This window comes from Excalfactoria chinensis, chromosome 3 (assembly GCF_039878825.1).
Source record: "Excalfactoria chinensis isolate bCotChi1 chromosome 3, bCotChi1.hap2, whole genome shotgun sequence".
Lineage (NCBI taxonomy): Eukaryota > Metazoa > Chordata > Aves > Galliformes > Phasianidae > Excalfactoria > Excalfactoria chinensis.
This window is the reverse complement of record NC_092827.1, coordinates 4,121,372-5,188,959: the sequence shown is the minus strand read 5'-3', so window position 1 is coordinate 5,188,959 and position 1,067,588 is coordinate 4,121,372. Positions and strand designations below refer to the sequence as shown.

At 47.5% G+C, this 1,067,588-nt stretch overlaps 23 protein-coding genes across 100 annotated transcripts; 13 read left to right on the top strand and 10 right to left on the bottom strand.

Moving 5' to 3' along the window:
- Positions 1–40,182: 40,182 nt before the first annotated feature.
- On the bottom strand, positions 40,183–41,809 carry CIMIP2C (ciliary microtubule inner protein 2C). The gene is made up of 3 exons (XM_072330951.1): positions 41,681–41,809; positions 41,379–41,491; positions 40,183–40,327 (listed from the first exon to the last, which is right to left on the bottom strand). Exons 1-3 carry the CDS (start codon positions 41,807–41,809, stop codon positions 40,183–40,185), a joined length of 387 nt encoding a protein of 128 aa, XP_072187052.1.
- Positions 41,810–46,555: 4,746 nt separating this feature from the next.
- Positions 46,556–114,943, top strand: OTOF (otoferlin). 8 transcript variants are annotated; one of them, XM_072331500.1, is made up of 49 exons: positions 46,636–46,848; positions 49,744–49,802; positions 54,757–54,845; positions 66,798–66,897; positions 70,263–70,474; positions 76,900–76,935; positions 78,028–78,048; positions 78,919–78,966; positions 84,534–84,607; positions 86,824–86,950; positions 87,197–87,251; positions 88,019–88,150; positions 88,503–88,565; positions 89,358–89,442; positions 90,543–90,702; positions 91,453–91,639; positions 92,021–92,207; positions 92,850–93,073; positions 93,767–93,875; positions 94,222–94,405; positions 94,942–95,062; positions 95,961–96,061; positions 96,416–96,506; positions 97,055–97,171; positions 97,723–97,875; positions 98,337–98,526; positions 98,885–99,009; positions 99,442–99,576; positions 100,099–100,260; positions 101,302–101,421; positions 101,778–101,939; positions 102,230–102,392; positions 103,116–103,186; positions 103,778–103,807; positions 104,406–104,549; positions 104,941–105,007; positions 106,192–106,316; positions 106,766–106,900; positions 107,326–107,463; positions 108,000–108,127; positions 108,669–108,839; positions 109,389–109,549; positions 110,240–110,382; positions 110,707–110,795; positions 111,670–111,768; positions 112,508–112,749; positions 113,111–113,289; positions 113,449–113,549; positions 113,995–114,943. In XM_072331500.1, the coding sequence occupies exons 1-49, from the start codon at positions 46,770–46,772 to the stop codon at positions 114,173–114,175; spliced, it is 6,075 nt and encodes a 2,024-aa protein (XP_072187601.1). In that variant the 5' UTR covers positions 46,636–46,769; the 3' UTR covers positions 114,176–114,943. The 8 variants fall into 8 exon arrangements, with proteins under 8 accessions (XP_072187603.1, XP_072187602.1, XP_072187601.1 ...); XM_072331499.1 differs by having other exon boundaries at positions 106,162–106,316; XM_072331496.1 differs by having other exon boundaries at positions 103,056–103,186.
- Positions 114,944–117,518: 2,575 nt separating this feature from the next.
- DRC1 (dynein regulatory complex subunit 1) lies at positions 117,519–130,959 on the top strand. 2 transcript variants are annotated; one of them, XM_072332645.1, is made up of 17 exons: positions 117,519–117,710; positions 119,644–119,737; positions 120,266–120,378; positions 121,736–121,919; positions 122,520–122,657; positions 123,301–123,387; positions 123,633–123,755; positions 126,231–126,370; positions 126,704–126,838; positions 126,969–127,198; positions 127,594–127,754; positions 127,944–128,033; positions 128,662–128,748; positions 129,363–129,553; positions 129,944–130,087; positions 130,504–130,605; positions 130,786–130,959. In XM_072332645.1, exons 1-17 carry the CDS (start codon positions 117,538–117,540, stop codon positions 130,787–130,789), a joined length of 2,196 nt encoding a protein of 731 aa, XP_072188746.1. In that variant the 5' UTR covers positions 117,519–117,537; the 3' UTR covers positions 130,790–130,959. The 2 variants fall into 2 exon arrangements, with proteins under 2 accessions (XP_072188746.1, XP_072188747.1); XM_072332646.1 differs by lacking the exon at positions 126,704–126,838.
- A 487-nt stretch (positions 130,960–131,446) lies between these two features.
- Positions 131,447–136,216, top strand: TRIM35 (tripartite motif containing 35). Its single transcript, XM_072333172.1, has 7 exons — positions 131,447–131,667; positions 132,197–132,644; positions 133,420–133,515; positions 133,928–134,158; positions 134,267–134,289; positions 134,701–134,822; positions 135,486–136,216. Exons 1-7 carry the CDS (start codon positions 131,576–131,578, stop codon positions 136,049–136,051), a joined length of 1,578 nt encoding a protein of 525 aa, XP_072189273.1. The 5' UTR covers positions 131,447–131,575; the 3' UTR covers positions 136,052–136,216.
- A 3,497-nt stretch (positions 136,217–139,713) lies between these two features.
- Positions 139,714–146,659, top strand: STMN4 (stathmin 4). 6 transcript variants are annotated; one of them, XM_072332466.1, is made up of 6 exons: positions 139,714–139,837; positions 142,579–142,636; positions 143,060–143,155; positions 143,857–144,062; positions 144,235–144,426; positions 144,843–146,659. In XM_072332466.1, the coding sequence occupies exons 2-6, from the start codon at positions 142,603–142,605 to the stop codon at positions 144,984–144,986; spliced, it is 672 nt and encodes a 223-aa protein (XP_072188567.1). In that variant the 5' UTR covers positions 139,714–139,837; positions 142,579–142,602; the 3' UTR covers positions 144,987–146,659. The 6 variants fall into 6 exon arrangements, with proteins under 6 accessions (XP_072188567.1, XP_072188566.1, XP_072188565.1 ...); XM_072332465.1 differs by having other exon boundaries at positions 144,840–146,659; XM_072332464.1 differs by having other exon boundaries at positions 143,854–144,062.
- Positions 146,660–149,185: 2,526 nt separating this feature from the next.
- On the bottom strand, positions 149,186–155,945 carry LOC140250798 (angiopoietin-4-like). The gene is made up of 6 exons (XM_072333808.1): positions 155,544–155,945; positions 152,850–153,072; positions 152,006–152,143; positions 151,046–151,262; positions 149,649–149,844; positions 149,186–149,332 (listed from the first exon to the last, which is right to left on the bottom strand). Exons 1-6 carry the CDS (start codon positions 155,943–155,945, stop codon positions 149,186–149,188), a joined length of 1,323 nt encoding a protein of 440 aa, XP_072189909.1.
- Positions 155,946–162,492: 6,547 nt separating this feature from the next.
- POMC (proopiomelanocortin) lies at positions 162,493–165,523 on the top strand. 2 transcript variants are annotated; one of them, XM_072330710.1, is made up of 3 exons: positions 162,493–162,545; positions 163,593–163,761; positions 164,591–165,523. In XM_072330710.1, exons 2-3 carry the CDS (start codon positions 163,633–163,635, stop codon positions 165,215–165,217), a joined length of 756 nt encoding a protein of 251 aa, XP_072186811.1. In that variant the 5' UTR covers positions 162,493–162,545; positions 163,593–163,632; the 3' UTR covers positions 165,218–165,523. The 2 variants fall into 2 exon arrangements, with proteins under 2 accessions (XP_072186811.1, XP_072186810.1); XM_072330709.1 differs by lacking the exon at positions 162,493–162,545 and having other exon boundaries at positions 163,513–163,761; positions 164,591–165,217.
- A 700-nt stretch (positions 165,524–166,223) lies between these two features.
- EFR3B (EFR3 homolog B) lies at positions 166,224–202,026 on the bottom strand. Of its 7 annotated transcripts, none has more exons than XM_072330703.1 (23): positions 201,925–202,026; positions 191,780–191,856; positions 190,832–190,959; positions 187,634–187,784; positions 182,256–182,377; positions 179,832–179,981; positions 178,507–178,641; positions 178,086–178,164; positions 176,719–176,854; positions 176,040–176,201; positions 175,329–175,440; positions 174,144–174,195; positions 173,740–173,912; positions 172,952–173,027; positions 172,309–172,470; positions 171,745–171,876; positions 171,581–171,648; positions 170,614–170,741; positions 170,186–170,277; positions 169,589–169,637; positions 169,173–169,279; positions 168,928–168,977; positions 166,224–168,630 (listed from the first exon to the last, which is right to left on the bottom strand). In XM_072330703.1, exons 1-23 carry the CDS (start codon positions 201,929–201,931, stop codon positions 168,525–168,527), a joined length of 2,454 nt encoding a protein of 817 aa, XP_072186804.1. In that variant the 5' UTR covers positions 201,932–202,026; the 3' UTR covers positions 166,224–168,524. The 7 variants fall into 7 exon arrangements, with proteins under 7 accessions (XP_072186804.1, XP_072186805.1, XP_072186807.1 ...); XM_072330704.1 differs by having other exon boundaries at positions 169,173–169,276; XM_072330706.1 differs by lacking the exon at positions 201,925–202,026 and adding an exon at positions 200,529–200,866 and having other exon boundaries at positions 169,173–169,276.
- A 5,345-nt stretch (positions 202,027–207,371) lies between these two features.
- Positions 207,372–214,862, top strand: DNAJC27 (DnaJ heat shock protein family (Hsp40) member C27). Its single transcript, XM_072333233.1, has 7 exons — positions 207,372–207,598; positions 207,857–207,939; positions 209,491–209,560; positions 209,930–210,094; positions 210,514–210,636; positions 211,096–211,256; positions 213,159–214,862. Exons 1-7 carry the CDS (start codon positions 207,512–207,514, stop codon positions 213,289–213,291), a joined length of 822 nt encoding a protein of 273 aa, XP_072189334.1. The 5' UTR covers positions 207,372–207,511; the 3' UTR covers positions 213,292–214,862.
- Positions 214,863–216,340: 1,478 nt separating this feature from the next.
- Positions 216,341–229,543, top strand: ADCY3 (adenylate cyclase 3). 2 transcript variants are annotated; one of them, XM_072331510.1, is made up of 20 exons: positions 216,341–217,315; positions 220,713–220,862; positions 222,792–222,922; positions 223,275–223,386; positions 223,665–223,792; positions 224,342–224,500; positions 224,589–224,751; positions 224,830–224,988; positions 225,097–225,239; positions 225,310–225,471; positions 225,573–225,660; positions 225,842–225,958; positions 226,196–226,455; positions 226,534–226,615; positions 226,993–227,151; positions 227,447–227,593; positions 227,681–227,794; positions 227,860–227,986; positions 228,149–228,273; positions 228,593–229,543. In XM_072331510.1, the coding sequence occupies exons 1-20, from the start codon at positions 216,641–216,643 to the stop codon at positions 228,773–228,775; spliced, it is 3,384 nt and encodes a 1,127-aa protein (XP_072187611.1). In that variant the 5' UTR covers positions 216,341–216,640; the 3' UTR covers positions 228,776–229,543. The 2 variants fall into 2 exon arrangements, with proteins under 2 accessions (XP_072187611.1, XP_072187610.1); XM_072331509.1 differs by having other exon boundaries at positions 216,509–217,315; positions 226,531–226,615.
- Positions 229,544–234,030: 4,487 nt separating this feature from the next.
- On the bottom strand, positions 234,031–239,282 carry CENPO (centromere protein O). Of its 2 annotated transcripts, none has more exons than XM_072331511.1 (8): positions 239,094–239,199; positions 238,639–238,838; positions 237,652–237,821; positions 237,208–237,319; positions 236,603–236,862; positions 236,112–236,283; positions 234,822–234,942; positions 234,031–234,633 (listed from the first exon to the last, which is right to left on the bottom strand). In XM_072331511.1, the coding sequence occupies exons 2-7, from the start codon at positions 238,778–238,780 to the stop codon at positions 234,827–234,829; spliced, it is 972 nt and encodes a 323-aa protein (XP_072187612.1). In that variant the 5' UTR covers positions 238,781–238,838; positions 239,094–239,199; the 3' UTR covers positions 234,031–234,633; positions 234,822–234,826. The 2 variants fall into 2 exon arrangements, with proteins under 2 accessions (XP_072187612.1, XP_072187613.1); XM_072331512.1 differs by having other exon boundaries at positions 234,499–234,633; positions 239,174–239,282.
- PTRHD1 (peptidyl-tRNA hydrolase domain containing 1) lies at positions 239,179–242,267 on the top strand. The gene is made up of 2 exons (XM_072331513.1): positions 239,179–239,427; positions 241,935–242,267. The coding sequence occupies exons 1-2, from the start codon at positions 239,179–239,181 to the stop codon at positions 242,103–242,105; spliced, it is 420 nt and encodes a 139-aa protein (XP_072187614.1). The 3' UTR covers positions 242,106–242,267.
- Positions 242,268–246,074: 3,807 nt separating this feature from the next.
- Positions 246,075–384,019, bottom strand: NCOA1 (nuclear receptor coactivator 1). 12 transcript variants are annotated; one of them, XM_072331335.1, is made up of 22 exons: positions 383,888–384,019; positions 341,690–341,852; positions 296,240–296,342; positions 292,050–292,216; positions 275,810–275,904; positions 271,874–272,051; positions 269,102–269,281; positions 267,808–267,903; positions 267,114–267,254; positions 266,617–266,764; positions 264,552–265,899; positions 261,680–261,854; positions 260,413–260,598; positions 258,116–258,242; positions 254,775–254,943; positions 252,433–252,747; positions 252,112–252,213; positions 250,507–250,906; positions 249,457–249,631; positions 248,455–248,638; positions 247,488–247,577; positions 246,075–246,350 (listed from the first exon to the last, which is right to left on the bottom strand). In XM_072331335.1, the coding sequence occupies exons 3-22, from the start codon at positions 296,323–296,325 to the stop codon at positions 246,186–246,188; spliced, it is 4,527 nt and encodes a 1,508-aa protein (XP_072187436.1). In that variant the 5' UTR covers positions 296,326–296,342; positions 341,690–341,852; positions 383,888–384,019; the 3' UTR covers positions 246,075–246,185. The 12 variants fall into 12 exon arrangements, with proteins under 12 accessions (XP_072187436.1, XP_072187438.1, XP_072187439.1 ...); XM_072331337.1 differs by lacking the exon at positions 383,888–384,019 and adding an exon at positions 246,444–246,500 and having other exon boundaries at positions 246,075–246,353; positions 341,690–341,823; XM_072331338.1 differs by lacking the exon at positions 383,888–384,019 and adding an exon at positions 246,444–246,500 and having other exon boundaries at positions 341,690–341,823.
- Positions 384,020–416,925: 32,906 nt separating this feature from the next.
- On the top strand, positions 416,926–428,786 carry ZNF395 (zinc finger protein 395). The gene is made up of 10 exons (XM_072333450.1): positions 416,926–417,064; positions 419,762–419,969; positions 421,858–422,033; positions 422,388–422,500; positions 423,055–423,290; positions 423,378–423,478; positions 424,386–424,647; positions 425,041–425,133; positions 425,232–425,335; positions 425,477–428,786. Exons 2-10 carry the CDS (start codon positions 419,772–419,774, stop codon positions 425,586–425,588), a joined length of 1,395 nt encoding a protein of 464 aa, XP_072189551.1. The 5' UTR covers positions 416,926–417,064; positions 419,762–419,771; the 3' UTR covers positions 425,589–428,786.
- An 888-nt stretch (positions 428,787–429,674) lies between these two features.
- PNOC (prepronociceptin) lies at positions 429,675–437,798 on the bottom strand. 3 transcript variants are annotated; one of them, XM_072332301.1, is made up of 5 exons: positions 437,727–437,798; positions 434,984–435,119; positions 432,069–432,215; positions 431,804–431,993; positions 429,675–430,682 (listed from the first exon to the last, which is right to left on the bottom strand). In XM_072332301.1, the coding sequence occupies exons 2-5, from the start codon at positions 435,101–435,103 to the stop codon at positions 430,633–430,635; spliced, it is 507 nt and encodes a 168-aa protein (XP_072188402.1). In that variant the 5' UTR covers positions 435,104–435,119; positions 437,727–437,798; the 3' UTR covers positions 429,675–430,632. The 3 variants fall into 3 exon arrangements, with proteins under 3 accessions (XP_072188402.1, XP_072188400.1, XP_072188401.1); XM_072332299.1 differs by having other exon boundaries at positions 431,804–432,215; XM_072332300.1 differs by lacking the exon at positions 437,727–437,798 and adding an exon at positions 437,378–437,484 and having other exon boundaries at positions 431,804–432,215.
- A 4,461-nt stretch (positions 437,799–442,259) lies between these two features.
- Positions 442,260–451,835, top strand: LOC140250062 (serine/threonine-protein kinase PDIK1L-like). Of its 5 annotated transcripts, XM_072332454.1 has the most exons (6): positions 442,300–442,315; positions 443,421–443,524; positions 443,628–444,255; positions 445,273–445,489; positions 446,909–447,161; positions 449,837–451,835. In XM_072332454.1, the coding sequence occupies exons 3-5, from the start codon at positions 443,710–443,712 to the stop codon at positions 447,142–447,144; spliced, it is 999 nt and encodes a 332-aa protein (XP_072188555.1). In that variant the 5' UTR covers positions 442,300–442,315; positions 443,421–443,524; positions 443,628–443,709; the 3' UTR covers positions 447,145–447,161; positions 449,837–451,835. The 5 variants fall into 5 exon arrangements, with proteins under 5 accessions (XP_072188553.1, XP_072188556.1, XP_072188555.1 ...); XM_072332452.1 differs by lacking the exon at positions 443,421–443,524 and having other exon boundaries at positions 442,260–442,315; XM_072332455.1 differs by lacking the exon at positions 443,421–443,524 and having other exon boundaries at positions 442,278–442,303.
- Positions 451,836–458,669: 6,834 nt separating this feature from the next.
- ELP3 (elongator acetyltransferase complex subunit 3) lies at positions 458,670–539,941 on the bottom strand. The gene is made up of 15 exons (XM_072332243.1): positions 539,853–539,941; positions 539,626–539,722; positions 537,985–538,123; positions 536,566–536,636; positions 534,748–534,811; positions 533,031–533,099; positions 531,301–531,455; positions 513,439–513,600; positions 509,997–510,123; positions 494,966–495,159; positions 489,695–489,785; positions 486,093–486,158; positions 481,218–481,445; positions 477,333–477,414; positions 458,670–459,118 (listed from the first exon to the last, which is right to left on the bottom strand). The coding sequence occupies exons 1-15, from the start codon at positions 539,869–539,871 to the stop codon at positions 459,042–459,044; spliced, it is 1,641 nt and encodes a 546-aa protein (XP_072188344.1). The 5' UTR covers positions 539,872–539,941; the 3' UTR covers positions 458,670–459,041.
- A 3,081-nt stretch (positions 539,942–543,022) lies between these two features.
- Positions 543,023–576,124, bottom strand: FBXO16 (F-box protein 16). The gene is made up of 9 exons (XM_072332904.1): positions 576,045–576,124; positions 571,228–571,370; positions 565,997–566,032; positions 559,191–559,397; positions 557,729–557,893; positions 556,669–556,874; positions 550,198–550,303; positions 545,625–545,850; positions 543,023–543,430 (listed from the first exon to the last, which is right to left on the bottom strand). The coding sequence occupies exons 2-9, from the start codon at positions 571,321–571,323 to the stop codon at positions 543,282–543,284; spliced, it is 1,191 nt and encodes a 396-aa protein (XP_072189005.1). The 5' UTR covers positions 571,324–571,370; positions 576,045–576,124; the 3' UTR covers positions 543,023–543,281.
- Positions 576,125–576,256: 132 nt separating this feature from the next.
- Positions 576,257–618,356, top strand: FZD3 (frizzled class receptor 3). Its single transcript, XM_072332401.1, has 7 exons — positions 576,257–576,368; positions 580,380–580,878; positions 597,529–597,725; positions 599,068–600,085; positions 613,625–613,773; positions 614,729–614,962; positions 615,224–618,356. Exons 2-7 carry the CDS (start codon positions 580,690–580,692, stop codon positions 615,435–615,437), a joined length of 2,001 nt encoding a protein of 666 aa, XP_072188502.1. The 5' UTR covers positions 576,257–576,368; positions 580,380–580,689; the 3' UTR covers positions 615,438–618,356.
- Positions 618,357–620,574: 2,218 nt separating this feature from the next.
- Positions 620,575–736,121, top strand: EXTL3 (exostosin like glycosyltransferase 3). 18 transcript variants are annotated; one of them, XM_072330889.1, is made up of 10 exons: positions 636,910–637,201; positions 640,855–640,958; positions 656,300–656,366; positions 691,715–691,810; positions 709,149–709,272; positions 712,922–715,483; positions 729,099–729,226; positions 731,420–731,564; positions 732,371–732,499; positions 733,533–736,121. In XM_072330889.1, the coding sequence occupies exons 6-10, from the start codon at positions 713,336–713,338 to the stop codon at positions 733,740–733,742; spliced, it is 2,760 nt and encodes a 919-aa protein (XP_072186990.1). In that variant the 5' UTR covers positions 636,910–637,201; positions 640,855–640,958; positions 656,300–656,366; positions 691,715–691,810; positions 709,149–709,272; positions 712,922–713,335; the 3' UTR covers positions 733,743–736,121. The 18 variants fall into 18 exon arrangements, with proteins under 18 accessions (XP_072186998.1, XP_072186991.1, XP_072187007.1 ...); XM_072330888.1 differs by having other exon boundaries at positions 640,815–640,958; XM_072330890.1 differs by lacking the exons at positions 636,910–637,201; positions 640,855–640,958 and adding an exon at positions 620,579–620,657.
- Positions 736,122–738,155: 2,034 nt separating this feature from the next.
- Positions 738,156–804,195, bottom strand: INTS9 (integrator complex subunit 9). Of its 2 annotated transcripts, none has more exons than XM_072333317.1 (17): positions 804,129–804,195; positions 801,113–801,240; positions 796,415–796,475; positions 794,322–794,384; positions 790,940–791,079; positions 789,231–789,317; positions 784,769–784,889; positions 782,594–782,728; positions 776,830–776,941; positions 769,733–769,913; positions 767,916–767,976; positions 760,001–760,172; positions 754,770–754,894; positions 753,314–753,481; positions 742,776–742,874; positions 740,442–740,579; positions 738,156–739,576 (listed from the first exon to the last, which is right to left on the bottom strand). In XM_072333317.1, exons 1-17 carry the CDS (start codon positions 804,135–804,137, stop codon positions 739,400–739,402), a joined length of 1,977 nt encoding a protein of 658 aa, XP_072189418.1. In that variant the 5' UTR covers positions 804,138–804,195; the 3' UTR covers positions 738,156–739,399. The 2 variants fall into 2 exon arrangements, with proteins under 2 accessions (XP_072189418.1, XP_072189419.1); XM_072333318.1 differs by lacking the exon at positions 804,129–804,195 and adding an exon at positions 802,703–802,838.
- Positions 804,196–804,425: 230 nt separating this feature from the next.
- HMBOX1 (homeobox containing 1) lies at positions 804,426–924,571 on the top strand. 19 transcript variants are annotated; one of them, XM_072333824.1, is made up of 11 exons: positions 804,426–804,747; positions 848,303–848,386; positions 860,551–861,030; positions 862,995–863,080; positions 871,621–871,731; positions 879,542–879,695; positions 900,585–900,667; positions 902,174–902,269; positions 903,960–904,051; positions 904,257–904,325; positions 907,695–924,571. In XM_072333824.1, the coding sequence occupies exons 2-11, from the start codon at positions 848,364–848,366 to the stop codon at positions 907,830–907,832; spliced, it is 1,332 nt and encodes a 443-aa protein (XP_072189925.1). In that variant the 5' UTR covers positions 804,426–804,747; positions 848,303–848,363; the 3' UTR covers positions 907,833–924,571. The 19 variants fall into 19 exon arrangements, with proteins under 19 accessions (XP_072189925.1, XP_072189921.1, XP_072189928.1 ...); XM_072333820.1 differs by having other exon boundaries at positions 904,257–904,358; XM_072333810.1 differs by having other exon boundaries at positions 804,435–804,747; positions 903,957–904,051; positions 904,257–904,388.
- A 1,400-nt stretch (positions 924,572–925,971) lies between these two features.
- On the bottom strand, positions 925,972–1,043,558 carry KIF13B (kinesin family member 13B). Of its 3 annotated transcripts, XM_072330953.1 has the most exons (42): positions 1,043,398–1,043,558; positions 1,032,530–1,032,623; positions 998,318–998,333; positions 996,217–996,277; positions 994,589–994,681; positions 993,733–993,913; positions 993,100–993,187; positions 991,616–991,750; positions 989,996–990,108; positions 989,441–989,552; positions 987,244–987,456; positions 984,242–984,352; positions 981,342–981,476; positions 979,490–979,620; positions 978,239–978,325; positions 977,013–977,203; positions 975,843–976,053; positions 974,774–974,936; positions 973,697–973,843; positions 973,067–973,216; positions 972,277–972,405; positions 970,825–970,995; positions 969,581–969,738; positions 968,094–968,226; positions 967,090–967,236; positions 965,532–965,561; positions 963,794–963,893; positions 963,361–963,487; positions 961,669–961,724; positions 960,386–960,510; positions 958,406–958,582; positions 956,764–956,856; positions 955,633–955,785; positions 954,510–954,587; positions 953,853–953,906; positions 952,898–952,918; positions 947,301–947,418; positions 946,322–946,455; positions 942,175–942,243; positions 935,893–935,955; positions 933,345–934,368; positions 925,972–930,614 (listed from the first exon to the last, which is right to left on the bottom strand). In XM_072330953.1, exons 1-42 carry the CDS (start codon positions 1,043,450–1,043,452, stop codon positions 930,319–930,321), a joined length of 5,943 nt encoding a protein of 1,980 aa, XP_072187054.1. In that variant the 5' UTR covers positions 1,043,453–1,043,558; the 3' UTR covers positions 925,972–930,318. The 3 variants fall into 3 exon arrangements, with proteins under 3 accessions (XP_072187054.1, XP_072187055.1, XP_072187056.1); XM_072330954.1 differs by lacking the exon at positions 952,898–952,918; XM_072330955.1 differs by lacking the exons at positions 993,100–993,187; positions 994,589–994,681; positions 996,217–996,277; ... (1 more) ...; positions 1,032,530–1,032,623; positions 1,043,398–1,043,558 and having other exon boundaries at positions 993,733–993,833.
- Positions 1,043,559–1,067,588: the final 24,030 nt, after the last annotated feature.

Below are 1,067,588 nucleotides of genomic sequence, written 5' to 3'. Positions count from 1 at the left end.
TCCTCTTCCCACTTCCCCTTTTTCCTTCCTCCTCTTACCCCTCTTAATTTTCCCCTTCCCTCACCCTTTCCATTTCCCTTCCCTTTCCCCTTTCCTTTCCCCTCCCCTTCCTACACTTTCCATTTTCTTTTCCCTTCCCCTTCCCACTGCCCATCACACCTAGCCTTGTATTTATAGCACTGCCCTCCTGAATTATTAAACATCTCCCAAACTACACTTGACATAAAAGATTAAGCGGTGTTCACCTACGTGTGGAAAACATTTTGACACGACACGGTTATAAAGGGACAAAGGCAGGGGATGCTTTGAGCTCAATCTAAGGACGGTTTTGGGAAAAGCTCAAAGCTTTGGTGCAGATTTGCCCTGCAAAAGAAAAAAGCTTTGCTCCTTTAAGGGTCCAGAGCTGCCCAACAGGGAGCCTTGAAAAGCAAAGCGAGGTGGGGAGATTTCCACTGCCCTTCCCTCCATCCTGACTCCATCTGAACACTTTTCCAACGCTTTGATCCAGCGTGGGAATCCCGCCCTGCCCAGCTCTGTTTAATCCCCGCTCTGCTGAGGCAGGTGGCCTCACTCCCCGCCACCCTTTGCTGGCAGCTTCCTCGAGGCCAAGGATTAAGCCGTGCTGGGGCGAGGCGAAATCACTGCTTGTCAAATCTCAGGCCAAGCTGTCCCCAGAGCTGGCTGTGGGGAGGGCTTTGGCAAACCCCAAGCATCACTGCTGTGCCTTGGTGGGCACCGTGGAGAGCTGAGCGTGGTGATCCCACAGGTATCTCCAGCCCCCTCCAAACAGCCCAAACCTCCTTTATTCTTTGAGCATCCATCCAGCTGAGGTTGGGATTTTAGGATCCCAGCCTCCATCCGTGCTGACAGCCACACTGAGCACTTTCCCTCCTGCACCTCCTGCCCGAGGTGCAGCCTCTCAGGGCTATATTTAGCCCATTTCTCCATCGGGAAGGGAGTTTATGAGCTCTGGCAGCGTGGCCAAGTGTCCATCAATCCACCAGCCCCCCCTGCCAGTGTCAGTATGCACTGCCTGATCTCCATCACGTTTACGGCCAGGATGAAGGTCGTGGGGTATTAAATCCCCCATGCATGGCTGGGGAAAAGACATCTAACAGGGAGAGAGTTCCTGGGAAGCTGAGCCCCTTAAGCCCCTCCTGCACCCATCCATCATGGAAATGTGCAGGAGATGCTGACCAAGCTCCTGCCCCACTGGGGCTCCCATTAGAGATCCCAAAGTTTTCTACTTGCTCTCCCCACCTTCTGCAAAAGGAGCATCCCTGCTCCTCTCCTGTGTCCCTCCTACAGCCCCAAAACTTCCTCAGTGGGTTCTGGAAGGAATCAGGTCCCAGCAGGTTGGGGTGCTGCAAGCAGGCAGGGAGCACAGCGTGTGTCCCCTGGGAGAAAACATGACATGTCCCAGAGGAACGCGGACCACTCGTCGCCTTTTTAGGGCTGCAGAGGAGCAGGGGTGGATCTGGCTGAGGCTGTAGGGAGCAGGTGCAGAGTTTGCTTGGCCCCATCCTGGAGCAGATCCCGGGGGCTGTCGGGAGCAATGGATGAAGGGGATTAGTGAGCAGCTGGTGCCAGAGCTTGAGAGAAGGGTGGAAAATAAATGGGGTGATTCAAGGCTTGGGGGTGCAAAGGGATGTTGGGGCAGGGAGAGAGAGGTGGTGCTGAGTGCTGGAAGGCATGGTAAGGGGCTGAGGGTTGTGTCCAGGAATGTTCAGGTGGGCAGGGCATAGGGTTGCAGGGAGCCAGGGCAGGGATAGGGACACAGGGATTAAGGAGAGGAGGATGCAGGGTAAAAGGATTCTGTGACATTCCCAGGGCAGGGCATGGGGAGTCCCAGGTGACAAAAGAATCATGAGCTGGGGCAAGATGTGAGGGGTATGAAGAAGGCAGTACACTATGGGGGTGCTCACGGGGCCCACGGTGGGCATAAGGTGGGTTCCTGAGTGCACACCCTTGTCCCTGTGTCTGCCAGGTAGGCCTGGGGATGGTTTTTTCCCTTCTTCTTTCAGTGCAGTTCTGGCTGCAGCAGGTGCTGGGTGGGAAGTGACATTGCCCTTTACTGAGCCATGGTGTGATGGGGAAACCCAGCAGAGCCCTGACCATGTGAGGGATGTCCAACATTCAGATCTCACAGGGACACAGCTCTGCTCCTTTCAAGCTTGGTTTTCTCCTCCTGACCTTGAGCTCAGAGAGGTTCAGCAGAAGCCACTAGGGTCAGCTGGGGCTGGGGATACCTGATGCACTCCTGGTTGGGGGCAGCAGGGCAGGGTGTCCTTGGTTTGCTTTAGTGGCACGTGAGCTCACCATGCTCCAGGTACCCCCTGATTTTTGTGAAAGCTTGGGTAGATTGCGGGTTGCCCCTCAAAACTGCCCAGGAAATGTATTTACAGAGTGAGCAAACAAATGGGAAGAGGGTGGCTGGGAAAGGCAGCACATGGCAGCAGTACCTGCCTGCTCTGAGCAAACATGGCCATGGGAGAGCCCAGTGCAGGGGCACAGTGCTGCCTGCACCGCTGTCTACGCCACTGATTGCACCAGTGTCGTTGCACCCCTTAAAGCACTGCATGGTGTCACATTCTCTGTCCTTCCCAGAGTGGGGTTTCATGGAGCACAGAGATGAAGGATGTGGGAAGGGGCCTGTCCCACCTGGGGACACCTCTTGGGCAATGCATGGTAAGTGGTAGCTTCAGAACAGGGACCAGATTAGGGCAGCAGTGCCTCAGAGATGAGGTGAACTTGGGTAATGCAAGGCTAGGCGAGTTCTGGTACCTACACTGACCAATCCTAGATGGATACTAAGCCTGAAGCAGTCTTCAGTGTGCCTTCATTAGGGCAGGTGAAGGACGCAGATACCCCCACATACTACCATCCACCCACCTATGCAACCGTTTATCACTCATCCATCCATCATCCATCATCCATCCATCCATCCATCCATCCATCCATCCATCCATCCATCCATCCATCCATCCATCCATTCTCCACCCACCAACCACTCCAGATCTCTGCCTGCCTCCACTCACCTCTCTTACCACCCATCCCTCCATCTTTCTTCTGATCTCCATGCACCCATAGAGCAAACTCATCACTCAGTTCCCCGGGAGCTGCCCTAGCATGGGGGGAACCCATTGGGCAGAGGATACTGAGCCTGGTGGGGGACTCATGTGCTCTTGTACCAGTGGGGCAGGTGGGGTAGAGATGGGGTCACCCACACTGTGCCATGCCCTGGGCTCCCCTGCACTTGCAGCACACACTGGGGTACTCCTACCCTCTGTGGCAACTTATGCACTGTTACCCCCAGCATTGCTATGCCCCCCTCCCAAACCTCTCCTGTGCTGCACTGGGGGGTGTTGCCCCCAAAGGGACTCAGAGGCTCGAAGAAGGTAGCCCTGCACCCCACTCATCCCAGCAGTATTCAGGAGAGGGGCACATCCACTGCCCTGCCCAGGACAGCCCCAGCAGCAGCAGTGGGGCCCCGCCACAGCGGGGGCAGCGGGGGCTGATGCTGTCATGGAAAATCCCTGCGCCAGCCAAGGGCTGTGTTTGCGCCGACCCGAAACTGGCAATTTTTCGCTGCTCTTTGGGGCCCCGCCAGGCCCCTTCCTGGCTTCGTCTCTCCCCAGCCCTACAGATCTTCCCCCCCCCCCCTCCACCCTTCTCCCATCTGGGGCACAGTTGGGACCCCCGACAATGGGGCTGAATGCTGGTGGGTCACAGAGTCTGCTGGGGAGGGGGGAGGCTGAGCTCATCCCTGTGCACAACACATCCTGTTTCCATGGTGGGAAAGGGGACTCTGTGGGGGTGGAATTAAAGGGGAGCACAGCCTGGGGAGCCACCTGCTACCTCCTCTTGGGTGTCACATCTGGGGGGGGCTGTGACTACTATGGAAAGCTGCACTGTGTGTCCTTTTCCCCCCATATACCATGCACTACAGCCCAGCACCATGCACTGTGCTGGTGCATCCAACAGCAGCTTCCAGCATCACGTGCAGTGCTGTTCACCCTGCATCCTGTGCCAAGAACCAACAGCCAGTACCATGCACCAACACCTGCTACACAGCACCAGTGCCCAGCACTACGACACCCTGCACCCAGCACCTTGTGCTGAACACAAGCACCACATGCATTGCCATGCACCAGCACTCAGCCTCTTGTCCCATTATCCAGCACCATGTGCAATGCCATACACCATGTGCAATGCCATGCACCAGCCCCCAGCACCCTGCACTAGCCCCCAGTATTGAGCCCAGCACTATGTGCAATGCCATGCACCCAGCACCTTGTGCTGAACAACAGCACCATGCCCCAGTACCTAGCACTATGTGCAATGCCATGCACCAGCATTTAGCACTGTGCCCTGCACACACCAACACCCAGAATTGCACCCTGGCATCATGACCATCACCCAGAAGTGTGCACTACCATGCACAAGCCCCTAGCACCTTGCACCAGCACTGTGTGCAGTTGCATGCACCATGAGCAATGCCATGCACCAGCAGCCTGTGCTGAACACCAGCACCCAGCATCAGTGCAGTGCTGTGCACCAGCACCCAGCAAGGTGCCCCAACATCCAGAATTGCTTGCAGCACCAGCACAGCCTCTCTGCCCCACAGCAGCTCTCTCCAGAGGCAGACCAGAGAGCTCCAGCCCCATCGCAGCTGCGTGTCTCACTTGTTCCATTAACCCCCCTGCCTGTCCGGCCAGGATTTATTCAAGGTAGCGATGCCTGCTATAAATCCTGCGTGCTGCAGTCACTTCAGCCTGAGAGCTGGGTGATAAATATCACAGCCAGGCTGTAAATCACACACTGGGTCAGAGCAGGCTCTCCTGCAGCTCCTCTATGGGTCCGGCTTCACAGCACTGGACCCACTCCCAGCTGAGTGCCAAGGTTTGGTGATAGGAAAGCCAAAAGGACAGACAGAAATGGGTGTGGGTGTGGGGCACTGACCCCCACCCTGCAGCATTGCTGCCCCAGCACGGATTGTTTGTGCTCGTCTGAGTCAGTCGTTTGCTGGAGGGTTTAATGAGGCATCAGCTGGGAAGGAACGGGCATTAATTGCTCTTATCTCTCCGGGACAGAGATGAGCAGAACATTTATAGCCTGGGCGGGATGGGAGGAGGGGGCAGCAGCAAACAGAGCTCAGAGGGTCTTGGGTCTGACTTGGGATGTGCACAATAAATGTGCCGTCATTAGGTTTCTGAGTGAACACAACAAACAGTAACCACAGAGAACCACGCCAGTGGAAGCAAGGGTTGGCCCTCTGCCTGCAATGGGCATAGAGCTGTGCACTGGGTACCCCCTCTTGGAGGTATCTGGGGTGAGGAGAATTGAACCCTAGCCCCGAAACAAGTGTCATACGGTCATTCCCTCCAGTGTGTTCACTCTGAAGCCTACTGAAGGTGTGCCCGGAGCTGCCAACACTCATTTCCACAGTAATCGTTGTCAGCGGGCACAGAGAGTGCAGAACAGAAATGTCCTGAGGGCTCAGAGGGAACTGTGATCCATCCCCAGCCTTCCTCCATCCCCATCCCTTTCCATAAAGCCTTCCCCCATCCTCATCTCTTTCTATGAAACCTGCCTTCATCCCGGGCATGTTTGTCTCACTGTGTGTGCTCTGTGTCTTCTAACCAGACCACAGCCCCTTTCCTCCTCTTGCTCGTGGCTGTCCCCTCCAGCCACCCCCTCCCTGCTATGTCCCTTCCTTAGAGCCTCAGGAGTGGGACTGAATCAGAGATGAAAATAGCAGCAGGGCAGCCGACGGGGAGCGCGTTATTCATCCTGGCTCTGAGTCAGGGCTGGACCTGCCAGCGCGGCGGGAGGAGCTGCTGCGGGGCAGAGGGGGCCAGGGTGGGGGGGGGGGGGGGGAAGGAGGATGCATGGGGTGTGGGGCTTGGGGAGCACCCAGGAGGGATGGAGGGGACATGGTGACGGCCACAGGGGAGAGTCACAGTGCTCTGCAAACACTCCATGGTGTCACCTGCTGCTGCCACAGCCCTGTCCCAAGAGGCAGGTGGCAGATGGTGGCACTGCGGTTGGCATTCGCCACCCGCCGCAGACCAAATGGCTGAGCACAGGCAAGGGACACAGGCTGGCTCCATCCCTGCAGGGACAGTGCTGTCCCCAGCCTCACGGCCCCATGGCACATCTGGGAGCACCCAACACAGGGTTTGGGTTTCCTGAGCTGGGGTGCATGGAGGGGGACAGTCTGCGGGTCACCATCCTCACCAATGTGCCACATGATGCAGCTGACCCATCCTTGCTGCAGGGACAGAGATGGAGGTGCCAGGGACATGTCCAACAGCTCCCCTTGCCCCTGGCATTGTGGAAGAGGAGAGGGCACATCTAAATGTAACAGATCCCACTCTGCAGCCACAAGCCTCAACCCCCTGCATGTATCCAGCTGCCTATGGTGCTGTCCCTATGGGTGTCACTACACTGAGGGTCACATCCTGCCCCACTGACCCTGCTGTCAGCACACAGACCCCTCATGACATCCAGCTCAGGGTACCCCAACCCCAAATGGACCCAGAGTCAATGTTTAAGGTCATGCCAAAAGATCTGCCCCCAGTGCTGCAGGATCCATCCCACACAGTGCCCCAAGCCAGCTGTGATGCTCCCAGCAAAGTCACCCTGTGCCAACCAAGGGACCCACACAGTGAACTCCGAGTGACCCCCGCAGGCTGTCCCCAAGGCCATCATCCTGAGGGAGACAGCAATGGGATGTGACAGGGGACGGCCACAGCCCTGGGAAACAGGCACTGCGTCCCTGTTAGAGCAAAGCCAGTGGGCAGCGAGCAGAGATGTCCCCTTGTCACCTGCTCCGAGCAGATCATACATGGCACTTCTCAGTGCAAGCAGAGAAGCCGGTGAGTTCCTGAAAGAAGGTTTTTTTCTTTCCTATTTATTTATTTATTTTTTTCCTTGCTGGAAAATCCCATTTCATAGAAATAGACACTGACAGATTGATAACAACGGGGTTGAGTTACACATCCGTGTCCGTGCAGCTTCCCCAGCACACGGCCTCGGATATGGCAGAACGGGGCTGAATTACACACCCTACAGGGAAATCCCCTCTGCATTTCCCTTGTGCTCTGAATGTGTGGCTTTGGGGCTGGGTATCACCAGGAGGACCCCCTCCAAAACCTCATCTGGGATGTGACAACCACATCTCCCTGCTCCATCTGTGGGTACCAGGAGGGGACTGATAGAGGATCCGGTGGCCCTGGGGTGCTGGGGGCACAGAACGGGAGTAAAATAGGACTGTGCACTCTGGGTTGGCTTTGTCTCACGTCCAAGGCACTGCAGCATCCTTTGTGTGTGCTGAGGATATTGGCTGGGGACATCGATCCTGCTCCCTGGCACCCCCTCCTCCTGCCCCCCTCTCTCTCACGTCAAACATAAGCTGCTTGTCTCTGCTTCTCAAGCCTGTCCCAGCTGCTCTGCCAGCTGATAGAGCTCAGTCCCAGCCCCAAAACCCACATCTCAACCTTACAGCCCTGATACCCCCCCCTCCAGGACCACTCTGTGACCCACAGTTCACAGGCAGCTGGAGGGGATTGGGGAATACGGGGCATTTTGGGGGATCAGGGGACAACAGATAAGAAGATCTGGGGTTGTGCATCCTTGCACGGAGCCAAACTCAGTGCTGTTTTCTCCTTACTGTGGGGGGAGGATGCAGCCGTCAAGCTGTGTGTGTCCCTGCTCAGGGAACAGTGGTGGTGGGGATACTGAGGGGATCCTGGACAGGGGACATGGGTTGAAGGTGCCCCGAGGATGTTTGTGGTGACAGCATAACCAGGTGAGCGCACCGCAGCATGAAATGGATAGGGTGGCTATTTGGGGTGACCCCGATGTCTCCCTGACTCCTGCATTCCCTCTCCCCACCCTGGGAACAGAGATGGCTTTCCCTGGGGACTTTTGGTTTCTGGCAGCATGAGATGGGTCAGAATGGATCAGGATGGGGCAGGGATATTGCCTTGAGCACTAAGGCACCATACCCTTCCCCACCTCCCTAGTAGAGTCAAGGCACTCAGAGTGAGGATCCCACCGTGCTCTTGCATGGGAAGGATCTGAAAGGAAATCTTGTCCCCAGAAAACCTTCCCCCCTGCCCTACTTCTCCTCCAGGGAAGGAGTGAGCTGAGGGAAAGCCATCCCTGGAGGGGGATGATAGGAGGGGAAGCTCCCCATGGCCCCCAGTTCTCAGCTCCCGGGCTGGGGACAGGACAAGATGCATAGAGACAAGTACCCTCACACAATCCCCCCCCGATCTGTCCTACAATGGGACCCTCACATCACCTCCCTACCCACACTGACCCCTGAAAGACAGGGGTCCTGCCCCAAGGAACAACCCAGCCTGCCCCCCTCCCCAGACACAGTGGTGCTGTAGGGTGGAAGTGGGGGCGAGAAACCCCCGAGGCTGGGAGAACAGAGACCACGGAGATGGGCAGAGGACGAAACCCAGGGAGGCACAGCCCAGACGCTACGGGGATGGACACATTTGGGACGAGCCGGTGGAGAGAGTGGAGGGGGCCGCCCCGATGCCACGGGAATGGGCGGAGGGGGCAGAGAGAGGGAGGGGGGGTTCCCGATGGTGGACTGTAGGGTGGGTGAGCCTTGACGCTGCAGGGATGGGCGTTATGGGGAAGGGGGATCCCGAGGGGTCAAGGGGAACGGTTTGCCCCGACACCGTGGGGATGGGCGGAGGGGTTCCCGGAGTCGGCGGCAGCAGCCGGGCAGAACGGTTCGCCCCGACACCGCGGGGACGGGCAAAGCAAGGGCTATTCACACGGGGACCCCCAGAGCTTTTTCGGAAGGGGCTTTGGGGCTGAGGTCGGGGGGTTGCCCGGTACCTATGGTCGTGATGACGGTGATGGCGAAGTAGAAAGAGCCGGCGAATTTCCACTGGACGCCGGCCTTATGCGGCTTCAGCTTGAGGACGACCCACTCGAGCTCGCGGTAGCTCTCGGCGCTCAGGTTGTATTTGTTCTTCAGCTCCTGGCTCTTCGCCTCCAGCCGCCGCCTCTCCGCCGTTTCCTCTTCGGATTCGAGAGCGTCGAAGACGGCGGCTCCCACCAGCAGGTAGGTGAAGGTGCACATGATGAGCGCCAACGTCCGCACGTTCTGCCGCTTCATGGTGCGGCGGCGGAGGAAGGAGGCGGCGGAGGGGCCGTCTGGGGCATGGCGGCGGCCGGGGCTCGCGGAGGGCCCGGCTCCGGGCGGCGGCGGCGGCGGCGGTGCTGGTGGAGGAGAGCGGAGGGCGGCGGCGGCGGCGGCGGCGGGGGCGGGCGGGGGCGGAGCTGTCCTTCAGCACCACCGCCCCGAGTCGGCACCGGCACCGGAGCCGGGACTGGGACCCGCACCGGGATCCGCACTTGCATCGAGACCCGCACTAGGAACGGGAATGGGATCCGTGCTTTGTATTGTGCACCGTGCGCACCTCACCACGCGCTGCGGACAGGGACTGGTACTATGCATTGCGAACCGTGCGTTGGGATTGGCATCCAGACTGCCACTGGGACACGCGGCATGCACTGAGAGCATGGAACGTGCTCCGTGTAAAGTATACAGGGCACTGGAATCGAGAGTGGGATCATGCACTGGTGCCAGGAGTGGGACCAACCCCGTGCACTTTCACAACTCATCATACCCTGGGTCTGGCACCCAGACTGACAGTGGGACTCACTGAGCGCTGCATGCCATGCTGACCATGCACTTGGACTGACAGAGTGCATTGTGCTCTGTGCACCATTCACCATCCACCAGAACTGGCACCAAGACTACCATGCGTTGTGCACTGTGAGCTGGGATGGCATTCAGACTGACAATGGGACTGGCAACTAGACTGGTTCTGTGCATTGTGCACTATGTGCCATTCACTGGGATAGAGACTGGCATCATGCAACCAGACTGGTAGCAGGAATAGCACTGCTACTGAGCACTGTGCACAGTGTACCATGCAATGGGCCTGGCACCATGCAATCTTCATTATGTACCGTGCTCTGGGACTGGCACTGGCACTGTGTGCCATGCACTGTGCTCCATGCACCAGGACTGGCACCAAGATATCATGCACCATAGATCAGTACTCAGAACTAGCACCAGAATGGGACTGTGCACCAACACACTCTGCACCTGCAGCACCACTGCCCCACTGTGTCACACACCAGCCCACACTCTACTCTGTGCACCAACACACCGTGCACCAATACACCATGCTGACATAGACAGTGCCAGGACACGCACTGTGCACTGGTGCTTCAGTGATGAATCGTGCAAAAGGCAGAGTGATTTCCCATTCAGAAAAGGCAAAATGATTTCAGGGGTGCTCAGATGCTGTTGTGGTGCTGCTTCCTCAGCATGAGATTTGCTCTTTGCCAGCGGGAGCCACGAGGTGTGATCAAACAGAGCACAAACACAAGCTGTTGCCTTCAGCTGCTGCATCGCCCACCAACGCAGCCCCAGGCAGGAAAAGGCAGAGGCAGCCCCTCCTCCTGGGGAGCACCCAGCAGCTCTGTGCTCCCCCAGTGCTCCCTGCTGAGCCTCAGGAAGAGCCCAGCTTATCACTCCCAGCTGCTGGCAGCCGCATCTCCAGGATCTCTTGCTTTTCATGCAGAAAAGAAGCAACAAGGAGCTGAGAGGGGATGAGCCCCATTTATCAAACCCCAGAAGTCAGGGTGCATCATTTGGTTCCATATCCAGGGTGAGAGACACATGAAGAAGAGGATAAAGGGACCAAGGAAGGGAAGCAGAGGCAGGCCAAGAAGAGACAAGAAGGGTGTGAGCACATCTTCACTTCTGGCATCAGAGCGATGAAGGCTCATGCAATATCCCTGTCCCTTTTTTCCTCCTCCCTCTCAGTGTGTGGGGAGAAGGGTATCTCCTGTGCTTTGCTGAGGTGCCCCCGGTGAAGGGCTTCGTGTGTTGGACACCATCTCTCTGTGAACTGGTGTTGGGGTATGGCCACCTGCCTTTGACACTGTACTCACACATCCCTGCATCTTGTTCTTCCACCCCTGCACCCTGCTCCTACATCCCAACAATCTGCTCCTCCATCCCTCTTTCTGCATCCCAGCAACCTGCACCTGCATCCCCGCTCCTCTATCCCCTAACTCTGCTCCTGCATCCCACCACCTTACTTGTCCATCCCAGCATCCTGCATCTATCTTCCTCCATCCCTGAGCCCTGCTCCTCCATCCCTCCTCCTGCTCTCCATCACCCTATTCTTGCCTCCCTAACTCAGTTCCTGCTTCCCTGCTCCTGCATCCCAGCACCCTTCTCCTGCATTTCCACTCCTGTGCCCCAGAACTCTGCACCTGCAACCCAGCATCCTTCATCTCAGCATACTTCTCCTTCATTCCATCACTCTGTTCCTCCATCCCTGAACCCTTCTCTTCATTCCTCGCACACCGATGGGCTCTCAGCCTTTCTTCTTCCTTCCCTCCCCACCCAGCCCCACTGCGTGGCCGTGACTCATGCCCTCTATAACACAGAGCCTCTCAAACTCCGGACACTTCTGCCTCTTGAAAGCCACAAATGCATCCGGATTCAGGCAAGGCCATTTACTCCCTCCCTGCTACCATCACGGCTGCCAAAAATAAAATAAAACTTTTGAAAGAAGAGAGAAGCCAAGAAGACCTCCTGAAAAGAAAACTGTGCTGCCTCTCTTCCGGCTGCGCTGCCGAGTCACTCCCCAAAGGCTTTTTATTTTGTCTTTGTGGGATCCGTGCTGGCATTAATGCATTTCCACCCCGACAGCCAGACTGCAGCTGGTGGGGAGGGGGCTGCTGGGGACATCTCTGGAGCAGAAATGGGCTTTGTGCCACTGCTTGAATGGGGATGGTTCCTGGGGAGAGGGTTTGGGTCCTGTGGTCCCTCCATAGGAGTGGGGATGTGCAGAGGGAGCAGAGTGATAGGTCTGGGGCTGTCAGATGTCCCCCCTTGGGCAGCAACTCTCTGGCCTTCCTGCAGCTGGACAGCAAGGAGCTGTGTTCTTCTGCAAAGCTGAGGTTGGAAGAGCAACTGGCTACAGGTGGGGTGGGCTGGGCTGGGGTGGGTTGGATGGAATGAGATGGAGTGGGACTGGGTGGATGCAATGGGATGGGATGGATTGAATGGGATGGGACACATTGGATGGAACAGTACAGATTAGATAGAATGGGAAGTGGTGGATGGGTTGAGATGGGATGGGATGGGATGGGATGGGATGGGATGGGATGGGATGGGATGGGATGGGATGGGATGGGATGGGATGGGATGGGATAGGATAGGATAGGATAGGACAGGACAGGACAGGGTAGGATAGGATAGGATAGGATAGGATAGGATAGGATAGGATAGGATAGGATAGGATAGGATAGGATAGGATAGGATAGGATGAATTTTGTTAGAATTGGGTAGGATGAGATGAGTCGAATGGGATAAGGTGGGGTGGGATTAGTTGAACAGAATGGGGTGGGATGGAATGGGTTGAGATGGTACAGAATGTGTTAGGATGTGCTGGGATGAGAAGTACTGGGATAGAGGGAGGTAGTATGGAGTGGGATGGAGTGGTTTCTCCAGGCATTAACCAGCACAGGGAAGTAGCCAAGAGTCCCTTGGGACCCCAGACCTCATCCTTGTACATCTCTGGTCAGCAGCACTCAGATAGACTAGTGCCACTCATTGAGTGCAGCATGCTCCAACCACTCTCCATGCACCATGACTGTCTGGCTCATTCCAGTTCTTTCTTGGATGCTTTGTATGCTGAAGAAGCCTGGCATGCCCTGCATAGGACCTTGGGCTCAGAATCTGAATGCGTCCATCCACTGAAGGCTCCTCCACCTCGAACAGAGTGCTCTGCTCCCTTCCCTATGGTAGGTGAAGGGCTGCCCAGCCCCATTTCTTCTTTGGTGAATTCTTCTGTAATATTTCAGCCCTTTTCTTCTGCTGATTTTTGCATAGGTGTCCCAGGGTTACGCATCTGCACCACGCTCTGTGCTGCAAAACATTTTGCTAACGAAATGCAGAACTTGGATATCTGCACAGGGTCACTGAGCTGGAAGGTTCCCACAACACATCTCTGTCTCACTGAGCTGTTCATGTGGAAAACAGCAGCACAGTGGAACTGACACAAAATCCTCTCAGTGCTTCACATCCCACTTTTGGGTTGGGACTGGGACTCCAGCTTGAACTCTGTGTGTCACCCCAGGCTCTCTGTTGTGAGGGTGGAATGATGGGGATAGGATGGCGAGGATAGGATAGTGGGGACAGGATGGTGGGGATGGGGTGGTGAGGGTGGGATGGTGGAGATAGGATGGAATGATGGAGATGGAATGCTGGGGTCATGATGGTGTGGACAGGCTCTGGCACGTCCTACATCCCTGCTTGCACTTTCTGCTCTCGAACACATTGTCCTCCCCAGTCAGCTCTGCTCAGTGCCGGCGGATGGCTTGGTTCCCTGATGTGATGGCTGCTGACACCGAGCTGTTCCTGACCTGTGAGCTGCTCTGCCTCTGCAGCAGCAGGGGCACTGACAAGGGTCTGAGGGGTGGGCAACCCCTTTCCCTCTCCAAAAAACCCACCACGACACCCAATGTGTGGCGTGGGGTGCATGGACCCTCCCCAGTGCCCTCCGGCACCCCAGAACAAACCCTGCCCAGCAGGAGCCGCGTGATCCCTTAAAAACCCAATGAAAACACCAAAACGGTTGTTCGTGCCATCTGGAGCAAAAGAAAATGGAATTTTAATTAAAAACTCATGAGCTCGTTGCTATAAATACATCGTCTTGCTGTAAGTTATTCACCCATCAGGAACACAGAGGTCTGATCCCGGGCACAGCCGGAGGAGCAGGGTTGTTTTCTCGTTGCTGTTTTGCTTTGCTTTGCTTGTCCCAGGGCTGCGGCGAGCAGCAGGAATCATCCTGCAGCCCGTGGGGCTTTTAGGGGCAGACAAAGAAGTGCGGGGTCCTCTTCCCAAGTGCTCAGATTGGAGCTGTTCCCAAAGAGGAGATGCTGGGACAAGTGCTTGGATCGAAGCAGCAGCACCGGGCAAGCAGCTGCTTTGGAGAAGCAGCAAAGGGAGGAAAGCTGTTAATCCTGGAGCCTAACGATGGAGATAGAGTGGCAGCAGGAAAGGAGAAGCTCTCTGACAGCAGCACAGGGTTGGATCGAATGTTTCTGGCTCAGGATCCCATCTCAATTTGCTGGGAGCAAGGACAGCCAAAGTTTGGGATGGGGCAAAGCAGACAGCCCCTATCTGGATGCTCCCACCACAGGAATTTATGGCCATCCCAAAGTGCAAACTGCGTCTGAAATGCTGTTTTCAGTAGCCACGGGTGGATATTTGCAGTGTGAATTTCACTATTCCCCCTTTGGGCTCCCACAGCCCCTGCTTCCACCAGGCAATTACCTCAAGTTTGTTGGGAACCACAGGGCTGCACTTTAGTTCTGGGTTTTCCTCAGGTGTGGGGTTTGTTTGGGTACCTCTTAGGCTCTGATGCTGGAAATGAGTTATTTCCAGTGGGGCAGAAGAAGAAAGGGATGCCAGTACTGTTCTCAACCCTGAGCAATGGAATAGGGCTGCCTTGGGGTTCTCTTGCAAGACAGAGAAGTGTCCACCTCCTCTTGCATGGTTGCAACCCTACAGGGAAGTGGGATGGGGATAAAGGGCTGGTCTGATGGAAAAGATGGAATCCCACATGGTTGCACACAGCAAACCCTGCCTCAAAAAAGAGCCCAGGCTGAGCATGCCCCCAACCCCAGTTAATCAGGGTGCCTTTATGGACAAAGGGTCTTTTTCCAGCCTTAATGAGTCTATGATTCCATTTGGAGCCACTTGATCACACCCGGGGATAAGGTAACCATGTGGCCACGGAATGTAGAGATGGAATAAGTTGGTTTTTTTTTTTATGCTTTGACGCCTCAGCTCTCACTTATGAGCACTGCTGATAAATCACTGCTGCTCTGCTGACCCCAACCCAGCGCAGCCCTCCACAGCCCATGGAAAGGGAGGCTCCTACAGACGAGGCCTCCTTGTTCTTGAAATAAACCCAAGTTATTCAGCTTAAAAAGGAGGCAGAGCTCCTTGAAGCTGATCCGAGGAGCTCTCACGTTTTGCACTCCGGCAGAGCTGGGGAGCAGAGGGATCCTGCGTGCTTTCAACATCACACAGGCTGATGGCAGGACACGAGATCAAACCCAGCAGAAAGCTGGAAGCCACCGGAGAGCTCTCCCAGTTGTGATTCATTTGAAGTACATACTTCTGCTGTCACACACACACACACACACAAAAAAAAAAGGAGAGAAAGAGAGAGAACCAAGAATGCTAATAAAACAAAAGCAATGTAAATATAGAGCGATGCAGTCAAAACAACAGAGCCCCACGTTTGCACTCGTTTTTAAGCAACGAGGCAGGCAACAGCCTCGTGCTCAGAAATGGGACGCAGGGAGAACTTTGGGATGGCTGATGGGGACACAGGCACATGGGATGCTCCCATAGCCAGGTTATTACTGGGATGTGGACAGTGGGGTATGGTGGGACCACGGTGTTTTATGCTCCCACCCATGGGCGTAAATCCCTGATAGGACATCAGTGAGTTAAGGAGGAATGATTTCAAACTAGAAGAGGGAAAAATTAGGTTAGACATTAGGAGGAAATCTTTATTCAGATGGCACTGCTGCCCAGAGAACTGTGGATCCCCAATCTGTGGTGGTGCCCAAAGCCATGTATGGGGTCCTGGGCAGCATGTGCTGGTAGGAGGCAACCAACCCACAGCAATGGTTGGAAGTGGATGATATTTAAGCTCCTCTCCACCCTAAGCCATTCTGTTTATAGCACCTGTCATCCCAGTTCTCAATGATTTGAACTACCTATGTCAGGTATATTGGACAAGCCAACCCTGATGAAGAAGCTGGCAGAGTATTTAACCATGCTCAGCTGCGAAGCCCTTCCCACCAGCCTGGAAGCAGGCACAAGGCCACACAGCTGGCAGCAATTCAGCCTCACTTGGGCAGCCAAGGATTGCACTGAAAAGGCAGAGAAAGGGGGAGGAGAGTGCTGTGGATTTGGGTCAGGTGGGTTCTTTGCCTATTCAGCAATAAGACTTGCACTGGTGTTACCAGATGGATGTGGGTCCTTGTGTTTATGCGCTCTTCTGGCAGTGAAGGTGAAGCATAGGTGTGCAGAAACCTGTAATCGATTTGGCCTGCTGAGGTCAGTGGCTGGAATCCATAGTATGCCAAATGGAGCCGTAAGCATCAGCTTTTTCTTTTCCCCCTTTTCAAAAGGGGGGGAAATGAAGAAGAGAGGGATTATTCAGGCAGGTGGCATGAATCATAGGGTACAACCAGAGGATGCTTTCCTGGAGGCCAAAGCACTGAGTTAAAATGCAGACTGTGGTGCATGGCTCTAGGATGAGGTTATGTAGTTGCCCAAGAGAAGCCAGTTGATGTCATCTTTTTGGGATCTCAGCAAGAGCTTTCAATACTTCTTTCTTTGCAGTATCCTCTGCACAAAATGCCCAGCATGCAGCTGGGCCAAAATACAATGAGGTCGGTGAACAACTGGCTGATGGAGAGGGCTCAAAGGGCCATACAAAATGGGATCCTTCAGACTGGCAGCTACCCATTATCCAGGTTGTCCTGGCCTCTGTTTTAGAGCCTGTTCTCTTTCTTTTCATAGGATTGAGTAGGAAGGGATCCCTAAGGTTGTATTTTTGGGAGTGCTGGAAGGGATCAAAGCAGAGGTGAGATCTCAGTGCATCTGTACAGGAGTAGGGCTCAGCACTGCAAAGATGTCCGTGCTCTAAGCCACCTGCAGCAAACCTGACCCTAAAAACAGCTTGCTACTGCTTGAAGCAAGCAGAAGAGAATGCTGCTGGGAGTCCACAAAAGCCACCAGCTCCTGATATGACAGCGGAGGAATGAAATCAGAGAAAATCCAATTTCCACCAGTGAGCAAGAATCAACCCTGACAGGCAAGGGAACAGCATGATCTACAGCCACTGCTTTTGGAGCGGGTGCAATGGGACCCAGAGCACATCCTGCAGCCCTGCACCGTGGGCAGGGGTGGGAGCTGCCATCCCCAGAAGCCATGGGGACCCTGAGCTGTTCTCTGCAGCCAGAGCCTGTGCAGCCCTGCCCCTACCTGAGGCTGCGGGCCCCACTGAGCTCATTACTCGGCAGGCAGCTTTGTGTGCTTCTTGGGGTCACAAACCCCTCTAGGTGTGATGCTAAACAAGCTGATGGGCTCACCTCAGCCTGGTGATGGTGAGAACCGCAGGGCATCTGCATGGTCTTTATTCGTCAATCAAAATGGGCTGTTCATTTTGCTTTGCTCACATCAAGCAGGGTGCAGGGGTGACACAAGGGCAGCTCTTTGCTACGGAGCAGCACTGACTCTGGAGCTCAGGAAGCCCTTGGGCAAAACCTTTCCCTGCCTTTTGCTGGGGAATAAATCAGGCACAAAGCTCTTGGGGGAAGAAACACGGGGAGATGCAGCATGCTGCCCTCCCTGCTCTATTGCCAGCTCCAACCGGTGCCTCTTACATCAAACGAAGGAAATCGGATCTGGTCACGGTGCAGAAGCACAGCTGCATTTTGGAGGATCTGGGCAGGGCTGATTGCATTACAGCACGAGCAGCCTGCACAGATGGAGCCTGGGGAGCAGAGAGAGCAGGAGGGCAGCAAGGCAGCATGGCTCTGCATCCCAGCTCAGGCTGTCGTTTTGTGTTTTCCCATCCAATTACACAACAAACAGAATGCAGCCAGCACTCAGCAGGTAGCAGGTACTGTGCCAGTAGGTATAAGCACTGCCAGGACTTTCATGCCTTTAGGGCTGTAGAAGACACCCTCCTCCTTAGGGGGACTTCTGCCACTTGTAGACTAGGAAATCAATGTAATTCCTCCCCAGAGCCTGCAGGCTGCTTCTCACCCCTGCAGATGGTGCCTCCCATGGAACCAACCAAGTGCTGGGTGTGCTTATCCCTGGGGCTCACCCCAAGTCAGACCTGGTCCCATCCTCACGTAGACATCCCCTATGGACAGGGGGCCTCCTACAGCTGTTGCATCGCTTCCCTGAAGTCCTTCTGCTTCTCCATCTCATTGGTTGGAAGAACATCACACCTGAGGATGCTCTGCCTCCCTCCAATAGATGCTGGATGCGCACCCATGGACTCCCACCCCAATCCACTGCCCTGCTGCAGTGCAGTGAGCCCTCCCATGTTCCCAGGAAGACATTTTGGGGTATTTTCAGTCCATAGAAGGGCTGGCATGGGCAAAATCACCCCCTCGTAGTAAGTGCCCATCCAAGCAGAGCCGTATTTCAGAACCATCCTGTGCCCGCTGCATCTGGCCCTCCCTTTCCTTCTTTATTGTTTCAAAGGAAAGGGCTCTGGATAACACCACGCCAACAGCTATTTTAAGGGGAACAACCTAATGCGCAAAAAAGGCCATGTTTCTGCCAAAATGGCATCGCAGCACGGCGGAGCTCTCGGCTCCTCCCGACGCCGAGCCCCATGCCCAATTTAGGCTAAACTATTTTCCATGGGATGCCGGTGCCGCAGGGCTCCCCTGGACCCATCCCATTGGATTGTTACCGTGGTGGTGGCCCCTGTGTGATGTCCTATTTCTATGTGAGCAGGGCAGGCGCAGGGGTCTGCTCTCCTTCACCTTGAGAGCAAGGCAATGTGAAGGCACATCAAATATTTATGCCTTCCATCTTCCGTTTACAGCATTGCGGTCGGTGGAGGGCAGGACGATGCTCTGCATCTCCTCTGGGGTCCCACAGACAATCAATGGTGGTGCTGGGAACGAAGCCCGAGGTGTCACAGTGCCCTTGTCTCTGTTAAGCCATCAGGGAGCTGGGGACGTGTCTCTCCTTGTTCTTGCAGCTTCCCATCTTGTTGGTGCTGGGTGGAATTTTCAGGTTTATTAGGTGCAGCCTTGCGTGTCTTGGGAGCCTCCTTCCCCAGTGTACATCTCCAGCTGCATCCCTGGGTGCAATGGCTGGATGCTCTGTAGGAAAAGTACCGAGTGTCAGGGCTGCTCCATGGGGTGGGAATGTCCCAGAAACTCACACAACCAGGGTGGTTGGGGCTGGAGGCACCTCTAGTTCCCCCCCCTCTGCTCCAGCACTGACCCCCTTGAGACCCCTCCTTGGCATCCCTCGTATTGCCCTGCTGTGAGATAGGGTGCTTTGGAGCATCCAGGGAATTTCAGAGTGCCAAGATAGAGCATCCTTCAGCCATCCCTCCTCCAACCCAGGACATATGCAGTGTGCATGCAGCATTTGGACAACGCTCTCAGACATATGGTTTGATTTTCAGGTGGTCCTGCCTGGAGCCAGGAGTTGGACACAGTGATCCTTCCAACTGAATCACATGCATTCAGGCTGTCACCCTGCTCCCTCCACACTGGGATTTGCTAAGGGGTTGTGCTGTGTGTGGGGATTGGATGCTCACTGGCTTTGGACAGGGGAGATAAGCTGGGGAGCCCAGGGTGGGTCAGAACAGCCTGGTCCTTCCTCATTGACAGAACTGGTAAATGTGACTCGGGATCACCCCAGTTGATTCACCAGCTTCCCATGCACAGAGCAGGCAGGCTGGAAGATCCCAGACCTGCAGACATTTGTCAGGGACTCACTGTGTGGGCAGCCACAATGACATCCTCATCCCGTGCATGATCCCAAATGACTGCACAGGAATCAGAGATGGTGCAAATAGAAAGTGCAAGATAAAATGAAAAGCATCCAAAACGTAGGAAACACCAGAACCTCAGTTGCTCAGACAATGAGTGTTGCCCCTTGTCTGAATGCTGGATGACTCAGACCTGCATGACACAGCCAATGACAGGGAACAGCACCCACCTCTGCTTAGGGACATGCATGGTCTTTTGTCCCACACCCCAAGGACCACTGGGGCCCCTGGGGATGTGAGGATTGGAGCTGTAACCCCACATGGATGCCCAGGGTGCAATGTGGCTTCACCCATTCACATTAGTGCACTATTTGGGTTTTTTCCACACTGTGAGGGATTCACCATTGAGCTCTGCTTGAGACTTGTACTGAAAACCCCAAATCCCATCATGTCGTGCTTGTTGGGGTGTTGTTTTCTCACGCCTGCATCTGCCAACATCCCTTCACCCCGGACCCTGCTGAGCATTTGGAAGGGCGATAAAAACACTGGGCAAGGAATAAATAATTCATTGGGCACAGTTACTGAGTGCAGCATCCAGTACCTGACACACGGCAGGAATTAAGCAGCCCCACTGCAGTGCCGAGGCTGAATCACATCACTGGCCCCACTGCTGGGATCTCCAGAGCTCAGAGCATGGGGTACCTGGTGCTGTAAGTCATGTGTTACAGTGGGTCCAGTCCCATCCCGAGAGCTGGGATTCCTGGCAGGGGAGGGACAGGGAGAAATGGGAGTCAGCTGGGATGGGATGGGGTGGTATGGGATGGGATGCTGGTTGCTGAGGGGAAGCAGAGAGGTGGCATCGCTCCTTCTTCCTTATCCTTCCTCCTCCTCCTTTTCCTTCTCATCCTTCTGCCTTTTCCTCCTCTTCCTCCTTCTTCTCCCCCAACCTTCTACTCCCCCACGTCCTTCTTCTCCTCCCCCTCCATCCTCCTCTTTCCTTCTTTTCATCCTCCTTCCTCATCCTCCTCCTTCTTAGAACCATAGAATCATTGAGGTTGGAAAAGACCTCTAAGATCATCCATTCCAACCATCCGCCTATTGCCAACATTTCCCACTAAACCATGTCCCTCAGTACAACATCCAAACAATCCTTGAATACCTCTATGGACAAAGACTCCACTACATCCCTGGGCAGCTCGTTCCAGTGCCTGACCACCCTCTCAGAGAAGTATTTCCTAGTGAATCTCCTCTGGTGCAACTTGAGGCCATTCCCATTCATCCTACTGCTAGTTACACGAGAGAAGAGGCTGACTCCGACCTCACCACAACCTCTGTTCAGGTAACCCTTCCTCCTCTTCTTCTTCCTCCTCCCACTCCCATAGGGCTGCAGTGATCCAGGATGGGGAGATCACCCTTTAATCCATCAAAAACTATGGGGAAACACCACCTGGTGCAGGCCATATATTTCGTGCAGTCCCTAGAGCAGGCTGAGCAGATCACTCAGTGGTGCCAAGGTTTACTTTGGTCCTAAAACAGGAGTGGCTCAGCTGTGTTTATTTACCAGCTCTGACCTCCTGTTGGGTTTTTCCTTCAGCATTTTGGCTTTCTTTCCAGTGAACGGTGACTGGTCAGGTCTTTGTTTCTTTGTTAGAGGGTGTAGTCCACAGTTCCACCCCTCCTTCTCCTCTTGCAGAACCTGCCTTTTATTTTGGGGTGGAAGAGGGAAAGGACAATTGGGATGCACACAGCTCATGCCTGCTGACCACTGTCACAGGCTTGTTTTAGCTCAGGGCATTTTCAGCAAAGGAGCAAGATACATTTAGGGGGCAACAACCACAGCCAGGGTTGGCTGCTGCTGGGCATCCCTGACTCACTACGCAGGAATCTGCACTGCACAGAGACTGTTCCTGCTGTCCCTTCTGCATCCATTACTAGAACAAAGTAACCCTGGCTCATCTGCAGCTCAGGACACAATTCCTATCATTGGGAGAAGCCAGACCCTGCTCAAAAAGGAGCTCCAGGCAGGGATGCTGCAGCCCTTGGGCAGAAATATGACAGCAAAGGGGTTTTTCTTCAGTGCTTGGGAAATCTTCCTGAGGATGGACCCACAAAGCAAGGCCGGTTTGCAGGGCTGTGCTTAAGGCTTTTTATAAATCACAGCAACACTATCTGCCTGTGTCAGGTTCTGTGTCCAGCTGCTGCTGCTTGTTTTGCTGCCTGCATGAGACAAAGAAAAAGGGTCATGGCCACCGAAATGGGACACCTCATATCCCATCAAAGGGGGGAATAAACATCTCTGGTCAGCCAGGGCACAGCACACTGCCTGGTATTCCCAGCACCACGTCCAGTGTTCAGCTGGGCTTTGCATTTCCATGGCAAGGAATGGTGCCCAGCAAAATGATGAGAAAGAAAACTCTGCCTTATCCAAACCAAGTGTTGGTATTTATCCTTGTTAGAGTTCCAAACATGTGGCTGTGGCTGTGCACATGGCTGTGTATCACCCTATAGACTCTGTGTGCTGCAGATGAGAATGCTTGTGACAGCAAACCCCATTGGGGGGTGCACCGGCGTTTATCCTCATAATGCTTAAGTCTGGACGTCTGTGCCTACACATGGCCAATCCCTCTGGCTGCTCATTATCTTATTGACCCTATTTAGCAGGATCTTGCTTTCTCATTTATCACTGAGAACCTGAGCAGAGTGGTGAGCTGTGTTCCAAGCATCTCCCTCCAGATTAATCCCTCCCACCCTTCGGAATAGATCTGAGATAGCAGCCTTCCTATGAGAAACCAAGACACGTGATTGCACAAACCACCATGCTGCTTGCCTCCTCCCTGCTCGGGTCTACATTTACTGTCAGCCAGTAAATGGCTGAAAATTGTTCAGTGTCACAGAACCATGAAATGTGTGGGGCTGTAAGGACTTTAAAGATAATGGAATCATCACATGGGTTGGGTTGGAAGGGACCTTGATGATCATAGAATCATGGAATAGTTTGGGTTAGAAGGGACCTTAAAGGTGAGCAATGGGTGAATAATGGGATGAGAACCAGTCTCCGTCCCTCCCAGCTGATTCCTGCTGTTGCAAAGCCTCATCTTGAGGCTCAGAGCAGGATTTGGACTGCCTGCAGGGAGAAGTGCTAAGCAACATGGAGGCTGTTGTGGGGATGGAGGAAGCATCTTCTGTAGAACCCAAATTAAAAGCCTGATCCAGGACATCCCTGCCCTGAGGGCATCACAACCAGAGAAGGGATGCAAAGGCACAGCATCTGGATCTGTGCAGGGTGACTGGTCCAGCCTGGTGTTTGTCTGATGGAAAAGAGAGATTGCAGCAAGAGGTCCCCAAAATGCAATTAGTGCCCTTAAAACAAAAGCCCAGTCCATGTCCAGATTCCAAGAGCAATGTGCTTTATGGATAAATCATGCAGGTAATGCCCCTGAGGTGTCACCGTGAAATGTTTTGCAAGGGAAAGGAAGGTTTGAGAGCCAAAACCAAGCACAGCTCAGGTAAGGACACACTGGAGAGAAAATGAGGTCACTCAGACATGCACAGAGGCAAGCAGCCAAAACTCAGGCCCTCAACGTGCCCCAGCTCCCCCTGCACTCCTCTTTCCCCATGCAGAAGAGGACATGGCTCAGATGGGGGAGCCGGCAGGGAGCACAAGGGTCCTCATGTTCTGCCACCTCTTGGATGGAAGAAAATCAGGGCACAAAGCATTTTCCTGCTTCTCTCCCCCACAGGAGAGCTCTCCCTCTCCCTCTTCCTTCCTCTTCCCATGCTGTGCTTCATAGCAAGGCGCATCGCTCCAGGTCCGCGTGGCTCTAATTGGCATCTCAGTTCTGTGTCAGCTCTTGGCTGCTCTCAAGAGTGATGAGGAATTGATTATATTCTTTTTACCTCTTTTTTTCTTGCCTTTGAAGTTCTCACAGGGCTTATTTTTAAACTCTGCTTTCCTCTAAAGAATTCCATTTGTGTTGTTTTTTTCTTCTCTTTGCAGAATGTAGATCCTCGGATAAACACGATCTGTGCGCACAGATGATATTTCTGACCCCTCTTCACTGCAGGTTTGTGGCACAGCGGCTCCTGTTTGGCTGCACAGGGAGAATAATTAATGCTCACTCTGCAGAAATGTGGGACATCGACCCTGGAAGGTGGAAGGGGCTGTGAGATCCCAAGGTTAAAAGAAGGAGAAGTTGAAAGACCAGGAGCTGTCACCACAGTGGGGATGTGTGGGTCAGTCTTGTGGCTCTGCCAGATGGGCTTGGTCCCCAAACTGCTGCTTGGGCAGTAGGATCCAGCTGGTAAAAGGCAGGGGATGATGCTTGTTAACTTTGCTTTCCCACTGCTGTAGGTATTGCATGTCCCTAGACATTGTGCATCAGCACAACAGAGGCTGTCCTGTTGGCATAATAATACCATGGACTTATAGGATGGCCTCAGTTGGAAAGGACCATAAGAATCATCTAGTTTCAACCCCCCTGCTATGTGCAGGGTCACCAACCAGCAGACCAGGCTGCCCAGAGCCACATCCAGCCTGGCCTTGAATGCCTGCAGGGATGGGGCATCCACAGCCTCCTTGGGCAACCTGTTCCAGTGCATCACCACCCTCAGTAAAATTCATTATCAACACTTAAATTGGGAGTGGGATGTGTGGGTACAAACCACCTCCTTCCCACAGCAGTGCAAAAGAGCTGCCCCTGGGTAGGGTCTTCCTCCACCTGGAGATCCCCAGACTTTTTCTGAGCTATATTTGCTTTGCCCTGGGGGATCCTGGACTTTGGAGTACCCAAAGTGCTTTATTTTGAGTCAGACCTCCATCAGCCTTTATTATCCCATTGTTATTATTCTGTTATTACTGCTTAATACTTGGTCGCTTACCAAGAAACCGTTCCTGATAAGGATGACAAGCAGTCACCAGCTCTCAGAAATGCCAACTCCTGCATCCTGAGGGCAGTGCAGATGTCACAGCTGTCAGCAAATCAGCATGGCCACCATCCCAGCGCTCCATAAGCTCTGCAGGGATGATGCAGGGTGAGATCCCAAAACCACAGAACCCCAGGGCATGGTGCCCAGCATCATGACCAGGGGCTGTGAGAGATCCCCAAGGAGGAGCCCCCATCACTCTCTGCTGCCTGTGCCAGGGCTCCAGCACCCACCCAGTACAGCAGTGCTGCTCATGGCAGCAGACAAGCTCTGGAGTCAGGGAGAGTGGCGATTGGAACCAGGACCACAGAGCCATAGATTCATTAAGGTCGGAGAAGAACTCTAAGGCCACCAAGTCCAACCCCAACCCATCCCCACCATGACCAGTAACCACATCCCTCAGTGCCACATGCATAGGACTTCAGAGCCTGAGCCAAAGGGGAGCCCCCGAGACAGGATCCCCAAGGTCATGAACATGGTTTAGCTTTAGTATCTCCTTGTTCCTCTACATCTTTTTGCAGCAAAACTACATATAATACACACAGAGATGACAATGTGCATGCTGCTTCCATAGCAGTCTTCTCTCTCCACCGTGGCCAGAGGGAGGATCCCGGTGCAGGACAGAGATTGCAATACTGTGTTTGTAACCAGAGTTGGGTCACTTCACATGGTGCCATTCTGCACAGGGTCCCTTTCCATTCTCCAGGAAGTGGTGGAGGCTAATTTACTTCTTTCTGCCCACCTTGCTTGGTGCTTCTTGTGCATTGAAGTGAAGGGTAGTATCACTGTTGGCACCAGGAGGGGATCAGTGCTGTTTCCACTGCTTCATAAGGCTGTTCTGAGTTGGAGAACAGTGCATCTGAAGAGGAAAGATCCAGGACTGCTGGTATAGATGTAGGGCTTTGTGTCATGACTTCTTGCATGTGTTACCAGGACAGTTAGAGCTGATCATGTGGTTTTGTTGGGGACCTTATCCCATACATTCTTCTCCTACCTCCTGGTCAAGTGCAGCCAAAGAGACCCAGAGGACTCCAGCTCTTCCAGGTGAAGAGCAGGGGGAGATGTAGAGACAGTACACCCAACATGACAGCCCAGAGGTTGTTCAGGTCTACATACCCATCTACTGGTTAAGAGAAGACACAATACAGCAGAGGAAGGAATCACATTCAGCTGCTGTCTGCCCTAAGACATTGAGGGGATCCAGATTAGTGAAACATAGAATCATAGAATCATAGAATTACCCAGGTTGGAAAAGACCTTGAAGATCATCAAGTCCAACCACAGCCTAACCAGTACCCTAACTCTAAAAACCCTCTGCTAAATCATATCCCTGAGTACCACAAATCATATCCCTCATTACCACATGAGCACACATCTTTGTGTTAGCGGTCTGGAGAGTGGCAGACCCACGAACCAAGTTCTTCCCAGCCCCAGGCTGGTTTTAACCTTGGGTTTCACCTTTATTACATCTTCGCATTCTTGCACACAAAGCAACGTTGTCCACTCCTGTTTGATCTGGTCTCCCAGGTGCCATAGTAAATGGCAAGTTTGCTTCGCGAACCAATCGATAATAAGCGACTTAAACAGTGTTGTGTTGAGGTAATAGCATTAAGGAGTCTGGAGGGAATTAAGGAAATAACAACTGGCTTTATTAAGGAGCTTAATTCAATTACATAGGAAGGATGGTTTAAGCTTCAGTCCTGAGCTCTTGGAGCGAGGTGCTCAGCAGCAGTGAGCACACAGCTGGAACCACCTCAGAACTCCCTGGAAAACTACAGCAATGCATCGTGGTAGAGCCAGCAGGACCTGCCTGGATGTCAATACCATTTGCTTGGGGCTTTCTCAGAACACAGAGGGCTTCTGGGGACTCTTCTGCTTTCTAGAATCACAGCACAGCTTGTGCTCCATGGGATGAGAGACATGTAGAGTCATGGAGTGGCCTGGGTTGAAAAGGACCATAATGATCATTCAGTTTCAACCCTCTTTCTATGTGCAGGGTCAGCAACCACCAGACCAGGCTAGCCAGAGCAACATCCAGCGAGGACATGATGTGTCCTGAAGAGTTTGGGATGGAAGCCCAACCCACAGCATTTGGGAGAATCTCTGTGAGCTGCAGAGGGAGCTGAGATCAGGGTTTCCATGAATAAATGCACCTGCAGAGGGTTTTTTTCCAAGCCCTGGGCACACAGTTAAGCAAGCACAGGACTAAGGCACAGCAAAACCAAAGACCTCCTGCACCCAATGCATCTCCATGAGGATGCTGGTGGCAGAGCAAGGAGGAACATCTGGCACAGCTGTCTGCTCCATGAACCAGGTTCAGCCACTCTCCAAGCTCAGACAGCAACAAAGAAGTTGCTTTGTCGCCAGGACACCAGGGGAGAGAGCTAAAGTGCTCACCCTCGGCAGCAAGAGCAGTTTAATAAACACTTTAGCAGGAGCAGTGAGGGACATCTGCCTTAGACGCGTAATTGAATTTCGCGGTAGCAAGTGGATTAAGGGATCTGAAACAGGGCAGTTTTGAAATCATAAGCAAGAGACATTGCGCAATTTGATTCTGCTGTGGAGAATGGAAACAAACAGATTAATCCCCGGGAGGACAGGAACAAAAATATCTGGGAGGCAGCAAGTGGGGGTCATGTTTGTACAGCTCTGACTACACTGCCTGGCTCTCCTGCCTCCATGGCAGGAGATGAAAAACCCATTTGGGATCATCTAAGCCATTCTCTACCTCATTTGACAAGGGATGCCATTTCAGCATCTTGCCAGCACACTTTGAGATCCAGAGGCTCTGAGTCCTGTTGGTGTGACTAGAGATATTTTGGGAGCGCGGTGCCTCGTAGAGCATGCAAGATCAGCTGGAGGGGCTCAGACCTAACCCTAACCCTGCCCTGGGTGCTGCCTCCATAGAATAGTTCAGGTTAGAAAACACCTCCAAGATCCCCATGTCCAACCCCAACCCATCCCACCATGCCCACTGCCCACGTCCCTCAGTGCCACATCCCCACAGTTCTGGAACAGCTCCATGGACGGTGACCCCACCACCTCCCTGAGCAACTTAAGGCCCTCAGCAAGCATGGCCATAGCTCAGAACAGAACACATGTGATATTTCTCTTGTCAGACACTGCAGGCTCCTAGCAGCCAGAGGAAGGAGCCAGATGTTGATGCAGACCATTGTGATGACCAACCATTAAGCATCCACGGATCAGTCTGGCTCTGTTCTGGAACCATGGATGGTTCTGACATCTTTGACACCATGTGATGACAGATGTGCAGTACTTCCTTGTATGTGTTTGCAGTCTGTTATCTTTTTCCTGGGTTCAAAGTACATTCACTTTAGATGACACTGGAACATGCATCTGTCAGACAATTCATCTGGGTCAAAGTACTGACTAGAGGACAGGAAAGGAAACTGCAAGATAAAGGGGCTGAGATAGGAGTCCTCTGTAAATGCATGGTACTGAGTACAAGGGGTCCAAACATAAGTTAATGGAGATAAGCTGTGAATGAGCAAACTAAGCCCATGAATTATCCAGGATTCAAACTGTAAGGAAGGCCATTTGCAGCCCATATTTATCTTATCCGAACCTGCTCTAACCGATATCAGTAGTGACTGCTCAGGGAAAGCACACAAGACCCAGTTGTCACCTGGTGTCTCCTCCATCCCTTCAACATGGTTCAGTGGAAGGTGGGTAAAAGCACTGGGGGAACATCACCATGACCTGGTTCTCAGAGATCTATTCCTGCTAACAGAACTGGGCACGTGGATCCTGTTCCTACACCATCATCCATTATACTGCTCCAATATAGTGCAGGAGAGCTGCCCATTGGAGATCCTCCATCCATTGGGGGTGATTGTAGATCTGCCTGCATCACAAGGCACACCGGCATCACTTATATGAGAGTCCTGTAAAGAGAATTCCCTCACACTTTGAACTTCTTTACTGTTTTAAGAAGAGAGGACCTGCATAGGTCTGTGGTGCTGGATGGTGGAGCAGTTCTTCCAGTTGGCTTCACAGCTCCCATTTGATCGTTTCACAGAGAGACTGTCTTCCTTCTTCAAACAGAATGGTTCTGCAGAAAGGAATCAAAACAGTGCTTTTAAGCCTGAATTAGTTTATATTCTGGAGATGAGGTGGGATGAATTGACGTGGGATGAGTTGATATGGGGTGAGATGAGAGGAAATGAGATGAGATGAGGTGGGATGATGAGATGAGAGGGTGATGTGAGACGGTGTATGGGAACACAGGGCCCTTGATGACCCAACATAGCCCATGCCATCCTTTATCAACCCCTAAAGAGACAGAAACCACAGCAGCTGAAGGAGGAAGCACTTGCTGGGAAACAAAGCCCCTGGGATCTGGAACACAGAAAAGACTCAATAGGGCAAGAGTTAATGGCCTTAAGTTGTGCCAGAGGATGTTCAGGTGGGATATTAGGAAACATTTCTTCTCTGATATAGTGGTGATGCAGTGGCACAGCTGCCCAGGGAGGTGGTGGAGTCACCATCCATGGTGGTGTTTCAGAGCTGTGGGGATGTGGCACTGAGGGACGTGGGCAGTGGGTTTGGGGGGGTGGGCTGGTGCTGGACTTGGGGATCTGAGAGGTCTTTTCCAGCCTGTGATTCTATGATTCTATACATTGCTGTCCTGAGGGATATCTCAGCTCTCCTAAGCATCTGCAGGACCCACCAGCCCAACACCCTGAACTGGTAACTCCTACCCGGCAGGGCTGAACTGGCTGAACTAATTGAATTCTCACCTAACGTTTGTTCTAGTGAGATTCCCCCCTTTTCACTCTTTGTTTTTCCACGTCTGCTCCCTTTGAGCAGCAGCAACAGTTTCTGCACTCAGCGTTCAACAGGCACCGGTGATGTCTTCACTCTGCTGCTTTCTGGAGTTCTGCTTCAGTAAAGAGGGGAGTTTAATTGTTTCATTACGGAAACTGGATGAAAAAATAATAGCCCTGCACAGTTTCATTGCCCTGAATGAAAACATCTCAGGGAAGCTGCAACCTATTTCATTTTTTCTTTTACACTCTTCAGTGGCTCATACATTTGCCCAACAACAACTTAATTAGGAGAGCCCTTGCTTCCTTTCACGCATGGAAGAGCAGCAAAACAGAAGAGAACAACAGTTGTATGGAATTATCTCATCCCAGCTTGTTCAAGATGGAGAAAACCAAGAGGGTGTTTTCCTCCTTGGGCTTTGTACTGCGGGGAGGTTTGGTGTACATCAATGCATATTGGGTGCAAACTCCGTGATGCTCAGTTATTCTCCTTATTCCAAATATACTTCTTATCCTAATCCAGCACCAGGCTGAAAGGACTTTGCTCACAGTCCCCGAGCATATTTTGGCCTTAAATCTGCTGGCAATTCTACCAGTGACCCCCAAGTCTCTATATGAAGGGCATCATCCAAGCCTCTCCTTGCTGCTTCCTAGAGCCCACATGGCAGAAGCTCATTCTGCACCATTGGGGTGGGCACACCTGGACCTACACATCTGCATGGGATGGTCCCATTAAGCCTTTTCCCATCACTGAGCTCTTCCTGGCACTGTCTTCCGGTGAGGACAGCTGTGAGTCATGATGTGAGCAGAGACAGCGTCTATAAGTGCCCGGAGTTCTCATGTGACCCAGCTCCTCTTAGCTTTCATCTCCAACACAACATGAAATGGAGTCTCTAAGGACCAGTTTATTACATTTTCTTGGAAATTTCACTACCCAAATGTGTTTGATGATTGAGTGGATGCTGGCAGGCTAAGTCTGAGCCAGAGAGGACGAAGAGCGCCAACGAGTCCAAGTAACACACTAAAAGGGCAATAATTATCCATCCAGTCCCCCAGAGAAAGTGATTCCTCCAAGTATAGCACTTGCAATGTATTACTCAGACTACTGCTGCTTTCCACACACAACCATTCAGGAGAGTGCTTGGAACAAGGCTGGCAGAAGGACCATCCTTCCACACTCTTTGAACCATTTCCCTTTGCAGACTCTCCCTCCCTTGCTGGGGTGAGGCTGGGATGCCAGGTCTCATAAAATGGAATGGTGCCCATGTGGGGCTGAAGCAGCTTAAGGGAGAGCTCTGCTTTTGGACTTTGGGATTGAGACCAGAGCGATTAACAAGTGTAGGATCTATCAGATTTCTCTGGGACCAGGTCTCCGTGGGCTGCAATGGGAGAATGTATGGGATGCAGTTTGGGACTCAGTTTTGGATGTGACTCTTGCCCCAGAGATAAGTCCCAGCTTGGAATGTTATTTTTAGGAGGATGCTGCTAGCATTCCTTCCTTGTTGTTTTCAAGCACTTACTGGAAACAACTCAGCACACACCAGCCCATCCATCAGACTGTCCTCCAGCAGCCCAAGGAGGAAATGGATGTAGTGGGGTGAAGTATGTTTAGGTTTGTTAAAAGCCTATCCATCTTCCAGCCTCTCTCGCTGTTTGTGAAAGGGGACAGGGCGAGGGATAAGACTGAAATCAGAGCTGGAGAAGCTGATGAGAGCTCTTTTCAAAGAACCATAGTATGCCTCAATTTGGAAGGGACCCCCAAGGATCATCAAATCCAACTCTTGGCTTCACAGAGCATCACCCAAACCCAAACCCTATGGCTGAGAGTGGTGTCCCATTGCCCTCTGAGCTATGGCAGCTCAGGGCTGTGCCCATGGCCCTGGGCAGCCTGCACCATGCCTACCATCCTCTGGGTCAGAGCCTTTCCCTAACCCACACCTGACCCTCCGTGATGCAGCTCCATGCCATTCCCTTGGGTTTTACTGTTGAGCACACAGCGGGTTTCCACTGGCCGCCTCCGGTGGTCTCCCAGTTGGGGATCAGCCCAGTGTGGTGCAGATGCAACTCCCCCCGACACCTCAGAGCAGCCATGCAAGAGACCACTTACTACAGAGCTCAAGGAGGTGTCAGACATGTAACCGTCTCCCATTAAGAAAGAGATTGGGTGTCCATGGTAAACACCAGCAGAAGTACCACGAAGAGCAAACTGCAAAGATCAAAAAGCCCATCCTCAATCCTGCATTACCATTGCCATTCTCTTCCCATGAGCAGAGCCCCTCATCATGACACAAAGCCACCTCCCTGCCCTTATAACATCCCCCAAATCCAGTGCAACCCCAGAGGCTGGCATTGGACTCAATGATCTCTGGAGGTCTCTCCCAATCCCTACAATTCTGTGATTCTCTGATACTGTGATCCCATGCAAGTGGGGTGGTTTTGTCTGCAGCTCCATCCCAGGGACACTTAGGATGGATGTTCCCTTTTAACAACACCGCTGCACATCCTGATTTGTATTTAGGATAAGTGCGATCCACATCTCTTGTTCATTAGTTACCTCCCACGGGTAGCAGGCGTGAGGGAAACAAACGGCTCATTTTGTTCACATCTAATCCACTGCGCCTGGAAACCCACCGATCTCTGTAGCTATCCTAATTGAGAGGAGGCTGCTAACGAGAGTGGTGCTCAGCAGAGCAGGGCAAGAATAAAGGGATCGTTTGGTTCAGTGGCTGAACACAGAGAGCCAAAAGCTGAAGTTATTCCATTAACAAGGAAAATCATTAAGCCTCAGCACAACCCCAGTAGTGCACAGCTGGGCTGCCCAGGAACACATCTGTCCCATCATCAGAGCCACAAGAGGATAGCATGGCACCAACACTGTGTCAATGCTTCCTGCAGCCAGCCTGGGCTTTAACACATCTTCTACTGCCCAAAAAGAGGAGTATCTCCCATGCAGACAGCCTGATGAGTGCAGGAGAACTGTGTGCTTGCGAAGGGAGGATTACATATGCACAGCATGCAGCCACGACTTCCTTTTTGTGTTATTTATTTATTTCTCTTTGATTTTCCCCTTTGCCGTTTCCCGTTTTAATCGTTTCTCAATGCTTCGGGGATTAAACGCCTTGTTAGAAGGTTCCCATTACACACACCTCGTGGTCCTGAAAGAGACGACTCAACGCCGCCCGTTATCTGCGCCAAGAATAATGCCAGTATTTGATTAACAGGGAAGCTACACACGTTAAGATTAGAGAGAAAAACTGCTGCTGCTGTTGTGCCTGGAGGGAAGGAAAGCTCTGGCTCCTGCAGTATGGCTGATGAATTGCTCCCAGCCTGAAGCTGCTCAGTATTCCTGTCAGAGCTCAAAGGAAGTGTTAAATCCTCCCAGAGGGATTTTGCCTGTGACACAGTGATCAATGGGGGGACACGCGGCTGGGTCACTTTGAGCAAGTGGGGATGATTAAGCTGTTCAAGGTTTAAGGTGGCGGAGTGTCAGGTTGTGCGGCTTGAGGATTGCCACCACCATGTGGGCACCACCTTGGGGTCACCACCAATGCCACCAGCTTGGGAGCAGCACTTTGGGGACATCATCTGTGCCACCACCTCATGGCAACTTCTGGGCAGGGGACACAACCAGGGCAACTTGGCTGGGCTCTGGCTGTGGCATGGTCCCAAGCCTGCAGGGGAGGCTCTGGGTGGGCAAACAGGAGCAGGGGATTTGCTGGTGAAGAGGAATCTCAACAGATGTTTGAGCTGGGATCTTCTGATCCCGTCGATATCCCCCACTGCAGTGGGTTAGCTGAGCAGTCTGGTTTGGTGCTGCCTGCAAAGCTCCCTCCTGATAATTTCATTCAGTTCTCTTCATGTTCTTCCACACGTCATAATAAAGGCGAGGGAGAAAGCTTGTCGCAGAGTATAATTGCCCCTCCTGGGACAGAATGGCTGGTAGCAGCAGCTTTGTAGCCATGCAGGGAAAAGCAGGTTGGAAGGGCTGGAAGCCAGTGCTGCAGTGATGATGGGAGGAATGAGAACAGAGCTCCCCAGGAGGACCCTTCCTGTGGGTCCAGGCTGGCCCTCGGTATGAAGCTAGGATGAAGCTTTCCCCCTTACATACATGCATATATATATATGTATATGTACATAATGTATGTGTCATTTGCTCCTGCAAACCTTTTGGATATCATTCTAGCATAGCTGAATTTATTGTCCAGGGCTGCTCAGCTCTTTCCATAGATGGGGACGCAGTCCTGCTCGGGGTGCGTGCTGTTGGCCCTAAACAACAGCTGTTCTCCTAAGCACATCTTCGTGACTTTCATGCAAAACTGCAAAGCTCATCATTTGAAGGCAAATCCCTGCTGCAAGCAGCTCAGGACCGTGCTGGAGCAGTGCTGCCTTCAGCCCTGGCAAAGCATAGGGGCATGAAAGCAACACCTACATGTGCTGCTCCAAATAACAGTGGGGCAGAGGAAGAAAGAGATTAGGCAGAGGATGGCAACGGGTAAGAAGATGGCTTCAGACTTTCCACCTGTGCTCAGTGTGTACCCAGCCTGTGCCACGCTCAGTGCTTCTACACCCCATCTCTTCCCCAGACAAAGCAAAGGACACTTTCATGGGCAGCCTGGTGTAATTCCTTCCCCTTGGCAGCGCAGATGGCAGCGGGCAGGAGACAGATGCTCACCACAGCCCGAGGTGGGGGCTCACAGCAGCCCCGGCTGCGTCACTGCAGGGATTACAGAGAGAACAGCACGGCACGTGCGAGGGGAAGGAGACGTGTTGTACTCCACGCTGCATCTGGGGACAAATCCCCTGTGGGCTGGAGAACCCACCCAGGGCAGATGGATGAGCTGAGGTCCCTACGAGGGTTTCGGTTTCATCCCTGGGATCACTGTAACCAGAAATGAAATATTAAAAAAAAGGTTTATTGGAAGGTAAAGATAATGAGTAATTCCACCATTTCTACCATGTGTTTGGGAAGTGTGGAGATGTGGCACGTGGAGGCATGGTTTGGTGGTCATGGTGGGGGTGGGTTGGGGTTGGATTTGATGATCTTAGAGTCTTTTCCAACCTTAATAACTCTATGATTCTTTTTAGGAACATGAGTTAGTGGGCATGGTAGGGATGGGCTGGGGTTGGACTTGATGATCTTAGAATCTTTTCCAACCTTAGTGACTCTATGATTCTACTTGGGCACATGCACCAGTGGGCATGGTGGTGAAGGGTTGGGGTTGGACTTGTTGATCTTGGAGTCTTTTCTAACCTTAATGATTCCATGAGTCTATTTAGGAATGTGAGCATGGTAGGGATGGGCTGGGGTTGGAGTTGATTTTAGAGGTCTTCTCCAACCTGAATCATTTTACACCTCTGTGACCAACCCAGGTTTCCTCCCAATGTGGCCAGCATCTCCTGTTCAGTGTTTTAAACACAGGAAACAATATGAATGGAAATAGCTGTGCAGGAATTGTTCCTCCATCCCAAGAAAGGGCATAAAAATAAAGAGGGAAAGGACTGAGTGGTGCTTATGGAATCAAGTGATAGCTCTGGAGGACTTAATTAAAACCCGAGAACTAAGAGTATTTAGATACACTGTCAGGCTGAATTACACCGTGTGCGTTTGACTTTCACATGTTTAATTGAAGCTCTCTGCGTGAAGGACTGTACAAATCTCACCACTCAGCTTTACAAGCTCCTGGAAAAAATGTTGTAAGAGCAAAGAGCTGTCGCAGGAGCTACAAGTTAAGACAAAAAACACAACTGGAAAATAAAAGGAGAAGCATGGGTGGTACCCAGCTGGTGATACCCAGCCTGAAACCCCAATGTCTCGCATCCCATCCCCATACCCCCCAGTGCTGCCAGAGAGCCCGTGCCCATCCTTCTGTCTCCTAACATCCCTCTGCCCTGTTCTCACATTCACCACCTGACATTTAGAGCTATGTAAACATGCCCAGCCTCTGACGGCTCCCTGCGTTTTTCCATTTGGTGGCACCTCGAGCATCTCTTTCTCACCAGTGCATCATGACCGTGCCCTACTCCCTGTCCCCTAGTTCACTCCAAGTCACACCATAGGGCTGTTGTCTTGTCAAGGAACCCCAAGCCTCATCCTCAGAGTGAGAGACCAGAGGACAATGGAGCAGAGAACTTCCAGGTGCCTCAGGAATGTCCCATGGGCATGGAGACCTCCAAGGGGCCACCAAGTGTCCCCTGCGTCCTCCACTTCATTTCAGAAATGGTAACTCAACCGTATGCAACAACGGTTGCACTTTGTGTTTGCATCTCCAAACCAAACAAGCTGAAGATACTTTATAAAGTAAAGCTTACCCATCACCTCTCAAATCTGTGCTCCTCTGCAGGATCTGTGAGCAAAGCTCAGCACCTGAAAGCCACAAAGGTCTTTGTGCAAAAAAAAAAAAATGGACCATGTAGGGCTGAACCTCCCTGAGCTGATCAGAGCCCATCACCATGGTTATGTCTCCCAGTCCCCATATCCACACCTCACTGAGATTTGTCCCTATGTCTCCAGCAGGATCTGTTTCATAGTGCCATAGAATCGCAGGCTCATCGCAGGCATTGGTTGGAAGGGACCTTCCAAAGCTCCATCAAGCTCCATCCTCCTTCCAAAGCTCCATCCTCTGCTGTGGGCTACCAACACTCCCAGGGTTTGCTTCTGGACCAGTTTAAGGGGTGTTCATATCATTGTTGGGGTCAGGGATGGGAGCAGCACCTCAGTGGGCCACCAAGACACCTGCTGGAAACTTTGCTTTGGTGTTTGCTTAATGGAAACACAGCTGCTCCTATTCTACGCGCATGACCCCATTCATCTCTTTTTAGATGACTTTGGACACACGATGGATCATTTTGGAATCATGATGGATCAATTGAATGCATGATGGAATACTTTGGATGCACGATAGGTCATTCTGGTTGCCCAATGGGTCATTTTGGATACACAGTGGGTCATTTGGATGCGTGATGGATCAATTTGGAATCATGACAGATCATTTGGATGCATGTTGGAACATTTTGGATGCACAGTGGATCACTTTGGATGTGCAGTGGGTCCTTGTCATTGCACACAGTATGTCATTCTGGATGCACAGTGGATGACTTTGGATGCACAATGTGTCACTTTGGATGCACAGTGGAACACTTTGGATGCGCAGTGGGTCAATTTGGATTCACAATGTGTCATTTTGGATGCGCAGTGGAACACTTTGGATGCACGGTGGGTCGATTTGGATGCACAACAGGTCATTTTGGTTGCACAGTGTGGTATTTTGGATGCACGATAGATCACTTCAGGTGCACCAAGGATCACTTTGGATGCACAGTGGGTCATTTGGATGCACTCCGTATTATTTCAGATGCATGGTGGATCATTTGGATGCACGATGTATCATTTCAGATGCACGCTTTGCATTTCGGGAGGGCCATAAACACTCAAGCAGCTGTCCCCAGGCTGCCATTATGTGCAGAGCAGACAATAAAGGAGACACAGCCGTGCACGGGCACATAATTACAGGACGGAGGTCTGCAGCAGGCAGCTCACGCTCGCCTGCCTTGGTTATTTATGCAGACAACCCAGCACCAAATGCAGGGAAGGGCTCTGCTTTGCCTTTGTACAAACACACTTTGAGCGGAGCCGTGGGGTAGCAGAGAAGGGTTTGGTTTTCTTCACATAAAGTCGGAAAACAAACATTTTATGATTATGGATCATCTGTTTTATGCAAGTATCTAACAGCCCTGCCTAACGCCAGCCCTTGCGCTGCCTGCCCAAATGAATACACAATAAAACACATCCCCAGGCTGAAGGACTCACAGTTTAAACAGAGGGAGGTAGGAAGGACCAGCATTGCTGGCACAGGCAGCTGCAGCACGGGACATTAAACAAGTTGTCAGGGCACTGAAAGCAACCCATAAACACCCACCTGCAGGCTGCTCCACCAGGGAAGCAGCAGTGGGACTAAGGCTGCAGGTGCAAGGATGGCCATGAGGGGTCCCCAGTTTTGGGGTGTAGTGAGCATGATCGTGGTCCTGCACCCTGAGCTGGCAGTGATCTCCGGTCTGCAGTCTTTGAGGGTCTCAATGGCCTCCAGTTCCAGGCTTGGTCTGAGCTACGAAGGACGATCCCTTCGTACTGGACCAGGAGATGTGAGCAGCCTTGGAGATGGATTGTAATCCTGCTAAGCCATTCCGGTCTCCAGATGGTTCAAGCCCCGGGCTCCTTCTATCACCTGTCCCCAAGCACTTTGCATCTATCCCTTCTCCCCAAACAAGCACTGCCAGCTCCGAGGGCTGAGAGCAGCTGCAAAAGCAGCTGGAGAATGCAGGCAGCTCTTGCAGACGTCAGCACTTTCCCCTGCTAGAAGTGAGCCTGTCCCTTCCTGGCTGTGTTGCTGAGGCAGGAGGCACTGCAGGGGACGTTTGACCCCTTTCCACTCACCCTGTCCCTGTGTTGGGAGTGGAGTTTGGGCAGGAGGGATGCTCAGATATAGGTCCCATATGAAGTGCAAGCACCTGCACAAAGTGCACGGCCACCCAGTGGGGAGAGCTGAACACAGGACATGGGGAAGGAGAGCTGAGAGAGCTGGGGCTTCTCAGCCTTGAGCAGGGGAGGCTCAGGGGGATCCTCCCACAGCTATAAATCCTCACAGGTGCAAGAGAAGGGAGTTCTGCTCTGCGGTGCCCAGGCAGCCCAGGGGCACAGCCTGCAGCCCAGGAGCTGCCCATCAGCAGCACTGCAGTGCTGGCTGGGTACCGGAGCCCTGGCACAGGGAGCAGAGAGCGGTGGGGGCTTCTGCTGGGGGATCTCATACAGCTCCCAGCCGTGGTGCTGGGGATCAGGACCAGAACCGGCACCAGGACCAGGACCGGGATCGCGTCTCTATGCCCGTATCCTGCGGGGCTGCGCTGCCCTCTAACGGAAGAAGCGGAGGAAAGCTGCAGGAAAAACCTCCCCACACTCAAGGAGCGCAGCACTCAGCTCCCCCGCCTTCTCCTGCCCCTTTTCGAGGTGGAAGACCCCTCCCCTTTTTGCTACTTCCCTTTAAAATAAAGTCGAGAGGGCCGTGGGTATCCTTGGAGGGGTTCAGATGCTCGTGTGCTGAAAACACATGGAGTCATAGAACGATTTAAGCTGGAAGGGAGCCTTCAAAGCCACCACATCCAACTCGCCTGCAATGAACAGGGACACCCACAGCTCCACCATGTTCTCAGAGCCCCATTCAGCCTAACCTTGGCTGTTTCCATGGACGGGGCACCCACCACCTCTCTGCTGTTCCATGCTTCAATACCTTCTCTATTGGACACCCTCGGGGCTGTTCTTCCTTTCCTGGGTGTATTCAGCCCCAGCCTTTCCCTGCCATGCACTAAGTCTGCCCCGAGCCCTCTGCATTCTATAGCTTCGCATCTGAGGATATGCTGGCTGTGGCCTCTGCATCCCATGGCAAAGCACACCCATGCTGAGGGGCTCAGGCTGACAGCAATGAGATGCAGAGGGTCCACAAAAAGCAGTAAGAGGGTAAAAATGGTCCTCATCTGGCGTACAAAACAGTCTCTGAGCTGGCTATGGGATCTGCTGATCCCCACACAGCCTATGTTATGGGTCTCAATCCATTCATCAGGGATCCTTTGTATAAAGCATCCAGTGAGACCCTCCCAGGACTCCTCATCTCTCAGTTCAGGGTCAGCATGCAAAGACCCTCCAGGGAACAAATTCCACTTGGTAAAAACGATGCCAGAGATGAATTTGCTCTTTGAGTGCAAAGAAAATAGATGCCCCTCGATGACCCGCTTCCTTTTGTGCCTGCTTGCAAGTCTTGAGAAGCGCACACAGCTCTGCCTTGCTGCCAACTGTGACCCTGCAGGAGCTGAAAAGGGTTTTGGAGATGCACTAAAATACATGAGAACTTTTCTCACTGCGTTAACCATACACTCAGAAGTGCTGCAGGTGTGGGTCCCCATCAGCTTGCCCTGATGGGATGAAATGTGCTGGCGGGGGGGGGGGGGTGATGAGCAGATGAAGGTAAAAGGGTTATTTCACTTCAGATGTCAGCGAGTGGAGAAGAAATCAATAAGAAGGCACTAAAAGCCATCTCTGGGCTCCTGAGTGAGCAGAGATCACACCCAGGGGGGCATTCATTTCCCTCCCAGGCAGGCTGTCCCGCTACAGAGTGAACACTGGGATCAGTCCTTGACTTGGGATGGATGAATGTGCTCTACAGGAGCCCTCCCAGAGCCCTTCCTACTGGAAAAGCAACCCCCACCGTCCCCGTCCCCTCCCCCATAGTCAAACCAAGTGGAGTATTTCCAAGCATGTCTTCCTTCCATTTATTTCTCCAGTAGATTTAAAAAACCATCTAGAATTTGGTTGGATCTGTGTGGGGCCAGGCAGGTGGCAGCCCCCGTTGTTCTGCTCAGCTCTTGTGTGGGGTGGGACTGAGCAGATCTCACAGATCTCTTTGCACCAACCGTTGTCCTCACTACCCTGGGTGCCCCTTTAAGGATATAGATGGCCACACTGGTCCCTACTGCCTCCACACCTAGAGGGTCTCCCCATCATGCCCTTCTACTGCACAATCTGGGCACTTTTCCTTCCCCTTTGTTTGCTTCTTTTCCCTCCCACCAGTCACCAACTCTCATGAACACACTCCCTCTTATCCCACTCGGTGTCACCCCATCAAAGCCCTTTTGGCCCCACGAGGACTCGACTGGACCCGAGCTCATCCCTTGCCCATACTCAACCCTGATCATATGATGAACAACCAACCCCTTCCCTTGGGGGGACCATGCACACAGACACACACCAGCACTCAATTCCATCTCCTTTATCTCAGCTTTCCACCAAAGGATGCTGTCGCTTATGCCCTGTACTCAAAGAAGCTGTCACGGACCTCTCTCTCCTCAGCAGTGACCCTCTTGCCTGATGGGAACGTCTGGTAGGTGTGCAGGTTCTCTGGGGACACACGCACTAAGTGCCACCGTGTCTTCGCACTGAGCTGAGGCCTGGGGGCAGACGTGAGGAAGGAATTACTTATGGAGGTGGTAAGGTGCCAACACAGGACCCAGAGAAGCTGGAGGTGCCCAAGGCTGTAGATGGGACCCTGTGCAGCCTGACCTATGGGAGGGGTCCCGCTGCTTTAAGCAGCTTCCATCAGCTCCAAACATTAAACTTCATTGCAGTGACAATTCGTGACCACCTGAATGGTCCGTCAACGAGGGCATGAAGGTAGATCTGGGGTAAGGGAGCTCTCCCAGCCCGGGCCGGGCACTAGAGGGCCCCCGAGCGTTTCTGCTGCCCGTGCTGGTGCCCCCCACCCTGCCATGGGGATATTCCCAGCCCCGCATCCAAAGGGGGTCCTTGGATTTGCTGATGTGCATCCCCATGGTAGGATAACGGAGAGCTCTGTCTTGGGTTGATGTGGGTGAGGAGATGGGACAGGGATGCTGCTCCAGTACAGCAGCTCTTGTGAGGGCTATGGAATAAGCAAACATGCAGGATTTCAAACATACAGCCAGGAGGATGTTTGCTTTTAGGAAATACTGGTAATTCTCAATTGGACAGAGACCCCAAAGCCTGGCACTGCCCAGCTGGTTGGGGGATGAGAAAGGATGGGATGGGATGGGATGGGATGGGATGGGATGGGATGGGATGGGATGGGATGGGATGGGATGGGATGGGATGGGATGGGATGGGATGAGATGGGATGGGATGGGATAGGATGGGGTGGGACTGGAGGGAATGGTATGGGGAAGGAGATGATGGAATGGGGCAGAAGACAGTGGGATGGAATGGGGTAGAGTAAAATATAGCAAAATAGAACACAATGGAATAGAATAAAACAGCATAGCATAGCATGGCATAGCATACCATAGCATAGCATACCATAGCATAGCATAGCATAGCAGAGAGCAGCACAGAGCAAGAATCTCAAGCTGCCAGGGACTCAGGAAGCTGGGTGTGTATTCTTCTACTCATCCCACAGCTCTTGGGGTTCATCACACAGCCCCAGCTGTGGGTGCTGCTGTGCCCTGGGGGTGCCTGCTGTATACTCACAGGTCCAGTGGGTGTGGATATTTCTCCTCCTCCTCCTTAGGCAGCTTGAAGTAAGGAATGGGATGAAGTGTCCCTGTCTTGTCCCGGTAAAACTCGCGTTGCTTCTGGGTCAGCTGCAGTGAAAGGCAAAGAGGCAGAGGTTTGGGCCAGCAGCCTTTCCCAGCCCTGCACTGCCTCTGCCTGCAGGATGCTGCTCAGCACGCTGCATCCATTGAGCTCAAGTTCCTCAGCAAGATCCCATGGATACAGTGATTTGGGCAAAGGCAGAAGAGGAGGCATCACCGTCTCCATCCCATCCCCACCTGGTAAAACTTGTTCAGATCCAGGGCCTGCCGGTTTTCCAGGCTCAAAGGGGTGTACGTGGAGGTGTAGTGTCCATGCAGCTCGCCTGAATACCGTGTTGGGGGCTGGGGATCCTGCAGGTTCATCATGGTGGGGTTTCACAGAGGAAAAGTGCTTTGCTCGGGATGTGCTCTGCTAACTGCAAGGGAAACGTGGGGTTAGTTTTCATTTCCCCCTATTCAGCATCACGGTTTGCATTGTAAGGTTTCCCTGGGTAAGGGAATGTTGCTGACAGAGCTTCCATGCTGCAGAGGGACCGCTCCTGCCCAGCCCTCACGGTGCATCTGGAACCAGAAGCATTGATTTGCATGGTGCACATTGAACCCCTTGATAGTATCTGAGCGAGGTTCTGCACCAGGGCTTTGCTCATTGAAGCACGAAGCTGATCTTTTTCTAAAGAAGAAGTCATTAATACATATATCTCAGTTAGGTGCCCTGTCTGTTCCCACTGCTGCACCTTTCCCTTGCTTTTATCTGCAGCGTGGCCACAATTTGCTGTTTACCAGAGCAGCTGGATGGAAGGGAATGGGAGAGATTTGGCAGCAAATCAGCTCCAGGGGTGAAAGCACTGAGAGCCCTTCAGACACAAACGAGCAGCGAGCTGTCAGTGGGATGCCTCAAAATGATGCTCTCAAATGAGCAGAGGAGAATTATATCTATAGATATGTATCCTACAACCACAGCTCTGCCTACAAGCGAGGATGAGCAGGAGCTCAGTGGTGCTCGCAGGGGTGAGGGGTGTTTTGGGTCCATACAGGGTACAGGGCCTATGTAGGGTGCAGGGTGCAACGTGACCATGCTCAGCCCCTACCCAGCTCCAGCAGAATCCTGATTGCAGAGGGTCCCTGAGCTGTAGTTACCTCAACCCAACCTGAAGCTGTCCCGTTCCGTTCTGTCCCCACGTCAGCTGGCTCACAAACGCCATCACCAGGCAACAGGGAGAACTCAACCCCAGCACCCCGACCCTCCCTTCACCCCCAGCACCCATAGTGAATATCCCCTGCTCCCACTGCCTGCACCCCAGCGACCCCCACATCCTGCTCTCACCCAACCTTCTGTGGTCCACATTGGCATTTTTTTATGTATGTTTTTTTTTTTCCTTCTTCTTTCTTTTTCCCCCCTTTTTCCTTTTAATCAACTCTTTCTGTAAGAGGAACTGTGGGCTCTTCTTCTGCCCCAACAGTGTAACCACGGACCTGCCTCAAAAAGCCTTTAGGAAGGGTCAACTGCCAGTAGAGAACCAATGTAAAAGCAATTGCACAAGCAGACAGATGAGCATTCAATTAAAACGATCCCATTGGACTTGCAAGGATGAACACTCAGGCACAGGAATGTGTGGGAACTAGAGGGGCTGTTCTTTATTTGCATCTTGACTTGAGGTCTGAGATATTGCAAAGAAATGGACAAATGAAGGAATGAAGTGAATGAATGAACGAACAAGCAAATGAATGAATAACTAAATAAATAATACTAAAATAATGAGATGAAAAGGAAAAGGAAATAAAACTGGAACCCAGAGGGTATGGAGACCTTCTGGCAGCACGTCCTGACCAGCATGGCCTGAACTGCTCAATTATTTTCCACCTTGCCCCATTCAGCCAATGCAGGACTGGTGGGAAACGTGGATGGAGTCTGCACATGGTCTTCGCTATGGGAGATCTCTCCTTGGAAAGCACTGTGCATCCTGACAGCCTGCTTCTGGATTAGGAAAGCTGGGTTCATTGAATCGTAAAATAGTGGAGGTTGGAAAAGACCTCTAAGATCATTGTGTCCTACCATCAGGCCATCACCACCATGCTCATGTTTGTTGCACTGAATTGAAGAGAAGGGGAGAACCTCTGTGTCAAAATTTGGATTAAAAAAAGGAGAAAAATAATAAATCTTCCCACTGAGGAAGCTACTGCACTGCTATGGCTGTTGAGTAACAAGTGCAGCTCTGGCATTTATAAAAGTCCGGAAGGCTTTTAGGCTTGCAATCATGGTTTTCCAACTGGTCTCAGAGGATACCAGAGGCAGAAGAGAAAGAAAAAGAAAAATGATGCAGAAGGCCAAATGGATTTACCAAGAGCCACAGTTGGGCTGTGCTCCTCAAAGCATCTGGCTGGGAGGGGACCAAGGTTCTTACAGCCAGGGTGGGAAGGCCAAAATCTTCTGGACATGGCACCTCTACGCTGCAGCAAATAAAGTGCTGCAGAATCTGCTGGAGAGCCTGGGGCTCCAATGCAGCAGTCCCAGAGCAGCTCTTCCCAGAAGACATTTCCACTTCTCTGGAGCTCTGTAAAGGTTTTGCCATCCCTGCAATAGTGATGAAGGGTGTAGGGATGTATGGCTGCACTCAGCGGGATGCACGGCCTGCAGAACTCATGAGGACACATGGCAAACACTGACTTCCCTTGGAGAGGTTCTTTTTCTCAAGCTCTTGCATTCTCTCACCCTTCTGCTAACATACAGAAACTGCCTCCACAGCATTTCCCCCTTTTCTTCCCAAGACCGACACACACATGCAAGAGCCGCCCACTGCAGCGCTCACAATTACAGATGATGCTGTGATAAGCGCTTATCTCACAACGCCTCACTCATGACAGTTGCATCCCCCAAACCCTTCAGCATGAAGGAACTTCAGTGCAGGGGGGACAGCAGTTTCAGCAGCTCAGGTAGAGCTGGGATGGGAAAGGTGTGGATTGGGAATGGAGCAATGCTCGCCTGCAGGGATAAGGTGCTGGTGCTGCCCACAACAACAGGGAACAGAAAAACACAGCAACCCACTGTAATTAGTATCAAGACTTTTAATGGCTTGACAAAGAGGGAGGCTGATAATGATTTTTTTTCTTTCCCGAGCGTGGGAGGAGAAGAGCTGGGGAAAAAAAAATGAGAGAAAAGGAGTTAAGAACAGCAAATTTCATTAATTTTGGACTTAAAGTTCTGTAATATCATCATAAGATCGGTGATTGCTTTGGGATGTGTGACTGGGTTGGATTTATTGTAATGGATATTGGTGCCATGGGAGGTGGAGGAAGACTGATTATGGCATGACCCTGCCCTGGGAAGCCACACTTTCCTCTTTACCTTTGGTGTAAGGGCATGGTAAATAAGAAAAATCATTGGTGATTCAGAGGTGGGTGTGTAATTCTATTCACATGCAGCGATGTGAAAAATGCAGAGACATCGTGGAAACTGAAATTTATGTTTGGAACCACAGGCAGATCCTTCCTCTCCCAGACCGGAGGGCACATTTTGGATCCTCCATACCTTGACAGTCTGTGTTCGTTTGGCTTCTTTGCAATTGGGCTCCTGTGTTATCGCCCTGTACAGAGACATAGAACAGTTTGAGTTGGAAGGGACCCTTAAAGGCCAGGTGGTACAAGTCCCCTGCAATGATTAGGGGCACCCACAGCTCCATCAGGTGCTCAGAGCCCCGTCCATCCTGACCTCGAGTGTTTCTAGGGACATGCTGTTCCTGCTCGTCTTCATTATCCAGTTTAACTGTGTCATGGATAGACAAATCCCCATGGCTACAGATGGAGATCTTATCCACCCAAAAGAGCACTGAACTCCGGAGTTCTGAGCAGACAAACATCAGTAGTACTGTGCAGAGAGATGTGGATACAGCCCAGATCCATCCTGGAGAGCTACAGATGTGCTCCTGTGTACCCCAACACCCACGGGTGTGGAAGTGTCACTGGAGCCCTCCGGTCCATCAGCACCACGGACAGAAGCTTGGGGATCCCCAGGGAGGAAACCCCACCATGTGTGCACATCATCTTCTATCCTAATTTATACTTTCTTTGCTCTTTGTCCCGAGTCTGAGGGTAACACCTCACTTCACCACTCCTCACAAGCCCTTTGCCTGCCATTTTCCAGCAGCAGAACTAAACCTTGACTGGGATTCCATATATATAAAGACCAGGAATGACCAAACCCATTCCTTAGCAGGTCCCTCTCTCACTGCCGGTGCAGCTCTCAGGAGCCCACCTTGCACCACCCACCTACACTGTTCCATGAGTATCCCCAGACAATGCATCTCGTGCTGAGCGTACTTTGCTATCAACTTTCTGCTGTTGAGTAAGAGGTTTCTAATTAGCTACATGGTACAGAAGGCGTACGGGCTGCAGATGCAGCACCACTTTGTGCAGCACAGCACTGGAAGACCAACCGGGAACCAAGAAATATCCTGTAGTTTGAGCCTAATGAGCACTATTAATCCCCACAAGTTTCTTCCTTCTTACGCACTTGTGAATGAGCACAGGGATCTTTTCCACTGGCAGGACAAACGTAGATGGAAGGACATGCCTCATTTCCAGGGCTTTATTACTAATTGATGGAGGTTTCACCCTCACTTGTCTCTCTCTGACAATGCTGAAGCCCTCTTGGGTTCACTTCTCACTGCAAAAGGGCTTTTCTGGGAAGTTTCCAAGCAGAAACATGATGTGTTGGGCTCCCAGCCCTGCCTTCATGCTTGTTGATTGTCTTCCTCGAAATAAAGGATGAGTTTAAGGTTCCAAGAACAGTGCGACGTGCAGCCCTACCAGGCAAGACCCTCTCCATACCAAGTCCACACCGTCAAGCTGTTATCTATGCCCCTCACCATGCACTCCCCATGTCTTCTCCCAGTGATACGGTTGACCCCCAGGTTTCAGCTTGCAGTGCTCCCAGGTTGATGCCTTACACCTAGGGGGAGCACTGCCTCAGTTTCCCCACTGGAGTCCCTCTCCCAAACTCTAACAACCGAAGAGGGGTGATTCTTGCAGCCCGCCCCCTTCCCCCACCCCAACCACCTCCTTCTCCAGGGAGGGAAGGGGAAGGCGGTGCTGCTGCTGAATAATTGAAGAATTCGGTGCTGGAGGAGGGGGGTGTGCACCGTGTTGTGCCTCGGAGTGCAGCTGGGAGCGCGGCGAGCATTGCACTGAGCATTGCACCGAGCATTGCACTGAGCACTGCACCGAGCATTGCACTGAGCATTGCACCGAGCACTGCACCGAGCATCGCACCGAGCATTGCACTGAGCGTTACCCTCAGCGTTGCACCGATCCCCGCGCATCGCCTCACACCATGGCTCTGCAGCTGCAGCTCCGCACCGTCTCCGGCCTCCGCGGCAGAGCTGATCGCATCGCCAAAGCGGCTTTCCGAGGTACGGGGAGGGGGCAGTGGTGGAGTGCCGGGGGGTCCCGGGATGGGCTGTGCCTTATGATCCCCGATGGTTGCACTTAGGAAGGGAAGGGGTCTGAGCACTCATTGCCCTGGGGACAGGGATTTATGCAGTGGGTAAAAGGGGGTGAACCTCACTTTGGGATTCTGCCTTGTTATGCCATTCCATGTTCTCATCCTTATTTTCCTCTTGCATAGAGAATGGATGTCACTGTCACTCTGGGCAGGGTGACACCAAACTTCAGAGCAGTGCTTCCTTCCTCTGTGCTGGAATGCCTTGTCTGGCAGCCTGCTGCCATCAGCTGCTGGGCAAACAAGAAGATTAGTCTCATGTATAGGGCAGAGATCACCTCTGTATGCAGTTGGGGATGCTTCTTCCCCTTCTCACCCTAAGCACCCATGGGATTTGTGACCAGGACACTCAATGTCACCATCAAACCCAGTCTAAAAGGAGAAGCTCCCAGTAATCAGACCCAGCAAGGCTGGATCCTGAGGCTGTAGATGGCAAAATCTCACTGCTAAAAGGGAGAGCCATCCCTGGTTCTGGTGTGAAGCTGGGACAGGACCTTGTGTGGGGCTGCATTGCTCTGCTGTAGGGCAGGGACTGGGATGATTGGGGTGATACTGAAGCTGTACAACCTTTATGGGAAGGTATTTTTTCCTTAGACATCAAGGATTTTGTTTGTGTTACTAATAGTGAGACAGGAACAAGGATTTACCCACCATCCTGTGGCTCACCTCCCTGTGCCTCCTTCCTGGGCCAGGTGTTGCATTTGCATCACATGGGAGGAAGGAGCTCAGAGTGCAGCAGCAATACAGTCTTTATGATCTGCTCCTTGGTATTTAGTGCTTACTCGTGTTTAGCATCTCCATAGCTCAGCCTTTGTTTTCCCCTTGCCCCATGATCATTTGGGAACAACAAGGAGCAGAGTCAAGATATGAGAAGCCCATCACTGCTGTTTTGGGTTCCATTTGTTTTGCCCAGATTGGCTATGGAATCTCCTCTTTGGGGATCTCCAACAGGCCCTGGTGGTGGTGCTGGGCACCCTGCCTTACTTAGGTGGCTTTGCTTGGGCAAGAGGGGACCAGAGGTACCCAGCAACATCAACCACATCAGGGTCCTGGTGTTCTGTGACCTCAGTGCCAGGCTCAGGGGAGCATCCCAACGTGGACACTTAGTTTTTGGGCTAAGGTCTTGTGGGAAGAGTCTCTATCTTTTCTCCATTGACTCTAGAGGGAGCACACCCTTTTAAAAGCAGTCCCACAAATGAAGTGAGGTGTCCTCCTGGACTGGCCCATCCCGGTGCAGGTCATTTCTGGTCCCCAGCTATCTCAGCCAGGTGTCCTTTCTCCAACCCCTGTATTGCATCTCTGAGCAAAGCCACAATCCCTCCGTACAGCATGCAGCAAAGGGTGGGTCCTGCAGAAGGCATTTGCAGAGCAACACTGTGCTGGAGCACAGCAGTGCTCTCTTTCTGGTGCTCCTTGCAGCCAGTATCCAACCCCAAGCATCAGGGGCTCTCCTCCCACTGTGGCATGGGATTTGACTCACTGGGCACCCAGGAGACACAGTGCCAGGGGCCACCTGGGAGGCTGGGATGTCTTATCCAAATTCCTTTGTCTATGAGCTGCTTAACTCTTCTTAAGAGCCATGGGGCTGGTTTGGAACTTCTCTGATTCACGAGGCACCAGTTGTTCCCCAGCAGGTGCTCCAGGCTGCACAGCCCCATATCTGCTGCCTTTGCTCATTGTTGGTGGGGGGCAGCTCCCTGATCTCCCAGTGAGATCTGAGCTTGTCCAGGGCTGCTGTTGGATAACAGCTCATCGCATCCTGCAGGCACTATCCAGGGGCTGCTACATCCACGGCTGGATTCCCCAGAGCTGAGGGTGCCCTACTAACTATTGCCGTGCACCAGAGGCTGTCTTGCTCCTAGCATAGCTTTTGTCCAAGGACTCTGTGCACTTAGACACCAGGGTTAAGGTGCTGCTTGTCCCCATAGCCAAGGACATTTGGGATCATGTACCTGATGGCCCCATTCCTGGTCCCGCAGGTTGAGCTGGGTGGCACGAGATCCCTAAGAAACCACCGCATTGATAGCAGGGAGCTGGGAACCATAGAATCATTATGGTTGGAAAAGACCTCACGATCACGGCCCAACCTAGCCCACCATGCCCACTGACCATATCTCACAGTGCCACATCCCAATGATTCTGGAGCGCCTCCAGGGATGACAACTCCACCACCTCCCTGGGCAGCTGTGCCAGCGTATTGCCATTCTTTTTGAGAAGAAACTGTTCATAATATCCAACCCAAAGGTGTTTTGGGACACACAAACAACCTTCAGGGGTTGCTTCACCCAGGTCTGCTGCTGCACAGGGTAGAAGGTCTGCCAGCGCCTGGAGAAGGGATTCTTTTGTTGCTCCTTTCATGATGGTTAAAGTAAAAAGAGCTCAGCCAAGGGGACTGGGCACACCCTACATAGAGCCACACAATCATGACGTTTCATTCTGTAGCAACATAAAAGTTGATCCCATAGGAGTAACGTGTGTCCCAGCCTCTGTGTACCCTGATTAAGGGTCGACTGCGCTTTCCTGAACACCAAAGACTTCCAAGCAGTGTTTTTATTACCTAGGAGACAGCATTCCTTTCCAGAAGGAAAAAGCTTCTATTTGTTTCAGTGAGAGACTATCGGAATCTTTATAACTTCCCCTTCTGCGTTGTTGTGAGGTAGACCTCAGCCACAAATACTGATTTGGGGTTACCCTGTGGGTGATGCTCCACGGGGAAGCCAATGTCAGCATCTCAAAGGACAGCACAGATGTGGGGCAGCTCCCCCCATTCACTTTGCCATAATCAACTTTACTCCTCCCCCTGCAGGGCTCTCCTTCTACACCCGAGTGATGGAAAACTGCGAGGACGAAGCCAGGTTTGACGAGGTAAGAGAAGCAATGTTTTCCTCCTGCTCTATCTCACTCATGTGGTTTCCTTTGCCGTGACTGCTTGTCCACACACGTATCCTTATTCTCCCTATGGAGCAGAGGGATTCCCAAGGCAGCAGTAGCCCTGTGCAAGCACAGTGGGATAAAGGCAGTTCTGGGGAAAGATCTCAAACTTAGGTGTGCTCCAGCACTTCTCTGATGGGTGCCCAATGGGTCTCTTGGACCAAACATTCCTTGGCTGGGATGGGGGGGTGTCAATGTGGGATGGCCCTGCTGCACTTCCCATGGTGGCACTGATCCAGGCAGCGTGATTCTGCTTTATTCCTAAACAACAACCTGTGTTGTCGGCACTGAGAAATGCTTTGCTTGCAGATCCCTTGCCTGAGGGGGAAAAAGCCCTTCGCATCCCAAACTCTCTTGTTGGGTGCCTGCAGGTTTGTGGATCAGTCTCCAGCTCCCAGTGTTGGGCTTGGGAAGGGAAAAAGAAGGGATTGGGCTTGAAAGAAGGAATTGCAGCCCCAGCTCTGTGCAGTTTCAAAATGCAGCCTTGCTTTCAGTCATTAGCAAGAACATAACCAGAGAAGACTGTAATAAGGTCACCCACACAAACAGGGAATAGAAATACTGTGAAGAAATCGCATACAAAATGGAAATACATATTCAAGAAGTGGTGCTTCCTTTGATTGTTTTGTGTTTCACACAGAAGTTAACCTATTCCCAGGGGTGGAAGAACAGAGGATCCTATAAGGAACAGGAAGACTTTTAAACTGTTTATGGCTTTCTAAAGCTTTTTTGCCCTAAGAAAACAAGCCCTCATGTTGGATGTGGGAGGTGTCTGCGGTACGACCACCTGGGGATGTGTGCTGGTGGAGCTGGCAGCCCTCTGTGACTGCAGTGGGGCTGCAGTGGTCAGGCACCCCTTGCCTGGATGTGATGAGACGTGGGCAGCCATTCCATAAGGCACTCAGGTGCCTAAACGTGTGCCATGATGCTAAGCATACAGGTCCCAGCGTGGCACCCATGGCACGATGCTCCCCAGGGGATCCAATGAGATCTACATTGGGAAGGGGGCTCCACTTCTGGGCTCCTGTTTCCAGCTGGGAGCTCAGCCAAACCTGTAGGATCAGTTGTAGGTGCTGGGATGAGGTTGCTGCTGCTTGCAGCTCTGCTGCAATCAAGACATTTGAAGTGTAGCCCTGTTTCCTCCTCCTTTATGAAACCTCTCATTTGGTGGTGAATGGAGCTCCATACAGCTGGCAGCCGGTCATGAGTGGTCAGCACTGGGGCCAGCCCTGTGTAATATCTTTATTGGTGATCTGGATGAAGGGATTGAATGCGCCCTCAGAAAGACTGCAGCTAACACCAAGCTGGCAGAAAGCATTGATCTTCCTGGTCCTGTGATGGGATGAGAGGTGGTGGCCTCAAGTTGCATCAGGGGAGGTTCAGGTTGGTCATTAGGAACAATTTCTCCTCCATAAGAGCAGTGATGCAGTGGCACAGCTGCCCAGGGGAGGTGGTGGGGTCACCATCCATGGAGGGGTTCCAGAACTGTGGCGATGTGGCACTGAGGGGCTGTAGGCATGGGGGGGTGTTGGACTGGGTGATCTGAGAGCTCTTTTCCAACCGTAATGCTTCTATCATTCTATGATAAGCTCCCACAGGGAGCTTCTACAGGGAAACACTGAGCCCATCACCTTCCCAGTCACTGCTTAACATTCAGGAGAAGCCAGTACCAGGCAGAATTTGGGCTGCCCCAGTGGTTTCCATTTGTTTATATTCACTCTATTTCTTTTGCAATTATCTTTATTCATCACTTAATGAATTATGCAGAACCTGTGCCTCTCCAGAGCCTGGGGAAGAGAATCTCTGGCTCTTCCAGAGGGCAAATGCAGTGCTTTGTCTGTTTTGCACAGTCAGGAAAAGTTGTATCCTGTCCTGTTTGCACCCTGAATTGTTTTTGCTCCAAGGGAAAATGGGAAAGGCAGAGACCTCTGGTGATGGTGCTGAGGATGGAAATCTATGGCTGGATTCTATGTGCTCTTTCTTGCCTAAATTCAGTTTCTTCTGAAGGGACCAGGACAGGCTCACTGCCGTGACCAAGAAAGCTGAGACCTGTTTCTTCAGCCTTGACATGAACTTCTGGAAATGTCCCTGCATCAGGAGAGAGGAGGCAGGCAGGGCGAGCATGCAGCCAAAGCTCCCAAGGGTTGCAGGAAAGGGAGATCTGCCTTGCAGAGATGCCCTTTCGCAGCTCCTTTGAAGCAGTCTCACTGAAAGCATCTGGCTTCTGCATTCTGCAAAGGCATTTCTCTGCCTCTGTATTACTTTTTTTTCTCCTTTGTTAACAAAACAGATAAAACCGACCCAGTGAACATCACTTGCTTAGCTTTGCAAAGGGCTTTTAATAAGACTCTTAACAATAAAACCAGCAAGGAGAATTAACAGCAAACCAGGCAGCATCCTAAAGGGACATCAGCAACTCACAGAATGCATGAATCCTGGGATGCTTGGGGCTGGAGGCACCCCTGGGTCCCTCTGATCACTCCCCTGCCCTACAGGGACACCCAGTGCATCCCAGAACCTTGGACAGGGGCTGCCCTCAGCACCTAATGCAGCACAGGACATCATTAACCTCCTTGGCAGCAATGGTGCATCACTGGCTCATGTTCCACTTAGTGTGCATTGGCACCTCTGGGTCCTTCTCTCCCAGCTGGGTGATAGTGCTTGTGGATTGCTGCAGCTCCCAGCCCTACTTTGGGGATGCAACACCTGTGTGGACACCCGCACGGGTCTGAAGCAGATGGAGAAGGGGGGGGGAATGGCAGCTTGTCCTGGCAGCCAACTATGACCCACATCCACGTTCATCACATCAGTGTCTGGTGGCTCAAGATCTTATTCTCCATTTTCTGTGGCTCCCTCCAGCCTTACATCCAGCTGAAGTCTACATTAGACTTAGAGCACAGCATCCTCAGGGGATAAATGGACAAGGTTTGCTGCAGGATATACTAGGGCATGGGATGTCAATAAGATGGAGGGGGAGCATGAATGACACCCCAATCCACTGGAAATAGTTTTCCATGCCCTGGAGGAGATGGAGAATGGTTCCAAGATGGTGCAGGACTTTGTTCTCAGCCTGGGGACATGAGTGATGTTCATAATCTTGATGGTGGATTTGGAGGAATTCTGGACAACTTTCTGAGAAGGTTGTTCTCCTTTAACCGGAGTAATTATCTGAATTGGTGTCCAGAAACAATAGGAGGGCTATGACCACCTGAAGTGGAGATGTCAGCAAATTTATTTCCCAAGGATTGCAGGCAAAACTCTGCAGACTGCGTGAGTGGCTGCAGATAGGTGGCCCTCCCTGCACTGCTTCTCCTCTTGGGGCTGCAGACCTCTTCATGCACACAGAGCACGGGGTACATCAGGCCACAAATAATGCCAGAAAGAAGGAACACAGCAGATTGTAGCTCATCCCTGAGGTTTGCTGTTCTCCCCAGTGTGTGGCTTTGGCATTTGCTCACTGGCTGCAGTGTGAACATAACTAAATGAGCTTCATAGTGTGCAAAGCTCAGTGGGGGTGCTGGGAGCCTTTCTAGGTCACTGCACTTTCCAAGTGACTTTATTTGTTGTTCTGCTGCCTAACTAACCTGTAAAACCAAGGGGGAAGCTGATTATTTGTTATTTCTGTGCTTTGTCCTGGCAGCTCTACCTGAGCTGTGAGATCTGTTCATTGATCATGGAGTGAAACTTGGCTGTAAAACCCAGTGGGCAAGGGACAGCCTTATCCCAGCCTGCAGCTGGGATAAGGAAGCAGGGACTCACCCACAGGGGTTCATAACAGAAGCAGGGATGCTTGTTTGTTCCAATTCCTTCCCAAAATATGGTCCGAGGACAATCACAGAATCAGAATCAATGAGGTTAGAAAAGACCCCTAAGATCACCAAGTCCAACCCCAGCCCATCCCCACCATGACCGCTTACCATGTCCCTAAATAGAATCATAGAACTATTAAGGTTGGAAGAGACCACCAAGAGATCACCAAGTCCAACCCATGCCCACTCCACTTTGTCCACTGACCATGTCCCTCAGAGACACATCCCCATGTTCCTTACTTCCAGGGATGGTGACCCCACCACCTCCCTGAGCAGTCTGTACCAATGTTCTTTCTGAGATGAGCTTTTTCCAATAATATCTTCCTTAATGCCCTTCTCCTGAGTGGAAAAGAGCCTGTGCACAGACCAGGGTTTATTTTTCCAGCAGTGTCTGTGCTGCAAACACAGTTCCCAGCAGTGTGACTGGGTGCAAAGTGACATCCCTATTGTGAGACCATTTCTAGTTTTCTATTTCTGGATATATATATATATATATTTTTCCCATTTGCTTCCTTGACTCACTGCAGAAAACATAAAAGGGAAAAAAATTAGCTTGGAAAATGAGCATCAGCGTATTTCTGAAGAGTCACAAATGTCTTCCTGCAAAGTTGCTTGACAAGCATTTTCCTTTTACGGCTCTGAATGCAGATAACGCAGGTCCCACTGCCTCAGCACCCAGGAAACTGTGTCCCCATGCAGCCACACATCCATCCATCATGGCACCAAGCAGCTTGGTCCAAGGTTTGCTTGTCTATGGCATGCTGAGAGGGATCTGGGACTTGGGGAAGCAAAGGAAGCTCAGGCAGTTTGGCCTAGCAGAGTGATTTCTTGGCTTGGGGAGGGAAAAAAGACACACACACACACAAGGGATGAAACTGAAACTAAACATAAAGAAATAAATAAATGAATCTCAAATATACATACATTTGACACCAGGACACATGCTCAGCAAGACCCCCTGTAAGACAGTCCTGCTTGTCTTCTGATATGTTGGTTAAGATCTTGCCATGGTCCCCTCAGCTCTATCCTTGCCGCCTCCAAAACCACTCTGACATCCCCCTTCTGTCCTTTCTCCACAGACCTTTCGCTGGCCAGTTGCAAGCAACATCGATGGGAATGAGATCTTGGAGATCCAGGTCTTCAACTACAGCAAAGTCTTCACCAATAGGTGAGAGCAGTTCTGCCCTTTCCTCCCACCATCCCCAGGTTTGTTCTTGGCTGAGCTGGATCCACATCTTTGTTCAGTTTGGGGGCCAGAGTGGGAGGAAAATGCTGGCGGTGTCTCCTGGGTTGGGCAGGTAGTGTGTAGGGTAAGCATGTTAAATACACAAAAGTGAAAAACAAATGAAGAAACAAGACCAAGAAACCAAGAAAATAAGGTTACCTACCTTTGTCTTGATTTAAGTAGGAGCCTGAGTAGCAGGGGGAGAGCTGCAAACACTCCAGTGTCAGTATTTCATTGACTTGGAGGAGGAAGGCAAGGAGATGACTTGTATAGAGTAAAGCCATACATGGAAGCCCGGGGCATGGGGGAAGATTCCAGCTCTGCTTCACTTTTCATGTTGCATCCATGCAGTAGTGGTTTCTCTTTGGGCAGACACTCCTTTGATGCTTTCCCCAATATTCTGCTCCCCTGCTGTGACCATGCAGACATCTTTCTCTGGGTAATGCAAATGCAACATAGTGCAAAGCGTTTACTCTAGCCTAGAGACAGGTGGAAATCTCCAGCTACCCAACACAAATATCCTGTAAGAGAAACCAAGTGACTTCTTTGTTTTGCTGAGCTGAATATACAAGCAGGTTGGGTACATCAGCCAGCCAAGAGCCACTTTCATTACTAGGATGACCTCCTATTTTATCATTCTCATCTCTTTGGTTATGTTCCTCAGTTTGCTTTTGACTCATTTGGTTGTGGGCTGCACATGCCTGATCAACCCTACCTTCAAGCAGCAATTGGTGGTACAGGCTGCAGCCGTGTCCTGTAGTGCTGGATGGGCTTGAAGTGCCCAGGGTGAATTCTTCATCTCTTTATCTTCCACTAAGACCTCAGCTAGCTCAAATGATGCTTGCTGCCATCAATGATGACTTACAACAGGTGCCCTATTTTTAGAATTTCCCCATCAATCTTCCCTCGTTACTGTGCAGCATTAATAGCAGGCGTGGTTAAAATGATAACGCGATAAAAACCTATTCCTTGCACTCAGCCATCCAACAGATGTGCTCAAAAGAAGCAAACCAAGCCCATTCTGAAGGCTCTGTCCCCTCACGAATCTACCTGGAATGCCATTGATTGTGCTCCAGTGTTCAACTGCTTTTCATTGAGCACTCCATGAGCACTGCTATGATTTTCCTAGGACTGCTGCCAGGTTAGCCCAGCTCTCTTCATTCACCCTGTATGAATACTTTGCTGTGCTGGGATTTCTCTATTATTCCAACTTCATTACAAAATGCTACCAGTGAATCAGAGGCTGCCAGTTGGGTTGTGATGATTACCCACAAACTCTCCCTGGCTTGGAACAACGCATAGAAATATTTATCCAGTGTGTTTTCCTGCTTTCCATCGTTACAGGTTGGAACTGCTGCTCCTGTTTCTGGAGTGTATTTGCCTTCAAAAGCAGAGTTCCTCCTCCCCAGCAGCTCTGGGGCCAGGCACCATCTGGAAGATACTCCTGTCCTGTTGAGGACCCAGGGCAGGACACTGGGAGCATTCTGCCATCAGCCATAATGGCACAGGGGCTGATGTCAGAGAGATGTAGATCATCACCAGATCCCTGCTGAAGCTTTCCAGAGCTTTTTAATTACCTGCTCCATCTCGCTCTGCTAAACTAAAAAGCACTTCAGGTTAGGAACTGTTTCCTCATGCTGGCATTTACAAACAGAGGTAAGATGATCACAAAAGCATTCTTGTAGCAATGAGGTGCATGAGGAGCAATTGGTCCTTGCAGCCCAGTCCAGGAGAGGAGTGCTATGCTGGCACCAGAGATGGAAAGGGAGATTCATCACAAGGACTTTTTGCAGCTGTTTTCAATAATTACTTCAGCATGCTGAATAATGAATGCTTTATTATTATTTTCCATAAGAAAGACATGGAGCTGTTGGAGAGGGTTGGAGAGGAGGTGACAAGGATGCTCAGAGGGCTGGGGCACCTCTCCTATGGGGACAGGCTGTGAAATAGGGGCTTTCATCCTGAAGAAAAGAAGGCGCTGGGGAGACCTTACTGCAGCCTTCCAGTATCTAAAGGGGCTGCAGGAAATGTGGGAAGGATTCTTTATCGGGGGATTCAGTAATAGGCAAGGAAATATTTAATATGAGGGTGGTAAGGCTCTGGCATAGGTTTCCCAAGAGCTGAGGATGCCTCATCCCTGTCAGTGCTGTAGGCTGCCATCAAGACATCGCAAATTTAAAATGAGGACTCAAAAAATGGCTCACCATTGGCCAAACAACCCATTATTATGGGTAACTATGAGGGTGAACTAGTTCTTCAGAACGCTAGCAAACCAGTGTGTATCCTCAGCCATCAACTAATGACTGTGATGAAATACTGTATCGTGGGCTCATACAAATGACCATTAAGAGTCCCTTCCAACTCAAACAATTCTAAATGGGAACAACTGCCCAAGTTTGTTTTCCCTTGAAAACAGTGGCAAGTCGAATACCAAAAGGAGCTTCATCTCCTCTTTGCAGTACAGGCATCTATGGGAATGAGGGCTCAGATCTAAGCCCATGAATGTGTCCAGTGCCCTTTGAGAATCCAGTCTCAGGAAGGACACATCTCCTGTAGATCCAAAGCTGCAGCTTCCAGCCTGCACTTGTCTCAGGGGCCCTTAAGAGCCACACGACATGATGAGTAGGTAATGAAGTAGAATCCCCAGCAAATCTTACCCTCGGACCACATTGTTTGGGTTCAGAAAATCGAGAACTGGCTGAAGGATGGGCTAGAAAGGCTGAAATTCCTTGAGGCAGAAGACAACCAGGAGTCCAAAGGAGACAACAGTAGTAGAGCCCCAGTACAACATTACAGGCTGCTTAATGATGGAGGAAGGAATTTGTTTTGGAACTTAGTACCGGCGTCTGCAATCAGCCTGCAAAAGACTTCTCCAAGTCAGAAATATAAAGGGGTTAGCCAGAGATTATGTTCATACCCACAGCATTTCTCCTTCTGGCTGAGAGATGCACACACCAGCACATCACTGCCAAGACACAGCCATGGGTACTACTGCAATGCCCAGCCATTGCACCAAGTGCTGTTCAAGCCCTGAAATATGGTCCTGGGCAACTCCCTCAAGGGAAAGCTGGCAATGCACATTACAAAAATAATTAAGGCCTCAGTTTACGAGGCACTGCCATAACTGCAGCATAGCATTTCATAGAAATGAGTCGGAGGAGCATGAAGACAGAAAGACAGACAGAAGTCTTGGAGAAAAGGGAGAGGAATGGGGAGAAGAAGTGCCCTGACTCCAGGGTTTGGAAAGGTGAGCCACGGTGAATAATTAACATGCAGCTGATTAGCACTATTTATCAAAGCCCCAGATAAAGGCGTGACACCTGATGCAGATCCACTGTGAATAATGGAGGGGATCTGGTGCCGAGTCGTGGCTGTGTGGCTCATTGCCTTGCTTTTGTCTGCTGCCTCAGTGGCCATCACCATGAAGCTAATTAGATGGTAAGATAATCCTCTCCTGGCCCTGGTGCCCATGGAGGAGCTGTGGGTCTGGGACAGTGATGGTCCCTGGGAGCTGTTCCCCAGGGCAGTGCTTGTCTGAGTGCCCAAAAGAGGGAGTAGAGCATGGAGGTGGGGAGATGACTTAAATAAGTCATGCTGCCCATCACTCCAGCACAGAAACCTATCTCCAGGCATGGCTGGCAGCAGTTTCTTCAGGAAAAGTATGTAAAGAACCTACTGTTTTCTGTGGTGGCCCAAGGACATTAACCTTGGGTGCTTCTTCTCTGCCTCTAAGCTGTCCCCTTCTCTTCTTCAGCCAGCACTACCCAACATTCAATGGGAGCCATCTTCTCAGGGGCCAACTAGGCTAAGCAGAAGCAGGGTGCTCCATGTCAAGCTTTGCCATGCAAACTGGGTCAGTGCACCTCTACAGCCACCACGATGAATGGAACAGTTAATCACAGACCTACAAGTTTCCAGTTTCTGCTTCAAGACCATGGCCAGGCTTGGAAAGTCTCCCAGCCAAGACCAACCAAACTGCTCTGGGGATGCTCTGTCCTGGTGAAGGTGGATAACAGGCAGTGCCACATTCTGATGGAGGTTATATTACTAGTGCCCTTAGGCAACCTGAAATGCTGCACAAAAGGGAAAGACCAATAATGATGAGTTTTACCTGAGATGCTTCATCTGATGCCATGTATCCCATTCTGGAAAACAGGTGGTAACTCAAAAACGTGCTACGTGGCCTGATGACCCGATTAGAAGTACTGAGTTCACACAGGGGCCTGTTTATCTCTGTCTTCTCCCTTTGGGTCCCCTGGGGAGACCTGAAAAAAATACCTCTGAGATGGGTGAAAGCTCACAGCTTGTGGTCCTACAGCAAAGGGCCCTAGGAGATGGAAATGCAGGAGTAGAGTGTGTGACATAGTGCCACACACATTCTCCCCATACATAGAATGAAGACGCCCCTTAAGGATGTAGAAAGACTCAGAACACCAAATATCTTTTGCTCTGAGGAGGTTCGCTTTCCTCCCTGCTGGGCATATGTCACCATTTTCCTCTCCAGGGTGAGAAGCAGTAACTGGATCTGACCAAGGGCAGGCAGCCACCTTACAGAGCTGCCTGCTGCCTGTTGGGCGATGCTGGGGTGGGTGCACAGATAACATCCCTGAGAGAAAACTGATCCACAGAGAGCAGTCGGGAGCTGGCTCCCCTTACCTGATGGGGAGACAAAGAGGCTAATAGCAAGGGCTTTCAGTACAGCACTACGCTCAGCTGGACAAAAATAGAGCTTTGTTTTCTTTCTTTTATGCTCCAGCTTCTCCAGTAATCCAGACAACTGTAGAATTCACTTTCAGGCCAGCACTTGAAGGGCTGGGGAAGCGGGCATTACTGGAGTTGGGTTTGCAAAGCAACAGGAGCCACAGTTTCTCTGTTGGGACCTTCCTGCTGTTGAACATAGCAGAGGTAGAGCTTGGAGCATCATCAGTGGGGCAGGGGGTTCAGTGCTCCCAAGACTTTTCCCTCTCAGTGTGGGATGTCCTGAGTGAGCAGTGCCTCCAGTGCATGCATTGAGATGTTATTATGGTGCAGAGAACTGTGAAAAGGGAGCAAAGTATTCATCCTCAGATGGAACTGAGTATGCTTTTAACCCAGACAGAAGGTTTGCATAACATCACAGCACAATGGCCCCTTGCTTGGTTTGATTTTGCCCCGGTCCAAAACAGCTTATTTGAGTTCCTTTCAAATTTCCATACGTGATTAAGGTCCCCAGACCTTGTTACTTGTTGTCCAGATGGGTCAGTCTCTTGGAGTGAATCTTATGCCAGGCTTAGTAACTGGGAACAACCCAGTAACCTCGACTGTTCCAGCACCATCAAGACATTTTCCCATTTCAATCTCTGAAGGCCGCTTTCCAGTGTAGTTATAGGCAGCTCCTGCATCAAGCCATTGGCTGTAGGAGACCTCTGGTCTTGTGTTACTAACTGTGTTGTAAGATGAAGCTGTGCATGTCCCCGCTCATTGCAGGGGAGTTGGACTAGGTGACCTCCAGAGGTCCCTTCCAACTCTAAGGATTTATGATTCAACAGGCATAGTCTCAACAAAGTAGGTCTTCAGACACAGTGGAGCGTGGATGATCCCTCGAGATCTTGTGGATACCAAAAGTTTACAGTTCTTATACTGAATTTGACATTTTCATGGTTGAAAAATGTACCTGAGTTTCTTGAACACCCACATACCCATGGGGATACCCTAAGGTGGACATCTTACATAAGCCAGAAGATCTGTGCTCTGGAAGAGGGAATCTGATGAACTGAGATCCTTCCTGATGTGTTATCTGTGTTATCATTACAAAAGGATCATTCCTCCCGAGAGCCCTGGCTCCCCATCCTGACCCACGGGCTGCACGTTTTCTTTTCATGCTTTTTCCTTTGGTATTAAATCAACGCTTTTTATCCTGCCCCCTTTTCCATCGCCCTTCATGGGCTGTGGGATTATTCACCTCTGAAGAAGGCCCTCATCTGACCTCTTGGACTGGTGTTACCAGGGGCAGGAACCTGGAAGGACAGAAGTTTCCATACCATGCCAGAGATGCAAGCTAATCAGCTGAGATGCTGTAGAGGTATGAGCTCAGCCTCCCCGCCAGCGATACCATGTGACACCACTTGTCCATTTTGGAAGACAAGACCAGCACGGGAAAAAGAGCAGAACTGATGTTTGGCTCCCACATAAAATGATGCTTTGCAGGCTTTTGACCAGTTTGCATTTTGTAATGCCAGAAGTTCAGGTTGCTCTGAACGGAGCCCTGGAGTGTTTTGTGTTCGGGTGCTTTCAAGAGGAAAACTTCCTTAAGTTCAGAAGTCAGTTAAAAAAAGAAAGACTAGAACCTCCCACAGGCATTTTCTTTCCAGCACGGACACATCCAAGGCAGCTGGGACAGATTTCCCTCAGGCTGGGACCGTCTCCATTGGAGTTCAGGAGCTAACAGCAAACCACAGGGCAGCTCCAAGTAGGTGGGATGGACCTTTCCCAGCAGCAGTTTTGAGTTGCATCCAGGATTTTATTTGTGTTTTTCAATTGCTCAGTGCATTTTTGTTCATTAGTTTTGAAGAAAGGGGCTCCTTGAAGATTCCTCAGCTTCACATTTTAGTTTTAAAAGCACATAAAGCCCAGGTGAGCTTCCGACCAACCCCAAAAAGGCCAGAGTTGAGGGAGGTGGTGGGGTCACCATCCCTGGAGCTGTACCAGAATTGGGGATGTGGCACTGAGGGACGTGGGCAGTGGGCATGGTGGGATGGGGCAGGGGTTGGGCTTGGTGGTCTTGGAGGTCTTTTCCAACCTGAATGATCGTAATGCTGATAGAGGCAAACCAGATCCTCTTCTGGCTGATTCATATCTTGAACCAGCCTGAAGAGCCTTTTTCACTGTACAACCAACTGCAGCTTCATCAGTAATCATCCAGCTCTTCAGCCAAAGCTCCCTAAATTGCTCAGCTCATTACCATCCCCTCCCTAACCAGCCTTTGTGGCTGGCATGTCAGAGATGACACTTGTGAGTGTACACAACCGTTATTGTTTTCGCAATGTCTGGATAACTTGGTGAAATGTAGGACACTCCAGCTGTTCCATCTCAGCAGCCTCCAGATATTAAAGGTACTTCAGTGAATTATTATTATTATTTATTTTTTTCCAAGCCAAAAAATCCTCATTAAATACAAATGGATTTTTCACTCATTCTGGAAGACAGGTGGAATAGCATAACAAGTGCCAGTCAGCCCCGTCTTTTTGAAATGCATCCTGTCAGGAACTAAGTTGGGATGAGGTTACAGACCTGGTTGCTACAAGTGACAGTGGTAACGTGGATGCACTCAGACTTCTGCACAGCCTTCGTGGTGGTGGCAACACAATATTTTGATTAAGAAATGAAAAGCCTGCTAAACTTGTCATGGTGGGTGCAGAGCCCTACAGGACATGTAAGTGATGTTGTGTCTGGGAGCTTGTGGTTCTAGGGTTTTGTTGTTGTTTTGGCTTGGTTTTCTATCTTTGTGTTGGATAAAAAAGGGGGTTTTTAGTTTCAGAGCCTACATCTTCATAGAATCATAGAATCATTGAAGGTTGGACATAGAATCGTTAAAGTTCTTCAGCATCCCCTAGACCAACTGGTTCACCAGCAGCTCTCTCAGGCCTATTGGTCAGGAACATAGAAGGTGATCTAGTCACAGAACAACAAATAGGAATTTGCTGGCCACCACCTGGGAGATGACGTGGGTTTGCCATCTTGCTTTAGTGCTGCAGCCCTCGCTTTGAGGGAGAAGGAACTTCAGCACTGGTAATGCCCAACAGGGTTCAGCATCCCCCCAAAATGCTGTCTGCTCTGATCTGCACTGGGCACACTGAGGGGTCTCATGGAAATGTGGCACATGTCACAAGTCCAAAGATTAAACCGTGGCATGTTGTAGGGCATGCAGAAGTCTCAGGTTGTCCTGATCCATGGCTCTAAGCACAGAACCAGCTGGGCTGGGTCTGAAACTAAAGAAGTTTCTATAGTCTGATAAAATTACGAGTGACCCAGAAAAACTCCCTCACTCTTTCCATGAGCAGAAATGCAAGGGGAGGGAGCAGGGCACTCAATGAATTATGAAACACTCGGAAGTGAAAGGCTGTTGCAGACAAGTGCTGAATATTTCATTCCCTCTTGCTTGGTTTTTGCCTGCAGGGGATGTGCTGGGCTGGGAAGGGCTCAAGGAAGGAAGGCAATCACCCCAAACTTCACACCATGAATCTTCCTGGTAATTCTCACACATACGAGTTGATCTCAGGTCTGTGAGCAGAGCTGGGTAGTGCAGAGATGTGTCTCACACAAGCTTGCAAAGATGAGTGAAGAAAGTGTTGAAAGGGCCAACATCTCACTTCTGAGGAGGCAGGAGCAGATGCTCATTGCTTGTTTTCATGGTTCAGATATTGCAGCAGGGGAAAAGCTGTCAAAGAGCCAGAAACCGGTGCTGAGATTCTTGCTTTTATCCAGTCCTGCTGCAGTAGCAGCATGCAATTATGAGCACATATGGGCAGCATGTGCTTTTGACTATAGCTCAGCTGAGAGAGCATCAGAGTGCTGGAAGTGGATGTGATGCTGCTCCAGCCTCTGGGCTTAGAATCACAGAATTATAGGACCAGAGAATATCCTGAATTGGAAAGGACTCATGGGAATCACTGAATTCAACCCCTGGCACCACACAGGAGCACCCAACCCAATCCCTATGTCTTGGAGCACTGTCCCAACACTCCCTGAGCTCCATCATCTCAGGGCTGTGCCCACTGCTCTTGGAGCTGTGCCATGCCCACCACCCTCTGGGGCACAGCTTTTCCCTAACCCCCACCTGACCCTCCCCTGATGCAGCTCTGTGGTCTACCCACCCCACAAGCATGCTGCAAATGGTTTCTGATCTCATGCCACAAACACTCGTGATGCTGGGAGAGAGGATGATTGTGTCCAGAGACTGTATCCTCACCCCTGACATTACAGAGCTCATGTTTCACGAGCAGCCTGGCATTCAGACATGTTAGCTGAAGTCTGTGTGGCCAGTGACCTAGACAGTCTGAGAGCCAGATAGAGAGGAACATGATGAGGTTCAACAAGGGTAAGTGTACAGCCCTACTCCTGGGGAGGAATAACGGCACACACTAGTGCAAACTGGAACACAGGAACTTCCATATAAACATGACAAAGAACTTCTTTCCTGTAACGAGTGCCAGAGCACTGGAACAGGCCACCCAAAGAGGTGATGGATTTAATATCTCCTTCTCTGGAGATATTAAAACTCATGCTTTCCTGTGTGGCCTGTTCTAGGGAACCTGCTTTACTGTGAGGATGAACTGGCAGATCTGCAGAGGCCCCTTCCAACCCCCGTGATCCTGTGATTCTGTTTGCTCTTCTTAATCTGTTTCCCCTACAGCACAGAAGTGGGGCTGTGTGTGAAATGCCCCCTGGAGACATTTGCTCCCTGTTAGAGTCCGGGGTTCTTTTCCTCCTCTCTTTGCTATGCACTTTGACAAGGCCAGATCCAGATGCTTCTAGGGAGAGCTGCTGTCCAAACACATTGCTGCTACTGTGTCCTAAAGCCTTGAGACTGCATACTGCTGCAGTTCCCACAGCATCTACACCAAGGTCATCCCCAGGCTGCACCCCAGGTCCTAAATCACTGTTGGTGTGAGGAGATTGACGTGGTATGAGATGGCCAGTGCCACCAACTGAACTCATCATCAACACCATACCTTAACTGACTCCTGTCTGGAGCTTGCAGCCGACATGGGAGAGGTTGATAGTTCTGGTGAAGAAGTATCGAGGAGCAATAGGCACAGTCTGTGGCTTGGAAAACTCAGGTTGGATGCTGGAAAAGTGTTCTTCCCCAGGAGGCTGTGACAGCCTCAACAGGTGAGCAAAGAGCTGGAGGATCTGCACCCCCCCCCAGGTTTGGTTGGACCAAGCCAGTGGTCATCCTCAACCTTGACCAGTGTTGGCTTTGCTCAGTGCAGAAAGTCTCTTCCACACAGCAGGTCTGAACCAAACATAGAGGTCCCTGAACAGAAAACTCAGTGTCCTGCTGCAGCCCAAGACTGGTTTGCTGCTGGAGCAGCAGCTGTGAGCCCCATGCTGCAAGGGATTTCAGATGGGAAATACATGCTCAGCTGGTGTAAACTGAGCACAGGCCTGTTCCCACCCCCCTGCAATTGCAAAACAAGGCAAGGTAGCTCGGAACCGCTTTAGAGCACTCTCCACAGCTTAAATGGGAAATGGAAATGCACCAAGCTGTGGTGCTGCAGTCATGGGGTTATCCTGCCTCCAGCATTATCCTGAGGATGCTGAAGAGAAAGGTGGAGGCAGCTTGTGCTCAGGGCAGGTTCTATGGAGATCAGGCTGCTTCCAGGCAGCTTCAGCTCATTTTGCATTTCCCATTACACTGGTAAGGGGGGTTCCCACCTACAGACACATCTTCTGTGTCTACTGCAGTCGAAGAAGAGCAGAGAAGCCACCACCACTGCACCTAAGAGTTGTACAGCATTTCCAAGGGACTGATGATGTTCCCCCTGGGTAGGCCACACATGTGATGGAATGATAACATGGCACAGTCCTATTTCTGGTCAGACACCTTGGGGCTCTAGGTGGGTCCATCTCCAAAGTCAGTACAGACAGCACCAGAGCTGGGGCTACATGGGAGGTGGGAGAGGAGCCCTCCATACACCAATGCATGTTGTAGGCAGCTCCCATCTCCTTCTTTGACATCCTGACAAATCAGCAAAATATGGCCAAAAATTCACTTAACCAGCTGCTGTTTTTATTTTTGTTTTTTTGCTTTTTCCATAGTAGAGCACTGCAAGAACATTTGCATGCCATCAAACATCTTTGCTATCATCACTCTCATAGCACTGGAGGTGACGTGCAAGGCCAGCAGTGTAAGGCAATGACACATTGCATGTTTCAGGGCTTTTTCCACATTAGGTGTCACTTGATTCACATCTGGGTCTTTGCTCCAGCTGACTCAGCCCAGCCTGGGAAGATCCCTCTGGTACAACACCAGAACATGGAGAACATAAAGTCACAGCTCTCTGACAAGCCATGAGCCAGTGGATAAGTAATGGCTTTTATTAGAGAGATCTCCATGGTATCCACTGTGGGTTCTGATTTAATGAATGTGGCTGCTTTTAGTGCACACTACGCTGCCTTCCCTGGCTGTGAGAGCAGTGGAGTACAGAGAGCCCAGGTTAGATTTGCAAGGAGCAATGAGATGCCTTCAGCCTGCTCATCCTGGAGGAGACTGGGTGGTGATCAGATGCTCAGGGAGAAACAGTCATGGTGGTTGGGAGGTGCCATGTGGCCTCACCTCAGCCTTGGCATTTGTTGCAGCCCACAGTGGAAGTCAGCATGCCCATGCTTGAGCCCTCAGTCACAAGAGTAGGAGCACATTTGGAAAGAAGAAATAGCATAATGAACCCTTACTCCATGCTAGCTGTGGCTGTGTCCTCTGAGACATGCAGTCCAGACTCAAGTGAGGCTGTCACCCACTGCAGGAGGTGCAATGACCACATGGGGACTGAGTTTGGTATGGCTCATGCACAGCAGACCACAGCAATAACAGTGATATCATAGGATCAAATCAAAGGTCCACTGGGTAGTTCGGATTTAAAGACTTTTTTGGAGTTCTCTAGCCCAGTCTCATGCTCCAAGCTCCAAACTTCTTTGCCCATCTCTTTCATTAGAATCCTTGGCCCTGCATCTCCTGTTTAGATCCTCACAAAGCCAACACGCTGCAACATAACCAACTAACCAACTAAATAAAGGAAGAAACCCAAACAACCACACATGTTCTGGTAGATCTTGGCCATCAAAGTGTTTTCTCACTGAAAATGAACTCTGCTGGCTGCTGGCTACACCTCACCTTGATTTCTCTTTGTTTTGTAGGCTTATCGGCACTTTCCGGATGGTCCTGCAAAAGGTGGTGGAGGAAGGGCACGTGGAGGTGACGGATACGCTCATAGATGACAATAACTCAGCCATCCAGGTAGGTTGCAAGGAGTAAATGGCCACAGCTGCCTTTCAGTATTGGTCCATCTGCCCATCTGCACCTCAGCCAGACCTTTCTATGGGAACAGCCAAGCCTGTGTTGTGCACGTGAATGCTCAGATCCTCACCTCCATCCCATCACTCTTGGTGTAAAGGCCAATGGCTCTGCAGGTGGAAAGGATTTTCTGCAGAAGCAAAATGAGAACAAACCCCCCTTTTTCTCCTTAGCCTGCACACAGACAGGGGGCAGTTGCTTGCACACAGCTAAGAAATACCCTAAAAGTTTCCTGTCACCAGTGACACAGTCTGGAGCTGCACCCTTCATCCAGTTCCCCAAACTAAGGGATAGAATCATCGCCTGCAGCTCAGTGCTGCATAACTCAGCACATTTCAGGGCTGTTTAATGCATCTCACAGGAGCTGTTTCCCATGGAGACTGCATTTTATAACTTAGAAACACAGTGACTTCTGGTCTTGTGCATCAAAACCATGGTGTTTTGGCTAGACACAAAAAGTTAGCCTCCTTCCTCTGCTAGACACAGTGCTTTCCTGTCTCTTTATAAGCAGCTTTCTAGGCTCAGCATTAAGATGTGCAATTGCATATAACACTTTAATTGCATAACCCTTGTCTTAATGACAAGCAATTAGCAATAAAAAGACTGATGGCTTCATTAGCAGGAGGCATGATCTGGTTTGCTCTTGAGGGTGAAGGGAATAAAAACAGAAGGATACCAGTCCTAAGGAGGGAGAAGAAAATGGAGAAAGCACAGACTGAGGATGTGGTGGTGATTTCAGGACTGGAGAAGTCACCTTTTGATATATCTTTGTTTTTTCCTCAAGTCCATGTGAACATCCAAAGGAAGAAAATCCCATATATTCAAGACCACTCATTATCACAGGGGGTGATAGGAAAAATCAGCAGATGGAAATTAAATCTGGGCAATTTCTTGATGTTGAAAACAATGACATTTTAGGACACTGAGTGGTTGGACTGGATGATCTTTCATGTCTTTTCCAACTTTGTTAGTTCTATGATTCTATGAATGAGGAGGTCCCAGCATTGCCTGGTGCCTTTGGGCCTGGCACTCACTGGGGCAACACAACAGGTGAAGGAAGTTGATCTGCTGTCCTTCACCTCCTTACAAGTCAAGAGCATCTAACTGGAGGCACCTGCAGGACAAACAACCTTCCCCAGCCCTTGGCTAAACGTGCTCATCAACTCCCCTCTGAGTACCCAGTATCTACATTCCCTTTGCATTTCTTTGTTTTTTAACTGGTATCTGTAGAATGCTCTGGAAGATATAAATGCTGAATGTTGTGTATTGCAATGGATCAGGACAGCATTGGCAAGGCAGATGTGACAGGAAGACAGATCGCCCTTGGATAAGATGATGAAACCCCCCTATCTTCTGCAGACCGCAAGCCATGTGCATTCACACACACAAATCTTGGGTTTCAGGAGCTTGCTTTGGGCAGAAATGCCATGTCCCTTTATTTCCCCTTCATTTCTGGGACATCTTAGCTCCATGTCTCCCTTGTTGAAATCAGAGCCAGGAGGTGAGGGCATGTGTTTGCATTTTGGGCTTTCAGTCCCTTTTCCCATTCAGTCTCCATAGCAACTTCAGGGGCACAGAGACAAATGAGCTTCGTGAATTCCCTCCCCAAACCACTGCTGCTCCAGCAAGGGGATGAAATCAAACTGAGGGAGCCCTGAGGAGAGAATCCAGAGGGCAACACCTGGGATGTTCGAGTGAGGAATGATGGTGGAAATATAACAGTGGGCACATGGAATGACACGGAGTTCTTGGAGGCCCCCACCGAGACCACATCTTCTTGAAGTAATAAGGACAGGGGGCTGAAAAATGATGGGATGTTTTGAGGAGGTGGATGTGGGCAGAAAGCAATTTCCAGGCTCAGCTTCGTCTTTTTGCAATCAAACACAATGGAAGGGTCGAAAAATGTTTTTTTTTTCCTTTTTACTTTGCTGACTGCAAAGCATTGCTGGCAGCTTCCAGCTGGCCCGAATAATATTATTGACTTGTCCTAGCAAAGGGCATAAAAGACCAAAGAATTGTGGAGCCAGGAGGATTTTCATATTGGTGTAATCCGGCCTTCAACAAGAGAGGCTCTGGGACACCTCAGAACTCATTATTATTGTCTCATCAGGTGGGGGGAAAATAAAAATAATAATAATAATTAAAAACAAAACACACAAATAAAAAATGATATTTGGAAGTCCAGGGACAGAGGAATCCAACAGCCCTTCGATGAATCATTTCTCTGAGTAATTTTCTTTATTGTCACAACTCAGAGTTGTCTTTGCGGTGTGGATTTCTCTCAGTTTCAGCTTACACCTACTGTTTTCCCTTCCAACTAACGATGACTTGAATATTGTCATCACAGCCCAAAACAAAATCGTGCATTTTATTGCACTGACGGTTTCTCAGTTCTTATCATGCATTCCTCCAGAACGCCTCCCATGTTTTCCAGCTTTTCATCCTCCCTTTGGCGAGCTGAGGTTGGAGGCAGTCAGGATGCTGTACCTCCTTTGTAAAATATAGATGAGAAAGGGAAGATTTTCTGCAAAAAACAAACAAACAAGCAAAAAAGAAAAAAGAAAAAAACACCATCCAAGCAATCCTTGACTCACAGAGATTGAAAGGAGCATCTCACACACCTTCCCCAGAGCAGAACCCATTGATCTCATGGCATTTCTCCCTGAGATGACTCTCACCTCTTCTTTAAAGTCCCTGCACCCATCACCCTTTTCCCTGGAAACGAGTCTGGTGCTGAATTCTTCCTACTGCAAGGAACATCTTGTTCTTGTATCTAAAATCAATTGCTTTGGCATTTGATCTAACCTGCAACTTAGAACGGAGGTGGTGAATGGTTTTTGGTTTTGTTTTGCTTTAATCTTCGTAGCAGCTCTTTGCCTTTCAAAATGCTCATGTTGTTAGTGGAGATAATTTTCTGGTTGCTTTGACCAAAGCAGTGATTTTAGAAGGATTTTGGACACTGGAACAGAGGTGGCATCAATGGCTGTTTGCAGCAAGATGAACTCTCATGTATTTGATTAGGCTTTATTGATTGGGGTCTTGTCTTGGAAAAACTGTTCGAGACCTCTAAACCCGTCAGGAGCCTGGTGATAATTGTGGGTGGGTAATAGGAGAATGAGCATGGATGATGTACCACCAAGAGAAACCATCAATACAAAATGACCTTCATCTGCTGATGGTGAAAAGACTTGGGGAATTGAGGCAGAGAGGTCAAGCCAGGTAAGGCAATGGCTCCTCCTGCCTTCCAGGTATTGCCTTCCTCCTTTTGTTGCCCTTGGGGATGATCCTTCCATCTTTGTGTCTTGCAGACCAGCATCTCCATAGAGATCAGGTACCAGGCTCTGGATGGGACAGTGGGCACGTGGAATGACAAGGAATTTCTGGAGACTCCCAGTGTTCACTCAGAAGGGGATGGCAGGTACCCCCTGGAGACAGACAGCCTTCTCTCCGGCCACCGGCAGGGCACTGATGGGTCTGTGGGCAAATCCAACCAGCAGTCCATGGAGAGAAGCTTCAGGAGGTAATGTGAAAACCAGTGCATGGAGGTATGTGAGGGCAGCAGAGCTGGGGAGGGCTTAGCTTGACACCAAGGAACAACACTGTCCCAGCACCTGGGTAGCTCCACATCCGAGGAGCACCACATCCCACAGCCATCAGGAGATCCATGCCACAGCTCAAGGTGAAAATGGCTTGTAGGAGTCTACCTGCTGGTGCCAGCAGGTCCCTTTGCTCCAACAGGCCTGCCTGGAGCACATGGTTGGCTTGCAAATGTAGTTCTGTACAGATCTAGGGAGGACTAAAGGTTCAGCTGTTGGCCAGGCCTCATCTTTCTGGATGCCGTTAGAGCTATTTGCAGATGTCTTGGGTCTTGCATCTCAATGGGGCACACGGTGCTCCCAGGACTCACCTTCCCCAGTGCAGGAGGTGGAGGTGAATGAAACTGCAGCCGTACGGGGACAGGAGGATAGGCTGGCCATGAAACCAAAACAGTGCAGATTCTTTAGGAGTAGAAGATGATGGTCTCTTTGATCTGTTGGGAGTATTATGAGTGTGCATGTCTCATGGTGAGGCTGGAGGAGAAACTAGGGATTCTGGAATAGGGGAGGTGATAGGCCCTTGTGCTTCTGTGTGTCACCAAGCATAAATGAAATCCTGTCCCATGTGAGGTTTTGGGGCAGGTTATTCCCATTTGGGTTAGCTGAGGAACCTTCCCTGTGGTGACACATGGGAACACATCTAGTCCTCCAAGGGGTGCTGTCACCAGTTTTCTATTAACTTAAGGCTCCTTGGCATCACGGGAGAACTGGTGGGGAACAGTGATGTGTTATAAGCCCATAGAATGTAACATCAGGTAAGAACAAGCCCATGAGTGGTCCCTTTATTTTTCTTGACACAGAGCAGCTGTAAGTAGTCACAAATGCAGCCTGATCACTGGAATGGGTGGAGATGGCTCAGGACTGGGGACACTGCAGATGGTTGTCCACTGGGATGAAGTGCAGGCTGGAATCAGTTCTGCTTTGAGCTGTTGCTTACGGGCACTCAGCGCTCTGAGGAGCCTTTATCACCTCAAATGCCATCCATGAAGCCAAGGCACAGATGGGCACTGAGGTCAAGAGCCACAGTGATGCTGACTCGTTTTCAGCACACCCCATGCTCAAATCCTGACACAGCTCTTCAAGTAGTTTTGCAAATGTAAAGCCACTTGTGCATACTTGTATTGTTTTCGTGGGCTGCTGAACTATATTTTCAGCCAAATTTAGAGAACTTCTGTAGCCGTGTTGTCTGTGACAGTGACTCCATCTGCCTGTTTCCAATAGCTCTTGAGCTGAACAGGAAGAGTGGAGACCTCAAGGTCCCAAATTTGCTCAAAGTCTTGTGAGAAGAGATAAGCAGGCAGAGGGGAGAGGCTGAACATGGGGCAGGCAGAGGGAGTGGAGTTGGGTGCCCAGTGCTCTCCCAGTACTATACAGCCCCTGGATGATTGTCACAGTCCAACAGCATGCAAGGTACTTGTAGGTCAGAGGCAGACAGCCTTGGTGTTTGCAAACCCATACGGGAACCCAGCTTGGAGGGGTGAATCCAAGCATAACCCTATTAAATAACTGCTTTTCAACAAGCATTTACACCTCTGGCAATGCTGAAACCATACATCCCCCACCCTGAGCTTCTGCAGTGGCGTGCTTCAATAGTGTTTGCTTTCTTCCTGTGTTTAGCACTTTATTACAGCCATATAAGGGCAACATTTCTTTTTCCCTATGGTGAGAAATTGAGGGAAGTTATCCCCAGCTGCTCACATCACTCCTAGGCACTTAATTAACTGTGTGAATTGGGCTGAAACCTGCGAGTTTTCAAGCAAATGGAAAGTGCAGACTCGTTTCCCAGCTCGGTGGACCGTGATGCTGCCAAAGAGGGGACGATGTTGAAAGGACTGAAGGGTTTTTCTGCAGCAGAAGCCTTCAGGGTGTGGGATGAGTTGTGTTTAAAGGCTCTGGAAAGGGGCTGTAGAGTCCAACTGTGATGTCCAGCTCAGCTGGAGATGGAAGACAACTCCTGTAGCCCTACAGATGCTACTGGGGCACATTTCAGAGTGGTTTGCTGGGCACACCTGCAGGATGCACAGGGGCATGTGGTGGTTGCAGGCTGCTGAGTAGGTGCAGGACTCTCTGAGGCTGGCTTGCATATCCTTACCAGTGGAGAGTGGATACCCCCCAAAAAAGCAAGGCATGCTCTTTCCACTTTTCCAAGCAAGACAGAACATGGATAACTGCACTAAAACTCAAAGGTGGTCCAGGGTTCGGCCTTGCTGCTTTGCACTTATCCTCACCAATCCCAGGTCACTGATGTCAGCACCAATATGAACGGCAAGCAGGGAAGGGGCTGATGATTTCCATGTCACCACACTCGCAGGATGGAAGAGGACGAGATGTATTATCACAGCGAGGATGAACTGCTGGGAGAGGGGGACACCCTCAGCCAGGGTTCCCTCAACACGAGGTAGGGAGCTGTCCGCCACCCGTGGTGCTGATGGCAGTGGCGTTTGCGGTGCTGTGCTGCTCCTGTCCCTTTGGATGTGACACAAGCGTCACCTCTGGATTCCCACTTCTCAGCTGCGGGAGAACCGGTGGGGAACCGTGATGTGGCAGTTGTAAAAGCATCCTTGGAAAGGACGCTCAGCTGCCAGGAGGAGCACTGGGATCCAGGAGAAATGGCTTTGGGGTGGGATGAGCTCCCTGTGCTGTGCATGAAGTTGTGATTTCCCTTTGTGGTGGTTTTTCTTGCCATGCAGTGTTGTTTTGTTCCCCACCTTGTCCCAGAAAGAGTTTGAGAACAGATAAAGGAAAGAGAAGTTCAGGTAAACCCAAGCACCAAGATGATGCCATAGACCAGACCCAAAGGGCAGACAGGAATTTCCTATCTAGAACCTCTGTTTGGATGGGGCAGTGTTGGATGCCAGGCAGTTTGGCTCTAGAGGCAGGAGTGTATCCTTGCACTAGTCATTTTGCTGTGTAGAGAAGCGTGGCTGTTTTTCATACCCAGCAAGCAGGAAAAGATCTTGGCAGCTCTGTAACTGTGTGTCTTCATAGTCTGCTTCCATCATCTGTGTCCTCCTAGGGGGAACTTCAAATCCAACTGAAGGCAATGGGAAAACCTCCCTGGATTTCCACAGGCTGTCAGCATCATTTCCATCACAAAGCTGCCTCTTATGGCTCATTAGAGACATCATTTTATTATCCATCTGATTCCCTTTGCAGGGGTGGGGAAAAAAAGTGGGCCTTGATATGTGAAGAGCAGCATCCACAACCAGGAACACAAAGATGGCCAAACTACTGTCTTTACTTTGCAGTTTGGTGCAAGAACTCAAAGCTGTGTGCAGGCAGATGACAATGAATGACTGGGTTAATACGATCACTGTCACCTCCGTTGGGTGGCTTGGATGGTCCTTAGGTCCACAGGCTGCTCAGGGAGGTAACAATGCTCTGGGGGGAGATGGTGGGGATGGTGGGGATGTTGAGGATGATGGGGGTGCTATGGCATTGAGCATTTTCACAACAGACAACAAGGGATACGCTACTACCCTTCACCACCCTGCCCAAGGTACAAAGCCCACAGGGATGGCCATTTGCTCCTCGTAAAGCCCCAGCATGGTTCCTGGTAAGAAAGTGCAGTTGCAGAACTATTTTGCTCTTTTTCCTCCACAACAGGGAAAAAAACATCAAAAAGCCTGGAGCACCTCCTGTGCTCCCTGCTGACGGCTCAGGCAGAGACAAATAGCACAGAACCAACATCAGGCTGCAGTCAATAATGTGCAGAAAGCCTGTTTTGTGTTCTGTAGCAGCAGCCTCAGAGATAAACGCCATCATCTCCAGCAGGAGCTCCCCCAAAACCCACTGGGGACTGCTGAAGGAGGTTATAAAAGCCTTTGCCCTTTGTGGTCTCCTTTCACGACCCACCACACAGGAGCTGGTGCCTGCTATTTCATGCTGAATGACAGCAGGTGGCTGTTACTTTGGGCACATATTCTTAAAGCACAGCCTCTGTGCTTCTTTATGGGCTTAACCCCTTGTGTGCAGATGGATCCCTCAGGAGCCTGGGATTACCCTCTGATTACACACAGTAGCTGCACACAGCCCAAGTTAGGGACTGCAGCACTGCAGGAGCTGCTCTTATTATTCCGTCCATGAAAACAGGAACCATGTGTATTTATGAAAAGCAAGCCAATATTCCCTTATTTCTATGATATCTGAATGTTAGGTTAGAGAAAATTAGGGAGAGGGAGATGGTGGTTTCATGCATGAGGTGGATGTCTTTGCACCAGGTCCCCACCATGTAGAGACCTGCCACAGAGCACCTCCCTACCATCCCTACCACAGCTGGAGTCCAGCAACAGACCTCTGCTGACCACTTCTGGCAGCTCACGGGGCCCCATGTGAGCCCTGTGCCTCTGTGTTTTGCACAGAGCTTTTGGGCAGCCAAGCAAGATGGAGATGAGACAAGAAGGCAGATGTCATAAGCAAGGACGAGGGAAAACAAAAAGCCCCTCCAAAAAGCAAGGTGGTCTCATACACTGAGGTGCACTGAAGCAACATGGATTGGGAAGAAATAGCCTTAACCTCAGTACTAAGGAGCAATCCAGTCCCTGAGACTTTCAGCAGCCAAGAAAGTAGGGAACAACACTTGGGACAAAAGGGCATTTTCCTCTTTTTTGTTCTTCAATATATAAGATTTTGCCTTTGTGCTTTGCTGGGGAGGCAGCCAGTGTGCTTTGGGATAGCTGAAACATAGCTTGGTGCTCACTGTCTCCATGCAGTCAGCACAGGCCACAGCACTGACCCAGCACAGCCCTTTCCAGCCTGAGCCACTTTTCTCTTAGAGCAATTTTCACCCCAGGCAGAAGGGAAGAAAGAGGTCAGGATGGATGGGACTGGTTAACTTCCACTCTAACTGGGAGCCCATCCAGTTCAACAGGTTTGACCAGCAGAAAGAGTTTCAGTTCAGTGCTTGTGGGTCCACAGGCATGCATGGAGTGGTTTGCTGTGTTGTGTTCCGAGGTTATTCCTGTACCCTCTTTTTTAAACAGTGCAATGGAAGCTCTCTAACTTCTCATCACAGTCATTTTTTTCCTCTCTGTCTGTAATTCCCCCAGCCTTGGAGATGATGCAGAAGAAGAACAGCATACTAGGTAAATATCCAGCTCAGACCTGCTCAGACTGTGGCCCTGAAGCTCTGCTGAGATGCTCTCAGAGCCTTGATCTTCCTTAAATCCAAGCTTAAATGTCAAAACTTGGAGATTCAGATAAGTAAAATCCAGATCTGTGCATTCCACCAGGGCTCACAGGTTGGAACCTGTTCACTGTGCCGTGTCCATTGTGAGCTGCAGGGACTGCTGGACTGCCCAGATTCCAGTGGGAGAGGGCTGTGCACATCACAGCCGTTGACCACCTTGAAACTGAGCTCCCAGGAAGCATCACTTGATCACTGTTGACCTTAAAATATTCATGGGCAGGACAGAGCTCTGCAGCAGAAAGCAATCTGGTCCCAGTAAATTATTGATCTTGCCTTTTCTTGTGCATACCCAGTGGTCCCAGGCCATGCCTGACTGGGTTCAGCCTGCTGCAAATTATCCCCTTGGGTCACTTGCTCCAAAGCTGGGGTCATTGCCAAGCACTGGCATTGAACTTGGTGATGAAACCACCTGAGACTGATGGCAGGGAGAGGAAGGACTCCCTGCTTCAGGTTTGGGCACCTCTCTCATCAGCCTGCACTGGCAGTGGTGCAAAGCATTTTGTTTGGCTTTCCAGAGCTCCTGTGGATAAAGAGAGGTGGAAATTAGGGCTGTTAGGGGAAGCTGGCATAACTAGGCAGGATTGAGAGGGTCCTTCTTATCTTGAGTAAAACCGAGGGGAATTGATCTCCCATCAGTCCCAGATTATCAGTCCCTGCCAAACTTCACCCATTCATTTTTCAGTCCTTCCATGAAATTGCTAGGAAGAGCACGTTCCTGAAAAATAGGAAATTGGTGTCCAAGAAAAGATCTTGGTGCTGCTGTGAGACCCAGGGCAGAGCCTCCACAGCAGCTGTTAGCACCTGCAATGTAGGTAGACTCCAAGTTGATCCAGTGCAGATCTCACAGATCTAGAAGGAGCAATGGATGTTGCCAGTGGCCAGGTGGTGCCAGGAGTGCAGACCCCATCACCAGATGGCCTTCTCCCGAGTGAGTGGAGCATCCTAGGCTGGCCACATCCAGCAAAAGCCAACAACGATCAGCTATCTTAAAGTACATTCTGGTTGGGAACTGTGGTTTGGCAACACCAGCATCCCTGTAAGAAGGGATGTCACCATGCACTGGCTTGACCAGGTCAATGTTTGCCTGGCTGAGGGTGGCCTACTTCAAGAAGCCTGACATTGTGGTTGTATTTCTCTTTTTCTCTTCTGTGCTTCACTCAGGATTAAGTTTAACGACGGATACAAGTCAGTAGCAAGGTACCAAAATGTCATGGCTGGTGGTATCCTGACTTTTTATTGGGGGGGTTGCTCTTATCCAATCCCGTTCTAGTCATAGATTCACCAAACCCCAGAGTGGTTTGGGTCGGAAGGTACCTTAATGCACATCCAGTTCCAACCCCTGCCATGAGAACTGGCACCTCCTGTCAGATGAGGTTGCTCAGATCCACATCCAACATGGCCAGTCACCCCGTATCCCAGGCATAGAAACATTCTGGATTTGGGACACAAGCTAAACTGTGTTGAACCCCAAATCTTTGTCCCAGTGGACAGCTCGAGTGCAGGTTTCACCTTGAAGAGCTACCTCAGGTTCAGGAGAGCAGAATAAGGGGAGAGGACCTGGGTAAAGCTGACCCCAGAGGCAGAAGTTTCAGAGGCTATCTGGGGGACCCAACCATGCCAGCAAACCTCTCCCATGGTTGCATGGCAGAGGGAGGCAGATCCTGCCTCTACAGACAAATCCCATGTAACATGGTGAGGGTCACCCGTCTGTAGGGCTAGTGGACTCCCAAAGGCAGAGAATATGAGACAATTCAGCTGCCATGCATGGGTCCAGGATGATGATCCCAACCCCAGTCAAGGCAAGGGAGGCCTGAGGAAAAGCATCCCCAGGGCAACTTGACTGAGTGATGGCTGGTGGGGGAGAGTTTCCAGCCTGTTTCCCACACAGAGGTGTGGGAAGGGCCATGAGACCTGGGACAGAGTCAGTCCTTGGAGGAGATGCATTCTGCTCTTCATTTCTGCTGCTCAGCAGACTGGGGGAGGTGGAGAAGATGCAGGTGAACATTGTCCTGCTGATGGCAGGAAGGGCATGTGTGGTTGCAGAGAGCTGTGGAACATTGCCTCCTCACTACCTTGCCACGCAGTGCTGACTAAGGCCAGAGTGGTGAACACTGCATTAAATGAACCTTCTCAGCATCACCTCTGGAGGATTATGCCAGAGTGGGGTTGCAGCCAGTGTTCCCTTCCCCTGTCCCAGTGGGCTCCCATGGGCTGTGGGAGGGCATATCCTTTCAGGTAGGTTTGGTTCTTCCTCATGTTCATTTTTCTGGCTGTGTCTCCTCCAAACAGTGAAGACCCTGAAGACACCAGGTACTGGGGATGGCATCCCTCCTTTGCTCAGGCCCTCTGGGCATGCTGTGTGCTTGCATGAGACTTGCATGTTAGCATGCCAATCCCTGCACAATGTCTGGACACGAGGAAAGGACCTAACTGCTTCCTGCCCTCTTCTTGGGGACAGAGATTTCTTGTATTCACTCCATCCCATCCTATCCAAAGTGCAGGTAGATTGTACTCCCACCTATGACCATCAAGGACTTACTTCCTTCTACTCAAGGGACTTCCAAAGGAGATCAGAGGATAGTACTTTTCTGCTTGCATAGCTATCAGCCCACCCACTCACCCATCTACTCATCCATATTCATCCATATCCATCCTTCCCTCCATTCATCCCAATACAACTTGAGGTACCACCTCATCTTAATGTCATTTTTTCTGTCAATTCATTGATCCATCTTAATATGATCAACCTATATCACTGTGTTTCTTTCCATTTGTCCATTAATGCAATTATCTCCATCTATCCCTCTGTCCATCAACTCCTGCATAGATCTACTGTCTGTCCATTCATTCCAGTGCCACTCCATCTCTCCATCCATCCATCCATCCATCCATCCATCCATCCATCCATCCATCCATCCATCCATCCATCCATCCATCCATCCATCCACTCACCCACCTTTCCATCCACCCACCCTTCCTTCCCTCCTTCCATCCATTCACCCATTCTGTCTATGCAGTCCTGGTGCAGTGAGATCTTGCTCTGGCATGCTGGTGAACTGGGTTTGGTTGGTTGCTTGATGCATGATGCTGATGGAGGTTTTGAGGAAAGAAGGTGGGTGTGGGTCTTTGTCACTGCAGCAGGATAAATCCCATTGAAGGAATCGATCTTTCTGATTGCAGAGCTAAAGCTAAGGGGAAAGAGAAAAGACACCTCACATTGCCATTCAGGTACCTGACTCCCCCATCCCTTCCTGGGGCCACTTTTAGCAGTGTTATTGGTTTCCATTGAAACAGCTCCAGGGCAGGACCTCGAGTTCACCTGTGCTCTCCAGAGTGCTTAAGACCAACTTGCATGAAGACACAAAGTAGGAATTCCCTGCTGGTGCCACAAGTGGGAAATTTGCATTCTTTTCCAGCACAAAAATGTTAAACTGTGGCTGTTTGCAGTCAGAGAAGCATCCTTCTGCAGAGAGGGGTGGAGTGGAAGGGTCAGGGGGTGAGGGATGGGACAGAAAGAGAATAATCCAGTGTTGGCTGTTCCATCAGAGCCCTTGAAAAAGATTATCTGTACTGTAGTGCAATGCCAGGTACTTCTGCACCCCCCACCACGTCCCAGAACAACAAAGCTCATACACCCAACTAGGCATGGCTGATTAGGTCCTGCAGCATCCTGAGGTGGAGGTACCTCCATGGGAATTTGGAAGGGCTTTAGCCATAGCTGGGTAGGATCCTGCTCAGGTGAACTGTTCAGGGATACACAACCATTCATCCGTATCCATGACCCAAGGGAGGAAGCAGGGCATGATTTAAAACCCCACCTCAGGCAAGGCATGAGGGCAGGTGATACACCTGAATCACTGGCATCAGTGTTTGCTTGTTGCCATGCCAAGCACAGTTGGCAATGGAAGCATTTCTGCAGTGTGCTCCCAGGGCAGGTGTTGGTGCACATGGAGGGCAGCACTCAGCCCCAGGAGCAGCTCCTGGATGGATTTCCTTGGCTGCTTCCCAGCCCAAGCTCCACATTGATCATTGCCCACCTGGGCTGAGTTAAAGCTTCTACTTTTCCCAGACCTAACAGCACTGGGTCCTGGCCTCTCTCCTGTGCAAGTCATCACCTGTCTAAAAACCCACCTCACACACCATTTATTATTTTAAATATATTTTTTTCTAGGTTCTTTTCCAGAACAGGCAACCAGAGGGCCATGCTCCATAGACAGCCTCCCTTTCCGTGTCCCCAGCACAGTCACAGCCATAGGGAGAAAGGAAGCAACAAACTGTAATTAAAATCCAGCCCTCCTAATTATCTTTGGCAGCTGGTTAATTGCTTTCTCCTCCTACTTTGCTGATGCATTAAATGGGAGATTAGGCAGAATAGAAAGAGGGACTAGAGAGGGAGAACAAGGAGGTAGGGTTGTGGCAGCACTATAGTTGGGGATGGGGTTTATTTGGGTAAAGCTTGTAAGGCTCTGCAAGGGGAAAGGCAGCTCTTTTTCCCTCTGTGGTCTGATGAAGTTTTTGATGTGCACTGAAATTTGCCTTTTGTCCCCTTGATGCACAACCTTGGCTCCAGCAAAGGCAAAGAAAAGACAAAGGAGCACAAGTAGGTTGGCTCTCTGTGCTCCTCCTCTTTGGCTTCCAACTCTTCTGGCTTGGTTTGTGTTCCTCACGCACATGGCATGCTCTCCCTTTCTCTAAAGCTGAGACTGCTATGTCCAGAGGAGCTTTAGGTTTCTGGGGCATGTGGGGCAAGGGGATGGTTTGTGTGCAGGTTATCGGCACAGGACTGAGGAAACAAGATTTAGCATCAGATTTACAACTCCAGTGCCCATGGGCCAACCTTCTGCATTACCCATATAGATACTTCTTAGGCTCCTGCTTGCTTTTACCCCAGCTCCTCGTGCTGTGCCCACACCAGGCTGTGTTGGAGCACTCTCCAAAGAGCAGCATCCTGCAGCTCTCAGGTGTAACAGATCTGCTGAAACTTAAGCTCCTGTCTCCTGAGAGTGCAGGCTGATATCTGCTGCCCAGGGACAATCCCTGCCCCAGCATAGGGTGTTCCCAATCAGCGTGCTCTCTTCTGGCTCCTATTTATTGCACTGCTGCTTAAAGTCAAGTTTATAGCAGTGTCTTGCTGTGTCACTTGTGTATGGACAGACAGATGCCCTTTACAAGAATGGAGGCAGCACCCACCTGATGGACATCATTCCTGCAAGGAAATGGACCATGAAGGCCGCCCTGCTCCCTTTCCCTGATCTCAACTCCCCAGTAAAAAGCAATGATTAAAGTGTCATGTTCAGCCATGAATAATTAACCAGAAACCTGCAACTAGATCTTTAACTAGGAGCTGGTCTGGAGAGAGGCTGCTTCCAGTTCCCTACACATGTCTTCAAATCTTCTTGTCCCTGTGCATTCCTCCCTAGCAAAGCCACATGGGGCAACCCAAAAGGGGCAAAGCCAAGCTCTTCTGTCAGCTGCAACTGGTGGATGTGCATTTTGTCATCAATGGGAGGCAGTCTGTTTGCTCAGGCACCCGATAATCCAAGGGAAGAGCACTGTGGGTGGGTGCTCTGGTGCCTAATAGAGGGTTAAGCTTTCTTGGAAGCCTGGCTTGACTTGGGAACAACAGCATTGAAGTGTACAGTCCTTCACCCCCTGCCTTGCAGGAGCTCTGCTGCCAAGCAGGGTTGCCATGGGCTAGCAGCTTGCACTGGATGGGAGCAGGAAGGTGAGCTGGCATTCTTTATCAAACCGGGCCAAAGCCAGGCTGTGGCAGAGGGGGTTGCTCTGGGTGGCACTATGCTGCCTGTGTTGGCATCTCAGGTTCACTGCTCCTCATGCAATATTCACGTGGGGACGGTGTCAGCTCACTGCCAGCTCCCCATCCATGCTGTAGGGTGGCTGTGGCCATTTCTCTCCTCGTTTTAGCCTGGTGGGAGGAACACAGGGTCGGTACAGCCTTTCTTCAGCACTGCCAAGACCCCGCTGTGCCTGAAGAGGAGGCTTGGTGGGGGTCTCCATCTGTGCTTGGTTCCAACCCGCATACAGGGATGGCTGCCCCACCGTAAGTGTGCTGCTGGTGGCTCTCCTGTCACCACTGAGCCCTTCTCCTGGAGGAAGCCGGGTCCCGGAGAGCTGACAGGTGAAGGTAGTATCCTGTGGGATGGGGTTTGGGAAGGGGGCAGCTGTGGGATTTGTCGTTGCTCACCTGGCTTGGAGAAAGTAATGGATGAGGCTTGTGAAGGGGATGGAGCTGCAGGGATGGATTACCGGGGCAACCGCTTGCAAAGCATCTAGAATGGCTTTCTCCTTGCTGTTTGCTTGCTTTTTCCCTTCTCTTTGGCATGGCCAAAATTCGCAAGAATCTGTTTCCATCCACTTCTTCAGTTTTCTTTTCCCTGTGTGGCCACTTCCTACATATCCCCAGGGCCAGGCTCCTTGGAGATAACACCAGGATCAGGGAAGGATGCAGGTGGGGCTGAGACGAGCAGCAGGGAAGATGTGATTGGGGTGCGGGAACAGAGGACACCACCTAAAGCTTTCTCCTCTGAGGGACCTTGAGCCAAGTTTCATCTTGTGAATGAGCTGGAGGTTGTCACTATGTAGATTTCCCATCTCTGGGTCTTCTGATGCAGTTAAGTTGCCTCTGGGGACAGGTGAGAGACTGCTGTGGCTGATCTCCCCGGCACATTCACTACGACTCAGCTGGAGTGAAGGATCACTGACTGCAACACTCATCCCTGCAGAAGGGGCTGGGCTGGTCCTGCTGGGATGGGTCATTCACAAGATGAGACTTGGCTTAGTCCCAGTCTTATATTATCGTCAATTCTTTAAGGTTGGAAAAGATCTTCAAGGTCAAGTCTTCATCAACCTGACCTACCAAGTCCCAAGACTAGAAGGAGGCATCCCTGCCTATAGCAGAGGGCTTGGAGCTGGATGATCTTAAAGGTCCCTTCCAACCTAATCCATTCTATGATTACTAAACTATGTCTTATAATGCCATCTCCGCATCTTCTTCTACGTGGCCCCAAACCACCCTCATCATTCCCATATCAGATGCTGTGCTATCCAGGACCCAATACACCCTTGATGTCCTTGCAATGAGCTTGCTGTTTTGGGTCATGGTGAGGCACAAGCAGTGCCGGAGTCTTCCCTGCAAGTTCCTACTGAGACCAATCACCAACTGCTCTTCTGCTTTGTTTTACTGTCTGAGGAAGTAGTGAGGCCCTGGAGAACTGTGAGTGCCCCATCTCTGGCAGCACCTAAGGCCATGGATGGAGCCTGAGGCTGGTGGGAGGTGTCCCTATGGCAGAGGCTGGGACTGGGCTGGCTGTAAGGTCCTTTCTGGTGCAGTTATTCCAGGGTTACAAATCCTACTCTTTGTCCTTCCTCCTCCTGCCCACTGAGAAACTGCTGCTCTCCATCAATCCCACGAAGGAATCACAGCTACAAGAGAGACCTGAGTCCTGAGCATTTAATTCCAGTTAAACCTCAGCTGTAAAGAGTTCCTTTATCTTATGCTGGCCTTCTGCCCTGGTTGAATACTACCTCCCCCCTCACCTTGGTGAATACATTATTCTCCTATTCCCCTTAATATTCTTCTTGTTTACTCTGCCTCTGTTAGCAGCCTACAAGCATCCAGCTGTTATTTATATGCATCAGACTGGCTGTGATGCCAGGACTTCTTCTCCCCAAAAGAGATGCCTTTGTCTTTTGGCCTCAGGAAAATGAATGACGGCTGAGATGGGGAAATCCTCAAGTTCTGGTGCTGTTTCCCAGCACGTGGGAAGCACAGCTGGATTCTGCTTGGGAGTGAGATCCTTCCTGCTTCCAACCTGAACACATCCTTCGAACACACCATATTTTTTCAAACATCAACACTTTCAGCTCACAGGAACTTTCCAACAACAACAAAAATCCCCATCATCTCTATCACCTTTTGCTTTTGGGACAGTCCCCCAGGGCATTTCTTTCCAGTACTTCTCTGACCCTTTGTTCTTTAATTGAGAAGGGAGTTATCGTATGGACTGACTTCTTCTTGGTTTCAGTTTTACAGATACAGTGTTGAGGTTTTTCTCTACCAGCACTCCTAGCTGAATCTTGAAGCTAAAAATCATCCAGGTTGCATTCAGTGCTGATAGCTTCCACTGAACCTCCTGCCTCTTTACAACAGCCACATGGACTTGTATCCAAATAGCAATGAACTGTCTCCCAAAAATACCTGCAGTGTTGTTATTGCTATCTCTGTTAGATGTGCATTTGGGAGCAATCCACTCTGCAGCACAGAAGTGCCGTCGTTTACTGAGCACTGGTTTTTGTGGGCAGTTGGCATCATCCTGCAGCACTGTGCTGTATGCAGGTTAGGGCACTCCTCTGCAATGTAGTGCTGTAACAGAGCAAGCCAGAAGCAAGGCGTTGAGTTCATCTGTGTTGTTCTGATCCATGAGGCTGTGGTGTAACAAACACCAAGTATGTTTTTTAGTACAAAGATGGCTTTAGATAAGTGCCCTAAGGAGCAGCCTCACAATGGGGAGCAACAGGGGTGAGCAGAGAGAGGAGGTGTGGGGCAGGTGGAAGAGTTTGCTGGCTGCTATTGCTGTACTCCAACTGTGTTTTATCCCAGCTTGGGGATCAATACTGAGGAAATATGAGGCCTTTGTTTGCTGTTGTTTCTGTTGGTCTTTCAGCTGATATTTCCTCTCTTGCTTCCAGCTGTGAAGGGTTCCTCTTGTCCCCCACACCCAACAACAGCATTGAAAACACAGGATTCAGTGTTTGGTCTTTTTTTCCTCTTACAGAGCTGGGAAAGGAGTTTTTTCAGCCATGAAGCTTGGCAAGGCACGTCCCACAAAAGATGACCATCGGAAGCAAGGTGGGTGCTGGGAGAAGGTTGTTTCTTCATAGAATTATAGAAACATAGAATGACCTGAGTTGAAAAGGACCAGAATGATCACCTGGTTTCAAACCCCCTGCTATGTGCAGGGTCACCAACCAGCAGCCCAGGCTGCCCAGAGCCACATCCATTCTGGCCTTGAATGCCTGCAGGGATGGGGCATCCACAGCCTCCTTGGGCAACCTGTTCCAGTGTGTTTCAATCCTTCCTCCAGTGCTGTTTTCACTACCTCCCAGGAAATAATCTGAGAGACCCTATGAGGGGCTTGTGTTGGGCACAGCCAGCCCACAACCCAGGGGTTGGAGAGAGAGTATTTGGTGCACAAGAGAAGATCTGGAGAGAAGGTCTTCATGGTGAAATGGGAGGAAGAACTTATGGAGAGAGCCTCCCACCACATGCAACTGTGGCAGAAGCCCTGCAAGTCCAGTAGGCAGCCTCCAGCTTATTTTTAGGGGGATCATTTGCAAACGTGACAGCAAAAAGCATGATTTCAACTCAGCGTATGCACAGTGCAAAAGGGCTGAGCTGCTGTGGGGCTGTCTGCCCCACGCTGAAATTGGATGCCTTTCTGGAAACACACAGAGCGTCAGTGATCGGAAATTCATTGCTGTTTCCATTCAGAACAAAGTATTGGGTTTCGATGGCAAAGAATCAGGAGGATGCCTTTTTGTGGCGAAGGATGAAATGTCATTTTAGATGCTGTTTCTGTGTGATTTCCCTGCACCCACCGGCAGCTGATATTCATACAACAGTATCTTCTTCCCCAGCTATCCGTGTGCTTCTTGCATGCTTTGACAGGGCTTTCCTCACCTTGCACTGTCTCTTTGGGATGATCTCCAGATTCCCTTCTGCTCCCCGTGATCCCATGATTCCCTTTCTCAGACCCTTTCTCTTGCACCTGATGATGGGATAGAGTGGATGTGTTGCACCTTTTGGTTAGGCAGCAACGTGCACTGAATCTCATCCCTTTGGACCACATGCTGCAGAGCTCACTGAGCTTCCCAATGGCCAAGCATTGGCGTGTAGGCTCAGGACAAGGTGTGTGATGACAGAAACCCTTCCCAGTGTGCCCAGGATCTGAAACCAGCGTCCTTCCTGCACCATAGTCTGCTTTCTTTACGCTGCCCCACACAAGGGTGCCGGTCCTGCTTACATCCAACAGACAGGACAAGTAGTCAAAAACCAAGCAAGAAGGGTGCTTTTTTGGCCACTCAATTGCATGTAGGAGGACAGAATCTGCTGGAGTCCTTCCTGGGTGATCTGCTTTTGATTCAATCCTCCAAACTTCCAGTGAGGATAAGAAAACCCTTTCCCCACAGTGCCTCTCTGTCCAGATGGAGAGACACCTGGCCTCAATTTCCTTTATTTCAGCAGATCCTGTGGTTATTTCCATTTTATCTCATAAAAGCAGGCCAGAGAAACTTGATTTCTTCTCTCCCAGAGCACGCCAAGCTGAGGGCTTGCCTAGTTTGCTAAACCTCTATGACAGAGGTGGTAGACCAAGAGCAACCCCTGTGCTATAAGAATGTATTTGGAGCTGTTTCTTGGTGCCAACAAGCAGTGACCAAGCAGCTAGATCAGAGCTTCTGACCCCACAGACAAACTATCACTTGCTTTGCTCATTGCTTCCAAAGCTTTGATCAGAGCAAAAGCAGGAGGGACAGGCACTGTGTGCACGTGGCTTTTACACAAGGAAGTGCAATGTCTCAGCAACTTCTTTCAACAGAAATGCAGAGCAGTGGGTGACACAGCAGCCCCATCTCTCAGTGCCTGTGGGTTTGGGGTCTTGCCCTTCCCTTCAGCTATTTTCCACCTTGGGAAATGGCCCCTTTCTCTTGTTCTCTCATACCCCTCTACCCCAGAACTAGATGGTTTATTGTGTTTACCCTGCAGCTAGAGCTGCATCTTGCTCAAATGCTGTTTCACCCTTTGACGTCTGTTTTGTTTCTCATTTTTCACTTTTCCAAAGCTTCACAAAACCACACGTTGCCTGGGCGGAATAACATGTCACATGAAGCAAACCTATTTATAATCCCTTTCAGACCAGGCTGTCTGTGAGCTGACCTGGTGACCATTGTTCTTTGTATTATCGGGTGAGGTTGATAGGACGTATTGGTTACCTTTCCCTGCACCTTTAATTATTCACCGAGTGGAAACAATGAGAGACATTCCTTTGTCTCTGTGTGTTTATGCAGATGAACCCGCTGTTCTGGAGGCAGAAGACCTGGACCGAAAAGTCATGAGACTTGGAGGGGGGCTGGACCCAGACACCATTTCCTTGGCCTCTGTCACAGCTGTCACCACCAATGTCTCAAACAAGAGGTGAGGGCACACTTTGCATCCCATGTCCAAGAGATGGAGTGTACTGGAAATCCCGTTCTCCTGTGCAAGCAGTGTTTTGGGGGAATATCCAACCTGCTACAAAGAGCACAAATGTTCAGTGATGGCTTGCAGCCTCTGGTGTTAAATTCCTCAGACTCAGACAGAGGAGGGGCTGCCAATGCTCTGTCATGGTTTGCAGGGAATTGATCTGTTGTTTGACTGAGGGTTTCTTCTGCCCCTCCAAAGGTCCAAACCTGACATCAAAATGGAACCGAGTGCTGGGAGGCCGATGGATTACCAGGTGGGTGACGATGCCGTGTCCCCAACCACAGCTCACAGAGGGGAGGATGTTTTGCAGGTGTCATGGTCAGCAGCATTGTTACTTGAAGAGCTGAACCACCTCATTCCAACATGTATATCTGCCCATGGGACAGCTCTGGGACCAGGAGGAAGGACTGGAGCTGCTTGAGCACCTCTGGGCTTGTTGGTGCCATAAATTGGTTTCTTTTCTCATTTTCACCAAGCTGTGCTGATTCAGCATTTAAGCTTTCTGTCCTTGCTTCTCAGCTCAGTGCAGCAACATGTCCATGGGGATTTCTTAGAATGTTGCACACAAAGATTTTTTTGTGATAGATTTATTGCAGAACATTTGCAGCATCCACTTTGCAACCCAAAATGAAAGCAAACAGGAGAAGCAGTGAGAGCAGGGTGTGGAAGACGTTTAGTTATGTGTGTAATGAACCTAGAGTGAAGAGTGAGACACACAGGAAGCTAGCATGCTGGGTCCAGGAGTTATATAAACAGAACATAAAGAGGAAGGGAAAGGTGCCAAGCCAATTTCAACTGCAAGAACATAAAGACCAATTAGCTGGCCACTGTGAGCAAGAGGATCACTTGGGTGGTGTTGATGGGGGAAGGTGAATCTCATTTGTGATCAAAGTATTTACCTGGATAACCTCCAGAGGGGCTCAAGGTGTTTCCAAACATTGTGATGCCCAGTATGTGAGCAGTGAAGATGTGCTGGGTTGGTTTGGCTGCAGCACCATTGGGCATGGGATCTCTCTACAGGTCAGCATCACTGTCATCGAGGCCCGGCAGCTGGTTGGGCTCAATATGGACCCCGTGGTCTGCGTGGAGGTTGGAGAGGAGAAGAAGTACACATCCATGAAGGAATCGACCAACTGCCCTTACTACAATGAGGTGGGTCTGTTCTCCAAAGATGGTCATCGCTCCTGCTCCCCTGGTGCTACATTGCTATTAGTAAAATGGGTTTTCTTGTCACCAAGGTTTGTTCTGCAAGAGGGGAGGGTCAGGTGGAGGTTAGGAAAGGAGGGCAGTGGGCTTGACCGCAAGCTGAAGGAGCTCAGGAATCATTGCAACACCACTCTCAGACATGAATTTTGGGTTTGGGTGGTGCTTTGAGGAACTACGGGTGTAATCAGCTCTCCCTGGGAGCCTCTTCCAGTACTGCATAGTCCATGGTTCTGTAACGCTGTTTTTTAACCCAAAAGGAGCCACTCTCCTGCCTTCACACCTGCTCTTTTCCTTTCAGTACTTCGTCTTCGATTTCCATGTGCCCCCAGATGTCATGTTCGATAAGATCATCAAGCTGTCTGTAAGTGAGCATGCTGGCATTGTCCTTTTCTCTGAGCTTTGAAGAGTCCACTCTGCTCATGCACTGTGGACAGATTTGAGGACCCTGACAGGAGCAGAGGTGTCTGGCCATATAAGCCCCACCACTTTTACAGACTTCTGGTCCCCCTCTATCACTGCCTTCATTGCTAGGACCACCCAGCTGTGCTTGTAGTCCCCTTCAGAGCTGATGGCTGGTGTGTCAGAGCCTCAGCCTGTGTGTTTTGGCTTTTGGGGAAGCAAGACCCTCCCAGAGCACGAAGCTGGGCAGAGCTATTGCTGAAATACAGAACTATAGTTCTTAAAACCAAAACAGACCCTCCAGAGCCACAGAGGGCAATGAGCAAAGAGATTCAGAGTCACTGACCAAACCACACTAATTAGGAGCTTGTACATCTATCCCATGCACAGACTAGACAGGCAGTTTCTTCCACAAAGGGAATTAGAGAGATTTCAATCATCCTAAAGACCCTTCCTTCAAGTGAACGTCCCAATGTTTGTTGCTATGGTGGTTGCAAACTGTAACATGCTTCAAAGATGAATTTGTTTGCATTGTTCCCATTCAATCCAAGTCAATGCTTGTGAAAGTGCTAAGCAAGAGCTGCCAACAACTTGGCTGTGCCTTGCAGAGTCCATACACACAGTGGGGTCATGCAAAGACCAAGGAGAACACATCAGCTCCTGTCCTGTCTGACACTGAACTCTTCTGGAAAGAGCCCTGGGACCCCCATGGCATGCACAAACCTTTCACTTTTCTCCCCCTCTTGATTTCCAGGTGATCCACTCAAAAAACCTCTTGCGCAGTGGGACTTTGGTGGGCTCCTTCAAGATGGACGTTGGGACAGTTTACACCCAGCCTGGTGCGTAACCACGTTTTGCCAACATGTTTACCTGCACCATTGAGAAATATCTTTGTAAGGGATCCAGGCAGGCTTTTCTTTCCTCAGGTGATGGTCTTTAATTAGAATCCAAGATGTAAACAAATCACTCTGGCTCCTCCAGAAAAAGATGGCATACCCCATCTGAAATAAGGCACAACAGGCAGGCTGAGATGCTCTCAGGCTGTGGCAGCCCTCCTGAAGATGTCCAGGCTATTTAAGTAAGCAAGACATTGCCCTTCCAGATAGATAGCCAGATTTCATAGAACCATAGAATCACCTGAGTTGGAAGGGACCATTAAAGATCACCTAGCCCAACTCCTCTGCAATGAACAGGGGCACCTACAGTTCCATCAGGTGCTCAGAGCCTCGTTCAGCCCGGAATGGATCTTGCCCTATGTAGCTGGCATTTAAACCAAGAGAGAGAGATGGCACACATGCAATGGAAATGAGAAAGAGGTTGATCAGAGCTGCTGCCGTGTTGCCGGCTGATGGTAAAGCCCTCAGTGACTTTGCACAGATGGGCCCTATGAGTGCTCATAAAATCTGTTGTGCAATTATGGGCTTCATTTATAGCACGTCTGTTTCAGGCAACCTGTTTTATAGAATTGTAAAAGAGCAGTGAATGCCTTTGGCATCCTGTCCTCAAGCGAGGGCAGTGAGAGCTGGCATGGATGGGATTCATCACACAACTGTGTGAAAGGAGTCCAACGGAGACCCTGGAGAGCTCATTTAGCCCATGCCCTCACTGTTCACTGCCAGACTCCCTAGTATACTTCTGCATGAAAAGACCAGTCCCTGAATCAAGGAATGACACTGGTCCTGGCTATGGGACTGATAAAGCAAATACACAACCAGGAGACTTGTAAAAAGCTTGTTCTGCATGAAATAGCATTGCCTCTTCGATGGCCCAGTGCTTGCAGTATGGCAGAGATGAGCACGTGACCATACCTGCAGAAAAGATACCTCCAAAATCACCGTATTTCTGTCTTTCATTTCAATATTCTATATTCAATTATATTCCAATAACCTGTGCTCTGTATTTCTTCCAATAAAAATTCTTCTTGTCCTCTGGCTTCCAGAGCATCAGTTCTACCACAAATGGGCCATCCTTTCTGACCCCGAGGATCTCACCGCTGGGCTGAAAGGTTACCTGAAGTGTGACATCGCTGTTGTGGGGAAAGGGGACAACATCAAGACACCCCACAAAGCCAACGAGACAGAGGAGGATGATATTGAAGGGTACGGAAGGAAAAAACAAAGGAGTGTAAAATCTCATTCTAGCCCTAAATACTTTGGGCTAATTAAATATCTCTTTGTACAACCACAAGCTTTCAGATCCATTTCTCAGCCACTCACTGCAATCTCAGACTTGTGGCAAAATGCTAGTGTTGCTTTCTTGACTTGCTGCAGCCCGACGGCTTGAGGCACTGCCTGGAGTTGTTCTGTGCTGTTCACAGTCACGTTATGCCACTTTGTCTTGGACAAATCTAGCAACTCCTCCCGAGGTTTTGTTCACATTGTACCCCATGGCTCTCGTTTCTTCTCCCAGAAGAGGAAAGCAAATTCTTCTAATAAAAACCATTTGGTGGAGTTTGATTCTCACCCCAAAATACACACCCCTTCTATCATGACAAAGGAAAAGGCCCTTATAACATCCCAGTTGGCTGATTGGCTTTAGATGCTTAAATTAAACTGAGTTTAATCATCCTTCAGACTCCACTGACAATAACAATTACATCCCTTTGGTGGAATGCAGATTGTTCCAACCTCATGTGGCTGCTCTAAGATTTTGCTTACAAAACCACCACTCCCCATCGTAAAGTAGGAAGATGCGTGAAAACAGGGCAGCTATAAAATGCATGGCTGAAAAACTCTTTCCATCTCCCCACAGCCTGTGCTCAGAAAGCAAGCTAAATTAACTCACCCTCTTCAGCAAGGCTCTCAGCCCCAGCAGCTGTTCCCAGCACTATCCCTTTGCTGTTGTTGCAGGAACCTCCTCCTACCAGATGGGGTTCCTCCAGAGAGGCAGTGGGCTCGTTTCTACATCAAGATCTATCGAGCAGAGGGCCTGCCCCGTATGAACACCAGCATCATGGCCAATGTGAAGAAGGCTCTCATTGGAGAGAACAAGGACTTGGTCGACCCCTACGTGCAAGTGGCATTTGCAGGGCAGAAGGTGGGTAAGCACCAAAGTGGTCCTGGGAGGTAATGTAAGCAGGACCAGCCATTGTGTTGGTGTCAGGAGACAGCCTCATTTGACCTTGCATGATAACTCTGAGATGTATGGCAAAATCACATTGTTTGCTACACGTCATGTTCCCCCCTTCTTGTGCAGACTATGACGGGTTTGCAGCCATCTCCAGTAGAGGAAAGAGCTAGTTCCTTGGGAGAAAAAGAAGATGAAATGAACCCAGTGTGGTCATTAACATGGGAGGAGTGCAGGATGTGTCCTGGTTTTAGATGGGATATAATTAGTTTTCTCCACAATGGTTGCTGCGATGTCTGTGACCTCCAACAACCACAGAGATATCAAATATCTTTCTTGTCCACCCGGCAGGGGAAGACATCAGTGCAAAAAAGCAGCTATGAGCCTCTCTGGAATGAGCAAATCATCTTCACAGAAATGTTCCCCCCATTGTGCAAGCGGATAAAGATCCAGATCCGAGACTCGGACAAAGTCAATGATGTGGCCATTGGTACCCATTTCATTGATTTGAGGAAGATCTCTAATGAAGGAGACAAAGGTAAAGCTAAAGTGGGGTGCAGGACCATCTTCATAGCAGAGAGGTATCCCTTGGGCAGAGATAGCAAAGTAGCTCAGGCTCTCTTTCCAGTCCTGGAGCTAGCTGCTTCTTGGTTGGAGTGACCAAGACTCACTGCAATGCCCTTCTGAAGTCACTGGACAAGAGCTCTTTGACAAGCCCAGACACAAGCCTCCAGGCCAACACTTGAAGGCAAAGACATTAAAAAACAGTTGTCCCTTTCTGAGACATCTGTTGCCATGGATGGATGAATATCCGACAGTCTCCCACATTCACACATACACGAACACATGGGCACACATAGGCAGGAGCATCATGAAACCAAAGATGGCTCTTTGAAAAAGAACTAATGGGGAGTTTCCTCTTCTTTCTTGACTCTCATATTAGGAGACATGCCCAATGGGAGACTTGCCTCATTTTAGGTTGATGCACTGCAAAGTGCCCATCACTGCCTTCCCTGCAAAACTGTTTTCATAAATAATTGTGAAAATGCATCTCTATGCACATGTGTGTATATTCAAGTCCATGTCATCATTCACAGCAAGAAAGTGATGATCCCAAGACAAAGATGTGCCCTCCTTCTTGCATACCCCCTTCTCTACCAGCATATTTGTTCTCTTGCAGGTTATCTGCCCACCTTTGGCCCTGCGTGGGTGAACATGTATGGCTCCACTCGGAACTACACCCTGATGGATGAACACCAAGAGCTGAACGAGGGGCTGGGGGAAGGCGTCTCCTTCCGGGCCAGGCTTCTGATGAGCCTTGCAGTTGAGATCTTGGATACCACCAACCCAGAGATCAACAGCTCCACTGAGGTGCAAGTGGAACAGGCCACACCAGTTGCTGATGTGAGTCTCCCCTAACCCTACAGTTGGCAGTTCTGGGTCTCGGTCCCCTTGGCTGGTTATCTCTGGCCTCACAGACAGGATTTCATTTAGTATTGTGCTAAACGTTCTGCTGTCTTTGCTGTGTGTACACAGATCTGTCCATTCTTGTCCTGTATAGGGATGCCCACATATGTCAGTCTTTATGAACCAGAGGTGAGAAGTAAAAATGGAGCTGCTGGATGACAGCTCACATTCAGTGTGAAAGCTCTCCTTTGGAAAAGTAGAAAGTGGTCTCATCACCTCTAGAGGAAATTAAGCCACCTGGAAGTAAAGCCATTCAACTTCTGAAAGTGCATCTAAACAAAGGGTTCACAGAGGTTTGATTATTTCAGTTTGTGAGCAAACGAGCTCATATCCCTGAGTGTCCTTTAGACAGTCTCTCATAAGCAAGGGATGGCCAATCTTAGGTAAACCACCACATTTAAACATCAGGCTAAAACCTCTGGTTAAACTCTCTCTGCAGAGATCCTAGAGACCCAGTTCAGGCAGACACCTGCCCCTCACATGGATCAGGCAGAAAGACACAAAACTCCACGGTCTTTTTAAAACCCAAGCAGAGACCATGAGAGTGCTCAGATAGACCAGATGATGAACCCCTCTGCTCAGGCTTCAGTGAGCTGACTTAAACCATGATCTCTGGGATTTCTCCTGCAGAACTGCACTGGAAAGATGGAGGAGTTCTTTCTTTTTGGAGCCTTCCTGGAAGCTACCATGATTGATAGGAAGATCGGTGACAAACCCATCAACTTTGAGGTTACAATAGGTTGGTTGTTTTCTTGGTGAGGGTGGTTTTGAAGCACACCTGGTGGGGAATGAGGGATCCAAGGCCAAGAGCAAGGTTTCTTCCCCTCTCTTCCATGCAATCATGTGCCAGAGCACATGCTTCTGAGACTGACCGCATGCATTCCTTCTGGCTTGAGAAGGGGCCTGAGCAGGGTGTAAACATCCATCACTATTTTGTGGTTTCTGAGCAAAGTTTCAGAGAGTTGAACTCAACTGCCCTGTGGAGAAAATTTCTCCTCAGCTTGAATGAAAGGCAGGTGATGGAGCCCACTTAGCCCCCATGGGAGTTACAGCCCTGTGACTTCATTTCATTTTTCATTCTTGAGGCAACTATGGGAATCAGATTGATGGCATGACCAAACCCGTCCTGCGGAGGAAGAAGGAGGGAGGGGATGGGGATGAGGAAGAGTCCGAGCTGCTACACAACTCAAGTGAGGATGAAGCTGATGAGGATGGAGAGATGGTCTCTGTCTCCTCATCTCAGCCCATGAAGCCCCTGGTTACAGACAGGTAAGCCTTGAATTCACCTCTCACACACATGACAAGCTGTACACCCAACTCATGGCTACCCAGCACCACCAGTGCTCTAACAGAGCACTGCAGGTCAGCCTGTCTACAGTCACTGATCAGAAAGCCCCAAACTGAGTGGGATCAACACATGTCTTTGTGTGCCTGGGCTAGATGCAGACCAGACTTGTGTACAAGGGACTCAGGCTTGTGAAAGCTAATTGGATATAACCTAATGAGGTGTACTTCAACTGGATTATTTTAATGATTTTTTTACCAGTAGATACATGCTAGCTATCAGAATTAATTGGCAGAGTTAATTCAATCAGGAAGCAAAATAAACCATGTTGAACTAAGGCTATTTGTGCTTCGGATGAAGTCTGCTTGGGATTCCCTCTTGTTCACCAGTCTTGGTCACCAGCCTCCCAAGTCCTCCCTCCCCATCACAGCTCTGCCTCTCAGAAAGAGAAAGGAGATGGGGGCTATTCTTAGCCATCGGTATGACCACCACGGAGCATCTCATCTGTCTCCTCTTGCAGGAACTACTTCCACCTGCCGTACTTAGAGAAGAAGCCCTGCATCTACATCAAGAGCTGGTGGCAGGATCAGCGCCGCAGGCTGTATAACGCCAACATCATGGACAAGATTGCAGACAAGCTGGTCAGTGTGCTGGGGAGGGAGGGAGCTGGGGCATGGGGTTAGCCATGAGGCACATCCAGGCTCCCTGAACATCCCTTCAGCTTGCCACAAAGCAGGGACAAATCATGGTAGGGATCTACTAAACAGCTTGTGCAGAAAGGGAAAAGTTCCCTGGTATGTAATGCTCCACATATGGAACACTTCCAAAACCCAGGAGCTCATTGTATTTTCTCAGTTAGACTTAGGGATTCCCATGAAGAGTAGAAGAGCAGGAAGGCTTTGCCTCCACAGACTGCAGGAATGAAGCCTCATTAGTCACCTCATCTAATTCCTGAGGAGCCCTTGTGTCAACTCCGAATTGGTGGGGGCAAAGCAGGCATCCAGCTACAGGATCTTAGATTGGTTTGTGTTGAAACAGAGCTTAAAGCCCACCCTGTTTCAGCCCCTGCTGTGGGTAGAGACACTTCCTACCAGATCAGGCTTTCTAGGGCTCCATCCAGCCTAGCCCTGAGCACCTCTAGGGATGGAGCACCCGCTTCTCTGGGCAGCCTGTACCAAGGCCTCACCACCCTCATCACAACAGATTTCTTCCTAATATTTACTCTAAATCAACTGTTTGGGTTTAATGCCATTACTCCTTGTCCTGTCACTATATCCCCTGACTACAGCAAGGAGTAGAGGAGTCCAAGTAGGACTGGTAAAGACAAAACCTAGCAGATTCAGCCAGGGTGATGTGGGAGCTGTTCCAATCATCCAAAGCTACCTCCCACAGCCAAACCTGTCCCACATCCAAGACCTGATGTTATCACGTATGAAAAAGCAAACAGATTCTCCCACTAGCAGCCTGCTATGGGGTTGCTCCCTGTAGGGCTGGACTTCACCCCCACTGCCTCCCTCACCACTTCTATCCCTGATGCAGGAAGAAGGGCTCAATGATGTGCAGGAAATGATCAAGACAGAGAAACCACATCCAGAGCGTCGGCTCCGAGGGGTCCTGGAAGAGCTGAGCAGTGGATGCTTGTGAGTAAATGATGGGCAAAAGTGCTGTGCTGCAGAGCCCTGCTTTCTGTGGGGTTGTGGGCAAGGTTGTGGCACTGAGGTTGTAATCTCATCACAACTTACCCTCTGGAGGATAGGCAAGCATTTCATTGCGTTGGCACAACACCAATATGGGTTGCCTTTTGACTTGGAATGGTGCATATGTCTGCACACCAACAATCCCAAAACAGCAACGGGAGCCTCAATTCTGTGGCCTCTGTGTACTGGTACCTGAATGGCACCTACTCTCCATGTACAACACCACAGGGGGAGCCAAAAAGCCTCCTGGAAATGATTGCATAGGGACCAAAGATTCTCATGATTCCCTTCCCACAGGCGCTTTGTGACACTGGCTGACAAGGACCAGCACCACTCTTCCCGCACAAGGTTGGACCGGGAGAGGCTCAAGTCCTGTATGCGAGAGCTGGTGAGTACAATTCAGCTGGAAACACCTGGGACTAGTTCTGATCTTGATAAAGCAATGGGGAATTTGCTCTACAGACATGCTGGTTTCCAGTCTCCATGCATTGAGGGTTTGGGGTAAACCTGCTGAATAAAGGATCCCAAGAGCTCTTGGGTCTTGCATGAATCCCAGGTGGCACTTGGGGATACATGACTGCTTCCCTTCCACCATGCTTTGCTTTGCCTTGGGAAGGAATCCAGGAATACTGGCAAAGAGCCTGACTGGTGTCAGACAGCTGAGGAAACTGGAAAGGAGGATTTTGGGGGGAACCCTGCAGAGCACAGCTGCTCCAGCAGTAGAGCTGGCATAGATATTTGGGGCTGGTAGCCCAGCTCCTTGCAAAGGCATTAGCCATGCAAAAGAGACATACCAAGAGCAGATGCTTATCCAGCTGACACAGCCAAGGACACCAGCTTCCATAGACAACTGCACACTACAAAATCATGTATTTAATTTGTGAGAGCCTTCATGGCCCCTATTCTGAACCATCTTGGACTCCCCTTTCACTGCAGGAGAACATGGGCCAGCAAGCCACAACTCTGCGGTCACAGGTGAAGAAGAACACCATGAAAGACAAGCTGAAGCAGGTGCAGAACTTCCTGCAGAAACTCCGTTTCTTGGCTGATGAGGTGCGTTCCCCTGCATGGAGAGAGCAACTGTGCACTGACACAGCAGCCAGGGCCCAACAGGAGTGCTCTCTGCAATCCTTGTAGGTGCAAGAGGTTCACATGGCGTAGGCCTTGTCCAAGGAGCCTCCCCAAGTCTACACACTGTCCCCATGGAGCACTGCTGGGGTGGAATGGGTCAGCGCTAAAACTCTTCTTCTCAGCTTCTTTTTCATAGTAGGGAACTGAGATATGGTCTCTGCCCTCATGGTCATGGAGTAATGAGGAAAGATAAATCTTTAGTCTTCGAAACCCCTGAGTTATTATTTTGATTAAAACAAACATAAATCCAGCTTCACCCTGCTGAGCTTCAGTCTCAGCAGCTTTGCTTTAAGCAGACAAGGTTCTGCAGTGGAAGGCTCAAAATCATTCCAATGGCCATAATATGGCACTAGAAGCATCCATCTGCTGTGGGATCTGCTGAATTCGCTCTACAAAGCTCTGCAGCTCTGCCAGTGCCTCAGTGGTTCCAAAAGAGCCGAAGGCCTGACAGGTCTCTTTGGTTTTGTTCACAGCCCCAGCACACCATCCCTGACATCTTCATCTGGATGATGAGCAATAACAAGCGCATTGCCTATGCCCGCGTCCCTTCCAAGGATATCCTCTACTCCATTGTGGATGAAGAAATGGGCAAGGACTGTGCCAAAGTGAAGACTGTCTTCCTCAAGGTGTGTGCCTGTCTTCCCAGGGGGAACTGCAGCCAAGAGGAGGCGGATAGAGAAGAGACAGACCAGGATAATGGGAGATGGAGATGAGAGAACTGGGGGTCCAATTTTGCTGGTGCTTGAATAGGAGGCATGAAAGATCCACTACTGGCAGTGATAGAAACTTGCTACTAGGAAGGATGTTATCCAGTTCAACAGGTCAGAAATGTGTGGAAGAGGGAATGATGTTTGGTCCAGCTAGAAAAGGGAAATCTGGCTTGCAAAGAGGAAGTCAGTGTTGTAGGAAGAAGATAATGCATGAGACAGAGTAGTGGACATGATCTGGAAGAAATGAGGACGGGGTCCTTGTATTTAAGTGGTAGGGGTGCAAGCAGTGTACTGCAGTGAAGTGTGGTGTGAGGTGATCTGTCCTTCCCCAAGGCCTCCCCTGTCAACCTGTAAACTTCTCTGTTCTTTATGCCCAGCTGCCTGGGAAGAGGGGTTTTGGACCTGCCGGATGGACAGTTCAGGCTAAGATGGAGATTTACTTGTGGCTGGGCCTCAACAAGCAGCGTAAAGACTTCCTGAGTGGCTTGCCTTGTGGCTTCGAGGAGAAGAAGACCACCAGAGGCCAAAACCTGCCATCCTTCCCTCCCATCAGCCTTCTTTACACCAGTAAGAGCTTCCCACCCTTGGTAGGTCTGGGGATAGGACATGGAGAGGGCAGGAGGGAGCCTGCCTGGACACCACTTGGGATGAGGATCTTCCAGTTGTCCCAGTCTGCTCCCATGCAAGCTGGGTTGTGGGAATTGTGTGCCCTCTTCCCTGCTGCCCTGTTCTTAGTTGTCATTCTGCATGCCAACAGGATGTTGAAGTTCTTATCCATCCAGGACTCATGTTTTGAATGTATTTCCTTCATTAGTGCTGATGCTGAGCAGAAGCAGACTGCTGAGCTCATGCTCTCCAGGCTGAGCCCCACAGCTGGGCTCCGGTGCTGTGTACCAACATGTCTCACTTCCATTCTCTGTTGCAGAGAAGCAAGTTTTCCAGCTGCGAGCCCACATGTACCAGGCCAGGAGTTTATTTGCTGCTGACAGTAGTGGCCTTTCAGACCCCTTTGCACGAGTCTTCTTCACCTCGCAGAGCCAGTGCACCGAGGTAAACACCATCTCCTGACCTGGAGAGCTGGAGGTTTCTGGGGTTGGTGTGACACTTTTCCCATCAGCTCTACATCCTGCTCCCACACCACAAGTCTCATGACTGCTAGTGAATCATGGATGAGGTTAATACGGTGTGGGAAAGCAGCCATGGCAATGGAGCTTGGCTGTTTCCAATGAGGAAGGGGCCCTGTTGGAATCCCCTTCCCCAGCAGCACCTTCAGAAAGCACCCCCATTCACCTGCACACTGACCCTCTGCATCCCTATGGCTGCAATTTGACCTGCCTGGCTAGGAGGAATAGGAGCATGCTGGAAGCCTATTCCCATGGCCACCTTTGGAACAGGGAAACTGAAATCAACATCCAGCCTGCTGCCCTTCTGTAGAGTCTCAACCCTGGGCTAAAGCTGTAAGTCCATCTTCCATTCTTCTAGGTTCTCAATGAGACCCTGTGCCCAACCTGGGACCAGCTGCTGGTTTTTGACAACGTGGAACTGTATGGAGAAGCCCATGAGATGCGGGATGACCCTCCTATAATTGTCATTGAGATCTACGATCAGGACACAGTGGTAAGATGAATACTGGCAGAGAAATATGTCTCTAAGTTTGATGCTATGTTCAAAGGCCAGGAAGACAGTGCAGTAGGCATGGTGATGATGGGTTGATGGTTGGACTTGATGACCTTAGCAGTCTTTTCCAACCCAAATGATTCCATGAGAGTGCAAGAAGCATGTTTTCTCCTGAACCTTGGAAGAAGGTACCCCAGCATTTCCAAGGGCATGAACTAGGAGCCACTGCTACTCATCTCTTAGACAAAACTAAATTATATCTCATTTTTGGAGAGTGAAGAAGGAATTTTTGTGATGTGGTAATTGAGGAGACATTACCTTAGTCTTTCCCCTTTAAGTAGCTGCTCAGTCATGGTCTCCTTGCTGTTCCAGGCCTAGGCCATTTCCTTCACCTTGAAGATGTTTATGACTTAGAAAGTGCCTTCAGATGGGAAACCAAAGCTGGCACTGATCTTTCATATCTCAAAAATGCAATGAGGAAAGCTGGGCCGGCAAATTCAAGTACTCTTTCCCCCTTTCTAGGGCAAAGCCGACTTCATGGGCCGCACCTTTGCCAAACCGGTGGTGAAAATGTCAGATGAGCAGTACTGCCCACCACGCTTCCCCCCACAGCTGGAATACTACCAGATCTACCGGGGCAATTCTACAGCAGGAGACCTTCTGGCTGCCTTTGAGCTGCTCCAGGTGCCAGCCAGCACAGACCGAGGGAAGGGAAGGGAAGGGAAGGGAAGGGAAGGGAAGGGAAGGGAAGGGAAGGGAAGGGAAGGGAAGGGAAGGGAAGGGAAGGGAAGGGAAGGGAAGGGAAGGGAAGGGAAGGGAAGGGAAGGGAAGGGAAGGGAAGGGAAGGGAAGGGAAGGGAAGGGAAGGGAAGGGAAAGGAAAGGAAGGATGTGCTGGGGAGGTTGTAAGAGAGTGGGAATTAATCCATGGTTGTGCAAAGCATGTGTATTTTGTACATCCTTGAAAATCTAGAAGAGATTAGCACAGCTCCTGTGCCAGCAAGAGCTCCTGTGCAGTTATGCTGATCAAGATGATGTACAGCAAGTCCCAGGTTCCTTCTGGGCAGGACACCCTACTGAAGTGTTATGTTAGCCCAAATTCTCTACAGCATCACTGCAAGACATCAGCAGGCATCTTGGTGCTCTTCAAGATGCCTGTTTGAACATTTCAGAGCTACATGCTCCCTCCATCCCGGGTCTCACTTCAAGGAGGACTTTATTTTGCATGTCTGCCTGCCATATCCTCAGATGCCTTGTGACAATGGCAAGATCAGGGCAGCCTTGCAGATTGCTGTTGAGCCTAGAGTTCTACCATCAAGGTGCTTTTCCTATTTCCCTGTCCAAGAACCTTGCTCAAAGACTTGTCCAAGTCTTCTGCTTTCCCAGCTTCCCCTTTCACACCTTGCCATGACCCATTCCTTCTGCCTGGTGTGTTATGCCACAAGTGTTCTGGGCTCTTCTCTGTAATCAAAATACAGCCGGAGGGCGCAAGCAAGCTTACTGCACATCCATTTCATTTTCATCCCTTCTTGGAGCTTCCCAGAGAAGATGTGACTGTTCCATTATTATAAGTTTTCAAAGCTGGGTTGAGCAATCTTCTCTTGTGAAAGGTGTCCCTGTCCAAGGTCAGGGGGTTGAACTGAATGTTGTTTCAGGATCCCTTTGAACCCCAAATGTTATATGATTCCACAACACAATGATTCTAATCCACACTGTGTTTCTTCCAGATTGGCTCTGGGGGCAAGTCAGACCTGCCCCCAATTGATGGCCCCACAGACATAGACCGAGGTCCCATCCTGCCGGTGCCACTGGGGATTCGTCCGGTGCTGAGTAAATACCGAGTGGAGGTAATAGCACTGGAGTGCCAGATCTTAATGTTCAGCAGAGAGGTGGGCTGTGTGCATCTCACAATATTTTTGTGCTCAGTGAGGTCCCAGAGCAGAAAAGGAAGTGCTGAGAGTAGCAGAGATCTTGGGATATTCTAGATCAGCTGTGGGTTGGATTATGTGGGGTGTCAGACTGTGCTGCAACACCACACCATGCGGAGAAGAAGAGGAATGCTCAGGGGTCCACCAGTCCCCAGGCAACGGCATTTGTTTCCCTGCTCCTTTGTACAGCTCTTTTATAACAACTCCTTTGGCCCCAGCTGGACTCCATCCATAGGCAGTCCTTCTCACACTCACACTTTCTTCTCCTGTCCTAGATCTTGTTTTGGGGACTCAGGGACCTGAAGAGAGTGAACCTGGCCCAGGTGGACCGGCCCCGTGTGGATATTGAGTGTGCTGGGAAGGGGGTCCAGTCAGCCCTCATCCAGAATTACAAGAAAAACCCAAACTTCAGCACTTTGGTCAAATGGTTTGAAGTGGTGAGTGCTTCTCTTCCCCAAGGGCCCTCAGCTGTCCCAGACTTTCTGAAACCCTAAACGATGGTTCCTAGCCCCTCGCTTCAAGATTCAGCAGCAACAAAGGACTTGATCTCCATCCCAGTTTGTGGTGGCCTTTCTCTGAGTGCTCCCAAGGCCTGCTTTGCTGAGCTGTTCCACACCTCTTCCTCTCTTATCCATACTTTAGTCCCTGCTGGTCTCTCCAACCACCCACATCAACGCCCCCCAACCCACATCCATCCCTTGTTAACTGGCACACCTTTGCATCCCAGGACCTCCCAGAGAATGAGCTTCTCCATCCACCTCTGAACATCCGAGTGGTGGACTGCCGGGCTTTTGGGCGCTACACCTTGGTGGGCTCCCATACTGTCAGCTCCCTCCGAAAGTTCATCTACCGCCCACCAGATAAGAAAGCCCAGCACTGGAATATGACAGGTACCAGCCTTGGGCCATGGGGACACAGCTTGTGGGGTGTCTGTGGGGCACTGCAGATAACTGAGGAGCATGGACAAAGAGGAGATGGGTTGGTTCCTGTTGTAAGATGAGAGAGACTGCTTCAACTCTTAATGTCTACAATAAGGGCAGTAAGGCACAGGCACAGGTTGGCCAGAGAGGTGGTGGTGCCCCGTCCCTGAAGACACCCAAGGTCAGGCTGGATGGGGCTCTGAGCATCTGATGGAGCTGTGGGTGTCCCTGTTCATTGAAGGAGAGTGGGACTGGCTGGCCTTTAAAGGTTTCTTTCAATTCATACCATTCTGTGGTTCTATTATCTCTATATCTTTATGACTCCACACACCAAATCTTCCCCAAGACTCAAGATGAATTTGCTATGCTCTCTGCTGCTGCTGCTGCTGCTATGTGGACCTCAACTTGCATCTCTATGTGCTGATATTTTCAGGGCAATCCCTTTCTATATCTCTTCTCTAGAAGCTGGGGCAGATGTTAAAAACAAGACTTTCTCATCATCTGCCCCTCTCCTCTGAGCAAGGTGACCTTACATCACTCCTGCATGAATATTGCAACATCTTACCTGAGCTCTCAGTTTCTTTTCTACACTCTCCTTCTCTCTTGTTCTCTCTTTCTCTGTCTTCTGTCCAGCTAAACAGCTCAAAGGCTATCTGGCAATGGCCAATGGTGCCCCTCGCTCTCGCCCCACAGGGGAGATCATTGTCAACATGGAACCTGAGGTTCCTATCAAGAAGATGGAGACCATGGTGAAGCTGGAAGCTGTGAGTATCAGTGTGTCAGAGCTATGCTAGCACTGCGTTCTTCACTGAACTGCCCATCTCTGAGGGATTCCACCCAAAGGAAGGCTGTTCTATCCTGTGCAATTACGGGGCTGGGCTGTTGGAGTTGAAGGGTCTTGAGTCAGTACCACTCCTACAGATCAACCACTTTCTGTTCTGGCTAGACTCAACTGTTTCTTGCTGTCCAGAGGAGGACTATTCTGGGCTAAGCAAATAAGACAGCTTCATGTTTTCCTTCAAAAAGAGTCAAATGGGAATGAGGACCTCCCTTGCTAGGCAAGAAAAGCTCAAAGAGAGCAGAGAGTTGCATGGAATGGTGGTTCTCCTTGGAACCCAAGAAAGTTGACCCCAAGACAGAGATGGGTTTGGTGTGTCACAGCAGCATCTTCCATGTACACAGAGCTTTCCCAGCCAGGGCTCTGTGCAAAGCTTTTGGTTTCTTACACGATGGGGAATGGTCTCTGACTTCTCCAGCTTGCTGTGGCACGTGTATGCCTGTGTGTGTGTACACTCAGGTGAGGCCGCACTGCTAACCTGCTCTTCTTCTCTGTTCCCTTCTACCCTGGGTGGCAGAACTCTGATGCAGTGGTGAAGGTGGATGTGGTAAGTGATGGCTCTACTGATCCCTGCTCCCAACCTCTACACTCCATCCAACCCTTCTGCGCAGCTTTCAGTGGACCATGCACCCTCAACATCCCTAAAATAGGTGGGGACTAGTGCCATTTTGTCCCAGGTCAGAGATGGAGCAGAGTTGCCCGTTAAGGAACTCTGGCCTGGTCCGCACAAACTGGGAAGCAGTTTTGGACCAGCACTTCTCAGCACTGCTGTGCCAGGAGGAGCAGGGCAGACAGCTCCCTAGGAAGGAGGTGCTGGTTATTGTTACCACAACCAGGTACCAGAACCCAGAGGGGTTTGTGGTGCCTCCAGGAGGATACAGGGCAGAGGGAGGATCGCTGCTACATGCAATGCTGTAGCATGAGAAATGTATGAATGAAATGGAAGACAGACAGGAAGAGATGTCTCAGGATGCTGGCACAGTGTCTTGCTGCTCAGTGCCCATGTCTCTGTCTTTAAAAGGGGGAAAGTGCTAATGAGTCCATGCAGCCAGGAGGGCACCTCCTCCACAACCTTTCCGCTACAAGATATGTTTGATTTTCACCTGAATCCTCTTCTCTGCCTTTGCCACCCTTGTTCCCCGCAGTCTGAAGAAGAGAAGGAGAAAAAGAAAAAGAAGAAGAAAGGAGGAGGAGGAGAAGGAGGAGGAGAGATAGAAGAGGAGGAGCCAGACGAGAGCATGCTGGACTGGTGGTCCAAGTATTTTGCTTCAATTGAGACTATGAAAGAGGTGGGTGCTGAACAAAGGAGCAGGGGTATGTAGGCTGGAATAGAACACCATTGCCTCCTGCAGGCAAGGCCTGAGCTCTCTCCAGCTGTTTCCAAAAGCTCAGGGCTGTGGTGCTTTCCTTGCTTGCCTGTTGGTGAAGCTTTCACTTGGCAGAACTGAGCAGGATTCAGCTTCTTTGGATGCACTTGTTATGCACATGGTGTTGGATATGCAGGCAAACACACCTGGTAACAGCATCACTGCTCAAGTCTGCACCAAGCACCTTTGGTGGCCAGACCTTAGCTTGCTGCTTGGATAGGAAAAAAGCCGTGACCCTGAGTCAGGCATTTCCAGCAAGCACAGAACCCTTGACACAGTCACCCACTCCCTGCTTGCTTCATTTCTCCCCCAGCAACTCCGGCAGCAGGAAGCGGCTGCAGCAGAAGCAGAGGAGAAGGAAGAAATGGAGATTGCAGAGGGTAAGCAGCTTGCAGGTGAAAGAGGGAGTGGAGCTGCAGAGGGGAGGATCAGGACTTGAGCACCCTGCTGGACCATGCATATGGCCACAAGGGTGACCTCGTCCATCTTCAGCCTTGACTCCTTGCCAGTCCCATCAGCAGGGCTGGGACAGGTTTCCATGACGACTTCCACCCATCCTTTTCGTATGTCCCACATTCATATGGCAACAGGTCGTTGTATCGCTTAGGCAATGCAAAGTTTATTAGCTGAGAGAAAAACAGAGCCTGGTTCTATTATGAAGGCCAGCCTTCATATCATAAGAAAGATGAAGTCTTGCCAAGCTCGGAGCAGCTCCTTCATGGGTTTGCTGTCATGGCAGGGATGCTGGGGGATGTCTTGTGTCCCACTTCCTTCTAGTTCTGTCTTCTGAGCAGAACCCACTTCCCCTTGGCACTCCCATTCCTTCCTTCATTTCTCTTCCACACTATGTCCTTGTTGTTTTTTGTCTGTCCTCATCTGCACTGCCCAGCAATCATGAAAGCTGGCAGATTGAGGCAGTGAGGGATGAGGACCATAGATGGGTGGGAGAAGAGCACAACGTTGCTCAGCTTAGACTACTTTCCAACAGCCTTTCCTTGTGTAACTGGTGCCACCAGCTGGTGGCTGCTCTGAATAGAGACCCAGCTGGCCATGGGCATCACCCTCTGTAAAGGCAGCAGCCTGTGCCTTGGTGCTGAGCATCAAGCACTGTCACCTTTTGCAATACCTAGGCTGGTCTTTTCTTCTCCAGGCTGCACTTGACAGGAAAAGTCTTCAGTGGGAGGAAGAAAAGGAGATGGTGTTGGTAGGATCAGGTCTTATTACTGCTATGGAGAATAGCTAGAACCTAGTGCTCTCACTCATCTAAATAATTTACGTTCTGGAAGCTCCTTGCACAGAGGCCACTGGGCTCCTGGAAATGCTGTGATAAAGGCAGTGATGGCCAGAGAGCAAGGAAAGACTTGAAGGGCTTGAACTCCAGGGCTGGAATGGGAGCAGCAGGCAGTCACAGTTGTCAGCTTTCATGATCCTCCCATTTTAAAGACCCTGATCAAGCCTCCCTTCCCTGTCTTCCCCACCCTTCCTCACCTCCATTTCCATCTCCTCCTTCCCTCCTGCTTCCCTTTGGACCCAGAAATCAAACTTGATGACTCTCCCATGAAAGGCTTCAAGGGCCAGGCAAAGAACAAGGAGAAGTCCAAGGCACCCAAAGATGACAAGAAGAAGAAGCAGCAGTCAGCCCCTGAGCTCCCTGAGAAGAAGAACAAGCAGAAGATTGATGAACTGAAGGTGTGTGTGTCAGCTAAAAAGGAGAAGGCCCTGAAGCTTGGCTCTAGCTAGAGGGGAGGGCTTTCCAGCCATTGCCAGACCAACCAGGACTTAGCAGGGATGGGCTCTGCTTTATGGTGTTTACTAGGATTGATGTAGCCTGCAAATCTGGGGGCTCAGAACCTGGGTTTTCCACAGTTTGGGAACAGCTGCTCTCATCCATTCAGCTGAGCATCCCCCTCATAAACAATCAGTTTGAGGAGGCACTTATAGCAAGGTCCAAACCAAAGATCCCTTCCCTTCATAGGGAATTTGGCACTGGGAGCTTTGTTCCACCTTAGCTGCATTGGGCAGTCACCATATCTTTTCCTCAGTGCTTTTTGGTTTGGTTTGGTTTGGTTTGGTTTGGTTTGGTTTGGTTTGGTTTGGTTTGGTTTTTTAACCTGATTCCCCTCCTTTCTGTCTTCCAGGTCTTCAACAAAGAGCTGGAAGCAGAGTTTGATAACTTTGAGGACTGGCTGCACACCTTCAACCTGCTCCGTGGGAAGATTGGGGACAATGATGACAATGCAACAGAAGAAGAGCGGATAGTGGGAAGGTTCAAAGTGAGTTTGGTGGCTGAGTTGGCCCAGGACAGGGACAGCCCTTGCCTACAGGCTTCTGTGCTTAATGTGCTTTAATAGGAAGGGACTGGATGCAATAGTAATCAAATTGCACTGACCCAACCACAAAACCTTGCAGAGATGGAAAGCCTCTGTGGATAGTTCCAGGCTTCAGGTAGTGCATCTACAGAGAGAATGGTCTGTAGGCAAACAGATGCTTGAGAGTCCTTACAGAAGGCTTCTCCTCTTCAAAGACTGCTGTGGAAATGAGTCTTGCCCTTGGTTTTCTCTGTGAACCATTTCTCACTAGGAGAAGTTTACAGCACATGGCTAGAGAGAAGGCTGAGCCCTACGAAGGCTGGTCTGAGATGGGCCTTCTCACCCTGGGCAGCTGGGCTCTAATCAGGTTGTGCAATCCCTCCCACCAGGGTTCCATGTGTGTCTACAAAGTGCCTCTCCCTGATGATATCACCAAGGAGGCAGGATATGACCCCACCTTTGGCATGTTCCAGGGGATTCCCAGCAACGACCCCATCAACGTGCTGGTCCGAGTCTATATTGTGAGGGTGAGTATAACAGCATGGTGTGGCAACATATGATCCTGCGCTTCCTCCCACAGTGCACACACCAGAGCTAGACCCAAGTCTGTGGGGACACTGGGTTTTAGCTGTCAGGGTCTGAACTGGTGCTGGTTCCTTACATCCCCATGATGCGTTAGTGCAGAGCACAGTGGGAGCTGGAGGGATCCCCACAAGCCCTGGACCCCAATGTAGTCAGTGGAGAGAACAACAGCTGGAGGAGGAAGTCTTCTTGACCTACTAGTCAAGTTTACCTCTGGGTCTCTCTTTAGAGGCAGCAAACAAGGCTCTATTAACATATTTCTGAAGGGACACAGCCAACTATGCCTGGCTGAGCCAACCCAACTTCTCCCCAAGTGGAGACAGGGGTTTACATGCAGCAGGACTTCTCATCAGCTTAAGCCAAGTGACTCTGCTTAGGGGACAAAAGAGCTTTGCCATGTGGCTTTGGCCTGATCTCAGGAATCAGGACCTGAATTGTTCACCAGCATGGATGAGGCTGATTTAACACTTCTCCTCTTCAGGCCACAGACCTTCACCCAGCTGACATCAATGGGAAAGCTGACCCTTATATTGCCATCAAGCTGGGGAAGACAGACATCAAAGACAAGGAAAACTACATCTCCAAGCAGCTGAACCCTGTCTTCGGAAAGTGAGTCGCCCAAGCTCTATTGCCTGTTCACACCCAGAAGGGGCTAGCTAAGCTTATCACCCCTTGGACCTGCACCCTAGTCACCCCTCAGCTGCTTTGTGTTCAGAGGTTGGGACTCATCAGACAGAACCTTCCTTGCAAGTGTGTAGGCATGCTCATTTAAGTCCATCTCTCCTTTAGCAGCAGTGTGGTCAACATAGTTTAGGAGATATCCACATCTGATAATGACAAAGTATCTGTTTTAGGAGGCCTGAACTGTGAGAGTATTGCCTGGTTCCACAGTGACACACAGACTTAGTTTCAGGGCTGTTGAGTCAACCAAGTCAAGCAGTCATCACGTGCTACCTCCTTTCTAGGGCTGCTGAATCCAAAACAGCTCATGTAAAGATATAGCTACAATGCATATGTTGAACACACTGTAGTGACAAAAGCAAATTAAACACAGACTGTACACTGGAGCAGACCCAACTTGCCCATGATCTTGAGCAGCATTCAGCTGTTCCAACTCCTCTTTCTCTTCATCTGTTTTCCCCTGGCCTAGGTCCTTTGACATCGAGGCCACCTTCCCCATGGAGTCCATGCTGACAGTGGCGGTGTACGACTGGGACTTGGTGGGGACAGATGACCTCATTGGGGAGACCAAGATTGACCTGGAGAACCGCTACTACAGCAAGCACCGAGCTACGTGTGGGGTGTCACAGACATACTCCATGTACGAACAAAGCTTTCCCTGCCCAGTCTCCTGCCTGTCTCATCTTCCACGCCAAGCCCAGATCTCCTGCAGGAATCTCCCTCTTTCATTGCCTTCTGATGGGGATGTCTGTGCTGTACTTCTTCTCTTAACAGGGGTGTTAGGGCCTGAACAGGAGTGCAACAGCAGAGTGGCTCCTGATCAGGAATCCAGGGCTGGGAGGAAGGGGTTGAGGGGCAGTGGTACAGCTCAATAGAAGAATGAGACTAGGGCTGTAATAGCAGCAGGATCAAAGGAGCAAAGCATCAGAGGCCAAGAAGGGTGCACTGGAGATTTCAGGTCTAAGTCAGCATGGAGTAAAGGGACTGGGGCAGAAAGATGTTAGCAAAGTATAGAGCAGGGATGCAGTGGGACCCGTCTGCTCTGAGGCTTCACATTTGGAGTCCCAGATCTTTACCCTGTGAGTGCTGAGTCCTTCCTGGCACCAGCAGATACTTGGCTTGCAGAGGGAAACACCATACCTTCTTTCTCTTTGCTACTACTTCACTGACCTTATCCTCCTGTTTGCAGACATGGGTATAACATCTGGCGTGACCCCATGAAGCCCTCACAGATCCTGTCCAAGCTGTGCAAAGAGGGCAAGGTGGACGGGCCACACTTTGGGCCAGGAGGAAGAGTGAAAGTTGCCAACAGGGTGTACACTGGTCCCACAGAGATTGAGGATGAAAACGGTACCTGCCCCATGGGATGAAGATTGGAGGGGAGTGGGGGTCTGGGTGTCTCCTTATCATCCAGGGTTGGAGACAGGTCTAGTGGCCCCAACACCCTAAGGCAATGTTGCAGTCCTTCCCCATCTACCACCTTACACTGACCCTTCACTTTGTTGCCAGCTGGACAGTGTCTTGTAGACCACCCAAGCCAGAGGGGTGCTGTTAGAATTGCTCATGGGTGTCCATAGCACGAGATCACCAAAGCTGCCTTTTATGGACAGGAAGCTCCATGTCCTTGATATAACTGAATCCTCAAAGGTTGTGTCCCAGTGCATTCACGTTCTTAAGAAAGATGAAAGCAGGCCATGAGGTGTGCGCAGGAGGAGAATGTGGTCGAAAGATATGGAGTTTGTTCAGCCTGGATAAAAGCAGACTCGTAGGGGATCTGGACCTCCTGCAAATGGTTAAGGTTACAGGAGAAAGAGAAGAGTTAGGAAGTGTTGGCTCAAATGGACGCTAGTGGATGGAGAGGAGTCACTGGCAGGCTCCATTGGAGCAGGGAGAAGCTGGAAGAGGAATCCAAGAAGAGTGTGTGTGTGTGTGTGTGCTGGTGCCAGGAAAATCTGGGGTCCTTTTTGAGCAGAGGAAGAGGGTTGTTTGCTCTCCTTGGTGTCTTTCCATCTAGATCTCCAAGCTCCTTTGCCCATGCAGGTCAGAAGAAGCAGACAGATGAACACTTGGCCCTGACAGTGCTGCGCCACTGGGAGGATGTCCCACGGGCAGGCTGCAAGCTGGTCCCTGAGCACGTGGAGACGCGCCCACTGCTGAACCCTGACAAGCCGGGCATTGAGCAGGTCCTCCAGGCCCCCCAGAGAGCAGCATGTGGGCATCAACAGCCCTAAGCACTTGCCTGTTAACTCCAGTAGACAGAATCTTTAGTGCCTCTACCTCTTGAGGCTGCATACTTTTCATACCCCTAAGTCTTTGACTCCCCTATGCCCATGCATCTCAGCACCACACCATGCCATGAGGGTGGGCACGGACTCCTGGCCAGACTGTACCCTACATCTGGCATGGCCAGACTGATGCTGAAGGGCAGGAGGAGTTAAGGGGAACGCCGTGGGTTATGAGGAGCAAGGAGGGGCCGGGGAGCTGACTGCACCTCTCCAACCTTGCAGGGTCGCCTGGAGATGTGGGTGGACATGTTCCCTATGGATATGCCAGCACCTGGCCCTGCCATTGATATTTCCCCAAGGAAACCAAAAAAGTAAGGAATGTCCCAATCAAATGACCACTGGGAAAAACCATGGCTGGGGGAACAGTCCTGCTTCTTTCCACTACTTGTGTTTCTCCACAGCCCAGCTGAAGACACATTTCATCCCTCTGCATTCTTTCTAGCCCTCCTTCCTAGCCCTGCCTTACTCTACTGGATCATGCCCTTTTCCTACCCCAGGGGTGTGGGGCAGCACTAGGGATCCCACTGGGAGTCTCTTGCATTCGCATTCACCGCAGACAAAGTCTCGGATAGGGAGAATTTCTCTGGATTCCAGTGGGCTGCAGCTGGGATCTCAAGACTGAGGCTGCAGGAAATTCACAAGGGCAATGTCCAGACACCAGCAGAGGAAAAGCAGAGGTTTACCTGGCAGCCCAGGACAGCCATGTAACCTGGTGCTGGAGCCCTGACACAGGGAACAGAGAACTGTGGGGGTTTCTCCCTGGGGATCTCACACAGTCCCTGGCTGTGGTGTTGGGCAACCTACTCTGGGCAGGAAGGGATCTCCAGCCCTAAGCATCCTGGGGACTGGGATTCTGTCATGGCCCTGCTGAGTCTGGAAGAGCTGACACAGAATGTTTTAGTGATAAATCTACCCAGCTACCAAGCCACGCTCTTCCTTAGATCCTCTGTCCTGGGTTGTGCAGAAGCTTAGGGGAGAGGAAGGTAAAGCTTCCCTTGCTGCTTCAATGACCCCTCCTGGGTTGATCCCACTTCTTGCCCATCTCTGGTTCCTTTCTTTGGATAAGGTCCCTGTGAGCAGATCCCTGTGCTCTCCATGCCTGAAACCAGTCTCTCATCCCCCTTGTTCCCTTCCTCCTGCCCCCTCCCCAACACTTCACCTCCTTGTCTCCCTTTTTCCTGCCAGATATGAGCTCAGAGTGATAGTATGGAACACAGACGAGGTCATCCTGGAGGACGACGACTACTTCACTGGCGAGAAATCCAGTGACATTTTTGTCAGGGGGTAGGTACTGCGTGGTCACTTCCTCTGCCTCAGCCCTGGGCTGTGCTGGTGCTATGGGGAATGATGGGTAGGTTTGGGGGTAGATGGAGGTACAAGATAGATAGCACCAACACTCTCCAGTGATGTGGTGCCTCGCCAAGCTGGGTACCTCAGGTCCTGTCACCAGAGATTTAGTCAGCAGAGTCCACCCCACCCTAAAGCAGAGCCTGCATCAGACCCTAAATCTTCCTGATGGGTTCAAATAGATGCACCCTGATATAGGGAATCCACAGCAACAAATACAGACTGAGCTGCCTCTGCACCAACACCTGAAGTTGGTGGAGCTCAGACTACCCTGTAGTGGAGTGAGAAGAACTCTATAGCCACCTCTGGGCTCGTCCACTCCAACTGTGTGGGACAAGGACACCCTTCCAGCATGCTCTGCTCCAGATCCCCATGCAATGCTCCTTGTTCCTCTCCACCTCCAACATCCTCCTTCCTGGAGAAATATTCCCAACAGCCAGCTTGAATTTCTTGCACTCAAACCCCACTATTCCCTCTGTGTCCCTCCTCTGGGGCTCCTGCAGTGATTCACAGAAACACAGAATGACTCAAGCAGCCCCAGCTCATCACTTAAGGCTCTTAGGTCCTTCCAGTCTGTCCATGCCTTGCTGGCCTGAAGGCATCCTGGCTGCGCATGCAGGATGGCCCCATGCCCTCTCCTCCCTTCTGGAGAGTTCTACCCCTCTGGGCTCTGCAGGTGGCTGAAGGGTCAGCAGGAGGACAAGCAAGACACAGATGTCCATTACCACTCACTCACTGGTGAAGGCAACTTCAACTGGCGTTACATCTTCCCCTTTGACTACCTGATGGCGGAGGAGAAGATCGTCATCTCCAAGAAAGAATCCATGTTCTCCTGGGATGAGACTGAGTACAAGATCCCAGCTCGCCTCACCCTGCAGGTCTGGGATGCTGACCACTTCTCAGCCGATGATTTCCTTGGTAAGGGAGGGGTCTGTTGAGCTGGGGCAGCGGGACAACCAGCAGGGTTCCATCAGGGGCTGGAGGAGCAGGGGATGGTGTGGGTGAGGCAACACCCAGACAGGAACAGAGCTCTGAAGAGTAGCCCTGGTCCTCAAACCCACTGCATCCTACGGATCCCTTTGGATATGTTGTCTGTATATGGGACCAGAGCCCTTATCTTCTCTGCTGCTCTTTCAAAGGCTGCTTCTGAAAGCAGATGTCAGCTTTTTAGTTCCCAAAGCAGTTCAGAATAGTCTTCCAGGGAAAGAGATGATGGCCAGTCCTACCTCCAGCCAAGGATTTGCACAGCCAACATCTGTGCTTCCTTGTCTCCTGCCAGGGGCCATCGAGTTGGACTTGAACCGCTTTCCCCGGGGAGCCAAGACATCCAAGCAGTGCAGTCTGGAGATGGTGACAAACGAGGCAGAGCTGCCCATGGTCTCAATCTTCAAGCAAAAGAGAGTGAAGGGCTGGTGGCCATTTGTGGCCAGGGATGAGAATGACGAGCTGGAGGTCACCGTAAGGATGGGGAGGAGGGCGTGATTTTCCACACTGGGAACTACAGCCATTGCAGACCACCCCCATATTCCTCTCTGCTCCCTTAGGCTCCCCTGTCACCATGGCTGGGGGCCAGGCAGGGAGCATAGCCTGGGGCACAGCACCCTTCTCTCCCTTCAGGGGAAAGTCGAGGCTGAACTGCACCTCCTGACTGCAGAGGAGGCAGAGAAATCACCCGCTGGGCTGGCTCGCAATGAGCCCGACCCACTGGAGAAACCCAAGTAAGTAGAAAACCCATCTCCCCAGCAGATGCCTGGACTCCTATGAGATGCTGTTGGGTCGTGCTCAGGGAGGGAGCCATGCATGGGGAGGTGAAGAAGGGTCACACCACAGGGATGGGAATCACGGGCACGTCCTTCTCCTTTGGTTCCCCACCACTGCCCACTATTCACTGCCTGGCTGCCTTTCCACTGAGCTTCATTTGCTTTTTCTGGCCTCCCACCTCCTCCTCCTCCTCTCTGGTCCTGACCAACGGGACACGAGCTCCCCCTGGCTCCCCCACATCCCTGCCCTTGCTCTGTCCGGCACATATCCTACTAATTCCCCTTACAAAGGTCACCCAGGGATGGACCCCTGGTCTCCCTTTCCACCCTGTGCTCCTCTAGCTGTGCTACCTGCCCTCTCCATGACTGTGATGTTCACGATGGGTGTTTGCTTCCTCGGCAGCCGTCCAGACACGTCTTTCATCTGGTTCCTCAACCCTCTCAAGTCCATCAAATACCTCATCTGCACCCGCTACAAGTGGCTCATTATCAAAATCGTGCTGGCCCTGCTGCTCCTCATCATGGTGGCCCTCTTCCTCTACAGCATGCCAGGCTACATGGTCAAGAAGCTTCTGGGGGCATGAAGCACGGGAGCATCCAACCTCCAGCTCAGAACCACCGCCTGCCCCAGCCCCATGCTCTTCTCCTCCCACAGCCTCTCGGCAGCCTCAGGACATATTTCACTCCTGCTGGGCCTCCTCTTCTGCATTTAGCTGTGCATTCCTGTCTTCACTCACACAGAAATGAGGCTGGAGGCTCCTCAAGGCTGGCTATCATTCCCCTGGGCTGGCAGCAGTGCCCAGCCAGCCCCTGCAGAACACCCACGATGGGGTCTTGGGACCCTTTGCCCTCTGGGGCAGCGGTTGGCATCCCCTATGGAGCTCAGCACCCTGCTGCAGAGGTGAGGAGTGCAAGAGCTGAGCTGGAGCCCAGGTGCTGGCATCATTGGAATGTTCCTCAAATGCTCCTGAGGGGATACTAAGAAAGAAATAGGGGGGCTCTGCAAGGGGCTGACCCTGCTCTGTCCTCCCTGGGGTACTAGCAGAGCCAGGGAAGCATCCAGCAGCACCAACATCTTTCCAGGGCCACTTACCTGGCTGGACAGCCCTGAGGCTCATGGGGAGCTGCATCTTCTGGCACAGTGTGAGCTCCCTCCAGCCTTCTCTCTGGCGGGTTTGCACTCATCAAGAGTTTTGGGGGCATTTCTGACTCTGTCGAGTGGGGAAGGAGGGAGGGAAGGGCTCTCGTCTAAGTACTCTGTAATATTCAGCTGTTGATGACCCACCGTGCTCAGCTTCAAGTGTGTAAGACCCTCATTCAGTACCTAAGAAACACTCGGAGATGTTTTTAGGATATTTGTCTTTTATTCTGTCAAGTAAGTCTGGGCTCACCACTGGACTGCTCCTTACAGCCATTCTTGTCTCTATATGTCAGCTCAACACTCCTCAAAATGGATGTGTCTCAGCCCTCGTGACTACTGGGCTGGCAATGTTGAGAGGGGCTACTACTGCCTACATAGGATGCAGTCTCTTCTACCCACCACATGCAACCTGCAGCCACGGGGCAGATAATAGACCAGAATCTGCTGTCTCGATCTAAGAGAGAGAAAAGAAGGGGGGAGGGATCTTAGGGCTCCCTTTGGATCCCTTTGAGCTGGAATCCTCAGGGCAGGAAGGCCAGTCTACTGGGAATAGTGAGGAGCCCAGTGGTCAGGGACTCCAACATGGGGGCTCTGGGCAAAGGGGCTGTGGTGGGTGTGAGCACAGGGCAGTGGGCATCTCCTGGACAACACTTGGATCAAGCCTGGCCCCTTGATAGCAGTTCCACCCTATATAACACACACCTCTCTTGATTTTCTGCAGCCCTCACCGACGCCCTCGCATGCCTCTGCACACTTTCCCTCTGGGTTGTGCATCTCCTTGTGCCCCTTCTCACAGCGTTGTTCTGTGTGCACACAGGAAGGCTTAGTGGGGCACAACTCCCTTCCAGTGGGATCCCTCCAGCCCAGGCTGCAAGTGCCCAAAAGATCCAAGGAGGGCCCCCAATGCTGGAGGAGGGTGGGAAGGCTGGGGAGTGGGCTCCTTCCTTACCTGCAGCTTCACCCTTTGCAAGGACAGGGCAAGTATCAGAGCCAATGAGCAGAGCAGTCTCACAAAGATGTGGAAGCCCAGTATCTTCATGACATTTTGCAGCTGAACAAGGAGGAAGAATTTGACCAGGAGCCAGAACATCTTCATGGAGTTTTAGGGGTCCAGGCTCAGTGGCAGTCCTCTTGATCTGACCCATCCAAAACACAACACGCAGTTAACAACAAGGCTCCTCTTATGCTCACCCCACCACTCCCAGAGTAACAGATTCTCAGTTGCATAGATCCCAGCACTGGCTTCCCAAGCTGTGCTCCCCATGCCCATCCCAGTCCATTCGGCTGCATCAACCTGCACACCCAGCATTGCAAGGAGCTCTGGGGAGGCTGACAAACCTCAAGGGGACAGAAGGCTGGAGCAACACAGGGCACCCACTCCTACCCACCTCGCTTTTCCTTGTCCCAGCTCAACTGCCACCCTCCTCAGCTGCTTACTGTGCCATGCAGGCAGAGACTGGAGCATCCAGAAGCCCACTAAACCAGGGCCGTGACTGTGACGTGATGGTGACATCGCTGTGATTCACAACGGCTGCCCAGGGCTGAGCTATACCCAACCCTCAGCCTTCTGCTTGTCCTCCACGATAACATTGCCCGCCACATCCAATAGAATCATAGTATCATAGAATTACCCAGGTTGGAAAAGACCTTGAAGATCAAGTTCAACCGCAGCCTAACCAGTAGCCCATCTCTAAAAAAACCTCTGCTAAATCATATCCCTGAGTACCACATCCAAACGGCTCTTAAACACATCCAGGGATGGTGATTCAACCACCTCCTTGGGGAGCCCATTCCAGTACCTAACCACCCTTTCTGTAAAGAAGTTCTTCCTAATATCCAATGTAAACTTGCCCTGGCGCAACTTGAGGCCATTTCCCCTCGTCCTGTCACTTGTCACTAGTGAGAAGAGACCTGCCCCACTCTCACTGTAAGAACCTTTCAGGTACTGGCAGACGGCAATAAGGTCTCCCCTCAGCCTCCTTTTCTCTAGACTAAACAGCCCCAGCTTCCTTAGTCTCTCCTCGTAGGGCTGATTCTCCAAGCCCTTCACGAGCCTCGTTGCCCTTCTCTGGACCTGCTCCAGTACCTCCATATCTTTCTTGTGCTGAGGTGCCCAAAACTGGACACAGTACTCGAGGTGAGGCCTCACCAATGCTGAGTACAGGGGCAGGACGACTTCCTTAGTCCTGCTGGCCATTCTTGATACACACCAGGATGCCGTTGGCCCTCTTGGCCACCCGGGCACACTGTGGGCTCATGTTCAGCCGAGCATCAATCAGTTCCCCCAGGTCCATTTCCTCCACACAGTCCTCCAGCCACTCCGTCCCAAGCCTATAGCGCTGCCTGGGGTTGTTGTGGCCGAAGTGCAGGACTCGGCATTTGGTCTTGTTGAACCTCATCCCATAAACACGAGATTAAAATAAACAATAAACACGAGATTCTCCGTAGCCTTCCTCTTTCCGTTAAGAGATTTACAAATCTCCTTCCTGAGCAATGTCCGTCCTTCCTGCACCCCTCTGTCCTTCACACTGACTGAGCGCTTCCATCGCTGCCCACAGCCTCAACCCTGAGGTACCTCCCTTCCTCCTCGCCCTTGGCTCTACTGCGCATGCGCAGCAGCGACCTCTGGCGGGAAGCACGGACGGACGTGCCGTTGTCTGACGGCGCAGAACCGCAAAGCGTCCAGGCCGCCGTTACCGCGCATGCGCCGCATCCTTGTTGCTACGCAACTACGCGACGCCTCAGCTGGGGCGCCGTGCCGCTGCGCGTGCGTAGTAGGTGTGTTGCCAGGCAACGCGTTTTCGCATGAGCCGCGAAGCGGGCGAGAGGTCGGTGGGGCCGCGGTGGGGGGAGCCGGTATCGGCCCCTGAAACACCCGCGAACCCGAACTCAGAGCCGGAGCCGGACGAACCGGGCCCCGAGGAGCGGATCGCCGCTCGCCGCCGCCGCATCGCCGCCCGCCTCGAGGCCCAACGCCGGTGAGAAGCGGGGCGGCCATTGCGCGGCCTGTTCTTCTGCCTCACGGCAGCCGCGCACCCCGAGCCCTGCTGATCCCCGGCCTTCTGCCCTCCCATCCCGGCCCTTGCTGTCTTTGCTGCCTTGCTCCCACACCCCCACGGGCCGGGCCTGTCCCCCATCCCATCAGCACTGTGCTGGCAGCCCCCAGCCAGCACCAATGCAGCGCCTTCCCCTTGGAACCCACCATTCTGGATGACCTCCTCTTCCCCAAACAGGCTCAAGGATTGGTGCACACAGTCTCAGAGCAGTTCCTGTTCACCCCAAACTGATAGCCCCTCCTGAGCCTACCACTGCCAGCAGCAACACACTGTCGGGGATGTCATGGTTTTGTGCTGTTGCTGTCAGTATTCTGCATCATGACATCATGTGCAGTATGAATCGTTCACTGAGGGTACAAATAGTGGCAAACTGTTTTGGTGGTATAAGAAAGTGTAGTTGTTAATGGCATACAGAAGTGTAACAGAGGGTATGTGGAAGTGTAACAGAGGGTATGTGGAAGTGTGGAAGGTTCATGCTCCAGTTCTGTGGAATGGCAGCATCCCAAGTACTCAGCTCATGGAGGAGAACTACATATCCCAGTGGCCAGAGACGAATCACTGGAGGAGGACACATATATAATCTCGCTCCCAGGCTGGAACATCCTTCTTTCGCTCTATCTATCTCTCAGAGCACTCCGGCCCTGTCGTCTCCCTCTATCAGCAACATTCCAGCCTGTCGCCTAGAGATCACAGTAGGCCCCCTGGTTCTTGGGGACTCTTTTTCTCTCTATCTCTCTCTCTCTGTCTTGTTCAATTTAGTAGTCACAATTATATTGTATCATATTGTGTTATCTTGTATTCCAATATCGTATTTAGTAAAATAAGTTTTCTCCTTAGACTGCTGCCACTGTTTTTGTCCATTCCCCTCCTTCTAGGGGCAGCAGCCTCTATCACAGGTAAATCTAGATAACCCGATTACATTTTCTTGGTGGAGGACGCAGGCATACTGATTAGATCTACTGCTTTTTTAGCTTTCAGAACAACTCTCTTTTTGCTCTCTAAGAAGCTTTGTTACAGGAGTGTTATCTGTTCATAGCTGCTCACTGAGAACTTGACCTTGAAATTCCAGGCGAACTGTCAACAGTCTGAGCTAGCTGCTCACTCTGAGCATTACTATCTTGCTTTTGTAAAGAAAACAAAGGGATTTCTTGCTCTCTCAGAGCACAGCTAGTTAGCTCTGACTTTCACAGGGCCTGCTAGCTACTACCAGCTATGAACCCACTCTTCATTCCAGTTGCTCTGTTTAGGGGATTGAAAGCAATTATGATCTTCTCAATGTATTGTCCAATTGTGCTTTCTTGTTGTGGAATTCTGTATGTATATAACCTAATCAGGGCAGTGATGGAGACACCTGCCTGGTACTTATATGCAATGTGGTATAATTTAAATGTTGGTACTTACATTCCAGATGGAATAGCTAATTTAACAGACACCACGATGTTCAATCCAGTGTACAGGCTGTACTCTCAGATTATCATACGCTTTTCAACAGCCGAGGTAATATTAATTCTTGGGCTCATACTCATGTTCATGTTATCAATATCAGTGAATGTATATGTAATCCAATACATTCGTTCTATGCAGAAGTCTCCTCCAAAACCATGACAGGGGACCTCCTGCATGGAGCTGGCATCAGTTCCTGGAGCATCCCCTGCCCCACACGAGCCCTGGGACCAGGACCAGGGATGTTGGCCCAATCCTTTCCTGCCTCTTTTCTGCATTTCTCGGGGCACAATGAGGCTGCTGAATTGTTCCATCTGTGCTGGGATGGAGTCACAAGCCTTGCAAGGCGAACTCTCAACTTTAGGAAGATAGAAGTGCAAAAGATTCTGTCTATTTTCCCTTTCTGGCCCAGGCAAGCCCTTGGAGAAGATGAGGAACCAAAGGAGGAGGCTGAGAATGTGGAAGAGGAGAGAAACAGCCTCAAGCAGGTGGAGGAAAGCCGGCAGGTATGACAGTAAGATAGGAAGGTCCTCTTGGATCCTTAACCTGTAGGCATTTGGCTTCATGCCGTACTCAGTGTCACCCAGCAGCCCTTAGGAGAAAGGACTGAGTGGCTGAAGCTCTGTAGGACCAAGTGGGAGGAGACTCATGGGCCACAGATTGAAGACAAGATTTCCTTGTAGCAAAATGCCCGTGGATTGGAAGAATCTGGGACTGGAGCTGTGCATCCAGACTCAAATCCCACTGTCCAAATATAGGGGAAGCAAAACAGAAATGTGCACTGAGCACAGGCCAGTTCCTCTTTGTGCTGCTGGCCTTCAGGGCTCTCCAAGTGAAGGAGAATTCATGGGTGCACTGAGGTCTTCCCAGTGCTCATCAAACCCTGCTAGAGCATGAGAAGATAGAGCTTATGGGTCTACATAGGCTTCTCAGTGTGGGGATATGATCTGAAGCCTTGACAGCACAATGAGAGCTCCCAGTATTCCTCCCTCCAGAGATGAAGTTTACAGGTATGTGTACCATCTCCTTCACAGAAGCTGGCCAAGCTGCTCTTTGAAGGCATACGGATGGTGACAGATATTCAGGTGGCTGCTGACTTGAGGGAAACACAGAGGAGAGCAGAACAGGCAGAGTTGAAGCTACAGAGGTAAGAGAGACTGTGGCATGGGTTTGCTCTGCTGGAAAGGAAAGACACAGATGTTTGTGCAGCTCTCTGAGCACTTCCCAAGATGGCTGCATTACATGCAAACCATCCTAACTCTGATCATCCACATACACTTAAAAGTTAGGGTTGCACTGCAATTAATTTCCAAAGGAAAATTTAGGCACACCAAGAGCTCCCAGGTCCCACCTGCCACAGATGGATCTTTACAGAGCATGTTATGCTAAGGCTGGTGACTTCCTCAGGTGGTACTACTGTACTCCAGGCACTCTGGTTGCCTGACTTCTCCAGATTCATCACAGCTTTGTTTCCAGCCTGGGAGAAATACAGTTGGTTCTCAACTTCTCCCCATGAGGCTGTACCACATACTTGTGGTCTCCTTGTTCATACAGCTGTCCTCGCTTCTGACTGGCTAAGCAGCTCTCCTGAGACTGGAGGTGATGCTGTGATGGAGAACAAGCCAACCAGTGACTTGGTAAATTATCTGTTTCAGAGGTTACCCTCTGTTTTTAGCAGTGAGTGTAGTTATTAGCTAAAGCATGAGTAGGTGCAGGGCCACCCACACCAGGCACACCAGTTGCGTATGAGGATTGAGAAAAATGTGAGGCTGTGCTGATGTGAGAAAGTGGATATAAATGTCTTCATGGTAAGGGTGGTTAGATGCTAGCTTGGGAGCCTATGGTGATGTAGGGATATTCCTCCTTGGAGAAACTCAGCACTTGCCTGAATGAGGCCCTGCACTATCTGCTCTGCCTGGTTAATTCTACATTAACCAGGACCCGATGTTTTCCTGAGGCTCTTCCAGCCTCAGTTATTCTCCAGTCTCTCTGTGGCTGCCTTGGCCAACCTGTCCTGTTCCACCAGAGGGATCTCCAAGCGTCTGGCAGTTTCAGCCTTGCATGCAGAGATCAGCTAAGAAACACCGAGTTCTTTCTCTTAGTTGCCTTTGGAGGGCACTGTAGGAACAGTCTGTGGGAGGCTGGCTGGAGCAAGGCATCGGTTCCTTGCTCAGAATTTTTTCTAGTGAGCCTATCTATAAGGAGCTGGATGCTGTGCCCATAAACAGCCCATAAAGAAGGTTTCAGAGACGCAGTGGTGGAATGTGTGTGGGAGAAACTCAATCCAGCTGCATATTACAAAGGGAAAGTACTCCCTTTTATGCTCCGGGGTTGGGCTGTGTAGCTGGGAGTTGCGTCACCTCCCACCTGCTGCCTCGTTGATATCTTGATGCCACTTTTCAAGCTAAGTTATTCAGGTGAATGTTCCTATGGCTTTGTATGTGGTGTAGGCCACTGAACCACTTGTTGCCCTGCAATGGTTTACCTTCTTCTACTGCCCACAGGGTAGAGAAGCTGGAGAATGAAGCCAAGTCCAGTACTGAGAAGTTTGAGGAGATCACCTCGAAGTGGGCCTTGGCCAAAGACATGACAATCCCTCAGGATCTGTGGCAGCTGCTGAACCAACAGCAGCAGCTGTGCACGCAGCTTCTGGAGGAGAAGAACAAGCTCATTGGTGAACTGCAGCAGGTAGCGTGGGGGCCATGCAGAGGTAACCAGGGAGGACTGAAGTTTTCAAGCTTTGGAGGATGCTGTTCTAAAGCAACAGCCATTCCTCTGGTCCACCGAGGCCCCAGCACACAGCTGGGATGCATGCAGTGTTAGTTGGTCCAGGCCAAATGTGCCAGGAGCTGCAATGCAAATGATGCAGTGTCGACAGTGCCTTGGCACTGTTTGGTGTACAGGGACAGGTGTACGGGACACCAGTTAGCTGTGTGTCAAACTGGAAGGTTCCAGACTGCACAGTAATATAATATAAATAGGTTGAGAAGGCGATTGTTTTCCTAGAGGGAAGCGAGTCTTCTCCAGAGCAGGTTCCTTGGCCCTCAGGAGCAGGGGTGGCCTGCCTGCAGATGTGTCCCCTTCCACTCCATCTTCTCAACATCTGTGACCGACCTTTGGTGGTGATGTCTCTCCTCCCACCTTTCCTCCTAAATACCTCATGACTTGCTGGCCTTTTGTCCTTGTCACCTCTTCTCCTTTGGAAAAGGCAGCATCTAGGTCCTACATTCCCTGTTATCCCCTAGTAAAACATTCTCTCTGATTTCAGCATCTGCTGTCCTCTTCCAGGAGCTGAAAAACAAAGATGAGCAATACGTGCAAACCATTAAGAAGCAGTCAGATGACATCCACCTGCTTTTGGAGAGAATGGAGGAACAGATCAGGATGATGTTAAAAACTTACCGTCACAACATTCATCAGATTGAGGTAGCCAGTTCATTCAGTAGAGGTAGAGTTCAGGAAGAAAGACTGCAGCTGTTCCCTTTTCCATATCTGTTGCCAAAAGGCCTCAGCCTCTTTCCACCAGCTGGGTTGATTACTCTCCAGAGCAGAGAGCTGATGCCTTGGTGAATGAAGCTCAAATCTGGCCAAGCAAGAGCACTGAATGATGCTGGGTGCTGAGGGGCTGCTTTATACAATGCTGTGGGTGACTTTGGTTCAGCACAGAGTAACATGGTAACATTTGAAAGCTATTGCTCCTTCATGGTTGGTTAATTGTTTTGCTAAAAGCCAAGAAGGAGCCTTGTTGGTCATAAGTCTTACCTTCTGCAGAGCATGGAAGGTCACAGATCAAGCTTGTATGTGTTGTTGAGCGAAGGTTCAACATCAGACAATGATTTCCAGTGAATTCACAGAGCTGCCACCAAAAGCACCCCTCGTGGGTCAGGGTGGCTTACAGCCATCCCAGTGGGCTCACAGTGTTAGATCTCTGCCAGTGAGAGGAGACATCAGGCCTGTGTGTATGTTCATCAGACAGGAGCAGCTGTCAGTCTTCTCCTGATGTGGACTAGAATGAGGCTGGCAAATTGAGATGCCAACATGATGGTAAAGGGCTCTGTCTCCCTGGCAGAAAACTTTTGAGCACGAACGGCGAGAGCTGCTGGACAACAACAGGAAGAAGTGGGAGGAGGCCATCCAAGCCCTCAACACAAAAGAGGTAAAGTCCCCATGAGATTTATAAACTGTCAGGACTGGTGCTGCTCTCCAGCACGAGTTGCCTTGGAAGACAAGTGTGCATGATGGCGGCAGGTTGCTTAGGTATATGATGGGCAGAGGGGCAGGTTTTTCAGCCTGCTCTGCCAGGGAATTATCCATGCATGACCTTGCTTAGTGCTGGCTGAGGGAGCTGTGATCATGGGAGGAAGCTGTCACCACTGATGGATGATATTCTTTTGCCCTTAGCTGGAATACCTACATGCCCGTGTGAGGAAGATAGAGGAGTATGAGAAAGAGCTGAATCAGCTGCGACTGCAGGATGAGGAGGAGTATAACAGCATGAAGATTCATCTGGAGAATGATGTGCAGGTACAGAAAGGGCTGGTGTGTGCCATGTGGTGTGACAGTTGAGCAGACCACCCTGGTTTGTTCATTGCTCCGGAAGGCAGCTGGATGGTGTGAAAGCTGCATCTGGTGTCTGATCACCTCAGCTCTTCAGCATGCATGATCCAGCTCCAACAGCATGATGGAGCTTTTAGTTTCTCCTCTCAGTGGGATCCACAGCACAGTATCAGTGTGCCCTTGGCTTCTAAGCGGTCTGTAGCAGCTCTAGGATCTATGAAGCAGCTGGCAGTTTTGAGGGTTTTGCTTCTTCAGAGGTCAAGTTTGGTAGGATGATCAAATAGTGTGAGTGTTTTGACACCAGATCATTTCAGATCAAACTAACTGCCTCCCTTGCAAGGGTCCGTGGCCTAGGAGGTTTGAGTTTTTGCCTCTGACATCTAGCCCTGAGCTCATGATTTCTCTAATATCCATAAAGTCATAGAATCATAAGATGGCCTGGACTGAAAAGAACCACAATGATCGTCCAGTTTCAGCCCCCCTGCTACGTGCATGGTTGCCAACCACCAAACCAAACTGCTCAGAGCCACATCCAGCCTGGCCTTGAATGCCTCCAGGGAAGTCCACTTCAGCTTCCTTGGCTCAGCAGAGGACACAACCACAGCTGACACCTTCCCTGCTTGTTGTTATTTGTTGTTTCCCATGCTGCATGGTACAAATGGACTTGCATTTGACTTTAGTAAGGCTCATTGCTTATTGTGGTTTCACCCAGCAGGCAGCTCAGCACCACACAGCTGTTCACTCACTTCCCCTCAGTGGGGTGGGGGAAAGTATCAGAAAAAGGTGAAACTTGTGATTGGCATAAAGACAGTTTAATAGAACAGAAAAAGAAGGGAAAATAATAATAATAAAGAACATACAAAGCAAGTGGTGCACAGTGCAGTTGCTCACTACTCCCTTATCCCCTCCACTTTTATTGCTAAGCATGATGCCATCTGGTATGGGATATCCCTTCAATGATTTTGGGTCGGCTGTCCTGATTCTGTTCCCTTCCAGCACGTTGTGAACCCCTATTCTCCTCACTGGCCATGTGTGCAGCAATGAGCAGCAGAAAAGTCCTTGGCTCTGTATAAGCACTGCTCTGCAACAATAACAACATCAGTGTGTTATCGGAATTCTTTTCCTTCTAAATCCATAACACGGCACCATGCCAGACACTACAAAGAAAATGCACTCTGTCTCAGCCAAAACTAGGGCAGTCCCACATGATGTTTTCCTAGGAGGCCTGGGGAAATACAAGCTAGGAGCAGTGTCTGGAAGGTTTTGCAACACAAACAGCAGGTGAAACATTGCTGTCACAAGGTCCCTGTCCACTTCAAAGAGCAAGTCCAAGGGGACAGTCCAGATTCTGTGACTTCTTCAACTTCATATTGATAACTCGGGCTGGTAGAGATTGTGTAACGTTCACAAATGGTTCTGAGCTATTTAGGGTGGGAGGCAACAACACCCTGGAGATCAAGGTTCACAAATGGCACTGTGGTGGTGTTGTGAAAATGCACCTGCTCTGTTTATCTGTGCTTTCAAAAGAGTCATACATAAAGCAGGAGAGATAACTATTCCTCTCTACTTTGTACGTACATGTCTTCATTCAGGTTTGGTAACACACCAGGGAATAACACAGACAGCATGGAAAAGAGCAAGTAGATGAATGCCATGTAATAAAAGGTTGAGAGATTGGGGCTGTTTAGATCGGGGAAGAGATTTTGTTTGAGAGGAGCCCTGTAAATAAATTCTCACAATCTTGTATGATGGAGGGAGGAGAATGACTTCTCTGTGTCCATATTAGATGCAAGAAAGAGTCACAGTTTTGAGTTTGGATAGGGAAGATTTACATTAGCATTCAGATTTAGCTTTGAGATTTCAAGCCAAGAGAGCTAAAAGTGCAAGGACTTGCTCAGTGGTTATCAGCAACAGCTGTGCTTTGATGCAGGGTGTTAGGAATAGCAAAAATCAACATCTGCTGGGTCTTGCTTGGTGATGCTGTTCCCTCTGTGGGATAGAGAGGTGAGCAAAATGTCCTCGTGGTTCTCTTCATTACTGCATGTGTGTAGTTCTTTATAGCCCAGACATTACCCTTCCAGTTAAGGGAGAATAAGAAAAGAGAAGTTGGAAGTACTGGTTTGCTTGATCATTGATACCACTGTCCTGAGGTGTCTCTGAAACAGGAACTTAGCCAGGAGCTAAAGGTGAAGACCAAGAGCTAAGTGTCCCAATGAGTGTAAGTCAGGTACAACTTCATTCCCTTTTTCCTTCCCCAGAGATGGCCTTGCAAATTGTGCTCATGGACAACCAACACCTCCATCTCATGGGCCAGGCAGGAGGGGTTAACTGGGAGAAATGTGCCTGGGCAGCTGGGTTGGGAGTTACAGGATCAGTATAGTCAGGCTTCTGTGTGTCCTTTGCTTACGGCACAGCTTCTTTCCATGTTTTCTGAATTGACAGAACCTGGAGAGGCAGCTCCAGCATATGAAAACTGTCTATTTGATGAACCAGGAGAAGCTGGAATACAACCTTCAGGTGCTTAGGAAGCAGGATGAGGAGAACACCATCATCAGGTCACAACAAAAGAGGAAGCTCAACCGGTAAAAAACCATTCCTGGAAAGTGGGCTCTGCCTTATCTGCTGCCATCTCCCAACATGCCATTTGTTTTTGTGGAAACCATCACTAGCACAGGATTGAGCTCTGACCTGACCCATCCCTGGGCAAGGGTGGGATTTAGCCCAGGGCAGCACCATCCCTAGAACAGTTTAAATAATCTGGCATTGACTAAACTGTGCCAACTAGGTGGGATTCAGTCAAGTCTCGGTGCTGGTCCCTAGCAGATGGGTAGCTCCAACTCCCAAAGCCTTCATACATGTGAGATTTGCCCTAAGGTGCCTCTTTGGGAATCCCCACCTTTGCTATCCCTCTCCAGGCTCCACAGCTTACTTAGTAATCTGAGAACAAAACTGGTCAAACAAGAGAAGCAGTTCAGAGAGGAGAACCAGAGCCTTGCAGCTGACTGCGAGCGCATCACCGGACAATGCAAGGATGTGCAGAGGAAGATGAGGTGGGCTGTGTGTGGAGGCCTGGATGTCCATCTGTGATGAGGCTCCAGAGCATCTGAATGAGATAAGGAGGGGGGCTGACTCATTTATGGACACAAAGGCTGCTTCCATGGGCTTTCTTTCTCTACACAGGCACTTTGCAGCCATTGATGCTGACAAGTTTACGAAGGTCTGGCTTATGAATGAGGAGGAAGCCAAAGGGTTAATGCGGAAAGCTCTCGATGCAGATCGCATCATTCACACCCAGCAACTGGGACTGCCCTGGGAAGAGCCTCATTACTGGTTCCTCAACAACGTTGGCCCCTTCAGGCATTACAAGGCAAAGAAGATGGCAACCAAGTTGGCTGCAGAGGTCCTGACAGGTGGGACACAGCCTCAGTGCTCTTGTCACCTCTGTGGCACTGGGTAACCCTCATCTTCCTCCTTGAGAGCCCCCACAGTCTCTCCTGCCTTTGTCACTGCAAAGGGATCTGACTGACTTTGTGAGTTCAGTCAGGTTCTGGTATGTGCCTGCTCTGAGCTGGCTCATTCCAAGCCACCTTGGGGATCTTTACACTGAGCTGTGCCCATTGCTCCCAGCTCCAGATGAGCTGACCCAGAGCCAGCTTGCATCCTGGTCCTTTTGGCATAATTTCCAGGTCACCAGGAATAACTGTGATTTCCCAGGTGACTGCTGCAGTAATATTACTAGTACTGAGCTGGGGAGTACAGCCAAAGCATAAAGACTTTTTTTTCTCACCTTTTTTCTGTGTATCAGAGAGCACCAGTGGGGCACAGGAAAAGAAAGAGAAGGAAGAAGTGGGCAGTGGAGAAGGCCAGAAAGAAAACATAGCAAAGGCTGGAGATACAACCACTCCTCTGCAAAATATATCCAAGAAGACTGCAAAGAGGATCCTGGAGCTTGTGAGCGATGAGTCGGTGCGTGATGATGCAGTAGGAGGAATATCCTCATGCTGCCCTGCTGCTGCCAACCTTCCCTGCACAGACTGCCCTTGAAGGGTGGCACAGCCGTAGCATGGCACAAGTTGGCTGCAGGGTGCTGGGTTCTGGGCATGAATGGAGATGCTCACTGTTTCTGTGCTGCCTTTTCTCTTTGTGTCTGCCAAGGGTTTTCTCATTGAGAGAAAGCTGCTGGGGCCTCTGCGTGCACTGGGAAAGCATGAATGCACCCTCTTGAGGCTGGACTCCATCTTTTCGGTGAGTTGTCTGTTGGTCCATCAGCAGCGTCATGATAGTCTGAGCTTTTGCTCTGAACTGGTCAGGCCACTGCTGGGGAACTGCCTCTATGTTTGACCTCTCTCCTCCTGGAAACTGGGAACCAAGTAGGAAAGTCTGGAGCAGGAAGCTGGAGAAAGGTCTGGAGAACCTGAGGTGTGAAGGGTGGCCAGAAGAACAAACTGTGATTCATAGAGAGGGTACAAAACCCAAGAATGGCCATCGGAGAGGAGAAGGGCTGTTGCCAACTGTCTGTGTGCCATAGGACTGAGAAGCCTGAGGAAGATCCAGCTGTGGAACTTTGTGGCATAAGGGGATAGGAGCATTGTGGGAGGGCATGATGCACTGTTGCCAGGTGCTTCTTGTCTCAAGGCCATCCTGCTGCTGAATTAAAAGCCCCAGGGCTCCTCTGATCAGTTCTCAAAGCCCCCCATCCACAGACACCTCCACCTGTCACATGCAGACCACCTTCTTACCACTCACTCCTGCTCAGACGCTGCGTAACCATAGACAGAGGAGCGCCCTTTCCTCCTGTAAAATGTTTGTTGTTTCTTTAGCTCCCACTCCTGCGTTGTCTCAGTGATGCTAACCATGTTCTTTTGCTACCCAGGCCCTTGAGATTGACAGTGAGAATGACCTGTACCAGCTGATGGATTTCTTCTTGAAGTACAAAGCCAGTGAAGGAGCTCTCAGCCAGGTAGGACTGCCTGGAGAGCCCAGCAGAGCAGGGCTTACGTGGAAGGGGGAGGAGAACATCTCCTGAACATAAAGGGAAGGCAGAAATGGGGCAGGGGGCAATATAATAACACTATGAACAGTGCCAGGGCTGCTCTATGGCCACACATCTTGGGACAAAACCCATAAGGCTTGTGGGGAAATCAAGGCCAGTGCCTGGCCCCAACCCAGAAAGGGCTTGGGACAGGCCAGGACCTTGGCTATGAGGTCATTCACTAGAGGAGGTGGAACTGGGTTGATCTCAACAGGACATTTAAACAAGGTCCTTTGTATTAGTGATTATGTACCCAGGGACTTAGCAAAGCAGTGCTAATTGACCTACAAGCTGGAGAACATCTCTGACCCATTTTATGGTAGCTGCAAGCGCAGTCTGTTGGTAAAAATTAGGTTGATGGATTGCAGTCATCTTCTGCCATGGCTGAACAGGGCCTCTTGCACATCCATTCATGTCTGAGCTGCCTGAATTTGCCAGTGGATGAGGCTGCAGGTGCTTGGAAACTCTTGGGAGCAAGGTGGCTCTTGGGGAGGGGATTTGGTGGGAGGGCACCATGCCCAGCTTGCTAACCTTCCTTCCAGAGCCAGGGAAGCCCAGGTGGAGAAGATATCACAGACCTGAGTGAGGACAGAGCAGATGGTGAATCCAGTGCCCAGAGTGATGAGCTCCAATCCTCTCAGGGACCTTTGGGCTCCCTTCCATCTGTGTACATCCATGCTGATGACGTCCTAAAGATCCTGAAAGCTTTTGTGCGGGATTTTCACAAAGTGAGGTGAGACTAAGGGCAAAACAGAACTGCTGTCATTTGGAGGGAGAGAGCCAGACAGGGTTGAGGCAACAGGACAAGGGGCTTTGGGGGTGTGTGTGGGCAGGGCTGGGGGATACTGTATTGCTCTGTCTGTTCTGTGAGCCACTTCATGAGGTTGCAGTGGGGGTGGGGATGATCCCACCAGGGAAGGAGATCCATGACAGCTTCAAGCCTCGTTGTTGAAGTGAGGGTTGGCTGGGTACAACCAGGCAGGAGATGTACAGCAGCCTGGAGAAGGAAACAAAGGCATGAGGAAGGCAGGTTCCATTCATTTCAGGGTTGTGTTCATTTGTGTGACAACGATGACAGCTCTCTGCAGCTGAGAGCTATGAGACTTTGTTCTCTGTCTCTCAGGGAGGAGGACAGTCCTCCAAAGGAAGTGCTGCAGGTACGGGACAGCTCTAAGGATGGGGAATACTGGGAAGCCTTGGCACATGTTATCCCAGAGCCAACACTGAAGCTGTGGGATGCTCTGGCAGCGGCACTGGAGGAATATTAGTGAGTACCTGGCAGTGATGGTGGGGACAAAGTAGGCTGATGACTTGGCTGGGAGGATGACCCTGCACACTGGCTGGGAAAGGGGTCTGCCAACCTGGCTACCACTGCTCACATGGGTGGGTGCTCAGCAGGGACCTCTGCAATGTCCTGTAGATGACTGAGAGGTGCTGGGCCCAGGGTGACAAGGGATAGTATGCCAGGCTGCTTGTGCTTGGGGCTGGCACTGGGTCTGTGTCTGCTGGGGACCAGCAGAGTGATGCACAGCACCAGTGACACCCAGCAGTGCCTCAGGAGGTTGCCCACCTCCCCATATCCCTGCAGATGGGTTTCACAAAGGTGTCTTAAACCCCAGAGACCTCCTGGCAGCACCCTGCCTGTCCCTGGGGCCAGGTTAATTCTCTGCCCTCTTTACACAGCAACATCCTCAAGCGGAGGGCCAACATGATTGCTGAAGCAGCTGTCCTACAGCAGCAGAATTCAGAGCTAAGCCTGATGCTAGAGCAGTTCATCAATTCCAGGTGAGTGTGGTGTCCTCCTGACCTGCAGCCTGGGGACAGGGGTGCTTAGGCCAAGAGTGTTGTACCTGCAATGTGATCCCAGTGGAAGAGGGGGGTTAGCACTAGATCACAGCTGTCCCCACTGTGTACCCACAGACCTAAATACTGTCCCTGTCAGGCTCAAGATGCCTTTCATCACAGGTAAACAGCATGCTGCTCTCCCCTCCTGTGCAGCAGATGGACCTGAACCTGCCCTGTCCTGGAGAACCACAATGAATGCATAGATCCAGGGCTCAGCTTTTCTCTGCCACAGGCAGAAGCTGCGTCTGAAGCCAGGACTTGCTGTCAGAGCCTAATAAACCTCTCCCAAACTTGAGCCAGCAGCGTGTGTAGCCTCCAAGTAGCACTCTTCTTCCCTTTGAAGATACTGGGGAGCAGCAGACATGTGGCATTGTCCAAACCCAAGAATTGCCTGCATCATAACCAAGCCAGAACCCCTCTCATCTTTCCACTTTGTGAGCTCTCAGCCTTACTCTTGGGCTGAGTTCCACCACCACTGCTTGCCTGCTGGCCTGAGGGCTGGTACATCTCTCCCTCCCCCACGATTCACACTGCTTATTTCAGAGCTTTCCCCCAGCAGAGCTTTCCTGCCCAGCTTTATCTTTAGCCTTGACTCTCTTCACACACCACCTGCAGTTTCTCTCTGTACGTGCACACCACAGCAAAACAACACCGTTATTATGCTGCCCTTGAGTTGTTTTCACCCTCCTCCTACTCCCCACCATGGGACCGATCAGTTTGCACGGCCGGTCCCGAGGGATCGGTGCCTCCTTGTCCCCGAGCCACCGAATCTCCGCCTTTCCGCGGCTGTACGGAAGCATAAAGCTTGCATGAGCCGGGCCCAGCGCCCTCCCCGTAACCACAACCCGGCCCCCTCCCGCCCTTCGGACCGCCTTTGCTTCCTCCGGTTCTGGATTCCTTCCCGACCGGGATGCTGCCGGCAGCTGCTCGCGGTGCGCACCGAACGGCACGGCGCAGGGCTCGCTGTAAGCGCTGCCACCGATCCGCATCGACCCCTGCGAGGTACGGGGGGGCTGGTAACGAGAATAGGGTCTCACCGGTGTGACAGCAGGGCTGGGGAGCTGAGCGCCGGGATCGGGCACCGGAGCGGCAGCGGGGCTAAGGGACAGAACGCCGGGGATAAAGGGCACGATCATGGGGTGACACTGGGGATAAGAGGCAGGATGCTGGGGTGGCACAAGGGCTGAGGCTTTGGACTCCGAGGTGAAAGCAGGGCTGGGGATTCAGGCAGGCACTGGGGTGACACGGGCTGGTGCTTTGGACACCGGGGTGACACGGGGGGGACGTTGGGGCGTTCGGCACCAGGGAGGCACTGGGATGGAGGGAGCCGGGCGCAGGGGTGCACCGGAGCTGGACATGGCCGCTGCCCGTCCCCTCCCCGCGGTGTCTCTCAGGCCGGTGCCGGCCGGGAGGAGCTGTGGGTGAGTCAGGCAGGAAGCCCGCTTGCATCACGAGTGGGGCTGTTTTTTAGTCGCCGCTCTCTGGAGCTCAGCTCCTTTCGCCTTTCCTCCCCCCCACTCTCCCCCTACAGCGCCATGGAAAATGAAGCCAACGCCCCGTCCTCCAGCATGGCAGTTTTACTCTCCCCCTCCACGACCCCCTTCAAGGAAGAACTGCTGTGTCCCATCTGCTACGAACCCTTCCAGGAGGCGGTGACTTTGTGCTGCGGCCACAACTTCTGCAAAGGCTGCATCAGCCGCTCCTGGGAACACCGGCACCACACGTGTCCGATCTGCAAGGAAACCTCCTCCTTCGACGACCTCCGTATCAACCACACGCTTAACAACCTGGTGGAGATGATCCTCCGAGAGGAAGGGAGACGATTGGGCCGTATGGCCACCCCCTGCCCCCTGCACCACGAAGAAGCCAATCTTTTCTGCCTGGATGACAAGGAGCTGGCGTGTTTCGCCTGCCAGGGCTCCAAGCAGCACGAAGGGCACAAGATGAGGCCGGTGCAGGAGACGGCGATGGATTTCAGGGTGAGGGAGCAATGCTTGGGGGTTGATTGCATGGAGAGAGGCAGCATTCTGTTTATTGGGGTGCAGGCTGCTCGTGCTGGGATACGAGGGTGGGTGCAACCTTACAGCATCACTGCTGATGCTCTCCCTGCCTTAATTATCACCCCAGCCCCAAGAGCCTGCGGGAAAGGGAAGCGTGGCGATGCTCCTGTGGGTTGGGAGGGGTTTGGAGAGCTGCCACCGTGCCGGATCCGGCTGTGCTGGTTATTGCAGCAGCGCCTCGGGGTTGGGAGTGCAGAGCTTTGGTCTGAGTTAGCACAGCACGGCTGCTCATGGCCCTGAGGAGATGGGGGGGGGGGGGGATGTGGGAGAGGTGGCCCTGAGCACAGCCCCAAGCACAGCCCTGAGCACAGCCCCAAGCACAGCCCTGAGCCAGAGCCAGGCGCTGCTCCAGGACCCAACCGCTATGACTCAGCCCATGGGGACATGCCAGGTTTCAAAAGGCGCAAGGCAAAGTGCACCGAGCGAGCTGCGACTTGACGGTGTGTTATAAAAAAGAAGGTTTAAATATAGCAGGGAGGATTTGCCATGGAACAAACCTCTGCCTTGCTGCTTAGGGTCTGCGCAGCGCCGAGGTGCAGGAGGGCAGTGCTGGGCTGCAGGAGGAGGGGAAGGGATGGATGGAGCAAGGATCCTGCTTAACCGCGTCCTGCCGGGGTTGGGGCTCTTGTCTTTCTGCATTTGAAACCTGGGGATGTAGGCTTGCGAGGGTCCTGAGGGCATCTCCCCCCCGCAGGCCAAGCTGAAGAACATGGAGACCTCCCTGCAGGACAAGTTGAAGGATTTTGGGGCTGTGCATCGCTCCTACGAGTCCATCTCCAAACACAACAAGGTGAGTGGCCGGTGACGGTGGGGTGGCAGCCTGGTGGTCCCTTTTAGGTGGGTGGCAATGAGCCCAGCCCCTGCATATATGTGCACTTCCATGCACATATGTGCACACACATGCACATGCATGCACTTGCTTGCACTTGGCATGCAAATGAGTGCGCACACACCTCGAGACAGGAATGCAGCTGACTCCACGGTGGAGGCTGCACCCACTCCAGGCTGCTTCATGGTGGGGAGGGTGTTGCAGGTGGGAGGAAGGTCTCAGAGCTCAGGGCTTCATCTCCATATCCCCTGACATGGGAGGGCAACCTGGTCCCACTGAGACCTCAGCAAGGGAGGAGCAGTTTGGGGAGCACAGAGGGGATGGCGGAGGTGCTGGGCGTGTGGGACAACCTTAACATCCTTACACTGGGCAGGTGGAGGCCAATCGACTGGAGGAGCAGATCAAGAAGGAATTTGAGAAGCTACACGAGTTCCTTCGGGATGAGGAGAAGGCGCTGCTGTTGCAGCTGCAGGAGGAGAAGCAGCACAAACACAGCCTCATTGAGAGCAAGATGAAGCAGCTGGCGGAGAACAGCCAGGCGGTGCGCAGCGAAGCCCGACAGCTCCAGGCTGACCTCCAGGAGGACGACTACACCTTCCTCAAGGTAATGTCCTGATGGGGACCCCATGGCTCAGCCACAGCACCATGGGGCCTGGGGTGTTGGTTAGCCTTAGGAGCAGAGTTTGATGCCTTCTGTCTCCTTCTCTTTCAGACCCACAAGAACCGTAAGCGCAGGTGAGTCCTGGTCTCAGCTGTGTCCTCTGCTTGGTGAGACCAGACAGGTCCCCATGTCATAGGATCATAGAACCACAGAGATTGGAAAAGACCTCTCCGTTAACTCTTCCCCAACATACCCACTGACTGTGTCCCTCAGTACCACATCTCCACGGTTCTGGTGACCAGGGATGGTGACCCCACCACCTCCCTGTTCCAATAACCCAATGTCCCTGCCCAGTGAGGGGATGTGGAGTAGCCCCCTCCCTGGGATGAGAGCAAGGTGGAGGCCCTTGGAGCTGGAGCAGGAGTTCCTGCTCTGCTCACACAGAGGGAAGGCAGCCTGGGAGGAGATGTGGGGTGCTGCCATGGAAGCCCCTACAGGAAAGCAGGGTGCCAGCATCCCATCCCTGTCCTCATCTCCTGTCCTAGGATTGCCTGCACGGCTGAGGAGCCAGAAGCTGTGCCTTTGGGGATGCTCATTGACTCCGCCAAGTACCTGGGCTCGCTGCAGTACAACGTGTGGAAGAAGATGCTGAACATCATCACTGTGGGTGAGGAACTGGGAAGGGATTGTGGTCCAAGGATGAGATCAGCCTCTGCTCCAGGCAGCCCAGGGGGAATGGTACTGAGGGCATGGAGCACCCATGCACACCACTGGTGTTCAGGAGTCATGGGGTGCCCTGGGGTGCTTGCACTTAAAAAAGGGAGCCCCAAGGGATGTATTCTTCCATGCATGGGTGGGTTTGTGCCTTTGATAGCCACCAGAAAGGAGATGATGGGTAGATGAGTGCTTGCAGGGCTCATCCATAAAGCTCATCCCTTAGACAAGCCAAGCTCAGCACTCCTAATGCAGAGATTCATAGAATCATGGAGGTTGGAAAACAACTCCAAGATCAAGTCCAACCACTGACCCATCCTCACCATGTCTACTCCTAGAATCACCAATTCTGATTGGAAAAGCCCTCTGAGATCCCCAAGTCCAACCCCAGCCCACCCCACCCCCCATGCCCACTGCCCACATCCCTCAGTGCCACATCCCCATGGTTCTGGGACACCCCCAGGGACCCCACCACCTCCCTGGGCAGCTGTGCCACTGTATCACCACTCTTTCAGAGAGTTTTTTCCTAATATCCAACCTGAACCTCCCCTGGCACAACTTGAGGCCATCACCTCTTGCCTCTAACGCATGTCCCTAATGCATGTCCACTTTGCAGTCCCTTTCAGCTTCAACCCCAACTCAGCAGCAGGCTGGCTTTCGGTGTCTGATGACCTGACCAGCGTCACCAATGGGAGCTACAAGCTGCTGGTGGAGAACCCTGAGCGCTTCACCTCAGCTCCCTGCATCCTGGGCTCCCGTGGGTTCTCCACTGGCTTCCATACTTGGGAAGTGGACCTGGGTAGCATCACGAACTGGAGGGTCGGAGTGGCCCAGCTGCGTGGTGGCATCCATTGGACCTTCCACCACGACGCACGTTCCGGGTTCTGGTATATCTATCGCCTTCCTGGGATGAACAGCAAGATGTGCCAGGCTTCCAACATGGCTCGCTCGGTGGTGGCACTGGGGGAGCTGGTTCGTATCCGCGTCGAGCTGGACTGCGACGAGGGCGAGCTCTCCTTCTACAACGCCGACTGCAAGACGCACATCTTCACCTTCCATGAGAAGTTTGGAGGCACCGTCTTCCCCTATTTCTATGTAGGGGGCACACCAGTGGATGCGACATCCGAGGCGTTGCGCATCTGTCCCCTCCGTGTCCGCATCCAAGAGGATGTCCCCGTGTAGGGCCGCTGTCCCTCTGTGCCGTGTCACCTCCATCCTGGGGCTCTCCGGGTGCTCTTTTAGTGTCAGCTTTCCTCAGAAAAAAAAGAAAGAAGAAGAGAGAAAAAGAGAATTTATGTATGTGTTACCTCTTTTTTTAATTATCTTTAATAAACAGCTATTCTAGTATTCCAGTTTCTCATCGTCTGTGCCCACGTCCCTCCGCCTCCATCCTGCTTCTCTCTCCCTTACAGACCAAAGTGAGTTCGTCCCTTCTCATCCCCTTTCTAAGGGGTTTCCCATAAATCCCCCAGCTCTGGGATGACAATGTGCAGTGTACACTCAGAGGTGGGATGGAGAGGACACAAAGCCCCTCTTGCACAACTATGGGGGGAAAACAGCAGCCTCCCATTGTCCATGAGCACCCTCCAAGAATCTCGGACCAACAGCCCCAAAGCCAAAACCCAGTGTGGGTTTTGATTTGCATTATAAACCCTTTACCCCTTTAAGTCCCTGCGTGGTGCCAAGGCCACCCCGGTGTCCCCAAGCCCTGGGATGCGGTGCTCCAGGCGGCGCCTGGCAGGATGATGACATGAACAGGCTGTTTCCATGGTTTCCCACCATTCGCAGAGGATGCTCCTTAGGAACCAGCTCTGCAGGCGGAAAAACAAAAGGAGATGTTGAAGGGGGGACAACCTGGGGGCCTCCTCCTTGCTGACGTTGGCTGACGTGGTCCGTCTCCAGCCGAGCACCCCTGATGTAGGTATCAGAGGCAGATCAGCGTCAGCATCCTGCTGTGTTGTTCTGCCCATCATCTCCCAGCTGGAAATCCGGGCATCCCACGGCCCGTTTGGGCACAGCAAAGCATCCTTTGGAAGTAAGAAGCTGCAAAGCTGCTGAGCTGGATGCGATGTTTCTCTCTGTCAGGCCTGAAGGGAGCGTTTTCCTGCAGTGTCTGGCATAAAAATGGCAACAAGGAGTGAGACGAAGCATCACTTTAGATGACAAAAGTGAAGCATTTTGACTTTTTCTGGACGATTTGTTGGGGAAAAAAAACAAACATTGTTTGCAGGAAACAATATGAATGAATGGCTTGGCTCCTTAACATGGCCTTTTCTTTGTGTAATAAAGGGAACTGCTTCTTCCCCACTGAATCTCATCTGCAGAGAGGCAGAGAAATGCCTTTAAGGCAGCAATGTCTCACCTGGGTTAAGCATTTGCTCGCACACACAGAACTGGGAGATCCATTGGGAAACACAAGGGGGTGCTGAGTGAGACCCCCCCCCCTGCTTTGGGGCTCTTCCAGCCTGAGCTCCTGCTTGGTGAATAGCTTAGCTCAGACCTTCGTCCTCGTAGCATTTCGGGCTCTCGTTTTCTTGTTAATCCTCATGATTTCCGCCTTGTTTTTGGCTGTGGGTTCTCCCCAGCGGATGCCGCCCGACGCATCCGGGGATGGAGCGATATTTCAGGCCATATTTCAGGGAAGCAGACAAGTCTCCCATTGGCTCCCAGCTGGGAGGTGATGTCATTTCTGACCAATCCAGGGGAGGGCGGTGTATTTTTTTTCTCTGCTCCCCCCCCCCCCACCTCTCCGTTTGCATCCCCATCAGCCCTGGGGCTGGGCACGGAGGATGCGGTGATGGAGACCTCCTCCTATTTTGGAGAATGAGCCTTATAGGTATCCCCAGCACTGGGGGACCCCTCCTTGGGAGGAGCTGCAATGGGCATGAAGACGTGGGAGGGGGTTAGGAGGAAATGGGGCTGAAGAGCCAAAACGGAGTGAGGTGCAAAGGTTGTGCGTGGGAGGGTTTAAACCGATGGGTCCAAAGATGCAATGCTGAAAGTTGAAAGGAGAAGTGCTGATAGGGCAATCCAATGGGGTGATGCTGAGCCTCCCCAGGAGTTTTTAGAAAGAGCTTGGGTTAAAACAGCAGAAATACCTTCACTCCATCCTCACAGTCATAGAAATGTGGTGTCATCAAGACAGGAAAAGGTTTCCAAGTCCTGGTGTTGACCCCTCACCACCGTGCCCTCTAACCGCATCCTTAAGTACAACGTAGAATCATTAAGGTTGAGAAGACACAAAAGATCGAGTCCAATCATCAACCCATTCCTGGGGCCACAGGTAGTTGCTGCCAGAGCACAATTACAGCCATCCCCTGTGAGCTTTTGGGCTGCAAAAAGATGGCACTGGGCTGGGTGGTCACCAACCCCCCCCCCCCTCCATGCTGCTCCTTTGGGGCTGTGAGGGCAGGATGTGACTCCAGGGAAGGGTTTGTGCCATGAGCCCACACCTGCAAGGAACTCAAAGGAGCCTTTGAGCAGATCCCCCCCAGCGGGTGCCATGTGCTCACCCAGTGCCAGTCACAGCAGGGACAGCCTTACTGCCGAGTGGTCCCACAATGGCTGTTTGTCTGCTGCTGGTTGCTGTGTTTGCTTGTTTGTCCTCCCCTTGCTCCTTTATGTGCTCTCCTCCCTCGGTGATTCTTCTCCCACCCTACATTTTGGACCCCACCAAATCCCACTGCTACCTCCACCAGCTCCACCCTATGAGCATCCCACACGTCTCCCCTCTGCCTGTTCTCTTGTTGAGCTCTCTTAGTGATGGAGTTTGGCCATCACATCCTACCCACTCTGGGGGCATCTTATGCCCAAAAGGTTCCTTCACCCATTAGATAAAATGGATGGACAAACCATGGACAAAGGTCCCAAGCTCTGCCATGCTGCAGTGTCACCTGTGCAATGTCACCCCATTTCTAGTTGGGTCACTCTCTTCTTCCCATGCTCGGGCCAAGATGCCACCCTATATTTGTTTTCCAGGGGGAAAAAACCTCTCCACAACTGAAAGCCCATTTGCGTAATGGAGGAGAGCAGTGCCTAAATATACCAACACGGTCCCCTGGAGGTGTCAGGATGTGATCTCCATCAGATGCAGCTGTCAGTGAGAAATAGGCCAGGGTGAAGAGAACACGAGGAAGGAGATTCAGCTTCGGGGGAGGACATGGACCTGAGCTCTGGATCCACTTGCCCCAGGGGATGTCACACCAAAACAGCTTCAGGATCTGGGACTTGGAGTCTCCAAGCACCTGGTTTGGAAGAAGTGGTCCTCAAGTGGCTTTGGGGTCACACCAGGTTTGGGATGCATCCTGGCCCTGGGAGGATGGAGCTGTGGGGTGATGGGGCCACACCACCACCCGAAACCTACAAAGATTGATCCATGCACATGGCACAATTCATCCCCATTTAGGGTCAATGGGAGGAGCACAGGGCTCTCCAACTCCCCCATGCAGAAAGTTGCCATTATCACCCTGTCCATCCCCACTTTGTCCCATTGGGACAGGGAATAACATCTATCCACCCCCCAAAACCCACACTGGGACCCCCCATTGGGTGACAGCAACATCACCAGCACTGCTCACACAGAAAACAATCCCATATGGGGGCATTTTTGCCTTCCATCCTCCCCATCTGACTTCCAGTATTTTTTTTCACCCTTTTTTCCTTCATTTTTTCATTTTCAATTCTTTTTCATTTTTTTTCCCAACCACCCCCCCCACTTCTTTCTTTTTTTCCCCCATACCCAACCCCTGAAAATAGCTGCCAGGCTGTGACATCACCGTGCTGCTCCCGGGTTCGCACAGATCGGGGCCAATCAGAGCGGTAGAACTCTGCTCCAATCCCCGGCCGGGGAGGTGATGTCATAGGGTGATGGACCCCCCCCTTCGGCTGGGGGAGGCTCGGTGCAGACCCCCGCGCCCACGTTAAAGAGCCTGGAGAGCGAAGGGAGGCAGCGCAGGCACCGACAGTGCGGTGAGTGCAGCAGGCGGATGGATGGATGGATGGATGGATGGATGGATGGATGGATGGATGGATGGATGGATGGATGGATGGATGGATGGATGGATGGGGTGGGGGGGGCTGATAAATGGGGGGGGGGGTTGTTTTATTGGGGGGAGAGGGGTCAAATGGATGTATGCAGTTGGATGTGTGTCTGTGGGGTCCGATGGATGTATTGCTTTAGGTAGATGTAGGTGCAGGGGGGGAATCTTATGGATGAGGTGTGTTTTGTGGATGGGGAGGTCAAATGGATGTTTGGAGTGGGATGGAGGTGTGGGTTTGGGTGTGTGTATGGGATTGGATAGATGGATGTGGGGTTGGATGGACACGTTGCTTTGGATGGATACATGGGGTAGGATATATGTACTAGTATTGGATGGATGGGTGGATGGATGGACAGATGGATGGACGGACAAACGGACAGAGTCGGATGGATGGGGTTGGATGGATGGATGGGGTCAGATACATGTATTGGGACTGGATGGATGTATGGAGTTGGATGGATAGGGTCAGACAGATGGATGGGGCTGGATATGTGTATGGAGTCGGGTGGATGGATGTGGTTGAATATATGCATTGGAATTGGATGGATGCATGGAGTTGGATGAATGGATGGAGTCGGATAGATGAGGTCAGATGGATGTATGGGATTGGAAGGATATAATATATGGGGTGAATATGGGGTGAATGGATATATGGGGGTTCGATGTTGGATGTATCAGATGGATGCGTTGCTTTCAATGGATGTACTGGGGGGTTGTTTCTGGAAAGCAATGCCTTGAAAAGTTTGGGGAGGGATCATGGAAGAGGGGGTTTCGATCATTTCCACCCTCATGCCCTCACCCCAGCAGGCTCAGCATCCCCAGTGAGGCAAGCCCCCCTTCAGCCACACAGCAAGAAGCAGACCCCAGTCCTTATAGCCTGGACCACCCCCCACCCCCCTATCCCCCCCCCTTGCTTTTCATTCCAAGGCTCTTCCCATGCTCCCTGCTTCCCAGGTGCAGTCATGCTGGGACGGGGCTCTGCAGCATCCACCCAACCTCACCCCCAACCCCACAGCCCCCAGCTGTGCCCAGCTGTGCCCAGATGGACCCAGAGGGCAGCAGTAACTGAATTAGTGATGATGGCAGGAAGCTGGTGACCTGCGGCAGGGCTCCAGCCACACCCAGCTCCTCAGGGAATGGGGGAATCCTCCCAACGCCCCAATGGCTGCTTGATCCAGCTGGTATCATGTGCAGGGATGGACCCCAGCCTCTTCCCTGGGATCTGATAGGAGATGGCTGAATTTTTATCTGAGAGATAAAATTCGGGTCTGGAAGATGGATTTCTGGAGCCCAATTACAACCATCCACCCAATAAAAGCCCAAGCAAAATGGAGACTTGGGGGGTAAAAATGGGAGGCTTGTAGGCAGCAGCATAGCAAATCCTTTCCATCAGGCTGTCATATCTCCAGGCACAGCCTCGTGGTGAGCACATCAGAGCATCCCCGCCCCACCTCGGCACCATGCTGAGCAGCTCAAAGCCAAGCCCTATGGGAAGGCTATGGGAAAAGCCCTTGGAGGGGTCACACCTGTGTGTAACCCCACATCGGAGCAGCCCTGGCTCCAAGGGTCACCAGAAAGAGGGGAGCATCTGCAGGCAATATGTTCCTGCAGGCTGTCACCACACTGTTCCAGTTTCCACCCCACCCCACCCCCAGCAGCATTGCCACGCAGTAGCCAGGTCGATTAAAAATGTAAAGGAAAGAGAATATTGTGTAGGACGACTCCATTGGGATGGGAAGGGTCAAGACTTCCTGGGATACTACAGGATGAGAAGGATCAGGGCATCTGCAGGGAGGATGTTGAAGGTTATGGAAGAAATCCATAGATACGAGCTCCCATTTTATAGAAGGATGCATAATGTCTTGGGGTATGGCACAGCTCCGGCTCGTGCACCAGCAGATGCTGTGCATAAGGGTTGAACTTCTTTGTGGTGGGCTGTGGGTGGGTGGGTGCATGCTGGTCACGGCGCAGTCACGCATGGGCACACGTGTGGCTGTGCAAATGTTGAGCAGTGTGGAGCAGGGAAGGGCTGTTCATGCTCAAAGCACGGTGCCGGCTGCTGCCATCACATCAGTGTGTGTCCATCACATCACAGCCCCTGTGCTTACTACGCTGTTGTTCACACGTCACATCACACCAGTAGATGCCCATTTCCAACATCATGAGGCCATCACAAACCACTGTGTGTTCATCATTCAAGCATCCCTCACCTCACACCACCCCACCTCCATCATGTCTGACCAGTGTGTTCCTACCCCATCTCACCAGGATGTGCCCATCCCACCTCACCAATGTGTGCCCAGTCCATGTTACCAGTACGTTCCAATCCCACCTCATAAGGAGGTGCCCGTCCCATCTCACCATGATGTACTCATCCCATCTCATCGGTGTGTTCTCATCCCATCTCTCCAAGATGTGCACATCCCATCTTATCAGGATGTGCCAATCCCACCTCTCCAGCATGTACCCCTCCTGTCTAACCATTTTGTACCCACCCCATCGCACCACTATGTGGCCATTTGGTCTCACCAGTACGTGCCCACCTCAGAACCCAGAGTGCACATGTGCCGTGGTATCAGTGTGCAGCTGCCCCAGGGTGGGAGGACAGGGAAGGATGATGTCCCCCAGCCTTGGATTCCTTGCACTGATCCTGCCTCTTTTTATCTCCAGGCCCCAGAACTGTTCTTGCTGCTGATGCCCAAGGATCGCCAAGCCATGACTCTAGCCGGTAAGTCATGGGGCCATGCATGGGAACAGGGGACAAAATGGTTCTGTGTACCCAATCCAGACATCCACTCCATTCTGGAGCATCCCCTGAGCCCCTCAGTGCAGGGCCTCACCCAGAATACCCAGAAATGGTCTCCTGCCCTAATCCCTGCCCTGGGGTGCTGATGGCATCCCAGAAGTGCCAGGCAAGGGGTCACATATGTGGTTAATGCACTAGGACAGATGTTTCCTGTGTCGAGAAAAGAATCCCATCACTGAGTGCCTCAGTTTCCCCATGGCACAATGCATTTACACACCTTGTTTACCCCTCCTACATCAGCCTGCTGGCAAGATCTAGGCAAAGTTCAATGTCAGCCACCATCCCCATCCCAGGCAAATGGCAGGACCCCCACATCCTGACCCCACTCCCACCATCTCTCCCCAGCTTACAAAGAGAAGATGAAGGAGCTGCCTCTCGTCTCCCTCTTCTGTTCCTGTTTCCTCTCAGACCCCATGAACAAACCAGCATACACGTATGAAGGTAGGATCCAATGGGCAGGCTGGGCTCCCTGTCCCAGCTCACAGGATGGAGGGTGGAAATCAGGGGTGCATCTGGGATATGAGTCTTGCTTGAAAACCATGGAGAGATGGGGAGGTGGTGGCATGGAGGGTGCTTATCCAAAGATAAAGAATCATTTGGGGCCAAAAGGATGCAGTCCAATCTCTCTTGCATAGATACAGACATCTTTCACTGGAGCGCATTGTTTAAATCCCCATCCAGTTCAACTCTGAACTCTTCAAGTGATGGCAAACCCACAACTTTTCTGGTACACGTGGATCAGTGCCTCGCTAGCCTCCCTGTTTCCCATCTAAATCTGCCGTATTTCTGTTTAAAGCTATTGCACCCTGTCCTGTCATTACAGGCCAAAAGCCTACATCTTTCTCATAACCCCCTTTGGGCACTGGAAGGCTGCTATCAAGTCTCCCTGGAGCCTTCTTTTCTCAAGGTTGACCAGCCCCAGTTCTCTCAGCCTCTCTTCATAGGAGAGGTGCTCCAGGTCTCTGGCCATTTTTGTGGCCCTCCCCTGTACTGTATCCAACACCAGCAGCCCATTTCATCCACCAGCCTCGCCAAGTTTTTCCCTTCTGGGCTGCTCTCAGTCCATTCATCACCCTTGGTATGGGAGGCAGAGGGTGGGATGCTCCAATGCCAGGAGTCATGCCAAGTCCCTCTTCCAGCAGACACGGTAGACCTCACTTGGTGTGTCATCTCTGACATGGAAGTCATCGAACTCAACAAGCGCACCTCGGGGCAATCTTTTGAGGTCATCCTGAAGCCCCCATCATTTGACGGCATCCCTGAGTTCAATGCCTCACTGCCCCGACGGCGTGACCCATCTCTGGAGGAGATCCAGAAGAAGCTAGAGGCAGCAGAGGAAAGGAGGAAGGTAGGTAGGCATAAGGGGTCTTCCTCATGGGTCTTCCCCTCATGTCATGGGACACTCCCATGGCACAGCCCACTTTGAGGTCATCACTTAGTTTGGAGGGGACATTCTCAGCTGGGATGGGAAGGAACCTACAGTCCCTGTGTTCCACATGGCCATGGTTTTGTCTGCACAGTACCAAGAGGCTGAGCTGCTGAAGCACCTGGCAGAGAAGCGAGAGCATGAGCGGGAGGTCATCCAGAAGGCCATTGAGGAGAACAACAACTTCATCAAAATGGCCAAGGAGAAGCTGGCGCAGAAGATGGAGTCCAACAAAGAGAACCGCGAGGCCCATTTAGCAGCCATGTTGGAGCGCTTGCAGGAGAAGGTGAGGGCTTGGCGAGGATGGAGGGGGGATGCACAGGGACAGGAGGGTGTCACAGAACCAGGTCAGGTTGGATGGGGCTGGGGGCAGCCTGATTTGGTGGTCGGTAGTCCCGCACATGAAAAGGGGTTGGAACAAGATGATCTGGAAGGTGCCCTCCGATCTAAACCATTCTTTGTTTCTGTGACTCCATGCTAGAGAGCAGGGTGGGATACATGGCTCTTGGGGTGACACCAACCCCTGGGGGCACCACCAGTGGGGGGCCTCTTCTGCTACCCCATGTCCCACCCGGGGTGGGGGTCATGCGTGGGGGCATAGTACTAATGTACTGGTGGGAGCTGGAGGGGCTGTGCTGCCACGTCAGAGGTGCTCCCACCCTGCCGGTGTGAGCAGACACCTCCTCTCTCTCCCCAAAGCAGGTCTGCTCCCAACCTCCGCATGGAAGGTCCCTCCCTCACCACCTCCAGCTCCCTCCAAACCATCCCTTCTGCACGGAGCTCACCCAGTGCCCTTCTCCAAGCTCCTCAGCCAGCCTTGAGTCAGAGGCAGAGAGCACGAGATAATGGTGGACAATCCGAGCTCGCCCCGTCTCCTCGGGGTTCCCGCTCCATCTTGTCTGGTGGACATCTACCTCCTAGATAGAGGGCAAGGACAATCGTTCTGTCTGTCCCTGAGTGCCTCCACCATCCTTAAAACACCCCGGGGGAGGAGAGGATGCTGTTGACACACCGGTGTCCCCACGGGGACGAACCTCGTGCCTTCGAAACCCCTGCGAAGCCGCCGGCCCGAAGTAGGGCGATCTAACACGTCCCTCCTTCCCTCCCACCTCCCCACAGGACAAACATGCAGAAGAAGTGAGGAAAAACAAGGAGCTCAAGGAAGAGGCCTCCAGGTAAAGAGGCGATGCTTGGACTGACAGCTCCGGGAGGTGTGGAGGTTGCCGCAGCACCGGGCCGGCCGGCGGAAGGGGACATCCCTCTGCTTTCGTTGTTTGTGAATGTACAGAGTTGACCAGTGAAGCCATCCTAGTCGTTTTGGGGAGGGTGGGGAGGGAGGCGAGCGGACGGGTGGGCCTCAAGGTGGTTGTCTCCATGGGGTCCATCAGCGTCGCCCGCCCAGGAGGTCGGAAGGAGCCAGCCCAGGGCCGGCAAGGTGGGGATGGAGCGGGTGGGAAGGGAAAGGGGGAATGTGCATTGTGTGTGACTTTCGTTTGGTGCTGGGCAGGCAAGAGCCCCTCCAGCCGTGATTCTCCTCTGTCCCACCTTAGTGGGGCAATGGCATCTCTTGGTGACCCTCCTCTCTCCATCCCACCTCATCTTCAAGGCCTGGAGCTGGAGTTTAAAGCCCCCCAGACCTCACAGCATTGTTTGGGGATGGAGGCAAGGAGAGCCCTCACTGGAGGGAGTCCAAAGCCTTTACTTGGCTGCAGGATGATCCTTTCCAAGGGTGAAATTGGAAAGCCCCGTGACTTCCCAAAAAGCTGCTGGATTTTGTAAGAGATCTCCCAAGGCTCATCTTCTCGGGCACTCTTGGATGAAGTCCCCTTTTCTGCTTTAGGGCAGCAGGAAAGCTGCCATCTTTCAGAGGCAGCAGCTCAAATGGGTGTTTGAGTAGGGAAGGTTGGAGCAGAAGAGGGAAACTGGGCAAGGTTGTGGAAACAGTGATGGAACAAAGAAAAACAAGAGGGAAAGAGGACCAGCAATGGCACAGGCTGCCCAGAGAAGCCATGGGTGCCTCATCCCTGGAAGCACTCAAGGCCAGGTTGGAAGGAGCCCAGGGCAGCCTGATATGGTGGGTGGCAGCACTGCCCATGGCAGAAGGTTGGAATTGGACGATCTTTAAGGTCCCCTCCAACCTAAGCCATGCTAAGATTCTATGACCCCACACTGGAGAGCAGGGATGGGATACACCCAATGCAGCCTAACCCTGGCACCTCTAACCCCGCTCCAAACCAAGGTCTCAATCTCCTCTATGGCCAGATAAGGTTTTCCTAGCACTGATTCAGATCCAGGGGGGAGCCATGTCTTTTCTCTTGCCATGAGATTCTTGCCCAGACCCTGGGGCCGGGGTGGAGCCAGCCTTGAGCCTGGAGGGGCTGCCAAAAGTGGGAGTGTGGGAGAAGGCAGCGTGTGAAGGAGATGGAGGGAGCTGTTCTAACTGTGGCACGAGCTGTCCTTTTTTTGTATACAACAAATTGTAAATAAACTGCCTTGGCATTTCTTTTGTTTTCTCATGACCTGTGCAGTGTGTGGTGTGTGTGTATATTGTGTTCTTTTGGGTGGGGGCAAAATCTAGAACCAGTTTACCCATGGAGCCAAGCATTCCTTCCTTCAGAGCCAAGGATGTCCTGGCCCTGGGAAGCCTTGCAAGATGGGTGCCCAGCCAAGGAGTAGGTGGTCCCATGGCTGTGGGATTCAGTGTCATCATTAATGTAGATCCCAGGAGGGAATCCAGACCTTCTTGTGGATGCTCTCTACCCATCACACTCATCCTCTGTGGGAGAGGAGCTGGGGGCAAAAGAAGAGCCTGTTAAATCCGAAAAGGGAAGAAAAGCCATGGGCAAAAGGAATGGGCAAGATGCACAACTCTTGTACAGATGACATCAGCAGGAGTCTTGAGGCTGATCACCAGCAGATTTGTAGGAGCTGTGCAAACCCACAGCAAATTACACTCTGCTTTGTTCAGTGCATCTTATTTTAATAAAAAAAATTAAAAGAAAAATAATAAATAGAAAAGAAGAGGATATATTGCTCCAACCAAGGACTCTATGTCATAGACCACAACAGTATGTGCCAAGAGGGGCCTGAAGGGATGGAAAAATCATGGCACAATGGAAAGAGGAACCCATCCTGGGCTGAGGATGGAGAAGGCAGGGAGACTCTGAGGGGGCTCCCACCATGGAGACTTAGAAAGATCCCAGAAGCTTTGGGGAGGGAAGTGGAGACATGAGGAGCAGAGTCCATGCTTTCAGCTCTGTATCATGCAACAGCTACTCTTAACAGCTTCCCTGTTCTTCCTCTTCCCCAACACTTTCTTCCCACTCAGGGTGTTTGCCAGTCCAGCCTCAGGCTATGCACACCAAAGAGCTCTTGTTGACTTTGTTGGGTTTCTTCCACCCCCAGTTCAGACACCTTTCCCAGCTATGGAGACCTGTGGAACATGGGCTGGTGATCTCCATCTCCAGTGAATGCACTGGGTTCCAATTATCACATGGATGGAAGTGCTTTCATTGACCCAAGACATCATAAGGGAACTGTTCCAGACTTTCTTCTGACTTGGGCAACAAAACCATGCCAGATCATGTAGCTAAATAGCAAATCATGTAGCAAGATACACACAAAGTTCAATAGCGGACATAGCAACAAGCAGCCACGCATGCATGTGGGTCCACAGGGCTGCCCAGTGAGGGCAGCAAGGAACCAGCAGATTGTCTGACACTCAATAAGGCTCTGTCAATACAATTTCCTTCCCCATCTCACTCTAGACAGTACTATAATAGGGTCAAGTCAAATTAAAGGGGCAATGTTGGAGTAATTTATTAGTTTCTTAGTAGAATATCAATTAATCAGTGGACATCATAGCCTGCAGCAAAAGACAGGACCCTAAAGGGATGGTGCCAAGCAAGACACTCATGTCATGAAGCAATAAAACTCTCCACCCATCACTGGTAGTGCTCCGGTGCTCCCTGCACATGATGGCACAACAGTGGCATAGAACATTCCATTGCAACTCCCAAACACCATTAGTCTTGGAAACAACTGCCATAGAAGGCTACCAAGGCAAACCACTAAGAGGGCACAACAAATCACGTTGTTTTATTGCCATGGAGATACTCATTTTTAGAATGCTTGGAAGGTGGCTACAAAAATTAAGAGAACAGTGACAATCCTCATCCAGAGTAAGGCAGTTAAAGAAGACTTAAAATCATACCTAACCATTCCTGCAGACCACTTCTGAGGCAGACAGAAAGTTTGTCAGAAGTCCTTTGCCAGCAAAAGGGTGGAAAGGTGAAAACAGAATGGAAAAGGGAAAACGGTCAACAATTTGATTCTTAAATCCTTTTACTTGGAGAGTAACTGTTGCAGCTAAACGATCCTGCTGCAGAAGCAAAGACCATTGCAAACCATCCTCCTATTTTTCCCACAAATCCATCTCTGGGTTACACACGTTGGTTTCCCCACATCCCCAGGGCTGTCTTAGCATCTTGAACCCACCCTACGACATCCATGTTGTGATAGTGGTGGATCTTCAGTACTAAATACACACACGGCTACCTGAACACAGAAACAGCCATGCCCAGAGCGATGCTCATCTTATACAGAGAAAGAACTGGTCAATCACATCCCATGTGGAAAATGTCCACAAGATTCCTGGCCTGAAATTACTGCTGGATTCGCATCCAGGGTACTCAGTATCTCCATTCAATGCAAGTTCCCATCACCCAGCCAAAACCAGTGTCCAGATTTGGGCTCAGGCCTTGAGGAAGTCCAAGCACATCAAGGACTGCTGCTACCTGGAGAACAAGCAACCTCCACGCTCATCTCTGCAAAGCCACTCTCATCACCCACCTCCATGCTGTCGGAAGAGCTTTTATCCCCCAGTCACTTGCTGAAGGCCTTGACCCTTCTGCTGTTGGTTCAATTCAGGAATGATGGTGGCTCGGTTCCTTGGGGGTCTCCAGTTTTTCCTCATAACAAGCTATTTCCAGCCTTCTGTTCCCAGCATTCACTCTTAGGTGGATTGAAGAATGCCCGTGGCTCCTTCATGGGGAGATGTGGGGCCGGAAAGTGCGTGGCCGAATCATCATGACAACCTTCCTTAGGGAGTAGTAGTCTGTGTCCTTCCATGAGTACCACACAACACCATCCGGCCCAAGGATCTTGCGGTTCTTAATGGAGTATCGGCCACCCTGGGACGCAAAGGAAGAGAGATGGTCGGGCATGAGAAATGCATAGAAGTGTCATCCGGATGGAAGCATGTGAAAAAAGATTGCTCTGAAACACTGAGCAAAGAGCTTAACGGCCACGCAGTGACAAGAGCACGTAAAGCTCAACATTTTTCAAATGCTCCCAATGGAGATGGCAACTCAGGTCGCATGAATCACCCGCACCGCCAGTTTCCATCATGCGGTCCCAAGCCGTGCTGTCTTAATGTTTGTGTCTGGCCTATGGCACTGAAAAAGCACTTTGTGTGCGAACACCTGGCTCCTTGCCCCTGTGCCTCACCTTGTAGTACACCCCGTTGAGGTTGGAGAAGAAGCACTGGTGGTACCACCAGCCCCCATGGGAGATCTCAGCGCAGATGTTCCCTGAGTCAGGCGTGCTGAAGCTCCTCTTGTTGTGGTACCAGGCAAAGGAATCCTCCACCGTCCCGCTGAACCCATCCACGTGCAGGCGGTAAGAGTTGGCCTCGTCCTCAATGCTGCAAGCAAAGGATGCAGGTGGGGAGTGCAAAGCCTACATTCCTGATGGGGACAACTAGCAATCATTGAGCTGCTCTGGCCGTGATCCCTGCTGTGATTCATCGCCTCTAAAAGCCAAAGACCTCATATTTCTCCATTCTGTGGGATGTGACTCAGGGCAACTCTTATAGGTCTGAGCTGGGCAGACTGTGACTCTAAAACCACAATAAAGGGCTTCAGCAGCTTTGGCAAGACAATTCCCTAATTACACAGTACTGCCGCCCCTCCGTAAAGCAAGCATCTTCACCAGTACTGAGACAATTAGTTATTAGCCCTGGGCTAGCAAGGGTTGAAGGTCACTGCCATTGCACAAGACATTTAATGAGAAAGGTCGGGGTGACCATTCAGAGCACGTGTTTGATGGCAGAGGATGCTCCAAGGCACTTACAGGCAATGTTTTGTTTTGTTTTTAACTAGATTCAGCTATTTTGGTGTCTACTCTTAAGCAGGCTTCAAATGTTCCATGCTGTCTTGAACACCCTCCCATGGCAGCTTACTCCACAGTCACCCACAACCATTTCCAGCTGAGAGAAGGAAGTATTTCATCTGGGACAGCCACCTGGTCACCCTTGCTTAAGAAAGGATGTGGCTGATGTGGTATGGGTAACGCAAACACCAGAGGAAGGAAAGAGCTGCAGACACTGAAAAGAGCATTACGTCAGATCCAACAGGTAAAATCCATGAATACAGGGGGTAAAAATGAAAACGTAGCTCCAAAGCACGGAGGTGATGGAAAACCTGCCCAGAAAAACCACGGGATTCAAGCCCTTGTTTTTGACACTGAGATTTATTGTGTGAGGAGAATCACCTCTGAGCTGCAAGGGACTGTCCCACAGTGGGGTGCCCATACTTGGAGGTCTTACAGAACCATTCAGGTTGGAAAAGACCTCTAAGATAAAGTCCAACTGTCCACCTACCTTCAATATAGCCCACTGCCCACATCCTTCAATGCCACATACCCACTGTTCTGGAACACCTCCATGGACGGTGACCCCACCACCTCCCTGGGCAGCTGTGCCACTGCATCACAGCTCTATCAGAGAAGAAATGTTTCCTAATATCCAACCTGAACAAAACTTGAGGCCATCACCTCTTCTCCTGTGGTTCAATGTCTTCTGGCATAGAACCATTTGTATATGCCAAGAACCAGGGAAAGCCTACCTGAAGATCTGGTAGAAGGCATGCTTGTGTTTGTTGTTCCAGTCCTCCAGGTCAATACGCAGAGAGTAGTCTCCCTGGCTTGTTATCTTGTGGATGTTCTCATTGCCCAGCCAGAATTCACCATTCAGGTCCCCAAAGCCTTCCCTATACTCATTCCAGGTCCTATTGAAGTCAACTGAGCCATCCTGACGCTTCTGGATGACTGTCCAGCCCCCTCCTGCCGGGGAAGAAAGCAAAAGGGGAATGCCTGTGAGTCCCAATGCCAGCACACAGCGACATCTTTGAGGACCCATCTGTAGGTGTCTCCTGAAGTATGGAGATTATTACGTACTGTTCCCACAGAGGCACATGAGCCCTCTTACAGTATTGCCTCACTGTCTCCATCTGCTCTCCCATCTGTCCAAATCCCTCTCTCCTCTCTCATTTCATTCCAGTATTGTGAGATTTAGGAAGGGAATGGGGCCATGTTTTTGTTTGCTGTTCGTACAGGCTGTCACTCTGTGGTGTCCAAGACTGTGGCAACGGTCATGCAAATAATTGTAATGACATAATAGAGATCACAATGTCAGAACAGTCTGCTTCTTAAGGAGCATTCATATCCCAGAGCTGCCATCACCTGTAGATCCTTTGAGCTACTGTTCCCCATAGGCAAGTTGCCTACATGTGGGCAGCCAAACCCCTCCCATGTGACACTCCAGCATGGGATGATGGTGATGTGTATAGATAATCAAGGGTCTGGGAGGCCTCATGAACAAAAATATCTGTGGGAGAGCCATAATATCTGGTTAGAACTATTCATCCAAACCCCTTATTTCACCACTAGAGTGGCTGAGCTGTTGTGGAGATGCTGCTCTCTCTGACTGCAATATAACCCCCAAACAACTCTCAGGTAAGATGCAACTCTCAGGTTAGGCAGGCCCCCACCCATATCATTGCTGGAAGATGGTGTAGGTGCAGTACCTTCAGTGTCCATTTCACACAGCACTTCAATGGGCATCCCTCCCACAGAGGGCATGATGCTGTAGATCCCAGATCGACGGAGCCCATTGTGGTAAACAGAAGCGCAGTCAATGGGGCAGTTCCTGACGTGCCTCATATCTGTGCGAGAAAGCAGAGGAGTGTGATTTTCAGCACTTAAATGGAGAAGAGAGGAGCACAAAGGCATTTGGAAGCCAATCCTGCTGGAACTGTTCCAGTTGTCTCAACCATGACATGAGTGGCCCAAAGAGCTTTACATCAGTGCAATGGAAAAGCCTCAGGGCAGTTGGCTCTGAGAGGAGTAACACGCCTTTCCCCCTTGACGTCACCAGCTCAGAGCGGATCAAGGTTGGTAGGTGAAAGCCATTAGTGGCTCCTGCGTGTGCAACACATGAGTCATCCAATGGATGCTCCTCGCTGGAAAGGCAGTCACTGGCTCCTTTCTGCATTTAAAGGCAGATGGTAACAAAGAAAAAAGATGGAGATTGAGTTTTTGCGTGGTCTGATAGGGACGGGATAAAAGGGAACGGTTTCAAACTAAAAGGGGAGATTTGGATTAGATGTTAGGAGGAAATTCTGTGCTCAGAGGGTGGTGAGGTCCTCGCACTGCAGCCCTGAGAGCATCCAGGGACCCATCCCTAAAGGTGCTCGAGGCCAGGTTGGATGGAGCCCTGGGCAGCAAAAGTGGGTGGCAAAGGACTAGTGGTTTGGAACTAGATGGCGTTTAAGTTCCCTTCCCACCCAAGCTGCCCTGGGATTCTGTGATTTAAGGCCTTTTTCCTCACACCATGAGTGTGAATCCCCCACCCCAGCACCTCCCCAGCACCTGGCCGCTCCATCTCCTCCTGTAGCCTCATCTCAGCAGGGTTGAGGCAGGTGGGGTTACGCCAGACCCAGTCAGTCAGCACGGAGATGTTGTTGATCTGTGCCTGCATGTCGTAGAGCAGCGTGGCCTGGATGTGCTGCAGGGTGCTGGCCTCGCTGTACCTCTGCTCCAGGTCTTGTACCCGCTGCTCCAGGCTGTGGTTCCTCCCAGCTGCCTCTTCATGCTGCAGATAGGGATACAAATGGGCTGGGAGGATGCGCTGATGGACTCACCCTTTGCAGCCCCCAGCGCATTGCCAGGCCCACAACTTTGCTATCCCCTCCAAGCAGGATGCACATAGGCAAACCTAGTGCTGCCAGAGCAGTGCAAGTAGATGGAATTGCTCCCCAGGTATCCTCCTGCCTGCAACCTCACCACCATCGGATTTGCCATCTAAAACACTGTCCAGATGCAGTCACATGAGAGGCGCTCGCCTGCCTTGCTCGGCACTCCTCGTTGCCCATTAGGTGGCAGAGCAGGCTTTAGGCAGCCCCTCCAATGCCTGCAGCAGCGGAGCTGAAATGCCCTCCCTTCCCTGCAGGTTATGGTACCAGTAACTCAAGTAGCATCCTTCCCAGTGCCACCCAAGCATTGCCTGGCCCCACAAATATGCCCACCCTTGTGTTGTCAGTAGGATCCCAAGCAGTGGCAGCAAAATGGGAATTACAGCATGCAACGACGTGGTGCTTTCCTTATCGGGGCTGCAACATCTTTGTCTCTCCCATACATCAGCTCTGCTCTGTGAGCTGTGACCGGCACCAGCAGCCTGCACCCACGCACCAGCTCTGTGAGTAAACCCATGATGCTCCCTCCCAGACAGTGGCTGGTGATGGGTTTTTTTGTGGGACTTATCCTGAGGCAGAGAAGGGACCACTCATTCTGACCCGTTTTGGTGTCCCTGTTATGGTGGGAGGAGCTGCGAGCTGCTCTCCATCACCTTGGGATGCAGAGCTCAGAGAGATGTCTGCTCAGATGGACAAGCCCACGCCAAGCTCTGGGAGAAATACTGATGGCAAACCAGCAGGAGGTGATTTATGACAGTGGATTAAGGGAGCAGCAGCTCCTGGGTGGGAGGAGGGGATGCAGAGAGACCTGTAGAGGCTGGGTGATGGACACAGCAGGGAATCAGGGTGACCACAAAGCCAGCTGCAATTGCTCAGGGTCCTTTCCAACCAAGGTCCAACCCTAAGGGACCTCAGAAGATCCCAGAGGCCAGCCCCTCTCCCATGTGGCACCCCACAGCAGACAAAACCCCTTCACTGTTGTCCACCTGGGTTTCCATTAAGTAGAAACGAGATCTCCCAGTTCATTCCTGTCTCCAGGAGACATCCAAGGAGCCCCAGCAGTGTTAATGTCTCCACATTCACTGCTCAGATCTCAACAGGATTTACTGGATTCCATGGAGACCATTATATGATGCACTCTAGGTGTGGATAGGGGGAATCCCATCATTGGCGAAGAAGAATCATAAGAATACTTAGAGTTTGAAGGGGCCTTTAAAGGCCATGCAGTCCAACTCCTCTGCAATGAGCAGGGACACCACAGCTACATCGGGTTGCCCAGGACCTGGTGCAGTCTCACCTTGAGAGTCTCCAGGGATGGGGCATCAACCACATCTCTGGGCAACCCATTCCAGTGCCTCACCATCCTCACTGTAAAAGGTTTTCTCTTTATATCTAACCTAAATCTATCCTCTTTAAGATGGGACTGGGGAAGAATGGGTTGAACAGTCCTGCGGGACTGGATGTCACCAGGGCATGGACATGAAAAGTGAAGGCTGGTCCCGTTGTGAGGAGAAAGAAGAAAAGTGGAGAAGGGATGAGTGAGGTCTTCCCAGGTGGGACACGGTGGTGGATGCAGGAGAGAGCTTTGGTCTACATGATGGAAACATCACTGTCCCACAGGGCAGATGGCAAGAATGGCCACAGTACCCAAGAGACAGAGGTTTGGGTCTCTCCTGTGGACCTACAGTTGCAGGTATCTGGCACGTGGCAAAACTGTGACTCATGTGGGGCAGATGAGAAGGTTTTATGGAGGGAGGTATGGAAACAAAGCCCCACATGAGCGCACAAAGCCTGGGAAGGGGAAGCCTTGCAATGAGCCCAAGGGAAGGGCGTGGGCAAGGAGGAGATGAAGCCAAACAGTGTGTGAGTCACATCGGCTCTTAGAGCCAGCCCATATCAGACCTCATCTCTCTCAAAGACTAGACTTGCTCTCAGTTGTTGAATTTTACACAGTTGTTCATTGCTAACTGCAGTTCCCTGCCCTGTATTACACAGGGAACTCAGCCCTGCACACCTGGGATTTGGTTCAACTGTGGCCTCCTAAGATGTGTTTCCTCCATGACTACCTAAAATTTCAGCTCTGGTTGATTTTGTCCATGGGCAATGGGATGGATCAGCAACTCCAACCCATTCTAGGCTGGCTCAGAAGTGGAGGTCTTACTTGCCTCACAGCAGGGCCACAGATAAAACACCAGAGGGTTTGTGGCTCATGATAAAAGAGATTAGCCCTGGAAGGCTTCTGAGCCAGCACAGTAAGAGGGGTTTAATGAATATCCCAACGTGCGGTCACAACAACACTATGAGCTTCCCAGCATTTTCTCCCTGCAACCAGAAGCAACACACAGAGGGAACCTACCAAGATCAGCTTTACCTGGAGCTCCAGGACCTTGATGCGATGACGGTGGTTTCTCAACTCCTCCTGCAGCTCTGAGATCAGCTCCCGCAGCTCCAGGATCTGCTGCTTGCGTTCCTCATTCTCGTGGAGCCAATAAGACACCTCGTCGGTACAACGAAACATGTCTGGGCACCGCTGCTCATCCCCCTGGGGCAGCGTGGCCACGATCTTGCAGCGGCCATTGGGCAGCACCTGGTTGCTGTACTCCCCACATTGAATCAGGCCTGTGCCTTCCTGGGGCCCTTCATTGTCACCATACTCTGCAGGCAAGGATTTTGGCAGTGAGGGGACGCTCAGTGCAGCCAGGAAGAGGAAGGAGAGCCAATGTGCCTCAGTAAAGCCAGTGCTGGGGCAGAGCTCCATCAGGATGCTGAGCATGGTTCCTGGGGATGGCTCTGTCACCACCTTGGATGGGGCTTTATGTCTATGCAGGATGACGCATGGGGAGGTGTTGTCTTTCTGAGCATCCCGCTGCTCCGACACTCTTTGAAATGTGAACCAGAGCTGGTAGGGACAAAGAATGAACAACCAAATCAACCCAACACCACTTAACACAACTCAACCCAAACCAACCCCAACCATCCCATCCAGTCCAACACAATCCAACCCAATCCAGCCCAACCCAACGAAAGCCAATTCAACCCAGTACAATCCAATCCAGCACAATCCAACCCAAACCAATATGCTGCCCTCCACTCAGCATATCGAGGTCCACCACCTTCCCAGCTCTCCCCAGCTACCTCTATTGCACCCCAAGCTCTCAGGACATGGATCTGGCGCTCTAACCATGACTCAGAACATGCAACATGATACCTGGGCAGGGTTAGACCTCCAACCCATCCTTAGAGGTGGCTAGATGGCCTTCCTGAGGTCAGTGTTTTCCCATGGTTATGGGTTAATTAATTCAGGTGACTTCAGGTCCAAGAGTGGATGGTAGGACGATGACCTTGCCACCATCGATGTGAGACAAATATGTAACTTTGCCTCTTTATCCAGAGAAATCAGCCAGAACTGCCCAACACTGGGGTTCCCCACCATGCTACCACACCACAGCTCTGCTCTGCAGCTTTCTCTCAACAAAAAACTATCCCCCATCCCATTCTTCTGGGGATGGAGATGTGGTAGGTTGGCTCCCCTTGGCGCCCCATGCCCATGGTGCCAGCACATACCTTCACAAGGGCTGCTTTGGTGCTCCGGCAGCAGGCAGCAAGCAGGAACTGTCTGCAAGAAAAATGGGGTGAGCGTCGGGGGCCGCTGGGCACTGATTCCCCCTGATCCTCTCACCGCACTATAAATAGGGCCAAGAGAGCCACCAGACTCAGACAGCGCACGGGAGGGAGGAGCACGGGTCCTGGCGTGACCTTATCAGCACACGGGGGATTAAGCCAACATCTTGGCAGGAGGGCATGGCTTCCTGCTCCTAGAAACCCCATCCCATCTTCATGATGAGTTTTGGGCAGACAGCTGGCTCATCCTTTCTTCCAGCATCTACCTGATCCACGCCAGCATTTCGGGAGAGCAAAGGACCCCCTTACAGTGTCTGGAGGCTCAGGGCCCAGAACAGCTCCATTTATTGGATGTCCCAGATTCTTTGCTCTTGATCCCTGGGCTTTCCTTCTGCCCTGTACACAAACCCTGCCAGCTGCATGAATCCATTTATGTGTATCTCTTTTTGGGGAGTGGGCAGTTCTGATCCTTCTGCTTCTCCTTGGGAGAAGAAAGATTGATTATCCAACCAGTTAGAAATGTCAGCAGGCTTGGTTAATTAAATATGCTAATCATCCTGATGCAGGAATGTAAGCTGGAACCAGAGGTATCTACATTGGACAAATGCGTTGGGTTTTCTTCGTTTCCAAATGATATTCACAGGTTTATCCTCACAAAGGAGATGCTCAGATGGCCTCCAAAAGCACAGGAACTGCCTGGAGAAGGGCAGGTTCATCAACAAACATCTGCTCAGGTGGTTTTTTTCTCCCTCCAGATTCACTCCAGGAGAAAACCAGGGTGCTGTGGTAGGATGGGATGTGATGGTAGGATTCCTACTGACATGGTTTAGTAAACAAGGGATATGGCTAGCAGGCATGGTGGGGATGGGTTGATGGTTGGATTTGATGACCTTAGTGGTCGTTTCCAACCATAATGAGTCTATAATTCTATGGTAACAATGGGACAAATCACACCCCACAGCCATCTCCTTATGGGGCAGCCTTGGGTTGGGAGACCAAGGGAAACATTTCGCTCTCAAACCTCAGCTGAGAGCTCCTCCAGTGCGATTAGCTAAAGACCAGCTTCTCTTTATTGCACATGAGTGGATGGGTATTTAACGTGCTTGCTGATAATGCAATCCATTATCTTCATCCCTCTGGTCCCTCTGCGGGGCCGGAGGTGGCGGGGGAGGCGAGCCGGAGGAGGGACGGAGCCGGGCACAGCCGGGCCTTTGTGTGGCCACTCAGGAGCCACTTTCCCCGTGAATGTTTGGGCTTCTAAATGGATCTCACCTCCCCTCCCCCATCCCCTTCGCTTTTCATTTCTTTTCCCCATTATACTCGGAAAAAAAAACTCGTCCGGATCATTAGCGTCAGAGGCGGAGACGGGCGCTGAGTGCCACATGGGAAGAGGCGAACAAACATTTCGTTCAATGCCCCTTGAGTGCCGTTTAGCTCAAGGCTGCTCCTTCACAACAGGAGATGTGAAAATGGGCCCCGCAAGCTGCTGTGGGGCGGCCGGCCACCGGGTAGGACTGCGCTGGAGCTGCCTCTTCAGGGAGACAAAGCACAGCCATTTCGACTGCCTTCGATTGATGTCTGAGCTCTTCGGGGAGCATTTAGTGAGGAGGGAAGGAAGGGGGGGGGAGGAATTCAATGGGAGCCCAGGCAATGTGCATAGTCATAACCACGAAGCTCTGAAATGCCCAAGGTTGAGTGCTTGGCTCACTGTCCCCAGCATCCTTTCCACGTTCATGGATGTACGTCAGCTGCGGCCTCTCGGATGGCAAAGGGTCAACATCAGGCACCCCTTGGCCAACTCTTTCATAGAGCCATAGAATCACAGAATCATTCAGGCCTCTAAGACTATCAAGTCCAACCCCAACCCATCACCACCAGGCCCACGGACCGTGTCCCTCAGTGCCACATCTCCATGTTTCTTGAACCACATCTACACACTCCCAAAGCCAACGATGCAGATTGCACATTAAGAAGAAGATGTTAAGGGTCATCACGAAGCCTGTGCCACCGCCATGCCTTCTTCTCAATCCTCCCTAACACATGATGTTTCTATGGGCAGCTCCTGCTCTTCCTGATCCATCCCAAATTCACACCCTTGTACAAAGAGCAGTGGATGGGGCCACGCAGATCAAACATGTTCAGTCCTCATACTGGAGGTCCCTAATGCTGCCAACATCCATGGCAGAGGTCCCCATCCTCTTTGGGCAGCACAGCTGAGACTGATCACAGCTCAAAGAAGCAGCACATTCATCTTGCCGAGATGTGAGGTCCCCACTCTCCCTACTCTTGTCCTGAAGCCTTGCTGAGCCCATGGCCAGTTTTCAACACTCCTCGGTGTGCAGACATCTCTCTTTGAGAAGGAAATACTAAAAAGAAATCATGCTTTTCCATTTCTCATTCCTATCCCATGGAGCAAAAAGATCCCCTGGAGATCCCCTTCAGCATCCCCTGACTGTACCTTGGAGAGGATAAACCAGCCCATCTCAAAGCAGGCAAAGCATATGTGGAGCCACTTCAGAGCCAAGTGTCCCAGGGCTCTCCCAGCTCCCCAAATCCATCTTTGTCCAGCCTCAAACCCGCTGCTAGGACTGAGGACATGGACAGCATTGCTGTCCTTGCAGATCTGCCACCAAAGTCACACTCAGTCTGCTGCAGTGCTGAACAAGAGGCCAGGATGTGTTGCCACAGATTTGCCATCAGCCTTGCCCATTAGCTTTACCATTGGTTTTGCCATCATCTTTGCCACCCACTTTGCTTCCAGACCCCCAGTGCAGAGTCATGTAGCTGGCATCACCCCAGCCACCAATATTGGCTTTGGGCATCCTCTCCATGCTCCATCTGGGTACCAGCTGGGAGCAGGCAGGAGTGGAATAGAGACAGGGCTGGATACAACTGGAACACAGGAATACGGAGTGGGAGCTGAGCTACAGGAAGGAAGCCCCCGCCGGGCTTCTAACCTCTACCCACACCCAGATCCCCCCTAAGAAGCTGTAATCCCTCTTAGGGGCACAGGCAGTAATCAGGGATTTGGCTCCAGGCGTGCAAACGTGTGTGAGCACAGGGCAAAGCGTGCAGGCGTGTGCATCATCACAGCTCTGTTGTGACTGTGTATGTCTGCAGGATGCAACCAGTGCAAAAAGGAGAAGAAAGGCAGCAGGAAGGAGAGAAGAAAATGTGTAACTGGGCAAAATACATAACAGGGCAACTTGGGGTTTCTGTCTCCACCTCACCCAATTTTGCCACCAGGATAGCTCTGACCTGGGCTAACCCAGCACATAGAGCAGGACGGCTCCAAATCCAGGACCTGATGTGAGCAGAGTTCAGTCTAAAAGCAAAGTGCAGTAGTCAATGACTGCTGCTCTTCCTCTGGTAGTGAACACGTGGCCAATCACAACCATTTTTCACCAAGAGCAAATGACACAGCTTGCGTTTCAGTGTGCGTGCTCAGGATCGATCACTCCTATGCCTTCTCCCAGCAATGTCCTACTTTCATGGGGAAACCAGTAAAAGAGCCACCAGGTCAAGAGAGCAAAGCACTGCAAGAAATCTCTAACCTGAGATGATTAGGAATGGGGACCATCCAACAGCACACAACATATGGCCATATGGCTGCAAGGCAGAGATGTGACGCTGGAGGGATGTTGTTCCGGGCAGCACTATGTGGCTGTCAGAAGGCCCTTACAAGCCCCAGCACTGCTGTTCACAGCCCAGGAGGATTTGAGCACAGCTGTGAAATTCACACCCCAGCCCAGGACTCATTTGCACAGAAGTGTGACCTGCTCAACAAATTAGAATGGAAAGGCCAGAAATCACGTGGCCGATGAGCTGCTCGCCTGCAGGTGCACCTCCATGGGGACAACAGCATGGCAAAGCCATTCATCAGCCCTTGCCCAAGGCATCCCAAAATTCAGCCCCCAGCCTTGCAGTGTCAGCCATTGGCACAGGCTGCCTAGAGAAGTGATGGAGTCGCTGTCCCTGGAGGTGTTCGAGAACCATGGAGTTGTGGCACTGAGGTTTAGTGGGCATGGTGGGGGTAGGTTGGAGTTGGACTTGGGTTGGGTTGATGGTGGTCTAAGAGGTCTTTTCCAGCCTTAATGATTATGTGATTCTGTGAGTAGGCATGGTGGCAATAGGTCAGCAGTTGAACTTGATGACTTCAAAGGTCTTCTCCAATACTAATAATTCTGTCACTGGGCATGATGGTGATGGGTTTGCAGCTGAACCAGCCCCAGCTCCAGGAATGCTCAGGCAGCACCTCATTTGGCCTTGGGGGATCACACCTTGGCCATAAATACCAGCAGAAAGTACAAGGGAAAGTACTGCGCTCTGCTCAACAGTGCTCAGGGCAGCCCAGGGGCACGGGGCACAGCCTGAAGCCCAAGAGCTGCCCATCAGTAGCACTGCAGTGCTGGGTGGGTGCTCAAGCCCTGGCACAGGGAGTGGAGAGGTGTGGGGGTCCTCCTTGGGGATGCCCCACAGCCCCTGGCCATGGTGCTGGGAACCCAACCATCCTGTGGCTCTTCTGGGAGGTGCCATTGGGATGCTCAGAGGATGGAGTCAGACCAAGCTTTGAGGGCTGTGCCAAAGCTGGTGAGCATGGAGGCATTCTTCATCCCAACGCCTCACCTCAACAAAGTTTCCCTATTTCCTAAATAGATTTCTTCCTTATAAAAATAACTGGCTCAGAGAGGCCTAATGAAGATGAAAGAGCTTTTAAAGTGGGAATCATAGCTCCTTTTTGGCCATAAAGCATTCAGAATAGCTCTCCGTCATGAAAAAATATTGCATAGCAGGGGATCTGCCAGGGAGGGTGAAGGCAGATAATACAGCTAAGGAATATGAATTGCTTGTGCCACAGAGGTCTCCTGGATCTGGGGGGAGACTGGAGGTCTGGGAAAGGCATGAAGCAAACTGAAATGGAACCTGTGACGGAGCTTTGTGCACCATCCCAAAGCAGTGATGTCAACCTCATGCACCCCGCATCCCACTGTAAGGAGGAGAGAATCCAAATCCCACTGCAAGAGGGGAGCACCCACATCCCATTGCAGGAAGGGAGCAATCTTTCTGCTCACCTGGTGGACCTGGTGCCTGGAGGATTCTACTGGCAGCTCCTATAGCACTATATTTTACAGCTCAGGTGAGCCCTAAAGAAAATGAGTCCTGCTAAGCCTTGGGTTCCTCACTACAGGAGTGGGATCTGCAGACAAAAGCAGTCTGGTAGAGCAGAGAGACCAGAGGTTTGTGCACAAGGAGGGGGCTTTGTGTGGTGCCATCCCAAACGGTTTCTTTAAAAACAACCCTTTATTCCACCAAAATCCAACCCCAAGCCCCAGCACCCATCGGAGCACGGAGCCCTCCTACACCCGATCAGAAGGAACAGATACCCCTGCACCAAACACCCAGCAGAGCACTTTCCGTCCGACCCCTCTGATCCCGAAAGCAATTAACAGCTTCGCCTGGAAAACTTGGTCGGCTGCGGCTGGCGGGGAGATGCTAATCCCATCCACCGTGGGGACAGCCACATCAGCGCCGTGCTCCATGCTGCTCTGCTTTTGTTCGCTACCTGGAAGGGTCCCTCCGTCCCCACCTTCCCCTCCCTTCCCTTCCCCCCCCCCCCCCCAACAAAGGCCATCCAGAGGGCGGCTGCGGCGCAACGCTGGGGGTATATAAGGCAGCAGGGATGCAGGGACGTTGCAGACTTGCTCTCCGGGAGACGGGGACGGTGGTGGCTGCGCTCCAGCCCACGTCGCAGGTGAGACCTCAGGGATGCAGCATGGCCCAGAAGGGCTTCTCTTGGGGATATGGGAGGGGGAAACTTTGCAAAATGTTGGTTGCGGTGGGTTGTTTGCATGGTTAGAAGGATGGCAGCAAGGGGATAAAGCACCCTCCTCCCTGAAACGCTTCGTGCATCCCTGCCCCCAGCCTCTGCCCCCCCTTTGTTCTCTGCTTTTTTGGGTTACTGCATGCTGATGTGTTACAGAAGTGGCCCCCACAGCTGCAGATCCGACACAGCTGTGTCAGAGCTGGGAGGTTCCAGGCAGCTGCTCCCACGATTTGGGGGCAAAAGACCCAAAAGCACCTCCATGCCCAAACTCTGCCCACTCTCCGTTAAGAGCAGGATGAGATTTTCATTAATTTGCCTATAGTTTTCTAATCGTTGGGATGGGGTTTTCCTCCCCTGGCGCTCCCGAGTTGAACCACGTGAGTCCCCATAAAGTTAAAAACAACTTGGGAAAGAGTTGGGTTTGGCAAAAGCAAAGTAAGTGGATACATCGGCGTGGCGCTGCCGCCATCAGCACAACTCTCACCTCATCTGGACTCACCCAAAGCAGTCCCTGCAGCACAGCCTTCAGCTGCCAGCCTCAGCCCGGGTCTGTTTTAGCAAATCCTTTGCACAGCAGCAGGGCCATCCCTGAGCACGCCGGCATCCCTGGCACTTCCAGCGTCTCCCAGAGCGCTCCCCAAGTGATGATCTGATGTTATTTCATGTATCATTTCAGCCGGAGGGGGGTTTGCAGGGGCTGCAGCCTGCAGGCAGCTCCATCACGCTCTCCCCCTGCAGCATCACTCGTTTTCCTGTGGCTCTCAGGAGGGGCAGAAATCCTCATGGCAGCAGCTGTCACCTGCAAAGGCGGGTGTTAACGCAGGTGACAAAGGACCCGGGATTTCGGAGGCAAAGGATGGCGACAGCAAAGCCACAAAAGGCTGGAAGGAGGGGGATGCAATCCCAGCAGAAGCAGCGGCCCCAAATTTGGGCAAATAGTTGTTATCTTTTTTTACTATTCTTTTGTTTCCACAGCGCTCCTCTGCAGTTTGGGTGCCCATCCTTGGCTGGTAGGATGCGGGGCGCGCTGTGCTACAGCTTGCCTGTGGTGCTGGGGCTGCTGCTGTGCCACCCCACCACTGCCAGCGGCCCATGCTGGGAGAACAGCAAGTGCCAGGACCTGGCCACCGAGGCTGGAGTTTTGGTAAGTGGGAGAGTGGAGCTGCCCTGGGCTTGGTTTGCTTTCTAACCCAAATGGAGGAGGTGATGGGATGCTGTCCCTGCTGGGTGACATAGCGTAAGGTTGGAGTGAAGCCCTGGGCTCTGTGATCTGTGGGTTCTGGTGTGCTCACGCCTTTTGGCTTCATAGAGTCAAAGAATCCTAAAGTGGTTTAGGTGGGAGGGGACCCCAAAGTCCCTCCAGCCCCAATCCTTGCCATAGGGACACCTCCCAGCACATGAGGTTGCCTAAAACTTCATCCAGGTGTGGGGCACCCACAGCTTCACTGTTCCGCTGCCTCACCACCTTCTTTATAAAGAACATCTTCACGTTGGATAAAATCAGTTTTTGAATCGATATCATCCCTCCTACGTGGGATGAATCAGGAAATCAGGGACTGGTGATCATAGGATGGTGGTCATGGTTAATTCTCTGCAGGGGCTGAGTGTGCTCTGCGGACCCAACACACTCCATGCCCCCCTCCCAGCACCTTTTACATCCCCATAGGATAAGTTGGTTACTCCATGCTCCCCCTGGGGGACACATAGAGTGGCACTTGCATGGGGACGTCACCAAGGCATGAGGCCACAGGTTGGACGTTAGGAAAGATTTCTTGCCCTAAAGAGCAGTGATGCGGTGATGCACTGCCCAGGGGGTGCTGGGGTCACCATCCCTACAGGTGTTCCAGAACCGTGACACAGCACTTGGGGACACGGTGACTGGGCATGGTGCGATGGGCTGGCAGTCGGACTTGATGACCTTTGAGGTCTTTTCTAAGCGGAATGATTTTATGATTCCATTTCACCCCATGCAGGCGTGCGCCAAGGCGTGCCGAGCTGAGCTGTCGGCCGAGGCACCCGTGTACCCGGGCAATGGGCACCTGCAGCCCCTCTCTGAGAGCATCCGTAAGTACGTGATGAGCCATTTCCGCTGGAACAAGTTTGGCCGTCGCAACAGCAGCAGCGGAGGGCACAAAAGGGAGGAGGTAGCTGGCCTTGCCCTGCCTGCCACATCACCCCACCACCCTACTGGGGAGGAGGAAGATGGAGAAGGGTTGGAGCGAGAGGAAGGGAAGCGCTCCTACTCCATGGAGCATTTCCGCTGGGGAAAGCCGGTGGGACGGAAGAGGAGACCCATCAAGGTGTATCCCAACGGCGTGGATGAGGAGTCAGCTGAGAGCTACCCCATGGAGTTCCGGAGGGAGATGGCGGCCGATGGGGACCCCCTCAACCTCTCCGAGGAGGAAGAAGAGGAGGAGGAGGAGGAAGGTGAGGAGGAAAAGAAGGACGGTGGCTCGTACCGCATGCGGCACTTCCGCTGGCATGCGCCGCTGAAGGACAAGCGCTACGGCGGCTTCATGACCCTGGAGCACAGCCAGACCCCGCTGATGACTCTGTTCAAAAACGCCATCATCAAAAGCGCCTACAAGAAGGGTCAGTGAGGGGGGACGGCCCGAGGGGCAGCCCAGCCCACGTGGCCCCACGCAGCTTTAGTGTCCTGCCGCCATGTGTGTCACTTAGATCCACAGATCGCTCGTTATGTTGTTAATTACTACCACTCCAAAACCCTCCCGCCCCGACACCGAATGGCAACAGGTTGGGGCTGAATGCACCAATGTGAGCAGTGCTCACGCTGGGTCATTTTCCTATTTTCACCAAGCTGTACAATACTGTAAATGATGGATTAAAAGAATTCTAAAAGAAAAAAAATAAATAAAAAGAACACATATATATAATTTTTGCAAGCTATCCATGCGTCTGCGGTGTCTCTGTGGCTGCGTCTTGTCAAGGGGCAAAGGAAATAGGGATGTGTTTGGTGGGACAGATTGATAGTTGGAACTGATGATCTTACAGGTCTTTTCCAACCTTAATGATTGTCATAGAATCATACCATAGAATGGCTTGGGTTGGAATGGACCTTGAGGATTGTGAAGCTCCAACCCTGACTCCGCCACCACTGCCATCTTCCATACCTACTACTGTGCAGGGCCCCATCCAACCTGGCCTTCAACACCTCCAGGGCTCTACCAGTGAAATTTGGAATAACTCTAAGCCCAAATCCTGCAGCTGGGGACCAAAAGGCATCACTGGGGCTGTGCATGGGAGATGGGGATACATTTCAGCAGAGGTTACTCCCAAGAAAGGGAATCGGGCTCCCCCATCCCTCAGCAGCTTCCCCAGTACTGATCTCCCTGATAAACTCATTAATTGCCTATCGAATGGCAACACAGAAGACCCTCAGGTAAAAAAGAAAGTGACCTTACCTATTAAGTCACGTCACTAAACCATTTGTAAAGAGGAGCAACGAAAGCAGGGAGCAGCTGGGGATTTAGGACCACCTGCAAGAGCAAATGTTACCTGTGCCAGGAGTAACAAATCCTACCACGTCCCCCCAGCCTCACAGAGAAACCAGGTGCCACGAACGTGCCAACAGAGCAGATCCCATAATGTGGCAACACCAACATTTATTGGAGGGCACGTCTGCAAATATCGACGGCATCTCAGCCCCTTTCACAGCCCCACTCCCCTCCTGCCCTCAGCTACACACAGAAACAACACGGTGCCCTGAAATACAGAGATGGAAACGCACACATGCACCTAACTGCCGAGTTTATAGAAATATACTTTGTTGTCTATACAGACATCGGTATCTAAACTAAATGTGATGTACAAACAAATCACTTACACTGTGTGTGTATGTCTGCAGGGACATTTACAGGTGGAGTTTGGGTCCTGAAATGCAATGCTGAGCACAGCCAGCACTTGCTTTTGAAGGGGAATAGGGGATGTAGCAAGGGAATAGCAGCACTGGGACCAGGGAGACCACACCGAAACCCCCAGCCAGGGGATAAGGTACAGTCCTGCCCCAGGATCCCTGAGCAGCAATGGAACCCCAGGACGTGCCCTGTGCCATCCCCATGGCAGCCAGGTTCCAAGGAGCAAGCCTTGTGCTCATCTTCCCACCTTCCTTGTGACTTCGAAGTGGTTTGGAGGTGTCATCCCCTCCCCCCATGCACACACAGTCTGGGGGTTCATTCCTTTTACTACTCCATTTTGCTAAACGTTTACTGTTTTTCATTAGCACAGCTATGGGAGCAAATCCTCCTTTGCCAAACAGCCTCCTTGCGTTCCCAATGCCAGCTCCACAACTTCACCCAGCCAAAACTCCAGGGGGACTAAGGGAACAAAAAGGGACAGAAAGATGGGGGGGGACCCCAAGGAGTGACTGTGGCAAGGGACAGCCTCAGGCTCTGGGCAGGGCTGGCAGAGCCACACTGCAATCCCAGCCCTGGGACTGAAATAAACCCTTGTTTTTCCTGTCCTCTTAAGCTAGGTCATTTCCTAAACCCGGATTACATGACAGCCACACAAACAAGTGGTAACCTCGGGGCAATTGCAAACTGCACCCACCACCAGAGTGAAAAAAGAAAAGGATGTCAACGTGTTATTACACCTTCGAGTAACTGTCTGAAGAGCTACAGTGAGAAGGGGCAGAGAAATGAGCGGTTGCTGAAGCAATCCAGCTGGCCACAGGCAGCACCAATGCGACCACTGGGTTTACCTGCTGTCAACCCGCTGTGCACAGCAGCATCTCCCACACCTCTAGTTTTGAGTTTTAGATCCTCCTTGTGGCTTCTCCTGCAGTGAAATCAGAAGCAGTGTGTCCAGCTGGAAGGAAAGGGGTTGCCCCAGAGGTGAGATGGGATTTCACAGCAGTCCTGGTGCAGGAGGCTCCATGCTTGGTTCAGCAAAAAGCTGCTTGACCGCAGCACAGGCCTTTCTTTCAAAAGGATTCAGCTAAAAATAACCGATCTTTTCCTCAGACAGGAATGCTAACACTGTGAAATCCCAAACCAAAAGCACGAAAATAGTTGGTTAGTGTGTTGATATGCCCAAATGTGGTATCTACTCATGACTTACGGTGGTTCCAGGTGACTCAATGCACTGACTGTGGCTGCTGTACGGGCTTCCCAGGAACACCCTGCTGATGACATGGACAAGTCAAGTACAGCTCTTCTGAATCTCCCCTCCTCCTCAAGAAAAGTTTTCCCAGATAAATCATGTTTTCAAGTGACCTGGAACCAGCCAGGTTGTTGTGTATCCCAATACTGGGATGGGACAATTGCTGCCTTCCTGTCACTCCTCTTGTCCAGAGTGAAGTACCCGAGCAACTGGCCATGCACTGGAAAGATGCAGCTCACAGGCCAGGAGCTGGATGTGTGGACTGCACCCTTTCCAGTGATCTGCTATGTGAACAAGCTCTAGCAGGATCTAGTTTTACAGCTGCCCCAGGCTCAGGCACGCATCCCCTTTTACAATCTCACACCCTGCAGCTTCACCCCTGCACCCTTGCCAGGGCTTCTCAACATGGCTAACAGATGATTTGGGGAGGGATTCCCCCAAGGAACAGGTTTGCTTTACGTTGGGAAGATGTACATGCCCAAAGCTCTCTGCCAGGAACCGGAGCATCTCCTATCCCCTCCCCAAAAACAAAACTGGAGAGGGAGGTCAGAGCAATGATACACCTTCCTGCACCACCAGCTGCCCCCAAAATATCAGCAGGGGATCACTAAAGAAAGTACATGAGACAGGTTTGTGGTGCCAATGAATCTTGGGGTAGTCTTAGCGTCCACGTCCCTATCTGTCATGCAGAAGGATGCACTCTCCAGATGGTTGGCAGTCTCTTCCCAGGAGGTCCTTTGGCACAAGCTGTGCAGCACAGGCTCTGTCCTACCAGCACAGCCATCCTTAGTACACACACAGGTCTGGGAACTTCATCTCATACACTGGGATGGAGTGGTTCTGGGGCTGGCCATAAGCAGCTGTGATGGTGCCTGATGGGCTTGGTGGTGGCCTGAAACACGAGAGACGGAGATGTTTTACAGCGGCGTTTCATGAGGAAGCAAAGCCTGCTGCTACAGAGCAGAAAACACTGCATTCCTGCACCACTTCTCCTCAGTGCCCCTATAGCAGAAGAGAACAGCAGCAAACAAACCAGAGGCTGCTCCCACCAACCCTGATCTCTTGTGCTACCACAGGTACCCCCCCAGTCGTAGGCTGGCACACACCCCCAGAGCCCTGCAAGCAACACAGCTGGGTGGTTAGACTAGCCATGCTCAGCCCGGCATGCTCAGCCATCACCCCAACTCACCGTATGGTGATCTCAAAGATCTGGTTGAGCTTGCTCTGCAGCAGCGTCGCCTGTAACACACACAGAAGCTGTATCAGCGTGGATGCACCCCAGGAACAACAGCAATGCAAACAAGGACACACATCCCATCAGCCTTCCCAGTTCACCAGAGAAAAGAAGAAGGTGGCCTCACCAAATTCAGAGCTGAACGGCCACCATCCCCAACTGAGCCTATGTGGGGATTTAGAGCCGCAGCTTCAACTCACCCGGGCGCCACAGTGAGCAGCAATCTCCTCAAATGGGGCTTTCTGAAATTTCTCCACCACTTGTCGCCTCCGCTCTCGTTCTTGCTCTTCCACAGCAACGCTGTCTACTGAAGCAAAGGGGAAACGGCTCTCAGCTGCTCCCTTCAGCATGGATCACCCACAATACGTCCCCAACCCATAGCAGACAGCACGGATTTGAGCATCACTAGTAAGCCAAGCAGAAGGTCTTCAGTGCCTGAATCTGGGACCTGCCTCCCAGGAACACCCAAGAGACAAAGCTACCTGGGTGCAATGTCACCATGGCAAAAGCACTGTGGATCCATCCATCCATAGCATACACAGGGGTGATCGGACCCACGCATCACCCACCCATATTCAAACATGTCAGCCTCCACCTCTCTCTATTACCTACTTACCTATTGCCTTCTTCAGTGTCTCATATGTGATCTCTTCAGCTGGTGCTCTCTAGAGGAAGAGGAAAAGCAGATGATGGCTTCAGTGTTCAGCACAAGACAGTGTTTTGGAATCACAGCAACCGAGAATCAGTGCCTGTGTTCTTGAACTGAAACACAGCCTGTCCATAACATACAGGTACATCCTTCCTGCCAACCTGTATTTTTAACATGCTTTTTCAGGTTGGACCACCCTGGCCTCAGACCTCCCCAAAGGCAACTAAGGAATCTTGATAGTGGGAAAATAAAGGAGGAAGTTTTTCCTCCAGAGGGTGGTGACGCACTGGAACAGGTTGCCCAAGGAGGCTGTGGATGCCCCATCCCTGCAGGCATTCAAGGCCAGGCTGGATGTGGCTCTGGGCAGCCTGGGCTGCTGGTTGGCAACCCTGCACACAGCAGGGGGTTGGAACTGGATGATCTTTAAGGTTCTTTTCAACCCAGGCCATTCTGTGATTCTATGATAGGTTTGCCACCCAAACAAGCAGCCTGAGATCCTTCTAGATGTGTAGCCCTGCATCAAAGGAATGATGCAGTCTCTTCAGCTCAGGTGTAACTCAGTACCTGCTCTCGCTCAGGACTGTTTCTAGACTCCACTTCAACCTGCAGGGAAATGGTCTCGCCAATGCTCTTCCTCTTGGATAAGCGATCTTCATCTAGGGAAAACCAGGACGGATAAGTCGATTTCCTGCCATTCCTCCAACTCCAGAACTGCCCCATGTCTCATCTCCAGTGTGGCAATGCCCAGCTATTCACTCCAATTCACCCAGCCCAGCACAACTAAGAACTGAGGCTTTGTGACACCATCAGTCCAGCCCACCGTGCATCTGACAACCCCCAGGAATCTCCTGACTGTTTCTCTAATGCTGCACCTCTGAGGAAAGGCAGAAAAACAACAGACCCACATGTAGCACAAGAACTTCACGTTCCCATTACTGCATAGAATGTTTCCCTCCCCCTGGTTCTCCAGTTGACCACAGGGTGGCACATACCAGTCAGCTGGGGGACATAAGGTGTGCTGAGCCGGTCTGCATTGTAACCACTGCCACCCAGCACTTCACTGATCTTGCTCTGCCAGAAGAAGACCTCCGGGCCCAGGCGGTCAAGGCTCTTGCTTAACCTATGAGGATGGAAAACAACAGCTACATCTTCTTTGCTTAGGAAACGACACCAGAAGGGAGAGGGTTTCCAGCCCCTTTCAGTCAGAAAGAGAGGGCTCATATGGCTTTCCTTAGCGCCGTCAGAGTTGGATACATCATATTATTGAGACCAGTGAGTTAAGGAAGGTGATTCTCCCCCTTTCTCTCATGAGATCCCACCTGCAGCACTGTATGCAAGTCTGGGGCCCCCAACATAAGGACACGGACCTGCTAGAGGGCACAAGGATGCTAAGAGGGCTGGGGCACCTCTCCTGTAGGAACAGGCTGCAGGTATTCAGACTGGAGGAAAAAAAAGACTCTGAGGACTTACTGCAGCTTCCCAGTACTTAGAGGATCCTGCAAGAAAGGTGGAGAGGGACTCTTTTACGGGGGGGTGGGGAGTGTACTGACAACAGGATGAGGATAACAGCGTTAAACTAGAAGAAGGTACGTTTAGATGAGATATTACAAAGAAATTTCTTATTACAAGCATGGTGAGGCACTGGAATATGCTGTCCCAAGAAGTAGTGGATGCTCCATCCCTGGAGGTGCTCTAAGGCAAGGCTGAATGGGGCTTTGGGCAATCTGGTGCAGTTGGAAGCATAACTGCTCATGGCAGGGGTTGGATTGGGATGGGCTTCAAAGTCCAACCTGAGTGATTCTATGATCTCTTCCTAATCAAAGCACTTTAGGAGGAGAAACGCAGACAAGCACAAGCAAACAGAAGGTAGATAAACTCTTTACCACTCATGCTCCTACAAATGCGAAATCCTTGGGATCAGGTTGTGGGGAAGAGGATGTTTCCAGCATGGGGGCTTACCTGGGTCTCTCCACAAACACATCTTCAGGGAGCAGATAAGGAGCTTCCTTCTGTCGCATCTGAATGACCTGCAGAAGGCAAGCAAGGAGTCAGGCTCAACCTTCACAGGCAGCCAGGCAGGCTGCAGCAGACAAGGCCTCAGCACCCACCCCAAGCCCTCGCACCTCGTGGATGTGCTGGCAGAAGGTGGGCACTGTGATGAGCTGACTGATGAGGTTCAGGTAAGCCGCACCAAGGGCAAAGAGAGCACAGCGGTTGTATGCTGTCAAGTTGTCTTCGTTGATCTGGGCTATCTCCTGCAGCAGAGACAAAGCCCCGTGTGATGGGGATAGGCAAGGTCCCAGGGTGGTACCCCATCCACTGCTGCCCACAAACATCCCAGCTTCTGGAGCAAGGGGCTGGGGCATTTCAGAAGCTGTCAGGCTGACCAGGATCTCTTCCCCACTGTGCTAATCTGATCCCACTGTGGCAGGAGAAGCCCACAGGTGAGGAACTTGTATCCCCTTGTTCAGAGACCCCAACTCCAAAAACCAACAACAAACAAACAAAAAAGCCCTTCCCAGAGGTTCCTTCAGTTCTTCTATTGCCTCTTCCCAAGTACAGACCAGCTCTGGAGAGATGATGCCAGGTAAGATGCCAAGGAAAGGGCCCTCACCCAGCAGGCCAGGTGTCCCATTGGCCTTTTGGCACTGAGCCCCAGCAGCACACTCAGCTTCCCATTCACCTACCTGCACTGCCAGCACCAGGCGGATGAGGTCCACTACGACCTCCTCATTAGCCAGCTCAATGCTGATGAGCACCAACATGCTGTAGAGAGCCTCATAGTGAGCCTGGATGTTGCTCTCCTCCTTGCATATCAGGTAGATGTGCCGGAAGAGCTGCTGGCTGTGCTGCAGGAACAGAGAGGGATGCGATCACCTTCTAAGCATCCTCTACAGGGAACATTACTATCAACACGAAAGGAAAAACAAAAAAGCAGCAGGGCCCAGCATAGGGGTTCTCATCCATGCACTAAGGAACATGGGGAGGGGGCACCAGGAGGTCCGATAGTAGAGCCCAGGACAGGCAAATACTGCTCACAGCATCAAGCCCAGGGAAAAGATGCTCCTGTTGCAGCAGCGTCATAGAAATAACAGCTCAGACCACAGCAGAGAAATAAAGACCTGAGCCATACTGCTGGAGAGCAAGGCATGGGATAGGGCTGGGAACACACTGGTGCAAGGGAAATGTAGCTCTTCCACTGCTTTCAATGCAGGGACACCTTCAGGTTCAGTGGCCTTACTGCATGTCTGCAGTGTGGCTTGGGGAAACCAAGGTACTGTTCACACACAGGTGTGCATAAGGACAGCTTGACCCAGACTCTGACACTACCTTCTTCATGAAGACAGTATCTTGGCGAGAGCATTTTTCCACTTTCAGCTTGAGGACTGAGATGTCGCTGATGGTGCTGCAAGGAAAGGCCAAGGGGAAGGGAAAACTCAGACACCAGAGAAAGGATTTGCAATCCCCATACGCCAGCAGAGCTGCTGGCCAGGAACAAGCCACTGGGAGGAACCAAGGGGGAGAAGCTGAAGGTTGGTTTTAGAACCCATCTGAGCAATCCAGATCATCGAGAGAGCTAAATCACTATAGGATTTCAAGAAAGTTGCACTCGGGAATACGAAGGCAAATTGACAAAGAAGCGTGCATGCAGAGTAGATGAGCAGGACCACAGCAAACCCCATGGAGATATTGCCATGTGGGATTCATCACCTTCTTCCGATTTAGCTTCATTCCTCTCCAGAGTAAGGCTAGCTAAATGCAGCGCAGCAATGCCAGTGCCCAGCAGGCCTGTCTGTGGGGATGCAATGCAGTCGATGAACCCACTCGAGGAGGTCACTGCTCCTGCACATCCTCCTGGTATCACTGTCTGCCTAACCACAGTTATCCTCAGCAGGGTGGTCCCACATCCCTCTGGGCACAGCCTCTCAGAGACACCCCCCCATCCATCTGTCTCCTAGCAGACCTCTCACCTGCAGCATTACATCACCCCAGGACTGGTACGATATTTAATAAGGTCCCAAAGCCTGCAGGCACTCTCAGCCTAACAGATCTCCCTCCCAAGCCTGCTCTGTGGGGTCTGTCAGCCTCAGCCCTGCTGGGGATCCCGAGGCACACACCTGATGGTAGAGAACTTCTGCCGGTTGTCATGGCGATCAATGAAGCTGATGAGGATCTCAAGGACAAAGAGGCGAATCTCAGCATCCTCCATGAGGGCTGCAGAGAGCAGCCTGTCCAGGAAGGCGCTGGGAAGTGCTGTGAGCATGTTACTGCACTGGAAGCCCACGGAGACCTGTGAGCATCAATTAAAAAGGGAGGCAACACCACAGCGTCACTTGGGTTAAAACACACCAAGAACAGGGAAATGTGGGCAGAGAAAACTAAGTACAGTTTCAGCTCTTGCTAAACCACCCCAGGGGAGAGAGATCCTGAGCTCAAGTCAGGTCTCCATGCCAGCAGCTGTCTTTGGTCACAGGTCTTAAAGGGGTTGGATGCTGCTGCAGGGATAGTGACACGTTCATACCTGTAGGAGGGACTTGAGGAGCATTATCTGTGTCAGCCGATTTCGGTTCTCCCTGCCAAGGAGAAAAGAAACAACTGGTAAAATCTGGGTGAAAACAGAAACAATCCTCCTTTGTGCTCAAAGGACAGAAAAGCCTCAGCAAGGGCAAGACCTGTTTCCTGAGTCATTACTGCACACGGCTGTCAAAGTCCTCAGGAAATGAGCACCAGATTTAACAGCAGCAAAAGCGTTGCTAAAGGAAAGCTGCCCCAGCTGAACAGTTTGTGGAGCCCCATGTGTCTCACACCATGCAATACAAGACTGAACATGGGCACCAGGAATTACCCCCACATCAGTGAGGAGCAGAGCGTGTCTCCTGTCAGGCAGCGTGTCTCTCCCATCAGAAATGAGTGGGAGCAACCGGGCCCATACTTTGCAAATAAATATAGCATGAAAATCTGTTTGCTCCTTACCTACATGTTTCAGTGCTGATACCCTCGCTCCAAATAGCTCTCAAACTCTGTTCCCACACTTCTCAAGTAATTATGTTGTTTGGGTGCTTTCCTTTCCCTCTCTCTTCCTCCACAGCCAGTTATATATACCGCCTACTACTCAGTGTCAATAAAAGCTTGGAGGCAGCTCACAGGGGCCACACACAGAGTGAGGAGGTAGCAGTGAGCTCTTGGTCCCCACAAAGCCAAAAATGAGCTCTTCAGAAGCCAGGGCCAGCAGCCACCTCGCTGACCTGACCATCACATCTGAAGTCACTCCTCTAAATATCATTCCTTTTTCCCTGCTCCATTTTGGATGACACCTCAGGACTGAGCTTCTCACCCTAATCTCTCAGCAGGAGCCCAAAGAAGAGGAAAGTTCAATTGCAGCAGCAGTAGCTGTAAACGCCTTAGTGCATCGGTGTTTCAAAAGGCCTCAAATACTTGCCCTTGTCATCATATTTGCAGCACGCAGCAAAGCAAAGCATCTCATGTTGCTCAGCTTCCCTTGGTCTTTGGTGGAAGCCCTTGATGCCCAGCCTTTCTAATAATGTACCCATATCCCACCCTGTCTTTATGTCTCACTCTACCACCTCAAGGAGCTCCCCTGCACTTTCCATCTTGTGTTCAAAGCCTTTTATCTGGATGCATGGGACAGCTGGAGGAAAACAAGAGCAGGGTTAGGAAGAGGAGGGAGAAAAGTACCCACACTCACCCAGCTTTGCCAGCCTCGATGGACTGCTGTGAGGATGGCAGAGGAACCTTGTTCATGATGAAGGCCATCACCTCGGACTGCTGGTAAGTGGGAAGTGTGCTGGCAAAGGACCCTGTGGGCACAAGAGTGCACTGGCAGTGTGTGAGGAACAGTGACCACCCACAGGTCACGGCACCCTGGGAAGCATTTGGTACTGCCATGTTCCAAGCCAGCTGCTGGGCTCATAGCCAGGCTTGAATAGTAAAAGGCCTTGCTGGATCCAGTACCTGCAGGCAACTTTCCCTTTAGAGGGATTCAAGAGCCATCAAAATGCCACCTGGAAGGAACAGCCCTAAGCCCAGACAAAGAGAGGCAGAGATGCCAAGCCCTCCCTTTACACCCCCTGTTTTTGATGCATCTCCATCCTCATCAACTCAAGCAGGCTCACACCTGCCCTTTCCCTTCTCCTCTCCTTCCTTCTTCAAGGAAGCCTGGAAGAAGCACAACAGCCTCCACATGGCAACTCTGCTGGGATCAATGGGGTTGCAATGGCACCTGTTGATAACCCACGTGCTGCAATGGATAAATCTCATTTCCCATTGCTGCTTTTAGGATGAGAGCAATTTTATTATGCCCTGAACCACCCTAAGATGCAGAAGCAGAAACCTACCACATGGGAGGCCACCCACCAGCACAGCCCACACCTACAGCAGGCACTGCAAGACACCCCACCTATGGTTTTAATGACAGCCTCCTGGAACATCCTCTCCTCGTGCTCTTTGATGATCTTGGTGCTGACACCGGTGATGCAGTTGTAGCTCCCCGTCAGCGCGTAGTCGATGCTGAGTCGCAGCTGCCTCAGCAAGGTGTTAAACACCTCCAGCACCGTGGGGCCTGGGATGATGAGAAGGGAGAGATGGGAGATATGGGGATCAGTGTTTTTTGCCCCATAGAGATGGAGCCTGTAATTTCCCCAGGGGTGGTGTCATTGTTGCCTCCTACTACCTGTGTAAAGAGACTGAAAGCCAGATGTAGAGATTTAACCCTACCAGTTCCCCCAGTCAAGACAGGAGAGAAGTGGTCTTCCAGTGCCAACGTGAGCTCAACGTATTTATAGCAAGCTCCAGAAAAAGAGCCCTGAAAATCCCTTTGCCCCCCCAACGTGGAGGTGAGGGCTTCCATTGCATTCAGCTGCCTAAACTTAGGCAGCTGCACGTGGGCGTTGCAGCTCCCATCTCAGACAGCTGAACGTGGGCGTTGTGCTCGGGTGCACTGAAATGGCACCAAACAGATCCCCAGCACTCCTGGGTGCTCCGAAGCAGATCCCCCACACTCTGGAATTCAGCTCAAACCTTCAGCAGCTGAAATAAAAAGGTGACAGGATGGATGGAGGACAGATCTATGCACTTACCAACAGATCCGGAGGCTGCAATCACTGCTGCTTCTGAGAGGACCTCCACGATGCCTGCACGTACAGTGGCTGCACTCTTGCTGTTGGCATCCAGGTGGCCAAGAAGCTGTTGGATCACGAGATGGGAGTGCTGGGGCTGGAAGGAGAGAGTGAATAACAGTGAGGGTGCCACATGTAAGAAGCGATGATCCATTTCTGTATCACACACAGCTAATGGGGACGCGTGCCTAGCTATATCAAAAGCCCTTGCCTGACTCTTTCCAGCACATCTCCGGATGCAAAATGAAAGAGGGCAGCAAGAGGAAGTCTGTTTTACAAGAATGAGCAAGAGCTTGGAGCCATTTGCACAGGAAAAAGAAATGATCTAAAAGAGCTGTTGAGATCTAAGGAAATAACAATGATTAATCCTGAGGATTTCAGGGAGCAGGGTCCTGCTGAGTTATTGTGACCCTACACCTCCACTATGCATTAAAAGGATTTGATAAAATCTAGTAGTACTATAAAGGGTTTTAGGCAGTTTACAGGATTAGAAACATGAAACAAAAGTGGGGGATGGCAATCTGCTTGTCAGTATATTGGTTCTCCAAGCTACGGCTTGGCTGGATCCAAAAGTGAAGTAAAATCATGAGGGGGAGAAGTCTGGAAGTCCAGGGGCTGCCCCAGCAAAGTGAGAGCAGAGTAGGAAGAAAGCACCATGCTTGACAGCATGCAGTGACCCACACAAAGAGAAAGAGAATGGACCATTTGGGAATAGCCTAAACTGCATCTCCATGGCCAGAGATACCAATGAAGAGTCTGGCAGGCCTGTTCCTATCAAAGGACAGAGATACTGGGCAGAAGGCATCCTCGTGATACCTGGTTTGCCCAGAGCATTTTTAAACCCAAATACTGCCTCTCCTTTCCTGCAGGGTAGGGAGGGAGGTTGGGTTGATTTCTACAGCAGTGATCTGGAAAGAGGCAGCTTTTTAACTAAGTCCAACTGCTTCCTTTGAGTGTTTCACAGCACATTCCTAGTCCATCTGATTCAGCAAGGCTTTGGTTTATGCTGAGAGGGAAGCAATCTCTCCCAGGACTGAGACACAGGCTCAATGCACAGCATGCTAAACCATGCACAGCTGTCACACAGACAGTCTAAGCTGTATTAGATATTTAAGGCCCTCAGCCCACACTGCCATGCATCTCAATGGTGCCCATTTGGGGACATGCTCAAGGGCCTGCTCTAAGTGCTCATAACAGCACTGTCAGGATGCAGCAGTGCAGCAGCTGCTCTGACTCAGCTCAGCCATAGACACAGACTTGGGTGCTCCCGGGCATGCACACATGTCCCCAGATGGTTCCAAAGGCCAGAAATCCCACCAGCTTCCCACCTGAATTGAGTACATGATGATCCTGAAGCAGCGGGTGGCAAAGATCTTCGGCTCCCAGAGCGAGTGATTATCCAGGTGGCTGGGGAGAGGTGGAAATAGAGCAGATGGTAACTGTGTCCTCAAGCAATGCAGCAGTGCAAACCAGCACCAATAGCAGGGACAGCCAGGAGCAGAATGGAGTGAGTGCTGCACGTGAGAGCAGGGATACAAACCATTCTCTGAGGTGACTTTTCTCAGCGACAGCTATCTACCCAAAGCTACCTTCATTCAAAAACAAGAGCTGAAACCCAGTTCCTACCTACCAGCACCTTGCCAAGTGCAGACAGAAGACCTCTAACCTTCACCCCAGCTCTGAACCACAACTGGTTGTTTCTCTGTGCCTCGGTGCCCTTGTGCCAAAATCAAAGGATGCACAACTTACATGAGAACAGGTGTGATGGCGTTCTTGATGTTGCCGTACGCCGCCCGGCCCAGCAGCTCCCGCAGACACCTCTCTGCCAGCTCTGTGGGACTCTCCTTCTCCTTCTCAGTGGCTTGCAGCGGGGAGGGGGAGCGGCTGTGAAAGCAGAGGAGGGTGATGAGAGTGGAGCTGAACGTGCTGCAGCAGTGCGGGAGAAGAGGCACAGAGCCCACTCGGGGCGGGACAGAGCTAAATGTTTGTGGCATCTGCCTGTACCTCTCATTGCACAAGGCCACGGGCTGCCCCTCTCACAGCCTGCAGCCACCCCACAGCAGCCATATGTCACCCTGCCAGGCAGATGGGGTAGCTCCATTGCAGCAGAGCTCAGGGATAATGCACTGTTGGATTTGAGCCAGGCCAGAGGGCAGCACAGGTGCACAGATGGCCCCATTCATAGCTCCATGCAGCAGAAACAGCCCTCACATCCCTCATTCCAGTCCGGAGGATTGTGGAGCTCAGTGCTTATCAGCAAGGATGCAGGGCATAACATCCTTCCAGCACAGACACAACCTCTCGTGGGAGGACAAAGCAAAGCAGTCAGTACAGCACAGCACAAATCACCCTGAACTCACACATCCCAGTGGGCATCCACCCCCCGCCCCCTTTTCCACACTTGGGCTCTTTGGCATTGCAGAAACACGGCAAATGTTTTTTTCCACTTCAGTGCTTCGGTTTACAAGAGAAATGGGAAATGTAACTGGCCAAAAGTCATCTTCCCAGGACTGATACATCTCTCCTAACCTTCAAAAGGAAAATCCCAGGAGGAATCCATGCCTGTTTCTCCACAAAATGCTTCTCAGTTAACTAACTCCCCTTCAAACACTCATCTGGCAGGAAGTCATGCTTGAAGAATGGAAGGATGGGGAGCAAAGCTGTATTTCAGCTCCCCCTCATTCTTCTTGCTGAGCTTCAAACTGATTGCATAGGTAGCATTTAAGCAGGAATCTTTGCAGAGGTCAGCCCACTGAACAGACAGCTCAGAGCCTTTGCAAAGAGAACACAACTTAACCGCATGGACAGTGCTGAGAGCTCTCTTCTTCACAAGAGTGATACTGCCCTGCAGTGGCCAAGATAGCAATAACCTTCACAGCGCTGGATAACAAGCAGAGCCCCTGCCATCTGCACCACCCTTCAAGGAGGACTCTTGCAGGCTTTCTCTGACTATCCACAGCCTTTTTCACATGAGATGCAGGCACAGCACAACCCTCAGTGTCTCTCCCCTGTAAAACCTGGCTGAAAACAGCTGCTGGCAGAGCACGTGGGCCACAGCAGCAGTGAGCACTCACCTTTCAGCCTCCTCCACGTGCTGTAAGTTGAAGAGCAACGAGGGCACAATTTTGTCCATGTGCTGAGGGTCCCAAATGTTGGCTTGAAGTTCATCATTCACCGTCTTCCTCACTACCCCTTGCAGGCCTTTAATGCCAGACATCCGGATCCTGGGGAACAAATTAACAGCAAAATATTATTTCTCTCTGTGTATTACTTTACATTTACATACACATATATATGTGGGTGAAATTGTTGAAGAAGCTGAAGAGAAGGCACCGATTTCTGCACTCTTAGAGGCGCTCGCACAGATGACACCCAAGACCCGGCCTGGTATGCCCCAAAGCAATCATTCCACTTTGCATCCCAATGAGACTTAGCTTCCCATAAAGCGACAGACACAAGCAGGAAAGGCTCTGAACCAGCTTAAATCGTTCTGGCAGCAGCAGCAGGCTTCCATCCACCATCCTCACTGGGAAAGCCCCAGGCAAGCTGCAGCCACATGCTAACCAACCTTGAGAGGTGGCACTAGCAAGCCTGGCCTCTCCAAAGGGTTGGTATTGGCTCCAGCATCACGGATGCTCTTGCTGTTTCCTCTGTTCCTAGCAGCCACACTGCTAAGCTGTGTCCACAGGGATGCTGGGTACCAAGGAAACCCAGATGCAGTTTGACACCTTTGTCTTTTCTCTGTCCAAATATCCTGACTCTGCTCTAATCAACAACGGAGCCATCAATAACAATCCCTGTACACAGCAGGATTCCCAGCTCTGAAACCAGCCTCTCAACACCAATAGCTGGTGCCTGAGAAAGACAGTGTGTGCCTATCTTCAGAAACAAGTGCATTAAATAATCTGCTCTGAGCTTTCTTCCCTAACAGGGTTTTTTGCTGTTGTTTATTTTTCCCTTCGCAGGCAATTTTCTTATTGCAGGCAATAATATGATTGTAACACAGTTCTTGAGGAATGACCACTGAGCAAGACTAAGGTCATAGGAAAGCAATGCCCTCCTTTTTAATTACATGAGTGGCAGAATTTCCCTCTTCTGGCCTTCAACACAACTTAGCCAGTGTCACTCATGTCCTAAAAATCAAGTGGAAATGATGAGCCATCTGCATTACTTCCTTATGAAGGAAAAAAGCTACCTTCAAGTCTGGGAGGAGGCTGGAAGTTCCCAGAGAGGAACCTCCGTGAGGAGTGGAAAACCTCAAGGGTTCACCTCTCTGCAATGAAACTGACCTGGCACTGCAGCCCCAGGAACAGCAGGCTTTGCTGAAGTGCTGCCTGATACCATGGTTGTCTCTGACAGCAATCACCTCCCGTGCACAGCTTCCTGGCAAGAGCCATGGCTGTTACCACAGTGTACTGAGCCTCACAGGGATGCATAGGACCATTCCAAGTGCTGGGTCTGTTTAAATACATCACTAAAAGACCTGGATTTGGCAGCAGTAAACAACATTAATCTGTCTGCTTTAGTTCTAATTAATCCTCTTGGGGTACATTTCCCATCACAATACAGCAAGTCAGTCCTCAGTGCTGTCTAGGGATGTAGCCACCTTCCAACGTGGAAAATAACAGATCACAGCTGCAGGAGGCAGCTCCTGAGTGAATATTGATTCTGCTAATAATGGGCTTCTTCCCACTATCATCGCTCCTTTTGGGACCGGGATCATTTCCTTGCCTCCAACTCTGAGCTCTTTCAATCTGTGGGATGCAGCCCTGCAGCAAAGGGGAAGAATGCTTCAAGATGCAGAGGCAGCTCAGTGATGGGCAGGTTTTATCTGTCCACATTTTGCCCAAAGACAAGTGTATTGTGTCCAAGGGTGCATATCCTCTTGTCCTGCCATTGGCCATAGTATGAGCAAGTCAATGCCTGAACAGAGCTGGCCCTGCTGTCAGAATAAAAAATGCAAACCATCTTTTCTCACACACATTCAATGCTGCACACAACAACCCACACAGAACTAGAAGCTGGATACGTGCTGCACTGCATTTTCTATGCCTCTGTTTCATCCTCCCATACAGTCAGCAGGACTTAATGTTTGGAAAATCATCGTAGAATAGACCTACTTATCATAGAATGTCCTGGGTTGAAAAGGACCACAATGATCATCCGGTTTCAACCCCCTTGCTGTGTGCAGGGTCACCAACCACCAGACCAGGCTGCCCAGAGCCACATCCAGCCTGGCCTTGAATGCCTCCAAGGATATATAGGAAGCAGCCATTTTTGAAACCTGAGTGTATACAGCTCTGGATAGTCACTGCACATCTCCATCACAGCACAAAACAACTGGTCCCTGCAGCCTGTATCCAACCTGCCACCAAAAGCAGGCATTTCTCCAGGAAAGACAAAAGCTTGAAGCAGAACAAAAGCCCCCACCCCACTCCAGCATGTCTGCAGTGCCAGCAAAGCCAGAGAGGCTGCTGGCATTCACTTGTGGCACTCACTTAGTCCGGATCTCCAGGTCATCGTGGCTAGAGTGGCACATCTCACTGAAGCGGGAGACAAAGAAGTCATAGCTGCGGTGGTAAGATGGGGTGTCCTCCTCAATGTTGGCAAACTTCACAAACTGGGAGAGAAGAAACGGAGCGTCAGCACAGAGGGCACAACAAAGCCTTAAAATACCTCTCCAATCATCTGCAGGTTCTGGCAGTGTAACACAGGGCTCTGCTGCAGCAAGCTGACGTGAAGGCAGCGTGACGTTCCCCAAATGCAGCTACTAAGGTGACAATGGCCCTGGAAATGACAATGAAGAAACAAAGTGTGAGTGAGTTCTTAACAGTCCTGGCTTGCAGCACTGGCAACCCAAGGTCCTGTCGTTCCCTTCCAGCTTGGCCATGCCAAGTGGTGCAGAGCCTGCCAGCAAAGCCAGCTCACCAACAGACCTGACTTTCGCTTTACAGCTTTCAAGGAGAAAGTTAAGGAGCAGGAAAGGACAACTATGTGTTCAAGCTTTCTTCTGAAATCAGAAACTTATTCACAAAGAGAGAGGAACAAAGAGTCAGGCAGGAAGGGGAAGCTTTGGTTCATCTAGTCACACTGACAGGGGAAAACAAAAAGGAGAAAAATAAATAAAACATCTGTAGCACAAAAATGGCCACAAAATCCAAGGCTTGAACACGCAGAGAAAGCATGGACAGAGGCTGTATTCATGCAACAGCAACTGGCATTGGGAATGGATGAGGTCTACCTTTGGCCTGAGACAAGAAGTGTGCCACCAAGTCCTCATGCTTTATCCTCCCACTTAGAACATGGGGCATAAGAAGCTGCTAGCAGAGATCTGAGCAGTAAAATCTGCTGGTTGCTCCTGTGCTGCTCACATATCAGCAGGCTGGGAAAGCTGAGGTCACTGGAAGGAGCACACAAGGAAGGGAGAGGATGCCTGTGCTTCAAGCAATCCCCCAAACCCCTCCAGCTACTAACAGCAGCACCAAGAGAACAGTGCCACTGCATTCAAGCCCAGAAGCTGCTCACTAGAAACACTCTCTTGCCAGGATAGGAAACCAGCCAAGAAACACAAAGGAGCCCTTAGGAAACATCCAAGCTCTGACCCCACAGCAGAGGTGGAAGATTCAGCTGCACACACCTACCTGCCCTCCAAGCAGGATGTCTCCTGTTGTGGGCACATGCTCACACTGCATGGAGGACCTCTTCTGCCAGACAGAGATGCTGCATTACAATGTGGTGCTGATGCTAGTCACTTCCAGAGGCACAACACAAAGCTCTGCAGCTGCACAGAGCAATTCCACATCAATGAAGCAAGCTCCAACTCCACGGGCAGCCTTTCTTCTCTTTCCTGCTTTCCACATTTGCTGTTGGACAGCAGGTAAAAGGCCCACTGGTACCTCTGCAGCTGACAAAGGCAGCTCACCCATCCCAGCATACCACTTGGCACTGAGGGACAGGCACCGATCAGCATGCACCCACCGTGCAGGGCTATTAATAACGTCAGCTGCAAAGGCTGGCTCTGTGTGAGCAAAGAAGATGGATCAGCCCTGCCAGGAACTGTTCCCAGAGCACAGGGACCAGCTCTGACTGATCAGCTCCTCTTACTCACCAGAAAAATGCAGGGCTGTTATATAAGAAACCTCTGTACCAGGCAAAGCACAAAGTGGGTTTTTTTTTAGCTCATGGCAACTCCACGTGCAGCCGGAGGCGAGGGTGGGATGCAGAATAAGGAGCAGTAATGGGGCTCTTCACAGCAGCTCCTGGGATAGCAGCCCCAACTGCCCCATGGCTGAGAAGAGGCACAAAATAAAGGAAGGAAATGGCACATCTTGGACAGAGGTGGATGGCAGCATTCCCAGGCAGCTGCCAGGCACAGCAAGCCCCACACGTCTCTGTCCTCAGGAGAAAGATGTCTCTGCATGGTGCCACCCTGCCTGGTGACACCACATGTGGCACAGCATTCACATCTGCCAACTCAGCCCTCACTGAGTCCATTCTCAGCCTGAAGCCTCTGGCAGGGCCAAAGCTTGCAAAAAGCAGCTGAGAACAGAGAGAATTGAGCCTTGATGCCTCCCTGCTCTGCCAGCATCTCCTGACACTTTCAGAACTCTGCCGCTTGCTCACAGACTATTGCATTTCTCTAAGATTCGGCTGCCCTACAAGGGTGCTGTACCATGGGGGAGATGCCCACCCTAGTCCCATTGCCAACCTGTGCCCCATGGTGCATGGAAGCAGTACGAGACACACACACACAAAAGACCCAACGCTGGCAGACTGCTGGGCTGGCAGGAAAGAAGGCAGCAAACCTTCAGAGATGGAGCATGTTTTCAGCAACAGATTTCACACAGAGTGTGGCAATGCAGCCCAGGTAAAAAGCTGCTCCCTGTCTATCTGTCACCACCAAAACAACCAAAAACACTGAAATATAGCACTACATCAGGGGGCAGGAGCAGCTCTCTTACAAAGACAAGCTAAGGCAAGTCAGGCTTGTTCATCCCAGAGGAAAGAAGGCTCTGAGGAGACCTCCCTGTTGCTTCCCAGTACTTAAAGGGAGCTTAGAAACAAGAGGAGACTGACTTTTTACAGAGGCAGATAGTGATGGAATAAAGTAATTCCATGATTCTATGATTTAGGATAGATATCAGGAGGAAATGTTTCATTCAGAGGGTGGTGAGGTACGGGTTGCACAGAGAAGCACCATCTGGAGGTGCCCAAGGTCAGGCAACCAGCCCATGGAAGGTTTGGGGCTGGACAGGCTTTAAGATCCCTTCCAGCCTAAATCACTGTATGGTTCTTTGATTCTATTTCTGCTGTGGCTTGAAGGGATGTTGAGTTGGACTCAAGGCTCCCGTGATTGAAGCCAAGTTCCAACCAAGATGCAGCTGCGATGAGCAGGGAGCAAGCATGGGGGAAATGCAAGGAGCGCAGCTACCCTAGAGATACAGAGCAATGGCTGGGAAGGGATAACGCTGCTATCTATAAATATATCAGACATAAATACATCAGAAGAGGAACATCAAGGAGGGGGAAGAGCTGCTTAAATGAAAAATCAACACTGGTTTGAGAGGGGGAAAAAAAAGGATAAAATATGAATGACATTGAGCTGGAAATTAGATGGTTCCTACCCAAAGCAGGGAGATTGCCCAGCAGCCTTCTAACAAGGATGAGAAAACAAAGTGGATTTAAGCTGCCGTTCCATATGTTCACCCTGGGGATTATATGATGACAGGACACTGGATTTTCGCTGCCACCCGCTGCCTCCAGCACTGAGCCCTGGGAATGAGCCCCATCCAGCACAGAGCTGCACATCCCTGCAAGGAGTGAGACGTGTCCAAGGAGAGATTTCACGCGGTGAGAATGACTCACTTGGAGCAGGTTTCTATAAACAACCTCCTCCCGCCTTTGCCATCAGCTCCGTTATTGTGAAGACTGCTTGAGACAGCACCCTCTAATTAAGCAAGAAGCCTAAGGCGCATTCCTCATTAGCGGATACAGGAAGAAGCGTTTCATTATCATTACTCATTTCTCTAGAAAAGCCCACAAGGTTTTGGTGCTGTTTGCCCTCTGGACACCGTCGTACTCCAGAAAAGGAAAGACAAAGCCACTAAACATCATTCTCAATCTGGACTCCTCATTACAGCATCCACCACTGATTGTTGACCACAGTGGAAACCACACTGAAGAAACAGTTCCTCCTGCTTGAGGATGTTGGTTGGGCTTGGAACCCTGATTCATAAAACAGGGTTGGAAGGGACTTTAAAGCCCACCCAGCTGCAACCCCTTCCTTCAGGCTGGTTGCCACCCAAAAGCTTAGGCTGCATCCAGCCTGGCTTTGAGTACTTCTAGGGATGGGGATGGGGAACCCACAACCTCTCTGGGCAGTCCATGCCAGCACCTCCCCACTCCAGGTGAAAAACTTCCCTCTAACCTCCAACCTAAAGTCTCCTCTCTTTGAGTTTAAAACTGAAGCCTCTGCTGGGCATCATGAGACCCTACAGCAAGGGCTTAGGGGATGAGCAAGGAGATACTACATGTATTCGAGGGCAGAGTTGCACTACAGCACTGGGTGTTCTCTTAGCAAGAGAACCAGCTGCTTGCCACAGAGCTGGATCCAGGTGGCTCTGGAACATGTCAAGAGACAGAGAGTGCAAGTAGCACAGAGCTCAGGCCATGCTTGGGTACCAAGGGATGATGGTGCTGCTTGCAGATCCTGCTCCCTTCACAAGGGGCATTCCAAGGTAGTCCCTGCAGCATATCTAGAGCTTACAGCAACATGCCAGAATGCTACAGCAAGCTACTGTAGGCAGAAAGCAGTTGGTTTCCACCAAGTCATCAGTCCTCCTGCTCCTCCAAGAGCTGGGGATTAATAGGTTTGCTGATGGGCAGCTCACGTTGCTTTCAGCTGGGAGCAATTAGCTGCCAGGCAGAAAGGGTTGTGAAAGGTCTCCACTTCACCACCCCTGCCTCAGCAGAGGTATTTATAGCCAAGTGCCTGGAACTGTGCTGACTCCTGAGGGAGAGGAGCACAGTGGGATGCAGTGCTGCCTGACCAGGAGGTACTATCAAGAACTAATACCATCCCTTTGACTGCCACACTTAGGGTTAAGGTTCAGCTGTCCTTATGTTTCCCAGACACTCAAGAGAGCATCTGCCTTAGCCCACCCTCCTGTCCAAAGGACAATTAGCTCCACTTCAACCTTTAAAAGCAGTGAGAACAGATGCTGCTTGCACAAGACAAGCTTCTGGGTGCTGTCAGAGCCCTCGGAAGCCCAGGTGTCAGGTATACCCAGACCTACCAGTAAAAGCCAGCAAAGAGCAAGCTGTCTCACTAGCAGAAAGGCAATGCACAAGCAACCAGGGTCAGCACTTTGGAAGCCACGAGGGTGTCATGTCATTCATTGATGCTTCTCTTTTTCCACTCATCTGATAGCTGTGACTGACAGACTCCTGGTCTGGCTGAGCCATTTATTGCAAGTTACAGCTCCGACTAAGCCAGGCCTTTTATGAGCATGAAGAGCTCCTAAAATCCCTAGGGATCACCTCCTAAGTTGGTCTATTGTCTGAAACTGCTGACAGCCCCCCCATGTCCTGTAGATTTTTAGGAAAAGATAAATTCAAGAGCAGGAGAGCACGACAGTAGAGGTTACAGACCAGTAATAGGTCCCAAAGAGCAAACAGGAGAAATACACGGCACAGCTAAGGGCTCAGTCACCTCACATGTGGCAGGACACACATCTTAAATCCTTACCTGCAGCCATTCCCCATCCTTTCCCAATGGGGATTCCCAACAACATGCAGGCACGGGGTGACAGGCAATGTATAAAGCAAAGGACCAGGTTGGCAGGGTGCTGCTAACTCCCCCTGCACTGCTACTCACTGAGTTGGTCCCCAGGATCTGTAGGTTGGGCTTCTCTGACTCCAGCAGCTTCGCTACCATCTTCAGGAAGCTCTCCACAAAGAGATTGATGCTTTGGCAGTGACAGGCCATGAGGAGTTGGTCCAGGGCCTCCATGGCAATACACACATACCTGGGAGCAGTCAAAAGCCAGGATCATTCCTCAGCAGCAGAATGGACGTGGACCCACAGCCCTCCCTCTTCTTCCCCCACACCCAAACCACCCAAGTGCTCACCAGTAAAGCCAGCCTTATGCTAATTTCCTGCCCTGGCCAAGCCAACAGCAAAAAAAATTACTTCCTAAATAGCCTTGGGAGATTTTCAGACGGAGGTGAATGCTCCCAGTATCTTGCCTTCTATGGAAGACTAACCTGCCCAAGGACTGGGGCTGACAGCAACGCTTGCATCTCTCCACCACTGGGAAAGGGGGGTCCCTCCTATAAGTTTCCATTGCCCTGAGCTGGTCTTTTTGCCCTGTGAGGGAGTGCTGGGACAAAGTAGGCTACCCCAACATGGCTATACTCGCATCACTGCAGAAGTCCCTTGGGTGAGCAGTGTTTCCTCCAGCAGAAGTTGGCAATCCATGTCTTACTCCCAAACCTCCTCCAGGGATAGAGCTTTTGGTCACTCAGTCTTGGCTGTGTGTGCTACACAGGGACAAGAGAAGCCCAGAACCAAGTCCAAAGAGAGGATGTCCTCACGACAGGTCCCTGGGCCTTTCAGGGGGTATTTCTGAACACAGCACATTTCTTCTGCCATCCCTCCTGACCAAGATGAGCTGGTTACAGCTCACCGCAGACCTCCTTCCAGCAGCTGGCTTCTCCACAAGCTGTCACAGCGTGTCTTCCAGGCTATTCATTAAATCATTCCTGCCACGTTCGTGCCTCTAGAGGAAGTTGGAAAAGCTCATGCCCAGTGATAAATCTCACTCGGGTGCCCATTACGGAGGTGGCGACTGATTACACAGCTATTGCGGAATTTGTCGGGTGTCACTTCATGTTTCCAAGACAAATTGGACTGGTTGCTCAGGGGAAGTCAGCTGTTTGCAGGCTGGTCCTGCAGCACTTCCTCATGAACAATGCAGCAGCCTCGTGCCATGACCACACAGACCTTCAGCTGTTAGTTGTCCCCTCTGTGCACAAAACCCAGTGGAGAAGGAAACCCTGACCTCCAAGTGCTGTGAGTAAGCATTCATTGCAGTTAGAGGTTCCCAAAACGCATTCATAAGACATGGTGATTTCAGTCTCATGGCCCCAGCTCCTCTTGCATGATCTGTGAGGTACCCAAACATATGATATCGATCCAATGCCAACACACCGAGAGGAAAACAAGCTTTATAGCTCCTTACCACTTCCCTTTATCTCCATATCTTTGTATCACAGTGGCTAGAATCAAGCTCAGATCTCCTGCCACAGCCAAGGTAGTAAGAGGTGGCAAGCGCAGATTTCTCTGTATCACGCACAAATTGTCCTTTGACCTCAATTTCACGCTCCAACTCCTTGCCATAGCCAGACCTGCAGCAGCTACCAGCTTGTGCTGAAGGGTGAAGCCTTAAAGCAGCAAAGCAGCTCACTGCAACAAGTTCATGACAACAAGGCAGGCAGGAGCTGCCCATCAGCCCTGCCTGCACATTGAAGGGCAGCTAGAGAGGAAAGCAGCTCTCTCAAGGGAAAGGATAAGCCCCCAACTTCCAGATTCCAGCTGGTAATGACAGCAAGACTGATTCCTTTTCCCTGGAAACAGTGAAATCTGGTTTCATTCCTGAGCAGGTCCTTTGGTGTCAAATCTTCAGGTACCATTACAGCTCTTCCAGACACTGAATATGAGAAGCCTGGATCCATGAAGTTTCTAACCATCTGTCAAACTGGGCTAAAACTGGCCCGAAGGGAAAAAAAGTGTGGAGAGATAACAAAGAGAAAAATAACAGCATGAAGCATCAACCTCCCTTCTCAAAGGAAACAAGGCTTCCAAAAGGGAAAAGCTGCACCGGGGAAATAACAGAATATCCCAAACTGGAAGGGACCCACAAAGATTGTCAAATCCAACTCTGGACTCTGCACAAATTCAATCCATGTTTCTGAGGGCTTCTTGAACATTAACAGGCTGCAAACTCAAACACTTCCTCCTTTAGCAACAAAAGGTAATAAGAGGACAACACCCAACAGGCCTGAATACAAGGCTGTCTTCACCTCAAATGCAGAAGACAGGCACCCATGAGCTCAGCTGCTCCTTCAGAGCCCAGCTCTGGTGTCTTGCAGTGGAACAAGCCCTGCTGCTGATGCTGGCCTATAAATAAAAAGTTTATCCAAACCTATTTCAGGCATTTCAAAGTTAGGCTTTGAAAATTAGCCCGCCCTTCAACCCAATTAAATGCCTATATGCACAAGCAGGTGGGGATGGAATATATCCCCCCTGCCAAAGCTTGTCATTAGATGTCAAAAGTCTTTGAAAAACCTTTCTTTTCCTAACATAGCAAGCAGAGCCTGTTAACAGCAGAACCTCAGACATAGCTTTGAATGTCCTGTCACTCCCGATGACGGGTGATGGAACGCGAGGCTTTGAAGGTTTTCCAACTCCAACACTTCTCAGGCAGGCTGCTGGCTTCTCTTCCCCCAGGATAAAAGGCAGGCTGAAGTTCACACTACAAAGCTGAGCCACGTTTTGTCTGCTGTGACTTTGTTCAGGAGACAACAAGAATCAATCCGGGAGCTATTTCAAAGGGAAGGAGCCCTCCCATGCTCCCCCAGTGTTTCTAACCAGGGCAGTCAGCTAGTTCCAGGTGGGTACTGCTCTCCCTGCAGTAAATACAGCAAAGCCATGCAGGGAGGTAAGATGAAGGGAATGGGGCCCAGACAGGACCACATAAGGTAAGCCAGACAGAGCAAAAACAGCAATCTTCATCCAGCCCAAGCTATCTACATCATGTGCTCTCCTGGAAAGTATCACACTACCTTCATCCCTAGTCCCACACTGTGGCTCAACAGAGATATGCATGGGGTACAGCACATCCAAACCTAGTGAGCCACATACAGGGCCACTCCAACTAGCTGTTTGTCCATATCTAAGACATACAGATCTAAAAGAGCCACCGTGGGCTTGTAATGGCCAGGAGGATGCTACAGGCTCCTCACCATGGCCTAGAAGAAATTAATGTGGCTGAAACAACCTCCCAGCCCTTACCCATATCTGTGCCGGCTCACATCTCTGATAAGCCGCTCAGAGAGATAAGCACCGATGCGATCCAGCTTCTCTGGGGCAGACAGGGCGTAGAATGTCAGCTTTTCCATGTTGGTCTTCACCAACCCATCCTGAAAGAAAGCAATGCAGGGTGTCAAGGCCTCACAACCAAAGCAAGCATCAGCAGCATCTTTGCAGTAAACCATGGCAGTGATGTCAGATGGCTGGAGCACCCCAGCCACCTCCTTACACTTCCCCATGTCTTGTACAGTAGTGAATGCTTAAGAGAATTGCATTTGGCACCAGCTTAGTGCTCTCTGACCTGCTACAGCCAGCAAGCAGTGGTGCAAATCACACACCACAAATGTAATGTGAACCACTTCGCCAATGCCCCCACAACACTTGGGGACAGCAGCAGACAGGGACATCAGCACCTCTGATCTCCTGAGACCAAACAAGCTGCCAGCCCCTAATCCCCATGTAGCCTTGATCAGCCTTGCTGTCAGCTCCACAATAAAAAAAGCACTCATCACCTTCCTGGGCAATCCCAGCCCTGCTGCCCTCAGTAAGGAGAGCCAGAAGCCCCTCTGCCACTGCCTTAGCTGTGAAATGGTGACAAAGAAGCCAGATCTGGGATGCTCTAGGAGCAGCCGGCAGCCTCCCAGGAACTATTTCTGGGCAGGTCACTGAATTCTTTACTCAGAGTGTGGTAAAACTCTGCTGCCCAGAGAAGCTGTGGGTGCCCTGTCCCTGGAGATGCTCAAGACCAGGCTGGACAGGGCTTTGGGCAGCATGATCCAGTGGCTAGCAATCAGCCCACAGCAGGGAGTTACTGCTGATCTCTGATCCAAGCCATTATGGAATTCTATGATTTTATGAACCCGAGATGTAGTTGTGTCATAGCTCAAAGGAGCACAGATGCTTTGGAGCACGAAGCAGCACCTCACTTACCTCCGGATCCTCGGGGAAGATGTTGTCAACAAGCCTTTTGTAGCGAGGACGCAGGGCACCACAGCAGCCACACACACCTGGAAAGAGGAGGCAGCCGGTCAGTGGGGATATAACGCTCAGCTTCAGGGCAAAGCCCTGCATGGAGATGACCTTGGTATGAAATATACGCCTGGATTTGGTGGCACCAAATTGCAACATGTGGAAGAGCACAGGGTACCGAGCTGATGACAAGCCTGAGATTTGCAGCCCGAAGAACAAAAAAGCCAGGAAGAAAACTGCAGCTGAGAGGCAGGGAATTAGATGTTGATTAGCATCATCTATTTATAACAGGGTTATCTGCTTCTCTCACCCAAGAAAGTAGCCCCTTTAGTTCCCCTCCAAGTCTGGTGCCTCTGTATCTCACAAGAATGTGTTCCACAGGTTCTCAGCCAAGGAAACACAACTCATGCAGTGCTCCCCACGGAGCCAGAAGGGACAAAGACAACACTAGTGAAAGCAAGACATAAAAGGAAGATGGGATATCTTCTCTAAGGCTGTGAAAATGCACTTTCCTGTTTGCAATCCCAAAGCTGGGCTGTTCAACACCTTCGACTGTCCTCCTGTGCACCAGCCTCTTGGTGTCCCACAGTGGTAGGACAGCTGGACCACTTTACAACTAGCCCAGAACACAGCGCTCAGCAAACAGGAACATCTTGAGGTGGAAGCACTCAGAACTAGGAGCACGAGCCAGTGGTTATCACACGCAGCCGAAGTCACCCAGATGATCTTCTTGGAGCTGCCCCAGATGTCACATCAGGAGGAGGCCGGTGTCAGTCACCCCCAAAGCACCACCAGCCTTAACAAGCTCAGGGAAGCGTGAGTAATTCAGGGTGGCTATTAGCAACTGCTGCTGAGAAGCAAAAGCTTGGGGACAAAGGCTCCCAGTGCTGGCAGTGCTCGCTTCCTGCGATGTGCTTACACGCTCTTCCATCTCTTGCACTCTCCCTGCAAACCCCTCTGTAGCTCCCCATTATCTTGTCTTTTATGTCCAAGTCTCCGTTCCTGCTGCCCTCCCTGCCCTGCTTTCCCTCAGCTGCTTTTGATCGATTTTGCTTTCTTTTTTTTTTTCCCCAAAGTACCTTTAATTTGGACTCTTTAATAAAATTCTCGTTTGCTATTCACACAAACAAGCACGTGATGATTTCCCGGATCCTCTTAAGAAATTTCCTTTGCCCAGAATAGCCGAGGCAGCATAAGAGTACTTGCTTTGCCCCATCCTCAAAGGGTACCAGCCCTCCTAGCAAATAGCTGGAGAGATCCCCCATAAACAATCCCATTAGCCAAGGAGCCGGGTCTCTCTACCCCCTGCAGCCTCATCTGTAATTATCTCATCTCCAGCAATGGGACTTGAGGGTATTTTTCAGGCTGAATGCACATTCCCATCTCCAGCCTTGGGAGGGGAGCAAAGAACCCAGCCACGTTCCCAATCCTACCACCCTCTTTCGATGAATGAAGCTGAAGAGCAGACACGGCACGAACCCATCAATAATAATTGCGTAATTAAATCTAATGCCTTCCCTCTCACCTCACATGACCCCTTCTTCCAGAAGCACGAGGTTTTATGGCCTCACCTAAAGAGCATCAGCAGGAGGAGGATGAGTGCGGTTTGGGTGAGGAAGGCAGGCACCTTGCTGTTCCAAAGCTATGTTGGGACACTGATGGGTAGATCCTACCACAGCTCTGCCAGGTGAAGCTCTCTGATGCCTAATACAAGGGCTAGGCAATGAAAGGGTCTCTCTTAACTCTATTTGCATTAAACCGAGAGAAACTTTTCTCTCCCAAATCTCTGCCTTGTCAGTTTTGAACCAGAAAAATACATGCACAAACAGGGAGACCCTAAATCTTTAAGAAAACAGAAGAAAAACAGCATAGAGCTTAAAGAAAACAGAATGTCTGTCCATCCCCCCCCCCCAACCACTCACCCACCCAGAGTGCTCTGCAAAGAGCAAAAACCCCAAGTCTAGTCCTAACACCAGCATAGAAATCAGCTCAGTGCTCCTCCTACACAGGATGTCCCCCGAGCTTCACAGCACCAAAACATAATGCATGGCAAGAAACAACTACCCTCCCCTCCTCCCAACAGCTAACACCGCAGATCTTGTCCAGCATTCAGCTCAACAGCCCCAGTGCAGCAAGGCAAAGAAAGATGATACAGATGGTGTCACCAGCAGCTGAGAGAGCCATCCCAGAACCCCATGGAGAGGAGAAGAGAGGACTGAGAGGAGAAGAGAGGACGGTACCTGCTCCAGCCACGTGCAGCATCTCCCAGGAGCAGGCAGGGCCGGCGGCGCAGAGCTGCAGAGCGGGGCTGAGAACCCAGCTACTCAAAGCCATCACAGCAGGAGCAAAGCAGGGGGCTTGGGGTGCTGCTCTCGTCCTCGCAGAGCTGCAGCAGCAGCATCGCTGCAGGGGATGCTCAGCCAAGCGGGAGCAGCCGTTTAAATAAATAAAGGAGCTTTCAGCACGGCTGCTGAGTCACCGAGGCAGCTCTGATGGCAGCTGGGAACAGCGGCTGGCTTTGCTGTGCCCGTGTCTGCAGCGGTACGTGGTGGAGGATGAAGAGCTGGGCATGGCACAGGGAGGTAGAGAGGGGTGATGGGGGTCAGTATGCCAAGATCCCTTAACCCAAAAGCTCTTATTCTGTGCTCTGCCTTATTAGCGCTGCCAGCACATGAGCATCACGGGCAGTGCTATCAAGGGGGAGGCTCAGCAGTTTGGAGCTGACCCCATGAAAGCATCTGTGGATGTGACAGACACGAGCACGGACCCGCAGAGCGCATCACGCTCTCCTCCTGCCGGCAGACTGCAGCTGTGAAAAGCAAGGCCACGGGTTCTCTTAAAGAACAGGTAAATGGAGGCAGGGAGAAATGAGACGTCATATTCTCCATGGGAAGGGAATAAGGAAGGAAACATGTAAGTTATCACCCCGGGGGGCTTCTACAAACACACCAGCAATGCCATGTGCACAGTGTCATGTGTGTCACCCTTGTCTCGCACCCCAGAGTCATTTCTAGGGCTCTCAGTTGCAGCAGGTGCCATCTGCTTCTGCCGCTGGGGGGCAAAGTGAGCCAAAAGGGCTTTTTGCTTGGATAGCTCAGCTCCAAGCACTCCAATCTAACTGGGGATAATTACAGTATTTCAGCTACAGAGCCTGTGGCTTGCAAGCACAGCCCCCACTTAGCTGCTCTGATACCAGCACGCGCCCCAGGGCTCCCAGATAAACTCATTTCCAGGAGGGGGTTCACTGGTTGCAGCTGTAAAGCGGGGTGTTTGGGATGGCACAGCAGCTGGATGGGGTTGGGACACAGGCCCAGTTCAGGTCCCATACATACCACGCACTCTCCCACCACACTCCGACCTTGAGCCTTTCCTCATTAATCCCCTCCCCTCTTCCCATTTTAATGTCACGTCGGCAATAAACAATGCTGGAAAATATCACGGTTGTGTTACTTGAGGCGTGGAATGTACTTAATAAGGGCACTCCGTCTGATTGCAAATAAATCTTAATTAAATCAAGCAAAATCCCTCATTAAATCTAACATGTCAGGAAGGTCGTTCTCTCAACTCCAAGCAGAAACACTGGCACTAAATGGTGGGGGGGGGGGTGTACCATCAGCCCAGTGCTATTTTCCCCTGAGCCATGTGCCAAAACAGACACCTTTCCCTAATCTACTTAGCAAAATCTCATTTACCTGGCCTGTGTTTCCTTCATATCTAGCATCTGACTCCAGGGCAAGCCTTCCTGGAGTGAGGGATGCTTGAGAAATGTCACCGAGCAATATTCACACTGTCCCTGCTCTCCATCCACAGCAGCGCAGGCAGAGGGATGGAGCTGGGAGCTGCAGGTCAGGGGAAAGCAAGAAACAAGTGATGCCAGCAGAGGGAATGGGCAGACAAAGTGCCACGATGGGTGCTGGTGGGTAAGGAGGGCACCGCCTGCAGATCCTGCTCCTACCCCAAAGCCATTCTCAGGGCAAAGCCCAGTGCCATGAAGGAGTGCAGCAGGAAGCTCTCCCAAGGGAAAGGCTCTCTCAGGAGTTCCTCTGAGCTTCTGTTGCCAACTCAAGAAGCAGGAAAACAACACTAAAAATCCAGCTTCTGCGCCAGCAGGCCCTCATTTGCCTCTGCACCCAGTCAGAGCCAGGGCAGATCCTGATGTAAATCAGCACAGGGCTGGCAGAGCTGTAAAGTAAGCCAGTAAAATCTCTCTCTAATCGCATTTAAGAGAGCCAAACACACTAGGCACTGATTAGAACCACTGCCCCATATCCCTGTGGATCCCAGTGCTGGGAATGGGGAGAGGAGAGAGAGGCTGGAGCACTGGGCTCTTGCCTATCTGTGCCTTGGTGCTAAACTGGGACAGGAGCTTTGCCACCAGTCAGAACCGCTGGGACCAGCCCAGAGCAAAGAAGAGCTGTTGGAATAGAGCAGCCATGAGGAGACAAGGGAACCCTCTGCTACTTTTAGTGGATGAAGCAGAGCTGGGCAGAGGGCCGCATTCAGTTGCTCCTCCAGCTCCGTTACTTGGAGCAACGTCCTGATGTTAATTAGCAGCTCCTAAGCTCACCAAATGGTTTGGGATGCATGGCTGCAGCTTGCTGTCCTCCCTGCTCATTAATTGCAGCTCACCCAAGTGTCCTTTGATAAGAGCTAGGATCTGCAAAGGCTGCGTTTGAGAAACAGACAGCAGAACTGTGCGCACAGTTAGTTTTGGAGACACTGCAGAAGACCCAAACCTCCAACTAGCACAAGAACCAAGACAGGCTGCAAGGAGACACGTCTCTATAGATGCTGACACAGAGGGATTGTGAAGCATTTCAAAGCAGTGTTAGCCAAAGAAGAGCAGTGACACGCGGGACCGGCGAGCCAAGGCTGCCGCTGCCAGGGCATCTCTCTCATTCTGCTGAGCAGGATGGACAGGAGCACATCAGTACAGCAAACATTCTCTCTCGCAGACATCGCCCGCAGCCCGCTCAGAGCCGTCGGTGCAAATCCTTTTAGCTCAGCAATTACATTTGCAGTTTCCCCCTGGCTCAGCTCCTTTCTCGCCTCCACCGACGCAGACGGGCTTTGTGGGGCAGACGGTGTGGCCCTGCAGGGACAGCACGTCACTGTGTTGGTGTGGTGACCCTGCATAGGAGCTGCTTCTGAGGCCAAATCCATGCTGGCTGTGGGCACTGGCATGGCTGAAACCCACCTAGATTTGCCCAAACGTGTTGCCTCTGATCTCCCTGTTTCCAAAGGATAAGAGTGGGAACACACACAAGATTCACAGGGTCCTGTCCCAGAGCACCCAAAGCCACTACTGCACCTGTTGGAGCACAGAAAAAGTCAGCAGCAAACAGCCTTATCAAGGTATTCAGGCATCAAATGCAGCTTTAACAACTCCACGGTGAGCGGTGGGACATCAATCAGCCCCACTGCCAGCTTAGAGCAGTGATGGATTTGCCCATCCATTATTCACACCTCACCGCCCCAGCTGAGCCTGCCAGTCCAACGCTGCAGCACGAGAGCAAAGCTTCAATGGCGGGCAGATCAATTAATATTTCACAGAGGTGATTAGACTCAGGCATTCAGACCACACCAACCCTTCTACACGCAGGGGAAAGCACCCATTAAGGGCAGAACTCCAGCTTGCTTTATGTACCTGGCATGAGGGCAGCCCAGCTTCAAGGGGAGGAGAAGGGGAGTTAAGCGCATTAATGGGTGGTTGGTTTCATTATACAATACGTGGGGGAGGAAAGAGCTTAAATAGCAGGAAATCTCACTCAAACTGTGGCCTCAGAGAGCAGCGCAGCTCCTTGATGTTTGCTGGGTGTTGTGGGGATGCGGTGTTTTTGGTGCTGGCCCCAGAAGAAGGGAAGTGCTGACAGTGGCAGCCCACACAGCGACCTCTGAAAGCTGCTGAATTAAGAGCCAGGTTCGTTTCGTGAGCCACACGCAGCAGAATGGCCAAGGACTCTTAGAAGGCTTGCAAGTTCGAATGGTATTTAAAGAATATATGTATATATTTGTGCATGTATAACAAAAAGAAAACCAAACAACCTCACGTGAAGGATCTTAGTGAGACACCTGCCCACCCTTTGTTGCTGTGGCTCCCTATTTTCCTCAAGATATGCTGAATCAAAGCCCACAGCTAGTTTTAGGTGTTGGCAGGAAACATAACCAAACAGCCTCATTTCCAGAGGGAGAACTGCAAACAAGCAGCCCTGGCCACGCTTTCTCTTCATCCTTTCTGGGTTGTTTGCAGCCCCCGTGGAAAGGGAGCAACCTGCAAAGGAGATACCATGATGCAAAGAGCTCAGCATCCCTGGAAATGCACTTGCTTGTGCAATTACTGATTGTGCAACTGATTAAGAAAGCCCTTAAGCTGTCAGGCTTGATGAGCTTCAATGTGAGCAGTGCCAGCTCCGGGCCTGGCACAATCCATTCTTAGGCAGTGGAGTCCCCACCTTCACTGCAGGTGTCAAACTCTTTTGCATGGGATGTGGCAATGCCATCCAGAAGTAAAGCAGAGGACACAACCACAAATCCATACAAGAGCTGAAGCCGGGCGGCTTGGGAAAGCCTCTAGCACTGCCGGCACCACAAACATCCCCTTTTTCTGAATTAATTTGTAGATCATTTAGTTAAAAAGCACAAGAAAAAAAGAAAAAGGCTTAATTGCATTTCACATTCCCCTGCTGAGCCATCCAGTCCCACCGAGCGCTGTTCATTTAGTGCAAAGCCCCTCCGATAGCACGGCTGCTGCTGCTGGCTGTGACTCAGTGGCACGCTGGCAGCTCCAGACAGCTCAACAGGGACCTTGCTGCTGCCCACCTCTAGCAATGCCTCCTCCCAGGGTAGCTGAAAAGCCTCATTTCCCCTGCACTGGCTGCTGCCGAAAAAAGGGAACCTTCTCTATTTCCAGCTCCACTGACGTGGGAGGAGATGGCTCGTGCCGCCGACCAGAACGCACAGAGAGGGAGCGTGGCAGAAACAAACCACAGCAAGAGGCTGCAGGGCTGGTCTGGATGCGGGTCACAAGGCTGCACCAACACACTGTGTGTGTGTACTCTGACCCCACAGCTGCCAAATACAGCGGGGAATGGCCAAGCCCTGCTGGGAACCAGCTATGGAAATGTTAACTCCATCCCATCTCCAAAGCTCTGTTGTTCCTCTCACTCTCACCCTACACCCTGCATCTATAACCCCGTTCATGGAGGGCTTTTGGTTTACGCTGCCTTTTGCACATGGTTCCAAATTAAACCCTTGCCTCTTGGAGATGCTGTGCTCAGCACACAAAGCCCTGCACTTCCCCTGCAGCCGGGGCCACTGGACAGCCCCAGAGCATGGGGCAACCAGACTCATTTACCTGCCAAAGCCCACTAGTAGCATTCCAGCTCCTGCACTGTAGAATACCCCAAGGAGAAGCTAATATCCAAGCACGGCTCAGGACAGTGAGCTCCAACCAGAGACAGTTTGGCTCATAGAACTGCACTCTCAGTTAGCACGACATCGGCCACCCAAGCAGCGTCTGGCACAGCTGAGGTCGAAGCTTGGCTCTCCCATTTTCATCAAGGGCTGTGAAAGGAAACCAAAGTGGGCAGAAAGCAAGCATGGTTCCGCAGCAGCTTGTGCACACAGATGCTAGCTCCGTGCGGGGTGCCAGCACTGCAAGATCAGAGGGAACGTGCAGGGAGGAGGGTGGCATGTGCTCCCAGGGCTGCCCCTCCACACACCTCCCATGGAGACATGCAGGTCCCCTTGCAACGGAGCAATTCTCCTGCATTGCTTTGTTCTGCCTACAGAGAAAAAAAAAAACGATCCCCAGTTACCCATCTAATCCTTCCCACAGGCCAAGAGACGGTTAAAAGAGAGATTAAAAAGATACCAATAATCCTGTGCATTCCTAATGCACCTTTCATCCGAAGTATCCCACAGAGCTTTCCAGCTTCTGGATGCTTTCCAAGACCGCAAACCGCTGCTGGGGAAAGGACCAGCCTGGTGTATGTCCTCAGATTCACATTCAGGTCCCCACAGGGACGCTCTGCCCTTCCTCACTCTGCACACATCCTGGAAGGAAATGCTGGCTATTTTGGAGCGAGGGCTTCCCCGAGATACGAGCAACCTGAGGGCACGGAGCTGTGGTCTGGTGTGGTTCTGCTGCATGGGGTCACTGCTCCACGGTGTCCAAGGGACAACCAGAGCATGTCATACCCCTCAGCTGGATCACTAAAGGGGGCTGGCAGGGCTTCTGGGGAACGCAGCTTCCATCTCAAGTGCTGCAGCCATCCCATGGCAGACAGATGGGCTCTGCTGTAGGGCACAGGGGCTGCATCCCCAGGGCGCACAGCCACCGTCGCTGCGAGCTGCCATCGGCAAGGAGAAGAGGGAAGCAACCCTCTTGTTTTGCGGGTGGAAAAATACCAGCTGGGAGACCCGAATGACTCAACGGAGGCCATAGAGGAGTCAGCACAGTGGCAAGGAGGGGAGGAAAGGAAAGGAAACCAAGCATCCTGCCCCAGGCTTCCCTTCCCCAGGCCCGCTAGGTTGAAATCTGCCAAGCCCCCAGGCTCTGCTTCTTTCCCTGCTGGAGACGGGTGCAGCATCCCAAAGCATCTCAAGATCTCTGCACATTGTGCACAGCCCAGATCAAGTACCCCATTGTACAGTGGGGCAGCATCCTGCCCACCCACCTCCCTCCTGCCCCAACTGATCGAGCACTCACCCCTGGCACCGCAGCTCCTTGCAGAGATGGGGCTCAGCCAGCAGCAACCCCAATAGGCAGGGGGATGCGGGGTCTCACCTCTGTCTGCAGTGCTCACCCTGCGCTGGCTGCCCAAAAAGGATGCTCAGGCAGCAGGGAGCGAGGATTTAAGAGCCGGCTGCCACCCAGCCACCCCCCCCCCCCAGCCCTTCCCAAAAGCTCCCAGCAGCTTAGCGCAGCCCTGGGAGGGGGGGGAATGGCCAGCTGCTCTGCCAGCTGCTCCCCATTACAGCCAGTATCGCCCCAGTGTGGGACACAGGACACCACGCGTCTGTGCCATGCTGTAGGGTGAGAAGAGTGACAACACCGGGGACATCAAGTTACAAGCACACCAGGGTGCGTGGGCTTATCTAGGACTGAGGGCTGCACTACGTCAGGTCCTTGGTACCATGCAGGGTGCTCATATATAGAACCAAGAGCTCTCCTTATCTGGGGCAGGAATGTGTGATCCTTCCCAGGTAGCCAAGTGGAGTTGAAGAGCCCTATAGAGCACCTCAGGCTTCACCACCCCAAGGACTGGGTGCTTCCCCAGCAATGTGGGGGTCATTCACCCCATAAAGTAGCAAGATCCTCTTTGCATTGGGGAGCAGGTGACCACAGAGCCTGGGCTGGTGGGGTGGCTAATGAGGAGGGGAGAGGTTAACAGATTCCCATTTACTCATCCAGGAATAGGGCAATGCCCCAGTGATAAAAGGAGGTGCACAGATCCTTAAGGGATCATAGCGTGTGTCCCAGTCCCAAAGAGGGGTCACCTCTCAGTAACCAGGGGGAGGCACAGCCCTGTAGAAGACCAAAGCCTCCCTCTAGCCCCAAAGAAGGGTCACTTCCAATAACTGAGGAGATGCACATCTCTGTATAGGACCAAGGTCCCCCCAGAACCAAACAGGGATCCACCCCCACTAACCTGAGCGGTGGCACTGCCCCATCAAAAGACCACGGTCTCCCAGATAAGGCTCAACTCCCAGTATATGGGAGTGTGCACAGCTCTTTCCAAAACGGAGTGACCCCCCCATCCCAAAGAAGAGACGTCCCCCGAGTAACTCCGGGGTGCACAGCCCTATACAAGACTGAGATGCATCCATCCCAGCGGGATACACCCCTAGTAACCAGAAGATGCCCAGCCCGATGCACGACCGAAGCCTCACAAATGCCACAAAGGGCACACCCCGCAATAAACGGGGTACATAGCCCTACTTAGAGCCGAGATCCCCCCAACCCTGACCGGGCCCTGGGGCCACACAGCTCGATCCCGGGGGGGGGGGGGGGGGGGAGGGTGGGAAGGGTGAGCCCCCAGTCCCCGAGAATCCGGGTGGCGCACGCACAGCCCCAGCCCGGCCGGACTGCGGGGGGAACTCACCGTACATGGCCGCTATCCCAGCGTGGTTCAGCCCGGCTCGGCTCGGCGCGGCTGAAAGCGGCGGTGCCCGGCCTGGCTCTGCTGGCCGGGGGCGGCACCGGGGGGCGGCACCGCAGAAGGGACTCCTCCCGCAGGCACGGCCGCAGCGCCCGCCCTCGGCACGGCACGGAACCTGCGGGATGCCGGGGGGACTCGGCCCCGAGCCGCCCTTGTTCCATTGTGCTCCCTCTGTCCCGCATCCTGCCCTACGACCTTCGCAGCACCGAAGCGATGCAGCGATTCCTGCTGCCAATGGGGAAACTGAGGTAGGAAACCCTCGCGGGAGGGTCCCCGTGCTACTGGTGGCCCTATATGTGCCATTGGCATCAGTGCTTGGACACAGCTCTTGGTACATGAGCAACGATCAGCCCCCCGTGCTTTGTCTCCTGTGCAGAGCCTGCAAGCACTGCTCTCATCTCCTGAATCCCACGACTCCCAGGCAGCACCCCAAAATGGGAACACGGGGTCCTGCTGCTCCAACGCATGGCACAGCGTGGCACTATAGGATGCAACACAGTGCTGCACAGCACAGCAACCCAAAGGCATGGCACAGTGCAGCACAGCATTCTTCCTTTACCCTTATCCCACCCATACAGATGCATTATGTCCCCTTTCCTCACTGACAAGCTCAACATCAGAGCCCCCCACACGCTTCCATCCCACATCCACAAAGTGAATCCCACGCATTGGCAAGACTGATCCAGAGCCCAAACCCTTGTGTCAAAGCTTGTCACAAGCACGAGTGACCCATAAAGGCATTGCCCTGAGGCTGGGGCAAGGCTCCAGGTGACAGTGCCTGGCCAAGGAGGGCCAGGGGACCTGAGAGGTGCAGCCATGCGTCTCCCCCTCCCTGAGCCCTCTCTGAGTCTCTTCCCACACAGCAAAGCCTCCGAGCTGGCTAATTAGGCAATAGCTGGTGCCTCATCATCCTACTTGCAGGGAAATTATGTTTTAATTAAAACATTTTGAGAGTTAATCTGTGTTGCTGATTCCCGGGGCGGCGGAGCAGCTACATACACAGCCCTGGGGACTGGAGGGCTTTCATAGGGGACGTGGTGGGGGCCATAGCAAGGGATGGGGGCTCTCGGATGTCTCTGGTCAGCCCAGAGTAAAACAAGTGTCAGAGTAAAACGTGATATGAAGGCAGAGCCTGAACCAGATGTGGTGAACCTCTCCATCCCCGAAACCTTCCATTGAGGTCTGGGATGCCCTTGGGACAAGCGGGCTTTGGGCTCAGGAATGCCGTGCAGAGCTCAGCATGGTGTGCAGGGCAGGCACGTAAGACTGTGCTACCCCAAACCCCAGGGACCTGCTTGGGGGCAGCCCAGAGGGGAGGTGGCTGTCAGGCACAGGGGGAAGGCAGTGAGCCGGAGGCAGCTGGAGCAGCGAGGGCCATGCTGGGAGGATGGCAGGGAGCTGCTCACCCTGGGCACTTCCTTTGTCAGGCACTTCTGTCCCTGGTCCGTCTACTCCCTCCTTCCTCCTGCAGCTGTTTCCATGGACACAGAGCTGCTGCAGCAGCGGGGTCTCCAGCACCAAGCCCTTCATCCCTTTACCAGCCATAAGCCCAGAGTAGAGCCAGGCCCTAGGCCCACAGGCCAGCTGCCCGTAGCTGCTGCTGCAGCCTTGGGGTGCTTGCACCAGTTCTCGCTCCCCTACGCCTGCTCTGCTGCCATCACTTGCTGCACTGCTCACACAACGCCCAGGGACGGGCTGTTCTCATGCCCTGGCAGTTCTCGTGTCCAACACACCATTCCTCGCACGTCTCCGCTGCACTTCTGGCACGAGGATCAGTTTCGTGCACATGTGTGGTGCAGGAAGGACAAGGACGCTGTCACGGGGCCAGGCAGAGTGAGTGAGGCCGCCCTCAGCAGCAGATGGGGGAGGATCTCTGCCAAAAAGGCAGCTGATGTCCTCCCTCCAGCTGCAGAGACCTGTGTGGGTGCCTCTGCTGGGAGCACTGGTGTTTCAGTGGGGCTAATCTGCTGCTAGCCCCAGCCAATGGGACTGCCACTGCAGTGCAGCAAAGCAGCTCCCTGAGCACTTTAATGGAGTCCCTGTGCTTGCTTGATGGTCCAACTCACCCTTGACTTCACCTCAACGCAGACTCCTCCACAGCTCTGAAAACCTTGCACGACAACTACTTCTGATCCTTAAAACCAGAAAGTAAGTGCAGTAAGCAGCACATCCAGGCTGAACCCACAGTGTTGGCTGTCACTTGACTCACAATGCAAATGCAATTCTGCGCTGCTGAGAAATGCAGACCCAGCTGCTGCCTGCATATTGACTACACAAAACACCACTACAGAACAAATCCACCCCACTGCATGGCTGGGCTTATGCTGCATCACGCCTGTCATCTAACCCACCAACCACCTGATAATTAACACTGCAGCTCCTATCATTGCATTGCTTACTGTCAACTAACCAGATCCCTCCCACCACGTCACCCCAACCCCAATCTCTAATTGAACAGCTTTGGAAACATGCAGCCTTGGTCCAAGTCGCTTGCCTGGAGATGAAGCCATGCTCTGTTTCCTGCCTGCTTGATAGCCAGGGCCAGTAAGTCTTTGCATGCCCAGATACTAAGTCTAGCCCAGTATTAGTGAATTACAGGATTTACCATCATTACGACCTGGGTAATTGCATTACTGATCTGTATTTATTACTGCACCATTATTTAAGAGATAAATTGCTTATCCCTAAAGCTTTCAATCTGATGCCTGTTGCTGTATCTTGAACAAGACATCAGAGCTGCCCTAAATCCTCACACTGCCCAAACCCAAGGAAGATGTTGACGTGGAACTAAACTACCTTCCCCTACCTTCATGGAAGGCATTCTGTCCTTCCCAGCCCAGAGAAAACCCTGCAGAAGTCTTTAGTGCAGCGTTTAGTGTAGCAAAACAAGAAGAAAAAGTCACCTTTCTTTCTTCCTCTGTTCCAAACAGATTAAAGGATGCTCTCAGCATAGTGAAAAGCCCAAAGAAATTCCTAGCTTAAGGAAAGCAGCAGATAGGATCCCAGGTAAGGAGATAGCACCCTGAGATCTTCTGGCTGCTGCCTCCGTCTCAAGGAAGAAGGGCTGAATTCCCCACATCAGAACGTTTGTAAAGTAACATTAGCATCTATATGACCAAAAGTGACAAGCTGTATTTGGATGTGCAGGACCGATGGAGAAAGGGTTAAAAGGCTCAGCTTACAGTGCCACGGAGCACAGTGTGCTTGGTTTAATCCTACAGCCAGACAGCGGGGTGATGAAGAACAGACTGAAGATAACAAAGAACGAACCTAAAGATAAGGTGACAACAAAGATGAAGAACAGAGCTGGAGGCATAAAATACCCAGGGATGGATGACAGCAGGACTTTTTTTTTTGGCAAAGATTTATGAGGCCAGATAATGAGGCAGAAGATCCCAAACTGCCCATAACAGATCTGTCAAAAAGGAGCCAGTCAGGAGGAAGCAGTGAGAGGCAGCGAAGACTCAACATCCAATATCTTCAGTCCATGGCACACACCAGTAATCCCCCAAAACCCAATGTTTGTGAGGAGGTGGGTGGGAGTGTGTGCAGTCCTCTAGCCCCAAGGTTTGTAAGATAAAATCACTCTCTTTACCTTTCCTTCCCAGCAAAATGCTTTGCCACCCCTTGTTCCAGACAGGACTTCACTCCCAGCAGGATGTGGGAGGGAAGATCATACAAGCACAGGGCATCCCAGCCCAGGGAACCTTTGGGGATCCCTTCCATTTCCCGATGGTGTCAATGAGGTGAGGGGACAGGGCAAGGTGTCCATCTGCACCTTCCCAATGAAGCCTCCAGAGAGATGCTCAGATCAAGCATTCCCTGCCAGAGGGTTCCTCAGGCAGCCCTCCTAAATGGCTGTGACCCCCCAGCCTCAGGAAGGGAGTCCCCCAAAGACCCCAGCAGCTTCTCATGCACAACCTCCCAAGGGAGATGCACACACACAGCGTCCACAAGTCCCTTTTCTCACAGGGTGTCATCCAAGCGGTGTCCCCCAGGGGTCGGTGCTAGGGCCTGTCCTCTTCAACATCTTTATTGATGACTTGGATGAGGGCATTGAGTGCTCCCTCAGTAAGTTCGCAGATGACACCAAATTGGCTGGGAGTGTCGATCTGCCTGAGGGTAGCGAGGCCCTACAGAGGGATCTGGACAGGCTGGAGAGCTGGGCCGAAGCCAACGGGATGAGGTTTAACAAGACCAAATGCCGGGTCCTGCACTTTGGCCACAACAACCCCAGGCAACGCTATAGGCTTGGGACAGAGTGGCTGGAGGACTGTGTTGAGGAAACGGACCTGGGGGAACTGATTGATGCACGGCTGAACATGAGCCGACAGTGTGCCCGGGTGGCCAAGAAGGCCAACAGCATCCTGGCTTGCATCAAAAACAGTGTTACTAGCAGGAACAGGGAGGTAATTGTCCCCCTGTACTTGGCATTGGTGCGGCCGCACCTCGAGTACTGTGTTCAGTTTTGGGCCCCTCACTGCAAGAAAGACATTGAGGCCCTGGAACGTGTTCAGAGGAGGGCTACGAAGCTGGTGAGGGGTCTGGAGCACAGGCCTTATGAGGAGCGGCTGAGGGAACTGGGATTGTTCAGCCTGGAGAAGAGGAGGCTCAGGGGAGACCTTATAGCTCTCTATAACTTACTGAAGGGAGGTTGTGGTGAGCTGGGGGTTGGACTCTTCTCTCGTGTAGACAGTGATAGAACTAGAGGGAATGGTTTCAAGCTGCGACAGGGGAGATTCAGGCTGGACATTAGGAAGTATTTCTTCTCAGAAAGGGTAGTCAGGCATTGGAATGCACTGCCCAGGGAGGTGGTAGAGTCACCGACCATGGGAGTGTTCAAGAAACGTTTGGATGTTGCGTTGAGGGATAGGGTTTAGCTGGGAAGTATTGGTAATGGTTGGACTAGATGATCTTCTAGGTCTTTTCCAACCTGAAAAATTCTGTGATTCTGTGATTCTGTGAAACTTGGGGAGGGAGTGACTACAGAGTCTCCACATTCCCCTCTGTTACTTTGTCTAACTCCACAGTTCTCCACCATCTCTAGAGGACGCTTCCAGGCCTACAACGAGCAATTAAAGATGTTATTTACGAGGTCCCCATAGAGATGCCACTTGCTCCAGCCTACCACAGAGATGAGACCATCACTTCAGATCTCTGGGCTCTGCCCACAGCTATCATAGGGCCGTTGTGGTGTCCCCCTATGGCAACACGTCGCACTTCCATTCACAACAACCAGCTCCATCCATCCCTTAGGACTAAAGGCCTCGCTTTGCGACCCCCAGCCCCATCCCCACAGCCGCCATTACTGCCCCCCCACCCCCACCCCGCACCTCACGGCCGCCCCCTACAGGCCGCAACGCTCGACATCTCGCGAGATCTCATCGAGAAAGGGAAAACCGGAAGTGTCGGGCGAGAGCGGCGGGGGTGAGGCGGCGGTGAAGGCTGGTGAGGTGGGCCTGGGCCCGCCGGGCTCCCTCCGTTCCTTTTCTCCCTCCCTCCGTTATCCCAACCCCACCGGGGCTCCGCCATGGAGACGAACGCGCCGAAACGGAAAGAGGCACGAAAGTCGCTACGCATCAAAGTCATCTCCATGGGCAACGCGGAGGTGGGGAAGGTGAGAGGGCGGCCATTGGCTGTCGGGCGCTGAGCGGCAGGGTAACTGTCCAATCGGAAGCCGCTTATGTGACAGGGCGGGACTGCGGCCTGAGCTAGGTTTTGATTGGCTGGCGGCTGCTGACAGGTGTCATGGCGGCGGTGGGGCCTTGCTCCGAACTGTCTGTTGGAGGCTTGTCAGTGCATTCAGTATTAACGTGAATCCTAGGCCCACAATGCGGTCACTTCCCATTGAAATTCCCCTTTTTCTTTCTCCCAGAGCTGCATTATAAAGCGCTACTGTGAGAAGAGATTCGTGCCCAAGTACCTTGCCACTATTGGGATCGACTATGGCGTCACAAAGTAAGTTCCTTCATGGTGGGCTGTGTGGGGCTGCAGGCAAAGGGAGGACACCAGCGGTGCTGTTCTCTATCCCCTATACATTGTGGTAGAGAAGCTGGCTGCCCGTGGATTGGATGGGAGCACACTCCGCTGGGTGAAGAACTGGTTGGATGGCCGGGCCCAGAGAGTTGTGGTCAATGGAGTGGAATCCAGTTGGCGGCCGGTCACAAGCGGCGTCCCCCAGGGCTCGGTGCTTGGGCCGCTTCTGTTTAACATCTTCATTGATGATTGATGATCTTCATTGATCTTCCATCAATTGATCTTCATTGATGAGGGGATTGAGTGCACCCTCAGTAAGTTCGCAGACGACACTAAGCTGGGAGGGAGTGTTGATCTGCCTGAGGGGAGACGGGCACTAGAGAGGGACCTGGATAGACTTGATCGATGGGCCAAGGTTAATGGAATGAGTTTCAACAGGGCCAAGTGTCGGGTCCTGCATTTTGGTCACAACAACCCCAGGCAACCCTACAGGCTTGGGGAGGTGTGGCTGGAAAGCTCCCAGATGGAAAGGGACCTTGGTGTGCTGATGGACAGTCGGCTGAATATGAGCCAGCAGTGTGCCCAGGTGGCCAAGAAGGCCAATGGCATCCTGGCTTGTATCAAGAATGGTGTGGTGAGCAGGACTAAAGAAGTCATCCTGCCCCTGTACTCAGCATTGGTGAGGCCTCACCTCGAGTACTGTGTCCAGTTTTGGGCACCTCAGCACAAGAAGGACATGGAGGTACTGGAGCAGGTCCAGAGAAGGACAACGAGGCTCGTGAAGGGCTTGGAGAATCAGCCCTACGAGGAGAGACTAAGGAAGCTGGGGCTGTTTAGTCTGAGGAAGAGGAGGCTGAGGGGAGACCTTATTGCCGTCTGCCAGTACCTGAAAGGTTCTTACAGTGAGAGTGGGGCAGGTCTCTTCTCACTAGTGACATGTGACAGGACGAGGGGAAATGGCCTCAAGTTGCGCCAGGGCAAGTTTAGGTTGGATATTAGGAAGAACTTCTTTACAGAAAGGGTGGTTAGGGACTGGAATGGGATAAACAGGGAGGTGGTTGAATCGCCATCCCTGGATGTGTTTAAGAGCCGTTTGGATGTGGTACTCAGGGATATGATTTAGCAGAGGGTTTTTAGAGATGGGGTACTGGTTAGGCTGCGGTTGGACTTGATGATCTTCAAGGTCTTTTCCAACCTGGGTAATTCTATGATTCTATTGCTTTTGAGTGACTGTTCTGCCTTGAGTCAGGCTTGCTGTGGAGCACAGTGCAGAGCCACAGAGCATTTCAAGTAACCCCTGGTAACATAGAACCCCATCGCCACTACTGCTTTCCTCCTTGTTGACTAACCCTAGGGGTAATTTTCTGTCCATTAAACCCCAGAATCAGAACTTACTATTGATTTATCTGAGGCTGATCACTCAGCTCCCTCTCCACAAAGGGCTGCCCAGAGAAGAGAGTATTCCAATGAAGACACAGTCTGCACAGGGACCGAAGTGGAGCCTTCTGAACCATTTCTTACCTCTCCTTTCAGAGTACAAGTCAGAGACCGAGAGATCAAAGTGAACATCTTTGACATGGCAGGGCACCCATTCTTCTATGAGGTAAGGCAGACACAGCTCTGGGCACCACACCACATGGTGGTGTTTCTGTAGCATTTAGCAACTGTTAACTTCCTTCAGCATCCCTGGGGGGGCTTAGACATGAAGTCCATCCTGTATCTGAATGATGTGGCTGGTCCTGGATCATCTCTCTGCTTCATGCACAGGGATGCACACGTAAAATGGGTCACTTGATCAATTCTCAGACCTTACTGTCTCCCCAGCAGTCAAAATGACACTTTCTTCCTCTTTTTCTGTTGTGCAGAGATTGATCTTTTTGGAGTTGATCCTGTGATGGCCCTGAGATTATTCCAGTATTACTTGCTTAGCTTTTACTGGTATAAAAAAGCTTTTGGTTTTTTGTTCCTGCAGGTGAGGAATGAGTTTTATAAGGACACACAGGGAGTCATCCTGGTCTATGATGTTGGACAAAAGGAGTCTTTTGATGCTCTGGATGCGTGGCTGGCCGAGATGAAGCAGGAGCTGGGCCCCCATGGGAACATGGACAACATTGTCTTCGTTGTCTGTGCAAACAAGGTAGGCCATGGCAGAGAGCCACGTTTCTGTTGCAAGGTACTCAGTGCTCATTGTGTTCCCAGCATGAGCCAAGCTATTGAGCTCCCTATAGAAGGGAAATATTATTGGGTTGTAGGAAAGACTTTCTAAGAGCTTGTGTTTGAGGAGTACTGGAGGCCTCATTTCAACAGGGGTTGGGGAATATGGTGATCATACATTGGTTAGAAAGGGATCGAGCAGAGATTACATACTCTCTGGGTCAAATCAGCTCTCAGAGGCCTTTTCACACTTGTCTCTGCTTTCTGTCCATGCTGCCTCCATCCCTTCAAGATAAACAGTCAGCTTCTCCAACCAGACATCATCGTTCTTGGTGCTGTGCTCCTCCAGCTGTCACTGCAGTCCTCGACTGGACTCTGACTTTCCCTTTTCTCTCTTTTCAGATTGACAGCACAAAGCACCGCAGCGTGGATGAAAGCGAGGGGCGGCTGTGGGCAGAGAGCCGGGGCTTTCTTTACTTTGAGACATCGGCACAAACAGGAGAGGGAATCAATGAGATGTTCCAGGTAACACAGAAAGAAGGCAGTGACGGTACAGACGCTGTATTTAGCCAGGAGGGCAGATTGCAAAATATTCTCTGATTCTGGATCCCACAAAGCTCATTGGCCCACTGCCCCAGACGATTTTGCCTAGTGAAGTGACACCCCTAGAAAGATATAGCTGCTTAGTTCAGGGTCAGTACTGGTCCCCTCAGTCCTAAGTTGACCTTTGCATTGCATGGCTCAGAGCTGATGATCGTTCTGGTTGTGCTGGGAATGTGACCCAGCAATGCTCCTATTGCTGATTCAAGTGTAGCATGGAGCTTGAAAAGCAGAGGGAGAGCAAAGCTGTGGGGAGCTGTGGACATTCAGCAGTTATGCAGATGCATCTCCCGCACTTGAGGATCAGTGGCAGAAGTGTGCAAGTGTCACTGCTGCTGCCTTCAGGAACCATTTCCTCCTGCTAACTCCTTCCTGTGCCCGTAGACATTCTACTCTGCCATAATTGACCTGTGTGACAACGGGGGGAAGCGTCCCCCTTCCAGCATGGGGGTCGGCTTCACTAAAGAGCAGGCAGATGCCATTCGGAGGATCCGCAACAGCAAGGACAGCTGGGACATGCTGGGAGTCAAGCCTGGAGCCACCAGGTGAGGCAGACTTTGGTATTTGCCAGTCAGTCCATAATGTTTCTGTTTGCCTCTGTGGACTCCTAGTGAGGTGCCTGCTGCTCACACAGCAGCCAGGTACAAGTTATCTAGCCACAGAATTAGGGCAACGCAAAAGAAACTTTCTGGCCTGTGCATCAAATTTCCCCTTGTACTAGACAAGCTGGGCTGAATGTAAGGGAGAGAGTGCTGAACATGACAACTTCATCCCTTCCAGCTACCCAGCTCTGTATCCTGTCTCCAGGCTGAGCTGTTTGTAGTCACTCATTTGCTAACCACGTTCAGAGTGGCTTCAGCTTTACCTTTCTTGCTCTCTCTAGATTGAGGGAAGCTTTTAGGCTGCTGTAAGGCTGCTGCCCACGTTATCAGAAAGTGATTGCAGTTCTTCCAGCGTTACCTCCCACAAGACAAGCTTTCCTCTTGCCTTCGTCAAAAGAACTCTAATTAGGTAGAATTGGTTAATACTCGTGTAAGAGGTTGGATATTGAATCTTCCAGTTCTGCTGAGTGACTTGGGCAGCTAAAACAAAGCCCCAGAGCTTTGTCTTAACTTTTCTCTCTGAAACTCAAGAACTGCCCCTTTGTACCCTTCATGGAGAGCACGGAGGGTGGATTTTTGGATAACGTACATCATTCAACACCCTCCAGTCAGCTCTCTGAAATGGAGCTGTTGAGCACTATCTCTCTTCCAGTCCCTCTGCATCTATGGGCAGAGATCAGCAGCTCTGCAGAGCAGGTTGTGCTGTGATCACCGGCACGGATGGACTCACCTCCCTCACTGGGTGCCCCCCTCTCTCCATAGCCTGCAGCAGGAGATGAGGTGTCTGCCCTGGACCAAACACCAGGGCTTAAAGGGCTGACGTGATGTGCGGTGCCTTTGCCCTGAGTGCGTAGGCGGTTTGATGTGGAGCTGAGTCAGGGTGCGTGTGCCCCCACGCTGTCTCCCAGCTTTCTGTGCTTGTGGTGCCAGAGACTCAGCACACAGGGACACATGGCTCAGGCACGTGTCTGCAATGGTGAGTGCACTGTGCACAACCATAGAAGAAAACAAAATCATCGAGTATGGAAAGGACCTCTGGAAATCATGTAGCCCATCCCCTTTGCTAAAGCTGGTTCTCTGAAGCAGGATACACAGGAAAACATCCTGATTTTGAGTATATCCAGGGAAAGAGACTCCACAACCTCTCTGGGCAGCCTGTGTCAGTGTTCTGTCACTGTCAAAGTAAAGTGTTTTCTCACGTTCATGTGAAACATCACGTGTTCCAGCTTTTGCCCATTGCCTCATTGCTGAGCACCACTGAAAAGAGCCTGGCCCCATCCACCTGACACTCACCCTTTAGGTATTTATAAGCACTGATAAGACCCTTTCTCCAGGATGAACAGTTCCAGATCTCTCAGCCTTCCCTCATAAGGGAGATGCTCCGGGCCTCTGTAATCATCTCTATAGCCCTCCACCAAGCTCTCCCCAGCAGTTCCCTGTCTTTCTTGGTCAGAGGAGCCCAGAACTGGACCCAGTGCTTCAGATGTGGTCTCACCACAGCAGAGTAGAGGCTACATCTGACTTCCCAGATAACTTTCCAGGTGTAGGACTCAACACTCATTGAGTCTCATCAGGTTCCTCCTTGCCCAGCTCTTCAGCTTGTCCAGGTCTCCAGAAGGTGTGTCAGCCTTCTGGTGTGTCAGCCGCTCCTCCCAGCTTTGTATCATCAGTGAACATGTTGAGGGTGCACTCCATCCCTTTGTCCAGGTCACCAATGAAGATGTTACCCAGCTGTGTTTAGTGCAGGGGCAGCTCCTCACCTTACTGTGCTCAGCCAGCAGAAGCAAGGCGATGGTTGTCTGCCACTCTGGGTCCCCTCACTGTATGTCTTGTGTTATCTCCTAGAGATGAAGTGAACAAAGCCTACAGAAAACTGGCCGTGCTGCTCCACCCTGATAAGTGCGTGGCTCCTGGGAGTGAAGATGCCTTCAAAGCTGTGGTGAACGCCCGAACTGCACTGCTCAAAAACATCAAGTAGGGAACAGAGCTGCTGAGAACTGGAAACCTTCCCTTCCTCCAAGCTGGTTCCCAGGCAGCTACACTGCCATGGGGCACCTCCCTCCTCCTCAGATTCATCCGCTGGCTTGGACAAACACACTCCCACCACCAACCATGGGTACACAACTATAGTGTGATTGCAATGAGTTGTAGAGGGGGCAGAGCGCTGAGGAGGGGAGAGGGACCCCTCCAGCCTTCCCTGTATCTCTGGCCTCAAGTTGGCATAAGTGCTGAAAGCAGTGAATTGCCCACTTTCCCAGCTGTTTTGCACTTGCCACAAGCTACCAGCCACGGAGGAGGTTGGATACACAGCTCTAGCCTTGTGGTTGCAGTGAGGGTAGGTTCGGTTTGAATGTAAGGCTACATGGGATGGAAATGAATGAAGGGTTATGTAAAGGCTGAAGGTGGGATGAGACATATTCAAGCCTCATGCCTAGCATCTGGCCTAAGAGCTGCTGCACCTGAAAGCGCTCAGGGTCATGGGTTAGGGATGCTCAGGACAGCAGCCCCAAGAGCTGCAGCCCCAAGATCTACATGCTCTCTCCTTTCCTGCCCTCTGCTAACCAGCTGCACTGCTCTGACAAGCTCTGGGGAAATGCCCTTGTTCCTGGTGGAGGATTGTCCTCAGGTGTGGATGGCCCTGGCTGTTTGCAGACAGATGCAAGGTGCTGACCTCAGGGTCCCCCTATCTTCACCCACACCTCAGAGCTGCATGTTGGTGTTGATGAGAGTGGCGGCTGGCTCTGCAGGCCTGCTTGAGAGGAGCTGAGAGAGTAACTCCCCGCATGAGTTACATCCCCAAAGGGAATGTGTTAGGCCTGGCTGTGTAACACAGCATCCCCAACAGTCCAGCACCCCACTCACATGTGCCAGTCTGTGCGCCCACTTGGCCCCGTGTCTCCCTTGGGTTAGGTTAGCAGTAGAGGGGCTTGTTCTTCCTCTGCCCTGCCAGCAGCAACGTGTCACCCTGCTTTACTGGTTATGTGACAGGTTTGTTTCTGCCTCACTGATCAGCAAGTGGGTCTGGGCTGTTTCTTCTTAGTCCCAGCTGCTGCTTTGTTAGAATATTCTCACTGATTCAAAGAGGAGCACTGCTGGTAACCCCAGGATCCAATGGGATCCTGAGCGAGGTCAGAGCCGTGATGACTGGCTGACTCAAGTGGGAGATCCCTTGGGATGCTGTGATTTTGTCAGGAGTTTTGTTACCTGTTGCTGCTCTGTGAGCTTGGCAGAGAAGGACAAGACACTGAGCTGTGAGACTGAAGCCACTGAGTGAGTGAGTGAGTGAGTTTGTGCCCGTACCTCACCCAACTGCTCAGGGGCTCTCCAGCTCTGTTGTACCACGCACGATCCTTTTGCTTCCCAGGTGATGCCTGCTGCCGCTCTGAGGTTCCTCCTGTCTGTTTACAGAGCTGACCGGATGGTTTGGGGACGATTATATACACGCATGTCACGTCTAGCAATGCCGGTGACCTTCTAAGTTGTGTTATTTTTATAAATGAACCCCCCCTCTCCCCTCCCCTTTGGAACAAAAGAAGCCCTATGAGCTGTCTTCCCTCTGCGACTGCTTGCTGTTAATGTTTAATTGCCCTTTGACTCATTTCTCTCCGCCCCAGCTGGGTCTGGCTGAGGCTGATGGTGAAGAGCTGCCCTGGAGGGTGATGGAGGCTGTGAATCAACTCTGCAGGAGGGGAGCCGGGCTAGAGGAGAACGATGTGGCTCCTGCAGGGGTTCTATGTGGGATGCAGCGGGGCCTGCAGCTCTCCCCGCCTCCCTTTAGGGGGCCCTTAAACACCCAGAGGCAGAGGGATGGCTCCATCCTGCTGCATCTCAGGCCTTGTCCTTGGTTGGACACACTGCTGTGGGTCGGGTATTGTGCTGACCAGGGTATGGAATAGACTGGGGCAGCCTAAGTTCTGTTTGCTCACAGACCCTTTAAGGTCTCACAGCAGGATGGGGATAACCCCCAAGCACTCCAGAAGCCTCCTGAGAGCTTCGGCACTCTCATTTTGGTATTAATTATTACACAGAAGCAATTACTCCTCCTGGCAGTGGTGCCGGGATGGTCTCCTATTACAGCTGCTGGCCCAGAGCTCAGCTGAGGATGCTCGGGTATCTGGCAGGTCTCCTTCAACTGTGGTCCAGTGGCATCTCTATCAACTCTGAAGCACTGCCAGTTTTCCATACCAGGGATGCAAGAGAGGAGCAGGCAGTGGCTGAAACACGAGGGAACTGTTCTGAAGAGCTTTCAATGGGGTTATCAGCCCCCTATGGGGGTGGTTTGGGCAGCCTAGATGAGAGGGACGTACGTGTGGGGAAAGCCTTGGTTTGCTCTGCTCCTCGGGGTGTTGGAAGGTGGTTGTCACCCCAGAGAGAACCGTGGGGTGGATGGCCCAAGCATCTCTTGGGTTCTGGGTTTGGGGTCTCTGGCACCAAATGAGGCTGAAGGCACTTGGTTCAAGAGATGCACATCCTCACGGGGACTGTCTCCCTGGTGCAAAGAAGGAGGGTGGGAAGGACAGAGCAGGGAGCAGCACTGAGTAAAGCAGCTTGGGATGCTGGAGGGGGGCAATATGGGGAACCCCGCCGGCACAGGAGCACTGCCAGCTACCCGAGCCCCAAAGCAATGCCCCCCCCCCGCGCTCCCCAACCTTCCCTGCAACCCAGGAAGGGCCACGAGCGGTACAACCCCTCCCAACTCACCCGCACCCCCCCGCTCCGGCTGCACCACGGTCTCCCCGCAGCCGGCAGCGAGAGGGTTACGGAAGGCGGGGACGCACCGGGGCCGCACCGGTACGGGCACGGCCGGCGGTGGGCTCCCTCCCCCGGCCCGGGGAAGCCCCGAGCGAAGCCCCCGCGGGGCCGGAGCCCTCCGGGATGCGGGAGGAGAGCAGAGGATGCTGCCGGGAGCGGCGGGGCCGCACCTGCGCTGCCGCAACCGGGAGGCGGCGGGGCTGGGGCGGGGGCCGGGAGGGAGGGAGCGGAGCGGCGGGGCCGGGGCAGCGCCGGGGTCGCCCCCGAAGCCGGCTGCCCTCGAAGGAGGGGCAGGGAAGGAGGGAAGGAGGCATCGCGACATTTTTCCTCTCCGCGTCGCTCCGCTCGCAGCCAGGCAGTGCGCAGGGGCTGGGCAGGCCGGCTCGGCACGGCTCCCGGCCTTCGCTATTTATAATCCCCATCGCCTCCTCCGGCCGCTCTTCTGCGCGAAGAGAGCCCGGAGAGAAGGGCTCCAGGAGAGGAGAGCGACCGCGGGGCTCCGCCGAACGGGGACGCTGAGGGCGATGTCCCGCTGAGCATCTTTTCTCCGGGGTCGGAGTGTGAAAAGCATCGCGATGCCGAGGAACAGGGATTTCTCGGAGCCCGAATACTCGGCCGAGTACTCCGCCGACTACTCGGTCAGCCTGCCGTCGGACCCCGAACACGCCGTGGGCCGGACCCACGAGGTGACGGTACGCAGCTCGGGGCCGTGCCTCTGCCTGCCCCGTTTCATGCGCCTCACCTTCGCTCCCGAGTCCCTGGAGAACCTCTACCAGACCTATTTCCGTCGCCAACGCCACGAGACCCTCCTGGTGCTGGTGGTCTTCGCCGCCCTCTTCGATTGCTACGTCCTCCTCATGTGCGCCACGGTCTACGCCGCCGACAAGTTGGCCCCGGCGTTGGCGGCAGGGACCGGGTTGGCAGCCCACGTGTTGCTCTTCGCCCTCTGCAAATACCGGCTGCTACCCGAGCGCGCCGCCCGTCGCTTCCTGCCCTACGTCCTTTGGGTCCTCATCTTGGCCCAGATCTTCTGCTACTTGGGCCTCAACTTCTCGCGCTCGCCCGAGGCCAGCGACACGGTGGGCTGGCAGGCCTTCTTCGTCTTCTCCTTCTTCATCACGTTGCCTCTGCGCCTGGCGCCCATCGTGCTCATCACCGCCGTGTCCTGCGGCGTCCACACGCTGGTGCTCGGCGTCACCGTTGCCCAACAGAGGCAGGATGCCCTGGATGAGGGCACGCTGCTGAGACAGGTACGTGGGGATAGGGAATGGGATGTGGGGGACCTTGGGGTGGCATAAGGGTGAATCACAACCGTTGAATCATTATGGTTGGAAAAGAGCTCTATGATCACCAAGTCCAACCATCAACCCGTTACCACTGCATGCAGTCACAGAGAATCGCTCAGGTTGGAAAAGGCTTCTGAGATCCCCAAGCCCAACCCTTCCCCCCCCATCTTGCCCACTGGTTGTGTCCCTCAGTGCCACGTCTCCACGGTTCTCGAATGCCTCCAGGGGCAGCGACTCCACCACCTCCCTCCCAACACCTCAGCGCTCTTTCCCTCATGTCTAACCCAACCCCCCATGGCACAACTCAAGGCCGTTACTTCTCATCCTATCCCTAGTTAGGTTGAAGAGGCCAACTGTGTTCCCGTGGCTTAACCCCGCGTTCATGTCCATCTCTATGCTTTGGCCTTAGAGCTGCTTTGATCCGGGCACTCAGAGCTGATGGTGGTTTTTGCTGGTGCTCCCCTAAAACATCCCCATGGCACCCATGACACAGACCTGGCCTCAAAGCCACAGGTTTGACCCCAAGAGCCACCCAAGGCGTGTAGACAAATGGGCTGTACTTCGGCTGCTGGGGAAACTGAGGCACAGTGGGTTGAGGGGGATCCCCATCCTCCTTGCTAAGGGGTCCCACTTGTGCTGATTTCCCCTTAAATTGCAAAGATGGTTTCAAAAGGCCATTTTTAACCATAGCCTGGCAGCAGCCCAGCATGGGCCTTCTTCCAGGCTCACAAACCAGAGCATTCCCAGAAGGATGGAGCCAGGAGAACGGAGTGGCCCCAAGCAGGCACCAGCTCCACAGCCCTTCAGCCCTGCAGCCTCCCCACCATGGGGCTGAGACCCACCGACCCCCACAGTGTTGGAGTTTCATTGCGAGGCTGCTCGGCTTGAGGATGTTTTGGGAATTATTTCCTGCCAAAGAAAATATAGAGAAACAGCATCCCCGAGCTCAAATGCAACCCTAGGGATGGGCCACCATTTTGTGCATGGCAGCAAAAGATGGGGATGCAGAGGTAGAGAGTGGTCCTTGGCCCATCACCTCAGTTATTTCCTGGGGAAATAACAGCTGGACAGTGTTGTCACTGCCCCAGAGCAGTGGGTTTTGCATGAGGAGGATGAGCCAAGCCCTGCTGATGTCCCCCATGGCCCATCCATCTTGGGTGCTCCAGCAGACAGCACACGCAGCGTTTCCAGGCCTGCCGGTAGCACGGCCTTTTACAGGGGATGGGCAAATAAAAGGCAGAGCTGCAAACTTGTCCAGCGGTGGTTATTGACAGTGGAAAATCCTACTGGAAGTGCCCACACTGCCCTCTCCATGCATGCGTTCCATGGGAGGATGCTACGGAAACCTATGCAAGCAGTGGCTATCCCAGGTTTTGCTCCCTGCTTGGGCACGGCTGGTCCAAAAAATGCAGACCCAAAGGAGCTGTATGCAACAGGGACTCCATCTCCTGCCTTTGCTCTTGGCACTGCAATGAGATGGTGACGATGTGCCCAGAGCTGGGGTTTCTGCAGGCATCCCCCCCCCTGACCAGAAGTGCCTGCATTCATCATTGCTGTGGCACCGGCGAGTCCGGGGCCAGCAAAACCTTGGCAACGCCGCATGCCTCAGCCTCTGCTTGCTGCAAAAGAGGAACATTATGTCCAGAAATAAACATCATACGCTTTATTATTATGGACGTTTGTACGGCTCCCCGAGGGCACTGCTATTAATAGGATGAAGCAGCGGGTGCTGCTCGGGCCCGGCGCAGCCCAGGGGGGTTAATGAGAGATGCCGGCAGCTTCTGCCCTGCTTCATCTGTCCAGGAGGAGCCCACAGGCTGAATGGGGCTGGGGGTCTGGGGCTCTGGGTTTGGTGGTGCTCCATGCCATGAGCCAGACAGGATGCATGGGACTCGGTCCATAGAATCATAGGGTCATTAAGCTTGAAAGGGACATCTGTGGTCACCAAGTCCAACCCCAGCCCGCCCCCTCTGTGCCCACTGCCCACATCCCTCAGTGTCACACCTCTGTGCTTCTTGAACAGCTCCATGGATGGTGACCCCACCACTCCCTGGGCAGCTGTGCCACTGCGGCATCGCTCTTCTGGAGAAGAAACTGTTCCTACTATCCTACCTGAACCTCCCCTGGCACAACTTAAAGCCATTACCTCTCATCCTGCAATGGGGTCTCCTCCATCCCCTGCTCATGGTCACTCACTGGGCTGAACCATTGACTCTGGATGGCCCTTATACCTGCAAGACACTGGTGGGGCTGGAGGAAAATGGCACAGTCTGCAGCCCACCATGGAGCTCCTGTTGGATGGTTTGGGACTCGAGCATCCCTGGCACAGCGCAAGGATGTGCTTGGCTGTGGTAGATAGCCATGCGATGTGGGGTTTTGGGGTAGGCACGTCTCCATCCAGGCGGGGTTCCCAATGACCCCGTGTGTGCCGAGCAGTGCTGAGCTTGGTGGAATGGTGCATTGTCATGACAACTGCTTAAAAATAGAGAGAGGCGGCTGGTTTGAGGGTTTCTTCTCCGTGCCCACCTCCAGATGGTTCTCACTTGCCAGCTGCCATGCCGGGGCTTCCCGGGAATCCCGAGCTGCAGGGATGGAGGATGGGAACATGCTATGAGAGCTGGGCTGTGAGATACAGGGATGGGGAGGAAGGGTCAGGAGGTGGACACTGAACATGGTGGCAAGTCCTTGGTGGAGACAGGCTGTCACTCAGTCTTTGCCCTAGGGTGGGAGGGCTTCTCTGTGTCCTCAGAGCTGCCTTCAGCAGAACTGCAACCTGCCATCGTGTCCTGCCTGCCACTCTTTGCCCTTCTAGACTAAACAAACTGGATTCTTTCAGCTTTCACTCATCAGGCATACTTTCCATGAAGGATCCTTATTCTTGTTTCCACTGTTCCATTGATGGGGTCTGATCTATGGGCCAGGTCCAGCACCATACTCACAGCAAACAGAATGGGTTTTCAAGGGCAGCAGCACCTGGGCACATCCACCTTTGGTACTGCCACCTTATAGCCACGGTTTTGGCTGCTGGAAGGGTTGGGAGCACGGACACGTGTTTAGGGTTTGGCCATGTTTTCATTATCTTCTGCACTTCAGCCTCTGCAAAGCTGTCTCCAAGGCAGCTCCTGCCCCTGCGGACCCACTGCCATTTTCCAAAACACCTCTGCAAGCTTTAATGAGGCAGTCAGCCCTCAGGGGCCACGAGGTCTCCTGTCGACCCCTCCTGCAGATCCACTGCTCAGTGGTAGTCCCCACTAAGTCCCCCTAGCAGCTACCCATGGCTGTGGCATGGTGGCTTGCACTCAAGGTTGATTACATGTCTTCCATCATCGGAATGCTTTCTCACCCCAACTCATCCCCGCAGATCCTGTCCAACATTGCCATCTACCTTTGTGCCATCACGGTGGGCACCATGTCCTACTACATGGCTGACCGCAAGCACCGCAAGGCCTTCCTGGAAGCGCGGCAGTCCCTCGAGGTCAAGCTCAACCTGGAGGAACAGAGCCAGCAGCAGGTAGGAGCCGTGGCTGGGGACAGTGTGGGGACAGCAAGATGGGGCACAGGTGGCTGGCAATAAGGATAAGATGACAGGAGGTGGGAACTGCGTTTCATTGAGGACTCTCCATGGTAACTGTCTTCTTCCAGGACCTCGTGGCTTCTACCATGGCCACCTCCAAGCTGTCCCCATCCCCATGGCAGGTCCCTGTCCTCATGTGTAAGCTTTGGGCACGACCATGTGGCAGGTCCCTACCCCATTACACAGCCACGTGGCATGACCATGCAGTAGGTCCCATTCATCAGGCATGGACATGTGGCATGTCACTGTCCTTGGGCTGAGCCACATTGCAGGTCCCCAGGCATGACCAGGCAGCAGGTCTCCATCACTGGACATGGAGACGTGGCAGGTCCTTGTCCTCAAGCATGTGTCTATGATCACAGCTACACAGTAGGTCCCTGCCCAGTCACAGACACATGGGATGTCTCTGTCTATAGACAAGGTCATATGGCAGGTCCTAGTCCTTAGGCACATCCCTACTTTGTGCACATCTGTGGGCATGGCCATATGTCACGTCCCCATCGTCAGGTGTGACCATATAACGCTGCCCTGTCCTCAAGCAAGGCCACACAAGAAGTCTCCGTGTGTCAATCCCCAGGCAAAGCCCTGCAGCATTTCCCCATCCCCAGCCAGCAACGTCCCCATTGGGCTCTTGGCCATCTTGCTTCTCACGGGGCTGATCCTGCTATGAGGACAGGAGTGATAACAGCGCGTGGAGAACCGGCATGGTGTTGACAGAAGGCAGTTGGAAAAGCTTCATTTTCTCCAGTCGGCGTCCAGTTATGAGCCCAGCTAATTTTAGCACCTTATCTGGGGCCTCTCTCCCCATCTCCCATCTCTTATCTGGTTGATCCGCTGCCAGCAATTTGCTCCCAATGGCAACAGAGATGCGTGTTGGGTCCAGCCCACTGCTTCTTGGGGGTAGGGAGGGGAGGGAGAGGACCAGCATAATGCCCACATCACAAAGAGCACTTTGTGGCCTTTATCCCACCAGCAATGCCCCGTACATTGGCTGCTCAGTAGCTTTGAAGCTTGCAAAGCCATTGGGTGAATTCAGGGTTGTTCAGCATCGAGCCCCAATGGACATCTGGGGAAATCCCTGACTCCTTTCCTCGCAGCAGGGTCTCACTGTGTGCTGTTTGTATGGTGGCAGCACTGAAAGCTGCCAGGCAGGGATATGGAGCTGTTCCTCCAGCAACAGCCCCGTCGTGCACAGAAACCCAGGGGAAAACCCACTTCATTACCAGCGTTAATTAAACATAGCACAGATCCTCACGTGCAGCCAGCTGGGGGATGCATCCCCTTTCCAGCTGCGGGGCTGTGGGGAAAGCAGGGAGTGTGATGTCCCCCATGGGTTTACTCCTCCTTGGGGCCAGTGCTGCTGTCCTATGGGGTAACATGTGGACACACCAGGCCTTTGAATAGAGAAATCCTCCGTGGTGTAGTTGCCCCAGCCCCAGGGCAGTTTGCAGGGATAGAAAATCAGAGAATCACTCAGTTATTCAGGTTGGAAAAGGCCTCCCAGATCCCCAGTTCCATCCCCAACCCACCCCCCCATGCCCACTGCCCACATCCCTCAGTGCCACATCCCCACGGTTCTGGAACAGCCATGGACGGTGACCCCACCACCTCCCTGAGCAGCTGTGCCACTGCATCACTGCTCCTTATGAGAAGAGATGTTTCCTGATGTCCAACCTGAACCAGCCCTGGCACAACTTGAGGCCATCACCTCTTCTCCTGTCAGTAGCAGACATTGCTGCAGACCCTCCAGTGCTGGCATGGGTTTTTGGGTTGACCTTTGCCACTCTTTGTCCCCATGGAGAGGGGGCTGCTCAGAACAGCACGTGCACAATGTACTTACACTTATTTTCCTGCCCCATCCTCCAGGAGCGGCTGATGCTCTCCATCCTGCCCAAGCACGTGGCGGATGAGATGCTGAAGGATATGAAGAAGGACCCGAGCCAGAAGGAGATGCAGCAGTTCAACACCATGTACATGTACCGCCATGAGAACGTCAGGTAGGGCTGGCTCCTACCTATGCCATGGTCAATGGGGAAAATCTCTCAATTTCTTGTATTTAGGGCCAGAAAAGCCCTAGAAAGAGGTTCAAGGGGGAGGGATGGGGAAGGGGGGAAGGAGGTGGCTAAAGCAAAGGGCAACAGGGGACAGCTGCCAGCCAGACTATGGCTTGGGGCCACTTTTTGATCCAGACATGATTTGCAGAGCATCGTTTCCAGCCACGTCCCAAAATAGCCTTTAGGGGACATAGCTGAACCGATCATCGCAGTCATGTCTGTGTTATGGGAAAAGAAATTCTCACTGCAGTTTCTCCTCGTGTGGAGCCCATTTGTAACGCCTTGCTCCCCACAGCATCCTCTTTGCAGACATCGTGGGCTTCACACAGCTCTCCTCGTCCTGCAGTGCCCAGGAGCTGGTGAAGCTCCTCAACGAGCTCTTCGCCCGCTTCGACAAGCTGGCAGCCGTGAGTGTCCCTGCTCATCAGGAAGGGGATGGGCTGGAGATGCCCCATGTTGTACATGGCAAAAATAGAACCGGGAAGGGGTGGGGGCCCCCACTATCCGGGCTGCAGTTGGCCAAGTCTTCAGGGAGGCAGTGAGGGAATGGAAAATCAGATTATTTGTGTCCCTTGTGAGCACGGAAGAGCTCAGCATGGGCAAGGATGGAGCAAGCTCTGCCTGGGAGAAGGGTGGGAGGAGCCCAGCTATGGGGAGGGGGCTGATACCGTGCCCCTTTCCTCAGAAATACCATCAGCTGCGCATCAAGATCCTGGGTGACTGCTATTACTGCATCTGTGGGCTGCCCGACTACCGGGAGGATCACGCCGTCTGCTCCATCATGATGGGGCTTGCCATGGTGGAGGCCATTTCGTAAGAGCTCCTTGGGATATTCCCCAGGGTGTCCTTGTCACTATTCCCAGTATGTCCTTATCATCATTTCCAGCACAACTTAGAATCATAGAATGACTTGGGCTGGAAGAGACCTTGGGTTGGAAGGGACCTGGAGACCCATGCTATGGGCAGGTATACCTCCCATGGACCAGGCTGCCCAAAGCATCATCATCTAGCCTGGCCTTGGGCACTGCCATGAATGGGGCACCCACAGCAACCTGTGCCAGTACCAGTGGTAGTGTCACTGTCACCATTTCCAGCATGTCCTCATTGTATCTATCATGTGCTGTCCCAAGGGTGTCCCTGGAGTCTAGCAGAAAGCAGGGAGGACCCAATGATGGCTACTGATATAGGCAGGGGCTCCTGGTGTCCCACCAGGGTCACCCCATTGGGCTTCTCCAAGGCAGGACACCACACTACCCTTTTCTGTCTCTTCTCCTGTGCCAAGTGCACTCAATTAAGGAAGGTTTTATTGCCCTGGGGTTGGAAGCAGGAGGGGAAGTGAGTGACTCCCATGTCACCTCCCAGTTATGTGCGGGAAAAGACCAAGACAGCTGTGGACATGCGTGTGGGAGTGCACAGTGGGACGGTGCTGGGCGGCGTGCTGGGCCAGAAGCGTTGGCAGTACGACGTGTGGTCCACCGACGTCACTGTGGCCAACAAGATGGAGGCAGGTGGCATCCCTGGGTGAGCATCTCTTGGTGGGGATGGGACGTGGTGTCACCATCCCATAGCCATAGGGTAGCACCAGTTCATGGCACGTCATGTCCCGCAGGCGTGTGCACATCTCACAGAGCACCATGGATTGCTTGAAGGGTGAGTTCGAGGTGGAGCCAGGTGAGGGTGGCTCTCGCTGTGAGTACCTGAAGGAGAAGGGCATCGTCACCTACCTCATCGTGGTGCCCAAGCAGCCTCTACGCAATGGCATCAATGGGGTGGTGAGTAGCGGTGTGGGCACCGGTGCCACCGCAGCAGGTGTCTTTGGCACATTGTGAGCCACCGCCTCGGCCTTGCAGAAGCTGTCACTGACCTCATCCCATGGAGGCTCCCCACTGCTCGTCAACACCAAGGAGCGCAATGGCAGTGTCAGCTTGGCGTGCACCAGCCCTGAGGAGCCTGATGAGCCCGACGCCAGGGTGAGGGGCACCCTGGAGAACGGAGAGGAGGATGGAGAGGTATGGTGCATGGGAAGCACCTCTTTCAGCTTGTATTTTGGGGACTGCCATGATGACCACACCACAATGGCCTTAGTATTCCCAATGATGCTTTGCTTCGTGGTACAGGCTGTGAACCCATCCTTCCCCAACCCGCGGCGCCGGCTGCGACTACGGGACCTGGCTGAGCGGGTAATCGACGCGTCGCAGAATGAGCAGGAGCTCAACAAGCTGCTCAATGAGGCCCTGCTGGAGCGCGAGTCTATCCAGGCGTGAGTCACTCAGCTGGCAGTGTGACCCAGCCCAGCCCTGTTGGGTTCTGATAGCCAATGTTGCTGGCAGGCTGAAGGGGAAGAGCACCTTCCGGCTCTCCATGCGCTTCATTGACCCTGAGATGGAGACACGCTACTCAGTGGAGAAGGAGAAGCAGAGCGGTGCTGCCTTCAGCTGCTCCTGTGTTGTCCTTTTCTTCACTGCTTTGGTGGAGGTCTTCATTGACCCTTGGTATGGTGGGGAGACGCTGGGGATGGATTGCCCCAACTTGCCTACGGTCCCACAGGGCTGTCCCATCCTGATCTGTCTCATCATTGATCTTTTTGTGACAGGTTGGTGGCCAACTATGTGACCTTCGCGGTAGGGGAGATCCTGCTGCTCATCCTCACCCTCTGCTCATTGGCTGCCATCTTTCCCAGGGTGAGAGTGGGATGGGTAGCCTCAGGGGGTGGGGACACTAAGAATGGGTGAGGCCTGGGGGCTGCTTTTCCTCCCAACGCCTTCCCCATCTATATTTTGTGCCACCCCATTATCCACTATTCTCTCTATGGCCACTGTGATGTGTCCCACCTGGGTGAAGTCCCTTGTCTTCTCCTGGCAGGTCTTCCCCAAAAAGCTTGTGGCCTTTTCCACCTGGATTGACAGGACTCGCTGGGCACGCAACACCTGGGCCATGGCTGCCATCATCATTGTTACCATGGCTGATATTGTGGACATGGTGAGACATGGGGCCAGCACAGGAACCCGCTCTGACCTTCCATGTCCCAGCAGCCCATAATTGTGCACAGCCCCATGCACAGTCAATCGTTAAATCAATGAGGGCTGTGCTGAAGCTGGGGAGGATTTTAGCACCCAGTAGTTGGGGTGTCCTCCTCTCTCCCACAAAGTACTCCAGCTCTTGGGGACACATCGTCACTCCCTGCCCCCCATCCTGATCCTACCCTCATGCCCCCAGCTCAGCTGCCAGCAGGACTACAGCAGGACAGGCAATGGGACGGTGGTGCCACCACGGCCAGGCGGCTGCTGGGAGCAACCCAAATACTACAGCTACATCGCCGTGCTGGCCCTGGTGGCCACCATCATGCTGGTGCAGGTCAGCCACATGGTCAAGCTGACTCTCATGGTGCTGATCACTGGGGCAGCTGGCACTGTCAACATCTACGCATGGGAGCACATCTTCGACCAGTACGACCACCGCCGCAACCAGCAGAGCATGTAAGGGACGGTAGGGGCACGGTTAGGGAGCATGGCCAAGCCTACCTCCCACCCATGCCTTGCCACATCCCCCAGCAGGTCCTCACTGGTCCCCTCCAAGTACTCCATGACAGCCATGATCTTCATTGTGATGCTCAGCTTTTACTACTTCTCTCGCCACGTGAGTGACTCAGCCTCCACAGGAATCCCCTTTCTTCCTTTCCCTCTGTGTTGTCACTACAGCCCCAAGCCTGATTTCTGCACACTCCAAGGAAGCACGGTTGGTCCCCAACTGTGGAACCACCTCCAGCTCTTCTCCATGGAAGCCTAGGGCTACATTGGCACCTCCAACTCCCCAACACGATTTAGAGCAGGCAGCAGCTCCAGAGCCCATGCTTTCTCCATGAAGGTCCCAATGCCTCACTTGAGGTCTTATGTCTCCCATTACGGTTTCACCTTGCCCCACAGCCTCCACCCAAGCCTGGATCAGCCCCAGACCAACTGGCATACTCCTAGTGCTGGTGAGGCCCTGCTGCACCCATCTCCCCCTGTCTGCAGGTGGAAAAGCTGGCAAGGACGCTCTTCCTCTGGAAGATTGATGTCCATGACCAGAAGGAGCGGGTCTATGAGATGCGGCGCTGGAATGAGGCCCTTGTCACCAACATGCTGCCTGAGCACGTGGCCCGGCACTTCCTGGGCTCCAAGAAACGGGATGAGGTGAGGGTCACCCAGGAACACAGATGTTCTGTCCCACAAGCAGCATCCCCGAGAGTCCTGGCTACATTTAGTGATTCAATCTGTTTTGTTTTGTTCACGGTCTTTGTATTTGGAAAGGTTGCCAAAGACTCTAGTCAAACATCTTTGTTTGGATGGAGATGATTTCTTGGCCATGCAAAGGACTGCAGAGCACCCTTATTTTTTCAGATGGAGGAGGGTTGGGTTCGGAGGGTTGGGGCTTGCTGGAGGTGCAGCCACATCTCCATCTGACAGCCACTGTCCTTCCCCTCCCCAGGAGCTGTACAGCCAGTCCTACGATGAGATTGGTGTCATGTTTGCTTCTCTCCCCAACTTTGCTGACTTCTACACAGAGGAGAGTATCAACAACGGGGGCATCGAGTGCCTGCGGTTCCTCAATGAGATCATCTCTGACTTTGACGCAGTGAGTTGGGCTGGAGCTGGTCATGGGGGCAACACAGGGCTTTGACCAGTGGCCCCAGGTGCCTGAAGATCTATTCCCATGGCTCAGCTCCTGGATGAACCCCAATTCCGCTGCATCACCAAAATCAAAACCATCGGCAGCACCTACATGGCCGCATCTGGAGTGACCCCCGATGCTAACGCCAATGGCTACAGCACCAAGGTAAGGAGTCTTTATGGCAGGGGGTGGTGAGCAAGGGAGGCATTCCTGACCCACTGCCCTCGTAGAAGGAGAGCCTCTCGGATAAGGAGCGCTGGCAGCATTTGGCTGACCTCGCCGACTTTGCCTTGGCCATGAAGGTGACGCTGATGAACATCAACTACCAGTCCTTCAACAACTTCATGCTGCGCATAGGCAAGTTGGGGAACACGGGGCTCCCCATCCCTCCTTCCCTGTGAGTGATGGGACCTCATGAGGCCTGGGGTGACCTCATGCCCTGTCCTCCAGAGCAGACCCTGGGTGTCCCATCTGGATGTCACCAAGCACAGAGGTGACACCCACCCTGCTCTTGTGCAGGCATGAACAAGGGCGCTGTGCTGGCAGGAGTCATTGGTGCCCGCAAACCACACTATGACATCTGGGGCAACACAGTGAACGTGGCCAGCAGGATGGAGTCCACTGGTGTGATGGGGAACATACAGGTGGGACTGCATGACCTCAGCAACTAAGGGGACAAAACAGGAGTTATTCACAAGAGTTCACAGCCCTTGAAGCGCGCTGTGATTTGCATGGGAAGGGAAAGCACTGCCTGCAGTACGCAGCAGGGCCGGGAGTGGTTGATGGTTCCTCCAAGCTGGGAATGGGGCAAGGCATTGATAAAAGTAGGGTGCCTCAAGATGATGGGCAGCTCGGTGGGTGGGTAAACCTGTTGCCCAAGCAGCAAATAGGGATCCACGCTCCCCATGCTGTGTGCTGGGCAGAGTCCCCCCTGCCTCCCACCGTGTCCATTTGTCCCTGCAGGTGGTAGAGGAGACACACCTCATCCTGAAGGAGTACGGCTTCCGCTTCGTGCGCCGTGGGGCCATCTATGTAAAGGGCAAAGGAGAGCTGCTCACTTTCTTCCTCAAGGGCCGGGAGAAGCAGGGCTCCTTCGTCAATGGCTCATCCGTCACCCTGCCCCATCAGGTGGTGGACAGCTCCTGAGGGCCCGGTGCCTGCCAGCCAGCACAGCCACCGCCTCCCCAGCACCCAGAGGGGCAGCCAGGGGGGCCCAGCGCCCACCATCGCAGCCAGCAGGGACATCTCTCCCACTGAGGTCTGGATCTGAAACCAAACTCAAGAAACCAACCCCTTTGCACAACCCTTTCTGAGTCCCTGCTGGAAAGTTCCTTTGCTCCATCGTGCCTGCACACAAGCTCACACAAGCTGAAGTTTGGGGCTGGGGCTGCCTTTCCCCAGGCACCCCCGGGCTTTGCAGGGGAGGCGGCAGCATGGCACCCAAGTAGCATTGCGGGACCCAGCTGCCACGTACTCAGCACAAGGAGATCCAAACTCAGGGTCGGATGGGAAGACACATCTCTCCTACGCGCAGGAGCATCCGGGCTTTGCTGTTAGTCCATACCAAGTTCATCCTCGTCACAAACAACATAGTTAGGAGATCGGGGAGAGAGAGAGTGCAGTACCAACTTGGGCTCAAAGAAAAAATACAAAATATTGTGTATTTCAGATATATAAATATATATACATAAGAGTACAGATTGACATTTATATTTTTAACTGTGCCTGTTCGCCCTCCATGCACGCTGTGGTCAGCTGCTGTCACTGCTTGATGGAAGAGAGGACCTGGGACTGGCTGAGGAGGGACTGCGTTATTCAGCGTGACACCGCCAGGGCCAGGGGGAGAAGGGAGGCACACAGAGTGTATAATTATGCCACTAGTTTCTTGAATAGAAAGCAGTTGAATTTCAAAGTTTGGTTCTGCGTCTGGCTGTGTTCTGGGGTTGTGGGAATGGTGAGAAGGGCTTCACCATCTCTTTGAGAGGGATACTGGGTTTGGAAGGGCTCCCAAAGGGGAGGTTGATGGCTCTGGTGGCCAGAACTGGACACAGTATTCCAGAGGAGGCCTCACCAGGGCAGAGTAGAGGGCGAGGATCACCTTCCTCGACCTGCTGGCCACGCTCTTTTTAATGCACCCCAGTATGCCATCGGCCTTTTTGGCTACAAGGGTAGCCACTGCCCACTCGTCTATCCCACACTTCCTCAGCTTTGTTACATGGACGTCCTGGGAGACAGTATCAAACGCCTTGCTGAAATCAAGGTAGACTACATCCAATGCTCTCCCTCCACCCACCCAGCCAGTGACAATGTCATAGGAGGCCACCAGGTTGGTCAAGCACGACCTCCCCTTGGTGAACCCATGCTGACTTCTCCTAATAACCTCCTTTTCTCCCAGTTGTCTGGAGATGGCATCCAGCACAAGCTGTTCCATCACCTTTCCAGGGACAGAGGTGATGATGACTGGCCTGTCATTACCTGGATCTTCCCTCTTGCCCTTGTTGAAGACTGTAGACTTTGGCTATCCTTCAGTCTTTAGGCACCTCCCCCATTCTCCAAGACCTCTCAAAGACGATAGAGAGCAGTTCAGTAATGACCTCTGCCATCTCCCTCAGCACCCGTGGATGCACCCCATTGGGTCCCATGGATTTATGAGCATTGGTGTTGCCTAGGTGCTCACAGACCACCTCTTCCCTGACTAAAGGGAAGTCTTCCATTCCCCAGACACTGCCACTAACCTCCAGGGTCTGGGATTCCTGAGGGAGAGCTTTTCCACTGAAGACAGAAGCAAAGAAGGCATTCAGTATCTCTACTTTCTCAGCATCCCCTATTACCAGAACACCCCCCTCACTTAGTAGGGGACCCACATTCTCCCTAGTCTTCCTTTTACTGTTAACATACTTTAAAAAGCCTTTTTTATTATCCTTTATCCCTTTTGCCAGATTCAATTCCAGGTGGGCTTTAGCCTTCCTCGTCACATCCCTGCAGGCCCTGACAATATTTCTATACTCTTCCCAAATAACCAGACCCTTTTCCCACATTTCATGGACCTTCTTCTTCCCTTTGAGTTTGTGTATGAGCTCCTTGCTCATCCACGCAGGTCTCCTGCCACCCCTGCCCGATTTCTTGCTCACAGGGTAGTGATCCTACTTTTTTGGCTTTGCTTCTTCCACTCAAGATCTTGAACTCCACCATCTCATGATCACTACAACCCAAGCTGCCCCTGACCTTTACTTCCTTAACAAGTCCTTCCTTGTTAGTGAGAATAAGGTCCAGTAACATCCCTCCCCTCATTGGTTCCTCCACCACCTGCATCAGATAGTTGTCTCCAACACACTGCAAGAACTGTCTGGTCCGCACATGCCTGCTCACATTGCCAGCAAATATCTGGATAATTGAAGTCCCCCATAAGCACCAGTGCCTGGGATCGTGACTCTACTTCCAGTTGCTTACGGAAGGCCTCAACAACCTCCTCCTCCTGACCAGGAAGCCTGTAGCACACACCCACAACAGCGTCCCCCTTACCAGCCTGCCCCTTGATTCTCACCCACAAGCTCTCCACTGCTACATCACTCTCCCCCAGGTGAAGTTCAATACATTCTAGCTGCTCTCTCACATAAAGAGCAACTCCACCACCCCGCCTTGCCAGCCGATCTTCCCTAAAAAGCACACAACCCTCCATGACAACATCCCAGTCATGCCAGCTGTCCCACCACGTCTCCATGATTGCAATGAGATCATGGCCTTGTGACCGCATGCAGAACTCCAGCTCTTCCTGTTTATTTCCCATGCTGTGAGCATTAGTGTACAGACACTTTAGGGAAGCAGCATCCCCCCACAACTCTCCATCCCTTTGAACTCCACCCTCTTCACCCATCAAGCTGTTTTGAGCATCGAACTACACACTGGCCCTCATTTTGTCCCCTTCCCCCTTCATACCCAGTTTAAAGACCTTTCAATAAGTCCTGCCAGTTCCTTGGCGACAGGCTGCTTCCCTCTACAGCCATCATGCCAGGTACCAAGTAAATTGCCCTATGGTCAAAAACCCCAAAATTCACGTGTTTGCACCAACTCCTTAGCCATTTGTTTAAGAGGTGGGGTTTTAGGCCCAACTCAGTATCCCTCCCTGCCACTGCAGGTACAGTTGCAATAACCACTTGCACACCTGTACCTTCAACTACCCTCCCCAGTCCCCTGAAATCATCTTTGATGGCCTTCAGACTTTTCTTACTAACTTCTTCACTGCCAGCCTGAACTATCAGCAGGGGATAGTAGTCAGAAGGGCAGATCAGACTGGGAAGTCTCTCAGCAATGTCCCTGACCCGTGCCCGGGGAGGCAGCACACCTCCCTGTGGGTGGGTAGGGTCGGGCTGGCATATAGGGCCTTCCATTCCTTGCAGAAGGGAGTCACCTATGACAACTACTCTTCTATCCTTCCTTGTGGAGGAAGTCTTGAGGCGCGGATGTGACCGCTTCCCCTGAGGCTCCCTCACAGGTGGCACTGCCTCTACATCCGCACTCACCTCTCCCTCAGGTTCCAGGCCCCAAACCTATTTTGCAGAGGCACCTGGGGAGTCGAGTATGGTCGTGGGGCAGGATGCCCACTTCGTCAAGCTGGTATCTGTTTCCACCTGTCCTTTTCTCTCAGACTGCTTTGGTCTGATTGGCAATTGCTAGGGGTAGGGAGGACTGAGGGCTCACTGCAGCAGGAGCACAGTCTGTCTGCACACTCCTTTCTATAGCCTGTTTGCAAGGTGACAGGGGGCGACATGCTCCTTGGGGAGCTTCAGCTGTGTGCCGGGATCCCAGGGTCAATAGGGCCTGGCACCACCAATTTCATTTTCGCTATCTTTAATGGACCTCAACCTCTCCACCTCTTCCTTCAGGCAGACTACCAGACTGAGCAAGTCATTTATCTGGTCACACCTGACACAGGCACAGCTGCCATCAACTGGCACTTCAAGGGCCAGACTGTGACACTCACTGCAGCCTGTGACTTGCACGCTAGTGTGCTGCTCGGGGACCTCAGTCTGGGTCTCCACACTCATCCTGGCTGCAGCCTTCCTCCTACGTGTGCTGAGGATCTCCGTCTGGGTCTCCACATCTTTCCTAGCAGTCGCCTTCCTCCGGGAGGGAGCACATCACTCTTCTCCAGGTGGAGTTCAATACATTCTAGCTGCTCTCTCACATAAAGAGCAACTCCACCACCCCATCTCACCAGCCGATCTTCCCTAAAAAGCACACAACCCTCCATGACAACATTCCAGTCATGCCAGCTGTCCCACCACGTCTCCGTGATCACAATGAGATCATGGCCAGGCAACCACATGCAGAACTCCAATTCTTCTTGTTTATCCCATGCTTCGTGTGTTAGTATACAGGCACTTGAGAGAAGCAGCATCTTCCCACCCCTCTCCATGCCTTTGAACTTCATTGTCTGCACCCATCAAGCTCTGTTTTAAGTCTTGAACTGCTGCCTCAGACCCAGAAGCCCTCATTTTGTCCCCCTTCCTACCTAGTTTAAACACCTGTCAATAAGTCCTGACAGTTCCGTGGCTAGAACCCTCCTACCCCTATGAGACAGGCCACTTCCATCTGCAGCCATCATGCCAGGAGCCGAGTAAATTGCCCCATGATCAAAAAAACCAAATCTCCCATGTCTGCACCAACTCCTAAGCCATTTGTTTAAGAGGTGGGTTTTTAGACCCAACTCAGTATCCTTCCCTGCCACTGAAGGCACAGATGCAATAACCACTTGCACACCTGTTCCTTCAACTACCCTCCCCAGTCCCCTGAAATCATCTTTGATGGCCTTCAGGCTTTTCTTACTAACTTCTTCACTGCCAGCCTGAACTATCAGCAGGGGATAAAGGCATGTGTCATCTGGTAGAGACCATGTTTGAAGCTGTGGCCTCAGGGTACATCAACAGGACTGGTCATGTGAGCAAAGACAACAGCATCGCCACGAGACTCACCTCCCACACCTGCAGCAGAAGTAATGTATGGGCAGTGTGGGCTGTGCTCACACTCAGACTTCCCTCCCTGTTATCAATGGACGGTAGCACCCTTCTCACCTCGTGTGTTAGGTGGGTGGAAGACTCCCAAGGGCTGCTTTTAAGCCTCCCAGAAAGGGACCAAAGTCAGCTCAAGAGATAAGAGTGGGCAGTGCCAGGTCCACCCCTGCTAGCTCAGCAGCCCACCCACAAGCTGCCAGCCCCCTGCACCAGCACAGTGCTTTTGCTGGCTCCAAGAGCCCTAAGAAAAGCTTTTTGGTTGGCCTTTTTGCTTTAGGTCCCTTACTTTCCACTTTCCACATGCAGTGTTGGCACAAAAATGGAGGAGAAAATCCTGTTGTCCCAACCATGTGCAATAAGTCTAGAAAAATCAACAGAAGGAGATTCTTTAACATACCACAGTAGAAGTTCTATGTTACTGAAATTAACACCTTGAAAGAGTGCTCATAAAAAGCACAGCAAGCTTTTCCGATCTGATCCAAACCTGAAAGCACGAAGATGGGATGGCAGGAAAGTTCTGCCATGACAAGACGAAAACAGGAGGTCCAAAGCCATCGCTGGTGTGAAATCTTCTGGAAAGCTCAGTACTAATGAACTGGGGGACAGTTAATGCAGCCCACGTGAGGGCACAGACTGCTGCTGGCAAAAATAAACCTCACCTCTATCCAGGGAAGGTTCGATGGCTGCCGTAACAATCCCAGTTGTCCTCCAGCACGTACCAGTTTCTAACATGAAGTCCTTTCCTGGCTGTTATAAGGAGGGCACAGATTACTCCGCTTGCTCCCTGCTGTCTGAGTTCTGCTGCCTGGATACGTGCAGTGGTGAGCTGTAGTGTTCTTGTTCCAAGAGGTTTTCTGAGCTGTTGAAGTTTTAATATAGCTGCTTCTTCTAATTGTGAGACATTCTCCATAACTGAGGAGCACCAAACACAGTGATGCATCACGAGCAGGAATTAAATGACAAGCGAGAAGCAGAGTGCTGAGGAAAGATTACCTGCAATAGACACCCAAAATCATCAAGGAAATATTACTCTCAAGATTCAAACTGGGCCAATTGCTCCTCCGGGGAGCTCCTGGCAGCAGTGCTGCAGTTCATGGCAAACATTTGCATTTTGAGAGCACTCCCCACGGGCAGAAGAAGTCAGTAGAGGCATGTTAGTAAGGAGAGCCAAGGTAGCTTACCGTGCTCAGTCCTGGCTTTCTTTAGCATTGATGAGCGAGCCAAAGGCTTTGTGCAGAGCCATGTGTCGAAATGAGTTTGAGTGAGCTGCTAACATCTCTGCTTGCAATGGAAGAGTGCCGGCTAGGAGACAGAAGTAGATGGATCAGTGGGGAGAGGAACACAGTTTTACCAGCATAAAACTATTTGCTTCTCATTCTTCCCTTGCCCCTAGGGAGTTTTCTCCCTGGCCACAGTTTTTCTTCCCTTAACCCTTCTTTCTCCTTCCCAACCCTTTGCATCCTGCATCTCCCCCAGGGGAACTGAACTGCCACAGAGCACAAGCAGCTCAAGAAACACCAAGAGCTGAAGGGCTGCTCGTGAGGGGACAACAGTATGGGAGCACCTCAGCCATCCAGCTGCCTTATCAGCTCAAAAGATACTGATGTGTTTGAGCAAGGGCAGAACTTCACCCATAAAGAGGTCAGCTGTGGGAAAAGGAAAGGAGGAGCTGTTGACACAGTACACAATTCCTCCTGCAGCCTAACTGCAATCCAAGGAGTATCACAGCTGGGTTTTGCTGCCAGGAGGCCTCAGACCATGACTGCTGGCAGAGTGATTACAAGCCTGAGCTGCTCTGCTCAGTGCTCCATCTAGCTTTGCAGCCTAGCCAGCCCATATGGGCAGGTGAATGGGATGCAAGGTGGCTCAGGTGGGCCCACAGCTCTGCACAACCATGAGGAAGAGATGGGAAAATGCCTCCTCAGCTCAGGTGGCCATTTGCAGCAATTAGTCATAAAACAGTGCAGATCAAAATTAAGCCATGCCATATTGCTAAGGCTGCAGAAGACACTCAGTATCCACCAGGCAGTACAACAACAAGAGGAGGTAGTGTCATTCAAAAGACGGGGGAGTAAGTGGCATTAGGAAAGGCTTCCAGGCAGAGATCTTTGTTAGGAGCATTTCACAGTATCACTGACACTGAAAGAGGTTGTAAATCTCCCTCCTGCCTCCCTCCATCTATGCTACTGTATGGCAGGATGTGCCAGCACACCTAATGGTACAACGTGGCCAATTAGGGCCTGGCTACACTATGTGAGACATCCCAAAAGCTGACCTCAGAGTCCACCTTAATCATTTCTAATTGCACTGGAAGAAATTTCTCATGCTAATAAGATCCCGTCTTATTTCCCTGCCATTAACTCCCATGCTACAGAAAAGATCTTTCCTCCCAAAGAAATATGACAGCATGCTTCTTTCTGTCCCCAAACTGCCCTCCCCACACCCTCCAGTCACCTGCACTGCCCACTTACATGTACAAGAAATGATAGCTTCAGTAGGGAGGCTGCAACAGAGGTCTCCATAAAGCAGTCTCACGTTGAACGGAAAGGTCTTGCTGTTCCTTGACATGGCGTAATTAAAGACCAGCAAGTTACACAAAGAGTTCCTCTGCAAAGTTCCTTCTATGTAGTCTGAAAAGTGCTCCTGAAGGGACAGAGACAACTTCTGAAACACAAAGCTAGGGCAGGAGTCCATCAGCGTGGGGCTGGGAGCTAACAAAGGACAGTGTGCCCACCCCTTGCACCACCCTGGGGTGGCTTTACCTTGTGCAAGCTTTGAGAAGGAAAGTCTGAAATAAACAAGTGCTCATCTACATCTTTGAGTCATATCCTTCAGATGTGTTTTACAAAAGCACAGCTCCTTCAGTTTAGGAACCTCAGAGGAAGAGCTGTGCACAGTCATTAATATTTGGTATATAAAAGGTAATAAGATGGGCAAGCACTGCTGCTATGACCACTGTTACCTCCAGCTGGTCTGCCTGGTGCCTCCGCCCAACGTAAGCATTCAGGTGGTCTGACAGGACGGACAGGAAGCGCCTGATGTCTGTCTGCAGGTATTTCTTGGCTATCTGCTCCAGGGGGATGAAGACAGGGACAGAGTGGCGTTGAATCTTCACCTCTGGCTTGATGAGGAGGTCCACGTAATAGGAATCCAGGTAGGCGCCTTCATAAGCAGTGCTGATGCAGAAACACACTCCCTGCTTGGTCAGTTTCCCACTGATCCCTTGTGTGCAGAGAGAGAGGTTTTACTGAGCACTAATAGAAACCTGTCACCTCAAGGAAGTTCTGCTGGGACACAATAGGCTGCAGGGGCTGTACACTCCTCATATAGCAGCTTGGGGAGTTCCCTGGGAAGATTAAGGACTTACAAGAGTGCAGGGACATAAAACACAGCGACTTTTTATGAAGAGACATTGGATAAATTCAAGCAGCTTAAAGACAGATTGAATTGTCACTAACTGAGCAGCACTGATAGGGAAATTGCACTTCATGTCAAATTTGTGATTCAAAATTTCGCACCCCAAAAATGCAGCCATCAGCAGAAAACAAGCAAGTCGTGAGGCATTACCTGTGAGATAAAAGACCTGCAGCATGGCCTTAATGCTGTTCAATTTCCACTCCAAAACAGTCTGAGCACTGGGCTGCGTTGGAGCTGTCCTGACTCCTTCCTTATCAAGAAGCTACAAAAGCCAAAAGATGAGACGGGTCAGAAACTGATGACACCAAACACGTCGCCAGCAGGGAACACACTCTAGCTACAGAGAAATAGCCCAGCTCTGAGAATCGTGAGGCAGCATTTCAAGGTGAAGAAGGGAAAAAGAGTTCAGAAATGGCCATACAGTCTCAAAGATCCAGCTGTCCCTGACTACACCATATTGAGAACAGTGGATGCCAGGACTGTACATTACTTCAAAAGAGGAAATAAATTAAGAACTTCAGTAAATCCATGCTGTGAGAGCAGGAACATACCAGAGACCCTCTGTCAGATCTCTGCAGCAAAGCCATTTCTCACCCTCTTTTCCTGCAACTCCACTTTAACCTTCAGCTCATCCCTCCGGGCTTTCAGCTCCTGAACTCTGGCTTTCAATCTGTCGAGCTTCTTTTCTTGCTGCTCCTTCTCTTCTTGCTTCAGGCCTAACTCGTGAGCCTGTGCCTCCAGCATTTCCAGATAACCTAACACCCCTGCAAGGAAGAGCAACACATGCTCAAAAATCCAGTTGTCGTTAGTAAGCATCTGCACAGTGTGACCCAAATCAAAGCTGGCCCAGTACAGATACTTAAAGAAGTTATTTACATCTCCTCAGGGGCAGAAGACAGGCAAGGACCTGCTTTAGGGAATTTTAAACATCAGGACTGAATACCAGCAGGCAACAAAGACCAGGTGTTTCCCAAGCTAGCTAGCTAACATCTGGAGAAGCGGAGTAAGCTACTGAATACACAGCCCTGCACAGAGGGCTGCAACCTCCAGTTTCATTTCTAACCAGGAGTAGCTTGTCTGGTGTGCTTATAAGCTAAATTTGGGATAAATCAGAACAAAACAGGGTGTCACTCCTGGTCCTAAGCTCCTGTGAGAGAACATACTTGGACAGAATCATAGAATCAACCAGGTTGGAAAAGACCTCTAAGATCATCAAGCTCAACTCCAACCCATCCCACCATGCCCACATCCCTCAGTGCCACATCCCCACAGTTCTGGAACACCTCTATGGATGGTGACCCTACCACCTCCTTGGGCAGCTGTGCCACTGCATCATTGGTCCTTTGGAGAAGAAACATTTCCTAATACTCAACCTGAACCTCCCCCAGTGCAACTTGAGGCCATCACCTCTCATCCTATCATGCTCACCTGGGAGCAGAGGACAATCCCCATCTCAACACAACCTCCTTTCAGGGAGTTGGAAAGAACTATAAGGTCTCCCCTGGGCCTCCTCTGCTCCACAATGAACTCTGCACCAAGCCTGTAGCACCACATACCACAAAGTGACCTTTACAAGCTCACCATCTCCTGAATACACTTTCCCTCCTTCCACCTTCCCCTGTGCAAGTGGGACCACAGTCGTTTGTCCTCCTCCATCCTGAGTGGCAGCAGGGAGAGATCTTCCACACAGGGTGTTTTCATTGCTGTTACGTTCTTCCTCCATGAAGCCTGAGGACAGGGCTGGCTCCGGGGTTGCCCTCACACAATGACAGTCCTGAGGGCTGAAACAGCACGTTATAAACCTTCACCCCTTTATATACCCTCATCCATCGCTATGCGCTCATCCATCCTTTTACACCAGCCCCAAGGAGGTGACAGGAAACCCTCAGGCTGTCCCCATATGGGAACAGGGAGGTGATGGAAGGACTGAGGAGCCCATAAAGGGGGTGAAAGGAGGGGAAGGAGGGGAAGCAAGGCCAAGGGAATAGGGGGATGAGGGACCCGACCCGCCGCCACGCACCAGGCCCCGCTCTCACCTCAGAGCTCAAACTTCGCGCTCTGGCACCACCGGAACTACGTCCCACACAACAAAATGGCGGCGCCCATATTTCTCTACCCGTCATGCGCGGCCACGCCTCCCCGTACAACAGCATGGCGGCAACCGGGACGGCAGCTGGAGCGGTCACAACCACGTCGGCGCTGGTGCAGTATGTGGTGCTGCGGGGAGACCTGGCCAGGTCATGGTCGCTGGGTGCAGTGGTGGCCCAAGGGTGCCACGCCGCTTTGGCCGCCGCGCATGCGCACTGGCAGCACCCGGACACCCGCGCTTACCTGTCGTTGGGCGGCGCCATGCGCACTGTGGTGCTGGAGGTGCGCGGGGCATGACGGGAACGGCGCGCTGAGGGGGGTGGGCGGCCGCCATTTTGGATGGGGGGGGGCTTAACTCGCTAATGTAACTTAACATGGCTTAGAATCAGAATCAACAAGGTTGGAAAGGACCTACAAGATCATCTAGTCCAACCATCCTCCCTTTACCATACCTACAGCAAAGCACTAAACCATATCTCCTAGCTCACTGTCCAGATGCTTAACCTCTTTTGTGCCTCATGGTGTGTCGATATCCTTGTCAAGGGTGTTTGATTTGTAAAGGCCTTATCGCACTGTTTATGGGTGGGATGTCGTCTTTCCTTTAGCTCAAGGCTCGGAGGTATTCCAGATGGCTGGACAGACAAGAGCTGCAGTCTTTGTACCAATACATTGCTCCATCTACCTCACCTGTGTGACTCAGGTGTATGTGTCCAGCCATTGGTTTGCTCCCTTTATCTCATTAATTAAATCCCTATCCTCTCTGGAATACTTTGCAGGTTCTGATTCAAGTTTAGAGATGCGAATTAAAGTTATCTGTTATTACTTCTATTCCTTTACAATCTTGTGTCCTCAAAAGGTACTTCTTTACCCCGACTGGGCTGGTTCATCGCTTTTAACTTATCAGGGCTGTGTTTTTGGCTCTGCTGGGCATCCCTGATGCCCACACTCCTAGATGTTCCTCATTCAGGATTTCCATAATTTCTGTGCATATAATAAAATAATAAATCTGGCCTGAGTGACAGTATCAGAGAAGCTGGCATGTACAAGGATTAACGTATTCCTGCTTGTTTTCCCAGCCTTTAATTGGCTTTGAAACGTAGCCTTTTCTCATTGGCCAGTAGCTCCCACTGCTGTTACAATATCAGCACGTAGGGGTGATAGTTGTCATTTAGCACACCCTATCCACCAGAATATTAACCTCTGTGCCCTGCTCCCCTAGCTGCAATGTAACCAGAGGGTCTGCTAGGGTAGACTCCCCCAGGTTCCCATCCTTTGGCTTATGCCATCATGGTAATGCTGGTAATTGCATTCAATCTACGTCCTGCCCGTCAAGATCCTGGTTTCTAACAATCAACCCAAACGTTTTTGCCACCCCTAAGGGATCGTTCTTGTAATTTTTCACTACTTTCTTCCTGCTTTCCAAGCCGCTCAAAGAGAACAGGGCCCAGATTCTGATCAATCCCTTTGTTCCTATAGCCTGCTGTAGCGGTGCCAGTAATGAAGTTTCCTTTCTGCTGCCAGTTCTTCTCCACAGTTCCCCTGCTCTGTTTGCCACCCGTTATATGCACTTTAGATTAACATACACAGGCACTCAACGCGGCAGCAACTACAAGAATCGCTATTACAAAGATACCTCAAACTCCAATTGTAATTCCGTATTTACCCAACTCCCTCCAGAAATGACAGGTAAAGCAGTGAAAGTATGGCCTAAAGTTCTGATCTACCCAGCACTGAGCTGACATTACATGTTTAGGAGCTCATTGTATTTCTGCAGGTACTGCATTTTCGTAATGCCTTCACGAGATAATTAACATAGATCCGCCTCTCGAGTAATGAGTGAAGTTTTCAGTCTTCTATTCCATGGGCTCTGCAGCCATCTAGTGTCCTTTTAGTACCACGACAGCCTTTTTACTTCCTCCTGTGGTCTTCCTCACTTGCCCTCTAGATGAATTCTTCATTGTTGTATGCTGAAGAAGAGAATGTCTATTAGAAGTAATGTATAGGTACCGACGTCGTAACGTTTGCCCATTCAGCTATTACTTCTGAACATCTGCTGGTTCTGGGGTAGAGATAAGTTCGGCATGGTGTCTTTCAATGATTTGGGGAGATAAGGAACATAAGGGGGAATGTCTTGTTGCCTGCCTGCTGCATTCCAGGCTGCTGTTGTAAGTGGGGCACATCAACCTTGTGTGGAGGCACTGGCTTCTCTGATGTGTGAGAAGCCTACTCTGGCCTTTCATTATTGTGTTTCTTTCGTTTCAGAAGGCAGAACTGGCATGGGTTGGTTCGCTTAACAATAGAGATTAGCACATTAGAGTAAAAGACTTTCCATTTCGGCTTTAGTGATCGAGCAGTCTTGTTTTTCCGCAGTAATTTTGCACTGGGGACATCATAGAACTCTTTGATTTTGCCTCACGAGAAGCACCGGAGTCACAGTAGAGTACTTTTATCTGTTACCTCAAAAGGTGCAAGGAGATTTTCCTCGGGTTCTACAGGCACTGTTTCTAAAAGGTGGCTCCCAATGGCCTAATAAGCAATGGAAATCTGCCAAACTGGGGGAAAGTGAATGAAAGTGAGTGAAAGGTTTCAGTGATGAAGCTGATGGTGAAGAAAGGGGGAAGTAGGTGAGCACTCAGCCACTCTAAATACCACTGAGCATGCCTAAAGGGACATTAGCACCTATCTATGAGACCTTGAAAATGAGTGAATATGTATGCCAGTGTACTGCATATGTATGACTACCCCTGGGGGTACTGCCAGCCCTCACAGCAAGCTTTGTCTGTCCCCAGGCTCCAGATGAAGCCGCTCTGACCACGCTGGCACAGACCCTGCAGGAGCACAGCATTGACCATGAAGTGTGGACAGAGCAACCCGAGAACATCCCCAGCTGCCTGGCGCTCAGGCCCTACCCAAAGGACCAAGTGCACCCACACCTGAAGAAGTTCAAGTTGCTCAAGTGACCCCTGCTTTTCTGCCAGCCCTCCTCCTGTGCCACTGTTCCGCTTGCCTCTGGGTGGAAGCATTGTGCTAATGTCCGTCAGCCTCCTTGTTGTGCAGCAGCAGTTAAAAAGTGGAAAACGGATCTTTGCTGGTGAGGATTAAATATTCTTTGCAACATGTCACCGTGAGTTATATGGAGTTGCAGTGTCTGTATGCAGTCAGTCTCCTTGTGCATTTCCACACTTCCAGAGCAGGCTCTTCTAGGGGATGCCACACTCAAGTGCTGAGGATGCTTGTTAGGAGTTACACTTCCATGAGCAGATCTTGTTTTGTCTGACATTCAGATTGAATTTCATAGAATCATAGGAATATAGAATCATAGAATGGCCTGGGTTGAAAAGGACCACAGTCCAGTTCCAACCCCCTGCTGTGTGCAGGGTCACCAACCAGCAGCCCAGGCTGCCCAGAGCCACATCCAGCCTGGCCTTGAATGCCTGCAGGGATGGGGCATCCACAGCCTCCTTGGGCAACCTGTTCCAGTGCGTCACCACCCTCTGGGGGAAAAACCTCCTCCTAAGATCCAATCTAAGCCTCTCCTGTCTCAGTTAACATGAATATAACACTATCTGTCCTGTTCTATCCCATACGTGGTGCATATGGTGCTGCTTAACTCACCTTTCACTGCTGTGGTAGCATTAATTCTCTCTTTTCTTTGCTTCAACACTTTATGCTTTGAGAGCTTCCTCCTGTTTGCAGCTCTCCTGGATGCTGTGTTGCCTCTGCAGGATACTGCTGTTGTATGATATCTCACAGCATGAGTTGTTGGCTTCCCTTTTATTTGTTTCCTACTGATGTGGGAGGTGACCTGAAAACCACAAAATCCTACACAGCACAGCCAAAGATACCTGGGAGAGCATCAGGCTGGGCTTGGCTGTCTTGGGTTCCCCGTGTCTTGCAGGGTTTACCATGCTGCATGCCTGGCACAGCCCTCTGAGCTCCTCTGTCCATTCTGAAGCCAACGCTCCATTTCTGGGAATGAATCACAGAATCATTCAGGTTGGAAAAGACCTCTCAGATCCCCAAGTCCAACACCAGCCCACCCCCCCTATGCCCACAGCCCACATCCCTCAGTGTCATATCCCCACTGGTCTGGAACAGCTTCATGGATGGCAACCCCACCACCTTCCTGGGCAGCTGTGCCACTGCATCACTGCTCTTTTGGAGAAGAAACGTTTCTTAATATCCAACCTGAACCAACCCTGGTGCAATTTATGGCCGTCACCTCTTGTTCCAAACTGAGGAGCGTGGCTGTGGCAGAGCACCCACCCTGCTTTGGTGCTGGTTGGGCTGTGATGCTGCATCCTCCCATGGCTCTGTCATAGGATGGGAGCACACAGCTGTGACCATGAGCTGCCACCTCACCTTGTGTCACCCAGGCTGTGGCACTTTGGTTGTGGTCACCATGACACAGTGACCCCACAGCAGCCAGAGCTCAAGGCTCACTCCGACCAGAGGTCGGTTTGTCTGGTTTTGTTTGCACTGAACCTTGCAGCAAATCCCTGCCAAGAGCCTTGCGAACAGCAGACGGCAGTATCAGCCAGCAAGCCGGGACTCAGCGTAGCCCTTATCCTGCTGATCCCTGCCTCCTTTCAATGAAGTTTAAGAAAGAAAAGCCACAGCGGGACTGGGAGGACCCCAGCAGCTGTGATGCTCTTCCCCACCCACTGCTTCCAGCAACCAACGTGGCAAAAAACCACCAGCAAGGAGGTACGGTACCCAAGTACCCACCCTTTTCCCCCTCAAAAATGCTAAAGCAGCCCAAAACATTGTAGGGCTTTGGGGCTGGTTGGGAAGAACAAATATTGTAGGGTTTGGGGGCTGGTTGGGAAGAACAAACATTGTAGAGTTTGAGGGCTGGATGGGAGCAACAGACATTGTAGGGCATTTGAGTTGGTTGGGAGGACCCAAACACTGTTGGGTTTTTCTGCTGGTTGGAAAGACCCAAACATTGTAGGGCTTTGGGGCTGGTTGGGAGAGCCCAAACATTGTAGGGTTTGGGGCTGGTTGAGAGGAACAAATATCGCAGGGCTTAGGGGCTGGCTGGGAGCAACAGGCTTTGTAGGGCATTTGAGTTGGTTGTAGGACCCAAACATTGTAGAGTGTCAGGGCTGGTTGGGAGGACCCAAATGCTGAAGGTCTTTGGGGTTGATTGGGAGGACCCAAACACCGTAGGGTGTCAGGGCTGGTTGGGAGGACCCACCACCTGTTGGTAGTGCCCAGTGATGGGCCCAAAGCACGATGCTTTATGGCCATGACCCTCACCCCATGGCAACCCCCTCATGGCTCAGCCCCATCCCCCCAGCGCCCATCAACGGCAGCGCGTTTCTCCAGGGATGCGTCGGCACAGAGACAACGAAACTGAAACGTCAGCTGGCAACTCCGGTTCTTTTGTCTTTTTTTTTCTTTTCTTTTTTTTTTTTCTTTTTTTTTTCTTTTTTTTTTAAGTCATCTTTTTTAACTCTTGCAAATGTCAATCAACAAAGCTACACATTTGTTTTCCACACACCAGCGCGATTTGAGAGAGAGAAAGAGAGAGAGGGACAAAAACCCACCCATCCTCCCCCCCATCACTCTCATAAAAGTCAGCAGTGAATATTAAAAGCTAAAAGAGAAGGAAACAAATTTATACAGAGCTCGGAGCTATTTACAGTGACAGGCTCGAGGGGAAAAAATAAGCTATCATCTCCCGACAGAGAATTCAATTATTATTATTATTTTATTATTAATCATTTTAAATAGTTTAAGCTACCTCAGCTGTTAAACACGATCAAAGCAGAAAGAACCGACTGCTTCATTTTATTTCATATTTCATCAGAAAATTTTATCTACAAGAATTGACATCACCCCTCCCCCCTCCCCATCCGTCCCCCTAAAAATTATTGCGGGTTTGGTTTCATCATTTGCCCCAAACTTGTGGTTTTTTTGGCCTTTTTGTTGCTGTTTTTTCTCTCTATTATTTTTGCCTATTTGGTTGTTCCCCCCATTGCAATATACACACGGTCGGCCCCCTGTTTCCACCGGGCGCCCGAAATCACCATAAAACATGGGAAAAAAAAGAACCCAAACCCAACAGAAACCAGTGGGTCAAAATACTCTTTGTAGGTTGTTTCTTGTGGTTTTGGGGTTGTTGTTTTTTTTTTTTTTGTCTTTTTTTTCTGTCTTTTTTTTTTTTTTTCTTTAAAACCGACAAACTCACGATTGCTAGAAAAAGCTGATTGTACGCACAAGCGGGGTCGGGGTGGAGGGGAGAGAAGGTTCGTTGTCAAAGCGTGACTCAACCCGGCCTTGTTTGCAGTAATCCAACGTCCATCCCCATCCATGCCCCGTGCCGAGACGTCATCAGTGACAGATCCAGCTGAAACTGAGCTTGCTCTTCCTCCTCCTCCTCCTCCTCCTGTGCTGCTGCCGCAGTCCTCCAGCTGCCTCCTCCCCCTGCCCTCCCGCCTCCCCGAGAAAAAACCTTCGTCCAGATTAAGAAGCCGGCGAACTGATTACAAAAATAAGGATCATCTCTTGAGTTTGGCTCAATGAAACCGTCTGTCCCCGCCTCGCACGCGTCGCCAACGCCCACAACGCTCTGTGGGTTCCTGGGGTTGGTTTTTGTTTTGTTTGTTTGTTTTATTAACAAAAAAACAGAACGAGGAGGGGAAAAAAAAAAGGGGGAGGATGGGAGGAAAGAAAGAGGTAAATGAGGGAAAAAAGGGTGAAAAAGGGGGAAAAATGGGGAAAAGAGGGGGAAAAAAGGAGGAAAAATGGAAACCAAAGGGGGAAGAAAGGAGGGGATGGGGAAAAAAAAAGGGGGGGAGAAGGAATAAACAAAACCCACAAAAAGAACCCCCCGAACAAAACGAAACAGCCCCTCCCTCCCCCCCTTTTTGCTCCAAACACTACGAGCTGAAGAATGGCTGCGCTTTGAGATATCAAAAATCTCAGAAAAATATATAATATATATATTTATATATCTCTGTACGTCTCATTATTTAAATTTTTTTTCTGTTTTTTTTTTTTCTTTTTTTTTTTTCACATTCCTCGAAAAGCGGTTATTCAGTCAGTAGCTGCTGAAGAAGGCTCTTCTGTTGGCCCTGTGGCGTCGGCGGCACCGCGGCGGCTTTCGGAGCGCCCAGGGGAGCCGGAGGGTTCAGGTAGGGATCTCCTACCAGATTCACTGTACACTGCACGTCGGCAAACACCTGAACCTGCTGTACCTGCTGGGACACAAAAGACAAGAGGGGCTCTTAGCGGGGATGGGGCAGAGGCCGGAGGCGACGGACTGGGAACTACGTGAAGTGGAAACTCACTAGAGACTTCCTCTAGTCTGGAGCCACCACAGAGAAGAACTCTTCTGTCTTCTTTTCCTACAAAAAGAAAACCGCTGCACTCATTCGGATCAGAGCTCGGCAAGGTTCACATGTTGCTCATTCGGGAAAAAAAAAAAAAAAAAAAGTAATAATAATAATAAAAATAATAATAATTAAAAAAATATATAAAAAAATTAGGAGAAAAAAAAAATGGAAAAAATTAAAAAAGAAAAAAAAAAGAGGAAAAATCAGCTTGGCTTGTCCCAGGAAGGGGCAGCCATAAGGCAGCGGCACGGGGCAGACTGGAGGCGAGTGAAGTCCGGAGCTGCATTACAAAATGAAGAGCGGTGGTGGCACGTCCCCATGTGCCAGAGTGTGAGAGCGCAGGGATGGAGCCCGCGGGATGGTCCGAAAGGAGGAGAACTCATCAGGAGGTGTGAGCACAACGCACAGAGCCTGCGGGCATCGGCGCTCGGACTGGCAGGCACGGATGGACAGACAGACGGACAGATGTCGCCCCGTAGTCTCCCCACTCCCTCCAGACCTTCCCTTCCAAATCGCCTTCCCTTCCATCCCCAGGATGGATCTTTCAGACCGAAGACCTGAGCCTAGGAAAGAACTCCTCCCGCTGCTGTCACCCCGGGGCTGCTCTTGGAGATGGATGGGGTTGTGCTCAGTTGTTTCCCAGCTGGGCTGCAGAGTTTCTGCTCAGCGAGCAGCTCTCCGAGGTCCCCAAGCACCACTGCACCATAGAATCTCCAATTTGGAAGGGACCCTTAGAGGCCATCCGGTCCCACTCCCTGCACTGAACAGGGACACCCACAGCTCCCATCAGTGCTCAGAGCCCCATCCAGCTTGACCTTGGCTGTCTGCAGGGACAAGGCACCCACTGCCTCTCAGGGAGACCAACTGGAGCAGCCCTGGCTAACAGCTTGCCTGGTGCCAAGCGTGCCAACATGGCATGGCTGGAGAACGTTCAGGTTTTATTGGGAGCACAGCAATCTCTCTCTGTACCTGAGATGTGCTTAGCAGTTTCTTACTGACCTGCGCCCCATCTGCTTCTGTTTTCAAAAGGTCAGTGGAGGAAAGCTGGTTGCAGTAAAGGCCCGTGGGTCTCAGCGCTGGGTCGTTTACCTGTCAAAAGCAATAACAAAGCTCAGCATGGGCTCTGGACGTCCCCAGGGCACTCATCACCCCCTCAAGCTGAGCTGGGTGGGTCTGGGAAACACAGAACCCAGGTAGGTTTTGGGGAGGGGAAGCCCATGGGGCAGCACCAGCGTCCTCTCATTCTGAGGCTGGGACTCATTCTGCCTTTCTCCCAACCTCCTGCGCTTTGCCTTGGGCTGCTGCCAGGGACACGTGGTCTCCAGGGAGCATGGCATGTCACCAAATGCATTTGACACGAGGGGGGGAAAGCCGCTGGGGAAGCTGCAAGCCCCAGCCTGCAGCACTCCCACACAAACCCAGTGAGCCAAGAGCAGCTCCAAGGAGCTTAATGGCACTGCGACAAACCCCAGCAGCTAAAGTTTCAGGAGGGGCAGAGCTTCAAACAGCCACAGTGCTTGGCTGTGGCTGGTGGCAGTGTCCCAGGTACAGTCAGCCAAGTGCAGGTCTCCACACCTGCCCCTCAGTTTGGATACAGCCACCAGGAGACGTGCAAACCCACCCCCAACACCTCGCCAAAGCAGCTCTGGAGGTGCTGGGGATGCTCTGCCTTCCCCTAAGGACATGGAAGCTGCAGCCTTTCCCAGGTCAAACACAGCTCAGGGCACCGTTAATGGAGCAGGGACATCTGCTGCCCCTCTTGGGAAAGGCTGAAAAAGGGGAATCCTGAAATGCATTGTGGCAAAGCCCCAGCACTAAAGCCACAGCCAGGTGAAAGCTGGGATATGAGTTGCTTGTAGATGGAAATACTACAGCAAAAAGAAAATGAATCTAACAAAGCTGGGGAGACCCATTAGGAAAACAACCCTCCAGAAAGCCGGAGTGGGCCGTGAGCAGCAGCACTGACCTGCTCCGAGCACATGGAGTTCATCCCAGGCATCTGCAGCGAGTTCATCTGCATCTGTCCCGCCATGGGATTCATGTTCTGGACGTTGGTGTTTCCTCCTGCCATGGAGACTGTGATGCTCATGTTGTTGTACATTCCCTGCTGAGCTGGTGCTGGCTGGGTCTGCCCCGTTTGGCTGAATACGCTGATGGAGAGAAAAGGGTTAGCCAGGTGCTGGTGGGAGGATGCTGTCTGCCTGCCTGTTCTGGAAGTGTTGAAGCGTGTGGAGCCATCAGAGGAGCTTCAGCCACCCGAGGAAGCCCTCTAAGGCTGGTGACCACCATAGGAACATCTGCCCTCAGTGTGAAGTGGTGGGGCAGGAGGGGCAACAAGAGGGGGGACCATCAAGGAAGCGATGCAAAACCCTGGGTGAGGTGACCCCAAGCTCTGCCTGACCAGGGAAGGTCAGCTGAGCTACTTGCAGGCACAAAAGTGATGTAACCCCCAAATGAGCTTTTTAATTGTTCATTTCCACTGGCCTGAAGCTCCAACCTGACTTGCACAAACCAAGCAGAAGTCTGGTGGTTCTTCCCATTCACTTCTCCAGCCTGGAGCTGGAAGAATCTTTAGGAGGCACAAGAGTGGGCTGTACTGGGACTGCCAGACGTGGCCCCATTCACTGTCCCATTTCCAAAGTCAATCAGCTTTCACAAGACATAATGAAGCCACCTCACTCCAAGAGCTCCTCACAGATTTAAACCACTGCTTTGGGTCCTTCTGGCCATCCCAAGATGAGGTGAGCATGAAGCCATGGGTCAGTGCTTGACTTGCACATGGAGTGAGAACACAGGCTGGGACTGTCCCCTTGGTGTCACCGTGTCTGTTCTTGGTGTCCTGTCTGCTCTTCCAACGTCTCACCTACCCACCCAGGCTGCCCTAGCCCAGGTCATTAGTGGTAGGAGCTAGATGACCTTTACTGTCCCTTCCATCCCGACCCACACAATGACACCATGATGACCTTACTTGCTGTTCCCCATGGCTCCCTGCTGCCATGTCTTCATGTCAGGTGACTGATAGCCCGGTGCAGGCGGTGCTGGCTGCAGCATCGGGCTTTGCGACGGCGGGAGCTGTGGTGACATCAGGGGACTGCTGGGGCTGAGCGAGGGGGCGAAGGCGGGTTCATTCTGCTGACCCATGCCTGGGGAAGGAAGGACAGACAGCATCAGCTGTGGCACCCATTAGCAGCCTGCCCTCTTCCTCCTCCTCGTCCTAAAACTGCTACCATCAAACCCGCAACTTTGGCTCTCGGAGTCTCTGGTTTTCACCACAAGCAGCTCTATCACTGAATTCAAACAACTCATAGGTGGATGACTGGGGAAACCACCCCACCATGTGGTTTCCACCAGCAGGTGCTTCTACTTCCTACCACATCTGGATAGAAAATAGCCAAGGTGATGCCAAGACAATGGCAAAGGGGGTTCCTGCAAGGCTCTGCTCATCAGTTACGTGTGCCACGCTGCTGCTGAATGGGAGCAGCTTCAACCACCCAACAGCATCCACGCACCCCCGTGCACAGGCTCACCAATGTAATCAGAGCTCTGCGCCCAGGCAAGAAGTGTGAGCTGCCCGCGGCTCATTTCTGACATCTCAGTGACAACAAGGACATTTCCAGAGCACAGGCATTTAAGGAAGCATACTTCAGAGAACTGCTTTTCTAGTTTGCTTATTGCAGAAAGAAATGAATCGGTTTCCAAAATCATCTATTTCTATGGGGATCCAACCAGGAAAGATTTGGGATATGCAGAGCAGTGAGATGCGGTGTGAAATGGTGGCAGTGTGGCTGTGCCCTTTGCCTATCCTTCCCCATTGCTTTTACACTGCTGGTGTAAATGCAAGCGAAACCCCAATGGCAGCAAAATCCATCCCATGTGCTATTTGCTAAACGTGGGCTTTCAAAGATCATCCCTGCTCTTCTCCTCTCCCTACACCCCTGCAGTCTGCCCTTGCCAAACGCCCCCTACCCAGAGATGCTGGTACCAAGAGGGGCACACAGTCCCCTCCCTCCCCACCTACCTGATCCTGAATACTGAAAGATGTTCTGCTGCATCTGCGGCGTCATCCCAGCACCGAACTGCCCTCCGACGCTGCCCATCATCCCCCTGCTCACCATGCCACCACGGTTGGCCAACGCGGCCTCAGGGCTGGACGCCAGCTGAGAGAAGGGGCTGGTGGAGGTGGGAGGGTTCCCGGGGCTCGTACCGTAGTTGGGGGGATAAGGGAACTGCTGTGGGGGAGCCTGGGGGAGGCGGGCGGCCCCCATTTGCACCGGGAGCCCAGCTGAGGGTGGGAGGTTGTTGCCGAAGCTCTGCTGTCGCATGAGGATGGCTCGCTGCTGCATGAGCTGCCGCTGCCGGTGCTGCTGGCTGTACAGCTCACGTTGACGCTGGGCCAGCATCTGGGCGTTGAGGGGAGGCTGTGGGGAAGGAAGATGTGAAGAGTTAACTCCTCTTTGCATCTCAGTGTACAGTTTAGAGCCTCGGGAGCGACAACCCGGCCTCTATTTGTGAAGGGAAGCCGGGGGGAAAAATGGGAACACAGCACCAAGGAGCGATGGGGGAAATGCTGTAGATTGGGTGGTTTGTACAGATCAGTGGTTGGGGAGCTCAAAGGATCATCCCCCATCCAGGCTGTGTCTGCCAGACAAATGGGAAAGCTTGTATGACTGCCCCATTATCAGGTATGATCGCCTCGTTATTGGACCATCACTTCTAGATGACACAGAAAATGCCACCTCTTGTGCCTTCATATGACCATAGAATGGCCTGGGTTGAAAAGGACCACAATGACCATCTGGTTCCAACCCCCTGCTGTGTGCAGGGTCGCCAACCAGCAGCCCAGGCTGCCCAGAGCCACATCCAGTCTGGCCTTGAATGCCTGCAGGGATGGGGCATCCACAGCCTCCTTGGGCAACCTGTTCCTGTGCCCTTCAGGGAAGGCTCCCAGGAAGGAGCTCTCAACCCCAGGATCTTCAACCTTGACCCCATGAAATCACCCCATGACATTTCCCCTGGCACTGGGCTCCTCCCCCAGCTGCTGGGCCAGATGTGCTCCCATCCATCACCACAGGAGCTACAGCACAGCAAGGGGAGAGCAACAAAGCCATCACAACTGCCAAGGGAGCCCTGATGGAAAGCTCTGGGTCCCTCCGTCTGCAGCTCATATTCCCCACCAGAGATGTTGCGATGCTTTAACAGCAGGCTTAACTTGCAGGCTTCTCAGAGAAGTGGAATAAAGTTACCAGAACTCAGCTACGCTTTCCAACTCCTCCTTGCAGGGAGCAGATGTTTTATCCACTTTATTAGAAGTGAAACAAGAACTTTAGGGCCTGGGGATTTGCAGGATCATTAAGAAGATTTCACTGGAGATTCTGGTATTTAAAGGATGGCATCTATTTCCCAGAGATCCTTCTCAATTAACCATCTTGGCACGTTTGTCTCTAAGTGATAATGAGGTCTTTGTGCCTTACCCAGGCGTAGGGGACGGAGTAAAGAGGGAGGAAAAAGAATCACAAAGACACATCTGGAGCCACCCCTCTGCATGGTGGGTGATGCTCCCATCCACAGGGAACATGCAGATGGGACTGAGCTGCCCTGTGCCACTGCATCGCATCCCCCTTACCTGCGGGGTCATTTGCTGCTGCATGCCTGCCCTCATGTTGATGCCCACGGGGGAGTTGGCTGCAAACTGGTTGAGAATCGCCTGCCGGTTCTGATGGATCAGCTGCACAGAAGGGAGGAAAGTCAGGAAGGTTTTCCAGCAACAGATGCAGATGTTCCAGCAGTATTTTCCCTTAGTGTCCAGCCACCCTCCAGCTACTCAAAGCCTTTCCAATCTACTCGAAGCCCTTCCAATCTCCCCTCATTGCAGAACCGCTACTGCAGGGAGGACGCTGCATCCCTCCCACCCATGGATCCAGCTGTGGGGTGTGGGGACTTTTACCTGTTGCTGGCCCTGCAGCCGCTGCTGCAGCTGAAGTCGCAGCTGGTTGGGAGCCGTGGGGGGTCGGCTGAGCGCCTGCCGGGGCTGCATGGCCATGGTGGTGGGAAAGGCACCGCGCGGCGGCGGGACCTGCACCGGCATGGGACCGAAGGACGGCTTCTGCCGGACCATGCCGGGGAAGGCGGCAGGGAGGTTGGTGGTGGGAGATGCAGAGGAGTAAGGCTGGGGGTACATGCCGGGCTTCTGCTCCATCATCAGCGGAGGGGTGGCTTGCTGGGGCTGGAACCGCTCTGTTAGGGCTTCCAGCCCGCCGCCCTGAAAGGGAGAAGAGGGAGGGAAACCTTTATGCTGGAGCCCCAACTGCAGCCATCCCCATCCAGCACAGCTCAAGCCCACAGCTATCCCAAGTGGGGTTAACCATCATTCCTCAAGGCTCTGATAAAACTGGAGGGATGGGAGTGATTCCTGCTGGCTTGTTTTGGCGCAAGGACCCAAGAAAAAACATCCTTTGAGATGGGCTTGGGGTTCATCTGTGTCCAAAGCAGTGATGGATTGCGGTGTGCTCACTGCTCATGGAATTATGGAAACCAGGGAATCATGGAACCACAGAACCATAGAATCATGGAACCACAGAATAACAGAACTGTAGAACCACGGAACCATGGAACCATAGAAACATGTAATAGTGAGATCACAGAACCGCAGAATCATGGAGTCATGGAATTCTAGAATGGCTTGAGGTGGAAGAGACCTTAAAGCCCGTCCAATTCCAACCACGGCAGGAACCACGGCAGGGACATCTCCCACCAGACCAGGTTGCCCAAAGCCATCCATCTCGTTCTTGAGCACCTCCAGGGATGGGGTACCCACAGTTTCTATGGGCAGCTTATGCCAGGGTCTCACCAACCTCATCAGCATCATCTCTTTGGGCAGAGAATCACACTTGGAGGATCAGCATGAACATGGGACGTAGGCCTTCTCCCTCTTCCATAACTGAAGATGGAATATATATGGCTCAAGGACTGGGTTCCAGGTCATAAAACAGTAGCCTAAAACCAGACTTGAGGCTTTTCTCATCTTTTCTTCCCAAGATATCTACTTTCTACCCATCTCCTGATGAAACTGGGTGCAGATATCTGCAGCTCTTCCTCACCCCACATCCTCAGTAGTCGAGGAGAGGGTTGGAGAGGACTCGGGGAAAGTCAAGGAGGTCCATCCATATCCTGAGGTGACAAAGCATCCCCAGGGCAAGTATCTTGGCCTCTAGTGCAAAAATCTGAAGTCAGAGTAAACCCCTGAGCTCTCCTCAGGGATGGGAAGTCCTACCTGCTGGTAAAGCATCCTGGACAGGCTGCCCATGGAGGTGGTGGGATCACCATCCCTGGAGGTGTTCCACAACCATGGGATGCAGCACTGAGAAATGCGATCAGTGGGGATAGTGGGGTGGGGTTGGACTTGGGGGTCTGAGAAGTCTTTTCCAACCCGAATGATCCTATGATTCTGTGATTCATGGGCTTCCAGTTCTGTTCGTTGTTTTGGAAAAAGCACGTGAGCTCCGCAGGGCACGGAAAGAGAAACCACTCTATGAAAAAACCCGAGCAATGCAGCTCATCTTCCACGTCCTTTGCTCTCTGCCTAAATTCAGGCTTCCCCCTGGCCTTGCCCTGTTATTTAGGACAACCCGAATCTTTCAGATGCCTCTGCACGGGTGCCTGTAGCCGGGGCCATGGTGCTATCTGAATCAGATGGCAACGCCGGAGCAAAACTGTCTTTTTTCCCGTGGTTAAATTAGAGGAAAGAGGCAGCTGCAGTGTAAGCCAATCTCAACAGCGAGGGCTGCGGGCTCTCATACCAGCCAGGCCATTAGTTGTATTATTAGGCAGCACAATTAAGGCTCAGGAATCTCTGCCTGTGGGACTCCAGCTGGAAGGCTCCTCCACGCCCCAGCCCTGAGCGCGGCGGGGAAGCGGGCCGGGCTGCCAGCCCTCCCCACACCCCGACACATGAGCTGCCCTTTGAAGGGCTGACGTTTCTCATGGGGGATGGCGTTTTTAAGCTGAGAGTGGCCTATTGGATTTCATGGGGATGCTTTCCAACTCTTTTTTTTTTTCTTGGTGGAATGGCAGAGGATTAAATATCCCCTCCGAATCTGATGCGTGTTCCCACTCACATCTGGCCTCCCGTGACCAGATGTTGGAAATCCTCCTTCACGCTCATGTCAGAGCTCGGCATCTGCTGGAACTGGATGATCCTTAAGGTCTCTTCCAACCTCAGCTGTTCTATGACTGTTATGACCTGACCCTGGCCCCAACCTCTTCCAGGCCTCACTGAGCCTCTCTTACCTGCACCAGTTTGTCGATGCCGAGGGCTCGGTCCAGCTCGGCCAGCTCTGTCTCATCCTTGCCACTCAGGAAGGACACGAGCTGCTCCAGCAGCGCCTTCTCATCGTTGCGGCCCTCCGGGGTGGTGGGAGGACACAGGAGCTCATCCAGCTGCGAGGTGATGCAGGGGCTGTGGGGACAAAAGCCCAAGGAGACACGTGAAGGGCTGTCGAAGCAACAGTGGGGCTGAGCTATAGGAAATCCCACTCTGCGCTGTTGGCCTCCCACCCACGACCCCAGTGCCAGGATGAAATCCCACTGGGAATGGAGCCAACATTGGGCTTCAGTGGGGTGCTGGAGGACCACTTGGTGCTTTTGCTCTACAGGAGTTACAGACGGGGCAGTGGGAGGCAGAGCACAACATGCACGGGGAGAGGAGTGGGAGGTTGGGAAGGCACTGGGACAGCTGGAAAAGAAACAGCTGAAGGCAGAGGGAACCTTTTAGCTGCAAAAAGAAGATTTCTGACAAGCTCGCTCAATATTCTTTGGGAATAAGATTAATATGTAATGAGAGACATTCCAATGACGTGACTAATTGGAGTCAATCGGATTTGCCGGGTCTGACACAATGAAAGGAGCCATGGCACATCACGCTCGCAGAGAGACACAAAGGAGAGAACTGGAGCATGCCAGCAGTTCCCAAGCAGCAGACATGTTTATCCTTTTAGCTCCAGATGAGGACCAGATGTACAGTAAGGAACTGAAGCCAATGGGACTGAGAGTGCTGCAGCCAACACACGCAGTTTAATCCAGGGAAAGAAATACTCGGCGCTGGGATTTCTTACATTACAGAGCAGGGGCAGAGAGGGAAGCAGGGAGATGGAGGTGAAAAGCAGGGCTGGTTTCCTACAGCCCAGGTCCCTGCTACTGGCTGCTTTGTACTGAACCGTTTGGAAGGCTAAAGCCGAAGATCAGAGCTGGCTGCTCAAAGCCATCAATCCTGAAGAGAAAGTGGGGGACAAAGTTTTTCTCTGCATTAACAGGCAATGAGAGGATGAATGCAGGTTGGCAACGCCTCTTCGGCTCACAACAGGCCTCTGCATGGATGGTTTATAAGGAGACCGTGGGACAGTACAACCCAAAATAAACCTCCAGTGAGCACCATGTATGCTGCACCACATGCAGGTCAGCCCCATGCTGGAAGGTGGGAGGAATCTGGTGTCAAACATTGCTTGAAGTCCCATAAAACATCTCCCTGACATGGCCTCCAAAAGCTCCTGCCCAGCACAGATATCCTGGGCACCAAGTGCATCTCTGCTGGCACAACATAACAGTGCCGTGGTCATCAAGCTGGGCCCTGGGTGACATTCTTGATCTTGTGGGATTAGAGGAACATGTATGAGAGCCGCCTGCAGCATCCTGGATGTGGTTCAAGGTGCCTTGGACCTGGTCCGACGTGTCTCTACCATCAATGGCACAGAGCACTTGGGCTCAGGGCACAGGAGAGAGCATGTTGTAACTGTCCCACTTCATCAAGAATTGAAGATCCAGAGGGGTTGGAAACAAGGAGAGCTTGCAAAGAAGCTCCCTTGGCCAGGAGGGTCAGCTCACTGAGCAAGGCGGGAGCTCTGGTGATGGATACATACCTTGCAGCTGGAAAACCTTTACAACCCCTAAAGCAAAAGCTCTGTTGGTAACACAGTTAAGAGAGGAAATGCTCTGCAGCTGGAGCCCAACTGAAGGCACACAATGCAGAACAATCCATGCACGTTATCAGTGCAGAGCACAGCATGGCAGAAGCCCCGCTCTCCGCTGAAGCCCGGGTTGGGTTTTGCAGTTTATGGATGTGCCACTAGATGGAAATGCACAGATCCCAACCAAGCCTCTGACTTTAGACTTCCTCTCCAGCTTTACAGAGGAATCTGCTCACTTCAAATTCTCCGTTATTGATTTTCAAGGCTGTTGTACCAAAGCAGAGCCTAAAGACCTCTGCAAAGGCTGGCAAACCCCTTCCTTGTGCTGAAGCAAGCTCTGGGAGGGGATGCTGAGGAGCAAGTCTTATCTCCAACTCAGGAACTGCTTTTTGCTCCTGGAGACTCAAAGTGCTGCTTCAGAGACTGCCAAGGCAGCTCTCACCTATGGAGCTCCATCAGCCGTAGGGCTGCTCAAGTTATTGCAGGGCAGTGAGGTGGGAAGTGAGCTGGGCACCAGTAAGGCTGCCTGGCTCCGTGTTTGGAGTACAGTGCTGCTGAGTAAGGTAAGGTCATTTTCCCCTGATAAAGCAAGTGAAGCAGCATCGTAAGGAACATTTGTAGCTTAAAACCAAGATTGATTTTTAGAACTGCTCTGCCCTTTGCTGGATATGCCCCACGGATCTCACACTGACAACGAAACTGCGACGCCCACTGAGATGTAAAAGGGAAGCTGCTTCCTCGAAGCAGGGACTCGAGCTGATGTAAATGCTCCTCCTCATTTAAACAGCGACTGGTTTTATCTCCCAGCTTTTTCAAGCAATGAGAGGCTGAGTCTTTCCAGCCAAGATCCATGTGCAACAACAGAGCCCACTTCGGTAATTCTTTCATTGGGCTGAGTGAAGAGCTTTTAGAAATTAATCCAAACTTAGCTCCTACAAGAAGATGTTTGGCTCCTGCCTTGCTCAAATGCAATTCTTATACATTTGCTTTTCATGGCAGTTAAACAGAAGCTTATCTGTTAAGGATTTAATTAGCAACCCATGGATGGGTATCAGCAGCAAGGGCTGCAAAAGGATCTTCCCAGAGCTCATCATCTATCTAACAGGTACCTGGGCACGGGGAAGGACTCAGCCTCTGTCCACACTGTCAGTGCTGATGCCTTGGAGAGCTCCTGAATGAGGGAGCCCTGTGACCCCTGTATGGCATCAAGCAGAGAGCAGCACCAGCAGGGCTCCCTGCCCTCCTCACCTCCAGCCCCAAAATAACTGACCTCCAGGCTCCTGCTATAGCATTGCTATAGCATTTACAGCCAAGGAGTGATGCTGCATGCTGAGCTGCTGACTCCTTGGCTGCTCCACAGGGCAAGGACCTAAAGAGGACCTTTCAGTTGAAGCCAAGCAAATGGGGACAGCCAAGAGCTGCAGTGACATGAAGACACAAAACTGTCCCATGGCTCTCGAGATGCCACTGCTGACCCCAGAAAGAAAAATGTGGGACAATTCTAGCTGCACTATTGGTTAGTGAGGACTTTCAGTGTGGATATATGGAATTCATTGGGTCCGCACCAAGAATTGATGGTGCGTGCCCTGTTTACAGAGGCAGAAATTGCCAGAGCACCCCGAAGTCCTGCTGGGTGAGGTTGGGAAACCGCTCAGCCATCGTACTTACTCTTCAGGTTTACTCAGCGTGCCTCGGTTCATGGGTGCCATGCTGTTGTCTGTCCATGGGATCTGCTCGCCCATGCCCGGCTGCCCAAACTGGTGATCTGGCACCCCCATCTCCAGCTCTGACATCCCTGCAGGAAGAAGAGGGGTTGGGAGAGGAAATGTTAGCATGGCAAGGGGGGCTTAGGCACGCTGAGAGATGCTGGGAGTGGACTAAACCACAGCCAAGGTGCCATGGCCATGCTCAAGGCACGCTGCCATGGAGGCATTGCTGCTTTCTGCAGATAAATCCACTGTTAGAGGAAACATTCAAGAAGATTCAGAGCTCAGTCTCATTTCCAAACCCAAAGGATGAGCCTGGGCTTTGGGTGAACACCTGTGTGGCTGCTCCACCAGATCTACATGTCCTCCATATGAACCAATGCTATGAACCCGGTTCAGTTCCCCTTTCCTGAACACTTCCAGCAGGTTTCTCTAGTCAAGTCAGAGGGCTCGTTCTTGAAGGCCAGCTGTTAGCGCTGGAGATTTTAGTTGGAAAAATAGCACACACCCATTAGCATCTTCTGACTCTATTCTGGAGAAAAGTTAATTTGTGCAGGGAAAAGAGCCAATGCAATTAGATTAAGTTTAGCAGAACTTGGAGCCTGAGCCCAGGACAGGGAGATTTATGTGGATGGAGACTTTACATCATCCAACTCGAAATAGAACCACGGAGTCATAGAATCAATTAAGGCTGGAAAAGACCTCTAAGATCAGCCAGTCCAACCCCAGCGTGTCCTCACTGTACCCACTGACCACATCCCCAAGTGCCGCATCTCCACCATTCTTAACACCCCCAGAAGAGCAGAGAATGCCTTGGCTGAGTTGGCCGTGGAGCCCCATGCAGACGGACATGGGGGATAAGCCCACTTCTGGTCAGGTTGGGATTGCTGCTTCGGGATACGCCGTCCCATGGGTTTGCAGGGAAAATACTTACAAAGATGGTTACCAAGGATGCGAATCTTTATTCATTTTTTAACTTCGCTAAGCTCTGTTGTGATGATTTCCCCCCCCCCAATAAAATACAGCACTGCTGAGAACTGAGGTGCTACCAGCTGAGCTTCCAGCATCCCAGCAGAAATGGGGAGGGCAGAGGAACTGGAGGTGGGACCTGGTGTCTTGGTGGCATGTCCACAACAGGGAACTGCCCCATCTGGGGACAAACCCAGCAGTGCTTGCTGTCTTCCCTGTTGTTCCAAGGCATCCTCAGCTCCAAGCAATGACAGCTCCCGGATTGAGCCTATTTTTGTGGGTTTTGCACCGAAACACAAGAGCCCTAAGCTTGCTGTTGGATGGAAGCAGGGAGAGGTGTTCCTTTACTTCTTGAAATGTCTTGGAAAGAAAGAAAAAAAAGCCTTAAGGTTGCTTGGCAACAGGCAGATAAAAGCAGTGGCAGCAGTAGCTCCAGTGGGGCCGGCCCCGCGCAGCCGCAGTGCTGTGCTCCGAGCCTTCCCTGCTTGCCTGACAACAGTTCCCAGTTCTGTTTCTGCTGAAAACTGCAGTTTTTTCCCAAGCAAAGCATCAGCCTGCAGCTGCTCGTGGTCATGGAGGCGGATGTCACACTGCAGCTGCACAACAGCCTCGAGAGGAGGGAAGGTCGCGGGTGGGACCCTGCAGCTGGTGCAGGGCTGATGCTGGGCACTGCTTGGAATGGGGAAGAAAACTGTAGTGCTGAGCAGCTCAGCAGGCTGGGAACGTTGGGAAAAGAGGGGAATCTGTTGGGGGAGGAAAGCTCAGATCTCAGATGGGGGAATACAGAGCATGGGCATAAAGAACAAAGTGAAAATTCAGGCCAGTGTGCTCCCATATGTCTTGCACAGACATGGGGCCATCTGAGCAACAAAGGGAGATGCATCCACAAGCATGAATGCAGAATCACAGAAGCATTCAGGTTAGACAAGACCTCTCAGATCCCCACATCCAAACCCAGCCCACCCCCCCAGGCCCACAGCCCACATCCCTCAGTGCCACATCCCCATGGCTCTGGAGCACCTCCATGGACGGTGACCCCACCACCTCCCTGGGCAGCTGTGCCACTGCATCATCACCCTATAAGAGAAGAAATGTCTCCTAACACTCAGCCTGAACCTCCCCTAGTCCTACTCAAAGCCATCACCTCTCAAGACTTCCCCTTGGCCTTCCCCGTTTGTAACAGGGAGATCTGGCCCCAAAAACAGCCCCCCAGCGGAGAGCTTTCCACACACATCCCCTTTCTGCTCTCACAGCTGGCTGAGCAGAGCAGACGCCCATGGCAACACGTACCTGTATCAGGTGGGAAGGGGTTTGGTCCCGGCACAGCGCCCCTGCCCTGCTCGGCTGGCGCTCGGGGCCGTGGGCTGCTGCCATTGGTTGCGGGGAAAGCAACTGGCCTGAGCTGAGCTGGCTCCAGCGGGTCGCAGAACTCAAAAGGGGCCCGAGCCGCCTGCATGCCCTGCCCGCTGCTGATAGCTGGGTTTGAAAAACAAAGATAAACGCGTCTGTATAAAAATGCACATCTCTCCCCACGAGCTCATCCCCAACACCACCGGCGGATGCAGTGCCCCACCAGGAAGCTGACACTGGGTACTCTGGGGTAAAGGAGAAGGTTTGAACCTATAATATGTATATAAACAGGTTTTGTACGTTGCTAGAAGAGAGGACGAGGAGCGATTCCTTCACAGTGAATGGGGATTCCTCTCAGGGGAGCAGCAGTATTACGAGTGATGCTCCGCGATGCTGCCTGTGTGCACTCCAGCTACGTTCTGCTGGGCATTGCTGGCTTTAAATCAATTAAAACCACATGGGAAAACGATGCCGTTAAGCCTCGCGTCGTTACAACTCTCATTTGCATGGATTTTCACAAGTTGAGCTGCAGTTTGCCAGCAGGGAGCACGTAGCGAATGCTTCTGTTCATGCTCAAACCTTCTCTTCTGTATTTCTGCTGGGCAGTGATGCAGGGGATGGAATAAACCATAGCCGTGCACCAGGAGAAATGATACATGGGACAAAGCCCAATGGGGCCTGTCCTGGCTGCAGTGCTTATGCTGGAGCTGGCAGGGGACTGAAGGGGACCAGTGAGGGTGGCACAGGGCTGCTGATCAGGACAGGCACGTGGCACGGGCTTCAGGCAACAGCGCTGTAACTTGAGTGCATTCGTACAGCCAAGTTCATGCTCTGCTTGGTAAAAGCTGGCTGGCCCTGTTTGCATCTCACAACCCAGCATGGGAAGCCAAGGAGCCACAGTTGGGGCGCTCGACTTTCTCCCTTGCTTGTGGGCTCCTTCAGGAGAGAAACCTTCCTTTCTAGGGGTGAAACTGCTCACTTTGGAGAAAAAAAAGCAGTGCGTTTTCTTCTATGTTAACCCCTCCCTATCAGTTCAGACACTAAACCTGGGCGTGCTCAGTCCCAAAGTGACAGCAACGCTTCCAAACCTCTATTTCCAGAGGTCAAACTGCTCAACATGGAGAGAACCCAAATCCCCCCGAGCATCACCTGTGCTCCCACCCCCCGAGGACCCCACGTGGGGATGAACCCTGGGGATGACACCTACGGTTGAGGCCGGCGGGGGCTCTGGGGGCAGTGTTGGGCTGCAGGGGGGCTGCCAGCATTTCGGGTTTGACAGCCACGCTGCTCTCATTCCTCTCCGGCCCGCATAAGCCCGGCAGCTGAGCAGCTTTCTCCAGTGATGGCAGGAGCTGGTCCAGCTGCTCCAGTTCGGCAGCAAACTGAGGAAGGAAAGGAGAGCACAGGTGGGTGAGTTTGATTCCTTTGCGGTGATACAAAAGGGAGCTCGGTGGGAAAGGATCAGCCCCAGATCACAGAAATGGGCACCGATGATGCTTCATATCAAAAGCACTCCAGAGCTGGTGGTGGCGACGGGATGGAATTAAGCAACGCTGGGATCAACCCTGGACAATCTCAGATGAATGCACATAGAATTACTCATGTTAGAAGAGGCCTTTAGGATCCTCAAATCCAACCCCAACCCACCCTCCCCCCCATGCCCAATGCCCACGTTCCCTGCAGCCCATGTGCTGCAACAGCTCCACAAACACAGCCATATAAAACCAAGAGCGATTTAAAACACGAGATCATAGAATTGTAGAATCATAGAATGGCCTGGGTTGAAAAGGACCACAGTGACCATCTGGTTCCAACCCCCTGCTGTGTGCAGGGTTGCCAACCAGCAGCCCAGGCTGCCCAGAGCCACATCCAGCCTGGCCTTGAATGCCTGCAGGGATGGGGCATCCACAGCCTCCTGGAAGGCTTCAGGGTTACCGTTCTGCACGGGTCCAACTGAAAGGAGCCATCTCCAGATCTATCCAAGTGTGGCAAGGAAAACTGCAGAGGACAGCTCTGTCTGCTTGCATTACTTCTTACCTTCCCTCCCCCTTTCTGAATAGGGACAAAAAAACCTCCCAGTGTTCTCAAGCACCAAACAAAGGGATCACACAGGAGGAATGCTGTCGGATCCAGGGGGGGGCTGAGCCCACAAAGGCACCTCTGACATCCCCACCAGTGTCACATTTCTGTCCTGCCTTTGTGCAGGGCTCTGTCCCCATCCCTGCTGCCTGTACTGCAGGAATGAAGTGGGGCTGTTATCACACACCATAGGGTGGTTTTTTTGTTTCCAGTGGCATTTTGAGACTTAAATGATGTTTAGGCAACGCTGATGATGAGCAGCAGGCAGCATTTATAATGCAACATTCAGGACTGTGCTCTCCTGTGCATGTCTTCTATCTGACCCTAACCCAGAGCCCTGCAATGCAGGGTATCCTCACGCACTCGGGCATTACTGATGCCCTCAAGCAGAGTCATTATTGCTTCCCTTACGACAGATGAGATGAATGCAATTAACAGCAGCCCGTGGTGCCCTCCAAGTGACCACGCCTGCACCTCTCCACTCTCCACACAGAGCAGAGCTGCAGTCAGAGCTGAGCATCCCCAAGCATCCTCCTTTCCTGGAAGAGATCCTGGAGGAGCACGGGGCATTCGTTATTACCTCTTAGGAGCACTTGTGGTCCCATGCACGGGTTTGCCATTCTCCAGCTGTCTGGGGAGAGATACTTGGAAATCAAAAGCCATGGGCAAGGCTAAAAACATGAGCTTGCTTCCAACAGCAGAGCAGAGGGGCTCATCACCACAGCCAGGCTCCAAGATCTCCAAAGCTAAGCATCCCAAAACTGGAAGGCAGCCGGCTCCCTTCCGAGACAGGCACATCCTGACTTGGGTCCTCCCAAAGTAGAGTCAATTCATAGAGTCAGAGGATCATTCCAGTTGAAAAAGACCTCTGAGATCACCAAGCTCAACCCCATCCCATCCCACCATGCCAACGGATCACATCCCCCAGTGCCACGTCTCCATGTTCCATGAGCACCTCCAGGGCTGGTGACCCCAGCATCTCCATGGGCAGCCAACCCGACCCATTCCATGATTCTATGATCACAGCAAGAGATAACGAGTGAGATTCCCACTCTCCTGCAGGATCACTGACCACAACTCCCAGGAGAAATGAGCCCTTAACCCTATTAAGAGACTCACTGCGTGTTGCCATTGGAGGCTTTGGGAGCACTCCGTTATTCACACCGCACCTCTCAGCCCCATTTGACACAGTCAGTAAGCAGGCTATCAGCCCTGCTCTGAATGTCAGCCTCTCTGTTCTCTTTGCTTAAAAAGGATTAAGCAGCCTTATCCATGTTACCATCTCCCCTGGCTTTCAAAAATAAGAAATCTCTTCTATTCATAGCTGCGTGTAATGAATATTTATACACTCCAATCTCTATTGCGGAGATCTGTCACTGGATTATTCAATTTAATAATACTTTTAGGATAACTAAAAGGCCTGTATAATTGCTAATCTCAGCCAACAAGAGGGCAACAGATTGAGAATTCCCGGGGACACGAGTCCTGAATGTGCCCAGAGATGCAGAATTAAGAGCCCTTTCACTTGGCAAGGCTCACATCGTCCCCTGCCCATTCAGGCCTGCCACCTGCAGCAAGCAGCACCGCTCCTTTCCCATTCTTATGCGCCTCAGGAAAGCTTCCTCCTTCCTCTCTCAGCACTGCCTTGAAGTTACCAAAACATGGAAGCACCTGGAAGGTTGGGTAGGACCATTAAGATGGTCCTCAGTGCCTTTCTTATGGTGAGAGGCCCAATGCTGAACGCAGCACTGGAGGTGCAGCCCCACTAGAACTGAGTACAGGGGATGATCATCTGTATTCCGACCCAAAGCTGTAAGTCTTATCACAACTATCCAGCCTGTCCAGATCCCTCCGTGGGGCCTTCCCACCCCAACCTCCCCATCTGCAAACTTAACTGAGGGTGCACTCATCCATCACACCTGCTGGTGGAGCAAGAGGGGAAAACACCAAGAAAGCCGGCCTTTCTGATGGTGCTGACCCCAAAAGCAGAGCAGACTCACCTGGCCTTGTGACTCCAGCTTGACCTCCTCTGCGGCCGGCGGCTTGGCCAATGGCACTGGGGTGGTGTTGCACGGCTCCATCTGCTCCGTCTTCTCCACCTTCACCTTCACATCATCCAGGCTGAGGGCCGGGGCGGCGGCGAGCTCCTTCTCGTCCTTATCAAGCAGATAACGCAGGAGCTGGTGATCCTTGACATCCTTCTTTTTCATCGCATCCGACTCCAGCTTGATGTCCGGGGTACCCGGCAGCTGGCTCGGGGCTGTCGGGGTGGTGGCGGGGTTGGGGACGTTATCCTTTTTGTCATGCTCCATGGCCAAGGTGGTGATGTCAGAAGGGCTGCCCTCCTGAAGGAGTCTATGCAAAATCTTATGCCGCTCGGTCAGTGAGCTATGGGAGGAGGGACAGGTGCTGCTCGGCGGGTTGCCGGCACCCAGCGTGCCCGTAGTGCCTGCGCAGGCCAATGAATCCTTGCAGCTCGTGTCCGCGTCCGCGTGCCGAAGCTGCTGCTCAGCGGTGCTGGCCAGCAGCTGGACCAGCTTGTGGCTGGTGGCTTGGGAGCACTTGCTCTCCCCCTCCGTGAGCCTCTCGCCGGCATGCAGCACACCCGAGTCCAGCGGCTTGCCGTCACCTGCGCTGCCATCAGACTGGATCATCTCGCTCAGGATGGAGGCGATCTCCTTGCTGTCCTTGGACTCCGCTTTCATGGGCTGCATGCCGAGGCGGCCGGGTGAGCTCTGGGAGCCCAGCTGTCTCAGCACGGGGGGTGGTGTGGAGTAGCCCACCGGCGTGCTGGCCCCTTCGCTAAGCCCCTGCAAAGAGTTTATGGGGGCGGTGGGAAAGGACCTGGAGCCGGCGCCGCCACCACCGCTGCCACCCCCGCCGCTGTTTGCCATGCCCACGGGGGAGTGCATGGTGGGCATGGTGGGGGAGAAGGGATTGCTGGGTCCCCGGGGTCGGGGGACCAGTCCTGGGCTGACTCGGTGCCTAGGAGACATGAATTGAGGCGGGGTGATCCCTGGGCTGTTCATGGGGGAGCTATTGAGGTTTAAATTGTGGTTACTGTTCGGGGGACCGGCTTGTCCCTGGTTTAAGGCAACATTGGCTCCTATCTGGTTCCCAGGAGAACAGCCGAAGCTCGTTTGGCTGGTGCTGGAGTTGCTGCTGTGGAGGCCGGCACCGGGCTGCTGGTTGCCAGGGGTGGCCAGCATGCTGCCATTGGAGGGAGGGATGGAGGGTGGCAGGGCCATGCCTTGCCCGGGAGAGATGTTGGGGTTCAGAGAGGGGCTGACCCGTGGAAGGGCCATGGCTGAGTTAGTGTTCTCCTGGGGGGACAGCATGCCGTGATCCCTGCCGGAGACAAAAGGGAAAGCAAGAAACACGTGAGGCCTCACCCAAACCTTTGGTATTCCCCGAACAGCTCCTGCCACTCTTTTATTCTGCAGAGATCTGAAGCTTGAAGAACGGCAGCCTGCAAGCTCCAGCTCTGCTTCAGTAGTGTGGGAGGTGGGCAGCAGCTTCAACACCTCCCCAGAAAGGGGACATAACCTCCTCTGGGTGCTGTGCTCCCACCTGGCCAGAGGACCTCGCTTACAGACCATTCCCCCCCACTCCATCCTCCCCATGTTTCTCCGCACAGCTCAGGCCCACAGACTCACCTCACCCTGTTCTGCAAGTTCTCTGGAGCCTCTCCCTCCCCAAATATTTTGCCTAAGTTCTCTGGGCAAGGCAGAAATCTCAAGCACGTCTATAAAGCTTCATCTGAACGCGCCGTGCTCTTTGCCAAATGGCAGTCATCAATAAAAAGCAACAGAGCTGCTTTATGCTGGTGTTCAGACCTGGATCCCTCATGGTCTAGTACTGGTGGTCCTGCCTGTGGCGGAGGGGTTGGAGATTCATGATCTTTGAGGTCCCTACCAACCAGGGCCATTCTGTGATTCTGTGGCCACATCTCCAAACAACACCATGAGCCATGGTTGGAAAGGACTGGGTTTCTCCATTCCTGGATCACATGCAGGCATGTTACCAACCCGAGCACAGCTCTGCAGCAGCGGTACAGGAACATACCTGTCGATGATGTGGATGCCCATGATGAAGGGCTGCACTTCTGGGCTGGAGGGGTAGCAGAGCTTGCACTTGGTGTGGGCGCTGAGCACCGTCCCGTCACTCAGGGTGAATCGATAAGATGGGCTGAAGGCCGTGCCACGTGTCATCACTGATAGGGACAACCAAAAACAAAGGGATACCTTCAGCAACAACAGAAGAACCCCTCAGTGTAATGCCCAAATCTGGCCTGCGGAGATGTGCCTCAATTCTGTTATTTCCCAAAGGGTTCCCAAAGGGAAACCCCATACCTGGCCCAGCTCTGCTGCTCTGCAGCTGGAGGAGCTCTTCCAGCAATGCTCAGCCGCCTCACCTCACCCTCCAGCGCTCTGCAATTACTATTGCAGTGTTTGTTTTCCCAGAAAGCACTTATCCAGCAACAAGGGCTATGCATCAACTTGGTAGTGTAGCTACCGCTGCTCGGCACGAGAGGGAGAGAGCCGGTGAGAGGAGCTTGTTACCTTCTTGAAAGAGCTGCTTGGCGTAAGATGGCTCTCTGCCCTGAGGCTGGAAGAAAGCATAGATGCATTTCCGCACTAAATCTTCCCAACCCGTCCTGCCGGCAGCTCTCAGGGAGCTGGTGTCGATGGAGATGATTTTACCTGGGTGGAGAGAGGAGAGCCACGTCAGTCGGGCACGGAACGCGTGTCAGGAAAAGCAGGCAGCTGTGCAAAGAGGGTATTTACAGCAATGGAGGGGTAGCAGAGAGTCTGGATGTGCTCAAGAAGGATTCACAGGCTGCAGGGAAGCCCGTAGTGCTGATGAACTATCAGAAAGAAGGTGACCAAACTGCTTCAATAAAGAAGAAAGCAATATTCGGTTGAGAGCAACCCCAAATCTGGATGGTGACGACTGCTTCAATCCCACTGATCAGCAACCTCAGAACCCTCTGAAATCAAAAGGAGGGGAGAGTGGCTGCGTGTGGGCTATGTTTGATCAGTCCTGCACCCCCCTTTGAGAGCCACAAGTGCAGCTTTCCTTCTGCTGGCAGAAGAAAACACCAAAGCCAGCACTTGCAGCAGATCCCAGCCTTCAGCACCCTGCCCGAAGCCTTGGGAGAGTGCAAGGACTCGCTGTGATGGAAGAGATGGGATGCAAGGATGCTGCTGGCCAGGAGGAGCCCCAGCAGCCCCATCAGCATTGCATGGACATTACCTGTGGTGTCTTGCTTGGTCACGAAGGATTCGGAAGGGGTGACGGCTGCTGGTCGAGGTAACCTTCTTGCAATGCATATCAGACAGGACTGGAAATCTGCCAAAGCAGAAGGAGAAGGGACTAGGAGAATGAGAAAGTCACACGTTACAGCCTCCACTTGCAATTCAGAATGTTAATTAAAATAACTCCGAGGCGCTCGACGGCCACGTCCTGCCCTGGAAGTGTTTACCCCAAGCAGTCCTCTGGCCCTTCAGAGCACGGAGGCTCTCTGTAAACTATATGAAGTTTGCTGGGAGAGGTTTCCAGTGTTTGGAGAAATTAATTGTAAAGGCTTTTCGGATCTGGCAGTATTGTACAATAAAAGTCAGCGCTAAAAGCCAGCAACTGTCAGCTTCAGGCAAAGTATTTGGTCATAAAATACCATAATTTATTCCTTCCAGTCGTGATCTCCTGTGTAAACCGCAGTGGATTAATTCAGCTAATGTGCTGGAAAATAAGAGTTGGTACACAGAGATGAGAGCTACGGCATTTGCAGGGAAGCTCCTTCACTCTCCTGCTCTGAGACCTCACACCAGGAAAGCAGCAGCCCTGTTGCCACCAGGGTGACCCAGCCCCTCCATAATCCTGCAGGGATTTGCTCTAGCCAAAACCACGCCATCAGCACGGTGCTGAGCAGCTCCTGGGGCTGGGAATATTCCTGATGGCCAGGCATCTACTGCATGTGCTACCAATTAGAGTGCAATGACAGCCTGGGCTCACCCAACAATATCTTCCCTTTGCAGCCTGCTGGGAGAAGGTTGTGCAGCCAGCAAGCTTTGTCTGGTAATGATAGAATCGTAGTATCATTGAGGTTGGAGAAGACTTCTAAGATCATCAAGTCCAACCTCTCACCCATTACCACCATGCCCACTCATTGAATCATTAAGCCTTTATGGTTGGATAAGACCTCCAAGATCAAGCCCAACCGCTGACCCGTCACCACCATGCCCACCACAGTATGTCCCTAAATGTAATCATGGCGTCATGAAGGTTGGAAACAACCATTAAGATCATCAAATCCAACCATTCACCCAACTAAACCGTGTCCTTCTGTGCCACATCTGTGGCATTCTTTTCTCCTTCCTTCAGCAACAGTGGTTGCAAGCTGTGCCAAAAGCTGCTTCTGGAGAGTCACGGAAGCCTCTTCAAAAGTCATCTCGCCCATTTCTTGGTGAAAACCCTGGAGCATTTCAACTCATCCCCTTCTCCCCACCCTCTTCCCATTGCAGGGCTGGAGGTGAAGGCACTGCCCTACCTTCTCCTTCCTCCTTGAATGACTTGGGCTGGGAAACGGTGAAGCACTGCATCACCTCGTAGCGCTGCCGAGCCTCCTGGTTCTCAGTGCCGGGCTCATCAGGCGGTCGGATCAACATCCTGCAGCTGAACGTGTGGCTGTTGCGTCGGGTCGCTTCCTGAGGCCAAGGAACTCCATTCACTGGGGTGGGAGGGAGAAAGAAGGAGAGATGGTGTTACGAGTTGTGATATATTGCAAAGATGAAGCTCCATGGATCAGAGCTCTGATCTTCACTGCAGACCAGAAGCTTGTAAAAGGCTGGTCCTGCTGTGCCCACATTGCTGGGTGTTATTAAACCGTTGTGATCCTGAAACATGGCAGCACAGCAGCTCCCTGCACAACAAGCCTTGGCACAGGATATCCAGACAGAGATGTCAGTGGGCTCCCACCTAAACCACAGCCAAATTTTCCACCAAACACTGTTATCTTTGAATGAACTTGCCAAATAACAGAAAAAAAGCTCTGCTGAATTCAGGCTGACGGAGAAGCAATGCTGCAGCCTGGGATACTCTCTTAAGGGATGGCTGGTAAACCCGCCAAAGACTCTAAGCATATGTCAGCGATCCCAGATGGGCAGTAAAAGCACCTACGACCCACCCTGAGATCAGCATATCATCATCAAAGTCATCACACTGCTGTTAATGATGCCACTTCCATCTTACAGACAAGGAAACTGAGGCATGGGTGGCTGAGTCACTCCCAGCTCCTGGAAGGACCCCTGAATTTTGCCATTTTGCCTGAGGTGTCTGCAGGAAGTCAGCTTCCAGCTGGGCATCCCATAGAGCTGCATTTCCTCTTTGCTTCTCATTTCTTCCTTCTGATTTCTGGGGCTGACAGAAAGGGAAATCACCTCCACTCTGACCGCAGTGAGACCACCTGGTGCTGATCCAGCAGGCTGAGGACAAGGGGCTCCAGCCCAAGATAGGCTTCAGCATGATTCCACAGCGGTGCATCACACTGCAAGGAAAACCTTCCCCTGGCTCTCCTCAGAAGTGGTTTAACCACTGTGGCACATTTGAGGTCTCCCCAGGCACGTGTTGGAAGGCTGATGTTGCTAACCCTCTCCAACATCCCTATGGAGATCCATGTTCAACTCAAGTGATTTTGCCACTAGCAGACTGTGAAGCTCTCGCACAGCCTGCCCTGCCAGAGGAGCCGAGGGGTTTGTAACATCCAAGCAAAAGAAAACACACAGCTGCTCCCAGGTAACCGCAGGGAAGAGACAAAGCCTGAAGCTCCATAAGCTCAAACCGATGTGTGCTCATAGATACAGGTGGTTTAAGACATCATTGCACTTACCCAGAGGGAAGACAACTGTGAATTCCAAAAAAACAAACACACAAAAAAAGCCCTGTTTTTAAGTCAAGTTACTTGGAAAAGGCACGTTTTCTATTTGATAATAATGGTTATATCTTCAAAGGCATCAGTGGATGTGGTGTTATGGTTCAGTGATGCCTCACCCACGTTATCCACCCGGTGTTCAGCGGAGGAGCATCACCTCAGCACAACCCTGTGCCATGGGGCTGCATGAAGAGCGTGGTGAGAGAAGGTGCTGGCTGAGCCCCTCCATAGAGTTAAAGAATCACAGCATGGCCTGGGTTGGAAGGGACCTCAAGGATCATGAAGCTCCAACCCCCCATCACAGGCAGGGCCACCAACCTCCACACGGGCTGCCCAGGGCCCCATCCAAGCTGGCCTTGAACACCTCCATGGACGGGGCATCCAAAGCCTCTCTGTGCTACCCTTGCTGCAGGCAAAGCAGTCCTGGTGCTTTGCTGGCCAGCACCAGCCCAGAATCCTGAATCTTTGAGCTCGGGTTGTTTCTTGGGCTTTCAGTTCAGCACTGGCCAAAGAACTCTCTGAGCACATGAGGATTTTGTGACTCATTGCCCTGCTGCATAGCAGTGCTTTCTTTGGGTCTGCAAAAGGATGCCTGTGTTAAGTCAGTGAATAAAAGCTGCCCCTTCAATTGCCTCCAAAGCCATGCAAGTGCCTTTATCGTGTGGCATTTCCTCCCAGCTGCCCATTTGCCTGGTGTGGGGAACCACCGTAAGCTTACAACACGCAGGTGATGACCAGCAGCATCCAAGTGATGACTCCACTGATGCTGATGGAAGGCACTGAAACAGTAAGGCTGCGTATCACGTCTATGTAACAAAATACGATGGGCTCTTACAGCAGCTGGGGACAAAACCCCTTAAAACTGCCCCGTTACAGCCAAAGCTTTGCAGCTGGGGCTTTAATGGAGGCTGCCGAGGGTTCTGGCAGGGGGGCAGGCAGAGGCTCTTACTGAGAGTTAAATTACAGTGCCGTTGAGTAAGCACATTATTTTAAAAATGAGCTTAAATGCCGATGAAGCGATATGCATTTTGGCAAGCAAACAAGAGGTCGATAGGATCAGGCCGGATTCTTTACACTAACTCACAAACAAAGCCCAGCAAGTCCTTCCCCAGCTCCAACTCGAGCAGCTTCACGGAGCTGTGGCATCAAATGCAGAAGTTTTCTTAGCGGTGAAAGACAGATTACTTTCCGAGTGCCATCCATTAGCACTGCTATTTGTTCATAAATCCAATATTGATTCTTCACTGGTAGGATGTATTTCAGCACGTAGAAGTTTATGGCTCATTACCTGGGTAGGGTGTAGCTCTGAATTTCAGTGCACTTGAAACAGTATACAAACGCCAGGCAGCTTTGCTGATGTTGGCCAAGCTTTGGGGCCAACAGCTTTCTTACCTAGAGACTTGGGCAACAAGTTCTTGACGAACTCGGTGTGATCCCCCACGTGCAGGATGCTGTAGACACTGGTGTTCATGAGCTCCTCCTGGTTGTAGCCCAGGTAGCTGGTGACGTTCTCAGAGACAAAGACGATCCTCCCTTCGCGATTCACGACAAAGAAGAAGCCATCCAATGCCTGCAATGGGATAAAGGAGGTCAGCGTGGGGTCGGTGGGTCCTTGTGCTGGGACGGGGACAGGCCCAGTGCTGAGGACCCACACTGTGACCATGGGAAACCTCCACATGCCTCTTGCCCTTCATCCCATCATGTTAATTTTTGACCGTAGCTCTCAAACAGGAGATGAGAAGGACAGATTTCATGCATCTCCTCAGCAAATGGCAGCAGACAGCACAATACTATGGTTTTAAACTAGAAGAGAGGAGATTTAGATTGGGTGTTGGGAAGAAATTCTTTACTCAGAGGGCATGAGGCCCTGGCACTGCCCAGAGAAAACTGTGGGTGCCCCATCCCTGGAGGCACTGAAGGCCAGGCTGGATGGAACCCTGGGCAGCACAATCTAGTGGGGGGCATCCAGCCCACAGCACAGGGATAGAGATAGATGGGCTTGAAGGTCCCTTCCAACCCAAGCCCAAGCTATTCCAACCCAAGGCTGGAAAAGGCCTCCATGATCATCAAGTACCCACCGTCAACCCATCACCGCCATGCCCACTAAACCACGGCCCTCAGTGCCACATCTCGCCTTTTCTTGATTCCAAGATCACATAATCAATGTAACCTCACTTCATCCAACACAACGACCATCTTCCGTTAATTCTGTTTAGCTCTCCCTCTTCTCCCCATCAGCAACTGTTTTCCACCCACTTTCCAACATGCCCAAAGTTCCTGGACACGGGCATGGGCCACCTGAATGAAGCCGAGCAGCTGACCTAACAGCACAACTACAGCTGCACATACTTGATGGCACAAAGGAGTCAACACGAGGATCAGTGTTGTGGTTAGCCGAGGGGCACTAATGGTAACGAGGTATTTCATAACCGCCGCGGATCCTTTGCTGGAGATCAAATAACAGTACATTTGCTTAAACATGTTCTAAGGTCTGAGAGCTACACTGAGGACGTCTCTGCTTCTGAGTCCTGTGCCAGCAACATATAAACAAACCTTTTCAAAGGGCCAGAGCAGTCCGGAAGACTGATTTGGCAAGACACTGAAGTGAAGCATATGCCCGACTTGCTTAATTACAGTCCAAGAATTGCAGAGCTCCAACATCCTGCAGAATAACTTTGTGTGTGTGTGTGTGTGTGTGTGTGTGTGTGTGTGTGCATTTAGGTTGCAAGTGGCAAACTCAGTCCCTGCAATCGAGCAAATGAGGACAAGCGTGAACCAGACCCAATCACACAGCGTGCAGCCATTCTGCTCACTTCAACGAGGACGCAATGAAGGTTTTCAGCTTGCTGCCTTCTGCAGTGAGCTCGGAGCTGAGAAGCCCTTGAGAAGGCTGATGGCTGATTTACATTCTTGCAGGCATGCTGCATCAGCTGAAATTATATCATACGAGCAGGATTGGATTTCCACCTTCCTGCAGTTTAATTCCTACCTTTCCTAACACAACCAGCAAGCTCTCGTGCTGCACCACCCTGCAACCAGAGCATGAGGCTCCGTCCAGGCTGCACAGGGACATGGGACATGTCATCACATCCCAGATTCCAAAACTGGTCCTCACATCTCCAGCAAGAACGCTCACAGCATCCCGCCTGCACCAGGAGGGAGCTGCTCTGTGCTCCCCAAAAGTGAGGTTCTGCTCTGCAGTACTGAGTGCGAGAAACAGGAAGCCTTCAAGAAAAGAGAAAAAGAGGACAGAAAGAAGAATGGAATCTTTTGTCAAGATGGTTCTGGCAGATCCACGGCAATTTTCCTTATGCCCAGCTGCGGTGTATTGCTGAGACAACCAGCTTTTGCACTTGGGGAGCCCAAAAAAGAGCCAGGCTGGATGGCAAAGCCCCCTGTATCTCTCTCCAGCAGATGCTGCTTTTGGTGGCTCTGAGTCGACACCTAATGGGGATGTTACATTTGGTGGTGGCAGCACACAGCCCCAGCAAGGTGCCTGGGGTGGGCGCTGGGCATTAGGTCCCACCCACCAGCCCCAAATCAGGCAGTGCATTCACACCCTGCCTGAGTCCAGGGCATCCCAAAGCTGGGAGTTGTTTCAGGAATGCTTTTAGGCATCAGAGTCTGAGCGCTGCTCTGGGTTCAGCAAAACCACAAACTGCTTCTTGTGGTCAGTCTGAACAGCAAACAAACTGTGCAGCAGCCCCAGTGCAAGCAGGCTCCAAAATCCTGTAAGATCACCTGGGAGGTGGCAGAAACAACACTGACACCCCCAGCACAGTGCAAGGGCTCCACGTCTCAAAGTGTTTTATGGACACGTGTTGTTGCTGTCCTCCAAAGCCACGATGCCAGCTCTGCCTTCATCCCAAGTGAAGGCTGCAGCATCTAGTACTTGATCTAGTGGTTGGCAACCCTGTCTGTGGCAAAGGGGTTGGAACCTGGTGATCCTTGGGGCCCTTTCCAACCCAAACCACTCCATGACTCTACGATTCTACAGTTCTGGTCAAGGCAGAAGGCTCATTGCCAAAGGGTGGCTTTGGGGCTTCCACCTCCATCAGAGCTTCATGCACTTCTGTGGGAAGAGGCCAATTAGGAAATTATTCCTCAGCCGGTGTGGGTAATAACTGTAATCTAAATATGCATATTGAGCCAAACAATACACAGGAGATTATTTACAAAGCAGCATTTGCCAAACAGCCACACACCTCTGTATTCCTTCCTGCAGAAAGGATTGATTAACACCCAACACCAGCACGGCATATAATTTTTGGTCACAAACCAGCTTATTTAATTAATTTCCCTATCTATATAAGGAGCTTAGGTTTCTCAGTGCCATTTGTGACACTGATGCGCTCCTTTGCTCCCAGGCACCCGTTACCTCCACAACTCCGGGCTGCAGCAGGGAGCCAAGATGGGATGCTCTACCACAGGATGGAAGAAGTGGAGATGAAGGGCAAGAAGCACACCAGCCAAATGCCGAGCTGTTAACACCTCTCTGCAGAGTCACCTCCTGCTGTTTGATTAATTTGGACAGCTTAACTTGAGGGTTCAAAGAAGAGCAGAGTGCTATGGGCACAGATTGAGGAGATCCTGGAAAGCTCCTCCAAACCTCCATTACAGACAAATCTCAATCTTCATTACCGCCCAGACCACGATACTGGACTCTTCTGCAAGCCCCACAGTGAGCACCACATTGCTCTGAAGGCAGCTCAGTCATGTCCTGCATCCTATGCCAGAGTATGTTGACAGCTGCACTCCAGGTCTGTGAGCTGATGGTTGGAATATGGGTCCATGGGCAGATAGCTGGACTGTGGGTTGGCAGTTGGAGAACAGGTTGACAGTTGGACTATGGGTCTACAGGTCAATGGCTGGACTATGGGTTAACAGTCGGATTTTAGGTTGGGCTTGATCATCTTAGTGGTCTTTTCCAACTTTAATGATTCTATGATTCTATCTTAAGCTTGCTACAGGGGCTGCCACGTTGGCCCAGGGATGCTATGTGCAGCCTGCAGGCAGGGACACATCATCCTTGTGCTGTTCCATGCTGGGCAACACACAGAGAATCCCAAAGCTCCTGCAGCCAAAAGCTTGGAGGGATGTCTCCTTCCTGGTGTCTCCAGGGAAGGAGATCCGGTGACCCAAACTGGGTTTGGATGATGTAGCAAACACCAGTAGATGCAGGTATTCTGAAGTCCAGACTCCCTTGTTTTATCAAGAAATACTCCTCGTTTCACCTGCCAGTTATTCACTTGGCTTCCATCAGAAACCACAGAATACGGACAGTGCCATATCATAAATCATGCCACTGCAGTTACTTACTGCACCCACCTCCAGCAGAAGAGGTCCCAGCGACTCCTTCTCAATCACTCCCTGGCTGCTGGATGAGATGTCAGACTTCTGGACTTCATCATCAGCTGCTTTCTCTGTAGCAAAGGAAAAGGGATGTTACAGCCAAAGAACCGTAATTCTCCTACTGAAACGTAACCAATAATAAACAAAGCACTGACAGCTGGATTTCATATATCCTGCCACCCAGACAATGCGTGACGCTCATCAATAGATTTTTGTGTCATCTCTCAGCCCTGTGAAGGGGAAAAACTTGAAGAAAAAAACCCAAAACAATGTATTTTCTAATCCTGGTAAAATAAAGGCACTAATTAGATCACAATTTGCCACTGGCAGGAAGGAAAAACCATCCGAAGCAGAAAAGCTGGAGTGAGAGAAATCCAACATCAACATTTTGAAAAGGAAACGGTATATCCAGCTTAGTGCAGGCTGCAGTGTTTGATGGGGAGCGTTTCAGACAACACGTTAGTAAATCATGGGCAGGAGGGATTCCCAAAGGACAGAGGAAACCTGCAGCAGGAAAAGCCAGCATGGCCCAAGGTGCAGAGACAACAAGGTTTGGGTCTTGGGTGGTGCTGGCTGGAGGCAGGGGTTGGACTCAAGTGTTTCTCGGGGGCCCCTTCCAATTCATGTGACTCCATGGGATGTGGAGCGGGTGGTTTTAGCTCAGGAGCTCACGCAGCCATGAAGTGCAGCCATCCTTTCCCCAGCCATGTGCTCAATCCACTGATGGGGCTCCACAGGGTAAGGGGACTGTGCATGCTTTTAGCCTTCATGGGGCCATGGTGAGCGCACCGAAGGCACAACCCATGGGGTATCCATGGCTCCTGGTGGATGCCACCACCTTGCTGCTGCCACGTCCACTCAGAGCACCACTGCCAGATGTTCCACTTATCCCTTTCCTCCCCAGCTCGTCCCTAAGTGAGAGCTAAACTGCATTTAGTGTTTTGCAGCGCATCGGACTCGGCAGCAAAGTGTCTAACTCGATGTAATATTTACTGCAAGCAGCACATTTGTGCTGTGATTCATTTGCGCGTAGATCTAATCCCATTAACGAGTGGCAAGTTTTATTACTCAGCATCAAATCACATTTGCAAGCCTTCCAGATGTGTCACTTGACACACTTCATCCCCCACATCCTCCCGGGATATTCACCCCCATCAAACTCCCTCTGTGCGTTCTCCTCCCTGACTCTGCTCTTCAGCCCATGCATGGCACATAGCAGGGCTTGAAGGGCAGCAAGCTTCAAGGAGCATTTACTTTTCAGGTGGGACCAAGCCGTGCCATGAGCTTCCCTCAATCTCTGCCTCTGCTTTTGCTTTCACCCATGGGCTGCTGGAAAATAAATCAGCTGAAAAACACCGTGACTTCTCTGCCTGCACCCAGCATGAGAAAGGGGGATGTGAGAAGGAAGGGGACAGACTCCTCAGCAGGGTCTGGTGTGACAGAACAAGGGGAAGTGGTTTCAAACTAAGAGAGGGGAGACATAGATTGGACAACTGGCACAGGTCACCCAGAGAAGTGGTGGTTCCCCATCCCTGCAGACAGCCAAGGTCAGGCTGGATGGGCTCTGAGCACTGATGGAGCTGTGGGTGTCCCTGCTCAGTGCAGGGAGTGGGGCCAGATGGCCTTGAAGGGTCCGTTCCAACTGAAACCATTCTATGATTCTATGACCAACAAACTGGGCTGTGCCCCCATCCCGTGGTACCGGTGCAGGGATTCAGCCCCATCATGGCAGAGGCAGCAGCAATGCTCCGAGCAGAACTCATCGTCGCTTATTACCAAAGGGCGTGAGAAACGGCTTTTTTTCCTGCTCTTTATAAATTCATGTACTTAGAGGTAATGGACTAGCTTTCAGATCTAATCCTTTAATTGGGCTGTGGGATCCTCCTCCCACTTTAGCAAAATAGTTTCATATGCCATCACCAAGCCTATTACTGGGAGGATTAGCTGGAGCTGGCGGCATCTCTCGCGTGCATCTCCTTTGCCTCCTGCAGCCCGGCCGCTCGCTGGGCTGGGAGCAGCAGCAGCAGCCCCTGCTCACCTTCTCCTGAGCGACACATTGCAGCCACACAAAACTCCTTCAAAGTGTCAGCCCGTCCCCTCAAAGCACTTAACTTAATGTGCTTAAATGCAGCTCTTTAGCGTCTCATCCTGAGCAGCCGTAGGTACCTCGGGAGAGCTACAAGGAATACATTACCACCAACCCGCTGTTTTGCTCCTTAACCCGTTAGTCTCGCTCTTCTTTTTCCTGTATTAAAGCTGTCTGCTTTTACCACCTCACCTGATGCCTTGCACGATGACTTGAGCTGATGGCATGGGAGCATCCATTGTGAGCTGCGCGCTCCCTGCGCTCAATACTGAACCCGGAGCAAAGTGACGGTCCCTGCGGCCCCGGTGCTTGTAATCTAATTATAAAGCTGAGGCTGGATGGACAGATCCACAGGAAAATAAAACCAGCGGGAGCAACAAATCCGCCACTCTCCTACCGTGGGAGGCAGCCAGGATTCAGCCCTGGGGGCTTTGGCATCCGCTGGCATCATAAATCCCCATTGCGCCATAAAAGTCAGGCACACCAATGGCCCTGATTACAGCATAATTGCCTCGAACGTGATTAAAGCGGCTCCTTCTCGCAGCACAATGGGGGATGAGCTATTTTAAATGCATTCTTAAAATGACGCCTTGATTTTCTGACAGTCAGGGAGACTTATGGGTGCCTGGATGGTTGTAGGAGCCGTGAGAGCTCAGCAAGCCAAACAATCAGCTCACTGGACTACTTACCCACTTTTAGTTGACGTCGCTGCATGAGTCTCTTTGTCAGGACAATACCTACTCTAAACGTGTCGATGTGGAATGGAGGGACATGTTTTAGTGGGCACGGTGGTGATGGGGTGATGGTTGTGCTTGGTGATGGAATCACAGAGCTGTTGGAAGGGAACATAGAATCACAGAATCATAGAATTACTCAGGTTGGAAAAGACCTTGAAGATCATCAAGTCCAACCGCAGCCTAACCTAACATGAATGGAAGGGACTGTGATCTCAGAGGTCTTTCCCAACCTTAATGAGTCTACGAGTGGGCACGATGGTGGTGGGTTGACGGTTGAACTTGATGATCTTGAGGTCTTTTCCAGCCTTAATGATTCTATGATTCTACGAATGGTCAGAAGCTTTGTACTCTTAAAAACAAAGGACACACAGGAAACCATTATAACCATGTCCCATTTAGCGCTTCCTTCGGCGCTCAATAGGATGGGAGGGGATGCTGGGGAAGGCAGGGAAGCCAAAGGCAATGGCAGCCCCCAGCTCAGCTCTGCTCTATCTGCTTCATAAGAGAGGAGCAAGACGACTGAATCCACAGCTGTAACTTCCCCAACAAGAAGCTTTGATTTTTAGTTAATTAAAATCAGATGGAACAGACTCAGTGCACCCACGGATCGAGAGCGTGACAGAAAGCTACGCCATTAATTAGTGCCTACTACGGGACTCATCAGTCCAGTAAACCCAATAGGAAAAAAACTGCCATCAAAATAAACTACTTTGCAGCAGGTTTTCTGAGCTCGCTGCACGCACCTTCCAGAGAACAAAAATTGATTTTAAGAAGCCACGAGAGAGAGAAAAAAAAAAGACAATAATAAAGGAAAACTATTAATAAAGGGAAGCAGCATGTGAGGGGATGTAGACCATAAAAAAAACGTGGTTTTAAACAGTGTCCAAAGAAGAAGGCATGTTCAGGGCTATTCTGTGGGGTAAAGGACAGGTGGTGGGGAAGGAAATAGCACTGCTGGCTGGTGGTGGTGGCCCAGGTCAGGAGTTCATCTTCAGCACGGTGCTGGCACACAAGGCCACGTGTGTCTGGGCTGAGGACCAAAGATGTGGGGAGCGTTATGATAAAGAATCAAATGAGGAAACCATTTGCTATGACATTAGTGAATCTACTGACTCAGGAAGGTTCACATGCCTGAAGGTGATGCTCTTTGAATATTAGCTGTTCCCATGCACAGATGGGACCAATTTCTGCTGCCCCGTGCAAGGCAGGGATGTGAAACCAGTTTGTTCTCCCCACTATGGCTGGAGCTTTGCTGGGAGGAATTTGCCTCTTGGCTGAGAAAGCAAACAGGAAGACTCAGCAATACACAAGATGGTTTTTCCAGTGATGCTCCCCCTACTCAACAGCATTGTTTGGGATCTACTTCATTGCTACCTTGATTACAGTGCCCAGCCATGCTCCCAATTGCAGCCCCTGTGCAATAGCTCCCACTGATGACAGCTGCTTTGGAGATACCACAACCCAAAACTCAAGCTGCAGGAGCTGAGGTTTGCCCATTGCCCACTTAAGGCACATCAGCACATTCACACGGAGGCAGATGCAGAAAACCCATCCCTGAGTCTTCCCTTGCACCAATACCAGATTCCTACAGAACACTGTATGGAAATCGGCAGCTCTTTGGTTGTATAACTTTTTATTCTAGTAGGTGGAAGGAAATTATCTGATCTATGAATTTAAGAAACTGTGGAAAAATACAATCTGGGAGCTTCAAAGCTTGAAAAAAAAAAAGAAACAGTGCAAGAAACAGAAGAACAGATCTCATATTCCAGAAGCAAGCACAGCTCCCTTGGAGCCCTGTAAAGACCAGCCTGATGCCAACCCTCATGGCCGTCCATTGGAGACAAGCATGGGAGGCTCCTCGTGATAGCTTTTTTAAAGCCTGTATCTACCCACAACCAAGTTCCCTACGACCCTTTCATGCGAACGGATCATCAGCATTGTTTTACCCCTTTTGGTTCCTTCTGTAGACTGCAAATACATACTGCAGTGTTGCAGTCATACCAGCCAACCTGTGACATCCTTCCAGCCAAGTATCGCAGGCAGGGTGGACACCAGACACGTTTGTTTTTAACAAGCCTACAGCACTAATCCCCATTAACACCGCCGTTGTGCAGCTGAAGGAGCCTGATGCATAACCAGACATGCTCTTACAGCTCCTGCTGGAGTGGATTACAGAGTTCATTGACATTCCCTGAGCTGAGATGCCCCAACACGCCGTGCAAGCACTCATAGGGTTTCACAGCATAGAATCACTAGGACTGGAGCTGAAATCAGTGCTGCCTTCAGCCACCATGGTACTTTTTATAAGGGCATGTAGCAACAGGAAGACGGGAAATGGCTTTAAACTGGAAGAGGGCAAATTTAGACTGGGTATCAAGAAGGAATTCTTTACAGTGTGGATGGTGAGACACTGAGCAGGTTGCTCAGTGAGGCTGTGGATGCCCCCTCCATGGAAGCACTCAAGGCCAGACTGGATGGGCTGTGAGCAACCTGGGCTAGAAGGAGGTGTCCCTGCCTACAGCAGGGGGCTGGAACTACATAAGCTTAGAGGTCCCTTCCAACCCAAAGCATTCTGTGGTTCTATGATCCACCAATGGTGCAGTGTTCAGTGGTTCTCCTTTGTGGGACTCCAGATGGACCCTCATGAGCGTGTCTTGTGACGTGGCCTAGAGCGGTCACAGGAATGGGTGCATGGCTGGACTGCATGATCTTATCAGTCATCAAACATCCCTTCCCTTGGCACAGTTTGTCAGGAAAAGCTGATAGTTCTGCTTTTGTTAAAACCCTCATTTAACAGCAAAAAGAGCAGAGCGAAGCATTGCCGCCGCTAGAACAGAAGGAGAAGGATGTTTCCTTCTGCCTTCACACCTTTTAGAGTTAAACACTAATGGTGTAGAGATGTCTTAAGTAAAATAGGCTGGTTGTCTGAACAATGTCAGGAAAAATTATACGGTGCTGAGTGAATGCAAAATTAATGAGCGCTGAACGCTGACAGGAGCTAACAGGCACGAGGAGCTGAGACTTTTTTACACTCGGCTCTGAGATCAAGCAGGTAGAACATCTCCATCTTACCGGGGGGAGGAACAGAGGGTGGAAATAAAAACTTTCATCTCAATCTGAAGGACTTAATTCATTCAAAAGCCGTGTCAACTGTGCACGGTCAAAACTGCAAAGATGAGGAAGGGAAACACGTAGCTCTCCCTCAGCTCTAATTCAGCCCTGGCATAGCCTTTGTTCCTCTCCTGCAGGCACGAAATACGTTGCAACATGGCTTTAATGACCTGATTTAATTAAGTTTGCAAAGAAATCAGCCCGTCTCTCCTCCGCTATCACACTCATACGCAGTATCTTGACGCTCCAGCGTTGTGCACGCTCCAATCCATGCAAAGTTACTATTAAAGATTCGCTCATGTCAACTGCTAAATCTGCTTTATGCTCAAGTTGCACGGGCACGTCAAATATGTTAACTGCACAGGCAAGGAGACAGCTGCCAAGGCGTGCAGGCAATGCAAAACCTGACGCTTCCCATGCTGCTCCCACTCCTGCCCCAGCTCTGCTCTTCTCTGGACCTCACTTCCAAAATTAACCTTCATAGAATGGTTTGAGTTGGAAGGGACCCTTCAAGGCCATCTGGTCCCACTCCCTGCACCGAGCAGGGACACCCACAGCTCCATCAGTGCTCAGAGCCCCCACCCAGCCTGACCTTGGCTGTCTGCACCCACCGCCTCTCTGGGCAACCTGTGCCAGTGCCTAATACTTTGGGATGGCCCGAACTATTCCATCCTCCCGTATGACATAATCCATGCATGTAAGATATAATCCAGTCTTAGCACAGCAGCTGCACTGAAGGCAGTGCAAATATCAGCCTGGGGAACCCGATCTACCACTCCAACATTCATCAACCCTGCTCCCTGTAATAGGGACTTAATGATTTAAAAGGTGGTTAGCTGAGACTGGCAGCTTAATTAATTAATGAATACACATCTTGGAACGAGGGAGGGAAGCTGCCTTTCTGAATACGAAGCACAGAAGGATGGGTGACAACTACCACTTAAAACCTTCTGAACAGCACCATTGGCTTGGCTGGGCTCAGTGCTCCCAGCTCTTCCCCAGGGCTCTGATTTTGTCACTAAGTACCACAAAATGCCCCACAAGGAATTTGTACAACTCAAGGGAAGCACTGGACAAGGAGCTCAGAAGCTTCTTGCTGGGCATTGAGGGACAAGCCCTTCCATTCTGCTAGGAGACATTGAACTTCTTCAGGCTCTTACCCGAAGGCACGCTCGTGTGCCCGTGAGTTTGCTTGCTCTGTCCAACCACATTGCTTGTCCTAACAAAAGCCGTCGTCTCCTTATACAAATCTTGCTTTATTCCTTTTTCTCAAGGGAGAACAGAGAGGATTAAAGCCTGTAAAAGTTTGTTCAGGGGAAAAGCCAAAATGAAAGGAGAAGGATTCCACGGCCAACCCCTCCATACTCAACCCAAGGATTATTTTCCCCATTCAAAAAGTGGCTTATCGTGTTAATTGCCACGCAGAGCGATGCTCACATTGGTGGGCACACGGGCTCCCCAAAGGGCCCAGAATGGGGATAGACAGTGCTGGGATGTGCCAGGACCCCAGAGCCCCCTCTGTACGTAGGACACATTTCAATGACGTGCCTCCGTTGCTTTCTCCTCCCGCACCCAAATGGATGCCAGCTCATAGGGTGGCCCTAAGAAGGCTGCAGTGATCCAGGATGAAGGACTTGATGGAAGGGGATTTTTTTTCCCCCTCTTCATTTTCTGCCTTTTAAATCTGAGACTGAGTCAAGGAGGAAAAAAAAGGGGGAGGGGGGGAAAGAAAAAGCTAATCCAGCACAGCAGAAGGCAGGAGGAGGAGTGATTTCTACAGGTGGTTTATGACTCTCTGCATGATCTGCACGCCTGTTACATCCTATCAGAGCCTCCACTTACAGCTAGGTGCTAAAGGATTTATTAGTTCTTGACAGTGCGAGATGCTTAAAAGCTTGAGGATGTAATAACCAAATGTTCACTTGTTAAAATAAAGGCAATGTTTGGAGAGGGCTGCGCAATTCTTAGCAGCCTCCCCTTCCCCTTGTTCTATATTTAAGCTGCCAGCTAGATTAAAACTGCCAGAAGAGGGATGAGAATTTTATTGACATGCTTTGTAGGTGGTACGGCTCCATAAAATAAACACGTCCAGGGGATGCTCCCTGGCTGCACAGGCAGAGAGTTATGCAGCACTGACCTGGGGGAGTTTGTATCTGAAATCAATCCCTGATATAAAACAGATTCCAGCGGATACAGAGGGACTGACTTCACGGGTGCCTGTGGAGGGTGTAGGCAGAGACGGAACCCATTTTGCAGCTCACATTGAAACAAACCACAGAGAGGGCGTGAAATTCCCAATGGGTTCTCAGGAACCCTTCCCATATTGTGTGCGAGGTGCAATTAGCTGCTCTGATAAAAAAAGGCTGCGTTTTATTCACCCCTGAGTCATCTTGCATAGAGCAAAGCATGCCTGTCCCGCACTGAAGAAGAGAGCAATGGAAGGATAGAAGATCTCCTGGGGAAAAAAAAACAAACACAACAGCCCAGAATCCAAAGCCAAGTAACAATTGCTGCATCGCATTACTTTCGCTTGTCAGTTCTGCCTGTAAAGCGAGGCGCAGCCTGAGCTGTGAATTACTTGTTTACAGCTCAGAGGACACAGGAAACGAGACCTCAAAACGTTCAGATTTACAGACTTTAAGGCCAGGAGAGATCACTCCATTGGCCGATGTGACTTCCTGAGCATCGCTGAGTTCACCCACTTCTACCACAACGAGCCCTCAACTTCTGTTTGGCTCCAACCTGCACGATCCACCACTTCCCCTGGCAGCTCCATCCCAAAGTAATCACTCGGAGTTATAAATCTGGGCCCTATTCCTAATTTGTTTTTGTCTGGCTTCAGCTTTGAGTCATTCTTTGTTATGCTGGATTTAAAAACCTCTCCGGTCGCCAGCGTTTTCCACTCTTGTCAGTGCTTATGCAGTGTCATCAGCCTGCTCCCACTCCTCTGGATACACTCAACAGAGCTCTTCAACTTTCCAAGCTGCAAGACATTTCCTGCAGCCCCTGATTCACCCTCGCAGTTCTCCTCTCCGCCTCCCTGGGCTTTGCAATCTTCTTTTCCCCATTGCAGACACCACACTGAGCCCCAGCGCTGCCCCACCAGGTCCATGCACACGAAGGCCATGAAGCTGGCAACTTCAGAGCAGGAGCTTTGGCTAAAGACTGGGGACAGCTTAATGGAGGTGACAGGAGATGACAACGGTCATTCCCAGCAACAACCTAACGTTATTGGTAAGACCCAGTAATAGAAATAGTGATAGTCTGGGCTAATTAAATCGAGAAAAACGAAGTTAAATTGGTAGTAATACAGAAAAGATTTCCTAGGGTAATGAAAGGCAAGGCAGAGCTATTTGACACAAAGAGCCTAGGAGAGCTTGGTATGTTTGGACTAGTTGAGCAAAGGTAGAGAACAAGCGTGACAACTTCTTACAAATACATTAGGGAAGAGTGGTAATTACCAAAGAGAGGGAAGAACAAGTTAAATTAAAGGGCAGCTCAACACAGGTAGAGAAATGATCTCTAACGCATCTCCACCAAAAAATGAGCAGGTGTTTGCAAATCACACAACGAGGGGAGCTCGGTGATTTTCAGATTGGATGGAGAGCACCAGGAACAACCGCTCCCCACTGCCCTCACCAATTAGCGGCAGGATCCTCTTCATTATCACAAATGAATTCCTGCAAGCCCAAATTACGCAGTTAAAAGGACCGGATCTGTTTGTACTCTGTTTGCTTTGGATCAGCCTCACACTTCAGGGCTTCCAGTGGGCACCTAACGAAGCCAACGAGGAATTCCCCTTCCCCGCTGATGTCTAATCTGGCCTCCAGGGTTTGCTTGTTTATCTTTCTCTCTAGCCCTCGAATGTATGGTGAGATGGGATGAAAGCAGTGAGAGATGCTCCTCCTGTTTGCATGACTTTTCCTGCGGTGGTTTGGGAAACAAGCCGCTCCTGCAGGGCTGAAACAAACACCAGATTTGGGAACAGGGAAGAGATTTTCTGCCCAGCACCTGCCAACAGCCATCATCAGCACCGTGGCCAAAGAGGTCCTTTCTGACCCTGGGAAGGAACCCAGAGTCTACAGAACACCACCCGAGGACAAAAGCAAAGCTCTCGTTTTCTGACCTCCCTCCAAGCAAACCAAATCAGGATAGCTCCGATAAAGTCGATGCATTTAAAGAGGGGACTCCAGAACCAAGCTGACAGTTGTAGCCTGAAGAGATCGCCATCTAATTTTAGACTTGACACAAAACCTTAATGTGGTTTTAATTAATTAATTAAAAATCCTTTAATTAATGCAAACACCCTTACAGCAGTTTTCATTTACTCCATTTCCACTCGCGTTGCTTCTCAGATGCCAGCCCGCTGCTTGCTTTTGTTCTTCAGCAAAACCTCAAACATTAGAGCTAAACTTTAGTTTGTGGCACGTCATTGGCCTTACAGCTGCAACGCTCTGAGCTCAGGCTATTCCACGAGCCTCCAGCTTAATGATTTTCCAAGTAACAGGGTTTCCATCTCTTATCTGACTACGCAAATATTGTTCTTCCACTGCGCGGAATTGTCCTCTTTTGGGTTCACTGAAGGACCTCGTGTTGAGTCAGCACACAAAAACTCCTGTTTGGGTAACTTCTTTCTTCTGGCATTGGAATGTGCCACACTGCACCTCCTCCCAGCCTCACCCTGTCAAACTTCTTTGGATACGAGACTACCTTGCAGTTCAATTTCACATTGTAACTTCTCCTTTTTGCCTTTGGTACATCCAGAGTCACCAGGGCCTCCCTCCTCATCTGCACAAGAGCAAGTGCCAGATTCTGCACCGGGGACCCACGTCCCCAAGTACCACATCCCCAAGTACCACATCCCCATGGTTCTTCAACACATCCAAGGATGGCGACTCCACCACCTTTTCCAGTATCCAAAAGATAAGCACTGTGTCTAATTGAAGTGTTCTGATGGGCCCTCCAGATTCCCTTCCAGCCCAGCCTCCCCTGTGACCGACCTCAGTGCCCAGAAATGGATGCTGAATCATGGAATCACAGAATGGTTTGGGTTGGAAGGGACCTTTAAGCTCATGTAGTTCCACCCCCCTGTTGTAGGCAGGGACATCTCCCTCTAGCCCAGGTTGCTCACAGCCTCATCCAGCCTGGCCTTGAGTGCTTCCATGGAGGGGGCATCCACAGCCTCTTTGGGCAACCTGTTGCAGCGCCTCAGTACCCTCAGAGTAAAGAATTTCTTCCTCATATCTATTTTATGGTCATTAATTAATAACGTCTCCCACCACTCAGTGGCTGCTAGGACATGAAGGAGCTCTTGACTCAGGGCCCAAGGACTTGGTCTCCTCTCTGACATCACAGTCTGGAGGAGAAACCACTTTGCAAACCATCAGTTCATCATTTTCTGGCCACTGCTAAACATAAAACCAAGGCCTTTTTGATTTTAGAGCTCACCATATGTCGGCATTCCCAAACCCAAGAAGAAACTCAGTATTCATACTGAGGAGGACTCTATATGTTCCCCCGAGGACGCAGGACATTCCTGTGCCAGAAGCTCTATATGTATATAATAAAATAAAACCAAGGCCAAAGACTCAAAATCTCAGCATATGACAAGACAGCAGGGAAACTTAATTAAAGGAAAGCCACTGACAGCCCAATGATCATATGCAACAGAGCAGCCAAAGTCAATAACTATTTCATATACTTTGCTTAATTAACCCGCTCTATTTACCCAAAAGGAAAATTACTTCCCTTAGCAGGTTACCTTACGAATGGAAGGCGGTCACAAACACAGGGCTGTCTTCTTTTTTGGTTTACGTTTCCTGGTAAACGCTAATAAAGGGATGTCAGGAGGACGCACCTCCTCTGTGGGTTTGTTTTGGTGGGGGAACAAATTGTGGAGGTGTTGTGCAGTCAGAGAAGAGGGAGAAGTGCTGTTACCTTCGGGCCCCTCTGAAAATCATTAACTAAAGGCTCAAGAAACAGCCTTCCGCCTCTCTCTGTCCAAAGTAATTCGACTTAAAAATTAAGGGCCATCGTCTTCGCAGGTTAACGCAGCAAAATGCAGAGAAGGAAGCTTACTCTTAAGCTACTGCCCTTTAAAATGTCTTGAAATCGGGTCAGCACTCTGTACCATTATTAGGGAATAAAACGTGTTCATTAGAGATCTGTTTTTTCCCCTCGTCCACTCACAGAGATAAATTCAGCAGCTCAACCAGCTCTCGGTGGGTCTGGGGTCACTCCTGCAGCTCCATTGCATCTCAGGTGCTATCATTGGAGAAGTCAAGCTGTGCGAATCATGGGAACAAATCCATTCATTTGGCAAGAGCGGAGCAGATCTGCTGGGGCTTTTGGACCTCGCAGGACTAGAAAGCAAACAGCAGACCCCAGGAATCCTGGCGGGGATGGGAGCTGCTCCACAGCCAGGTCTCCAACAGCTCTATGCATTGGTTTCGGCAGTGAGGGAACATACTGCAGCCCTGCGGGAGCAGGAAGGACATGGGAAGGGGTCCTGGGATGCCCGTGGTGGCCGAGCTGTGACCACGTGGAGGTGTTTCAAGGGCAATCCTCAGCGGTTCTCTGGGGCTGGAGGCAGCATAATGAGAAGTTCAATACTGTTTGATTTATTCTATTACGGTGCTGCGTTTACACTCCTGGTTTGGAAGGAAATTAAGCACCCAATCAACGTAAAGGGCTCTGGGGAAAAAGATGTGGTGGTTTAATCTTGCAAAGACACTGCCAAGGCAGGCAGGGCTGCAAGGGAGAAGACATCACCCCTCTATCAGAGCATGGGTCTCATGGTTCCCGTCTCTATCACATCTTTGCATGCCATCCACCCCTACCCATGATCCCAAGGTTATCTGCTTCCAGACCAGAAGTATTTGGTGAGGCACTGGCACAGGTTGCCCAGAGAGGTGTTGGGCGCCCCATCCCTGCAGACAGCCAAGGTCAGGCTGGATGAGGCTCTGAGCACTGATGGACCTGTGGGTGTCCTTGTTCAGTGCAGGCAGATTGGACCACATGGCCATTAAAGGTCCCTTCCAACTCAAACAGTTCTATGACTCTATGATCCCATTTAATTAGAAATCCTCCTGGGGAATAAGGAGATAAACTCCCGTATCTGGTGTTCCATTGCATCCCTTGCAGAGACACTGGATGCTAAAACCTGAGGCAGGGGAGACCTCGTTAGCCCCACATAGTCCACCACTTGCCCTGCTCCAACAGAGCCACAGCATCAAGCAGCTGCTCACACCCACATCGCTGTGTAGGCTCTTCACTCCATAGTGACTGCATAGCAGCCATCACATACTGTGTTATTTTACAGGAAATAAATCAAACAAGAAGCATTCTGCAAGTCAAAGCTGCATTTTCAGCATCTCTGTTCGCGTTTATAGCTTCCTCTTTACAGTCAAGATGCCTTATTTCTGCCTAGCATCACATGAAGGGTTTTCCTTCAGTAAGGAAAGTGGAAATGGAGGGGTTTAAAACAGGGGCACGTGGCTGTGACACACCACCAATGTGCTGAGGGCTGGGTTTGGTATCCAAAAGGAGGACATGTGGTGGGAGTGGGGAGCTCAGAGCTGCTGGAGAGCCTCAGAGGGACCCACATAGAAACATCAGCTCAGAGAGCTCCCACAGTTTGCCCAGCTCATGCAGAAATCCGAAGGTTTAGACTTCAGCCTCGTCTTCCTACATGGCCATCAGATGTGCAGAAATGGGACAGAGCTTCTCTTCTTCTACCGAGGGAACAGCCAGGAGGAAAAGGTTCTGCCCCAGAGGGTGGTGGGCATGGAGCAGCTCCCCAGGGCAGTAACCTGAGCTGCTGGAGCTCAGAGAGCACTGCTCTTAGGCAAAGGGTATGGGTAGAGCTGCACAAAGCAGAGACCAATGCATGCGGAGTAACACCACATGCCAAAGCCTGTCACTGCCCATAGGGTCACGCTGCAGAGTCACACCTGATCCAGCACTGGTTTCAATACTGCATGTCACATCCAGAGCAGTTTGGGTTGGAAAGGACCTTGATGACCCCTGAGCCCCAATCCCTGCTATGGGGAGGGACACCTCCCACCAGGCCAGGCTGCCTCAAGCCCCATCCAGCGTGGCCATAGATGCTCACAGCTGTGTTCTCTTTGCTGAGCCACACGCTGCCTGGGCAACTTCTTTTCACTCCGAAAACCCCAAACCCCAAAACTTCTACGGGACAGATGAATGTTGAAAAAAAAAATAAATGAACTGCCTGGCCTCTTTCTCCTCTGCGTTTATTGCTGTCTTGGCAAAAGAATTTCAGGTTGCTGCCACAGCCGCAAACTGCTTGTTCTGCCAACTGTACATTACTAACATTGGAAGGGGGCCAAACCTAGGAATCTTTTCTAAAAGCATTTGCTTCGTACTTTAAATAGCAGCCCGGCAGGCAGGGGGATGGGAGCTCAATGCAAGCATGCAAGCTGTCTGTGAGCTGCTGCAGGCTGAGCCACCGGCAGCATCCCTGCTCCCATGGCACTGCCACCTCCCTGTTGTGGGTACCCACACCTCGCACAGCCCTTTTCCAAGATAAATGAATAACAGGACGTTGGCTGCTTTTTTCAGCCCCTCTGCTGTTGTGCTGCAAGGTTGTGCCAATGGGTTTTGCTGGCTGCCGGCTGAGTAAGGACAAGATGCTGAGTTAAGGCGAGAGGTGACAGCCTCAAGTTGTGCCAGGGGAGGTTCAGGTTGGGTATTAGGAAACATTTCTTCTCTGTATTATAGAATGGTGATGCAGCCCAGGGAGGTGGTGGGGTCACCATCCCTGGAGGCATTCCAGAGCTGTGGGGACATGGCACTGAGGGATGTGGGCAGTGGGCATAGGGGGTGAGGGGGGGCTGCAGTTGGACTTGGTCATCTTAGAGGTCATTTCCAGTGTTCATAACTCTGTGAGTCAACGTGGTGTGTTGGGGTGTCTGGGGAGCGTGGTGTCACATCACTGCAACCCCCAACTCAGGGCTTTCTTGGATGTGAGCTAACCCCAATGAGTGGGCTTCCTAACTTACTGCCACAGCATCGCAGGGAGTGCTGCCATGTGCTGCCTTTGACCACAGGACAAATGTCCTTACGTTTAGCAATATTTCTCCTACCTCCCCGTGTCAAACATTCCTGCAATAAATTGCGAAGAACAAATACAGGTGAAGTTTTTTCTTCTTTGGTAATTTCACGCAGTGCCAGATAAGCCTGCAATACAGAGCAAAGCTCAAGGAACAATATTTTTAAGTAGTGCTTGTCCTAGTTAATGTTCAGCCCTGCTGTGCAATGTCAAGACAACTATTGAAAGGTGAAGTGGCAGCGTGAAGGAACCACTGAGTCCTCACCCGCTACCAAACTCCTTCCAGTGATCAGCCCCAACGTGAATTTCCAGTTGGATATCAGGGAAAATCTCTTCTTAGAAAGAGTGGCCACACGTTGGCACAGCTGCCCGTGGAGGTGGTGGGGTCACCGTCCATGGAAGCACGGGGATGTGGCACTGAGGGATATAGCGGGCATGGGAGGGGTGGGCTGGGGTTGGATTTGGGGATCTGAGGGATCTTTTCCAACCTGACTGATTCCATGTACCACCATGGCCACCCCACGGGGCGGGCTGCAGATGGCCTCAGAGAGCAATGTCAAGGCTGGAAGGACCAGGACAAACCCTTGACATGTACACACCTTAACACACCTCACCTCTTTTCCTCAAGCCCTTTGGACCTGCGTATTTCGGTCTCCAAGTTCACACTCAAGGTGAATTTTAACCTTTATATGGCCTTTCGTGCATCTCTTCTCTTTGCAGTGCCCGTGTCCAGCAGCATTAGGTGAATTAATGCCCCTCTAATCTATTTTGTTGGCAGGAAAACAGATCTGACAAGGGTAAATGGTTCTTCACGAAATCTTGCGCAGCACGCCCTTCATCTTATCTGGCTATAAAATGGGTTTTCTGTACACAGCTAATAGCAGCATTGCTGATAAGTACTTAATGGGCCCGATCCTGAAAGCTTCACAGGCACTTCTGTTTACTCTCATTTTCATTTAAGGAACGACTTCAGGCCGAAACATGACCACTGAGCAAGGTGCCACCTCGCAGCCAGCAACATGAAATAGGCATCTCCAACCAGTGCTCAGTGAAAAACACTTTCTCATATTAATGCAGGAGAAGGACAACAAGATAGCAAAAGGAACAGCTTCTAAGCCATGATTATTCGCTGCCCATATATTGTCCACAACACACTGGGAGGTGCCTCTTCCTCTCAGGCTTCAAGACAAGCCGAGGTTGCTGCCTTACCTTGTTCCAACCTCTTCATTTGCTGAATCTGATCAACCGTCTTCTTCAGGATCTTGCATTTGTCTGGTTTGACGCTCAGAGTGTCGATGTCCCCGATGTTTGCAGACAGCAGCTCTGCCAGCTCCTCCAAATATTTGTTCTCCTGCTCCCGCCGTCGCTTTTCATTGCTGTTACAGAGAATACATCAATGAAATGCCACGTTAATGACTTTTCCCCACTGCTCAGTCTAGCCACACCTATGCTAAACAAGGTCCTAAAAATACAATTGTTGGCTAAAGTCATGGCCAGACGATAACATGGACATCTCCGAAACACCGGGGAGTTCATTCAGGCATTTGTCCACATTCATGCACATAAAAATAGTCCAAATCAACATCAAGGAAGATTGGCCCAGTGATGTGGTGTGTTCCCCATCCTTGGAGACACCCAGGGTCAGGCTATAAGGGGTTCTGAGCACTGATGGAGCTGTGGGTGTCCCTGTTCAGTGCAGGAGAGTTGGGCCAGATGGACTCTAAGGTCCCTTCCAACTCAAATGATTCCATGACTGTATGTCTAATATGGCTGCCCAGACACTCCCATCCCACAAAAACCTGCAACATCCAGGACTTGTGTCTACCTCTCAAAAACACTTTTACCAAAGCCATTATTCCAGCTGTCACAACGTTAAATCCTAAGTTCATACCTAAAGGCCAATAATATCCACCAGAGTTCACCAGAGTGAAGATCAGAATCAACAAGGTGACAAGGGCAAGGTGAAAAACATTCCTGAGATCAACTTCTTCCCTGCTCAGAATAGCTCTTCTTTCAGCTCAAAGCCAATGCAGAAGGTCCAACACTCCCCCATCAACTATTTCTAACTTCTGAGAACCGAGGACAAATTATTTATGGGCCACAACACAACCCAAGGAGGCTGTGGATGCCCCATCCCTGCAGGCATTCAAGGCCAGGCTGGATGTGGCTCTGGGCAGCCTGGGCTGCTGGTTGGTGACCCTGCACATAGCAGGGGGTTGGAACTGGATGGTCATTGTGGTTCTTTTCAACCCAGGCCGTTCTATGATTCCTCTACACCAGCTATGGGATGAAATGGGGACAGCTCAAAATGCCCAACACGGCTCTATACTGCCTACAGATGCCTTTTATCAGATTATATATATATATATATATTTTGCAATAAGCCATCTAATCTTTCATGTAAGCTCTGCAGGACACACTGTGTGAAAGATACGATCTTACAGAGCACTGCCTGAAAAACCTTCAAAATTACACCGAGAAGCTGTTGTATGAGTCAACCCCGAACAAGAGCAGATAATGGCAGGACAAGGGGCAGTGGTTTTAAGTTGGAGGAGGGCAGATTTAGGTTGGATATCAGAGGTAAATTCTTTACCAAGAGGGTGGTGAGGTGCTGGAACAGCTGCCCGGAGAGGCTGTGGATGCCCCGTCCATCCCTGGAGGTGTTCATGGCCAGGTTGGATGGGGCCCTGGGCAGCCTGGGCTGATATTAAATGGGGAGGTTGGTGGCCTTGCATGCATCATGGTGGTTGGAGCTGTATGATACTTGAGGTCCCTTCCAACCCAAACCACTCTATGACTCTATGATTCTATGATGGGCCAGCATTCTGCAAGCAAGATAGAGCAGGGTTTCCAGATGGCAAGGCAGGTCCTCCAAAGCCCCTTTGCCCCAACAGAGAGGCATGGAGCATTCTGAGAGAACACTGCCACACAACCTGAGTCAAAACCCACCTCCAGAGGGAAGCTGCATCCCATCCAAGATTGTGCTACAGCAAGAAACAAGCTCTGTGGGCATCCAGATGCTTCACAGAGAGGTCTGCTTTGGTTTCTCTGCCAAGAGGGGCATGTTGTGTGCACAGCACACAAGACCTTGAACATACACTGGTAACTCTGCATAATCCCATCCAAGCAAACTGTGTGAGACACCACCACCCCTCCTCCAAGGAGCTACATGGATGTTCCTTTATTCTTCCTTAACTCCAACCATGTTATTAGCTCCATATCCTGACAGGCAGGCTCTGTCTCTTGGGTATTGTGCTGCTGCTCGAGCTCGTTCTTGCGCTGAAATAACTGATGGCATTTATGTAGCACTGCAGGGACAGACCCAAATGCAGAGGCACGTTGTACGGCCCATCACCTCCTGCTCCCATTGGGTGCAGAGTGGCTGGCAGCTCATGCACTCAGCAGAGCAGCAACATCGAAAGAGGAGAAATACTGGACACAAGACAAAGCCAGCTGTGGGGAGAGGAGGACACAAGCTGCATGAAGACCATACTGGAGACCTTCCATGGGAGGCATCGGGAGTTCTGCAGCAATGGGCGGTGAGTCATGGCACCCAGCGAACAGCCCTACCTGGCAATGGGCAGGCAAATGCTTCTCATAGGAGCTGAGTGAGGCTTTGAGTTAAGGTCAAACGAATCCCTAGCTTGCCTTGCAAACCAAAAAGAAATAGCAGGGAAACAGGGAAACATTTCTTTTCTTTCTTTCTTTTTTTTTTTTTCAAAGCCTTCTGTTGTGGGTGAGCTCATTTCATGAAAAGCCATAATGTCGCTGTTGCTGTGGCAACTTTCGAATTGTAGGAGGGAGAATTGGCCAATTTTCCTTACATAAAGGCATCATGAGAATATTACAGCAGTGGGCTGTTCTTTATGAGTCCAAAGGATCACCAAAAGCAAGTCAAACCTTCTCAGTTTTAACAGAGGCGTTCGGAAGTTCACCTGGTTCCAATGGGATCGGGGCAGTCGGTGGGACCGGGGGAGGTCCCTCCTTGCTGGGAGCCAGAGCTCTGCTCCTTTGCAGAGAGGGAAGGGCAACCCTGGAGAGGACTCCTCAGCCTTGCTCATGGGCTTCAGCCCTGCTGTGTGGTGTTGATGGCTTCGGGCTCTAAAGATACTCTGAGGACCCTGTCAAAAATCATTGCGCTGGGTCAAGGATGGAGAATCCTTCACCCACCATCTCTACGACTGGTTTGCTCCTCACCCTGCTGAGCTGGAACATTGCTGATGTCTCTTCTCAGGGTGCTCAGTGGTTAGAAAGCCAAACCCAAGAGATCCCCATGGCTGAGTTGCATGGGTACGAAGCACAGAGCCTTCATCCCGAGGTGAGGATGAAGGGCTGCAGAGCTCTGACTCACACAGGTGTGAAATGACTCAGCCATTTCTGGAGCTATCTTGTGTGATTGGTGAAGTATTTGTTAGGAGCAAGGCAGCTACCTACCGCAAGTACTATTTGTGTCCTGAGATTATTCCTCATTCAATGGCATGGAGAAGCCATGAGCTACAAAGGCTTTGTGAGAGGGTGCATGAGCTCCTGTCCACCAAGAACTGCAATAAACAGAAATCCTCAAGCAACTACTTAATAACTCTCTCCCTTATGCTACTGGAACACTGTAGCATTTGCACTTACTGTCTACTGTACCATGCATGAGCTGTAACTGACAGAAAATACATGCAGAATTTGCTTAGCACATCAGTATTCTGTGCAAAGCAGCATCCCAGGCTGCAGCGTTAAGAAACCCATCCTTACTAAGAGACAGCACTGCAATGGGAAAAGATGCACAGGATTCACAGAGAGCCTGTGAACAGGAGATCTAAGACGTGTTAAATCTTAAACCAGTTGGCCATGTGAAGGCTCAGTCGTAAGTGAAAGGTGCAAAACGTTGCAGTGAGCTGAGTCTTAAAGCGCTCTGCACTGGCAAGCAAGTGAAAATGTTTCCGACAGAAGCAAGAGGGTCTCCAGCAAAGTTTGTGAATGTGATGAAAGATGCATTTCTTGGGCACGTGGCACGAAGAGGAGGAAGGCTGAGGATGTCCTGCAGACCCCACTGTTGCCCTTTACAGAACTATCTGCTCCAAATTTACCCTGAAAAACTTTCTCAATGCTCCTCCACTTGATTGAGCGCTCTCAGTTTATAAAACCAATACACATTAACTTGGATAACAAGCCTCTAATCATCGTTTGCCACCTAACAACAAGCGGAGCAGATGGGGAGCTGCGTTTCCATCATGCTCCATCTTCCACCACAGCCACTGATAAAAGCAAAGCGAAGTTCTGGTGGGAAGTGTGAACGTTTACAAGTGGCTGAAACCCGGCTCCATCTGCTCAAGCAGACGGGATCGAACGACGCCGTCGGAATGACAAAGTAGCCGGGGCAGGGGACGGACGTGGAGCGGCACACGTACCTCTGGGCCGTATCGCAGGGCGAGCCTTTCCTCTTCCGTGAGTCGGGGTTGGCGGGGTCTGTCGAGCTGTCCCCAAGGCCACTCATGTTGACCTACTTTGCACCTAGAAATGAAGAGAGACGAGGTCAGGATGAGGGTTCTGTAGCCAAGGGAGATTCTATGTGACAGCGCCAGGAAACACGAACCAAGGAGGTGACCACCACCTCTGGGAGGTGACCAACCCAACACACGTCATTCTTGTTGAATTTAAGCCTCATTTGGGCAATCTGGGGAGGAAAAGGTGTGAAGAGAAAACAAGGACTGATCACATTACCTTCCTTTTGGTGTCCCTTGGTCACCATTTGGCCAAGCAAGCCCTCACCATAAACACCATCTCCATTACATCACAGCCTGAGCTCCTTCCCACCTCCCCACCCAGATTTTGTCTTCTTGGCCTTATAAGGGTCCACTTCAATGTTTTGCTTACAGACTATCGTTTCATTTCATAGAATCCCAGAGCTGATTTGGGTTAGAAGGGACCTTAAAACATGTACATCACCAACTCCTGCTGTGGGCAGGGACACTTCCCATAGACCAGGCTGCCCAAAGCTCCATCCAGCCTGGCCTTGGGCACTGCAGCAATGGGGAACCCACATCATCAGCCTGTGCCGGTGCCTCCACCACCCACATGCTCATTCATTAATTATGAACTATATATATTTTTTTTTAACTGAATGAAATGCTACATAAGTACAACAAGGGCAAGGAAGTCAATTAAAGCTCTTTTTTTTCCCTCTATCTTCACCTTGAGCTGTGTTGAAGGGGTTTTGCCAAAGAGCCAAGAACACAGCCAAGCCCAGATGGGATTAAATCTGTCTTCTACAGGTTTAAAACTCCCAGAAGACATCAAACCAAGGGACACTGCTGCTCTATGAAGGAATCAGCTGTGCACATTGCTTCACCTTCTTTCCTAGAGATGTTCAGTGACTTTTCTAGTAATTGCAATAATTCAATACCAGATAGAATCACAGAATCACAAGGTACTGCCGCCCTCCAAATGCTTCATTTATTTTTGCATCTTTATAAGTGTTTGGCAATGTGAGAAGACACAACGCCTGGGGAGCAACATAACGGGACCCCGGACAAGAACTCTGTTGTGTGGGTAGGGAGTGAAGGGACTGAGTTATTAAACTCAGCTCCCTTCATTTCTTACATTGCTCTCTAAAAGCTGGAATTTTAACAAGCACTAAAGCACTGAGTGATTGCTATAAAGCAAACCCTACAAGACTATTCCACAGCCCAGAATGCCAGCCCATTTTATTCAGCCAATTCAAGAGATGCTTGTTGCAACAGGAACGCTCTGGGCCACCCCAAGGACCCAATTCCATGCTCAGGTCAAGAAAACCCAATATTGACATTAAAAATTTCATGTCCCCCTGCTGCAACAATGAGTCCTGTTAACTCACAGCGCCATTCCAGGCTCCGATCTCACATTATCAGCAACCAAATTAAAGTAACAAATGTTATGAAGGACCAGGGATGGGGCAGGTAAAGGCGACCACCCAACCAAGATGCTCTGCTGTGAGACGACAACCTTGGCCAGAGCCACCAGATGCCCCAGTGAGGTGAATTAAGGACAACGTTGAAGCCTCAGCTGAAATCCTTGGCTTGCGTTAAGCCCTTGATGTAATATGTTCAATGTTTCTTTTTATTGTAAAACTAGTTTATTTTATAGCAAAACTTGCCAGGACGAACAGGCCAAAAATGTAATCTGCTCTAAAAATAGAAGAGCTGAGCCCTGCTGGACAAGGGCAAGGGTTGTGCTCACAGCAAGACCGCACCGGGGCATTTTCATAGCAAACCTGGTTTCTAAACACCAACTTCTCATAAAAATGTTAATATTCTGCTCGCTTAGGAAAGCAAACAGAAACAGCTGAAGAGCGGCACTGGCAGCGATGAAAACAAGCTAATTAGTTCACCTGGGAGGAGCGGAGCAGTAGTTTCCAAGCTTCGTATGAGCTCTTCTGGATGCAAACCTACCCCGTAAAGCAATCACTCCAAGGCTGTCTCTCTTGGTCTAACACCAGAATCATGGAACCATTCAGGTTGGAAAAGACCTCCAGGATTCCAAGTCCAACCCCAACCCATCCCTACCATGCCCATTGACCACGTCCCTCAGAGCCACATCCCCACGGTTCTTCTGTAAGTATACTTCTATACGTACAACAACGACTGTTTGGTAACACCTAATGGCCCCAGTGCTCACAGCCAAGCAGATGAAACCACCGATCCTCAACGCCCTGCTTACGAAGTCCTGCTAAGATCTATGGGACAGAAGCACAGTCTGTGGGCTGCTTCTACACAAACTGCAATGGTGGAAAAGTCCCTCGCATTACACCCATTTATCAGCACAACATAACCCATCTGTGCACGCGCAGTCTCAATTAGAGGTAATTAAGAGCATACTCGGAATGTCACAAGGATACATCTCTATTGCTGCCCTCACAAGTTCATCACCAGCTGCTAACCTTAATGCGGAAAACAACAGACTCCTGCAGACCACAGGAGAAATGGCTGTGCCAGGGATGCTGCGAGTCACTCGCTAACCCATTGCATGTGGTGCTCCTTTGGGCTTTGGGGTTTCTTTTCTTAAACTCTTTTTTTTCCTGACCTTCCCCCCCTAATAACAGTAATAATAACGATAAGGGAAAGAGACTTACAGCTTGATTAAACGCTGCTTTTCCGGCTGCTGAAGTTGTCAAAAACAAATGTCACATCTGTTTTGTGCAACGCTCTTTGGGGGTTGGAATAGAAATCCCTGTGTCCATATGTCACCAGTCCAGCAGACATGTCTGCCTTCCAACTAAATCCTCTTTTCTTACTACCTTACCCCAATTTCCCTGCCTGTCTCCTCCTGCCTCCCTTGGAGACGTTGCCAGATGGAGCCTTTGGCTCTGGGACATCGATCCCTACCTGCAAAGAGCAGTTTGAATGTGAAAGAGCTTGGGTTCTTGGCAGAAGGTGAGCAAAGCTGGGAGGAAGGTGGAAATAAAAACCAGCAGCAGGAGACCTGAGTTGTTTTCTCTTCCTGGAGGAGCCGTGGCTGTTTGTGCTGGTGGTGAGTTCGCCTTACTGCTGCAGAGCACCTTAACAGGAAATGTCATCAGTGCGGTTTATCTTCTCTTCCATTGCCCATCCTAACTTGAACATCCCCCCTTGACACCAAGCGATCAGCCCTTCGCTCACTATAATCATTATTACTACGGTAATGACATCAGTGCAGTGCTTGAAGCCACCAGGGATGCCAGCCTGCATCCCCTGGGTCCCCACTGTGGGTGGGGGGGATCAAGCAGCCCCCATTTCCATGCAGGGATCCAGACAGGGAGAGATAAAGCTCACAACCTGAAACCAGTTAACTCAGCCCAAACTTCAAGGCTTCAGCATTTTGACTCAAGGCTCAACAAAACGCACTGAAGGTCACCGGGAGGGTTTCAGCCGCGCCACGTTGGCCCTTTATCCTTGCAATCATAAGGGCCACATAGGAGGGAGCTGATGGATGAGGATTCATATTCCCAGCCCTCCAACAACTGGCAGCACATCAGGCTGAGGGCAGAGCATCGCGCTCCAACGTCCCCACGTACAGACCTGGTGTCCGTGGCCCCGTGCCCTCAGTATCTGCAGAGCTGCTGCTTGCTTCGCCTCCTGCCAGTTAAGTGGGACGTGCAGAAATCTTCATTATCGCTGGCCCTGCCGAGGCAGCAGGCTAATAAAAGCTGTCAGCTCGGGGATGCGGCGGAGCGAAAGCCCACGGTCTCAATTGCACACAAGTGCATCCGCACCCACCTGCTGGTTCAGCCCGTGGGCAGAGGGCACACTCATGTCCAAAGCCCTTCCAGGAAGGTTCTGCAGTGCTGTTTGCATTACAGAGGAGCAGAGCTGGTGGGATGGTGGCCTCAGGTCCTTCTCATTTTTATTCTGAACACTTAGAAAGTCCCCCATATCCACCCTATGGAGGTGATGAGCTTCGCTCTCCCAATTCAGGCTTCTCCGTTGCTCGTTCTTCTGCCCACAGGAAATATTAAGAGCCATTTACAAGGGTGGGCAGTGATAGGACAAGGGGGATGGTTTTAAACTGAGACAGGGGAGGTTGAGGTTGGATCTTAGGAGGGAGTTTTTCACCCAGAGGGTGGTGACGCACTGAACAGGTTGCCCAAGGAGGCTGTGGATGCCCCATCCCTGCAGGCATTCAAGGCCAGGCTGGATGTGGCTCTGGGCAGCCTGGGCTGCTGGTTGGTGACCCTGCACACAGCAGGGGGTTGAAACCGGATGGTCATTGTGGTCCTTTTCAACCCAGGCCATTCTATGGTTCTATGATTCTGCCTTGGAAAGCCACCACGAGCCCTACAGTCAATGAAATGGAACCTTGGAGCGGAAGGGAATTTTGCATACGGCAACAAACACAAATATAGACAGCAAAGTGAATTCCTCAAGGTGGAGAGCACAAGCCTGCTGAACATCAGCTCCAAGTTCAACAAGTGCTTGTTGTCTATGTGTGCCTGATGCCCGGAGAACAGGAAAAATAAGGGTTAGGGGTATATAAATCAAGAAGACTGAGCATCATCCTTAAAGAGGTGACGGTCCAAAAGGCTGAGATATTGTGAATTTGAACACGCCGATTGTCTACATTGTGTTTGCAACTCGCAGACCCACAGCAGCCATTCCCCCTTAGCCCGGGGATAATTCCAGCAGCCAATTTGCTTTACAAATGAATGGGAAATTGTGGGAAAGGGCTCTGCCTTAGCGCTAGGAAAATGAATAATCCAGCTGTGGGAAATCAATATTTGACGCCTGAGGAGACCTCTGGAAATCCACAGCGCCACTCTGTTATTTTCCCAAGCTCTCTTTTAAAACCCACCTCAGCTAAAACACAACGGGCATGAGGTAGGCAATGTGCTGCTTATTACACTAATTGCAATCATCTCCTTGTTACCTGGTGCTCACCCACATCTGTTTGTCGTAGCCATCTGTTGTCTGTCTTAATTAGATGGCACACGCATGGGGCAGGGCTGGTGCTCCATGGCTGGTGCTCCATGTGGGCTCCCAACGCTGCAGCATCCCAGCACCTCCTTGGTGCATGGGCTCAGCGCTCCCTGCTAAGTCTCCTTGTCCCAGAGGTTCTACTGAGCAGTGTTATCAAGAACAGACTTCTCACATTGCTTTGTCCAAACAGCACAATGTGTGCTTTGCTTTGCTATTTGTTAATGGCTGGAAAAGCTCAGTCCTCGCTAACAGAGCCTCGGCAGCATCCCCAATCCTTCTGGGTAACCCACTAGGATCGGTGTAGGAACCACAATGCCATGGGATATTATCCAAAATACCTGCATGGGACAGCCCAGTGCTCCCACTGCTTCACCCCAGCTCTGTCTCCAAGCACTTAGGATGACCTCACTGTGTCCTCAGGGCTGAGCAGGAGGGAATGCTGCCACCAAGGCCAGCTTTGATGTGGAGCCCTTGGCTGTGGAGCCCTGGGTTGGATGCCTGGTATAGACCCAAGCTTGGCTGCTGCTCATTCCCTCTCCGTTTGTTTCTTGCCAACACCCTGGACATAAAGAAGCCCAACCCTATTCCAGCAGCACAATGAGCCAGTGAAAGATAGAACTATTTAGGAGACAGATGTCTGCGTGTGAGATAAGACGGGCAGCCAGAAGCTGTGCTCAATGGAGATCTCTACGGCTCATGATTCTGCACCAGGAAGGAATCCTTTACTGTAAGGATGGTGAGACACTGAGCAGGTTGCCCAGCAAGGCTGTGGGTGCCCCCTCCATGGAAGCACTCAAGGCCAGGCTGGATGGGGCTGTGAGCAACCTGGGCTAGAGGGAGGTGTCCCTGCCTACAGCAGGGGGTTGGAACTGCATGAGCTTCAAGGTCCCTTCCAACCCAAAGCACTCTGTGATCCCATGAGTTTCTCCTCCACCACCACAAGACACACACACATGTAGAAAGTCTTTTCAAAAGGAGGGATGCCCGCATTGGTCCTTGGTGTGAGTGTGCCCTCTGCTTCCCAGCCAATGCGTGCGGGATGATAAATGGAAACTCCGGTTTGAATTAGCCCAAGTCACAGAAGAAAAACAACAACACGTCACTTATGCGAGTCTGTATTGTTACCCAAGCCTTTGTGCAACCTAGAAACAAAATGGGGGCTAAATGCCACATAAATACCAAATATCTTCCTTTTCGGATTTAGAGCAAAAAAGGAGACGCAAAGGAGACCCCAGTGATGCTGGATGCTGCAGGGCTTACATCACTCTCTAAAATCTGGACTTAAGTGCCGTCCAACTCCGATTTCAACTATTTTTCACTCTGGGATGAGCACTGACAGCACCAACAGCTGCTTTTCTTGCAACAGCCTCATTTTTTCCAGCAGTTTCCATCCTGCTTTGCATCCCAGAGCACCAGAGCAGATCAGCAAGCTCTCCACTCTGCGGCCGGGCTGTTGGAGCCATCCCAAGCACTGGTGGGGGATGCAACCCCCCAGGGCTGCATCATGAGCAGCAACAACTTTTGGAGGCAGCGAGGTTGGCAGCAAGGCTACATGGGTGACTGCAAAGTGTCAGAGAGCAGCGGCAGAGACGATAGAAACCCTTAGAGAAGGTTGAGTCCAGGTTAGGTGCACACAAGTGTTAATATCACTGTCGGATCACTCTGGATGCTTCAGCCTTTTGGTCCCTCCCTGTAAACTCACCCTTGTAGGATCACTGAATCCTCATGCTCTGCTCAGCAGGCAAATCCTGCAGGACTTTGTCCCAGGGCTCTGCTTCTGCCACGCTGTGCTAAAGGACCTTGGGCCAAACGTGCAGCTATGTCCCAATCACTCTGGGAAGGGACCCGCTTCGTTCCAAAGCAGGAAGAAAGGCTGCTCTTTTGATAGAAAGATCAAAATATTCCTGCAATTGCTTTGCACTGATGATGGAAATGCACTGCAAACACAAAGCGATGTGAACCCAGCCTCGAACAAACAGAAATGGATGTACAATTTAGTTGCCATCCTTGAGCGCCCTTCCTCGTGGAGCTGCTGGTGCCACAAAGCCAGCAAGGATCACTTGGCAATGTTTACAGCAGAGATAAGGCACAGAACCTAACAGCAAGCACCGTCACCTTCTTTCCCAGTAGCTGACAGGAAAAGTAGGTTAATTTATACAGCTTCTGAAAGGAAAAAATAACACTAATTCCCTCGTAGTCACACAACATTACACACTAAGTTTCGTATTACGTTTGTGAATTACACTTTGCAATTACACAAGTTTCTCTATGGGGAGACTGAAGTATTTGGCAGAACGTGCAAATACATCAGGTTCTCATGTAACTCCAATTAAAGTGCAGTAGAAGCACATGCACATGTAGCTCCATAAAAGATCACTGTGAGCCCAGCCTGGGTTACAAGGGCATTGCAGGCAGCAATGCAGCTGAGTGATGCTGGGCACAGTCCTACTCTGAGGGGTATATGGGTTCCTTCTCTTCAACATGTGCAGGATTTGCATGAGGCTCTTCCCTCTTATATGCTTAAAGTTGCTGAATCCAGAGTGCAGGCTGGGCTAAGAGTCGAGTGATGCTGATGACCATCATAAGAAGCACATATTTTGGGGAGGGAATGGTGTCAAAGGGCAACCCTGGCAGCTCCCAGCCAACTGCTAAGCCACTCAACCCTCTGGAGCATGATGTGTGTTTAATCAGCATTCACACTGCAGCAATATAAACCAGAATTCAGCAATTGATGCTCACCACGCCTGTCTTTATGCTGGGCCAACTGCATCCATCTGCAGCAACACAATGGAGGAAGCCCATGGGGGTGTTAAGGTGGGCCTGGGAGATGAGTTCAGCAAAGCCAGGAGTGCTGGTGGATCAGATGGTAAGGAAGGCACCATATGGAGACTCAGTACCAAACAGAGCCATTAAGAAACATTTCTTCTCCAAAAGAGCAGCACAGCTGCCCAGGGAGGTGGTTGGGTCACTGTCCATGGAGGTGCTCCAGAACCATGGGGATGTGGCACTGAGGGACACAGTGGGCACGGAGGGGTGGGCTGGGGTTGGAACTGGAGATCTGAGAGGTCTTGTCCAACCTGACTGGTTCTCTGATTAACAAGGACAGGAAGCCAAGAAGCCGAATGTGTTGGAGGCTGCACCTCAGATCTGATGATGAACCTTGGGACCATGCTCTGAAGAAAGCTAACAGGCAGCCGCTGCACCAGCACAAATGTCTTTTTCTCCCCCTTTCTTTTGTTCTTGCTGTCTTTCGTTTAATCACATCTGCCCTACTTTCAATCAAGTGTGTTGGACTCCTCTTTTCCTCCACCTCACCTGCTGCATCTCCATGCATTCCCAAAACTCAAAGAGTCAGGAAAACTCTTCCAGTTGTCTTCTAAACGATGACATTTTATCTGCTGGAGAGAATTTTGTGCTGACCGAAACAAAAGAAGAGCATTACAGAGCTTGTTTGAAAAGGCTGCCACGGCTTCCTTGTGAATAGATTCATCAATTTTATGAGATTCGATGCTAAATTCCTCACTGACAGCTCCACTGCTAAAGAGGCAAGCTGCCATGGAAGAAGTCTGGAGGGCGTCAGCTTGCAGAGCTGCTGTAACACAAAGCGACCCAAGACTCGACGAGCACGGCAAAAACAAGAGGATCAAGGAATCCATTTTTAACCCAGTCATCACTACCACCCTGCACAATGACTACAGGTAAATTCCACTTCAGCTATCTGAGAATCAACCAATGAGGCACGGAGATGGTCCTTGGTAAGTGACCCATGAGAGGAAGGGCAGCATTGGTTATCGCTAAGATTCTGTTAAAGGATAAAAGGAGGCACATTTTCTTAGCACAGAACCACAAGAAAGAAAAAGGTTGGTTTGACTGCTGCACACAAAGCTTTAGAACATCATAGGTACCTCCTATGATGGAAAGGTTGAGGGAACTGGGCTTGGAGAAGAGAAGGCTCCAGGGAGACCTCATTGTGGCCATCCAGTACTTGAAGGGAGAGTATAAACAGGAGGAGGAATGGCTGTTTGTGAGGGTGGGCAGTGATAGGACAAGGGGGAATGGTGTTAAACTGAGACAGGGGAGGTTGAGGTTGGATCTTAAGAGGAAGTTTTTCACCCAGAGGGTGGTGACGCACTGGAACAGGTTGCCCAAGGAGGCTGTGGATGCCCCATCCCTGCAGGCATTCAAGGCCAGGCTGGATGTGGCTCTGGGCAGCCTGGGATGCTGGTTGGAGACCCTGCACACTGTAGGGGGGTTGGAACCGGATGGTCACTGTGGTCCTTTTGAACCCAAGCCATTCTATGGTTCTATGAAATGTCCACGTTGGGCAGCACTTTGCTTGCCTCTGGTTGGTTTCTTTCCATCCAAAAGTCAATCTTACAAAAGGCCGTGCGGAAAGATGCTAAGAGAAATAAAACCACACACAAACGAGAACACGGCTTAAAGAAAGAAAGAAATCAGGTAATCGGATTATTGGTGTTGGAGCAACATCCTGCAGGCAGCTCTGGGCTCAGGCTGCTGCCGGGGCGGGGGGGTAGTGGAGCTCAGAGAGGACTCCCACCAGGCACAGAGCAACCCAGCAGGGAGAGAAATAGAGAAATGAGCGGTGCCTCTCGTCAGATGTCCTTCTCCAGCAGATCAGAACTCAGGTGCAAACATGCTTCGTGTTGCATCGGAGCTGTGTTTTGGTTTTTGTGCAGGGATGAGCTCAGCCCTTCCAACGACTCACAGTGAGCTCCTCTTCTGTCAGCTGGGAGAGGTCGGCAGCTCCGAACCCACCAGGCAGCGTGTGAGGGAGCTGGCAGTGCGCTCACAGGGTATCTGCTCAGCTGTCTTGTATTTAATCACTTAATTAGGGATCAGAGAGCTATTGAAATTTGCATACAATACAAGATTTGGAAGAGCTGTAACCATCGCTGAGAACAAAAGCTGAACGCGAAGCAACTCAGGGAGTTGGAAAATAGAGGCACGAAACAAAATGAAACCCAGTTCATAGAATCATAGAATCACAGAATGGCCTGGGGTTGAAAAGGACCTCAATGATCATCTTGTTCCAACCCCCTGCTATGTGCAGGGTCACCAACCAGCAGCCCAGGCTGCCCAGAGCCACATCCAGCCTGGCCTTGAATGCCTGCAGGGATGGGGCATCCACAGCCTCCTTGGGCAACCTGTTCCAGTGCGTCACCACCCTGTGGGTGAAAACAGTTCAACACATTCCTCACCAATAGGCACCAGCAGGGAGGGGATCACGGCACGGCAGGGCTCCTCCTGCAGCCTACGGCTTTGGGGCTTTTGTGGCTTTTTTTCTTTTTCTTTGGAAATGCTTCACATTGCTCAGCATTATCACCAGCTCCGGGATATTGGATTGAACTTGTGCAGAATGCAGCAGCGCCGTAGCAGCACTCGTGGATGTTTGGAGACGGTCAGCAGAGCACGGAGAATGAAGGGCTCAGGTTTGGAGACAGCATCAGTAGCTATCTCCGAGTAATTAGCTAACCAAACAGAATTAGGCACAGTCCAGCTCACCTCCTCAGCACAACCATATCAACAATGGGTCATAAAAGAGCACCGTGAATGACAAAGCGATTAAAGGGATTTAAAAGGAAAAGATAAAGCCAGCAAAGTGTGTACACTGACCAACCTGAGGGAAAAGGAGAAGCGATTTGCACCCAGCCGGCCTGAGCTGCGCGTTGCATCCTCTGTGGGTCTGCAAAGCGTGAGGTTTACAAACTAAGCCAACACAAGTTGCTGAATACGACCTCAGAAAAACAATTATGGACCCTGGAAAAACAAAGTCGTCCAGGAATTTCCCAAGGAGCACAGCAGAAGAAGCAGAGGAAGCACCTGATGGAGCTGGGGGTTCACTGGACGGAATGGGACCAGATGGCCCTTACAGCTCCCTTCCAACTCAACTGACTACGGATCCTGCTTTGTTAAGAAGACAACTGCAGGTTTACCTTTACAAAGGTGACCACTGAGGAACGGTTCGCTCCAGAAACCAACCAACTGACCCCCACAGCAATGCCCAGCAGCAGCCCCCGGTGCTGCCACCACAACCCACACGGCACCAATCCCAGCCCACGGCGCCGTGATCCCGTTACCTGGAGCCCCGCACAGCGTCCCCAGCCGACCATGGCCCGACCCCCCAGCCGTGGCTCTGCTCTCCCCAGGCAGATGAGCTGGAAGCTGCGGCGGAGCAGGAGAATGCCTGAGCAAGTCTTGGAAGCGTAGCTGCTTGCTCGTGCTGATTACAAATATTCAGGCATCTCTAAGTAGGCGGAGTACAACAACAAAAAAAAGGGTTTTCGAGAAACTTACGGAAAAGCAACCAACAGCGGTGAATAAATCAGGAGATGGCTCGGTTTCCTTAGCGTTTATTGGCTTGATAGCAATACCTAGAGGTCCTGAGTGAGGCCAGGGATCCATCACACCAGGCTCGGCGGGAGCGAACAGCAGCTGCTGCCTGGAAGCGTTCGCAAAGCAAAATGCAGCACACGGGGAATGCAGCACGGCAGTGCACGGTATGTCTGAGGGCAGGCTGAGACAAGCAGGAGCTGGAGTCAGAGTCAGGATTCAGCTCTGAGTGAGCCAGACCAGAACTTTTGCATTCTTGTAAGTACCACCAAAACAGAGCCCAGAGTGGGAAGGAGGCGAGTAATACGCGTTTCCCCAGGTGGGTATTTGGTAAAGCTGCTGGTTTGTAGCCCGGCAAGGCAAATAACATAGCAGTGAGCACGGAACGGAGAGGGAGGGGAAAGAAAGACAATTAACTTCAGCAGCCTTGCAGAGGTTACACCTATTTTGCATCGAAGTGTCCACAAACTGTAGGACTTGCTATTTCTGGAAGCCATCTGGTGTCTCAGAGCATCTCAGCAGCACCACTACACCCAGTGTCTGTCTGATGGGGCACCGAAGGACGTGGTCAGCGGGCATGGTGGGATGGGTTGGGGTTGGACTGGGTAACCTTGGAGGTCTCTCCAACTGGAATAACTGTATGACTTTATGTCCCTCATCCTCCTCAGACAGCTCTTCTGTCTGTGCATTGAGGTTACTACGTGACTTCAGGAACTCAGCAGCAGCCTGCTTGCCTCCAGGATTGCCATCTTTTGCAAATGCTTCCTCCACAGCACTACACGATACTACTAAAAGATGCTTTCCAGTATCTTAAAAAGCAAATGGGCAACAAGACGAAGGAACCCAACCTCCATTTCTATTGCTCTTTGGTCCACACCCTGCCCCACTGATAACGCTGGTCCCTACAAAACCCAGCCTGCGCCAGCACAGGGAGCTACTGCAGGAGATGCTCAAGCATAAGGACGCAAGCTTTTTTTTGCAGCACTGCACTGAGACAGGCAAAAATCAATGAGTTGAAGGGTAACTACCATGGGGTGAGATGCTAGGAGTGAAAGAGACACAGCTGTGGCCAAGGGGTGCCCTGGAATAGCCACACACCGACCCAGGCAGCTCCTGCACACAGCATCCTGTAGCACTTGATTTGTTATTACTTTTTTTTACACACAACATATTCCTCCCATTCCTTACAAACATGCTAATCCCAGCCAGGCTCCGGAGAGCAGCAAAGATAAAATCAGCACGGAGATGGCTCATAAAAGCAGCTGACAGCTAACCCGGGAGTCTCAGGCAAGGCAAAGAGCATCTCACAGCCCGTGTTTGAAATGGGGAAATTCCCCATCAAGAGATAACCTGGACCTGGAGCTGAGAAGGACGGTGCCCAGCACTGCTGCCCATCCACACACCCTGCTTTTAGGAAGCTTTGTTGAAGCTTTGGAAGAAGATAAACTTAACGTGGCCTACCTTGAGTCGCGGGGATGCGGAGAGGAGATTGGGTTGCACCCGAACCTCGTGGCAGAGCCCACAGTAGAGCCCAGAGGGCTCTCAGATGGCAGGGATCCAGCCTGGCAGCAGGGATCCAGCCCACTGGGATGCCCACAGCCAAGATGGAGCCAAGCTCACCGTTCCTGGCTGCCCGTGTCGTACCCAGCGCCTCGCATCCCAAATCGTTTCCTTTCACGCTTGAAGCCCCGCGTTTAATTAAAAGCAGTCTTGATAATTACACTTCCCAGCCAACCCCTCATCCGCAGCCCTGCTGCCTGAAGAGAGCCTCATTTTGGGTGGATGTAGAGGGGGAGCGAGGCAGCAGTTGCCTGGAGGGCACAGGGACTGGAGGGACCCGCAGGGAGCAGCAGCACTGAGCTGCTCGCTAACGAAGCCCCAGGTGGCAGAGCAGCGCCCAGGGAAGGCACTGAGCCTCACGTTCAGACACACAACGAGCAGCACTGTTGGAAACTGCGTTTCATCTCACCTTGGGCAGCTGCATGCCCAGCGATGCTCCCATCATTGCCGTGACCATTGAGGCCGTGACCATTTCCACACTTACAAGATCCCAAAGTCAACGCATTCAGGATCGCAACGCTTCCAGGCTAAAACACAGCCACATCCACCCATTAGCAAAGCAACGTATCAGGGGGGCGTTGTAGCATTGCATTCCCCAGAGTATGATGTCAGAGACACAAACCTGTTAGGAAAGGTAAAAAGGAGCAGGAATAATTGCATCACCTCATGCCCTTTGAACAACCTTTGGGTTCTGATGTTGTTTTTTTTTGCCAGGCAGAATAATGAAAGTCAAACTAATTAAGCAATGAACGTGCTCACAGTGCAGAGTGTGAAGTGTCAAGTGTAGAAATGCCAAGAAGAAGGAACAGCAGAAAAAGGGCTAAAAGTACAGCTGATGTTGGTGATAGGCAGGTTAACATCCCTGGTGAGCCCCAAGGATGGGACAGGGTGAATGGGCTGACCCAAGGGTATGAAAATGGACCTGAGAGCAGGACAGGTACTGGCACCTCCATCCCATCCCTGGGACTGACAGGAGCAGCTTGTGTCCTGGACACGTATGCTGGTCCCACAGCTATGTGGGAATGTGAGAACAGAGCTGTTAGATCCATCTGGGGATGGCTTCATTCTGAACTACAATCACTTTCCCCTGGATGAAGGTCTAGCACTGAGACTTGTTTCGGGGCTGATGCAATATGGATGGGTTATTTCCCACAGCGCGTCGTTGTTCGTCATGATCTTCCCCTGGTCAACATCACCATCAATAAGCATGGGAAACCTCGAGGATATGGGAGAGGTGCCCAGCTAAGCACAGCCAACCTCGGAGAGAACATCCATCTCCTGACAGCTCTGAGGCCAGGATCTGAGGATCCGATCTCAGGTCTCAGCTCTTCTCGGCTGTCTCAGCACATCACCATCTCTCTGTAATTCTCTGAAACTCAATTGCCATCTCCTAGGCACACGCTGCTTTTGATGTTCTGCCTTACCAGTCTGGATCATAAGTTTTTCATTGAAAGAAGAAGATCTTTCAGTGCACCGGTGCCCTTTTAGATGGAAGACCGACACATGTATCATCACAGAGAGGGAAAAGGGCTAAGAGGAGGGCTCTGAGATCACAGGGGTGATGCAAGGCTGGGGAGCAGCATCGTGATGCCAAACATTGGGATGTTGTTCTCTTGCTACCAAGTGAAGCATCAGAGACAAACTCTCTCTTTCAGAGAAGAAATGCTTCCTAAACCCACCTGAACCCCTCCTAGTGCAACTTGAGGCCATTACTTCCCATCCTATCTCTAGTTCCCCGGAGAAGAGACCAACCCCCACCTCGCTACAACCTCCTTGCATAAATCCTAACCACCCATCTCCACCAATCGAGCCCATAACAATGATATACATCACACCTGGACGTGCCAACATCACAGGCATTGCAGTGCGAGGCACCACGCTGTGCCACCAGCCCCTGCAGCAGCAGAAGACCTGACCAAGGCAAGGTCTAGGCTGCCCAACGTCACCGTGCACTCTTGCTGCCAGCATTACAGCACTCCAGCAAGCCACATGTGCAGCCTTCCCATTAACCACCCCTTAAACCTGTCTCTACAGGGCTGTTTCGGGCTTTATTTTACAAACAACTCAAAGCCTTTCAGGACTGAAGAGATTTAAGCACAAAACAGCACTCAAAGCCCCGGACAGCCTTCCAGCAAGGCGAGAGCTCCTGCAAACTGTACAACCTCCCCCCTCCCACAGACAAACACATGAAATCATTAACTTCATCCACTGCTTCTTTCAATCTCCCATCAATGATTAACAAACGTTAAGCAGCAGCTCCCCCCCCCACCTCCCTTATTAATGAGGCTTTATTTTGTTCTTTTAAATAAAACTGATGTCCTTACTTCTGCGACTCGCCGCGCGACGATCCTTGCCAGACCTCTCTCTCCAGCTTAAAACATTGACACATTGATTTCCAAGGTCACCGCCGCACCACCACCACGTCATTCTCTCCTTCGCAATGATCCTCAAGGCACACAGGCACTACAGAACCCTGCCGGCACCCACAGAGCTCACCAATCGATAGAAAGAAAATGCCCAAGGGAAGGCAGCCTTGGAAAATGCAAATAGAATCCATTAGCCAGACAGAGTCCTTTCTTTGCCACCTTACATAAAAGCCCTAAAAAAGCCAACAGGGTTCCCTCCGCAGCAGCACATGGAGAAGAGGTGAGGGGAACAGCCTGCCCATCACTTGCAGTGCCCTGGAAATTAGGCATGCTGCTGGAGGACAGCCTTACCTGCTGGCTGCAGGACAGCCTTACCTGCTGGCTGCAGGACAGCCTTACCTGCTGGCTGCCGAGCTGCCCTGGGTTTGCTCCATGCAATGCTGTGGGGGACACACACACTATGAGGAGATGGCAGTGGCACCCAGCGGGTGACTGCGATGGCACAGCAGCGCTTGGGGTGGGGGGAGAAAGCAAGCGGCGATGCTCGCTGTTGGGTTGGATGAAAAGCAGGGCTGGTACGGCTCCTAGAGACTTGATTTCTCTTGATATCTTGAAATCAGAAGCAATGCACTCACTGCCTCAATGCCTGATTCTTTCTAATTCAGGCAGGTTTTTTTCATGCGTGTCTCTATAGCTCAGCATCTGAGCTGTGTGTGACGCAGGCATCACCGCTGTGCTGTGGAAAGGGGAAAGACCAAATCACCCTGAAGCCCTCTGCAAACCCAAACCTGGCCCTCCTGCCCTGTGGCTCCTCTGCAACAAAGAGCAGTGTTTCTTATTTCCAGCCTTGGAGAGGGGCTCACTGCATGGCACTTTGGCCTGTCGCTCTGCTCCCTGAGTGAGCCCTATGTGCTGGTGGTGGCCAGTCCAGGCAGGCAGAACTCAGTGTGTCCATGCTGTCACACTGTGCTCACATCCTTCTGAAGTTATTTTACTAAAGGAAAGGAAATAAGAGGAACCCGAAGATATTTGGGCTGTGCAATGGCTGGTTTGACCCAGGTCCAAATAGTTGCTATTTTGCCATCAGTGTTGCATTGGAACATCACCAAGGAAGGGATTCCCTCTGCTGTCCCTGCTTTGTGCTTTGCTTCAGAAGAAAGCTGAGTTTCCAGATTCTCTGTATCGACACCAGAGATGAATCAGTGCCATGAAGGGACTCACCCTGCATAGATACAGACGCCAAACAACAGGAGAGCACTCAGAAAGCCGTGGAGGAAGGACCTTGGAGGTGCACGGTGGTGAGATGGGGAGTTACCCAAACATCAGCAAAGGAGAACACGCTCAAACCCCGCAGCTGTGTTTACCAGGGAACAAAAAACAGTCCAAATCCAGCCCCCAAATGAAGAGCCTGCAGTGGAACAAACTGCACCAAAGGCTGCACCCCCAATCACAGAATGGCCTGGGTTGAAAAGGACCGCCATGATCATCTCGTTTCAGCCCCCCTGATATATGCAGGGTCACCAACCAGCAGACCAGGCTGCCCAGTGCTTAAATCACACGTTTCTGAGTTAATATCTGAATTATTTCAATGCAGTTCATTTTCAAAGCATGTTTTACTGCTATTATTTTTTTTTTCAGATGGGATATTTCTGCTCTTTGCAGACTTGGAATCTCTCCTGCTGTTGTTTAACCCTTTGGCTGCCTTTGCTGGAAGACACCCATGTCCTTGGAGGAACTGGTAAGCGTGTAATAGAAAGCCCCCAAATAAGAAGAATATGGTAAGTTTCACGAGTTTACCAACAAATTCCACCCCTTCAGCTGTTCCATTTTTTTATGAGTTCGGCAGCAAAAAATACCCGTTCTGGAATGGCCCGGCTCCAGCAATGGATCTGATTACAGCTGCTGTGTTAAATGAATGATTAATAGATGCCTCTGTCGTGGCTGCATCTGCATCTCCAGCAGCAGAACGCCGCACGGGAACATTGATGCTAACCTGGGCGGAACAGCAAATTCTGTCTTCATTACGTTGCATCCTGGCTGCCTTGTGTATCCCAAAGCCGCAGCAAGGAATGGGATTCTCCCTTCCACCTTTGAACACACAAAACACGGGATCAGGCGGCCCAGGATGCAACCCAAGCTCCCGCTTAGTGCCTCGGAGCCCCCATGCAAAGAGCTGAGCGAGACAAAAGCTCTGCTGTACAAAGAAGGATTTGCAGAAGCTACAGAACTGTTGCAGGCAGCCTGAGTTTCCTCCTCCTGCCCGTCCTTCTGAGCACGGTGATTAATTATAAGCCTGCAGGAAACGAGAGAGCGGAGGGAAGCGAATCCCCGCTGGCTGCCGTGCTGCCGATCCATCACCAGCAGCCGGACCTGACCTTCAGCCTCCCCTTCCAAAAGAGGAGCTTAAATACACGTCCGTCTGCTCCAGTTTCTTTTCTTTCCCCCTCAAGTATTTGCTAATCAATACGCTGGACAATGAGAAACTCGCTGGATGATATCATTTTGAAGGCAAAAACCCTCGTGGCAATTAACCGGATCATCTCCAAGGTCCCTTCCAACCCAAGCTGGTCTATGGTCCTATGACTTTAGATCCCATCAGATCGCACTACTTGCTCCCACAACACAGTGATGCTTGCTCTATTTATGTTTTCTCCTGAATCAAGCACAGGTTTGGAGATAAAAGGTCCCATATGGTTGATCTAGGGCAAATCCCACCCAGCTCACAGCCAGACCTCACCCAGGGACTTTTCCTCCCCAGGTCTCAGCATCCAAAAGCTGTAAGAAAGAAGAGGTCTGACTCTTTCTGCAGGGTCTGCTGCAGTAGGACAAGGGGAAATAAATGGTTCCAAACTCAAAGAAGAGAGATTTACATTGGATATAAGGAAGAAGCTTTTTTGAAGTGAGGCATTGGCATAGGTCACCCCGAGAGGCAGCGGGTGCAGACAGCCAAGGTCAGGCTGGATGGGGCTCTGAGCACCTGATGGAGCTGTGGGTGTCCCTGCACATTGCAGGGAGTGGGACCAGACGACCTTCAAATGTGCCTTCCAACTCAAATGAGTCTATGATGCTACGATCTCCCACCCTCGGCATCCATTGGCATCACTTGAATCACACGGCAGCGCTCCGTGATGGGCTGAAGGAATCAAAAGAGAAGTGAGAGGTGGTCAAATATCCAACCCATACATCGTGGTTAGACAGAGAATTCAGAGATAAAATTTAGCTTTAGGATGCAGAAATTCAGAGAAAGATGAACCCCAGCTCAGCACCAGCAGTGATGATTTGCCATTGGGTCCCATTTGCCTTCCAGCACACTGGAGCATCCCAGGTTCAGGGTGAAAAACACAGCCTGGGCTCTCCAAGTCTGCAAGCAGGTGATGATGATCCAGGAGGAAGATTTCACAGACAGAAACTGATTTTCAGGGTAAATGAAGAAGCAGAAAACATTGCTCTGATTTGACAACATCTGGAATAAAGTGCCGGCACCGGCACCACCAGTGCCAGCACTGTGCTTTCCATAGGAAACCAACCTACACCCACCTGCACTGGTGGCAGCACAGCTCTGCATCTGACACAAACCATCCACCAACTAAAAAGAAACATAAACTCAGCCCATCTCCCTTCAGCGCCCACTTCAGGCCACGGTATCAGACTCAACGCCCTTTGCTGGCTCAAAATCATCCTCCCTATGAGCTTCGCTTTGGGTTAAGAAGCAAAGAAAACAAGATGTGCTGAATGAAGGCAGAACATTCAGGATATTCCAGCCCATCACTTGAAAAGCTGTAAGAAACTGAAGAATTCACCAGGTTATTAGTTCTGTTTCCGCATCTCGACAACAAAGCATCGTGGTAAACGTCTACTTTAAGCAACTGTCAGCATTTAATGTTTCTATTTACTCCCATTCAAAAGAGCAAACTCTGAATAAGAACTGAACTTAATTAAGCGTGTCACATTCTTTCCAGCATGCCAGCCATCAGCAAGATGCGTTTCCCAGCCTCACTGTTACCAACCCTGCTCCCCAAAAGCCCCCAATCTCCTTCTTGCCTACAGGCTGCCTTTACTAAGGGAGAAATGAGTGGCATGGCTGGGGTGGGGAGCTGAAACAAATCACAGATCAGCACAGGTCTAAAGCTCAAAGTCCCAAAAATGAGCCCTCTCCTGAAGGGGAAATGAATGGTGCATCCCCACGGGGGTACCTGGGACGCTGCTAATCCAATGTTGCAGCACGCTGCTGATAAATCAACTCGAAATCCAAGTTACTAGGTAACAGCCTGGCACTTATTTTCAATACCAGCTGGGCCAGCAAACAAATCCCTCCGTGCTGAATGTTAAACATGCTTACCCGTGCTAAAATTACCATTTGCCTTCTACCCACCCCAAACCTGCAGCTGTGAATTCCTCTGCCTTCATCCACCTGGAGGGCTTTGGCTGCTGCTCCTTGGGGACGAACAGCCCATGGTCAGCTGTAGGACACCAAGGCCATCCTCATCCCGCTGGCTTTGTCACTGGGCTCCCGCTTGCTGGAACGCCCTGCAGCGATGCCTCCTCCTCCAGATTTCAGGCTGGGCTGCAGCCAGGATTTCCAAGAGTTTCTGTCTCTTCCTTAGAGCTGTCTGCGAGTCAGGTGCGATGCATCGAGCGCTGTTTTGTTCCCAATAGAACAGCCAAACATGCGTATATAATCTATACGTATATATGTGATTTGCAGTACCTTCTTGGCTAGAAAAGATACCTTCTACTGCAAAAGCTCCTCGAGCTCTGGGTAAGGGAAGGGAAGGGTGAATTTTTGCTGGTGAAATAGAAGCTCAGCCTGGAATTGCTAAGCGACAAAAACAAAAGATGTTCTTCCGAACGGATGGCGTGTGCTATAAACTCTGCAGTGGTGCCATCCTGACATTCAGCAGCACAGAGAAAAGAAGCACAAACTTTGGGGGAAAAAGGGGGTGGGGGCAAAAAAAGCGACACAGCAGAGTTGTACCCTCCAGATCCCTCAAAGCCCAGCTCCAAATGGATTAAGCCTAGAGCGGACCCCCACCTACTTGAAGCAGCAGCTAAACTAAAGGCAAAGCTTTTTACGGATCAGGGCACGACTGCAAAACCACTGCAGGAAACTTCCTCTTCTAAGTTCGGGGCAGGAGGACACAGGGAGAGCTCCTTACAAAATACACTTGTTCAGATGGTCATTGAAATGCATTTGGGGCCTGCAAGGAAGAGCCTGATGCGCTGCACTGAGGTGGGCACAAGGATTGGGGCACATTTGTATTTGTTCTTCCTGCAAATGCACGGAGACATTTGCTGAGTCAGTAGCAAGAGTTGCCGTGCTATATATTGTGTATGTGTATTTTTAGTTCTATTTATATATATAATAGACAATAATGTGCATATTTTCTATGTGTGTACATGAATGATACCCCCCCAGGTGCCTCATGCAGGGTCCCTCCAGGAACGTCCACCAAGTGAAGCAAAGAGCCCACGAAGCCCCATAATGAGCTGGGATGGCCCAGGGGACCACGCACTGCTGCATTAATGGGCTGTGCCCCTCAGGTCTCGGTCCTGCTGCCTGCTCCCTTCCCAATCAATAACACGCTCCTTCAGCCTTTGCTCTCCCAGCACCAGAAAGACGCTGTGATTAATACTTTGGGGCACTTTCTGGCCCTATAAGTGTTGGAAACAGCATGGAAAGCGCAGACCCTCGCCTTCTCAGGGAAGGGATCAATACCTCCCCGCTCGTCTTGTTTTCATTTTAATGCCTTGTAAGAGGTTCCACAACGGGAATAATTACAAACTGGTTATGAAAATAACTCCCCTCCTATGGAGCGGAGAGGTCCTAAGGGTTCAATTACGTGACAAGAGAAAACAATCAAGAGACACCCTGCGTTCAGCCATGCTTCTGAAGAATGGCTTGCCTTTGTTGTTCTTATCTAATTGTAACGGCTTAGGTAACCAGCCTTAATTGGGAGCCAGCTGTGCCTGCAGGATGCACACATCCTGTCATCCTAGAATCGTGGCATCATTGAACTATGGAATCATGGAACCATTGGAATCATGGAACCATGGCACAGAACTTTGGAATCATGAAGGTTGGGAGTGAGCTTAGAGGTAACCAAGTCCAATGGCTGACCCAACACCGCCATGCCTGTTAGAGCACAGAATCACAGAATCATGAAGGTTGGAAGGGATCTCTCAGATCATCTCATCCAACCATCAACCCATCACCACCGTCCCTAAACAGAACTACAGAATCACTGAGGATGGAAAATACCTTTAAGATCCCCATGTCCAACCCCAACCCATCCCTACTACATCCACTAAAACATGTCCCTAACAGTCACTTTTCCATGTTTCCTGAACACGAGTGCAGGATTTGGGATGGAAGAAGTCCTGGAGGATGCTGATAAAGCAACACAGGGGCACACGGGGACCCAGGGCTCCCTGGAGGAGGTGGCACTGAGCTGGGGTGGCCTGGGATGAGACTGCATCACATAGGTTGGAAAAGACTCTCATGATCACCAAGCCCAACCGTCAGCTTAATGCCTCTGGCATCGCCAGGAGAATCCATCAAGTGCCAAGGGGCAAAGGGTGTCCTGCTTTCCACACCCAAAGGCTTGTGGTGCTTTTAGAGGATGTTAATTCCATTTTTGTTTCTTAACCCAGGAATATGTGAAAAAACTTGGGTTTGAGATTAAGGCTTATGAAACATAGAGTGTTGGAGATAAACTTGTGTGGACACCTCTAATCCCCTTCCCTCTCCAGCCTGAAAAGCAGGATAAATGCTTCTCCAGTTAAGCTGCAGGGAAGGCAAGAAGCTGGTTAATGCTGATGTTGTTTCTGAGGTCCCTATCTGCAAGCACAGATCATTTTCATGGTGCCTCCAGAACACTGGGTATGACCACAGGAATAATCCCATTAACACGTGTAGAAACCCACTGCACGGATGGTGTCTTCAACAGACACAGAGCAGGTCCCAAGTGGTCTGCACCAAGGAATATGATGGTCTTAGTCCCCCCAGCATATCTCATAGGGGATAGTGAGCTGGAGAGAGCAGCCAGCTCTGGTGTGCAGCAACAATAGGTTCCATCAGTGCCCATCCCTCACTGTGCCCAAGGAGAGGCTGGATGGGGCTTTGGGCAGCCTGGTCTATGGGAGGTGTCCCCATAGCAGGGACTGGGGCTGGGTGGGCTTTATGATCCCTTCTAACCCAAACCACTCCATGACTGTCTCTCTTTGTACCCATCCATCACCATAAAGATGCAAAGAAGCCAGCCCAGCCTATTACAAATTATTTTAAAAGGAAGATATGTGCTCCAGCGCTCATCCCTTACACTGCCATCAGCAGCAGTTACATCAAAATTATACACCACGGGCACAGCAATTTGGTAAAATCACTGCATTACGGAGGAGGGCTGCCTGAAACTGCTGAAGGAGGCAAGCAGGCATGTGCAGAAAGGGAGAAAAAAGGCAATCTAGAAACCCTTAACCCTTGGGGATCGCAATCCAATGATGCTCTAAAGATTCAAACACACACGAGCTTCATCCTTTCCTCTTTACACACAAAAAAACACCCCCCAAAATACTGACCATTCTCTGCACTGCACCAAGGGCTGCATCTCCAGCAGCCTCAAATTTAAAAGGCAATGGGTTAAGTGGGAAATGTCCTGAGCGTCTCCTGTTCTCTAAACAGCAAGAAGACAAGACTTCTTCTTCCTCAAAGGCAACGCAGCTGCCCGGGGCAGAGCAGGGAATGATTAATGCAGGGTGATTTTGGGGGGGCTGGGGGCACTTCTTCTTCATCCACCTATGCTTGTTTTTTCCCATTAGAGTTGGTGATGAGCCCGAATGGATGAGAAAGGAGCACGTCACCTGGACCGTGGCTTGCTGAGAAGGTCACCTACACCCACATTCATCATACAATTGGCTTCCAGCTCTCCTTGTCACTGCATGTCACGAGCAGCAAGAGCCATGCAAAATCCCCAACCCCACATTCAAACCAATTGCATAGCTAACGACAGTATCAATACAATGAGCTCCATCAGCAAGCCCTTTGCATGTCCCCTACCAGCTTCGTGCCACGTCTGGGAGCACTGCTGGTGGCTGACAACAAGGAGCAAAGCTCTGCCTTGCATCCCATCCTTCTCTTCCCGGTGGGCATTAATTTTCTCCCAAAGCAAAGCCATTCACCAGCACAGGGAACAGAGAGCTGTGGGGTGGTCCTCCCTGGGGATCTCCCACAGTCCCTGGTTGTGGTGCTGGGCAACTCTGCTCTGGGCAGCCCTGCTGGGGCAGGAGTGGATCAGAGGGACCCCCAAGGTGCCTCCAACCTCAACCAGCCCGGGATCTCAGATCTCCAGCCTTTGATCTCATGGTGTGCCAGCAGCACCTGAGCACCATATTTATACAGCAAAGTCCAAAACTTGAAGCCCATTCCACCATAGACAGCTATGCATTTACAGTGCACGATACTGCTGGAGAACAGCACGGTGTGGATCCTGTACACAGTTGGGTTTGTGGCTGTCCTCCGGGTTTGCTGTGCTACTGAATGTGACAGCTCTCAGCCTCTGGAAATGATGGGATGTCAATGGTTCACCAACTACATAAAAGAGAGCTTCCCAGCTGAGGTACCACAAAAATAAAGGCAGGTGATGAGACTGCATCCAACCTATGGAGAAAACCACATCTTCTTCCAGACAAGGGACTCACCACAAAGGCATGAAAAGGTGTTTGGGAAGGAAGGAGCTCCTCTGAATGAAACAAAGCAGGGAGCAGCTCAGCACTGCGGGAGAGGCAGCCCCCTCCATACTGCGAGTTTAGGGAGGGAAAGAAAGCACCTTCTGTTTGCAAAGGGCTGATTTTGGCACGCAGGTACAGAGGGGAGGGATGGTGAGCAGCAGCTGCTAAGGCAGAGGAAGGAAAACAAAGACCGAGGTGCTCTCTCCCCCATCTTTGCACGCAGCAGAGCTCCCCAGATTTGATATTCCCTCTGCTCAGCCGCAGGCACTGGCAGAGCAGGTCCTGCAACATTTCCCCACCTTGTGCAAGATCTCTCAGGGCTCGGGTCTGCTGGCAGAGCTGTTCATACCTGAGCTGAGAACTGGGGACATGGGCTGCAATGCATCCACGGCTCCAGAGCTTGAAATCGGAGGGTTTCAGACCACGCTTTCAGACCTAGAGGACTGCCCATTGATGGAGGAGGAAGGCGGTAGGCCCGGTCCCGTGACCTTGGCAGTGTTCCACCGTGCTTCCCATATTATAAACAACTGTCCCTAAAAACGCCCTTTGTAATCACTCAGTCAAAACAATCAAGGCTTGAAAGCCACTTTCCCCAAACTTGGTTTCACGTTGCAGTGATTAGTACAGCTGCACCCACAGCAGCGTGAGCAAAAAAAAAGCCTCCCCAGCACATGAAGATGGAAATAGGCAACTGTGGGTGAAAACTGCTCCGGGGGACAAGGAGAGGAGCTCTCTTTTTAAGGCAGTGACAAGTGCCTGGGTTGCTCAGTGGGGATTGCCTTGCCCAGCAACTCTGCTTCCAAAATCATGCAGGGCACGGAACCCACTAACACTCCCAGAGCAGTTTGAGGATGCAGCTCAGATGCCAGCGTCAGCTTCACAGGGACAAAGCTGGAGCTGAAAGCAGCTGGGACAACATTACCCACGGCCAAGCACCCAAACAGAACTGCCCCATCTTCATCCCATGGAGCTGGAAGGCATGCAGACCCTCCTGCCATAGGGATTTCCACAATACCTCCATGGCTCCCGAGGAGTCGCTGCACCATAAAAACTTTACAACTTAACCAAATGTGATGAGTTTACATGAATTTCTATGATGCTCCCAAACGGTACGTCCTCAGATTCTATATCAGCATCATTCCTCCTGTGCCCGAGACAGAGTGAGAAATCCTACCAAAGGAATTAACAGTGAGCTCGCTAATGCTGACAATTAGCTCAGCTAAGGTCTGTTTCCAGACACATCCAAGTACTTTTTCTATTGCAGTTTAATAAGTTTTGTACAGCCTAAGCTTGATCCTGCAAACAGCTCCATGTTCGAGGGATTTTAGCACTCCTGGGCTGCCCCAAAGAGGTCTCCCCCATGAGCAGCTTACGGTGTAACAAGCAAAGGCTCAGGGGACACAGGGATTCACATGTGAGCAGACGTGAGATGCATTTTCACCTCATATCCAGCAAAGGAGGTATTCTGCATGAACACCAAAGCAAAGCACCCTGCATGCTGCCTCCTAGGAACACAGGGAACAGCCATGTGCACATCCCCATGGTCCTGGAACACCTCCATGGATGGTGACCCCACCACAGCAGCAGGGTGGCTCTCAGGGTTTGTTGCTTCAGCCCTGGCACAGCTCAGGAGGGATGGATGCAGGAGCGTAATTAACTGAAGGATGCTTTTCCGCAGCTGGAGTGGAGACCTGAATAAGCAGCCAGGCTGGCTTTCAGCACACAATTAGCAGGCTGTTTAATTTGTGTGTCAGGTGTCAGGGAGCTGAGGAACACAGAGCCACCCTGGATTGCATTTACAGAGGGAAAAGGATTCGCGTGTTAGATGAGTGGGGCAGAGATAAACAACAAAGCCCTCGGGTGGTTACTGAAAGGCTTATTGCAGCACAGACACCAAATTCTATCTCCCTAAGAAAGGATGGAAGACTTAAAAGCTAACGTAGAATACCAAGAAATGAGAGATCTGTTGTTTGCTTCCACTTTCGGAAGCAACACAACCCCACACTGAGGAGGTCTCACTGCATCAGGCACCCCAGCAAAGGCTCTGTAACCCAGTCAGAGAGACCAGAGGTTTCACAGGGTTAAACTTAACTGTATGGCCTGACCCAGCCATGGGGTTTTCTTTTCCTGCAATGTCCTCCCATCTAAATACTCCACATGCAAGGTAACTTTTTCTTGTCTTCAAGAAGCCCAAGGCTTGAGAACTGAAGCGCCTGCCTCCCTTCTTCGTGTGCCTCTGCAAACAGCCTGGATGTAAACGAGCTGGATGAGAAATGTGCATGAGATGGTTTCCATACTTGGTAATCACAGTGCAATTATACCAGCAGAAGAGATTTGGCATTTCCTCTTTCAAATGTGAGAAATCAAGAGCCCATCGCATGCTTTGTAACCCCGCTGCAAAGACTACCCAGCAGCTAAAGGTAACCCTGATGGTCAGACACCCCTACCACAGTTTCCCTTTGCAATCTCATGTGCACATCCGTTGCTCACAGAGCTTTGGCAGGCATGGGGCTGCAGCCCAGCAGTGAGCCCAGGGTGAGCTCAGCTCAGCACAGACATCTTCCCCATCAGTGCTCAGTCTGAGAAAGGCTGCATTCTGCCTTATTTTCCTGCTGAATATCTCAGATGACAGCGAAGATTTGGACGGCTAAGCTCACAGGATGACCTGCTGCTCCACATCCCGTCCCATAAGGACGGCCGTGGCAGAGCCACTTGCAGGGTCAGGATCTCAGTTTCATGGGAAAAGATGCATAAACAGAAGCAAGGGACTGTGAAAAGGGACATAGCAGGACACAGGATCACCACTCGGTGATCAGTCTCTTAAGAAATGCAAACTATATATGGTTCATTAAATGTGGAGGTTGGCAGCCCTGCATGACACAGGGAGGTTGGAGCTTGATGATCCTTGAGGTCCCTTCCAACCCAAACCACTCTGTGATTCTACTGTGATATAACAGACTGATGAAAAGTTGGAATAGGGCTCCAGAAAGCAGAAGGAACATGAAAAAAACACTGTGTAGGATAAGGCAAACCAAAGGGATCTGTGCTGTGCCTGCAGTAGCTCACCCGGAGTGCAGAGACAGTGCTGTTGGATGCCAAGGGAACACGTGGGTGCAGGAGGACAAGAGGCTTAATTCTGCACGACTGGAATTCTTTAGCAGGGAATTAATACTCAACAACATTTCTTCTAAGAAGGAAGTTGCAAGCTGAAGCCAGCATACCTGTGTATACCTCATTCTTTGCTTACGTAAGAGTCTATAAGACAATAAGCAAATTTTGTGGCCTTTGCATTATTTCCTGTTTCCATTGCAGATCCTGAGCTTGCAGGACAGTGTGTGGGGGACACCAGCTGAAGCCCCAGGGACTGGTGTTGGCCAACCCGTAAGCCCCACAGCTATCTCCAGGCTGGACTCCTGCCCTGCTGCTATCATCTGAACACAATGCCCTTCAGCATTCTTTCTGCAGCAATGAATGCAGAGATGGCACAAAGAAACACGGGCTGCTTCCAAGCAGAGGTTCAGTTTTGTCCCCATCCATTTCCTAGGTGAGGAAATCCCTCTGAGGTCACCATAGTTCAATGGAAAAGGAAGGGAGAACACCTGTATTGCAGCCACAGCTGCAATTCTGCATTTTCTCCAGCACGAGGAAGTTTGTCAGAAAAGCTATTGGTAAGCAAAAAAAAACAAACCACAAACTCAGCTTTTTGGAGACTTGAAAATGTAAGGAAGAGCCTAGTGAGCAGAAGAGAGATGATGTGAGCAGAGAGAAGGGCTGTGCATCAGTTATGTGCTCCGTGCCATCGTCACCCCACTAACTGACCTCTGCCTGCTCCGAGCACCTCAGCCTCGTCCCAAACCAGAAGATGATTCCAAAACCATCCTGGATGACTTGCAGGATCCAAACCCAAGGAGAACAAATGCAGCAGCTGGATGGATGGGCAGCAAAGCTATCCAAAGCCAACAGCAACCGTGCGGATGCTCGTGGCAATGGCAAACCTTAACATGGGGTGATTTCCAGCAGGGCTGGGAAATTGCTAAATTGGAGCCTGCCTAGTGCCAAAGCCAGACCCAGCAGCTGGCTGCAGCCAGCACTGGGTTAAAGGCAGTTTTGTGTCCTGCCTTTATGATATAATAACTTGGCACTGCTGCAGCGGGCAAGCCTGAGAATCAATTACATTTCTGTTCAGTACATCCTGAAATATCAGAAGCTCGTGTCCCAATTAAATATTCAGGCAAAACCTAAAATTACAGTGGACAGCTAAGTAATGAATTACACATTTCACACTGTAATCAATACCTACAAATGCCAGGTAACAAGCAATGCTGCGCCCGGCAGAGAAAATGCCAAACACATTACGGCCCATTGGAGTTGGGGATGCACAAAGAATTAGGAAGCTAGTTTTAAAGAACAACCCCAAAGAGAAAGAAAAGGGGAAAAGAGCATGAGGGAAGATGGAAGAAAAAGCACTGAGAAATATATGAGTGAAAAGGGGATTGAAATGGGGAAATGTGGGGAAAACAGGGGAAAACAAGCAGAGAAAACCACATCCAGGATCGACCCGGCCCAAACACTTACAGCCAATGTCCACAGGCAGATCTTATTCCTAACTGATCCAGTGCTATGCTGAAATCAAACTGCAAGTACCATTTGATTCCAATTCATTCCCTTTCTTTTCCTTCGAATTTTATCCTCTTCCCTTTCTCATTTTTCCACCATTGTATCCATCACCCTTTTACAGCTTCCCGAGACCAAATTGTTTTGCTTCTTTTCTGAGAGCAGAGAAGTCTGGTTTGACTCAAACCAGGTTAATTGAACAAAATCTGTGTATTTGTTTTTGGGCAGGTCACACCATGTCCACGTAGGCTCCCTCCATGCAGCTGACTACAGAGCAGTGATGGAGGCTTCGGGAGCACATTGGTTTCACTGCTGCTGGAGTTGGCCAACAGTAATATTCAAGAGCCGTAGGAGTTCCTGCTTGTTGCAGGGGAGTTGGACTAGAAGACCTTCAAGGGTCTCTTCCATCTCAAACAATTGGCACATCCAAGGAAGGCAAACCCAACATATGGTGTCCAAAGTTCCAACGCAGCCAGCATAGACTGGGCAGGACAGTGCCAGCCTCTGGTCCTGTCCTTAGTGGGAAATCCCTACATCCTAATAGGTTTAGAATTATTATTATCATTATTATTTGTAGTATTAGTTAGCAGTACACATGCCTCCATGCTTTTCCAAGCCAGACACTTTCAGCACAAAGCAAATACACGGGTTTGATGGAAGAACAAGATCCCAAAAGGACCGACACTCCAAAGTGAGAAGTCTCCTTCTGAACTGCCAAGTGCTATTGCTGTTTGATTAGTTTATTTATTCACACAGAAATTCGGTGCTGGATTTCAGCACTGAACCCAACAGGGAGATGCAAGGCTTTTTGGAGAGCACCTAACCCCAGTGAGACTCAGAATTCACATGCAAACCGATGTGTGAAGACACTGCACAGAGCACTTCGAGAAGCAAAAGAAGGACAGAATGATAGAATCACAGAACGGCCTGGGTTGAAAAAGAACCTCAAAGATCATCCGGCTTCAAACCCAACCACCAGACCAGGCTGCCCATGCAGCGGTTTGCTCACACACCTATTGTCAGAAGAGCACCATGGAAGAGGCTACAGCCAGTTTTAATTTAAGCTGGCTCTTGTCCCAGTTAGTAATTGCTATTTCCAAGCTTAGGGAATCATCTAAGCACTCCGCAATGAGTTACAAGATCGTGTGGAAGCTTTCAGAGGCAGCAGAATAAGGGCTTTCCATCCATTTGTACACACTGCTAAACAATCCCACAAAACTATAAGTGTGTTTTACTGAGACTCAATTGAAGACCACAAAGAATAGAAAGGTTTCTTATTATGGAGCAACCAGGGGTCCTTCTATATATGTATATATATATAAAATAAATTAAAAATCAGAGATATAATTACTAACTTTCATGCTGATTACTTCAGTATCTGTCAAAATACTTGAAAATATATTTTGAGCATTTGTTCCTGCTTAAACAGAAATTCAGCACTTCACTGATTCACTGTTAGCCTGTTCTGAGAGGTGCTTGATGTTTCACACGTGAAAAGCTCTTTACCAAAACCCTAATTTTGCTCTAAATGCCCCCTATCAAGATCCCCATTTTTATCTGGGTGTTTTTTTTTAATGACATACCATACCCTAAAACTTGTAACAAACCAAGCTGGGTTTTGTTTATTCTTCCAATGCCAACTTATCCAAAGGGACAGTCTTAACATCTCACTGGGACTGCCTGATAAAGTCGTAGTATAACAGAGTCATTAAGGTTGGAAGACACCTCTAAGATCACCTAGTCCAATCATCCACCTACCACCAGCACTGCCCACTAAACCACGTCCCTATGGACCGCATCCACACACACCTACAGGAAGTTTTGCATTACCTACCAAGAGATGTATAAACCTCGACCTTAGAAGAACAGCAGAAGTGAAACCCCTTGACTTAGGGTAAGAAGGAGCACGCTGCACATATCAAGCTCCATTTAGATACTAGCATGCCCAGGTCTGTGTGCAGAGCTCACAGGGAGACAGCTTCATGTTCCCATCGCAGCCAAGCCAAGCAGCTGTACAAAGCACCTCCCCCTCTCCTTAATCTAACCATGTTGTCAACACGGCTAAAGCAAGAGAAATCTGCAAGCATAATTACACCTTGGGACTGCTAACATGACATTCTCTAATAAGTACTCCCCTGAGCATCTGCTGATCTAATAATTGGCGCTAGGAAATAGCGCGTGCTTATCTGCACGGCAATTAACGCGGTGACGAACCGCAGCTGCGAGGCACCGAACTGGGGCAGGTACAGGAGAGGGGAAGAGCCAAGAGTTGGTCTAACTTTGGGACATTGGTCACAACGCAACGCTACGTTCACTATTAGGCACTGCTGACATTAGCAGAAAGGTATGAATGCATTCAGAAATGTGGCTGCCATTGTCATGCTGCCTGTCCATGGAATAGGTAAATAAATAACATCCCGACCTGGAGGGAATTTCAGGGATGGCCATTCTTCCACCACTCAATCAAAATGACATTTTAATTGAATTTGACAGTGAAAAGCATCCTCCGACGCAACAGCTGCGGTAAGCAGTCTCCTTTGGGCTTTCTCATCCATTCAAGCCAGGGATGCAGGTACAATTTAAGGTCATCGTTGCTTTTATTTCCTGTTAGATCTGGATCTCACCCTGGCATTTCACCAAAAGCCGCATGGCTGTGGTGCTGGGCAGCAGCTCTGGGTGGGACCAAAGGGACTCGGGGAGTCTCCAGCCCCAACCACCCTGTGGTTCTGGGTTGGGATCACATCACCGAATACCTCTTTTCAGCACTATTTGTCTCTAAGCACTTGGCTGTGGCTCTTTCGGACATGATTGTCCCATCGGTGCCAGGTTTGTCCTTACTTTTGCTGGAGCATCACTGAAGTGCATTTCCTGTTGCCATAAGGCAATCCTCAGGATGAGCTAAACCAGCACAGAGCCTTAACATCTACTAATTAGTCAGTGGGTGTTAATGCTAAGAGGCTCCCTTTGCTCAGTCAAAGAGGGATGGGCTAAAGGAGGAAACTTCCGAGGTTTGGCAGAGTGAAACCTTGTGAAACCCCAGTAGGAGTTAATGGTTCCTCAAAGGGTGGCACTGCTTGTGCAAAGTTGCAGGAATGTTGCTGCCTTCCAACCACAAACAAGAAGACACAAACCTCTCAAAAAAAAAAAGAAAAAAAGTGAAAGAATTAGAGTAAAAATAGCCAGCGTACTCTGACACAATACAAATACATGTGGTTTCTTGATGTGTTCTCATGCCAGAAAGGCCACAATCTTGCCCAGACCGCAATTCCCTGCAAGCCCAAGTGCCTGGTGCCTGCTTTGCTACATGCTGGAAAAAAGAGCTACAAGACCATGGGTAGAAGAGAGCTGCATGTCCCCTATTTACAACTAACAATAGAAAACAAACAACATTTTATAGAAACAGACACTGGAAAAATGTCTTGTGCCTCGGGCTCTGCAGAATGAATACAGAAAAACTTCCCCTTCCATTGTGAGCTAAAGGTGGTCTGTAGCTTCCAGGTTGGTCTAGATGCAGAGAAGAACAAGGCAGCATCCCATCCCATCACATTCAACCCAACTCAACCCAATCCATCCCATGGCATCCAGCCCATCTCATCCCAACCCATCCCATCACATCCAACCCAACACATCCCAACCCATCCAACCCAACTCATCCCAACCTATCGCAGATGCTTTAAGTTCCTCCACCTACAGTAATGGTGGGAAGAGGCTGCCACCATCTTGCGCTCCAGTGTTTCCAATCCAAAACCCCAGCTGTTTCAGGAATGTTTCTCTGGACATTGATAACCTGTTCTCCCAGAAATGCCTTCCTGTCCTCCGGAGAAGGAAACCTGCTGCTCCTCAGCCACAGTGAGTAGCTAATGAAGAGTCCATTCAATAATGAAAGGTCATTAATTCACAAACAGCAACAAGCAAAAATAAGCACTAAGAACATTTCTTAGTAACGATCCCAAGAGATCTCTGAGTAGAAACATGGTTGGTTCCATCAGACTAAGCATGATTTGGGAACTTTCCTTCTAGAGCCATAAACAAAACTGTGCAGGGCAATACAAGGTTTCTCCTTCCCTCCAAAAGATCACAGCTCTTCCCAGCATACTCAGCAGCACAGACTAATAAAATCATTAAGGTTGGAAAAGACCTATAAGATCACCAAGTCCAGCCATCAATCCACCACCACGATGCCCACCAAACCACGTCCCACACCTTGGCAGTATAAGGAGTTAAGCAATACTGCACCCAATTTCTGTGCCAAATGTTCGTGTTCATCAGGTAGGGAGCTTGGTAGGTAGCTTCTCCCTAAATCAAGCCATCACCTGACAGGTGCTGTTGTTTAAAGGGTTTGCAGAGCATAATCCCCTTAAATAGAGATCACAGAGAGCGATGATCAAGGTCGCATCGCTCAGCCCAGAGGTCATTCTGCAGAGTCCAGCCCAGTTCCCTGCTTGTTTCCTTGGGCACAGCTCCAAAAATGAGTTTATTGCCACGTTTCATATTTTCATATACTTGGTGACCATATCAAAGGACATCACAATCACTCAGCTTCACAGTAAGCCTACCTGGAAGGTACTGCTATTAGAAAGAAGTACCAAAAATCCTATGCAATAGAGCCTATCTTGCTGGAAGCTGCTGAGAAACAAAGGGAAATGATACCATATTAACAATCTATGTTTTAAAAACAGAATATATTCTTCTTAATGGAAAAGAATGGAATATTCTTCTTAATGGAAGATGACCTGGCAATACCCAACCAGTTCCTCTTCTTCTTCTCCAACAATAAACAAAACCAAAGCAAATGCCCAGACAAGTTTCCTCCTTCCCAAGTAGAATAGAGAGATGGTGGTGCCTCTGCCCTGCAGACACCCAAGGTCAGGCTGGGTGGGCTCAGAGCACCAATGGAGCTGTGGGTGTCCCTGTTCAGCACAGGGAGTGGGACGAGATGGCCATAAAAGGTCCCTACAACTCAAACAATTCAATGGTTCTGTAAGCCTTCCAAAACTAGGAGTGCTGGTGACACCTCTGAGCAGAAAAACCCTTGTGCCAGCCCGACCTCTGCAGTCTGCAGTCCTTCCTCAAAGGGAACTGGAAGACAAACCCTTCTCCCCCCTCCGGACTGTGTTATTTTAGAAACAGTTTGCTCCAAGCAGGACACAAGGATGGTATCGGCTCCCCATGCCACTTGGAGCAAGTTGAGACAGCGGAGCTAAGGAAATGGAGACCATTAATGGAAAAAAAAAAGCATGTGACAAACCTGGGAGGTTGCTGTGCCTGCAAAGGGGTGGAGAGTATGGATACAACTGAAATCTCATACTCAGATTCAAGTAAAGCTCTGCTATTCTGACAAGGAAAAAGAATACAGACTTAGAACAAAACCAGGAAGAGAATTTAGGCTTCTTGCCCGAGATCAAGTATCTGTGGTAAAGCAAATTTCTGACCCTAAATTACTGCAATCTAATCTCTAGATAACATCTGATTCCCTGTAGGACAGCACACAGCAATATCCTGCCCTTAAATGCCAGCCTGCTAGGAACAAGAACTGCCACCACGCTCTCAAGCACCACATAGAAGCTCAAAGCACAAAAATGAATCACAGCAGGAAGGAAAACCTTAGAGGCTCGATGCAGCATTAATTACTGCTTCTTGCTCCCAACAAGTAACCTCAGAGTGCAATGGAAGTGCTGCGTGTGGCCCTGGTAGCAGCAGTGGGGTCTCAGCCCAGCAGGATCATTTCCCCAGCACTCACCAGCCTGACACCAAAGGATGCTAAGCAGGCTCCATGGTGCTACGTAGGAAGCTACCAATACTCTGTACCTTTGGAAAGAAATTCAGAGCACCCATGAGGGAGGCCAAAGCTCCAGCTTCAAGTCTAGTCCGTGCACAAATAGCGTTCACCACTGTTTGCAAAAAATTCTGCAAGCTCCATAGTGAAGTGAAAGCATAAGGCACGAACAACTTGGGTTGTGCTATTTATAATGAGGTCTGCCAGCACTGACAGCACTTTACAGCTCATCAGGAATACTGAAATGCATGCCTGCAGAGCAAACAGTACATCAGCAAGAGCAGCACATGCACTTCCTTTCACCAAACTCAAGGCGAGCACGGTGCCCTCGCCCAGTTCTCCTTGGGTTTTGCATGGCATCGATTGCATCTCGGAGATGGAAACTGTGTGTGACTTCTTCATAAAGGCACTTCCTCAGATAAGTGTTGTGCAAAACCCAACATTTTACAGAGGGGATTGCTCAATGCTACAACTGTGATTTTGCAAAGCACCTCCAAGCTCACTGAGCTACCCAGCTACCAAGTGCACATAAAGGTGATGTGTTTGAGATTAGAGGGGAATGTGCAGCATGGATCCACATGCTGCTGGGAGGCCTACACTACTCCTCATTCTCACAGGATGCTTCTCATTCCCATAGGATGCTGCTTGGTCCTGCAGGATGCTCCTCATTCCCATAGGATGCTACTCAGCCCCACAGGATGCTCTGCGGGTTCACTGTACTCCAACTCTGTTACTGTCCACCTGAAAGCAAGCCATTACTCAAAGCCCGAGCTGCCAAGTCCCATTCCATCCACACCAACTACAAAGTGATTCTGTAAAAGCCACATTGTTTTTTAAACTCCACCTGCCTACGGGAGTTTTTCCTCAACTATTTATCCCCTTCCTGACTGCTCACTCCCATTCAGCTGCATTCGCCAAGCAATGCATCGGAGGAACAAAAGGATTTTAAAGGTCTTTGGGACTCCATTTGCTTTCCACGAAGACCTGTCCCTGGGGTTCTGGGGCAGCCTTTCTGCAGTAGTTATCCAACACATCATTCCTTTTTGCTTTACCATAGAAAGTCAGATCTGCTTTTCCATTATGTAATTCCTACATAGACTCTCCTTTAGGTTTTTCTCCTTGAAGCGAGCTGCAGAGAGTGCCTGTAGCATTTGCTCTGCAACAAAGGCATCTGCAGGAGGAAGCCTGCAAAACTCAAAGTTCAGGAGGACCCACTGGGAGATGCTCCAAAAAAAAAAGCTGTTAATTTGTTGCAAGACAAAATCAGACAGGGGTTCATTTCATACCCACATTTCCCATACATTGACTCTGGAATAAACACAGACACCCCAAGCTGCTTTGTTTCACCTCTCACAAACCATACTCTTGCTACAAGAAGCCACAGAAAAATTATGCACCAGGTACCTACTATCTTATGCCCTAGATACAGAGGGTGTGTTAAAAAAAGAAAGAGTGGTGATCAATTATATTCAAATGGGGAGGGAAAGGGCAATCTCATGCTGCTGAAATGGGCGTGAGTGCATCTTGGTAAAGGGAAAATGGAGTCTTCTGTAAGGAGTGTGTGGACGCAGCAGCACAGAGGAATGGGGAAACCAGGAGGGGTCAGGGAGCTCAGCTTCCCCATGGAGTAATGTGAGGAGAAACTAATTAAAAAGCACAGGCCATGGGGAACTCCAGGAGGCAAGGGCTGCAGAAACAAGACCAAGACGCTACTATTAAATCACAGATATTAATAGAGGCTGTGCTAAAATGGAGGGCACTGATGACTTTGCTCCCTCCGTTCGGCTGGTGGCATCTTGTGTGCAAAGGCGTATTGCCTGCAACCGGTTTGAGGTGTGGGTGTAAAGCACAAACCTGCTCCTTGGTAGCAAGCTGGGCTCCCCTGGAACCCAAATATCCCTGGAGGACCGTGTTGTGCTGCACCCTACAGAGCTGCACCTACAGAGCCTGACTTTGGCTACCAAGGACAGCGCCGGTGGCAATAGGTGACAGTGCCATGCCTCGAGGCCACATGCAATGCAACAAACCACATGTTAGCAAGGCGAAACGACATTAACGAAACGGCATTAAAATCCTCCCCCAACCCTACTCGGCAGCCCTTAAAACAAAGCATTTCCATAGCACAAAAACAGGCAAGCGCCTGAGAAAAGACAGCATAAAAGCTGGGCTGCTCCACATCACGCTTCCCAAAAGTAGGACAGCTTTTTGAAAGGCGTAGGATTGCACAAAGGTGACAAAGGGCTGCGAGCTATAAGTAACCCCGTGTCACTTCTGCTGAATTCACCCCTAAAATACTTCACTGTAACAGAGCTCCAGAGACATTGCTTCTTGCTTTGTCCAACCAATCAGTAATCATCACTAATGAATCAAGCGGCTCCCAAAAGCACAGGAATGCAAGAAGACCCAATTTTTTTCTATTTTTTTATAAAGTAAATTTCACCTGGGAAAAAAAAAATAACAAAATAAGAAGAAAAACCTACCTGGCTACAAACAGCCCGGCACCATTGGAAACTGGTAGAGCATGAACCATTCTACAGCACAGACTGTGAGAACTGAAGGCCGGATTATGTAAGAAAACTTGTGCACAGGATAACAAACATATTCTTGGTGCAACTGTGAAGTCAGCACTGCAAATACGTTTCTGCAACAATGTGCTGAGGTCGCCAGCATCGCTTTTTGAAAAGGGAAGATGAAACTTGCTGGGAAAAAAAGGAAAAAAAAAAAGTAGCTGGTCTTTACTAAGCCATTAAAGGAAAAGCAAAAGTGATCAGCTCACAAGGACCTGTGAATGCATGTAGATCTGAGTTTCGTGACCGCAAACCAAGTGCCTGCAGTGCCTACAGCTGCTCCAGCAGCACCGTCAATAGGAGGGCTCCAGCACTTCAGCATGAGGTAGACTCTGGTGCAAGGACGCACCGCAAGGATGTGGCTTGCTTTCTATTGATGCCATCACACTGTTACGTAAGGAACAGTTCTCTTTCCCTTCCATTATTAAAGCCTGAGCAAATGAAGCCACACAAAGGCTCAGGTGCCACACGGTGCTATGGGGGCAGCAGGACTGAGGATGCCATGCCAGAGTGGTGGAGGATGGATGCACAGAATCATAGCATCATAGAACCATTTGAGTTGGAAGGGACCTTTAAAGGCCATCTGTCCCACTCCCTGCACTGAACAGGGACACCCACAGCTCCATCAGCTCTCAGAGTCCATCCAGCCTGACCTTGGCTGTCTGCAGGGACACCCACCACCTCTCCAGGCAACTGATTTCCTTAATTCTGTCAATATTTCACACTCTGGGGTCTCTCTTTGAAAGATACACAAGTCAGTGTATTTGATGAAGTCACGCAGATAGGAGGAGGGAAGCATCCAACCTATTTTCAAGAAATGCCGTGCCACCAAAATACAAAATAAGAGTAATTTCACTGGTAAGTCTCACTTCCTATCCTCGTGTCATGGCTGTCACTTCCTCCGCTGACTTACCCGTAGAAACAGCAAAGAATTAAGCTGGTGTGTATATTCTTTATTTCTGCTGGCAGCTTTGGGATGGGAACACCTCGCGGTGCTAGAAGGAAGCTCCCATGATGTCTGCAGAACAAGCAGCCGAGGTGGGTGTCCCTTATGCACCTCGCAGCAGAAGTTCCACCAGCTGCCCGCAGACATTTATCAGGCTGCTAATGAGTTAATGAAAATTTTTAACAAGATTTCAGTACTTACTGGAATTATTTACCCCATGTTGCACAGTCATAGCGCTGACAGCAAGTGGTAAGTGGCATACACTGAGTAAGTTTTATTCTTTCTCATGACTATCTACTTGTCTGTGAATGCTCTCATCATTGCTAGCAGCTGTAAAATGTATCTGTCCTTCATATTTAACATGCAAAATAGCTGCTGGATCGCTTCTACCCTGTCATTCATCCATTATTACCCCATCATTTGCACAGACCACCACAGCATCCAAAACCCAGACCCAGCACATCGACAACAGCAGGGTGGGAAAGGTCTGAAGGAAAGAACAAGCAAACACCATCTAATTGTAATGAAGCCCAGGGATATGATAGGATTAGCACTGTGTTTTGCAGCACTGCCATTCTTCATGGCACGTTCATAAATAATGTGCTTACATGAACTGGAGAAGCTCCCTCCCCGTTCCTCCATCAGCCAGGAGCCTGCTGCGCAGCTGTATTTCCATCTAAAGATAGATGGAGTCCAGAGAAATCTAGAGCAAATGGAGCTCGTTTGTGACATTACCCTATTATATTTAAGAAAAAATGCTGCAGCTGTATCTGTACATCATCACTCTGACATGTACTTGGTCTCTAATTACTTGTTTTTATGAATTAAAGACACAGGAGAGGGGGATGAAAGATGAGATCACAGAACGTGGGGAGACAGTTTTAAACTAAAAGAAGAGAGATTTAGGTTAGACGTTAGGTAGAAATTCTGTACTCAGAGGGTGGTGATGCTCTGGTGCTGCTGCCCAGAGAGCAATGGGTGCCCCATCCCTGGCAGTGCCCAAGGCCATGGGTGGGCCCTGGGCAGCCCCAAAAGGAGTTGTCCCCATGGCAGGAGTTAGGACTGAGTGGGCTTGAAGGTCCCTTCCAACCCAAAGCATTCAACGAATCCATGAGCTGACAAACACAAAGTTCTGAGCACCCCTACCGCTCACCCTGCAACAGCTTCCTGCAGCTCTGCTGTCTGCAACCCTCCAAACTCTCCCACTTCCTACAGCTGGCTGCCCTCGAGAAACACGCAGTGAAGGAGCACATTCATACAAAAAAAGAGAGACTTCATGAAACTCAACCGCTGACCACTTACATGACCGCTAAACATCTCTTGCCCGTCTACACGAGGGTTTTTTCTGTGCCCTAATGATGGCAATGTATGGATCTGGATGGCACACCCGATAAACTTCCACAAATTCCTATTTGCAGCACCCATCCTTTGCCAAGAGTCCTGCTGTGCAGAATTTATGCATTTAAAGGGCTTGGAGATACAGAGCACATTAGAGGAGGACGTCTCTCCCTTTGCGCCCTTCCCATTCCTCCCCACTCCAATTCCATCTGCAGAAGAACCGTCCCGTTGCTCTCAGAACTTTATTCCGATATCTTAATCAAAGATTTTCCCTTCATTTGTTATACATTCCAGGAGACGCAGAAACTGCTCGGCTGTGTAAATCCAAAAAGCTAAAAGACACACGATCCATCTGATACACTGTTACTTTGTTATTAAAATTTGCTAATTAGTTTGCCTTTCCGCTCTTCACACTTGGGCTTAAGACAGCGGAGAATTCCCGCACAGATAGGACTGGTCCCCTCTTAACAAACCCTTCACGCTTCTAACAGGAGGATGCTTCCTCCCAGGTGACGTTTGGAGATGAACTGTAACAAGCAACGGGGCAATTTTCCTTTGATTTCGAATTTCATTTTCACTTCTCAAAATATATTTTAATATACGTAGTGTCTCTCATCTGTAGCTGGGATTTGTGACGGCTCCATTAAACAAATGTAAGCCTTTCATTGTATAAAGAACAAGGTAAAGGGAGCACATTAAAGCCAGGGCTTTATGGACCTCGGGAGACTACAGAAATCTGCAAGGGGATGCTGAGGTCCTCGAGGAAATGAAAGCAAAAAGCACTGATGAGGAGTCTGCAGTAACACCTGTGCCTCTTTGCAACAGCCAACGCTCCCCTAACCCTTAACTCAGCACTCCCAGAGAGAAGCAAATATCAGGAGGACAGCAAGTGACGGGAATATACAGGGAAAAAAGGTTATTTGAAAAGCATTGCTTACCTTCTCACCTATAGGCAAGAGTTCCTGCGAATGGGTTACAGCAGTGCCAAAGCCCCAGTTGAGAGCCATCCCATGGCACCACTGAGGCCAGCAATTTCTCCACGCTCTCTGTGGATGCTCAGTTTCACCTCATGTTGGACACAGCCAGCAGCACGCTCGGATTTGCTAAGCACCATCACGGCAAGGCAAGGACAGCACATAGCAGAGGAATGCGTAGCAAAGAGGAACAGAATTCACATTTGCATCCCTAATGACCAGGATCCCATGGGCGGTGTGCCCCCACCACTCGTCTGTCATCAACATTATTTACCAGCATTTCTGGTTCTTGGAACGTACCACTGTGGATGATGCCACTGTTTCAGCTCCCAACCTGACTCACCAGTAAATAACCACCACTGAAAGCCATACGCAGGCAGTACGGCCAGGAAATGCTTCACATTTTGGCCCCTTCTCCCACCTCCTCCACACGGATGCAGCAGCTCCCCGCAATCTGAAAGAAGGTGTGTGATGGCAGCGTGAGTGTTTTTAAGTGCAACCCTTCTGCTGCAAAGAGCAGGAGCGGAGCTGAGCACCGAGCAAAGCGTACGGGCAAAGCAGCTCCTCAAGGAAGTAACAACAACAGAGAAACTCTTCTCGCTTGTTGTCAGCCAAGCAGTGGGTTTGGGGTTTTGTGTTCGTCTTTTGAAAGTTTACCAGAAACAGATCTAACTCGCCCTGAATTATTGACAAGTGGTTACACAACTCGCATCAGCCCTACGATTTTAGTGGTGAATGGGGGGGGGGGAAAAGAAAACAGCCTCTAACTGAAAGCATGAGCGCTCCTTACTGAGGGCTTAACTCCTTTCAAATTGTCCTCTTTCAAAGGAGGATCAAAAGCACCGAAACAAACACAAAGGCGCTTCTAAGCAGGTTTATTTGTTATTTCTTGAAGATAAAAGGACTCCTCTCCAGGTTTCCTGCTGTGCCGCATCTTCCACCAAAGCTGTTGCACAGAGCAAGGGGAGGGAAGGCATCCTGCAGGCCCTGTGCTCCCATTCTGTATATCCTCACCCCTTCCAACAGAGCCCAGAACCTCAAGGTGGCAGAAAGAAAGCTCTCCCAGATGGGGACAATTCCAGTGTGCCCTGAGGACGTGTCATACCCAGCAGGACATGCACTCACCTAAGTCTGTGTTACTTTAAGGGGGGAGGCAGAGGGGTGGGGGTTGGGGGTGTGTGTGTACCATCTGCTCGGCCCTCATGAGGCCCCAGCTGGAGTGCTGTGCCCAAGCCTGGGGCTTCCATTACAGGATGAGGGATGCAGAGCTGCTGGAGCAGGCCCACAGTAGGGCTGCAATGATGATGAAAGGGCTGGAGCACCTCTCCTATGAAGACAGGCTGAGGGAGCTGGGCTTCTTCAGCTTGGAGAAGAAAAGGCTGCAAGGAGACCTTACTGTGGCCTTCCAGGACCTGAAGGGAGCTTGTGAGCAGGAAGGGGACCCACTTTTTGCATGGTCTGCTAGAGACAGAACAAAGGGAAACAGCTTTAAACTCAAAGTGGAGATTTAGATTAGATGTTAGGAGGAAATTCTTTACTCAGAAGGCGGTGAGACCCCAGCACTGCTGCCCAGAGCTGTGGGTGCCCCATCCCTTGAGGTGACCAAGACCACAGACAGACCCTGGGCAGCCTGAACTGGTGGGGGGCACCCAGCCCGTGGCAGGGGAGTTGGAACTGGATGATCTTTAAGGTCCCTTCCAGCCCAAACCACTCTGTGATTCTCTGGTCTTTTCCTTAAACTCTTCCATGCTGAACTCCACGTGATCCAACCAATCACTGGGTAATGCTGGAACAGAAGGAATGCAGAATTTCTAATGGAGAGAACCGGTCCCACACCAAAGAGGTGCCCTTGAGAGTGTCAGTGACGTAGCTGACAGCACCAAGAAAGAGCTACCAAAATAGCTGAAACAACGGGAGAAAATAAATCGGTACCGCTTTATAACCTTCTATCCACAGGAAGGGCTTGTGCAGCAAATACTGCATTAGGCAAAGAACAGCAAATCGTTAAGCCCTGAAAACGCACGGGGCTCACTTGAGTGTGGTTTTCAATTAAATGATACATCATCTTTGTTGCCCAGGAAGCAGAGATTCCTTGAGGGCAGCAGAGAACCCAGTAGACTAAAAAGCCATTAAGATGCCCGGCATCATTTCCCATCCCTGCTGGATGCTGACTGTGATCCCGCTCAGCCTGTGCACCACTGTGTTTGCAGCCCATCTCCTCAGCACCGCCGGCCCTACCTGCACGAGGGCAATGAATTGAGCTTCACAGATCATCAAGAAGAGTAACTGTTTGTATGAAGGCTGCAGTGATGCAAAGGGTCACGGTGAGCTGATCGCTGCAGAAGCAGCTCCAGCATTGGGTGATGTTCCCATTGCAGCCCTGTGTGCAAAGGGGACTATTGGCTAGGACTTCATGACATTAGTGGTGACAGCAGCAGGACGGTGACATCGCAGACCTGGGCAGGGATTCTGCAGCAGATGTGTTGAGTATGGCCAAAGAAATCACCTGGATCTGAGCAGAAACTGCATGATGACAAACCCCTTACTTAGATGTGAGGCATTGGCACAGGTTGCCCAGGGAGGTGGTGGGTGCCTGCAGACACCCAGGATCATGTTGGATGGGGCTCTGAGCACTGATGGAGCTGTGGGTGTCCCTGTTTGCTGCAGGCAGTAGGACCAGATGGCCTTTAAAGGTCCCTTTCGACTCAAATGATTCTATGATTCTAAGTTCAAACGTTTTTCTTTGTACCTCTTCCATAAGTGTCCCAAATACTTCCTGCATAAATATAGCACCCAAACTGACTGCTGAACTATTAGGGGCTGGAATTGGATGGTCATTAAGATCCCTCCCAACCTAAGCCATCCTATCATTTACAAGCAAAAACGAGGACGGGTGTGAAACTACAACCAGCTCCCATAGCAGCACCATTCTTTCTTCTCAAAGAGGAGCCAAAGTCAGCAGCAGACACCTCAAATCCCACGAGATCTTTCCTGAAAGCTTTTATCTGCAGCACTGTGCAGACACCTCCGCAACAGGTACCGCAAACAGCAAGCAACAGGGACAGACCTGGGAGCTGCTCTTTCCACGGGGCTGCAAACATCTGTTTCCATCAGCAGGGCTCAAACAACATCACTCTCTGAACCTACCCAGAAAGGGGAGTGCTGTCACTGCCGGCTCTGCCATCACCTTCCCGTTCCCAATGGTAACCAGAGGCTGCATCTCCTGCAAACATCTCACCAGAGAAATGCTTTGTGAAGTGTTGCCACGCTTGAAAACCTTGTTAACAGCAGGAAATCTATTTAAAGTGGAATGAATATGATCGTTAAGGAATAAAGAGGGAGTTTCAACGCAGCAAAGACCTACTGCTTGGGTGGGGAGGCAGCGGCTCCACTAGAGTATTTACAGTTTTACATCTCAAAGTCCCACTGCGGGATAATGGGGAAGGGAACTCCATCAGATCAACTAACTAACTTAATACAAAGCCCAAATGTCCATTTGCTAAAGGAAAGAATGAAATTTCATATGGTAGGTAGGGGAAAAAAGAGAAAAGGAAACGGATGGGAGGTGCCAGGTGGGATGAAGGCAATGCTCCCCACACATATAATTCCAGGGGTTACTTTGTCAGCCCCTAAATTAGGGGAAATCCAAAGCACCTCAATTACAATCCACCCGGAGCCCTCCCTCCCCGCAGTACATCCCACAGTTGGGAATTCACCCCTTCCCCTGGCTGGGCTGCAGCTGCCATGCTGATGTTCGGAGCTGTCTCAGCTCAAGCACGTGTTACCTGCTCTCAGTGCTTGGGGATATAGGTGGGGAACAAAAGGGAAGAAAGCAGAGGCAGCCCACCCCTACACACCGAGCTGCAAGGTTACCCTGCCACAGGCTGGGTCTGTTCAGGTGCTGGAGAGAAAAAGAAAGAAATCTCAAGAGCAGCAAGAGCTCCGTTTTTTGTTTGCTTGCGATATGGCTTCCCCACCTCCAATCAAAAGTAGCTGTTATGTACAGAGAGAAAGGTGAGCTTTTTGTGATGAAAAATCATGAATTCACCTGTTTGTTAATCAGATGAGTCCACCAGCAAAACTCAGTCATTAACCAGAAGCAGCCCTCCCAGTGTGTTGGCTCCTCAGTGTTTAAGAGACGCGTGGGGACCGATGGTGACAATGTGTGACACCAACACAATGCCACTGTCACAGCCGAGCCTAATTCCTGCCACTGTCCCACCCCATGGAGGCAGAGCCAAGCACAGAATCACCTTCTGCTTTCCACTTCACTCCAGCCAAACTCAGGTCCCACTCCAAAGCAACAGCAGCTCACTCAGAGGGAGAATTACTGTACCAGCAATATAAAACCCATCAGATAAAAGCAGCCATAGTGATGCATGTCATTTCTGCACTAACTAAAGCCAACTGCCCGGTGCAATATGCAGGTTTCCCACTCCTGGTCTGCAGGAACAAGCACTCCCAGCTGTGCAGGGGAGAAGCTGTGGACCCACAGCCATAAAGCAGCTGCAACCAGCCCAGCCTCTCACTGTCTCTTGCTTTTACCATTCTGTTCATTTCTAAATATATTCTACTGTCTTTCCAAATTACCACTCCATTACAACAATTTTCCTTGAAGATATTGCCGGCTGTGGGCAAGCCACAGGAGCGTTCAGGTTGTTACATGCATCAGCTAGTTAAGCGCTACGAGGATGCTGAGCGCACACTTCTTGCTCTCCGAGTCACATCAGCCCTCACCATAACACAATCCCATCTCCCAAGTTTGGGACTTTTCCAGTCCTCAGGTTCTGGATTCGATTCACCTGATCAGAAGCCACGAGCACCGCAAGCCACCTCGCAACGTAACCCTTACACACCTCATCTCACTGCTCAGCACAAACCCTCTGCGTACCGCTCCGTCACCGCAGCAATTAGCTATTCCATTTTGCAAAACGGATTGAGAAAGCGCGGTTGATTAGGGCAGTAATTGCATCTTTATGAGCTTTTAAAGCAACTCTCGTAGCCAGGAACGTAAGGCAGACTGACTGCACATCACATGTATGGAAAATAACCCAGGCAAAGCCAAGGACAGAGAGAGAGAAACGGTGACTTTTGCTTTCAGCATCGTCAGTAATTAATTCCACATGAAGAGGTGCTCCAGCACAAGCCACCCCCGTGACGGGTTGAAACCGTTTTTTGCCAGAGGAAAGAAAGAAACAAAGACCTGAAACCTTACCTCTATCTTCCAGAGGTGAAAGATGGTTCATGGGAAAAACTGGACTCTTCAGGTGGTTAAACAGCAAACCAACAGGGTCTTAGGGCTTCAGCGGGCATCGGCCGGCCATGGGCAGTCTGCACATGAACTCTTCTGAGAGGGGCCCAGCACCGATTCCTGAATCCTGCCAAGGAAAGGACAGTTTGTAATTCAAAAAGTGCAATTTTAAGTGGGAAAACAGCAGAGTTAAGGCCAACGACTAATTTGCAGCAGCGCCGCTAATAGCTCGTTGACCTCAACGCCGTAAACTGTGAAGGGTTTTCATTATTATTACTTCTTTGTCAAAGAACTCATCGAGGTTCCTCACCCCGTAAGTTATTTGGGGAAATCAAATCAATGGGAGCCGAGCACTCTGCATCTGTAATTCTCCCCTCCCTCTTTGCCAACGCCACTCCTAAGGAGTAACGATTGCCCTGCAGAAAAACACGGCGCACATCTCGGAGCGAGACAGCATCTACGCAACGAGGAGATAAAAACGAGCACCAGAAAATTACAGTTGGTGTTTACAGGCAAACAGGCCCGCAGACCACCGCCGAACTCATAAAACACAGAGATAATTAGATCGCTCGGTGCCTCACAAAGGCGCGGATGGTAAATTGCTGCTGTTACTAAGCTTTGAGCTAGATCCGGATCAAGGGGATTTCTCAAGTCCCTCCTCTTCCGCAGACCTGCGGCATCGCCTTCGATAGCGACGCAGCCTCTGAACCTGAGATGAGAGTGAATCATAACTTCCCCCCCGAAGCACACGCGCTATAAAGAGGTATGGACATGTCCATTCGCTTCTGCTGTCCTCTCTCCTGCCAGCCGCATCAGTCTGCACCTCATTCCTCTCCATCCAAATGCTGCTCGTTACAACACAGCCGTGCTACTTGGATGGAAAGTAAAACTGCACTCTTCATATTACTCAGTACGGCCTGAATTCTCATGAAAAGTCATTGAAAAACAACTACAGAGATGAGCTTTAGGAAATGGTTTCCAAGCCCCTCCATGCACTGCAGGTTCTACAGCCAAGCTCGCTCCCTGCACAGCCATCGATGGGACCCAAGTCACAATATTGCCCTGGAACTTTTCTTGGAAGCATCCACACAATGCAATTAATCTTAATTAAGGCTGAAGAAGCTGGGCTTGTTCAGCCTGGAGAAGAGAAGGATGCAGGATGACCTCATTGTAGCCTTCCAGTACCTAAAGGGAGCTTACAAACAGGAAGGGAGTCAACTCTTTACAAGGATAGATAATGGCAGGACAAGGGGAAATGGTTTTAAGTTGAAGCTTAGGTTGGATATCAAGGGCAAGCTCTTCACTACGAGAGTGGTGAGGTGCTGGAACAGCTGCCCAGAGAGGCTGTGGATGCCCCGTCCATCCCTGGAGGTGTTCAAGGCCAGGTTGGATGGGGCCCTGGGCAGCCTGGGCTGGTATTCAATGTGGAGGTTGGTGGCCCTGCATGCGTCAGGGAGCTTCACAATCCTTGAGGTCCCTCCCAACCCAACCATTCTGTGATTCTATGAATAATCAACCTCAAAATCAATAGAAAACTCAAGTGCACAATTGCAGGCACCCTCTGCAGTCTGGAAGCAGTAAGTCCACATGTTCCCTATGGAGATATCCCATGGGCATATGGCCCCATGGACATGTAGCCCCAATGGGAGATGCTGCCCCAATGGAGATGCCCATGGCCAACCCACCATAAAGGCTGGTCACACACACACACAGCCCAACTTGCAGGACAGACAGACAAGCTGTGAGGCCAGCTGTGGGACTGGAAGAGGCAGCAGGCAGATCAGATTTGGTCCCCGTGGAACCACCACTTTCAGAGTCTGCATTAGTGGGATAAATTACCTCCAAGGTATTTCTTCTCACTTTCTCTTCCACTCACAGGGTTACAGCTTTACTAGGGTAAATTCAGGGCTCCAAATACAAGCACCTGAGGAGAGAACAATCACTGCCTCCGACTCATTCCTCTCTTGCTACTACAAAAGAAACTACATGGATGCAGTCATTAGAATGCCATCCGTCATTAGCAACACAAGACTATTATAGGTCACTCACTGCAATTTAGTCACGAAACAACCAAATTTGTTCACTGGGGCAAAACCCAAACCAACACCCTCCATCCTCAGCATGGTGGGAGGCCTTTTTCACCACCCTTAGGATAAATAGATGGGTTGATTCAAAAGGAGGGAGCCCCAGAATGCAAAAAGCATGAATACCTATGGAAATACTGAGAATGCCTTTCTACATCCCTAGAGCGAGGTGTGTGGCTGGGGGAAAATCAGGCTCCTACCGATAACAAGGGAGATTGCTCCTGTCTTATACGCACCTCGAGCTGCCTCTGATGAAACTGAAAGCAACTATCAGATTAGTATAGAGAGATATACATGAGAGAGAACAAGTCAGCTGTTCCCATATTAAAATGCACCCGAAATGAATCTGAGCAGCTACCGACAGTATTACAGGAACAGCAGAAGAATGCAATGAATATTGCTGGTTGTTAATTAAGAAAGCAAGCAGATGGTATAGTCAAGCCACAGGATGATACAGAAACATCTTCTCCAAATGGCATTTCAGACAGATGTGAAACAACAGCCAACAGAGCTGGTCATTTTAAGTTGGGAGGGTTCATAGAACCCTCAGAGTTGGAAGGGACTCTGTGAAGGGACCACTGAAGGCCACGTGGTCCAACCCCTCTGCAATGAATAGGGATACCCACAGCTCCATCAGCACTCCCAGCCCCATCCAGCCTGACCCTGGCCCCTGTATCCCAGGGGTTCTAATGAAGCTGCATAAGAAATCCTCTGGAGAACTCAAGCACTGCTCAGCAAGAGTTAATTTGTAGATCTGAGAACACAAAGAAACGCTGTTGTACCAAGATTTTAAACGCCTGGAGGACGAGCAGGCAACAAGGAGCATTCAGTGCAGGGATGTGCTGCTATAAACTCTGATTAGGAATCACTGGATGTAAATAACTGATGTTTATCAACACAGATCAGTTCTGTGTGTTTTTATCGGGACTGCAAGACTGCCTGCAAACCCTCACAGTTCTGATGCAACGTACTTGGAGTTCTGTAAATCATTTAACTTTGCAAAGTATCATTTCCAAAGTAACTGGAATTGCATTACGTAACACGGAATACATTAAACAGATTAATAATTGGCCAAGTAACAAGTCATAAAATAGAACCAGATCATCATTAATCAGGTGCTCGGGCTGAAATCCCAGAGGAACCAGCCCTTGTGCTCTACATTACTCATGTTCCTGCAGGTCAGGAGCAAAAGCCACTGCACCTCCAATTCACTCCGGCTCCTACAGCTGCAATTGGTAAAGGACACAACGTCTGCATCCTTCACCAAAGTGACTACGAGCAAAGGCCTTGCACATCTTTATCATCATGTGCAAACTTGCAGCTAGGGCCAGATGCCCTCTTTCCAAGCCAGATAAGCTGTAGCAGAGAAGGGATGCAAGGGCAGCTTCACGCAAGCAGCTGCCTGCTTGGTGCAAGAATGAGGGAGCAGCAACTGAAAGTAGCAGGTGGCAAGTCTAAAACCCAACCAAGAGGCAGCGGTTTCCTCACACACAACCCGGCACGGCCGTGCAGCTCCCTGCCACAGGATGCTGTGCACGTTGTAAGTCTGTGAGAGTACAGGGAGGACTGAGGAGGCAAAGAGCAAAGATCCACCGTCGGGGAGCAGCGGGATGGAAATTATCTCTGGCTGAGAGAGTCCAGGAGGTGTTAAACGATCGGGGGCCGGAGAGCTGGGGAAGTGTCAGACAGTTCTCACGTCCCTCTGGAGGCTGCACTGTTAGAAAGAGGCTGTTAATGCAGAGCTGCCGTTTGCTGCAAACATCTTGCAAAGAAGTAACTTTGGGGGAAAAACCACTGCGATGATGGAGCAAATGCACACAGCTCCCCAACGCAGCTCCCTTTGGCAGCAGCACACAAAGCCTTACTGCAGCACTGGCACACACACACACACACAGAGGCACTGGCACAGGTCACCCAGCAAGGTGGTGGTGCCCCATCCCTGCAGATACCCAAGGTTGGGCTGCTCAGGGCTCTGAGCACTGACGGAGCTCTGGGTGTCCCTATTCACTGCAGGATTGGGTTCACAGATGGGCGCTTTCCAACCCAAACGATTCCATGATGCCACAGTTCTGTGCTGCTGGACCAATGTGAATGCCTCCTTTTAGGGGTATTCAGGACACTCAGGCAGCAGCCTGAAGGCAATGCTAATTCTCACTGTTTTCCCCCTGAACGTACTTACTTTCAGGTGCCCTTTAAATTGGATTTTCTTCATAATATAGAAACGCTTTTACATATCTGGAAAGCCTCTTTTTCTCCTCATCTAATTCGTCATGTGCCGCTGCCTGATTTATGCCCGATACCAAATAAGCATTGCAGGAGAAGGGAGAGAAAAACCATTTTGCAAGAGGGCTGGATCTGCTTGCCAGTTAACTGTCACCAATTAAAAGGTCAGAAAAACAATCGCTGTATTTGGAAAAGCCTAATTTTACACAACTAAGAAGGCAACAACAACAACAACAACAAATATATTAACTTTGTTCCAGTAAAGTGAGCCGTCTTATCTGCCCATGAGGAAGTTTAATAAACAGCTTTCTGTACTTGTGAGGTTTTTGAACACGTGCCAGGTTGTGCAGGGATCTTACTTGCCCTAGCTGGAACTGCGGGGCTTTAAATGAAAAACAGAAAGTGCAAAGTGTGTTTTCAAAGAAATCTGAAGGAGAAATGGATTGGTTTTGTTAGTTAAGCCAATCGATAACGACGGGTGATGTTATTACTGAAGTTACATCTGCAGATTGCTCCTGCTGTTACAGACACAGACCCAGGAACCGATCGGAACCCAGAGAACCAAGAGCTCCCATAAACCCAGTACAGCCTGAGCCACCAACCCTGCACGGCTGGGGCTGGCTGCAGGTGGAAGCCCTTTACTCAGTGAGTGCCCCATCCCTGGAGGAGCTCAGGGCCAGGCTGGATGGATCCCTGGGCAGCCCGAGCTGGTGGGAGCATGGAAGATCTTCCAGCAGAACTCCACACGACCAGTGTGCCCATGAATGTACCTTGCCATAAAGCTGCTGCACTGTCCGATTTCACCCAGCTGGAATGCTCCAAATCACAGAACCATAGAATATCCTGGGCTGGAAGGGACCCACAAGGGTCATGGAACCCAACCCCCTGAGCTCCAACACTAGGGATGTGCCCACTGCCATATGGAGCTGCTCCATGCCCACAGCCCTGTGGGGCAGAACCTTTCCTTAACCCCCCACCTCACCCTCCAGCGCACCCAGCAGGACTCTGGTTTGCTCTTTAAACTGCAGAAATCTGGGCTCCAAACCCCGATAGTGCCAACCATGAGGTGTCAGAGAGCAGCACTGGAGCTGCCCGACAGCAGGAACTGCACTAATTAATGCAGAAAGCTCAGCTGCAGGCAGGCTGAAAGCAGAAGTGTGCCTGAATAGGGGGGGAGGTGAAAGTCCCCCAACCAACAAAACCCAAAGCACGTTCCTATCCACACAGCGCTCAGCAGCCTGGGTGCCCATTCACTGCCTTTTGCTATTAACTGCCAAATTAGTGCACAGTTTGTTCCCGGTCCAAAGAACCACTAGATTTATGGCCAAGAACTCTCAAGTCATTAACTGCTTTAACTGCACACTTCGTATTAGTTTTTAATAACTTCCTGATATAGATTAGATCAGACTTTCCTCCTCCCTCGCTGGCTGAATCAGCCCTGTGAGTTCAGCTATCGCCCTGATTTTTTGGAACAACTTCCACATTCCCAGAATATTCATTTTCTCTCATTAGGATGAATCTGGTTTCCAGCCAAATACGCACCAAATAGTTATTGACGCAGCTTAATACCCCTGCACTGCTCAGGCTCCTCTTCCTCCAAACCCAACAGCTATCTCAACGAGATCCTACTGTCATTTGCAAACTATTTTGTCACGGATGCCAAAGGGTGATAACTGCTCGCCTTCCTGATGTCAGCTCGTTGGAAAGGCTGAAACTGCAGTGCCTTTCCAAAGGGCTATACTTAGAGCTATCTCTAAGTAATCTAGCAGAGATGATCCTCGTACGGAAGAGAATAACCGGTCTGAAGAGCTCTGCAAATGCTAATTCCATGTGCTGCGAAGAAGGCGCATGTTTGAAAGTGGAATTTAAGCTGTCACAAGTTCCCCGTTCCAACAAAACCAGCTGCTACCACACTTCAAAAAGAGAATAAAAAATCATTAATCAGAGAGTTCTCCTGCAAAGAACAACCTTCCTCTGAGCAACGTGGGCCTGACTTGCTGCTCTTCTCTACCTCTGGTTTTTCTCTCTCTCTGTTCAATGGCAATGACTGGGGCTGCATGGGTACCGCCGTGGCACAGCTATCATAGAATCACAGCATGGCCTGGGTTGAAAAGGACCACAGTGATCATTTAGTTTTAACCCTCCCTGCTGTGTGCAGGGTTGCCAACCACCAGACCAGGCTGCCCAGCTACACCCAGAGCAATGCTGGGCATCGATCCTTTGTGATACCACCAACAGCTGTGTGCTGGACTGCAAGGATGTGATGCTGTTCTTTAAACTGTTTCCTTTCTTCCTATTCCCTCATTAAAATGACCTTAATAACCAACACCATGGGACAGATGTTCTTGCCTTGCTTTCTTTCACAATGACTCGAATGGAAACAATAATAATAACCATCTAATGGCAATGAGTACTGTATGTAGAATATACGAAGGGTACTGTACATGAACTACAGAGATTGCAATAGTTTTAGCCCATAGAAGCAGTAAGGCTGGAAAAAACCTCTAAGATCACCCAGTGCAAGTGTCCACCTACCACAGGCAGTGCTCACTGACCACATCCCTGAGTGCTACATCTGCCCCTTCCTTTCACACCAGACCAATGCCTTCATCTAGCAGGAGGAAAGGGAGCTATGGTGGCAGCTACGTAAGCCCAAGTGGAAAAGGCAAAGTGCTCTGAGACAGGAGAGGTTTAGGTTGGATATAAGGAGGAAGTTTTTCACCCAGAGGGTGGTGACGCACTGAACAGGTTGCCCAAGGAGGCTGTGGATGCCCCATCCCTGTGGGCATTCAAGGCCAGGCTGGATGTGGCTCTGGGCAGCCTGGGCTGCTGGTTGGTGACTCTGCACATAGCAGGGGGTTGAACCCAGATGGTCACTGTGGTCCTTTTCAACCCAGGCCATTCTATGATTCTATGAAGTGGACACATCTCTACAGGATCAACATCCCCATCCACGGCCCCATGATTTCTGATCTGTATCTCATCATCTTTATTGAATCCAAACTGTGGCAGAGTTCGTTATATCCAAAAGCAATTTAGAGGTTGCGGGGAAGCTGACTCAAAAGGCTTCACTAAGAAGCAAAGCCGACGAAATAATTCTAGGATGTTCTCTGACACTTCTTAAGTGTCATTCCTTAATGATTCGTTATATTGGGATGATGGAGGGGAAAAAAAGAAATAAAGATGACTTTCAGTAACAAGCAGCACTCCAAGATGTGAAAAGCCGCACGGCTCTCTCTGCCCCCATTACTCACATCTGAGATTATATTATACAATGCAGATAGCTCGGATAAACAGCCTGGGTATGAGCTCAGGAGCACCGTGCTGACTCTAATCCCCGACTGCCGATTAGATAACACAAAGCATATTAATACTCCAAAAACAATTATGCTGGGATTATAACTCCATATATTAAGGAATCGCACGACGTGGAATATAGGAATAAGGAGTTACGACTATAGAAAGAACATTCAGTAGTGAAGAGATGGTTGTGAGAATTCTAATGAGTAAAAAAAAAAACCTAAAAAACCAAAAAAGCAAAACCTTCATCACTGCTGAGTTCCTACACATTAAAACATAACAGTGTGCAAGCAGTTTAAAACGCGGGTTTACCCTGCTTAATTATTTCAGTGCAGCACTTGGAGGGAAAAAGAAAAGCTGAGATTTTATCAAAAGCTAAATTGCTTAAAGCTGTAAGAATGCTTCTAGAAGGCTTCCAGGTAAGGAGTGAGGCTGGGAAGCAGCTTCTGCCTTGTGCTGTACCAGAGGCTGAGGGAGGGCACGGAGCCCAAGCTTTGCAGACAGGGTGCTCGTCTGCTTGGTGCCTCGCTGCTGCCTTAGACTTAAAGGTTTATCTTTAATAAAGAGAATAGAGAACCTGTGTTTATACAGAAGAGCTGTAGTTAAGTGGAAAGCTTCACACACAATCACAGAATGGCTTGGGTTGGAAGGGACATTAAAGACCATGGAGCTCTGCTCCCTCTGCCCTGGGCTGGCTGCTTCTATGGGCAACACGTTCCAGTACATCTTCTTATTTATTTAAGCTTTTTCTTTAAAACAAACCAACCAACCAAAAAAATAAAAATAATAATAATAAAAAATCAGCAATTTCAAGCTGCCATAAATTTATCTTCATTCAAAACTCTGGCTCTGATTCCCAGCACCAGTTGGGAATATTGGTCAGTATTTCACCTTTGCCATCTGACCAACCGTGCTGCAACGGTGAGCAGTGGGTTCCCGTGGGCAGCCCCAGCTGCTGACACCCACCGTCAGACCACATCAGATCATCTCTCATACTTAAAGAGGACTGATTTCGGTTGGATATAAGGAAAAAGCCTTTTATAGTGAGGGTGGTGAGGTGCTGGCACAGGTTGCCAAGAGATGTGGCTGATGCTCCATCCCTGGAGACTTTCAAGGCCAGGCTGGATCAGGCCCTGGGCAACCTGATGTAGCTATGATGTCCCTGTTCACTGCAGGGTAGTTGGACTGTATGGCCTTTAGAGGCCTTCATACCTACAGGAATCCCCTAAACCATATTTCCTAGCTCCCTATCCAGACGCTTCTTGAACACTGCCAGGGATGGTGACTCCACCACCTCGCTGGGCAGCCATTCCAGGATGATCTGTGTGGGTCCTTTCCAGCTCAGTATGATTCTATGGAGAAACTTCAGTATAGGCTGGAAAAACTCCCTGCCATCTCCAAGTGAGGGCAGGATTTGATATAGTCTCTTCTGACAAGCAAATGGCGCAGCTAAGGATTCGCAAGTGTCACATCCAATATCCATTCCAAGCCCACATCATGTGCATCTCCACATCTCTGAGCCACCAGCTGAAGGGAGGGCTCTCTGCCTGCAGACCCTCCTCCTAAAAGCTGCTGAGCAGAAAAAGCAGCACAGTGAGAACAGAGGATATTCAGGAAGAAGACACAAAGATGGGGAAGGAAGGAGCAACCCAAGGTCTCTGACAGCCCTGAATGTGGCTGGTAATTCCTCCATTCAGCCCATCAATTCTGATAGTCTGTAATTACGGTTGGGATGAGAAGGAATGACCAATGTTGCACCAGGGGAGGTTCAGGTTGGGTATTAGGAAACATTTCTTCTCATAAGGAGAAGTGCTGCAGTGGCACAGCTGCCCAGGGAAGTGGTGGGGTCACCATCCATGGAGCTGTTCCAGAGCTGTGTGGATGTGGCACTGAGGGATGTGGGCAGTGGGCAATATTGGTGGTAGGTTGGACTGGATGACCTTAGTGCTCCTTCCCAAATTTCCTTCAGATAACGAGAAAGAGAGCACAAAAAGTGCATGCCGACCAAAGCACACGTTATACTTTCCCTGCACATTGTTCCAAGAGTATTGATATAGTAGGAGAGCACTGTGACTGCCATTCACCAGACAGAAACATCGGCAGAAGAGAGAGAACACTACAGTTCTATCCAAACAAACAACCACGTGTTCCATGCAGCAAGCCTGGAAGTAAGCACCGGTCCTTGCTCCAGCAAGGTTTTTATCAGCCTGTGCAGCAGCAAAACGAATCAAAGCACATGCTTAAAAGAGAAGGAAGGCATGGGAAGCCAGGCAAGCTTGCACTTTCTTCAGCTTCTGCAGGTGCAAAATGAGAATTATCGACACCAACACCTTCCCTTCAGCGCTGCGCGATTTGCTGGCTCCGCTTTGCAGAGCGGCGGTGTCTCCTACACAAACGACTCTGAAAGACTGTCACAGAGCTGGAAACGACGGGAATGCTAACAGATGGCTAATCAAAGGGTTAGCTGCTGCTCCTGCAGCCGGAGGAAAGAGATCTTTCTGCAGCAAAAACAGATCACGTGAAGTACAGCAACACCAGCGGCTGAAGTCGAAACAGGAGTTCTGTGCAATTTGGACTTCCATCTCTTTCGCCTTCAACCTGCAAAGCCAAGCATTCCTGATGTTCAATGGCTGAGAACAACCCCTGTCACCCCTGCCAGCCAACTCCTGGTCACGTTCTCAGAACGTCAGCAGGCGCAGAGGAAGGCATCTGTGTTTCATTTCAGTGGGAAGATTTTCATTTATCGGCAGCCAAAGCTGCAGGACTATCACACAACCCGAGCTGTGGGTTGGGTTTGGGAGTTTGCCCTTGTGAGGCCTCATCTGCAGTACTGTGTCCAGGTCTGGGGGCCCCTATATAGGAAAGACAGGGAGCTGTTGGAGAGGGTCCATAGGAGGGACACAAAAATGATCAGAGGGCTGAAGAACCTTTCCTATGAAGACAGGCTGAGGGAGATGGGCTTGTTCAGCCTAGAGAAGAGAAGGCTGTGGGGTAACCTCATTGCAGCCTATCAGTATGTAAAGGGAGCCTATAAACAGGAGGGGAGTCAACTCTTCGTAAGGGTAGATAATGGCAGGACAAGGGGAAATGGCTTTAAGTTGAGGGAGGGAAGATTTAGGTTGCATATTGGGGGAAGTTCTTTAACTATGAGAGTGGTGAGGTGCTGGAACAGCTGCCCAGAGAGGCTGTGGATGCCCATCCATCCCTGGAGGTGTTCAAGGCCAGGTTGGATGGGGCCCTGGGCAGCCTGGGCTGGTATTCAATGTGGAGGTTGATGGTCCTGCCTGTGGTGGGGGGTTGGAGCTTCATGAGGTCCCTTCCAACCCTGGGCCATTCTGTGATCCTGTGATTTGATTTTTATTTTTCAGACATGCAGAATGTGAATGGACAACTGTGACGTCCTGCCACATGCCAGCAAGAGCTGCTAAGCACTGGACTGCAGCAAGAGACGCTGTTAAAACCAGCCTTGTGGAGATGAGCTTTATACATGAAATTTCCATGGTTACTTCCATGCAAGTTACCAAGGACTGGATGGGACTAAGCACTTATTTTTCCAAAGTCATTTATAAGCATTTAAAAGATTTTTCCATCATTGCCTCAAAGTATTTCATACCATTAGCCGCTGTTTTTCTGCTCATATACATTATGTATTAAGTCTTAAAGCAAAGCTTAATTTTATACTTTTACAGTTTACACAAAATGTGCTAGAGAATGGGAGATATGGCAGATGTTTGTATAAAACATCGAGCTAATACTGACAGCTAGCAAAGTGATAGCACGAATTTGAGGCTGTAAGAAAAGAATCTTATCCTTTTAGTGGAGGAGACGGCCACTGATTGAAGATATTGTCAGCTGTTAGAAGTTGGGGCTGTATCTGTATCAGTAAGAGATACGCAACAGCACTCAAATGATAATCTGGCGTGGCCTCAGCTGGAGCACTGGGCACAGTTTGGGCGTCACAGCATAAAGATAGAAAGCTGTCAGAGAGCATCCCAAGGAGGGCTATGAAATGGTGAAGCACGTAGAGGCAAGGAGTGGGAGGAGGAGCTGAGGTCCCTTGGTTTGTTGGGCCCGGAGCAGGGGAGGATAAGCAACACCTCTGAGATACGTTTCAAAAGCTCTATCAAAAAAGAGAAATGTCATTTCACGGGGGATGCCAACACATGATGGAAGAGCAGAGCTCGGACATCAGCTGCTCCATCAGTGCAAGATAAAACAGCAGCGTGACCACCACATTGGACCTATCCCATCCAGCAGCCAGCCCTGCCTTGCTTCACGTGCCCAGAACAGCCAAACCCTGATAGCTCCCATCCTCCTGCCCCTCTGGTACCCACACAGTGACCTTTCTTTCTCTCCCCTGTACCCTGCATTAAAAAAATCCCCCTAGGTGTAAGGCAGGGCAGACAACTAGTTCATCTGGAAGGTCTCAGTCCCACCCGACTGGGACTGGAATTAAAAGACAGAAAATGAGTTACACACCCCTGTTATTTGCAGTCTTATCTTCCTAAAAGTGCCAGAGGCACCTTAATCTCTGGGTTGGAGAGAATCGTTTCTTAACACGGAAGGTGAAGCACCCCAGAGCTGTGCAGATGGGCACGTGCTACACTGCGGATGTGGGGGGGATCCCCCAGCCCCACCTTGAGATGCTCACTGGGATGGCTGTGGGATCACCCAGTCCGCACACCCACGGGCTCCGCACCATCTGCAATGGCTCAGCCCTAACAGGGCACACAGCCAAGATGCATTAAAGACTACTGAAATCCCAAAGAGGCACTTGGATAATTGCAAACCTGGGATGCTGCGATGAAGACATCATCTTGGTGACGTGTATCATGGCGTCCAAGGCAGTCACAGTTGTTTTCTTTTCAGCTCAATCCTAAACAAGAGCTCCTTGTGATCAAAACACCACAGGGATCTAAAAATATCTAGCCAGGGAAAACACCAACAAATACACAAATATTCCAAGGATGCTTCTCTGTTTGAAGGGATGCATTCATTTGGTTTTCCTTCTTTCTTTTTCTTTCCTTCGAGGCTTTGTCACACAACTCAGCATCACCCATACAAAGAGGTGTTTGCATGGGGGCACAGTGTCAGCACACGTCAAATGGAATTGCTTGAAAGCACCTAAGAGTCACCGAAATTGACTGGAAGCACCTCCTAAAAACGTTGGGTTCTGTCCATGGTGACGCAGCAAATGAGCTTTTCATTCTTTTCATAGAATCAGGTTGTGGTTGGCAACCCTGCGCATAGCAGAGGGGTTTCAAACGAGATCATCATTGTGGTCCTTTTCAACCCAGGCCATTCTGTGATTCTATGATGAAAGGGTGACGTCCAAATCTGATTCCCAAGAAAACACACGGCCAGGAACATGGGAACCACAGGATGCAGGCCGTATAGTTTCACAGTCATGCATACCCTGCAAATGGCGGCTCGCTACGAGCGCCTGGAACTTGTTAACTCTCCTTGCAGATGTAACTGCAGCCAACAGCCCTGCTTTAGCCAACTGATGAAATGAAGAACATTTGCCCCAGGCCCAAATGGATGTTTCATTAATTGTGTGAGAATTAAGCTGAGATCAAGCAAAGATAGAGACCTCTCTTGCAAGAGCAGAGGTCAAGAACTGAGAATTTGTTTAATTTCTTGGACAACAACAAACTGACATCAGCAAGAAGCGACGTCCAACAAATGCGTTCTTAAACACGGGCCTGAGATTTCTGTAACGCTAATATTTGTGTACAGGCTGCCTCCATTAAAGCAACCCAACTAACACTTCCCAGCTTATGAACCTCCTCCACATGAGAAAAAAGACTCAGGTTGGCACACTGGAAAGCTCTGGTCCTTGCTGCCCCATCCATGGCCTTGGGCATCCCCAGGGATGGGGCACCCACAGCTCAGTGGGCAGCCTGTGCCTCACTGCCCCTCAGCACAAACAACTTCTAATTTGAACCACCTACCCAAAATGAAGCACTTTTCCCCCAAAAGGCTCTCCAACCAAGCTGCTGAAACTGGCATCTCTCTCCCTGTCCGCAGAAATAGATGTATGATCTTTTGAGATATAAAGCAAAACACAGTGAAAACTCCTCATTCTACGGCATTTTATATAATTTTCTTTCAAGTGGATTTTGTCGACCCCTGAGGTGTTCTCATGGATTTCCAGCTGCAGGATGGTCACATGTGTAAGTGGAAGACTCCACGCTACCATCCTACAAAGAGTAGCCTACAGCTTTCCAATCCTAAACACCAAAGGAGGCAATGAGCCTGTCAGATCAGCTGACTTGACCCCAAGTTGTTTGCAAAACATTATTTTTTTTCCGTGGAAGAATTTGCAATTTTTTCCCCCTGTTCACACAAGTGTAGATACGAATCCTTGTCAGTTTAGGCTTCGAGCACAAGAAGTAATTTATGAATTCTTTAAACATAAAGGTTCACATCCCCCATAGATGGAGGCGAGCTCCAGCCAAGGACTGGGGAAGGTAAAAAAAGGGGATTGGATGCAATCACCTAAACTACTATATGGAAATGACGTTTCTGAACGAGGCTTGGGAGCTCCAAAGTCAGAAGGCCAGAATGCCGAGCAGCACGCTGCTGCGGAGCCTGGCTGAGACAGAACCAATTCTCCAGGACAAACAGGCTGTGTAAACACCATCACATAATCTACTTAAAAGCACTATTACTGATGATACAGAATCGCTGCGAATTTTCTAACACGATGATAAACACGAGCACAAATATTTGTTTAGTGCTGAGCGGAAGAACATGAGCTGAAGAGATCCTGCCCCCGAGCAGCTCCAAATGAACCAGAGCTCCTGGGGCATCCCAAGTTGTCTCCAGGTGCTCGACCCCTTGGAGATGCCATTCCACCACCACATCGGTTTTCCTGTCGGCTTCTCCATCTACATCCTTGTTTCAGCCTTTTGGTGTCTTTTAACTCAATTCCTTCTTTTGCTCGGCATTAAAACTAGTTTTGCTTTGTGTTTTATAAAGCAGTATTAATATTTTACGATTGCATTCTTCTGCATTCCAAACATATAAATAACTCCAGATTGCCGAGCGCTTCAGCCGCCAAGAATATGTTCTCTTTACCCTCTTCTGACTTCTTGTGTTGCAGGGGGGGGGGGAAAAAAGTATGAGAGCTATAATGAAAATGCAGCCTGACATCACCGTAATTCTAGGCTTGTTCAAAGACTTTACATCTTTAAAAGAATATGAAATCATCCTAGCAGGTCTGTTCAGCAGGGGAGTAGTAATGCAGATGTAATGGAACTGTGCAAACCGAGCAGGCAAGACAAGAGGCTCCGCAGCAGGAATGCTGTGCTGAGACTATTCACTAATTTCTCCTTCTGTTTCGTTCTGTGTGGATGCACTCTATGGTCAATGACACACTGTTGGATCAGAGCACCGTGAGGCTGCTGGTGCAGGAGGGACCATGGGTGCTGCTGGCAGAAGCTGCCTCCTGGACCTCAAGCTATCACACATAGCATGGGAGCTAGGAGGAAAAGTCTGAAATGATATAATGCCCAGCTATGAGGATACACCCTGAGATTTTCCACATTCCCCCTACCATGCTGAGGTTATCTTTTCCTCAAGGCCTTCTCCAGCCATCTGAATTCTCCCCATCCTATGTTGAATCAACCTTTCTCTAGGTGGGAACCAAAAGCAACTCAGAAGTCTCATCTCAAGTGTTTCCATCTTCCCTCCTGCAATACCTGCAATCAACACTGACCAACACCAGCAATCAATGTACTCCACCTAAAACACACCAAAAAGTCAGGTAACCCTAAGGGCTAACAAGGCCAAAGTCAGCCCTCCCAGCCACACTGCTTTCAGCTCCTCACCAAGCTGCTGTCTGTGGGGTTGGGCTTGTTTTGTTGGTTTATATAGGGGTTGTTTCATGCTTTGTTCATTGGTTGTTTTCTGTCAGGCCTGACCCTTCATACCCATAGCTGGCCACCAAATCTTTCACCACAAACACATCCCATAGAAAGAGGCCAACACATCCTGTCAGCACTGCAAATCAGCAGCTGAGGTCCTATCTTCAAATTATATCCAAATTATCTAATAATATTCTAGGATGATCAGAGGGCTGGAGCACCTCTCCTATGAGGAAAGGTTGAGGGAACTGGGCTTGTTTAGCTTGGAGAAGAGAAGGCTCCAGGAAGACCTCATTATGGCTTCCAGTACTTGAAGGGAGCGTATAAACAGGAGGGGGAACAGCTGTTTGTGAGCATGGATGGTGATAAGACAAGGGGGAATGGTTTTAAACTGAGGCAGAGGAGGTTGAGGTTGGATCTTAGGAAGAAGTTTTTCACCCAGAGGGTGGTGACGCACTGGAACAGGTTGCCCAAGGAGGCTGTGGATGCCCCATCCCTGCAGGCATTCAAGGCCAGGCTGGATGTGGCTCTGGGCAGCCTGGGCTGCTGGTTGGTGACCCTGCACATAGCAGGGGGTTGGAACTGGATGGTCACTGCGATCCTTTTCAACCCAGGCCATTCTATGATTCTGTTCTGTGATATCTGAAGCACTAACAAAGTCTATGAGCTGCCCATACCAGGCGCTGGCTGTGCTGCACACAGTGGGACAGGCACATATTGAGCTTCAGAAAGCAGAGAGCAGCAAAGAAAAGGGAACATACAGCATACATTAAAGGAATGTAACACCTCGAGTTATCCGAGAACAAAAATGCGATGCCCATCTACTTCTCATATACCATGTTATCACTGCCGCAAAGGCACGCAAATAAAAACCTCGTTCCATGGAGCTACAGCACAGGTCACACTTGCCAGTCATCAGCAGATGGGAGAGGAAGGATGCTGTGAGGACACAGCTCGCGGAGCTGCACGGATGGATCTTCTCCTGCCCGTGCCAGAGGATTTTGTGTGGTTAATACAGACAAATGCTAGGTGTGCCAAGCCCTCAGTGCAACAATGCAACCAAGAGCCCTGAGTTTCAGTAAGACAAGCCATATGAATCTGGGTGCATAAAGAAAAGCGAATTCAGTGTGCAGCCTTATGTTCAGAACTACTTGCCTCTGCCTTACTTATGTCAGATCTGCTCAGCTTGCAAGCCTCTGTTTTTTTTTCCCCCTTAGCTGCCTGCACTGGGAAATCACCTGGGAGTTAAATGTCAACACAGCTCGTGCTCTGGAACAGGGACTCTGCAATTAGAATATTTCATTACAGCGCCGGGTATATTAAACACATTTATGCGCTACTCTTTTTTGGTGCTTTACTCACTTTAACCGGTAATTTCGCTTTTGTTTCTTCTTACTAAAAGCCAGCATGGGTTGTGTTACCAGTTAATAAAATAGTTAAAACCTTGTTCTCTTGAAAAAAGAGATCTTCGCGCGCTAACACAAAACAGAAGTGAGCTTATTGCTGGCAACTTAGCAAAGGAAAAGGATCTTTAGAGGGAAAGGCAGCAGCAAAACTGCAGCAGGCTCCAGGACGCTGCAATATGGATTTCTATCTCGATAATCATTGAACAAATCCACTTATAAAAATGCCAAGCGCGGCCCCAAGGCCGCAAGCAGAAGAAAGTGGCTCAGCAGGTCAGACAGGACAGCCTGTGCTTTGGGAGCCCCACTCAGCACCCAAAGGGATCCTGCATGGAAATCACGCACCCGGAGCTGCCCGGGGAGGACTTCTCAGCTCGCTATTGCCCGACAACACAAACTGGCTCTTTCCTGCCAGGACCTCCAAGTAATTACGTTCTAATTGAGTCAGCAACTGGAGATTTTAATTTCTGAAGCCTAGGCTCCACAGTTCGCCTTGATTTAATTTCCCCATAATCTGCAACAGTAAATTTGTTCTGCCCGGGCTTCTCCTCTGTAAGATTACTCACACAGAGGCACAGCATCAGGGATGACTGAAAAATAACTTAGGGGAAAGTTATCAGTTGTGTGTCAAAGGCTGACGCTTACAGCCACTGATTTACTGCAAAAAATACCCACATGCTACCTATGCATCAGAAGATAAAGGCAGAAACATACCCTGAGATCCACAGCATTACCAAAAGGAGATTCTGCCATACAACAGGCCACCAATTGCATATTAGTGGTCCCTATCAGGGCCTACAGCTGTCCATGTACGGAAGCCGTATCAAGTCAACAGTGGTTTGCTGGCTCTCACTCAGTGCTTCAAAAAAATAACTAACAACTGAGAAAGTAACGTCTCCAAACCAAAATGTGAATGTGAGTACCCAAAACCCTTCAATAGTTTAGGACTGGCGCCCCTGCAAGCCACCAAACCATAACTGTTGGGAAGCAATCACAGAATGGTTTGGGTTGGAAGGGACCTCTAAGCTCATGTAGCTCCAGCCCCCTGCTGTAGGCAGGGACACCTCCCTCTAGCCCAGCTTGCTCACAGCCCATCCAGCCCGGCCTTGAGTGCTTCCATGGAGGGGGCATCCACAGCCTCGTTGGGCAACCTGCTCAGTGTCTCACCATCCACACTGTAAAGAATTCCTTCCTGATACCCAGTCTAAATCTGCCCTCTTCCAGTTTAAAGCTATTTCCCCTCATCCTATCATTACATGTCCTTACAAAATGCCCCTCCCCAGCTTTCCTATAGGCCCCTTCAGGTACTGGAAAGCTGCTATGAGGTCTCCTCAGAGCCTTCTCTTCTCCAGATTGCCTGTCCCCATAGGGGAGGTGCTCCAACCCCGACCATCCCCATGGCCCTCATCTGGACCTGCTCCAGCAGCTCCATGCCCTTCTTGTTCTGGGCCTCCATAACTGGACACAGTACTCCAGGTGTGGTCTCAGGAGAGCAGAGCAGAGGGGCAGAATCACCTTCCTTGCCCTGCTGGTCACCTTTCCATTGATACAGCCCAGGATACAGTTGGCCTTCTGGGCTTCAAGCACATATTGCCAGCTCATGTCGAGTCTTTTATTACCTGACACCCCAAATCCTCCTCCTCGGGGCTGTTCTCAAGCCATTCTCTAACCAGCCTGTATTTGTGCTTGGGATTGCGCCATCCCAGGCACAGGACCCTGCACTTGGCCTTGTTGAACTCCAGCCTCTCCAGCTTGCCCAGGTCCCTCTGGATGGCACCTCTTCCCTCTAGCATGCCAACACCACCACTCAGGTTGGCATCATCTGCAGACTTGCTGAGTGTGCACTCAGTCCCACTGCCCATGTCACCTACAAACAAGTTACATAGCACTGGTCCCAACAATGATCCCTGAGGAATGCCAATGTTGTCACTGGTCTCCACTTGGATGCTGAGCCATTGCCCACAACTCCCTGAGTGCGACTACCCAGCAAGTGCTCCATCCATCAAACCTCATTCTCCTCTGATGCCGTGTGCTCAAGCCCTCCAGTAAAACGTTCAGCACTGCACCCATGGAGATGAACCCAGCACGCAGATAGCTGCCCTGATTAATCCAGCACAAGCCCCTTTCCCCAGATTTAAGCAAGCCTAATAGGTTAAAGTGCGCGTCACACCCTTTTTCTACACCCACTGCATAACTCCCATCTTTGTTATGCAGACAAGCAGGCAGCAGCTTAGTAAGCATCTCTGCCTGTTTACAAAAGGCACGAGGCTCCCATGCTCCATAAACCAAGGCTCTGCTCTCAGCGCAGCAAACAGGCATTTCCCCAAGGGATTGCTATTTTGAAACCACACTTTAAAGGCTCGACCACGTGCTGCAGACCCATATGGGCAACTGAAAGCACCAAGCAATTAAACACTTGTCGCTGGCATTAAGAAAGCTTGAATACATTCTATGAGCTTCGCATGGGCGTGTGTTGAGCTTGTGAATTCCCTGAGCAAAGTCCACATACCGGCGTTGGGTCATTATCCATGGATCATCTGATGGATCCCCAGCACAGGAGCGGGGAGATGGAGGTGGCTCCCATGAGCCCTGAAGTGTAGCAGCAACACCATGTGCTCCATAAAGTGGGTCACTGCTTTTAAACAGAGGTGTGGATGCAGCAAGAGCCACATGCCAGCCAGGCTCCACTTCTGCATGCCTACAGAAGCATCCACCTGCTGCTCCATGCTCTAATTACTGATTGGACCCTCCCATGCCTGCAGCCTTCCTGCCCAGCTGGCAATGAATGAAGCTCCCAGACCCCTACAAACAGGGGCAGCAATAGCTCAGGAAATGGTCTTTTTGACCATCTTCATAGAATGGCTTAGGTTGGGAGGAACTGATGGTCACCAAGCTCCAATCCCATGTCATGAAGAGGTTTGCCTCTCACCAGATCAGGCTGCCCAAGACCCCATCCAACCTGGCCCTGAATGCCTCCAGGGATGGATGGGGCCTCATCCAGGGGTTGTCAGCTCTCACTCGCCCCTCAAGTAGTATCCGGGAGATCAGAACACAGGGGCTGCCCAAGCCCTGCACAGATGCCATCCCCACAGCAGCACCAGTGGCTTCCCACACTAGGGGGCTCTCCAAGAGGGACAGGCTGCTCTTCCCAAAGGTCAGGATGCCTGACGCCTACCACAAGACAAAACATCTCGATGCCAAGGAGTTACTTGCAGATGATCAGGGACAGATATTTACCCTTTTCCCTTTATGTTTTTGGTGCCAGACCAGCACTCAGCTCCGCAGGGATTTCTCAGCACTGATTTATGCTCTTAAACGCCTTCTGCACTCAAGGGAGGTTTTGTGACAGAGCTCTTGCCACTACAACCTCCCATTCCAGGCTCTTGAAACTTCTCTCTCCTTAATTCCTCCTTTTGTATTGAGTGTGGCACCGCTCACAGTTTCCACTCTCGCTGCTTATTATCAGTCATCCAGATCCCTCCAAAAAAGGGCCTTTTTAAAGCAGCCGAGCATATCGCACCAGTGTAACGATGACTCGGGTTACCATCTAAAGCCTCCTGAAGATTAAAGCCAATTATTTGTAGGCTCTTACCCTGTTTTCCTTATTGAGGTTCCGTGACCTTCTGCCAATCTATCCTGCCTCCTTTTTAACTCTTTTTGCCTTGTTCATTTTGCTCCAATCATGATGTTGTGTATTTATATCACATAATGATTGATTTCCCTACCTATTTACTGGCTATCTTCCTTTTGCAATACGAATCCCTTTGACTGAGAATCCCGCACACAACTTGATTCCATTCCGTTTTGAAAAGGACTTGCAATAAGACAGCTCGGGATCTAAGCCTCCTTCTCTTCTAACGAAGCAGCAGCACTGCAATATTACAACTCTATCACTTCATTAGCAATGATTACAGCATTCCAAGCCCCTTAGCTTGCTAGCCTCTGCATTGCAAGTGCTTGGGATTCGAGTAGGAAAGCTTCGACATCTTAAGTCCCTATCAGCTGTCTGATAATTTCAATAGTGGGGTGCTCCCATACGGCAGCAATGAGTTTCAGTTGCACACTTTGCAGCCCCCATCTCTAATGCAGGGTAACTTTTAGGTAGTGCTGAATCAGCCAAAGGAAATGCTGCAGAGAGATTTCAATGGGGGTAATGATTAAAAGCACTCAGACCGTCTGAATATCTCGCCCGTGCCTCCTTCCGATCCCTCATTTTTCAAGATCTCGCTGGCTGCTCATTTTTCCGTGCATCTCATCTCTATTCTGCAAGCAAGAAAACAGCGGGGCCGCCTTTTGTGTGCTCAGCACAAACATGCTGAAAAGAAGTGGGTTAGGCTGTGGCCGCAGCTCCACGGCGCTGGGCGCTGCAGGAAGTTGACTGCGCAGAATTAAATCCCAGTTTCCTCTTTGGGACACATATATCGGCTGGAGATAAGATTATCGTTTTGTGGGGGTTATTTTTCTAATGAGAACAAGAGCGTTTTGCATGCTGACTGCTGAAGAAAGGGCTCAGCGGGGCTTTCATCAAGATGGTCTAGGATGGTTAGTTACGGGCAGCAAGACAGGAGTATTTTGGAGCAGTTCGTTTGATTTGGCATTCCCCCTTCGTTAAGGCTTCGTGTGCAGACAGATGGATCTCTACAGAGATGGCTGAATACACTGCTATAGAGATGAGAGGATGGATCCCGATAGAGAGGGAAAGTACATCCCGTACAGGGGTCCATCTCTATAGGATGGATATCTATACAAATGGATGTCTATAGATATGGGAGGCTGGATCTCTAAAGAGATGGAGAGTCCATCCTATACAGGGGTCCATCTCCGTAGGATGGATCTCTACAGATGGATCTCTACAGAGATGGATCTCTATAGGATGGACCCCCTATCTCTATACAGGCATCCATCTCTATAGGATGAATCTCTATTTCTACAGAGATGGGAGGGATGGATCTTCAGAGAGATGGATCTCTAGAGAGATGGGGGCGGTCCATCCTATACAGAAGTCCATCTCTATATGATAGATCTATAGGACGGATCTCTATAGAGATGGCTTTCCACAGAGATGGGGGAGCGGATCTCTCTACAGACAGATCTCTGGACAGATAAGACAGACAAATAGATAAAACATATATACACGCTCTTTATCTGTCAGAAAACATAATTCACAAGCAGATATGAGAGGGAACATCTCTATGAGCTCATCTCACCACAAAAGCAGGGCTGTTCCCATAGTCTGTTCACAAGCGCTTTGTTAAATGAGGCAATGAAGCCTCCGCCGCTGATAAAACTGCCTGTTAGGAAACCTGTACTTTATACACGCTATAAATTTAGGCATGAAGATTTGTGTGTTTAAGGGCTATTTCGTGCTGCCTGGTTTGTTTTGCTCCCAATCCACAAAATCTTGCAGGCAAATAGCCAGAATTGTTACTTTTTAAATTCCTCACTATTAAAAAGCAGCTAATTGCTCTTATTTTCCCATTGTACTCGTTTCTGTACAGTTCACACCTCCTATGGCTTAATGCCAGCCTTACTATTTTAGAAACACCACTTGAGACACCAGAATTTATTTAGCTTTAAAACAAGTTTTGACAAATGCGTTTCTCAACTTCTTTCGCAACTAAAATTCATGTTTGCTTCCTACCGAAATTTTGGCTAAGACCCGAAACAACCTAAAAACGTTCTGTTTTGGGACCGTCGATCCCAAATATCCAAGGCACACAGGCTAAGGGACAGGCTGGCTGTTCCCCACCTGAATCTTACCCTGATGATGGAAGGCTGCCATTAATTTAACTTCTTTAAAAGCCCACTCTCTAAGTGTAAGTAACATCTCAGTGCCTAATAGCTTCAGCTGCCTCAGCCTGGGAGCATTTCCCTGCACTTTTTGCTGATAGGTCTCTTCTCCACCCTCCAGCATTCCCCCCTACCTGTAGCAGCTCCTCACTATGCACCTCGGAGGGTAAAATTGCAGCTTCCTGAACTCACTGACTCACTTATCCCATCTGAGACCGTCTTCTCTGCTCCCACCACCCCGTATCTCAAAGCCCACTCTTCACAACCCTAATGCTCTCACTCCCATCAGATCTGACCACTTAGCTCCTCTCCATCCAGCTCCTCACAGGCAATGCGAGCAGTTACGCTCCACCTTTCCACTTGCTGCTCGCACACACTGCTTCTGGCAATTAGCAGGCACCTTCTGCAGTGCATTTCATAACTTAGGCTATACCAATATTCCTGGCCCTAGCGCCTTGCTACCTGCATCAACTGTCTGAACTCCAAACTCATGGGGCACATTTTGGACTCCGAGTGCTCCTGACACCCAGTGCAGCTCCATGAAAATCAAGTTTATCTGACGGTGTCTTAACACTGATTAAAAATCATAGAACCATAGAATGGCCTGGGTTGAAAAGGACCACAGTGACCATCAGATTCCAACCCCCTGCTGTGTGCAGGGTCACCAACCAGCAGCCCAGGCTGCCCAGAGCCACATCCAGCCTGGCCTTGAATGCCTGCAGGGATGGAGCATCCACAGCCTCCTTGGGCAACCTGTTCCAGTGCATCACCACAATCTGAGTGAAAAACTCCCTCCTAATAACCAACCTAAACCTCCTGTCTTAGTTTAAAATCATTCCCCCTTCTCCTGTCAAAAGCAAACAAACAAACCCTATTCACTGGTAGCAACGTGTCTGTTCTTCCTTTTTGCACCATCTTTCTCTTAGAGCTTTTTCTAAATAAACAACTTCATGGTGTTGTAGTTATAATGGCACAAACCCTATCATTACACAAACCTGTTGAGCCAACATGTTGAAAGCATGCGGACTGGAAGCGGTGGTGATGCCCCCATGATGACGCTGTGAATAAGTAGTTTCACCCTCTTGGTATCCAGGGATGGAACCTGACGGAACATCTCACAGCAGCAGGAAGGTTTCAGCCTCAGATTACTCTTCAAGAGGCTTCTCCTGAAGTTCTCAGCTTTTGGCTCCTGCTCTGCGAGATTCCACCACCGACTGACTACAATCTCCAGGCAGTTTATGACTCTGGCAAAGCTCAGCGTAATCCATCACAGGGCTGACAGACAGAACATACGCTGGATCCTGGCTGACATCACCGCTGCAGTCTCTGGGTGAAGTCAGAAGAAACTATTGCAGACTGAAAAACAACGCGGTCAGAGCTGCACGCGCTGTGCCACTCCTCTCCCCCTACAGCCTTCCTATATGATGGTGTTTAAAAGCTGCTTTCATCCAAGAGGACTCTGGAACATCACTATTAACCAAGGCACTGAAACATCTGAATAAGTAAAACCTTAAAAACGAAGTGCACAAACAGAGGGTGAAGCTTCTAGCTAACGAGCTCGTTTTGATGCTACAAAGCACCTGGAGAGGAATGCAGTTTGCTAAAGGCGTGGTAAGATGCATTCAGGCCCTGCTATAACAAAGCAAAGCTTTCACTTGTAGCTAATTCACTAAGACCTGCCACACAGTCATTTAGCCTTGTTACACAGCCTTACGGAAGGGGAAGTCAAACAGAACTCTTTGCGTTCCCCAACATCATAAGCAAGGCTGCAGCGGGCTGCCAAAGACGCTTCCAATCCAATGCCTGCCATGAGAGACCAGGCTCTGCTCACTCCTTCTGCTTAGCATCACCCACGATGAGCAACTAGGATTTCTGAACACAACAGTGTGCATCTCTTTGCCTCATCCTTTGCTTCCTTCCCACCCAAAAGAGAGGCAAAAATAATCAAGGCAGCATCCATTCCTTTACTAAACTACTCCTCCCTGTCCTACAATGGCTCTGGGGGCAGTCTGAGCAACGTGGTCCTTCAGCAGTAGATAGCACCTGTCCATGGGCATGCAAGGGGAGCTCCGAGTCCCTACTGCATAAAAAAGGGCTCTATAGTTGGTTTTGGTTTTGGTTTTCTTTTAGCATTTTTTATGTCAAAAGTACGCAGCCAAAACTGCAGAATAAACAAGGATCACTGTTAAAATGTTTGTGCAGCTGTTTACTTCTTGTGTTAACAGCCCTAATTACAGAGGCCTACCAGCATTTAGTTACTGACTCATATAAATATATGTATACACGTGTACACACATATATATACATATATGGGCTTGAGCAGTATGGTCTAGAGGGAGATGTCCCTGCCTATAGCAGATGGGTTGGAACTAGATGATCTTAAAGGGCCCTTCCAACCCAAATCATTCTATGATTCATACATGTGTGCACCCAAATCTGCTACAGCAGAGCATGGTAAGGCACTGCAGGACCCCCGAGCTTTCTTTACCATGATGCCACAGTGTGAGCAAGCTGGGAGAGCAGAGCACTGGTCTCTGCACAGCATCCTCAAACAACACGGGCCACCAAGCCCATGCACTCAGCAACTCCTGCTGTAGCTGAGGTGCTTAGCAAAGCATTCCAAGACTGCCAGATCCCATTGCAGACGCTTTCCTACTTATGTGCAATAAAGACTGAGTTTAACTTTAGTATTTATCAACCTGAACTGACAGCTATCCTTTCAAAAAGAAAAGCACTTCTGAGCTTTGCAGAAGTCTTCTTAAACAGTTTAGCTTTGCTTGCAGTAGTTTCTGAGCTTATCAGTACATCGTGCTCCTGTGCTGAGACTGTACTGGGGACCAAATCTAGCTCTTGCTCCACACCTACCTGGAACACTAAGCCTGTAGCTGTACTGCAAGGTTCCGTCTTTTTTTCTCTTTTCTTTTTCTAAATCACTTTAAAGAAACAGAATTTGCATGTGGCTGGAGGCAGAGGATAGATAAGAAGCATTCCTGACATGGCAGTTACAAAACCTGTGTGCAGGGGCTGGAGCCATGCGGTCATGCTGCCCATATTCTGCTCTCCTCTTGAATAAGACCAGTGCCTCACTTCTAAGTAAGGAGCTGGTCATCTTACATTCAACGTTGGCTCCTCAGGAACCTCGATTATAGCATTAAGAGCATTAGAAGCAAGTAGAGTCCAAAAGGAAAAGGAACAGAAAACTGAAGAACCAATCGCCCCGGGCTGAGGTTAAACCACACAAAGATCAGCTGGAGCTAACAAGTTCATCTAACTTTCAGAAGAGGAATAATTGCCTAAATTCAGGTCTTCATTGCACCCCTTTGTGAATATATCTCTGATATATCCTACGTATTAATAAACCAATCCTCAACAAACATTTAAGTGCTCAAAATTAAGCTGAGAGAGCACTTGAAACTCGTTTTAATTAGACTTGGATAAGAAAAGTCAACCCATTCCTTCAAGCCCCCAAAAGCAGTCCTTTAGAAATGAGAGTGAGCACAGAGCACCTACTTCATGCACATAGTGCTCACCCAGCTTGTGCATCATTGCACCACCTCTCCTTTGGGGAAAAGGGACGATCCAGCAGGAGAAGCAGAAAGCTGTTGAGTCAGGACAGCTGCGTGCAGGTGCTGCTGGCTCGGTGTGGCCATCTGCAAGGTGAAAGCGTGCTGATGTGCAAACACATCTCACCAGTCATGGGAGAGAGATGCAGCCGCAGCAGCAGAGCTGTGCACATGGCCTTGGAATGAACTACTTTGTGTCAGCCGCTCAGATGAGCTTGTTGGCATAAAATGGAAGCAGGGGAGCTGGAGGGGATCCTTACCTGGGTGCTCCCAGCCCAGTACAGCCGCCTCAAAGCCAAGATGAGAGGCTCTGCTCACTGGGTCCAAGCCTGCAATCCAGCAGGCTGAGAAATCCTTTGCATTTATGTGCAAGATTCCAATGCATGAGAGTTAGTTGAAACATCTGAATCGGCTACTGGAGCCTCGCTATACTCCACTTCACAAAACCCACATGGAGAACAGGGATGGAAAGCTGCATTTCAGATAATCTTAAGTTTCCTGACCTTGTCCTTTCCCGTCAAGCAGCCACCCTCTTTCTCTGACAAAATCAGAACACAGACTTTGACCGACTACAAACAAACCCGTGGCCACACTCAGACCCCAACACTTCAGCCAATGCTGGTGATTAACTCTCTCTGATACAGGTGTCAGCCCCCACCTCCCCCTGACAGGTGAGATTCACTAAACGCCTTTGGTTGGATGGGGCCTCAAAGATCACCTCATTCCAACCCCCAGCTGTGGGCAGGGCTGCCAAGCACTACATCAGGCACTGTATCAGGTTGCCCAGGGCCCTGTCCAACCTGGCCTTGGACAAGGATAGATATAAGAAATCTGCCTTCCAATAATTCACTGCAGCCCCATTTCTGACGTGATATACACGATTCCTTAAGAAACACAAGGTCCAACATGCACAGATGTGATGAAGCCCAACCAGCTGAGCTCTCAGTTCTGAAGCTGCACCCCTAAACCTAACCTACCTCCTACATATTTTGGCTTCAGGGACTCTCAGCCATAAGGTTTTGTTCTGATGGAAAGCTTATCACAGCTTTTTATCTTGGGATATCTTGACTGTGAGATACAAAGAGTTGGGATTTTCTTTCTGTGTTAAGAGCAGGTGCTGGCATCTTTTGTATTCCATTGGGAAGCTTTCCCATTGCTCTCAGATTGAGATTCCCCAACCTGTTGGCTGCACACGGAGCTCAGAGCCACCCCCAGCCTAAACCATTGGGGCCACCATCTCAGCATGATACCAAACATGAAATACATTTTAGCAGCCTTTATATAATGTATATAATATGTGTATAATATAACGCCATTAAATTCGGAGCAGAAATGTCATTTAAACCATTTCAAGCGGGAATTACAGTCAATTCCAGAGATCTCGATAGGGCATAATACCCTACACAAATGTTGCCAAAACAGATGGATACCACGTGCATCTATTGGAAGCAAACACAACCTTACCCAGGATAAAATCTTCATAAACACAAAAATAAAGCCCTGCATATTTTTAGCTTGACTAAGAGGATTACATGAGGGTTTTATGAAGGCATTTACACCAGCACTGACAAACCACGGGGAGCGATGGAGCAGCCCATCCAACTGCATGGCGCACAGCAGTCATTCCTTTGGGAATTGCTGTGTGATGCCAAAATCCAAACCCAGGCCTTCCGGGTTGGCAGGAGGGAGCATCCCATCCCACACTGCTTATTTCCTCAATACAAGGTGCCAAAGATACAGTAAGGCCCCGAGATGGGGACTGTTATGGTCTGTTTTACTGCAGGACAAGCTTTGGACACCAGGCTCTGCTTGTTAAGCAGCAGTCATCCAATAAAGCAAAAAAAAGGAAAGCCCTATAAATGTGACACCTGGGTATGCTTGCTGCACCTCCAAGTCAGTTTAGTGATCAGTGAATTTAAGCTGTGCTGCACCAAGGGCCAGCTTATACAACCTAATGGCAAGTCGTGTTCTATATGTTTCAGGCCAGCAGCTCCTCTTCCCCTACACTTCTTGATAAAGTGATATTCAAATGCAAAAGCAGATCTTAAAGAGACGCTAATTACTGGCAGCAGTTTTAATAGCTTCATTAGAAACGAGAACTCCCCATCAACACCAGGGATGATGCCAGCATGATGAGGAAAATAAACACTGGTTTCTTTCATTAAAAAAGGCGTTTCTTCAGGTGCAGCCTCAACAATAAAAGCAGAGAGCAGAAGTCAAAATTACAGTATTTCTTTCCTCAAAGTATCATTATTAGATACAAACAACTGGCTGAGCAGGGGAGAGATTTCAATATATCTAAGTAGCCGCCTTCTGGAGGAACCGTTACAAATAAAACCAGGGAATTTTGCTATTCAGTCATGTTTGGGGATTGGCAGATCCAGATGGCGCCGCACAGGAAGCCCCACTTTGAGGGGAAAATCTTGGATCTGTTTCCAGCACTGCCATAAACTGAGACAGTGGAGTTTAGGTTGGATCTTAGGAGGGAGTTTTTCACCCAGAGGGTGGTGACGCACTGGAACAGGTTGCCCAAGGAGGCTGTGGATGCCCCATCCCTGCAGGCATTCAAGGCCAGGCTGGATGTGGCTCTGGGCAACCTGGGCTGCTGGTTGCTGACCCTGCACACAGCAAAGGGTTGGAAGCAGATGGTCATTGTGGTCCTTTTCAACTCAGGCCATTCTGTGATTCCATGATAAACATCCTCTAAGATCTCGAATGGGGTCAATTCAGCCAAATCAGGAACAACTCTCTTCCTTTGGAACAGAAGAGCTGTTCTGTGATAAGTGCAGCACTCAATGCCTGGAGATAAGAAAGAGCTACTCCCAAATCATTGGTGCGCCACACAGCTAATCATCATCTCACTTGTGCAGACAGCCTGACTTCCAGCTCTTAAGAAACAACCAGACTTAAACAGACCAAACACCTTCCCTTGTGGAATTTGGCTTTTAAAATATACATACATATACTTTTAGATGTGATGGGTGGAACTTTTGCCTCCGAGCAGTAATGTTATTTAGGCAATGTTTTTTTACGTATGTTCTTAAGCATCTCGAGCTCTGTGCCATGAACACAAACGACTCATGTGGGACAGCGGATGGATGGTGAACAGGCAGCACCAGCTTCAATAAATTAGGCTTACATTAAAAAAAATAGCTAATAATGCTCAAGCTGACTGTTAAAGCACTTCACACTACTTAGGCAGCACGCATTAAAGAAGTGGCTGAGCAGTCACTGAATGAATCCCCATAAAAACACCAACACAAAAGCCATATTTTACACTGACGTGGCACAAGTGACATTACCAAGGGTCCACTGTGCAATGCAGACAGTTTGCCCAAAGCCATTTTCATAGCAAAGGCCTAAATGTTGAAATATTATACCCTTCAAGCTTCTGGTACATCATTGTGGCTGCATAAGAACCAACCAGTGGATGGCTGGACTGGATGATCCTGTAGGTCTTTTCCAACCTTGGTGATTCTGTGATCTCTCTATGGCTCTACAAAGACCTCTATCCAAACTTCAGCCACGCTAACAAACAGCAGAGTGCAACCTGAACTGAAAAAGAAGAGTGTAAAAAACTTTATTGGAGGAAAAAAAAAAAGGGGGGTCCCCATCCTTTTTCCTACAAAAACAAACAAAAAAATAACCCCAAAAAGCCAAAAAGCCTCCTTTTTAGGAGGGTTGATTTTTTTCCTATCTTTTTTTATACTGCGCGGATACGCAAGATAGTTAACTCAAATATTTATCCCGACACTTCATGCCTATGAAAACTGCTGATATAATTTCAGGCTGGAAACCCTTCATCCCAAGCATTTCAGCAGGAAGCAAGACCGCAGCCCAGATGTTCTTACGTGCCATTTCTATGCACGCCGCTCCTTGCAACAAGGGCTATTTGAATTTAAAGGCAGCCGCGAGCACAGTTTGGCCATTTCAACCCATTGGGGATCGAGGTAAGCAAAAAGTACACAGCGTGTATGATTAAATATTGTGCTGACATGACTGGAAGAGTGTCCTGAGTACCAGTTGCAGTGGATTTAGACAGGGGAAGCGACAAACGCACTTGAATCACCGCGGTCCCTCCCTAAGCAGCTTATTTGTTTTTCCCTGTTTCAGGCACAATAGGAGCTTGGGCTAATTCAGGTTGCCTGTTACTACCTCATTATAAATACTAATTACTGCTATTACTTACTAAACGTTTATTTGGGTTAACCTATAATGCAAGCAGAGATGCCTTTTCAAGTCTATCTCAGGAGCTCAGCAGGAGTAGGTGTGATTCCAAAGCGAGAGTTACCACGCTATTTTATACAGGCTTTCTCCTTTTTCCTAAGAAGCGATTGATTTTCAGGGAGAATTCCAGTCCTTGGGTGGAAGGAAACCCTTCAGGAGGATGCACTCACTGTGAGAAGTCATCCATCCAAGTCTTGGTTGGTGAGGGTAGAAGAGGAGGCCGCTTCAGCTCTTCTCCCTTTAAAGAGGACTTGGGTTTAAGTTACGTGACTTATGGCTCAAAGTGCTTTGCAATCTGCTAATTAATCCTTGATGCAGGAAAGCCAGACACTTGTCCTTCGTGACTTTTCTGCTACCAAAAACTAACAAGTAAATTACTTCATAGGCCAAAACCTCAAGTTTTGAGCCGCCCCAGACCAACGAGACATGAAACATGGTAGCGCATCCTCAGTGGGAACACAAGCAGCTCATGCAAACCCTTCCGCACTGACTTAGCGGATCATGTTTTCAAGATCCTTTTACAATTGCATAGTGTAAATGGCTGAAATAGGTACTAAAAATTAGGTCCAATCTCTACCCAGCTGGGAGACAAAAAGAGAAGAAAAACAAACCAGGATGAATCGTTCTGCAGACAGCAATATCCCATGATTTCCACCCACCTGGCTGTGTTTCTTTAGCAAATCCATGCCTGTGCATTGGACTGCCACATCTCTGAGACTCCTCATATGCTGATTTTCTCCCACCTGAGAATTCTAATGGGTTGTTTCAGAGAAAAAAAAAGGGCTTTTATTTCTTTTTTTGATGAGGATGAAGTTCAAAATGGCCAGGTATACAAAACCTGTGATGTATTCAAGCAGCTTGCAGAGCTAAGACTATTCATAATGTTTTCAGGGACCTTGAACTGAAGACGCGGTAGCCTTACACAGCAAGTAGGAAATGAGGCTGGAATAAACAAAGCCGGGTTTCAATGCTCAGGGGGGAAAAAAGAAGCCATTTCTGGAAACACAATGGATTGCAGAGGAAGAGAAAGACCATCTTCAGTGCTGACAATCTGCTGTGGAATGGGTGGAATGGGAAGAGCTGAGGCTGACAAGCAGCTTTTGCCATATTAATTCCAGGCCTTTCTACCAAAGAGATCTACCCCCTTGGAAAGCATCACTGTGCCTCTCCTGGCTGCAGTTCAGTTTCATCCCACCTCCACCACACGTTGCTCTCAAGACCCACTTGTAAGAAGGTCAGGAACCAGTGGAACACAGCCCGAGAGCCTGGAGAGCACTTGGGCCATCCCAGGAACCTCTGCTAAAATACGATGAAGAACTCAAAGCCCTGACTGCAGACACACTTGGGTTAGAATCCAAACAGTAGAGGCTTCTTCCATTGCAGCACCCAACAGCTGGGCTACGAGCGCTGTTCCTGTACAGACCACCTCCATTCCACGGGGGGCTGTCCTGCACTCCTCTGCTGGCCAGCACAACCCTTCCCTGTGCAGGTTCTTATCTCCTACTGATGGAGAAACAGAACAGCCTTTCAGAAACTTCCAGCGCTTGGGAGACATGATTTCCACCCGTCACAACGGGGAACACTTAATCCTACAGCCTGCTCACGTGGCTGAAGCTCCAGATACCCCTTTTTCATTGCTGGGACTACTTTCCTTATGCAGAAATTTTTGCAGACGTTGAGAAATGCCTTCTATCTACTTAAGTCATCTCCTGAAGGTGGAAACTACTTGCTGATTAAATCCAGGCTGCAGCGTATCACAATTCCCTGTGTTATTTCACCAGCGAGGGCTGATGAGAACAATAGCTCTGTGCTGAGCCACATGCATCATTCTGTGGGTTAGCTGAGAATTCATTTAGTGCTCTAAATCTCATTATAACTCGCTGATCAGGATGTAAAATACAAGCTTATCTCCAAACTGACGGCGTTTGAATGGCTTGAAGCAAACTCAGCTCCTCCGTCTTCAAATAGCAGTGGCTTCCCATGCCTCACACTCTGGGAGGCCCATCAGAAGGAATCTCTTTACAAACAAATTGAAGGCATCTAGCTGCGCCGGATTAGAAGACATAACCCAAAAGCTGAATGCAGAGTCGAACACCAAAGCTCCAAACTCCAAGTTGGACAAGCCTGTGCCAAGCTGCCACACGGCAATCTCCCCTCCTACCCCATGGTTTACGCACTGCAAAAGCCCTGGCAGCCCCTAGGCTCGGTTTCAGCAAGCAGAAAACCTCAAAGGAGGCCAAATTTGCAGCAAGGCAACTCAAGGGGCAGATGAAGCAGCGCAACGGTGCCAGCCATGCTGCCAGACACCCAACTACAGCACCCTCCTACACTTCCAGTATCAGTTTCCCTGGGCAGCAAACCAATGGGCACTACAGAAGGAAAATATTTCCAGCCTTTGGTTTTTTTGGTGGCTTTAATTTTTGATGGCCGTGCTGTGAGTTTTCCCCTCGCGCTCCAAATCTCTGCAATGAAACTTCGATCTTGTTTAAGCCGATTTGTTTAAACTGTTTTTACAAACCCCAGAAAGTTTATTTCCATCCCGCCAGTTGCACACGGACCGTATAAATTACCCAGCGTAGGTATTTTCCAGCATCCAAAGGAAATCCAAGAGTCCAAGAACGCTTCTTGTTTTTTAACATACCTCCTTAAAAAGCCTCCAGGAGTTATTTAATGCTGTTTTCAAGAAGCCCGTGGTATCTCTGTAATCACACATTCTGTGGCAAGAGTCCGAAGGCAGGAATCCGGCTCTGCTCGCACGTAGCACCACGCACACCTACCAGTGAGTCAACAAGCACAGGGACCAGCGAGACTGCTCGAAGTTTGGAAATGAAAGCGGATGGGTTTGGGAGGCCAGCAGCTGCAGTTTGCTTCTGCTTCTTTTCAGTGGTGCATACACAAACACACATAGGCACACACACAGACACACACACAGATACACACACACGTGCACTTGGCCTCTCCTGCCAGATTCAGCCATCTTCCTCACCACCTGCTCCCCAACCAAGGGGGTATTCAGCTCTGGGGCCCCAACACAAGAAGGACGTGGATGTGTTGAAGCAGGAGGCCATGGGGAGGCTCAGAGGTTGGAGTGCTGTCCTAAAGGGATGGGCTGAGAGCTGTAGTGTTCAGACAGGAGAAGGTCCTGGAGAAACCTCACCGCAGCCTAATGTGACTGATGGGGACTCTTTGTCAGGGGGTGCAATGATAGGGTGATGGCTTTAAACTAGAAGGTGTAGGTTAGATGATAAGAAGAAATTGTTCACAATGAGAGTAGGGAAGCACTGGCAGGGAGAAAACACGTATGGGTACCCCATCTGTGGCAGTACTTAAGGCCAGGTTAGATGGGGCTTTGGGCACAGGGTTGGGTGGAATTTAAGGTCCCTTACAAATCAAACCACCCTAGGACTTTGAGATTCTGCACCCCAAAACACTAACCCTGGTGCTGCCCCAACCCCACCTCAGGAACACACATCCCATCTCCACAAACACTGATGTTACAGCTCTGTAATGGGAGCCCACCTACACAAAGGGTCCAACAACACTTTCGTGCTCCTACTTTGCTTCTGAATTTAACACCTTCACATTGCAATAGGTCCCACTTTTACAGAACCATTAAATCATTCAGATTGGACTTCTTAGACCACCAAGTCCAGCCATCCACCTACCACCAATACTGCCCACTGCCCTCATCCCTCAGTGCCACATCAGTTCTGGAACAGCCCCATGGACAGTGACCCCGCCACCTCCCTGGGCAGCTGTGCCACTGCATCACTGCTCTTTATGAGAAGAAATGTTTCCTAATCTCCAATTGAACCTCCCCTGGCACAACTTGAGGCCATCACCTCTTGCCCTATCACTGTTACCCAAGAGAAGAGGTCACGTACCACCAGCACACCCATGTCACACTTTGGGAATCCCTGCTGCAAGGAGCAGGGCCACCAGACCTGTCAGCAGGAGTGCTGGAGTCAGGCCTGAGGGCTGCTGGCACGCTTTGGCAAAGTTACACCCAATTTCAGAAATCCCCATCTACAAACAGAGTAGCCGAGCGTTCCGGGTACTTGAGAACAAGCCGTCAAGTGTCATTTAGCTCTCACAAACACTTTGCTCCTTGGGCAAATCGTTCAGTCTCTGCTGTTCTGTTTTATTCACCTGAGAAATGGGAGTAGAAAAGGGGATCGTGTATTGCTGTCTTGCAGGGGGGCATTACAAATATACCCAATGCACACGCGATGCTCGTATCGGAAATTAACAGCGTAAAGCAGCTTATCGCCTAAAAACATTAGAAGAAAATTAAGCAGGTTGCAAAATCAAGCACTAAAAATTATAGAGTCAGAGATTTACACTCATCTGTGCAACCTTAATCCGTTCCACTTTGCCAGTCCAACCCATACAGTGAGGAGCATCTATGGAAAAACACTGCGTGGCCACAAAACTGTAATTACAGCTGCATCTGTTTTTCCTAACTTCAGAAGTGTGCAGCGTTACAAACTAGATGGTTTTTGGATTCAATGATACTTGCCGGGTTTGGGGTCTGCTCCGCAACAGCAAATTGGGTTCTTTGTTTTGTGGGCTGTTTTTTTTGCTCTATTATTTGTTTAAACATGCTTCATCCACAGAAGAACCAGAGAACCATAGGAAATCATCACATGGTGTCACGTGACAGATCTAATTAATACAATGCAGGGAGTTCCTTTCTTTGTTTTTACTGAATACGAAAAACTAATCAAATCACCTTTTTCCCCCATAGTTTTTCTTTTCCATACAGCAAGCTTTGTATATACAACATTGTTCCTGCTTCCAACAACAACACAAGTGTAAAATGAAGCCAAGCACCGTTTTCAATGACATTTCTGAATTCATTACAGCCTTTTATTTATTTTGGGCCTTCAAAGGGATTATCGTCATCGCATCTTCAAAAAACAGAACTTGGTGCCAACGCTGTCAAGTTTGGGTAAACTGCTTTAAAGGTTAAGGACATAACTACTCATCAGCTGTCAGTGGTGCTGGGATCCCACTGTGCCCATGGGATGTCCACGCAGAACACGTTCTGATTACAGCAAAACATGGATCTGAGAATGCAGTTACACACACATAGAGAAGATCCACAGGGTCATATCACAGAACCACAGCACGGCCTGGGTTGAAAAGGACCACAATGATCATCCTGTTCCAACCCCTCTGCTCTGGGCAGGGTTGCCAATCACCACACCAGGCTGCCCAGAGCCACATCCAGCCTGGCCTTGAATGCCTGCAGGGATGGGGCATCCACACAACAGTCACCTGTGCGTGTCTTACAAAGAACACTTAAAAATGACCTCTGTGGAAAAACAATGCATGGACGCTAGGATGGGAAAGGCACTGGTTGGGAAAGGAGACGTGCAAACAGTATAAACACAAAGCGTGCTCCAAAAGGCTGGATTCTCATAACCTTAATTTACAAGAGAGGAGCTGCTTGCTGCCAAGCCAGTTCCAGTCCTTATTCCTAACCAGTGAGTCACAGAACGCGCTGCTTCACCTGATCCTTCACTTCTTCCATACATCAGCGTTCTTCAAGTGACATTTGGAGAGATTTCACACACCAAATCCATTCCAGGAAAGTCTAACTCTTCATACCACAGAAAATAAGGGCTTCACACTGATTACACTCTAGTGCACATTGGGACTTCATGCTCAGCTCTGCATTAAGTTGAGCTCTGAAACGCTCCAGTTTGGCACTTTGCAGCACTATGCACGCAGCTCTTCACTATTCAGTTTGAACATACAAGTCATACAAGGATGCAGCACAACCTACTAGATTCGACTCTTTGAAAGTGCAGACAACAGCAGGACAAGGGGAAATGGCTTTAAGGTGAAGGAGGGAAGATTTAGGTTGGATACCAGGGGGAAGTTCTTTACTGTGAAAGTGGTGAGGTGCTGGAACAGCTGCCCAGAGAGGCTGTGGATGCCCCATCCATCCCTGGAGGTGCTCAGGACCAGGTTGGATGGGGCTCTGGGCAGCCTGGACTAGTATTAAATGCAGAGGTTGGTGGCTCTGCCTGCAGCAGGAGTTTGGAGCTTTGTGATCCTTGAGGTCCCTCCCAACTCAAGCCATTCTATGATTCTATCATAACTCTTTCTACTACAAATGTTTCCAGAGCACCCCAAAATCCTACCGCAGCATCTCCCACCACCACAAGACACACATCTGGGTTTCAGCCCTCAGCAACCAGAACACAGAGGCAGCCTGGAGAACACATCCTGAGAGCCCAGCAGCCCCAAGGCCTCCCAGCCCGGCCCATGACAGGCCGAGCTCCGCTGAGTTGTTTATTTTCAGGCACGATATTTTTCCATCCCGATTTAAAATAACCGCTCCCAAGCACGTGTCAAAATCCTTTTCAGGTTAAGTCAGACCTTTTTCTTTTCTTTTTTTTTTTTCCCCTTCCTCCTTTTAAAAGAACTTCAAAGCCAAAAGGCTGCGCGGCACTTCCAGTAATACGCTCATCTCTCAACTTCTTCGAGACCTTTGAAGTCTGTTGATGAAACTGGATGTAAAGTCTGAGATGGGAGAGCGGGACGTGGGCTCTGGGGGGAGGAGAGGGCAGGCAGCGGTGAGCACAGAGCTCACAGCAATGGAGGAGAGAAGAATTCGGAGCTGGGAGGTTCCTCGCTCACTCTGCGCATGAATTTAATTGATTTAAAGGTCTGAAAAGTTCAGGGCTTGTCTCTATTTTCTTTTTAATTCAGCTCAGCTATGTTAATAGGAAAGGGAAAATAAGACAGGGAAAGGTGGGCTGCTGCCATTCTTAAGCTTCCAGTGCACAGTTTTAGTAGAAAAAAATTTACTATCCCCTCTTATTTTTGTATTGAAACACAGCACAGCGCTGTGAGGCCTTGAGATAGGGCACTGCTCTGCTGTGGGCTGGCAGCTCCTTGCCCTCCCTGGGCCCTTATTTCCTAAAGGCAGCATGCAAGAGACAACACGTGTGTGACATTACCAGCACTCACCCACTCTGAGACCCCTTCAAATCAAGGCAGGGCTGTGCCTGCACACATACCACCTCTATTCACAACCAAGAGCTGGACTTCACGTATGTAAGCAAGCTGTTGATTTGTCTGGCTTTTCAACAGCCCTTTACCCATACCTGCATCACAGGAACACGAGAAACGAACAGACTTTTTTCTCTACCTGCCACGCTGCTTTATTTGTTGGAGTCTTTCCATTCAGCAAATCCATAAAGGGACCCTTGGAAATTCAGACATCAAGCCAAAAATAAAGAGGGGGGGGATGAATCCAAAGCAACCCAAGTTTCAACTCGCTTCATAGAATATCCCATGCATTTTAATTCCACGTAAACACTAAATACGCATAAATAGCTGAGCACAGACACTGTAATGATTTGCGTTCCCAAGCCGGCTGCAGGATCAGCCCTGACCAGGACACTGTTTAAAACACAACCTGGTGCTTAAGGACCTTTTTTTTTCTTCCTCTCTAGAAAAGTGCAAACACATCCAAGAACCCTTCCACTCGTCAGCTGTAAGCAGGCAATTTATGGATCTTGAGAGCAAAATATGGATACCGGAGAGTTCACTGAGGCAAGCCAGCAAACTGCTTTCATTTCCTGGATCACCTTCCTGCAACTCCAGCTTGCTCCACTAAATCAAGGCAAATCTGTGCACGGACACACTGAGTTTAAACCTGACTGCCAGGACAGCTTACGGAGCCTAATAAACCAGGTTTAAACAGACTTAAGTATATCTGTGCAGATTTACAGACGTTGGTGCACAAATCCATGTCGTTTAGGCACTGTGACCGTGTCGGGGTGGGATCTGAATGGAGGTGAGGATGCTCACTGCCACGTCCCTTCCACAAAGCACCTCCCCTCTCAAGGGCACCTGAGGGGAACGTCCTGCTGCTCCCTACACCGAGATGTGCTGGAGTTGCTTCCCAGTCCATTGGGTGAGCACACGAGAGCCCACCAGCCTTATAGGGGAAAGAGGAGGACAAATATTGCAGGATTATCAGCACAGCAGCTATTCAGCCTGCATTTTCCCTGCAGAGCGTGTTGGCTCTCGCCCAAAGCCAAACGAAGCCTAGTTTCTAACCTACATTTCCAGCCAGGTAAATTAGTTCAGGCTTCCAGAACCTCCAAACCAGTTCAGCAGATTCCCCTTTGCAAATGACAGGAGCCGTGCTGCTGACACATCCCATACACTCAGACCAGGGCTCAGAAGCCCTCGAGTGCTTTGAGTTTTGTCCCACACCGTAGCCACAGCATTTCACATGGTCACCTCAACGTGGAGACGCTGCAGCAGAGGTACAAACCTGTTCTCAAAAGGTCTGATTCACACGCCAGGCTCTGTGCATAAACTTTGGAAGTGTTTACAAGCCAGCCTTCATTTTTACTACTGCAGCTACAGGCAAACAAACTATTCCAGATCCTGCTGCACCAAGGAGAAGAGGTGAAGGCTTCCTGGCTGCTCTCATGCTCGCCACAAGCCCTGCAGCAAGCTGCTGCACCTCCAAGCTTCAGCAGAGCCATTCATGCAGATCCTCCCCTGTCCATTTCAGCCTCAAGGGATCCCCCCTCACCCCCAACCTACTCTGGCCCCAAGGGATCCCTCCCCCACCCCATTTGAGCTCCAATGAACACTCCTCAACCCACATCAGGCACATGGGATCCCCTCCCAGTCCCAGTGGATTCCACTTCAACCCCAATGCACACCCCCCAGCCTATCTGCTGGGACTCCTGGCTGCCCTCCTGCTGCCCCATCACAACTCAGCTCCTCCACCTCTTGCCTTTGACTTAAGCTGGAAGGTTTTTAGAAGCAGAACCCTCTTTTGCTCTGTTTTCCCATTAATCCCACCCCATTGCAAACCACCAGGACGTCCAGGTGATGCAGCAATACAAACATACAACAAGCACTAGAAGCTGCTTGTTTGCATCTGCCAACAATTCAAGTATGTACGTAGAAGCGGTGGCCACATGCTGCTGGGTATATCACACACTACATCGGCCTTTCAGGAATACCCGGTTAGAATATTTACCTGTTACTCCATGCCATTCGTGCTGAAAATCCCGTCTTTAAAGGAAGAAACCAACTCGAAAACCTATTTTGTTTTAATTCCTCCTCTTTGATCAAAGAGATAAGAGCCATGCTTCAAAGAAACACAGTCAACCAGGCAAAACAAGAATAACTTGTAATATAAATAGTTTCCTTAAACAAAATATACTGTTTTTCAGCTGGCAAACTATTTATGCAAGGGACAGAGTATTTATAGCAGCAGCGCTCACACCTTCATTTCTGACAATCCCTGCACAAGCTCATGCAAATCACCCCCCTCGGATCAGCAATAGCAACAAGGTGCTGATCTCCAGCAGATCCCTTGGTTGGAAATATGCCTGTATAATTAAAACCTCATCGTCCCAAAAGGCATCAAATATTTGTAAGCAGCCCACCCAAGAGCCGCGTTGAGAGACCACAGGAAAAGTCAACGGAGGGCACATGTTCCCCAACGTGGACTTTTTACAACGTGAGAATGACAGCGATACGAGTCCAATAAAACCCCGAGTGGAAGTCTATGACTAATTTGACGAATTAGTCACGCAATTGTGAGCATGTGTCTTAGCATTATCAGAGGGCAAGGCTCGGGGAAAACATGAGCACTAGAATCGAAGTGAGTAAGATGCAAAGGCCTTTCTGTCTCCCCAGCCTCCTGCTCCCCCCCCCCTCCTTCCCGGGATGCCTGTTTGTTTTGGAAGCGGGCATTTGAGCTGCCATATTGTTTGGCAACATCTTCCAAACAGCAGATACCCATCTTGAGCAAATAAGTTGAGATTTCACATTTCATCATGCCCCGTCGGCCGGGAGCCAGGTAGGGTGCTGCCAGAGTTACTACTGTTTATTATCTACCATTGAGAGCAGTTTGTCCCCTCAAGTGGCAACTTGAACTTTAATCAGTTTCATAAAACAGAGCTGAAGGGCTTCGCCTCTTCCTGGGCTGCCCAACACATGCGTGGCTTTAACTCTCCCTTTTGTGGCTTTACAATGCTTCTCTGTGCAAGAGGCCTGCCTATACAGCTATCTACGCACCACTGCACAGTTCCATACCAAGACACACTTTTTACTTGCACTTATACAAAAGCAAGCTGACCTTTAGAGCGTGTATGTAGTCACCGAGGCAAAAGAGCAAAGCCTCTGACCTGCAGTGGGAAGTCAACAGAGCATCTTTCTTCTTTATCTGCCTGGAGAAGGGTGGGTGCCCCATCCCTGGAGGTGCACAAGGCCATGGATGGGCCCCAAGCAGCCCAAGCTGGTGGAGGCACCCAGCTCACGGTGGGGGCTGTAAGGTCCCTTCCAACCCAAGCCATGCTATGATTCTGTCACCTCACAACTGGACAAGCCAGGTGCATCACTCTTCCATTCACATATAACATCCATATACACACACACGCGAATCTACACGCACAACTACATCCTGCCAGCCCACCATAAACAGGACCATTTTTTAGCCCCAACCAGCAACACAAAGAGCTGAGCCCCGAGCTGGGCTAAAGACCATTCAGGCACCACCCAAAGCAGCCCAAATTTCCAGTGACAATCCACTTTGCTGTGTCACTCTTTTATTCTTTCTGGCCGTGCCGTATCTGGGAAGCACAAACCCAATCCCTACAGCCGGCTAATCCAACTTCCAATGGCAGAAAGCAGAACCCAAGGGGGGAGTCGCACCACCTTTTTCTGCCTCCAAACCGCGCTCTACCGGCTGCACAACCGCAGGAGCATCGCACGGGGCCGTGACCCACTTCTCAGTGCCCAAAGGTCAAAGCACACCTCGGAAACAGAGGGATTTCGGCACATCTAACAGCCGACATCGGAAGGAAGGAAGCAGCTTTTCCGCAACAGATTTTCTACCACTAAATGTCACATGCCAGTGGGCAGCACCCCCCTCCTCCTTCCCCCCCCCCCCCCCCAGCGCCTCTCGCACCGGTGCTGCGGGGTCACTCACTGCACGAGAGCGAGGACCCAAAACTTAAGGCACGCCACGTCTCTCCCCCACAAGCAGCGCCATTTCTCACCCGCAGAACCCTAAAACCCATCGGAAACCCCACGGCTTCTTTTCCAACCCTTCCAACTGTCAGTGCCCAACTTGCAGCTGGAGGTGGGTCACCGGGGGGGGGGTACAGCGTGCAAACAAAGAGCTGTCACACTGTCACCGCCGCCCCGTCACCATGTCACCAGCGCCGTGTCACCGTGCCACCAGCCCCGGGGGCCGCAGGCCCCACACTCCGCCTTCAGCCATCTTCCCCAGGCTACCGAGGGGCTGCGCAGATGAGGCAGGGGGGGGTTGGGGGGGGATGTAGTGGAGGATAGGGAAGAGGGCGAGCGTTGTTTTTCCCCACTTTATTCCATCCACTTTCCACATTTCGCTATTATTTTAAACAAGGGCACAAGGAGAAGGGATGGGGGTGTTCGGGCCCGCAGCGCTCGCCCCGCGGATCCCCCCCCCCCCCCTTTTCACCCTCCCTCCCCCCGAGGAGGGGTCGCGGTGCGCACACGGAGGGGCACAGCGCTCCGCCCGCCGCCATGGCAGCCCCGGGCCGCCCCGTGCCCGCCCCCGCCGTGACAGCTGCGCCTCCCCGCGGGCCTGGGGCTGCCCCCGGGGCCCGACACACCCCCACCTCCCGCCTTCCCTCCTCCCCGTTCCCCCCGTGCGCTCACCCACCTGCCGCCGCCCGGCTGACAGCCGCTCCGCTCCGTTCCCCCCCCCCCCCGGCTCCGCGGGCTCAGGGCCGCCGCGTTCAAACGGGCGACAGCGACTCCCCCGGCCGGAGGCGGGCGGCGGGGCGGCCCGGGGGGAGACCGCCGAGAGCGATGAGCGATGAGAGGAGGAGAAGGAGAAGGCGGCGGGCGCTGCTGGGGCCCCGGTTCCCGCTGCGGGGCTCCCGGGCACCCGGGGCCCCCTGCCTAAGCGGCGCGGCGCGGCTGCGGGGCTCCGGCTCTGCTCGCCGCGATCCCTCCCGGCGGGACGGGGCGGAGCCGGGGACGGAGGACGAGGGGGCGGTGTCGGAGGAGGCCTAACACCAACCCTCCTCCTCCTCCTCCTCCTCTCAGCCGCCATCTTCCCTCCCCCCCCTCACCCCTTACTCCTCCCTCTCCGCCGCCTTCCGCTGCAGCGCGGCGGAGCTCGGGCTGTGGGGCAGCGGAGGGGCCGGGCGGGCCGCCGGCCGCCATCACCCCCCCCCACCCCCCTCGGCGCGCGGCCGCAGCGGCGGGAGGGGGAGGGAAGGGGGCGGCGGGCGCCATCTTGGCAGCGGGGGGGGGGCGGGCCTGGCGCCGCAGGGGGGGCCGTGCCGGAGCTGTGGGCAGCGCGGCCCTGCCGTCACCTCAGCGCCGAGTGACACGAGGGTGCTGCCGTGGGGACCCGGCAATGAACAGGGCTCGGCAGAACCGTTCTCCGCCTTCCCACCCGCAGCGAGGCCTCGCGGAGGGACGGGGTTGTCGCCCACCAGGTTTAGTTTCCCCAACGTTGCGCTCATAGAGTCAAGCAGGTTGGTAATGACCTCCCTCAGTGCCACACCGCTGTGCTTCTTGAACGCCTCCATGGACGATGACCCCAACCACCCCCACTGCAGCACTGCTCTTCTGGAGAAGAAATTGTTCGTAATGTCCAACCTGAGCCTCTCCTGGTGCAACTTGAGGCCGTCACTTCTCATCCTATCGGTGTTATTTAGGAGCAGATTTAGGAGCTGACCCTTCAGGAGCTGTAGGGAGCAATAATGCCTCCCCTGAGCTCCTCTGCTCTGGGCTGACCCATCCCAGCTCCCTCAGTCGCTCCCCATAACACTTGTGCCCCAGACACTCCCCAGGGTCATTAAGGTTGGAACAGACCTCTCAGATCACCACCTCTCCTCTGAGGCACCAAAACCTTTGGCAGTAGCCTCAGATGGGCACCAAAACCAAGGAAGGCAGCGTGTGGAGTGACTGCTGCTTGCTGTCCTCACCCACACGGTCTGCCATTTCCACTGTAAGCTGCTGCCGGTGGAACAGCCTCCCTTGCTCCGTGAACTGCTTTATGGCATCCTGGCTGGATCTCGTTACATTATTCATCGTCTCTGCGGAGCTGTGAAATCCCCAAACACCTTCTGTGTCACGAGGTAAAACAGCTCAATGGGTTGAATGGTTAAAATAAGCCCGAGCTTCAGGTGGCTCATTCTTTTCCGTCGGGGCTCTTTATTCCTCTGGGGTTTGAGAGAGCATTTGTTAACAGCAGAACAAATCAGCCCTGAAAGGCCCAGCCAAACGCATGGGATCGCACATCCACCCACACCATCCAAGTGTTGTCTTCCTTGGAAACCTGCGTCTTTGAGGGGGATCCACGCAGTCACCTCTCTGCTTCCCAAAGAGGAAAGCCCCACAGATATATGTCATAAGTGCCTCCTTATCTCTGGGACAGGCAGGCTGAGCCCGAGTTAACCCTTTGGCAGGTGGAAGGCATGGGGACGGTGATGGTGGGCATGTAACTTGTTTGCTCTCATTTGGGGATCAAAAAGGCTTCTCTTGGGTTATTATTCCAGCATGGTTTACTGTATTTGTCGATAAAATGGTGTATATTTCGCCCATCTTCTGCTAGGCAAACTGTTGATTAACTTATATATATATACATGTTCATCTAAAAAGGATTTCAGGCTCGTGTACGTGAACAAAAGCACTGAAACAAGTGAGAAAGCAGCAGAGAAACAACGCAAAGGAGAGCGGTGACCTGCAATCATACACCCAGAACAAATCCCCTGCTGCAGAACTCGCGCTGTCTGCGAGGCAACCAAGGAACACTTCTGATTCTCCTTGCATACTTAGTAGGGGCTGCGGCAACACTCCGCGCCGCTGCATGCTGCTGCATGACCCTTTGTTGCAACACATCTAGGTGGAAGTGCTAAGAGATTCCTTCTGGTCCTGCTCCCTTTGTGACAGCCAGCCAGGGAGGAAGCTGAGTCCCCGAGTTGTGTGAGCTGCCAGCTCTGCACTGCCTCTGCAGGCTGTGCCCACTTTGCCTTTGACTCAGGCAGAAAATGCCAAGTCGTCGGGCTCGATGTTCGGATATTCCCCTCCACGAGTCCCTCACACAGCTCTGAGCTAATCTAAGGCAGGAGGAGCATCTTAAGTTTTCGGTGCTATTAACACCGAGAAGTAAAAAGCCATTTTTTTATTACTTTAATCTGCAAGTTAATTTTTAAATGGAATGCGGGTTACAAACAATGCCGTTTTTAAGTACATTACGGCGCTGTCAGGCTGTGGCAATTGAAATGAATGAGACTTCGAAGCGTATTATGAAAAAGATTAAACGTCTCATTCAAATACACATGGCAAAAAATGAAATCCATCAGTAAAATGAAATAATTATTGTAAAACTGCCTGGAATTAAATCCAACCCCCCCCCCCCCCCGCCGGGTAATTGAGGCTGCGGTGGGTGAGACTTTATCTGAGAGCAGTTTTAATTTCCAGCTGAATGCAAATGACAAATAATTTACTGTTGCCGGATCTTTCTCTCGCGCTGAGCACTTTGTAAAACAAGATGATATGATTATCTTCATTTTACATTTACAAAGCGGTGTTTAAGAGGCTTAAGTGGAGGTCAAGCAACAAGTGAGCAATCGCGGGATCACCAGCCAAAACAGCATGGAGGTTTTTGGGTTGCCCTGGTCCCTGTTGGATGCTGTCACCAACAGCCCAGTTTCCCTTGTCCTATCACCATCCACTCTCTGTGATTCTATTGTAAGAGATTCTCATAAGCCACAAGTAGCCACTGTGTAGTCATTCAGAAGGCAACATTAATAGCATTGAGTCCTTTAAAGACTCTTGGCCATATTCAGCACTGTAATAAGTTATTTCTTTGATGATAGCACTGCATCCACTTGGTGTGAGTATGCTTCCTTAGATTTTTACGTGCCTTCTCAATTTGGGCTTGATTCTGTTCCATGCTGAGCCCTTTGATGAGTGTGGAGCTTTTCACCCTACTTATCCATTAAAAATGTCACCGAGATGTTATAACCAGTCTGACTGAGGGTTAAGAATGCTGGGTGTGGCGGCAGCAGAAGGAACAAATGGCATTAGGATACACGAATGGCATTTGGTGGCGGCATCCGGACGAGCAGGTCATTGCAGTACAGGTGTACCCACAGAGAGGTTGTCCACCTGCGGGCAGCCAGCATGCTCACAGGGATGGCCCCTCCATGGAGTGAAGCAGCATTGCTGGCTCCTTCCAGTGGAGGAATAAGTGAGACCTGAGGATGGACACTTCTTGTCCTCCAGCTCATCCCAATGGGAGGCAAAGCTCTGGCTAGAACTTGGCACTTCTGAGCATAGGAGTGTGAGGATACCATAGGATCACCTGAGTTGGAAGGGATCCTTGAAGGCCATCAAATCCCCTGCATTGAACAGGGATACACACAGCTCCATCAGTGCTCAGAGCCCCATCCAGCCTGACCCTGGATGTCTGCAGGGATGGGGCTTCCACCATAACTCTGAGCCAGTGCATCACTATCTTGACCGTAAAAAACCTTCCTTATATCCAATCTAAATCTCCCCTCGTTGAGTTTGAAACCATTTCCCCTTGTTCTATCAATAACGACTGAAATCAGCTTTAATTTTTCTCCTCTTTTCTGAGTTCTCTGCAGGTGCGCCGCGCTGCTGCTGCCTCAATGCGCCATCATTTCCTGTGTGACAGTCTGTAAGACCACCACAGGGTGTGAAAGTTTCGGGTTTGTCTCAGCAGAAGATGCACTTTGCTCACACAAAACCCCATGCCAAGAGCTGAACACGGTAACACACTGATTTAACCCCTTTTTCCGTCCGTCTTATTTATACAGCATTGCAACCACGCCGTAGCCGAGATGAACGCATGAGCCCACGGAGGTTAACTAGTTGTTGCACATGCAGAAACCTCCTTAGCCCGTAAGGTTGCTGCAGCACCTTGGCCTGGCTGCACACTGCAGGGCTCACAGCACGCTGGGAGGAAATCCTTGCCGGGATGGTTGGAGGCAGTGCCTGCTCCCAGCACCGCTTGGGGAAGCCTTAATGAAAAGCAGCTCATCAGCAGTTACGTAACCTAATGATAATCCGGCTCAGGCCGGGCAATGCTTAAAGCCACAGCGTCTCTCTGCTGTGACCTATTTTATGCTCGATGCAAGGGCAAAAGTATGCAGCGTGTAACTTCGCTGGGTCTCTTAGGTCGAGTCATTGCCTGTCGGTAGGAAAGCCCCTCGCATGCGTTTCTTCTGCTTTCTTGGATGCAAAGCGACCTCTCTGGGTTTGTCGGTGGCTTTTTATGGCATTGGTTCCAGGCACGAGCTCAGCTCAGAGCAAATTGTAAACAATTAGAAGGAAAACACTTAATGTTCCGCAGGAAACTCAGAGCGCTTTTAATTTCAGCTTCAGAAGCTGCGGAGGGGTCTGGGGGTATCTCGCAAAGCACTCCTAACGCTGTGTCGAACCACACAGAAAGCTTTTGTGTTTTTATGAGACCTCAGAGACCAAAAATGTATGCTTCCACATTCCAGGGGCATATTGACATTTGACTTAAGAAATTCATTACGATTGCGCTGGCATAACTGAGACTCACACAAGTGGGCAGCCCCCGCCGTTGTTTTTTACCTCTCGGTCTACAGAAATATCAACAAGAGATTAAAGGCAGAGATGTTGATTCAGATCTCAGCATTTAATCTGACCACAGATGGTGTCAAAGAGGGACAGCCATGCAAAATAGCAACAGATTTTTTCCTAAACAATCGCTTTTTTGTTTAACACACAGCAAGTCTCCCAATTTAAAATGTAGAGGAAATCTCAGTTTCCTACAGTCCTCCTCCGAGAGAGCTTTGAGGCGTTATGAATGGGCTGATTTCTGTTAATGATTAATAACGTGTTTATATATCTCTGCTTAACTAAAGTTATTATTGTAACTATTATTAATTCCTATCTTCTGTAGGGTAAATACGCTGTTCCTCGTGACGCCGGACAAGTTAATGACACAGCTGTTTGCAGAAAGGAGCTTGCAATGTCGTGCTGAGCAGAAGAAATACGGCCTGTTATGTGTAGGTATATTCATTTTAGAAGACACGCCGACACAGAACCTCATTGATTTGGCACCAGTGGTGCCAAGACTCTCTATTTACTGCCATAGGGAATACCAGGCTTTGCAAAAGTCTATCACCAGGCGTAGTACTTAGTGCCAATGGACTCCTGCAGCACACTGTTGCTCAATGAGTCTTTAAAAGCTGATCCTCGGTGCTCGATATTAGGCAGCTTCAAGTCAGAAACTGAATTACTTTGAAAAAGATTTACAAAAGTTCGCATTGCTGCAGATATTGCTTGACGTTTAAAAGGGAATGGTAGTAATAATAATTAATAATAATTATTATAATGTGATTGCATTTGTTGACATTTGGAACGTCTTCCTGCGGAGCCTGTAACCAAAACACGGCTGCATTGTACTCGTGTTTCAGAAACAGAAAGTGGAACTAAGTGCCATTTATTAAAATGGTGTGGCTGGTTATAAGCTCTAAAGGGAAATCAAGTAACCTCATTTCTTTATCTCATCTGAGCAAAAGGCTAAAGCGTGGGGGTGGGGAGAGGCACTTCTTCACTTTCAGTCCTCTCAAGTGTTACTAATCACAGAAGCACAAACCATTTTAAACTGCCTTTTTACAAAGCTTCAGAGCCCTACAGAGTGGACTTCAATCAGAAGCTGAGGTGATGTTTCTAGGTGACTGAGGGCTGAAGGGTAAGGGCTAAGCATCTCCTTCCAGCACATCCAGGGCATACGGCTAATTGGCTGACACTGAAAATAAGAGAGTGTTTTCTTCTTCCTTCCCGAAAGGATTTTTTGCTTGTTGCTGACTCTGTGATGTAAAACTTAACGTAAGATACAGATTGATTGTTTTGGTCTGGATGCACGTGGCACGACAGCTCCCGGCAGGGTTGGTATGGCGTGTCCTTTTTTGGCAGTCATACTGCAGAGACCAAGCACTGAAGAGGGAATAAAACAGAGCTGTTCTCTAACCCTACGGAGCCGGTCCCACTGAGAACTCCCTCTATTTACTCATCTGCACTTAAAGACTGTCAGTTTTATTCAGATGTCTACTCAGTCTGCGAAATGCTTTCCTTAACCTACTTTTAATGCCTTTGAAGTATCATCTGCTTCACTAGTTTGAAGAGCACTAAAGCCCTCGCACAGCCAATAGGCACTTAAGTGCTTACTTTTAAACCCATGAGCAGCTCCATGAGGCGCACGAGAATTGCCGCAGTGAGACAGATCTGTCAGTCCGTCTCCCTCACTCTTTTATCTCCAACAGCACTCGACACCAGATTCCTGCTGGCTTCCGTGCCCCTTCCCCTGGGCACGGATGCTTCCCCTGTGCTGATGCTGTACTATCAGCTTCCCCACTGATCGGGGCTCTTACAGCATGATGGATACCTCCAGAGAGCTCACACCCCCACAGCAAGCTCTGGCTTTCTGTCCTGTCTATCCCTGCCAAGGATCACTTGACGCTAAATCCCATTCAGTTGCACCTCAAAACAAGGGAATGGTGGAGTCCCCATCCCTGCAGGCGTTCAAGAGCTGTGGAGATGTGGCACTGAGGCAGTGGGCATGGTGGGGGTGGGCTGGGGTTGGACTTCTGTCTGCTCTGCTCCAGGCCTCAGTGAAATCCTGTGCAGTTAATTAGGTCTTTACTTGTAACAGAGACTCCTGCAGAGGCAGGTGCTTTAACCTGGATAACGGATGCACCAGAAGTGATTAGAAATGCAAGAAAAAACACGGGAAGCAATCAAAGAGGGAGGAAAGAGGTAAAGGTGATGCTGTGCAGGAGAAGTGGGAAGCAGTGTTTGCAGTTAAATGGGATGAACTCTATCATATCAAATCAAGGTTCAAAGGGGAAATGGAGACCCCTGTCACAACCTGAAACGAAGTCACAAATGAAGTTGTCTCTGTTTTGTCCTTCATAGGTAGCACAGAAGAGGAATGAGGATCCATTGCATGATTCTATGAGTCTACAATTCTATAATGCAACATTTTTTTCTGCTTTGGTTGCTTTTCTTCCCTATTTATGTGTATGGAACAACTTTCCCTGTTGGTCAGCTGCTGTGGCTGCAGAGAGGAGCAAGAAGGGAGCTGAAGCAAAGAGAGGGCAGAGAAAAATGGTCCAACTCAGCAGCAGTTCCAGCCTCAAACATGGGCAGCTCTGTGTGTCTCCTGCTTTCAGTCTGTGCTACTCCTGCAGCAAGCTGGATCTCTGCTAATGCTTTGGGGCGCTGGCACCCAGGCTCTGAGCTCACGAGGGTCCTATGTAAGGTTAGAGAATCACAGAATCATGGAATCATGGAATCACAGGGATTGGGAGGGACCTCCAGAGATCATCAACCCCGTGCTAAAGCAGGTTCTCTACAGCCAGTACAAATGGCAATAACCTGACTTGGAGATGTTGTCCGTGCTCTGGCTGGCTGCAAATGACTGAGAATAAGAATTACAATGGAGCATTGTCATTGGAGTGACCAGAGATGTGAAAGGAGAATAACATTCCCATTAAAACTGAATGAATGTAAGATCTCACAACAGAGTGAAAACTGAAACTGGGAATGGGAAGTGCTCAGATTGTGTCTCTGTCCTTTTGGTATAAGGGATCCTCCCAGAGCAAGCAGCAACCTGTCGTTTCAGCAATGCAAGGCTTCCCCTCAGTGGCAGCAAGGCAGCAGGGTGTCCTGCTGCTCCACCACAATGAAAGCATTTGGGTTGTTTTTTTTTCTTTCAAAGGCAAAGTCCAGTAAAAACGTGGCTCTGAAGTAAAGGAAATATTTACAGCAGAGGCCGCTGGCTGGGCTGGGAGTAATGGTATACAGCACTACAAGAGGCCAAAGTGATACAACTTTATGAGCCAAGAGTTTTTAACTCCTTTGGTATAGGAGACAGCTGCCTACACGAGGCACTTAGGAAACAAATGAAACTCGATCACTGTCATATTGGGATCATAAAATACGGACAAAAGCAACAAAAACGGGTATAATTTTTTACAAGGAAAGGATTAACTGGAGAACAGCGGTCGCAGGGCTAAAGCTCGTACCCAAGTGCAGCTGGTGATATGGCTGACAGCGCAGGAGGCTCTCCCAGAAATGAGGTCTTCTTGCAAAAACACCCATCCCCATCAACATCTATTATCTAAAAACTGATGTCCAGGTTGATTTAAGTTCCAATCCTGGGAATGAAATCGGACCATGGCATTAAGAGACACGTGAGCTCAGAAAAGACGACAGCCAAATTGTCTATGTATGGGCAGGCTGCGTTTGCCTTACCCCAAAAGATTTACCAGTTGCTATGGTTACTCAATATTACAGCTCAATAGATTGGTAATGTGAACTGATAGATCTAGAAATACGCCGCAAAATGGAATTAAAGAGGTCCTGCTGAAACACAGCCTGAAAAATCCTGTGCTCCTGATGAGGCGGAAGCACTTTGGTCATGGCTCCCAGATGCATGGCAGGGCTCCCACCAAATAGCATTGAGATGTGTGCTTGGTGTCTTGTGCAGCCTGAGGTGTAAAACACACGTCAAAGGGGTAATAAAACAAAGTACAAACTCTCACATGGGATCACTTGAGTAAATCATGACAAAGTCCCAGCAAGTATAGGGAGGATGTAAAGGCTGGCAGCAAGCAAGAAGTATTTCTATGAAGTATGAAAATCAGCACAAGTTTTAAGAGCTGATCGCCCAACGCTGCGGCTGTGCTGCAGGTGGCTTATTTCAACCCTGAGCCCTTTTTCTGTTGTGTTTTGTCCCCTCTTCCTTTGAGGAGTGGTATGATGGAGCAGAGCTTCCCATCGGAGTGACCCCACAGTGCCCGCCGTTGTCCTTTACCCAACAGACAGAGCTTAAGGGAAGATTTTCTTTCACTTCATATTCCACTGCAATTATCACCAACTTCATCTGCCACTGTGGTGCGCTGACTTGATTTGCATCAGTTCCCCTGAACTATGCCTAATTTCTCCAGGCACTGCCAACAGGAGTCCCACCTGCAAGTCCCAGCCTTACTGCTCCTCTCCCAGTCAGATTTTACTCAATGCATTAAAAACTCAAGATGTCGCCCTATTACAGGTTGCTGTGGTCACAATATGACCTAGATTGGAAGAGACCTTAAAGCAAATCATTTAGTTCCAACCCCCCATGGGGTTGTCAACCAACGATGGCAGATGGAAGACCAGGCGTTTCTGCTTTTTGCCTCCCATCTCCTTTTGGTGCAGCTGTTCCCCAGCTCCGACAGACCAGCTGCTGCTGGGAGAGCACAAGAAGGGAAAAGCCCATGACATGATGGTGCAGAAAGCAGGAAGCAGAAACCTCCATCAGCAAGATGAGAAAGCAGAATTTCTCTTCCATAGGGGTTTAATAAGGGGAAATTCAGCAATGACCAAGTTTGAGTGCTGTGCTGGTACAGAGACAATGGAGGTCAAAGGTGGGAATAGAGTGGGCAGAAATATGACAGTTTTTAAAGGGCAGCCAGGGAAGACGTGCAAACACTGTGAGCGTTTTAAAGAAGCAGAGAGATGAAAACCAGCCTGAAAAAAAACACATTACATGAGAAAAATTGCAACAACAACAAAAGCGGAGAATAGGAAGAGAAAAAGAAAAGCCCAAAGGGACCGTAATGCCATTTTGTTGTTGTTGTTGTTGTTGTTTTTACAGAGAGCTTCAACTTCTTCATTCAATTTTTTGAATGCCAGCTTTGTTTGTGGTTTTGGCACTGCCCTTACAAACAAATCAGGCAGCACTTTACCAACATCCGCCTGCGAGGAGGTGAGAGGCTTTTGGAAGTCCTTTGGAGATGGCTGGGGTAGCCTTGCTGATGGGAAAATTGGCCAAGAGGCCACCAAGGCTGGCATTGGGGTTTCCACTGACTTCTTAGAAAGCAGGCTTTTGTTCTGCAACAACAACAAACAAACAAACAACCCACCAACATTCTGCAGAGTTTGTCCTGCTAAAAAGGCAGAGAAAATACTGTTAGAAAAGACTGGTGCACTCCTACTACTGACATCTCCTCACTGCAAAGAGCACATCAACATCGCATCGCCTAAAAGGTAGAAATTAAATAGGCCAAAAACGAGATGATAATATACAGATTGGAAAGCCAACAGTGCACAACTGGAAATGTCCCTCCACTGAATAGCTCCTTGCCAAGAGGTCTTGGACAACCATTGGAACCATCTTCACGGCACCCAATAGAGGTTGGAGGACTTGGGCCATTGGGATTTTGTGTGTCCGTGGAACTTGATGGGATTTTCTTTATGTTTTGCTCAGTGGGAAAGGGAGGGGATTGTCCTCATGGGGCTGTTTCACTGCAAAGGGAGGGAGGATAGGTTCCCCAAGGGAATTTGGGCAAGTTTTGTGTTGGAAAAGCAGGGCTGGGATGTGGCAAATGGACCCCTTGGAGCTGGGAATAGGGGCTGACAGAACTAGGAAGTCATTGAACTCACCACTGTCTGCATCCTCACTAATGGAAATGAAGAGAACGCTTAAATATAATTATACTTCACGCAATACTTAAAGAAAAAGACAACAGGATTGCCAATTTCAGTTTGTATTTGCATAGTGCTGTGAGATCCTGGCAGAGCAGTGTGAAAGCAGTGAGAAAACACATGCCTTTGCAGCATTGCTTCTTAGCCCAGGGAAGAAACTTCCCTCTGTACCAGGGCTTCTCTCTGACACCTCTCACCTTCCTTTTGTTGGATTCTTTTCCTTTTCAACTTGACCTCCCTGTTCCCACAGAAGCTTTGTTTCTCATCTTTGTACTTGATCTCCTACATCAGAGAGCCGCTGCTTCTTCAGCCATGCAGCGTTTGCCCTGCCCATGCAGATGACAAATTAATCTAACGTTTCACGTCCCAGAAATACTTACTATTTCTTCCCTACCTTTTGTTCTTGCCATTGCAGTGCTGCTCAAACGGGGAGCCTTGCCTCCCTGGGGGAGCTCCGCTTTCTTCCCAGGGAGACCGCAGCGAGTCCAAGGGCAGTGAAAAATGGAATATTATTTTCTTGCTGGCTTAGTGATTTTCATTTAGGATTCAGCAAATGCAGAGCCATCTGCTATGTATGAAATATCCAATAATAGTTCTCCAGTTGCTGAATTCAAAGTGGAAACAAGCCAGCAGAGTGCCTGGCTTGCATCAGAGCTCCTCGGTGAGTGCACGCAGCCAAGATGCACCCATGGCTTTGCCACCTGAATGTAGAAGTGTTGCCAAAATCACGGCGACTTGGAGGTGTGACTGGAGGTCAGAGGGGTGGAGCTTTCTTTTCTTTTTTAGTGTGTGCGTGGTGACATGGTACTCACAAACCATAAAACCAATGTGTTTGCATGCAGAAGTGCTGGTTCTCTCCCTGGAAACTACAGGGCCTTCATCATCAACTGAATGGTCTTCACAGTGATACCTGCAGAACTACCTGGTAGCACAGACATTTCTGCTGTTGTTGTAGCACTGCCAGGCTGTGTGAAGGAGACTAACGCAAAGATTTTCCCATCCCTGTTTCAGACCATCTATGTTTGGGACCATTTCTTTTGGGCCATTTATGCTTGGGACCGCCTGTGTTTGGGTCTATTTATGATTGGGACCATCTCTTTGGAACCAACCATGTTTTAGATCAACTATGGCTGGGATCATCTCTTTGGGACCATCTGTTTGGGATCATCTATGACTGGGACCATCTCTGTAGAACTATCTCCTTGGCTATGGCTCTGGCTCTACAGCTGAGGCTGCCTATGACTTGGATCATCTATGTTTGGGACCATCTATGTTTGGGACCATCTATGTTTGGGACCATCTATGATTGGGACCATCTAGGCAGACCTCACCTACACTGAGGATTTTAGCATTAACACAGCCTCTCCAACATAGTTACACCTATGTATATATCATATTAATACAGAATTGGTGCAAATTGTGGCTCATTGAGTGTACACTTTTTGCATGGAGAAACTTCAGGGTGTAAAAGGAGTCAAGGACTGTCATGAAACCCATCCTCATCCCTTGTTTTCACACTGCTCCCTGAAGTCTTAGGATAAAAAGCACAGTGCACTGCTATGCACAAATCTTTGTGCCACTGCGGGTTCCCTCTGGTCTCCTTCACCCCAGTACAGCCACTCAACGCAGAGTGCCCAGCACCATGGCCAGGGGCTTTGGGAGATCCCTATTTCCACTGCGATCAGTGGGAGTTCAGTTCACAACAAGAAGCAGGAGCTCAGATTTCCATCGTTCATCTCCTGGCTCCTCACCACAACATCAACCAGCCCTGGGGACAGTGGCTCGGTGACCCTGGCAGCGTCTCAGATGATGCAAAGCAATGCTGAGCCCTGCAGACCCTGATCTGCCCAGCCTGAAGCTTGGCCCTCATGACCCAGTGTTGAAATGAGGATAACTTTATTTACCTTTCTCATTAGGATGTGGAAAGGGCAAATGTTTTTGAGCCTCGCATAGTGGAAAAAATTGTAATGTGTCACTATCAATGAATCCCCCTCAAAATGCAGCCGCTCCTAGCAGCACATCTAAAATGAGAATTAAATGTGAAAAGACACCACTCCCGCTATTAATTTCTTTGCTGCGTTGTTCCCTTTCCTCTTTTATTCCGCCTCATTTTCAGACCCTTGCCAACAGATCCTTGGCAGCTCTCATAAAAGCAATTATCATTTTTACCGAGGGTTTTGCAGGGTTCTGTCTCGATTCTGGAACTGCTCTCCCTCTGTGCCATCCTCCCTCCTGCCCCAGCTCTGCCATTGATCTGCATTCCTCACAAATTCATCCTGACAAATCCCAGAACCCCGGACCTCCAGGGTGCTTGGGGCTGGAGGTGCCTCAGATCCCTCTGGTCCACCCACTGCTACAGCAGGGCCATCCAGAGCAGGGTGCCCAGCATCATGGCCAGAGGGTTTGGGGGATCCCCAAGGAAGAGACATTTCCCGTTGGCTTGCTGCCTGGGTTAAATGGTTCTGCACATCTCTGACTGGCTGTCGCTCAGCTGTCACACAGCTGGATGGGGCTGGATGTGTGTGGCTGTCACGGCAGCACTCGCCCAGATGTTGGCACCTGACAGATGGAACAGATGGATGGGAGTCATCAGTGGTGTCTGCAAGGTCCCAGCCCAGAGTGCTCACTCACGAGATGCGGCCCTCTCTGCTGCAACTAGAATCGTGGAGTTATTTAGGTTAGAAAAGACCTTCAAGATCATTGAGTTCAACAGCTGACCTGACCCACCAAGTCCCATCATTAACCATGTTCCTTAGTGCCATACCCATGCAACTCCTAGATACCTCCAAAGATCATGGAATCATGAAATCATAGAACCATAGAATCAGAGAATGGTTGGGATAGAAGGGACCTTAAAGCCCCTCAGCCCCAAATACTGCTATGGGCTGATTGCCCTCAATCACATCAGGCTGCCCAGGACCCCATCCAGCCTGGCCCTGAGTACCTCCAGGGATCAGGCACAGCAGAGATGGGGACTTCATCTCTTCTCTGGAAAGCCTCTTCCAATGAGCACCTTCACTATGAAGAAATTCTCCCTAACAGCCAGTCTACACCTACCCTGGCACAATGTGAGACCATCAGCTCCCATTGAATGCACGCAACTCCAATCTTTTCTGCATTCACCCTGTATCGCATTGTGTTTGAAGGTCTCAGCAGGCACCACAGTGGCTGCTAGGCAAAAATCCCCTCCCTATCGTCATTTTTTATTTACAAAAAGGCCTGGAAATAGGGATTTCACAGTGAAAAGTCAAAAACCCTTGGGATTCCCTCCTTCTCCAGGAGGTTGTGGAGCTGGGTGGGACTCCAGCTCCGGCGCTGCCGATGGGGACGCATGACAGATGTTCCTAATTGGGTCACATGTGCCTCATCCCTCCCCAAAACCAGCCTGATGTGTGGCTCTGCTTCCCTCCTCCTCCTCCTCTCGCCATCCCGGAGCAGACGGAGCGGAGCCGAGCTCATGTGTGACATCGGGGAGCGGGTGCAGCCTCCGCATCCCACTGCTGCTCTCGCTGTTCCTATTTGTAAGAAAGATCCCCTTCATCCTGCCGGCGGGCCGGGCGCTGCTGCTATACATCACTGCATATTTTCCACTTGAGATCAATACCGCAGCCCCCAGTTGCACTGAATGGCCCTGCTGCCGTGGGGGCTTCCTGGGTTCCATTTGGAGGATGACACGGAGCAGTGCGGTGGTCCCAGAGCCATGTCCCCTGCTCTGCCACTTCTCATACCCCATCTCCATGCCATCGTCTTCTCTGTTCCACCATCTCCAGGCACAGCTCTGCCAACAGTTTATTTTATTACATTCCACCACGTGAAAAAAAAAGCAACCTCTTGGCAAGCAATCTGACCACTCCGAATTTATTTGTCGCTTTTTTTTCCCAACATCCCCCCCCTCTCTCTTTGCTTTTTGCTTTAACAATTCTGCATTGTTTGGGGCTGTTGCACTCGCTCGGAGTCTCGGGTTTCGTGCATTCATCTGCTCTTGTCTTGTCAGATCTGTCGGCTTGGCTCCTCTCACACACGCTCTTCCGTCTCCAAACCATTCTTTTTCACTTTACGTCCCTCTCCTGCCAGCTCCGACTCGCTTTAACTACGCTGCACATTTGCTTTCTGCACTTCCAGCTTCCAAAAGAAAGAGAAAAATGCCTAAATACACCATTTGATGGGCGAAACTCCTGGCCGGTTTTGTGATGGCTCTCAAGTACTGAATGAACCTTCAGGAGATGTCACTATGGCACCATGAGTCACAAACCCATACGGTGGCAGAGCTGGTGTCTGCTCCTGGCCATGCATACATGGATCTGGAGCACATCCCCATCATTACCTTTGGCAGGATGGGGACTGATGGCATTTCCTCTAAACCCTTTTATACACCGGGTCTGGAGTTTTGCTTCAAATTGAGGTCATAGAATCATTCATGTTGGAAAAGGTCTCTAATATCATCTAGTCCAACCATCCAGTATTGCCCATTGACCACGTCCCTCAGTGCCACATCTCCTTGGCTCTTGAACACCTCCAGGGACAGCAATTCCACCACCTCCCTGGGCAGCTGTGCCACTGCATCACTGCTCTTTTGGAGAAGAAATATTTCCTAATATTCAACCTGAAATAAGCCAACCTGAGTCCTTTAGCACTTCCCAGGGACTCCAGGAAAGGCCGAGTGTCCTCAAGACACAGAACACATCAAATATTTCTGTCCTGACCCAATGGATCCAAGCGATGGGCAGCCCCACTTTCTGCTGGAAAACATCTCATCGGAAGCCATCAGGCTGTCATGCAGGGTCTATAATTCTCGGTGTCTGCCTTTTCTGAAGATCTCTTCCAATTTTTTTCCATACCAAAAACCATCTTTCCATCCTTCTGCTTCTGATCAGAATCCATCCCCTCCTTCCAGAGGGGAAGGAATTCCTCTGGGCACAACTACACCTCTGCCTGCAATTTGGGATTAGTGGGGTCAATTGAAAATGGCTCTTCTTTTCTTTGTTTTCTGCTGTTGGACACAGCAGCAGGAAAGCAAATAGCAGAGCCCAGGGACCACAGCTGGAAGGGGGAACAGTTGGTGATGCTTCAGAGGAGCAGTGAGGGGACTTCTGTGAACAAGCTCTTGCACCCTGCATGGTGCCACCTTGTCCTCCTCAAACCGCTTTTGACACATGTTGGCTTCACAACTTTCCTCCACACATCTGCACCGAGTAATGCTGATGGGACTCCACACATGGGGGAATGCAGGTCCCATTCCCAAAGCCCCTCGTGGCTCTGACTGCAGAACCAGACATGAGCAGAACATAGCAGGGGACCCAGCAGGACACACGTCCCCCACCAGAGTGCTGCAGCTTTGCTTGAGTTCTTGGGATAATGATTTCCAGCTGCTCTCCCTCTCCCAGCTTGCATGCTTTTGGCTGGCTGCCTCTTCCCTTTGTCCTCGTTGTAGGGAGTGAGGCTTCTTTGGAAAGCTGCTGCAAAATGCTACAAAATCCCAGGATTTGTGGCAAGGTGTGAAACTGCAGAGATTGGTGTGGGAAGAGGGAGTCTTGTCTGGATGGGGACCACAGTGGTGACTTACAGAACCCAGAGGTGGTGATGGGGATGGACACTGAAGCTGCCATCTCCAAGGGCTCAGCTGGAGATGGGCTGTCAGCTGCATACCCCCAGATATACCCCAGCATATGTACAGTATGCTTTAACCTCGTGGAGAAAGCTTTAACATTCCCACTGATAGGTTGAATATTTAAAGATCCCGAGCCAAAGCTAAGCAGCACTGTGATGACACTAAGCTTGACCAGGATGAAGGAGAAGAGACACAATGAAATCCTGGCTGTGATGGCATTTTGGCTGAATAGTGATGCCTTCATGCCCTACTCCTTTTCCATGGGCTGATCATGGTGGAAGTCAGTTGACATCCACAAAGATGTGTATTGGCTGCAATGCCCTGATGCATCTCTTGGGGGTGACACTGGACACTGCGCAAGTTGGGTGAGCCTTGCATGTAGCCCATGGGCTGCCCGGGCATCTTGGCTTGTGTGCTCCCATCCCTGGAATCTGTTCAGCATCATACTGCAGATCCTCAATGGGAAAAGGGGAACTCATGGCCACCAAACTGGGGAAAAGAGTAAGCTTTCCACCCTAGAAATGCCTTCCAGCATGCTCTGTGGGAGAGCCAGCTGTCTACAAGGGTGGACAGTGATAGGATAAGGGGGAATGGGAGGTTTAAGTTGTATATTAGGAGGAAGATTTTCCCCAAAAGGGTGGTGACGCACTGGAACAGGTTGCCCAAGGAGGCTGTGGATGCCCCATCCCTGCAGGCATTCAAGGCCAGGCTGGATGTGGCTCTGGGCAGCCTGGGCTGCTGGTTGGTGACCCTGCACACAGCAGGGGGTTGGAACTGGATGATCAGTGTGGTCCTTTTCAACCCAGGCCATTCTATGATTCTATGATGATTTAGCGAAGGGCTTGAAAAACCTATCCATAACTGGTAGTATTCAGTGGCCCAATTCATTCCAAGTTCTGTGAAGCTTTGTACATCTGCTGAGAAAAGAGAAACTGATACTCTGATGGCTTGGCATTCCCTTGTCTGCCGTTTCTGCAGGGAGGATGATCTGAAATGCTCAGAAGCACTGAAATTTTCTTAGAGCCCCCCTTGTTTCATTTTAATGCTTTGTAACCTAAATCCATTTGATTTGAGCATTGAATTGTTATGCTGTTTATTCAACTTCGAATCAGTCATAAATTTCATATCCTGCATTTTGGTGTCCAGGTTGGCAAACTGAAAGCAATGGGCTGCATTAGTATTCTTTACATTTTGGCATTTGAAAGCAGAAGGATCCAGACCCACCAGATCCTTCGAATATGCAGCCAAAAAGAAGAGGGAACTTGTGTGCATCTCAGAAAGAACCAAAACAAAGAAGGCAGCTTTAAAATGCCACACTCGTACCAATGTGCCAAGACTTCGTGTACACGTGCATGTTTGCATACGTACATGTGCGTAAAGAACCGTAGAGTCACTGAGTCGTTCAGGTTGGAAAAGACCTCTCAGATCTCCAAGTCCAACCCACCAGCCCCCATGCCCACAGCCCACATCCCTCAGTGCCACATCAGTTCTGGAACAGCCCCATGGATGGTGACCCCACCACCTCCCTGGGCAGCTGTGCCACTTCATCGCTGCTCCTTATGAGAAGAAATGTTTCCTAATACCCAACCTGAACCAACCCTGGTGCAACTTGAGACCATCACCTCTTGTCCTTTCGCTGTTACCTGGGAGAAGGAAACAGAGAAATGTCTGTATGCTATATTTTATATATATATATATACATACTTACATAGAGAGACAGGATTGTATGGCAATCCATTCAGAAATGGCCAAAGAAAATGAGCAAAAATCTCAGTATCCTTACCAATATATGACATCCAATCAAACGGGGTCTGTTCAATTTAGAAAAGAAACCCAAAGAAACATAATCCAAAATTGGCACGCATGATCCAATGAAGACGCAAACATCCTGCCAGCCCAAGAAGCAGGAGGTGCAAAGGGCTGCTGTCCCTGTGCCGTACGAGCTCGTGCCAAAGCTTTCAGGAGAGATGATGGAAGAAACGGGAGCGTTTCACCCTAATCCCAGTTTACCCATCACTGACAGTCGATGACATGCACCAGAGAGGCTTAGTGCTGCAAGGTGCTAATGACTTTGTTTTGGATCCAGCGAATCACTTAAGGTTGTTTGGAAGGGCTCGCATGCTTGAAGCCAAGTGCGCACTTAAGTGGTTTGCTGGCCGCTGGCCAGGCGGTTTGGAGCCCTGATGGCTGGGTGGGATTTCAGAGGGCAGTCCCAATGCAGGCACCCTGCTGTGTGCTTCCTGCCCCTTTGGAGATACTGAGACATGTGGGAGCAGCACGCGCAGCACAGAGCTGGGCACAGGGGAATGGCGATGTTGGCACATGGCACGGCATGCATGGGGGGAGGATGCTGTAGTGGTGCTGCTTGAAGGCTGTGCCCTTGTTGGTAGAGTTGGGTCTTCCTATCCATCAAATGGGAGGGGAACGGCTTTCATTCATAGAATCATAGAATCTGAGAATGGCTTGGGTTGGAAGGGACCTCAAGGACCATGAAGCTCCAACCCCCTGCTGCATACAGAGCCACCAACCTCCACATTTAATACCAGCCCAGGCTGCCCAGGACCCCATCCAACCTGGTCTTGAACACCTCCAGGGATGGATGGAAGGGAGCCTCAGTGAGATCATCCTTCACCATGCCCAGCTCATAGAGCCTCGGGTTCTGGAGGCATCCAGGGCTGGAGGCATCCCTGTGTCCCTCTGACTCCCTCCTGCCCCAGCACAGTCACCCAGGGTGCCCAGCACCACAGCCAGGGGCTGTGAGAGGTCCCTGAGGATGAGCCCCAAATGGTGCAAAACCCAACTCTGCAGGTGGCACTGCATTGGTAGCGCTGTGCAGCTGTGATGCGGGGTGACGAATCCATTTCTCAGCCTTATGGAAAATTTTATAAGTCATTAAATTTTTAACTAAGACCGTCAGGAACGGCACATCAGCTCCAGCAGGCTTAAAATAGGGTGACAAATGACCGCTGGAGGCATACGGCTTAATTACAAATGGCAGCAGGCCAGAATCGTCAAATGCCACCACTGCTCCCTGCTTTGGAGGACACCAGCATGGGCTCACTGTACCGAAATCTCAGAGCCATCAGGCACCGCCAGCATGGGAAGGGGAAGGGGAAGGGGAAGGGGAAGGGAAGGGGAAGGGGAAGGGGAAGGGAAGGGAAGGGAAGGGAAGGGAAGGGAAGGGAAGGGAAGGGAAGGGAAGGGAAGGGAAGGGAAGGGAAGGGAAGGGAAGGGAAGGGAAGGGAAGGGAAGGGAAGGGAAGGGAAGGGAAGGGAAGGGAAGGGAAGGGAAGGGAAGGGAAGGGAAGGGAAGGGAAGGGAAGGGAAGGGAAGGGAAGGGAAGGGAAGGGGAGGTAAGGGAGGTAGGGGAGGGAAGGGGAGGGGAGGGGAGGAGAGGGGAGGGGAGAGGAGGGGAGGGGAGGGGAGGAGAGGAAAGGAGAGGAAAGGAGAGGAAAGGAGAGGATCTGGGATGGAGTGGATTTAGGACACAGGGTGATTTGGGAGAGCAGCAATCTGGGATGGAGGAAGGTCCAGGATGGAGGGGATCTGGAATGGAGGATTGTCAAGGATGAAGGAGATCCAGGATGGATAGGATTTAGGATAGAGGGTGATCTGGGATGGAAGAGATCATGGATTGAGGGGATCCAGAATGGAGGGGATCTGGGTTGGAGGATGGCTGGGGATTGTAGACAGAGAGGGAGCAGGACAGAGGGGATCCTGGATGGCTGTGGATCCTGGACAGGGGTGGATCCAGCACTACTCCTGGGGGCTCTGATCTTGGCTCAGCCCTTCCCAGCAGCTTGACAAGGGGGTCCCAAGACCCCCTCATGGGGCTGCAGGGCCTTCCCTGGCCTTCAGGACCCCCCTATGGCTGTTTGGATCCCCCACGGGTGTTCAGGATCCCCCAAAGGTTGCTGGTTTTGGTGCTGTCGGGGCTCAGGGTTTACCTGCATACCCAGGGCAGAGCTCCATGGGGCCGGGTGAGGCAGCAGCAGGAAGCTGGGGTGTGACGGGTGCCACCCACTGCTCCTGGCCAGAGTTGAGTGGAGCAGCAGCCGGCAGCACCCACGGGTCGGGCAGCACCTGGGTGAGTGTCTCTGAGCCTGGGGAGGGGTACACAGAGGGGTAGGGGAGGTGCTGGGCCTTGAGGCTGGGCTGTGGGGAACATTGAGGATGGTCTCAGTGTACAGATGGGGTAAGTGAGGCAGGTTGGGCTTGGAGGGACGGGACATGTTTGAAATTACCCCTGTGCTCCCCTGGAGCATCCATTAGGATCAAGTTCTTGACTGAATGGATTTCAGAGGAAAAATCCCTCCAGGCTGTGACCAATCACCCCACTGAGCCCAGCACCCACACTGAGGGCACCCACACTGGGGACAACTCACCTCTAACAGCCTCACAGTACGGGCAGGGTGCTCTGGGCACAGGGGGCACAATAGGGTGCCAGCACTGGGCAGGGTGGCACAGAGCCGGCAGAGCAGGCTCAGCCTGTTGGGCAGCTCCTGGCTCTCTTTGCAGGGCCTCCCACCCTGAAACTTCCCCGTGGGGGGAGCCCAACCAGCCCCCAGTCTGCGTTAGGCAGGGGTCTGGTGGGAGACAGAGCTGAGGTTTGGGGGAAGAGGGTGGGAATGGGTTCCTTGGAGGGGGATGCCTGGGTGGGCTCAGAAGTGTCCCATAAGGATGCAAGAAGGATGCAGTGGGGGGTGCAGCATGGTTTGGGGGCACAGAAGGGATGCTGGGTGGCTGCAGAGGGATGCAGTGGGAATGCAGGGGGAGATGGTAGACACGTAGCAGGGATGTAGTGGGGATGCAGTAGAAATGCAGTGGGGATGCAGAGGGGATGGAGCAAGGTTTCAGAGGGGGATGCAGCAGGGATGCAGTGGGAATGCACTAAGGATGCACAAGGGATGCATTAGGGATGTAATAGGGATGCATTAGGGATGTGGCAGGAACGCAATGGAATACAGTGGGGATGTAGCAGGGATGCAGGAAGGATTCATTGGAGATGCTTTAGGATGCAGCCCCTTGGCCCAGCCCCTTTTTCACTCACCCCCCCATTCCCATAGAGGGGAAAACAGCCACCAAAAGCGGGTGTTTGAGTAAGAGCAAAAGCTGGGAGGTGAGCCGGGCGCCACGGGGTGTGACAGCGCTGTGTCACGGCACAGCTATGCCAGCAATCCGGGCCTGGGATGGGGCACGGCTTCCTGCAGCCTGCAGGCACCACCACGGCCCACGGGTGCCAACGCTGGGCACAGAGCCCTGCCCACGCTGCTATCACCCCAAATCCTCTGTGGGCTGAGCCGCTGCGGGACGGTGCAGCCCTGGTGGGAGCAAAGGACGGGAATTCCTATGGAATCCGTGTGCGAAAAGCTTCCTGGAAGCAAAGGGAGGTCACTCCTGCACCCAGCCTGACGTGTGCCCGTCCCCCAGCAGCTTCCATCGATGGCCCCGGTGCTGCCGTGGGGTTTGGCTGCTGCTGCGCCCATTGGGTTCCTGTTCCTGCTGTTCCTCTGCGCCCTCTGCCCCAGGTATGTGCCCTGACGCGGGGGATTCGTGAGGACGCAGCACCCCGTGGGGGTCGTGCCAGGCTTTTTGGCTCAGCCCTGCTGGATGCCAAAGGGCAGCCGTGGGGACATCGGTGTCACCAACCCCTTTCTACAGGACGAGCGGCCGCTTCTCCACCCAGAGCACCGGGAACGCCACAGGGAACTCCGGGCTGGTGAGAGCGGTGTGGCCGGGGGGGGGTGTTCTGCTCTGTGTCCCCATCCCCTTCTTGTCCTCGCTGCCAATGTCCCCATCGCAGTGACAGCCGGTCCCCACTGTTGTGCTCCCGCGACAACCCTGCGGGGACATCCAGACGAGTCGCTCCATCTCCCAGCCCCGATGACCGAATCGTTTCTTCACCCCAAAACGAGGCGCTGTCGGATGTCGCCGCGTCGCTCCTTGGGGACAGCGCTGTCGCACGGGCTTGGACAGCCCCCCAGCGTCGGCAGCGGGAACGGACAGGAGTTCCCCCCCCCAAAACACAAACCCAAAGCATCAGGAGGACGCGGGGACAGCCCTGTTGGGGGGGGGGGTTCACGTGGGGTTGGGGGCACTGAGCCCAGCTCACCCCTAAAGGCCGGAGAGGATATTTGCGGGGCTGGGGGGCGATAGGGGGCAATGAGAGGCAATGGGGGGCAGGAACGAGCCGTGTGGGCGTGCGCGAGTGTTGCACAAGAGTTTGGGGCGGGTGCACGAGAGTCTCTTTTGTTTCTGCTGCAGGTGACGCTGTCGGGACCGGACTGCGGCGATGGGGGAGCAGCGCTGCTGGGAGGTAGGGATGGGACAGGGGACAGAAACACCGGGACAGCGATGGGGACACGCAGCGGTTGCTTTCCGCTGCCCCCGGTCCTGCTACTTGTGGCTGCTCGTCCTGCCCCACGCACACCCACCTGCACGGGGTACTGGGAGCGAGCAAAGCATTGCACGCGCCTAAGTGTGCAACACGAGCGTGCAAATGTGCTGCGCCGTTGCATTTGCGCACGTACCTGCGGGCGTGCAAATCCACGTGTGCATGCATGCGTGTCCCATGCATCCCAAGCAAGTCCGAAGGTCCGCGGCGCGGTGCTGCCGGCGCTGTTAATGATTTGCTCGCCCGGCGGACTGGGAGGAGCAGCGGCTCTGCGGGACTTTGAGCTGCTGCTCACACGGGAGCGCTCACCTCGGGGTGCTCAGCTTGGGATGCTCACTTTGGGATCTTTGTGTTGATCGGCTTGAGATTTGAGTGCTCACATGGGGATGCCCACAACCCCGCACCGGAGCGCCTGTTTTGAGGTGCTCACATGGGGATGATTGCATTGGGATGCTCGAATCGGGGTGCTCACTTTGGGACGCCCATGTTGGGGTTCTGACCTTGGGATGATCACTTTAGGGTGCTCGCATTGGGGTGCTCACACTTGGGATGCTTGCATTGGGATGCTCAGGTTGGGATGCCCATTTGGGGTGCTCACATGGGGATGTTTGAGGTGCACTACCCACGTTGGGGTGCCCATGTTCAGGTTGGGGTGCTTACTTTGGGATCTTTGTGTTGGGGTGATCGCATCGGGATGCCCCCAGTTGAGCACCCATTTTGGGGTGCTCACATGGAGATGCTTGCAGTAGGATTCTCATGTTGGAGTGCCCGTGATGGGATGTCCACTTTGGAACACTCAGTGTTGTGGTGCTCACAATGAGATGCTTGCACTGGGATACTCACATCGGGGTGTCAACTTTGGGGTTCCCACACTGGAGCGTTCAGGTTGGGATACTTGCATTGGGATGCTGACGTCGGGGTGTCTACTTTGGGGTTGCTCAAGTTGGGATGTCCACTGATGTCCACCTTAGAGTGCTCAGGTTGAGGTGCTCACACTGGGATACTTGCATTGGGATGCCCACTTTGGGATGCTCACATGGGGATGTTTGCACTGGGATACCCCCACACTGGGGTGCTCAGGTTCGGGTGCCCACTTTGGGATATCCATGTTGGAGTGATCAGCTTGAGATGTTTCTCTTAGGGTGTTCACTTTAGGATGTCTGCATTGGTCTGCCCACTCGGGAGTGCTCAGGTTGGGATGATCACATATGGATGACTGCATTAGGATACTCACGTTGGGAAGCCCGCTTTAGGGCATTCAGGTTGGGATGCTTAAACTGGAATTCCCATATTGGGACGTTCCCATTGGTGTGCTCACCTTGAGATATTCACAATTAAAGCATCTCCCCTGGGGCGCTCGTGCTGGGCTGCTCCCATTGGTGTGCTCACACTGAGATGTTTGCTTTTGGAGAACCTCCATTGGAGATCCCATTGGGGTGCTGATGCTGGGTCCCACTGGGATGCTCACACTGGGATGCTCATGGGGTTTCAGGATGGAGGGCAGCAAAGAGGCCACGGCTCTGGCCAGGATCTGACCCCACAACTTCCTGCCCATGGTCCTGCAGCCCATCACCTGCTGCAAGGAACCTGCACCCCAAGTCCCACAGCACCACGTCCCTGCAGCTTTGCAACAGGAAGAGGAACAGTTACAATGCAGAAGGAAACCTATTCTAGAGCCTCCTTTATCTTGGAGGTGAACAAACCGGCTCGGCACCCACTCTGCCACCTCCTGCTGTTGACAGATCCTGCACACAGGGCAGAACCTCCTCCTCCTTAAATAAATATTTGAGCAGCAAGGGAAGGCGGAGAGCATGGGATGCATGGGGTTTTCCTTTGCTTTCTGTTGTATTTCTTGCAGAAACCAAAGAGAAAGGATAGAACTGGCAGGCAGGAGGAACAGCACCAAAGCTCTCCTTTAAGAACATCGACTCATTTCTACCTTACCCTGAAATTAGGAGGTGCCCCCCAAGAACCTCCCTTTCCTCAGCTTCTCCCTCTCCTTCCCTGCAGGTGCATCGCCTTGCAGCAGGACAGATGTCACCAGTGATGGGAACACGGACATCTCCGGGTCACCACAACCCAATGCATCCCCTAAATCCTCCCAGAGGACCCCAGACTTCCTTCGGCACCGACAGCTCCCGCTGCTGCCCGGCGACACCGCAGAGCCTACAGTGGACACAGTGCAGGATGCTCAGGGGCCCATCTATGAAAGCATCCGCTACAAATCCCAGCAGCTCAGTGCTGGGCTGGAGAAGCCCTACAGGGACAATGGGGACAGTGGGGACTCCATGCAGGGCTTTGTTGTACAAGAGGAGTCATGCAGCACAGGCAGCCCCATACCTGTGTATGCTCGCATCTGCAAAGTGTCCCGGGTACAGCAGCACACGGTGCCCAACAGCATCGAACCTGAGGAAGAGGCAGCTCCAGCACTGCCAGAGAAGCGCTTTGACATCCTTTAGGATGGGATGGAGGGATCTGAGGATTGGACACTTGGAAAAGGCTGGGTGCTAGGAAAGGGTTCTGCTCCAGAGGGCAGTGGGAACAGCCCCAACCTGCTGGAGCTTAGGGAGCTTTGGGACACTGGGACTCCGCTGTCAGACACTGGCTTTGAGTTTTGAGTGTGCTGCTGGGACATCCCCACACGTCTACAGCCCTGGGACCAGCTCTGTGCTCCCCCTGCACTGATGGAGCATGGACAACTCAGAGATCACTGCATCCCAGAGCTTCCACCCCAAAATAACAAACTGCATCCAAGGTGGACACAGAGTAATTCACTGTGCCACCAGGCTGGGCTTTGCTCTGCCTCAAGCAGAGGCTTTGCTGGGGCTGAGTCAGATGGAGCAGAAAGGGATTTTGCTTTAAAGGAAAAAAAAAACACAAACCAAAAACACTAATAAGAAGTATAGGCCTTTGACGTGACTGCTGGCACGGGAGCTGGGGACGTTTCTGTTCTCACTTGTCGATGGCTGGCAGCACGTTGCACGGGGTGACTCATTTCGGTGCAAGATCTGGGGAGCTTTCGGAGCCAGGGGAAATCAGGGACATTCCTCAGCCTTCTGCTCAGCACTTCTTAATGTCCCCAGAGGTGCTCTCGGCCACCGCAGGGCAGTGCTGGGGAAATCCTTGTGCTGCAGCAGGTCCAGAGGTGCCCATGTGCTGAGTGCTCCCCAGTAACATATGGGCATGGCGCTCCATTTTAGCTGCTAGATAATCACTTCCAGTTGCTCACCTGCTGTCCTACACACTCACCTGCCTTCCTATGTGCTCATTCGCCACCTCAGACAGCCATCTATGCGTGTCTACCTTCCTAAACACTCTTGCATTCCTACACTCTCACTGCCTTACTGCATATTCATCTGCCTCCACATACACCCCTCTGTCTTCCTATACAGTTATCTCCCCTTCTATACGCTCACACTGGGCTTGGAGGGGGGCCCAAAGGTGGGCAGTTGGGGGAATATTCACAAGAAAAGTGCTGCCCAAGAGATGCGACCCAGGCAGTGGTAGAGCAGCGTCAGCTCCTGGAGTGGCTCCCCAGCAAAAGCAAGCAGGCTTCAGGGCTGCGCCTTGGCCGGTGTTACCCTCAGGTGTGACGGGTTTTCTTTGCGTGCCGCTCAAAGGACAAGTCGGTTAATGATTAATTTTCTATCTTGAACGAAGCGGAGGGGAAGAACTAGGGCTGGTTGGGTGGTGAGCAGCTCTTCATGGAGCTCCACATTTCAGTAGCTTGGATCCTCTCAGCTCCCAAAATCAGCCAAGATGAGATGCAAGAACAAGCAAAGTGCACCCGGAGGAGTAGACTAAAGAATACTTGGAGCTTGCTGAAGCTGTGCTAGCAGTGCAAAGAAAAGAGCAGCGCCGGGAGAGGAAGCAAAGAGTTAAAAATGAGAAGGCGAAGGAAGGGAGGGGAAAGAAAAAAAAAATGCAAACAGGACAGAGTTTATTAAAAAAAAAAAAACAACATAAGGAGGCAAAGAGCAGAAAAGGAAACCTCGTGAGTGTCTCTTCCTCTCTTGGCTTCTCCCTGCTTGGGCTGCAAGGAGGGGGAGGCTCAGCTGCGCGTGCCTGGAGGAGCTGGGTGCATGGCACAGCAACCTGCACCTACAGAGCACTGTGCCATCCCAGCACACAGAGGAGCTGCCCAGACCCACTCCTGTGCCCAGGTCTGGCTCTGTCCCACGGTGCCAATGACATACAAGATATGCCACAATGTGTGACCGCTCCCCAGCTGAATTATCAACCATGGGACGCAGCAGCGGAGGAACAGAGCAGTAAAGCAGCCGGCCTGGGGGCTTTGCTGTTACATGGCCCCAGGCGGTAACAGTTAAATCTGCATCATGTCAGCAACGAGCGTATAAAAGTCAGGAGCTGGGCATGCCAAACTGTGAGCACACTGTGCGCCAAGCAGCTTGTGCAACCACAGACACGCTCGATGGCTTCTGCTTGACCCCGCTGGTTTTTCAGGCTATCAGGGATCCCTGGCATCGCATTTCCTAACATTTTCCTCCTCCCATGAGAAGACAAAATCCAGCTTTTTAAGACGCGAGCTGCGTTGGCTGGGAGAGTCGTGCCAGCTGCACTGTGCTTCTGCTGAGGGAAATGGGACGCGACCAGACAAAACGCTCTCTCCTTTTGGTGACTCCCAGGCACCAGCTGTGGGCAGCTTCCAGGACGCAGCTCTTTTCCAGGGGCATGGATGCAGCCAGATTTGATCAGTAGTGCTCAAAGACCTTAAATTCAGTAACGTTATTGCTGTCATCGTAGCCAATATACTGTAAAATAAGGAAATCCTCCTAAATCCAGTCGTAGAATCACAGAATCGCTCCAGTTGGAAGGGATTCATAAGGATCATGGAGTCCAAGTCCTGGAAAATCAGGCCATGTGACTGAGTGCGTTGTCCAGATGCTTCTTGAGATCATTTGAGATGCACAGACAGGCACTTCATGAGACCATTTTGAGGCAATGGCCATCTAAAATGGACACCGCATCCCAGCACAGAGGCTTTGGCCTCATTGCTAAAAGACCAATGGCCAACATCACAGCACTGATGAGCTCAGAGTTCCTTTGGGATGGAACACCCCCAGAAGCTGGGCCAGAGCACAGATCCCACAGCCAGACTGCCCTGGAAAGAGATGACACAGAGGAGCACCTGCACCTCAAGTCTCAAGGGCTTGGGCTCTTCTGTTGTTTTCAGCTCATGATGGGAATGAGGGTGAGCGCAAGGAGGGTCAGTAGAGCTGCACAAGGCAGTGCAACACCTAAGGAAGTCCAGATGGAAGCATTCAGATCCATGGAGGATACCTGTCTGCAAAACATCATGCTCTTGTTCAACAGCATTGGCAGCTATAAATTTACATTATTTTCTTCTTCCCGTATTCCTTCACCATATCACTTGATCCCATAAGTCGAGGAGTTGAAAAACATGTCACGGGTTACCCCAAAATTGCATTCCAAATGTTCGCAACAAGACTGCAAGAATAAGAGTCACTTTAAGAGTAGATTTTCACGCTCTGGAGTTGCTCAGATCTCAGCACAGGTTGGTCCTTCATATTGTCAATGACACGTAGGAAAATTTGGCCAAAAAAAAATTAATCCTCCAGTTTATTTGGTTAATTTGGTCTTGGTGGCGTGGCTCTGATTCATCTCGTACCAAAACAAAATGAACGATATTAATAGACCCAAAATGTCAGTTAAGCAGTTTATCCCGAGCTTGTGTACTCAGAAATGAATAATCTCTTGAGGTTGAGGGACAGCGGCCAAAGCACAACGCCAGGCAGAGCAGTGGGTGGGTAAAACCAAGCCAAGCTTATTCAACTGCTAAGCACTGTTAGTCTCAAGCTAACATTTAATATTAACTGAAATTAAAGCTGTAACTAATGATCATCCCATGGACACAGCTCTACGTACTGGATTTTTCTCTCCACTATTTTGTTGTGTGTGTGTTTCTTTTTCCCTCTGCTCTGCTTTAAAACGTTGCACAATAATAAAAAAATTGGGTACGTTGCTCACACTGCATACATCACAACATGAGAACACTGCGCTAGGGAGTGCTATAAAGACAGGAAAACAGAATCTGGCACATTTTAGGTCTACTTATACAAAACAAACTAAACCATCACAAAATGCTTTCAACTGGAATCTTTCACTTACGGGTTCGTGGAGATTCACCAAGATTCCCTGTCCAAGATGCCGCGTTTTTGTGGGATGGGGAAGGAAGCCTCGTAGGTAACTGGTTCATTGGAAGATAAACAAGCAAACAAACCTGAGCAGGATAAGCAGTTTCACTGCTACTCCGCAAGGAAAGAAGTTAGCAGATGGGATCCCTCAGGATCTGGACTGGACGATCACTTGTTTAACACTGTTAGAAGTTCTGAACAAAGAGCAAGCAGTGATGTGACAATGTTGACAGGAAGGATAAAATTACCCCCAGATAATTGTGCCTGAAATCAGGGAAAGATCTCACAGCACAATGAGCAGATGCAATGGCAGGTGGGATTTCATGTCAACAAGGAACATCTTGGAGAAATTACACTAATCATCCATATAGTTATGGGCTCTAAATCAGCTATTACTTCTCAGGAAAAGAGAACCTGGGGTTATTGTTGATAGCTCTGTGAGAAGATCAGCTTAGCGCTCAGCGGCAGCCAAATCAAATGCCGGCAGCTATTCTGAAAAGAAGAGAAACCAAAAACATGACAATGTTGCTGCATAAATCTACGTTGCATCAGATTTGATGACTGATGCAGTTCCGTCCACTCTGTCTCCAAAAGCATATGTAAAACCAGTCAGGTTGCATGGAAGGGTCACTGAGGTAATCAGAGAAGACAGCTTCTGCACCAGGGAGGACGAAAAAGCCAAGGACACTTCACAAACTACGTGCTCAGTGGGGCAGGCCATGATAAAGAGCTCCTGAGTCATGGATATTCCAAGGGAGGCTAAAGAATAATCATACAGCATACAGGTAGGACTGGGGACACCAGAGAAATCCCAACGCAAACAAGATAAATAAACTTTTTCACGTAGCACAGATCAAGCAAATGAAAAGGGTTCAAACAGGGACTAAATTAATGGATATAAGGGCGTATTAATGCTATTAAGCATGATAGACTGGTGCTCTTAAGATTCAAAGCGGGCCATTAACCACTGAAAAGCTTCTACCCTACGTGAAACGATTTCAGGGCATGGTTTCTAAAGCTGTCCTCATCTCCTCACTACCAGCTATGGAGCATTACATCTCTCTTCATTTCTTTCATCCTTTCTTTCACCCTCCACCTTCCTTCCTTCCTTCCTCCCTCCCCTCTTTCTTTCCCTCTTTCTTCCCCTCTTTCCCTCTTTCTTCCCCTCTTTCCCTCTTTCTTCCCCTCTTTCCCTCTTTCTTCCCCTCTTTCCCTCTTTCTTCCCCTCTTCCCCTCTTTCTTCCCCTCTTCCCCTCTTTCTTCCCCTCTTCCCCTCTTTCTTCCCCTCTTCCCCTCTTTCTTCCCCTCTTTCTTCCCCTCTTTCTTCCCCTCTTTCTTCCCCTCTTTCTTCCCCTCTTTCCCTCTTTCTTCCCCTCTTTCCCTCTTTCTTCCCCTCTTTCCCTCTTTCTTCCCCTCTTTCCCTCTTTCTTCCCCTCTTTCCCTCTTTCTTCCCCTCTTTCCCTCTTTCTTCCCCTCTTTCCCTCTTTCTTCCCCTCTTTCCCTCTTTCTTCCCCTCTTTCCCTCTTTCTTCCCCTCTTTCCCTCTTTCTTCCCCTCTTTCCCTCTTTCTTCCCCTCTTTCCCTCTTTCTTCCCCTCTTTCCCTCTTTCTTCCCCTCTTTCCCTCTTTCTTTCCCTCTTTCCCTCTTTCTTTCCCTCTTTCCCTCTTTCTTTCCCTCTTTCCCTCTTTCTTTCCCTCTTTCTTTCCTTCTTTCCCTCTTTCTTTCCTTCTTTCCCTCTTTCTTTCCTTCTTTCCCTCTTTCTTTCCTTCTTTCCCTCTTTCTTTCCTTCTTTCCCTCTTTCTTTCTCTCTTTCCCTTTCTTTCTCTCTTTCCCTTTCTTTCTCTTTCCCTTTCTTTCTCTCTTTCCCTTTCTTTCTCTCTTTCCCTTTCTTTCTCTCTTTCCCTTTCTTTCTCTCTTTCCCTTTCTTTCTCTCTTTCCCTTTCTTTCTCTCTTTCCCTTTCTTTCTCTCTTTCCCTTTCTTTCTCTCTTTCCCTTTCTTTCTCTCTTTCCCTTTCTTTCTCTCTTTCCCTTTCTTTCTCTCTTTCCCTTTCTTTCTCTCTTTCCCTTTCTTTCTCTCTTTCCCTTTCTTTCTCTCTTTCCCTTTCTTTCTCTCTTTCCCTTTCTTTCTCTCTTTCCCTTTCTTTCTCTCTTTCCCTTTCTTTCTCTCTTTCCCTTTCTTTCTCTCTTTCCCTTTCTTTCTCTCTTTCCCTTTCTTTCTCTCTTTCCCTTTCTTTCTCTCTTTCCCTTTCTTTCTCTCTTTCCCTTTCTTTCTCTCTTTCCCTTTCTTTCTTTCTTTCTTTCCCTTTCTTTCTTTCCCTTTCTTTCTTTCCCTTTCTTTCTTTCCCTTTCTTTCTTCCTTTCTTTCTTCCTTTCTTTCTTCCTTTCTTTCTTCCTTTCTTTCTTCCTTCCTTTCTTTCTTTCTTTCTTTCTCTCTTTCCCTTTCTTTCTTTCCCTTTCTTTCTTTCCCTTTCTTTCTTTCCTTCTTTCTCTCTTTCCCTTTCTTTCCCTCTTTCTTTCTTTCCCTCTTTCTTTTAATTCCTTCCTGCCTTCCTTCCTTTCTCATTGGTTCCTTCACCTCACTACTAAACTCTATGGAATACATTTATTTACTTCTTCCTTTCCTTTTCTCTCATCCTCTTCTTTCTTTCTTTCTGTCTTCCTTTCTTATTTCTTCCTTCCTTCCTTTCTCTCATTCATTCATCTCATTACTCAATGCTATGGAACACCGCACCCTTCTTCCTTCTTTAATCTCCCCTTTCTTCTTCTTTATTCCTTCCTTCTTTTCTCCTCATCCCTTCTTTTCTTCATCCTGTTTCTTTCATCTCATTACAAGCTATGGAACACATTTCTTCCTTTCTTTCATCCCCTCTTTATTCCTTCTTTCTCATTGCTCCTCATCCAAGAGCCACCACTCTCATTCCCGTTCACCTAATTACTAAACACTACAGAGTACAACACTTTTCTTCCTTACTTTCCCCACCTTCTTTCTCTATTCCTTTCTTTCTTATTTTCGTCATTCCTTCCTTCCCTCCTTTCGTCTCCATCTCACTATCAGACACACACAAACCCTTAGCTGGGGTTCGGTTCTGTCTCCATCTCACTATCAGACACACACAAACCCTTAGCTGGGGTTCGGTTCTGTCACGGAGCAGTTCAGGCCGCTCCCCGCAGCCCCACAAGCGGTTCCTCACAGCGCAGCTCCGCGCTCCCCCCACACCCTCCCGCCCCAGCCGGCCCGCACCGGCGCCTCACTCGGCCGCAGCCTCACAAGAGCAGCCGAAGAGCGGGGCTTCCCCTCTAGCCGCGTTCCCATTGGTCGATCCCACCCCGCCGTCTCCTCCCATTGGTCCTTCGTCTCTCAAGCTCCCGCCCCCCCCCCCCCTCCTCCTCCGCCTGGCTGACGGGGGCGCGAACGTGCGGCGCGGGCTGTTCCCTGGCCGGGGGGCGCGTGCGGCCTCCACGTGGGGAACGGCACGTAGTCAGCGCGGGGGGGGGCGGCCATGGAGGGGGGGGGGGGGCACGCGGCGTTCCCGCTCAGCGCCGGGGCGGGGCGGGGGGCACGAGTCAGGGATGGCCGTGATGAGGAGGAGGAGATGGGGGGGGGTTATAGGGACAGCGGTGGGTTTGGGCTTGAAAAGAAGCGAGGGGAAAAGAAGAGGCGAGGGGGGCGGGCTGGTGGCCGGAGCGATCCGTTCGGGTGCTGGTTCTGATACACGTTCATCGCGTCCTGCTGGGCTGTGGGGCTGCGAGTAAAGCCCGGCTGCCAGCGAAGCGCTTTGGGGCACAGATCCTTCCATCCCCCTCCATCTCCCTCCATCTCCCTCCGTTATAAGGGTGTAAAAACGCCCCCCACCCTCCGTGGTGCCCCCAAGCGAGATCTGAAGGGGCAAAACTCCCATAGACATTCACAACACGGGAACCTTTGGAAGCTCAGGGAGGAACAGCCGGGACGGGAAGAGAGAAAAGGGAGCAAAAAGAAGGAGAGCCGCTCCCTCCTCCCTTCCTTCCTTCCCCCGGGCAGCGCAGCCCCGGCGGGGGCGTGCATGGAAAGGCCGCGGCGGAGCCAATGCGCAGGAAGGGGCCGAGCATGTGGGGAGGTTGTTTACACCAGCCCGGCCCCGGGAGCTTTAACCCGGCCGGCGGCGAAGCGCGAGGAACGGCCCCGGGACGCCGTGAGTAACGGGGTAGAGCGGGGCGGCCGTATTGTGAAAGGGGGAGAGAGAGAGAGAGCGGGGGGTGGGGAAACGACGTGGGGAGAGAATGGAAGGAAGGAAGGAAAGGGGGGAAAAAAAGAAGAATAAAAATAAAATGGAAAAAAAAATAGATATATATGCCAGGAGGGGGCGGGAGCGGCGGTTCCCGCCCGGCCGGGCCGCGCCTCCCCTCCAGGCCCCGCCGGTGGCCGCGTACGTGAGGAGGGGCGGCCGGGGTGAGGAGGGGGCTCGGGGAGCTCCGCCGGGGTACAGAGCCGGGGGGCGGGGGGGGGTATAGCGGGGCCGGCTGCCGCTTCCCGCCCGCTCTGCGACACCGGGGGAACCTCCAAGCCCTCCAAGCCAACCCCTCCCCCCGGCTGACAAACCGCTTCGAGCCCGCGCTGCAACCCCCTCTCCGCCCGCAGGCATTGCATGCACCCCCTCTTTGCACTGTGCGCACCCCCCCATTGCACTGTGCGCACCCCCCCATTGCACTGTGCGCACCCCCTCTTTGCAATGTGTACACCCCCTCTTTGCACTGTGCGCACCCCCTCTTTGCAATGTGCACACCCCCTCTTTGCACCGTGCACACCCCCCCATTGCACTGTGCGCACCCCCTCTTTGCACTGCGCGCACCGCATTGCATGCACGCCCCCTCCCTTTGCATTGCAAGCTCCCCCCCAACTCGTGTTCCCCCCGCCCCACGCACACGTGCCCCGCCCGGTGCCTCCCTCCTTTGCAGGCCTGGGCACACACCGCCTGCCCTGGGCAATGCCATTTTGCACGCGTGCCTTGCACGCTTGTACACACCTGCACATGTATGCATGACCGCGCGCATGCATGCCCATACGCCCGCTGCCTTGCACACCCTTGCACGCCTCTCCCGCTGCACCCACGTCCCGCTGCTTGCAACGACGCTTCAAATTGCGCTCGGTCGCTGCCGCCTTTTCCTTCCTGGCCGCCTTCCCGCAGGGCCGGGCTCCCTGCAGCGCCAGCCCGGGGGCCCTTTCCCGGGGGAAGCCGTTCTGCGCTCCTCCCAGCGCCGGAAAGTGCATTTTTAGGCCTCTTCCGAAAGTGTTTTCCTCGGGAATCACCCCACACAGCACCGCTGCCCTGCCGAGCTCCCCACGCGCTTAGTTTACTTTTGCAAAGGGTTGGAGAAGGAGGAGGAATTTGCTGTCCTGGCCGGAGTTGCTTTATGGGTTTTTTTGCTGCACGTCCTGGCGCTGCACCAAACCGTCGCCTTCCCTCTCTCGGGAGCTTTATTGCTTTAAACAAAACCCCAAACTTTGCAGGTCTTGTTGCTCCGTGCAGATCATCCCGCCCCTGTTTGTTGTGCTGTGGTTTGTCAGAGAGCTCTGAGCTCAGAGGGGGCTTTTGGAAGCAGGCTGGAAAAGTTGGGTTTTATTATCGCTTACTGCGACGCTTCGAGGCTCTTAAAGGATGGATCTGATGGTCTGCTTTGCTGATCAGTGGCAGGAGCTCAGCTGTGTTTGAAGGACCCAAATTGGTGTCTGTTTGGGTTTTCTTTTTTGCTTTTTTTGTATGGAAACTGGGCTGTGCTGGAATTGCCATGCATGCATGCACATGCACAGTGCACGTGCATGCACACTGTGCTTATGCACATACACGCGGATGCATGCATGGAGCAGCAACCTTTCCTGCAGTTTTCCTGCAAACCCGAAGCAAGCAGCGCCAGGGCTTTGCTGCCCCAGACCTTTCCCTCTGGCTAAACGAAGCTTCCCTTGTTTGCCAAACGACGCGTGCAAAGTGCCTCCTTTCCCCTTTGCTTTGCTGCGGTGCACGGAGCTGGAAACTGCAAAATGCGCAGCCGGCGTGGAAGAGAGAGACAGAATTTGGGAGCGGTGCCGGCGCTGACCCCTGCAGTGCATGATTGCAAACAGCTGGGAGGACTCGGGGCAGCTCCGGCGGCAGTGAATGCAGAGCCTGCTCTCCTTGCTTTGCTTTGTGCTTTTTGGAGCACCGAAATGGGATCTGGCCTTCAAAGGTCTGCTGGGAGCAGATGTGATCCCAGGATTCTCAAGGGAATCATAGAATGGCCTGGGTTGAAAAGGACCACAAGGATCATCCAGTTCCAACCCCCTGCTATGTGCAGGGTCACCAACCAGCAGCCCAGGCTGCCCAGAGCCACATCCGGCCTGGCCTTGAATGCCTGCAGGGATGGGGCATCCACAGCCTCCTTGGGCAACCTGTTCCAGTGCGTCACCACCCTCTGGGAGGAAAAACCTCCTCCTAAGATCCAACTTCAACCTCCCCTGTCTCAGTTTAACACCATTCCCCCTTGTCCTATCACTGTCCACCCTCACAAACAGCCGTTCCCTCTCCTCTTTATATGCTCCCTTCAAGTACTGGAAGGCCACAGTGAGGTCTCCCTGGGTGCCAAGGACAGAAGCAGCTCAGGCTCGAGTTGGGGTTGGGGTGTGATTGTATCCCCCATAAGTAGAGATATGGGGGCAGAAAGCAGTGTGATGCTATAGGGGGTTGTCCCCAGTCTCCATGCTGTGTCTTTCTCATGGAGACACCACGAGAAGATGAGAGCCATAGGACAGGGGGAGCGATGCCACCATCCCCATGTGCCTGATGTGGCTGACCCTGCTGGTTGAGCATTGCAATCCTGCGCTGGTGGTAATGTCATCGTCTCTTTGTCACCCACAGCGTGGCCGTGATGGCGAGCGTGCTGTCCAGGCGCCTGGGGAAGCGCTCCCTGCTCGGTACCCGTGTCTCTGCCCCCGGTGCTTTGGCTGATGGGGTCCTGGCAGCTCCCCAGATCCACACGGTGCTGCCAGACGACTTGTCCTGCCCGCAGCTTGCAGAGGAGAGCAGCAGGGCACCGAGATTCCCCAGCCCCAACAACCAGCAACAAGTACGTATGGAGGCTTTTGGATGTGGGCTGTGTGTGTTGGCAGGGGGAGAAAACTCCTGGAGCTCCTCCTAATTGCAGCTTTAAGGGGGAGCTGTCATTAGGGAGAGCTGCCGATGGGCGTTGGTGTTGGGTTTGGAACGTATTGCCTCGAGCAGAGATCTCTCTCTTACCTCGGATCCCAGCCAAAAGTGAATGTCCAGAGAAGGCCAGACACTTCCCAGTTGTGTTCCCTTGTCATAGAATCATAGAACGGCCTGGGTTGAAAAGGACCTTAATGATCATCTAGTTTCAATCCCCCCTGCCACAGGCAGGGCTGCCAGCTACCAGACCAGGCTGCTCAGAGCCACATCCTGCCTGGAAGTCATTTGAGGCTGTATGGTTTTCATATAAAGTGTCTCCCGGTGGATTTCTCTTCCATGGGCTTGTCCCATCACCCATGGTGATATCAGCATGCCAAGGAGCACCCCAGCTTTGCTATGGAGGTGTTAAGCCCCATGACACCTGCTTGAGCCTCAGAGCTTTTCCACCCCAGTTGAGGGTCCGTGGGTAAGGGCACTTGAAACCCCACTTGGGCATGGTTGGTGGCACAGACCTACCCAGTGAAGCAGCTCTTAGGGAAGGACTGGGGTGCTGTGGATCCCCCCAGGATGCCTGTCTGGTCCTTTGGCCTTGTACTGCCTGGGGTGGGGAGCAGCGCTTGTTCTTGGCTTCTACCTGCAGAGCTGTAAAAGTTGCTAAGGGCAGAGCTTGTGAAAGGCCGTGTAAATAAGGGCCCTGTTCACTTTTCTGGCTCCTCCTGTGCCCAGCACCGTGCTGCGGGAAGGGCAGATTCCTCCTGCCCTGTGTTTACAAGCCACAGGACAGTGAGAGCTGTTTTCTCCTATGTGCTCCAACGCAGAGGATTCTGCTCACTTGCTTTGCTGCTGGAAATGACTTAAAAGTAGCGTGTGCAACACAGCTGGGGTTGGTGTCAAAGGGAGATGCCACTTCCCTGTGCAGTGCCTTGCTCACAGGGGTGGATGGTGTTCAGAGAGAAGCCTTGCTTCTTGTTTTTGGGGAGCGTTGGATAAGGGATATGGATTTAGGAAGCTGTGAGTGAGATCAGACTGATCTGGCACTCGCTCTTTTAGCTTTGGTCCAGCAGCTGTGGCTTTTTCCACCTCATTCTTTCTGCTACATGTCTCACCTGGGATGGTCCCATGTGCTTTTCCTTGCTCAGTGCATGGATGCCTGTGTCCGTCCCATGTCAGCTTCTTCATACGATACCCACAGCATTTCCATAAAGAGATGCTCCTGTGCCTATAAATAGCTGGAGACACATGTAACGTCTTTGGACACAGATACATTTCCATTAACAGAAATAGGCTCATGGGTGGTAGTGCTGGAAGACAGCCCACAGGAGCAAGGGAGACACTGCAAGAGACGAGCAGGTGAGGTTTGAATGCCTCCTCCTGTGATGGGAGGAACTGGGATGTGACTTTATGATCACTGTGCCCAGGAGACTTCTGTTCTCCTCTGGCTTTTCACCCTCTCATCTGTGTGCTTTCTCAGGGGGTGTAACAATAGTGGGCATCCTTGCTGCAAGATGACATGCAGGCAAAGTAAAAGCAGACAGATTCATTGGAGAAAGGTCCATCCAAAAGTCACAACGCTCAGAGAAGCAGCTGAACCTGCAATTGCCGGAGTTGGGGAGCATGCTTCAAGGGCAGACCTCAGCAGTGGGGTTGGGGTGAATGCTGTCACCCCACTGGTGTGCTGGGACAGCTTTGGGACGGCCTTCATCTCCCAAATACCCCGCAGTATCCCCCTGCTGCAGAAGAAGGACCTGAGCAGTAACGTTGTGCATCAGGACACAGCACCAATAATGCTCCCCTTGGCTGTTTTTCAGGTTCTTGTCACCTACAACGGGCAGGAGTGCACAGGGCTGGTAGAGCAGCACAACCCACCCAGCGACAAAGTGAAGGTGCTGCAGCCAGAGCAGAGCTTGCACACGTGCTGGAGGATGCAGGATGTGCCTGAGGCGCTGCAGAGATCTGTGTCCGACAGCATTGACGTCCCCAAGAGGTTGGTGCCTGGGGCTGGTTGTATCTTGGCAGGATGGGAAGGGGCTCTTGCAGTGCTTATGCTTGATTTTATGCTGACAGAGTGAGGCAGTGGGGATATCTCCTCCTTACCAGAGCATGGGTTATCCAGGGAACGGCTGCATTCAGGATTAAGGGGATTTATGTTCTGCAAATGCTGCTTTAGGGGGGAAAAAAAAAACCCACAACATCTTACCTGAAGACTTAAAGAGTGCAAGAGGGTGGTGGGAACCACGTTGCCTCTGTGGGATGCACCACCTTTCTGTGCGGTGGCTTTCCTGCTTTTAATGGGACGTCTTTGCTTTTTTCCTCCGTGCATTCTCCATCTACAACACAGGAAAGCTGATGCAGCTGTGGAGATGGACGAGATGGTTGCAGCCATGGTGCTGACGAGCCTCTCCTGCAGCCCTGTGGTGCAGAGCCCTCCTGCCAGCGAAAGTGGCATCACCTGTGAGTGTGCACTGAAAAATAAAGATAGCCACATCCAGGGGAAAAGAAGAGGGGATGCAGAGAAATATGGATGCTGGGGGGGGACCTTTTTGCTGGTGCTTTGCTTGGGCACAGGTTGTGTTGGGGTGGAGGTGAACAGGAGCAGCGCTGGTTTCTGGATGAGCCCATTGTTGATGCTTGGGATTGTGCCACTGGGGTGACCCTGCCGTCTGTCACCCTCCTGGGGGGGCAGGGAGCCCCGGGCTGGGGAGCACCGCCTGTCTGCTCCTTTTTTTAGAGACTCTTTCATTCCCAAGGAGTCAAATGGAGCTGAAGGGATAAAAATAGCAGCTGGAAGCCGTGGGAAATGTGCGTGCCCCAGTGCTGGCTGTCCCCTGCAGGGTTGTGCTTATGGGGAAATGGGATTAAAACTGGGACCTGGCACTGAGCAGAGGTGCAAAGACTTCACATAAAACATTAAAAACTAGCAGCAAGCTGCTGCTTTAGTTTTATTCAGCCTCGGGGCTGGTCTCACCACCCTGTGGTGACAGTGGCTGCATGTTCCCTGTATTCAGCATCACGGGCAGCCTGTGATCCCTGGAAGGAGAGCGGCGACGTCTCAGACAGCGGCAGCAGCACCACCAGCGGGCACTGGAGTGGGGGCAGTGACATCTCCACCCCATCTCCCCCACATCCCGAGGGCAGCCCCAAACACTCCAGCGAGGCGCTCAGCTCCCCGCCAGCAGACGATGGCTTCGAGACTGACTCCGATCCCTTTCTCCTCGACGAGCCGGCTCCGCGGAAGAGAAAGGTACTGGGGACCCCAGCACCATAGGTGTGGCCCTGCAGGGGACCTTGCCACTGTGCAGATGGTGACACAGGCTGTCTCCCCCTCCAGAACTCAGTGAAGGTGATGTACAAGTGCCTGTGGCCAAACTGCGGCAAAGTCTTGCGCTCCATCGTTGGCATCAAGCGGCACGTGAAGACCCAGCACCTCGGGTAAGGCACAAGTTTTACCTCCTCAGCCCCAGCTGAACAATGAAATCCCTGCACCCTTGTGCTGAACATGCTGGCAGCCAGTAGTTCCCCTTCCTTCAGCAAATAGCCTCAATATCAGAGATGTCCTGGTTCCAATGCACTGAGCTCACTTGTTTCCAGCCACTAGAACTGCTGTCATCTGTCCCTACCTTGCAACAAGGGAGCCCTGGGCTTTGCAGAGGATCTGTGGGGTTGTGCTTGAACTTCAGGACTGGAAATTTTCACAGACAAGAGCTTGGAGTGCTTGGGGCTAATCTGCCTAGCTCAGGTCTGCGTTAGGTACCAAGTTAGGGTACGGGGAGCTGCTTTGCTGCTGTCTTTTGTGGCCCTATCACAGTTCTCACCCGAGTCTCCCTTTGCTTGTGCTTTTGTACATGTTTTCTTATATGCATTTTTTTCCTTCTGCCTTGATGATTTGGACTTGCTGATCTTAGAAGTTTTTTTCCAACATTTATGGCTCTGTAATTGTTCAGATGCTTCAGGAGAGATGACATTGGAAGGGCTTTGCTACAGTGGGCAGCGCTGGACTGCCATCCAGTGCCAGATAATCATAGTGGGAAAACAGTCAGATCCTGTATGCTTTTTCTTGATCAGTGAACCTCAGAACTTGTCTGCAGCCATGCTAGATGAGCTCAGTGAGAAAGCAGGAGGCTTTGAACAGTGCCTGGTCACCCTGCCAGAGTTTCTGGAGGTGCTGAAAGATGTGTTGATCTTCCTTCAAAGTACTAAGTGCTCTAAACAGAAGTAGAGGCCATTCTGATCACAGCCAACACGATGCTTTACAGTGTGAGAGCTCCAAAACTGGAAACCTCCCTTGCCTGGGACAGGAGCTGCATATTCAGTCTTTTCCCCTTTCTCTCCCTGGCAGAGACAGCGCCGACTCTGACCAGCGGAAGCGGGAAGAGGATTTCTACTACACTGAAGTGCAGGTGAAGGAAGACCCCGCACAAGAGACAACCAACACCAGCCCTACATCTGTGTCTGCCCCCATCATCATCCAGCAAGCCCTGGCCAAGCCAGAGGCTTTGCTGGTGGAGCCACCGGTGCTGGAGCCCGCTCTGGCCAGCAGCGCACTCAGTCAGTCTGCACCCAGTTCCTTCTGGCACATCCAGGCTGATCACGCCTACCAGGTGAGCTGGTGCCACCTCCTGCTCTCTTTGCAGCTGAGCAGGGGTTCAGGGGCTGCCTGATGACTGAGGCTTGCCTGCAGTTACGTGGCAGTGGTATGCAACACACCCTTCAGCCTCAGATAGCCGGGGATGGAATGTGGCCATGCCAGATCCCACGCCTCAGTGAACCTGGAGACGCCCCAGCTGCAGTCCCTGTCCCCTGTCCCCTGCCACATTGGCCCTCCAGCACCACTTGGAGGAGGGATTGCACGGGGGATTCCTTCCTCACCACAAGGGAGGCACTTCAGGGTGCCTCAAGCTGGTCTTTGCAGGGAGGAGGTGGCCTGTGGGCACATGGGAACAGGACCCACGAGGGCTAACACTGACCGCCTTCTTCCCCATCTCCCCCCACAGGCGTTACCCTCCATCCAGATTCCAGTGTCCCCACACATCTTCACCAGCATCAGCTGGGCCACTGCCACCTCGACTCTCCCATCCCTGTCACCGGTGAGTCCTCATCCTTTCTCCTTGAGCCTTTGGGAGTTCCCAGGCTCCCTCCTGGCTGTAAACATCCTTATCCCTCATGGCCCTCAATATCCCCGCAGGTGCGGAGCCGGTCGCTCAGCTTCAGTGAACCCCAACCTCCCACGCCGATGCTCAAGTCCCACCTGATCGTCGCCTCGCCGCCCCGCGTGCCCCTTGGCACCAGGTGAGGCTCTCACTGTGCAAAGCGCACCCTGAGCAAGAGGGGATGCATTCCTGCACGTCAACCCAGTGATGCTCAAGGTGCAGCAGAGACACAAACCTCCGAAACTTGGCAATATTGGATACATTCTCTATTTCTTTACAGGAAAGTTCGTGGTGAAGCCAAGAAGTGCCGTAAGGTGTACGGCATCGAGCACCGGGACCAGTGGTGCACAGCATGCCGGTGGAAAAAAGCCTGTCAGCGCTTCCTGGACTGAGCATGGCCCTGCAGTGCCACCTCCCTCCCTGCTCCTGCACAAGGAGCACTGGAGTCCCTCACTGCTGCACCCAGGGACCTTGGAGGCACCTCCTGGGACTCCAGAAGAGCCCTCCAGAGCTGCGTGTAAATTCCTCCTCCTGCGTATTGTACATCAGCTGGGTTTTCTCTTTTCAGTTTTGTTTCCTTTTGTTTTTTAACACTTTATTTTTCCCCCAAATCTGTTTTTGTTTTTTCCATATGAAGAATATCTCCCGTTCGTACAGTTTAAAAACTGGGGCTGGGAGGAGGAAGCCGTGGCTCGGCGCTCAGGGGGGATGTTACAGGTGATCTGGGGACCAAAGAGCTCCCTGCATTGCCCAGGTCAGCACTAGGATCTCCCAAGCTGCTGCAGTGCAGCCAGGGCAGGGTGTAGAAGCAGCTTCCCCTGTCCCTTCACTGTCTATGAAGTGCAAATCCCTTGTGTCCTGAAGAGGACGACATCAGGAACAATTGCAGCTTTAAAAGCACAAGGCAGGGCTGGTTCTCCTGGCGGCAAACATGGGTTTCTCTCCTCGTTGCCTCATGGATGTGCTCTTTGCTCGCTCTGCAGCTGGAGCCTGCACGTGTCTCTGCTTCCAGTTTGTCCGTTTTGGAGGCATCTGGGGGAAAAGCCTCTTTAATCAGGAAAGCTTTGAGAGCTGTGAAAGCAAAAAAACAGGTATTCCTTCTCCTCTTAGGCTTTGTACCTCTGCTTAGTTCCATGAGAAATGATGTCGTGGCCCTCACTGTGTCTATCAAAATCAGGTTGAGAGCAAATGCTGTTTGTTTTTAAATGGAGGAGATCTTCCTGATTTCACCAGCAGCTGGGAGGACTGGGAAGAGCTTTCCCTCAGCATCACAGTAGGGTCCCAGTTTGGCAAACGATCCTAAGATTTGCTTTTACGCCCCATTGGCAGCAAATCTGTGTCCTGGATATTTTTTTTTTCTTCCTTTTTTTTGCTGCGTTTTTGATAATTGCAGCCCGTAAGGCCCAACCAAGAGTGATCCCTGCACAAGAATCGAGCCTGGGCTGATATTCAGCACCGTGATGTGACAAAAACTCCCTTCAGAAAGTAAATTGTGTGGCTGGGAGAGCATCGTTTTGCTGCTGGATGGATGCACACCCCGTTGGTGCTCCAGCATAGATGTAAACGTGTAATACTGGTGCTTGTCAACCTCTTTGTGTAGTTACCTATATCTAAACAGTATCTCGTTCCAGAAACCTGATCTTTGGTACCAAATGAGTGGATTCAGAATCAGGAAGCAGCAGCAAAACTCCCTCAGGATGCATCCCAAGTGTGTCTGTGCAGGTCTGATTCAAACCTCTTGTTTCTTTTTTCCTGGAGAGCAGCTGGCTCAGGATCACATCCCTGCTGGGGTTGCCATGCTGGGAAAGCCCTTTCCCTTCTCTCCCATTGGCGTCAGCCATCCCCACAGCTGTCTATTGCAGGAACAGCTCTGCAGGTTCACGCTCTGCATCCCCTGGTAGCAGTGGGTTGTGTGCTGGGGTTATTGCACTGCTCAAAAGTAAGAATTTATTCTTGGATTTTATTTTTTATTTAGAAAGAAAAAGAAAAAAGAGCCCCCAGGGCGTTTGCTACCATTTGGATTGCAGAGCTGGCAGCACCCAAACTCGCTGCCGGTCCCTGCAGCGGCACAGACGGGTTTCTGTGATGCTGAAGGCGCAGGTCGCTGAGAGTATGGAGATAATGATTAACCCAAAGGCTTAGTTGTGGTTCCCTCAGACCTTGTGCCTTTGCTCCCACGACTCAGACCCAGAAGTTTTCCCTTCCTGCTTTTCTTGTCCTTTGGTTTTTTTAAACCCCCAAGCAGTGACCCCGTTTGGGTCCCCATCGCTCAGGAAATGTCCCACAAGCCATGATGGGGTGTCACCCCCCTGGGGCTTATGTCCCCCCCCAAACCAGGGTGTCGCGTCTGACAATCCGCACTGCCCCCACCTTCTGTAGTCAGTCGTGTTTTGTTTCCACTGATGGCAACTTGAATTTCCACTAATGGGAACGAGAAGAACGTCCTGCTTTTTCTGTTCAAAGCGATTTTTTATATTGAAAATAGGATGAAAAAGAATAGGAATGGCTCTGGAAAGAGTGGCTGGATGCCTGAGGAGTGAGAGCGCACGGTGGGACCCCAGAGATGTGGGGTGCGGTGCCTCCCTCTGCGGCCAATAGCACTTCCAGCCCCAGGGCCACCCTGCGCAGGGCTGTGCTGTGCTGGTGGTGTTCACCCAGGGGTGCACACAGCTTTGTTTTCTGAGGGCTTTTGCGGTACGGATTTAACGGGACAGAATTGTCCTTTTGCTCCTGGTTTTTCCTTTATTTCAATTTTGGGAGTATTTTGGATTTTTAATCTTTTTTTTTTTTTAACACTTTAAAAAGGAAAAAAAACAAAACCCAAATCCTTGTATTTCTGCTGCAGCGACTGCAGGCGTTGTGGTGGTTTTCCAAGGCCAGGCTGGATGTGGCTCTGAGCAGCCTGGTCTGCTGTTGGCCACCCTGCACATAGCAGGGGGTTGGAACCAGATGGTCGTTGTGGTCCTTTCCAACTCAGGCCATTCTATGGTTTGTCAGGTTGGCTGTTGTCCCATTTCTCCGTTGTTTCTTTTTTTTCCCCCCTTTCCCATCCCTTTGTTATTTCTTCACTTGGTCTCACCAAACTCCAACCCCCCTCCCACCGTGGGTGACCCCGACTACAAGCTCAGCTTGGAGCCATCTCCCACTCCAGCTGCCTGCCGTTTGTATGTATGTAAATAGGAACCTCTTAATTGGGCACTAATTGGAGGCTGCTCTCCTTTTCCAGCCCCGCTGGCACCCAAACTGAGCGCAGGGTGACCCCGCTCTGTCACCGTGCCCCGCTGCCATAGGGTGATGCTGGGGGTGGTGACAGGCGGTGGCGGCACGGGGAAGGGCTCAGGGATGCTCATCCTTGTGCTCCCACAGGACCCCGCTGCCCGGTTAGGCTGGGAGGACGTTATCTTCTGTTTTGGAGCTTTTTCTCAGCTGTCTTCCAAGTATTATTATTTTTATTGTAAAACAAAAAGGAAAAAAAAAAAAATACCCGAAAAGTATGAAAAAATTTTTAAACCAATGCCAATGTGAAATGTAATTTTTACAGCAGCGATATGAAATATATTTTATAAGAAATAAAAGAAAAGTTGCCTGAGAGTTCACCTGCTCTGCCTGGTCTTTGCGCCCCGTCGTGTCCCTGTGCCCTGCCATGGAGGTGGAGGCGCTCGGTGCCCTGCGCTGTTCCATCCCCGTGGCACAACGTCTTGTGGCACCACTAGGTAGCAGTGTCTGCCCACCGATGGTGCCTCCTCCTTTGGTTGGTTTTCCACATAAGGCAGCATGGTCCTTCAAGTTTGCAAGCTGGAAGCTGCAAGGAAAGGTGTGTTGCCCAAGGAGGCTGTGGATGCCCCATCCCTGCAGGCATTCAAGGCCAGGCTGGATGTGGCTCTGGGCAGCCTGGGCTGCTGGTTGGTGACCCTGCACACAGCAGGGGGTTGGTGCCTCGGTGCCCGTTTCCAACCCTGTGTTTCTATTGGGGAGCTTTGGAGTGAAGCTGAAGCCCCGCCATGATAGAAATGGAAGCTGGCATCGTGTGACACCTGCAGGGGACAAATGCTGCCTGCCATCTGCTCCCGGGGGCACTGAAGAAAGCCCTGAGGTCCCCTCTTATGTTGCAGGATGGAGACATCACTGCAGTGAGCTGACACAGTCTCAGCACAGACCTTGATGTGCCCCCGTTGGGTTATTTCCAGCTGCTTTGGGGGCACATCCCCTCTCTGTCTTAAGTTCTGAAATGCTCTTTTAGTCCCCCAATTAGCAACCCCACTCCATCCCTTTTTGACTGTAGGGCTGCCAGGCACTCACACACTGGGTCAACCCCAATGCCACGTTGCTGCAGCCCATGCAAGGGGAGACCTCAGCTGAGAATCGTGCAAAAGGTCTCATCTTTTCCCCTAGAAACCTGTTTATTTTTCCCAGCTGAGCCCCGGGGATGGCAGCAGGGCAAGCGTTGTCCCAAGTGACGGTCGCCAGTCGCACTGATATCGTAGAAACAGTAAACTAATTTATTAATCCTTTTGCTATGTACAAGTTTAATGGAGAAACCTTCGTATGAAACAATTAAAAAGAACAGGGAGAGGGTTGAGTTTTGTTGGTGGTGATGGTGAGTTGTTGGGTTTTTTTTTGCTGTGTTTTGTTGGGTGGGTTTTTTGTTTTGGTTTTTGTTTGTTTTCTTTTTGCAGGGGTATTTATTGTTATCATTATTACCATTATTGTTTTGTACAAAGGGTGAGACCCGGGCTCCGGCGGTAGGACGGCAGCGGGGACACGATACATGCCGGGGAGACGCGACGGAAACACACGCTGTGATGCTGAGCAAAGAAGTCAGCCCCGGAGTCCATAGAAAACCTCAAGGAAAGCACTCAAAAAAATAGTAATTACCAAAATAATAATTATATATATATATATATATATGTTTTAAATGAAAATAAAAGAAAAAATAAACAACACCAACACCATTTCCAGGTGCTTTCTGCCCAGCCCTGGGTGCTGGGTCGTGCTCTGGTCCCTTTTTGGGAACCAAACCCCAAATGCTGGGGGTAAAATCCTGGGGGGAGCCCCGAGGGGGCACACAATGCTGGGAGGAGATGCCCAAAAACCACTTGGGAGGGGAAATAAAACAAAACGTTTTCAATCACTCTTTTCCCACGTTGGACGTTCCCAATGGCCAAGCAGGGCGCAAACTTTACCCAAATCCATTATTTTTTTGTTGTCTTTTTTCTCCCCCCTCCCCCCTAATCCCCGCAGTCCTCTGCCCCATTCCCCACCCCACGACTCCTCGCTCCGGCGATGGCCTCATCCTTTCCCGTCCTGGCTTAAATTGCACCCGGTTGGCTGCTCTTGAGAAGGGAGAAAAATGATTTCGGGACGCGTGAGAGTCTGAAGCGCTTTGGGGTCCGTCAGAGAGAGGTTGGAGGCTGCTTGGGTGGACAGGAGCAGGGTTTAATTTTGCCTGTGCCTGGCGGAAGGTGCCGGGATGCGGTGCCGGAACGCTACAAAAACAAAAACAAAAACAAAAACAAAACAGAAAAAATAAAAATAACAATAATAAAATAATAATAATAATTGAAAATTGAAAAAAGAAAAAAAAAAAAAAAAAAAAGAATAATAATAATAATTGCAGCTGAGAGCAGTGCAAGAGAGGGGGCCGGGATGCTCAGTCCCGGGATGCTCTGCTTTAAGACGCTCTGCTCTGGGATGCTCTGCCCCGGGATGCTCTGCCCTGGGGGGCTGCAGTGCTGGGGAGGAATCCCTTGGTTTTAGGGAGATGCTTTGCAGCAAAAATAAAAGCCAACCAACCAACCAAATAAACAAACAAACAAAAAATAGGAAAAAAAAAAGGAAAAAGAGGGAAAAAAAAGGGAGGGAGGGGTATAAAAGTGTGGGGTTGGGGGCTCGGAGCATCCCGGCACCGTTTCCTAGGGCCGAGGGGATGCTCCCCACTCACCACTGGGCTTTGCCAATGTGATGCTTTTGGGGAAGATTCATCTCATGTATAGAAGCAACAGGTTTGGTTTTATCTGACCTTTTCTTTCTGATGTTTTGTGGCTTTTTTTTAATAGGAGGAGGAGGGGGCCAAAACATCCTGCACGCTTTTATGGTGTTGGGGATGAAACCCTTTTGCCTAGCATTGCAATGTGACCTATGGCAAAGGGATATTTCTGGGGTGTCACTGAGGTTAGGGACTCACAGCCCAGCCTTGGGGCTTGGTGTTTCCAAGCCATTATTTTTTTGCCTTCCATTTTAATACACACCCATTGGGAATGGAGAACACAGCACTGGAGCATCCCAAGATCCAGCATCGCCATTCAGTGGGGAAAAATTGACATTTCTTGGGCAAAACGTGCCAACCAAAAAAGCAGAAGGGGCAAAGGACGGATGGGGATTGAGGGGCGTAAAATTATGGTATTCTGAGGATACAATGGAAAACAAAGCCAAAATAAAAAAAAACAAGCAGCCATCGCTTCCTGGAGAAACCCTTCCTAATGGAGGTTTTGGGGTTGGGGCAATGGATTGACTTTTTTGGCCATGGCGCACGTGTCCGTGGCGCGGTGCCGCGGGGCCGGCTAGATCTCGTTGTGCTCGCTGAGGTCGCCGGCCATGTCGTACTCACTGGAGCGGGGCGACATGCCCAGGTACTGCTTCAGGAACTCGCTAAACCTCTTCTGGTTGTTCCACTTCCGCGCCGACTTGCGCACCCCGATGAAGCCCCCGTATCGCTTCTGCACCCCACGGGCCGCCGGCCACGAGCCGCGTGTCTCCCGTGGGAAGCCGCCACCGAGCCGCCGGGAAATGTCCTCGTCCTGCGATGGGAAAGCGCCCGGCGCCATCCCAGCACCTCCGTCTTCGGCGTCCCGGCGCCGCAGCAGCTCGCTTACCTGCAGCGGGCTCGCCACCGCCTCGGCTGGCTCCATGGCACCGAGGACACCAGTGGCACCTGGACGCGGTGCAGATCGGATGCTGGTGGCACACATCTCCCAGGTGGCCCGCGGCACGGCTTCGCCTTCGCACTCCAGGATGCAGACCTGTGCGGGGAGACGGGGACGGCTTTCAGATCGTTGAATCTCAGAGTGGTTTGGGTTAGAAAAGACTTTGAGGTCCCACCCAGTCCCAACAACAGGGACTCCTGCCATAGACCAGGTGTCCATAACCCAGTCCAGCCTGGCCTCCGGTGCTGCCGGGGATGGAGCACCCACAGCCTGTTCCATTGCCTCACCACCCTCATTGTGAAGAATTTGTTCCTTGTACCTCATCTAAACCTTTATTCTTTCAGTTTAATCTATCACCCCTTGGATCGTTGGGCTTCTCTCTACCTCTAGCCCAACCAACATGCTGGAAGACACCACAGAAAGGCATCAGGAGCACATCAATTCTTACCATCAACATTCAGTCCCAAATTCAGGGTTTCAACCATCCCCAGGCTCACAGAAGTAATGGAGATGCTGGAGAACTGCCTTCTGAACCTACATCATCCCTCACACTCCTTCCCCACTGCCATCCACCCTCCTGTCCCACCTCCCCCTGCTGGGTGCTGCGGGGTTCTTCAGCCAGGCATGAACTCCAAAGGGTTCCATGGGATGGTGGATGTGGGAATGGACCTCTGGAGAGCTTTTCCAGCATGGGCACCCCAGGTAGGTTGGAGCTGAGTTATCTCAAAAGACCACAATTACTCAGTATGTGACCATCCTCACAGCGAAACCATGTTCTCTCCTGTTCTGGTTTCTTGTACTCTCACTCCAGTCCATTCCAGTCCCTGTAGTGATGAAGAGAGGTCTCACCAGTGCTGAGCTGCCATAGGATGGAAGTCACAAGAAGCCAGACGTCTCACTGCAGGGAGTGATCACGTTGGTTAAGCATGATTTACTCTTCGTAAATCCACACTGGCTGCTCCCAGTGACCTTCTTGTCATTTGTGTGCTCGGAAAAGCTCTCCAGGATGACGTTCTCTGCCATCTGCCCCAGGATTGCTGTGAGGCCGACCAGCCCTTGGCTTCCCAGATGTTAAGAGTGAGTTTGCCCTTCCCTCAGTTGTTAGGGTCACCACATCCCTTCCAAAGCCACCAAAAGTGACCTGACCATGTCATTGGATTTCCTCAGCACCCACATCCCATCCCTTCCCAAGAGCCAACTGGGAAACCACCCCAGGGAAACCATCCAGGAGAAGGTCCTTGGAGAGCCAAACTCAATAAATATCCCAAGAAACTGGAGATTCCAGGAGAGGGGCCTTTTCTTCCCTTTTCCTGCAGTGGTTCCATCTCAGTGTTTTCTTCATAGTGAGTTCTTTGAGTCTCTTGATGCCAACGTGGGGAATCCTATGTCTGAAACATGCTGGCGTGCATCTCACAGCTTCCAGGATAGGCCATCTGCAAGGCAAATCATTGGCAGAACCATTCTTTGCCATGGGTTCGTTGGCTTCCATGGGTGAGAGATCCTGTAAATCCCAACACAGGATCTAAGAGCTACAGCTCAAGCATCTAACCATGCAGAAATACACAATGTCCATGCCTGATGCCAGACAGGCTCTTCAGATAAAAAGAAAAAAGAATTGTCCCCAGGTGACTCAGGTCTTGAAAGCCATCAGCAGTCCTATCACCCATTCACAACACAGACCCATAAGCATCCCAGGGCCCTCAGCCATCGCCCCATCACCTTAATTCATAAGGAAACATCTTCTAATGTGGCCAACTCATGGTGTTTGGGGCATCCTTAGCAAACGCTGCCCAATGCTCCTCCACGTTCAGTGAAAAAAGAAACCGGTGAGGCTCTTTCCAAACCTCAGTTGACATTAGTGGTGCCACTCTGGCTTAGTACGGCCCCTCAGTGGCTCTGGGGACCAGGATGCAGGCTGATCATCCACATCTCGAAGACCTGGTTCCTGGATGGTGCAGGCATGCCAGTCACTTTGCGGGCTCTCCTCTTCCTACCCTGAAGTCACAGCTCTGCAGCCCTTGGAAAACTCCTTGGACATTTCCATTTGATGCTTTCAAATTTTAGGGCCAAACGCAGGGTGATACAGCCCAAATCTTGCCCCCACTGTGACAGTAGCGGACTGATACTGGGTCAGTTGTGACATCCCCACCAAATGTCTGATCCCCACTGGTTCTAGGACATTTCCCAGCCCCAGGGGCTTCCCCTGTCACAGTAAGCCATGATTTATCACTGTGGTGTCGCTAATGAATAGGCGGTCAATGCTTCCCTGTGGGTGGAGGGGAATGGGAAGGAAAGAAATGCTCCTGGCCAGAGTCCGGCCACGGCTCAGCGGAGGGGAAAGGAAAGCATTACAGGCAGGGCTGATTCATCCCTTTGCAGTGTGAAATTTCCTCTGTCGCCACGTCTCCCACAGGCTCGGCAGCCCCGCGGATCACTGCCTGCCCCAAATATTACATCTCACCACACATCTGCAGCCCCAGTGGGGCACAGTGCTGGTCCTGATGAGGCACACAGGTTTTGAGTGGCCTTTTGGCTGCTGGCATCTCTGGCAGGGGCATGCAATGGGGTTGCCAGGAGGGCAAGTTGCAGGTCGTGGACCCTCCCCAGTTAGGTCAGCTCCATCCCATAGCCATCACAGCCTTGTCGCCATCACTTCCAGCAGCTCCCCAAGCCAATTTGGGGACAATTTGGTAGACTTTGATGGTGTGCAATGACAACCATGGCCATGTGCATCCATCCCCTTGATGTGCCCAAAAAGAAGAGACAAGGACAGCAGCACCCTCGAGGCTCATCACCACCCCATAGCTACCCATGCCCTACCACTATAGCACCCCAAACCCCACAGGGGGTGTGGGGGCACTTACAAGGAGGTCGAAGCCGTCGTGGTAGAAGTGGCGGTCGCAGCGCAGGCAGTCCCCCCGGCAGTCACTCCGTGCCCGGGCAAAGAGGCAGAGAAGTAGCAGGTCCCAAAGCACGGCCCTCATGGTGACAACGGTGGGGCTGCGGCCAGAGACAAAAGCTGTGAGCCCCAGCACTACTCCTAAATGGGTTGGAGCAACGCTCAGCCCTCACCATAATGGGAATGAGCCTCCCTCCCGCCCCCAGCTCCATTTTCCCAGGCTATCTCATGACACGAGTACCAGCAGGGCTTAATTTAGCAGGTGGACGTGGTGAGGTGGCACGTCTCAGGCTGTCCCCAAACAGGATGTCTGTGTGCCAGCAGTGAGGCTGAGGACACGGGGACAGCAAAGTTGCCCTTGGTGGCACCTTGAACCCTTCATGCAAAACATGTCCTGGGCAAGGAGATGGGAAAGATGTCTAAAAACCTTCTACAAGCTCCACCAGCAGACCAGAAATCCTCATTTCCTTCTAAAACCGTGATTTCCAGTCTTCAGCCACCATTCTGATGGGCATCCAGGAATCACAAGTCCAGCTTTGCCCATCGTGGGTAACGAAGACCTCAGCAGTGACAGCAATGGCTTTGTGACCTGTGCTCCATCAGCACATTGGGGCACTCTGGGGGGGATTTGAGGGTGGGTTTGCTTTTGTGGGTAGGGCTCAGGGCTCGTGTTTTCCACCAGGGTGGGGGCATCTTGCGATAGAAGCACTGGGGACTATGCACGGTGTCACGGTCACCTTCGAGCTCAGTGACACAGAGCCCCGCGGAGCTGCTTGTCATTTGCTAGAGGGAAAGCTGATAAGGAGCCAGAATTAAGGCTTAATCTTTGCCGAGTCTCATTAAAACTGGCTGGCGGCGTGAGTCAGAGGATTGGCAGGATGCTCCCGGGAGAGGACAACACCCCCCCCCCAAAAAAAAACCACTGCAAAACCCCAATATCCCCACAGTGCCCCAAAGGAGGTGTTCCAGTATACCTGGGAGGGCTGGAGCGTAGAGCCTGGGGGATTACTGGATGGCCAACTGGAAGATGCTATGGGGCAGGCAGGATGCGAGCCCCAGCATGAGGGGTGGCACCGCATATCGATGCCCCCTGAAAATGCAATCAGCCCATCTGAAGTGGGGCACCTGCCTGGTACTGGGGGGATGGAGGGATGCAGCATCATCTAAAAGGTTACTGTAAGCCCCACAGCCCTGGGATACGCCAGTATCAAATCGAATTATCTTCATTAATAGGAGCGTTGGGGTAAAAAGGAGGGATTTGGGTGGAAATGCAGCCTGTGGTTCAGATAGCAGCAGGGTCTGACTCTGACATCAATAGCCAGGGAGGAGAGGAGGAGGAGGAGGATGGGCAGCAGGTGCTGCTGCGATGCGCTTTCATTCATTCGATTTGGGCTGATTGGGTTTTTTTTCTGCAGAGTGTGAGCTTTGGGCTGAAATCAGCTGAAACGGGGCAGCTCAGGGATGCTGAACCCTGCGTTCCCTGGGAATGTTCTCATTAGGGTTAGGGTCTGTCCCACCACGTGGGGAACAAGCACTGTTCCCAGAGCTCAGCCAGCCCCAGTGATTGCTCTGTTTCCTCCTAAATCCCACTATTTCCAGACGAATGCAAGGCCCGATCCGGAGGCACGAAGCTGCTTCCAGCACAAAACCCCGCTATTATCCAACACTATCCCCCACTGGCACGGGTAAAACACTTCCCCTCTTACTCCCCTCCAGCATTAAAATAATGTGAAGTTGCCACCAGCAAAAAGAAAAGGCGAAGGGGAAGGCAATGCTGCCAGCGTGCCCCAAATCTTTGTGCCGGTGGCTTGGGGGGGATTGGAAGCAGCCCCCCCCTGCTTCCCCGGTGCTCGTCGGAAAAACAAGCGCTTCCTTTTGTTGAGTCCCTCCATCAGGTAATTGGCCATAATTGGCCAAAATTACAGACTGCGTCGAGATGATCAACACAGATGGGGCAGCGACGGAGCGATTGAGAGGTAAAAGCTTTGGGCAGAGGGCTGCTCCCCACGCCCGTCCCCATTCATTGCTGCTTTCTGTTGGGGACGGCAAGAATATAAAGGGGAGAAAAAAAAAAGAAAGAAAACCCAACCATTTTCCTCCCTTTTGTGCTTTGTCAGAGGAGGGAGCGATGCCTCCTGCTCCAGGCACCTCCCGGCGCATCCCACGGTGCTGAAGTTGCGAAGTTCCCTATCCCTTTTATATCACCCCCCTCCCAAAAAAAAAGAGAAAAACACCAAAAAGGGCTAATTTGGGGTTTAGTAACCCTGTGGTTTCTCCCTTCAGGCCATCGGCTCAGGGATGGAGGCACAGAAGCCGGGTGCTTTGTGCCAGATCAAACCCCAAACCCTTTGCGTCTCACCTGCCACCCCGCTGCCTCACTGCGCATCGGGCTCCTGTTGCGTTCCTCGTCCAGTTTAGGTCCAAAAAGGGATATTTGGGGGAAGGTGAAACTTTTTTGCAGGTGCTCGCCTGGACAAGCATCGTGCATTTAGCTTTGTGGGGAGATATTTCTCTTTAACCCTTGCTGAGGAATGGGAATACGGGATGAATAGAAGCCTCGCCGGTGATGCTTGGGCTAAAAAACCCAGCAAATAATAATAATAAAAAAGCAACAACAACAACAAAAAAAAAGCAAAAAAAAGAAAAAGAAAGCCAATTCCCTCCACCCCCCCCCCCCGATCCACTGCAAACCGAAGCCCATCTCCTACCTGCAGTGTGCTGTCAGCTGCTGGCTCCTCTGCTCTGTGCCTCCTCCGGCGCCGGTGCCTCGGTGGTATATATAGACGGTGTGCACACCCGTCCCCACACCTCCCGCCCGGCCCCCAGCACGTGGGCTGAGCCCACCCCCGGGGGCTGAGGCAGCACTGACAGCTGGGGACAGGGGATGTGTGTCCCCCCCTTCGAGCCCCTCTGTGCCGTGAACCGGTTCCCATCGGCGGGGTGTCCTCCGGCGTTGCGTTTTGGTGCGTGAATATGGGGTGGCTGTGTCACCCCCAGATCCCTTTCTGCCAGAGCTCAGTGCAGTGCCCTCGAGCAGCCTGGGGAGCAGAATTTGGGGGGGTTATGGAGCTGGGGGGGCTCAGCCATGAGGTGCGAAGCTGGAGCATCCACTGAGCATTGGGGGGCACCCACCGCCATAATTTCTTTTAGGGCATAATGGGTTTAAAATGTTGCTTTTTTTTTTTCACTGATGCAGCCCCAGGACAGGGATGGGAGTCCCCCTGCCCCAAAACAGCTCTCAGTGGGGCGGGTAGCAGGGGTACAGGGGCTCATCAGGTTTGTTGCTCCATTGTGGCTAATGAGTGTGGCCAGCATCGATGGCGGGCAGGAGGATGGGGCAGCTCAATGGACACGGGGGGAAAATTAGAACTTTTCATTTGGAAAGGGAGGGGATCTCTTCCCTTGCCTCAAAATGGGGTGGATCTGTGCTCCATTGGGTCCATCCTAAAGAAGGTGTGTCCCAGTTCTCCCACCTCAGGGGCACGGCCACCTCCAGCCCTTTCCCACACCAAGCAGCAATGCCCCTTTTTTCCATCTAGGTGACCCCATGGATCACCCTGCTTGAAGCCACCAAGCATTTTACACCACCCCAAGCATCCTGCATGACCCCAAGAAGCCTTCATCACACCAAGCATCCTGTACTGCCCCAAGCGTTCTTCATCACCTTGAGCATCCTGTATCACCCCGATCATCCTTCACTGCCAGAAGCATCCTGTACCACCCCGCTCATCCTTCACGGCCCCAAGCATCCCACCCCACCAAAGATCCTGCACTGCCCTAAGAATCCATCATTGACCCAAGCATCCTTCATGACCACAAGCATCCTTCATCACTCCGAGCATCCTTCATCACCTCAAGCATCCTATACCGTTCTGAGCATCCTGCATGGCCCCAAGCATCCTTCACTGCCCTGAGCATCCTTCACCACCCCACACTGGCAATTCAATAATCAAATCCGCTGCACCACTGAGATCATATCTTAGTAATTCCCCCTAACAACTCCCTTGGAAGGGCTGCATAGCAGAGCAAAACGGCTCCTTTTGTTTTCGCTTTGGCTCTGAAACAGCGCGTTTAATGTCCTGCCTGAGACCTCTGCTCTGTGCATGCCCTGGCAGGCATCAGAAGCCAGAAACCTATAGAACTGCTGAAAGTGGCAGAGGGGGGAAGCTGGGGGAGAAGCACTCCTCACTGCTTTTGTGGCCGAAAGCTGATTTATTTATTAATGTCCCTATTGCTCAGACTTCCTTCAACCATCCAGGTTGCTGTTGTTTTTCACAAAGAGGCTTTTTCACCAAACCAAGGTGGAGGCAAGGGGATGGCAAGGGGGCAGGCACCTTGTCCCCTCTGGGGGGCATTTTACAGTGGATTTCCCCCAGAGGAATCACCATAGCCTGGTGAGAGGGAATTACCTCCAAGGCTGGGTTTTAATCTAGTGATTTGGATAGGGCTGAGCTGGTAGCAAAGGACATCGGGTGAGGATGCTCATGGTCTTGCTAATTAACCTGGGGGAGGGAGGAGATGATTGGTGGGAGGGGTTGCCATCACACTAAGTGGGAATAACGCCCATTTTGTGGCATTTCCAGGTCTAGAATCTACATCCCATGAGAGGGAGTAGGTTTAGGATTTGGAGAGGATTCATCCCTTTTGCAGAATGAGGGCAGAATTAAGGCGCGTGGTTTCCATCCTTTTGGGACTGTGACACCTGGTAGGGTGAGGATGAACCTGGTGAAGGATCCTCACACTCCCATGGGCACCATTTGTCCTCTCATCCAAATATGAGAAGACCCAACCATTGTGTTTCCATTGCTTCAGTGAGTTGGGTGGCTCTGAGGGGCTGTGATGGGGATGGGAGAAACAGTAGAACATCATCATCCAATGACATGCATTTGGATTGGTCCTGTTTTTAGCAGGGCTTGGTCCAGAGCTCCCCAGAAGATCTCATCCCACCTCCCCATGATTTCTGAGCAAAGCAGGGGAGAAGCAGCAGGGACCTGAAATCGGCTAGGACATTTCTTGGACATACAGACATATATATATATGACTGTACATATCACACATGGTGTGTTGTGGTGGCTCTTGAATGGTGGGGAGGCTGAAGAAATTTGTGACACCCCACCAGAAACCCTCCACCGATGTCCACTCTGCTTTGTGGGTTGACCTGGAGTCTCCATCCCTCCTCCAGTGTTGGTTTCAAGGTCTCAAAACATCAACCCTATACATGTAACAAAGACAAATGACGTCATCAGAGACCATTCCATTTACTCTTCAGGGTTATTTTTACCCCCAAACTTCTGTGCACAATCATCACAACCCTTCCTCCTGGTTACTCCATACCCGACCCCACCATCCCCAAACCCCGCATCCACCACTGGCGCACATTCAGTGGGACCGACAAGGATTTGTGTCATCTTACTCCAAATTGCATTTTATGGAAAGCACAATTACACTCATTTAGCTGTCGCTCAAAGCGTGCAGCAGCTACTTATTAGCTGCAGCCCATCACCTCCTGCCCACGGGGATACCAGTGCTGGGATTTGGGTTTGGGGAGGGATGGATGGATGGGCGCGGGTTGCTGCTCTTCATTCACCTCCATTGGGAGGGCTGCAGCTGGTTTTTGGCTCTGGTGTTTGAGACAACAAAGAGACAAGGGGAGGATGGAGGATGCTAAAGAAATCCCATTTTCAGGGGGAAAAAATGTAAAGCTGACACTAACTGTGCTTCAACACATGGCACATCGTCCCTTGTATGTCCCCTCCATGCCAACAGTGGGTCACCATGATGGAGATAGGCTTGAGCCTGGGAGGAGCAGAGGATGCTGGCTCGTAAGAGCCATATGATGAATTTTTGGGGGAACAGCTCTCAAAGTTATGCAAATCTCTACCAGTGCTTCAGGGTAGGGAGGAAATTTTGTAGGGGAGGACTTCAGGAGGAGCTGTGGTGAGCATGGGCCCACATACACACACACACATGCATGGGTTCAGGGTCCAAAAACTGCTCAAATTTATCCTGGAGCTTCACTGTTTATGCTCAAACTCTGGTTTGGGTTCCAAAAACCCCACAAATACAGCCCCAAAATTGCCCTATTTATTCTCAAACGCTGGGGCCAGCACCCAAAGGACCAGGATAGGGGGGTGTCAGAGCCACCTCCTCATTTGTCCCCCAGCATCGAGCTCCTTCCCATTGAAACAAATCATCAGCCCCAAAATCCCCACAGCGTGTTTGCAATCCTAAATGAAGAAGCAGTTCCTGCGGTGTTGAGGACCATGACTTGTCCTTGGGGCTGGGGCAGGATTCAGGGTCAGGATCGGGTTGTCGAGGCACAGACACAGTGCATTCCCCAATCAATCAATAACCGTAAGGGATTTCTCTACTCGCCGCGAAACAAAATCGCTCATCCCACACAACACCACTCTCCCCATCCCACCCAGTTCTATCCCAAGGGCCACGAAACCCCGAACCCCGATGCTGGCACGTTGTGCTTCCTAAAAGCAAAACTGCTACATCACTGCCGTGGTTGCACATAAAACCTCTGAGTCACCAGGAGGATGTGCAGCGTGTTTTAATAGAGTCCAAACTGCCCTGGTGGGTTGAGTGCTTAACAATCCCTCTGCTGGGATTTGCCTTCAGTTCTCTTTATGTATTTAGCTCGGCCCGTTAAAATAGAGTCAGAGAATGGCTTGAGTTGGAAGGGATCTTTCAAGGCCATCCGGCCCAACTGAGCAGTGAACAGGGGAGCAGTGGTCCCTGAGGGACCCCGCTGGTCACTGGTTTCCATCTGGCCATGGGGGCATTGACCAGCACTGCTCTATGGGGACACTTACAAGGTCCCCAGGGATTGTTCCTCATCCAATGAACAATCCAACCAATCGAATCCACATCTTTCCAGCCTGGAAAAGGGGTCTATGGGGGAGGAGGAGGGAGGTGGTTTTAACCCTCGGGGTCATTCGTGCGCTGGGGGATTCCTTCCATCACAGCCTCAATTGAGCAGGGGGCGAGCTGCGCGTTTTGAGGAGGTTTGGCCTTAACGGGCACCCGTAGCGCCGCGGAGGACGCTGGGATTTGTAGTTTCTTCCGCACCGTCCCATCACTGCGCAGGCGCAGAACATCCCCTGACTGAGCTGCGGGTAAGGAGAACTGTTCGTCGATTGGTCCGGGCGAGAAGACGGACATCTCATTTACTGCCTTATGATTGGTCAAGCGTTCTTCTCCTCCCTTCTGATTGGCCAGCGGTGGTTAATAGGCGGGGCGGCGAGGCGGCGGCGGGAATTGCGACGGCGGCGGAGCGGTGAGGAAAGAGGTGGGGGCGGGATGGCGGCCTGAGCGGGGAGACGGGAACGTAATGGGGATGGGGGCGGCCGGGATGGGGATGGGGGCGCTCGGAGCTGGGCTGGGGGGGCACTGAGGGCCGAGGAGGGTCTGGGCTGCCCGCGGGGCGCTGTGGTGGGGATGGGCTTTAACAGAGAGCGGGGTTTGCTGGGCATCAGGCCTTGGGGGATGTGGAACAGGGGGTGAGGTTGGAAGGGGAGGTTTGGGTGAGTGCAGTGGATGGAAGCAGGGGGGGTGGGTCGGGGGTGGGTTAGTGATGGGTGAGGGGTGGGTTAGTGATGGGTGAGGGGTGGGTTAGTGATGGGTTGGTGGTGGGTTGGTGGTGGGTGAGGGGTGGGTTAGTGATGGGTGAGGGGTGGGTTAGTGATGGGTGAGGGGTGGGTTAGTGATGGGTGAGGGGTGGGTTAGTGATGGGTGAGGGGTGGGTTAGTGATGGGTGAGGGGTGGGTTAGTGATGGGTGAGGGGTGGGTTAGTGATGGGTGAGGGGTGGGTTAGTGATGGGTGAGGGGTGGGTTAGTGGTGGGTGAGGGGTGGGTTAGTGGTGGGTGAGGGGTGGGTGAGGGGTGGGTGAGGGGTGGGTTAGTGGTGGGTGAGGGGTGGGTTAGTGGTGGGTGAGGGGTGGGTTAGTGGTGGGTGAGGGGTGGGTTAGTGATGGGTGAGGGGGTGATAGGATAAGGCTGGTCTTGAGGTGTGTGGGGGAGCTGAGCTGGTGGGGAGGGAACTCTGGGATGTGGGAAGAGCTAAAAAGCTGCAAGTGAGGGACTCGAGGCTGGCATCTGAGCCTGGAGTGGTGGTGAAGGTGCAGGGAGGCGCTGCATCCATTGAGGGATCAGTACGGTTATGTGGGGGAAGGTGAGGTTGGAAGATCTGTTAAACAGGAGAAGTTGGGCTTCTTTTTATTCTTTAAAAGTCAGTTCTGTTCTAGTCAGTTCAGCTGTTACCCAGGAGGGCTCCTCCTCCCTTTCCTGCCCTGCTCACTGAACGTGTTCACTTGGCCCTTTTTCTTGCTCACAAAACTTGCTCCGCTGTGGCTGGATCAATGTCACTTCCCATGTTGTTGTGTCCTACTGTGCAGTCAGGATTGGACTTGATAATGCCTTGTAGTTACCATGGATATTGGCTTCCTCTTAAAACCCAGCTCTGGCTGTCAGTCCTTGTGCAGCTGCAATGTATAATGATGTACGTACCTCTAAAATCGACTCCACTTGGAAGTATTTGCTCGTGATAGTCGGTGAGCTGCACGGTTTGGGAGTTTTAAGCTTTTTATCCTCTTCCTTTCTAGGATTTTGCTGCAGGTGGCAACTGATTGTCATGACTTCAAGCACTGCCCTCTGATTTGCTGTTCGTGGGGGCCAAAGTGAGAGATGGCAGCAGAAGCCAAGTACAGCATTATTGGGGAAGTGGGCCGAGGGAACTATGGGGTGGTTTATGAGGCAATCGTTAACAAAACCAGAAGCAAAGTAGCTGTGAAAAGGATGCAATGTAACGTGCCTGAAAACGCAGAGCTGGCTTTGCAAGAGTTCTGGGCCTTGCAAAGAATCCAGAGGCAACATGAAAACGTGATCCAGTTGGAGGAGTGTATCCTGCAGAACGGCCAAGTCTGTCAGCCCATTAGTCACCGTTACGGGAAGTCAGACGGCCACTTGCTGCTGATTGAGACCTGTCTGAAAGGGCGGAGGTGCATGGACCCCAGATCAGCCTGTTTTCTGTGGTTTGTGATGGAGTTCTGTGATGGTGGGAACATGAACGAGTACCTGCTGTCCCGCAGCCCGGATGCCCAGCTGAATAACAGCTTCATGCAGCAGCTCAGCAGCGCTGTGGCTTTTCTGCACAGGAACCAGATTGTGCACAGAGACCTGAAAGCGGACAATATTTTGATCTCTCATAAACGTGGGAATCCCATAGTAAAGGTAAGGGAATAAAACTTGGCTGTAGCGAGTTTGTGATCTGCATGCTTCTGCATTATGTGCTGGGGAACGGTCTTTGGTAAGTGTTACGATATGCTCTACTTTGTAGCCTGTAATAAATGTATTCAGAACATCTGACGTCAAGTGTGGGAGGGCTTTCAGGAGACTTGGAAGGACATTTAGATCACGATGGCATGTGTCTGTAACATACTTCTTGTGCTGCTGAGGGCTGCAGTTCAGGATTGTCTCGCTTCTGCACACTAGATAATCAGAGAGATCACCAACGGCCAAAGATGAGGCAATATTTTCTCTTCCCTTAAACTTTAAGAACATACCGTCCTGTTACAACAGCTAATGCTTCCAATATTGCTGCCTCAAGCACATATTGATGTTCGGGGAGGTGGGGAGTTCGTGTGGGTTGATGCCCTGACTGAGGTAAAGATAACCAGCACCAAACTGAAACTCGGTTACAGCTCTCTAAAAAGCAGCTGTAAATGTGGGAGCCAGCTTGCTGCTCAACTTTCAGTCCCAAGAGCTCCTGTAGCTGGACATAAAATAATAGCTCAGTGCATTGCAGATAATTTATGTCTTGACCACCTAGATCAATAGCAGTATTTATACCTCGACCTGTAGAGCCATCGGGGGATGTTTAAATCAATGTCATCTTAATCACTGGATAATAACAGTAAAGGAAGTTACTCGGTGCGCTCACATGGGAACCACAAGAGCCACTTCTACCATAGCTATAGTTTGAGTTATGTTAGTGCCCAATTAGAATGAGCTTCTCAGAAAGAGAACAACCAGACACTGGGTGTCTTCATCCCAGGGAGAAGAGCAAACAACATGGAAGGAACAGGGAGTGGGCACCTCACAGGGAATACCAGCTCTCTGTTCTCTTAGGGTTGCCACCTGATGACTGTTAGTGCCATGGTGGGTTTCAGAGTGAGCTGCTGTTTGCAAGTGCTTTTATAAAGTCGGTGTTTGTGAGTAGCTGCTATTTCTTCTCATCTTGTATTGCAGGTGGCAGATTTTGGCCTCAGCAAGGTGTGTCGGGGGAAAGGGAACGTGAACCAGCACCGCTTCTCCTCTGCCTGTGGGTCAAACTTCTACATGGCTCCAGAAGTGTGGGAGGGTCACTACACAGCCAAGGCTGATGTGTTTGCCCTTGGGATCATTTTCTGGGCTATGGTGGAGAGGATCACCTTCCGAGATGGAGATACCAAGAAGGAATTGCTTGGTGAGGATCAATGCTGGCCTGCTGTGTGTAGGTGTTCGGTAGGGATCCCCCACGAGGTTTCTACCAGTCACACTTTAGCATGTGGCTCTTATCAGGGGTTTGCACCAATCTTGCCTTATTCTCCCCCAAGTGCAGAGCAGTCTCCTCTATGAGACGGGATCACCTGGCTCCTTGGAACATCCTTCCAGTACTTTAAGTTGTAAACTTGGAAGGGATGTTTAGATGAGCTTTGCTGCTCTCTGGCTGAATTTCCTGTGCTTAAGAGATGCAAAATCTCACAGGGATGACTCGTCCGACGGCCCTCCTCTGTCCGCCTCCTCCTTCCAAATCCTCCACATACGAGCACGCCTGAAATACTTTGTACCAAATGATTTCAGAGAAATATATTGCAGTGAAAATCCATCCCGAGAGGAGAGGATGCCAGTCATGCACATTAGCATAATAATTCAAGACCTCTACCCAGTCCCTGAGATCATAGAATAACTCTCTGTCTTTTAAATGCTTGAATTCTTAACGTGAAAGGGATTTCTGTGCGGGAACTTTAGGAAGATTTTGTGTTGCTCCTTTACATTTATTTATTTTTTAACGGGTTCAATTCTAATGGTACTATTTATTGCTTTTCAAAATGCCAAACGCTGATAAATGTTTTAGTTCCTGCCTACAAAAACAAGCAAATGGTTGCAGCTGAGACCAAAGCGCCAACAGATTCCATTAAAATAGCAACCCGCCAACCTGAGATAAGGAGCTTGTGTGGCCAACCTTTTCCATACACAGACAGGTCACTGCCTTTGAAACATTTATTCTTTGCTTGGTGCAGGGGCAGAACAGCTTGAGTGAGCAAAGCTGTTTTTGCTGCCTGTTTTGGAAGCCAGTTAATCATTTTCAACAACCGGTGAAATTATTTAGATTACCGGGAGTAAATTTACATTTCCCTTCCTTAATCTCGCTGAGGAGAAGTTGGCTAACGGTAAATGGCATGTGCTGTCATTTTAATTGAAAATTATTTGACTTACTGAGCAAATAAGTTTCGTGTTTAACTCTTTCAAGTCACCTGAACCAAGCACAGCCTGCTTCTTCCTTCCCTCTCCCACAGCTTCCAGGTCTGCTATGGGGCTGAAACAGTAGAAAACTGAGGAGGTTCACTTTGGTAAATGCTTGGCAAGCGTGCCACGCTGAGGTTTGTTTCCACCCGTGGTTATGCACGCAGCCTTCTGTAACATCTTGATTACTGTTGGACAGTTAAAGCCTGTTCCGATAACAGCCTCTTGCTATGTTTGCCTTGGCAGTCGCTTCTAACAAGTGATCTTTTTGGTAATCTTTCAGATGTTTTGTTTCCCAGGCTGTCTGTCTGTACTGGACAAGGCAGTGCTTTGTATAGGCTTTTCTTGTGTAAGCTGACTCCTTCTCACCTGTATTCAGGAACTTGCATCTGCCAAGGCAAGGAGCTTATTCCACTTGGGGAAGCGTTGCTGGAGAATCCCAACCTGAAGTTACAGATTCCTCTGAAGAACAAGAAGTCCATGCCAGATGATCTCTGCAAGCTCCTGCACGATATGTTAGCTTTTAACCCAAAGAAACGATTGGACTCCTTCCAGCTGGAAGTCCGAATCAGGCAAATCTCCTATGGCAAGAAGTGCCAGCGCTCCCTCTCATAGAGACAAAGGGCATTCAGGTTAGTGTCTCTGCCCAGCTCCTCTCTGTCTGGCGTGAGCAGACAGGGGACTTCTTGTTGTTGACCTCCTGGTCAAAGCCCTTTAAATCAAACTTGACCTGTAGCAGTCGGGAAATCTTGGCACTGGGTAGATGTGGTCAAACTAGGAGGAAAAAATTGGTTGAATTACTTTTAACAAAGAAACTTCTGCCTCTTTAGTGGTGCGTGTTCAGGGAATTGGCTGCACTGGCCCTTGAGCTGTGTCTGAGCCAGCCTGTCTTTTACCCCAAATCCCAACAGTTTCCATAAGTGATCTGTCATCGCTCCAGCATTTACTGCTACTGGTGTTGGTTCATTTACTAATATATTTGATAACTAAATATAATCCCAAGTGAGCAAAGGGTCAGAGTTGCAGTGTATTTGTAGCTGTGCACCTGAAGTATATTGAGGTATAATAGCAACAGTCAGATCAAAGACATTTTGTAATTGACATGGTCCATTGCAATACAAATACATAGAATCGTAGAATGGCCTGGGTTGAAAACGATCACAGTGATCATCCAGTTCCAACCCCTTGCTGTGTGCAGGGTCACCAACCAGCAGCCCAGGCTGCCCAGAGCCACATCCAGCCTGGCCTTGAATGCCTGCAGGGATGGGGCATCCACAGCCTCCTTGGGCAACCTGTGCCAGTGGAATTTGTTTCTTATCACTTTCATGCTCTTGACCATGTGCCAGACTTGCCCTCCTAGCACAAAGTGTTTTTTCCTTCCCAGGTGTTTACCCATTCTGAACTACTTTATAGGGAACAGTGATAACCTTAGCAGCGTTTTCTTTGGCAGGCAGACTTCCCATCTGAGGTTTGTTGGTTCCACCAAGGCCGGCTCCTCCACCTCTGTTACATGCAATTATCTTCTGCACTGCCTTCAGATGAATCACTCCAGGTCCTTGTAAAGCACATCAGCTTTTACTATCTAACTTGGAAGTCTTCTTCCTGATGTGTTCCAGAATCACTTCTTTCATATCTGTATTCATCTTATAATTACTTCGTATCCTGAAGCTCCTTCCGACTTGAGTTGTTTCAAATCAATAACAGTTTGGGTTACAGCAGTGACTTTAGTTCATGGATGCGTGACCTATATTTTCAATTACCCACTTTCATCCCCTCTCAGTGAGAAGAAACAATGAATGACACCATATATTTCTCTGTCCTTTCCTACAGTCACAATAACTCCAGCTTTGTGTCGTTGGCTCATTTCCTATTGTGCTGAGGACGTTAGTGAAAACACTTCATTAACAAGTCCTTTGCCGGTGCCAATCTTGATAAAACTCTGCTCTAGCCTCTTTTCTGAATTATCCATTTCAGTTTTCCCTTGGGCCTGGTTAACTGCCTTACGTTTTCCTCTTTAATTGCAGTCCTCTCCTGTTTATCTAAAGCTGCCTCGTGGTGCTACAGCAAATGCTTCACTGAAATCTCCGAGGACAAGACCAGCACTACTCGGTACCTAGGGAAATAGGTTTTGTTGCTGAAAACCACTTAATTTATCTGCAGTTCTAGGGAGTCCCACCTGCACCAGGAGGCCTGGCACTGCCACAGCATTGGAGCCACTAGTTGGCAGGGCAGCCCTGAAATGGTTAGGTTGCTAAAGAGGAATATGCAAGAACAAATCGAAGTGGTTCCTGCAACACAGTGTTGGGTTTACTGCTGTTTGTTCTCTTCTGATCTTTCCTGTTTCATAGGTAGGCTTGTGGTCAAGGTTCAGAAGAAAACGGGTTGCACAGCCAGGAGATGTAACTGAATAAGCCATATCAGTTTGGTCAAAGCTCTTTATTTTCATAGGAATCATAGAATTGCTTGGGTTGAATGGGACCTCAAGGATCATGAAGCTCCAGCGCCCCCACCACAGGCAGGGCCACCAACCTCCACATTTAATACCAGCCCAGGGCCCCATCCAGCCTGGCCTTGAACACCTCCAGGGATGGATGGGGCATCCACAGCCTCTCTGGGCAGCTGTTCCAGCACTTCATCACTCTCTCTGTAAAGAGCTTCCTCCTGATATCCAACCTAAATCTTCTGTCCTCCAACTTAAAACCATTTCCTCTTGTCCTGCTGTTATCTACCCTTGTACAGATTTGCCTCCCCTCCTGTTTATGGGCTCCCTTCAGGTACTGAAAGGCTACAATGAGGTCACTTCTCTTCTCCAGGCTCAAAAAGCTCAGCTCCATCAGCCTGTCTTTGTAGGAGAGGTACTCCAGCCCTCTGATCATCTTTGTGGCCCTCCTCTCCAACAGCTCCCAGTCTTTCTTGCGCTGCTGGCCCCAGATCTGGATGCAGTGCTCCAGATGGAACTCATGAGGTCAGAGTAGAGAGGGACAATCACCTCCCTGTCCCTGCTGGCCACCCCTTTTCTGATGGAATTTTCTGACATAGGGCATCTCAGAGTGGTGTGAATAACCTAAAACTCTAAAGAGTTTTGTCCTGTTAATGTAAAGGCAAGGAGATGGGTATAACCTATTATCTGAGGAGTCTTTATGTTAAATAATGCTGAGATCTGGGGTTGTGTACCTGCTCTGTGCTGCTCCCTGAGCGTGTGCTATTGCTACTGAGGCAGAATGGTGGGCATGGGGACCTTTGGGCTGGGCTGCTCTTCCTGCCAAGTAGGATGTTACCTTGCAACTTTGGCATGTTTCATTTATAGGTGTTGTGTCCCACCGTGCTCTGGAGGCCCTGGAGATGGCGAATGACTGATTTCCTTTGGAAAGAGCGGATGGATTGTGAAAGCTGGATGTAGAAACCCTGCTGCCTTCCGGTTCCCCCAGACGGTTTTATTTAAATGGACAGTAACTTTATTTATTTGTACAGTAATTTTAAAAGAACTACAAAGTTTTGTTTTTATTTCTATGTAAGCTTTCCTTTTATAACACGTCTCCTTTAATGCAGCAAGTGGCACAGGTGAAACCCTGGCTGTGGTGACCTTACTTGTTTGGCTACTCGTGGCACAGGAGTTTTGGAAGTGGTTTCCTATAAGAGAACCCTCATTCATCCTTCTGCTGCCTCTCTGTGCTATCCCTGTTAGGGGACCCCAAAGAAATGGGTAAGATGGTCTTAAGACCGTCACGTCTGCCCTGCTGTGCATTGACCAGCTCTCGGCCTTGTCTTGGTGCTGATAAAGCGACGTTGCTTGTCCTTGGCACTGCAGACAGGAGTTGTCTTTGCAAGGTTTAATTGGAGCTTTGTGTGCGATTCCTCACGTTGCTGAGCCACGTAGCTGAGCAATGGCTGTGGGATGAGCTGGCGCTGCGCTCCCTGTCTGCTCTGAGAAGTTGAAACAGAAACAAAAATGTATTTTCCTCACTTTTGAATATTCTTGCTTAGATGAACTAAAACGCTTTCTTAAAATAAATACAAAGAATGTTAAAGATGCCAACTCTTGATTAGAACGTATGCGTCACTAACACTTAAAGCAGTTTAAGGAATCGTGCTTCCTGCTGTGTTAGCTGCTTGTGCCAGCTGTTCTTACAAGAGAAATGAAAAGGATTGAACTGGAATCTTGGCAGGTAAACGGCGACTCTTAATTTACACCCTGTTTGAAAAGTATTTGGATGGGTCTGTAAACCAATGCTGATGTTTCCTTCAGGAGCTGGGAGCCCCCAATGCTTCCTTCTGCTCTGCTCTGTTGTGCACAGCTGAAATCGTGTCCTTCAGGGACAGCCTCCCCTTCTAGGAAAGGACCAAACTGCCTAAAGGAAGGTAACGTGGGGAGCCCCTTTGCCATGCAGCAGACCTTGGCGAGCTGTGTTGTTCCTCCCTCCTGTAAGAGCAGGCTGAGTGTAAGCAGTGTCAGAAGCCTGATTCATGGAGAGGACCTTTCCTCCTGCAATGTCTTTATCCAGAGGCTGTGCTGCCCTTCTGTAAGGACTGACCCCAGGCTGCAAAATACAGCCTTTAGTTGTCCTGCCCAGACAAGCGGCTGTTGACCTCTACCCCTGTAACAGATACCTAATGGGGGGCTCTATGGTGTTCCCTGAGAACAGCTGTTGTGAGAACATAAGAAATAAGTTAAAACCATTCAGCTCTGCTCGATGTTTGGTTTTAGAGAAGCCCTAATGCAGCGGTGCTGCTGGGTGCAGGGTGTGCAGCAAGGAAAGGCCAGGTGTTGTGATGCTTGTTTGGCTCTTGAGGCTTCTGCTGGAGGTTAGAAGCGATCTGTAGGCGTGCATCTGCATCTCTTGTCCAAGAGCTGGATGACCCTGTTCAGGAGAAAGCTTCTATCCCAGCTCTCCTATGAGACCAGCTGCTTTGGAGCCAAATCTACCCACACAACAGGCCGCCCTAATTCTAGCTGTTGCCTTGGTTTGCAACTCATCTTTGCTGGCCGTGGAGTCATAACTGTACGTGGGGGTTTTTCTGCAGAGCTGCTGTTCTGAAGTATGACTTTTTCATCTCTTTCCCCTCTTGTACCCACTGCTTGTTCTCTGCTCCCTGTTGTCAGAGCAGGCGAGTGCCACTGGCTTTACTGGCTGGGCTGTGGATAGGTTTGTGTGCCCTTTCCCCACTTAGGAAAAAATGGGCTGTGAAAACGGTTGCTTATTACTCCTTTCCCTCCTTGTTTTGCCATGCAAGGGTATCATCCTCACGGCTGCTGCTGTTTTTTTTAGCTACCTGTACGCCACTCGAGTCTCTGTACCTTATAAATTAATAAAATGCCGTGTGTTTAGCGGTTGTTTTTGCTGGTGTTTTCTTACTAATGCATTAGCCACTTAGTGCCTCTTTTGAAGGAGGAAGTGTCGTATGTGATGACAATTTAGTGGGTCTTACACCCGGTGAATTGCTAAACGAACATATGCAATGACAACCTCTAATTTAAATGACTGCTCGGGGAAGGTGGGGGAGAATCTTAGAGCTGCTGGGTGTAGCTCTTTAGAAACAAGCTTGCTATTCAATAGTGATCAGAAGGGGAAGTGTAATGTCTGTAACCAGGAGGGAACAGAATAAAATGGGAGCGTGTGAACCCCCCTGCGTTAAGGGGGTTCCTACATTGCTGCTATCTCTAAGGTGCCCTGCTCCTAAACAGCTTTTCTTCCTGCTCAAGACCCTTTAGGGAGCCCAATAAAACATCAGACACCAAATATTCTTGTGTTTCCCTCCTCTTGTGGCCAAGTTGCTGTGTGAAAGCTGCTGCTTCGGTGGTGGTGAGAGCTGCTGGAGTGACTCTTAAGAGAGTGCTCGGGAGAGCAGCAATGCTGCCCGGTGCATCGCTGGGTAATGGGGCTGCGGTGGGTGCTCAGCACCCTGCTCCTGTGCTTTGGTGCTGTTGTTTCTTCCCTAGGTCAGAGCTCAGATGCTGGTGACGAAGGATGTGCCGCCATTTATCATCTGCAGTCAGTCTGTCTCGAAGCAAAAAAAGAATGGAGAGGAATGCGGAGCTGTGATTCAGCTTCGTGTTTCAGCAGGGCCGGCAGTGAGGGTGAAGCCTCGTTCTTCTGCTGTGACTGGGAGAAATGGGTGAGTCGTTCCTCATTTTTCTCTCTTGCGACGAGCCTGGTGTGCATCAGAGCAGTTGGTTAGAACAGCCCTCTGAACGCCATTTGTCCATCACGGGCAGGCGCTGAAATCGATTGCTTTGGGTTAAGGATGCTTCAGACTAGTTAACTTTCTTTTTCAATAGAACAAAACTCACCACTCACGGAGACAGGAGGTATCTAAGGGGCTGAGTTTGACAAGGGAAGAATTAAATACTCGCTACTGTCCCAGGCAGGATGGAGTCAGTTTGATGCGATTCTGTTTGTCTCTCAAATTAAGTGCTGCATCCAAATTATTCACCAGCAGCACCCTCCATTCATCACAAATTCCAGCTCATCTCAGCAGCCAGCAGAAGCAGAAGGTCTTTTTTTCTGTGCTTGTTAAATACAGCACAGTAGCTGTTACTATTACAGCTTCTGGGAAGATGCTGGGGAAATAAAATGCCCAGGTCTGTTTATCACAGAGAATAATGAAGGCGCTCCGGATGCCTGTCACCGAGCAGTTATCTACGGGCAGCCAACATGCAGATGGGGCAGCTTGAGAGATGCATCATCTAAAGAGGTGCATGGGAGCGGGTTGGATTCGGTGTCTCATCTCAGCAGGGGCTGCAGATGAGATAAGGAGAGCAGATCTGCCAACCCATGCGTGCGGCTGGGGCAGGAGGGAGCGATGAGCCGGAGCCGATTCTCCAGCATCTGCTGTTGGGATCTGTTTTGCAAAGTGCCCGTCCCTGCGTGATTCTGATTCATCAGCCAGAAACGCCGCCTTGAGCAGAGGGCCCAGGTGAGCAACTGAATTTCATAGAATCACAGAGCGGCCTGAGTTGAAAAGGACCACAATTTCTTTGGGATGGATTGGTAAGAGCGAAGCATTGAAGCTTATATGCGGTGTGAGCCAGGCGTGTGGTACACAGACTGAACCTGGAAAGAGAGCTTTGCAGTGGCATTTAGCTGTGGATACGTCCTAACCTACCTCAGGAACAAAGCCCACCCTTGCTGCTTCGTGCATTGGAGGATAAAGGCTATTTCCTACTGAGAAAGCTAATGTTTGTGGCAGCCTCATCAAGCAGTTGTACCTCTGGTGCTCAGTTCATGTTCTCAGATAAGCTACCTTGTTCCTCCTCTCTCCCCCCCAACTTTGAATACATTCCTCTTTTGTTCCTCTAAATAGCTGCTGCCTTCTCAAAGGAGCCCGGCGTCTGTAGCACGCATAACACAACCAGTGTATTTGCATTCTATTTGCAAAGCATGATACAGGTACTGGCAGCCAAAATGTAAAGACACCCACGTGCCCCGGCTGATGTTGTGCAGGAACATCGTCAAGAGTTGGATGTGAAAAGGTAATGAGCCTGCACAGTTCGATCTGTCAGTCCCTGTTGTTCTTTCAGGATTCTTCATACACTCTTAATTGATTTTGCTGAGGCTTTTTGAAGTTGGAAGCAGTGGTTTTCTCCCTTTAAGCTCTCCTTTTTTTCCTCTCACAGAGCTGCAGGATCAGAGAATTTAGATTAAATTGGTTTTAAATGGAAACAATGTGCAGTCTGTGGCATTATTCACACCTCCTAGCAGCCCGGCTGCCCTGCAGGCCAGGCCAGGGGGAGGTGAAAGCCTCCATTTGGGCACGTACTGGTGTGGTAGCAACAGGACATGGGTTTAATACCCACGACCTGTCAATGTTTTCCCTCTTGCATCTTTTAAATCAGTGAGACAGCAGTTTTCCTACTGGGTTTGTAGATGCTTCGCCTAAGCCGAGCTATGATATGGATTCCAGCCCTGTATAACAGGTGATACTGACACCCCATGCTGGGATCAGGACTTGGTTTCGTGCCCTTGCCGCCTCCTCTTTACAACCTCCCCTCATCCCAGCAAACCTAGAGAAGCTGCCGACACAGACAGCAGCAGGATTTACTGCAAGACAATAAACCCACGGGAAACAAATCCCTCCAACTACTTTGCTACACGCAGTGATGGGGGGTTTGAGGTCCCAGTGTGAGGGAGGAAGAATCTCCTACAGATGCTCCTGCAGGAAGATGTGGGACCTCGAATTTCCCCGGCCAGGAGGAGATCTGAAAGGGCTGTGGGAGGCACTGAGCCCTCACAGGGCTGTGGATGGGGCTGGGAGCTGGTTCTGGCACCCAGGAAACATCAATGGGTGCTACAACACCTGCTAGAGCTCGCCCTGAGCAAACCCACACCCCTGAGACATGGCAGGGCAGACAGGCAGCAGCATCAATAAATCGATGGCAAAGCACTTCCTCCGCCTGGGAAAGGGCTGGAGGAGCGCAAGGACTTTGTGCTGCTGCTTACCTCAGGTCTGGCTTTGTTTCTGATGTTCTTTCAAACCACTTGCTTCCTATTCTCATTAAACAGAGCTGATTGTGACTGCTGTCTGTTAAATCAAGCTCCTTTCTGTCTCCCGTTCCTCTTCATTCCATTTTCTTTCCTTGCAGAGTCGTGGCAGATTCCCTGAGCCCTTGGCACGACGCTTATTGCACCAAAGGCAGGAGGCAGCCCCTCCTGCTGCCACACCAAGGCTGCCAACAAAGAACAAATCCCAAGGTGGCAGGAAGGCATCGCTCCTTGGGCACAGGTCAGGTGCTGCCCTGCATCGCTGCTTGTACTGCACTCAGTGCCTGCTGCTTTTAGGGCAGGAGACTTCCCTCTGCCTGCTGGCCTCGGCTATTTTCTGGGTTATTTGTCTTTTTTTTCCTATTTGTTTGTTTCCAGTTCACTTTTTTTTCTTACTGGATAGAGCTGCTGGGGTTCCAGGAAGCGGCGCAACTCAGTGTGGCTTTGGGTGACCAGCTGGACACAGGAGGTGCCAACTTGAAGCCAAAAATGGATATTCTTCGTTTCCCCCCCCCAAGCTGAATAACATTTGTTTTGCTAAATTCACCCCTTTCAAACATAGATGGTCCTGCTGGATGTATAGATTGCCTTTAATGTGAATGACTGCACAGCAGCTCAGCTGCCTTCCTATGTTCATCTCCTTAGACGTGGTGCTTTGTTTCATAGAGTCACTGAATGGTTGGGTTGGAAGGTACCTTAAAGCCCCTCCAGCCCTAACTGTGGGCCCACAACTCTGGGCTATGTGCCCTTCACCAGCTCAGGCTGCCTAGGGACCCATCCATGGCCTTGAGCACCTGTGGGAATGGGGGACCCTGTGCATCACCTGGCAGGTGGCCGCAGGGAGAAGCTGGGGGCAGAAACCACTGCAGCCAACAAAGCTGTAGGCAGAGAATCACAGAATCATAAAGTCATAGAATGGCCTGGGTTGAAAAGGACCACAATGACCATTCAGTTCCAACCCCCTGCTGTGTGCAGGGTCAGCAACCAGCAGCCCAGGCTGCCCAGAGCCACATCCAGCCTGGCCTTGAATGCCTGCAGGGATGGGGCATCCACAGCCTCCTTGGGCAACCTGTTCTGGAGTTGTCCACCATGACACCCATCAAGACAACCTGCTGCATGCAACACTGCTCTGGGGATACAGTATGATGTGCAAGTGCACACACTTCTTTGCTGTAGTGATGCCTGTGGGGTCCTTCAGGCTGGGGCTGGGCACTGGAGCAGTGCAGAGCAGCAGCAGCAGGGTGGCTCAGTGTGATGGTGACAGAGGGAACAAGCAGAGGGGCCAGGAGCTGCTGCAGAAATGCAGGCACGTCCCTGCCTGTCCCTGTGCTGCTCGTTCAGAGCTCACTCACAGCAGGGGCAAAAGCTGGGGGCAGCAGGAAAGGAACCCACTGTGCAGCCCTTGTGCAAAGAGGTGCACTTAGCAGGCACTTGTGAAGCGCTCCAGCGCTACCAAGGCAGGGCAGGAGGTAATTTTCAAGCAACGAAGAAAGGCATATAAATAGAAGCAAGAGAAATATTGAAGCTGGCAGGGCCGCTTTGCAGATCAGAAAGCAGAGAGCTGCAGTCAGGGAAGCAGTGCGGGCACCCCAGGCCATGATTGCTGCTCCAGCAGCACCATTAACAATCTGCTTTCCTTATGGCTTGCTTGCTTTTCCCCTCGGTTGTGATGGCTGCAGGTGGGGAGGCACAGCCCTTCCTGGTGCTTTCTTCTTGGATGGCATCAGCCTGGAAACCCTTCTTCCTGACCCGGGCTGTGATGGGTTGATGTGATTTTGCCCTTCAATATGCAAAAATCCAACTTGGAGCCTTCCTACCCTGGGCTGCCTCGCTACAGCTGTGGGAGCAGACACTGCCCTTTGGTTTTACAGGCAAATCCCATTTTCTTGACTTTGCTCGACTTATGGCCGGCTTGCTTATGCTTCTGTTTGCTTAACCTAATGCTTTTGCCTCTAACTTTGGAGGGAGAGGAAGCTGCAGGTTGTCCACCCCACTCACCTCAATGTGTTTCGTTTCCTCCAGGCATCCCTGCACTCTTAAATTGAGTCCCATGCAGAAGGTGCTGTGCTGGGCCACCACAAGACAAGGCAGGGCTGCCCATAACAGCCACCTGCAGCAAAGTGTGACTGTTCCAGGCTTTGAAAGCAACGCTCCCTTTTGCAATTAACTGCAGGATGCAATGAGCTGATTCCTTCCCCCGCTGGAAGGAGCTACCTGTTCTGCTGCAGGTGCCGCTCAGATGCTGGGGAAACAAAGTGATGCGATGAGCCAACCTTTCAAGGTAGTGCAAGAGATAATGTTTGGGCCAACACAAAGAATCCTCATTGGAGGGAGATGGGGAGGCTCTGCCACCTTTGGGTGCTGCTCTCTGCCATGTCCTCGTGCACTAAGCACTGCTCAGCGCAGCCGTCGTTAAGCGCCGGTTTTATTGCACAGTGCTGCTGTCTGCCAGCAAAGACCTGATGCGTTGTTCTATCGGTGCATGCTTATTAAATTTACAATTCATAATCAAAATCTTACGACATTGTTTTGCAGAAAAAGGCTTCTGTGAGGCTTGCTTCTTTTAATACCAACATAAAGGCTTCAAATGGTGCAATGCGTGTCGAAGCAGCCTTCAATCTCCTCCGAGCCCTCCGGCAGCGAAGCCCACATGACAGGCAGGCAGCAAAGTGCAAATTACAGGTCCCAAACAGCTGCACTTCACCTCAATGTGCGAAATTTGTCACCAGACAGCACTAATGCCTTGGAGGGAATGGCCTGGCTGAAAACATAAGCACAGACAGCTCTTTGCAATGAGGTTGGTGCCAGCGGCTCGGCACTGCTGAGCCCCACTCAGTGCCCACAGCCCCAATGCACATCCCCAGGCATGTCCTGGCTTTGTCAGAGGGCTGAGCTTTCAGATACCAAGTGCTGGGCTTTGCTTACCAAAAGATGAAGGCAGGTGGAGTTGAGCACGTCAGTGTGATTCACAGCGCATGGCAGCACCAGAACAGCCCCGTTCCGGGGAGAACGTGGAGGATTCAGCACAGAAATCGCAGTGCATCCATTTTCATCTCCTGTGCTTTGTGGTAGCAGAAGCTTAATGTGCCCCTATTACCAGTGACACCTTTCATCATCTCCTGATGAATTAATCCTGTCCCAAAGTGGCGTAAGGGAGAACACGGGGTGCTGGACACCTTGCCCTGAGCAAGGCTTCTGCTCATTCTTGTGCCCAGAGTGCTGAGTTACAGGATGGAGGAACGGAACATCGAGTGTGGAAATGAAGAGACCTCGAGTGAAGCCAATGGAGGCTGGTTACAGTGCAGGAGTACACCATGTGCAAAGAGAAGAGGGAGACCAGTGGCAGGTCACAGGGCAGTGGCACAACTGTCAAAGTACCAACCTCCTGTAAGCTATTTTCCCGACCTTTTCACCATACAAGGGGTCAAATACTGAAATAGGGACCTAGATGTTGCAGGCTTCCTACCACAGAGGTATGTAAGCGTTGGCTGGACATCTGCTGAACAACCTCACCTGCTTGAACCTGCTTTAAGGGGCTGGAGCCTCAGAGACATGAATGTGACCGTGTCCCCACCAGCAAGGTGGGCAGTGGCTTCCAACCCCTGACAGAAGGATCCCAGTGCACTGCTTGGGATGGACAAAAAGCAGCCATGGCAGTGTAAATAAGGAAGTAGGCAAAGAGCAAGAATTCCTTTATGTTGCAGAATAACCCGCGCCATTTCAATGCACATTAAAAGCCCAACGGCAGCACTCTAGAAATAATGGGTGCTTTCCCACACTAGACTCCCTTACAGGGTGTCTTTCAGTTCACCTGTCATTCAGTCCCATATTGCAACGCAGCAAAGCCAGCCCTGGATGCGTGTGTGATGTCCTGGGGCAAAGCACTCCTCAAGAGAACCGTGCTCCCCATTTGCTGCCAAGGGCACAAACAAGTTCTTTGCAGCTGGCAGGTTTTGGTTTTCAGCTTCCAGCCACCACCGTGACCCCACGTGGGTCTCTCCTTGCAGCAGGTGGGGTGAGGACCTGCTGGGCTCACTGCAGCCTTTTCACCATGTATGGCCCCTCCAGCTCGTAGCCGATCTTCCTGTAGTAGTTCCTTGTGCCAACACCTGTGAGGAGAGCAACAAAGCTTTAATGGAGCGTTTTATCTACCCTGTCCTCTGTGCTGAGAAAAGCTGCAAGGGAGAGAAGAAGGGAACAGCAGTGAACCACATCTGGGAGCTCAGATGAAAACCAAAGGTGGGCTCCCAGGAGCAGGCAGCGCAGCTGCAGGCACCTCTACCAGGAACTGAAGGGCTCTAGAGCCCAGCAGGCTGTGTCCCAGCGCTCCTAGAAATGAGCTCAGCTCCACTCCAGCTCGACAAGTGGGCTCTGCAGCCGCAATCCAATTTCCTCATTGAATGGAGGCTCTGTGTGCCTCTGGTCCTCGTCTTCCTCTCCTAATGAACCCCGCCGCATCCTGCAGCAGGACAAGTCTGTGCCGGCAGCCTCCCCCCCTCACCTTATCTAATTACTCACATATGCAGACATTAGTCATCAGCAGAGGAAGGACTCAGCATCATGGCACTGCTGTCCCTGCAGCCGGTGGGCAGGGATAGGAGGACTGACCTGGCAGCCCTCTCTTCTCCTTCCCCATGGCAGGGGATGGGACCGGCTGATCTTTGAGGTCCCTTCCACCCTACGCCGTTCTGTGCTTCTATGATTAATCTCAGTGCCTCCAGCCAGTTCCTGGAAACTGTGGCACTTGGAAATGGCTCTCCAGGAATGGCCGTGTCCCCACCACGCGGTGCCTGGTGTAACCCCTTCCTGTCCATGCACCTGCAGCCACCTCACCACCAGGAGCATGATGGAGAGCTGTAATGCCTTCCCCAATGCACACTGCAGTGCTTACAAGGTACCTGAGCACCACAGCTCCAGCCAGTCCCTCCTCCTGATCCTTACACTGGATATAAGGAGATGGATTTTTATGCTAAGAGTGGTTGAGGCACTGGCACAGGTTGCCCAAAGAGGTGTTGGATGTCCCTGCAGACAGCCAAGGCCAGGCTAGATGGGGCTCTGAGCATTGATGGAGCAGTGGGTGTCCCTTTTCAGTGCAGGGAGTGGGATGAGATGGCCTTTAAGGGTCCCTTCCAACTCAAACAGTTCTGATTCCTGTCCAAGGGATCCGGATCTCTGACCTGCAACAAACCATCACCTGTATCAACACCGTGCCCCCAAGTCCCCAGGGCTCATTAGCAAAGACACTGGGATGTGACATACAGAAGTTGGCAGGAAAACAGCAGAGCCTCCACCTGCAGCCCAGAACTCAGACAACAGGATCAGTGAAATCAAAGCCGAAGAAGAATCCTCTCAGAGCTAAAGACAACATAGGAATTTGGATTACGGTTTTAAAACCACCTCGATTAGAGTTGGTTAAACTGTCTCCTCTTTTATTTCCCCCCCCCTCAAACTCTTGGGAACTGTGTGGATTTTAAAAGAAGGCAGCTGAGGTTGCAGTGCAGCATCGCGTGCTGCCTCCATTAATCTCAGAGCTATTAAGTGGCCCTAGTGAAGTGCCAGCTCCTCCTCGTTAGAGGGCAATGGGTTCGAGCCATTAACAAGACTGATGATGCAGTTGGCAGCCCCGTGCTCCTGGGGTCCCACGCGGTGCTGCCTCGTGAAGCACCTCTGTCGTCATCAAGCCGTGCTCACAGCAAAACCTCCTGCACAGAATCACTGTCCTTCAACTGAACTATAGAATGGTTGGGTTGGAAGGGACCTTACAACCCTCCCACCCCCATCGTGGGCAGGGCTGCCACCCACCAGATCAGGCTGCCCAGGACGCCATCCAGCCTAACCCTGGGCACCTCCAGGGGCATCCACAGCTTCAGAAAGATGGAAAGGAGCAGGCAGGAGGTGCTTCAATGAGATCCTGAGGGCATCCTGCGAGCTCCAGCACTGCAGGAACGTTTTTAAGGCGAGAGGCTAAGGCGAAAAGCACTCGTGAAGATATCCCAAGAAGCTGCCATTGGGTTCAGGTACAGAAGCGTGGAAGCCAAGCATGTGGGATTACGATCATTGGACCATCAGTTCTTAACAGAGCTGGGAATTCAACACATGGATGCAAAAAAAAAGAAGCAGAGAGAAAAAGGCAGCCATGTGCTGCTTACAGGGCAGAGGGCTGAGCCCATCCATGAAGCTGCACTCTACTGCAGCATTGGGATCTGCATTTGGAAGGGGGGAGACTGGCAGGTGGGAGGCACAAGCTGCTGTGCAAAGACTCCTTGGAGTCCAACCTAGTGTGGCAGGAGCAGAGCAGCAGACGGGATCCCTTGGTGCTCAGCCCATGCATCTGCACTGTGCTGACTTTTGGTTCCCTGGGCTCCTCTTCCCCATTGCATGCTTGGTTTGAAGCTGGGCAAAGCTCAATCCAGACCTTGTTGTCTGGGCTGGATCTGCCACTGGAGCAACAGCTTGTGGCTTAGTTTTCTCTGAAAGGAACTGTGCTGAAATGCAGCAAGAGCCCTGTGAACTAAAACGATGCGCAGCAATTGAAGATGAGCTCAGGATTCACTTCAGCTGCTCGGAACCCAAACAGCAACAAAGCCAGCCTACAGAATTCACTGGGATGCTATCAATACAAAGGCGCTTCTCCGTAGTCAGAGAATATCAGGAAATCACAGCCACGGTGAAGGGAGGATGTTTTTCAATCAGTGTGACACAACTGGGAAAGAAATGGGGCGTTGAGACATGGAATTAAAAGCAGGCTGACAGCCAGCAGCCACGCTGCCTTCACCCACAAGAGAAGCAGAACTCAGAAGGCAATGCTGAATGGAATAAAAGATCCGTGGGGCACGAATGACTGCCCGTAAATCATGAAGAAATCATCTCCATTGTGAGATTATCACAACTCCGTATGAACGCAAAGCCCAAACAATAGACGAAGGAGCAGGGTTACGCTGCTGGCTTCTATCAGGACAGCATCAGTGTGCAAGAAGTAAGAGAATGAGAGCTATCAAACCAACGTGCCATCTCGTCTGCTCTCAAGTCACGCCAGGGTAAGGGCTGGAGAAACAATCCATAATGCCTAACAGTCCTGAAAGGAAGGCACCAGTTCTCTTCCCAATCATAGCATCATCATAAAATAACTTGGGTTGGAAGGGACCTCAAAGATCATCCAGTTCCAACCCTCCTGCTGCGGGCTAAGGTTGCCAACCAATAAATCAGGCAGCAGCTCAGGGTCCCATCCAACCTGGCCCTGAACAGCCCCAGGGATACCTTGCAGCTCTGATTTACAGCACGTGTACCCACAGCTCCAAGTCACACCCCAGTGAAAAGCAGCGCCATTCCACAAGTACCACAGAAGAAATAACACACAGGAACGGAAGAGTACAGCCGGAAGCTGTCACAAGAAGCTTTTCGACTTTCAAAGCCATCATCAGTTGCTTTTTAAATGGGCTTCTAAATGTTAAACATTCCACACCAAACTTAGCAGTGAGTTCAGTTTGGACAACCTGGGAGCACAGGGGCTCAGATCACACCTGCTGGGCAGAACCCACAGCCAGCTGAGGCTTTTTGGAAGCATCCCTCGCCGCAATCTTTGATGACACATCCTCTGGCACCGCCTGCCTGTTCATTTCATAGCCTTTTGTTCTCTTTTTGGTGATGGCTGAATAACGGCGAAGCCTGCTGATAAAACCCCCCAAATCTTTTTTACCGTAGCGTTCAAACTGCAAAACGAAGTTAAAACCAACCAACCAACCAAGCAACCAGAGGGTGGTGGAAGGTGACCGCCGTGTCAGGGTTAAACATTTCTGGCCCTGAAGGAGGATGGAGGAAATCAGCTTTCACTGCCCACATGCAGCCCCCTGCCCGTGACCTTTCTATGCAAAGCCCATAAATACACCCTTCTGACTCAGCTCTGCCACACAGAAATATTGCAGTGCAGCGGCAGAGCCCGAGTATCCTCAAAGATTCCTTCACCATGGCTCACTGGGCACAGAACTAAGTGAAAATGAGATTGTTTTCAGGCTCATTAAAGAGCCACTAATAGTTCATAAAATTTCCATAGCGGAGACTTACCAACGAGGCACACGAGAGAATTATCTCTACACAGGCCTCCACATCTTTTGGCAACCACTGAACTCCAGCCCAAAGCAGTGCAGTCAGGGCATGCGGCATCTCACAGCTTCCTTCCCCCTCCATCCATATCTTAGAAGCAGTTACCAGAGCCCTGCATGCCACGCAGCATGAACCCGCATCATATGAACCTTCCAAATTGCCTCCAACCACCCATGTGCCAACTGCAGTTCTGCTGGCAGTGAGAGCTCTGCCAAGTTTTATGGGACTGACTGCCTCGCTCCGTGCTTTGATTTGGGAAGAGAGAGCCCTGGGCTCGCTGCATGGGCACCCAGATCACTGTAGGATCTCTGTTGGGTAGGGACATCGTGGCACATGAATTGGCTGTGGGATCTCTGTTGAGTAGGATTGTCCTTCAAGGGTGCTGATTATTGGTTCCCGAAGGCAATGGGGCAGGAAATGGTACTTGCTGAAGAGTCATGAACTTTATCCATATTAGCAGTGAATCCCAAGCCAGCCTCTGGGATTTGGGGCAGCCAAGGCTCTGAGAACCTCCTTTGTTCTCCAAGAATATCTCCTGTGGTTAGACTGATGCTGCCAGAGCATGAGGGGCATTCAAAGGCCGTCAGTCAGGGATCACAAAGCTCACATGTGGCTGGGTGACTTGGAGAGTGATATGAGTGCTGTGCAAGCCAACACAAAGGAGGTTCTTCCCTGTGGACACTAGTAGAGACTTGGGATTGCTTCTAAGAGAGAAGTTTTAGGTTTTTCTTCATACTTCTTGCCTTGACCTCCACCAAACCCAAGAAGAAACTTGGCTGGCTGTAAGAAAATGCCTCATTGTGAAATCTGCTGCTGTTCGGTCTTGACTTCAAAGCACAGCCAGCATTTAATGGCACTTGGCAGCCTCCCAGCGACCATCCAGAGCCCAGCAAAGGGACTTCCTCACATTGGTAGGACCTACTTAGATGAGGAAGGGCCCAACCCACGGTTTCAAATACCTCACAGATGGGAAAGACGAGATGAGAGAACTTTTTCTTCTCTCTTGTGTACTGGACGCTAACCAAGAAAACCACATCGCCTTTCCAAAATGATACATGAGTTAAGAATGCACAGAACATCCATCCGTGGCCTCCGATCAGTTTGCTTTGGCATTTAGAGTTTTCACAATGCTGGATTTTTATCTGCAGGGAAAACACGAGGCCGCCTCATGTGAATGGCCACCAACCAACCAATGCGAATGGCAACGGTGGGGAAAAAGCAAAGGATGTGAGATAACCACAGCGCCTCATCAGCACCAAGGGGAGGGGAAAAAACCAGCACCAGGAACATCGCTGAGGAAACCTGTGCACTTCAGAGCAATCAGAAACGTTAATTTAAGAAGCCAATGAACAGCCCTTACATCAATCCCTGCAGCAAAGATATATATATATACATATATTTAGATTAGACAATTGGCAACTTATTTCTCAAAAGCTCCTAAAGATCCAGGAGATAAAAACCTCTGGGAATAACAAGGAGGGGGGTTTGGAAACGTTACCCGGCTTCTCACAAATGTGATGCTCTCCATTTTCAGATTAACACAGAGAGGAGGTGCAACCATGCTCACTTCTTTAACAACAGTGGATTCTATGGAGAACTATGTAGAACTGCTGATGCTCTGGCAGCCATTGGAAAACACGCTCAGAGAAATGCAAAGGGAAAATAGGAAGAGCTGTGAGGCTCTCTCCTGCAGAGCCATCCTTCCCATCCATTTCAGCAGCCTCTGGAGGGACCCAGCACAGGATGGGAGAGTTCAGTACTTCGTGACCTCCTCCTGCCGCAGCAACCACAAAGAGCTAATTAGCGTCGCAGTTAGACTTGTGATTTAGGTACATCTTTATGTACTTACATGATTATGCAAAGCACTTTGTAATCCTTTCTCTAGTCAGGGCTAAGTGATTAACATCACCAAACCCGCTAGCAGCAATTGTCCCCAGCCTGTGTTTAGTGTGTATGCTGCTGCTTTAGGGGCCTGGAGGAGAAACCCACACCTGAAAGCCTCTATTTCTTCTGTCAAATGAGAGCCTCGCTTTCTTCCCGCACAGATTGCTTCCCAGCACTGTTAAATTGCTGTTTTCACAACACCTCTGCCTAGCAGGGAGGTACTGCCATCACCACGTCCCATAAGAAGAGCCGAGATCCCAAGCAGATGAGTAATTTGTCTGAGATCTCCAATCACAGCTGCAATAAGAAGCATTTTGAAGCCCGGGGTCTCCCTTCATCAGCTCCCCAACTCACTTCTCTGCTACGGAACGCTTTCAGATTGGAGATGGGATTATTCCTGAAGGCACAACCCAAAGCCCTGAGCATCCCCTGGCTCCTCCGCAGCCACATCCAGCCTCTGCCAGGAGAGCCCACGTCAGAAGGAACAACGCTGTGGATCTGATGCAAATGCAAAGAGATCAGCCCCTTTCTGACAAAGCTCCAGCTCATGGTCAGCCCTCCTGCTCGATAAACAGAACTGATGGGAGAAACACCTCCAGGTAACAAACAGACAGACCTCTGTTCTCCCTTTTACAGCCTGCTCCTCATGCACCACACCTTTAGTTTAATGGAAGCCGATTAAATTCTACAATACCTTCACCTGGTTTAGGACCTAGCCCATTTGAAAAGCTCTCTTCTTTTGCATCCCCCATATCCTCATGTTTAACTCCTGGAGTGACCACAGGGTCTGCAGCAAGGAGCCTGACAGCCCTGCACACCCAAGTGCCTGCAAGGTGCAAATGCAGCAGTGCTGCTCTGGGAGGGCATTTTGGTACCTTGATAGAATAACACAGTGAACTGCTTACCAAGTTTCAGCAAAGCAAAGTGCTACATCAACATCCTTATTTCAGGTGGGTTCGAAGTAACTTTTTCACGTTGGCTTTTAAACCACGAAAGTCCAGTTCTTCTGAAGTACTTTTAGTCTCACATTTAATTTAAATAGCATTAAAGGTTTCCCTGGGATCAGCTACCTACTCAACCTGTAGTTCTCTTCTGAAAGCTGAGGTGGAGGGGCACACGCTGGATGAGATGGGAGCCTTCTTTTCAGGCAGGATCCTCATCCTCTCTGCATTCCACATCTCTGTGGGAAGACCCTGAGGATGGCGTGGAGACCTCAGGTTGGGTATCAGGAAACATTTCTTCTCCAAAGGAGCAGTGCTGCAGTGGCACAGCTGCCCAGGGAGGTGGTGGGGTCACCACCCATGGAGGTGTTCCAGAGCCGTGGGGATGTGGCACTGAGGGACGTGGGCATGGTGGGATGGGCTGGGGCTGGACTTGGTCTTAGAGGTCTCTGCAAGGAAAAACTACAGCAAAAGCTTTCTGATATCACCAAATGGATCGCTCTTATTTGTTCTTAAGGCCAAATCTCAAACCCAAGTCTGTCACCAATACTAAGAGTTAGAACTAAAGCACTGGTTTTGCAGCATCCAACTTCTAGGGTGCCTCTCAGCACACGGGAGACGCCCTGGTTCTGGTTAGAGCTGCAGACTCACCGTTTAACAATCAGTTAAGAACCATCGCGGAGCTTCCAGATGGTGAGCTTCCATCTCATTGATCTCTTTATTGCAGAAGCAACGTTTCATTAATGACTACAAAGGTCTGGCCCAGCCCAGCTGCACTGGCAGCATCTTCTGTCCACAGCCACCATGCCAGCACTGCCTTTACGGTGACAGATGAAGAGCTCGTGCATCTCCTGACTTTAAACCACACACAATTAAATGTTTGCATGCAAACCCTTCTCTTACACTTGAGCAAAGTTCTGCCACCGGTGCAACCACCAGGCCTTGAGAGAGATGCAGGCAGTGAAATGTTTCTGCTGCTCAACCTCAAACTTGTCAAGTTCAAGGTCTGTGAGATGTTAGAGGCACCGGCTGCGTAATGACTTCAGGCTCCTTCCAGAGATGGTTGACTGAAATATTCAACCCATCTGGCAAAGTATTACTGAGAGACCGGGGATTTGGGATGACTCACCAAGCACCGGAGGAATTCACCATCAATTTTCTCTCCGAAGGCCTGGGAGGCTTTCAGAGCCGAGGAAGAAGACTTGGCAATCTCGAGAGCGAGACGCCCAGTTATTAGCACTGCAGCCCACCTGTGCCCCCACCTTCCCCATGGAACCCCTAAGGGGCTCTCTCCACATACAGCTGTCAAACTCTGCACCAGCAGCTGCCCAGCTCAGGAAGGCAGGGGTTGAAATCAGCCTTTGCTCCTCAGCTCCCTCTTTTGCTCATCAGAGCCAGGAGGAGGATGTTGTACACAAATATCTCCATGCTGAGGAACAGCTAAAAGGTGCCGCGGAGCTGCAGCTGAATAGCTCAATCAGACACTGATGACATCTGGTGACTAAAACCGGTGGGAGAAAAGAGCAGAAAGCCCCACAGCCAGCAGGGATCCCTGTGATAAGCTCCTGTAAGCAACAGGCCCACATAGTGGCTGTGGAGGCTTTGCCTGGCGGTTAACTGACGTGTTCTTCCTAAAAAGTACCAACACCCTCCAAAACACACCACTTCTGATGAACAAGCGAGAAACACCAGGAAAGGAAAAGTCCATTATGACTGAACTTCATTTCTTGGGCACTTCTTGCAAATTCCCTGATACTGCTCCAAAAAGTTGGGGTGCTCGCCCAGACCCCAGGAGTACAGCGGGTGGACACCAGCCTCGCTTCCACCTGTGCAGAGTAAGGAGTGTTTGTGTGACAGCTGATGAATGAACACTGCTTCACAACTGTGCAGCCCCCACCTGCTCTGCAGAAACGTATGGAGAGATTTTTACACTAGGGGTGGTGAGGCACTGGCACAGGCTGCCCAGAGAGGTGGTGGATGTCCCTGCAGACAGCCAAGGTCAGGCTGGATGGGCTCTGAGCACTGATGGAGCTGTGGGTGTCCCTGTTCAGTGCAGGGAGTGGGATCAGACAGCCTTTAAGTGTCCCTTCCATCTCAAACGATGCTATGGTTCCACGAAACACCGTCTGGCTTTGTTCTGAACAAAGCAGGCAGAGCTGGGCAGCTCGTGAGGGCTGTGTGCGTTTCGCTCTGGTTCTTCCCCATCTCCTCAGCTCCTCTGCTGCTCCCATTAAGGACACCCGGCACCACCTGATCCCACACCGCCACCATTCAGAAATCCAGCCTGCCTTCCCCTCGCCACCTCCGGCCCCGGCGCACTCGGGCGTGAAACATTCCTGGCCTGTGTCCATGTTAATTTTCTACTTGACAGCACACAAATAGAAACCTGGTCTGGGGGAAAACTGATCATCTTGCCGCATAGTAATTAGCTTACGGCGGGGAGCGGCGGCGGTGCCAGACCTCCACGCCGCGATAAGGCTGCGACGTCACCGGGACCGAGCGGGGCTACGGAGCAATCTCCCTGCAGGGAGACATTAAAGAGCTGCTTCGGAAGCTGGGGTGTGCCGCTGCGGATTTGGCTGTGGTTCCAGACGCCTCTCCCAGCCTGGGAGCAAATTATCAATGAGTTTTGCTTAAAGGCGACCGGAGAAGGTGTACGCACAGGTGACAAAATGCCTGCACTGAAAGGAGAAAGGAAAGGGTGGTTGTTAATGGAGCTCGGAGTGTTTGGTTTTAACAGGGTAAGCACCTGCGGTGGGGGAATTCAATCTCATCCCTCACCCCTCCCGAACAAGCATCTTCTGCACAGAGATAAGGAGACAATCCTGTTGGTACAAGCCAAGCCAGCCTGCTTTCCTGATGCCAGCATAAACAGATAACGCTGACAGACGTCACAGCAACCGCTGCAGTCGAAAAAGCTCTTCCGTGCAAGAGCATTGTATTTATAGAGCTGGCTTTTAGCGTTGGAAAAAGTCATTTACAGTCCTCACAACACATAACTGCTTTGTCTGTGCATTCCTGGCCCTTGCCCTTGGCCTCACCTATGGCACAGCAGCTTCCAGGTTCACCATGCCAAGCACCTGCTGCAAGCTACATGCCCTCAGGGCCAGCCAGCAAGACACCAGTCCCATAAGGATGAGGTGGGAACATAATGTTGTCTCCCTTCTTTTAGCAGCTGCTTTAGGATAGGTGGATGGAGACAGCTATGAGGAAGCTGTCATTCCTCTTCTGGGAATGAAAGGAATCCTCAGTCACAGTCTCATCTTGGCAGGTGAAACTTGGATTGTGGAGGTAAAACCAACAAGCCAAGTGCCATCACAGTTGAATGGCACCCAGCTCCTGCCATGGCCAGGGCTGGGAGGGGGCAGTCGCTTGTGCTGACACACAGCTGGTGCCTGCAGGGCTCTGCACGTGCCACTGCTGTGAAGTTCAGTGGCTGTCACACAGAGCAGATGGGGGTGTATGAGAGTATGTCGAGGGCACAGAGAGGCAGTGCTGGGTGGTACCATTAGTCTTTTGAGATGATCCCAGTGGAAAACCACACGTGTGTCAGCACGTAGCCCTGAGGCTGGAGGGGACACATCCTCTAAAACAAAACAAAAAGCCCAAAGCATGCAGCAACGTTACACCCAGAGGCAAAGCAAGGTGCTTACAGTGCCAGGGCAGGATGTGGGTTTGGCACTGCCTGGACCCTTCTCACAAAGAGGAGTGTGAGCTGAAGGGCTTGGCAAAGAGACGATGGCAAAGCACAACAGCCTGGAGCCTGGAGGAGTGTGGCACAAAGCCAGGCTGCCCGCACAGCCTCTGACACATGGCTGTCTCTTTTCCTTTTAAAAGGAAGTGGAGAAACATTTCTGCTGCCTGTTTTGCAGCACGATGATGCATAACTACTGTATTGTAAAGGGAAGAGTACCATCCTTGAAATGTTATTGTTCGGATGTTTCAAGTAGTTGTAAAGCACCAGCTTCAATCTGTCTGGTCATCGCTACTGTAAAAGGCAGCCTCCCAAATGAGAGGGTGACAACAGAGTCATCATGTTGGTGCTTAAAGGGAAAAGAAAGGACCCACAATGGATGAATTTGTTCAAGCACATCGAGTCAAGAGCTGTACACTTCTACTGTTTAGGAGGGGGAGGACTCGTAGCATGGCTTGGGTCAGAAGGGACCTCAAAGATCACCCAGTTCCAACCCCAGCTGTGGGCACTACAGCATGCTGCCCAGGGCCCCATCCAACCTGGCCTGGATCCCCTCCAGGTTTGTCCCTTGGGACTTTTGATCTTTCAGTATTTGTTATGCACTGCTTTCCATGAGCTCACGGCTGGTGCTGTGTTAAAGAAATGGTGTAATTCCTTAAACATGAAATCTTCCTGAAACCAAAGCACTCAGGTGTTAAAAAACCCAGCCCAGCTGTCACAGAACCACAGAATGATTGAGGTTGGAAAAGACCTCTAAGATCAGTAAGTCCAACCCCAACCCATCCCCACCATGCCCACTAACCCACATCTTACCTTGGGTCACTGGCGTGCACAACCTGTGCGATTGCTTACAGGCTCAGGGATCTGTGGGGCTACTTTTGGGATGCAAGCAGCAAAGTCAAAATGACGCTAACAGGAATGCTCATGGAGACACCAGGAAAGCTTACAAAGAGGGCTGTTCTTCATCCACCTTGACTTAGTCTGAAGGATGACCTCTCCCAAGATCAAGATACAACACGAGGCGTTCCAACCAACAGCAGAAAGCTCACAGAAAGGGATGGGGAACAAAAAAGGGACGAGGAGAGAAGTTTATCAGCTGCTGCAGGCAGACAGACTGGCAAGGCAAGAAGTCCCTGGGGGCTATCAAATACAAAGGCACTCTCTGCAGCTCCAGAAGTCCTTGGGCAGAAAGCGGCTGGAGGGCAAGAAGATGTTATACCCCTACCCACTATTTCTTCCCTTCCCCAGACACTCAGCACTGCAGTGTCACAGTGACACTCACGTGGCCAACTGCAAAGCCAAAATCTGGAGCACATGTGCTGCAAATGGGACAGAGGAACAACAGGTACAAGGGCTGTGCTGTGCTTACACTGTGGGCTGGGAGGAACACGGATAACAACGGCTCGGCTTGCTTGTTTGTTCTAAATCATCCCCTGAATGCTGGCTGTGGTTTCTGACCGAAAAAAAACCCTGCAATGGTTGAGTCACTGCAATGCAACTGCTCTTCACTGACTCCCAAAGGAAAGTGCTGAGATCTACGGAGTGCAGAAAGGGAGATGGAGTCTCCACACTGAGCTCGCCCGCATCCCACCTGCCACTTGGATGGTGGAACAGGAGCAGAAAGGATTGGAAGAGCAGCATCCTTCCAACAGGAGAGGAAATGCTGACTGCAGAACTCAAGCACCAAACTCAGAACTCAGGCTCTTACCGCTGCCAGAAAGGGAGAAGCACAGTGAGCTCCCTGGCCCAGCCACTGGTCTCAAGCACCACGTTTGAACGCTTCCAGTGCCTGAACGACTTGTGGGCATCAGAGAAGCAATGCTTTTACAAGTGTTTTAGTAGAGCTTGGTGGGGTGAGGACATGATGACTTTTTTAGAGGGGAAGAAGATGTGCATTCAAAGCAGGTACAACTAGAAGGAAAAAGAAAATAACACAACTAACACTGACAAATATATATATATATATAACAACACAACAACAAAAGGCGAAGAAAACACACATGCAATTACAAACACCAGAAAATGGAAAAACAGACATTTCAGATCAGACCTCCCCAGAGCTCTGAATAATGGAGTGATGCCTCCAGGGTCTACCATTCAGCTACCCAAGCCTGCATACTAATACACTACTCACATCAGAAGAGTAGAAAGGCACCACTCATGCAGAAAATTACCTTAAATGAGCAACGACTTCATGATAAACAAGCCACTGGCTTTTTTTCACTTTGCTCTTTGATTTAGGTGGCGGGGGGCACGAAGGAGCAGGGAGAGCAGAGCTAGCTCTGCCCTGGTATTGCAAAGATTGGATTCAGACACCACACTGCACCGCCAGCACCCAAAGCAATGACTTCTCTCGTTCCCCATCACATCGGTACCATCGTTTCCCTCCGCGGTACCAGAACCCAAAGTGCCCTTTCTGCCTTGCGAACTCTCATCTTCCCTTACAAAAGCACTCATTGATTCCATAGTCAATTAAATGCGCTGCTCCCACCGGCCCTCTTCAAATGAAGTGATATTTAACGAGATGCTCTGTGAGGCAGCTGCTGTGGAGCCCAGCTTGCTCAGTGCATCATTCCCCGGTTCACTGCCTGCCATGGCTCCTGGGTTCCCAATGCTGGGGACCTCAGATTTTCCTTTGTTTGGAAGTAACCTTGCATGGTTTTTAAGCACCGCCGTAATAAGCGACGGCAACCCGCTTAAACCCTGCTGCGCCTTTTCCCCTTTCTGCCTGTAGATTAAACACCTCTAAGAGCAAAGAGACGCATTATGAGAAGACAGGTTCAGCTGAACCTGCTTATTCCAAGAACAGCAGGGAGAACAAAATACTCTGGTAGGAGTCCGCTGGGAAGCACTGAAATTCATTCCTAGGAGTGTAAGCAAATGTACTCTGAAGGAGCGCAGGCACTGATGGCATTTGTTTGTACATGGTTTGCATGTAATTGAGAAAGAAAATCTAACCCTCATGAGCACTGGGCTCTTGACAAAGGAAGAAGTCCTCACCCTGCTCTGCTCAGGGCTGGCACCCCAGGCAGGATGGCTCCACTCCCCATCAGCATCCAGCAGTGAGCATGGTGTGCTGCAGAGAAGCCTTAAAGCAGTTAGAGCAGCAGTTGGAGAGCTGGACAGTGAGCCCACATCAAATTCGGGTTATAACTATGAAACCCGCAACTTGAGGAAATCTACACTCAAAGCTTTCACTGAAAACAAGCTTTAATCCCTTCACCTCTGGCAGCCTTGAAAAGGAGGATTAGCACCGGTGGGCGGTGCGGGAACGCTGCTGGTCAGAGAGGAAGATTCCCATGAAAGAAAACTATTTATTTTTAAATCCTTAAAGACTGCTCTTGCTCACAGTTCTGATTCAGGTCTATTTATACCGCCGTGCGTTGCAAGTCACTCGTGTGGAAGTCACCTCCGTTTCTTCATGAGTCTGACTTCTAAATACATCCTGACTAATCCTGCGTGTTCTATTGATATTATTATTGTTGCGATCGTTATCATTGGGGTTCTGCGGGCTAGGGAATCATTTGGGTTGAGCATGGGGAAAGGGGTGTTCAGGAAAGGGAGTACAGAAAGAAGGCATCCCCATCCATTCAACTGGATGAGACTGGAGCAGGGAGGCGGTGGGGTCACCATCCCTGGAGGTGTTGCAGAGCCGTGGCGAGGTGGCACTGAGGGATGTGGGCAGATGGGTTGTGGTTGGGCTGGGGGATCTTAGAGGTCTTTTCCAACCTGAATGATTCTGTGATTCAAGGAAGGCATGCAAGGAACAGGCAGAAAGCTCCACACCTCTGAATGATCGGATTTCCACAACTTAAAACTTAGTGCATGATTGCCTAGAGATTGTGGACCATCCGTACGCACACAGCTTTAATAAATAACGACTGGCTCCCATTTTCCAAAATAAGTTCAGCTGGGACAGCTGACGAAAGAAAGGTGAAAGTCTTCGGTCCATGCTATGCAGGTTGAGCCATGTGACCTTAATACAGGCTACAAAGGTTTTTGATATTTCATGTGTCTGCATGTGTACATAAAAACAGAAGAGCTTCCTACCAAACCACAGAGTGCAGGGGTTTGTGGCTGTGCCCTTGCTTAAGGACAACAATATTCTTGTTCGTGCCTACACTGAAATCTCAGTTAAGTCACTACTAATTCTATTTTCAAAGTCGTTACATTACTAAACCTTCAAAGCTGAAGTTCGTTAAGAACCACACAGCAGCCATTCCATAGCACCAATCCACCAGCATGGGTTTATCCTTGGCTTCTCCCAAACTCATCTGATTAATCTCTTTCCAAAGGCTAAAGCACGCAATCATCACAGAGCCAATTCATTACCATTCCCATGTTCCCACTTATCTCAGGCCACTTCTTCTCTTACTAACATCCAGTGTGGTTGGCATTTCAAAGGATAACAGCCCCACAACGGCAGCGGAGCCGCTGGGAGCCCTGCTGAACCCCATCCATCCTCCTGCAGTGCTTCAGAGCTCCATCCTATGGCCCCCAGAGCACACCCTGCCAGTCGGCGAGCTCTGAGACAGCCCAGGAATCAACATCCAAGATGAAGTATGGGACGCTGATTGCTTGAGTGATTTATTACATCCAGGGAGGCCAGAGGGCTATTTACATGAGCAAATTAAGATACTTTAGAGTACCATCAGATGTGCCCTGGAACTTTCCCTCTGATTTATACGCCAGCTCGGTTCGTGTTTTTCCTTGCAGGTGAGTTTAACGCCGGTGTGATGCATCAGATTTACTTTTAGAAAGTTCCTAACCTCTGTTATCATCTGTAACTGCAAAAGGCAAAGGCAGGAGTAGCAGTTTCCTTAAACACATGAGACAATACGCCGGAGCAGCACCAACAGACTGCGGGATGAGTCACCGACAACCACGAACCACCTCAGCTCTTGTGGGGACTGCAGAAAACGGGTGGGATTGGTTTCATTTCCATTCACAGCCCTGTGATTGGGGGTGCCTGGCTTAGGAGAAGGACGCTGGGATCTGTCACCCCAAACGGATTATCACAGTCCCACTGATCTTAATCAGGAGGCAATCGTAAATTACTCACTCGTCTCCCAGTTGCAGGTTTGTATCAGTGATTTGATAGCAGAGCCCGATAGAGAAGAGGAAAACGTGCTGCGGGGGGAGGAATCTCAGCCCTCCTCAAAGCAAGATGAGGTGAAGTGCAAGACATGGCACCTGACTGAGCAAAGGGACATCCGCGCTCGGTGGGGACATGACAAGCCACATGGGCAGGATGGCAATGCTTCTGCTGCAACATCACTGAAAGCACATTAGGCACAGGGCTTTGTTCTTTCTTTTCTTTCTTTTTGACTTCTTTTGGATTTTGTATGAAAATGTTTTCTTTAGAAGTTATCTTAATCTGTCGGAATTCAGCGCATTTCCAAGGTGAAATGGTTTCAAACTCAAAGCGGGGAGATTTAGATTGAATATAAGGAAGAAGTTGTTTACAATAAGGGCAGTGAGGCACTGGCACGGGTTGCCCAGTGATGTGGTGGGTGCTCCATCCTTGCATACAGCCAAGGTCAGGCTGGAGGGGGCTGTGAGCACTGATGGAGCTGTGGGTGTCCCTGCTTAGCGCGGGAGAGTGGGACCAAATGGCCTTTAAAGGCCCCTTCCAACTCAAACCACCCTATGATTCTATGACTCCTAGAGCCACTTGACGTACCCATTTCCCACATTTCACACGCTGGGCGTTCTGGCACTATGTAATTAACTAGTACTGATGTAGCCATTAAATGTCACACTGGAAAACACTGCTGAAGAAAGGACACCGTTAAAGAAACCACTGCAACAAAGCATTAATAAAACATGCCGTACAAAAACGAGAGAGATCTTCAAAGCAGATTTCTCTGATGAGTTTCTCTCCAAACGGCAGTGAAGATTTTGCAACGTGTTGGAAACGTTGCGATGGGTTTCCCAGATTTAAAGTGAATTTTGAAAGCAGAAGTAGCAAAAGCAAGTTCACCCTCCAATAGAGAAAGAACTTCCGGCTGCATTTGTATTTCAGATAAAACTTAGGGGAGAACTGAAATTCAAGTGATAACATCTCCAAGGAAACAGCTGGAAAACTGCTCTTTGCAGATGCTGCAGTATTCTGTTATAAAGACAAACTGTACCATATTGTATTTTACAGGCCGGGGGAAAACGAAGATAAAAATCAGAGCTGAGATCTTCCTGCGATGACACCAAGGCAGACTTCTGGCTCTGCGTTTCAACGCAAAGAAAACATTCTGTGTATCAGTTTGCTAAACTACAGGTAAAATCAGCAACACGAACGCTTTAACGGGGCTCTTTTTTTTGTTGTTGTTCAAGTAATTGCTGTACATTTTCTGCTCTTGTTGAAACGCTCCTTATTGCAGAGGGATTTCCACCACGCATCCCCCCACGCATCCCGAGTCAGGATGTTATTAGTAAAAAAGAAAGCGTTCCTACTTTCTCTGTTTTATTGAGGAAATACCAGGTATGGGCATTTCTCAACCACATGGGATTCAAAAGTGACTCCTCTGCAGCAGCAAATAGAGAAATGTGATTGCCTCATGTCTGCAGAGCGAGGAATGCAGAGAATGCAGAATCGTTAAGGTTGGAAGAGAGCTCGAAGACCGTCAAGTCCAACTGTCAACCCATCATCAACACGCACGCTCATAGAACTGTTGAATCACGGAATCATTAAGGTTGGAAGAGAGCTCTGAGATCATCGAGTCCACCTGCTGGCCCAACACCGATACCTCCCACTAACCATGTTCCTCAGGACCGCATTGCCACGCTAAGTGTCAGGCTGTGACCTGCACCTCACCCTCGCTCAGATGCTGGCCCTCATTGCAGGCACTTGTTGAGATGACCCTCGCCAGTTGTCCTACAGCCCGTGGCACGACCCAGCAGCAAGCACACACACACAGGCTCTTCGTTCAGCACTCAGCAGCCTGCATCAAACTGGTGGTTTTTTGCTTTTTGTTCGTTTATTTTGGTGGGGTGGGAGAGGATTATTATTTTTGTATAAGGTCTGTATTAAAGCTCTTTTGGCCAAGTTCCTTAGCACCTACTTGGCCAGCCGCCTCTGTTACCCATATGCCTGTAACAGCTTTCCATAGCCACCGTAACCACTAATATAAGAACAAATTAATGCACAAAGGCAGTCCTGACCTTGACTTCACACACACATCATGAGTTGCCGCTGCTCTCCTCAGTCACAGTGCCTTGCACATGAAAAAGGAGAAAGGGCTGCAGCTCTTTCTTATACAGCTTGCTTCTCCATGATAATGCTTAATGTATCCTAAAAGCACATCTGTCCACCCTAATGATGGCACTTGCAGAAAGGCTTTAAAATGGAGGCTGGCAATTTTCTATCCTCACAAGCTCTGGAAAGTGAGCCCTCAGCAATAACAACCTGTGACAGGGCCAAAGCAGCGAGCTCAGAAACAGCAGCCCTGGGAGGAGGAAGGCACCCATGGCCATGGCTCCTTGACACCCAGAGCAGCATGGCTCCCTGCAGCATCCTTTGGCACACTGCTCACCATGGCAGCATTGCAATGGATGGAGCCAGGCTGGAATTCAACTCAGTTACTAAGTTGATGCTCATTGCAGTGGTCACAGCAGTTGGTGCTGGCTGTAGTGGGTTTGTTTTCAGATTAAGAGCAAAAAAAAAAGGGGGGGGGGGGGGGGGGAGGCAAGGAAATAAAGCAAAGATACCTGAAATTACAGCAATTTTCCATGACCCGTGCTCCTCTTTGGCTATTCTTTCCGCCTCCTCCATGAGTAGCATGCCAAATCCCTGTTAGCAGAAGAAATAACAAGAATGTAAGTTCTGTAAGAACAGAAAGCAGAAAGCAAGGTCAGACTGTAAGCATCAGAACAATTCCAGGAGACTTCTTAAGTTCGGGCAAAGGAACAGCCAAAATCTTAGTGCAGGAAGAGCACTGAGCAGAGATGTGTTAATGGTGAGTTTCACAGTGCAGCTTTCTCACCATTGGGTTGGGTTTATTAAATGTGAAATTATTCACAGGCAGCTCCAGCACCCAACAGCTTCTCAGTGGAAGCAATGGAATGAAGTTAAACCCTGTGACAGCCAAGTTGGCACCGAGCAGGCCTGCCCTGCTCCGATTACCAAACAGCAATCACTCCATCACCCATCCTGACGGTTGCCTTGCTGTACCTGGGTTTGTATTTGGGAGTTAAACAAATCCAGAGCACAGACACCGGATGCAGCTGCATAGGCTGATGAATTGCAAGTCTGACATCAGTTGCAAAGGATGTGGCCACATCATGGCACCTTGTGGCAGAGCCAGAGAGCTGCTGTTGGCTTTTCTGATATGACCACCGGCCTTTCCAATGAAACCACTGTTTTTTCTGATGTAATCATTGGCCCTTCCAACACAACCACTGGCCTTTCCAATATAACCACTGGCTTCTTGATACAACCACTGGCTTTTTGGTACAACAACTGCCCTGTTGCCTCACAGTTGTTATTTTCACCGCCCTCCAGGAGCTGTTACCATCCACAGGACCCACCTGGGGCCATCCTCAAAACCTGCACCAAGTGCTCACGTGCCTCCTGCAGACCCACACCACTCTCCAGAGCTCAGGGCACAGCCACGAAGCTCAGCTCATAGAGTGGAAGATGCCAAGGCAAAAGGAATTGCAGAAGACCATGTTAATATTCTGGTTCAGATCCATGCCTGTATTTGCTTTTGGAAATCTTGCACAGCATGAGCACTACTGCCATCAAAGTAACGCTTCGAAACAAGGGAATAGCCTTTCCACTCTATTTAACAACTTAGTTGTCCTATATATCTGGGCATAATTGACTGGATTAATTCACTTCTAACATTAGGATGCAGGAATTACACTCGGCTCTTGGTTCATCTGTTTTCCTGACAAAATGTACAGACTCGGGCTGCGCTGAAACTGAAGCGGATGCGATTTAATTCTAACAACACTTAACACTTGCAGGCATTTTTAAGTAACACACTGAAATCTTCAGTCTGAAGTGCTGTTCTAATCAGAAACGGTCCCCACAACTGCAAAGCGCTCTTTCTGCTTAATGTGTCGACAACTGACTATTGCAAACGAACATCGGGTGAGTCATACGCCATGATGTACCAACTTCCAGCCTCTTTTAATGTTCGGAGTTGGCAACTTGGTTTTAAATTATTTTCTAATACTTTGGATGGCCACTTTTCCCTTCCAAAATGTTTGAAATGTGAGCTATTTTACAGTGGATGCGTTTATTATGCCCTTATTATTTATTGTTTTTAAACAGTCTCTGCCTCACGGCTAAACGTCATCAGCGTCTAAGCCAAAACTCCATCTTAATGCACACATACTCAGGGAATGATTAATAAATACAAGGAAGTTAATTTAAAACATCAGCCTTGAGCAGTTCTGGCACAGAGGACAAACTGATTGCTTTCTTAAAAGCTCACTCGAAAGGTTCAACATCTACCAGGGCAAAATGTAATTCCCATTTTTGCTCACTGCAAGCCACAGCATGTTATAGTCCGCGGAGGCATAATGTGCAATCTTCATACGACTCGCTGCGAGGAATTAGAAACACAGCTTTCCACTCCATTCTTCACATGCTTTTAAGATAGAGACGAAATGGCCTCACAAGTGGCTCTGAAGCGAAAATAAACCATTGGGTATAACTAAGAGGCTTTACTCAAAAGCCTCCCCAAACCACCTGCGCCAGGAAACGTCTCGGAACCAAAGCTGAATTTCTTCTGTTTTGGTGGTAGGAATTACAGACATTCTTTTGTTCAGTAAATGGTTCCTTGAAAGAAAACTGGGCAGGCAACAAAACTGCTCACCTTCCCACCCATAACTACTTTGGGCTTCAGAAGTGAAATTTCTCTGCTGAACAAGATCCATTTTAGAAGGAAAACAGAAGGAAAACAACACCCAACACCCACACAGCCGACACATCCCCTTTACTTTTGCAGTGAAGTCTGATGGACGGTACAGGATATCAAAGGAAAGATGTTTGAGAACCAGAGATGCTTAGCACTTGAAAGCCAAATGAGCACCAGCATAGATGGGCTCTCACACCATACAGACATGGCAGATAGTTTTCAGCCATGCTTTTCTTTTAAATATCAGAGCAGCAGCAACTGCCTAAACACTGTCACACCAGCAAAACCTCAGAAGCAGCAGGATTTCAGCACATGAAATGCTAGAAGGGGCTCAAATTCAATTGCATTTCTATTACAGAACCACAGAATTGCAGAGGTTGGAAGGGACCTCAAGAGATCATTAAGTCCAACCTCCTGCTAAAGCTGCTCCCTGCAATAGGTCGCTCAGGTTGGCATTCAGATGGGTCTTGAATGTCTCCATAGAAGGAGACTCCACCACCTCTCTGGGCAGCCTGTGCCAGTGCTTCATCACCCTTACTGTAAAGCAGCTCCTCCACAGTGTCTTATATCCAAGTTTTAGGCCATTGCTCCTTGTCCTATCACTAGGCACCCCTGAGAAGAGCCCGGTCTCATCCCTTTGCCTCCCACCTCTCTTCAGATATTTACAAACATTGATCAGATCTCCCCCTCAGTCTTCTTTTCCCCAGGCTGAACAGACCCAGGTTACTCAGCCTTTCCTCATACAGAGATGCTCCAGGTCTTTCATCATCTTTGTGTCCCTCTGCTGGACTCCTTCTAGGAGATCCCTGTCTTTTTTCAACTGGGGAGCCCAGAACTGGACACAGTAGTCCAGATGTGGCCTCACCAGGGCAGAGCAGAGGGGGAGGATCACCTTCCTTCCTCTGCTGACCACTTTATTTTTTTAATGCATCCCAGGATCCCATTGGCCTTGTTGGCCATGAGGGTACACTGCTGGCTTGTGGCAAACATGCAGCCCACCAGGACCCCAGGTCCTTCTCTGTAAAGCTCCTCCCCAGCAGGTCATCCCCCAACTTGTACTGATGCATGTGGTTACTCCTCCACAGGTGCAAGACTCTACGCTTGCTCTTGTTAAACCTCATCAGGCTCCTCCCTGCTCAACCCTCCAGTCTGTCCAGGTCTTGCTGAATGGCAGCACAGCCTTCAGGTGTGTCAGCCAATCCTCCCAGCTTTGTGTTATCAGCAAACTTGCTGAGGGTGGACTCTATTCCTTCACCCAGGTCACTGATGAAGATGCTGAACAAGACCAGGACGAGCACTGACCCCTGGGCAACACCACAGCTTCCAACCAGACTCTGAACTGCTGATGACAACCCTCTGAGCTCAGCCAGTTCCCAATGCACCTCGTCATCCACTCATCTATCCCACATTTTCTAAGTTTCATAACGAGGATGTTACAAGAGTTGTCAAACACCTTGCTGAAGTCAAGGTACACAACATCCGTTGCTCTTCTCCCATCTATCCAGCCAGTGATGACACCATAGAGAGCTACTAGGTTGGTCAAGCATGATTTCCCCAAAGTGAATTCATGTTAACTACTTTTGATAACCTTCTCTTCCAACTGCTTGGAGATGGAGCAGAAGACTATAATCTGAACAACGAATGAATGTCCTCCTCCAATTACACTGGGAGGAGTGGGGAGGAGTGGGGGGTGGTATAGATGAAAAATAAAGAAGGCCTGAGGTACCTGGTGCTGAAATTTGGAGGGGTCCCGACTGCTGACTGGGACCACACTCCCATACACGTGCAGCTCCCGCACAATGGAAACACCCCCCTTCAGCTCAGGTCTGAAAGACTCCTCTGAGCACTTTCGCAGTCGCAGGAGGCCGACGAGAATGTCCTGCTCCGGGTCTTCGTAGGACAGGAAGGTCTCCCAGCCACCATTAGCCACATAATCTCTTCTAATTAATTCAATCTGGTCAAGGAGAAGAAGTAAGGAAGAGTATGAAGAGAAAAGAAAAGCCTGTTAAAATACTTAAGCAACACATTGAACAGACAAAAACCAATTTTGTGTACTGTTATGATTTAGAGAAAACACAATTTGGGCTAATTGAATCCTAGATGGATTTCAGCAGTGCCGGATAAGAACTGATATTCCTGTAGTCACATTAAAGACACGGGCTACTTCAATAGAAATGTATTTATCAGTGGGTCTGAACTAGTCTTCAGTGCCTACCTGCATGCTTTCCAGAAGGGCTGGTAACCCAGATGGCTACCTGTTGGTAAGTCAGCAACCTAAACCCAGGTTTTTTAAGTTACTTGAGCTTCCTAAGCACTGCAACACTTTGCAGTAACCAAGGGATTGCTATAATTGAAATTCCATTCTGGTGACAAATTTAGCTAATATAGAGTGAGTAGCATTGCATTTGCCTTCACCAAACCTGCATTTTGGACCATGTCTTTGCTGCTTTGCAAAAGAAAATACCTAAGGTGTCTGTGAACCAGCCAACTTACTAAGTATCAACTGGATCCTTCCAGCAAACACACTGGATATAACTACAAGTGCAAACTGCAATGGGAGCGGATCTGAAACAGCTGGCGTTGAGCACCTACTGAGTTCCAGAGTTCTTTGCAACACGTCATAAATTACACACGTACTTTCTATAGAATCAGTAGGAAGTGTTTTTTTCACTCCTTCAGATGGTATTGGAGGCAACAAAGCCACCTCAGGGGTGGGTTCCCTGAGAGCTGACCAGTTTTGATGGTTATTTAGATAAAGGCAGCTCTGAAGATCACAACAAGTGGAATGGAAAAGCAAGGTGAGAGCTGACTGTGGAGAATACAACACAGATCACGCTTGGGTAGAAGAAATTAGTTCTGCAGAGCACCTAGAAGCGGTAAAGAGTAACTGATGGAGAAGGGAGCAGAAAGAAGAAAACAACCTTCTTTTTCAGACAGTTGTGACCTCCTGTCACCAAGGAGCAGCTCCAGGACCCAAGAAACTACAAAATTTCAGACTTTTAGCAACATGGGACCTGATCCCATCTCCCACAATGGTAGCTGCATTTCTTTGTAGCAGAGTTCTCAGTTAATTTGATGTATCCTGTCGCTGATGATAATAAAGGCACATCTGTGGGACACGATGAGTCACTCTCTTCGTGCTCTGAATTGAGCTGCTATAGCTGGAATACAAACCCATCCTTGCTGCAGGGGCTCCCTTGCCCACCTGCAACACCCAGCTGCTAAGCAGACCAACATTCTCTCCCACATTGCCCAACAGATGAGCAGTGGCAGCCCTCACCTAGCCTGCGGGATTGAGGACCTGATGACCCCACAGTACAAGACCTTGTATTTGGATTTGTTGGACCTCATGATCCTTGTGTATACCTTGCCATGCTCTTCCCAGTACTACTATAAAGACTCAAGCAAAGGATCTCCGAATTTCTTCTACAAATCCCCTAATACACAGAGACCCATGAATTAAAGATTTGTTTACAGAAAAGCCATAAGGGAACCTGTCTCCTGCCTGCTCTGCTTCATGACAAAGCCCGGGTGAACACAACTCGCAATTAAATCCCGTACTGACTACAGAAGCAGGGCTCCTTTCAACACTGATGTACACTGATGGGGTAAGAACCCAAACAGATGTCTGCCAACGTGCCAAATTCTCTGCAAGCACAACAACGCTCCAGCTTGCTGAGGACAGCTGGCACAGGCTGATCCAGGTCTGCTGGTGCGTACCTAACGCCACGAGGAAAATGGAAACATACAGGGGAATGGGAGAGCATGAGGGTTTTTAAAGGACCAGGTTCTGCTGTTAAGAGTCTCTGTGTGGAAAAACACCACAACCCAATGATTATTTCCAAAACAAAAGCAGAAAAAGAGTCCAAAACAGCAAGATTGGAAAACTTTTGATTTCTCCTGAGAGCAAACTCAAAAAAATATCAAAAATGTGGCTCTGTTGCTTGCTCTTCAGTAGTGCCCAGTTGCCCCATAATGGCCACAGCCCATCCAAAAGGCTCTGGTAGGCAGAAGTGAACTAAGCCTATAGGAACCTCCACCAGCAGACTTTGCATTACATGCATTGGATGGCACGTACCAGACAACCTGAACTGCTCAGAGAAGTCCCTACTCAATCACGTCTTTTGTACTCCCCACTTCTCTGGACATAATAGAGGGTTCTAGCATTAAAAAATTCCTCTAAAAAGGTCGTAGTGATCATGAGATGGTCAAAGCCTTTTCCTTCTGAGATAGATACTGGTTGAAAGGTGGAGAACGCCAGCCCAGGTCACCACCAGGTTGACTGGTAGATAAGGACATCCACCATATTCAACATGCAGACTTTTGGTAGACTGCCAAACCTACCCTGAGAAATAAAGGGAAAACCCAAGTGCAGATTACACTCAACCTAAAGGAGCTCTGAAATCTGCCTTGCTCTCCCTCCACATTAAGATCGTTATCTTGATAAAGACAAAAAGACACGTTTAGCAGATACATTCACTTCTACCTGTTACAGATACAAACCTACACGAGTGTTAAAGCAGCAAGTGTCATTGCCTCTTGCCCTTCAAAAGCTGCCAGTCCAACATCTCTTTACAGCAACAATTCACTGGAGCACTTTTAAGACTATTATGGAGCACTGCACAGCTTTGACCACTCTGAGGGCAAGCAAGCATCTTCCACAGCTATGGAGAAACGCCACTAATTGAAAAGGGAGCTCAGAGACAGCTCTGTAAATAAGCAGCCATGGGCAAGTAATCTACTCCAAATTGATTTTTTTTCCCTTTCTAAGACTTTTAAAAGCAGACACACCATCACTGCTACAGAAATACATACAGCCCGCTGATCCTTAGCAGAAAGAAGCTGCATAAAGCACAACTAATTATAGGGAACAATTAATTCATTTTTGTTCCGACATGATAGCCTCCCTTATCAAGAAGATGTGTTGTTTACTTACAAAGCCAAGAAAACATCACACCTTGTCATTAGTCTACAGCTCATGAAAAATGATACCATTTTCAGAATATTTCTCTTGCTTGCTGTCATGATAAATTTTGCTACGACTACATAATGACATCCTCCTGCCACTCAGATAGATGAGCTGAACAAAGGGAATATTCAACATAAAACTGCTTTGAAAACCCTGAGATAAACTATTCGCTAATTACTCAAGAATCACAGAATCACCAAGGCTGGAAAAGACCTACAAGATCATCCACAGTCCAACCATCCACTCATCACCAATAGTTCTCACTACACCACGTCCCTCAACACAACATCCAAACGTTCCTTGAACAGCTCCAGGGTTGGTGACTCCACCACCTCCCTGGGCAGCCCATTGCACTGCCTGACCACTCGTTTGCAGAGAAGAACTGTACAATTTAGATCACTGCTGGCAGTGGGCATCTTCGGAAGATATTTTGTGACGTGACCACAGATCAGGTAAGTGGAAGAGAGCAGAAAGGCTGCATGGCCTATGGATAAATGAGTCTGCACATCCTCAGTTCTTACAAAAGTTGGTAAGAACAAGACAGTTTGTCAGGGATCATTACACACTTCCATGCTGCATTGGCTACAGCATGCATCTAGGTAATGGCTTTAAGTTGTGCCACAGGAGGTACAGGCTGGATATGAGGAAATATTCACTTGCCAAAAGAGAGGTGATGTATTAGGAATTAGGTATTAGGAAACATTTCTTCTCATAAGGAGCAGTGATGCAATGGCACAGCTGCCCAGGGAGGTGGTGGGGTCACCGTCCATGGAGCTGTTCCAGAACTATGGGGATGTGGCACTGAGGGACGTGGGCTGTGGGCATGGGGGGGTGGGCTGGGGTTGGACTTGGGGATCTGAGGTCTTTTCCAACTTTAGTGGTTCCATTCTATGGATTTCAAGCTGATGTGATCTTAGAAAGTTCATCCCCTTCGGTCCAAAACATGGCCATGGCCATCCTGACCGCTTCCCAGAAGGATGGATCCCTTCTTGTAATTGTAGTGAGACACAGAATTGGTTTCCTGAATTGGACATTTGAAATTCAGCAGCACATATTTTCCTTTCCAAAAAAAAAAAAAAAAAAGCCCAGTAATCTTTTTGTGGACTATTTTAGGAAGGAAAAACACAGCATATGTGTCATATGCTAAATGGAACTACTCAGAAATATACACATACACGTGCAGAAGTGGATTTATACATGCACTGTTTGCCTACACAAACACGTAGCTTCCCACAAAAGGCTGTGAATTCATCTTGCTAAATATTCATTCCTGTTCAGTATGCATATACTGTGGTTTTGGTATGTTCTGCATCTTTTTGTTGTTGTTGTTTTTAAATGATGGGGGAGAAAAGGGAAGGTTGAGAAGCAAAAGAAAGAGTTGTAGCGCAGATACTCAAATGGCGAGTGACTACAGTCAGCTCATTGAACATGGTGGTCCATAAACTTCAGCACGTGACAGTAGTTAAAGAAAAGGCATCCAAAGCTGCTGAGAAAATAAATGGAAAATTGGATCCAGTTACAAAGGCAAACCACAGGAATGGATGTGCAACAAATGGGTCCCAACACCTCCACACTAAATGCACATAACAAATGGTGTCTGAAGCAAGCTCCTAGAAAGGAGACAAAACCTACCTGATATGGCCTCACTTTATGGTGAATTTCTTGAATTCCAACTTCTCTGGTCCTTACATCACGACACTTGGAGCAGAAACGGAAAGAAACACAAAGAACAAATACATTAGGCTCAAAAATGCACAGATTTCCAGCCACCCACTGGGCCCCAACCTAAGCTGAAATAGCATGTAGTTGCAAAGATGAATCTGAAATGAAAATGCAACCCTAATACACCTTGGAAAGAGGTCTTAATGCTAAAAGGAAAGACATGCAGGTAAAAGATAACTTCACTAAGCAACCATTAGGGTTTATGAGGAAACGCACCCTTTGATTCACAACTAGCAGAGTATGGATGGGAAGTCAACATAAATGAAAGAACAGAGAAAGGCTTTGGCATAATTCATTTTTACCCTACATTATAAAGGTGTAACATTGGCAAATTTATGCTAAGGTGTTACAGTCTTTAAATAATCCTCTTTCAATTTTCAGCAAGCCTATTCTTGCTCTTAAATGATCACACAAGAACTGCTGCAAAAGTCCTACCCAAGTATAATGCTAATCTGGCTTCCACAGTGCATCACAGATGCTTAGGACCAATAAAAGAGAAAATGAGGACAACCAAAATCTTCCTTCTTTTAGAAGTCAGACAGATGAGGAGAAAAGCCTCCAAGCTCAGTGCTTCCGAGATGGGTTATAGCTTGCATAGGCTTTTGTGCATCTCAGCAAAACCAATGGAAGCCGAGTAATTTGGCAGCCACTCACGTCAGTGAACAGTTGTGATAGTATAAGTACTATTACTGCAAAGACCAAGTACGTGCACATCTTAGCAAGTTTGTCATAACACCCAAAGTGAATGTTAATCCAACTTTTGTCAGCCAAGCGCAGCCCAAAGCAGGCAGTACTTTCACCCAAAGCAGCTGTTCCAAATGCTTGCTCACTCCACTTGTGTTGCAGCACTTGGAAGACAACCTTGGCCAATGGGCTGTAATCGTTCTATCAGCAATGATGTCTACTTGGCTGTGCATTTCCAAAAGCCAGACTTGGAGACAGGAACAGAACGCATGAAAATAATCCAGTTCCCACAGAAATTCAGGATACCCAGCACAAGCACAGCTCTATCTCATGCCCCATTCCTCTCTGAATGCTTTTGAATTCCATTGTCAACACAAAACAACAGTCACCCAAATTGCAGGAAAAGAAGTGTTGTTGTTGTGGGCTATGGTGAAACTGGGATTCACTGGGGTACCAGGATTCTGCAGACAAACTCTTCTCTGCCTTATGTCTTTGGACCACACAGACAGCAAGGTAAGGCTGAATAACACCCACTCTTCATGAAGGACCACAGGACAACATATTCCGGGAAGATGTTCTAAAACTCCATGTCTCAATCCAAAGCTCATGTACCTCCAGTTGCACCCAATGGCTGAGCACCCTGTGCCTCCTGCAAGGGTACTAATGAGTAACTCCTTTCCCACAATCACATACACCATGGTGTATGGCATAACTAATCCCCAACCCTTAAACAAACTCATTAAGCCATACCCCAAAGATGGGATCATAGATGGGATAAGCCAGAACTGCCACAGCTGGCTCATCTTCACTAGGAAGCCTACAAATATGTAATTCCTAAAGGTCCTTGCCTTGGCCTTCTCTCCTTTTCCAAGCTCAGGAAAGAGAAAGGACAAAGTATACCTACTGCTTTCCCCTCCGACACAAGAAAATCACAGCAGTCCTTTATATTTCAAGCTGTATTGCAGCAGGCTGCTCCCTCATTCCACCAGCTGCAGTGTTTCTGCCTCACTAAATTAAAATCTATAATCATCTGCACAGCAACGACTTTTTTTTTTTATAGATTTGGTTCTTCTAACAGCGAAGACTGACAGCTTGACAAGCCCTTAATGGGTCGGCTCTGTTACTGGGCTCAGCCCTGAGTGTCATGGATCAGATATCCCTGCTTCTCCAGCTGGTCTTGATCAAGTTCAGAAGAAATGATGTGGTTTTTAGCATCAAACCCAGGAAGGGTTCACTAGTAGCCCTAAAGAGTTCATTTGAAAAGGCTTTGCTGCAGCAGGCAGGTTGTCTCCCCTGCCTGGTTTAGAAGTGAAAAACCAGCGGGAGGGATGGGAGCTTTTGTGGCCAGCAAATCTTGGCCTGCTACTGGAGAGAGATTGTGAAGAATGATTTAAGGAGGAAGACCAGGGCACCGGGTTAGGAGTGATTAAGTAGATAAAGAAAGCCCAGCAGGAAGGAAGACACCGCAGTTTATTTGCTGATCTTTTGCACTGCAGCTGCAAGATCCAAATGAGATGGCAAAGGCAGTCAGGAGCTATCCACTTTAAACACCAATCATATGGTTCAGCAGCACAAGTTTATGTGGAGCTACTAAGAGATAAAGCGTTTATCATTGCTTCTTCAGTATCCCTGTTGGTATTTAAGCAAAAAAGCTCCATCTGCAAAACCTGTCGTTACTGCACTGCCCCAAACCACTCCTTTACTTGTTTCATACTTCCTTTTTCCCCCCAGACCCTCCCCATCCCATCCCCTGTGCCCCAGTGGGAATTACACAAAATCTAACTCGCTCACTATCCCCAGAAGCACACATGGCCACACAGCTGGGTTTGGCTTTCCTTTCCCTCCTAGCAAAGCCAGGTTCTCACTATAGAATAGGTCGCTCCATTCTTGCCACTTTCCCATTCCATCGGATGCAGCAATGCCTTAAAAACCTCTTTAAGGAAAGGTGAGCCAGAAGGAGGGAGAGCTCAGTCACATCACAGATGCATGGAACTGCTGCAATGAGGATCTGCCTCTGCACCAGGACACCAAAGCAATGAAAGCCCTTTGGAGCAGTCGGAGGGAACCCAGGATTTGTGTGATGCTTTGCCTAACAAGTTGGCTGTCCCAAGGAAAGGCAGAGCCTGGACATAACTGTACTGGAGGCTGCAGGACCTGCACACTGTGGCTGATGACTGGGTTTTGGAGGAAGGTTCAACCAGCAAATGGTGTCAGAGCAGGCAATGTGGGGCATTGCGAATGCTGACTGCCACAGCAACCTCCTGAGACAAATCAAGGCTGAGTACACCCCTCTGCCTCTGGCTTCAAACATAAATGCACTTCCTTCTTCCCCTCCTCCTCCCCACCCCTGCTCCTATTTTTATTTGACCTTACAAATATCAGGAATATCAAGTCTCATTTGTTTGTGCTGAGATGTCTCTTGGAAGATTTGTCTGGCCTCAGACTAAGAGCTTTTCTTGCAATTGTTCAGTCAAGTAAGTGCATGCGTGGGAAAAAGAAATGAAGGAGAAATTCTAATAGCGTAAATTAAAAACAAATCCTTCTCTCTAGCTTAAAAGGCTTCCTCCCTGTCAGAAGTAAAATACAATAAAATAGAATATTACCAACTATTACCACGAGCCGTCAGGGATAGGGCAAGTTTTAGTCCAGCTTTACTGAAACATCAACCAGGTGGTTGGGTTTGGGTTTTATTTTTTGGAAAATGCTGGCAGGTTGTTTTAATCCAGCAATAAAACGGGCTCCTATTGAGTGTTCTCATCTCCAAACCAATGTTTCTTTGTGTGATGTCACCAAGCAGCTCCTCCCAGAGCAACTGACAAACATCTCACCTGTGTCCCAAGATCTTTCATCCTGGCCAAGGCAAGCTCCCTCAGGTTCCCATGCTCCACTCCAGAGCTCACCAGCGGCATTGGGATGTCTCTGTGTATTAAAGGAAAACAAAACAACCTCAAGCAACTGCATTAGCAGATAATACACCACAAGTCACCATTATGGTCATCTAGGCCAAAATCCCAAATAGCCAAGCACAGAACTTATCTGAATTACGCTTGTTTCAAGTCTTTGGCTGAACATGAAATAACATGGGGGAAAATCAACTGAAAGCAGGAGGAAAACGAATGGAGAATGCTTAGTAATAAGATTGAGGACAAAAGTAGGCTTTTACAACCATGAGACATAGGTTATTATTTTGCCCTTAGTTCTTCACTAGGGGAAAAAAAAGGATCTTCCAGCCTGTGCCTAGTGTAGGTCTCCAGGTCAGTCGTTCTTCATGGTGTCTTCTGCTGGAGATCAGCAACTGGGAACCAGACTGCGTCTTTGTGAGCTCAGTTACAGTCAGGCAAAGTTCATCAGAATTACAACTTGTTTATATTGGGAAGCTCGCTGTTTAAGAAAGAAAGTCCTGTTCAGCCAATGATGGGTAGCAAAGTCTAGCCAGAAAACCTACAGTCTGCCTGTGGGAACATAAATCAGTGAGTCTGCCAATGGCAAGACGCTCTCCTCGAGCTCTCCAAGGGAGGTTCTAAAATGAAATTGGAAAGAAAGGCCAGATTTGGCTTCTCTGCTGTTTCCACTGTCAGACTGGCCCACTGGGAAGAGGAGGATTTGTGCAACCAAACAAAGCAGAAAAAGAAGCTTGACGATCAGTGGGACATCCCAACCACACTCCCCTTCTGCCTAATGCAGTATTTCGCAGCGACTTCAAACCCTTCTTCACCCCCTTCCTGCTAAAGTTCTACCATGGCACTTCTCATGACACACCACCCATTTAGCACTACTAAATACTTCAAAATCCTCCACAGAGAAACAAGGACTGTACAGGTGTGGAAGAGCTTCAGTAGGTTGGTCTTAAAATGAGGCTTATATACATTCCTGGGCCATTATTCCTCCTCTTACTCTTCTGAATGTTTGCACAGACAAAGAAAAGAAGAGAGCATCACAAAAACACACATAGAACGGGATGGCTCAGGGAATTGGTAATGTAATTAGCTTAATCCATCTTGGTTCAGTAGTGATTGAAACTCATCACCATCTAGCAGCTGTCTGATGACCTCTGTAAAACGTATTAATTGATCTATTCAGTTCCTTGAGGACTTGCATTCAAATCATTAACAATTACTGGTTTGGGCATCAGCTGTATAAAATGAAAAGGTCTTCAAGGGTCCTAAAGACTTCATCCTGGTGCTGCTTTGGTCTCGCAGAAGCGTGAGACACTTGGCAAGGGGACAAGGAAAGGAATTTTCCTTTATTGTCAAGAATGCAAACAGAATGCTTCAGACTTCAGGGACCTCCTCCCAATTCAGCATAGAATCATGCTTCAGACTTCAGGGACCTCCTCCCAATTCAGCATAGAATCATGCAGCCATGAAGGCTGAAAAAGACCTCTGGGATCCCCATGTCCAATGACAACCCACCCCACCATGAGGCCCACTGTGTCCCACAGTGCCACAGCCCCACAGTTCTGGAGCAGCCCCAGGGTTGGTGACCCCACCACCTTCCTGGGCAGCACCACACTCTGATTTCAGTACAATTTTCTCCAGCGTAAAGCTGAGCAGCACAGGGGTCTTGAGTTTTACTTCCCCACTCTCTTTCCCTTGCTATTCTTTCTATGAAGCGAAAGATACATGAAACATTTCTCACCTCTCGTGTGCCAAAAGCTGAGGCAAAATACAATTAGCTAACCAGTTCATTTATTCAGCGGGTTTCTTTGACTAAATACGAAACCATAGAGCCAACACAACATACTTCAAAGAGCTTCAATTAGAGGAAATGAGCACTTCACGTTGTGACTAAAGGACACACCAGAGGAGAACAGCATTTTCATCGGGGCATGTTAGATCTACGGTGATAATCTAACTAAAACGCCTTGCTTCTAATTATGGAACGACTCCAACAAGTCAGACTGTATGCATTTCCCCTGGAGGGACACAGATAAAATGCCCTGACATCTTCTAGAACCAAGTCTACAGCTAAATCCAGAGTGGTGTATGAGACTGTAAACAATCTACTGTAAACAAATGAAAGATTACAAGATAAAGTAACTTGAGCCTTTCTCATCTGCCCGCTAGGGAACAAACCAAATTAAAACGTGAGCGTGGAAAATAAGCTTTTTAAGAAAAAGAAAGCAGTTTTCTGTCACCAGTTCAAATCAGGGCAAGGCATTTAAATAAATACCCTGGGTGCATCTTTAGTGTACGCATAACAGCCTATTTTGAACAGACCCCAAACTGTTGTCCTAGTGATTTCAGGACTTGCTCAAATGCTCACCAAACTGAGGGATATGGGGGATTACATCCTCACCTTATTAACTTCAGCGTTCCATTTGCCAGAAGCTCCAATGGGGCCTATCACACCTTCTGTCTTTCTAATACTCCGCATCACTTAGGACACTTGTTAACCAGCTGGCTGGAATAGACAGTGGGGGGTCAAAGCCCCTTTTTAATCACAGAACCATTTGAGTTGGAAGGGATCTATAAAAGTCATCTAGTCCAACTCCCCTGCAATGAACAGAGATATTTTTACTACTCTAAGCTGCGACTTGTTGTAGGATCTCAGTTAAGCATTTTATTTTCTTATACCTACACGTTCTCACCGGTACAGTGAAAATAACATCCAAATAAAACACTGAGATCCACCAAAGGAAATAGTTCAAGACGTGGCACTGCTGCTGTCATTTCACACCTCTCCACACAAAGGACGTAGGTGCCAATCAGCTTCACAGACATTCAGGATAAATACAGTATTAAGCATCTTCAATAGTTAGGAAGCAGCCCTCTTAGAAATCTCCCCTCTCCAACCAGCCACAAGCATTGAGCATGCAACACCTTTAATCCGGTGTTTCCTGAAGCAGAAAGAATCCCACAGGGTTTAAAGAGAATCATAGGAAGGTTTGGGTAGGAAGGGACCTCAAAGATCACCTTGTTCCTGCTGTGAGCAGGGCTGCCAATCACTAGATCAGGCTGCCCAGGGCCCCATCCGACCCGGCCTTGAGCACCTCCAGGGATGGGGCATCCCCAGCCTCTCTGTGCAGCACTGCCAGGGCCTCGCTGCCCTCTGAGTGAAACATTTCCCCTTAACAACTAATCTCAGTCTCCCCTCTTTCAGTTTAAAACCATTCCCCTTTGTCCCATCACTATCCCCAGCAAAGCAGTGTTGGGAAGAGACCATAAATGTTTCAGAAATCGGACTTTGTTATTGTGCTGCAGAGCCACACAATGACATAATCTATTAAAGAAATAGATTCGGGGCTTTGCACTGGAGGTGTACAACTCTGTAATCATAATAATAATAAACAAGTTTCAGATAACATGAGCCAGTCAGCAAGGAAACAGTTATCCTGCTGGAGCATAATGACTGACAGCTGGATGACAGCAGGATGGAGGCTGCTGCTGGTGACCGAAGAGACCCATTGTCAAGCTCAAGGAAACCAGTATGCCAAGCAGACACTCTTCCAGGCCTGTGTTCTTCAGGGGAAGATCTGCCAGGCAGCAAACTCCTGCAGCCCTCTAAGAACAAAGCCATTTGTTTCAGATACACACTATGGGAACAGCATCGTGAACAAATGGGACACTCTGTCTATGCCGGAATCCACCAGGGAGAGGAAGACAGACATGCAGAGAGGAAAAAAAAAGACAGAAATTTGTCTTTAATAATGCTTCTGTGACTGACATGAAAAGCCTGAGGCAAAAACAAGTAGATGTTTCCTATAAGACATGTTTTGCCTCCTTCGTTAGTACCACATCCTTTAGAGATTGGCTACAGCCACTAGTTTCATCCATGTCTCTGTTAATACAGACGGCTGGATCACCACCATGCTTACCAACCCCATCAAGCTTTACTGTATTCATCCTTTCTTCTATTTCTCTTTGCTAACTTTGCAAAGCTGCTCCAGAATCTCATTCCTTTGGTTGACAGGAAATTCTCAGCTCCCTGCCTTGCCTTATGCAGGGCTATTTCCTAGTTACTTCTGTGCCCAAATCAATTTTTCCATTTCTTATAGCGTTATTTTCCTTCTCCTATAGGTTTGCAGGGATTTCCTGTTTGCATCTGTCCTTCAGATAAAGAACTGACGTGCCCCTGCACGTAATTCCACAGTTCATTTCCTTGAAAATGGGGATTATTTCAGATAAGGTCTTATGAAAGCCTGTCTGCATTAAAACTTACATCTCTAAAAAGGCATCCGAAAAGAATGCTTTTCCAAGCTGCATTCAACAGTGGCTTATTTATATTACAGACCAAGACAATAGAAACTTCCTCCTCTGGCTGCCCAGATAGCTGTGGATGCCCCTTACCTGGAGACAGCCAAGGTCAGGCTGGAAGGGGCTCTGAGCACGTGGTGGAGCTGTGGGTGCTCCTGTTCATTGCAGGAATGTGGGACCAGCTGGCCTTTAAGGGACCCTTCCAACTCAAACCATTCTACGGTTTGGACTCTCAAAGAGCCGGGTACTGGCACTGCCTCCAGCTCATATAGCTGGAAGCCAACAGAGTACGGTTTGGACATGCAAAACCAGGTAAGTACGCTATAGCTTCCCTAACATTAGACACATAGGAGGTAACAGAAGAAGAATAATCCAAGAGGGACCCCACACTGAAAACACAGTGCTAGGGCAAGTAGCACCTATCGCCCCGGGAAGTGAGGCTTCTGAATGAAAATAACAACACCATTGTAATATATTTATGAGAACTCTGCAACGCCCACAGGGGAAGACAGGAAGTCTTCAGAGCCAAAAAAAATGAAATGTCTTGTAGCTCCTGTAATAAATATAGGAAACTTCGCCCACAGCCAAGAGGCAATTATCCATCACTACCATTAGAGTACTACGTGTGCTGTACCCTATGCTCATCCGACTGGCTGTGAAAATGGGGCCTCCAGAAATCTTGAAGTTTATGGCTGCATTAGAGAGGCAGTTCAGTTTAAATAGCTTCTCATTCTATATGGCCTTTCCCATTCTGAATAGATAGGAAGCAGTTTAAAAATCTTTAGCGCATTAACGATCACGACTGAAAAATACTAACAGGCTGAGTCAGATCTTGCTGTAATTAAAGTAAGGATCCCTCCAAGTGCAATAAATCAATACGCAAAGCCCACTGCAGAAAATTACCTCTGAACACGGTACACACGTGTCCACGGTGGGACCAGAGCCAGGATTCTGGCCACGAGATCAACAAGAGTGCTAGGGGGGTAGCTCTTGTATCTTCCAGTCTTCCAGAGCTCATACAGCCCGGTGCCGCGGATCACCAGCGTTGGGTAGAGCTTCATGCCATCGGGACGAAAGGCTGGGTTCTCAAAGAACTCCTGCAAACATAGAAAGAAAGTGTGAGTCGGAGAGATACAAACTAGATTTCCTGGGGCTTTGGTGCTCCCCAAAAACTAATTCCATGCCAGGCTCTGTAGAACACGATTGTAAGCGTGACTTATGGATGACAGGCTTGCACTGAATTCCTAGTATTTATCTGTTTCCAATGTTTTTAGGAATGAAAGCGTATTATAGATTTAAAGAAAAAGCTGCAAAAGAAGAAAATCCACGCGACAGTGCAATGAATCAAGTCTGTGCCTTACTGCCACCTTTCAGCATGAATCCAATAGATACCGCTCCATTTATTGCAACAGACTCCGCTCAGAATTAGAACAATAGAAATGAGCATACTTATCTTCAATCTCAGCAGGCCACATTTAGAGATTAATCAATGTGTCTGGGACACATCATTTGAATAGCAATGAAGAAAAACAGATTTATTCTACAATGAAGTTCTGAACAATCCCGGAGAATGGGAGGACAAACCGTATCTCCTGCTATGACCAAATGCCTGTGACCAAATTCCAGTATAGAGATGCAAACTGAACAATGCTAGCTTACACTCCACAGCAAGTGCTGTGGGGTTTTTTTTTCAGATTAAATCTCAGTAACAACAATTAAAATCGCTTAAAAATGGCAGTAATAACAATAATAAAAATAATAACAATAAAAAAAACAAGAAGCAGGGAACTCTGAACTGACCATTAAGCAGCCTTGAGGGAATGCATGGCCCTCCTCCTAACAACAGCTACAAGCACTAGATTAGACTACCTCGCATTTGAAATCTACAGCTTGATCCCTCTACAGCACAGTGTCCTTACTGTAATAAAAGGAAATTCACATTCCTGAAGCTGAGCTGATGGCTGGCTATGACAGCCCTGTGCTAGCTTTGGTGCTGAATGCCCCCAGTACACTCATGTGTCCCAGCCTCACCTGGAGACTTTGCAAGGTCTCCTGCTGCTGATGGGCATAAAGCCCCAATACTGGAAGCAAATGCCATCAGCAGCCCGAGCCATTGGTATGCACCAAGACAGAGACATGAGCTCCACCAAAGCATCAGCTTGAAACAAGACAGGGACCACGGGTCGAGCCCACACTGCTGCAACAAAATTACAGGGCTGTCAAACCCTGCTTTTCTCCTCAAAAATATTGAAGGTGGGAGCCAAAGGGTCAGCTGGGGTCTGACTTTAGTGGGTCACAACCCTGTCCATGGAGGGGGTTTGGAACTGGATGATGTCCAAGGTTCCTTCCAATCCAAGCCATTGTACAATCCTATGAATCCAAAAGGATGGACTTCAGTGGGTGGTTAGAGGCGCTCTAGCATAAAAGAAATCAACTGTGAAAGAAAGAATGAGATGATCTTGTAAGAAGTGACTGCTCTAATGAGAGGAATAATGTGACCAAGCAGCACTGAAGAAGAGCAAGACATTACAGTAAGAAGGCAATGATGCTTCCACAATGAGCCATGGGAAGGTAAATACGCCACTCTAGCAAGGAAAAAAGCTTCCAGCGAGGCTGTGCATTATTATTTGCAACAACACTGAACTGAATGCAAAAGCATCTATGAATCACCAGTCAGAATGTTTAAAACAACCACTGATTTACATTGCAGATTAAAGGCAAACGCATCAACGCAGCTCTGAAGTTAAAATCACCCAGCAGTCGAAGGCAAGGTCAAAGTTAAGGTTTCCAATCACAGCATGAATTTTGCCACTTCCTACATACTGCTTATTTGATGCCAATACATTACATGAGCTGGTAATGCTACATCATATCTCAGTAACATTGACACTGAAATAGGAACGGCAGTCCGTATTTATTTCTTAAACCATCTCTCAATACATTCATCACGTTGGACTTTTGAAAGGATTTGGCAGACACAGCAAAGCAGCGTCTCCTTTCTTCCTAAGCCCCCTTTTTTTCAGTGGTAAACTTGAATAGGTTTCTTTAAACCCCAACATTTAAAGGCTTCTGCTTTTCCCATTTGTAAACAGTTCTGATTAAGTCTCCCACGAAACAAAGGAACTATAAAACGCCGACACGTTCAAAGCTTTACCATTAACTGTAGCCTTTCCTTTTTTGTTGTTAATTAGACACCTTAAAAGGTGTCTTCAACTGATAAAAGTGCTCAGAACAGCTTCCAGACAAAACAACTTAAATCCCTTGAACAATATTTGTGCCAGAGATCACCGTCCAAAGACCTCTGGAGTCCACAGCAGGGCTTCCATCAGACCCAGCAAGTGCCCGATCATGACTTAACCCACATCTGCTAAGAGGTGAAAGAAGACCTGGGGAGGACGGATCCCTATTTTAATAGAGAAAGGATCCCTATTTTAATATATAATTATAGATTTCAAGTCTTTTCTAATCACTTGAGGATGTGGCATAGCGCTCTCACATGAATACTCCAAATGGAAATACAAACAGCTTCAAAGCCACTGAATTCATCTTCTCTGAACTTCACTTTTTCCCCCCTCCAGCTAAAGACGGAGTCAAGGAGCACTTAACACTTCCCGTATGATGAATACGGATGCTAGAGTTGAATTTACAACGCATGTGCAAAGACAGGATGGGAGGGACTGTCACTGTGTTTTAAGAAATGTATATATATGTAAAAACTAAGATCAGCCCGAACTTTGAAACTTGGAGGCTTGCAAACATAGATCTTCTCATACCCTAAAATTACATCCCTCGTAACACTGCCCTATTTATGCAGTGTTAGAGAAAAGTTAGGCGCCCTCTCACAACAAATAATATACCAAGTAACCAGAATTCAGATGTTTTTGTGCTTCACCTGAGCTCCATTAAATGTACTTTCCTGGTAGGAGCAGCTGCTCTATGAATTACAAACAATGAATCTTAATAAGAACCCATCAGCACACATTCAGCCTACAAGGTTATACAAGTGAGCTGCTAACGTGTTTTATGAGAACGGTAATTGATTTTACTAGCATACACCTTTGTTGAAGAAAGTTCCCTGTTATTAAAGCTAACGGCATCTGTAGGATCCATTCATCCAGCACCTCATAAACTCCCTGCCACTATGAGTAATCAGGGCCCGATGAGTGTAAAGTTAGTCATTTAGATGCCAAGAAGCCACTGATTTTTCCATCACGGCACACATACCAAAGTGCACGATAGAATTCTTTTGTTCAACTCCCATCGATTGCTTTGAGCATCGAAAATTGCATGACGCTGTAATTGTTGCCCAACACCACTGACATTAAAAAGTAAAGTCAACATAATGCCAACCTGACCCCCAGAAGAGCTTAGAATATGAGATGGGATAAAGAGATGAAGACCTGTGCTCAAATCTTTCACTTCCATACACATCTGTAGCAACCTTTTAATATTACAGACCTGTCTGCCCATCGTATATCTGTTCACGGCGGCACCAGGAAGGTCAAACAATTTGGAACCATAATCAGACCACGCAGCGGTTCGGTCCCATTTTCAGGTTTGGTCGTAGCACACAGCAGCCAATATTAAAAGATTGCATCTTTCTGTTTTAATCCGATTGCTCTGTGCCGAGCACAGAGAAATTAGAAACGCATTTGGAAAAGGCCCCAGAGCCGCAGTTCTTCCCCTTGGTCCAAAAAGATAACGTCCCTTTCTTTGTGGGATTCCATTTCACCTTCTTACCAAACATTCAGCTGCCACCTTTAATCTTCCCGCTCTCAAGATGCTCAGCTGTAGGAGGAGATAGGATGTAGGATAAGTGAAGCAATTCTTGTTGAGCGATTTAGAAAAATGTCAGGTTCTGTTAAAAATAAAGGTCACCAAAAGCTATATTTTAATGACTGCCCACTAGAAATCACGTGCCTCGCCGTCTAATTCCATGCACATGTTTGAAATGGTTCCTTTAGTACAGCCCCCGTATTAAGCAGATGATTAAATTCACGTCCGTCTGCATTAAGATGAACATTATCTTCGCTCTCCATATTACAGCATTCCTTATCTCCACCAGCTGTATTATTTATAACTATGAATAGTGGTAACACTTGAAAGCTACTGCGTTGAGTGACACTTCCAACTCTACAGGGAATGAACAATCACTTAGTAGTTTAATTATATGCATTAATAGAAGCTCGTGGCTCAAAAATGTGGCTCCGTTTTAACTTGAGATTTGCATTTTCCCCTCTCTCTTGTAAATGCTGGTCTAATTAAAACGTAATGATAGGATCTGCATTCACTGACACTTACAATGGCCTACTGACCCAGAAGGAGAGACCAAGCAGTGCCTCTTTACTGCATGCTGGAATAGGCTGCTTTTATTTATGTTGGTTGCTCCAAAAGTAATGCCTCCTATTTATTTCTGCGGAAACTACAACAGATACAGAGAGCACAACAACATCATTTGATAGAGAAAATTCTCATCTACAAAACACTATTTTTCAACACAGTCATCACCTCCATGTCAGATGCCATACTGTAAGATTACCTCTCTGCTGTCACTTGTCACACAGCAACAAGATGTAATGGGATATCAGTGGGCAAGTCCCTACTGCCATATGACCAACATCCACCATTGCTGCTAAGAAAGCTATTGCTACTCTGGAGCAGCTCTGCTGAGAGGAGAGCTGAGAGAGCTGGGGCTGCTCAGCCCAGAGCAGGGATCCCACCATGGCCATAAATCCCTACAGGAGGTGCAAAGTGACAGAGATGGGCACAACCTGGAGCCCAGGAGCAGCCCATCAGCAGCACTGCTGTGCTGGGTGGTGCCAGAGCCCCAGCACAGGGAGCGGAGAGCAGTGGGGGCTTCTCCTGGTGGGATCTCCCACAGCTGCTGGCCTTGGAACTGGGCACCCTGCTCTGGATGACCCTGCTGGGGCTGGCAGGGACCAGAGGGATACAAAGGTGCCTCCAGCCCCCAACTATGCCATAACTCTGCAAATACCTTCTGCGCTAAGCTAGCCAAGCCTATGTGGACACAGAGACAATGCAGAACACACAGTGACAATAAGGCAGATCAGTCTGCTTCAAAAGACAAAAGCAAATGCTCAGGTATTTCACCTATGGCAAGTTGGAGCTTGTTCTGCTGAGTGTGCACACCCACACTTCACGGTATCTTTAACAGGCACTTATCTTAAATACATATAATTAAAAGACAATTGAAATATTTTTCTAATATAACCTTGGGAATTTCCAAACTTTCTTTGGGTTTATATAAAAACGGCACGCACAGAAATTACACGTGCCAAATCACAGCAGCACAGAACAGCAGGGGTTGGAAGGGACCTCTGGAGATTCCCCCAATCCAACCCTCTGTGCTGTAGGTTCCCTACAGCAGGTTGCACAGAAAAGCATCCAGGCAGGTTCTGAATGTCTCTAGAGAAGGAAATGTGAGACCCATGAGGTACAGGAGTGTTACCCATCCTCAGTTCTTCAGGGGCTTGACTCCATGCTCATCCAATCCTTCTTGCTGTGTCACTGATGCCTGATGGAAATACAGTACCACGAGGCAACATCCCTAATTAACCTCCCCTTAAACAAATACACTGACATACACATAAATGCAGATAAATATGACAAAGAATCCCTATAAAACTGATTCAAATCGAGGCAGGCCTAAAGCTGAAAGGAACCACGTCAAAGGAACCACGTCACTTGTGCTTGATGGCTGCACTCACAACAAAACCTACAGATGTGGCCATGGGGCAAAAAGGTTCCAAAGCTGATGATCCCAACTTCCAGCTGTCCGGAGGGCAGCTGTAAAGCATTCTGTCATGAAGAGAACAAAGCCCATTTTCCAGTTGATTGTTATAATTTTCCTGCCTATTGACAGCTATGTAATAAAACCTTTTTCTGTTCCGGACATATTCAGGCTTTCAAATTTCACCATATTTTGTAAAATACGATTTTTGGGAACTACTAAGCTGTAGTAAACAGTGCCGTAATGCCCAATGTAGCTGCTACAAAAGGTCAGTTCTGTGAAGATGATTAACACCTTCCTTAGCTCACCTGTCTGCCAATTTCTACAAGAATGGTATACAGTAACACCTGAAGAAAGAAGCACATTGGAGCACACTGGAGCAGAGTAGTAAATTTCTTGCACATTCATTTTGCTTTGTCTTTGAATCCTGGCAGGTACAGGCTTGCAATAGTAAAGAATTTTATCAGCAGGACATCACAGAGGACCCTGATATCTCACACTGAACTACTACAGTAGCTCAAGTTAAATGTACTTTTTAGTTGCCACTAAACAGAGTAACCACACACCTACCTGAGGCTGTTCTGTAACACCTCATACGCAGACTTTGAGTTCCAAATCAGAAAAGTGGATGTGCCTGCCAACGTCCAGAGCAAACACCATAAAAGATGCTCTAATTCACCCTTCAAGGTGCAGGAAGCTGTTATTCCTTCACCTTCCCTGGTAGCTTCAAAAACACAACCTACACAGAGTCCTTCAGGTTGGAGAAGACCACTCAGATCCCCAAGTCCAACCCCAGCCCACCCTCCCCAATGCCCACTGCCCACGTCCCTCAGTGCCACATCCCCATGGTTCTGGAGCACCTCTATGGACAGTGACCTCACCACGTCCCTGGGTAGCTGTGCCACTGCATCACTGCTTCATATGAGGAGAAATGTTTCCTAATATCCTAATCCCCGTATTGGTTGGATATACTAAAGGGAACTTATCCAGCAGTGTCTAACACAAGTCAGACATGTAGTCAGCATGAGTAAGAAAGCATTATAACATCAAACAAAGAAACAAACGGCTCTTCCTTGGGGTCCAACATCGCAATGATAGTGGAGACAAACTAATTTTCAGTAGCATTTAGTCTACAGATGAGACGTTGCCTTCAGTAAGTTATTTACCAGCGCTGTGAACCTCAGTGTCACAAATACCCTAACTCTACACACAGCACAGGGAACTGCTGCTGCCACGTGAACAAGGAAAACCTGACTGCCATCCTGTACCTCCCAGAGTCACTTTTATCCCTGGTTTGGATCTACAGGTTGCCTCCTGCCTAACGCTCTGCTGGATAGTCGCGCTCTGCGTGATCCTTGTCTGTGACAGTCCCAGGCACTGCAATACAACTCAATAATAAAAGAGACATTTAACATTTGGAAGACGCCTTGGGCATCAACAGCACGACCTTGGAGCACGGTTCTGACTCCTGAACACCGTACCTACGTGAACACCAGACAAGACTCTCCAGATTGTGCTCACCGCACCGAGCAGCCCCATCTGCTCCATCTTGCAGGTGCTCCAAGTGACTCTCCATTTATTACGCAGTTTTGGAGAAACCCATGAGAATACCTCAATCAATTTGCTGTGAAGTTTCACCTTCACTTTTACCAAGCACAGGACTCTGGTCTTCATGTTTCTGGGAGGGTCAGCTTTCCCCTAGGGCTAAGTACAGGAAATAAAGCATTTTTCATTGTCTTAAATTAGTACACAAGTTCTGCAACACAGATCACTTTAAAGAATGTCTTCTACCCGAAAAATCATTGAGACCAGCAACTCTACAGTGTTTTGGACAATCTAATTCTCCTTCATTAGAACTCTCCTTTCCATAACAAGCGCCAATACAACCGTGCGCTCTCTCCCACTCCGCGCAGCCCTACAAAACATTCTCCCTGTTACCGTGTTCACAGCAAAACCACTCTGGTTTTCCAGTATGCTTAAGAGAAAAGAGAACCCTTTAGGATTTAATTTGGACTTCACATGGTTTGCCCACCCTGGTGGTAAGCTTGCTGCTGCCGAGTTGTGCTGAAATACATATCTTACTGAGCGATTGCCTCAACGCCTGGAAAATCTGCACTCCCCACTCAAGACGCGTCATGTTATGTATTCCTTTCCATTTGGCTTTATGTTCCCAGACATATGCTCGTTATTGACTTCAGCAGCAAGGGGCCTTAGCGAAAGAGCCCCAGAAAACAACTGCAGAATGCTGGCTTAAAAACCGCCACTTGAACAGACAGAGTAACCGCATGAGCCTACGCAACCCGCAGTTGTTGGGGGATGAAGCGCCAAAATGGCCTTTTAGTTCGGGTAGAAAAAGGGTCTCATCTGTACCTTCATATTTAGCAGAAGCTTTTTCTGAATGGGAGGCTATTATAAAGATAGCAGTGGTTATTATCATAACTTTTATGGCCAGCACGCTGCAGGAAATTGCGTGTGTGGACAAAATACTAATTCAGAAAGACAAAGGAAGCAATCCAAGACCCATAATAAGCGCGGCTTTTCCCCGCAGAGCCTTGCAAGTTCATCATATTCATACAAAGTCGTAACAGCATGCACTGTCAGTGCAATGCAATGGGCTTAAGACTGCGCTGCCCCTGAGATCCTCACCCACTGCATTCTGCAGTTTGGGACATACACGTTACGTGTGGGTCCCCCAGGTGATGCAGAAGAGAAGAGACCAGTTGGACTGCTCAGTTGGTTCTGTTCCTGCACATCGTCACACACAGCGCTGCAGCTTTACCTCTCACTTATTCCTTGTTTTGCACATAACCAAAGAGCAAAACCTGGTGTGTTTCAGAGACAGCGTACCCAGAGCTGCTGCAAACACACCCAGTGAGCAAATGAAAGTTGCTTCCACGCAGACACTGGAGAGGGAGAGCAGCTTTGTGCACACAATTTGACCATCTGCAGAAGCAGGCACACACTGGGCCTTTCTCTGGGTATTTTATCCACAGAAATATCAGCGCAATTATCTGTGACAACAGCTTCTAAACATAGCCTGTTCCTTACTACCACGATCCCCATTAACATAAATATGACCACAACGTTGGCCATCGCTCGTGGAACTAGAACTGGTTCCAAAGTGAAGAGCTTTCTTCTTCTAACATTTAGTAAAGCTCCAGGAGAAGCTCCAGGAGCTGCTTCAGAAGGGCTGATGGTTAAACAGCTCCTAATCTGTTTCTGCAAATGTGCCCACAAAAGAAAAAGCAACAGAAGTTTTGGAGGTAATGCTGGTTACCTGCCAGCAGTGGTGCTTCAATGAGATGCTTAGTAGGAATTGAAAGGAAAATCGTTTACCCCACTAAACATTTCAGAGCTATATTTAAAAACACAGATAATTGTCTTCCCAAATGAGTGGAAAAAAAAAAAATAAAAATCAATGGAGATCAGCAGCCTACCTATTTTTTTTATTACAGTTATTAAAAGCTCCTGATAGAGTTGTAATATATTACCTTCATTATGAATTTCGGCTCCTTAATAAAAATGAAAGCCCTCGGGAAAACCATCTCCTTATTTACAGCTAAAGGTGATACAACAGTATTTAAAGTTTTACAACACCAAATAGATGAGAATGAGAAGGAACAGCCATCACCTCACTCAGCCATTCTTTTTCTCCCTGACGTTCAACACAGCAAAATGAGGCTGCAGCCTCCTGCTTACCGAAGCTCGGATTCATCGGGCACTTCACTAAAGTGAGTCTATTTCTGAGAAGTGCTTATTTAGCAATTCCTTTAGGATAAAAAAAATACAGCCTGACACATGACTGTAAGAAAAGGATGATTTTTTTATCGGACCAAAATAATCCAGTGACTGTGTTTTATTTAAAGATTCAAGAATGGCTCTACTGAATGGAACCAAATCCCTTCAGTCCGATGTTCGTCCCCAGCACTGAGCAGTAATGGGCCCTTCCTGAACTCTGACCCTCATACATTTATTTAGATGAGACTTTGGATGGAAAGACTGAAGTCAAAAGGCTTCCTCAAGGATTTCCTCAATGAAATAAACAGTTTTTCAGCATGGAGGGACCAATGTTACGTTTCCAACCAGCATCTCCTAACTTTATGCAATGCACGTCTTCAGAGCTGGAAGGTTCTGCCAATGGCTTGCTGTGACATCTCTCACGCTTGAAATTTCTCATCTCAGGTTGGATATTAAGAACAATTCCTTCTTGTAAAGAGCAGTGATGCAATGGCACAGCTGCCCAGGGAGGTGGTGGGGTCACCATCCATGGAGGTGTTCCAGAACTGTGGGGATGTGGCACTGAGGGATGTGGGCTGTGGGCATGGGGTTGGGGTGGGTTGGGGTTGGACATGGGGATCTGAGAGGTCTTTTCTAACCTTAACAATGTTATGATCCTATGATCTTTGGGTCCTCCTCCCTGTTCTTTTCCTTTATGCAGGCCTTCAAAGTCATTTGAGATGCGCTTGCAGCCATCTCTCACAAAGCACCAAGAGGAACTGCAACAGCAAACCGTGCCTTGGCAAAGGTCATAAAATAAAGGCAAACACAGCAACACATCCTGCACTAACACATGTTACTACCTTAGCAGTATTTATTATACAACAGATACAGTTTGTTGGTTACACTATTGTCTCTCAGTGACTCTGCAGATACAGAACAAGGAATTAGCAACGGTATACTGGGAATTCTTCAGCCTCCTAAAGTTTCTGCTTCAATCCTAAAGTTCTGCTTGGTAGCCCTGTTGGCAAGTGTGATTCATGAATCCTCCCAACCATTTACCCCTAGAGTCACCTCATCTCTCTCGTGCTACAAGAGCAGAGCTGAGTGTTTATCGTGTTCCACAGAATGAGGTGTCTGCTCTGGTAACAATTCCATTATTCCCGCTGAGCCCTTGATTTATTCTAGCTATTATTCTAATTATTTTCTCCGACCACCTGCTACGTGAGGCACTGCAAAGCGGTCTTATCTGTTCTGCTCGCGTTTGCCAACAGTGAGCAGCGGAGTGTGCGTGTGGCTGCTTGTGCACGCATGTGGGCACGCTACCTCCCTTCCTGGCACAAGGATACGGGTGGTGAGAGGAAGCAGAGCATGCTGCCTCCTGCGGCGTCTTTCTGTGGTTGGAATGCAGCGAGAAGACCTGAAGTGGAAAGGAAATCCTCGGAGGCTATAAAAAGAATCAGTGGTAATGGGGGGAAAAAAGGGATAAGGGGGAAGGAGGGTGGAGAAGCACAAGGTAGCTGAGACACAGAGCTGGCGCATCCACTCTGGTTAAGAAAAAAAGGAGAAAAGAACATAATAATCTTCATAATGAAGGCAGACAGAAAGCCACCCACCTGCCACTCACTGTCAAAGAGAGAATACATACATACACCGAAAGGCAGATCTAATATATTGAGTCCTATCCATAAATTACAGTTCTAAACAATTATGAATATGCTTTTCAGGAACGCAGTTGCTCTACACAAACAAAACTTTGATATGCCGGCAAAAGAGTAACTGACCTCATTGTTGGGTGCGAGCAGCAGGTTACACTTCCAAATCAATAGGTCATGAGGGACAGAAGCAATGTTACTCCTGACACCGTAATTGCCTGTTCAATTTGAAGAAGCACCCAGTATTTTTAGTACGCAGTCAGCACAATCAGCAAGTTATTATCTTCCCAAGAGAAACCTCTATCCTTAATATATCAACTGGTTATGAAGGCAGTGTTTAGACCTTCTAAAGTCATCTCGGTTCCTTTTTGTCCTACCTTTCCCTGCTCTGAAAAGCACATGGCTAGAAAAGAAGTTAGCATCGCAGCAAATACATTTCTAGACCTAGTTAGAAATACCACGCAAGCAAAAATCGGTAGGGATCCTCGACCAGGTGCAGCTGTCTTTGTCCCTCCAAAATTACAAGCATCTCATAGCAAGATAAAGATCTTTGTGAAGCAGAGGAATAAGCAATCCCAATCTGTGTAACACAGCACTACTCCACTGATGAGCAGCTCAGGACTCTTGCATGAACGCAACAGATGCTCTCCATTTGGTTCCTCTGTTTGTTATCACAGTATTTTTTTATGCAATGGAAGTGTCCAAATATTAACCAGCAGGAGATAACATTTAGACAGCACAACATAAAAATAAGCTGTTTTTAACAAATTAAAACTATGACATAAAATGTTGGGGTAGGAGATGGAGAATGTACTTTGCCGGGGATTCAGCCAGACAGAAGCAACTACAATCTGCTGGGCACTTCTCTTATGTTTGCCAGAGCAGGGAAAAACAAAAGAAAACAAACGGTCCTTCTCTCTTAAGACAAAAGATCTTTCAAAAAGAAGTTATAAAACATTTAAGGCAGGTTGAGAAGCACCGAGAATTTGTAACAGAAAACATGCCTGCTTTACCACTCCATCTTGAAACACGTCACAGTGATCCACAACCTCTCCCCTCTTGTCCCCTGCAGCTTCATTTTGCGAAGCACACGCTGATCACCCACCTCACAGCTGCCCTCTTTCATGCAGGTCTCCCCTCACCCCACACGTGGGTTTCTGCTCTCCTTCCTCAGATTTCCCTCTCTTTAAAACAACACGGCTATAACTCTTCATGTTGCTGTGATCTCTCAGCCCTCCTCCAGCAGCCCGCCTCTTCGAGTCCTATTTCTTCTCCTCACTCTGCAGCATTCACATTGCTACTTGAGGGCTTTATCCTCCACACTGATTACTCATCCTCCAGCTCCTCACCTCTACACTCACTGGCAGCCAATCTTAATTTGATCTGCGAGTCCCCGCTTCAAATTTCTGAACTCATTAACGTGGCTGTCGTTTGAGCTGATCACCCCATCACCTTCTCTGCATTCCTGAATCCCCCTCCTAAGCTATCACCAGGTCTTCCTTTTCCATTGCTTCACATTTCTCTTTCCTGGTCCTCCAGCCAATTCCAGTCCCTCATCCCAAACTTCTGACCTCATCTTACCCCTTCTTCCCTGTGGTCTGATTTTTGGGTGGTCCTGTGTGGAGCCTGGAGTTGGACTCAATGTTCCTTACAGGTCCCTTCCAACTCGGAGAATTCCATGATTCTCTGATACTTCCTTTTCTAAGAACATCGATTTCTTAATTCTCCTCATGTCTCACTCCTTGCTCGGCCTTGCTGTCCCTCCTGGTCACAACATGTGAATTCCTTCCTTCCATGTCCCAGAACTGGCACACTATCAGCACAGACGTGTTTCCAGTACCTAAAACTGTGATCTCTTTTGCAAATGTATTCTAAATGAGCTGATCTTCTCCACTTTGCTTTCTACTCTTATTTTTCTATGCTAAGCTCTATCTGCTTGAGGGCAGGAAGGCCCTACAGAGGGATACGGACAGGCTGATTGATGTGCTGAGGCTAATCAATATGAGCTTCAGCACGGTCAGTGGGCGTGGTGGGGTGGGTTGGGGTTGGTGATCTTTGAGGTCTTTTCCAACTTGAATGATTCTACAATTTTAAGACCTTCCCAGATTTCCTTTAATGCCTTCTCAAAAAATTCCTGCCTTTTCACCATGTTCTTACCTTCTCTTCCTGAGGACTTTGCCTTCTGCATCTTCTATTTCTGCAACAACTGCCCTTATTAAATGGATGAAGCACAGCATGGCACCACCCTGACAAGCAGGGCAGCCCTTCAGCTGCACAGCCTGGGAGCAGCTGAGCATCACACAAAGCCATACCTTTGAAACAGACTCCCGGAAAAATACTTCCCCAAAGCTCCTGCACTAAAGCAGGAGTGACTCCAGATTCTACAGTGAAAAAGCCTCAGTCACTTATCACGGATAAGCAGCAAAGAATAATGATGGTTAAATAAAATAACGCTTTCCATAGAAGCTTGTAATTCTGCTTTAAATAATTCCTCCCTCTCTAGTTTTACATCTTGCAAATACTTGGGATTACTGCATTTGTTCTCTTTGCTGAGTCTTATCCAAGGTTAGCTCTTTAAATCTTTCAGTCAGAACTGCTGTTCTTCCATCATAAATCCTCCCCAGCCTAATGCAACCTCACTAAAGACAGATCCATCAAAGAAACCAGGACTATGGTTGCAACCTCACAAGATACTGAGTCAGACTTTGCCATACCCTTCAGCACAAACAATTACATGACAACATGGCTAATTGGATGCCCACTGTTACGTTCCATCTCCTCCTGCACTGTAAGAGAATAATCCAGAAGCCAAGAGAACCTGAGGCAGGAATTTTGAGTTAACTTTCAGCTCTGTCGCTGGCTGCACCCCTAGTTCTGTGAGCATCACTTTATGGCTCTGCCCCAGCCTCTCACACTGCCACATGAAAGCAGTATTTCCTAAGTGCTGTGGCACTGTGACACCGACACGCTCAAGGAATTCTGCACAAAACTACTTACAAGAAGTGCCCGCTGCAGGTTCCAGAATGTCCTCCCTGCGCTGAACTGCTGCCCATTGGATTGCTCCTTTCTAAACCTACCTCTCTGCAGCACCCCATGAAAGCCCACTGTTTCCTGCCTGCACTTTTAAACAATATATTCCATTGCACTGATAGCTTTTCAGTGCCAGAAGGCACCTAGTCTGACTTTGCACAGAAATATACCTGCATTGTGACTGCAATTTCTGCACTATTTTAGAAGGACGATGAATTTGGACTTTACAGTAATGAGATCATGACAAAAAATCGGCATTATCAGATAAAGTGGTTAATTCCCTACAACGTTTACCATTTGCTCTTTCATTTCTCATTTCAATCTCCCTATAGATAATTTTAAAATTTTCTTCCACATCATTGAAAAAGACATTGAACAGCACCGAGCCAGGAACAGAGTTGCTATATAATACACCTATACACTCTATTTTGCAATTAATTACCTTGGAGATAATACGCTTTTAACTGTGAAAGAGGTACTGTTCTAAAGCCAAGGCAAGAAAACCAAACTAGGAGAAAAGTAAGAGCCTTAGTTAATATCAGGAGAGCTCTGCTCCACAGAGACCTGAGTGACTCAGTCTTTCGTGAGGCAGGGATATAATTTTCTGGATGAAGTAGTTCAACAAATCTTTCTTACCATCCACCTTCAAAAATGAATTTTAAATTGTTTGTCCTTAAGAAACAATTCTGGCCTCGACTGTAACTAGTAGCTGAGCTAAGAAAGAAAGAAGGCATTAGATGGAACAAACCAGAAACTCTGGGTTATCCTGAGCCATACTCACAACAAATTGGTCGGTGTCCCTTTCAAGCCCCATGTTTGGTAAATCAGGCATCATGTGTGCCACCACTTTGAAGCCAGCATCCTTGGCTAAGTGGAACGACTCGCACACAGCCTTCACGGTGTGACCTCTGGGAAGAGAGAAAAAGAGAGATTCAGAGCCCCGAGCAGCCAAGACAGGCAGCACAAAACCACAGACAGGAAGACCTATTTTGACATATTTAATTCAGATTATTCTCTAGGAAGTGAGCACGGATGAGTTTTATCATCAGTCTACCACCATTCAAGTCTTGGAACACGGCTTCTACTACAATAAACTAAACTAAGGGCAAACAGTTAGTCTAGTTTGCTGCTTCTTTAGCAGGTGAACCACCCTAAGGCTACAAATTCCCAAACTACAGCTTGAGGAACTTCTGTGAGCTGCTGAAATTCACTCTGTGCAGCAATGACACCAGGAGATGCCACAGCAGGAGCACACTGTGCTGAGAACAACATACAATCAAAACAAAAGTATCAGAACAGGAAAAGGGGACAGATGGGAGCTACGTAAAGCCAGCTAGTTAGAAAAGTGTTCTGCACCAGGCTGGCCAAACTCTCAAGTGCTCCCTTTAAAGAAAAGCAAACTCTTTGTGGCTTCTGAGAGATGTTAAACTTCCAAATCATAGGCTGGACTGGGAGTCTGCAAGTATCTTGAGTTCCCTGTCGCTGATATAACATCACAGGAGCTCAGATTTGCTCTGCAGGAGCTTGGCAAGAGTGGGAACGGCTGCAGGAAGAAAGGCTGAATCACACCCAGCTCATCAGCCTCAAGCAAACTCCTCTCCTTCCATCTTCCACAGTTCAGGAGACTTCTTCTGTCTACCCAAACAGAGTCACAGAATCATTAAGGTTGGAAAAGACTACTAAGATCATGAAGTCCAAGCACCCACCGTGCCCACTAACCATGGCACTAAGTGCCACATCGAGCCCTTTCTTGAAAGCCTCCATGGAGCAGTGAGAATCACTGAACTGCCCCATGGAGGTTCCCACCTCAGGTGACCAGCCTTCCCATGATGGAAACAAGTCCTTGTTTCCAATCTTGCCCAGTTCCAGACTCTTCCAGCACTGGCTGACATCTCTGGAGACTCCTATCTGTCAGTATCTGACACTTCCTTTCTCTTCCATTCACCATTTCCTAACATCACACCTTCCCACCAGTTCACTGGTGATGAACTTAGTGGTTTTTTCCAACCTTAATGATTCCATGAACAGCTACTTCTCCGGTTTTAAGTATCTTTCCCTCTTTGTCCCTAACCACATATTCCGCCTCTGTTAAACCTCTACCTGTAGTTCGATGACTGTAGTTTTATTAATGATATTTTTTCAGAAGTATTACAGTATTTTTCTGAGACTGTTCAAGGACAGAATTACTCAAGACCTTGAGTAGCCTGAGGGGAGTAAATGGGAGACTTGCTTCATAAATAAAAATTATTTTCTTATTAGAAGCGGAATCTGAGCTGCATCAATAACTTGATTATTTGATGCCTAGATCTGTTCTTGAATATTTTTTCTGCCTCACAGCCACCCAAGGCACTCAAAAACCTCACTAATGACTTATGGAACATAATAGAAAGTAATTTCCAAACAGTTAGCCTAATTGGTTGTAATCTGACATTTTGCTACGAGCAAAATATTACAAGTTTGAGGCAAAACACATCCCCCACAAAGTAGAAGAACAGAAGCAAAATGAGGTCATTTCAAAAGAAAGAGAAACTTGCATCACCCTCCTCCAGGAGCTCACTCCAATACATTGTTCAAGAACATAGGAGCAAGATGCATGAATGACAGCCTGTATTTCGTCTGCCCTGGGAGAGCCTGCAAAGGCTTTGAGGAAATCTGCAAGCAGGATTGAAAAACACCGAAAACCTTTAGAAATGTAATTCTATACAAGATTATTTCTGAGTGAAATAGTAATATACAACTTCATTGTTCCTCTGGTTCATCAGCAGGAAAGCAAGGGTTCATTAGGCAATTCACAAGCCAGAAGTGACATAAAGCTTTGAATGATTTATGGCATCAGCTCTGATCTAGCACGCTGTAGGAAAGCTGAAGATGACTGCAGTGAGAGCTAAGTGGAGCTTCACAGTTCTGCTTCAGGACAGGACATCTTTAAAAGGAGCTTGTGAAAAAAGAAGCTTAAGAGAAATGATTTGCTAAATTTATGATGTGTCAGTAGTACCCATTAGCAGATACATCCAGCCTAAGAGAGAGATCTAGCCAAATTCCCTAGCATGGATCTTTTCCTTTGGAAAGCTCTGACATCTACAGGAGAAAAGCACTACCTATAAGTGTTAACTGCTAACTCTTGGGCCGCCCAATAAATGGACATTCCTCTCTACTGGGTCCTGTAGTCTGACTGCTTCATAGCAGTGATTTCCTGCACCTCCACAAACAAGCGAAACTACAACTAAACCCACAGGAAGAAACTCATTTCAGACTCTTTCTTTAAGGCTCTAAAAGAAAATGTCCAGCATTTACAGTTTTGCACTACTGCCTTAAAGGTGAGTATTAACAAAAATGTGTTCTGCTTATTGAACCACGCTCTACATGTCATTATGCATGATTACGGTTATCAAAGGTCTTTGCTAAGTGACTGGAATACACAATAAGGAGGAAGGCGAGTTGTACGAGTGTCAGAAGTGAAGAAACAATCAAGAGAAGAATCACTTCTTTCAAAATATCTACTGAATTATCAGACTTGCAGTGGGGAACAAAAAGATGAGCTTTCTTGCCTGTAAGGGATGGAATGAAGAATGTGTTGCGCAGACTCCTACGTAGGACAGCTGTGCTTTTGGCTACAGGTCAAAGATTATGAGGAATAAATCACAAGCTTCCTGTGAACATATTTTGCCATTCCTAAAAATCCTGTATACCTAGGATGACTGTGGTTAATCCGTCAATAGGTGCTGGTTCTGATTGTGTCTCATTCCTCTATACTTGCCAGTGTCACCTCTCCAATAAGGTATCTGGTACAGAGAAGAGGCTGCTGGCTAGCAAAGGACCTACAGTAGATTATACCACATCGTATCTACTCAAGACTAAAAGCTGTGAATTACGTAGGACAAGAACTACAAGCTCTCTCCGGGCATATTTTCTACTTCACAATGCTGCATTTATTTATGAAGCAATAAAAAAGGGAAAAAAAACCAACAAAAATGAGAGACATATACACTACAGGAGGAGATCATAAGTTTAAAATAAAATATCACAAACCTCTGTTTTTTCCTCAAGCCATGGTCTACACAACAGCAAAACAAATTCCATGAGTCCACTGCAGTTCATTATTTGTTTCTTTACAGACACATGGAAACGAGTGTTTCGATATCAATCTTAAATGGGTGTGCAAACAAACGGGTTAAGGTTTGCTTCCAGAAAGCAAGCAATGAGCGGAAAAAGCTCCTTCCCACCTGTTGGTGTCCCTGGCCACGTCCTCATACACACTCTGCACTCCAATCTCCAGCCTCGTGCAGCCATAGGACAGCATGTCGCTCAAATGGCGTTTCAGGCAGTAATCTGGTCTGGTCTCTATGGTTATCCCAACGCATTTCGTCAAGCTTCGTTCAGAATACCTGCAATAAAACCATCTTCTGTTAAAACTGGAAAGTCAACAAAGCCATCCACTGTTAAAACGGGGAGCCGTGTTCTGAAAACATACCAGATGGTCCATGAAAACTATACACACCATCCCTATTTCTGAGTGAGGTGCACGCTCCCAGCTTCACTGAAGCCTAACGGTGGAACAAAACTCATTGGTAGCCTTTTCCCCCATCCACCCCATTTATCACTGGGTGTCTAACTGAGACTAATTGTTCCAGCTCCTGTAACCATCCTCTGCCGATGACAAATGGTAAGTTACTGACCTATGAGAGAATAAAACAAAAGAAAATAGGAATCCAAAGCAGACTTGAAACAAAGTTCACAACAGGAAACCATAAATCAACACAATCTCCTACATCATCAGCAGGGGTCATATTCATTTCAATATAAGAATCATTGCACTTGTCCCCAACATAGTAGTCGCCTTTCCAGCAGAATATAGTAATTGTGTAAGAGAGGACTGCAGCATAAGGAAGATATACAGCAAGATGAAAACTTCCTCATTCGGAGAGCCACGAAGATGATTAGAGGGCTGAAGGACCTCTGCTACAAAGACAGGCTGAGGGAGCTGGGCTTGTTCTGCCTGGAGAAGAGAAGGCTGCAGGGTGACCTCATTGCAGCCTTCCAGTACCTAAAGGGAGCCTATAAGTAGGAGGGGAGTCAACTCTTTACAAAGGTAGATAACGCCAGGACAAGTAGTTTTAAGTTGAGGGAGGGAAGATTTAGGTTGGATGTCAGGGGGAAGTTCTTTACTATGATAGTGGTGAGGTGCTGGAACAGCTGCCCAGAGAGGCTGTGGATGCCCCATCCCTGGAGGTGTTCGAGGCCAGGCTGGATGGTCTGCTATTAAACAGGGAGGTTGGTGGCCTTGCCTGTGGCAGGGGGGGTTTGAGCTTCTATGATCCTTGAGGTCCCTTTCAACCCAATCATTCTGTGATTCTTTTGAAGCCATTTGGAACTGCAGAGATAATCTGGGTAAATCCCAAACCTGATGTGGGCAGGATTAACAGCGACACTCCAAGAAGTGTACTGGCCTCTTTAATGGTCCCAAATGATGAAGGTCTCAGTATCCACATTAAACGTCACTGAGGACACCCTGATTAAGAGAGACGTTATGTTGATACCTGAAGGAATGCTGCACAACAAACACACAAGAATGACTAACTTCAGATCATTATTAGGTATTTTATAAGGATTCATCAACTCATTGCTGGCTCTGAACGGCTGGAAAGCTCCAGAGTTTAGTTTTCAGCATGACGGAGGTCCAGTTTGACAACAGAAAAATAGCACAAAAATCAAAAACAACTACAAAAAACAGGTAGATTCAGATCCCAGAGCAAAAATATTAACTCCATTCAGACTGATAAAGCCTAAGACATTTGGGGGGGGGTGGTGGACTACAATGGCTGTCAGAATTGGCATCTCAAAAAAGGCATAAAACATTTCAGAGTTTGTGGCTCACTAATCTGACACGCTACCAGAACATTGTTTATCATGTCAGAGAGAACACTGCCAATGTGTGATTCATTAAGAGCAGATCGAAAAAAAAATGCTCGCTTTTAAAGACATTTTGTTTCCAAATAATTTAAAAATAGAGAAGTTTTAGAGAAGGGAAAAAATAAGGTCGCCGGATAACTCACCCATGGCGCCAGATGAAATGTGCTTGTATTGAGCACCTGCAATCATGGCTACAATGATTGCATTGGGGAGGGGAGGCAAAAGTCATTATATTTTCCCCCCAGAGCAAATTTATGACAGTTATAAAATGCTGAATCCAACAAACACCAACAGACCCCAAACTATAACATCTAAGAGCAACAACAGGACGACTGGTGCCACAGCTGCAAGAAGTGGGTCTTAACTGGGTCTAGAAAAGCAACAAGAGAACTGGGGGGATGCGGCACTGATGGATGTGGTCAATGGGCACGGGGGGGGTGGGCTGGGGTTGGACTTGGTGATCTTACCGGTCATGTCCAACCTGAATAATTCTGTCATTAACAAGGAAACTAATGAGCATCTTCATATCAGTATCCTCTCTTGGTAGCAAACATTCTCAGCCTGAGCCACGTGTGCTCCAGCTCTCCCTGCACCTCGTGGGGACCCAGCAGCTTCCTTGCATGGGATCAGGACATTAACCAGGAGATGCCTGCAAAGACAGAGTTGATCCCAGCCAAGCATTGGCTTTAGGTTTAGTGCCTCTAAGACTTTACAGAACAATACTGGTAAGCAGGAAGAGTGCAGTCTAATACTCTATTTTACTAGCATAAAAGCCTGAATCGAGTGGTCCATATGTAAAGAAGACTACAGATTCCATTCAATTAACTAGAAAAGACAGGAAAACATGTGACAGTCAACCACCCGAGGGCAGTTCTGACAACACATTTTTATCATTTCCTGAACAGAGAAAATAAATTTGACTTTTGTTCTCCCTCCTCGTGACTTTTGAACTTTAAACACTCATTTGGATATTCAGCATGCTTTCCCTTTGCAAAATGAGCAGCCATTTCTGTTTGAAATTTAGTACTAAATATACTGAATGCCAGGCTCTTATAGAAAGGGCCAATGGTGAGCTACAAAAGGGAGCTCAGAGACCTGAGAGGGGCAGGAAATACTATTTAAATCCGGCTTGTGCCAGTGCAGCACCATTCTTTCTGAGAAGAAATGTTTCCTACTATCCAACGTGAACCCAAGAGTTGTCCCTCAGCTCTCTGGGAGCAGCAGATCCAGGAGAGCAGCTCTCCCAGTTGGCTCACGCAAGGTCTATTTCAACATATCACCATCATGCACTCCAGAAATCTACTAAATTAATCGTGCTCAACTATACTGCCCTTGTAGCAGGTATCAGGGTGTCAGCTCGGATTTGACGAGTTCTGTGTACCATTAAGTGCACCTATTATAATCTCTGCATCATTTTCATGCCTTTTCTCAGCACTGTCTCCAGTTTTTAAGCATTTTTGTTGCATCTGATATCAAAAACAGCCGGAGAACTTAGCAGACACACCAGTACTAAATCCAGATGGGATATAATTTGCCTATTCCTATCCAATTTTCCACTATTTATACAGTCAAGGGTAATTTGGCTGCTGAATCATACAGAAAGCTCATGATAATGTGACTTAACTCCTAAGTCTTTTCTAGATATTTCACTGCTTCTCGGAATAGAATCCTGCTCCATTCCTAGAAAAACAGCTTTACATTTTCCCATAATAAAGTACCCAGCTTGTTCATATACAACTTACTATAGGATGCAGATTTATCCCTTATTTGCCCATCTCCAGTATTGATAGCATCTGCCAACCCTCAGAAATTACTATTTTAACACAAGTATTAAACACGAGGCCCAGAGGCAAAAACAACAGAATCCTATTAGAAATCACTCAGGTCAATGAGAATAATTTTCTGCTATGCCTGTTTTGAAAACCAATGCAATCAGTGACATGTTGTTGCCTTCTCTTTCCTAATGCGAAGATATCTCACCGCAGCGAGCCAAATCTCTTGGAGAAGTTTAGGCATGTTAAACGTTCCAAAAAGCCCTGTAAGCTCACTAACAGCATACAGTAACTTATCATGATAATAGAGATGATGGATTTGCTTTTACTTAATCTTTAAAAACAACAGACATCTAGCCACATATCCTGCAGGAATGGCATGCTAGCCAAAGAGCATATTAATAGGGAACAGATGCTATCCAACTAGGCAGAGAGGCTGAAAAGCAGACATCTACAGCTCCACAAAGAGTGACTCCAGGATACTCAGTCACCAGAGGATAAGATGACCTTGACAATGGCCAAGGTGAGCAAAGCCAGCATTAACCAAAGACCAAAAGAAGAGATACAAAGCAAGGCCTAAAAATGTAGATGAACTCAACAAGTTGAGAACTCCACCCCCTCAGGATGGTCTCACAAGTCCACAAGGTCTGCAGGTTCGTTCTGGTGGTAGGATTTGTGATGTGGGTGCCTTCCAGAATCTAAGAGAGCAAAGGAATTTTGTCTTTGCAACCAACAAACACCTCGCAGCACTTCTCCTCCCATGGAACAAACTTATCTGTTACCTGTGCAATGCTGTAGAGTCCCGAGAACTGAAAGTCTGTCACGCTGCAAGAGCAATCAGAAACTAGGATAAGTGTGCAGCACAAAATGACGGGGGCAATTTTAATAACAGACCAAGCGAGGTGCTGAATTGTGCAAATCAAATAGATGCCATACAAATGAAGGAAATGAGATCCAGAAAAACCTTCAGATTAGCGCAGACATAGCTAGTTAAGTGAGTTTTCAGTGTGATTAGAGAACTGTCTGAATCAAGATGAAGTGCAGGAGAGATTATTCATTTTAATCATTAGAGAATAATTGAGTGCGTATTCAGACAAAGCTGGCACATAAAATAGAGCTTCAAATCAGAATCTGCCTCTGAAATAAGCAGGGATTTTAGATCAAAAAGTACCCACCTCTCCACCAGACGTAGCAGCCTGACACAGGGTTGCAGGTACTTTCTCGTTTAGAGGAAAAACAGATGGCAGAGCCCTGGCATAAAACAACTCATTTAACAAAGCCTCTGCTCTCCCTCGATTCAACTTTGGTCTGGAGACAAAAGCCTCATCAGCTATGAGACCCGAACATCAAAGAATCAATTACTTACAATCCACACTACAGCAGCATCCCAACTCCCTGCCTGGCACCAGTGGCAGGATGCCATCCAGTACAGAAAGATTTGCCTTGTCCCAGTGAGACCAGGAAAGGAAAAACTGTAAGAATCAAGCAAGCAGGTCAACACGCCGCGTGCACAGTGTGGTAATCACATGCCTTTAAACCACTTCTTTGCTTTACAAGTTTCAAAGTAGGAAAATATATAAAAGGAGGCACACAGAGAGGCAAAAGCAGAAAGAAGCACAAGAAGCTGCAGAAACAGTTAAAGGACGGCATCAAAGCGAACCAGTCACCATAAGAAAGGAGTTTTTAGATGTACTTGTCTGCATGGAAGGAAGGGAAGGATCTAGAAAAACTCATCCAGCCCAACAATCCCCTGCCAGATATTCCGGTGTGACTTCAGAAGTCAAAGAAAACCACGCTGAAGATGGAGTAAATAATGACGCTGCTCATACTACTCCATCAGCTTCGCTGCTAGCAAATCACTCAGCAGCAGCAGTCTCCACAAAAGATGGTGCTCTGTACTCTACATCCCAGTCCCAACAGTGCCTTTGACTGTAAGAATCACTGCCCAGAGGAACCCTGAACTGCAGGTGGTCCAGACAGGCAACAGCATTTATATAGATGGAATTAAGACAAAAGAAGTGACACCAATGGCTTCTGAAGAGTAAACTGCTGATAAAACACACAAGTGCCCAATGCACCACACGCTCACCTGTTCTCAAACGACCTTCTTGTTCTTGATCTGTAATAGCTCTGCTTTATTTATGAGGGTGGACAGTGATAGGACAAGGGGGAATGGTTTCAAACTGAGACAGAGGAGGTTTAGGTTGGATCTTAGGAGGAAGATGTTCACCCAGAGAGTGGTGACGCACTGGAACAGGTTGCCCAAGGAGGCTGTGGATGCCCCATCCCTGCAGGCATTCAAGGCCAGGCTGGATGTGGCTCTGGGCAGCCTGGGCTGCTGGTTGCTGACCCTGCACACAGCAGGGGGTTGGAACCAGATGATCATTGTGGTCCTTTCCAACCCAGGCCATTCTGTGATTCTGTAACTCTATTACTATGGCAATCTCTGAAACAGAGTGAGAGTAATTAACTTAGCGTCTACAATTTCCTGCTAGGAAACAGAAGAGGTGGCAGCTCACTCACTAGACATCTTTCAGAAGTTGCATTTTTGATGACTGCCCAGAGCAGGCATTTCAGAGTGCTCAAATTCCAGTTCTTTGGCTTCATACAGCTCCCTTTTCATTACAGCATTTCAGAGTTCCCTTTATCAGCACTACCAGGAGTATGAGATGCCGCTGTGGTTTCTTAACAGCATCAGTTCCACAAGGTTCAGTTCTCACATGCTGAAAAACTTAGTTACCTAAAATTATTTACTGACTAAAATATAACTTCCCAGTTTTGATAAAGTAACAGTATTTATATCTGCTAGATTAATATCTGTCTCTTTTTTCTCCCCTAAATGCCACTAATGCAGAACTCATAGGCAATTTTGCTCCCTCCTGCTTCAACACCTATCTGTAACAAAGAGGTACCAACGCTGGTGTGGAGGAGATGGTGGTCATTACTGGGTTCATTTCTGCATCACTCACAGCTTTCACACAGCCTTCACTCGCTTCTCCTTCACCCACAGTGAAGGAGCTCATGCAAGATACTTTCCAACACCATAATCACTGCCTGTTCCCAAAGGGCACGTGAGCAGGGCCTGAAAGGCTTTGCTTAGCTCAGGAGGTAAAAATAAAAAGGGCTGTGAGCAGGAACCCTGACAGGACCTCTGACATCGGTGCCTGATGTTGTGAGCTCCCATCCATCAAGTTCAAGGCGACAGCAACACAGATAATGTTTTTGCCAGCTACAAATTACTAGCAAGCTGTAACTGAAAACACCGGGATGAATAAGGATACGCTAGAATGAAATATTTCAAACAAGAAAAATTGCATATGCATGGCTCTACCCAGAGCCAAGTTACAACCTCTGTTTTCCCTCTCTGTCAAAGCTAAAGGTTTGAGGGGAAAAAAACATCCTCGAAATAAGCCTTAAATGGGAAGGAGAGTGCTTATCTCCTCCTCCCTTCTGCTAGCTCTCTGCCCTTCTCAAACCTGTCTCAGGGAGCAGAGCCAAGTGGCAGCACTGGAGGCTGAACTCTTCATGCTTCTCGCAGAACACGGGCTGCAGGACGAGTGCCAGCCTCCTGGCACTGCAGCCAAGAGAGACACAAACCATAGAGCCGCCTTCAGACAGCAGCTGGAATGCCACTAACACACTGACCTGCTCTAGAGGGGGAGCAATGAGTGCCAGTAACACCAACAGTCCCTTGGGCAAGCCTAAAGCTCGGCTGTGCCCAGCTCTCCACCCAACGATGGCTGGTCGCAGCACAAGCAGGGAAAGCTGCAGCGATGCTTTCCTACAATACCTCTGATTTTCTCTCCAGGGATGCCTGTAGCAGTAGGTATCAGTGGCACTTGGCAGCTCTGAGCACGGTTTTTTTCCTACAGATGTGTTCAGTCGCTCCTCACAGCCCACCTGTGCATTCCACTGCATTCATCCTGAATTCCCCTTTCAACTGAGGGTCCCAGTCCTTGAGCTGTAGGAGATGATCAATAATCGTCTGTCGTCCATGACAGGCCAGACTTTACAGACCCTTTCTTATATCACTCTCTGATATTTCCCCCAACTTGTACACTATCATTTTCCTTCCCCACTGCCTAAATATCATAAAGAACCAAGCACAGTTCAAGCTGACACCTGCTGAAGTTCAAGAAGACACTGCTGAACAATGCAGAAGCATAACAGTATTTCCCAATCCGCTCTCCCAGTTCTCTTCATTATAATTCCTCATGCTGAGCTGGTCTTTTAAAGTAATACTGAAACACATGCCTGTGCTTCTCACAGTTTACCTGGGTTCCTGGGTAGCATTAGCCAACATGGAGCTCGTTGTCCTGCAGCAAAACAAGAGCACTTACACACACACGGTTCTTCATCCGCACTGATTCTCACCTGTTGCCTCACCACACACCCCATCAGCATGGAGAAGGCCATCTCAAGCAGCCCATGCAGTTCCAACCCCATGCCATGGATAGGGTTGCCAACCACTAGATCAAGATGCCCAGGACCCCACCCAACCTTCACCATAATCCAAATGCTTTACAATTCAGACTAATATATGAATGTTAGTTAAAAATAGTACAAAACCCAAACCACATCCATCACACATATGGAAAAGGCAGCTAACCCAACATGCCATGCTGGGAGTTCCAGCCTGGATTTCCAGCAGCCAGGACAGCCAGTTTTGTGAACTACATGTGGATCACAATACAGGAGAGCTATCCATGCACTCAACCAGCTATTATAAAATTGCTACCCTTTCCCCTAGGATGCTTCTACAATGTTTCACCTCCTTTGATTACCGCTAATAGCATCTGAAAATGACAATTAAAGAAAGGACGTCATGAATGAAATCCATAAAGAATTGTGAATAGGAGCTATGGAAGAAGTTTGGGGAAGAGCTTTGGAAAAGATGAGGCTCATGAGAGATCTCATCACTCCCTGTAAAAAGAGGCTGTGGCAAGGTGGGAATCAGCCTCTTCTTGCAGGTTAACAGTGATAGGACAAGAGGTGATGGCCTCAAGTTGTGCCAGGGCAGGTTCAGGTTGGATATTAGGGAACATTTCTTCTCAGAGAGCAGTGATGCAGTGGCACAGCTGCCCAGGGAGGTGGTGGGGTCACTGTCCATGGAGCAATTCCAGAGCTGTGGGGATGTGGCACTGAGGGATGTGTGGACAGTGGTGGGGTTGGGTTGGGGTTGGACTTGGTGATCTCAGAGCTCTTTTCCAACCTCAATGATTCCATAAGTGGTTAAGATAACCAGAAGCTTGAAGGCGTTATGAAGACCTGGGCTTCCTACAGAGTAAGACTTCCTGTGCCAAACACTAGAGCTCTTCTATTTGAAAATAAGAAAATAGCTTTGAATTTCAGCATTTGGAAGAGAAAACAGTAACCACATAGCTTCCCAGGGTACCCAAACCATGCAGCTATCTTCTGAAGTGGGGAAGAAAAGCCCACACATGAGGGTCACCAACTCCAAATAGCATCAAAAAGCACTTGCCACTTTGTGGTGCAGAAGCAAAGCTTGGGAAAATACTACGTTCAGTGTAATGCAAGAAAACCGGAGATGCTTCAGGCTATGAAGTTTTAGAAAGAACCAAATGCATTTCTTAGGAACAACATGGGAAATTCTGTCCAGTAACGCAGGAGAAACCCTAAATACAGAATCACAGAATGGCTGGATTGGAAGAGACCTCAAGGATCATGAAGCTCCAACCCCCCCACCACAGGCAGGGCCACCAACATCCACATTGAATACCAGCCCAGGCTGCCCAGGGCCCCATCCAACCTGGCCTTGAACACCTCCAGGGCCAGGCTGCAGGTTACAGAATCCCACTCCTTGTTTTAAGCATAAGCCCTTCGTGGCATGGCGGCCTTGACCCAAACAGAGGGAGAAAAGCAGAAGGTGTAGCTGTTGGCTGCATTTGGTTAATGCTTCATCTTGGTCATTTTCTTGTCTTTCTGATATCTTTCCACCAGGCACCGTGTAATCCAAAAATGGCTTTTTAGCCCCATTTTAACTGTCCCTTATGTGGATTCCAATACAATTTTCTTTGACCTTTAGTTACATTCCACCTCTACCAGGCAATCGATACTTGCTGCTCCCACAGGACGTGTTTTACTCTAGGTCCCTTTCTCTTCTCATCCAAGCACACAGATGCAGACATTGCATCCCATGAGCAACAAACCATGCCACCACAGTGACACCGAGATGCAGGCAGCTCGTCAGCCTCCTCCATGCAGCCAAACAAAGACTGTTTGTTAGAAAACCAGCACTGGGAGATGCCCACGATTGGCTCTTGATTTCTCACATCTTTGCTGTGCAATTTAGTTCAGGGAAACTTGAAAGAACAACAATTTAAATGCCTGTTACCAAATCAATATGAACAACGATCAAGTCATAATTATATAGACAGTTTACCGCAGAATAGTCAATATGCAGTTATAGACACAGGCTAAAAAGGGGCTGGGGAGAAAAACGCTTAGATCTAAAATTATGAAAGGAGCGACGTGACATTCTCTTTTATTAAATCTAAACCAAAGTCGGAGCTTTTCTTGCTACAGTTGATGAGAAAGATTGCACTGGGTGAGACTTATGCGTATTAAAAAAAATCCCGTTCCAATTTCAGCCCTGATATTGACTCACCGTGGCCTAGGGAAAGCTGCATATTCTTAGTAACCACCGCTTCCTCGCTGTTATTGAGGAACATCAGCACTTCTGCCGCTGTGCTGCATACAGTTCTGACAACTAAATGCCCTAAGAGCTACTGCTGCGTAAAGACGGCGTCCAGCGAAGACCTCCCTTTGTAGCTCCTGCACCCAACCCATCACACACCACTCATCTCACCCCCGCCTGACATTCCGACATAAAACTGAGCTTGAGGAAGGAAAACAGCTTGATTGCTGCTTTGAGGAAACAAAGGGATCGTAGCAATAAAGTTATAAACAGAGCTAATAGAAAGCAGTCATCAGCCAAAGCTGCCAGCAAAAAGCTGTGGTTTAGCTAATCTTCTCTTGCCAAACTAACCCCCTCACCTGTAAAGCAGCAATAGGGTCGCTCTCCAAAAGGTGCTACAAAAAATAAAGATACTTTGCTCAACAACGTGTTCAAGAAGACACTTGTTGCAGCAGACTGCAAGAGTTATTTCCTGGGCTCCATTTGTCACCTGTCACAGCTCCAACCAACAGCTACAGGTCTTTAATGAGCAATTTTCCACCTTGCTTTGGAAAACAACTCAGCTTCTAGCTTCCTAGCGCTGCTCCTCCTCCCTGCAAAGGGCACACCTGGATCACACTGAGATAAATACAGCACAGAGAGCACATGAAACAAGGAAAAAGGGACTACAAGCAAAGTGAAGCTCGCAAATGGGCACTTGTGTTAGACAAGTGGTTTGCGATAGGAGGAGGTGAAGATAAGGAGGATATGAGGAGAAATTTCTTCTCATAGAGTGGCAATGCAGTGGCACAGCTGCCCAGGGAGGTGGTGGGGTCACCGTCCATGGAGGTGTTGAAGGAACATGGGGATGTGGCACTGAGGGATGTGGGCAGTGGGCATGGGGGGTGGGCTGGGGTTGGACTTGATCTCAATTCTCTTTTCCAACCTGAATGATTCTGTGATTACCTGCATCACATTCCAGGAGGTTTTCCAAAGCAAACAAGCTATGCTCTGCATAGCACTGTGTTGCTAAATAGTCACAGGAAAACCACTTCATGACATCTTTCTGTGAAGCTGAAGATGAAACCTGCCATTGCACGCATACTGCATCACCACATCACTAGAAAATGACTTTTCTTTGAAACTGCGCTGTTTGTGCTGTTGAAAGGCAGTTGGATCTCAGCTTACAACACCAAAGAGGCAAGCACAGCACTGCAGAGGGAACAACAAAACGGCAGCTCAGTTTTACCAGCACATTTTAATTTGGATTGGAAAGCAATCTCTGCTAAAAGGAGAAAAGGCAGCATGGGTCACATAAGAGGTCCCCAGGGCACGGGACATCCATTGGGGAATGCTTCCAACCCACATCCAGGCAGCACAACCTCCTGCAGGGGGGTGGCTCCTTCTGTGATGCCCAGGAAGGTGCGATGCTTTCTGTGTCAGGGATGTACGAGGAGATTAAGGCAGAAAGCTGATTGAGCACACGATGCATCTCCTCTTTGTGCCATCACCTCTGGACCAGCAGCAGGATTTAAACCAGAACCGTATAATAAACAGTTACATTCATACAGGTGACCATGCCCTGAATCGACTCCATCCCCAGTTCCCAATCCCACCTGACTGCTCGGATCCTATCCCACCATTAACGTTTTAGTGTGGGTCGACGGAGAACTTGTTCTGCTTGCCAAATGACACACACACAGCAGCAAGGCAGCAAAAAGGAGAGAAGTATTCCCTTTGGCAGGTGTTCAGCAGTAATTTGCTGAAAATGGACAAAAAAAAAAGCATACTGAAATTCATTATTTAGCCTTGACAATGTCACGACCGCTACAGCCACTGTCCTTTCCACCGGCGTAGAAGGAATAGAGGTTTACAGATAGGGATGAATTTGGTGTAGCTCCGATGTCTGTTCCCAAGAAACATGTGGGTATGGATCCGTCCACCTGCAGTCCCCAGTCAATGTTCCAGCACAAACCTGAGTATTTAACACTGGAAAAAAAAAATGCTGCGGAAATACTGAACAGGACAGATAACAGGAGAAGCAATCGCTTTCCATAGCGACGGGAGGAAGAAGATAAACAGCTACTCGTAGCAAGATTAGGATGCAATCTGATGGAAGGACTTTCACTCCTGCATCTTCCAAATCACACCTCTGCAGCTACAAGTGGGGTCTTGCAGAAGGAAATAAGCAACACCGAAGTAAGAGGGAATCAATGCCAATCAACTTTGGGGTGCACCTTGGATTCTGCCAGTAGGCCATAAGCCATTCTGAAGGCATTTAGGGGGAGATACTATCCAAAAAAAAAAGAGGCAGGTTTTAACAGCAAACGCTGCTCCTGCACCATGGGAGGGTTGCTTCAAAAGATGGAAACAAAGAAAATCTGCCCACCTCTCTACAACATGAGGAACCAGCCTCAAAATCTCTGTTGTAAATGAGCTGGCACCAAAGCAGCAGCCAGTTATCTCCTGCCTGGCACGGCAAAGGGAGGGATGTGACAGACGAGCCCTGATGGGCACAGTCACAGCTATTTGTTGCTGCCTCCTGCTATCTGCTCCCTGCTCTGCCAGGAGCTGCTGCCTGCACAGGGGGAACTGCAGAGTGGGCACAGTAACCCCCACAGCCCAGTTGCCCAAATTCCAGTTACAATAGGGCTTAAACTAGCAGTCACAGTAGTCTGTGCCGGAGCTGCAAGAACTTACCTGTCACAGCACCAACTCATTATGGTGAGTGAAAAGGTGAGAGCTGACTATCCAATTTGGGCTATTTGCAGCAGGACAATTTGCAGCTCCATTCATCTGGCACAGGGTGAGCTCTGCCAGCTGACGGGTGGACAACTGCTTTGGAAGCAGTCACCTCAAGCAGAGGGTCAAGGTAGATAAAGGAGAACAGTGACCTCCAGAATCACTCCAGCATCAGTCGCTGAGGCTCATGAGTCAAAGCCCTCAGTCATCATTGCTGGAGTCCCAGTTAATACTCAGAAAGCACAATTTAGATACACCAGCTCGTTATGCTGATGCATAAGTGCCTGTTGAACCACCTAGGCTGTAGGTACTCCTCAGCCTCTGCTAACCCCAAGAGAAGGAATGTGTGCTTAGACAACACACTCACCTGTTACCCTACAGAGCCCTACTGCACAGCTGTGCCCTAAGAGGCAACCAAGAGGAGATGAGTTAAACCTTGCTAAAACTATAGCAACACTCTGCATCTTACACAACTCCTCAAGTCCTAAGAACGGGAAATTTAAAGCAGACTTCAACTTTGACAACAGTGACCTTTTAAAGATGGGTTTACTCTTTACTATTGTAAAGCAAGATTAGTAATTGCTCAGAGGCAGTCAGACTGCATGATCACCATTTCTTGCAGAGAAATTGCAGCTTCTATTATGATTACTGATACATGAACTGGGCGATCTTTAAGGTCCTTCCCAACCCAAACCATTCTACAATTCTACAATATGTTTCTTATAAGAAGGTACATCATCTACCCACCCGACCAAACCCATTTTTCCACAGGTTCTCCTGACCTGCTCAAGCTTCCAGATGGCTTTTAGAATGCACCAGGAGCACCACATATCAAACCAACCGCAGAACCATAGAGTCACTGAAGTTGGAAAACACCTCTAAGAGGACCCAGCCCACATCCCTCAGTGCCACATCTCCATGGTTTCTGAACACCTCCAGGGATGGTGACTCCAACACAACCCTGGGCAACCAAGTGCTGCTGCAACCACCGATGTTTGAGGGTGTTTTTTTCCCCTCAGATAGGCTAAGAGGTCTTAAAACTGGAGATGTAACCCAGCCCCACAGAGCAGTTACTTAAAACCTGCATCCTCTCTTTCAGAGAAGGCCCTCAAGTGGCTGGATCCATCTGTCTGTGTGGCCATTGGAATGCCTACAGGACATCTCCGGGGACACAATGAAAACATTTGTGACAGAGGGAAGCACTGCTGCTTGCTCCCCAGCCCAGCTGGGGGTGCAAACACAAATCATGGAACCAGTACGATCCATTGGGTCTTTTCCAAGAGACAAAAGCAACACATGGTGAGCCTGAGCAGAGGCACTTACAGTGTTGGCCAACACCAGGAGCTGCAGCTGCTCCACAAAGAACCCAACACAGCCAGCTGTGCTCTGTGCTGGGTGTCAGTGGCTGATGCACATGGAAAATGAGCCTTGGTTAACGAACCTGTTGTGGGAATAGTTCTTAAGCCTGCTGTATACCCAAATACCGTTACATAAATATCGGGTATACAAGATGCTTGTGTTGCAGAGAGGCTCCAGCTGATTTATTCCTTTCTTACCTCGCTTCCAGGAACATGACTTACAAGGAGATGGAACATCAGTTAAAAACGGGACTCTGTTAAAACCAGCATTTGACAAATACTTCCTAAGCATTTTAAATACACTGGGAGAAGCCAGGCTTAAAGCTGCAGTGCAAGGAGCTGCATGGAAGCGCAGTCCAGACTTTCTGAGTCCTCCTGCAGCCCCAGTCACTAATTAAAAGTCAGATCCTGGCTCAGAGTAGAGGTGCTCAGCCCCCAGGGTTAAGTGGTGAGTCACAGTTGCAGTTAAATATGCCCAGCACCTCTAATGACTCACAGGTCAGGTGAGAGGAGCAAAATGCTGGGGAGAAGTTATTTTCATTTACATGTGGATTTTACACCTTCATGGTTCATGTTTTCACTGTCCTCACCAAAGAGCAAGGGCAGATATAGTCTCTCCTCATGGCCAGCTTGCTCCAGGAGCATACAGCAGCACCTTGAGCAAGGAGTTCTGCCTGAACAGTCTGAAGTGGCCATTGCCTCAATGGGAAGGTACTGCAGAAATATCAGCAACACTTTCTCAAGGAACTTAATTCCTCCATTTGCAACAGATCCTCTCTGAAAGCCTCACAGATTCTCTGTTTATCTTTCAGAAATTACAGTTTTGGTTGACCAGTTCTTGCACGTAAGTAAGATCACTTCTGTGCTCACTTCAGGTCAACTGCTTCATGAATACAGATGGGAAAGGAGTTCTTCTCATCTCCCAGGTTAGTTGCTCCAATCTACCCATGAACAGTTCAAAGCAGCGATCCAGCTTACTGCTTCGAGCCACCCCATGAAGGTGCTGATTTCTGCACTCAAGAGTTTGAGGTTTATTTACTCCACAGCATCTGGCTGCAGCCTCACTGCCCTGAGACAGCTCATTCCCTATGTGCACTGCTGGCTTTTCAGCTGTGGGGCTTACCACATGGCCCGATTGACTCTAAGACTCCAGACCTGCAAGCAAGCCAGGAGCCAGCTGAGATCGTCAGCAGGAGTCCAAGGGCCGACAATCCGAGGACTTATTTCTTCAGTCAGACGTGCAGTGCTGGCTTTGTGAGGAGCAGAAGATACCTCCAGGCAGGCTGCAGTCACAGAGCTGAAACCACATGGAGTCACATCCCTTTTATCTGATTACCTGGGACTGCGTGCTGCAGTAGGGCAGTGAAGACAAAGTATCCTACAAAGCAAAACTCAAAATGACGTCAAGGGGATGAGTCCTCTGATGCTGCACAATGCAGTAAAGGTCAGCTTACCACGGTCATTGGAAAAACAGCATTTGATGTGGAACCAGACCACGAGTTTAGGACAAAGTCAAGAAATGAGTGGACTGAAGGGGAAAACAGCTCGCAGCTAAGGGCAATGAAGCCTTTAGAGGTAGATGATGGTTTGATCAAAGGTCATGCTTAAAAATGCTTCTAAAAGAACCAACCTGGCTGAAGGTCTTTCTCCCATGCAGGAGATCACTGAACAAAATCTGAAGGTAACAGTTTTGAAGAAGAGGAAAACTTCCAAGGTTGCCATACGCCCATTCAAAAGAAGGGGTGAGAGACCAGATCCCAGGTTACAGGCAAATAAAGCAACAAAAAAAGATCACCAATACGGCTTCTATTAATGGCAGCTGTGAGGGAGAAGGGCTGAACCCTCAAGTACAAAGAGAAACATGCAAAGCTGCATTTAATTCTCCCAAGTGTCATTGACCGTCACAAAACAGCAGCACGGTGCCACAGTACAACAGCTGTATGTAAGAAGCTTAAAAAGGTCTGATTCATCCCAAACATGACTTTCGTGCCTCTAGAATACTTATGAAATGCAACTTGAGTAACTCCCACATACTTCCATTTACCGAGCATTTAACATGAATTTTATGTTAAAAACAAAAAAAATATATATATATTTAGCTTTATTTATCTGCTGGAAGATAAGAAAACCCACATTGTTAGTGCAGGCTTTCTCACATTGCTCACTCTGTGTACTTGCAAGGCAGTGCATTGACTTCAGAGTCGCTTCATTTTCATATGCACCTACAATTACTTGGTGACACAGCCTGTGTCATAATTAGTTTCCTCACTCATCTGCAGAGCAAAGGACAGACTACAACAAAAGCAATTTCATCTCCAGTAACACTAGCAAGGCACCTGCAGCAGAAAGCACTGGGTAACCATGTCCTGAGCCACCTGATGTACACAAAGGCACGGCACCAAACTGAACAGCCAGTCTGCAAACTCCTCCTCTTGCCCATAATGAGCTGCTCACAATTAGAGCACAAGAACGCAGTTTGTTTCCCAACCTGTCAGTGATTTGATGGCCTCGATGGTTTCTCTTGCAAAGAGCAGCACAGAACTTTTTGTCTGGTCATTGAATGAGAAAATAGTAACAAGAGAGGAAAAAATAGAGGGAGTTTTTCACCTAGAGGGTGGTGACGCACTGGAACAGGTTGCCCAAGGAGGCTGTGGATGCCCCATCCCTGCAGGCATTCAAGGCCAGGCTGGATGTGGCTCTGGGCAGCCTGGGCTGCTGGTTGGTGACCCTGCACACAGCAGGGGGTTGGAACTGGATGGTCACTGTGGTCCTTTTCAACCCAGGCCATTCTATGATGATGAAAAAAATAAAAGAGCAGAAGTGTTTGCTGCCCTCCAGAGGAACACCAAATGAAATTACAGCTTTGAAATATGAAGGTAGACACGAGGCCAGACAAGGGCTAGTCCTAACCAGTTTTAAAACCCATTGCTTCAGAAGCTGACAGTGGTATCAAGGAAAAAGCACTGCGCTGAGATATGATAGCAAGGCAGTGAACAAACTCAGACTGTAAGCAGGGACGACCACCTAATTGTAACAGCTCCAAAATGTCACATCCTTCTCAATTTAATTCTCAGTTCTGCCTTGCAAAACACAGTGAAAGTTGTGCATTTGACAAACCAAAGCACACGTCCGCGAAAACAGCCTCTGATTTTCACTTCATCTACTGTAAAATGAGAAGAACATCTCCCTGCCACTCAGTCACTGCAAGGGTAACTGCGTTGGAGAGCGCGAGGGGCGCAGAGCTCCGGAGCAGTGACGCTCTTGGGGCTGAGTCATCCCTTACGGGAGCTGACGTCTGGCCTCCCTCCAAGCCGGGATCAGTTCCCCTTCCCAATGAAAGGCAATAAATCCCATGGCAATGTGATTCGTCACAACTCCAAATCAAGGTGATGAGGCATAAAAGGCTGAAGTCCAGAATGGAATGCCAGAAAATTAGAAAAAGCTTAGCACTTCCTACCTGAGAAAACAGATAAACCACAGCGCTACACAGTACGCACAGCAATGCTGGAAGCTGAGCTATAAATATCCCGTGCCTACATACAGATTGGGATACATCTTGCCTGTCAAAAAAATGAGACCCAAATATTTGCATTCGGTATCCTCTGTTCTTACAGCAGCTCCAGAATACTTCTCAATAATTACATTCACCAAAACCAAGGTTCTTACTTGACAGCCTCTGCTACGTTGTTGGAGGTGTGACCCGACAGCGCATCGTGAAGGTTTCGGATGAAGTAATCCCTGTAGTCTTCAGGCAAGGCCATGAAAGTTCCACCCATCACAATGAACTCCACTTTATCCACGCTGTGACCCAACTGCTTCAGCTGGAAAAGAACCGGTAAAAAATGACCAGCTGAACAACTGTCCTATCATCTACCAATGACAAACCATTCATACTTTTGTAAATGCTTCTTAGAATCCTTCAAGAAACCCGGGGATTAATTCTTCTTACAGGCTCTGTGCCCGTGCAACAGACTTTCTTGACAAAGCAGAGTAATTTGAGCACAGCAGCTTGCCAGTATAGTTACAAGCGTTCCAATTTGAAGCTTAGATATGGCTGTAGGAAGTTTCCTCACTTCTGCTTCACTCCGCGTAGAATTGGCCTTGAAAGCTTGTGGGGGAAAAAGAAAACTACTCTGAATCCACAGCAAATCTTCCAATGCTTTGGAGGTAAAGAGCAAATCAGGAAAAAAAATGGAACAGGACTGAAAATCACAGGACTGAACATCAGATCTTTTCATCCTCCAGTGAAGATAAAAGTAAAAAATCATCTTGGGACACACGTTCAGAAATATATTTCATATGTAATTAATGAGCAAGAACGAGCAGGTGGGATAAAAACTCTAAACTATGGCTGTAATAGGGTCTGCCATCGGTAATCAACCGCTGTTCAGAAAAGATGACACCTTAGTAGAGGTTCAGAATTTGACGGTTATCCAGTGGAAACAACAGTTAGACAATGAAAAGGCTTGACAATAATTCCTCAGTGGGGATCAACCATCGAATCACTTGAGTTGGAAGGGACCTTCAGAGATCATCTGGCCCAACCCTCCTGCAATGAGCAGGGACACCTGTGGCTCCATCACCGCTATGGATTTATGGAAGAGCTGAGGTTGAAAGGCACCCATGAAGGTCACACAGCCCAAAATCTCTGCTCAAAGCAGCAAGTTGTTTAGCTCTGTGGTCAGACAGGCATCAAGGATCTCCAAGGACAGAGACTGCACAGCCTCTCTGCGTCCCTGTGTCAGTGTTCCATCACCCACACAGCACACAAGCACTTCCTGCTCAAGGGGAGCCTCGTGTCCTTCTCCTGGGAGCCCAGAATTGGACACAGCCCTGTTGTGGCCTTCGTTGCACAAGGGCACAGCACTGCTCGCTTTCAGCTTGGTGTCCAACACGACCTTTTCAACCAAGCTCCTTCTCAGCTGGGTGCCCCCAGTTCTGTGTTGCCTGCACACTTGGTGATGGTGTGCTCAGCCCCAACATCTAGCTCATTCACAGAGAGGTCCAATGCTGCTGCTCCCACCATCACAGAGTCACAGAACGGCTTGGGTTAGAAGGGACCTTAAAACATACCCAGTCCCAACAGCCTGCCCTGGGCAGCCCAGAGCTGCAAGCCAGCCTGGTCTTGGGCACCTTCATTGATGGGGCACCTGCACTTCAGTGGGTAGCAGTGCCAGGGCCTCGCTGCTCTCTCTCTGCCAAATTTCCTCCTGATATCCAATCTAAATCTCCCCAACCTATACTGACAGCTGTGGTATACTGCTAGCAATTGGCTTCCAGTTGGAAGAAGTGCTGCTCATTACAACCCATCCCACCCACCATTTTGGGCAATTCCAAGCATTCTCATCATTTTCATCCCAACCACAACATGCTCCCCTTTCACTGTAAAAATGTACCTGTTCCACTCTATGCCTTGTCTGCAGGTAGGGGTCGTACCGAGCCCGAATGGCCCTCATGGATGTAGGCTACAAAAACGCAAAGAGAATTTTAAAAAGTAATGAAAAGATTAATGGAATTAAAGACTGTTAAAGAAAAGAACAGACAATTTCTAGCATAGGAGTGGATACTTTACTGTTCATTTCAATTTCTCCTTACTTGCCCAACAGTTACCCAACAAGAGTCCTCTAGAGCTCAGTTAAACACTCCTTGTGCTAAACACAGTCCTTCATTTGAAGCCTCTTAACTTCCTTCCTATATGAGCTGATGGAAGCCTATTAGCAATCCTCAAAGAGAAGGTTCTAAAGAATCTTGCACATCATGCATTGGTTTGTTACTTCATACCAGTTATATTAACAGCTCTAAAGAATAAGGACTCATTTAATCCTGCACAACTCCCACATGCTGATGGTGCTAAAGAAATGACTAAAACATATCCAAAACAACTGGAGTTATAAAGCAGTTACATATATACAGGATTGTTCTGCTTTGTGATAATGTTTAAGAAATGAATTTCAAGTCATTGAAAAAACAAACAACCACTGGAGAAATAAAAATAAAAGCATACCTAAAGGATGCTGCATCACCAGTTACCAAATTAATCTCGACTGCATTTTACCTCATTTTACAACTTCGTATCTGTGTAATGGCTGTGAGCCTTTTGTGTAGTCAGAATAACTTAGTCACAATGACATCTGCTGCTGTTACACTCTCAGCAGACAAAAGGAGAGAGCTATTTTGGTTTAGCTCACTACATGCATTAGTGAGATATCTCACTGCAGACACAGAGACACGTTTTAGATCAGGATATTCTAAGGCCACAGGTGGAATTCAAGAGGCACTAACTCAATAAGTGGCTTTCAAGAGCTCGATCTTGCTTAGACCATGGGGAGCTGCAGGTTTGGCAGGTCTAGTAACTCAGGATGCTCAGGTCATTGTCCAGCTAATGTCTGAGTACCATTAAGGACTGAGATGCCAAAACCTCCTGGATCTCTACTGCGGTGTTTAAAGACCCCCATGTTAAAATATTCTTACATTAAGTCACAGTTTTCCATGTTCCCAGACACACTCGTTGCCTCTCGTCCTTCCAGTGGGCAGCTCCAAGAAGGGATGTGCTTCTGCCTTCTCTGTACCCTTCCCTCAGACCTTCCCAGAGCCACAGGCAAACATCTACGTTTCTGCTGGACTGTTTAGTTAGAAAAAATCTGACACAGACTGATAACTCTTGTTGAAATGAATATTAGCTGTGGTTCTACAAGCTGCACGCAGCAGTGCCCCAGGGGAGTCAGTAATGTCACCTTCCTCTGCTCTTACTCACTTATCACCTACCACAGCTGGAAATTCAAGCTAACAGCTGTTCTCACACCAGCAGGTCCCACACAGCTGCAGCACAGGAGCAGCACTTGCTCTGCTCAGAGTCACAGGCTGCTCTACAGCACAGTACATGCAGAACAGTAACAACAGAAGTGAGGCCAGGGAAATAAACAAAACAAAACAACTGCTGCAATAACTAAGAAGCTCCAGTCTTGTAGCTCAGCTGCTTCACATCTCTGCATTTACAAAGACTGGTTTTGTTTCTTATTCTTGCAATATGGGTGAATCTGTAGAAGTAATGAGCAGCCTAACCCAAGCCTACGGAGAGGGCAGGCGCAGCACTGCGGCAGACAGAAGTAATACCTCATATCCAGTGTAAGACTGCGTGGAATATTCAAAATCGGAATCAGGGCCACCTGGGCAGTATCTGCAAATATTAAAGGACAAAAACAGGCATCAAACTCATGCAGTTACAACAACTGTTACCTGTCTGAAGCACAGTATATAATATAGAAGAGTGCATGCAAAGCAGGCACTGCTCTGACAATCCCAGCCCTCATTAGAAAGGTAGGGGAACACGAATGAGAACGAGGAGTCAAAACCAATCCAGACCTGTCAGATGACTACAGCCACACAAAACAAGCTGGTAAAACTTACCAGAAGCAAAAAGTACCGTGGGCAAAGTTCTGGAACATGGAATTATTTTAGGGAGCTGCACTGCAGTTTTGGACAAATTGTTACAGATGATTCAATTTTATAAGAGCAGTTTTCCAATCGGAAGCAACTTGTGCAGGGAGGTGGTGGTACCCAGTCCATGCAGACACCCAGGATCAGGTTGGACAGGGCTCTGAGCACTGATGGAGATGTGGGTGCTCTTGCTCACTGCAGGGAGTGCGACAGATGGCCTTTAAAGGTCCCTTCCAACTCAAACAATTCTATGATTGGTATTAAATGACAACTGCTGTCTGCACAGGTTGGTCTGAAGCTCTTTGACAGAGCAAGAAAGACCTACTGCTAGCAACGAGAGGACCGGTAAATGGCAGATAAAAGGAAAATAAATTCATTCTGAAATACCTTCAGCTTTCTTTTGAGAGCTATGGGATGAATGGCCCATCTGCAGTTACTGTGCAGTCAAACACAACCTGAGGCAGGAAGGCTGTCAGTGCATGTACTGAACACGGCCAACAGACAGGTAACAGAGCTGCCAAAATGCCATCTCCATCAAACCAGAAATATGTAATTCATAACATCATGGATTCATTTCCTTACCGCCCGTCCTGCAAACTCAACCCAAATCATCTGTCACCATTATAAAATTAATGACCAAATTACCACGGCCCGATTAATTTGCTGGCAAAATTTGGGCAGCTCAACTGAAGAGATTTCATGAACGTTGTTACCTGCAACATCTCAAACACAACAGTTGCTCATGTGAAAAAAAAGAAAGAACGGAGCCAGCTCGCTCTGTTAGGCAGCTGGTGGTGAGATGCACTGACGTCTCAGAAGTCACAAGCGGAAGAGAAAAGCAATGCTTTTAAACAGATGAACTGATATGCCCAGGAAGAATAAAGCCCCACAAAAAACAGACGAGACTTCAGCAACACAGACTCGTAGGTCAAAAAACAGAGGTAACATATTTCAAGGTAAACTGAGCTCGGGTTCCTCAATTCAAACTCTGAAACTATTCCCTCAATACCACAAGCTCTTGGCAGATACAGGTCTTCCATCTGTGCTCTCATTTTGTTCCAGAGCCAAGCAATGCCAGCCCTGAGCAAGTTTTTTGGTGGACAACACCTGCACCCCCTCAGGTGGGTTTCAGTTCAGCAGTTCTCAAACTTTTTAGATTCTGCCCTGTTTCTTTTTCGTTGCGTCTCCTCCTGTCTTGCTACACACCCAAAGACCTTCACAGCATTATAACTGATATCGGGTCGTCCATATATTCTTCTGATTCTTGCATTCACAAAGGTGTGTATTTACTAAGTAGGGTTTGGCCAACAAAAGGGTTTTCCGCTTGGAGAAAGAGGTTAACCTGTAGTGCGACATCCAGGTATCAGCAATCTGCAACTGTGCACTTGTGCAGAAAGGAAGTCTGTCCCTACAACTACTGCTGCAATCTACGAACTCATACAAAACCACTGGGAAACGGTGCCCTCTTAGGTCACCCAAGTCAGTCATACTTACACACATATGTTGCCAGTGAAGTTAATGTGCGGGCACCTGTGTGGTTTGCACATCACAGCCACGACAGCAATCTGTAATGAGCAGAGAGAAATTACAGTGATTGCTGCTGAAGTTACAAGAATGAAGTGCATGATGATGGCTGTGCAAACACGTGCATCTTCAAGATGCTATTTAAAGATGTTCTCCGCTCAGTCTGCCACCTAAAATATCTGAGCTTTAACTCTGGAGAAAAAGAAGATTACAAATGTATCAAGAAATAGGAATCCTGTTATTAAGTACTTTCAGCAGTTCAGAATAAGCTGGCAGTGTATTACGAAGACCCAGCTGTCCTGTGAAATGTGATTATCAACCCGACTGGAAAGACATCCCAGTGTACAGACAGGTATTGAGCAGGACCTCCTAACAACGCATCGAACGCTGCAAGGGTGAGAGTGTGCCAATAACACCACCTGCAAGATGAAAATGGGGGAGATGACGAGAAAGAAAAAGACAAAAGAAGGACAATAAAAATAGCTTCCTCCTTCCACCTCACTGAGATGAGCCTTTTTTGCAGGCTGATCTCACACAGCTTTTCACCCATCAAATGGAAGCGTAACATAAGAAGCCACCTTCCCTTTTTACAGGAGCAAGGGAAAGAAGAGACACACAATAAAGGTTTGTAGCATCTTCTCATTTGGAGCAACCCACCTCGGATGCCAAATTTTCAGAAACCCTGGTTAGAATCATAGAATCACAAGGTTGGAAAAGACCTACAAGATCATCCAGTCCAACCATCCTCCCATTACCATCGCTACCACAAGCCACTAAACCAGATCTTGTAGCTCCTCATCCAGACGATTAAGAGCTCAGTGAAATACTCTGTAACTACAAATAAGAAAGAAGAAGCCACAAAGAAGAAATTCTTACTGAAATGCAGATATTTGACTTATAAAAACGTAACATTTTTGGGATTTTGGTTTCTGGTGGTTTCATTGCTCTTGCCCTCTTAGCTTCAGCTTAGGTACGCTATATGTACAGACAGAAAACTTAGAAGCATGCAGCTGAATGCCAGCTGCACCTCTATTATTGCCTTCAGTTTAAAAGACCTTTCATAGAAGTGCATTAACACCAGCATTTCACCTTTGTGCACTGAGAGGGTCTAACAGCTAAGCCACAGTGTTTCTCCGGCAACTAAAAAGCCAGATAAACTGCTCTGAAGTAAAAATCTTCCCTCTTTTCTCTCTTCTCCCAAATGCTTTGAAAGCAATAGCCCGGTGGGCACATCACCGAAAAGACAAGCTGGAAGCTGGCACTGCAGCCAGCATGTGTTCATTAAATCTTCTGTGCATTATCCATATCTTTGAAATCAATTAAATCTACCACAATTGAGAGCAGAGAAGGATGGTGGTGGATAGATGGAGGGAATGGCTCTGTGCTTACCCCGCTAGCCGTCCTTATGGGCTTGGCCTTCAGCTTCGGCACCAGCGCCTTGCGGTGCTGTGGTGGGACGGCAGCGATGATGTCAACCAACCGTGGCTGTGCTGAGAGCCCATACTTTGCTGAGGTCTTGGTTTTCAGCCTGAAAGCAGAAACGTCTCGCATTAATGACCCCATTCAGACTTATGTACCTCCACTCCACAGCATTACCGTTCTGTTTGTTGGAGACTTAAACGGGCTCACCCAGTTTGCCTTTAAAGCTGAGCGTAATTCCTTGCGACTGCTGCGCTGGGTATTTAAGTTAGAGAAAATAAACTCCAAAGAAGGATGATATAGGAAATACCGGGACAACATCGGATCATTTTACATATCTTAGTATTCTACATGTGTAAAGAAACATAGAATCATAGAATCATAGAATTACTCAGGTTGGAAAAGACCTTGAAGATCATTAAGTCCAACCGCAGCCTAACCGGTAGCCTATCTCTTAAAAAACAACCACAAAACAATACTACAACAACAACCCTCTGCTAAATCATATCCCTGAGTACCACATCCAAACGGCTCTTAAACACATCCAGGGATGGTGATTCAACTACCTCCTTGGGGAGCCCATTCCAGTCCCTAACCATGTGTATCCCATTCCAGTACCTAACCACCCTTTCTGTAAAGAAGTTCTTCCTAATATCCAACCTAAACTTGCCCTGGCGCAACTTGAGGCCATTTCCCCTCGTCCTGTCACAAGTCAGTAGTGAGAAGAGACCTGCCCCACTCTCACTGTAAGAACCTTTCAGGTACTGGAAGACGGCAATAAGGTCTCCCCTCAGCCTCCTCTTCCTCAGACTAAACAGCCCCAGCTTCCTTAGCCTCTCCTCATAGGGCTGATTCTCCAAGCCCTTCACGAGCCTCGTTGCCCTTCTCTGGACCTGCTCCAGTACCTCCATGTCCTTCTTGTGCTGAGGTGCCCCAAACTGGACACAGTACTCGAGGTGAGGCCTCACCAATGCTGAGTACAGGGGCAGGATGACTTCCTTAGTCCTGCTCACCACACCATTCTTGATACACACCAGGATGCCGTTGGCCTTCTTGGCCACCCGGGCACACTGTCGGCTCATATTCAGCCGTGCATCAATCAGTTCCCCCAGGTCCGTTTCCTCCACACAGTCCTCCAGCCACTCCGTCCCAAGCCTATAGCGCTGCCTGGGGTTGTTGTGGCCAAAAGATGATTTAAACTTTATGTATAAATTAATCCCTTTTCCCTGGCAGAACCGGCTTTGGAATCGGTAACATGAACACAGGCAAAAGAAGTGAGACAATCGTACAGAAAGACGTGGGCCTGTTGGAGGACATCAAGGAGGGCCACAAAAAGGATCCCAGGGATGGGACAGCTCTGCCATGAGGACGGGATGAGAGCTGGGGCTGTGCAGCCTGGAGAAGGCTGTGAGGAGACCTGAGAGCTGCCTGTCAGTGTCTAAAAGGGGCTGTAAAAAGGGACAGGGTCTGCTGGGCCAGGACAAGGGGAAACGGCTTCAGATTAAAAGGGAGACTGAGATTGGGTATAAGGAGGACACGCTTTACAGCGAGGGCGCCCTGAGAGGCGGCTGCTTGGAGCCACCGCAGATCAGCAACATCGCGGCCACTTACTTGTTCAGGTTCACATCCTTCCCTTGCTCGTGAGCCTCAATTAACTGCTTTATGATGTCAGCTATCGTCATCATCATCAGCTCGGCGTGGCTGAGATCTGAAACGAAAACAAAACAAACAAACGATGGGTATATCCGCTGATCTCCGGGACTAACTCCACTCTGGGGGTCACACACACACACACACGCACAGAGCCCGGGCCGCCCGCAGCCCCCCCCCCCCGGTACCTTTCCGCTTCTGCCCCATCCCGTCGCCTCCTCAGCTCTCACACACGGACCGCTACCGTAAAGCGACGCCGCCCGTCGTAAAAGCGTCGCGCTGCCGGAAAGCGACGAAAAGACGTCGAGGAAGAGGGAGAAGTGAGCTGCGCATGCGTAGAGCTCTGCGCTGTAACACCCCCCTGCCCTTCTCCCCTCCAGCGCTAGATGGTAGCACAGCATTTACATGACAAGCAAAAATGCCTCCAACCTGCTGGTAGAAAAAGCTCCGAACCTGAGAGGAAGGAGCCGCGAGGAGGAGCTGCCCCAGAGGGGAGAGACCTTAAAAGTCATATGGAGTAACCTCCAGTGATTCCTCGAACCCACATCAACTTCCACATCTACTAATTGAGGCGAGGAGTTCCACGGCTATCCTGCATAGGGTGTCTGTGCTGTACAAACATTAAGGTGATCCGCTTAAGCATGCAGGCAGCGACAAGGGGATCCATTTCAAACTGACCCTCGTAGTCCTCTCCCTTCCCTTGGCTCACAGAGCGACCAACACAACTCCAGCTACTCACCTCCCCACCCCCTTGCTACGTGGAAGCTGCTTTCCATTCGCCCTGAGGTCTCCGTGCTTTCTGTAGCCATCTGTTAGAGCCCCCATTGCTGTTGCTGAGACTCAACTGTCTGGTCATGTTCACTCGTTTTCAGCTTCGGGGGCCACCACACAAACTGGATGTTTCCATAATTCTCAGTTTAAACCTGACTGTGCTCCCACCTGCAGCTCCCGTCACTTCCAGCTGCACAGATTCCTCCTCCCAAACAAAAGCCGTTTCTTTATCTCGGATGAGCATAAATTAGGAAAGCTTTGTTTTGGCTACAGAGCCAAACTGCAGTTCCAAATGCTGCCGTTGCTCCCAGCAATGAGCGTGAGGTAAATTCAGGTGGAGTTTCTGGCAGAAATAGATGGTAAAGGCTTGGCTGAGAGGAGGTTGGCGTGTTTGGGTTTGTTCCCCACATCTGAGCAGGGCCTACGGCTCACATTCTGATCTTGCTTATACTGGTGGCATCCAACGCTGATTCATTGGCCTTTAGGGTTTAAAAGGCACTTTCAGTTCTTTAATCAAACACTGTGGCTAATCAGAGTGGTACCGGATCTGGAAATACCCATCAGTGCAGGGAAATGTGCATCTACAAGGAAGGGCAGAGGCATAACAGCTTTCCTCTGTTCTTGTTTAGCAATTCTTTATCAGCACATCTTGAAACACATTATAAAGGGGGTAAATACCATCTGCCTGTGCAGATCTGCAGCCCAGGGCACGGAAGGTGATAGGGCTGCCTGAGGCCAGGCAGCAGCACAGCCACACAGGCAGGTGGAGAAGGCTTTTCTATCCATGTCAGAGCCTGACCTATTCTGCCTCCTCAGGGATGTTTATACAGTGTGTTGTAAGTACGTATATTGCTTATAGTACATATATGCTTATAGTGAGCGCTTGAGATGTGCGATTTGCTGCAGCAATGCTTGAGCATTCAGCTCCAAGCCTTGTCAGATCCTGGGAAAATCACATTCCCAATGAGCGTGCTGACTGGTGAGAAAAGAAACACCACCGATGGAGGTTTACATCATTTCCTTGCATGGCCATTTGCTGTTTGTAACAAAGCACTCAGCTGCTGCCCCAGGAAACTTCACAGTGCCTGAGACAAACAGGGAGCTGCTATTACTGCTTGGACTTAAATAGCCATAAACATCTGTGAAGCAGCACATAATTTGGTTTTCTGTGGGAAAAAGACTTGTCAGGAGAGATCTGCTATACCAGCAAATGGCTGGCGATTGCTTTGGGTGGGATTTACTGCACCTAATATCACATACCCAAAAGTTAGCTGTCTGAATCGAAGTTAGGCACTCTGGTCTCTTGCACAATTGATGATATAAGAGCCGATTGCCACCTGCATGTTCATATTTCAGCTAATCATTTCTGAGGTGAAGAGCTTAAACTGAACAAGCTCTTAGGCTGCTGTTTTGATTGAGATGAAAATGCCTCTTTCAAGCACACAGGGCAAAACTAGAAACACAAAATAACATCAGGGAGAGGGAGACGTGCTAAATTAGCCAATCTGTGACTGGGGTTTCCGATCAAGTGCCCCAATAGGCAGATTCTGTCCTTTCCTTTAAAACCTATGGTGCGTGTGCTTGGACTTAACAATGGCCAGTGTCTCTTGTGCCAAAAAACTTGAAGCCCTCGAGTGACACAGTATGGGATAATCTGTTCACAGAGTGAAAGTCTTCTCCTAATCCTTGTCACAAAGTGGCTGGCATTTTCTCCGGGACATGATTTCGAATCTATAAATGCTGAGAATTCATGGGTATGCTGTGGCCCTTCCTAATGTGTGCGAAGTTTCAGTTCTGTTTCAGCTCTGCCTGGGTTATGATAAGGCAGTAAGTTATGGTTGCTATGCATTTGGTCCCCTTGTTGTTAAAAGCTGCTATTTGCTACATTTCCTTATTTGTGGAAAATAATGCTGTAAATAATTAAACCTGGGCTAGTTCCCCACACACTGCCCCGTGCAATGCTGTAATCCACAGGGTGGGATTGGATTTCATAGAATCATAGAATCACAAGGTTGGAAAGGATCTGCAAGATCATCTAGTCCAACCGTCCTCCCATTACCGTAGCTACAGCAAACCACGAAACCAGATCTTGTAGCTGTTTCATTCTCGCTAACATGATTGAAATGATGGACTTGCCTTGTACACTGTGAGAAAGGAGTTCTGACTTCCATACAGCACTAAGTAGCCCAAGCCTCCTTTCTCCCGCATATTAAAGGCTTTTTCCTTGGATGCTGTGGTACTTTCTTCAGTCCAGATGTTTTGGAAGGGGCTGCAGGTTACAACTAATGGAGCACATTAATATTAGTTGTAACCCACTCCCTTTGTGAGGGGATACCTTTTACATCACCCAGGTGGCCAGTAGTGGCCACTAGTCCTCACTTGTCCTCCCCTCACTGCCCACAGACAGGCAGCTTCTGTAGTTCACTGAGTGAGCAACACAAAGCAGCTCAGGCCATAGGATGTGCTCCACAATGTCCCAGTGACTCACAGGCAAGCTTAGTGTCCAGCAGCTCTAGTAGACACTTGCAAAGGGGTTATCAAAGGCCCAGGTGAATTCTGCAGAAACAACATACCCCAAAGAAAATGAGAATTATAGCACCAGCAACACGAAGCCAGGGTGAAAAGCACATCAGGTTTGATATTTGACTTTGCTGCAGCTTGGATTAGGAGACCTAAAGGCAGGCAGGAGGCATCCCACCAGCTGCTGCAGTTCCAAATAAGTACTAAGCCATTGTTCCAACATCAAAACTGGCAGCAAGGCAGTCAAGTTTTCTTTTGGAGAGATAAGTGAGACTTGCATGTTTATTTGTTTGCATGGTATAGTGAGGTAAATGAAAGTCTATATCTTAGGCAACACTGCTGTTGTCTCCTCCATCCAGGCTGGTAAGCTTCTGCTCCAGTGAGATGAAAGGTGTTCCAGATCCTTCCTTAGCCTGTACCAGATCGTTATTTGATGGAGGACTGAGCGCAGGTTGAGCCTCACGTTGTGGAGAGGCTAAATGAAGGAGAAAAAACATGAAAGTAAGTCATTAATTTAACCATACATTTCAGGTATAAAACATATTTAAGTACACAATCCAAACCTTGGGATTTCAGTAGCATTTAATATCTCAAATACTTCTACAAATCTGGACCGAATGGGCTGTTTTCCTTTGTCATCTCATTAAAGAGAAAATAATCATGTCAAAACATCTTTACTTTTCCTGTCCGCCTTTCTGACAACCTGCACATGGGAGAACCTCCTCATATAAACCATTGACCAAGTCTGGGACAAGGAGTGGATCCAGCCACACCTGGGCTCCTTACCTCTGTGGTTCAAGGAGTTTAGAAAGAAAGAGGTTCCACTCTGAACTTTGTGACTCAAGGGGAGGGTCTCTGTATATGTGTTTAACTCTTCCCTCTGTGCAGTCAATAATCAAGTGTAACCAGCCATCTCAAATCTTGTTGCTATTAAATCACTATATTGTATCTATATAATATCAATAAATATATTCCTGCTTCTCCCTTATGAGGGAAGTGTAAAACGTAGCCATTTCTATCCACAACTAGTATGGCCTAACAAATTATTTGCAATCCAAATGCAATCCCTCAGGTTGATTTACCTCAGTAGTGTCAATCCTACAGCAATGGTGTTTATAAGGAGCTTGCATTTTTGCCTGCTCCCTGCTACCCAAAGCCCTTCCCTCATGCCCAATTTTAACATTTCTTATCACATAGAAGACACAGAGATGAGGCAGGATGCTGCACATCCCTACATGCTCCATTCTCCACTCATCTGGAATCATTAAGAATCACTGGGCAGCCACATCCCTGCAGAAGTTCCCCATACTTCATGCCCTGCATCCTTTCTGACAACAATAAACCACATCTTAGCAGTTGCAGATACCCTCCTGGAATGCAGGGTAGAAGCCAATAACACAGCCAAGGCCCAGACCTATGCTTAGCTCTTAACTTGCCCCCAGTCCTGTGTGAAGTCTTCCTAAGGTTCTGTTCATGCAGTACTACTTCAGGATGAGGACCCTAGTTAATATGAATGTTGTATTGCTATGGAAGCTTCATATGAGGGACCGCGACCTTCTAGCCTAAGCTTTATGAGTTCTTCTCTATGTGGAGATGCTGGGTATATTGAAAGATGAGGTCTCAGTGAATAACTGCCCAAGTGAGACCTAGACTGAAATGGCATGAAACTGGTTTTGACAGTGGGTCAGTCTCCAGGGATGAAGCACCCAGTGCCTCTGTGGACAAACTTTACCAGTGCTTCACTACCCTCACAGTAAAAATACTTTCCTTATATCCAGTCTAAATCTCCCCTCTATTAGCTGAGTACAGAGGGATGATCACCTCTCTGTTCCTGCTGGCTGCACTGTTTCTTTTACAGGCCAGGATGCTGTTGGCCCTCTTGGCCACCTGGGCACACTGTCAGCTCACGTTCAGCTGGGCATTGACCAACACCCCCAGGTCCCTTTCCTCTTCACAGTCATTCAGCCACTCAGCCCCAAGCCTACAGCGCTGCATGGGGTTATTGTGGCCAAAGTGCAGCACCCGGCACTTGGCCTTGTTGAACCTCATCCCATTCACCTCAGCCCAGCATTCCAGCATATCTAGATCCCTCTGAATGGCCTCCCTACCCTCAGGAAGATCAACACCATCTCTCAACTTGCTGTCATCTGCAAACTTACTGATTGTACACTTGATCTCCTCATCTAGGTCATCAGTAAAGATATTAAACAAGATGGGCCCCAGTACCGACCCCTGGGGGACACCACTTGTTGCCAGCTGGACTTAACTCCATTAACCACTTCCTACTGGGCACGACCCTCTAGCCAGTTCCTTACCCAAAGAAGGGTATACCTGTCCAGGCCATGGGCAGCCAGTTTCCCCAGAATACTGTGAGAGATCGTGTCAAAGGCTTTGCTGAAGTCTAGGTAGACAACATCAACTGCCTTTCCCTCCTCTATCAGTCTGGTCACCCAGTCATAGAAGGAGATGAGGTTGGTCAAGCACAACCTGCCTTTCATGAACCCATGCTGGCTGGGCCTGATCCCCTGGTCACCACACGTGTGCCATGTGAGCTCACCCAAGATTATTTGCTTCACAACTTTCCCTGGTACTGAGATCAGGCTGACAGGACTGTCCTGTCCTTATCAACCTCTGCAATAGCTTTCACAGAGCACGCATTGCATACTGACATGGAGACATGGTAGTCGTCTCTGTGAAGTCTTTCTTTCCTCTTGCACGTGGTTTTGTCACTGGAGCTTGAACAGGTGCTGGTCGTATCCTAGCACTGCACTGGGAGCTCTGTGTGAAGGTCTTTGCTGTTTCTCTGCAGGGCAGGTTCCCAGTGGACTGGGGAGTGTCCCAGCTGGTGCAAACTGGTGGTTTTTGAGTTGACTCGAGATCTTCAGTAAGTGATAGCTAGGAGGAGAAGACAGAAAGTATCATAACAGAGGGGCTGAAAACATTGGAGTCTGTTGAAAACTTTAAACTACAAGTGATACTTATAATGATGATGCAAGCATAACACTGCAGTGATGTGTGTTCTTATCTAAGTTTACCTTAAGGAGAAAAGGATCCGGTTAGAAATTGGTGCTCATAAAGCCAAACCTACATTAATTAATTCTCCCGATTGACTCATTTCTTAATGCACAAATTCTGCCCCGTGCTTATGGCTGTAACTAATCCCAGTCTTGCTTGCTGTTTCAAGTCTCACAGTGGAAAGGATGAAGTTTATTTTAACATGCTGCTCAATGAGCATTTCACTAAGCATTATAAAAGTTAAGCAAAAAAAGGATCTTAGCGACGTAGTGATTTTTTCATTGAAAAAGATCCCAAATATTCAAAAACACAGTTGTTCAGACCAACAGCTTTGGCTTTTTAGATCTGATACAAATTATTTAGTACTGATAGCAAAACAACAGCAACAAAATCAAACGTTTACACTGAAACTCATTAGAAAGCCATATGCAGTAGTGTAGAATGGGAACTTAGTGTCCACAGCAAAATGGTTTTAAAATGGAAAAGTTCTGCAGTTCCTGCCCCCCTGCTTCCCCTTTCCACTGTTTGGATTGGCAGCAGCAGCAATACATGGCACTTCGTGCCTAGTGGTCTGACAATAAATAAACAATCCAGCAACTTTTGGATATCAGCCCGAAGAAAGGCAGGTGATTATACAACTGCCTAAGGTGGCCCAGGTCTCAGCAGTACTTAATATGTAACAGAGACAGCATGATACAAACTGCTGCAGTTTTTCTCTCCTAGTGAGGAAAGCACAATACCAAAGAAGCAGAAGCAGCTGCAGCACAGATCTGACCGTACCTTGCTTTTCAGCTCTCGTGTCCCGTGTGGTTCTGTTTTAGAGTTAAAAGGGATAAATGGACAAAGAGTATGAAAGCCAGGCCATGCCTTCAAATTAGAGTAACACATGTAAGCTGAGTTTCAATTTCCAAGATATTCTCCCACTCAGGAGTAGTCACACGTGGTACAGCAGGATTGCTTGGATGAATTAATAACTCTTGAAATGAGGTTTGCAGAATACGGCCGATGTAAATATACACTGGACAGGTCTGTGTCACAGTGCCAAGAGACCTGGGTCTTCATGTGCGATATACCCACATCGCATATACATGTGATCCATCCTCCAAACACCAATTCCCAGTGTACCTGTCACTGGATAATTTATTCCTGACTTCACATGCTGCAATCTTATTACCTCAGGCAGTGAGGCAAGAATGACTGATCCTGTCAAAAAGATGTTATTTTGTAAGCGCTAAAAATAAGTCAGTAATTCAAGAACAGCTGGGAGGGTGGAGCAGTCTCCCAAACAGAAACAAGCAGGCAGCCTGAAAGGCAAAACCAGCCTCTAATTGCTGACATTGCAGTCATTTGCAAAGCTGTCATGAGCATCAATATGATGGATCTTTACCTTTCTAATAAAGTATCTGTGCTTTTTGACATCGAGGGAGGATTTGGCATGACCTGTTTTGCTGAAAGCTGCAGAAAACTCCTTATGGGAAGTCCTTCAGAGAAGAGCCCCTCGCTGTGTAAAGGACACTGACGTGGCAGCACTGCCACCTGTGAGGGGACCTGTAGGGTCAGAGCTGGGGAATCACAGCAGGGCAGCACAGTTCCACATCAGAAAGAACAGGAGGGATGAAACAGTGGCCCCAAAACAAGGGGATCTGGTTTCCATGCCCAGCCTGCCAAAAGCTCAGCTGAGTCACTGAGCCTTTCTTCACTTTGCTTTGTACAGTACTGGGCAGTAGCTGCTCAAGGTGGCGTAGACAAGCCACAAAGCCTTGATCCAGCAAAGTGCTGAAAGAGATGATTAACAATGAAGCTATGCTTGTCTTCAGTGTAAGGCATTTCCCTCCACAAAGATACAGCAGGCATTCCCATCCCACTGTAGAGATACAGTGGTTGCATGCATACTCATAAGAAGGAAAGCAGCCCTTATTTCGGAGACCTAATTAACTTAATTTATCGTAACACGTTATTTAAAGTAATTTAGATAATTCACTTTAATTTATTGTAAATTAAGTGTGAGCCTGGTCACATTTTATGCCACCATTTCCATGATTACTAATAAACTCCAAAACACCACAAGTTTACGAGGAGGAGACCTGATTCACACCATGCAAAACTGGAGCCAGCAGATTCAGGTCATCACTTTAATTACATGTTTCTTCTATTTTGGTGTATTGCTGTTCAGCCTCCTGAGCTCAGCACTCCATATAATGGCCCTTTTCACATCTTCATTGTTGGCTGTAATATACTTTACTCTCATCTGCTTTCTACACTTGAATCATTGATCTATTTAAGAGCTTCACTTTAATTTGACTTGATGTTTGCTTGCTTGGGGCACTTATTCTTTCATCATATTCTGCTCTTCTTCCAAGGATTTACTAAAAGGTTTGAATATTAAGCTTCTTTATTTGGAATTGATTAACTAAGAGTCTTTTCACAGGTCTTAATTTCAACAAGATTTCCCTAATAATAAATGGAAATTAATTCTGGATGATTCCTAGTGAGCTATATATTCTTTTTCCTACGCATTGGCCTACTGTAACCTAACTTCTGTTGTCATGTAGCTCTGTAGTCACTAATGGTCAGTGAAACAGCAGGATTACACACTGCAGTACCAAAAGAGGATGAGAAACACAGCTCTTCTGTTGAAATTTGTGCTGCTTGAAAGAAGTACAAGTTGATTTTCAATGTAAAGATCTAGGAAAGAGGGACACAGCCCCAGATTTTAACACAAAAAGAAGATAGTGCTATCAAGGCTGCATAATGTGAACACACAGGGCTCTGCTCTGGGTTCATGTCACAGAGCTGTTGACCACCAGAGCTGTGGTTAGGCTGTCCTAACTCACTATGAGGCACGAAGGGAGGATGGTGAACCTCGCAGGCCTTGATAGCATGAACAGCTTTAAGAATCTTCCCAGAGCTTTTTGTGGGCAGAGAATTTAATACCCACATTTAGTGTCAGCTAAACGCTTTCTGGTGACTACTTGCTATGGAAGAAATAATGCCTCTGAAGCTATGAAGAGCCAACAGAAAGTGACACGGGTATAAGCACAACTTGACCTTGTACTGCTGCAATTTATAGCAAACACTGATGCTGAATTTATGAAAGAGGGTTTGCACTTTACACTGTGACTCCAACGAGGTGTTTGCACCTTCTAGTTGTGGGCTGCAGGTTAAGTAACTTCGAACAAGTTCCTAAACTCTAGGGAAAGAAAACAAATCAGCCACCTCTTTCTACCCTAAACTAAAACTCTTTCACCTCTGCGCTGACAATAAAACAGCTTTAAATCCGAAACGAGAAGCCACGGTAGAATGAAACTGTAAGGTCTCTCTGATCTAAAAGCTACAGAGGAAGCCTTCAAAGCATGGAAATTATAAGACACACGGTGAATAACTTAAATAATATTGCTGTTCTTTAAACTCACTGAATCTATTTCCTTGCAAAGAGGCTGTATTTGGGTCAGGAGAATGCCTCTCAATCTCCAGAGACAATGCCTCTTTTTTATGTAAACCTTCTTTGGCTCAACTCAAACGCTGTTCCCTGGCTTTCATTGCTTGGGAAACATGCTTCCAGGTTTGCAAAAAGCCCTGATACGCTTGCAAGCACATCTTTCTACTGGCAGTTTCTTGCTGCACTATCTACAAAAGCTAAACCCATGATGCTTTCTTGAAGCCTGACTTCCCAAGGCTCCTTTCATGTGAGGATGGCCTATTTTACCAGCGATAAGCACAATGAATCCTCAGTATTAAGACCTTAGGGCTGCTTGCCCAGGCTCAATGCAATGAACAAAGTAATAAAAGAACTTCAAACTGCAATAATCAAAAGTTGTGGGAATGGAAGAGCAGCTTTGGGGAAAGATGCAAATGTCACGAGAGAGCTGATCCAGTGGAAACTGGCTGTCAGGATACCATGCAGTGCACAAAGTGAAGGAGGAGCAGATAACAAGATCACTGTCTACACACAGACTACTGCTGTTCCTTTTACTCACCACAGGCAGATGGGCTGTGTCTGGGCTGCAGTGAGAAACTGCCCCTGGAGCAAGCAGATGTGACATGATTTGTGTCCTCCTTATGGCCTTATTGCTACTGGCTGGCTAGGCAGCACATGTGCCTGGCAGACCTGCTTGTAGTCAGGAGCAAAGTTTCACCGTTGCCTAAGTTAAGTAAATGCTCTGAGCTAAAATATTCCTGTGTGCAACTGACCCCGGACTAACATAATTACAAACCAGTGATACTCACCAGTGATTTTGATTTCTGGAGTTTCTTAGATCCACAACCCGCTTTCTTTTTTCTCTCAGCTGCCTGCCAGCTAAGGTCTGGGGTCTTCCCTCCTCCTTTCTTTCTCCTGCAGAGTAGAGTGGAAGATTATTAACAAGTGCTAAGGAGTTGGATCCGTGGGGTGGAGAAGAAGAGAATTCTTTATGATAAGCAACCCGAAAAGACATGGATTGAGCTCATACATTTTATCTTGCACCTGGGGCAGCCCAAGGGTGCACAGTCAGTTCTGTGGCTCAAAAGAGCTTGCTACTTTTTAAACTGTGATAACTTCATTGCATTCAAATGCATGTGCTAGCCTTGATGCTTATGGAGATATAAACGCATCACTGGGTAAACACATGACCGGTGCTACACCAGCTTAAAGCAATTCACAGAAAGGGAAGTTTAGCTAAATAACGTTTGCATTTTTGGTTTAGTCCATGTAACTTGCAACATAAATAGGGTTAGCAGACTTCCCCTTAAACAAGCTATTCATCTTTACTATAGCCAAGTAGACTTCCTTTCAAATATACATGATTTTATTTGCAGTTATAGTTAAACTTAATACGATAGCAAGCGGAACAGGAACATTGCAGAGTGAAAATGAAGTGAATATGGCCAGTTGTCACATTGCTCTGATATCAGGATTAAAATTAGTACTACAAGAAGGTGGTTTTTTTTCACAACTGGGACAGGTTCATAAACACATTTGGTCTGAAAGTGTTCATTCCCCTTCCACATTCACATTGTGCAAATCAAGGCTAAGTTTATAGATATAGTAAATGTAAAGCAGCTCCTCTGTGTGCTCTGTGCATCCACCTCCCAGCTCCACCACCAGCATGTCTGGGCTCCCGGAAAGCATGCTAAGAAGCAAATAGTGAACATGAAGTCATGAATTCACACAGTGGAAACAAACCTTGAAAGCAACACTCATCCAACAAAGAAGCAGGGCCAGACTGCATAACGTGCACATCCTCACAAGCAGCCAGCAGCGGGCTGTTATTCACTAGTCCCAGACCAGCTGCAGATCAAAAACCATCATGAAATCAGACAAATTATTTCAAATAGCAAATAGAGGAAAATTGCAATCTCTTCGTAAGCACTAACATCCAAGAGAGACAATCCAAGCCAAAATACTATAGGGAATGGTGTGGTCATCTTTAGATAAGGCAGCGGTCTTCTGCCAGAAAGAGTCAGCATACAGAAGGCTCTCCCCTCATTGCTACAGCTGGGAGTGTTCTAAGAGTATAAGGAGTGGCTCTGACTCTGTTCCTTATAGTCCAGTGGCAGCACTGGAATCCACTCAGAAAACAGACACATCGATCCACTTAGACAAGGAAAAAATACCGATATCCTGTCAAAACTGGGTTTATGGTCTCAAATTAAGGTTTTAAGTTCTACTGCTGTATTCTATGCTCCTGGTGTCAGAGCATCCCTCTGCAGCAGGGCATCGCCATGATCTCACCCCACAGTCAGGACAACGAGCGGTGGGGATGGAAAGGAAGATGCTGCAAAGGAAGATGGCATCACAGCCAAGCAGGGCACAGCAGCTCTGGCTCCAGTGCTGAACCCTGTGCTTCTCGCCCTATTTTTTCTCTCCTGAGGAGTGTTTTAAATTCTCACAAGCCTAACAGGCAGGAAGTATGGAGCTGTCTATTCAGAAACATGAAAAACAAGAGATGGGCATTGGGATGCAGAGGACCGGCGAAATACCATGCCCTTCTCACACAGCACAGCCCCTTTTTGTCAGAAGCTGGGCCTAGGCTGTTGACAGAGCAATTGCTGAAAGTAATTATTTTCTCACTGGGTAAACACTTCAGCACAATATGCAACTGTTTTTAGAGCCTACCTATGTCCATAAATTATCTAAGTGAAGTAGTGCTAGAAGGCAGGGCTGGCTGGGGGGGAAGGAGCTTTCATTTTGGATGAACTGTTGTCATGAGAAGTAGCTGGGCTCACTCTAGAGGCACAAGCACACAGCCTTGGCAGAGGTTCAGTGCTCTGCTAGAATCAGGGTTCATTAGTCATGATAAAGTGGGAGGCAGATCTTTTGATTTATTGGCACCAAGCAGCACCATCACCAGATGCCTTCCAGCAGAACTGCATGTGCACAGCCTGAAAGGAACGACCCTCCTGCTCAGAATCCCAGGGAACATTTGCTAATGTGGTCCCAGGCTTTAGATAAAAATGCTTCATTTCACCTTTGTGGTATTGCTTCGTGTTCCCAAAGAGACAACTCCATCCTTGCTGGTCTCTGCATGCAATTTTAAAAGCTATCTGGATAATTCAGGCAGAAAACAAAACAGAGCCAACAGAAATCGCCCTTGTGATATATTGCTCGCAGACGTGCAGCAGCACTGAAAGCCACCACTATAACTCCAGCAAGTGATTTTGATAAGGCCTCCAGGCAATCTGTAACTCTACCCCTGTCTGTATCTCTCCTCTATCTCCTCGCCACTCCCTCAACCACGCATCTGCTCATCGCTGCTGTTGATTTCACTGCTCAGGGACGGAGCTTTTCCCACACCTTCCCATCTGAACCAAGCAACGTGTACTGATCATACTCCAGGATCACCGTCCCAGCTCCTCTAAAGCTGCAGGGATGTTTGTCACCGAGGTTCTCTGGTTCCCTTTCTGATGCTTCCCTGAGCAAGCAGCAAAAAAAAAATCAAAGCATCAGAAAAACAAATACAAAACCAAAACCAAAACAAACCTGTCAAGACTCAATTATCATCCAGATTGCAAATTAACCTCATTCTACCATCTTTCAAGCACAATCTGGCAGTTGCACAGTGTTACAATTTCTCCTCCCACTGACACGAAGCACCAGCCCTGACCAGGAGAGACTCCCACTAAAATGTTCTACAGAAATGTGTTTATTTACTTATTCTAAAGTAAATACCCAATCATGGTCTCACAGACCAAAGTACATGTTTTCTTTTACATCTCTTAGGACTCTTAGTCTGAGAGACTAGATTTAGACTAGATGTGGGGAAGAAATTCTTTACTGTGAAGGTGGTGAGACTCGTTGCCCGGCGAGGCTGTGGATGCCCCCTCTATGGAAGCAGCTGGATGGGGCCGTGAGCAACCTGGGCTAGAAGGAAGTGTCCCTGCCTACAGCAGGGGGTTGGAACTGCATGAGCTTAAAGGTCCCTTCCAACCCAAACCATTCTGTGGTTCTATGATTTTATGACTCCCTTTGACTCCATTCTCCTATGTAAGTGAGAATTGGCTGCTGCTTGTTGCACTTCCACGTTCAGTTTTTGGCTAAGCAAGGAATTCTTTGCTATGAGTAGTCAGCAGTGTGGTGCTAAAACAGAGGAAGAGGGTTTGTAGCTAAGGGTTCCTCTGCAAAGACCAACAGTGAAACAGGATGGTTCCACCATTTAAATGACTATCTTGGCTGCAGAGTTGACACCCTGTTATGATGCCCAGGGGAGTTCTCTCTTCTTTTTGGACCAGAAAGCAAGCATATAGCAGATTTTTAGTCAGTTCTAGGGGTTAGGAAAATCTTTCGGCTTTTTGCTACCTCTTAAATTCCGCAAGATTTAACCCAACATTAGGCAGATTGACTTTGATTCAAAGAAGTAGCCAGTGACTACTCTCACACACCTCTTTAATGATGGCGTCAGGCGTTCCTTTGATGTAATCTTGTGTGTTCACCAAGAATTTTCGACAAGTTCTGCTTTTCTCAACACAGCAGAACACAGATGGAAAGAATGCTTTATTTGTTCTCCACCACCACTTTGGCTGTCTGCTGTGTTTCTGCTGCACCTTTTCACCCATGTTTATAATCTGCCTCAAGAAAATACTCACTCCTTCCTATATGCATTCAGACTGCAGCAAAACTCATTACCTCTCTCAGACTACCACTGCAAAACCCTATATTTTAGGAAATCACTCCTATTGTTTTAGGAATCTCATTTTACATAGATTTCATTACTTCTGACATACAGTCCACACAAAGAGTGGATGTTATGCCCCTGAGCTCCAAGCATTCATCTCACCTGAAAAATAACTATACCTAACACAGCCCAGAGGGTCAGAGATCTTTATCTCATTTCTCTGTTCTACATTACAATCGTGTCCACTGGTCAGGCAGGGTCTGTCTGAGCCTGTAGGCTGCAGTATGATAGATCAGCTTGCACAGCACTCACATTACCTTCCCTTGCCCAGGAGTCTAGATGCTCACTGAGCGCAGCCTTCATCAGCAGTACAGAACAAAGGTTGGCATCACAGAAAGGCACTGAGCACTTCACCATTTTGTGGCTACTTGGATCTCTGACCAAGCTGCCTACTTGCTGTCATTATCACCACTGTAGGAGGAAAACACAAGCATGGAATGGGGTATCCCACCAGTCCTGCTGCAGATAAGGAGCAGGTGAGGTGCAGGAGAGCAGGTTCCCATGCAGCTGAAAGGGTGGAGGATGCAATACAGAGCCTTAGTGGGAGGATTTCTGGGAAGGGGCTGCAGAGGGGACAGTGTCTGCAGAAACATCATTACATGAGCAGGTAGCTGGGTCAGCACCTGTATTGCTAAATAAGAGTCATTACAGGCAAGACTACACAATAGCAATTACTTTCAGCTTAAGTGATATTAAAGGAAGATCCTTGATAAACAAGTAAATCTCTTAGAATTCATTTTTCTCCTTGCTATAATCCTCTGTAATTACGGATAAAAGCCAGATTTGCTAGATCACTAGGCATTAAAATATCCTCCATTGCACAAATGGATAGAGGCTTGAATCTTACTTAGGAGAAGAAAACAGTCAGTGTGCTTACTGTATGATTAGCAACTTGGAATCATTTGCATCTGGTTGTCAGCTGCATCTACAGCTCAGTGCCGGAACAAGTAACTTCTAAACTCTTTGAACAGAACCTGTCCCATTTTTGACACTGATTCATGACCAGCACATGCGGACCCTAAACCTCACGTAAGTCTTTGGAACAGACTATGTGGGAACACTTCTGAACACAACTGACAAATAACATTGAAACAATTATTTGCAACAAGAGGCTTTTTGTCAAAATATTTTGTTAAAAGCACCAGAGAACTCTACCTAAAATGCCAGAGTTTGGAAACACACCACAGAAAGAGGGTGAGGTGGAAGCTGGAATGCTCTTTGAAGTAGTGCACTATCCCAGGACTAGGGGACGCGGATTAAAAAATGATTCATAAAAGGCTTTTGCTCAGACACTGGGAACTTTGTGGAACACCCCGGAGGAGCGGTGGGTCCAGCAAAGTTAATCACACTGAGAAAGAACCTATGCAAGTGCTCTTCTGCTTAGCCAAATAATCACTAGGTTAGGGTAATTCATAGCTTGATTGTTCCTATGCACAGTGCTTGTCTCAGCAATATCAGTTATTTAATTAATGTACAACCTGGCTACATTCATTGTGGATTAGGTGGTTCCCAAGGTTTTTGTTGGCAAAGGGAAGAGGAATATCCTCCTCTGTGCACTTTTGGTTGGGTGAGAATGTGCAGTCCTTTTCACAGAGACTCTCATACGAAGGAGGCAATGGTCAAGTTAGTCGACTATGTCTACAGCAGGCTCAGACTAATGATAATGTTACCACAGTTTCACAAGTTACTGCATATCAGCCGAATGGAGGTAACTGCTGAGAGCATGTCCATGAAAAAAAGGAGAGGTGGCAGAACCTTAAATGGGAAATGGACAAATTCCTTCACACAACTGCTGCAGCCTCCTCACTATTGCTCCTGACAGTGCTTGCTGAAATCTGACCACAAACCCGAGACTGAAAATACCCTATGCCAGATATGTCGAAGGGAAGAAGTCAGTGTGCAAGACTTTGCTCTGGGTTGCAGAAATGCTTTCTTTTGACAGCTGATGACCAGGTAATTCTGGGAGCCTATGAACTGATGGATCTAAGCACTCCATCCCAGGTAGTATAGACACAAATCCTAATCTTACTTATCATATCAAACATGTACACACATACTCTAATACCTGCACTCTCATTTGAACATCTAAACCTCTTTTCAGCCAGAAGATCCTTGAACTGATAGAACTGTATTTCACCATCATCCATTCATTCTTCTTTTGTTCAGAAGTTGCACATTCCTCTCAACTTTGTAGCTTAGAAAACTACAAGCCTATTAAAAAATTCTTGAACAAACTCTTGATCTAATTCTTCCTCTTCCAACTGTGTAACTTTCCCAGGAGCTACAGCCTATTTTATAGGCAGACACTAACAAGATGTGCACAGTGCTGAAAGGACACAAAGCAGTGAAGCTGCAACCAGAAGAGGATCAAGACCAATATGAGAAAAGGCAGAAGGGTAGCACAATGTGCTAGCTTGGGTTTGCAGCCAGGCTGGAGAACTACAAGGCTTCCAGGAAGCATGAAGCACAGGCAGAAGGGACTTGCAAAGGACACAGACATACTCAGTTAGCACAGAGAAAGCAAAAAGGCAGAGACAAAGCCTCTTACGCCTGCTTAGCCTGTTCAATGGGATCGTAGTTGTTGAGGCAGTTGAATCGCATGATTTCTGTAGGGTGCCTGTCTGTTAAACGCCACAGTGGGATTTCTTTTTTCTTCTTTCTAGTCTCCTTCTCTGGTGCTGAAAGGTTTGCCGCTGGAGAGTTGCCTCTCATCTTTTGCACTTTGGTAACTACAGACTCATCCTTCGAAGCAGTCTGATGAGAGACATTAAAAGAAGAAAATTAATTTTATCCATCAGTGAAAATCTGACTAATTTTACCTAACCTCAGATTTGTAAGAACTAGGTATTAACTCACTGGACAGAAACAGGCACCCTGGAAGTGCAAGTCCCATTGCCCAGTGCACTTAGATGAGCTGAGTTGCATTGACTTCATCCACTGACCTCAGAGACAGCCTATAAGGGCGTCTGGCTACATTTAGAGGCCTGAGTTTTGAATTCAAGGCAGAAGATTCCCTCCTTCACAGTCCCACAAACAAGGGATCTGGATCAGTGAATCTCAAGACAAACCAGTTGCTTTGGAGTAATGCTCCACTTCCCAAAATGGCCCTGCCACTTTTGAAGAAGACAGAATGAGATAACACCAAGGCCTACAAAAGGCAGAATGTGTGGGTTTTTTTTTAGCTTTCTACCAGCTAGACTGACTCTGAAACTTCAGCAGGGGCAATGCTGGACTCCCCACTCCTGCTTATCAGATTGAGGTAGGCTATCATATTCCCTGTGACCTGGAGAAGAGAGGGGAACAGCCTGGAGTGCTGAAGGGAGAAATTTAGAGGATTACTCCAGAATCTGAAGAGAGGACAGGAGGAGAGGGAGACCTTGGTGGCTGCTTCCCTCCTAACCTCTGAGATTTTCATTCCCCCTCAGCCCTACCAGGGATGGATGAGGGAAAGCAGACCACACAGCAACACATGAGTTTAAAATTGCATATAAATTACATATATTCCTTCTTATTAGTGGGAGAACATAGTAAGTTTAAAAGTTAGGAACTCTACTAGCCCAGACTATTATAACTGGCGTGGAACATTTCCAGAGGTGTTAGGTATATACCTCTGGTCTTGTAACATGCAGCTCTTTCACCATTTCAATGTAATGTCTCTTCCAGATTCCTTGCTCAAATGGGGTTGGAACAAAGTTGATGTGCCAGCTGAAACGCAGGCACTTCTTCATCCAGAGCTGATCCAGTTCAGACAGGTACTTCCAGTGCCAGCTCACCTGCGAATGACCAGTAACCACATATAAGAGCAGATCAACATCTTGGGGTTTCAGACATCTCAGATTACAGCTGGAGATTTATCTCCTGTGGATGCAGTTCCCCTGCATCCTTAAACTAACACAGTACTTCAGTGCTGCTTACACTCTACGTAAACACAACTTTCCTCATGATTTGCTCATTGTTTGTTGGCTGATCACCAGTGCAGGGTGAAATGCTCTAAAAATCACTAGCCAAAAGGAAAGACTTCAGCTTTTTTAGGGCAATTTCCTACATTTCTACCCAGTAAGTGCATAGGAGTTGGAATAAACCCTTTATTGCATTTTGATGTCAAAAACAGGAAAGTAACCCCTCCTGGTCTGATAGACATATTCTGTTTTCTCCCTGCTCATGTTCCGCTTTTATAGTCCATTGCACAGTCACCTTGCGTACAATACTTCTTCCAGCCTAAGGGCAAGCATAATTAGTTTGCATAGTTGTGCTTATAACAGCAACTATTCAAAGATATGACAGAAGTAGCACTGTAAGGACCTTCCTTTCTCATATCCTAATCTATTTTCTGTCTGTCTGTGCATGAATATCTGTGGATCATCTACATAAAAAAAATGAACTGTTGGAGAGAGATACTAGAGAAAGCTTTAAACAACCTGAGACTTTGATGTATTAGTAGTAATATATGGAGTACTATGTTTGTAAGTGCAGTAATCGTGTCACCCATATTTGAGCTTATTCCTTCAGAAGTAGCTTGGGGATCACTTCAAGCTACACAAACATATCAGCAGACTGAATCCTTAGACAGTGTGCTCAACAGCACATCGATAACTTCTCTGCTTCTGCACATCCAGCACTTCACCTTTAAGTATTTTAATGGATCTGGTTTTTACTCTTTTTCTTAAAGCAATGTACGCACTTCTTTGCAACTACCATGGGCTGATACTTCTTAAAGCCATTAATGATCCTGCACGTTGTGCAAGGTACTTCAAAGAACATGGTTTTCAGAAAGCACCAGGCCTCCTTCTTGAGAACAGTCAGCCTTGTAAAGTGCCACATGTTAAATGGCTTAGAGCAGAGCTCCCAGAGTTACTATTTGCTTTCATAAACATTGGCCAATTTGAATTAATTTAGGATCTGGGGAAGTGTTGTGTTCTATCTCATACGAGTGTCACTAAGCATATAGCAAAAGGGTGCCAGGTCAGAAGGCATTCTTGCATTCCTACAACTTTATTGTAACCTACTGCTATTTCCTTTTTTGCCTTTCTTGACTTGACTTTGAATCTCAGCATGTGTTGTTGTTTTTACCTGTGCACATCGACAAAGGCTCCGTGGGTCCAGGAAGGAGAAGATGTATAAGGTCAGCTCTCTAGGAAGCTTCATGGTAAAATCTAGAGCTTCGATGGGAATTCGATCCTGTAGCTGCTTGGCACAGAATTTCTGCAGTGGCAGGGAGCAGAGCTCCAGCTGGTCCATCAGGATCTTCTGCCTCTGACCATCTGTCCACTTGGTAAACTGAAGAAAAGAGTTCCAGGTTTTGAGAAACCAGAGATTCAGCTTGCTAAAATAAATCACACACGCAAGGCAAGGGAAAGTGCCCAAGCAGCAGCTTTTGGTGACTCACTCAATACCAAAGCACGTAGGAACTGGGAACAAATAGAGAGGCTACATTAAAAGAAACTCTGAAGCCACATAACATATGCTTTATAATCCTCAAAGGATCCAGGATGACCTTGTCCAGAACACAGTCATCCTCACCAGACTCTCAGAACCTAGGATCAGTTTGGAAACGTGGCTTCAGTCATGAATAGGAAACTCAGGTGTGTGTTTACAGGATTAAGTCCTAAGTTGACTGCTGCTTCCTCACCTACCCTGACCCATATATGGCCCCCAAAACTGCAGTATTTGAGTGCCTCACAATCTGTGAAGTATTTATTCCCACGATCTGCACAAGAGAGAAATCCCCACTGCCTTGCAAAGAAGCAAAGCAAAGAAAAACTACATCAGTTGCCTGCATCTCCCAAGGAAATTGTGACACAGATCTGGCAGCACAGTCACAGATTTTTCATGGCATTTCCTTGCTTATGACAGATATCTAAAGAGGAGGAGGAAAACAGTTGGGCCTCACTGTGGGAAGAAATAAGCACTTAACCTCATAAGCACTTATCGCTTGATACAACAGCAACAACAGCATTGCACTGAGCAGAGTGGGGCAGAGCTGTGTAAACAGGGTGGGAGCAATGCGGCCGTACCTGGTGTTTAGCCTGTGTTGATAGCAGGGAATGGAAAGGGCCCTGTCAGCAGGAATCTCCTGGGAGGAGACTGACCTCATCGCCACAATCTGTGCAATCTGTCTCAAAACCTGCAGGAGCAGTCCTGGCTGCGAGGGCAGCACCGAGTGCCAGCAGGGAGGACGTGGCTGAGGACCATTTAGTCAGCGCCAACAGGAATCCCCAGTGGGAACTGCTGGCAGCAGAATGGTACAGAGAAAGGTGGACTTCCAGAGGCAGAGTGTAGATTCCTAGCACAGCGAGAGCAGCTGTGAACCCAATTCTCCTTCCTTACAAAGGGCAAGTTCTTAAAGAACCAGGTCTGTCTGGGGAATGCTGCCTCCCCTTGCTTCTTTCTTTCTCACGCACTGGCCATACCTTTAACACACGACCCTCTTTCTGTTTCCTAAAGTCAGCTTTCCACAGCTGACAACTTGCCCTCCATGGTTCAAATCACAGCACAGTTATTTCTGCATTTAACCCCAGGGGCATTTGAAGAACTTATTTAAACATGGTCTCCACAAGTTAAAAATAGCAGTAAGAAAAAAACCCATACAACCCTTCATATATATATATATACATACATACATATATATATATATATATACATATATATATATGAAGGGTTGTATGCATATATATATATATATGCATCTTCATATATAGATGCACATATATGTGTTTAAGAAGGGCTGGGTAGATGCAATGCCCAATTCCCTTCCTTTCCCTTCTCTTTCAGAATAAAATGGATTACAAATTTAATCTTCTTTTTCTCTCTGCTTCCACACCAAAAATTGATGGTGAACTGGAGGACCAGCGGAATTATGGTCTGAAATAGACTGTGCAGATGAACAGTAACTGAGAGGTAATTTCTTCACACATCACCTTACAGAACTCTTTGTTTCTTTCTTTATTTGTACCCGGATGCATTTAATTCCAGGACTGGACAATAAGCTGTGAGCAGTAAATAGGTCTGCTCCTTCTTGCAGACACCTTTACAAGACCTTCATGTAGGTCAGCAAGGACAAGAAGGGCTGGAACAGGCATTTCCAGACAAAAAGCCAAAGAAAGCTCCCAGATGTCCAAGTCTTTTCATACTCAAACAGACAGCGAATTAAGGAATACACCCTTTCCCTCCCCTCCCCTCCCTATTTTGCATACAACTTTCACCTCTAATGGAGTTTAGCAAAGTGCTAAGCAAAAACTGAAGCAGGACTTTGGCAGTCAGCACTTTGAAATGTGTCCTCTAAGAACACAGATTCAGGTGAAGGTGCGCTGCAGGTTTTGCCTTCCTCACTTTCAGTTTGATGTGAAAGGTTTTTTTCTATCGCGTGGTCGAGGGGGAAGAGCTTCTGCTGCACAGACTCCTCATTCATGATCACAGCTACATCCTTTTCTCATTAAAATGATCTGCAATCATCTATTAAATAAGGTAAATTTCTCCCGGATAAGTGCCAGAGACAAGGGGGTAACTGGCTCCTTCCCTTCCACACCAAGAGATTGAGTGAACTGATCAAAGGAAATACAGATTCTCTTTCAGAGAGACAGAATATTTGCGTCCATTTAACTCTTCCCATTCTGCCACAGCTTTGCAATGGAGCAATTCCTTCCAGCATCCTCAGCCTGAGCTTACACCGCATGGGAGACTCCACTAAATCAGTGTCATCCTGTCAGGAGCATGGGAACACACAGCTTCTTCTCCACTGCATTCGGCAGCAGCCAAGTATTTAAGTAGGCATAATTTGTCTCTTTTCCAGTATTAACAAGCATGTCCCCATCCCACATTTGGCCGCCTTTCTTCACAGTTCCTCCCCTTGCATGTGATTACAGCGATCCAACCAGTCAGACCGGATTCCCCTTTTCAAGGGACTGCACCTTCTCAGTCCTCAGCCAGGAACATTTTTCCTTTTCAGTGTCTTTCCCCAAGCCCTGGAGAACAATGTCTCCCCGGGGACTGCGTGACATAAGGCTACCGACTGTTGCACCAGGGAATGCAGAGTGCCCAGCCTGTACTGCGATCAGTTTACGATTAATCCATGAGTGCACACACACAAATAATGCAGCCTGACACCAAGGGGAGAGCCCAGGACCTCCGTGCTGAAGAACAGAAACTCTGCCGCTTAACCTAAAGAGGCCCCTCTCCGCTCTAACAGGCAGGTTGTTTTACTAACTTCATCTAGCCACTGAATTGGGACATAATCCTCGCCTCCAACCCAGCATATTGACGTGAGTTCAAAGGGTTACAATCACACGCAAGCAGCCCTGTGCTCTGCAAACATAGCACAGAACTCCCAAGTCAATACTGCCCTTCTGGAACACATTAAGGTAGAATAACTTGCAAGTAGATGGATGGTTCAGCTCAGCAGAAGCAGTTTTTGCCTCCTCAGCCACCTTCTCCCAGCCCCAAAGCAGTGATCTGCTTGGAAGCATGGGTTAGAAAAGAAGGGATGAAGGAGGCAGCACCTGATGTCCATACATAGAATCAATTTGAGTTGGAGGGGACCTTTAAAGGCCATCTGTCCCATCCCTGCAATGAGCAGGGAAACTCAGTTCCATCAGTGCTCACAGCCCTATCCAGCCTGATGTGGGTATGTCCAAGGATGCCACCTCTCTGGCAATCCACGCCAGTGCTTCACTGCCTCTTATCATAAAAGACCTTCTCCTCATGCGAAACCTAAATCTCCCCACTTTTATATTGAAACCATTTTCCCCTTATCCTGTCACAACAGATGCTGCTAAAGAGCCTGTCCCCTTCCTTCTTACAGGCCCCCTTTTAGTACTGAAAGGCCACTCTCAGGCCTCCCCAGAGTCTTGGCTCCTCTCAAGTGGTTTCTTGCCATGAATTAACCAGAACTCTGACAAGATGTAACCCATGAGGTGAGCTGAATCTTTCTTAGGGATCCCTGATTTGTTCACATCTCATTTGGCTACAGCAGAACCTGAGATGCTCTGATCACATGGAAACACTTGTGTCTTAATAGACAAGTTCAACCCTAGCTTCAATGTCTCCTTACTAACCTGCACATCCGCATGATAGCACTGAGTGTTAAGGTAAAGCAAGATGATTTTGTGTTTTTTAGATGAATGGGAGGAATTTTTGGCTTGCAGTATTGAGAACACAGCAGAAAGGGAAGCTGAGAGGGAGTACATCAAGGCATCTGCCCTAGGTGCAATATAGAATGGCAACTAGAAGAAAACAAAAAGAAACTGAGAAATGTTAACCCTTTCCCAGGAGTGTTTCAACTGAAAGACAGCAGCAGAGTTTATCATTTGTATGTATGTGGAAAGCGTTTGGGTAAAGCAACGTGATAGAAATTCACCACAAATGCCTCCAGCAAGACCAAAGCCTGCAAATAATCAATCATGGAAACAGCAATGTAGGACAGGCTGCCTGCTGTCACTACACACTACCACTGCTTCCACCCTGTGCAGCAGTAATACCTTGGTGAGTTAAGTGCAATGTGAGACAGCCAAAAGCCTGTAGAGGGTCCCACTGTTTTCCTTGAATAGGGCAGGTGAGAGCACAGCCGGACCTCCACCCTTTGGGGCTGCTCAGCCATGCAGAAACAGAGAGAAGTCCCTTCAGGTCACCTGGTTCGTTTCTTCTCTTATGGATCACAACAGACTGGGAGACATCAGCTTTAAAAGGTTGAGAAACACTGAGGTAGTTCATCTCCTAGTGCAAGGAAGGATCCATTCTGCCTAAGCCAACCCTGACAAATGTTTGTCTAACCTGTGCTCTAAAGACTCCAGCAGTGGAGATTTCCACCCCTTATCCCCCAAGGCAAGCTTTTTGGTGTGCTTTAATCTGTTATTGTAAAGATGTTACGGCACCTTTTCTCCATCTTCCATTGAGTAAACAGATCGTTTTCAAATATCCTGGACCTGAGACCATCCTCAGAAGCACCTCCAATTGGTCCTCACCTTTCTCAGAATGCATGGTACAACACCAGCAATGCCTCTGCCTATGGGATATTTCAGCTTCCCATAGTTTCATAATAAGCCATTTGGAACTACACTCAGTGTGGATTCTCAGCCATAGATGCCCAATCTGCAGCAGTGTCATCTAGTCCTGAGTGCACTCTGAGAGGACTGTGTGAATCAGTGTAACAAGCCCTGCCGAAGCACTGTGATTTCTTGATAAGGTTTCTCCCGAACTCAGGGTGCCCTAGGCTCTGCATACCACGTAATTCCAAAGGATTTGAAGGGAGTTAAGAACAGCTTTTGTGCTTTCCACACCCTTTTCACTGGTATGATGGATGACAGAAGCACAAGGAGAATTAACTCCAAAGGAGCACGATGAGAAAGTACTGATCAAGAGTCAGATGAGGGTCAGGTATTTAACCTTTCAGAAGACGATTAAACTCTTGTGTTGTGTTTGGGGGAGGTTCTTTCCAGGTTTTGTCTCTTTCACTGAGGGTTCCAGCAACATTTTTTACCATCATATATACCACAGATATATTAAAACACACAGCAGTTTTTAAGCAATAGATTTGCAGTCTATCAGTTACTTTCATGTTAAAAGGTGAACAATCATCCAATTATTTTGTTCTCTTTTGTTTAAACCCTTGTTATCAAAAGGCACACAAATCAACAAGGTAGGGATGGTGTATTTCCTGTAAAGACGAATAATCTGCATGAACTTAAAATCAAAATGCTTGTCTGTAAGAAGCAGTTCATATGCAAAAAGCTTCCACACAAATGCCCTATTAGGCATAAAGAATAAGCATCACAGTTCACACAAAGTTACTGTGCAAATATCCTTTCTCAAAGAGCATTATTTCCACATCTCATTTTAGCCTGAGTGCCATATGTAACAATGTACTTGGTTCTGTGGTTCCATTTATAAAGATGTGCACAGGGCTCAGCCATACAGTCACTGCTTTAATACATCCACTCATTTATTGCAATAAAGTCATTGAGTCTGCACTCCTCTTTGCATAGGAGACTGAGCAGATTACAGCTACTTTCCCATAATTACATACGTTTTTACTCATAAAAGTCTAAGGACAATGTAATATTTCAGGTGTTGCAGATATTTTGCCATCTCATGCTGTGCCATCTGCTTCCAGGGTAAGTCACTTAGAGTTTACTCCTTTAAAGCTGCCAGCTATGACTCCCTTCATAGGCTACAGAAACAGGCATCTCTAGAGGGCTGCTCTTTCATCCTACGTTAAGTGAGATGAATTACCCTCTGGAAGCACTGCTTTCTTTCTATTGACTGTACACTGAGCGTATGATGACCGGACCAGTCAGGCTGAAATCCCTGTGTTTCAGTCATAGACACTTAGCCAGAGAAACCCTATCCTGACATCCTATCTTGCAGCCATCTCTGGCTGGGGCACAAAATACTGTCTTAACACTCTGTATACCTCATTTTTTCATCAAAAACAGGATGACAGCACTTTCCTGTCTTGCACACAAGTTATGAAGATACTGATGGCATAATAATGTTCAGTTATTACGGCATTAGGAGCCTTATGTGTGCTCTCAGTAGATATCATTTACTACCAGCTTTAAAGACTTTCTAGCAGGTAAAGACAATACCTAAACACCCAGTGTCCTTTCTGAAGACTTCACAGACTTTTCTGAGGGCTTGTGATCCTATTACAGAACGTTTTGAGAAAAGAATGCAATTACCCAAGTTCAAAACTTACATACATGAGGCACCAAGAAAAATGTATACCTTTGCCTTCATCAAAAGCAGAGCTCACTTTCACATATCTATCAGGAAGATTAACCCCTTTTTCAAAGTAGGATGTTATACTGTATTACCATACAGTAATCTCTTGATAAGTTCAGAAACCCAATTGTATCTAAATACATATAAAAGGAAAAGCTTACCCATTTTCTGAACAGGGCTCTTCTTTCTTCAAATACCTGTAAAACATACACAATTAAAAATGAATATTTTAAGGGGATTCAGTGTTTGCTAAGAAAAAATATACCTTGAAAACAAATAAATCTATGAAACCTGGAAAATAGAAACATTATCACAACATGGGTGAATTTGGAAGGATTTTGTGGAGAATGGCTCAGTCCCAAGACTAGGGTCAACCCAGCATGTTGCTTAGGGCCACATCCAGCTGGGTTTTTAATATCTTCTTGGATAAAAACTCTGCAGTCTCTCTGAGTAACTTGTGTGTGACCACTCTCATGGTAAAACTGTTTTTTCCATATGGTCAGTGGAATTTCCTGCATTTCGGTCTGTGGCATTTCCCTGGATTCTACCAAGAAAAGTCTGGCTCTGTGTCCTTTACCTCCTCCCATCAGGTATCCAAATACACTGATAAGATCTGTATCTGAGCCTTTCTTCTCCAGGCTCAACAATCCCATACCTCTCAACTCTTCCCTGTGTGTCAGATATTCCAATTTCCTGATCATTTCTGTGATACTTCACTGGGCTTGTTCCAGTAAATCTCTGTCTTAATTGTACGAGGGAGTCCAGAATCAGACACATCCCCAACCAATCCTTCCTTGTTTATAAGAATGAGGACCAGCAGAGCATCCTCCCTTGATGGCTCCTCGATGACCTGTGTCATCAAAGTACTCCTGAAACCTCCTGTGTTGCACTTCATAGATCTTGATTTATTTTTTCAATAGGTTTCAGTTCTCCTGAGTTGGAAATACTGGGTAACTGAATGGATACAGCGTGGGTAGCTATCACAGAGCTCTGGCAATGGCTTAATAAGACCAGTTGTTGTGGCTCATGCTGTCCCTAGGTTCTTTACAGTGACAACTAACAAGAAGGATGAGTGGTATCAAAATACAGCGGAGGATTTGTGATGTTGACCTTATCCTTAGGGAGCTAGATATGAAAGCACCAGCACGTGGCTTTCCACTACCACAAAACTGCCTTTGTGCTCAGGACTGTGACCTGGCAAGTGAGGAAATGCTATAGATGTGTTGCTTTTTTTTTCTTTTATTTTCAGAAAAAATTCCAGTTTATAACTGTACATAAAAACAGCTATTAACCACAACTAGGAAAACATGCTTGATCATTATAAACTCCAAACATGTTATTGCTTTGACAGCCTGCAAAGAAGGTTCCTGCAGAGAAAGACATGATCAGTGCTGATGTCTGGTACAGCAGTTGTCAGCATTAGCTCTGTCTCTCTCAGCAGGAGTGTCTCGTGAGGGGTGAAAAGTGACATTTCTTTTATTTGCATGTTGACAGTTATTATTTGCGTTATTTGCATGTGGGACACTTGGCAAAGTGAAAAAAACACAAAAGCCTGAACAAACTGAACTTGGAAAGGGATTTGCCACAAGCAAATGATGAATAGTCAAAGATCTAAGTTTTGAGTTGGATAATTCAAGTGAGGCAGGAAGCTATTTATGTAACTGAATGCAATTTAATGGTCTTTGATCAAAGAAAGACACATATTTGCTTTCAGCATTTTTGGAGATACAACTAAGCCAACTCTGTTAGAAAGTTCTGCCTATTCCAGGCACTTGGAAGCATTAATTAGCAACAGAATAGCTTCAGATTGGAATAATCATCCACTGAGTTAATCAAATCTGTGTTTACTGTCTTATCCTCCATGGCCTTCAAGTTTTTCCTATCCCCTACCTAGATTGGCTGGCCTAGGATTCATTTCAAAGCCCAGGTTGCTTCTGAGAACTGCCATCTCACATCTGTGTTCTTAGGAAGTTTTAAATAAGCTCAAGTTCAGGGCTGTCTGGCAAATCCCTTCAGTCTGCTGCAAACGCCACTGGGGCTCTTCCATCCCACTGCAGAATTCTGACTAACTGAAGGCAAATAATCTCTCGACTTCCAGTCCTTGCTTAAAGGCGGCACCTCCTCTGGTTTTCTGAATGTGAGTATTGCTTAATTCAAGGTTTCCTAATTTTTGCCTTCTTTATTTTGGTCTGTTCCTGCTGGAGATTCTGGATTTAAAGCAAATGAGTGCCCATGGCCCAGTGGTAACATCACAGATGAGTTCTGACAGCTGCAGGGAGGGCAAAAAAAAATATAGATGGAGGCTACAAGATTCAGGATATACAATGAGCAGGAGACATCTTGAGTCCTGACATCGATGCAGACAAATGCACTCCTGAGCATATGTGAAAATCCAGGGAAATCTGCAGGAACCACAGAAGGAGCATCCCCTGGATTAACCCAAATTAGACAGGTGGTAAATTTACACTGCTTTGAGTCTACTCCTAGCAGTTGTTTAGATGGAGCTTGAATGCTACTGACCAGCTCTAAGTTCTCACCATTCCTGCCCCTCATTGCCAATTCACTAACAAGTATTTTTCTTGGGCATCTCTTCTCTCTTTTTATCTTCTCACTGTTTTTCACGTACCTTCTTTCTATAAACTCTTTACTTTTTCAGACTTTGTCTTCACTCAAAAATGCAAAAATGAACAGAGATAGGATTGCATGAAAATAAAACCTTCTCACTCTTTATATACATCAATTGGATTACCTCCTGATTTCATCTGTTGGCAATATTTTTGTTGCAACTATTTGTTTTCTGCTAGCTCTGCAGAGCCAGCACCGAGGGTTGTGCAGGGATAAAGGAAAGAGGTTCAAACCTGAATCAGAAGTAAATAAACACTTTTTATCAAGAATTTAATCACTGATCACAGCTCCGGGAGATAGGAAGTAGGTTCTTTCCTACCCAGAACAACAATATTAAGATGTTGGTGGATGACAGAAAGACTGTTGACCTAGACTTCAGCAAAGCCTTTGACGCTGTATCCACAGTATTCTCCTGGAGAAGCTGCAGCCCATGGCTGGGACAGGTACACCCCTCTCTGGGTAAAGAACTGGTTGTACGGCTGGGCCCAGAGCATGGTGAATGGATTTACACCCAGCTGGTGGCCAGTCACAAGTGGGGTCAGTACTTGGGCCAGTTCTGTTTGGTATTTTTATAGATGATTTGGATGAGGGAATTGAGTGTGCCCTCAGTAAGTTTGCAAATGATACCGAGCTTGGAGGAAGTATCTATCAGCCTAAGGGAAGGAAGGCCCTACAGAGGACAGGCAGGATAGCTGGGCTCATGCCAATGGGATGAAGTTCAACAAGTCCTGCACTTTGGCCACAATGATCCCAGGAGATGCTACAGCCATGGGGCAAAGTGGCTGGAAGACTGTGCAGAGAAAAAGGATCTGAGGGTGTCTGTTGACACTTGGCTGAGAAAGACAAGATATTAAGGCCCTGGAGAGTGTCCAGAGAAGAGCAATGCAGCTGTAAGGGCTCTGAAGCACAAGTGTTATGGGGAGCAGCTGAGGAAACTCCAGTTTTTCAGCCTGGAGAAGAGGAGGCTCTGGGGAGTCCTCATTGCTTCCTACAGCTGCCAGAAAGAAGGTTGTAGTGAGTGCCAGAAAGAAGGCTGTAGTGAGATGGGGGTTGTCCACTTCTTCCAGGTAACTAGCAAAGGGAAAAGAAGAGGTGGCCTCAGGTCAAACCAGGGGTAGTTCAGGATGGATATTAGGAAACATTTCTGCTCTGAAAGAGTGCTGATGCATTGGAACAGTCTGCCCAGGGTGGAGTCACAATCCCTGGAGGTGTTTAAGGAAAGGGTAGATGTAGTAATTAGGGACATGGTGCAGAGGGCAATACTGATGGTAGGTGGACAGTTGGACTAGATGATATTTGAGGTCTTTCCCGACCTTGGTGATTCTATGATTCTATGATCCTAAGGGCAAGAGTACACAACAGTCCAATTTGAGCTCCTACGAGTTTTGCTGTAGCACAGTGCAACATCACATTGCCCGAAGAGTGGAGGAGTAAAAAGATGAGGAAGGTTTTTTTTACCCACTCACTGCTAGTCAGATCACACTTTATTACCCAGTGATGTGTGTCTGTAAAAATGTGTTATAAAGAGTGTAGGAAGCAGACATTAAAATGATGCAAAGGCTGGAGAATCTGCCAAACTGAAAGAACTTCAAAGGGCTCAATCTGTTTAGTTTATCAAAGAAAAGATCAAGTGTTGGCTTGAAGCAGAGTAAAAGTACTTCCACAATGAAAAAAATAACCCTCATTACAAAAGAGTTTAATAAGCTAGCAGAGGAAGATTTAGATGATGGAAGCTAATGCTAGAGGTATTCAGACAAGAGATGAGGTTTAATCTTTTAATGGTATAGAAGATTAGCCAAGAAAAAAAAAAATTGTTAGCAAAGTGATGAAATTTTCATTTCTTGATAATCCCGAAGGAAGTCTTTATGCTTTTGTGGAAGGTACATTATAGCCAAATGCTAGTTACTGGGCTCAAGACACAGAGAGCTGTGTGAAACAAGGGACTGAGAAATCCAGGAAGTCACACAGTGTAATGCAATGGCCCACTCTGGATTAAATTCAGTGAATCATCAGCAGATGATTCTGAATTCTGAGGGAGGAATGTTCTCCTGCTGATGCATGAGATAAAAAAATACCTTCCTTGCGTTAGCAGAGCCCAGATTTATCCTGCAGAGTGGGAGACCAGGAAATGCATCTTGTTATTTATAAATACAGTGCATCGCTTCAATTAACAAAATACCAACCCAGCCTCACCATGGCCAGGCTTAGCAAAGGAGTCAGGGCATGGGTACCAAGGTCTCTCCTGCAAACTGTGGTGGAGCACTGGCCACTCAGATACTCACACTGACAATGGGTTTGCTCTGGGGCTAAACCTTCCATGGCAGGAAAAGAATGGCAACTTTCTCTAAGAAATGAATACATATTTTTGTTTAGAAATGGTTTAATTGGCAAAATAAAAATACTTCAACTAAACGCTTATATGCTTTAAACAGTACACGTCAGAACTTTCACATTTTATGCAACGGATTTTACACATGTATATCTCATAAAGACTGCGTACTTCATATATATACATTTATTCCTAATATTAAACAAATGATCAAAGTTCTGATTCCATTGCTCACGACTTCCACAGCCAAAAGGATAAGTTATTTTTTTCCTGAGACTTGAGAACTGGTGAAATGAAACTGAGAATTTGCTTTAAGGCTTGTGAATATTCAAAAGCCAACTGGACACGATCATGAGCAAATCCTCTAGCTGACTTTGCCTTGGAGAGTTAGACTAGATTATCACCAGAAGTCCTTTCCAAACTCAACACAGAACTTACCTGCTCGTTCATGAGTCGATTGCTCAGTGGTGTCCATGTGCTCATCTTGATTTGTAGCTTGGGGCTATTCACGTTTTTAGAAGTTCCAGATGCCATCGATAGGTAAGATGGTGAATCTACCAATGTCTTGTAAGCACCAACTGCTACAACAACCAAACAGAACAAAGACCAGCATTACCTTTGTGCCACTCCATTACTGTGTGTTAGTGAAAAGCTAAATTGCTTCAGATTGCAATTCAGTGACTTCAAACATAGCAGTGATACAAGGAAAGTTATCAGAAGGTCAGTTAGGGTAAGGCCTTCTTTTTATTTTGTGCACTCATAGTAACTTGACAGCAAAGCCCAGATTTCCCGATGGAAACCTCTGTGTGCTAACAAATTATCAATAATTAATAATTAAGCAAGTCTTTCCCATCACAAATGTTATTGAACGCGCCTTTGATTTTTGCTGCATAAGTAATCACAAGAGGGTATTTGCAGTGGGCTAGAAAGCACATGAAATTTCTGCCTGTTTGCTGGCACTGAAAACTGGAGATTGCCTGTGCATCTATTTAAGTGGCATTAGATAGATTTTTACAGATTTTGATGGGCATATAATGCCAGGCTTCAAAGGGCCAATTTGTTTCTATCACACTTCACTGAAAGAATGAAATCCAGAATGGTTCAGAATCAACTGATATTTCTCAGCATCCTGTCTTCAGGCAGATTGGTTTGGATGGTTTCTATTGACTGAGCTGCTCTTTGAAACAAAAATTCCTACATGAAGTAAACAGGGCATTTAACACGAATTTTCCTTTCCTTTTGTGAAATCCAGTATCTGGACTTTGTTCAGAAACTCCATTTCTTCACAGACCTTTGCCCAAAAATAGGAAAAGCTTTCTTTTTTCCTTTATCCTCTATCCCACAGATGGATTCAGCAGGATAATGTTGCTGAGGTGAGCCTCAGAGATCCAATTTCCACACTGGAGCTTTAAACTGCAGCAGCCTGAAAACCAAGTTCACTTCTTTCTAACTCGCATTAAAGAATATATAAATCTCTACTTCTTTCATACAGTTATTAGGTAATCGTTCTGCAAACACTTCAGACTGCTTAGAAGCTTCATGATGGCGAGGTGGACTTTGGGAATGAAAGAAAAGGAAACTCAGCACTAAGTGAATGCAACATTGCGTTGCCAGCCTACCGTGTATCCAAGCACCTCAAACTCCATTCAACAAACACCTTTATAGATAATACAGCTCTAAGGCTCACAAAATACATCTTCCTGAAAGCCCTGTCCTTCTTTCCTTACCCAGACAACATTCTCATCTATAACAATGGAAGATTAATCTTTAACAACCCAGCTGTCTGAGTTCTTTCTTTTGGTAGAGATGCTGAAATAACTTATGATATGCCCAGGAATTTCAACTTCCCACAGAGAAGCTGTTAAAAGCTAAAAGACTTCCAAAGGCTTTGAATCCTCGCATCCTGTAGTTGGCAAATGTTAGAAGCTTCTTGTGCAACTCACTAGTTGCATTATGGATCTGCATTGCAATCACTTTCCGTGTTGTTTTGTTTTTCTATAGAGCCCCTGCCCTTTTCAACACACGGAAATACAACATTACGAGTTAGAGAAATAGCTGCTCTGCCAATAAAACAGGTTCTGGCAACTGTGTCCTGTTTTTCAGGGACAACCTTCTACATTAGTCACAAAACCATCAGTTGTCACCGCAGCACACTCCCAGGCCAGGATTCATGCTCCACTTTGCCTCTCCTATGCAGGCAGTGCTTTCTTGGTGCTCGAACAGCTGCAATTCAGAGAACATCTCACTGAGTTGGCACATGAACAACCCCTCAGCCCAAAGAAACAGCAGCGCCTTTGGACCCTCTTGTGCTGCTTATGTGCCAAAAATGTGGCTTGCAACACAACTGGCTGAAGTCACGTCCCCTGCTGTATGTGCCATAAACCTGTTTGTTGGAATTACAGCTGGTATTTGAATCCAATGTGTGAACAGGCCTGCAAAAGCAGGTACCATCAGGGAAAAAGATGAACATAGCCAAACGGATAACCTATTAGTGCACAGCATAGTAGCATGCTATCCCTCCCTCCTTCCCTCTGTTTTCCAGAGGAAAACCAGTAGCTCTTGTCTTCTGAGCTGTTTAGCTCGGGCCTCATGTTTCTTCTGCAACTGTCCTTATCTTTGGACTGGTTGCCCAAAATAACATTCCAGAGATTGTTCTAGCTTGTTCTTCACGTATCCTGATCTGGAAATGTCCAACCAGCAACAAATATGAGATGATGATAATGAGAAACTAGGCTTTAAATATATGTATGGAAAATGTTCATTGCCCGGAGAGGGGTGGCTATTGACGCATGATGCTAAACATATCAAATATCCTTCTAACAAGAAAGCTAAAAAGGCAAGTGAGGAGTGGGTGGCAGATGCAGTCTAAATGTGATTCGAGGGCAGAAGCCTGACAAAGTTGTGTGAGTATACACAGTGTTTTCATGTTGGCTGCGTTTGACTGACTTCACACCATGAGGTTTGGGGATCTCCAGCTGTTGTAATTGTGTTGCACAACTTGCAGAAAGCAGGTGAGCCTGGCAGAGCACTGATGTCCAAAAGGGAGAAGATCTGCAGGAGAACTGAGCATTGGGCACCTCATCTCCAACTCCTGAACAAAGCTGCTGAAGCAAACAGTTTAACTACAGCCCTGTGTGATAAGCAGGGGACCAAGAATCAAGTTTTATTTATCAAGAAGAAACTGTGACAATCAATCTGATCTTCTACTACAGTGGGTTAATAAGCCCTGAGAGTATGGAAATTAATGATATATCTTAGCTTCTTTAGAGCTTTTGATAAGAATTGAGCGCAGTCCTGCCAAAAAGGACTTATGGATACTGGTGGGACTGGCTGGACACAATGCAGCACTTAAGGGTCCCTTCAAACTCCAAAGGTACAATGATTCCATGATAGCTTCATTGCTGTCCTCACAAGCATGCAAAGAAAACAAGGTTTTGATGATACTTCTTCATGGGTTACTACAGCCAGAGAGTACCTAAGAATGGTTAAAATGCGAGTCTGAATAAAGGGATAAACTTAAAGGGCATCCAAGAGGTTTGTGCTTTTTGTTATGTCTGAAGGTGGCATATATGAGTTTCATAGGGAAGGAAACGTGAGCGGCATTGCCTAAAATAGCAAAATAGTTTCACAGCTGATCCAAACCCTGCTGAAGCCAACAGAAATACTTACACTGATTTCAATACAAGTTTGGTCAAGCCCTCGATTTAAAAAAGTATAATTGTATTCAGGAAAGATTAGCAATACATAATGATCGTATCATATTAACTAAGGGCGCTGGAATCGTTCCCTGTAGCTGGATTAACCCTATTGAATGGCATTCCAGAGGTTCGTACAAACCATACTCAAAATAAGCCTTTCAGAAGCAGACCCATTTTACTCATGTTTTTGACCACATCTCTATAGCAATAAGCCTTTGTGGCTCAATACAGCCTGGTGCACTCAATGCCTTTCTTATCTAATCACATGAATTGATGTGATGACAACGGTGCAGTTGTATTTAGCTTTGAATACACAGATTCATGCATGAATCTAAAGCTCAGACAAGTAAGTCATTTTTTAATGCAAATTAGTTTATCACCAATAAACAATGCACTGATTAATGTCATGGACAAAGTAGTCTAAAAGGCAGTAACAGAAAACAGGCCAAACCATAGGGCTTTCAGCACAGAAAAAACTCAGGATAGGCCTGGAGAGAAGAGGTAAAGTGAAACAGGTACTTATCTGAGGGCTTAGGATCAATAAACCCACAGCAAGGCAGCATTGCCACCATACTGATAAACCCAGACATCTGCAGCACCTCCTGCCACTGATATTTCTGCTCCTCCCCAGCTCAACACCTCAGTGCAGCCTGTGCTGCCCAGGACTAACAACCTTCCCCCTGCCAGAGTGCACTAGAAATATCAAGAAACCAAGGCTTGAGTAACACTGCAGTTCCCAGGCAGTAAGTAGCTGCATTTCCCCATGGTCCACAATGCCCACTGAGCCATCAGTATCTCCATATCCCATACCAGAAGCATCTTCACTGACCCACATCCCCTAAACCCCTCGTGCTCCCCCACTCATTGCCAGCAAGCTTGCTGCATTGCTTTAACTTCCATACCCAATCCCCTCTTTCCCATTCAGTCCTATGGACCGGTACCTTTCCTGGTCTCTAGTGTTCCAGTAAGCTCAGTGATCTCCCTTCACTGCTGGCATCTGTACCTGACTGCTTTTCTCTTTGTCTGCATCACAGAGGTCATAGAATGACGTAATCACTCGAGTTGGAAGGGACCCTCAAGGGCCACCTGGTCCAAATCCCTTGCAATAAACTGGGACACCTACAGCTCCATCAGAAACTCAGAGCCGCATCCAGCCTGACCTGTGTGTCTCCAGAGATGGGGAATCCATCATAAACCTGGGCAACCTGTGCCAGTGCCTCACCATCCTCACTGTAAAATAACATTAAGACTCTTACGTCCAATCTAAACCTCCCTTCTTTTAGTTCGAAACCATTTATTCTCGTCTTATCACAACAGACCCTGCTAAAGAGCCGGTCCTCTTACTTCTTGCAGCCCCCCCTCTAGAAATTAAAAGGCCACTTTTAGGTCTCCCAAGCACCTTCTCCGGGCTGCACAGCCCCAGCTCTCTCAGCCTGTCCTGACAGGAGAGCTGTCCATAGCCATCCCCATGCCCCCTCCCCCGTCTCCTCCGCGTGTTGTCCGGGAAGATCCGTCCTCCCCTCGTCCCCTCCCGGCCCAGGGCCGCCCCTCACTTGCCTCCTCCCCTCCCGCGAGCGGCACCGCCTGCTCCTCCCGCTAGGCCGCTTCCCGTCGCTATGGCAACCGCTGCCCGGGAGGTCGCCAGCCAATCACATCCCTCCAAAGGGCGGGGGGGTGTCTTTACCTAGCAACCTGCCTGTCTCGCTCTGATTGGTTCGCTAGCTCAGGCGGGGTGAGGCTGAGGGGGAGAGTGGGCGGGGCCGAGTGGAGGCGCGGGGCGGGGCCGGGCGCTGCGGCGGAGTCGGGCGGGAGGGAGGCGCGGCCGTTTGCCTCCCGCCGCCACCTGAGGGACGGAGCGGAGCGGCGGGACCCGGCGCTGAGGTAACGGCGGGGTTCGGGGCCGGGCGGAGCGGTTCGGGGTTTCCCGTCAAGGATGTGGCGTTTTCTGTCCCTACAGCGCTCGCAAAGGGCAGGGACGCTCGGTAGGGGGGGCGGCCATGAGGCGTTCTTCAGGCGGAGGATCGAGCTGAGGGGGCTGCGGTGGCGCTGCGCATCCCCCGGGGGCCGGGAGGTGCTGCTCCCACCTGCTCGCTTCCCTCCCCGCTTCGTGGCGTGCGGGATGAGGGTGGCGGCCCTTGGTTCTCTCAGCGGTGCCCTGAGGAGCACCCCGAGCTGAGGGTGTTGGATAGCCCGGGCTGGGAGGCACTAGGAGGGTAGAACCGCAGAATGGCAGGAGTTGGAAGGGAACCTTAGAGGCCGTCTGGTCCCATTGCCTGCACTGGACAGGGACACCCACGGCTCCGTCAGAGCCCATCCAGCCTGACCTTGAGCATCCCCAAGGATGGGGCACCCACCACCTCTCTGTGCAGCTTGTTACAGGGCTTCACTATCCTTCCGTAAAGCAGCTCTTCCTTATATCCCATCTAAATCTCCCCTCTTTTAGTTTGAAGCCGTTTCCCATATTAGTGTCATATCAAAAAACGGAAGGGAACCCTGAGCATCATCACGTCCGACTCTTGGCTCCCCACAGGTCCACTCATATTTGTGTGAGGGTTGACCTCTTTTCCTACGTGATCAGCAATAGGATGAGAGCTTAGACCTTAGAGGTCTTCTCCAACCTGATTTGATGGATGTTCAAAGGTCTTTTCCAACCTGATGGGTGTTCAAACCCAATGGTTGAGGGCAGAAAGGATTTCTTCTGGGAGTGGCTCTCAGGGAGCTGGCCTCAGTGCAAAGAAACCACGCGGAGTGGTGTCAACGTGTGTGCCTTGTGGCCTCCTCGTTGGAGCAGAGCTTGTGGGGATTATGCTGTGTTTCTCCCTTAATCCCTAACCCAAATGGAACAGGGGAGTTGAGTGCTGGAGTTTCCTTCCCGCTGACTAATTAAAATGGAGTGACGAGAATAATGTATGCTGCTTTTGTGCCTCCGTGTGGGTGGGAATGGCTTGGGGAAACTGCCAGTGCTTGTGTGCAACGTGCCGGTTGCTCTTCTGTCTTCATGGTCAGGAATGGCTGGGGAATGGCTAGGGTGACAGTTTCTCCTCATGCTCCCAGCTGTGCAGGGAAAATCCAGTTAGCTATATATGGTCTCACATCTCCAGCAGGGACAACCATTAACGTGTTCACCTACAGAGTGTCCTTCTAAGATCTGCTGGTTTATTTTTTCCCTCATTACTCCCCCTCTATTAACTCTGAAATGTATTTTGGGGGAGGAAAAAAAAAGACGCACGTGGTGTTCAATCCTCTCGCATCGTGACTTTTCACTCTCTATCATTATCTTCTCTGCGTGTCTTAATGTATCTTTTACAGCAGGAATTAGATGGGTTTGCTTGATTATAAATAATGTATAAACGTGCAACCACGCTAACAAACGGGCTATTTCCTTCCCCTTTTGCCCACAGTTTCTTTTGCAGCCCCTTAGGGGATGCCTGCCTACCTACCCCCCTCCTCTTTAATGCCGGTGTCACCAAAAGTGTTTTGTTTTGTTTTTATGTACATGTAAAAATAACCACAGGATTCCATATGCAGAGGCTTAACAAAGAACGTACAGAACTGGATCTGTGGTAAGAAACTATCTTGACACTGAAGATGGCTTGTTTCACCATTCATCTGTCTGCACCAATTAATAGGTCATCTATATGTTCGTCTGCGAAACGTTCACCTCCTGTTGCAATCACATGCTTGTTTTTATTTCGCTTATGCCCCTTCATGGCAAAGAAAGAAGCTGACCAGGCTCTGTAGCCTGACGTTCTTTTCTGGCTCTAGTGAACGTTTTCTTTATGATACTGTGTGATGGTTGATGTGAGTGTGTTGCTTCAGAACCTCTTTTTGGGAGGTGCTGTCTTCTGATTGCTGCTGGGATGCCATTTGAACTGTAGGATCCACACTAGAAAGGCAATAGCTAATCCTTCCTGTGAGTTCACTGAAGTTGTTAGATGGAGTCTTCTTGAGTCGCTGTCCGAAGTCTTGAAAAATCCATTGCTTGAAGGTCGGAGGGACGAAGCTTTTCAAGGCCGTTTGAGCTTGGAGTTGGGTGGCCATGAGGCTTGGTTAGATGTAGCACGTCTTGAATATTGTGGTGAATTTTGGTCTTTTAAATTCAGTGTGTTGACTGCTCTTCTCATCGATTCTTGCTTGCTTCGGTATGAATGAAGAGACTTTGATCTGAGCTGTGTTGGCTGATTCTACTCCTTATCTTAGGGTTCAGGTAGTTCACTTTCCACCTTTTTATTTTTGGTCGTGTTACCTTTTCTGTAGTTTGGAACCATTTTACTCTGTGTGTACTTTTACGTTCTAAAGTGTGGCTTCAAACACGGATTTCCTGTCAGTAGCTGTGAGAGAGTAGGCAGCCTGTGGGAGAGAGTTGTCAATGAACTGAATTTCATGTGGTTGAGTTTAACGCTTTGGTCTTTTTACTATTTGCCTGTTTGTTTTTCCAACCTGCCTTGAACAGCTGCAGCCAAAACCGTGACCTCACATGATCTTAGAAGCACAGAATTATTGAGGTTGGAAGGAACCTCTGGAGATTATGAACCCAGCCCTCAAGGTTTATGAGGGTTTAGAGGAATACGGGGTTTTGATTTCTCTGACCATAAGATGGGCCCGTGCAAACACGTGTACATCTCTGCAACTTCTTTTGGCCAGCTGATAGTAGCAGAAGGCTGATGGTTACCTCTAACTCTTTCATCTCTCTCACTAAGTTTGCATTGGGGAGAAAGGAAAATCTTTTCCTCTTTTGGACTTGCAGAATGTAGGGCTCGTCCCAAACATCTGAGAAGAAGATCATTAACCTCTAGATTGAAAGCCTGCTCAGATTTGTGATGCCTCCACCTGGGAATGCTGATGGAGCACTTTGGGTTTCCTGGTTCAAACAGTATTTCTAGATTTCTGTTACCTTTCATTACAAACCATAATTCTTTTAAAAGCACTTGGCTGGAGACTGGATATTACAAATCCATTGCTGTAAAACAAAATTGCTCGAAGAAAAAAGACTCTTATGACTCTGTCAGCTTTTTTCAAGCTTTAGCCTCCAGTTCCAGCATTTTCCTGCAGCACATGGATGCAATATGCTGAATTCCTCTTCTATTTGTTCCCCTCCAGCCCCTTAGTGCTGAGAAGATGTGGACCCAGCCCTGGGAATGACTGCTGTTTCATTTGGCTCTATAGGCAGAGTGGAGCTGGCAGAACAGCACTATTCAGCTACCTGTGCGTTTTCCATCATTTGGAGTATTTAGAGAAAGGGATGGGCACAGAATGCTGTCTTCTGGCTGATACGTGGCTGTTAGGATCGTTTCTGGAGTGCAAGATACGAGAAGCTTGTCTCAAATGGGTTAGAGACTATGAACGTTGGCAACAGCTGGACTAAAACTACAGGTGTGGGCACAGCTAACCAAGCTGTGAGTGCAGCTTGTTGGGCAGAGCAGAAGTCCTTGGGAGTGCAGGTTGGGACTTGTGTATTGGTGGCAGTGACTGCTTTGTTTTTGTTTTGTTATTCAGCAGAAGCTATGTGGCCGTGCAAGTAAAGATGCTATCACCGAGAATGTGCTGGTGGAGCTTGAGTCATAAGGAGCTTGGTTTCAGTGTGGTCAGTGGTTGTAGTGCTCGCATGGTTGTAAGTTAAAGCGCAGGGGTTCTCTAAAGGTATTTTATTCCTGCTAAATAGATTTCTGACCTTTCCGCCATCGTTTTCAGATGGAGTTTTACAGCATGCCTCCTTTCCTTTTCTCCCACCGGAAGGTCTGAAACCAGGATTAGAGCGTCCCCCTGACCAGTTTTAGTCTGGCACACTAGAATCTTTAAGCAACTTGTCTGATGGTGTTTCTGAAATTAAAACTGTATTCAATGAGAGAGCTTATTTTAATAAATCCTGTTGTGTTTTCTTCTTGTCTTAAGCTACCTGACAGAGGAAGAATGTAACCCGGCTGCTGTTCTATCAGGATGGAGTCAATTGTGTGGGAATGTGGCTAAACATCCTAATACCGTAACCTAATGCATGGTGGTAAAGCAGGATGCTTCATAGGTCTGTCTCAAACGCGTCACCTTCAGGACTGAGCTAACAATGCTGTACACTGAGAGCTCCCCAGTTGTGAAGAACCTACACCAGGACTGCAAATACTGCTGGTGAAACAAAATCAAGAGGCAGAAGAGTTGAAGGAGTTTTCTGTCCGGGCTCAGGAACTGGCCCCATTCACAGCGTGGAAGGATGGCTGTTAGCTGGATGTTCTGCTGCTTTTGGCTTTTGGATGTTTTGCTGGGCTGCACAAGAGGGCACAGTTTATTTTCTTGTGAGCCCATCATCCTGCGGATGTGCCAGGATCTGCCTTACAACACCACCTTCATGCCTAACCTTCTGAACCACTATGACCAGCAGACAGCAGCGTTAGCAATGGAGGTAAGGCTACATGGTTTTTATCAGCTTATGTGATTTTGGCCTTTAATTTGACAGATGGTTTGTAACGTGAGCTAAGAAGATACTTACATTAGAATTAAGAATTGGAAAACATTCGTATGGTTAAATATAGAAACAAACACTACTTGCAAAACGTGTATTCTAATATGTACGAAAATATTCTATGACTACAAAATTTGCTTATTTAGTATGAATTGAGTGAAATAAGACCGGATGTGTTTGTATGTTACTTTAAATGTTCAGCCCGAGAATGTGTATTTTGGATGGTCTGTCAGCAAACTGAATGCCAGGAAAATGGTGTGCTGAGCAGTGTGGAGTTGGGGAGACTTTGATTTTGTAGAACTTGGCCTTTTCTTACTTGAGATTTGGTGTGGAGAAGATGTGAAACAACGAGACCATGAAAATAATGGAAATTGCTGATTTATTAGTTCTGCTTTCTTCAGTGACAAGGAAATCTATTGTCTTCTAGACAGCTTAATTAACCTGTTTCTGTTCCGTCTCCAGGCAGAGAAGCTTTTCTACTTGCACTTTATGTGTTACAATGATACCTTACTACTGCTACCATTATCCTCCCAAATCTGTCTTGGATTTATACTTAATCACTTTTCCTTAAAGAAATAAAGACATAAAATTCTCTTTATATTGTCTAACCTCTCTTTGGAGAAGTTTCCTGATGAGGCTTCAACCATGTGTTTTCTCTCTTCTTCTCTATGATGTGGTTTATACAAGACTTACAAGCTCACTTCAGTCTGTTCCCTATGCTGCTGTTGCTTGTGCTTAAGGAGTTTTCTTGTTTGCTGTTCTGTGTAATGGACTTGGATTTCAACTGCTGGTTTGGATGTGTTTAGGGCTTCCAGTTATGCTAAATGCACAGCAACAGGAGCTAAGTTTGTTTTAGGGATGATTCTGGTGAGCTCTGAAGGCCTTGGAAAATCTTCCTGTAAGGAGGGAAAAAATGGAGCAAGTAAGGAAGTTTAAAATGGTGCATCGCTTGTTGTTGACACTTTAACAGAGTTCGTTTCCTTATTGAAAACTGGAAGTAAGGATGTTAAAGGAGTCGGTGAAACCAAGAGCATTGAGGGCTTCTGGTCCCTTCTAGAACAGCTTCATGGTGCTGTTGACAGCAAATTTCCGTATGCTGTTGTATGAATATAGTTGTGATGACCTACCCTTTAATAAAACAGGCTCCAGGAGTTCACTGACCACTATTTAGGGAAGCGCTTTTACTCTGAACGGTTTTAAATGACTTTCCTTCTCGTTTCATTCAGCAGCATTTTGTTGGAGTATCACACACTGTTGTTCTGCAGTTAAACCCTCTGCTGCACTTGTGATTTCTGGGGACACTCAGGCTTTTCTTCTTCGGATTCTTTCATTTTGAAGTCTTCCAGCTGTGTGGGCTGCCTTCCTGCAGTTCCATTGCTTCAGCCCTATAATCAAGTTAGTTACCCTACTCTGGTCCTTCCTCTCCTTTGGTTCTAGCTGCGGTGCAGAGATGAGAATGGCGCACCGCTCCAGATGTGGGCATGCTGAGCATTCATGGAGAAATAATGAAATGCTTTTTGCTGCAAAAAGTGGCCAACATTGTGTCGGCTCTTCTGGCTTTTTCTTTGCATTAAAACATTGATTTCAGAGAACTGTCAAAATATCACTTTTGCTTTCCCTAATAGTCTCTTTACAGCCACTACTGGAAGCAGAGCAGTAGATGATAGGGGCCCCACAGGCTGAACCAGAATTGCTGTTGTAATTGCTCTTATCTTCATAAAATAGCTTTCTGCTAAGGAGAACGAAACAGTTGAGAATTGAAAGTTACTCCTCTTCAATCTGTGACACAAAGCTCAACCTCATAGCGTAAATTAGCTTGTGTGAAATACCATGTTGCAGCAATTCAGATACCAGCTCAATGCCACAGCCATTCTTAAACTTAGCACGGAGCGTTTAGTATTGTGGCTGTATGTATAGCACTCCATTCTGCCAGTGCCATTAGTGTAGGCCAGTGGCTTCTGCCTGGAGATGGGCTGTGGGCTACCTCTGAATGGTTTGTGAACATGAGGAGGTGTGTACTGGGATGCCATACTGAATTATAGTAAAGATTAAGTCACTCCACGGATGCTGTCTTGTTCTATTGCAGCAGCGTTACAGGGGATGGAGAGGAGATGATGGTGCGTGCTGAGGGCTGTGTTGCTGGGAGCTGTCCTGCCCCACAGTACTGCACGGCAGGGCTCCATGCAGGCCTTCCTGTCTGCTCTGTGCTGCCACGGAAGGTGCTGGATGGAAGGTATTCTGACGGCGTTCTGTAATCTATAAGCCGGTGGTTTCCTTACAGTAGTTATCCAGCACAGCCTGATTGCTGCACTGCTGAAACTTGCTTCTCTCTAGGGCTGCGACAACAGCACAGCATAGCAATGGTGCTGCACTGCCCTGCTGCCAGATCGTGTGCTGAGTGAGGCAGTGGAGAAGTCAGATATTCCCCCGAGGAATCTGACCTTGCTTACCCATCCTTTGGATTATTATTGCTATGGTGTGAAGGATTATCTTCCATCCCTTTTTCACTTAATATTCTTTTGGCTTTGAAGAATTTGCTGAAGTGTAAGAATAGTAAGCTGTACTTTTTTTAGCTGCGTTAACACAGTTTTTTTGGTGGTCACTTTTTTTAATGGAGAGCATGTAACTGTTGGTAATTTGGAAGTTGGGAGTATTTGTTAGCAGTGAAAAGAAGCAATTGAATGTGATGATTGCCAGCCACTTTGCAGTTAAATTCACCACCAGAGATTCCTTCTCCTTAGCCAGATTTCGGTAGGACCCCACAGATACTCCTAGGGATTAAAGAGGCTTTAAAGGATGGAAGCAGATAGAGATGAGGCCAAATGGGCCCCTGTGGGTGTGTGCAGAAGCTTTGTCTACTGGGATTATACTGGATGTGGAATGCTCCAGAAGTGCACCGATGCAGTCACCATCTGGGCAGAGGAGATAACACGCTGTTACTTTGTGCTCTCTCACAACTTCCATTCCCATTTTGCATATCAAAAAACCAGCAGTAGGGTAGCTTAGGGATGCATTACGGCCAGGCTTACTGGTGTGTGGGTGAGAGATGCAAGGGGGAAATGGAGAAATAGGAATAGTCTGCAGCTGATTCACTGTTCTGCAGCGTGAGAGAGGTAGTCAGAAGGACAGAGCAATAACACTGAACAGAGAGGCTGCCACAAGATTTGCATGCCCTTACTGGCTGCGTTTCTGTTTGTATAACAAAGGGGTTTTTTGGCAATATTGGTTTTTGTTTGGTTTTTTCCTTTGTGTCTCTTCACCATGATGACCTTTGGAGTCCTAGAAATCGTGGTTTTTTTGTTGGCTTTTTTTTCCACTTAAAAATGGTGAAAAATAGATCCCAAGAATACCTCAAGTGGAATGAACAGTAGTGGCTGTCTGTGTTCTCATCCTGCTCAGCACCTGGGATAGGAGGGAGCATTTTTCCAGTATGTCAAGTTTTCAGTGATTCATTGTAGTTGTTTCTTGAGTAGTTTTTCTATCAGGCATACATTACTATAGAGTTCAGGCAGTTGGAATTTGGTCTCAACAAGAACTATTGTCTCTCAGTGTTTGATTTTCATAAGAGCCGTAGAAGAATTCACTGACCTTCTATATGTGCCTGATGGCTGCCTGCTCTGAAGCTGAGAGTTAGTGCTGCCCTGTTTTTCTTCTTGTGTTTCAGAGTGAATTTTATTTCCCACTAAGCAGCAAGGGTGGGAAGAATACTGGGGCCCCCAGTACAGGAAGGACATGGAGCTCTTGCAGCGGGTCCATAGGAGGGCCACAAGGATGATCAAAGGGCTGAAAGATTGAGGGAACTGGACCTGTTCAGCTTGGAGAAGATAAGGCTCTGGGGAGACCTCATTGTGGCTTTTCAGTACTAAAGGGAGTGTATAAACAGGATGGGAATAGCTGTGTATGAGAGTGAACAGTGATAGAACAAGGGGAATGGTTTTAAATGGAGACAGGGGAGGTTCAGGTTGGATCTTAGGAGGAAGTTTTTCCTCCAGAGGGTGGTTTGCACTGGAACAGGTTGCCCAAGGAGGCTGTGGATGCCCCATCCCTGCAGGCATTCAAGGCCAGGCTGGATGTGGCTCTGGGCAGCCTGGGCTGCTGGTTGAATAGGATGAATATAGGATGGAAGATCCTTAACATCTTCCCCCCTGAACTCCATCTTTATCCCTGATTTTCTTTTGCCTTGCCCATGTGCTCTTCCCTCCTAAATCTCAGCGGTTTTCTTTGGCTTTCTGTAGTCTTCAGCTCTGCACTCGAAACATGGAGAAGTCTAAGAATGCAAAGCTAATGGAAAAGTAGATTTTAATTAGCTACTGTTGTGTAAGCATCCTAATCTTAGACTTTAATTTGCAGTAAGGATTAATCTTCTCTTTAGTGTGTAAGATTATGATGCCTACAGAACAATGGAGTTGTGCATGATCATAAGAAGGCAAGCTGTGCAGCAGCTCATGAAACCCGACTCTTTCATTAACTGTAGATTTTCCTTCTCTAGATTTTACCTTAGAAATAGCCATGTAATTTTAGATTACTTTATTGTGAAATAACAATGTTGATCTGAAAGCTTGAGTCTCAAAGATGACAGGCAGTGCTATAGTGTTTGTAACAATGCACTGCTTAGAGCTTGTTGCTTTTGGGAAATCTGAAGCTTGTCTGTTTGAAACCCACCTGCTGATGGGTTTGCTCTGACCTGGAAAGGGTGTGACTGTTGTGCAGGGGTGGAAGAAACCCTGAATGGGCAAAACCAGTTTGGGAAAGTAGAGTTGTATTCTGTCAAAGAGCTCTGTACAACCAAGAGTCTGTTCTGACCTTTTGTTCACAGTAGGAGGCTTCTGAGGGTGGGGTTTGTTGCAGGTCTTATATTAGGGCCATGGATCCTATCCTTTTCACACTTGGATCCAGTGAACTTCAAGACGAATGCTGAGTGTTCAGCGAAGGTAGAAGTATTCAAAATCTCCAGACGGTAAGAAAAGCTGCGTAGGACATAATCGTTTGTGTTCAGTTAAAGGACAGGCCTGTACATATTTACCTGCTTGGATGTTGCCAGAGGCTAAAGAAGGAAGAATGGGAAAGAGGCATGTTTTTGGATAGAAATCTTTAAGTATGGCCTTAAAGCAGGCAGTCAGTGTGGAGGGATCCAGATCCAGGTTAGCAAAGTGAATGGATCGGGAACCTTTTGGGTCTCCTGGTAGGCCTGAGTCACGCTTGAGCGCGTGGTCCATCCTAGGACAACAAAATGCTGTTTGTTTGGTGTGAGCAATCCCAATGGCAAGTCTGGTTTTGTTGGTTTTTTTTCCTCCAGGGTCCTCATTGCGCTTGAAGGAACCTGCTGGAGGTTTTGCAGTGCTGTGTTTCACAGAGCAGCATGAAAGAACAGAGTACCAAAGAGAACTTCCTTTAGGACGAGGGTTAAAGCTTCTGCAGTGCAGTTCATTGATGCTCACCCAGCGGAGCCGGGCAGCAGATGAATTTTGAACAACGATCCAAGCAGAAACATGGAAACAAAGTTTAGCCTTAATAGTTTAACACAAGCATATTGTAAAAAAGCATTACTTTCATGTAATGATCCGGTTTAAAGTGAATGATCTACATCTTAATCAACATGTATTCACAGTGGGCTTGTTTTCAGGGTCGTGAAGGCAGATGGCTCTCCGTTGTGGCTAATAATTCTGTAGCATCTGGTGGAGGCTTAAAGAGGAATGATCAGGACGGGCAGAACACATGGATTTACTTTGGATAGTTAAATGACAGTGTATTTTGTCTTTAGTTGTAGCTTTGTATCTACAAGGATAAACTCAAACAAAACAGTGCTGGGCCAGAACGTAAAGGGAATGTTGGTCTTTTCATTCATCACCTCCCTCCAAGTGTAGCCATTCATTTTTCTTTACCTTAATCAAAATCTACCAGCTGATCCCATATGGGCACTTGCCTCTCATGGAACAAAACCCATGTTTATATTGTATGCTGTAATAGTACGGGTTAGTATTTGTTAGTGACAAGACTTAGCCTTACATCCAGTAGTATGTGCAGCTCAGACAAGGAGACCAACATTGTAGACCTGCAACACAGTAAATGGTTGGTAAGTGTCCTTGGAAAGAATGTATTTACTGAAGGAAACAGTCTAGGAAAAATAAAGTTGGAGGATGTGATACATGTGAGAACCTCCACGTGGCCGTGGATGGGAGCGCAGTAACAGCACCGTCAGTTTAGGGGTTTTTGTGCAGCATTCGCTGTGTTGGGCATTTCCTTTCAAGCAAACCACCTGCTGCTATTGTGTCCCGGCTTCTTGTACTGAAGGTGCTAGGAAAGGATTAGACCGTGTTTGTCCTGCATCACTTGCGGCCTTTAGAGACCCGCTCCATCCGCATCCTCCCGTAGTCCCTTCCATCAGGTAGGACACACAGGTACTCCTGGCCGCCTCGGTACCGCTGTGAGTGCCGTCCCAGCCCGCTCCCCACGCCGTGCCCCCGGCCCCGCGCTGACAAAGGCTGGCATCTGCCGCCCTCCGCCTCCCCCTCCGCTGTCTTGCTCTCTCCTGTCGGCGGCCGGGTTCCCATAGCAACGGGGAAGGAAATTTGAAAAGAGGAGTGGGGAGAATGGATGCACAAAGGCTTGGCTCATTTGAATCTGAACGAGGGAGGAAGGCTCTTTCCAGTCCATCTTCCTGCTGCTGGAGAAGCCTGAAATTTAGCTTTTGGGAGTCGCTTTCAATTTGTCAACTTGTTGACGTTTCCCGTTTCTTGATTTTTATAGAACAAAAGTGGTCGTGTTTGGGGCACGGAGCAACGAGAAGCATCTTCCTGTTTAAAACTGGGTGAGAGAATGTGGACCAGCCATTCAGTTTGCTTCATTCCCCCCTGCTGGTCCAAAAGCACCATTCGTGTTTAATGTGGTTCTTTTTTCTTCTCCTGAAGACTTGAGTGTATGGCCTTAATATCTAAAGAACTGACAGTGCTGTCAGCTATTTGACTGCATTGGCCTTCTAATACTTGAAGGGAGCATATGAGCAGGAGGGGGAATGGCTGTTCATGAGCATGGAAGTGATGGGACAAGGGGGAATGGATTTAAACTGAGATGGGGAGGTTCAGGTTGGATCTTAGGAGGAAGTTTTTCCCCCAGAGGGTGGTGACGCACTGAACAGGTTGCCCAAGGAGGCTGTGGATGCCCCATCCCTGCAGGCATTCAAGGCCAGGCTGGATGTGGCTCTGGGCAGCCTGGGCTGCTGGTTGGTGACCCTGCACACAGCAGGGGGTTGGAACCAGGTGATCATTTACGACACTTTGTATACTTAACAAATGTGTTACATATAGAAATTTGATAAAGAACAGCGACATTCCTTCGTCTTCAGACCTCCATTCTTGCTTTTCTCATGGCAAAGTCTGCCTGCTTCTTACAGAAGAATGGCTTCTAACCTGTTGTAGGGGATGCATCACCTAAGTGGTCTCAATTGAAGTTTTTCCTCCAGCTGCGCTTCAACAGAATCCAGCAGCTAACATGCTGAAAGGCCTTCAGACTCTGAAGAACTCACAGTTATTTTCCTTTTGAAATCACAGGCAAATTTTACATGTTGCGTTGATTCACCTTAATTAAGTGGCATCACAGAAAGGCAACTTAATGCTTTCCATCCATCCGTTACTTTCTCTGACACAATGGGAGGCTGTTGCTTTTGTCTGCAGAGAAGAAGCTTCCAGGCTTTTAAAACTGGGGCTTCGGTTCCCCTCCCGCTTGGGACTGGTTGCTGTTGGTAGCCAGGGTCACAGAGGGGACTTGGGAAAGGGGGACTGAATGGAAGGCAGGGCTAGAAGAGACCTGCAGCTGGCTGTTCTCCTGCAGGGATGGCTGATTGCTCTTCTGTAACCTGTTGTGCCCATCAAAGAGGAGTCGGTTTTGATCTGTATGGTGCCAGGTCTCATTCTGAAGTGGGAGGCAGCGGGGGCCAAGTATGAGTGAAACCAGCACAAAGCTACTGGGCAGAACTCATCATAGAGCACTAACAAATGCACGTACAATAGAAGCTGCTCTCTGCTCTCCTGTCCCTATCCTGCTTCTTTTGAGGTTGAAGGGACAGACAAAAGGATCTGTGAATCCTGCTCTGCCCTATGAACTCTGTGGGGCAGAAATGCCTTCTGACAGCTCTGAGTCCTACCAGGTGAGCCCTGCTGTGGCTAACTGAATGGGGCTTCCCTGCCTCGTAACCCCACATCTGGATTTCACTCCAGTGATTTTTGTGTTTTTTTTCCCCATCCTTTTGCATATATTTATTTACAAAAGGCATTTTTCTAGTGTAGGCAATGATTCAAATAGACAATCAGTGGAAAAACACACTTACCCCCTCTTGTCTTATGCATCAGCCTCAATCGCTCACATCTCTAAGCAATTTAATGCAGTCTTTCCTATTCATCTAACCTCCTCTTTTATGGCTCGATCCCACTTACTCCATTCTGCCTGTTCTTTAGTTGCAAACATCCCTGCAGTGTGTTCCACGCAGAGCCTGACACGTGGAATATACTTCCAGCGTGTGTGTAATTTACTGTTGGAGAGACACCTTTGGAAGGTGCACTTTTCTAGCAGACACTTGCTGATATTTCCCTTTCTTCGTTCTATTTCTTTGGCTGACAAAGAGTTCGGGTCTAAACCCCTGTGTCAGGGGCTCATGTATAGCCACAGAATCTTGTTCTCTTCCCTTGTTTCCTTCCAGCTGTGTCCCCTTTCTCCTCCCACTGTCTCTTGTTAATCCTGTTATTGTGCTGTGACTTGCCCTGTTTGCCTGTAGTGTTTCAAAGACATGCAGCACAGGAGCAGCAGCGTATCCCAAAAGGTACAAAGAACTGGGCACAAACTGCTGTCCTTGGTACGAGGAAACATCCGAACCTTTGAGGGCGAAACATGGTTTAATCTCTTTAAAAAGAAGCAGGCGTGCTTTTTAGGATGCCGCCCAAACAAATAAGCAGAGGCACTGTGGGAATTCGTGTCAAATATTTATCTTGTGAATTATTAACTGCAAGGAAGGAAAACCAACTTCAGGAGCTTGGTTTGCTTCTTGATTTGAGAGTTTGGTCGAGTCTTTCCGAACTGGTCGTTTGGATGCTTTTTGTACCAGCTTTTTGTCCAGTAGAAGATTGTGCGAGTGCAATTAGTGTTTTTAATTCTCCTTCCCTGTCCTCCCCTGTGGAGTTCATTTGTGACCTCATTAACACAGCGCTGAATAGGGGGGGCTGTATCCCCTAAAGAATCTTACATTTTCATCTGCAGCTGCTGCGCTCTGCCATGGTTTGTAAAAAAAAGGAGTTAATTATTAAAATGAAATTCAGCAACTAATTATCTTAAAGCTTCTATTTTGATCAGAAATCAGTTTTAAGTTAATATCTCAGAGTACATTGTGAGTTCCTTGGTTCTTCTATCTATGGTATGCTGAAGCAAAAGGCCCATTTAGCAGCCCTTGTGCTGTTCTGTACACAGGAGGTATATATTGGGTTGCACAACTACTTGGAGAAGCTTTATACAAAGTAATCCCAATAAATGGGTTTGGTGCTTGATCTGAACATAAGGACTCATCAGGGGAATTATAACAACAAATATCTCTTTGCAGAGGCCAGCAGCTTCCAAATGTGCCTCTTCATTGCCACTGTTTGTGTCCAGCTGTAGAATGGCACGCAGGAAGGATTTCCTGCACATTGCCAAGGTGAACAAAGTTGACCCAGCAATTCAGCTGGCCTGGTCACCTCTGGTTTCAGTAATACCTTTGTAGTTGCTGACAGCACAGCTAACAGTACGGGGTAATTTGCACACAGCCCTGCTGAGGTGCATTGCTGCTTTTCTTTCTGTTGGTAGTGTATTTTTAATCACGTATCCAGGTAAATATATTGGGTTTCTTCAATAAAGCCTAGATGTTATCATCTGCCAATGTCTCCCCAGTGAATACATGTCATCACTACTAAGTACTGCAGCTTTGTGTTTCTTTTGTTAGAAAATGGCTAAAACAATGACAGAACTGGGAAGAATCCCCTATGAATCCTTTCAGTCAGAATGCTCAGGATGTGGAGTTGCTGTATGAGGGAGAGTGTAACCCAACAGCTCTGCTGGAGGAACTTGGTGAGATGGAGCAGAAGCTGCCGTTCAGCTGCCACTGGGATGCTGCAGCCTCATCTGAGTTGGATCCTATGCTAATAAATGCACGGAGGGGACAGCAGGGCTGTGGAGTTTGTCCATAAAATCCACCTTGCATTATTCATGCGTGTGAAACAACCTGCTGAGTCTTACAATTATCTGCATCAAAACCAGGCTTAGTGTTGTACGAGATTAATAGCATAGCCTTGCTGGAAATTAATCATGACGGAGAGAAATAGTTGACAAGTAGTAGACAATGGGTTTTAAGCAGCGCTCTGTGAATACCCTCGTTATGAGGCCTGAAGATACAAATCTCCCCTTCTATTGAACTGGGTCTGTGTATTTCTGTTGGTGTATAAAAACAACAGAGGATTTCTATCTTACTGAGGTAACTGATAAAATAGCAGTGTGCATTTTATAGATTTTGTTTGCCACTCAGAGTAGTTCGCATAGTATTAATCATAGAATGGCCTGGGTTGAAAAGGATCACAAAGACCATCCAGCTCCAACCCCCTGCTACGTGCAGGGTCACCAACCAGCAGCCCAGGCTGCCCAGAGCCACATCCAGCCTGGCCTTGAATGCCTGCAGGGATGGGGCATCCACAGCCTCCTTGGGCAACCTGTTCCAGTGTGTCACCACCCTCTGGGGGAAAATCTTCCTCCTAACATCCAACCTGAACCTCCCCTGTCTCAGTTTAAAACCATTTCCCAGATGCTGATCATAACATCACTAAGTGAGGTGTGAGAGATTTTGAATGGCAGTTCCTGCTTTCACAGAGCACTGAGTTCACAGCTCAGTCCTTAATGTTATTCACAGTGAATCTGCTATTAAATTCTTCTATGTGAAACCAGGTGTTTGGCTTGTGAGAGAACTTTCCCAGCAGCCTGGCTTCCAGGGAAGCAGCAAATGGCTTCCTGAATTCATTTGTGTGTTTCCCCTAAGGCCTTCTGTCTGCAGTAGGTTGTGCTCCTGGCCTTTAGCAGTGCCATTGTGCATTCTCTGTCCTAGCAAGTAGTCTTTGTCTTCTGTCTTGTGGAGCTAATGCTCTAAAACTCAAGAGTTTGGCTTAAACGTGTGCTTGTAATCTATCCTGCATGTGGCTGGCTCCGAACTCTGGCAGGGGTGTTTGCTGGAACTCACTGTAAGCTTACTGAGATGCTACGCCTGCAAGAACCTCACCTTAGACAAAATGAATTGACTGACCTTATAAAATTGTGTGCAGAGCCGACAGGAAGAATATTTAGATTCCGACACTTAAAGGGCACATCATTCAGGATCTTGTCCTGGCTGTTTACACTGCTGCTGCTCCAAAGCCAGTACGTACGGCTTTGGGGTGAGTTCTGTGGATGGTTTAAGTCAGGCTTAAATCCAGACTGATGTGAAGTAAGCTAGAAAGGGCAGGGGCCCATTAACGTGGGCTTGCTGTGAGCCCGCAGTCTGAAGTGTCTGAGATGACAACTTAAATTAGTCCTTAATTCACAGTCGTACAGGAGACTGACAGTGACAGCTCCACAGCGCGTTTTAAGGGAGGTGACACACTTGTTAATCTGTCAGGATGGAGAAAACATACGTTTCCCTCCTTTCTCATCCCAGTGCTTTGCACTGCCTTGTAATGTGGAGCTCTGAGGTATTCTGCTGTGTTAGATGGGTAAGAGACTTGCTGTTGGACAAGGAGTAGCCAGCAAGGCTTTGCGGAACTGAAGTAGAAGTATTCAATATCCCTTACGTAATATTTTAGAGATCCAACTTGTCTGCTTTTCTCCTGCAGGGTGGCATTATGTTGTTTATTATGTGGCAGACGCTGTCATTCTGTCTGATGGAAGGAAAATCAAAAAGGCAAAACTACGCTGTTGGGGGTTTGAAGCTTGGCTGCGTCTGAACCGTATCTTTTCTCATGCTTCTTATTTTTAGAAATTCCCCTTTTTTTAAGCTCTGTAGAACTTGATCTGGCTGCCGACTCCATTCTGTGCTCTCAAGATAGTGTCAAGCCTTCTAACAAATCTTCATACCAAATGCGTTTCCTCCTTCACTCAAGCAAGATAAGTTTTTGAGCGCTGTGCCAACGGCGAGTTTTTATACTCTTCACTCGTGTTCTCCTCAAGGAAGACAGACCTCCCTCCAGTTGGCAGAAATAGTCCTCCAGTCCCTGACGTGCAGATCAGACTGCAGTGGCGGAGCTGAGGGAGAGGAAAGGTTGTTATCGCTAACGTTCCACTGCTCTTAACGGGTATCTCTCTCCTTCCCACAGGGACAGCAGCACTTGGAGCGTGTTTTGGTAGTCGTCAAAGCATCCACCGTGCTCGGTTCATACTTGAAAGGTTGTCTTTCTGACCACAGGATATAGAAATGTGTTATTTAAATTAAAACGATGGTTCTGTCAAGACTTACGACTCCTGCTGTGGAGTCTCTTGCTTGTCTGGGCAAAGCGTGCTTTACGGCGTCTTAACTTAACGGTGTCTAAAATACCGGCCAAAGGGCTGTGTGTTTATTTCTCTGTAATACCTTGGAATTCTCCCAAGCCCATCACAGCAGGCATATGGAGAGGAAGGAGGAAGTCCAAGCAGTCTCAGCTGTCTTATAAAAACTAACACTTCTCGCGAATGGAATTTGTTAGCAGGGCCACCCATCTGCATCCGTCAGTTCTTCAAATGTAAAGATCGCGTTGAGGAGACGTGCGGTTTGACAGATGGATGCCATCTTTTCAGTGTCTTCCAAAGGAACTTTGGAATTTAAAACGAGGCGGAGACCTCTTTAAAGAACAAGAGCAGATGGCTTTGCCTTTTAGTCATACAGGCAGAGATAGATGTCATTTAATGTCTTTTAACTACTTTCATCCTACTTCGCTTCTCCTTGTGGTTGAGAAATGATCCCCAGCACTCTGTGTGCGGACCAGAAAGCTTAGGGTGGGTTGCACGATTGCTGCCCTGTCACGTGGGATGTTGGATTGTGTGCTTTGTCACGGCTCACACAGAACATGCATCAGCAGTTTAAGCACTGCGGCCATTGTTCAGCTCAGGGCATCAACTCCGAACAGCTCACTGCTAATGTCAGGTTACATTTGTGTACCAGCATGACTGCAGGGTAAATGCTCCGGGAAACCCAGCGAGATTGAGGAGCGTGCAGGTCAGAACCATCAGAGAACAAATTGCCGCTATCTCAAGAAAACCAATTCTGCCTGAAACAGTCTCGGGAGAGCATTCACAGGAGCTGCTGTGCTGTCAGAGCCGTGCCAGCTACTCCGGATGAGAAGTGTAGTTACTGAAAGCAGGAGGCAATAACGCGTCTGCTCTCTAACTAGCAGTTATCTGAAGACAGAAATCCAACTGCAGCATCTGTGATTCTCCTGGGGACGTGGCCTGGAAAGCAATGCTGCCTGGGTGCTTTGAGATTCAGTTTAAGGCTTTTCCTACTAAACAGCAAGCTGAATTCAAACAAGCGGCAGCACTGGCCAGAAGGAGCAGCCGTGTGGCAGGCCTGAGACAGGATGCGCCCTGAGGCACTCGCTACACCAGAGGATGCAGCAGTAATTGATAGTCAGAGCATCGCTCCTCTCCCACAAGCCTGGGGGGAGAAAACCTCCCTTCTTCCTTCTGTGAGTTTATGAGAATGCTTCCTGTTTGGTTTTTACACTGAGGGAAAGGAACATCTAGCCAAAAAGAATGGTGGGAGATCGCCAGTGTTTCCAACTTCCCAGCAAGGCAGCTGAATGGCTACTGCTGTGTAGAATGGAGGGTAGAATGGGTTATTATCCCTCAGTAATGTGAGAAACCTGAAACTGTGCCACAGCTCAGTGATGTAGTTATAGCTGCCATTGATGCTCTTGCGTTGTAAGCACGAGTGAGAATTTGCTAAATATATATATATATTGGAGGAAAAACTGACACCCGTCTTTGTGGCTCTCCTTTGCCCTTCATCTCCTCCTTAAAAACAAAGAAAGGTGGGAGATGGCCATTAGAGCATTGGCAGGCTTTGTCCTTTCAGCAGGTGGGAGCTGGGGCCGCTCCGATGGAGTTGGGGTGTTTCTTAAAGCAACTTTGCCAAGAGAATTGTGGGAAGGAGGGAAAGAAGAGCTAGATAAGGTTGTAGTGCAAGTTGGGCTGCTCTGAGGAAGGCAGTGATATGTGAACGTGGCATGTTATTTGATACACAACACCTGCATGGCATTGCACAGGAGGGATGCAAGCGCTGACTCAATCTGAAAGAAGCCAGGCTGGGAGTCTTAAACATTAATTTCTTCTCTTGCTTGGATTTCCCCGGGCTTGGCCTGAACTACTGAGATTTGTTTGGCTGTTGCGTCTCCTCTTCTCTTCCTTTTGCCTCTGTGTGGTGTTGAGTTGTTCCACATGCATTCTTCAAAAGCTCAGCTCATTGGAACAGAGAGCCTTTTGTCAGGCACCGAAGTGGGGTAGGGCTGGATGTTACGACTTGCACTGCTTCCCTGGGCAAGATGATAAAAAAGTCTCTTAATCTTCATGGCTTTATTTGTAACAGTGAAAAGCAAAATCTTTAGTCTGGAAATGACTTTTCATCCTAGGAGCTGCAAAGGAGGAGTAAGATCATTTTCGAGTTAGGCTGCTTACAGAATGAGCAGCCTACAGGCACAAATGCTGCTGTTGCCGATCAAAAGCAAGAAAGTTTCTCTTCCTCTGTATTCCAGGGAATCATGGAACCACAGAATGGCCTGGGTTGAAAAGGACCACAAAGAGAGTCTAGTTCCAACCCCCTGCTGTGTGCAGGGTCACCAACCAGCAGCCCAGGCTGCCCAGAGCCACATCCAGCCTGGCCTTGAATGCCTGCAGGGATGGGGCATCCACAGCCTCCTTGGGCAACCTGTTCCAGCCTGGCCCAGCCTTGGGCACTGCCATGGATGGGGCACTCACAGTGTCTCTGGGCAGCACTGCCAAGGCCTCACTACCCTCATCTTGAATACTTTTTTCCCAACATCTAACCTAAATCTCTGCTCCTTTAGTTTACAACTATTTTCCCTTGTGCTATCACCATTCACACAAAAGGCAGGACGGTATGGAGCTGCTGAGAAACCAACAGCCAGCTGCAGTGGAGCAGTCCAATTAAATTATGCCTATTTAAGTAGATTTCATTCATCTTGTTTGGCCTTAGTTTGTCTGTACTGTCTTTTGAGGAGTTTGCCAAGACCATACTCAAAACCAGACTTGTTCTTTGCAGCGATAAAGAACCTTAAGCACAGCTAAAGTACCCTCTAGGGCATGAGGAACTTTGCCAGTGGAGATTCAATTATATCAGTGTTATTTCAGATGTTCTAGTGTCTTCTACCCAACTTCCAGCTGCCTGATGGGAGCAAGTTTCTGCACGGAGCCTGCATGCTGTCTGCTGTGCCCATCAGAGGATGGATCTTGTGTCAGACTGTCCGGGTGCACGTGGATGTCCCCACCTTAAGATAGTCTGATAATGATAGGACAGGGGGAATGGTTTTAAATGGAGACAGGGGAGGTTCAGGTTGGATCTTAGGAGGAAGTTTTTCACCCAGAGGGTGGTGACGCACTGGAACAGGTTGCCCAAGGAGGCTGTGGATGCCCCATCCCTGCAGGCATTCAAGGCCAGGCTGGATGTGGCTCTGGGCAGCCTGGGCTGCTGGTTGGTGACCCTGCACACAGCAGGGGGTTGAAACCAGATGATCATTGTGGTCCTTTTCGACCCAGACCATTCTATGGTTCTGTGATCTTTTTAAATGTTTATCAACATGCACCGATTTTCATTCTTCTATGTATCCCTGCTCTGTTTCTTTCCTCATGTTTTACCTTTCAAAATGCTTAATTACAGCTGCATGTTGGCTAATTGTGATAGATTTTCCCTCAGTGCTTCCAAGGAGCTATCACCATCATCAGTGCTACTTGAACCTGTTAGCAGACAACAAGTAGCACAAGATAGCACTTATTTTTCTGATTAGCTTTGTTCAAGCTTTCATTTCCTGATGCTTTCTGGTTAGGTAAAGACAGGCATGCTTGCTGTAGCTTCACTGTGCTCACAGCTGTATTCTTGAAGCCTGTGAGTGTATGCGACTGAGGGAGCACACATGTTGGGGTTGTTTTCTGCCTGCAGATCCACCCTGCTGATAGAAGTGAGATTTTAATAGAAGACAAGATGATGAGGAAAGAAAGTAATGGAAGTTGTCCCATGTTTGCATTTTGGAGAGACAATCGAAACGAAGAGCCTAGCCCTCCTGGAAGTAATTGACGAAATAGATGATTTTCAGCTGATCTAATCAGTAAATCCTGTTTTAAAAAGTCACCCTGTTTTATTTCTGTACTGTGAAGGAGTTTTGCATTATCCAGTATTTCTCAGATTGGGATCTCATCAGTTGGCCGTGAGTTCTTCATTGTTCAGGGGAAGAAGGTGATGGTTGTGGTTGTGAAAGTCCTAACACCTCATGAATCAACTTACAGCTTCCTGATGACGTGGTCTATAAAACTGCTGTCTGAATCTCCTGAATTCTCCCTTTTCTTTTGCAGCCGTTTCATCCGATGGTGAATTTGGAATGTTCCAGAGATTTCCGACCGTTTCTTTGTGCCCTCTACGCTCCCGTGTGCATGGAGTACGGCCGTGTCACTCTGCCGTGTCGCAGGCTCTGTCAAAGAGCGTACAGCGAATGCTCCAAACTCATGGAGATGTTTGGAGTCTCTTGGCCTGAGGATATGGAGTGCACCAGGTGAGCGAACCTGTTCTTTCACACTCCTGGAGTGAAATTTTAGTACCTTCTGGGATGTTTATGATTTGAAACAGATATTGTTCTTTACCAAGAGAGTGGGGAGGTGCTGGAACAGCTGCCCAGAGAGGCTGTGGATGCCCCGTCCATCCCTGGAGGTGTTCAAGGCCAGGTTGGATGTGGCCCTGGGCAGCCTGGGCTGGTATTAAAAGTGGAGGTTTTTGGTGGGGGGGTTGGAGCTTCATGATGCTTGAGGTCCCTTCCAACCCAGCCATTCTGTGATTCTATGATTGCCTCATGTTGTATGGGAAGATGTTTTCAGCTTTACATTACAGAAATGATGTTATAGCACAGTATTCCATGATGTTCTAACTTATATATAACGATGTATCTGAAATGGAAAACAATCTCTGTGCTTTTTTTTGTTTCGTTTTGAATACGTGACTTTAACAGCCAATAGCTGCAGGAGCGCAATCAGAAGAAATAGTCTCCCTTATAGCTGAATAGGAAAGAATAGAAAAGAATGAGAAGCTTTTATTTTAGCAAAGAGTAAGTCAGAGGATGTTTGTAGGTCCTGATCATCAGGATCAAAGATTGCTCTGTCTGTGCTCCAAAGAGATGCCTGGGCCCCGCAGGTCCTCCAAAGACCAACATCAGTAGTGAAATTTCCAAACTTGGGAAGCTTTACTCATGCTTTGTTAGTGTCAATACAACAAAACATGCGCTGTGGCAGAGAAGCAAGCATGTTTAGGTGACACTGTGCTTGCTGAGGCAATGATGTCTAACAGAGGGAGGAACCAAACAGCCAGAATTACCCAAAAGGTCAGATTGCATCTCAGCACACCTTGCCCTGATTGTAGAAATATTGTCATTCTAATTTCAATGTGCTAATGTTAGTATTAATGCTAGCTGGATGTTTGGTCTAAATGGCACGGTATCCTGTCCGATAGCAGCTAGTAGTGTTGTTTAGGGAAAGGGTTTTAAATGTTCTACGAAGTCATTCTTCTTTGGGCACATAGGCTCAGTTTACAGTAGAGCTAAATGTAGAGATCTCCTGAGATGGACTGTGTGTCTTCACTTTTTTGCTTAAGGCCTCAGTATTCCCCTTGTCCATTTATTCCTCAATTTTCACACAGATTTTATAGTTCCGACATCTGCTCTAGTCTGGGACAATAAGTTCTAAAGCTTGTTTATGTATGGTGAGGTATTTTGTGGATTGCCTCTTATGTGGATTGTCTCTGTTCTCTTTCAGTCGCTGTGTCTAAAGTCAGACGTATAAATGAGGCTAGTAGTCTTTGCACATTACACCTGTATGTCTTGTAAATCATTCTTTCTTACTTTCTAGATTCCCGGATTGTGATGAGCCGTATCCTCGTCTTGTTGACCTCAGTTTGGGTGGGGAGCCCACAGAAGAGGCCCCCATGGCAGTACAGAGAGATTATGGTTTTTGGTGTCCTCGAGAGTTGAAAATAGACCCTGATCTGGGTTACTCTTTCCTGAGGGTACGGGACTGTTCCCCTCCTTGCCCAAATATGTACTTCCGGCGTGAAGAGCTCTCCTTTGCTCGCTACTTCATCGGAGTGATCTCCATCGTCTGCCTTTCTGCTACCTTGTTTACTTTTTTAACTTTCCTGATCGATGTCACAAGATTCCGCTATCCCGAAAGACCGATAATATTTTACGCCGTCTGTTACATGATGGTGTCATTAATCTTCTTCATTGGCTTTCTGCTTGAAGACCGAGTAGCGTGTAACGCATCTAGTCCTGCCCAGTACAAGGCTTCTACAGTGACACAGGGCTCGCACAACAAAGCCTGTACCATGCTTTTCATGGTGCTCTATTTCTTTACCATGGCTGGCAGTGTTTGGTGGGTCATCCTTACCATCACGTGGTTCTTGGCAGCTGTGCCAAAATGGGGCAGCGAAGCAATCGAGAAGAAAGCGTTGCTCTTCCACGCCAGTGCCTGGGGCATTCCAGGAACTCTCACCATCGTCCTCTTAGCAATGAATAAAATTGAAGGTGACAATATTAGCGGCGTATGTTTTGTTGGCCTCTATGATGTGGATGCATTAAGATACTTTGTACTTGCACCCCTCTGCCTGTATGTTGTTGTTGGAGTTTCCCTTCTGCTAGCTGGCATTATCTCTCTCAATCGGGTTCGCATTGAAATCCCATTAGAAAAAGAGAACCAGGACAAGCTAGTGAAGTTCATGATCCGGATTGGCGTGTTCAGTGTTCTGTACCTCGTGCCACTGTTGGTTGTAATTGGCTGCTATTTCTATGAGCAGGCTTATCGAGGTGTGTGGGAGACGACGTGGATTCAAGAACGCTGCAGGGAATATCACATCCCATGTCCCTACCAGGTGAGGAAATCAATATTGAGTGTTGAAGTGTGTTCAGCAGCGCAGAAACTGCATGTTGTGGGGCTATGTTAACACTTTACTGTCATCCTTAATTGAAAGTGGTGTTATTCCTCCAAGGGAAGTTCTTGCCCTATTCAAGTTACTGGGATAAAGACTTAGGCCTTCTGGAAGACTAAGTATTATTGGACAACTGGAGCTTTGCATCAGCTGCTTGTTCTTCTTTGTTATAGATAATGGCTTTGGAGTTTCTTGGCTATGTAGAACCTGCACAGGCTGTAACGATGCTGTCTTAAACCAACTTGACAAACAGATCTTAGTGAGTTTATTTTCGGTCTCTGGAGATGTGGTGGGAGTTTTGGCATTGAGGCTGAGCTGTATCAGCCTCCTTACTGCTTTTTCTAGATTGTGTTGGTCTTCCCTAACAGTTTTGTTGCCTCGATCAGCTTACACGTTCTGTGCTTGTTTTAGAGCAATCCATGCTCACATCAGAAACAACGATGTAAAATCTGACTTGAAACGTCTCCTGAGAAAAAACAGAGCTTGCAGCTCTTCGGTTCTGTCTGTACAGAACATTGCGTGTACCTGCTCGCTGTTTAATTGAGCTATCACAGGGACAGAAGGCAGTTAAGAGCATTAGATATCAAGCTGTCCACCATTTACTTCATTATTACGCTATTATAGTTGCAGAGTAAGCATTGTGTTAATTACTCAAATCCTACTTTGCTCTTTTTTGAGCCAAAGTGGTGAATAGGATTTGGAGTGATTTTTCTTCTGCAACTTACTTGAAAGCAGCTGTAATTCAAAGGGGCTGTACAGCAGCCGTCTATTACATGGTGGTGTAAATATTTTAAAGAAGGCTGTATTTTGGCTCTAAAGCAGTTGAAGCACCAGCTGGATCATCAAAGCTCACATTTTAATGCAGTAAAATATCACTTAGAGGTTTGGCTTAGTTTATGTAGCTCGATAATAATCCTTTTATTACCTTTTAACCCGTTTTCTTGTTTTCTCTGTTACGTTTTATTAGGGTGTGACTCTGCCCTCCCATCCAATGTGTGAGCATTTTTATGGCAGGAAATATCTGTCAGTGGGTGTGTTCAGTTGCATTTGCTTGATTGACTCTTCATTGCTGCAGTTTTTAATATGCTAAATTGATTAATGCATACAAAGAGAGAGAGACGTGTTTTTCACTTAGTTGTTTTCAAATGCCCTTCCACGTGTCTGTCTAAAACGTGTATTGCTTTCTCGTAACACAGGACAAAAACTGTTTTAAACGCTGAATCTTCTGATGTCTCAGGACCAGAATCCTGGCTTGCAGAATGGTGAAAACATGGAGTAAAACGTTGCTCAAGTCTCTAGAAAACCATTAACATAATGGCTCAGCAGGAGTCAAAAGAACAATAATGCCTTCATTCATGTCAAATTGGGTTGAAGGACCCATAGACCCTGGGGAGTGTTAGAAAGGCTTTTCTTCTAACCCATCCCACTTTTTTTTCTGAAGCTGAACATGCTTCTCCATTTAAGCTATCCGGACACACAACTGAAGCAGATGAACAAAGCAGTGGGGAGAAATCATTTTATACTTAGTTCGTGCAAGAGAAATAAGTTATTCAATTAGGGGAAACTTAAAGCTTTCTAGAGAGCGTCACTCACAAATAAGGCGGTATTTCTTTCAGCCTTAATGTTATTTACCTCTTGTTTCAAATATTTGAATTTTAGTTCTTTCACGTTTGAAGAAAAGTTTACCCTGAACTGAGTTGATTCCACAGTAAGTATAGGGGCTTTTGTGCTTAACTTATCTGGGTTTGTAGCTGGAGTTTGCTGTGTGTGTAGTCGTGCTTTGTCCAACACCGGCAAACCTGAGGTTAAAAATTCATCGGTCCGTTCAGCCGTTGCTTCAGCTTTGTCATCACAGGATGATGCCGTGGTAAATCATTCTGGAAAACCACTAATGGGGGGTTGGAATATGCAGCTGATACCAGCACGGCTCTGCTGGGTGGCTGCCTTGTGCAGGAGATAATCGTGCTGCAGATGCTCCTGGCTGCTGCCAAGCCAGAGAGAGCCTCAGCAAATGGGGTTCGAGTGAAAAATGGGCAAAATAGTTTCTGAAAGATGCCAAAGTAGAGAAAGCAAAGAGAGCCCGTTGATGTTTTTTTTTCTGACTACTTGTGTGCTTCTTGGGTCAAGCTGGCTACTTAATCACTGTTCTCTGTGGGATCTAGGAGGCACGTGTTGCTTACCTTGCAAAATGTTTAGCTATTCTACCTGCTCTCTGGCCTGACAGAATTCGATCTGTGCCATTATTCAGCCTTTCTTCATAGCAGAAGCACTTCAGCCCTCTGATCATCTTCACAGCTCTCCTCTGGCCCTGCTCCATCAGCTGACATCCTTCCTGTACCTGGGTACAGTACTGCAGGTGGGGCCTCACGAGGGCTGAGTGGAGGGGGACAGTCACCTCCTTGCCCTGCTGCCACCCCCCTGCTGATGCAGCCTGGGATCCTGTTGTCTGGCTCATGCCCAGCAACTTGTTCACCATGACCCCTAAATCCTTCTCTGCTGGGCTGCTCTCAGGTTCTTCTCTCAGTCTGTATCATATCAGGGATTTCCTTGACCCAGGTGGAACACCTTTCACGTGGCCTTGTTGAGCCTCGTTGTGCACTTAGGCAGGTTTTGTGGAGTGAACCACTCAGGGAGTTTAGTATCAGCCTGGAGAAATATCTTAATTTAACTTAAAATATTAAAGCTTCTATATCAGATCGTCCTTCTTTCAATATGAATGATGACAGACTGAATACGCTATTACCAGAAATAAGTATTTCATGCTAGAAGGACCATTCACAGTCATCACAGGGATGTAAACGGTTTCCAGTGAGGATCGCTCCTCTGAGATACCTCCTCACAGCAGCCTTACAATGTCTTAACCTGTTCCCCTCCATTCTCAACATGGTTGGGACGTTCTTCTTGTTCTTGAGGGGCAAACGGTGTCTTTGTAATCTACTTCCAACACACCGATATTCAAAGGAGCGGCTGAACTTTATGCTGATACCTCAGTTTCTATTCATGGCTGTAAAAAAGAAATGTCTGCTTGGCCTCAAAAAATGGGTGGATGTTTTTTTCTGGAAGGAGAGGTCATGTGGTGGAAAGTAGAATTGGTTTGCACAGCCACTGGGCCTCGTACTGCCATCATGACCATGTAGCATTTGAGCTGGGCTGTGTGCGTTCCAGTTCTGACCCGGAGAATGTAGCTCTGATAGATGATCTTCTTCATGAGAGCGTAGCACAATTTTTGCATCAAGGTTGGCTGCAGCATTGAAGCAAAAATCGGGGAATCCAATCATAAAATAATCATATCTACAGGATGTTGATGTACAAAGAACAAAGGAGACAGGCAGAGTTATCATAGAGCCATAGGGGATGGAAGGAAGGGACCCTACAGACATCTTGTCCCAGCCCCTTGTGGTTCCTCTTCTTGTTCTTGTTGAGGCAATCAAACTGGGACACAGTGATTTCCTCTGATCTATGGGCATATGTCTTAAAAGTGTGGTAAATTTGGCTACAAAGTGAAATAAATACTGAGGAAAATCTGTCTCCAAGGTTGGTTCAACTCATTGAAAGGGTAGATAACAGCAGGACAAGGGGAAATGGCTTTAAGTTGAAGGACGGAAGGTTTAGGATGGATATCAGGGGGAAGCTCTTTACTATGAATGGTGAGGTGCTGGAACAGCTGCCCAGAGAGGCTGTGGATGCCCCGTCCATCCCTGGAGGTGTTCAAGGCCAGGTTGGATGGGGCCCTGGGCAGCCTGGGCTGGTATTCAATGTGGAGGCTGGCGGCCCTGCCTGTGGTGTGGGGTTGGAGCTTCATGATGCTTGAGGTCCCTTCCCACCCAGCCATTGTGTGATTCTATGATTGGTTGCTATGTATGTTCCTCTCACGAAAAGCCAGCATTCAAATGGTCAGTATGGCTTTGCTCTCTTGGAATGGCAGAGCGTGATGTCAAAAGCTTTTACCTCTTTTGTTACTCCAAAGTTGAACTGTGCAATGTGGTTTAGGCCTGAAAAGGTTAATTGGACTGATCCACAAAATCAGATATTCTGCAAAATAGGGAAGGTCTTGAGTTAAGGTACATTCCTGTTAGATCTCAGCGTATCCAGACTCCCCACAGCTTTCTCGAATGCCTCAGGGCTGGGCTGGGCTGGTGGGAAAGACATCTAATTTAGATGTTAAAGAGAAGCAAGAGGAAAAAACTATTTCAAAGGTGTTTGCTATCCCAGTGAGTCTTTGAGAAATGAAACCAAGTGCTGTGAATGATCTTTGTTTGTGATCTGATATTCACAACTTGCCCAACGACGTGCACAAAAAATCTCATTGGGTTGAAACACTTTGGTGCTTAACTCGCTGAGAGTAAACACAGCGCTCCCTACTCATCTTACGGCTGTTATTTAGGAGGATGGAAGGAGGTGTGTGTTGCGCATTTGATTCACCGTAGATGGGGAGGAATTGCTGGCAGGATAAGTTCAGCACGGACTGCACAGTCTGGTTTTGTATTGGAAACTCCTTTTCTTTTTAGTTTTCCATTAGGAACTCGGTTTTGTGCTGGGTGCTGAATATCCAACAGATTTGACCTCAGAGCAGCACGAAGCACTTACATGCTGTCTGCGTCGCTTTGCCGTACATTTCTTCAGCTTTTGGGCTTGACCTCATACAAGCCAGTGCCGTTTTGGAGGTAAAATCTGAGTCATATTCTAGATTGAAATCAACGTGAAGATGGGCAGTGCAGTTACTGAGCACCATTCAGTTATCTCATTTCAGATGTGTCTGTCTGAGCTGTCCCTCCTTGCTTCCTGTTCTGCCTTGAAGCAGAGAAAGGGGCACTTTTGAGCTGCTTTGTTTGTGTTCAGATGAGTTGTACCCTGGCTTAATGCACTGCTTGGTTGAAGAGGTCACGTTTGTCCACACAAATGATGAGCACGGCACAGCTGTTGTTGCTGGTGTCCTTCAGACCGAGTTGTTGGAGCAGTTCCTGTGCTTTGCCCGTCTCCTGAAGTCTCTTCTATTCTCCTTGTGATCTTAGCTTTAAGAAATTACAACCACCACCATATTCTTAAGTAATTAACCATTAAGAGAGATGCTTTAAGAAGATGTAAAGCCAGCTGTCATTTCCAGCAGCAACACAAATAGTCCCTCCTGACTTCTTCTTCCCCCCCTGCTTGATCTGTTTCGTCCCAAGCCCCAGCCTTGCACTGCAGCCCTGTCAGATGGGTTTTTACTGAAGATGGGAATTCTCACCCACTCACTTCTGCTTATTGCTGGTGTCAGGGAGAAAAGAGAGGATTAACGGTGGTTACCTACGATACCAAGAGCTTAAAAAGAAGGAATGTTTTGTTAAGGGAGCCTCTGCTCTGTCAGTGGCAGTTCTGTGTATCTGGTACAGGCACAAAGGAAGCCAAGTACAGGCTTGCTAACAGGTATCTGCTAATATTGAAATTATCCTGCATTATAGATTGTTGCTAATGCATTAACAGTTAACTTGGGAGAGCTGGATTTTGATATTAGCGGTTATCGCAGCTTTAGGATCAGCAATTAGTCGGGTTTCCTTTCCCTTTTTCCCAGATACACTTTTTGATCCGATCTATGTTTTTTTACTGCGAATTTCCAAGGTGGTTTTAGATGTGTCCAAATGAACTCCTGAGATGAGATCGATATCTCTTCATTTCAGGCTCCTGGTTGGCCAGCAGTTATAAGGTGTTTTACCTGCTTGGTTTGCATCCCTCTGTAGAGCTGCCCACGTAACGGGGGCGGGGGTACCATTTTGAAGTGCTTTTAATTCCCACTTGGCACGGGTTGGTCCTTGCTTTGCTTTCTGCCTGGTGCCCTGAGCACACACTGCAGGAGCGCTGAAACTGGAAGCCACACTTGGCTTCTTGCAGAACCCTTTCAACACAGGGAAGCTCTCTTACAAGCAGGTGCCAGCTGAGAAGCGACGCTGGTGGTAAAGCCCTGGTGGGCTGTGAGCCAAGTGATGGGAGTGTGCACCCATCCTCCTTCATTCCCTCGCTGCTGAGCGACCCACAGATGTGCTGCTCAACATTTCAGCCCAGGCTTTGCAGCCCGTGTTTGGGTTTGGTTTTTCCATACACAGCACAGACTTCCCCCCCCCCAGAATTACTGCTGGGCATTTGAATGCCTGCTGGGGACTTTAAGCGGTGTGGTGGTAAAGCCGAGTTGCGTGCAGCTCCGAAGCACTCCCATAGCAGAATGTCTTTTCCCATGGCTGCGCGGTGGGTGAAGGGTAACCCTTGTTGACACAGGCTTTATTTTCACGCACAAGTGCTTGAGGACAATTGCACACGCAGACCAGAGAGAAGAAAAGATGGAGCTTGCAGGCATCTTAGCAAAAACAGTGACAAGAAGTCATTGTTGAGATGTAGGCTCCGCTTCTTTGGGCGTGCAGATTAAGCTGGGCAGTTTCCCCATTAGAGTTTGCAGCAGTACAGTGCACTTTATGGGTTTTGTTGTTTCCTCCACTGATTGGGGGGGTTTTGCCCTGATATTTTAAATACAGAATCTCAGCTGTTTTACCATCTGTGTTGTAGTGGGCAGAAGCATGCGGGGATTGCACTAAGCTGGATAAAGAAAAGAGGCTTTGTTAAGGGATGTCTTAGAACCGCTTGTGTGTGGCATGGGAGAGAATAGATTTAGAGATGTCTATAAATCTTCATTTCTCCTCCCTCTTTTTCATTAGTTGTTTAGAATTCCTCTTAGAAGAGGTAATGGATTTGCTTCAATCTGCCCTAAGGAACTGCTGCTCGTTGAATCCAATTGTTCTGCCCTCAGAAAAAAGAAGGTGAGATAAAAACATCTTTTCCTCATTGCTGTTTACTCAGAAGAGACGGAGCAAATGGGAATGATGAGCTACACTTCTCTTCAAAAACAAACAAATGCCAGCTCTGAAAAGCAGCATTCAGCCCAGTGTTGCTCTGTGTCCTCATGGTGCTTCGGGTAATTCCTCCTGCCTTAAATGCTCAGGAACAATAATATATTCTGTCTGATTTCCTGGAGTTCTCTTCAGCTTTAGCAATATCAGTGCTGTCTCCGTGCACATCTAGGACTGATTAATCCTACAGGCTACGCACTGTCTTCTCTTATCTCACCTTCACATGCATATAATTTCCAGCGCATTAACATATTGAGTGAAAGCAATCATTTCATCCATGTGAGTCATTTCTGTCTGGTCTTTTTTTCTTCCTAATTGGATTGACGGAGCTAGAGACAAAGGGAAGTGCTGATTTCTCAACCATTATCTTTGGGCAGGCAGAGTGGCCCATGTACCTCTGTGTGACTGCTCAAGGTCGCCTTTTCTTCCTGTTTTCTTTTTGTTCCCTATTTTGCTGGAGGTGATTTGTCAAAGGAGGTCAGATCTTGCTATTTTTGAGCTCTCGGTTTCACTCCGTTCTCGTTTTAATAAGCAGCTTTCATATCTGGAACAGCCTTTCGTTCTGATTATCAAGGAAGCACTCTTTTTTTCCATTGAGTTTTCACTGCTATAGAGAGGACAGGAAAAATGTGGAGATTGGAGCTCTGATTTCACACAACCACAGAATCTCAAGAGATCACGGAGTCCAACCCCTATGGTGGGTCGCACAGATTGGCTCCTGGGCATTCACTGATGATTCTGACTCTTTTCACTGCGTTTCCAAGTTGCTTTGAGATGTTGGACAGCCATGCCAAAATGGCTGTGGGCCAGCTGGCAAGTATCATAGAACCATAGAATGGTCTGGGTTGAAAAGGACCACGATGACCATCTCGTTCCAACCCCCTGCTGTGTGCAGGGTCGCCAACTACCAGACCAGGCTGCCCAGATCCACATCCAGCCTGGCCTTGAATGCCTGCAGGGATGGGGCATCCACAGCCTCTGTGGATTGAATGTCTTTGCTTTGGTTTGGATGTACATTTCTGCTGAAATCTCAGCAAATGCTGAACCCCGGTGTTTGTGACCCTAATTGTTCTGCCTCACAGTGAGTTCCAGTCGGGTGGCTGTCCTTGCGCTCCCTGGTGTTCCTTGACAGTTGCAGGGCTGTTCCTATCAGCTCAGAGATGCCAAGTGGCGTTTCTGCCTTTCTTCCTTTTCTCACTTGCGTTTCCTTCGTATCGTTATTTTTAAGGCGCTTTTAAAACTTCAGTCTCAGTAGAGTTCTTGCATTGAACTGGACAGCTCTGATGGTTGCACCACGGACAGCAGCTCTGTTGGCTTTGCAGGAAATTGTAATTCCTGACCCCATATCTGTAGTGCCACAGGGCACAATGTCTGCAACAACGTCCAGCTCCCACTGTGAGCGCTCTGAGAGGCTGCTTGGTGGTGTCATGGGATGAAGTTCAGAATAGCCTGCAAATAGAAAGGAACTTAATAGGAAGATACCAGAGAGATATAGAGAGCTTTCCCAAATCAGAGGTAGTGCTTTGAGCGCACAGCGTTACTGCTCTTGTCTGAAGTCTGGGACCTGTCTTTCTAAAAATGCTTTATTGTGCATGCTCAGCCTGGGCTGCTGGTTGGTGACCCTGCACACAGCAGAGGGTTGGAACTGGATGGTCATTGTGGTCCTTTTCATCCCAGGCCATTCTGTGATTCTCAACTTTAATACATGAAAATACTTTCATCCCTAATCCTGGAGCCGCTGCTTTGAGAGAGAACTCAGAGCAGTTTTTAGGGAGAGGTGTGACATGAATAACTCCGTGTTGCATGCTCTTGTTTGAGCATGGCATCATGTAGCCAAACCTTGTGGACAAAGCATGGGGCTTTCCTAAGGAAACCCAAGCAGGATGTCTGGGTGTGCACAGCCTTGTTGAAGGGTAGGAAGGGTTGCAGTTAGTTTTAGAAACGTGTAAGGAACACTGAAAATAGCTGCTAACGTCTGAGGCAGTGCTGGCAGGGTGGTAACGTGCTCACACATGAAGCACAATTGGAAATGGGAGAATTACGCAGCAAACTGAAGGCTGAGGGCTGGAGCTGCAGAACGGAGCAGGCTTGTGTGCCACTGATGGCTGCTGCAGCAAGGGTTGAATATGCCCAAGAGGGAGAATGGAACGCCAAAGCGGGCGTTAATGCTGCAGAGATTTTAATCCAGACGCGGTGCCAGCAGCGGGTTGACAGGAATCACATTTTCTGATTCATTTGACTTTTTGTTTGTTCTCTGGACTCGCTGTTCAGTGCCAAGTGAAGTGCTGATAGCTGAAGTCAAGGAGCTGTATTTTTCTGGGTGGCAGCAGGAGCTTCTGCTACAAATCAGAACGCAGGCACTTGCAGTCTCTAATTACAAACCATTTCTAGTGCTTAAATAAATCAGTTGCTGCGATTGAACGCTGCCTTTCGGTTCAAGGTAAAGCCACCAACTGCATGAGATCCCAACTGCTTCGCTGAGACCCAGCTTTCCCTTGGCCTGTTCTCCCAGCAGTTGTTTTCTGAAGCTGCAGATCAGCACGTCCCAGGGCTGGCATGCGACAGCTGCGGGACCTGGTGCAGGCAGGAGCAGCCAGCAGCACGCCTGCTAACAGCAGCTCCTGGCCGGTGCTGTGAGTAACCGCAGGGCCTGAAGGGCGGATGCATTGGAGGCGAGGTGTTAGGCTGCACAAGTCAGGGCCTTTCTGCTTGTCCTGTGGGAGCCCTTTTCAAGGAGATGGATGATGAGAAGCCTGCAGCCCTGTGGCAGGCTGCTCTGCTGCTGCATTACCCAAAGCTGTTCTTCTGGCTCCGATGCAGACAAAAGTCTTCTACTGAAAACCACTGCACAGAATCACAGAATGGCCTGGGTTGAAAAGGACCACAATGACCATCTGGTTCCAACCCCCTGCTGTGTGCGGGGTCACCAACCACCAGAGCAGGCTGCCCAAACCACATCCAGCCTGGCCTTGAATGCCTGCAGGGATGGGGCATCCACAGCCTCCTATGGACTGAATAATTTCAGCATGGCAAAGAAACTCAAGTGAGATGCTTCTAAACTATAATGCTTTGTATCTCAGAGGTGCTGTAGAGGCAGTTCTCATAAGGATGGATTTCATGGGCACGCAGGTTGAATTATTGGGGGAAAGAAAGAAGTGCTTTGAATGGATTTGGGGCTGTGAGACAGATGTGCAGTGCTGGAGCCAACAGCTGACATCTCTGGGAACGTTTCCTCCAGAGTGGCCTTATCGAGCTGGTAATCTCAATGCTTCTATTGCACTGCGTTATTTATTTTTAGCTTGGGTCAGGTTGGCCCAAGTTACGCAGACTGAACACGCTGCTTGAGTTTCCACTCTGGGCACACAGCAACTGGGTAGTTATTAAGTCATTCTGGAGAATATTTGCTAATGTTTTCTCATAATTGTTCTAACAATTGCTTTACTGTGGGCAAAGTGAATGGACGGAGCTTTCGTGCCCCTGCAGTAAGCAGGAAAGTGCAACTGAGAGCAAGAAACAAGAGGCATCAATGTTCTTGTGTGCCAGCTCTCAGCCCTTCTGCCATGCAGGACCTGAATGTTGGTATTTGTTCTGCTCAGCGTAGCATTGCCATACGGCTTCTGGCAGTTAGAGCCAGAACAGCCTCCTTTCGCTGCTGAAGGGTGGGCTGCCTTCTTCACCAGCTCTTACAGCAGGGCTACATTAGGTTGGCCGTTCCCAGCTGTGTGGGTGCTTGGGGTTGCTTGGTTCTTCAGCTTGTTCTGCCCCATAGCCAGGGAGGTTGCATGGATCCTCCTTTGCTTGTGGAGTAAAACAGGCAAGATTTTAATGAACTGGAAAAACAATTTGATTTTACAGAGAGAAATGTGACTGTTTTGCTGGGAGATGAGCAGCATGTGTATAATATTCTGAATTTCATAGCAGTGACAGTGATGGAAATGGTAATGAAAGTGAGACCGGCGGATCAGATTCCCTTTGGTCTTTCCCCACTTCCTCTGCTTTCAACAAAAGGATGAGTTAATTTGAATTTCATTGCTTTTCATCCGTAGGGAAATATCAGATGATCGGCCTTATTGTGGAACCGTGCCCCAAAGGAGGGGGACAGGTGTTGGGTTTGTGCTTTCACTCCACGTGTGCAGCGAGCTCATTAATTTGTGATTTCATACGTTGCAGCAGGAAGATGCCGCCGGTCTCTGTCGCTAAAAAGCAGCCGTGATTGATCGTTCAGGGGCAGAAGGGGAAGATACCCAGAAATTAGTTATATAAGCATCTTAAATGAACAGTGTGCCTACAAAGAGGTGTTGTTTTTCCCCAGAGGAATGCTGAAATGGATGTTTTTAACCTCCTTGCTGAACACCTGCTACTGTGGGTTCTCACTGATGTCTTTCTGTGCTCAGCAAGGGAAGTGTTTCACACCCTGCACCAGCCCAGCTGCAACACCAGCCCGGCAGATGGGAGCAGGGGTGGGCTGTGAAGCCTTGCTATCACGTATGCAATCTTTGTAGCTGACAGAACTTGTTTGCTGGTCTTTGCTCGGCGAAGCATTGGTACCTGTGCTGCTGGCGGGACGTGCCTGAGCAGCGCAGAGCAGAATGGAGCAGAGCAGAGCACACCGCCTGTATTTCAGCTCCATCTCAGCCCGTTCTCCTGCTAGCTGAGTGACTCTGAAGGCGTAGAGCAAACATGGAGGTCCCCTGGATTTCAATAGCAAGAATCCAAGGGTAAGCACAAGGGAGCTGCTGTGTGGTTTTACTGCTATTAAAAACCATGCAATCATTTGTCTTAATGAAAGAAAATGGCAGCATTTGGGGTTTGGAATTACATCAGTGCCATACTTTTTGGAGATGAGCTGGGAGGCTTTGGGTTTGTGCACCTGAGAGTTACAGCTTTATATTCCCAGAGCGGTGATTTCGAGTCTTGTTTTTCCTTTGTTAATTGCAATTAATGTCTCCTTATCCACATATATGTTGCTAAAAGCAGGTGCAATCACTTCAGTGTTAATGATTAGGGAGCCCACCATGTGCTCCTGCTCAGCTTGCTGGCTTAGTGCAATGAAGCTCATGGTTGAGGAATGCACATGCTGATGGTTAACAGCTTGTTTGCCCAGAGAGCAGAGTTCTCTTCTCACACAGAGGTGTTTGGTGAATTGATTTCAACTTTTGCTTGGCATGATTCGCAGCACCCCGCAGAAATGCGTGGAGCCCGAAGCTTTGATATCAAATGATTCAATGCAGCGTCTTCATGGAAGTGATGTCTGCTCCTTGGTGGGATAAGGATGCGTGCTGTACGCACCACCTCGTTTCTGTTGGCTGTAGCATAAGGCAATCCGACTCAATCCGGGACATTAAAACACCCTTTCACAGCACCTCATCACACGCTGAGCTTCAGCGCTCCAGCTTTCGTTTTGTTTTCAACACCAGAATGGGAACCGCACTCACCTGAGGCAGGCAGCTCTGCCATGAGAGCTGGGCCAGCAGGCAGCACCGGCTGGAAACACTAGAATTTACCCAAGCATTGCCTACATTAAATGATGAATTTCACCACTTATTCCACTTCATGCCACATTTGCACATAATGAAATGAGGTAATCAGGTTAATTTTCTGAGAGCTTAATTTTGCTGGATGGGTTTTTATTGGGTCACCGAATAAAACATATTAATTAATATATTGATTTCTTTTTCTTGGGTGAAACCTCACAGGATGGCTCCAAAGCCACCCAGAAGACTCGTGTTGCATGGTTACGTGCATGCGAGGGCCGGGAGGTCTGCAGACTGATCTAAAACACACTGAGCAGTGCTGAGGAGTGAACTCACCTGGGAGGAGCCTCGATCCCATTTGGTGCAGAGATGAACTCTGAGAAGTAGAATTATGTGATGCTTCTCAATTAAATCCTCAGCTCTTCACGACTGGCCCTTGGCAGCTCGTGTTTTGGGTTGTGTTGTTGACTCCAGAGAGGGCCTCGATGCCTGTTTGTTCTGGAGCAGCACGGCAGACCTGTCTGGAAACGACCTCTTTGGATTTTCTTCTAACAACTCCTTTTTTTGGATGAACGTTTGCAAAAATACACACAAATGTGTACAAAAATTCATCTGGTCACGTTGAATAAATGCGGGGAGGTCAGAGTTGGCAGTAAGCAGGTCATCATACCTTGGTGATGCCTCGCGTTCCCAAGGGAAGGAGAGCAAGGGCAAAGCCCTCCGTGAATGGCAGGGAATAAAAAGGGTCAGCGCTGAGCATCCCGTGAAGCCTTTCACTGGGATTTTTCCCAACAGCGAATGTAACACCTGGTTCAATGTCGGTTAGTTCTGTCAAAGAAACGAGTCTTTATAACTTGCAGACTAGAAAATATTTCACAGTTATTCAGGGCGCAGACAAAAGACCAGAAGTACAAATAAAGGCCGGGACCTCACAGCGGTTGGGGCTTTTGTTTTACTCCGCAGTGGATCGTGCGTCGCATTCAGTCGCGCTCTCCAGAGCTGTGAGACAAAGGAACCCTGTTGATGTTTACTTTGGCTCAAGGCACAGACAGTTATTTTAAATGAGTTAATAAGAGGAGAAGCGAGCTATGATGGTTTGTATGATGTTCTTTTTGGTCTCTTTCTCTCTGCAGGTCACTCAGATGAGCCGTCCAGATCTGATCCTGTTTCTCATGAAATATCTCATGGCTTTGGTGGTTGGGATACCCTCTGTCTTCTGGGTTGGAAGCAAGAAGACCTGTTTTGAGTGGGCCAGCTTCTTCCATGGACGCAGGAAAAAAGAGTGAGTATTAAGAGAGAGTAGCTACTGAGTACTGATCGAGGTGCTCCTGTATTTGATCAGCATCCAATGGAGGCACACAGGAGCAGGTAGGGTCAGCTTTCTCCAAAGTCTGTCCTTATTTACAGTGGAGCAAAGAAGGGCAGCACAAGCAACAGCTCCAAAAATAAAGCCCCGAGGAACTGTCACATTTTTAGCCGTTGTTATTCTTTGGTCCCAGAGTCAAAGTTACATTGTTTTGTCAGTTCTCAGAATGAGAATCGGGTTTCTGTTCAGTACTACAGCTTCTCTGCTGTGCACAGAGAGGTGGAACTGAGGGCTGTCATTTGTGAAGGTACCTGCCTGGTATGTAGCCCATGGAATCACATCCTTACATGGAAATTAAACCTGAGCCGTTTTCACCACGATTGCAGTTAAAAGCGATTGTCTGTGTTTAATTTTCCCATAGGCTTCTGACCATAAAGCCCGAGCGGTCTGATAAAATTACAGTAAGATTGTGTTGTGACTTCCTTAAGGCCAACATTAATTTGGGCTGAGATATGACATAAATGGTTTTGTTACCATAAATATTGTCTCATAAGTGGCTGTTTCAAAATAGATCAGCAAACACAACAAGCCTTTATGTGGCTGCCCCACGGCGTTGGCTCGGCCATCCATAGCAGAACTGGCCCTCTGCTGAGCTTCAAGTGAAATAACTTCTGTAGAGTTGAGATATCCAAAAGAGAACCTTGTAGGACACACACATGGCTCACAGCATTAAATACATCGGGTACAGAGTGTGATGGAGTCACGAATATGAACTTTGCTGAGATACCCAATTTCTAAATGCTTTAGAATTACGCAAACGAAGCCACTGTAATGTAAGTTCTGCTTGTAACATACTTGTGGTGCTGTCACCGTGATCATCACATGCCTCTTATTGCAGTCATTAACTCTTCAAACCTCACGCTTTGTTCAGAGTTGTCAACGAGAGCCGTCAGGTGCTGCAAGAGCCGGATTTCGCTCAGTCTCTCCTGCGGGATCCCAACACGCCCATCATCCGCAAGTCCAGGGGCACCTCCACCCAGGGCACCTCCACCCACGCCTCCTCCACCCAGCTGGCCATGCTGGACGACCAGAGGAGCAAGGCAGGCAGCGTGCACAGCAAAGTGAGCAGCTACCACGGCAGCCTGCACCGCTCACGTGACGGCCGGTGCGTTTCCTTCCCTTATGTGTTGTGCACGAAGTGGGCCTGTGGTGGGTCACCGTCCCTGGAGGTGTTCTGGAACCACGGGGACGTGGCACTGGTGGATGTGGGCAGTGGGCATGGTGGGTGGGCTGGGGTTGGACTGGGTGACCTTTGAGGTCTTTTCCAACCTGAATGGCTCCGATTCTGTGCTCTCGCCACACGGGAAAACAGAGCTCTCCCAGTCTGCCCTGCTGACAATAACCACCCGCCCTGTTTGCACACCAGGTACACCCCCTGCAGCTACAGAGGCATCGAGGAGAGGCTCCCTCACGGCAGCATGTCCCGGCTCACCGACCACTCCCGGCACAGCAGCTCCCATCGGCTCAACGAGCAGTCGCGCCACAGCAGCATCAGGGACCTGAGCAGCAACCCCCTGACACACATCACACACGGCACCAGCATGAACCGCGTCATCGAGGAGGACGGGACCAGCGCGTGACCCACGCGGTGCTGCTCGGTTCTGCCGCGCCTCTGGGCAGCTCCTGCTTTCATGCATCAGGAAGCCGAGGCCGGCTTCTCTGTGTGAAGCCACCGTTTCTCATGCCTGCATCAGAGCTGGCGTTCAGCAAGCTTGAGTCACTGAGCACCAAGCTGCTCGCCTCGTTTGGGCCTCCCTGTAGGTAATTATTTATTTGATAACTGTTATTTACCCATCAGCCATCACTGCTCAGTTCCTTATTCTTGAAGAAAAGCCTTCCCCTCCCTCCGATGTGTCTTCACATCAGCAGATGCCACCACGGACGGCTCGCTGGCAGCCACACTGACGTGTTTTCTAATGGGCATAAGGAAACCCTTGGATATTGAAGGAATCTCAACACGTCTCTGAGCCCATAACAAAGTGATCCTTGATTTCACAGAGGGAGGGGCCCAGACTCAGTGCTGCACAAAGGACGGCGGGGAGATCGCGGGCAGTTTGTAACAGATAACACTGGAAATGCAACAGAGGAACGGCATTTGGGGGCAGGCAGGAGATGGCTGAGGGTCGCCAGCTCCTCCCAGTGCTGCTCAGGCTCAGCTGTAGGGATGGGTGGAGGGGGGGGTGGAGAAAGGAGGCAAGGAAGGGCTCTTTTTGTATAACTTGCATTGTCCTTGCTGGTTGTTTTTGTTTTTTTTACAAAATACTATTTAAATTTTCTACTCGTTTACAATTTATGTAGGAAGAGAGGAATTTTAAAAGCAGTTCTCTAGATGATATTCAGCCACTTATGTTTAGATTAATGTACAAAAGCTGAGATTGCCCGTTCCCGATCTATTTAAAAAGGGAAAGAGCCGAATTTGTCCCCACACGTCGGGCTGGGCAGCCTTGTCACCAACAGAACAAACCCCACTGACCGACCCACAGAGCAGGGGAGGAAGGCTGGGGCTGCAATGGCTGCAAGGGCTCCCCTCAGGGCTGGGCTGTGTTCCTGGGGCCTGGCTCTGTGCTGTGGTGGGGCACTGGGACACAGCGCTGAGCCCAACCCTCCTTGCTGCTGGAGGAGCAGGCAGGTATCCGTGCTTTCCCGATCAACCTCTACTCTGGGTTGTTTTCATTCCCTACCATAGGTTCACAGCAGAGAATTCCCAGTTTGGGCTTTTATGGTGTATGAATGGTTAGTGGGGTACAGCAGGTCTGTGCTGGCACAGCAGGCAGAGGTCAGGGTGCCTTCCTGATGGCACGGTTGATCTTTGGAGGCGTTTGCTGTCAGATCCACTCAGCACGAGCAGCGCTGGCTGCACCTAAACCTACCTCAGTAATGACTGCAGATCACTGCTGGGATACCAATGCCTGTTTTTCATTGTCCTTACATAATTCCCTTCTCCTGCTTGAGGCACTTGAAAAGCCTCCATAACATGTTTAGATGGCACAGCCTGGAGGGCAGCAATAGGGCACCAAGCACAGCGCAGAGATGGAGCAGCGCTGCCATGACTCACCTAATTGCAGCTGATGACACAACAGCAGAGCAGTGGCTGTGTGCTCTGTCAAATCACGGGCTGCTCTGGGACTCGGTGGCTTTCAGAAATACACTTTAACTCCTTGCTTCCAAGGGAGGATGGGTTTTGGAATCCAAATCTGCTAAAGAAGACAAATATCAGAGTTCTCGTAAACACTGAACTGCTGAAGGTCAAGCGTTAACGTTGATCTCCTTGGCTGAATTTCCAGTACTCCTTTCTTGTTAATTGCAGCAGTGCTTTGACTTGCTTAGAGGCAGGGAGGGGACTGGGGGAGGTCTGAAGTACCTCCTCCCTTAATAGCTGATCTGTGAGGTTGAATCCCAGTGTTGTTTCCAGGTGGGGTGTTCAGGCAATCCCTTGCTCATGTATCGCATGCACATGGATCGAGAGCGCTCTCATCACCCAGAATAGGGACTAAGATGGAACAACTTGGGCTTTTTGTCACCCTTACCTCTGTAACCCCAAGCCCTTCCTGTTCTCTTCCTAACCTGCACCAACCTGCACAGCATTCCTCCTCCCCGGGACTCACAGACCTTCTTCCCAACAGCCTGTCAGGGAGAAGATGGCCTCACCCTGGATGCATTCACAGGGCTGGGGCTGCCAGACCTTTTGCATCTCAGGGAGTGGAAGATTTCTGGGTGACCTGGGCACGTTTAGGTGGCACTTTCTTGTTGGCACCCCCCACTCCCATCATGGAATTGTCAGTCAGCGCTGTGCTTGTGCTGCGTGGAAAGGCAGTGTGGATCTCCCTCCCTATTGGGGTAATCTTTTGGGGAGCCTAAAAGCCAAACTGCAGCAGAAAGCCTCAGTTGTTTGTAAAGCCCTCTGCTCTCGAGTGCTCTGCATTTTCTTAGCCCCCAGACCTCAGCTTAGCAGCACAGGCTTCAGCTACCGGCTGTACAAACAGGGCAGATGAGCAGCACCTGCTGCATCCTGTGCTAAATCCAGATGGAAGCAGGGCATGCAGTGCCAGGTGCTCCCGGCCCAGGGGCTGCTGGAGGAGCCCACAGCTCAGAGCAGCTTGCAGCACAGCACCCCAAAGCAGCAGCGATGGGAAGCGGGCGCCCAGGCTGCAGAGCATCCCCGCGTGCTTCAGCCCTAAGGACCGAATGTAGACTTGAATGTGAAATTCCCCTCCTATGCCAATGTTTTATAAGCAGATCGGGGTTTGTTGTGGCACACGGCGGGATGTTCTGTGTGCATTTTGCCCACGTTTCTCATCCCACGCTTACGTTGGGGCTGTACCTTCATTTCTGCTGCTGTGCTCAGCTCACCATGGGCTCGGTTCCGGTCATCCTGTGTCGCTTCGGTAACGTTTGATTTTTAGCACTTTACCTGTGAGTGTACAGACAGGTTCTACTGTAGTGGGTGTACATTTTCATTTTAGACCTTTCCGAGTTTTTAATAAAACCATGTAAAAATCCCGGTCCTCTTGTCCAAAACTGCTCCGTGTCTGAACTCCCCCCCACCGCCAAGGAGGGTCCTGCAGGGGGAGGTGTGGAGCTGAGCAGCACCCGAGGAAACGTTTTTAGCGCTTCACAACTTCAAATGCGAACTTTTATTTCTTCGTGTTTTGCCTCCGAAGGCACAAAACACCCTTTGTTCTCCTCCTGCGGGCGTTGCATCCCCCTCGTTCCTGCCCTGCTGCTGCCTGCCGGCCCCACCACGCAGCGCAGGGCTCGGCTGCGCTGAGAAATCCCCCCGGGCTCTGCATTGCAACACAGCCCGCTGCAGATCCCACCTGGAGCCGTCAGAAGCAGCCAGCCCCAACATACCTCCGCCGGCTCCTGCGCTGCCTTCAAAGCCCTCCGCTCTCCCCCGTTCCAGCGCTGCGATCAGATAAGGAGCTGCCTCTGCCAAGAGAAGCCAAACCTCCTGCTCGGCTGCGGGAAAATGGGATCAGACAGAAGTTAACTTTGCTCTTAGTTTTGATTTGTGAGGAGGCAGCCGCTCCTGTTCACCCTTGTGGGGGGGGGGGGGGGTTGCGGGCTTTCCCAGTGCCTTTGGGTTGGGGGACTCATAAAGGAGAGCTTGGAAGGAGGGGGATGCAGGGACGATGCTTTGCCACGAGGGGATGGAGGCTGCTGGTTGGAGGGAGGAAGGGACGCTCAGTGGGCAGGAAGGACACTTACCTCTTTCATGCAGAGGGTGGTGATGCACTGAACAGGTTGCCCAAGGAGGCTGTGGATGCCCCATCCCTGCAGGCATTCAAGGCCAGGCTGGATGTGGCTCTGGGCAGCCTGGGTTGATGGCTGGTGACCCTGCACACAGCAGAAGGTTGGAACCAGATGGTCATTGTGGTCCTTTTCAACCCAGGCTGTTCTGAGATTCTTATAAGGAGGGAGGGATGCCCACAGGGATGAATGGAAGTTCATGGGACGAAGAGCTGCTCAGAGAGATGCCCAGCATGGGGACGTCTCCCGCATTCAGTGCTGCGGAGGAGCAGCCGGCGCTGTTACAGGGGATGCAGCTTCGTTTTCAGCATCACGGAGCCTTGAGGACTCCACGAGGTTTGGGAACCCCACAGGTGAGCCGTGGGGCCCGGCAGGGCTGCGGCAACCGAGAGCACGATCCTGGGTCCGCTCGGATTCCTAACACAACAGCGCCACCCCGCGAGCGGCAGCGCCCGGCAGAGTATCATAGAGCCATTAAAGTTGGGGAAGACCCCGAACCCACCTGGATCTCACCCTGTGCTGCTGTGGGGATCCATTTCACTGGGACATGGCTGGGTTGGGATGAGCCGCCATTAAAGCTCTGCCAGGGAGCTGCACTAATTACCCACCAGTTGCACTAATTACCCCATGGCTACTTAACTACATCCCAGGTGCACCAGCTGCAGCTATTGCCCCATTGCATGTGGTACACCAAGCCGTGCTAATTACCCCACCTGCCCTAATTAACCCCCAGTAATTACCCCCACATACACTAACGACACCACTGCGCTAATTACTCCTCATGGTTGCATTAATTACATCCCCAGCTTCACTAGTTCACCTACCCCAATTACCCTATGGCCCTAATTACCCCACTGCACTATTTACCCCCACAGCATTAATTACTCCAGCTGCATTATTTACCGATCCCAGCTGCAGTTACTGCCTCAGTTGCATTACTTACCACCCCCCCAAAATGCACTAATTAATTACCCATCCCACACACCCATATTACCCCACATCCCCAAATTACTCCCCCCAGCTGCACTAATTACCCTTTAGCTGCACTAATTCCCTCCTCCACATTCCCCTACTGCCCTCTAGCTGCACTAATTACCCACCCCAGCTAAACTAATTACTCCTCATCTCCAGCAAGTGCCCCTCAGCTGCACTAATTACCCACCCCACACACCCTTATCACCCCCCTGACAAACTAATTACCCCACACGGCCCCTTTACCCACACCACAAGCCCTCACTGCCCCTCAGCCACACTCATTACCCCTCAGCAGCACTAATTATTCCTCCCGTATATCCTCATCGTCCCTCGGCCGCACTAATTCATTACCCCCATCCGCACTAATTCCCCTCAGCCCCGCTCCCTCCATCCTCTCCTCACACGGTTTCCCGCCCGCCGTTTCCCGCCCGCTCTGGCACTGCCGCCTTGTGCCGCCCGGGGTCGCTCCGCTCCCGCCTCAGCTCCGCTCCCACAATGCAGCGAGCGCGGCCCCGCTCCGCCCCGCAACGGGCAGCGGCCGCGGCAGCGCGGGTCCGGGCCGGGGCGCTCCTCAGGTAACGGGGCGGGCTGGGATGGGATGGGATGGGATGGCGGTCCGGGCCGGGCTGCCCGCTCCATCCCCGCTTCCCTTCCTCGCTGTGCTCCTCTCGTTGCTTTCTTAGCAGCGATTTTTTGTCCCTTCACTTTTTTATTTTATTTTATTTTTTTCCCCATTAAAACAAATTGATCTTTTTCTTAAGTTCTGTCTTTTCTCTTTTTCTTTCTTTTCCCCGTTTATTTCTCTTTCCCCCCCTTTCCGTTTTTCTTTTATTATTTTCTTCTCCTTATTTTTTTTTTCTTTTATTTCTTTTCCATCCTTTCATTTATTTTTCCTTATTTTTTTTTCTCTCCTATTTTTTCCATCCTTTTATTTATTCTCTTTTCCCTTTTTTCTTTCGTTCACTTTGTCTTTCTTTTCTTTTCCTCCCCCTCATTTATTTTGCCTTTTTTCCTCTTCATTCCTCCCCCCCCCTTCCTCCCATCTATCCATTTCTTTCACTTCATTTTCCCTCTCTGACTCCTTTCCTCCCCCCTCATTCCCTCCCTTCACCATTACATCCCCCTCATTCCCTTTGCCCCCTCCCCACACCCAGCCCAGCAGCAGCTCCCCCTGGGATATCCCCCCATGTTCCTGGAGCCCTTTAGTGTTTCCTGCTGCCTGTTGGGTTGGAGGCGTTGTAGGGTTTTAAGCCCTAAAATGCACGTTTCAGGGGAAGCACCTTTGGTTGCACAGTGATGCTGCGATGTAGGGCGGTGCAGAGCGGCTCCTGGAATAGGAGGAGGCGAAAGTTGCAGCTGAGTTGAGTCCATGCGGGGCTGCGGGGAGGCGGCTGCTGCTGGCACGGTGCGATCTGAGGCTGTGGTGATTTTGGGGTGTGCAGGAGCTCCTCCTCTTGGGATGGGGACCGGGATGCGGGTGCTGGGATGTGGCATTGGATGTGGGTGTTGGAGTGAGGATGGTGGGGTGCAGACGTTGGGGGATGTGGATGTTGTTGGGGGGTGTCAGTGATGTTGGGATGCGGATGCTGGGGATGCAGGTGATGTAGGGTTTGAGGTGTTGGGTTGTGTCGGTGTTGGGATGCAGGTGGTGCTGGGGATGTGGAGGTTACTGGGGGATGCGGATGATGTTGGGATGCTGATGTTTGGTGCAGCTGTTGGTGAATGCAAACGTTACTGGGGATGCAGATGATGTTGGGGTGCTGATGTTGGGGGATGCAGATGTTGGGGTACGGGTTATGTTGGGGTGGAGATGTGGGGGAATGCGGATGTTGTTTGGGATGGAGGTGTTGCGGGGGTGCCCATGTTGGGGATGGGGATGATGTTGGGGTGCCCATGTGGGGATGCTCGTCTGCACGGCCGGTGTCAACTGCTTGTTTAAATGCAGGGTTTTGCATATAGCTCTCAGCTCCGAGGAAGGGACTGCTGGAGGGGGGGCTGGCTGCAAAAGCAAATCGACTTGTCTTGGGGTTGGGTTTCTTTGCTCCCACCCCCCGCTGCAGGCAACGCGGCCCCAAATGCCTCCTTTCACATCCAGCCTTCTCTTCCAATCTGCAAAACCGAGTGAAGGAAAAGTGCTGCTGCTCCCTGCAGCCCCACGAGCTGCCCTGCACGGTGTTTGGCTCCGAGCTGGGGCACTGGGAAGTAGCGTTTTGTTGGGGCAGAAGTAGAATACGGAGCTGAAATCGCACGTCGTGCCCTGATGGGGGATCAGCGGCTGCTTCGTGCAGTGCAGGATTTGTGGCTGAGACTTAAAATTGGTGCAGTTTGTTCGATGTTCAGTGTTTGTTCAAAGCTTTCCCCTAAAGAACAGCGTCGGTGTGTGGGACGCTCACCGGGTTGTGCTTCTGCTGGCTGGGGGATGGCTCTCTTCTTGTGAGTTAATGAAACGTCTGTCATAGGAAATTAATAGGACAAGGCTTACAGAAATGAAATCAATCAATAGGAGATGCTAACGAGCGCTTGCAGCCCCGTCCCTGGGGCTGTACCTGGGTGATCTCTGCAGTGAGCGATTCCAGCTCCGTGCAGTGGGTCTGACCGGGAGGTGGAAGCCAAGAGTGTGCAGACTGTGTGTGTAGCTGTGCAAATGAGCCGTGTGTGTGCGAGTGGCCCCCAAGGTGTTTGTGTGGGGATTCCTGCAGAGAGATGCCACGGACCTGCCTGGGAATCGTTCAGCTGCTCGGGATGGCTTTGATCACTTGAAACCAAATCTGCTCCTGTGAGCCGGAGCAAGGAGGTCACACGTGGGGTTGCAGGGCAGGTATAAGCACTGTTATTTAGCAACGGGTGAGGAGAAAGCAACGTGATAATCAGAAAGCCATTAAACAACAGCCTGCGGTGAAGGCAGAGGGCACTGAGTGCTGCTGCACCTCTGCAGCACCCCATCCCTGGCTGCGTGCTCTGTGTGTGCGTCAGCTCCTGGCAGGGGTTGTGTTTTGCTACGAAAGTCTCTGATAAAGGTGGTAACAAAAAAAAAGCATTTTGTGGGTTCCTTGGGGACTTCCAGCCTGTCCCAGCTTTCAGTGCATCCCAGCTCTGCCATCATTTGGAAATGCAAGCGTGGAGCTCTGTGGCACGTTCCCAGAGCCCAGGGATTTGCTGGAGAACCAGCAGTGCTGCTAAAAGCACGAGGACGTATCAGTACAACCCTGCTTTTAAAGCAGCTCCATGGGGGAATCTCATAGGCACTGTCCTGGGTCTGGGGGTTGTTCACGTGTCAGTAATGGGACCGGAGCCAATCCTTTGCATCTCCATCATTTGCAGCATATTTTCTCCTACTTGGCTGTTGTTACAGAGAGATCTTGAAGCTGAAAAAGAGAAAACTGGAAGAAAACCAAAGCAACACACAAAAAACAACCCTCCAAGCAATTCGTTTTCCCCCAGCTTTCATTTTGCAGTTCACCTTTCTTTCTGGACTTGTAATTTCTGCTGGGGCTTCTGGCTTCCTAAAGAAGGCTGGAAAAGTAAAAAGAAAGCAGGCGTTGAATAATAGATCACAAATGAGATTAAGCAGTAAGTCAGCCCTGCCCTACGCTCACGCTTCCCAAAAAGCAACCAAATAAATTGCAAATTGCCCTGAAAAAGGGGAGTAGGAACAGTGAAGATCAAACCCAATGTTAAGAATAGATGAGGTGTTGATATTTTATTTAATGGCTGTACATCGCCACCGTCACCCAAACCATCCTATGGCTCTGTGCAAAGCTGCCCTGCCTTGAGCTGCTGTTTGTGATGAATAAAACAGCAGAGCTGAACTGGAACGGGTGAGATTCAGCAGGTACCGAGCTCTGCAGGTGGATGCGGTGCATGTCACTTGTGGGTGACGTTGGTGCTGGCCCTGGTTGAGGTGGCTTCCAAAACCCACGACGCTTCTTGCTGCTGTCTGTCTCTGATGGTTTTTGAACCACATTTGGTGGAGCAGAGGGCTCGGAGGGAAGGAAACCCCACAGACTGTGCAGAGTGGAGGGGATGGGCAGAAATGTTGAAGTGAGCTCATGGGTGGTTACTCAGCAAAGGAGTCTCTCGGCGTGTCTAAGCCTGGAAGAGCATTCGATCAAGGCAGATGCGTGATGAGACACGAATCTCCTTGGAAGGGAGGCTTCAGCCTGGCACTAGGTGTTAAGGCCTTCAGCCCCAGGCTTGTCTTTGTTGCTGTGAACCTGCCGGCTCCTTTGGGCCTTGGTTTTTGGACCTTGGTTTTGGTGATGCTGTTGCTGCCTCTTCACTCTTCATGCTGTAGTCCTGGCTTATTCCAAAGGCCTTCAGAGCCCACATGGACAAGGCGCAGGTCGACTGTGTGGTCCCAGGGAATCTCATCGGCAGGGCTCTTGCATTGTCCCTACAGGAAACAAGATGGGAGAAGAGGGGAGTTTCATTCTGCTCCAGACTGGCTGTTCCTGAGGTCTTGTTTGCCCCCATAACCAGCAAAATATCATCCAGGACACGAGGTACAGCCAAACCTCTCCAATATCATCGGAGTCTGGTTTTACTGATGATGCCTTGAGGCAAAACAGCACAGTGAGGCTGTGTTGCCCACTGTGTGCAGCTTTGAAGAGCTCTCCCACCCCCCATATCCCTGTTCCAAGGACAAGATCAGAACAAAAATACGCGTTTGAGTCAGCAATGCAGATACCATCAAATGTCTGCTTTGTTCCAGTGTGTGAACTGCAGGGCCGGGTGTCAGAGCCTCCTCTCCTGCATCACCTGATAACAGCGCAGTTACCTCAGAGGGAACAAAACATGGAGGAATCCCAAACCCTGGCTGCTGTGAGCACTTGTAACTCCTTGGCACCAGCAGGCCTGATGTTATTGCAACTCTTGCAATAGTGGGTGTGGATTTCTTTTTTAAATCTTGCAGACTGGAGGCAAATTTGCACACAGACATGAGTATATAAATAGGAGTGTTTTGTGGAGCACACGCCACTTTTAACCCCTGCTAAGCCAGTAAGGGCCACATGTGGCACCAGTATGGGTACTGACTGCTCATCCTGTGGGCTGTTTAACGCAGCATCTGTTGCTTTCTTGTGGAGGGAGGGGATTCACTTCATGTGATTTTCCAACCGTTCATTTACCTCCATACTCATCTTAATTTGGGAATTAAAATTCCTCTCTTGCTTTGATTTGGATGCTCTGTGTAGCAGTGAAGCCTTTTAACTCCTGAGGTTTTCTGCTGCTCCCTTGCCAGGCTTCCATCCCCACATGCTGGTTCTGATGGCACAGACTCAGCGGCAGCATTTCTTATTCTGCTGCCCTTCACAACGGTGGTTTTACATCAGCCCCAGAGCCATGTTCTGCAGCCCCATGGCAGCACCCAGCCTGGATAGGGCTCAAAATGGTGCCGTTTATATCCTTCTAAACGAGCTAGAATGTTGTGGGGATGAAGAATATTTGCAGGTTTCCCCACCTGTAGATTGGAGGCAGCGCTAGGTCAAATGCCCTGTGTTACATTGCAGCTCTCACTGCAGAAATGCAGAGGGCAGACAACAGTAATTAGGGGTTGCACAACAAAGTGCTGGTATGTCTCAACGTGACTGATGTCTCACACGCAGCTGATGCCGTGCAGAGATCCATGTGCAAGTTCTGTGCAGGCAGGCTGGAGAAAGTTGCACTCCCATCTGAGCCTTTATAAGAGAAGAAAATGGGAAGGAAAAACCATATTGCATCCCAAGAGGCTTTGTATTCTGTAAGGCTGAAACTTGGGGACTGTAAGGTGCCCCCTATTATACAGTGTGTGTATAAGGAAATGATGCACATTAATGGTTATTTTTTTCTCTGCTTCCCACTTCTTCAAAGCCAAGAAGACTCCAAACATGAAAAAGGAAGTAAACTGGGCTGTGATGGAAGATGAGGGATGTCTGTTCCCTGGGGTCCGAGTCCCTGTGGTCTGATGGTGAGAGCTCTGGGCCCTGGGATGACAACTGCTACCTCTCAGCTGCTTGTTCACACCACAGCAAATGCATGCACAGGGTGTAGGCATCTCCCAAGGACAAAGTTCTTACCAGCTCTTAGGTGAATATCCTGCACTTTTTCAGCTGCAGTTAAAAATAGTTGGAGGGCTGGTGGTATTTTGAACAGCCACTTCAGTGGAAATGATGACCTTGGATCTAGTCAATCAAATATTATAAAGATTAAGAGTGAAAATAGCTGAGCTTGGCAGCCACGAGGAATTGTCTTACGGCCTGGGCTCAAATCCATCACCTGAAACCAGGCGGCTGTGGCAGGGTATTCCTCATTCATCAGCAGAAGGCATCGCAGCGACATCATTTCACTGCAGCTCATCAGTTTGCCCAGCTTCTTGGTTAAGCAGGGCTGGGAGGGAGGCAGAAGGTGGGGACGGTGCCCAGTAGCGGTGCACAGGCAACTGTTGCATGAACGTATACAGTTTTCACCCTGCAACTGTTAGCAACTGTTAACAAGGTGGTTTACATAATATTGAATATGATTTTTAAGTGCAGAGTGGTTTGTTAGCTGGGTATAGGCTGTGTTTGCTACCAAATTGACTTTCAGGAGTCAATTGACAGGGATCTTTCAGCTCCTTGCCTCTTGATGGTAGCTTGAAGCATGAGAGATGGCTTCTGTGCTCTTTTGCTGTTCAGATCATCTTTGTAGCCCCTAAAACTGCAATCTCATCACTGCAGGCTTCCTGCCTCCGGATGCCCAGACAAGCCTGCAAGGGGTTCTTTTCTCATTATACTTCCAAGCCTTGTTAAAAGCAGAGCAGGAAAACCTCTCACCGGCCCAGCCTGGCCCTGAGCACTGCCAGGGACGCAGCAGCCACAGCTTCTCTGGACAGCCTGTGCCAGGGCCTCACCACCTTCATCGTGAAGAATTGCCTCCCGACATCCAACCTAAATCTCATTTCTTTTAGTTTAAAAGCATGCCCTGCTGTCCTGTAACGGTCTGCCAAAGTAAAAAGTTGTTTTTTACGAATGTCTCCTTTTGGACTTTATTCCTTATTCCTGAGTATATCCAAGTCCTTTTTTTCCCTGAGTGGCTGTGCCCAGATTGGTTGTCTCACTGACAGTTCTCTGCTTGGCTCTGCAGTGGCACTCCCTTGTTTTGCCCTTGCTATCAGCATCCTTGTTGTTTTCTTACTAAGTTCCACTCCATTTCATCCAATCTTAGCACACACGTTTGCACCACCCCTGTCCCTCCTGAACCTGTTGGAAGATTTCAGCCAAGCCTGACAAAGAGAGACAGGTTTGCAGGGCTAATTAAGGTTGCACAAGTGCAAGAGAAGCAGGCAGAGGGACAGCCCAGGTGCTCACTGAGCCCTGGGAGAGCTGCAGCTCAACTGGTGTGAGCAGACACTGGGCAGGAATCTTCAGCTGGAACCAGGTGTAGCCCCTGGTTGCCTGTGGGTGGTTGGTCTTCACTGACAGCAGCAACTGTTCTGTGTTTCAGTGGGGTGGTGGTTTGGGAAGAACTGGCCCTAGGAGAAACCTGTGGCTCTGTGGGACTCTTTGCCTGCTTTGTGTAGAAACTCAGCCAAGGTTTTCAGGAGGGACTCAGGGTGGTGAGCGCTTCTTTCTTGCAGGGTTTCTCTCAAGCCCATTTATTTTTCTTCAGCAAAGCCAAGGAGGTGAAGCAGAAGAAATCGTTAACAAGAGGATAGATGTGGTACTTAAGGATGTGGTTTAGTAGGCGTGTTCATAGTGGGTTGCTGGTTGGGTTTGATGATCCTGGAGGTCTTTTCCAGCTCTAATGGTTGTGTGGTTCTCTGATTCTATGAAATGAAAATCAAATTGTCTCGTGCCGTCCCTCGCACACGTGCACCAGGCGCCTTCTCATCCACTGTGGGCAAACCACGTTGAAAGTGAGACTATACAAATGATGGAGGGAAATAAAGATGATGAGTCAGCTGTAATCCTGCCTATCTGCACCCAGGGAGGCCTGCCTGGTGCTCCTGACAGTGTCTTGCAGAACAGATAATGCGCCAGACTGATGACAGCCCTGAGATATACTGCCAGCGGTCTGAAAATTGCCGGTAGGCACTTGAATGTCACTGCCTGCACGGAATGAATTGTAGGTTGAGTCGCAACAATTTCCCTAAAGCTGTGTATATTAGCATACAAATACCAAAGATGTGTAATCTTTGAATTTTTATCTGTTTCGGCTTGAGAGGCAAATAGGCGCATTATCAAAGTGCCATCCATTTGAGTCAATTGTCATTGCTGCATTGTGAAAAGGATGCAGCTGGGTTTATTGATAACAGCGTTAAGGTGCTTAAAAACACGAGTGTGCTGGGTTTATTCTCCCTTTAGGAACATATTGTTGTTCCTAGTGGTTTTTAAAACCATTTTTTCAGTTCTCGTCTCCTCTGTAACAGCCACGTACTGCATCTCCACATCACCTTCCCTCCAAGAATTTGTTGTAAGCCTGAACTTGTTTCATGGCTTTCTTGAAACCTGCAAGGAAATTCCATTTGCTGGAGGACAAAGTGGGGTATGGGCTAACGAGGAGGCTCTGCTGCTGTCTGCCTTTTTTATTTTCCCTCTGTTAAAGCCCAGCTGAAATGCAGTAAGTGGCCAAAGCTTTCTGCTGATCTCTGTCGTGCTATCGCTGTGCCCGTTTTATTTCCTGAGCTGCTCTGCCCATCGGGTTTGTACCCACTTAAGAGTTTAATTTCATAAATGAGGATCTGGGTTTTGGGGGAAATACTTGAGGTTGTGGGCACGTCCCAGTACCAGAGAGCCTCAGAGGAAGCCGTGCCTTGTGACTGAGAGCTCTGCATTCCTGCCTTCTGCCGAGCTGATTTGAAAAGTTCCCTTGCAGGAGCTGTGCTCAATGACTTCAGCATTTTACCTTTGTTCAGATCTCCAAGCAGTCCCTACACCCCAGGAGGTAGTTATGGGGTTTAGTTGTTGGTTTCGGAGCCCTTTGAAGATGGAAAATGGTGAGTAACTGCTCAGTGTTTGTTAATAGTGGAGCTTAATATGGTGAGTAGGAAGTTCAGATCTGCCAGAATGGAGCCTCAGCCATTGAAATGGGCATTGCTTCGCTGGTCTGCCTGGCTGAGCCGTTGGTCCCACCCAATATCTGCATGTCCGAGTTGCATCCCACCAAAGTCCTGGCTGCTCCTGCAGTGAGCTCGCCTTCTCCTGGCCTCCTGCCACGGCATACGCCAAGTTAAATCCGCTTCTGTGTTTTTGGCTTCATTCCTTCTAAATGTTTTCGGCGTTGTTGGCTTTAACTGATCCCAGTGGCGTCTTCATACGATGCTCTGTGTTCAGCTGCTTCGACTGCTTCAAGTATAATGACTCTTCTAAAGTTTAACCAGTTTTTTAATTACCAAAAAAAAAGAGAGAGAAAGTGCAGCGTTGTTCTATCACGCTATTAAAAAAGAAAAGGATTCTCCTTAATCTTGAGCTGGACTCCCTGATCCCTGTGGGTCCCTTCTGCCTCAGGATGTTCTGTGATTCCGTACAATAAAAGTGTTCCGGTTTAAACTATGGATTCAGCACATTTAACTTAATTGTATTTAACTGCAAGTCTTACATGCTGTTTTCCTGCATTCTAATTGTTTTTTTTCAGTTTGTGGCATAAATCCTATGTGCAATTAAAAAGTCAGGCTGCTCATTAAGAAACTTCATTTACCATTTTTAAGATAAAACGCGTTAACTTGCACAGTTTATTAATTTATACGAATGCCCAACTGTAGAAGTAGGACAGCTTTCCCCTTATGCAGAGGCCTGATTTACAGAGAAATGAGCCTTTGTTGTTCTCCAGCAGCAAAAGGCAGACTTTAATTAAGGGGAAAAAAAGATGAAAAATACAAAGCAAGACAAGTGAAATCCATCACTTAGGAGCAAAGTATTGCTCTGCATCCGTAAGTCTTGTCATCGCAGAGGAAAAGGTAGGATGGCTGAAAAAGGATTGGTGGACAAGTTAGCAGCAGTGTTCCTCGAGGACTTGTCTCAGGACTGCTGTTAAGCGTTGTATTCACAAATGGAATAGCAGAAATTAACATTTTGAGGTTTCATCGAGCCAGGAATAATGTGATCATAGACTCTTTAAAGTTGGAAAAAACCTCTGAGGTCTCCAAGCCCAACCCCAGCCCATCACACCCACTGCCCACATCCCTCAGAGCCACATCCCCACAGTTCTGGGACCCCTCCATGGACGGTGACCCCACCACCTCCCTGGGCAGCTGTGCCACTGCAGCACTGCTCTTTCGGGGCAGTTTTTCCTGATATCCAACCTGAGCCTCCCCTGGAACATCTTAAGGCCATTAATTCTTGTCCTGTTACGTTACCTGGGAGAACAGACTGGCTGCTGCTTCACTACAGTCTCCTTTCAGGGCATTGTAGAGTCCGATACCATGGAAGAAGATAGAGTGGCTTCAGGACTATTTGCCTGTAAGGGAAAATAGCGTAAGCTCAGATACAATGTCAGGTTCCCTATACTGGAACTGGAATTTGTTTCTCAAGCATAGGATGGTTCCTTGGTGACAAGGATGCATGCTAGGACTGTGTTGTCAACCACGTTGTTTCCACTAGTGACAATGAAATGTGAATGAAATCAGTGCAGTGCTGATGGTGGTGGTGGAGTACAGCTTAAAATGTGCTGAGCATTCCTGCCTGGCCATGCAGGAGAAAGACTGACCAAAATTCTAAACGATGCCAAGGAAGGAATCGGCGAGAAGTGATGTACGGAGCAGAGAACAAAACAAAAAGGAGCCGGGGTGGTTAAGGCAGTGGCAGAAACAGGGAAAGAAAAATGGTGTTCCTGCTCTATAAATACGCTGGTGTGAATGCCAGAGAGGGAGAAGAGTTACTTAAGTTAAATGAGAGTTTGGGCATGAGAACAAATGGCTCTGGCTGGAAATGAGCAGAGTGGCTTCAAACCAAGAGGTCCTTGATGAGCTTTCTAATGGGCATTGTGTAATGGGTTAACAACCTGCTAGCTATGAAGACGGAGCACGATAAAGCGTATTAATGGGATTGTGCGACGTGGTTTACTTCAAAAGCATGGAAGGTTTTCATTTAAAGAAATATTTTCATAATGATTCACCTTTGAGTTGGTTTCTCCACTTCTAATGCACTAACAATGGAACTGCATGAGCTGCGGAGAGGAGAAAGTATCCTTTGAGCACTGAGAAAGGCACAGTTGGCAACCGCTGCCCTATTTTAGTGGTCGATTTTGGCAGCAGGCCTGCACTGCCTGGATATATATAGATGTATAGATATTCCCATTTAAATCATTTTGGTGCATTATAGTAACTTTAGGCCTCGAAATAGATTGTGCTTAAAATGGTGGCAATTACTTATTATTATTTAAGTTTGTAAGGACGCTTTTATAGGAGCCTGCAGCACTTAATGCGCAGTAGCGTTTATTATTGATCTCACCCTTCTCTTTATTGATTCCTATTTCCCCCCTTTGCTAATAACTCCCCAGATTTTGTGTTGCTTTGCTAAAATCCCAATAAATAAGACTGAATGCCCTTCTGTCAAAAGAGACCTGTTATTTTTTCAAAGGGAGGTGCTGAGTTATTTTAGCACAGCGTAATGTGGATCCGATGGTGCATTTCACACTCTGTATTTCCACACCTGTTATGTTTCAGTTCAAACTCTGTCCTCAAGTTCTGTGTGCAGTTGATGCCACGACTTCCCTGAGCGCCGCCTCCTCTCTCCTGGAGCAGAGATGTGCTCCACAGAGCCCTCTGCAATAAGAGAGCTGCTGGTGGAGGTGGGCTGGTGTCGATGGTGTGTTGTGCTGCTGCTTCTTGAGAGTGTCAAACACACATCGGCACTCTCAGATGCAGGCTGGGGAGGTTCATCCCAGCACTTCTTGACTTGTGAATATCATCCCAGCACTTGTAAGCTTGTGGACAGTTCTGAATTCTAGCTCAGGTTTTGTGTAAACTATGGGCATTCCTGGCTTCCTTGGTGTTCCAGCAGCACAGAGCTTTTCTCTTTGCTCGTCCCTGGCTCGGGAAGTGCAGGCAGGCTTCCTCCTAACCCAGCTTCACCCTCTGCTGTAGTCATGGAATGGCTTGGGTTGCTGAACAGGGAGGCAACCATCTGGTTACCAGGTGCTTCTGTATTAACAGGCCTGGAGGCCTGACTGTGGCTGGCTCTAATCTCCTGCATATACTCACAACTTCCCTCTGTGTGCTTTTTATTCACCTCCTCTGTTTAGGATGCATATGGCAGGTGGGTTAAGTTCTTAGGTTGGCTATCAGGAAATATTTCTTCTCATGAGGAGCGGTGATGCAGTGGCACAGCTGCCCAGGGAGAGGTGTGGTTACTGTCCCTGGAGGTGTTGCAGAGCCGTGGGGATGTGGCACTGAGGGATGTGGGCAGTGGGTATGGGGGGTGGGTCGGGGTTGGGCTTGGTGAGCTTAGAGGTCTTTTCCAACCTGAATGGCCAGAAGTGTGCAGCAGGATCACCTCTTGTCTGTGCAGTGAGGAAATCTGTCAGCTATTAAAGCCAGGACTTTGGGATCACTGTTACTATTTGGTCTTCCTTCTAGATCTGGAATTTAAGATTCCCTTATCAGCCTCCTCCTAGGAGTCTGTCTTTCTGTCTCTAGTCACTTTAAAATGCTCTCTGCACACATGCAGGTCCGATGGTGTGGTCTCCAGTGGAGCTCGAACACAATCTCGGCAGACAGCCTTGTACAGCCTTGTACAGCCTTTTCCCAAAGTGACTTTAATCCAGAGCGATGGTTTTATGCGTGCTATCGCCTTGGATTTCCAGCAAGCACAAATGATTCACTCAGCTCACAGAAACAATTGCGGAGCATTGTCCCAAAAGATCATTTAAGTGGAGTTTGGGGAGTGCACATCTGGGGCTGTGTGTGCAATGGGCGTGCTCAGGTCTGTCTTTGGCTTGGGGTTTTGAGGGTGCTTTCTTTTCTAACCACGTGTGTATGTGTTTCTTAACCTTCTTTAATGTATTCTGACAATAATTTCCAGCAGTTGTTTCCTAGCAGTCGAGTATTATTTGGTGTTTTTGGGTGGTCTCGGGTGGAGCCAGGAGTTGGACTCAGTGATCCCTATGGGTCCCTTCCAACTGGGGGTGAGCTGAAGTACTGGAAGCTGGCAGCCCTGAGCCTGGTTGTCTGATAGAACAAGGCAGATGCTTAGCACGATGCTTCGTGCTTCACCTTGGAGGGGCTGAGCTGCTTGTTCTGCGCTCAGTTTTCATTTCATTTTTAATACTGCTGAATGCTTAATTAATAAAAGTGCCTTTGGTAGGCAAGAGTGCCATGCCCGAGCTGCACTGCAGTTACAGTGTGTAGGTGTTTAGGGATTATGTTATATACAAGCGAAACGATTGCTTCTTTTTAACTCCCTGTTTAAATATAGTTCAAATTATGGAATATTTAGTAGAACGGAATAAGCTGTGGCTTGCCAGCTTTTTCATACCAGTGGTTACCAGATGCTCCTGTGTTTGAAACCTCACCATCTGTTCCAGGGTGGAGTTCGGGGGTAGTCTGGGTATTTGGATGTGTCTTCTTTCTTGGGTGTCTCTGGAAGACTTCAAAGCATCTGATCTGAGATGAAGGGGAAGCACGGTTAGCTGCAGCACTTCAGGAATTCAAGGGAGTTCTACAGGAATGGATTGCTGCTTTATCCAGTCCCCGAGATTTCCAGGAGTGTTGTGATATGGACATCTCTTAATGGGCCTTGCTTTTAATTTCTGTATCTAAATTTTATATAGATACATCTTAGATGTATATCTATATTTATGCTGGGTGACTCGTCTTCTTTTACTTTAATCAGTGATAGAGCTAGGTGTAGAAAAAAAGAACAATGTGTAGCATCTTATGGCTTCCTCACCTTCCTGTGAGTGAGTGTACATCCCACAAGGACTGAGCTGAAGGTGGGAGAGGACTTGCTGGTAGTTTATAGAGTCATTGAATCATAGAATCACAGGATGGTTCGGGCTGGAAGGGACCTTATAGATCATCGAGACCCAAGCCCTGCCATGGGCTGGTAGCCGCTCACTAGAGGAGGCTGCCCGGGGCCCGTCCAACCTAGCCTTGAATTCACCTGGAAGACTTGATTCCCACACACAGAATGAGTCTGTGTGACTGTGAGCATTTCATTTCTGAGGTAACTGTAAAAAAATGCAAGGGAAATGCGGGCAGGTCCACAGAAATGCAGTACAATTGCTGCAAATGGTTACAGCCACGCAAGGTAGGAAGGCAGCACCCTCTGCCTTCACCCCCTCACGCTGTGTAGCTCCACCAAAGCCTGGAGGGACTTGCCATACTGAAAGCGGTTTGCTGGTAGTTTTGGGGATGAGCAGAACCATATTTGGGTCAATAAACTGCTTGTGGAAAACAGTCAGCGCTAGTAACAGCTTTCAGTCGCTAATGATCTGGGACACGCTGGGGGAGGAGGAAAGCTGCGTGTCTCATTACCCATCCTCTGAGCCATCTGGTCTCTCACGGTTTATTTGTAACCACTGTCCTAATCTCTCTTAACTACATTGTTGCTGAAATACCAACGTTACCCTTTTAGGTTCTCCGCAGATCTTCACATACTCCGGTAATGTATCGTTCGATAAACAAAGCGTAATGCGATCTTTTAATGAATTCTTCTAGAATGTTTATTCCCAATAGGATGTGTGGCAGTGCAACTTGACATCCTCTGAGTGTGATCCATAATATTACATCTTCAAACCTTCTACCCCGTTTCTTTCCTTCTCATGTTCTTTCGAACATCTAGCTAAAATAAGAAACGCTAATTGGGCCTCTGTGAACAAGGGAACAGGCGTTTCTGTTCCTCGTGCCTTTCTACTACCAGGAAATGCAGCTACTTACACTGCAGAGCCTGGCAGCACGAGCAGTACCAGGCCACTGCTTTTATGGCATACAGGAAGGAGACAAAAACCAATCCATATTCACTCAAAACTGCAGGGAGAATGTAAACCATCTGAACGTTGTTACTTCAACTGGAATTTGGCCAGCATTCCCGATTAATTACCCCTCTCTTATGAAGCACACTGTGAGATACCTGAGGGACAAAACCAGTCAGAGCCTCAGCAGGACTGAACATTCAGCTTTATCATGTATATGGAGTTGTCCATGGGGCTGGGAGATGTGTATTAGGGATGTGTATTACCTGCTCTGCGCCAAGAGCACCCCGGGGCTAAGAAGTGACTGAATCCTATGAAATCTGATAGGGCTGTCTGAGGTTAGGAGTGTGGTCTAAAAAACATTCCACGAGGTTTGTGGAGTCTGCAGGTGGTCAGGTCTCGGTACTGGCTCCTGTGGAAGGGAAGAGAAAGAGGTTAAAAAAGTTTTGCCAGAGGGACTGTAGCCTCCTGGCAGGGAAAAGTTTGGTCCTCCCCTTAGACTGTTATTCCCTTGAAGAGGAACGGATGTTTTTCTGAGGTTTATTTCAGGCCATGGAAGTATGCCATAGGGCTGTGCGCTAGTTGGCTCTGAAACTCCTTAGTACCTGCTCAAAAGGACTCGGTGTAATCTCCAGCAGAGATGAAACATTAATGTGCTGGAAGTGAGAAAAGCTTACAAGGGGGATGAGGAGCAGAATTTGATCCAGATAAGGAAAAATGGTTAAGTGGAGACTATTCAAACAGAGAAGGGGGCACGAAGAAGTGATAGCATCCATGGCATTAAACTGCAGCTGTGGAGAGACCTGGGCAGGCTCAGTGCCTGTGCCAAGCTCATGAAGTTCAGCAAGGCCAAGTGCAAGGTCCTGCACATGGAGAATGGCTTGAGAGCAGCAGCGTGTGTTTGCAGCCCAGATGTTTTTTTCATCTCAGGATAAAAGTTAGTTTCTCCTTGCATGCTTTACACGTGTGTAAATGACTGTTAAAAGAGTGCAGAGAGGTGGAAAAGCGGTTTCTCGCCGTTTTGAAGTGCTCATGTTTTATTAAAGCGGAGATTCCTGGAGATAGGCCACAGCCCTCCATGCTCCTATGGAGATAAACCTGTTTCTTATCTCAGATCCCTCGGTACTCCACAAGCTGCCAGGTTTTGTGTTTTGGGGTGAGACTTGGTACCTGTAGATATGAAGGCCTTTATGGGACCCTAATATATATGTAAAATGAAAGTGCATAAAGTAATAAGCAAGAAGTACTGAAGGTGCTGGAGTTGGCTTTCTCGTAGGATGATGGCTGCCACCATTCCCTGCCTTTGTTCTTCTCTTTGTTTCCCCATTGCTTTGTTGTTATTTTTTTCCTAATTCCTTTGCTTCAACCCCCACCTTTTTCATGCTACGTTTGGTACTTGTCTTGGATCTTGAGGTAACTTGGCAATGGAATCCCATCTTGGTGGTGTGGCAGTACTCATAAGCAGGTCCTGCACTGTATCCCAGAACACGGTGGTCTGCATAACCCCTTCAGCCAGCAGCCATCTGGGCATCTCTGCAGGGATCAGTGCTAACCTTCAGTCCCCATGGTGGTTTCACCACAGGGCTGAACTCCCTGCGTGCACCCTCAGCCTTGCAGGGGTGCTCACGCATGGCTGGAGACAACTGGGTGTGCTGTGGCTAAAGCCTGGGCTGTGTTTGCCCACGCAAGGGCTGTGTGGAGCGCTGACAGGACGCAGACCCATCATGGCGACTCCTCCCTGAGGAGAGCAAAGAGAGCTGCACGTGCCCACCTTTAGGCGGGAAAAGCGCCTCCCCGTAGTGCGCATGCGCGGCGTCCAGCGGGCCCCTCTGGACGGGAGGGCGGCGAAGCTCCGCCTCTCGCGGCACTTCGGCTCTTCTCGGTAGTTTCCGGAGAGAAGTCTCCTCCTTCGCCGTCCTTGTCCCCGCCCCTTCAGCTTTTCGGCTATCTCCGTCAGCGATTCGGCTCTCTCCGCTCACCCTTCGGAACAGGCCGTTAAGTTCCGCCGCCACTTCGGCAACTTCCGCCAGTTCGGTCGGAAATGGCCGAAGACGTGAGAGATCCAGCGGTTTAGGGTAGAAGACCGGCCGGCTTTTCGGAACAAACCAACTGCGCCCAGACCTGGGGGGGGGGGAGCAGGGGAGGGCAGCCGGAGGGGGAAGACAAGGCAGAGGCTGTGGCTCCCCCCCCAGCCACTCGCAGCGGGCGCCGGCAGCGCGGCTCCGCCGGGAGGGTGAAGCGAGGGCGCCGGGAGGTAGGATGGAGCGTACCACAGGGCGGGGGGAGCGGCGGGGGGAGCTCGTGAGACCGAGGGGTGGTACGGGCCGGGGGGTGGTACGGCCCGGGGGGAGCCCCCTCGCGTTCCCCGGGGGGAAGGCCGGGCGGGGGATTTAGGGACTGAGGGAGGAGGTGGGGGGTCCCGCGGTGATGGGGGGGCTGCGGTGGGCTGAAGCTGCGAGGGGGCCTAAAACAGCCTCTCGTCCCGTTGTGCCTCGTGGGGCCGCCGCCTCCCGGCAGCTCCCGCCCGCTGCCCACGTCCCGAGGTGGGTCTGGGGGCTCGAGGCCTAGCGCCCTGCTCAGCCTCCTCCCCTCGTGTTCTGTGCTAAAGTTGAGCTCTGTGCTGTTTTTTTCCTCCAATTTCATGTTTTCTTCAGCGTTCCCCGCTGCTTTCGACCTTAAAACCATTGGGTTCCTTCCTTAATCAAAAAAGGCTGACACGTTAGTGCCCTACCCCCCGGTTATGCCTTAAGCCAAACGATTTTCCAGCTGGAAGTCATTGGGTGGGTGTTGAGGATGCACAGAGGAGCGGAGCATCCGCTCTAGGAGCGCCGTGCTGCTGCGTGTCAGAAGGCAAGCAATGAACACATCTCCCTGCTTGGTTTCTGCTCTCTGGTTGCTTATGCATGCATCTGATAAGTGTGCCTCGATACCCTGATACGATAGCTTGGCTTCAGCGTTGCTGGGTTTCCGTGCGGCAAGTCTGGTATCTGTAAGAAGGAGATTAAGTAACTTTGTTTCCTGAGTCGGGTGTTGTCTGATGGATGTTTCTGCTTTTGCGGAGAAATCTGTGTGAGATGTCGAAGTCTGACGCACGTGTTGCAAATGTGTTTTGGTTGATGCTTCTGTTATGATTGAGATAATGCAGCTTTTGGCACATTGGGTGTGTTTTCAGGCTTTAGTAAGTAATAAATAACTCTAACCTTTCTATGCAAAGGTAGCATCAGAAGTGAACCACAGTCTGAACTTGGGGTGATGGGAGGAGTGTTTGCATCAGTTCAGCTCAGCGTTAAGAGATCTGGAGCAGGAGTAATGGGCTGCCTTCATTTGAGCGTGGCACAGCCAAACTCTTCTGGCAGCTCAGCTGGGGCACTGACAGCTCTTGAACTTCTTGATGTCTCTTTGCAGAAGGGAAGTCCAAAATAGTTCTCTGATACTCTCTCGTTTTGCAAGTGCGGACTGTTAGCTCTTGTCTTTGTTTGCATGCGAGGATGGCTTTCGGCAGTTGTCAAATCAGAGCAAAAGCAGCAAATGTGCAAAACAAGGAAAGCACAGTTGTTGAAATGCTGTCGTTGAGGCTGTTTCTCAGCGGTACGCGGCAAAACGGGAAGGCTGTTTGTGTGCTGTTAAGGTGGGATGGGAAAGATCATCTTCCCTTGGGTGTTTGTAGCACGTCACTGTTCAGATCAGGGTTTGGATGTTGTTTGATATATCACTAGGGCTTGCTTGCCTGTGGGGATCCAGAAGCCACCTCAAATCTGCTTTCTGTGATTATGAAGCTTTGGAATCTCACAGTATCGTCATCTTAATGTTTTTAGAGTTTACCTTTATGTTTTCTTCTGGCTCTGTGTATTTGTTCTCTCTCCCTCACGATCTCTGCTGCCTGATTTTCCTGCTGTTTGACTCCTGTCACCTTCCCCTGTTTCCTCAGGGCATTCCTTCCCCTTCCCATATCAATTCCAGCTGACCAGATGTGCCAGCTATTTGAAGCCAAGATCACAGTGGTCAAATCTCAATTGGTTCCTAGTCCTGAAGGCAATTTTTCTTCTTTGGAAACCCCACGAAACACAGAACTGGGAAGGACCACCTGATCACTGGACCCCAACTCCTCACCAGCAGAGAGGTTTTCCCTGTGTCTCAATTCCCCACCTGTCGTCTGTGCTAAAAACCTCTTTGTGTTGCTGTAGTGAATGAATCCTAACCCAAATGGAGATCGCTATGACCGAACCGCTCAGCAAGCGAAATACATGGAGTATGTGAAAAAGACAAGTGATAGCCGTGTGCGTATTCAGGGATGGGATGTTTCAGTGCAGTTAGCTGCACCTCTGCTGGAATGCAGCTGCTGGGGTAGCATTTGCATGGGATTTGAGGCACACAGCTGGGCCAGACAGTTGTCTGTACAACCCCTGTTGTGCTCGCTGGGCTATGGCTGCCCTGAGCATGCTTGTAGCACCGTGGTTGCAATTTAGACATATCCTCAAAAGCAGAGCCCTCGATTTTCTGCTCGCAGAAGACTTTAAAGTGCTGTTTACTGGTGATTGTCGGGGTTGAGTTGGCTCCTGCAGCTGAGATGTCTGATTCTCAGATGCAAATATGGTGGGTATTGCCTGAAAAGAGGTGCAAAGCCAGTTTGAGGTTTTGGGGTTTGGTAAGAAGGATGAAGACAGGAGCACATAGAGCTCGATGGCTCACAGTTAATTGATCCCTATCTGGCCTGGGGTGTAGGAAGCCCTTAGTGCTGGCCAGCCAGTAAATAGGTGTTATTACACAGCAATTACAGGCCCAGTTCTGAAGCATAGATTGCAATCCTATTTTAGTGAAGTCATTGCTGTTAGCTAATTGATGTCTGCTACCAGCAGGAGCTGTTTAAAGGACTGACTAATCTTTCAGAAATGTATTTGAAAGGGCGTTCTGTAGCTTTTCCCTTGGCTTGCTGGACATTTCCTACGGGATTGTAACTATTTTAAAGCAAGTTTCAATACATATTTGTTTTCATTCAGTGTTTTGCTGACAGAGTTTAATTTACCTTTGCTTTTATGTAAGGAGTGCACAGGTGTGCTGTGCTCCCTCTGCTGGCATCTCCCCCCCGCTAACTGGCAGTGGGTTTTTAGGGCTGTGTGGCATTCACAGTGACTGCAGAGCATGCTGTCCCTTGATAGTCACAGTAAGTGAAGTATGGAAAACTGAGATTTGTCAATGAAGCAAATTTAATCTTTTCTGGTTGTCCAGGGAAAGGGAACCCAAAGACTTCCACTAGTGACAATGACCTAATGACCTTGTCCTAATGATTTAGGACAAGGGGGAATGGTTTTAAACTGAGATGGGGAGGTTTAGGTTGGATCTTAAGAGGAAGTTTTTCACCCAGAGGGTGGTGATGCACTGGAACAGGTTGCCCAAGGAGGCTGTGGATGCCCCATCCCTGCAGGCATTCAAGGCCAGGCTGGATGTGGCTCTGGGCAGCCTGGTCTGTTGGTGACCCTGCACACAGCAGGGGGTTGGAACTGGATGGTCACTGTGGTCCTTTTCAACCCAGGCCATTCTATGAGTACAGGTATTTTGATGTAAAGGAGTTTCTTTCATCCCTACCATCAGTTCACTTAGATGGTTGGGATCTCATTGCATGGGGTTGGCCGTGTGTCTTTTTCTGCCTGTCCCCTCCCCTCATGAGTTTTGATGCATTTTGCTGTCATTTTGCTACAGATACATGGGGTTAACCCATGGGGATGCAGGAAACCCTCTCAAGTTTCTTGTAATACAAACTGCTAATAACATTTCTCTCTGTACAGGTAATGCTTTTTTTTCCTGCATAGTTTCCAGTTGGTTAACCTTTTACCTGTCTCGTTTCATAAAACGCCTTCCCCATGATTCAGAATACTCAGAGGTATCTTCTTATCTGACATTCTTCTCGAGGATGCTGGCAGCACACGTAGCCTGAGGATTGTTCCCTTTCCCGTTGCATTTTGGTGAGAGCACTGCCGTGCTGAAGCGCACGTCCTGACATCTGGCTCTGCAGGGTGAGCTTTCGTACTGCTTTGTGCTGCCTTGTGTCACATGAAGGGGTTGTGGAGCTGCGTAGTCATCTCATATCTGCGCCAGTAGGTTGGTCAACTCTGAATTAGTTTGAAAGTGAATTCTATGTGTTGGAATGCCAAAATGTCATCTAGCAGGAAACGAGTCGCTTCATGTGTGTGTGGTTTCCCTTAGGGGACACTTTATGACAGGCTGAGTACTTTCTAAGGCCAGTCAAAGAGAAGATGAATTCACTTGGCCACTCGCTGTGAAACTGGACCCTTTGCTTATAGAATGGCAGCACATCTAAAGCCATCAACACCCTCCATTACATCAACACATCCTAACTGCTTTGCTTTTCCTCTTCTCATATATGTCTGTACCACACCTTGGGTCTGGATTTGGATGTGATGGAATAAAACACACCACTGAATGTGGGGAGGATTGCCCTCTCCCTCCTTGATTAAATGCCTTCACATTGTATGTAGTGCCAGAGCATGTGGGGATGGGATTTGTACTCGTCTTTTAGTGCTTCTGTTACGGGCATGAGGAAGTAATTATACTGCAGGTTTGCTTTATGCAAATGGAAATGATGTGTTCTGGACTGTGTTGGTGCTGCTGCGTAGTGCTGCTGACATGCAGATGACTCCTGGAAAAGGTTGGCATCAAAGCATTGGAGCTTGTGACAGGAAGAGCTGCCGAACAAGTGGGGAGCTCAGAGCTGAGAGCAGAGTCCAGGTCTGTGCAGAGCTGCTCTGTGGGTTTCTTCTGGGGAGTCCATAAGGCCTTTGTGTCTGCAGGGGAGCTCACAAGGGTCTAGAAATAAAACAGACCGAAACTCTTTGGTGTAAATGGATCGGTAACGTCACAGGCAAGATGTGTGAGCAGCAGGTGGGCAGGAGGCAGCACAATCCTGCCTTCCTCCTTTAGAAGCAAGTTGCTGGCTGGTTACCTGCAATGTGGGTGCCCATCATCTAGAAATGCATTGTACATCTACTTCATGTCAGCGGGCACATTAACGTCTTTCTCAGATTATTAATGGAGATAGCAGTCACATAACAGATGGTTTAAAAAAAACAACAAACCAAGCAGGCATTGTTTAGGTAAGATATGTCTTTCCTTAGGCATCTCTTCTGGGAAGCCCTTGGTAAATGAATCTACCGCCTACCTTGTGTGCCTTGATTTTAATGTGGGCATTGAGGAGGAGCCAGCCATCAGAACCGTGGCCAGAGATGGATGTGTTGGGAAGCTGCCACTAATTACTGTGGTGTCTGACAATTCGCTGGTGTTAAGCTTTCCCTTGCAAGTTCTCAGCCCTGCAAAGCCCTGGAAACAAAGACAAAGGTGTGGAAAAAGGTGAGAGGGAACCTGGTTGTGAAGAGAGGGAACCTTGCCATGGTTGTGGTGTGCTGCGTGCTGCTTCTTTTGCTGCCCTTCCTAAAATAGATTTAGATCTTTGCTTTAATGCTGCTGGGCTGCATTGAAACACACTGTGTTGTTATTGATGTCAATCTCAGCGTTATTAACAGGAATTAAGACTTGATGCAAATAATAAAGGATGGAAAGAAATCTTGCCGCTGCTTTCTCCCGTTTGCCTCCAGGCTTTGCTGACTTTGTTTTTACTTGGTGGCAGTGAAGAATAGCACCAAGTCTCCTGCAAGTGTCTCAAGGGTGCAGTTAGTGGGGAGCAGCCGTTGAGCTGGAGCTGGCAGGTATCTCGAGGCTTTTGCATTGAAACTGACTCTTTTTCCTTAGGAATCAGCTCTGCTTTTAATCTGCAAAAGACTTTTAAAATACAAGGATGACAGGCTTGATTAGAAAGGCCAAACTATGCAATTATTTCTTGCTTGTGAAAGGAGGTGTCAGGGAGGAAGATGTTTTTCTCTCCGTTGTCTGCCTGCCTTGCTGAGCTCGTGTTTCAGGTGCAGTTACTCAGGCAGCAATGCCCAGAGCATCTTTTGGAGCAGTTCGTACAGGTCCAGCCCAGGCTCTGTGCTGACACGCATCTTGCTATCATTCCATTGACTTGGAGGAGTGACATGTAATCTCCAGACAGATCTCAAGTCTGTTCTAATATGCATCTGTGATACATAATACATGTGCAGCCACAGCGATCCTTCGGTTACTGCTGGATGTGGCTTTATTGGGCGGAGAAAGTGGCAGCTGTTTGACAGACGTAATGGAGTAGGATTTATAAAAAGAACCCAAGTGAATTTCCTCTTCCTAAAACCGATTGAAGCAGAAGTGGCACCACAAGCATTTCTTGTGAGCTTCGTGCTGCTACGCAGGGGTGTTTTATTTGGATGCACTGCTGTTCCTGTGCCTATTCTTAGCCTGGTTTACCAAAGGCTCGTGTGAGCATATTGAGGCAGCGCAATGCTAAGTTATGTGCTTGTGTGGAGCCTTCTGTGGCAAGACAGGATTATACCAAACCCTTTTGGCACCTTCCTTTTGTTCCAAGCTTCATCAGTTTTCAGGAAGTAGAGGTTCTCATTCCCACCGCATCCCAGTGCTGGAGTTAGGGAGGTGCTGGGTAGGAGCTGGCCTGTTCCTCAAAGGGCACAAAGCTTGAGGCAGCACAGAGAGCAGCTGGGTTTGTTTCTCCTTTGCTGCTGAATAGGAGAGTAGGGGTGGGTGCCTGCTCCTTTGGGAGAGCAGTGCATGTGTGTGCTGGGCCTCTTCTGGCAGCAGCAGGAGTATCTGAGCACTGTAAAGCATGGGCAGGTGGAGAACAGGTATTGAGGTCATATCTGGTGTCGGGGCTTGCTCCCGGCCTCTTTTATCCTAATTGCAAATCCTGAGCCTGCTTGGAACCATGGAGGGTAATTTAGTGAATCTGTGGGACTTGTTATAAATGAACATGCTGAATGGACAAGAATGGCTCAGTGTTGTGTATGCCTGTGAAGGTCACTGGAATAGGATGCTCATTTTTCAGTTCCTGTGTGCTGCTGGGCAAAAGTTTAATGCTGACGCATGCGGTCCCTGTTAATGGGGACTGAAATCGCACTGCAAGAAGAAAATGCCCCATTCTGAAGGCTGCTTGGCAGGGAGACAGCTGGGAAGACGTGTGCTATTGGTGCACATCTTTGAGATGCGAGCACTTCTTTTTATTGCCTGACTTTTTTTTATCCCGAGGCCTCCTTACCGTGTCTTCTGCCCTTCTATTATGAGAAGTGAAATTAATAACCTCCGTTATTTCCCATACATGGCAAGGAATGTCTTCGTTCTGGCCTGAGTTTAACTGTGGATGAGATCTGTTTTGGGAACTGCAGTTGGCAAAAGCAGAGGGAGAAGAGGAAGCGAACACTTGTGCAGCCTACTCACTTTGAAACACAGTTCTAATGGTTCCTGGTATTTGCACAATGACTGAATGTGGCTGCCTAATCCTTGATGTTGTTACTCCTTCCATGTAATAACTAAAGCTGTGAAGATATCTTGTTAAATTGAGAAAAAGCATAGGCATATGTTGCTTTTAGCCTTGCGTTGTAGTAATTGTTTGCAGTGACCTTTTGCTATCTCAGAGTGAAAATTTGTTTGCTTGACATTCTCCCAAATCAGCTCCTGGCTACCTCCATATGGAACGGAGCAGAGTGCTTTTGTTGTTAGTTTCTTCTTTTAATTACATCCTGACAGCAGAGCCCGTTCTTCTCTGTTTATTACAGTTCTGGCTGTTTCAAAGGTTAATTTACCTTTGACAGGACTTCCACAGATGGAGTTTTCCTACACTTTGTTGATTCTTTCCTTTCTATTTTATTCTTAGAGCCCCCATTGCTTGTCCATTATTCAAAATAACCCTTTAATAGTTTATAAATCTAAAACAGAATTTCTCCCTGTACTCTTGGATACCCAAAGGCACGATGGTGAAAGAGCTGTATTCCAAACCCCTGCCAGTTTTAGATAAAGAATTCTTCTTTTACAGCGTTTTGCTTGGTGTAAATCTTGTTCCTTGCTTGGATTCCCTGCCTTGTGGTCAACAGCCAACACAGGTTGGTACAGATGAAAATGCCAAACGTATCAGAGGGCCTCGATCCGCACAAGCTGTGTATGTGTGTGTTAAACCTTCTCTTCTGGGGGGTGAGACCAATGGTTCCTCCCTGAGCTGTTCTGAAATGCTTTGCCTGGCGTCCTTCCACTCTCTGACATCTGACAGTTCTTGAGTTTGAAGAGCTGCAACACCAGCTTGTGTGAAACCTCTCCGATCAACGGGGTGCTTCGGTTTTCCAGCGAGAGCCCGTTGCATCATGGTTTTCAAAGCTGCACCAAGAGAGTCTGTGAGAGCTCGGCGCTTCAGATTCGCCAAAGAAAGTTCTGAGAAACAAGTGTTGAAAAGCAGGTGCTGCGAAATTAGGGTTCTGCCAAGTTTTGAGAAACAAGATTGCACCAACAGATGTGTGGGGATCGAGGGACAACAAGTCCACGAGTTGAACAACAGTGCAGGCACTGGCAGTGCCTCCAGCAGCTCAGTTTGCGGCTGATCCTTCTCTGCTTCTCAGCGTGGCTCATTAAGGCGGTGTGGCATCTAGGACTGCAATCTGCAGCTATTTAGGCAGAAAAGGAAGGAAGGATCAGGTGGGGTCCCCACCACCCATCTCATCACATTGGTGTCGGGCAGAGCTGGGTGAGTTCAGCCCCCAGTCGATGATCCCCGTGGGGGTCCCTTCCAACACGGGATGTTCTTTGATTCTGTTCTGTGATTCCATTATTTTGCACAGCATAACTTTGAAAAAAAATGGGCTTTTCATCCTTGAATCTGAATAGATGGGCCTGAAGGGGCACTCGGTATTTCCTGCTAAATTCTAGATAAAATCTTCCGCTGTTTGAACTTGCAGAGCAGTTTAGGTGCGTGCTTCCCTGCAAAGAGCTTGATCCACCCCTTCGTTTTGTTGAGTCTGTTAGGAAGAAACGAAACGATGTTTTTTAAGCTGTGAACACAATAGTTTAGTTTGGGAAAAAAAAAAGATAAATCCTTTCAAATAGATGATGTAATGCCTCGTGTTTCAGCAGTAGCTCATTTGCCACAGGATAAACTGGGTTAAATCTGTCAGGCTTCCCAGTTCCCACATTCAGCAGAGCTTTGCTCTTTGTGCTTTCAAATGCTCGATACGTACGTGTGTGTCCACTGCTGTCAGTGTGATTTCCTTCAGCTTCTCCAGCTGCGGTACATCTAGAGGTGCAAGAAAAGTTCTGCTAATGAGTTGCTGTATCCTTTTATCTCTCTTGAGGTTTTACAGTGATGGGGCACAAAGCCACCTGAACTGCAGCACTACACAAAGGGGGTTTCTTTTGGTTTGTGGGTGCATTTTTTTTGTGCCAAGTAAGCTAAGCTCTGTGTAGCACTGCTGGGTGGGAGGCGGCGTGTGGATGGGCTGACAAATAGGAACCATAGAATGGCCTGGATTGAAAAGGACCACATTGCTCATCTCGTTCCAACCTCCCGCTATGTGCAGGGTTGCCAACCAGCAGACCACGCTGCCACATCCATCCTGGCCTTGAATGCCTGCAGGACAGATGTTAAACTCCATGGCCATTTATTTAGTGTATTAATTTAGGTTTCTGCCCTGCCATTGTGTGAGCAGGGTAGTGCTTCTGTTTGTGCAAAAAATACAGGAAACTCCAACCTCCTCTGCCTCTGGTTGAAATGGCCATTGACTTCCTAAGCTGAGAGCATTCTCCACTGTTGGAGACAGTTGGAGAGGATCTGCAAGCACGTGGGTTGTTTTCCAAACAAAGCTGCTAACAAACAGCACAGAAAACCAAACCTGTTACTACAGTTAACTCTTGCTCCGCTTTGTGCTTACATCTGCCCTTCTCCCTGCTTTTTCCTTTCCCTGCTTTGTCAGGGACCTGGGCCTGTTTCCTGTTTATTTACTGGGTGTTTGAACTCCTCTCCCAGACCGTTAAGTACAATGCAGGGAATGTTTAGTTGACACACACGTAGCTTTGTTTGCAGCGTGCAGCCTTCTCTGCTGGTGGCAGCTCAGTCTTGGTGGTGCAGAGAGGGAGGTTTGATCAAAACACTGTTTATTTTTAATTCTTGTCTCCCCGTGATGCTCTGTTTGTTGGGATTTTTCACTGACCTGTTCCTTTTCCTCTTCAGTTTTGGCCCCGCTCCCAAAGGCTCATGTAAATAAGAACTTTGCCAGCCAGTGAGAAGAGGTTTGGAAAACTGAGCTCAGGTCCCGCTTTTCCCTCATCTCCTTTTTGTGACAACAGGAGGCATCAGCTGAAAGAATTCTGTGGTTATGAAGTAGCGAGTTTTTGTCCTCCAAATCCCAAGCAGCGTGTCCTGTTGTCTCTCATCCTCTGCTAAATCCGCTCTTGTGGGCACGACGTGCTGATTTTAAATAAATTCTAGTCCTTGCTAAATATCTGTCAAATATTGACTTAGTCTGTGGTGTGAGCTGACTAAGCTGAAGTTAATGGTGTAATTTGTGCTTGTTTTGCATGTGCGCATAGGCAGTTTCAATGCGGATGAGCAGGAGTGGAAATGAAGATGTTGCCTTGAATCTGTTTCAAGGGGTGGAAGGAGGAGCCTGAGGCCAACAGCGGCAGTAATGGAAGTAGAGGGGTTGCTAGTAAAGGTGTTGTGTGAGAGTGATTAGAAAACCTATCTTCCTAATGAATGAGGCCGTGAGACAAAATTGAGGAGAGGCTGTTAATTGTGTGCTATTAGAGGTGTCTTGAAATGATCTCTTGCGCTCTGGTCGGTTGCCATACCCGTGGGATAATCTTTCTTAATCTGCTGAAAATGAGATCTAAAAAACAAGAGACTGGTTGGGATTTCTGTGTAGATCAGCAGATACAGTGCAGGTATCCGCTGGTTTCATTTATTTGGTGGAAGCTTTGCCTTCTGTGAAGATAAGAGAATCCAGAAGGGCACCAAGGTCTCTCCTGCCCTTGGGCAGAGGTTGCATGGACAGCTCCAGCTGTTTGGGATGCTGCAGCAGCATGATGAAGTACTGGTGCATCCAAGCAGCCAAAGAGATGGAAATGCAAAGACGTATCAAGCAGTGTGAGTCCTTGGAATGAGCTGCTGGTGGAAATGAAGCCAACATGTTCAATTTCCCTCATGTTTCAGAGCTTTGGTGGACCCTGGCCTTCAGCCTTCTGGGCAGGTTGGTCTTTTGGAGTCATCTCCAAGGGATCTGTTGGTGGCATAAGTGACTTTTAGGACTCAATGTGAAAAAGATGCAGCTTTAGTACTCTGAATCTGTTGGAAGCTTGGCAGCCCATGGTTTGGACAGGTATACTTTTTGCTGGGTAAAAACTGGCTTGAGGGCCCAGAGAGTGGTCATGAGTGAAATCCAGCCTGTGGCCCGTCACAGCCCCAAGGTTCAGCTGAGGCCAGTGGCACAAAGTTCAACAAGACCAAATGCTGGGTCCTGCACTTTGTTCCCAACAACCACATGCAATGCTACAGGCTTGGGGCAGAGTGGTTGGAAAGCTGCAGGGAGGAACAGGATCTGAGAGTGTTGGTTGATGTTTGGCTGGACATGAGCCAGCAGTGTAGACAGAGGCCAATGGCATCCTGGCTTGTGTCAGAAGTAGTGCAGCCAGCAGAAGCAGGGAGGTGATCATCCCCTGAACTCAGCTCTGGTGGGACCTCACCTCGTATTGTGTTCAGTGTTGAACCCCTCACTACAGGAAAGACAGCGAGGCATCTTCAGTGTCCAGAGAAGGGCAGTAGAGCTGTGAAGGGTCTGAAGCACAAATATTACAGGGAGAGCCTGAGGGAACTGGGATGGTTTAGTCTGGAAAAGGCTCAGGAGTGGCCTCAGATTGCATCGGGAAAGGTTCAGATTGGGTATTAAGAGCAACTTCTTCTCCGAAAGGGTGGTCAGGCATTGGAAGAGGCTGCCAGGGAGGTGGTGAAGTCCCTGATCCCTGGAGGTGTTGAAGAAACATGGAGATGTGCTTCTGGCACAGCTTAAGGCCATTGCCTCTCATCCTAAAATAAGCTCTCCTTGGCACATGCTCTTTGAGATATGGGCTTGGATCCTCCATAGGGCAATGCAGAGCTGCTGTACTGCATCAGAAAGTTCACAGCTGTTTTTAATTTGACTGTGTGTACCAAGGCAGGCATGAAGGACAGAGAAGGAATAAAGTCTTAAGCTTGGTTTGATTTATTTTTTTCCTGATTTAAGTAATTTGCAGAGTCATGTAACAAAATCTCTACGATCTTAATAGAAATAAGATTATAGTAATCTAGGCTTGTTATTAATGCTGAAGGGCATTTTTGCTCCTGCATGTGTTGGAGTGTGTTACTTATTGCATAACACAATTTGAAAAGATAGCAAAGAAGATACTTCCCAGCCATGAGGCGGGCTGGGATCTGCCTTCTCCCAAACCTGAAGATGAAGCATCAGATGGCAAATGGCTGCAAGACTGCCAGGAACCGTCCCAATGTTTTCAAAGGTGTGTGGCTTTTCAAGCCTTTTCAAGCCTTGCTGAAGGGGCCCTATGTGATGCAGGGCACTTAACTGGCCCAGTTGTACACAGTCCTGATGTCTGGCTGTTGTTATTCAGCCAGCTGCTTCCCAGTTCTTTCTCGTAATGGAACATGGAATATCTGAAGTTGGAAAGCGTCCATGAGGATCCTCAAGTCCAGTGATAATGCCGTGGCTTGGGGGAGGTTTAGGTTAGATATTAGGAAGATTTTCACCCAGCGGGTGGTGATGCACTGGAACAGGTTGCCCAAGGAGGCTGTGGATGCCCCATCCCTGCAGGCATTCAAGGCCAGGCTGGATGTGGCTCTGGGCAGCCTGGGCTGCTGGTTGCTGACCCTGCACACAGCAGGGGGTTGGCACTGGATGATCTTTGAGGTCCTTTTCATTCCAGGCCATTCTGTGGTTCTATGATTCTGTGACTTGAAGCAACAGTTAAATGGATGAAGAGTGTTTTGGAGATAGGTGTTGTGAATATGGATTAACTGAAGCTGTTTATTGTTAAGGCTGCATTTCAAGCCTCGCTGTCTGTGTTAGCAGTATTCAAGTCTTCCTGGCTTCTCATGGCATGTGATGAAGTGCTTGCTGCCTGCCATCTGCCTGTGATCCTCACTTTGGTCGATGGGGACTCATTCATCTGCCAGGCAGTGGCTGCTGGCACGCACATTTGTCACCTGTGGCCACTCCTCTCACTGCGATGTGCTCTTTCCTCACTGCACCCCGAGTTTTGCTAATTGGAGGCGAGCACTGTTCAGCATCACAAGTGAGCTCTCTGCCTGAGTACCCATTTCAGGCAGCTGCATGAGGTTCAGCAGCTTTGCCACCATCAGACAGATCTCTAGATCATCTAGCAAATCTCTTCATTATGAGGGTGGGAAATAATATGCTTTGATTTACAGATGTTGCCGTACAAAAAGTGCTTATGTGGAGTCTCTGAATGGCGGTATCTGGGTGTGTTTGGCATCCTTAATTTGAGTACTTCCCTTTTCTGAACGCATCCTGCATTTCTGTGCTCTCTTCTGGACGGAGCACTCGTTGGTTTGCATCTGTAATGTGGATGTGGATGGCCATTTACAGACCAGCAGATGATGAATAATGTTTCAGCAGCGTTTCAGGCCAACTTGAGGGATTTCTCCGGGTGAAGAGTCCTTGGTAAGAAACACAAAACAAGCACTTCATCCCCTCCCTCTTCAACCCTGCCTGTAAAATTAAGACACACAGTAAGTAATGCCCTCTTCCATCCCTTCTGTTTGTCTTTTTTAATGACAACCTTTGCTTTCTCACCCTTACAAAGTCGCAGAAGAACTTGGAGCTGTTTTCAAGTGTCTGCACCTGTCTACGCAGGCAGGGCATCGGAGGGCATTCTTGGCGCTGCTCCCTGCATCCTGGCTCCCCGTTCTCAGAGGCTCTTTTGGTTACAGGCAGGTACACAGAATGTTAGGAAATGCTTTTGCAATCCCTTTGAGACGGTGCAAGTGGGAGAAAAGAGGTGCTGTGGGCTCTTTATCCTGGCTGTATGGTCAGCTGGATCGGTCAATGATTGGATTGAAACTAACTTGCCTGGCAGAAAAGCTTTAATGTAACCGTGGTGTGTTGTGCAGGTATGGCACGCTTTTGCAGGGACAAGTGCGAGGAGGGAGAGAAATGATGATGGAGTAGGAAGGCTCCTGCAGGCCGGGCTTGGTTTGAAGAGCTAATGAACTTAGGGTATTAGTTGCTTTACTCTTTAAGATGAGGACAGCATTTGAATGGGAGGCATTTAGGTCTTTTGTACAGATGTAGCTGTCTGTAGCTAAGCTGTTTCTTTTCTTTCCCTGAGGTCTGCTTTATAGTCAATGGAGAAAAGCAGCCGTTTGTGCGGGACAATTCATCTTGTCCTAAGTAGACATCTTGAACCAATCAAGTTTTATGTGCCCTAGAAGTGCCTGCTCCTTTTGCCAGCTATAGAGAGCCAGATCAGCTCGTTCGCATGCAGCAGTAATTGTTCATGGCCAACCACATCTCACTGAATGAGAAGTGGCATGCACAAGGCCGGAATGGGAAGCTCCTCTGAGCTGCAGCTTCCCCCCAGTTTGCCCGGATAGGAATGATCCAGCTGGATGGGGAGATGTCTTTGTTGCAAGCTTGGAAAGAGCCTTGTACAATCACAGGAGGAAGGGGACGCCATGAGGGGCTTTTCCCAGTGATTTCTGTATCTCTGGTCAGATGCTACTGGAGGAAATCACGCTGCAAATGTTTTAACTCTCTGGTTTGAGCCGTAGACCTTACAAAGCAAACCCCCTGGGCCTGCAAGGGGGTTTTGTAACAGGAATCAAGCTCATTGTCAGCTGCGGTGTTCAGACCCTTGGGAAATCGTGACCATTGTCTGAGCTATTATTGCTTAATAAAAGCTTTGCATTTGCTCATTCAGAGGCCCAGAAATCTGGTTCTTTGCTTTCAAAAATAACTCGTTGTGAGCCACAATTGGGAGCGTTCAGAGGAAATTCTTCAGCCATTTAAAACAAAGTGAAGGGAGGGGGGAAAAAAGCTTTCCTTGGGGTGCTTCTACCAGTCAGCAGAGAGTGACTGTGTCCCAGTTGTGCTTCCGTTCCCTGGATGAAGCCCATGAACTATTTTGAAACTGCAGTATTTTGAGACTTGTTTCTTTCCCTCGTGTGTGTGTGTGTGTTCTTTGGGGTTTATTTTCCTTCCCCTTGTGTGGGAATAATTACGTTGCTTGTTTCTTATGCTCTGGCTTTGAAGAGGAGGAAGAACGTATTTGGGTTTGGTTTATGTTTTCCCTCCCGCATCAAGCAGTGTGGTTTCTGCTGTTAAAACGTTCTGGACAGCAGCTGCTGCCCACGTAGAGCACAGAAATGTGTGTTTAGTGGTTGTGAGGCATGCTGGCTCTGGGTGTGCCGCCATGCTTTGTTCAGTGCCAGTGCACAGGATTAGCCGTAAGTTACCATCCCCATTAAGCAGGGGAGATAGCATTTATATTATTAGCAAGTTGTGCACCGTGCAGGCCAGAATGGGATGTGTACGCAGGAAATCCATTTTGAACTAGGAATTGGACGTGGTGATCCTTGTGGGTCCCTTCCAACTCGAGATGTTTTATGAGCTAAGCCTCCCTTCAGAGCTGCAGGTTGCTTGCAGGATGGAGGCCGCAGCAGGAGGTGCATGGGATCGTGCACAGTCCATAGGAGGCGGTGGTGGGGAAGCTGACAGCTGGGACACGGGCTCAGTTTTACCACCGAGATAGTCAGTTTTCCACTGACTTGCCTTTTCATTGCACTGAGCAGCTTACAAGCCATTATGAGGTAAGAAAACACAAAGAGGAACACTGGAGTAAATGTGGGCTGTGGCGTGAACAGGCTTTTGCTGTGTGAGAGCGTGGGGAAAAGGCACCGTCCTGCAGCAGCGGGATCCTTCACCTTTGTGCAGATTGATGGTGATTTTGAGTCCTCATGTGCACCATTAACATTCCACACTTGTGTCTGGAGTGTCTGCTGTGGTTTAGTTTGTAGCCATGTGACTTATCCAGGCCCATACGCTAAGAATATAGATGTACCCCCCTCTCTTTTTTTATTTAACTCTTGTTTTTTTTTCTTTTTACCACTGGCATCCAAATACATCTAATAAAAACGCAGCCTGGGGCTCTTTAATGAGGCAGTAAGTCATTGCTGCTCCTTCTCTTTTGCAGAAGAAACCACCTCACACACTGGTTCCTCTTTGTGTGAACTTCTGCTTTGCATTTCCACCCATTCATCGTAGCGTGAAGCCTCGCACAAAAGGCAGCAAGAAAAGGCTCTGCTGCTCGGACCCTTTTGGTGCACACAAACCTGAACCTCTTGCAAAGGGAAGCAGCGAGTCCGTGGGTTGGGGTGAGCGTCTCTGAGTTTTGAACCTTTAATTTCTAGGAGGAAATGGCTCTGCTCCAGGAACGGCTCTGGTTTTCAAGCGTGCTGCTGTAGCAAATGGGCCGCGGTTGTGGTTTGACAGCTGAAGTCGGGAGATGCCTGTGAAATCAGATGATGGTGGTGGCTGTGCGTGAAATCTCGGTGGCTGAGCAGCGCTGCCCCCGATGTGTTCCTGGAGCAGCATTCCCTCAGTGCCTGAACGCCTGTTGGCTTCACAGCGCTGCTGCTTTCACCAGGACATCTGTTGCAGGGTTGGGCTGTGATCTGCAGCGCTGAGCTGTGCGAATGGGGGAAGAGGTGCACTTGTTTTGGAAGGGCTCCTTCCCTTTTTATTGATTTTTTCCTATTTTTCCTATTCCCCTACAGCTCACAGTAGGTATATGGCAACCTCCTGGGGTTCAACAAAGCCAAGTGCAGAGTCTGCACCTGAAGTCACAGCAGCCCCTGCTATCAATACGAGCTGGGGATGTAAGGACAGAGCGCAGCCCTGTTGAAAAGGACCTGGGGGTAATGATGGATGGCAGCTGGCTGTGAGCCAGCTCTGTGCCCTGGCTGCCCAGAATGCCTACAGTATCCTGGGTTGCACCTAATGAAGCATGGCCAGCAGGGCAAAGGGGTGATACTGCCATTCTGTACAGTTCAGGTGAGGCCTCACTTGGATTGCTGCATCCAGATGTGGAGTCCTGAGTACAGGAGAGACATAGAGCTGTTGGAGTGCATCCAGGGGAGGGCTGCAAAAATGATCCATGGAATGGGATGCCTGTTGTAGTGTGCAGCCTGGAGAAGAGAAGGCTGTGAGGTGACCTGAGAGCTGCCTTTTGGTACCTAAGAGGGGGTTGTAGGAAGGGAAGGGACAGGCTCTATCAGGGTCTGTTGTGACAGGGCAAGGGGAAATGGTTTCCAGCTGAAAGAGAGGAGATTTAGGTTGGATTTAAGGACGAAGATTTTAACGATAAGGGTGGTGAGGCACTGGCCCATGCTGCCCATAGAGGTGGTGGGTGCCTGGTCTCCTTCAGACAGCCAAGGTAAGGCTGGATGGGGCTGTGAGCTGACTCTGCTCATTGCTGGGAGTGGCACAAGATGTTTTTTAAGTGTTCTTTTTAACTCCGACAGTTCTGTGATGAGTCTGAGTTGCCCTTGATGGGGTGACGAGCTGTAAGCTGGGGCTCCTTCTTCCAAAGATGGATTGTGTAGCTGCGCTCCTCCTCTGTGGCTTTGGAGCAAGAGGAGGAAGGAGCCTTTGCAGCTCCATGCTGCGATGGAGGACCGAAAGTCTGTGTCTTGTTTTAATGCAGAACACAATGGGTCTGTGAGTAATTGTTTAACCACGAGCTGTGTCAAAGCAGCTGTGGAAAAAGAGGAGCTGACTGAGATTTCAGGGATGCCAATCCTCATGAGAAGCTTCTGGGGGCCGGCAGGCAGTGCTGTGGTTTTGAATTTAATACCTCTTTTGATGGGCAGTCAAACCCCAGCAGTCAGATGGAGCTGGGCCGCGCATTTACGGACTGTGCATTCATTTGTTCGTGATCATTGAGGCCCACGGATAAATCATTAACTGCAATAGTGGAGCAGCGGCCAGGTGCCCGCTGAGCTGCATTCTCTCTCTGCTCCCCAGCTCTGTGTTTCCGCTGGCTGCCTAATCCACAAAATCCAGCTGTTTGCAGAAGCGGTCTCTCAGTTATTAACGTTAATTAGCCAAGTTCTGCTCTACGAATATCCCAGTGATACGCTCTTCCAAAACATACAAAGCACTAAACCCGTGTAACGAGCATGTCTGGAGCCATCACTAATTGGCTGCATCCCTCTGAGGACGAGTCCCTCTCTGGGCAATGGGAGCTTTGGTGTTGTGCTGCTGGGGAGCTGGTCCCCTCCGGGCTCTCTCGCAGACCTGTGCAGTAGTTGTGTTGTTAGATTTCTGGCCTTCGCTTTAATCATTAAGTTTCTCTTCTGTGCATCCTGCTTAATAACCAGCGCCGTTTTTAATGTTATTTATTACCAGATTTGTCATTAGTGCGTTATTGTCATCAGTGCCGACGAAGCGCTCTGTTTGATCTATCCTCCAGGTGGGGGTTTGTGATTTAAGTGCTCTCCTGAAAAGCTTTTATGCCACGAGAGAGTCGCTCCTCATGCTGGCAGCAGCTCTAAATCTCTGCCCATCTGAATACCCATCCCACAGCACCACCTCCTTCTTCCAGCTCTGTGCCAAGGAGAGTCACTTCCCCTGCAAATAGTGCTCTTTGCTCTATAGGTAAACAGCAGGGCTGCAAAGGAGAATCAACTTAGGCTTGAGTTTTCATGTCTGTTTGGGTTGAAGAAGCGGTGTGAGCCCAGCAGGTGTTGTGTATGTACGACAAGGAGGGCTGTTCTCTCAAAGTATGTGCTTTGTCCTTAATGTAAAATGTTTGGCCTCATCCAGGAAACTCGTGGTTTTGCCATTTGATTATAATTTGCATTTAGATTGGCTGCCTGAAGGGGAGTCACTCGTGAGGGGAGATGGGGCTGAGTCCTGTGCGGGTCTGACTGAGAGTAATGGCATTTACATAAAAACCATTAGCACTGTTATTGATAAACATGAAAAACACCCATTTCGAGTAATTTTCTGATGAGGAGTCTTTAATATAAGCACACAATAGTGCAACAATAGTGCCTCTCCTGCCCCTCATCCCTCCTCACTGACCCCTTGTTGTTTTAAGTTTCAATGGAGATTTTATTGGCAGGGAGATGAGGAGGTTCCTATTCCATTTCTGTGAAGTCATCTCTGTGCATGGTAGGGAATTATTTAGTGCCCATCTTAAGAGGGGTCTCTACTAATTGAATGTGGATTTAATGTCTCTCTGAAGCACAGTTGGTGTGTGAGTGATGAGTCCAGAGCAGTGCTGTGGACTGTGCCATCATTCCGAGTTCTTGATCTCAATGTTATGGAGGGTCTGCCTGGCTTTCCTCAGCTGACCTACTTCTCAGGTCTGTCACTTTGTACTTAGAGCTTTTTTTCCTCTCTGATAGGATCCAGGTGAATGAGTGGACAGCTGGCTACAGAGGAGAGGCAGAATCTGTTTGATCACCTTCTCCAGTAAGTACCCTTACGTTTCTAGGATGGGACTTTCTATAGTGCCTACTGCTGTGACACTGTGTAGTGTCTTCAGGGTGACTTCACTGGAGAGGAGCATTAACTCTGCTTATTTGGACAACGCTGCCATAGAAACACCAACTCCTTTGGCTTAACTTGTTTTGTTTTGGGAGAAATGGAAATTGATGGTTCTAGCTCCTTTTATCCCAAGTGCTCATTCTGTCTGTGCCCCTCTTCCATCAGTGTGCACTTAGAACAAAGAGCCAATACAGTTGTGCCTTGTACCTGTTGGAGGCTGTGGGAAATCTATGCTGAAGGCATCGCCACATAATTGAATAGTGTGTCATGTGTGGTTTCCTGTGCTGCAGAGCAGAAGAGGCGCTGGGGTCAGGAGAGCATGAGTTCACCTGCTCTGTTCCAGCCTTGCTGAACTCAATGAGGAGGGAGGATGCTCAGATGCAGGGGTTACTCTTAGAGGTGTGTGCTGTGAAATCAGTTAAATGAGGCTTGGCTTGACTTTTGGGATGGAAAGGGTATGAAAAAAGCTCTGGAGAGCGTTGCCTAGAATGGGACAAGGATGGGTTTTTTGTTTGTTTTTTTTCTCTCTGGAAGTAAAGGAGAAAATTCTTATTTCATGGGGACTTTTTACACATTAAAATATCTTGCACGCGCACTAATGGGCTGTAGTAACAAGCCTGTGCTTTATGAGGTGTCCACAAATAGTGTTAAACTTGTCGCTGTGAGGGACTTCGGTTAATACATACTGGTTAACTGGTACGTGTTGGCCCATCTGGTGCATAGCCAGGCTGAAAGAGTTAACTGCCTGCTGTGGGCATCTGCAGGCTGACTCTCAGCTTTTGGATGTAAAATGCAGGCACAGACACAGCAGGTGAGTGTGGGAGCTGCGATGGCTGAGACAGCTGCACAGTTAATTTCATTCTAATGACCCTCGCAGGCCACTCACCTAAGGATAACATGGGATGGTGAAATTCAGAACTGAAGGTGTTCATAGACCAAAGACAAGGGGAAATCGTGTGCTTGGAAACTGCAGTGTGTTAGCAGGTTGGTGTTAAAATGTCCTGGGAGGAAGGCAGATAAGGCTCATGTTTCTATGCAAGGAAGGGAAAAGAAGCTTTCTTATGTGTGGCTTCTTATCTTCTCACCTCTGGCAGGTATCACAAGGCATGCCTGATGTCCTTGGTTCAGATGATCTGTTCCTACCTAATGCACCATTAATTTATCTGTTTGCTTCTGAATTCAGGACAGTCTTTCTACCTTTGGCACCTTTTGTAGTGTGCCAAACGCAGTGGGGACTCCCTTCTCAGCCAGCTCAGTGGCTGCTGCAACAAACACCGTGAGGAATGCTAAGACTGGAAGTAGCAGAGAGGTCGTGTGAAGAACAAATGATGCTGCTACTGGGCAGCACTGCCCCGTGGTCGTAATGGGCAGGTCTAATCCCGAGTGTGTTTAGAGTCAGATCCGCTGACTTCAGTAGCTAAAATGAGTCAATATCATTGAATTCTCTTTCTCCTTGCGTATCGTAAGGAGAGCACTGTAAGTTGTAGCCTGACAGCTGTGCAATCTGCAGAAGGCCACAGGGCTGTGTAGGCTTCCCCAGGGCCATGATTTGGCCTGCAGAACACTTATTTCAGCCCATGCTGTGTGTGGCAGGCTCAGCACTGACCTTCAGAACAGGGTAGGCTTTTGTGGGCCTGATGAAGAACAGAAGTAGGGGACAAAGGTTTGAGGACTGAAGTCCCTTTGTAGGGCAGGAGGTTGTGATTAAAGCAAGAAGTCTGCGTATATGAATTCAGATCAGCAGGAGATGGCCGAGGGGTGGAACAGAGGAGATGTTGGAAACAAGTTCTGTCTTTGATTGCCGTAGATTGGAATGGGAAAAGAAACTGTTTCATACAAGTCCTTAACAAGTCATTGTTTCTTGAGACTGTGCACTAAATGTCTAAATATCTGGGCTGGGGTTGTAGTGTTAGGAGGCTTCTCTTCAAGCCTCACATGAAGCTTCATGACTTGGCAGGAAAGCTGCATGTTGGGGGAGGCTGTATTGCAGGGCCCTTGCTGTAAATGGATGTGGTTGATGCTTCCTGTACAGGCACTGGGCTCACAGTGGATGTGCTTGCCCTCTGTCTGCTCACAGCGGCAGCTAAGAACACAAAATGAGGGTGGTTTGGTATTGCACTCCAGTACTCCAGACTGAAAGATCCGAAGCTGATTCAGCTGCCCTCATTACAGATGATGTTCAGTGACTTTGACCTCTTCACTGCTCTTCTGCCTTCTCCTTCTGACAAGAAATCTGGTCGTGGTGCATATCTGGCTTTTTCTCTGTTGAATGTTCTTGAAACCCGACTTGTTAGAAGCTTGAAAGAGCCATTTGGTTTGGGACCCCGGCCTTTTGTTTCAGCGCAGTGTTTATAACCCTGGAAAAGAGGCCAGGAATTCTGTGTGCTCCACATAATAATAAGCCATAGATATGTGGTTGGTTTTTCTTTTTCCTAAAGGGCAGAAATTTGTGCCTAATGTAAAGACTGTATCAGAAAAGCTATGAATAAACCTGATGCATTCCAGTGCACTGAGTCACTAGGACAATATCGTACTTAACAAAGAGCCCTGGCAGATATTGTGTGCCTTTGTGCTGATGCTGTCAGCCGGGATATGTGACGTATCTCTGTATCCTGCAGCGATTTCAGGAAACTAAATGGCTGTTCGCATGCACTGCCTCTTCTAAACGGGGACACAAAGTGCTTCCGATGTTAAAGCTTCTCCCACCCTCCATTGGTTAAGAGGGGAAGTTGTATAAAAAGAGAATAGTTCTTATCTGGAAAAACACAGAACTGTGTCATCTAACAGGTATTAATTCTGCTAGGAAGAGCCGTGCTCCTCCATCCCCTGTGCTTTGCATAAGTGCTGTTTATTTTATTAGCGCTGTGACTTCCCAAAAGTAGAACTGAAATACAACACGATTAAAATCTTAGCGTTGCAGTCCCAGGTCTGCAGTGATGGTCTGCAGGCTGACGTGCCTGGGGCTGAGCCAGCTCTGTGGTTTTGTATTTCAGCCCTGACTCACATGTATGGCTTTTGTGCTGCTCTACGGTGAATCACAGCTCCCTCCAGTGTGGTTAAGGTCCTGCCCTGTGGTCAGGCTGAGAAGCCAGGTTCTCAAGTCACAGTTTTCTTCCTCAGCGCTGACTCACAGCTCTGTGACCTATCTGGTGAAGTGTTTCCCTGTGTTCAGTGTGAATCTCCACGTCCTGGGGTATCCAAGAAGTGGATTTCCCTTGGACAGGGGATGTACATGGCACGAGGAGCCACTCCATATAGTTTTAGCCCTCATTTTGCTTGGAGCAAAGGACAGTGTGGTGTGCTTGCTGGGATCCCTGCTCTGAATGGGGAGCTCGAGAAAACTGACTTACACCATCACCCTATTTCTTTTGCATTTAATACAGCCACTGAACTTTGGGCTTGAGGCTGCATGGGATGATGCTGTAATGGTGGAGTGGTAACAGGGAGCCTTTGTGCCACAGTGACAAAGCCAGCTGTATGTGCCGAAATGCTCCTGCTTGCTAAGCCTGTAATATCAGTCCCAGTTCTGTTTTCCTCCCTTTCCCTGCAGGAATTGGTTTGTACTTAGGTAGAATAAGTCACTGTTTGTGTGTTTATTTCTTTTCTGCTTACAGTTCTCATTGAATCCCACAGTGGGTAAAGGAAGGAGAGCTCGCGAGGCTAAAATCCTCATGTTTTGAACAGATTTGCAGTTCTCCATCCTTCCTATCCTCTTGGCGTTAGGTTTTTTCCCCCCAGCATTAAAGCACAAAGCTCGGCTGTTCCTCAGCTGTCTTCTCCAGGCTCTTCCCTGGGCTCATCCTGGGGCAGTGTCTGAGCAGGTTCTCCAGCCATATTTGCCATGCTGTCTCTGCTACAGGGACAAGCTGTAGAACAGTTTCTTCCTGTTCTTCTTATGCCTCCATCCCAAAAGAGAAATATACAGAATCTACAGAGATATCATTCAGGACTCCTGTTTGCTGACGCTCTTGAAGTAGCAGGGAGAAATGGTCAGAAGCTTGCCAAGCTGATAGCTGCTGTTGAGGTGAAGAATGTTCACTGTTGTTGGCCATATTCTGCAGCCCGTCCCCCTGTACTGATCTACAGGCATAGTTTGGGGCAGCCTTTCCCTAAGGGTGAGCTCTGGAGATAGCAGTGGCTGATGAGAAGCTGTGTGCCCCGGAGGCCAGCTAGCAGCTGTACAGGGATGGTCTCATAGGGAAGAGCTGAAGTGCGTGAGCTTGGATAACTGTGGGATGACATGAGGCTTTCCCTGCAAGAATACCTTGGCTCTAGCCTGCATCCTGACCAGGTGAATCAGTCCAGGTTACCTCCAGATTTGCCAGAAAGATGTTGCTTGTGGATAATAGATGATCTTGAGTGCTGTATGGAGGCCAAGGAGCTGACCCAGCAGTGATCCTCCTTGCTGTTGCTTTGCTCTGTTGTCTTCCATCAAGCCCCACAGGTACTGTAGCAGCGACGTATGGCTCTTTGGCTTTCCTTCAGTGCCTCCTGAGTGCAATATTACTCATGTATCCAAGACTGATTGGAAGTAATTCATGTATGGCTGGACTTTGGCACCTGGGACTGGAGTGGTGTTGCAGACTGTTAACAAGAAGACTAGTAAGTACAGAGCCTGAAAACAGACCATAACTTGCCTGTGATAGGAGAATGTTCCAGTGGTTATTTAATAACAAAGCTATTTCAGAGCAGTTAAAAAAGTATTAAAGGGGCCCTCCAGGAGTCTCACATTACTATAGGAACAACTGGGAGGCAGCGAACAAGTTAAATAATGTTTGCCACTGGCACTAATTTGCTTCTGTGAGTAAAATCTATAGACAGCTGGAGGTAAACACTTTATGAATAGCCTCAGACTTGATGAAAGATTGAGCAGTGGAGTTTCAGTTTGGATAAAAGTACATCGTCTCGTGTTGTCAGCTGGAGCCGTTGCTGCACTGCAGGTTTGCTGGGAAGTTGGGGGAAAGGCCCCTAGAAATGATTGGAGAAGCACGAGTGAAATCCTCCTCCTTTTGTGTGACTGAGGATGTTTCCAGTGCAATTTGATCACAGAAGGCCTCAATATGAAAAGGATTTGCTTTGTGGAATTGTTCTGTCATTACTCAGCAGGGTAATTGACTTCTGATGAGGAAGAAAATAAAGCTGAACGTGTGTGTTTGAGGTTATAAAGTCCTCTTCAAAAGGCAGAGCTCTTACTTAAACAGCGACAGCTCAGACAAGAACAGGATGCTTGTGACTCCTTTATGCCGGCGTTGATGGAACAGCTGTTGTTGTTTAAACTTGTTTCTCCTTTCTTCTTGTTCCTTCCTCCTCCTGTTGTAAATCAAAGGAAGAAGAGTGGGAATGAACGTTGTTAGCTTATAAAAAGACAAGGTTATTACATTTTTCACTTTGGGAAATGGTTTTGTCCTATGAATCATAGAATGGCCTGGGTTGAAAAGAACCACAATGATCATCCAGTTTCAACCCCCTGCTGTGTGCAGGGTCACCAACCAGCAGCCCAGGCTGCCCAGAGCCACATCCAGCCTGGCCTTGAATGCCTGCAGGGATGGGGCATCCACAGCCTCCTTGGGCAACCTGTTCCAGTGCCTCACTACCTTTACTGTAAAGAAACTTCTCCTTATATCCAATCTAAATCTCTGCTCTTTTATTTTGAAATGATTTCCCTTCACCCATCACAGCAGACTCTGCTATGGACTCTGTGCCTTTCTTTCTTGTTGTTCCCCTTTACATTACTGGGATGAAGCTTCACTTCTGTTTCTATGAGCAAGCTTCAGCCTGGACCTGCTTTAGACAGTGCTGCAGGAAAAATTACCTGGAAACTTGAATCTTTAATAGTTGTCACTGAAGAGCCAGGTTATGACCCTGCCTGTTAGTATTTCCACTACTGAAAAGAGACAGGATGTGGGTGGCTGACCTGGAATGGGTTCAGCAGCACTGCACAGTGCCTCAGCCCTCTGTGCAAACATCCAGCTGTGCCTGCTGCTCTGGATGATGCAGATCTTACAGGTGTACTTCAAGTCTTAAAAGAGCATTCTCAGAATAGAGCTTTAGGTTGGGAGAAGTGGAAGATGAATGCTTTGCTGCTTTGAAACTGCCCCTTAGGAGGGGAAAATGCACTTCTTCCCATTCTTCCTGAATCCTCTGCTTCATCTTGTGCTGATCTGGCTGCTCTCTTTCCCTGTAGATGGATTTAGTGTCCTTTTAATTCTGCCTAAAGCCCTTACTGTGGGGCAATGCAGAGCTGATGCCTTTGAGAGGGAAAGTAAGCCTTCTTTAGGTCTCTGGGGAACTAATTTATGGGATACTCTTGGGTTTGCCATTCAAGTGTGTCTTTGTTGCTTTACTCTTCTACCTTTGAGATACAGTGAGGTGGTTCATCAGGCCTACTGCTGCCTGTGGGACTGTAAGCACAGTTCTTGATCTATTGGATGATGGAGCAGGGGGGGATTTTGTATCAGTTAACAGCATAGCCTGCAGGAATGGTGGTAGTTCATCTGTGCTATGCGCTGGTGGGACTCGGGTTGAGTACTGGTCCAAGTTAGATTTTGTTATTCTTTCTCAGCAAGTTGTGGGTTCAGCCCTTAACCTTTTGACAGAGGAACTTTTATGTATTATTAGCAGTAGTTTTATTTTACAAGTGACCCCAACAGACCGGGATGTGTGGGAACAGAGCAACTTTGCCCTTGCCAGCACTGATAGCACTGATGTATTATTGTCTGAAGTTGGATTTTATCTCCGTACAGTAAGAAGTGTTTGCATTTGGAAAGAAGTGTTTATGGCTGCATATTGTTTTTCAAGCTATAGTTAGGAAAAAATAAAGGGACAGAAGTTGGTTTCTTGCTGCTGAAGCAGAATGTCTGAAATAGAGGGGTGTCTGCATCTGCCACGAACATGGAGTTCACACGCTCTAGAAACTTCTTAAAGCGGAGCAAAGCCTGAATGGGAAAAGCTCTTTAAAAGCTCTGTGGGAAATCCCAGACCAACGGGGGGTAGATGGAAATATCAACAGGAGGAAACGGCCGTGTCTCCTGCCCACACAGCCTGGAGTTTGTGCTCAGCGAGGTTTTCCTCTTGCAGAGAAGGTGAAAATACAGAGTGGCTGAGGGAAGTGAGCGGTGAAACCCAAGGCGTGATGCCATCACTGAGCCGTCTGGTGGTGTTCTTGGGTAAATGGAGGCCTGCACTTTTGTTGTGGTGTTTTTTTTTCTTTCTGTTTGTTTTATTCAGAGTAAGCATTCCCATGGCAGTGTGCACGTGAAATTTGGTGCTGCCTGAGATGGATGATAAGTGAATAGGCCGAGAACAGTGTAGGTCATAACCTGTCGAGTGACTCTTGGAAGCAGTAATGAGCAGCAGCCCAAGCCCAGGTAAAGTCATCTTGAGTTTTTTTCCCTTTCCTCCTAAACCTGTGATCATTCCTCTCCTCGGGCAACCTGTCCTTCACCACCATTAGCTTTGTCTCCGTTTTTTTTTCTACGTTCAGAAACGGAACCACTTTAATGACAATTGATGTCTGCTCCTGTGGGGTGGAGAGCACTGTGGTGATATCAAAGCTTTTACAATAGAATAGCTCGTCCTTGTGCTGGGAGGGGAATAATGGATGTGAGATACGGCTTTATAGTTAGAAAGCTATCTAAATTTAGAGTGCACTTGTGCGTTGTAGCTGAACTGATACATTGTCGAGCCAGTGCTGCAAAAGAAGGTTCAGCTCCCAGCGTTGTGCTCCCACTGATCTTTTTGTGCTGATGTGTGCCTGATTCCTCCCAGCCTGACTCCCCGAATCAGCTCACTGAGGACACGGGCTTGGAAGTAGGGGAAGGCATCTCTTTTCTGCAGCAGGATGGCATTAGATCTGCTGAGCTACAGCGCAAAACCGCATCCTAAGTGAAGTCTCACATGTTAGTGTTTGAAAGGCATTTGCATTTGTTCAGCTTTCTCTCATAGAATCATTACGGTTGGGAATGGCCTCCAAAATCACCAAGGCCAACCCCCGATCCATCACCACCACTGCCCACATCCCTCAGTGCCACATCTCCATGGTTCTGGAGCTCCTCCAGGGATGGTGACCCCACCACCTCCCCATGAGGAGCGATGTGTGGGGCAGCCATCAGAAAAGCAGTGCTTTTGTATTACGGTGCTTTCCCAAATCAAGCTGCTCCCCTGGAAATGGTCGTGTTCGCTTACAGCCACCTGGCTTCAAACAAAAGTGCAGGAACTGTGGGCAGGTTGTGTATGCAGCATATGCTCTGTGATGTTTTCTGTGCTAGAGCCAACTTGGAAAGAGAATGAAAAAAGAAATGGTTTTTTGCTCATTCTTGCTGGATCCTTAATGGAGCTCATTGGCAGCGGAGTGTTCCTCCCCAGGGATCTTTCTAGAGTCATTAGGCTCAGTGAAGGATGATCTGGAAGCGTCTGCCTGTAGGAAACTGCTGCTTCTCTGAAGTGTGAAACATATCCTGGCTCTAGGAGCTGTCAGCCACCCCTGAGCAGCTGCAAAGAGATAACAGAGGAGCTGGGAAGGGTGGGCTGAGAGGTCAGTACCTCTGTCTGTGAATATATAATATATAGGGGCTAAAAATCCTTCAACTAAAGATAGTGCTGCACCTGCCGAGGGAGGTGGGCAAGAATTCGCTGCTCTTCTGCTGAGCTGGGCTGCTCTTTGGAAAAGAGGCATTTTCAAGAAGGGTTTTGATGTGATTTCCAGGTGTGACTGTGGTGTTTTCAGTGCAGCATTTTGAGGGAGAAACCTTCACTGAACGTAACCTTGGGCAAAAAAAACCAAGGGCAATAGGAAGTGGTATAAGAGTTGGCAGTCACACAGCTATGGGTAGGTGTGGGAAGGCCACAAGTGAGCTGTGCCTCTTATCATAACGAAGGAAACAACTTTGGTGTCAGGAAAGTAGAAGGGTGCCCTCTGATGGCTCCTGTCCTCCTGAGTGTCAGCCCAGGCACGGCTGTATGTTGTGCTGCGGGGTCCTCACAGGGAGGTGGATGTCCCAGATGAGCCCCAAAGCCATAAGCATTCATTGGAAGGACCCCAGGGCAGCAGCCAGGTCCAGTCAGTGCAGCTGCATCACATTGCAGTGTGTTAAAACAGGGCAGCAGTTCTTGTCTGGAGGTGCCTTGGTTGGAAGGTGTCATCAAGGTGAGGTGTACTGCAAAGAAATAGATTTCTGCAGGACTTGTTTGCTGTGCAGTGGACGCATTTAATAATGTCGCAGTATTTACTCATTTATTTAGAAGCCAATGACATAGGTGAAATTTTGAGCCAAAAAAACATTGCAGGCTCCCACAAGAGGCAGCTCAGGCAGCCCATGAGTCCAGAGGCAGCTTTGTGTCTCCTCTGCTTGCTCTCCATGTCTTTAGGCATGCTGGCACACATGGCTGGAGAAGTGGGGTTAGAGAGCAGGTGGAGCTGTGATGGGCAGTTTGAAAAAGGCCTCGCCTCCTGTGCTGCATGCAGGGAAACGTGGCTGGAATGATGCTGAACCCGAGTAAAATATTCTAGACAGTGAGACTGGATGGTTTGAATGGCAGCTTGTATCCCTGAGCTCCTATTTCCTGACAGGTATTTTAGTTGGAAGAATGCTTTAAGTCGGTGTGCTCGCCACACAGTAAGCCCCATAGGTGCACTGGTAATTGCTGCTGAACTGGTACGTCCAAGGGATTTGAGATTGACTCTGCTTCACCCAGGCATCAGTTGTCTCTGTAGCAAGAGCAAGACCCGTGTTAGTCTGGCCTGAGGGCAATGGGCATCACTCAGCAGCTGCTGCATGAGCAGCGCTGTAAGGCACACGGGGGCTTTATCAAGTGTTAAAGAAGAAATTAAAATGAAAACAAGGTTTTAAGCTATATATTTTACACTCATTTCCGATCTTCTCCTAGGCTACGCGTATGTAGAAATGAAATGTTTTAAAAGTAAGTAGATTTTATGGCTTTTGCTATCTAAAGTCTTTGGATGTGCTCCACTTATTCTTGGGTTCCCTTTCCATTTACATCATTAGATGCATTTCCATATGAAATCCGTATGTAATCAGCTGTCTGAAGGGCGTTTTCAGATGGGAAAGAACTCCAAATATTCTCATGGTAAGATTGCAAGCATTGCCATGCTGTGTATTTAGTTCACACTGTGTGTTTATGCATATTCTTCCTGTCCCTGCAGATGTTCCCAGCTTCCCTTTATAGATCCCAAACACTGACCCTTCTCTTGAATACAGGATTCTCCACGTCAGTTCAGATAAGGACTGCTTTGGGTTTTTTTAGCTATCAGCTCTAATCTGCAGGAGACGGGAATGCGGGTGTCTCAAATTCTTCGTGCCTCTCCTTGATAAATATTTCACCAGCCTTTCTTTCTTTCTCCCTGCTCTCACTCAGGACACTGGATGACATTTGCACTAACAGCGTTTTGTTTTATCATGTTGAAGAGCAGTGCGTGGATATCAGCATATAGAATAGGCAGCTCCTTTGGATTGGTGGCAGTTGCTGTTGATGGCTAGGCGTAAAGCTACGTTCAGATACTCGGTGTGCCGATACAACGTGTAATTAGAGGGAGGATGGATGAAACTTGTTTGCTGCTGGATTCACAGGCACTTGCCTGGGGCTCAGTGAGGAGGAATTCAGCCAAAGCTGAGGCTCCAATCCCTGATTGGAGCATGGTGTGGGGGAGATGTGGGAAGCATTCCTCTTCTTGCAGCAGAGCAGAGCTGCTGTGACGGCAGGCAGGTTGCTGGGGCTGACAAGGACACGCTTTTCCCTCCTTGCTGTGGAGCTCTTGAACTGGTAACGCATGATCTGAGTGTAGGTGAGTGGCCTGAGAACATGGGATGGGCTGTGACCGTACGGCAGGTGGCTGTAAAGCAGTGCTGGGAAGCAGCAGAATCACAAGGAATGGAGCAGAAGTGAGGGAGGCATTTCACAGCGGGAAGCCCTGTAGTCTCTCAAGACTGAATCACTGTGATAAAGAAAACTCAAAGGAAGAGCAGTTGCTTGTTGTTGTTGTTGTTTAACAAATCATAAAGGGGCAGTATTGCTTTACAGCTCATCTGCAGTATTTGTGTTCACCTCTGCTGTTGATCTGCACAGCCAGAGCTGGCTGCTTGCTACCTTGTGAAGTCTTCTGCTGGGGGAAAACAGAAGCATCATCAGCTCTGCCCTGGCAATGTGCTGGGGCAGCTGCTGGACTGGGAAGGGTAATGTGTGTTTTTGATGCTGTGTGTATCTATGGGGCATTTCATAAGTAGAAAGAGTAAATACCTGATGTGAAAAGCACCAGAGAGATTCATTCCCTTCTCTACAAAATAAGGATAAATACTTCTTGATCTGCCAAAGTGGGCTGTGTGGATTTAATTAACGTTAGCGAAATGCTTGTGGATAGCATCTTTCATCTGAGAATGTAAAGGCAAAATATATTCTAGGCATTCTCACTCAGCTTTGCAATTACTCCTCCAGCTGTCGCGAGCTGTGCCAACAAAAACTACTCTCCTGTCATCAAGGGATTGTTGATGCCTCGTGACTTGTTTTGATTTCGGTATTCTCTCCCCCAAACCATTCTCCATGTTCTCTATGCAAAATATAGTGTGCTCTCCAAATCTGGGGGAGAGAACAAATCCTTTTCTGCCACAAACGACTTGTGTCTCACGTCTTCCTTGCCCTCCTCTTCTGGTCTCTGCCCTTGGAGAGGAAAGGATTTCTTTTTCTAACTATTAATTTTTATGTTATTGAGTTCCTGTGAGTCTGGAGAGTTCAGACCTACAGCTTTGCTCTTCCAAATGCTAAGTTTATTGCTAACAATACTTTATGAAGGTCACCCTATAAAAGCCAGTGCTACTCAAATTTAGTTTATTTACAGTTTCCAAGAGAATAACATTAAGCCTACCGGCTTTTAGATTAAAAAGTAAGAAGTTCAACTCAGGTTTCGCCTGAGTTTGGAACTGGAAGCACAGCTTCTCCATCCAGCTGTGTAATGGCCACCTCCATCAGCCCATGTGTTGACTCTGGATCTTGTTGCTTCTGTATTAAACCCATGCTCCTGTTTGCCCTTCAGACAGAGTATCGTTCTGGGAGAGCAGGCAGGATCCTGTCCCACTGCACACATCTGCTGAGCACTGAGTTCTTATTGGCAGAGGCTTAAGAAACAGAAGAATAAAATACGATGTGATAACTTCATTTTCGCTGGTTGGATCCCAAGTCATTCGCTGCAGAGCACATGACAGGATGTGGTTGGTTGGTTGCCGATGCTTCTGGCTTGAGGGATTTGATGCTCCAAATTGAATTGAATATCTCTGGCTCGCACGAAGGGGTGTGGGAGCTGTGTGACTTCATGAAGATTTGTGTCCGTGTTTGTCTGTGTGAACTTCGTTATGAGTGTAGAGTTGTCCGACTCCCACATAAAATGTAGCAAGTTTGCTTCTCCCGGGAAGAGAATGCTGAATCCTGCCAAGTGTGTCGGTAATTGTTTGGAAAACAGTAAATCTCAGCATGGTGCAAGTGCTTCAATCCTTGCTGGAATCTGTGATATTTGTTGGGTGAGGACAGCAGTAGCAGAGGCACAACCCAGCACTGCCTCCCTCTGCTTTGATGCCTTAAGAGGGAATGGAAGGTTATTGAGTGAACGATAACTTAACAAACAAGTCTGATGAGAACAAGAGATGAGCTCATCTGAGCATCATAATAAGTACTTGCTCCTTTATGCAACTGTTGAAGTTTGAGCTTGTCACCACATTTCCATCTGTGCTTGGGCTGCTTATTCTCCATCATGGAAGTGGTGTGCTGAGAGCGTCATGGTGCTGGTAAAGTGCTCACTTTGTTTGGGGAACGTCAGGAAACTGTTGCTTGATATATGGGAACAGTTTTGCTTCAATGGTTGTTTCTGAAAGGTTGATTCTTTCCTTCTGTCCCTTTTTTCCTGTTAACTGCATGTCCCAATTCCAGAGAAGCTCTTGAGGCAGCCGTTATCGCCTACCTTGGGTGGGGGAATGAGGGGTGGTTGGCTTCAAGCACAGGCTTGGAAGAGGAAATGAAGCAAGCGTCAGGGATTTAATATGCAAAATTTAGCTCGTGTTGAGTGAAATGGGTAAGCAGGAGGCAGCCAGGCTGCATCCCTGGGCTAGGAGCTAAACTCTCCACTGGGCATCATCCTGTGGCTTTAGTGCTGAAAACTGGGACTCCTTCTCCTGATCTCATTGGGACTTTTTAATGTTCCAGTAGAGTTTCATTATCTGAAGATGGTTCAAAATTACGCCTCTGAATTTGCAGTTCTGTTGTTTCAAGCACAGCCTTGTGTGTCATTGCTGGATGATTCCTTTCAGACACAGGGAGCCATCGCCACGTGTTTCTTTCAGCTGCCCATTAGCTACTTCTAGCTCTGGGGCTCTTCTGTTCCTGGATCAGCAGTGATCACCAAATGAGTTTGACATTATTTGTTTCCTTCTGCATGTCTTAATTATGGCATTTAGAGGGGGACTTTGCCCCTCTCTGTCTTGTTTACTTGATCGTGTTGGAGGTCCTCCCTTTTGGCTTGAATTTAATTGCTGAATTGTATCTCAGGAACTTCAGCTGGTATTCAGCCACCCCTCGCTTTAAAAGCTGGGTGGAAGTCCATTCCTTCTGCTTGACCTCTGTTGCCTTTTGATTTCCCTAGCAGATCTGCTTTTCTGAAGCTGTTTTCCCTAAAATGGTGTGCTTAATTCCATTCTTGCCCTCTGAGCAGCCTTTTTCGCTCAGTAGAGTTGATGCAATGAAACGAACTTGGAAGATTAATTTGTTATTCTCTAATATTTCCCAATTCCCCAACCTCCCATTTCTTTTTTTTAACAGAAACCTCCCACTGGGCTCTTTTGGAAGAGCTTTGTTTCTCAACTTTTCTCTTAAAGGCTGGCTTCTGGGCTACAGCACAAGTATAATAGCCTTAAGTGTCCTATAATGCTTTCCATTTGCAGGCTCTCTAAGCCTTAGGCCACTATATGCTCACAAGCTCTGTTGGGAATACAGCTGTCTGGGAGATGGAAAGATGGTTATCAGCTAGAACCTTGTGGGTCTGTTCCAACCTTGATGAGTCTATGATTCTCACCTCGAGTACTGTGTCCAGTTTTGGGCACCTCAGCACAAGAAGGACATGGAGGTACTGGAGCAGGTCCAGAGAAGGGCAACGAGGCTCGTGAAGGGCTTGGAGAATCAGCCCTATGAGGAGAGACTAAGGAAGCTGGGGCTGTTTAGTCTGAGGAAGAGGAGGCTAAGGGGAGACCTTATTGCCGTCTGCCAGTACCTGAAAGGTTCTTACAGTGAGAGTGGGGCAGGTCTCTTCTCACTAGTGACAAGTGACTGGACGAGGGGAAATGGCCTCAAGTTGCGCCAGGGCAAGTTTAGGTTGGATATTAGAAAGAACTTCTTTACAGAAAGGGTGGTTAGGGACTGGAATGGGCTCCCCAGGGAGGTGGTTGAATCGCCATCCCTGGATGTGTTTGAGCCGTTTGGATGTGGTGCTCAGGGATATGATTTAGCAGAGGTTTGTTGTTGTGGTGTTGTTTTGTGGTTGTTTTTTAAGAGATAGGCTACCGGTTAGGCTGCGGTTGGACTTGATCTTCAAGGTCTTTTCCAACCTGAGTAATTTATGATTCTGTGATTCTCTGATAGGAAGAAGGCCTTCCAGAGGATGGTCCCCAAAATGGTTAGAAGATTGGAACACCACTCCCAAGGAAAAGGGCTGAGACACCTTGGGGGCATTTATCTGTAGGACAAGTGGTAAATGGCTTTGAAATAAAAGAGGGTTGGTTTGCACTGGGTATTATAAGGAAACTTTAACACTGAGAGCAGTGCTGAAGGCCAGGCTGGATGGGGCCCTGGTCAACTTAGAAAAGCTTCTTTTATGCTTTTAGGAAATTGCAGTTTTTGTTGATGTGCCTTCTGAAATCTACGAGGAGGGAAAGTGAGCGTCTGTACGAATGTAAAGGTTTTGAAGACGCCCCAACAATACTCAGAACCGAATGAAAGATTGAGTGCTTCACGGATCTGCTTTCTCCTGGAAAATGGTTTTTGTTTTGTGAACGTACTGAAGGCTGAGTAATCTTGTTTAGGACTTGGTTCTCAGTTCTCTGGGCAGGTTGGCTTTGAACCTCTTCAATCTCCACGCATAATTCATCCTTCCTGGCAAGTGTTCCCATCTTGGTGCTCCTTGTGAAATCAATAAGTGGAGATAAAGGAGAAAAGCAAGTGCGGGGATCTTTGAGTGAAGGGCAGAGCTGCTGCCTTTGTGGGCAGTCGGAAGAATTGAAATTGGAGCAATTTTCCTCTTCTCAAGCTGCTGTTCTTTTTCTCTGTATTGACTTCTAAAGTGTTGCTCGTTCTCCTGTTTCTGCTAGGAGGTTATTACACTTGGACTCCAGCTGAACTCCAGCAGATGGCTGTTAGGTAAGTGCGTGATCCTGACAGAGAGACCTACAATTTCACTCAAGCATCACAGATGAAATAACATTTCTCTCTGTAAAAAGCTCATATACATTCTCTTAATGTTAGACCTTGTATATTCGATTGTGAAGCAGTCTCACCTACTGAGACATGTTACAGAACTTTAACAGATTATCTCCTTAGATTGTGGAGGATTGTTTTGTAAGCTGAGACTTTCTGTGCCCCTGATTCCTATGGACAGCTTTGGTTTGCATCAAGAATTGCTGTCTCAGCATTGGTTTGAGGCACTGAGTAGATAAGTGAAGCTCGTGAGTTGCATGGCCATTGTATGTGGTTACCAGCTGTCACAGACGTGATAATGCTCTTTTGTCATGAGGATTAAAATTACACCGCTCCCTTCCCTAATGAGTTCGCTATTTAATTATTAGATAAAGGTTAAATGAGTGTATTAAATGTGGTTTAATCAGCCTGCTGATTCAGTTTGATCTGAACCCGGTTTTTGAATTTTAAACGTTTCAATTCTCTCAGTCCTTTTTGTTTAAGCTATTCCAGGGAATGCAGCTGGATTTGTTTGTGTACCTGTTCCCTTTGTGCTGGAGGAAGCACCTCGGGCTGCAGCACTACAAAATAATTACAGTGTTGTGTCACCTGGATCTGCTGCTTTGCAGCGCTTACAGAGCCTGCTCCGTGCAGGACAGCATGGCATTGCTAGGACTTCCCAGAGGGTGTTAGCCCTCTGTGCTGTACCACGAGCATTGTAAAACAGGGAGACTCAATGTGATAGATAAGAGGATGGAGAGTGTTCTGGTTCCTAGTGCTCTGGGTTGGCTTCAGAGCGTTTTGGGGAACATGTTTTAGTGATGGGGATCTTGGAGGTCTTTTCCAACCTTAATGGTTTTACAATGCCTCCACTTCCATCCACAGGCACTTCTTGCTGGGCAGTTCACCTGGAAGTCCTTTATGTGGGGCTAGCTGAACAGTAGGAAGCTCTATGATCTCTATTGGACAGCCTGAAGGTTGTTCAAGGGCTCTTGCAGGTGGGAAGGGTCATTTCATAGAGTTGTTTGAGTTGGAAGGGACCTTTAATGATCAAGTCAACTTAAAGGTTGTAAAGTTCAGCTCTATCAGGTCCCCAGCCTGTGCCACTCCCCGACTTTTACTGTGGGGCTGTTTGGACCAGCTCTGTTCAGACATAATATACTGCTGTAGACATAGCCACTGGGTTTGGTCCTTGCTCTGTCATTTAACAGCTTGTGTGTTTTCATTTCTGCTGTTGATCTGTGTAGGGTCTGGGATCATGGGACAGCTCTGTTTGTGTTGCAGTGTGCAGCAGTATTGCCATTCAGCTTGGTAATAAGTTGGTCTTTGTATGACAGTGTTCTCTGTTGTGGTTTCTCTTGTTGGGTTTAGTACAGAGGTACTACTTTGTCTTCCTTCATTAGAAAATTGCTCCGTAACCCCGTCTGCAGCCTTAAAACTCTATTTTTGTGTTGGCTTTGCCCGTCACAGGGCAGATTCTTTCCCTGCCTCCAAATATTGATGTAATACCGGCAAATTCCATCCCTGCATTCAGTGCGTAAGGTGAAAGGGAAACAAGGGGAATCCAAACAAATTGGTTCACCAGAGAGTTTCAACTACAAGTCCTGGTTGTGAGGCAGCCTCAGTGTCTTCATATGTTGTGGCTGGAACTTGAAGACTTGACAAAAAAATGGTTGTTTTTCTGTTTGTTTGGTCATGTTTCTTGTTTTTGGAGGGAATGTTTTGTTGTTTTTTTTTACTGTTCTTCTGTTGTTTTTTGTTTGGTTTGTTTTTCTGAAGTACGTGACAATGAAACGTGTTCCGTGTGCCTCCAACATGTTGTGGTAGCAGAACCAGGCACAGCTGAGACTAACAGCTAAAATGTGTGAACAGTGAGTATTTTTATTCCCCTTACTGTTGAATAGGAATTTCCCATGGAAGTCTGGATATTCAGTTTCCGTTTACAAACACAGTTTGATCTCCTTGCTGGCTCAGATCCACATGGTAATGCACTATTTCCAACCTCCACGTGCACCTTTCTTGGATGTGATTTCTTCTTTAAACTGCGGACTGAAAGCAGGTCTCTGTTGTTGGCTTTACTCACTTCAATGCTTCTTCATGGTTTGTGCAGTCCAGCGAACTTCTCTCACTGGCAGCTAAATAAAATCAGAAGAGATCTGAGACTTCAGCCTCGTGGTTCTTCTTTGCAACAGCTGGGTGCTTATCAGAGATGTGCACAATGGAAAGGATGTCTCAGATAGCAAAAGTTAAAAGCCACCAGCTTTTTATCTGTGTGAGCAGCGTGTGCTGATTGCTCCAGGTACTGCAAGTTGCAGAGTTGTGTGAAATTACCAAGAAATCACCATTATTGAGGTCATTTTGATATCTTTGAATTGCCTTTCATATATGTGCATTTCTTGCTATGCCCATAATTAATTAAAAATCCCATCATGGCTGAAGGAGCAAGCTGCTACAGACAGCATTTGTGTACCAGGGCCCCGTGGGACTCTGGGGAAGTGACTGCATGGAGCAGCTTTGCATGGAGAGAAGCGCTTGTGTGTAATATTCAGCAAGTGTTTGTGCAGGTCTTCTGTCTGTTCTGGTCAGCCCACCCCATTGGTTGTCGGTGGAGATGCTGATACTAAAAACTAAATCCTACCAAAACTCAATGTTTTGCATAGAAGTCGAGTCATGAGGGTTATTTGGTAGGAATCAAACTGGAGTCTGGATTTGGATTTGTTGTCCTCAGTTGGAATGAATGTGAAGACTGAGCTTGGATCTGAATTAACCCAGTCCCTGCCATCCTTAATGGGATTGCCCCTCTCCAAGTGTCTCTGCATGTAAAGGTTTCTAGGTTTCTCTTTGATGCAGTAGGAGTTCTGCAGAGGCTTTGGAAAGATCTGTTATACAAAGTGCACAGTGCAAAACTGAAGGAGGTGCAGAGCTTCCCTGTGCAGTACGAAATGCAGGCACTTTGGTGGAATACAGTTCTGTTCTCTGTTAATGGAGTCACTGTCCCTGGAAGTGTGCAGGAAGCATGGGGATGTGGCACCTTGGGGTGGGGGGTGGGACATAGCTTAGTGGGCACGGTGGTGATGGTCTGACTGTTGAACCTGGGGATCTCAGAGGTTTTTTCCAACCATAATGATTCTATGAGTGGGCATGTTGGTGACAGGTTGAGGATTGAACTAGGTAATCCTGGTGCTCTTTGCCAACATTAGCGATTCTATGGTTCTGTGAAAGCTTAAAATTTTGGGATCAGGGGAGTGTAGAATCCACTTGCCGTGTGAGCATTCATTCACATGTGTGCATTGTCTCCAAAGTTCTTGTTCCTTAATTATGACTCTGCCTTTGGTGCTGGGGTGTATCCGAGTTGCTCACTGGCAGCCAGTGCTGAGAATTATCCAGGACTGGGATGAAGCTTTTCAGAGAATCACACAATGGTTGGGTTGGAAGGGATCTCAAGGATCACGAAGCTCCAACCCCCCGCCACAGGCAGGGCCACCAACCTCCACATTGAATACCAGCCCAGGCTGCCCAGGGCCCCATCCAACCTGGCCTTGAACACCTCCAGGGATGGACGGGGCATCCACAGCCTCTCTGGGCAGATGTTCCAGCACCTCACCACTCTCATAGTAAGGAGCTTCCCCCTGGTATCCTCTGAAGTATCCTCCTTCAACTTAAAACCATTTCCACTTATCCTGCTGTTATCTTCCCTTTCAAAGAGGTGTCTCCCCTCCTGTCTATAAGCTCCCTCTAGGTACTGGAAGGCTGCAATGAAGTCACCCTGCAGCCTTCTCTTCTCCAGGCTGAACAAGCCCAGCTCCCTCAGCCTGTCTTCATAGAGGGGGTGCTCCAGCCCTCTGGTCATCTTTGTGGCCCTCCTCTGGACCCTTTCCAACAGCTCTCTGTCTTTCTTGTACTGGGGTCCCCAGATCTGGATGCAGTACTGCAGATGGGACCTCACAAGGGTACAGCAGAGAGGGACAGTCACCTCCCTGTCCCTGCTGGCCACCCCTCTTCTGATGGAAGAGGCTGCAGTTGTGCCTCTCCACCCTGCAGCGATCTCCATGAACCTCCTGCGCTGCCTTTTTACCACTGTTCTGCCAAGGAACGGGCCAGCGTGCATCGAGCCTGAACAAATGGCTCATTTGCATGGTTAGTTCATGTGTTTGCAAAGTCTGTTTCATGCTATAAAGCACTGGGCTTCATTTCTGACGAGCAGGTGTTGTGCACGTGGGGAGGCATCGCACCACCAGCTGGGGTAGAGGAGGAATCTGCTACTGGACTGTTGAGTCAGAAGTCATGGCTGGTGTTTGGGAAACTTTGCTTTGAAAAGTTGGCAGAGGTTCTTGGCTTGCAAACGGGATAAGATAATCCTGCTGGGCTTCCTGGGCTTAGAAGCGGTGCTGTGCAGGATCTGTTCCTAGAGAGTTTGGTGATGTAAATTGTGACAGAGGAATAGTGGGCATCCTGGGCTGCTCTGTACATGGATCAGTGTGTTGTTAAGGAGGTACCTCTCAGCCTTTTGCAAAATCTGACTTCGTACTGAACTTCTGAATTTGACTCCAAGCCAGAAGTGTAAGAAACAAAACCCAAACAGCAGAGGAGGGCCGACCCTCAACTTCACACCTCCCTTAGATGGGGAGCCAGGCATTGGGGTGACTTCGGGGATTCCCTAAGCTCCCCCTTGCTCCAGCTCTGCCCTCACCAAATCCAGAGGCAACAATACCAATTGTTACTGTAGCAGAAGCTGGGGCGGTCTTGGAAAGCCCCAGTGATGCTGTATTCTGAACAGTGAAACTCTCAGAGGCATTGCAGAGCTGTGGGAGTTGTACACAGCAGGAGCCCAGGAGGAGGTGGTGTCAGATGCTGTACGGCACAGTAGGTCAGTGTTGCCAAGTGGTACTTGTGACGCCCTAGAAGCAAAGCACAGCTTTGTCTGTTCACTGACCGCTGCAGCGTTGTGCTCTGCCTTCAGACTGGCGTGTGATGGTTGAAATGAGCACGGAGCATTGCGCTGCTCTGATCTGGCAAAGCTCTGAGCTGTGAATCCTGTAACACAAACATGCTGAGTAACTGGTTGGATTGCTGTGCTGCAGGTGGGTTCAGATACATAAAGTGAGATGGGAGTGTATATACTGACAGTGGCTTTCCACTTCTGCTGCATCTTTTCTTTCCAGATTACCTCAAAGATGAACTAGGAGAAGGTGTCCAGTGCAAGGATACCTTCAACTCTAAACAGAATTTCAAATGCCAGAGCTGCATCACCAGAGTACAAGAAATAAGCATCCCTCTCCTCCTTCCTTTTCTTCTTTTCTTCTTAAACCGTGCAGTTTGGCTCTGATGGGAGAAGCCAGGAGGGCTTCACAAAGAGTTCTAGCCTGCTCCTGGCACATCCCACTTCCACACTCAGGTTTTATTTTGGAGTTTGAAAGCTATAAAATAATTGAAGCCAGACCAGCAAGAGATACTGGATTATTATCGTTGCTTTTTTCATGTCTCCTAACTCGTCAGTTCCCAAATAAGTTCCATGGTAGTGTGGGGCTATGGGCATGGCTTGGCACGAGTGTCTCCTTGAATTCCTATCCAAGTGGGATGGTTGAGGGGACCAGATGGATCGACTCTGTGTAATTAAATCCTTTGGTCTTGTTACAGGCAGATTTGTAAGATGCTTTACATCCTGCTGAACAGGAAGTTGCTCTTGATTGCATTCCTAGCCTCAGTTGCTATTTGTAGCATTCTATTGAGATCCCCTGTGAGTTCCTGAGGAATGCTGCAAACCAGAGCAGATGAAGCGAATTCCCTGAGGTTGTACAGAAGGTCTGAGACACAGCTGGGAATAAAGCCCCAGCCACCCGACACCCCTCGCTGTAACTGCTGTACAGGAATTTCCTCCTAGTGTGCTTCTAATAGAAACTGCGGGGCCAAATTAAGTGGGCAGATTGCAATCACTGCTGCTGAGCTATCCCAGCTGTAGGATTACTGCAGCCCTGTGCTCTTTGCTACTAATTTGGGAAGTTTGCTGTCTTTTTCCCTCCAGTGCTCCACCTTGCTGCATTCCAGGCTCCTCCTTGTGGGAAAAGAGCTCAAATGACCATGAAGAGCCCAGATGTTGTATCTGGAGGGCAGGAAGCACGAGGCAGCTACCCCTGGTTTGCATAGCTAAGAACAAGGAGAGCATCAGTGACCACCTACATTCAGCTTGGTGGGCAGATGAAGGAGGCGCACAGAGCAGAGGGCAGGCAGGAAGCTTGCTGGATTTATTTCTCAGTATTTCCCTTTATTATTTGCCTTACAGGAGTGCCTGCAGGCCTGAAGGGAGTTCAGGACCCTGTTAGAACATGGGCTGGGCATGAAGTGAATGTGAGATTCCAGATGCTACAGGTGAATATGAGATTAAGTTAGTATGGGGAGCGATAGGAAGGAAGGCAGCAGCTGTGTGACATAGGCCAGCAATAAACAGTTTAGTGAAGTTGGGATTGTGCCAGGAGTCAGGTTGTTATCTGCTCCTGGCACAGTGATTTCAAGTCAGCAGTAGTGAGTGGGAGATCACACGTGGGCTTCTGGGGGACTGGAGAGTGTCTGGATGCCAATGTCTCTCATTATGGGAGGGTTGGAGAGGGTACGGAACAACATGATCAAAGTACCTTTTGTTCCCTGCAGCGTAGATGATAGTAATGTTGCTATGGTCACAAATCTTCCTCAAATTGCTGCAGCCAATTCATGAATTTCCTTTTTTTATTACATCCTAATGTTGAAAATTAGCCAGGCTGCCAGAAACCTCTCCCAAGGAAAACTCTGCTGTTGGTGATGTCGAGAGCTGCACCCGAGCTGAGGGCAGGTAATGAGAGTTACTGTGTGAGGGAGATGCTGGAAGGAGAATTTCTTGCTGGTATGATTTTGGGATGCGTTTGAGGCTGAAGTAATTAAATTAATCCCAAATATCTAACTGCTCACTGACATCCCATGACTGCCTATTAATTAATTACTCTTGTCTGCGGGGTATTTGGAATACCAGGATACCTGAGCCGTAGGCACTCTGATCCTGTAAGTGTATCCCGCTCTGCTCTGCTCCCTGCGGTGCATTCTCCGGAAGCCTTGGGGCCACGCGGATTCCTCATCCCATGCACAACAGCAGGGATTCCAGAGCTGGGCTGTGACATCTCTGGCAATACCTCCTGCTGCCGCAGTGCCTGCAAGGCTTTATTTTATCCTTCTGTCTGCAGCTTTGCTCGCTCACAAAGGAGCTTGTACTGTACAGCATGTCTCAGGCAGCCCAGCCAAACAAGTGACCCTTCAGCAGCCTTCAGTTCTTTGAGACCTGAGCACCAGGGGGTGAGGGACTTGTGTTTGCTTTTCTGCCTGTTCTCAGTCAACCATTCATTCCATCTCTCCTGAAATCACTCGGCCAGCAGAACTCCTCCTGGCTTTGTGGGCGGAGAGGAAAGGAGCAGGGAGAAAGTTGGCCTTGGTTGCTCCACAGCTTTCCCCACTGGTGGTTTGGAGATGCTCATGTTTTGGGATGCTGGTGCTTTGTCTGACAGCTCCCGAACTCATCTCTGGGGTTGCATTAGGACTTTGTTACCCATCCCCCTGTCACTGACTGACTGCTTCCAGTGGCCCTGGACAAATGGTTTATCTCTTTCTTGCCTTAATTTACCTAATTACTGCTTCTTGATATGTAGAGGTTCAGGTAATCTGTGTCGTACATCTAAGGTAGTGATGGTGAAGCTCTCTTGTCTTACAGCAATGTAAACAGCAACACCCCTGTCTGCCATGTTTAATGTGGCGGCTCACAGGTGAGGACTCGCCCATTTCAGCACAGATACAGCAGGTGGACAGTTGGACTAGAGGATCTTAGGGGTCTTTTCCAGCCTTACTGGTTCTGTGATTGAATACCCCTTACCGTGTCCCAGCAGGCTGGTCAGCTTTATGGTAACCCCTGGGAGCTGCAGGAAAAGACAAGGCTATGCTGGACAGGGTGGGAGCACTGCAGCAGCATCTGGGCTCATCAGTGCCGAGGTCTTTTGTCCCACATCCAGGGCGAGTTCTTTCATTCACCCAATAAATCATGAGCGTTCTCCTACTGGATTTGACAGAGGAAATTTATGTCTGGAAGAAGTCATAAAGAACCCCTTCCCCCACAGCTGACTTCCTAAACGACTTCTCTTTTTCCCCTGCCTGACATTTTTCTTGCCATTATACAAAACTATGCAGATGAAGTGTCACAAATGCACATTGAGAAAGACCACCTCACCGCCCTTCTGCCACTAAATCATCTTCAGGGCTGCAGGACGTGGTTTTGCTCAGTATCTTTCATAAAGATTTCCTGTACTGCCCCCTCTGTGTGCCATCAAATGTAGATAATGAATACTGCAGATCCTCCTTTTGTGTGTGTGGAGGAGGAATGGGGATGTTTTTCTGGGGAAGGGTCATGAGGAGGTTTTCCCCAGTTCTGTTCATGGGATCAATGTTCAGCGTTCTTATTCTGTATTTCAGCCCTATCACTGTTACCTTGATTGTTCTGAAATTACTTATTTGAACGAGACGGAGGTTCATTATGATCATTGGCTCTGAAACCATGGAATCACACAACGGTTGGGTTGGAAGGGACCTCAAGGATCGTGAAGCTCCAACCCCCCACCACAGGCAGGGCCAACAACCTCCACATCGGCCCGGGCTGCCCAGGGCCCCATCCAGCCTGGCCTTGAACACCTCCAGGGATGGACGGGGCATCCACAGCCTCTCAGGGCAGCTGTTTCAGCACTTCAGCACTCTCATAGTAAAGAACTTCCCCCTGACATCCAACCAAAATCTTCCCTCCTTCAACTTAAAACCACTTTCCCTTGTCCTGCCATAATCTTCCCTTTCAAACAGCTGACTCTTCTCCTGTTTATAGGCTCCCTTCAGGTACTGGAAGGCTGCAATGAGGTCACCCTGCAGCTTTCTCTTCTCCAGGCTGAACAAGCCCAGCTCCCTCAGCCTGTCAAATTATCGCATTAGGTATCTGTAATTAGTATTCTTATTCTGGTCTTGCAGTGTCCTGGGGTTTTTAGTGAGCAGAAGTGAATCTGGATGCCTGCACTTTCTGTTGTGGATACCTGAGTAGGGAGCATAGTGCTTATGGACCTTCAGGGTCTAGCAAAGAATGGGTTCAGAGGAAGCCATGGCATGGATCCCATGGAACCATGTGGCAGGGAGACAGCAACCACTGAGAGCTTTCTGTCCCTGGGATTAATATTATACTGTTTGAAATAAACAATTGTAATCACTTTATAAAGAGTTAAGTGAGTACAGGGAAGAGAGACCCACCAGGGAGATGGACCAGGAACACAGGTTTGGAGAGTAATCTGAGCAACAAACAGATGTGGGTAAGGTGGTGTTTCTGCTTCTGTCTGTGCTGCCTGAAATCCTTTGGAAAAAGGAAAACTGCTCCAGCATGGTGGGTCCTGCTTGTGTTGACAGAACAATTTTCACTCTGTTACAAGATCCTGTTACAATGAAAACTATTCTTTTCCCTTCTGGCGTTTCTCTTATGGCCAAGGCGGTTTTCTCTTCCATCAGGCAGAGTGAAAGCTCTTGTAATGGTTACTGACAGTGTCGTGGGCTTTGATGAGCTGTGGCATAACTTGATCCTCCCTTAATGCAAAGCACAGGCAGTGCTGTAGTGATCAGCTGCAACAGGATCTCTGCACCCAGCAGAAACTGTAATGGAGATTGGGAGCGGGTGTTGGCAGTGACACCAGAGAGAAGGGAGGAGGGGATGGAGAGGGCTTGGGAAGGAGCCAGAAATCAGAGTAAGGGCAGCATTAGGAATGGGATGAGAAGTGCCTGGGGAAGGAATGAGGACAGGTGGCTGGAGCTGCCTGGTGAAGGGAAGGTGACCTGTGCTTTCCATCCCTGTAGCTGAAACTACTAGTTCTGCATTTGTCCTTAACAAATTAAGAATATGTGTCATCTCTGCAAGGTATGGACGGTGCTGATGGATCCAGGTGCTGGCTGCACTTCTGCCTTTGCATGTTCTCAGAAGTAAGCAAAGAGCCTGCTTTCATCTCCCGTATCTTCTCCAGTTCTGTGCATTTGCAAGTGCTTGACAAAAATACTCTGTTCTTTGTTGCTTTTCCAGCACCAGAATAAGCATGAAGGGATGAGCCAGACTATTGTCTGCGTTAAGCATTGATGATGCAAATTAAAAGCTACATTCAAGCTTTAGACATTGCTTCCCGGGAAAAAAGCTGTGACTTGGAAAGAGTATTAGAGCCACGTTACGTCTATATGGGACACTTCAAAACTGAAATAATCAATTTGCAGCAGCAAGCTGTTTAGTTCAGAGTCACTGGATTAGCACACTGTGAGCAAGGGAATACGTTTCCATCTCCAGCTGCCTGTGTAGATGCCTGGAGCTTTGTAAGGAAATTTTCCACAGTCTGATGCACGCATTGTAGAAATAAGGGCAAACTTTGCTGCTGTTGTGAAACAAACTTTTCCTTCTTATTTCAATCTCTGACCAAAAAAAGGTGTCGGGGTTTGTGCCATCATGCCTGAGTCTTCTCTGAGCAGTGCAAGGAGCTTCCAGCCTTTCCCTGGGCTCAGATTTCCAGAAGCTTTGCATGTTCTTAAAAACAACAACAGCAACAGAGTACGGTTAAGGTTGAAGTTGCAGTGGTGCAGCTTCCATCTGGGAACTGTTTTAGTTTTAATTTGGAAAAACATACTATAAAACGTCCCATAAAACCAGATTGTCCTTCCCAATATACTGGCAAATGATTCTCATCAGCCTCTTCAGGCTCTCTGCTTTCATGTGTTTAAGCTCCGCGGTACGTTCAGGGAGAGAGTTACTGTGGTTTTCAATAGAGGGTCATACATAAATTTCCACAATGGATCACTTGGGGAAGATTAATACAAAGAATGTGTTAATAACAACGAATTGGAAGTCCTTGTAGATTCTGCAGCACTTGCTTTGCACAGGTAGCTTAGTGACCGTAAAGTTGCTGTCTGGTTTTGCTTGTAAATGGGATGTACGCAGAGGGCCTCCTTATAACTTGGGAAGCCGTAGATGAGCACAGATACTCCCACCTTCCTGTGGAAGTGCTGCTGGCACACAAGTGTTTGCCCTGAGCTAACAGGGCTGCAAACTGACTCTCCATCCTCTCTTGCTGTTGCCTTGCAGTGAGAGCTAAAGGGCTGTGTGCCAGGAGCTCACCAGTAGTTTGCTGCTGTCCAGATGCATTGGTCAGTTTACTGCATGTCAGCTTTTGTTCCCTGATTTTGTTTTGCTGGTTTTGCATCTTAGTCTCCTCACAGCACAGTTGAGTTTGTGGTAGGGTCAGGACTTAGCAGTGCAAGAACTGACCAGGACGTTTTCCAAAGGGCATCGTGGATTTCCCAGGCTTTGATTTTGATGTTCTTATTCCCAAGCCTTTCAGTGCTCCCACTTCTCCATCACCCTCAGGAAGATCACTTGCTTGAGTCATTTCTTTGTGATGGGATCTCATGGAGACCCCTGCTGCCAAAAGGAAGGAGCCCAAAGGACCAGCAGCGTCAAACTGCATCTTCGTCCTTCACAGCGCTCCCCGTCTCCTCATTATATGCTGCTCTCAGTGCGTGTAGCTCAGCTGCTCCTGGGTTTGTGCAATATGGGATTTAATGGGCTGTGGATACGGAGAGGTAGATATAGACAGCAAGGTGTCTGGGAGTGTCTCCCTGCTGTTTTTCATCGGCCCCTGAGATACCACAGGGTGTGCAACTGCTTGCCATCTCCTTTGTCCCAAGCTGTACCTGTTTGGGGGATTGCTGGAGACTCTGAGGGAAAAAAAACAACTGCTTTTGGGCAACATGAAATCCTGATTATGGAAATATCACAGCAGGCATTTATCTTCTGCTCGCTCAGAAATCCTGCTGGGAGGGATCCACGCATGAACACAAGGATGTTTAAAGAGAATTTTGCTGAAATGCGCTTGTTGGGATGCTCATGTGAAACTGGTGCCTTCGTGGCTAAAATCGATGGTTTTGCTTGCAAAGCAGCATCTGTGTGCTGAGTAACTTCTATGGATGAGCGAGATGTTGAGATCTTTATCCAAAGGAACGCGTGTCCTTAATTAGAGCAACAAAACAAAATGCAGATTATGGTAGGCAATGAGAGAAAGGAGATCAGTGCAGATTTCGTCTGGGGAAGGTAAATGGTGACGTTCTTAAGCATCTTCCAGTCAGTATTTCCCTATGGGAATAGATGGTTGTTGGCAAAACCTCTCTGCAGTTTGACCAGCAGTTCAATGATGGGTGGAAATAGTCGTTATTAAAAGCTTGCCAGGTGCTCTGTGTTTGAAAACCTTATTTTCAGTCGCTTATATTTTGTCAAACTTGGTTTGGGCGAGTTGTCTGCAAAAAGGATGTGCTTCTTGGGAGCGCTCCAGTGAAAACAATTGGGCTGTTGTGGAGAACGAGGCTGAGAAAATACACAGTTCTTACAGTGAAAAAAAGAAAGCTGAAAGCACACTGACCATTTTTTCCCTTCTGAGCTGCCTTGTCCCCGCTCTTGGGATCCATGACTTGATGTTTGGCAGATGGCTCTTGTGCAGTTCCCATGCAAATGCACCAAAGTTGAGCCAGTTTGGAAATGTGCTGGGGAATAGGGGCAGGGAGTTGGAGCAGGAGGGAGAGAAGCTGTGTTGCTTAAGCATCGCTGAATGCCTCCCTCGAGTTGGATCCTCTCCTTGCTGCTGTTACAGTGCATGTGATTTTGGGAAGCTGCTGGAAGCACATTTCAGGAGTATCGTTCTCAAAGCACTGTGTGCTTTTTGGAGACCCTGTATCTAGTTGTGCAAGGTTAGCGGGGCTTGTGCTCTGTGTGTATGTGGAAATATATGTGTATATATAGTTGTACGTTGGTGAAGGCAGTAACATGGATGAACAAGTTCAATGTTGGGTGGCTGGGCCGTGTCAGAGCTGTTGAAGGCAGTGGAAGCCCTCAGCTCTGCTCATTTCTTCACCAGGGTGAGAAATAAAAGTCACATAAAGGCTGCGATGAAGCTGCAGCACTGCAAATGTGATCACAGGAGTTCATACTAAGTTTGAACGTAGTAATTCTTAGTGATAACTTCATCTTGGCTACTCGGGTGATTTTCATCAAGTGCAGAATTGGTGCTGAGGAAATCTGTTTTTTTCTTTTTCTGGGCTTCAGAAACCAATGGAGCCATAAATCATTATTAGAATATGATAAATGGCTCGGAGTAATCCAGATGACTTTATGAACCACCTTCTTACAAGTGGTATGAGAAGCAGGACGAAGGCTTTGCCTGGAGAGATGTGGGCACTGGGAAGGGGTTTGGGGCTTGTCCCAGCCCACCAGCCTGCTCGAATTCCCAGCATGGTGGTACAGCAGTGAGTAATGCCATCTATGGATGCGCTACTTGGGGATAGGAAGATAAGATGTTTTTACTTCCCAAAGCTGTTTCCATGGGAATACTAGTGAAGTAGCTTACATAGCTCTGATATCCGTACTTTTAAAATAGATGTGGGAAAAGCTAAAGAACTTGTGCAAAGAGCAGCAGGGCAGGGGAGAAGGGGGAGAAATATCTGGACTTGAACTTCTTATATCTCCCACTGTGTCAAGAACAAACAAAACCAAACTCACTTGCTTGGGTAGAGAGCATTGGATACTGCCAGGTCTACTGCAGGTGATGAGAAGTTCGAGTGGGAGGTTAGGAGATAGGCACTGCTGTGACTGATCACCGGAGGAAGTGACCAGGAGGGGATGGATTCTGTCTCTCTGGACCAAACCTCAGCGCATCTTTGGAGGTTCTGCGACTAGAAGGAGCTCTTTGGGTTTGCTGGGAGACGTGCAGCCACACGCTTCATCTCTGTGGATGCTGAGATGCAGAGATGCTGAGTCTGTTCTGCTCATGCAGGAAACCCATGGCATGGTCACAAAGGAAGGCATGAGTTGTGTCAGTCCAATGTCACAACACAGACCATGTCAGGAGGTGGCTTCTGAACATCGTGTGCCAGTACAGTTCTGCACAGAGACACTGCAAAGGCAGTTTCTGTTCCTTTTTCCTGGGGGCAGAATCCCTTAGCATCGTTTCTGCTGTGAAAGCAAAATGCCGTAGTGAGAGTGATTTTGCACAGGAGAATGCTGGAAGTTCTTGCTTGGACCGCTTCCTTTTGAATAAATTTCCACAGCTGACGGCAAGCTTAGGAAATGTTCTCAAAGGGAAGTGCTGCTCCTTCTGTGTGCTTTGCTGCATTATCTGTCTGCAGCGCAGGGAAGGACTTGTGTGCTGGAACAGGCTCTAATGTGCCTCTTGCTTTTCTTTGAAGCAGTTAATTTCCCCCTGCTGAGCATCCCTCTGCTTGCATGCTAATTCTTCATGCCACCCAACTGCTCTAATGTGAAAAGGATGTGTAATATTTCCAACAGGGGGTTGGATGACTTTGGGTAAAGCAGCACAAGCCAACCACAGAGGACTTTCATTTGAAGGTCCAATATTTATCCCTAAATGTCTTCTTGAACATAAGCAGTGTGTTCAAAATGGCTTCTATCTGCAAGTTCTTTTCTCCTGTGTTACAAAGCAATTTTTCCTTGGCTGTGTTTTTCTTCTGCAAAAGTAAATCCTGGCACTGTTTTGCTCCTCGTCCACCCTATTTCTGCATTGAGCATCCTTGTGTTTTTCTCGTACCAAGCCCCACTCTATGCAAAGCTCTCATCATAGCAACTCAGTTGGCTGACTTGAGGATGTGGAAGGAATGTAGGGATTTTTTGGAGGAGGTCTTTGTCACTGTGGGGTTTCAGCAGGCACTGGGTCATCTAAAGGCACGTTATCAAGGGTTGTATCTCCGTGCCTCATCCTCATTCTGGCCTAACAACAGGCATCCCAAATGGTCCCTCATTTCTAGCTCTATTCTACACATTCTTTTCCAAACGATTAATATGCTGGGCAGTCTGCGTGCTCAAACGAGGCATAAACAATTCAGACAGCAAATGCTGTAGACCAAGTGTAGTTAATGGACCCAGATGGTTAGGATGCCTGTTTTATGTGACGTTGCCTGCATTAGCCTGGAAAACTTTCAGCTCTTAAATATCAAAGTGCTCTATTTCATGTTTTGCGTTGTCCAAACTTCCACTGGACTTTAGCATCTCTCTAATAGCATTTAGTACAGCAGAAGCTGGAGGATCTGCTGCAGGTTCAACACAAATATTCATCTACCTGAGTGCAGGAGAATGGGCTTAAATAACCCTGCTGAAAGCGGGTTTTAGATACATAATAGCATGTGGGACAATGGGGAAAATAATGATGGTCAGGCAGGTGAGTGAGATAGAAAAGAAAAAAAGCAGTGTGAATGAAAGCTTTGAAAGAAAATAGGGAAGCAAGTGGATGTAATTGTCAGGAGAGGATGAGATGAAAGCACACTGTGATGGTTTTGGGACTGAGGGGTGAAAGGAAAAGTTTTTCAGTGGATGCTGAAAGGAGAAGTAAAAGAAAATGGATGCATTTAGCAAAACACAGAAGGGAGGAGGTCAGAGGAGAGCACTGATACATCCAAATATTCCACAGTGCCATTAGGTTTCTGGCTTTGCTTTCCGTAGCTCCTGGTAAGCAGATTGCTCACAGCCACCTGGGACTGCACATTCTCCATCCTCGGTTCCTGCTGGATGGAAGGTGAGCTCAGCTGGGTCTGCATCTGAGCTGCTGGGTTTAATTTGCAGAAGGATGTAGATCTTATTTGTTTATATTGGAGTTTCCCAACTCCAACACCTGTTACAATCACAAAATCTTAAAGGTTGGAAAAGGCCTCTCAGATCCCCAAGCCCAGCCCACCCTCCCATGCCCACGTCCCTCAGTGCCACATCCCCACAGTTCTGAACCACCTCCAGGGATGCTGATCAGAGCTGGGTTAAGGCTGACAGCGGTGTGAGCAGCAGATGTTGGTGAGCACTGGCTGTGTGGTGTGTGCCATTCTCCTCCGTCTGTGCCAAATGCAGCCCTGTTTGCTTAGCAAAATAAATGCGAATTAAAAACTGAAGTGCAGTTTAATTCGTGTGTATTTTTTTAACAACACAAACTCGTGTTTCAAGGAATGGTGGGGGTCCTTATCCATTAAGTGCATCATTCTGTGCAGATTGCTGTTATCTTCAAAGACCTTTCGGAGCTCCAGCTCACCGAAGGCCAACACATCAAAGAAGTGTCTGTGGGATTTGGAGTACAAACATGCAATGTACAGATGGCACAGGCGTTCACGAGGCTCTGAGCCCATGGGTAAGGAGCAGATACTGAGGCACCATCTGACAGCTGCCTCCTTGTAGGTCTCTGCATCAAAGGTGACCTGAAGCTCTTACTTTTAATGCAGTAAAAAAGAGCTCCCAAGCTTAAAAAAAATCACAGAATCTCACGTCTGGTTGCAAGAGCCATCTCTGCTTAAAAAGCTCATGCTTCACAAAGCACGTTCTGTTTGTTCCCACAGACTTCAAGGCATGCTTGCCTGGCACAGGGGCATCTTCAGCTCTTGCTCTGGGCAACATAGAGCTCTCTTGGTGCTGTGTCTGCACATGCAGAGAGTGACACGGAGGGACCTGGTGCAAACGAGCAGCTGACAAGAAGCCATTTTCCCATAGGGCAGGCAGCAGCATTGTGGTTGGGGTCAGGGTTAGGGCTGGTTTCGTCTTGGAGTTGCTGAGACTGTTGATGTGGGAATTTCTTATGGTTAAAAACTGCTGAAGCTTCTGGCTCTGCAGGTGAAGTAAATTATCTCTAGAACGTAGGTTACTGCAGAGAACTTCACCTTCAAAACAGGGACACTTTGGAGGCACCAAATAAAGCTGCCTTTTGCCTTAGGATACATAGGTTGGGCTTTTACTTCAACTCAGCTGTGTAATTGAGATTTGCAGACAGCAAGGCTGCCTCTTCCTGTGCCCGAGGCAAGCAGTGGCCTGGGTTCAAGCTGCTTTCTGTCTGCTTCTGAGTCAGGATTCAGTGGTCTTTCCGCCCTCCCCCAAGATACCGTGCTCTTCCATTTTCCAGGTTAGTTCTCATTATGGGATGTAGGAGCTAGCGCAGTGCTAGGCAGGCAGCTAGGAGATGCTGGAGCAGCGTGGTGTGCTCTGTGCAGCAGAGCTGGATAGGGCTGGAGATCAACATCCTTTCCAGCTCCAAGCACTTGAGTTGGTGCATAGCAACAAGTTGAAGGGATAACTGATGCAGATTAAATCATTTTTTGATTGTCAGTAGTGAAGAGTCCAGCAGAACCCCCCACATGGTGCCTGGACAAAAAGCAGCTGCCTGCTGTCACGGGAATCTTTAAGGCATTTCTGCTTGTGCCAGTGCTGTTTGAGTCTTTCCTGGCCTGGGTCCGAGCCAATCATGCTGCAATCCAGCCCTCCACCCTCTCCTCTGGAGACTGGCAGTCAAGGAAGTGACATAACAAGCACCTGAGTGATAGGGCAGTAGTGGGCAGGACACACCAAACCCAGTTACAGCCTGGTCCATCCAATGGAGAGCCCATCACACCCCTTGGCTTATCCCACACTTCATTTTTAGGGGAGGTGAAGTCAGTTGTGTTATCGTGTCACAGATGTGAGCAGGGCTGCGGAAATCAGTGTTTCCCATGAGCTGGAACCACCTCCTGTCAAGCACAAGTAGCATCTCAGAAGGCACATCCCATAGGGGGCACTTTGGTAGCGATCTGCAGTTGTTGATTCTTGTTCTGTGGGTCCGGCCAGTGCTGTAAAGGGCATTTTATTAAATGGCGGCTTGCTGAGGGCCAGGTATTGTTGTGACAGTACCTCTCACGTCCTTAAGCTGCTTGAATCACTCCAAGGAACCAAGCAATAAAAGAGCTAGAGGAAAATGTATCCCACAGTGTCCTTCACTTCTGCTGACAACTGCAGTTTAAATTCCTGATGCAACCTTTTAGCATAGTTATCTTGTAAGAACTAATAAAAAAGAAAGTGGAGCCGTAACAGCTCCTTGCTACTGCATCTCTGATAGGGAGTAGGGAGAGACACAGCCTTTACTTTTAGGGTGAGCTGGTGGTAGTGTAATATTGCTGCTGTTAATATTGTACTCTGATGGCTGTCGTTAATATATCTTGTAATTGTACACTGTGTGGTATACAGAGTTGGTTAGAGAAGAGGCATTGCTTTTATTGCGAGGTGCTGTTCATCCCATGAGCACTTTTGTGTTAGAATCATGCTTGAAAAACTCAGGAGTGTGATTAGTTTGGATGATGTAAGTCTGAGCATCCCGTTGAGCAGTGGGTTAAAATGTGCTTGCTGTTTGTCCTCATTCTGAGGTCCTTTGCTCCAGGAGCTGTGCGTCTTGCATTTCATGGACCCAGAAAAACAATGACTTAAAGAATTAACCAATATATTTTTTGTACTGTGAACTGTATGCATGCAAAGCTTGCACTGAAGCCCTGCCAGCTAGTGCAGATGCTGGGCTTGTGTCCTGTTGCTCATGGATTTTGCAGTACTTGTTGAAATAAAGTCCTCGCTGTGGCTGTTGAGTAACACCAGCACTTGTGGTTTCTGAGGAACTCTGGAAGGAGCTTTGCAGTTCTGGGAGGAGCAGGGATTGGAGGGGCCGTGGCTATTAGTTCCTATTTCTGCAGACATCTTGTAGCCTTTTGCAGATGGAAACATGCCATCCCTTGAAGCTTGCAAGAGAGAAGAGCTCCCTTTGCAGCGTGTTTACTTCTTCTCAACTCAGAGATTCAGGAGCTCAGGAAGCATTTTGCCAGCTGAACAGAAGGGGATGGAGGAGCTTTTATAGGCAGCTGCCAACCTTGATGCCAGAGCCCAGCAGCAGCCACCAAAGCTCCATTCTTGTCCCTGACAGCTGAGCTTAGGCGGTGAGCATGGAACGCGTTAGTAACAGTAAGGGTGGGAAGAGGGAGACTTGGGACGTGCTGCTTGTGCTGGCTGCCAGAGCTGTGTAGGAGTACGAAGGCAGGATGGGGATGGCCCTGATCTGCAGCACTTCTGTTCTAAAACAAAAGGGTGTGCCACGTGCAGCAGAGACATCGGCTGCTGAGCAGCAGACCTGCATCTTCAAGCTTTGGTTAGCAAAAGGTACTTGGTTTTGTTTCAGTTTTCTGTATCTCTAAATGATTATTTGCAGCAGAAGTGTGTCTGGAGTGGGTTTTGAGCTAGGGAAAAAGGATGAGGGATTACTGGGGGTTACTGGGTTTGAATGTGGATCTGGTGGTAGAGTTCCTGGGGTGTCGTGGAACAAGGCAGGGGACTTGTGGTGCTCCCCTTGGCGCTGAGGGAGTGAAGTAGCTGCCTTTTTCCGGTGGGAAATGGTTGAGTGTGTGTACAGAGCTGTCGGCTGCCAAGTGCTGTCATGGGAGTGTTTTATGCTAAGGGAGCTGAGAACACATTGGATATTAGAAACAATTTCTTCTCCGAAAGAGTAATAATGCACTGGCACAGGCTGCGCAGGGTGGTGGTGGAGTCACCGTCCCTGGAGGTGTTTGCTGCAAGCTGGCCTTGTGCTGATGGAGCACAGAGCTGGTGACCTTCATCTCCTGCCATAGCTATGAAATACTTGAAATATCCCTTCTTTCTTGTTAAGAACCTGGTATTTGTGGAACGTGCTGGTTGTTTCTCACTGCGCATCTGTGGCTGTTCCTCCTGACTTGGGGCATTGGGGCACTCAAGGTGTCCTTTGCTGTATTCCTGTTGCCTCCAGCCCAGTTCAGCTCCATAGGAGCATTGGTGCTTCACGAATCTCTTCTGGAATGCATGTTTTTAGCCAACATGCTAATAGGCAGCATCTCTTGCACAATGCCTCTAGGCAGTGGGTAATGTGTGTCTTAAGTACATATGGTTCTGTTTGTTTTTTGTATTAAAGAGGAGAAGCACCCCTGAGACCAACACAAAGAGAAAGAAGTAGTGAAGGATTGATGTGTGATGCAGGACAGCTCTGAGCCAAGAAGCGGTGCAGAAGGTAAGGCACAGCCAAGCTCTGCAGTACCTGTTTGCTCCACACCTGCCATGAAATTGGTGCTTCCTGGTTGTATTTTAACCATCTACCAGAACATCTCTGTGATTTTTCCAGCCCCGTTTTCCCTTCTCACCGCACACGTTACAGTAATGGTAACAGATGGGGAAAGCTGGACAGCACCAGTGCGGTGTCACTCACAGAATCTGAGTCAAGGCCTTTATATGCTTGGCCACCCACTCTTTCATTTAATCACTTGCAATTTGCTGAAAGCCAACTTCACTTGGCAGAGCTGCAGGCGAAGAAGTGATGTTTCACAAGATTCTGATTTCAGCAGTTTAAATTCTGGTTTTTAAAAGAAGCACTGATTGTCATGAACGGGCTGAACTCACTTGCGTGCTGAGGATCCCAGTCCTGGCACACAGCTCTGCAGGGGAGGTTGGGCTCTGAAACGACGTGCGTGATCTGAACATTTCTGTCATACCTCAAGAAACTTCATAGCCAAGGTAGGCTTGCTGTGTAAGGAAGAGTCCATGGGCTGCTGGTGCACAGCTACTGTGGGGGCGTGTGATTGACAGGGGAGCATGGGCAAGCTCACTGCAGAGGCTGGAGGCTGCTGCCAGCAGCACATTTCTTCTTCCCCAACTTTCCTGTCGCTCCTGTAATGAAGGCAAAGGATGGGAATTTGTGCTCATCACTGAGCTCTGAAGTACTGATGAAACTGCTGGTGAATCTGGGCTTGAACCAGGAGCCAGAGGTGCAAGGGCACTAAAGGGCTGTTGTATCCCAAGCAAATCTGTTGAGGCAGCAGGGGTTTTGTGGTGCAAATAGCACATGAGTTGTTACTGGGAACGCAGTTATTTAAGACTGCCAGATCCATGTCCTGCTCCTAGGAAAGCTCAGATGAAATGTAACGGTCTGTGACCTAGCAAGAAGCAGACTGGGTGCTCTCGGGGTCCCATCTGCCCTCAAATTCTGCTAAACTCTGAGAGATCACAGCTGCATCTGTAGTGATGCATGACCAGTTCAAGCCCCTGTTTTGACTTGCTGTCCACAGAGTTGTCCTGGAGTGCTGCGTCCTTGTGTTGAGTTCAGAGCATCTGCTCCTCATGCACTTGGGTTGAACTGCTTCCAGCTGACTTAGCTACTGTGCTGGTGACTTCCTCCAGGAAATCCAGCCACGCAGGTAGCGTTTAGCTTACAGGATCATGGCAATCAAGCCATAATGGCACTCCTATAAGTTCTCTTTTCTTGTTTTTTCATTTTTACCCCCCCCCCTTTTTTTTCCCTTGAACCTACTAACTATCTTCCTATCCCCAGATGAAAATCTGTACATCTGGGGGATTTTTTTTGCTGCCTTGTTTGAGTGAAAGAGTAAATCCTTTTTGATTTATTCCAGAGCAGCCCCCGAGCTCAGCTCCTGTGAGAGCCTGCTGACTTGGAGTTCAAAAGATCTCACTTCTTTGAGGAAGGCTGTGGTCCTCCGTCTTGCCTCAAAGTTAAGCTGAAAGAGAAAATTCTTTCTGGTTTTTTTTTTGTTTCTTTTGCCTTTAGAAGGAGAGAAAATAAGCATGCTGTGTAAGGGAATCAGTTGTACGTGCAGCAGAAGAGAATGCCGCTGTGCAGAATTTCAGGTTACAATCTGGTTGTTAGCGTAGGCTTTATTTCCAAGCACCTACCGTGTTGTTCAGTAAGTGTTTTGTTGAGATAAAGGCTTCCTTTTAACGCAGTGCTGTCCGCTGGCTGAGATCCAGCCTCTGATCCTTCATTAAATCATCTCTGGTGTTGAAACCCCTGCGTTACAGTGGTGGCTGGAAATGGAAGTTCTAGCTCTGATTTCCTGCAGAAGTGCTGATACAAGGCTTGGGCTGAATTCTGCACACACCGACTACCATATTTCATCTTTACGAGCAGGAGTGCTGCTCATAGTCATAACCTTATTGCCTTCTTAATACTTGTAGGTAAAAACAGAAAAAGGCCGAGGATGTCTCAGGTGGACATCAGGTCTAACATCTCTCCTAGTCTCTGCATTGTTTATCTTACTGCTCTGCTGTAGGTCTCCGGAGGTGAAAGCTGAGCTACCCAAATGTGAGCCCTAGCAGTACAGGCCTCTCTTAAATGTGCTTTCTGATGCTTGGCTTCTAATGCCATCCCATGGAGCAATATCAGTTACAGACAGCAGTTATTTGTATTGGCTGATGTCTTCACACAGCAGAGGGACTTGGGAGGTGTAGGTACTTTTGGATACCTCTTATGCTGGGCACTGGCTATGAATATGAAGAGTGATGTTGACAATGAGCTCTGCACCTTGAGAGGAGGTGCATACAACTGTTTGTGGTGTGCATATATAGGTACGGGTAGTGCAGAGTCAGAGCTATTATGTGCTAGCTGTTTCCTGTCAGGCCCTTCCAGTCTGTATTTATGTGGCTGTTGCTACAGCTGTGTGTTTCGAAGGGCAGGGAGAACAGATGGAAGATCTTCAATATATGTGGACCTTGCTTTTAAAAAAACAACTTCCTGAGCAAGGTGACCTCGGCTCTGCCTCTAACATGTGCAGCCAGCGGTGGAGGGGGAGCTGAGCAGTGCAGCGAAGGCTCATTCGGATGTCAGCAGGAGATATTGGGTTGGTCTGGGGTTTAAGTGCAAGTGAGGGGTGAAAAACAGCTTCTTGCCTGCCTCCAAGGAACACAGCGATTTGCTGGTTTGGGCCTGAGCAACAGCTAAGCCGGTCTTTGCATGCATAGAGAGAGTCTTGCGTGATGCTTTTCAAGCCATTTTTATCAAAGTTAACATTTTCAGAAACTATTTCCAGGTTCTGCAATGTGTGGAAGGTAGGAGTGTGTGTGAAAGCACTGTGGTGCTTCTTCTCCCTTTTCAGGACAAAACGCATCTCAAAAGCCAGCTGCATTTGCAGTCACTTTCTGGCATGTCAGTGTACAGTAAATCTGCTCAGCTCGGGTCGCGGTACAAGGACAGGCAATAGGCTGGCCGACTCTCTCCTTTAGTGCTGTCACCACTTCTCCTGCTCTCACTTCAGCAGAGAAAAACCACGCATCGACTTTCTCCCACAAAGCCGCGTTACGAGCCAGCAGAAGTAGGAAAATGTTGTGTTTTTTTTCCCCCAAATCTAATTTGAAACATGATGACTGGACCGTTCTTAAACAGCTTCCAACTTAACAATAAAGAAACTTCACCGAGTGCTTGGCAGGAGCCTCTCTATGTAATTTAGATCATAATCAGATGCATTAACACATTTTATATGGATCTCATGGGGGCCAAGAAGACGAGGTGTGCTGGGTAATTTCTTTCCAGATTTCTTTACCTGATTGTTTATTACTCTCAGGGACTTCATTTGTGGTCCAAATGTCACCAGCAGAATCCTACTGCTTCATGTGGCTGCATTTAGAGCAGCCACGGGCAAGGCTTCAAATCACCTCATTGGCATTATCATCACTCTTTCCATCAAAGGGAGGGTGGGGGAAGCGTGGGGGAGTGAGGGTGGCAGGGGAGCAAAAGCAGGGACCCAGCTCTGCAGGTTGCTGACCCTGAGCTCGGTGGGAGGGCAGGGAGTGCTCAAGGAGCTGCATGCCTCTTGCTGAGTGCTGTCCCCAAAGCTGCATAGGGAAAACTCCCTCCCCACCTTTACACTGTAGCTGTTAGACGTAAGTAGCTTCAATTTTATAAAGCTTCTGAAAGCTCTTCGGCAGTCTGTGCAAAGAAACAATCATGTATCATTCACGTTGCTTCATTGTTTTGTCAGGAATCCACCCATGCCAAAAGCATCTTTGTTGTGAAATCTTGCCTTTGACAGAAAATTCTGTTGCTGCTTTGATAAACGATGTTTTGCGTTTTCTTTCTGCTCTGTTGGTTCATATTATACTCTCAAGAGGTGGGAAGTGAAGTTCCTTGACACTTCAGCATCTCCTTTGTACATCTTCCCACGTCTTTCATGGGTACATACTTATCATGAAGAGATGCGCTGGTGTGGGTGCAGTACCAGGTGGCACATCCAAACCCACATTGCCCCTCTCACCCTTTTTTGGGGCCTGGTTGTAGAGTGCTGAGCTGTGGCAGTGATAACTGACCTCTCCTGGCTGAAAGGCTTCAGGGTTTTGCTGGTGTTTGGTGGCGTGTTGTGGCACAGTGCAGAACACACAGGCAAACTGCACCTGACAAGAACCCCGTGCCCAGAACAGGTTTGGGTGCAGGGGATCCTTTGGAGGTTCCCCTTCTTCTGGCTCCTTCTTCTTTTGTTGCTGTTTCTTTAGTCCTTGTTTATCAACAATGTTTTGCCAGGAAATGATGGTGCTCATCATTCCAGATTAGCAGAGATCTTAAGGAGACTTTTCCAATTGAATAAAATTGTGATGAAGAGTTGAATATCCCTAAAAACTGGAGAGACGGGGAGTCCCTCCCAGGAACGTCTGCCTTTCTCTGGGTTTTCCAGCTAAATACTGAGCAAGGACGTTACTTGCAGGATATCCTGCCCCAAGGTGTAGAGGTTAGAGTGGTTGGGCTCTCTTGGACAAACCCTTTGCCTCTATCTGCTTTTTTGACCCATAAGAGCTTCCATGAAGGCAGACTGATACAAGGCTCAGAGGGTTTATGCAGCAGGGCAGGCAGGCATGCATTAGAGGCAGAAAATACCCCCAGTCCTTGACTGTTTGTAGCCTGCTTACAAGCATGCTCCTTGCTTCCAGAGCCCAAGTTACTCACTGCGACTGATGTGTTCTCCTTAGGTCTGCAGCACACAGGGACCAACTTGTCCCTACAAGTGTAGGGCGATGGTTCATCTGACACAGCTTGATGGGCTTCAGCTGAGCACAGATGTGCTCTCATGGTTGGGCTGCAGAAGGGGATCTGAGCTTGCTGGGGTGATGAAGGAAAATGAATGCTTTGTTTTCCATTTTCTTAAGATCTCCTTGAGCTGGACTTAAGAATTATTGATTTTCAACCTTTGTACCAGAACACCGTGACTGTTCAAACAATTGCTCAGCTGAAACTATTGGATTACCTCTCGCTAAAGCATAATTTGATTTGGTTTGCTGTTTTGTCAAGGCTCTGAAGATAATAGCTTGCTTTAGCCTTTCATCTCCGGATAGCATGGAAGAAACTGCTGTCTGGGGGGGCTGCTGCTGCCTTCTGCAAGTTAGCTTGTTTGGCACAGGGCCTACATGGTCTTCACTTGCCTTTTTCCTTCATGTCCTGCATGTGTTGCCTAGCTGGGTAAGATTTGTTTGTTTGTTTGAGGGCATGCTAGGTGCTGATCTGCTTGTACTTCGTTATATTCTGAAGTATAAGGTGGAAGGCATTGGTTTTCTGATGTGTGGTTTGCTTGTAAGGCACGGCTGGTCATCCTGTGTGGTAGAAGAGCAGAACTACTGAGCATGGGGCCTGGAGGAATGTAGGTTCTGCAGCCTAATTTCAAGTGAATATGCTCTGCATGTCCGTAGGATGCTGCTCAAGTGTCCTGAGGAAGGGCACAGACTTAAATAACACAGAATGAGAAACACTGAAACTGCTTTGATGAATGGGAATGGAAAAAAAAAGTGCATTTTTTGTATCTGTATCAGGCAGTGGGATGCTGGCTGTTGTGTACATGTGTGACTGCCCTCCGCTGGTTGAAATTAAGATGACCTTCCTTTATCAGAGCCTGTTATTTTTCCCCCTAAGGTTAGCGTGTGTCTTCAGATTTACCTTGGAGAGAGGTAGGAGCATTCGAGTTGCAGGGCTGAGTCATCCAGAAGTGGTGACTGTGACCGATCACCCGGGATCTGCAAAGTCACTCTAGACAAGAGGGAGCTTGGAGCTGGGAAGCAGGAGGCTTGTGGCCAGAGACTGCAGAGAGGAGCAGGTGCTTGTAGCCAGAGCTTCCAGAGGGTGCAAGCAGCTTGTGTTGCTGTAAGACATGGTGCCAAGCAGTGTCATCAAGGTCTGGCAACCTGTGGGGCACTCTTACCTCAAAATGAGCTGCACAGTCATGCACACAATGTCCTTCAATGCTGATCCAGCCCAGTTAAGCTCAGTGTTGCTGTCATATCACCTCCTACAGGTATTAAGTCTTACGACACCACTGAAGCAACTTGAGTTTTAATATGCAAGTGGTGTTTGTGTCTTAATTGACCGTGTGCATTCCTCTGTTAACCTTGAGGCCGATGGAGGAGACTTCCTCCCATCTCCAGGTCACCAAATTATAATGAAGAGTTTCTGAAGAGTTTGGTTTTGTTTTTTTTTAACTGTGTTAGAGCTTTATCCATTTCAGATACCTCCAGGAATGACTTCCGACTTCCCTTTGACATTTATCATAGAACAAAGCACAGTGGGAGGGATCTCTGGAGGGCTCTAATCCAGTATCAAAGTGAAGCTGACCATGAAAGTAGGTGAGGTTGCTTGGGGCTTTGTCTAGTTGAGGTTTGACCCTTGCTGGAGCTGAAGGGTTGGCCACCTCTCAGGCTCCTGTTCCAGTCATTTGCTTTTGTCCTGTCTACCCATTTCTTGGGAGGCTATGGCAAAAACCTTGCTGAAGATCAAGGTGGTTGATACTGTCTCCACTCACCTATCAAGCAGATTGTTTTGTTGTATGGGGCCAGTGTGTTGGTGAGATACACTTTGCCCATGTACATCTGTGCTGTTCCCAGTTTCCCTTTCAGGCCACGGGAAGGGCTTCCAGGAAGATTGATTGCATCCATCCTTGCCCACAGGCTTTTGCTTCCACGTAGGGGCTGGGCAAGGTGAGTGCAGCCATTCCAGCTGCATTGCCAGCCTTTTCATTCCCACTGATATTCTCCAGAGCAAACTTCTGTTGTCACAGTTAATGCTTGGAAGCTTACTGCAGATAACTTTGGCTTCATCTTGATTTGGCTGCTCCAAGGCTTTCATTGCCTTAGCTAATACAGCCATTACAATTGCTCAGAGACACTTAAGTTGTTGGTGTGTTTGAATGAAGAGATTAATTTCAGGCATCCCACTGCTAAGAAACTATGTTCACATTTTGACAAACTCATGCTTTCCTTGTGAGGTGCAAACAGGCTCTGCAAACCATCTAACTTGTATCAGCTAAATGGACCATAACTCCCGGTGAGCAGTGCTGAGCTCTCCTGCATCGATTTCCTGGTGCCAGGCAGTTGTAGCAATTACCTGGGCTCCATATAGAATCAACAGAGAAGGGTCCTAGGGCACGGATACGAGGAGGTGCATCAGGAGTGCCTGCCCTTTAGACACATTACTGCTTGGTTTTATTGATGATTCTGGGTATTTTAACCTTTCCGTGCCTCTGTTTCCTTGCCTATAAATTACTTGTCTTCCTTTTGGGTTATTGAGGATTGCTTAGCCATAATGTAGAGAATGCTGTCAAGGTGGGGTGCCAAGTGAATACAAAACTATTTTATTTTTAGTGCCTTTTGAATTCTTGGACTTTTTGTTCTCCCTTTTATCTGTTTCTCCTTTTAATCACACGAAATGGAAAGAAACCCAATCACAGCTGTTGCTGGAGAAGAATCATTAGGCTCATCCAGCTGGCTCTCCTGGGGCCAATGTGGGTTGTGTGGAGTGATGAGGGGTCTTTCACTTCTGACAGCTCTCTTCATTGATCCAAGTAGGGAGGGCTATTTTTAGGTAAATGGACATCAGGCAATGCTGAAAGAGAGCTGGGTTATTTTTAGAAGCCCATCAGCAACAGTCTTGGCGGGTCCTAATGCAAATGTTGTCTTTGGTTGGGCTGTCTCACGTTGTAGGTTCAGTTTCCAAGGACGTGGAACATACAGCTCCTGTCTCATGCTGACTTGGTGCCCAGAGCTTGCCTATGTCGTGCAGGTACAGGTGGGAGCCTGGGGTGCAGTGGCCAGATCTGTGCCTATGTTACTCGGAGAGCTGGAAGAGCCCAAGCAGAAAACATGGTAGATGTGATTTAGTAGCACATTACCTGCCTTCTCTCAGCCTAATTTCAGAGGTCAGAACATGCTCTCACCTGAATTTTCCAGGCCTTTCATGCAGCATGTGAAGGCCATTACATAAAATTAGCTTGCTGCTTGGGGAAGGCTGGTATCAGCTCTGTGTTAGGACTCTTTTCAAAGCTCTCAGTGATCATTTACTTGATAGGCTCCTGTTGAAGCTCACGAGTACGAGGTAGAAAATGGAAGCAAATAGCATCTGATGCTGCTTCCTGACAGAGGTGAAAAACGGAGTGGGCTTTTTGGCAGAATTCCTGCTCTCCTGGAGTGGTTTTTTTTGGTGATGTTTTTCTTCTTTCCTTACCTTTATGGATCCCTAATGGCACTTTCCAAGCCATGGCCACAGAGTGCCTGTAGAGTGGGACTGATTTTTAATGTCCCCAAAGTTCCTGATGATCCAGCACTGGGAAGAGAAACGTGATTCTGAAGCAGGCTTAAATTGCAAAGCACATTCGGGTCTGCTAAGCAACAGCATTGACACGTTTAAATAAATCTGCTGTTGAGTAATACAGAGTGACATATTGAGAGCAATTAAAAAACCAAAACCATCACAAATTTGGGAAACGAGTGGAATGGAAACAGAGCATGGAGGACGTTGGATAAAGGAGAGGGGGGGGCTACCACACAAAAGGAGTGTGATGGAGAACAAGAACAGCCATCAGGAGGGGCGAGACAGGAGTGGGAGTGTGAATTGATGCTGAGATTGTTTCTTGGCAGTAGGGTCCTTGTGATGGCACTTCTCTGCCAATGCCGGTGGTCACAAGGATTGAAGAGATTTTACAGCCTACTCTGGAAAGGAGCACGTGGTGGGACGTCACACAGTGAGAGGGGATTGGAAGGTGCTGTTTGCATTCCTGCAGCTTTCTTACCATGTGCTGACTGGGGTCCGACATCTGTTGTACCCATCAATACAGAGCTGTGCAACACTGCATCGGTGTTGGTGGAGGTTTTGTATTTGGAACTGATGAGGGAAATTAACTCGTAGAGCTGAGCTGTGGCGTGCCTTGCTGCAAGAAGCAAGAAGCCAAGTGCTTGTGGTAAAAAGCCTTTCTTAGTTTTAAAACAGTTTAGACTTTGTATTGGTAAGAGCATGCGTGATTGATGGCTCCAGAAAAGCGTTTTGATGAGAAGCTCTCTTCTGCAAGGTCTCATACAACTCTTTATTTCCTGGTGAGTAGGGAAAAATTGTTCTGAATCGGCTGTTTTGTGATTATGATGCATGAGTATTTGGCACCAAAGCAGCTGGAAACGGGCACTTAGAGGAGGGGCTGAAGTGAAGGGATTATTGGTCAGGTCTAATACAGCCATCTTTGTGCTCCTTGATTGTGTCACTGAAGTCTGTGCAGTGGTCACGTGGAGTTGTGGATTTTGTGGCTATCTGAATAACCTTGTTCCAAGCTGATGCCTCGTGTCTGTCTGTGGAGCATGGACACAGCAGGGTTAGTGGCTCTGCTGCTGAGCCCTTCCTGTCTAACAGGCAGATTTCCCAAGCCCTGATAACAGCTCCTTTTCATGGCTGGGCACCAGGTGCTTACTCTGGGCACATTCAGCTTTTGTCCAGTGGATGGATGACAATATGTAGTTTATGCATCAGCCGGTGCGATTAAGCATAAAAGGGAGATAGCTATGCTGTGCATTGCTATATTGTTGAGAGCTGTTGCTGTTTGTGGCTCAAGCCATGCAGGGAAGATGAAGGCTGCTCACTCTGCTCTCCTGTCCACAGTCACTGATGAAAGTGACCAGAAGAGAGACTGGTGGCATCCTTGTGCATCCAGACCTCTCGGCATCTATTCAGCAAGTAGTTCCTGAGGATGGCCTGAGCTGGAAGTGGTTTGGTCTTTGGGATGATGTTTGGCAGGCAGTGTTGGAAGCCATTGCTTTGAGCGCTTGGCTGGCAGAGTATCCCACTGCCCATCCCAGCCAAGATGGGAGGTTTAGGTTGGATCTGAGGAGGAAGTTTTTCACCCAGAGGGTGGTGACGCACTGGAACAGGTTGCCCAAGGAGGCTGTGGATGCCCCATCCCTGCAGGCATTCAAGGCCAGGCTGGATGTGGCTCTGGGCAGCCTGGGCTGCTGGTTGGTGACCCTGCACATAGCACCAGATGGTCACTGTGGTCCTTTTCAACCCAGGCCATTCTGTGGTTCAGTGATGTTGGGAGCTGGCAGGTGGTACTGTGCTGGTTCAGATCCGTGTGGCAGTCCCATAAATACCAAGTGTATCCACCAGATCCACAGCACATGGTTTCTCTGGGAATTTTTTTCCCTGGCCCACAGAAGTGCATTACTGCTGTTAACCCTTTAAACCCTGCCAGCTCTCAGACCTGCGCTGCACATCCTGCTGCCAGCTCTGAGAAGCTGTAGAGCCATTAACTTTGCCAAACTGTGGCAGTTTGAAGCAGCTGCCCCAGTATCCCCACTCTGCAGTGGATGAACAGCTAAAGCATTTGGACACTGTATGATTAGATTGAACAAATTGTCTCAAAGCCACGAGGTGTTCAGCTGGGCTGCTTGTTCGATAACAGTTAATAAGGATTTCTTTGAAAAGGCACTATTGCTTAGCACTGCATTCTTTAATCTTGTTACAGCGTTGTAATAAAATGGGACTTTGCCATCTACTTCTATGTCTTCCAGGAACTTTTGAACCCATCAACTGTTTTCACTTGGATTAGGAGAATACAGCTCACCAAAGCATTAACTCCTTATAAATGCCCTGGAAACAGAAAAATGAAGTTCACTGCAGGGTTTTGGAGAGCCCCATGAAAGCCTGAAGGCATCAGCCAGTAAGAATTGAGGGTCCATTTGTGCTGGTGTTCCCACAAGAACTTGTTAGGGGCTGCCCTCAGACCACAGATGATCTTTTCTCTCCCGGCGCAGTGCTGTGCACTGCAGGATGTGTTAGAAAGTGCCAGAGCACATCAATCATCATTGCAGCTGTTTCACTAGCAAGCTACCAGGGCACAGTTAGGTTCAGGAGTGCAGTTGGGAAGTTCCTTTGGACCAGGCTGTATGCTTGGCAGGTTTGGGGTTTCAAAGGCAGAGGATGTAATAGCAAAAAACAAAACCTCACACACAGAGTCGTGCTTTGGTGCGTTGGCCTGCAAGGCAGCGCTGAAGCTAAAAGCTCCATTAGTGGGTTTCAACTTACCCAGCTTAAATCCTTCCCCGAGGATTGCTCATGTTCTGCAGGATTACAGGGTTTGGCGTGATAATGTTTTCCCCTTTACTTCTCTCTTTTGCACTTTCTTTTTTCTTTTTTCTTTCTCATAGACTGAACAGTCAAAGCAGCAGCAAAGCTTGAGGGCTGGCATGGGAATCACAGCTCTGTTAGAGCAAGCGTGGGCAGTCCCTGGTGCGAGGTGCTCTCTCTCAGGTTAAACATTCAGATGATTCTCCAGAAGAGCAGTGATGCAGTGGCACAGCTGCCCAGGGAGCTGCTGGGGTCACTGTCCCTGGAGGTGTTCCAGAGCCGTGGGGATGTGACATCAAGTGACGTGGGCATGGTGGGGTGGGCTGGGGTTGGACTTGAGGTTCTTAGAGCTCTTTTCCAACCTGAATGATTATCTGATTCTGTTTAAGAACATGTTTAGTGGACATGATGGTGGTGGGTTGATGGTTGGACTCGGGGATCCTATTGGTGTTTTTCAGCCTTAATCATTCTGAAGGGGTGAGTGGTGCTCACAGGCTCTGGATGAATGGCAGTAGAGGAATGAGGTGCCATGCACCTGCCTGCAGGCTGCTGGCTGTTTGCTACGCTGCTGGGAAGCAGGAGGCTGGAGGTAGGGGCATGGAGGACAGGTTCATGTGGGTGAGCCAAACATATGGGCTGAGAGTGCTGAGCTGTGCGGGGTGTAGGAGGTGCAGTGGGGAGGCAGAGGTTTGGGAGAGAGTACATCAGAAGTGCCGAAATGGGGGAGGTGGGATCCAGCCAGCAGCAGAGCAAAGGTGGTCAGAGGCAGGCAAAGAAAGTGATGTCGGCAGCTGCATTTCGTGCGGCTACTCCTGTATCCTGCAGCTGTTCATTAGAAATTCTGTTTATGCCACAGGGAGTTTTGGAGTCTCTGAAGCTGACACAGTTTTAATAGACAAAGACATTTTGAGTGCAGCACATCTGCTCTGGGATGCTAAGGAACAGCCTCCATGCTGCAGTGCCATTGGTGGAAGCTTTTCATCCTACTGCTTTTATTTTAAGACCTCTCCTCGCTTTTATCCTAAAAAGTCATTTTTGAGGTCAAAAGAAGTGCTGCGTCTGCTCATTAGGTTTGCAGCCTTTCAGCAGTCCTGTCTCACTGCTCCTCATATCCCCGAGTTCCCAGCCTTGAGAGTGTGCAGAATCACCTTCACTTCCCAAAGTGTTCCAGAGAAGGGGCCCAGCTCAGAGGCACAGGAGTTCAGTAGGGAATGCTCAGTGTAGTAAGTGGGGATGGAGAACATCTCAGTGTGAGTGGGGGATCACATTTGTGCTCCTGGGTTGTGGTGGGCTGATGGTGCTTCTTGAGCTCCAGGCCTAAGCTGGGAGCCACAGGAGTCCAAATAACACGTCAGAGTTATGTATGGCAGGAATTAGCTAAAGCTGGGGAGTTTTGCCATTAAGGGGTTGTTTTTTCTTTTTCTCACCAAAACAAAAGACTTTTCGGTTTCAGATATGAAGAAAAGCTTAAAGAGCAATGGGGAGGCTGCAGGGAGAAGGGAACCCCACTGGGAACCTCAGCACAGGCTGCAGGGTGCCCTGATACAGAGTCACACTGTTAAAAAGGTGACGAGTTGGTTAGATTTGATTTAGCAATTTATTTCTGGGCAGACTCCATCTAACCTTTAGCTCAGCGTTTATGACCTGTGGCTTGCCAAAGCCCATCTCATCTTGTTCAGTGATTGAGCCTCGCTGTGCAGGAGTAAAGTTAATTCCTTCCTTCACCTCCAGTGATGGCCAAGTTGCTTCCATCGTTCTTCCTCTGATCTTTCTTAGGCCTTCATTAGGCAGAACAGCTGCACAACTGGGCTGCAGCAGCCCTTTCTTACTGCACATGTCCCTCAGTGTGCCTTTTTTTACCTTTCCTGTCCATTTTGGCAGCAGACATTGCTTTTCCCCGAATGCTCAGCAAAGTGGGATGTCTTCCATCCTTCCCCTTTTGGGGTCTGAGTGGTAGCGCTCTCCAAACACACAGCTTGATTTGAGACTAGGCTTGCTGCTTGTGCTTCTTGCAAGCAAAGCAATGGGCATCACCGACAGACCAGCATTCAGCAGGCATCAAATTAGGCAGCATTTCAAAGGCAGGCAACGGCTCTGTTCTGTAAAAATGTAATTATCGTGCATTCTGCTAGTGCTTTTCTTCCATCGTACACTTTTCTGCTGTTAATAACCTCGTTATGCACTCCACAAGCTTCAGGCACCATGTTTGTTCTTTGCTTATTTTTAACTTCCACATCTGCACATCCTACTCTGGATACGCACTGCCCAAGCTTACACTGGCTGGGCTGCTAACATCTGCTCTGCAAGGATGCAGCAAGCTGAGTGGTGCAGTTGATACATTGGAAGGAAGGGAAGCCATCCAGGGGGACCTGGACAGGCTGGAGAAGTGGACCCATGAAAACCTAATGAGGTTCAATAAGGCCAAGTACAGGATGCTTGGGTCAGGGCAACCCCAGGTATTTATACAGACTGGGGGAAGATGTCCTTGAGAGCAGCCCTGTGGAGAAGGACTTGTGGGTCCTGATGGTGGCATCCCTTTATTTCAGTCGGGGGTTTCATCTGGCATGGCTCTGTCTTTACAGCAGGAAGCTGTGGGGTGCGCTGCTTTCAGCCAGCACTTGGGTACCTTGCACCAGAGGCACAACTGGGGGTGCACGTTGTGGTTCTGTAAGGCTTTAAGGATGGGCTGTGCTCTGTGGAGCTCTCAAGTTGAGCGAAGGAAAGAGCAGAATATTTTTGGTCCCTTCCAACTCCAGATATTCCATGAATATAGATTTATTTTTGTCCCATAGCTGCACTTAATAGTCCTTCTGTCCCGGTATGAGGACAGAATGGCTGCTCCCCAGCTAGTCCTTCTCTGATGGCAAGTATTGTTGGCTATGTGACTTCTTTGGTTTGGTTTCTCTGAATGTTGCATTTCCATTCTCATATCTGAACAAATCTATGTTGATATTTGTGGTCCCGGGTCTACCCATGTAGAAGTGCCACCGGTGTGACAAAGACAGCTTGAGGAGAAAAGGTTTAGATTGGATATCTAGGGGGAAGTTATTTACTGTGAGAGTGGGGAGGTGCTGGAACAGCTGCCCTGAGAGGCTGTGGATGCCCCGTCCATCCCTGGAGGTGTTCAAGGCCGGGTTGGACGGGGCCCTGGGCAGCCTGGGCTGGTATTCAGTGTGGAGGTTGGTGGCCCTGCCTGTGGCAGGAGGGTTAGAACTTGGTGATCCTTTCCTTGGGATCCCTTTCAAACCAAGCCGTTCTATGATCCTAAGGCAGCATGGCTGGGATGCTGGCAGAGTTCAAACAAGCCCAGTGGAGGTGATGGCACAAGTATCCAGTGACATCCTTCTCCTGCAACTTCTGCAGGCAGCAAAGATATCTCACTCCTTGGACCGCTGTTTCTGCTGCATTATCCACCTGTGAGTGCAGCAGAAAGACATTTAATGTCCCTTCCTTAATTGGGAACGTGTGACTGGAGTGTCTGGTATTGAGAGACGGGTTTGTTACCCACAGGGACCCTATTTGAATCGAGTTCAAATTAATAGAGTGCTGGCAATAGTTGTGTTTGTGCATCTGAATTTCTCGTTTGCCTCGTAATGAACTGTGTCGGATAAGAATCCGCCTGCTGTATAAATACGGGTGATTACAGCGCGTCGGGTAATTTAGTTATTTGGCATGATTGATCAGGCTGCCTGAAACCGAGCGGCCTCCACTTCCATGGCAATGAAACACCCTCCAAAAAGTGCCGTAGGCTGTCAGCTCACTGCTGGGCTGCCCACCCTGTGCATCAGAGGCCTCTGGGAGGTGGGAAAAGCTGCTGTGAGGTGGATACAGCGGCACAGATAGAAGTGGGAAGACCTCCTTCAGAGCCCCTCCGTGCTGATGCTGCCTCCAGCCTGCGTGCAAAAAATGGGACAGTTTGATAGGATTCCCTTTGGGCTGGGCTGTGTCCCTGCCTGCTGAGTGAGGTGATGATAACGCTGCGTTTCTGTGCTGTTCAGGCAATATTACTGTTCTCTTATAACTTAACCAGGATGAAGTTTGAAAATTGTGCTTAATTACAACTGGAAGCATCTGTCTGAGATCAGGAGCCTGGATTCCTCTGTGTGCTTGTTTGCTGCCAAGGAGGCAGTGCTGGTGGTGTTCAGGGACGTGAGAGAGGTTTGTATTTTAGCCCTGGGGAAAATAATGAGCCACAGCTATCTGGGGCTCAAAGCCACAGCTATCTGGGGCTCAAAGCCACAGTGAATCCCGAGTGCTGGAGCTGCCTCACAGTCAGCACTGGGAACAGCAGCCCATTCCTCCTGACTGGAGCTCACCTCTGTGTGCTTCTCTCTGAAGCGCCCGGCTCTTTGCTGTGGTTTTACCTCCAGATGGTTCCTGTTCATTAATTGCTTTAAAGGTAAAAGCGGAAATAGGCTTCTCCTCCTCTCACACCTAATTTTTCCCTTTCAGCAGCAAACAAAACAGCAGCCATGCACCTACTCCTCATGCAGATTGTGCACGTGATGGAGCAAGGTAGCTCCATCCAGCTGCTTCCTCACTTTGCTTCCCAAGTGCCCCAAAATCTTTTAGGACTTTATAAATGGGAGCACGGAGAGCAGTATGACAGCAGCCACTCTGACTGTATTTACCAGGTTCCTTGTTAAGCTCTGCCCTGTGATTTCTTGCTCAGAGACTGGGAGGTTGAAGAGCTTTGTGTTCAGGTTGTTGTGCCGTTCAGTGCTGCAGAACATAAAAGGATTCACATGTAAGCTGCGTACTTCTTTGTATTGAGAAGTGCTCGTGTGCAGCCTGCAAGAATAAATAAAACAATGCTGCTGCTTTATTACCGGAAAACAACACTAAATAATAAATTCAAGAACTAAAAGCTCTGTATGTAAAGTAGATTGCAGGATGTATTATGCAAAAAACAGGAAGGTACTGGAGTAGGAAAACACTGGAAGAAGGTGTCACAGGTGATGATGATGAGGCAGCTTGACCTTGAGACAGCAATACTTGGTTTTACTTACATGTCTTGGTTCTCTTCTGGGGTTCATTTCCCCCGTTCATTTGTCATAAGCTCTCAAAAGCAATAGCAGAAGTACAAGCCAAGCTACTTCGTGTGGACTTACTTGGGGTTAGTTGGCTGTTGATCCTTCTTCCAGGTGTCCTTGCCCTTCAGAAACAGAAATTGCTTTTGGAGAAGTCTGATCCTGAGCCTGGAGCTCCACGACCAGCATCAAAGAGTTCTTTCTACGCAGGGTTAGAAAGCTGCTCTCCAGGGATTTTTGTCCTTGAGTGCGACTTCTGAACTACTCCAAATACCTCAATCTAACTCCCTGTGTTTTCTGTGTAGGTTGCATTTCTTTCCCTTATCTAGATCAACTGCAGGGTCTCTTTCTGCCTCCAGACTCTGCCACGTCTCCAAACACCCTGTAAGAGCCTGGTGAAGTGTCTGAGCTAAAATCCAGCATCCAGGAGCCCTTTGCCTGTGGTCTGGCTTCCCTTTTGAGAATATGAGGGGAATACAACAAGTTATTATGGATTCCTTCCTGGAGAGAGGACGCAGAAGGGCCTTTCTGGGAGTATTTGCCCAGTACCACTTTGCTACGTACAGGGAGCATGGCTGGAAGCAGGTTTGGCTCCACACAGAGGCAGGAACTTTTCTTGCGTGGGATAAAAGCTTTGTAAAGCAGAGGGTGCAGTTTATCCTCTAAACGTAGAGATTACAAGATCTTTTACTGGTTATGTGTTGCAGTGCTGATCTTTGCCTAGGAGTATTTCTCTGTACCTGTGAGCTCCCGAGATGCTACAAATCCCCAGTGATGATCCCTTAGGCTGCGGCACGCAAAGCATTTCAGAGTGAATTTTCCATCTGCTGCTTGTAAAGATCTGCTCTCACACATACCTTAAAGCACACACCTAATAGATTTACTTTCCTTGTTCGATTTCAGGAGGAAAATCCTCTAAATGCTCCTGTTCCAAAAGTGATTGGAGACTTAGAGTGTAATCCTATTCTTTATGAGAATTAGGAAGTTGAAAGTTGTCGTTGCTGGAGGGCTGTTTTGTGTTCATTTCTTTTCCGTTCCACTGCAAACGCTCTTCCTTGTTGCCAAGAAAGGAGGGTGGTGGTATGTGCTGTATCTTCCTGCTTTAGCAGAAAGATAATGGTTTACCCTTTTTACTGCTGTAAAAAAAATAGGTGATTTGTATTTGATTTCATTTTTAGTGCTGGTGAGAAGGAGATTTGGCAATAGGAACTGTCTGTTCAGGACAGAGGAGAGAAGCAAAGAAGCCACCAACACGGCGCCCTGACTTTCACAGCTCATCAGGAGGGAACCTGCATGACACAGGTGGGTACCGAGGTTCATCCTCAAAGAGAGTTCCAGCACAGGGGGATGTTTCTGGTGACAGCGTTGCAGTGATAACTCTGCAGGCTTATCAGCTGGGACAGTAGGAGACTAAGGACAGGTAGAGGTGCACACAGAGTCTGGAAGCTCTAATTAAACAGATGTAGGATCCCTGTAGGTTTTCCTCCTGCGTTGCTCGTTGCAGTCATTTGCACCCATGTCACCATACTCTGCATGGTGATCAACCTCTAGGTATGCTCTGGAGGACTGTGAGTTTAAAGTTTCCACTCTCTTCTCAGATATGCCGACAAGGAGACAATATTTCGTATTATACGGAGAGATGGACTGAAGGAGGGACAAACAGGATGCTAGAAATGCAAAAAGCAGGAGAACCCCACGTATTCCTGTAACTCTATTGGCACAGAGAGCACCCACTGGGGGGAAAGCTGGGAAAATATCCCTGGCTTTGAACAGAGATGTGGCAGCGTGCATGAACAGCAGTTTAGTTTTGCAGCCCTGTGCTGTGGGAGAAGAAACTGTAGCGTATAAGCATGTCATACCAGACAAGTCGGTCAGATTGGCATTTGGGAAGAGGCTGTGGTAATTATTGAGCTTCTCATTTCCCAAGAGCTTTTCTTTGCCTATTTTTTGTGTGTATGTCATTAGGTCTAGAAGGCAGCAACATCATGTTAAAATGCCAGTAGGAGTTTCTCAGCATGGGACTCGGTTGGGACCATGTGGTGCTTGGGAGGGAGAGCCCAGCAACTGATATCTTGCTCTTCGTCCCAAACTTCCTTTTGGGAACGATTGAAATCAGCAATCTTTTTCACCAGGGCAGCTTATTCCTTTTAAATAAAACACTGACGTCTCCCTTAGTAAAGCAGCAGATTGGGTTTTTACTTCGTTATTAGGACTTAAAAAATTAAAAGCACTGTGTTACAACCTCAGGCTCTGTCTAGTTGATGAGGAATAAAGTCTTAGTAATGAAGAACAGTTCGAAAGAGTGTCTAAAGTGCTTTCTTTATCACCAGCACATATTTCATACTGATAGTCAATACTTCTAACTGATCCCAAGCCATGCATGTTGCATTTCACATCCCTCTGCAGTCTCCTCCGCTCTCTCCTGTGTGGCTTTTTCTGAGCTAGCAGCAGAGTTCATTTGTCAGCTTCATGTTTCCAAGCGCACAGATTGTTTTAATTCACAGCCCTCGTTTTTAGTCCAGGAGGATAATGTTTGTTGTATGCTGGAGGAGCAGGAGCAGAGGAGCCACTGGAAGGATTAGATGGCAGAACAGCTGCAGAGGATCATGTGTGGGGCGGTGGCCTGGATTTAGCTTTCCAAGGACACCAGTTGCCATTTTAAGGAATCCACTTTGCCACTTCATCACAGTTTGGAGCTCATAAATAGGCAGAGCTGCTAAACTGGAACAAGGTTTAGATGCAGTCTAAACTGATGGTCTTTGGGGCTGCCTTTACTGCCCGTGAAGCTGCAGTCAGAAGTTGCACATGCACACACCACCTCTACCATATTCTGGTCCCATTTGTGTCTCCTTGTTCCCGTATAGTCTCAGCACCTTGCAGGATTTAACAGCGTTCACCCCAGTGGCATTCCCAAAGAAGAAACGGCAGACCTTGTTTTCCTGTGCTCACCTTGAAGCGGAGCTGTGTCTTAGGTCTGCAGGTGTTCCAGTAAGCATGGGCTTTGGCGTTTCTCTCAGAAGCATTCATAGAGCAACTCTCATCTCCTGGCCAGCTGTTTGCAGACAAGTGTTTGCAATGCTAGGATCCTTGTAGCCCCTTTGAGACAGCGTTGAAATTGTGGGGACTGACCAACTGTGCTTGCACGGACAGTACCAGCATGAGCTTCCTTTCCTGTGTGGAGAGCTTAAAAATAAAATACAGGCTTTAAAAGCTTTCTTTTTTTTCCCCTTTGCCTCCCTCAGTCAGCTGCTTTGTACACTGGTGCATGCTAAAACCCTTCTGCTGTATAGCAGCGGTCCCAGCGGCACAATGCAAGCACGCTGCTACTGCCAGGGCTTCCCGTGTCTGACTGACAGCCTCGTGCAGAAGAGCTGGGGATTTACATTCATCACCAGCCTCTCTCAGCCCAGGCAAATGGAGGCTGCTGTACAGAGAAGAGCATTAAAATGTTCTGCCAAGAGAGCCCAAGCCTCCCCCATCTGCCCACACTGGCCGTGCTGCCAAGGTCTGAGAAAGCTGATTTTGCCTTTTCCTGACTTTTTAGCCCTTTTATCCTCCTGGCTTTCTGAGATTTACACCAGTGTCATTTGCCAGGCAATGTTGTGAATTTAAAAGCTGCTTTGTTTTTTAAGTGCTGTGCGTCTCCCAGTGGCAGGTCCAGTTTTGGGGGGGATTCTCATTTTGTCTACAGCATTACGTTACCACCAACAAATAGCCGTGTAACGAAAGAGACCTAGGAGCTGTGCAGTATTACTTCTCTTGCTTCCCTTCAGTTACATGTTTTTTTTCTGGTTAATATCAAATGTTCACTTCATTTTTCTGACACGGTTGTGTACTACACTGAAAGTTACTCATTCTCTGCTCCTTCAAGGTGAGCTCCTGTTTTGCTTTGGCCCTCTTGTAGCTGCAGTCTGCTTCCCCGCCTTCTTTATGGCAATGCTCAATGAGTAAATGAGAGGACTATGAAATAGGTTTAGTGAAAAATGAGCATCAGCAGAGTAGATGACTTTCCTCTAATTAAAAATTGAAGCGGAAATGAATAAGCTTCTCATGAGGAATTGACACTGAGCCCAGGACTGTATTCATCGGTGATGTGGGAAGTCCCATATATGAAAGAATATCCAGAAACGTGTCTACCTTGGATGGTGCTAATTAAAAGGCATGGAGAGTTTCTTGTAGCAGCACGTGCATCTGGCTGAGCACTGAATTTGTCACATCCCTGTGTTTTAAGGCCGTGGTGGGTTTTATGTCCTTGCTGCCAGTTCGGAGCCTTAGCCAGGCACTGTAGACAGGCATCTTTTTCCAGTTTTGGCCAGAAGTTTTCTCCCATGTGCAGTGAGCCTGCAGAGCTGTCATAGCCAGCACTGAGTATATGATCTTTAAACTTTCTGTTGCAATCGATCAACATTTTCCTGCAGGAAAGGAAAGGAAAGGAAAACCATTTGACTAAAAATTCCTTATCAGCTCTAGTCATTAGACCAGAACAAGAGCGATTACGCTCAGTTATGCAGCATGAATCTACAGCTCTGCTGTGTCTCAAAATCACAACATACTGTTAAAAGGAGGCGTGGAGAGAGCAGGGGTGCATTAATATTCCCACTTAGCACAGAAGGGGACAGGGACCTGCAGATGTTAGGCAGCTTCTCCAAGGCTTCACAGCAAGATAGTGGGTGAAATAAGAAACCAGATCCAGGGGCTGTGATTTTCTGGTCTGACCACTGAAGCGTGCAACCCTAATGAAAAGCAGAGTGCTCAGAGAAGGCCACGTGTCCGGATCTAATGAATCCCTTCTCTTTCTCAGGTTTACTGCTGTTAACCCCAGAGGTGCTAAACATGCACAAAGGTTGCTCTTTTGTAGAGAGGACAGCTGGTTTTAAAAACTAGCAGCGTCTCAGGTCACTGCGGGGTCGTTCTGTTTGCATTGTCTGAATATGTGATTGTTCTCTTGTAGGAACAGCGGAGCATCAGCCACACAGCAGCGATGAGCCCGGCGTTGGTACGAGTCTCTTCTGGCTCGTTCTCCACAATGGCTGGTGCCTCTGCATATTCACTGGATGATAATGCAGGATGTCGAGAGCAGCGGTAGAGTTTGCCTTGATCCCATCGTGCTTTTCCTCTGCTGGTGGAGTCTTTGAATCGCCATGAGAACTCTGTGACACTTCCAGCAAGTTACCTGCTGTGGGCAGATTGTGGGCAAGGTCAAGTCCAACCGAGGAGCCATCATCACAACAAGATGAAATTCCCGTTCTATTGGCTTCTCATTAAGCAGGCACAGTAACGTTTCTTCGTGGAGACTTGCTATACAAACTCTTTTGGTTATGGCTACTGATCCAACGTGACTGGGTGCTCGGTGACTGTTGAACTCATGACTGGATATACGATGTTGCGGAATGGGGGAGTGGGGAACGGAGGCCAGCCGTGGTTGTTGAGGTGGTCTAGTCGGATCCGGCTTACCTGGCTGAGTTTCATCCTCTTTGTCATCCTTGTCTTTTTTCCCCTTATTGGGCACTACTACCTGACAACCATCGATGACGCAGACGATGCTGGCAAGCGCATCTTTGGCCCTCGGACTGGCAATGAGCTGTGTGAGGTGAAGCATGTGCAAGACCTGTGCCGCATCCGCGAGTCGGTCAGCGAGGAGCTGCTGCAGCTGGAGGCCAAGCGGCAAGAGCTCAACAGTGAGATTGCCAAGCTCAACTTGAAGATTGAGGCTTGCAAAAAGAGCATCGAGAATGCCAAGCAGGACCTGCTGCAGCTGAAGAACGTCATCAGCCAGACTGAGCATTCCTACAAAGAACTGATGGCTCAGAACCAGCCAAAGCTCTCCTTGCCAATCCGGCTGCTGCCAGACAAAGACGATGCGACCTTCCCCCTGCCAAAATCCAATCGGAACTGCAGGCTGCACAATTGTTTTGACTACTCGCGATGCCCGCTGACATCTGGCTTTCCAGTCTATGTCTACAACAGTGACGATTACCCTTTTGGTAGTTCCTTAGACCCTTTAATTAAACAAGCCTTTGAGGCGACTGTCAGAACTAACGTGTATGTTACTGAGAATGCAAATATTGCTTGTGTGTATATAATTTTAGTGGGGGAAATGCAAGAGCCCGTAATGCCAAAACCTACTGAACTAGAGCAACAGTTGCACTCTTTGCCATATTGGAGGACTGATGGACATAACCATCTCATCATCAATTTGTCAAGGAAATCAGAAACTCAGAACTTTCTTTACAACATCAGCACGGGGCGTGCCATGCTTGCCCAGTCTACGTTTTATGATGTGCAGTATCGACCGGGGTTTGATATTGTGGTATCCCCTCTGGTCCATGCTATGTCTGAACCTAACTTCCTAGAAATCCCACCCCAGGTGCCAGTCAAACGTAAATATCTGTTTAGTTTCCAGGGGGAGAAGATTGAGTCTCTCAGATCTAGCTTGCAAGAAGTTCGCTCTTTCGAAGAGGAGATAGAAGGCAACGCCCCGGCTGACTACGATGATCGCATTATCACCACCCTGAAGGCTGTTCAGGACAGCAAGCTGGACTTTGTTTTGGTGGAGTTCACATGTAAGAACCAGCCTAAGGCGAGTCTGCCCACCGAGTGGGCTCTGTGTGGAGAAAGGGACGACAGACTAGAGCTACTGAAGCTATCTACTTTTGCACTGATAATCACCCCCGGGGACACCCGGTTAGTGATCTCTGCTGGGTGTGCCATGAGACTGTTTGAGGCTCTGGAAGTCGGAGCCATCCCGGTGGTTCTCGGAGAGCAAGTCCAGCTACCCTACAACGACGTGATCCGGTGGAACGAGGCAGCCTTAATCATACCAAAGCCACGTATCACAGAAGTGCACTTTCTTCTGAGAAGCATTTCTGACAACGATCTCCTTGCCATGAGGAGGCAGGGCCGCTTCTTGTGGGAGACCTACTTCTCCACCTCCGATAACGTGTTCAGCACAGTCTTAGCTATCATAAGGACTCGAATCCAAATCCCAGCAGCTCCTATCCGAGAGGAAACTGCAGTGGAGATTCCCCACCGATCTGGCAAAGCTGCTGGTACGGACCCCAACATGGCAGACAACGGTGACCTGGACTTGGGGCCTGTGGAAACAGAACCACCCTATGCATCTCCCAAATATCTGCGCAACTTCACCCTCACTGCAATGGACATCTACAGGAATTGGAATTCCGCTCCGGGGCCTTTTCACCTCTTTCCCTATACTCCCTTTGACCCTGTTTTGCCATCAGAAGCAAAGTTTTTAGGGTCTGGGACTGGATTTCGACCAATAGGTGGAGGAGCAGGTGGCTCTGGGAAGGAGTTCCAGGCCGCTTTGGGTGGCAACGTGCCCCGGGAGCAGTTCACAGTGGTGATGCTAACTTATGAGCGGGAGGAAGTGCTGATGAACTCCCTAGAAAGACTCAATGGTCTCCCGTACTTAAATAAAGTTGTGGTAGTGTGGAACTCTCCCAAGCTTCCCTCTGAGGATCTCTTATGGCCAGACATTGGTGTCCCGATCATGGTAAGAAAGATGATGATATTATGGGCTTGCTTCCTGGTGGGGTTTGTGCATTCACGTTGGCTGTGGCAGCTCTGAAGTGCGTCAGCGCGGCTTAGTCATCTGGGACAGCGTTCATCTCGCAGCCTTGGAGATGTCTGTACCTGATCTGGCCTCTTTATCAGTGGCAAAAAACAGGGAGATGAAAGGCATGACTCATCTGGCCCATTTAGGTGTTTGCATGAGAATGCTTTGGCTTGTCATCTCCACATGCCAGTTTGAAATGCAGGTGAGATGAACTGCTGTCGTGAGAAATCAGTCTGCAGCCTTCTGCTTGTGCAGTTCGGGAGCTGATAGGTAGGAGCCTACCTGGTAAAAAACTGGGGTCTTTGCAGGTGCTGCTCTTGAAGCAATAAGTGTGTGAATGGAGCCTGATAGGAATCTCAGGGCTTAACGCCTTTCTATTGAAAATCTTTGCTTAGGCGTTGAAGTATCACACTGTGAGGACAGGTGGCACCTTATAAATAGCTAAATAGGGACTGTTTCTCTGCTTTTTCCGATAAATCTTTCATGAAAACAAGAGAGGGACCCACTGAAGCTGTGCTGTGCAGGTGTTAAGGGCCTCAAAAGGCATCTATCACTTTGTATTACAAGGGATGGTGGAACACGTAAAGCCAAGGCCAGTGTGACTGTGAGTGTCTGTGCTCCAGAGGCTGCAGTGTCTTTGGGCTGATTGCGTTGCCAGCCACACTGAAGAAGCAACAGCTTCAAAGGCTGATGTCCCTTCTGGTGCCCAGCTACTCACTTGCATATTGATGCTGTTCCTTCCTAATATTAATTTCTTTATTTTAGGGCTTCTCTGTTATCTCAACATAACTTTCAGCACTGTTATTGGTCAGTATTACGTGTAAATCTCCAACTGCACTCTTAGACAGCAAGCATAAAGCTTCTAATCAGAAGCAACACTGGTGTTTGAATCCAGTCGTGTTTGGAAGACAAATGGAAGGATAATGCGTTAGGAATGAGGGAAGGGAAAAATAAAAGGGGAAAATGGTATTGAAGTACGCAAACCGCGTGTGCTTTGTGTGACAGGATGCTGCTAAACTTAATAGCAGCGTGAGCTTTGTGCTTCACGCAAAGAGATTCATTGATTTCATATTTTGCTTTATTATTATTGTGATGAATAAATCCTTCCGCTCGCGTTTTAAAAACCCTTATGGGCCAGGGACAATGAGGAGAGAAAATTGCTTGGATAATTGCAAAGTAATCTTTCACATTAGTCCTGTTGAATGCTTGAATTCGGTGAAATCTTCTTTGCTTGCAAACTGCGTGTTCCTTCAGAGCTGAAGCGCAGGGATTGTTCTCTTTGGAGGAGCTAATGGGTGTTATTTGTGAAAGGAAGATATGTTTGGTGATGGACATTAATGCTTTGCTTTTTTTTACCCTCTCTGCTCTCATTTGTACATACACAGTGTTGGTGTCCCACTTGATTTTCGGGACTTGGTTGCACGGAGTAGCTTCGTGCTTTGGTTTGTGTGCAGCCAGTGATGGTTCAGTGCTGTTTGGCTCAAGAGAAGGAGATGTCTCCAAAAATGTCTATTCTGGGGTTTTGGATGGGAACTGTGTGTTTGTTGCCAAGTTCTGGGACTTGGCTGGAGCACAGCAAGCTTTGGTCGGGTCCTTACAGAGTGAGCAATATTGCCCTGATGACAGGTGTGTTTTTTCTCCAGTTTTTCTAATGCCATGTTTTCTGGGTCTCTTGATAAGAGCTTGGACCCTTTGCAGCTAGCAGACATCCATCTCACTGACGTGTATATCCACTTCCAGACTGGCTGCTCAAATCACACGAGGAGCCTGCAAGTACTTGTCTAGATGGTGTTGTAGAGTCATAGAATCACAGGGTGGTTTGTACTGGTAGGGGGCTTAGAGCCCACCCAGCCCCAACCCTTGCCATAGGGACACATCCCATAGACCAGGCTGCTGATGCTGGAAGCAGCTGCAGAGCTGTGGCTTTTGTTTCATTGCAGGGAAAAAGTGTCTTTGGATGAGGAATATCCAGTTCTCTCAGATCTTGAAGCAATGCTTTGTCCTTGTATAACAAATACACATCAGATGTTTCTGGGTGCAAGGAATTGTGCTGAGCTGTTTAGAAGGAAGCTTCGGGGAGGGCTGTGGCTGAGGGCACATTCGCTGCCTCACTGTGATGGAGGTGGCTGCAGGCAATGACTGTGATCCCAGAGCACAGCACCTGCAGCCAAGGTGATTGAGGCTAATTGCAGTGTAATGAGACAAAGCCATGCCTGGGTCATGGAAGATCCCCTCGAAGCATTGCCACCAGTTGGCTCTAGCAGCAGGCTTAGTTGATGCTTGGCAGTGCTTGGTTGTGCTTTGGTATAAAGAATCACCATTGTATGGTTTCCCTGTTTGGCTGGCAAAAGCAATGCTAGGGGCTGTGTTAGATCTCTGAAACTTTCATGGATAATCATAGGATGACCTGGGTTGAAAAGGACCACAATGATCATCCAGTTCCAACCCTTTGCTGTGTGCAGGGTCTCCAACCAGCAGCCCAGGCTGCCCAGAGCCACATCCAGCCTGGCCCTGAATGCCTGCAGGGATGGGGCATCCACAGCCTCCTTGGGCAACCTGTTCCAGTGCGTCACCACCCTCTGAGTGAAAGATGAGATTATCAGGGCTACAGAACACATCTGTTCCCTTCAGTTTTACCTTTAATTTAAGTATAGATTTCTTCTGACGACATCAGTTTCTGGGTGAGATTCCTTAACACATGGGAGCCTGTGATTAAAAGATTCTGGCTCTGTACTGGGCTTGAAGTGACAGGGTGCAAATATAATTTAATGTAAAGATGTGTGTGTAGTCATTCAAGGTCGCCCTTGGAACAGGTGTAGGTGGATTGCCCTCGAATTTGAAGTGCCTTTGTGCTATGCAAATTGTTCCCATCTCATGTTAAACAGCACCGCAGCAGAAAAACACAAAGGTTCCAAGTGAGTGTTCTGTTTGTGCAGGTTTAAAAGCTTCCTTTCTGCAAGTGTTTGCATCCGTAGCACTTCATTCGGAGAACTTAGGCAAACAGAAGAACCTGCAGAGCATCACCACTGCTGTGCCCACAGCCGCATCTCAGCCTCTCTTGCCCCTCCTGGCACCAGTGACACCACAGCTCTGGCAGCTTTCTCACCCACATGAATAAAAGCTAAAGGAAACAAATGAAGCAAAACATCACGTAAGCCACACATCCAGCCCACACACACGACAGTAAGCTGCACCCAAGATTCAGACCTTGCTGCGTTCTGCTCTGGCGCCGATGTGCTGATATTGCTGGCTGCAGGGCATCTGCATGTGCTTCTTCACAACTGTAGCACAGCAGTTCACCCAGTCCTGATGCTTCACGAAGCCAGTGCGTGGTTGTAGCAGCTCTTAGATCCTCCAGAGGCAGCTCGCTGCCTGTCTTGCTGTGGCTCTGTGCAGTACATGGGTTGTGGTAGGGGGACAGGATTCTTGTTTCTGGTCCGATTTTAATCCTACAACCCTAAATCAAAGAGTTGAGGTTGGACAGCCAGAGGTACCTGGAGAGAATTTATTTGAACGTACTTAATATGTATTTCAGAAGGCTACCAGTGCTGCAGGTGTTCAGCAGAGAAAACACAAAGCTCCAGACAGCGAGGTGATTAAACTCTGCAGCAGCTTGCACTCAAAACAGACACGGATTCTCCAATGCAGCAATTAAATTCTCCATTTCCCATTGAGAAACTTGCTTAAAAGCCCCCCAGGACTGCAGCCTGAGGCAGCAAAGCCATTGGAGCACTCTGCCTCCCTTCTCTCCTCCACACATGCTTTTTCCTCCTTGCGCTTCTCGCTGTGCCTGCAGGAGACTGGGAAAGAGAGAACTCAGCTCACAAGGGCCCTAAATTTGGTTTTAAGCTCAAGTTTAAACAAGCAAGCAAACAAAATAGACTTGGGTCCCGTCTATGCGCTTCCATCCATCCCGCTCCATCATCTTGGTTTGTGTGTCTCTCAAGCTGAGCAGAGATGCGTTTTTAGCACTTTATGTGCTGTCTTCAGTTCATGAGAAGGTCTCTTAGTTTCTCAGCCCTTAGGCAGAGATTTGAGGCTCCAAGGTCTTTGTGCCGTAGTGCAGCCACGCGCATCCCTGTTAGCCAAAGGGCTCTGAGCAACCCCAGACGTGATAGAAGATGAAAGACTCGCTGAGGATGAGTGCTTCATGCATCACTTGCAGTAGTGTGTCTGCCACGCACTGCGATTTCCAGGCTGCATCGCCTTTTATTGCTCTTGTCCTTTTTTGCTCTTGGCTCAGTGCTGACAGTCCTATTCTCATATCCTTTGGTTTGGATGCACAGCTGGGAGAGGTGGCAACACCTGAAAGCTTGGGGAGACTCACAGCCTGAGTCTCTGACTTTCATTTCTGTGGTCCACCAGCCGTGGAGCCGGGGCTAGAAGAGCCCTGCAGCAACTCGCTTTCTCCTTTTCCTCAGGGTTAGGAGGTGTGTGCTTGGAGGCATTTATGAGCAATTTGACTGGCTTCACTGCCAAGGCCGGCTACTGTGGCTGCTGGCAGTGACTAATCCTTTCCTTAGAGCTTTGTTGCAGAATAAGCAGCAAGCTTTGATCTCTGCAGCCTGTCCCGGTGGCGTCATGTCCTTTTCTGCTGGCTTGGTGGCCGGCTGGGAAAGCTTATTCAATTTAGCAGTTTGCTTAAGAAGGAATAATCTTCGGAAGAATTCAGATCCAAAAGCATTGATGCCTTGCAGACCTGTTGGGTTGTGCTGGCTCTTGAGCTAGGGGAGCTGGGGGGGAAATGGTGCCAGGTCCTTTTGCTTTGTGGGAGCTTTGCAACAAGGCTGCGTGGTTGCTCACTGTGTCTGCGCTGCTGCCGGGCATGTAGCACCACCTGCTGCCTGCCTGCCTGAGGAGCCGGGTGAGCCTTCAGATCCCAGGAGTTTGCTGTCTCCCCCCTGTACTTTCACCATATCCCAGCAACAAATGGGCTGCGTAGTTTACCTGTGCTGCTAAAACCCAGATGCTTGTCACTCCTGGGGTGAAGCAGGGGTGCAGCCAGGCGTGACCGTGTGCTGATCATGTAACAAGCAGCTCCGGCTTCTCGGGGATTTGCACACTGAATATTAACTCAGGCAGCCTTGCAGTACGCCAATGCTATTGCCTCAACACAGGGCTTAGCTCTCCCGTGTGCATTTCCATAGACAAAATGTTACAGCAACCTGCCTTGGGACTCCCTTGGTTTAGGATGCAGCAAATGGGGTTGGTAGTGACAAATCCCACACTGTTTGCCCAGGGCTGAATTTGGGCTGTTTGTAGGGCTTGCGTGGTGCTCTTAGTATAGAGTATTGAACAGATGGGACAAAGGAGATCACTGTTGTGCTGGACCAGAGGAGACCTCCCAGGGCATTCGAACATCAAGGGGACAACTGGGGAGGCCATCAGGAGGTTATAAGGAGGAAGCTGATTCCTGCACACAGTATTAGAGAAAGAGATGAGGAGCAAAAGAGAGGTTTTCATCACTCTGCTTGTTCTTACGTGGCTGTTGTGGGTTGGTGGTGGTGGTTATAGTTGCCTGATGGAAGCCTTTGTTTCCCCCCTGATTTTCTTTCATGCTTTAATTGACGTTTAGGGAAGGAGGGCTGGTGCTGCTGCTGCCTTCTGCTTGTCCGCACAGCAGCGTGTAGCTGGAGAATTAGCAGCCAGCCCTGCAGATGAGCAAGGGGGGAACCTTCAGAAACCAAGGCAGGGCTGGCATCCTGTTGGCCACAGCTGGCCCTGCCACGTCAGTGAGATGGGACTTATCTCAGCAATGGCCTGTTTGCTGAAACCTCCTTTCCTCTTTGTTTGACCACCGTCAGGGTGATATCCTGACTCTGTTCTCTGTTTTATAGGTATCTGTACAAACTGGAGGAAGATCTCCTTGAGGGCAGCCTTACAGAGAAGGACTTGCAGGTCCTGGTGGAAGAGAAGCTGGACATAAACCAGCAGTGCACACTTGCAGCCCGGAAGGCCAACTGTGTGCTGGGCTGCATTGAGAGGGGTGGCCAGCAGGGACGGGGAGGTGAATGTCCCCTTCTACTCAGCACTTGTCAGGCCCCATCTGCAGTGCTGCGTCCAGCCCTGGGGCCTCCAGGACAGGAAGGACACAAGGCTTTTGGAATGAGACCAGAAGAGGCCTCTAAGATGGTCAGAGGGCTGGAGCAGCTCTCCTGTGAGGAAAGGTTGAGGGAAATGGGTTTGTTCAGCTTGGAGAACAGAAGGCTCCAGGGAGACCTCATTGTGGCTTTCCAGTACTTGAAGGGAGCATAGAAACAGGAGGGGGAATGGCTGTTTGTGAGGGTGGGCAGTGATAGGACAAGGGGGAATGGTTTGAAACTGAGACAGGGGAGGTTGAGGTTGGATCTTAGGAGGAAGTTTTTCCCCCAGAGGGTGGTGATGCACTGGAACAGGTTGCCCAAGGAGGCTGTGGATGCCCCATCCCTGCAGGCATTCAAGGCCAGGCTGGATGTGGCTCTGGGCAGCCTGGGCTGCTGGTTGGTGACCCTGCACACAGCAGGGGGTTGAAACCGGATGGTCACTGTGGTCCTTTCCAACCCAGGCCATTCTATGGTTCTGTGATGTTTGAGCTGATGGAAATTGCTTTTGTCCATGAGCTGTACTCATTCCTGAGAGAAAATGAGAGATAAAAATGCTGATGAAGGAATCATGGTACGGATTTGCTAGTTCTTTTCTTCTATCATTGTACGGAAGAGCTCTCACCTCTGGGGGCTGCATTTGAGGATGCCTGCCAGCAGAAAGCTGTCTTTATTTCATCCACAGCCATCAGAACCTTCCCAGTGAGATCTCAACTTGATAATCTCTGCAGAAGGCTTCTCAGCAAGTGGAGGTGCGTGACTGAGCGTTCTTCGTCCTTCCTGCTCCCACCAACGTAGCCATAATACGTCCTCTGCCCTCCCCTCATCAAAAATGACCTACCTGCAACTTGATGGCATCGTGCCTTTGCTTACATACCAAGTTCATATACCAGCATTTTAATAACTGCTCCTTAAGTCGTGAGTAGTGTGTCCACATTCCTTCCTCCATTAATTGAGATATAACGTTCACTTTGAGGGCCCAGATAGGAACGTCAGCATTAGAAGCCTTCAAGGATGGGACGCAGCCAGTTCTGAACGCTGTACAGCATCGTCAAGCACCATTAACCATCATGTGTTGGAGCTGGCAAGACGTACAGATTTTACTAAATGAAAAAATAATTGCACCTGCTCTTCTGGGCTTCGTTTCTTTTTTACACTGTTGTAATGGAAATCCTGCTTGACAGACAGCTGGTGGAAAGGGAACCTGCTGAAGAAGTATCTGCACAACTACACTGAAGAAAGTCCCTGTTAATTAAAGCAGCTGAGCTATCAGCCGAAGGGAAGAGTGTGGAAAGCTAAGTGCGGCCTCACTGGGTGAAGAGAAAAAAGGTGTTTCCAGTGATCCTCGGGGACAGCATCCCTTGTGTTTCCAGCACTGTCTTCTTCCACGGGAGATGCTCTGGCTCTCCGTTGTGTATTTCTGTATCCTTAAAATGGCTGCTTCTTTGTTTCCTTCCCTTCAATGCTGATGACCTGGTACTGCATGGCAACTGATGGCTTGGCAGGAAGAGGATCCCTCTGAGCTGCTCCCAGCCCACCGTGCTGATTTTTCACGTGCTGTCTGTCCTGCAGATGAAGTGTGACAGCCTCTCTCAGACCCAGCCCTGAGCTCCCAGGTCATTTGCCACCAGACCTCTCAGTGCAGGCCAAGGGATCAGCAATGTGTCCTTTCCAATGAGTGCAGGAGCAGGTGAGCTGGTAGCAGAGTTTTCTTAAGAGTGAGGAGCTAAGAGAGATCTGGACTTCAGTACTTAGGAAATGGAAACCATTCCAGTGGTTGGTTCAGGTGCAGGAACAGAGTAGCCCTGCTCTGGGCTCTCTCCTGGCTGTTGTAACAGCTCTGCTTCAAATTTCATGTTTCTGCTCTGGAAGCAAATGAGCCCAAACAACATGCAGCAGTTCTTATTGCTGGTAACACCCCTGCCTCATGCATCACTGTGCTGCAAGGCTCAGTGCCAGGGTCCCCGTGATCCCCAAAATGACTGGGAGCCTGATGTGCTTCTGTTGCTTCTTCACTTAATTGGTGCTGTGCTGTCAGGCATTTGGTGAGGTTTGTTGATTTTCATCGCTCAGAGCCTGAAAGGGCAGTATTCCCATTACATACGACTGACCTTTGAAAATCCCCTTAACAACTTATTTCCATCCAAAGCCCTTTGAGTCGTTAGCAAATGTCCATTGATCTAACGGCTGCCCTGTGAGATTAGGAAAAGATAGATGGTGCTGGCTTGTTGAAACACAGCTTGGTTTGGTGCACTGTATCGTTACGGGTTTTGCCAAGTGAGAGCAAGTGGCTGATGTTTGCCCTGCTTACAAGAGCACTGATAAAGAAACCGTTCACCTGCATGTGGGGACTTCACGCCTTCAGATATTGCTGATTTAATTGTAAGGATTTGGGATGATCAGTATGGAAACCCAGCAGGAAATTTCCTGCTCCTTTTCCTGCTTCATCTCAGTGCAGGGCAGTGATCTGTTAACCTGCAGTCCCAGAAGTGCCCATGGCAGTCGGTTGTGGAGCCTTGCTGTCCCGTGCCCCACAGTTCTTAATGTGAAATACAGATCAGGGCTTCAGAAAGCTGAGAAAGGAGCCAGGTGAAAGCAGGAGAGAATACTTAGGAGGTGTCTGAAAGCCTTGACCACAAGTGACAGTGATCCCGAGGACGTTCTATGAAGCCAAACAATTACAAATAGTCATAAATCTAATTGGACAACCAGTGCAGTGCGCACCTCCAAGAACCAAGAAGGTAGAGAATAAAAATGAGTAGCTGGATCTCTTTTGTGTTTAAAGAAGAATTCATCTCATTTCTCCAGCATGCTGTGTCAGCTGTACCCCCAGGAAGATGGAGAACGGATGGGTTTTGTGTGGATCACACACTGCTTTCTGGTCCCGGCAATGGGCAGCCCACACTGCTGCCTGCTGGCTGCCTTAACAAGGGCCCCAGTGCTGCACCTCTTCCCCTATCAGCTTAAAAAAAAGAATTTCTACTGGTTTTGCTCTCACTGGGGGATAATTTAAGTTTGGTTTTATGGTGCATTATTTCATCACGTGTATTTTAAAAACTCATTGCGTATCTTGCCAGTTTGCAAGCACGGTGTGTGGCCTTCGGAGAGCTTCCGTACCCTTCCTGTGAAGCTCTCATGCCTCTGGAGACGAGTTTTTAGTCTCTAAATCCTTTTCATTCCAATTTTGAGAGCTCTTCCAAAGGAGAGGCAGCAGAGCATCGGGGCCTGGAGCCTGGCTGGGTGTGGGGCATGGAGGGAGAGCGAGTGCTCGGAGGTGAAGAAGAAAGCAGCGAGGCTGGAGCAGCAGGATAATTAATACACAAGAAAGGGGATAATGGGCACTTTGAAATCCATCTTTACAAGAGAAGATTAAAGGGAAGGAAAAAAAAAAAAAAAGGAAAAAAGATGAAGGCTACTGGAGAAGAATCCCATTGCTGAGCATCGCCTCAGAGCTCGTATCCCTGGTGTGAATGCCGCTGAATGGAGCAGCAGAGCAGGAGAACGCACAGGAGGTCAGTGGGAGCTGCTGTGGGGGAGCTGCTGCTTTGTTTTGCTGCACTGGAGAGAAGCTGGGAGGCAGCCCAATTGCAAACAGCATCCCCAAGTTTGTTAAACATCAGTTATCATAAAAGCAATCACAACAGCATCTATTTCTTTCCAAAGTGCCAGGCTGCTGAGATCTTACGGTGTTTGGTAGCGTTGCTGGAAGGTGCTTTAACACCATGTTTACACATTGCAGAGCTGCAGTTTCCCCTGACCTTACAACCAGCTGGGGGCTGGCAGATACACCCACAGTGCTGGGGGATGTCCTCAAGCCTTCCCTTGTGACAGGAACAGCACACTTGCATTCCATCCTCTGCCTGTGCCCTGTCTGTGTGCTGAGGTGTGCGTTAGCAGCTTGCAGAGCATAGCATGCGTCTTTTTCTCATTAAATGAAGAATTGCTGAGTGAGCTCCAGGCTTAGATCTGGGCTTTTCAGTGCAGTTTTGGCTGTGGAAATCAGGATTTTGGCCAGTAGAAATGAGATGAATTTCTGTTCTCTACGAAGTAGGAGAGTGTTCTCACGTTGGGAGTTGTGCTCTGAAGGAGGAGATGGTTCTGCACGGGGAGGGCAGAGCCTGCAGGCAGGGAGGTGTGGTGCTGTGCCTTCAGGAGGCTGAGCATGGTCTTCACTAAGCCCCATCGTGGCTGTCCCTGGTAAGTGGGGGTGCCCAGTCAGATGGATCTGAGCTCTGTGCTGTAGCCAGGGCTATTTGCAGCGTGCTGTATCTCCCTTGGACACACCAGACCTCTTAGTTTTTGTGGCTGATCAGTGCAAACCTGTTGTGATGGCCTCACTTCCCCAGAGTTACTCAGCTTTGCAAATGCAGAGAAGCAAATGTCAGTCTGATCTGTCATGTTGGTTGCATCAGGGACAGGGGATGGAGCCAGCCCTGGTAAATAGCTGAGATGTATCCTGCTTGTGTGTTCACAAATCCTCGCACACACACAGAACCCATGATAAGGAAGCTCTTTCTGCCTTGTAAATCACCTTAGCATTTGTCATTTGGTCCACCCAGTAGCCAGCGGGTCTTAAGGACTGGGGTGGATATGTTGCTTTATTGGGATATCTGGACTTTGCTCAGTCTGTGGACTGAAAGCAAGTGTCCTGGTTACAGAATCAGAGCAGGGAGATGCGTTGGACTCCTGCATCTTCAGCACCATCATTTTCAGCTGTGCAGTGCGTGGGAGCTCGTGGTGTCCTCAGCCTGGCTCTGGCTGCAGTGATATTTCCCCCCAGTTGAATTGGCACAGATTTGGGAAGGATGGAAGAGAATCCTTTTCCCACCAGCTTGTTCTTAGTCTCCCCAAGTTATTGCAGCTCCCCTAAGGCCGTTCTTTTGTGGGTCGTTTTCCTGTGGCTCTTTTTTCTGATGAAGGCCTGACATGAGCGTTGAGCTCCCCAGTTCTGTGCCCAGTTTGCTCGTTGCCCAGAAATCAGTCCAGTTGTTGAGCTGTCGGCATTTCTGCAAGGCCATAAACACTCTTCATGTTTTCACTGTCAAATTATATGTGACACTTAATTTAAAGCTGCAGCATCAAGCCTCACCAGTAAGGAGATGGCTGGAAGATATTGATTTTACTACATCTTTGTATTAATGTGTAAAACCAGTGCAAAAATCTTGGTGTTGGTCGGGGCATCATTGCTGGGCAGGCCATTGATTTATGCATTGCTTTAGTTCTCATGTTTCTAAGATCTGTTTGGCCAACGTGACTGTGAACAGCAACAGGAGCAAAGGGGTGCATTGAACAGCTTTGCATTGAATGCTGGGGCTTTGTGCTCATGGTCTGCTGTTTTCTGGGGCCCATTGAAACATAAAAGCTTGAGAAGAGACACGAATGGCTCAAGTCCTTGATTCAGAGGCTCTCCCCATTTCCCCTGACCTGTTCCTACAAGATTAGCTGCTTGCATTAAAGAAGAAAAGTTACCCAGAGATTCACTTCTGTCTTTCTCAAGAATGAGATTTCCTTTCTACTGAAGTGATGCCCTTATTTCTGTGGCTCAGGTGCAGGGTGTGCATCCCAGTTCTGCATGGGGAGCAGCAGCAGGCTCTGCAATGAGCTCCTGGGGATGAGAGGGAGGATTGGAATCTCAGGCATCTTCATCATCATCATCATCATCATCATCATCATCTCCATCATCTCTCACTTATCACTGCTTGCAGGTCCCCAGCTGCTTCCTTGGAGCAGCTGCCCAGGGCTGAGAGGAGGACTTTGCAAAAGCAGCTGGCTAAAAGTTGGGTGGTGATCAGCTGCATCCTGGAAATGCTGTAATTCGGTCAAGTGCTTTGAAAAGGAGCCATCAAGGGCACTACCTTTACATTGCTTCTACCTTCTGCTTGTGCCGATATGATGATCTGAATGTGCTCGTTGTGTCTTGGTGGCACCTGGCTCCTCTGTAGCCTGTGTCCCCTTGGGGAAGAGTTTCATGCCGATGCTCTGATCTTTCTCTCCCTTCTGGGGCCCCAACTTCAGACATTCAGGATGGATCTGCTTCACTTTCTCAACTGGCAATAGCTGCATCTTGGGCAGCAGGTTACAGGAAAACAAGAAGTCAGTCAATAAGGCTCACCAGGTGTTTCCTTGGGGTCCATTGATTTACAAACTGCTTTAATCTTAAATGCTCCCTGTTGAAAGGCAGCACCTTGTTTAGCCGAGCACACCTATTTTCTGTGCAGAGCACAAACCGAGCGCTGACTGTGCAGATGTGCAGAGCTTCCCAAAATGCACCCATGGCACCTGGGGCCACTTTTATTTCCTGCCCAGAGCTTTACAGCACAAGAAGATGTGATGAAACTGAGGTCGTAGGACCTCTCAGCTGAGCATCGCATCTTCACCTCTCCCTTGAGAGCAAATGGCAGCCAGAGGGCAGATCTGGCCCTGGGCAGTGGTTGTGGCTGCTCACAGAGCTTGCAGAGTGGCCTGGGCACAGAATCCAGGAGGGTGCTGTCAGCAAAACTTCTTTGTCCACGTATCTTCAGCTGGCTGGGTGTGATCCGCAGGCAGGACCTTGCCTGGAAAGCATTAAATCAGTTTGCAATGGACCGGGTCCAGCTTCTGCTAATCCTAAGGAGTCAGCCACCCACGGGTTTCAATGAGGTCAGGCTTGTTGAGGTCGGGTCCCACCCCGACCCACCATGGCTTAGAGCTGCAGAATTTGTCACCTCCCTACAATAGTGTCCATGCTTTTGATGGCTCTTCAGTGGGATATTTTAATGCATTCTTGTCAAACGCTCCATTTTTTTTGTCCCCCAGTAGCTACTGACAGATGAAAGCACTAACGCCAGCTTTACACGGGAGTTTAATGGTAGCAGCTGTCATGCAGATCCCCAATACAAATATTTTCCGCTGTTAATGGTTTCGGTGTGAGCTTTTTTATGTGATCAAATGTAATCTTATTTAATGGAGTTTTATTGCCATGACGCCTTATTCTTTTCAGCGGGATGGACTTTTATTTTTGAAGCAAGAGCTGATTGTTCAGCAGAGAGCCAGAAAAGGGCTGAGATGTTCTCAGAGGGAGGTATTGCAAACGGGTCACATCCGAGGGACAAAGCAGGGATGTTTGGTGGAACAGCTCCCTTTGGGGTGAGTTGAAGCAATGCTACGAGGGCTGCTTTGCTGGCAGCTGCTGTGTTTCCCCTCTGGCAGCCGCGTGGTTATGCAGAGCCATGTCACAAAGGCAGCACTTGCAGCTGGTACCCGGTGTGTGGCTCCTGGCGGGCCTGCAGGGCAGGCAGCAGGTAGAAGGCTGGATAGAGCTGGTGCCTTCTGCTTAGAAACCATTGATCTGTCACAGGGGCTGCGAAGCGGTGCCAAAACGCGACAGCCAGAACGCGGTAGCCAAAGGATTGCAGCTGGAGCATGTCAGCCTGCCCCTAAATCTCTCTATCACCTGTACAGACACCGTGACTGCAGTGTTGTCTATCCGGTAGGTTGTCCGCACCGAGAAGAACAGCCTGAACAACCGCTTCCTGCCGTGGGATGAGATCGAGACGGAAGCCATCCTGTCCATCGACGACGACGCTCACCTCCGCCACGACGAGATCATGTTTGGGTTCCGGTGAGTGGCACAGGGTGCAGCTCATCTGTGCAGTGTGACTGTCGTGGTTAAAACGAGGGTCTGACCAAGGATGAGCGCATCCCTTCCCATGGCTTCACAGTTCAGATTCTTGGAGGAATAGCATGTGCTAATGAATTGTTTAATTCATTACATGTTAATGAGTTGCAGGCAGGTGGGCTGATTCCGGGTTGTCCAGGCAACCTGATTCTCCCATGTCTTAACCTCAGCTCTTTGGCTCTTGCAATTCTGATAGCGTTCCCTTGATGTTGTTGGCACTGCGTGCTTTCCTTGCCTGTTGAGCAAGAAAACTGGAAAACGAACTCAAGGCTTTTGCAGTCCATGCTTTGTGTGCCATCAGCGAGGCCATAACATTCACTGCAGGGTTTCATTGCTCACATGCTCACAGTGGGCTGTTGTCCATCCTCTGTGCTGTGTGGCACTGGGATGTGACAGCTGTTTTAGCATCTCTCTCTCCAGAGGATGGAGAAAAGAGATGTTGCACAGAGTGCTGGTTGCTCTCACTCCTACTCTTCAGCTCCAACACCTGCAGTTTCCCTCTTTGTTGCCCTGGCACAGAGCTCCCTGATGATGAGCCCAGGGGAGAAAGCGGTTCTAGAAGCGGTTTCCCCAGGCTGCTGCTGCTCACCCTCGCTTGGCTGCAGCTTGTCAGCCCAGTGTGGGGCTGACTGCAAATCCAAGAGCTCCTGACAGCTGTCAGGGGGTGGAGGCGGGCAGCAGCTCCTCTCCCTCCCAGATAGGTTGGCTCTTGCTTCAGAAGACAGAAAGGCACAGAATGCCTGGAAAGCACTCTCCCTGAGGGGTGAGAAATGAGGTGTTAAGTGACTACAGCAGGCATTGGGACTCCTGGCTCCCTTCCGTGCCCCATTGCAGGCTCTTTATCTGGACTTGGCCATTTTCTCCCCTTCTTTGGTCTCTGTTTGTCTTCGCTCATCTGCAGTGCCTGGCTGAGGCTCCTCTGATCAGCCCCAAAGCACCTTGCATGGAGGTTGTTTGCCGAGAGCAAACCTTACCAAGGAGCGTGTCCAGAATGCTCTGCTGGAGGAACTCTGGGTTTTGCTGCAGAGCTGGGAAGGAAATGTCACATTTATGTGGGTGTGGGAGAAGTGAGTGGCTTTCAGTGCAGCTTTTCAGAACAGTCGTATTGGATTGATAGAAGCAGCACGCAAACAACTTGCTGGGAGGATGGTGCCAGGAAAGCTGCGGGCAGCGCTAATTGCTCCGTTTTCATTACCAGGTTATACTGGAGTTTCCTTAATTTGACTTGAGGATGTAACAGCAAACCTGTTTTTGCTGTTTGCTGTGTTAAATAGCGTAATGAATTCCCAGAGCCCTCAGGAACTTTGTTTTGTCAGCAGCCCACAGTTGCCCTGCAGCCGTCACTTGTGAAGCTCAGCAGGAAAGGGACTGAGGGAGGAGGAACAGGGAGCTCCATGAATGCTAGGAAAAGAGGAGAAGGCCGCCTGCTGTCTGATGTGGTGTCTGGGGAGAAGGGAAAAGCCTTCCGGGCTCCCACCTGGGGCTTGTTCCTTGTAGGCACTGAGTGTGGAGGTGCAGCTGGGGCCATTAGTGAGGTCAGACCGGTGCATCTGAAGGAAGCCATCAGCCCGATGTGGAAGATGGATTTAGTTTCCTAGGTTAGATGTTTAGCACTGACGTTCCTCTTAATTACTCCTGACAGCATTGCAGCTATCCTGTGGGATTTCTCTGGAGGAGAGCGAGCTTCAGATGAGAGCAGAATGTTAAATGAGCCCACACTCTCACATGTGAACCCCAGGATTAATTCCCCATGCAACAACTGCGAGTGTGTGTTGGGGTGAAGGATGCTGGGGAGGCTGCTGGGTGCAGGTTGGGATGGAAGCGGGCAGGTGACCATTGCAGTGCCTGTATATAGGGGCAGGTAGTGGAGCTTGGTGCCTTCCATCTTGGAGACCCCATCTTGACCATCTCTGCTGCTTTCCTAAAGGGAGCTTTGTGTTGTCTTTGCTGTACGGAGGAAGAAACAGAGCTGTTGGGAGATATCACATCCCAGGGAGCTTGGGAAGAGATTGGACTATCCCAGGCTGCTCTGGGGTGTAGCAGAAATAGAAGCAGCACATGGTGCAGAGCTGTCCTTGCCTCCAGATGTGCTGCTCAGGCTGATGTCTGATGGAAAACCTCTGTTTCTGTTTGCAGTGTCTGGAGGGAGGCGAGGGACCGCATTGTCGGCTTCCCAGGGCGCTACCATGCGTGGGACATCCCCCATCAGTCCTGGCTCTACAACTCCAACTACTCTTGTGAGCTCTCGATGGTGCTCACTGGTGCTGCCTTCTTCCATAAGGTGAGATATCGTGGGATCACAGAATATCCCAAGTTGGAAGGAACCCATAAAGATCATCAAGCCCATAGTTGATGGACCAGTCCATGGTCAGCTTGGTGCTTTCCCTTCCCAGACTAACTGGAGCTCATGTGGTTGTGGGGCATTTAATTGTAAAGAACAAACTGCAGCGCACTGCTCCTGTTCCCTGGCTCCTTCCAAACAGAAGCTCTAACAAACACACACCCACTGCCCAGAGGCACATCACAGCAAAACACTGATTCTGCAAGCTAGGGACACCCAGATGCCCCCTCATTTGTGGTCGCAGGGATGAGCTGATGGTTGGGTTGGATGATCTTGGTGGTCTTTCCAACTAATGGGAGATGTGATTCGGATTCCCTGTGTCATATTTACAGCTTGAGTCTCCCAGAGCTCTGCTGTGGGAGCTGATAACGACCTTTCTGTAGTGCCTTTATTACAGAGTCCAAGCGCTGCAATGTGCAGCTGCAGGGGATGCCATGTTCTTTTGTAGCTGCCTGGTGCGCAGAGCTTGTGGGAGGTGGATGGTTTGTGTTGGGAGGGAGCAGTGCAGCTCCGTGGCACGTGTTCCTTCCATGGGAAAGCCAACAGGTGGCAAGTGGGCCTTGAGGAACAGACAGGCTCTTTTCCTCCAGGGGTTGCCCTGAGCTGTCTCAGCGAGGTTGGAAGTTAATCCACCCACTGCTGGGGCAGCACTGCACAGCAGCAAAGTGCAGGAGCGGAGGGGGCTGGGGCAGCACTCGCTGCTTGGTGCCCACTGAGCATTGTCAGAGCTTTCTTTTCCCTGCCAGTACTACGCCTACCTGTACTCCTACGTGATGCCGCAGGCCATCCGTGACATGGTGGATGAGTACATCAACTGTGAGGACATCGCCATGAACTTCCTGGTCTCACACCTCACAAGGAAACCTCCCATCAAGGTAAGGCACCAGGCAGGGCTCGGGTGATTTGATGGATGCCTTAAACGTGCAGCGGTGTGTGGAGCGCAGCTTGGAGGCTGCTTGACTTGGGGAAATCCAGCTGCTGCCCTCCCTCACCACGCTGTGACTGCAGTGCATCTCCGAAGGGCTGTGCTGTGAGCGTGACCTGCTGGGAGCTGCTAACACGTCCCTTCAGTCCCCGAGGAGGTGCAGTGTGTGTTCAAAAAGGTGTGAATGCTCAGCACAGCCCTTAGAAGCAGCCACTGTGACAAGCAGGATGAAGAGGGGTTCGACTCACACTGCAGCTCAGAGCAGGGGGTTTCCGGGTGAGCAGAGGCCCTGCAGGGCAGCCGAGTCCCGAAAGCCAAATGTCCTGTTTCTGTGGTGTACAGCACAGGTAGGAATTATTTCCTCACTGGTTTTGCGTAGCATTGTGGAGGCATTTGGGCTCACGGCTGTGCGGAAGGCCATTGGTGCAAACACTGCGGCCCAGCTGAAGTCTCTCTGCCCCATTGTGACAAATGACCGTCACGGTTCTGAGCGTGAATTTCAGAGGCATATCAGTCTTCTCTTTATGGCTGCTGGCAGTGCTCGTACAGCCCCACATGTGTCTCGCCATCACAGGCTGACTGCCTTGGAGATGGGCCTGGGCCATGAATGTGACAGGTGGGCTCTGCTGCGTGGTGCTCTTCCCATCTGGAGCTGCTGTAAAGGGGAGGTTGTGGAGCTCAGTGCCCAATTTGAGAGAATCTGACCCAAATCAGGGGGCACTGCAGTGGGATGGCCACGTTCAGACCAGTGATGGTGGACACCTGTTGAGCAGCTCCTGAAAGCTGGAGCTCCCTCGAAACATCTCCCTCTGGGTGCCTGAAGCATGAGGCAAATTACTTGTTCTAAAAATCCCCCTGCGGTTCTGCAGCACTGAAATTCATTTTTAAGGTCTCTGAAATGGCTTCTTAAACCCCAAGCAATGAGAAAGTCAGCGGGAGCCGCTGGCTGTGCCCCTTCTAAGGCTCTGTCCCTCCCTTCACAGGTGACCTCCCGCTGGACTTTCCGCTGCCCTGGCTGCCCCCAGGCGCTTTCACACGACGACTCTCACTTCCACGAGCGGCACAAGTGCATCAATTTCTTTGTGAAGGTGTACGGGTACATGCCCCTGCTCTACACACAGTTCCGCGTGGACTCGGTCCTCTTCAAGACCCGCCTGCCCCATGATAAGACAAAATGCTTCAAATTCATCTAAAAGGATGGAGCAGAGCAGCCCCAGCTACCGAACTCCATCTGGAGGTGGGTGAGGCAAAGGGGGGCTCTTCAGCCGGGCTTCGATGCTTGACGCCTCCTGCCATGGACTCCAGCCTCCTCCCAAGGAGCAAGAGGGACATCAGGGATCTCAAGGTTCTGTAAAGATGCTCCCTAGGATCGTACACTGAGGAATGGAGCCTTGGCTAGTGGATCTGCCCCTTTACTAGCCAAGGGCGACCATTCTTTTTAATTATAATTATTGTTATTTAAAATGAAAGTGTTTTAGATTTGCCGCGTGAGGCTTTTCTTTTTTCCCTACCCACCCCGTTTTCCCCCTCTTGATCCACCACAGCGAGGCCAGCTCGGAGCTGCTGGGCTGCAGAGGTTTCTCCCGGCATCGAGGCACCTCAGGTGACCTTGCTGGCCCCATCCCTTCCCCACCCCTCTCACACACTGTCTCGTCTCACAGCCACAACCGAGGACTCCAGCTCTCATCCATCCGGGAGCACATTGCTGCTGGGCTCACCACGCACGGCCCTCCCAGGAGGGGTGAGTGAGGAAGAAGTTGGTCCCATTGGGTCTGTACTTGGCTCCCAGCAGCAGGCCCTGTGCTGCAGTCACTGTGGTCTTATTCCTGGTACCCTGTGCTGCAGCCATAGGGAAACCAAGCAGCCCCGTGTGCTCCTAGCTGGCCTGCTGGTGTTGCTGGAATGGGAGGTGAGGAATTGGTCTGTTTGAGATCATTTAATGCTTCACAGGGTGGGGAAAGGAGATGGGCATCCTCCTTTGTGCCGGCCAAGCAGTGCCAGAGCAAAGCACCAGTGCTGGGGTCCCACGCTGTCTCATCCCCATTGCAAAACCACGTGTGTGCCCGGGGTGGATTTACCTGCCTTAAACCCTCATCCTGCCTGCACACACGTGTGGCTCTGGGCTGCATTTGGAGGTTAATCCCACAAAGACCTTCCATTCCTGTGGGCTGGGGAACACAACTGGGGTTGTGGTCACGGAGCCGAGTTTGGAGCTGGTTCCTCCCTTACCCAGCGGATGCCGTCAGCTCGACGCACTGCTCTGCTTGGCTGTGGTCCTGTGGGAGGAGGAAGGCCATGGCTGCTCTCCTGCACGTACAGCAGCACCACAGAGTGCAGTGAAATCAGGAGCGAGGCGTCTGGTTCTCTGTGTATTGTTTCTCCTTTTTGTTTTAACATCAGGCGCTGGAAACAGAGCATGAAGGTTCAGTCCCTTTAAATAGAGGACTGGAACATGGGCGGCAGCCAGGGTGGGGGCAGCTGTGGATTGCACTTTATATAAATAGAGATACACACTTCCCATCAGCTTATTTTCAGAAGTCTTATGGGGAAATGTTCTTATTTTGGTGAGACTGTAACATATGGAGCTTGGGAGACGCGGACGTGACGTGAAGTGTTTGTGTTGCCATTTGCATTGCGGGGTCTGGCTACTGAGCCTCTGTGCGTGGCAGCTGGCAGACACCCACCTGTACCCCAAAACCCAAACCTGCATAAGCCCTCAGTCCCAAGGCCGGGTGGGCTCTTCCTTTCCATCATGGCTTCTCATTCACAGGCCGGTAGAAACAGTGATGGAAAGTCACGTTGTTCTTCCAAGCTCTCAGCACTCCCTTGCCCAGCCTGTTGGCTTTTTTGGACGTGCCCGTCATTACGGTTGTGAAGAGGTTCCTGTGGGGTGGGATCAAGCTGCAGGTGGTTTCCTGTTTGCTGAACCCCAAAGGGATTTGGGTGGGTGCTGGTGGCAAGGAGGGACGGGGCAGTGGGGCCGTGCAGGGCTGTCTCCATCCCCACCCTCAGTCTTCTGTTGCTGGGAAGATTGCCCCACTCTGCCCAGCAGGCACCAGAACCCTTCCTAAGCACGGATCTGTGATTCAAGCCCAACTTTCTGCTCCAGTGACATCCTGCAGGCTTCCCTTGTTGGAGGGGAGGAAAGAGGCACCCCTGAGAACATCCCGGCCTTTGCCATTGTCCCCTTCATCCTCGTGAGCAGCATCTCTGCGGTGGGTTTTGTGATGGTCCCAGGGCAATGCTGAAGCTCAGGTCGGGTTGTGGGGTTCATCCCAGTGAGGGTCCCTCTGTGGCTGCTCCTTTCCCAAGGGAGGGATTTTTCCCTTTTTCTATGTTTCTGCTGCTTCATCCCAGGACTGGGGCTGCAGCTGGCTGTGCAGTGAGGTTCTCTCCCGTTCGCTGTAAATAGCATCGCCGGTGGCGCCGCCCTGCCCTGTGCCAGCTGCCCCGTGGGCACCGGGTTCAAAGAAGAACGGAGGAAAAAAAGGAACAGTCCTTCGACACGAGCACAATATTCATATGTTGAGTTTTTTTGTAAAAGGATCCAATAAATGGAGAGTTTAACTTGAGCGTGGCTGCGTGATTTGCTGGGGGCTGTGAGAAATGGTTTGGGACCGGGATGGGATGAGCAGCAACTTCGTTTTGGGGCACCCCAAAACCAACATGTCCCAGCCCTGCCTTTCCCTGGACAGAGCCAGGAGCTGCTCTGAGCCCCGCTGGGACAGTTTGTTCTTGCTTTTGTTTCCAGAAGAAAACCCAGTTTCTGGTTCCAGAAGAGGAGGTGGGCACTGTGCACAGGACCTGGATGTGCTCTGGGCTGTGTCGGATGGGGCCCTGTGCAGCCTGATCTGGTGGCTGACATAGTGGTTGGCAGCCCTGCCTGTGGTGGGGGGTTGGAACTGGATGGCCTTTGGGGCTCCTTTAACCCAAGTCACCCTATAATTCCATTCTCTCTCCAAAGTTCTGCTCCAAGGCAGGGGCACAGACACACAGCAGCAAAATGACAGACACAGCAGCAGCATCGCCCCTATGGGCTGTGGGTAAGGTGTGGGTAAGGACTTCAGGTGCTGGGCAGCATGTGTCGAGTAAATGGGGACCATTCCACCTGGCTTAGCTTCCCCAGGGTGAGCCCACCCAGGGCAGTGCAAATGGGTGAAAGCAAAGTCCCATTCCTCCCACAGATGTGAGCTGCCCACAGGGCACAGATGCAGGCTGCCCTTGGTTCGTCCTGCCCATGTCCCTGAGGAAGGGACACTCATGTGGCCTCGGGGCTGACCCATGGACCTGGGCACGGTGTGGGAGACAGCGAGCCTGGAATGTAATGACTCGCTCCAGCTGTTTTTATGAAGGCTCTTATTAATAGAATAAAAGCATAACATACTTCTTTCCACCTCGGAGTATCTGCTACCAGCTGCAAATGCTGTCTGCATTAAATATGTGCACAGGGCCATGGCACAACAAACATCACATTGTGGCCAGGATGTTTTCCTCCTGGAAGGAAGGTGATACCAAACCCAAATGCCTTTGCTGCGTTCTGCCCATTAAAGCGTGTCTCTGGTTAAAATGTATTTGGCATCCATCTAATTCCAGCCCCTCCGTTCGCATCCCTCCCAGGCTGCCATGGTTACCTCTGCAGCGCTGACCCAGCCTGAAGAAATGCCATTTATTTTTCTTCCTCTGTGCAGAACGAACAAGAGCTGACTCTGTGAGTTTAATTAAAACCTTTCACTAAAGGATCCCTTCAGTACCTTTATTTTTCCAGCGGGCACAACCTGGCTGGTTCTAAGAATGAAACAAGCTGGTTTTCAGACACTGGGCTGGAGCATTGAGATGTTCTGCCCAAAACAAGAGGAAAAACACTTCCCCATCGATTGTTTTTCCCAGGAGGGGCGGCGAGGCCTTTGGAAATCCACCGTCTGCCAGCGATGTGATGAGGGATCAGCACGGCTATAGGAGCTGTGGCTTTGTGCCCCACGTTACGGGGTTTGGTGTGACGGCCCCGATCACAGCAATAGCGAACCAAGCAAAATGTTTTTGGACTGCAGCAAGACAGAAAGGTGTCCAATATCACCCAGTGGGGCAGGACCGGGTTGGAATCCTCTGGTTCTGATAGTGCCTCTGAGAGGCACCTCAAGGACTCACGTGCTCCTTCCCACCCCACACACACCCAGCAGCCTTCATGTGTTCAGAATCATCTTTATACGGGTTTAATTGTGAGGTGAGATGTGCCCAGTTCTTTTATTCTATTTGCTACTGATGATAAAGAAGCTGAACTATCACAGATGCTGGAAAGTCTCATTGGGATTCGCGCTTCTGCAACCAGGTTTTTACCTCCCTAAGGACACCGCTGCTCTCAGGCCCCTGACACACACACAGAGCCACGGAATAGGAGTGCAACCAATCAAGCAGGAGCCCTTAACATGTAGGAAATATGATGTGCAAACTGCAACAGCAAACAGCTTTTATTACAGAGCTGTTCTCCCACCGCCTTCATCTCCCCAAGGCTGTAAACTGGCGCTGCCTTATTTTATAGATATGTATATTTACACACTTGCGGATGTGGACCAGGCCAGCAGATGCTTTTATAAACCACTGAATGTTGCTTCTCCTCACCATTCTTACTATGCTTTTTATTTTTAACACCAAATAAATACAAAAACAATCCCATTAAAAAGAGAAAAAAAAAAGAAGAAGAAAACAGCAGTAAATCCAAGAAATCAATCAGCTACTTCTAAAAGCAGTGCTGTTAAACTAAGTTCAGGCTTCCAAATACACAACATAGAAAGGGAAAAGCCCCCCTGGGTCTGCAGTATGGATGGCTTTGTATAAAGGGCTACCGGAATTCCAACCACCGCGGGGGCTGGAAGACTTTGGGAAGGTAGCAATGAGAGGCACTTAAATCTCACATGTTTTTCATGAGCAGGGGGAGCTGATCTGCTTTAATGTACTTCAGAAAGCCTCCCGTCCCAGGTGGGCTTCCGAGCGCCAGATTTGTGCTGCTTAGCCTCATGCACCCAATGGACGCCCGTGAGATGGGAATGGGGCTGTCTCAGCACCAAGAGCCAACAGACAAGTATGGCACAAAAGGACACCCAGCCATTCTGCCTGCAATTGCAATCCCTGACGCTGGTACTTCTCCCACCGATGACGGAGGAACCCAGCATCTCGGTGGGCAAATCTGGTCCTCGGAGGTGAGATGAACATCAGTGAACGTTTTCAAGTGCCAAAGCTTCACCAAAACCCCGCTGCTCTTGCAGGGAATGAATGGGCTCTGGGTGCTCTGAAGCTATTGGCCGTGCCCAGCAGAGCCCCCTTTTTCTATTCTTGTTTTTATCATCTCCGTCTCGCCAGCTTCCCCAGCCCCTTTGTACCACATCCAGGGAAACACACACAGCACTGAAGACACGACGGGGAGAAAACACAATCTCTTCATATCTGAGGCCACTTTTCCAATGTTCTCGCAGAGTTTTGTTGGATAAAGGGCTGGGGAACACACTGCTGACTGACTGCATCGGACAGAGAAATATCTGCACCCGCGTGTGGATTCACCCCCACCTTGTAAATATACACTCTATTTATTTCCTCTGCAATCTATATCTCCTTTAAGATTCCAGAAAGGAATTTTACAGCACAGGAATCCCCTCTGAAGTATCCCAAAACTGGCTAAAAATTAAATAAAATAGATATATCTAGATATTAAAAAATACTTATTTGCTTCTGAATGAAGAACAGGTGGTTTCTAGTCTCTGAATGAGGAAATTCTCTCTCTTTGGGGTCACCCTCTAACAGCTCTGAGGGCTCTGGTGCTCTGAGGGCTCTTCCTACAGAGCAGCGTGATGCCCATGGGCTAAAATTTCTGCAGGAATTTGAGAACCAAGTCACGCAGCTTCACCCGAAGAGGTTCGTCGTTGTCACAGATGATGTGTGTGGAGTCCTCCTCGATCTGAATGAGGGTTTCTGCCTCCTGGAGGAGCACGATGTGGCCCTTGGCTGTGTCTTCCACCTTCACGTCACTGAAGCCATGCTGGATACAGCAGTGGGGAGGGAGTGAAAGAGAGAGATGTTACAGCAACATAAGCAACATGGAGAGAGGAGAGGGGAAGGATGGCTGCCCTCACAGACAATCCTACCCTTTTTCCTACCCACTTCCTCCAGGAAGCCAAGCAGGTGAGATCTGGGCTCTACAGAGCAGCAATGTGCAATGCCTGTGAGCTCAGCCATCAGAACCCTGCCCTGCATCTCTCCATTAAGTCTCTCCATCATTGGTTGGTGGCCCTGCCTGTGGCAAAGGCGTTGGAACGTGATGATCCCTGGGGTCCCTTCCAACCCAAACCATTCTATGAGTCTACGATTCTATGCCTGGAGACTTTTCTCCTTAGGCCAGGCTGGATGCAGCCCTGGGCTGCTTGATCCCTGGGGTGGCAGCGCTGCCCACAGCAGAGGGGTTGGGACTGGATGAGGTCCTTCCAACCCAGGCCATTCTGTGATTCTATCAACCTCTCAGTCTCCTCATTTTCACAAAACTTAAAATCAAGACCTTCAAATATAAGAACTTAAGAGCTCTAGGAACTTCAGCATTTAAAAACCACTTCACTGCAGCTGATACACATGGGAAATCCACCCATGCAGTGACCCTAAAAGCCCAGCTTCCATAGGAAACCAGGAAGAAATGACTGACACGAAGCACTTACACCCAGCCATTTCCATGGGGAAATATTTCCTCTGTTCTCACTGCAGGGATACAGACTCCAGCAATACTTTGATGGCTCATTAGCCTCCCTCTATTTCAAACCACACTAAAATGATTTCCCTCTCTCCTAGTAAAGCAGCAGATTTCTCAGCTCTGCAGAGAACCCCTTGAACCTTGCTTGCCACCAAAGACTTATTACCTTCTCGAGTGTCTGCACAAACTGGTCCACAGGAATGGAGCCACTCAGCAATGGCTTCAGAGCCTTGCACTCCGGCACGTCGTCACTCACTCGTTTTCTCTTCTTGCTGGTGGGGGGTTGTGGTGGTTTAGGAGGGAGCTAATGGACAAAAAGGCACACGATAATGCAGTGAATTACATCAGCTTATTGTAATTTAGATGGAGTAACAGGCTCACGAGAGAGAGAAGGAATATTTATATTGCTTTCAGTGACTGAAGGAAAACACAGCGGAGCTGAAGAGGAAAGATACCAAGCAATGGGCCAAGCTGCTGCTCTGCACACACAGCATTTGCAGAAATAAATGAGCAGTGGTAGCTCAAAGTTGTGTCACCTATAAAGCTTTGTCTGACTCTGCCCCATCAATGGAGGTGTTCGAGGCCAGGTTGGATCGCCCTGATCTGGTGCCTGATGTAGTGGGTGGCAACCCTGTCCATGGCAGGAGGGCTGGAACAAGATGATCTTTGAGGTCTCTTCTCACCCAAACCGTTCTATGATTCTATGAAAATCACAGACTAAAAGCCGCTGTGCTGGGAAACAGGCAAATTCAGAGCAAAGCAGCTACTTGGAGAATGAGGAAAATGGGTTAATTCTCACTGGCCTCGGAAAAATGAGACATTAGGAAAATAAACTGACTCCAGACAGGCACAAGAGATGCTGCATTGCCTGAAAAATCACTGCAGTGTGATCTGGGTATGACTTTGAGGTTCTTCAGGAAGATATTTGCTTTAACTCATCCCTGAGAGACTCCTCTGTTAGCAGGGAGACGGGGGAGATGGCGGGGGGAGGGAAGCTAACCTGGCACTGCTGTGCATGCAGGCATGGAGTCTTCTTACTTAACTGAGCACTGATCATTCTGTGGAGATGAGAAATAGATTCCTGAATAGGAGCGGTGAGGAAATTACTTTGTAAGATAAGTCCACGTGTTGTGTTAGTTATGTTGAGGACGTATCAGCACTTGGCTTTCCCAGTGACCCAGCAATGCAGTCCTTGGGAAAAAGGTGATGAACAAACCTTCTCCATCATGTTGGCAAACATCTACCAAAGATGTGTCTGTACACCACAGTGAATCTGCCTGAGGCAGCCCTGGTGCCTTGTGCTCTGTACACTTCAGGTGACAGACTGGGCTCCTCTCAACTCCACATCTCTCCCAGTGTGCAGCACCATGTCTGAACCTGCTGCTGCGATATCTGTCTGCTTCTTTCAACAGAAAAGGAAGGGTGTTTTTCAGCCCTGGGAAAGAAATGCTGCTTGCTCGGGCTCTGGTTCCACAGACAGGGAGTCACTTCACAAAAACAACCACTTATCCTGAAGTCTGATGAACCAAGGTGCATGCAGGATGTTATTTACGCCCGAATCACTGGCGTGGCTCTGTGCTGATCCATAGAGGTTTTTGGAGCTTGTCTGCACAGGTTCTGTAACTCCGAGAGCTCTCAGGCTCAGATGCTGCTTACCTGAAGTGTACACCTACCTCTAAGTTAATTTGGCATAGAGTAGAGAATCATAGAATCATGGAATTGCTCAGGTTGGAAAAGACCATAAAAATCATCAAGTCCAACCACCAGCACCCAACCATCCCACCCTAACCAACAACCCTCTGCTAAATCACGTCCCTGAGCACCACATCCAAAGTGCTTTTGAACACATCCAGGGACGGGGACTCAACCCTGGGCAAATGAGCAGAACATAAAGGAGAAAGCATCAACAGAGAAAGTCAGTGGGTATCTCCTGCTCAACAGCTCCACCAGGCATCATCCTCCTGTATAGCACCAATGCCAGAACTGCAGTGGCAGTGTAAAGGAGATAGCAGAAAAAGAGGGATTTTCTCCTCACTTAATCTTTGGAGTTCACTCCAAAGGATGCGCTATCTGATTCCTGGGTAACAGGGCAACTTAAAGAACACAGACCCTTCAAGTGTCTAATCTTTCAGATCATCCTTCCTATCTGACCCTCAGCTCTAAGTCTGTGAGCAGCTGAGTGATGCTGATGCTGGTGTACAGGTTATGGAAGACAGCAGCCATGATCTGTAGCCTCTCTTCATGAATAATCTCACTTCCCCTTTTATCTTAGCTGGGCACACGGCCAATGGAAATAGGGTAGGGAGATTTATATGCACCACACTCTCTCCCTCCAAGTGTAATTCCTCACTCGCACATGCCAGGACAAAGCATCTGACAAGAATGCTGCTCTAGTGAGGGAAGTGTTGTTAGAAGGGTCGCCTCGTGAGAACAGCTGGGGTCCCAGATGGCAGGAAACCCTGTGCAAGGAGATTTTTCTCCCTCTCCCATTATACCGTACCTGCAGAACATGCTTGTTGTCTTTAGTATGCAACATGGCAGAAACTGTTGCTAAGGAAATACCAGGCTTAATCTCCAAGGGCACGAGCGAATCTGCAAGCTAAAGCAAAAGAAGGATTTTATTCAGCAAGTGATAATCTCAAAACTTGTACGAATCCAGCTGTGATTTAAATTGGCAGGAGGATATTTTTAAACACGGGCTAATGAACTGTAAACACAAACCCACTGGTACAAAGATCGAGGGCTCCTCTTACCTGGTTATCCCCCCTTCTGGATCTTAAGTTACTGAACGTTACGTTATCAGAGCAACGAGGGGTTTTCAGCAACTAGGACAAGTCTCCCAAAACAAGGCAATTAGAGAGAAACCTCATTTAAATAGACATCAGCTGCTTTATTAATAATTCCGATCAGTAGAACTCAACCTAACTCAGCAGCTTTTGTTATTTTTGTTACCTCCATGCACAACATCCATCAGAGTAGTTTCCTTTCAGCTCCTCAGTGCTGCAGCATTCAGGCTGCACAACAACAGTTGGAAGAAGAGTTTGTCTTAAAAACACACTGGCTCTGTTGACTGGTGTGACAGTTTTCCCTACAGCGCTGCAGAAGAACTCTTCCACTGCCTTCTATATCATTCGCATTTGAAATAGATAAAATTCAGGCTTGGCTGCAGTTTTGGGTTGCCAATGGCAGCCATCCTCAGCACGGAGGGGGCTGGCAGTGCATGTGGAGTGAGCAGGACTGCACTGCTGAGACTTGCAGAAGTTGGGCAGCTGGGAAGCACCTCTTCCAGCCATTCTTCCTAAGGAACTCTGCAGAAAACGGTGTTCATGAATGTGGAAAATGATGTTCTTTTCTTGGAAGGCTTTCTAGTTGACAACTCACTGGATACCAGCTGCCCTGGAGTGCTGGCTATGCAATCAGGATCTAGTCCTAAACAAACAGTTATCAATCTGCAGGGCCAGCAGCCCAAGCAGTTTCCAAGCATCACTCCCAGTGAAGCATTCTCCTCTTATCTGCAGACCTAAAGGCACAGACAACTGAAGTGTGCTCTGTGTCTCTGAGGAAACACTGCAGGTGCCTCACAGAACAAAAACGGTGAAGCTGGCTCACACTTTACACCACTTGGGTGGGAGGACTTTCCAGTTGTGAAGACAGTTAACAAGCAGAGTGTTGGCTATCCTTCCCAAACCCCCCAGTCCATCATCCTAGCTCATGTAGAAAGCGCCTCTACAAGATGATCTTCATCTGAACTCCACTGCCCTTTAGCTGCAAGCACGTGGCACCTCCAGTTGGAGCCAGATGAGAGGAGCTCTGCCTTAAGGTAAAGGAGCTCTCTGAAAACTTCATCCACTTACTGTCAGGCATCAATGGAGCAGAGCTCTGCAGTCCCAGCTATCACCACTACCCTGGCAGCAAGGCAACGCCAGCTCTCTTTAGATTGCCAGATGCATGAAGCAGGAATAGAAGTTGAATGGGTTTCAGAAAAGCATGGTATATTCTCATTTCGAAGGACGTGTGCCTGAGGCAATGGAAGATTGAGTTCTTTACCAAAGACCATCCAGTACATTTTCAGCAGGATCCAAAACAGGCGAGAGCAGAAGAACTGAATCATTCCACTTTCCAAGAAACTTCAGGGACCAAAGTACCTGACTGCAAGTACTCACGCCTATTGCAAGTTACAATCATGTAGGTAATTACTGCATTACTACAAAACACTAATCACAGTGGACAAAGAAACAAGTGAACATCGTGTCCAAGAGCACTCACACTGGCCTAACCCTTTGCCATCAAAACATGGAGAAGGCTTTTCTGTTAGCATCAGCAGCAGCACAATTCAACCTGTAACAACATCTGAGAATCTGACCTACCACTACGAAAGATGCAGCCCACATTTTGAGAGCACCTCCCTAAAATAGAGCAGCTTAGAATCAAAGGCCTCTTTTGCCCCTGAAATACTTTGGTATTAACATCTATGCACATCTGAACCACGCAGTTGGTAAGCAGCAACACTTTAACAGTCAAAAAGACAGTAAGACAGACGTCCAGTTTTATCTCCTCTAAGCCACTGCCTCATCTCACAGCCCTCTCCATGTTGTGGCCAATCCCTTTGTTATAGAAATTCACTGACCCAAACCGAAAAGGTCATTTAATCACTCCCAGCCATTCACCTACTAACACCAGGCAGTGCTGCTGTGCTCCTTCCAACTGATCTCAAATCACAGAACTCTTCCAAAACGCTGGATTACAGAAACCTTTTTCAGAGAGACAGCAAATCTTGTCTGCGTTCCAAGCAGTGGCAGCTCCACCACTTCCTCTTGCAAGCTGTTCCAAACTTTAATTTTCCTTGCAGCCAGGAAACCACGTCTTATTTCAGGGTTGAATTTGTCCAACTTTCAGTAGCTGGATCTTGTAATGCCTTTGTAAGACTGAAAAGCCCCCCAGTATGCAAGAATAACTGCTTCTCCATTGCAGTCATCACAAGTCTGATGCCACATACTGGCATCGGGAAAGTCACGAAAGCAGAGCCACATGGCGCTGAGCACTAACAGCTCATTAATCAGTCCATGCATATGGATGAGCACTTGGGCTGCCTTCAGATAAACTTGTGTGTTGTGTGTGTTACATGTTTCAATTTTTTACATTCTCTCCTGTTAAGCAAAGATTAAAGCAGAAACTAAGCAAAAAGCACAAGTCATTAACTCTCACTTGTAATAAACTGCAAGTGTTGGTCGCGAGTGCAGCCACATGAGCCTTGGACAGCCAAGTTCTCCATGACCAGAGCTCCCCACCTACATCCCAACAGGAAAAACACATTCTTACTATAAACTGCACCTGAAACTTTCCTGTAGGATTACATTTCCCACAAGGAAACGAGATCTGACGTGTATTACATGAGACTGAAGACTGCAGCTGGCCAAAATATGGCTGTTTATAGAGAAGGACAAAGCACACAGACCAGGTCACACTCTGAAGTCTCTACTAAAGCCTTTCTCAAGGTCAGCTCCCCGTGGACTGCTGTGCAGGCACCATCTTTGGTCACCAGCCGAAGTCTCCCAACGGCAATGAAGAGCTAACAATGACTGATGATTGAATCTGAAACTCCTACTGCTAAAAACAAATTGAGGCTGAATAGCTGGGAGAGATGAGCTGGATCTTCACCCTCCAGGACTACAGCAAAGGGAAATCAGCAGGAACAGCGTTACCAGTAATTAGAATCCCCACAAGTTTTAAGACTTGAAATGCACTGATGTGTGCAATAGATTATAGCACGCACATTTAGAAAGGGGCACAGTTGATTTTTTTACGTCAGCATTAAATGAGCTATTTACCAGCTCTGCTCTGCATCAGAAGCAGCACCAAGAGTTGCAACTCTGGATCGAAACAGATAAAGACATGAAACAGAGCTGTGATACCACAGAGTGGGACAGACACATTATAAACTCAGTACCCTGCAAATCTTTGGACTTTGTTCTTATAAAAGAATAAAGCTGTCATATGTTCCTTGGCTGCAGTTTGCACCTCACGACGCTCTGGGCAGGGCACTACATGGGAACTGTGGATTCCCACAACAGCCCTAAGATGGGGAAAGTAAAAGAAAAGGTATCAACTACTGGGCTGGTGCTGTAACTTCTCAAGGGCCAGCATCCAGTTTTTACTTACGACCTCGTTACAGAACAAAGAGAGTGTTCAGAACTTTGCAGAGGGACCCTTCACTGGAAAGAAAGATGAGGGTATCATAGAGGAAGAGTTAGATGACCTCAAGAACTCAAGTCTGAAAACCAAGATGAAACTCAGTAGCATGAAGCGCAAGGCTGTGGACAGGGCTAATGCAGGGAATTTTGGTTGTGAGCTGTCAGCTGCTGGAAATGACAAGAGGTGAAGGGTCCACATTTATTAATCCATCCCAAGAGAACGGAGTCACAGAAGTGACACAGCCATGAAAAAGCAAAACGCATCTCAGCATTATCAGGTAATATCAGGTAATTCTAGCAAGGATGAGCTTTTGTTATTATATTGGGCTCAGCAAGATCTCATCTGAACTACTTGTAAATTCCAGGTAATTTATGCTCAAGCAAGATATACCAAAAAATAGATCAGGGCAGGAGAAACTGCTCTGCAAGAAGAAATTAAACAATATCAGTTTGTTTAGCCTGGTTAAAAGAAAATCCAAAAGAAATCCAAAAGCAGAATTTGATTATTGCACATACACACTACAGGGAAAACACCAACAAAAGAGAAAATCTATCTATGCTAAAACATGATGTTGACAGTAAGTATGTATAGACCAGCCATGAATATGTGTAGGCTAGAAATTAGAATGCTTCTAGCCTGCAGAGACTGTGGAGTTTTGAATAGCATTCTAGTGGGAACAGCAGGGGCACAAGTGTTCATAACTGGAAGCTGGTGCCTGCCTTTTCATGAGGCACATCCTAAACACTATTAGAAGCTGTAGCTGGGCTCTGGCCATGTAACCCATGAAGGTACTTCTAGGTGGAAATGGTTGCTTACAGTCCTGGAGGTGTGAAGAGATTCCCATGTAGATCACAGTCCCTAAAAAGAATGCAATTCACACACGAAAGAAAAGTATCCTGTCCCAAGGATTAAAGTGAGAAGATTGTAAGACCTTCCTATCTTTAGAGGGAGCCCATTGGATCTGAGGGACATCAGCTTCACAAAAGTCTTCAGAATAAGTTGTCTTCAGCAAAGTACGAACAAAGGACAACCTGCCTCAGCCTCCACCCTTCTGCTCACCCTCACACCTCAGACCCAGTTTCTGATATCCATTACACACAAGAAAGTATTCTCCCAATATACCTTCAGTAAAAACACAAATACTCCACATGAATACCCCCTTGTTTACAAGGCAGTGAAGACCTGTATTGTCTGCTTTGTGGAAAACAAACAAACAAACAAACAACAAAGGAAAGAAAAAAGCATTGTCTTCATGTTGTCGCTCCGTCTTATTTGGAAGGCAGTGTCAGGAAAGGAAGACAATCTACCTCACCTCCTACCTCTCTGCCTTTTCTTATCCCTTCACTACTGAGGTGTCAGAAGCTCTGCTGTCAAATCACTTGAAACCAGACAGAGAAATGCACAAGAGATTACCCTGTGGGCCAGCGCACCACACAGACTCAGCCTTGGCTTTGTACCATCTGCTAAACCAGGCAGAGTTTGAGTGCAGGAAATCTGCAAGTATCAGATCCTGCAGAGGAAACAAAAAGATACGTGGTTTTACACGTGCAGCAAAGGGGAAAGGTCTAGAGATTTAAATATACCTGTGAACCAGCTAGCATATTAAACAAGGCAACATGCATGCTGTAAGCCACAGGGCAGCAGAACAGAAATTACTTGGGGAATCTTTCTAATGAGACTTAAAGGAACAAGGGCATTTCCAACAGAGAAGAGCAAACATCCTACAACTAATAGAACATCTATGTAATAATCAGTGGGTTATCAGCATCATGTCTTGTTGAGGTTTCTGCCTCAGATCTTATGCAATTCAAGTGCTTTAAATGAGATGATTGGGTTGCTAAACTAACCTGAACCCTTTCCATCCCTGTGGGTATGCGACAGATCTCTGCAGCACATTGTAAAGTCTCATTAACCTCACTGAATGAAGGATCATGCCATAAATACATAAAGTTGTTGATATTGTTTGCACAAGTCTCTGTCTCAGATTTAGCCTTCCATACAGTCAAAATCTGGTAGAGAAATAAAGTGGAGGCTGAAGAGGTGTGTTCCTGTGTCTGAACAATCCAACAAAGCCCTTCTTTTCCATGTACACAGACTAGGCAGCTCTCCATCTCTGCTTCTTGCACTTATGCACTATTGGAAAGTCCCACTAATGGACCACGACTCCAGATCAACATGATGAACCCAACTCTCGAGCCACAGAGACAAAAACAAAAAGACACAGACCAACCATTGGGAAACAAACCTGGGTGGGATTGTGGGCATAAAATGTCACAGCATAATGGCTAACCTCTAGCTTATTGCTTATGCTGCGCCAAAAGGCAGTTTTAAGGAGGCATTTAAAAAGTATAATGAAGTAGATTTATGGCTGTTTAATGAAGCTCTTCATCAGTATGCTGCATAGACTGGAAGCAGGCAGGAAACAATTGTCTGAGGCACTTACAAAAGGACAGTAGAAGCTGGAACCATCAGAAGAAGAAATTAGCCCCAAATGTGAATGAAAAATGACATGTAGGGCAAGCAAGGATGCAAAATACCTTCAAAGCAAAGGTAAGTAGCTTATAGATGCAAAAGATGAGTCATCTGAAAGATATAAAAGGGCATCAATCAAAACACAATATAGTAACCAGTTTGTAGGTCAGAATGTGACATTGTTGAAGCTTATTGGAAAAAAAGAGGAGAGTACCTCATTAAAAACGACTGTTACCTTGCAGCCAGACATCAAAAATGCAGAAACAAACCTAGATATTAATGTGGGCAGGCAAAACCAGGTTGGGAGCAGAAAAGCAGATTTGAGTTTCATTTGATCTAAATAGAACGCTCTGTAGATGAGGGAAAAAGATGCAGTAAAAAACAAACAAAAACAAACCAAGGAAATGAGGGATAACATTCAAAGCACATTTACTTATGGTAAGTGAGACTACAGCATCCCTATACAAGCAGGAAAAGCTGGAGGAAAAGGAATGGAGAGGTCAGGAGACTTGATAAAGTGAGGCCACCAAAACAAATAGAGGCTTTGCAAAAAACCAGAAATCAAACTTTTAAGTGCCTGGAACAGGAAGCTGGAGATGTAAGATGGAAGCCACGCTTTCACCACTCACTTTCGTAAATAGGAATTTGCCTATTGAAAGAGAAGGCAGGACAGCAGGAGATGGAATGAAAGCTACATAACCACAATGGGCTGCCAAGCATCTGTTTTCTCTGCAATAGTTCCATGTAATTTCACTTCATGTTGGAATTGCATATTCACTCTCCTGTACTGGCCTGTGTCCTGAAGAACTTGCAAATAGGATGTTTTAAAAACACAGCCCTCATGAAGACAGTCTGCTGCTGAAATCAAGTGATCCGCACCATTGTTCAGCTCTAATTAAACTGGAGGCACGTTATTTGCTCAAACACTACTGCTTAATTTATCTGTTTGCTCCAGAAGGTGTTTTCTATTTCCCCATCGTTCTCCCATGAACAGACAATCCCCACCAATTGCCAGGACGCAGTCTGTTTCTAAAAAAATGTATTTTTTAAAGTGAAAAGCAAATGCTAAGAAGAACAAATCAGTTAAAGTGTAAATGCTTCTGTAGCGCCTCTGAGAGCCATTTCATCCCGGTGCCTTGGGACTGTTAAAACCTCTCTCTAAACAAAAGCTGCTCTGAAAGTAAATCTCATTAACACGCAGCAGCCCTGCTTTGACCTGGCTGCTCTTTGGTGAAGTCACTGAAACAAAGACAAGCTCCAGCCCTATCAGTACATTTACAGAAGTCTGGCAGGCCAGAATCTGAACCACTGAAATAGTTCTGGTAAGGAAACTTCACACTACCGCGCTGTCGGTCTGCAGTGACTGAAACCACGCTGAGCCAACTGTTTGGTTTGCTCTAAAAACTGAGTCGTAGGCTTGAACGCATCTCCAGTTCTGAAAAAGGACTGCGGATGTTAGGAGAGGGCCCTGGTCAGCACTTCCACTTCTGGCTAAGATGTTTATGGCGAATAACAAACCTTCACAAGATTTGCTGGGAGCCCTGATGTGTCAATTCCCAGCTGCCACCAAAGCCTTCGCAACCTCAGAGCTGGCGGTAGCCCACGTGAAACAGATGCCCTTTCCTTGCAGTGGAGAAAATCTATGTATTCAGGCACCCTGAAAGAGCTTTTTTCTGGATGAAACTACAGAAAAAAGAACTTAAAGCAGTGAATACTCCCCACTGGGGAACTTCATTGATCATATTTGCAACCCTGTCTTGCACAACCTGCCCAGCAGATAGGAAAGTTACAGCTAACTTTTTTTTGCCACCACTATACAAACCCTGCCTGAAAGTAACAGCCAACCTATATCAGCCTCTATAAACCAATATCCTAATGATCCCACTGCACAATGGGATGGACAAACAGGGCCTTTCTGCTGGGGGAGAAAATGAGGCAAGCCCAGCACATGGCACAAAAAGATTATTCAGGAGGTAAGAATGTACCGCTGTTTATTTAGGTGGTAAGCATCAAAGGTAATGCAGGCAATGAAAACAGACATCCTTCTCTTATTAACTTGAAAATCACCAATCCTTTAGGACTGACTGTTGTATAGAATAGAAGAGATTATGTAGTTAAACTTCCCAGCAGTTTTCAGCTATGCTGCTGAGATTGAGACCACAGTGAGAAAGGGTGGGAGACGGCATCCCAACCCTCCTCTGTCTTTATCACCTCACTGCAGGTCAAGCTGGAAGCAAAAATCAGCCTCAAACAGGGCTGTCATGAACACCTGCTGAAAAAAAAGATTGTGCAGGGAGACAGTCTGCGATCACTACAGATTTGGCATGACTGCTCCTCTAACAAGTTCCCTTGGAAAGAATGACCAAGATCTCTTTTTGAGGATGATCTGCATACCTCAGTGCTAGGGAATGGTATCCTCTTGGTCTTGCTCTCATTGCAAACATTCTAACTCTCAAAGAACACCCCAAGAGAAGGAAGTACTTCCCTTCCATTGTGCACCAGTGAGTCAAGACAACAGCCTTCTGATCTATTTTTGCATCATCTTGACCTTTTCAGGAGAGCCATTATACACCAAGCAGCTTGTTGCACTGAGTTGAGAAGAACCACTTTGGAACCCAGGGAGAATACCTGGATGTGGAAAATCACAAGAGATGTTTCCACTCCCTGAGTAGACAGAGAGCTTTGAAACTAGGACTCCTGCATGAATATAAGTTGATATATTTGACAGAGGAGAAAAGAGGCAGTTTCTGTCAATATTCTTATATATGTATCTTTCTGCTTGAACACTCTGAGTTAAAGTGAACGCAGTAGAAACTGCTTTTCTTTTCTGCAGGCTTTTTGGTAACCATTCCCAGCTTGGTGAACACCACACTGTCTACCACGCACCCTCCTTCCAAAATCCCAGCAGTTTCGGGAAATGCTATTATTGCCATGTGCCATTTTTACTACAGTCTGTAGAAAGAATCCTTTCACTCCAGAGAGATGGCACATAACAGCCAACGGAGATTTGGAGTTGAGAAATTGAAGGCATGTTCTTACTGGTGCCAAATCCACAAAGCCTGCTAAGCCTCAAGTGCAAGGGATCTTGCTGCAAGCAACCAGCCCAGCAAGAGAACCACTGACTCATTTTCTGATGCGCTTTAGCCCATGAGCATAGCGGTGCCTTTGGACTAATAAACTCTGCCCAGAAACTCTGCAGTACTCAGCGCCTTTGTGCTCACCCCTTCCACTTTCAGTTGCATTTTATATTTAGACTTGTGCACATTATTCAGGAGGACTCTGACAGAGCACGAAAGCCATGCACCAGCCTAGCTATGATTTAGACAACCTTCTCCTCTATTAAGAACCTCACAATACACGAGATTTGGCAAATACTCATTTGTAGCATATGTGCAGATTTGCATTCTGTTTGCAAGAGAAGCTGGTATCCATCCTCTTCACAGGGCTGACAAGGGATAGGCTCACATATAAAGCCTCACTCACAACCTCAGAGTTTAAGGAAACAACCATGGCTTCAGAGGAAGCAAAACAGCAGGTAGGCTGCATGCTGGCTCTCTGATGAAAAGCACACTTGTATATTCAATATCCAGAGGGCAGTAACACCTTCTTGGTAAATGCCACAGTCAGCTTTGATCCAAGGACGCCTTTGTGCTGACTGAATTGTTAAAAAAAATATTAAATATCATATCTGTTAGAATCTGGATCGCTCTTTGTATTATGAGCACATTTGTATGGCTGGTGCAGCCATAAGCAGTCCACATTACATATGGCTACCAGCAACTCATTACCTGTTGGTCTTTGGGAGTCCGTAGGAATTAACCATTTATTGAAACTGTTCTAACACAAATGAGCCATTTTACCGCAGTGTCTTCACCATTCCACTGAATACTGCTCCTGGAGGGAAAGGGTATTTCTCACAGCAGGTACAGCCGGGGAAGGAGAGAGACAAGTGCTGGCTACTAACTTCCAATCTCTCTCTCAGTCCCTTCCATGGCTCTGTACTACCACTTCAAACTGCAGTGTCTCTGCTTATTCATATTTAAGCTGGCACTGACTGGTTTTCTTCACAGCTGGCTAGCAGAGATTGCTCTTTCTTCTGTAGATGGAGACATGATGTGTCCCTGCAGAGGACAATTAACCTGAAGACACCTTTTACTTGCCCATCATGTTTCATTCTTCTCCAATTCTTCTTAATTTACAAAATGAAATTCTCTTCCAAAATGTTTTCTTAACACTCTATTTGGCGAAAACTGCCGTGTGTTCATAATCAACAGCAAGTCACAGATGCAGGGTATGTCTAGTCAAATTGGCTACTGAAATGCTGCTCGAAGTATGAGCAGAAGGCACGTTTTTTCCCCACCTTTTGTTACTTACTTCTGGCATGATTTCAATCTTCTCATAGCGTCGCTTATAGGGAAGAGTCAGGACCTCTGCTCTGCGGTAGGACATCGGTGGAGGCTGACAGTCTATCATCAAATCTGTACGGTGAGACTGGGAGGGTGGTGGCTGAGTGTACTGCTCCGGGCAAACTACATGGAGAGGCTGGAAAAGAGGACTATGATGACTTACAGAAATGCCTGGTTGATTCTGCGCACTGCCCTACATCAGTAATGGCTGCCATAAGGAGATCTGTGGATTGACATTAGCAAGCTAACTTAACTGTATGAAAACAATATGAAAAAGATGAAATCCAGAAGATCCAGTCAGGATTGAAACCAACTGTCCAAGGAACAAGCAGTATTTACTTTGTATACAGACGATGCCCACAGTAACGAGACCTAAATTTATATCTTTAATCACTACATCAATATCAGCAGCCATGTTAGCTGCCATAAGGAGAGAAATAAATCAAAATGCTCGATAGCATTCTCATCCAAACGCTTGTCATCTAAATTGGAGGCAAATACAGCAGTGGTGCAGACCATCACAAAATGGCACGGAGTGAGGCAAACGTGTCAAAACACAAGACTGCAAAAACATTAGCAAAATAGGCAACTCTGAGTTTTCACGACCTGTCAACAATGCATTAACAAAGCATAAACAAGCTGATTACCACGGGGATCACCACAGGATTTAAGGAAGCCAAATGATATGACAGAGTTTCTGCCAGATGCTTTGGAAACAGCATATTTCAGTAGTTACATGGAGGAAGAAAAACAGGCAATGTAATTTCCACCAGTCGTGCAGTGACAAGCCAGGTCACAGAATGAGCAGATAAGACGATCCAGACACTGTTAAGAGGTTTGGAAGAAGATGCATTTCTGCATATGATGAGCTGAAGACAAATCCAAGGGAAAAGCTCAGCCAGAAAAAAATATGGGGTGTTAATTTAATGCTGCCACGAGTCAGAAACCAAATTTCAGTAGAAACAAATAGGATGGATAAGGAGAGGCCACAAAGGAAAAAAGAAAAGCCTGAAAGCTCAGCCTTTCTTCCTAGACAAAAAAGGGCAGACTGTGCAAATGGAACGAGGAAAGCTGTCAACTTGCAAGTACTATGTGAGTGGGACTCCAAAGCAGTGATACCAGAATCAAGGCAAGGATCAAGTGCAGGATTCAGTAACAGGCATGGGGGAGATGGTTAAAGCTAAGGGCACAGAGGATAATCTACACTTGGTACATCTTACATGAACTGCATCAGACACAGAGACGCTAATTTGAACAAGCAGGGGAAAGAATAACAGAAAAGCGTCATTCTGTGTCTCTCTTATAGAGAAAGAAAGTGTACGTTATCTTATTTTGCCATTATTTAACATAACAGTCACAATCAACTTATTTATTTCAGACAAATGTGTGAAGAAACACAAGAAAAGGCAACAAGGATTCATTACCTGGACTTCTTTGAGCAATTTAGACACCTGGATAAAATTCAGTCTTGTGTCAATGGGGCAGTAAACACATTTCATGGCCAAGGGCTGATAAGGAGCCAGAGCATCCAGATAGGAGAAATCTGGTTCTGAAAAGAGAAACGTTGGAAATACGGAATGCCTACTGAGAATAAAGGTGGTCCGACTCCTCTCTCATTCCACATTCCAGTCTAGACAAGCTATTTTATAGTAAAGTTGATTCTGTTATAGATTTCTTTCCCTCCTTCCTTCCCCCACCTGATATTTTCAGTTAATCTGATGAAAATTAACCCCCCAATTAGACTTACCTTAATCAAGCTACAGAGCAATACTATTTCATCTGAACACATTACTGCATGACTTTTTATAACAAATTTAATCAAGGCAAAACCATTATCTCTTATTTTTAATCAGATCCTGTAAAAGAAGGCAAGATGTCTAAGCTTTGGTATCACAAGGTAACCCAAATGTCAGCTTGTTTTTCACTGTGGCAGGAATGCAACATAAAGATGCATCTTGGCTAAACCTGCACAGACATCCCTTCCTGCAGACACATTACTTTGAAACTCCTTTTTCTTTCCAGCATTTTTTTTCTATCTAAGTGCTATGTGGAAAAACGAAGGTCTACATTTTAATACAGCCAAAGAGAATCTGCAAGGTGCTCTCTCAGTGAAATGGCAAGAAATTGGGCCTTTCAATCATGTCAGCAGAGACAGGGCAGTATGAACAGCAGGCTGCTTACACGAGGGTCTACCCAGAAGCTGAGATGGGCTGTGATCATGTTTTCAGTTGATACCTTTATTAGACCTTGTAAGTCTCAATTTCCCCTCGTGCTTTTAGCACTGACTTTGAAAAATGAGACTGGTGGTGTGCCAGGGAAAAGCCATGCGCTGAATGTACCTTCACTCTCACACAGTAACACAACATACAATACTGTTTTTACTATTTTTTGGTGAGTGAATCAAGAATGCAAGGTCTGGTACATGACACAGCATAGGATCCATGGATCAGGAAGCATTTCTGTGCTGGGTGGCAAAGGACCAAAGAGGCTGTGCAGTCTCCTCCTTGGGGATCTTCCAAAGCCCCTGGCTGTGGTGCTGGGCACCCTGCTCTGAGTGGCCTGGCTGGGGCAGGGTGGCAATGAGAGAAGGGCTGACCAAATGTGTCATGCAGACAGCAAAAAATAACGGCCTTAACATTTTACTAATGGAAGTAGAGCATCCATCATGGTATTCAACACTCAATGCTGGAGCTCATTCGACTGGTAAAGTTAACTGTTAGCCTAAAAATCTGATACATCTAAGTATCAGTGGTCATGATGTGGTTATCTTGTGAGAACAGAAAATAATATCAGCTAATGATACATATGTTAGGAACTGCCAAGGGGGCAATTTAACTGAGTCTAAAGCAAGTGTCAGTGTAGCTGTCTGGGAATATCTAAGTGAGAAATATTAACAAAAATGATACTTGTACGAGAATATCTTGTTGGATGCTTCAGAAGTCATGAATTGCCAAACATGAAACAAAACTTGCACTGGGCAAAAAGCCATGCTAGTTAAAAGCACATGTCTTAGTGCCAATGAATCAAAGCCCAGAAACAGTAATGCAAAATGAGGCAATAAATAGCAATGAATAATTAGAATACTGAGAAAGTAGTCAGTTGAAGAATGATCAGTAGTTAAATAGGATCAAACCAGAGGACATTATAAAATATCCTGGGGGAAAAAAGAAAGGAAACTTAACCACTCTGCTAGAGATGCACAACGAAACTGCACATAGCAAACTAAAAAGCTATTAGAAGAGAGTTTTTCCATCCCATCTGGCCGTGTGGATGACACAGATTTGACTGTTTGCTTCTGAAAACGTCACGAGGCTGCAACTACTCAAACTACATATCTTTGAATCAATAGGTTCATATAATCTACACACACATATATACATATGCATACATGTATATACACATACACATTACATATATATATACACACACACACATATATATATATGTAATCTACACATGTACTTCTTGCTCTAAGTATCCAAAATGGCACCAAATCTACAGCAACTAATGAGGACATAAGTAGGCACAGAAAAGTGAAAAATTCCAATACCCAAATTCTAAGGTTGAAATTGTAAGTCTAAGACAGGACTTCCAACATTTAAAACATGTGAAAACATAACTGGAGCTGGTCTTAACATGAACTTGTGCTATAATGCAGTTGCTGATTTGAAGATACAAAAAAAACCCAGAATTCAACTGCATGATGGAAGACAGTACACGTCAAGGACGCATTTTCTGAGAGAATTACAGGTCTTTAGCTTTTTCCCTAAGACATCTGATTTACAACTGTGTGACACAGCTATAAAATCTTCCACTGTACAGCACGAATGTGGCATGCGTGAGCTGTTTTAAGATCTCTTAGGGAGTTAGTTTTTAACACACTGCTGTTATTAGAGTGAGGGCAAGAAGTGGACTATTTCTACCGTGCTTTCTTCTAGAACTTCTTTGTGGCCCAGTGGAATTCAATATGTTCAGTCAATAATCTATTCAATGCTGCTTCAGTGGTAACATATGCAGATGACACAAGCAAGCAGAGCAGCTCCATACCTCACTCACAGCTGGTGTTCTATCTTGGCTGCAGCTGCTGTGCTAGTCTGTATTCTCTTACAGTTGTTTTTCACATTACGAATCAGAAAGATGGAGACTACCTAGCTCCTCTGGACTAAAGAAGCGCTATCATAATTAGTATGACTGCCTTGTAGTTGAAAGGTTCCAACTACTAGAAACAATAAGCCTTCAACAGGAAATCTTGAACATGATCTGCTGTCACATACTCATTCAATGGACCACATTTCTCCCGTAACTCCAGGCAATTTTATCTCAGAACAGGAAAAGCTAGATAACTTAATAATAAAAATCCTAGATCTCAATGAAGTGGTCCAGGTTTCCGCTGGAGATACTAAGACCAGGAGAATTTAATCTGCTAGGAATTTCTGTAGACAAATAAGTATTTGTTCCAGCTGAGACAACCATAAGGAAGTAGGAACATCCTGCTGAGTATATATGCATATGGACAGAGACAGACACTGAAGACAAAAAGCCACAAACAAATTAAAGTAACAAACCACAAGAAGTGCCTGGAGTCACTGGGCACTCCAAGGTCACTACAGTCAACATAAATGGCAATGGGAGATTTACTTGAATGGGTATGAATTTTAAAGACCATGACCTAAAGTATCCATGAGTCATTATGTCCTCCATATGGACACCTTAACAACTTGCCAGAGCAAAATTCTAATAGAAGCCTGTTCTATTTCCTCGTTTCGTGGAAGGATTAGCTTGATATGGAAAGATAATTATCCCTTCCTACAAGAAGGCACAGAATAAGATGTTTTGCCATTAAAGACCAGTTTCTGCCATCCTCACTGATGGTAGATAGCACCTGTACAACATGATTAATGCCACTGACTTCCTGAAAGTGCACAAAATACACAACCCAGCAGAGGGTGTACATGCTCTGGTTTTAATTGAAGTCCCAGATGGAGTAAGAATGTCTGTTTCCGAGATAACATATATCTGTACTGCTTTTTTACTGTTTACTCTAATTAGGGCATATTTCCTGACGTTATCCCAAAGGGCAGCAGTGGTGGGTACCATAACATCTATGAAGTTGGTGCTGTTGTATCATGCACCACTTCCCAGCATAAACACAGTCTTGAGACTGAAGTTTCTAATCTGCTCAGCAGGGACTCCTTTGTATCTTCCTTCCTATTGCAGGAGGGAAGCATGTACTAATTACACACTGCTTTAAATCTACCACTAACCTTGCCTTTCCAAGCCAGTAAAACAGTGTCATGATACTGTGACATGTTTTCATACCAACACTGTAAAAGAGTCAGAAGGACTTGCCTATCACTAGCCTAAAATCTACAGTTGAGAGAAAAAGAAGGAAAGAAAAGAACTCTTTTCCAAACCCGTTTGCTTTAGGATGTTACATGCTTCCCAGCAGTCCTATTCACTAAGAAGAGGGGGAAAATAAGCCTAACAGTGGGACTCCACCATGCACTTGCTGTGGGAGTAGGTTTGATCAATTACTCAGTGTTCTCCTCCCCATTTCTAATTATTTTTCTCCTAGTCCAAAATTCACAACATTTTTATCTGGCTGAGAGTTACATTTAACTCCTATTTATGATAGAGTTCTTTCCACATAAACCTGCAGCAGTGGCTTTAATGATCATGTCTGAACAGTGCCCACCGTAGTTTTGTCTGGATGACACATTGGGAATAAAGAGAGGCACTCAGAACGTCAGTTTAAGGGAAGGTGCTGAAGTATTTCTAAAGAAGATCAAACTGTAGAAGGCAGCCCTTCTGCTAGATCTCCCAGAAGCTTAATGTTCTCTTTTAAATACTTTGTCTTGCCATTAATGACTGGCACGGTCCTGGGATGCAGCTGCCCTTAGGATCAGAGACCACAGCTCACTCTGGGGTAGACAGCACTTGATTCATTAAATCCATTAAAATTAGAAACATACTGGGACAAGTGAAGGAACTTCAAAGATGGAGCTGTTGTGCCCCTGGCAGCCTGAGTCATTGAGAAACAGCTCCCCAGGTTCTTAGTTGGAACTGTAACTTCAGCTTCAGATACAGATGTGTCCGTCAGCTAAAAGGAGTCTGAAAAACAATGTTCAACCAAAAGACAGCAGTAGCATAAACCACTGCTGCTAGGTCTGCATGGGGTGAACACTTACTGACCAGAAGACAGTACAGGAATACCCTTAGAAACAGACTGGTTGTACAAGGTTACTAAGGAGTCGAGTAGCAGCCTGAGGTTGTGATGAAAGGGCAGGAGAAGGTGTGAGAAAAGGTTGGTGACAATATGGAGACAGGTCTTGCCTGAGCTTAACTTGCAGCCAGCTGCTTTTAATCCAGAAATTAATTTCCTGTAGGCATTTTACTGCTGCGCACAACAAAGGTTTTGCTTAGAAATGGCAAGGATTGACTCTGCATGGCAAAGGTTGGCACTGCAAGGCTAAAATGAATTAAATGGCACAATAATTACACTCGTCACTACACTCAATCCTGGGGTCTTAATTTAAAAGAGCTCCTACTGGAGTCAGAAACTTCTGCTCCAGAACAAATGAGTAAAGGATGTAGCCACACTTCACCAGAGCACAGCTTATTGCTAATTTGCTAATGATAACCACATTTTACTTACCTGTGAATATAACAGTGTTCAAGCTAGATTTTCCCCATAACTCCATGAAATGAACCACATCCCCAAATCTTAGAGAGGGATGCCCGGTAAAAATGACACACGGCTGCTTGAAGTCATTGCTGAAGTCTCCATGGATGCTGGGGTAATGTTTTAATTTGTTTGTCTGAATCAGCTGAAACAAAAACAGAAATTCAGACATTACAAACTTCTCTGTGCCCTGTAATTCCAAGTGTTTATTTACACATGATTATAAATACTCTACAGGTTATTTGTATTTCATCATAGAGCCCCTTGCTGCAGATTCCTTAGATTTTCCAGTAGATTTAGTCATTACCATCCTAAATGTTATGAAAAGGAAGTCAGAGCATGGGGCCAGGTGCCTCCAAGACCTTGCTCTCATTTCTTTGGTACCAGCAAAGAAACTGAGAGGAAACTGCAAACACTCCCTGCTTAGAGTTTCCTGGAGTGAACAGAGTGCTCAGCTGCCAAACTCAAAACAAGCTACTTTTTCCCATTTGCCGTGAGCTCAGAGTACTGACATTTAACCTGGTGTTCTTGCATCCCAGAAATACCAGGCGATTTTGCCCTCAGCAGTGCACTGTTGTGAGTTTCATCTGTGTAATGGGTTAAAACAAAGCCAAACCCTCTGGAAAAGCACCAGAAAGAACAGACCGTTTCCTCCTATCACTGAAACGAGTAATAACAATGAACAGTAAGAAGTACTGGAGGAGGCAAACAGAGTGTACCATACATGTATGCCCTATGCATACAGAACAGATTTCTTTATAAGATAAGAAAGTTTAGTTATCCAGGCACTCTCTGAAGGCAAATTTTGCTTTATATCACCTGCTTCTGTTTTCTGATCCGTAAAGCAACTTTTAACATAAAAGCAATACAGTTGACCAGTGTGTTGTATTACTTATATATGTAATAATATTACATGTTATTACTTCCATGTATTACTATGCAAGTATTTTCTTGGCAGATATAAGTTCCCAACCCCACCATGAAAACAAACATGGTTTTCTTAAAAGGATGTGATTTAAAGCAATGAAATCGCATGCTGAACAACTAAGAAAACACCAGGAGCAAGGCTTTCTGTGCCAGCCAGTTTTTATATAAGGAGGAACTCTTCTTTCATTGCAACCTCCTACCATCCATTGCAACACTGCCCAAACTACAGCACTGACATATGCGAGGTTCCCCAGACAATATCACTAACTAGAAAGCAGCATGCTCTTCACTACCTGTCATAACATGGTGCACCCATCATCCCTTCCTAGCTGCATCTCTGTCACTCAAGATGTTTCTCTTCATTGTAACATACTTGATTTCCAAAAGAGGAACTAAAAGAGAACATTACAACAAGCAACTTTTCTGGTCTCTCAAAACTGTATCTCATCTTACTGACAGCAAATATTCTGCTGCGATTTTGCTTCCTGTGCACTCTGTTTCAAACTGCCGCACAGTACCTGGATGACTGGAATTGAACAACACTGGGATCATTCCTTCTGAGGTTTGACAAGTTGGAAACTGCACATGGACACAGCTTGTTCTTGCCACGGGGACCCTCGGGTCACTGAGGAGGAAGCTGGGCTGTTACACTCTGCAGCTGAGTAGTAACATCAGAGTAGTATTTAGTCTTCAAAAGGGAAAACTGAAAATACACCCAATAACTGCTCTGGCAGTTAATATGCACTCGATCTTGCAAACATTCTTGCAATTAAGGCTGGTAAAGATTTCCGATTAACACATCTGGAGTGCGATATTTAGAATCTAAACTTGGCTCCAGTAACAAAAACTGCAGGTTGGCAGACAATGGGCAAAACAACTTTGATGCCACAAAAAGACACTGCCATTTAGAAGAACAGAGAGGAAATGAACCCATGATTTTTTTCCTTTGCCAAAAAGGGAAGTCAGAAGTGCCAAATCAAAGTTGCAAAAGCATTTTCAATTGGGTGGAGAAGGGGGCAATTTCTATTCCAAAGACCAAATGGGATATGTGACATTCCAGGCCAAATCTAAGGTCAGGGACCAGCAGTGACATGAAAGACATCTTCACAGCTGCCATTTACGTAACGTTTCTGAAAGTCTCAAACTGTTCCTCCAGCATCCTGACCCTCAGCTTCCTCAACGTTACACGTATTTGCACACAGCAGCACTCAGCAGGGGTGAAAGGCTACATAAGCAAGTTTAGAGACATACTACTCACTTCAGTGATAAAGCAGCTGGTAGATTTCATTATCGAGAGCAAAATCTTTTCTAATTACCCTATCAAAAAATATATGGAGCTGAACTTGCAAAACAAGTCCAACAAAATTTCACAAATCATTAAGGGGACTAAACCTGTAATGGTCTGCACTGGTCTTTTATACCTACAGATGAGAAGGGCTGCATAAGCACAGCTGTTATTACTGTGCCTCATTCAGAACTCCAACCAAGCCTGGGCTAGGGCCAATATCTGCCATACAGTCAGTCCATATTTTTTAAGTGGGACTGGTTTCTGTAAACAACATTCAGAACATTTATTGACTGAAAGCTTAAGAGACAGAGGATGGGAAAGCGCTGAACTGAGACAAAGGACTGCTGTGTTTTTTTTTAATCCCAAATGGTTATTATTCCCTTCAAAGCAGTACACTTGATTTACAGGGTCAGCAACCACTGCTATAAACAGGATAAATCTCTAGAGCCTTCATGCACCTATACTGAAGTCAGCCAAAATACACTATTTACTCTGTGTGCTTTTGTGAGTGTGTTCTGTACCCAGAAGTTTGAAGAGATGGGGTTCTTATCAATGACGGAGGGATGTGCGGATGACTTTCTCTCCCTCACTCCCTTCATAAGAGCAGCGCCAGAAGGGGCCCCGTTCTGTACAAAGCTAAACAAAATATAATGCATACGATCATTTAGTTCCAGATATTTATTGCTTTGGATGCAATATGCAGGAACTGGTACATGGAAGAGAGAAGCAAAGACAAAGAAGATAAATGCTAGTATTTAAGACCACAGAATCAATATTACTCTAACTTCCTGGCTCTTTTCAGTCAGAAAAACAGGCTTTTCCCAGCCATTTCTCCTTGATGTTGCAAACAGATGCTAAGTAAGAGGACAGTAAACTCAAACTCTTCCTCTACCAGCAAATTTTGATCAATATAAATCGCCTTGCAAATATTTCTGTTGCAGCCATTTAGATAAGTATTGTTAAGTCTGGATTCACTTATCTCATCGCCTGGAATCAGCTATGTAAACACAGAGCAGAAAGGAAAACGAGTGAAAGCTTCTCACTGTGCCTTGTGAGAACAATTCTGCTATTCACTAATATAGCTTCTGCTTGCACAAAAGGGATGGTGCAGAATGTAAAATCCATGGATCCGTGGCTCCTGTTGAAATGGTCAGGGACGTGGCTAATTCAGTGGACATGGTGGTGACAGATTGATGATCTAGATGATCTTAGTGGTCTTCTCCAACCTTAATGATCATAGAACCATAGAATGGCCTGGGTTGAAAAGGACCACAATGATTATCCAATTTCAACCCCCTGCTATGTGCATGGTCACCAACCAGCAGCCCAGGCTGCCCAGAGCCACATCCAGCCTGGCCTTGAATGCCTGCAGGGATGGGGCATCCACAGCCTCCTTGGGCAACCTGTTCCAGTGCGTCACCACCCTCTGGGTAAAAAACTTCCTCCTGATATCTAACCTAAACCTTCCTCGTAATTTCTATGATTCTAATTCCTTAGCTGTGTCTGTGCTGGGATATTCCCATGCCCTCCTGGGATGTGGCGAAGCACCATGAGCTGGTTTTGGAATACCAGAATAACATAATAACATTCCTAAACAAAATAACTACTGATTTATGTTCCACTGCGCTCCATTTAGGTATTGTGTTAAGCTGCAAGCTCCTCTTCCCCATCATCTGATGATCCTCATCTATGATAATTAATCACTGGAAAAAACTGAACTGCCACTGTTTTGTAAGAATAGACGTGAGCCATCCACAGAGATCCACCTCTTCCCTGACTGCTTCTCCATTATATTTCTTTGGTTTTTCTTCTGAGAAATCACTGGCTGGAATGTAGTTTAACTCCAGATCCTAAATTCCCTCCAACAGCGTCACAGCTACTCCCACCCCAGCGATCACAGAGAAATGCCTTTATAAAGCAGTCCTTTTAGCAGTGCACCAGCTAAACTGGCTGCAGACAAGACTTCAAAAGCTTGTGTGAGAATCCAGATACCCCGTTCATACTAACTTTAATAAGAATTGATGTTCAAATTCCACCTACATCGCTGAAGCACTTTAGCCCACATTCCTTGCTCACTACAGAGGGAAAGCATATTCCCTGTTCACTCAGAATGGATGCTAGGAAACAAATTGCCACCCCAAAGAATCATAAATTCTGCACTGTGATTGTGTGGGAGGAGATATGTTGAGCATCTACTACTCCATTAAAGAGTAAGTAACCTGGAGGGAATAGAAGTGTTTTGGGTTCTCTGCAGAGTCGAACAGTGTGTCTGGTTTTGTTCACTACAGCAGAACAAGGAATGAGTTCAGAGCAGGTAACATAAATCACAAACCTGGAAATCTTCCATGCAAAGGGAATGAAAAGCTTTAAAAGGCTTAGTACAGAGCGAAGAATAAGATCCTCTTTCATGCTATGCACGAGGCACCACTGGAACTCGTTGCTGCAAAAGACTATCAGCAGCTGGGAGGATTTTTTTCCTTGCTTGCTTTTAAATTTTGTTTGTACATCTAAATAAGAACATCAAATTTCAGGACCAGACAGCATGCTGGGCTGGACCTGTTCCGTGGATAATTAGAAGCCTATTTCCTGGCCTGTCCCTCTCTGATGCATCATGCCAGACACGTTATTAATGCTTGCTAGTAACTGAAAGGCACGTTTGAGTAATTCCTTATTTTCTTCCAACAAGTGAGCAGCTAAGCAAATCTTTTCATGATGGACAATTTCCACAGAGTTTACACAGCACAAGCTCACCATTAATTTGAAAAATGTTAGGCAATTCTCCACTAACAACCTACCCAGTAGACATGATCACTCACTGCCTCTTTCTGGTACTCATTAAAAACTTCCTTGAGTGTCAGAAAACAAAGCTGATCACTTTGAGTTTGTGGAGTCACAGATTATGGAACGGTGTTTACCTATGACAATAAAGGGCTGACTGCTGGTTCAGCCTCCAGCCTAGTAACAGGAAGCCATGAGCCCGAGCCCTTGTTTCTTCCTAGACTGATGATATGGCCATGGCCATGCATTCATATAAGGCCTGGCCTCAATAACCACTCTGCTTGGTAAAATTACACCAAAGACAGAACAGCAGCTGAGTCTGATGTGCATGGACACGACAGGGGAAAAATAATAAAATTGTTAAAGCTTGTGTGGCCTTCCTCTCATTTACACTGTTTGCTCTATCTCTGTATTTCACAGGAGAAACCCAGCTTCTCTCCTTGGAAGCAGTAAGACAGCATTAAACCACTACTGGCTGTGGGTCTCACTGTAATGCAACCTAAAGCACTTGAGAATCACCGAAGGAAAAGGTTGATGGTAGTTGTCCCCTACAGAGCAGCAACAAGGAATCAAAAGCCTCAGGTGAGCACCGCTTACCTGACACAGCCATCTTGGTGCTGCATTGATGAGTAGGGCTGTGTTAGGTGTCAGTCATCTACATAAATCTCACTATGTTTTGTCTGCTTAAAACCAACCCGTGCCATCTCACAAAACAGAAAGGAGCGATCTGATCCAGTGCTCTCAAGCGTGTCTAAACTTCAGTTATGTATGACCTCAAAATGGAATAGCAGGCTCAGTCCTCCTTCGCCTGGGTATCAGCTTCCTTTGCTTTTGCTGCTAGGCAAGTTTCTGGATGTGTTGCTGTGTGCCTATGGCCACCGCTTGCCAGCACACAAACTGGTTTTGCAAAACAAGCAATATGTATCAGGAATGAAAAATGAAGAGAACTATTAGGTCAGTCAGATCATCACAGGGCAGGAGAGGGTCAATGCAGGTTGTTTCACTTTCAAGTGTTTATACAGCAGCTGTAAGCAACCTGTAAGCACGATCAAAATGATAATCTCAGTTGTGGTAGATGACTTGCTGTGAAACGTAAAACACTTCAGACAGCAGCTCAGCTCTGAAATGCCAAAGGGTGTGTATTAGTTTAATAATTTAAAGGCATTTAACAGTCCTTTAATTGTTTGGGAGCCACAAGGGTGCGGATGGAAACTATTGTGTCGTTTAAGCAAAAATTTAGGAAGCCTTAGGCTGGCTTCCTAGCAATTACACCCAAGGTTCTAGATAAAGTTATTTGTGCATTACATAGAATCATAGGCCTGGGTTGAAAATGACCATCTGGTTCCAACCCCCTGCCATGTGCAGGGTCGCCAACCAGCAGACCAGGCTGCCCAGAGCCACATCCAGCCTGGCCTTGAATGCCTGCAGGGATGGGGCATCCACAGCCTCCTTGGGCAACCTGTTCCTGTTCATCACCACCCCCTGCATGAAAAACTTCCTCCTAAGATCCAACCTAAACCTCCCCATCTCAGTTTAAATCCATTCCCCCTTGTCTTATCACTGTCCACCCTCACAAAATGTCCCTAGCTTTGTGGGTCATAGCATGACTTGGCCTTGTCAAGCAAAGCCTGTACAAGTGATAGTCACATTATTCCCTCTATGCACCTTGTTCTGTCAGGAGGAAACTGATCCATTATCCACTGCTGTGAGTCCTTTCCTAGATAATTACCTCAATATACATGTAGCACTGAGCATTCAACAGCTAAACAATAATTTGGCAAAATCTCATTATCAAAAAGCCTCAGGAGCACATAAAGTGTCCTAAAAATTAAAGGACATAGTTATCACTCTATAAACACACAGACCCATCATTTAAGATGGCTTAGGGCTTCTCATTTTTGGAAGGGTCTCCACTTAAATCTGCCAGTTCCACTGCACACTGTGAATTCAAATTTTGAAGCAGTGTCTTAAGAGAAATGTAGGAGTCAGCCAGCCAAAGACTCTGTGGACCAGCAAGGATTTCTGAGATCACACACCCCAAGGGCTTCACTGTCTCACACAGCCAGGTAGGAATTAGCTAATATCCCACCTCTTCCTCAGCCAGTTGCCTCTCATTAACTTCAGTCACAAATCTCCTTGTTTCCAGTGGAAGAAATAGGAGATTTCCTTCCTTGACAGGTGAGATAACTGAAGGTAGGAGTTGTGCTGTGTTTATTTAAATGTCTGGATGGCCATCAAACTACATATTTTGATGCAGAAATGATGCTCCCACAGTGCACTGCAGGGAAGATCCTCTTTAAAGACAGGAACCTTACTTCTCTTTTCTTCAGTAAGATGGTAGCTCACGTAATTTCCCTTAACAATTGCCAGTAGCAGCACTGCTCAGCGCTATAAGCTTCAACTTTCTTATATCAACTCCCTGTTTCAAGATATCATTTCTCCTGCAGCAGACATCACGGTGCCTGTTTCAGCTAAAGGGGTAGGAGCTGGGATGACTAAGCTGTCTCTGATAACAAGCTCTTAGCTTTACAGACTCAGAAATAAACTGCTTGGACAAAGGGAATATTGGTGGTTGCAGTGTGATAAGAGCAAACATCGATCCATGTGAATGCCACGTAGCCTTCTGCGGGCGGAAAAGAGATACAGGCGAGCATACGTAAGTTATACGCTGAAATAAATATCATGGTAATTACTTTGAGTTGAGGGAACACCATCATTCATTCCGCCCCTACGCTCCTAAATTAATCACAGAAAGCAGAGGGAAAAAAAACTTGGCTGAATAACGACACAAAGCTCAGAAATAATACTCCTCAGAAAAACAACAGCTGGAAACTGCATTCCTGCCACATGCTCACTCTCAGATCTTAACAAACAGGACGACTATGGTTTACTTACCTCAGCATGAGGAAAAGGAGGTTCTGGAAGATACACCTTTGTTTGTTTGTTATGACACAACCTGTATAAGAAAAGGAAAACGAGTAGGGTTAGAGAGCTGCACGCATCCTGCAGTATCTGCTGCCACCTACTGCTTAACTTTTGCTGGAGAAAGCCATCTCTTGTCTGTGCCATCAAAGTCACTAATTTGATTTGCTGCCTCCTGTCTTTCTGTTTACATGGCCAACACCTACCGGACACAAAGACTCAGTCACAGCCAGATCACTCGGAGAAGGCGCTAAGCAGCTGAAAGTATTTTGCAACAGAGCCCAACTGCTGTTGGAAACAAACTTGTAAGTAACATCACCAAATTTTCCAACGCCCAATTGTCCTTCAACAGAGAAATTCCACTTGCCTCATCCTGCTTCTCAGCAATGATTTAGTCCTGTCATTCATTATAATCTAATTCCCCTATGCATTTTATTATTGCAGATACGATGTTGGCAAAGTGCCTTTCATCCTGGCATAACACGCACTGTTCCCTGCTATTTTCCATCAATCTTTTGTTTTTAAATAGTAAATATTGAAAGTTGTTGAGCAGCTCCAGCCAGAGCCTCGATTCACCCTATTACAGAGGACACAGATTTCTGTCAGAGGTCTGTGAGATGTTACAGTTATCTGCAGTGACACCAGGAGTTCTGGTGACTTTTTCCAGGAAACGCTGCCCTTTTTCTCATATATTCTTCAATTTATTATAAACTAAATTTAATCAAGACTAAGAGATATTAAGAATGGGAAATTTCTTTTAAATGACTAAACAGTAGAATTGAAAGGCTGGAATCCCTGAAAATCAGCCCCTGTTCTGATCTCAAATGGGAAAAATCTCAAGGTTCTCTTTTTCACGGCTCAGAATCACAGACTAACTGAGATTGGAAGGGATCGCTTTGAGATCATCTTTCTAGCCTTCTGCTCAACTACATTCAGCTTCTTGTCCAGGATTGTGTCCAGTGAGATTTTGCTATCTCCATCAGTGGAGATGACAATCTCTCTAAGCAGCCTGTTCTAGTCTTTAACCACTCACTGCATGGTTTAACAAAAGAGTGTTTCTTTTGTTCAGATGGAATTTCACGTGTTTTAATTCATGCCCGCTATCTCCTCTTCTCTCAGTGGGCACTACTGAGAAGAGTATGGCTCCTCAGCTTCCTCCCATCAGGTATTTCTAATCACTGAAAATACTCCTCTGAGCCTTCAGTTCTCCAGACTGAAGAGTCCCAGCTCTCTCAGCCTCTACATATACGAAAGAACACCTTTGTTACCCTGAGCTGGACTCACTCCAGTACAACCATATCTTTTTTGTAGCGAGGAACTCAGAACTAAACACAGCATTCCATACGTATTCTCATGGGAGCTGAGCCGAGAAGTATCACCTCTCCTGATCTCCTGGCAGTGCTCTGTATAATGCAGCCCAGGATAGTGTCTGCCTTTTTTTACAAAGAAATATTAAGTTGGCTTGACAAAATTAAGTTGGAAAGATCAGTTTTCCTTATATAGAGAGACCATGGTATCATCTTGGGAGTACTGGATGAGACTTGCAAACAGGCACATTTAGTGCAAGTACTAAACAGCACATACTACTTGAGTTTGCATGTTCTACAGGAAACAAGGCTTCCCTAATTATAGAAGACCTACTCACATGAGCACATACACCCTTGTAAACATGTTCACAGTTCTACTGAAGTATAAATTAGAACACGTCAAGCAGACACAACCTACATGTAGCTGTTTCCCATAGTCAGGTGTGTGAACTGAGCCTGATAAAGCAGCCCTTTAGTACCTACCACTCAGCAAAGATCTGGGAGAATTCAAGCGAGCTGTTGGCAACAGGTGAGATGAAATAAAAAGGGACATTGGAGAGTCCAGCAGAGTCAATATATTGATACAGGCACTCCAGCAGATCGTATATTACTCCAGAGGGGTAACAAGGAACCAGCACGTTTCCTCCATTACGGACAGTCATAGCTAAAGGAGAGAGAGAAAAAACAATTAACAGGGTTCAAATTTAAACTTTGAGTTCCTTTACTACAACATATAGCAAAAGTACCTTTAACATAAAGTACAGAAAAAGAAACTACTGTATAAATTAGCAGACCATGTTATGCATATGAACTGAGGGAACACTTCTGGTTGCTAAGTACAATTATTTACTGCCTTCTCCAGGCTTAGCAGAGTGAATGATTATAATACTCTGTTAGTGGGGTGCACATACCAAACTGAGCAGATGGAAAACTCCTGACACGAGAGGGCAGTCTTGCACTGGCACATGAAGACAAATGGCCAGTGTGACATGAAACATCTCACCATCAAAATAAACCCTGCTCCATCTGTTACCTGTGCACCAGACGTAAAGGACAACAGTTCACAGGGCTCACCTGAAGGCACTAAAGATGGTAAACTGTTCTGTGCTCAGTTATCATTGTGCTAGATGAATGGCTGAAGGTAGGGGTAGTGCAAGCAGCCCTCAGAGCTGGAAGTGGGTGAGGGGAGTGCTTCACCTTTCTAGAAGTTCTAAATATTTTTCAACATAAGAACAATTTAAAACCCCAACAAACTGTAGACAGCATTGAGAAAAAGAGAGGAAAAGAAAATCTCTGTAATCGAGGTTCATCTAAGTATAAATGCAAGTACAGAGCAAATATTTCGGGTTTTAGCAAAATGAATTACAGAAATGCTGCACCTTATGGGAAAGAGGAAATACTTGGTCCAGCAATAGCTGCCTCACTAAGATTTCATCTGTGGTCATGGGGCAAAACCATCTACTGATGTTAATTGCATTGCAGCAGCAGGAACATTATGCGTCAAGGCATTACACAAAAAGCTGTGAAAGAGCCTGAAAATGCACATATTAAATCTCACTGTAATCACTTCCTTGATTTCAGTTATTGACAAGCCTTGATGGGGTACAGATCTAGCACATTAAGGGTCTTTTTGCACCACCTACATGTTCAAAGATTTTTATGGCTGAATGTTTAAAGGTTTTATGGAGTCTAGGGAAATGTACAGACTCCAAAGTGAGATTTTTAACACGCATTTAGGTGCTTAACTTCTTTTAGGAGCCAGTGCCTAATACAGGTTGCTCTCAACAACAGTGGCTAAAAACATCTCCTGTATCGAAGCTGTATTACACAACATTATCTGCAGTGTACTGGGTTTATTGTTCGGGTCTTCTCCAAATCACATACAAAATTTACCACCAAAATAACTGTGAATATGAAAAGCCATGCTTTACATTTTCCTAGAACTTGGGAAGTTACGAAACATCCCAGCAATGTGTTATATTATCCCTCTTACATGTGCAAGTCTAAACGATCCCATCTATAAACAGGATGTGAAGAGAGGAATGAGGAGATTAAGAATGATATTTTCAAAGCCATCTGGGGGCTGAAAGTTAAGCCTCTGGCTCCAGAAGCAGAATTTACATTGCTTCATTATGCACCCAAAAATCCACAAGAAGGAAATATAAGTCCCCATATCCACAGTAGTAAGAATGCAGCATGGACAGAGAGGGGATGCAGAGTGCAAAGCGATCAGTAGAAAATGCCTATGTTTGCACTTCTGCCCTGAATGAGGATCCTGCCTCAAACAGCAAGGTTTGTGTCTCCTGGGGAGGCACTGGCACAGGCTGCCCAAAGGAGCCGTGGATGCCCCACATCCCTGGAGGTGCTGCATGACTTTGTGATGGGGTAACCAACTCACAACATGCGGTTCAAGATCAATGATCTTTAAGGTCCCTTCCAACCTAAGTGACTCTATGATGAACCTTGGGGAAGGTACCTTCTACTTTCACTCAGGCATCCATTCACCCAGTTAAGACTGAAACGCCTCAATTTCAAGAGGCACCAGGAAGATTTCATCTAATAATGGACTGGTTAAAGAATCTGTGTAGGCCATGAAAAATGTGGGCTTCATTATTAAGCCACAGAGTTCAAATTTGCAGCTCTCCCTTCCCTGCAGCCACTGGTTTGCTATGGGAACCTCGAGTTTCTTCTGCTGAAAACCAGACATTCAAGATTCCTGGGGCCAAAGAGAAAATAATAGAGGATAAGGCCTTTGAGAAGATGCCAACTTGAACTTCAATTCCCAGGAAAATTACAGAACGGGTTAGCATTTTATACTAAATAAAATCACAACCGAGGGAGTGGAACACTCTTCCATCCACAGATGAGCCCACCAACCCAGACTCGATAGCCCCTTGAATCTCATATTCCTGGCCACACAGCAATGCACCTCTGAAACTGGCCTGGTGAATGCTCCTAGTCCTCTGGACAGGGGAAGGCAGCAACACAACTCTGCCATCCTAGCAAGGTTGTGTGTCAATATACTTAATATACTAGTCAGTCAATATGCTTAATATACTAGTCAGTTCCTTGGTGCAACTTTGTCTTCATTCACCACGGATAGAGGGCACTAATTCTTGAGGGTGTCCCTTGTGGTTTTGCAAAGGACTACCTTCCAGCTTCTCCAATACAGAGATAACACCTGTACAAGCACAATGCTTTCCATGCAAGCAGCAGGTCCAATCTGGCTCTCTGGACAACTTCCTGCAGTTGTCAGTAAGAGGACACGTATATTTGAAAGCTGTTTGAAGCCCAATTTATCTCCGTGACTGATGGATGCAGTCTCTTGAAAGAAGTTGTATAATAATCTTGGCATTTCAAATTTAGTCTCCTTCAGTAGCTCCATAACAAGTTGTTCAATTTACAGCTTACAATGAGATACTTGCTTTTCAAACAGCTGCCACTGCAAGGTCAACTTGGCACCTAAAAAGCAAACTGTGCTCTTTTATGCTTTATATAAACATGCGCACACACAGAAAGGCATGGCTGAACACGCACGCAAAATATCCCAAAACTGCCCTCGCCAATAGTCTGGTAATTTTGCTGATGATGCCCAAAGCAATGTAAAAATACAACTGCTTTTCTCAAGCTGCAGAGTGCTGGTATGGCAGCGCTATACCATAAAAAGAGGGTTGGGGCTAAACTTGGTGATAAGACAAAGAGTGTTTTGGTGCAGCACACACAATGTGGAGAGCAGATCGTGCATGTGACTCAGTAACAGTGGGATTCAGCTCCACAACTCCACGTGCTGGGATGAGAACAGAGACCAAGGCAAAATTTTCACACTTCCATTTCTGGGCTCAGCAACACTCACACACGGACATTACTTTATGATACACGTCCTTGGTAAATTTCCGATGACTATCTTTTTAAGAAGTGTATTTTGAGCTTCTTGTGAAGTTTCACAAACACTCTGAGGAGAAAACATGAGATCTATGGTGCTCAGCTTGCCTACGCTACCGCTTTTCACAGTAACAGATTGGTTTTTGGACTTCTTGGATGGTGTGAACCAGAGAATCTTGAAAGGTCTTGTCCTACCTCAATGGTTCTATGATTCTTTACTCATTTACAAGAAACTGGACCTGCTATTTTCTTCTCTTGATGTTGGGGTAGATGTGTAAGTAGCACTGGGAAGAGACTGCTCTATCACTGCTTTCTTCATAGAATGACTACCCATATTTCTCTGAGACCTTTGACATGGTCCCCCACCACATCCTTCTATCTAAACTGGAGAGAGATGGATTTGACTATTTGGTGGATAAGGAATTGCTGGAAGGTCACAGGGTTGTGGTCAACAGCTCTACGTAACGAGCAGTGTCCCCTGTCTGGGAACTGGTACTCTTTAACATCCTTATCAATAACAGATGATAGGATGTGGAGTGCACCCTCACCAAGCTGAGCAGTGCAGTTGATACAGCACATGAAAGGGATGCCATGCAAAGAGACCTTGGAGTTTATCAAAGGTGGGCATCTGTGAACCTAATGAGGTTCAACACAGCAAAGGGCAAAGTCTTGTACTTCAGCTGAGGTAATCCCAATACGTATACAGACTGGGAGAACTCCTTGAGAGCAGCCCTGCTGAAAAGGACTTAGGGGTCCTGGTGGGTGAAAAACTTATCATGAGCCAGCAGTGTGTGCTTGCAGCCCAGAAGGCCAGTGGTATCTTGGGCTCCATCAGAAGAGGGGTGACCAGAAGGGACAGGGAGGTGGTTATTCCCCTTTACTCTGCTTTTGTGAGGCCCCAGTTGAAGTACTACATTCAAGTCTAGGGCCCCCAATGCAGAAAAGATATATAGAGCTTTTGGAGGTCCAGACAGGCTGAAGGAACCAGGCTTGTTCAGCCTAGAAAAGTGGAAGGCTGTTATGATGTCTCCCCACGGCCTTCAATATTTAATAAATGGAGTTTATAAATATGAGGGAAATCAACTCCTTACACGAGTAGATAGTGACAGGACAAGGGGGGATCGTTTTAAACCAAAGGAGTGGAAATTAAGGTTAGATGTTGAGGGAAGTTTTTTTTTTACTGAGAGAGTGGTGAGGTGCTGGAGCAGTTTGCCCACAGAGGTTGTAGATGCTCCGTCCCTGGATGCATTTATGGCCAGGTTGAATGGGGCCCTGAGCAGTCCGAGCTAGTACCTGATCTAGCAATTGGCAACCCTACCTGTAACAATGGGTCATGCAACCAGATGATCCTTGAGGTCCACTCCAACCCAGTCATTCTCAGACTTCTATGACTACGACTTTAATGACTTCTTCATGTCAGTGCAGTGGTTTTTTCTGCAAGTACTACAAATTCTGGATTTATTTTTTTTTAAGCTCTCTTCCTTCCACATTCAATTGTTTCCTAATTTCTCGGCACTTATCTCTTTTGAGATAGAATCTGGCTGGAAGATACTCTGCAAAATCCTCCAAATAGTTCAGAATGTTTCTGTAAACCAGAACGACTCGCTTAGATAAAAACCCACCTGTATCTACACATGTAACACACATTTATATGCATTTATCTTTTAGATTTTGCTTTGGCCCGAACTACAGCTTTAATATTTTAAAAGCATTTTAATAAACAACAGCCTCACTATTGTTTACTTAGCAAAACAGCTGCTGCAGTTTAAGGCACTAGTGACCAGCAAGCTGTTTGCTAACACACACAATTTGGTGGATACCTTGCAGAAGAGCTGACAATAAGGCAAACACTTCTCAGTCTCTCCTGTAGAAAAACTAACACCGCCACTCAGCCTCTCCATGGTGGTTCAGGATGATAAAAGCGATGGTGTTACCATCTGCCAGTGGGACAATAACCCCCATGAAGCGCAGCACATCTGCATGTAGCACAAGGTCACCAAAGCTTATCTGCCACAGCTTGTAATAAAATTAACAGAGCTTATAAACAATGAGAACACAGCCTCAATGCGCACACACACATATGTAAACATAGGCATCACTTAGGAGAGGAAGTCACAGGTGTTAAGAATGTGCAGAGTTTCAAGAGGAGGTCAAACAAGTTCCTGGAAATGAAATCCGCTGAGCATTACTAACTGCACAAAAAGCCACGTCTGATTGAGGAAATTCCTGAAACAGAAATAGTTCAAGGCTAAGAGATCACGAGGGGAAAGTATCATATCATCATACCTAGCCTTCCACTATTCTTTACATATCTGCTTATAGTCCCTGCTGGAGCCAGGATGTTGACAGACAGGATCTTTGGTGTAACATGAAATCATCATCTTTCTAAAATGCCACAACGCACCCCAGTAACAGGTATTTATACCACAAGTAACCACCCTGACCCCATAACTCATTTTTTCCCTACACAAACAAAACTCACATAATTTCACCCCATACTTCTCACATTAGGACCTGACTTCTGTTTGAACCAAAACAAAACCTAATTAGGGATATTTGATTTTGATTTGGAGAAGGCAGGTGATGGAGTAATCAACCACATCCCTTTCATTATTTCCCTTCCACTACTGTGGCAGTCCCATACTGAGACTCTGATATATTACGATGATATTCAGCATCTGTGAATATGCACAGGGACTTAAAAACAGAAAGAGCAAAATAATGTGTGTTTTTTTTTTTATTCTCCAAAGGTACATTTAGTTTTTAAAAGATTAAGAACTATTTACACTTCACTTCATTCTCATCTTTATCCCGCAACCTTGGGTAAGTCATCTAAATGAGACAGCTCAAATTCCTCTCAGTTGTGCAATGGGGACCAGAACGCTTGCAGGGAAGGTTTCCTGATTCAGACTTCTAATGCTTTTTAATAATCTTTTTAATAGTTCTCCTGTAGTGGATGTTTTAGTTCTCTTGAGAAAGGCAACACATGGCAAGACAGACATGAGAAAGTGGCCTTGTGACAGAAGGGTGAGAGCGCAGAAGAGCTGAAGTGAGGGAAGGGGAGAAAAGGAGAGAACTGAACTGGATGTGACATTCTGAACAGGCTGGAAAATGCTGCCATTCACGCTGATGTCACAGCTTTGCAATTATCAGCTTTTCCAGCTGTGAAAGCGTCTGATTAGGTTTTGTATTTCTGGAGTCTATAAATATATCTTGATATACTTTTTTAAGCAGAGATTGTGCTATTTGCTTTTGATATATTTAAAAATCAGGTGTAAGAAGGGAAGCAGATGTGCTTGTTTTCAAAACCGAATGTCATAAAAAAGCATGCAAAGCTTTTATACTGTCTGATGTAGAGGAAGGAAATAGCAATATTTCAGATGGGAACAATCTTCAGTACCTATGTAACTTGCAGTCTGTTAGCAGCTAAGTGACATACTTAGCAAACCAAGAGCGGCAAATGATTAATTCTTGTAATACCTGTTCCATTCCAAAACATTTTAGGTACAACTTGCGTCTCTCTAAGCACTTACTGTATTAATGACATCAGGAGCACATCGTAAAATCTAAACAGCTAGTTTTATGCCAGAAGATATGGCTGGACAACTTATTCAATTCCAGGAATCTCAGAATTATTTCCCACCCAAAGCAATGAGTAAGATGATAAAATACACACAAGACTTCATTCAATGACCTACCCAAGTTGCTGCAGAACTCTCCTACCATGCCATCTGGGTTAGCAGTTGGGATTTGTGTAAGACCCGTCAGGATGAGAACATCGCTGTTTTTAAGAGAAGCCTGGTCCATGGGCTGAAACAGAGTACAGTGAAATAAAATAACTAACATGGCAGTCATCACATAGATTTCTCTGCTTTGCACCAAGTGTACTGCAGCGTGTAACAGATACAGCGATCAACAAGGAGAAGACACTGAACACTTTATACCAGTAATCCCTTTATCTGTGAAGTCAATAAAAAACATTTGCCTGCATATTTACAGTACAAAAGCAGCAATGGAACTGTAACTGGATTCAAAGCGGTATCCTCTATAGACTAATCATTTAATGGCCTTACGAGTTGAACAACTGAAAAGACAATCATCTGGTGAGGATGTGGCACTGCAGTCAGGAAGGGTTTCACTCTTGTGTTCATATCGTGGCTTCACTAGCTTCCAGTCAGCTTCCTTTTGCTAATCACAGTGTCAGCCTTGATTCCCAATGCTCACTGTCTTGTGCGCAGCTGCATTTTCCCCAACAATTCAGTAGATTTTCTTTGCAAGAAGTAAAATGCTTCTTAGACTCTGGGCTTGAAGCTCTCCATTTTGCACATCAACCTCAGTTCAGCACAGGGTCTTCCCCTAACTTTTGAATCCAGCTTTTCCACACATAGCATTACAATCACGCTCATTTAAGACTGTGCAAGCCCTGTCACAAGATGGCTTTGGTGAAACAGCTATTGCTGGTAGAAACAATACATTGCTTTAGATTCCTTAGCACGGATAGATTTTATTAAATAAATATTTACTGATATCGTAACTTTTCACTGTAGCAACAAAATCACCAAACATGCAGGTTATTTTCTTAAAAGTCAGTGTAAAACATGACTTGCCTTATCACCTTCCACACCTGAACTGCACTTGTGCTACAGCTTTATCCCATATCTCTCTTTGAAGACTGTGCCAGAGGCTACACTATGTCACACTGAAATTTGTGTCTTCATGGGGTAAGGACCACTGGCCTTGCTGTGCATGCTGTCCTGATGGCCTATGGTCACAGGTACAATCCCACGTTATGTGGTTAAAGTGCTGAGGGTGGTTATCACAAGCATAATCTCGCACATTTCCTATCCATGCCATGCCTTTTTCCTGAGGACAGAGGAGTTTACATCTGCACTGCCTATCCTGTGACCCACAGATGTAGCAGAGGTATCAGCTCAAAGAAATACTGTGCTGATTTGACCACTGGCAGGTAGCACGTTCAAGCAAACACTGCTTCTACTTTGTGCACAGAGACGCACATTTCTTCACCAAGGTTGATCATACAACTTATTTTATACTGGCGTTAAAGGGGGATGTAAAATGTACGCCCACTTTTCTCTATGAGAAAACATACACTAAAAGTTCAGAAATTATTCTTGTGTGACCTGATGCAGAGTTACATATATTCTTGATACTCAACATTCTTCAATCCTGAAGAGCCAAAATCCACCTGCAGACAAAGTACGGCAATGGGGAAAAGTTCAGTTTTAGCCTCCCTCTTGGCAGGGATACACATCCCATAGCTACTATTCCAGCAAAGGAAGGCAACTGCAGCTACCTGCATGGTATTTCATGGTTACTCTCAGCAACCAGGAAAGATTTCTACCCTTCTACCAGAAAAGTGACAAAAATATCCCCTCTGCTGAACTCAAAAGATCACGGCAGTTAGTTGCCTTGCTCATTGTCCCTCAACACCATTCTTAACTAATTAAGATCTTGCTCTCATGAGCATGCAGGGGAATTTCATATCAATTCCAATGGAATTTTACACTGTGTAACACCTTGCTGGATCAGACCAACTACATTAGATTTATCGCAATCTTTGACGCTCCATAGCGTGTCCATGAAAATGAAATGCCAATAATGCAATAAAAAATAATATTGAATCTGCTTGTGATAATGTACATAACGATTATGCCGTATTAGATACACATAATTTCAGCTGCTATTGCACTGAGAGGGCCTGCATCGATTTTTGTGGGTTAATGTAAAGAATATGCCTTAAAAGGCTTTTAGTGACATGTCTGAACCTGTGCTGTCAACTCCAGTTCTCCATATCGGTGCCAGCAGGCAATGGTGTCAATTCTAGACTCAGCAGACGGTGAGGCAACACTTTCAATAGAGACCATTTGCCAGAACACAGAAGTAAAGGGAACAATTAATGGTGTCAGATCTAACTTTCAGACAAAACATAACTCTGTAGATTATAAACATAATCTATATGTAACTTAAAACTTCAAGAAAACTCCAAGTTGTAACTTACACCAAAAAAGCAATCCCATTCCCTCCCCATGACATCTAATTCCTACTTGTGCTGCTAACACCAGCATGACAGCATGCTGGTGCTGGCAGGACGGAGGACATCAGTGAAGGATGGTGGGGTCCTAGGCTGTTTCCTTCAAGTGGGATTAACCTCATCTGCATATTGAGAGAAGGAAATGCTTTCTAGGCTACTACTGTGTATAATAGGCAAGGTGTAAAAAGGAAGAAGCTTTGTCCCATTAGTATGCCCAAGTAAGCTGTGTCCTCTCATCCTAAACAAACTACTGATCAAAGCCTGGTCACATTATACTAATTTTTAATAACTATGGAGGGAGTTCCAGATGACTGGAAATGCGCTAGGACTTCAATGTTACTTAAAAAATCAGGATATGTTTTTAATCAGCATGCTTATGTAAAGGGGTATCTTTAAAAAAACAAAGCTGACAACAAAATGCAGTGACTGCATTCAGACACTCACAGCTCACTGTGATTCTATAGAGGTCAGACAAACAACTTTTCATTTTGAGGAAAAAACAATGTATTGGTGACCCCAATTTAGGCTTTGTGCCAACAAAGATAGTGTTATCAGCATATATTATCTGTCAAACATATCAAACTGACAAAGAGCGGTTTGGCGTGTCTCAAAAACTACTAGTCATTATAGAATCATCGTGTTGTAGAAGCTCATAGTGGTGTTTATGGGGATTAACATTAGGTCAAAATCTATCCAGTTTTCAACAGCCATCTGGAAGAACGTATATAACAATTATACCTGATATGCAAATGATCACAGAATCATCACAGAATCTCAGAATGACCTAGGTTGGAAAGGTTCTCAAGGATCACGAAGCTCCAGCCCCCCTGCCTGGCATAGAATAGTCTGAGTTGGAAGGAACCCTTCAAGGTTATTTAGTCCAACTCCCCTGCCAGGAATAGGGAATTCTGCTAGATTAGATTGCTCAGGGCCCTATCCAACCTACCCTGAATGTCTCCAAGGATGGGGCACCCATCACCTCTCACCACACTTCCTGTATAAAATTTCTTCCTTATATCCAACCTAAATCTTCTCTCTTTAAAACTGTTTCTCCTTGTCCTATGACAATAGGTCCTGCTAAAAAGTCTGTTCTCCCCTTTCTTATAGGCCCCCTTTAGGCACTGAAAGGTTACCCTGTCTCCCTGCAGCCTTCTTTTCTCTAGGCTGCACAGCCTCTGCTCTTTCAGCCTGTTCTCACAAGGGAGGTGTTCCATCCCTGGGATCATGTCAACCACACCACTCAGCTTTGTGTCATCTGCAAACTTGAGTGCACTTGATCTCGCTGTCAATGTCATTGATGAAGATGTTAAAGAGCACTTGTCCCAGTACTGACCCCTGAGGGACACCACTTGTCACTAATGTCCATCTAGACATTGAGCCATTGACCACCACTCTCTGGGTACAAAAGTGATCTGATACCTAATAATACTTGTGATGTGGTGAATAACAAGAAAAGAACAATCTGAATGCACTCTCAATTACTTCATAAGCTACTCCCTCCTTCAAATTACATGTTAGTAAAAAGTAGTGCAAAATGCAATGGACTGTATGCTAAAAAAAATAAAAATAAAAATAATGAGGCTCTCATCCACCATTTGGTGTAAGAAACAGTGCTGGTAGAACGAACAGTCCAATCCAAACCACTTCCTACAGAACCATGGAGTCACAGAATCACCAAGGTTGGAAAAGACCTTTAAGATCACCCAGCCCAAGCATCCACCTATCACCAACATTTCCCACTAAATCATGTCCCTGTAGCATTGCCTGGAGTTGTGGTGGCCAGAGTGCAGGACCCCGCTCTTGGTCTTGTTTAACTTCAGTCCTCAGTCCAGCTATCCAGCCTGTCTAGATCCCCCTGTAGGGGGCTCCTACCCCCCAGGCAGATTGACCCTTCCTCCTGACCTCATCTGCAAATTTACTGAGGATGTACTCAGTGACCTCATCCAGGTCACTGATAAAAACATTGAACAAGACAGGTCTCAGTACCAAACCCTGGGGAGCACCACTCATGACCAGACACCAGCTGGATTTGACTCCACCACCACTCTCTTGGCCTGGCACTCCAGCCAGTTCCTTACCCAGCAAAGAGTGTACCCATCCAAGCCACAGGCTGCAGCTTCTCGAGGAGAATACTGGGGGAGACAGTGTTGAGGGCTTTGCTGGAGTCTAGGCAGATAATATCAACAGCTTTTCCCTCATCTGCCAGGCGGGTCACTCAATCACAGGAAGAGATGAGGTTGGTCAAGCAAGACTTGCCCTTCATGAACCCATGCTGGCTGGGCCTGATCCCCTGGTTGTCCCTCATAGATCAAAGTTTCTCCTAACAGAAGTGTTACATTCATGCCTTGTTAAATATTGCTGGTGTTCCTTCACAAAAGAACGTAGTCCAGGCCAGGATGAGGCAGAGGATGAAAAAAAAGAGAGACTTTGACGCGCTGCATGCAGGTAAGCACAGACACTTTCAATTGTAGTTGTTCAATTCTTGAGATCAAGCTTTTAAACAAAGGAAGCTCAGAAGCAATGCTCTTTAGAAGATACTCACCTTGGGGGAAATCACTTACTGATCATGAACCTGACACATTTTCGAAATTATTTTTAAACACTTCACGTTAATATTGTTTTCAACTATTTTGACAACTTCTGAAGCACACAGTACTGCAAACTTCAAGCTATTCTCTGTGCGAAGAATTTATGGATCTAGAGAGAATTAATTTACTGGAAATTACATCCACAGCACTATAAAGACTTTGCCCTCAGAAGAGCAGGGTGGAAATGTTGGCAGCCAGTAAGCTATCATTTCTCCCAAGGAAGGATGTTTCAGAAGTGATATAGAAGCAGTCTGTGAACTGTCTGTAAAGACTCTCAGTAAAATATGGATTCTTTTTTAAGAAGTCACTAATGGTCTATTGTTTAACTCCGTTGAAATTTTCCTACTTAAGGTGATGGACAGTTTCACAGCAGAGAGCAGGTTAACACCAAGTCATCGATAATAAAGAATTTTAGCTGTCCTTCCCTAGTAATGTGTCCACTTACCAGGGTGGTATGTCTTCCTAATGCCCATTCAAAGGCCAGTCAATTACTAACAGAGCTACATCTGTACAGTTTCCACACTATACCTGATCCCAGCTGGGTGAGCCCTTCTGTCGGTTTTTCTCTATCATAGTTATCATATCATAGTATCATAGTATTGTGTGAGTTGGAAGGGACCTTAGAGATCATCGAGTCCAACTCCCGGGATTCGAGCCCTCTAGTGTAGCAGAGCAGCACCTGTACCACTTGCGCCACAAGGGGGATTCGAACCCGGGCCCTCCAGTGTTGCAAGCGGCGGTTCTAACACCGTTCTCTGTTTTTTTTTGTTTTGTTTTGTTTGCAAAGACACCCTTATAGAAGTCTAACAAAAATGGTTGTACCTGAGGATGTGTTGTAAGAAGAGAAGATCCTGAAACGTAGGAAACCTTCTCATAGTGTGACTGGATAATCCAATTGGAACTTCCAAGAGCGTAGCCCGAGCTGAGAGGGGTAACCTGTACAGCACCGAACAACTCCTGAAACACACAGGAAGAGAAATTAACTTGAGAGAGCCCGAGAGAAATGAGAATAGGCTGTTTTATCATCAGTGATAACACCTTAAGCTAGTTATGCTATTGAAGGCCTTTATGAAGCTGGTATCTGTCTTATGCCTGCTGTTTTAATTTCCCCAGGTCTAACAGAACACAAGCTCAGAGAAAAACTTCTCCAGAGGTAGAGTCTTCATCAGGTCTCTCTTCCATGTTAATCCTCCAGTAGCTGAGTTCACACTGCAACATATTTCTCACAGAAGGAACTAACTGTGGTCCATCTGCTTTAATATACTGAGGAACTTTGTAGGAGCTTTAGATCTTTGAAAACCCTATACTCCCTTGGGCAAATTTTATCACTACAGACCAGCAGGAGAGAAGGAAGGACAACACAACAAGTTGTTACGTACTGAACTAAAATCCTGTTTGACTCACAGATTTTGCTGTAGAAAATGTATACTTGAAAACAAACTCACTTTACAATTTTCCCAATCACTTAGCTAAAATATTCTTATTTTTTTAAATGCTATCTACTGGCAATTTAAGAACAACTCCCTTCAAACTCAATCCAAATTTCAGTTTCAACTCCGAGCACAAGCAACCCATCAGTTGCCTCATTTCCAGCTGTTATTAGAAAGTGTACTGCTCTCTGTACGCAGCAGTGTGTTATAATTGTTTGGAGAAAGGAAAATAAGCCTCCATCTATACCTCACTAATGTTGTACTTTCTGGTTACTGAATAATAGAACACACATTCGTGCAGTACTAATATTTTTCTAGTATCTCAATACATATTTGGATGCCTCTCAAAACAAGGTCTCCATTCCTCTGAGTTCATAAGCGATTGAAAATGGACAACAAACCATTCTTGATGTTTCCACATTCGGGGTTAGCTGACGAATTAGGCTTTCACTGTTTTAAAAGTTGTCTTTGGGAAGAGATGATAGAAGCTCTAGGAATGTATCTTCCCTCCCCACCCCCCATCCTTTTCCCAGTAACTATTAAAGAATGATTGGCTCATATGTACAGACATAAAACTTGAAGTTCACCCACACCATGAGGACAATCAAAAGTGAAGAGTAATTACCTACTGATACTGAGGAATTCCAAGTACACTCAAACTGCCTGGTTGCTAGACAAAAATGCAGCTGTTATTTACATCAGCACCCACATTAGTGATGGCTCAAGGTCTTTTTTCACCAGCTGTAATACAGCACTACACAAACACAAACCCACCACATTTAGTTCCTGGCTGCACTGGCTATTGTTTCAAACTATCTTACATACAAACTTACAACGTGTCTGAACTTCAGTGGCCCATTGGTAAAGGAAAGGGAGCAAATAAATCTGGGTATACAACTTATTATAATTCACCTTTTTACCTCTTACGTTGGTGTGCAGCAATAGCAGGCACCACGGCACACATGCTGCCCATAAGAATGTACCTCAAACTACTGAATTGTTGATTCAGTTCATTCTACAAACTACACTGGACTATAGTTAATGGCATCAGATACAACATACCTTAGTTGAGAAACTCGGGGAAGGAGTGTTAGAAGTTCAGCTTGAACCATTAGATTTTGTTTACAATCCCTAATTTGCTCTATAAAAGAAAGCGGAGGCTGAAGCACTCAAAAGATTCCCAGAAGTGAGACACAGTAACTCAGAAGGGGATGTGGCTTACAGACAGAGAGGATACATTCATTTGGTACATCCTCCAAGCTCTCAGTGGGCCAGACTTCAATTCTAAATTCACAGGTATGCCTTAAAATTGGCCTCCCCTGAGGAATAGGAGAGACAAATGGATACTCCTGATTTGCAACAAACAACAACCCTTCCTGGGAGGCAGAATAGGGTGCATTTCAATAATGTACAGTCTTGCCTTACTTTCTCAGGTCAGAGTATCTAGATCTTAAACAGGATCTAGAAGAAAAGCAGAAAAGGAAGGGCATTTCTCAGGCTTTTATAGGGAAAAAGATGGAAAGCAATGAGCTGTTAATGTTGGCCCAAGGAAAGTTCTGATACTCACAATTTTCTGGGAATATCCCACCAGCTGGATCTTACTGAGAGCAGCATTCACTTCAGGCATGGTGTAGCACTTCCTCCACATAGACACCTCCACTGCATCTTTCAGAGGGGCTGGCAGCAATCTGCAAAGGTCAAAAGGGTCTGGGCATTTTCAGAACTTCCTGATGGATCACCAATCCCATTCAGATCCTTAGATATTCGATTTTCTCTCTTTCCTCCTTTGTCTTTTAATTACGCTCAGTGCTTTAAAGTGAGGAACAAGACTTTCTGCGTGTTCAGAGGTAAAATCATAGTGTCCATTGAGCCTCATCTTAAAGACTGCTCTCCTTCATCTTCCTTATTGTTGATTCTATCCAGCTTTCTTCAGAACAGATGTGGTGAAGGCGTTTTAACAACTCCAGTGTTATTTTTGCCACTGATGAAGGATGTCAACATGAAACGCACTACTAGAATTGGTAGAGATTACTTCCATCAGTGTCTACTCTGCATAACCCAGTTCTAAAACTACAAGTTTGAAAATAAAAAGTATGCTGCAAACTTGCAATTCAAATACCAGTACCAGAGCATGAATGAACACTGGCTCTGCTCTCAGTTTTGACACCACTGTCCTACAGGAGCACGTGTCCCTGCACTTCAGAATCTTTGCCTTCAACTCAGACACCCTGCTCACCCTCAGAGTGTACCGGCAACAATACATTAGCTGACACTGCAGAGCACTTTGAGATCCCCTACACGGAAGTATTTAAGATGTTTTAGACCAAAGGAAAAAAATCCATCCATTCTGCTCTTCACAGACACTGCAAGTTAACCGGACAGCGTTGTCAAGGGAAGAAGTGAACTGTAATGTCACAGGCTGTAAGAGGGATGGCTAACTTCTGGGAAATAAATCTTCCTTAGCAACACGAACTGAGGCAGGAAGCAGCACAGCTGCCAAATGCCTAAGAAGAATAGGATTATATTTTTTTTGGTATATTAAACCAATGCTAAATCAAAGGCTAATTCAAACCAATTTCCAAAGATTTATGGAAATTGGTGAAGTTTCTTTGATCAATTTGTTTAAAAGAATTTAATTTATTGTTATATCTACCAGGTCACTGAACTCCTCCATAATTTAAGACAGTGAAGAAAGGATTAAGACCAGCTCTTGCCAAGCCCGCTGTACAGGTCTAGTGTGATAAGTGTAATTCCAGCACTTGCTGGCTGAAAGCATACTGCGCTTAAGGAAACAAACAAAGCATTCAAGGTCTTTTTTGGGAAGTCATAAGCAACAAGAGGCCAAACAACGTGGATAGTTGTCCACCACTGCACTGAAGCAAATTGCCTGTAAAAGCCTTTAACCTACCATAAGAAGCATTTAATGCTGGATGCTTTCACGAGCTTCTCTTCTGGGAAGGGGAGAATATATCTCCAGGTAATGGAGAAAAGTGGGGAATTGTCCTTGGCGATAGAAGCAAGTTCCTATTAGCCTTGACTCCGTGGATCTACTGTAAATATGCTCTGATTCCTAACAGAGACCAGTGGGACCAGTCTCCAGTTGTTTCATTCTTTCCTGGTTCCTCAGATGTGCCCCTGCTCACATACAACCTGTCACCTCATTTCTAAAGTGTGTAACCATTCCCAGAGGATATTTTAAAGTAGTGAGTGAAGCTGCTAACACTACAGTAACATCCTGTCCAGATCACCTTGTAACAACCAGATGTATGTGTGTAGATTCAGGGACAGTCAACCTACAGCCATGAACAGGGAGGTACTGTGAAGCAGCACAGTCTGGTTGTTAGTGTAAAAAATAAAATGCATGCTTAAGTAGCTCAGGGCCTTGTATTCTTAACTGGGCATCTGCACAGATCAGAAGAGTGCCCTTGTTACCTGCTACCCTCTTTCAGTAATACTCTGTTCCAGACACCTATAGAAAGATACAAGAGAATATCGAGCAAGTAGTCACCAAAGTGTATTTCATAAGGCAAGCCTCCTGTTTAGCCCCTTGAATCATAATCGGCACCACAAATAACCTGTCCGAGCATGTAGAAAGCTTCCATGAGACTGCTCATTTCAAACAAAAAACAATGGCAACAGAACTTGCTAAGCAATTAGTTTAGACTGGATCAGATAATGGCAAAATGTAAGCTGCTACAATGAACTTATTATATTTTACACGGCATTTGCATTTAAAATGCTTCAATGCTTAATCTAATGAAGATGATAATACTTTGTGTTTTATACTAACTATTCAGAGTAGAACTAGCTGAACTGTAAAGCAGTAATGATGATTGATCAGCCTGAAAATTCACAGTTAGACTCGGAAATAATAAATACTCCGTTCAAACAACAGCCAAGAATTAAAAAATACACCAGGGATCACATTTTCTTAAATAATGGATGTCAGTCCAACCCTGCACGTGCAATTAGCCAGGTATTTATTTGTGGATCTGTGGATGTTCACTCACGTGCTATAATAGTCAGTTCTGATCACACTTGCACAACACTTGCCACCAGGAATCTCAAAACATCTTGCAAACATTAATGAAGGCCCTGTTAGCCATTATGGTGGGTAGGAGGTCCATTTTACAGAGGCACTGGGAGGTAAAGAGGGGAAACTCAAGAGTACAGGCAGGGCTGAAATGGAAAGAGAATTTAGATCTATCCTGTTCTAGCTCACAGAAACCACTGGTTCATAGAACAGGAAGATTTATAGCAGCTGCAGGGCCGCCAGTTACATTTGGTATCTCCCTTATCATATCATTTCTTTGCTATGCTTCCAGCTTGTATTTGGAAAAACTGTACATTTTACCTCTAAAACTTAGGGGACCTGACATCTGATGGAGGTTCTCTGCAAGACATCTACTGTGGCAGTGCTACGTGATCAGCAGAAATCCTGTATGTGGCACAGAACGGTTGGTCCAGTCTCTCCTAGGGGGAGGGCCCTTGTACTTCCCTCCCACCTCCACTGGTACCTCATTATAACAGCTACTTGACAGCAGGAAGGAGGAATATGGATGTTAGGGTACTTCCCAAGCAAAGGGAGACTGAAAAAAATACTTCTGCAGCAGCTGAATCAGAACAAAGTTCACATCTCCGAGTTCACTTGTGGAATAGTCAACAGCGTGTAAAGTGCTAGCCAGCACTTTTTCTAAAATACGACCACCAGGAAAGTGACATTAAATGAGCTCTAAGATATATGATCCTCCTTTAAGCCATGCATACAAAACACAGGCACTGGTGTGACGAGAATAATGGCTCCAGCTCTCTTTCATCACACAACCGTGAGCCCCAGGAATCATTCTACTCAGGCCAGCGGAGTTCAAAATTAAAAGACACCACTCTGATGAGAGCATACCTTACCCAGCACAAAACCCTCATCAACCTCGTCATCTTCAGTTTTGTTTTACATCTTTGTTTGCATTGCCTCCTTCAGATATGTGAGTTACTCTGCTGAGATACGACTGCTCCGACGCTCAGTAGGGGAGTACGCTATATAGCCAAACATACGTTACTTTGGATTCTTAATTTCCTTGGCTTTGTGATATTGAAAGATGACAATGCTGCTTTTACAACTTAGGAAATAACTCACTTTTAGTAAACTCTTAAATCAAGCCACATTAAGACTTAAGAATAGAAAATGAGAGATCATTTAAAATGCACAAAGCAGCATTTAAAAATAACCTTCTTTAACCACGTCTGTACTTAAAATGTGCTAGCAACAAAACTATTTCCTCTGTAGAACACACCGTGCACATAAAGTTATCTCCCACTTCCAAGAAAAGCATCAGCTGCTATTAGTAAACTATTAGGAAAAGTCTTGGATTACAAACACTTCCAAAATTCTAGAGAGAGAATTTTGAACACCTCAAATCTCAATTTTGAGCATCCTGGTTTTGTACACAGATTCAGTACCAGAGCTTGAGTTTCCAATTAACCTTTTTTTAAGCTTCAATTTGTTTCTAAACTTTAAAACAGTGGGGAAAAAAAAATAACAACAAAAACCTTTCTGTTGTTCAAGTGTGAAAGAGGTTTCAACCTGGGAAGAAAGGTGGCACTGCTCTGTGGTTTGCTCCCAGTCACTTCCAGCGGTTCCTTGTCCTGACTTCCTTAGCATTTTGGCAAACAGGAACACAAATCTCATTTTAAATTCATATTATTCCAACACAACACTGCTAAGTTTAACCAGCTTGCTAATTTCATCAACCTTTTTATGATGCTAACACAAAAATCCTCCATTTTTATCTACCATCAAGGAGCTACACTGTGTGAGGGAAGACAGGAGAGACGTGCCTTACCAAGTCTTCTACCAAGAATCAAGACTGTGTTGTTTCTGTACACCACCTAATTGTTCTTGCTGCTTAGTGGCATTAGCAAATCAAACCTCAAATGGCAGCAGCTGACCAATCTTTACACTTAATGCTAAAGTTTGCTTAGACTTTTAGTGTTTCAGGACAGTCACCCTTCCCAGATGGCTTGTTCCTTACCTCTGTACCTCCTTGTTCTTCCACGTGGAGGCAGACTGAGCCTTTGGCACACGTTCAATGGAATTCACCAGTTCTTCCATGAGAAGCCTGAAAAGACATGACAACTAAGTTATTGGAATGCAGTCTTTCAGGTAAGACATAACCTGGAAAGATTTGTCCCAAATCATTCCAAAATATCACACGAATTATAACACTGTCAAACGGTTTTAAAGAGCTCTTCTTCCTCCAGAAGCATTGCAGCAATTATCAGTGCTACACCTGTTTCCCTGCTGTGTACATCAAATTTCAGCTAGTCCAATTCTGACTGACTGTGACAGTAACAGGATCTGGCCTGCTGGGTTATGGGTTATTGGGAAGGGAGAAGGGCAAGAGGAACTCCCAAATTACTCCTGCTATGCAAGATGATTACTACATTACTGCCTGCTTGCCATAAGGAATGAGATAAAATATATTAAGAAAACCCCTCAGCTGATGTCTGTCTCTTCACCACTTTGAGAAGTCAAGCACACTGTCAGAGGGAACCTTCCTCATCTGCACATGCACAGTGCAGCATTTGACGCAGAAAAATGTCAGTCATTACAAACTGTTAATATAAATTTCACTGCCCCAAACTAGACAGCATTTGCAACTGTACGCACACTTTCCTTTGAAGGCAGGAAATGAGAGATTTAACTGCAGCAGAACAGTATCCTGAATTACTTAGGATGGTGAGAGCCATACCAGAGTCAACCCTTCAACAAGACTATGCTTGCTCTCTTCAGCTATGGACCAGCAGAGCCCAGAGATCTATTACTAGTTCATATTTACATAACTCCTTTCTCTTTCAAGAGCCTTTAGTTTTTGTTTTTAAACAAAGGAAGAATTATTCTTGTGTGGAAAGTTTGTATAGGACCTCTAACAGACAAAGGTTCCTGCCCTAAAGTGCTTACAGTTCAGAAAGCACAGCCTAATCTGATTGCTAATTATTGAACATGGCAGCTGCTCTGCATGAGAAATGCACACAGCACAACTCCAGTTAGACACATCCAGGATGAAACCTGCAGTCTTTACTTGCTGGGATTGACCTATTCAATCAACAAACTTTGGAAGAAATTACTACCAAATCAGATGACCAAATGCTAAGTCTTTGACAGCACTGGAACACCTTACATTTTCTACTGGTTTGTCTCAAATTCTGCTGTTTTTCTCTCTGCTTCTCCTTAGAGTTAAGAGCTTATGAGAGAATCTCAACTGTCATTTGAAATGAAGCCAGCCTGAATTCCCTTCCACGGCGCGGAGACTGGTTGGAATCTCAAATGCTGAAAAACTGCAAGGCAATAATCTTAAAAGCATTTAATAAAATATTGGTGACTTCTCTTTTGTTTAAGGAGAGCAGAGAAGGACAGGAACGATCTTTGATTCATGGTTCTTGAAGGTTTGAAGCGGGCTGTACGATAACTGCTGCTCAAAGTATCTCAGCCCACCCAAGATCTACCATACAACAGCTGTCTGGACACAACACAAAACATCTGCTGTAAATGACAGGCAGTTCCAGAGTTTGGGAAACACTGAGTTAACACCTTTTCAGCGCTAAGGACTTGGCTGGTATTCAGCTACTGCCTAAGAGCCTCTTTGGAGCATTAGACGCCGCTCCTCTATCCGTATTATCCTTTACACCTTTTCCTTAGCAGTGATGAAAAAGGAGCAGAGAATATCAAGGAGCTTTTTACCTGCCAATTTGAACAGTGGGCTCAGTGGCGTACACCGTTCCAGTGAATCCTGTGTACTCTGTGATATAGGGCAGTGCCATCATGCAGTGATAGTTTGAGATCAAGATTACATCCACCGTGGAGAGGTCAAGCAGCTCAGTCTGAAAACAGAGGAAAGAGATAAGCAACATATAACTCCTTCACACAGTTTAAGCAATGACAGGAGAACACAGGGAGACTTTTAGTAAATCCAAAATGATTCCCTTTCCAGATCTAAAAAGGAAACCACGTAACGAAATGGCTGCTGCTAGGAGAAGCATCATGACTATGCTTTTATCAAAGAACTGATGGGTGTACTTCCTTACTGAGGAATGGTGGCTGTCCAACCACCGTCACTTCCAGACTAACAACTTATCAGTGGGTCTCATGCTTTTTATACTGCATATGGTACAGTACCCCAGGAGAGAGATGAATGTACATTGCATTTATTCATATGCTTACAACAATTTATATATATTTTCCCAGACAAAATGCTTGGCATCTTCATCATCCCCCCTTTTTTCTTTACAGCTAGAGATTAAGCCCACTCATATGATCCCACAAAACAAATGGGTGGGTCCAATTTGTTTTGATGTGGCAGTTAAGACAGCAGTTCAGAGAGTGGAAGGAGAAGATTTCACACATTGTTAAAGGAATTTTAATTAGAAATATTTACTGGTAACGCTATAACACAAATGGTGTCAAGACAGAAATTTACAAGATATATGACCTCTAACTCAGTTATTATAGAGCAGCTAATGGAATTCAACACTCATCAAGCACATATTATCTGATTACAAGGCTTGGTCCAGCAATTTGAATAAAAATGGCAGGAAAGTAGGTCACTTGTCTTTTCAGAGGGCTGACACTGTGCTGGTGACGAGCTGCTTAACTCGCAACTAAGCATTCAAGGTTTCAGTCCATGATCACAGCCGATTTTAGAGCCGTGATCTCCAATCTAAGTACAGTAGGTAAACACTATCCTCCAATTCATTACAGGACACCTTTTATTTTACAGAGCTTGCTGGGCAGAAATACACTACATGGTATCAAAGAGTCTGCTGCTGCTTGCTCCAACCTGGTCCTTCATGGTTTGGTTTTCAGCTGCATCTAGACTACACAGAATCAAATCGGAGTCACTCCAGGCCTGAGCTGAATCCCAGCCCAGCAAGCCATGGGGAGGCGGAGGATACAGACTATCATTTTCCAAGCTTAAGTGTTCCATATCTCAGCATCCTAGAAGCATTTACTAATAGGATGAAAAGGGTGTCAAAACCAAAACAAAGTAAAATCTTCCCTGGGATTCACAGCAATCTCAGTAAAAGTGCCTATGAAGAGATTTTTAAAATGTTTCTTGAATGTGAAGTGAGAGAGATCAGAAGGTTGCCAAGCAAAGAAAGGGCAGCACTCTGCACTCTGACATGTGGAAGCACATTCTGCTGCTGAGACAGCCTCTTATCACCTTGTGGCTTCTGGACTATGTTCAAAATTAGGCTTTCTTTGGCAGTGGTGTTCCTGGAAGCGATAGTGTGATTCAGAAACTAACTACTTTTGCAGACAACTTTCTTCAAAAGTAGTGGTGTGGAACGAGAAAAAAGACAAAGCCTTTTTCACACAAAGCTCCTCCTTATTCCGTGTTGCCCAACACCAGCAACATTTCTATTGTACTGATGTGCCTGCAGGCCATGCTCCTGCAGACAAGGGAGCACGTAAAGCTAGAGAAGTGTGCTGTGTATCACTACCTGATCCATTCCCAGTGCTTGAAGAGAAAACTTGGCATCTGCTGGGAACCTGGGGAACTGGAGCATTTGAGAAGATATTTGTACAGCCCCTAAAATGTTGACATGTGCAGCTGGTTGCCATATTCTAGTTACAAGGAATGCTGGAAAACGGTTACATTCAGTGATGGCACCGGCATAATAGAGCTGCAGCTCCCCAGCAGCCATTTTCGAGCTACAGAATGAGGTATTTTCCAGCCTAATAAGGTAATCAGAAAGGTGAGCTGAAACACTTTGAATCCCAGCAGGTAATCATTCCTGCCTATGGCCTCAATTCCAAAGGGAATTCAGAAATTGCACTCTGTCTTCCCAAAATCTGGAACATAATGGCACTTTCTGCCCATACAGATGCTTTCTAGATTCCAGCTTTTCTCCAGGACATTAACTGGAAAGAACACAAGAATGCAGAATTGAGTGGGCTTCCATTCCCCTCCCCCACCCCCAAATTTGTTTCATTTTGAGTTATTTTAGTGAGTGAATTGTATTTCTTCCTGCTGGGGGAAACAGCAATTGCACAGAGACCTGCTGATACTGTTTCCCAAAACCAGTATCTGAGCTGCCACCTTACCTTGAAGAATCAAGATTATAAGAGCCAGAAGCTCCAAGAGGTGGGTTTCATGGTATCAACGGGCACAAACAGCACTGCTAGTACCATAGCAAGCTGACAGCAATCTTCCAAGACAGATTTGCAGTTCATGTCAACAAGACCAGGAAGAAAGGGGAAAAAAAAACATCCCTGCCCAAAAGCAATCCCAACATGAAATGAAAGAACCGATGTTATCACAGCCTGAGCACAGCTGAGGAAAGAGGATACTATTCTCAGACTATTCACCATCATTCATCCTCCCCACTCTCAGCTCACCTTTTTGTTCTTTCAGCTCTCCTGCAGAGAGGTGAACCCAGTTAATTCAAGCACTTTCAATAGCCTTGCTTTCCTTTCCTTGTTTTTTTTCTTTTTGGTAAAACGACACGTTCTTGGCCAAACCAACAGAAGCAGCAGCAGTTTGCATAGCTATGTCTACATGGATATGAAGGTACGGTTCTTTGCCTGAAGTGGCACTGATGAATAGCACAAAATACAGAGAAACTTGGTAACCCAAATTTGGGGCAGGCAGAACTGCAGGACTGACTGCAGCCCAGCAGCTTCAAACAGCAGCTTAACCGCAGGCTGCTCAGGGGAGCTCCAAAAGGCAGGCCATGCTTCTCTGGTCGGAGACTTCCCCAGTCTTCATTCACTGCCCTTATCTAGATCAGCAGGTGTTTTCTGACATAATCAAGTCCAGGCACAGTTATATTGCCTTTAAAGGGCAAATAACAAAGAACAGCTAAGCCTTTCTTTTTCTTTGGCGAGACGTGGATCTGCTCAAGAAGACCTTTCAGATCACACCAAACCACTCTTGAAAAGGGCAGTTTCCATCCTTTTTCCCTTGTCATAGATACCAGAGGTACCTTAACTTGACCACAGGGATTTTAGTATTATCATTTACAGAGTTAACAGCAAATTAGCAGGAATCTGCTAATAACAATAATTAAGCAAATTTCTCCCACACTGCCTGATTTTTAAGTAAGGCTTTGAATTAACTCACCTCTGGCAAACAGAACTCTGGCACAGAATCCACAAACACATGGCCAGAGCACTCCTTCAGCTCCTGTGAGAAAAGCACACCAACAGAAAAGACAAAAATACAACACAGTGTTACTCCAGTACAGTGAATTTCGGACTTCCAAAACCTTCTCTTTATCATAGAGAACTTCCAACCCTTTCCTATACTGTATTTACTCCCCTTCTACACCATCATCCATCACAAGCAAATCTTCTGCAGTTGGTTTTGTGGGAGATGAATCCCGACCTTAGGGCACTTGATGAAACACCTACCGGCGATCCAAGTTCCTCATGGCACTTCTGTTCTATTTGCCTTCATTGGATCTCTAACCCTCTATTTTCTCTTTTTCCAGAGGTGACATTAGAAGCTTTTGTCAAATGTAAAGTGACATTCTTCACTATTACGAATGGAAAAGAGCAAACAAAAATATTCTCAACTCTAATCCTAGCCTACCTCATGGGTTAGTGACCTTCCACACCGTTCCTTCTCTCACAGATGCTTCTTTTGCTTGTCCCAGTGAGTGGTCTAAGCCAGCTTCAGACTGGGAGAATTAAAAACTGAATCCAATTCTCAATAATTACAGTGCACCTGCCAACTAATAACGAATGAGCAATTACATCTAGTGGCAGAAGTCTCCTAACCTCATCTCAAGGGAGTTCAAAATGATTAAAACTAGATCGCAGCAAATTTCAGTGCCTCTCCAAGACGTAAGTTTTATAACTGTCATCCGGAGAGTGCTATAACAGAACGTCCACCCGACATGATAAAACATCCGCCTTTGACTCTTTCCCTTGCCTTTTTCCAGCATGGGTCAAAGTATTTACCATTCCAAGCAGTTACGATGGTCAAGGTGAAGGTAAGAGATGCAGCCTTTGAATTTTTAAACACATGTTTTCCATTCATACCGTGAAAGTATGAAGATTCTCCAGAGCACACACTGCAGGAGCACCAAGGAAATGTAAATACCTCACTTACAAAATATACTGATGGCCTATTTGTTCTTCAGATAGAACTGAATCCAAAGGCTCTGAAACTAAAGATGGGGTTCAGGTGAAGCAAATTTAAACTGGGTAGACTCCATTCCTGTCACAGAGCATCCATAACTCTGTGATTCTCAGTCAGCATATGCTCTGAATAGAGCTAATACTGTTTTACTTACAGAAGTACTGCCTATAGTTTCTTATGTCCCCAATGAGAAGAAAACTAAGGTCTTAAATCTATGATCTTCAGCTTTCTTGTCTGTAGGAATCAGATCAGCCCAGAAGTCCCCAACAAAAGGGGCTATTATTACCATTTTCCCTTTAATGTTCATGTAGTTGAAGAACAATCTATTAAAACACTATTTCCTCTACCGGTATCTATTGCTGAACACATTTGAAAAGTATCTGCCTATTTTACTAGCATCTGACATATTTCTGTGTTCATTGTTCCCCTATGGCAGATCCAGCTGGATGCTGCAGTGCCAGTTTCGGTTGAAGCCCAGAAAAATGCTCATTATAAAACTACTGTAATAAAAAGGGAAGGAAAAAAAAGTCTCTCATAGTTGAGTCAGTTCTGTGTCTTAGAACTAGGAGGCTGGAGATGAAATCCTCCCTGCTATGACCAGTAGCAGGACACACATGAAGCCAAAGCTCTTCCTCTGTAAGAGACCTCCCATAGGCAAACCGTTCACTTGTAGTTTTCCTGTCTAAGAAAGGAGGATGATATCAAGCTCATTTACAGATTAGCTATGAAGCTTTACTGTCATAAAAGCGAGGCTGTCGAATAAGAGGCACTCTCCAAGTTAAAGTAGTGTTATTTATGTAGCTCAGTGAAACAGGAAAACATTCAAACTGATGATTTCTGCATTTTAAAAGGGTATTTTAGAAAGGCAGGCTACCTCTGAAGACTGAAAGTCTCAGAGTTACAGCTAACATTTGGTTTGAAAACGTTCTGCTCCCCATCATGGCCGGTAACAGTACACACAGAAACCTTGGCGATGAGTCAGCATGATAGTACTGTTCCTGTAGTGCAAGCCCCTGATCTGTCTGTTGGCTTTTTGCATGGCAAGAAAATTCTAACCATCGGTACAGTACCTTGTCCAGAAACGTGCTTCCATCTTTCAAAACTAATCCAGGAAGTTTGGACAGCCTGGGGCTGCAGAAAGAGAGAAGAAAAGATATTGAAATATGAATTCTTTCATTGTCACTCACTGAGCACAGATCTGCTGTTTGTCGTCAGACAGGAAAAGAACGCTACCTCAGTTTCAGGGAACTAACAACCTCAATAAAACAGTTTCACAGTGTTTAATTGTTCACTGAAATGACTTTTACAAATCATCATTATGACACTTACACATTACAAAAATAAAGAGGATGACACAGGCAGGGAGTTTGATTTCAGTCCTTTATGATGAGAATTTCAAAAAGGCTCAGTGCTATTGAAGTTGCCTTAGGTGAAACGGCTGTATAAATGGGAGAAAGATTAAGGCAGCAGCAAACTTTATGTCTGAAACAATACAAAAGCACTGTAAAACCGAATCTGCTTTGGGACAGAAGATGACAAATGGTCACACTAAGCAATGGAAGGCAAAGATCAACACCAGGGCCTCAGTCACTGATGGACACCGAGGGTGTGATTTTACAGCCCTGTAAAACCACGGTTTTGTGCCCTGAAGAACCACACCAACATTTGTACAGTGCTTGTAGCTGTGCTGGAGGGAGAGAGGAGCAAGCAGACTTTGCTGTCTGTTGCCAGACCTGCCAATGTATAACACACAGTTACAGCAACAGCAGCCCCAGCCCTCCCCACCCGCCCTTTTCTTTTTAATATTTGTTGTTTTAAATGCTAATAAGGGAACTTCAAGGATAACAGTGTAATCCTGAGTTCACTGTAGGAATTGCCTCAGAATTCCACGCACCCCTGCTTCACAGTTACACCTGGTTTGTGTGAGCCTATAACTCAGTTCAGAAACTAGCGCTGACCCAGATTCAAGAACCTCTACAGAAATCCAAAAAAGCTGAGAGAATGAGATACTGAAACCTGCCTGGAACCAAGGCCTGCAAAGACCTCAGATTCAGGCAGAACTTGAGAACCTGGCTGCAGTGAAATGTGCAAGTGCTTAGCACTGAACTGTGAAGAGAGGAATGCTTACGCACTATAAGGGCTTTTGAATTTAAGTTCTTGAAAATAGGAAGTGACTCAATGGTTCAGAGTAATCTTGTGTTTAAACTAACATCGGTATAAAAGAACTGATCCTAACTGGTACTCCAGTAAGGAAAAGGGGGAAATAAAGATTCAAGGAGTCAAGGGAGAAGGTAAGAGGAGAGAGCAGAAGGGTATCATCAAGAAGCAGCAGGAGAAGCTATACCAGACAAGCATGACCCCCTTCTGAGGATAAGGAGCAATTCTGAAGAAGCCTAATGATATAAAAGGTGTCTAAATGTGCTCCCAATAGGCATGCTCAAAAGCACACATTGAGTACTGTATTTCAGAGATGGGTGGGGAAAGTTGTGGGGAGAGCAAATGATCCAAAGGGAAAAGCTGGGAGAATGCAATAACAAACCACCCTGCTGAGCAGCAAATGTAGCAGGTAAGGAAGGAGAGGGCAAAAACGTTAACTGGAAGGGCCATGGGCAGGCGCCTGTAGTGTGCTCTCTCAGAGCCAGCCCTAGAGCAGGGCAGTCACAGCTTTGTTTTGCTGCAACTTGCAAATCCCAGGACAAGATTCCAGAGTCTCTGGGGATGGTTAGAAGTGTGAGACTGAGAGAAACTTCATTGAGATGCTAATGTCCAATCCAAGGCTCTAAAGTAGCAATCCATGACTACTTGCCCCATCAGCACTGTCACCCGAGAAGTTTAACCATTCTTTGTACAGTCCTTTCAGGTAAATTCAGAGTGCTAGGAGCTCCTCCTTCAGCCTCCTCTCAGCTGGATCAAATAAGCAACCCTTCAACCTCTTGGTACAGTCATGGGCTCTAAACCCCAATCATCCTGGAACCCCCTTGAAGACCCTCTCAAGTCTCTCAGCACCCTCCTTCAGCTGGGAGTCCAAACTGGGATCAATTTGTGCTTTCTCCAGCATGAGGCCAAGAGGAATAAACGTTTCTTGACCGGCTGGCCATGCCCCTCCTAATTTAGCCTTGTACGTGGTTTTGTCTTATTCGTGAATGAGCACAATCAACTTGTGCTAAACCTGGCATCCACTGAAGAGAATACAATCGTGTTAAGAGAGACAAAATTAGTAGATGGGTCCTGTGTGTGTGGGGGGGGTGGGGGGTGGAAGGAAGTAAAAGTGGAATAAGCAACACAGGACAGAAAGGACTTTTACCTTGAAGCCAAGAAGAAACACAGTTCCTGCCGACATAGTTCTGACATTGTAATAGAGTGATTGATTAATCCAAAATAGCTAGAACTGTCACATAAATAATGTGAGCAAGTGTGTCATGGTTAGACAGGAAAGGTTAAGAGCTTCCCACATGTTCACCTTGCAGTTTTGCATTTGACTTTAGTACAGGGGAGAAAATTCCAGTTGACAAACTTCCCTTAAAGAATGGAAACCAGGTTGGAGTGTTTGGCAACCGCTGCCCTTCGTGCACGCTCCATGTGCTGGTGAGAACAAGGACTGCCATTTCCAGGGTGGAATCTACACATCTTTTGATGGGCTGCTTCTGAAGAAGAAAGAACTCTAAAAAATGTCCAGGTCTTTTAAAGAGACAAACACTACAGCACTTTCTCACAGATTAAAGCACAGGCTCTCAAAGTGTTTGCTCAAGGAGGGTCCTGCAAGAGGTAGGACACAGGCTCTAGCCACATAGCAAAGACCTACTGTAATATCAGAGGTAACTATTAGGGCACTGTTGCAGATCACATACAAAGACTTGCAGAGCCCAATTGGTTCACAGACTCTACTCCCATAGATCCATGGATCCTACTCTGGCTTAAAGGCAGCAGAGTGAGGCATAGCTCCCCTCTGGTCATGGTTTCGTGTGGGTCTGTCTCAGCCTAGTTGCAAGGAGCACTTCGAATTGTAAGAAGAAATACAGCTGGTGATAACCTGAGGTCTGACAGACTTATTTCAAAATCCTGCTCTGCTACAAACATCACGAAAGTTCTCAGCCAGGCCTTTTTTTAGTCTGTCATCTGGAAAATGATAACGTCAGCTCTATCACCTACCCACATTATGCTGATAATATACATTTGAGTTGCACAGGTATTCAGACATCCTGGTAACGGAGACCAGATATATAATGTTTCTACCTCATTCCCACAACTCCCTGCAGGACATCTGTTTTGTAGAATACTGAAGAGATCAATTACTTGCCCAAGTCCATGTACTTAGGACAATCCTTGCTGTAAGGGGTGTTCAATCACCTTACCGACATGATTGATTGGATTTAAATCCAACTGTTTGCTCGGATTCCTCTGGGCCATCAGGGGTCAAATCTGACATCCTTTCTTATTGAGTTTGAGTCATTTTAGTGCAGACATTCTGGAGGTACTTGGGGAATTCCAGGTTGTGACCTGCAATTTGGCTGTTCATTCCCAGGGTCTGCCATCAGTAGACAAAGCTGGCATATCCCAGGGGAGCACTGATGCCTGCAGTTCTGAGAACCTCCTAAGCCTTTGTTCAATCACCTAATTTTGCTACCCGTTCCCCCTCCTATTTCTTTATTCAGAAGCTAATGCAAGGCAGTTCTGTCTGTAGTTGAATTCCACCCCCCTTTTTTTTATTCTTTCAAAATTTACTACTGCTCCTAAATACTGTAGTTAACAAACATAACCTACCACACAGATCTGCCTTTAGGTATCTGCTGCTCACTGGACATACCTTGGAACTTCACATCCTTGCAGAATAATGCCTGTGTTGTCTATGCTTCTCCTCTCCAAGAAACAGCAAATCATACAAAGTGCTGGTCATCTGCTGTAACCTCATTAGGTCCCTTACAAAACTCCCTTCCTGGTCATATTCTGCCCCTTTCAACCCAGCCTCCCCCAAACCCAGAATGCGTCTCACTTCTTTCCTTATGGACCAAAGTTAAGAAAAGACTCCTGTGAAAACTCCTGCTAGCTTCACACCACCAGGAGCTACTCGTTCCCACCTTCCCAAACTAGAGTTGCTGTAATCTGTTCCACTTAATGCAAGACACACATCACAGAGAACGTCCAAACCCATCTGCAAATCCAGGAAAAGGCCACTTTGTGAGCCAGAGCACGGAAGGAGGAGTCTTGAACTCAGGATTCTCTTCTGAACTCATTTTGCTTCACTGCTGTTTCATTCCCGTGCGCGCTGCACTTTTATTTATTTAAATTTTAAAAGGGAACAATTATGCCACGCAGTCAACTAAGGAGGACGGTTAAGTGCTATTTTTCTTTGCATTAGCCCACGCTCTGACAAAGAGCCTGAGAAGATGGTGGTTAAACAGTACTTGCCGGGCTCCCTGCACTCCATCTCAGTTACCCATTTATCTCATCTTGCATGAAGAAGCCAGAAAGATGACAGATATGTGACCTCACTTGTGCTGAGCAGTTGCAGCAATACCTTACTGAAGCTTAGAATAAATTATCTAGAAAAACCAATCAATAAATCCATAAAATGTCTTCCGTCTACTGAGCCAAAGGACGTTATTTTGATAAAGAGAATTTTTAAGTGAACAAAGTCTATTTATGATATCGGATGATGCAGTTCATTTGTACTCATCCCCTCTCTCCTTCCAATATACCATTTCATGCAGAGCACTCAAACTGCAACCCAAGAAGACACAAACTAAGTGCTCACAGGCTGCAGAACATACCTCTGAACCAGTGGCAACGGCAGGAAATTGAGGGTAGATGTCATATCCAGTCCACAATCCAGCATGATGGTGGTAGACTTGAACTTGAGCACGTTGCATGGTAAGGTTGGATGTCCTGACAGGCAGTACTGAAAGCAGAACATGAAGGTGAGTTCCTCATCACCTTTACCAACAGACTGAAGCCCCTTGAAAACTGACCTTTTCCTCCTCGTTTTTAAACACATAGTTTCATGAGTGCCAGAATGAAACTCTTGGTTTAACATGAATTACTGTCTCAAAACGATCCATTCATTGGAATTTCCCCATGTCAGGGAATTAAGATGCAGATTTCCTTCCGACAAGGTTGTCTGATCACAAAGGACAAATGGATAGAGTAGCACCTCCCCCTAATTTGTGACACATACAGAACCCCCTTCTTCCACGACCACCCAAAGATCCTGCACAATCAGTGTCCTTAAAACTCAGTCCTACTGGCAAAACTTGGCTGAAACAGGTGTGCAAATCTGAGAATTACTCGAGGGTGAAAACAGAGCTCCTGCAGGAGCACGAATCGTCTTTCCCTAAAGAACTAAACTCAACAAAGAAGCAAGGTGCAGGGCACACCTTCTCAGCACTGCTGGGCAGAGGAAGCTGTAGTGCTCTGGCTCCGGGGCATGCTCTCACCTGCTTTTTGTCTTGGTAAACGCAAACAGGAAACAGTAGGGAATGGACCACCATACCTGAATGGAACAGTTTGTGTACTGAGAAATCACCAGTGCTTTGCAGGGTTAATGAGCCAGTAAGCAGGTTATGTACTGGGCACTTCAGCATCATTGAGATGCAGCCACCTCTTCTACAGGGAGCGGCGAACATTTAACAAGGCACAGGAGCAGCTGAAGCTTTGAATAAGGAGAGGTGAATAAAAATGCTACCTTTAAAAGCGAGATTAGAAACCGAAATGTCTGAATACAGGACAGGTACTCAATGGTCCTTCAAAGACTGCAGGAAGAAGAGATGCTGCATCTCAAAGTCCCAGTATCTCTTAGCACAACTCTCAGGTGGTCAGGCAGCTTTTAAACACGAGTTTTGGTCAATTAAGATGAAAAGTATCATCAACTTGTCGTTCATGCACTGCACTAAAGAGTCAGTCATTTTCTAAGGTGTTTATTCCTTATGCTTGCTTTCCACAAGTGGAAAGAAGGTAGATTAATCATTTCATTCTCTGGCTCCACTCACAATATGTTAACACAGGACTGCAACTGTTTGAATTAACAACTCCCAAGGAGGCTGTTCACATATATCCATCACAAAACTGTTTTAAGTTATATTTAAATATTAAAACCCGCTAACATTTAAATATTAGATTAACAGTATTACAGTCCTTTGTGTTCAGTTCGTAAAGTCTTAATTATTAAGGAGCAACGTTATGCTTTGTCTGCTGTTACCAAAGCTTAAGAAAGCTTGGTAAACCAAGCTGGTGAAAAGCGAGTGTACAAACAAGGAATTCAGATGGCCGGCAACCTGCAGTAAATGGATCCCTGGGAGCCAATGGACTCTTTTCTATCACATTCACGTAAAGTGACATAAAGCAAACCAAAACAGCGCACTTACACAGTACAGATATTTGCATGTGACATTTCCAGGGCTGTATATCTGTTACAGTTTTACACTGGGAATCCATACCTGCACTATTACACCTCTATATGTACTACATTTGATTTCTTCCACCCAGTTCACACTTAATCCCATCTAAAACAGATCCAGAGACCCCAATTAATAATATCCCTGACTGGATTGAAGTGCAAGTTCTTTTTTGCTCTTAGATCCATTTGCTTTCATCTCTTTCCCCCTTCTGACCAAAGGTTGAAGCAGCTAATGCACTGGGCTCCTTACCTCTTCATTAGAAACCAGTTATGAAAAAAAACACAACCCAAAACATAACCAAAGGACTACGAGTGTGCCCATCTCAGTGCACAGCTCCCTTGACTTGCTCCATAAACTGGATGGCAGAGCAGGGCACAGAGATGAAGGCGAGGGGCTGAAGCCCTCACACAGACTGGCTCTCAGCAGACATCTGGCTCACGCTTGGAGCGTTGCTGGTGAGCTCATCTATGGCAAAGTGACAGAAAGAGAGACGACATCTCGCTAGCAGCTCCAAAACATTCCAATTTTTGTAAGCTGAACCGAAGCCAACAAACACTGCAGCGCTTTGTGCCAGTGTTATCACACGGATCCACTTATCTCAACTGGATCTACCTGGGCCCAAAGCACACTGAAGTTGTGGAAGTTTGAGTTTTTCCACTGGATTCTGAGTCAGGCCTTCAAGCTGTTACCTCGGCCTTGTTCTTCCAAACTCAAACCAAACATACACAAAAGGAGGATGAAAACGTTCAATTCCTTTTCCCTGGAAATCATTCAGGTTGGACAAGACCTCTGAGATCTCCGAGTCCAACCCACCCCACTATGCCCGCTGTGCCACATCCCCGCAGCTCTGGGACGCCTCCATGGATGCTGACCCCACCACCTCTCTGTGTGCCAGCACAAGGCCACACTTTCTGAAAGGAAACATTTCCTAATATCCAACCTCAGCCTCCCCTGGCACAACTCGAGGCCAACACCTCTCGTCTTATTGCTGTAAGCTGGGGATAGAGGCCAGGCCCACCTCACCACGATCCTTATCAGGGCACACTAGAGTGCAATGAGGCCTCCCTTGAGCCTCCTCTGCCATCAGGCATTCCCTTGAACGTCTGCCCTCCAGCTTTTTACCCCTCTCTGGGCACCCTCCATCCGCACACAGAGCCTTCACCTCATAACTCACATCACATCACACCACCTGCTGAACTAACTGCAGTTCAACCACAAACGGGACGATCTTTAAGCCTCAAAATAAGCCCAGAATCCCCCATTCGCTCCCACGCTTCGCTCTGCCATCCCCAAAGCCGTGACAAGCCACACGAGCACCGGGCCCCTCACCCACCCCCCAGGGCAACCCCAGCGCACGGAACGCCGCCCCGCTCCCCCCGCAGCCCCCGCTCACCAGCTTCATGCTTCCCCCGCCTCTATTGACGGGGACAATCCTGCCCCCTCCCCCACTTCCTGCTCGCTCCCCCCTTCCCGCCCCGGAGCATCACGGGACTTGTAGTCCCCCGTCATGACGTCATGGCCGCCCCCCTCCCTTCGTTTCCCCTTGCCCTCCCGAGGCATGCTGGGAGCCGTAGTCCGCTCCCGTGGCGGTGCCGCGCCGCCGGGCATGCTGGGAGTTGTAGTCCAAGAGCGGCGGCGCTCCCCGTCACCCTGGGGAGGGGGGAACTACAAGTCCCAGGGTCTCACAGCTGCAGCAGGTGGGAGCTCGGATGTTGATATCAACATGGCGCTTGTCAGACAGACAAAGACAGTCAGTCTGGTGTGAGCGAGCCAAGGGGAAAAAAAAAACACCAGCAAAGAAAAAAACCCAACGGGGAGAAAAGGAGAAAAGGAGGGAGAGCGGGACGGGGGGGGGGGGGCTGCTGTCCTCGGGGGGCTCCGGCAGCAGGAGCGTTCCGCCCCACTATTGTTCTGCCGCTGCGCCCCCGTTCATCTCCCCTCGCTGCGGGGGGGGGGTCCCCGCCGGGGGCGGCCGTTCAATGGTGAAGCGGAGGAGCCGCCGGCACCCGGAGGTGAGTGTTGGGTGCGGGGGGAGGAGGAGGGGAGGGGGGGAGCGGCTCAGCGAGGGGAGGGGGCGGGCGGGTGGGTGGGCTGCGAGGAGGGAGGGTGGGAGGGGGAAGGGCCCCCCCCGCTCCTCTCGTCTCTCTCTCAGCCTGAGAGGGACTCGCGGCGTTGAGGAGATCCGAGGGTGCGTGAGGAGGGGGACGCGGGCCGGGGGGTGGGCGCAGCCCCCTCGGAGCTCCGAGTTGCAGCCGCGCGGTTCCGCCGCTCGTGACGGCGCTGGGCGGGCGGAAAGGTGCCCCCGGCTTCCCAGGGAGCTGCTTCTTCGGCTTCTTATTCTGTTTTGTGTTTCCCCCCCATCCGCCTCCCCCCCCCCCAACCTCCACTCCCGGGCGTGGGGAGGACGAAGTGGCGGCGGCGGAGTCCCCTCAGGCTGGGTGGGTGCTGGCTCCTTCGTTTATTTCTTTATTCTTCTTTATTTTTCGGCTTGTTTTGGTGCTCTTGGCTGCCGACTTCGGGCTGGGGCCGCCTCGGGGGCTGCCCTCTCCCTCATCTCTTTCCCCCTTTTCTCCCCCCCCCCCCATCTCAGCCCTTTTCCCCCCTCTTTTCTCCTTATTCCGTTCCGGGATCCGACCCTTGTGGGACCGATCGCCCATTCCGGGGGAACCCAACTGCTTTCCTACGGATACGTGGGGGGGAAAAGGACATTCCGCCTCCCCCCTTAAGCTGTGCCGCTGCCGGGGCTTTGCGGGAGGGCTTCGGGAAGGGCGAAGGCGTCGACCCGAAGGGATTCGTTTGTGCGGGATGGGGTGAAGGACCCGGCGAGAAATCGTTCCTAAAACGTGTGAGGAGGGTTTGGGCGGGGTGTCAGCCGCTTGTTTATTCCCTACTTCACGGGGAGAGCAGCTGCGACGCTTCGCTGTCGGTGCCGGGGCTCGTTCGGGGCTGAGCGGTGCCCCTGAGAGCCCAGCATGGCAGGGGATGCTGCCCACCCACCCACCCTGCCCCGTCCTGGGCTGAGCCAACCCGAGTTCGGTGCTGTTGTGCCTGTTTTTCGGCTCAGATCGCACATCCGAGGCAGGTTGGGCTGAGTTCTTTCACCTCTGGTGGGTTTTGTAGTTGTTTTGCGGAGTACTTCTTTGGAATGTGGGGTTTTCTTTTTTGTTGTTGTTTTGTTTTTTTCCCCTTTTCGGTGGGTCTGAACAAAGCTGTGGATGTTTGGTGCTGTGCAGGGGTCAAAACGCTTCTTTGGGGGGTGGGGAGGGAAGAAGGAAGAGGGAAATGAAGGCTGTAAGCACGCTGTCTGCGGAGCCGGGTGTAGCTTAATTTGTTCTCATTGGGACTACAGATAAGTGGCTTTAAGTACAGAACGCACGTGAGCTGGAGCTGGGAAGGTTTAAACTTTGTAGGGAGGAAAGTGTTAACCTGACGGCCAGGGCTTGGCAATGTGGGATCTGCAGGATGCCGTGTGCCCCTGATCCAACTATATAGGGACGGAGGGAAAGGAAACTGGGGGAAAAACTCCAATTTGCCTGTAAGACAGCACGTAAAAGGCAGTGTGCTGGAGAAGGGAGAACTGGTGGGGAAAGGCTTGGTGCTGTGCGGATGGTCTGTGGACTCCCTGAGCCTTGAAGTGCCTGCTTGCATCCCGTGCAGTGACCAGCTCATTGCTGCAGGGTCCATCAGGTCCACTGCTTTCTTCCTGGGATGGTGTGGCTGGTATTTGTTTTCTTCCATGGATGGGAGAGGAGGAGTCCTGTGCAGTTCTTTTCCCCGAGATGATTGCATTTTCTTTGGCCTTGCTGTACCCTACCTCATTAGTAGGAACTGCATCTATATTTATTTACCATTACATCGGGTCCCTCGGGATGTCGGGTGTAGTTTGGAGTAGGTATAGATGGATTTATCACTCTCAATATTTATTTTTTCCTCTTGTCATGCTACGGCCGAATCGTTCAACAGCAGGGAACGAACTTAATTTATTTCTGTGTTTTGCATCTCCCTTTTTGCCATTTCTCTTCCCAATTGCTAAGAAAACCTTTCTGAGGCGCAGGTGGGGGAGGGAGGTTGAAGTGAGATGGGAGATAGCAGCGCAGGGATGTGTTTGTTAGCTGCATATGCTGAGACCTCTGAGTGGTGCTTGATGCTGTATCACCTAACAGGGGTTTGGGAATGCTTTTTTTCCCCTCTGTGAAGATTATTCCTTAGCCCCATGACTGGCACAACTTTTCTGTATGGTTGATGGGATTGTGTGACGAGCCTGGGCGTGAGATGAGGAACAAGGGAGGAACAGAGGAGGAACAAGGAACTTGTGTCTTGTTAGCTCTGCCTTGTTCTTCCTCCTATCGTTCCTTCAGCACAGCGCAGGCACCCGAACAGGCATCAGCATTTTTACTCCTGTGTCATCCAACTCTGTTCAGAGCAGGTCTAGACGACATTGTGGTATGCAGACTGCCAGCTGTGTTACAGGAATGCTACCAGAGGTGAAATTGCAGGGTATTTAAAGAATGGTAAGGAAATCTTCAAGGAAATACTGTGTGGATGAGGCCTGCTTATCTCTAGAACTGCGTTATTAAGCGGTCTTGAGCAATTCTTTTCTATTTTATTGACCTTTCTAGAAAACACACATCCTTCCAGTGCTGCGATATGGTAATTCCACAGAACTAGGAGCCGGTGTCTGCTGCACAAAGCTTCCTGCTACTTCTGAGGCTGTTTCTATGCTAGTCTTACGGGTCCCTTGCAAAGCGAAATGAGAAGTTCATGGCCGCCCAGTGTTTGGAAATTGAATGTCTTATGAAGCGTTTACTTAATAGTGATGATCCGTGGTTCGTGGAAGTGTTTGATGTGTGTTTTCCTTAGTTTCTGGAGTTGGGAAAATGGGGACTTCTGACATTGGTTTTTAAAATGGCTTTTATTTTTAATAAAATTCATTTCCCTTAAGCGTGAATTTCCAGATGTTTTCTGTCATGTCGCAGAGGTGGAATTTGGGCTTTTAGGATACAGCGTTTGGGAGAGGAGCTGGAAGAATGAATGAAACCAAAGCATGAGCAATAAGAAACCCGGCACTGTCCGCTTCGTAAAGGCATCTCTGAAGATGTTTGGTTGTACGCAGTAGGAAATGAACGGATTTGCATCTGACGAACAGCGCATTTGAATCTGGAAAAAGCAACTTGTGTTTTACTGTGATTTCTGTGCGGGGCTTTTAAGGGCACTACAGAAACACACATAACAGCACTGGGGTCTGTGGCGAGTGTTTCTCATCTCACACAAAGTTTAGGGTTTGAAATGGAGCTCTTGGGGGGGTGCTGCCAACTTGAGATTCCTCCTGCAGAGGAGCGTGCCTTCCCTTCTCCCCTTCCTTTGTGCAGCTTTGACGCTTCTGAAGTCGATTTCACTTGATGCTGATTTTAATGGAGCAGGCGTTGGATCTGCATGTGAGCCCTCGTGGGATTGCCCCTTTAATTATACCTATGCTGATAATATTATCTTGTGTATTATCAATGGAGTGAGACCAATGGCACGATTATAGTGGGATTTTTAGGAGGTAATGAGGAGAAATGGAATTTTTTTTTGGTCAACTCCCATCCTGAGAGCTGTTTTTATATATTATATTCTTAATAAACTGCATTTTAGCATTCTAGTGTTCCTCTATCAACTACAACTCCTTTCTGACACGTACAGAGATTAGGGCAGCTGGGCAGCCAAGTATACCAAGAGTTCACATTTGAGCACTCAGTCACGCAGACTGATCGTGTGTTAGCCATGAATGCCGTTTCCAGTGTTCATGCTAAAGATGAGTGTTTGGACAAGTGCTTGTAAATTGGGGGGAACAAAACAAGCAGGAATAACAAGGTACGAAAAGAAAGCGTTAGTTTTGGTTTCGCAGGTGACAAACCAGGGTGTAGAGGGGTTGAGATGTTCAGGTTCCTGCATGGTGATCAGTCCTTGCTCTCCAGAGTTTGTCAGGGTTTTAATTGCAGTGTTTCTCCCTCCCCTCGTTAATTGGCTCACTTCCACGTTTTAAAAATAACGTCCAGAGATTATTTTCCTTTCTTCCAGTTTCAAATTGTGTAGCCTGAAGTTTTGTTCTTTTTCAGCTGAGCCTTGCAAAGAAAGGGTTGGAAAGCTTCGTCTAAACAGCACCTCCCTGACATCTGATACTATCTCGGAGCAGCCTCTGACAAGTGAACCCTCTCATTGAAATCATGTGAGGAATTTTGTTACTCAACACTGAAGATCTTCTGGGGGAAAGGAGGTTGCAAACTATTAACTATGTGGTCTTCTTTGCAAGCTGGCACAAAAAATGTTCTTATGCATTGAGGCGGTCATGTGGTCTGCAGAGAGGAGCAGAGAATGGGCTCTGTAGATGCCGGCCAAGTGAAAATTTCATCTTGCCGCTGTGAGAAATGCGTTTCTTTCTGTGCTGTGCCTGCTGCAAAGAGATAGAAATGCTTCAATTCTGGTCTTTCTTAAAAAGTGCATTGTTTGATTTCCTTCCCCACTCCTCCCACTCCTCCCACTCGGCTAGGTTAGCCTGCGGCCGTGACAGCAAACGGAGAAGCTTTTATGGCTGAGAACCTTAAGAATCATATATTGTGTTTGGGATGCTTCTGTTCTGTGCTGGTTCAGTCAGGTTGACCAAAAAGGGCTTCCTGCATAGTGTGCTGCTGAGCAAAGTGCTCGTCTCACAGTTATGAAACTGCTGCTATCACAATTACTGCATCGTAAAGCCTAACCTAATCAGAAGTGATCGATTTATGGCCGCAACTCGTGTGGTGCGCTGCTGGAGTAGGACTCTGATGGTTCAGGTTGGATTCATTGTGGCCGAGCCGCTGTCCTCCTTTACTGCTCCCTGATAAAATGATACTTTGTACCTTTCTCTATGAATCTTTACATACTTTACGAAGGTGTCAATATTTCAAAAGTAGAGAAACTGAGTCACGAAAGACGAGTGACTCGCTCAGAGCTACACAATGAGTCCGTGACAGTTGTGCACAGCTGCCTCAGCTCCCCAGCTGCTGCACATTTACACCTGTGATACCCTGATATGCTATCAATACATGGAATTTCATGGCCAGTCTTGTAATGCACTCAGTACAAATGCCTGAGTCAGTGAGGTTTATTTATCTATTTTACAGCGACAGGAAAATTTCCCATCTTCCATTGACTTCTGTGGTCTGACACTCATCATCCTCATTTATTCTCTTAAATGTATTGCTTTTAAAGGTGTTAGGTATTTTTTTTCCCCCTTTCTATCAGAGCAAAAGAACCATTGGGATAAGTTTTCTTATAAAACTATAAGGGTTACACCTTTTTCTTGCGCGGCTTTTCTTTTCCTACTTTGTTTAATAGGAATTTTTCAGTGTTGGATTTCAGATCTGTCTCAAGAATGCACACGCGTGATTGTTACAGTTCTGATTCAGCGCCGTGTTTACCTGGACACCAAAATATTGCACAGTTGCTGGTTTGATGTGCTTCTTTATGCATTGAATAATCTCGGACTGGTTATTCTACTTGTCTGTGTGCAGATTTCCCTTTCCCAGTTCTGAATCAAAGCCACATGCGCATTTTGAAGTTAAAGGCTGCTCTTAAAAGTGGGATCTGCTGTAGAGGAGTGCTTCTGACAAGGTGAATTCTGCTTCATCTTTCCATACAGCCCCGGAGCGTATGGAAGGTTGGTTAACTCTTCCTCCTATAGAATTTCCATGGGAATGTTTACTTCATTTCATGGTGGTTTTAAGTGCACTTACGGTCCTGAAACATACCAGCAGGTGTAACTAATCAGGCTTTGTATACAGGTATATACCAAAAGGACTTCTGTGGTCTGGCTGGACAGGGATTTAGCTTTGTGTGTGTGTCCACAGCATGTTGGCACTGCTTTCTTCCAGTGGCTGTTTGCCTTGTGAGTTGGGTCTTGCTTTCAGATCTATGGAAGAATTTTTTGCAGCCGGGGGAAAACAGATTTTATTATGTGCTTCATAGATGGAAGGGCCTTCTTTTGTTCTCCATATGTGTAAGGAATCTATGGAGGTTAGATTAAATTTATAGAAATCCCATTCACTGCTGTGGTCGTAGATGAGGTATTAATATTGGACTAAGGAAGTAATTTGCGAGCCAGGCATGCAAAATATATTAATTATGTTTGGTTCTGAATACCCCCATCTCAGTCTCTCTTGCCTTGAATTCCTGCCTTTGGTTTCCTCTCCACTTTTGAACTTAGTAGTTCAGAAACCTTCTTTTCTTTTCACTTTCTGAAGTTGGTCAATAAAACAACTCCCACTGAAACAATACTGTGGGCTGTTCTTCCAGTGAGCATTGTGAGCAGCTGGTTTTATTCTTCTGATAAGCTATGTCCTATCAATTAGGAAGTGTAGCATATAGTCATTTCCTGCATTTAGAACTGCCCGTTTCTTATGCTCTCTGAAGCAAGCTCTGAATCTGCTTTTTGTTCTTCCAGCGGTACTGCGGTACTAATGGAAGCAGAAAGCATTTAGTTCGTAAAATACAAGCGCCGTTTCTACTTGGGTATTTATTCTGACCTTTATTTTGGACACTTTCTCTGCCATGATCGGATTCTCTGGTTACAATGTCAGCGTTCACTAGAGAAGTCTGTGATTTCACTGGCGGGGCTTTGGAGTTGGAGCTGCTGGGTGTGTAGCAGCTCTGACATGTAAGTAGTACTCAAAGGTTGAAAAGGAAAGTTCTTCTGGCTGTGAGATGTCAGCGGACTCTCTCGTTTCTAGGCTCTGCTGTAAGTCCTGCTTTATGACATGGGGCAAAGTTCTTGACTCGCCTGTGTACCGCCGTGTAGTATGAATACAATCCTTTCAGCGCTGTTGAGATGTTTGCATGTTCCTAAAGTATTTGAGGATTCTTGGCTGGGTGGTGGTGCGTGCTGCTCTTGGTAATATAAACATGAATGACATAAGTGTATTTACACAGAATAAGAAGTAGTTATTTAAGCTAATACTGATTTTTTTCATGCCACAGATGGGAGAGGTAAGCGGTTGATCACCGGTTTTCTCGGCCCACTTGTATTATGCATTGTTTCCAGACCTCGCGCTTGTTTTGGCTCTGACTGTTTGCATTTCACAGGGGCTCCATCTGCTTGATGGAGCAGTGCTGTGTAGTGATAAGGACAGCGATCTGAAAAAGAAGGAACTTACTGAGCTTGAAACTTATCCCTCCCTCTTTCATTTCCTTACCCTTAGAATTAGAATGATGTTAACATATCGGAGATGCATAAAATTTAAGGGGAGAACAGACAATTAAATCACCTTGTCTGATATATTTTATATGCTTTATGGCACAAGTCTTTAAATTTTAATCATTGACTCTGAAGCTGAGACCAGCAACTGATGTTTGGCAAAAAAAAAAACCACACTTGGACAGCTTTCCAGCCTCGAGTGTCCACCTCCAGTAATTTCAGACTCCTCACTTCTCCTGGTGGTGTGTGCCATCTCACTGCTACAAGTGGCTCATTTCTAATTTGAATGCGTCTAACTTCTGCTGCTGGTCCTTGTTATGACTTTCCTGACAAGATTAGAGCCCTTTAGTACCCAGTGCTTTCTTGCCATGGAGGTACTTACACTCTGTAATCACGTTAGTCAATTGATAAGGAAACAGAGTTGAGCTTTTAAGTCTCACTCTGAGGCATTTTCTCCAGCACTCAGATCATCCGGTGATTCTTCATGGTCTCCATTTATTTTTAACATAGTGGAAACCAAACATGGTAAATGTTCCAGTCTGCCTCTTATCCACGCAGTCTATCAAAGTGCAGTGACCCTTTATACTGTGCAGCTGTTTAAAAGGTTTGTAGGACCCCTTTTGCATAGGGAAATCTTGCTCTGACCCTGAGGTTCTTCCTAGCAAAGTCTGCCACTTAGCAGCTATGGTTTGCATTTCTTAGTTTACAGATTACTCTTTGTTTTCAGATGCATTTTGCTTTTCTGGGCACAGTTAAAGCAGATATTCAGACCTCTTTCTTTTGCTGCCCTTTCCTCACAGTGATGTACTGTTCCCATAGGCATGGTTATGGACACAGATTTCTATCTGCAGTGAAAAATGTTGAACCGCATCAGACATTAAATTTAGTGACAAAAAGAACTGACGTGGTGCAGTAGCAGGGAGTACATGAAGAACACTAACAGGCAGCTCTCAGAAAGCACCAGTCAATGTGGAGCAGCTGACGTGGTTCTCCACTAGAACCAAAGTACGCTCTGTGCACATAATTCATTCTGTTTGACTACGTTTGTAATCTCAAGGAATGAAGTTAGCCTTTTATCAAGGCATTTTTTCCACGAGTACATGCTGGCTGGCATTACTGCTGTCCCTGTTCTCTAATTCTTTAGCAGGATAATCTTTGTTTCTGTTGACTTGCCTGGGCTGGCACATGGCTGGTCACTGCACAGCACTCTGGGTTCGCTCCATCCCCTTTTTGAGCATCAGCATAACATGAGCATCCATCCTGAATGGTGGGTTCCAGGGAATCCCTCAGTTAAAAAAATGTGATTGGTAAGAGGAACATCCTGTCATGTTTTAATGCTGGATGTCCACAAGTACAGAAGTGGAATGCTTTTGGGGGTGCCACGGTGCATCTCTGACAGACTGCACTGCTGGGTGGAAGCACAGAACTTCCTAACCCTTACAGGTGCCTGCTTTGGGAGATGCTTTTAAACAGCACTTCATTCCATAGGCAGAATTCTGTTAAATATTGATGTCACCTTGTCACACTCAAGTCAATTCTGTTTTCTTCGTAGCATTGTGCCTTGTTCCTTTTTGTTCAAAACGCAGCCGTTCCTTTGAATTCCCTTTTCCTATGCCAAACTGATTTAGCCTTTACTCCCTCCATGTTGCAGCTGTAATCAGCCCTGCGCACGAATGTCTCTTTCTGGTAGAGAGGCAGTATTTGTGTTGTTGCTTTTTAGGACAGTGTATCATAGGAGATCCTGAAACCAAACCTGATTGAAATACCACTGTCAGTAACAAGTGATGTAGGTAGCTTTGTTGTTGTTGGCTTTCCTTTTTTCTTTAAAGGTATGTGAAAGGACTTGTTCCATTGAAGAGCATCAGTTTTGAAACCTGCAGTCCAGTCAGCTAAAATGCAGTGAGGTCAGGCGCATATCTGAAGTTTGGGATGTCTGCTTCCTCTCTGGTGATTGGGTGGGAAACCTGCCAGAGAGACCGGCTTTGAAAACAGGTTTGGAAGGGGCATGAGAGAGAGGAGAACTGAGGCACAGCTTTTGGAGGCTGGAAAAGGTACCTTAAAAAGAGCCGTGCTGTTCTACTGCTTGAAATCTGAGGTGTGGCCCAGTGGAGGTTTAAGTAACAGAGACTCAAAACTGTGTGCTGTTCTGTGGGACATAAATATTTCTTACAGTGCGAGCCACTGAGCTCAGCCAGCAGCTTTCCTGCCTCCTCACTAACTCGGTATCTGATTTTTCTGTTCCTCTGCTGTCTTCTTGCAGGAGTTGTTTATTGACTGAAATTGTTTCCATATGGCTGCAATGTAGAGCTTGATTACATTAAACGTGGCGCTTTCCTGTGGCATTGCAGTGCTATGAGAAGCTCATCCCTCTTTTTTTCTCTTTCCAGTCTCTCCTCCTTCCATAGAATTTTGTTTTTGGAATGTGGAACTTGCTAGGTGTTATCTCTTCTCTGCTCTGAGGCTTGTATAACTGGAAAGCTGGGATCCAGCTCTTTTTTCAGTCTTCATACTTGATTGCTTAGGTGGGTTAAGCTTGCTCATAAATTGCTGATAAAATACTTAAGATGAAGATTAGAGTGACGTGATTGTGGTTTGAGAGCATTACTGGAGCTGGGCCCTGAGGTGCTAAGCACTGTACAAGTATGCAGACAGGAGATAGCTCTGGAGGTAAAGACTTAGTGCCCATCAAGGCTCTCCATTTAGGTTGTGTTTGCTTACACTGATGATCGGTTTAAATATTGCTCCAAGAAGGTGTTAAAATTCCAGTGCTCAGACACTTCATGGCCCTGAAGGGCCAAATTCACCACTTATCAGGAGTCTGGAAACTCTGTCTAGTTGGCAGACAGCAGATCCATTAAATAGCAGATGGATGCAAGTATCTTTGATAAGAATGCAAGCAGGTTGTTGGTTAAGTTAGCTAATAGAACTGCAGTTAGCTAAAAAAGAACAGCATCCCCATGCTGATGTTGTTGATGTGATGTTGTTTACTTTCTTACGGACTTGTGGTTACAACCTGGATTCAAAATCGTCTTTTTAATTAAAAAGTGTGTGTGTGTGTGTATATATATATATATATATATATATATTTAAGTACCTTTTCTTAACCACATATATTATTGACATCTAATGTAATGCCTGTGTTTCTGGCAGTGGATTTGAACAGCATCTAGGCAGTGTAGTTTTACTTTGGGTATCTCAGATAAAGTGAAGGCAGTGGCGTGATGGGAGTCACTGTTGGCTGAGCACGTGGAACCAGAACCTGATGAAGCAGTAAGCCACCTTTTGACAGCAGGAGCTTCTCTTGCATGTGCATAGAGAATATTTTCTTCATTTCAGTGTGTTCAGATAGTTGAGATCACAGGCTGTTTAATTCCATACTGAGAAACCATTTGGGAGCTATAAATGCAAAAATGCTTTTTTCCCTCTCTTAACATAAGGTGGAAAAAAATGCGGAGTGAGGTTGACTAATACAAAAATCTTTCAGTAGAGGACACAACAAGGTTCAGTTCATTTAATAAAGATAATTCTTGTGTTTTCACTAAAGCATTTTAAAATGCAAACCGTGTTTCTTTAACCTTTTGATGCATCCAGCACATGGGCTATCATTCCAAATTATTAAAACCCTTAATACACAAAGGTGACATTTTAAAGTTGCTCTGTAAACAAGGTGGCTGCTGTCTGAGGGTGCCAGCTGCAGCGCTCCTGCTCCATTTTCAGGTGCTGCAATGGGAAGTTCTCTCCAACCTCTTCAATTCGATGTAAAATGCGAGTTTCAAGAGAAGAAGCTTTGCTACAAATGGTATCTTGGGTGGGATAGGAGCTTTGCGTGTCTTTGGGACAGGTTCAGGCCTCAGATTATTTAGATATGCCTTGTAAATATGCCTTTCAGTTTAGAGTTGTTTAGTTGCAGGTATGAGGAGGGCAGTGGCCATGAAGCAGTCGTGGCTGCCTTCTCTGCTTCTCCTGTTCCTAAAGGACCTGTTGCCTGCAACCTCACTCCAGCAAAGGTGTTATAAACCTTAATACGATGGAGCTGCCTACTTTCAGCCCCACAGAAAAGTGCTGCAGTGGAAAGGTGGATTTAAAGCCTTTAATTCTCCTTTATTTATTCTACTTCAGATGGCTCCCTGTCCAAGATGCTGTTTATGTGGATCCCTTATCAATGGCTTGTACACAGTGAGGAAAGGACTTTTTCTGAAAGGCCACGGATCTTTCAGCCATGACAGGGTGCCTACAAATCCAGATTTTCCATAAAGGTTTTTCTACCCCTGTTTTGCAGAACGGTGTGGGAAAGGTAGGCAAAACGAGCCTTCATTTTCTCCTGCCCCTCACAAAATGTACTAGTTAGGTGGGAGCAGGAATGGAGTTTTAAGGTGAGTTTAGTTTCCAGTGTTGACATTTGCACAGAATAGGAGAAGCAAGAGATGAAGGGGGACTGCCACCACCCTTGCCTCTTGTACCTCTTGCACGTCAGAACTGTGTCCTGCCTCTTTCCCAATGGATAACGAAATAAAACTTTCCTCTTTAAGGCCCTCCACTGCTTCCTTCAAGGAGCTCCTTTGCACTGACAAAGGTTAGATAGTAAGCAGTTTACTTTTCTGTGTTGAAACAACATGAGTTGATGAAGGCTGTCATGTTTTATGGGAGTTCAGATATTTAAGCGTGAAATAAATAGTGCAGGATACCTTTAATTTCCATTAAGTTTCAGTGCTATTTTTTGGTGCGTGAGTCTTTAAAACAAGATACAACAGATGTTGAGAGGTAGTAGAAGTGCTCTCTGGGTTTCACAACAACTAAACTGAAACTCTATTAAGGAAATTTCCCATTTTAATTAACAAGTGATCACAGAGCTCTAAGACCTTTCATACTTAATCGTAATTAATTCTCTATTGTTTTTGCTTTTGACAGGCTTACTGTCCACTTTCCAAAGGAGACATTGGCCCTTCCTCCAATTATTTGTTGAAACAATTTACTTTCCAACCTTCCCTGCCCCCTCCCTTCATAGTAGGGACTGTTTGGAAATCTGCTTCAGGTGCCCTTTGGGATGCTGCTTCCCAACTCTGCTGTATGGTTGCTGTCTCTTTTGGTATAGAAGACTGCACAGTGCTGGGATTGAGGTGCTTTTTCTTCTCCTTGCCCTCTTCAGAAATTCAAGTCTGTAGCGTGGCTCTTCTTATAAACAGTATGTGTTAAATGTCCTGCAAACAGCTGTATGAGCAGAATGGTCCTTCAGTCTTCTGATAAGAAATACTTCTGAAAAAAGACTGCAGGCTCAGGGCCATGGTGTCTTTGCAGCGTTATCAGCGCATCTTGGCTGCAAATACACTTTAGTTTTTAAATGTTAAAGAGAGGAGCTGTGACTTCTGAGGTACGACGTTGTGGAGATGTGACTTAGACAATCCTGAGTCCTCCTGCTTTGCTTTGGATGTGCTGGGGCTGAGCTCTGTGCATTCAGAGCACTAAGGAGAGTCTTGTCCGTGCCTGGTGTTCACAGGATCCAGTTAAGCTGCAATTAATATTTCTCCTGTTGTATCTTGATTCTTTCTCACCCCTTTTCTCAACTCCTATGGACAGTCTTTTTCATACTTGTTCCTGTGCTTTTTGCAGTTACTTTCCAGTATACGAGCAAAGCTTAAAACACATTTAACTTATGCTTTCATCAGCCACAGAACAGAATTGATTTAGTGATGTTCTCAGGCTCCTGAAGCCACTAGACCAAAATGTGCATTTCTACCTCATAATCCTTAGAGAGGTCATTGTCTTAGGGGGAGAAATGTCTTTGTAGTCCGTGTGTTGCACCAGTACCAACAAAACCCACGTGGATCATCGTGTGCTTGCACATTTACCTTTTAGAGCAAGTTGCACTGGAAGATGCATTGTCAGGGGATGAGGTGCAGTCCAACCTGAGCAGTTCAGTGCTGTGCTGGGGATCTCAGCAAAATGGGGAAACAACAACAATCGTTTTGTGTAGATAAACCCTTTCATTTTTCATCCTGTCCCCCGTTCTTTCCCTTTTCCTGTTTTTGGAAGGTGGGCCTTCTGAAATGTATTTGTCCTGCTGGGTTTAATGCCAGGCACAGGGGAGAGTTAGAAGAGTTAGTTTAACTGGGATTTTGTGTGGTAGATTTCTGTGGTTCCTGCTTTGCTGCATGGGTGTGTGCACCTGAAAATAAGGGTATGTGTTGTATGTCTTGAAAATACAGCTTTGAGCTAGACCCTGATCTACAGTAAGGACAGTGCTGTGCTAACTTGAACCTCTGCATATAGGTGCATGGGCATCGTAACATTTACTTCAGAGGTGCACGTGACAATGTGGAGTCTAAGCTGTGTTAAAATCAGGTTTAATAAATGAAAGGCAGTGCTGGTCAGGTCAGAAGTTTGCACAGTGCAGCTGTGAATGCTGAGGAAAGGCTCTAAGGACAGGGTGAACACTGATACCAGTATATGCTTGAAGATATCCACACAGCCTGGTTCAGGCTTTCAGTATAGCTTTTGTATCCCATCTACTCCAGTCAAAGAGGGGTCTATGCAAGTTAAATCCTTAATAGAGCCTTTGTCTAGACAAGCTGCCATTCCCAGCTGTGACCATTGCAGTGTTCACCTATTCAGTGTTGCATACCTGGAGGCTGGGTGCCCTTTGTGGAGAGAGATTTTCATAGTTCAGTTCTTGTGAGCAAATGCCTTTAAGTCACTTTTTTTTCCTTTTCTCTGTGATCTCACAATTCAGTCCTGCCTTATACCACCACTTAAGGCATGAACAAATACTGTCTTTTAAGTCACCCCTGCTGGACTGTAAGCAATCTCTCCCCACTACCCCCCTCCTGAAGTTGCCATTCTCACTGATCTCCTTGTTCACTTGGTTCACATGAAGTTGGTTGGGATAATACAGACCTTTGCACAGCTTCACATCTGGTCTGGCCCAGGCAGTTCCTGCCCACAGTGACGTGGGCAGCACTCACACAAGCTGCTGCCTGGGCTGCAGGGCCTGCTGGGGGATGGTGGCAGTGGAGAGGTGTGCACAACCCAGCTCGTCTTTGGCACATGTGGGTCTGGGGAGATGCATCTGTCTGTGTCCAAAGCGACAAGAACGTTGCAGAATGACAGCAGCAAGTCTCTACGTTTTAGGTTATCTGCAAACATCTATAGGACTCTCAGTTACTGTTTAACTCCTGTTCTGTGTACTCTTTGTACGTAAGAACTGAGCCTGCTGTCCTTTAGAAAACAGAGTTTGTTTTCTGACCGTACCTTTCTGGTGTGGTGTGAGTGCTGTTTGTCATTTCCCTCCCTTATAAGCTGTCTACAGTGTACACACCCTTATACCTTGTTGGATCGTGCTCTCTGTCTCAATACTGTATTTTCTGAAACCCTTTTTCTCTGTAAAAATGCTACGGTGTGAGCCTATTTTCTTGGCTACATTGGTCTTCCTAAGAGAGTGTCTAGTCTTGAGCAAGGATATTCACCAAGGATATTCACCTTCCCTCCCCTCCCAGTATGTATTTGACAGTCTCAGAGCTTTGGAGCATGGCTGCCTCTCAGTTTACCCAAGGCATCACTTTTATACAGGATATATACTCCTAGAATCACAAGGTTGGAAAGGATCTACAAGATCATCTAGTCCAACCGTCCTCCCTTTACAGAGCCACTAACCCATATCTCCTAGCTCCCTATCCAGACGCTAGAGTTCCGCTACTGCTGCTGATTTCTATCCAAAGGTTTCTGTTTTACAGCTGTGGTATTAAAAATTCATGGGGCAGCTTGAGATCAAAGCAAATATATATTCTCTTTACTGTGTAAGCTGGGGTTTTGTGGAATGAATGCATTGCATTCGTTGTATTGCATTGTAGGTGTTGTTCTCCTAACAGAGGCAGGCAGCCTTTAGGTTATCTGTGACCTGAGATGTGGGGTGTATCCCAGTGGCTGCTGATGGGCTGCTTCTCTGTTGTCTTCCCTAGGTCAAGTCTTCAACGCTGTGATTCATATTTCTTGGTTAGTTTGGGGTGGTTTTTTTGCATGCTTCTTCAGTGCGTGTGTTCCACATAAATGGGGCACCCACTGGTGTGCTGGAGCCTTGCACTTCGGGGTAGGCCTGAGAACATGGCTATTTTAACCAGCCTTGCAGTTAGGGCTTCAGGCTGGAGGCTGTTTCCAGGAAGGGGATGGTCTGTCTCTGTGTGTTTGCTCATTGCTGAGAACAAAGCAGCCCTGCTCTAGGTATTACAGGAGCAATCTCCTGATAAGGGCCTTCTGTTCATTCATATTTCTTTGCTGAATAACTTCCTCTTGCCTTCCTTTCCCACCTTGCCACACGTACTCCAGAGCACACGAAAGAAAGCAAACTGTCAATACCAGAGTCTTCTTTTCAAACTCTTAGGTATTTTTTCTATTGTGTCAATTTTGAGAATCAGCGTATCATTGGATAATACGTTGATTTCCTTTCCTTCCTTTCCCACCTTGCCAGCACACAGGATCTCACTTTTGCAGAGCAAAGCATGTGGGTGTGAACCTTGACTGCCCTGGTTCAATAACACAGCAACATACCTTGCAGTCCCATGGTTTCTGAAGGGTGGTGCTTGCTTGTCTTGAGGTATCTCTTTGAGATCCATTCATGCCAGTTTTATTCCACTTTGAACATACCCTGGTGGGCCGGTTTTTATGTGCTCTGTTGCCTTTGGTCTGTGGGGTTTGTGTTGTGCATGTCCTGGGTATAGCAGAGCCCAGTATGCTGTTACTTTAAACCACTGATAAAAGGAAGGGGGAGGGAGGGGAGGCAAAAATCTGAAAAGCTGCTAGATCTTAAAGATTAATCAGCCTGGCTTAAAGAGCAGGCAGGGCTACAATCATTCTTTTCTACACATTGTTTCCTTTCATTCTGCTCTTGCCATGTTGTTTCTCCAGGGGAAGATTTCAAGCTGCATAAGACTGTTCTTGTATTAATGTCAGGACGGAGGCTGAGATTATTTGTGTGAATATGTATGAACTGTTACATTACCTGGAGTTACTCCCATTCTTTCTTGCTGGGTGGAATTGTGGCCTTATGTGGTACAATTCTTTATCTATTACTCTGTTCCTACACATCTGTGTGTGTGTTTACAGTCTCTTACTTGTACATTTGAGCTTCCATCCCAAGTGAAAGAGTGACAGGGACTCGCTGGCCTGTGTGGATGATAAGAACAGTTCTACTTGTAAACATCCTGAAGAATATACAGTAGTATAGCAAGTCCTTTCCTAATGTTGACGCAGTTATCTAACTGGTTAGCATTGGCTTTCTTTTCATGTAAAGAGTGTATGCTGTTATGCCTGAGGGCTGCTTCTTGCACACTTATAATGCACAAACAACTCCTTCAGCTTTTGCAGTAACAAAAGAAATGACGTGGGTAACCTGGAAGATGGGCAAGAAATAGTGTAAAGAAGAGGCACTTCCTATGGCAGGTCGGTCCCCTGGCAAGGGCTTTGCTGGTAGATCTAGTTCCTACCAGCTGCTCATCTTCATCTTCACTCTCTGCTGGGGGTTTCCTCTGTTCCTGTGCAGTCTTCTTAATATTTTGAATTAAGAATGACTTCTACAGAAAGAGTTAGTGGTTTTATGACTCTACCACAAATTCATGCAAGTGGTAGAAGGCTACAAGGTGGCCCATGGGTTTGCCCTGAGAAAGCTGGATTGTTTTAGGGTAAGAAATAGGAACTTAAACCATTATAGGTCAAAGGAAAGGTTTGTAGATAGCAGGCAGGTTTTGTAGCACTTTGTAGGCAGCTGGCAGACCTCCTTGGATGCAGCCTTGGTGTCTCCATCTGTAAGGAATGGGTTTTGCCACCTCCTAGGGCTGTAATGAGAATTGATAGCTTTCCTTGAACTCCATTGCTTGGAATAATATATGTGTGACTTGTAACTGAGAATGCGTGTTCATTTATTGAATAGTGTTTGATACCAGATCAGAGCTTTCATGTAGGGAAGCAAATAGCTTCTTCTTTTTCTTTTCCATGATTTCTGGGGGTACCGTTTCTTTCTTTTTCTGTATTTTTGTTGAACAGGGGCTCACAGCTCCAGGCAGCGGGGGAACAATTAGTGCTTCTCATGCCTAACATCTTAAAGAGACTGTCTTAAAGGCAACAATAAATGCTCTGGTAATAATGCAGACTAAACTGTACTTAAAAGAAGTCTGTATCCATCACTCTGATATACTGAAATAGCAATCTGCTGATTTGATGTCAGGATGATGAATTATGACCTTTTTATTATTTATTTTCAGGTTTGGTTGCAGACTTTATAAAAACAAAGTGTGTCTGGTTCTGGCTGCAAGGTTTATTGAATGGTTGGGAGAAGCATTTTAGATGTGGAGCACAATTGGTGATTTGTGCATATAGATATGCAAACAAATGCATTTACATCTACTTACAATTTATACTTGTCTACATAGGGAACTTACGATGTATGAAATTACTGCCAGGTGTAAATCACTCTTATTGATATGCATGGTACGGGCTGGAGGTCAAGTCATGGGTGGCACCTTGCTGTGCATGGGAGCTCCTGCAGGTAGAGGGACAAGTTTAAGTTGGTGGGGAGGCAATTTGGGATGAAACAGGGTAAGGCACGTGTGGAGTGACACTGAGCTTGTGCAGATTTATGTACATTTCTCTGAGGTTGGATCTAATCCGTCCAATTTGTGCAGACAAGGCCAATGGAGAACATCCCTGAAAACAGTGGGCATGTGTGTGGCTTTGCATAGCAAACCCCGTGCTGTGCTCTTGGACTGCTGGTGGAACAGCACTGGTCATGTCAGCTCGCAGGAACTACAGGTTCATATGGAAGCAGATCTGGATGAGAAAGTTGCACGTCACTGGTCATTTGTTTTAAACTGAACTCAGGGAAATGGCTCGTTGATTGGCCAAAGTTCGAGTTTTTCATCTGCTCTGTTTGACCCTGTGGGTGCCCAATGGCTTTGGTGCTCTAGGTTGGCTTGTGGTGGCGTTGACGGCTTATCTCAGTGTCTTGATTGGCTCAAGGTCTGATATAAAATACCATCAGTTGCCTTCTCTTATTCCCCATTCAGGCTAAAACTTCCCATCACTGAGTAAATGTTTCCCTAAAACTACTGATGCTGCATTTGCAGCTTCCTAGAAGGGCAGTAATCAACTTTGCCTGATCAAAGCCTGGTTTAATTCTTAGAAACAACTTACTAGAACTGTGTGAGCATTTCCTCCGTGTCCCGTGTGATACAAGAATGTGGTCTGTATTTGTGTTGTTGTTGTTTGTTCCTTCATAAAGGATGAGTGTTTTTGTTTGTTTGAATTTCATATAATTTCCCCTCTCCAACCCCCCCGCCCCCCTGCCTTTGTATCATAGAAAGAGATTTTAACCTCTGTCAAGCCCAGAAAGCTGGTCAAAAAAGCTTGGGCCTTCTCTGTGGTACGGAACTCTTTCAACTCTTTGAAAGGGCTGATAACAGCTGGACAAGGAGAAATGGTTTGAAGTTGAGGGAGAGAGGATTTAGGTTGGATGTCAGGGGGAATTTCTTTACAGAGAGGTGCTGGAACAGCTGCCTGGAGAGGCTGTGGATGCCCCGTCCATCCCTGGAGGTGTTCAAGGCCAGGTTGGATGGGGCCCTGGGCAGCCTGGGCTGGTATTCAATGTGGGGGTCGGTGGCCCTGCCTGTGGTGGGGGGTTGGAGCTTCATGATCCTTGGGGTCCCTTCCAACCTGGGCCATTCTGTGAACTGTCACTGGATGAGGCAGGCAGTGCCGTTGTGTTGGAATGCCTGGAGAGTTAATTGTGGCAGACCTGTTGTGTGTGGGTATAAACATTCATAACGTGTTTGTCTGATCTTTTAGTACCTCCCAGCCATTGTGCTGCCCTATAAGTGTGTTACACAGGGGTGTATCAACCCAAGGATGGCTTTGAAGGATGCTGTTTGTACCAGTGTGTCAATTGTCACAGCTAGCACTGTAACATGGGGATCGATTTAAATCAAAGTGGCTTAAATAGCAGGCCGGAAACTTTGGGTTGAATAACTGAACTTAGTTTTGCACATGCATTTCTTGCTTATTGTGAAAGAAAAGTCGAGTTGTGTTGATAACTTTCAGTTCCCTGACAGGTGTTACAAAACCCAACCGATTGCATTACCTCCCTACACTTACTATATGTTGAATTAGAAAGTAGTTAGTTCTCCTCATATTTCCCAGCTGACTTTTATGTAGAAATCATGTCAAGTTACATTTGGATGGAAACTGGGATTCATTTGACAGCGCAGTTTTGCTTGGCTTTATGGCTATTGCAGTTGTGTCAAAAGACAGATTTTCTTTAAAAATCAACTCATTAAATGCAGCGAGTTTTGACTGTGAAAGGTAAATTTCACTTAATTTCTTGTTACCTTGCCCTTCACAAACATAGAGCTGGCAGAGCTCATCAGCTTGCTTTTAAATGAGGAATAAAAATAAAACGAGAAACTGTTTTTCCTGCTTTTTGAATTCCCAACTGGTGTCTCAACTTTGAAATCTGTACTCATTGAACTGCGCTAAATAAGCACAGTTAAAAAGAAAATGTTTGTTCTTTTGTACTCGCAGGCAAGGATACTGCTTGAAAGATGGGCTGGCATTCAATCAAACACTAGTCCTGGTGCTTACCGAGTGACTAACACCAGTTCACCGGCTTGATATTCCTTTTCCTTTGTCAAATGTTTGCAAAACATGTATCCTACTCGCTTTGTGAATGTATTTAATATTGGACTCCTTGGTTACACGGTGCTGTGCTTCCATGGGAGATCATCTTCATTGGGGAGTCTGGTGACTAGGCCAACTGGTAACGGCTGTGAGGGTGGGTTTAGACTAGCAACTCCTCATTATGAGGGTAGTGAGGCGCTGATTGAAGCTACCTGGAGAGCTGCGGGTGCTTCATTGCTGGCAGTGCCTGAGGCCATGGGTGGCCCTGGGCCTGGAATTCCATGGTGGATACATCCCATCATGTGGCATTGTCAGGGCTTTGGGGGAAGGCGCTGCACCCAAGGGTTCTTATTTGTGACCTAGAAGTTGACCCAGAAAAGAGCACATCACAGGCAACACACTGAAGAGCGCGCTCTTAAGATAGCGTCTATGTGAAGTCCTTCAGCCGTTTAAATGATAGCATTTTGTTTGTTTTCTTCTCTCCTGCCTACCCTGTACGAATGAGTCTCAGTGAAGGAACTGCTTAACTTGCCTCTGGAAGGTTCAGGGCCGGATGCTGGCCGGGGAGCAGGGCTCTCTGCCTTCTATTTTCAGTTTGTTTATCTTTTCAGATAATGCTTGCCCTGGCATCATTCATAGTGCTCCTTTAACTTCTAAAGGCTTTAAATGCAAGGTAAACATAGAGCATCTCCTCCTACTGACTCCTTTCTAGCTCACGTGGGCTATTTAAGATGGCAGCGGTATATCCTTTTACTGACAAAGCAGTGGGTCTTGAGTGGATGGAGAAGCTGCAGCAAGGAAGTGCTAAAATTGGAACTAGTGCACAGCATAAGAAATGGTTTGAGCTCCGCTGAAGGCAAGATAGGAAAGTCGCCCTGCAATTGCTGGAGCAGGAGCTCAGTTTGCAAAATAAGCATTCTTAACAGATGCAACTTCTGTGCAGAAGTTAAAAATAAATTGGAAGGAATAGGAGGAAAAAAAACAACAACACAAATTTGGGAAACAAATCCAGGTATCTGTTTGTGGCGGCTCTCGGTTTGTGAGTGTGCTGAAGAACGAGGTTCTGAAATCTTGAAGCAGGAAATGTCTATGTGCCATGATGGTTTCATTTTATCTCCTCTTAAAATATTAACTTTTCTGCTCCTGTGTCTGGACTGTTTTCCTTCCTAAAATGATTAAGCTTCGTCTGCTTCTTACAGTGCTCAGGGTGAAAAATGGTGGTCTGTTATCTACAGGGATTTGAGGGTACACAGATGTAGGGAGAGCTCTGTTTAGTGACTGTGTATTGGGGATATCACTTAAGCAGTGATCCCCAGAACGCTGCAGTGTGCTGCTAATCCTGCTAAATCCACTCCGACTGCTGAGTGGGAGAGCCCACCTGGGGCCCTGCATTCTCAAACGCAGAGTTGTTGTAGAGCTGTGCCATCTTTGAAGTGCTGCGATGTTTGAAGCGAACATATATTGAAATCAGATCAAAATGACCATGCTAGTTATTAGCTTCGGGCTTCAGAATGCGGTTCAAAAGAAGTAGTGATCTTCGTACTCTGAAGATTATCTTGTTTTTCTGTATACACATAGAAAGGGTGAAAGCACTCAATGTTTACTCTTCATTTTTGAGAGCTGTGTGTTGTGTGAAGTGTTAGGCATGCACAACATCTGAATTCTTGGTTGCAGATTGCTCTGCTGTCCCGGCACACTTGATCAGTTTTAAATAGAACTTGTACAGTCGTGAGATCCAAGTTCCCTGAACGTAATCATCTCATTCCAGCTTCTCCAACGTTTCCTTTTCCTGAATGAGAGGATGCAGGAAGAAGGCAAAAGCATGGAGTGGAGGTATTTTGAAGGGCAGTTTGCAAGAGAATTGAGGCAGTATCAGAATCACCTGAAAGTTCACATAGAGGGGTGGGGAACCGAGGCCAAAGTGCTGCAGCTGGTGGTGATCTATGAGCTTTTTGGGCAAAGCTCTCAGACACAGACTGCTTTTGGGCAGTCCTGTGCGGAGCTGGGAGTTGGACTCAGTGATCCTTGAGGGTCTCTTCTATCTCAGGATATCCTGTGACATCAGAAATACTGTGTATAGGCAACGCTGAGCTAAATCAGGTTGAACTGGAGGGTGAAACCTTCTTCCCTGAGCACAGGCACCGGGAGGTGCTGGCTAACGTTTCAGTTGCCTTTAGAAAAGGCAGTTTTTCTTTAATGAAGCGGAGCCTACGCTATGTTAATCCATGCTTTGCTCCAGTGATCAATGCAGGAAAACAGCATGCTGTGAAAATTTACCACTGTAGATCAATAGCCCCTCGCTACCCAACTGTATTAAAGATAATTGATGGGCTGAGGGGATCTTGTAAACACTTGTTTGTCCTATCAGCAGGTTTGCTTATGTGTTTGACAGTAAGGATAGCTGCAGAGCCGCTGTCAGCTGGAAATGTATTTCTGGTTTTACTGCAGAATGTGCCTTTATTTGTCTTTCAGGCCACTTCAGCATTTCGAATGTGATAAGACATCAGTAATGAAATGAATCAGTTGATAACAGATTATATATATATATATATATATATTAGAATAAAAACAACCAAAAAACCCACCCTTATTAATATTGGGTGAATCGAGATTTGAAGAAACATCCAACTGGCTTTGGCTCCAAGATGGCGTTTTAAAGGATAAACGATCAAGGTTATGCAAATGAGTGAATTGATCAAAACTGGTGATTTAAATCACTGATTTACATCTGCAAGAGGGAGCTTTGATTTAAATCATTGATTTTCATCTTGTTTTAGGATTGTACTTTCATTATTTTCCTAAAGACAGGTTGATTTTCATTGGCTGGTAACTATTTGAGGCAGGTTTATTTGCAAACAAGCCAAGCTCTTAAGTTAATTTCTTAATTTTTTTTTGCTTTGGGCAGGAGGGGGAATGCTTGACTAACAGGGTAAGTGGGGCAGGAGCGTGTCTTTAGGCAGGAACATAATTGAACTAATCCTTATTCAAGTTCCGAGTGCTTCTATGTTCCAGCAATGGCAAACAAGCTCCGTATAGATAAGGATTGGCACTGGAAGTGAAAAACCAAACCTCGCTGCTCTGCAATTTGTGTTTAAATGTAGCTGTCTTAAAATGCCGGTTAAAAACATCTTAAAAATGTTTAACGTCTTAAAACAGATTCATTAGACAAAGAAAGCATTATGTACAGTTAATGAACGGAACTGTTTCTGGATACTGTGTCCTTCAAGGTTTCAAAGCTGGCAGATCTTTATTCTCTTACCTCGGTTGTATATTTGCAGCTTAGAAGAGGAGAAAACAAGCTTTCTTGCTGTTTTGTTGTTGTGTTTTTAAAACTCCCGGTTGCTTTTTCAGCTTTTCAGAGGAAAGGTCCTAGGAATGGACGAGATACATAAACTGAACAAAGTGATGCTTATGTGGAAAAGCAGGCGGAGGTGTCTGAGCAGCAGTGGCTCTGCTTGCAGGGGTTTGTGCTGCACCTTTCACCAGTTAAGGAGTCTTGTTTGCTTCCCTTGCTTCACATTAGTGATATCTGCTAAAGATTTTACATGTGACTATAAACAACATGGCATTTAGCTTCTGCTTTGGAGTTTTCGGTCAAAATGTGAACAGACCTTTGAAAGAAGAGAATTCAAAAAGTAATTAAAAAACCGTTTTGTCTTTCCTTCTGAAATCTGCCCAGTATGAATACAGATATTTTCTGAGCATTTTTTTATTGGTGAATGCAATCTAGTTTGGGAATTGAGGTGAAAGATGCGTTAAGCTGGATTTCAGCATGGAATACAGACTGAATTTCTTTTTTCCCCGCTCTGAAGGACTTTACCTTTTCTATTTTTGTTGTTGTGGGTTTGTTTTGTTTATAATGTAGAGTCTGCCCACTGCAGACAACTGGGGGCCCCAGCACAGGAAGGACACGGAGCTTTTGGAATGAATCCAGAGGAGGGCTCTAAGATGGTCAGAGGGCTGGAGCAGCTCTCCTATGAGGAAAGGTTGAGGGAGCTGGGCTTGTTCAGCTTGGAGAAGGCTGTGGGGAGACCTCATTGTGGCCTTCCAGCACTTGAAGGGAGAGTATAAACAGGAGGAGGAATGGCTGTTTACAAGGGTGGGCAGTGATAAGACAAGGGGGAATGGTTTTAAACCGAGACAGGGGAGGTTGAGGTTGAGTCTTAGGAGGAAGTTTTTCACTCAGAGGGTGGTGATGCACTGGGACAGGTTGCCCAAGGAGGCTGTGGATGCCCCATCCCTGCAGGCATTCAAGGCCAGGCTGGATGTGGCTCTGGGCAGCCTGGGCTGCTGGTTGGTGACCCTGCACATAGCAGGGGGTTGAAACCAGATGGTCATTGTGGTCCTTTTCAGCCCAGGCCATTCTATGAGATTCTATGAGAAGCTGAAGTGCTTTCATCACTGTTGAAGTTCACAAGGTGAAGGATGCAAGCAGACACAGCTTAAGGCTTCTCTGTGACTGCAAACAAAGGGCTTTCACACTTTGGTGTTCTGTCCCTAAGTCAGATGACTTATTACTGAAGCCCTAGAGCAATTATAATGAAGATGAAATGAGAATAGATGAGAGATTCTATTATATTTATTTCATTAAAATTGACGGTACGATGACAGTTTGGTCTCAGTTCTAAAGAGCACCTTAATTCCTTTGGTAATTAACTGTTTGCTTATTGCACTGCATCCTCAGGCACTGCATAAAATTCACGGCTAGGATGAAAGACAGCAGTTGTGAAGCTCCTGATGCCTTCCCATCTTCCTGTGCAGCACCAGGCCTGCTCTGATGCTTCTTACAGAGCAGCACATGTACTCTGCTGAAGGACCAGCTCTGTGTTTGAAGCTACGGAGCAGGGCCTTGCGTTTTCCTTGGCAAAAATACATTCTTCAAAATGTATTCTCCTTTCGTACCACCTTAAAACAAATGCCTTCCCGTGTCGATTTAGCTGCATTCTGTTGTTGGGTGTGCTGTACTGTAAATCAAGGAGAAAAGTGAAGTCCTAACGTCGTGTCACTCAGTTTTGCCTGAGTTCTGCATTGTCAGGTCATTCATCTGCTGCTGTTGGTGATGCTGTGATAAATACCTTCCATCGTTCAGGTGACTGCTGCTGGAAGTGAAAAGAATAATACCCCCACCAGGCGTTCCTTACATGTTAAGCTTTGTTTAATAAGCTAGAAAATACTTGGCTGTTTCTGGGGGAATAAATGACATGAGTGCGAAGTGCTGATGCTGTTTGGTTCTGTAAAGTGGTAGGAGGAAGCAATGGTATGTTTGGTCTTAGGATCAACTGGAAACATCTGTTCCTACATCCTTGGGTACTTCGCTTCCACGTCTTGAATTAGATTTGAATTCTCTTATCTTCCCCCCAAAACTGGGCACATCTGAATACAGACTGTGAGCTGCTGGCTGATGGGATGTACTGAGCTGCTCTATGAATATTAGGGCATCTGTTTAGGTAAAAAAGGTGATGTGGGGCAGAACAGAAATACTGAATGGTAAAGAGAAGCAAATTGATTAGTGCTACTTACCCTTATTCGTAACACAAGGAATACCAGGTGTAAAATGAAACGCAAAGGATACCCTTTAGCTATAATAAAACAGGAATTTCTTTCCCATTTCTGCAGAACACCCGATTGCTGGAGGTGTTACAGATCTCATCCCTCAAAGATGTGGCCATGGGAGTAACAGATTAGCAATCTTTGGCTGCTGTTAATCAGTCAGGGGGGCATGGTTCTTGGCCAGCTGCAGCACATGCCTTCCCTTGCTTAGGTGGACAGAAGTGGGATGAGAATGGGGTGAGAAAAGAACTGGAAGTGACGGGCTGCGAGGATAGTGTAGAAGCTGAATATACTACAGTAAAAGGATGGGGAGGTAATGTGAGTTGTGGGAGGATTGCTGCAATGAAAGGAAAGGGTGAAGGCATCTGAAGTGAAACCCTTAATAATCCACTTGCCAAGAGATGTTCAAATCCAGCATGGAAGTTTGCTGTTAGGAGTTTGTTCTGTGTGATTACTGTGGGGACCACAATAAGTGGTTGAGCTAAATTTCAGTAACAAATGAGTGTGAAGCAAGTAATTTCTAGCCGTGCTGGAGTTTTAGAATAACTCTTTTGCAGAGGCTTAATATTCTGGTTGCTCTTCCCTGAGGTGATGTAGGCTTTTCCTGCCAGTAGCTTCATCTCAATGCAGCAATAGTTATCTGTGAGTCAAAGTGATCTTGCAATAAAAGAGCCTTCTTAATCAAAGATGGTAAAGTCGGAGACAGTCAGTGCTTTCAGCGTTGGCATCCTGTTCTGCTAAGGCAATCCCACGTAGGAGGAAGACAGACACAAAAAGTGATTTGGCTGTAATGCAGCAAAACAAATTCTGGCCAAATTGTGGACTTGGAGTTAATGGGTACACAGTGTTACTCTGCAAGCCTCTGTAAGCCTGACTGGAAATCATGGTGAGCATTGTAGTCTGTTAACTACTTAGACTGTTTCGTTATTTCATGTTTGACTTCAGCTAGTGAAAAATGGGGCACTTTCATGTCTTATATTTCAAAAATAAAAACATTTTAAGAATATTAGAAGTAAATCTTTCTAGATTGCTTTAGAGCAGCCATAAGGCTGTGATCTAATCCATTTATATGTATGCATGTGTCATCCCCTCTCTTCCTCAGCCAACTGGATGTTGACTTACGGTGTCAGTTTTCTCCTTGCAGATGTAGAGCTGAGGCTGTTCTGCTGTAACGTGTTTTACAATACATTCACGCTCTCTGCCTCATGGAATGGCCGTACATAAATTGTGCCCAGGCCATTTAAGAACATAATATCCTTGCTGGGTCAGTCTGACGGTCAGACCAGCCTGGTATCCGATCTCTGATTACCGTAACAATGCTGCTTGCAGAAACTCAGCCCATTCCCTGCAGCTGAAGGGAGTTTGATACTGCAGGCAGAACCTGCTCATAGCTTCGGCTTCATATCTTATGACTGATGAAGTTCAGGCTGTCAGATGTCCCATTTCTGCCCTTCCAGCCTCTCTCTGGTCTGAGTTTTCTCTCCGAGCCTGCTTTGCCTGACCTGCTTTCTGCAGCCCATCTGCTGGTCTGCTCTTCCCAGCAAGGCCTTGTGCTGGTTCTTGACTGATCATCCTGTCAGAGCTGAGAGTGGCTCCAAACTCCATGAGTTAGCAGACTCCATACCTAACCAGGTTGGCATTTTTGGTTTGTTCATTTGTGGCCAAGAAAGTTATGATCCTAAGGCCCAGTTTAACATGTACAAGGCATGAGTAGTCATTGAAAACTAACTGGTGTTTGTTGTTTCCATCCACAAACATACCAAAAAAAACCCCACAATTTAGTGTAGCAGAGGAGTTGATTCTGCATTAAGGCTATGAGATACATTTATTCACTTTTCATTTCTCAGCTTTTCTTCTGCTCTCTATTATTTGACTCGAGGAACTGGAGCTTAAAGAAAAGCAAATGCTAAACTGTGACTGTGAGGGCAGTGAGAGAATTGCTAAGATGTTTTACTTTCTGATTTGGCTGCTAAAGAAAGACTTTAAAAGACTCCAAACTGTCAAAGTTATCTCACTTCCATTTTTCTTTTTCACATCCTTAAATGGTTCAGTTGTCACAAGTCTGTGGTGTGAGCTGCAGGGAGTCAACCAGCTTTCTCCAGCCTTAAGCTCCTTCAGTGATCCAGGTATTGACCCTGAAGGGAAAAAGCACAGCCTCCTTAAACTTCTGGAGGCAGTTTGCTACACACGGCTTTGATAGAGTATGTAGCGCAGTCCACCAAGTGGGGACAAGGTGACAGTGTCGTCTTCACGTTCTGGTCTGGTTGTTGGGCTGGCTTTATACGTTGAGCTGTGCTGATGGAGGGGAAGGACAGCTTCTACTGACACGGTAATATTGCTCAGGAGACAATGTTGACATAGAGAAGGATTTCTTACTTCACTGTGCTTGTTCTCCCGTTTCTGTAGAAGTAGCAATAAAAGCACCTTTATGTTACCATAAAGTAACAGGGAGGAGGTTATACTAATATAATATAATGTAATTTTCTAGAGCAAAGAGTCCCGAGTTTGAGGCTTAGGTAACATTGGGCCATAACTTCTCTCACTCCATTTGCTTGCTAAGCTCTTAATAGAGTTTTGTGAGGTTTCCAAATGAGTGTCATCTTAGCCCTACTGCTGTCACGGTGTGTGCAGTGTGACATGGTGTGCACTAAGCTCACTGCTTTGTTGTTATTAATACAAAGTGAATCCATGTTGATGGCAGATGGTTCATAGCTGCTGCATCCAGTAAATCTGCATTCGCTTACATCCCAAAAAAGGTTAAGGAAAGTGAAAAGCGAAGAAGACTTGGAGAAGTTCATGGTCCCTAAGCAGCCTCAGAGGCTGCTGATTGGTTTTCTTCTCTAGAGGATCATGCAGCACTTTGCTGCTGGAATTGTGGAAAGCCTTCCAAGAGTTCTTTCAATTATGTGACTAACTCAGTTATGGGGATCTAGCTCTTTACAATGGTAAGCCAGGCTCAAGTGTGGGGTTAAAATGGCTTAAGAGATGGTATCCTTGTGCAGACAGAGACAGGCTTTGATGTAGCTGATAAGTCTGCAGTACATGATCAACTGGATGTAAAGAATCATAAAGGTTTGCCTAAAAAATGGAAGTGAAAAGTATTCCTTTATGTAAACCTGTATTTTGGAGAATGTTCTTAGAACTAACTGTAAAAAGACAAACAAAAAATCATCCTCCTGTCTCCTGTGCTTGGCAGCAGAACTGTTAGTCAGCAAGAATGTGCAGAACTTTGTGAAAAATAGTTTTTTAGATAATTGCTTGTTGCAGACTGTCTAGAGGAACTCACATTTTATTTTTGGCATATTGCATTAAACAGTAGCTTTTATATTTTAGGACTGATGCGTTGATTTATGTATCCTCCAGTCCTCTGGTGGAGGTCCAATTTTCCGAGCTTGAATGCTCGTGTTGAGTAACTTGTTTCCAAACTTCCCGTTCTTAGATGAGAAGATATTACCTTTGTGTCTCAAAGCAGAAGGGTGAGATGAGCCTGGGGGGCCTGAAAGCCTTCATCGGAATAGCCCCTCTTCTCTTGTGAGGCCCCATCTGCAGTGCTGAGTCCAGGCCTGGGGCCCCCAGTGCAAGGAAGACACAGAGCTCTTGGAATTGGTCTGGAGGAGGCCGGTAAGGTGATCAGAGGGCTGGAGCAGCTCTGCTGTGAGCACCAGCACACGGTCAGTCATCTCATGGGCCTTTCTGAATTTCTACTGTTAGAAACCAGCTAAGCAGTTTGTCTTGCAGCAGCCCTTTGGTGAAGGCAGAAGGATAGGAGGGGGAAGGTGCAGTTCCCACCTGTGATGACCAAACTGCCTCTTGAAGCATCTTCAGGAGGGCTCTGCCTCACCATCAGGTGTACCACAGGTGGCAATAGAGAAGGCAGAATTGTAACAGAAAATGTTATGACTTTTTTTAATCAATAACCACCTGAGCTTTAATTCATGCTTGAATTACACAAGTGTGTGGAGCTCTGAGGATACTGGGCTTGTTTTTTTTCCAGCAGCTCTTTTTTGAGTGGTGGGGCTGAGTGGAATGAGGTGAATAGACTCCGTATAGTTCAGGTTTAAAATAAATTGTGTGTGTTTACACAAAAATATTTAAATATAAACAAAGGAAACCTCTGGAAATCTGCGTGTTGAGTTATAAAGACTCTGCCCTGATCCTTGAAAATATGGTTGTAGCCTGGAGAGAGAGCAGCAGAAAGAAGCATCTAGAAATGATGAAAGTCGGGGCTGGAATAATTCTTCAGCTGGTTTCTGTTCCTTGTGTTATCGCTGTGCAACAGCGTGCTCTGCAGCTTTGAAGGCAAGTCAGCCCTGCTCTGGGCTGATGCCTTTTGAGCTGCTGTGTGAGCTGGTGGGTGCCTGACCCATTTGGAAGGGAGGATACCTAGAGAGACCGTGTGTGTGAAGAGGTGGGGAGCTGGGTTCAGCTCCAAGAAAACGCTTGTGCAAATGGTTTAGGCAATAAGCGGTGTTGTAGCAGGTAGCTCTTTAATTAAGGGGGGCTGTAGGTTGAGAAGAAAGGATTCACATGAACCCTGGATGTGATGTCTGGGGAGCAAAGTAGGGAATGTGAACAATAAATGAAAGTTTAACCTGCTAGATAGATTTTTGCCATTATTTTTGCCATTCCATGCTGCTTCCCCTGGCTTCAGACTGGACACTGGGTTTGGACTAAGAATAACTGTGCCTTGGTTCAGAATCTACAGCAGATTAAACATTTTCTGCTTATTTCTGCAAAAGGAAAAACTCCACGATCAATCAACTGCAAAAAGAAATTGATGGTAACCCTGCCTGTCTTCAGTATGATTTCTGCCTGATTCTCCCCAGCCCTCTGCTCGCTGTGTCTCTCAGTTAACAAGTTTCCTCCAGAAGTTGCATGTATTCTGTTGCACGATGTTAGAAGACAGTTTTCAGAGAAGTTAGCAAGTGAAAATGGCATACGTAATGGTAGCCATAACTGTAGCCTTTGCTGCCAGTGACAGCTATAGTTATATATGGGACACATACATTCTAGCAGATGCTTCCCGTTTAAACCACACTGGTTTCAGCACAGACCAAATTTAGGATCTGAGCACGGTGACCATAGCACTCAAAATCTCTAATTCCATCTTCTGCCATTTGCTGTATTTCTCAAATGCTCAGCGAGACTTTTTTTTTCCCTAGTCGTTCTATGGAACAGCTTTGATTTTTCTCACTTTGTGGTTATTTTAAGCTTCAGAAAACAATACGAATGTACTCTTCTTTCCTTCCCCTCCTCTTTCCTCTGTGCTTTTATGGAAGCGGAATCTGTGTAGATAAAGCACAGTTGATCTGTTAGGGATTACTGTTTCTCAGTCATTCTTTTGCTCTCGCATATCACGCCTTTATGTAGAAGAATATTTAAAGGTGCCATGCAGAACAGTGAGATGAAAGCTGCTTTGTGCATTGAAGAATTCCGGTGTCGCAGGAGTCCACTTGTTCTCCCATAACTTATTTTTTTTTTCAAGCTGAAGTTTATTTCAAGTGAATTTTAGTGCTTATAAAAGCTGCTGGCTTTTGACAGCCTTGAAGGCTGAAAGGCCGTCCCCACAGGTGGCGGCAGCAGCACTGTGCCCTGGTATTCAGGGCACAAGTGTAGGGATCAGAAGATCCACGTTCTGTTCTCATCTTTATCACAGGTGACCTTGAGCCAAGTAGCGTGTTGCTGCGGCTCACTTATCTTGGAGGATATTACCCCAGCTCGTAAGGACGTTGTAAAGATTCGCTTCTCTCTTAGGAAAGATAATACAAGGATAAAAACTTCTTGCTTTGTCATCAAGGCACAGAGCTCGGTTTGAGTCTCCCAGAGATGAGAGTAAATGGTTTTCATGAGATGATATTACCAGCACCCTGCTGAATGTCTCGGAATAACTGATAGTGCTTTTGACTGAAACTATACTGGAACTGGTTTTATGTAGGCCCAGGAGGACCACAGGATGCTCTTGGTGTATCCTACATGAAATCACAGCCACGTTCCTGGAGAGTCAAGCTGGGTCTTTCTGGAGGCTCGCTTAATGCGGGGTTGTATGTCAAGCAGTGGTCAGTATTAGACAATTAACGCACCTATCCAGCTTGTAAAGTTATTCATGTAATTAAGCACAAGAGGAGTCTTCTTTTTGACCCTTTCAGGCTATCAGCTTGATTCCCAGAAGCTTCAGATTTAATTACCCGTATCATCACAACATGCATAGCCACAGATTTTATTAATGACTCTAAAGTTATCAAATCCTCTTTGAAGCGGAGGCGATTCCCAGCCAGCAGGTCCTTTCACACATCAGCTCCAGGAGCAGCGGATCCCACAGGTTGGTGCTGCACCTCTTGTGTCTTTTTTTTTGGATGCCAGGCCTGGCTCATCCATCTGGCTGCACCCAATTTTCCTGCTCATTTACCAGCCTGCAGAAATACTCCTCTGTAGCTCTGTCATCAGATTCAGGTCTTCTTGCCTTTAAGACAGCAGCTGAGCTGAGGTTTTGCCATTCACTGTTCTTACAACCTTTGCACCTTTCTGTTTCAGACTCCTCCTGCTCACTGCCTTACTTTGGTTCCTGTCCCTAAAACGTTCTTTAATCCATTTCAGTTCCTTTTCCCTGGATGATGCTTTACGACTTTGTAAATCAGTCTGAGTGATACAAAATCAAATGCTTTCCTGAGATACTGATAACTTATGTCCACTGTTTCACTCTTGTCTAACCTAACGATTTGGTCGTATAATAAAAAGGAATTCAGCAGATTTGTCAGGCATGACCTTCCTTTTATGAATCTGTACTGGATGTCCTCTACTAAATTATGCATTTCTAAATGTTCTGCAATTTTGGCTTTTATCAACACTTCCAATATATCCCCACAGCTGAAGCTGGATTTCCTGCTCTAGGAGAATTCAGCAGAACTATCACAGCCCAGCAGAGTTGATTCACTCGTCAGAGTTGTGGTGTTAGATTCTTGGTATTGGGACTAGCATTCTGTTTTGCATAGCTCTGTGAACACTGCGCTTTCTGCACATGACCAGTTCCCTGTTTACAGCTCACATGTGAAATAAATTGCCAGTTCCCAGCCTGGTCACAGGTAAAGAGGCTTTAGAGCAGTGGCTTGGTCGTGATTTGGTTCCAAGCTTGCCGAATAATTTCATTCAAGACTGTGGAGGTCAGTTCACCTCTCTGTGCATCTGTTTGGTTTTCTGGCCTGTTTCCTAAAGAGCATTTCACATTGCAGGCTTGCATTGCACTTTTGTCTGAATATGTATGTGGGGGAAGAAGAGGCAACGAGAGAGAAATGAGACTCCAAATCCTTCAAGTGTTCTTCCTTACAGCCCTTATGCTGTCTTTATACCTACTTTGAACGTATAGCTTGCCACTTGGGCTGTGGTTCCAAATATGGATTTCTCTTGGAGGTATGTTCTGACCCACCTACTTTGCACTGCAGATATATTTAGAAAAGTTTTGCTGTAATAATCCTACAGAGCTGTCCCAAAGCTTCCTTTGTCATCTGTGCTTCTGCCTACCTCCTTCCCAGTTACCTTGCGTGCGTCACCAGCCACCTGCCAGAGTTCTGCATCTGTGGTCAAGGCTTTCTTTCACTGACATGCTTCAGTTTCAGGACTAGGTTGAGCACAGAGGCTAAACGGCCCCGTCTGCACTGCATGATGCTCTGCTTGCCTAAACCTGGGTCAATTCCTCTGTGTCTGCAGCAAAGCTCCTGAGTTACAGGAGAAGATTGCATCAGTGCAATTGGAGGCATTCGTACTCAGAGCCTCAAGGGAAGGGGATTCTGTGTTTTTAAGCAAAATGCACAAGCATCTACGTACTGCTTTCCCCCAAGCCCGGCTAATGCCAGGCAAAGGTACTTCTCAGCTGGCTTAGATTGAGAGCAGCACAGGAGGTTCCTTTGTTGGATTGTGGTGATGCAGCAAACCTTCTAGGGATGTCTCAAAGTCCCCGGGATGGGTCTTTTTTGACCTAAGCCCAGCCTTGAGTGCAAGAAGCGCCAGGATACTGGTTGGGTGAGGGTCTGACCATATCTGCTGCTTACTGCAGGAGGGAATTGCCTAGTCGAAGGGATGTTTAAGTTACAATAGAATTACTGGAGGTGCTGCGTTTAATGGGCTGGCTTTTCTTTAGAAGGCCAGATTCTGTCTCCCTCCTCTGTTCTTCCTGTACGATGTCATTCAGGATGGATTCAAAGCGCAAAAAATAAATAAATAAAGCAAGTAAACCTGCACCGAGTGAATCATTTGCACTAAATTTAAACCACTTATTATGGGGAGGGAAAAAAAACTGACATGGATTACAGGTTTAGCAAGCATGAGCACATATTTCAGCATGTATTGCTGTATTTATTGTTGCCAAACTACTGATTTCTTGGAACTCTGCTGTTAGCTCTGTTAAGCAGCGTTCCAGACAGTCACTGGTATAAATCCCTGTTAATGTGTTGAGCAGAAGGAGGTCTTTGCAAAAATAATATTTAACCAACAAATGATCCTAATTTAGGTGATGCTCTCGCAGCTATGGATGGATACGGGAAGGAAATGTGTTTGCTGCCAGGGTATCCTGCTGGAGCATTGGGCTGATGTTTGCCTGGATGTTACTGCTACTTCTGATGGGAGCTTAGGGATTTCTTTACAGTTTGGACTGAGGTGTGTGTGCAGGGTGAACTCTTAGCAGTAAGGCCTGGACTCTTCGGCTCCCTTCATGCGTTGTTCAGGCAATAAGTAAACTGAAAAGCACTTTCCTTTTCATGGTCAGAGATACTGGTCCTTATGCAGCATGCTATTCCAAACAGCAGGGCCTCCTAAACTTGAAAGGTAAACCTGAAAGGCTAAATCTGAAACCTGTTTTAAAGACAGCTGATGCTTCTAAGTTTTATGAGTTTGCTAAGTGATGCCACGCACATCTTCATACTTTCCTGTGCTGTACAGCAATGCAAAACTGAGGGATTATCAGACGTTGCTCTTTTTTATTTCTGTTCTTTTCCATGCCCATTCTTGGTGCACGCGGTCAGTAAAAGTATCTGATCGACAGATAAACTTCTGGTTGCTTTTGTTAGGTCAGCAGCTGGGGTGTAGGTTCTTCAGCTGAATATACAAGCATCTTGCTTTGAGCATTTTATGTATTCCTGTTGGATCCTGTAGTAGCAGTTTTCTGTGCTGCCAGCGGTTTGTTGTACCCCTATCCTGCAGTTAATCTCTCTCTGTTAGGTGACCCGATGGCAAGTACCATTTCTGGAGCAGTGCTAAAAGGAAGATCTGTGGGCTGTAATAGCGGTAGATTCTCTTTTGTTCCTAGCGTGCGCTGTCGTGCATAGCATGACTGCATCATGGAAGTTGCAGTCAAACAGACTGAGCTGCTCCTCTGTGCCAAAACCCATGTTTGGTGCCCACTGACTGAGAGAGATAGCAGACTTGGGCACCTCAGGTTGTCCAGTGCTTCCACAGTACACCGTGGAGTAATTCATTTCAGCAGGCCCATGTGCTGGGGTGCTTCGTTGTGGCATTGTTATGGACATAACCATAGCCATAGAGGTATGGGCTGCGGGTGAGTGTGGCTGAAGAGCCTTGGTAAGCAGAAGCAACTCACATGGGACAATCGGTATCATGGAGCAGAGTGGTGCTTGCACTGTGCAGGCATGCTTGGCAATACAGGAGCTCGTTTAGGTCACCGTATCCATCGCTACTACGTCACTGTGTTCACAACAGAAATCTGTTACGGTAATTAGTGTTAATTGAGATCTTTTTTGAATGAACCCCTTATTTATTGTATGCTTGGCCCAGACTTGGACTTAAATTTGGCAATCTCCCATCCACAGTGTCGTCCAGATTAACATATATAACTGTATGTATCCAAAGAGTTCAAGATATAATCCGTACTGTTGGCATGCGGATACTTTAAATCTTGATTGTACGTTAGGATATGTCTTGCTCACTGGAGATTTATAGGAACGAGCTGGGATTGGATTGCTCCTGCACCTCCCTGCTCTTGCTTGCTGCCTTCCACCACTTAGTTATTGATTCTGTGACAGCTTCTTCTCTGTTGCAGACTGAAAGACCTTGGAACCATTCTACTGAGAGTTGCCTCTCCTTAAGTTCTTCTGTCTTGATTGACCATCTCACTCATCCTCATCCATTTCAGTGCTCTGTTGAGTTGCTCCAAATGGATCAGTGATCTATTTGGCCATTGACGCAGCAGTCTTTGTAGCAGCAGTTGGACGTGACAGACATGAGACTGTGGCGTTGTCATTCTCCTGCTATACAGATTGACTCCTCATTGTGACAGCAAGGCCAATTCATTTCTGATCTGTGGTTCCAGACGAGTTTTATGCTCGGAGGGGGTAAAATACAGAAATTCAGTGTAGGTACATGGGACAAGAAGTTCTGAAACTCATTTATAAGCAGTAATGAAAATGAAACCTGGGGTTCTCTGCTGGAATGTGTCTGGAGATGTATCTTGACAGAATTTCTGTTTCCAGCTGCCACTGAGGACAAAGCAACACTAAACTAGGCCTTTCTGCTGCGTCTGCATTGCTTCTAATGCATCCCTAAGAATCCTGGAATAGCTTGGGGTCCTTTCCAATGGAATTACAGATCAACTCCTCTGTGTTCCTGGCAGCCTTGGGGGTGTTCAGAAAACTGTGGTTTTGTTACTCCAGTCTCTTGGGGGAGAAGATCATTGACTAATTTGCTTTGAAATGGAGCCTGGCCTCCAGCTTGCCATCTAGGCAATTCCACTTTCTTTGGTTAAGGGTTCTTCTCTTATGTGGGATTGGGAAAGGAAAAGGAAAGAGAAATACTGGCCTTTTGTTTCGTGGAGATCAACTACGGGGCATTTTGTGGAAGCAGTGGTTTACTTTCTTTTTTAAGTGCACCAACTGCTGCTTTCTTTATCGTAAGATCGAGGCATGTGTTTGCTGAAGGGGAAAAGGCTTGTTTTGGTGGTTTCCCTTCAGTTAGCAGTCTGAGGAAGAAGAGGATCATATCAACATTCTTTACAGTAAACTGGCAAGGTGCTGCTCTTTTCCCTCACCATAATCTCCAAATCGTATTTGCTCTTACACAGCATAATGTAAAGGATTTGTTAAACCAACTCAGCCACAATAAGACTGAAAGCGGAGTTTGTTGGAGGTAACTTCTGAGCAGATTCTTCAGTAATTTTTCTTTGTCCAGAGAGGTGGTGGAATTTCTCTTCTGGAAGAGAGAATTGAGAATCTATCTGGGGATGGTCCTGGGCACCCAGCTGTAGGTAGGGCTGCTTGAGCAGGGTAAGGTTGGAGGTGACCTCATTGAGTCCCTTCCAACCTCAACCATTCTGTGGTTAGAGTGGCACAGACTGTTCCTTAAGATAATGTCTCTGCCGTGGCAATTTGTGCCACGTTACTGTGTCAGAAGCCAATGTCCTCTGTGTAAGCTTGCAGCTTGAGGTAACCCAGAAGGAAACTGCAGCAGATGCAGTGGCTGCTGCGTTCAGCAATGGTTCTTGGCCACAGCTACTTGTGCACTTTCTTCCAGTCCTGCCTTAGACTTTGCTCAGGATACAAATGACTGTGCTGACTAATAGCAAGTGATAATACTTCAGTAAATTCGAGCCTAGAGGCCTGAAAGACAACTCTTCATGTTGCAGTGCAGTGACCATGTGAAGCAGAATGCTGCACACTGCCAAGCCACAGTGCACGCTCAGGAGGTGACAGGTCTCAGAGAAGGTTCTTAACCTTGGCTTTCCAGGGCACAAATGTAACACGTCTTTGAGTCATATGGCAGAGTATATTTTTTTTCCTAATAGGCCTATTTTTGGAAAATGGGCTAGAGAGTCCTAGATTAGCTTTAGTATTTTGGATGCTAGTCCTACTTTTGTGCATGCACCCAGATGAATTCTCAGTTTTGATACAAATACGGTACGTGAAGTTTTAAAAGCATTGGATAAACAACAGCCTGTCTGAACATCTCCCAAAAGTAAAGGGCTCAGTGATAGCAAAAAAAGGCTTAACAGGAGCTATTATCTGGAATCTGAAGCAATACGTGTTCAAAGTAGAAATCAAGTGAATGTTATTAATGGAGAGAGTGATGACCAACCATTAGAATGAACTGCTGAGAGCAATGGCTTCTTGGTCTCTTGCTGTCTGTGAGCAAGATGGCAAGTTGACTTTTGGACATAGCGAAGCTGGTAACACATTTGTTGTACTTTACATTGGCTTTAGGATAGAGAAAGTGAAGTAACTGGAATGCAGTGGTCCATGCTTATAGACGTGTATGTATGCATGTGTGCTGACACGCATGGTGGACCTGACAGTTCCTACTGACCTTAAGCTATCTGTCTCCTAAGTAAAGGACTTCAGTTTCCTTTAATGTCTAGGGGAGGGTTCGTTTGCAGCCATACACAGCGTTTGGAACCTGCCTTTAGTATTAAGAGTTCAGAAGTGAGGCTGAATTTGCTCCTTTTCTTTCACCGTGCAGCAAACCAGGTGTATGAACAGGCTGAAATTGGTTGTCCAGCATTTCAATAGCAGGTAGCACAGCAGCACGGGGCCCGTGTCTTCGGGCAGACATCTCTGATACTACCTGATGTGGTTGGGAGCCAAGAATTTAGGCCCTCTGTTCACATTTTATTTGCGACAACATGGTGATGTCCCCCTTTCTCAAGGACAGAAAGCTTTTAATTTATTTGTAACGCTCTTTTTAAGAACTTACCAAGGAAGGTATTAGTGAAATACAAAGTGCTGGTGTTATTTTTTACTTTGTGACTCACTCAGAAATTAAAAAGGAAAATCAATTCCTTTTCCAAATAGGTTACATGAGCCTCATCTTTACCAAGTGACTTCCTCCTTGCTTCTGCAGAGTGCTGTGGATGAGGGTGAACTGTACTTCAAAATATCTAATTGCATACAGTGAGGAACGAAGAAAACTGAAGTGGATCCCAAGAATATATTAAAAATCTAAACTAAAATGAGAATGATTTCATGTCAAGTGAGACAAATGCAGAGTTGATACTCCACTGCTTCACACATCCACTTGTCCTTGGCACTGAGAAAATGAGATTTTTAATATCTGAAAAACAGAATGCCACTAAGGCTCATCCATTGTAAATTTAAGCTTCCTTTATAGCAACTTAAGCCGGGGACAAGATTGTTCATTACATCTGATTCTACAACTGTGGCCATGATTTCCATATTAATATTGAATTTTTTATTATCTGTTCCAGAAAGGAATGGAACTGGTCGTGTTTTCCCTGTGTTAGCAGATAAATTATTTAATGAATAATGCGAAAAGGGCAAAGGTTTGTGAGTTTTTACTTGCATATCAACTACAGGTTGTGGTGACACCTGTTCTGCTGCTGTGTGTTGCTGCTTTGGTTTGTGCTGAAGGAGGGAAAGAGTGATAATTTGAAGGATGTTGGTTGCAGTTGTCCTGCTCTAGGAAATTACGGGTGATGGTTTGCTTGTTATTTGTCTGACAAACCCCGAATCAGAAAACCATTTCAGCAATCTTTGTGTGGGTGCAGGGGAAGGAGGGTACTTCAGTCCCACTGAACTTCAGACCAAAGACTGTTTGTAACCCTTCTCAGTAGCTGTCATTCTGTTCTGGCATCAGATATAGGAAACACTGGTTTCCTCTGTTTAACCCCATTTGCTTTCACAACTCCAGCTGACCTAAGCAGACCTTAGGACTCCCTGACCATAGAATCATAGAATGGTTTGGGTTGGAAGGAACCTTTAAGCTCATGCAGTTCCAGCCCCCTGCTGTAGGCAGGGACACCTCCCTCTAGCCCAGGTTGCTCACAGCCTCATCCAGCCTGGCCTGGGATGCCTCAAGGGTGAGGGGCATCCACAGCCTCTCTGGGCAACCTGTAGGACTGACCTGCCTTAGAGCCTGGCTTTGCTGTGACAATTCACAATTGCAGCCACACTGTAGCACTGCTGCCTCAAACACAGCAAAAACCGAGTTTCTTTTATTTACTTGTGAACAGTCTCTTGTTTATTTCTGCTCTATCATCCCCTTTATCTGCACTTAGAGACCTGGAGTATCTTGGAAAAGTTCCTTCTCCCTCCTCCATTCACATCCCAAATCTGGGCTGTATCCTAAAAGCTTTTCATTTATAACATCTGAAGCCTGCACCATTTTTTTTCCCCTCTTCCATTAGTATCTCTAAAATCATTGTCCTGCCTTTATCATCTCACACCTGAATTACTGCAGCTTTTTCTTTGGCTCTGTCGTGTTCCAGTTTTAATTCTGTGTTTCATGGTGATGGAAAGTGATCTTTTTTTTCCTTTGTGAGTTTTTTTTGCCTTTGGTTCTTCCACACTCCTCACCCTCAAAGCGAGTCTTTCTGTGAGGGATTCAGTTCTCTCTCGTGAGCCTCTCCGACCTTCAGAAAGTTTGTATCTATTTAAATTCAATTTCTTCCTCTTTGGAAAACAAACCAGTTCTCTCTATTAAACTCAACATTTGGCAATAAGTCAACTGCATGATCTCATATTTTTCTGTGACTGCTTCACAGAAAATGCTTTAAATACTGCTAAGAGATTTAATGGAGAAGTGTCTAGTGGTGCTGAGCTGTCTTGAAAGGTTTGGGGGTGGCTGACTTTAGGGACCTGCCAGTTTGTCTTTTCCATCCATCAGTTCTCCAGTAACGTGGTTTCTTTCCTAGGCCGTGCACAGCATGACCTGTGGTCTGCTGGAATTGTCCATCACGTCTGATATTGCTCTTGGCATCTTCCTCTTATGGAGGAAGAATAAGGCAACTCAAAACCTAGATGTGGGCCAAAGGAATTGCAGTTGCCACCAAAAAAGGGCAAAGACTCTTAGGAATTGGGGACTCCTTCCTGGGAGGCACTGAGGGCCCCATTTTCCACACAGTTAACATCCTCAGAAAGGTTTGCTGTCTTCCAAGGGCATGTCAGCGATGTTAAGAAGACTAGCACATCTGATAAAACAAGGTGACTACTGTCTGCTTGTTGTCATTCAAGCAGGGCCATGAGAGACTGCAGTGGGGAAACTACATAATATTAAAAGGGACTTTGCATCCCTTGGAAAAATGCTAAAGGGTTCGGGAGCACAAGTAATATTGTTGTCTGTCCTCTTAACTGGTGGCTGGGTCCTGGAGAGGAGGAGGAGGGTAGGATGAGGGGATGGAGTTGGGATCAAGGCTTTAGGTACTATGATATGGAGCAGGATGTTGAGAGACCAGGTGTGTGGGCATTGGATGGGATGCAACTGAGTAGATGGGGCAGTGCTCTGGGGAGCAAGCAGGCTGGTTTGATTACTGGAGCTTTAAACTAGATTCAGTGAGGGAAGCGGATGGAGTTTCTTGTGACAGAGAAGGGCCTGGGAATGGCCGCTTTTTTAGCAATCTGTGGAGAAAAGCCTCACAGTTGTCTAATTGGATCTTGCGAGGACTTCTCAGAGAGGAAAACATTGCCAATAGCTCAGCGTAAGCCTTCCTGCATCCTCAAGAGATACCTGCACCCTCTGCTTCCCTAAAGTGTTTTATACCGATGCATGCAGCGTGGGAAATAAACAGGAACAACTAGAGATCTGCACACAGCCATGGGGCCATGATCTCACTGCAATCTCAGAGATGTGGTGGGACAGCTCACATGACTGGAATGCTGTCGTGGATGGCCATGTCCTCTTTAGGAAAGAAAGGCTGGCGAGGTGAGGTGGTGAAGTTGCTCTTTATGTGAGAGAACAACTAGAATGTATTGAGCTCCACTTGGGGGTGAATCATGAACAAGAGGAGACCTTGTAGGTAAGAATTAAGGGGCGGGCTAGCATAGGAGAGACTGTTGTGGGTGTGTATACAAGCCACCTGATCAGGAAGATGAAGTGGATAAGGCCTTCTACAAACAGCTGGAAATAGCTCACTAGCCTCAGTACTGGTTCTCATGGGGGACTTCAATCATGCTGATATTTGTTGGATAAGCAACACAGCCAGGAACACAAGACCCAGGTGGTTCCTGCAGCACACTGATGGTAACTTTCTGATGCAGATGGTGGAGGAGCCAATCAGGAGGGGTGTGCTACTTGACCTTGTTTTTACTAACAAGGAAGGGCTGGTCAGGGATGTGATGCTAAGGGAAGCTTAGGGTGCAGTGATAACAAGATGGTGGAGTTCAAGATCTTGTGTGGAAGAAGCAAAGCAGTGAGTAGAATTGCTGCCATGGACTTCAGGAGAGCCAACTTTTTGGGGGAACTCATGCTTGACCAACCTGGTAGCCTTCTATGATATCATAACCAGCTGCATAAATGGGGGAAAAGCAGTGAATGCTCTGTAACTTGACTTCATCAAGACATTTGACACGATCTCTCACAGTATCTGTATTATGGAACGTAGATAACGTGGGATAGATGAGTGGATGATGAGATGGATTGAGAAACGGCTGACTGGCTGAGCTCAGAGGGTTGTCATCAGTGATGCAGAGTCTGGTTGAAGGCTGTAACTAGTGGGTTTGTGCTGGGCCTGCTTTTGTTCAACATCTTCATCAACAACCTGGATGAATGGCTAGAGTCTACTCTCAGCAAGTTTGCTGATGATACAAAGCTGGGAGGATTGGCTGACACACCTGAAGGCTGTGCTGCCATTCAACAAGACCTGGGCAGACTGGAGAGATGGGCAGGCAGGAGCCTGATGAGGTGTAACAAGAGCAAGTGTAGAGTCTTGCACCTGTGGAGGAGTAACCACATGCATCAGTACAAGTTGGGGGATGACCTGCTGGGGAGGAGCTCTGCGGGGAAGGACCTGGGTGTTCTGGTTGCCACTAGGTTGGCCATGAGCCAGCGGTGTGTGCCCTTGTGGCCAATGAAAAGAAGACTGAGGGAGAGATCTGATCATATAAATATCTTCAGAGAGGCAAATGGACGAGGCCAGGCTCTTCACAGTCTGTATGTGTGCAGTGAGCTTTTTGCCTGGAAGAGGTGCGGATCTTCCCCAAAGCTATTAACAAATGGTGTGGTGCGGTAGAGAAAGAGCCATGCTGTAGCATCTAGACCATGCTTAACAACGAGAGCAGCCAACATGTATTCATCCACAAATCCTGGGTGCTGATATTATGGACAATTACAGAGCAGAATAAATTATTCAGTGCACTTCCCCTTACTGCTCAAGTCACTTGTTTTCCATTCCAGCTCACATTCACCCATAGTCTAAAGTGTAAATATTCTCTCTAGTTCTTCCCACATCTACCTGGATGTGACATCCTCCCTTTTTCTTTCCTAATGGTTAATACTTTGACTTTTGACGTACTTTTCAGTCTGTTAGTTTACGAAGAAAGACGTCAGCAATGCTAGCTGAAGAAACTTCTATTAGGTCATTCCTTTTCAGAACATAGTACCTGTCTTCTAAGCTCTTGGCGGATGTTAGCCAAATAATCCTTTTAATAGCTTTTGTGAGTTAAAAGGGTAGGTAACTGTCATAAGGCTAAATGATTGCTCAGATTAATTTACTTGTGGCAAAAAGAAATCAATTGTAATTTAAATTTTTGCCTGTGAACTGATTATGCTACCAGACGTCAACTTTCTCCTTAGGAATCTACCTGCAGTCTGCATTGGAGCATGTCTGTGATAGTACGGATTAGGTGGATCTGAATTAGTTACAGATTATGAAGAGTAATGGGAATCAGCATGTGCAGTTTTTAATCTGTTTGGTATACACAAGCTCAGAATATTCAGCTGATTGGGCTTGTTTAGATCTTTAAAGCATTCATTTATAGCAGAAATCATCCATGGGGTGCTTGGATGCAAAGGATTATTTCTTAGCCTTTAAGTCCTTTACAAACCATGTCAATTCTCTCACTTGAGGCAAAGAGAAGAAAGAGGGTGAGGCTTTAACAGCTCACACAATAAAACATAAAGATTGGAAGTGGGTAGAGGAAAATGCAGGAGTTTGAGGGAACATTTATCTTAGCCGTGATTATATATAGTGATTGATACCCTTCCCTTTTTAATAGAGGATGGATTAGGTGCTCAAAAAGAATCCTGAAGGGACCTGCGTATTTTTCCTAATGGCATGTGGTTTGGGGCTGCTGCCTGGTAGAACTACCAGAACATTGCTCTTTATAAGCTGGTTGTGTAACTGTAAGCCAGACAACAAGAAATCAGAATGAATTTGCCTTGCATTAAAATATCTGAAGTTTTTGTTATCTTTTAATTGTGTCTTGCAGAATGGTGAATAACACTGAAGACCCCCAAGAGGCTTTATAACGTTCCATCCCCATGTAAAGTATGCTCAGAACTTTTCCAGTAGTGTAAGTACAAGCAAAAAAACAATGACACAGCTACAGAAAGATACCATCTTGAGCACTGTATTATTTCTGTTCTACCTGAAAGATGCAGAGAAATGATTACAATGATGACCAACAGTTTGCTAAACTGGAGAGTTCCACTGGTTTGGCATTTGCTAGACATTTAAACTGGGAAACAGTGGTATATAGTTCTTCTCTTGGTCTGGCTGATAGTGTCTCTGAAAGAGAAAATCATGAAATGCTTAGAAACTCAACCTTGATCAGAGGAGGTGTGCTGCTAAAAGCTGGAGTACTCCATACATCCCCATGGCGTAGCAGAAGGATGCCACAACTGTAAGTGTTTAGCACCAATGTGGACCTGGTGAAAGGAGATGAGTACCCAGAAGTGTAGCATTGTATATCAAAGGCAAAAAACTTAGCATAGCTAACTTTGGTAGTGAATGTGCTGGTTCAAGCCACAACTGCTGAATCGTGAATCCCAGTTCAATGGGAAGTCATCTAAATCTTATGTTTGAATTTGAGCCTTTTAGTTTGCTCTTTTAAATGACCTCAGTTACAAGTCTTCAATGTAATTGATATCCAGTCTGTGTTCCTCAATAAGTAAGCAAATGAATTCAAAGCTTGAAGCTTGTCAGGCTGAAAGGAATAACTGTCCTGTATTGTGCTGTTCTGCATCCCTCTCACTGTTCCAGTCCTGCATTAGTGTTCTGTGTACTTCTTACAGGCATGACCAAATGTCCAACGGCAAACAGATTCTTGAGGTGTTTTGACCCCTGGGCTTCTGATTGTACCTGCTGTCTGACTGCATTACAAAGAGAAATCTTATGTATAGCGGGTTGGAAGTGGGATGCTGTGAATACAGTCAGATTCATCCAAGATAGATTATTTCTGGGTTGAAGATTATTCAGGTAGTGCATGGACACTCATAGTGCAAGTGGCAGTGTAAGCACAGACTTCTGTGTAGAGAGTAGCAGCTGACAAGAGAAGCAGCTATATGTTGGAAATTAAACTACCAATATTCTTCAAGTAGGCTTCTTGATATGAGCATTAACTAGCTATTTTCCTTTGCTGGTGTCCTAGTCTTCCATTCAAAACTAATGGTTCTTACCCTTTTGACACTCCCCTCTGTTGCTTCCTGTTCTTTGGTTTAGCTGCAAATATGTTGGATTTCAGTATTAAATAGTCACCACTTGAAACTGCAGAGATCTAGTTCACAGCAGGGAAGAAATCTGGAGGTAAGGCCACGCTGCCCTGTGCATCTTTATTATGCCAGTAATGCAGAGTTTGCAGACTGATCCTACCGAGCTTCTGTGCTTTGTGTGAGCACAAGGACAGTCTGTCAGCCTTAACTTTGAATCAGACTTACAACATAAATTTCCAAGCAGTGAATTATATAGTCTTAATTTCCTGTGCTTCAGCCAGATTTCAGACGTGTCCTGCCTCTGTGCAGTTTCAGTTGGATATCATGTTCTGCTGCTTCTTGGGATCACTGTGGCATGTTGATGTGTGGTATTAATCAACTGCCACCCTTCATCACAAAAACAGTCACTTTTTCCATTGATTCCAGTGTGTGTACAGTTAATACAGCCATTGAGAATACAATAAAATTATAGATGAATGATTTTCGCCTGGGTGAAAGCTGGGATGAAACTATTTAGACAGGGTTAGAGAGCTTTAAATCATGAGAAACAGTCCAAGATGATGCAGTTTGGTGTAAGGTTTCTGGATTGAACCATAGATAACTTTTTGAATAGGTAAATGGACATCAGAAAGGAAAAGAGGGGGAAAAAAAACAACAAAAAACAGTTCAAAATAACAATAATAATAATAATAATAAAGCAGTTTGACAACTCACAACCTGTGATTTATTGTGAATCGTGACTCATCTTGTGTGTATGTTTGTAATAACGACATAAAAAATAAAAAGTATGCCTGGGCGTACTTCACTGGGCAGGTAAAGAAGGTTATAAAGCAGTATCTGAGGTATCCAATTTTCAGGTCAGGGTTTTAAAACAAGCTTGAAAGTAAGGTTGGTTTGCATTAATGAATCTCTTAAAGCTGCCATGGTTAAAAAGTAGTTTGGTTATCCCAGCCATCCTCTGTCTGAAGAGCAAGGGGAGCAATAACCATTTCACCTACCTTAGTTTTATCTGCAGTTGGATGAGAGTGAGTACTTGAGAGGAATTTTCTGCCTTGTGTGAACACGAGACTTGATTTTGGTGTCACAAGAATTAGCCGTTTGTCTGAAACTAAGTCCTTCTATAGCCAACATGAATATGTCTGTACTGGTTTCTTCGTAAATATAATGGAAGCAATTTCTTGTACTTCACAGGATCGCATCAGTATTGATTAATAAATGTGTAAGGTATGGCCATTGGTATTTATGTAGCATTTCCAAACTCTTGGGTATGTTTTTTTATGGAACTGGACGGTTTCAACATTGCCACTTAAGGTTTACCTGAACTACATCAGGTCTGTGTGTATGGATCTAAGTGCCAGCTATGACAGAGCTGTCTCTGGAGTAAATAAAAGCCTGCTGAGTGGAAAGGAAATCAGTGTGAGTAATGCAGATGGGGAACAATGACCAAAGTCTTGTTATCATTTATGAAAAACAATGGAAAGAAAGGAACAAGGATGTGAATGGTACCAGAATCAGCGCATTAAAAAACAGCCATTGGATTATGGCGGCTTGGAAAGTCACCATATGGCTAAGCTGCCTTAACTGTCCAGCTTCCCCGAAATGTGATTCAAAACACTTTAATTAAACCTTGGTGAAAGAGGCTTTGGCTACTGTGTGGCTGTAGAAATGTTCAGTGGACATTTTAAGCTTTTATAACTGAAACGTTGTCTGAGCCTTTAGTTTTACTCTAAAAAAAAAACAGATGAGTTAATCCATGACTTCACAGGTAGTTAACCTAAAGAGGACTAAAAGAAACCTCGTTCCCTGTGTGCCTCTTATGCCTTCCTCTGTTTTTAGCCAAATTGGCCTGGCCCATCTGTTGGGCTGGTAATGATCACAGCCTTCTCTAAGCCTACACAGCTCGCTAACCCAGGCAAAGCAAAGTAGCTAAGGATGGGTTGGTTTGTTTATTTTCCTGATGTGTTGAACAGAGTTGATTTCCACAAATCTCTACAGGAAGGCAGAAGAGCAGGAAGGACCCAGCCCCAGCTTCAGGAATGATAGAGCTGTAAAACACCCTGAGTCAGAAGGGATCCTCCGCTCTTGTTGTTGGATGCTCTTAGGTCAGCTCACGTACCCTCAGGCATCTGCACTGCAGGACTTACATCTCCAAGTGCTCTCCTTGTACTCTGAGTAGCAAAAAGAGTTTGCATTTACCCTGAGGATGCAAACTGAGTCTTCTCTGCCTCACCCAAGAGAAAATCTCTCTGAATGGAATCTAGGCTTCTTGAGAGGTTTGTTACTTTAAGAGCATGAATAAGATGTGTATTTCTTATTGAAATGCTTTTAAATAAAATAATATGGAAGCAGCTGTAGCCAAAAGCCCACGTTTTTGCCATTATGATTTATATTCTTCAAGGAGCTGCTGTTATCTATTTTGGAGTTGTTCTCCAAATATAACATCTGTCTTCACCAAGACAGTGTGCCAACAGCACTACAATAGATCTAATCCCACAGGCTGTTTTCTAGCAGGGGTAAAAAAAAAATTGCTTTCCTGTTGAACATAACATTGAGGATAGGTACAATTTTGTTACTTGGTGTTTTTTGATTTTAGTTTTCTGAACTACCCAATTTCTCCTTTATGAAAGTGGTCACTGTTGGTGAGAGAACCTGAGGAAGAGCGTAGGTTTCTGTAATGCGTACTGAAGAACACCGTTCTCCTTACATGTGGAAAAGAGGTGGTAGAAATCCTGGTGATGGCATCCTACTAAAGCATGTTTTACAATGCCATGCCTGGTGCCGTAGATGAGCCTTGTAGGACACTGAGAAGATGTTTAAACTTTGGTCAAGCAGTTGGTTTCCTTACTTGCAGAATGTCTCTGTGGTTCTGAACATATATAAGGGAGACTGTAAACAGGAGTGGAGTCAATTCTTTGAAAGGATAGGTAACAGCAGAACAAGAGCAAATGGCTTTAAGTTGAAGGAGGAAAGGTTTAGGTTGGATATCAGGGGGAAGTTCTTTAACTATGAGAGCGGTGAGGTGCTGGAACAGCTGCCCAGACAGGCTGTGGATGCCCCGTCCATCCCTGGAGGTGTTCAAGGCCAGGTTGGATGGGGCCCTGGGCAGCCTGGGCTGGTATTAATGTGGAGCTTGGTGGCCCTGCCTGTGGTGGGGAGGTTGGAGCTTCATGATTCTTGAGGTCCCTTCCAACCCAGCCATTCTGTGATTCTGTAATTGGTCAAATTCTGCAGGTTTCTAGAGGAAGGAGAAGATAACGTTGTTTGTACCCCTCTAATTTTTACATCTGGAAAAATATGATTGGCCAGTTTATATGTTGGTTAGGCCCATGTTTCCTTTGTTTTTGTCACAATAGCTGTTTCTTTGTGTGGGCTGAGGAAAATATGTCAGTGTGTTGCAGGGACTGGTGTAACTGGAATTCAAACACAGGAATTCTGCCCTGGCTCTCTTACAGAGTTTATGTATGTGCAGTTTTGTCTTTGGCTCCCAGATATAAGAGCTCCTCCTTTGCTCTTTTGCCACAGCTTTGGGTCTCAGTTCAGCACTCAGTTGCCACTCCGGTTTTTTTCTCTGTCTCATTCCTCGCTTTACCATTGAATCCAGGTTCAGAGTTTGAATTCCTGTCTTGCTGTTGTAGAACTGCAACAACAGTTGGGAGCCCTGATTTTAGAAGTAAGGAACGTTAGGGTTAGACAGATAAGGTGTCGGTGTGAATCAGTCTGCGACTGGAGTAGAATTCAGAAGTATCTGGCTCCCAGCCCTGTGCTTAGTCAGAGGTCAGTCTCTTTTGTAAGGCTTGGATTATGGCAATAATTGGCATTTTTATTATATTTTCCCCCTTGTAAGATTGATCTTGAGCTCTCTCTTTCTTTTCCAAAGATGTAAAGTGGATACTATAAAGGGCAGTAAGTTACTCACCAGTGTGGAATCAGTGGCAAAACTGTTGGGGTTTGCTTGCTGCCAGTGTGTCAGCACCCAGTAAAAAACTATTGTATCAGCAGTGAAGAATACTGAAAGCTGAGTGGAAAAACAGCTTAAGTAGAAAAAGCGAGTGTGGGTTCTTTAACTAGCTGAAAATCTTGAAGCTTCCTGAAGAAATGCTATGTTGATATTCTGCTCTCAGCTTGCCTTCCATAATTTGTGTAGCGGTGAGTATTTGATTACGTTGGATTTATTTTCAGAAGTTTCAGGCTGCTCTTATTAACTGTCACCATTTTGATCGAAAGCATATGGCAGTGTTCTGCATTCATAAGGCGGCGTTTTGCATTCATAAACAGAACTGGTGACGTTTAACCTCGATAGATCAGCTTGTAGTCTGATTTCACTCCTTGCCGCAAAGTGAGCTTTCCGTTCGCCTCGGATGAGAGCAGTCATTATACAAGCATTACATTTTGTTTGTGAATCAGGATGAATGGGAGTAGAGTCCTCTTTGAAAATCAGAACCAAGAGATGAAAACTGCAGGAGATAATTATGCTAACGTATGGGTGAGGATGGCTCTGTGTTCGTTGACATGATGAGCACTTGAGCCCTGATTTTTTAATTTTTTTTTCTTATATATATATATTTTTTTTCCCCTCTCCTGAAAACTGGTACAACTCCACCGAAAATACTGGAGTTGCAACTGATGAGCATAAGTGTTGGCTCAGATGAGTCACATCCTTAATCCTCTTTTGCGCTCCAGAATTCATAGCATCAACTACTGTTTTGAAGGCAGCTTTGCTTAATATGGTACAAAGCTTTGGGCGTTTCTGAAGCGCTTAAATTGGCTGTGAATAAAAGGAGATGCACTTGTTAAGCAAGAAAAGGCCAGTTGCTGGAATTTCCAACAGCGAGACAGAGCTTTGCCCCAAATGTCCTAACTGTGTTCCAGCAGGGTCATAAGGCTGCACTTGGTGGTCTCACAGTCGTAGCCGCTGAGCTTGGCATGTGGTGTGCAGTGTTTACTTTGTGTGCTGCACGTCAACCCTTGTGTTTGTGGAATGACCAAAGCTCAGAACGAAACTGCCTCTAGAGCATCTTGTAAGGAGCAGCTGCATCCTGGGTGGGTGATGGTGAGACATGGAAAGGAGGGAGTGCATGGAACTGCACTTGGGCGCTTAGACTTGTACAAATGTATGGAGAGAAAAACAAACATACGGAATGTAAAGTGTAGTTAAACAAGTAACATCTGGACATGGGATTTCACTGTAGTCGCTGGTTCTGATGCGAAGTATTTGGAGCAGTAGTCGAAGTGTTGTTATCAGTCCAGTTGATATGTTGTATTGCCTTTGGGAATCGCAGTACTGTACTTAATATTCATTCTTGTTTGCTGTCCAGACCTCATGCAGAAGAGAAATGTAGCTGCCCAGACACACTGGCCAAGGATCCTCACGGGGGCTGGGCACCTTAGGCCAGCATGACTGCTCCTGTGTGTTTGTAGCAGCTGAGGGACCCAGCACTTCTCACCAGTACTTTATGTGCAGGGAACAACTCTTAGCTTGACAAATCCATGCTATGAGAAACTGTAATAATTCAAGTGTGTTTGGTTAACTAATTATACGTCAGTTGTTGGCCGTATACTGATGGGTAATTTACTTCAGCTGGAAGCCATGACTTATATAGCTTCACAATATGATCACACAAGGCCACCCAAACCCTATGGCTGAGAGCAGTGTCTCAATGCTCCTTGAGCTCCAGCAGCTCCGGGCTGTGCCCACTGCCCTTGGGGACAGGCCCTTTCCGTAACTCTCCCCCTCACCTTCCCCTGACACTGCTCAGGGCCCAGCCCTGTCAGCAGCTTGTGCCATATATCAGAGGAGGGTGGAAGTTGATGTCGCTCCCCATCCTGTTTGCCACAGCCAATGCAACTTTATCCGAATCATTGTTAAATCAATTACCAGCCCTGGGATCCTGTTCTGAACACTTTGGCTCTAACCCATATCCATATTATGCAAGTTATATCAAAGATAGGTCTCATATTAAAAAGCACAACTGGTTTTGTAAGTGTCTCGAGCTTTCCAGAGACTATTAGATAAAGCAGTGAATTGTAATGAAGATTTCAAGAGGGATCTCTGCAGAAAAGGATCTATTCAGTGTTGTTGGAGCATTTCCTATTTGTATACACCAAATAGAAGAGAGAAAAACACGATCCCTTCTGATCTTTAAGGAGTCCAGAGCTATTTTCTCAACTGCTAAAGGTGTTAAAGCCAGTGTTCTGGCCTTATTCCCAAATGGGTAATTGAATTACTTCTACAAGTTCAGTTGGACTTAGAGTTCTCCACTTTCTGCTCTCGGTTGTTTTTATGGGATCATTCTGTTGGATTTGGTGCCTGCAAAGCTCATGCTGAGTAGATCATTCATGAATGTGTGTGGGCTTGGGTTGTGGTAGTGGGTGAGGAAAGCCAGCGTTTCAGGTTATGTATCCTCTGCTCAAGGTCATTGCTTTCAAAATGGGGAGAAAGCCCCATATTTACAGGGAAAACTTCATACAAAATAAGCTTGAATATTCTTTGTACGAGAGGGAAAAGGGTATTGAGAATAGTGTGCTAACACAAGCAATGAAGCAATACCTTCAGTTCTCAAAGTTGTGTTAGAAGCGTAAATGGGTGATGCTGTATCTGACTGGTTGGGAACTACTGGGTATTTTAGTAGCAAAAGGGCTTTTTTACATTTTATTTATAGGTCTCCCTTCAGTCTGATATTTAGGCACATCAGGTTCCTTTTGGATGAGCCACAAAAGATAAGCATGAAGCTTTAATGCTTTACAGATACCAAGAGGCAGTAAGTGGAATTGGGCCATCTTACATGGGGCATGACTGCCAACTCAATGTGAGAAATGTAAATAAGTTAGATATTTTGAGCTATCTTTGTTTTTTCCTGTCAGGATCTAAATAAGCTCGATCCTTTTTAAGGGCCGGGTTCACTTGTTAGAAAATTGGTTAATTTTAGTTTTGACTTGAATTAGTTCTTTATAAAAAGCCTTAATTTTGAATTTCACGGAGATGAACGCATGGCAATTGTTCATAGGTTGGCACCATTTCATCGGCTCTCTCCATGGGGAAATTTGACACCTTGTCAGGGCTGGTGAGAGATTTGGTAAGCCAAGCTATGTTAGTGCTGGGGATATTTTGCTGTGTTGGCAGGAAAGTTTGCTGAAGTTTGATCACAACAAAACAGTCCATTACAGTATTATTCTCAGGAACAATATTTGCTGCTTTGATTTTCTTCTGAACACCTCCAGTCATTCTTCTGTCTCTACCTTACTTTGCTTCTTGTTACTTCTGCAGTTGATTTTAGAAGAAGAGGGGGGAAAAGAAGCTGAATTATAGCTAGCCAGAGGAGTTCAGGACGATACGAGGCTCTTAAGGCAGTACGGGTGGGGAGAGGAGAGGATATCCATTAATTAATGAGGTGAATGAAATTTTGATGATTCTAAAATGGTTGATTTACTCAACTGCGCTGCAAATCGATCTTCAAACAGCATTAAGTTTATTAAAAATGTTTTGAAAGTGAAGAATAACAGAGGCTTTGTTAGAGCAACATTTCTAAATAATCGTAGCGTAGTTATTCATTAAAAGAGGGTAGATAGCTCGTAATGTTGGAACATGTTCAGTAATACGACGTTTTGCAATATTTGTTTTGTGTTTTTAATGGAAAATTCCCAGTTCCTGACGTTGTTTTCAATACACAAAGCTGACTCAGAAGCATTTCTTCTGAATCTTATGATTATATAGGAAAGCACATGGAAATGTGAATGAGAGTTCAAGACCAGTAAGTATCTGTGTCAGATGCAGTATGTGCTGTGTTTGGAGCTATAAGCACAGGAGTTTTTAAATCTGTGACATGGGTGAGATCAGTGAGATGCTGGGGATGATTTTGGCGTTCATTTGTTGTGGGTTTTATTTCCCCTGAGTGTTGAGAAGTTACACAGTGTAGAAGTTGTGTAGGTTGGAGGGCTAGAAGGATACCTTGCATGGACACCTTTAGCAGTGACTGTTAATTACACTATGATGGATTCAATCTGGCAGCGGATTTGCTGCTCCTCAGTTACTTTCTGCAGCTGTTTCAGAAGCAGTCCAGAGATTAGCACTACTCTGTGGGCCGCAAGTTGGATATCATTGAATATATGGCAGGGAATGGCCTTGTCCAGCAGCCCATGCATCCCTGTGTGCATCACTGTGCCCGCACAGCGAATCCTTCCTGCACCAACACTGGACAAACTGGAAGCCACATCGCTTTCCAATGTACAGCTTTGTGCCACTGAAAGTAAAATATTTATCTTGCATATAACCCAGTTCTAGAAGCTGAGCCCCAACATTTCAGATAAACTAGTGATCGCAGCCAAATTCTAAAGGCAGTGACTGACTGCAGGAGGCGTTGGGTTCTTCATATTACTTGATATTTCTGAAGCCATCTTGTGCTTTTGTCAGATTCGTTTTTTGGTTCATGGGGATAGAAGAGCGAAAGTTTTGAGTTTCTGGGTCCATGACAAACTGAAGATTAACCGAGATAATCTGAGATATGTTCTAGTATTAAATCTTGAAGAGTCAGCGGAGGAGGAATTTTGAGTGGAGGTAATTGTGGGAGGGTCTTGGCTTCATTAAATCCTCCAGTTCAGTAAAGTACTTGAGGACGTGGTGTTGACAGGAAATGGTGATCTTAGAAATACAGGTAAGAAACGACAAAGGTGAGTTTATCTCTAACGAAGGGTGAGCTGACACATCTAATGAAAGCAATCTCAAAGCCAGATGTTTAATTACAGATTTTCCTATTTGAAAAACATGCTACTTAGTGTTGACATAGGGAGCTTTCTTACTGCACAGGAGCTGGTGATGTGAGTCAGTAAGGCACAAAGGGGCTGAGCATCTCTGCTCCCCCAAATACAGAGGGCAGACCTAGAATGCAGCGTCTGTTTCCAAGTGCTCCTTGTCAAGCCCATAACAGTTTGAACTGCAGTGTGATTTCCAGATCATAGTTGTTACAATTCCAGTCAGACTGGACTACTGCTGCACTGGCTGCTGTGCCCTCCTTTTAGTAGAATAGTCCAGGTACTTGTCTTTTAAAATTGAGAATGGCATTTACATTCTCAGTAATTAATTGTCCCAAAGGACAGAGCATTCCTGTTGGACCGAAGCACTCATATGAATGTAGTCTATCTTTTCACACGGTCATTTTCTTGGATGGGAGTCATCCCCTTGTATTGTCCTCCTGCTTTCTTTTCCTGCATACATGCTTCTAATGTTAAAACCACGAAGAGGGTTCAGTATTTGCTATAGGAAGACAAAGACAGGAGCTTCTTTCCAGTCTGCATGTGCTGCTTTCACGTGTGTATGCATGTTGGTTTGGTATACCTTATCTATGGCTACACTCTAACTACAGCTCAACTAAGCAAAGGAGTTCTCAAGGCTGTTCTTCAGTCCTAAGGCCACAGGGCCACATCCATGCCAGAGGACTAGCCTTGAATAGTGAGTGGGTAGCTGTATCCAAACTCCTTGCTTGTGGTTTCTGGTCTATGCAAAATCCTGTATAATGTCTGCAAATTGGTCAAGACTGTAATAGCTGTGTTGAGCCAAAACTGCCAAAACAGAGCAATATAATAATCTTGTAGATAACCGTGTGGGTACTGTAGTGCTTCTTTCTTGGCACTGTTTATTTTTACAAGTATTGATGCAGCTATACGCTCTGACTCGAGGATATACCTTATCTGTTTCCTTACCTAGTCAGATCTGTGTTGTGAGATGTTTCAAGTTTGAATAGATTTTATCACCATACCCCCAAAACCTACTGGCTTTATTCAGATTTCTGTGATGCGTGTACCTGAAGGAAGTCCCTGCAAAGCCTATTGTAATCCCAAAAGCTGTAATTCCTCTGTTAGTTTTCATAGGGTCCTTGTAATTCTCGCTTGACTTTTCATCTGCCCTTGTTTGTAGGGAATTCTACAATTAGCTCTGCCACATGTCACGGAGTTTGAGTGATTTCTTTACCGTGTTGCCCTGCAGGAATTGTAAAAACTCTTGACTTTTCGAGAAGATTCACAAAAAGGTTGGAAAGTACCCCGATCTCTTTCCCGAGCTCTGTCTGCCCTTTATCTGCTGTCCCTTCTCAAGATCCTGAGTTCTGAAGGAGCGATCTTGTCATTTGTATGCTGTTTGGCTCTGCTGTAAGGAGACATAGGAAGGAAAAGCAATTAAGGGAGCTCACTTTGCTTTTTCCAGTTCCATTCTTTTCTTCGCAGCAAATTCATAGGATGGTTATTGTTCTGGTACCTTTGGAAGTTCAGTAGTTAAAAAAAGCTTTTGATGAGCCACCATGTTGATGGAATTACACCAAAAGGTGCCTTTGGAGGGAAGAAAGCAGCAGACATTTCTTTAAATGAAAGCTTGTAGTAATTGGATGTGCTGCACTTTCCTTCTTAGGGCAGGCGATCTGTGACAACATTCCAGGTTCAAAAGTTGCTAACTTCTGAAATCAGACTTCAGTCAAATCAGCTTTGGTCCCACAGGCCACTAGAATTTCCGCTAGGTGTGTTTTTATCTTCTTTTTTTCAAGGTAGCAACAGAAAGTTAGGGCAACTTGTACTGCAGTTGTGATTCATAGATCTCATGTCATAACTGGTTAAAAGTTCGTCATAAAAACTCAACCTCTGGCCTTGAATGAACTGGTCAGTTTGGGAATCTGGGATTTCTGTTTGCTGGATAGTTGGCCATGAGGAAAATTTGGTGTGAATTACTGAACAGCCTTCCTCCCTCTGTAACAGGTTTGTCAAAAACAAAAGATTAGTAACTGCTGGTTCATTGTAGCTGCAGTAAAAGAAGGAGAGAGAAAAAAGTTGGCAGAAGATGAGCCTTTCTGCCAAACAGCAAGAATGCTGTTCATGAGAGGCTGAATGCTGAACTTAATTGGAGGTAGACTGTTTGGCTGTCATCTGTCATAAGCATGGCTTAAAGTGTTGGACTAGGATTGCTCTTTTCTCCTGCAAGATATTTTCCATGTATCACAGAGAAGTGTTGAACTGAAGTATTTGCTTTTCCATCTCACCTTGTTTTCAGCCTGCTGGAAACCATGTCTCACTACACAGACGAACCAAGATTTACTATAGAGCAGATAGACCTGCTTCAGCGCCTGAGACGTACGGGAATGACCAGACATGAAATCCTCCATGCGCTGGAAACCTTGGATCGTCTTGATCAAGAGCATAGTGACAAATTTGGAAGAAGGTCTAGCTATGGAGGGGGTTCCTACAGCAACAGTACCAACAACGTCCCAGCATCTTCCTCGACAGCCACAGCTTCAACACAGACCCAGCATTCTGGGATGTCCCCATCACCAAGCAACAGTTACGACACCTCCCCACAGCCTTGCACTACTAATCAGAATGGGAGGGAGAGTAACGAGAGGTTGTCTGCATTCAATGGGAAGATGTCACCCACCCGCTACCCACTAGCAAACAGCTTGGCTCAAAGGTCTTACAGTTTTGAAGCTTCCGAAGAAGACTTGGACATCGATGACAAAGTAGAGGAACTGATGAGGTCAGTAGAAGTCTTTGTAAGTTTGGAAAGTCAGGGTGAGAAGTCCTTCAGCATGCAGATTGCTCCTGTGGGACTGCCTTAGGAGTGACAGGTGTTATCAAGAAAGTAGGAATTGCTTTAGACAGTTATTCCCCTGTTAGTTTCTTGGTGGTCAGTAACTCAATAACAGATATATGAGAGGCTGTTTTACTGTTGAAACATTTTTTTCCACACTGTGTACCAAAGACTGAAATTCATGCTTAGTCACCAAATTTCCACCCTACTCTTATTTGGAAGACTTCTAACTGAGTCTCAGTTCACGAGTCTTCCTCCACTGATGTGTACCAGTTGAATTTCCTTCCATATATAGGCAGAGTGGGGAAGCTGCTTGGTTAATGCTTTCCGCTGTGATCTGCAGTGCATGTACGTTATCTGTTTATAGTTTGTGGCAGGGGCTGACTCCATCTTGGAGTTGCACAGTCTGCAGATTGGGGAAGGAAAACAAAACAAAAAAGAAGCAGAAGTCTTTAATGAGGGTCAGTTGTTTTTGGTTTTATTTTGTTTTGATGCTTCTTTGTTTCCTAGATTGACCTTCCTTTTCTTTTGGCTGCATCCTTTTCAGCATTATGGCAAAGATTAAAAGAGGGGATTATTCCACTGAAGATGAAAGACTGAGTCAGTGGGCTTGACAGCAAAAAGAAATACAGAGAAAGGGCAAAAAAATCTCAAAACTGTTTTAGTTGTCATGTCGGAATGGTTTTTTTCCCCTTGAAGCTGCAACAAATCAGAAGTACCTGTGGGAGGGAGAACTAGGGCCTGTAATCTCCAGAATGGAAATAGGTTTGGAGATTTAGGGGAAGAGTGTGGCTGGAGAATATTAGAGATGAGCAGTAAGAAAAGCCAATCAGCCTCGTTTTACTATCGGCTGCAGGGTAATGGAATGATGCAGGAAGGCGGTGAATAGAGCAGTATGCAGGAGTTTCCCATGGCTGAAATTTTAATAGTTCCTTTGAGTTTTTGGTTCCTATAAGTCTCAAGTAAAATGAAGCTACATTTTCTGGCATATGGAAGGTAATTCAATATGGAAGTAAAAATGAACCCACAGCATGGCGTTTACTTTCCATTTTGCAGGATTGTCTGCCTTGAGAGCTGCTGAGGCAGGAGAGGAGAAGGGGAAGAGAGATTAGTAAATAGCAAAGCCTAACAAAGATTGGTTTTACTTCTCTGTACCTTTCAGGGAAGAAGGGAGGAAGAGGAGAGAAAAGAGTATTTTCAGCAATTGAGATTTGTGTATCCCAATCCTTATGAAACCACAAAATTATTTACCTTTTAGCATAGTGCCTATTGAATTATCTTAGTATACCTTAATATCCACAGCAGGGGAGGTTGGAGCCTGATAATCTTTAAGGTCTCTTCCAACCGAAGCCATTCTATGATGCTACGTTTTCAATCATACAAAGCATTGATGCTTTTCATTCAGTACAAGCTATGGGTTAGGGAAGTAGCAGCGGAGGAATCGAGGTTGCAAAATCTTTTCCTGTGGCTCTTTTCCTTGGATAGCTGGGGCACGTTTGTGTTTATGTATTCAATTGTGCAGCTAACCACGCAGACCCTGCTATCCTTTATTTTTTATTTTTGTGCCTTATTTTTATGACTGAGGATTTTATGCTGGTATGAGAGATTTATTCATCCCCGTGTAATGAAACTTTGCACATTCCATATGGCAGCCCTGCACCTAATATGAATTATATAGGACGTGAGCCATCCATTCTCCTGCTCGGGTACTTTGATCAAACGTGACACTTGTTAAAAGAAGTGTCCACTGGTGAGGCACTTTGACTGTTTTAATGCCTGCCTTCCCCACTTCTTGTCCCCTAAATAAAGAAAACGAAGCCATTTTGCATCTTCAAAGTGCACTTTGGTCTGTCTGTCTGGGTGTGTTTTTTTTTCTCTTTTTTTTGTGCTCTTGTTTTTTGTTTTGGTAGGAGGGACAGCAGTGTGATAAAGGAGGAAATCAAAGCCTTCCTAGCCAATCGGAGGATTTCCCAAGCAGTTGTTGCACAGGTAACAGGTAAGAGCTGGGGGAGTCCTTTCTTCATCTGGGGAAACTGTGTCTAACTGCCTATGTGTGCGTGGTGCAGATGTTGGAATATTGCTTGGCTTTCTGCATTGCAGTGCAGATCTGTCAGCTTAGTCATGATAATGTATGCCTTTGATTTAAGACCCATTGTCCCGCACATCATGGAACTTCCCCAGTGAATCACTTGTTCTTTTTTTTTTTTTCTTCTTTTTTTTCTCATGGCTTGTGCTAGCAGATTTTATTTTACAGCGTTATAATAAGCCCCAAGTTTTTATCTTTAAAATGAAACCATTTTCCTTAATTCTTAAATTGTTTGTTGAATGTGGTAAATAGATACATATCTGCATCTCTGTGCGTAGAGATATGAATAATACATATTTGTATTATAAAATGCATATGAAAAATCTGGAGACACAGCTCTAACTGATACCACCACATTCAGCAGTCGTTTTGTGATAGTTTTGAAGGTTTTCAATTGCTCGTCTTTGAGTCACAAAAAGTGAAAATGAGTTGTGAGACTGAGGGGCAACTATTAGAGTTTACATTTGACTAGAAGGAGTAGGAAGATGTTTTGGGCCTTTCTGGGCTGTCGTAACCCCCTGCCTTTTACATTCTCTCTTTTGCGTTCAGGACAAGTAAGCATTGATACCACCGATTGCAGTTGTGTGTTATTGGTTCTTTATGAATAAATTGATCAATCCCATATTACATCTATCACATCTATTCATTTCTTAAAGCCAAACTGGATTAAAGATCTTGAAATGGATCCTTTTTAAGGTTCCTTGCTAACTAGGAATGCCAAACCAACGGGAGGGAAGTTGTTCTTTTATGATATTTCCAGTGTTTGAAATGTCGTGAGAATCCATCTGCCTGGGAGATCTGGTTTTGCAGACGCTGTGTTTGCTAGCAGTTGAGGTGGGCAGGCAGAAATGGTGCTGGAGCGCGGAGCCAGGAATTCCTCCCGCATCTGTGATCTTGGGCAAATTACTTGTACAAAATTAGCATTCTGTGTCACTCTGAGGATTGTTACTAACCTTACCAGATGTTAGCGTTAGTACTTCAGAAACGTAATGCTAAGTCTTCTTACTTGAATTGGAGCTGAACTGTGGGCAGCTTGTGGGTCAGTCCCATACCTCTGCAAAGTCCTTGCCTGAATATGGTCTTGGGATGGCTCATTTCTAAATTAATTTCCTGTATAGTTTATTATGAGGGCAAGCAACAGAAAAACTCCTGACTCCGGGACAGACTTACCCTCCTTCAATAGAAGTGTTGCAGAGAGGAAAGAAAATATGGCAGGAGGGTATTTCCAAAACAAACTAGTGTTTGTTTTTGACAGACTATCGCATGCCATTAAATAAGAATTTCCATGCCAAATCTGAGGTAGTCTGTATCAGTAGAAGGAACTGATCTGTTTGCCTACATCTCAGTGCATGTCTCAGAACTCAGGCAGGCTGTAGCAAAGTCAAGATGGATCTCTTCAGTCCTGGTCATGTTGGTCCTTCCATCCTTATCCTGCACTCTTTGTTATTGCTAGATGTCTTATCCTGCCAGTGGGACAGAACAGAGACTGACCTAATGGTATTACGACGCCTTGTTTTCACATGAAATCAATGGGACCGCAGTTAGCTTTAAAGGCTGAATGGCTATATGTTCTTGCAGGTGACTGATGGACCTTTCAAATAAGAAAATAAAGTGGTATTTTGTACTTGATGCACTTCCTTAAGCAAAGATAGCTGTAAGACCTTTGTTGTGCTGCTACGCACAGATTTTTCCTCCTGCTGCCTTATGCAGCTGAGCAGTGTTTTCTTCCTGGTCTTACTGGGAAGGTCATTAGGAGTTAGTTCATTTTAGAAGTAACCCTTAGCCTCGTGTATGCAGATATGTAGCACTTACATGCCACTATTAAGTACATAGCTATGGCTTATCTGAAAGAAATAGTCTCAAGGAGTTTGAAGGGACTGGATTAAAGTGTGTACTCAGCAGTAACGGGGGAAACGTCAGCTTCCTTTCAAAGGCACGGGACAGTGAAGAGTGGCTGAAAATATCTCAGGACAGAGACCCAGAGTGGAAAGGATGTGTCCCAGGGCTCTCATTTCCAGACTGGTCTTAGACCTGATGAATGCTAGTTGACTTTTGTGCTCTTCAGAGCCATCCTCCATCCTTTCCCATTCAGCAATCTCCCAAGAGAGGTTTGGAAACCACTTTTGGTTCTTCAGAAGAGGAATTTGGGTATACTAGGATAATGCTCTGCAGAATGTATGGCCCCAAATGTTGGGAACATATCCAAATATATGGTCCAATCTCAGTGCTTACCGACTTAGTCTTACTGGTAGAACTGTTCTGCTAATCGTTCAGTAAACAAGAGAAAAATAAATAAATACAATTCAGAACGTGGTCAGTAACAGATGGCACAGGGGAGGGCTGGAGGAAGTGACACCTCTTCAGAATGCTGCCCAGTCTGGGTGATCGCACTCCTTTCCAGCCCCAGGTGTCATTCATCACCATTCATTTAAATACAAACATAGCAACATCGCTGCAATTCACATGTTGGGTGTATTTGACTTGCCCAGCAACTGGCTGCCACTCTCCATCAGCTGGAAATCCTTTGTTTGCCACTTGAAATAAATATGGAATACTGTGGCCTCAGCTTTTACCATTCGTCTCTTCTGCCTTGAGAAGAAAGGCAAGAAACAAATGAAATGGTAAATCCATGGCTGGCTCTGTCCATGAGGGCTTGTTTGACCCAGCTGCCCATGCTGTGGTCTTACTTCTATTCCTATGCGATTGAAAAAATGCTGCTTGTTTGTGTAACAGGAGGGGAGAATGGTGTGGAGGAGAGAAACGAGTAACTGGTCAGTGATGTTAGACCTCAAGCTAGGAACCTGAAACCTTACTTTTTCTTAATTATGACTGGGTGTGATATTGTCTTAATTGGACACGTAAGTGATAGGCAGTTGTTAAAACAGTGTGTTTGCATGTCTTTGAATTGCAGGTCATGAACTAGCTCATGAGCTGCTGAATTGCTTACCCTGCGCTTACAGTCCTGCTTGTACCCATTCTATCTTGTCATCTTTCTGTCCTTGGAGCAGGAACCTCCAGTGCAACCTCTGCAAACTTTGCTTTTACCTGATTTCATAAATTCTGCAAGGCTCTTAAGATCTCATCCAAAAAAACCCCTTTCTTTTTCTCATCTTAATTCAAGTATTGCAGTGCGCTTATAGGATATGCATTCCTATATCAACCACAGTCTTACCACTGAGGACTACTACTGAGCAGGCTTTCAATTACAGCCACTGCAATGGTAAACTGCTTTTCCTTTTGTTTTCCTTGTGCTGCATTGAGGGGGGTGGGAAGTGATGGAGGCCAAGGGTATGTAAGGGAGATGCAGAGCTGAAGGTTAAAGTCAGCTGTTGCAGTGGAACCATTTTTTAGGCTCTCTTAGTCTTGATAAAATTAGAAGAAACTTTTCAAGTCATTTAGATAATGAATCTGACAAGGAAAATTAAACCTGGAAGACATTCTGCAGGGCTGCCTTGTGTACTGAGAGGAGAGAGCAGATTGGAAAACAGTAACATCAGAATATTAAATGGTGACTTGGAAATAAAGGAATGATTGATAAGAAGGAAAAACTTAGCATAGCACTTATTAGTGCTGGTCCTAAATACAGGAGCTGCTTTTTATAGAAACTTTTCTAATGGTGTCTGTAATAAGATAAACAAGAAGCACTTGGGTTGGGCTCTGTATAAATAATCTCCTACTGATAAGAAAAAAATGACAGTATAAACAGGAGCTAATAATAATTCCTGCTGAATTTCCTATCTTGTTTCTTGAAGCTCCTTTTAACATAGCTGCAGCTCACTCAGGGTAGGTATTTAGCCCTACATGTGGCAGGTGAGGTGCCAGATTTTTATAAACAATAATTTGAAGTCATGCGGTGTAATTTGTTTTAGTTATCATCGGAACTGTTTCTGGGCACGAAGTAGGAAGTCAAATGCTTGTTTGGAGTTGCTGTCTCTTGATGTTGGCTCCAAATGTAGATGGAGAGCAAGGGAAGTGTTTTCAGAAACTGATGCCTTTCTGTTGGGTACCGCAGCAAAGGATGGAGGGAGGAATATTCATAGATGAGCCCTTTGCAGCCAACCCAAATGCTTTAATGGATGATGCCTCTGCAAGGTTTGGAAATGTTGACTTCTCCTTTTGTTACACGTGGAGAGGAATGAAGGACCAGAAATCCATACTTTCCTGAGGTCATGTTGGAAGCAGTCAGTGTTAGAGTTCTTAGTCAGTCTCCGTTCTTAGATTAGTGCCATAAAAGCCAAGCTATCATATAATAATAATAAATAATAATAAATTCAGAGGTCAGGTGTTGATGTATTTTTATTTATTTGTTTATTTAATACACCACAAATAGAGCTTTCCAGTGTGTGGTTCTGCTGACCTTCCTGATTATTCTGCATGTGTAATCCAGCCTTGTCCTTCTGTCTCTGTCTTAATTGATATGAGATGTCAGGGACTTCACTTTGTGTTGTGCTAAATACACAGAGCACCTAGAGCAGTGGAGAGCAGCCTTTGACATCTCCTAAGGTTTGGAACCTACGCTCAGGGGTGCCAAGCAATTTATGGATACAGACCGAGTGTAATTGAACTAGTTCAGTTGTGAAGAAAACTAAGGAAGTTACTGATCATCTGAGGTGGTAAGAAACTAGCATTTCTTGTTATTGCTTTAATACTCCTGACAAGACAGGGAAAGGTCTGTTTTTATATGGTTTTGATCATTGCAGATTCCCTGTAAAGAAGCATTGGCTAATCTCTGAAATTGATAGATGTCCTTTGTAAGCTTGCACTATGTGAATGTAGGATTTTTGCTTGCGAACAGGAGAATTAAGACACTGCCAGTTACTGCCTCTCCAAATCTGATGTGTTCCAGGTGCTTCTAAAAAATCTACCCTGAAAGAAGCATTAAAGAGATGCAAAGTAGAGTCACTGAACAAATCTGTATGTGAAGGTGAAAAACAGTTACTTGAAAGGCTTGATGAATAGCAGTTGTGAGGGTTACTGGCGGATTTGTGCTGCAGGTATCAGTTGCCTTTTCTGAATGACACATTTTGCCATTTCTTTTAAGTATATGGAAGGGAAAATTCTTCCGTGTATGATTTCTTTAGGAGGTAACAGAGATGTCCAGAGGATCATTCTTGTATTGTTATCTCCACTTAGTTTATAATTACGAATTGTAACCTGCTGTGGGAAGGAGTGATGTGTGACGCAAGAGATCATCAATTGATTTGCTGTAATCCTTTGTGACCACCACGTCTTCCCTCACTCAGTTCAGTGGGTGAGCTGGTTGTGCTCATTACAAAGTGTTCTTGTCCCTGCTGATCTCGAGCCCAGAGGACGTCAGTCTTCCTTGAGATCCATGGTTCTCTTTGAGAGTGAATTTCCTCCAGACAGCTGGATTTTCAGTTCTCCAGAGATCTTCTTTCATTAATCTGCTTCTGGCAGCAGGATGATTTCTTTTTTCCTGCCAGTGCAATTTCCTAAAGTAGCGTGATTACAGCCTATGTGACAGGATGGCGCTGGTGCTGGGACTAGTCACTGTCCCTATGAGTCAACTGTGCAAAATCTATTTGAGATGCAAGAAATTCTAATGTGACTTTTTTTAATTGAAAGGGGTGAAGGATGGGTTTGCGATTGAGACACTGTGCTAAGATCTAGGAGACAATCTGGATCAGTTCTTCTGTTATTGACTTTGCAAATGACCTTGAGTCGCATGTATGATTCTGGAGCCTCTAGACCAACCTGATGAACAAATGAAAGCACAGAAACACAGAATGGCTCAGGTTGGAAGGGACCTCAAAGATCATGAAGCTCCAACCCCCCCACCACAGGCATGTCCACCAACCACCATGTTTAATACCAGACCAGGCTGCCCAGAGCTCAATCCAACCTGGCCTTGAACACCTCCATGGATGGGGTCTTATATATAATATTTATATACCTATGTTTATTTATATATGATATTTTGTCTTAAAAAGAGAGAGGAGTGCTGTAGGTAGAGGGAACCTTTAAGGAGCTGATCTTTCATTTTGTCTTCAAAACCAAGAAAGAAAATAAATAAAACCAGAAAAGAGTGATAGAAAATGGAATGCAAAGGGACTTGGACAGGTCTGCATTCCTATGAGATTCCTATGTAAGATCGGCTGTGTAAGCCACACCTCATGCACATGATCTGAGTTTGCAGCATTGCTATAGAAGTCTCCTAGCCGAAGAAGAAAATCGGTGATGAGCTTTTCACTAATGCAAGAAATGCTACGGCCTGCAGTGCCATCAGTGAGATACTGTGGTTAATAATGATTGAGAATTTATAGTGCAGTCTCTGAAATCACGCATCTCAGTGCCTTGTATAAAGCTCTGTTTTACAGAAAGGACTTCAGAAAGTGGAGGACTCACAAGGAGTCAGATGTGGGGATAGCTGTGCACAGCTTGAATCATTTGGCTCCTGCTCCTTTGCTTTGCCTGCAGTGGCTCATATCTGTACCACCTCATGGTGGTGGCAAGGAAGCTCTGGGGCAGAATTTGGATTTTTCCACTTCTTTTGAAGATAATCTCAATTTATTATTTTTATCTTATGCCTTATTTTGTTATGCAAACATTCCACAGACACTAATTCATTGCAATGAGTGTAAGTGGACTGTGGTAAACAAGTAAATTAATGGAGCTTCAACCCATTGATTAATGGGAGCCATGCATCCAGAAGCAATGAGACCCAACCGTTTGTGTCGTACAGCACTGTGTTAAGGAAATGGCTTTTATAAATCATAACACTGGATGGGAAGCTGCAGATTTTCAAAGCTTGGGCCTTTAACTGACAATCAGGCATCTAGACTTCATTTTGGGCCAGAGAGCTTTACCAATTGGTGCGTGTTTATTTTTCAGATTGGCATATGTACTTCCACAGCGAACTGGTGAAATAGTAGTTTGTGGTATGTTGAGTAATTCACTTCTCTTCTAGTATAAACCCAGTTATACACCTAATGTGTGCTCTGGGGATAATCAGCTTTTGACCATGCTGCTTGTCAGAGCTCTTTCAGACACAGGGCATGGATGTGGGTGTTAGGATCATCAGTAGACGTACAGGAAACCAAACCTAACCAGGATATGTTTGTGGGCAGAGTTCTGTTGAATGGCAGTAAGCGTCTGTACTCAAAACAAAACAAACCTATCCCTTTTCCATAGGGCAGTTTAAACTCCGTAGGCTCGGGGCTTCTGTCTAACAAAGAACGATTAAGAGATTAAGCCCCGAGATTTTGAAAAACTGATTGGACTAAAGCTGCTCAAAATACGACACCTATGATTTGAGTTACATCATTCTCAAGTTAGCTCAACTCCATGCTCAGTGCAAAGGAAGCATAATAAAAGTCCCTTATTAGAAGCGATAAAACTGCAGGGGGTTGTTTTTATGAGTTCAGTATGATTAGGAGATCTTCTGAAACCTGGACGTGTCTCATGAACAGAGAGGTAGTTGGATTTCAGTGTGGAAGCCAGCTTTCTACCTGCCTGTGCATTATCACCAAGCAGGTGTTGGTGCAGGTGGTGTGCAGCAGTGTGTTGTTACTTGGAGCACCTCCTGAAAGCTGAGTTTTGGGAGAGTCTCTGTGTTGTTAACCCTTCCTGATAGTCAGAGAGCACAAGGAATCCTACCAGCAGAGATACTGCCTTCGGCAAGTTGGTTTTGTTATTTTCAAATGAACAAGCAGTTCCCCTCCTACTGCACCGTTAAACCTCTTCCTGTATTTGATTCCTCATCTAGTGTCTGCTTTTCCCTTTCTGCGTTGATCCTTCATTCAGTGTCACACTTTGGAAATAATGGTATTAATATCCAGGTGTTTTTAGTTTTTTTTTTTGCCTTTTACTCTTTTCTTAGAAGTCTTTTTGTCCCTAATCCTTCCTGGGTACACAGGGCCTGAGTCCTGCTTTGCTTTGCTTTGCTGATAGGCAGCTGCTCTTTCTGTTTTGTTTCCTTGCTGTTGTTATAGCAGCTGATAGCTGGCTTGCTGCATTTCTGGGGTGATTTGATCTATATCACATAAACTGTTTCTGTGTTTATCTCCCTTTTTATTCAAGCCTTGAATGATAATGATCTCCTAAGTACCATCTCCGATATGTAATAGTGGGTAAGGGACTTGTTCCCATTTCACAGATGAAGAAATTTAAGAACCAAGGAAGCTGTGGTTCAGAATGGGACAGTTCAGCAAGCAGTAGAATTGGCTTCCCTGTGTGTGCCTTTCTTGCTTATAGACTGATTGTGCTGATTCCGGGGTCTGTCTTGAGTAAGGCTGCAAATAACAAGAAGGTAAAGCAGCTCAGGATAGGGTGAGAAGCTCAAACTCTCTCTGTTTTCTGTGATTGAAATATCAGCATCAAATTTCCAGGCTTTGTAAGACACCGCCTTTTATTAGCATATAAACCACTTGAAATATTTTATAACAACAAGTTTTCTTTCTTCTTTCTCTTTTTTCTTTTCTTTTCTACAGGTATCAGTCAGAGCCGGATCTCACATTGGCTTTTGCAGCAGGGGTCAGACTTGAGTGAACAAAAGAAAAGGGCATTTTACAGATGGTACCAGCTTGAGAAGACAAATCCTGGTAAACACATCTAGCCTAAACATCTCCTACCATTTGGTGTATGAAAAAAGCCTTTGGTCACTGGTTTGGATTATCACTGGTCATTCACTTGGTGGTATACTCAGGAGGTATTTCCTCTGTCTAGTTTCTTAAGAATAGGTCTACGTTTCATTTGCAGCAACAGTTGTAGGACCAACTCACCCATAGCTGTATGTCCGGCTTCTCAGCTGTGGTTACTTGCCCTGTCTCTAACTCTGGGAATGAAAAGTGCACTTGGTGAAGTTATAATCACATGACATAAAAGAGATGCTTGAGGATCTTCAGAGCGAACAAGGAGGAAACACTAATAATGGCTGTGTAAAACAAAGCAAAAAAAAAGCATAAATACATTTTATCCGAGAGGAACTGGGATGACTTCAGGGGTTTTGAGTTGTAGCTGAAGCTCATGGGTGAGAGGTGTGTGGACAGTTACAGTGATTAAATGGAGATGTCTCCCTCAAATTCTACCTCCTTCTTCAAATCTCAAAACAGATCTTAAATATATAATGAGAAATGAAGCTCTTCATTGTCTTTAACAAACAGTCTTCAAAATCACAGTTAAATACATTTCCTTGCATTGTTTTTCTCTACAGGTTTTGTTTGACTACAGTTCTCATTTTCCCTTCAGTAAGGATCAAAATATTTACATTTAATTGCCTTTTTTATTCATTTGATTTGTTACGATTAAATTAACTGTGTAATTGTTCAAGAAATTTAAGATGTAGCTTCTCTAATATGAGCCTCGCTTCAACATCCAAAATTCTATTGAGAAGAATTCCAACAAAAAACAGATCCTCAAAACTTCTGCTTTGTGTGTGGGCTGTGAGTCAGGAAGCTCTGGCTGTCAATTGGTCTGAGAGTATTTAAGCTGAAAGTTGGGTGAGTTCAAAGCTAGAGCCAAGCCTGTCTTTTCTGCTGAGAATCTAGAAGTGTTTTAGGGAATGAATGTGCCAAGGGTTTGAGGTTCCATTGAGCTGCAGGGATCCCCGAGTGGCCTTGATTTTTCATAGAATTTGAAGTTGTGTTACAGAGGGTCAGCAAAGGTGTTGGATGCAGCCTTTAACTACCAGCTTCTTTGCAAGCCTCACGTTGTATCATGCGATACACTCAGCCTTTAATTCCCTTTGAGAGAATATATTACCTCCAAAACAGCAGAGAAAGCCATAGGGTTTGTTTGTTTGTTTGTTTTTTAATTAAGAAAAAAATGCCTCTCTTAGCAATGAAAACTATTGCATGGATTTTCTGTCCTTGCATCTTTTCTTTCCAGTATCGTTTGGGGCTGTGTAGGAAATAGTACTCTGGTATTCTGTGCCAGGGTAAGAGTTGTCAAACTTGGTACTAATACTTCTCCCTATTTATCCTCAAGCTCTCACATCTTTTTGTCCTTTCAGGCTAGAGAACTGCAGCTGTATAGTAGTGTATAATGGAATTGATGTTAACTTCTGTGTTACTGATGCACGGTGCTGCTGAGTTCTTGTTCGCTTTTCTTTATGCACACATGGGAAAATCTAAGAGTGGTTGTTTGCGTTTAACCATTAGTTTTTTTTTCAAATAAGAGATCTTGTACAGCATTTTCAAGAAGTGTAAAAGGCAGAACGCCTCCTCTGCCTATGCCAGGAGACTATTTGGCTGCATTTAAATTCCCTTCAGAACCAGATAACGTTTGTTTTATTTTTAGAGGTTGAGGTAAGGGGCGGGGAAGCTTAGTTTTCCTGTGGCTGTTGGAAGAGTCTGCTTGAGGAAGATGTGATTGTATTTGTTTATTTTGGGATCATCCACTTCTTTCTATTATTGCCGTCTACTAGATTGCAGGTCAGACTGGTCGGGCAAGAGATAATTAGCGTGCATATGTGCAAGTGTATACAGTGTATTAAGAAAGATAACCAACCTTGTCCAAAGCATTCTGGATTTAAATTACTATTAATAGAACCAATTTGGAGCTGAAGTTCGGACACTGATACAGTATCCTGTAATTCCCAGACCATTCAGCTGCTTTCGTTAGAATCTGAAAAGGAGAAAATCGTTGCCATATTCGCACAGAAGTGGTCACAGCAGCCCTAGTCACTCTTAGCAAGAGTGCCCTCCTCTGATAAAAACTGAAGTCATTAAATGAGTGGCATGAACTTTTTTTACTATTTGGTGTCTCATGAAGAAGTGAAAATTGGTTTTCTATTATCTCGTTTTCTATGATTGCTGCTACTGAGAACAAAATCTTGGACCTTCTTCTCTGAGCAATAGATTTGGGTCCCTCTGCATGGGAACGCGTTTGTGTTTGAGTTACCAATGGGCAAAGAGAGGTCTTTGGGAACATTTAGTTTATTGGTTCTCTTATTTTTAACATCGTGAGTCTCCAAACTAAGTTCATTTTCTGACTGAATTCATTAGTGTAGTAAAAGGAAGATAATTTTCACTTACAATTGAAACAGTTTTGAAGCACCCAGGGCACCCAAATACAATCAGTTTGTGAACTATAAAGAAAGAAAAGCTGCTTTCTGATGGAAGGACTAGAGATCACTTGGCAGACCTGCAGTCTTTCCTTGGCTCTGATAGTTTGCTATACAACTTTTAGTTAGTGATTCTGCCTTTGCTCCTAATTCCCATCTGCCAGGTAAAGATGAGACTATTCCCAAGGCATGAGTTGCTTGCATTCCCTTCAAGTCCCTCACAAAAGGGACTGTCTTATACTTTGCTCACATACTGCACGCAGCCAGGAATTTCAAATACAAGAAACAAGGAATAACTTGTCAATGCATCGTTTTCATTTTTCAAGTATGTGACAGTAGTACATAATGCTTCAAGTCATCCACAAATAGTCTTGCATCTCCTAACCTGAGAGATTTGTATTGTGGAGCATCATGGTGATTTTTGAGACATCAGTGCCATTGAAACATGGCTAGATGTTACTCCTATACCAAAAAGACTCGGCAATTCCATCACTTTTGTTACTTGCCAGTTTGTTTTGGCCTCTAGAATGTGCTGCCTGTTATTTTCTTGCTTCTGATTGTTTGCATGGATAGTTACTATACTTGTCCTGCCTTTGGTGGCAGTACATAGAATCATGGGATCTTTTGAGTTGGAAGGGATCCTTAAAAATCATCCAGTCAAAATCTGCTGCAGTGAGCAGGGACACCTATAGCTTGATCAGGTTGCTAAGAGGATGGTCCATCCTGGCCTTGAATATCGCCATGGGCAGGGCACCCACCATCTCCCTGGGCAACCTGTGCCAGTGCCTCACTGCCCTTATTGTAGAAAACTTCTTCCTTGTATCCAGTCTAAATCTCAGCTCTTCTAGTTTGAAGCAGTTTCCCTTGTCCTATCACAACAGACAGTGCTGAAGAGTCTGCCCCCTCCTTATAAATCCCCTATAGACACTGACAGGCAGCTCTCAGGTCACCTCACAGCCTTCTCTTCTCCAGCCTGCACAGCCCCAGCTCTCTCAGCCTGTCCTCATAGGAGAGCTGTTCCATCCCTGGGATCATTTTTGTGACCCACCTGTGGATGCACTCCAACAGGTCCACGTCTCTCCTGTACTGAAGATCCCCGTCTGAATGCAGTGTTCCAGGTGAGGCCTCTGCAGTACAGTGCAGCTTCTGGCCATGCTGGCCACCCTTGTTTGGATGCAGCCCAGGATACAGTTGGCTTTTTCTGGGCTGCGTGTGCACATTGCTGTCTCATGTCCAGCTTGCCATCCACCAGTCTTTTTACATGGCTGTGCTTTATCCTTGCATCTCCCAGCTTGTACTGACAGTGGGAGTTGGCATGACCCAGGTGCAGAACCTTACACTTGGATTTATTGAACCTCATAAGGTTCACCTGGGCCCACTGCTCAGCTTGTGTAGGTCTCTTTGGATGGCATCCCATCCCTTGGGCGTGTTGACTGTACCACACAGCATGGTGTCATCTGCAAACTTGCTGAGAGTGCACTCAATCAGTTGATGTCGCTGATGAATATATTAAAGAGCACTGTTCAGGCAGCAGCAGATAGGAATGCTGCAGATGCTCAAAGATCATAAAAACCTTTCTGCTGTATGCAGTGATCTCGCTTAAAAACTTCTCAACTTCTTAATCAGTGTTTTCCTGGTATGAGTAATGTCAAACTTAATAGCGTAGCTGCGAACTCCAATGTATTAGTGACTGTAATTTCTTCTGGAAGCAGCTGCCAATTAGGGTGAAAGGCAGTTTTTTGTTGAGGGGAAGAAGTCAATGCTAAATACTAGTGTTTGAAAGGACTTTAAACCAATTAGTAGGGATACTTTCCATTTAGATATGGAGCTTTTTGGACAGGCACCACGTCTCTTGTGTTTTGTAGAGGGCCGCAAGCATTTTGGCAGCAGATAAATAATATACGTTGCAGAAGCCAGCGTATGAGTGCATTGAGTCCTATAATGTCCTGATTATTTTTTTTAGAGCCCCTGGCTTTTAAATAAGTGAGTACTTCTTTTTCATGCTGATAGTTAGCTTGATTAGTTTGGCTGGCACTGAGCAACATGGAAGGTTTGTTATGGAGCAACTTGAGCATTTCTTTTGCCTCTGTGCTCTGTAACCTGAAGCTATGTCCTAGAAATGATGTGTTGGAGTTGCAGGTGGTTACGGACTGCCTCCAGTTAGCCTTGGTGCTTTATTTCAGCTAGTCCTCAAGGCAGCTGTGGTCACCTTGTGCTTTTCCTCCCTGAGCAGAGGGGAAAAAGAAAGGTAGTTATTACTAGGATGTAACATCTCTTGTGTTACTGCCATAGTAGTAGCTCTTCTTCAGCTGTATCAGAAAAACATATGAAAAGAAACTAAGCAGCCAAACACCCAACCAAAGCAACAGAGGCTGGATATCCGATGAGATTCATACTCGAAACGTATTGTTGGTGATTTACTGTTTTACAGAGCTTCAACAGTCCTGCTCTGATCCTTTCCAGCCAAGCAGTGAGCCCTGTAAGGAACGTTTTGGTGTGCAGGCTGCTGATTCAAATCTAGCTTGGCTCAGGAGTAACTGGAAGGTGTTTATTATGTGCTCTCAGGTCAGTCTGGCTAAAAATGAAGCATGGCATCTCCTCTTATCAGTGTAATACATGGTAGGTACTTGTTGCAGAGACTTGCTGGTAAATGATTTCTTGGAGCTAGGAGATGCCCTGAGGCTGGCTCCAGCCGTTCTGTGCCTCACCCTCGTACTGCAGGGCCTCTGTGAGAGATGGGATGTGGATCAGCAATTGCATGTGATGCTTTTAAGAGCAGTTCTCTTTCTTCAGAGTAGTGTTTGGGACATGCCGAGAGAAGGAAGGCCTTTGTCATGAGAAGCTTTCAGTACAGAGGTAGCTCTGTGTTGTTGCAAAAAGTGCTCAGTGTTGGCAAGTAGTGAGATGGCACTTTTCCTTTTTCTCCCTGAGAGGAGTTCTTCCCAGATGATGATTCACCTCTACAGCACTTACAGGTTCTTGCTTTTGGACGCGTATACCAAGACAGAAATTTCATACATTTACTCTGCTTGTTCTGCAGAGAAGCTTCTCTTCTTAGAAGCTGTTTGAGGAGCTTGTAAAAAGAATCTGAAATGGCAGCTGGGATGGGAAATAAGTTGTAAAGAAGTGAAGCTGGTCTGAGAGAAGATTGCAGTGAAGCTTTGGAACAGCAGAATAAATGGGATCCCAAAGTGCTCTCTTAATTACAGGAGATGAAACAAAGCTCAAGTTGCCATATCAAATACAGGAGCAGTGCACATATCCACCACATATCCATCCATATTCACTCTCACAGACCCCATCTTGTGCCTCTGCATGCATTCAGGTGCTTCTGTCTTCCTTTGTGTGCAAAAACAGGGGTTGTATACTTGCTTGCACTGCACACCATGCTTCTCCCATATCAGCAGCTGATACTGATGTTACCCCGTAGAAAAGAGTAATGAGTAAATTGATAGGAAGGCTACTAAACAAAAAAAAAAAATGTAAATAAAAATTCAGTAAGTGAATGTGGCGGCAGCAGGAGGAAATTTATGCTTTAAATGCTGATGTTTTTTTCAGCCTTTGTCTGCAAGATTTGATATAATTACTCTGCATCACTGGTATTTCCATATTCCCCCTTTTTCTTGAGAACACACAGATTAAATCCTTAGGTGGGGACAATACGTTGCTAAGACAGTGCTGGGAAAGCTAATTCCTGGTCCCATCCTCCCCAGATTCTTTTAAATAAATGAATAAAATTTATGTTTTAATTGTGGAGAAGTATCTAAAGCCTGGAAACCTGATACTGTGATACTGACCCAGACCTCAATTCATGCAAAGATTAGAGAGCAGATAAGGAACTCTCCTTGCAACGGCCTCCAAAAGAACTGGCAACATAGGAAACATTTCATGTGTCAATAAAAGGAAGTAATTGGGAATTGGCAAGAATCGCTGTCGTTGCACACACAAGGCAGAGGTGGTGGGGTTCACTTCCTCTAGACTTCTCCTGGGGACAGTCTGTAAATGTTCCTGGGCTCTGCTCCCTCTGCCAGTAAGGAAAATACTCACTGGGCATTTCTGCAAAGCAGCACGGCCAAATGCAGGAGTAGCTCATTCCTTGGTTTTTACTGGAGGAATTTGCTTATTGGTTAAACTGTAAGTTCCCTTAACCCCTACAAACGAAATGAGCAGTGTTGTTTTACTAACACAGGATGGGTTTGTGATTAAATCCCAACCATTCTGAGCAATCTGTGGACCCAGAAGCCTCTCCTGTCCCTGCGCTGCTTTTACATGCATGCAGTAGCATACTCCTCGTGTGAGCAGTGCCACGTGTTACTCTTGAAGGGGGAAATAAACCACCAGGCTGTTAGAATGCATGAAATCCAGTTGTGCTCAGGGTGCTTGTGGGGTATGGGTGATGATCTAGCTTTTCATATGAGAAATACATATATATATGTCAATATTCCACATCATAACATCATGTGCAAACAACATTACAAAACCATGACACCGTGTAAAAGCAGCTGTTTCTTCCTTCCCTCCAGGGGTAGCTGCTGAGCACAAGTCCCTCAGAGCATCCCCTGTTTCACGTTGAAATGCCCCTCACCCAGGTCTATATGAAAGATTGGCCTCCCAGTGTTTTGCTTTATCTTGATTTATTAACTGAGAGGCTGTTGTGGAGGGATTCGGGTAAGTTTCAAAGGGCTTTCCTGAAGGCACTGTGCCAGGTCCCATCTCCCTCTTGATGTTTTCCAGCTCAAGCTTCTTGAAAGGAGAAATATATCCATAGATGGGGGACTGAAGAGGAAAGATGTGATGTTAATCTGCTTTCAGTGGCTTTTTTCAGTCAGCCTGGCCCTCAGGAGCCCGTGTTTGCCGAGGTCACTGTATGCTTTTATCTGTGGAGCTATTTCAAGTATTTACTTGGCTCTTCAGCCACATCAAAATACCTTTGGGTATAAGCTTACACTGTGCTTTCTGAGACTGCTGTACAATTAATTATTTCCCCTTTTGTGGCCAAAATGGTAGCAACGCAGCCTAAATAAAGGTCATGTGGGGCACAGCTCCTCCCTGCTTTGTGACACTTGATGAAGACAAGACGGCATTTCCAAAGTGGCTTCAGCAAAGGCAACAAGCTCAGTTATGTCGTCCTTAGGTTTTTGTGGTCATCTGGTATTTCTCTGGCTTGGAGGCTTGGAATGGGAACTCTAACTGGCTTTGTATGTCTTTAAGGTGTCTTTTTTTGATGATGCTTTACTGTTTAGTTTGAATGGTTTCACCATCTGTCTTGTCTTTTTTTCCACGAGCAGGAGTGAGGAAATGGGCGTGATTTTTAGTCCACTAGGAAACGCGGTGTTTATTATCCCTAGGGGCTACATTAAGCATGCGACCTGCTCCCATCCCAATAGAAGAGCCAGAATGGAGACAGACGCCTCCCCCAGTCACAGCTACCTCTGGGACCTTCAGACTACGGCGAGGCAGTCGGTTCACATGGAGAAAGGAATGCCTGGCGGTTATGGAAAGGTATGTCATTTTGGGGTTCTGGAGAGGGGGCACTTAAAGCCAATGTGAGGATCCTTTTTTCCTGCTAGCTTTGTTTTCATGGATGTACTTTAGTACCACATATACCAATAAGCGTTAACTGTGTAATTCCACGTGGTAGAGCAGGAGGAGCTATTTCAGCCCATCTGTTGTTGTTAAAATGAACACTGGACACTATTGTATTTTGTAGCTGCTAAGGAGTCTTTTCCATTGCTCAGTCTGAGAGCATTGGTGTTCATTCAGCTTGTCCTTTTCTTTCGCAGAAACCTTCCCATCCAGTCTAATCCTGACTCTCACTTGGTGGAGTTCTGCACACTTTTTGTACCCTACGTTTCTCCTTCCCTCTTTTCTGGTTTATTCTCTTAACGTTTCAAGTTACTTTATATTTGATGCTGGCATTTCAGCAGCACTGTAATTGTACAGGATGCAGAACTTTGCCTTAACAAGCAATATATCTCCTATCCAAAAAGGCTCTTACAACCTTTTTACGTGAGCTGGGAACAGTACAGAGCAAAGTAGATCTTTCAAATACATATGCAGAGTGGTAGGTGATCATTAGAGCTCCCTACTCTTCACTCCTGCAGAGAAGAAGCACTCTCTGAGCCTGGTCTCCTTGCTGCCTCTGTGCTTTTCCCTTCCCTTTCCTTACAGTAATCTCTCTTTTATGGGTAACATCATACAATAATGAAGGTCTGGTGAACTCAAGCATGGTTTAGAGATGAATGCTTAATTCTGATAAAGGTTAAATGGCTGGGAGGAGTTTTCTTCTCTCCAGGAGCATAAGGAACCCCCTTTCCATGAAATTACTAGATGATGTTCTTTACACACTACATCTCTACACACTACATTACTACACCCTAGTTTGCAAATCCATTGAATCCTTGGTCATTGAGCTTTTAGGATGTGCTTTTGCCATTTCTCTACTGCTACTCCTTCCTCTTATTTGCTTGAGGGCCTTTGGAATCGATTCGAAGCAGGAGAGTGTCTGCATCTGCCTTGCCTAATACCAAAATACTGAGTTGAACGTGTGTGGGTGAGGCTGCAGGCCGTCAAAGCAGCTTTGCAGGGCTGAGACCAGTAACTGTTTCCATATTCTGTGCTGGCACTGTACTGCACAGCTTTGGCTGAATATCTCACCAAAGGAATAATGTAAACATTTAAAATCTATTCTGCTTTGCCGGACCCATCCAGTGTAATGTAATAGCACAGGGTTTGCATTTACCTGGCGTGTCCCCCTCTGCATAGAATGATGTGCAGTGTGGGAACAACATCTGGTACTTCAAAATGCTTGTATGACTCCTGACTGCTGTGTGAAGGATTACAGAAATGTTACAGCTCTGTGTACCTTTAGGACCTTGCCGTCTTCTTCTTGACTTGCGTGTGAAATATTTGATTGCTTTGAGGTAGAATTAAAGCTATCTTGGCCATGGGTGTATTCCTGCCTACTACTATTTGCTGTTTGTGTTATGCTAATGCCTTAGGATCCCTTACTCTAGGTGCTGTGGAATCACAGAGCAGGAGGAGATAGTTATGCAAGTTCTTTCCTCCTCCACATCTCTCCTAAATCCAGTCTCTGCTGTGACACTCTTGAAGTCAGATGAGCTGCCGTGGTTTGGCGTGCATCTGTCAGAAAGGTTTCCTTTTGTATACTGAGGGAAGCAAGTCAGCAATGACATTGGAAACCATCAAGTACTGTATGCAGATATGTAATCACCTGATCTAATTTCTCATTACTCTCTTTCTTCTTTTAGCCACTCTTGGTTTTGTTTGGTGTCTTGTTTTGTGCTCTGTAAGATCTCTACTGCAGGGGTTAATTAAATGGAGACTTCTGCCATGTTCCCTTCATCCAGGCTTTAAAAGTAATTTGCAGAACCCTTGTTAGGTCACTCCAAACACTGAATTTCCCAACCCTGTGTATGGGTACTGGAAAGCATGGCCTAGAGTTGTACCTAAAGGCAAGAATACAGTAAAGACAAGCTGTGGTAAAAGCTTTGTGTGGCAGTAAAACAAAGGCAAGTTTGGGATATGGTTGTTTATCTGTTAGATGGTCATCTGCCTAGTTGAGCTGTAAAGATGTTTTGTGTGACAAGTTTGAAATGATGGGAAAAAAACACTCACATGGGAGCCCTATGAAGAGGCTGACTAACTTCACTTCCAAGTCACTAAAGTCCTCCAGGCTCTTCAGAAATATGGCTCAAAGCACCAGCCAGCACGAGGGTAACCAGACTCCAGCTGTCTTGCCCAAGCAGATCAGGTTTGCTTGGTGCTGTAGGGTCAGGAATCATCATTTGGCCCACAAGCCAGTGTTTGGCACTGAGTGTGGACTGGGGCCATTCAGCTGGTAATTTGCATTTTCCTCTAAAGGATTAAGTTTTGACTGGGAGCAAAGGCGGCTTACTTACTTTAATGGACTATATTCCTTAATTAAATGCATGTTTCATTGTGCTGCATTTGCATGTCCTGCAGCATCTTAATGCGCTGTTGGTGCATGCAAGGATTTAGGCACCTAGTTCTGAGCTTCTTTTTTGGGTATCTCAGTAAATTGTTTGTTCATCTGGGCTTTCTGGCAAGTCAGCAATGAGAAGTAGGGATCCAGAAGGCAATTCCATCACACTGACGCAGCTCATGAAGGATATGTGCATCTTTCTCTCTAGCTGCAAGAGAGGTCTCTTCAGTGATTTATTTAAATGCCTAACAAGAAGAGGGCTGAATCTCGACATTAATTGGAACTGTTGTGTAAGTGATGCAAAGCTACTTTTTCTTTGTACGCTTTTGAAATGTTGCTGTGAAGCAGCAAAACGGGCTTTTGGTGAGGATCAAAGTCTTGGGCTGCTGTGTGAGTTAATTGTGGCCTGTGCTATCGACTTGGAGTTGGTTGGTATGAAATGCAGGTGCTAAAAGTCAGCGTTTCAAAGCTGAGAGCACTTCAAGGAGAGAATCTGAATTTGATTGTAAAAATGAGAAGTGCTCCCCAGCCAAAAACGCACAGAACCAGTCAGGATTTGTCCCATGTACTGAGTGAGAAAGACGAGGACTTTTTAACGTGCAAATCTACAATAACTCCAATACAGTTAATTATATCACATTGGCAGCTATATCGTAATTAAGATTACAGTCAGGCCAGCATGTATACTGAAATATCTGATGTGCATAAGTGTCTTTTGTGGGGTACGTGTATTAAAGACACTAATTGGTTTACACTGGATTTCCAGAATAGTGCTTGCGGTCTCTGTAATTCAATTCTCTGATCTTTACGGCTCTTTTGGAAGTTCTCCCAGGGTAGTTTATTACTCGCTGGGCTTTCATTTTGGACAATACATCCAGAAGGTCTTGTTCTCTCTCTCTCTCTCTGTCTTTTTGTTGTGTGTGTGTTTTTTTTCCCCCTCAAATATTGCTCCGAGTATTTATGTTCTGAAGGTGAAGAGGAGCAATAGTTCCAGAAAGTAAAGTTCTATATTTAACTTCAGACTAGGTGTGGTTCAGACAACTGCAGTGCAAGCTCCCTCTCACTGCTGTGCCAGTGATATCAACCTTGACCTGTTCTCTTCTTGAGCCTCCTACTCATGAAATATGCTGAGTTTTGTGAGCGGTGATGTTGTCGTGTGGCTTCACCTTCCTTTGGGAATAGAGCTGAGACTTCAGCAGTCCTTTCTGTTCAAACCTGAGGTTAAACTTGAAAGTCTGTTTCTGGTTCAGTTTCGTGTTGTTCTGCATTACATCTTGTCCGAAAGATTTTCTTTTCCTCTGCTTTACCTCTTTTCAACCCCCCTCGTTAGATCTATGAAATTGAAAATCCCCTTTGGGCTTTTTTTCTTCGTTTAACGAAGCTGTGTCATCTTGTCTGTCTTTTTGCTTTCAGTTGTTTGTGCTTCTCTAATCGTGTATTGCAGCTGAAGTTCATCTTTTCTTTCAGGCAGATTGTTACTGAAGAACGATCTAAGATCAGCAGCAGGATCGATGGCAATGCACCCGTTTTTAGGCACTCTTGTTAAGCACCACTAAAGACTGATGGGATGGAGGGCATGAATATTGTTTTTTGGTGTTGTTGTTGTTTTTTTTAAGTATATGCTTTATCCAAAACTTAAAATAACTGTAAATCATTCTCTAGACAACATGAATAATCCAGTAGTTGAGGTATTTCCGTTTATCTAGAAAGGAGAGGCTTATCTTTCTGGTTGAAGGTTATTTGCCTTGATTGTGTGTTTTTTAATTGTAACACTCACTTTGCTCTTAAAGCATCCTTTGGTAAAGATATATTTGCATTAAAGGCAGTCAGATGATATTGATACCTATTATCCCCATTTCATAGATGGCAAAATGCAGTCAGGTGCTTCACTTGACTTTGTGATCCAAGGCAGCTTTATTCACAAGAGATACGAGTTTAGATTTCCTAAGATACTGAGGGTATGGTTTCGTGATATAGCTGAGCTGAATCAGTTTGTCACCATCTCATCCTTTAGGTGTTATCCTGTCTCATCACCCTTCTCAATTCCTCCTCCTCAGTTTCCTTGCTCCTGCCATCCTGCCTTGTGCCCGATGTGTTTCTTGTTGGATGGAAATACCTGCCAATTCGGCTTGGTTCAGCAAGAAACTCTGCATTTTTGTGAATTAATTCAGCTTGCTGTGCAATGCAAGTATGCCAGAACTGGTCCAGGGCAAGTGACATGTATGCATGACTGAGAGCGCCGGGAAGGGAAGGCTTAGCAAAAGCAAACTTACAAAAGTTCTTTGTAAGAGATTCTTTTTGTTTGCATGCCTGTTTTGTCTTACGGTTTGACTTAGATGAGTTCCTGCTTCAGCTAGGAGCACGGTCATGCTGGCAGTTGCACTGGCAACTAAAGGTGTGTCCTTTGATTTTTGCTGTCCATCCTCCTAAAGAAGCAACTTCTGCAGCGGTCCCAGCGAGCCGGCAGAGCCCTGTGCATGGTTCTGGCTCTGAGTGATATCAGCTCTGACATGCGCTATTAGAAATTCTTCCGATTGTGAAAGCACTATTACTGCAGCTCTCCTGAGCGCCGGGGCTTCCACAGCTTCCCTGGGGAAAATGAGAGCTCTATTAGCTCCTGAAATTCAGTTAGGAAATTTTCTTAGTTAATTTCATCCCATTACTCTTAGTTATGTCTTCTAGCAGAACCTTAATACCAGCCCCATAGGGGATCTAAGTTTCCTGTGCGAGGCTTTGGAGGAGATGTAAGTTTTGGATTCATTGTGTTTCTCCCTCTTCAAGCTGACAACAGAGCAGGAAGTAATGTCTTTTGGTCTCTTCCATTAGGCTTGTATATTGTTAGAAACAGAACATCAGTTTCTCATCAATGTAACAGCATCCATCACTGGGCTTGGAAATTCTGCTTGCTCTTCTTGGGCTTTTCTGAGCCAGTGGTGAGAGGTGGGGAGTGCTGAGAGTTATGTGTTGCCGCATGCATGACCCTTGGATATCACTGAACTTGCCTGTGACTCAGTGATCTCGACTATAAAACACCTACTGCCCATTTGGGAGACCGAGCCAAACCAAAGGAGGAGCCAGGAGCTCAAAGCCCATAACCTCCAGCTTAAGCCATTTGTTAGGTGTTAGGCAAAACTTCCTAGCTTTATGGATGATTGAGCACTGATGTTACCTATAAAAACTGTGGAATTTTTCTCTGGAACAAATTAGCTAAAACCTTTTTCTGATATACTTGATCTCAGTGCGGAGGGAAATGCTGGATGACTTCTTCACAGTACTTTCCATTTCTTTCCAAAGTGTTTGTTAATAAGGAAGTCGCAGTGGGAGCATTAACTGCATTAAGTCCTCTGAGATCTAAGGAAGGAATTCTGTTCTTTTTAGGATCTGTTCATACCTGTTTAGTGCTTTGGGATCCATTGGTACAGACACTTCTGCAAAGGCATTCGGTGAATTTCACTTGACAACTTAGACACAGGCAACATCATTTTGTTGTCTGAAAGTTCAAGTGGTTCAACTCAGGGTCATTGCTGTATGTCTTCATAAAATGCAAGAGCAGCCATTTTCTGCTTGCTACACAGTCAGTATTTCTTATTTTGCATTAGATCAAGCTACATTCCCTCTTAGATATGCATAATATGCAAGCTTCCTATTTTAATCAGCTGTAAGCAAATCCCGGTTGTGTGGCAGATAGCACACAGCAAAATGTAGTACCAGGATATCTGTCCAAAGTGCTCACCAGGCGCTGCTGTCTGGAAGGATCCGGCAGCAAATGAGTTACTTTTCTTCAGGGAGCTCAGGTGCTTTTTGTATCTTTGTTCTCTCTCTTTTTACTATTAAAAAGAGAGATCTGCGGGAGGGGCAATTCCTTGCAGCAGACTCCAGATATTTTCATTTGTTTTATTTATTTATTTTGCCAAGGTCAAAATAACTGAAATCAACATTTGCAAAGGGAGCCTTGTCAGTCTGACCTGTAACAGCACTATCTCTTGTGGCAAGCTTCAGTATTATGTCTCCTGCTCATGAAGGTGGAAAGCAGGGTTTCATCCTAAGTTATACTGTTGTCTTCTCATAGAATCATGGCAGTTCTCATGCAACTGGCACCAGAGATCTCTGTTTGTACCCAAATGCTTTGAGTGAAGATGTCCAGAGGTATGGTTGATATTTATCATGCTGGCTAATGTCATTTTTGCTGGCTCTGATAGCACCAGTGTATCAGAGGATCTCTGAGGTCTCTTAACATGTTGTTTTTGAAAGCATCGATTGGCTCCTTCTGGGGCAACTTCAGAGTGCACCTCTGGATTCTTAACAGGTGCAGCACCCAGCTGTTTGTTTTGCACTTGCATTGATTTCATGTGACCAGTTTGTGTCAGGGCATTGCGTCGGTAGGGGTGGCGTACAAACAACCTCAATTCAACCTGAATTGCTTCTGGGAAAGCATGAGTATGTGATAGAATGTTTGACGATCACTGAATGATGGGCTGCTTAAATCGGCCCAGGTCAGACTCATTAAAGAGCAGCCATGTTGTCCTTGTGCAGCTTTTCCAGCTCTATCTTTTCCCTCTGGCACAAGAGGTCCCTGTACTGCACCTAACAGTGTGGGCTGTCTCAACTGAAGCTTAGAGGCTCAGCAATAACACAGGTGGTGATAATGATAGTGTTTGTCATTCTCTCTTACCTTCCTCTCTGGTCAGTGGCTAATTCACATGTGGCTACAACTCATATAGCTGTGGACAAAAGCTCCTTTATCCTGATTTTTCTAAATATCCTGCTGTTGCAGCTGTGGGCATTCTTATTATTCACATAAATATGTAATAATTCCTTCTAAGTCCTGCAGAGGTCTTTGGGGTACCTTGGGAGAGCTAATTATACCTAGTTTAATTCTATATGCTAAAATGTGTTTAAAAAGTTGGAGATCCCTTTTGCCCAAGTATCTGTGAAAGAATAAAAACATGGCATTTACCTTCCCATGATCATTCATCTTATACGCTATTGTCAATGTACTACTTACCTCCTTCCTGAGCTAAATGAAATGAATCTTTCTCTTGACTGTTCTCAAATGAGAAGTCTTTGTATTTGCCTCTAGTAACGTGTATTACCACTCTGCTCTGGACCAGTTCTGTTTTTGCTGGACAACCTGCTCTCAATGACCCTGCTTAAGCAGCAAGGTAGATCAGTTGACCTCCAGAGGTGTCTTCCAACCTCAACAACTCTGAGCTCCCGTGATTCTGCATTTTAATTTTTAGCTGTCTGGGTGAGGTGAGAAGGGCCGGAGCAGCACGGATTACCATATTTCCAAAGTGATGTTACCACTGATTGGAAAATGGAAACACAACCCCTGTTTTTAAAGAGGGGAGACCCAGGGAACTACAGACCAGTCAGTCTCACCTATCTGCCTAGCAACATCGCTGAGCAGATCTACCTGGAGACTATGCTAAGACATACGATACACTGAGAGGTGATTGGTGACAGCCAGCGTGGCTTTCACTAAGGGCAGATCATGCCTGAAAAATGTGGGGGTCTTTTGTAATGGATTATAGGTCTGGTTTATAAAGGAAGAACAACTGACAACATCTACCTGGGCTTGTGCAAAGCATTTGATACTGTCTTGAACAACATCCTTGTCTCGTAATTGAAGAGATTTGTGTGTGATGGATGGACCACTTAGTGGATAAAGAGCTGGTTTGGCCGGTCACACCCAGAGAGTTGTGGTTATTGTTGCAGTGTCCAAGTGAAGACCAGTGATGAGGGGTCTTCCTCAGGGGTCAGTACTGGGACTGGTACTATTCAATGTCTTTGTTGGTGACATAGATAGTGAGATTGAGTGCTGAGTGGTGCAGTTGTTGCACTGGATGGAAGGGATCTGCTATCCAGAAGGATTTGGACAGGCTGGAAACATGGGCCTGCACAAACCTCGTGCAGTTAAACAGGAAAGTGCAAGGTTCTGCAGCTGGGTCAGAGCAATCCCAAGCACAAATACAGAGTGAGTGGAGAAGGGATTAAGAACAGCCCTGAGCAGGAATTGGGTGTTTTGTGGAATGAGAAGCTCAGCAAGAGTAGACGATATGTGTTTGTGCTCCAGAAAGCCAACCATATCCTGGGCTGCACCTAAAGCAGTGTGACCAGTGGGTCAGGGTGGTGATTGATTCCCTCTATGCTGCCCTTGGGAGATCCGTTGTGGAGTACTGCATTCAGTGTGGGGCACTCAACATGGGAAAGGCATGGATCTGTTGGAGTGAGTCCCAAAGAGCCCGCAAGGATGCTCAGAGGCTCAAATACCTCTCCTGTGGAGGCAGCTGAGAGCAGCATGGAGAAGGTTCTGGGGGAGACATCGTAGCAACCTTCCAGTACCTAAAAAAAGGGCCAACAGGAAAGATAGTGAAGTACTTCTTACAAGGGCATGCATTGGATAGACAAGAGATAATGATTTTAAACTAAAAGGATAGATTAGCTATAAGGAATAAATTCACAGTGTGGTGAGGCCCTGGAACAGGCTGCTAAGAGAAGATGTGGATAGTTTATTCCTGGCAGTGCTCAGAGCCAGGCTGGATGGGGCTCTGGGCAACCTGTGTTGCTGGAAGATACATTGGCCCATAGCTGGGTGGGCTTTAGGGCCTCTTTCAACCCAAACCATTGTACGATTCTGTGATCCTAAGATTATACAGGCAGAAGAATCAGATTTGTGTTGTTCCCTGATCCCAGCCGAGCAGCTGGTTTTGCTGATCGTTGGTGTATGGATTGCAGGTATGTTTTCTTTGAGTAGTCCACGATGATGTGTGTTATTCCTGAATGATTACAACTAATTTAGAACTACTCACGGTGCACATGAGTAGTTTGAATGTATTCCTTTCTGTGTGCATTACTCTGATTTTTGCAAGGATATCCCATGAATTTCAGTTGTGTGGGAGTGTTTAGGTATGTCTGAATTTCACAGCAGTGATCTTCGTTATTCGTATCTAAAATAAATCATTTACTTTCCAGAACATTATTTAATGCAACTGTTAATGACGGTCTTTTTAGGTCACGACTTCTTTGAGCAAAAGCTTGTATTTTGTTCATGTGTGCAGCCTGCACAGCGGGCTGTATGCAGTCATATTGAGATCTCTAGGTGCTGCTTCCCATGAAGCTGTGGGTAATCTTTCTATGGCTTTCTTTTATCCCAGCATTGTACTTACTGGAACTCTTGGCATTCTTCTTCTATGGTTAATCTGTTTTAAGTACAGAGGATCACACAGTAAGAAAACATTTATATTAATTAACTACACAATTGTGTTTTACTCATTAATTTCAGTAGGCAGAAAAAGTCATGAGGTACTTGTTACAGAAGCTGTGTGAACTGGACCGTGGTATATTCAGCTTACATTTTATGTAGGTATTTTGTAATAGCTGCTCACTGTAGGCTGTCTAGAACAGCCTGATCCTATTGGAACACATGTGAAGGTGATACACCTTTGGATGTGCTCAGGTATGAGGATGTAGCTATTATGCTCCATTGTCTCTGCCTGTACGGAAAGAGATTCATAGAACCATAGAATGGCCTGGGTTGAAAAGGACCACAATGACCATCGGGTTTCAACCCCCTGCTATGTGCAGGGTCACCAACCAGCAGCCCAGGCTGCCCAGAGCCACATCCAGCCTGGCCTTGAATGCCTGCAGGGATGGGGCATCCACAGCCTCCTTGGGCAACCTGTTCCAGTGCATCACCACCCTCTGGGTGAAAAACTTCCTCCTAAGATCCAACCTAAACCTCCCCTGTCAGTTTAAAACCATTCTGCCTTGTCCTACCAAATGAGACAGTACTGGGGAGTATGCTCAGCTTTTTGGCAGCAAACTTCTGTGGAGTTCAGCAGATAGTGCCCAGAGAGTTGTTTGCTATTGCATTAACAAACACAAGTGATCATAAAGCTCTGATCCATCACCTTTGGCTGAGAATGAACTAGGCAAACCCTGACCTGCTGAGGGGGGTCGTTCCTGGTCCAAGCTCACCTGAAAGAGATAGCTATCACTCAGTGAGATTTATCTGACCTGTATGTAATGTTATCCACGGAGTAAACCCACTTAAGTGAATTACAAAATTAACATCTTGAGCACTCAGGAAAGAACGAGGAAGGGATTAGCACTCAGGTTGGCACCTTGTCACTTCTTTGATGCAGCCAGCTTGCAGCACAGGGTGTACGTGAGCACTGCCCAGCTCAGCACACTGTTGGATGTGCGCATTTATGGTTGCGAGAAGCATGCGGAGTGTTTGTGCTGACTCTCACTGCAGCAAGTCTCTGAACAAGGTCCAAACCTACCTCAGTGAAAGGAAATTCTGTGCAATCTAGTAACAGATGTGAGGTCTTTGTACAAGTAATAAACAGAGCAATTACAAGGAGAAACGAGGGAGCAAAATTCCTAAGTAAAACTCTTAAAATATGTTACATCATGTATTTATGGGATCTTGGTTAGCCTGTGGAGTGTTTTAAACAGACTAAAAAGAATGCTTTATCAGAGAACCATATGGGCTTTAACCACAAAATACACTACCACATCCTAGGTTCTTTTTTATCCTTTCATTTTTGTAGAGCAGGATTGCACAATTCGACCTTTTTTGTTTGATTTTCCTTTGGAGCCCATGTAAGTTTTAATGTCTTGAATTCTGTGCTGTTTGTAAGGAACTTGGTCAACAAAACAGGAGGCGTGGAACTATTCCAAAGAGCTTTTTTGATACAATTTCCTCGTAAACAAAAAAAGAATAAGATAATAGGATACATAAGTACAAAACATACAGAAAAGGTCATTTGATTTGTTGCTTATTATCTACGTAAGCCAGTGCTCTTTCGGTTTCTGAATGTTCCTTGATATTCTCTTAATCCCAGGAGCATTGCACTGGGACTTCCTGTTCATGCCCAGCTTCTTGTTTCAGTCAACCTTTATTATATCCTCTTAAGAAACTGATTAAATTCTCTATACTGCTTGCAGATATAGCTGAGGGTACAAAAGCCTATTGGGAGACTTCTACCCAGCAGGCTCTTATTGCTCCAGCAAACTGTGTTCCTGGGATTGTTTGTGACCAGCACGTATCTGTCCTTCCTCAAGCAGTATCACTGTTTAACTGAATAGATGCTGTCCTCCATCTCTTTTCTCCACTGTTGATCACCTTCATGTTTTTATGGTAAAACATAACCTCATCTCAGCTTTGAGGTTTGTTCAGGTAAAACAACCTGTACCTCTTGTGAGATAAGCTTTCCATTTCTCTGTTACTCTGAGTTCTCTCTTAGCTGTTCAGTTTTAAATTCTAGGAAGACCAAGGCTGTACATCATTCAGATGTGGTCTTGTTCAGCTATTTTAATAGTGTGGTTTAACAGCCTGTGATCTCCCTATTACAGATGATGGTACTTCTGTGTATAGAAGAAGCTGCTGTTGTTCCCAAAGTATATGACCTTGAATGCTGCACTCTTACATTTCCATTTCTTGCCCTTAGCTTTGTCTATTGCTTTTTATGTTACCCCAGTTCCGTTCATTGGCATGGCTTCTGACTTTCTCACCATTGGATTTCATGACCTCATTGAGACTTTGTGTGAAGATCATTAAGTGTTTTCATTCTTGAGGTACTCCAAAGATTGTACCCGAGGTCGTCGATGAGCTCCTTCCAGGCCATTATTTTCAATCTTTAGCCCAGTTCTTAGGGTAACTGTCTCATAATTGTACTAATCTGTGTCCTTTCTGAAATTATTAATGTTTTCCCATTTGTCACTACATTGAATGGTTTACTGAAGTCCAAAAGTGCTAAGATTAATTTTCTTTGGCATAGAGAGAGAGAGTCAAGAACTCTTCAATTGCTTTTAGAGTATTACTGCTGGTAATGTTTTAGTCATACCTCCTCAGAGAAGAAGATGAGACCATCCCCCAGGAGCATGGCTTTCCTGAACAGAAGTAGCACTGATATTTAGGAGGAAGCATATGGCAAAAATCACAGCTCATGATACAGAGCATAAGTATAGGAGTCAGGAGCTGTAGCTTCATTCCGCTGCTTTATAGCTGTTATTTTGTCTGTATCTCTTAATGTTGCTGTTCTCCCACCCTTAAATTCTTACATTAATATCTGATAGTCAAATAAATTCTTTTTTCTGCTTTGTGTCTGTGTAATACTTAATGCAGTAGGAGTTCCGGTCCAGATCTTAAAGGTACCAGCCATTAGGAAAAAATACATGTAATGAACCTAAAATCAGAAGCTTTGATCCTGAGCCTCTTGACTTAATGCAAGAATTGACCTGACCTCGTCTTCTGGATTCTGTAGGATCCTTTAATTAATTTAATCAGTTCTGATTTCCTGAAAATGCAGCAGCAGGGATGGCTGTCTGTGCCCTCCTAAGCTAAGCTGAGTCAGGTCCAGTACTGGAAATTGTGAATAAAGACTTGTGGATCATTGGGGGAGGGGTAAGACAGTGATTTAATAGCATGCAGGAAATTGTCAGCTCATCTTTAACTTTATCTCAAGTGTCACAGGTAGCATTTTTCTCTCCTACAGGACAAGGGGAGACTTAAAAGCTTCATAGCCACAAGGACTATAAAATTCTGAAGCACATAAACTTTGGGGGATTTAACTAGGAAAAGCCTGGGGGTATCTTGGGGCTTACACTTTGCGCATTCTATACATATATATGTACATATATACATTTATTTCTGTGACCCTGTTCTGAACTTACTATTCAAGCAGAATTTTGAGATAAGGAAGGGCTGTAGTTGTAGAAATAATTTACTTTTAGGTGAGCAGCAAACTCAGGTCTTAACTCTGAGTTAAACATTTTGTGAAAGAGAATAAAGCGAAGTTTGGGGTTGAGTAACATGCAGTTCAATTAATACGCTTTGCTACTTGTTTGTGTTGCCAAATAAAACCTGGGAATCCTCTGTTGTTTTGCAAATAGCGTCTCTAATAACCCCAATGTTGATTATGATACATCCCTCTACAGAGTTGAGTTTACTGAGCAGCACTTACTGAAGAACTGGGGATGATTTCTGCAGAGCTTCATCACTCCTTGGTGATGTAAATGCATGAACTGACTTAGCTTACTTTGCCAGAGCTGGCTAATCCAGTGGGTGCAACTTCATAACTCTTCCCCTGTACAAAGTTCAAAACTGTAGATGAGACGTTTGCTTTGCAGATGTCTTCACAAAGGTCTTGTTTATCATGGGGTTAAGCCCAAAGGATTAAACACACATGAATATCCTCACAGTGCGTAGGTCTCCATTTAAAGGTTGCAAGTAAATGAAGCAGAGCAAGGCTTGTGCTATTATTCATGCTTAGGTATCTGGTTAGGAAGAGCTTTGAAGGTACTCTATGCTCGTACCAACTGGCTGTTGAGATATTACGGAATAATTCTCACTTTATCACGTCTTGATGCATTAGTGGCTGCCTTTAAAACAAACCCATTGGTTTTTCTTTCCATTTATTTTGTGAACAATTTAGCTATGTTAGATGGGACGCTATTAAGCTTAGGGATTGTTGTACAATGTCAGCCATTGTGTGCTGTCAGTGTCTTCGAGGTGCCTTAAGCAGATACTACCTGTGTGTTTCAAACTGCTAAAAATGTGAAGTCTTTCTACTCTTAAGACAGCTGTTTTGTAATTTCAAATATATTCTTATCACTAAATCCAATTACAAGGAAGAGTAAATCGCTACCTCCGATGTCTTAACTATTCTTATTTTAATTGTTAATTATCTCAACAGTAGGGTGCTATAGATTAGGAGGCATAGATTATCTTCTGCAAGTACGAGGCTTTAGGAGCCATTATCAATTAATTCTGTTTTTAAAGAATTTTTAGGATAATTTTAATAGCTTGATAGGATTGTATTGGTGCTTGAAACTGCTGTCAAAATATCATGAAAATGACTTAAGAAAAAAAATTAGGAGCTTCTTGATGTTGTAGTAGCTTTGAAGGTCGTACTGTCCTACACACTCCAGTGCAAGGTGTATTTTTGATGCTTTAATCTCTACTGCAGAGTAGATTCCTGCTAAGAAACATCAGTAAAACGATTCCTTGTCTTTAGCCGCTGATTTGTACCAATACGATAAGAAGCCATACCTTGTGTTTGAGGTTTTTAACATAACCTGCACAACCATTTCAGTACAGGTACACAAAGAGGTAGTGCCATGCAAAATAACAATTAGAATTTATGTGTCTGGTGCTGTAAGCAACCAAATCCTGTTGAGATCTTTCCTCCTGATTTGCGCCTTTTATGAAGAGAAGTGCAAGAATAAAACCGCTCTTACAGTCGGTGACTTAAACTCATCTCTCCTTACAAGGAAGCCTTGGGATTAACTTTGGCTGGGCTGGAAAGCCCAGCTGAGATGAAGGAGTGCTTAGACTCGAGTTCACTTGCATCCCAAGAGCCGTTGTACATGTCCTTGGCTGATCTCAGGTACAGGAGCGCTCACCAGATGATTCCTGTAGCATCTGAACCGTTTGGGTACGTTCTGTTTCTTGAGGAAGGAGAAGTTAGTGACTTTAGCGCATTCTGTTCTCCACCAGAGAGGCTGTTTATCTTGAGAAACAAAACCTTTGAGCTTTTCTTTTGCTGTCTGTATTGTGGGGTTCACTATTTGGTTGACATTCATGCCATTATTGTAGGGTCTGTAGAAATAGCAGTAGATAACATGGATAGTGCTGTCTTTTGACCCTACCAAAATGGTAGTGATATTCTTGGCCAGTATTTAGTGGGAAATGAACTAATGATTACAATTTCCTATGAGATTATGCTTTGAATGTCACTTCTTTGACAGTCTGCTTCATGCCACGCGGAGATAAGATCTCAGGCACAGATGACAGTCTAACTTCAGGAATATTTCCATTGGTTTGACAGCCTGAATGATAGTTCTGTTAAAAGCCACAAAGACTGAAACAGTGACCTCTTGCCACTGGGTGATACTGTGTTGATAAATATACTAATGAGAGATAAAGGAGGTAACTATATTCAAGTGTTTTATGTAACCTGTCAGTGGGAAGCAGAGGTACTGTTTGAAGGGAAACTAGATAGGGAGCTGAAATTACAGGCAGTCTTATCAGAGGCAAAAGAGCAGCTTGCACTCTCGTGTATTTTGAGACGTCAGAGTGTTTGGCAGCCAGTTCAATCCCTGGTGGCAGGAAGATCTTCTGTTCATCAACAGGGGTCAGATGGAAGCTGTGGAAAATGGTCACTTCTATTTTTTCCTGTACATCCCTTGGCCAGTCCACAACCTCAGCACTCAGGCTTAGCTTTTAGCATCAGCTTAAGAGGATGTGTGTGAGCTGCCACTGATGGAACTGCTTCCAGATGTATGTTTCTGCCATCTCCTCCCTGCATCCATTGGCTGTGCAAACACTGCTCCTGGCGCAGGTGGAAAGGCAGACCAGTCAGGCAGAAAGTGTTCCTGCAAAAAGGGAATGAAGGGAAGAGTCAGAGCCCCAGCAGGAGTGCTGGGATGCTTTGCTCTCGAGCTACTTCCTGATTAGTAGAAGTGGGAACCCAGAGATGCAAACTCAAAGTTAAGTGAGGGAGTGAACTTGCAGACTGTCAGCTGCTTTTCAATAAATATCCATCTGCATGTTCTTGCCTCCTGCTAATTGCAAGGTAAATTATCCTTCTTTCAGTAAGACTGCTCTCAAGTATATGCGCGTACCTGAATTACCTTAAGCATGGTTCATTCTCCAGCAGCTGACCCACAGTTCATTGTTACCCTGCAATGTATTTCAGCGTTGCTTTAACCATTATGTCATGCTGGAAACTCGGCTCTTCCTCAGCTTTGGGGTCTTTAAGCAGCTCTGGATTTTATCTCCCTAAGTCTAATATCCAGCCCTATGAAGATGCCCCGAATGTTGCCATCCCGCCGCTCTGTGACTTGGATTGTTTCAAACAGTTCCCTGGCAGATGCGGAGCTGATACAGAGCAGCAGAATTTCCACTGTGGATTATCAGGAGCACTACTGAGGCATTGCTTAATGCATCTGATATCTAAGCCTGGATAACAAGAGCCATACAGCTGAGAAAAAAGATTGGCAACTATTGCAGGAATTTGGATAGGGGCACCTTGGTAAAGAGGGGAGGAATTGCATTAACTTCTATTACAGAACCCAGGGCTGAGATAGATTCCCTCTCTGTCATTGTCCTAAGCACATTATCCCTGAAAGAAAGAAGGTTTCTCTGAATCTGCAATTTTTCTGGGCTCCAGTGTTATTGAAATGAAACTGCTTCAAGGATATCTACATTCTTTACCATCGTATGGATTCTCATCTCATGTAAATTATTTGGCCACTTTTCATTTTAATCCTCCACTGTCATTTTCTACAAAAGAGATCATTTGGTTTCTTCATTGAAGGTATTCAGCTGACAGCTGCCCTTTGTCTAGAAAGCAGTGTGCCTTTGCAGGATTTACTTGTGCCTGTTATTTGTCTTTTTTTCTTTGAAGTTCATACTGCTGCTTATTTGTCATCTGTAGTTTTCATGGACTTTCAGAATGGGAAGAGAAATTCAGATAGTGAGTTCTTTCCCTGTCTCTTAGCAGGGACGTACCTGGATATACCTGGCTGAGAAGAAACAACCACAGAGAATTTTTGTTCAGGAGAAACAGAGAAGAAAGTGCAATTTTAGGAGGCTTGAGTTGAACAAGTTCATGGGCAGCCTGAATGCATGAGGGAAGGAGGAGGTGTGTCACGAAACTGGAGGAGGAATAAGCCAGCAGGTAGAAGGAAAGGAAGGCAGTTCTTTTGCAGCTCCCTTCTGGTGCCCACTTTGCTTTCTGGTCTTCGTGAAAGCATCTCGATTACCAGAAGAGCTGCCCAAAAACTTCTCTGTTTTTTTTGTTTGTTTTTATCTCATAAACCATTTTATCAGGATGAATGTCATGTCAGACTTTCAAGTGGGGATCAACTTTGTTGTAGAAGCTTTCAGATATTTACGCTGCAAGATTTTTGAAGAAAGTGTTTTCACGATGTTGGAAAAACACGTTTTGATCCAATAAAGTAAAAACACTTAGTTTATTCAATCTTAATATGTGTGTAGGTATGCATTACTGCTTCAGTCAATCACAGAAATGAGTGGAATACACAAAGAGAACGGTTTGCTGTAAGAGGTGTTTCGTTCATCCATTTCTGAGCTACTTCACGCATCAAGATTTCCCATTTCCATGGCAGATTGTAGTTTAAGACGTAAGGTTTGTTGTTAACAAATGTGACCTTTTTATTATTTGTGCCAACAGAAGCATATGGCACTGAGCTAATAGCTTAGTGTTTATCTCCACACCAAGAGGAGGGGCACCAGTGTCCCTTGCATTGTCTTGTCTTAATTAATCAGTGTCTGGTTTTTGTATCAAAATAAAGATAGGCAGTTCAAATATATACCATTCATTGAATTTTACATCTTTTACCATTTCTTCAATAAAGTTAGGTATTGTGTAGCATCTTTGTGACCACAGGCTAGCTATAAATCACAGGTCATAGAATCCTTGGATTGGGAAAGGATTTCTGAAGGCCACCTGGTCCAACTCCCCTGCAGTGATCAAGGACACCACAGCTACATCAGGTTGCCCAAGGCCTGCTCCAGCCTTGCCTTGAAAGTCTCCAGGGACAGGGAATCAACCACATGGGCAACCTGTTCCAGTTCCTCACTGCCCTCGCTCTAAAAGACTTTTTCTTATCTCCAACCTAAATCTGCCCTCTCTAAGCTTGAAATCATTTCCACTTGTTCTATCAATGCAGACCCTGCTAAAGAGTCTGTCCCCTTCTTTTCTGTCACTCCCCTTTACATACTGACAGGCCACTCTCAGGTCTCCCCCCAGCCTTCCTGCACAGCCCCAGCTCTCTCAGCTCTCTCCATCCCTTGGATCACTTTTGTGGCCATCCTCTGGATGCACTCCAACAGGTCCATGTCTCCCCTGTACTGAGGACTCCACATCTGGATGCAGCACTCCAGGTGAGGCCTCACCAGCGCAGAGTAGAGGGGCAGGATCACCTCCCTTGCCTTCCTGGCTATGCTGCTTTTGGTGCAGCGAGGTCACAGTGCTCGCTCGTGTTGAGCTTCCCATCCACCAGTACTCACAGGTCTTTTTTGGCAGGGCTTCACTCAATCCTTTCATCCCCCAGCTTGTATTGGTAGTGAAGGTTACCTTGATCCAGGTGCAAGACCTTGCATTTAGACTTGTTGATCCTCATGAGGTTCACCTGGGCCCACTGCTCAGCTTGTCTAGGTCCCACTGGATGGCATCCCATCCCACTGGTGTGTTGACTGCACCCCACGGTTTGGTGTTTGCAGCAAACATGCTGAGGGTGCACTCAACCCCAGCACCAGCCCCTGGGGGACACCGCTCATCACCAGTCTCCCTCCAGACATGGAGCCAGTAACCACCACTCTCAGGATTCTCTGTGTTGTTGCCTTTTTTCCACTCACCAGAAACTTCACCTGGTTGCCACAACTTTTCAAGTATCATGTAAAGTGGCTTGGCAACTACATCAGCCATTTCCCTCAGGACTCTTTCATGCATCTGATTGGGACCCATAGACTTGTGGATGTTCAGGTTCCTTAGGTGATCACAAACCTGATCTTCACTTCCAGAGGGAGGGATGCCTCTTCCCGAAACCCCCCCTACCAGACCAAACATTTGAGGGCTGTGCAATGAGCAGTTAGCCATGAAAAAGGAGGCAAAAAAGTTAAGAACCTCAGCCTTCTCCTTGTCTATTTCTACCAGCTTGTTTGTGTCACTTCCTGGGGTGGGTACACCCTCCTGGACTTCCCTTTCCTGGTTGAGGTGCCTGTAGAAGCCTTTCTTTTTCATCCCTTGACAAGTTCATTTCAAGCTGGGCTGTGGCTTTTCTGACCCCAACCCTACATGGACTGGCAGCTTCCTTATACTCTTCCCGTGGTGCTTGTCCCTGTTTCCACTGCCTGTGTATTTTCTTCTTGCTCTCCAAGTTGACCATAGAAGCAACTCTGAAAGTTCTGGGAAGAAGCAGATGTTTGTATATAGATATCAGCGTTATAGACCATTTGCCCTTCTTTTAGTGAAGATGGAGTTGGTTGTTTCTTTGTTTTCTAAGCTGCCAAATCAAGTGGCAGTACATTAATAGTGCAGCTAGCTGCGCTGATGTGATTTATTTTAGTCAATGAGCAGCAGCAGTGTAGAAATAGGGCTGCATTTGTGGGTGTAGCTGTGACTGCAAATAGGACTGAGAACAATGGGATGTAGTAATAGTACGTGGAATTCAAACTGAGTGTCCAAAATGTGTATTTGTAGTGGATTGATTTAAGCTGGGAGTGAAAGAGTGAGGTGTGTGTTAGCACCACTTGTTCAAAAAAAAGGATTGGGAGGAAAAATTGCTCTGTGGAACAGTATGCATGTTCCCATTGAGAGCAACTGTGCTGGGGCCAGTCCACCAAAGCAGAAATACAACCACGGAAAATAATGTGCCATAATAAGTGCCTTCTAAGGCCTAGCTCTCCTAGTAGTAAATGTTCTACATTTAAAGGAAAATGTATTCTTTTCAATTATAGAGCAGCTGTCCAACATCTGAACCTGCTGCTGATCAAAGCTGATCAAAGAATTCTTAAGATTCTACATTATGGACAATCTACAGAAAAACATAGTAGTCCCTGCTTATGGCTTGCTTATCAGAGTCCACTGAAGTAAACAGGACTCCTTTTGTTGTTTTTAATGCAGATCTGATAAGATCCATAGAATGTAAATCAGTTCATTAAAATTTTTAAAGCGCTTAAACAAAGTAAAGGAAAAAAACAGTTTAACTTTTATAGGATATTTACGGCATGTAAAGTACAATAAAGTCATAATTATTTAGAAGGAAATTGTTAAAATACGCTGTACTCAGAGCGTGTTGTGTTGGGCTGGATTTAAACTGTTTCGATTGTGATTTCAAATGAATAGTCTGACCGTAGACATCTTACTGTTTCATTGTGTGCGTTTGTCTGCACCATATGGGTAGTCTGTCTAAACCCACAGTGTTTGTGTGCAGTCGATGTGTGTGTGTGTGTATAATAACCCAACGATTGGAATAAATATGGAACATGTCTTGTAGGACATTGCCTCAGGGCCATGCAGGGGAGGAAGGTAACTGGTAATTAAAGAAGCAGAGTTGTGGCCTAGGATGTCTTATAAGAACGTGTTTCACTTGACAGCAATAACTCTGCCTGTTCTGCTGCATGTCCTACTGTGATATTCTGAATGCCAAGGTGACGCTGCAAATGCTGAGATAACACTCGGTTATCTGAGGAGTTTGGGAACTTTCCAAAGAGGAACTGTGTGTATGAGTGCACGCTGTCATTATTTTATGCGTATACAGGTTGACGGAAAGTGTGTCTGTATCATTTCTGTAGGAGTGTGCATAAGCAGGCAGCTGACACCTTCTAGTGAAGCTGTGTTGGAATGTTTCCGAAAACAAACTTTCTTATTCTCTCGTTCTTGCAGTTACTTCAATGAGAATCAATATCCTGATGAGGCAAAGAGAGAAGAAATTGCCAACGCCTGTAATGCAGTTATACAAAAGCCAGGTGAGGAGCTGATCGCGATGTCCTTTCCAAAGGCAATTACAATTAGATTTCAGCATCTCCTGCTAAATTCAGTAAATGTAATTTTATGGCTATTACTAATAATTCAGCACTCTCAACTAGTTGTAGGTTTCTTCTCAAGCCTGCTTTGTGTTCTTCAGAGCTGCCAATACTTGGATGAACACGAAAGTCAATGCTGTCTTCAAACCAAAATACCTGTATCTGAAACTCAAATTTCTACCAGTTGAACTATGAAATACAAGATTTGTATTTCATTTGTGTAGCTTCGTAAATGACGTTGCTAAGAAAATAAACATGCCGTGAAAGACTTTCATTCCTTAAGGTCGGGTCACTTATTTCAAAGTATTTCTGTAAGCACTTAGGAACGATCTGGAAATATCATTACACTCCCAGAAAGGGGATTTTACTTGGTTCTGTTTCACAGATGGGAGATCTTAGGTAACAGACTGAAGCTTGATGGAGATCATGTGGTTCTCAGAAGAGTTAAAAAATGAAACCACAGCTTTCCCACCTTTCAGGGTTTTTTGCAACTTCTAAACACGAGTCTTGCATTAGAATCTGAGAGTTAATGGGAGAACTTGTATTTGAATCAACAAGTTGCATTTTCCCTTTTCACAGAGCAATTATACTTGGTAGATCAGCATGAATTCTCAGTTTCGTATTAGTAAGCCCAAATTAGTGGACACAGAAGCACATAGTGAGGGTCTCATCAAAGTATAGGTTGCAGGGAACTGGAGATGCAGCTACATCAACCACCTCAGATAGTCTTATAGCCAACAGAAGAGGTTTCCATCATGTCCCTGCAATGCTGATTCCCCTGTCTTCCCTTTTTAGGCCAGTCATCAGGCAGAGAAGTTATTTGCTGTAGCTGGGTGGTTGTTATTAGCTTTAGTTGTTTTGCTGGTTTAAGTATAACACTCCAGTGGTCTGGTTTCCAACATCCCCAAAAGATAAGAAGCGTCCTGGCAGAATGGAAAGGCTGTGATGAGTGCTGTGGGAGTACAATAGCAGCTGCTGGTGGAGAAGAAGGAAAGCAGACTGAGGAGGGACAGAATTCCTTCATTCATTTTGCTGCTACCGAAGAAAACACATCATTGAACTGCACCCTTGCGGCACGTAGTAAGAGAGCTAGCCCAAGGGTATGGGATTTATGGCAGGGCTGTGAATTGCATTTGAGTTTTTGAATCTCAGTTTTGTGTTTGAACTAGAAAAGGAGCCCTCTATTCTCCCACGGCTCTGGATTTGGTTGATTGAAGCTGCAAAGAAATTCTTGTATTTCAGATTTTACAATCAGAAGAAAGGCTACTTTGTTTTTAGGGAGATATTTGGCATTTATTACTGTAGCATCTGGGCATGGTACTGGTTCACATAAAACTTTCTTCATTCTCAGTTCTAACAGCTTTTCAGTGCTGTTTATACTTCAGGAGTTTGTCACTTGTACAAGGTTAGTCTGCCTATCTTTTTCCCCTCTCCCCATTGTTTTCATAGGAAAAAAGTTATCAGATCTGGAGCGAGTTACCTCCCTTAAAGTGTACAACTGGTTTGCCAACAGAAGAAAGGAAATCAAGAGACGAGCCAATATCGGTAATGTATCAGAGAGCCTGCTTTCAAGGTTCAGTACATTGACTTGCTCGGGAGAGATAAAAATTACACAGGATCGCATTACTGAAAATACGGGAGGTTCTGATAATCTTAATTGAAATGTGGGGCAATTTTTAAAATAGATTTGCTATTCCAGATTTTGTCTCAAATACGGGTAGGAGTCCAGTGTCTGGAATTCCATCATCGGTGCAGGAAAAATGAGGCAGTTGCAAAGTTTTACTGGAAGATGAGTTTTAAAAATCCAAACAAGAATTGAGTTTGCGGAGGGAGAATCGCATTCCCTGCGCTCAGACTCACCTGGGCATTCCAGATAAAATCTGAAATAAAACCTGAAAATGTCTGCATTGAAAATAAGGGAAATTGAGACTACTGCAAGTTCAGAACCTTAATGTACTGTTTAAATGACAAGTGGCTGCAGTGAGGAGCTTTTATATGGTTGTAAGTTTCCTTGTGTCTGTGTTCCACTGAAACGCACTTCTTTTTTGTACTGAAACCCGGGGTTGTCTCTCTTACTGCCATCCCTCAGACCCCACAGGGATCTAGGAGGCCAGATGAGTTGTTTTACCTCTCAGATTCAGCCACTGGGACCGAAGGTTGCATAAGCTAGCTTCTTATTCACATTATACCTGTGCTCCCTACTGCTCTCCATAGGGTTGCACAGCATTGACTGTCTGGAGCAAGGTGATATTTTTCCTTGATGATCAGGATAAAACAACAGCTAGCCCTGCTAGCCTTTTGTGCTTGAATACCTCATCGTAAGGAAATAAGAAGTGATGCTGTGCTTATAAGAAATAGACCTTCTCGTGTGGATAAATGCAAGACGTTCTGATGAGAATAAACTCATCTTAGCAGCCAGGACCCAACAAACTTCTGCCATTTGGTCATAGTTTTATGCACAAGTTTAAGTACTGGTGACTGAGTTTGCAACATGTAGGCAAGACAAGGCCCATATCTGCGTGTTTACTGGTATTTTTGCAAATGTTGGAAGCGTTATACAGTCTTGCTGCTTTTTGTCGTATCTGGGAAGATGAAAAAGTTATTTGTACAAAATGTAGCATGTTACTGAAGTTTAATCTACGTTTACTTCTCAAAAATGAAACCTGTCTGTCTTGAGTGGGGGGGAGGGAAAGAACAAAGCAAAGTTAGTCCAAGGTGGGTGGTGATATGGCTTTATGTGTACTGTATGTTATGTGTACTGTATGGGGAGGAGGGTTGGAAGGAGATTAAAAAGAACTAAAGGGAGCTTTAGATGCATGGATCCTACTGGAAGATGTATTGTTTTTAAATCCCTTAAGTGCTTTTAAAAATTTCTCCATCTATTTTCAGACACTCCCCGCCCCCCTCAAGTCCTGCCAGTCCAAACTATGTGGGAAGATCTACAGGGAATGCCTTTGCCACTCCAGTGCATTAGAAATTAAGCTAATTTCTAATAGGACTGGCTGGAAAACGAGGATTCTTACTCGCAAACAAGTCTGTTAGTTGACAGGGAAGGATTTCAGGCAAACCAGTATCTGTTCATGTGCTACCTTCCCAAATACTGGAGAGTGAAGAGGAAGAGGCTAAGAACTAACTCTGTTCTTCCAGTTTTTCTAACTTCTTGAAAAAATAGTTAACTTTTAATTACTCTAATGCATCAGATAAATTAGGGATCCATTTGCTTTTTTCGAAGAAGCAGCAATCCTGGAGAGCCATGGAATAGATGTACAGAGTCCGGGAGGTCATTCCAACAGCGACGACGTTGATGGCAATGACTACTCAGAGCAGGTGAGCGTCATGGCTGAGCCATGTGTACCCAAATGAGAGAGTTCATTGACACGTGCAGAGGCCCTCTGCCTCGCAAGTCAGATGTCTCTCGTTCTTGTTTTGCTTTGATGTAATTGTAAAGGGGAAAGTGGAGGAGCACAGCTCCCCTGTTTGAATGTGTTGAGCAACCAGCGTTCACCCACATGGATTTATTGTCATACAACAGGACACTTGGCAAGTACGCAATGGGGAGGAGGAGGGAAGATGTTCAGAGGGAGGCAGAGAAGCAGAGAAGGTAGAAGAAGACAGGAGGATCTGCTCCAAACAAGCAAGTTACACCATTCACGCCACACGCAATGTATGAAAAATGTTAGGAGAGTGTTACCCAGTGCACCGTGCATAACTTGAGCTTTCCGTAGCCCTGGCACTGTGCTAGTAATCCACCCTCAAGGAAGGATGTACAGGTCTTTAACAATTGCTCTGATATATCAGGCACCAACTTGCTTCCCCACAAAACTAGGCATGTGTGTCCCTCTCTCACCTTTTGTTTCTTTATGCAAGAAATGTCTCTGTGATAACCTGTGGTACAGCTGTTGTGAGTTGCTTATCTGGCACCCAGATGAGTACAGCAGTAAGCCCTTGCCCGGTACACTTTATCATAATCCCTTTTGTCAGCCCTGCTCAGCAAGATGCTGAGCACCCTCCTGTGAGGTGCTGAGCTCCTTCTGCATATCCCTGGGAGCACTTTTCAGGGTGGCTCAGGATCACTCCCTAAGATGCTGACAGACAAAGGGAGAAGGGGTGGGGGGAGGATGTGATTAACTAAAGCTTGACATTTATTTGGCCCTGTACCTGCTTCTTATTGTTCTGCCATGGTGTGCCACTATTTGTGTTGTTTACATATTATCTTTTTTTCTTTTTGCATTTTAACTCTTTGCCTATTCTCTATTTTTCTTGATTATTTTTAACCCTTGACAGCAACTTCTTTTTTAAATTCTCCAGCAAAAGAATACCCCTTCCCGCACTCTGAGCCCTCACCTACCCTAAAGTTGGTGACCCTTCCTTCACACACCTTCCTGACAGGTATTGCATCTGCTTCCCAATTTTCCCTCAGGTGTCAGTGTTGGCCAAAACCCATCAGGGATGTGTGTGCTTGGCACCAGGGGACTTGTAGAACAGTTCATTTGCTTGGTTCTGGCTTTGATATTAGCTCAGTTCCGTGCTACACCCAACATCTGGGGTTGGCAGATCATTTTTAATTGACTCATTTGGGAGAAATAGTTATGTCTCCCTCTTTAAAGGAGTGCTGTAGCAATGGAAAGCCCTGGAATGAGTCCCTAGCAGGCTTGGCTGTGGCCCAGTGTGACAGATCTCTGGCAGAGGGATTCCCAGTCACTCTGCTTCTGATGGACATTAAGGCCCCTTTTATAGGTCATCACCAGTAGATTTGGTGGAACCAGCCTTGCTAGCTCTAAATAATGAGGATCAGTTCTGTGACAGTTCTAGAATATTTTGTAACTCCTGTTGAGTGCAGTTAATTCCTTTTCAGTCAGATACAAAAACTGAATACAAGAGTTAACTAGACTCTCAGACTATATTTTTCTGGTGTGTTGTTATCCAAAATGCTTTGAAAAGATGAATAAACTGGATAGAAAACATAAAGATTTTTGTTTAGAGTCCTTAAAATCTGCGTTTCTCAATAATCTGACTGGGCTTGTCCATGACGTATAATTAGGCATTGCCAGTGAAGCAGAATAAATGGCAGGTTCTCCTGATGACCATTTGATGTCCCTTAGCAGTTAAAACCATAAATGGTGCTTTCCACAGTGACACTTAAACTACACGGTTCATCCAAATACAAGTGAGATGACTAAGACTGCAAAACTCAAGTCTCTGCTTTGTGTTTCTTAACACAGTAAACATTACTGAGGTGACATCACAACATTTGCTCTCTGTTTGTTGTAAATGAGTGCATTCCTTCAAATAACTCGGATTTTACCAAATCTTGCCTTTTTTGTCTCCCTCAGCATTTGTCACCCTCATCTTAATTTCCAAGTGCTTAAATACACATACTAACATGAAAATTTTGCATGTTCATCACTTATCAGCTGTTGAAGACTGATAATTATCATTTCTTTTCTGTAAAACTAATGGCAAAATCATCATGCGGTCTCTATTAGTGCCTCGTTTTAAGGAGAGGAAAACGCTGTGATTTTGCCCAACATCTCAGCACAATTTGTTTGACAGCTGAGATTTGTTTGGATGTTGTTGTTTCTCATTCCTGTTATTTCAAACCAAACCCTATTTCTGATGTAGACTAAGAAGCATGCACACTTCACCATAGCATTACTCTAGAATAGTCTAACATTTGATCTGACATTGTATGGCCGTTATGTGCCTAAGAAGGTAACCCATTTTTTCCTTAATTTTATAATTTTCACTGCAGGCCTGCAGCATTAGTTCCCCTTTATTAGTTTTGCTTGTCAAGCGTCATAGCAGTCGGCACAGTGGTCCTCCTACAGCTGAGAGACCTTGCTCTTTAGAAAATATGCATGTAGGAATATGTAGCACTTAGCTCAGCAGACTGGAGAACTCAGCAGAGGTTCGCCTGGATACTTGAATTATGGTAGTTCCAGTCCCATGAAATCACTGCGCTATTTTCCTTAACCATCTAGAAGCTTTTCAGCACCTTTTTCCCAGTATCTTTGTGAATTCAGTTTCTTCACGTAGGACAGCAGCTCAGACCAAAGGTCTGGGTGAGGTCAGCACCACTGTTTCAGGAAAAGTATTTTTAAAGAATAGGGTAATTATAGAGTGATTTTTATTATATTAGCGTCCAGCTTCTGGAAGGCAGGAGTCTTGAGAGACTTCCTGAGCCAGGCGGTGTATCCACTTTCTTTTTAATAGTTACAGTAGACTAATTTTCCATGAACTTGTCTAACCCCCTCTTTTTAGAGGCGTATTTACTTTTGTCTAATCTAAAAATCAGTGGATCCTACAACTGAACAGTGATAAGAGAAGAGCTGCTTCCTGTTTTTGCTTTGGAACGTATTATCTCATCATTTCAGTGAGCACCCTTGCTTATTAGATCATCAGAAGTAGCGAACAGTTGTTCTCTATTTACTGATTATTTGTAATAAGCATTTACCATATCAACCATCAGCCATTTCTCTTCCAAGCCGAGGAAACTGAGCCTCTTTAGTCCCTCCTTGTAGAGAAGCCAACCCCTGACTCTTTCTCCTGATTGCCACTCTCACTATTTTTCCTACTTCTATTATGTCCTATTTAAATGGGATGAGCAGAACTGAATTCAGTATTCAGAATGTAAGCACAGCATGAATTTGTGCAGTGGATAATGATCCCTACCTTAGTTTGGTTTCCTGACATATGTTGTGTATTGCTTTTATCTTTATGATTTCCTGTTTTCCTCAGGATATTCCCTCTGCTTAAATTTTTCTCTTGAAAATCGGGTACACCGCTCCTTACCCCTCTTACCTTTGTCTGCACATTGAGGGAACTTAGTTGTGTAAATTCCTTTCACGTCGTACCCCTGTAACAGATGTGCAATTTGCTGCCCCTAGGCCATTATTTTATACACTATTGTACACTGGTTTTCTACTTGTGTAGTAACCGTACTTCTCTCTTCTCCTTTCTGCCTGTGCAGGATGACAGCACTAGCCATAGTGACCATCAAGACCCCATTTCATTAGCCGTGGAAATGGCAGCGGTAAACCACACCATCTTGGCACTGGCCCGGCAAGGAGCCAACGAGATCAAGACAGAGGCTCTAGACGACGACTGATAGAAAGAAGGGGGAGGGTCGAAGCAAGAAGTAACTTAGTTTTAGACGTAGCACCTTAGCAGACTTTCCTCGGTCCTTAATATGTGTTCTTACAGTATAACTTTGCAGTTTCTTGTACGTCAGTTAGCTGTTAGGGTCTTGTTCTGTGAAGATGGCATGGTGCCCTCAGCCTTTGCGTATACTCTCTCAGTATTAATTCCCAATAAATAATCAATCAACCAACCAACCTCCCTCTCCCAGCCCCAGTGGCTAGAAAAATCTTGCTGCTCTATCTTAGCATTCAAAGTGCTTCCAGGTATTTTAGACAGTCCTCAATTACAAGTCTTAGGCTACACTTAAAATCTTGGATACCTTTAGAGATTGTGTAAAAATAGTCTGTACGCTTTTCCTTCTCTGAGACTGAAAGGATGCAAGCTGAGGTAGTGGCACAGGGTCGATGGACACCAGACTGGGAGTATCAACAGAGAGTAAAAAGAACACTAGAAACCCCGCTTCAGCTGATTCAGATTTCCAGCTGCAATAAGCTGTGCCTCACTGGTCATACAGTGACTTGATATACTTTTGGGTGCTGTGCTGAGAATGTCCATTGGAAACACATTCACATATTTCAGTTGATGTTCACATATTCAACACAGACATCCTCTACTCACAAGCTGCGTGGCTTAGTGGATAAGTACTGCCTTCTGCCTCTGGGACCATGATTGAAGCCCAGCCTGGGATCATATGAAAAATGAGCTGAATGTCTAATGGACAACAGTCCACCTCTCAAAACCACTATTCATTATTTGGCGTGGCTTGTAGTGCCTGCTCAGAAGAGGTTTAGACTCTATTGAATCTGTCACTAACAAACAATTTCACTTTTTATTCTTCCTTTTCCGTCCCCGCCCTGTTCCCCTCTCCACTTTGCCACTTTCAAAAGCAATGTTTTCCGAGAAGGTTTTAAGGTCATGAAACGGGTGAGTGATTTTTTTTTTACGTGTCTGTGTAACTAATGCCTACATCTAGCCCGAAAGGTTATCCTAGAACTTTGACATCTGACCTTTGCTAGTTAACATCGTAGCGTGAATATTCTCCTAAATAAGAGCTTTTGTCTTTGCTTAAAGGCAGGAGGATCTCTTACCAGAGAAATGGGGTGTGAATGTTTTGTGTTCTCTTTACTCTGTCCTTGTTAAGATGTGAGAAAGCTATACTGCTACGAGCAATTTAATTAATAATTGGAAGCCATACTGATAATGGATGTGGTAATATTTGTAAAACAAACCTACTTTAAGTAGCAGAAACTAATGGAATTGTTTTCCTTGATCATATGTAGCACTTTTGTTACTTTTTTCTTAAAGATATTTATATTTGATAAGTCTTTTTTTTATCATTTGAGAATTCAAAATGCCAAACAGCAAACTCGCATTACAGAGTCGCCCTGCGATCGCCTTGTCATCTAGTATCTAAATGATGAACTGTGTGCACATCTAAGAAAATTACATCTGCTGGCATTGTGTGGAAACGATCTCCTGGCATCCTGATAAGATGATGTGTTGCTGCCGGTAAGAGGAAACATCTCAATGCAAACAGCCCGGGAAGTGTTAGAGACAGGCAGGACTGTGGTATGTTTTAAAAAATGAATAATAATAATGCAAAAAAAAAAAAAAAAAAAAAAGGAAAAAAAAAGGAAAAAAAAAAGAAAAATGACAAAAATTAAAAGCTATGTAAATTTTTGTATATAGATATATAAAAATTTTCATAGTATTTCCAAAACATTCCATTTGTGTCTTCCCCATTTACGTGGGAATAGCTGAAGAGGGGAAAATAGCTTAATTCTGAAGGATGGGCTTCCTTCTTCTCTCATCCACTTCTGAAGGTGGAGGGGACGAAGGGAAGTCACAGTTACGTGGTTCGTTCTCATCCTCCCTCCCCCCTCCCTCACGCACAGATATCAGATAGCATCATGAGCTCCCAAATCGTGGCTCCTCAGCAGGTCTTTAGGCAGCCTAAACCCATTCAGGGTGTAGGCTAACGTAGGTCATCCTCGCATCTGTTAATCTCACCAAAATTGCTTGGGTAAGTGTGGAGGAGATTTTGTGCTTTCAGAAGGCACAGAGCTGGCACCTCTTTGTCTCTGTAGCTTCGAAGATAAATAGGTAGGGCTTGGCCTCGTCTTTCGTTCATGGATTTCATTGGGAAATGTATGTGCTTTCCTTAGGTGTAGATCACTGAAGCAGAATGAAGCCATCTTTTTTCCGTTTTATTGCATTTCTTGAGTAGGCAAATCTGTAAGTAGCATCAGGGCAGACTCGGGGAAAACACAGAATTGGATCAGCTGCCGTTGCACCATTGCAGTTTATTTCTTAATGTGTGCGTGAATGTTTCGGTACTAAGGAGTGAAAGGACAGGGAGAGCTTTTTTCCCCCTATTTTTTGCACAGCAGAATGATGAAGCAAACTATCGCCTTAGTGGAATGCTACCTTCTTATTCATACTGCAGTCACACACCAAGCTGACAAGCAACATCCACGATTTATAGGGAGGAGATTTTAATAATCGATGGCCTCTTTATGTTGGGATTGCCACCACCATTTGTCCTGGCTGTTTCATTTTAAAAAGAACAGATTCAAACTGCTGGACAGCTGCAATTTTAGAAGAAATATTGCTTACTGTAGCATCTTGAGGGGAAAAAAAAAAAGTCATTGTTTCAAGCATCGCCTTTTTAAAGCAATAGGGAAGAATAAAAACCCATTTTTGGTTCGTGTGATGCAGGATCAAAGTAACTGTATGTCCAGACCATCTGATGTAGAATAATCTGACCATAATTCTGTCAGTGTCAGGTAGCTGCTGGTCTCATCAGGCCTCGATATCCAGTATGAAGGTTAATCAGATAAACCACTTGTGAACAGCTGGAGATTGCCAGATCCTCCTTGTCTGTAGCTTTTAAGGTAAATACCAGTTTGCTGCTCTCTCATGTCGTCTCACCAGAGCAAACAACATATTACTTAAGCAAGGAATCAGTCGTGCTGAAAGAAAAAACAAGGGGAAAAAAAAGACATTTGGTGTGTTTCAGGTTTGTGTCACCTTGGTTTGCACGAGGAGTGAGGAAAGAGGAGGACTTCAGGGAGCGTGCAGCAGCCTGCTTCCTTTATTAGGGAAGTTCATAGCAGACAGTTTGCAGATGATTAACAGCTTTCTGCTTTGACAGGAATTAGCTTAAATGGAATAGATGCTGGTGCAACGATGTCAGAAGAGCTGCACCTGATGTAGAGTAATTGAAAGGCTTGGTGGAGAGCGTGGCCTGTGATTTAGACTTTTTTTCTATGTTTTCTGCTGCAGCGTGGGATGTTGTTTGTGTCTTTTTGTCTCTGGATTTTCTTGACATTTATCTCCTTGGTGGTGCTGGGTTTGGTTTGTTTGGATGCAGTTCAGTGGCTATTCTGTTGTAGTCAACCTGGAGCTACTGCAGTCTGTTCTTGCGTGGGTTCCTTTGAAACAGGTCTGGTGACAGACAAGATCTACCTTTTTGTTCTGTGAATAGAGAAGAAATGATTCAAGATGGGCAGCCTGGTCTGGTGGTTGGCAGCGGTATGTGGTTGGCAGTGGTATGGCGGGTTGAAACTGGATGATCATTGTGGTCCTTTTCAACCCAGGCCATTCTGTGATTCTATGTTCCTCTTCTGTGATGGGCACAGATTGCTTTTAACTTTGTAGAGTAAATTCTGACTGTTATTTTGTGGCTCATACAGTTCCTATACTTGAGTTCTTGTCTCTTAACAGTCTTCTTAAAACAACAATTTCTACCTCTACTTGTTCTTTTGTTTTTGTTTTGAGTTCTCTGTGTCTTTTTCCTGAAGTCTGAAATCCCAGATAGTTACAAAAGCATTATGAGTTGATAAAGGAAATAGTAACATAGCAGCAAGCAGACATTACTCATTGATGGCCTTGAGTTGTAGAGACATCTAATACACTACAAGCATAGATATTGTTATAGCATAATCCCATTACTCATGTGTTGGACACGAGCAGGTTGGTCCTGAGTCAGCAGTGAACCCTTGCTGTGATAAGGGAATTTCATTAGGAAGAGCCATCGGCAGAGCAAGGAAAGCAATAAGTCCCCTCTGCTCTTCACTTCTGGGAGCCTATCTGGAGTATTGTGGTCAGTATTGGACAGGGGTAAATCCATCATACAGCTGCTGAGATTAGAGGGTTGGAGCACATGTCACGTGGTGGGAGTTTGAGAGAGCTGGGATTGTTTGGATTGGCTCCGGGGAGATCTTATTTTGCTCTTTAATTGTTCTAATCGGTAGTGAATACAGTATAGTGAATACGGAGCCAGTCTCTTCTCAGAGGTACATAGAAAAAGATTGAGAGCAGTGGGCTCAAATTGCATTAAGGAAAATTCCAGATGGAATTTTCAGAGGAATATTTTCATGCTGAGGGTGGTAGGAAAGGGGCCAAGAAGGGCAGTGGAAAAAACCATCCTTGGGGATATCCAAAATTCAACTGGACAAGATCTGGGATTGGATCAGAGACCTCCAGAGGTCTCTTCCGACCCAAATTATTCTTTGTGGGTTGCTCCAAAAGTAATGCCTCCTGTTTATTTTCATGGAAACTACAACAGATACAGAAGAGCACAATAACACTGTTTGATAGAGAAAGTCCTATGCTACAAAACAGTGCTTTTCAGCATAGCCACCACCATTAGCGATGTGTTTTTGACAGTGATGAATAAGACCCTGCATGCTGCTCTTGTAAAAATCGGTACCAGTGGAGGTGGCCCCTGTTTCACAGCTGCTGTGATGGGATCGTTACCAGGAAATTGTTGCCCATGCAGTCCATCTTTCATCAGCCAGAAGAGATGGAAGTTAGAAGGTGCCAAATCTGGACTGTGCAGGGTGCCATTGGATAGGCCATCCAACATGGCAGTGTGCTCTATGGTCTTCAAACTAATATGGGTCCTAGCATGATCATATTGCAAGAGAATGTCATCTTCTCTGGCCTGACTCTAGAAGTTCAAGCCTTCAGCTTAGTCAGCGTTGTGACATAACCATCTGTGTTGATGGTTTATCCAGGTTCCAGGAAATTGAGAACGATTCCCCCTTTCCTATCCCAAAAGACTGTGCACAACACTTCACCCTCTGAGGGCTCTGTCCTGAAAGTTTTTCTTCAGTGGGAAATTCACGTCACCAGCCCATGTGCTGCCATTTTGACTCTACCATTGTCTGATGCCTCACTCTGCTTACAGCCACAGTTTTATCTTCATAAACATTCAGCAAGCATTGATGAGTGTCAGCGTGTGCTGTTCTATCATCACAGAAGAATTCAGTTCCACGCCTTTGCTTCGCATGCATTTTCATGCCAGACACCATCCTGTCAGGCTGCCTCTCTGCTGCCATCTACCACACAGCAACATAACATAATGGAAAATATTGGTGGGAAGGTTTAGCATCTTCTGCCATCCCACCAACATCCACTTCTGATGTTGTGGGCCAACATCATAAAATAGGAGGCATTATTTTTGGAGCAGGCTTTGTGTGATTCTTTACAAACCTGCTCAGGTTGGGGAGTTTCCCAGTTCTCAGCTGTACATGTTCATTTGTTTAAAGAAATTCTGTTATTTTGCCTACTGTTAAGAAGTTCTATCTTTTCCTAATATAGATGAGCTTTATTTGTAGAGTCTGGCTCCAGGTTCTAATCAAGCCATAAGGAATAAGTCTCATTAATTATTTGCTCTGTTTACACAGTTCTTCAGGGATATTTGAATTAGTTTGTTTCGTTCGTTGGCTAACACTGAGCTGGTAAGCTCTCCGTGTTTTAATAACGTTTGTGCGTTAGGTTCGTTTTTGCCTTTGAGAGGAACTTTCATTGTCTTGCTGCTGTGAGTGTAGACTTGAAGAATTTCACATAGCTGAACGTATTGGAGGAGAAACTGTGCTCAAATGAAGCCCACTATTGACTGCTATGATATGGTAACATTTTTTGGTTCAGTAAATCTTCAAATGATGATTGTCAGAAGGTTTAGTTTGGTAGCCTAGATCTTCTGCACTCGCTTGGAGCCTCATGTTATTTCCTTACGTGTTTGCTGTTGGCCGTCGCTAGACAAAAATAATAATAATAGAAAACATACAAAGACAGATCAGGGGTCTGATTTGGAAGTTACTTTAAAGAGAAATCACAATGGAGTTCACTAATATGGAACAGCATGGAGTCACTGTCCCAAGTGTCACTCCTGTCTTTAAGGTGCAGGGAACATGGGGATGAGTTCAAGATTCTCAGATCCCCTCTGTGGGGAGATGCTGCTTGCAGAGAAGTAGAATGCAAGCGTCGTGCTGGTAGGACTTCATGGTAGCAATGGTAATGGGAGGACGGTTGAACTAGGTGATCTTGTAGGTTGTTTCCAACCTTGTGATTCTATGATTGTGTGATTCTGTGGCATCCACCAGGTCGCTGAGTCACGCAGAGATACGTGGTACTGGGAGCAGGGTTTCACATAGATAAAACCACCAAACCAGAGCTGGTGTAAGAGTTGCAACTCGAAATGGCAGCCTCTAAAATGCGGGGTTCTTTTTCACTGTGTGTGATATCGGATCTGGATTCAGGCATTTCACTGTAAATTATGAAGGTTCAGTACTGAGCTGTGGGTGGTTAGTAGGGGAAGGTTTTTTTCCCCCTTTATGCCTGGAATTCTTCTCATTTCAGATAATACATTTCTTTCTAGAAGTTTTCTGTTCCTCCGCCTGTTCCAGCTACATCACTGTGTAGCCCTCATTCCCATGGGTCCATCAGCTCCTTTCAAGTTCATTGAATAATTACCAGCAAATTTTAGTGTCAAAATAAGCTTTGCTCTTATGTTAGACAGGGCTTCCCACCCAAGTAGCTCTTGAACTCTTTGAAGTTCTTTGACTTGGTAAGATTAGTTTGAACGAAATTTTCAGCTTGTAGGCAATAATGTTGAGTTTCATGTAGCATTTCTCATTTGGCAGGAATCTTTATTGGCAGGATTGGTCTTGGAAAAACTTGCTTTGTGTTACTGACCTAATGTATGCTTGTTGTTATTAGACAGCTGCAGGTCTTGTGTGTTTAAATGCCTCTTAGTAGGAGTAATTGGGATCGTATCACAATCCTGGCTAATTGAGTGGAAGTTTGAGGAGTAACTTTTTCACTGTGACTTCTTGGGAGGGAGGGTGGATGGCCTGACCAGAGGTACGACCCAGTTCCCAAGGAGAAGAGTTGCAGAGAAAGTCCAGAATAAAGCTTTCCCCTTTTTGCAGCTGGGATTTTTACTCAGGATCTTGAAGCAGTTACTGGCCAACGGGCATTTGGCAAGCTGAAAAGCATCGCCACAAACCCCTCATTTTAGTGTCTATTCATGTTGCCTAATAAATGGAATTAGAGCTGTCCAATTAAAGATATTGCACATTGAATTTTAAAAAAAAAAAAAGGAAAAGAAGCATTCTAGGGGCGACAGCTATAAATGCAAATTTAAAATTGACTAAAGATATTTTTCTCCATTGTGAGAATTGTGTTGTAACTAGAAAAGTGGATACGATCATCTTGAGGGCTGTCAGTAAGGGGACAGCGTTTTGATGTTGGTTTTTGTCCAGCAAATATAAATAAAATTAAATACATGAAATTATTCTCTGTTGCGCCAGTGGAACAAATGTAGGGAGAAAAATTCTCACCTCTCAAGAGTTGTTCATTGCTAACCTTGGCCTTAGGTTTTATCTCTTAAAAATAGCTTGGAATTGTTTGTTCACGCCTGTTTTCATGTCGCCGTCCATTTGGCAGAGGTGATGCAGTAGCGACGATGGCATTGACATAGTTATGACAATCAGTACAAAGTGTACCCGTTTTGTTAAGGTCCCTCTGTCACATGCTCCTTATGAGAATACAGATCATTCCCTAGCTTGTACTTGCTGGAACAAGTAAACCATGTTTTTATTATTACTTTGAGACGCAGTCTGTGATGTTTAAGGTGTATGTATCAGTGTAGTATTTGGGTGATCTGTCATAGAGATAGAAAAGGATTCGCCATCTTAGGTGTGTGGGGGGGAGACTCACAAAACATTTAACCACTCTGATCAAGAAAACTGGCTGTTTGGTTTGACTGCTGCAGTGCTGTGCTCTGCCTTGTTCTTTGCAGAGAGCTTTGGAGTGCTCCAGCCAACGGCTTCAGCACGAGGAAACCCAACTCATGAAAGTGGAGCGAGCTGTGTAATGGCCCCTGATGCTCTGTATGTACAGTGCATCCCACTCTCAGCTGGCTTGGCACAAGGCTGTCTGCACCATTTATCCCCTATTCTTATAAATGGAAGCGGGTGCATTCTGATCAAAACATCCAGCATGCTTCTGCCGAGTCCTTTCAGAATACAGGCAGGGTAATTGGGATGGGTAGATAAATGTGTAAGAGTATGGCAGGAAAAGTAATGGCAGCTCTTTCGAATGGCTGGGTGTCCTCCTGACGTGTAATTAGCTGCTTTAGAAAGATGTGGATTGGCATGGTCATAATTAAAAGGATTTCTGTCTTTCTGTGATTGAAAACAGGAGATCTTCCGCCCCCTAATTTTCTTTAGTACCAGCATTACTGGTGACATTTGGAACAGCTATACTTCGTAAACTTTAATAATGACCTGGTCCTAATGGTAACTTCTAGCAGCAGGGGCTGAAACGGAGTTCGGTTTTCTATGCAAAACTGCTTCTCTTCCTTTTATGCTTTTGGGTATTTATTTCTTCTTAATGGGTTTTAGGAATAAAGCTAACATTTAATTGTTTGGCTGCGTGATTACAGATTACCCTGCATCATGGTTTAGCTCTTCTTGATTTGTCACCTGGTTGTAGAGATGATAAAGAAGTTTAGCCGTAGTCTGGGACTCCACTGATCTGCTCATGCTGTTTTCACCCTGCCCACAGGTGGAGAATGCCAGTTGCAGTTAGCCTTCAGTTTCCAAGTTGGAGCCTGTATCTGGCTCTTCTGTGTCAGCACGTCTTCTGTATGTTCTCAGTTCGGAAGCTTTGTCAGTGGTTGTTGCTAAGGGTACAGCTGCATTGTCCTGAAATTGTCTGCAGTGTCCTGACCTGATGGGTGGCATCCTTGCCCATGGCAGAGAGTTGGAACTAGATGGTCTGTAAGGTCCCTTCTAACCCAAGCCATTCCAAGATTCTGTGGTCTGGCATTACAAGCTAACTCACCTTTTCCTTAAGAAATCTCAAAAGAGCTGCAGCTGGGGACTTGGCTGGACATTATCCTGCTATACGGCAGGAGAGGAGCTGTGCTGGTAACCTACACGAACATCATAGTGTTGCCATGATACGTTGCCAGATTCTTCAAAAGCATTTGTCATGGAGTGTTGTGTGCCTTTCTGTTCTGTTCTTTGTGCAAAACAGTATCTGTGGATCTATCTGCCTTTAGCCTTGCAGAGCTTGTGCTCCATGTTTGCCTGTAAACTTCTTGACCGTATTCCATTGTGATACTGTACTGCTGTGGCCACTTATGAGATGAGTTTCTGAAGCTTTTTGGTGTGTAAAGATGCATATATGGAGTTAGTAAAATTAAAAAAAAAAAGATAGCAGGTTCCTAACTTCAACAGATTTGCAAAGAAATTAGGATCTTAACTTATTTAGGCTCTTACCGAAATCCTTTGGTTACTTTTCAGCTTCTTTATAGTTATTTCTACAAATATCATCCATTGTCACTGTGGTTCAGAACAGAGCTACGGGTCTTGGGTAATTAGTTCTTCCAGTACCGTTGCCTCTGGTGGTACTTACAGTCAAAGTAGAAATGGTAGGAATTTCTTTCCTAGGACAGGAATTTTTAGACACTAACTTGCTGCTGCTACTGGCCTCAATTCATCTTCCTTCCTTCTCTCCCACCTCTTCTCCTTAACTAATTAAAGTCTTCCATGTTATGGCAAGATGGCATATGTAGCTTAAATAACCCACCTCTGCAATTAAGGGGTTGGCATCAGCCTTCTGAGATGGCTGATCATTTGAGATTTAAAAATACATTTTAATGACAAATTTTATCCATCAAATCACTGACAAAGACGTGATTAAATTATCAATTAATATTTCTCACCCAATATATTCCAGAAAAGATATTGAGCATATATTGCTTTCCTCAAAGTACTTTTGACTTTGCATTGTTTTAATTGTTATTATATTTTAAGTCTGCCTGCTGGTAACATTGCTGCTATCTGTCTAACAGTGCTGCGGTGACAGTGCTGAAAATGTCCTTCGGGAGCTAACCAGAGCCAAGAACACAGAATATCAACTCTTTGACCAGTTTTTTTTTTCATACCAGGGTGCAAATTTATACTTCATGGCAAGTAAGCAGATCTTTTCAAGGCCGAATGACAGAGTCTCCATTGGCAGGCACATTTGAGCTGCCGTTTGTTCAGAAGGTTTGGTAAGATTTTGGCATGAAAAGTAGCCATGGGAGCATTTCACCTTTCTGCATCGTTCAAGTGATCTGAGTTTAGACAGACCTAGGTGAGTTCTGAATGGCTGGATGAAGCAGAATGGAGTTTGCGTCAGGCATGGAAACTCATGTCATGTGCAGGGTCTCCTTTTATTTGGTAGATCAGTCCCTTCTGGCCTTAATTGTTGAACTATGATTCCAAAGAGGTAGACTTCTACTCTTACAGCTATAACTTGTTCATAGTATTTAATAATTCTTTGAGATTTGAGTAGTAGAGTGGTTCTCTACAGTAAGAACTCCTTTAAAATGTATGACTTTCCATCAGAGGAAAAGTTGTGCCTTATGTCTCTAAACCACATCAAGTTCCACTTATGTATGTTAAAACCCTTTTTACACTTTGTATTTCTGCCACGATGAGAATCAGACAAACATTGTTTTGATAGAAGGTGGTTTATTGCATGCTGCTGTATTACTTAGATTTGCTTCAGTGTCTTACAAATTCTGCTCATCTGTCCTATTGAAACAGCAATATGTACTTCCATACCTGTCAATATTCAGCAGCTATGGTAGCTCTGGAACATCATTCTCTTCAACCATTATTTCCACTTCTTATATACAAACAAAGAAGACCCCAACCAAAATCCAGAGCAGGTCGATCTGAATTTCTAATCGTAAATTCACTGTATGAGCATCTGGGTGCACAAATCCCAGTCGTGACACTTTTCACTGCTACCCGGGCACATTCCACCTCACATCATTTCACATGAAACAGTGTTGATTGGTTGTGACCATTTCCTGTAGCTGCGGTGCCTCAAGGAACTGTTGATACGAATGCTTTTATCTGTTGCCAGAGTGCTTCAAAAATATCACAGCCACCAGAAGTCTTCTTGCTAAACTCATCTCTCCTCTTGAAATGATTTCCTACCCTGAGCCTCTGTTTCCTTGAAGGAATTCCAGACAAGTATTTGAGCTATACTTCCTTCAGCTGCTCTGAGCCTTTCACTTTCCTTTGATGCTCATTCTTATTGGTACCGAATTTGTCACACATTACCGTCCCAAACTGTTGTTGTGTTTCTTTTGTCTTTCATCCAAGCTCTTTCACACCCCAATAATCCTATTTTACCTGGTTTACGGATGGTTTTCTTACACAGACATGCTCTGACCTGAGCGCGGTGTTTGTCTGGTCTCCAGCTAAGCGATGGATGTGATTTCCATGCTGATAACAAACCAGTCTGGCACAATACTGAAGTTGAGGTTTTTGAACTCCTTTGAGCTGTTCACTCACTGAAAGACCCGGGGCGTTTTCAGCATGGCGACTTGGCAGCATTCCTCCCGTCCCTCCCTTCACTTTTGATGCTTAGATTGCCAAAGCAGGGAAACAGTAACTTCTAAGTAAGCATGATTTTTTTTAATTAATACTTTGACTGCTCTCTTTTTCCTTTTTGCTTTTTCTTTTTTTCTCTAACTGGAAGTCTGGTAGTATTGGGCCTTGCACTTCAGTAGCTACTCCGTGATATTCTAGCAAATAGCTTGGGGAAATGCAGGTATGTCACAGATACAGCCGTTCTTAACAAACTAATTTGATGTTTCTTGCACATGATTTCGGTGCTCAGGTTTACCTTTCTGCTTAGTTCTGTGTTCTTTGGTGTCCGTTGCCTCTCCCCCTCCTGGTAGGAAGAACTTGTTGCTTTCTGTTCCCTTTCTCCATCTTCAGTGACTTCTGCCATTTTAATTTCATTCTTCCCGTTTCTCATTCTTGTCTTTTTTATCTACAGGCACTTTATTACCTTCACGACTTCAAGCAGTGTATTTATAGATAGGTGTTTTCTAATTCCTTTAACGCTTCCATCCAAGTTGACACAGATTCATCTTTCCTTTTGCCTATTAGATGGCACTGTATCAGTTGCCTACTTGAAGTTCAGATATATATTGTCCACAGTAAAGTATAACTATGAAACAATCTCCAGAGTTCACTCTGACCATTTAAAACAGACAAATAGAGCTCATAAATTCAGTCCTTTTACAGCAGGTTATTCATCAGCAGCCTCCCATGTGAAATGGTATGTTTGCAAGTGTTGGACCACGGTCAGCAGAGGGACAAGGTAGTAACATTGCTTTTCTTTAATGTTTTGCTTGCACTTAATACTGGAAGCAGTATGAACGGGTGCAGTTGTTTTCCCTGGTTAGCGTGTTGCCACCTTTTATTTTTTAAGTTGTTTTACATTTGAAGGTGATTTAAAAGAAAAAAACTTGAACTGAAAGGACTTCTCCAAATAGATAGGATAATGAAAATGGATTGGATTTTGAAGTTCCCATCTTTCAGTGTTATCCACTGAACTTTCATCCTTTTTGGCTTGTGCATGAATTTGTGTTGAGACTTGAAGCTTTTGACTTATTTCCTGGTTCTCTGGGGCCAGAGCCCTGCGTGTTCTTTGAGGGGACGTGTCACATTTCATCCCCATTGCCATACAAACCAAGAAGCAGAAATCCTTCTGTGCTGGGCCCCTGCCGTAGCGTTAGCAGCGCCGTTCCAAAAGCCAGCAGCAGCAGCAGCTCCTCCTTCCTGCACCATCAGGGTGTCTCCTGGGGCTCTCAGTGGGGGAGCAGCTGGAAGTCAGGCATTGCACCCTGCATGACAGAGTGCTGTCATCGTGAGCACAAGGACAGGCTTCTACCTTAAGGATGGTGCGGGAGTGACAGATTCAAACCAGGTTTAGTTCAACGGCGGTTCTGTCAAAGGGTGGCAATTAGAAGTGGGTTATGTCCACGGGGAGCACTGTTTTTTTTGACAGATGGCCTTGGCTGTCTCCCCCTTGGTCTCTATGATCTTCCCAAGGCTCGTAAAAGCCTGGGAAGTGTGAAATATGTGCAGTACTTTAACTTTTTTTATTTTTTTTTTCTTAGTGTCGATTTTAAAAGTGCCTAAGTGAGTAACAGGACTCCAGAGTGAGCTGGAGAAATAGGATTAGACCTCATTCCCTCCTAAGAACAGAGCCCTCGCTGCGCTCCCTTCGGTGGAGCAGTGGGAGTCTGCAGCCCTGCAGAATCCAGCAGGGAAGAAATCCCTTTCCTCGTGCTGCTCCCCTCGTTCTCCAACCTAAAACTTGTTGGTGGGGAACTTCTTAACAGACTGTGTTTCTCAGCCAAACCGTGGCAATCTCTGCTTTAGGGTGGATGGGAGGGAGGGGGAAGCTCGGGCAGAATTTAGTAGGAAACTGCTTGTGGGATTCCAGATGCCAATAGCTTCGTGCATTCGTCTCCTATCTGGATAGCCCTGCATCTGAGGTTCTGGGTGGCAGTGGCTGATATCCATAATAACCCCTTCTTGGAATCACAGAGGTGGTTTCTTCCTTTATTCTTAATTATTTCTAGGCTTTTTAGAGTGGCACCTGCTAAACATTTTGTCAGGATAATGTCATGATTGGCAGGTGGTTATAGCCTCGTAAAAATGAGCGTTTTAAGTGGATAAAACAAAAGAGATCAATACTAGTTTAAAGAATTGCATTGAAGAATTTCTTGTGACCATAGTGAAAGGAAATACAATAAGGGAAGGCTGGTAAGATGTGTTGGTACCACTGGAGGGTTCCAAAAATGAAAGCAACCCATATGTAGATGTTTTATTTTTCATGAGTAACAAAGTGTTGTTTTCACCTTGACAACTTAATTACATGTGAGTTGGGAAAGCCCAGGAAATGCTGTTGGCAAGAGAAGCCGTGAGGACATCTCTTGTGCAGAGAACAGAACGGGAGCTTGTAGGGCGTCGATGGGTGTTGGTAAAAGCAGTGATCAAAGGAGAATCCATTCATGGGGTGCTGATGAGAACAAAGTGCTGGTGGAGCCCATAGCACACACGGACGGTTGGATGTAGTGCTGTCCCCCTGCTCCAGAGATGCCTTTTTTTTCTGTTAACTGTGATATTTTTTCCTAAACAAAGTGATTGTCGATAGTGGTGGCCGTAATTGAAAAGAGCTTAGCAGCGAGCGTGTCCGACCCAGAAGTGAAAAGGCACTGGAACAGTACGGGGGGCACAGAAAGAGAATGAGGAAAGACAAGTCCCCAGGCTCTCTGTGACGTGCTGGGGGCTGGGATTTCCATTTGGGGGTTTTGTGCACCCCTGTTCTGTTCCGCCGTCGCGTTGGGATGGGAGTGTTGGTCCAGCCATGCGCCTCACTCTGGTGAACGCGAGCAGTCGTGGTCTCATGCGTGCGGGGCAGCTGCAGTCCCCGGCAGTTCCTCCCCATGTCTCCAAACGCATCGATAAGTCGGGATGAGCTGCGCCAGCTCTGCTGGTCCCGCGGCTCCCAGCGCTCCCGCAGGTCCGTCCCTTTGCCGCTGCCTCTGCCCACGTCCTTCCCCATGCTGCGTGCCCCGCCGCGAGTCGCCCCTGTGTCTCATCTGCTGTCGGTGTTGTGCCTACCTCAAGAGGTAAACACGGTATCCTGGAGTCACACCTTCACTCTGTTCTGTTTTACATGAGCACTGGTGTGCGCACACACTGGAATGTATATTCCCCCCCGTCCCCAAATAACCCCGTGACCCGATCCTTGCTGTAGCCACCACCAACTCCTCTTGCAAATTGGATGCTGCTTTAAATGTGAAAACAAATGTTCAAGAAGCTATAAAACCTGAATGAAAGCTAAAGCTGAATTTATAAAGCCTTGTTGCGTATGAGCCAAAAGTGCAAAAAGCTCTATATAATGAACTAACCTGCCACTCATATAAATATAAATATATATAAATATATTAAAATCAGACTGTTCTACAAAATTGTGTATTTGTATTTTTGTGTACGTACAATTTTCTGCTAAGCAGAAGGAGGATGTAGTATAGGATGATGTGAGAAGAGATTTTGTTTAATCATATTTCTTCGTTACTTATTTTTGTTAACATCCAGATGCCTGTCTTTGTCTTCTGTGTATGACACTGTTCCAAAGGTGCAGTATCCCTCTCCCGCCGCGTCCCACCCCTCTCCTGCCTCACTGGGTGATGTTCCTCGCCGCGGCCGGCCTGCTCAGCCCACGGGGTACGTACATCCCTGGCGTTCAGTGGGTGTGCTGTGCGTTGCTGTTTGCTATTCGGCGGGCTCTCACCCACCCGTTCTCTGTAGTATCTTTGCTGTGGTCCTCAGCCTGGAATTTCAGGGAAGAAACGAGCAGCAGCACAGACTGGGAGGGAGGATGAGCAGTAAACAGGCAGTCAAGGCGGGGGGGGCGGCGCCGTGTGTCACAGGGAGCGAATCTCAGGTACCACCAGCGAGCTGCAGTGCAACGCTGTGCAGCACCACGATCCCCACGGCTGGGTTTGCTGTCGGGAAGGTGGGTGGGCAGCAGTGCTGGTGGGGCTCCGGTGCGACCTGCGTGCATTGCAGCGGGTGGTGGAGCAGCCGTGGCGTCCCTGTTCTGACGGCTCGGTGCCCTTCTGGTGAAGGTGCTGATGTTCAGAAAGAGTTTTTTCTGAGGTCTTCTCTCAGTCTCTGCGTTTAGCTGCGAGATGCTGATCCAGCCCTGGGTGTGCTTAAAAGCCGTTTGGATGCGGTGCTCAGGGACGTGGTTTAGCGGAGGGTTGTTGGTTAGGGTAGGATGGTCGGGTTGTGGTTGGACTCGATGATCTTGAAGGTCTTTTCCAACCTGAGCAATTCTGTGAGTGGATCCGCTCCATGTTTTGCTACAAGGAGAGAGGGGAGTTGTTTTGTCACTTGGTGTTGGTCCTTATGAGTACAAAGTGTAGAACTGCCCGGGGAAGGCCCAGGCAGAGCTGTGGTGTAGATCAGGCTGTGGTGGAGAACAACACAAAGCTCTGCAGTTTGGGTGATCCGAATTTCCCTTCCCCTTCCTTGCTGCAAACCTTGGAGGCAAATGGGTCCTTTCTGTGCGCTCCCCTCCACGGAAGGAAGGTGACGGTTCATGTTGGTCCCATCTTCCTCAGGCAGGAGGTGCTGCAGAAGTATCGGCTCCTTCCCTCGTGCCCTTTGTGCTCTTTTTGGTTTTGTTTTAATTTCTGACATTGTCTGAACCGAATTCTGGCCCAGGGAGAGCGATGCTGCACCTTTCCACGTAGGGCTCATATTTATAACAGTGTGTAATGACTGTAGCAAAAGTCCTTGTTTCTGTATGTGAATGGACAGAGAAACAAGTGCTCTATTGTATTGATTAAACTAGTTAAAATGAGTCCTGTATCATTGTATCTCCTATTCTGGATTAGTGCCTTTTGGACAGTAGACTGTTCTGTAATTAAAATGTAGTATAACTGCTTTTTTGTACAGTTTTGTTTTAATAAAACTTTTTTTTAATTTGTGTTTATTTTAGTATTGTACCTCTTAGAAAATAAAAATGTATAACTCAACAAGGACGGCCGGCTCCCATGGTGCTTTTTGTCTGAGGGGGGTGGCAGCCCTGGAGCAACAGAAAACATCCCTGCAGCTTCAAAATGGGGGAAAACGAACTTGTGGGAGGATGAGCAATGGCCTTCAGTTCCTGGGTCCTGGAGAAAATGGGGAACACTGGATAGTGATGGGACAAGGGGGAATGGTCTTAAACTGAGACAGGGGAGGTTTAGGTTGGATCTTAGGAGGAAGTTTTTCACCCAGAGGGTGGTGGCGCACTGGAACAGGTTGCCCAAGGAGGCTGTGGATGCCCCATTCCTGCAGGCATTCAAGGCCAGGCTGGATGTGGCTCTGGGCAGCCTGGGCTGCTGGTTGGTGACCCTGCACACAGCAGGGGGTTGGAACCAGATGGTCATTGTGGTCCTTTTCAATGCAGACCATTCTGTGATTCTATGATATGATTCTATGAAGGTGTGGGGATCCAGAGGTGTGGGGCTGTTTGTGTCCTGCCCTGAACCACCATTTCTAGCTGGCATTTGGCAGTTCCGTTCTGATAAAGAGCACGGGGACAGGTGAGGGCCCTGAGAGCGCTGCTAATTGGTGGGAGGCAGTGGAGGAGGCAACTCTTTGTGGGGCATTTGTTCCCCCTGCTTGTTTTGCTGGCTGCCTTCTGAAGGCAGCTCTGGCCGCAGAACACAGAGCAGCGCGGCGCTGCTGCAGGAACCACCTTTGGGAAGAGCGGTTCTCAAACAAAGCACCGGCACTTCAAAAGGCGCCCGTCCTCCAGCAGAAGGTTGGTGTTTCTTCTTCCTTTTTCTGAAGGTACGACATGAAAGGAGATCGACGTTAGGAAAAAAACAAACCCAACAGGCAGCTGTATTTCTGTGCGCTGATTGCAAGGCAACGATAAAAATATCCTCTGCTAAATGACTTTCGGCAAGGAATTGTAGAAACAAACAGGCGAGAGCTGGGCCCAAAGGCTGCTTCTTGTTAGCAATGGTAATAAAAGGGGATGAGTGCCAAGGACTGCACTGTGTGCTGCTGGGGTGCTGGATGTAGTGGTGGGAGCCACAACTTGGGGCTGCGAAGATGCTATTGGGAGCCTGGAGCAGGAAGGGGACTCTACAACAGATTGAAGAGCAGAGGGAAAGGCAGGATGTTGCACCAACAGCCCCGGTGCCATCGGAAGGGCTGATGTCCAAAACTACAAAGAGGAGGGAGGTGAGGGGCCTGCAGTGCTGTGGTGCTGTGTGTATCTATGGGGAGACCCCTGCACAGCAGGGAACAAGGCAAGAGACGTGTGAGATCACAGAGATGTATCTCAGCACCCTCAAACATCAGAACTCCCATCGTGATGCCCCAAACGCATCTGAAAGCTTTGGTGATGCTCACAAGATAACAAAGCGCAGACTTACGGGTTCCAAAGAAGAAGTTTATTTAGGTACTGCAGGCTGCATTGCATATATAACACAATATTACAATTTAGTATTGTACAGAAATAATTAAAAACTTTACAGCTCATTACAAAGTGTCTTTGGATTTTAGCTCATTTAAAGTACACCAATCAACACGTAACCACACCGCAGGGTAAATAGCCACTCCTTATATACACAGCCACTACATTTACAAAAGAAATCAACAGAAAGATGAGCTGGGAGAGGCTCCCAAGACACCGCGGGAGTCAGTGGGGGTGGAAAAGGGAAACCCCCAGTGCCCTGTAGGTGAGAAATGCCAGGAGGGCACAGAGCGAGAACCCAAAGCAGGGAGGGCTGAAGGGGATGTAGGAGCACAACACTGACTGTGACTCCAGCTTGAGGGTAGCACAACTCGTCTGCGCCTTGGTGTAGCATCACTTCCTACAAGCTACGCAGACTCCAGGTCAGGCTGAGCCCACCATGTTGCTGCATTACTTGCTGACCCAGGGATAAGGCACTGCAAACACTGAACTTGTTGTGCAAAGAACTGCCAGTACCGGAGTAAGGACAACACGCGTGTCAGGACAGGAAGGACTCTTGGACAGCTCCCCAGCGGTGTGAGCAGAGCTGTGCGACACCCGGGATGGTTTTGGATGGGTTTGGGTTTTGATGACCAGTGAGGCAGAATGAGGTGGGGTTCTCAGCTTGTAGCAGAGCCTCTGAGGCTGAGCAGCAGGGGAAGAGACAAAGCCTTCCTTCTTAAGGATGTGGGCAATATTCCCATGCAGGAATCGTTTCTATCTTCCTCAACTAAAGTACGCTGCTGACAAGCAAACAGCCAAGGCCCTTCAACTGAGCAGGTATTATCTGAGACAAGATCACACCAGGAGAGTCAGGAGCACCATACAGTACAAAGTCTTGGCTGGAGAAAACCCACAGAACACCCTTCCCAAAGCACTGCCTGGGCTGCTTGCAGCAAATGCCACCGTGTGCCTCAATCCCGCTGCTGCATCTCGGACCCACACACAGCTCTGCTCCCAGACTCCACATGAGCTCACAGAACTGAGCAAACACAGCAGATGAGAAACTCGAATCACAACGAATCACAGTTCCTGCATTAAAATATTCTCCCTCCCTGTATATAAAGTGCATGAAAAAACCTTGGGAAATATGCATAGCTATTAACGCGCCAGCCTCAGCCGCTGGGCTGTTCCAGTTAAGAGCACCTCCTCCTTTATGCTGAGGGTGGAGTTATTCTAATGCTAATTGTCAGTTAAAAAAATAAAACCAAATTCCTCTCCTTGTGGTTAAAAAGGACGTTCTCTGGTTAGCTGGTGCTCTGAGCAGAGAAATGAGCGCTCACCGTGCCCAAACTTAGATTAGATAGGGCAGGAAGTTGGGGTGAGCAGGAAGGAGATGAAGAAGTCCTCCAGGAGCGTCCTCATGGCCCCATGTGGATATGCTTGGCTTTGTGGACCTGACCCACAGGGTGAGTTTTTGGGGGCAGGTGGAATTTGAGGAGGTTTCATTCAAAATTCAGAAAGAAAGTACAGAGCAAAAGAGAAAAATCCTCCCTCTGCCAAAGTCAACGTGGTGCTCCGAACAGAGCAGCTCTGCCCCCTTATTGCACACCAATGTTTGCAGGCACCCCAACCATGGCCATATTTAAGACTTTTGCTTCCAGAGCAACCGACCCTGGGGGAGGTAACGGGTCAGTGCTGTTTGTGCCCCTCTGTAACACAACCAAGAGCAGAGGCAGAGGAAACCCACCCCCCCAGCTGACTGCAGCCCCCAAGCATGTGTCCCAGACACTTAAATACATCCCTGCAAAGGAAGAACTGTAATACAGGTGCGGGCAGAGGAACTCACAGCGGGTAAAACCCATAGTGAGGCACTGCCCAGCTGCTTGGGCTGCACCCTCTCACTCCTGCACCTTTACTGCTTCCTATCAGCCCTGGAGATCTGCAGTCCTCAGCGGAGCAATGGGGTGTGGGAGGACCCAGACAGCTTCTGCCCTTTGTATCCCCCCAGAGGGGACACCAAACACCAGCACACTGTGAAGGTAACCCTAACAACTCCTGTAATGAAATGCTGAGACTACAAAAACCTGTAGGCTGGGGCTGCCTCCCGCGGGCTACCTCTGTGTTGCGCATCAGAGCAGAGTGCGACCAGGAGAACATCACTAGTGGATTTCAGAGAGCAGGCAGGGCAGTGTAAGAGGCGTCACACGAAGCAGTGGGCTGTTTGTTTATCTATCTGCCAGGCTCATCACGCCCCAACGCAAAATGCCATTTGGTTGCATGGACCGTGCCCATTAAAACCAGGAATTTGAGCATCTGAACTCCTCATTACTGAATTCCTCCCATCACCTCGGCTTGCATGGACGGGAGCTCCGTGCAAAGGAAAAGGAGAAAAAACTGTATGGTAGAAACGCCTTTAAAAGCTGCTCTATACATTTCATATGAGGATTTCTTTACAAAAATCCGGGAAGGAATGAAACTAACAGAAGCTGAGAGGAGATACAAATCCCTGGCCGTACTATGCACTCTGCACTGCAACCCATCCCACTTATTTCATCTACAGATTAGTTTCTATTTTAATTTTATTCCTTTTGCATAAACGATATTAATTACAGTAAATCAGCATAATTATCTCCTTCACTAAGCATCCCTGTCTCCTCTGATGACAATGTATCTCTCCCTTGGACCTCTGAACCAGATGGCTAAGGCACTTTGATACCCACTTGCAGCATGGACAGAGACTGGATATGTATTAAAGTTTAATCACTAATTCAGCACCCCAAATATTCCCCAAGTAGATAAAACCTCTATTGCTCAAGCTGTCCAATCCCCCCCCTCCCTGATTCCTTATACAAGATATAAACAGCTCGGAATATAAAAGCCTGTGGCCTATTGTTAGAAAAATGAGTGTACGTAGATATGTGCACAAGTATATACAGGTATGAAATTTGCGCCACAGGGTGTTAAAAACTAGTAAGATTTACCAAAAATAAAATCAAGTTTGATAAAAGCCAGGCCAACCCTCCACCTCTGGGAGGGATTGGTTTTGGGAAGACTCTTTCATGGGTTTATTTCCATGTCACCGAGCTGGGCTCCTCTCAGCACTGCGCTCCTCAGCGCAATGCCAGGCGGTGCATGATTGTAAAGCGCAACCTTTGCTCAGTTCAACACAATAAATACAAATAAATAGACTGGATTCATCCTTTCACAAGAGCAGCAAACCTCTGCTTTGAAAAGCTGGGTGATAACCAAAGGCTGGGCGGAAACCCAAAGGTTGGGTGAAGCCCCAAAGGTTGGGTGAAGACACAAAGGTTTGGTTAAGACCCAAAGGTTGGGTGAAGACACAAAGGTTCGGTTAAGACCCAAAGGTTGGGTGAAGACACAAAGGTTGGGTAAAGACAAAAAGGTTGAGCGAAGCCCCAAAGGCTGGGTGAAAATCCAAAGGCTAGATGAAAACTCGTAGGTTGGGTGAAGACCCAAAGGCTGGGCAAGATGCTCCATTGAGCAGCAGGCAGGACCTGACAAAGGGCTGTGGACATGGGAGCACTTCAGTGCCATCTCTGCCAAAATTCTCCTGACCCAAAAGACAGAGCAAATGGGAAGGTCTTGTGAGTGAGAGGAGCACAGCATGGTGAGAGCACACATTAAATGGATCAGAGATGGAAAATTTGTTTAACTCCCCTCTTCTGTAAAAAGAAGGGATCAAAAATATAACAGAGCAGGTCATGGGCCTGCTCTCATTCCCATCAGCAATAAAGTTTGTGTTGATTTACACAGAAGGACAACGGAACAGAAACCAAACCAGGCACTGATGCTGGGCCACACAACCAGAGGGCTGCTGTTTTTTTAAAGGAAAGAGTTTTGAGGGGTCCCCCATTTCCAGATTAGGTTTTATGTTCCCTCTCTGCCCATCTGGGATTGTTACCTTGCCCTTTCACCATGCATTACGTGATAAAGCTCTCATAAAATTACACAGAACTGGTTCTTTTGGGGACCTGAGCTCAGAGAAGCACTGAGGCATGCACGGGGCTTTGTAGCCACTGGAAATCATGCCACAATTTGAACAACTCACATCTCCTCTGGGATATGGAGGAGAGCAGAGCTCACAGTCACCCCTACACCTCAGCATCACAACAGGTAACAGGAAACTATGGCTGCAGACCCAGCACCACGACAAGGCAAGGAATGATCATGCCAGTCACCCAAAGCAGAGAAAAAACCCTTCATTAGTGTTTGCCACAAACCACAAGTTCACAGGGCTGCCTTTAGCCATCCGAGGCTAAAAGATGGGGGTCCGCAGCCGCGGGGCTGTTTTGCAGCAGGCCGCTCTCTCAGCTCGCCCAGGATTTCCTGTTCTCTGCGTTTTTCTGGCTCTTCTCCAAGCGAATTGTGGGTCCTCCTTCTGACTTGGCAGCCAGGGCTGTGAGTGAAGCCAGGCTGGATGCTGAAGCAGAGAAGTTGCCGCTCCTCCTGTTCTCGCTGGATGCTGCTCCCTGCAACCTCACACCGGTGCTCCGTCGCCTCGCTGGTCCTACGGCCTTTTTAACTCTGCCTGGTTTCACAAGCAATCCGTAGCCTGGGTTGCACCTGAAGTACTGCTTTCCTCCAATGGAGCCATCGTTCTTCCCTTTGAAAAGAAACAGAGATCACAGAATCATCAACATTGGAAAAGACCTCTAAGATCCTCAAGTCCAACCCCAGCACACCCCACCATGCCCACCAACCACACTCAGTGCCTCAACCCACGGTTCTGGAACACCTCCAGGCATGGTGACCCCACTACCTCCCTGGGCAGCTGTGCCAACGCTGAATGAAATGAAGGCACATGAAATGAAAGGAAACTCACACAGGGTCCTGGGGTATCCAGGAGGAAGTTTTTCACCCAGAGGGTGGTGACGCACTGGAACAGGTTGCCCAAGGAGGCTGTGGATGCCCCATCCCTGCAGGCATTCAAGGCCAGGCTGGATGTGGCTCTGGGCAGCCTGGGCTGCTGGTTGGTGACCCTGCACACAGCAGGGGGTTGGAACTGGATGATCATTGTGGTCCTTTTCAACCCAGGCCATTTTATGATCCTATGATCCTGTGATTATTAGCAGTAGGGACAGGGATGGGGGTTTAACTGAGCTGACATTCCAGGGATTTAACTGGGCTGATTCTGCCTCAGCTGAAGGTTGAGTCACAGTTACAAAATACTTCAAGACATCTTGGAGGAATGAACAAACATGATGACTGAGAACAATATAATGCCAGAAGGCTATGCTAATTATAGTTTTTGTCAGACGAAATGGATAGGGTTTTCTATAGTGTTTTCTTTTGTTTTTAAGGTTAAAAACAATGCATAAATCTCGCATAAATCTCCTGGCTGAGCTGCTTGGTAACAGCTCTGTGCAGAGCCGTGCAGGTTATTACAGAAGTAGAGAAGTGGTTGGATAAAGGAGCAACCAGAGCAGCCCGTGCTGAAAGATAGTGCCATGCTGCAGGGAAGAAGACTTCCATTGAAAATAAAAGCTAATATGATGATGACAGACTTAGAAACTATTATACAGGAGGACAGGGGAAGCACTTTGTTCCTGCAGAACAAAAAGCTGCATTCCCTCTAAATAGGCAAACAAGCAGGAAAGCAAGAACCATCTGTACAAAGCTTGTATGAGAGCAAACGAGAGCTCGTGATCAATGAACTCGGCAGAGAAAGAAGTCTTCAAGCTCCAGAGGAGCAGATAAGTGGGAAAAGCCTTCCTTGAGGAATGCATAAGATAAAAAACCCATCATCTGGTTTTATATCTGGATGGATAAAATCACAGAAAGCAGCTGCAGCAGAGATGGCCTTGGTTCATCCCTGCCCATGGCAGGGCTTGGGGAATGGATGGGCTTTAAGGTCCCTCCCAGCCCAAAGACACCAGCTTGTGACCATGTTTCAAAAGGGGAGTCACAGGTCTGTTAGAAGACAGCTGTGCTCCAACAAATCATGCCCCATCTCTGAAGGTGCCCAAGTCCAGGCTGGATGGGGCCCTGATCAGCCTGAGCTGGTGGGTGGCAACCAGCCCATGGCAGGGGTTGGGGCTGGGTGGGCTTTAAGATCCCTTCCAACCCAAGCCAGTCTATGGCTTTATGAAATTAGGGACCTAAATCTTTGTGTAAACAGAAGATTCCTCAGAAGCACTGGTAGCTGAGTCTTCAACAAGCCCAACATCTCTTAGTCACAAGACTCTTCCAAGGATGGCAAAGCTGGTGCTCACTGAGTAGTCAGTGGACCAGACAGGGAGGGAATGTGACTTTTCAAAACTGAAGTGAGTCTATAAACAAATATACTCTCAAAGCATGAATTCAGAGAATGGCGACTACAACTTTCAGAGGGATTGGAGCTACTGTTTGCTTTTTGGGATGGCAAATCCAGGCAGTTTTCTGTACCCAGCTGAAAACACGCTGTCTAGTTTAGCTTTTATGAGCACACCATGTGTGGGAAAGGTAAGTGCTCATTTAAACAGGAGTTCTGGATCCTGGAGACACTACTTATCTTGGGGAACAGCTCCAGTCCCAGGGAAGCACGCAGCAGAGTGTGGGCAAGTCCTTGAGATGTGCCAATTCACCAACCACAGCCTGCACTGCAGCTCTGGAATTTTACAGCTTGGTTAAAATAATTCAAATAAGGAGCTTTGAGTGCTCTTCATCTAATGTCACAATGTCATCTAATGGTCACTTCCCTAAGAAACACTTCTTCTCTTACTGTCATAGTGGTGAGGTGTTGGAACGGGCTGCCCAGGAGGTGGTGGAGTCACCATCCCTGGAGGTGTTCAAGAAATGTTTAGATGTGGTCCGAAGGGACAACAGTCCCAATAGTGGGCAATACTGGTAGTAGATGGATGGTTGGACTGGATGATCTTAGAGGTCTTTTCCAACCTTGGTGATTCTATGATTCTATCATACTCCCAAGCCTTCCACTGGCACATCCTGCCTGCTCTTGGATAACAGGGAAAATGAGTGCCATGGAAGCTGATGTGAATCTGTGAGGGAAAGGAACTGTGAAGACTGGGGCTCCAGCAGAGAACAAATGCCAGCTATCACCTCCTTTCCTCTCATCTCCGCGGTTTTAAAGTGCTTCTGCTCAAGTCATTGCTTTTATGCATCACGCTCCAGTGACACATGGGAGCAAATCCTCTCCAAGAACGGTACCCTAGTTTCTAAAAATTATTTGTTATATAAAATCTGAGAAGCCTAAAAAGTAAGAGTCGGGCAGGAATGACAAAAGAAACTCAACAAAACCTTTAACCACTTCTTTTTCCCGCTGACCAACATTAAAACAAATGTTGAAAACTCTGAAATGCTACCTGTGTTGCACCCAACCTAGAGCATGTCTTACCTGAAGGTAAATCCAGTTCAACACCAACCCATGTTCCCTCTTGGAAATCTGTGGGCCCAACGTATCTAACAATGCCTGTTTTGTTTGTGCCAACGGTGACATATTCTCCCTCTTTCAGCCACTCGGGAACTTCATTGGCATCTTCAGAGTCAGAAACTACTTCCAGTTTTTCTTCTGCCATCTCTGACCCATTATGGCTCAGTCCATGGGCTGCAGATGCGCTCTTCTCTCCTTCTTGCTGCTCCTCTTCTGTGTCTAGAGAACATGAAGGATCAGTCCCCAACATGCTGGTAAAGGACTTGAGCTCTGAAGTCTTGACTTTCTGGATTTTGAAGGGGGAAGCGGCAACGCTGGGCTGGTGCAATTGGTTGGCCTGAACCTGTGGTTTGGGAACCCCAAGTTCAGAAGCCCCAGAATTTGTTTCCTTTCTCCTGGCAGCCTGTCCTGCCGGCTCCACCGATTGTTTAGATGACTCCGTCCTTGGAGCAGAGGTAGAAATAAAGGTTTTTGCATCAGTGGCTACAGAGGCATCGTTTGCCTGCTCACTATAAGTCACAGGAGATGCAGAAGATTTTGATTTCAAAGCATCACTCCCATTCACTTCAGTGCTGTCTTTTGATCTTGGGTGAGCACTTGGAAGGCTGGGGGTGGGGAGACTCTCCCCTTTATTGTTGAGACAGCTTTCTGAAGGACTGACTGAGTGCCCTGGCGTGTCCAAAGATCCCTGAGCCACAGTAGGTGCTGGGAAGTCACTTAGGGCAGGCGTCTGTCCCCCTGGCTGAACCACAGCATCACTTCCTGCTGTGAGGGCTTCAGAGAGGGTGGCTGTTGATACACTGTGGGAAAAGTACCCGCTGGAGGCTTCACTCAGAGGACTTGGAGGTCCTTCCTGGGAGTCCTGTGCCTGGGCATCTCCTGTGGGCTGCTGCAAAGGCACTTTGGGCATCTTTTCAGGACTCTTTTCCACCTCTGACATCCGTACCGCAGCTTCCAATGGTCGTTTTCCTGCTGCCTCTTGGTTCAGCTGAAACAGAAGGGGACAGTGAACATGGAGCTCTGATATCCAAACACTCTGGGTCAAAAGGGCAGATTTAAGGCCTCTGGGAAGCTCTAAGGCCTCCAGCATATCTACACCGCTACATAGCCACAGTCTCCAGAAGATGCAAGTTGATCTGAAGTCAGCTTTACAAACCTGGTAGGATTGTCAGCTCATTTCTTCCATTAATAAGAAAAGCACCGACTAAAAGAAATACGTCCCCCAATATTTACTGAAAAATTATTTATACTGCAGGAATGGTCATTTGCTGTTTGAATAGCAGGATTTATATGAAATGTGAAACAGCCATGATCTATAAGCCTCTCTCGGTTATTTGGCTTAACTTTCAGGACTGATAAATCACAGCTTTCCAGCTAAACTGTCATTTATGTTCCCGTTCCCAAATGCCATTCCCACCTCACTGCCACCAGCACCGCACACTTTCAGGGTATGAAATTAACTGCACCTCATGAGATTAACAGCCCATTTTAGTGATGTATTTCTTGGCTGTAAAGTTTACTAAATCTGATAGATCAATATCTTTTGCCAGCACATGTACTCTAAAAGATTAGGATGTCTCTAAATCTCTTCGGGAGGGAAGGAGGTGGCTGCTAATACGAAGAAGAAAAAGTGGTTGGAGGAAGACAGACGTGTACATATCCTACCTGTTAACTCTCAAGTGCACACACTTGTTTACTGTTCAAAATGTTGTGTTCTTCCCATTTGATATTAAAGTGTCCCAAACAACAGGACTTGCACCTTGTTCTGAAACGTCTTTCTCACTGGGAACTTAAGTGGCATTTGACGGAAGAGGGATTTGATTGAATTACAAGAGCTTCAGGAACCGAAGCTATTGCTAAGTGAGATATAATACAGAAAAGTGTTTTGGAATGTTGCAGTGCACTGAAAACACTGTTAGCTTCTCCGTGGAGCGGGTGCTGTAGATGTGAACTATGGAGGTCCATTCTTTCTTTGGGCTTTCTCTTTTAAGCTGTGTTCAGATAACACACATTTCACTAAGACAATAAAAGCACAGTGGGAGAAAGCTGATTTGCTATTCACAAGACTGAAGTTCTGCTGAACTGTGGGAGATCGTAGGGTCTATTTTCTATCCTGCTTACAAGAGGCTTTTTTCATGCCGATATCATGAATTGGCTCGAAATGTAAAATCAAGAATTAAGCTCAGCGCTCAGAATAACAGACTTGTTCTGTTTATAGAAAGCATCAGTGCAAAGCAATTTGTCTTTTAAAGCAGCAAAACAGCTACATTTTAGCTAGTTAACTGCAAATACAATCATAGGATTAGCCAGGCTTTTAAATATAGAAGTATAGCCAGCACCAGAAGGGGAGACTTTAACAAGACCTAAGAAAACACAGCAATGCATACTGCATTTATTTGTCTGACCATGAAGTGCCAGTAAAAGTGCAACAGGTTTAAGTGGCATTTGCTGCCTCTGGTTTTCAGTGATGTGAATATAGAAACTGTTTCTTAATGTGCTGCGGTGTGCTTACCTGCTTTATCTTTGCAGCACTGGCATCGATACTGGCAGACTGAACCATGATCCGTGGGACAGCCTGCAGGAATGAAATACAGAGCATCACTCATAAAAGGGTTACATGTTGTCCTGCTGCTAAACATCAAAACCGACACCTGCAATTTTGGGATTATCAAAAAGGACCAAGCATTACTATCCTAATGTGTTCTGCTGACATACTCTGAAGGGGCAAATGAATGCATTCCCCAAAGCAACAGAGGCATCCCTGAACTTCAGCATAAGAACAGCTACAAGGACAAACTCATAGCATAGACGTTTCTTTTACGGTGCAGTAAAAGGCACAGCACTGAGCAACCAGATGGCAAAGAGGTCTGAGGTCACTGCTTGGTGAAATCCTCAGCTTCAGTCCCTCCCCACAACTTTCTCCTTCTCCAGTATCTCAAGCCAGTTAAGATTTTAGCCATGTTTACTAATTTGCTAATGACAACATATTGGTCCCATGCCAGAAGGACCGCTTCTGTGTTCCCACTGCACCCTCTCTTTGTCAGCTGGGCTTTGACTTGAAGGCTTTGACTGCAAATGTTGCTCCCGATTCAGTGTTTGGTGCTTTTGTCTTTTGAAGGTTTGAAATAATCACTTGAAGGCACCTCCTGAAGCCGCAGCAGCCAACTGTGACACACGGCCATAACTGTTACTTGACTCTCACTGCCATGCACTGCTGTCACAGGAGGGAATGGGACCACCCAGACAATGGGGGACCTTGGGTGTGGGACAAAGGAAGATAAAAGAGGATAAAAAGGCCAAAACATCTCTCCGGCAACATGCTGCAGTTGTAGGTTCATACTTAAGGGAAAGAACTTTTTAAGGGCAACATATACAATTGGGAGCTGCCTGCTTCTTTCCTTTTCTTCCTCTTCTCCTCTCTCCGAGGCACTTGAAGAACTCCTTCTGCAGTAACACACAGGCAGTGCCCATCTCCACAGCATACTTCCAGAATCCAATTTACAGAACTGAAACTTTCCAACTGAAGATTGAGGTACTCTTTCCTTGCATCCTTTCTAAGCAAAGTGGAGTAGGAATATGACTAATCCTTCCCCAGAAAGAAAAAAAACAAACACGAGGGACAAGAACAGCTATTATTTATGCAGAGATTGCCAGGTATTAAACAAAACCACAGTTGTTCAAAGTCAAACTAAAAGACAAAAGACAGACAAAAACCCAACAACTTCACCGTGGATCAAAATAACTTTTTTCTTTTTGGTAGAGACATTAAAGCTTCAGCTCAGTACAAGAAAGCAGGAGGAGGGGGCTGCTCATCTTTACACTTGCTAATTGCAAGTGCACACTGAGGCAGGGCTGAGAGCACGCTGCTTCTATTTGGATGCATGAGGAAGGAGTGGTCTGTGACTTGAGCTAGAAGCAGAAAGCAACCAGAATCAAAGAAAGCAACAGAGCCCCAAAATAAACACAAATTTAGGACTCATCACCCAGTGGTGTTTGAGGTCAGAATTTCAGATTCCTCTGGCATTGATCGTAGAATCATGAAGGTTGGAAAAGACCACTAACATCACCTAGTCTAACTGCCAACCTACTGCCATCATGTCCAAAGTAAGGCGGCAATCTGCTAAGACAAAAGCAAGAACCTGACAACTGTGACACTGCTTTGCACCTGATCTCAGAGACAGCTCAGAGCAACGAGGTTCAGAGAGTACTCTGACATGCACAGAAGAACCAACTTGGACATGCAAGGATTAACTGTCATTACAGCCAAGTGTTTCACTTGACATAGACTAGAGAGGAGAGGGATTCACTTTCTTCTAATACACTGCAAGTTCTAGTTGTAACAGAGGCTTATCACCATGTTAAAGCAGCAGGAGTACTTGGCAGAACACTTATGCTCTCCTCTTTAGCTGTCTTTGAACCATGGTGGGTCCATCTTGGAAAGCAGCACAAAGCCAAGCTGTTAAATATCACCTTCTAATTAAAAGAAATCGTTAGGCAAAAGGCATTAGGGCTAATCCCTAGGCAGACACTTCCACAGCACTTCAAGTCTTTTACAGAGGGGCATCTGAACCTCAGCAATGAGCCAAGGCCCTCGAGTTCAGATAATCCCTCTTAAATACCTCCATGGCCCAACACACAACACGCTATTTCCTGGCACCTCAGAAAGGCTGTGCAAAATCACTGTTCTTGTTGCTTCTACACTACTGTGTGTCAGGTGATACAGAAAGGGGATGATATAGAAGGGGAATTTGGAGTCACAGACATGGAGCTGCTGAACAGCATCCAGAAGAGGGTCACAAAAATGATCCCAAGGATGGAACAGCTCTACCATGAGGATGGGCTGAGAGAGCTGGGGCTGTGCAGCCTGGAGAAGAGAAGGCTGTGAGGTGACCTGAGAGCTGCCTGTCAGTGTCTAAAGGAGGGCTGTAAGAAAGGGACAGACTCTTTATCAGAGTCTGCTGTGGTAGGACAAGAGGACAAGGGGAAATGATTTCAGACCAGAAGAGGTAAAGATTTCGATTGGATATAAGGAAGAAGTTGTGTACAGTAAGGGTGGTGAGGCAGTGGCACAGGTTGCACAGTAAGGCTATGGTGCCCCATCCCTGCAGACAGCCAAGGTCAGGCTGGATGGGCTCTGAGCACTGATGGAGCTGTGGGTGTCCCTGTTCAGTGCAGGGAGTGGGACCAGATGGCCTTGAAGGGTTCCTTCCAACTCAAACCATGCTATGATCCCATGATTCTATAATGGGCACCAGGAACCAAAGCCAGATCTCATGCTGGTACCACAAAGGAAATCCCTTCCCCTACCCCGTTTTGTCTCAGTATATGTATGTGCCACCTCCAGGAAATGCATCATTATGAGAGACTCAGAATTGCAATAAGAAGCAGCATTTAACGATAATTCTCAGTGCCTTTGATTTTCTTTCCTCCCTTGAAAACAAACAAATAAACAGAACAAAGTGTTGTTTTCTTCTGGTTGGGGTTTCTTGTTTGTTTTTTTATCTCTCAAACACCTTAGGTCTTGCAGCATGTAAATCCATGCAATCTAAAAAGTAAATACACCCGTTACACTTTAATCATTCCTCATCAATCGCCAAGATGATGCTCTCCTTCTGAAAGGATGACAGATCTCCAAACTCCTATGTTAACTTTGCCAGGCGATGTTTAAAAAAACATGGAGAAAAAAGCAATTATGAGAAGTGGCACTTGCCCAACTTTGGTGTTGACAAGAAACAGATGGGCAGAAACACCCTCATGAGGGGAGCAAAGGTACTAAAACAAATCTTTGCTAAGAAATGTAGTGAAGTTACTCGGGGGGGGATATTCCAAACAACGTGTCTGACTATCTGTGAAGGCATTTACTGGATGCAAAATATTTCTGAACTGAGAGCCAAATTTTGTCATTAAACGTGTGCAGATACTGACTGTGAAAGCAGACACATTTATGCAAAGGCATGCATGACCCTTTTACTGCGATAATTCTTGGCACAGTTTCTACAACCAAGCTGACAAAACATGGAGTACGAGAAGACATGAAAGCAATACACTTTAAAGCATCTTTGAACCTCCATGGAATAAAAATTGTCTTTTTCCTGTGAGCTGCTTCTTTGTACTGTGGGTTTAGAAGGATTTCTCAGTGTGTTTGCACAATATTTTCTGGTCAGATTGGAGGCCAAAGTGAACATGCTTTGGGGTAACCAAAAGCCACATCATTATCAGTGATGAGAGAAGTTTGATGACACCAAGCTACATGGTGTGGTCAATGCACCAGAGGGATGGGATGCCATCCAGAGTGACACAAACGGGCTGAGCATGTAAGGTCTGCACCTAGGTTCAGGCAACCTTCACTACCAATACGTAATGGCTTCAAGCTCAAAGAGAGGAGATTTAGGTTAGATCCAAGGAAAAAATATTTTACAGTGAGGGTGGTGAGGCACTGGCACAGGTTGCCTAGAGATGTGGTAGGTGTCCCATCCCTGGAGTCTTTCAAGGCTAGGCTGGATCAAGCCCTGGGCAACCTGATTTACCTGAGCACGTCCCTGTTCACTGCAGGGGAGCTGGGCTGGATGACCTCGAAAGGTCCATTTCAACACTGAGGATTCTATGATTCTATGAAATCTAGAGGCCAGTTTGGTATGTTGGTAAGCTTGAAAAGCATACTTGTATCTCATTCCACTTACAGAGCATTGAAATTAACCCTAAATTGACTTTTTCATCCCATATAGTATATACATACAATGCAACAAGGGCACACACTGCTGGCTCGTGGCCAACCTGTTGTCCACCAAGACACCCAGATCGTTCCCTGCAGAGTGCCTTCCTAGCAGGTCATCCCCCAACTTGTACTGATGCATGTAGTTATTCCCCTCCAGGCACAAGACTCTACATTTGCTCTTTTAAATCTCATCAGGCTCCTCCCTGCCCAACTCTCCAGTCTGCCCAGGTCTTGAATGTTGAATAGCAGCACAGCTTTCAGGTGTGTCAGCTAATCCTCCCAGCTTTGTATCATCAGCAAACTTGCTGAGAGTAGACTCTATCTTATTGTCCAGGTCATTGATGAAGACAGTGAACAAGACCAGTCCTGGTATTGACGCCTGGGGGACACCACTAACTACAGGCTTCAAACCAGACTCCGTGCTGCTGACCACAACCCTCTAAGCTTTGCCAGTCAGCCAGTTCTCAACCCACCTCACTGTCCACTTGTCTATCCCACACTTTCTTACAAAGATGTTGTGGGAGACAGTGCGAAAAGCCTTGCTGCAGTCAAGATACACAACATCCACTGCTCTCTCTCCATCTACCCAGCTGGTGATGACATCAGCGAAGGCCACCAGGTTGGTTAAGCATGATTTCCCCTTGGTGAAATGGATATTTTCCATGTTGACTACTCCTGATGACCTTCTTATCTTTCAATTGTTTGGAGATGGCATCCAGAACAAGTTGTTCCATCACCTTTCCAGGGATGGAAGTGAGGCTGACTGGCCCATAGTTTCCCAGATCATCCTCCTTGCCCTTCTTGAAGACAGGTGTGACTATCTTGGCTATCCTTCAGTCTTCAGGCACCTCTCCCATTCTCGAAGGCCAGCCAAGGTTATAACTGAAGCAGTCCTATAAGAATATTATCAGAAAAGTCCACCGCTGCTGTCTCTGCCTTACCATCTGCTGACTGAGCTCAAGGACTGTCAGTGACAGTATTACATACACATCACCATTTAAAAACAGCTATTGGAAATTTCTCCAGCATGGCATGACAGTTGCTTCATTAAATGTGGATTTGTTTCAGTTTTGAGCAGTCAGGATAAAATACTTTCAAAAGACACACAGCAATTCAGTAAGAATTCTGAGCAAAGCCAACAAAGTGGAGGTGCTCAAGGCCAGGTTGAATGGATGGAGCCCTGGGCAGCCTGGTCTGGTATTAAATGTGGAGGTTGACAGTCTTGCCTGTGGTACAGGGGGGAAGGTTGGAGCTTCATGATCCTTGAGGTCCCTTCCAACTCAAGCCTGATTCTGTGATAAAGATCCACCCAGGCCCAACATTCCAACTTACTCCCTAATTTAAAATCATTTTAAAGCCATCAGTCATTCAAGTACAAAACCTGCAATCCACAAGGAGATCCAAAATTCCGAAGCTGTATTTGCCAGTTTGTTTGTTATTTTTCCTAAAGAAACTATATCTAAATATCAACTAAAACCTTTTTATTTCACCTTCCTAACATGGAACATTTCAGCCTGTAATAATACTTTTGAATTCCACATTTCTAATGTACTTTGTGTAAAATTAAACATGCATCATTTCCTATGCAGTTATTTCCAGGCAAAAAGATTAAAAGGGCAATTTGTTACCATTTTCAAGTTAGTTCACAAGGAAGTTGCAGACATTTTCACTAAGCAGTTTAAAAGGCTAGTTTTCCATACTCACTCTCATTAAAAGCTATATGAAAGAGGATGATAGGGAAAACTGAACTTAGAAAGAAATCAAAACACGAATAGCTCAGCCACGAGATCTAGAGACACATAAGCCCAGCCAGGCAGATAAGATCTGTTGGACTATGCTGATTATAGAATCCCAATGGCTCTTTATGTGAAAAAAGACTTCTAGATTTTAAAGAAGGTTCTCCAAGACCATGTTATTTACATTTGCTTAAGGAATGTATGCTCTAGCAATTATACGATGCACCATATACACCCATGAAACTACTGCCAGTTTTTAATCCAATGCCAGAAAAAGTCTTTCGTCAATTCAGGAAGCTTTTCATTAACTGCATTACATTATTTATTTCTTAAGATTAATTACCATGTCTGTACCAGAAGGTGAAAGAACAAATTGAGAGCTGTCCTCTCCCCGTGTCACATGTCTGGGTATCTATACCACAAAACAAAAGTGAATTAGATTAGTGCATGGAAATTCAAAGGGTTTATTTATTCCTTTTAAGACAGCTGTGACTCCAGATCTCAATTTGAAGCCATGTGCCAACAAAGATGTTTGACCATCCAACAAGGACTGTATGAAGGTGACCACTTATCGCACGCACATTGGTCAGAAGAGTTTGCTTTAGCCACAGCAATGTCACAAAGCAGAAAGTGAAATACAATATGTACATTTTTAATGTCAGAACCCAACGGTGCCCTCAAATGTAATTATACAAGCAGTTCCTGGAGATCAACAGGGTCATAAGGTAAGGAACAGCAATTCTGCTTGGTGCACACTATGAAAGCCTCAGCATCTTAATAAAAGAGACAGGCGTCGAGAGCGTGCACATAATGCAATCATGCACAGATAGACAAACATCTGATTCTCCATCCACCTGCATATTTCAATATTCTAAACTATTCCTGATCAGCAATAAGGAGTGTTAAGGCTTTACATCTTGCACACTGTGCTACTAAGCTTTTTAAAGAATAGACTGGGAAAATAAAAAGCAGTTGCAGTAATCCAAAAAAGGTTTAAATTGTTGTGTTTTTTTAATATATTTTTCTTTTACTTAGCAGAATACTGGCAATTAATTGAAAGGCGGCAGATAACTGATAAAATAGGCATTTTCTAACTTAAAAAGTATATAAACAGCTTCATCAGAAACCAATCTTTTAGGTACATAAACAGCTTCATCGGAAGCTGTTCTGCTAGTTACATAAAGAATCCTATTATGCCAAATTAATTCAATCTAACTAATTAGAGAGCAGGAAGTTCTTTCAATTATTTTATGTGCTGTCTGAGAAACACACTTGAATACGAGAGCAGATTTCATTAATTGCGGTTCATTATTCTCCAGATTAGTTACTAAACTTGCATCAGAAGGTCAAAGACAGCAATTTTGTTAGCTGCCACCACCTTGCCTGGAATGGCTCTGCCTTTCTGAAACTACAAACAAAAGCAGCACTGGGAAAGACCACCTCAACAAGACGTTATGATAACTTACATGTACTTGGTGGAGGTGTTGAAGATCCACAGGGATGTGGCACTGAGGGACATAATGAGTGGGCATGATGAGGATGGCTTGATGATTGGACTAGATGACCTTAGAGGTCTTTTCCAACCTTAATAATATTGTGATACTGTGATTCAACTTTAGGATAGATCAAAAGCAACAGCATGTAATTGAAATAAGTTGCTGAAATAATAGGATTAGATGTGTATTTTCAAAACAAGTGATAACAACTCCATCTTCTGTTTACTTGTATGGGATGAGATTTGGTAACACATCCACTTGGACAGCTGCTTGGTCACGATGAACTGAGCCACACGTACAAAGTCGCAGAAGTAATTAAGAGCTGCTCACTTAGAAATGATGCTCTAAAGCACTACGGTCAGCTGTGAGACTCAGCCTACAAGATACATCTCTGTGCAGACATGCACAGGGACCTAACCCTGACGGCTGAACTGTAACATATCAGGGATTTAATAGCACAGCAGGGCAGCCACCCAGTTCAACATGGGTCAGCAGCACTTTTATGGAGCAGTTTTCATGACAATAGATACTCTCAAATGCTGTGACAGATTCGCACTGAAAAGAGAGCTTGGAAAGAACTCAAGGAATTCTTTGAGTTGTTTGATGAACTTGGAGAAAGAAACCAACTGACCCACTTGGCTTCTTGGTATTTATGTTCAAAAATCTGCCACCACCCATCTGCTCATTTGCATTTAGCCAGGTAGCAATGATTTAGGTCTTTCCATTTTCCTTGAGGAGCGTTCCTTTTGTCATCTCCAGCTCGCTGAATTTGTTGTTTACTGACACAGAAATCCAGCAATTCCCAGTTAAAGGGGTCAGATTCCTTTGAAACTGCAGTGGAAATCTCCTTTTGGCTTCATCTCCCTGTTATGCTTTTTGTAGTTCACTGCCTACTCTCCTCCTGCACACTCAGTTATGTCCCCTGCTGCTCTGTATCAAAGTGCTATTCTTCCACAGAACTAAGCTGTACTGTTCTGTATTTTCTGACATACAGCAATATCATTTCTGTGCCCTCCTCACTCTGCACTATGGCACAGCCATGCAGGAATTACCAGCGTGCTGTCTTACACAGACAGGTTAGCGATAAAGTGTTAGAGCTGACTGCCAAACACTGACCCCATCGCAGGCCCCTGAGTACACAGCCATTTGTCACTGCCACCACTGGAATTCTGGCCAGTTTTTAATGCTTGTGACCACCTTTGCATCCTCAAGCAGTTAAAAGGTAGCAGCAAGAAGGATTATGAGACATGATGATGAACTTTTCAGTGTCATATTGCACCAACCCTTCTACTTTGTGGCACTGAGGGATATGGTTAGTGGGCATGGTGGGGATGGGTTAGGGTTGGACTGGATGATCTTAGAGGTCTTCTCCAACACTAATGATTCGAAGAGTCTGTGATGTTCAAGCCAGTCTCACTACATGCATGCATACATCATCATGCATTCATTTCTTGCGCAGCTTGGAGGAAGGAGTGGGAACAGGTGGTTAGAGCAGAGGAAGGAAATTTGGCCTCGATTCTCAGAGGTGAAAGGCTCTCAGTGCAACTTAAAGAGCACCTATTTGCATTTTCTAATACCCAAATACCTTTAAGAAAGTCACCGTCTTCATTTTAATCAGCCACATTTCTTAGCTGAGTTAGGTTTCATGATCCTAGATTCTACACTGACCTTGTTGTAAGTAAAAGGCCACATGAAAACTTGAAATGCAAAGTTAGTTGTGATTTGGGAGTAAAATTTGCTCATTCTACTTTGTAGAGAATAACAGATGGCCGAACTAAGAATATTCTAACTTGGCTTTATTTTTATTTGTACTGTATCTATCCTAAGTTCCACCAAAACTTAATTGTTTTTTTAAGCCTTTGGTTTTGACTTATTTCTCTTCTTACTGTTTCACTGTACTTCTGACATGACAAAACAACTCCTTGTAATCACAGAATCACAAAGGTTGGAAAAGACCACTCCGATCACCTGGCCCTACCATCTATGCATACTCCTTAGCTGTTCCTCAGCTGCAGCAACAATGGAACTGAATGCCTGGGTCCAACCACAAAAAGGAGTTTCTTGGGGATTATTTTTTTGTAGTTTTGTTTAGAAAGACGTCCTCTAAAACACCCGTCTGCACGTGAAGAGGTGGGAAAGGTCTATGCTAACAGAAAACGTGCCTCCAAAGCTACAGATGAAGAAGACGACAAGTTTCTGTCTACAAAGAGTTAGCTGAATGCTTAACAAGGCACGGACCACATGGGCTTCCATACACTTTTATAAGTGAGATCTGGCTCGAGATTTATTCTCATAATGGTTTTTAAGTATTCCAGGTTTACATAGAAGAAGGCTTTTTCTTTATAAACAAATGACAGCCTCTCAAATTAGGAAGAAAGTATCATCTATAATGGGACTCTGTTATTTCATCTGCCTCCTTTAGGAGACAGTAGGGTTTGCAGTCAGCTTGACCATGCAGTCAGCTACCTTTCACTGCACACAAGTCACAAACGGAGCATATGAAGTTTTGCAGCACAGAATAAAAATTAAAAATAAAAGAAATCAAGGGCATCTCTGGAATGTGGAGGAAATGAGAAAATGAACAAAAGCAACAGAACACAGCAAAAGGTAGAAAAGGGTGACACGAGCTGGGGCAGGGGAGAAGGAAGATGGTAAATGAAATAAAGAACTGAAATTAGAATTACATTTTCCACTTGGCAGTACACAAACAACACTAAGTGCACTTCATAAATTTTACTATTGTTGCTGCAAACGGTATTACCATAAATCATTGCTGGTAGTGTACTTGGCACTTCTAAAAAGCCAAGTGGGCTGAGTGTATCAATAAGTTTAACAGCTCCACTATCTCTGGACAGAATGGAGGGGAAATGCATCAAAAGGCTTTAAGACTAAGAGTTGGGTTTGCACTCCGACAACAAATAAAATAGCACTCCGTTGCAAGTCTAACAGCACTCATCAATATTACTGCATAGCCAATTTCATTTAAAATCTTACCTGCTGTACAAGAGGTGAGGTTTGCCTGCCCTTCTTCTCGTCTCTAACAGGAAAGAGAGACTTCAGCAGCTTTGGCATCTGAGGCACGAATGACTTGACAGGATTCAGGTAGGAAGCAGCAAGGCTACCCAGACCTGTTAGAAAAATGGAACAGTGTGAACAGATATGCTTTTGGAGGAAAAAAAAGGTTATCATCTTAATTCTAGGACTACTTCTTCCAGTAGCCAGTGCATTAGACAAAGAAAAGCAGTGAGTGTTTGCTCTTCCCTAGAGCGAGATATATGAATTTGGGTAATGTTTAACCCTTGGCACCAAGACACAAAAAGTCTTTCTCATCACACAGTGTGAAAAAGTTTGCTGTTTGCCATTAGAAACATGCAACTGTTTATAACTTGCAGAAGCAAAGCAAAAAAATAAAACAACAAAACAACCTGGAAGCAAAACTGAAAAAAGATGCTGGCACAACACAGAATTCTGCTAATAATTACAAAACTTACCAAGGGTGAAAGATGAGGAAATACAAATTAAAAAGAAAGAAGTTAGGGACATTCAACTCTTCTTGCTAGTACTGCTGCTTTTATTACCCTACTCTCCCTTCAGAAAACCTAGACAGACATAGAAAACCTCTCTCTGTATCACTGCACTCTCAGAGCACACCTTCTGCAAAATAGACCTCCAACTCCAGTGCTGATTGTTTTCCAAAACATTAGGAGGCTTCTAGTCTTGGCTGTTCTAATCACATAAGAGATACATGTTCTGAGTCTAGATAACCAGACTTTAGAAACTGAGCTTCTGAGATGAAAACTGTATTTTCAGAAATCCAAAACAACTTGAATCACGCCTATCACAGAGAGGGAGCTGCACGGACATTGCCTTGGAGGAGAAATCTGTATCTCTGAAAGCTGCTCAGCTCTGACAGTGATGGGGTGACTTCACTCTGTATTTACGAGAGCTGCTTTAGCTATGGGAAAACCCTTACCTGCATCAGGGGAGTGGTTCTGCTGCCCAGGGCCTGGCAAAGAGGTTCGAGTTGGACTAATGCCCCTACTGGAGTTTGTGACACCTTGGGATATATCTTGCTGACTTTCCCATCGGCCCTAGGGAGGTAAAATAAACAAAGGAAGTTGTATTTTTCAAAGTTAGCACAACACCAGCAACACTTACAGACCATGCCAGCTTGCACAGCGCCTTTGACAAGTCAAGAACATGCAGAGCTGAGGAAAGACCCTTCCCAAAGGCACTTTTAGTTGAAACGCCCAGTCCTGCAAAGATAAGCACCCTCAGCTCCCATCTGCACCAAGGCACAGGAAGAATCTACTTAGAGACCCTAGACCTACAGTATTGCACTGAACTGTGCGTCTGTTTTGGGATTGAGTGTGGTACAACCAGGTGATAATACAACAGTTCTCTTGGCCCCAAATTCCTAAATATTTTGTGTATCTGATCAGGAAGAATTCATGAGTGAAGTCTGGATGAAGTGTCAGGGAGAAGGGGTGAGGACAGACAGAGCTCGGAATAAGAAAACAAATATGACCCTAGACCTGAAGGCTGGATTTTAGTGCCTAGGGTCAGATATGGCCCAGGGGAGCTTCAGGTTGGATATTAAGAAAAAAGTATTCTCAGAAAGAGTGGTGAGGTATTGGAACAGGCTGCCCAGGGAGATGGTGGGGTCACTGTCCCAGAACCATGGGGATGTGTCACTGAGGGACGTGGGCAGTGGGCATGGTGGGGTTGGATCTTTGGTGATCTTAGAGGTGTTTTATGACCTTAATGATTCTATGACTCTATTTCTTCCACCCCAAGCTTACCAGTGACAACCAGTGACCAGTTCAGTGACAAAGTTTCTTGGCAAATGGAGAGAATCTCCAAGCTATCACCTCAGAAAACTGCATGAATTTCAAGAATCTAAATGGCAAAATCATATTTTCCTGTCTCTATAATGTGGTAATATAAGAAAAAAGTTTCACTTCTTTTTCAAAACAAAAAGTTGTTAAGACAGGATGGTGTTAAGGCAACCAAACTGATATCAACTGGACTCTGATCACTCTTCTGCTATAAAGTTATGCTATGGTTTCTACTTCTCTATACTGTAGGGTGTCTGTACCTGAATCGTTCTTGTAAATGCTTGCACAATGAGATGGTACAGTGAACATAATAGAAAGGATGCACTGCTGTTGGAGAAACCTGCTGCACTTGTGACCAGAAATTTTATGTATTTTTCTGGATGGAAGAGAAGGGAAATACACCATTTCAAGAAGCTTCACAGCATTGAACAAAAGGAAATAATCTGACTTTGAAACAGAAAAATGACAGGCAGCTAAACTAATCTCAACTGTAACTTGAAGTCATGAATGTTTCACAAATACTATGTAAGCCAGGATAGAAGGAATAGATTTCTCCAATGGGTTGAAGGTCACACTGAGCAACCCAGAGCAAAAATCGTTTCCATTTGGATCTATAAGCTAGTCCCAAAGAAGCTGTCCTGCTTTGAATAGCAAGTAACATACACTTTTGCAGTGCAGCACTTCACACCTTGAGTAGCTGTTTTATTAGATGTAGAGACAACAGGCTCTGTCTCTGTGAAGTAACATTTGGGATAACTAAAGGGTAATGGATGTCTGAGTTGACTGGAGGCAGTTACCTGGGATGTCAGAACTGATGTAACCCAGGCTGGGAGTAGCAGCAATACCAGGGTTTGTTTAGTCTTGTATTTTTGAGGACTTTGGAGTTTAAGCCCTTCTTGAAAGCTTCCTGTTCTACCACTGTAGATGACAGAGCTCTTCTACCCATACATTAAACCCCCAACTTAAGTGTTATCTCTGACCTGCAACTCTTACATGTTACACACATCAAAAACTCACGCCTATGTCTGGGAAATTCTTTCCACAAAAAGCTCCTATGGAACAGTGTCTCCTACTGCACAGAAACAATTAGGGCTTTGCCACCTTGCATTTCAATTGGTTCTGATTTCTTTTAGATGATCTTACTATGCTGTCTTGGTTTCAGCTGAGACAGTGGTAACAGCACATTGATAAGCTGGCTGCTGCTGAGTGATGGGTGCATACCCAGAGTGTGTCCATTTGGTGCCCAATACAGGACTCAAAGGGTCGAGATAAGAACAGATTTGACCAGAGTGTGTTAATTGTTCTAAGTGGCAGAACAGTTTGATGTCATAATGTTATTTTTTCCTTATTCCAGAGATCGTTCAGAGTTTTTTCGTGGAACCATATTACTCAATACCTTATGTGTTATATATGTTCTCTGTTGTGCCGTTTCCCATTTTCGGGGTCTGGATTATGGTTATCATCTATCTACATGCTGTAACATTGATTGGGAGACTAACCTGGTATTTGTGTTTGATGTTGCAATCATCTTCGTACTTCGGGAACCATATCTTGGACACTTAATAATTTCACTCTTTACTTTGTCTCCTTGGGGAACCAGGCTATGGGGGAGATGAGTGTGAATGTTCAAACCAGCATGTTCCTATCTGTATCCTGATTGAAAGTGTTTCAGGGTTGGTGTTTTTTTTAAGGTTAAACAACTATTTATGAATATCCCCCAAGGCTGGATAGTGGCAGAGAGTGTGGAATGGCATGAGCAGGTACCTTGAACCCTCAGTGGTTTAGAAGTCCTGCAGTGGTGTTTAAAGCCAGAGTGGAAACTTCCAGTGATTTTACACTATGCTCCAAGTCTTCCTTTTTGGGATGTAGAGTTTTTCCTTAAGTCTACTTTGCTGGCTCCCACTGATGGATTAGTTTGAAGAAGAGCCAAAATTCCCAGATGAGGAAAATCTCCACATAATTCAATCTCCTGTCATGCACCAGCTTAGTTTACAGAAAGTAGAATATTTGGTGGGATATGGTCACAAGACTAAATGAATCTTGAAAAAAACATTTGGTTTTGTTACTTTTAGGGCTGGTAACAACATTAGCCTGGCAATGTTGGTGTCAGGAAAAGGGGAAAGCACCTGAAGGCTTCTTTTTGGACAACATAACATAGCTTTTTTTTTTCTTTTGATGACGATGACCCACTTACTAAAGACAAATGGATAAAGGTGGCAGGCCCTAATCATTTTCTATCCACAGGCCACGTCTAAAGGGCTTCTGGACATCACAGAGATATCAAAAATAGACTATGTGGGGAAAGCTTGCTAACTTACTAGAACACTGACTCAATGTAGGTAAGGAGCAACTGAATCATTCTGTGAATCATGATTTATTGAGTCACAAGTGCCCTTCCTTGACTGTTCCAACAGAAATCATTCAGGCAAGTACGTCGCCTTTCCAGACCTGTTTGAAGAGTGATTCAAAAAAATGAGAGTAGATATGAAACAGAGCAAAACACTTCCAAAGGATTCATCCTGTATAAAAAGCATGGCAAGATGTAATGGCTTTTTCCCTAGGAAAACAAGCACACACTTATTTTCCTTAGGATCTTTAAGAAATTTTACTTCAGTCTTGACATTATAGATGACTACATTTCCTGCATAATGTTAAGTATTTTACCAGACTACATAAAATGCAGGCCCTGCAAACAGGAATGTGCACTTGGAAATAGTATTTGTCTGGACAGGTACTTAAAACATGTTGGGTTTTCAAATTAGAAATAATCTGTTTTAGAGAAGAAATATTATCATCTTAGATTGAAGGTCACATATATGTTTAGAGACAACGAGACACTCAACTCTGAGTTGACTGTTATAGATTTAACATTAGGTAAATCATGGCAGCACATAGAGAAACATATCTGTAAAAGAAAATATTAGGAACAACTGAAAGGGTCAACCGTTGTACTAAAAATATAGTGAGGTAAAAGGTAGTTGATGAATGAAAGATCTTTCTAAGTTGGTTTGAAAGGTAACCCATCTCAACCTCTCAAAAGAAAAGTAAGAATTATTAACAGTTTCAGATATGTACGTCACATAGCGCTCATTGCTTTGTGTGTTCGACTAACTGAAACACCTAAACTTTAAGTCTAAGCAACTGATACTACTTAAATGCTGGGGGATCTATGCCCTGGTCTTTGGGAACTCTCTGTGGTGTCAATACACCGAGATATCCCTTAACTTTTCTTCAAAATGTGTCACATCACACCTCTCCTCCAGACCTAGAAAAAGACTTCTCAGGCTTTTCATGGGAGTGTGACCACATGTAGCAAGAAAATTCAGCTATGACTGCATGATGAGTCCACCTACACCACTGTTCCATGTTATGCTGACCCTTTTTTAATACATTTTGTTTTACAGGAAAATGAGTTCTGCCCATTCATATTGCTGAAAACTGAAGCAGAACTCACTTTCACAACTTTTCCAGTATGAACAGTGCTTTACATACAGAAATGAGTGTCCTTCCTATGTAGCTTAGGATCCACAGTAAAGGCAGCAGCAATGCTACGAATAATAACATAAGATTGGAGAAGGAAATTAAGTAATGGAATAAAAATTAAAGAGAGGAAGACTGTGAAGTAAGTAAAGGTGTCCACTAATATTAACATACGAAGGCTGGGCAGGTAAGTCCTGTACCCAATTCAGCATGCAATTACTCCACTGGGACTGGCATTTCTTACGATACAATAAACCACTTCTTTGTAACTTTCCTGGGAGAGTAATGGTTCATCAATGCTGGAGAAGACCTTTTTTTTCCACGTGACAAAAGCCACCTAACTTAGCTAAAAATGAAGTCATTTGTGGATCCTTAGTTCTAAAACATAATACATAAGATGCTATCACTGGTGTGCTTTATGTGTGCTACAGGAACATTTAAGAATACGATTAACATTTCACTGTAGTTACAAAAGCTTCCATTCGCCCTATACATGCTTCTATCAGCCCAATGAGGCACTCTACCAATCTGCATCAGTCCCCGTTATCGTCCTGAGCAACGGATGCCTTGAAAATAAATACTCTGCAAGCAAGGAGACAAGCTGCAGCCCCGCATCACAGTGGTAAAGCGCATGTCAGCAGCCAACCTAAATGAGGCGAAGAGCTGCAAAACCCCATGCAAACCACTAGCAATCAACTCTGTAGCTTTGTACAGTCAAGGGGACATACAGTTATCTCTCTGACAGGGGATAAGAAGACTAAATATGGTTTTCCACTGTCCTAGTGTTAACTTCAAGTCAATCTTTCATAGCAATCAAGAGTCTGAAGCCAGACAGCCTGAGAAAGACGTGGAAGGCACACTCACTCACTGTTCATCTCATTTCCAGGCTGTACACCACCAGCAAATATTTGTTTGCTTTTATAAACATTCTTTCAGTTGTTAAAGGAAAGATGGGTCATTTCTGAAATACCTGCACCCTGCCCAAAGACCTCTGAGAAACGCCATCTAAGTAGCTGCAGAATGTAACAAACCGTAAGATGGCCCCAAGAAGCAGAATCGTCCTTGCACCAGTTCCACACAGTGTTAATGACAGGCTTTTCAATAGAAAAATCTCATTTGCTGTCTACTATGCAAATGAGACACCAAAAGCAGCATCTTCAAAGCAGGAAGTAAAAGCGTTTAAGTGAGCAAAATAAACTTTATAGTGAGATAAAATTATTATCCCACTCATTAGGTGGACCTAATGCATTACCTCTGCTGGGACCTTTGGACTCTGAAACATGCAGTGAGGGAAATTGTTGAGGAGAGGAGAGGAGAAAAACAAAAAATGTAAGTACTCTTGACTTCACTTTCTGCTTTAAAAACCTACATTATTGAGACATTCCACAGTGCTCTCCGAGCAGAAGTTGCTGTAAGCACTTGATTGCCTGTACATCTTTTAGCATTCTCTATGTGGATCAGATGTAGCAGATTTAGCAACCAATGCTAGAGCACTACATCAAAACCCTATTATTCCGTGCAACTGCATTATGCATTAAAATGTCTTGCCACCACTAGATTCTCCCTTTTTAAATGACTACATGCTCACTGGGCAGAATACCTATCAGGAGAGAGCCCTTTAGTTTATCTAGACTTTGGAAAATAAGTTTAAATTTAATTTTTCTCTTTTTAAAGAAACACTTTTGATCTATGCCATTATTTTTAAGGAGTGTAATGGACTGAATTACTGAATCACCCACTGCAAGGTTTCCCTGTGAGAGGCAAGGACTTGATGCATTCTATTCTATACTAAAAGGTGAACCTGAATTTAGATGTAAGCTCACACTTGTCCCTTACCCAAAAGGTTTGCATCCATTCAACTGAAAGCTTTGGAAGAGCTCGGAAGATAAGAGAGTGAAAAAATTTCCCTTGAAAAACGCACCCCCCAAGTGATGGACAGCTTTGTTTAACCTGGTCTGTTTGACACAGGCCTGCCAATGCACATCCCACAGCTGTGGCTGATGAAAGCGTGGAAGCCTTCCCGGGGATGTCTGGTGTTGCACAAAGCAAGTATGTTCAATAAGCAGCCTCAAGGGTACAAGGAACATGTGGGTGTGCCTCATCTTTCAAGGATACTTCCCAACTATGCCCCTGCACCTGGTGTAATACAGTCATGGTAGCTACTCCTTTTCAATAGAAGATTTCCCAGGAGAGCTTCAGAGACTTACCCGATTACTGCTCAGGTTATAAGGAGGAGCTAAATCTTGGCGGCTTGCAGAAAGCTGAAATGGTCAAGGCAAGCAGAATTACTTCTTAACAAAAACTCGAACAACTGATAAATACACAACTTGACAAACACAAGGAAGGGTGAAAGTAAAGTCTTCAGTTAAAGCAGAACTGAAAGTCAAGAGATGCAAGGCGAAATCCCTGCTAGTGACTTAAACAGGGCCAAAATTTGACCAGTTTTCGTTATCAGCTCTACCAAAGCATTTCAATTAAAATGTTGGAAAGCAGAAATGTCTCTTTCTTCTTATGTACTGATCAAGAAAAAGGATAATGCTTCTACAATACAAAATTAAAATCAGTAAGTATTTGTAACTTGCTTTCATAACTTCTAAAGAAAAAGTTGATAGATGAAAAACCTTCAGCATTCTGCTTTTTCCAATGATGTGGATTTACGCGGGTACTCTAAAGCACACTAATCTGTGTGGTGAAAGTATGAATACATGCAGATCTTGTCTACCCACAGCGATTTACATGATGACAAATAGCACAGACAAACAGAAGAGTCAAGCAAAAGGAAATTTATTGCTATATTCAATCGGTAATTGAAAGATGCACTTGCTGCCCTCAATCTGCTGCAGACTCCAGCATGGAATACTCACCCGATTCACATTGGGAGAGCTCAGGCTCCTCCGGTAGAGTTTTCCTTTTCCCATTAGCTGCTCTTTGACTGCAACCTCCTGCAAATCACACAGAAGCAAAGGATAGAAAATACTACGCATGTTTTGTCAGAATCCAAGCTCCAATCATCCCATCTTTGTCTATACAAGAAAAATGTTATTAAACAGCTGTATAGCGCTGGCTTCCATCTGTGAAGTTCAGTCTAATCTAAAAATTGTAAGTAACATAGCTAGAAGTGCAAGAGTGGAGAAACATTCAGTTTTTTGCTGATTGGCACACACAGGACTTTACAGCTAATTCTGATTCTAGGAGATGACTGCTACAGATGTGAAGACAGGCTCCTTTTTGTAGCTGAGCTCCTATTTTAATCCCTTAAACTAATTACATATGACAGGGACCTTGCTTTCAATACTTCCGAGTGCGTTGCACTTCACCATTAATTTATAGCGGGCAGGCGCACACTCTGGCTTGCTTTGCATAACTTTCTTTTATGTTTGCATAATTTATATCCAGAAGAACAATTTTCAATAAATGTTTTTCTCTTCCATATTTTCCCTGGTACACAGATCAAGCTCCAGTGTTTAAGATTAACCCAATCAATGTCTTACATACTCAAGAGAACAGGTTTGGTTGCTCCAAGGCAGAATATGAGCATATGGACTAGATGATCTGGGAGCTCTTTTCCAGTTGTAATGATTCTATGATTCTGTGATTCAAAATGACATAAGCTCTACTAGCAACTTGGAAAATCTGTACTAAATCCTAACCTACAGAAAGCAAAAGCTCGCATCGACCCTAACTGCTTTTTCTGATACATAATGATCTTAAAAACCAACCAAGGATAAGAGATAGTGCATGTAATACAAAAGTCTCAGTCCCCTTCACCCATCTTGCAGATAGTCGAGTAAGAACATCTTTGTAAAGTGAGCTACATTTGCCTCTTTGGACTTCTGCCACAGACACACTTTGTAAAGCTGATATATGCACTGAAGTGGGGGTCATGGTTTGCCAGCCACTGTACGCACTTATGAAAACATCTGCACTGTCATATACTGTATTGAGTAAGTACACAACCTGCTGGGTGTTACAGCCCTAAACTCAGACCTGGCGCAGACGATCCAAGGTGAGAATGTTCTCCACAGCCAGCACACTTCGCAAGTACTTCTCTATATAGGCTTCAGAGTCAGCTGAAGCTGCGTCTTCAACATTTGCTGCCATTCTGGCCAGTGCTTCCCGCTCTTCAGCTCCTTGAGCATCCTGGAAAGAAGCAGCAGCATTCCTTTAGAAAGTCCCCTCCATCAGTCTTGAACAAAACACACTTTTAAAAATATGCAGGACAGATTCAACACTGTTTTCCCTTAAATACAGAGGGAGATTCAAATGCCTTGTTGGACTTCTCTAAATATGCCATATCGTATTCAGAAATCATCACCATCACATCAAGTTATACATGGTTGTTGTTGGTGGTTTTTATTCCCCTTTTCTTGTGTTGTTTTTTTTTTTCTTTTTCTTGAGAGAGCCTCACAGTAAGACACTGCCATTGATTAGCTAAAGGGCTATATTCAGATATCTTGTAATTATAAAGTACTCAAACACGTTTATGGCATTATCGACTCTGTGAAGGAAACAAAATTTCAAGTGACTTGCAGAAGGGAAAAAAAAAATGGGCATAGCTTGAGAAACATTTCAACAGGGTGTTAAATACATCAGAACATAAAAGAGAGTCAGGCAGTAATCAGGCCTTTGGCTCTTCATGTGTTAATGCTTTACAAGTGCTCTGATAGAGCATCTGCATGGAAGGAAGGGATTAGCATCCAACTATGAACATACTCAGGAATCAAGGATTACATTAAGACATTACTTAGAAGAATTTAGGGTGTGTAGGGGAGTGGGGGTTAAGATTTTGTTGGTTTGCACAGTTGGTTTTATTTGCTTTTCTAACATATTTTCACATTCCCTACATCAGGTATTTCAGCTACCTATATTTATTCCCCTTTCCTTTAAAATGTTTCTTCAAGGACTTAAGCAAATGGATGCTCACTCAACAAAATACATGGTGACATTGACAAGACACACATTGCTGCTAATTCTAAACATGTAAATAAATTTGCTTAATCTTTTGTAAGAACCATACTACATGATTCCAGCAGCAAGAACAAGCACGCTTAAAATAAAGGAACATTCAGGAAATCAGAGAATCGCAGCCAATTTCAGATAATTTGAATTCTTATTCACCTCTGGGATATTTGAGACTATCTCAAAAGTGACACCACAGCCAGGAATGGAACTTCGGTGTGACATTCTTCGGAGGAAGCTTTGAGCAAAGCCCTGTGGGGAGACAGACAGGAAATATTCCTTGCTTAAAGGAAAAAACTTCAACACACTTAAGTGAAGTAAGCACAGCTGACAAAGAAAGAAGCCCAAACCAAAAGACTACCCAACAAATACTTAAGATTCAAAGCTTTTGACCTGGAAACAAATCATGTGCTCGTCTGCATTTAAGATACAGAGAAAGAATTACCTTCCTTCTCTGCAAGGTGACCGTTAAACCAGCACGCAATACATCTGCTAGTCCTAGATTTTTTTTTTTTGTGGAGCCCTAGGTGACTTGTCTTGAATATTGACAAGTACAGGCATTAAATTCTTGACCAAAGAGATCGTTATGAAGGATGATTTAAGGGGGCATGGTCATTGTTTATGCTGACTTGGCGCCTCGCAGGGTTAAGAACTGGACTGTTGAATTAATGCAGAGATGAGTCATTCAAAGATGCTGCTGAGACAAACGCCCGGGAAAGGTTATCGATGAGGATTTTTCAGAAAGCTAGCAAGAAAGTTAGCCAGAAAGCTAGCAAGAAACATTTGGTATTGGATAACAGTAAGGAGAAATAATTGACAGAATCTGCAGAAAACAGAATTGATGAAGACTTCACAGTTATAACTATAGACAGGCTCAACCTACTGAGCAAACTCCTCCCATTGTGCATTATTTAAAAATCCCTGATCCCTTTCTGAGAAATGGCTGTTGCCTGAGAGCTGTAGTTCTTATATTTTTAACAGTAGAAGCAGTTTACAGTGGCCTGCAGGGTTCCTGGGTGCAACCACACCTCTTCTGCTCATGCTTCAGATTTTAACTACAGAAGTGCAAACAGAATAACAATTCGGGCTCCTTGCTTTGTCATCATCATTGCTAAGGGAAGCTGGATTCCAAGGCAATGCTGAACAAAAACTTCTTCCTCACCACCTTAAGATATTTGTCACAACGTGTTGCCACAAATAGAATAACAAACTTCTGCTTTCCACTTAGGAAGCATCCTACTCTCAACTACACAGCGTCAGAAATACAACACAACTGGAAAACACAGAAGACCAAGAGTGATTAACTATAAGATATTACACAAAAGGACCTCTGCTCCAGCTACTCCTTGCTTACCTCTGAATATCTGAATGAATACACAGAAACAGCATTGGTATGTGAATATACTATAGGAACAGGGAAGCACACTAGTTTATTTGAATGCGGTTTTTTGTAAAATAGGAACTCCAAGCTCAGAACAAGTTAGCTTTTTCTACTTTGCTCAATGAATGGCGATAAAGCAGTTATTTGGTTGCTAACAGAATAATACTGAGTCTCCCATGTACTAAGTTGCCATTAAGCCTTTAAAAATGCTGTATTATCATCCACAGTGTAAAAAACACTATGAAAATCACATGGCAGCCTAAATCCTCCTGCAAGCTGCTACTATGATGCTTCTGTTCTGGCACAAATGAAAGAGAACAGCCGCAGCAGAGTCCTGTTGCACAAACCACAGCCCTCCCCTCCTGAGGCAGCGATATGCACAGAGCAGAGTGAACACATGAAGGATTACAGAAGATATACCTGTCTGCCATAAACATTGACGCAGATGCGTTTGCGCAACACCAACTGCATTTCTGCAGGATGGCTGAGCTGCACCGTGGCTCTCACAATAAGGTAGACTCTTTCATCTGCTGCTGTTCCTTTACTGAGTTGGATGCAGTCGTGGACTGTGGAATCCCAGGAGGCTTCTACTTTCACCTGCAAAGGGGGAAAAAAATGTATCCTCTAATAAGCATAATTAGGTGTATAATTAACTGTAATTAATTAAGCATAATTAAGAAAAATACATAATACATAAATTTTGAGAGTCAGCTTCTACATTTCAATCCCTATGAAGAAAAATCCCTGCTCTTTAGAAGAGGCCATTTAAGAAATCAAGATTAGTTTGCCAAATGAAGATGCAGGGATTAAAAATGCCAACTTGCTCAAACTCTGGAACATTTCCTCTCGATAAGAAGACCTTTGAATACCCAAAATCACTGCAAATAAATTTTGAAATATGCAAAACTGCGCAACCGTTTGGCCTAATTCATTAAGATAAACCAGACAGCAACTGGGACCGCAGTGAAAATCTTCCGTCTCACTGCACAACCTCTGCACTCAGTATTTGAGATCTCAAAATCTCCAATATTCAGAATAGAGTTGCAACACTTTGTTGAAACACTTCTATCAGTACAGAAAACGCTGGGATTTCTCTTCTCGACTGTTAAAATATAAAACATTAGAATCATAGATTGAAAAAGACCACAAAGAACAAGTCCAACCACCAACTCATCGCCATTACGCCCACTAAACCACATCCCTAAATGATTACTTAATAATTTCATAATAATGATTATTAAAGTTTTAAATGCTTTTTTCTTGAAATCACAAGAAAAACAGTTTGGTAGCCATCCTTCCAGGCTTTTAAAACAAAGGAGTACAACAACAGACAATAAAACCAATCAAAACCATCAAGAATAATAAACATAAAAGAACGTAGAAGACTAAGGTAAAAAACCACATCCAATTATTCTAAACCTTGTAGCAGAAATTATCCACCAAGGGTTGTGAAGTTGTAAAGCAATGAGCTATGTGGTAAAATGAGGACATAATGCACAGTTTAGTAAGTTAACCATAACCTTAGTTAAGATTGCTTGCTTTTTCAGCTGAAGGCTTCCATGCTCTAATTGGCTGAAATTTAGATGAAAGAAGACTCATGAATTTTATTTTTCAAAACGTGGTTCAGCTCCTAGCAAATATTCCTTGCAAACAAAGGTTTGCTAAATGGATCTCCCTATGAAGAGAGGCTGAGGGAACCAGGCTTGTTTAGCTTGGAGAAAAGAAGGCTCCGGGGAGATCTCATTGTGGCCTTCCAGTACTTGAAGTGAGCATATAAACAGGAGGGGGAATGGCTGTTTGTGAGGCTGGGCAGTGATAGGACAAGGGGGAATGGTTTTAAACTGAGACGGGGACGTTTAGGCCAGAGATTAGGAGGAAGTTTTTCACCCAGAGGGTGGTGACGCACTGGAACAGGTTGCCCAAGGAGGCTGTGGATGCCCCATCCCTGCAGGCATTCAAGGCCAGGCTGGATGTGGCTCTGGGCAGCCTGGGCTGCTGGTTGGTGACCCTGCACACAGCAGGGGGTTGGAACTGGATGAGCATTGTGGTCCTTTTCAACCCAGGCCATTCTATGATATGATATGATATGATAAGACTTATGTGATATCTTAAAAGATGGGTGTGAAAAGGCAATGCCACATCCAGTTTTTAAGATGGGTAGAGGGGACTACCCAATTAACCACCGACCTGTTAGCTTCACACCTGTGCCAGGGAAGATCATGGAGCAGATCCTCCTGGAAACTATGCTAAGGTACATAGAAGAGATGGAGGTAGTATGGGACAACCAGCATGGATTTATTAAGGGCAAGTCCTGCCTTACCACCCTAGCAACCTTCTACGTATAAAGCAAACATCTAAAAGGCTTCTAAACTAAATATGCTAATCTGTATCTCTACTTACCTCACTATCATGATGTTTTACAATCTGCAGTTCAAAAAATTCCTCCTCTTCTTCAGCAACAAGAGTCGCATCCCACCCGCCTGCTTCTGGGTCATCAAGGTTATCTTGGGAGCTGAAGTCATCAGCTAGAAGCAATGGTGACGCAGAAGGAAGAGAAGCTAAAATCATTTTCCTTTTAAAAACACCCAACAAGTTATTAATTTACATCTTATTTCTACATAGAAACTGCACAGAAAAATGTGGGAACACAAAGTGAGCCTTACAAAGTACTCTCTTGTGCAGGAAAATCCTCTGGTTGTAAATATCCCTTCGCTTCCTTTTTATTCCTTAAATATCCTCCGTTCTATTTTGAGCACTGCTTCTCAGTTACACCAAGTACATTGCTTGGTTTTATCAGCTAGGTGATTTTTTTTCCTTTTTTGAAATAAAGCAGAACTGTTGTTTGGATATGTATGGTACATTTAGACCATGATTAAATCTTTAGCATGGTTTTCAGGAACACACTCGACCTGCTTAAGTCCCCCGCCATTAATGAATTATTAACTCGCTCCTCTCTGAAGCCCTTCGATATTTCAATGTGCTTTTTGAGGTAAATAAGCCTTAATGCAAACAGCACTGCAGCAAAAACCTCATCCCCACAGGCAGAATGCCACCTCTCCACTCTTACCTGATGCTTTTAACCCAAGCACAAACCCTCTTCTAAACATCATGAAAAGGATTTGTTCAACCAATCAAGCATGACTGGCTCCCTTGTCTATTTGGGCTTGTCCATTTCTTGTCTGTGATATCCCCACCTCTCATAACACTATCTAATCGAGTGCATCACATTGAATCTTGTATTTGAATTCTCAAGGCATTTATTTTTGTTATGCAGACATTACTAATGGTGACTTCCTATTTTCTTCCAAGCACCTGATAGAGACATAATACAGCACCAGTATAATAACCTTGCAAGGCCTCAGAAGGAGCATTCCCAGCAATTACTTTTTCCATGACATCATGTATTGCTGTTCGTCCTGCTGGGTACGCTCATTTTACTATTTCCTTTTTACTGATCAAACATCTGCAGAGTAGAAGGGTTGTTAAAATGCACGGTCCCTTCCATACATAACACTGTGTGTTTTGAAACATTCAGCAAAATGTATCAGTGAAAAATGTGTCATTTCAAATTGATCTACCTGATGTTCTGGGCATTTCATCACTTTCTTAGCTTTAAATTGTACCACATCACTGGTTGTACAAAGTTTGTTTGAAAGTACTCTGTCCTTTTAAGAGCCACTTACCATTCAAGTCAAGGAAAATAACAGGAATGTGAGTTTCCATACCAGGCACGGGAGTCCTAAAATGTAAGACAGTGACAATGGCGGCATTTAAATGACAGCAGATTTACCCAGCACACGTACTTTATGATAAAAGCTCACAGAATATTACATTTAGTACAACTGCAATTCCAAGTCAGACCAATGATAACCTTGCCAAACAGCTTTATTTTAATTTACTGTTGCAGATTCAGAGTCTCAACTAAATTGGTACTTCTTTTATACCAGCTCTCTTACTATTATTATATTCTTTGACCTCTGCTTTCAGAAATGTCTTCTCCCTCTAAAATGCTAATAGCAAAATTAAGTTTACTTTCTCTGACATACGCATTTATGAAATGCAAACCCCTCTGCATTATTGATGCCAGCCAAGACAGCGGAAATGGCTGGAAAATCCAGCACCAAAGTTCTCAAGCTTCCACTGATGCTGCCACAGAACAGTTGCTTCTCTGCCTTGTAAAACACATCTGTCCCAGAGCCCAAGCAGCCACAGGAGGCATGCTTTTCACAGTGTGTAATAAGGGATAACACAGGTTGTACTGTTTGTTTTAAAGCTACGACATTAATGATGTGCTAAAACGTAGTATGAAGCATCAAAAACATTTTAAAAGACACCTAGCTGCAGTCGCAGCTGTAGAAGGGCTGTAGCCATCTCATGACAAACTTGGACTTATGGTGAATAAGAACAGGCTGGATTTTTATGTCATGCATACGGTCACACTAAAAACCACACCCAACACTTCCTTGAAATGTGTTCAAAATAGATTCTTCCCCAAGGAAGTTTCCTGATGCTCCACTGTTTTCAAACCTAGCCCAATACTTCAATGTCAAAGACAACTGTCCTCCAATAAAGCTGGCGACATCTTTATGTTTCAGAAGTACTAATTTGGCTCTGGGCAGCCTGGTTGAATGGTTCCAACCCTACCTGTGGTGGAGGGGCTGAAACTAAATGATCTTTGAGGTCCTTTTCGAACCAGGCCATTCTATGATTCTACGACTCTATGATTCTAATTTTAACAAGTCTCCATTTAAAACTCTCTGACGGTCAATTCCATCAATAAATACCCTCAGAGTTTTGCTCAAAAAAAACCAAACACTGCAGAAAGTTGAAAGCAACCAATGCTGAGGTTTGAAGCAAAGCAGCCTTGCTTCCTTATCTGCAGTTGTTACTCACAGCTGCCACAGTATGGCAAGCTCAGTGTAGTGTAATTTACTATTTTTAATGTTTAGAAAATTACATGGAACACTTGCTGACTAAACAAACTTTGCGCTTCAACCAGGAGCGCAACAAAATGCTCCTGTAGATGCAGTTTTATTATGACAGAGCAGCCTTTTAAGTGAATGAACTAGGTAATTAACATATTAGCTAATTTTTTAAAGCGGTAAGTGCAGTGGTAATAAATATTGATTCCGCTTCTTCAGAAGGTCATAATTACTCTCTGATCAATAGTGGTTTCGTTTACTAAATAGCATTTCTGGATTTCAGATACACAGCCTAATAAAATAATATAAGCAAGAGCCCTAATTTTAACAACTTTCCTCATGCAGTGTAAAGTCCAGATGAAAGAAAGCAACAAAATGGCAACGATTCAAGTCAGGAATAAGCCATGCATCATTTTTACATTCACTCTTGCATATGGCAATGCATGTTCATACCACTCTGCTGGAGCTCCAGGGATCCCACTGCCTGCAGAAGGCACCATTACAGCGTTCCTTTCTTCAGTGAGCGTTAGCCTCATCTCCAGAAGCTGTGCCTCCCGATCAGCATCGTCCTCTGTTTTATCTGGGGAAGCAGTACGTCAGTAAGGACAACAGAGAGCATTTCTGACTCAGTGCTATCACCGTGTGTTGATGTTATTCCATCGTCATAGCATCAAACCCACTCTGTTCAGAAGTTCAGGGCACAAAGAAGCTCAGAGGGTTGAAAACAACTGAATTTTGTATAGGCTTCTCTAACTTCTGTTTCACTGAAAGTGGATATAGAGATTCACCACTTCACTACCTTCTTTTCTAGATTTTACAATGCATTAAGAGTGCCTGTATGAGTTTCAGCCTCCCACTGTCGTTACCTCAAGCGCATTTTGCTTACCAGGCTTCCCAACGAGTTTCTGCAATTGCTGATCAAGGTATTCCTGACGCTTTGTTAAGGCACACAGCCACTTCCGACGGAGCCTCTCCAGATCCCTATCCTGTACAGAGGAAAGAAGTCATGATAATTATTGACTCAGGAAAGCCAATATTTCCTTTTTGTGGCTTAAATGTTCCCTCAGCCCTATTGCTCATCTTATACACAAGAAGCAGATAAGAAAGAGCAGGCCTCCATTGAATCACTTCACTCTTTTCTGCTCTCTTCTTTTTTAGAGGACAGCTTAAAGAGCAATGCACAATAGCTGAGGCTGGAAGGGAGGCTGCCCAGTCCAGCCCTGCTCTGTGCTCAGAGCAGGTTCAGTTTGCAGCAGCCTGCTTGGGATTGTGTCCAGTTGGGATCTGGGCATCCCCAAGAATGGAAACTCCAGAACATCTCTGGGTAACCTGTTACAGTGTTGGACTACCACTAAGGTGAAAAAGCTTTCTTAGCATTATAGCTTGACAGCTTAAGGCACTGCTTTTTCCAGCTGTTATTTTGTGTTGCCCAGTGCTCAGCTGAGCATACTTCACTTTATCCACCTTCTTTGTTCAAACCTAATCTAAAACTTGGCAGCTGTGACCTTGTAGAAGAGCTGGAAACTCCAGCTCATATTCATGGCTCACCACTCATGCTCACTGTTTAGCAGCCTTATATTAGGAATCCATTCCTAACCCATACTGTGCCATTAGCCCTCACTATGCCATCTGCACCCAAACCTTTTAAAATATTTTTAAGTGCTCAGGTCCTTCAAAAAATACCTATTTATCTGCAAGAACACTCAGTTCAATTGTGTCCAACACAGAAATCTCAGAACTGATGTATGATACTCTAAATGCAGCATGTTGGGTGCCACACAAATGAGCCTTTAGCTGGGATGCCTTTAGCAAAGCTTCTTTTAAGGCAGTAACAGCTCACTTGCATTACAAAACAAGCTGCAACAAATAGTTTGTCAAGAAAAATGAGTGGATGCAAGATTATAAACTACATTTTTATTACTCACCTGCAGACCCCTGCAAGTATGAAGGAATCTGTCAGGGAGCATTAAACCTAGATATCCTGTTGCTCACGTTATACTAAGTTGAGATCCACAGCGATGATGAAGTGTTTTTGCTTAAGTTATTCAGAAGAAGGTGAAACATACATCACAGATATTGTACCTCATCAGTTCTCCTGTAAGGCTCACGTTACAGTGACCTTACATATACTGAAGAACTCAAACCATTACCATGCAAATTTCACTATTTATTTCACTGCTATCTTAGGGTTCTAGGAACAGGACCCCTCTTGCATGCCCAGGGGTTGATTACTCAGTAGTTTATTCCAGGTCTCACACATACATCTGTAACGTGAAACAGTATGAAGTATTTTGATTGCATTTTCAACATCACTGGGCTTACCCTCTGTCTACATTAGGAACATTTCAACCACATTTGTCAAAATGAAGACTCCTTTCTTCACTCAAAACAGAAAACAAAAAGCAACCGGACCGTGCCTTTGAAATACAGGTTAAGATACCTCTTTCTTCTGTTTCTACCTCCCTAATCCACCACATAGCTTTGTAGCATAACAACCTATGCAAGTCTCAGTTTTTTACTGTCTTCAGAGGAAAAGTTTTTGATGTATCAATGATAAAATGCTGACCTTCCTTCACTGTGTTTTAATCTGAAAGTATCCAAGTCTGTAATAAGAGAAATTTTACCTGGTAACTGTCCATTTCATCCTCTTCTTCCTAAGTCAAAACACGAAAAACCACATTAATAACGTTTTCTGACAGCAGGAAACACATTTAATGCAAAGGGTACTCCTACTTTAAGCAATGTTACCCATCATCTGTAACAGTCTGAGTTTAGCAGTGACTAGAGAATTAAACAGCGATGCCCCAAAGATTTGCTGCTATCAGCAGCTTGTGACTGAACACAACTGAAAATAAATGTGAATTTCACATGAACACAGCTACTAGAATTCAACATATATGGAAGAAAGAGGAATACTTAAGTAGCCCTAGGAAAGAAGTAAGTATTAAAGCAGTAACAACTTGAAACCTACTGATCCTGGATAGCAAAGAAAAATCTGTTTTTCTACCTGCAAGATTTAAATATGAATTTTACAACATCTGACATAAAGGATTCAAGGCAACTTTGCTGTAGCATATAGAGGAAACAAATGTAAGAATTTAAGCCAGTTGCTGAGGAGGTGGAATAACCGCCTGCCACACCAGCAGCCACAAGGCAGACTTCAGATGTTTTGATTGCCACTATTTTCTGATGGGAGACACCACCTTTTGTTGTTAACGTGCATCACAAGCAGACCTGTTTGCACTGAGAGCAGGCACAACTGCCATTGCTGCACAGGGAATGGAACAGCAGCAATGGCTCCACTCCAAAGTGATTTCTTATCTATTTAAGTAACAACAAGCCACTGGAGCCTTCTTTTGTATCTTAGTAATGAAAGCAAAAATCTAGCTAAGCTAAAATTAAAAAGCCATATAGAAGAGGCATTTTCTGAGCTCAAATTCTTTAGAAAATCTTTCACATTCCACAGATACTGATTTACTTGAGATACAGAAATGCTAATGAGGGGACTAAAAATCCAGATGTTCAAGTCAGAGAGCTATTGTAAGCAGCAGAACTAATATAACGTGGTTTTCAATAGCTCTTTTCCATGTGGGTTGTCAGCGTCAGAGGCAGCTCAGGCTCTTCCTCAAGGGGAGCTTAAGTCCCTCCTCTTGAAAGAACCGACTACTTTGTGCTTTGCCAGTTCTGTCTGATATGGCACATTGTCACACCTAACACTTGAAGTAAAATCTACTGGACAAAGTCCTAAAGAATTTTAGAAGCTTTGGCTTTTTCTTTCCTTTCTTGAATAGTGTGCCAAGGGTGTTTCCCATCATTTAAAGCAGCACAGCCCTGAACAGAGCCAGAAGGTAGCATTCCAAACAACATTTTTGTCACAGAAAATGATTTTTGATGAAGAGGAATGTTTTCTACAACACTTTCTGAAAGACGTGCACTTAAATTATCCTTCATAAGTCATAGTATCACCTGTCAAAACCACTCTGACAATTCTTTTTGTTGCTTTATACGCATACATAAATCTTCCTAGCAGGTTAAATAACAGCTTCCCTATCCCCGCTGCAAATCAACCAAAACTCTAAAGCAATGCAGCTACCTCCAGCTGTAACAAACTTGGGGCATAACCTTAAGCTTTTACATGTCTTGAAAATACTAGTAGCTTATAAGACATATTCAGACTCTTACCTGATAAACTTCGGGTACTTTTTGTGACTTAACGTGTTTTATTTGAACACAACCGATTCCAACAGACAGTATTGACTCCTCCATCAGTGGCAAGGTCCCCGATTCCTGCACAGATCTGACTTCAACCTGAATTCTTCGAGATTGCCCCTGTCCAAGAGAACAATTTGAAACCCATGTCAACAATAACAAGAGTATAAAATGTTCAAAGAGAGACCTCTACTGGCAGTCATTTGCAAGCAGCACTTTATTAAGCTCTTGTGAGTACTGTAATCTCAGTGACCCCCCTGTACAGGAGATACCCTTTGTGTTGCAAGCATTTATGTTTACAGGTTTCAGGTATTCATGGGGAAAACATTCAGCATTCAGCAATGCAGTTCACTTGTTTTGAAAATCCTTCAGAACATGTAGCCATAGGACTTTTAATGCTTCTGAAGGCAGGAAGTCGGATCTTACCCATTTCACTGTTAGAAAACAGTCTTATTTAGTGAGTCACTGAAGTTTAAGTGACCTTTTTCTGACTTTGGCCTCCTCGACTTCAAATTCCTGCCTACCTGCTGATGCTATCAATACTGATCCTCAATAAAATCCATAGGAAAAATCAAAGCAGCTGGGAAGCTGAGAGGTACAGCCTGTATCTAACTTCCACTAATTCCTGGTGTTACTTTGGCAATAGCTTGTTGCATAAAAATGTTAAGTGTTCAGCTGAGCATTAACAATGTAATGCACATGCAACTCAAAACAAAATGAATAGCTGGCTGAAAGCATCAAATAAGGGGGAAGATTGGACTTCAAAAAGTTTCAGGTAAGCCTCTGATCATCTTTACATAAGAACTTACACATATTGAGTTTCAGAAAACACAGAATGACTCCACATACACAAGATCATACTCAATGTCTAAGCCTGAGAGCAACTTGGACACCATCCCTCTGTCCACACAGAACAGAGCCCTCTCAGCTTCCCACAGTCTCTATTCACAACTGAAATACTGCACGTGCCACCTTACCTGTCTGAGCTGAAAGATGCCTCCAGTGCAAACATCCTTGGCAGGAGTCACCTCAACGGGGCAGTATTCCCCATTCTCATTCAGCTCTAGAATTTGAACCCAGAGCTCTACTTTTCGGGTTACTTCACTCCACCTGCAAAATACATCAAATGCTGTTTCTTTCTTTCTTTTTCTGCCAAAAGAAAAAGAGAAGGAAAGAAAAAGAGAGAAGGGAAAAAGGGAAAGAAAAAAGAAAGCCCAACTATTGCCCCTGACCACAGACTGGAATTGAAAGAACACTCCCATAGATGCTGTGTGTGATGGGTTTTAAGCTGTGCTGATAAATTTAAAAAATAATAAATTTTATGGACAGCCCTTTTAGTCAACCATCAGAAATGAGCCTTTTCTTCACTGTGCTACGAAAACCAGTTCTATTGTATTCTAACATTGAAACTCTGGTCTCAACTACCGGATCTGCAGAGATCCAGGGTTGTTGATGGCAATCAAATCCATAGGGAAGACAGACAAACGAAATGACATTGTCTCACAAGCTTTCAAGACTGAAGGCTCCTTTCTGACCTACATCACACCACTGCCTTCTCTCAAATTCTTGCAAGAGCTTAAATTCTTACCGCCACATTTTAGTAGCTCAAAATTAAGAAGGAGGGAGGTACTGCTGAGCTACCAAACGTAACTACTTCATAACAGACAACTTATCTTTGCCATATTGTCCTGATTTTTCTCCTAAATTTTCCCACATATGCCCTAATATTCAACATGTTCAGCAAATTCTTAGGCTGGAAGTAAATAGAAGGGGAAATAACTTTCTATTAATTAAGTTTCAGAGCTGTATTCCAGTAGGAGGAGCAAAACAACTTACTTTTAAGAAAATGCTACCAAGCTTAGTTTGGGGATGTCAAGTGGTTGCCAGTAAAGAAATACACAGCCCTTCAGTTTGAAGCACTGTATTACTGCAATATTTACTCTAACTGAAGCAATTAGTCATACAGCTCTTTCAGTGGAAGCATTACAGTGATAATACTTCACGTCCAAAAACAAACAGGAGTCTAACCCTGAATAAATACATCACTGTACAGTCAGAACAACCATCTTGCTGTTCTAGACATGATAGCTCTTTCTGGCTCAGATCAGCATAACAATATAACAAAAATTAATCAGCTTATTATTTTCTGCTCCTTTCTAAAACACTACCAATGTACATTGGCTTATTTTAAATAAAAGGAACTTCCAAGTCTTTTGAGTTTGGCCACTTCACTTCAGAACAGAGATGAGCATTTCTCCCTTTTAGTTTTTAAGACCTACTGACACATCACATGATGTTCTCCCAATAGTCTGTTTCTAACAGCCTAACAGATATTGTCTCAAACACCTTTTTTCTTGTGTGGTTCAAAATTTGACAACTTATCTCAAATCTCCTTCAAAATTAAGCCCTTCAGACAGCAGTTTTCCAGATTTTTAAAACACACAAATCTACTTTCTGTATTTACCTGTCTCGAAGGCTCCGTGTTTTGGCCTGAATGATTCCCAAATCCCACAGGGTTGGATTTTTGCGGTCCCCGCTCTGCTTGTGCCCATATACTTCAATTGCCAGAGCACCATCGTAGAGATGTTCCATGAAGTCTTCAGAAATATTTACAGAAAACTCCTGCAAGTGACAAACAGGTTAACAACGACTGTCACCACACAGCGCTGACTTAGGCTTAGAGACTTACTGTCTTGACTTTAATACAAGGATGTAGTAAAGTTACCCTAGTTTCCAAGACACAATGTGAAGGAAAGGAAGAACTGTTATCTCGATTTGTAAAATCAGCAGGCAAGGTTTGCTTAAAAATACAATTCCAGAACAAGCTGTAAGATGGCTGCATCCAGTTCCAAGTCCTGATCCAAACTGTAAAACATCTTATATTCTAAAACTTAGAATTAAACTCCAAACTCATCAGATGGTTCGATATCTACTTTACAAATGAATGGAATTAACTGTTCAGTGTAATAACAAATGAGAGGAAGAACATGAAGAAAACTCAGGTGATTGTCTGGGATTAATCTAACTTGACTTCTGACATCTCAGAAAGGGTTGTTAAGCACTGGAATAGGATCTCCAGGGAGGCGGTTGAGTCACCATCCCTGGATGTGTATAAAATCCATTTGGATGTGGTACTCAGGGACATGATTTAGCGGAGGGCTGTTAGAGTTAGGGTAGGATGGTCAGGTTGTGGTTGGATGTGATGATCTTGAAGGTCTTTTCCAACCTGAACTATTCTATGATTCTAAGATCACCTACTGTGGATGCCTCCACTTAGTTGCTCTACAGCCTGTTCTGATACACTATCTAACTTCAACAACTTAGAGATGAAAGGCAGCAAGTCCCAGTACTGCCCATTTCTCTTCACTGATGTCAACGGAGAACAATGAGGTCAGATGTAGACATATACTTAGAAGGGCATCACACTTCCACTCGTACTCAGCTGCATTTTTCTCTGAGTAAACTAACATAAGTCTCTGCCAAACGGACTGCCTTCCTTCATTAATCTACCTCACCATCTTCAGTGATTTTCATACAAATGAATTGTGTATTACAAGGACAAGTTCTTACAAAAAATAGCATTAGAGTATCAGCCTCACAGAATACAATAATGAGAGTAAACATGCAACCAACAGTATTATACAAGCATAAGACTGCTTTACCTGCCCATAGTTCTGGTAATAAAGTAGAAAAAATATATATACTTACGTTGCAATGATCAAAGACAACCATGCACCGTGGCTCCTTGCTGATGGGGGATAAAGAAGGATCCACCTCAGGTGCAACATTAACTGGATCCAGCTGATCCCAGAATGTGTATTTGCAGAACACAAAGTTGGAGAGGTGCTGTGGCAAACCTGTTGCCTGGAGTATTTTAATCTAGAGAAAAGACGAGAACCAAAGGAAAAGAACTTATCCATCAGGATTAAATTCTCTTGATAGAATTTGGAGGTTCATTCGGTAGAACAATGTTCTTCTGTTCCCCTGCAACGGATAACTGAGAAGGTTTATTGGGAATTAAAGCTTGCTAATGCATTTCTGCACTGATAATCCACTGTATTTTGAGCGCATCACCTGGAAATGGCCACTAGATGTCAGCAATAGCATATTTTTGGGAATAAAAACCAGCACCGTGAATTTTAGAAATGCATCAAATTATTTCAGTTTAATGGAGAGCTGCAGCGAAAGTTCTAATTCAAGAATATAAGACTGATCATATACTTCTACCAAAGTGAGCTCCCTTATTCTGCCAGTTCTTTCTTTGAAGATATTTTTGTCCTTGTGTTGGAAATAATATTAGAACAGCCCTGACAACACGAAAGTAAGGCACGTTCCCCCACCCATTTCCTTCTTTAATGAACAAATAAACCCACAATGTTTGAATACATCTGTTCTAAACAAAGCCATCGCATCAACCACATTTCAAGTAATACATTTTTATTTACCTCTCTGTCATATTAACGTCAAATACGTCAGACTCCCTTTAGTGCTTTTTGCGTCCTTTATTTACTCCTATCTGGAGCTATTGGCCTAAGTTGCATTTTACTACCACAGAGAATTCGCAGTAGGTCCTCCTTGCTCACTTTCTTTTCATTATTAATAATCAAAACACAGTTGTATATATTTCACAAAATATTGAATATTTAGTAAGAGAAGAATGGAGAGAATGGTTCACAGAACAAAGGAAGTTTATCAGATTCTTTGACTGCTTTTGAATTAGATATTACAGCTCCAATCCCAGCACACAAATCTTCCATGTTTTCTAAGAATACAATAAAACTGTCTGGGTTAAGATGATACACACTTGTATATAAATACAGTTTAATGAATACCTTCAGACTTCAAAAAATCGTGGAGACCGAAGTGAACAAAGACCATGAAAACTAATACAGCCAAAGTATTGAACACTGTCCATATCACACAGCTAAATGACTGTCACTTTTTAATCAACCCTGTAATATCAGTACCGTTTCATATTATTTATCAACAAGTTTAGAGTCAGAACTCTCTCCGTGTAGCTGAATACTGGAACTGAACATTACACACAAGGTTACACAGAGATATCTAATGTCCAGAAGTCGCTGCACCAGGGATTTTGTTATTTTAAGACGGGATGAAAAGACAGGTTACTCACGAGGTTGGGGTATATCTGGAACTCACCCTGCAGACAAGTTTTCTCTCCTGAGTGTCATTTTCATTGGGAGAATCGGGACTATCCTCACCACCAACCAGCCTTTCGTCTATCTCTCCACTCACTCGAACAACTTCAACGTGGAGACGACCAGATACCTGATGAAAAAGGAGCACAAATGATGCATGTGCCAGAGAGCAGTGACAAATCCGTCCCTTTTCAGATAACTACGACTGATGTCTCCAGTCTGCCAGCAGACATTTTCTTCCTTTCTATTGTCTTTCAATGCTCATTTGTAGCAGCAGATAAAGAAAGCTTGGAGCAAAGACTGTTGCTGTAAAGGAGTTTTCTGTTTTAAAAATCATCAGGCACTAGAGGGACTTTGGGAACAGCATGCAGCAATTCCACTCATCATCCCATCAGTCTCTGGAGAGTCTGCAAAGTGCATATGCAAGGCACAGAGTGCACACAGAACGTTTGCTCTAGCTGTCTTTGAAGATTTTCTATTGTATTATATTTAACAGCCTTTTATGAGCAATAGTCAGTGAAAGACAGTAGACCTATAGCTTATACTGGTTCTAATATGTATTTTGGGCTGCTTCACTTTGGAGGGTACACACAAAGCTTTTGTCTTTCACAGTCACTGTGTTGGGATCTAAAGCCTCAACAATTCAAGTAAGGCATGATGGGACTTGCACAGTCTGTTAGCAGAGAACTTGTGCACAAGAAACTGGAAAATATCTACCATATACTGGTATTAACATCCACAGACTGTAAATAACCAGTTGAGTACGGACAGATTATGAAAAAACGACAAACCTCTCCCTTCTGATTGATGATTGGCACAGCATATTGTAGCTTCACATCATAGAACAGGCACTCAAGAAAGACATTGGCTACTCCGATAAGGCTGTGGTTCTCCTGCTCATCGTAGAATGGATCAGCTCGTCTGAAGTAAGCTCTCATCACCTTAAACCAAAAGCAGAAAAACTTAAGAAAAATAAACTTTTCACGACAGTTTTCCAAGTGTTGCAAAACTAGTCTAACAAGAAAAAGGGACACAAACAAGAAGCCAGATCAGGACATGAGAAGAATGCAAACATTATTTTAACTTCAGACAGAGTATTAAGGCCTGTCCTCAACAAGTTCTCCAACACCATCAGATTCAGAGAAGTCAGCATAAGCCCCAACTCTGGTTTTGTTTCCTTACTGCATTGAGCTATGCATGCAGACAACCATCAAAGTGACAAGGGTTAATGAAATGCTGAAGATTGCTTCAGTACTAGCAAAATAAAGGCTAAGAGAAACCGTTACCGCTGCCTTTTCCCTCCCTCTCTCCACACCATTCCTCCAGAACCAGACGATCTACTTAAACAAACATCTACTTAACCAAAAAAATGAATAGGAAAATAATTCTACTGGCACAGTACTGGAGTAATTCTTACTTACAGGGTTGTCTTCCTCACAGTCTTTCCACTCCTGGTAAAGATCCCTCATGTCTACTAATCGATTCTCCAGCTTTTCCAGTGACCAGATCTGTTTGCCCTTCCCTTTCCTTCTCACCTGAATAGCAGGCTCACTGAGAATTGCACCTCTCTGAGAAACAATTAAAGAGAGATCAATGCAGATCCTATGTCACAGCAATGAAAAACAGTTTACAAACAACAAAAAAACCGAGAACACTTCTGCAAAGTTTGGACTGTTCTGTTTTTAACACAGCTTAATGATTCCAGTTTAAGCATGACAGCCTGAATTTGGCTGTCACAGCACAGTCACATGCAGTCTAACTGCCATGTCTCATCCCAGCCACAGGCAGCAGTTTCTGTGGATGTTCACCTTAGATAACTGTTACAAATAGGCCTACTTAGGCATTTCACAAATATCCCCAAGTTACAGCAGCCTGTAAGTTCTAGCTAAGGCGAATTTCAACTCCTGAAAACACTTTATGGGGGGGAAATGCATCACAAGGCTTTACTAATGTCCTGTTTCTGGACATGCCACAAGACCACAAGTAAATAAGTAAACGAGAGAAACTTCTAAAGGAACAATTCTAATCTTAGGTTAAAATACATCTACTTTACTGATGAGGATTGCTTTACTATCACTAAAATTTTGAGCTGGCTTCAAGAACAGAAAGGATAAGACAGCTTAGGTAGCCAGTCTGCAACAGAGAAGTCTGTGTTTGGTTCCTTCCTTTCAAGATATCTGGAAGGAATCATCCAAATCCCCTCAGCTCCAGCTCCTCCCTGTACAATGGGGATGTCAGCAATTTCTCACCTCACTACCATGATGCAAAGGCAGATGCCTATAAGGTGACAGTAAACACATTTAGTAGATGGATTCTACATGGATTTTATCACCATCCACATGGTATCCATCTATATGGACTTTGTCACTCTGAAACAGAAGCAAATGTGAGCTCCAACATCGATGCAAAATATCTAGACCATTAGTCAAAATAATGAATATGGATTCCAAGAGGCAAACTACATGAACAATGTTTTAGTTCCATTATGATTACATTACCTTACTGTTGGCATTAAGGCTTGAAGCTGGGATCTGGAGGGTGACTTTATACTCTGTCCTCTTGTCCAATTCTTCTCCAATAAAATTGGCTTCTCTCACATACAAATTGGCTTTAACAATTTGCTCTCGCAGCTTTCTCAGGCTGTGGGTCAACATTTCTTCTCTAAAAGGCAATTTGTTGCAGGGAAAGACAGAAGAAAATGGCATTTAGGTATTGAAACTGACTGCAAAGCACAGGATCACTTGACAGGGAAAAAGTCAATACTCAGCTTTTTAACACAAAAATTAGGCAAATTAAATGCTATTTCCTCTTGGAAAAGAAGAGGTTGTCTGCATGAATTCAGTAGTATGGACATCAGCACACTGCCAGCTCTGGAGACTTCTCCATGCATCTGCTGAACAGTCAGTACTTACATGGCTTATCCCAGAGCTTTCCCAGAACAGATGTGGATGCTCCATCTTACAGAGGGAGATTTGTTCAGACATCATGACCCACTCTCTCACTGGTCTCCCTGGCAAATGTATGAGAGCACCAACTGTGTAGTGCAGGAATCCAGCACCACAGAATATCCGAGACAGACAGCTAACACCTTGTTGGACTGCCTCAAGTACTTTGCATTTCAAAAGATGCTCCTTAAATTAGATTTGTGTTTCTTCATTGTATCCTTTACCATACTCATTGTTTTAGGGAAAGTTTCATCTTCCTCCTGCAGCTGCTCCTTTTGTCAGTAATGCTGGCAAAGACCATTCAGAGGAAGAAGATAATATACTCAGTGCAACTGTCTATGAAGAGGTAGAGCCCTGTGGCTCTTCTGTGATTGTTACACAGCTCCTGCAGTGCTCTGGATCTAAATATTTTGTGTCACCCTCTCACTCCCTTTTCTTTCTGCCATCTTCTGTCTACCAGAACCTGCCCAGGTCAGACACTTTTATACAAGTTAGTAGTAAGAACCATCTTCCAGCAGCTGTCATGAATTTACAATGTGTAATGCAATTTAAACCTTGCAAAATTAACTGGCACTAAGGAACTTGAAGTGAACAATCCTGCTGGTCAGATTTGATTACCCACCTCTCCTCTGCCCATTGCCGTAAACGCTGTTGAGCACTGGGAGAATGAAAGGAGAACCTGTCCATGCTGCGGAAATGCTGCTTCTCTGGAGACAATCGCCTTCGTAACTGTTCCAGTTCATGCTCATACATAAGTCTCTGCCGTTCAAGTGCAGATCTCTTCTCCTCTTCGTGCTGCTGCTCCAGGCTTTGCAAGATGGACTGCATAGGATCTAGGTAGGGATTGAAAAATAAAGAAGCTAGAACTTCTGGAGTCAAATATCTAGTAAGCATTAAGTTAAAAGGAGGGAGTCAAGTAATGAATATATGGCAGAGCGGGGACCTGTCCCAGGTTCTGTACAGATGTTCTGTACTGCCTTGGGCAAGGCACAAATTACCGTGCCTTCTTCATACTTCACTTCATATAGGCCTACAGATATCCACGCCAGGAGCTGAAGTGGCCAGTGAGACCCACTGTGAAGAATGTACTAGACAGTAAACATAGTGATATATCACATAAAAGAAGGAAGAAATTGCATTTCTTTGTAAGGCATATTTTAAAAATGCTGCTGAACTATGGAGCAAAATAAAGACCCACAGAACAGAGTGGGTGAATGATTTAAGAGAACTTGGAAAAGATCAGTCCTAAAAAAAACTACTTCTGTCCCAAAATAATGCCAATTCAGGGCAGCTATGTAAGACATGTAAGACCACAAGAACTAAAGAACATAATTGCAGAGACAGGAATCACTGCAGTTAATGCCTGAGTGAGACATAACACATGAAAAATAAACAGCAAAGCAAAAACATTCTGATTTGAGGCTGCAGTTCCACCAGCATTCCGGTTTCAGCTTTTTCCTCACCAGGAGCTGCCAAACAAAATATTTTGTGGCGGTGTTTTTCCCCTCCAGTGCAAAAATGACTACAATGAGTCATTCACAAGAAAATTTCTCCAGTACGATGCTACAAGGGAAAAAGTTGGTGCTAAACATCCCCTGACAATATAACCTCATATTCACAGAATGGCTTGAATTGGAAGGAACCTCAAAGGTCATCTGGTTCCAACATGCCTGCACTCAGTCAGGAACCAGATGAGGTTGCTCAGGGACCCATCCAACCTGGCCTTCAAAAACACCCCCAGGAATGGGGCATCCATCTCTGCATATTTCTAATAACTTCTGTTGCTTCTTACCATTACTACCAAGTGCCTTCATAGTGACTTCCATCTGGGCATATTCATAGCTGAAGTTAATCTCACTGGACACTTCACTGGAATTGTCTCCATCTACATCCAGCTGCTCAACACTATTACTGCACTTCATAGAGTTCTCTCGCTCCTCATCCTCATGATCTGATTTCTTTTTCTTCTTTGGCAAATTCAGCCTTTAGAAACAGGGAGAAAATCTTAAGCTAACACATGGTCATCTGTGAAACAAAGGGTTGCTTAAAAAACACATTTTAATTAAGCAGGTTATCCAAATCAGTAGATTTTTCCCTTTAGAAGTCTGTTGATCTTGTCTGTTGATTGCAAGCATAATTTTCCCCATAGTAAACAAGGGACTTCAAGGCAAACTAATTTACATTACTCTCTGATAATGCAGAGTACCTGAAACCATTAATCGCATAGCTTATATAACTGTTTTTTCCCACACCAAAATAATTTACAGGAAACAAAGAATAGAAATAACTGTTTTTAAGTACATGTTACTCTTAATCATATTCTTGAGTATTATAGAGGCAAGTATAAAAGAAAACTATGTTTTAGACTATCATTTAAATCCCCTGATTTTTAAGGTACTTCAGACCAGCCACAGAGGGTCTCACACATACAGTCCTACACAGAAAACCTCTGCCAGTGCTCCTGACTGACACAGGAAGGTCTGAGGTATGTCTGGAGCTGGAATGCCAGGGAACAGAGAACACAATGACCTTGTAAGACCGAGATCACTGTATAACACAGGCATGAAATTGATGCCAAATCCAAAAGGCAAACTATTCAACTCAAGCCTTAGGTGTGATACATTCATCAGGGTAAAAGAGAAAGTTCTTAGTATTAACATCATGCCAATATGTGAAACACTCTTAGTTACTGAAACAAATTAAAGTTAACATCCCAAGAATTAAATCTCCGCAGTGAGATAACATTACTGACAATGAATAGCAAGGTCTTCATCAGCAAGGTTACAGTCCCTTGAAAATGCAAGAAGTCAACCTACTGTTCTGCAATTAAAATTAGGCACAGTTGCTATGACATCCAGCATTCAAGAACACTCAGTCACCAACATTGCTTTCATATTCCCAATAAAGAGGAAATCACCCTCCTCTGTAGCCTGCATGCTCCACTCACATTTTTACTTTTACCATAAGGTGAAGAAATAACCTGGTTGAAACTTGCCATTTATTTCATTTCTTTTGTACCTGAAAAAGTGGTTGTTTCCCCATAGTATTCTGTCTCCATGATGTAGCTGGATAGGACCCGTAACAGCAGAACCATTCACAAACGTTCTGTGAAAAGATGAAAAGCTAAAGTAAAACTGTAACAAAACCACAATAGGAAGCATATTCTTATTCTGGTACTGCTTGCTAAAGCAGGAAAACAGGCTCGTGGATTACAATCTACTACAATCCTATGGCAGGGACATCTCCCACCAGCCCTGGTTGCCCAAAGCCCTGTCCAGCCTGGCCTTGGGTATTGCCAGGGATGGGGCACCCACGTATTCTCTGGACAGCCTGTGCCAGGGCCTCACCACCCTCAAAGTAAAGAATTTCTTTCTTATATCTAAAGAAACTTTACTCATCTATTCTGTGTCTTCTTTTGATTGTTTAAACTCTGCAGAATTCACTATGTTTGGATAGATCTTATGACATTTCTGTCTCAAGACATGGGCTTAAAAATGAGAAAGCAGGAAATAAACGTAACTGGAAATGAATTCTTCTCTAACTACTTTGAAATACAGACATATCTTTGAATAAGCCTCTGGAGAACTTCGGTACATAAACAGTTCAAAGATAATAAGCAAATTAGAGAAACTACCTCTATTTCAGAGTCAGATTAACCCCCAAAATAGGATCTCTCAAAATACGACAACAAATCTGAAGGGAATCTCAGGATGCCATCTCGTGCCATCTCACAGCAGGATCAAATAGGAACCAGGATAGAAGTGAAATTCTTGAATTTTGTGACTCTCGCAATAAATTACTGGAGGTGCTGACACTGCATGTCATTCTGTGATCAGCTTGAATATACCACCTGCTTTTCAAGTACTGCTACTTAATCAAATAAAGCAACAAATGCTTCAGCTGCTCTTTGCATATCAACAGATTTCCTAGAAAATTAATTCAAATTTTGATAGAGTTAAATCTACACAGCTGCAAATCAGTGTGTATCTACTTGCTGAAAGCATAAGCAATTCACACATCCTCTCTTTGAAAACTTAGATTATAAATGCCATCACTGAAAGAAATCTCTTCAGAATGAAATATGTGAGCTGACAGAAGAGTAGATAATAATTCAAACGAAACCTCAAGCAAAATACAAGAGACAGAATTTTCTTACTTCCTACCAACTGGAAGAGTGTGTCTTTTCAGTTATCTTTTTGCCCACTAATAACCAAATACGAGATAAAACTGCAATTATTATACTGCAAGATCTGTGCCTTGTTCCTTTACCTAGTGTTTTTTTGAGGTGTTAACATAACCTGCCCTTCTGGGGTGATGTCTATGATGCAGTGTTCAGGAAGAATTCCCATTCCACATAGCTGGATATCTTGAGAGTTGTCCGATCCTATTAATGTGTGCTCCTGGGAAAATTAATTCAGACGTTAGCAATGGGTTGCAAAGTTTCATTAGTGCTAACACAGCCATTCTCCTTCTGGCTATAGCTTCCAAATTAACTTCCAAAATCTAAAAGCTGTTCAGTACTTCCTGCAAAGGGAAAAAGGGGAATGAAACACAGCACACAAATCCTCACTATGTCTTATAGCAACAAGTAGGGAGCACACAGGAAATTTCACAGCTAACAGATACATCCAAAGATGAAGAAGTTTCTATAATTAAACCGTAGAATTCAGTGCCTCTGGATGTTGAGTAAGCCAAAAGAATAAAGGATTTCAAAGAGGAATTAAGGCAGGTTCACAGTGGTTAGAGCCAGGGCTATTACACAGGTTCCATTTAGATCATCCCCTGGCTTAGTAAATCCCTGAAGTACTCGAGGGACAAGGAACTTGGCAGAGGAAGGAACAATCTAATGTGCTCCAGTTCATCTATTTCTTTTTGAGGCATCTCTAAGCATCTGTAAGCAATTGCTGAGGAGTAGATATAATAGATAAGTGAGGCAAAGTTCTTATTTGGAGCTTTCATAAGAATGAACACATCAAAGAGAACGTGGGCAAGACACTTAAGAAGTCTTCAGCGTGTTCTTGTTATGTGTTCTCAACAAACACCACAGAGGTCGGCTCTGCTTCAATAGTGGTCAGTGCTGATTTAACAGCCTGAATCACAGTCCAGACACCTACAGGCAAAGCACCTACAGTTCCTCTCCCAAGATTTCAGCTCAGCTATTTTGTCTTTTTTTTTTTTTTAAGCAGAGAACGCAATGAAAAAGTTTTCCTTTGCCCTCACTGAGATACCACAGAGCAACGATAAGATGACTGATAGGAAAGAGGATCACAGACAGACTGAAACAAAACCATCTTCCATCCCCACTGCTAATATGTGGCTGCTTTGAGAGTTGCACACAGCACTTCAAAGAGAACGATTTAATGTGAAGCTCAAACTGCCAGAGCTTTTGTGCTGCCAGCTTAGTAGAATTTGTGTTCTAAATATGACTTTAAAAGAGCTGCCTCTCATTTCTCCTCCTGCCTCCAGATCACGTCTGTGTGGTTTGTTAAAGTAGAACAAACTGCCCAGCTGTCATAGTGCAGAGTCCAAAAGCCATGTTATACATTTCCTGCTTAACATCAGTAACGGGCACCATACATCAGAAGTGCAAAGGCAGAACAGAACCTGGCTTTCACTCCTGGTGAACTGCATGAAAATTTCTGCTGTACCAAAAATACATTTGGTAAGCTGAAATCACTACTGGGAATTTTGTTTACACTTGTGGCAGCAAGCTGACTACTGACATGGCCAATCTCCACACTAATCACTTCTCTGCGTAACGTTTTGTGACATTTGACAAATGGAAGATAACTTGTAAAACAGAACACCTCTACATTTCTTTAAATATATAAATATCTCCAGAGTTAGACTCAATGATCCATATGGGTCTCTTCCAACTCGCCATATTCTATGATTCTATGAATATATATATACATGTATATAAATCCCAAACCCTCCTCCGTGACAGAGATCTATGTTTGAAGTAAAGAGGTCATATTCATACTATTTTAAATGAACCAGCGAATAGCACATATAGCTTCAGATATACAATATAATAACACACACTGTGCATCTGTGTCAATGGCATTAAAGTCCTTCTTCTGTCAAAAAAAAAACCCAATACATCAGCATTTGTTTTTACCTTTAAATAGTAGACCAGGAGTTCATTGAGAGCTGGGTCTGCATTCAAATTAACCAGGAAGCACTTATTATCCCCAACTTTTATTCCAGAAGATTGAAGCGATATGCCCAGGCTTTCCAACTGTTTCTGACGCTCCTGTAAGAGAGCAGCCATAAAAAAATCAGGCTGATTGATGTTCAGTCCCTAGGAAACACATCCCTACCTGCCAAAAATGACAAGGCAAAACGAAGAGCAGCTCCTCCTGAAAAAGGCAGCTCTTTCTTCTGCCATAGATGAGACGCAAAAGCCTGAGTTGTATCAAACTTTACAGCAGGATGTCTGTAATTTCTCTGGTCCTTCTGCCTCTGGACTCGGAGTGCCATGTGCTGTGGTCTCACACAGTTGTATCCTCTCAGTGTAAAATGACAACAGCTGAAGGCAGCACACTGCTGTACTGTAGGAGCTTCTCCATGACCTCACTGAACAGCAAGCACTACCACAAAGCCATCTCTTCAGCCCTTTATTTTCTCCTTTGAGCTAAAAAGCTCAAAGTTAAGTCAAGTCCCTGCCAAATCAAGTTCCATGTCTATCTTTTATTCCTCAGAAATCAAAACGACCAAAACCTGACAACCTTCTATTTAAGCGATGCAAATAACACTTCCTGCTGAACAAGAACAGTACCATTTTGGATGATGTTTTGTTCTTGTCAATGGACTTCATAGAATTCCACAACAAAGCATTACTGTGCAAAAAAGTACATCTTTCAAAGGGAAGTGGTAGGGTGAAGACTACAGCAGGGAAACAGGAACATTAAGCATTTCTGTCTTACAGAGAAAACAAAACAGAAAGGGATTCTTGCACAAAAAAGAAAAAGAGAAATGAATACTGAGAATTGATCCAAGGATCATATAGAAACTGAAAGTGAAATGAGACTCCCGGTCCACAACAGCAAACAAAATAAAAACATGGGAGGTCCCCCAGGGAATTACTAAGTGAAATAAAAAATGGGAGAATAACACAAAGAAGTAAAAAATATGAGAGACTCACAACAGCTTTATTTGTGCCACTGAGACTTGAAAAAAATATTTAGTAGAGATTATATAGGAATGATGGAGGGAAGTTCATTTTGACCCTGAACTTTACTTCTGAGTTGGCATTGTATTCAAAAACTTACCATGTCATAATTTTGAGTATAATTCTTTGTTCAACATCAGAGCTTTATCTGGTATAACCAAGATTAAAATTGCAAAGAATGGCACAACTCCCTCTTCATTTTCTCTACCCTTTCTTCCCACACACTATGAAACCAACAGTGTCCTTGAAAGGAAAATTCATGTGTGTTTGTGAGACAGAGCAAAACAAAGAACAGAGGAAAACTGCAATGTCATGTCAATGCAATGTCTCTTCTATCACCAGTGCCAGGCTCTGATGTTTGCATCATTCCGTACCATCTAAAGTCACAGATAAAGAAAGGAGACCTTGGCCCATGGTCTAAAACTCACAGGGTTCACTTACAGAAAATGAGCCAGTTTCCATTAACTTCTGACCAATATCTGGTGTTGAGTAACTGAAGAATCAGAAGTATGTCAAATACTCTGTGAAGACGTGAAATAATTGCCTTGTCTTTAAGGCTTTGAACCCTTAATGTCCCTCCACCTCTACGAAGTGCCTCTTCAGCAGTTCTTATTCTTCATGAGGAGCCACCCTTCTCAAAGATTTACGATTACTTCTACATTCTACCACTAAAATTTGTCAGGCAGATGGTGGTGGAGGCTGGATAGGAATAAAATCACACGACAAGCCATAATAGAAATGCATTTAGCCTTGGGTTCATGTATGCCTGATGATGATGTGAGAAAGTTCCTTCCACTGGCTTTCAAGTGGAGCTGTGACTGCACAAACACTGGTCTTCATCCTCCCTCTGAACAAACCTCACTTCCTCTACAGCTGCAAGGCTCAGAGCAGGTTGAGAATTGAGATAAAGAAGAGTGCCAAAGCAAGTAGCTGTATGCAAACATCAAGGCAGATTTATTCTGGAGCGTTGATCTCATTATTTTGATTCATCAACCTCCTTGCATACTCAGGGTTTCTACGCCTACAAACTACTGTGCAAGATGAGATCAGAATTATCATTATTATTAGATTTCACCCTTTATACAGAGGGTGCTCCATGGTATGATTTTGCTCTGAAAGCCAGGAAGCCCTCTTATTTGAAGGAACATTTCTTACAATAGATCCTTAACACTCAAGTCAAAGCCTATTCTGATCGTGCCATCTACAATAAGGGCTTTGTATTGGAGGCTCAATTTTCTTACAAGCTATTCATCACCTTTCAATAGTTCTCCCCCTTCAGTGTTCCCTACTGCAAATATATACATCAGCATTTGTGTTGTAAGAATTGGATGTGTCATGCAATAATCCTCGTGTCCTGCACAATTTTTCAGCGTAGCTATCATCTTCAATTATGTTCTGAGGCATTAAATAGGGGCGTAAGAGGTATTAAAACAAACAGGAATTCAAACATTCTATTTTTTAATATTCTGAATGCTCTTTGCCTTCGGTACTAAGGCAGTCTATACATAACCTCGCATTTAACATTCTCAATGCTCCATCCTTCATCAGAAACAGCAATTTTGCTGTCTGAAGAATACGAAATCCCTATAATCCTCTCATCCATGGATTTTATTTTTTTTCCAAATAACCTCTTAATTTGCATAGAATGACTATTTATTATTGCCATTCTAGAATTGAAATCTGGGAGAGAGCCAGCAGCTATCACAGGATTTAAATGAAGTTTTTCTACAAGGGCGGTAAGCTTGACCTACTTACCCATAACCGCAAGAGATTCAGACAAACAAAGGAAGCGAACCTATTGTTTATAAGCATTACAAACAGATACAGAAAAAGAAAAATCAGCAAACCTGTGCTATCTCTTCAGTTTTCCTTAACTTTTCTTCCCAAGTCACAGTCATTTCCTGGATCAACTTTTCTGACTCCTCCAATCGTTCTTTTAATTCTGGTGATTTCATAGCCTGCAGAAATAAAAGCAAAGGGAACAAGAAAGCTTATTGTGCTTTGTTTTTTTCATCTCGCTCTCACACAGATGGGGCAAAAAGGAAGCATATCATTACTCATCTCACAATGCATACTGAATCAGTAAGTAAAGGGTTGTTTTAAATATATATTGCATGTAAATGCAGAATCCATCAAAAAGTTAGTTTAATTAGCTTCAAATACAGATGCTAAAGGGAAGTTTATATACTTTAATGCAAACCAATTACACAATACTGGCAAATTTGCATAGGGATATTCAAATACAAGCTAATCTCATTTCTGTACCAATGAGAGCCTCCAGAAAGACTCGTATCTGAAACAATCTGTTTCCAGCATAATGCTGAACTGGATAAGCACAACCTCTAAATCGTAGCTAACATCTCAGTCCCTTTAACAGCCATGCCACCGTAATATTTTTATTGTCTATTTTGATATAACCTGATTTGGGATGCATTTTTTTTTCTTTCTATTGGAAAAAACAGTAAGATGTCTCCATATATGCATTTTACAAAGCTGATACAAAAGAAGGCTATGTTTTTACACTACATGTCTACTTCTGCCAGCCTCAGTACTTCTCTTTCTACACTATCCTGAGCAGTAATCTTATGGGCTTCCTAACATCATTATTTCACCACAACAATATGGAAGTGTTTGGATAGTAGGTATTTATGCAGTGCCCATCAACCCATCATTCTTCATTAATTCCAACAAGAAAAGATCAAAATGAGCGCACTTAAAAAGAAAAGGGGAAAAGAGGATAACGTCTTATTCTTCAGGGGAAAAAAAAGTCAACTGTCAAGTTCTGTTCTGCCATGGCTCCTTAGGAAACAAAAAGGACAGCGACATAAAAAAGAAGAAAAAAAACCCTACTTACTGACCTCTATATTTAGAAATGAGCTTTGAAAAGGCAACTCAACTATCATAATGAAGCAGTGCTTTTGTTCATGTTAAAAACGAACCATTATGCACCATTTCTGTAAGAACAATTCGATGGGCAGCAAATGAGACAAACTGAAAGGAGAACAAGAACATGTGCTTTTTGACCTTCACTGCGTAGCCTCTTGATAGCAAACTAAACAATTTTTTCCATGCTCTTTGTCAGTGCTGCTCAGATGACAAGTGGGGTGGGATCTGAGCACTTAGCAATGGAAATATTTATTACTTCATATTTAGGAAACACTACTTCATTGCTTTGGACAGCTGCCATTATTTTGGCATTAATGCTCACAGATGAAACAAATAGGGAGTACTTGCATTTCTCAAGAGTCCATTGTTCAGATTTTAGAGGAAATCTTAAGTCTTTAACATGAGATATCCTAAAGAAACTGATGCTCGATTATTGGATGCTCTGCACATTTGTTAGCTCAAATGAGAACAATCCAAAATTCATTAGAAATATGTAATATCACAACCAGCATTCCCTGCAAATCTCTAGAGGCAAATACTGTACAATGCAGAAAAAGATGTGATTACAACAGTCAGATTATATCAGCATTGTTTTGCCACTTTTGAGAACAGAACTCAGAATTATTCTAGTTCTTGGCCTTCATGGAATCACAGAATCACAGAATGGCCTGGGTTGAAAAGGACCACAATGATCATCCAGTTCCAACCCCCTGCTGTGTGCAGGGTCGCCATCCAGCAGACCAGGCTGCCCAGAGCCACATCCAGCCTGGCCTTGAATGCCTGCAGGGATGGGGCATCCACAGCCTCCTTGGGCAACCTGTTCCAGTGCGTCACCACCCTCTGGGTGAAGAACTTCCTCCTAAGATCCAACCTAAATGTCCTTGTCTCAGTTTAAAACCATTCCCCCTTGTCCTATCACTGCCCACCCTCACAAACAGCCGTTCCCCCTCCTATTCATATGCTCCCTTGAAGTACTGGAAGGCCACAATGAGGTCTCTCTGCAGCTTTCTCTTCTCCAAGCTAAACGAGCCCAACTCCCTCAACCCTTCCTCACAGGAGAGCTGCTCCAGCCCTCTGACCATCTTAGTGGCCTCCTCTGGACCCATTCCAAGAGCTCCATGTCACAGAATCACACAGAATCACAGAATGACCTGGGTTGGAAGGGACCTCAAGGATCATGTAGTTCCAACCCCCCTGCCTAGCAGGGCCACCAAACATACGCCTTTACTAGATCAGGTTGCCCAGAGCCCCGTCCAACCTGGTCTTGAACACCTCCAAGGACGGGGCATCCACAACCTCCCTGGGCAGCCTGTTCCAGGACCTAACCACTCTCCTAAATGTCCTCCCTGTACTGGGGGCTCCAGGCCTGGACACAGCACTGCAGATGGGGTCTCACAAAAGCTGAGTAGAGGGGACAATCACCTCCCTCTCCCTGCTGTCCAGAACACAGTTGGCCTTTCAGGCTGCAAACGCATACTGCACTTGCATTTAATCCATGCTGCCTTCATAATTTCATGGAGGAATCCATGAAGATATCCATAATATTGTCTAATGCCTGCAAAAGGTTCAGTTTAGAATGGTAAAAGCTTGTAAGCAAGCAAACAAGTATTATTAATGTCAACTCACATTTTGCAGGAATTAGCTACAGGGAATTCTTAAAAGGCCCAGGCAAAGCTCTACCCATAAATGGCACAATCTTTAGACCCCATCCCTACTCCTCCCTCTTCATCCTGCTTTCTGATCTATTAAAAGCTCAACTGAGTGTTTGAAGGGAACCTGTTATCTCATGTTATCACCCATACTTCAACATCAACCTGAAGCAAAATGGAAGCGGCGCGAAGGGAGATTTCTCGTAGGTATCACATGCCAACTTCCTGTGGCTTTTGCTTTCAGAAGCTCAATAAGTAAGTTCTGACAATGAGGTCTACAGGGCTTGGACACTATCCAAGGCAAACATTTGTACCTCTGCTTTTGTGAGCTGTTCTCGCAGCTTCTCCACCTCCTCACGCAGCTCCCGAATAATGCGAGCATTGGGGTCTTCGTTCACCACGGCATGATTAACGATGTTCTTGGCCCGGTCTGCATACCTGAGTGTCGAAAGGGTCTCATCGTAGTTGTCTGCTGCTGGACTTACTGTTGCTACCATGGCAGTCTTGCTGTTGCCACCAAGGCTGTCCTGGAACATGGACATGGTTATGAAGTTAAAACAGAAAGTTTGTTTGGTTTTATTCAACCTGTCAATGAATTTAGGCAGAAAATGATGGTTGCAAGTGGAATGGAGCAAACAGTAAAAGCAATTCTCAGAGCTCCTCAGCTGAGCTCCTCATTTCAGCATTAATATTTTAAGCCTTGTAAATCAAGTAACATTTTTAATTTCAATTCTCTTTTTTTCCACAGCACTCTTACAAGGGATCATACTCACGGAGCTCAGGAATGATCGTAACAAATTTCAGGATTCAATACATGCTTTATTTAAATTACTTAAAGATCTCTTAAACAATCCAGTTGGTTTTACTTCTGTAACCATTTCAGATCAGGCCCTTCCGCCCTACTCACACAGCTCTCAAATCAGAACCCAGTTATGTCAGAAATTGCCCTTTTGGAATTTGGTTGTCAGGAGAAGGGCGTGAAACCACATTCCTGCGAGGCAGTGTGTCAGGATATGGGGGAAGGAAAGACGCATTCCATTTGTGTACTGACTGCAAAATCACGTTTTACAGTCTTGGCCAGTCCAAAAACTGAAATGTTTCATTTTAAATTTTGTAGCGAATCTGCTGTTCTTGTATTGTCCTTTCTCTCCTCGATAACCCTTTCTGAGAAGAACCACGCTACTAACTTCTGTCTTTAATAACCCATGAAAGCTAGGTCACGCAGTGTCATTACAGCAATACGACTACATTAATTTGCTTGTCTGACCATTTCAATTACAAAGCACACACACAGCTTATCATTAGCCATCATTAAAACATCCCTTTAAGTATTTCATTAAGACACTTTTTTGCTGCATGATACTTAAAATCATTTGTCAACAGCCTATCTGCCTCAGTGGTCAGATAAGCATTGGCCACATGCAGCTGGTGCTGCTTCCCTGCTGCACTGCTAGAACTCTGCTGCCTGTGCAGCAGGAAAGGGGCTACGACCTCTTTGGGGAGGGAGCACAAATCCATTTGCACTGTGTTCTGCATAGTGACTACGCTGGCATGGTTGGACTTACAGGTAATGATATTTATAGAGAGGTCAAGCAGAAAGAACAGCCTTCTGGCTGCTTCCCACATTTTTTGCATCTGAGGAGCAGCCACTGTTTATTTCAACTTATTTCAATTCACATGCCTTGCAGGGATCTACTCCCTAACACAGAAATGTTTTTCCAAAGCATCTACCAAAAAGTTTAAAAAGCCCAACAAGAGCACAAGTCATTCAATGGGATTTCTCTCTGACCAGAAGCCAGGACTTATCTCCAACAGCTTCTGAAGACTTGAAGTGGTCTTTTAAGACCAACTGGAAGTTGGAAGAACAACAAAAAAAGAGCTTGCCCTTTAATTTGACATAGAGAAAACTTATGTTTAACAATTCCATTTTTCATTTAGACCTTACAGATCTTAACTCAAGGGCCATCACAATAAAGGCTCATAATTTCCCCCCAGAATTATCAAACAGTCCTACAAAGCAAGAGAAATCAATGCCCATTTTGCATGAATATATTGGCAAAATCCTCCTGACCTGTTCCTCAGACTAAGTGGGATAATGCTCTGCAATTACACTCTTCTGACAAAAGTGGAGTATATTAGTAAATATATTAGACCATTAAGAAAAAGCTAATAGTTTTAATCAAAACCTTCAAAGCTAACCATGCCAGTATGTAAAATTCAGTTACATGTGGCAGTAACCCAAATTAAATCAGCCCCAAGGTTCTGTGTGAAGTTGTACATGAAGTGACCCAGAAAAGATAAATTCCTTCTTCTCTAGGCCATAACACATCAACAGAAGACAAGAAATTCAGTCTGTGGAGGTACCAATGGCTTCTATCCAGCTACTTTTCCAAAGACAAGTATAATTAAAATAAAAAACAGAAAGTAAGGCAAAAGAACAGTGTTTTATTTCACTGAATGGGACTCTTCTCTCTTTTATTTCTCTTTTTAAAAACAGATGGAAGTACTTACTTTAAGTAACCAAGTGAGCACAGAATCACGATAAGGAACAAATTTGTTCTTGTTCTTGCCAGCAGCCTGATCTGCCAAGGCAGAAATAACCAGTCCAAGAGTTGTAAGGGATCTGCACCAAGAACACAAGCAGCCATTAATGAGTGTAAATATTCATAGGGCGAATGCATATTTAGACTGCCCCTTTCTCTCCAAAAATGAGCTCCAATGGGAAAACTTCTCATACAGTGGGAAAACTTCTCATACAGTTTCAACCCTTCTTTTCTCACAGAAGCTCAACTACTCATTTTCAATACATGTTTGCAGCCTTAATAATCATGCAATTATGTGGCAGTTGCAGGAACACAAGAACAGAAAGACAGATGTCAGCTCTTTTAAATAGGCAGAGACCTCATTCAAAATCTAAGAGTCCTGAATATAAAACAGAAGAGGAGAGAGAGGGGAAGAAGAAAAAAGGCTATAAAAGCTGACACTGATTTTATCTTGTTTCAGATACTACATTTAGCAGTCACAATCACAAAGGTGAAAGGAGAAGAAATAATGACCAACTCTTACTTGTTAATGTTGCTCCCTTCTTTCAGCCTGTCTCCTGCAGCACCAGTCTTAGTTGCCCTTTCACTACCTGCTAAATCCACCAGGCTCAGCTTGCCCACCTTCTCACCCGATGTCTGCAGAAAGAACCAGAGAACAGATATTTGTTCACCACTAAAATCAAGTTACACAGTTTGATGTACTTTCAAGCAAAAATCAAGCTTCATTTCTCAGTGTAGACTTGCTACAGCTTGAATAATATTGTGTGTTAGCTCACTAGCTCAGAAAACAGGAGGGTATGAAGTCAGATACACCATTACCCTCCAGACATCTCCAGAGGAGGGGAACATAGGGCGCATCCATCAAACATTAAAGAAAGAACAAGTGCAGAGAGAATGCAGGCCAGGGAGTCACAGCTAAAGGGTCTATGGGGTCTACAGTCTCTGCCTTTGTTTGACTGTGAAAACAACTTCCACAAAATCTTGGATTCTACATCAAGTTTCATCCCTGATTTTCAGTGAGTAGGAATGAACATGACAATTAGCGTAATGTATGAAAATGATTATAATTGCAGAAGCCTCCTATATCCTTAACAGCATCTGAGTTAACACACAGCATCTGCTGTGTTTCAATTCCGTGACAGATTTTGTTATAAATCCCCATTATTCCTTATCATTCTTGCTAATTATCTCATTTGACCCAGAATGGCATTCTGAAACACTCCATAAATTTCATGTAACAATTTACAGTCGAAAAGCTAACCTGGTCTTTGAGAACCACTTAGTTACATCATATCCTTCTCAGGATCTATTACTGAAGTACCTCAGTATCACGGTTGCGAAGTACTACACTCCGCTAAATGAACAGGGTAATTACAATCAATATGCTTTCAAAAACATTACTCTGAGCCTTTCAAAATACAATGTAAACATCAGGCCACTCTGAAATGGTCATTTCCAGGTCTGAAATAACCAGCAGACAGGACCAACTTGCATCCAAGCTGACTAGGACTACAAAAAATTCAGCATGCAATACTGCCACAGGAAAGGTAGAACAACAAGTTGTAGCAAACCAGGGAGCTCAGAATACTTTAGCTGCCTATCTGAAGGACAAATGGGAAAAAAATCCCAAACAGGGAACAAGGAAAACTGTCTGCATAAGAGGATTGCGGGAGACTGTGAGGTGAGGAGGAGAAGGAGTACTCTCAGTTGTTCCTCTTGTACTCCTGCCATCCATCTAAATGCTATGCATTTACTTTCTCCTCTAAGTCTGTACTACAAACTGCTGCTTAAAAGCATGTTCCTTCAGTTTAGATTCTAGGATTAGGAGATGCTTCCTCCACCCTCCGGCGTGTGTGTTCAACTCTGGGCCTGTGTTTCTGCTTTCCATTTCAAAAACTACATTTCATGTATCTATTAAAACTGATTTCCCTACATTTGATTGCCAGCACGTGAGCAGTACAAGGACTTTGCCAGATACGGTCACAGCTAATCTAGTTCAGTGCTAACAATGAGAATGGGAGACTACAGCAAAAGACCTTCAGAGATCTTTTCCACTCAACATTTCCATAGCCCATGAAATACACTAAAGCACAAGATGCACATCCAGATTTAACATTTGGACTTTATAACGTGTTTTACTTACCCCTGATTGCACATCATAGAGCGTGTGGGTGAGGATAATCTTGAAGACTGCGTGGGACCGACTGCTCTCCTCATTCATGTTGGTTGCGGCCACCGTGCGAGACTTGTTGCCCTCAGACATCAAGGACTCAATGTCCTAGACACAATTTTCACAGCCATAAGCACACCTGCATTATCATTCTTTTCAATTATCTACCAAAGCAATCTCATTCTGGTGAAATCTAGCAAACATCTTCCACCACGTTTCCCACGGTTTATTCATACAATGTGAGAACCAAATATTTTTATCTTCCCTTTGTAGTCCAGAAATTAAACAGTGTTGTGAAATTCAGCTGCTGTGATACTTGAGAAATAAGTAGCTCCCCTGCTTCAGTGTTTTAGAACGCTCTTGTAAAATAGCTCTTCAGAGCTTTTATTTACCTACCTACATGGATGATGCTAAAGAAAACCAAAACCAGTTAAACAAAAGCACACCACAGAACACTCTGACTCGGTATGCTGAATTATGCAAAGCTGCTGGGCAACATAAAACGGAAATGCAGGCAACGTGTCTTTTATAAACAGAGACTGCCAAAGAGAGGTAAATAAATACATGGAGAGACTACAAAAGCAAGGACTTCACTGTTCTTGTGTTTTACTAAAGTGGTAGAATTCCATCCCTTATTTTTTAGTGATGGGACAAGGGGGAATGATTTTAAATTGAGACAGGGGAGGTTTAGGTTGGATCTTAGGAGGAAGTTTTTCACCCAGAGGGTGGTGACGCACTGGAACAGGTTGCCCAAGGAGGCTGTGGATGCCCCATCCCTGCAGGCATTCAAGGCCAGGCTGGATGTGGCTCTGGGCAGCCTGGTCTGCTGGTTGGCGACCCTGCACACAGCAGGGGGTTGGAACCAGATGATAATTATGTTCCTTTTCAGCCCACGCCATTCTATGATTTTCTGATTTCTCCCATTGTACATCAATACTTCTTAAAAACTGAGGCATCTTACAAAAGCATACACATATACTTGCTGTCCAATTAGTTTAGTACTGCCCAATAGGAAAGCTTCTGGCAATGTTGATAAGTATTTGTCATATAAACAACCATCTGTTTGTATTTCCAGTGTGCCTGCATGCTACTTATAGGTGACAAAAAGCAACAAGGAGCGACACTGAAAGCCTGTCTACTCTAGCTGCTCGTTCTGTAATTAATCACTCAACATCTCTCATTAATATACACTAGGCTCATCTTAAATTTGGGAGGAAAGCTGTTACATTACATAGTTCAATGACCTTCAGAGTAACTGAACAGTATAGGATGAAAATGAGTTTCTGCTATTGACTCTGTTTTCCCTAGTGATCACAGTACAACAGTTGTACAGCTCTTCTGCTTTAAAATCCACATTACCACCATGGCAATTAGGAGTAGGTTAATAATTTTGCTTATGGGACAGTACCCTAGTGTACAGGATGCCAACACAAGCCTTTCATAAAACTGATCCTTACCTTGTAGCTAGCAACAGCTAGTTTGGATAGTCCATCTACATAAGGACCATAAACACTGTGTTCTCTAACTTTTAATGACTGTCGGCTTCTGGTTGGGGAAAAAAAAAGTTATTTATAAGCACGTGCGTGACGTAAGACAATATTTACAGACAATCAGCTTCTCAGTGATACATCTCAAACATGGTGGTCTTACAGTTACCAAAATAAATCACAGAACAAGGACTGTAAAACAAACTAAGAAGCGTTATGCCTACACGTACAATACTGACACAGCCATTTTTGTCACGTCATAGAAGCTAGCATTAGACTGACTTTACTCCAAACTTTTAGTCTTTCTGATTTATTTTAATTTAAAATAAAGAGACACTGACATGAGGAGGATGAGGAAATCACCCAACTCAAATGCCTTAGTGGTGATCCATTAAGACAGTCTCTAGATGCATCCAAGGCCAGGCTGGATGTGGCTCTGGGCAGCCTGGTCCTGTGGTTGGTGACCCTGCACATAGCAGGGGGGTTGGAACCAGATGATCATTGCGGTTCTTTTCAACCCAGGCCATTCTGTGCTTCTATGTAAGTGGTATGTTGAAAGAGTGTATGGCAACATGCTACAGCATTCACACACACATTACCTACCCTTTTGGGTCAAGAAGATCCCTGACTTTCTCATTGTATATCTCCATGTAGGATACTTCCACTTTAAAACTCTGCTCTTCGTTTTCCTCCTTCTGTGCTCTTTCAAAGAGACCACTGCAAAGTCTAGGGATCAGTCCAGGTTGGTCAGCAGTACCCATCATTGTGTATGATTTTCCAGATCCTGTGTGATTAAATTTATAATTAGTGAACGTGCAATGCAGTGGTTTTTGCTGCGAGGAAAGGAAATATGGAGAAGAGGTAGCCAAAAAGATAATAATAATATAAACCTGGCATTTCAGTGAAAGATATTTGTGCTGTTTTCTAATTCAAAGCAACCAGACCATCATTCAGTCAAAAACTATGCAATTGAAAAGAAAAAAAAAAACAAACAAGAAATTTAGTTCAAACTGACAGAGAAGATTTTCAGACAGATAGTTCTGCTGTAGAGGACAACCCGCTAATACCCACATGCATGTCACAACGAAAAAAATCAGTTGGATAAGCATATTCATTTTTACATATTGCATTTAAAATGATTACTAAAGCTTATTCTGACTGCGGAGGCAGAAAATAAGGGTGATGCACCGATCTCAAGGACGATCACAATCAAAGATAACAATCCAAAGTGTGAGAAATAAGGGTGGCCAGCAACAGATACAACCACTTCTCATCCTGTCCACCTCATATCTAAGGTTAGAAAAGAGAAAATACGTTTTCTGATGTTTGCTCTACATAAAGATGCCTGTGTTGTAAGGCATTTCTCCTGAAATAATGTCACTATAACCATGGAAAGTCTCCACTCAGAACATTGACAACTTGTGTGTCAGTGTTTTACGTACATTCTGAAGGGGCTTACCTGTTTGTCCATAGGCAAAGATACAAGCGTTATAGCCTTCAAAGGCATTCTGAAGAATATTCTCTCCAAGGCACTTGAAAACAACATCCTGACCTAAGAAAGAAAACATACATGCTAGCACTGTACCAAGGTGGGAGAATGTTTATTTTTCTTGTTTTTAATTCTTCCATAATTATGTAAAAGCAAAGAGCCTTTTTTTTTTTTTTTTTTTTTTTTTTGGCTATTCTTGCCTAAATAAATTATTTAGATTCAGTATTTGCTTCCTTAACAGCAGCATGGACATCAGCTGGTAGGTATGCTACAGATGTGTACTACTACAAAACTCAGCATCTATGATTATTGTGCATAGATGTGTATGTGCTCAAAACAGCATGCTAGCAATCTTCATGCTCATGGGTTTTATCAGCAGTAAATCTCCTACCAGCTGCATGAATTCACCCATTGCTAACTGACAGCACCTCGACATATCCTCAACCCATGCATTTTAACAATTGCCAAATGTGATTTTGCAGAGACATCACCTCTGTGTGGATGATAATACACAACAAGATGTGTGTATTAGCAAAACATAGGGTTATCACTTGAAGAACTGATGGAACAGGTTGCCCAGAGATGCAGTTGATGCCCCGTTCCTGCAGACTTTCAAGGCCATGCTGGACCAGGCCCTGGGCAACCTGATGTAGCTGGGGTGTCCCTGTTCATTGCAGGGGACTTGGATGGCCTTTAAAGGTCCCTTCCAACTCTAAGGATTCTGTGATCCTATGAATTTCACATACTGAAAAGAGTCCTTTTTCTGATACATCAACACTCCTCAAAGCTTTTCCTTTCCCTCATTAAGTCTACAACTTTACAGTCAAGCCAACTCAAGACCTGACACATACAAACTCCCTCATCAGAACTACAAGTAGGTGTGCCTAGCTAAATGGTTTGGGTTGAATACACCCAACACATATCGCACTCAGCTCCTCACTGAACTGCTGCTCATTAGGGAAATTATAAATATTGGGATCTTTTATTTATTTGTTTTTAAATCCACGGAAACAAGCTAAACAAAATACACTTTTTAAAAGATAACAAGTATGAAAAAAGGAAAAGATCACCATCTGCTAAGTTCTAACATATTTCAGATTTTACCAAATCTGTTTGCCAAAATATGCCCATAATACCCCCAAATCTCTTAATGAAATACTTCTATATTTAATCAGTCTTTTTTAATACTCCAATTATGAAGTTCTAATATGATGCTCCCATCAGAACCGGAAAACAAACAGGTATATTATAGCAATATTCCCCATATCCTGCAAAGAAACTGATTCAGTGCTTTTAAAACGATGCACTTCGAACAGTATTCAAAATATAAATGTAAATATGAGTAACCCATTATTGTGATGGATTTCTCAATTTCCTGCACTGCAGATGGGTAGCAATGCCTATTGCTATCCTCATCATCATCTTTAGAAAAGAAAAACAGGAATGATTTAAGATTTCCCTTTTTCTTTTGACAACAAGCAGTCATACCGGGGAAAGATATTCCATGCCATATGGTTTGTGCCCTTTAGCAAATACTGCATTATAATTAGACCATTTGTTCTCGGAGACAACACGCGCAATGCTACAGCAAATATTACCTGCATATTTTTCTTTGACAGATTCATCCATAGACCAAAAGCAGTGATCGTAAGCAAACACCTGTAGAAAAATAACCAGGAGGGCACCTTATAGAAACCACTGCCAAAATCAAACACATTACCCCAGTTGTGACAGTGCTGGATTATGTTGGCTAACATCACGCTACCTGGGCCCATTCTGAACACAGTATGCATGCCTGAAGAATTATTTATTTCCTATGAATTCGGTATCTGAACACAAACCCATCATCTTCCTACATAAAAGCCTGTTCCTTGGTTGTGCTTTTCCCTTGCTTTAATTTCTTCCTTTCTGCTATGTGAATTCTCATTGATGTTCTCCAGCAGCTCTCCACAAGGCAACCAAGTGGATGTCAAGGAGCTCTCCTTATCCTTCCTCAGTCCCATCCCTACAGTTCATTGCTCACAGGACCTGCTACTCTATAAACTGACAGATGTCCCCCTGGCTGCTTCTGCCTACCACCTCCCAGTTCTTCCTGTCTGCATAAATTAACAACACGCCTTAGGGCAGGAACCCTTCTGCACATGAGCAATGTGTATTTATATACTGCTGACAAACAGAAGCAGCCATCACCAAAGTCCACGAGCAAATGAGCTGTACCACTAGAAGAATAGTGCTGACACCCTTTCAAATAGAAAAGTTTCAGTTTTGCAGTGAACCCATTTAAAGGCATCTTTCATTGTGACAGCTGACCCCCAATAGGGAAGTGCCTACTACAGGATCCCAGGCTGCAAAAATAGATGTTTGCAAAACAGTGCCTCTGGCCATGCATTTGTAGCAAAAAAAACCTAAGAAACCAGGGTAGGAGTTGGTCTACTTTCAAACAGGCAAAATCCATTCTGTAGGATATGGGGAAAAGGAAAGTGTCACGGGTTGCACTTTGCCTGCTTACTCCCCATCTAAGTTTAATTAAGGCTGCTCTTTTTCCTTTAGACATTCGTTATGGCTACAGAGCTGATGACTGCAGCACTTCACATCACGTTAGCAGAGCAAGTGCACTCTGCCGACATCTCAAATTCACCTTCTGAATGCCAGCCTGATTATTTCTGAAACTCTGTTAAAACATTTCCCTGTTCAGCTTCAGTGAAGTCTGTGGTCCGTGCTAAAGGCACCAACCACGCAGCAGTTTATACACAGGTGACCCACCCTAACATTTTTCATGTACTAAAGGTCGTAGGAGCAAAATATGTTGCATCATGCCTACATTAATAATAGAAAAACCCTCCAGAGAACTATTGATTCTGTAGGAACTGACCTCAGTTACACCATTCCCTAATGAACCATATCATGAGATCTGAAGAAATCATTTAAGGATTCACAAAGCAGTAAAGAGAATCTCTCTCAATTGTCTACGCTAATTAAAATAGAAGAAAAACTATCCAAGAGTTGAAAATCTGGACTACCAACACATCCAGCACTACTTAGATCTGAGAAAATGCTTAGTGCGGCAAAATCCTACAGATCTCAACAACTTCCCTTCAAAAACGCATTCCTTTTTTTGACACCCTCCCCCTTTTTTATAGAGTAAATTGATGCTGCAGTGTCATGTAAAACAAAAGAGTTTATTTTGCAGCCTCTAAATAAACGAGCTGCTCTCACCCCGACTGAAATTACATTAGGGTTTTTTTTGGGGGGTTCTTTGAAATTATTAAACAATTATGCACATTACTATAGCAGTCCCAAGACATCATTGGATATATGACTGCAGCAATAAAGCTGAACTCCATTGTGCCAGGGTAAAGATAGATATCAGCATGCCAAGTACAAAGTCATGGGACCACAAGCCGTACCAACAAAAGGAGTTTGCTACAACACAAATGCCAGAAAATGCTTAAAAAAAACCCCACAGACAACAAGCAGTCCCCCATTCACAGCCTGTAATGCTGAGTATGTGTGTTCTCATTTGTTCCCGTGACTCATCCTTTGGCAAAGGCTACACAGTGTTCTTCTGCAGCAAGGAAATGCTTTGAGTTTCTTACTCAACAGCTGACCAGCTGCAGGGCTGTTTTGCTGAAATGCTTTCAATATTTGGCTATCACACAACCAACTGAACCACAAGCAATGAGCAATAAGGGTCCTTACCTTCGGCTGGGTCCTGCTGCTCCCAGAAGCAGCAGCAGCAGCAGCAAGGATGTGGTGCAGCACGTGGGGTAAGAAAAAGACAAAAGAAAAAGACGGTTAGCTACAGGGACTTCAGCTTAATTGCTCTGCTGTTAACATCTCATTTTGGAGCACTGTTATTTTAGCAGTTTGTGTCTTTCCTCCCATCTCTCCTCAAATGAGCAGCGAATAGCAATTCCTTTCTTTTGTTGTGTGCACAGCTGAAAACTTTCTGACAGAACACAGTGAGCACCAGAGCAGTCTTTAAGACAGCAGCACAGCAGCAGTCAGTGCACCAATGATTCAGACACTGGCACCAGGTTATGCAGCATTTTCTCATGCAGAGGGCTGGAGGAGCCCTGCAAACACAGGTAGAAGGAAGCGATGCTCTCTTTGCCCTGGGCCTTGCAAATGGCATCGGTAAGCTCCTGCCATCAGCAAAGCCTTGCTGCAAGCATCACTGATTTCTTTCTTTTGACAGGGCAGGAACTGTGTACCATCACTTCACGCTGCCCACATGGGTTGGGAAGTGAACTGAAGAATTGTAACGTCAGCACAGTCTTCCAAAAGTTATTATTTACAAATCAAGTCCATCATTTCTTTCTGCTTAGGCTTGGTTTTGATATGAATATAACTCACCAGCCAGGACTAAGCAGTCCTTTGGCTAGCAGTGGCAGAACAGTTATTTCAGCCAGTGTTACCCTGCAGCAGCCACGTCACAGGATCATTCAAATGAGCTCCTGTTTGTGAGGAAGGTTTATTCCTATTCCTACAGGAAGATCATCTTCCTATAGAGCAAGGCAAACACGGAACCTGGGCTAAATGCATGAGTTCAGCACACTGAGATACCGCCCTGATTCAGACCAGCAGCTCTGCTCTGTCCCAGCCCAGTCCCAGCAGGATTATCCTGTGACAGCACACTTGACTTTTCAGCCCTCGGTACAGCACATATTATTGAGCATCTGGATTAAAGCAGCAATAAGGATGTAATCTGAAAAATCCCATCACATACTTAAGAGGATGGATTACTCTAGGTTATGTATCAGGCTTAGTTTAGACTGAAGGTCTTAAAACGAGTATCTCATTTTCTAAAGGTGTGCACATACACAGGGAAACACATTTTGCTTCCATGTTTAATGCAAGCACATGAAAGGAAACCTTACATCAAAGGACATCAGTATTTTGGATACATAGGATAGCTGCCCTCTTGGACTCAAAAAGAGCAAATCTGACTAATGTTTCCCAAAGGAAAGGATGGAGGGTGCACACTGTACCACGCAGAAGGATGCTGTGCACAGCCTGACCCATCATCCCACAGCTGGGCCCAGCAAGCTATGAAATGATTTTCATCCCAACTGGAAACCCCATGGGAAGTAAACAGATGGGAAGAAGCAGCACCCAGTCTGCTGAGTGTTCCCAGGAGGCTCCCTGCCCCACTACAGTGCATTGCAATCATCTGGCCAAGAGGTGACAGAAAGACAAATACCAATGGCAGACACAGCATCCCACATAAAGCACTGCCAGCCATGAGGTAAGCAACCAACGCTGCCTACTGCTAAGGCTGAGGCAAGCAACAAAACCCCAGAGCATCCCAATAGCTCTTATGCTGCGCGAGCTGCAGGACCAAGACGCACTGACAAGACACGTGCATGTTTAGGCAAATTTAGTGGGGAAAACAACACAAAAAATGATGAGAGATGAAAGATGGCTGAGGAAAGAAAGGCAAGGACAACTCAGACCTTATCTTTCTGGGTAGCTTAAAGATAGCAGCCAGCTGACAAGTCAGCACATGCTCTGTGTCAGTCACAACACATCCCGCTTCTTGCTGCAATCAGAACTGGGTGAGCAGGAGGACAAAAGTGGGGGACAGCAAGTCAAAAAGCAGGGGGACGAGGTACGGAGGCTGCGTAATGTCATCTAATGAGCCAGGAGTGTTTCATTTTTTCTTCTGAAAGAGAACATCTCCAATTAAAAAAATGGAGGGGAGGAGAGGAAACAATTTCAACAATAACTGTTCAGCGGGGAAGTCCTACAAAATCCCCCAGAAACGTTTACTGCTTTCCACTTTCAATCTTCCATAACCACTGCAACATTAAGCACATCAGATTCCAATACAACTGGAGCCATATTGTGCCTTTCAGCAGGAGCTGCTCAATAGAAACTCCAGAAAGAAGCTGAAGACCCAAATAGAAAAACAAACGGATGAGGAAAATCGATGTGGACTTCAGAGCAGAAAGCTCCTGGCATCTCCCAGCACCACCACACCTTCAACTTTGCTCCCCAGAAGCTACCAAGGCAGCCAAGCTTGTTTGCCTTAGATCAATTTGTATTCACCCATGCTTTATTATAAGTAAAGCTGGCATCACGTGTCACAGTAATTTATCCTTTGGATGCAAGAACAGCTCCATTTAGCAGATATTTTATTCTTTTTAAAGTTTGTGTGGATATAATCCAAACCATTCCGTTCTTGAGACTGCTTAAGCTTACCAGTTCAATTGTTAATGCCCCTGAATTACAGCCCCTGCTATACCACGATAACACAGACTACATGCTACGAACATCTAAGAAATTCAAATCTCACGTTCACAGAACCTCCCCATATGGCCACAAAAAGCCAGCGATGTGGGCTCTGTTTGAAAAGCAATGGATTAAAAGTTAATGGCTTCGTGGGCTGAAGGGTTTTTCAGGAACTGTATCTTTCCAAACATGATTTCTGAGTGTGAGCCGTTCCTCTGAGGGTAAATACTGGATGCAGATGAAGCTGAATACCAAAAGGACCTCTGCATTGCTCATGCTGTCTCGGCATTAAACCTCTGTCTGGACAGGGAGGCAGGATTTAACACCAGTTTTTGCAGTCTTGTATTCTGGAATAGCCCAGCTTATGATTTTCAAGTTTACCGTCTCCACGAAGAAGCAAATAAATCCTCTGTTGTACTGCAAGAGCCTCCTAGCATGAAGAAGCTGATAAAGTGAAGGCGTTATTGAAGAGCTCTGGCATCAGTGAGCCACAAGACAGACAACTCCATGTTCAAAGCTTGGGAGCTTGCCTATCTTTCTCAAGCAGATTCCTGAACTGGAAGCATATTTCTAACTGACTCAGAATGTGGTTTTCTGACATTGAAACGTTGTGACTTTTGCTCTCTAAATTTCAGCCCCAGAATCTCTTTCCTAAAGCTGGTTATTGGCAAAATCACATTTGGTAATGTAATGGATTGTCAAACAGAGACATAACTGAAATACAGCAGCATGGCAACAGATAAGAAAATGCAGAATTCACTGAGAAGCTGTTTCCTGATCTTCCACATATCACACCGATACAATTGCAAAGCTTTTTTTCCCCATACAATAAGAGGAAATGTCTACTAAATCAGGTTTCGATCACTTCAGGCTCCCGTATCTCACAATACCTAGAAATCCACTTTCCAGAATATATCAGAAGACAAACTGCTTGAGGTTGTTGTCCTTATGTCTATAAAAACTCTTCCCCCATTTCTTAATGTAGGCCAAGTTTTATTAAAATGCTGTGTCCCACGAGACTGCTCCAATTTCCAGATGATAACCAACTAATACAGCTCTTACAGAGTTCCAGTTTTCCCTCCCCACCCATAGTGACCTCTGGCAGAAAACCACGTTGCCCTACTTGAGAAAACAGAACCTGCAAGCAGACGTGCTCCCTTTAAAACAAAGTCCCCAAATACGTCAAAGAAAATGGAAAAGAGAGAGCTCAGATTTGTGTAGCTAAAAGGAACAAAAGTGATCACTGTTACTTAGAAAATTCCTCTGGCGCTGCAGGCATTCCAAGCATAGTTGGCGGTTACTTCGTTTCTACTGACAAAACTCATTTTTGCCAGCTCACTCAAGAAAAGGAAAAAAAAAAAGGCTTGAAAAACAAGAATTTGGGCAGCACAGGAGCAATGTGGGTTTGGGGTATTTTCTTGTTGGAGCTACATTTCCCGTATTGTTTGTCTCCCCGCATTCAGGTGGTGCACGTATCCCATAAAGTTATAGTACGACAAGGGGATTACAACTTCATTCTTCTGTTTGTATACATTTAGATCCTGGGATGCTATTGTGCTCCAACAGAATGTTTGGTGAGCACCCAGTACCCAGACTTTCAATTACTATTGTGCATTGGAATACCTTTTAATAAAGCCTGATGCCTGGTCTGGTATTAAATGTGCAGGTTGGTGGTTGTGCCTGTGGCAGCAGGTTGGAGATTGACGATCCTTAAGGTCCCTTCCAACCAGGGCCATACTGTGATTGTGTAATGCTTTCTAATCATTGGAGAGGGCAGAAGGAGAAACATCTTACAGCTTGGCAGCCTTTCAACTCCACAGAGAGATCTCCAGATGGACACACCAAGGTCCCAGCCTGGGATATGGCAGTAAAAACCTTCTGCCTCTGGGAAAGCCACGAGTGGCTTCCATCACAAGCAAATCAGCCTCGGAGCGGTGTGATAAGCTCCTGGAGAGGCAAAGTGCTCAGGGTTTGCATACATACATGTATAGGTGCATGGAAACACTGCTCATGTGGCAATCTTGTTCAACCGCGTCACAGCATCAGTGCAAACACAGGGATCGCATTCAGCACAACCTTGAGCAGAAAGCAAAGGGCTAAAAAACTAAGTCGCTGATCTACATGGTTAATCCTAAAATAAGATATGGCATGCTATGCAAAGTAAGCAGGTCAGACTAAAAACCATCACTAAAAAGTCCATGCAAGCCACAGAAATAAAGGATACATCTCAACTGGATACACTGAAAAAAGAGCAGTACCACGGGCTAACAAATTAAGAGGAAAAACTCTATATCCAATAGTCTTGCTAGTGGGATGTTTATGTAGACAAGCTTTCCTGATGTGGACATAATTACATGTTGTAAAGATACTTCAATAACAGTACTTTACGAGAAGGGGGAAGGCCAGTCTGTATTTTCACAAGGCTTCTTCAGTGGCACAATGGAGCCTGCACAAACAGCAGTTGTAGGGGAGGTAACACTGCCATTAGGATTACTTCATCCTACTGCAAACAGGAGGAAAAAACTAACAAAACCCAGCCCTGTGACCGTCTGACTGCTACCGGAATCCTTTGGGCGTTTCATAAGAACTGCCTGAAATGCTGCAGCACTATTTCCTGCATATGTATGCTGAATTTCTCATTCAACTGTCAAGGTGCTTTTTGTTGGTTTTTAAAATCATTTTATTTCCATTTTATTTCCATTTTATTTTATTTTATTTTATTTTATTTTATTTTATTTTATTTTATTTTATTTTATTTTATTTTATTTTATTTTATTTTATCTTATTTTATTTTATTTTATCTTATTTTATTTTATTTTATTTTATTCTTTTTAAATACAAAATACATGTTCCATCATGGTAGCAGTAAGTGTTTTCCTTGTAGATTTTCAGCCTATCCTTTTCACCCTCCCCAAATCACAAGCTCTCATTTCTAAGGATCCAAGACTTCCAGTTCCATGTTCTGTTCATGCCTTTAGCCCTAGTTCCTGCCAACATTCAGAATGAATGTGCAATGAATGCAGAAACCACATAACAAAACCCCAGTCCACCAACCTGAGGCTTTTTGGTTTAGATTGTTGTGAGCAAGTCAACAAGTCACCAGCAAACACCGCAACCTTACACAAAGGTAAACTGTGAGTCAAGAGCTGCACTTGGACATCCCTGACCTCTTCTACACTGATTTAAGATGCCTACTTCAAAACTGTGGGTTTCTCCTTTTAGTGTAAGAAACAATTTTTCCTTGGGTGGCAGGTGGGATTTACAAGAGCTCAAACAGACGACTGTGAAAGTTTGAGTTCTATATCAGCACTTTTATTCAGTGCTGAAACTCAGTACACCGAGAACATTCAAACAGCAAGAAAATGGGTCAAGCAGAAAGAACATTTTCACCATAAATTTAATACAGAATATTCTTTACAGAAACATACTCCTACTCCTCTTCCCTTGGAGGCTTTGAGCTCAGTGTGTGCATTTGTGAGAGCACATAGTCTGAGACCACAGGGCAGCGGTCCCAGCACTGGCTCTGCTGGGGAACATCTTTCCAGGCAACTTTCCCAGTGTCTGTTTCCAGCCACCTACAGCAGCCTGGCGCTACAGTCTGGAAAGACTGGCCTTGCTCTTCTCACTTCAGATTTATTTCAAGGCCTAACATGACTCCTAAGCAAGATGTTTGTTCTTATGAACACAGAAGAAGGGTGGAAGTTGGGAGCAAGCCAAAGCAATGCCTGCATCTCCTCCACCAATAAATGAAATGTGCACGAAGTAGCTCCTACCCTGCCCTTGTGCATGGTGTGAGAAGAGTCAGCACTCTCGTCTTCCAAGAAGAACAACTTGCTGACATCCACAGCAATTTCTAAGGGGAGTCTGCTGGTAACTTGAAGTAGAAAGAAAATAAAGAAAGAAAAATAAAAAGAAATAATAAACATTGTCTGCTGTCAAGTCCAAATCCCCAAGGAACTTAGAATTATCCAACAAATACCCACGTAATTTGTATTTCAGCCACTAAAACTCCAACTGAGGAAACACCTGCTAGCTTGGTGGCCAAACCAACAAGTCAGACTGCCTCCTTCTGCTTGTTTTCTGGTTCCACAAATGTGCCTTCTTGTCTTTAAGCCAAGAGTAACATCCTCTTGAAGGGGATGCCAATCTGAGGAGACACGTGGACTCAGTTCTCCAACTCCTTCAGCACATCTACTAGCCACTAAGCAAGCAGGTAACATGTGAAATGGGTGTAGTTGAAAAGAAAACATAATTATGGTAGCCTTTTGTACTAACTGAATCTTGGTGCACGCACAATGTGTTTATAACATTGGGAATACCATTGGATGCACAGACCAGTTCCTGAATCAGGGCGCAGTTTCAGCATCACTAGTTGTCTAGCTGTTCAAATGGGCAGCTCTGGGCACAGGCACAGCATACAAGTTCATAACTTGGAGCCATTTTGGATGCCTCCTGAACTAAGTAGCTGAGATGCAAAGGGTTATTTTCAAATGGCAAGTGTATACACAGCATATTTTGGATCCAGCTCCATGCTAGAGACTCAAGTAGTATTTAAAACTATACACATGTGGGAAAGCATAAATGACACTGATCTAGTTGTGCAGGGGATGAATATAAGAGCTGTAGGCAGAAAGGTTTGGTCATTAGCATAGAAGATATTAGTCTTGCTTCCATGGTTCAGTAGCCACTGAATTTCCCTACGTCAGCCCATATGCATTCCACGATCTCAGTGATAAGTGAGAGGCTGTTGCACAACATCTGTGTATTATCAACTTTAACCTCCCAGTGACATCCAAGGAGCCTGGAAGGTACAAGCACAGCACAACACGTCTGAACCACTCAAGTAAAATACAGTCTGCCAACAGCAGCTTGTCAATACACTGGCATCTTAAAAACAGCACTTAAAATATCTTCATGAATTTAAAAGTCTTAAACATTTTGGCTATATAGTGAAATTACAGTGTTTGATATCTTTCACAATAAGGAAAGGTGTTATACTGTCATTTCTCTACAGCATGGACTACACACCTGGCCTCCTCTCTGATCAACTCCTTCTGTAGTGTCTATATTTCTTCAATCCATTTTAGCAAGCTGATAACAATATGAAGACAGTACAGCTGGAAGCAATCAATACCTACTTTGACATTCAGTGTCAGCTAAATGTCAGCAATGTGAAGTATTTGGCATACGTTTACATGCTACTGTTCCTTTATGAAGATTTCAAACCTTTTCACCCAGCACCTTATGTAAATTCACACAAACAGTTGAGCAGCTTCAAAATCAAAGTTCTGCCGCAAAAGATGTTAATGAAGATGTTTAGAAGAGATTGCTTTCCTCACCTACCCATATCCCCACTACCAAGAACAAGAGTTATTTGCTGTTGATGTTGTTCCAGTACAATATGCTCTCAGGACTGGAATCAAGTTACTAGACTACATGGCATAGGAAAATAAATACAACCTTGCCTGCTTTTCAGGGTAAAATGTACCAAGCCGCTCTGCTGCCTGACCTAGAAAAGAAATCCTCATCCTCAGTGTGTCATTTGAATCAGCTGTTCTTTTCCCAGCACATGGGTGGAAGCCTATGGAGGGAATAAGCTATAATTGACCTGTTTGCTGAAAAGCAAAGGGAAAATACAGCATATTATGAAAATTACAGGCAAGCCTTCACCATGACAGCTCCTGTGTCCTGTATACGCCTTGCTAATAGCTGGGGACTGCTGACAAAACGTTCTAGGCAAACACCCCATTCCGTTTAAACCTAGAATTACACAAAACCCTACAGATGTGCATAATGAATTTGTTTCACAAACAAAACCCACCTTTGGAGTGAAAAGGAGAGACAAACCCATGCAAAGGCTACAAGGTAATGCCTTGCAGGCTCACGCTGCATGCAGCACACACAAAGAGCAGATGAATGTATGGCCACAGCGTTGGCACTGCCTGAAGCTGCCGTAGTTCTGAGCAGGACTAGAACAGTGCAAGTGTATTCAGTGCCTTTATTTCCTTCTACTTGTAAAACAGCTCTTTCTTTAGTACTTGTGGGGAGAAGCCCGAACTATTTCTAAGTAAGCACTACCAATTCACCGTAGCATTTCCCCGTGCCCTTCAATTTCCTAAATTCAGCTTTTGTCTGCAAGAAGAACTCACGCATCTGCTTTGTCTATTCTTCTTCCTCCCACCTTAGCAAATCGCTGTGGTCATTTCTAAGTGTAGGAAATATTTGTGAACTATTCTTGACTCACCACACCACAGAACTATTTCAAAGCACTGCAGTTCTCTCACGCCCATTGTGTTCCAGCCGAGCGCTCTCATTTGGAGAATCAGATAATCCTGAAGTATTTCATGGGGAAGGTCATTTTGAATACTCCTTCATTCTGTACTTCTTGTTCCAGTCATCTTTCTTTATTCTTGCATGTGACAGATCTTTCACTGAACACTTGTACCAGCACCCATCACCTTCAAAAACATGTTGGGCAGCTGCTTAAGGGCTTGTACTTTACTGTCAGTACTTTATTCATGATGGGAAAAAAAAATAAAAGCCAGGAAGAAGGATCGGAAAAGATGCATGACGAGCAGTACCAGCTGCAGATAGCATCATGCATCTGGCTGCAAGTTGATTTAGAAGTGACCTATCTGGAACAGCCATTGGAACTGAGGTTGGTAAAGCACTACGTACATTTTGGCTGACAAAACGTTCTTCCAGAGGCTATGGCCTGCAGCACTGAAAGAAGCAATCAAGGATTAAGTTATCATTTCACTGCCTTGGCAAGAGAGTTCAGCTACGCAGCAAGGTAAAACATGCACTGTACACCATCACTTATCCTTTTTACCCAAACAAATTGTGTCAGACTAAATCCCACTGTGTAGTTCCATGCCAACCAATCTCCTGGGCTCTGGACTCTGTCCAACAGCCCCTTGGCTCTCAGCAGCTCTCGTGTTGTACTGCTGCAGGGTGAGGAGCTGCTTGCAAAGATGGTGCAGTTCCCACCCCAGGGCAACATCATTCCCATTGCTCTCAAAGGCATCTAAAAGTGCCAACAGCAATCCTCGAACGTCTCATCAACTTGTAACACCTATACCAAAAAATAATCAGAATATGGTTTAGTGGGTACGGTGGTGACAGCTGAAATAAATGACCTTAGTGGTGTTTTCTAACCTTAATGATTCTATGGGATATGGGGCTTTCACATGAGCAATTGCATGAGGACCTTCCCTGCAGCTTTTCAACAAAGCCTACAGCAAACCTCTCCTCCCCAGCAGCCTGAAGGCACCTCTAGGCCAAGGTCAGACTGAGCTGAATGCACAGCAGCTGCCAGTCAGATTTCCTCCTTCCTCACTCTTATCGCTAATTACTTCTAAGAGCTTCCCACAAACAACACCATCGCTTTGCTTCCTGCACTGCTCTTAAGCAGAGCTGTTTATCAACCCAGCATGCCTTGGCTTTTGAAACCCCTTTCAACACCTCTCCCTGCAAAAATAACCATCAGCCTGAAAAGGAGCCTTCAGCCCTTTCACAACCACTTCCCAAGAAAGAAACTGTTCATAAAATCATAGAATTTAGGTTGGATGGGGCCCTAAAGATCATCTAGTTACAATTGTTTGGCTTTTCAGGAAACTTGGTTGTAATACAATAGCTTTACATGAAGAGAGTAATCAATCACCTAGAAACTGTGCTGGTTCCCACTGCCAGGAATGATTAATATGAAACACACAAGCAGGCACTACAGAAAACACAGTAATAGCTCACGTCTCACTGCTGACACTGTGCTGTGGCCTTGTAAAATATTAATTTGTTAAAACTGCTGCTGCTGGAGAAGAGGGAGGAATTTACTCTTGGAACAGCTTCTGGCCTCTGTGTACAGGAGTGGCTTTCACATCCTTCAAAAAACCTATAGAAAAAAAAGCTTGTGTAATCTCAGCAGTCCAGAGAATCAGTCACATTTCCTTGCTGTACCCTGGTACAATTTGTTGCTCAATATTTCTAATTCTCCCTCCAAGTATCATAGAACCCTTAAAGGCCACCTGGTCCCACTGTCCTTGCACTGAACAGGGATAGCCAGAGCTCCATCAGTGCCCAGAGTCCCATCTAGCCTGACCTTGTGCATCTCCAGGGACAGGGTATCCACCTCACATCCAGGCAACCTGTACCAGCGCCCCACCTCCCTTATTGTAGAAGACTTTCTCATAACCAGTCTAAATATCTCCTCTTTTAGTTTGAAACCATTTCCCCTTGTCCTGTCGCAACAAAACCTGTTAAAGAATCTGCTCCCTTATACACAACACTTCTAATGGTACTAAAAGGCTGGATTTGTAAACAAATGCTGTGTAATTTCTTTATGAAGTAAATGTGTACGTAGCAAATGTTTGCACTGGCTCCTGTTATATTTTGGGCACAATACACTACAAAAAGTTGAAATTCTAGTAGTCAAAAACCCTAAAACACAATGAAGAAAACTTCAGCTCTAACCTCAAATGTGAACTCATGCTTACCTCCATGCCCTGCTCTTCTCTTCCACAGCAGCCTCCCTCCAGCACTAGATCCTTGCCAGCAGCAATCAGCTGGTTTCATTTAAGCTTCTCTTTTCCTTTTCCAGCTCTCTGTTTAGGATACAGAGTGTGGTATGTGCCACGTGGAAAAGTGTTTAATATTTTGTGGTCTCAGTGATTATTTCCACAACAGTACCATAATCCATTTGTCTCACCTACATGGCTGAGACATTTCTTCTCCTGAAACTCACCTAAAGGTGTTATCAAACTTGTCAGTTCCTGATGCCAAGTCTGCGTTGTGAAGAAGCTATTTTAAGCCTGCAAGTGCATGCTACAACCAGCTGCTGGTATTCATAAAGAGTAACAAGATGTAAGGCTTTAATATGCACTGAGGGGCCAAATGATGGCTTCTCCTGAGTTCTTACTTTGAACTTCGAGATTCCCTGCTGGCTGCCTCGACAAACTTTTGCTTTTTGATGCAATTTGTAGCCTGCTTAATTGTGATTCATATGGGACAGCATATGCAAAAGTACTTTATATTGCACAGTCATGATTTAGCACTATACACAGTAGCGTCCCCACAAACAATAATAAAAGCAGATGTTCCTCCCCATATCTCAAGTACCACTTCAATTAAACGCAAATATCACCAAGGAAAGCATTAGTTTTGCTAAAGCTAAAGCAAATTTAGAGATTACAAACATTCTACATGATACCTGCAGTTCATTTTGAATTACAAAGAGCAATGGCACAGGTTGGCAGGAGGAGTCCCATCCCTGGAGGCATTCAAGGTCAGGCTGGATGGGACCCTGGGCTGCCTGATCCAACGAGTGGCAACCAGCCCACAGTAGGGCCTGGAACTAGATGGACTTTAAGGCCCATTCCAATCTAAGCCATTCCGTGACTGCATGATCTATGTCAAAGAATAGGCAGATATTGGAATTTCAATGGATGAAGAGGATCTATTTTTGAAAGAATTCACCTAATCATCCATACTTCGTTTTTCTAAATCAAGGAGACACCAGACTAGTTAGAGTTGCTAGTAGCCAAACACCAAGTTTTCTCTTAGCTTGAAGCTGCACAATGCAGTTAATGCTTAACCCACAATACTTGTATGGAATGACAAAACAAGAACCATTAATCACATATACGCTTCTGAAAATGCCACTGCTGGACTCCATGGCTACTGGATCACCCATGAGAACTCACAAAACAGCTTTCTAGTTATATTGGAAAACCCCATCAAACTGGCTGGGAGCATAACATGGAATTTGAGAGTCAGCTGTTCCCCTTTCAATTTGTATCATTTCTGGATAAAATGTTTCGCAATAAGAAACAGTTTGTAACCAAAAAACATCACATCCCTCCCAGTGAAGGAAAGAAACAACCTTCAAGCTTGCATGCTACACAGTGCAAGCAGAGAAAAACAAAAGGCCAGCAGCTGCAGTTCTTTACTGTTAGACATTGTACATCATATCTGTCTCCGTTTCCAGTCTTCATTTCCTCTCAGAGCGTTTCCCAACTGTAATTCCCCCATGCAGGGCAGGTACAGCTGGCCAGTTGCATGGTGCTTCCTTACAGAATAACAACAATAATTAAAAGTCACATAATCATTAGCCGTTATACAGAATCGCAGCATCATTAAGGTTGTAAAAGAGCACTAAGATCATCCAGTCCAACCCTCAACCCATTACCACCGTTCCCACTACATCACCTATAAATGGTTTCCAGTTTACTTTGCTGCTTCTGCGCACCCTTCATTACCTGTGCGTGATACTTATGCCCACCTCTCACCATCAGTCCTAACAACACAAGTTGAAAACAACTCATTTGGATGTGCTTCTCTCTCCCTCCTCCTGCCTGCAGAAAACACAAAGGAGGCAGCACTTTGCAGGCAGGTGAGGAGAAGAAAGCCTGTATTGCAAAAGGAATGAGTTGTTAGCAGTTGTTTCCCCCAAAACATGGCCCTGAAAGCAGTGGATAAGAGAAGATTCTCATTCCAGCACATTTTTTTTGCAAAGGAAAAGCACCTAGTAGCTTGCTTTGATAAAAACCACTCAGCACATGTGAAATTAGTATCAGACATTCAGATAAAAGCCAGTGGACATCACAGGAACTAAATATAACAGATGACAAAGTATATAAGAGGAAAGAGGAGCAAAGGGAAATTCATATCAAGATCACGTTCCAGCTGAGTAAGTCCCTGTAAAATCAGACTGCAGCACATTGCCTTGTTGCCCTTAGCTACTGCTTGATTTTAACAGATAAGCTGTCATACCCAATTTGGGGGTTACTTAACCGGCATTTCCTTCCTCAGAAGCACCTTCAGTTATGAGGCATTAAGGCATCAAATTCTCAGCTACGTAAACATGATTATTCCTCTTCACAGAAAAATACAGCCTTGGGAGAGCTGTGCATCTCTCCTGCATACGGTCAGCAAAGCACAAAGAAAAGGCAATGACCTGTCTGGCAAAGTCAGCGAGAAGCAAACCTCAAAAACACTTTATTTTCTACATCAAAAACTGCTACAGAAGAATAGAACAGAATAGGATCAAGGTCACTTTAAAACACAGACTGAATATCAAACAAACTGCCAAGTTATTTGACGGCGTTTAAGAAAGGAATGAACTCAAGAAGCACTTGGAAAATGCTGTCAGACACAGGATTTGATTTTTGGGTGGTCCTGTGCTGAGCAAGGAGTCGGACTCAACAATCCTTGTTGGGTCCTTTCCAGCTTGGGATATTCTATGTTTCTTTTACGTGACTTCTTCATCTGGCTTCCATACCAGGCCACACATTTCTGCCATTCTGCCTGCCTCTAAAAGACATGAAACCAAACATATACAGAAAGGACATACTAAAATCCACATACTTAAATACAGAGAGGAGAATGATGGCAGCTTTTAGGGAAGTCAGTTCCATAATCAACTTGACAGTATTCCTTTAACCTCATTACTGCTCTGCAGCCAGTATAACAAAACAGACAAGACGTCTAATTACCATAATTTGGTGACTCTGGCTTACAAAACCCTTAAATGTTCACTCATGCAGCTGATTGAATGAGTTTACCCAAGCAAACACAGAAAAAATGTTGAATATTCAATTTTGTCATTTGCTGCTACAAAAACAGGACACTACAATAATATTCCCTTCTACAGGTAACTGTTATCACCATATTAGAAGCATCCCTGCTCTCAGAATATGTAATCCATGGTTTCTTACAATGGTTTGAGTTGGTAGGAGCCTTAAAGGCCATCTGTCCCACTCCCTGCACTGAGCAGGGACACCCACAGCTCCATCAGTGCTCAGAGCCCATCCAGCCTGACCTTGGCTGTCTGCAGGGATGGAGCACCACTGCCTCTCAGGGCAACCCACAAGGACGTACTGATGCAGACATTTAAGGGGTTGGTTTGAGCACAACGATGGAGAAAGGAAATTTAAAGAAGAGCATCACCGTGAAGTCATCACACCCCATTTCTTTTGTGCAATTAACAATTGATAGCAGCTTCTTCTCACGCCTCACTTAACAGCAGTGCAAAGTGGAGTTTGCCATCCTATTTCCCTGTTCACAGGACTTGGGTTACCAACACGAGCTGTTGCTGCCAGATCAGGTATAGGACAAGAAGAGTGTTTTTGTCTTTGCCACCAAACTCTGGCTATTGCAGTGTGGGAGAGAATGGAAGACAGAAATGCACTGCTGCTATCGTGCTGGTTAATAGAAGTGCAAAGAGCCTTACCTAAATACTACCTACATAAATCAAAAGGTCCACAGCATTCAAGCCATAAATGAACATTTATGTAAGTCTGGAGCAGCATGAAGATATGCAGGTTCACTTTCTTGGCTGATATCACCATCCAGTGCCAGGTGTAAGCATGATACTAAAAGCAGAAAGGCTTTGAAGCATTCAGAAGTCTGTACAGAAGGAATTCGGACAGATACTTGGCTCACACAAGAGAGCTTCCAACCCCACTGCTAATGTTTGGCTGGCTGGTAAAAGCAAGCACCTGAAGAAACTTTCCCTTGCCTCTCTCTCCCTCCTTATTCCTTTATTTTTTCCCTTGAACTTTGATTTTCCCATCAGCAATTGGATGACTGAATGCTCCCAGAGGAAAAGTTGGACTGTGCAATACAAAACATGTGAGTTTCCATTTATTGTTCCACAGAATAAGAGGAAAATACAGCCTCTCCAAGTACAACACTGTGTTTTAAACATCGCATTTGCCTTCCAGAGTTGAAAGGGAAAGAAATCTGGTTAAAACATGACTTGCAAAAAGAAAGGAAGAGAAAATACGTTACAGGCATAAAGCTGCATTGTAAGAGATTGCCTGAAAGGCTGCCAACGCTGCGATTCCCCACAGCTTCTTTGTAAGAAACACACTCCACAGACTTGAGGAATACCTATGAAATACCTACAAGCTTTCAGAAACACCTGAAAGGAACACCTAATACTATGATTTTTAGCCACCATACAGTTTCAAATAGGATTATAGGATTCTGATACCACAGGTTTTTAAAACCCTGAAGCTCTTCTGTAAGATCTGCCAAGCTCGTGGCAAGTCCAGTGCTCCCTTCAGAAACCAGGCAATTCACTTTGCCCCAAATCACTGAGCAAACCCAACAGAGACTAGCAGCAAAAAATCAGATCTCTTCCCATCCTCACCAAGTTATGTTCTTCCAATGGGGATGGTCTTCAAGCTCGAGTGCTAAGCTCTACATCAGGGCTTTATAAAATGAGGCAGCGCCTGGGTTTGTGGGTGCATCTGTCACCTGGCTCAGCAGCATTAGCTCAGGTACCTGTTTTATCAAAAACCACACAGCTGACTCACAATGGTAGGATTTCAATGGGATGCTTCCCTTTCTTTTTTTTTTTTTTTCCATTTGAAATAACAGAAAAGCATTGAGAGTCTCTTGAAGGCTCCAGCATTGTTCACCACTGTACGGATTTGATAAAGGGGAATGGTAACTCATCCAAGGCTGCATTTGTTGGCAGCAGACAGAGCTCAGAGGCCTCCTTTATCTCCCTCCCTGCTGCACGGTTTATTGCCTGTCATGCCAATCTCAGGCAGAGGCTTTCACAACACAAGTCATTTTGTCTTGCATTAAGAGCTCTAAAAAGAAGGCAAGAGTAGGGAGGCTTTATTTCTTAGGATCTGTAACTGTGCACTGCCTAGCACCAGAGCAAGCCCTCCTTCCAGCCAAACTGATGTTAAGGAACACTAAAACTGAATCAGTTCAATGCACTGTTTACCTTCTGTATCTGTACTACAAGCGCACAGCACTGTAAAATTATTACCTATCATATCCTTGCCATATTCAGAGATGTTAATGCTAGACAGGCACTAAAGCGAGGCAGATTAAGCTGACCATTTAACACTAGCTGCATCATCACACCCCCAGCTTGTGCTGGGCCACCAGAGCTCCCTGTAAAAAGGGCACTGCTCCCATAGTTTGCACCCACTATTAAAAAAGGTATGCATCGTTCCTATTTAGTACTTCATAGAAGCACAGAGTGGCTTGGGTTGGAAGGGATGGGACCTTAGAGCCCATCCAGCCCCAACTCCTGCCATGGGCTGGGTGCCCCCCACCAGCTCAGGCTGCCCAGGGCCCATCCATGGCCTTGGGCACCTCCAGGGATGAGGCACCCACAGCTCTGGGCAGCAGTGCCAGGGCATCACCGCTTTCAGAGTCAAGAGTTTCCTCCTAGCCCCTAAATCCTCTGGAGCAAGAAAACAGCACCAATATTGCTCCAATTAAATAAGAAACCCCAAATGAGAGCAGGAAGCACTCTCAGCCAAACCTCTATGGTATCAACAATCCTGAGTAGCAGATTAGCAGATCAGTAAATAAGGCAGAGAAGAGACAAAATAATGAAATGGTATCATTTAACCTGCTAGAAAATATCCCTGTTATTTCCAAGAACTCAAATGCCCCTATTTACTCTGAGATTCACAGCCCAAGGGAGCTGCATTATGGCAGCACCACTTTGCTGCTGGCACCACGGCAGCAATCAGTAGTTGATCATAGAATCACAGAGTCATAGAATCGGAATCGTCTGACTTGGAAAGGACCCTTAAAGGTCATGTAGTCAAACACCCCTACGATGAACACAGACACCTATAGCTCCATCAGGTGCTCACAGCATCCACCACCTCCTTCCACCACAATAAGCAGCCTGAGATGAGCAACAATAAAGTTTCTATCTGGATGAGCTCCTCAACCACTACCGATTCAAATCCTGATAAAGCAAAGTAGATAAAGCAGTGATTCATGAGATAAGCATATAACTTGTGTTGGTTCTGTGTGCAAGGCCTATCTTTAATTACCAGAAATAAGAAGATACAAAGCCAACAAATAGGAAAACAATTCAATTCAGCCTATCACGCTTTCTCAGCATATGGGAAGATGAATTTGGTTTCTCTACAAGTGAAGATAAGCACAGCCAAGGAGGATCATGCACACCTCCAAACTCCTGAGCACAGCATTAAGAGGTGCCTCTAAATAAAGGCACTTTGAAAAAGAAGGAATCTGTGCCATGGAAAGCGAGTGTTTACAGGAAGGAACCTGCTCTGCCTGGATCTCACTGCTGTTGAAGCAAAGCCCCTTTGAAGTTCTCAGTGCCTGCATTGTTCCAACTGTTAAATGGTAAAACAAACTTTCCAGGGGGGTAAAATACAACGCCAAGACTCACAGCTATGTAGTAGCTCCAGGGAGAAAAGGCAGCCAGCAAGCAGGGGTGTCACGTACTCACTTCCCTCTGCTGATTCCATGAAATATTCTGAGTTATTGGTGAAGTAACTCCAATTATAAAAACAGCAGCATCTGTGGTTACATTAGGTATGTGCGTCAGGCAGAGAAACTGTCCCCCAAAAAGGGAGAGCCACCCAAGATGACAGAAGATGCTGTTGTGTAATTCCTGGGTAGTGCTAAAGGTTGGGGTTGGCCTTCTGTAACTTAAGTAGCACCATCTATTTGGACATTCAGTGGTGGAAAGGTGCTATACAGACACAGTAAGTGATAAAAAGTGAATGACTAGGCTCAGAAGAACAAGGACGTGCTTCAGAGGTACAAGTACAGGTAGCAGAAGCTTATGCCCATCACATCTGCAGGACACACAATGTGATGCACTGGCACAGGGTGCCCAGAGAGGTGGTGGATGCCCCATTCATGCAGACAGCAAGGTCAGACTGGATGGGGCCCTGAGCACTGATGGAGCTGTGGGTGCCCCTGCTCAGTGCAGAGAGTGGGACCAGATGGCCTCTAAAGGTCCCCCAAATGATGTAGCATGCATACATACACATCCTCCACAGAATGGTCCTTACCAATGTAAGGCATGCAGCACATCTCAGAAATCATAGAATGGCCTGGGTTGAAAAGGACCACAATGACCATCTGGTTCCAACCCCCTGCTATGTGCAGGGTCGCCAACCACCAGCCCAGGCTGCCCAGAGCCACATCCAGCCTGGCCTTGAATGCCTGCAGGGATGGGGCATCCAAGGCCTCCTTGGGCAACCTGTTCCAGTGCGTCACCACCCTCTGGGGGAAAAACCTCCTCCTAATATCCAACCTAAACCTCCCCATCTTAATTTAAAACCATTTCCTCCTTGTCCAATCACTTTCCACCCTCATGAAAAGTCATTCACAGGATCCACAGGAACAGTCAAAATCAGCATGGCTAGAGGATTGCTGAGGTGTTGGGAGAGACAAAACCTCACCAAGGCACTCTTCCCAGTCCTTCCTTCCCACTGCATTCAGTCCAATAGCAACCTGAAGAGCTCAGGAGACCATTTAATTTTTAAGTATTTGGACAATGTATACAATCCTCCTAAACTGCCTCATACACCAACATATTACAACTACCATGCAGCATTCAACAACAGACTGTAAGCCAGAAACATAGCAAACAGCTTGGGGAAAAGCAACTCAAGCATTTACTTTTGTTATGCAGTACACGCTACTGGACTAAGTACTTCCAAAACAAAACAAAACAAAGAAGGTTATAAACCATTCAGAAAACAACCACTCTGCACAGAATAGAATCATAGAGTCATCAAGGTTGGAAAAGACCTCTGAGATCCCCAAACCCAACCCCAGCCCACCCCACCATGCCCACATCCCTCAGTGCCACATCCCCATGGTTCTGGAACACCTCCAGGGATGGAGATCCCACCACTTCCCTGGGCAGCTGTGCCACTGCATCGCACACATACGTGCTCCACCTGTCTTAAGCCTAATGAGAATACATTCTGCACATATGAAATCAGTGGTACAAAACAGAAGTGGTATCAAAACAACGAGCACTGTCTGGAGGCCCTTCCACCAGCTCCCATGCCTTTAGAAGGATGAATAACTTGGATTTATGTACCAGCAGCAAAAAGAAATACCTCTTCCACCGATAAAGCCAACAGTTTGGTTTCTCATGTCTGCACAAAATGTCAGCTGGATGAAAGGAAACACGATGACTGGGCAGAGGAAAAGGAAGAGGTAAGTCCTGAACCAGCCTCTGCATTGCACGTGCAGAATACATTTAGAAATGGGCACTGTTTCATCCTCAGTGATGACTACAAGCACACAGAACACACAGCAACAAGTAATTCTGTCAGCTTTGCTTTGTGTTGAGATGTCACAGTCATTTGGTCGATGATAATGCCATGGGAAAAGCACACAGTTTAAGGTGAAGTTCTGAGGATATTTTGGGATCCCTTCCCATCTATTACTCAAACACTTTAAACAGGGGGAAAACCCTCCTTCCTCAGCATTCATGTTCAGCTATGATTCCTGCAATGTTTAGCACGTATTATGAGAAAAAAGCAGTGGAGCTATGAAGCCAAGTACTGCAAAAAAGAAGTTCTAATTTGAGTATATTCACTTGGTTTAGCAATGAAATGGTTCCCTACAAGCAAAAGACTCACATAAGAACAGGCTACAGCAGATTGGAATTCAAAGAATTAAACAGAGGTCTCCTTTTAAAACAGCATTCAAAAGGATCTGAACTTCAAAATAAATGTTAGCTCTTTGAATGGTACGCTCTAAATCACAATTAAAGTATATTTAGAGATTGCTTCAGTGTATGATTTCTGGTCCTTTCCCAGTCTGCATAAATAGATGATGTTTGAGCCCGAATACAAATTCATTCTATTTCATTATATTCCTGTGCAAACGCACTGATTAAATAGTGCTCAAAACCTTCAGCCACCATCTAAATCACAACCACTTGCAAAACAGCAAAGAGGGTTAAGTTATGGCCACTTCATTCATTTCTGTGCACTTATTTCTAAACAACTGTATACATACAGGGAAGACAGCAAGAGACTGTGACGTTGTAATTAGTTTCCTATTAGCCTGGAGGTGCCAGGGCAAACTAAGTTGTCAAGTTAGTTCCTTTTGTGGTAAAAATTAACTTCATTTTTCTGCAAGGATGGGTTTCCTCAATACATCTCCCCAAAGAACCGGGCTCTTTCTAAGCATTCATCCTGACAAAAATCACATCAAAACAAAACCAACAAGGATTCATGACTTCCGTACGACTTGGCAACAATTATGAAACTTGGTATTGCCAATGAAGTCTTCTGAACAAAATCTGCTGAAACTCACATGCGTAAGGCCCAGATCTAACCTGCTGGGTCTAACAACATACTCAAACTATAGCTTCCCTTTTCCAGGCTTTGATACAATAACTAAGCATCTTTGTGTGTGGATACTGTGCATGGCACCTGCTTCTATGGCAGGCTGCTATTTTAGTTTTCGGATGCAGCTCTTGCAATAAACACTGTGGTACGGTAAGAAGCGTAAAATCCTGGATAAAACATCTCTGTTCATACAGGAAGCTGTTCCAGGGTTGGGTGATGTATTTGTTACTTACACAGGACTCAAAAGAGCAAATAGTTCACCTAAAAAAAGCTTTACTAACCATCTGCCATGCTGCCAAGGTTCAACGATACAGGCAGCAGCTGATGCTCAACACTCAAAGAGAAAATATGAAGTATTTAATACCCATGATTACACTGGGTTCGTATCTTCATGTCTCCTTCCCATTTACCACTGTTTTGGAGATGGACAGGTTTGGACTCCTGGACTGACCTACCTGGCTACCCAGAACATGGAGATCCATTTACTGCAAAAAATATATATTCCACTATATCCTGGAATGTGTGGCAAATTTTGCTTGAGGTTGAAGTTGTAGAATTCTGTATTAAAAAACAGAACGTTTCATGATGCTTCCCAAGCCGAGTTTTCAGAACACAGAAGTGCTGGATCTTTGCTGCACAAGAAATTGGCCGGAAGATACACAACTGAAATACCAAAGGATCTCCTATCTCCAGTGCTGAGGGAGGCTGAAACCTCCGCCTGCCTTCAAAGCTTGTCTGTGTGGGGGTCAATGCAGTCACAGCTATGAGACAAGAAACAAAAATAAGTGAGGGAAAAGCATTCAGCTTGGGATTTCTTCAGGTCCCATTCCACATAGATGCATCAACTGAGTTTTAAATGAAAAACAAAACACAACAACGTCAACATTTCAAAACTATGACTTGCTTTTTAGTCTCTGGATGGATGTTCTATTAAATATAGTTTATCAAAAGGTTAAGACCTCCATCTTTATAATAACCTCTTGCAAATTATGTTATAATTACCTGCTGACATCACTACCGCCATGAAAATGAACCTGTCTCAGTTTCCACATAATTACGGACACAATTATACAGTGACAGCAGGAATTTATATAGAGCACCATGGGCTCAGTTACCACATCTCAGTAAGGCAGGTGTTTTCCAATGTCAACCACTCTGAATAATCTCACTCAAAAGCACACAAACAACTTACGGTGGTGGGGTTTTTTAAATTTGTTTTTATGTACAGAGCAACACAAATTACCCTTGAGTGCTTCAAAAGTCACTTCGACGTGATGCTGGACAACCAGCTCTAGGAGGCCCTGACTCAGTAGGGCAGTTAGGAACTGGAGACTTCAAAGGTCTCTGCCACCCTCAACCAATTGCAAGCAGTAACCTCCACCTTCTGGAAGGGAGTTGGTGACATGGCCTTACCTGGGAGAGCACCACCCTAGAAATCTGAGCAGGGACTAGAAGCACAGAGAACGAAAGTAAAGGTACGAGGAAATAACCGATCACAAAGCATATATTTTATTTCAAGAGCTGTCATGTTTAATCCAATGGCACAAATAGGTTCCCCAGGGAAGAGGCCACGGCACCAAGCTTGCCAGAATTCAAGTGCCTGGACAACAGATTTTTGTGTGGTCCTGCATGGAGTCAGGAGATGGACTTGATGATCCTTATGGGCTTCTTCCAACTTGGGATGTCCTATGATTCTATGGTTTTGGCTGGGATAGAGTTAATTTTCTTCCTAAGGGCTCATGAGACGATGCATTTAGATTTCTGATGAAAAGAATGTTGATAACACAGCAGTGTTTTAGTTGTTGCTCAGCAGGGATAGTGCAGAGCAATGGACTTACATTCATGCAGGCTGTCCAGCAAGGAGCCTGGAGATGCACAAGGAGCTGGGAGGGGACACAGACAGGACAGCTGATCCTGGCTGACCAAAGGGCTATTTCATACTATATGACAATGTACTTAACGATGAAACCTGGGACGAGGGGATGTTGGGAGTGATGGCATTTGTCTTCCCAAAGAACTATGACACGATGAACCCTGTTTTCCTGGCAGCAGCAGAGCATCTGCATGCCAACGGGAAGCAATGAATGAGTTTCTTGTTTTGCTTTCCTTGTTATCTTAACCCATTAAGTTCTTGCACTTTTACCTTTCTGATCCTGTCTTCACAGGTATGCCTCACTACACAAGCACAAGACTGTTTGTCATCACCAGAGACTGGGTCTACTCCCAAAACAATGACAGAGTGATGCAGCAATGATTCAGCACGCAGAAATGCACTTACCCTGGATTGCTCACACTACTGTAGCTATGATTGCCAACCCAGTGTTGGGCATGCTGCAAAGTGCTGCTTCTGCCATTAGATTAAACTCTTAACAGCAGCAAAGAAGGCATTTAAGTAATGCATGCAATAACCTTGCAGACAGCAGTTGCATGCTGGGGCAAAGCAAAGATGTAAGGTTTTAGCATGAAATTACCACGTGACTTACTCGCTCTTGTGGGCTGTATACTATGGAGGCGGTAGGGATGCTTCTAAGTCTCAGCTGGCATCAAAGTGGTTTCAGTAAATTAGCAAATCAACCAGATAACTGCTTCCTCTCAGACCCATCCCTATTCCTCTCTGCCACAAAATTTGCATGTGCTTATTCTTTTTTTTTCTCTCTCTCTACACCTACAAAGTGTTTCATCTTTCTGCTCTGTACACTACATAGAATCTTCCTTCCTGTGGTACTATGGCTGCAAAGTCTGCAAAGTCATCTCTCACTGAACCTTCACAAAGAAACCGCAACTATCAGATGGAGCCTTGCTGGAGAAATGCCAAAGAATTCAGAAGAGCAGAGAGCCTTCATATCAGGAAAGGACCAGGCAGGAGAATAAGATAACTGATATGCCACCTTTTAATCAGAGTTATTCGTATTAAGGTTGTTGATTTTTAAAGTACATTTTTAGCAAGTATAAATTAAATTCATATCGTAAACATGTTAAAATATTGCTTTAAAAAAAATCACTGTTCATTCCTGAAGGGCTATTCAGATAAAAGCTGGGGGGATATCCTGTTTCTTCATGTCACTCATCTGCTCAGCACAGTAGAGCTACTTCTGCTGAAGAGCAGAACAAAATGCTGGCATAAGTTTATGAACCCTGAGGAGAAAGAAATAAAATGCATTATGCTCTGCAAAGGGCTAGAAATGAAAGTATGTGGAACTTCCCTACTGTAGGGTTTCTTTTTGTCACTCCAACAATACAGAGGCACCAAGTTCTGGCCCAACTGTGCTATGTGACCTCATTTAAACCTTCTTACTTTAGATACCAGCCAAAAAAAACAACAACAAACCAGATTCAAGGGGCTGCAAATGGAGACAGAAAAAAAAACACAAAACAGAAACAACTCTGTGGTGACTTCCTTCAGTCAAGTAAGAAGTGCATTGCAGAGCTGAGACAAACCCCAAATCCCCCCCAGCAGCCCCTGCCCTTACCAGAAGTCCATTCCTTTTCTAGCTCTTTTCCTTTGCATTCATTTAGCTAAAAACATCACTACTTAACCTGATTGCTTTTCTCTTCAAAGGGATGCTCGTTGGAATATTATGCTTTGCATTTCCATAACATGGTATATGCTTATCAAAGCTTTCAAGAGTTAAATGCACTGATTGAAATGATATTATTCAATAACACATATTCCATGGATGTTCAACCTTTTGGCTTGCCTCAGCCGCAGAGTGAAGAGGAATTATCTTGGGCCTCATATAGGCAGGTCACTCTGAAAGGAATGCCTCCTTCCTACAACTGATAACATTGTTTGACAGAGCAAATTCTCACTACAAAACACCATTTTTTAACATAATCATCACCATTAGCTCTGCATTTTCTGCAGCAACGAACAAGAGCCTGCATGCTGTGCTCAGAAAAACCCGAACCAGTGGAAGTGACCCACTATCACTGTCACCACTGCTGAAACACACCACCCACTGCCCCGCTGTGCTCACACCCACAGCTTGGTCTCCATCAAAGCTCTGCAAGTGTCAGCGGGTGCCATTTTTTTCTGCATGGAGGAATTCAGTGACACACCTTTGTTTCATCTGCACCTCCACGTCAGATGCCATTCTGTCAGAATGCCCCTCCACTGCCATCTGTCACACAGCAACAAAACACGATGAGCTATTGGTGGGATGGCTCAACCTCTACAGCCATACTACCAACACAGGCCTCTGGCGTTATGGGCCAACATAGTAAAACAGGAGGCTTTACCTTCAGAGCAGCCCTCATAAATTCATGTACATGAGCAACAAAAGATTTTAATTCTTAGTATTTTTTATCAGAAAATCAAAAAGAGAGCAAAAAGAACCCATAAAAACAGTGGAATATTCAACCTTTTTTATGAAGCTAATGAATCAGTTTGGTTCAATGGCAGTGGTTTCAATTCTGATTGAGTTCTCAAAGTGCTTGTCAGAGATTTTTGATGAAATTCTACTTTTCCTGTGATTCACCCTTGAGAAAATTTGTTCACAAATGTATGTACTGTCAAAAAGTGGTGGCATGAATAAGTCCAGACTATGGACAGAGGGATATTTCTTACTACTACAGCAAGGCTTATAAAAAGTCCAGTATAAAGACATGATCAGATTTCTGAGTTGAACGTCTAATGCATGTATGTTCCATTTGAAAATTTGCAGGTCATGTATTTAAGCTACATGAAAATGGAGTCTCAAATATACAGGAAAAAAAAAAAAGATAAAAAAAAAAAAAAAAAAAAAAGATAATTATTTAGCAATAATTCTCCAATTCCTTTACCAAAACAAAACACAAGGCATATTTTTATCTGTTCACAGAGTGTGTTTAGCCAGTGTATCAAAATGCATACATTACTTGCCATAACTTGAGTTAGCCCTGTGCCTCTTTGTGCCCTGGCTTCAGCCCAGGTAGGGTTAGTAGCACACTCACGTTTGGTCAATGCTGAGTGATGGTTGCACTGAATGCTGAACTCATACTGTAACAGTACAAGAGAAGCCAGCTTTATTCTGCCCCAAGTGTCCAAAAGAATGGACAAGTTCTTATAAGGTAAATTAGAACCAGAGGAGGATCGTTTAGTATCTCTTAAATAAATAAAAATGCAACAACAACAAATATTTAGGGTGCCTTTGGTGGAAGCCACAAAAGCCATACTGCTCTAGCATTTCCAGGAAGAACAGCCGTTCCAACCCAGAGGGAAGGGGGCTGCCCATGCATCAGCAGCAGGTGCTGCATTCCTGCAGGCCCAGCTCATGGAAAACAAAAACAATAACTACAAGATGTTGATTGTTGATTTCTCCTCACAGGAGGAGGTGAGAAAACTGCCCCTCTGTCTTTACCATCTGAAATTAAAATAGGTTAAAGAGTATTAAGTAGTAAAGCAAATCTTGAGGTGTGAAGGTAATTGCAACTTTCCCTTCCCTTACTGTAAAAACTTCAAATTGAAGATAAAGAGAAATCATCCTCTCTGAATTCAACAGCGTTAATTCCAGTTTTACAGCGCTGTAAGATGTTGGCAGAGCCAGGCTAAGTGCTTTAAAGGTAACTGACCGTCAATTGTGTCAGCTTTTGAACTTCCAACTCTAAAATTGCCACCCTGACAACTAAGGGAATAATCAGACGTAACCTCAAACGGATGCAAACAACTCCAAATACTTGATCAAAGTTCTTTAGGTTCATGACAATAACAAGGTAAAAGGTACAAGGTCTCTCCTTTTGTTTGCTTCCCATAACAAGACAATAAATAGTTTAAAAAGCTAAGCCTGGCAGTTTTTATATTCCACTTTCCAAAACTTAAGGAGTTGGGGAGAGTGTATATGATATGACACCAAAATAATCCTGCAGGGACATGATTCTGACCACTAAACCCATTTTACAGCCTTACCTCATGAAGAGCTAAGAATTAAGATGGAATCATTCCATAGACGTGCTCCCAGCCACAACATCCATTCACAGCACTGAGGGCAAGCCTTAGGGTTGCTCTCCTTCCTTTGTTCACATCTCAGTGCAGTTTGCAGCCACTGGGCCACACTCCTATCTTTCTTGAATCTATTTGCTTTAAACAGGAAATATACTTTAGCGCCTTTAAGTCTTGTGCTCAGTTATCAGATTAACATTAAAAATAAGTATTTCAGACTTGGAGCTCAGCTTTCATTGTCTATCCTGTGTTTTGTTCTGCTTATGCTATCAGAACACAATTTGTTCGTTCCACTTCCTTGTTTTCATGCATTTGGCCAGTTTTCACTGCATTTCTACCATTCTAAATGATTACAATCAAATCAAATGTTACGTTCTTCTAAATATAATTTCCTTTTTTGTTTTTTTTCCTTTCTTTTTTAAATCTCCATTCCATCAAAGTACTTAACACGTTCATCCTAGTAGTTTCTATATGCAATAATATGCCGTGTCTATTTATTTCATTATTTTTAACTCGGGGAACTGACCCTTACTACTGGTAGAAAGTCACAATGGGAAGGAACTGCAAATTGGTTTCTATTTGTAGCACAACTCCTCTCCTTAGATAACTCACAGTCAGAAGCCTTTGCCAACTCCAGAGAAGTTTATGTGGAGGACAAGCTGCTTAGCAACTATCAGCATCCACTTCCAAACACTGTCTGCAGGCAGGTCAACACTGCTAAGGCTACTCCAGAACCTGCTGCTTGACTACATGGCCCTTCAGTTTAGCAAAGAATTAAGGCTACAGGTAATCTGTAGATGCATTAAGTTCTAAGAAAAAGAGCCATTAGTTAGGAAGCCAGGAAACACAAGTTGAAGGCTACACTTCTGTGTCACATGGCATGTGATTCAAATTAATTCCTCATCTGCCACCTTAAGTCTTCATTGCCAGATCTGTAACAACTGGGTAAAGCTTCTCTCATATAAGCAATAAGAGCAAGGGATGATTGCTAGCAGTGTTGTGGTTGCCTAATTCTCCCCTCCAGAGGACGCAGCTCAGGTTAAAAGCAGCTTTCACTTACAGCATGAGCGCAGAGTTTATAAACAACAGATAATCCCAATTTGCTACGGCTATATTGGCCATAAAGGGGTAGAAATAAGTGAGCATGATCCAACTGGAGGGCAAGGAACAGTCTTTAAAACAACTGTCAACACAGTCTCACTGTTTAATTTCCTTAACAATATAAAACAGGATCATGTTCTTTTTTAAGCACACTGAGACACATGCTAGGAGAACAGTTAAAGTTCTGTTAACATTTCTGTTTACACTGGGAATTTGTGGATGGTTTCTACCTTGCGTTTTGCAATTCAACACAGATTGCAGCTGAACGTAGTCCAGCTTTAAACCTTATGAAGAACAATGTGCTCTGCAGTCTAGTTTTATATGACGTCCTATACAATAATCTGATAATACACTGAAAAAGTAACAGTTTTACCTGAATTCTTTCAACAATTTAAGGCCCTCCCTCGCCAGTTCTCTTCAATAACCTGCAGCAATACTGACTTGAGGTAGATCACCACAAAAAAAATCATCATTTTAAAGAATAACGCCATGCATGAAACAAAAGTTGCAGGCACAGATGCAACTGAACTGCACAGAGTCAGCAATATAGGAAAATCTCAGCACCGCTTTTGCAAACATTCATTTCCTCCGAGCTGTCATGCACTCACAAACCACCACTATGGGTGCTGGGAAAGGCAGGCTTCCCTTTCTTCTGGATGTCAGCTATCAGTCTGGGGAATACAAGCAACACTCCCTCCATCCCCCACAACTTCCTGGAACATTTCTGCATTATGAAACATCGCAGAGATCTGTTCTCTGTGAGATAAAGCTGAACTAACATCTAACCCCAAAATTTCAGTCTCAATTATCATAGAATCATAAAATCGTTTGGGTAGGAAAGGATCTTTAAAGGTCATCCAGTCCAACCCCTGTGATGAAGAGGAATATTTAACACAAGCCTGTAGCTGCATGGCGAGCAACTCTTCCTTAGCTTAAGGGGGTAACACAGCCAACTCTGCCACTAATGTAGCCTCTACGCACTCACATCCCAAGCTGATTTGTTCCAATCCCAAGCAGTTTAACACAGCAGGAATTAACACAATGCCAGGAATGATGCAGAGGCCAAGGAGCACGCAGCGCAATTAGCTGTCACCCATCTTCAAATGCAATGTTTCTCCATTTAAATAGCCTTGCTGTCAAACAGCAACCACACCACATCGTGCAAATGCTCCACCAAGCTCAATATTCATCTGCTGGTTACATCCAACAGCTGATCGTTCTAAGTACAATGTGTGAACAGCTGCGGACCCTTACATAAAACACTGCCTAAGATGAGGCAGCTCTTCAAGTGGTTCCAACCTACCATCAGGCACGGTTCTGGTGTGTTTGCAGAGATGTGTGTATTTTTCCAGTGATGCATAACAATAATTGCCTCTTGCTGCTTTTGTATGGGTAAGGAGTCTTGCAGATTCACTCTGTGCATAGCACAGTGCTCACACACTTCCCTCACTTACTGATTATGCACATCCTTTCCAAAGGCAGAACAACTGCATCCCTAAGCACTCCTGTAACCACAGATTATTTTTAAAAGTCAAAGTGTTCCCATTACTTCTAGCAGTCAGCTTTTCCAGTCTGTATTTATAAATAAATACATGAACACATATATAATCATGCCAGCATTTCCTCCCTGGGCACCATGAATATCTCCCTGCTGTTCCAGAGGTTACAAAAAGAAATACTTAATTGCACCAATACAATCAAACACTGCAGTCTAGACAAAAGGGATCGTTGTATTTCCAACTTCAGCTAAACCCTCTTCTAATTGCAGTTCTTGCCTACCATTCTGTGTATATCAGAGTGAATTGTGCAAGTGACACATATGCCTCTTCACAAAGAAAAATTAAGCAAATAATGCAAAGGTTTTTTACTGGCTAATGGTTTCCCCAGCCAACACATTGCTCATTTCTAGATGTTTGGATAATAACTATGTACATGCCAGGGGAGGTTCAGGCTGGGTATTAGGAAGAGCTTCTCAGAGTGGTGCTGCAGTGGCACAGCTGCCCAGGGAGGTGGTGGGGTCACTGTCCATGGTGGTGTTCAAGTAACACAGAGATGTGGCACTGAGGATTACAGATTATTGGGCACAGTGGGGCATGGTTGATGGTTGGACGTGATGAACTTAGAGGTATTTTTCAACCTTAATTATCCTATAGTTCTTTGTGCAAGCTTCACCACATCACCATCCAGGCATTTCCCACGTGACTTGCTACATTAAGATTAGCATTTTCCATGGTTTCCAGGAGAGCACACCATCAGAAACTCTCCACACATCCAATCTGGTCAGTTGCAGTCACGCAGCACATCACAGCTGGATGAAAGCTGGCTTCACCTACACTGCCCATGGCCTAGGAGCCATGTAAGTGCTCAGGCAGTGCTGACAGGAGCTCGTCCAGCCTCTTGCAATGCTCACTGCTGCCCAGCAGTAAGGCAGAGTGATCACACCAGGCTGACTGCAGCAGAGGGACCCGCAAATGCCACCTTCTGCCTTCTAGCAGCTGAGCAAAGAATAGGTCAAAGTACACTCTGATAAGATCTTGTTTAGTTCTAAATAGATTTTCTGAGCTTGGCAAAAGCTCTATGCATTGTAGCCATTATTTAGCATTGCTTGTAGCCATTTTATAAACTTTGCAGTTAGATTACAATGCAAAGCTTGGCTCAACAGATGGGTTCTAATTTCCACTGCAGGACCACAGCAGTAGTGTTTGACAACTGATAAGCCCTCGCAATCCTTCTTATTTTTTTTTTTTCTTTTCTTTTTTAATTTAGAGGTTGCATCCATTCACGGCCATTCATCCAAGTGCGTGCTTGACGCTTCAAAATGACTGAACAGATGGCACTTGGTCCTTGAGACTCCCTGATTCTTGTATTCCAGTTCCATTTTTCAACTCCTAGGTCTTCGACAGAATTGTTTCACTTGGTCCTAATCTTCGCTTCTTCAAAAGGCTTAAAGGGCTCTTCAGCTTTTAAGAGGAAAAAACTCTTCAGTCCAAAGCTGAAAGATTTAACACACTTAGCTGTTATTCCAACCCAAATGCTGCCTCAACTCTGGAACTGCTCTGTTGCATACAAGTAAAGCATCTACAGTAAAAAGTCAAGCAACTGCAAACCACAAATTAAGACAAGAGTACATGGAAGTCAGCATTCCTTTAATCTTTTTCATAGCATATTCACTTAATAAAAAGGCTCAAAGACAGTTTGTTGGGAAGATTAATGCTTTGTTTTACAGATAGCACAACTCATGTACAGGCACGTGGCAGACTGATACACAACCAATTTCAGAGCATTTCTCAATTACACACCAATTACAGCTGCACTTGCAGTATACAATACAGTCCTTTTTCTCATTCCTCAAAATAACTCTTTAATAACTCCTTAGTCTTTTTAATAGGTCTTTTTTGGGAAAGCTAACAATCACAGCATGAGCAAATGCACAGTAAATAATTAAAAGAAAGGTAAATTGCAGAACCTAAAGAAATGCTTTTCAAAAGGATTCACACAGGCATTCCAATTGTGTTGTAGGACTTACCTACTCTTTTCAATCTGAATCAGTTCACACTCTCTTTCAAGCCCTAGCCTCTACATAATAATATCCTGAGCAATCCTTGCAGTGCACAGTAAATTCTGTGCTGATGAACTTTAACCCTGACATTTGCAACAGAGAGAACAGACAACTACATAAGGTGAAAGAAAAATAAAAGAAGTAGTGGTCAAGTCATGCTGATGGTGCTGCTCGTTTAGACTGACTCCCTGGAGGTTCATATATACTTGAAAGAGGAGATCTTGATTTAAAGAGGGCATTTGGGGAAACTTGTGACAAAACTCCAGGCTCTGCAGCAAATAATGTTAGAAAAGCAAGCCAAAAAAGGTTGATCATTTCAATACAAGAAACCACCACTCAACCAACCCAACCTCAGTATGCCGAGGGTAGGAACACAGCCCACCCAGCCTGGAGGTCATCCAATTCCACAACTGATCCTTTGTACAGGATCAAATTACTGAAACCAGTGCAGCACTAATAAGGATCACTCCATGAAAGAAATGGATTCACTTCTCTGTCTCAAGAAAGGTCATTTCTTGGTTAAGGAAAACCAACAGGACACGAGATTTATGAAGCTGTACAAAAACAGACTTCCTTTTTTGCAACCAATTGTTTTATATGCATTTGTTAATCCTCAAGTCCCCAGAGAAATGTGAAAATGTTACATTCAGTTTGTAGACACAGAAGAAAGTGAAGCTGACCAGCTGTCACCTGGATTTTCAAACAATTCCTTAAGTTTTAATGGAAAACTTGAAGAAGCCAGATTCTTTTTCTCAAGACCTGAAATGGTTCCAGCAGCAATTGCATCAACAGCCTTTGCTACGTCCAAAAGTCGGGTCTCACACATCTCAAGTTCGGTATCTTCAAAATACACACGAGATAGAGAGAAGACTTGTCTGACATTTTTTGCAGACGGACAGACACATTATAAAGAACTCTTTAGCCTGCAAGAAGTGCTCTGGGGAGATGGGACAAATAGACACAACTGTGGCCCTGGCTGTTTTGCTTACTAAGCTTGCTATTTACACACCTACCCATCTCTCAAATTTGGTTTCTACTGGAGAGGATGGAAGTGGGAAAACATGCCATGTTTCCAAAAGTCACAGGCTGCTTTTCACAAAGTCAGCTCGCAGCCAGAGCACAGCTGAGTCATACACAAGCAAGGATGGGACAGCACAGATTTCTACCTCTGCAATTTCATCCACAGTTCCCAAACTGACCTTGGCATCTTAATGAGAAATTAAGATAAGCTGTTAATGTTTTCAAACGTATCCTGCTTGCATTGCACGCCTTTATGGAGTTTATTTACAATACTACTTTTCTTAAGCCAAAAACAAATACAAACTAACCCTTGATCTGCTATTTAAGATTTGTCTGATGGAGCTGCGCAAAGACAATTTAGTGGGTGCCCATCTAAAGGGTATCACATTATGGGTAAGGCTCTGTTCTATATCCTCACTACTCCAGTTATGCTTCTGAGACTTGTTGTCACAGTGTTTGTAGTCAAATCTTCCACTCCACGCACTTAATGGGCCTCCACTTTTCTCTCTTTTATTAATCACCCCATATAAATTTACTGTGCTTGCTGCTTAGATTAGCAATGGGTATTTGTGAAAATGCAAATGAGCCATTCTTCAGCCTGGCATGCCAGTTTCTCACACAGGACTCACCATCTTGTCTGGGAAGTCCACGCCATTGCCAAATGGTTCCTCCCTTGCCAGGGGGCACGATTTGCATGACGTATTCTCTCCTGACTACACTATGAGCATTTTATAACTTATCTGTAACAACAAAGTACGCAGCACTTGCTTGGTCATCGTGCTTTAGAGAAGCTCTGAATAACATTCTTCATACCACTAAGATGGCCTTTGAGAATCTCATTTACCTGACATTTCTTGCAGTTTGAAAGGCTCGTATCAACGCAGGTATTTGTCAGCTGAACAAAGCACGTGTTTCTGGAGGAGGCGGATATTAACGCCAACAAAAACACTCCACCCCACACAGCCATTTTTAGGTATCTTCTTTAAGCTCCAGTCCCACTGTCTATAGCAAGTCGTTTGGCTGCTGTCATTAAAGCATCTGTTGCACTCAATTTTGCTTTTCCATGTATTCCCACTTGAGATTTATAAAGTTTAAATTAGCAGAATACTTTTACTAATCACTGGCATGCTGGGTAGCTTCACATGACAAAACTATGATATGCTGCATTTAAACAAAGCTCTTTTGTGTGTTTAACTGAATTTCTCACTTCTGTCACCCTTAGCACCACATCCCCCCTATTTTTCCTCCCAGAAAAGAGACCATGATTGATTATACAAGCCCAGCAATGGGCTCTGCCTTTTCCTGGACCCCGTTACTTTGTTTCACACATACATTCTTCACATTTCCTCCCCTTGCAAACAAGCAATAAATTAATTGGTCCCAACTTTAACCCTAACAAACATTGCAGGACGTCTCACAGTAGTTTAACAAATTGATGCCAGCTCCTACACAAACTAGTCCCTGCCCTTAGCCACCTCTCCAAGCGTTGTGATGCATGCAGTGTCTCATTGGCAAGACATGCACAGAACTACACCTCTCCACCACGTTTCTATTCCCCTTCTCACACACTGAATACAAGCCCACTATGAGAAAATTAACTGTCAAGTTTTATTTCATTCCAAATTGACAAAATCTTGCCCTGCCCGAATTATTTTGCAGATTTAAATATCTTCAGTCCCAAAATAGCGTTTGAGAACAAATGAAACAGTTCACAGACCAATTAATTGCCAGCACACTGTTCATAGCAGGAAGCAAACATTCATTCTTAAAATGCAGCAAGTACTTGGATATCAAAGCATCTTGCCAGTACAGTAAAGTCAGCCTTACTTTCCAGATGATGGTAAGTACATAGCAGAGGGAATATACACATGTCATTTATTTAAACTGAAAGCCCTCTATCAAAGCCTCAGTTGTTTGCCTCATTTAATTTACGAAACCTGACCTTCCTTATTCAAAAATCTTACCTGGCATCTCCTTTTGAAAGGTTGGTGTTTACAGGATGAAGAATAACCTTGTTTGCATCCACATCCACCACACATTTTGTATGCAGATCGAGCTCTATAAAGAAATGAGAAAGTGTCAAGTGCCGCTCTTAAAGCACTAGCATTATACACACCATTACTTCCTCCAGACACCAAATTTATTCATGCAGCCTGACAGCCACCCATCAGCTAGAGAATAGAAACAGGACTATTGCCAAATTCCACTTCTAGAGATATTCTACCGGGATGGATTTTGTCCAGCTTTAAAGCATGCACTCTTTTGAAAACAAGAAAGAGCACTTGGGTTTTTCTGAAGGACAATCAGCACATACAAGGCAGTATGAAATTTCTTCTGGGGAAAGAACCATTAAGGCATGGTACCACTCTGACAGCTCTTCTCATTGCTGTCTCAATGCCTCCCGCTTGGAGGGAAGGCTGCCCCTGCCATCTGCAGCATGTTTCCCTGGCCACTCTTATGCTGCTGCAGCACACCATGCCAGCTGTCAGACCCGGGGCACCTGCTCACTGAAATTCAAATCCCATCAAAAATAATTTAGGTATGAGTGTGGAGAAAAGGGCTTATCCTTCCCAACAGGCTGCAAGCCAGCCGGAAAGCCCAGCTCTTCCAAATGATGCTAAGCAATGGGATGTATCCTATGAGTATGAAGAATAGCTGGAATGGATGAGAATTCTTAGCTGTAGAGGCAGGGGAAACAAAATAAAAGCTTCAGATAACACTGACAACCGCCCAAGGCATCCACCCAATGACAAATGGAGTTAGATGCAAAAGAACAAACAGCCGCTTGCAACCAAAATCACTTCCTACAGACATAGGTCTGAGCACAAGCAATCCACTCCTATCTTCTTATGTTCCACTACAGAACTTAGTGCACCAAAATGTTCATGCCTACAACCACAACCCATGAATCACACCCAGTGAATGCCCAATGTCCTCACGTGCTGTGATAAAGGGAGGCTACGCACAATAACCTCCGTAGAGAGTTCAACACCCCACCTCAATCACCAAAACATGCACGTCTAATCACATCAATTATAATCCTGTTCCTCCTTCACCTCTACTCTTTCCTTCTGTGTCACCTCTACATGCTCATTCACCTTAGAGCACCTTATCAACTCAGACTGCAGATCTCTCAGGCAAAGACACACAGATCTTAATTTATTGTACGGCACCTCACTGGCTTCTCACTACTGTTAAATAACATCGGAAGAAGTTTCTCCCATTGGCTTTTTGTTGTGAGAGATGTTACAGGTCTTTCACTATTTGAATGATAACAAAGAAAGCCAAAGCTCAAGCTTACCAGTCACATGAAACTCCACTTCTTTCTGAACTACTCTGTTATTACACTCTGCTTTTGTGGAAGGAAGAGACAGACAAGTTTCAGAAGCTGATGTTTATTTTAATGTCTCTCCACACCCTGAAAGTCGATTTACCTATCATTAGTATGTAATACATGCTTCCTTAGTTCAAAGTATATTCTTCATACATTCCAGATCTGACACGCCACTATCTCAGTCTGGCTGGTTAGTGATTAACATTCTGTATTGCAGTGACCTGCTTTTCCTCAGCCATAGAAGGCTTTTATATGCTACTTCCCTTATGGAAGACTGCAAATAGCAGTGGGGACTAAGGAGGCACAATAAGGAGATCTCCTGGCCAAGGCTGAGGTGGTACATCAGCTCAGGGTGTCCCACGAAATAAACCTCAAGAAACATTAACCTCTAAGCAGGGTTATTTATCAGATACCCTTAAGGTCATGTATTCCACCTACCCTGGCAAAAGTTTCACAGAACAGCTCTGCTTTTAGCTAAAAATAGTTTTAAATCAGTTTCAATAGCACATCATACACTTTGTATCAATTCTTTCTCTGTCACAAAGCACGTTCTTTGACTGATTTCTGACTTCTTTAATGACTCCAGGAGGTTTAGAGATGAATCTGACAACAGCCACTACTGCAAATTTTATCGTAATTTCCACCTCATTAAGTCTTCATTGTTACTAAAGCAAGTAAGACTCACAGACAGATTATCTTCCTCTTCTCCTATGACCACACAGGTACCCCACCCTTACTTTTACTAGTTTCAGTATCTCCTAGGTAAGCAGCGCACTTTCTGCCCCTGAACAACAAGGAAAAGAAGGATGTGCCAAGGTAAGAAGATAAGCAGACACATCCAAAACCCACTGATGAGTTCATCTTGCAGCAAGGACTCGTTTGTCAGGGTTGGGCAGGATTGTTTCTTTCCACTGCAGACACAGATAAGGCAGCTTGGAATTTAGAAGAAGTGAAAAGATGACAGAGATGGCTCACAAAGTCAAACTTCAGACACTTATCGCAGACCCTGCAGCTCAGTTATACCAACAAGACCTAAAATCTCACCCATTGTTATTGCTAACCTTCTTCTACCTTCAGTCATCGCCAAGCAAACACAATCAACTACTCGTCAGCTTGATCCAATCAAGAAACCAATCAGCTAATTGCTTCTGGAAGAACTGAAACTAAAACTCATCTCAAGAAACGTGTACTGCAGGAAAAGTCTGTCAGAGCTTCAGCATAAGAGAATTGTGACATCAATAATAAAAAGGTATTATTATCTTCATCATTTTTCCACAGTTACATTTCAGAGCTGTGGAAGCATTAAGCAGAGCCGGGCTAAGTGCAAGACTAATTGTTAAGCCATGGGCATCCAAGCTATTTGCAGAGTCTCCCCACTGACTTTGTATTTCACTTATCAGAAGGAGGGCCTCCTTCCAACCCCAGCTTTTCTCTTGACCATTTCTCTTGGTTTTTCAACTCCTCACAAAAATGACAATAAAAATTCAAGCAGCGCAAATCAGCGCAGATCTTAAAATGAAACCCTACAAGCATGCGAATCTTAAATGACTACGATAACCCTAAGTGCCTGCGATAAGCCTCACAGGCATTGCAAAACAACCCACCACCAACAAAAACACCACCACGCCATCCATGTCCTCTGCAGTTTTTCACTAACCTAAGAGACTCCACGTGTATCAGACAAGGAAGAAAAATGAGAAAGGGAGAGAGCAGGAAAAGCAGGCCCTGGAGCAATGTACCACCGTAACTAATGGTGGATTCAGCAGGCCAGCAACGTGATGGTGCACTCCCAGCGACAGGTAGGAGTTTCCATTCCTTCTCTAATAGCAGTCACGCCTCTGGTAATCATAAACTCAGCACAGCACATTTTCCACAGCAGTGTCAAGAAACATGAGCAGAGGTAGAACTTTAAAACGTACTGTATAGGCCTGGGGCAGAGACAAAGAGTGTATGTGAGTCCTGGAGGACAGGGAGAGGAGAAATACTTTGGAAAATCCTGGGTATTTTCAGCTCTGGAAATTCTCCACTTTCATTTTCAGATCAATTAGGGAACTCTCTTCGTAAATGGGCAACAAATAATAATGGCATTGGTTGGAAATCGAGGTTCCCAACTCACTCCGTCTGCTACAGGTCTGGAATCAAATCCAGTGCACGCTGAAACCCTCTGCACTGCCCTGCGGTCATACTGGAGGTATTTCAGCCACTGCCCCAAGAAGTCATCTCACAGCCATGGCCAGCAAACCAAATGATCCCAGCTGATAGCCCTTTCCCAAGACATCAAGGGCCTTCATTTCCGTATCACCTTCTCCATCAGATTTCAATTTAAGAAACTCCTTTTTCTGAGGACTGACAGATTTTTCAGCCCTTTTTCTTGATCCTAGAAACAAAGATGCAAGCCTGGCACTATACGGCAGGTTGAATAAACTTGAAGCAGAACTCTCCTGGTCCCACTACCAGATGTGTGGGGCAGCTGTACCTGCACTGACACCTCTGTTATCCGAGATACAGCACTGAGCTACAGAAAGGAAACCGTGAAAGGCTTAAAGAGCACATTGTAAGCTAATAAGTCAAAACCTGTCCTAATGCAACAGCTCAACATAATCTCCTGTAGAGACAGAGACAATAGCAATTTTACTTTTTAAATTGCCAGTAGATTTTCAGGAGCTTAACGTTCCCTTGAAGGCTAGACAGGGATGACTGCAGTATGAATCTTCAAGCTACGCTGATTAAGAAACTGCAGTCAGTTCCTTTTGCCTCTTCCAGTCTGAAAAAGCAAACAGGAAGATCACCCAAAAACGTTTAAATACTAATTTAAAAATATTTAAAGGTTTATTTATCATACACTAAGTGAAAGCCAACTAAAAAAAAACAACAGAGGCCTTTGTTTTTGTTGTTGTTTTCTCAGCAAGCTGAAAGCTGGCTCAAGCACAACAGGTCCTCACATCTCCCTGCCAGTGTTTGTTGCGTTAGAGTGACTTCTCTCTTTGCCCTTTGCTGTTCAGAAGCCAACATAAATAAAGGCAAAACTAACTGACCACACAACAGAGAGTGAAAATAACCTAGGTCTAAATGACCCTGCTAAGAGCTGAAAAGATGCTGTCAGCCTAAAAGCACTCTTAGGGCAGTCATTATGAGCTGTTCTGACTTATGAGTTTGGGACAAAAATGCAGTAATTTGAGTCGTCCCTAATGCTTACCAACACCAAGTCAAAGGAGGTGCCTTTCAAGCTGCCCTGCTATACATTCACTGAGCAAATATCATTCATGAAATTTTCAGTTTGTGGCAATTAAAAGTCATCAAATATGCATGAGTACATCTGGAAGGGCACACAATACTATCTTCATGATGAGGTTTAAGTCAACTCAAACACATGAGCACACTGAATGCAAGCAAGCTCACCTAGGTTGTTAACGCTACCTCGTCCAAATGGTAACGAGTTCATTTCACCTTCTGCTGTTTCATTTTCTACAAAAGGAGAGCTTGCCCAACGGCTGTGCTGAAGGCACAACATATCTGTGGACATTCACCTTACCCACGGGCAGTGCTGCTGCTGCACACGCTGCTCAGCTCGTGATGACTGAGGACATACAGCAGTTGGGTGACTCTGAGATGCAGCAGAGCTCGGAGGAAGTTCAGCACATAACTCTGGGCTGCTTTGTTTCAGGCTTCAAAGTGAATGAAATGCAATAACGTTTGCTCTGGCACTAAAAGCCAAGGTAGAATTATTCACAGTGAGCATATCTGATCCTTTGTCGGCTTAGTGAAGATGAAGCAAACGTGAAACCAGAGCAGAAATGTAATCTCATACTGCACTTAAGGCTAGCTCTAAAGATGTAATTAGCACAAGAATTGCTTGCCTTAGTGGCATCCCCATTTGCCTGTGTGGTAGTCCCACCGGTTCTTCAGCAGTGGGGAATAAACTCATAACACCTGAGGAGTCCTTAAAATACAATTGCCCGCCTGAGGAATGCAGGGTGAAACACGAACTCTGCCTGCTTTTCCCATTTGTCACCCTGTCTCCAGGGTGCTCCTACCACAAACATTATTTCATAGGTTATCAGCAGCGAGCAGGAAATACTAAAAAGCCCAGGTGCCTGTTTATCACAAGGACAATGGGGAAGAAAAGCCTGGTGCTCATATATTGCCATCAGGATATAACAGGTGCCATTTCATGTACTCTAATGCCATAATTAATCTTTTGAGACTGCTTGCACAAACTCCAATTTATAGATAGAATGTTTCTGTTGTAATCTTCACTGGGAAAACAAACACACAGAACAACCTCTGCTTCCTTCCCCCAAAACAAACACATGCGTCAAGTGACTGAGAGTGCAACCTCCAAAGAGTAGGACAGAAAATTAGCACCTAGCACGGCAGTCAGAGGCTTACACAGATAGAGAAGCAAATTCCTTCCTGACAAGTACTGGAGACAGATGCTTTATCATCAAAGCTCAAAGGATCCCTGTCTGCACACAGAAACTAGTCCAGATGAATATGCACATTTGCATAATAGATACCTGAGTGTCCATTTACAAGCCATCTAGCTCTCTACACTGGAAGCCATAGGCCACAAACCTCCAAAAGCAGCGTTCTCAGATAGCACTGCCAGGAGCAGGGCTGGGTGCACACAGCTCGGATCCAGGTAGGCATGGGCACCCCACCTGAGCTCCCTGCAGCCTCCTGCCTGCACCGTGCTGCCAGTGCTCCTCCAGGATGCCTTTCCAAGCACTACAACACACAAAGGGCAGATGTCACACTGAGTGACACAGGGCATGGTGATGACAGGTGGGTGGTTGAATTGGATCATCTTAGAATCATAGAATGGTTTGGGTTGGAAGGAACCTTTAAGCTCATGTAGTTCCAACCCCCTGCTGTAGGCAGGGACACCTCCCTCTAGCCCAGGTTGCTCACAGCCCCATCCAGCCTGGAATGCTTCCAGGGAGGAGACATCCACAGCCTCGCTGGGCAACCTGTTGGCAGTGTCTCACCACCCTCACTGTAAAGAATTCCTTCCTAATATCTAATCTAAATCTGCCCTTTTCCAGTTTAAAGCCATTTCCCCTCATCCCGTCACTACATGCCCTTATAAAAAGTCCCTCCCCAGCTTTCCTGTAGGCCCCCCACCTGAATAATTCTATGACTCTGTGACTTTTTGTGCAGTTAGCTTTCTGACCCATTTGAGAAGAAAAGCATTAACTCAACAGAGGTGCAGCAACATTAAGCAGGGATGGTCTTAGAGGTCTTCTCCAACCTTAGTGATTGCCTGATAGCAGTTGTTTATGCTGCCTTAAGGTGTCATTGACCACATCTTTCAGGGTAACTCACAGAATCCTTAGAGCTGGAAGGGACCTCTGGAGGTCATCTAGTCCAACTCCCTTGCAGTGAACAGGGACATCACAGTTAGATCAGGTAGCCCAGGACCTGGTCCAGTCTGGACTTGAAAGTCTTCTGGGAATAGGGAATCAACCGCATCCCTGGACAACCTGTTGCAGTGCCTCACCACCCTCACTGTAAAAGATTTTTTCCTTACCTAACCTAAATCTGACCTCCCTGAGCTTGAAACCATTTCCCCTTGTTCTATTGCCACAGACCCTGCTCAAGAGTCTGTCCCCTTCTTTCCTGTGGCTCCCCATTAGATACCAAAAGGTTGCTATCAGGTTCACCTTGCAGCCTTCGTATTCTGCCAGTACTGATAAAGACTTTATATTTTAATTAATGCCACATTCACCTGACTACAGGCACAGAGAAACACAAAGGTTTGAATATGCCTATGGGATGCCTGCACACAAACATCACCTGAGACTAAAGTAATGAATAAAACAAATCTGTATTGAAAAGCCTCAAGCTGTCATTTGCTTTGCTTCATGGTATGACTTGAGCTCTGCACATAAACAGGAGGGGGATCAACTGTTTAATAGGGTGGATAGTGACAGGACAAGGGGGAATGGTTTTAAACTGAGACAGGGGAGGTTTAGGTTGGATATTAGGAGGAAGTTTTTCACACAGAGGGTGGTGACGCACTGGAACAGGTTGCCCAAGGAGGCTGTGGATGCCCCATCCCTGCAGGCATTCAAGGCCAGGCTGGATGTGGCTCTGGGCAGCCTGGGCTGCTGGTTGGTGACCCTGCACATAGCAGGGGGTTGAAACCAGATGGTCACTCTGGTTCTTTTCAACCCAGGCCATTCTATGGTTCTATGACACATGAAGTCAGTGACAATATTCATAAAGGAAAATCCAACAACAGCAAAAGAAGCCCCTGGTTATTATGAATAAATAGAACAAGTGGTACAATAGGAAATATTTTAGTGAACAACATATTGCAGCAAAACCAAGAAAGACTTTAAATGAAACAGTGCAAAGCTCTCTATTTCATAGAAACTGAGATCTTTATGCAAAGTATGGTTTCAAAACTAAAAGAGGGGAAGATTTAGATTGGACGTAAGGAAAAGGAGATTTTTACAGTAAGGGTGGTGAGGCACTGGCATAGGCTGCTCTGAAAGGTGGTGGTGCCCCATCCCTGCAGACAGCCAAGGTCAGGCTGGATGGGCTCTCAGCACTGATGGAGCTGTGGGTGTCCCTGTTTACCTAATTTGAAGCATAATGCAAAAAATAACAGATCTGAAAAGGTAAGCCATTCAAGTACAGTTAGGAATCCTTCCTCTTGCTGCTACAAATTAGTACGACAAGCTTACTTTATAGATTGCCACTTCACACAAGACTGGAGCAGGACCCTCACCTGGAAACGCAGTGCCATAAGCAACTATGTGATGCAGAAATCCCTTCCACATGCGCGCAGACCTTATTATACTTTTATGAGCTGTATAAATTAGTAATGGTTAAACACACCACTTTTATTAACCTAATAAACCCTCGCCTTAAGAAATTCATAATTCAAACACTGAAGACAACCACTACCACCACAAGTAAACACTGAGAACGTTTCAAAGCTTCAATCCCTACAGTCGCAGCCATCTGACAGGTTTGCAATTTTAAGCCCTTTGGTGCAGAGGGAAGGAAAAGAACATTACTCGTGACCCTGAAGAAAACAAATACTTGCTTCACGTCCAAAGTCCCAGAACTTTGTACAAATGTTATTTAGAACAAAGCGCAGACTGAAGAGTTTCCAAGAAAACCTCAAAGCTTATGAAAAAAAAAAAAAGCAAAGCCACAGAACTTTAACAACTAGATGACTCCAAAGAAAAGCAGTTACACAAATGCTTCCATTTAACATCACGGAGGTAAGAAAACATTAAGCTTATTGCTATTGCTGTAAATTCTAGGTACATCAGAAACATCACTTGATCGTAACGTCTGGACTGTGACAAATAACCCACTCAGAAATAAAACAAAACAAATCACAACAACAAACAATTCCAGGAAATCTTCTTTGGGGTAGGGAAAGGAATTCCATCTTTTAGGCTGGATATACACAAACCTAAGGTCCCTTCCAAACCAATCCACACTGTGATTCTGTGAATTCACATACTGCTTGCAAAATTACATGGCACTTAGTAGCTACAAAGCAGTGCTTACAGAGAGGAGGTACACCCCAACTGCCAAGCTATGTGTATGACAAGTACTCTTTCTTCCCCCGAACAGGTAGTATTGGATCCTGCCCCTGGAGATACTGAATGTCAGGCTGGATGGGGCTCTGAGCAGCTGATGGAACTGTAGGTGTTCACTGCTGTGGAGCTGAACCAAATGACCTTCAAAGGTCCCTTCCAACTCACACAATTCTATGGTTCTATTCCTGAAACGAGGCACCACCTTCCAGGTTCACTCCATGCAGCTCCATCTCCCTGGCCCTGAATCTTCTCCCACCATCTCTCCACAAGGATGCACTGTCCCTCAATTTTGCACATTGCTGAAGTTTAGAAGAAAGAAAGAAAAGAGGCAGATTTTGGTCAAAATACCCTCAACTGATGTAACCCACCTGATTAATTCCATCTCCTTTACTTCACTTGTGAGGATTGAAAGTTTGGATGAACTTAGTCTGACATTTCACAGCATCATAGAACTGAGTTGGAAGGGACCCCTAAAGGCCATCAGGTCCCACTCCCTGCACTGAACGGGGTCACCCACAGCTCCATCAGTGCTCAGAGCCCATCCAGCCTGACCTTGGCTGTCTGCAGGGATGGGGCACCACCACCTCTCTGGGCAACCTTTGCCAGTGCCTCACCACCCTTAGTGTAAAAAACTCCTTTTCCTTATATCCAGTACAAACCTCTCCATTTTTTGTTTAAACCATTTTTCCCTTGTGCTGTCACAACAGACCCTGACAAAGAGTCTGCAGCCTTTCTTACAGCCCTCCTTTAGACATTGACGGGCAGCTCTCAGGTCACCTCACAGCCTTCTCTTCTCCAGGCTGCACAGCCCCAGCTCTCCCAGCCTGTCCTCATAGGAGAGCTGTTCCATCCTTGGGATCATTTCTGTGGCCCCTCCTCTGGATGTGCTCCAACAGGTCTATGTCACTCCTGTAGCGAGGACTCCACATCTGGACACCTCCATTTCAAAAGGCATGGAAATACTTGACGCAGCGACATTAACTTTTTATTCTTCCTATTTACCAAAACAAACTAGAAGTGCTATTTTGTTTCAGATCACTCGCTGTAGCTATTAAACTGCCTTCACTCGATCCCCCCCCAAGGAATTATTGGCATACTTCTGTGAGAATGTGGGAAAACAAAACCTTACACGTTTCTTGGATCCCTGCCTTCTTCTTCACCTCCTCACTCCCTGGCTGCAGTTCCCTTTTCATGCTTGCTTCCTCATCATCTAGAGCAAGTTTTTCTAATTAAGACGAGTCATAAACATTTAAACAGATGCCCAGACCGCGGTGTGATTAACAAAACCCTCAGGCAAGTTTCGTTGAGGGGGAGAAAAAAAAACCAAAAACATTAAAAAGAAAGAAAAAAAATAATAATAAAGCCCATAAACCAAAACACCACCAAAACCTCTCCTCAATTCACGCTTCCTCTTCCATGTTTTTGTGTTTGTTGTCATGTGTTTCCCCCACACTTCACCCGGTTAACCCATTCCCACTCACCCACTGAGGGGTTACCCCAATGGAGGTGCAGGAAGAAGACAGAAATGGTGTTATTTTCCCCCCCAAAACCCCAAGGAGCAGGAAGAAGGAAGAAATCTCCGGCACAGGGCAGGGCCTGGCTATAAAACAGGTGCAGGAGGTGTGGGCTGGGGTGTACATACACAAAATAACCCACCATAAAACGGGGTGAGATGAGGGATAAAGAAAAAGAGGTTAGTTTGGAAGCAGAGACGTGTCAGGAGTGAAGACAGCCGCTGCTGGGGGCAGCCCGGCTTCACCCACCCGACAGACACAAGCACATCCATCCCTGCTCCCGCACACGGGGAACAGCTCCACTGCCACACACAGACCCGGACGGACACGGACAGACGCCGACGGGACCCGCTGCCTTCAGGGCCGCTCCCGCCGCGGGCCGAGCCGGGCTGAGGGGCGCTGAAGGAGGAGGCTCTCACCTCGCCGGTTCATAGGGCGGACGCGCACCGCCACCTTCACTTTGGAATCCCCCATCGCGCTGCTCCGACCTCCCCGACTCCCTCGTTCCCTCCTCGGCTTCCGTCTACCGAGGGACAACCGCCGGCGGCGCGGGGAGGAGCGCCAAGCGGGGCGGGGGGGGGCCGAGGCCGGGCGGCAGCGGGAGGGAGGTGCCGCGCCGGACCAACGTCCGGAGGGACTACAGCTCCCAGCGTGCAGCGCGGCGGCGGGGGGGGGCGGTGTGAAGCGCTGCTGGGAGCTGTAGTTCCGCCCGCAGCCCAGGGCCGGAGCGAGGGTATTGCATGCTGGGATATGTAGTCCTCAAGAGCCACAGTGTAGGCCTGCAGGGTGGGCTCCCCCAGGCCTTGCCGCTGTGGATGAGCTTCTGTCCCAGCTCAACTCCCAGCAGTGCCTCGAAGCCTCCTGAGGGGCATAAGGGGATTTCCCGCATTGAGCAGGTGCTGTTTTTGGTGTTAAATGTGTTTTCCCTGCTCGCTTTCCAAACTCTTTACCCATTGCGTAAGTAGCAGAACTGCAGCTTTGGTCATGGAACTAAGCCATGCTGAAAAATAAAGTTCAAAAATATGTGTAAGAAACCCCCACAAAAGTAATATTTTCCTTCATGTTTGAGTTTTGGGAGCGCTGTGTATGAACATGGGCCTATCGGAGTGTATGTGATAGTGTTTGAAGTGATAAGCAGTAATGCACCTGAAAACTAGGTGATCTCAGTGGGCTTTTCCAACCTTAGTGGTCGCGTCATAACTTTGTGTTGACTGGGAGAGTTCACAGTGATGAAGATGCAACACCCAAGCCTGAAAAATAACCATCTGGAGTTATGCTTTGGAGTGTACACTGTGAGGAGACTGCGTTGAGACGAAACCTCACCTCTCTGCGTGGTTGACTCTACAAGTAAAGAAGCACCACGGTCTTGTTTTGTTGCAACGTGGGGCTTCTGGATAACAGAAGTCGCATAAAGAACCATAGAATCATTCAGGTTGGAAAAGACCTCTGAGATCTTCCAGTCCAAGCCCGGCCCATCCCACCATGCCCACTGCCCTCATCCCTCAGTGCCATATCTCCACATTCCTTAATGTCCCCTTAACCTCCAGGGATGGTGACCTCACTACCTCCCTGGGCAGCTGTGCCACTGCATCACCCCTCTGTCTGAGAAGAAATGTTTCCTACTATCCAAACTGAACCTCCCTTGGCACAGCTTGAGGTCATTACCTCTCATCCTATCATCATTACTTCGGAACAGAGGCCAACCCCCACCTAAACACAACCTCCTTTCAGGTCATTAAGTACAGCTTTATCAGAAAAGGCAGTTGAGTAAAATAACTTAATAATCAGAAGTGGTTTGAACAATATTACAGTTTCTCCCCCTTGTATGGCCCAACTGCTCAACCACAGCCACTGCTTACAAAGACCAACAGCGAAACCCTAATGCAAAGATGCATAATCTCATTTAAATGGTCACGCTTGAAAAACCTTGTCACTGCGATTTTAGTTCAAAACAAGGGCTCTCTCTGTGTAATTTTGAAAGGCCAGATTTCAGCAAGGACAGAGAAAAATTATTCGGAATTGTAATCCTCTGGCTCATCAACACTGAGGATGGGGACAAGGCTTTGTGACGGTGACAGAAATAAATAACACAGCTCCAAGAGGTTTTGATATAAGATTTCAGGAGGTAGCTCTTTATGCTCGGAAGAATTGCACTCAATATATACCATGTCGTGCCTGACTGACCTGAAGAATATCTTGTCAAGGTAGGGAGAATACCAGAACTAAGCTGGCATTTAACAGGCTCAGCGATTAATGCCCATGTTTCTAGAAGGAGCGCCAGACATGCAAAGGTTAGCAAGCTATCTTGAGAGCAAATAATAACAATAATATCAACAATAATAATTACCACAGTAATAATCCCACCAGCAGCAGCAGGTCGGACCAAGTGACCAAAGTTTTGAAACACCAATTGAGATTTTGTAAGTGGATTGCATCAACGCATCAATAATCCTGTCCACAGCCATGCACTGGAACTGGGTGATCATTAAGGTCTCTTCCAACATACTTCATCCTATGATTCTGTGGTCTTTAAGGTCCCTTCCAATCCAATTCATCCTATGATTCTGTGGTCTTTAAGGTCCCTTCCAATCCAATTCAATTTATGATTCTGTGGTCTTTAACATCCCTTCCAACACAATTCATCCTATGATTCTGTGGTCTTTAAGGTCCCTTCCAATCCAATTCAATCTCTGATTCTCTGATTCTAACTCCTTGGCATGCCATGCTCAGTCCAGTGCTGTGTATAGTTTCTTGCTGGGAGCTGGGCGTTCCACTTTCAGCCTGCACAGTTGGTTCTTGCACTTGTGAACTTGAGGATCCGATTACAGGATGAAACCGGGCTTTGAACTTCTTGTGGTATTTTCCAGCTGGGGCCTCAGCAAACCACACTGATGTCTTCTGAAACTGAGTGTTTTGTGATGGAGACAAATATAATCCTGGCTTTACAGCTGGGACGGTGAGCGGAGAGCGGAGGGTTTTTACATAGGGTTGAGTTACCTGGAGTCTGATTTGAATAAATGAGATGAAACCAGCCAGATGTGCAGACTGCTGTGTGTAGGAGGTGTGACCCAAATCCAGCCTGTGCCTTTGCCATGCATCTTCTCCTCTGGTATTAGCTCCCTACCATCGATCCCTGCTATGCGTACAGTCAAGTCCTTTTGGGGAAAGGATTGTATACGTCTTTCTATTTCTTAGGAAAAGACGCCAGCATGATTTTAGTGCTGTGTACATGGACAAGAACAAATGCAAGTATAATGTTTTTGCAAGCTTTGCTCTGTTTTTTCTGCATGGGGTGAAGAATTTACCATAAACTGTGAAAAATCTCCCCATTCGCAGCATTTCAGTTCTGAATGCGAGAGAGAAACTTCAGATATATATGTCTTTTAGGCAGTCATCACTACTTTATCCAAACTTGCTCTAAGTCTGTGAGACATCCTAAGAGCCCATCCACAGCTTGGAACAAGTCTTACTGGGGCTCTGGAGCAAGAACTTCTCATGTCTCTCTGCAGTTATGCCTGTGGACATTTCCTTTACACCACTGCTGTCTCCTGCAATGAATTGCAGTAATGCAACTTATCTTGCACTGGCACAGACTACCCCAGTGTAATTACCCCACAGTGAATTCCTCCACTAGCCCTTTCCCTGGCTCAGCGTTTCACAATCTGTGGGAAGCATCTCCCTGGAGGGGCACAGCTTGGAGGGAGGATATTGTTTCCATTCACAGCACTGGAACATGCTAATTATACTGGGAGAAAGAAGGAGGGGGGATGGCAGCATTCACTTGGGAGGGACAGGCCTGGCAAATAGTTTGTGAAACGCCAACTTAACCCGGTCTTGTAGGGAATTGTCTGGAACTCTTTTCCACCTTCTTAGTTACTGTAATGAGGGGCTGACTTCCCAGATTTGCTCTGGCTATTTAAATGCTAATTTAATTAACAAAACATCCTTGGGGGGGAGGCATTGCTAGTCCCTCCCATTCATTTGTCGAGTTTCTGAAAGCAACACTATTTTCATCAGATTGAAGAGCCACAGTTATTGCTATACCACCTGGCCATGGCAGGGATTAAAGCAGTAATGTGGAGAAGGGAAAGGGAAAGGGAAAAGGAAAGGGAAAGGGAAAGGGAAAGGGAGAGGGAGAGGGAGAGGGAGAGGGAGAGGGAGAGGGAGAGGGAGAGGGAGAGGGAGAGGGAGAGGGAGAGGGAGAGGGAGAGGGAGAGGGAGAGGGAGAGGGAGAGGGAGAGGGAGAGGGAGAGGGAGAGGAAGAAGGAGAGGGAGAGGGAAAGAAAAAAGGAAAGGGAAAGGGAAAGGGAAAGGGAAAGGGAAAGGGAAAGGGAAAGGGAAAGGGAAAGGGAAAGGGAAAGGGAAAGGGAAAGGGAAAGGGAAAGGGAAAAGGAGAGGAAAAGGGAAAGGGAAAGGGAAAGGGAGAGGGAGAGGGAAAGGGAAAGGGAAATGGAAAGGGAAAGGGAAAAGGAGAGGAAAAGGGAGAGGGAAAGGGAAAGGGAAAGGGAGAGGGAGAGGGAAAGGGAGAGGAAAATGGAAAGGGAGAGGGAAAGGGAAAGGGAGAGGAAAATGGAAAGGGAAAGGGAAAGGGAAAGGGAAAGGGAGAGGAAAAGGGAAAGGGAAAGGGAAAGGGAAAGGGAAAGGGAAAGGGAAAGGGAAAGGGAAAGGGAAAGGGAAAGGGAAAGGGAAAGGGAAAGGGAAAGGGAAAGGGAAAGGGAAAGGGAAAGGGAAAGGGAAAGGGAAAGGGAAGAGAGAAGATTAAGATCAGGGTCCTGCATCTTACTACTTTATAAGCAGCTAAGAATTTTTTAGGGGCAACAAAATCATAGGGATTTCTTTCACAAGACTGTTATGCCTGGAGTGTGCGTACAACAGGGCTGCAGTGGAAAAGATTGGCTTTCATTTTTATCTAGATGAAGGTATGAACAGATCTCAGATCACCTAGATTAATTATATCTCAGGGCAAGCCAGAAACTGTGGCAGACTTTTGGATGTCTCTTCTTCTAAACGATAACAAGCAACAAATCAAGCATATTTTAAATCAATTTCTTCATCTGCAAGATGGTGTATCAGAAGAGACACATCAATTATGAATCTGCTGGAGACCTAGTTTCTACCCATAAATGATTCAGGCTTTTGGAAACTAAAACAGAAGGTTTCATTGGTATTGGGTTATTCGTATGGAAGCTCTGAAATGTTGCTGCCATTCACTTTTGCAGGAAGCTGAACACTGTTAGGGTGGTCCCACCAGGGACTGGGAGGCATCTGGGGCACCCAGCAGTCCTGCACCTACCATGAACACATCTTCAGAAAGGAACTGTGCAGTGACATGCACACAACAGGACTTAATGTTGTACATGCTTCATAGGTTATTATTATATACGTATACGTATGTATATAACGTATATGTTATAACGTATATGTATATAACGTATACGTATATGTACTATATACGTAAAACTTGTCCCCAGGATAACGCTGGTAATTATGTCAATGCACACATTTGCTAGAAACTGGGAAAATAATAACAGGTAAAAACCTCTGGGTAAAACAGAAAATGCTTGTTTTTCTGCTTGTTCTCAATATTTCCTCCTTCCTTCCTTCCTTCCTTCCTTCCTTCCTTCCTTCCTTCCTTCCTTCCTTCCTTCCTTCCTTCCTTCCTTCCTTCCTTCCTTCCTTCCTTCCTTCCTTCCTTCCTTCCTTCCTTCCTTCCTTCCTTCCTTCCTTCCTTCCTTCCTTCCTTCCTTCCTTCCTTCCTTCCTTCCTTCCTTCCTTCCTTCCTTCCTTCCTTCCCTCCTTCCTTCACTCCTTCCTTCACTCCCTCCTTCCTTCACTCCCTCCTTCCTTCATTCCCTCCTTCCCTCCTTCCCTCCTTCCCTCCTTCCCTCCTTCCCTCCTTCCCTCCCTCCCTCCTTATGCAATGCAGTTTATACAAATTTGCAAGTTCAGAAGGCATCACTATTGGCAAATTGCTTGCTCTCCTTGTTTATTTTAAAGGTACCTTTGTAAAACCGATGGATATGTAACTACCAGTCATGGATTTTTTACTGACCCTGGGCTTAGTGTGAGAGCATCCACATGCAAATAAATGGGCTCTTGAAGTTTTTGTGCTGTAGTAGGTTGTAATTCAGGGTAAAACATGAAAGAAACTTCTGTAGATCACCTACCTCCATTTCCATTTTTTTTTTTCCCTTATTCCAAAGTTCAAAGTTCTGGTCATAAATTCTGTGGCATTAAAGGACATGGCATTCCTTCCTGTATTGCCAGTGGGGATCCTGAGTCAATAGCCAAGCCCTGATGTCTCCATAAAACCCGGAAGTGAGATTTCCCATAGCCATGCTTGAATGCACACACAAAGTGAGATTTCAGCACATACACCTCCAATATCAAAGCAAGGCCATGTAATATCAGCAATTTATGGGCTTGTTGGATGAGGCCTGGATGAGAATTTTCTCTATACTATTGACTAAAAACCTTTATTGTTCTTATCAGCTCTTGAGTTTGCTGCTACTGAGTGATTCAAAGCAACTGGTTTTACCAGCCCTGTGGCATTCTATTTGAGCTTTCCTCAGATAAAGATTTGACACTGCATTTCGTTTGTTTGAAAAGAAAATGGATCCAAAGAACTCAAAATATACCAAATTAGCAGACGAATGTAGCAGTTGCAAGACAAGCATGTAACCCTAGGAAAATAATAACACTACTAATAAAAAGCCAGCACAACGACAATCTCTGGTACACCACAAAATGCATATTTACAGAGTTGTGTAATGTTTGCAAGCACTTATCTCTTGGAACCTCCAAGACACATGAGCTGGGAGAGCTGAGCTGCCGTGGCTTCAAGGACTGGAGTGCGCAATAGCTTCACCTGCTGAATCATGGTGTTCCTGCTCTGCTTCTGCATTGAAGAGACCCCCGCATCCACTGATTTTTGCTCCACTCTTTCTCTCTTCTTCAGCATCCCTCCCTGCAGGGGCTGCAAAGTCTCCAGACAAGTAATGGAGAGCCAGACACCCTCGACACAAGCAGAGCTACTAATCCAAACCCAGAGCTGAATTTCCCAGCTGCATTTACACTCATAATAACAGGGGAAAAAAAAACCACAACCATTTTAATGTGTTTTGCCTGCGTTTGGCGAGTAGCACTGCAGGCTAAAATGTCAGCTCCAGATACCCCCAGATTTAATAAGGCATTGATTTGATATTGTAACCTGGGAAAGTGTGATAAATGGGGATGCTGCTGTCACCACTGGCAGCAGCAGAATTTGTTCATGAGATAGAATTTTAACAGACCAAAAATGCCTTCTGACTCCATAGACAAGAGTGACACCCCGTGGCTAAAGAGCAAAATAAATCAGGTCTAATCGTAATATATCCTTTTCTTATCCCTGTTAACTATGTTTGAGAAGGATGCTTTATCCCCCTGACAGCATCCATTGCCTGGTGGCAGTGGCAGTACATATTCCTTAAGGTGCCTATTGGCATCTCAGTTTGTTCTAGATGGAACCCAGCTTGAAGTTTGAGTCTAAGCATTTCGTTTCATCTTACTGGGAAACTGGAGCCCAGCTCTGCCACTTGAATCTTGCTGCTCTGCTTCCAGCCCTCCACCTCTCTGGCACTGGTGATGTTTAGATTTGGGGCTCAGCACTGTGAGCAGAGAAGCAAGGAACAATGTGCAGCTGCCAGAAGGATAAAGCCAGTCAGCTCCAAGGCTTGTCCCTGTATCCCTCTGGTTCAGTTATACAGCGCTTGCCCTAGCACTTGTTTCATAAGAAGCTCTTACACAGTCAAACAGAACTGTCTGAATGGGAAGGGACTCTTAAAGGCCATCTGGTCCAACCCCCCCTGCAATGAACAGGGACACTCACAGCTCCATCAGTGCTCAAAGCCCATCCAGCCTGACCTTGGCTGTCTGCAGGAACGAGGCACCCAGCACCTCTCTGGGCAACCTGTGACAGTAACATAATGTAATGTTATTGCTAATATTCAAGCAATATTGAATAAGAATTTGCATCTGGAAAATGTGACTCCAAAACAAAATCATCCCCCAGATTTGCAGTGTGATAGGCTGCCCTGTGGCCTTTCTAATCACTAATTTCCCTGCCTCAATCTCTCTTTTTCTCTTCATTAGGTGTCAGTAATGGATATGGAGCAAAAGGTGAGTTTTCAAGGTCTTTATCTCAGGTGTTCACAGCCATGAATTCATGCAGAAATCCCTGCTCACGCTCAATACACGTCCGCATTTCTTTGTCTTTCCAGTTTGTTTCTCTCCCTTGCAAAGTTACAGTGATAAAAAGCCAAATAAAGGCATTAGAATGTAAAGCATCAGGAAAAAAAATCATCCAGTTAACGAGTCCCGGGGCTGATGTAGATGTTTTGTGACAGCTGTGTTTGGGCACTCCCATGGAAATGATGTGTGTGGGACTTTGCCAGCCCTTATGGACTTGAACAACTTGTGAGATATGAATCACAGAATCACTTGAGTTGGAAGGGACCCTAAAAGGCCATCTGGTCCTACTTCCTCGCACTGAACAGGGACACTCACAGCTTCATCGGGTGCTCAGAGCCCCACCTAACGTGGTCCAGCCATACATCATGTAGAGTTAAGTGCTTCATTGTCAAGTCTCTGCTAGGTTTTGTAAAGTAATGAACTGTCAGTATTAAACAGAAGGGAAAGCCCTCTTGCTAACTAAGAAATCACCAGGACATTTTCCTCTGCCTCCCATGGGAGCTCCTCTACTTCCAACTTTGTACATGCTTTTCTCCACCATTTTCAGCTGTTCTGCTGTGTGGAAAGTGGCCATTCCTTGCTTTCCACTCCAGAAGTCATCTGAGTTCACACAAATACCTGAGGAAGGACTTGGATTCTAATAGGCACCTGCACATTGAATATTCACATGGCTTAGAATAACAAATCACTCCACGCAGGAAGCACACTCTTATGAATTTGTAGCAGAACTAGAAATGCTGGAGTGATTGCTTCTAGACTTGCAGCACACCTTGATATGTCCCGTAACATAGTTTGCCTCTAAAGATAAATCCTTCATTCAGGACAGAGCTCTTTGACCCTTCTGCATTACATGAACCAGGTATTTGCACATGGATTGATTCCCCAGACCCTCAGTTCCTTCTGCAAGTAGAGCTGCTGGAGCTTTGTCTGCAGTTTGAACTGGTTTAGTTTTTCCTTATAGTCTTCAGACTATTCTGGCCTCGAGATCTAAGCTGTCTGTGAAATAGTGCTAATGCTGACATTGTTTGTTTCTCGTCTCATCTTACCGGGGTGCTCCAAAACTGACTGAAGGCTTGGACAGGGAAGAGTTGGGATCTTCATTTCTCACTCTTTCATAGGATCAGAGAATCATTTGAGTCGGATTGATCTTTAAAAGCCACCTGGTCCCACTCCCTGCACTGAACAGGGACACCCAGAGCTCCATCAGTGCTCAGAGCCCATCCAGCCTGACCTTGGCTGTTTGCAGTGACAGGGCTTCCACCTCATCTCTGGACAGCCTGTGCCTGTGCCTCACCACCCTTATTTTACCTTTATGTACCTTACTCAGCTCTTAAAGCTTTAACATCCAATTAGCAGTAGTTATCCAGCCTGTCTTTGCAGAGCGAAGCACCTGGAGAGCAATATTCCTTTCCTATAGCAGGTATCAAAGTGAGATGGGATAAATCAACCTTTTGCTGATTTCTGGAGGTAAGAGGGATAAGAAGAGCTAAGCTGCCCAGTGAAGACCTAACTTTTAACTTGAGACAAGGGAAACACCTCATACCCTTAAGGCCTTGGTCCCTTTCCATTTTCATGACTGCTGATCTGACACATCCTCTGCTGCTGTCTGTTTGCAGAGCTTGGTGGAGCTGCTTCTCCTCTGCCCCAGCAGCACTAATAGGATTAACAACCGCTGTGGCTCTGGGAATGCATTGCTCTGCTTCTCAGAGGCACTCAGCGCTCTTCCTTTTGTATTTCACAGCAACTGTCAGTCCTTGGCATTCATCCTGGCCCCGTTTTTTCATGCACTGACGTTCTGAGGCAGAAGGGGGAGCCCATACATTATGTTTCGTGTGCCATCCTACCAAGTGAGATAAAGCCATCAAAGGAGTAAGGGCTTTACATGAGATCTTCTGCTTAGCTGATGTTACAGACACATCCAACTGGGGGAAAACAGGCTCACAGAGCCCAGATTGCTGTTATCTCTTCCTTTACAACAAAGAGAAATCAAGGAAGATTTGAATTCTAAACAACTATATCATGTGTCATCACGTTAGTTCAAATGCTAGAAAGAATTTAATCAAGAACTCGTTAAACAAACAAAAACACGGAGTGAAAACAGGCCTTTCAGAAATGGGATAAGTCATAGCCGCGTGATGTTTATTTTTGCTGATTTACTTATCCACTGGGAAACCAAATAAGTAATCTATATGTTACTCTTATGGTTATTCATATTGAAGCAGCATGTCAGATGCTTCCCAAAGATCCATGTGAATGCCAAGCTGTTAAACAGGTTTGGGCTTTGCTGGGTTCTTCCATCAGGATAAGGACACAAATAAAAGCTACAGTGCAGATTTTTGATGCCTTCTTTTTTTTTATCTGTGCTCAAATTCCCTTTCAGATCCTTTCTAAGCACCAAAGTTGAGGGCATGTCCCTGCTGTCAGCTGTGTGCCAGGCAGCTCTTTTCATCCAGTCTCAGTTCCTTCTGCTCCATACAGCCAAAGCTCCATGTATGAGCACCCAAGGAAATCCAGATGTCCATTTAATCTCTGAGAAGGTCTGAGATGCATCACGTGGGGTAGGTTTTCTGTTAGGAAATGAAGAGTTTATATATCCCTCTGACTCCTGGCATTCATGACACCGCTTAGCTGCATTACCCACTTGCTGGCTACCATTAATACTTCTGAGAATGACAAAGGTAAAGATTTTGACCCACAAATGGTGAACGTGTGAAGTTATGAGAGCTGAAGATAGACTTAATCCATAACGTACGTATGAGTCTTCTCTTTGTTCTGCCTGGTTAATTGAAGCTGTGTTGGATTTGGCGCATCCTGTGCGGTTTTGCCTGCTCGGATGTGACGTGTTGGCCAGAACTGCACTCAGATCTCTTCAGTCCTTGCAGAAGACACACAGAATCATTCAGGTTGGAAAGGACCTCTGAGATCACCCAGTCCAACCCCAGCCCATCCCCCAATGCCCACTGCCCACAGCTCTGGAACAGCTCCATGGACAGTGACCCCACCACCTCCCTGGGCAGCTGTGCCACTGCATCACTGCTCTTTATGAGAAGGAATGTTAGGATGGATAAAGGAATTTGGGGCTGTAGTGGGAGCTGGAGCTGGAAATCTGAGTTACAGGCCGGCAGGAGGTCATTTAAAAAGACATTTGCAGAAGGATTCAGCCTAAATGCTGTCCTTCAGACTGCTTAGTGCAGCAGCAACAAGGAAAACCATTCTGCAAAAGCCGTTTTGCTGTAAAACCCAAGAAACATACATACGCGGCATATGGGAGGGGAGTTTTTTGCAGGCGTTGTAGGCTTGATGTCTGATGACTGCAGCACTGCTGTGAATACAAATGGAATTCTCATTCCGCGCAAGTTGGATGTAGGAGATAAATTAACTTTCATTTGAAACTGCAATGAAAGCTTTGACAAGCAAAACCTCTTCCTGTTGAGCAGGTTGCAGGGGATGCAGAAGAGAAAGCCTTCCTGGAGCTGGTGGCTCTGTGCTTGATGTAAAGATAAACTCGGAAAGATAAACCATAATTATTTCAAGAAATGGTTTCTGTTCAAAGGCTGGAAATCTGTCAGATGGTTGCATTGATAAAGTCTGTGTGCAAGGGAATGGGAATTCAAGGGGACAGAAAGCAAAAACACATAAATAAAAGGAGCAACTACTTGGGACTACGGAAGGCATGATGGAAAGGCAGCATTTCCAATGGACCAGTGACACAGATGTAAAATTAGGATACAGACCTTTGCTATGTGACAGCACAGTACTGCACCAAACACTGGGAATGTGGTCCCAGAAAACACACCTGCAGTTGTCTGATGGGAAGGAAAACAGATTTTCCCATAAGAATTGATGAAGTCTAACAGTTTAAATGCACGGGACTGTTATACCTCAGCTTAAAGGTGCTCCCACCCAAACCCCACCTCTAAACAAAGGCGAAAGATGGAAATGTCGGTGTGATGCTTCAATAATATGCTACTGAACTGCTTAAAATGTACTGGAGACAACTGCATTTACGTGGTCATTTTCATACAGAGCAACGTGATACAACTACCACAACTACCAAAGAATAGCATTCATGGGAATAATTCATCCCTAGAGCGGGCAGGACCCCAGGAGTGAAATGTTGGCGATGCCCACCCCAGTTTACAGCTTTAGCATCCCAAACACGTGGCTGACACGGCCACTCTCCGTTGCTGAGGCTCCTCTTTTTTCATAGTAATCACAAAGCTGAACTGCAGAGTGTAGTCACGGCCATTTACGGCAGCTTTGTTTCAAAAGCAGCAAATTCTTGCTGTGTTTCTCCGCTTTGAAAACCTGCTTCTGGGTGTTGTTGTGGTGTTTTTTTTTCCTTGTCAGGATCTTTTCAGTGTTAGAGGGGTATTGCTTGCTGCAAAGGTACGCAAGGATAATTAACGACTGGATATATTGCTCAGAGACAGCAGGAGGCTGAGCCATATGGGCACTTTGCTTTACTTTGCCTGTGGTTTCCTGCATGTTTCGCTTCCTTGCAAGTCTCCTTCATGCAGGTTTTGAGTTGCTCCTTCCCAAAAACTGCAGGGATTTCCCCAGTCTCAATCCTGGACTGCGTGCCTGGGCAGCGCTGAGCCCTCCCTCTAGTGGCTGCTGTCCTGAGATGCTGAGATACCAGCTGCAAATTTCAGCTGCTCTCTGGGAGGCAGTACCAAAATCAGATTATCTGCTAAGGATCCATGCTTCCTACAAGATGGGGTGTTGGACCCTTAGCACAGCTTCTACTTGCCTTGTGCCCACAGTGCAGCTCCCAGTGTTCATGCATTTAGATGGGATACTTGCAATGTGGGATTTGTCCTCCTGAGCTGGCAGAGCTCAGATATGTATGTGGATGTATGTATGTGGATGTGGAGAGATGCACGAGGCTCCCCATTTGAGATATGCACAACGCGTCTGCTCACGGGTTTTGTACTGCTAACATTTTGGGTTCATCCAGAGCAGGCATGCCAGGGTAAAAGCTGGCTTTAGTTTTAATCTCATTACAGCTCCTCTGTGTTTCATCATCCTGCAGGCACGCTCACACTGCAGCATCACTCCTCACTGCAGGAGGAATTGCAGCACAACTCCATGGCTTTTGGGAAGGGAGGAACGCTGCTGTGGTGTAGGATCCCCACCGGCACCTCCACCTCTTCTCCATCAGCATGCAGCTCAGCCAGTGTAACTCTAAGCATGTTGTAGGCTTGTACAAGGCCGTGTACTGGCCTGTTTTCTGGCCAACTGGAAGATGTTGGGAGGATGGGGCTGATGCAGGGGTGCAAGGCAGCACCTCCTCCTTGAGTTCAACCAGACAGAATGTCTGGGTCTGCTGGAGCCTAGATGGAGCTGGCAGTGTTGGATCACTCATCCCTGCAGGTTGTGCATTCAGACCTCTCAAAGCAGTCCCAGCATCCAAAACCCGACAATTTCAATGTGAACACCGCTAAACCTTCTGTCGATCGCTTTCACAAAACCCCTCCAGATTGAATGGAGCAATCAGTCTTGGTTTCCAGCCACATCGCCGCTCTCCCGACAAGCAGAACATGTGGCCGTGCTGGTAAGTGCCAAGAATGATTTCTGAGTGCTGAAAACTTTTGTCCTACTTGTCTTGCATGATCTCGGATCCGCCTTGGATGAATCCTGTTCCAATTTCAGTCCTAGGAGCGTTCCCCTGGCTAATTAAAGGACAACTGCTTGTAACTACTGACCACATTTCTCCAGCAGTAATCAAGTTATTTTACATTTTGCTCAGCTTGACTATTAAAACAAACCAGAGGGTTTCCAGTTATGGCTGATTCTCAGGCACCGGCACAAAGCTGTTCTCGTGCCTCTTGCTGCAGGGAACACATCCATTCTTAAAAACATTGCTTCCCTGCTGTTCCTTATGAGAGATTTCTCTCTTTAGCATTAAGGAAACAATTCTGTTCAAAATGAGCTAGAGTTATGCACGCCTGGTGCATTGCACCAAGCAGGTAAGGTGAAGCCCCGTGTGCTGGAAACATCCCCTCTAAAACCACACCTGTGCTACTGAGAATGAACCAGAAGACTAATCAGTGTTCGGGGTAAGGTCGTTAAATGCTTCCCCTTCTTACTGAGGTCCTTGCATCCCAATTGTCTATTGGGAGCCATTCCATTGCCATGCAGTCCCTGTCCTTGTATGAGGATTTTCCATATGAAAAGGACTTTCTTTTGATTTCCCTTCTACTGCTTATTTGTGGAGCGTTTATTGCATCTCCCAGCCCTTCCCTGCTGCGGTGGTAGATGGAAACTTAAGAAAAAGAAAGAAGCAGAGATCATCCCTAGGGTCCCAGGGCTGGGGCTTTGACGTTATGCACCCTATCATTGCAGAGATATCTCCATTGAGACTGCAGGAGAGCACCATGGTCCTTGCCTAGTGCAGAGGGTAATGGAGGGCTGGGAGCCACAGTTGCTCTCTGGATCTGCTGATGTGCCCTTGTGTGTACTATATTATTATACGAAGTTATAACTGGTGCTACAATATCTGCTGCAGGCTGGGGTGATTCCAGGATCGTGGTATTTTGGGCATGATACAAACCATGAATATCAAAAGCTCAGATTAAATTCAAAAAAAAGCTTTATCCTAACACTTGCATTGTATTAATAACAGCCCATTGTGCTCATGGAACCAGCCTTTCTTTACACTCTCCCACCACTGAGACCACTGGTGTCGCTTGGCATTGGCAAGATAGGAAAGGGAAATGATCACACAAATGGAGCCAAAGCCCCTCCTAGATGTGCTGCTCCATGCTGGGAAGTGAAGATGCCATTTTGGTGCATCTGGTGGAAATCTCTGCCCTGTTGTCCCTCTGGAAGGTCACTGGGGGCATTTAACGGGTAGAGAATAGCTGCTTTTATGCTGTGTGAGATATTGATACAGATAAGGACTGCCTGTCACTGGGAAGCTGCCCAAGGTTTAATGATTTAATTGCTGTTTCCTGTGTGCTCCCCTCTCTGGTGTTCATCACAAATGACAATGGTGATTTCATGTCCTTGGTGCTGGGCTGGGCCTCGCAAGAATCTCAGCTCCCTGTGGTGTTCTCCTGGATGCCTCCAGGAATGTCCTTGAGGTTTCATCCCAGCTAAGATCAATCCAGGGGGCTAATTTCCTAGCAGAAACTCCACCAAGATGGTGTTGGTCCTCTATGTAATCTTGAAGGCATGAGTGATAGAGGGCATTTGGGGCATCCTTGTGATAACCCCACCAACAAGCCGTGCACAGTGGGGTGAGACCAGGATGGAGGCAGTGCAAGACAAAACCAAGGGGAGGGATGGAAACTGAGCATGTTTTGGGTTCCTTGGCACGCACCTGTGGTACCACAGAGCTGCATTACAGTAAAGCAGGGCACAATTAGACCTTTTAAGACTTACATCTGCTTGCAGATAAATACACCATTTGCTCCACCCTGGTATTGATCCTGAAATGAAAACATGCTGCCCTCTGCTTCTAGCTCCATTATCTCCAACCCCAAACAGCCAGAAATCACAGCCAGAAGTCCCCGTCTCCCAAAACTGCCTCGAAGTTCTCAATCATATTTTTAGTGCTCCTTCTAATGTGCTTCAAATTTGCCCTCTGGTTTTTCTTTTAGAGGCTACAGTAAACCCAGCTCATCCCTGGAAACTCCAGAAAATTGAGGCTTTGAGAAAAGAGGCCTGAAGATTTAAGAAAAATGACATATATGTCATGCATATGTATTCCTAAATGGATTTATACCTACGTTAAATGAGTTGCATAAAAACATGAGTTGGCATCTCTTTGAAAGTGCTACAAGCCACCCATACCCCGAGCTGTTCCATGTCTTCTTAGGACTGAGATGAGAGGGCAGACTTTGGCTCAGCCACATTGCCCTCTGTGTCCCAGCTCATGGCTTTTACGTGTGTGTCCTTTCCCCTTGCCCCAAGACATCCAGATCCATTGCTGAATGCAGACTGGGTTAGGGCCAAGGGCTTTAGATCACAGAGATCTCTGCCAAGCCTTCAAGGCTGATCCAGTGCTGAAGTTGTGCCAAGATGAGTTTTATCAGTGATAGGGGTGAGAAGTGACTCAAATATTATAAATCTTTCAGAGCTTACAGAAAAAGAAGTTTATTTTCCCATGGATGTTTTAAGAAAGAGAGATGTCCTGGGCTGGAATTGGTGACCACCACTCAGGTCCTTGTGCCACTGCTTAATTCATCCCTTGATGAATTCATCCCTTGGCACTTTGTCCTTCTAAGATGTTGTCAGGACTGTAGATACAATGGAGAGAGATGCTGGCAAGGCTGGGGGTGTGGGGACAGGGCCACCCTCGCCACAGGCACTGCCAGCCCATGGGGTGTGTGCCTGGGGGACAACTGGCAGCACTGGGACCACTGCTGGGCATCACAAGGCTCTGAGCTGTCATGTTCAGTGCATGGGAAGCTCAGGGGTGATTCTTTTAATAGGGAATGAATCATAGAGTCACAGAATGGTTTGGGCTGGTAAGGATCTTAAAGCCCATCCAGTTTCAACCCCTGCTGTGGGCTGAAACTCCACCAGGCTGGCGGTAGGTGTTATTGGGGTTCATAATTCTCATTTAATTGTAGGGTTGTAAGTGCTTTAAAATCAGCAGATTGGTGGCAGTTGTCAGTAGGACCAATATGGGGCTGTAGTTGGTGGAGAACATATTGCTTATAGCAGGGACAGGTCTGCTCGGCCATAGCAGGGGTAGATTCAAGCTCTCCTTCAGCTTCCTCATTCTTCATACAAAGATCAAGATATGTTCATTAAATTCCACTTTGACACCATTATGTTTTGTTCTATAAGAATGGAAGTCTGGAGATACACTCTGATGGGCAAGAAGTTTTTCCTGTGATGAACATGAGTGATCTCCCCCCTACCTTGCAGGACTGACCAGCATCTTGTATCTCTACTTGCACCGACTGACTTCATTGCATTCAAAACAGGATCAGCACTTCAGATGTGGGAAACAAGTTGCCCTTTCCTCTCTGGATGTTTCAATTTTTCATAAGTTTATATAGAAAGCCTTGAACCAAGACCAGGATGGATGTGGCTCTGGGCAGCCTGGTCTGGTGCTTGGCAGCCCTGCACATAGCAGGGGGGTTGAAACTAAATGATCATTGTGGTCCTTTTCAGTCCAGGCCATTCTATCATTCTATGAATCACATCCAATGCATTCAGAATAGCTGTTTTTAACCCCTGACCCAAGGATAGCTCCTGGTCTGAGCTGTGCCACAAGCCAGCTCTTGATAAGCTGATGTCTACAACCCCATGCACACAAGGCAAGGAGACAAGAAAGAGGAATTAGGAGCTGATTTTAAGGGCGTTTTGGATGTAGCGGATCTTGTCTTTTGGCAATGGAGCAAAAAGAGCCTTTGAGTTTTTGATGCTAGTTTGCACTTCAGATAGACTTGTGGAAAAGCACAGGTTGGGGTGGGACCTTTAGATGCCACTTGGTCCAGCCCTAGAAATTTTGATGACCCTTAAACTTTGATGATCTCTACAGCCACATAATGTTTTTGTTCTTTTTTTTCTCCAAGGAATGTTGGGAAATAGTGGATCTAACCCTTGTCCCAAGGCAGGGTGAAATTTACTCTCCAGTCTTCCTAAGCTGATGTAAAACACTCCGTGAGCAGAGATCCCAACCCTGCTGCAGGCAATGCATCCCCGTGCTGCACTAACTCAGGAGAGCAAACTTTCCTGATAACAGGATAAGAAAAACACAGTGTCAGCTGAATTTATTGACTGGAGAGGTTGTCTTCTCTCTAGCAAAACCAGCCAAATCCCTCGCTATATGGCACATCCCAAAGTAGAAGGGGAAAGGAGAACAAATGCAATATAACAGGCCATGATATAGCACTGCTTAGAAGTAGTTTACCAGGAAAGGTATGAGACTGGTATTTTGAACAAATCCCCAGCCACTGTTTTAATAAAGTGCCTTTAGTATATCACTCTGCCGTGTTTAAATCTAATTCCACTTGTCAGTCAAATGGCTGTATGTTATTAACCTATGGGCATAATTGCCTATTCCAAGTCTGCAGCTCTAAGAAGCTTTATGCACGACTGTAATAAATGAAATAACTTTTATGATTCCTACACACAGTTGAGCACATTGACATTGAAAATTACACACGCGTACGCATTACTTTTGTCTTCTCTGTATAAGATATTATCAGTTTGAAGACTGCAGAGGAAGGCCCGTGTTCATGGGGAAATTGCTGAGCTTTGTATTAGCTCATCTCTACAGCTGTTGCCACGTGGAAGCACTTCAGCACATCTTGGTTTAAAATCAAAACGTCTCCATACAAATAAGCAAATGTTCGTAAAATTGAATTAACCAAAAAAAAAGAAAAAGAAAATAATAAAAGGAAAAATCCTGTTATGTCACTGTGACCAGGGGATTTGTATCAGGACTGCGCACTGATGGCTGCTCTCTCTCCATCCCCAGCCTCCTCCCTCCCCAGCCATTTGCCTTTCCCCATGTGGATACGCTCTGTGCTGTGCTTTGTGCCTGGGGGTGGAGGGGATGCTGAGGAGGAGGTGGGCTCTGGGTTTATTTTTGATTTGTCATCAGTGGGGCAAAGCGAGCACGAAGCACTGCCTGGGAAAAAGCAGCATTTTCCAGCCTTTGTGTGCTGCTGAAAGCCTTAACGCATTTGGGAAGGCAGCAATGGGTCACCAAAAGATGTGGGTGCATCAATACGGGTTGGGTTGGAAGGGCCCATAAAGACCCCTCTCTGCAATCTGTGCTGTGGGCAGGGACAACTCCCAGAGCCCAGGCTGCCCACATCCCCATCCATAGCCTTGGGCACTGCCAGGAGTGGGGCACCCACAGCTCTCTAGGCAGCCTGTGTCACCTCCTCACCACTCTCACTGCGAAGCACTTCTTCCTAATGCCTAACCTAAATCCCACACTTTGGATGAAATGATCCCAAAAGACCATGAGAGAGACTCAGACTCACTTGGAAATGCTGCTTTCTTGCTGTGGGTTGAGAAGGGTTCAGGATCCTCCTAATACGACCTTTAGTGCTGGGATGGTGTTGTGCCCTAAAATCATTATATTTACGTGGAATGAGAAGGTGGATATTTTAGGGATCGGGGTTTCTGGGGCAGGTATAAATGTGTGCCATGATGTACAGGTTCACATGAGGAGTGCTGATTCCATTCACATCCTTCCAAGTACTGATGGCAATTAAAGATTTGTACATCTCGCATCGTGTCCCCATTAAAACTCTGGATGAGGGCAAAAATCTCTTGAACTCTTCTTACGCAGAACTTGCCCTCTAACCCACGTAATCCCATTGAGGAGGTCAGGATGTGTCTGTGACTGTAACAGGGAGCCCTCTTCCTTACTCACCCCCCAGCAGATTAATCCCCTCTTGCAGAGCAGCCTCATTCCCAACCCGGGACCACAACAGTGCTGACTCCTGGTTCCCTTTCCCCTCTGAACATTGATTTTCAGCCCTGTTCCCTGGCTGTGAAGCAAAGTGTGTGAAAATCCCTATAGATATAGGGATGCCATAGCAGCATCACCACCCCATCATCGCTGCACATCTTGGGACTGTGCACACACATGCACAACTCTGCAAGTGCCATGGAAACAGAGCATCCTGCATCCTCAGCAGAGGACAACTTTCCAACTCCTCCCACACCCACAATGGGCAAAGCCTGTAGGTTTTCCTCCATTGGTCACTCATCACCCAAGTGAGCTTGGAGCAAACCTAGTCTCTTGGGTACCCATAGTCCTGATTGGGATTAGTCTCATTATTGGCACAATTCTGGGCCTTTTGGATGTAGGGAAACATATTTTTAGGGGATGCCTTGTTTGGAGATGTTTTAACAACAGGGATGGGGTGGTATGTGGGAGCATCACCACTGTGCCATGCTTGGCCATTCCTACTTGTCAGGGTACTGCACACATCTTCACGCCTGACCCCATAATGTGATAGTGCCACCAAGATCCATGCTTATGATCTCACCATCAGGCTAAATTTAGGGCAATGGAGGTGATTTGTGGCCCTGCTCCTGGGTGGTGTGTGGCTGGGAATGAACTGCAAATCCCAGTAAAATGGTCCTGGAAAAAAAGCAGGACTGTTGGTCCTTTTTATAGCCTAGGCAATTGAATCGAGCTCATTGCTTAGATGAGACATTTGGAAAGGATTTTCCCCTCGAATCCTGATTAGATTTCCCAATGAAACGCCCACTTGGACTGCTGCTGCTAGGAGATGCGTTGGGTTGCTGCTCAAGGAGACATCCAGCATAAAAATAAACCCAGGAAAGAAGCTGAATGCTCCGGGGATGTGGAGGAGAAGACTTTGCTGTGTGAAACCCACTGTCTTGCATGGGCACGGGTGCATTGATGTGCTGCCTGGGGCCATTAGCCAAGCTGGGACTCAATGGAGGCCAGGGAAATGAAGGAAAGAGAAATTTCCAACATCAGGTCGAACCAGTGCAAACAGATTGGGAAGGGGTTGGCCACGGGGAGGGGGGGCTAAAAATTGCACAGCACTGCAGGTGGATGCAGCTGCACACCTTGGATCCCTGCTCCACCACTGTCCCATCCCTGTCCCCTTCTAGTGCCTGACCTTGGGGACGGATGTCCACGAGTTACCCGGGGACATCGCTGCAGTGATGGCTCTGCTTCGTCCCCCTGTATTCCAGGAGGGTTTGGGGCTGCAGGTTTGAATTGCTGTGTTTACATCGGACTGCGGGCGGAGGGAGGAAGGAGGGGACGTAGAGAGCTGACGTGCTCAGAATAAACCCGTGCCACCTCCTCCTCCGCCTCACAGCAAAAAAAAACCTTAACGCATCTGCCTCCCCCACCCCACGCCATTCCCATACCCAAAGAATCCACCCTAGAGAGGAGGGGCCACCTTACAGCTCATCCCAGGGGCAAAGGCCTTGGAGAACCCCCGGCCTGATTTATTCTGGGCGCTGTAATAATTGTGAGGATTGATATTAATAAGAGTTCCCCTTCCTTGGCAGATCCTGGTGGGACCCCAGCGTGGTCCCAGGCCTTTGGGTTGGAGCTCCTGGTGTCTCTTCATCCCAGTCCTTTTGCAGGGGATAAATGGGTTATTTTTTGCAGGGACGGGAGGTTATTTTGATAGCATTTCCTTCTCCCATACTCAGTAATAGAAAAGCGGCTCGACTGGCTCACCGGCAGTGGAGGGGTGAGGCTGTCTGCAGAGATGCTCAGTGTGCAGAGAATGAAGGGAAAGGACTCCAAATGGAAGGGATTTCACATAGAAGGGATCCCAAATGAAGGGACCCCAGATGGAAAAGTCTCCAGATAGAAGAGACTCCAAATGGAAGGAACCCCAAACAGGAGAGATCCTGAATAGAAGGTACCCCAAATGGAAGGGATTGCAAATGAAGGGTCCCCAAATGTGAGGGTATCCAAATAAAAGAGGCTCCAAGTGGAGGGAACCCCAAATGGAAGAGACTTCAAATCTCTTCTATCCTCTCTGTTACTCCTTAAACAGGAGCTTGGGTTCTCTTGGAGGTCGAGGGTGGGGGTGAGTTCTTGTAGGGTTGAGCAGGCAACTGTGGGCTGCCCAATTTTTGTTTGGGTTTTTCTTTTGGGGTGGCATTTGGTATTTATTTGCCGCCCCCCATCTGGACCTTGGTGGGGAAACCAAGGCTGGAAAGAGAAGAGCGAGAAACCTCCGTGAACAAAGGAGAGGATGCGGGAACCCTTAGCGAAAAGAGCTTTATTGGCACGGCGCAACCCGACGGGATCCTTGCGGCATCCGCAGCGCGCCCAATAGGGCTGTCCCCAAATACCTGCAGCACCCCTTGGGGGGTTTAAGGAGCTGTCCCAGGGACCCCGAGCCACCATCTCTGCTCCCATCCCAGAGGCAAGAGTCTGCTCACAGAGCTGCAAAGAGATTTGGGGGCCCGAGGCTATGGGGTGAGAGGAACCTCCAGTAAGGGAGTGCTGGGAACACTGCTGGGAACACTGGGCCAGCTGTGGGATGAGAGAAAGGATGGGAAGAAGAAGGATGGGAGAAGAAATGGAAGAAGGGAATGGAAGGGGAATGGAAAAGGGATGGGAAAAAGGAATGGGGAAAAGAGATGGGAAAAGGAATTGGACAGGGGATGGGAAAGGGATGGGAGAAGAATGGGAAAAGGAATGGGTTAAAGGAATGGGGGAAAGAGATGAGGAGAAGGGATAGGTGAAGGAATGGGAGAACGATGAGAAAAGGAATGGGGAAAAGGAAGGGAAAAGGATGGGAAAAGAGGATGGAAAAAAGGATGTGAGAAAGAGATGGGGGAAAGGTTCAGGGGGAGGGACAGAAAAAAGGAATGGAGAAGGGATGGGAAAAGGGATGGGAAAATGGGAAGGAGAAAGAGCTTGGGAGAAAATGATGGGAAAGGGGATTGGAGAAGGGATGGGAGAAGGGCCCCAGTGGGACGCAGGGTAGGCTGTCAGGCACCTGTCTGCCTACAAGAGGAGGAAAAAAAAGGTGGGGGGGGAGGGTAAAAAATATAAAAGAGGGATAAAAAAAGGTGGAGGGGGTAAAAAAAAAAGAAGTGATAAAAAAGGAGGAGGAATATAAGAAGGTGGGGGTGGCGGTGGAGCAGCGCGGGGCTGCAGGGGGTCTGTGGGGGCACTGCTCAGCCTTAGGCCTCGGGGTCGCGGTCCCCTCCACCTCCCTCCCTTCTGCAGTTTCTTGAATTTTATTTTATTTTATTTTATTTTTGCGTTTTCTGAATAATTCAGGTGCTGCCACCCCCTCCTCTCCCCCAGCCCTTCCCCTCCACCCCTCGCACACGCCTCTGTGTTAGGGGTATAATGAGGCAGCCGATGGGTAATTGGGATCTTTTGTAGGGAGGATGTATGGCCGGGGCAGCTGCTGGGGGGTGAAGGAAGGGGGGGGGGGGGGGGGCATCTGCGGGAGTGGGGGGGGACGCATTACCATACAAAGGGAACAAATGACATGTTTATCCCTTCGAGAGATTTACGCCCGGCCTCGCCCTGCAGACACAGCGCTCCCCCCAGCTGCATCCCCGACACTTTTGATTTAAATTATAAGGATTAAAGGAAAGAGGAGGGGGGGGGGGGTTAGAGTGGGGGGGGGGGGGGTTGGAGGGGAGATGCATAAACAGCCACCGGAAAAATAGCGGTAATCAGAAGGAAGGGTTAAAGTGGGGAAATGGTCATAAAAAAAAAGTGGCTTTGCCCCAACCTCCTCCCATCTGGAGGGGAAGCGCTGACCCCAAGGGCTGCCCTTGGTTTGAGGAGGGGGTGGGGGGAGTGACGAGGGATGATTAAAAGAAGGGGGAAATATATATATATGTATATATGAAAAATGGGGGCAATGGGGATGAAAGGAGAAAAGGGAAAAAGAAAAGGAGAAATGGGTAGAAGAAAAGGGATGAATGAGCAGGAAAAAAAAGCGAGAAAGGGGTGGGGAAAAAAAAAAAAAAGAAAAAGGGCGAAGGAAAAAAAAAGACGAAAGGGGGGAAAAAAGGAGAAAAAGGCAAAAGAAAAAAAAAAAAAAAAGGAGAAAAAAAGGCAAAATAGTAATAAAAACAAAAAAAGCGCAAAGCACAAAGCGGCCGCTCCAACCCAACCCCTGGGCTCCCCCGTGGGTCACCCCCGAGTGACAGCTCAGCTCCGCGGGTAGGGACCCCCCGGGGACCCTCTTCACCTTCTTCCCCCCCCCCTCCCGTCTTCACTATCCCAAAGCTCTCCCCCCCCCCCCCCCCTTCCATCCCCCCCCAGCTCCCCCTACCGCGCTCACCCCCCTCCCCGCAGTGTTGCGGGTGCCACCTGCCCGGGTGCGCAGCGCGGCGCAAAGTTGCGCGCCCCGCCGCCGGGATTCGGGGGCCGCGCAGGGGGGGGGGGGGGGTGCGGAAAAGCCGCGGAACGACCTCCGGGCCTCGGCTCGATGCTGGTCAGCCTCGTTCTTGGCATTCACCGCGTGCCTTAATTGTATGGACATTTAAATCAAGGTCCGCTGTGAACACGGAGAGAGGGGCCTTTCCTCAAGGAAAAGATGAAATGAAAATCAAAAGGAAAATAAGAGGAAAACAAAATATGTCTTTGGGGGGGGGGGGGGGGGGGATTAGGGGGGGGAAGGAGGAAAAAAAAATATCGAAGCAGAAAAAAAAAATAAGAATAATTAAAAAAAAAAGACAAAAACCAAAAAAAAAACCAAACAAACGGGGGAGGGATGGGGGAAAAAAAAAGGAGAGAGAGGGGACGCGCTGCCCGCCGCCCCCGCGCAGCACAGCCTTTGTTCTGCCCATGGGCAGGGAGGGGGAAAATAAACCCCCAGCTCCCCCCCTCTATTTCACCCCCCCCACCCCCCCCCCCGCCTTCTCATCCTGCCCTCCCCACCGCCGCATCCCGGGTACTACCCGCACGGAGGCGGCG

Bases quoted from the DNA above. Each gene is read 5' to 3' on its own strand.
- OTOF (XM_072331495.1), top strand. From the start codon at position 46,770: ATGGCTCTGCAGCTGCAGCTCCGCACCGTCTCCGGCCTCCGCGGCAGA. The intron at 54,846-66,797 runs GTGAGAGCAGTT...TTTGTTTTGTAG, and splicing joins AGCAAAGTCTTCACCAATAG to GCTTATCGGCACTTTCCGGA. The intron at 84,608-86,823 runs GTGGGTGCTGGG...GTGTTTATGCAG, and splicing joins AGATGACCATCGGAAGCAAG to ATGAACCCGCTGTTCTGGAG.
- EXTL3 (XM_072330897.1), top strand. From the start codon at position 713,336: ATGACTGGATATACGATGTTGCGGAATGGGGGAGTGGGGAACGGAGGC. The intron at 731,565-732,370 runs GTGAGATATCGT...TTTCCCTGCCAG, and splicing joins GTGCTGCCTTCTTCCATAAG to TACTACGCCTACCTGTACTC. The intron at 732,500-733,532 runs GTAAGGCACCAG...CTCCCTTCACAG, and splicing joins CAAGGAAACCTCCCATCAAG to GTGACCTCCCGCTGGACTTT.
- LOC140250062 (XM_072332452.1), top strand. From the start codon at position 443,710: ATGGCAGCAGAAGCCAAGTACAGCATTATTGGGGAAGTGGGCCGAGGG. The intron at 444,256-445,272 runs GTAAGGGAATAA...CTTGTATTGCAG, and splicing joins GTGGGAATCCCATAGTAAAG to GTGGCAGATTTTGGCCTCAG. The intron at 445,490-446,908 runs GTGAGGATCAAT...ACCTGTATTCAG, and splicing joins TACCAAGAAGGAATTGCTTG to GAACTTGCATCTGCCAAGGC.
- DNAJC27 (XM_072333233.1), top strand. From the start codon at position 207,512: ATGGAGACGAACGCGCCGAAACGGAAAGAGGCACGAAAGTCGCTACGC. The intron at 207,599-207,856 runs GTGAGAGGGCGG...TCTTTCTCCCAG, and splicing joins GCAACGCGGAGGTGGGGAAG to AGCTGCATTATAAAGCGCTA. The intron at 207,940-209,490 runs GTAAGTTCCTTC...CTCTCCTTTCAG, and splicing joins ATCGACTATGGCGTCACAAA to AGTACAAGTCAGAGACCGAG.
- INTS9 (XM_072333317.1), bottom strand. The intron at 796,476-801,112 runs GTATGTTCTGCA...CTCTTTCTGCAG, and splicing joins CCGTTGCCACTGGTTCAGAG to CCCCAGGCTGTCCAAACTTC. The intron at 754,895-760,000 runs GTAAGTAAAATG...TTCTCTTTTCAG, and splicing joins GAACACTGTTATATTCACAG to AACCAGATTTCTCCTATCTG.
- LOC140250798 (XM_072333808.1), bottom strand. From the start codon at position 155,945: ATGCTCAGCATCCTGATGGAGCTCTGCCCCAGCACTGGCTTTACTGAG. The intron at 151,263-152,005 runs GTACTGCACCTA...CTTCCCCGGCAG, and splicing joins GTGTGAAATGGACACTGAAG to GAGGGGGCTGGACAGTCATC. The intron at 149,845-151,045 runs GTAGGCTTTCCC...CTTTGCTTGCAG, and splicing joins GCCTTCTACCAGATCTTCAG to CATTGAGGACGAGGCCAACT.
- ELP3 (XM_072332243.1), bottom strand. The intron at 477,415-481,217 runs GTACCTCAGGCC...TTCTGCTAACAG, and splicing joins CCTCCAAATTTCAGCACCAG to GGATTTGGCATGCTACTCAT. The intron at 459,119-477,332 runs GTATCTTTGCTT...CTCTCCTCACAG, and splicing joins GAAAATTGCTGTAATTTCAG to GTGTTGGCACAAGGAACTAC.
- HMBOX1 (XM_072333810.1), top strand. From the start codon at position 848,364: ATGCTCAGAACTTTTCCAGTAGT. The intron at 902,270-903,956 runs GTAATGTATCAG...CTTTTTTCGAAG, and splicing joins CAAGAGACGAGCCAATATCG to AAGCAGCAATCCTGGAGAGC. The intron at 904,389-907,694 runs GTATGAAAAATG...CTGCCTGTGCAG, and splicing joins CCATTCACGCCACACGCAAT to GATGACAGCACTAGCCATAG.
- FBXO16 (XM_072332904.1), bottom strand. From the start codon at position 571,323: ATGGCATCTGGAACTTCTAAAAACGTGAATAGCCCCAAGCTACAAATC. The intron at 566,033-571,227 runs GTAAGTTCTGTG...TATGTTTTACAG, and splicing joins ATCGACTCATGAACGAGCAG to GTATTTGAAGAAAGAAGAGC. The intron at 556,875-557,728 runs GTATATACCTAA...GTCTCTCATCAG, and splicing joins TGCATGTTACAAGACCAGAG to ACTGCTTCGAAGGATGAGTC.
- TRIM35 (XM_072333172.1), top strand. From the start codon at position 131,576: ATGCTGCCGGCAGCTGCTCGCGGTGCGCACCGAACGGCACGGCGCAGG. The intron at 131,668-132,196 runs GTACGGGGGGGC...CTCCCCCTACAG, and splicing joins TCCGCATCGACCCCTGCGAG to CGCCATGGAAAATGAAGCCA. The intron at 132,645-133,419 runs GTGAGGGAGCAA...TCCCCCCCGCAG, and splicing joins AGACGGCGATGGATTTCAGG to GCCAAGCTGAAGAACATGGA.
- STMN4 (XM_072332463.1), top strand. From the start codon at position 142,603: ATGCCCAAGGATCGCCAAGCCATGACTCTAGCCG. The intron at 143,156-143,853 runs GTAGGATCCAAT...TCCCTCTTCCAG, and splicing joins ACCAGCATACACGTATGAAG to CAGACACGGTAGACCTCACT. The intron at 144,427-144,839 runs GTGAGGGCTTGG...CTCTCCCCAAAG, and splicing joins TGGAGCGCTTGCAGGAGAAG to CAGGTCTGCTCCCAACCTCC.
- ZNF395 (XM_072333450.1), top strand. From the start codon at position 419,772: ATGGCGAGCGTGCTGTCCAGGCGCCTGGGGAAGCGCTCCCTGCTCGGT. The intron at 419,970-421,857 runs GTACGTATGGAG...GCTGTTTTTCAG, and splicing joins GCCCCAACAACCAGCAACAA to GTTCTTGTCACCTACAACGG. The intron at 424,648-425,040 runs GTGAGCTGGTGC...CTCCCCCCACAG, and splicing joins AGGCTGATCACGCCTACCAG to GCGTTACCCTCCATCCAGAT.
- CENPO (XM_072331512.1), bottom strand. From the start codon at position 238,780: ATGGAGGAAGAACGTAACAGCAATGAAAACACCCTGTGTGGAAGATCT. The intron at 237,822-238,638 runs GTGAGCTTGTAA...TCTTCCTTGCAG, and splicing joins GAAAGTGTATTCAGGAGATG to GGGTGTTAGGTTATCTGGAA. The intron at 237,320-237,651 runs GTGAGAAATGGC...TGGCTTTTGTAG, and splicing joins TGGAGTTGCAGGAAAAGAGG to CTTCTTGATAAGGAAGGAGT.
- PNOC (XM_072332299.1), bottom strand. From the start codon at position 435,103: ATGAGGGCCGTGCTTTGGGACCTGCTACTTCTCTGCCTCTTTGCCCGG. The intron at 432,216-434,983 runs GTAAGTGCCCCC...CTCCCCGCACAG, and splicing joins ACGACGGCTTCGACCTCCTT to GTCTGCATCCTGGAGTGCGA. The intron at 430,683-431,803 runs GTGAGTACGACA...TTGTTTTTGTAG, and splicing joins GGGCATGTCGCCCCGCTCCA to CGTTCCGGCACCGCATCCCG.
- EFR3B (XM_072330701.1), bottom strand. From the start codon at position 194,152: ATGGCTTTGAGTAGCTGGGTTCTCAGCCCCGCTCTGCAGCTCTGCGCC. The intron at 182,378-187,633 runs GTGAGTAGCAGT...CTTCTCTCCCAG, and splicing joins AGATCCTGGGGACCAACTCA to TTTGTGAAGTTTGCCAACAT. The intron at 178,642-179,831 runs GTGAGTGCTCAC...CTGCTTTCACAG, and splicing joins CACGTGGAGGAGGCTGAAAG to CCGCTCCCCCTCCCCGCTGC.
- NCOA1 (XM_072331327.1), bottom strand. From the start codon at position 296,325: ATGAGTGGCCTTGGGGACAGCTCGACAGACCCCGCCAACCCCGACTCA. The intron at 269,282-271,873 runs GTAAGAAAGCTG...CTCCCACCCCAG, and splicing joins CTTGTTGCCCAAGTCTCTAG to TGAATGGAGTTCCTTGGCCT. The intron at 249,632-250,506 runs GTAGGTGGGGAG...TTCCTTCCCCAG, and splicing joins CTTTCAGTATTCAGGATCAG to GCATGGGTCAGCAGAATGAA.
- FZD3 (XM_072332401.1), top strand. From the start codon at position 580,690: ATGGCTGTTAGCTGGATGTTCTGCTGCTTTTGGCTTTTGGATGTTTTG. The intron at 597,726-599,067 runs GTGAGCGAACCT...CTTACTTTCTAG, and splicing joins GAGGATATGGAGTGCACCAG to ATTCCCGGATTGTGATGAGC. The intron at 613,774-614,728 runs GTGAGTATTAAG...CGCTTTGTTCAG, and splicing joins CATGGACGCAGGAAAAAAGA to AGTTGTCAACGAGAGCCGTC.
- PTRHD1 (XM_072331513.1), top strand. From the start codon at position 239,179: ATGCGCGGCCACGCCTCCCCGTACAACAGCATGGCGGCAACCGGGACG. The intron at 239,428-241,934 runs GTGCGCGGGGCA...GTCTGTCCCCAG, and splicing joins TGCGCACTGTGGTGCTGGAG to GCTCCAGATGAAGCCGCTCT.
- CIMIP2C (XM_072330951.1), bottom strand. From the start codon at position 41,809: ATGATGAACCTGCAGGATCCCCAGCCCCCAACACGGTATTCAGGCGAG. The intron at 41,492-41,680 runs GTGGGGATGGGA...CTTTCACTGCAG, and splicing joins ATCTGAACAAGTTTTACCAG to CTGACCCAGAAGCAACGCGA. The intron at 40,328-41,378 runs GTGAGTATACAG...GTCTGCCCCCAG, and splicing joins TATCCACACCCACTGGACCT to GCCTCAGCTCAGTGCGAAGA.
- KIF13B (XM_072330953.1), bottom strand. From the start codon at position 1,043,452: ATGGGGGATTCCAAAGTGAAGGTGGCGGTGCGCGTCCGCCCTATGAAC. The intron at 990,109-991,615 runs GTAAGTAAAACA...TTCTTTCTGCAG, and splicing joins TCTATGATGTGCAATCAGGG to ACATCGGGTGAGAAGGTGGG. The intron at 978,326-979,489 runs GTAAAGGAACAA...ATCTTTTCACAG, and splicing joins ACACCTCAAAAAAACACTAG to AACGTTTGTGAATGGTTCTG.
- DRC1 (XM_072332645.1), top strand. From the start codon at position 117,538: ATGAGCCGCGAAGCGGGCGAGAGGTCGGTGGGGCCGCGGTGGGGGGAG. The intron at 117,711-119,643 runs GTGAGAAGCGGG...TTTCTGGCCCAG, and splicing joins CGCCTCGAGGCCCAACGCCG to GCAAGCCCTTGGAGAAGATG. The intron at 123,388-123,632 runs GTAAAGTCCCCA...TTTTGCCCTTAG, and splicing joins AAGCCCTCAACACAAAAGAG to CTGGAATACCTACATGCCCG.
- ADCY3 (XM_072331509.1), top strand. From the start codon at position 216,641: ATGCCGAGGAACAGGGATTTCTCGGAGCCCGAATACTCGGCCGAGTAC. The intron at 223,387-223,664 runs GTGAGTGTCCCT...CCCTTTCCTCAG, and splicing joins GCTTCGACAAGCTGGCAGCC to AAATACCATCAGCTGCGCAT. The intron at 227,594-227,680 runs GTGAGTTGGGCT...CCCATGGCTCAG, and splicing joins TCATCTCTGACTTTGACGCA to CTCCTGGATGAACCCCAATT.
- POMC (XM_072330709.1), top strand. From the start codon at position 163,513: ATGCAATCCCAGCAGAAGCAGCGGCCCCAAATTTGGGCAAATAGTTGT. The intron at 163,762-164,590 runs GTAAGTGGGAGA...CACCCCATGCAG, and splicing joins CCACCGAGGCTGGAGTTTTG to GCGTGCGCCAAGGCGTGCCG.